Source organism: Lonchura striata, chromosome 2 (assembly GCF_050655825.1).
Source record: "Lonchura striata isolate lonStrDom1 chromosome 2, ASM5065582v1, whole genome shotgun sequence".
Classification (NCBI taxonomy): domain Eukaryota; kingdom Metazoa; phylum Chordata; class Aves; order Passeriformes; family Estrildidae; genus Lonchura; species Lonchura striata.
This window is the reverse complement of record NC_140704.1, coordinates 7,003,402-8,156,834: the sequence shown is the minus strand read 5'-3', so window position 1 is coordinate 8,156,834 and position 1,153,433 is coordinate 7,003,402. Positions and strand designations below refer to the sequence as shown.

At 41.5% G+C, this 1,153,433-nt stretch overlaps 5 protein-coding genes and 2 long non-coding RNA genes across 21 annotated transcripts; 1 reads left to right on the top strand and 6 right to left on the bottom strand.

Annotated features, from left to right (window-relative positions):
- Nucleotides 1-2,544: 2,544 nt before the first annotated feature.
- LOC144245899 (uncharacterized) lies at nucleotides 2,545-4,918 on the bottom strand. Its single transcript, XR_013339467.2, has 2 exons — nucleotides 4,700-4,918; nucleotides 2,545-2,803 (listed from the first exon to the last, which is right to left on the bottom strand). It is a non-coding gene; the product is annotated as an uncharacterized LOC144245899 (long non-coding RNA).
- Nucleotides 4,919-15,083: 10,165 nt separating this feature from the next.
- Nucleotides 15,084-24,503, bottom strand: INSIG1 (insulin induced gene 1). Of its 2 annotated transcripts, none has more exons than XM_077789314.2 (6): nucleotides 24,442-24,503; nucleotides 23,650-24,062; nucleotides 21,394-21,518; nucleotides 20,557-20,723; nucleotides 19,985-20,084; nucleotides 15,084-17,318 (listed from the first exon to the last, which is right to left on the bottom strand). In XM_077789314.2, exons 2-6 carry the CDS (start codon nucleotides 24,044-24,046, stop codon nucleotides 17,289-17,291), a joined length of 819 nt encoding a protein of 272 aa, XP_077645440.1. In that variant the 5' UTR covers nucleotides 24,047-24,062; nucleotides 24,442-24,503; the 3' UTR covers nucleotides 15,084-17,288. The 2 variants fall into 2 exon arrangements, with proteins under 2 accessions (XP_077645440.1, XP_021382238.1); XM_021526563.3 differs by having other exon boundaries at nucleotides 24,333-24,451.
- A 129,223-nt stretch (nucleotides 24,504-153,726) lies between these two features.
- Nucleotides 153,727-157,919, bottom strand: HTR5A (5-hydroxytryptamine receptor 5A). Its single transcript, XM_021526574.4, has 2 exons — nucleotides 157,103-157,919; nucleotides 153,727-156,151 (listed from the first exon to the last, which is right to left on the bottom strand). Exons 1-2 carry the CDS (start codon nucleotides 157,838-157,840, stop codon nucleotides 155,822-155,824), a joined length of 1,068 nt encoding a protein of 355 aa, XP_021382249.2. The 5' UTR covers nucleotides 157,841-157,919; the 3' UTR covers nucleotides 153,727-155,821.
- A 19,296-nt stretch (nucleotides 157,920-177,215) lies between these two features.
- On the top strand, nucleotides 177,216-207,876 carry PAXIP1 (PAX interacting protein 1). 8 transcript variants are annotated; one of them, XM_085563451.1, is made up of 21 exons: nucleotides 177,216-177,426; nucleotides 182,274-182,408; nucleotides 184,157-184,200; nucleotides 186,770-186,833; nucleotides 187,112-187,225; nucleotides 189,088-189,738; nucleotides 192,584-193,172; nucleotides 193,918-194,012; nucleotides 194,969-195,064; nucleotides 195,368-195,505; nucleotides 196,823-196,944; nucleotides 197,484-197,668; nucleotides 197,794-197,837; nucleotides 200,180-200,247; nucleotides 200,629-200,731; nucleotides 202,869-203,037; nucleotides 204,572-204,672; nucleotides 205,805-205,939; nucleotides 206,023-206,098; nucleotides 206,592-206,652; nucleotides 207,090-207,876. In XM_085563451.1, the coding sequence occupies exons 1-21, from the start codon at nucleotides 177,337-177,339 to the stop codon at nucleotides 207,103-207,105; spliced, it is 3,096 nt and encodes a 1,031-aa protein (XP_085419577.1). In that variant the 5' UTR covers nucleotides 177,216-177,336; the 3' UTR covers nucleotides 207,106-207,876. The 8 variants fall into 8 exon arrangements, with proteins under 8 accessions (XP_085419577.1, XP_085419553.1, XP_077645459.1 ...); XM_085563427.1 differs by having other exon boundaries at nucleotides 192,458-193,172; XM_085563421.1 differs by lacking the exon at nucleotides 177,216-177,426 and adding an exon at nucleotides 178,116-179,533 and having other exon boundaries at nucleotides 192,458-193,172; nucleotides 206,592-206,656; nucleotides 207,094-207,876.
- A 35,430-nt stretch (nucleotides 207,877-243,306) lies between these two features.
- Nucleotides 243,307-792,112, bottom strand: DPP6 (dipeptidyl peptidase like 6). Of its 6 annotated transcripts, none has more exons than XM_031503790.3 (26): nucleotides 791,659-792,112; nucleotides 410,726-410,840; nucleotides 403,099-403,197; nucleotides 380,556-380,650; nucleotides 377,073-377,147; nucleotides 357,960-358,012; nucleotides 342,320-342,401; nucleotides 325,184-325,304; nucleotides 296,644-296,798; nucleotides 295,278-295,375; nucleotides 291,336-291,459; nucleotides 290,491-290,529; nucleotides 283,964-284,071; nucleotides 283,338-283,429; nucleotides 281,582-281,629; nucleotides 279,586-279,704; nucleotides 258,676-258,723; nucleotides 255,541-255,639; nucleotides 253,190-253,259; nucleotides 251,293-251,487; nucleotides 250,312-250,366; nucleotides 248,929-249,034; nucleotides 248,042-248,100; nucleotides 246,702-246,774; nucleotides 246,531-246,604; nucleotides 243,307-245,567 (listed from the first exon to the last, which is right to left on the bottom strand). In XM_031503790.3, exons 1-26 carry the CDS (start codon nucleotides 791,713-791,715, stop codon nucleotides 245,421-245,423), a joined length of 2,406 nt encoding a protein of 801 aa, XP_031359650.1. In that variant the 5' UTR covers nucleotides 791,716-792,112; the 3' UTR covers nucleotides 243,307-245,420. The 6 variants fall into 6 exon arrangements, with proteins under 6 accessions (XP_031359650.1, XP_031359649.1, XP_021399566.1 ...); XM_031503789.3 differs by lacking the exon at nucleotides 791,659-792,112 and adding an exon at nucleotides 731,593-732,016; XM_021543891.4 differs by lacking the exon at nucleotides 791,659-792,112 and adding an exon at nucleotides 649,374-650,784.
- Nucleotides 655,902-731,554, bottom strand: LOC146768104 (uncharacterized). The gene is made up of 2 exons (XR_014953203.1): nucleotides 717,949-731,554; nucleotides 655,902-667,550 (listed from the first exon to the last, which is right to left on the bottom strand). It is a non-coding gene; the product is annotated as an uncharacterized LOC146768104 (long non-coding RNA).
- A 333,709-nt stretch (nucleotides 792,113-1,125,821) lies between the features above and the next one.
- ACTR3B (actin related protein 3B) lies at nucleotides 1,125,822-1,153,118 on the bottom strand. Of its 2 annotated transcripts, none has more exons than XM_021555259.4 (12): nucleotides 1,152,980-1,153,118; nucleotides 1,145,106-1,145,161; nucleotides 1,143,162-1,143,286; nucleotides 1,142,135-1,142,245; nucleotides 1,141,667-1,141,762; nucleotides 1,141,405-1,141,512; nucleotides 1,139,967-1,140,110; nucleotides 1,139,189-1,139,362; nucleotides 1,136,633-1,136,725; nucleotides 1,127,804-1,127,929; nucleotides 1,127,328-1,127,411; nucleotides 1,125,822-1,126,763 (listed from the first exon to the last, which is right to left on the bottom strand). In XM_021555259.4, exons 1-12 carry the CDS (start codon nucleotides 1,153,021-1,153,023, stop codon nucleotides 1,126,668-1,126,670), a joined length of 1,257 nt encoding a protein of 418 aa, XP_021410934.1. In that variant the 5' UTR covers nucleotides 1,153,024-1,153,118; the 3' UTR covers nucleotides 1,125,822-1,126,667. The 2 variants fall into 2 exon arrangements, with proteins under 2 accessions (XP_021410934.1, XP_077645488.1); XM_077789362.2 differs by having other exon boundaries at nucleotides 1,125,822-1,126,759.
- Nucleotides 1,153,119-1,153,433: the final 315 nt, after the last annotated feature.

The window sequence follows — 1,153,433 nt, the reverse complement described above, 5'->3', positions numbered from 1 at the left end:
TTCTCCTTAGGATTGTCCTCCAAAACACATAAAATACCCTGGAAATGGTGCCAGGCTTCACTTGCCCACCCAGGTAATATAGCTCATCATTTATGCACTTAAAAAACACCAACACACACATTTCTGCAATATTATGGGATTTTGATGACAAAGGTGTTTGTTCTGGTTTCTGTTCAACTTTGCCTCCAAGTGGGGAAGAGCCAGAGCTGTTACTCACTGCCTGTGGCTCTTCCAAGAGGGAGCTCAGACCCTCAGCCAGGCTTCCCTGCTCTTGACTTGAGATTTGCAATCAGAGCAATTCCTCTGACTTCTGAGAGCTGCTTCTCATTTCCAAACATATGCTTAGGAATATAATCAGGCTTACAAATCTCCACTGACAGCAGAACTGAGTGCCAGCTTCCCTTAACAAGTAATGCAAAACACTGCTGGGGGGGGTGAGCAGCCCAAGCCTGCTACCCAGCGCTCAACAAACCCCAAAACGAGCACAGTCATGGCCTCCTCTGTGGAAATTAATATTCTATGAGCAGGATTGGAAACCTATGGGTGCTTTGGTACTGTGAGAACATGATATACCTGCAGAAAGGTGGTCTCTGTTATTGTGGCATTGGTCTGCTGCCTGTGGGATAGAGGCGGGCATAGGGCAGGAGGGTCTCTGTAAATACCCAAACCCAAGGGAGAGATAGAGTGGCCTTCACCAGCAACACCCAAAGCTGGTGAACACACAGGAGGTGAGGCTTTCTCCCACCCATTCCTGAGCAGGCCATTTCAGCTCCAGGTGTCAGCAAAGGATGTCTCTGTGCTCGTCCTCCCACAGGAGAAGCAGATGCAGAAATAAATGCCTGACACTGCTCAACATCATGGTGCTCCAGACACATCTCTGCTGATGGGAATCATGGTGATTGTCAATAAACTGACTCATCTGCTGCCTGGCTGCTGCTGCAGCTGGTAGAAACAGTGCTCAAACTTTTGTCAAAGCTGCAGACACACTAGGCTGGATTTAACCCAGTGTCTCCACGTTGAGCTCTATGTGTGAGTGAAGCAGAGGTGAGGTTAGCAAAGACTGGTGCCACTGGAATGGTGTCTGGGACACTGCTGTGGTGATAGTAGATGTCACCAAGTGCCTACAACAGACCAGTGCTCTTCTACACCAGCAGCTGGAGGTCAAGGAGGCTTCAGATGGGCAGCACAGAGCCCAGGCTCATGTAGATGCCCACATCCAGACACCAGCATTTACAGATCCAGTCTTTTCCAGTTGTCCCCCTGCTCGTGTTGTTCCTCAGAAGACTATTTTGACCATTTCTTACCTCTTTGACCACTTCTCCCTTTAATGCCTGGCCACTGTTCCCAGCCTCCCTGGTGCTGCCCAACTCCAGGACAACAACAAGTTCCCATGTTATTCAAAATTTGTGAAAAAACCTTATGGAAATGTTAAATCATCCATGTGAACCTTAGGAGCAATGGAATGGTTCTGCTCTGTGCAAAGCCTCAAGGAAAAATTCAAACCCTCCAGGACCACTCATGGTGTGTGGACATCCATTCAGGCGAGGCTGGCTGAGGTGGGTGTGCAGCACTAAATGCAGCACAACACCACACAAAACCCGTGGCTGAGCTGGCAAAATCCATGCCAGCTCTCTGGCTGGCTGCTCCCTGGCTGCACTGGCACCATGCCCCTCACCTGCACGAGGCCGAGCACCTCCAAAAGGACCGGGGCTGGCAGCACCAGGGTGGTGGCTGGGGGACAGGACATCCCAAAGCTGCCTCGGGGCAGCCCGTGGCCCACCCAGCCCTACTGTACATCCCTCCCTGTGTCCCTCTGTGCCCCTCTGCTCTGCAGAGCAAAATGGAACTTGCCTTTTGTCTGGCCGGGGTCAGACAGAGCCGGTTTGTTCGATAAAGCTTTAACGCTTTGTGAACACGCAGAAAAGCTCAACCCGGGGCCCTCTGACAATCTCCATTGTTTTGCACCTTAAAAAAAAAAAAAAAAAAAAAAAAGGAAGGAAGAAAAAAAAAACGCTGGTTCGATTTAAAACACCAAGTTCATGGCATTTCAAAGAGAAATGATACACAGTGTATGGATTTGTGTGATACGGGGAGATAAAGCCAGGAATAAAATGCCAGGCAGGAGCATTACAAATGCTGCTCTCGGGGGTGAGCCTGGTATTTTGCCGTCTGATTATTTTAAGTGGTTTCCATCTCTGCAGCAAAATCTCTGGCATTAGCTTCACATCCCAACTCAGTGTTTGGGGCAGTCTGGGGAAGGAAAAGGTGTGAAAAAAGATGAAAGAATAAGTGATACTTATGCCCTACTGTCTATGGTGCCTGGGAAATGGCACGTAGATGATGTGTGTACAGTCCTCTTCAGCCACACTGGGGTTCATTGTCTGCAAAATTCATAAGCCATGTAATGCATCAGTTGCCAAGCAAAGCTGGGATATGGGAACCCTCCCTGTAGTTTATCTAAGGACTGAAATAAAATAAAATAAAAAAAAAAAAAAAAAAAAAGTGGACTCCTGAAAGAATCATATGAGCTGGCACGGAGACCAGTTGATTGAATATTTCATTTATTGAACGTGCGGTTGCCAAAATAAATAACTCGGGCAGGAAAGCAGTAGTCAGGAAATTGAATGTGGGTTTTTTTTTGTCTCTGGCGAAGTTTCCCTTGAGTGATTTCCTTTGGAGGCTGCTGCTGCCCGCGGAGCGCATCCCGCTCCTCCGGCTCCGGCGGCAGCCCAGGCACCGGCGGCGTGCTCCTCCCAGCCAGCCTCCATCCGCCAGCAGAACAAAAATGTGTCGTTTCACTGTCCTTATAATGCACAGAGGAAATAGGATTAGGTCCAAATAGCAGCAAGGTAAGTAGGATTAATAGCTGGCTTAAATAAACTCTGCCGTTCCTGACAAGGCTGCTGGATATTGTTTCCGCCTGGCTGTGCTGCGTGCCAGGCAGCGCTGCTGTGCCCACGAGGTGCACGTGGAGGTAGGGCTGGGGGGGACTGGGAATTCAGACCACTTCTACCGCGGGATTTATTTTTTTCCTTTTGTTTTTAATAAGAAACACGACTTTTGCCGTCGTGAGACGGCGAAACCTCCTCGTGGGAGAGAGGGGAGAGAAGGACGGAGGGGTGAAGGGTTGAAAGGATGGAGAGGTGGAAGGATGGAGGGATGGGGAGAAGGAGGGATGGAAGGATGGAGGGATGGAGGGCTCAGCCTTTGTGAACGCCTCTTGCCCCCTGGCGTCCCCTCTCTGCAAGGACAGCCGGGACCAGGGGTCCCGGGGAGGGGACCCGCGACACCGGGCAGGGGGCTGGGGACACGGGGGGGTCGCCATGGGCCGTCTCTATTTCTTATCGCCTCTTTCTCCAAAACTTCAACCAACAAATCCAGCCAGACCGACGCAGGCGACACCCCCGGACAAAACTTGTTTCTCCCTCCCCAAAACACCTTCTAAAAATAAAGATCCTGCCCAGTTTCTCAAAGGCAGTTTGAAGAGCAGGAATGGGAAAAAAAAAAAATGTGTAAAAAACTGAAAGAGTTGGTTGCTAGGAAGGGAATGTGGTGGCTTTTTTGGCATTTCTATCCTCTTTTGCTTAGTCTCAGTTTCAGCTGGCAGACCAAGATCTATGTGGTTGCCTCCATTAAATCTGTTTCTCATTGCAGGCTGACAAGATTTTAAGAAAGGTTCCTAATGACCGATACAGGTTGGCATCGCAGCCGAGTTTTGTAATTAAACGTTACTGAGCAGCGGCAGTAGCTGGGGATAAATGTCAAGGCGCTTTTTTTCTTTTACTTTTTCTTTTTTTTTTATTTTTTTTCGCGATTTTCGGAGGAGAGTCTGGATATGTCACACGGAAATTGCAACTGCCAAAACAATCTACCAGGAGAACATCAATAAAAATAACTTCCCCATACTTCCCCAGCGAGCCAAGGAAATGACACTCAGTGGCTGTCGATGCTGAGGATCTCCCAAATCCCCCAAAAAGCTGCAATTACCAATGGCCCCGGCAAAAGCCCCGTCCCGCTGCGGCAGGACCCGGCGCGCTCGATGCAGCCTGCACTCGTTAAATTGAATTTTACCGAGAAATGATGCTCGGTTGGCAAATAAAAGAGGGAAAAAGAGAAGGATAAATGCGGGAGTTTTCGTCTGCGGTGGGAGAGGCGTCAGGGCAGGAGAGCTGTGGTGACAGTGAGATGCGGGCACTGCAATGGGATGCTCGGGTGGGCGCTCAGCTGGGGGTGCCCAGCCGGTCCCTGGGGGTGCCAATCCCTGCCCCTCTGCCCCTAACCCGCCGTGCTCTGCCGAGGTGAGAGCAAACCCCGTCAACCAACTTGCCTGGTGTTTGTCTCTCTTTTGACTTTCTTGCTTTTTCTTTTTCTTTTTGATTTTCCCCCTTCCCTTCCCTTCCCTTCCCTTCCCTTCCCTTCCCTTCCCTTCCCTTCCCTTCCCTTCCCTTCCCTTCCCTTCCCTTCCCTTCCCTTCCCTTCATTTTCTTCCATTTTCTTCCATTTTCTTCCCTTCCCTTCCCTTCCCTTCCCTTCCCTTCCCTTCCCTTCCCTTCCCTTCCCTTCCCTTCCCTTCCCTTCCCTTCCCTTCCCTTCCCTTCCCTTCCCTTCCCTTCCCATTCCCATCCCATTCCCATTCCCATCCCTCTGGAATTCAGCGCCCCCCGGCCGGTTCTGCGCGGTGTCCCCGCTCCGCGCTCACCGCGCGCATTCCCGCAGGAATCTCTTCTCTCCCGGCTCCCTGCGCGGCCGCGGAAGCAGCGCGGGGGCTCCTCCCGGGCCGCGGCCCCCGCGCAGTTTCCGCCGCTCTCCGCGGCGCTGCCGGCACTCGCCACCCCCGGCACAGCTCCGAGCCGCCCCGGGCTGCGCACCCGCGGCCCCTCCGCGCCTCGATTAATTGATTTAAAAGCGCATTAAAGCATCTCCCGCGGCCGGGCGGGCGCGGGGCCGGCTTCATCCATATGCATGCGGAAAGTTTCGCGGCGGCGGCAGCCGCGGGGGTGCAAATTGCGAAGTTAAATATTTGTTTTTAATTTTCTGGCTCAAAAATTTTAACTAAGAGGCAGGATTCCGGCCGCTCTAATGTGCTTGCATAAATGGCTTTGTTATTACGACTTTCCTGCTGAAACAACATTTGCCTCTCGTCCTGACACGCGGTGTTTGGAATGCGGGCAGGATGGAAAAGCCGAGCGGAGTCACCGCGGCCGGGGCCGCCGCGCAGCCCGCCCGCGCCCGCGCAAATTAACCCACCACGGCCCTCCGATTAGCTTTTAATTAGATTTCCTGATTATACACATGTTTAAAGGACGAGATTGCGTGTTTATGGAGGGAGATTTCCTCAAGAGTCTATATGATTAAACGTATTTACAATAACTCCGGTAGTTAAACATTGTCACATTTTAGGGGACGGTTCAATGGAAGTGTGATTTTCAGAAGGGAAAAAGTTGCAGAGAATGGCGGGCTGCAGCCTGCCCGGGGACTTGGATTTATTATTATTATTATTATTATTATTATTATTATTATTATTATTATTATTTTATTTTATTTTATTTTTTATAATTTATTTTTAATTCTTTAAAATTTTTATTTTCCTTTTTCCCCCTCCCCCCACTTTCTTTTACCTTCTTTTACCTTCTTTTACCTTCTTTTACCTTCTTTTACCTTCTTTTATTTCCATCCGTCATTACAACCAATAAACTACGGAACCCGGGGCCGGTGGTCCTACAGCCAGACAAAAGGGTCTTTGTGAAGGGATCCCCGCGGACAGGGGTGCCCAGGCCCCGCGGAGCTCCAGCGCGGAGCTGAGGGTGCGCACCCGCGGCCACAGCGCGGCCGCTTGCGCGGGAGAGCCGGGGGAACCCCCCGGGCTGGGGATGCTGCTTCTCAGGGCACAAACCCCTTTTCTGCGCAGCAGGACGGGGCTTTAATTTTTTTTAATGTAAAAAAAATTTCTTTTTATTTTATTATTTTTTTTTTCTCACTATGATTCTCCCACCGCTGTCCCGGGAAGGTGCGGAGCGGCGCGGGGCAGCGCGGTGCGCAGGGACCGCGGCTCACCGCCCGCCCCGTCCATGCGGAGCCGGGCACCGGGCCCCGGTGGCGGCATCACTCTGCCCTGGGCTACACACGCTCTTCCTCCTCCTCCTCCTCCTCCTCCTCCTCTTCCTCCTGCCCTCGGGATCCGCAGCTCCTCACGGCCGGCTGGGTCAGGTCCTGCCAGGGGCACAGAAACCACTCCGAATTCCCACCCCCTGACACTCTGCTGTGACATCCCAAACTTATTGATGTGACACTCTGCTGTGGCACCCACCAGTTAATTTGGGGTTTTTTTTGTAATTTTCCCTCTAGGTGTATAATTTCATCATGGAGAAGACTTTTATCTCTTTTTATCTCTCTCTTTTTTTTTTTTTTTTTTTTTAATGAGGAAAGCTCCATCTGAAAACACATCTCTCTTTTTGTCTTGCTTATTAGATATAATTTAACATAAAACGCCTGTTATAATTACTGATTATACAAGGGATCCCTTGTTTTTGCAAGCTACTAACAGGATTAGCTAACAAGTGCTAGATTTCAAATTAACCATAAACATTACGCTGGAATTCATTTCATTGCACTGGAGAGGAGGGGAGATGTGGATTTGGGGATGAGGGCATGGAGTGGTTCTGGGAGCCTTTCATCCAGAATCACTTTCTCTGCCCGAGCTGTCCACACTGGGCAGCAGCATTGCCCCTGTAAAGCCTATGAAGGCATTGTTTTAATTATAAAAATTATAAAAAAAGCCCAAATGGAAAAAAATCCCTTCTAAAGGGTTGTGTTGGGAGGATTGGAGTGCCCTGATCCGTCCTGGGGCAGAGCAGCAGCTCAGCCTCCTGCCCGTTGCCTTTTCCTACCACTGGAAATGGAGGGCTATAAAAAATCCCATTACAGATGAGTTAATTAATGGTAGTTGGAAAATTGTCTTTTGCCACAAAAGAGCATTTAAAAATAATCTGAGGGGGGAAAAAAAATGAAAAACCACAACACCATAATGAAGCTTTTGAGTAAAAGACCTCATGCTTCCATCGCCGAGGAGAGCAGGGAGGAGGGAAATTCCCCCAGCCCCAGCCCTGGTCTCGCTCCTGCCAAACCCTGTGAAGGAGCAGCTCCTGGTCTGCCCTGGCTGGAGCCCCGGCTCCCTTCCCCATGGAAAACAGCTTTCCCTGGCCAAGGGGGACCTGGAGGGGCTCACCCCGGGCACAGGCTCCTGGGGACACTGCTGCAGGGCAGGGATCCCTCTCCTTCCTGCCAGAGCCGCTGCTCCTCTCTGCTTTCCACCCTTCCACCAGAGCTCCAACTCCTCAGGCCTGGCGGAAAGTAAATCCTTTTAATGATTCAAATAATTTTGGACACAAGAAATTTACCCCCCCCTCTCCTTTGTAATTAGAGCTGGCCGCGTGTCTAAAATGATCTGCTTTCCAGAGGGAAACAATAATTGAATTGTTGGGTGTCTCCCGAGCTTTGCAGGGCTCCGGGAAGGCTGCGAGGGAAGCTGAGCCATTCTCTTGTTAGTGCCTGCAATGAGAGCGAGACACCCTAGAATTCAATTACGCGGCTCCTCCAGGAACCGTTATAATTATAACGTCAAGTTGTTTTTTAAAATTTCATAATTATGCTTTAGGATCCTTTGCGTGGATGTTTGGGAATGCGCCTGCCCAGCCCCAGCCCCCCCCCACACCCTCCCCGTGCCTCAGCACTGTCTGTGCTTCACTGGCATTCCTGTCTCCCTGCACCCATGGGTGCCCGGGCTGCTGTCCCTCTCCATCCCTGAGCTGGCACCCACGCAGCCCTCCCCTGCTCCGTGTCACTGGACAGCTCCCCGAGTGCCACATGCTGTCAGGGAGCTGGTGGCACATCCCTGTGTCAGGTCTCCTGCCTGCAAAATTGATTCCCACGCACAGCTATTCCAGAAGAGCACCAGGGAGAAGATCGGAGTAACCAGTTACAGAAATGAACATCTGAGTTACATCCAAAAGTAAGGTCGGAGTTACAGAAAGTTTTGTGTTCAGCTAGTGAAGAGACAGGTGTCCAAGGTCCTCCCTTCAGTGGCACCAGAGGGGTGAGATTTGGGGCATGCCAGGTGGTGCTGGGGACCTTAGGAGTGGGGTGCCACACAAGAGCTCTGCCTGCGCTCAGGTTGGCATTTCACTTGCACCAGTGAAAATGTAATCCTGAAAACCTTCCCCATCCCTTTTGCAGGTGGAAATGAAAAGCTTGGAAGGGCTGGACACACCACTGGCAAAGCTGTGCAAGCTTGGCCTGGGAGCAGCATTATGTTTGGAGAGTAGTTGAGTTACTTCTAGGCTCTATTTAGAAAAGTGGCTCAGACTTTCACACTCCTGCTGAAATGGGGGAGCTGTGAACCTGTCCTGCTGCAGAGCCCTGGTTCAGTGCTGCTTCTCTCCCCTGCCCTCTCCATGTCCCTGTTGCAGACCCACTGTGTCCTGCTGGAAGTGGCTGCCCAGGACTGGTTTCTGCAGAAACCAGCTCTCTCTGCTGGATGAGATCTGGCTGCACAGGGCTCTTTGAGGTGTTACGTGAAGGAGATTCTCCTCTGAGACAAGAGACTGAGAACTTGCAAAATGGCAGAAGATCAAGAAGACCAAATGGAGGGAATGTGCAAGAATCATGACCACTATGAGCTGCTTCTGTGACGAATTGGTGAGCAGGAAATGGTGAGCAGAAAAGCCAAGCCCAGTCAGATTCCCTTAGTGCACAGGTATTGCAGCACAATCTGTTTTCCAAGTATGTGCTAAAATCCCAGCACCCTACTGTCAGAGAGATCCATGGTATCCTGGTTTGGTTCTCCTTACCAAAGCTGAATGAGACCCAAGAACGTTCCAGAGTTTCATCCAGCCCAGTTTCCAGTGTCAAATCATGAAGGGTCTGACTCAGACTGTGGTGTGGGCTCCTTTTGCAGAGCTCCTTGATGTGCTGGACAAGGCATCCCCAGGGGCTTGCACAGAGGACTCTGCTGTGTGTTGGCCATGTCCTTCTTCAGTAGAGAGAGAAATTGTCTGTGTCTCTAGCTCCCCATATCCAGCAGAGAGTTGCAAAGCACAGTAGGAGCAAGCAGCAATAGGCCTGGTGTTCTCCCCTCCTGCCGCACAGCCATTGCCAGGAAAGCCTGACAGCCTCAGGCAGAAACCTGGTTTATCAAATGCTAACCACCCAGCAGCACCAAGCCTGGTGCCACCAGAATAACCTTATTTTGACAGTGCATCTTGCACTTGGCTGCTGAAAACAGCTCCTGAGCTTGGACCCAGCTCCTGAGGAGCTGGAGCTGCACACCACTGCCTTTGTGGGTGCACACTGCTGTCTGGCCAAGGAGCACAGGATGAAGAGCTTGTCTTGATATTTGCAGGTCAGGGCCCCCTGTAACAGTTGTGGCACTGGGACAGGAGAGCAGAGAGGAATACACAATGACTGTGCTGATTTCAGACTGGGAATATATTTGCTTTTCATTCTCTCAGACAAGCAATTAGAGCCATCTCCCCAAGCAGTTCCCACCCAGCAAGGAGTTCCAAAATATGAAAATTCTTCCCTTTCATATTATTTTCCAGATGTTCAATCTTCGCTTCCCTTTATTAATGCTGCTTTTGCCAGGGTGATTCATTTAACAATTAGCTTAGGCATAGGGTGGAGCAGCTGTTACAGATATTACCTGTGCCTCTAAGGCAAAGCTTCTTACTGTGGTTTTTTATCCATCTCTCCTTTCCTTCTAGACCTTTAATAACCTGTAAGAATATCTTTAAATTAGTGGGGCGCTCTGATTCCTCAACCAGGTCAACAGATGGCTCACTTGGACCTGCCTTCAATTAAGCAGGTGGAACATGCCCAAGGACCAGGCAGACAAATGCAGCTGCTCTTTCCCCAAATCCCACTGCAGTTCTGATGGGACTTACCCACCAGCTCCTGTGAGAGGCTGCTTGTTCTATTGACCTCAGAACTTTGCATTCAAACTTCCCTCACCTGGCTGCACCTTCCAGGAGAGTGACCCTTCCCATGACAATGAGTTGTGGGTGTGATGATGCTGAGGTAACTGGGCATTGCTGGCTGCATGGTCTACTTCCAACGTTTGATTGTTGGGAAGAACCCCCAAACCCTAGTTTTTCTCGTCATAAGCACTGATGGATGTCTTTGGTTCCCATATTAGTGGAGATTGAAGGTTGGGTTCAAACCTTGAGACTCCTGCTGTTTGGGTTTGGGATGAGAGGAAACAGTCTGAAGTTGAGCCAGGAGAAGTTTAGATTGGTTATTAGGAAAAATTTCTTCTCCTTAAGGGTTGTCAAGCAGTGGAACAGGCTGCCCAGGGCAGTGGTGGAGTCACCATCCCTGGAGGTCTCTATTAGATGTGTAGATGAGGCACTCAGGACAGGATTTAAGTGATGGACTTGGCAGTGCTGGCTTACCAGTGGGACTTGATGACCTTAAATGTTATTCCAGTGTAAGTGATTCTATGATTCTGAGGTGTTTCACATCTTCTCTGTGCTCTTCAGCTGCCAGTTTTGGAGGCTGTGTGTCTCCTGTGCCAAATCCACCAGCCTACAGAGGTGCCTTTGAATACCCTGGGGTGTTTACAATTATGGGAATGTTTATCCTTTGCAGCTGAGTTCCACCAAGAGAATCACAAATCCCCAGGTTGTATCTTCAAAATGCTCAGAACAGACTCATTTGTACTGTGGTTGGACTCTTATTCCAGCAGCACAACTTGTGGGAGTAAAGGTGAAGTAAAGGCTAAACAGTGGCAGCAGGACTGCCCTGAGGATACCATGTGTTTTCTCTTCATGAAAAGACAAAAAAATTGCTAAAATTCCGAGTAAAATGATCAGGATTAGTTATACTGTTAGACACCATTACTGTTTTCTTCCACTGAGCTGATAACTTAGGTGCTTATGACTGGGTGGCTCTTTTGCTGATGTTTTTCTTCACTCTTACTCAATTGTTGCAGGAAGGTGCTTGGAAGGTGACCTGTGGGAGGTCTGGTAGGAGGATTATTCATGTCTGACCTCCAGCCCTTAGCAGTGACAGTCTCTGCTGCTCTGCTATGGCTGGGAGCAGAGCTCCAGACTTGGAGCTGCTCGTGATGCTCAGCACATCTCCAGTCCCACTGACTTCACCTGTGCTGCACTCAGGTCAGCTGTGCTTGAATCCTTTCTGGGGTGAGGACATCACTGACTGCACAGTCTGTGTGCTTCAGCCAAGCAAAGAAATATGCTTGAGCCAGAGGATGCAAAGAATTTCCCTGCTGCAGAGCTGTGCACAGAAATAAATCAGCTCTTCTTGTCTGGACAAGGTCTCTGCTGCCCAAAAGAGCCCCTGGAGTTTTGATTTTTGCCCTGTTTATTTTGCTAGAGCTGGGTATGTCAGCAGGGTATATATTCTTGGGGATTATTTCCTCTGCACCTCCAGAGATTTCTGGACTATGCTGTCTGATCCTTGCAGGGTAAAATTTGGAGTGGGCTTGAATGGATGCTGGTGGAGATGTGTTGCACCTTCTTCCTACATCAGCTTGTGTCACCTCTTCCAGCAGCCCAGGAGGAGCAGGTTTCCTGGAGAAATCAGAGCTGGCTGCTCATCCCTGCAGCACAGCCCCTCTCAGTGCCCAGGCTCTGCTACAGGGTCCTGTGCAGGAGCTCAGCAGCACAGACCCCTCCAGAAGGACCCTCCAGCCTGGGCTGTCAGCTGCACACCAGGAGTGCTCAGGGATCACAGACAGCTTCTCTTGCTTTTGGATGACATCTGTTCCAGTGATACCAAGCATTAAACCCAGCAGCAGCTGGTTTTTTGTAACACAGCAGCAGCACAAGAGGTGCTTGTAGGACCCAGAGTTAACACAGCCTGAGGTATCCCATCTCCTGTTCAAAACCCCAGCAGCCTCCAGTACATGACAGTGGCACAGCTGGCACTGCAAAGCTGCTCTTCTGAGCCAGGGCAAGTGAGAAAAACTTGAGGTTTGTTTGGGTTCTTTTGATTGTTTTAAACATAAAACTTGGTCTTCCCAAAGGCAATAGTCAGAAGGAGGCAGAGGTTCTGCAGAGCAGCACAGCTTCTTGCTTGCTTCCCCAAGTGCTGGTCCTTCCAGCAGGCTGACTTTTTATTGTAGAAAGAGTTTCTGACAGAAAGAGCAAGAAAACAGGAGGAAAGAAATCCTTGAACAAGCTCTGAGTAACATGAAAAAATGCAGACAGGACAGTGTGCAGCCTGCAGATCCAGCACAGGCATCTGCTGCTTTTCAAGCCCCTGTTGGGGTGGCAGAGAGGAAGATGAGGTCTGAAAGGTGATGAAGCCAGTATAAAGCCTAGAGGAGGCTGTTTAAACAACAAAGGGCAGGAAAGAAGAAGAAAGTGACTACCCTGGCTCAGAAAATAAAAGATTGATGAGGGTGGTGCATAATTAAGGTGATAATTACCAAAAGTGATCAGAAATTTTTTGAAAAACCTTTTTTTTTGGGACAAAAATTACTGATTAATCAAAAGAAAAGATAATTTCTAAACCAGCACATCCTTATACATTTTGGCAACATTAAAATAATGAGGAACAACGTTTGGAAATTGAAATATCTCATTTCATTTTTATAATAAAGAGTGGTTTAGGTTTTTGAAGGGGTGAAGCATTGCACTGTCAGACAACTTGGACCACTTTTCAAAGGTCAGAATCAAACCAGTGCCTGTCAAGGTAGTAACAAGTGGTCCAGCTGACCCAAACTGTGTGCTTGGTGATTTTATCTAGCACAGGTTGCTCAGAGAAGCTGTGAATGCCCCATCCCTGGCAGTGTTCAAGGCCAGGTTGGATTTGACTTGGAGCAACCTGGGCAAGTGGGTGTGTCTGCCCATGGCAGGGGCTTAGAACCCTATGGTCCTTAAGGTGCCACCCCAAACATTTCTATGATTCTAGGATCTCTCCAGTATTATGCAACTCAAAATATAGCCAGAACAGTTAGAAGAACTTCTGTCTTGAAGAGCTCCATGGTCACATGTGAACAACTTAACATTTCCCCAAGAGCATCTCAGTGAGCCTTTGTGTCACTGGGTGTGATCTCAACTCACTTCTGAGTCCAGGTTAACTTATTTTATTTTTTTGGCCCCTGCTCTAAGATACCTTGCAAAGGATGAACTCCCTGTGCATTCAGATGAGTAAGAGACACACAGCCACCCCTTCCCAGCCCCAAACCATGGCAGGGGTACCCAAGGGACACTCACCTGGCTGCCAGGAGAAGCCCCATGCTGGCTACTGAGCTGGAAGGAATGCTGTAGCTGTGTTAAATTTCTGCTGATTTGTAGCTGATGTTTTAATTCTTAGGAAACACAACAAGTTTATGTAACCTCTGTAGCATTTCTCTGATATTTAATAAGTAATAGCAGTCAAGCTACTGAACACACAAACAAGACAATGAAATAGAGAAGGCGTAATTTGCAGCTGAAGAAAAAAAATCACTGAGTAAAATTCAGTAAAGCTCTGACCTTTTATGTGTTTTTGGGTAGTAGTGCATTATTTATAGGAATTATCATATGCACTTTGAATTCTGTGTTTGAAAGTTAACTGGAGCAGGCCAGAAGCATCATCACCATCTACTACACTCTCTTGTCACACAGACAGGCATGAGGCTTTATGGGATTCAAAATTCATCTGTCCCCATTTGCAGGCCATGAAGGCACAACATTATCACTGCAAAATGTGAGAATTTAAACACAGGGAGATGACTCCAAGCTATGTATGGAGGTATTTTGTTGTCCAGAGAAATCACTGTTATCTATCTATAGGAGTCCTTCTTGGTCTTTTAGCTGAAAGAACCCACTATCACTCACAGCTCTCACCTGTTGCCAAGACAGAACGCTCAAAAAACTCTCACATATATGCTTTGTTCAATTAGTCCAGCATGTAATGCTTTCTTTCATGAATTTTGGAGCTTCTCTGATGTGCAGTAAAGGCAATTGAGACCTAATTTCATTATTCATCTCAATATGTTCCTGCTGCATTCAGAGAACAGACTATGGGCCCTCCTGTGGCTAATTTAGCACCTGCAAATCCCCATGATTAAAGCCAAAGGCTGCATGAGCCACAGGATGAATCTGCAGGAATATGCACACATCAAATCATCCCACTTGCTGTGAAGAATATTTCTCTTTTTTTTTTCCTTTATAAACTTTGTACACCTGCTCCTGACTCAAAAGGAGACCATCATGCTTTAGTTCTCCAAAACCAGGCTGTGTCTCACAACCTTATATATATATATATATATATATATATATATATATATATATATATATATATATATATATATATATATATATATATATATTCACATACATAAAAATATGTATTTAATTCCTTTTCACAAAATTTGAATGGAGTTTCAGGGAAATCAGTGTACCTGGAGAACGTGGGCCATCAGATTGGAGCTGCTAACACCTCCTCAGCTGCTACATTGAATTTAAACAAACACAGGCTATTCAAGCTAAAATAGTCAAGATATTCCTAATGAAGGAATTTCCTTCCTTTCTTCAGCTAAGCCAACTGAAAACTGACCAAGAAGTCATTCTACTGTTTCCACTGAAAATGCAGCATCTTCTAGAAGTCTAAAATAGACACTTAAGTGCAGTAAAATTAAAGACTTGCTCTCAGTTGTGAGCTGCTATGAGAGTTGCTTAGCCTTAGCAGCTCATTCTCAGCTTGCACTCTTCAAGATGTCTCAGACTTTAGTAACCACTGCTGCACACAGCAGGAATTTGCATGCTTACCCTGCCCCCTCCGTGTTTTGTTTCAGATTATGAATTTCAGCATTTTGGAAGACAATGGCAGGAAGATTCTGTACTTGAAGCCACAAAAGCACAACACACTTACTCTGCTTTCCTGCTACAATAGCAAGGCTGTTTTTCTTCAACTGTACGACCCATGCCGAAGCTGATCTTGCCAAGTTCAGTTTAAGATTTTTTTTTTTAAACCACTGCATATGCATGACTGAATATTTGTTATGCAACCATAACAACTGTCCTTTTCAAGAAAGATTCCTGCATAATGCGAGCACAGAGAATCCAAGGCAAACATGGTTTGATCTTAAAACTTTAATAGTAAAAAAAGTGTAAAACCAAACACACCGCTGAAAACTTATCAGTAAGAATGAGAATTTAAGTGTTCAAATTCAGAATAGTGCAAATTTTCTTCACTCCCCTCCCCACCTCTTCCAAACTTAAATCACTTTGGTTAAGATACTCAGAAGTATTGGCAAAAAATGAACTGTTGACTTATGTTTTTGGCTGTATTATTTCTAACAGGTACAGATTTAGTTTCAGTCTTTACAAATAAATCTGAGATACTTCTCTATCAAATATCCATACAGACCACTGCCAGCTTTACTTACATACAGTTTCACAACATTTTGAAATGGGTTTCAAGATGGTTACAAAGCTGTAACTCCAGCAAGGCAGCAGCTCCTTAAACAGCTGAGCTGAACTCATCCCAATCTCTTCAAGCAGGTCTATAAAATTTGATTATTTAGGTTTTGAACATTTGAGGAAGGATCTTAGATCAATGAAATTACTCTTGATTTACACCAAAGCAAGGTTAGAATTGGGGTCTGCTCTGTAGTATAGACTTTGTGCTAAACTTTTGTTTCTAGCATTCCCTTAGAAGAGTGAAAACAGCCAGAACAGAGACCTGGCCTCAACTTCTGTTTTGATGGTTCAACCTTTAACTGAAGCCTCTAACTATAACTGAAGCCATGTAAGATTGGAAAAGAACACAACAAAAAAACAAATTGCATAATACAAAAAGGCAAATCCATAAAAGTTTACAAGTACACCATAACCACAAAATTGGAGTATTTCTAAAAATTTGGGTTCAATGTAAGATACAACAAAACTAGCTTTACTAGTTAAATAAATTATTGCTCCATTTGACTCCATGCAGCATTGAAATGAACTCAGAACCCTTTTCTCTTTAATCTCTCATAAGAAATGATCGATATTGAAGAGAACTTGAGGCTCAGACTTACTGTACATTGCACTTCAACTTTTAAGACCTAATACTTGCTATTTAGGTCTCCTGTGGTCTAAGCTATCAAATGAATACGTTGTGCTCACCAGAACTATGTATTAAGAAACACCAAATGTTTAATGTAGTGACATAAGCACTTTTTAAGAAGGCAATCACAGATTGCAAGTTCTATAGGGTTGTGTAAAAACAAGTAGTGATCTCTTTCAGAAACTCAACTGAGAAAACAAGCTGCTCTTCACATACAGTTTAAATCACATTTGAGGCCCGATTCTGTTTCTAATCATTTCAGTCCAAACACGGATTCAAAGGACAGCTCTTGGAGGAAATGACAAATCAAAGAACTCGGGGGCACATGCTTGATGGCCAAGCAATGACATGGCTTTTCAGTAACATCAGACATTAGAGATACTTAAGATGTCCTTTGGTGAGACACTGAAGCAGGTGTCTAATATTAAGCAGGCATAGTCACACACACACTCAGATTTCTTACTGAATTGTGGCCAGAGCTTGATTCTTGCAAATCAAACTGCAAGCCTCAGGAGTAATGAAATTTCCAGTTGGAATCTCTTGATAAAGGTTCACGTTTGAACAAGATTGTCTCCTGTGCTCATTTCTCATACTGAAGTAATTTAGAAATTCCAAACTAAGGCTTCCAACATCTCATCCCTCAAACCCTCTCCACTGTCAAAGACAGAAACTTAATGCAGCATTACAAGTAAGGGCATGATTCCTTCATAAGACTCCTAAAAGCATTAGTGCAATGCCTTTAATCTGTTTAGATCACTCTTATTTTTAAATAACCCTATTTTTTAAAGATTTGGATAAATACTATTCCTATTAAACCATACTTCATCATTGTTAAGCACCATCAATCTACTTCCTTTGGGCACTGATACAAGAGCTTGTAATTAAATTTCAGTTTCAAGGCTTTAAAACACGGCAGCCGATTCACTAACTTACAGTGGAATCTAATACTTGGAAAACTGCCACTAAGCCTGAACAGTTGTATGCACTTGGTGTTTAACTCTTCCAGAGAACAGCCATATGCAAATGCTTATGTGGTAAATCAGGGTAAGATTTCAAGATAAGCAGTTAATTTCACTTGGCTATTCTAAGAGTGGATAATTTTTTTTTCCCCCACAAGTCATTTGTGCAGTGAGCCCATAAAGAGATTATTTCTTCTAAATAATCTTCAGTTTTAAAAGGAACACATCTTCATAAAGTTGCTTTCACACTGGCACCAGGTGCTCTTCAAAGGCTTAGTCATTGTGTGGTTTTTCTGGAATACCCTATGGATAAAAAAACATCAAACACACATTAGGTTTTAATGCCATCTGATAAGTGACTACATTATGCAGCATTTTCAATTATTAAATAGTAAAGTAACTCCAGTTAGGCTGACAGTGACCTAGAGAGCATGGCTTCTTTTAAAAGCTTAATGAGGACGTGCTTCCTAACTGTGGGGAAAAAAAAAAAATCACTATGGGTGTTTGTTGCCTCAATCAGTGCATCTGAAAAATCCATCTGCCAATTGCATTGCTTTTTATAAGACTTTGTTATCTTTCCTCTCTATATCAGTTTATTTCTTAGCAGAAGATACTCAATATGCTTCACTTAATGGACATTAATTCAGTTTTAACAGCCCTTTTTTAAACTGCCTTTAATCACAAGCCACTTTATTTTCCAGTCAAAGCCTGGTATCAGAGACTTACTCATTTCTTCCTAAGTCCCTTTTCTAGTCTGGAATGCAGTAATATGTCACTGTAAGACATTTAACCCATTTTTCTTTGAAACAAAGCTTGTAACTTGTTCTCTTTCTAAGGTCAAAATACAAATACATTTTCAAGGACTGAATTAATTCTCAGTTCTCCAGCCTCTAGCACTAATACACAATAGATATTTGTGAGGCCCAAGCTCTGAATACCACCCTAATTTGTCAGTTGCTGAGAAAGATGGTTACAACTCAAAATGAAGTGTTGCCACCCACTTAACCCAACTGATGAGCACTGACTGAGCAACTCCAGGTTCAGAATGAGCAGAAAGAACTGACGGCAGCAGCAGCACCATCACCTCTTCTTTTGCTATAAAACCTTCTGAAAGAAAACACTGGACTTCATCCTCAAGCTGGTAGCAAAAAAATCCCAACAAGCCAAACAAAACCCCAAAGTCTCTGCTAACAGCAGGTTTGCTGAAAGGTCACACTGCACTCTGGTAGTATATGGGAGTTCTCTTGAAATCCAGTGACTGGAAAGCAGCAAGGATCTCCCAGCTAACATTTATCAGTGTGGGAGGAGATGTCCCAGGGATACTTTTCCTTTCACTTTTCATTTCTAACTGGAAAATCTAGACAGAGGCTGAGGAAGAAGCAAATCAACTTTACTCCATTAATTTTCACAGGTGCCACCTTCTATTCTGGGCAAACCCAGAAAGCATCTGTCACATGCAACAAAGAGCTCAGGGGCTGCAGCACAATCTATAGCCAGAGAAATAACTGTTTAATTCAAGTATGGGTTAAAACAATGCTACATTCCATCTTCCTGCCACAACCACAATGGCTGACAAAACAGACTTCTAAATTACCCCTATAGAAGAAGGATATGGTTGTCAGTACAGACTCTGCTTCTTTGGATTTCCAGCACATGATGCTTCACAGTGACTTGAGAAGTGTTCCTATGAAAATGCTGCACTTCCCTAAGCTTTTCCTGACTAAGTAATGGCAATGTAAAACACATGAGAAGACGCCTCTAAATAACCAGAGGTTATTGCCAACTTTTCCCTTTCTTTATAAGGAAGAGGACAAGATTGACAGGAAAGCTGCAGGCAGGATCCAGACTGATTTTAACTACACTCAGGTCAGATGCCAGGTGAAACAATAGCAAAGGGAAAAAAGTTCTGTTTCTAAATTAATTTTAACTCTTTCTTGTTTAAGGCTGCCTTCCTTTGCTTTCCAACAGAAGCAGCAGAGCAACTGGAAAGCACTGTATGAAATACAGAACTGTAGCATAAAACAAACTTAATTTTATTCCAAGACTCTGCTACAATACCAAAGCTTCAACAGAATTCAGTTAATGTATGGTTTTCATTGATGCAAGTGGCAAATTTAGAAAGAGAAATTCTGCTTCCTCTTCCCCCCATACATGTAGTCCTAAATAAACCCAAATGCAGATTGTATGCATCAGTGAGATTTGAAAGGGAAGTAGTGAACTTGTATTTTAAAAACCTCAAACGCCCTTCCTTCAGTAGAAGTTGAAGACACCTAAACCACAGCAGCCTTAGGAAAGTTAACTTGAAGGATGTTTTCCAGGATACAGGACTTACATAGCAAAGAAGACAGAAGTTAAATCAACACAATATTAATTATTATTATCCATCAGTGTCAGAACACCTTTCACAACCAAGCCTTAGGTTGAAGTGCAAACACACAGCCTAGTTTACTCTTCAGTATGCTACAAGGAAATAATTCCTTAAGAACCTGGCAGACAAGACAGCAATTTATATTATCCCATATATGGAGTGATACTTGAATCATGCCTTAAGTAACCAGCAAAAGAATATTTCATTTTGGACCAGTGGAAGTTGATGCTATATAGGGACATTTCCCTATATATGCTTTTGTGCATGAATAATTAGAGAAAGCCAGGCAGTGTCTCAGTTCTCCAGCTACCCTAAATGTTAATTATAAATACTGATGGAATAGGAGCAATGTACTGATTCCAGTCTTATTTAGGCTGCCACTGGAAAAAGTTAAATACAAAAGATATTCAAACACTTACTAAGACAATACCCACTCTACTGGCAACACAGGTTGTCTGCTTATAGTTCAGCTCTTAGGAATACATCTATTTAACTCTGACAGTTTGTGAGTCATACCCTTCAAGGCATAGTTTATTCTTGGACTAACAACAATGGAAGGCATTTGGATTGTTAAGGAAACTAGTAATTATGCAATAATTACCATAGCCAGCTGGCGTCCTATGTTTCCTACAGTCACACCTCCTGAGAAAAATATACATGGAAGCCAAGAACGAATGTAAAGGAAATCTGGGGATGTATACCTAGTAAAGAAAAGATAATAAGTTAGAAAGTTAGAGACAAGTAACTTTCATCATCTTATAAACTCTTAACCAGATGTTACAGAATTCTCTCCCTGGGCTGAAACTAAAAAAAAAAAAAAGCAGCAACAGAGGAGATGGAAACTGGGAGACCAAATTAAGTCTGTAAACTTCACAAGCTTCTAAAACCCCTTGTCCTAGCCAGTAAAGTTTAGAAATTCAGCCTGCTGAGAGCCAGTGGAAGTTCAGTTTTTTGAGGTGTTACCATTTCAACACGTCCCAATCCATGCTCCCCACCTTCCACCCGCAGCTCTCAGCCTGGGCATTTGGAACAACTGGACCACTAGCTTAGACAAACAAAACATCTTCTTACAAGAATGTGCCAAATATATTAACAACTAAAATCCAGTTCATGTGCACCCATGCTTTTAGTTAAGACAAGAGAGTTGAAGTAGTATTTTAGAAGCTAACTTACTGATAAACACCATTATATACAAGAAACTGGGTAATCAGTGTTGCTACAAAGGCTATTGTTATTCCAAGTCCGAGACCACTCCTTGAACGATCAAATGTCCACCAAAGCCCCAGTGATAAGGCTGCCAGAGTCAGGGACAGCTGGATGTTGTTTGCAAAGTCTAGTTTCTGGAAAAAGATGTTAAGGACAGTCTTTTTTAAGTCTGCAGACATCCTGTTACTGGAACTGAACAAGGAAGAACTCAAACTGAAAGTGAGCACAAATTCTCTGTCTTTAAATACAATACATTAAGGATTTGGTTTTCAGACCTGCCAAACAATCATAGCTGTTGTTAACTCTAACTGGAACATGACTGCAAAGCCAACATCAATTTTTGTCATACTGAGCATCTAGAGAATATGCTACATTTTGAAACATTTAACTTTGATGGATTTTTGTCTGTCTCAAGTAACCTGGGTAATCCAGCTGACTTAGGTTTTCTGCTCAAGCCACCATATTTTAACATAAAGAACACTTATTTTGTGCTTCTCACTAGCACGTCACTAGTTAGTTGTGTTAGCTTTTAGGTGTAGATTAAAATAACATACCTTACAGTGTCATGCTTGCAGCTATACAGGACACACCACACCACAATGCCAACCCCTCTCCCCTCCCGTGACACTCCGAGTGAGCTGTGTCACACATCTCACAGCAGCCACTGCAGCGTACAGCAGGTCTCACAGACCTTCTCTGCCAGGAGCACCACCCTTACCCTGGCAATCCCCCCCAGACCCGAGTGGCAGAGACAGTGTGATGAGCACAGAGCAAGCACTGGAGCAGAGAGCAGCTGAAGGATACAGCGCTGGCGTGGTTGATGCCCACGAAGACGGCGATGCAGCGCATGACGCTGGCCCACTCCCGCTTGAACTTGTGGGGCTCCCCGAGGTGGCTGTCAATGCAGGGGTACAGCAGGCCAACCACAGCTGCAAGAGAAGGAACACCACTTGGACCAGCTGCTAGGCAAGGATTACTCCAGCACCACCAAATATTAGCTTGGCACATAAGGGCTTGAGAAAGCAGCGAGGTGCTCATCGCACCGCTGTAAGCCTGATGGAGAAAGCACAATTATTACCCAGCTTTTCTTCTTTAGAGAAGTGAAAACCCCAGTGTAACAAGCAGCATTCTCTTTGAACCTTTAAATATATATTGCATTGTTAAGGTATCTGACTTGAAGCTCTTTTGTTTAAAGAGATTTGTCATTTGACATCCTGAGCAAACACTTGTACCAATAAAAGCAAAGCACAATAAAAGCTTTGCGAGGAGTGCAATCTGTGTTCATTGCTCACGTGCAGGGCTGACAGCTTTATGAACATGATTCATCAGCTGTGAATCAGGCCCTGAATTAAGTATTTGCCTGGACTTAAAAAGTTTATTAGCAGAGCTGCTTTCTCTCTTTCTGCTGGGCTGTAAGTCAGCCCAGGGCTCCTGTCCATGTTGTCAGATGAATTTTGATACCAAACAGAAGCAGAGCTGAACTTAAACAAGCAGCTGCCATCAGTCTACTTATATCAGGGAAAAATAACTACTCATACAATTAACAAGACAAAGTTTTTATCTCCATAAAGCATTTTTCAGCCTTTATCAGCCTGAAAGTTGGCTGCAGAAGAAAACCATAGGCCAGTGTTAGCTCAGTTGTTGGCAAGAACACCAGAGTTTCATTCTTCTAGGGATTGTAACTCCCTGAGTTGTCACCAACTCCAGGGTTAGATGTGCTGCTTTTACTAAGTGCAACTTCTGTGTTTATTTATTTCCTTTCCTGCTCTTTTTTTTTTTTTTAATTCCTTAAACTCCTAAGAGTAATAAATTCTGTGTTAGAGAAGGCTAGAGAACATGCTATTCCAATAGAGACATGTTCTGAAACAGCTTAATTACTCTGACACCAGCTACCAGGACTCTTAACTTATGCTAACACCTGAATTCCAAAGTTTAATCCAACTGTGACAGGACTACAAGAACTCTCATTGGAGAATATCCCAGGCCATCCCTTTAATGTTCATCCTTTAATGTAATCCATTAATTAACACAGTTCATTATTTATTCGAGTTTATGGTTTATCATTCATACCCCCTTCACTGTGTGATACAAGCAGACATCACACAAAACATTAAACAAAATATGCATTAAACAAAAATATGCAGAAGTTGTTTAAAGTATTTTCAACGCAAATTAAAAACTTTTAAGAGTGGGTTTGTTTCCTAAAATTTAACTCCTTTTTTAATCCTCCAACCCTTCACCAAAACTTTGTTTTGCCTAGACAGAAGGACTTGGGGGGGGGGGGGTGGGGGTGTTATGAATGATAAACCACGAAGTATGCGCCAGCTGCTGTGACAACCACACCGCGGCCTGAGCCTTCTGTGGTACTTGCCCAGCAGTGGTGACAGGGACAGCAGGGAGGGCACGGGGAGGTGACAGGGGCAGCGGGCGAGGTGGCGAGAGCAAGCAGGTGACGGGGGCAGCGGGGAAGGGGCACACAGGTGACGGGGGGGCACACGTGACAGGGGCAGTGGGCAGACAGGGGACAGGGGCAGGAAGGTGACGGTGGACAGAGAGGTGACAGGGACAGGGGACAGAGAGGGGACAGAGAGGTGACAGGGACGGGAGCAGGGCCCGGGCCGGTGGCGGGGCCCGCTGTGGCGACAGGGCCGCGCGCGCCGCCGCACGTGACTTCCTTGTTGTGGCCCAGCCCGTGGCCAGTCGCGGCCGCAGCCAATGGCGAGCGCCGCCCGCCACTCACCAGTTCGGCGGCAGCCAATGGGCGCCGGGGGGCGGGGCCAGCGCGCTCGCGCCGCGCTCACCGCCGCGCCCCGCGGAGCCCGCGCGGAGCCCGCGCTTCTCGGCCGCCCTCAGAGCGCACCGCCTCCAGAGCGGCCCCGGGACACGCGGGGACGGACCGGGCGCGCACCCTCCCGAGTGCCCGAGCTCGCATCTCTCGCTGTGGGATGGAAACGCGGGGCTCCCACGCGCACGGCTCAAGCATTCAGCCCCACCGCCTCTCCTCCTCCGCGAGAGGATGAGGAATAAAGCTGAAATCGCTGGTGGAGGTCAGGCACTCACCTGCTGCTGTGCCGCAGCACGGGGGCACCCACCAGGCGGAGGAGAAGAGAGTAGAAATCACTTCGTCGGGGAACAAAGTCACGTTCCGCTGGATCTGCAGCAAGTTCAGCACCAGGGCCATGAAAGCACCCACGACGAAGAGCACCACGCTCCTCTGCACCAGGTGCTGACTCCAGTTCAAGGTGCTGCTGGCGCTGCTGGCGGTGCTGCTGGCGCTGGAGGTGCTGGGGCTGCGAGCTCCGCGACCCACCAGCGCCAGCGAGGGGCTGGACACGGAGGAGCTCAGCATCTCGCCCACCTTGGCGGCCAGCCCCGCCGCCGTGTCCCCCAGCTGGCTCCTGTGCCTTCCTCTGGCGGTGCAGGAACAGCTCCAGGCGCAGCTCTCCAACCTGGGCATTGGTTTCTCCGGAGTCCTGAAACACACGCACAACCACACGCTACTAAAGCCCCCAGCAACGGGTCGGGCCGCGCCTCCCTCCGCGCTGACACGCACCGCCGCATCCTCCAGCGCCGGCCGGGCACCGGGGGATGCGGGGTGACCCGGCCCGGCCGAGCAACCCCGGGGCTGCGCCGCCTCGTCCCCACGGGAGCACACGGACCCCGGCCCGCCGCCCCCGCGGGGACGGGCATCGCTCCCTGCCCGGGCCCGTCCGTCTGTCCCCGGGCACCCGCGTCCCGCTCACCTCGGGATGGAGAGGGGGGCTGCGCCGGCCGCCGCGCCGCCGGCCCGCGCCCCGGGTAAGGTTTATAAACCCCGAGCCGCGGATGTCACGTTACCCGCCGCCGACCTACCCGCGGCCGCAGGCAGCGCCGGGCCCGCCGCTCCGCTCCGCGCCGCCGCCCCGCCCGTCCCCTCCCCGCCGGGCGGGGCGAGCGCCGGGCGCGGGAGCCGCCGCGCCAGCCCCGGGCGGCCGCGGCCCCGCTCGGGTGAGGCGGCGCAGCCAATGGCGGGCGGGCGGCTGATATGACGTGCGGGACACACCACCCGCCTCCCGGGCCCGCCGCTCCGCCCGCTCCGCGCCGGCGGCGGCGGCAGCGCGCCCGGGATGCGCGCCGCTCCCGGGCGGGAAGGGGAGGGCGGTGGAGGGATGGAGATGCCGGCGGTGGCGATGCTGTCACGGAATCATGGAATGGTCGAGGTTCGAAGAGAGCTTTAAGATCATCGTGTCCAACTGTGAGCCCAGTGGCGCCGCTGTAGCCCTTAAACCACTAAGCCGCATCACCCAGTGCCAGCTTCAGACACTTCTTGAACACCTGCAGGGTGACTCCACCACCTCCCTTGGCAACCTATCCCAATGCCTGACCACCCTAAAAGTGATTTTTTTTTTTCAGCTATATAATCTGAATCTCCCCAGACTCATTTTAAGCCCAAGTGTCAGTGGCCGCTGCAGGCAAACCCTCGTGTGCTTGCCCAGCCTGCTGCGTGTCCCTTTGGGCGATGGCAGTTAGTAATGGGGAAGGCTGAAGGCGTCTGCTGTGGCCTCTCCTGAAGACGAAGGGATCACTGATCTCTGTCATAATTCTAAAATGGTGTAAGGGGATCCTGCCAAGGCAATGACTCCGTAAGATGGTGGTGCCAAAGCCAGACGCTGCGTCAGCAGCCAGCCATGGGGTGACTGGAGGATCTGAGGCTCCTGACTGGGCCCTGACAGCCTGAGCAGCTGCTCTGCCAGCACTAGCAAAGCTCAGGTCACAATCCTGCCAGACCAAAATAACAAAAACCCAGTTAAATACAACTTCACCCTCTGTACTCTGCAAGGGTTTGGGAAGAGGCCTGTCAGGGATGGTTAAGTGTGAGCTGTACATTATATGGTAGAGTTCAGCACCAAAAAAATGAGTACACAGAGCAGGACTCAGCTCCCAGGATTCCTTTTTGAGATGCTGGTTCTCCAGGACACATGGGAGGCTGGCATTTGCAGTAGGAATTGCTGGGCTTCGTGTTTATTCGCTAGCCTCAATGGACCAGCAGATCTTTTCACATGAGGTTGTGCCATTGTTACACTTAGGAGGAATACAGGACCCAAGGGCTTCCCAAGGGATGGCACTGAGCATTCAAGGGTAGCTGTTAGCCATGCCCATGATGGGCACAACGATGGTCCAGGATCAGTGCTCAGTGGTGGTTCCAGTCGTCTTTCACTGATGTGATAAACGTAGCAAATAAAATACATGAAATCAGTTGAAGATATGGAAAGAGGCAGGTCTTCTCTGCATTAATGAAGAGTAAAATTGACCTGGGATATGGCTATCCCTTGCTAGCTGGGATAGGAAGAGTTAGCATAGCTGATCCTGCTGAGTGAAGTGCCTTTGGAAAATGTACAGGACAGATTTGTTAGTGCCACTGTTGGAAGTGACAGATGAGCCCAGTATTTTTCTCTTAATGCCAGCTGGGATCACCCCAGTAATGTCTGGCAGACTTTACTGCTGAACCAAGGTACATGTGTCCTCTGTAAGTGGAATTGTAAATACTCAGTTTCTGTTGCTATTTACAGTACTGAAACAGCTTTTGGTTTTACTTTAATATGCTAAAATTGTTCAGATTCTTCTGTCAGATTTTTTTTTAAGACACAATATATTTCTCTTTCTCCATTTGTTTTTGGATTTTTTTCTGACCCAGTTGGATCTGCACAAAAAGTTTCAGTCAACTATTTTGAGAGAAAACAGCCTTGATATATTGTCAGCTTTTTATGGGTTCCTCTGCACAACATTTTGTTTCAGGAAATCACATGCAGACCTAACACTTCCCCTCATGGCCACTGTGTACAAGCTTTGAATTGACACAGACAATTTATCTGCATCCCCACACCACTAAGAAACACCTTCAACAGCTCTAAATAAGGGCTAGAACTCATTCCCTGGGAAATATTCTTTTTTGGTGAATCACTTACTTTGAGATTTATCAACAGGACTGTGGATCTGAGATAAAATGATTCATCTTTGTAGGAAATCTCTTCCTGGACTTGGCTTATGGGAAACAAATATAATTCATCCTTGCTTGTGCTGCATCTCTACTTTATTTGAAAAAATATCTTTCTGTATTTAAATTCCCCCCCTGAATCTTGCCCATATTTTCAGTGTTTGGGCAGAGTTTATATTCCCTTGTGCTGCATCTGCTAGTTTTCCTTCCTAAAAGAACCTCTTAAGCAATTTTTTTTTCATCCTGTGTTTTTCCTTTCCTCGTGAGTATGCTTCTTTTGCTATTTCCTGCAGAATATTTTATTTGAATATTTTATATGCATTTTTTTCATATTCATGATATCATGTGGTGGTGCCCTTCTTTCTTCCTGGTTTCTTTTGAGACAACAGAGACCAACTTCTGAGAGGGTAAAACTTGCTGCAGCTTTGCTAAAACCAGCTGAATCAGTGCAAATCTAAACTAGTCAATAACCTGTCCCTGAGCATATTTTCCCCAAAGTTACACACTTAGAATGAAGGTTAAATGCCCCTTTTGTTCGTGTTGCTTTACAGTCCTGTTGCTTTACATTTCTTTTTGGAATCCTAAGGAAGGTTAGGCCTCAGCATGCTTTGATTAATGCCTGAAATTTTATGCTTAACAGTTATTTCTGGAAAGAAGCGCTCACATGTCTTTGTAAGATTAATGACATCGTTATTTTTATCTCATCCCTTAGCAAAGGCAGCAGAATCTCTAAGTATTCAGCCTTGCTACTCATTACATAAATAAATAATTTCACCTGTTCTTTCACACTTTCTGTGTTAAACTCTGTGATGTTCTAGAATCTGACAATGTGCTTGCCTCATGAGGGCTGTCTCATGGGCCTCTTACGTGGGAAGTTTAGGATACTTGGACAAGTTATTTTTCTCCCTACTTAAACCAGATCAAAACATGAGCTGTCTGCTGATAAAAGCTCAAAAGGCAGTGGTGAAGAATCACAGAGCAAGGCCTGTTTTATGTGTAAAACTGCTCTCCCTCTGCTTCACTGGAGACTTTTTTGACTTTATTCACCTTCAAGAATTTCTCCTATTGATACAGAGAATAGAAACCTTCCCAGTGTCATATGCTCAGCCTTAATCTCCTGTGTCTCTATGAAAGGATTTAGTGACATTCATTTTCTGATTCCCTATGCCAACCCTATGTGCAAGAGTTCAAAAAATCTTTCAACTTCAGCAGCAGTCTGTCATCCTGAGTTCTTTGCTTTATCAATGGTCTCCAGTGTACTTGTGTGAATTCTCAGGAACCTGCAGCAAAGCCTGCAGATCACAGAATCATAGAATGGTGTGGGTTGGAAGGGACCTTCAAGATCCTCTTGCTCCAACCCCCTGCCATGGGGGTTCCACTAGACCAGGTTGCTCAAGCCCCATCCAACCTGTCCTTGAACACTTCCAGGCATGGGACATCCACAAATTCCCTTGACAACCTGTGCCAGGGTCTCACCACACTCACAATAAAGAATTTCTTCCTGCTATCTAACCTAAACCTACTCTCAAGGTGAAGCCATTCTCCCCTGTCCTGTCACTTCAGGCTTTTGTAAAAAGTCCCTCTCAATGTTTCTTGTGGGCTCCCTTCAGGTACTGGAAGGTCACAATTAGGTCACCTTGAAGGCTTCTCTTTGCAGGCTGAGCAATCCCAATTCTCTCAGCCTTTCCTTGTAAGAGAGGTGCTCCATCCCTCTGATCATCTTGGTGGCCTCCACCAGAGTTGCTCTAACAGATCCATGTCCTTCCTGTGTTGGGGACCCCAGATCTGGATGCAGCACTCCAGGTGGGGTCCGAGCAGAACAGAGAGACAGAATCCCCTCCCTCTCCCTGCTGCTCTCGGTGCTTTGGACGCAGCCCAAGACACGGGTGTGCACATGGCCAGGTCATGTCTAGTTTCCCATCCACCAGTGCCCCCAAATCCTCTTGATCTGTTCATCCTTTGGCCTGGATTGTCACCAGCATGGCCCCAGCCCAGACCCAGCACCGTGCACTTGGCTTTGTTAGACCACAGGACATTCTTGTGGGCCACTTCTCAAGTTCATCCAGGTCCTGCAGGTGTGGCCACTGCACCACTCAGCTTGGTGTCATCTGTAAACCTGCTGAGGCTGCCTCCAATCCCTTTGTGTCATTGATGGAGACATTCAATAACACTGGTCCCAGTGAGGACCATGCAGGACAGCACTTGTCACTGATGTCCTGGTTCCTTCTCAGAGGTCAGAACACCTGAGATGTAAATGGTGTATGCTGAGTTCTCCAGGGTGGCTCTGTGAGATTGCCCAAGCCCCAGTGCAGGAGCTCGTTAAAAACTGAAAGGAGAAGGACAGGGAGTGATTACAGGGCAGGATGCAGGATGCAGAATGTACAAGCTCTGAACTAGGCAAACTCCAGCCAGAACACTTCAGGCATGTAAAACAAAGGGGAAAAACAAAGTGTGATGCTGGTTAGTGTATAATAATGTGAGTCATCTGCAGTGAGCAGAGCTTAAAAACTTGGCTGCTTTTACATAATCTGAGGGTGAGGAACAATAGCTGGAGTTTGAACATGGAAATTAAACCTTAAGGTATCTGAACAAAGCCTTGTCTTTGTGTAGTTAATAATATTGTAGTGGGCATATGACAAAGGTTAATTGAATGTTTTTTGTTTAGTTGCTGATGTTTCTCTAGCTGCTTTTTTTTTTTTTTTTTTTTTTTTTTTACCAGAACAAAACAGAAAGAACAATTCCATGCAGGCTGCAGTCTTCAAATGTCTATAAAGTAACAGCTATCATATAATTAGCCAACCAACATCCCACATGCAGCTGTGGGTACTGACTCCCTGTCAATGAACCTCTGTCCTGACACAAAGGCAGTGCCTTTGCCTTTCTTTTGATTTCATTCATCATCAAAGTTCTGCATATTTATGTAGCAGAGAGTTCAGTAAATTCATACTTGGTATTCAAAATGGTGATTTAATCTAAACTTCATTAAGAAAAAATACTGTTTGTTGGTTATATTGCTGAAAAAGTTACTTCTTTGGTGATGACAGTAGGTTTGTGAGGCTAGCATAAACATTATTTACTGAGGCAAGCTGTTCTGTCCAGATGTGGTTAAAATTGCTGATATTCTAATTTTTCTGTATTTCCATTTATACATTTATTTATTCTATGTCCAGACCTTTAAAGATTAGAAGTGATGCTTCCGTATTTTTTTAACATTAGTTATGACATAAAAAGCAGGGCACTATGGACCAGGTTTGCTTGAGGGTAGAATTATTGACTAAAATGACTTTTTAAAGGAGTAGCTTGTCAAGTGTCATCTGAGGGAGTGGCCTGTGTCTTATAATACTAGTCCAAGTCATGATAGACTAATGACTAGAGACTAAATGGGTGAAATAAACAGAAATATCATGATAAACCACCAAATAGGAGGAACATTGTCTTTTAAATGCATTTATTTCTTGATGGAACTATTGCTTGCATAAAGAAGACAATTAGGTACATTTCTATCTCTAATCCTTACATAACATCAGTCCTTTGCAAAAAGGCACCTCTAAGGTGTGTGTTCAGGCAAGCATGTCCATGGTTGATTTAAGATTAAATGATTTTCACTTGTTTGGTAACTTTGGACTCAGTCATTCTCACATAGGATAAAAAGGAACTTCCCTCAAGGATTTCATTGTGAACTGCCTTCCTCTTACATCCCTCTTCTTATAACACTTAATTCCAGCACTTTTCCTCTAAGGTAGGCAACCCCCCCAGTTACTTGTCATATGTGCTTGAGGAGGACCCTTCTGGAATTCATATGCTAATTTGTAGGGTTAAATATGAACCCCCCCAAAAATGGTACTCCAGCTTACTTCAGGTTTTAGATTTCATGGTGTTGCAGTGGGGGAGACATGCAGTGACAGTGTAGGTCCTCACCTTGGAACAAGGAGTTACAAAGGAGAGGAAGCAGCTCTGCAGCATCCTCATTTTCCAGACCCCTCACTTTGTGGAGCAGAAGGACTGTTCCCACCTCGGAGAGCTGGCTGCAGCCCCGATGTCTGATGAGGTGGTCAAGGTCTAAATCAGATCAGAACTCCTTGGCTCTGCCCTTTGCTTTCCATCCTTTCCATGGCAGTAACTATAAATAGCAGAGCTGTGGCTCCCAGGAATAGACTCAGCATTACACACTCTGGTTATGTCTGTGCATCCTCATGTCCCTTCAACTCAGGAGCACAAGGGCCAAGAGCTTTAGAGCTGCTCCTCTCATATGGAAAACACTTTCTTCCAGAGCTTTTCATATAGGATGATTCTGCCCAATTCTCACTGCTTAAAAAAACCCCCAAAACCCAAACCCAAAACAAAATAAGGAGGCCTTTAAGACATCTGTAATTTATCTTAAAGGTCAACATTATGACTACATGAAAGAGGTTGGTGGAGGTGCCCATGTACTGGCAGTACCTCTTCCCGGCTACCATCCTGAAAATGTGAAAATGTGGAGGTAACCTACCCATGATTTCACCCCCCCCTCCCCCATCATTCTATTGATATATTTATTCAGGGAGCTGGCTTGGGTTTGAACTGGATAATGGGAAAAGCTTTCCAGTGTAAAGCTGCCCATACAACCAGGAAGACCAGTGCAGAGGAAAAGCATCAGAGAGAGAACGTGCACATGTGCAAGTACACAATGTGGTGTGGAACTGTGGCTTGCATGTTGCTTCATGATTAGGACTGTAAATATTGCAGCTTTTCAGGCAAAGTCTTGATTCCCATGTCAGTGATTACATCAGTGCTCTTAAATGCAGCTCACTGTACCTTGGTGGGAAAAATTGTGTCAGATGTGGTTTCAGATTGCCAAGCTGAACTTTAAGTTAAAAATGTGCAGCATGTGGGAAGGGTACAACTTTGCCTGGAGAGATACTTTAGAAACTGCTGAAGCTAGGTTATGCTGAAAAATGTATTTATGTAAAGCCAAACCCTTCAGCTTTTACTCATAAAAGGACACACTTGTAATAATGAGATCAGGCCACTTGCATGCAAACTCAAAGGACTAATTAAATGCTAAGTTGTTCTAGCTATACACTAATGTAGCTCTTGCTGTCATTGCACTGCAGGATTGGACCTTACACAGCAGCTTCAAATATGCCCTGTAAATGTTACTGTTTTTACAGGTACTACTAACAGATCAAATCAAATGCTTAACTTAGGCAGACTTAACCTCTTTAATGATCTGAGCTGCGTGCTGCCAGCTTTGCTTGCTTATTCAGGCATATTTTTGGATGTTGCTTATGCAGAGTGCTGAAGAAGTTCAAAACACATCAGGTTCATAATATCCTTGGTTCAGGATTATGCACTGTGCCCACTCTGCTCAGATTAATGCCTGTAATGGTGCTGAAGTTAGTAGCTGTTGCTTTTAGCTGTTGCCCTTGGACAGAGCAGAGCAAAAAATCTCCAGAGGCTGCTGAGATCCCAGTTTGTCTGGACTGGCCTTGGGAGTGCCCATTTCTGTCCTCTGACTACAGCAAAAGCTTTTGCTTTCTTTATTTAGAAGGAAGGAAGGATAGATTGAAGCTGTGAGGTCAGAGGGCAGCTGCATGTTTCTATCCTGTTATCATAGAGAATGGTTTGTGGGTGTAGCACTCACCCAGGTTTCACTGTTTGTCCAGGTTTGTTTGGGAATTGTCTCACAAAGTCAGGTGCTCGTGACATTTGTAAAGATGAGGTTGGTGCCTTCATGTCTGTTGCAGAGGCTGCAGACTGTGATTACAGAAAGATCTCAGGGCAGACAGGCATTAATCTCTTGGGTGTTACTGGTTAATAATGTCCCACATCCAGCAAGAGAGAAAAAACACCAGGAATAAAATCCAGTAACCCTGTCAGAGAAAACAGAAGAAACAAACACAAAACATCTCAAGATGAATGGCTTTGTGTCCTGTCTGAGAAGCCAGAAATTCTATGCATCCCATCTGAGAAGCTGTTGGTCTTCTCATCAGCCATCCTGGGCATCTATTCAACTGAATATGTATTTAATTTTCTCACATGCGCTGGAGGAATCTCATCTGGAAAAATCAGCCAGACAACTATGTCTGAATCAGCAGCATGAAGATTTGTGGTTATCAAAGAGGACTTGCCCCTAACTTTTAACATTTAAGAATCTGCTGGTTTTGCTGTTCCATGGCTAGTAGGTTGCCTGTGTTTGCATGCAGAAATTTGTTCTTGTGCTGTGTTGTTTCTCTGGAATGCTGTGAGCAGTTGTTTTTGTTTGTTCCTACTTGGGTGGAGCTAACTGTCTAATTGGGTAAATATTTGCAATGCTATACTTGCATGCACAGAAGACAAAGAGGGCTGGACTCCTGTTGACATAAAGGGCCTTTTACACCAACCCAGCAATGTAAAGGCTTAAATAAAATTGATAAGTATGAGACCACTTCTTATGGTCAGACCGTATAAAGTGGATTTAATTTAACTGTCATGGCTATATTTACTTCGAATTACAGATGGACTACATTTTCCAATATGACTACAGCCACGAAGGGGTTATTCACTCTGTCTTATATACTGATTGCAAGTTCAAAACTGTTGGACTTCCACTGAGTCTTAGCCCTGTTAATAAAATGGTATTTTTTTTACCAGAATGCCTTTGGATATCAAGGGTGAGTTTTCCACAGATGTAGAAATTGCCTAAGTGAATATTAGTAGATTCAAATACCTAAAGGTGTTTTGAAAATTGCAAGCTTGTAGTGTATATGGAAGGTGGTTTGTGTATATTAAAAAAATACCTTGCATAAACCTTATGTGGTGACTATTGTATATGTTATCATTAGCTCCAAAGTGCACTATAAATATCCACACACATATAAACAGATTCTAAAGGTTTATCATTGAAGAGGTTGTTAATAGGTAATTGAACCTTTTTTTGAACAAAGGTTACTAAAAATGGTTGTGTCATGAGGAGAAGAGAACTTGAACTCCACAGTTGAGGTTGTATAGACCAAGTTCAGCTTCTTTTTATCTGCAGCTGTCAGAGCCTGGACCTTATTTGGAATGGATTTACTCTGGCTAGTCTTGAAAGACTTGCAGAGTCTCATAGAGCCATTGCTTCACACACACCTGAACAGAGAAAGAGTCTATCTGTAAGACTAAGAAAAAACTGTAGTATTTATTTTATTAACAATTATTTGTCTTTGGGTTTTATTTTATTAACAATTATTTGTCTTGTTTGAAATTATCTCTATATTTCTTCAATGTTCAACTATCTACTCTTGTCTTCACAAAACAAATAACAAAGCTCTGATGCTCTTACACCACCTGGTATCTTGCTTAGTCACCAGTTGCACTGGGTTCACTGATACCAGCTGTGGTGCAAAAGCCTTTGATGGCCACAGTGCAACCATCCCTTCCTCCACTCCTCCCTGTCCTTTACTGCAAGTCACAGCTTTTTTTCTGCCTTCATGACATGAGTATTGAAGCTCAGGTTGCCTCAGAGCTAGCATTCATTGACCAGCTAGTCAGCCATATCTCTGCTCCTGCAGAGTTAATCCCATTTCCAGTCCCTGCTCGTGGATCTCCCCATGTCATCATTCTGGGAAGCAGCAGGCTGTGACCCAGGCAGCACAGGTTGCATTGCAGGTTTTGGCTGTAGCCATTCCCTTGTCTAATCCACTTCTCATCCATCCCTGTGAGCAGTGTGGTGAGTGAGGAGGAGCAGCTGTAGGGGCGTGGAGCCTGCTGAGGTCAGTGGTGCCACTGCTTGTTTTGCCTTTCCTGCATGGAAAGTGTGTCCCACTGCAGCTCACCCCCCAGCCCTTCCACCCACCGTGCCCAGCAGTTTCCTGTGAGCTCACTCACCCTGGGTTTTTGTCAACTGATGGCAAACTGAGTATAAATTTTCATTGTTGACATCTTTTCACGTGCTGTTGTGGATTCTTGTAAGCTCTTGTTGGGTATTTCCCTCAGTCACACTTAACTGGAATTCATAAAAAACAGTACAAATGATTCTGTATTTTTCCTTTCTGTCTTCATTCTGAAAACATCTTGAACTTTATTTCATGGTGACCTTTATCCAGCTGCAAAAAATTTTAAAATTGCCCAGTGGTTTGAAATGTATGGGACAAGTAGGAAAGCGAATACTAGTCAAGTTATCAAGGCTGAATAAATCTCCTATCATTAAGAAAACAGGCTAAAACCAGTACCACTTCCTTTCCCCAGTTTGTTACTATTGAGCAAACTCAATACATACAGACACTCTTCCTTGTGATGTTGTGATTACCAATCCTATTTCTCTACAGTGTTTTTCCTGTTCCTTGTGTGTAAACAAACTGCAATCATAATACCATGACACCCAGTCCTCATCTTCTGGCAGCTGCCTGTGGAAATTACTTCCTCCTTCAAGTCCTGCTTTTTCTCTGAGTCCTGCATTTACAGAAACTGGTGATCTCTGTGTGACTATCCCAGGACATTTCTGACTCTCCATCAGATCTTTATCACACCAAAACTGTGTCTTCAGAATATTTCCATCTGGTTTTGCTTGGAGTTTGGAGAAAGCTTTCTAACCTGGATTATATATGTATTTCCTTGACTGTCCTGTAAATGCTTATCTGAGCTATACAGGAAAAACTTGTTCTTGGTCTTGAACTTGTTGTTTGGTCTTGGGATGTTACTGGAGACTCATTAAAGTAGCAGAGAAGCTTTCATGGGGCTGGGGAAGGAATGTGTCATTTTGTGCTTCTGCTCACCTGCCTGGATCTGCTAAAGCAAACTGTTGTCCATTCACAGGAGAAATTCTGTCATGGGTGTCTGGTGTCAGGACTGGCAGCCAGTCAGAAATGTCTAACTGCCCAGTGACTTTCCCCACAAAAAAAGATAAATTTGCACTTGAAATTTTCAATCACATGTAAAGTCTGAAACTTGATTTGCTCAGAGAGGTCATTGACGTTTAACTTTGTATTAGGAAATACCTTTTACCAATACATTTCAATGGGAAAAGCAAAGACCTGGGTTTGTTCCAAAAGATTCATTCATGAAAAATTCTGCTGAATGAAAAAGGAAATCTACTTTTTTTTTTTTTAAGAATTCCTCCATCTGGAATGAATATTCTGGTCTAGGCTAAATGTACATTTTACAGATAATTCAACTCAATTTTAATTCAACTGATGTAACACTATGATAAATAATGTAAGAATTAGTGGCATGTCTTTAATGTTCTTGCCTGCATAACATGTCTGGATTCTCTGCAGAAATAAAGCCTGCTGTTATTTCATGTTGAAGGTGAAGTATGTCCATCAATGTCTTTCCCAGGGGAATAGAGAGAACAAGGCTTGGGAGAAGGTGGTTTGGCACAAACACTCCTCGTGAGGAGCAAACTTGCACAGCAGCTTGTCTTTAACTCTTCCCAAGCAGTGGAGCGTGTCATTGCTTTTGCAATAAACCATTCCTCAGGAACAGATATAGACTGGCTGAAAAATAATTAAAAACTTAATTTTCTGTAATACTGTCCATCAAACAACTTTACTCAATCTTTTTGAAAGGCTTTTCTGCAGTATGGAAAAAAGACTGGCAGTAGTGCAAGAACAGGGAGTATTTATGACCAGTGGAAGCATGGTTGGCCTTTTGCCCTAGAGAAATGGCTGGATGAGATCTTCTGCTTAAACCAAGCATTAATAAAATAATTTAGACCTAGGCTCCAGGTGATGATGTTTAGCAAAGGAGCTGCAAAGGCTTTTTTTACTGCTCAGACTGATAGTGACCTGCATGGATGTGCCTAGGTTCTGTTGTGTGCAAACCCACAGCTGTAGATTTGATCAATCCTCTCTTTTGGGCAAACCTGATTTTTTTACTGAGGTATAAAATTTGTAGATTAGGTCTTTTACAAAGATTTGGTCCAAATAGCCAAAATCCTCTTTGATTTGTCTCCTGCAGTTGCTTTACAGTTTGTTGTGTAGCACCTCAATAAAGGCAAACAAAGCTTTATCCTGCTCTGGACATCTGTTAGGGACAGATCCACTGACTCAACTGCTCAAGAGAACAACCCCCAAACTTCGGTATTTTATTCCAAACTAACATACATAAAACTTCTCTTCTTCCTACGTCCACAGTTCCATGGAGTAGGTTTTCAGCATATAACTAAAGACCAGGAGCAAATACAAGAAACCCTAATATCAGTATCAGTGTCACTAGTGACCTACTCTGCTGGTAAGCACAATTTTTTTTTCCCCAAACTGCCTGAGCCATAAGTTTTTCCAAACTTATTTCTGATTTCCTTTCCTCATTTAGTTCATCTGATAATGCCACCAGACATTATTTCATCTCCTGAGAGGACTGAAAGGGGGAGGATTCAGAGCTAGTGCAAATTCACTTTTCTCTGCTTACCCATTAATCTGTGTCACGTTATGCTGGATATGCTATTCTGAGAGATAGATCAGGCTTCTTTATCTGTCACAGTAGCACTGCTTTACTTTTCTAATCAGCAAACAAGAAGCCATGTCCTAAACAGGCCACTTCTTTATCTTCTGTGTTGTTTTTTGTTCTGGTTATTTTTGTGGGGTGGTTTTTTTCCCTAACAAAAATATAAATAATTCTTTACCACTGATAATAATTAAAAGCTGTACTTTTCCTTGTAGATCATAAAGTGAAGAGAGAACCTGTAGTTGTCTGTCCCTTCAATGGGGAAATCAATTCTCAGTTATCTACACTTGGCTTGTCTGGCTTGAGGATTAACCAGGCTGGGGATGCACTGACCTCAGCTCAATCACCATGTGCAAAGTTGACTTTGGAGCAGGGGACTGTATTGATCCCAGCAGCGCTGGATCTGTCAGTCCCAGGGCTCCCTCCAGCTCAGCAGCACGTCATCTGTGTCACCCACAGCTCTGTGGAGGCCCCTCCACAGCCTCTGCAGGCTGCTGCCATGGCCAGTCCTGCAGCAGCACTTCCTTCTGCACTGACTTGGCATAAACTGAGTTTATCTATGCTCCAGGACAGATGGTGGCAGCCCCTCAGAAGCTGAGGAAACAATCTTTGCTCCTTAGGCTACCAGCAGAGGAGAGATTTCCAACTTTAAATAAACTAGTTGGTTACTAGTTAGTTTAATTTAGTTGGTACAGAACTGGGAGAGATTGATACACTTTGTAGGCAAGGCTGCTCCTTCTGCAGCCTGGTCATGGTTACAGTAAGATCCTGTTCCATGTGTTTCTCAGCAAAATGGTTTTCCTTTTCATTTTCAGCCGCAAATACAGACTGCTTGAACTTGTATTTACTTTAAATAATTAGAATGTAGTGAGTTTAGGTCTTAATGCAGGTCATCAGTTAAATTTTAAATGTTTAGGTGCTTAAAAAATAGACTCCTCATTAAAGTGATATCAACAAAAGGTGATATCTAATTTGTTTTGTTTAATTGGAAAAAAAAATTGCAGATTTGTATTTGCCTTGTTATCTCTATCCTTTATTATTCCAAAGAGATTCTGAATAGAGATGTTATCTCATATTTAGCTATGCTCTTGCAATCTTGCAATTCGTCAAACCAGTAATTTATGTTTCTGTTGAAAGGAGATGAGAAGTAATTAACTCGTGTATTGCATCCTTGTCTTTGCAGGCCTTTCATTTTCATGACGTACCTGCACTAGCAGGTGTTTTTTTTTTTTTTAAATTTCAGACTCCTCTAAACTCCTGTGTTTCCTGAGGAAGGCCAGCACTCTCAGCAGTGTACGTGTGTGCTTGGTGCCTTGCAGAATTCAGTCCCAGGAGTCCAGTCCTGTACTGATGTCATTGGTGGTGTTCACATTGACTTCACTCCAGCACTTGCAATCCTGGGGTATCAGGGTTCTTTGCCCCACTGAAATACTGGCCCTGGTTCTCAGGATATTTCCCCACTCTGCCACGCACATCCACAAGTTGTTTACTTGCCTGGTGTGCTTCTGGCAGCCTGTATTCCTGGATGACCTATTTTTGCAAGAATCAAATGCCCGTGGCAGCAGCATTTTATTGGCCCTTGCTGGGCTGACACCACTGCAGTGAGAGTGCTCATGGTCAGTGACACTGCAAGTCCTGGCTGAGCAAACTGATCTCCTGCCAGCTTTGCAGCAGCTTTTATGTCAGCCACTTTCTAGCAGGAGAGGGTGGGCTCATAAAGATGTGTTTTCCATTGACAGAACCAACTCCAAGGCTAACTAGTGAGCGTGGCCAGTGCGGCGACAGAAATGAGGAGTTTCTGTGCAGAGCACACTAATAAAGGAACTCGGACACCCTCCTCTTGTCCTGCTGACAGGGTACTGAATCATGTGTAACTCATGCTTTCCTCTGTAGTTTCATCTCCCTCAGCTAAAATGGTAAGGGTGTGACAGATCAGCAGAGGTCAGGTGAGACTGGATGGAAGGGGAGGAGTTGCTCTCATTTGGAATTTTTTTTTCTGTAACAAAGTTGGTCACACCTCTAATAGCCAGACTCAGCTGTGTTTTCAGGTAATCTTAATAACAGGTTGCTAGAGTGCTTAGCTTGTTCAATCCATTCAGTAATTAGAGCTGGTGCTGAAGTCATAAAGAACGGAATGAGGCTTTAATGAACACATTAATTTGTCTGCAAGTACAGCTCCCTTGGATGGAACAGTGCAGTCACCCAACAGGGCAGGTCCATGTGGCAGCTGAGGACAAAACCCCAACATTTAAGTGACCATCAGTTAGATCAGTTCAGCAGTGCAGGCCAAGGAAATTAAAGCTAGCAACTCGACAGCTGGATTAGTTATTTTTCAAAATCTCAGAGTGCTGAGAACTTTATGTTTTTATTCAGTGTTAAGGCTGATACTTACAGCAATATTCACATTCTGAGGCAATGTTTTTAATGACTCAAGGGAAGAGGCTGTCTACTGAATCACCAGTATCCAAACCTGAAGAACCCAACTGCTTTCTGTAAATATTAATATAATTAAGCATAGTCTTGTTCTTTTCGTTAGGCATGAAACAACCATAGATGATGAGACACCACTTACATAACAGTAAAAATATTACTTGTTTTAGTTTTCTACCCCAGAATCTGGAACCTACAATCTATTGCAGTGTGTTGTCTATAAGGACTGAGAAGAGGATAAAACAAATATCTAGAAGAAACATACACCCTAAATATGCAAACAACATTTCTGCTCAAGAAACTCCTAAACCAGATGTTGCTAGAAGCTGGAAAAATATTCTAGAGGTAAAACCATGCAAGCTTGTGCTGTTCTTAATCCATTGACCGTTGTCAAACCCTGGAGTAGCGGGAGCTTTGATATGATCTAGTGTTGTCAGCACTCCCCATGTTCTTTGAACACGACAAGCAGTTACATCAGATTAGAAGAAGAGACAGTGGGTGTCCCAGATTGTCCCAAAAATAAAAAAAGCACCAGGTAAACATTGCATGAGGACATGATTGATGCCATAAGAACAGAGGGTGGAAGGTCAAGGAGAGGTAAGAATTATTAGTAACAGAAAATATGTCTTTCTCAAGATCTAGAATGTAGTAAGAAAGATCTCCAGGGATGAATGTCATTTAGTTTCAGAAGGAGACTAACTGGAAGGCTAGCAAATGCTGTAAAAGAAGCGTTCTCATATTTTCATCTATTGACCTGTTAATTTATTATTTTTTCTTTAAAGCATTTGTTACAAGAGCTGTTCTGCAAATAATCTGGTGGGGTCTTTTTTGTTTGTAGCTTTTTTTCTTCTTATTATTATTTTTTTGTTACAGCAGAAATAATTTTGATGCTGACTTGTCTGTTTTCCAAACAGAGATGTACCAGAACATCAGCAGAGTCATAGGGATTAGCCAATACTTGCCTGCTGAAGTGTTTGCAGTAGCTGCTTGCAAAGAGGAAACATTTTTTTGGCTGTGTAGGTGACTTTCATCACATCTTCCAGACTGAGGTGTAGAACAGCTGTAGAGATCCAGAAAGAAGGACCCTGAGGCCTTCAGCTTAAGCTCCAGTTCTGTGTTTATGCCTGTGTTAATCTGGAATAGATCCCATTACATTGACCTGAATCTAAACAAGATTACATGAAATTAAGTATTGGTCATACAGGAGAGTTGTGCTGCATTCTCTGCTACACTAAGTGGATATTACTGTCTTAATTTTGGGACAAACAGGACACTTTTCATGAATGAATGATAAAAATAAGATGTAGATCCAGAACTTTTCCAGTTTCTACAACTCACTTATAAAGGTATTCCATTTGTTATCCACATTGAAGTGGCAGATTTTTCCATCATGGTGGCAACAAGCTGACTTCTCTCTGATTGTCTTGTGATTCCTTCCAAAAGAAAACCAAAGGAGCAATCCAGGCAGGCTTTCCCTCTATCAGGTGTGCATGCTATGTACACCAGATGGACATACACAAGGTAAACACACTGCTAGAGGGCTGCAGGCACTCTGAATTCAGCTGTAAACACACACAGAGATAAGGCAGATCACAGCTGAACTCTGCTGAAGTCTTAATGCAAAACTGGCCTCATGTTAATAATTTTAACCTCCTGAAGGGAAGTTGTAGACAGGTGGGGATTGATCTCTTCCACTGGGCAGCAACTGGCAGAACAAGAGGACACAGTCTCAAGTTATGTCAGGGAAGGTACAGGTTGGATATTAGGAAAAAAGAATAATAAAATACTGGAATTGTCTTCCTAAGGAGGTGGTGGAGTCACCATCTCTGGATATGTTTAAAAAAAGACTGGACTTGGCACTTGGTGCTATAGTCTAGTTGTGGTGTTAGGGCATAGGTTGGACTTGATGATCTTAGAGGTCTCTTCCAGCCTCATCATTCTGTGATTCTGTGGTTTTATTGGAGTGGTTACAAAGCCTGGAAGAGCAGAGGAAGACCACAAGCTTTACTTTGCAAACTGCAAAGCAGCTGGAAATCAACAGTGGGAAGGGAAGACTTTGCTGCCACGTGTGTCTTCAACTGCAGGCAAAGCTGCCTCGGTATCTCTGGTGCTATCATCGTTGTGACTTGCCTTTGATTAATGCATGTGGAACCTCCTGAGCCTGGCACACTGTGTTGTACCTGTTTCATAACTGCCTGCAGTTTCCTGTTAAGTAATCTGGCTGTGAGAGTTACAAAGCTGTCCTGATTCTCTTAACATTTCAGAGGAGGAAAAAATGCAGTGTCTTCCCCTTCTCTACTACAAAAGTGGTAGAGGATTATATCTTCAGCCAAGTGGGCATTGTCACTGGGTGTGATAATTAAAAGCCACTGATTAACTACAACAGTTTCTCTTCTAAATGTCCTGAGTGCCTCTCTGCTCTTTGCCTCTCCCCTGAGCCACAACAGCTCTCTCTGGCAGGCTGGGGCATTGGAGACTTTGGGGGCTCTTGGATGCTGGGGCACAAGCCATTGTTATGAGTCTGTTCATGATCCTCCTGTCCTTCTGAGGCTCAGGGGTTTCTTCTCTGGTGCCATTCTCTCCTCTTTTACTCTACCACCCACCTTGAAAATAAGGACTCCCTTTGCCTTCCATCCCTACTCCCACTCATCTGTTGCAGCCACTGACCCCACAGACTTTTTGTTCTGAACAAGCAACTTTTCTGGGAAGGCAAGATGCTCTGCCTGCCCGGGAAAGGAATTGAGGCAGTGTGGCTGCTTTCCAGCCTCTCCATGGCCACAGTGGTTTCTTGCCAGGCTCCCTCCTCTCCATGGTCACAGTGGTGGAGCTGTGTGGGCAGAGACCAGCAGGAGTGGGCAGGCTGGGCAGTCCAGTCCAGTGAGGTGATGCAAGGTGCTGCAGGATGGACACAAGGCTGATGTTGTTGGGCTGGTGGCTGCCCTGGCCCTGTGGCAATATAAAGTTCATACATAATTCATAAATGTCATACATTGGCACTGCTTGTGCAATTGGCTCTGGTGGCTGGGATGGTGTAGGAATGCTGCGTGTAGCCTCTTGTTACACAGAAAACCTGTTGGTTTTTCCTGTCATCACTGGTGAAGACATCAAAAATAGGGAAAATACAATTTAAGTAGAGAGAAACAGAGTGACTGAACCATTTACCACCACCCCCAAATATTTCAGAGGCCTCTGTGTCCTGGCCAGGACTGTGGCTCACAGGGCTCTACCCCAAGGTGCTGGAGCTGTTGGGGCTTTTGCCTTGAACAGCTGGTACAGGTGGCATTGTGTGGGTGGGAGGAGGGATGTCAGTGTTTATTTTTTTTCCCAGCAGTGAAAACCAGAGGGTTGGACTGATTGCTTCACCTTTTGAGCCTGCAGGGACTCACTGCTGCACCAACACATCCCCACATTTCACTCAGGTGGCTGCACCCCTATAGTCACTCAGCTCTGCACAGATTATTCTGCTAACTAACAAATTCCAACGTTTCAGCTGCTTCTTGTCACATCTTTTTTCGTTTCAGTATGCAAGTAAGGATGACTGAAAAAATTATACTCTATTTGCTATTTCCTTATACTGTTGCTGGAATTAATTGTTGACAAAGTTTCTTGTGGGGAATGCAATGAAAATACAGTATGATTGTAATATATTTCTGGCATGATTCATGGTTACCAGTGGAAATATTTAATGATCTTTTCATATACATATAGTAATTGCTTCTTCCCTGAGACAGTAATAAGTTGCAATACAATTACACTCTTGTTCTTCTTCATATGAGAAATGGGCTCATGAGTGGAACAGAATCAGAAAATCAGAATGTCCCTGGTATCTTTTCAATATTCATCTACTCACCTGAGATTCTTCAGTCTTTTGAATAACACTAGACTTTTATAATCAGACTGATTGTGCAGCCTTAAGATAAACAATTCATAAGATAGCTAAAGTTAATTTTCATTACAAAACTAGGTATTAAGGAGTTATTCCTAAGTCATTCCCTAAAGGTAAAAACTCCGAGGGATGCAATATGTTGCAGATAAATCCTCCTAATATAAAGCAATAAATTCTCAGTTACACAGAGATGAGCAACACTTACTTTTCTCTAATAAACTTCTGCTGGATCTTGGCTGCTGCTGTAAAAGCTGGTTTCTTTGAACAAAGGAGTCACTGTCTTGTGAGAGCTCATTACCCATATGATAATACTGTTCATTTCCCCCACACAATTCATTGGAGGACCAGCGGGCTCCTTGCAAACTTCTAATTAGATCTCACACTCTCCCTGAGCAGTAAGGATGATTTTACCCATTTTACAGTTGTGGAAGTTGGACCAGGGGGCTGCAGCCAGTGGCCCAGAGCCACCTCTCCTGTCACTTCCACAGCTGGGAGTAGACTTTGGATGTTGTTACTCCCAGCTCTCTGTTCCAAGCTCTAAGCCACAACCTCTTGGCAGAAGCTAATTAAAAACTAAGAAAATGATTTGAAAAGCTTTCAGAAATGTTATCAGTACCACAGATTTCTTCTGGTTTCAGAATGAAGTTTCTAGAACAGCTGTAATTGCTGTCTGTGTTGCTGAAGATTTTTTCAATCAGTCAGAAGACTCAGGCTGTATTCCTGATACATCCCAAAGTTCACCATAGTTCTTTGCCCTGTTTTTCACTGGCACCATTTTTCATGGACATTTAAAAGTGAAAACCCTGAAATAAGTGTTGCAGCATCTTTCAGTCACATGGATGCAGGCAAAAGCTGGTGTCTGCATATGCAGGGTGAGAGCTGATGTGATTTCAATTACTTCTTATCGATTTATTAACTCTAAGATTATTTTAATTCTTGAAATCTGCTTTTAAGCATGTAGAAAACCCTTAGAAGAAGTATCCTGGGTTGCTTGTTAAAATACATTGCAACTCAGCTGTCAAAACAGGATGAGTGCCCTCATGTTTGTACTGATGTTAAAACAGAATCACAGAGGCACAGAATGATTGGGGATTGGAAGGGACCTGAAAGATCATCCAGTTCCAACCCCCTGCCATGGGCAGGGACCCTTTCCCTTGGACCAGGTTGTTCTGAGCCCCATCCAGCCCAGCCTTGAACACTTCCAGGGAAGTAGGGATCCCCTGCTTCATCTTCATAAACCTTTATCTCATTTTGTTGAGGGGTGGAAAGGGGCTGGAAAGAGTTAACCCACAGGTCAAGCTCCCTTGCTAACTTTAGAAAAAAGCAACTTATGCAAAAGTTGAGGAGAAGTGAAAATCACGAGGAAGTGGATCTTTCGAGAGGAAAATATGATATATTCAGCAAAATGCCACTAAACCTCTTTCTCCTGGCATCACCTATGGGTGAAAGCAATCCCGTGTTTGGTGGTGTGGCACAGGGCTCACAGGGAGAGGCAGCTGCTGCTCACCCACAGGGAGGTGTGATCTCTGCTCAACCTGGCTGAAATACATATTAGGAAGAGGATTTCATGTGGGGGGAGGAGGGCTTGGCAGTTAGAGCAATTTCCCATCATCACATTAACCTGACATTTGCTAGAGCAACCCCATTTAATTCTCATTTCAGCGTAGTGATAACTTGTACTCCAATGTAGTCAGAGCCTGGTGCTGTTAGCAAAGCACTGCTGCCAGTGCTGGAGCACATTTAACACTGCCAAGAAGCTGTGACTTGCAGGAATTTTGCTCCTTCTCTGGTAAAACTACAGCTGTTTGCTCATTTTGAGTCATACTCAGAGCAAGGTTTCCATGAGAGGATTTCAGAGAGCGCTTTTTCAGTTTGGGAAAGAGCTGCAGCTTGAACAGGGAGTGTTTGAAAAACACCAGCAGCAATCAGGCAGAGAGTCAAATTATCACCTTACAGATAAGCTGGTAGCCAGAGAGCTCCTAGCTATTAATCATAGAATCAAGCCTTTTACCCTTTCATCTTTCCAGGAGAGCAACGTGCGAGATGTGAGCTGTGGCCCTGCTGCTGTGACACATGCAGGGTGTGACAGTGTGCTGGGCAGAGATGCCTCACCCCTCAAACAGCAGCAGCACTGCACAGTGGGGTGACATGTTGCTCCATCAGTGTTGTCCCTGTGCAATGTGGCAGTGTCAGACATGATCAATAATCAATCCTCTCAGCTACTGGCAGTGATGAATCTCTTCTCCACGTGTGCACCCTATTTGGATTCTGCCTGGGACTCAGCATCTTGCTGCAGGACTGTCTGCCTTCTGTTGGAATCCTGGATGCTGAGAATTTTAAACTTTCTGTGCTTAAAGGCACAGACCCACAAGACAACACTGCATTTGACCTGAGGTTGTGGAACAGGCTTTTAAAATTGATTAATAGCACTAAGATTACGAGTGTGTATTTAGTTAGAAGTATGTAATATCACAAAGTAGAAAACTTAGAGTTTAAGATTTTAAAATATAAAAATAAATATGAAGCAAATAGAAGTTTTAAAGCATGAACAAGTTGTTCTTCTTTACCTTCTTCCTTCTTCTTCATGAATTTAAGTGATGTTTTGTGATTAGACAGAAAGAGGCTTTGGGGGATCAGTTATTGGTTTAAAAGGGAAAATAATCTAGGTGTCCTTTCTTAATTAAATAGTTTAGTTTTAAAAACAATTTTAACAAAAAAAGTTAATTAACCATTTTGCACCTTACTAATGAAAAAACTACTAAACTCACAATACTGAGACTGTAACATAAAAAAAAAAAAACAAAAAACACCTAAGTCCAAACATAAAATGCCATCTCGAATACCTTCAATCCCAACCTTGAAAAATAAATAACTTGTGTACATGTGAGGATTCAATCTTTCATTCAACTACACTTCCATCAGTTGGCTCTCTGCCCTGTCTTCCAGCACACCAATAAATCAGGAAGCTTTCCACTGTTTTCCCAGCTTGTGGCTCATCCAGGCTGTGGATGTTTGGCACTTTGTGGGAGCAGCTTCTCCATTCAAAATGCCTCTCCACACTACCTCTGTTGGTATAGGACTTCAACAAAGTCTTCATGTGCTTTTACCTTTTTCCAAGGTTTTTCCTTCTACTTGGCTGCCTAGAGTAGACAGAGAGTGGCATTTTTCACTCCAGCTGGTTTATACAGAGGTTAAACTTGGGTTCATTAGTCTAATAGGTTTCATTGGCAACTTTTTGTCCCCTACAGCTTTTATCCTTTTTCCCACCAGGAATACCTAATAAAAAACATTGGTTTAATAAAACAGAGTATGCTTTGGTTCCTGTTCATGTTTGTGTCATATTTTTGTATGACTTTGCTCAAGCAGGATTAGTACCAAAGCACCACTAGAGCTGGTGCTGGTGGAGCTTCACTTGAGTGAGGTTTCAGAAAATCCTCCATGTCTGTGTAGCCCGTGGGAGCGATGTAACCCTCATTAAAGAGGAGGCTGAAAGCCTTGACAGTGCCACGTGTGATGTGAGTGCTTCTGGCAGTGTCCCCACAAAGCTCTGCCAGTGGCTTCCAGTGCTGCCCTCCAGCCCTGCTGCTCTTCCAGCACAGGGCCCTCTGCTCCTCGGCCTTCTGCTGTGCTCTTGTGGCTTTCAGCTGCTCCTCTGCTTTCCTCTTTCAAGCACTGCAGTTCTGACTCCAAAACCAGGGGAATTCTCTGCAGTTTAGACCAGCAGACAAGGGAAGGATGCTGTGTCTGGATGCCTCCAGCCTGCCCCTGCCTCATGGCACCCACGAGCACTTAGAGCTGAGAAAGGAGCTGGCCCTTGTTCCCAAATTAGTCCCAAAAGGGCTTTGTTTCCATCCTGCTCTGGCATAAATGACTATGTAGGTCAGTGTGGAAGGATGAATCATGCCATGTGTCCTGTGCATATTAAAGCCATGTTCTTTGTCTCGGGGCACATGAAGGTTCCTGGTGAGAGCTGCCAGGGTGGGGGCAGCTGGAATCCAACACTGGTTTATGCATTCACCCTGGCTGAGGGAGGGCAAAGAGAATTGCTTGGTGGTGGTGGTGTATATACAAAACTGAGATATTCAATGTTTCATTCCCAATTTTCTCATAATTTCTTGGTTTTTTTTTTTCTGGCCTAGAGCAAGTCACTTGAAATGCTGATTTCCTGGCTGTAATTAAACCACATATGTTTGTTTCTGATCAGAGAAGACCCAAGCACTGTTAGTGGTTTGAACAGAGCCACAGCCTGCTCCCAGGGATGCTGGTGTAGATTAGCAGTGAATTGGGACTCTTACCCAAATATCTTACCCATTATGATTGTCTTTGTGGTCTATAAATCAGCTGCATGTGAACAAACACCCTACTCAGAGGGTATTTCTGTAAGAATAAATGCATGGCTGATATTAAGTACAGTAAGACATTGTTTTTCACTCCTTTTGGCTCTGGGATAGAGGGTTTAGCTAATCTGTTTATTGATACTTTTTCCCTGGGTGCAGTGGCAGCTTTACCACTAAAACTGCCTCAGTTAGGAAAGCAAGGAGGCAAAAAACCCCCAAAGTCCTCAGTTCTACCATTATCCTCCAAACAGCTTTAAAACTTTAAAGTGTGGATAAAATCTCAGTTAACATTTGCTGACTTCAACAGAGCCCTAGAGCTGAGCCACCCACCTCAGCCTCCCTTGTGGGCAAACAGCTGCCCAGATGTGGGTTCTGCTTTGGAGGAAGCTGAGCTGTGCCATGGCATCCCCTCCCTGCATCGCTGAGCTGCTCTGGTGTAAGGGGCTGTGGGGTGAGAGCCTCTGGTGTCGGTGGCTCTGCATTGTCCTGGGGTGGCTGTGGGCTGGGGCAGTCCAGGCTGGGACAGGCATCACACAAGGACAACAGGCTTTGCATGTTTTCCCCTATAAGCCCCATTGTCAGGTGGCAGCTGGAAAATGGGACCTGCTTCTGAACACCATCAGCATTCTTCTTAAGAGCTTTTTTCCCCTCTTAATTGCTCTGTAACCCATTTTGATTAGTCAGTGATGATTGCTGGGTCTGATGATAGCAAGTACTCATTAGCACGTGGGCCAGGGGGCAGCTCCCCAGAGCACAGAGATTTACCAGAAGGGAATACGTGAGGCATGTGAGATTCCAAAACAGGAAACTGCCATTTTAGGATATAATACAGCAGCATATTCTCCACTGCCATCATCTGCAACAGTCCAGGGGATGACACAAAGGAAATTGAGTCTGCAAAATATAAACTCATAGAATTATAATAGTACCAACCTGACTTTAGCCACTTGTGTTAGGAACAATTGCCCCCCCTGAATATTCCCCTTTGACTGTAGAGAAGAAATACTCAGGGGATAAGCTTAAATTTAGATAGCAAATTAAAGGCATCAATTAAGAAAGAAAAGCAAATCACTTTGAATGTAGCTACCCTTGGTGTCGTGTGGAGAACATCAGGGAGCTCTGCTCCATGCCTAGGTGTCAGAACTCAAAATGTCCCTCAGACATTTTTGGAGGTTCCAGGCCCAGGTCAGAAGAATTTGAGACCCTGGCAGGCAGCTGGAAACAGCTGTGATTTTGGGTTTGAGCCATGGAACGATTTACCAACCTTGCAGGGAGAACAAGAAGTCACAAAAGTTTAGATATTATAGTAGAAGTAGTTACAAAGTAGAGGGAAGAATTTTTGAGTGCTGTACAGGGGGGTTTTAGTTTTGTACATGGGGTCAGAAGTTTTAAGATGGAGGGATTTGGGCGTGTCCTGTCCTCCCTCTTTCTTCTTCCTTGCCTCCATGTTCTTGGTGATGTTGGCACTCACAGATTGGTTCAGAGTAGAAAAGCACCATTTAATATAGGTAATGGGCATTGGGGAAAAACTGTAAACATGTACCACGTAATGTACCATATAAAAGATAGAAAATCACCATTTAATATAGGTAATAGGCACTGGGGAAAAACTGTAACCATGTAACACATAATGTACCATATAAAAGACAGCAGCAGCCCTGGGTGGGGAGAGAAGAAGCAGTCGGGGTCAGAGAGGATGTCAGGGTGTGTGTGTGCCTCTGCCTGGGCTGTGAGCAAACCACAGCAGCACGAGAAGAAAATCTTTTAGATAACTTGCAATAAACTGCCTTGAGACCGAACAACAGAGACTGCTGAGCCTTTCTTTGGAAGCACAGGTTGGAGGAGAAGTTTTTCACCACACGAGGCCACCCCTGACCCAGGGTGAGCTTTGACACCTCGGGGTGCTGGGTGCTGCCACCAGCTGAATGAGCATCATGGCACAGCAGCCTCCTCTGTGTGGGAGAGGTGAGGCCATGCATTTGCTTACAGAGAAGGCAGCACCTGGGAACCCAAGGGCCAGGGTGATCTTTTGGCAGTGGGTTTTCTTTGTACCAAAGCAGAAAGATCTAAGTGGTCTTAACCCCCTGATGGGGAAGGAGCCTGTGAGAGGCACACAGTGCTGAATCCCACTGAGGTCCCTGGGGCATGTGGGCATGCTTCTAGCTGTGACATTTATTTCCAGAGTGAAACTGCCTGAATCTAACCCAACATGAGACACAGAAATTCCTCTGAGCTTGTTCTTAAAATGCAAAAGCAAAGTCATTCCTGTGGAGATCTCCTTCATCCCGTGCCTTGCAATTCTCACACATGGACCAGGTGAGGGATGGTCTTGCATTGCACTCTGGGATCCATGCATTTAAAGATCCCAAATCAAGAGATTTTACAAAAAAATAGACAGCCAACCTATATCTGTGTGCTTGCAGCACGAGCTTTGCAAACACTTTTTCCAGTTGAAGTAGCAGGAGGATCATTTTTAGCACCAGAGGCAATTATTCTGGTCTGGAATTTCAAGATGGTGTTGACTTTTACCACAAATACACAGAAGAGATCAGTTTCAGCATTTCACAATAGCAGGGTCCCAGGAAAATACATCCTCAGTCAGACTAATGGGGACCCAAGTTCTAAGTGGAGAAGATACTCCATTGTGTAAGAGGAGAGAGAAACAAGGAAAATCAAGGTATTGTCTTCTGCTGTTATCTGCTGGAGGCCCAGCTGAATTTCTGCAGATGGCAGATAGCTTTGCCAGCCTTCACAACCCAGTGGCTTTTCTTCCTGTTTGTTTTGTCTCTAGGGAAACGTGCAACATTTAGCAATTAGATGTGGATCCAAGTATTCAGCAAGGTCAAGGAAAGCTTTTATGTGTTTACAGATTTTTTCCACTAACATAACTAGTTTTAGAGAATGTGCTCATGAGCCTCATATTGTGGCAACAGTGGAGGAAAAACTCTGTGACTGCAAAGTGCACAATTTAAAATGCAGAAAAGGCACTTACTGGGAACCAGGGAAATAGGAGGTGTGGATGAAACAGGGGCTTCCCAAGAAGCCCAGGCAGCTGAGCTACACCTGGGAGAGATGCTGCTTTTGCCTTATGAATTCTTACTAACTTCACTGGAGTTTTGCAGATAACTTCACAGCTTGGGCCCATCCTCACAGAGAGACAGTGGTAATAACTTGCATATTGAGTGTTTATGCCTTTTTTACTTCTTATATTATGCAGTTCAACCAATTGCATTTTATTCTGCACTGTTGCTTTCTTTTGCATCATCTGATGTCCTGCATATCACTCCATCATTCTTCCTTCCTTTGCAAAGTTGCTGCAAAACCTTTCAGCATAAATGGCACAGTACTAAATAAAAATCTCTCCATCTCTCTGGTGTCAGGAAGGATGCAATAATTAAACATATGTCCAGCATTCTGTAATACAAATTGATTTGAACTTAGCTGAAAACCAATAAGTAATAAGGATTTGTTGGCTTTCCTACCACTTTGTATGACAGCAGAAGAAGATAATATCAAATCTCACATCCTGGAACACTCTGTTAAAAATAACATTCAGGGCAAAAGTGACTGGTAGTTGTTAGAGGTACATCCAGGATCCTGCAGAGCTGGGAAATGCACTTGGAGCCCCTGAGAGTGCAGAGCAGTTCTTGGATGGCTGTGAGAGCCATCTCAGTGTAAGATGATGCAAACTGGTCTGCAGCTATCAGGATCCCATTGTGAAGGCAGGAGAGGAGGATGAGCTCATGTCTCTCCAGCAGGCAAACCCGTGATCCAGGATGCCAAGAGGAGCCACAGGGCACACGAGGATTCAGACATTGTCTTTGGCAGGAAGCACCAAAGTCAAGATCCAAAGCCAGGAATCAAATTCTGCTGGGAAGGGCAGAGGAGAGAGACAGCAAACCTCCAGTGGAGCTCAGGTTGCCAGTAGTATTTCCTCAGACTCAGGAATTTTTCCTCATGTGCTCTGTGGTGAATTTTGCAATCAGATTTTGCTGAGAGAAGCTCACTTTGGTAGGTCAAGGGTAGATTCTTCCAGAGGCCCTGTGCTGATGTTGAGTAGCACCAAGTCTAACACTGGTGAAGTCCTCATCTGGAGCTCTTTTTATTTCCTGCAGAGGAAAAACACTTCTCTTTATCACACAGGGAGATCCTGGCTGCAGCATCAGCTGGTTCAGCAGCAGCAGGGCTTGAAGCAGAGGAAGAAGCAGAGGTTGAAAACTGGACCCAGCAGGAGTTCAAAGCCATGGTGTTGCAGAAATGATAGAAAAGCTGGCTCTTGTTTAGCACTTCAGGCCTTGTGGCAGGCTGGGCTGGTTCTTGTATTTTCCATTGAGTCCTGGCAGCACCATTGCAGAGCTCCAGTCAAAACCCCACAAGAACCCAGTGAGAGCCACTGCCCATAGAGGAAACACAGAGTTAATGCACCTGCAAAGGCAACAGCTCCCCAAAATCCCTGGAGTCTTGGTGGAAAGGCTGTTTGGCTACACAGCAGGACCTTGCCTATAGGTAAGGACCTGATTCCGAACAAAGGTCTCTCTGCTTGGCCTTGTGTGAAGCAGGGTTTTCTCTGTATGGAACATCTGGGCCAAAAAGGCTTTCCCCAGCTGCTTGGTGATGTGATGACTCCATCAGGGGATGAAATGTGACCAGGCACCTTCCATCCTACCTCCTCTCCCTCCCTGTGCCAGCCCCATGCCCTGGGTCCCATGGGAGAGGCTCTTGGTGCAGCAGCTGGAGCTCTGCTGCAGTGATGGCAGCCTGTGAAATTCAATATGAAACTCCAAAAGTCTGGCAAAAAAAAAAAAAAATCCATTTTTCCTTTCCCATAACACTCTTACCTTACTTTGCCTCTGCTACACCTGCCTATGCACAGGGTCTCATCTAAAGGTTACATGAAATTGCAGTAAAGACTGTCCATGAACCACAACCTGTTCAGCCCCTGGGCAACAAGCCAACAGGAGCTGTGTTTGTGAAAGCTGACCCTTCCCCACCCATTCCTCATGGAAAGAAGGGCAGCAGCAGAAGTTAAACAGGATAAAGGTCTTGGATAAAGCCATGTCAGTCTTGGTTTTACAGCGACTTTGTGTTTCCTGTCCACTCCTCTTTCTGCAGCCCGAGGTTCACAAAAGCCTGATGAGGCTGACAGAAATCTCTCTGTTATCTGGAAATGAAGAACCATTATCTTGTCTCTGACCCTGGATACTCTTTTTCTCTGCAAGACTGAGCTACTGGCAAACTCCTTGTCTCCTCCAAGTCTATCTATTGCATTTCATGAAAACCTGAGATCTGAGCTATGTTCTGTGGTTTGTGTCCCCTTCTGCCTTATTTTGATTCCATCCCTTGGTGTTGCATGGTGGTGGACTGAAGTTCATCTTTTTATAAATAAATTGGTACATGCAAATCAATATTCAGGACTTGAAATTCTTTCCTAACTTTTACAAAAACAGCCAATTTTCTTATGGACTCTTAAGACATACCTGGTTCAGATGATTTGCATGAGGTATATTGGAAATATCCTCAGCATTTTTCTAGCATACAAAGACTTGATTCAGTGGAGTAATTAAAACCACAAAAGCTTCTGTGTTAAAGTACATTTGGAGCATGTTCTTTTTAAGTCAAGCACAACATAGACTGGTATTGATGAGAATATTCTGCTCTGAAGAAGATCAGAAGAAGGATTTTATGGCAGCAGTATTGATCTGATGAGGAGAATGAGGAGGCTGAGGGGACAGTACAGATTTCCAGGGGACTGGTGGCTCCTCAGCTCAGCTGTGATCAGCTGGCAGCACATCTGGAGCTGGCAGCTGCCTGTGCTGCCTGTCCTGCCTGTCCTCCTCTGAGTCACCCTGCAGGACAGTTCTGATCCCCTGGATGGGTGTGATGAGCTGGTCAAGTGATGTCTGACAGCTTATTTTGAAGGAGGTGTTAATTTTCAAACGGAATTTCACTGAAATGCTTAAGTTTAAGCATTTTATTTAAGAAGTTTTAAGAAATTTAAAGAAATTTTATTTTGGGCTATGCCCATGGCTCCTCAAGGATTCAGCCCTGCATTGCCTCCAAAGTTTTTTGTTCTTACCTCTCCAGAGTGAAGTGTTTTGTTTTTCTAGATGACTTTAAATTTCAGCTTTTGATGTTTTCAAATGATATAAAACAAAATATAAAGCGAATTTGGATTTTATTTACTGTATCAAAATCAGAATTTTGAATATCAAACACATTTCCTTGGAATTTAAAGGAAATACCAAATTTATTTTCTTTGTTGTGTTTTCTAAAATGGACAAAAGTTCAATTTGCCATGAGAAACAGATAAAAACAGATATTAAGAGTATCTATGAACTTTAAAAGGAGTAACTCAGTTAAAAAAATATCTTTTTCTCATCCCTTTTCTCTTTGTGTTAATTATCAGTGAAAATACTCTTGCAGGATCGGGAGCTATTTAAACCAGATAAAATCTTCTATCTCCTTGACACTGTTATCATTTCAGCTTCCCTTCCCAGCTTCAGGCAAGAAGGCAAACAACTTAGTGATCTTCACACAGTTATTCTCAATTTTATCTTTTGGGATCCAGCCCTTTTGGGGACAGGTGTAAGTCACTTTCTGATCCTGGAACTTCTTTCAAGGGCATATATTTTGGTGTGGATTCATCTAATTTAGGAAATATTTGAGTGGAGCTTGAAGGTAAATGGGAAATATTGCTGATTTCCAGTAGCAGGTAGAGTTGATGAGTTTCAGCCACATTCGAGGGGTCATGGCTGGGCTTTTGATTTAGCAAACAGTAGCAATGGAGTGAGTTTGGACATTTTGCCCTCTTCATGGGAGTAGATTTTTGTACCATCTAAACCACAGCAGAGACTGTCTGCTTTTATCAGGCTTTAGTTTTCCTGAGTGTGGCCAAAGCAAAAATCCCAAGCATTTGAGCTGTTTCTTGGCTGAGCCCCCTGGCCTTGGCGCTCGCTCCGAGCCTGTTGCTGCTCCCGAGGATGATGGAACGGCTCCCACTGGGAGCTGGATCAAGTTTTGAGCTGCTCCTGGCTGCTTGTTTATTTGTCCTATTCTCTGGGCTTGGCAGGTGGCATTTTTGCTCAGTGATTCATTCTCCAGCACATGCATTTATCTGGGCTGACATTTTAATCATGCAAATAAGGATCTCCTTAATGAAGGAAAAAAATTAATTTCACAACTGTTGCTACAAACACAGTGACGGTCCTGCTAATGTCATTACATTTATAATACAATCAGTGGCTTTTCCATAATTGCTATAAACTGGCGCACTTAACAGCGGAGGAAAGGTTACACAAAGAGCTGTGAGACTCCCCTTGTTCACTGGCTTTTTTATCCAGAGTGTTTGGCACTCTTCATATGTCCTTTTGAAATCTTTTGGTCACCACTGCTCCATTGCTTGTACCGCAGATGGCTTTGCCTTTGTTGGGGGAACAGACAAAATAAGTGGCAAGGAGACAACTCCTCTGTGACCTTTTGTGGCTTCTTGTCTTTCACATCACAGTCTGCAGGGTAAACACAGTGACTCATTCTCTTTCAGTAAGTAGCTGCCTTCCCAAGGTTTTGTTATTTGCAGGATTTTTCCGTTATAAAATCTGCACCCAAAAAGCAGCAGGGTGTGAGCTGTGAGCAGCCACTTTCTGCCTCCAGACCACTGCAGATTAGGTAGGCAATTAGGAATGAAAATTCCTGGGTAGGATCATATCTTTGTCATCCTTCCCTCCTCCTAAACCTTCCACAATGAACTTCATTCTTTGGTTCTCCTCCAATGCAGTGCATCAGTGATAAACTTAAAAAACCAATTATATAGCAAAAAAGCAGTCAGAAGAAAGGGATTCCTAAGGGGGAAAGGTGCTGAAATATTCTAAAATTATTAGAAAACCAGTGGCTTGTGGAAGTGAGGAGGCAGGATGCTCAGCACTATTGTGCAGTGTCAGCCTGGGCTGAGGAAGAGCTGTTTCAGACCTAGTGTCTTCTCTTGGTCTTTGACATGCTGTCAGGTACCCAAGGCCCAGGTAAAGACTTTAATTCCTAGTGAAGGGGGCTGGGAAGGCTGCTCTAGTCTCAAGGTGATATGAATCACCCTCAGGTTGTGTTACCTCTGCATAAAGGTATTTTCAGGTTGGCTTTTGACCTTTTTGCTAGCAAGGGAGGGTTTAAAAATGCTGGAAAACATCTCTCAGAAGAAAGCTCTTGAGCTCAGGGTACTTCCCACAGGCATTTGGGGTAGTTCCTTTAGAGCATTTCATGTGTCAATATTTCAATTTTTACCCAAGTGGGATGAGCTTTCCCTGGTGGCAGAAATGCAGGAAAAGCAAAGCTCTCAGGAGCAGCAGGTTTGCTGCCAGACCTTAGGGATTTCTCAGAAATGAAAGAAGAGGAGGAGAACAGTAAATGAATGGAAAAAAAAGCACAAAAGTAGGGAAAGAGCTGGAGGATGCCAGCTGGGGAGGCTCATCTTGTCAGTGGGCAATTCAGAATCCCTTCCAAGGTCACTTTGGCTCATGTTTGCCACCATATCTTCACTGATTAAGGACATCATATATTTAATTGACCTATCTAAGCTGGAAAACTCCTGGTGTAGGTGGAATATTGGACTGCATAAACCTGGTGAGACCTGTATCTGCACCAGCAGCAGTCACTGTGTGTGGTATAGACTCAGCAGAAACTCAGGAATTAAAAAAGTCAGTGCTTGCCCATGATAGGCATGCTCCAGGTGTTATTTCTTTGCAAAGCATCTCAAGTTGCACCAGGTGAGGTTCAGATTAGATATTAGGAAATATTTCTTCACTGAAAAGGTGGTCAGGAATTAGAATAAGCTCCTCAGGGAAGTGGTGGATGCACCATGCTCTAAAGCATTCAAAAAATATGTGATTGTGGCATTCAGGGTGATGAGTTAGTGGTAACATGGCAGTTCTGGGTTAATGGTTGGACTTGGTGATCTTAAAGCTCTTTTCCAACCTTAACAGTGCTCTGATCCTTTGATTTTATCCCTGGGAACCAGAATGAGTGTCCATGTGCTGCACAGACCTACCAGAAACTGAGACCACACTGAGGAGGGGAAGACTGAGACCTTGGCACAGACCTTCATTTTCACTGCCTCCCTCCTCTTAGAAAATGTGCAAGTCTGCTGCTCAAAGAGACTTTTCCCATGGTGCCTTTCTGTCCTGTAAAGGCTCAGAATCACAGGTCAGGAGATCAGCTCACACATACTGAAGCAGCGCCTGTGGCTGGGCTGTGAAACCTGTATTATTATTGCTCAGGATATTTCCTCTCCCACATTCACCCCAGGGATTCTCAGTGGGAGATTGCATCCTGTGACAAGACTGTTGCCTTTGCATCAATTTCCAAGAGCCTGGAACATGCCATGGCAGTGAAGGATGCTTTGCAGTGTTCCAGCACCTCTCTGGCTTTTCATGCAGGGGTGACTCTCACAGGTGTTTTTATAAGATGATAACCATCACTGTAATGTGTCTTTTTATCTAAATGCTGGAGCATATCTTCAGCAAGAGCTGCAACAACCAGAACAAGGGTTTGTAACATTCTTCCCCAGCCAGCCTTCACAGCCCCAGTGGCTTTTTGTCTCATAGTTCCAACCCACAGAGTTAAAATGTCATGTATCTCACCCTTGGTCACCAAGAAAAAAAGAGAGAATGAGTGCTATAGCTTGCCCAACGTTTTTATTTGCTTTTGGTTTTCCAGCCTTTTGGGATTACCCTTTAAAATACTGTTTTCTGCAGGGGCTAGATCTTGGAGCTCATTTTTTTAGCAGTAGCTGGCATTTGTCCAGAACTGCATGACCCCAGGATCTGGAACAAGCAGCAGTGAAATCACATTATGAGGACTGGCTGCTGCCACTTTACCACTCTGACACAAAATATATCCTGGTTGCCCCATTTAATCTTCCTTCTTTCAGAGAGAAGTGCAACAATTTCTCTGCTTATGCTCCTGTGCTGGTACCACAGCCCCAGCCCAGGCTGTGGGTTATCCTTGCCCTCTGTCTGTGGTGTGGCATCCATGCCCAAAGCTTACAGAACACCAAGTTCTGGTGAAGAATTAATTCTCTGAAGTGAGAGATGCTGGACACTGTGTGCTGCTGGCACACCAGGGCTGGCTGACGTGTGCCCTGGCAGGCTCCTGCTGCCCGTCTGCATTCCCTCCTCTTGGCCAGGAACTTTTCCCAAACCCTTTGGTCTTCTCCAAGAACTTGGAATATTTCCCCCATGTAGCTGTAGAATGGGACATTTTCTCTGCTAGGATCCACTGGCTCTTTCACTGATCCATCTCTGGCATAGGAGAGGGATCTTGTCTTGTAAATGCAGGTGAGCCCAGTGGGAAGAAATAATGATGTCTGACTCCAGTTCAGAAGGCTGAATGATTTCTTTATTATAACTATGCTAAAATACATTAATATACTATATAAAGGAAGATGTTAAATACTAGAAACCTACTTGTTCTAACTATATCTCTAACACAATTTGTGACCCTGCTTGCAGGAGTCCAGCCCCAGGTGGGTTGGATTGGCCGTCAGGCTCAAATAATCCTCACCAGAATCCAACCAAGCAATCACCCCAGGTAAACAATTCTCCAAACACATTCCACATGAGAAAAACAAGGAACAGAAATAGAAATTGTTTTCTCTTCCTTTCTCTCTGTGCACCTCTATGAAAAATCCTGAGAGAGAGAGAAATGTGCTTGCCACAGTCTTGGGCCCACAGGTGTTTACACTTCTCACCACACATTTGTGTCTTCAGGATAACAACAGAAACCTGACCAATGTCTGTTGTGCACAGTCCATCCTGCCTTTACATCAGGAAGAAAACTGGAATTTGGAAGAAAAGTGTGTCTGAGCCTTTAATTGCAGTTGTCTGACTAAAAACACATACACTTCCATGAAACACAATAAAAACTCACTTAAAAAAAGTGTTATGGCCAAAGCTTGAGCTGATCCTGTCTAGCCCAAGAACCCCAAATCCTGTGAGCCCTTCTGAGCTCACAGGCAGGGCAGTGGCAGCTGTTTGTGCCACAAGCAGAGCGTGTCTCACAGAGTCAGCAAAGGAAAATTTGGCTTCAGAAAGCAAAATCAGCATGTGAGCAGTTGTGTTAATGGCTGCTGGAACCTCCTCTCCCCCTTCCCTCCCTCTGCTCCCTCCCCACGGAAGGACATGGAAACTGTTAGTTGGGGCGTCACCTGCTGAAGATAAAAGTGACATTTCTGAGACACATCACACGGGGGAAGCTGAGGTGTTTTGATCTGTCTTAGGCAAGGCTGATGGCAATTTAAAGGAAGTTTTTTTGTACGTGCTGAGATGTCATAATGCTGGGCTGATAGGCAGAAAAGCTGCTGGTGGAAAAGCAGCCTCTTATAGGAGTTCTCTTGCAAGAGAGGCTGTGGAGGCAGGATCTGATCTTTAATTAACTCAGATATCAGAATGTAAACCACAAATACTTGCAAAAAGTTAAAAAAAAACCAACCCAGAAAACAACTAACACATAAGACAAATATTATGTATTGATGTGAACCCCATAGTTCTTCAGTCCATTGCCATCCAATCTCTTCTGCTTTAAATACAGACATTTCTTGTTAAATATGTATTTCACTGCTTTAATACAAACACTTCATGCAATTCAATGCTACAATGCACACAGGTAGAATATATTAAAAATGATAGATGTTTTCTAGCTAGAGGTGATCCTGTGCTAAGTCAAAGTAGAGAGTGCAGCTAAGCCAGCACTGGGGCCTGGCTCAGCAGCTGCTTAGAACTTTCATTCTGCATCTCTCTTCCCAGTCTTACTTCCCTTCTGCAGTTTTCCTCTGTGAGAAGAAAATCCATCTTCATGCCATCTTTATATGGCCTTTGAAATTCGGACTGGACTTTGAAACAGCTCAAAGCTTCAGCATCCTGAGCATGAGGTGCTGCTGGGCCCCTTAACGCTTCACAGCTTGTTTTAATTCAGAAATAGTTATGTGAGACTGCAGTAGCAAAGAGTCAACACTAGATAGCATTTTATGTTTGTTTTGAGGAAGAAAAGCCTTTTGTTCTCACATTTAGGTTCTGAAAAACTCCAAGCACATATTTTAGACATAATTAATTGCCAGTGTTTTATGGTGATCTGTGTGATGTTTTCTATAAATTCAGAGCAATAGGTAACAAAACTATATTTTTTTTCTGTACTGTTTGCTTAACATCATTGCATCAATATAGAATTTATGTGCATTTCTAAAACGATTAATGCTATTTTTCCTCTGGGTGCAGAGGTCAGAGGCTTATATTTGCTATTTGCAAGGGCCATGTTCCTGATCCTGTTAACATCAGTGTGAAACCTCCACCAGGCTAAGGTGCAGCCCATTGTGCACTTGCAAGAGCAGTGCAGGGAAATCATGGCACAAGCAGCTCCCTGAGCAGCAAAAAAACATTACTTGTGATATGCAGAGCAACAAAAAGCCTCAGGCTGGGCTCTGGCTCATGAGGCACACCCACCTTGGTGTCTGCGTGTGGGTATAGCCCATGTGAGAGCCATGAGCTTCTGGGTGCCAGCTGAAGTCCAGAAGGGACAGCATACAGCATTTCAGAGTGCACCAGGTTCCTGCATTTGGGCAGTGGAGTCACACCCCTGATGTCCACTGACAGTGGTGGGAATGAGAGACCCCACCCACCTCAGCACCTGCTTGAAAATTCTTTGACTCAGGTCTCTTGGTCTTCAAGATGAATTCTCATCTTTCATGAAGGATTAGGTCACCAAACCTGGGCATGCATTTGAGGGGCCCTAAGGTGTCGGAACCCAGGACATCCCTCTGGCTGCCCTGGCTGTCTCAAGACCCTGGCAGGGGCTCAGAGACCTTGGTATGAAGTCAAAAACCCCTGTGGCTTCCATTTTAGCCCTTGGAAAAAAATGCCAGCTTTGTATGAGGAATTAGAGGCCACAAGGGTTTGAGTAGTGTGGTAGTTGAATTAACACAGGCTGAAAAAGTAGAATTTTGGGGGTTTTAGAATGGGATTCAGGGGGCCAAGATGGAGGGATTTGGGCATGTCCTGACCTTCTCCTTCTTCTTGTGCTCCATGTCTTGGTGTGATGGTGACACTTTTCTATTGGTTTAAGGTAGAGACACACAGTCTAACATAAATGATAGATATTGGCACGTTATTGTAAACATAGTTCACATAGTTTTTGGTATAAAAGGTAAACACCACCCAAGAGAGGGGACAGAATGCCATGGCCGACTTGCTAGGTGGAGCTCAGCAGGTCAGAGAAAGAATGTTATAGATAAGGGAAAATAAACAACCTGGAGAAGCCAATTCTACACATTCAGACTCCTTTGGCTGCACGGGCTGGGAAACAAAAACTTTTAAACTCTTGGCATCACCTTGACACCCAGACCCAGAGACTACGGTACCTTGCCCAGCTTCCAGATGTTGACCCAGAAAATTATAGGTATCCTGCAGGGTTCCATTAAAAAGCTCTAAGAAAATGCCTTGGATACCCTAAGGTCTCTCAATGTGCTCTGCAGCCCTATGCTTTGGCAGCTGCCTCCTGTTCTGCACATCTGAGCAGACACGTTCAGGCTCCACTGAAAAGGGTTACAGGGTTGTTCCACATGGCTGCAGCACTGGTTTTGGGTGCTCTTTGGTGGAAGAGCCCTCCCCAGCACAAGCACAAGCAGAATATGACCCTATCTGCCCATATTCTACAGAAGAACTGCCACTGTGGTGTTCTTGATGTAAGGTGGAGTGAGAACAGGCAGGGAACAGATCCTGAAGCATCCCAGAGGTTGCTGCAAGCAAGGAGCTCCCACACTGAGAAGGAGATGGTGGAGCCCAGCTGTGGCAGGAGGTGTGCTGTGCATCCCCAGGGCTCTCCTGTGATTGCAACATCCAGAAACAGCCCTGCAAAACTCTCCTTAAGACATTCTGATCACACAGGAACTTGAGGCAGCTGTGCCACAGTGTCTTACGATAATTACTTGGCATGGCTTTAGCATATGAAATTGGTTTTGAAGGGAATGGCATGAAGTTGTGTCAGGGGAGATTTAGGTCAGATATTAGAAAAATGTTCTTCACCCAGAGGGTGGCTGGGCACTAGAACAGGCTCCCCAGGGCAGTGGTCACAGCACTAAGGCTGACAGAGCTCAAGAAGTGTTTGGGCAATGCTCTCAGGCATGTGGAGTGACTCTTGGGGTGTCCTGTGCAGGGCCAAGGAGTGGCACTACAATGATCCTTGTGGGTCCCTTCTGTCTTGGCATAATCTGTGATTCTGTGCTCTTTTTATGCAGGTCTAGTGAGGCTGAGCAGGATTTCAGAGCTTTGAAGCTTTGGTTTCTTTGAAACACAGAATTTCAGATTTGTTTGGTAAGGGTTTGTAGCAAGACTAATTTCTTAACATCATTGCTGCCCCAAGACCTGATTTTTAGCATGAATAGTTAGTGCTGATATGTGACATGAATCTGAGGTGTCTGAGATGCTCAGAAACCATTGCTTGTGCTCACACCCTCTGCACAGGGAAGCAGGGGCTGGAAATGGCAGTAATTTGAGGACCAGCTGAACACTGAGGAGCAACTTGCTCCTCGTTGCCCTGTTGGGACATTATGAGCCCACCCAGAGTTTAATCCAAATTTGTTTGAGTGCTGATCCTCAGTGCTGTGCCAGAAGAGCCCAGTCCAGGTATCTAGCCTTGCAACAGCTGTGTGAAAACCTCTGTGTCAGCCCTGGGGGATGCTGGCATTTCCACCTCCACTTCATCACAGTAATAATCAGAATTATGGCAGTTTAGGTGAAAAAGGAAATATAAATAGCAGTAACAACAACAAACCCAAGAAAAAGACCCTCAAGCTCAAATTAAAAGTGTTCAAATGTTTCTTTTTGCTCTTCCTGGGATCTGAATATCTTGATGCTTACTCCAGCCCAGGAAGTGAGATAGTTGCAGCCTGAGTTGCAGAGCTACTGCTGAGACTGGAATCCTGGTTTGTGATACAGTGTTTGACTCTCTTGGCCCTGAGCCTTTCTTAAAGGACTAATCTATGAATGCACAGATGTGCCCATACAGGTCTTAACTCTGTGCTCCTCCTCCAAGCTCTGCCCTGCAAGTAAGTCAAAAGCATGATGGGCAAACATGTTCAGATTAATTGCATCTGGGCATTACTACCAGGGATTCATAATGGAACATAAAACTGGATGAGTTTAAACTTTTTGAATTCTCATCTATTACCTTAATTTTTTTGGAAGCAGAGTACTTGCTTTAAGCAGTGCTGCTGGCACAGCAAATGCTGTTATCTGCCCCATGAACCTCCAAATGCAGCACCTTGCAGAAATTATCTTCCTATTTGGGGCAAAGAATTTGTCCTTCCTTCCAAACAAAATATTGCAGAGTCTGATGCCATGGCTGAAAGCAACCTGCAGCCAAATTTGATTCCTTGCTGCTAAGTCAAGATAAGGTGCTTTTAAACCAAAAATCAGATAGCCCCAGGCAGAGGGCTGCAGTGATCTAAAGAGATCCATTAAAAGCTGTGTCTGCAGAGACTTTGCCTGTGGCTTTCCACTCCCAGCAAGAAAATGCTGCTCACACGTGTCATCTGGTCCATGCTGATTGAATCTAAGTATGGTTATGGGGGCAGGACACTGGAAATTATTCCAGGAATAATTCTTTGTGATTCTTAAATACATTTTTAATAGCAGCAAAGGGAAAACACAGACTGATCAGTGCTACATTTACTACTCTTGACCTAGCATGCCTTTAGATTTCTGATTGTAATTTCATGGTTTCTGTTTAATAATCTTCCAAACCTCTGTTTCTGTGGGAGGTACATGTGAAGTTGTCACTCTTGGCTGAGGAAAACTCTTGTCTGCTATTCCTGTGAGCTGCAAGTTGTGTGTGCTCCACTGCAAAATGCAACACTGGCTCCTCTCTGATGCTGCCACAAGCCTCAAGGTTTGTTTATACAGAGCTGCTTCCCTTCTCCATCATCACAAGGAAGATGATGGAGTCACTTACCCACTCAGGATGGGAAGGAAACTTTACCAGTGCAGTTTTCCATGTGGGATGGACAGGGATGCACCTCCTGCATGTCACTGGGGCATCAGGGCAGGCTTTTGGGAACAGGGGTTGAAGATTCAGCATCCTCCTCCTCCTCCTCTGCACCTTTGTTTCACTCCAGGACTGGTGCCTGGGTGCTGAACATTTCAAAATCTCTTGCAGTTTTATAGATTATAAATATGCTCAAGCATTTTACAGCAGTAAATAATAAGCTATGAGGAGTGGGAAGGTAACTATGTGTGCCCTGGCTGCCACTGCTTTGCTGTAATTCTACCCAGGGGTGAAAATGACCCCTAGAAAAGTCAAATTCAGCTTTTACAGTCAGGTGTCTGTGCTGCATCATCCACGTTTAAAGACACCACTGCCTGAAGTGTTGACTTAAATTTAATACCCATTTATATTTAAAGGTATTTCCATCCCATTTTAAAGGTGCACTGGTTTTCAAAAGGTCTATGGTGTTAAAAAAAAAAAAAAAAACCAACCAACAAAACTATTATGTTTCCTCATGTTTAAGTAAATGTAGAAAAAGGAAAAGAGGGTGAGAATAACCACTCAGCAATACTTCAATCCCTGCAAAGGACACAGGAATGGAACCCCTGAGACTTGCAGAAAGTGTAGGACATTATCCCCATCAGTCAGCAACACTGTAGTTTCTCTTTTAAAGGTTGTGCTTAATGAAAAAATGTTTGAAACAACTTTCTGTATAAGTATGTATCTTTTTCCCACTAAAGTTCCCAAATCTGAATTTTCAAGTAATTTTTCCATCTTAAAAGACATTTTATGCCTTTCTCAAGTAGCAGATGAAAACATTAGGTAAGGTGGGGAAAAAAAATCATCATTTTTCTAGAAAATGTGTGAACAAAAATCTCTAAGTAAGGAGAAAGCAAAAATGGGAAATCAGCTATCAATGTAGTATGTTTTTTGTAGGATTTATTTGCACTAATGAATCTTTGCAGACTGCTGACTTGCCTGCTCCTTTTTACCTCCTCCAAGAGTTTCCCCCACACACACATAAGTTTAATAGATGTAAAGGAAAGTGAGAAGTTTCCTCGGTGGTTTAAAATTTAAGTTTCCTCAGTCCTTGGTGCTGTGCAGAGCTTGCAGAAGGTGGGAACCCCGTGTTGAACTGTAGGGGGTAATGTTGCTACACACACTCTGCCTGCCAGCTGCACAAGGTAGATAAAGCCATCCACTGTTTGGGCGATTATGTGACACTGGGAAAGAATAAAAACTTGGCATTATTCACAAAAACCTCCTCCCTCTGCCCTCGCCAGCCCTCCTTTGCAAGGGCACCCCAGACTCCAGCTGTGACATCTCCGTGTCGTGCTCTGCTCGGTGCTCAGCCTGGAATTGTGTGTGCCTTTCCAGCCCGGGTCATGCTTTGTGTTTAGTCTCCTTTTTGTCCCTGCTCAGTGCCAAAACACCCACTGCTGCAAGGTTGGCACCTTCTGGGGAGAGTTGGGCAGGTGGGGAAGGAATCTGTAGGTTTGGTGGAGTATGGGGCAGTAATGCAGCCCTGCTGCAGTGGTTGGTTGTGGATTAATTCTGGAAGGTGTAACACCATTGAGAAGGGAGAAGGTTGAGTGGAGATGTTAACCAAGAGTGTTGGGATGTGACTTTACCCTGTCTACCTGTGGGCAGGTGGCTGAAGCCTTTCCTCACTGCACAGCTCCCAAAAAAGCAGGGCGAGCACTGGAAGGGGCTCCCTGCCTCTGCTGCTCATCACTCAGTCCCTTTCACAAAACTGAATCACAAAACTGAATTTTGCTTCTGCACAGGTAAAAATATTAGCTTGAGGTGATTGTGGCAACATTTACATGTGAATTTTGTGCTTGGAGCCAAGAGAAAGGAATCCAAGTGGAAGCCAAATTGAGTGGCTTGGCATTTGCTCCCCCATTTTCGGCTTGATTTTTTGTCCTGAAGATAAAAAGGTGAGCTGGGTCATCATTCTGTTTTTTGATGCACCAGGCTTTGATGAGGCCATTTTTATCAGCCACACATATGGATACCAATGAACACCTTCCTTCCAGCTGCTCACGGTGTGATATAACATGTGCTCCACATACAAGGACTAAAGATTTTTTTCCTTCAGACATCTGTTGTGATTTAACCCCAGCTGGTAACTTGGTTTGCTCACGCTCTTCCCCTCCCTTTGCACCATTGTAACAAAGTAAAAATCTTGGGTTGAGATGAAAACAGGTTAATAATTGAAACCAAATAATTTATAATATTATAATAATAACAACAATAATAATTGTAATGGAAAGGTGAGAGAGAGAGGAGTAAGCCCTAAAACAAACAAGAGATGCTCAGCACAGTTCCTCACCTCCAGCTGACTGATGTCCATCCTGCCCCTGAGCAGCATTGGTGGCTCCTAGCCTAACACCCCCAGGTGGGCATGGGGGTGGACATAAGGATAACTGGGCACGAGGATCTGTGCTATGGAATATCCCCCTGAGCAGCTGGGGTCAGCTGTCCTGACTTTGCTCTTGTCAGAGTATGGGAAAATAATAATTCCTTGATTTGGGGTAAGCACTACTTAGCATCAACTAAAACATCAGTGTGTTACCAACTTTATTTCCACATTACATTCAAAACATAAATTTGTAAGAGGTATTAGAGAGAAAATTAACTCTGTCCCAGCCAAAAGCAGGACAAGTCTGAGCTGAGCTCAGAGGTGCAGTGTTTGTTACTCTCTGGCACAGCTGCTGTGCCTGGTGAGCCCATGCATCTGTGGGAGTTTAATGATAAAATGTGAGAACCCCGGGTTTGGTCTGGGGTCTCGTGTGTTGGTAAAGTCTCTCCTCCAACCCGTGCTCCCAAAGAAAAACTCCGTAGCCTCTTCTTGTTCGGCCTCAAGACGATTTATTACGAATTAATCTAACAGATTATGTTCTCAGGCTGTGGCTGCTTGGCCAGCGGCCTGGGCAGAGACACACACACTCCTGACACCCTGACTGTCTGCTGTCTTCTTCTCCTCTCCCCGCCCAGGGCTGCTGCTATCTTTTATGAGATATATTACGTATAACATGTTTACAATTATTCCCCAATACCTGCTACCTATATTACCAAGTGCTTTTCTACTCTAAACCAATCTGTGAGTGCCAACATCACCAAGAACATGGAGGTAAGGAAGAAGAAGGAGGAAGGACAGGTTCAGCCCACTTTCCTCCATCTTAGAACTTCTGACCCCCATGTACAAAGTAAAACCCCTCCTGTACATGTGCTAAAACTCCCCTGTACAATACTAAAAAAATTTCCCCTCTACTTTGTAACTACATTTACTATACTATCTAACCCTTTGTGACTGCTTGTTCCACCTTCAAAGTTGGTAATTCATTCCATGGCTCAAACTCAAAATCACAGCTGATTCCAGCTGCCTGCCGGGGTCCCAAATGTCTCTGACCAAGGCCTGGAACCTCTAAAAATGTCTGAGAGACATTTTGAGTTCCCACAATAAAAAGTGGTTTGCTGTAGGGGCAGCTCAGCCCCTCTGTGCCTAAAGCAGCCAGAGGGAGTTGTGTGACACACCTGACAGCCTCCATCACAACCCAAGGGGATTGCCAAGCACAGCCAGCTGTCCATATTGCCAGATCCCATAACTGCATCAGAGTTATGGTTCATTCTCTTGAGAATGACAAGGGCTACTGCAGCCCCCAGTTGAGTTCTGCTTTGCCCTAATCCTGTGCTGTCAGAGCTGTGAGATCAGTCATGGGCAGTGTCCCTCCCCATTCAGCCAGAGCTGAGCACTCTCAGCATTCCCCAGTCCCCCGTGAGACTGGCAAGTGTGAGTGTGGCTTTTCCTCCTGTCAACACGAACATATTTGTGTTGTGAACCAGTCTTGCATCCTTGCCTGGCTGGTTACGTGAGGAATGACACTCCTGGGGTTATGCCAAGGTGATACCAGCAGAGAACACTGAGGAGTGCTGATTGGGGACACAAATGCTGGAGATGAGCAGAATTAATGGACTACTAAATCCTGCACATGTCAGGGGAGAGCTGGGAACAGCAACAGGCTTATTGTGCCTTTAAATCCTGAACACAGGCTGTATCCACCTCCCAAAATCTGAGTTTTAGGGATTTTCAGGAAGGATCTTTCTTTAAAAGTGCCTTCATGGAAAAGGAACCTGTTAATCTCTGCTAGGGTTTCCCTCTTCCTCTCTGATATGGGCTCCTGACTATGGGGGTACGGTGGAAGGTGGCTGCAGATTTTCTTGCCAGTTTTCCATCAATTTTCAGGCTGGATGTTTCTCCTCGTGGCATTGTGGAGGGGAGGAAAGTCCTGGCTGCTGCAGGATTTCAGGTTTCACTCCAATGTGAAACGGGACTTCTTGTCCCCTGTGTCAGGCTTTGAATTGTAAAATGAACAAATGGGGGGAAAATGCAAATGCTTTCATTCAGGAGAAATTGTGTTTTGTTTGCATGGCCACAGATGACTTCACCAGGGAGGCTGATGCTTTATTCTTACAAGTTTCCTGCCCCTGCATGCACATCCCAGCCTATCCATGCAAAAAGCCTTTCCCTCCCTTACCTATCCACTGAAAAAGATCTTATGCAGGGCTACCATGGTAATGAAGCCTCTCTAATCACAAGAACAGATTTTTTTTTTTTTTTTTTTGGTGAGAGCCCCTCTTCCCAAAGGAGCTGTGATGAATGCAAGGAAACTTGGCAAAAATTGAGTTTTCACTGCTTTTTTTTTTTTTTTTTACTCTCTGTCTGCCACATTGAGGCTCTCAGGTCTGATCACAGCACAGCTAATGCAGTAAAAATAAAGCTGCTCCCAAGACAGACTGACTGACAGACTTGTCATGATGATAGTACACATATTTGAAATATTATGGCTGCTTTCTTGAAAATCATTGCAAGAGAAGCTGTTTCCTTGAGAGCATGTGGTAAAAATAACACCTGCTTTGCAGACAGTGGATTTGGCAGCTGTGAAGATAAAGTGTAGGCATCTCCAAAAGCTCCATACATTTTGCTTTGCACACCAGAAAAATAATAGGATTTGTTATGGAAAAAAGTCAGGGTGTGATGTGAATTCCTAGGTACAAGAGGAGGAGTGTGGTGGGGGAATATATCTCAGTGGAACTAACACAAAAACCATCAGCTGTGCCTCTCACATGAAGGTGCCTCATTCATTTCTCATATGGAGCATGGCTCCAGTAACCCATCCTAGACCTCAGATAATTTTGCAAGATGCAGCCCTGGTTCTTTGAGCATGAGGAATTTCATTTTCCTCTGGGGAGACGTTTTTCTGCTGGATCCCACCACAGGCTGCAGAGTCCTGCCTGGGCTCCTGGTGAGATCTCAGAGCCTCCCTTGCTCCTGCAGCAGCAGGGCTGGAACTCTCTGCTCTTGGAGGCTGCAAACTCCAGCTCCTTTGTGAGAGGCAGAATTGCTTTAGCAGGGCCAGTGGTGCCTGGGAAGTTGAGATAACATCCTTCCATTGCTTTTAGCGAGGAGGCACCAGTGGGTCTTTGCTTCAGGATACTTAAAAACGAGTTTTTGAACTGGAACCCACATGATTATCACATTGACTGCAGGAAATGGTGGTGATGGTTCTTACTCCTCAGAAAACCACCAAGGTATGGTGGTTTCCTTACTTAGATTGCCTTGGTGGCTAATCACCTTTCAAAAAAGTGAAAAAAAAAAGTGTTCTATGGTTCATTGATAATTATTTGGCTCTACTTGTCAGCCACTGGTTCTGGTTTCCTGTTCTCTGAGGAATTCCTTCCTTTAAATGTATTTATGCTCTGTGATCAAATCAATTATTGGTCTTTTTCATGAAGCAAGCAGATGAAACTTCTTAGTTTTTGCATTTATTAGGCATCATTTTCACTTCTCAGATTTTTCTGCGGTTTCTTACTAAAACTTATTCCATCATTAAAAATCTGTTCTAAAATGTTGCCAGTTAGAACTACATTCAGTATTTTTAGTTTCCTCAGCTAATCTCCCCAGTGGTACACTTACACAGGTAAAAGTTACCTCTCTGGTGTGTTATTACAATGTTTTCCCATCCTTTTGTGAGTATTTTTCCATGTTGCTTAAGGAAATATAATGTTGAGCTATTTATTCATGGCAAGTTGCAGTTTTACAGCATACAATCACCTAGTTTTTAGATTTGCTGATAGCTGTGTTCCAATCTTTATGTAATTGTTTTTATTTTATTTATTTGTATTTCTATAAAGCAGGTGCTTTTTTATAAATAGATACACCTTGCCAAGACATCCTCACACCTCCACATGCTATTAGAATTGCAGCTGCTGTTGCATTCCTCCCTGATTTCCCAGCAGCAGCCACTCTTCAAGTCTCTCCTGAATAAGAGCTGATCATTTGAATTTATGAGCTGAAGGATGCTGTCAACAGTCAAGATGCTTACATAGAGAACAGTTATTTCTTGAATTATTTTGATAGGCTTATTTGGTGAGCTAACAGGTTTAGCTGATACAGGTCAATTGAATGAATTGAAGTTATGATTTTTAAAGGGTTTTCAACCTATGCTGTGATCCAACTTTGTTAGAACTTTGCATAAATATGGTACAACACATTAAATGGATTAAAAACTGGCTAATCTCAAAAAGAAGTAAATTAATATCAAATGAATATTTTAAGTTAGGCATTATTAGACAATTTTTCCTTTCAGGAATCAAGACATATCTATGTATTTAGTGTAAGATCATAGGTCTATCAGAAATTGAGAGGAAAATAGGAGTGAGTGGTGAAAAACATCCAGATGATGCAGTGATTGTTGGCATGAGGATGGGGCAGACATATCATTTACACAGCATGACCTTAATCACTCAATAGCTTGACCATAATTAAGAAGGTACCTTAAGGTAAAAAAAGTAAGCCCATAAATTTAGGATTGAGGAATGCATGTCATGGTATCAAAATGAGGGAGGGGCAATCCTGGAGAAGACAGCTTCCCATAAACATAAGAGGGCAGGTGAAGTCTCCAGGGAATCAATAGGCAGTGGAAGGTTTGACACAGAAAGAATTTGGGTCTCTGAGTATGAAACTGCAGCTCTGACTGCCCTCCTCAGCATTTAGGTGAGCAACACTTCGGGAGCTTCTGAAGTTCTTTACTTTCTGTCATAAAGGCAAGAACTGTTAAAATGTGACAACAGAAGATCAAATATGTCAGGCAAAGCATCCCCCAGGCCTGTACCTCATGTCCAGTGGAGATATTCCAGTGACACCTCCCCAAAGTCCTCCCAGCCTTGCAGTGATCTGTGATTTGGGACCTTCCCAAGCCAAGAGTGTCTTTGTGCTAAAAAAAATCCCTGCAGGGTTTTCTGCTGTGCTTGTGTCTGCTTGCCCTTGGAAACTTCTGGTGGCTACCACATCCTGTGGCCATGCACAGCCTAATGATTTCTGCATAAGTAGCAACCCTCCTAAATAACAGCCTGCTGTCTGCTGGTTTAGTCCCACCAGTCACAGTTCTTGCATGGGAGGAGTTGTTCTGGCTCCCTGTGTGCTCACAGACCTGCCCCTCTTCTCTTGCCTGGTGTCTTCTGCAATCCTGGTGCTGGGATTCATCACATCATAGAATTGTTTGGGTTAGAAGGAAGCTCAGACATGGCCTAATCCTCATGCTATGGGCAGGGACACCTTCCTCTAGACCAGGCTGCTTAAAGCCCCATCCAACCTGGCCTTGAACACTTGCAGAGATGAGGAGAGACAATAGTGAAGGCAATGCTACACATAAACTGCACTTACTCCTCCTGATGCCCACAGAGAAGTGATTCCTTGAGGGTTTGTATTTAGCATCAACTGGGATACCCATCCCAGCTGCTGGGAGCAATAAGGGTGATTTTGCTGTGAGCACCATGCTGGGAGAGAAGGGCAGGGATGGCATTTGTGGGTAACCAGGCCAAGGATGAACTTTAAGTGGACCCCAAGCAGGAGCAAATGTTCTAAAGGAGGCCTTGCAGAATGGCTTTGTGATAACAAGACTTCATTAAAGGACTTTATTTCTCCAGGAGTTCTTTAAGCATAGTTGGCTGATGTCAACAGCACAGGAAACAAGCAAACAGCTGATATATTAGTTCTGGCTGCTGTTATTCATCCCCACCTGCCCACTAGATAAAGCAGCAGTGTCTGTGTTTTTACATAAGATTTAAAATGACAGCAAATAGTGCTGCTGGCCAGCAACTGACAGAACAAGAGGACACAGTCTCAAGCGACATCAGGGAAGGTACAGGTTGGATATTAGAAAAAAAAAAATTCAGCAAAAAAATAATTAAGTACTGGAATTGTCTTCCCAGGGACGTGGTGGAATCACCATCTCTGGATGTGTTTAAAAAAGACTGAACTTGGCACTTGGTGCTATAGTCTAGTTGTGGTGTTAGGGCATAGGTTGGACTTGGTGATCTTAGAGGTCTCTTCCAACCTCATTATTCTGTGATTCTGTGATATTTTTATTTAAAGGCAGGCAAGAAAATTTATCCTTTTGGTTGCTTCTTTGAGGCAGATCACAGCAGTATTTAGGTAACTTTGATGTATAAACTTGATTTTTACAAACAGGCCAGCAAGAAGCACGCTCAGAGCTTTTGTTCTGGCAGCAGCTCCTGCGATTTTGCTGCAGCAGCAACATGCAGATAAAACTCAAAAGAAATGAACCTTGAAGTTGGACTTCCATGGAAATTACTGCTAAGCTAAATCTGCGGACAACCTCTGATTCTCATTTATTTTAAGCATTAATAAAACAAACTGTTTTATATTTTAAGTGATAAATTAATTTTCAAGGGGGTTTTGTCTATACATGCCAGCTACTTGATCTAGACTGATGTAGGTCTGAGCAGGTATCCCTGTGAAATGAGTGGCATGAACCTCCTTGGGCATCTGTAAACATCCAGAGAAGCCAGATGTGATGTGATGTGATGTGATGTGATGTGATTGGGTTACCTGGCCTGCCAGCAGATGTAGACAAAAACAAACTTTGCATGGTGAACTGTCACACTGTGAGCTGCAGCAACTGAGCTGGCCCTGGACTGGCTCCTGTCTCTCTCTGACTGGTTCCTCAGGGTGTTTTTCTTCACTCAGGTCCTTCAGAAGCCTTTCCATTTGTTGAAAAATATTTTTCAGATCTGCTCTTCCATACCTCCCTGATTCAAGGTACAATGCTTTGGTTTAAGGGGGGGTTTTGCTCTTCAGAGAGAGGAAATCCCTCCCTGGTCCAGCAGAGGAGTCCCAGGCTGGCTCCAAGGAAGAGCCTGTGCTTCCTCCAGATCCACAGACAAGGCTCTGGTGTTACTGGCCTGAAGTGAGAGACCTGAGACATCCCCACAGCCCTAAAAGCAGCCAGGGACTTACTGCCATGGCAGGGCATGTCAGGGGGTCCTTGGATTTCCACATGGCTTGTGAGGAGGACCCTCACAATAAGAGGTGAGATCCCTCAAGGATCATTCAAAGAGCCAGGAGCACTTCTGGGGGATATGCCTGATGTCAAAGTGATGCCCCAGGAGCTCCTCCAGCTTCAGAAGTCATGTCAAAGTGATGCCCCAGGAGCTCCTCCAGCTTCAGAAGTCATGTCAAAGTGATGCCTCAGGAGCTCCTCCAGCTTCAGAAGTCCAGGCCAGCAGTGATGACCAGCATATTTGGCAGAACCCAACCATGAACTAATGCAGAAGAGTTTGCTCTGCACACCAAAGAAGCAAATTAAATGAAGGAGCTATTCTAAATAAAACTTCCCAGCACTACCTGCTCTTCTCCCAGGGGCTGCTCAGCCCAGGGCACACAGTGGGGTAGGTAGATGGCTGGGCTGGCTGCTGTCATGGTGAGTCTTTCATGGACAAGCAGGTATTTCCACAACCCCACTGAGGCTGGAAGGAGAGGCCCCTGTAACTTCTTTTTGGGCTCAGGAGCAGGTTGGTGTGCAGTGAGGCTGTGTTTTGATTAACTAATACTGTGACTAAATGAATCCATCATGCTTCCTTGGCTGATGAAGCCACCTTGTGACACAACAAACTGATTAGATTTTGTTGGCAGCCAGAGTGTGGTTTGTAGGGTGCATTTTAAAACCACAGTGCAAGGAACTGTGGGCAGGAATCCTGATACTGTTTTCAGCCCTTAATTCTCTACTCTTTCCCTTGAAAACATGTCCTAAGAGCTGCACAGTGGATTGATTAATAAGCCAACACTTCAGCTTTATGTGGTGATGACAAAAAAAGGTAACACAGGGTTGGGTTCCCAGTTACTTTATGCAGGAGAAAACAGCAGCAGTGCAGAGCTTTGGGCACAGCCCAGCTGTCAGGAGTTGGAACCCTGGCCTGGGTCAGGGGCTCCGTGGGGTGGAAAAACTTCTCCTCCAACCTGTGCTTCCAAAGAAAGGCTCAGCAGTCTCTGTTGTCCAGTCTCAAGGCAGTTTATTGCAAGTTATCTAAAAGATTTTCTTCTCTGCTGCTGCAGTTTGCTCAGCAGCTCAGGCAGAGGCTCACACACACCCTGACATCCTCTCTGACTCCCGACTGCTTCTTCTCTCCCCGCCCAGGGCTGCTGCTCTCTTTTATATGGGACATTATGTGTTACATGGTTACAGTTTTTCCCCAGTGCCTATTACCTATATTAAATGTTGCTTTTCTATCTTTTATATGGTACATTACGTGTTACATGGTTACAGTTTTTCCCCAATGCCTATTACCTATATTTAATGGTGCTTTTCTGCTCTAAACCAATCTGTGAGTGTCAACATCACCAAGAACATGGAGGCAAGGAAGAAGAGAGAGGGAGGACAGGGACGGCCCACATTCCTCCATCTTAAAACCTCTGACCCCCATGTACAAAGTAAAAACCCCCTGTACAGGTGTTAAAAGCCCCTTGTACAATACTAAAAAATTCTTCCCTCTACTTTGTAACTACTTCTACTATAATACCTAAACTTTTGTGACTTCTTGTTCTTCCTGCAAGGCTGGTAAATCATTCCATGGCTCAAACTCAAAATCACAGCTGTTTCCAGCTGCCTGCCAGGGTCTCAAATTCTTCTGACCGGGGCCTGGAACCTCCAAAAATGTCTGAGGGACATTTTGAGTTCCAACAGTCAGGCAGAGCTGTGTACCTGTGAATCCCATCTGACAGGTAACATATTGCAGCACCAGGGGAAAAAAAAAGACAAAACAGCCAAAATGTGAAAGAGTGAGGGCCACAAACCTTCACTGGAGTGAGGACAGGGCAGTGCCTTCCTGCCCCCAGCCCCACAGCATCCTCTGCTGCTTCCCCTGCCCACAGCAGAGCAGCAGAGCTGCCTGGCATCCCTCCAGCAGGCCCCGTCCCTCGCAGCTTTGGCTGCATCCCAGCAGGACAGACATCCCCCAGCTGCATGAGAATGAGGGCTGGCTGAGACATGAGCTGTGCCCTTCCCCAGATAATGGATGGGGACTGTCACTGTCTCCATCGATAGCAGCCCCCAGCTGCTGTTGGACACAAGCTGTTTTGCAAATCTGATGGTGTTTGCACTAACAGTGTTTGATGAGCCTCATCAGGTTGCAATGCAAATGTTTCTACATCAGCTGCTCCCAGAAGAGGGATGTGGTGGAAAGGCCGTGAGCACCCAGCAAACATAAGCTGTAAACAAATTTCAGTTCACACACGTGCTCCAGAAAAGAGCCAGAAAACATAATTTTGTCAGGAATTAGATGAAGAAACTTGAAGACTTTGGCAAGAAACTTCTTCAACCAGAATATCTTGGCAATTATTTCAAAGTAGGCGGCAGTGTTTCTACTGCTTCTGTTGCAGAAGTAGCACCTCACTTAGGAAAGGGAACCAACCAGCTGGCATGAGATTTTGTCTGAGGTCTTTTCCCACTGCCTTGTTCCTCAGGAAGCAAAGAGCTCGTGTTACCTGTTACACAGGTGTGGCCATCCTGTGTCGGAATCTGTGGTATTGATGATTCTGAGATTGTAGAAAGCCTCTGTCTTTCTGCCCTGCTGCTAAAGCAGAAGCCATAATTGGTCTGTGCTGGTTTCAAGGTTGTTTATTCTGTTTATCTCTCACATGTTCTGCTGCCCTGCCCAGCTCTGTCCTGCAGGGCAGCGTGTGGGGCTCTGCCCTCAGTGGGATGTTACAAACATTAAATACCAGAAACTCCCTGGGCTGGATTTACAATAATGTGCCAATATCTGTCACCTACATTGGACAGTGTGTCCCCAGCCTGAACCAACAGAAAAATGCCAACACCACAGTGAAACATGGAGGGCATGAAGAAGGAGAAAAAGGACAAGACGCACCCAATTTCCTCCATCTTGTTCCCTTTGGACCCCTCATCTAGAATCCTAAAATTTTACTTTTGCACCCATGCCACACTTAATTATTACTTATATCAAACACTCAGAGCCTGTAATTCATCCTGTAAGATTGAAAACTCTTTTCCATGGACAGAGATCACAGCCAGTGTCTCTGGGGTCTCTGTCCAGGGGGGTTCCTGACCTCCTGCCAGAGTCCCAGACCTTCCAGGGCAGCCAGAGGGAAGCTCTGGATTCCCACAATCCTGCTCTGGTTAAAATGGGCTGCAGTTGTTGCATGGATGCCTTCTTTGGGTGAGACGTGTGGGTGAGGGCTGTGAGGGGGCACAGCCCCTCCCCAGTGTCCCCAGGGCTGAGGCTGCAGAGGGGCAGAGCACTGGCCATGCCCCCCACCCTCCAGCAAGTTTCAGCAGAGTGTCTTCTCCAGCTCACTGCTGGCATAAAAGCAAATGATAAACTTTCAAGAGTAAACATCCTCTTGACCACCATGAGAAATGCCAAGCCGATCATATAAAATGTTGATTTGTATTTTGTTTAAAGCTTTGTTTAAAGCAGAGCAACAACAGAGTTTTCCCAGTGGCAAAGCTCTAGACAGTGTTTGAAGCCTAACTTCAGATGTACACTTCAGATGGACTTCAGATGTAGATATTTTTCCCCTGACACCAGACCAAATCCTTCTCTCCACATATAATAAAACCAGGACCGTGGTAATGCTTGGTAAGTTTGAACCAGTTTCATGGCATTAAAATGGGAGGAAATCCTGAGGATACAATGCACCATCCATGCAGACTGTGCTGTCTGATGGGAACAATCACACCAAACTATTTCCTTGAGCTGGACCCAAAACATTTCAGGGAAAAGAAGAAAATGGTAATGCAAAGTTTCCTTGCTATATTCCAGTCTGAGGTGAGGTGGAGTCCCACCAACCACAGGGTAGGTCTTGGTCTCCCTCTAGTGATGGAAAACCAGGCTCCAGCTTCCTCCTTCCGTCCTTTGCCTCCAGCCTCAGCCTCGTGCTCCAACCCTTCACCCAGCCAAGGTCTCCTCACAAAAACACTTCCTGACATCTTTCCACTCCACATTGGTGTTGGTGTGCAGAATTCCCAGTGCCTGGCTCATGGGATAACAATCATCACTGAACCTCTGAACGTGTTCTGCTCAACAACTGTGCTAATATTTCATATTCAGATTACTGCATTGTGCAGGAGCGAGGGATGTGATCTTCTGCCTTTCACTGCTGTCACTGTTGAGGCAGGATGGGAATGAGAAGACTGACCAGAAGGCTGCTGAGAGTAAAACTCTGGTTTATTCAAAATACACTGCTCTTTTATACAGAGCTTCGTGAGGACCAACTTCATTGGTCCTGAAGTGAAAACAACCCACAGCATTGGTGCAAAGTGCTTGACACACAGTGATAGAACTTAACTATAAACAATGTGAATAACAGGAGAGATAAAGGATTATATACATTCTTCTCCAACTCTTTCCCAGGCTTCTGCCTGGATAGAAACTCTCCATTTCTCTCTGACTGAATCTGAGACCCTCACACTGCTGCAAGGACTGCCTGAAGGACACCCATCACTGCAGCCCCCAGTGCCTGTCACCTCAGGAAAGGCAGGGACAAGTGTGACTCACATGAGTCGTGTGGCCCTTGGGGACACACGGGTCCAGCCACCAGGGTGTGTCCTCTCCAGGAGCATCCACCTCTGATGAGGAGTGCTGGAGAAGCTGGAGTCTCAAAGCAGCTGTTCTGAAGTCACTTGAGGTAGGAGCCCACTTACATAGTGGCCTTGTGTCCTGTGGAAGTGAGCTGGCACAGCCTGGGAAGATCAGAGTACCCAAAACCTCTGGTGTTGGGTCATGAAGCAACTCAGAGCACATTTACTTCTGTGAAGTCCATAAGGGTGCACATTACCTTCTTGAGTCATGTGTTGTGGGCCAATTTTGCTGGTAACCATGAACTGGATGAGCAAGGACTCCGTGGGTCTGGTGGCATCAACCATTCTGCCTCCTGAATTTCACAGCAAGGTCTTGCAGTTCTGTCACTTTTCAGTGATATTGTCTCTTGCAGAGCTTCTCATTTTCCATTCAGAAGTTCATTGCAGGATGTGATTAAAATTAGAAAGTTTCTGAAAGTCATGCACTTGAGAGGAACAAGCAAGGGGAAAATGCCCTGAGGAATGTGTCAGCATGATTGGAGACACCATTGGGAAAATAAATGAATGACATTGTTTATGAGACATATTTTAAGCCTCTCCTCTCCTCTCCTCTCCTCTCCTCTCCTCTCCTCTCCTCTCCTCTCCTCTCCTCTCCTCTCCTCTCCTCTCCTCTCCTCTCCTCTCCTCTCCTCTCCTCTCCTCTCCTCTCCTCTCCTCTCCTCTCCTCTCCTCTCCTCTCCTCTCCTCTCCTCTCCTCTCCTCTCCTCTCCTCTCCTCTCCTCTCCTCTCCTCTCCTCTCCTCTCCTCTCCTCTCCTCTCCTCTCCTCTCCTCTCCTCTCCTCTCCTCTCCTCCTCCTCCTTTACATTTTTAATGCTTTTGCCTAAAGACTTTCCAGTAGGAAAGTATCACTAAGGTTGGTAAAAATAATTGGATGCCGAGCTTCAAATGAAGTGGATATGATCTTGCATATAAACGTTTTCAAGCCAGGAACATGAAGAATGACATAAAATTATAATAGAGGGTATTACTTGGAAAATGCAGAAAATGCACAATGAGATTTTTGTGGGCTGGACTTGCTGTTCTCCTGCCACAGGCCTGACTTACCATCACAATAACACTGCTTTTTTTATTGTTGTCTTTCATGCAGACTGCCAAATGAGAGAACATGCAAAAGTTAACAATTCTGTAATTCTTCTCAGTTATGTGTTGAGATTTTGAATGTTCAAAGTCTAAGCATAGTTCTAAATAGGCTTCAAGTGCTAAATTTTTTAATCAAGTTTAGTGACAGGGATTGCTGAAGGCAACAATTCATAAACAGTCAGGTTTAAACTCCTCATTAAAAAAACTTGTTACTTCAAGTCAGGATAAGTTAAAATATGTTTAAGGGGCTTATGTTTATTAAACACTTCTCTTTGCCTAGTGATGTAGTGCATGTTTTCAAGAAAGTTTCCCTTCTACTGAAGAGAAGGTGTGCAAAGCATGTTCAATACCCAGAATTATTTGTTGAGATAGTTCCCCCGTAGGCTGAAATATTAACAGGGGAACTGTATCAGAGAATCTCACAGAGGATGGTGCCTCCAAAAACAAACAAGCTGCTTTACCTGCAGTTATTCCAATAAACTCAATAAACTGTTCTTGGGTATTTTTAAGGACTCTTGTTTTTGACAGGGAAAGCTGAAAGGAGAGTGTGACGTTTCACTACAGGGTCGAGCTGTTCTCTGTCAGGGTGAACCCAAGGCCTTTCAAAACCCTTCCTGACAAGGAACATTAAGTTCAGACCAAGTGAAAAAGGTGTTGAAAACCAAAAAGCTCTCAGGTACAGACTGTACGTCAAGAAATAAAGCAGCAACCTCCCCAGCTGACAGCTATGGCAACACTGCTGTCATACACATTGAGATGCTTGATGGATTTGAACATAGGTCATCTGGGTGTTACCAAAATGTCTGGTGTCCTTGGGATGTGGTGTTAGACCTGAGAAACCCCTCTAGCAACTGTCTTGTTGAAGCACAGGGTGGTTTTCCACACACAGCTTTCGTTTTGAGAAGCTCCACACGGGCCCAGCTTTGATTTTTTATTTAGAGTCTCAAAAGTATCTCAGCTTTATGTCATTGATGTGTTCTCTGTTCAAATCTCCCGGTACCTAGTGAAAGGCAAAAGTGAGCCTGGCTCATTCCTTCATCTGGTACAGCCTTGACAATTTCAGAGCCATCTGGGGATAAAGATCGGGAAGAGACCCAAAAAAACCCCTGGGGGGATCGATTCAGTTCCAGCCTGAGCATGAGGGCTGAAGGGAGAATTTCTGAATACAAATGTCAGAGGCTTCAATGTCACATGTTGATAAAATAACAGAAAAAAAATGTGGTCACCAATACTTCATAACTGTTCCACAGCAGGGCAAAATGAGTGGCTGAAGTCCCAGGTCCCATCCCCTGGCAAAGAGGTGAAACAGTGCTCACAAACAGGGGCTTGACCTTTAAATGCTGTCAGCAGCCAGCAGGGTCCTGCTGGGACCTCCTGCCAGGAAAAGCTGATATGACTGTGAATGAGTCCTGAGAGGCTGAGCAAAAGCTGGTTTTGATGTTCATGTGCTCACTCAGAGGCTGAATCACTGCTGTATAGGCTTACCAGACTTCTAAGCCTCCTTGACTTCCTAAAGGGTATGTAGAAGTTGCCCTCACACATAGATTTTTTTGCCCTCACATACCTTTTCTCTTTCTCAGATTATTAGAGGAATTAAACTATGGGATGATCACATGGCCAGAAGGATTGAACAGGGGGATGAAGTAATTGAAAACCCCACCAGGAGCATGTCAGACGTTTTCTGCATGACCAGATAATTAAGGGAGAAGATGAGAGCCAGAAAACAAGTGCATGTTTGATCAGAAGCTATAATGTTTGCTCTTTGATCTTGATAAACTGTAAAGAAAAACAGTTTATGAAAAGAACTGAAAAATATCCCTTATTAACATCAAATAGGAAATCCTTGTTGTGATAAGGAAATGAAATATGGATGACAGATCAAAGGTTTGTTCTGCAGAAAAAACCCCACCTGTATTACATGAATATCTGCTCCCTTAAACATGACAAATTCAGTCTTTGCAGGGCCCTTTTGAGAAACACATCAGAGAATCAGAATTATAGGGGATGAGAAAAGGAACTTGTAAGATCCAAAATGCAAGAAGGTGTACCCTGGAAGATCAGTATTTTGAGAGAGAGACACTAACTGCTTTTCCTGTTATAAAACTTGAAGTTAAATAGGAAATATTCAAAAACTCACCAATCATTTTCCCACAGACCAAGTAACCTCTCAAAATGAGGTACAGTCCACCAGCAGAGAGACATGAGTGCTCTGTGCCCACATTATCTGCGCACCAGATCCTGCCAAGCACAAAACAAATGCTGGATGTTGGTATGGACACCTTCTGTCTGTCCTTCAGGAGATACCAACACCATGATGAGACTGAAGGACTGGTTAAGCTTCACCTTAAATAATGTAATTTGCTTTGGTTGCCATAACTTTCTTCCTATTGCAACATTAAGATCTGAAACAGCATCAGACAGGAGCCAGACAAGAAACTCCCTAAGAAGAACAGAATGAAGCTGCTCCTGCCAAAAAGACAGAAACTGCTCCAGCTCCCCTTGGACAGCCCAGCTGCTCTGTGGCCACCACCTCCCCCAGGGCCTAGAGTACCCCATCCATCAAACACAACCTCATCCATCACCCCAAAGGCAGATGCTGTGGTACAGTCCTTCCTCATGGGAGGAAGGCCATGAAGAACCAGGCTCTGTCATTGTAATTCTTGCTGGAGTTCTTCTTCCTCTCTGATAAACATGAATGATGAGGTGCTAGCTTAAAATTTTGCCTTCCCCAACTTCTGTGGGCCTGTGCTCTCTTAATGTTGCATAAATGCTGATTTTGGCATTTAATAGTCTGTAGCTCAGAGCTGCAATAAAGTCAGACTGATCTAATAATGAATGACAAGCTTAATAATGTAACAAACTAGGAGCTTAAGTCAGTCTCCAGGGTTTAATAAGGCTGCCAAATAAGAAAGCATTAGTTATGTATTACAGCCCTAATAGCTGAAAATGTTGGTGTGAACAGAGCAGTGAGAAATGGGGCTGATGAGGGGTTTTTTTTCTCATGTTTGATGGACATAAAACTGCTGGTCAGCTCATTTGCAGATAAAGAGGTGTTAGGTGTCTATTCTGCTGGTCTACCTATGGAATGAAAGCAGCTGCCTTGTGTTTGCTGTTTTCTCAGTCATATATTTGCTCTGGTCTGTTTGGTGAGGGAAGGTGGAGGATCACAGTTGGACCTCTGGAGGTCACCTAGTTCCAGGACACGCCTGGATCAGGTGGCTTGCTTTGTGCCATCAAGATTCCCCTTGACACCTCCACTGAGAGCCCTTTTTTCCCTTCCATCTGCTCAAGATTTCCCACATTCCACTTCAGACAATGTAGAAGACCTGGAGCAGGATGCCCAGGGAGGTCATGGAGTGTCTCTCTCTGGAGACATTCCCCTGGACGTGTTTCTGTGTCAGCTGCTCCAGGTGACCCTACCCTGATCTCCAGAGGTCCCTCCCAACACTAACAATTCTGGGATTCTGTGATCCTGCTCCCATTTCATTTCCAGATCAACACCTGGCTGCAAAAATCTCAGATCTGAACTTTGAATGCCAAGTTCTAAGATGTTGCTTTGGTTCTTCTGTAGCTTTACTGCCTGCACAGGTAAGGAGACAGATCAGCAAAGCTGAGAAAAGCACCTGAAATTTGGAAATGCAATAATTGTTGGGAGTGCCTCCAAAAACATTGACAAATGTTTACAATTAACACTTGTGGTGCTTGAAAAAACTGTTGTAATAAAATATTTGGTGTATCCCAAGGAGGTGGAGAGATGAAGACTAAAATCAGTGTGTACTCTTGTCCAGAAAGAGACACTGCTGGAACAGAAGGGTTCTGTAAATTGTTCTGTTCTGTAAATTGTGCTGCTAGATCCTGGTTCATTCAGAGACCAAGACAGGCTGAAATGGCAAAAGACAGATCTGATTGCCTGGCAACCCACAGAAAAAAAAAAAAATAAAGTGAATTAATCCAGCAATCTCAAATTCAAATTAAGTACAGATAATTTGACTGCTGGGACAATGAATGAAAAAAAGTCAGAACCTCTCAAGAGCTCCATTTTTTCCATTAATTTTGGATATCTTATTGGTATAACATTTCTTTATACACTTTAATAAGAGACCTAATACTTTTAGAGCCATAATTCAGCCTCAGCTACAGCAGAAAAAACTGTTGCCTTTTATGAGCTAATAAACTCATGTTTGCCAAATAGCCCATGTCGGAGGAGGGAAGTTATAATTTACAATTTCCAGATCTACTAAATAGTCTGAAGCTGCATTGCAATATACACAACAGGAAATCAACAAGACCCCTGTGAAATGACATTAGAGCCTCGGAGATAGACTATGCAGCAATTATAAAGCAGAAACACAGACGTCATATTTCTCATAAGCATCATTAAAATTAAATTAGAAACAACGCTTCAAAGATAACAGATCATATTTTGCTTTAGCATTATCTTGGTTCTCTGGGGCTTAATAATTTCCAGAGAGAAAATGTCTCAGATCCATCAGGCTTCCTGGAGTTTGCCCTGTGGTAGCCAGGAGAAACTTCTTCTCTGATTCATTGACTACATATTTTGGGTCATAACCCCTTGTTCATTTTCCTCCAGGCTTTGTGACAGCAAAATCAGCCAAGGGTGAGCAGCTAAAAATTGTAAAACTTAACACAATTGGCTGCACAGACATGCCTGTGGCCACTCATGAACCTGGAGTCAGTGGCTACACAACACTTGTGTCGCTGTTCATGCCTTAACCTCTGCCATCAAGAAATCTGCAGAAAATTGCTTCAAATAATGCAATTTCTTTAATTGCAGAATTAAAAAAAAACCAGTTTTAGACAAATGTTCTCCAGCTACATATCTTGGCTTGGCCCAGAAAGTATGCTGGTTAGAGCTGAATGCAGACATTGAAATAGAGACAGTGAAAAAGAAGAAATAAGTAAGAGAACCTTGGGGAAATTAAAATGAAAATGAAACTCCAAGGAGCTAAATTAAATAACTGTGACACCATTAAAGTGATAAGGAAGTGTGTAGGAGGCATTTGCAAAAGAAGTTGAGAGCTCTGTGGACTTGGATGGTCAATGAGGTGTTACAGCACAGCCCCAGAGGCACAGGGGAGCACAGCAGCTCAGGGCGTGCCTAAAGCTCAAAGTCTGTCCTTGGTGTTGTCTTGGTTTGAACAGACAGGTGTCTGCTAAGGAAGGCAGGAGCCTCCCCTGAAAAGGAAAATGTAAATCCCCTCCCTCAGAATTGTTATAATGTTGAAATTAAGGGGAGTTCTCAGGCAAAGATATGGGGGCAGGAATAACAGCTCTTTACTAGAGAAGAAAATAAAAAAATAAAACACCCCAAAAAACCAATGCAGTAATACAAAACAACACTGACAGAGTCAGAATGCAACGTGACACCCTGTGGGTCAGGGTGGTGGCAGCAGTCCCATTCCATGGTGGCTCAGCCCTCCTGCACTGCCAGGTGTGGTTCTGCTGGAGCAGGGATCCTGTAAAAGGGTGGAGTTTTCCTCTGAAGGTCTAATGGTGGTGTAGAAGGGCCTGGGTTCCTCTGGGAATGCAGTGGGCAAAGGCTGGTGTGGTCTTCCAAAGATCAGATTGTATCCAGGTAGGAATTCTTGGCTCCTCCCCCTGGGCAGAGCATCTCCCAGTGGGAATGGAATTTTATCAGCCATGCAGGGACACTCAGTGGGCCATGAACAGAAGATAATTAATACTTGATGGCCCATTAACAGAAGATGTCTCCTGGAGGGAGGATCGGCTGTGGAAAAGATAAAGAAAACTGCCCAAGGAACAGAAGAGAACTGCCCCACCTCGAACAGAAGGAATAGAACACCCCAGTTTCCAGCTAAGGCAGGTGTGGAGGGCCACATCCAGGTGCACCCAGCACGGGCAGCAGTTATTCCACAGGAGGGGGAATCCAAAGGAGAGGATGAAGGAGGAGCAGGAGACAGGAAGAACATTTCGACTCAGGTGCCTGCAGCCAAGCTGCCCAAGGAGCCTCAGTGGGGAAATGTCCTCATGGGCCAGATGGGGTGACCAGAGAGCCTCACAAGAGCAGGCTCTGATCACCTCCACATCCTGGCCAGCTCCTGCTCATCCTCCTGGGAATGGGATGCGAGGTGGAAGGGGCAGGGAGGGGTAGCTGCCTACCCTGGGAAAGCTGGAAGTGTTTCCAATAAACTTTTATGATGCTGGCATTTTCCTTCCAGTGGCAGGTCATAAAATCAGGTCTTTGCAATCCCTGCTGGTTTGATTGTCAAGTGTTAATCAGACCCTGAACAGAAGGAATTCTTAATATAATTGCTTCAAACCCTCCTTTTTGCTTCTTTCTTTTGTATTTCTGGCAAAGTCTGTTGAGAGTAAAAGGCAAGAGAAATTCAGAAATTGATTACATATATTTTTCATCCTTAGAAGCAAGAAAATTATGGAATGGGGGAGGCAGGAAGAAAAAAATGAAAGAACACATAGACTTGGTAACAGAACCAGAAGCAGTATAGGTGCAACCTTTTATAGTAATGCTTGAAACAAGAAGCAAGGCCATTTTATTTCATTGACAAAGACTTTATCCAGCTCCAAGTTGCCATCTAATAAGATTTTGTTTCCAGTCTCCACGTTATTAGTCCCTCTGTGCTCACTTGTGCCATGTTCGTGCTGATGTAGCATTGCATTCCTGCCTTCCTTTCGTTCTTTAGATTGGTCTGAAATTGTCTCAGTTGTATTTATTGTGTACTGTAAATGCAGGTGTTCCTGCCTGCCCTCCAGGATTGAATCCAGGGAGGGAGGGAGGGAGGGAGGGAGGGAGGAAGGAAGGAAGGAAGGAAGGAAGGAAGGAAGGAAGGAAGGAAGGAAGGAAGGAAGGAAGGAAGGAAATCAAGGACCACCTAAGCTGCTGGTCCTGCTAGGAAAGAAACACTGACTGCCCCAGGAAACAGGAGAGTTTGGCCTTTACCCAGTTTCAGTTTTTGCATTTTGGCCATTCTTTAAAAAAAAGGTCAAATAGTTTAAAACTGTGGTATTCAAACAGGACCAGACTGTCCATCTTGTTTGTATGTCTAGGACTTTTGAACATCCTGCTGTCTGTGCTATGATAGCTCTATCCTGGCCAGCTCATTTCCTGCTCCTTCTTTCCAAACCAGCAACATAATTTTGTTCATATTGAATTTATCTGGAAAGAATTGGCCACTGAGGGGAATGAATGATCCTTGACCTATCTTTTCCATCTTTTCCGTTTTTTTTTTTTTTGTTTTTTTTTTTTTTTTTTTTTTTTTTTTTTTTTTGTTTTTTTTGGGTTTTTTTTTGTTTGTTTTTTTTAATTTTATTTTCTGCAGGCAGGGGTTTTCAAGTTTCTTCTGGCATTCCAAGTTATCTCAGAGCTGTCTGGTGAAGATGAGTGAGATGCAGATTCAACAAGGTTTTCAGGAGACTCTGCTTTCATCTCCCATTGGACTCTGGTTCCTGCCTTGTTACCCAGACACTCAGTCCAGTGCTGCAATGTCCAATATCTCTGCCAGAAAAGAAAAACCATTAAATTTTTTTTTTTTTAATTAAAATCTCTAGGCCTGTAATCCCCAGAGGTGCCAGCCTGGTGCTGCACAGGCAGTGAAAGCAGAGGGATGTCCCACAGCTGTGTGCTGCTGCTGAGTGGAGCTTCCACTGTGGACTGAGTCTCTGGCTCTGTCAAACTGACCAGTGAAGTTTTAAAATCTTTCTAGAAGTTTTGCACCTCTTTGGAACTTTTAAATCATTCTGGACACTTCATTCTGTGTTTTCCCCTTTTCCAGATGACATATTCCTATGTATATTTCTGTATTTTGCATCCTTTCCAATCAACAGGGCAACCTGCTGGTAGAGAAGTTTGGTTTAGAGGGATGAAAATGTTTTTCTACAGTGTAAAGCCATTTTTCAGCCAACACCATCAGAAGTAAAGCACAGGCATTTTGGGAGGTTGCAGACTGTGCTTCCATAAGGAATTAGGTCAAGTCCAAGCTTGAATCTCACCTGAGGCCTGGGCAGGGGTGCTGGACTCCTCATGGCTCCATTGGGATGCTTGGTGGCACCTGTGCTGCATGCACAGGTAGGGGACAGGGAGCAGGGACACCATGGAATGTCCCTGGGACTCTGGGACCTGCTCTGAGCATCTCCAGGCGTGGCATGGACAGGAGACCCCCGTGCTGGAGCAAGAATCAGGCACACCTGTGGCATTCCACAGCCTGGATCAGCACCTGGATTGCCACTTACTGCTCATCTCCTTTGCTATTTTCCTGCACAGGGTGAGAGCTGCTTTTGTTCATGGCATGAGTTTCCATGAAGCTTTTTGTTTTGTTTTGCTTGGTTACACTCAAGCATGAAAATTAAGGTTAATTTTAAAAAGCAAAAGCCAGTGTAAATAGCCTCATGTCTCTAATTAAGTTGTTTTCATCAACCCTCTGCTGAGCATGTTTTTTAAGGCACTTCTAGCTAATTTTTTAGAGATAATAAAATGTGATTTTTACAAGCTGTGGGCTGGTGCTGACTGCATTCATGTCATTTCACTCCCCATGGAGTAGCCCACACCAGTTTCTAGAGTGCCATTCATAGAGCTGGTGTATGCAAATATGATTTAAAGTCTGTGTTTCATTTCAGACAAAAGGAAGAGCACACAATTGTGTATCAAGTGATAGGTGGCACTCACAAAATTCAAGCAGAAGTTGAAACAAAGGTATCTGGTGGATTCAAGCCACCTGAGGCACCTTTCAGAAAAAAAACACAGCAGTTGCACCTAAACTCTTATGCTGCTCTGCTGGCCAGAATAAATCAGCTAAATTTTCACTTCAAGAGGCAGAAAGAGCAGAAGGGAAAAAAAAAAAAAAAAGCAAGCACAAAGCCAGAAATGCTGAAACAGCCACACTTTATTAATCATTGGCATCTAATTACCAGAAGGACACATCTTTTTTTTTTTTTTTTTTTTTTTTTTTTTTTTTTTTGGCGATGTGGCTGCCAGGGACAGTGTCTCAGGCTCCCTGTTTGGAGAAGGAGAGGAGCTCTGAGCAGGATGCTGGGATGTCCCTGGACACCACGGCCACACACGAGCTCAGCTGAGGGCCCCACCTTGCCCCTCCTGGCAGAGCTGCTCCCAGAGGTGATGGGCACTGGTGGATAGAAAACTGAATGTCCCAGGCACCCCGAGCTGCCATCACATCTTGGTGTCACCTTCTTTGGGGTTCTCACACCTGCAGAGCCCCCCAGGAGTCCACAGGAGTTCTCTCCCATGCCCTGTCACCCCCTTGGCCCCAGAAACTGGCCTGGGTGAAGTTTATGCAGCCCTTGGGAAGCTGATGGAAGGTGAATGCCCAGAGATGTTCCCGAAAAATCTGGGTGTGTCACCCAACTGCAGCCTCTGACTTTTCTGTGTTTGCCCTGTTCCTAGGTCTACAATGAACACAGAGGATGTTTGGTAATGGAATTTCTATGCCAACAGGATTTGAATTGCTGATTTGTTTGTCCCTTTAAACCACCCAGCTGTCCTCACCACCCTCCCACTGTCACATCAGCCCGCTCTGCCTTTGCTGAGAGCAGAGGTTTTCTCTCTGCACCTCAGCCGTGGAGAATATTTGCAAACAACAACTCTGCTGAAAGCTGGCACCTCTCCTCTCCACCAGTGCCAGTCATCATGCTGGGAATGGCACAGTGGATCACAGGAACTGTCCAGCATCCCTGGGAAGACCTTGCAAGCCGCTTCATCTCTCCTTAATGCTCTCCCTAATCTCTTAAAACGAGGGCTGTCCCTGCCCCTGGTGGAACTAATGTCATTTTCATCCTTGTGGTCACTGTTAGCAGTCAAGCAAAAATATTTAATTACAGTTTTAATTACAGCATTTATTTACAAATATCTCTCCTGCTTTAAACTGGAAGAGAGGGCCCCCCCCGTGCCTTCCTCACACAGGCCTCATATGCTGCTATCAGAAAAACAAGTAAAACCCTTGCCAAAGGGAGTAAATCTATAATCTTAGGTGGTAACACCTGCTTGTATTTCTTCTCAAAGCAAATAGCTGTAATCAATTACTTATTTGAAATATATGACAATTTGATTTTTTAAATTTGATTTTAAGTTTTCTAAGCAGGTGCTGTAGTAAATCTGACACATCTCTGATGTGCTGCTCTGGTAATCCCTGCTTTATTTTTACTTTTACATATATTAGTTCTACTCTTTATGACCACACGAAATAAAATAGGAAAGAGAATAGCAGACCTCTTTGGAGAAAGCACTCCAAGAAGTATTATTTCAATTATGTTTCTGTGATCTGTTTGGTTTTTCCACAGCCCCCTGAACAGCTGACCCCTGTCCATTTGCCTGTTCTCATTTGCTTCCATCTCTTAGTTCATCAAATACTTCTTTTTTTTACACACTTTTCCTCCTGTTCCTCTTAAGTGCTGTCAGCCAGCACCAATGAGTTTTGGAGGGTTTTTACACCAGGTTTCATATTTTCTGGAGTGGCTGGTAATGGCTGGTGGGGAAATTACTTTGAAGCTAACAGGTATTTTCATTTTTTTGAGTTTATGCTTTCTCTGGCTGCTTTCTTTTGAACCTCTGACTAAGCAGAAGTCAGTTCTGATCCAGAGAACATGCAATTAGATCCATCCTGGCTGATTTCCTTGTCTTTGACACTTTAACGGGGTTGTAGAAGGTGAAAAAGTTGAAGTGTTTCTCTCCCTTGCACTTCTGATGACTTTTGAAGTCTGTCTGATGGGTGCAGTGTGGAGAATGACCTGAGTACCAAATATCTCATCACATCCCCAGACAGACAAGCCCAGGCCTGGGAATCAGGCTGGTTCTAAGTGTTTATGTTCTATACAGAAAGTCAGTGAGGAGGGAAGATCAGTATCCCAGTGCACCTGAACAAACTCCCTACGGCATCTTGTTCCAAATGCCATGATTTCCCAGCGTTTTAAAGCCCAAAGGAGTGGAGTTTATGTGCATAGGCAGTGACACTTTTGGCTAATAACCTGTGGCACTGAGCAGTGATTGCTTTCCTTCATCAGAAAACAGAGGAGGAACATCTTTGTTGGCCAGTGAAATGAGACATCCCAGTGGGTATGAGATGGTGACACGGTCCATTGGACCAGCCTGGAGGAGTCCTGTGCATTCAGTCTGCTGGAGCCTGGAATGTTAGAAAACCCTGGGAATGTTATAAAACCCTGGGAATGTCATACAAAGTATCAAGGGAGGAGCTTCTTTTTAAACTTAATGGAGTCCCTGGAGAGCAGGAAACCTGCTAGGGTTTAGACATGCTAAGAGCATGAGGTACAGAAGCAGTCTTCTCTCTTCCTGTTAGAATAACAGAATAGAGAATAAGTCTGAAATGTTCCTCTGTTTCCTTGAAAGTGAATTCAGCTTTACCAACAGCAAAAACCCCTGGATCCAAGAGCATGATTTTAGCAGGCTTTTGGGACCATGGCCAACCTCTGGCAACGCTGCTGGAGCTCACAGAACCATTTCCTTGTTGGTGACATCCAAGGGCTGAAACTTCTGATTTCCCGTGGCGAAGGCATCTCGCCTGAACACCGAGCACGCTGACAACATCACTCCTGCAAGGCTGAAAGTTTTCTTCCAGCATCCTTTTCCCCATTAATTGGATGACCTCTGCTACCCAGCACTGGGCTGTGATTCAGGAAAAGGTCAGGCCTTTTTCATGGCTGCTCTTTCCAATTAACTTTTTGGCGTTCTCAGGCAGGGGTCTCCTGCCCTTCAAGCGTGGGAGATGCTCAGCATGCCATAGAGCTCAAAGGAGAACAGGAGGCTAAACAATCCTCCTGGGAGGAACCTGACCTGACTGCTAATTCTGGTTTTACATGGCAGAAAGAGGAATGCCCTCACTACTTTCTGCAGAGATATCACCACAGTGAAGCAGCTCCATTTTCTGTCATCAGCTGCACTTTCATCCCTTCCCAGTTCTGCTGTCTGTTATCCGCTTGGCCTAATCCATGCCTCTGACATAGGAGCACCATCTTTTGTAGGATAGAGCACTGCATTCATTATGCCAAATTATGCCTGCAAAGGAATAACCATTTGGATTGCAATTCCATAAGCAATTTTCGACCTGCATGGGTTTCTTATAACCTCACAGTTGTCAGTCTCTACCTGCCTATCCTCACTTTCACCGTTCCCCCTGAGGCTTTGGTCAGGTTTCTGCAGGTGAGAAGAAGTGGTAAAGATAAGTAATTTTGTCTGAATTGGGATAAATGAAAATGGGCGGCCAGAGAAAGGAGAAAGATGCACTCCCTGCCAAAGAGAGAGTGGCAATGTGTGCTGACACCATACCAAGTTTTTGCCAGCAAATTCTCATGGCAAAAAGCCCTTGTATTTGTGAATGAAATGTGAATGAAGCCCACTGAAGAGTGATGAGCTTGGATTTAAGCTCACTCCTTCTCTAGAGCCAGCAAACAAACAATAGGATAAACCCCAAAGGGTTTGAACCTCTGCAAGCTCTGGTGCTCACCTTTACACCTCTCAATGAAAAGTTAATTCTCACCTAAAGGACAGGAACCCACCTTTGCCCTCCCTGTGACTCAATTACCTCCTTTGTGAGGGTCTGGTGTCCCTAAGTGTTTAGTTGATGCTCTGCACCAGGAGGAGATGGTCCACCATCCTCATTTCTAAGGATCTGATCTGCCTGCCTTGGCCCCTGAACCATGTGCTCTCTGAAGCCAATCTGTGGTCATTGAGCATGAACAGGTTGGGACCACATTTTTTCCACCTCAACTGGATTTTCCAGCCTCACTCTTCAGGCACTCCAAATTAGTGTTACTGCTGGCAGTTACAGATCTATCTCTGCCCCAGTGCCCCTGCACAAGAAGATGATAAAGCTGCTGAAGGTGATCAGTGCTGGGTTGTTGACTCCAACAATGGCAGTGAAGTTCTGAGAGGGTTGTGGACACAGCCTTGAGCCCAAGAGCAGTTTTCAGTCAGAGCAGAATTTGTGCAGTGCCAAATCCCTGGGACACTTCTGTTCCTGGGTTAGCTCCACCTCACTGGGGTTGCTCTGCTCCTCCCTCTGATCAGCTCCTTACACCCTTGCTCCTGGCACTGTTTTATACCATGTGCACAGGCCAGCAGCAACATCTCTTCAGCACAGAGGAGGTGGAAATGAAATTTCAGTGTCCAACAATAGGAAATAATGCTGCCAGTGCAGGAAATCCTTTATGGGCATTGCCTGCCCTGTGAGTGCCCAACTCTCCAGCCTTTGAAGCCCTTTGGAGTAGCTTGGTGGTGCACTGTCATACATATTTCCATGGCCATTGTCTTGCTGATCGCTTTGGTCCTCCCTGGATCCCTCTTCTTTGGGCAGTGGGGTTTATGGTGTACAGAACAGGCCCCTGCCAGTCCCACTCTGCTTTATCCCAAAGTATTTGACCATCTCACCAGTGAGAAATAGTCGCTCCCATCAGAACATCAATACAGCAAAAGTATTAATCACCTGGTAAAATTTTGATTTCAGAAGCACCTGCTAATAAGGGGAATGCTGGAACTGGAAACTGATGGGTATCCAAAGCTAAAGACTACCTTTATCACTAGAGCATCTGTCATTGCTTAATTAAGATGCAAATCATCGCTGTCTCCGTGGTGACAAAGTCACTTTTTTGTGTTGATGAAATACAAACAGCTGGATGTGCCCAGCTGAACCCTGTAAGGGAAGGAAAAACATGTCAGGGCTGGCTACAGCTCCAGCAGTTCTCTGCCAAATTCTGCCTCGTCTCCCCCTCCATAAAGAGGTCTCTGAGCATGGCCAGGTCCCAGCACTCACACCAGTGATGACAGAGAGAGGTAAGTGCTTAAAAAGGTGCAGTCAATCAAGAAATAACAGGCTGAAGGGATCTTGTTACCATTTGCTCATGGCTGAGATCCCACCAGCCCTCCTGGGTTTGCTCAAAGACCAAATCCCAGCCAGGGCAGTGGCTCTGCAGAGCCTTAGACAGGAGCCACAGCCACATTGCTGTGGGTGGTAGGAGCCATCTAACCCAGCTTGCAGGGAACAAAAGGGCATTAATTAAAGGCAAATATAATAATTACAGGATCCATAAACATGTTTGAGACATGCCTTTGGGAGAGATGCAGGAGTGAAAATTTTTCTGCCCTGCAGCTGCCACTTACAAGGTTTGTGATGAAAAAACCCAGTTTTCTACACCTCTTTTGTCACACTCACTTGCCATCTGGCCCATGAGATCCTGTACACCCAAACTGTGTGAAATACAAATATTCAGGCAAAAGGCACAGAGCTACCAGCATTAATGACTGTGATTTGTGCCTCTGGGTGTCTGCCCCACCTCAGACCTTGGGGCTAAGCTTGTCTGGGTCTAGAAATCCCCACACCCACACCTGAAGAAAAGCTGATGAAAATGAGGGAATTCAGGACTCACAAGAATTTTTTTTAAGCCTGGACTTCTCCAAGCCTATTTCCTGCCAAAGCTGGGTCCCTTGCCTGGTGGCTGTTGGTATTTTGAAGCAGCCACTGCTGGTAGCTGTGTGACTCCAACTCATTGTACAACTCCAAGGACTCTGTTGTTGCTTCCTGAGGGACTTTGGAGACTTCTTTGCCTGTCCTGCCTCAGTTCCCTTCTTCCTCACACCAAGGGATAACAATAGCAATTGGGTCAGAGATACTGAGTCCTGCCACAGCATGTGGCCAGGGTACCTGTGGAAATCATGGTAGTCACTGTTTTGCTGTGCTTTGGGCTCTGCTGCATGAAATGAAGCAGATTTTCCTGCACAGACCAAGCCAGTGGTTGTCCATGCACCTTGGACTCGGTGTGTGCTGTAGCCCCTGCCCTGGTAGCTCCTCATGCAGCTGTGTGTGTGCAGAGGTGCTTTGTTACCACTCAGAATTTGTCCTCCCTGCAAGAAAAGAAGATTTTTCAGCAGGAACAAACTGCATCCAGATTGAGAGGTCAGGTCCACCTGAGCTGCAGCAGGAGAGAAACTCTTGAGTGTAAATGAGCATTTAGGCATACTTGGAAAGAAAGAAGCTTGATTGACTCCCAAGACAATGTCTTGAAGCGATGAGGAAAGAGTAATTTAAACATCAGCCACCTACAGACAACTGTGGCAGCAGGGACAATACCCTCTGGCAGCAGCAGAGTGGCTAATTGCTCCAGTTTGGGATTGATGTGATCATTTATTAGCTCTCATTTAATAACAATTTACTCTGCACTGATGTGGAACCCTTCATCTCCTCTCCAGCAACTCCACAAATAGCAAATCTGGACTAAGATCACTGGCAAGGGGGATGCTGAGCTCTGGGTCACTCTGTGGGGAAAGTGAGACACAGGAGGACTTAAGGGCATGGCAAAGCTCTGCAGAGTGTCCTCTGCACTGCAGCTTTGGGCTTCCATCCTCTGCACTTTCCCCTTCCCCAAGCAAAGCAAAGCAGTGTGAAGGCAAGCCAGGACTGCCACATGTGAAATGAAGACCAAAGGAGGAGTGTTTGACCCTTGCATGGATATGTTGGTGTGCCAGCTGCTACCCAGAGAACAGGAGAGCTTTCCCCTTTCCTGCAGCTGCCTTCAGGACATGGAGCCACTGGCCTGGGAATGGCAGAGAGGCAGTTCCATCAAGCAGAGAGGTCAGGAAACACATGTGGTCCATCCTCTGCTGTCCTCAGTTTCCACCATGGAGCCTTCATTCATCTGAGCCACAATCACATGTTCACCAGGCCTGGGGAGCTGGCTGGTGTCACCCTGATTTTTAAAGATTTTTTAAAGCCTTCTGAGTTTACATTCTTGTAACAAATTTTCTCACACACTTTCTGTAAATAACTGATTGTTTTTACATTCCTTCATAAAGACAGAAAAATTTAATAGAATATTAGTTTGTCCAGTGTTGTTGGAGAGGTGACATTTTCACCCTCCAATCCACTGTCACCTTTAGAAAACTATAAATACTAAAGTAAAAAAATAAACATACCTTTTTTACCTTCACAATAACAACAGCATGCGTCGTGTTTTCTTGTGTCCTATAGTAACAGGCAGGCACAGCAGGATCAAACCTTGGGACAGCCTTTGGGATGGCCTGACATGTGCATCCTGCAGCTGCTGGAGGTGGCCAAGGTCTGGCTGTACCACTGCCACCCTCCCCTGCCCCTGGAGGTGGTCACTGTGAGCTCATGCTTGAAGCTGCAGGTGGAGGGAAGACAAGCACAATCAGTATGATTGATGAACAAGCTTCATTTATCCAAAAATCCTGTCAGTTTATATAGGGTTTGCCACGAGCAAAGTCAGCAACAGCTCTCACTGGTCAATTTACAAAGGTCTTTGTTCTTTTTAGCCAATGTGCATTTACAATGACAGCCAGGTTTCTTAAGCCAAGTTTCTCATCTCTAGTCACGTCATCATGGTACATCCCATCTTCTCTGGGCACACCTTGTCACACAGCCTATTTTTGTACAAGCAAATCTCCAAGGATATGCTCATCCTTATTATCTCATTCCAACCTTGTACTATTTCCCAGGCCTAGACAGACCTTGTACAGTTTCCCAGGCCTAGACACAGAGCCTATTTCCCAAGCTCTGTTCCCAGGCCAGACCCAGCCTGATTCTGATTCTGGGGTCTAAGACAGAGGTATCAATGAATAACTGTTCCATTGATCCATGACCCCTCTCCTGCAAACATTCTCCACCACATGCTGTGCCAGGCATTGTGCCAGGTGTGCTGGCACCTGCAGCTAAGTCCAAGAACATCTCTCTTGCTTGGCTGAGGGCTTTCCATCCATCCCTCTCCAAAAACCCCACTGGAGCTGCTCTCCTGTTCGTTTTCAGCCTTACCCACAGGACCAGTGATGACTTCCATGCAATCTCAGGTGTCATTGCCACTGTCACCCACATGCCAGTGGCACAGAGATGTCTCATGGCTTGAAGGCATCTCAAGAGCAGCCCCTGCTTGCTGGAGAGCTTTGTCACTGCCCTAACACAGAGAGAGGATTTCTCTCCTACCTTATACCAAACTTTGTGCTCCTTGGCCTGAGTAGCAGCAATAAAAGCAGGCCCTAATGAGGGAAATTTCCTCCAGAAGCTCCCTGGATCCAGCATCCACACTGAAATGATTCTGAGATGTCCCATGTACGCCCTGAGCTCCTTTCCTAGCACAGCCTACACTGGCCAAGTGCAGCCAGCTGAGGCAGGCCTGAGATTGATTTGTTTTCTTCCCACATGAAAGGCTTGGGAAAGCACAAAGCCAGCAGGATGGAGCATGCATTGCTGATGGCAGGCTGCCGCTCTTCCTAATTATAGCCAGGTCCTGGAAAAGGGTTGCAACTGTATTTATTATACCTGTGCCCTCATCCCTTCCCTGTCGGAACTCAAAATGTCCCTCAGACATTTTTGGATGTTCTGGGTCCAGGTCAGAAGCATTTGAGACCCTGGCAGGCAGCTGGAAACAGCTGTGATTTTGGGTTTGAGCCATGGAATGATTTACCAACCTTGCAGGAAGAACAAGAAGTCACAAAAGTTTAGATATTATAGTAGAAGTAGTCACAAAGTAGAGGGAAGAATTTTTTAGTGCTGTAGAGGGGGGTTTTGGTTTTGTACATGGGGGTCAGAGGTTTTAAGATGGAGGGATTTGGGCCTGTCCTGTCCTCCCTCTTTCTTCTTCCTTGCCTCCATGATCTTGGTGATGTTGGCACTCACAGATTGGATTAGAGTAGAAAAGCACCATTTAATATAGATAATAAGCATTGGGAAAAACTGTAACCATGTAATACATAATGTACCATATAAAAGAGAAAAGCACCATTTAATATAGGTAATAGGCATTGGGTAAAAACTGTAAACATGTAACATGTAATGTACCATATAAAAGATAGAAAATCACCATTTAATATAGGTAATAGGAATTGGGGAAAACTGCAAACATGTAACACGTAATGTACCATATAAAAGAGAGCAGCAGCCCTGGGCAGGGAGAGAAGAAGCAGTCGGGAGTTAGAGAGGATGTCAGGGTGTGTGTGTGCCTCTGCCTGGGCTGTGAACAAACCACAGCAGATCAGGAAGAAAATCTTTTAGATAACTTGCAATAAACTGCCTTGAGACCCAACAACAGAAGACTTCTGAGCTTTTTTTTTGGAAGCACAGGTTGGAGGAGAGATTTTCCCTCCACACGGAGCCCCTGACCAGGGTGAGCTCCAGCATTTCCCTCTCCTGCTTTCCTTTGCCACCTCCAGCCACTACAAACCATTTATATCATCTCTGTCCAGATTGCTAATGATGGCCTTGTTAGAACAATAATTGCTCTCTTATTTAGTTGACTCATAATGATTATAACTGAAATACATTACCAGCCATAGGGCACAATCTATTTCAAACTGCTGTACACAGCAGCTGAGGTTTATATTCCTTGTGTGATTTATTTTCCTTTTGTGGAAGCAATTATGTGCATTTGACTGTGTATTGCTATTGTTGAAGCCTTTTATGCAAGAGTTAGTTGTGCACAATGTCATTAAAGAATTGTGGAAATTCAAATTACAGGCAGCAGTACAATGGGAACAGCAAGTGGGCTTAACCAGAAAGGAAACCAAAGACAGAAATGCAGTGTGCTCCCCAAAAATGATCTGCTTCCACTCTCCTGATGGATTTCCTTGTCAGGAGGCTGGATAATATTGGAGGGAATAGCAGTATCTGGATGTGTTCCTGTATTCCACATGCCAGGAATGTGGCTCAGCAGGGTCTTGATGGAGTTCATCATCAGCCTGGGGGTGCCAGCAACATTCAGGGACAGAGCATGAGGAGCCACATTTTGCTGTTCTTTGTGGGGATTACAAAATACAGGTACAACTCTTTGCAGCTATTTCAGCAGTAAAAAACCTCTGAACTGGGGGTCTGGACCCCAGCCATCTCTCTGGAAGGTGTTGGTCATCTCAAATCCAAGCAGCCCAGAAAGTGCATGTGCAAAGCACTGTGGCATGAGCTCCTTTGCCAAGTTCCTTGGGTAATATAAAACATTAAAGACACTGAAAAATTTGTGTTAAGAGAGAATTCACCACACCTGCTTTGGGAAAAAAAAAAAAAAAGTAGAAAGAATGGTGGGAAGTTTTTGGTCTTTATGCAAAATACTCAGTTTCCAAAAGCAACTGGAGATCTGTGTACCTTGATTTTTGGCTGATGAACTAAAATCTGTTAAAAGAAGTGTTTTGACAAGAGGTGGCAAAAATAATTTTTCAACTAATAATCTACATGGATGTCTAGAAGGGAAGCACCAAAGTAATTAATAGCTTTAAATTTTAGAATTGGGAACAAAATGTACTTGGCTTGAGCTTCCCTAGAACACTTTTCTTTTAGCCTTTTTCTCTGAGTTTGGTCACATTATCCAGCACTTCATTAGATAATAAATTAATGGTATATACAAAATGTGCAAAAAATTTTTATTCTTATAGAAGAAAAAAGCCAAGACTGAACTTTCAGTTAGATGTTACTTGGTTTTGCTAATCTCTGGTTTTCCTCATCTCTGTAATCTTGATTTAATCACTTCTGGTGTGCTTCAGGCACATTTATTCTGTGTCCCCTTTTGGAAACTCCTGTCTCACTTGCTCTGTATTTCAACACTGGAAAATGCTTGAGAAGGGGCTGTACCCCAAGATATGCCACAGTGGCTTTTCCTAGCAGAAATTAAATGTCCTTATCCATTTGCTACGAGGAGCTCTGCACACAGGACATTTTGGATGCATGTGGACAGATTCTTTGCAGGCTGCAGCAGGTCCAACAGGTTTCAGAGGCATCAAGCACTGTCCTTGCACAGCAAACACATTCAGAATCTCCAGGGAAATCCACAGAGCCCTTAAATGCAAACCAAAGGGCATTCCTCAGCAGCTGGAGGGCAAATGTGCACAGGGCACAAACTGTCTGGGCTCATCCTTCATCTGAAATAATCAGAGCTGGGTTAAACCAGATGATTTATGGACATTTCAATTCCTAAAATTCAGAAAAATACGGTCCTGGGGCAATTTTCATGGTGCTCTTTTATGGGTTATAGGTGGTTATAGGTGGGTGGTTTAATGTGGTGGTTTAATGGGTGGTTTAACCTACTGGACAGTGCTAGAACAAAGGGTCCCAGGCTTGGATGGAACCTTCTGCTGCTGCTGTGTGGATGATAAATAACATTAACATGGGCAAATAATTGCTTTATAAGGGTTTAGCTTGTCTGTGAGCCTCCCATTTGCTGCCTGCAACATAAACTAACATGTTTACTGTTTCTCTTTTGTAAAATCTGTTTTGCACCTCCAGTTCCCTTCTAATGTCTCAGAGCTGTGCAAACTTCGTTATTTTCCCCAAGGCATTGGGAATTGGGATTTCCCCATGCTTACTGCAAATGCCAATTGCCAGTGCCAAAAAAAAAAAAAAAAAAAAAATTCCCCAGCCCACTGTGTTCCCCTGAAAGCGCCATTCCTAGGAGCTGTTTGTTTTGAATTAAAAAATGCTGCAATAAGGATAATTAAATTAGGATGGAGCTTAATATATAGAAATAGTGGTAGGAGAGAAGAAGAATGGGAGCCTAAATTCCACCTGACAGAAGTATTGTGTACTTTGACAGAGGTATGTGGCAGTATAAGCAGAGGGTGGATGTTTTTCCCCTTTCTTTCCCTGCCCAGGTTTTGGTATGAGATCCAGAATTTTGATAAGTTTTAGTGGCTTTCAGAAAGTCTGGATAATGACTGTTACAAATGCTTGGGAGTGTGATTTTTGGTTGTGTTTTTGTTTGTTTGTTTGTGGGTTTTTTCACCCCAAGGAAGGAGAGTCTTGCAGAGGAGGCGTTTATCTACTTCTCTTGAGAGCTTGGGTTGGCTCCTGGCTCATCCACAGACTTCTTGTAACTTTGGTTCCATCTTCCCTCTGAGGTGAGAAAAAGAGACTCACAGCTGGTTTGGAGGGTAAATCTCCCCAGAGAGAAATTGTGCCCATGGAAGACATTTTCCTAATCAGATCTCATTGTCCAGAGAAGGAAAACTTGTCCTTCCCAGTCCAAAGGGAAAACTGGGGATGGCTGTTCCAGTCTGGACTCTCCTGAGCATCTCTTGGCTCAGCAGCAGCAGCTGGAGCTGCTTGCCAAGAGCCAGGAGGAGGTGAGGCAGTGCAGGGCAGGGAGGGGCTGACAGAAGAGCCAAGGCTTGGGATCCTGGGACCACAACATTGAGGGCCATTGTCCCTCTCCGGGACCCCCAGCACCAGCAGGACATCTTCTCTTTCTATGAGATTGCCTCCCAGGTGCTCTGGTTGTCCTAATGACCACTGTCCAGCCCCTCTCACGGCTGCACCTGCCTGTCACTCGAACCTGGGGGGTCACAGATGTGAGCAGCACTCAGGTGAGGGCTGCCAACGCTTTGTTTCCTCTCTCTGCTGCAGACACCTCCCCAGCCCAGCTGAGGGGTGTTCAACCCAGACCCTCCTGGGACTGTGACCACATTTCTTGTTTTCATGACTTCATCATGCTGATCCCTCTCCTGTCAGCTGGTGTAGGGAACACTGAGCTCCAGGATGGTTTGGGTGAATGGAGACGAGAGATCTCTGCAGGCTGCTCTTGGGGTATCAGGTTTATTAGGGATGGAGAAAGGTCCTGCTTGGAGCTGCTAGATGCTGCACGTGGCAAGGCCTGAGAGGATAGGGGAGGGGAGAGACAAGAGGATGCTCTAGGAGAGGGTGGAGGTCCTATGAGGAGAAAATCCAAGAGGAGGGGAAGTTCCAAGAGGGCGTCTGGCCCCTCAGAGCCCCCTTATCAGGGGGCTTCAAGGTGGGCTGGAACAAGGTTTGGGCCAATGGTGTCACAGACACTTGATGTTTTAGGGGAGGAATAGAGGTGCGAGGTGAATAATACATTTTGGGGGTGAGATGGAACAGTCCACTTGACCCCTGGACCCATCTGTAGGCAGGGGTTCAGCTAGCAGAGAGGACTGTTCTCATCCTGGCTGAATTATTTATGAATAATTATACTTATCCATCCTTCCCAACAAGCTGGTACTCCTCAGTCATTTCCAGGAGGGGAGGTGCACAGCTATCAGAAAGCTGCATTTTTATTTATATTTATTATTCCCAGATTCACTACCTTGCATTTCACACCAGTGAGTTTTATCTCTCCCTGCTCACCTCAGTCCTCAGGGTCATGAGCTCCTGCTTTATTCTCTCTCTTCTTACATATTGACATGGCTCTAAATTTTGCCATTAGCAGATTTTGTCAGGCATTTTCTGCGCCCGAGTAATTAACAAAAATATTGGTGTCAAAACTGTGTCTTAAAGAACTTTAGCAATAATTTCCCTCCCTCCTGGTCCCTACCTTTACAGCAGTGCATGTTTGTGTCTCCCTTCATGCTGCAGCACATTTTCAGCTCATTTAGTTTCCACCTTCCCATCTGAGCTAATGTCTCAGATGCTGTTTAATCAAGTGCTCATCCCAGACACTGTGGATGAGCTCTACTGCACTCTCTGCATCTGGAAAGCCTTATAAAAAAATGATGTTCCTGAGCTAACTTTGATAAGTCCATACTGCTTGTTATATCATTTATCTCCATTAGGCTTTTCTTAACAATTTCATCTTAAATCTTACATGTCTTTGAGGTCAGACTTGAGAGTTGATTTTACTCTTTTCTGTTCTTCTCTGTCCTTTAAACTTGCTGTTTTTAGCCATGTGATGCCACTTTTAGCTAGACAGATGAGCTTAAAAGGCTTCTTGCTGCCCAGAGGGGCCACATGGGATTCAGGAGGGGAAGCTGATCCCTGTGGATGTGAAACTGCTGGAGCTTAGGGTCAGCCTGACTCCTTCTCTTGTTTCCATGTTCATCCCCTTTACTATATTAAAGTTGTCTCAGATGCTCCTTTCACTTCTCTGAGAAACCCATCCTAACTTTTTAGAGATGTCCTCTGGAAATAATGAAATTCAGTTTCAGTCTTCTTCTGCCTTATCCCTCTGTGTAAGCCCTGCTCAGCAATAACAAAAATATCTCAATATTATCAACCCTGAGCTCTGCACGACCCCAAAACCCAGCCCTACATCAGAGACTGGGAAGAAAATTAATTCTACCTCAGCCAGAACCAGCACAAGCCCTTGCAGTGCTCTCCTCTCCTTCCCCTTTTCTGACTCCAAGACAAGAACACCAGGTAACATTATTAGGAAATCTCAGTTTGAGAGTACAAAGTGTTCCTTACAGTGTCATCTTTTCTAACAAGCACCTTCTAAGGATAATTCAAATTAGGTCAGCCCAGGTTTTATATTAGACTCCTCATAATTTTTATTCTTTCACCTTAGGAGAGCATAAAATCCAACTATAAAAAGTTGAATTCTCTGAGTCTAACTTTGAAAATCTAGGCTCCCCTACAATCACACTACATTTAGGAGTTCTCTTGTACCACTGTGACTCCTTTGGGGAAAGCAAGAGGAAAATGTGTGTCTCTACTTTATTTCTTGTTTAGCCCCCTTTGCCTATTAAAAATAACTTCTATTAATATGTTGAATTCTCTAATGCTGCCCTCAATATGTGGAGTCCAGAAAATCATCAATAACATTTATGCACAGAAAAATAGTATTTCTCCAGATGATATTTTAAGATAAGTGGGATTCAGGTCAAAAGCTAAGGCACCTATAGTCAGGTGTCTACACACCTGAATTCCTTTGTGAGCACCGTGGCTGAGATCCCATGGCAGAAATGGCTTTAAGAGATCCTAGAGAGCTCTCCAGCCCCACTGTGCTGAGCACCCAGCTGAGATTCAGGTTTCAGGTTTCTCACAGAGTTGTCTAAAGGTTTTGGGGTGCTCTAACACGCCCTGCCTGGCCTCCAGAGAGCAGTGAGACCCTTTCAGATCCTGTTCCACTCTGCCTGCACCACCCAGAGCTCACAGGAGCCCGGAATGGCAGCAGGTGCTCACATCTCGACATCTGAATTCCCTCTGTGTGTTTGTTCAGCTGAATCTCACCCAAAATCCCCCAGATGTGAGGCCCTTTGGTTTGCATTAGTGGTGGACCAGCAGATGTTTGCAGCTGGAGCTAGGGAGGCAGTTTCCATGGCAGGTGTTGATTTTGGTGCACTTTGTCTAAAATTATATTATTATATTATATTATATTATATTATATTATATTACATTACATTACATTACATTACATTATATTATATTACATTACATTGCATTGTATTATATTGTATGATAGTGTATTAATATATGATTAATTATATTATATTAATGTAATATATATAATATATATTATATTATAATTTTCTGGGTGAAAAAGCTTCATGATGTAGGAAGGCTCTTAATTGTCTCTGCAAAGTGGGACACACAGGACTTGTAAGATCTGTGTTGTACAAGGCAGTCTGAAGAGTCCGCAGGTCAAAGTTGTTTCCTTGCTTCATAATGATAAAAATAATCTGACATTTGTTGTTGTGGTCTTTTTTTTTGTTTTTTTTTTTGTTTGTTTTAAATTAATTTTTTAGCATTTCTCACCTAGATAAAAAATTAGAAAATTCATCTGCTTTATGAATCAAAAAATATCAAAAGTTACAACTTCTTTTTATACAGGAGAAAATCCAATATTTAACTCTCTCAGGCTGTAAACATAAATAAGTAACCAATTGTTTCACTTGTTCTTATACATTTACTTCTCTGCTCCAGTGAGTAAAACATAAGTTTAATGAAAATAAGTTGAATGCATTAATTAAATCAATTATTTTTGTGGCTCATAGAACTTGTGAGTCTTCTGTGGTGTCACAGAAACACTTGGGAAGGATTTTCTTGGGGTGAAGGCAGTGGGAAGCACCTTTTGGTGGATGTCATTTGCAGGGGGCTGTACTGGCTTTCATTGATTTCAGTTTGTGGGAGTGCAGAGGAGAAGAGAATTGAAGAGAATTGAAGCTGAAAATAAAGGAACTAATGGGGTTGAACAAATTGTGAACATTATGAATTCTACTGCCAATGGGAAGATTTAAATAGCAAATGCTTCAGTTGTATTCACAAATACTTCTCTTAAATTGAGCTAACTGCAAATTTCAATATTATTTCCTTATCTTGCCTATTATGAAGCTTTTTGAACCCATTCCTGTTTGATTCCTATGGAATCATCACAGCCCACATGGTTTTCCTCCTTGCAAGTTTCTTAGGCAATAGTTAGCATTAATTTCCCTGACCCTTTTCAGTATTTCAATCACATTCAGTAGCAAAAGGTGCTGTTTAATGGAGTCACTGCCTTCAGACTCACTCCAGATAAGCAATAGACCTGTGCTGAAAGCAGAAATTGATTAATTTTTTTTTTTCACGTGGAGGTATGAAAAAAAAAATATATTCAAACTAAAATTCAACTAAAAATTATCAATGTCTCAGAAAAAGCAGATGGCCCATAGCTTTAATTCTCTCTGGTTTTTGTTTTTTTTTTCAGAAACCACCTACTATTTCTGTAGTCTTCATGTCTCAGCCTTGCTCTTCTGAGATCACAGACCATTTTGGAAACAAGAGTAGATGCATGTTTAGAGATTACTTTTGCTGGGCATCCTACAAGGACCTGCAAGCCTCAGCTCTCTCCACGTGGTGGCCAGTTGAAACTTTGTTTAAGAATGAGAGAAGGCTAAAAAGAGTTTGCTGAACAGCTTGCAAAATGCACCAAAATAACAATATAGTATAACATTTAAAAAAAAATACTTCAGGACAGGAGGTTTTCCCAAAAGTGGTAAAGCTCATAGAAGCGATATAGATATATATCTGAGATATAGATATATATTCTGAGATATAGAAGAGCTGGGATGAGGTCATAGGAGAAAATCTGGAATAGTTTTTGGGGTTTTTTTTGGTCAATGTTCACCTTAATGTAACCTGGGGACCATCTTTACTTGGGACTCAAAAGAAGCTTCATGCCAAAATGAATACTGGTAGAACAGCTTATGGAAAGAATCTAGAAAATAAAGAGTTACAGTCAGGATTGGGAGCTATTTATCATTGTGAAGCCAAGGAATAATCAGCTGAACCATTAGAAGTGGTGTATTTTCCTCCTTAAATATGGCTCATTGTCAAGAAACAGAGAGGTGCTGAATTTATTACCAACTTCTATAAAATAGCTGGGGAAGGCAATGCAATAGGAAGTTTAAATTTTGGTGAAATTTAATAGAAACTCACAATGCCTAATGTGCCCTGAAAGGCAAGAACATCACCCGTGTATCTTTTCAGAGCTACCTGCAGGTCCTCTTCTGGATTCCAGGAAAAAAAAGCTCAAGCCCCTCAGTTTGTCTGCAATATCAGGGTCTTGGTGATGCTCCACCTGCTCAGCTCTTGGCCATCTGCTGTTCTTTTGCACCTGCTGCAGCAGCACCTGACCTGGCACCCCTCTTCCACCCTGATTCCATCCTGCCCCTCACACACACACCTTCAGCTTTGGATGTCAGGGAAACCCCTGCTCTGGGAGGAGGTCACTCATCTTTGGGGGCTGCAGCTGGTGAAATTATTTCTACAAAATGTTATTTTAACCGGTGAGCACAAGTAAGTGACAAGATGTGTGACCAGGATAAATGTTGCTGAGTAAATATTTTGGGGGCAGAAAAATCAAGTAGTATGCAGAAATCATTTAGAAAAATGCTGATTAGCTTCAGAGTATTAGTGAAGCAGAAAACTGGCTTGTAACATGATTGTTAGCAGCTATCTTGAGAGCTTTATCCATTTATACCACTCTTTTCCTTACAAATGAGCTGAGGGATTAGCTTGCACTAAGCAGACTCTGTTTAAGGAAGACACAACAGATTCCATCTGAGAAAGAGCGGAGGACTTTTCCAGGGTTTAAAAATGGACTTTCTTGTTAACTTGGCTGCTGTCAATGAACAGCTTCTGGAACTGCACTTACCTGCCTGCTCCCCACAACTCCTTCCTCCCTAAGAAAACTTTATATCCATACTCTCAGAGGGGAATTCTGCATTTACCCAGTGGGATCTGCAGAAAGGACGGGGGAAAGGCACCCCATTCCTGCCATGGTTGGTCTGACAGGTCCATCCACAGCCTTTTTTGCACCCTGGACTTTTTCACTGTGTACAATTTGCAGCCATCCCCTCTGCACAGCCCCAGGTGCTGCGTCTGTCACGGAGCAGCTCCAAACCCTGTGCATGGAAATGTGCAGCTGCCTCAGAGAGGGATGCGTGGGAATCCTCTTGCATCTTTAGCCTTAGAGATGATAATTTGCAATCACAGCCACATCCCAGCCAAGGAGCTTCCCCACACACATTTGGAAAGCAGCCGGGCTGCAGCTTGTGGCAATCACTCATCTTTTTATTGACTGTCTCAAATCCTTGAGAATGTTTTAGCAATTCTCTGTTTACAGCTGGAGACAGGAACTCTTGGGCACATCGTCCTCTTTCAAGCAAACAGGCACTAATTCAGTTTGCTTTGAACCCAAATGCAGAGGTCTGCAGAGTCCTTCCAGCAGTCAGAGTCCAGGACATCCCTCTGGCTGTCCTGGCAGGGGGCTTGGAGACCTCGGCAAGAAGTCAGAAACACCTGTGGCTTCGATTTTAGCCCGTGGAAAACTGCCAAGTTTACATAAGGAATTACAAGCCACAAAGGTTTGAGTAGTGTGGTAGTTGAATTAACACAGGAAAAGTAGAATTTTGGGATTTTTAGAATGGTGTTTAGGGGGGTACAAAATGGAACTTGGGTGTGTCCTAGACTTCTTCATCTTGTCCTCCATGTCTTGGTGTGATGGTGACACTTTTCTATTGGTTTAAGACAGGGACACAGTGTCCAACATAGATGTTAGATATTGGCACATTATTATAAACAGTCTATATGTAACTTTTGATATAAAAGGTAAACACCACCCGACAGGGCAGGGTAGAATGGCATGGCCTCCTTGCTAGCCAGAGCTCGGCAGGTCAGAGAAAGAATGTTACAGATAAGGAAAAATAAACAGCCTTGAGAACGTGATCCAAAGCATTCCCGACTCCTTCTTTGGCTGCAGCGGGCTAGGAAGTAAAGACTTTTATAATCTTGGGGTCACCTCAACCTTCTGAACCCCGAGACCTCAACATGCAGCCTGATTGAGCATCGCCACTCCTGGAAGTGTTCAAGGCCAGGAGTGGCAGGTGGAGCACAGGTCCTAGAGCAGTCCTGTGCCCTTCCAGGGGAGCTCAGGCAGGGCACTGAGGGCACTGAAACAGTGCCTGTGAGAGGCAAAGGAGGTGAAAGTTCCATGGGTTTTATGTAGGAAGTGTTTTCTGGGTGACTCATGTCACCGTATTATCAGCCCCCAGCAGCTGCATGGAGCAGCTCTCCCCAGCTCCTACTCAGAACTCACCTCCCCAGCTGCACCTTGGGTGGTCATAAATACAGAACTGTGTACATCTCTCAAATGCTTTGCTGTCATTTTTCTCTCTGAATCTTCATTCCTGCTCAGAACCTGTTGCACTCCTCTATTCTTCATCTGCAGGGCGCATAAATTCAATTAATTTGTGTTGACTTATTGACTTTTTCCCCCCATTGACCTGAAAGCTTGAAGAACCAAAAGATGATTGAATATTTGCGTGCATGAATTAAAGGCTGATCAGAACAGTGTGTAGAATAGGCAAGTACATTCTGAGAGTAGCAGGAGGAGGGTTGCTGCCTTTTCACTGCAGGCTGGGCTGTGAGCTGCACGTGCCTAGGTTTACAGAATCCAAACAAAATTACCACCAGCAAGCAGAGAAGTTCTCATTTTTGTAGCCTCTGGGTCAAACAAAACCACAGTGCTGAGGTGTTTGGGTCCAGCCAGGTATTCTGTACCCTGTATATACCTGTATTACAGAATTGGCTGGGCAAATTTATTACAGAATATTACATAAATATTACAGAATATTTGAGGTTGGAAGGGATGTCTGGAGATGCCAAGGCAGGGTCACCTGGAGCAGGTGACACAGGGACACATCCAGGTGGGTTATGTCAGTCTTTCCCAGTGTGGACAAGCCTTCTAAAGTTGGGGGTTGGCATATGAGAGGGAGCAAGGAGACAGGTGACAGGTGGCTTGGAATCTGCTGTGCCACAGGCATTTGCTGGAGTTTGTTCACATTGTGACACCCAGGGCACCACCTTCCACCTGGAAGTATTAAAAAAATCAGGGTATTTGGGAGCCCCTCAGGCTGTTGAATTTAACAAAGAGGAAAGCATTAGGGGAGATAAGTGCCAATGCTGCTTGATAATGTGTGAGATAAAAAAATTCTGTTCATGGCCTAAAGATCCTAAAAGTCTAAGAGAAACTGAGTCAGGTTAGACCACTCAGCCCAGAAATTTACCTCCAACAGAGGCCAATAGTGAGCACCTCAGGAACTGCACTAAGGCTTCCCCAGGATGCTTGTGCCTCAGTTGTGTGTGCCTTGTGGAACTGCTGGACCACAGATAATGACCTTAATGAATATTGCTAATTATTTTTGAGATTATGGTCAAGGTCCTCTCAGTTGTTTTTCTTCCTGATTTTTCTATTAAGAAATTTTTTCTACAGGAACCTCACTACATATTTGATCATCCCATCACTCTTTTCTTTAATTCTTCAATTTCTACAATATTAAGTTTATGTGATACTAATTTTCAGTAGTGCCAGAAGGTCAGATTTGTTTTTGATGTACTAGCACAGCTTGTTTGTGTTCTTTGCTCCTTTTCTAACCCTGTCTTACCAACATTCTCTTTGTACCAATCTGATATTCTCATGTAACCTCATATTGTAAACCCAGAATTTTCCTCCCAGTTGATAATAGCTCACAGCCCATCACTATACAAGCAAAACTAGGATTATTTTCCCTGTACTTTATGTTAATCTCCACTGACTTTCACGTGCCATTTCATTGTTTGGACACCTAGTGGCACACAGTGCTTTTGCAATTTTTCTGTTAACTCATGTCTACTATCCTGAACTTGTTATCCTAGTTATTGACTTGGATTGACTTTCTAAGGTTCCATTGATAAATACTCAAAGCAGTTTAGTCTGGGTGTAGCAGGTCTGATAAAGCAGAACAAAGATGGGTCTGTTCACCACTTACACTGATTCAAAGGAAAAATTAAAAGCCTCCAAATCTAAGATGGGTACCTCACCTCTGACACTCTAGTTTTGTGCTTTGACTTCAGCATTCCCTGATGTGAAACAAGATCTCTGTGATCACCATGTGGCTTTTAGACAATAATATAAAACAAGAGACTAGAACCAAAAGGAATGCTATCCAAGAAATCTTTTCTTACCTAGAATTGTTCCAACAAATCCTGTGTGCAGTTCTGCTGCAGCAATTCCCCTCCTCTTCTACTTTCCTCTAGACACATCACAACAAACACATTTATTTTTGACACACCACGTATTTCCCCACTATTCCCTTACCTGTGTTTGTTTTCTACCTAAAAGCTGGTACTAGTTTTTTAAAAGAAAAGATGCTTTCAGTAGAATTTTTTCCCTGCAAATCTGTCTTCATCTATTGTTGCCTGCAAAATAAACTACTTTAGCAGTATTTTCCTTGCCCCCTCAGACTGAATCCTCCTGTCTGCTCGTGGCTGCCCCAATTCAATATCTCCAGTTACTACAGATGCATCTCTCTGTGCTGAGACCATGCACAGCCCAATGGCTGGGAAAAGCTTTGTTTTCTCCTCTGTCAGGCTTATAGCACACTCATTATTGGCCCATCACACCACTTTCCTGGGAAATGTAATGTGAATCTTCCTGTCCTGTGCATCCTCAGCCCAAGCACTGGGGGTATCTGAGTCATGGCAGATCTAGGATGAATTTTTTGGTTTCTCTTATATTACTTCGAGGTGTGTACTACTGCTGCTGATAAATGCACACTTTTCTCTCTCTAGATATGAACAGATTGACATTTGAACAGTGAATTATGTTCCCCATGTCATTTCCTCACCAATTTCTCTGATGAAACTGTCAGGCCTTGGCCTCTGCTCCCTCTAAGCAAACAGCAGCCTCATGCAATTTGCACAAGGTATTGTTTTCCTTCCTCTGAGATGCCTTTCCTTGCCCATCACCATACAACCCTTTTCTCATTAGAATAGACAATTTCTATTGTGATTTCTCATCCTCTGTCCTTTCATGTATAGTGGCAATTTTTTTACAGGGTCCTATTTCACCCTGCAATTCTGAGATTGCTGGAACAAGTCCTTCTGCTGCATGGTCAGAGCATGAACATGTGCTGTATCTCATTTTCCTTGAAGCTGGACACATCCTGGAGATTGCTCTTGCCTGTGTGAGGATGCAGTGTGTGTGCAGGGTTGGAAACAAATGATTATAAGTACAAAAGTCCAGTGGGAGATGCACACCACAGGAGCAATGGTATCAATAACTCTCAACAAAGTAGTGACTGAGTCTATTGAAAATGGTCTTCATTGTGCATCCTCAAAGCCCTTTTGCTGTGGGGAAGAGTGATCCCTCCCTGGAAAGCACAGGAACAGAGCCACTGGAGGTGTGACCCACTAGGGGCTGTGTGGGATACTGAGGTGTGGGTCACAGGGCTTGGAAGCTCTTCAAGAGAGCACAGAATTAATCCCACTGCCCTGAAAATGCATCAGCTACATAGAAGATCCTGGCAGCTGTCCCTAAATCTGTCCAAAGGGGAAGTCTGCACTGCCTCCAGGCACACTTTGCCTTTCAGTGTTGCCCTTGCCATTTGCTAGTTCTTCCAGAGACACACAGAGCCCATTATTGTCCTCTCTTGGAATTTCAGGTTTTACTTGGAATTTTTTTTCTGGTTCTGCACAGGTTTTCAGTTCTGTACCATTGCCCAGCTAATGTTTTTCAGTGCCTCCCTGTAAAATGATGGGCACAATGCACACCATGATCAAGGGATCTGGAGTCACCTCACAGCACAGAAGTACTGAAGGCAGCATTAACTGTTCTAGGTTCGTATTTTCTTTTTCCAGGAGATCCCACTCTCCAAGGACTCATAAACAAATAAAATCATTGTCTCTTCTCCTTCCTTGCCAGCTGGTATTTTCAAAGCTGCCTCTGGAAATGCATGGGGCAGTTTCTGTGATCCTTCAAGTGATGACTATGAATAGGCTGATGTAGTGAAACCAAAGATGGTGAGACTTCAGTAACTGCTGATGCATCATTTCTTCAGTGCATGGCAGACTGGTTTGTCTGCACACTTTGGGCTGCATCCTCAGAAGATGATAAAATGTGTGAAACCCCTTAGGGGAAAAAAAATTAATTCCTTATTATCTTCTCTTCAAAATGCCCAACATCCATCAGACAAGGTGAGTTGTGCTGGTGTCTCCATGGGGACAACAAGCACCCTGCTTCAAAGGGGAAAGGAGCCACAAGCTGCAGGGTCGAGGCAGAGCTGTGCTGTCTGAGGCCAATCACTGCTTCTGAATGACTTTTTATCCCCATGTCTCAGATTTATTTATTTTAATATTGACAAGCAAGGTTAGAGCATGAGAGAAATTCCCTGTGGTCCTCCCTAAAATTTTCTTTTCCTAAGTGCCTGTGAGAAATATATGGAGGTGTTTTACTTTCTAATATTTTATTTTGGTTAGGAGCTGTGGACACACAAAAAATCAGGAGCCAGATATATGATAGCAGCCCTTCTTTATTTTGGGATCTCCTGCTCTAAGAAAAGTGCCTTTCCTATGGGAAGGTCAGCAAATTTTAGCCTTTGTGATGCCACCAGTTTGCAAGGTGATCACTCATGCCAGGCAGAAAGCAATGGCCCCACAAGTTTGTAAATTTGCCCGGTTTGGGCTGGTCTAGAGTGGGTTCAGAATTCCATTGGATGCTTTGCCTCACATCAGCTCTGTGGGGTGGTGATGGTGAGGGAAGGTGCCCAGTGTGCACAGAGTGCCCAGCTGGACCCAGAGCTGCTTGAGACATGGACAGTGGCCTGGAAAGGAGGAGCCTTTAACAAATCATGTATGTTTTTGTGCTTCAGCATGATAAACTTTGGCTGATTTCATACATTGCTGCCTTATACTGCATGCTGAACAGTACCTTTGAGGTGCCTTCTCTTTGTTTTGTTTTCTTTTTAAGAGCTAACACCAGTAGGTCAGAGGGAACTCTGAACCCACAGTTACTCTGATATTCTGGGTGATTCTTTAGGGATCAGGATCTTAAAACAGCATTGATTGCAGTAAGGTATTATAAATGTTTTTATTTTCCAAGCTGCCCCTGCTGGAAAGGGGGTCCCACCTCAGGGTGCCATTTCAGTAGGTTTAGAGTTTCAGATGCTTTCAGTACATTGAACCAGAGGTGAGAATGAGTCTGATGGCTGGATCACCCTTGCACAGCAACTCTCCTTGTCCAACTCATATCCAATAATTTACAGGGGGAGTGCCTCACAGGCCTCCAGAGCAACAAAAATGTGACTCTGCAGATGAATGAGAGAACCCACAAAATGCAGCTACATCTGCTGTCCCCCAGCTCTTCAGAGCACCCCTGCACGGGGCAGCTCCTGCCCCAACTCTGGCTGTACAGGGCCCCAGATGTGCTGCAGCCACAGCTGGATCCTGGGGCACATTCCCTCTGGTATTGAACTGCCCTCCAGTTGTGCTCCAGGGACAAGGTGCACTCCATTTCCTGTCACAACTGCACCTCCCTCAGTGGGAGTTTCAGTAAACACTCCTCCAAGCTGGTGTGAATGACTTTTGTTAACGTGCCAGCTGATTTTCAGACTAAAGCTCAATATGCAGAAGTTCCTTTTTCATGCAGAAGATTTCAAGTGAATGTGCAATAACATTTAACTCAAGAGGTGTCTTCCCTTGTTCTCTCTGTGGCACAGCTGGGAGCTGAGAAAGTGTCCATTCCATTTTTTATAGGAAAGCAGCTTTCTCCAGCCTAGAGAATGACTGGCTGACAGAACACACTGACAACATTTTCAACAGAAAATTATTTAAACCATATTTAAAGCTGCTTTTGGGAATACACCTCAAATTACAATGCAGGCAGGGTTTTGGTAGATATATAACTGCACATGTGTTTTATGCATCCCTGAAAAAAACCCCTCCAGACCCCACCACATGAGGATGAGCAGGAGATCTCCTCTCCAGCCCCTCATTCCCACCACCGTGCTCTTCCTTCTCCTGCTGCTCCACTTCAGCACCTCGGGGCATCATTTTTAACTAACACTTCTAATGCTCCAATTTCGCAGGTTCCTGGTGTATAATTAGAAGTCCTGACATCCTTGTCTTCTTCCTCCCTGGTGCCATGGGCCTGCTGAGAGGAGGAGAGAGGCTTTGCTCCCCATCTCATTGCAGAACCAGCAGCAGCCCCTTCTCCAGGACAATACATCTGTCAGCATCCCTCTGCCTCCCCGTAATTAGCTCTGAAGTTAACTGCTTTCCCCCTCCCAAGAGGCCAACACCTCTGTGTTTACTTCTCACTGGAAAAAATTCCTCCCACAGCCACCTGAATATGCCTGCAAGCTCAAGAAAGTGCAAATTCACAGTGAAGTGCAAATCTCTGCTTAATATCCTCTAACCTGGCACCACGATGCTTCCTAAACAGAGCTGTCTTGGGCAGGAAATGCACAAAGCTGTGGCACTGCCAAGCCAAAGGGCCACTCAATTAGAGGAGTTTTCAGACTAAGATGAGGCACAAGGGCTGTATTTTTTAAATTCTTGTATTTTCCTTTTTCTTCCCATGGAACAGAATTGCTGGGAATGGAATGGGAAATAGCTGGGGAGTAGGAGGAGGTTTTGCACAACAAACTGGGGCAAGTTTTCCAGCAGAGCTGAACTCCAGTACTGCACAACCCCAGTCTGGAGCCCTCATTTTCACTTCTCTCTCCTGCCCTTCTTTCTGGGAATGGACTTAGTCTGGTGGTGCAGCAGCCAAGGCAGATGCTGTGCTGTAACTCAGACTTGTGTTTATTTTACCTCTGCCACCCATTGCCAGAGATTAGAAACATTAATTATAGCTTTCAGATATCCAAAAGACTTCCACGAAAAAGGCTCTTTTTTTTTTTTTTTTTTTTTTTTTTTTAACATCTGTATGACAGATTATTTACAGCAATGACTACAGCCCAACTGAGCCCACCAAAAGGTTAATGAAACTTCTACCACTGTCTTCAGGGCAGCAGAACCATGTCAGAAACAGAACCTTTGCATCATATGCACACCAATGAAAAAAATTATACTGTTTTCAGGTGGCCTGGATTGGACTGTACATTTTTGTACAGTGGGTCTTAACACTGTCTATTCACATGTTAATTTATTTGTGTAGTTCTTAATAATTGCTTTTGTTATCGGGTTTGGGATTTTTTACCCAAGATGACATTTCTTTCCCCCATTCCTGTTTGTGTGTGCAAAGTACTTGGTAGGAGGGAGTCTGGGATGGATGATGATGCTTCTTGGAGGGACCAGAGTGGCTAAAACCAGGTAATATAAGGAAGAAAGGGAAGGGTGGCTTTGGGATTTGAGGTTTAGGGATGTTTGCTGTGTACCCTGTATAAAAGCAGGTCTGGGTTTGAGGATGACTGAGGAAGTTTATTTCTATTTTGCCCTTGGAATCCTAAAGACTGAGGAACCAAATGGCTCAGATGTAACAGAGATTGGCTTTCTTCAACATATTTTTCCTGAGCCTGGAGTGTAAGCAGCCCTTTTTGGCTACAAATCTGAGCTGTGCTGAGATTTCAGCCACACTGGGGATTTGCATTGGAAAGACCAGTCATGGTGTACCTGTAACTCCCCTGGAAACACTCCTTTACTTCATTGGCGTTAAAGAAAACTTAGTACATATTTCTGGTGATGATTGAGGTTTAGATTGGCTTTGCACCCTGCTTTGGAACATCCATTTTCTGTATTTATATGTACCAGCTTAGTCGGTGAGAGGATGGAGGTGTCAGACCACATTTGTGTGTTTGTGCCTGAGAAGGAGGAAAATGTGGTTATGCTGTTGCTGCATAACTTATTCTGGGGTTAATCTATGGATACATTGGTAGTTTATTTCCCAAGGTCATCAGGGATGACAGAGTCTAAGTTATTTCTCTACCCAAGTAACAAAATCTAAATAGCCGTGAGCTATTTAGCAGTGATTTGTTTTCAGTTGATCCCCTTTACAAAGGCTTATATTTCTACACCTGCCATCCTTCTTCTTTCCTGTGTCTTGTACTCAGTTAAGTAATCTTTTTTGGGAGCTCTGACCAATAAAAGAACCTTTGCAGAACTTTGCTGTTTCTATGAGTGCAGCAGCAGCCTGGCTTTATAACTTGAAAAAAACTCCTCTTTTATTTCTGTTTATTCCTGGTAAGCAGCAGTCCAACTTTCAAGGACTTTTAGAGGCAATTACTATTATTACTAGAAAACCCATCTGTCCTGCTGAATGGTTGATTAATGCTTAGGTAGATTTCTGGGAATATTCACTTTGTGTGTTGAGAGGAAAGCTATGTATCAGTAGCATGTCCCAGCTGCTGAAAAATAATAAATGACTTCATGGTGGGATGATAGAAAATATGTGGATTCCAAGAAGCTTTTGTTAGGATGGGCTTTCAACTCCTTCAGATCTACATTCAGCCTAAGATTTTTTCCCCTCGAAACATAAGATTCTATTTTACCTTTCTTGTGCTCTCACAAGTCAAAATTTGGTCCCAGCCATAGAAACTGCATATTGGCAGAGTCTAAGTAGATTTTAAAGAGAATTTGGGTAATTCTGAAGACTAGCTCCCATCCTATCTTCTGTTCTTTTATCCTGCAGTGAAGATGATCTTCATGTATTAGTAAACAGAGTCAATATTCCAATATTCCTTCCACCCCTAGCCAGCAAACCCACATGCTTTGAATTTCAGAATGAGTCTTTCGTGGCTAACAAGTCTGTGTTCATAACAAAGATGCCAAATATTCTGCATCATCTCGAAGTTTTGCCTTCCACTTCTGTGATCCCATTGATTTCAGGACTGCTAAGCCAAGGCAGGGAAAAAATCCATCAAGATAATTCTTGAAAAAATGCCCTGAATATTCTTAGGCAGAAGCCAGCTCAACAAAGCTGCGCCTGAGGTTCCATCAATATTGAAACATTCTTTTAAAAGTGGATTTTTCTTCTTTTAAAATAACAAGATATAACAATAAGTACACAAAGGAAGATAAAACCACTGATGAGCTGAAAACTTTGCTGTGTGCAATTGGGAACTGAACTGAAAGGATCCTCACCTTTATTTCAGTGTAATTTGGATACTCCAAGACATAAAACCTCCAAGAAATGGTAGGCAAATGATGGCAAATGTACTCAACATGTATCCCATATTGTAAAAATCATGGTCCTTTTCAGCTAGAAAGGCCAAAAAAATGCTAAATTAGTGGACACCTAATTTCCTTGTTTAGTCTTTTTACAAAGGAGCAAAGCAAGAGGAGGGACCAACAGTCCAGAGACATTCTGCATTTGGGGATGGAATTCTTTTTCCATTTCCACCCACTTTGTTCCCTTCCCATCTTAATTCTAGATTGAAAAAACCTTAGAAAAATGCTGCAAATGTGCATTGCTATAAAGCAGGTTGTGTTGTTACCTTTTGCATGGCTATTTCAGGCAGTGACAGCTCATAGGAACATTCATAAGCCAGGACTATTTAAGAATAAACAGGACAATATTTGGAAATAGTTGGTTTAAGTTAATATGTGCAACAATTTCCATGGGAAGCCAAATTTCTCCTTGGCCATGACAAGAGTGGCTTAGTGATCCTCAAGGATTATGGCAAGGAGGATGGTTTTCCACCTGCAAGTGAGTCAGGGCTGGAGGGGAAGTGGACAAGGAGTGGTTTTAGCCCCCAGCTCTCCAGGCAGCCACACATAAATCTGGTCTGTGCAGACATGGGAGGAGGGGTTCATGGGTGCTTTTGCAGGCTGTCCTCCCTGTCAACAGCTTATTTGGGTTCAGAAGCCCAGGGTGGATTTCCACACTGCAGTAAAGACCCTGAAAAGCCTTGATTCAAAGGACAGAGCTGTCACAGGGTTTCTTTACCCTACAGACAGTGGGGAACCTGGCGCTGTTGTCCTCATCCCTCCCCTTTATGTCTTCATATTGACCTTGGCTTGGGTGCAACCTCAGTTCCTCTTCCATTGGGGCTGAGACTGTCAGGAGCCAGCCAGAAATGTTCCCTGCTGACAGCACTGCAGCTATTGAGCTTGGGAAATGAGCTGTCAGCACTGCTGACTGAGCTACAATTATGGGTAGGAAGTAGATGAGAAATAATGTCAAATCAGTGTGATGCTGTTTGTGCCACACTCCAATCTGCAAATGAAACAGGAGAGAAATTCTTCAAATAAATGATTTATTTAATGAATTATTCAGCCAGCTTTAATTTACTCAATCAATCAGAAGTCCTCCAGCACCATGGGACATAAGTGGACTAATGTTTTTCCAGGCATCAGTACAGAAGGCAATTCCTGGTCAGCAGCACAAGTGCTAAGTGTTCTGGGCTGACTGATGTGTTCCTGGATGTAGCTGAGTCAATGTCTTCCTAAAGCACATTTCAGCTATCCTACACCGAAATTAAACCCATTTTCTTTTCCTTAATCATTTATCTCCTCTGGAATGTCCCCGTAACACAGCAGCCCATGTGGGCAGCCATGCAAAGGTCTGTTCTGCAGCATCAGCTTGAGCTTTGAGATCTGCAGGCAATGGCATTGTTTTGCACCATCCACCTGAGAAGGCAGGTGAGAGACAAATTCCATCATTTCCTCTTTGCTGTGAGAGGCCAAATTATTCCTCATGTTCAGCTCCTGTGCTCAGGCTTTCCCTGAGGTCTTGTTTTATAGGAGCTCTGTGTTCTCCCCCACTGCAGATCCTGTGCACCATAGAAACCCTGACACTGATATTTACATCCCACCACGAACTTTCTGGAGACCAAAAAGCTTCACAACTGCTTTGTTTGGAAGTGGCTTCTCCTTTTCCCAAGAGACTGAACAAGCCACCTTGTCTGCTCCTGTTTGTGTGGCACTTCCAGTGTGATAAATTACCTCAGCTACACGTAACACAGAAAACTCTCCCTCCTGCTGCTTGGCACCGGGGCTGTGCTGCTCCAAACATCCTGCCTCACCTGGTTTGTGCAGCTCCGTGCCTGCAAAGGGCCCACAGCAATTCAGAGGGCTGTGTTTTATGCAGGCACAGGAAAAGCTCCATTCACCAGGGAGAGAAATCATCCTGGGGAGCACAGTTTGACCAGGATGCTGCATCCACCACCATCACCTTTCACTGCTAACGGGGCCACGGAGGTTCAGTCATGGGCTGACACAGCTGCCAGCAGGGATTGGCAGCCATGGAGGCACAGCCAGGTTTTATTTTTGGTGTCACACCTGAAAAGCTGAGCGCAGTTCCACAGCTCGGGTTGGCTGCTCAGTTCCAGGAGAATCATCTTGCCATGGGAGCAATCCCTAAATGAGGGATGCCTGCAGCCCCAGGCAGCTGCTGGCTGCTTGGACTTCTCTCCAAAATTGAGAGTCACACTGTCATCTTGCTCTTTTCCCGGGGATTAGTTTGGGTATTTCAGCTATTTAGGATAACTCAGCTCCAGCTGGAGATCCTCACAGATGCTCAAAATGCTCCCAGGCTCCACAAGGATCATCTCGCTCGTTTTTGAGTGAATTGAGGATCATGGGAAGGAAATGGGCTTCCTAAGGCTGCTGTGGGCTTCAGTGAGATGCTCAGTAAGTGATGTCAGCTGAGGACAGATTCACAACCTCAAGCCTCCAAATGACTCACATTCCCCTGCAGACTGAGGGCATTTATCAGCTTGGGCTTGATAGTGACAGTTCTGGGTCTTATTACCTAGGGAATATTTCAGCAGCTCCAAATTGCACCAGGACAAGCCAAAACCAAAAGCACCCAGGAGGAAGGAATGATCAGCCATGGTGTCTGAAGCCCAGAGATGGGCAGTTCTGCCTTTATGGCTGTCTACAAACCCATTTACTGATTGATTGGCAGCGAATCGGGGTAAATCCGCTTAGCTGGGATTAGATGGAAAAGGTTAATGAAGTGCCTGGAGGTAGATGTTGGGTGCTGGGGCTGTCTGGGCAGAGCAGGGTGCAGCTGGCTCCTGCCTGGGGTGCACCCCTGCCTTCCTCACTCCAAAATGTCCCTGGTGCTCCCCAGGTGGGTGCTGGGGACATGGAGGGAACTGAGGGGGCAGGAACGGGTCCAGGCAGGGGCAGCAGGGGCAGGAACAGGGCAGTGGAGGCTGAGCCACTGCAGCTGCTGGGCTGGGAGTGCTGCAGGCTGAGTTTGTGGGTTTGAGGGGCAAAACAGAGCCCAGGGGCTTTGTTTGGAGATGATCTTCTGATCACTGCCACAGCCACAAGGAACAGAAGTGCAGCCATGCTGCAAGCAAACATGCTGAGCAGCCTGATCTCATTGGAGATGTCCACAGCCAGGGACCTCAGATAACAGGAAAGCTGGACAGGACAGAGCACACATCCAACCAATATGATTAATGCAAAGTTCTCTCCTTTATTCGTGAGAAGATGGCAGTTTATATACACTTCTACATAGTTTACAGCTTACAAAGGCACTCTGGCATGCTAACGTCGTTTACCTTTGCCTTAAGGTGGTCAGGGTTTTCACACTGCAGCTCTAATCTAATTCATGCTTGGATAGCTGATTACTTTGTAGTTACCTTAACATAATTTCTGACTGTGTCACAACTGAATTCTCACTGCCTCAAAGGCTCCCAGGCCCCACCAAGGCTGTTCATCAGGGCTTAGTCTGAGGGGCAGCTCAATTCTCACTACAGACATAAATCATGGCCTCTCTCTTTCTCAGAAATTCTGCAACAGATGTCCCTGCTTATTGCAGGGGTGTTGGACCAGGAGTGCTCTGAAAGTCCCTTCCAACCCAAACTATTCTCTGAGTCAATGAAACAACTGCTCTGCATCTTGGAAGTGACTTTCCTTGATGCCCCTGTACAGCAGCTGAACAGCCTTTGCCACCTCGTGAAAGGAAATTCTGCATTCCAAACCTGGACTGGAAGTTGTGGTTTTGTTTATAATTAAGCTGAGACAAAATCTTTTCTGTAAACCCCAAAGGATCCTTGTTTGTTTCTGACAGATGTGGTCAGGTTCTCAGCTCTCACCACAACAAATCAATAGTTACTGTATTAAAGTCACTGGATGCACACAATCCAAGATCAATGCAAAGCAGAAAGCAAACAAATCCACATATTACAGTACCAGGTAATATTTTGTCTCTCATATTGTGGTTGCTATTCCATACCAAGGGTATTTTCCCCTCCTCATTTGCATTGAACCAGCACCTCTCATCTTCCATTGCTTTTCTTTCAGAATCCGTGGTATAGATGATTCTGAGATTGTAAAAAGTCTCAGTCTGTCAGCCCCGCTGCTAAAGCAGAAGCCATAATTGGTCTGTGCTGGTTTCAAGGTTGTTTATTCTCTTTATCTCTAACATGTTCTGCTGCCCTGCCCAGCTCTGTCCTGCAGGGCAGCGTGTGGGGCTCTGCCCTCAGTGGGATGTGACAAACATTAAATACCAGAAACTCCCTGGGCTGGATTTACAATAATGTGCCAATATCTGTCACCTACATTGAACAGTGTGTCCCCAGCCTGAACCAACAGAAAAATGCCAACACCACAGTGAAACATGGAGGGCATGAAGAAGGAGAAAAAGGACAAGGCACACCCAATTTCCTCCATCTTGTCCCCTTTGGACCCCTAATCTAGAATCCTAAAATTTTACTTTTGCACCCGTGCCACACTTAATTATTACTCATATCAGACACTCAGAGCTTGTAATTCATCCTGTAAGATTGAAAACTTTTCCATGGACAGAGATCACAGCCAGTGTCTCTGGGGGCTCTGTCCAGGGGGGTTCCTGACCCCCTGCCAGGGTCCCAGGGCAGCCAGGGAGCCAGAGGGATGCCCTGGGTTCCCACACTTTTCCACTCTTCCTCTCTCACACCTGCCCCTCCTCACCCCCCTGGCCAGGCTGAGGCAATCAGCAGTGGTGGTTGTGCCTCTGGGATAACATTTCAGAAGGGGAAGAAAACTGTGCAGCAACAGCTGGCAGAGAGGAGTGAGGAGAAGTGAGAGGAGCCAGGGTGAGTGCAGAAGGACAGGCAGGAGGTTCCTCTGCTGCCTGTGGTGAGGCAGCTGTGCCCCTGCAGCCCATGGAGGTCTGTGGGGAGCAGAGATCCACCCAGAGTCCCTGGAGAAGCCCAAAGCAGAGCAGGGGGTGCTGGAAGGACGCTGTGGCTCTGTGGGAAGCTCAGGCTGGAGCAGGCTCCTGGCAGGACCTGTGCAGAGGATGGAGCAGGTTTGCTGGCAGGATTTTGTCACCCTGGAGTGACCCAGGCTGTGACCCAGGGAGGACATGGAGAGCTGCAGCCCTTGGGAAAGACTCACACTGGAGCTCATAAGGAGTGTCTGCCATGGGGGGACCCTGTGCTACAGCAAGGAGCAAGGAGTGTTGCCCTGATTTTTAAAAGTTAAGTTTTCTTTTAGAGTTCTTTTGAAAGTTTTAAAGTTCTCATAAAACTTCTTTAGCCTTCTGATAGTGTTTACATATTTCTACTAGACTTCTCACACACTGTTCATGTAAATGATGATGGTTTTGCATTCTTCTTTGTGAGAGGAGAGAATTGATGGACTGTTGGTTTGACCAGTGTGGTTGGAGAGGTGGCAATTCCATCCTCCAATCCACGGTCACCTCTGGAATTCTGTAAGTACCAGATATTCAAATAAAACTCTCTTTTTCTCCTTTGAACTTACCAATCTTCTGTGTACTCATTTCATGTCCAATAGCAACAGAGGAGCAATGGAAATGAAGTTGAGAGGAATGAAAGATTTGTCTTTAACAACAAGCTGTGTGTCTGCTGGTAGATAAAATCAGCACTGAGAGATAAAAGAAACAATGGGAAGGATTCCACTGATTGATGAATGGAAAAAGATATTTGCTTTTACAAATAAACTTTAGGTTTGTTGATAAATGAAATTGGATATTGAAAGATGAAAGAAACAACGGGGGAAAACCCTGAATTCCATAAGAATTAAAAATTAAAAGGGAGGGTTATACGTTAGAGGGAAATCTTTGGTATCAGGCATTTTGGGAAGTCTGTACCTCTCGAGTACCTCAGCCAATGGGGAAAGAGAGAAGGAAAATGCAGCCAGGAAATTCAGAGAAAAAGGAGGCTGCATCCTCCAAAAATTTGAGACACGCCAGGGGAATGCCCCATGGCCTCTCCCTTTATTGGAATAAAGTAAAAGGACTCCTCTGTCTCCTTTTTGGACATAAACCTCTGATGTTTGTGGATTAATTTTCCTGACAAAATGACGTGAGCAGAGCACAAGCCCCAACCCCTGCTCCCTGTGCTGCTTGAGGGGAGGAGTTTGAAGGCTGGAGACTGAAGCTGAGTCCAGGAAGACAGGATTGGTGGAGGGAAGGTGCTATTGGATTTTTCCTTATTTCTTGTTATCACACTCTGATTAATTGTCACAAATTAAACTGATTTCCCCAAGCAGAGTCTGTTTTGTCCATGACAGCCATGGCTCCCTGTACTTACCTCCATTCTTTTGCTATATTTTTCTCCCTTCCTGTCCATTTGAGGAGGCTGATGGAGCAGCTTAGGTGGGGTCATGACATCCCTCTCCAGTGCATTTTGTCAAATGTATTTTTTTAAATCAGAATTTGCAATTTCCCATTCTGACAAGGAAGAGAAGTGACACAAAACAGCTCATCCTGTAACATCTTGTGGCCCTGTGCTCTCTTTAACCTATCCCTGGTGGTGCAGGATGAAAGATTTGGATGTTGAGGGAAGTTTGTAGCAGTGTGAGCTCATTAGACAGATATTTGCACAAGTGTGTGGATCTGAAGTAGGCTGGAGCTGAGCTTTTGACCATCAGGAATTCCCTGCTTTCCATGGAATTGTTTAGGTTGGAAAAGTTCTTCAAGATCTTTGGGTCCAACCATTAGCCCAGCACTGCCAATAACTGACACTAAAGCATGTCAGGGAAGAGGTGTTTTTGTCACAGTTTGTGAAAGATCAGAGTTTCTCCAGAAACCTGCTCCCGGAAGATCCTAGAGATATAGATAGAAGAAGAATTAAAGACCAGAGATAAAGAAAAGGTTAATGCAGGCTTCTGCCCACTCTTTCTGAAGAGCTACAGGTACAGACAGACCCAAGGCCAAGGATCTGGTCTTAATCTGTTCAAAAGGGTTAATAGCAGGCAGGAGCCTGCTTCTAAGAGAGATGTCTGAGAGGTGCAGGCAGGACCTCAGAGGGGCCAGGAAGATGAAGCATGGCTGTTCCTCTGCACAGAAGTCCCTTCTCTCCAGAGAAGGTATTGTACAACTTGTGTTTCTTGCACTTCAGCTAACACATTTTTTAAAGGTAATGCATGTATTTTGTCATTGTATTTTTAATAAAGAGCATATCTATTAAAAAAAAAAAAAACAACAAAAAAAGCCCCGTAGCTAATGAACCCTTCTAGTCCCTGTCATTTTTATCTCCATTAGAAGTGTTACCTGGTTGCTTAACACATATTCTCTTTGATTCCTTTACCATTATTTTCCCTCTATTAGCGCAGAATCATTCAATAACAAGGCAGAAGATGAGCACTCATCTCCTCTTAGAGCCCAGGCAGCTTTATTGCTCTGTAGTGCATATGAGATGTACTGAAATAGCCTTTTCCTCTCCAGGTTTGCATGAGGAGCTGACTCCTGCTTGCTCAGGCAGTGATTTTCCATCACTGGGACATTCTATAGCATTCCCATTCCCCATTATCTCTCCCCTGCTCATGGTTTTGGCAGCAGCTCAGCCCTGCTGCCAGAGCTCACCTCTAGGTCAGGGGTGGCTGTGTGGTGGAAAAGTCTCTCCTCCAACCTGTGCTTTCAAAGAAAAACTCAGTAGCTTTCTGTTGTTGGGTCTCAAGGTAGTTTATTTCAAGTTATATAAAAGATTTTCTTCTCTGGTTTGCTCAGAGCTCAGGCAGAGGCACACACACACCCTGACATCCTCTCTGACCCCGACTGCTTCTTCTCTCCCCACCCAGGGCTGCTGCTCTCTTTTATATGGTACATTACGTGTTACATGGTTACAGTTTTCCCCCAATGCCTATTATCTATATTAAATGGTGATTTTCTACTCTGAACCAATCTATGAGTGCCAACATCACCAAGAACATGGAGGTAAGGAAGAAGAAAGAGGGAGGACAGGACACGCCCAAATCCCTCCATCTTAAAACTTCTGACCCCCATATACAAAACTTAAAACTCCCCTGTACAGGACTTAAACCACCCCCTGTACAGCACTCAAAAATTCTTCCCTTTACTTTGTGACTACTTCTACTATAATATCTTAACTTTTGTGACTTCTTGTTCTCCCTGCAAGGTTGGCAAATAATTCCATGGCTCAAACCCAAAATCACAGCTGTTTCCAGCTGCCTGCCAGGGTCTCAAATGCTTCTGACCTGGGCCTGGAACCTCCAAAAATGTCTGAGGGACATTTTGAGTTCCGACACCCTGCCAGTGCAGAAGCCAGAGTGGCCACATGGTCATCCCTGAGGTCAGGGTTACCTTGAGCAGGCAGTACAGAACTGCCCAAAGGGTTCTTTTCAGGGAGGGCAGAACCAGCACTTTTCAACATATCTTTCCTTAAGCCAGCAGAAATGGCAATTTAAGATGTAATTCTTATCAGCAGCATGATCCTTCCAGCTTGTTCCAGCCCTAGGCATGCTCTTTATTTCTCTTCCAGGGTGTTTCCATGCTCCTCAAGCAGCACACAGGGGAGAGACTGGTGCAAAGGCAATCTCTTCCCTGAAACCTGTGCTTGGATGTTAGCTGTCTCATTGATCATGCTCATGGCATATGTGTAGGATGAAATTCAAGGCTTGAACCCTATTTTTAAAATTTTGCTTCTTGTTCTACAAGCAGGAAAAGCTCACAAGGAGGGAGAGGAACTAATCTAACCGCAAAATTTATTTCTCAGATGTTAAAAAATACAAATGAAACCATGCCTGCTTGCTTTCTACAGATTAATCAGACTCACAACTGCTTCCCTTGGTCCTCCCACCATGCTTATTTTTTGTTCATTATTTTCTCCAGAACAATTTCCCTGTTTTCTTGTCAACACTTCCATCCTTTGCCTTCTCTGCTGTGTGATGAATGTCCTTTCAACATTTTCTTCTTCAGTTGAACCTAACAGGATGTGGAAAAGATCTTCCTTGGTTTCCAGGAGAAAACTCTTCCTCTTGCTCTCTGTACTGGTGCACTGTGGCAAAATTCCTCCCATTTGTAATTGATAAAAATCCAGACTTTGTTTCAACATATTTAATGATACACAGAAGAGTCACCGAGTACTTCACATTAACTCTACTGTAATTATTTTCTCACAATTACACACTTTTCATTAAGGAAAAAATAAAAAGCAAGTAATCACTGAAATTAAATGCAATTCTGGGAAGTCTTGAATTTTCCAAACTAATGACCAGGAGAACCACAAACTGTGCATTTCTACTTCTGCAATCTCTTTGTTCATTTGAGTTCTTTCTTTAGAAATTATTCTTAATTTCAAAATGCAGCTGTGAGTGAAAGTTTGCTTCCCATCTGTTCTTGGCTTCACGGTTTCTGCTCCATGAGATCCCTTCCAGAAATGCATTAGTAATACATTCTTGCAGAGCAAATGTGGGTATTGTCTGCAGAGGCACTGACTGTGGCAGCCACCAGGCATCAATAAACATGACACCTCTCCTTTGCTCTTTGAGCAGGGAGGTTTCTGCATTATCATCCACCAAACAGCATCTCTGTTAAACAGGTATAGCTGTGCAGTGATTATCAGGAAAAAAAAAACCAAACAAAAAAACCCCAAAAATCAGCTGGTGAGTGAGCCAGTCTTTGGAAGAACTGGTAAAAACTGTAATGTCAATCCCAGGCCTGCACCTGAACTCAGCTGGGTGCTATCAGACACAATTATTTATGGCACCTGTTGGGTGCCAGCACAAATTCAGCAACAGGAGCTGGATTTCTGAGCACAAGCTTGTACCCCTTCATGTTTGCAGCAGAATGTGGCTGTGGATTAACCAAATAATGTGATGACAGATGACTGAGACTTTTCCCTCTTCTTTAGGACTGTTGTCATTTGAAGTGTTCTAGTACCACCTGCTGAATGCAGAAGAGGACCAAAGCATTTCCTCTGTGGTGAGATTCCTCATTTTTTCCCCCCATTTTGTGCTATCAAGGCTTTTCACAGCCTTTTCCTTGTGCAGAGTTAATAATGACATGCTTGGGTCTGCATGGCATCCAATGGCATGCAATTTTATCTGACATTTTGGAGGTTGCAGCTGTAGCTTCACCCTCCAGACCTGCAACCCCATGCAGATGGGGTGGTTGGAGGAACAAGATTCTGATTCTCTAGGCTGAGAATCAGCTCTCAGAAGAGGAGCTCTTCCCAACAAGATTGTCACTGTCCACAGCTGAATTCCTGAACACAAGACTGTGATGGGAACTGGAAGGAGTGCTACAGTGTACTTGGGATAGAGTTAAACTGCAAAAAAACAAGGGGAATCTTGTTCATGGTATCACATGTTATGGCCTGAAGTCCACTCATAAAAACCTTTCAGGTCTCTTGTTTGTTTCTGCCTGAGTTAAGAAAAAGGGAATTCATAGTTTGGGAACTCAGATATGTGGTAAACTGAGATGCACATAGCAATGATAGTCTTTGACAAGGCTTTGCCTTGGGGATTTACTCTAGACTGTTGCTTTTTTATGTTTTGCTTAGATTATTGTCTTTTTTTCCCACCCCCAGGCATTTAGCACATGACACAGAGCTCAGTGGCTTGGGGTGTTTTTTATGAGGAGCAGCTCCTATGCTACTTTCAGTTGCATTTTATGCGCTGGTAGAAGAGCAGGTGATGACTAACAGGAGAATTCAGTTTTGATGTCTTCCAGGCTTGTGCCTCCTTTCCACCTTCCATCCACAGCTCAACCCCCTGCAGCTCTCTCTGCAGGAAACCCCCAGAGCACTGTGAGCCACCATTCCTCTTGGTGGCTGCACAGAAATCTCAGGAGCTGGATGGAGCAGCCTCAGCTCCCCAGGGAGGTGTTTTCCTTTCTGGCTGGAGGGAGCAGCAGCAGAGGGGGTCAGTGCTGAATGCAGCACCCACAGCTGGGGATGCAGGATGGGTGAGCCTTGTACTTACTGTCCACTTTGCTGGAAAAATGTAGGAGTGTGTGAGCTACCATGTTGCTGGAATGTCCTCCTAGCCATGGCATGAATCTGCCCACCAGGATCTGGGTGTGTCCATCCCTTTGTCACAGGCTGCCTGGCCAGAGCAAGGCTGTGCTCTGCCTGCTTTTCCTGAGCCATCACTCATTCCTTGGTTTCTGCAGCAGGAAACTGAAACACTGCTTTTTCACCCCATACTTTTAGCATTTGATCTCCATTTCTTCCCAGTTCTGTGGACTTTTGGACCTGATGAGTTCTTTTCTACATTCTTTTTTTGCACTTGTGTGATTTTGAGCTGTAACCCAGGCAACTCCTTCAGCTCTGAGAGCTTTTGCAGTGGCTGACTCTCTGCAGCATTGTCTGTGCTTCCTCAGGGCTTTGCAGGGCTGCAGCTCATGTTACCAAATCTATGGGATGTGTGTGGTTATGGAGCATCCCTAGGACACTGTGGTCACAACCATGGTTTGGTTTCCATGGTTTGGTTTTGGTTTATAGAGGAGGAGGCTGGCTTGTGTTAATATTCTGAATTTCCCCATTGAAATTGTAGAGAGCTGGATCTCCACCTGTAAGTGCAAGAATGACAGTTCCTGATGAGTTTCAGTGGATATTTGTATTTGCTCTTCCACAGGTTCTCTGGGTACTGGAAATGTGTCCCTTTTTTCTGCAAGGTGCTCTTCATATAGGCATATAGACATCATCTCCATATAGCCAGCTCATTATCACAATATCTTTTTAGTCTCCTAAAACATATCAGAAGGGTTTTAAGAGGTTAAGAAGATCCATCTTGATGAAATTTGTACTAGTGGCTGGATGTATTTCAGCTGAATGAGTTTCCTGCACAGCTGAACACACTGTGTGCTTTCTGACAGAGCTGTGCAGTGCTTGGCTCTCACAGAATCATTAAGGTTGGAAAAGATGCAGTATTAGCAACCCGTGGGAGGAGATCCCAGCCAATGTCCAGAGTTGGCATTTTTTCTGCAAGTCCCATAACATTTAGTGTTTATTAAGTGCCAGGTTTTGGAGTAGTGGCAGTATCCTCTCTCCCAGCTGGAAAAATCTCATCTTAATAGACATACAGGAAAACCTTATAGGTCAAAATACAGCCTAAAATTCCAAAAGGAGAAACTACCTACAGCCAAAATCGATAGAAGTTAGTGAATACCTGCTGCATTTCACTCAAGTGCAGTGTCTGTGTGTAGCATTACACTGGGCTTAAGTCTCCCATCATGAACCAGAATATATAGATGGACCTTGACTCAAAGTATTTATATACTGGCTTTTATTTTAGAACTTATTTTAAGTTGGTGCAATGATTTCTGGCTTCTTGAGATAGTTATGAAGGGCACTACTTGTATTCAGAGTGGAACTGGGCTGCTGCTGACACCTGAAAGTCCTGAGTTTGATATCCTGTGGTCTCATGCTGAGACCTGCCATGACAAAAACCCAGAGACCAGGTGGTGAACAGCTTCAAATCTCGATTTGGTGTGCTAGTTCATTAGATGCACCAAGGGTTTGTAGGAGAAATAATTTAAAGTTGAATGGAAACACTGAAAAATGTCTGCAGAGAGAAGAGAAGTAACAGCCCCATTAATTTCTTGGTGGTTTTGTAATGAAGCCGAAGTAAAATTCAGAAATGCCATTTAGAACTGCAAAATACAAAGGTGACATTTTGAACACTGCAAAGCAAAGAAATTCGTCTCTCTATTTTAGAAAATGAAGTGGAGATTTTCCCTTCCAATTCTCTCTCCAGCCTCATCAGCTGCTCACAAAGCACTGCCACCCCCTCCAGCCCTGGCCCTGGAGCCAGTCCTGGTCCTGTGAGAGTGGTGGTGATTTGCAGTCCTGCACACAGAGCTGAGGATCCTCTGATCCTCATGTGGAACAGAAACCTCACCCCTCTCTGGGCTCCCCCTTCACCCCATCACGTCCCAGGGCCTCCCCTGTGAGTGGGCAGGAGGTGACAGGTTCAGGTGACAACAGCAGAGGCACTGCCCATTCTGGCGAGCCTCCCTCAGCCATCCCTGCAGCACATGGGACTCAACAAGGAATATTTATGTGTTCAGAGTGGTAAAATGCCACTCAAATCCTCCATCTCTTTCCTCTGGAAATTTCTTTTCCTTGTTGACTGTCCAGACCCTGTTTTCCTTATCAGCACAACAGGTTGTGGAGCTGCTCTTCCTACAGAAAAGAGAGAGAAGGGAAATATTTAAAAGCAACCCAGGCATAAAAATCACATCTTGGGTTTGTGTGATCAGAGGTTTCCTGATGCCACAGCCCTGCTGGGAAAGGAAAGGAGGGGGAAAGGAGAGGGAAAGGAAAGGAAAGGAAAGGAAAGGAAAGGAAAGGAAAGGAAAGGAAAGGAAAGGAAAGGAAAGGAAAGGAAAGGAAAGGAAAGGAAAGGAAAGGAAAGGAAAGGAAAGGAAAGGAAAGGAAAGGAAAGGAAAGGAAAGGAAAGGAAAGGACTTTTGTCATCACAGCACTGTGGGAGGTCAGCTGGTCAAATACTTCAACAACAATTAATGGTACCAAGAAGATCAGACAGAGGGAAAATAAGACTTACCAGTTGTATCTGGTCAACTTTTTCTCAACTGTAAGCAGGAAGGTTGTTCTGTGAAGGGCAGGAAATTAAATTTTTTATCCTTTGACCTTCTGTCTTGTAGATTTCTGTTGCTGAAGTGAGATGCAAGGGAGCAACCATGACAGCAAAGTGGCATGAGATTATGGCTTTGAGGCTCCCAAACTCTGCATTGAGTGTTGCAATAGTGCTTTCAGCCTCAGCCAGGCAGGACAGAAAACTCCTTGCAGAAGTGATCTGAGTATTGTGAGTTGGATTGTAGGTGACAGTGAAGTAAAAGTTAAAATCATAGAATTGTTTAGGTTGGAAAAGACCTTTAAGATCACAGAGTCCAAGCTCTAACTCAGCACTGCCAAGTCCACCACCAAACCATGTCCCTAAGTGACACATGATCACATTTTTGGAACACTTCCAGGGTTGGTGACTCCACCACTGCCCTGAGCAGCCTCTTCCAATGCTTGACAACATTCTTGGTGAAGAAATTTTTCCTAACATCCAACCTAAACCTCCCCTGGTACAACTTAAGGCCATTTTCTCTCATCCTGTTATTTGCTACTTTGGGCATCCCATGAGCAGTGTAAGGTGGCAAACAGATCAAACAGATCTCCTTTGCTGTGGAGGTGTGTTGGGAAGAATCACTGCAGAGGGGGTTGGGAACTTCACTGCTATGTCCATGATTTTTGTGAGGGGAAAAAACAATCAGATTTTGCCCAAGGATTGTTTTGTTTTGTTTTGTTTTTGGTGTTTTTTTTTTTTTTTAATTTTTTTTTGTGGTGTTTTTGTTTTTTGGTTTGTTTTTTTTGGGGGTTTTTTTTTGGATTTTTTTTTTTTTTTGCTAGATATTTCCTTGTAGGACTCCTAACATCAAGGGAATCACCATGAGACGTTCTAGTTGCTACAGCTGTTACATAGGTTACAGCATGAAATTCTGCAACTTTACCCCAGTTCTGTCCTTTGCTGATCTCTGCTCACGTCATTGGAATTTTTCTCCTGGTGTCAGAGTGGCTGAAGGGATTCAGTGGAAGAAGGATGCTCAATAAAGGAACAAATCCAGGCAGGATGTAACAGATATGATGGGCTTCTCTGGGGAGGAAAGCCAAGGCTGTGAGCACTGTGCCCTGACTGTTCCAGTGGTACAGCACAGGCCTGGGGGTGATTTTCTCTGAGGTGGATGAGACCTCTTTGGAAGTGAGATGTTTAATCAGCACTTTTAATGCGAGGCAATGTCACAGATGCTTAAGCAGGAGCTTGTATTCATAAAAACAAATGTGAAATTACTCAGGACTGCCAGCAGTTTGGCAGGAAATTTGCAGAGCAGGGTACAGGAGGGAGAACGAGTGGGTGATGAGAAGCAATTCAGGTAGTAAAGAAAGCTTTAATGTCCCCTGCCATCCTGTGTGCCTCTGAGGCTGGGGTTAGGGACCAGGTGCTGGCTGAACAGGAAGCAGTGAAGTTCTTTGTGCTTGTTGGCTCATCCTACACTCAGCAAAACCGTGCTCCGGATCCCAAATCCCAAGCCACAAACCCCAAAAATCCCAAAAACCCCAAATCCAAAACCCCCAAAATCCCGAAACTCCCAAATCCCAAACCCCAAATCCAAAATCCCAAACCCCAAAAATCCCAAAATTCCCAAACCTCAAATCCCAAACCTCAAATCCCAAATTCCAAACCACAAATCCCAAATCGGGATTATGTCTCTGTATAAACGTGGTGACGTCAGGGACTGTGCCTCTGCTTCTGTCTTGCACCCCATGCAGGACCCCTCAGGTATACATCTCTTAATAAAGAGAGGTCATGGGTAAGACAGCAGGAGTAGCCAGCTTTTTAAGGAGAATTGTGAGCTAGCCAAGGCAGAGCATGAAATAGAAAAGGTCACAAATTCAGGTGTGGTTAATTCAGGTGTGGTTAAAAGGGATTTACAGCCCAGAGACTTTGCAAAGGAGATAAAATCAGGTCTCTGTCAAGAGGAGTCAGTTTTCCTTGAAACACAAAACATCTGGGCAGCATCTTTCCATGATCAGCACAAGCTGAACATCTGCACGTGTTGGGAGCCCACCAGCAAATCTCACCTTTGGAAACAGCAAACCAACTAAAAAAAAAAAATGACCCACAACCTGCTACAGAGCTTTCCAATGGAACAGAGGAAAGCATGGAAATATTGGCTAACCTGGGCCTTACTCACAGATATGCAGGGTAGCACAGAAAGCAAAAATCCATCACCAGAAAAAGACTCAGCATGCCCCAGGGGCTGGGCAATGCAGTTGGGCCAGCTGGTGTCATTGGCAGAGGTGTGACATTCACAGCAGTTCTGTGGGGCTGGAGAAAACTTTGGGTTGGAAAGGACCTCCAGCAACTGGAATTCAGGTCAGGTTTCCTTCAACTTCTCCCCACTCCCATTTGGATAACACAGGATGTCCCAGAGTTTGGAGGAAGCACAGCAGGAGGTGTTTCTTTCCCTTTTCTTACTCTGACCTTTGCTAGAAAGCAAGAGGTTGGTGGAGCATGAGCTCCCTGTGCAGCTGGGTTTAATATGCATGAGGAAAAAAATGATCCTCAGCTGCCTCATGACATTATGGAATTCTGAGTAAAAGTCATAAATCCAACCTGCAAGACCAGGGAAATAAGTGATTATGGGAAAAAAAAAAAAAATTAGGGAGGCAGTTCTGTTAACTGCAGGCACAATGGAAAAACTGGCAAGAAAATGGGCTACCACAAATGAAAGACTCTCCAGGACGCATTAAAAATTTAATTAAAAACTGAAATTACTCCTCAGTTCTCTGAAAGATGGACACTGAACTCAAGGGGCTGATAGTGGTGGTAGAAATATAATCTCTCTGCATCTCATTTCCATCTGTGTGGGTTAACAACAACAGGAATTTGGTTTCTTCCATAATCAGAGGTGTGTTGTATCCTAGATGAGCCATCTCTGAGATGAGATGAGCTGTGGAGGTCAGTGAACAAATCCAATGGACAGCCACCTCTGGTGTCCACAGGTAGTCTGAGGGACAGGTCTGCCCCTCCAAAAGATTTGGGGATTCAACAAGGACCCTGGCCCTGCAAAATGCTTGGGCAAGTCCTCTCTGGGGATTTCATTCAGGCCAGTATGGGAGGTCTGAGAGGTGCCCTGAAGGTTTGAGAGGTGCCCTGAAGGTTTGAGAGGTGCCCTGAAGGTCTGAGAGATGCCCTGTGGCATTTGCATTTCTAGATGAGGCCTGGCTGCTTTGCAGGGGAGATTTTTGCAGAAGAAGATGCTGGAGCTGCATTTTGGGAAGAGAGGATGTGCTTGGATCTGTGTGTATGTGAGGCAGGGCTGGGATCATGAGCTCAGTGTTGATTGTGGGTGAAATCAGGTTGGTGGGAAAAGAAATGGGGTAAGGAAGGAGCCGAGCTCCCACTGTTACCATCAAACACTTGAAATGTTGTCCAGCACTTGCTGAGGATCCTCAGGTCCAAGACACATTTTGATCAGAATTTGGGAGATGTTCCTTGACATGGATACAACTTTGTTCAATACAAGTTGTACTGCGCTGCTTCAGCCAGAAAAAAAATTATACTGGGGGGAAGCAGATGGCAGCAAACAAAATTAAGTCACTTTTAAGATTCTTATCCATTAGCACAGACATATAACTCCCTGGAGGCTGTAGAAGTTTGGGTTTTGGTTTTTCTGTATTAAATTTTTAACATTGCAAGTAGAAGTAAATCCAGAGGATGAGGGGAAACTGCCTTTGGAGCAGAACAAAGCCTGCAGTGCCTTGAAATGAAGGCTCTGAGCCTGCGCATTGTTCCTGGCACATTTGGGAAGCTCATGGATAAAGCATAACAAAGTATGCCTATTGAATTTCAAATAAACATAAAGCACCTAAATCCTTCTCAATTTATGCATTGAAAAATATTGTCTACCTTTTCTGCATATTGAACCTTCTACAAAACCTAGTTATAGAAACACTAGTTGTAGGTAACTGGATTTGCCTGTTGGATGCTTTGATGTGCAGGATTTGAGTGCTTTGCAGGGGATTCAGTGTCTCAGCATGCAAAACCAGCACAGCTCTACCTGACAGGATCATCTGAGAGGCAATGCAAATAGAAATTTTGATGGAGAGATAGCAGTGACACTAACACAGTCACAGATCCAATGGCTATTATCCAAAAGTACTCCCCAAAGTGGAGATTTGAGCTGCAGTGGTGGGTATTTTCCAAATGATCACTGTCTGCTTGGTTTAACAAATGAGACTTTTATTCCCTTCATTGATTTTACATGGGCAGAGAGTGATAGGACAAGGGGGAATGGTTTTAAAACAAAAGAGAAGAGATTTAGATTAGATGTTCAGAAGAAATTCTTCAGTCAGAGGGTGGTGAGGCCCTGGCACAGTTTCCCAGAGAAGCTGTGGATGCTCCATCCCTGGCAGTGTTCTAGGTCAGCCTGGATGGGGCTCTGAGCACCCTGCTCTTGTGGAAGGTGGCCCTGCCCACAGCAGAGGTGTTGGAAATGATCTAAAGTTCCTTCCAACCCAATCCTTCCACATTTTCATCTCCATTAGCATTTTTTTAATCCTTCTCAAGTCATATATTGTGTTCCCAGTCCTTGAAAGGCCACGTGCCCATGCTCTCCTGGGTGGGTTTGATTCTTGCATGAGGACAGATGCAAACATTCACAGCCAGGAGCATCCTCCAGCCCTTCACTGGCTGTAAGCTTGAAATTCGGCTTGTTTTCCCAAATTAAAATTTGCTGCTTTCCAATGGCTACTTCACTTCATCAAAACCAGTTAAATCTGGAACCCTGAGGTCCAGACAAAAACCCCTGTGCACATCACCAGGCTGCAAACACACGGCTGGTTTCTATTATTTACAAGTGTCAGTGGCATGGAAGTGTTTTCTAAACCACAAAGTGAAGAGCTCCTGGCAGCTGGGCAGTGCTGCATGGGAGCAGTAATGGGCATTACCATGTATTTTGTTCTGAGGTTTATGCACTTTGCAATGCTTTCAAGGCAGCCCTGTAAAAAAACAGATTTGGGGAATCAATCTGTTCTGGAAGAGCCATTCAGAAGAGAGGAGTTAAATGATGCACCAGGTTTCTGAAGTGCTGGGAATATTCTCAGGCACTGCTTCATATGACAGGTTAAAAAAAGGTATTATTTAAAGCATAATTGGTTAAAATTATGGATGTTCAGCACTATGAAATACCCCCCAGCCAATCTTATCCAAGGTTTTTTCATAAAAGTTTTTCACATAACAGGCAGAGCCTGCCTTGGTGTCTTCAGTAGCTTCTTTTAAATTGCCTGCAAACTGTGAACAAAGTGGAGACAGCATGTGAAAACCCACACATTCCTTACTACAGAGGATTTTGTGCATTTTCTGTCAAAAGATAACTACTACTAGGAGCAGTTCTGGACAAGAAATCACAGCCCTGAAGCAACAGTGGGATACCAGGACCAGTTGAGTGTAATGTGTGGAGTGATCTCACTTTGTGACACTGATCCAACCTCTCCAAAATGCTTCGTGGGGACTGACTGGACCAGCTAAAGGGCTGCTGTGGTGTGGAGGGGCTGTCTCATGTGCCTGGGAAGGTGGTCTCAGCAATCCCCTCCTGCAGTGACACCTCTCATCCCCCAGGTGGGCCAGAGGAGTGTGGGCAACATGAGCCCTTGCTGTGTGATGTGCCATCTGCAAACTGGAATTCTGCTTAGATGTCAGGGGAAAAAAGGGAAAGAAAATGCTGCATTTGCCTCGAGCTTGTGTATGTGGGCTGAAAATACACAAGCAAGGCAGTATGAAAACTCAGCTGCAGGTGTGTGGAGGTTTCCTTGCCCTTATGTTAGAGTTCAGGAACACACATAATCACAGGATATGATTATATGCAGGTGCTTTTATTGAGAGCTCTGGGAATCAGGGGTCCAGACCCAAATCTGACTCCGACACGGCTTTCGAGCTGAACATATTTTATATTCCATCGTTATATAACTTACATATTAATTATTAAACTTATATTGTTCTATTGTATACATTGACATGAGTTTCTCATGATCTTTCTTAGGTCGCTGACCACAGTTTCTCATGATTATCCTTAGGATTAAACAGTAATTATATTTAATTAATAAACAATCATCACATCTAACAATTATATCATTTATCATGTACTAGCTACACAGGTGCAGTTCTAGCAAGTACAAGTTCTTCATGTGCTTAGGGTGTTTATTTTTCCAGGCCCTACTAAGCTTATTTTTCCTTTTAACCCTAAATCCCCATGATTTTAAAACCCTTTTACTATCACTTAGAGCCAGGCAATACATACACAGGGCCACAACCTCAGTGCACAAGGCTCCTTCCAGCTGAAGCTTCTGCCTCCCTGCTGCTGCATCCCAGGGCTTCCCTGGAGAAGGACCCTGCAGAGCAGGAGGCAAAGCTGCCTGGCACAGCTCCTGGAGAAGTGGGAAGAGCCCCCTGGCCCAGGTTGTGTTTGTGACAGTCTTTTCAACCACAGGGGGACACAGGGGCTGTTTTTCCTTGTGGGATCAGGCAGAGGAACACTGCCCTGCCTTCCTCTGAGAGCTCAGCCACAGCACCGTGATCAGCTTTGTGCATTTCTCACCATGGAGAAGAGACATCATAAATGTGTTTATAAAAAGGATTGCTCTTTAGGAGAATGAGGAGTGGGAATTGCTTCTGTACCTTGTCAGGCAACAAATTTGATTGTTGCTGTTAGGAAGCTGCTTTGCAAAAGCAGAGTGCAGCTGAGAGCCACCAAACCACTGGAAAGGCAAGAGGTGTCTCTGAAGGGCCTTTCCTACCCCTGCCAGCACTGGGGTTTGGGCTGAAAACCCCAGCACTGACAAGCTGCTCTGCTCCAGTTTGCACTGCTTGGTCATGTTTGTGTTAAAACTGATTTGTTAGCCCATTTTTCTTTTTTAAGAAAACATTTTTCACACGATCCAGATAAAATCCCAGGAAATGGTATGGCTCCAGGATTGCTGGTGTGTGTGGGGAATTGCTGCTGTGAAAAGGCAAAGGAGCAGAGTGTGGATCTCAGGACACTTTGCAAGCAGGAGTCCCATTCCTGGGCAGTCCTGTAAGGAATGGGATGGATGAGAGAAAAACATGGGCTATGTTTCACCAAAGTGTTGGTCCTAAGCACAGCACCAAGGACATGGGACCTACGGATCATCCAGTCCTACTGCCTGACCCTTTCAGGGCTCACCAGCTTGAAGGAAATTGTTAAAGCCATTCTTCAAATGCCTTTTAAACACTGACATGTGGGATGTTGCTGCAGGGCTTTAGCCAAGTAATAATTAGTATTGACTCTATGATTGTAGAAGGTTGAATAAATAATAATAATAATAATAATGTTTGTACTATTATTTTATACTATTATTTTATATTATATTATTTTATAAATATTATACTATATTTATTAAGAAACTTAGTAACTCTTACAGCTAGTTTGATATAGTTTTGACTTAATTGGTCAATTAATCTAAACACTATCTAGTGTTCAATTAAGAAATCATCCTTTGGTAAACAAATCTCCATGATATATTCTACATGTGCACAAAAGTAGGTGCAAGTGGAGATAAGAATTGTTTATCATTCTTTTCTTTGATTTTCTCTCAGCTTTAGCTGGGATAATGCCTGGGAAAGTCTGTGCCTGCTGTCTGTGGCCGGGGAGCTGCTGCCACAGTGGGAACTGAGCATCTCTGCCACCCGGCTCCACTGCTCAGCCACCCTCTCCCAAATGCAGAAATGCTTCCCAACACCCACTGCACTTGTCAGGATCCCCAGCTAAAGGTCACACCTTTCACAGGAGGGTCAGTTATGAACCAGTGTCCTCTGTCCTGCACCACAGGTACTCTGCCCCTCGTTCCTCTTCATCCTCTTCATCCTCTGCAGACTCTAATTAATGCACTTTCATAACTCCAAGGTTGCTGGTCTCCTCACAGGGACCTGGAGATAGCCTTGCCATTCGTCTAAAACATTACAGTGGTGGTCTGAAAGTTCAGATTAAGAAAGAAAAAAGAAGAAATGGAGGTTTTGAAATGTTCCTTAGCTCCAGTACTGGCTCAGAGTGTAACCAGCATCAACCCAGCTGTCTTGCGTGGCCCAGACTGACTTTCTAAGGTGACTTCCCTGACTATTCAACTAAATAATTTGGGGCTTTAATTTCAATGTGATCAGCAGCATTCTAAACACCTCAAATAGTTGCTTATTGCTGTTAATTTTAGAGCATGATAATTTAAGAAAGAAGAAACTTTTACCATTAATAACTACTACTTTAGGGAAAAGATGGCTGAAATGTACTCTGGAGTATCTCTTTGGTGTTTAATTTCTCTGAAATATGCTGTGGAATTAGAATGCATTACAAACTGCAAGTGAGTTTGCTTGGAAACAAAATAATTGCCAGTGTATTGAGAAAGATGGTATAGACAGGATCTCCTAAATGGAAAACTTTTTGTGATGAAGATTTTATATTGGAACAGGAAAGGACACCTGGAGACACAGACTAAAACAGCAACTCACTGCTTAACTGAAGAAAAGCATTCTTTTTGTAGATATAGTGCATAAATAAGAGACTTCTTAATATTTGATGTCTCTATTTTCATTGATGTTTCTTAGGCATCAGTGATCACTTTGTTTGCAGCACAGAGAAAAATGCAATTCAAAATGTCAAGAAATTATGTCTGATTTAGTTCTGATAAAGACATAGGTGAATGCTGCTGAATATTTCCAGATAGGCCTATGAATCTGTGAAGTTCATACTTCTTCTGGCACACACATCCATCTTGACTTTTTCCCTAATTTATACAAAAAAAATCATTTCAGATCAAGGTACTTTCTTGCTTTTGCATAAAATTCAGCTTCTGGCTCCTTTACTGTGTGTGTAACTTACCTGATGAATATTTCTAATCTGATGAATGAGATATTTATAATTTTTGTCTCTTTTCTAACTGGTGACAACTTCTGGGAGCATCTCACATACAGCTCCTTGGTTATGAATTCAGTCTGGTATCAGGAAGAAGCTGAGGGGGGAAAGAGGTGGTCCTTTGTTACTCAATAGAGGGTTTCTATCCTTTTTTTTTGTTTTTGTTTTCTTTGTAAATTAGTGAGTTGACCTGCCAGTTTTTATCCATATCTCAGATAGTTACTGACTCTATCAGGGCACTTTAGATTAATCCAACCTGACAGGCATCCTTTGGGTAATTTTTGGAAGTGCAGCCAAGGCTCAATAATTAATTGTTCTAAATGCAGAGCAAGCTGTAAACAAGTTTCCTTGGCTCCTGCTCCACAATGAGCATCCCCAAATCTTTGAGTTGGATTTTTTGCTGATAATTTTCTTAAGCACAGCTAAATTTTGGCAGCAATCTGCATTCTGATGTCTGGATTTATATTAGTATCACTTCTGTAACTTTCCTACCAGGATAAGGAAAAGTTTGAGGACTAAGGGGTTTGTTCTAAGCCTTGAAGTGATGTTCTAAGGGTGGGTGAGATCCTGGAAGTTTTCAGGTCTTTAATGCCAGGCTCAAGCACTATCCAAATCCAAATACTGATGTAATGTGTGTTTTTTTTCTCCTGCCATTAACATGCCTCTGGGCACTTCTTGTACTCACTACAGTTTTCTCAGTGCCTATCATTGACCATTTGGATCAAGAGAGTGGTTTACTGTGGGGTTTTTTTTGGATTAGCAGGCTGGAAGTCTGAGGCTGCATTAATGTTAATGTCAGCATCTCAGATTTTGGCTTCAGGGCAGTAATTTTTAAACATGAGGAGGAGGGGGGATCGAAGTATTTGAGGCAGATAAATTCAAAACTCAGGCAGAAGCTGCAGAAATAATCCCATATCTCTGAGTGGCTGTTGGCACCATACCATAAGGTGCCCTCTAATTATAATTTCTATAGGTTTCCACCCTTGTTTTTTTCATCAGCCTCAGTCTTCTGCTACTTCTGGACAAAATCTTTCAGAAAAAAACCCAGATTTTTGCTTCCAAGTAGTGGTAAGCTGCTTGGTTAGCTCTTCCCACCGTTAATAGCTTTGGAAAAATTTAGCTTCTTTGCATGAGGCTAAATTTCACTTTGGTCCCTGCTGAGAAGAGTCCCTATTGTCCAAGTGTCCATGTGAGACAGGAAACAGAAGGATGGAAAGCAGGTAGTGGGAGAAGCTCTGATCCATGGTTTCCTACAGGAAAGTGATGGCAAGAGCCTCATGAAGCTCCTGTGAGTTCCTCAGGGAGGAGATTTTTTTCCTCTACCCACTTCATCTCTTGACATGAGAACACAGCTTCCAAATCACAGCCCAGCAGTGGATCTCTCATCCAAACTCAGATCTTGTGGCATGCAAACAATCATGGGAGACACACCAGGGAGGGTAATACAGGCACTCAGGAGCTGGGAATGTGCTGCTCCATGGTGCTACATTTGGGCATTACTTGCTGGGATGAAATGGTGACTTTAGTGATTCCACTTTGTATAATTTGAGGAGATGCAAACAGTTCAGTGCTACCACAGCAGCACGTGCTGTGATTTGTCTCCATACCAAGACTTCAGCTTGTGTCCCACTGAAACCCAGCACCAGCCCAGAGCAGCAACAAACTCAGCACTGAATTCTGAATTCACAGAATGACCAGGTTGGAAGAGACCTTCAAGATCATTGAGTCCAACCCAGCCCCAACATCTCAACTAAACCCTGGCACCCAGTGCCACATCCAGGCTTTTCTTAAACACATCCAAAGATGGTGACTCCACCACCTCCCCAGTCAGACCGTTCCAGAACTTTATCACTCTTCCAGTGAAAAATTTTTTTCCTAATATCCAACCTATATTTCCCTTGGTGAAGCTTGAGGCTGTGTCCTCTGGTTCTGTCAGTGCTGCCTGGAGAAAGAGACCAAATCCCAGCTGAGCACAGCCACCTTTCAGGAGCTGTAGAGAGTGATAAGGTCACCTTTGAGTCTCCTTTTCTCCAGGCTGAGCACCCACAGCTCCCTCATTCTTCACAGGGTTTGTGTTCCCAGCCCCTCTCCAGCCTCGTTGCCTCCTCTGGATGTACTCCAGTGTCTCAATGTCTTTCCCAAACTGAGGGGTCAGGGCTGGACACAGCACTCAAGGCGTGCCCCCAGCAGAGTTCTGAACTCAGAACCTCAACTAAAACTGCTGCAAACTCACTTAACCTCTCCAGCTTTTCTCCTAAGAAAGTCTCTTTTCATGAGCCTTCATGGTGACTTCCTTTTCCATTCAGCCCAAAGGTGATGTTTGAAGGTTCTTGCACAAGCAATGTCCACAGTTGCTTTACCTGCTGCAGAGCTGCTCTGCTCTGACTGCCCACACAGGGCTGTTTTCTTGTCCCAGCACCTCTCCAGTTGGACTTACAAAATGGCAGGACATGGTTTTTGCACCCATATCTCTGATATCTGGATAATGCTTTGAGATCTCAGAGAAATTAAAATCCTTTCTAAGATGCTTTGAAAAGATGAGCCCAAGTATTCAGGTCCCTCCAAATTATGTCTTTTTCTGCTTTTTGAAAATGTAAATATTGACTTCAGAACAACTTTCTAGTGCACCTGTCACTGCTGCCAATATTTCTTTTCTGCTGTTTTAGCCTCAGAAACCAGAGACCATTCCAGGAGCTCTGACTACATTTTCCTGACTTTTCACAGCAGAGCATTTTGTGGTGTGCTGATTTCAAGAGAATCTGGCACAGCATCTGACCGAAGCTCTCACCTCTCCTCCACCATTCACCATGACCATCCTGCAGGGCTACCTCCAGAGCTGTGCCCCCTCACAATGTATATATGGGTGTAAAACAAACATTTCCAAGCTTGGATGAGGAGCCCCTACATCTCGAAGCTTTCAGGTGCCCTGGCATTTGGACTCACTCACTCTGTGTCTGCTGTTTCTGTCTGAAGTGTGAGTAGGACCAGGCTTCACCAGGGTGAGAATCCAAGCTGGGATCATGCACTGACAATGAATTTGCATCCCACAAAGCCACCACTTCTCTCCCTGGGATGGATTCAGTGCCCTCCTCTCTGTTTCAAGGGGAAAAATCTTGTCAACCCTTACAGCTTCCCTCTTTCAGTTGCCCATTGCCAACTTTTTCAATTTTCCCCCATTTTAAAAGGCTTTGGGGAATACATATAATAAAATGTGGAATGATGATCCCAGAGCAGCCCATGGAGTAGGAGTGTGGGACCAGCCATGCTCAGAGCTCTTCTTGTTTTGCTGCTTTGTTCAGCCAAACAGTGCTTCCCATGCAGATGAGCAACATAGTTAATGTGCAAAAATTGTCTTCAGAAATACAAAAGGTCATCTGATAAGTGAGTCAAAAGAGGGCAATTCATATTCTGTAAGACTGCAGAGCTTGCTGGAGCATCACTTCCAACTTGCAAAGTGCAGGGCAGAAAACATCTTGCAAGAGTGACCCTGCCCTGCACTGAGATGTCACTGCTCGATGGCAGCATGTGCTTCAGAGAGGCACAGAGTGCCAGCTGCGACCTTTGGGCAGCAGGAACTCAGCACTTCCATTACTCTGTGGCGTTGCTGTGCCCCTTTCCTGGGGGTCTGCCTCAGGAGTGAGGCAGCCCTGGGAGAGGTTGCAGCACGGGGAGCTCTGGCAGGGGAGTTCCCAGCTGTCACTCCATGGAGACCTGAGCTGCAAATGCCAAAAGTGTTTTGTTCTCCAGCACTGCCAGTCCCACCCCGCTCACCAGAAACTGCACTGAGAGCTCTTCCTCTCAGCCTTTCTTTCATCTTGCACCTCCCATAAATCCTTTTGGAATCTGCAGCTGGGGAGCAGCGAAAAACCTGAGCTGGGATCACAGCGCTTTGGAGGGAAGGATTTTACAGCAGGTAGTAAAAGATAAAGGGGATGGGGTGTGTGTGCACAGATCAAAGGCAAGATCCACACTGCCTGAGTGCCTTGGGCATCTATCTGCAATGCTCAAACGTGGGCTGGTGCCCAGGATTTTCTGGGGTATCCATGTCTGGTTCAGCAGCAGTGGAAGGGAGCTCAGGGGAGCAGCCCATGTCAAAGGCCAGAGTGTTGTGAACGTAGGCAAACCTGATGGGAAGAGATGATGGTGTCTGACTCAATTCAGAAGGCTGAATGATTTCTTTATCATAATTATGCTAAAATACATTAATATGCTACATAAAGGAAGATACTAAAAACTACAAACCTACTTGTTCTAACTATATCTCTAACTCACAACTCATGACCCTCTCTTGAGAGTCCAGACACAGGTGGATCAGATTGGCCATCAGGCTCAAACAATCCACCATGACCCAATCAAGCAATCACTCCAAGTAAACAATTCTCCAAACACATTCCACATGGAAAAAAACCAAAAAGCAGAAATAAAAATTATTTTCTCTTTTATTTCTCTCTATACACCTTTATAAAAAATCCTGAGAGAGAGAAAAATGTGCTTACCACAGCAGGACCTCCAGGAACCTTCTGAAGAGCAAGTTGTGGCCAGAAACCTGGCACTTGAAGCTACATATAAATATTTTATGTATTAACCTCATGGAAAGCGAGGAACAACCTCTCCCCTCTTTCAAGCATTCCCAAGCAAGTGCCTTCAGCAGCAGCTCAGTGATTCTGGGCACCTCTGTGGGAATGGGGACAGGGATGAGGTGAGGCCAGGCAGGTCAGGGTTGGGCTGGGGGCAAAGGCAGGGCAGCACCACGAGAGCAGCACCAACCCAAGGGACAGTGTTGTGCCTTCAGAGCACAGCACGGGCAGTGAGATGGTCCTTGCTCAAGCCAGGCATCTCCTACTTTCTTGCAGAACAGAATTGCTTGGGAATAACCTGACAATAATTAAGAAATGCAAAGTTCTACCAAGAGAACAACACTTATCTGAGTGGTGACTTCTTGCTGTTTGCCTGAAGGATTTTGAAAAACCAAATAAGAACCACATGGTTCCTGTTAAAAACTCATCAGTAACAGGTATGTTTTGAAGTGCTGCTGCTACCCAGGTGCATCCATGTTACACTTTTTGAGCACCTTCTCAAAAATCCACTGGCGAATCCAGCATCCATTTCCACTGAATATTGAAGGACTAAAAAGCAGTAGCTCTGGCATCTTTAGTGTGGGTGCTTTTGGTGTGAATCTGTGGGTTAGAAGTTCAGCCTGATGCTTTGTCCCAGGATTGAAAATAAGTGTAACGTTTGCAGTTACCAGTGGTAAAGCTTTTGGTGTGTAATACCAACTGCAAGAGAGTGATTTCCTGTGGAGAGCACAGGAGCCAGCACTTGAAACAGCATCAATATTTTTGCCTTTGGACATTCATGTTCTTATTTACAAAGAATGGCCAGTAGTCAAATAAACAGTGTTTCTTTGTAAACATGATAAAAACCTGTAAAAACTGTGCTTCTTTGTAAACTTGTTAAAAAAATATACATTCCTCCATTTTCTGTAGTAGATCTGCTATTGTGCGTGGATTTCACTAACCAGCTCCAAGGTGGTGTTTGGGTAACAAGTTATTGGGCTAAAGAAGAAAGTCCCACTGTGCACTTTCTCATTTCATCAAATAAAAAGGAACCCACATCATTAATTCCTGAGCTTTTCTCAGAACCATGGCTTATATCATCAGCGTTTCATCTTAAGTGAAGAGATGCTTCTATTTCCCAGACCCTCTAACTAACAGGTTTGTGGAGTGCTTTTCACACCTGTGATGTGCTGTATTACCCTCAAATGATAACCCCTCTTCCCACACCTGGGCTCTGCCTCTTTGCAAAGCCCATTTTAACTGTCTCAAGCAGAAGTACCGAGCAACAAGAACAGCAAGGAGCTGCCAAAAACTCTTCCAGTCTGACCAAATTTCCTTCACTTCCAGAAGCCAGTACGAGACCCACAGAGCTGTGAGTGAAGGTGCCCCACAGCTGCCAGGCACATGGGGCTGCCTCCTTGGCACTGCATGGGGGTGGTTGGGCATTTTTGATCCCACGGGGCATGGAGAGGAAGAGGAGTCTGAGTACAGAGCAGCAGACTGGCAGCTTGTCACCCCCCAGACAGATGAGCCTTACAGCAGCAAGTGCAGAGGTGTGCTGCCACGTCAGCCACAGCTGAACGTCACTGTCTGTCACCTCCACACTCCTGACTTCTCTGTAATCCCCAAACCACTTTTTCCCCCGAAATGCCAGTCAAATGAGTGATTGGAGAAGAGGTGTTGAAGTTGTAGGCAAAACTCCTCGTTCTTCATTAGCTTCCCCCTGGCGAGTTAGACACAGACATAATACACCCACACACCACCAAACAACTTCCACGCAACTCACACAGGTTTTTTTCTAAAGGAAGAAAAAGAAGAAGGAAAAAAGAGGCTATTACATGTTTTACTACTTTAAATACTTGTGAGACATGTAGGTACAAGAATTCTCGTGACGATCCCTCAAGGCAATAAGTAAAAGAAGACAACTTTTTTTCTCTATTTAAAAAGAAATATAGAAAATTTTGTCATTAATTCCTAGAACACTGTAAGTCAGAGTAGAGACTACATCCCTGCCTCCCACATGCAATCAGACACAGGAACAATACACTTCATTTAATTGCAGGCAAGGATGTGAAAGTGAAGAGATAAAGCTGTCTGTCATATTGCAGTCTAAATAAATGAAGCCCCTGCAAGATTTTCTGTCCTCTTAGTACACAGCTAAAGACCATTCAAAAAGATCCAGTGGTGCCCAGTTGTTGGAATCTGTGGTATTGGTGATTCTGACATTGTAGAAAGTCTCTGTCTTTCAGCCCCGCTGCCAAAGCAGAAGCCATAATTGGTCTGTGCTGGTTTCAAGGTTGTTTATTCTGTTTATCTCTCACATGTTCTGCTGCCCTGCCCAGCTCTGTCCTGCAGGGCAGCGTGTGGGGCTCTGCCCTCAGTGGGATGTGACAAACATTAAATACCAGAAACTCCCTGGGCTGGATTTACAATAACGTGCCAATATCTGTCACCTATGTTGGACAGTGTGTCCCCAGCCTGAACCAACAGAAAAATGCCAACACCACAGTGAGACATGGAGGGCATGAAGAAGGAGAAAAAGGACAAGACACACCCAATTTCCTCCATCTTGTCCCCTTTGGAACCCTTGTTAGAATCCTAAAATTTTACTTTTGCACCCGTGCCACACTTAATTATTACTTATATCAAACACTCAGAGCTGGTAATTCATCCTGTAAGATTGAAAACTCTTTTCCATGGACAAAGATCACAGCCAGTGTCTCTGGGGGCTCTGTCCAGGGGGGTTCCTGACCCCCTGCCAGGGTCCCAGACCTTCCAGGGCAGCCAGGGGGAAGCCCTGGATTCCCACACCCAGTGACAGGGCCAGAGGCAATGGGGCAAATGAAAACACAGGTAGTCCCCTCTGAACATCAGGAAACATGTTTTTGCTGAGGGTGTCTGAGCACTTCTACAGGTTGCCCAGAGCAGGTGTGGAGTCTCCATCCTTGGGGACATCCAAATGCCATCTGGATAAGGCCCTGGGTAACAGCTCCAGGTGGCCCTGCTTGAGCAGGGAGAGAACCAGGTGACTTCCACCCAACCTCAGCCACTCTGCGAACTCTTGGTCCTATTTCTTAAGTCTAGAACTCTGTCTATAATATCAACCCTTCATGCATAATGATTAATAAAATAGCACTCATTCCTGCGGGATCAGAGGGATTACCAAAACATTCTGCTAATCTCCTCCAGGAAGAGCTCAGGAAATGTTTTATCTCCTCAAATCACAGATAATTGATGCAATAGAAAAATTCAACAAGCTATCAGAATTTTCCTTGGTGAAAATCATTTTACCTTTGTTTCACCTTTCCTTTTATCCTTGATCTGAAAGAGGGTTTAGTAATTAACATTTTGTCCTTCACATGTTCATTCAGTATTTCTAGTCAGGAGAAAAATAACCAAAAACCAGCTACAATGGTGGATGCAGTGTGACCATTTCCCCATCTCTGGAGGTTTTCAAAGCCAGGGTGGATGGGGCATAGTGGGAATTGTCCCTGCCAATGGCAAGGGGCTTGGAACTATATGATCCTTAAGGTCTCTTCCAGCACAAACCATGCTATAATTCTGTGATTTGAAAAAGAAATGCACAAGTGATTTTTTGTGTGTATGTTTTATAGGAAAAGTGTTTGTTTGTGTTGATATTTTCCAGTGTGTGTGGGCTGATCATTGTTCCTAAAGAGAACATGTTTTCCTGGTATGTTTAGGTATGCAGTGCTGTATGCTTGGTGGGAAAAACTCAAAGCAATTAATGTGGGAAATTGCTGTGTGTGTGTTCCCACGTCTTCTGTGCTGCTCTGCTTGGAGAGCAAAGGATCCCATACTCACCTGTGTCTATAAAGTCTCCCAAGGACATTTGTGCATAAAAAAGTTGTATCCTGGCCCCATAAAATAAATCAGTCATTCCTCAGAAACAGCATCATCCTACAATGTGGGTAATTCTGGTTTTCACGTCTTTTTGGTGAAGACATACCCCAATTGGGACTCCAGCAGCCAGAGCCAGGCTGGGTAGCTGTGCCTTTGCCAGGAGTAGGAGTATTAGAGGATGCAAGGATGGATAAAGAAAGTCTGGAAATGTGCAGTGCTAATTCTACTCTGGGGCATCTCAAAATTCAGAGCAATTAGAAGAGGCAGAGGAAGGATTTTACACAATCACAGAATATGATGAGTTGGAAGGGACCCACAGGGTTCACCGAGTCCAGCTCCTGGCCTCACAAAGAACCAAGCCCAAGAGTCACACCACATGCCTGGGAGTATTGTCCAAACACTTCTTGAACTCTGTCAGGCTTGTGACCACCGCTGTGGTTCAGAGGGCTGTTACAGCAGCTGTGCAGGGTAAGCAAGAAAGATGTTTTCCACTTACAAGGGACTGTGTGAAGCTGAGCATCCAAGTGCTGAACAACATGAACACACTGCTCATTTTGCACCTCACAAAGCTGGAGGGGACCTGCTCAGCAATAGAGTGCATTTTTCTTTTCCTCCTGCTGCCAGCACTAAAGTTTGTGTTATCCAGGTTATCTAGGTGCATCATTCAAATAACAATAAAAAAAGAAGTCTCTCAGCATCCTGCCATATCTCAGGACTACATCTGGGAACCCAAAAAGGCTGTTGCTCCCTTTCCCCCCTGCCTGGCAGAAGGAAGCGAGCAACAATCCATCTCTTTCTGCCCACCCTGGAGCGGATCGGAGCACGCTCAGCTCACGGCTTGCCGAGCAGACCGATCTTGCCGCGGAGGAGCAAGAAGATGAGCGGGCCAGATGGAGCTTTTTGCGTGCCCTGCCTGCTGTGGGAGCCTCACCTGGCTGTGCTGCCGCCGAGGCTTCCGCTGGGGCGGGCAGAGCGCTCCGCTCCATCCGGCTCCATCCCGCTCCGCTCCATCCCGCTCCATCCCGCTCCCTCCCGCTCCGCCCCACTCCGCTCCGCTCCATCCCCGCTCCATCCCGATCCATCCCGCTCCATCCCGCTCCCTCCCGCTCCGCCCCGCTCCGCTCCGCTCCATCCCGCTCCATCCCGCTCCATCCCGCTCCATCCCCGCTCCATCCCCGCTCCATCCCTCTCCATCCCGCTCCATCCCTCTCCGCTCCGCTCCATCCCGCTCCGCCCGCAGCTCCGGCTGCCCCGGCGGCCCCGGCTCCCGTCCTGCGGGACAGCGCCCGTGGCTCTCTCCTCTCTCTCCTCTCTCTCCTCTCTCTCCTCTCTCTCCTCTCTCTCCTCTCTCTCCTCTCTCTCCTCTCTCTCCTCTCTCTCCTCTCTCTCCTCTCTCTCCTCTCTCTCCTCTCTCTCCTTGCCCTCTCCGCGCCCCCAGAGCCGCCTCTCCTCTCTCCGGCCGGCTCTGGGCTTGTGCAGGAGCGCACGGTCAGTGCGAGCAGGGCTGGGAGCGCAGCTTTCCATCTCTCGGGTCCTGCTGCGTGTGCCGGCCCTGCCCGAAGAATGGGGGTGCCGAAAGAAATCAATGCCTCTTCCTTAACAGCGACCCAGAGAACGGCTCTGAGATAATTCCCTTTCCCCTCAGCATCCCCCTCAGTAAGGATCACACCTACATTATGGTTTCGAAGTGCCCAAGCCCACTGGTATCCAGAGGGATACCACACCTGGTACCCACACCTGGATACCCACTGGTGTCCAGAGGGATGCCAGTGCAGCCCACCAGCGTTTTATCACCCCGTTTAATCTGGGGCTTCATGACTCATTCAGTTTATCAGGTTTATTCAGTTTGCCTTCTCCGTGGGACCTTGAAGAGCTGCTCTGACTCTGGGAGCACCACCAGGGCTCTACAGAGGGTAAACGGCTCCACCAAGCTATGGAAGAACTCCTCAGGGCATCTCCAAGAGCAAGAAGGGAGCCAGGAAAAGGTGTGGAGTGGGAGCAGCTGCTCAGCTGGGGCTGCCAGACAGAAGATGAGGAACAGGGGTCTGAAAAACAGCCCAGCTGCTCCACACCCAGACATACCATGTCCTCATCCAGGGTACCCTGAAAGCCAGATGACCAGGGAGGGGCAGGAGGTGCTGCCTTGCACCTCCTGCTGGGGAATCCAGGACACAATCCCTGCATTCCAACTGTGGAATCACCAGGGGAAGGTGGTGTAGTGCACACACCGTGGGTAGGTATGTGGTGTCTTGGACATGTGTGAGTAACTGTTGTGGAAAAGCTGATTTGATGAGAAGCAGCATATTTGCTGTCAAATAAATTTAATTTAAAAGTTATTTGCTATGTTCTGCATGCAAGCATTGGCCGATGTGATGGTTTCAGAAAGAATTTATAGGGTTTATGCTACTTCCAGTGTTCTCCAGGTGCCTTAAATGCTCACTTTAATAAGAAGGAACTCTGACACTCATTTTGGTTGGCAACTATTAACAGCTTATAAAGTAGCCTGAGGGCTTTAGTCAAAGTAACATGCTCTGAAATTCCCTGTAAGGCTGAGGTTTGTGCTGCAAAGCTGTGGGAAGCAGAGAAGCTGCACCAACTCTTCTCAGCATCTACCTGCCTCCTTTTTAAAAGTCTCAGGAAAGCTTAATTACCAGAGAACCATGGGTTCTCTGTTTCTTTTTCCCATTCAAATTCCAGATATTGAGTAACCCCTTGGGCCAGCAAGTGTGCTTGCACTTTGCATCTGCTGTCTGTTTAATATTCACCCCAGCGCCGTGATGGGCAGGTGGAAGGTCCAAGACGCACGGCAGGAGCATCCTGCCTTAATGCACCTGGAAACTTTGGCATCAGGTGAGCAGCTGAGGAGAGAAAAAACATCACAGAACTGCAGCAATTGCGAGAGAGGCTCCATATGCTCCGGTGCCCACCGAAAGAGCCATTTGGCAACGCATCAAAATGATTCCTCCCCCTCTTCAAAGGCAGGTCTCCACTCAAGCTGTGAAAATACGTGACCATGGGCTCTGCTTTTCCCCTCTAAAGTCTGCCTGACAGCAGCACAGGTAGCTTGTGGAAGGATATCAGGCTATTAGCACATCTAGAAGGTGATCACATTAATTTTTACCATGGTCTATGTGACACAGGTTCTTTTGGGTTGGAAACAGCCCTGTTTGGTTGAGCTGTGTCATGCCAGGGAGATGTTGTAGAGGCAGCATCCTGGGCAATTTGTGAATGATTTCCTAATAACCAGAGTTCCAGAACAGCACCACAGGGGTGCAGTGAAAAGGTGGGATATGTGAAAAGGTGGGACTTTAGCAAGGTGAACCTGACTGGGCATGGTTTAAGCTTTGGGACTGCCCATCCTGGTGTCTTGTAAAGAACCAGGTGATCCAAACATTGAATTGGGCAAGAAGAAGCAGATCTTAGGGCTTTGTGGCACCTCAGCTATAGATTTGGCATCTTGAGCCCAGAGACAAGGACGTCTTTTTCACCAGCAGAGATGCTAATTTTGAAAGGCTGCCCTCTTCTGTACCGGCAACTGAGGCTGGTGGGTCCTGTGCTTAACCAGGATTTGGGGATGGAAAGGCACAAGGAAAAAAAACTGACCTCAGGCTTCAGCCCTGAAGTGATGAAAAATGCAGTTTCCAACACCTGCACAGACTTAGGACCTGGTGAGCAGCAGGCAGTTTGAAATGATCCTGAGGTGTCCAGCCTCTGCAGCTACCAGTTGGAAGGAACTGAACTGGGCAGAGTGGATATTCCAGCCACGTGGATTTGTGTGCTCTCCCAGGATGGAAGTCAGGGCTGGGGAGTGTTTTTCCTGCAATTAGAACTGCAGTGGAAGGTTTTTTACCCCTCTCTTTCTCCTTCCTGCAGAGATGACCAGATCTGTGCTAGTGGCTGCCTGGCCACGTTTGGTCTCACCAGAAGCAGGGCAGGGACTAGAAGCTGATTAGGAAATTTTGTTGGGACTGGTTCCAGCAGAAAACTAAGGGGAGGATATGGCTCCAGTTTATTTTTCCCCATCTTAGTTCCTGTCAGAGAGCATTGGTGGGGCAGTGCCTGCTCCAAGGAGAACCCCTGGAGCTGCACCCAGCCTTTTTTTGCTCCCATCCACCAGCAGCAGTGGGGCTTCAGCAGCACAGAAGCTGAAATGGATAGACAGAGAACAACAACAATGCTCTGGGAGATCCAGAGAAAGGGCCCATCTGTCTTGCTTTTGAGGATGATTAGGGACACTATTTGATTTGGCTAGCATGGAAAATGGCACAGAATGGCAATGCTGAGGCTGACAGCTTGGCACTCGTGAGGAAGAGGGAGGAGCAAAAAGGTGATGAACTGAAATCACAGCCTCTCCTCCAATGACCAGAATAAAACCCACAGCTGGACACAGCCCATACACAGGCAAGAAATAAGCCTGGCTGTTCCTGAAATGCTGAAAAGTCCCATATGTTCAGCTCCTGATGCACCCCATCACAGCCTTGTCTCTCCCCCTGCAACCAGGGCCCCATCCTGCTGCTCCTGGACACTTGCCTTTCCCTCATGCCAGGTTGAAATGCTCCCAGCCAGTTTTTATTGCTTCTCTGTAGAAGTGACCTCATTTTCTGTATTTACACCTTACTCAGTCCATAAGTAACTAGCAATTATTGGACAGTTTGAACCTCATATTGGTTTCTTTTTCAATTTTTAATGGAGGCATTGAATGTTGTCAAGTCGGATTCATTATTGAGGGAATACTTTATATCGCCATCAGCAATGAACCATGTGCTGCAATCAAAAACATCAATGTGATTTATTTTAATTATATTTCCTGTAATTTTTTATTCACCGAGTCATTTATCAGCTCCTCTACTTCTTTTGCCAAGAATCAATTTCAAGCTGTAAATCAGTAACAGCATTTGTCTTAGAAATTCTTGGCTCTCTAAATTTGCCTTTTTAAAATACTGGCACAGTGCCAGCTCTTTTCCAATCTTCTGCAACTTCCTCAGCACCTCTGTGTAACTAGAAATAATGAGGGCTTAAAGAGCTCTGTGGCCATGTCCTAAATTCGATGAAATGCTGGCAATGTCATGATTTTCATGCCAGGATGTATCCCAGTGGGGATGCTAATTTTGTCATGGATGTTTCACCCCACTGTTCTTACATGGAGCATTCATGGTGCCTGTATCATGTTCCCCATGACTTTGGTGGAGCCTCAGGGTGATGCTCTACCAGTGATGGTAAAAAAAGGGGTCCAAGAGCTCAAACCACTGCCTTGCAAAAATCACTTTGACACTTTGTCAGTCACACCTCACCGCTGCGATCGCTGGAAGGAGTAGTCATTAATTACCTTTGTCAGGTGAAATTTCTTTAATTACCTGCAATTCTACTTCCAGGAAACTCCCACTTTCAGCTGCTGCTGCCAGTCCAAAGGAAACATCTCCTAGCAGTAATTTTTTTGAAAATCCCTGAAAAATTACCAGGGGATGAAGTCATGTGTGCCTCACCTCTGGCTGTGTAGGGCCAGTGCATGTCGTGAGTCACCTGCGATGTCAAGAAGAGAGCCCAACAGGAGGAAGGTGGTTAGACAAGCTGTCATGTAATCTGTGGACATTCTTCAATGACCTTTTCTTTCTTCTCTAAAAAGTAAAAAGAACCCAGAGCAGACTGCCCAGTAAGCTGCTGCTCCTTGAGCCCTGACAGCACGTGCTCAGCATGGCGAGGAGACGCTCAGCAGCAGCTGGAATTCAGCACACACTGCCCTCGCTAACCAGCTCCCATACAGATGTTCCTTGGATTGTCAGGGCATTGAGAGGGAGCTAAATTAATTGTAAGTGGGAGCAGGTTAGTTAAATCTGTTCTGGAATCATTATATAGCCATTAAACTGCCTACAAAAATCAGTAATAGTGGGTAATAACGTTCTTCCTAGGAATTAAATAGAAGCTCAATTTATAATGCTGCTCAGCATTCAAACCAGAGTGCTCCACCTTCCTGGTACATGATAAACATTTAGTAATTAATCCTCACAAAGCCTTGGTGAGGCAGATCTCTTCACACCACTGATTCTGTGTATAAATGGGAACAAGAAGGTACAAGATGCCTCCTTTGAAGCTGTGGTTGCCTATGTCTTCAAACATGATTTGCATCTCTGGGAGCCCACTCAGCATCTGTGTTTGAATAATGAGAGGTTTGTAAAAAGCCTCAGAGCCTGGATCAGATGTCCAGGTCTCTTTGTGCCACTTCCCTGTGCTGAGATCATTGTGGCATGTTTCAGTACGATTCTGCAGTGCAACTTCTAGAATAAAGATATTTTCCCTGCCTGGTCATATTGCATTGCAGGAATGATCTTCAGAATGAAAGCTCATGGTGTTGGGTCTCAAGTATGAGCTGCAGGAATTGGACAACACAAAAGCTGCTAATTTTGTCAAGATTTAAAAGAACAAATCTTATGACCAACTGGAAGCTGTTTCTTTCCAGAAAATGATTGTATCAGATGTGGCCTGTCAAATAAATGTAAGTGTAATTTACACCAGGGTGGTGGAATACTCATGACTACAGGCAAATTGGAATTACCTAGTGTCACTTCAAAATGATCTCCTGTCTCCCTGTCACTGTTTAAGGCACAGCATGAATAAACAGAGGGTGTAATGAAAGGCAGCTTCACCCCAGCACCCAACTGCAACTAAAGTAGGGAATTTCCCACTGATTTCAGTTTAACTTTTGCCTGCTCACAATGGACATCAACTTGAGTTTGCAGCTGATTCCACACCCTGCACAAGGACCCTACAGAACAGAGACAAGAGAATCTGCAATACTCATCAAAGAGCAAATAAAAATGGCATGGACACAGCTGGGATTTGGGGTTGTGCAGACATGATGTTAAGTGTGAAAATGGGGATCTAAGGTCCAACTTCCCAGGTAATCCATGCTTTACAGTTTAAAGACTCTGGGAGCCTAAGAAGTAGTCTTCTACTTTCAGGCACCACCAAGCTTAGCTAAGTTTCAGCTTGAACATGGAAGCATTTTTTCCAAGTCATTTTTGGCTAAACAACCCTTGGCACAACAAAATCAGCAGCTTTTAAATGGAACAACTCAACATCAGTGATGGACTGTTCAGAGAAAGCAGCACAATCTTTATATATCCAGTAAAAAAAAGCAGATAAAGAGTTTATTACAATTTTTGATACATCTGAGATGTCACTAATAATATTTTATGTAACAAAGAAAGAAAATGCTCTTTACTAGTTGGAAAGATTGGCCCACGGTTAGGGGGAAGGTCAGAGCCTCTTTCATGGGAGTTAGAAGATTACTCCTGTCCCACCCATCTTCTCCTTGAATTAATTAACATTAAAAATATGCTTTTACTAGACATGCCACATAAAAATCTGATTAATTTTAAATCACTGAAAATTTTCTTCTTTGCTTTCAATGAGGGCAAGGTTTTACCCAATATTTCTAACAGACTATTATAGGATGGTATTAAGGAAGATGTCAAGGGCTATCCTATTTCTCTTCTTGCCAAAATGCAGGATCAACTACATCCATGTCAGTGCTGATGGATATTTGTCTAACTGGTCCTGAAAGGGCTGCAACATTTTAATAGCACCTTGACCTCTGCTTCCATTTTCACCTGCCGAGACACAGCAAAAGAAAAACAGCTTTTATTGCCAACTCTGCCAGGATTTCTGACTGGTTTAAAGGACCAGTGACAATTTTAACATCTGATGTCTCACAATCTACAGATAGAAATTAATACTACCCAACCCCAGGGAGCTTTACCATCATTTATTGACATCTTTCCCTTTTATCTCTTCTTGAGATATGGAATCGGGTAGTTCTGATTTTCGTCTTGTACTTTTTCACCATTTAAATTGTGGTCTGATTTCAGTGGCTGTCCCAGAACCAAGTTAAAACTAATACTTTCCTTTATCTGCAGACCTGTCAGTCCTTCAGTAGGGCAGTATGAAGTGTGTAACTTTAATTCTAGGAGTGAAATGCCAACTATCATAATTAAGTTGGCAATATGGAAAGGCAGGGAAGCAACAGAGCAGTAACAACCACTCAGGATGAAGCCTTAAAGGGATGGGGAGAGAAGGACAGGTGGGCAAAAAAATAAATATTGAGGTCTGGTCCTTGCAGAAGAGAAGCTCCATGGTTTGATTATGCTTCCAGAAAGAAATATCACCTGTCATTAACTGCCCTTCACCTGTAAACCAGTGCTCATGGAAACAAAGTGGGGTTTTTGCTTTGGTTTCAAGTTCTGGATTGCATTCAGAAATAGTAAAACACAGCTCCTCATTGAAAGGTAACTCGAAATACACCCCTTGCATCCCCTGAAACTACAGGAAATCTGCCCACAGCTGCTCAAAATACATTAATGTTTTAAAATGGGAAACAACAGGCACGAAGATTAGCATTTACAGCTGGTATTTCTGAACATAAAGGTCTGAGGCAGATGCTCACACGTAGCAGCTGGGGAGCGAGAGGCAAGTTTCCCATGCATTCTCTCTCATTCCAGCATACACCATGCATTAAGCTTTCACAAAAAATTTGTTTTAAAAAAAAACAAAACAAAAGCAACCTGCTACATAGAATCCAAAAGCAAACACTCACAATTTGCCATTCCCAAAGTATGTGAGAAAAACTTGGTACTTGTAGTCTGCACTTAACCCTTAACCAAGGGTTTTATTTCCCAAAAAACAAACACTTTGCAGTCTTTACCAGTGAAAGACAAGATAAACCATGTTTCCAGCCAAGCCATAAAATATGTACTCTCATATGTAATCACAAAGCCTCCTGATGTTATAGGGTCCCAGCTCTGCACATGGGACAAAGGTGATTAATGCTGGGAGATAGCAGCAGTGGCCAAACCAACGTTTCTTTGCCAGTGGACTCCTCTGCACCTTTGGTGCCACCGTACAGAGTCACTGGGGAGGCAGAAGGAACACAGCAGGGCAGTGGCGTGAGGATGCCAGGCTGCTGGCAGGAGAAGCCCTTACATGCTACTTGCAGGAAAAACAGCAGCTAAAGGCTGGGATGGAGAGCCTGCCTAGGGACTGGGACTGTTTCTGGGACATACGACCTATGGTAATGCATTTTTAGCATCACCTCAGTATCTGTGGCTTTGAACTTCCTCAGGAAATTGGTCAGAATCATTGACACTTAAAATCAGCTTCCTGGGGCAGCAGGAAAGCTTTTTTCTGCTCACTACTGCTTAAAGAACAGGTTCCTGAAGGCATTGTTGTAGTTTTTGTTGAAAGCAGTGTAGATGAGTGGATTAAAAAAGGAATTTGAATAGCCCAGCCATAGAAAAATGCTCTTCCAAATGGGTGGGATGTCACATGAGCAGAGTGGGTTGATGAGCTCTGTGATGAAGAAGGGGATCCAGCAGAGCACGAAGACCCCAATAAGGATGCCCACCATGAGGGCAGCTTTCTTTTCCTTCTGCTCTCTCCACGTCTCTCCATCCGTCTGGAACGTAACAGTGGCGTGACGGACAGTGAAGACCATCTGTGGCTGCTGGGCAGCTTCTTTCACCTGCCAAACACAAACACAAGTTGCACCATATGTACCCCAGTCAGGCGGTCCCACACAGCAGGTACAAAGCCCAACAGTGCAAGCGAGGGCCAGGGCTCCAGGGGAAACACAGGCCACACACATCACACCCTAACTGAGGGCAAGGTGGCTGTACAACCTCTTCTGGGTGATGGAGACTATTTCAAGTGAGATTAGAAATGAGAGAGAGTACTGAGGGTACCTGGGGTTGCTCACACAACAGCACAATAAGATTACTTCCTCACTTACAATCTGATCAGCAGAGTAGGCACACACCCACATGCTGTGCACAGAAGTCTGCTTACTTTCTCTAAACCCATTGAGTTTAAGAGTTCTTGGTAGGAGAGGAAAGAAAATTGGCAAACATTTGCTTCTTCCCTGAAAGAAATCTTTACAGTGCAGAGTCACCGTGCCTGGGATGAGCTGACATGATGCAGTCATGATTAGGAAAGATTTCCAAGGACATTCTGCAGCACAAGTGCTTTCTGTCTGGGTAAATTCACAGTGTCCCCAAAGCCACAGCTGGTTGCCAGGGCATCATCCCCAGCAGACACAACTGCCCATCCATCCCCTGTCCCCTTGAGTCCCCAGGGGAGGGACAGTGACCCCTTACTCATGCTGGCGAGCACTGATTCAGCATTCCATGGGGGACATCTGTGAGTCACTGCTCACCCACGTGCAGCTCAGGCTCGCAATATGTCCCAAAGTTGCTTTGCTACACCTTGAGTGCTCACAGCTGGGGGCTCGGAAGGAGCCGACAGACTGGGTTTGCAAGCTTTGCAGTCAGCCTTCCCTTGGATGCCTCCAGGATCCACAGGGCTTTGGTGGATCACTGTTCACTTGCACACTTTTGGTTTAAGTTTGCCCCACTTTTACAAAGGCTTGCTTGCTGCCAGTGCTTGACCCGGGCAAAACACAACCAAGCTGACCTACCTCCACTGCTTCTGGTGTAATGGGGGTGATGGAATTGCTCTTGCGCGATCCGATTCGAAACTTGGCAGCCCTGTAGATCTTCCAGTACACGAAGAGCACCACGCAGAGGGGCAGGTAGAAAGCCCCAAAGGTGGAGAAGATAGTGTAGGAAGGCTCCTGGCTGACTTGGCACTCTTCACTGTCCTCTGAATAAGTCTCTCCCCAGCCAAAGAGCAGCGGGGCCAGAGAGATGAAGGCGGAGAGCGCCCAGGTGAGGGCAATCATGATGTTGGAGATGCGGCGCCGGGTGCGGAGCGTGTACTCCAGGTGACGGGTGATGGACCAGTAGCGGTCGAGGGCAATGGCCGTGACGTTCCAGATGCTGGCAGTGCAGCACAGCACATCGAAGGAGATCCACACCTGGCAGAGCGACCGGCCCAGCCGCCACCGCCGCCCGGACAACTCGTGCACCAAGCTGAGGGGCATGACGAGGGCTGCCACCATCACATCAGAGACGGCCATGGAGGCCACCAGGTTGTGGGGCACCCGGTGGAAACTGCGCACGCGGAGGATGGTGGCCAGGACCAGCCCGTTCCAGAGGAACGTGGCCACCACCAGCATGACCAACAGGGTGAGAACCAACACGCTGAAGACGGAGAGCTGGGCCTGGCCGCCCTCGGGGCCGGCGGAGGACCCGCTCCTGTTGCCGCTGTCCGGCGTCGTATCGGCGAGGCAGCTGAGGTTGAGCGGGCGCTCCATGCCGGGGCTGCGGGGCTCCTCCGGGCTGCGGCGGCGGCGGGAGGCGCTGCGCCGCCCGCGCCGGGAGCGGGGAAGCGCCGCCCTACCGCGGGCGCGGGGGGTCCCCGGCCGCCCCGAGCGCCGCCGGGCGCGGGGGCTCCGGGCTGGCGGCCGCCGGGGGCTTCATCCCCGGCAGGAACAGCCCTGCGTCAGCCGCGGCTGGCGGCGGCCCCCGGCGGGAGGCGGCGGCTCCGCGGGCGCGGGGGGTGCGCGGCGGGAGCGGGGTGGCTGCGGGGCGGCGCGGAGCGGCGGAGCGGGCGGCGCTGGCGGCGCGGAGCGGAGGAGCGGGGCGCAGGAGCGGCGGCCCCGGCGGAGGAGCCGCGCCGCGGGCTGGCGGGGCCGGGGCGGGCAGGTGAGTCCGCGGCGTGCGCGGGTGCGGAGCGGGCAGCCCCGGCGGGAGCGGCGCGGAGGGAGAGGCGCTGCTTAGTCATGTCCGTGCGCGGGTCGGGACCGGCCCCGGGCCGAGCGGGAGGGCGCAGCCGCCGGCCCCTGCCCCTGCCCGCTGTCCCTGCCCGCTGCCCATCCCCTGCCCGCCCCCGGCCCCTGCCCCAGCCCGCTGCCCGCTGTCCTTGCCCTGCCCGCTGCCCATCCCCTGCCCGCACCGTGCGGGAATCAGCCCCGGCTTTGTCTCGGGGTGGTTTCGCCCCCTCCGGGCGTATTCCGTGCCAGCCGCAGAAAGTTAGCATCCCTGGGAAATTGTCCCTGGGCTCCTCTAAAAATGTGTTAGTGAGGCGCCGCGGGAATTTCCTTGCTCCCACATAGGCTACGGTCTGCACCCAGGAAACCTGTTAGTAACCCTGGTTATTCTGTGCAGGGGTAATGTGGCAGGGGATTATTTCTTTGCGAACTTCTGTGCTGCTATTTCCTAACTTGTTAGCAATTGTCGGGGCTTTTATTAGAGATAATAATTCACTTGACTGCTCTCAGTAGCTGTCTATTTAATAACATTAGCCATTAATGAAATGTGTGAGCATTTCCCCTGGTTTTTAGCACAGTAATTGTTATGAGTAGTGGGATTCTGGGCTTCATAGCAGAAGTCAGAATCTAACCCCATCAAGCAGGATTCCCTATGCCCCAGCTCCATGCAGAGATGCCAGCCAGCTCCAGCCCACAAGCCTTGGATGGCATCCAGGCAGGGCTGCACTGGTGCTGGCACTGGCACTCTGCTCCTCCAGCCAGTCCTGAGATAACAGGACCAAAGAGCTATTGGGTCAGACGTGTGAGGTGAGAAACCACAGGCACTAACGTGGGGCTCACCGTTTGCATCTCTTGGGGCTGAAGGAAGGAAGGAAGGACATTTATGTTAAGATCAAGTGACAATGACATTTGCTGGTGAACTGCAGTTTGAGAGAGTTGGGGAGAAGACACAGACAGAGCTGTTCAGAGAGTGCCCCATGCATTCCATAGCCGTGGTATACGGAGGGTAAAGCCAAACTGGTGCTTCCTTCTGCCTCTCCTGAATCTCTCTGGAATTTTTAATGAAAACAGCAAGTAACAATAACAAAGGGTAATGAACAAGATATTTTCCATTGCTGCTGCTTGTTCCTCCGTGCTACCAAGGGAAATGCAAAGCAGCATATCCAAAACAGGTCCAGGACCTGTTCTAGTGGGATGGGATTTTCCCCATATGAATTGATTCAGTGCTGTGCTACTCTTTCTCAGAACCAGGGATCCTATTGTAGTACTGGAACAAATGCAGCCTTAGAGACTATATCATCCTTTTGGAAACAAACTGCCATCTTTTGGGGGGAGAAATTATTATTTTATCTTTTATACACAAGAATACTGACAATTTTGGAACGAGTAGGTCCTTTACTTACAACTCAAAGGACAAATAGGGTTTGCAGCCTTTCATAAAGCCTCTTGATTTAAAATTCTTGGTTTGTAAGGTGCAAAACATCATTGACTGTCATTATATTGATCAAAACACTTAGCAGTTCCAAGGCTGAGAGCTTTTTGTTGTGTGGGCTCTTCCCAGAAAAAAACCTATGACCCAGAATTAATAGAATCAACCACAAATTATAAAATATGTGCTCCTGAAAATATATTATTATTCTTTGTTTCAGCAACAAATAGACAAAAATTATATTTAAAGAGAGATGAAAATTAAATGTATTAAATCTAAAGAAGTAAAACTAGATTATGTTCTCATGAAAAATCATTAATACATTCATTATTTTATTTATTTGACTTTAAAAAATATGTATTGGCAGATGCTGGAGCTGAATGGGTCAGTTGAGGAGTGAAGGGAAATACATAATGTAGACAAATATAAAAATATGTCTATGGAAATACAAAGGTCTGCACCTGGGATGGAAAAGACCTGTACAGGTTGGGGACTGATGGGGCAGAGAATTTTATTGACAGGACCTGATGAGTCTCTTGGACACATCCTGGAGCTGGAGCATCCTGGCCTATATGAGCAAGATTGTGCCCATCAGGTTTGGGGTTATAACCATTTCCCTCTATCCAACAAACCTGGGAATTTCATGTCCTCTTTGGAGTTCCTCACCAGGAGAAGTCCAGTCATAGGTAATCAAGGTGATGAGCAGACTCATGTATGATGTCTAAAGACAAAAAGAAATGAGCTTTTCACTCCTAAAAAGAGAAATTTAAGGGGAAAATCTTACTGCTGTCTCCAGTTACCTCAGGGGTGGGCATAGAAAAGGTAAAAGCAAACTCTCCTTAGAGGTGCACAGCGATCAGAGGGGATGCAATGAGCGGGAGTCACAACATCAGCTGCTGACTTGGGAGTGTTGGTTGATGAGGAGCTCAACATGAGCTGGCAATGTGCACAGGCAGCCCAGAAAGCCACCCATGTCCTGGGCTGCTCCACAGGCAGCGTGACCAGCAGCTGGAGAGAGAATTCTGCCTCTCTGCTCCAGCTGTGTGGGACCCCACCTGCACTGCTGTATCCAGCTCTGGGGCCCCAGTGTGAGAAGGACATGGAGCTGTTGGAGAAATCCAGCAGAGGAGGGTCATGGAGATTACCCAGGCACTGGAGCACCTCTGCTGTGAAGGCAGGCTGGGAGAGTGAGGGTTGTTCAGCCTGGAGAAGAGAAAGCTCTGGGGAGGCCATGTAGCACTTTGCAGCACCTAAAGGGGCTTCAAGAGAGCTGGAGAGAGACTTTTTAAAAGGGCATGGAATGATAGAACAAGAGGTAGCATTAGGATGATGGAGGGTAGGTTTAGATTGGATTAGGCTAGCATTAAATTGGAAGAAATTAATTCCTGTGAGGGTGGTGAGACACTGGAACAGGTTGCTCAGAGAAGCTGTGGATGCCCCATACCTGAAAGTGTTCAAGGACAGGTTGGATGGGGCTCTGGTCTAGTGGAAAGAGTGGTTGGAACAAGATGATGTCTTGGGTTCCTTTCTGCCTAAATCATTCTGTGATTCTAAATTCTAGTTAGAAACTAAGAAATAAATATTGACCTGGAGAATGGTCTGAAATCACTTAAAGCAGCTGTGAAATCTCCAACCTTAGCAATGTCCAATATTCAGCTGGACATCACTGTGAATGACCTGATCTGACTTTGGAGTTATCCCCTCTTCAGTGGGGTTTGGACCAGGTGATCTCCAGAGGTCCCTTCCAGCCTGCATAATTCCACAATTCTGATCCTGCATCCTTTAGGTGTGTTGGCTGAATGCACCGGATTCTGGAAGTGACTAAATATTGTTGTTTTTAAGGACAAAATGTTGTTGTTTTAAGGACACAATGCTATTTACTTTACACAGATTAGTAAGACCATTCATTTTCTCAGAACTGTTGATATTAAGTGAGCAGAAGGCAAAGATCTTTAGCAAGTGGATAATGCTTGTGGAATGATCACATCTGTGAAAGTCTCTGAGAAAAAGACCTATGTTACAAAGTCAGTATTACCTCACATCTTCGCTGATGGAGCCAGAGGTATAAGAAGTGACAGGACTTCCCTGGGTTTAGCAGCATCCACTCCAGTAAAAACATTAAATTATGCTTGCTACTAAATGCCATTTATTGGAGGTACCTTCCAATTCAAAATATGTATCAGATGGTTGGAGGCTAGGAGGGAATTCACAATGTAATCAGTGCCACTGCCTAAATGCACATCCAACTATTAGCTGCTCCTGGGAAAAGGGTGAATGGATTTATGTTGTTAATCTCTATGGAGATCTTTTGAACCCCTGCCCTTATAACTGGCAGAAAAGGGAGAGGAGAAGGCTCAGGAGGAATTTTTGCTGGGCATGCTCAATGAATCAATGAGAATTGCAGTCTCCAGAGTAGGTGGAGCTGCTAGGTTATACAAGGATTAAAGGAACACATATTCTCACTGTGTATATACACCACTACTGAAAGCTGTGCTCAGTTGCCAGCCAGACTGCTCAGTAAGTGTTGCATCTTGTCACAGCAATTTCTAAGCCTCAGGTATTCATCACTTGAATTGCATTTAACTTTCAACCAGCCTCGGTCCAGTTTCACACCACACCCAGCCATGCTTTTTAGCACATTGCAGGCCACCCACTCCCCTCCTATTGCAAAATGGTCAAACATGACCACAGTGAGAATGCACAGACTGAGAGGTTGTTCTCATACCCTCAGAGCCCATCCTCAGCTCTGCTGTCACTCTAGTCTTCTGAAACCAGGGCATAGAATCATAGAATAGTCTGGGTTGGAAGGGAAATTAAAGATCATCTAGTTCCAACCAAGGCAACCAAGGTTCAAAGCATCAAGGCTCATGATTGAGCTATGGCTGTATCATGGCTACGAGCTTGGCTCATGATGCCTCACAGCTCACGTAAACATTTCCACAGCCATGCAGCTGACTGCCCTGGGCAGCTCTCTCTTGGGTTTCTGGTGCTGCAGCTGGTTAATAATCACATATTTACTCGAGCTTGGACTTTCTTGAGTTTTTCTCACATGCCAGCCAAGGGCCAGAGTTGGAGTCAGCCTTTCTCTCCCAGTAACACGTAATTACTCACTTCAAAGTGAACCAATTCTCTGACTGAGAAGCAGAGATTAATCCTGTTGTGTGTTACTAGGAGATTCAGTAGGATTGTGGGAGTACCTTGGAGCAAGAACAAGGGGGACCTGAGTGCCCCACACACCCACAGTGTCCCACTGAGTGACCTGTTTACCAACCTGTTCCTGTTTGGGTTCCCTTGGTTTGGATGCTTATGAAGAACTTTGACAATTCTTTCTGTCTTGGGAAAGAAATGAAAACAATTAGTTGAAGTCCTGTTGGCTTTTTATTTGTATGACTGGAAAACTATTCCTCAGGTAGGTCTAATCCAGTTTAGGGCATGTAAGCTTTATTTAGGAAGCCACCAACTGAATGACTGTCATCCCTTGAAGCCACTTGCTCCCCTCCCAAGAGACCTGGGGGAAAAATGTGGACCTCATGGATTGAAATAGGAACAGTTTAATAATTGAAACAACAATAATAATACTACTGAAAAAAAAGAGAGAAAGAGGGGAATGAAATTCAAGAGACACAATTGCTCAACACCTGCTGATGGATGCCCAGCCCTGCCCTGAGCAGCAATCAGTGCCCTCAGCCAAGTCACTCCAGTCTGTACACTGGGCACGATGTTCTGTGGTGTGGAATATCCCTCTGGCCAGTTGGGATGAGCTGTCCTGGCCGTGCTCCCTCCCAGCTCCTTGTGCACTTGTCTGATGGCAGAGCACAGGAAGCTGAGAAGTCCTTAGGGTAAGCACTGCTTAGCAACAACTAAAACATCAGTGTGTTACCAACATTCTCATCCTAAATTCAAAGCACAGCCCTGTACCAGCTACTAAAAGAAAATTACTGTGTCGAGTCAAAACCAGGACAATGATTTCAGTGACATAACTAAGGTGATGTTTAATTCTGCAACAGGAACAAAGCAGAACAAGAACAAAAGCTGTTCAACAGAGCAGCCTCTTGCCTTGCCTAGAGCGTGGTCCTCTCTAATGTGAAGTCAGTGGTGTCTCAGTCTTGTGTCTTTTGAATGTGGCCACAATTCCTTTGGCCTAAAGGCAGGATGGACTCTGGTACCTTGCACTGCTGTGTATGTCTCGGTAAATGGACTGCCAGGAGTGCTTTTCTGTCTTCTGCCCAGCATGAATTAACTGCTGCTGGAATTAAACCCTTTGTTCTTGCCTAGTGAAAAAACCTGTTCATGGTCAGAGGGCCAGCTGGAATGCAACTTAATAAAGTCTGAGGGCAACTCCCACATCATTCACTGACACAGTTAAAAGTTCCATTCTGGGTAAAGAAATTAAATGTAAATAATTTTATCTCTTCTTTCATACCTTAAGGGGCATCATTAATCATCTGTGTAATTTCAGGGGAACCAGCAGAGTTATGCTAGGCATCATATTGGCTTTTAGTCCAAGGTGCTTTGCAGTGAGCAGTTATGACAGTAATGCAATAACTTGGAGCCTGCCTCGGGGGTCCTGCCCTCACAGGGCATCTGCAGTTTTCATTTATTACTCTGGTGGTAGCAAATACTTCACACATACATACACCAGCACCTGTGATCTCTGTTATCCGTGGTCAGTCCCTGAGAAGTAAGACTCTCTCTTGACTCTAGTGGACTTGGTGTCTACAGGTGGCTTATAAGCCACAACAGAAAATGATCCATATTTCTGATTAAAAAAAGAAAAGGTTTAAAAATATCAAAATGTATTATGCTTCTGGGAGTACAGGGTATCCTGCAGTTCTGTGAATCATCTAGAATAGCAGTGCCATAGAAAAATAAGAAACTGTGCGTGGGAAGACTAGGTAAATCTAACTTAATACATGAGCTTTGGCAATCAAAGCTGCCAATGCAAGCTGTCAGGACTCTGCCAGGGAGACAGATGGCACGATGACAGCAAATGGATGGGTCTCTAAAACTCAATTACCATTTCAGTTCAGACCCTTTTTCCATATGCCAAGTTGTGGAAGAGCTTTGTTTATCTTGAGCTTTATGCATGGTGACAGATAATTTGCATAGGTGTGAAGCTATAGGGAAGGCTGCTATAGTGTGAGGCTGAACATGAGTTTTTCTGTTTGGTGTTTTCCACGTTACCTTTCTGCTGCCTTGCAGGTGGCAGGTTTCTGAACCTTTATTTATATAAATCCATGCATAGTCTAGAAATGTTCTTTCGAGCTAAGAGACAAAACACTTCAGGACCTGTTTACCACATTAAGAATATAAATCACTCTCAACAGTTTTCTGAGCCAGAAGTTCTTCAACTTTTTTTCCTATACCTACTTTCATCCCTGTTACATTCCCTTGGGCTCCTTGTCAGTGTGTTTCCATGCCCACTGGGCAACCCTCTTCCATTGGCTGGAGTACCTTATTCCCAAACCTCCTCTCACTTTAACATCCAGGACTAGTTTTGTAATTGTAATTAGTTGGTAATAGGTGCAAAAATTATCCACTGATCCCATGCTCAAGGCATGTCTTTTCTCCCACTCCAACAGCCTGATTTCCTTATAGACCTTTGTTTGCTGCCTTCTTCCCTGAAGATCCCTGAAGAGCGACAGCCACATCCCTACCTGCCAAAGGAAGCACTGGGATAGTTGTACAGCTTTCTCAGCTAGGATTCCAAATGAGTGTCTCAGATTCATAGTCACATTATGCTTCTTTCCAGCAGTGGAATATTTTCTTCCCCCTGATTATTCAGTGGAGCTGGATGTTTCCATGCCCCAGCCTGTCCAGGTCATTCAGGTCAGCAGAAGAGGTCTTAATTTAAATAAGATAAATTCCCAGTATTTTCAAGCCATACAAGATGGCAGGTCATTAGAGAAAATACGAAAGCTGTGGAATTTTGCTTATTTATATTTCATATCTATGTTGCTGGGTGAGTGAGAGGTTCATACAAATGAGAGGAACTATTTACAAGTTTGAAAAAGTCCAGTGGCAGGTTGTGACCGCTCACTTTCTGTCTGCAGCTAAAATGAGTCTGCTCCCATGTCTCTGCAAGAAAAGCACTTTCAGATGTGTTCTGTAGGCTGATAAAGAGCTTGCCCCTGGATCATGGGCATGACAGCAAAATTTCCAGCTATTTGAACAAAGGTAACCATTTTTAATTGTCCCCAAACATAATTTCTCTCATAGAATTTGACAGTATCATTTTAGAAATATCTTGGTTTGGTCCCTTCTACCACACCAAGCACCTGATCAAGCAATCTACTTGCTACTACTATAAAATTTTCTGAACCCTTGGGATGGAAGGGATTGTATAAACGTGTCAAAATGTCTCTCTGTTTTTCACAAGGTTTTTTATTAGTAGCATCATTATTTTTAACAACCAGTATTCTCTGCTATAACAGCAAAATGTTGCCAGACCTTTCTTAATTGTCTAGCACTGCATTTTATTAAAAACAGCATGTTTTTCTTCTGGCTGCTGATCTGTGAGTCAAGGTTGGTAGATTGTAGCTCAGAGCTGGTGGCCCAGTGGTGTGTGAGCTGCAGCATCTCCCTGTGCTTCATGCTCAGCTCCCACTTTGGGGATATGATGTGTGACACTGGGAACATTCTCACGCAAGAGCTGGTGGTGGGGAAACCTATTCAGCAAGAGGGGCTGAGGCCAGCATCTCTGAGCCACCCTGGGGTACAGCTGTGTGCCCACCCATGCCTTGTCACACAGTGAAGCCACCAGGCTTGGAGGGGGCTGCTGGCATCTTCCACCTGTGAGTTTCTCCTTTTCTTTCAGAGCCATCCCCTCCCTTTCTTCAGGTACCTCCAGGTAGATGGAGTGGATGAGGTAATTCTTGTCCCTGAAGATATTGACCTGAGGCAAGGGACCTGCTTGGACTTGGTCAGCTGGTGGCTCCTGTAAGCTCATCTTTTGTAGTTAATTTTTCCACCTCTTCTCTGGTTATCTTCTGCTTTCAGATTTTGACTGAAGCTTTTTTCCTGATTTTATCAGGATTTTGGTGTAAATTTAGTAAAAAATCTTCCATGTTGACACTACTGAATTATTCAGGGTCTGATAGGAGCACACTTAATGCTTTATGTTCATTAAAGTCATCTGCACAGAAGGTGGCTCATGTAGTTAAAATCAGAATCTCATTTTGGAAATAAAGCCTGTGGTTTTTAAAAGGACTCCTCATCTGACCTGATACAACTTCAGAACTTTCTGGGCAGACTCTCAGTGTCCTTCCTCCTCTCAACATTTCAGCATCTTCATTGTATGCTCCTGTCTCTCCATTCTTTATTTTCCTGAGCACTAGAGTAGTTAATATAAGCAGCTTTTACTACATCACCACTAGCAACTGACTTGGCTAGGGTTATAAATGCAACTGCGTAACCAGAACCAAGAATTCAACGGAATAAAACCCCAAACCCCACCAACATTTTCATGTTTTAAAGCCTTCCATCCAACATTCACACATATGACACCTCCTGTCCCTTGCTTTGACTCCTAGCAGTAGTCTCAGTCTTGCAGAGCTGCCCACGCAGACATGTGCTTCCCATCCCTCAGTTTTGGTATCACTCCAGCCAGTCTGGCTGCAGGTGCTCAGTCCTTCTCCTGCCATCATCCCTTCTGCAGTATGGCCACGTCTGGATGGGAGACTGCAAGTGGAGTCCTGGGCTTGACACGTTGTGAGGAAGTTGCACAAAGACAAACGGTCTCTCCACCGTCCCTGTTCTTCATTTCCAGGAGGTTTTCTGGTTTTATGACAGCTGTGACTGCAAGGAACCATAAATCCTGATGTCCTTGTCCCAGGTAATCCCTCCTGCCCAGTGAGATGCCTGCCACATTAAACACCACATTGCAGCCTTAGATTAATGACAAGTGTTACAAAAGAGCACCACAGGCCATGGAGAGCCACAGCAGCTTCCTAAGGGTGCATCTTGCAAACAATTACCCACAAACAACCAGCTGGACTGGTCTGCAGAGTGAAGTTTACTGTACAGGCTGAGGCTGTGCAAACAGAGTTAGCCATCCATATGTCTAGCATTTATTATAAAAAATTATGGCAGCTGATTTCTGTGAATGTCAGTGAAATAGGTAAGGAAATAGATTTTCTGAAGCACTCTACGGCTCTAGATGAATCTCTCCAATTCATTTCAAGGAGAATTATTATTCTGAAATGTAATAAGATTTTTTTATATTAAACTGAGACGTCTAAAATGTAGATATCTAAATCCTGTGGACTGCTTAGTAAATCTCAGAAAGACATCCCTATCTGAAACAAGCTTTCTTTTCTTTAGCTGGATAACAATACTCCTCTACTATCTCTTACATTCTTTATCATTTCAAGTGAAGAGAGACATGCTTTTGCTGTACAAAAGCAAGACCACTCTCCAAGGTATGTTCAGTAAGCAATCAAGGCACCCTATTATGAGAAATTACTCTCCAAACATTTAGATACAGTAAAAGATGACATATATCCTTCTGTTCTTGTCGGTTTAAAATGCAAAGAGGGTTGGGCCAACCTCTCTGCATGTGTCCCTTCCTTTGCACTGAGCCAGAGCAGGGGTCAGCACACAGAACCAGAGAGGGTGTGTAACTTTCTGATGTTTACCACCCTGTTTATTTATGACTGTGTCAGTTGGCTCCCAGCATGCAGGAGAGTCACATGGAAGCTGGGCTCTTCTGGGAGGGCAGATCTTCTTGTGGCCGGGGATGGACCTAAATATTTGCATTGATTAGATCCCACTTTGATGCTGTTATTTCATGATTATAAGCACCATGTGAATCATAAATTATGAGCATGTACGATACAGCACAGGATGTGCAGGGCACTACAGCTTGAGGTGGGTATATCAGCCTTTGGAACATGGCCAGTGGATCCTTTTAAAGCTGGACTTATTTCAGGAACCCATCCTGATTCAAGAGTGTTTAATTTCAAGTATGTGCTTTATTCCTATTCAAATGAGCAGAGTTTGAGGATATGCTTAAAGTTATGAATGGGATTTTGAAGTATCCCTGACTCAGAGGCAAAGCATGGGAAAATTTTCACAAAATTTGAAGGCAAAAAGATTAGACTGTAGAGAAATGTAACTACAGGGAATTACCCTCCCTTTTAGGAAAAAAGTGTAGAAGTGTATCCAGTTCTCTGAACATAGACAGCACTGAGGAAAATACTATACTACACATTTAGAATGAATTAAATCAATTGACAGCTATCCAGCCACAGAGAAAAATGTAATTGTAACTGAGCAGCAAAATGGTTCTGCCTAATAGTTAAACATCAGTGAGCTCCACTGTGTCTAATAAAATGCAGATCTCATTATCTGTTTGTTATGTGCATCGAGAGATAACTGTTCAATTTGAAAAGTATAAAAATTTGATTTAATTCAGTGACATTTTGGATACAAGAGGGTCAGGTTGGTCTTATAAGAAATAACAGCTTGGGGCATGTGGAAAGGAGTGTAATTGAAGATAAGGCTCTAGCAAGATGAGTGGAAAATGTAATGAGTTCAAGGATACACTAAACAAATGCGCCCTGGCCCTCACACAGTAATCACCTACGTGTGCCATAAGGCAAACAGCAAATGTAATTGACTCCCTGAAGGAAGATCATTGCAGCTTTGGCACTTGCTGCCTCATGCCATGATTTCTTCTTCCATTTGCAACATTGACAATTCAGATGTGGGAAGTCCTGGGATCCTGAGGGATTACATAGGGAATATAGCCAGCTTTAAATAAACCCAGAGATCTTTTGGTGGCTTTTCAAAGATTAAGCAGGTATCTGTGAGTATCTGCCACAGTGTCAAAGATTAAAAATGACCAACATTGACATGAATGTGGCAGAAGGCTCAGTGATGAAGGTGGAGGTCTTTTGATAAGGAGGATGGTGCTTTAAGCAAACAGGGGAAGTAAGAATTTTGTCTGTAATAGGTCAAAGTAAAAAGAAACCACTTCTTTATAGCCTGGTGTCTTGAAGTGGTTCAGTGTGATCACAGTCTCTTTTGTGTGGTATGGCACTTGTCCTGTTTTCCCAATTCCTGGGTATTTTTAACCATATCTGACTGGGCTGTAGAGGTATCAGAGATAAGGCAGAGGTGACAGACCTTACCTGACACTGAAGGAGCCACACTGTGAACTTAAACCGTCCTTGTCCTCAGGCAGTTCACAGAGGAGTTAGACCTGGAGACAGGAATGGATTTTAGGCTTTCCTGGTTCAGGGATCTATCTGCTCCTATTGCAGGGTCTCTAGCATATATCACAGAACACGTCTTTCACCTAACCAAAACATTTGGAGGCTTACAGAGCCTTTATTCCCCTGAAAGCCTCCTGTAAGCCAAAAAAGAGTATTAGAGCCAGAACTAGTCTAAGAATGAAAGCAGTTTACCTGCATTTGTCCTCAGCTGAGGCTGTAATGAGAAAGTCCTGACAGTGACACCTGTTTATCTGAATCCCAACTCCTGCATAGTACTCAATAGTTGAAATCAAGATAATAGACATATTCTAGATATCAAATCAATAACTTTTTTTTTGCATTCAAGAGTGGCAGACAATTAGGTACTTAAATAACAAATGTCTCATTTCATAATGTTTCCTGTGTGCCATACTCAATCTCTAATTAATTAAGGTGGCACCGAGGTCCTTTTAAGATTTAAGATCAGCTTCGAGCAGCAGTGGATTAATCTCTTGATGTCTTCAGATTAGAATTCAATATTACCTTAGCTCAGAGCAGGAGTATTTGGGGTGAAATTTAAGGACAAATTATAAGGAAAACTGACTGGAAGACTGACTGCTTTCTTCTGGCCTTGAGGCTGTTATAAGAATGCCGTTGGAACACATTTTTCAAGAATGCCATTTTAAGTTCTTCATTTCATTTGAAATTATGTGAGAAATAGAAATCGGGCTCCTTCTACAGAAAAGGAAAGTGGGAGTTCAATCCAGCAACAATAACTAGTTGTCTGCATAGTGCAGTCACATCAATGTCTAAGCAGAGAGCTTCCCAAAGCTGCAGCCACAAACATGTGACAAATACGTTCATCTTCTTTGTTTGGACTGTATCACAGGCAGATAATTTGTCTACCTGTGTCTGCATTTAAAGATGTGCAGGCACCTGTCTTTCAGCCACCCTGAAAATACTTCTCTAAGCTTCAGCATTTGGGAAGGCTACAAAGCTCCCAGGCTGGGGCTGCTTTTAGGGACAAATAATGGAATATTCAATTATGCTCGCAGTGCTCCATGTGGAAAGTTAATCTAAGTGGCCTTCTGGCCTTACACTTTGTAAGTTGGATGAACTGCTCTGAAGATGATGCAGTTGCTGTAAAAATACATCAGCACTGAAATATTTTTCAATAGGTTTTAGCACTGAGACCCCCTGGTCTGGATTTCCCTGGTGGCACAGGTGGGCTGGTGCAGCTGCTGCCCTCTGTCTCTGCTCCAGAGTGGAGCCCTGAGTCACTGCCTGCTCCAGCCAGCACTGGCGTACCTGAGTCAGGAGAAGCTGTGTAAAACCAGCCACTCTTCATGGGCTGTCCCAGAAAGATCAGCACAGGTCACCCCTGGGACACTGGAGCTTCTTTGTGAGCACAGAGATGCGTCCTCAGGCAAGGGTCATCTGGCCATTCCTCTTTCTGGATGAGTAAAGGGAATATTTAACTATCTGGACAACATACAGAAAGAGAGAGATGGGATGTCAATGTTTTATCAGCACAAATTTAGGGTTTTCACTCTACTCAAAAGCACAAAGCCATAAATGAATTCTGAGATCATCTCAGAGCAGTACCCAGGCTCACTCTTCACATTGTTCTGTAATATGCTCTGCAATGCTACCAACTTTAGTTGCCTTTTTCTGCATTTATGTAATAAATAATGTAAAAATAAATACAAGTGTTAGTGTTAGTGTTATTTGAATAACAAAAAAAAGGATTTGGCACAAATAATTTGCTCATTTCTAGAAGAATTCAATTTGGTTACTTCATGTTTCATTAGCTTTTTTCAAGCTTGCATGAATGAAAGCCCAGGCTCAAAGGAAAATTTGCATTCTCTATTGTTTTGCTGATACTAATTTACCCCAATGGAAAGCCTGTAAATGATGTTAATCTTGACAAGCTACAAAGAAGGGCTACAGGGATAATTACTCACCATATTTCACCAACATTTTTTTCTTGAACTCAGATAATACACAGAAATTGGTAGGTACCTTAGCTGGAGCAGAAGCAAGGACTCCTCTTGAGGTGCAAAGAATGGAGTCTATAAATTATAGTATCACATTTTATTTGTGGCAAATTATTTGTTCTTTCTCAGAGCACTGGGAAGACTTGCATTCTTCTTTCCTGGTGCAATACAATTCAATATTCCTCTCCAATACAATCAGGTCCAAAACTCATTAAGAAAGTGCTATAATGTTTTATATATGTGTATATATAAGTAAGTATGTATGTAATTTTACGTATTAATTATATGTAACTTATATAGAGGTGGTTATTGGCAGTCTGAGGGAAAGACAGAAACAATTTATTTGTAAAGGTGAATGAACCTTTCACATTCCTAAGCAGGTAACAAAGGACTATATCCTCTCTTTTACCACTATGTCTCACTTCTGACAAAATTATCCTTACATTAAGTTGTGCTAATCAAAATATTTTCCCCTCTGCTCCTTTATGCTCAGTTATAGTAAAGGTAGAACTTGCTACTTGGCACTTGCAAAAAAAGTTGTAACTATTATATTAAAAAAGAAAACTGTCAGGCAAATGACAAGGGATTCTCAGTGCAGTTCTGGAATTAGAAGAGAATCAAAAATGAAACTACCAGTTCCAAGGGAGCCTTTTAGGATTCAGCGTTGCTGTACAGATAATAAGAAAGTTTTTAATTATAAATCATATTTGCCGTTGCAAGCAGTCCCACTGAAGGAAAGAGGAAAAATGCATAGACAGCTCAAGCCAAAATAGAGCCCTCTGTGTACCTGTTTTGCACATTTTGATTCTGATTAAAAAGCAGATTTTATTCACATTAAGAAATGGGAATGGAGATGATGCAAGCAGCATGCCTTTAGAGATTTTCAACAACTTTCCAGGCACACTGAAACTAACATCAGCTTCTGTAAAACCCTGCTTACTTTGTGAAAATATATTTTGTTGGAAAAGTAACATCTAGAGACCCAGCTGCTACCAAACAAGTATGTATTATTAACAAAGGACTCAGAAAGCCTTCTGCTCACAGGAGTAAAACAAATATACAATTTAATCTAAGATTCAAATTTAATTAATAAGATAAAAAAATCAAGCTGTTGTTTTTTTCACAAGCAATTACACCTAAATATGATATTGTAGGTGCGTATGAATTTTTCATATAATCATTTGTGCACACAAATAAGGCATTTATGTAAGCATGCACAAATCTTGTCAGCTTGGTGGGCTTTCACCTCGTGCAAGCAACACACAATACAAAATTGAGATCATAGTTCTTCTGGAAACATGCTCATGAAGTTCTCTGTACAGAGCTCTTGTAGTTTAGAGATCAGAGGAGTGTTTCTGGCACAGATAATGGACTGCTCACATCCTTGTGGACTTCTGGTGATGACATACAACATGTACATGGCCCGTGTGACATCAGCTCAGAGCAACAGGGACAGCACCGATGGCCTTACCCTGCTCACCCTCTGTGGACAATTTTCAGGCCCTGTGTGGTACCTTGGCTTGGGTTCCTGTGGGAGATGGATTTGTAGAGAGTTCTTAGGGCGTGGCAGAAGGCTCACACAGCATCCATCTGTAAACCTTGAGATAAGAAATTGATTTAGAATTGATAAGAAGTTGATTTAGAAATGCTATGCTAAAATGCCTCTCAGTTGTCCCATCAGGAAAAGAGTATTGTCCGACAGGTTCCCACCCACCTGTCTGCCCCTGTGCCCATCTGGCTTGTGGAGAAGGACCCTTGGTGGGCTGATGGTCCCTGGGATGGGCTGGAAGCAGCTGGCAGAGGAGCTGGGCTCTCCCTCCTTCCACTGTCACTCAGCTCGTGCAGATGAGCTTTATCTCATAACCTGACAAATCCATTTGAGGCTAAATACAGGCAAGCACTTTGCTCTGCACCTGGGCAGTGAGACCAGCCCAGTGATTTGACTTAGTTCTGTGTGCTGACCTGTGAGCAGAAGCCAGAATTTATTTCTGGCAAATTCAGGGGATATTTTTCTTCTTCAATAACATATTTTTCGTGTTCAAAAACATACTTTTTCCATCTTGTTTTCTGCTCTTATGGCCTGGAAACAAGATCATACACGTGATGCAAAACCAGAGCTATTAATTTTTGTTAGAAATAGTCTAATTACTAGAATTTAAATAATTTCTTGACAGGTGACTCATGAAATACATAAAGAAGTAAAAAAATATGTTCATTAATTTAATTCCACTGCTTACTTAGAAGGTACTTAAAGGGAAAAACTTGTGACTCATGAGAGTAGTCTTTTTGTCTGGGAGTGATCATTTTGAAGACAAATTTTGAATAAAGAAAGCTATATTTTTAGTAGCACTGATGATAATACAACAGCCTCTCTGTGCAATCCAGTACTGAGATCTACAGAATTTCTTACTGGGGCCATTAGAACTCTTTAAACTGCTAGCAGGCAGGTTTTCTGTAGGGTTGTTGCTGTGCATTGTTTCATGGCACAGAATGGAAACTCCCCTGCTTTGGCTGTGCTGCCTGGCATCTGCTCCTGAGTTGGGCAGGATTTTCGAAGTTCTGCTTTCACCAGCTCTGGGGCTCTGTCCAGGAGCTGCTCCCAGTGCTTATTCATTTTGGGGAGGGACTTTGCCTCAGCAAAGTTATTTTTACTCCAGTCAGGAAGAGGAGGACAGACCCAAAAGTCCATGTCCCATGTCCCAGGTAGGCAACAACAACTTTCTCTATGCTATACAGGATCAAATTCATAAAACAGTTTTCTTCTGGTAACCCTATTATAGTTAATTCTTAACCTTTCTTTTTTTTTCACATTTCATTACACTTCCATACTGTGGATGGAACCACACTTTATTCTTGGCTTTTTACCATAATATTATTAACCATTAAAAACAATTATTTACCCTTAAGGATAATTACACTTACCTTTATGAATGGGTACTCTTTATTTGTGAAAAATTGATTTTGCAATGAATTTCAATGATTTGACACATTAATCCGACCTTCTATTTCAGGAGAATTTCAAAATTGCTGTGATTTAAAATGGAAAATCCATCTCATATTCTTCTGATTTGACTAGCTGAGCAAATGAAGATCCAAGGTGGTCCCACCCAATGCTGCAATAGCTGCAACTGCAGCTGAAAGTTTGAAAAATGTGTGCAGGTTGTTTGCATTATGTTTTCTGCCAGTATTAGCATAATTTCAAAACTCCTGTTTTGAAATACTTGTAATCTTAAGAGTTTTTCAAAAACCCGAAAATTATGTGACTCTGGAAAACCCAAAGGACAGGAGGGCTGGAGGAACTCATTAGAGTAACAAAGAAAATAGGCAGAGAAGGGAAATCAAGAGGACAAACCCTTGGAGGAGAAATCTTTGGTTTTCTTTGTGTGGAGCAGGAATATGTGATAGTGTAGGGACTTAGATATAAGGAAAGTATTCCTGTGGGAAAGGGAAATTTCTCAGTGATCACACTGAGAAAGATGAATCTAAGTAAAGAATGACATCAGGAAGAGGAAAGAACTCAGAGAAGAACGTGGAGTAGAAACCTGAGAGATAGCTATATCTGTCAAAGAAAAGAAGTGAAAATTACCAGTGCTGGAAGATGCAGATTATTACAGAGACAATGAAATCCAACAGGAAAGGAAACTCAGGAAGCAGTAGTGTTAATGAAATCTGATAGATTAAGGAGAATATGAAATATATATTGCTGCAGGATTTTGGTCAAAGTGGTTCAGTTTAATGTGAAGAAGTGAAAATGGATCAAAGACGGAGTTGGAAAGAGTGAAAATTATGGAACTAAGAAAGCAAAGGCTGGACATGGCTATAAAGGAAAGCAGAGCTCAGAGAAGTCTTTTCAAAGGCAGTCCAAGACATACATGGCACAGAAGAAAATTAATCTAAACAAGGATTATTAGAAAAGATAGGAAGTAAGATGAGAAAATGAATTGTTGAAAGAAAGTGAAAATGTGTTTAAAAGCAGATGGTTATTTCTACTTTTTTTCCTGCCCCATAACAAAAAAGTGTACCATATAAAAGTTAAGGATGTTTTGGTTTGATTTTCGCTTTATAAAGTAAATTTGATTGGGAGGTAGGGAAAACATTTAAAACTTTCAACCAAGTGTTCATTCTGGAGTAGAAAAAGAACAGGTGATAGGTTGGGTATTTCTTACATAGTTGGAATAGAAAGGAGACGATGTCATGTGGAGATCCAGGGGATTTGGGTGAAGCCTATAACCAGTAAAATATTGTCCAGTAAAAGTAAATAAATGACTGGTAAACCAATTTATGTTTCTACCATGGTTTCAAGAATCACATAGGTAAGAAAAATAGTTTCCTCCTGGGGAAGTGAGACAGGCCTTGCAGGCAGGAGGGAAACAGTATTTTTATTTTTACAGGTGCCCTGTATTTTTATTTCACTAAGTCTTTCAATGCCATCTCTTAACATTGCTCTGAGTGTGGGAGGGAGTCATTGTCCACTTCAAAGTATTACGAGGATGTTCAAAACTCTTTTGGAAAGCTGAGTGCTTATTATATAGATAAAATGATATATTATCTAATATTTGTATTTTAAACATCCTTGTCAATGCAGCACTGTTTAAAATATATGACATGAAGCAGGCTCTGAAAGTGCTCGTTTCTTTCTGTTGACTCCAACCTATAGAAAGTAATAATAATTGTTTTCTGTTACCTAAAATAGGTAAGACACATCCCCCTCTAGGTGGGAACGCTTCACTATCAACGTAGATGGATGCTTTGCAGTTTCTGAGGGAAAATACTTTATTTCGGTGGGGCTCGATGACCTTAGAGGCCTTTTCGCACCGTAGCTCTGATTTCGGGAGCAGTCGGTAGGTTCACACATGAGCTGGCCGGTGGAACAGACCCACGCATTGGCGGGCGCTGGCTGCGAGGGGCCGCGCCGCCATCGCCCGCGTCCCCTCACGGCGGGGCCGAGGGCGGGGCCTGGGCGCCCCGGGGGCGGGGCCAGGGGTGGTTGCCTTCCCTCCCCCGCCAATGGGCGGGGCCGGGTATCCCCGCTGCCCGCCTCTGTCGTTCGGGGCGAGTCCATTGCATCCCGCGCGGGGGGAGCTGCGGACCCGGATGCTGCCTGCCGGTCCGGTTCGGGGAAAGAGGGAGGAGCAGGGATAGCGCCTGTGGATCAGAGGCGGGCGCGGCCCTGCAGCAGCCGTGGTGGCTGATCGGGCGGGGGGAGCCGCTTTGCGGGGGCGGCTCTCCCCTCCCCCTTCCACCCCCCCTACGTCCCGGTGGGGGATGGTGTGTCCCGCAGCGCGCGCCTTGCTCGCGCGGTTCGGCGGCTCTGCGGGGGGAGGGGGACGGGAGAGACCCGGGCCCCGGCGGGTTTCGCACGGTGAGCGCGGGGAATAGCGGGCAGGGGGGGAGCGCCCGCTGCTGCCGTCCGGGACCATGTTGGCGGACGACGAGGAGGAGCTGAAAGTCCCGGAGGAGATGTTCAAAGACGTCAAGTTCTTCGTGGTGGGAGACATCGACCCCAAGGTACCGGGTCATCCCTTCTTATCATTCCCGCCTTCCCTTTCGTCTCCCCCCCCATCCCGACGTTGGGGGGGCACAGTGGAACCGTCCGGCTACCGCGCGCGGGCTCGAGGCTCGCGCCGCCTCACGGGGAAAGGGCGGGAGCGGGGGGAGCGCGCGCCTGAGGGACCGGGCGGGATGGCTGAGGGGGGGAGGGGAGGCGGCCGGTCCAGATCCCGGCCCCGATCCCGGCCCCGATCCCGGCTGTGCCCGCGGGAAGCGCCGCTGCCGCCGCCATGGGAGCGGCGGCCCCGCCGCGCAGGCCCCGCCGGAGCCGCCTGAGCGGAGGAGGAGCGGGCGGAGGGACTTCCTGTGCTGAGCCGGGCCGGGCCGGGCGGGCAGCGGGGGCAGCGGCCGGCGCTCCTCCGATTCGAGCGCTCCGCAGGCCCGGCCCCTCCCTGTGCCCGGTTCCGTACGGGTACGCAGGGACGGGCCGTGGGGAAGGCTGGTCACGGCGGGCCGGGCTGGCTCTGCCCTCCCACACAGACCTTCCCGCCTTGGCGCGGCCCCGAGCCCGGCCCCGCTACCGCCCCGGGGCCGCCGCTGCGGGGCTGCTGTGGGTTAGGCCGGGGGCCGCCCGCCCCTCTCGCCGTGCCCTGGGGTAATGCCCTGGGCAATGCAGGTGGCCTGGCCGTGAGTAACACCCGTGGTGGGAGAAGGTGGTTGAAACAAAGTTTTGTGGCTTGTCCAATTAGATGCTTGAAATGCAACCTGCGGAGGTTTAGGACAGCGGCTTCCTGCAAGCAGGTTACTGCCTGCTTCACGCTGAAGTTAAAGTTCTTTGCCTCTCTGGTAGTTGCTGTAGTAAAGTCTTAGTTCAGTGTTGGTTTCCTTTATCATCCTGTCCTGACGCTCACTAGCTGTGTCCTGGAGGCACAGTTACTGGCCTGTTCAGATGGATTTCATTCCTATTGTGCTAAAATAAATACAGTCTAGGAAGAATACGGTTAACAGGATGAAAACTTCTTTAGACAGGTTTCTAGATATAAAACTTAGTTCTTTAGGCATTAGGTCTTTAGAGATAAAATTTTTAATAGTGGCTTAGCACTCAAGTAACAGATTCCTGTACTTACCAAAAAACCCTACAGCAGCAGTTAGTATTATGTGTATGAGGGTGAGTGCAAAAATCCTGTAGCACTGTTGTACATAATTTGTCATTAGAGTAGTGTCTTGAAAAGCCTGTTTTAGTCATGTGTTGACATGGGAGGACAATTAGCAGATTTCCCATAGAGCAAATAGACAAGCATTCTCTTAAATTGGTTTTCTTTCTCATGCTAAATTTTATTGTTCTTTGCAGTCAGAGTCATTGTCATAGAGCTTTGATATGCTCCAAATTTGGTGCATTGAATGTTCCTCTGCCTGGCTTGGAGGCTGAGCCCGGTCAGAGTGAGGAGCTGGGCTGGGCTGAGCTCGGGGCCAGCTCCTGGGAGAACCCTCTGTACCGGCTTCAGCCCAGCTGGCAACTAAGCACAGCACAGCTGCTCTCTCACCCCCACCCCTGAGCAGTGTAATGGGGAGGACATTCAAAAATTAAACTTACAGGTTGAGATATAAAAGCAGCTTAATAATTGAAAACCAGGTAATGGTAAATAATTGAAAACAATGGTAATGGTAAATAATAATGCTAAGAAAAAGGGAAATAAAGGAAACCTTAAGCAAGTGAGGCACAATACAGTTGCTCACCGTGCACTGACTGATGCCAGACATCATTCCTGACCCCAGATCAGCCCTTCTTATGGGTAACTCCCCCAGTTTATATAGTGGGCATGACTTGCTTTGGTGTGGTTGGCCAGTTTGGGTCACCTGTCCAGGCTGTACTCCCTCCCAGCCTTTTTTATAACTCCTTACTGGCAGAGGAAATCACAAAAAAGTAGTCCTTAGGATAAACACAACTTAGGAAAAACCAAAACATCAGTGTGTTACCAACATTATTTCCCTTCTGAATCCAAAACACAGAACCATGGCAGCTACAGAGAATAAATTAACTTTATCCTTGCTGAGACCAGGACACCCTCCTGTGGGTGTCCTCTGTGGTACCCTGGGACACCTGAGTATGAGGAGCATTTATCAGGTGTGTTTTGAGCCAAGACAGAATACAGAAATTGTAAACCAAACTCAATCAGTTCTTAGAGTGAAATTTGTCCCATGACAAATAAAAAAGTTACAAATATCTTTGGCACTTTTTACTGCTTCACATACAGGTGGATGCCAGCTTGATTTTGCAGAAAATTTCCTCCTTCATCTTCTGGGAAGGAGCACACTTTGATCAACTTAAATTTCTAAATAGTTTCACAGAAAACCAGTTACTGTAATAAATATTAAAACACCTAGCACAAGTGAGCATGCTAATCAAAACAGATTCAAGAGTAAGAAGAAAAAAAGTAATTTTTTTTCAGGTGAATAACTGCATACCTACATTAAAGCATGTGCAGCATAAATTGGAAGGGAAGCAAAAGTCTGGAGTTGTGCCAAGGTGTTCTCTGGCACATGAAGGAGTTAGGTTGGCTCTCAGCTCCAAACCCATTCCACTCCATTGGGTACATTTTGCTCCTCACACCTTACTGAGGGTGATGAGAAGATGTCAGCTCCTCTTTTTCTTTTAATAAATGCTCTTTCTGCTTTCCTCAAATATAAAATCCCAAACCATCATGTTTTGGAAACACCAGTTAAAATCAATATTTGCTTCAGAAAGAAATAAAAAGTAATGCAACGCAGCACAAGGTCTTTGAACAGGATATTTGGTTTTGGTTATCTTGTTTAATTTATTTTTATATGCCCATTGCCTTACTTCTTAATTTTGAACTATTCCTCTTGTTTCTTCCAACCCAGATTTTAGTGGGAGAGAAAGATAAAATTTTTATTCCTCCCCTCACAAAAAAAAAAAAAAAAAAAAAAAAAAAAATTTTAGGTATTTTTAAATTATGTGTTCATATTAAGGCTTTTCAGCATTATGTTTTCTAGTTACAGGTATATGGTTGATATAAATGTAAATGAGTTCTTTAATTGTGCCAACACAACTTTTCAGTCCAGGCACTACTTAATCTGTAGAAGTTGTGTATTTTAAGTGGAGTTTTGAAGTTTACGGGACCTAAATTAGGATGACTCTTTTTTCATGAAACATAAAATAATCAAGTGCATTATTATGTATCACATTTATATCATACTTTTAGCACATTATTCATAGCTACTTTCTGATGCTGTCAGATTTGGGCTCTCAGTTTTCATGACGTTCACTCCTTTTTTTAGCCTTCCCCTGAATGAGCAGTCTAATGGGATTGTAACTCAGGGAGAGCTGTGTGAGACAAGGAGCTCATGTGCTGAGACTGTTCCTAAATACCTTTTGTTTTCAAACGTGCTTTATTTGGATTTAGCGTCTCCTTTTGGAATGATAGCATCCTGTGGTTCTTTACGGTTAACTGGATTTCATGAAGGAAGGTATATCATGATTTAGGGGATTGATATGCAAAATGGAAACGTTCACTCCTGTTTCTGGCAGTGGTGAGAAGAACAGCAAGCTCATGATCAATTTTCTTGGTTATTTTAGAGTAGTTCTTTTGGTAAGATTCATATATTGCAGAAAAAAATTTAACTTTTGTTTTCTTAAATGGAGTTTTAAAGTCAGGTACTTCTGTCAGGAGGTGCCTCCTCAGTAAGTGGCGATTTTTCTTTCCCTGTTTTTCTGCTTGGCAGAAATGCTTTATAAAATAGCTTGATGCTATATTTTAGAGTCTCTTTTTCAGTATTTCTTTATCCTGGTGAGTGTACAGGGTAGGGAGTAATTGCTTAAGGAACAATGAATTAATTAATACTTTGTTTGATGAATGCATTGCCTTGCTCTCTGCTGTTTACTGTTGTTGGCAGAGCATTCTGTTTTGAAGGGAATGTCCCCAGCAGGTTTGCAGGGGCAGACATCTGTCCCTGACAGGTTTTGGAAGATGAAAGTCTTACCAATTTTATTCTAAATAATTATTTCTGAATAATAAAAGGGAATGAAACAGTAGTCATAAATGGATGGCATTTTTAACTTCTGAACTCTTTTAGACCATAATGTTTTAAAACATTTTCTCTTCCCTCTATACCCCACTACCTTCTCTGTTACCTTCTTGGTTTAAATGAAAGTCCTGGTTTTTTGGGGCACAGGGATCTTCATCACACAGATCTCTACAGCAGAGCTGAGAGAACACTGAGCTCTTGAAGCAGAATCTGCTATTTGGGCCTTGCAAATTATGAGTGAGATGTGCTTTGGTAGTTGGGAGTTGTTTTGCATTCTCAGGGCAGAGCAGTGGAGTGAGGCACTGCAGTTCCAGCTTCTGAAGGTACTAACATAGAGAGCATGAGTCCTACTTTTTTTTTTTTTCTTCTGTATTTCACAAAATCACTTAGTCCTTAGAATTTAACCTCTTATTTTAAAGTATATTCAAACACTTCGAGAACTACCCTATGAAAAAACAAACACTTAGAAGAGCTTTTGTTCCCTGCATGAAGGAAAATAGTTTTAATATATTTTTTGAGGCATTCATGTTCTGGAAAAAAACTTGAAATTTTCCCAGTTCCTACCCCATCATCAATTATTTTGGAAAGTAGCTCTTGCGATGCAATGATGAAAATATAGAAGAGGTGTAAACCTTTGGAAGTCAGTTTTTTAAATGTGTTTGGTAACTTTAGGAAAAGTTCTGGCCACCTACAGGAGGACAGCCAAGAAAGGTCATATTCATTCATCCACCCTGTGTTAGTGTCTTCTTGCAGTAATGTTTTTCTCAAATAAAAGTTGCTAAAAATTGTTGATTCTCCCTGTCTTCTTTTGGCTTTAGGTTATCCAACTTCTGAAAGCTGGGAAAGCAAAGGAAGTTTCTTACAATGCACTGGCCTCCCATATTATTTCAGAAGATGGGGACAATCCAGAAGTTGGAGAATCTCGAGAAGTTTTTGATCTCCCTGTGGTAAAGGTGAGTGACTCATCCATGATATTGTCAAAGTATTTAGTATTATGAAGCATAGATGCTTCATTCTTGTAACAAAATATTCATCTTTGGCTGGTGACCAAATAAAGCATGTCTTTAAAAATCTTACATTTTTGTAACACAAACTTTTATCCTGACTTGCAGACTTCTGTTACAGTTCTGTTCTCTCCTTCTGCTTGTTGCTCTGTATCTGTCAGTGGTGGGGGTTTTTTTTTAGTGTTCTGCTTTGGTCTTTTTTTCAGATTTTTCTTTCAGTCATCTGTGATATGATGTCCTGTTAGTTCTGCTTTAGAAGTATTCTGAAGGAAAGGTTCTTGCAAGCTTTTGCCAGTGGAAAGCCTCAATTTAGAATAAGTATTAGATTGCTGAAGGTTTTTTTAAAACACATAAAATTGGCAAAGTGTAAAATGATTTTGTTGATTTTGCATATATGTACTCTGCTAATTATGGACTATAGGAACTTGTAGAAAATTAGGGGTTTTTTCCTCCTTATTTTAGTTTTTAAGGTTTTTTTTTTAGTCTTTTTCTTTCTTTCTTACACTGGAATTACCAGTATTTTGTTACTATCTTCCAATAGCAGGGTATTTTTCAGTGAAAAACTCTGAGCTTCATCTTTGAATATGTGAACTTGTCACTCTGGAAGTATTGAGAGAGTTTGGAAGAAATAAACACTAGAATTTTGTTACTAATACCTTTGAGTACATGATTTTGGGTTATTTTATCCATATGGATACAGGTGGCAGTAGAGAATTTTGATAGGTTTTGTCATGAGAGTGCACCTGACAGTGTAGAACTGTGAATTAACGCTAAAAAATGAAATGTTTGGCTAGGGACCCTTATGGTTATACTGGGTGTGCTGGTTAATTTTTAGTTCCCTTTCTCTGAAGTGGTTTCTGGTGTAATTTTAACTTCATAAACAAGGAAATGCTGCCATTTTCATGGGAAGGAAGGACATCAGCATTGTAGAGAGCACTTCCTGCTTTCTAATGCCACTTAAATAATTTAATTTGCTTCATAACTGCCAACTCATTTGCTGGAGGAGAGCAAATCTTTCACTAATGTCACTTGGCTTGACCTGAAAACATCACAGCATGATCTGTAATCAAGAAAATCAGACTAAGTATTAAAGGGACTGGAAGTCAGAGGCACCAAAGTAGCTGGTTATTGGGAAAAAGGAAGATTAAAAACTTAAGGGAGGAAAAGATCCTTTTTTTTTTTCCCCTTGGGATTGAGTAGTTAGAAGTTAAGTGGTTGTAACTATTTTTTGTATTATCCTTTATAAGGGAAGGAGGAAAACAAAAACTGGGACACCATAACCATAGTTGCCACAATATATTATTTTGTTTGTCTTTTGAGGAAAAGTAATTCCATACTGAATGTGATGTCACTCTTTGCCCATTCTTCCTTATCTACTGCACTGGGACCAGTGTCCTACATCTCCTCCATTCACTGCCACCACCCTGTGTCCCTTTGAGCCCTTCTGTCCCAGAGCACTGTCGGAGAGGGGCCATCCCTATTTATCAGCCAGCACTGTTCTGTCGTTCGAAAACTCATTCTGTGTAAGGCTATGGTTCTTCACTCCTTGGAGATAAGTGTAGGATTAGATTTAGATAGACTTCCGAAGCTAGGAAGTGTGTATTAAAACTAGCTATAGCATGAACTTGGAAGGTAATTCATATTTTGTGCATGTAGACCAAGGATTTTAATGTCTGGTGGTTTCTGGTTTTTTTCAGCCTTCCTGGGTGATCTTGTCTGTTCGCTGTGGAGCTCTTCTGCCGTATCCTTTTAAGGCCAAAATTCTAGAAATTATGTTAAAATGGATACCATTGAATTCAAGACTGGATTCAAGACTGTTTCAAATAGGTACTGCTTAAACTTCTAAAATGGTCTCTTGTGTTTTGCCTGCCAATGCTGCAGTGTGCTTGAAGCTTCTTTGTCTTCTTTATTCCTGTCCCTTTGCCTATTTTATGGTTCATAGGCACTTAGAGGATATCTATTATCAAATAGAAAACAAGAGGTGGTAGGTGCAAGAATCCAGGTGTTCATACTGGGAATTCAGGCCTTAATGTGCTTCAGAGATTCAGAATTCCTGTTTTATACCCAATAGTTTAAGTGTGTGCCCTTGCAACTTGCTGTGTTTCTGTGATGTGGTCTAGGCTAGTGATTTTGGTCATTTGTGTCTGGACGTAATAAATGTATTTATTGTACTTTCATCATAAGGATGAGTGTTTAGTTGTTTATGTTACACTTCTCTAAACCTTCTCCCTGTTCATAAAGAGTGTTCACAAAAAAAAACCCAACTTGGTATGAGCTACATTTTCAGGCTTAAATAACTTAATATTTCATTATTGATGTTCTTTCACATGAAGAAGTTGCACTATTAAAAAATTTTTATTCTATGTGTAACCAGGGTTTTTTAAAAGGATTCTCTAAGAGCTGACATTATTGGATACCCAGAAGAGAAATAAACAGATGAAACAACAGAATGGTGCAGTCCATAACTGAATTGTAGCTATAAATGTGGGAATGAAGCTCTCAATGGCTATTGCTCAGGAAGTCTTTATTGTGGGAACATTGGAATGGCCAAATGAAAAGACCAGGTCTCAGTAGTGACTTGTTCTTCAGTTGCATGGAAGAAGGAAGTTTTGTGCACCTGTGAGCAATAAATGTGTTCTTGGACCTTTGACTGTCTAGCACTTCATGTCTTTAGTACATGGTGGGTTTAGGTTTTACTCTGAACTTTATTGTGCTGACAAAATGAGTTGTTAAAGTCTTTACTTCATTTTGTCCTGTCTCAGTCTCTTTATGACTTCTAGTGCAGTGGCATCTGGCCTTTTATTAGGATTTAGGTACTGCCTTAATGAAAAAAATACAGTCATTAATAGGAATAGCTTAATTATTAATAGGAATAGCTGATTGCTTTTGGACCCAGTTTAGGCAGAAGTTTGAGATTCTGCATTTTTTGTCTTTAGTTTATGTTTTAATTTGGTAATGCTCAAAGTGGTCATTGAATTTCTGAAGAACCAAGTCCTAGAAACATCTTGTGTCAGTTAGACATATGGATCTAATAAGAGCCTTAAGGATTTTATGTTGCCTTACCAATTCTAGTGCTTATTTGATGGGCATTTGCCTGTCAGTTGCTAAAGGTAAAGTTTAATACAGAAAGATGTAATGCAATGTAAAAGCACAGTAATTTTGTCTGTTTCTTAGTGGAAGTTGTTTTCACCAGAGGGAACTTAATACAGTAGAGTGTTCTCCTGTGCTCTGCTCACTGACGTGTGCAAAGTCTGACTAACCTGTAGTGGAAGGGAAGTAGCAGAAAAATGAATCTGGAAGCAGACTCTGTGAAGAAGGAAAAAGAGTTTTCATGTGTGAAAACCGTGGCTATAATGCCATAAAGAGGGCTGGCAATTTATTTTGCAGCAAAAGCAAGAGTGAGGAGGGTGTGCTTTTCAATGGTCTTGTATAGATAAAAGAGAGTCAGAGCCCTTCTGAGCTTTTGTTGATGGCAGGAAGAAAAGTGAGTTTTTCTGTATTCCCTCTGTTTTGTTTTATGTTATGCTGCTTGTAACTTTAAAAAGAGTCTCTTTCACTCCTGTTCTTTAGAGTGTGCAAGCTCCAGGCAAACTGATAGACCTCTTAAAAGTTAAATACTGACTGTCTCCGCTTTATGTGCTACCAGTAGGTACTCAGGCAGGGATTAGACACATGTACGCTTTTGAAAGATCCAGTACTGAATTTCTACCTTGGATGAAATGGAGAACAATTTAGGATCTTCATCAGGCGAACTTCTTGAGGTATTCTGGGTTCTGGCAGTAATTTATTCTTACATTTTAAAATGCTTTTGGCTTTGTCATTAGCTTACTGTGTGCTGTCTCTTCTGGGCTTCAAAACATGTATGTTGCTGGTGCACCTGGGGAAAACAATTTTGTTTCATTTAAAAAATCCCAGTGTCTGCAGGTGACACAATGTACACTTGTTTCTGTAGTAATTTTTTTCTGAGAAATGTGCATGGGTCTTAAACACAAGATCATATGAAAGTGTGGAAAAGAGGGGCAAGTTGCAGAAGTCTGGTCCATCTCTTTCCCAGGTCAGTTCTGGTTTAGAGTGTTACCAAAACTGATCATAATATTGCAGGTGTTCTGATTCTGTTTGTACATCAGGTTTCCTTTCTTGATGCATAAACTTTAATTGTAAACAGACAATGTACTTTCAAAGATGAAAGTTTTTGATTGGTCACATACTTGGTATTATCTGAGAAATACTGCATAGACTGTTGAGTTTCCTGAGGGACATTAGAAGGAAATTAATCTAATTATTTTGCATCCTTGACACCTGCTTTCCAGTGTAAATGGCTTTTCTCCAGAATCATGTCAGATCTTTTTTGGAGTCACTGCTTGTCTCTCTCAGGTAAGAAATGAACCATATTTCAGTCTACTCCAATGTGCATTATATGTGGGATGTTTGCTTCTTTTTGAGGAGAGATACCAGTTTTTCTGTTGTACTATGACTTTTTTTTTCCTATTTGTTTTCTCTGTCTCTCTTACTTCCCTGCTAATTTGGTATTTAAAAGTTACAGGTAATACATTAGCCAGCCTTGTAAATGGTGTGCTGTGTATTACTAAAATTCTTCCAGCTGAAGACAGCTGGGTGCACAGAGCTAAAAGGATTTTCTGCCTTCCTTTTAGGTTTCATCTGAAGACCGAAGTATGCTGTGGGCTTTGATTACTTTTTATGGAGGGAATTGCCAGCTGAGCCTCAATAAGAAATGTACTCACTTGATTGTGCCTGAGCCAAAGGGGGTAAGAGTTTATTACATGTACAATTCTTCTTGTAGCTCTCATTTGCTTTCAAATAGTCAAAAATTTTCCATCTGCCTGAAGTTAGAATTCTTAACACTGTTGATTAACAACTAAATTCAGCAAAATTAGGCATCACAGCTATTCAGTTTGCGCTTATTTTATGCATGGCTTTAAGCTTGATTAATTTAAAAAATGTCCAATTTCACACTGCTATTTGAATTCCAGTTTGAATAAAGAATTTTATTCTTTATCTTGTTTGTCTTAGCCTAATTTTGATATGTCACAGTCATTAGTGATTGTGATTATATTATAAATCCACAGATACAGAATCAGTGAAGAAAAACAAAGGACAAAATTGAAATATTGAAGAATAAAAAATGGGCTGGCACTGAGAGAAGAGAAAGTGTGGCTATGGGAAAGGAATGCTTTTCCTTTTTTAAGATGTAGGAACCTTTGTAGGGCTGGGTTCTTTTTTGTGAATGTGTATGTCTGTTGGTTTTTGGTTTTGTGGGTTTTTATTAAATGTTTGATAATGCTTCTGTGGACTGCTTAGAAGGGTGTATTGAACACTGTTCTAGTTATCTCTTTCATCACAAGAAAATATAAGTCTTGGGCAAAACTTTGAAATGAAATGGACCAATGAAATGCATTAAGAATCATACCTTAATAGCTTACTAAAAAAGTAAATAATAAGCTTTTTACAGCAAAGGATGTTGTCTTTAGCTTGCCAGTTAAGAAACTTAAGGAGGTTTTAGCATTCTCTCTCTGTAGGATACAAATATTTTAATGCACATAATCATTGAATGGGAACAATTTTATGGGATTATTACGCATTGCTTCCAGTCCTGCTGGTCTGATACACTACAAGGGAAGCTGCAGCAGTTTGTAATGAGAACAGTTCTGTCCCTAGGAAAACTTACATGATTGTTCTGACTAGATACAGGATGATAAAACAAGATTATTAATAATTCTCACCAGAAGGAAATAATAAAATCTTGTGTTGGCAAATAAACTTGATTTCAACTCCAATGTCTTTATTTTGTATGAATGACAGTTTCATTGCGGGAAATAACTTCAGAGAATCACAATATTAATTTCCTCTGAATGTGCTCCTTGTTAATTTATGTTGTTTGACATAAAAGAAAATACCAGCTCAATCTTTTCTAAATATTGTATCCTGAAAAAAGTTTCAAATTGTCAAAAGAAAGTTTTTTTTCTATACTGTTTTGATGTATGTGAGGGGTTTCCATTAAAGAGGATATTTGAATAAATAGGACACTGATTCCGTGTCTTTTCTATTAGGAAAGGAAACAGTGAAGGTTTAAGATTTAAATTGTATTCTTGCTGAAGTGCTTTTCTTCAGTGATCAATTTTTAAATATTTGTCTCTACTTCATTATGAAATTCTGTCTTTTTCTCCAAATGCTTTTTCATAATGGGACTGGGTTTTTTTTTACTTTTTTTTTATAGTGGATAAAACATAAACTGTATTTAGACTTGCCTTAATGTCCTCCTAAAATCACATGCATTTTAGTATTGACCATGCCATTCCTCACTGCTGGGTTGGAATATTTCAGTGATTGGATTAAAGAAGAATTTTGCAAGTGAAGACATTCATCTTCTGCAGTTGTGCCTTCTGAGTCCTTTATAGTGTAAATGTGGGGAATTTGTTTTTTTTTTTTTTGTTTTAATCTATTGGAACCTGTGGTTCTGCACAGTATAAATCCTGTTGGATCTGGGCGAGATCAGTCTCTGGTATTGGACAGTGTCCTTGTAATCTCCCTCTCCATGCTCTAGCCCTTATCTCAGAGAACTTACTTGGGATTGGTTTTGTCTTTAAATATTTTTTTTTTTGCCCCCCAGGAAAAATATGAATGTGCTTATAAACGGGACAGCATTAAAATTGTGACCCCAGACTGGGTACTGGATTGTATAGCTGATAAGTGTAAAAAAGAAGAGACTCCTTATCATCCTCGTTTAATTATATATGAGGAGGAAGAGGAGGAGGAGGAGGAAGAGGAAGAAGAAGCAGAAGCAGAAAATGAAGAACAAGATTCACAAAATGAAGCTAGTACTGATGAAAAATTATCAAGCCCAGCATCTTCTCGAGAAGGATCACCTTTGGGTGATCAAGCTTTTTCACCAAAATCTACTTCTGCTGATAAGGCAAAAGGGGAACTGATGTTCGATGATTCTTCTGATTCCTCTCCGGAAAAGCAAGAAAGGAATTTGAACTGGACACCAGCTGAAGTCCCACAGGCATCTGCAGCAAAGCGTAGGTTGCCTCAAGGGAAGGACTCCGGGTTGATTAATTTGTGTGCCAATGTCCCACCAGTGCCAGGTAACATTTTGCCTCCTGATATGAGAGGCAACCTCATGGCTTCAGTCCAAGGTGCCCAGAGTTCTGACCGCCAGGAAATGATGGCCACGTGGAGTCCAGCCGTGCGGACGTTAAGGAATATTACTAATAGTGCTGATATTCAGCAGATTAATAGACCATCAAATGTAGCACATGTAAGTGTTGGATTTTTAATTTATAAGCTATTGGACTTTTTCTTAGGAGCTATAGTGTCCAAGAACTTCAGTTTCCTTTTGCTGTTCCTAAAATACCCAAAGTTAATACTTCCCTTTACTACTTAAAATTGTAGCCAAATTCGTAATTTCGCCGTAATAAGTTACTTAATTTCTGGCAGGTTCACATAATGCATTTGGAATAAACATTTGGAAGAGTAAAGTTATGTATAACTATAGCATGGTTTAAATTTTCAGTAAAGACTTCTTGGTAAGAGAGGGAAAAATATTAATTTAGAATTATTTTGCTAGTTTAGGAAACCTGGTTTCCTATCCTTCTAGGTTCTCAGTCAGTGCAAGGAATTGTTTATGCTATAAACACATGAAATTGTGGAATTGATTGTTCCCACAGTAGGTTCAGTTCTATACTGCATTGTTCTGCTGGGCATATTATAATGGAGAAGTCCTAATTTACACTTTCTTATGCCACTTGTATGGTTGAAATAATTGCAGCTCTTGTGTTGAATGTATTTCTACAGGAAAATAAAAAGCAAGTGAGCATGCTGCACCTGCAGCATTGAAATTCTTAAATGTTTGTGGGAAGGGAGCGTGAGTAAAGTAGGTGCTGGTAAATGTTAGGCATTTCTTTTACTTAAATAATTGCATTGGTGCCTTTCTTCATGTTCATCTGATGGTAAAACTTTGAAAGGTGCCAGAGTAGTATAGAGGCTTCCAGCCAATACTTAAAACACACAGCGTGGAGTCACTCAGAAATGTTGATTCTGTGCTGGTTATATGACATCTGAATATTAAATGGAAATACAGGCTTTATTTGAAATCTGATTAGATTCCTCTTCTCAGTGCTTTAAATTGTTTAAGGGCTCAGACTTCTGGGCAAGGCCTGAGTAGAACTGCCAACCATTTGCTCAGTTGGCCAGCGTGGGTAAGTTGGCTACCATATGCTCTCCAGCCCAGTCACTGTGCTGTCAAATACACATCAGTGGCGTCCCTGTGGAAGAATTTCTGTCAGCAATATTTCCAGAGCTACAGGGTGGTTGTGTGCTTTGGCTTGTCTCTGTTCACCCAAAATCTGCTGGAGCAGGGGCTGGATTGTGATGTGCAAGGGCTGTACCAAGCAGGCTACTGGGCCAGCTCCAGCATGTGCAGAAAGCCTCTGCATCTTAGAATTGCGAATCTGCTTCCTAGAGGGAGGAATACCAGTTCTACCTTTTCCCCCTATAACTTCGCTTTTACTTTCTGCCCTGAATAATGAGTTCAAATCTTAGTGAACATTCTTGCAAAGTTAGTGTTTAGTTTGAACCTCTGATTTTCTACCAAGTATCAAAATCTATCATCAGGTGCTTACAGATACATAGTTACTTTCTGGATATAGCCATAGAATGATTTTGAAGATTTTATCCCTGTATTTTGAAATGCATGTCTTGAAGCTTCTGTAATTTTGGCTTTTGCTACTTGTTGTGGAGAGAAGCTCCTCACACCAAGCCATGGAAACGTTTTTTGTATGTGTTATTTTTAGTTATTGAATGTTTCTACTGTGGTGCTGCCAAGACATGAGTGATGGGTGATGCATTGATAGTCATGGCTGCACATGTGTGCGATACCAGCACAGAATAATAATCAGAATTATTTAGGTGACACCTGAGATGTTTTGATGTGCATTGTGAAAACACTTGAGCCACCTCTGATGGAGAGTTGATGGATGGTTGAGAGGATACAGTAATTGGCTTTGTGTTCTGGTGATGGGCTTTGATTCCTCTCTCACACGCATGTCGTCACTGAGAGTGACACTGTGTTGAAGTAGTGAGGGTGAAGGAAACAAGCTTTGCAGGATTCATCAAAGCTGATTTCATGTTTAAAAGACTTCATGAATGGCAAGTCTAGAATTTCCTATTGCTCCTTCTCATTTGTAATAGGTAGTTGATATTAAAATATTTTAATTAATATGTAGGACTCATCCTAATCTATTAGAATTTTTCCTAATTTTCCTTTTTCTGATGCATAAAAATTTGCTTCCTAACTTGTGTCTGCTTAGTGTGAAATGATTTTTCTCTTAACAGTGAGTTATACCTTTAAAAATAAAATCAAATTCCAGATTACTTCAGCACTCTCTATAAAACTAAAATCTAGTATTCTTAAGTAGGGAGGTTAGGTTGTTTTGGGCTTTTTTTCCTCAAGAAACCGTTTGTGCTCAGCAGATTGATGTTTTGTTTTTTGGTATTGAGATTAAAAAACAAGCTATATATTCCTGAATTGGTTCAAAAGAGAATAAGTGTTTCAAACAGCACTAATTAATGAAGGTATCATTAGCAATTTGTAAGTGAAAATAGGACTATGGAACTGAATTTAATGGGCCTGTGGGATGTTAAAATTAATATTGCAGTTGATCAATGTAATTATTAACGTAGTGTTGTCATAATGCTGTTGGAGAAATTATTAATAATACAGGGATGGGCTTTAATCTTAAATTTAAGTAAAGTGTGCATTGCTGTTTATTAGGAGTCACATGCAGCTCCACACTTCTTTGTGTAAGTCCTGTCTTTTCATTCTGCTATTAGGCAGTTAAAGATTTTTGTTTAGCTCACAAGGTATTTAGGGTGTAGGGTTCTTTTCTTGTAGGAATTGTATTTTCCCAGTAGTTCTTTAGATATTTTTAAAACTGAATGACAACCAAAAAGTCACAAAAATAATCTTTGTTTTCTAGATATTACAATCACTTTCAGCACCTACAAAAAGTTTAGACCAACAAGTAAATCATAGCCAACAGGGACATCCAAATGTGGTGCTGTTTAGTCAAGTGAAACTAACACCAGAGACACATTTATTGCAGCAGTCACATCAAGCACAGCAGCAACAGCACCATCCTCTCTTACACCTTCAACCTCAGCAACTTATGCAGCTCCAGCAGCAACAGCAGCAACCCCAGATCTCCCAGCAGTCTTTCCAACAGCAGCAGCCTCACCAGTTTCCCCAGCAGCAGCAGCAGCAAGTCCATCAGCAGCACCAGTTCTCCCAGCAGCAGCTCCAGTTCCCGCAGCAGCCGCTCCACGCGCAGCAGCAGCTGCACCGCCCTCCGCAGCCGCTCCAGTTCCAGCAGCAGCATGTGCTGCAACAGCAGCTGCAACAGCTGCAGCAGCAGCAGCAACAGCTACAACAGCTGCAGCAGCAGAACCTGCAACAGCAACAGTTGCAACAGCAACAGCTGCAACATCAGCAGCAGCAACTACAGCAGCAGCACTTGCAGCGACTGCACCAGCAGCATCAGCAACAGCAAATGCAGAATCAGGCAGCACAGCACTTAACTCAGACACCTCAAGCACTACAGCTTCCAGTTGCAGCCCAGCAGCCACAACACCACCAGCAGCAACAGCAGCAACTGCAGCAGCAGCCGCTTTTTGGGCACGATCCAGCAGTGGAAAGTTAGTAATTACTGCCTTCTGATCCTGGAAAAAAGTAGCTAATGACATGAATTGGGGTGGAATACCAAGAAGTAATGCTGTGTTTACAGGATGGGATTGTAAGAAAAGCCACTCACGGCTCAGAACTGGTTTTACTGATTTTTAGGCAAATAATTAAATAATAGCTAATGATGATCCAGCAATCTGAAAAGCATGAGAGTGCTGAGGACATTGTCTTTTCAAATATACAGTTGATATGACAAGCATACAACCTATACTTTCAGAACAGTGTTAGTAAATCCATAGCAGAATATTTTTAAAACTTTTTTTCCTTTGGGAGAGGAACAGCTACAATTTTGGAAATACTGGTCAATTATTGACAGTTCAGTATCAGAAAATTGTCACACCTTGCTTTGAATTGTAGTTGAACTGAAAGCTTTTTGATTGTTCTGGCTGTTCATAGATGATCTCTGTAAAAGAGGAAGTGGTCTTATGTTTTCTTTTTTGTGACCCTTCCTTTTGCCCCTTTAGCCCCTCTTCTTCCAGGAGAAAAAAAAACTACCCTTAACAAAATCAGACTCTGGGTTGAGCTGTGCCTTTAAGGCTTTCAGCTTTGAAATTTTGGATCCTACTTTTTCCAAGGGAAGTACACCTAGGAGGTTTATAACCTGGTAATAGGAGGAGGTCAGTGTAGCAAATGTGTTCTGAGATGAACTCTTCACACTTTTAAGTATTTAATTGTTTTTTATGTGCCAAACTATTTCAGTTCCAGAAGAGTATTTCCTACTGGGCTGTGTCTTTGCAATTGCTGATTACCCAGAGCAGATGTCTGACAAGCAGCTGTTAGCGACCTGGAAACGGGTAAGATTGTGCAGTATTTCTAAAAAACTATAATATAATGTCATAGTCCCTAAATTCTAGAAGAAACCATTGGAAGTACCTCAGCACTGTTCACTCTTCTTTAGGCATTCTTTTGTGTAATTCTTCTGTTACGAACTAAAACAAAATTATTCAACTGCTGCTGACCAGAAAAAGTAATAGAAATAGAAATACTTCAGGTGTGCAGCCTGGTTGAATTAAGTGTTCAATCAGAACATGATCTAAATAAGCCTTAACTATTTCCCAGTTATTTATGCTTTAATCAGGCAGCTGTAGTACAGCAAATGTAATATAGCATCGCTGTCTAGCTTTAACTTGGTTGTGTAAAAACATTCTTTTTTACATATAATTTTGGCATTTAGTAGCCTGTGAGGTATCCACCTGAGTGAATAAGATGGAAGAATAGAGTGTTTCTATTTTTTTGCCAACTTCTATTTTTCAGAAAAATCTGATTGTATCCTTTCCTAAATAAGAGGACTTTGATGTTCTTCAGAAACTTCTGATGGATTTTATAGTTGAATTTTCCCTACAATTTTGCATAATCAAGTAAGCTGTTGACATTTTTAACAGCACTTGTGTTTATTGCTGAGATAGAATTGAATAGTTCATAAAAAAATTGTTTAACAGTTATACTGCAAAAAATTAAAGACATGAGAAGGGTTATATTTGTTTATATATCTTTATTTCATTTTTTTTCCATTTCTTCTAAAAAATAGACTTTTTGTTCAGTGAAAAGCTGCATATTTAATTTTATTTTTTGTTTTCAAAATTGTTCTAAAGCTAGATAACAAACCTAGTTTTGGGGGGTAACTTTTCAGTGAAGTGGTGCTAATGGTGACAGTGTCCTAAAGGGTGGACTTTCATTTCAGACTTTTTGTTTCTTAATGTAATGTAAAAATTCTTATTTCGTAGAAGTTCTGTATTTACTCTCTTACCAGATCATTCAAGCACATGGTGGGACAGTGGACCCAACCCTCACGAGCAGATGTACTCACCTTCTCTGTGAAAGCCAAGTCAGTAACATGTATGCTCAGGTGAGCCTGCACTGGTGCCTGCTTTCATTTTATCACTGCAAAGGCAGGCCTTTGCATTGTGGGCTTCATGCTTAGACAGCAAATGTAAAGTTTCTCATTACATGTTTATTATGATTTGTGTTTCTTTGGGGTACAAACTTTCATAGTGCCTGTAGTAGACTTGTTCCAGAGAGCACCAAGGAAGATGCTATGAGAAAGAAGTCTAAAATATAGAGAAAAACAATTAAAATCCAAGGTTTGATTTGTAGAAAAAGCTTTAAAAATATTTTGGGTTGTAAAAGCTGTTTGTGCCTGTATTCCTAGGCTTTAAGAGAAAGGAAGAGATGTATTACAGCACACTGGCTGAATGCAATCTTGAAGAAAAAGAAGATGGTCCCACCTCATCGAGCCCTTCATTTTCCAGTGGCATTTCCACCAGGAGGAAAGCCATGTTCTCAACATGTAAGAAGGAAAAGTTTACTTTGGAAGAATGCTGGTTTCATTGCTTGCTTCATTCCATGAGCAGTATTAAAACAGGGCTAGAAACAGAGCATTACACATTTGTTTTGCCTTGGAAGAAAAGCTTCTGTTAATCTTAAGGTGTTGTGTTGATGTGGTGCTGCTGCTGCCAGGTGTTTCTCAGTGCTTTGCAAGTCTCTCCGAGTTCAGAGTGGTGAGGAGTAACACCTGCCTTTTTGAGTTACTCTGTGACACTGAGAGGCAAAGATTGCTTGACTTACACATAGCAAGGTAGCAGCAATCCAGGCTGCACAGTTTATAGTAGCAGAGCAGCAGCACATCTAACAGCATGTGCTTCCTTACCATAACCCAGGATTTTGAGAGGATTTTTGAGGGTTTTTCTTAGTCAGTGCTTATCAGATACCTAAAAAGGAAGCCTGTGCTGCTAATCAGAGGATAGGAGGTCACAGTTCATTGCCTGTGCATTGAGGAGCTGTGAAAGTGGAATTTTGTGGAATTGAAAAACTTCAGTTCATTGAGAGGCATCTTGAAATGTACTATGCTGTGTAAACCAAGATGCCAAAGTATGTCTTGGCATTGGATTTCTTTGTGCTGGATGCAGACATATGGAATGATGGCCTTGCTAATAGCCTGTCCTGACTGATATAAAAAGAAATACATATTTGGGAAAATCGTGTGTGTACTCAGTGGTTAATAGTAAATGTAATCTGCAATGTAATAAACACAGTTTTAAACAGAAGTACTGTTGCCTTTCCCTAAAGAAAAGGTGAGAATGGCAAAAGCAAAAAGCTGTCAGGATATTAAAGATAATAATGGAAGATGTAGAATTACAGTTCTGTGATCAGCTGGCACAGTTTATTTGTCTACATTGCAGAGTAGAGCACAGTTCTCAGATTTTTAGAGTATAGCAAGTATGTGTAAGCATTTTTTGTGTGCATGCCTCTATTTTTTGTGTGCAGCAGAAGGAAATGGCAGACCTGTGAGAAGCAAATTAGCTCTGAGCTCATCCATAATAATGCTGTGGTCTCTGTAAATAAGAAAAAGCTGACCAGAAGAATGAAAATGATTCTTCCTGAGTCAGAGCTACTGCTAGAAACTTGAAATTTTTATGTATAAACAAATAATTTTAAAATTGTACTGTTTGTATCCTACAAGCCATGCTTTAATTGAATGCTTTATACACCATGCTGTGCATTTCATTGTAATGTAAAAAATTAGCCATGGAAAAATACTTTGCATGGGAATATTTTGTAAGTACCATCAATGTTCTGTTACTTAAAACTGTCTTTCTGCCTGCAGATAATCTCTGTGACAGGATTTGTTGATAGTGACAGAGATGACCTCAAGCTTATGGCCTACCTAGCAGGTGCCAAATACACGGGCTACCTGTGTCGCAGCAATACAGTTCTCATCTGTAAAGAGTAAGTCCTTGCTTTCTCAGCATCTCAGCAACCTCTTCCCAGTAGTGCTGCTCTGAACTGAGGTGCTACATATGGCTCATTATAAGAGTGTTCATTGTAATCAGTTCTGCAGTTTGATAACAATAAACTTAGTGATGTTGTAACTTGAACTAAATTACAGCACATATTAAGTGATAAATTTGGCCTTCTGAACACAGGCAAAACAGAAGTCATTTCTAACTTTCCTATTTTATAGTATTCTTAAGTGGTGCTCTTAGATCATCCATAAATAAAATACCTTTTTTAAATAACTGTTCTAAAACGTTGGAGGAGGGAAAATTTAAATCCAGGTCTAAAGATTCCATTTGCAGCAGAAGTTCTCCCCTGACTGGCTTGTTCCGACATGTAGAACAAAAGCATTTTTTGGAGTATCTCCTCTGTTACAGTTAAAACAAACAATAGACCAATAAAAAACACTGATATTTAGATTTATTATTAGAAATTGCTATTTTTACTGATTTCTTTGCAATACAAAATATTTTTCTTCTCTGCCCATCAAGGGCCAGCGGGTTGAAGTACGAGAAGGCCAAGGAGTGGCGGATCCCGTGCGTGAACGCGCAGTGGCTCTGTGACATCCTGCTGGGCAACTTCGAGGCGCTGCGGCAGATCCAGCACAGCCGCTACACCGTCTTCAACCTCCAGGACCCACTCTCTCCCAGCCAGCACCTGGTGCTCAACCTGCTGGGTAAGAATCACAAAGCCCTCTGTTGTGCAGCATTTTGGTGTGCCTGTTTCATCAGTAGGAGCATGTTTCCTCTGGTATGAATAATTTGACACTGGTGTCATTTTGTTCTGTTCTCCATTCCCTAGATGCTTGGAGAGTCCCGTTAAAGGTGTCGCCAGAACTTCTAATGGTATGTTGAATTATTGTATATATTTGATAAGATCACTTCTTGCCTCTGCTGAAGCTCCTGGTTGTACTTTTTGTTAATGTTCTATTTTATTTTAAAGAATCTGAGAAATAATCTTTTTACAGAGTTAAGGAATTTTAGTGAGATACAGAAAATTAAGTTACTGTTGACACACCTTTGGCTAGATGTTTCATTCTTCAATTTCTACATCAGACCTTCAGAAAGGGTGTAGTACTTTTTAAATCAGTACTTAACACTTTGTAGATGAGATCAAATAAGGGTTTTTAAGATCAAACACCCAAAATCAATAGGAATTCTGTTAGAATATTGACTGAATTTTACATATGATACATAATGTAAATTAAGGGTGGAACTACTTCATACCATCTCTCTGATATATACTAAGAACTAAAACCAGGGGTATATATACCATGTATTTTAAGATTTAAAAATATACCATGCATACTAAAAAGTGTAGTTGATAACCCTGAAATATCAGCAGGAATGAACAATGAAAAATTGTACCTTTAAAAAAACATACAAGTGAAGTAAATTTAGTCATTAAGGGTTTTCTGCATATTCAGAATAAGCTGCAGTTTTCATGTTAGTTCTTACACCTATCTTGTGTTTTTGTATTGTAAATTTTCTTCCTGTTTCAGATTTATACTTGATAATTTTTCACAGTATGTCTTGATGTAGGTAAACCTGTACTACAGGTGACTTTCAGATAACATTTTGTATTGCACAAAAATGTTTTGCCTTGCCCCTTGTGCTTGGATCACTTGTATCTCAGTTGCTTTGTAAACTTTTCAGAAAAGAGCTACTTAGTAACTCTCAAAGTGTAATTTGTCGCAATATTTTAAATGGGTATTCAGGGCACTGTCCCTTGACTACTGTTCAGCTCTTTTCCTGACCATGAGTTTGAAACATTCTTCTTACAGACCCTTGTGGATTTGTTTCATGGGCCTGTAGGAAACTTGCTTTTAGAAAACAAAATGCTTTTAAAAATTAGTTGTCTTTGTATTTTCCTGAAGATGGAAAACATTCTGCTGTTACAAAATAAAAAAGTCCTTGAGAAGAAGCAGTATTAGTATTTAAAACAGCTTTTAACTAATTCAATTTTGATTTTCTTGCCACCACCCTTTGCCATCCACACAGCAGTTGAGCTCATCTTAAAACCGGTTACATTTTTTGTGTTGGTCTGTCCCACCAGGTTTTTGTCCATGTTTTGTCTTGTGTAGCAAATGGAGACCTCAGGGGATGGGTGGGTAATTTAGTACCTGCCCTTCTGTATTTATATGGGGACCCTTCTTGCCCATGTGAGGTGGGAATTTTGTGACTTAGATTGAAAGGAGCTTCAGGAACCAGTCTAGTCCAGCTGTCCTCCATGTATCCACACAGGAATATGGTTTGGTAATAGAAAATGCAGGCCATGTGGAAGTGACAGGGAAGACAAGGTACTTCACTGCCTTTGCAGCAGGCATTTCTATTTGTCTTGGGGCTTGGGGTCTTCTTCTGAGGACAGCTGTCTTGTCAGATGCTGTTGGTGCCATTTATGTCTTGCATTTTCATAGTTGAAATGTCTATCAAAATGTGAATGTGTGCACTTTTCTTTGCAGCTGCTCATACTATGGGCTGTCTAGCATAAAAATGCTTGGTCTGAAAGCAGGGAACAAACCCCTGTGGCTTGTTCTTCCCAAAGGAACATTCTCACAGCAAGGCTGGTACAATGCTGCCTGTCTTTCTGTTCATGTGCCTCTAGCATTTTTCATTAAATTTAAGGCATTGAAGGTTAAAAAGAAATAGATGTCATGCACTCCTGAGCCTGGGAGCTGTGGTTTCAAGTTACTCAGACCAAGCAGAGCCTAAAACCTACATCTGATCACCCTTGGGCACATACTCTAGAGTCTGATTTGGTACTGTGGAGGTGGCACTTTATATCCAGCTTCTGTTTATGTAGTTAGGGAACTTGAGTTTAAACTGTATTTTCTGGGATATTACATTCCATGAATTTATCACCAGGAAGAATATTGTGGTCTTCATGTACTTAACAAATGGACAGGCTTTTCAGTCTCCTTCTCATTTAATTCCATTTCCATTGATAATTAGCAGTGTTATTTAAAGGAAAAAGGTCCCACAATATTTTATTTGGTGTGCACTTTCAGGGTTACCTAAGTTTGTGGAGAAGCTTTGGGTGATGCTCAGCTTTGCTGTTAGGCTCTTTGTGTCAGTAGTAGGTGCCTCATGTATTCAGCAGTGTGTATTTTTCATTTGTGATTAATTCAGGATAGAAGCTGATTTCCCTGTTTAATTCAGATCTAAACATGTAACTGGTCTGATTTCAGGGTGTGAGGTTGCCTTTGAAACCAAAGCAGAATGAATCCAGTCTTCAGCCGTCTTCCAAAAGAGCAAGGTAAGAACAGCAGGGAGTCAATGCCTGTAGTCTTTGATTGATTGTTCCTCAGAAGTGTCAGCTGCCCATCAGCCTGCACCATCCTGTGCCCTGCTCAATGGAATAACTCTCAGTGGGTTTTGGATGTTGCTGGTTCCTCAGCTGGCAGGAACAAAACAATAGCTAAGAGAGTGATGTAGTAAGAGAGCTGGGAGAGTGCAGAAAGAGAATGTTGTGTTCTCTCCATGGTGATTTTTTTTTCAGAAAAAGTTGTGCCTAATTCTCATTCATGTGGGTCGTTCCATCGTTGAAACTTGCAAAAGTGTTCATGTCCTATTTTAGGATTACAGTTCTGCAGCCTTGGGCCCAAATGTCACATTTTGTATTTCCCATATTCTGTAGGATTGAAGACCTGCCGCCACCTACTAAAAAACTCACCCCTGAGCTGACACCAATGGTGCTCTTCACAGGATTTGAACCTATGCAAGTGCAACAGTACATTAAGGTGACTTTCAGGCTTATCTCTTGTGAACTACATTGAAACATCTGACAGTTTTTTAATGGATGTTTAATTTTTGCTAAGACTTGATAAGCATATACCTAGTGGATAAAAAACAGTACTTACCAGCCCTGAGGTTAGGATAGGTTTTTATGAAATTAGTTTTATTTGGTAGCTGTTCTCCTTCAGTTAACTACTTTACACTACTGTGCTACTTGCTTTCTCTTTCTGTAGGGCTGCTTTAAAAAGCAAGAAAGCCCTTTCCACATTTGTTTGAAAATCAGCAAATTTCATGACCAAAATTAGGTAAGAAAAATAGTGATGGTTGTTCTGGATAAGACCCAGTATTCTTCTAGTGGGGTTGTTGTCTGTAGTGCCAAATGCTTCAGAGACAGCTGATGACAAAGCTTATGGCAGGTGTGAGAAGTTCTTATGGAGGTTTTGTTCTGTTCCCTAATAAAGCTGTACTGAAACTTAAATGTACATCATTTATAACATTCAGATAATGAGAAGTAAATGAGGCCTTATTTGAGTCTACTACATTTCTTAGAAATACGCACTTTGATATCCTCAAAAATACAAAATATTTTCTTTATTACACCTATACTTGTTTCTAAAGTGGTTTAGCTTCAGATTATTTTTTTTTTTTTGCACTGTGTGTATTTGAAGCTTGATATTGAATATTTTGGGATATAAAATGTTTTTCAGTGTATCTCATAAATGAGATACACTTGTTGTCTGTCCTGTTGGTATCAGGTTTATTATACAGAGACTGTTTTGGTAACAGCTATGTCTCACAAATTAAAACAATCAACTTCAGCCTCAAAGCTTCTGAAGTTGACTGAAACCTGGCAGCACTGATGCTATCAAAACTCTGCAGAGTTTGGATCCCTAACAGGAGCTGGATACTCCTCATCTTCTTGAGATGGAGGAGTAATCTTTGTACCTGTATGGCCAAAGGGACACTTCCACATCAGAGTGGAAGTCTTGCAAGGTCTGCACTCAGGCAGAAGTGCTTGAGGTGGGCATAGAAAAGCAGCCTTTGCCTTTCAGAGGGGTACTATGTCCTGTTCACAGGGTGTTTGTTACCAGGAAGGAAGTAAATAGTGGAGATGTGTCACTGAATAATATTTTTGTGCATCATCTTTATGCAAACCATCAGAGCATGGTAGAGAAGAGCTAAAAGCACTGTCCCTGTCTGTCCTATGTGCTCATCATTATCAGAGCAGTGGAGTGCACAGGGCTGCCAGAGACCTCTTAGACCTTCTAACCCAAGTAACCTTTAGGCCTTCTTGCTTTGGGACTCCCAAGCATTCATGCAATAAGAACTGTTAAATATTTATGCTTATAGATATTGGTGTGGGTTTTATTTATTCGTGCAAAATTTTTGTCTTAATCAGAAATCCAGGGTGCATAGTTAATAAAGCTGTCCAAATATTTTTTCATCCTTGAAATTTTTATGAGGGGGGCACTCTTTATCTCTAACACCTGTGGTAATCTGATGTGCCTCACCAGCTCATTCATTGTGTTGCTCATTCCTTCAGATAATGAGTGGCTTAATTGATAAGATAGCAGCTGTGAGGAGCTAGTTTGAGTTTGGTGGCTTAAACCAAGGAAAAGGGAATAGTTGCTCAGTATCATCAAAAATGCATGTGGAATAATATGTGTTTTTCATGAGATGCTTTTCTCTTTAAAGACAAGCCTATAAAAATTAAGTTTGTTGTAGCTACAGTGTGTACTGCACCTTCCATAGAAAATAGGGAAATTATTATAAATTCTTATTATTGCTAACTTAAAATTTTATATCATGTTTCACTGAAAAAAAAAATTTAGTTCTATCTCACAGGTAGTTCCTTGCTTAAAAAAAGCTCAACCCAAAATCTAAAAACTGCAGAAGCAGGAAATTGTTTTCAGTCTTGCCAGATGATATTTATGTCTGGAAATACTTAGATTTTCAGTGGCTGTAAATTCTGTCAAAATTAATCAACTTGAGTAGAGGAATCACTGTAACATAGAAATCTACATTTACTATTTCATTAGGAGCTTAGTTTTATTTGATGTGATGATACAATATTTAGCTTATTTTTTTCCTCCATTTTTTAACAACCGTTGCATTCTGGTTTGTGTTTTGTACAACTTTCAGAAACTGTATATCCTTGGAGGTGAGGTAGCGGACTCTGCCCAGAAATGTACCCACCTAATTGCCAGTAAAGTGACCCGAACTGTCAAGTTCCTGACAGCAATTTCTGTAGTCAAGCACATAGTAACTCCAGAGTGGTTAGAGGAGTGTTTCAAATGCCAGAAATTTGTTGGTAAGTTAAATTAGTATCAATTCCTATAGTAAAATAAAGGTGCATTGATAAACATGTTTAAATACAATTTTTTCTTTTGTCTTCTGACTTCAGTAGAGTTCAGCTTTTGAAAACAGAAATTTTAATTCTACAGCAAATCCTGTTGTCATCGTTCACATTTTTTGAAGAGTAATTTGCAAAGTTTTTAAATAATGATATTAGCAGCTAGTTTGTATTCCACTTGAGTTAGAAGGTTGTCTTAGTATGCTTAAGCAAAGCTGTCATAAGAATTGTTTGGTTTTTTTTAAATCAAGTTCTCTTTCAGCAGAATTATTTTGTTTCCTTTAGTTTTCCTTTGTTTTAATACAGTTTTTTTCCCCTTAAATGAAAGAAAAACACGTTTAAAAAGTTTGTGTTAGGGTCATTAAATGATTGGATATTGTTAAGTATTTTATTTTTTTCTTGGGTAGTCATTTTGTAGATTTTTACCTGTGAGTGCATTATTTTTTAATTCACCCTTTCTGAAAGGGTGATTATTTGGTTTAGAATTGTTTTTTGCATTTTATGTGATTGTAAGAAGAAAATGTATAACATCGCTGGCTAACCACTATAAAGATTTGAATTTATGGATCATTAATTAATAAACCAGCAAATATTTCTAAAAATCCCAAGAAGGTAATTTCCTTATTTGAGCATCAGTGAACTGAGAAACTGATAAATTTGAAAACCCTTAGAAGATGAAAAAAATAGGGGGATTTAAGATGACTGTTGTGATCTAGTACTTGAAGTACTTTACTTATTTACTGAAATTAGGTTGATTTGTAGCTAATGGGCTGGTTTCAGTTTTGTACCTGCTGAAATGATGGAAAATGTGGCAGTTGTTTACAAAAATTGTCTTAATTGTTTCTTTTGTCCCTTGGAAGAGTATTAACACTGTCCCTTGCAAGTTGTCAGAATTGTCCTTGGAAAGAACAATTTGTTCTCTGTATAATTTTTTGGTTTTGTTTTTTAGACTTAGGGGTTTTGGATTAAATTGGAGTTAGAAATGTGTTTGACATAGCTTTTTTGGAAAGATAAAGACTGAAATTCCATCCCTAATAAAAAAAGAAAAAAATGGGTGAATAACAGGACAAATGGAACAGATGGAAAGTTCTTTCTGTTAATACTGTATGAGGACTTGAAGAGAGTTTCTGGGCTCCCATACGTGGTCACAGTAATTTGAATTTAAACTTAATCCTTCTGCTTGATCATTCTCCTTTGCAGAGAATCAAAAAATAAAAATTTGCAAGTAGCTCTGATAAGTTAGAAAAAGGCACTTGATAAGACAGTGATTGTTGTTAGGTATGGAAGTGTAAAACATAGTTTAATTCTCCAAGTATTTGGTAGTCATCTGTGTAAGAAGCCTAATGAAGAGGGAAGTTTTAATCCTGTTTAATTCTAGAAGGTATCTGCCATTCAGAGCTACTCTGCCACCAAGATATTCTGCTCAGATTCCCTCCTGGGCCATGGGAATGTCTGTGTTTTGTGTGCCACATCATCAGTCTTTCTTTTTCAGATGAGCAGAACTTTGTGCTCAGAGATGCTGAAGCTGAGGTTCTTTTCTGCTTTAGTTTAGAGGAGTCTCTAAAGAGAGCACAAGTAGCTCCACTGTTCAAGGTATGCAGTTTATCACAGCATTTAAATACTTGGGAGTTTTCAACCTAGTTTTTCCATCATTGGGACCACAGGTTTATAGCTGAAAGCAGTAGAGCAAGCTGGCATATAACATGAAACATTTGTTGTCAATTTTCATTTTATGTCTGTTTTCTGCCTAAGCATTGGGGTGGATATAAACCCTCCGAATGACTGGATCCTGTAGATGATAACCAAACAGTCTCAGTATATTTGTTCACTTCCAAAATTTAGAACATTGCTCTGTTACTTGTAAAAAGCCACTTCTTTTCTTTGTTCTCTCTTTTCTTTTTTACACCAGCCTCATAGTCAGAGCACTTGCCCATAAAAATGGGAGTCTGAGGGTGAGTTTGCCCTTCAGCCTCAGGGAATTCTATTGTGAATCTCCACTGCATTTCCACTCAGCTGTTTGCTAGGATGGTGCAAGTTTTTTTCATGCCTCTGGTTAAAATTACATTACAGTGCAGAGAGGCATCTGGATATCTGAGTTGCTGAAGATTCTTCAGCCTAATTGAATTGCAGACTGTTTGGGGGTAAACCACCTAAAATAAGTATTTTTTCTACCTGTAATGAATAAGGATCTATGTCTTCTATTATGTCTAAATGCTACATTTTGCTCTCAGTTTTGCAGATTAAATAGCAAGATGTTTTCTGGTTTTTTTTCCCTAGCTGATAAAGAGAGATAATCTACTTTGTGATTTGGTCACCAATCTCAGTCAATTAGTAGAATATTTTTTATCAGGAAGTAATAAATTTGGTGTTGATTATAAGATAAAAGTTCTTTTTGTAACACTTGAGATGTCCCTGTGCTCAAAGAAGTGAGGAGCATTGTTCTTATGTGTCTTACCAAGCTGCAGTTGTTACTTTACAGATGTGGAAATTGGCACACCTGAACTGTTCAAATTCATCAAAATTGTGCATTTGCCCCTCCAGGGGAAACATCAGCAGTAATTAAGGACATCTCATCAACTGATGAATCTGTCCATAAGCCCAACCCCAGTTTACAAAGCCTGCCCTGCTGTATAAAAGAAGTGTCACATGACATTAAAACTTCATGTGTTGCAGAAATCAGTTAACATAATAATGCTTTTTCTTGTTCTTCCTTTTCTCTTTTTAGGGAAAATATTTTTACATTACACCTGGAATTTGTCCCAGTCTTTCCACCATGAAAGCTATTGTGGAGTGTGCAGGAGGAAAAGTATTATCTAAACAACCTTCTTTTCGAAAACTCATGGAGCATAAGCAGAATAAAGTGTGTTGAGTGTTGCTTTGTAAAATTTATTTATAATACCTTGCCATGTTCTTCTGAGCTAATCATTACTTTCTTTCCTTTAGAGTTTGCCAGAGATAATCTTGATTTCCTGTGAAAATGACCTTCATTTATGTCGAGAATATTTTGCACGAGGCATAGGTAGGTATAAGCTTTTGTTGTGATTGAACAGTATAACTGTTACTAAGATTTTTTTTTCTATTTCCCAGTTATTATTATTATACAGATACAGAGATCTTTTGAAGTTTTCAGATACTAATAGAGGAGTACATGGACTATCCTGCAGACTATGGAGAAATCCAAGCCAGCTGTTTGCTGGATATATCTAAGAGTTATTTTATAAGCAGAGCACCATAAGTTTTTGAATTTAGCAACAACTGAAACGTCAGTGCATTACCAGCATTATTCTCATCCTAATTTCAGAGCACAGTCCTGTACCAGCTACCAGGGCACCATCTCAGTATTTAACAAGGGAGTTAGGGGTTTTCACTTTAGTTATTCTCACTTTAGTGTAGAGCCCCAAGAAGTGCTGTATTTAGTAACAGTGCCAGGAGCAGTGTCAGGTGTGTCATTCTGCAGAATGAGGCAGAATTTCTGTGTAGGGTGTGAACTGTATGAATTTTGATATTTCCAGATGTCCACAATGCTGAGTTTGTCCTGACTGGAGTGCTTACTCAAACACTGGATTATGAATCATATCCTTTTTGTGTAAAGACATTTTGCTGCTTAGGGGAGTATGGTTTTTAAAAGTTTTTCTTAATTAGGAATTAATATGTAATGTTTGCTTGGTAGGCTGGTAGTTTAACACCTAGGAAAGTAGCTTAAATTCAACATGGAATTACTTTTTGATGGGAAATACTGCAAAGGAGAAGGAAGGCATGGTGGTCACAAAAGAGTAGTAAATATTAGTAAATAGTAGAATATTAGGCAATGGGAAAAGAACTTGCCACTAAGGGAAATATTTGACACAAGTTACTTTCAGATGAGGGAAGCAGCTTTTTTGAAGACTGTAGGCCCTGTTTGATAAATGCAGTGGAGGGACCAGTAACGCCTCTGTGTCTTTATGCATTTTTTTTATAGAACTTGTATTTTGCTGTCATTTCTTACAGTTGTTCTTCCTTAACAAACTTACATATAAATTTACTTGATGGATAGTAAAATGCCTTACTGCTCTGGAATCCTTGGAGCATTATATCTAGCAGTTCAGCCATTGTACAAAGCTACTAGAACTTCCTGTGGATGCTGTTTTCCAGCTGTTTTCCTAGGGATGATGAGCAGTTTAAAGCAGGAAAGCAAAAATAAACTGCATCTTTTTTAGGATGTGTAATTTTATTATGCTGAAACATAATTTACTATGTTTTGTATTATACTACCATTTTGAAAGAGCCCATTTTAGGTATGATGAGCCCATTTTTAAGCATTTTGAAATAAATTATGGTACTTCAGCCAAAAGTGTAATTTGGATGTAAAAATAGAAGGGCTTACTATCTATTAAATTATGGATGTCGAAGATGAAAATGTTTTGTACTTTATTTTTATTTCTTATACTCTATTTTCTTTTATATTGATATTTTGCCCACATTTGAAATAAATGTACTTTTAAATGTTTTACTCTATATTTTAGTGGTCGTTCATTTTTTTGAATACTGTGCAACAATGGCACTCTGGTAAGAGTAAATTACTCAAATCTTTTTCCAAGCAATGTGAAATTATTTTAAGCTTATTTTACCAGGTATGTTTTAATATATGAATCCCAGTGCTTTAAAGGGAAATAATTGTAAATGTATATATGTGTTTTTACTGAAGCAGAGAAGCTGCTTGAAGGAGAAACTATAACCCTGCATATTCCACTGTTGTGATAACTTTCTGTTTGTATAGTGAGTTTTACTAAATAAATATTAAAAAACCAGTCTCCTGAATCTATATTCAGTGGTATTTCCTAAAACACACAGTTCTAATAAACTGATTTGACCATTTTTATCGGTTTAGATTCCAGCAGATGAAAAAGTGATACTAAAAGCATTTATTTTCTTTCTGATCATCAAGACAATTCAGCTCTGATGCTGTATAGGCAAGTGAGTATCTGCACTCCCACATCAGGGAAATTATTGATTTCAAATCTCTTTTGTGCTGTGGCTTTAAGTGTAAATCCAGCTGGTGCTTGATTCACTGATTCTGTTGCCTTTCTCCCAGTGCCTTGGTTGAACAGAGTGCTTAAGTGAATGACAAATTGCTGCTGTAAGAACACAGTGGTAGTAAATGTCACGATGAGCGAGGTCCCACAGAGGTCACTGTGTGCCTGTTGCCTTTCATTGCTGGCTCTGGTTCCTCAGCTGTGTCCGTGTCCTGAGCTGCTCCTGTGCTTGGCTCTTCTTTTGCGAGCAGAGAGGGCCTACCTGAGGATCACAGGAATGGTAACATTTCTACCATTGTGACTTTTGTAAGGTGGCAAAGTGGGATAAATGAGAATGTTGCACTTTGGTTACCATGGTACTTTTTCACAAATGCTATTTACTTATGGCAGGGTTCTGTGTTTATTCTTAGTGTGATGTTCAGCTCTCTGAAGTGTAGCTTCCTTTTCATTATGAGACAGATGAAGGAAAAGTGTGTAATGTGGAACCTAAGGTTGGAAATTGATGATATGATTTTGTGCTTTAACTTTAAAAACAGTAAAAAAGGAGGAGGGACTGCAGTGGGAGTTAACTGTTGGTTGGTAAGTTGTGATACAAATTACTTAAATTGTTCAGATGTGTATCCTGGCAAGTCTGGTCTCCCTGTCAGTGGAGGGAGAGAAAATCTCTGAAACCTGACTTAAAGAGCCCTGCAGAGACACATCTCTCAACAGTTCAACAAAGCAGTTTAGTTATCTGAATCTTTCAGAACACAGAAAACAAAGTTAATCCCACCCTAAAGAACGTCGTAATACATTGCATGAATACTATTTTTACTGGAGAAATAAATGCACCTTTTTCTCACTTAAGAATGTAATACTGAAACGATCTGAATCTCTTAATCTCTTTGAATGAAGAGATTTTCTTCATCGTACTTGTTACCAAGTGGCAGGAGGATTTTGTGCCTTTTCCTTCCTAAAGGAAAAGTGCCTTTTCCTTTAAAACATTTATCAGCTGTTGCAGCTTTTGAATGCTTGGCAGTTTTGTGGTACACAGAACTTAACTTGAATGCATATTTTGTACCTGTCATGCACTCAGCAAGTCTTCTGCCTGCCTTCCAAGATGCGTTGTCCTACCCAAGTTTAAATGGTGCTTTCAGAGAGACACAGGTGTCAGGAGTCAGCTCAGCTGTGCACAGGATCAGGCCCAAGGCTGATATTGCCCCACCGTGTCCTAGGAGCTAAAGAGACCTGCTACAGCAGCTTGGTGCAGGTGGGAGGCAGGGGGAAAACGGGTTTGGATGTGTTGGCAGTTTGAGCCTCAGCAGTGTAGACTGCTCCACTCCATAATGCATTTATGCTTGTGAGGAGTTCTCAGCCTCTTGTAGGCTTGGCTTCCTCCACGTTTTCTACAGTGAAGCAGTGCTGAGGATATGTAATACCTTTGCCAAGAGCTGTTAAGAGTTAAGATGTGAATGCAGTAGCATCTGCAAGGTAAATTTCCTTACAAAAACTATCCAAAATGCTGCCAGATACTGCATAGAGAAACTTGAGGAAAACCAAATGTGATCATGGAACAAATGAACCCCATGGGAAACATGAGTGATAATGCATCTGTTTCATGATCAGTGAAGACAGTATGTTTATTTAGCCAACATACAAGTATGACTGATTTGATTAACCTTTCAATTAGAGTGAAAAACACAACCTGCCAAGAAATAGTCTTTCAAGAACCACAGGAGCTGTCCAGAGCCAACTGGCTTGCACAGATGTTACTGTGTGTGATTAGTGAGAGAAAGGGTTTTGATGGAGTATTCTGGTACAGCATTGCTGTTAGGATCATGCTTTTGCCTTAGTGGAAGGCTGTAATACTTAAGTGTCCATTTGATCCTGTCCTCTGTATCAGGGAAAAAAAAAAACCTTTTCATGTTGTCACAGAAGATCCGTAATACAAGCTACAAAATTTACGTTCTGTAGAATCCTGTTCTGCTAAAGTAGTTATTTAAAGGTAAATGTAGAACATGTCTAATAGCAAAGACATTCCATCAGTTAGGGCTATGTTGGAAGTCAAGCTCACATGGTCTCCACTTGTTACTGTGCAGCTTTCTGTGCTGTGAGTCATCTAGTAGAATTGTGGAACTGATTTCCAGAAATACTTCTGGAGTAGACCTCTCGAGGTTAAGTGCCCAGTATCTGGAAGGGTGGAGGTGCCACAACCTATGTGGGCATGTTGTTTCTGTATTTTACTACCCTCAAGAAAATAAATAAATCATCTTTGTGTTTAGTCAGAAAATCCATTGTTCCACAAGTGGCTGGTGATGCTCGTTTTATCCCCACACACTCTCCAGCAGAGTCTGGCTCTTACCTTCTGTTTGTGAAGCACAAGAGGCTCCTCCCAAGGGACAGGCATGGTTGAGAAACGTCCTCAGTGGGATAGAGGAGCCTTCCCTGGAGGACTGAGCCCTCAGGAGATGAGCTCTTCGAAGGGAATTTTAACCTGCATAGTGTGTATGCAGACAAGTGTGAAGAGTGAGGGATGCTTGGGAAAATACTCCCACCTTCACCAAAAGGATACATTTCTCTGATCCTTGAGCAGTGCTTTGTCAGAAAGAGACCAAACTGGGTCTGCCAGGGAGAAAGCATCAGTAACAGGGAGCACTCCAGATCAGACAGCTTTGAGTGGGTTTGTCCTTGTAGCAAGCTATACCAAAAAGAAAAAAACAGAGTATTTTAAGCCCAAGAGGCCAAATTGTATAAATATATCAACAAAAAGACTTTTAAATGAGGCAACTCTATCAAAGAGATGGAACAGAAGTTTCCCTCCCTGTTTTTTGTGTCTTCATAGGATAGAACCTCACTTAATTCTGTTTAATGTTGTGGGAAATTACACAGCCCTTTCTGGTGACAGGAGTTTTCTCCTTACAGATACTGCAAACATTTTAATAAGCAAATAGAAAACCTCACCATTTTCATGGCTTTTGGGATTTGATACTTAAACTTGATAAACTCACAGCTTTTTATTGACAATAGCTATGTCATGCTTCCTGACTCTGTGAGAGAAGATGGAGGAATGTCTTTGTCAGAAAAAAAAACAAAACTATTTGAACTGTATTTGTGAAGGCTGGATTAACCCTTGGGGCCCTAAATAGTGGAGCCCACCAGCCTTCCAGAGGCCAGGCTGGAGCAGAGGGAAGGAAGAGAAGCTCAGTGGTAAATGCAAGCAAAGTCAGTCAGCATTACTCAAAGGAGCCCTCTGAAAAAAAAAAAATATGTACTTCAAAATAGTTCAGAATTGTTTATGTTCTGTTAAAGCAATGAAATATTTTCAAAGGAGGAAGGGAGAGAAGAGTGTGATTTTTCACATGACAATTGGGGCTTCCAGCCCAGCATGGAGAGAGGCAGACCGGAGCCACCAGGCCAGCCCAGAGGAGTCTGAATTGCAGATAAGTCAGGAGGGGTTAAACAGTTCCTGAGCTCTGCCGGGGCCGGGAGCTGCAAGGCTGTGACAGACGTGACAATAACCAGCTTCCTTCTGCCTGCAGTGACGTTCTGCTGCTCACCTGGGACAGGCGGCCACAGAGCCCTCGGGTGGTGACTCGCCAGCCCTCAAAGCTGGGTGTTGCTGTGGCTACACAGATCCTGCAGACAGATGCACTTCGTGGAGAGATCTGCAGATGTGACTGAAACGCACTGGAAGAAAAAGGGAGGCATCAAAATGCAGGCATGTCCTTCCTCTTGCAGCATCCTTTAGCTGAGGGGCTGCACAGCTCACAGCCCCTCAGAGGAGCTGTGCTCCGAGGCCTGTTGAAGTCACCTCCAGCAACGTTTCGAGCACAGCAAACCCATGCATCTCCACCCAGGCAGAGACTCCCACCTCCCTGCCAAAACCACCTTGCCTCATGCAGTGAGTGTGTTGGTCAGTCCAGTGCTTCCTACTCTCACATTTCACACTGCTTTTGCCCCTTGCTCCTTTTCCCTCTTTGCCTGGAGAAGGCTGCAGTAGGCATGGATTAAACTTCCCAGACTCTCTAGCTACTGCTGAGCTCTAGACTCCTTCACCTGGCCTCCCCAGTTCCACCATCTTTCTAACAGAGTACCCAGCACAGTATAAAAACTATCCAGCATATTGAAAGTGCTAATTAGGGCATTAAAAGCAATATATTTAGTGTCCTTAGCCTCTGAACAGTCTCTAACCCCTCCAGGCTGCAGCACAAGCAGCAGATCTCATTTCCATCTGTGGTCTTCATCTTGACTGTTCCTCACGTTAACATGGGGTCACAGCAGGGCTCTGGAGTGGAAATCAAGCAGTTTGCTCAGGAGCAGATTCTCCACAGGTTCTTTGCAACGTGTATCTCAATATATTGGTTTTATAGACCCTTTTCCTCTTGGTCACAGTGACTAATAACAGCTTCATTTCCTCTCTTAACATCACAAGAAGTTTTGTATTGTGAATCACATTTCTACTTCTATGGAACAGACAATATAATAAAGTCCAGTTATTAAAGAAGTATCTCTCTCCATCTTGGTAGAAAAAAAGAGTATTTGTTAAATGCTTTACAAGGAGAGAGAATGTATTCCTAGAAGAGATGATCAAAGTGGCCAAGCTCTGAGTAATGTGTGCACCTGGAGGAAAGGTTTTGTGATTGAAAACTCGTTTTTTTATCTGGTGACATCATCTGATTAAGTGACATCATCCCTCTCAGCACAGGGCGAGCTCGGGGCTGTGGGAAGCCCTGGGAGCTTCAGTCATCATCAGCAACACAGAGAGAGAACAAACCCTGCCTGGGGCTGGAGCTGCTGTGCCTCTCTGCAGATCATTTTGGATGATGAACTATTTACAGAGCCATTTTAAACTCCGTTCTCACATGGATGTGAGACACAGGGGCTTTCTGAGAACCGAGAAAGTTTTAAGAGCTAAATGAAATGCTGAACTCAATGGCAAGGGCAGGAAATGTGATGGGAGCTGAGCATCCTGTGTGGGTGTTGTCCTGCTTGTTTTGAAAGATGCAGGGATAATAGCAAGCAAGAGTGGAAACTTCATGTTAGTGCCTCAAAACAATGAAAGAAAATGGACCCTGCCCAAAAAAATGGGAGGTGTGTGTGTAATTTTGTAAGGATAGGAGCCTCTGGGAGCTGACAAATTAGTAAATTATTCCATTTAAATTGATGTATATTGCAATAAACTCAATTTTAATGAAACTAGTTAGGGGCTTTTTGACTAGGAAGGCAAAATGAATTATTAAACTATCAAATAATAAAGTAACTGATATTAAACTAATTGAGAAAATTAAACGGAAACAAAACCACTATAATCACACATGTTGAGTGTGGGGAAACTGAAATGGGAATTCTCATTTCCAGTTTTGCAGCAGAAACACTTTGTAACTGCTGAAAAAGTTGTGCAGTTTATCCAAACCCAGAACAAATGAGAGAAACTTTTGAAGTTTATCTTTTCCTCCAGCACCACAGTAGGCATAAGTGCTAACTTACCACCTCCTCCTTGTGGCACCTCTTAACAACACCAGCACTTCAGGGTGGTTCAGTCATTTATTTAGCTGATCTAATTTATGTCATTAATTGTTTAACCTTCAGTTACACAGAGCTCCAGGATTCATCACCCTCCCTCCACACGAGCTGCAAACAGCCATGGAGCCCTTACTGAGCACAGGTGAAGTTTCTGTCCTCAGCATCCTCTGAGAGGTAAGAAAAAAGAGGGGCAGAAGTGGAAGGAGAAGTATGTCCTTCAAAGGACTGTCAGGAAAATTACAGGTTTGATAGCACCATCCCATAAATTTTCTAAGCTCAGCATGGGAAGTATAAAGGCAGAAATAGCTTTTTTTTTTACCTATAAAGATTTAAATCAATTTCTTCTCCTTTGAGAAACGACCATACCAAACACCAGCTGGCACTGGGTTATATTTCATAGTGGAAAAAACAGGATTCCTGGGCTTCTCTGCTTTTCAAATTTGACAATGACAAAGGAGACTGAGGGAGCTGTTGCAGCCAGTGCCTCTTTGCTTTACCTTTTTCTGCACAAAGTCTGGTTTGCTTTGCTTTGGTGACTACGGCTCCCTGGATTTTTAGGGAAACAGTATTACATCTTTGTGCCCTATGGAGAGAATTTAATACATCAGCAAAAACTGAGTTGCTCTGTCTGGATTTTGCCCTTTAGCTGCTGAATCCAGTGAAGAAAATCCAGGTAATGGATTTTCCCTGGCAAATGAAAACACGTGTTTAACATGAAGCATAGGAGTAGCTGTACTGACCTCTCCTGATTATCACCAAATTTACACCCACCACTAAAGCACCAGAGCTGAGGTTACCCAGACCAGACACAGCCTCAAAACGAGCAACCCAGACAGAGCCACAGCCACCTGCTCCCAGGAGAACGAAGGATTTTGTGAATGGTTTGAGCTGGAAGGGACCAGGTTGCTCCAAACCTCATCCAACCTGAACATTCCCAAGGATGGGTCACAGGTCCAGGTCCATCTCTCTGGTGCTGGGAGCCCCAGGGCTGGATGCAGCACTGCAGGTGGGACCTCAGGAGGACAGAGCAGAGAGGGACAATCCCCTTCCTCCACGTGCTCCCCACGCTGCCTGTGATGCAGCCCAGGATGTGATGACTTTCTGGGCACATTACCAGGTCATGTCCAAGTTTTCATCCCCCCTGTCCCCTGGTCCTTCTTGGCAGAGCTGCTCTCAGTCCCTTCACTGGTTCTGTGTTGGTTCTGGGGGTTTCCCTGGCTCAGGAGCAGGACCTTGCCCTTGGTGACTCCAGGAGCTGGAGGTGACAATGGCAGTGCCACCCAAAGCACAGTGAGCTGCAGAGCTGCCAGCTCTTGTGATCTACTCAGAGTTCCAGGGCAAAAGGAGAGCTGTGAAAGCTGCCCCTGTGTACTGAGCTGTCACACAGGGCAGTGAGCTCTTTATAACACACAGAACACAGGATCATGATGGTAATTGAGTACTTAAAAAAGCAAAAAATCCTGTTGTGCCCTGGGTATGGAATACCTAATGAAATCATGTTTATTGCTCGGCGCTAGGCTGCTAATTTGCTTTGATTTAGAATTTATAAAGATAATTGTGGATGTGTGCATCTGCACAGGGAGCTGTGAAAAGCCTTTCCTTTCCATTTAATGAGCAGCACATTGACATGTACTGCCTTCATTTGACTTCCCTCTTCCAATATGATTGATTTTAGTCCCTTTGTTAGAGCAGAGGGAGCCACTAAGGCCACGTGCTCCCACCAGAGGTGTGGGAGATGGGGAGCTGAGGAGCAGCCTCCTCTCACGGATCTGTGTGATTCCCCTTGCCCTAGAGGAACCCTCAGGGTAAAATAAGGAGAGATGCTCACACTTTACAGCTCTGATCTTAATATTCTTGGTGGCACTTTGCACATATTCACCCCTGGTTTAGTGTTACTAAAAGTGGAATGAGCTGAAAGTTGGAGTAATGTGGTGTCAGCAGTGACACCAAATGCTGAACTGGGATGATCTTTCTCCCCTCAACACAGATTGCTAAATCCACATTTAGAAATCCTAAAGGCACAAAATGGATTGAGAGGAGCCTGGCACTGGGCAAACAGGCTGAATCAGGACCCTGGCAGGCAGCACCCTCCTCTGTTTGTGCACAAGAGCTGGATCTCATCCTGGTTTCTGCCCATGATCAGTTGACTTTGAGGTGTCACACTGGCATGATGAAACTTCTCCTGGAATGGCCAAAGACTTCAGGGGTTTTAAAAGTATTTCAAACAGCCTGTCATTTGAAGCCACTTTGGGAGAGTTGAAGGAGTTAATCACCATTTCCATGAGTGGAAAAAAGATGACAAGAACTATCTCCAGAGAAAGCTTCCATCCCTGAAGGCCAGGAACACTGATTCCTCTCTCTTTGCAAGAAACATCAGAAAGAGGGAGACCTCTGAATTTTAATGCATGTTTCTGTATGTGATTAAGCCCATGTGAGAAGATGGCAGCAGTGCCTGTATGGACCACTGAAAATTCATGTTGGCAGGGGAAGGAGAGGACAGACAAAGGTCACAGCTTCATTTTTAGCTATTCCCTCTCCCTGTAAGTGACATTTTACCTAAGCTGGCCTGGTATCATTCCAGTGGTGTTGCCTGAGGGAATTCCTGGTGCTGGTGTTTCCTTGTCCCAGGAGCAGCCAGGGCAGGGTGTGAAGGCAGGGCTGCAGCTGCCAGCCCCAGGGATGCAGGGATGCAGGGAGCAGCCCCCAGGGCAGGCAGACAGCCACATCTTTGGAGTATGAAGTTTTTTCCTTTATCTGCTTCTAAACCTGTTCAACAGGAGGAAAGAAAAGCAGCACTTAGAGTGTCTGCCCTCCCCACATGGCATGCCTGTGTCAGGCAGAAGTTTTGTCTGACACCTGTGAAAGATGAGCAGATACAACTGTGTCCACCAAACCTGGAGAAGAATCAGGGAAACTCCCCTGTTCATCTGCAGGGAATGTGCATTTGAAGGGATGCCTGATGCCAGCCCAGACAAAACATCTGCAGCCAGAGAGGGATGTCCCCACAAGACCAAGCAGCAAAACTATTTCACCATCCATAGGGACCATGTCAGAACCTGAGAATCTCTTCTGCCACTTGTTCAATCCCTGACTTGCAGCAGTGCTTTCCCCTTGAAACTCCATTTTTCATGTTCAGCAGCAAAGCAGGATTTCCTAAGCCCTTACAAGAGCTCTTTTCCTCTGTATGTTTTGCACAGGAATTAGAGCACATGAAGCAGATTTCTTGTGTGATGAGAGGATGTTTTACATACATCCCTTCAGAGAGCTATTGCTGCACCTCTGGGGAGCCCGAATACTAGATCTAATAATACACCTTAATTAAAATAAATAGTGTTCCTAATTATGTCTTGTCACACAGTTTGTACCCTATAATTTCTCAGTGTGATGCAGCTATGAATAAAACATTAAAAACATATTCATATGTAGTTTTACCCATACAAATGTACTGCTCATGGGCTTCTCAGAGTGCTCTTAGTCTTTTATGAAGATGCTGCAGGTCACATCATGGTTTCCTTAAACTGTGTTTTCATAACTTTAAGGAGCTCTGATTCAAGAAGTGATTTTGTAGCTGTGAGGATGCTGAGAGCCACAAGAACAGTGTCTCCTAACAAAATATATCCATGAAGTGAAAATGGGAGGGAAGAAAATGAAAAGGGAGTTGCAATTTATAGCTAATGCCATGAATTAGTCCCTACTCAAACAACAGGATCAACTTGTACAAGAATGATTATCATAATGAAGGAATCATTCCAGGACTGGTAGAAATAGCTGGCACTTGTGGCTTCAGAAAATTGTAGATTCATCCTGCTTGGGATGAAAAGCATCACTTCAAATCCAGAGTCTTTAAGTGATCCCTGCACTTCTGAGGGACAGAAATATCTGGGTCACTGCAATGGTTTGGTCTAAATTGGGATTCAGAGAGAGTCTGGGTTCCATAAAACTTCTGGCTATCAGAATCCAGGCTCATCTGACTTCTTCATATGAAAATAAATAAAAAAGCTAATTGTACACATTCAACCTAAAAAAGGAAAAGAAAAATATTGTCTGCAAATATCTTGTCCCTTATTAGTCCTCCTGTTGGTAGAGAAGAGGGAGTCTTCAGTTTTCAGAGTCATCCAGAACTGTTTTTATTGACTGAAGTATTTGTTTAGCACTCAAAGTACAGTGTCACTGTGGAGGTAGGACGGGAATGAAGAGACTGACTCAGAAGGCTGCTGAGAGTAAAACTCTGATTTATTCAAAATACACTGCTCTTTTATACAGAGCTCTGCAAGGACCAAAACCATTGGTTCTGAAGTGAAAACAACGCACACCATTGGTGCAAAGTGCTTGATGCACAGTGATAGAACTTAACTATAAACAATGTGAAAAACAAGAGAGATAAAGGATTATTTATATTCTTTCCCAGCTCTTTCCCAGGCTTTTGCCTGGCTAGAAACTCTCAGTTTCTTTCTTTGACTGAATCTGAGACCCACAGTACAGGCTGTAATACTGGGTGTGGTACAGGTGGGATCAGTCTGAGGAGCCAGGAAATGCACAGAGGGTCCAAAATCAGCACTGCTCAGGCAAAGGGAGCTGGGTTTAAAACTGACTCCAACTCAAACCTGCCTCTTGGGAAGAAAGGTAACAGAAAAAGGAATTATTAAGCCATTTGTTTTTCATTGCAATGGTCACTGAGGTATGTGTGATCACCTCCATGAAAATGTCATTGGAAGAGACACCTGGATTTGTGCTTAGCACTCCCTGCCTTTGGAGTTGCAATCACAGACACCGGTGAAAGTCTCATCTTTTGTTCCCCCTCCTTTGCCTGAGTTGGTTTTCTACTTTTTATTTTATGAGAGGAGATTGAAAGAGTGACAGAAATAGAAAATAAGTTTGGAGGGACACGGCAGCTCCCGGAGCTCCCACGATGCCCACGGCTGTGTTCGTGTCTGTCCCTGTCCATGTCTGTGTCTCTGTCCAGGTCTGTCTCTCTGTCCGTGTCCATGTCTCTGTTCCTGTCAATGTCCATGTCCATGTCTCTGTCTGTGTCCGTGTTTCTGGCTGTGTCTCTGTCCATGTCCATGTCTGTGTCTGTGTCCATCTCTCTATCCATGTCCGTCTCTCTGTCCATGTCCATCTCTCTGTCCATGTCCGTGTCTCTGTCCTTGTCCATGTCTGTGTCCATGTCTGTGTCTCTCTCCGTGTCCATCTCTCTGTCCATGTCCGTCTCTCTGTCCATGTCCGTCTCTCTGTCCATGTCCGTCTCTCTATCCATGTCCATCTCTCTATCCATGTCCGTCTCTCTGTCCATGTCCGTCTCTCTGTCCATGTCCATCTCTCTGTCCATGTCCGTTTCTCTGTCCATGTCCGTCTCTCTGTCCATGTCCATCTCTCTGTCCATGTCCGTCTCTCTGTCCATGTCCGTCTCTCTGTCCATGTCCATCTCTCCGTGTCCGTCTCTCTGTCCATGTCCATCTCTCTATCCATGTCCGTCTCTCTGTCCATGTCCGTCTCTCTGTCCATGTCCGTCTCTCTGTCCATGTCCATCTCTCTATCCATGTCCGTCTCTCTGTCCATGTCCGTCTCTCTGTCCATGTCCATCTCTCCGTGTCCGTCTCTCTGTCCATGTCCGTCTCTCTGTCCATGTCCGTCTCTCTGTCCATGTCCATCTCTCCGTGTCCGTCTCTCTGTCCATGTCCATCTCTCTATCCATGTCCGTCTCTCTGTCCATGTCCGTCTCTCTGTCCATGTCCGTCTCTCTGTCCATGTCCATCTCTCTATCCATGTCCGTCTCTCTGTCCATGTCCGTCTCTCTGTCCATGTCCATCTCTCCGTGTCCGTCTCTCTGTCCATGTCCGTCTCTCTGTCCATGTCCGTCTCTCCGTGTCCGCCTCTGTCCGTGCCGCGCTCCCGCTCTCAGCGCGGCCTCTGGCGCCCTCTGCCGGCCGTTCCGCGCCCTGCGGTCCCCGCGCCCCCCGCTCTGTCCGGGCCGGCTCCGCCCGGAGAATCCCCCGGGATCCCCGGGATCCCCGGCTCCCACCCCCGGGATCCCCGGCTCCCACCCCCGGGATCCCCGGGATCCCCGGCTCCCACCCCCGGGATCCCCGGCTCCCACCCCCGGGATCCCCGGGATCCCCGGCTCCCACCCCCGGGATCCCCGGCTCCAATCCCGGGATCCCCGGCTCCCACCCCCGGGATCCCCGGCTCCCACCCCCGGGATCCCCGGGATCCACGGCTCCCATCCCGGGATCCCCGGGATCCCCGGCTCCCATCCCGGGATCCCTATTCCCATCCCCGGGCTCCCGGCCCCGCTCCCCCCGCCGCTCAGCCGTGTCCCTCAGTGCCGCATCTCCACCCTTCGAAACCCCGCCGGGGATGGTGGCTCCACTGGGGTCCTGGGCAGCGTGTTCCAGTCCTCGGCAGCCCTTTTGGTGAAGGAATCTTTCCTCATATACAATCTAAACTCCCCTTGGCACAGCTCGAGGCCATTTTGTGGTGTCTGTGTCTTGCTGCTTGGCAGAAGAGACCGATCCTTTCCTGGTTACAACCTCCTTTCAGTGGCTGTAGAAAGCAAGAAGGTTCCCCTGAGCTCCTTTTCTCCATGCTGACACCCCCAGCTCCCTCAGCCTCTCCCCATAAGTCTTGTGCTTCAGCCCCTTCACCAATGTGTTCCTTGTAGTGTGGGCCAAATCTGAACCCAGGATTTGACATGTGGTCTCACCAGTGGTGAATAGAGGGAGTATGATCACTGCCCTGGTCCTGCTGGTCACACTGTCATTGATACAAATGAGAATGCTCGATTTTTCCTCTTTTAAATATAAGGAAAGATATTATTTCCCTGCCTCAATGCTGCCACAGCTTTCAGGTGTTTATTTCCAGGGATTTACTTTCCAAGAGAGAACTGGCATATGGAGCTGCCATCCTTGGGCACTTAATCCTCACTTTGCTCACCCCAAGGCAACTCAGGCAGCGTGAGATGTTTCTCTGTCATCAACCACAACAACCCAGGACTATTTTAAGGTACAAAAAAAGGCACCTGCTGCTGCCTCCACCCACAGATGTTGTTCCCAGTTACAATTTGGTTGGGGAGCACTTGGAGAAGCAGGTGGATTTGGGGAGAGGGTCCCCACTGAACTCCTGAGCCCTGAGTTCGGGTGGCTGAGCTGCCTTCTGAGAGCTGCTGCTGAGGATGTGAGTGTGGGATCCAGCCCATCCCCACCCCTGCACATCCCTGCTCACCCCTCAGCCCGTGCCTCTCCCTACCATGTGAGCTGTGTCACTGAATTTGGGCCTTTTATGCTCATTCTGGCCTTACCCTGACTGTGCAGATTCTGTGTCAGGCCCCAGAATTTGGGGGGAGTTTATGAACCGAAGCAGCAATGTCAGGCCTGCACCAATGGGAATTCGTGTCCATGAATTTGACTTACTCCTCTGACTTTTCCCTTCCTATTTAAAACTGCAGTGATGGTGCTGAGGCAGGTAAAAGCTGATCTCATCCCATCCCATCTCTCTCCATGAGAAAGAAATGGATTCTAGAATGCAGAACAAACACCTCTGGCTTTCAGGGGACGTTCCCCTGTGCAACTTCACAGATATGCAGGAATGCCACTGACTTTCCATGAGGATATTTAAGGCTATGATTCAATGCAGGCACCTGTTTTCACTCAAAGCTCAGTGATTTTAGGCCTGTTATCTCTGCTAACACTGAGCAGTGGCTTTTGAGGCTTGAAGAGGGAGGACAGGCAGGAAAATTAGCACCTGCACCTGCAGAGAGCATTGCATAAGACATAGACTAGCTAAAATTAGCTAAAATTGTAACACCACCCTGTCCTGGTGTCCCTCTCATGTGATACCTTCCAGTTTTCTTTTTTGTATTTAGAGGAATAGGTGCCTTTTTTTATTTTTTTTTTTTCCTGTTTCTGTGGCTGAACTGACCTGTAACCTGTTTGTTTTACTGTCCATGTGGTGCTGAGAGTTACAGAGCAGCCACTGATTCTGGGCTTAAACAGTGGCTTTCTGATCTAATCTAAAGTATGTTTTTAAACAAGAATCCAAGCACATTTGAAAATTAAGGGATGGAGTTAAGTAGGGAGGTGCATCCCTGTTGGAATCTGAGGTATTGATGATTCTGAGATTGTAGAAAGTCTCTGTCTGTCTGCCCCTCTGCTAAAGCAGAAGCCATAATTGGTCTGTGCTGGTTTCCAGGTTGTTTATTCTGTTTATCTCTCACATGTTCTGCTGCCCTGCCCAGCTCTGTCCTGCAGGGCAGCGTGTGGGGCTCTGCCCTCAGTGGGATGTTACAAACATTAAATACCAGAAACTCCCTGGGCTGGATTTACAATAACGTGCCAATATCTGTCACCTACGTTGGACAGTGTGCCCCCAGCCTGAACCAACAGAAAAATGCCAACACCACAGTGAAACATGGAGGGCATGAAGAAGGAGAAAAAGGACAAGGCACACCCAATTTCCTCCATCTTGTCCCCCTTTGGACCCCTCATCTAGAATCCTAAAATTTTACTTTTGCACCCGTGCCACACTTAATTATTACTTATATCAAACACTCAGAGCCTGTAATTCATCCTGTAAGATTGAAAACTCTTTTCCATGGACAAAGATCACAGACAGTATCTCTGGGGGCTCTGTCCAGGGGGGTTCCTGACCCCTGCCAGGGTCCCAGACCTTCCAGGGCAGCCAGGGGGATGCCCTGGGCTCCCACACATCCCCAGAACGAGAGGAGAGGGAATGGAGCAGTGGAAGGTGTTGAACTCTCCCCTCAAATCCTCGCTGGGGCTCCATGGAGATGTGGGGATGGAGCAGAGCACTCCCTCCTGGAGCTCAGTGGCTGTGCGGACACTCAGAGCCCCAGGATCGGAATCCCTGCTTTGCTTTTGCCAGCGCTGAGATCCTCCCTCCATCCCGGATCCCCGCGGGTGCCGAGCAGGGCAGGAGTCGGAGCTTGGCTGCTCCTGCGCTGCCAGCAGCAGCGGGGACCGTCCCTGTGTCCCACCCCGGCGTCTCACAGCTCTCTGCAGCACGTTCCCACTAGATGGAGCGATGGCTGAGCCGCGGCAAACCCCTGGAAAGGCTTGGAAGTGGCTTCACAGCAGGGGAAACAGCCACTGAACATAAAAGGTTTTATTTTCCTGAGATTTCTTTAGTAAAGGAAAGTTTCCCAGATGAGGTATGTGAGGAAGAACTCTGCTTCACGACGTGGAAATTCAGTTTTCTTCCTGTAACCTGGACTGAAGTGTCCTCCTGGCAGCTCCTGCTGAGGGAGGAGCAGCCACTGGCACTGCTGGTCCTCTGTCACAGGGCAGTGACATCCCTGTTCCACATCCCTGAGCCCGCTCCTTGTCCCAGACACAATGTCCAGTGTCTGTCCATTCTGACACACTGCTCCTGTGTCCATCCTCACAGCCCTGCAGCACCTCCCCGGGCCTGGCCTGACTTCTGGCACCTGGATGTTCACCAGAGCTTCCCCCACCAGCTGGGAGCTCGCTTCAGCTGGAGCGGGCTCCCCCAGATTGCAGCATGAATGGATTTCACCCCCGGCACCCCGAGAAAGCCTGGGGCACATGGCACATGAGGAAACCTGGACCTCAGGTGTCCAAATGCTGCTCCTCCTTGAGTCCACAACAGTGTGGAGAGTGTGGCAGCACCCAAAGCTCCTGGCCACAGCCAGGGCGGGCACCTGGACGTGGCAGAGCAGAAATGCTCCCAGGGCTGGTGCTCGCCTGGGTCAGTCACATCCTCCTTGCCCAGCCTGGGGGCCTCTCCTGGCTCTGTCCTGCACGGCCCCGCTGCTGGGGTCTGTCCTCTCCCCTGTTATCCCTTTTGGGATGCCCAATTCCAGCAGCTCTGGAGGAGGCTGCCCTGTGCTGGCTGCACCCTGGGGACACCTGACTGCACCTCCTGGCCTGGCTGCTTTTGGATGCTGCTCTGAAGTCCTGCCACGTCCACGCTCCTGGGCATCCTGGGATGCAGACATATGTTCCAGGAGCTGCAGTTCTGGCTGTTCCTGCAGGAATTGGGCTGTCACCACAGATCCCCAGCCAGGTAATAATTAGCATTGACTCCATGATTGCAGAAGGCTGATCAATTGCTTTATTATCATCCTATCCTATATTATACTAAACTTATTAAGAAACTCAGTAACTTTTACAGCCAGTCCAATACAGCTTTGATCTATTTGGTCAATCCATGCAAACACCATCCAGTGTCCAATTAAGAAATCACCCTTTGGTAAACAAATCTCCATGACACATTCCACATGTGCACAACAGCAGGTGCAGCAAGTGGAGATAAGAATTTTTTCTCATTCTTTCTCTGATTTTCTCACAGCCTTCCCAGGGAAAATGCCTGGGAAAGTCTGTGCCTGCTCTCTTCTACCACAGTGGGCTGTGGTAGAGATGCTGAATCCCAGAGCTGCTGCCACACCTCCAGGAGGGTGAGTTGTCCCTGGGGGAGGCTGTGGGTGCTTCCATCTGACAGCAGCCCCTCCTTCCTTGGAGGTGATGCTCTGTGGGAGGAAACAGGCAGAGAGCAGCACGTGGATGACAAAAGGTGGGAAGGGCACAGGCTGCAGGGAATTCCAGAGGCATTTCCAGCTGCAGACCAGCAGCCAGCCTGGGCTGGCCTCCCTGGGATGGATGGAATCTGTCCTTTTGGGGCACTGCAGTTCCAGGTAGTGTTGTGTTTCATAAGCTGCTCCTGGCTGATGCTGCAGACAAGTCTCCCCTCTTTGCAAATGGCAGCAGTCCAAGGATAAATCCATCAGCACAGCAAGGAGGGTGGGAGCTGCAGACATGGAATAAGGAATAACCACAGCCTGGGCAGCCTCAGGCAACACATTTCAGAAGTGACAAGCTGGAAGGCTTGGCTTCCTTCACCTGGTGTCCCCAGTGAGTGATGATAACAGGATCCAAGCAGACATCCAGACAGGCTGAAGGTTACCACACGCTCTCCATGCCAGCCTGGCTCTGGGGATGTGGCTGCTCTCCATGTGAGTCCTGCACAAATTTTGTCAAGCACATTCTGAAAACTTTAACTGACCTTCAAGTTTGGGGTTGGAGGAACATTGATCTGTGGGAAATGGCAACTGATTCTCCCAGTGAAAGGCTCCAGCTGATCATCACAGAGCTTCAACTCAAAGGCCTTTCAGTCTGATGGCCCTTCCTGTCCCGGAGACTTTCGTGGGTGGTAGGGATGGGATTGTTTTACCCACTAAGGAACCACAGTAAATTTGGAGTATTTATTCAGCAAAGGTTGTGTAACACACAAGAGATAATTCTGGCAAGAAGGACTCTTTCAGGCAGTGCAGACAGATGGAGGAACATGCCTGGTGTACTGGGCTGACCCTTCCTGTGGTTCATGGTGGGATTTGTTCTGCCATCTCTTCTGGAGAAGAAGAACATCCTCTGAACCCTCGTGGATTGATCCCTCCTTGTCACTGGGTTGCAGACCCAGCTGAATTATGCTGAGTATTTCACCTTTAGTCCTAGTGCAGGGAGGTGAAAATGCAGGATGGAGATTTTGCAGCCAAGTTTTCCGGTCATTTTCCATCCTTTGCATCCTGCAAAGGATGAAAAAAAAAAAGGCAAAAAAAAAATATAACAAATTTGCATGCTTTAAAGATTTAATATTGATTAAGAATAAAGGAATATGCATATTATCTGACTAAAATTCAGAAAAAACATTCCTATCTCTCTGTTACATTTAGAATGGAGTTCACTTTAAGGGAAATGTTTGCTGTGATTCAGCACTTATCTGAGCCTGAACTCCAGCATCCTGACAATATCCTGCTCCCAAAGGCTCCCTGAAACCAAACTGAAGCAAACCAAGAGGGGCAGTTTTCCATAAGAGCAGCTGCCAGCTCCCATGTGGGCATTTTTCCACCATCACCCACGAATCCCTTGCTGGGCAGTGACTGCCAGCTGGGGGTTGCTCTCTGGGATCCTCAGGAATGCTCTCCTGCCCATCTGCAGGTGTCAGCCTGGGGTTGGTGCTGGTCAGTTGTGCCCATGGAGATGCTGAGAGACAGAGGCTGTGGAATGCCCTAGAAAGGTGAAAACACAGGTGTGTGTCCACTCAGCACTTTGGTTTTTAGACCCACCAGAGTGGCCTGGGAGATCAGGGCTGCACTGGCAGGTTGGGGACATGGAGGGGTGTCAGGACAGTTTTCCCATCTCATCTTTGGGCTACCCAGTGTGGTTGGCTGCTCTCCTGTTCCTGGCTCACACTGTTAGGGGGTCTTTGGTGGGCTCTGCTGGCGATGCCATATAGTAAAAATGAGGTGAACTCTGGATGTGGGAAGAAATTATTGTCTGCTCTAGAGTAGAAGGCTGAAGGATAGATTTATTAAAACTATACTATATTACATTAATATACTATTTAAAGAGATAGTATCCTATTCTACACACTTACTTCTTACTTACCTAATAAACAAACTCGTGACTCTGTGCTGAGAGCCTGAGCCACAGCTGGATCCATTGGTCACTGAACCTAAACAACTTCACCAGAATCCAACCCAGCCATCACTGCAGGTAAGCAATCTCCACACCACATTCCACATGGGGAAAAAAAGGAGCAGAGATAAAGTTTGTTTTCTATTCTTCTCTCTGTGCTTCTCCTGAGAGACAGAATTGTGCCTCTCTGTCCAGAGAATGTGAATACCACAATATTTCCAGAAAAAAAACCCTAAAAAACAAAAACAACCCACTTGTAGCTGTTTAAAACCTGAAGTACCTGAACTTTTCACCTGAAGCCCATCAGATTTTAAGGGTGTGGGAGTGTGTGAGTGCATTGATCTGTTGTCCCAGAGCTGTGTCCTTAGCACACAGTCAGTGTCCTAGTGGAGCCCTCCTGTCCTCAGCAAAACTGGCTGATGCCATGCAGTGAGGTGCCACTTGCAGCTCAGTTAATGTATGCTAAGCTGGAAATTTAATTAGCCAGTAGTCAGTCTGCAAGATAATTTCCTTGGTTTGATGTGCATCATTAACATTTCTTTCCTTTGTACGGGAATTATAAATTCTGCTTGAATGTGGGGCTTTTATTGTTGTTGGTTTTTTTCTATTTACAATTTCTTCTTCCTCCTTTTTGTCACTGCCATCTCTCCTCTACTTGCTAATGATAGCTTAAAGTAAGTTTTGAATTGTACTAAGTCATATGATAGGATAAAATAGGGTAGGGTAGAATAAGAATAGAGAAGAGAACTTATTAAGAGCTTAAAGCATGGTATTAAGGGCATTATGCCCCTAAAGCACTGACTGTCTTGGGGCATGGACCACTTCATATTCCCTTTTGTACCTTGTTTTGATAAAACTTGTCCTCTCCATGGGCCTCATACCTTGCATTTTTCAGGGAAGGGCACAGATAAAGACTCTGCTCCCTGGCAGGGCCTAAAGAAGTCCTGCCTTCCTCACCCTCCTCTTCTCCCCACTGCTGCTGGATGAAATGTCCCTGAGCAAGGGATGCCTGTGGCTGTCATGTGGCTGCTCTTCCCATATGATATTTCTTATTGACCATGTTCACAGACCACATCCATCCATCCATCCATCCATCCATCCATCCATCCATCCATCCATCCATCCATCTCTCCTCCCCCTCCATTTCTTCTTCCCTCCTCTTCCCTGCTCCCTGCCACCACCCCTGCACCACTGCTTACTCATCCCTGCTAGTTTGAAATCTTTTTTATTTTCCTGTTTGGCAACCAGGGACTGCTGATGGGGGCTCATTTGTGGGCTATGTGCTGCCTCACCTGAAGTGGAATAAGAGGCCTCTTATTCAGAGAGCAGAGACAATTTGATAGGTGGTGTTTTACCTCTCTCTGAAACTCAGGGTCTGCTTTTTGGGGCTTTTTCAGAAGCTGTTCATGCACTATTAGTTTGAAATTGTACTTGCAATAACTTATTTCTGGAGCTTCTCTATTGTGCTGTCTGTGCTGGCAATCAATTATTAAGGCAGCTTATTTACAGGCAGTGCTTACTTTTGTCTAGCACCTCCAGTGAGATGTGAATAGCAACATTTTTCGTTGCTGGCACAGAGAGGCAGATTCATCCTCTTTCAGAGCAAGACTGTAATCCAAACAATAACTCTAAGAGAGTCAACCTTGGTTTTAAGGAAATAAATTTGGCCTTTGAAATCACATGTATAGGCCAGTAACCTTGGACTTGTTCGCTGTTGCTTTTTAAAAAAATTGTTTGTTTGTTTGTTGACACTTCACAGCAAAGGCTGTTCTCAGTTATTCCCATGCTCCAAGGCTGTAGACTCTGTAGCTCTTGCATTGGAGCAGTTTACAGCAGGTGATTAAAAACCTGGGAGATGTGAGTCCCTGTTTCTCTCACCCTGTCCCTGGCAGGAGAAGTGCAGTGCTGTCACTTGGCACTGGCATTCACTGCCCTCCAACAAGCTGCATTTGGCTGTGCAGCTGCAGGCTGGGGACAGTGCTGGCTGCTTTGTCACCCCCCAGCACACAACGGAGGCTTAAAGAAAGTCCTTGTGGTTGTTTTTAGCATCAGCCTGCTGTGCCCCAGGGCTTTGGATGGTCTCCTGTCCCAGGCTGGGCAAAAAGACAGGAACTGCAGCCTCTCCCAGTAGGAGAAGCTATCTGCAAGTCCTCGTGGCTTGTTAAAGCCAACATGATGAAGGTGTGTGGTTGGTGTGGTTGCACTAAGGCCTGGTTAAAAGCCAGAAACACAATGGGGCTTGTGAACTTTATTTTTTGCCCTTTTCCTTCATAACTAGAAACCATCCCATCAAAGGCAGATCTGGACCAACCAAACCCAACCTGCAGGAGCCATGGCATTTTTCCTTACCCTTTTGTCTCTTTGCTTGACTTCTGCTTAGAATGTTCAACCAAGAAGTCAAAAATCCACCCCCTTTGAGACACCATCTGCATTTTTCCAGTCCCAGCAACAGTCACGCTGCAGACGAGGCCATGGCTGTAACCCTGTGCTGGAGGAGCCTCTTTCTGTTCAGAGACATTTAGGGCATGTTTCTGTCTATCACCTTCCTCTTAGTCCAGTGGGACAAGAATCCTGTGGTGGGCTCAGAACCAGGGACTTGCTTCCAAGGCTTGCTCCTGAAATTGCCATAGTTCCTCCGTGGACTTCCAGCTGGACACAGTTTCTGCAGGAACAGGCTCAGGGACTGCTCTACAAACTGCCCAGGCATTTATGCACTCCCTTAACTCATGATCAAGACCTTGTCTTGCACAGGGAGATAGCACAAAGATGCTCCTGGTGCTCACCTGCAGCCAGGGCTGCCCTACCTCTGCTTCCCAATGGTCTTTTCTCTTCCTTCTGACAGTGCCTTTGGCAATGAGCAGCACCCTAAAGCAAAACCCCCATGGCTTCTCTTGCTCCACTCTTCAAAATAACAATTGTGTCCTTGGAAGGTTCTTTTTCACTCAAAGAAATACCATTTTATCCTCTTTTGCTCCCCCACAGCTGTGGCTCAGCTCTGGCAGCTGCAGGCCTGAGCAGGACACAGGGCAGGAGTGTTTGCACCCAGTGGCACCAAGCCCGATGCTCTGCCTCTGGCACACAGCTCCTCCCTCTGCCGAGGCACATCCAGGGGCTCTTCCCTCTCCCTACACTTTAAAGATGTGCTTGAAACCAAAATGAACACTGCCCGTGATGTTGCAGAGAGACAGATGCTGGAGAAAGTGCCCTGCCGATTTCGGGCAGGCAGGAGGACATGAAAAATTGTTTCCAACTTTTCCAGAAGGAAAAGATCCAAAAAGAAACATTTTCTGAGGAGGGAGGCTCAGCTTCCTCTCACAGTCTGCTCATCTTCACAGCTTCCCTTGGATCAAAACCCCTCAAACCTGGCAAGGACAGCGGATGAACAGAGGAGCAACCTTGCCTGTCTGGGTTTCAGGCTCCTGCATTTTCCCTGTTCTTTTCCCTCTCTCACCATTTGCTCTCCAGCACAGTGGAGATCATTCCTATAGACCACATTTATGTGCCTTCTGCACTTCTTTTTTCACCCAGTCTCAAAAGTTGCCAAGCAGGTGGAGAGCTCTGAAGGATTCAGCGACCTTGAACGAGTTTTGGGTTAAGCCCTGGTGCCCACCATGGGCTGTAGCACTGGAGACTCTTTTGAACATGCTCCTAGTTTATGTGGTGAGTAACCTGCTCACCCCACACCTCCCAGGTTGGCTCAGCTTATTCCTGCCTTTGAACATAGTGCAGGGGGCTTTAACCCTTGCCATGCTGCTGCCCTGCCCATAGCAGGGAGATCACCCAGCCTCCCAGGGCTGTGGGATGTGTGTGCAAAGAGACCTTCAAAGCACCACAGGTGTCCTCCTGCAGCCTCCCAAACCAGGCTGCTCATGGAGGTTCATGAGGACCACCTAGGAAAGAGAAAAAAAAGAGTCCACCTGGAGCAGAGATGGTGTCACAGAAAGGCCTTTGAGCCCACCTCTGCCCCAGAGATGTGTCCATCCTGTGTCACTGGCTCTGGAACTCATTCCAGTGATTTATGCCCATGGGCAGGAGCAGCCTGACCTGGAGAAACGGGTTTTTCATTCCCACAGGCACAGGGATTTTGGGGGTTTTTCATTCCCATAGGCACAGGGATTTTGGGGTTCGGTGTCTGTGAAGCTGCAGGTGCTCCAAAACAATGCTGAAAATGTTGAAACAAATAAACAGCAGGGTTGGTGTTTTCCTTGTCTTCATAGATGCAGCCTTTGTGTGCTTCCCCAGCCCTGTGGGCTGTGGTCCAGTTGGAAGGACTGTGCTGGGGTTATCCAGCAGCTCCAGGAGCTCTGCAGAGGACAAGGGAGACACTGACACGTTATCCTGGCTAATTAACACCATCCATCAGTGCCTCTTTAAAATGAGCAGAAATGTTTTTTCTTTCTCTGCAGCAGAAGAGCTCTCTTATGCAGAAAGTGCTTCTCTTAATTACCACTCTGCAAACCCTCAGCGAGACACAGCATCAGCACTGTAGCTTAATTCCTCTCTGTGGTAAAAACCTTCTCATTTCATAAGTGCATAAGACAGGATAATACCTATAGGTTTCCTTTCCTTTCCTTTCCTTTCCTTTCCTTTCCTTTCCTTTCCTTTCCTTTCCTTTCCTTTCCTTTCCTTTCCTTTCCTTTCCTTTCCTTTCCTTTCCTTTCCTTTCCTTTCCTTTCCTTTCCTTTCCTTTCCTTTCCTTTCCTTTCCTTTCCTTTCCTTTCCTTTCCCTTTTCCCTTTTCCCTTTTCCCTTTTCCCTTTTCCCTTTTCCCTTTTCCCTTTTCCCTTTTCCCTTTTCCCTTTTCCCTTTTCCCTTTTCCCTTTTCCCTTTTCCCTTTTCCCTTTTCCCTTTTCCCTTTTCCCTTTTCCCTTTTCCCTTTTCCCTTTTCCCTTTTCCCTTTTCCCTTTTCCCTTTTCCCTTTTCCCTTTTCCCTTTTCCCTTTTCCCTTTTCCCTTTTCCCTTTTCCCTTTTCCTTCTCCCCCTTCTCCCCCTTTCCCCCCTTTTTCCCCTTTTTTCCCTCCCTTTTTTTCCCCTTTTCCCTTTTTTCCTTTTTTCCCCCTTTTTCCCCCTTTTTCCTTTTTTGTCCCCTTCTTTCCTTTCCCCCCCCCTTTTTCCATTTTCCATTTTTTTTCCCTTTTCCCTTCCCTCTGTCATTTGCATCAGAGGTGTCCTTGTTTCAGTGATGGAATAGCAGAAAATGCAGTAGCATGGCAGCTCTTACAGCAATTAGAGGCAGAGCCATGCTGTAACCCTCAGTGGGGCAGGGGAGTTCAGGCTGAGATTGCAGATGCAGCTTTCACAGCTGGCTCATTTCTATTATCTGCTCATCTGTGCTCTCTCAGACTCTGGGTGAAACCCCAGCTTGGCTGAAGTAAGGGACAAAACTCCCATTTGCTCCAATAACTTTGATATTTAATCCACTTTTTTCCACCCTTTTTTTTTGTTGTTGTTGTTTTTTTTTTGAATGCCTTTACATGCTTCCTTTAAATAAATAAAGTTGTGTTTTAAAGCACAGGTTCCTCAGCCACTTAGAGAAGAGTGTCAGTGGGCTTGTGGGAAGTATGAAACTTTATTGTCAAACCTGATTGTGGCAACAAACCCCCCAGAAAACTTGGACATTGCTGGCACTCATGCACAGCAACAACAGCAAAAGGGCATGTGTTGAACAGGGGTGTGTGCCTAACCCTGTGTGCTGAGATTTGGACAGGATCCTGTGGGGCAGAGAAAGGGATGAACAGATGTGCCTGGGAAGATGCTACAGCCCTGAAATGCTGGCAAGAAAGCACTCCCAAAAAGGCACTGAGGAACTTTTGGAAATCAGAGCAAAAAGTGATTTTTAGCTGGGATGAATGCAGAAGAGTGAAGGTGAAATATAAAATAAATGCAGGCAAGGGTAGGTAAAATATAAAACAATGCCAGTCACAGGAGGGGCTGTGAGGCAGGCACAGGGGGAGAGAGGTGCAAGAGTCACCCTGTGTGTCTCCTTTGTCCTGCTGGCATGTGTAGAAAAGGAGAATAAAATCTTTATAATGGTTTTCCAGCTGCCTGCTGGGTTGAGAAAGGATTGTTCCAGCTGAGCACATAGGCTGGTGTGATGGCAGGACAGAAAAATGCCATGGCTCCTTGCACCTCAGCAGGGATATGCTGTACCCATCCCCTTCCTAATCATCAGGCAAAACACAGCCAGTGAAATCCAGAAAATGCCTTTTGCACTTGAAAATTGTGGGGTTTTTTTGCTTTCCATGGGGAGCAGTACAAAACTGTGTGGTTCAACACGTGCAGGGGACAGGGCAGAGGTGAGCTGAGGCTGGGGGGACAGAGGGGAGGGATGGCAGCCTCAGCAGGGACAGTGGGATGTGGAGCAGGGTGAGTGGGCTGAGGGGTGCCCAGATTCTGTGCTGGGTGATGGGAGGCTGGAGAGCCTCATGTGAGGCAGGAATAAATGCTGGAAAAAAACCCTGGGGTGTCACAATCAGCTATTTGAGCTTTCCTGTGCTCTTGCTGCAAGAGGAGAGGAAAGTCTGCCTGTGCCCAAGTGGTTTTATGAGGTGGGCTTTGACTAGGAGAATCAGCTCTTCATATTTGTGGGCAGCAGAAAGTCATGGAACCACAAAAATTCAGGAGCAAAGCTATAGGCTTCACCTGGTTACTTGAATTACAGTCCAAAAAACCAAACCCAACTTTTTGCTTCATGGTTTTGGAGCTTTTCAGACAGCAAGTCAGGCAAGCCCTTTTCCCAAGCACAAAAATGGGGCAATCCTTGAGCACCTGTCAAAGTGCCAGTCCCAGCCTGGAGAGCCACGGTCCCTTCCCCACCCTGGTTCCAGATCTGCTCCTGGCAATGAGAAGCAGAGCAGCTCTTGGCAGCACAGGGGAAAAGCTGTGTGGGATTTCCTGTGTTAATTTTTATGAATTCTTTAGCCCTCCAAAAGCCCTTTCTCTTGCCTGGTGCACCCCAGATATTGACTTCTCCCTAAGGAAGAAGGGATTTTTTTCTTGTTTCCAAAGGTGCCTCTCTGAAGTCTGCACCAGCACACCCAGCCACAGCCACACAAACAGTGCCAGAGGTGGGGACAGCCTGAGCTCTGAGCTTTGTCCAAGGTTCACCTTGAAAACCCTGAACAAATGACCAAATTGACAGCCTGCAAAAAGCTGAAATGACTTTGCAATTAGTTTTACTCAGTTCTGGCATGATCACATTCTGGTCAGCCCTCTATGAGACACGAGAGACTCAAAAGTCCCAGGCAGAAAAGGAAATTGTAATCCCCAGAAGAAGAGCAGGCTGTTTCAGCCTGATAGCAAATGTGGCTCTCCAGGGAGATGCCTGGAGGCAGGACTGTTCTCCAAGTGGTGTGTCTGGCTTACCCCAGCATCAAAATGTAAAGGTTGCCACAAGTTTTAATGGCTCCACAGCCCAAAAAATGTATAGATGGTGTCCTCTGTAGGTTTTTGATTGTTGATTCTGATAAGCAAATGCAACCACCTCAGAAATCCCACAAATTCACAGGGGCAAATATTAATTTTTATCTGCCTTGCCCAAGACAACTTACCTTGCCCTTTGCCTTCTTCCCTTCTCTTCTCTCCAACATCTCTGCATGATTGACATTTGAAAAACTTCCAGCAAGAATTTTCCTGTCTTTCCTTGTTCCTCACCCTCATTTCTAGACATAGCATCCTTTTCACAGATAATTGTTCTAATTGCCTAATTATCTGTTTCACACAATTGTGATTCAGAGCTGTAAAATGTTCTTTATCTTCTGGGTTAACATCTCATTCAGTTCCTCTCATGGAAGCCAAGGTGAAGTTGTTCTGCTTGGAGGAAAGGATGGCCAGAAGCCAGAACACCATCTCCCACTGCAAATCCAGCTGGATTTGGTTTCTGTCCCCAGGCAGATGTCCCCAAGACCACCCAGGCCACATCTCTGTGTGCCACCTCTGCAGGCTGATGGAAGTGTACAGCAGGGAAAGTGCAAAATGTAGGAAACAACTTCAGCATTCCATTTTCCCCCTGGCAGAGCCAGATCTCCCTGGGCAATGTTTGGGGTTCTACTATTTGTGGCTCCTCAGAGCTCAAGGTCCTGCAGAAAGTAATTCCAGAGGTGAAACAACATGAAAGCAGGCAGAGCTGATATCTGTCCTACCCCTGTCTTTTGAGATGGACTCAATGTCTCTCCAAATACCCAGCGTTGCTCTTCAGCAGCTCCTGAAGGCTCCTGAGGGCTCTATTAGCAATTTCAGAGACTGTACTCACACGACTCAGCTTTTTCCAGTGTTTGAGTAATGACTTTCTGCACCACAGAGCAGTGAGATAAATCAGTGTGGTGCTTTTGCAAAAGCAGTAACAGTGCCTGAATCTGTAACATTTTGGGGACTTTTTCCTAACTCCAAATGTTCTTATCTTGAAGAAAGCATTGTTGGGAGATGTTGAAAAGCAGGGTGTTAGCAGCACAAACTACAGCAGCACTGTGGAATGGTGAACAAAGCTTGTCCCAGCACAGGGACACATCCCCAGGTATCCAAGGGAGCTGAACTGTGGAACAAGTACAATCCAGCAGTCAGGGATCAGCCTCTTTCCCTCTATACCCTGTTGAAGTTAAAGCTGTCAGAGGTGTGCACAGAAAAGTGTTTATACCCCTCTGCAGAGTGAGAAAGTGATGCAGTTTAAAAAGCAGACAACTGCCATATGTTCATACGTGACTGGAAGCCAGGCTATATTTGCTTTCCACACTCATATTTTCCTCAACAGCAGCGGGACACTGTGGATATACATTGGATTTACCAAGTTTGTGCAGTAAAGAAGGTGCTGAGAACCTCTGGCTGAAGTTTGTGGGGTTTAAAGTGTGTGGCAGAGACAGCCTGGGAGGTGCCAGTGAATCCCCTGTTGGAGGTGTGAGCAAGGGTGGGGACACAGGCAGGTGGGCTGGTTTTTCTGTGGGTTCCAAGATCGTTTTTACTGCTGAGTTAAATAACCTACAGCACAAACACAACAAGACTCTGCCTCGTGGCTTCTGTGGGCACCAAGCCTGGGAGTGCCCAGTGTACAAAAGATGTTTAAAGCTGTCCTCTGAGTGACAGTGAGCTTCATTTGGGGGATCTGAAATTCCAGCAAGGATTTCCCTGGCAATGCCCATGCCTCAAAGCAGGTTGTTTTCCTGTGCCAATGAAATCCTGGAGCACTGACCTGCCTTTCCCTGGGGTGTGTGGGGAGGGGAAGGCTGCACAAGGAGACTTTTGCTTCTACACTGGCGCTTCCTTGTTGCCTGGATGGTTTCTTGGACACTCCACATCCATATCCAGGAGCACCAGAGCTCTGCTCTTGGACCAGCACCACTGAGGCTGCTCCTCCCTCTGCTGACAGACCCATGCAAGGACTGAGCTCACTTGACTTGTGGAGCTGAGGCTGGATTTGGGGCTGGAAATCTCGCTGCCACTTCCAAATTGCCTGATTAGAGGAATAAGACACCCAGATGTTCTGTAATGTGGGTGAGCTCCAGAAAGTTTACTTTTAATTTTGTTAAAGAGGAAGGAGGGACAAGGCAGAGCTGGATGAAATTGGGTACCCCAATGGGCATCAGAGCGGTGACAGAATTCCCCTTTCAGTGATGCACTCCTGCTCTGTGCAGCATCACTGGCCCTGTTTGTGGAGCTTCCTGAAGCATGGCCCAGCTCAGACTGGGCTGTGTGGCATTCTTGGGATGTGTTTTGTGGGAAATGCTTGAGTTACTGACCTTGCACAACTCCCCAGGACACACCTGTGCACGGGACACTGACCAAAACACCTCTCCTGCAGCACATCTGCCCCAGCAGCTGATACATATAAAAATGTTTATATATATTTCTATAAAGGGACCCTTTTCAGAGCCCCTTTGTTTCTGCTGCTATGCAAAAGCCCCTCCAGACATACATTAAAGAGCTTCACTGCTTTTGAAATGGCTTGTTTGCCTACTAAGGGAGGAAAAAACATCTCTGAAGTTGGTGCCTGAGCAGCACTTATATCTCAATTATCTACACATTGCTTCTCTGTGTGTGAGATTATGAGCTAACAGGGTTTTCATGGCTTCATCAGCACCAGTTTAAGAGCAATATTTATCCCTGGTCATGTCAATCCTGTGGTCAACTCAGCAACAAAGGTGATGCTTGCTGCCCTCTTGCCAGAGACTCCACTAACGAGCTGAGTGATTTATTCATTAAGGGCAGGGAAATCTGGAGCTTTATTCCAGAGGCCCTGGTGGGAAATCTGCATGAAAATTTCATGCTGTTCACTTGCAGGAGCCCTTCCCTGCTGTGCTGCCCTTCCCCTCACTGCAGGAAAAGGTCCTGCTGTGCTCCAGCAAACCCTTTAATAGAAATACTGAATTCAAAGGGGGTTTTTCTGTAGTTGTTGTTGTTTTGAAAGAGTTGTGGGACCAGGAAGTTGTCTGTTAAAAAAAAAAAAAAGTTGGACTTTGCAGTTCTGGTGGCTTTTTGACAGCTCTGGCCATGTTGAAAAATCAGAAGTTTGCTCTGGTCCCATTAAAGATCAGAGAAACAACCCCTGTAAAAAGCTTTAGACATGCAGGAAAGCAGCTTCCCACTTCTGGAGCAAAGGGGTGGACCAAACTGTGTCAGCAGGTCTCCAGTACCTGGACATGAAAGGAAATTTGAGTTTATTTCGGAAGTCAGGCTTCATATGCTCAAATGGGATTTGCTGCAATCTAATCACACTTGCAGACATTGGCCAGGCTATCTAATATCAAATCCAGTTAATATTCTTTGTGTTGTTTCAGGAAGGATGTGGGAATCCCAAACCCATGGATGCATCCAGGCAGTGTGCTGCTCTGTGCTGGGCTGAGCCCCTGGTGGCTCCTGGCTCCTGGGACTTCCCTTTCCCCATTTCTTTGCAGGAGGAAGGAAGAGGAAAGAAATAAAAATTAAACCAATATTTTATTTTTTTTGTTTCAGAGGAGAAATGTACTGGCTCACAAACACAACCAGCAACTTCCACATGTCCAGCCTGCAAACCTGGCTCTAAACAGGAGGGCTTTGATGGACAGGGGTGATGTGTGTGGGAGCTGATGCCACTGTCCCATCTGGTCACTGTAACCCTGACACAGCCTCTGGTCTTGTCTCTGGCACTCAAACTCCATTGGGAGATGAGATATCTTCAGGAGGAAAAGCCCAGGGTGGCTTTGGGTGGGGTTCCTTGGTGGAGACATGACTTGGTCTGCTGGACTTGATCCTTCAAGTCTAGGTCTGTCTGCATGGAGGGCTCTGTCCTGCATGAAGGGTAAATTTGGGACTGCAGGTTTCAGGACTGTTGATTTAATGACCATTTGGGCAGCACCTCAGGGGGAGATGCTGAAGCAGAAATGTCTCTGAAATGTCTCGGGGACCTCATAAAACCCCTCTGAGTGCTGCCACCAAGTGCTTGCATCCCTTCCTGTGTGGGGCTCAAGGCTTTAGGCTGTTTTTGAGGGAAAGGCAATTTTGTCCTTATTGTTGGTGCTCCCAGCACTCCCTGTATCAGCTGCCTCGGGGGCCTGGGTGGCAACTGCTCTGCTGAAACTCCCAAGCAATAGATCCCTTCTGTAATTGCACCTTTGGAGCAGTCGACTGGCTCCTGCGACGAGCTCTTGAATAATTGAAGCAATATTTGCAGGGTTTCCACTGAAGTACTAACAGCTGTGGTATGTTTTGATATTTATGAAGCCAAATAAATTATGGATTAGTCAGTGCAGTGAGCCCAGCATGATGCTTATTACTTCTGGAGTGCCGGAGCTGATGGAGTGCAATTCATCCCCTTTTACTTCCATTGTGTGGCTGAGTATGACTGGTGTCTATTACTGGACTTAATAGAGCTTGCTTGCAGGTTTAAGTTCCACTCTCTGAGAGCTGATGGGTGTTTTAATTTGTTCTTCACTCTCCAGGCTTTAGGAAGACGTGCTGGGGCCATATCTCAGGGTCACAGGCCATCGTGTCGGCTCACAGGTGTGGAGGTGATTGTTTCTGTGGTAATTGGGATGGGTGCTGGCAGAATTAGCAGCAATTCTTGGAACTAAACTGGAAATGATACAAAATCCTATCTTCTTGGCAAGCTGGTCTGTGGGTAAATATTATGTGTCTTCTCTAGGATGCCTTGTTCACTGCACAAACTTTTCTTCAGAACTGAGCCAGCGCTTGTGGGATTAAACCCTTCATTCCATTTTCTGTTATCTTTTTACGGGTGAAAAAATTTCCACTTCACAAATGTTTTGAATATATTTCTGATTTCTCTCCATTAGTGGGAGCTGCCCTCTGGGAAGGGATAAGGAGGGAGCAAGTAACCCTTTGGAGCAGCAGATGGCTTCCTACCCCTCTAAAGCTTCCCAGCACTGGAAAGTGTAATAAATACATAATGGCAAGTGCCTGTGCTCTGCTCATAGCAGCACTCAGCAACTTGGTACAAAACTGAGGGGTTAGGAATCATTCCTTTACAAATCAAATACTTTCTCTGTTGTCCCTGTTTTCTGGGATGAAAAGAGATATCTGCAGCTGGTCTGCTCACCCAGATCTGCCTGGTGCATGGGCACAGAGTGTGCCTTCATAAAGTGGGCACAGGGAGCTGGATGGATAAATTTGGGTTGGAATGGGTTGGAACCAGGTGATCTTTAAGATACCTTACAACCTGTCATGGTTTAGGGCAAATTTGGGATAAATTTCCAAAGGGGTCCCTCTAGAAAGCAGAGTCAGTGGCCCCTCCCTCAGCTGGTTCAGGAAAAAAGAAAAGTGGAAAAAAAAAGTTTATTTAAAAAGCAAAGTATTCCCAAGCATCCAAAATGAATAATATTAAACAATAAAACGTCTTGCAGTTCTGAAGAGATGGCAAATTCAGAAGGTCCTTGTCATGGGGGGCAGCTCTGCTCGCTCAGTCCCTTATCAGTCCCTCCTGTGCTGGAAGTGCCACGTCCTGGTGGGCCACAGGTGAGAGGTGCCTCTGTTCCTTCTGGGTTTTCAGTCCAGAGCAGGGCTGAACAGCTCCAAGAAAAAGAAAAGCCAAAGTCTGGGGAACTTCTCTGCCTCAGCTAGCTAAAAATAAACTAACTAAAAAACAAAGGAGACCTCTCCCCCACTGTCCGTGCTGCAGACAGCACAGTACAGGAGAAGGATGCAGGGGAGCAAGTGCAGCTTCTGAAAATAAACTGCATTCTTCTTCTGCCCCTTCACTCTTGGAACCAGTCTTAAAGAACTTAATATCCAGCATAAACAGGACAGATGACAGGGGCTACAAGCATCATAAAGTCACCCTAGGACACAAGCCAAAGCATGATTATATGAAATTGTGCCATAAGGTGCCCACTAGTCTGAATAAAAAGTTATAAAGTCTGGATTGGCTGTCTCAGCTGATGCCCTGTGAAGGCTGACCTAGAACAGCGACTAGACAGAGCTAAAAATTAAAGTAGGGATTTATTAAAAGGCCTCAATGGCTCCACCTTGGGCAGCACAAGAGCCCAGCCAGGGCTACACCCAAGATGAACCAAAATGGTCACAAAATGGATGACCGGTCATCGGGTCTTTCACTTTTATAAGTTCTGGTCCATTTGCATATTGGGATTAATTGTCCAATTATAGCTTTAGGTTATGAAGTCCATTCTTGTTTTTCTCTCTTAATTTCATTGTTTATCCTCTTGGGACTGAGATCTGGATCAGTTGTCCTTGGTCCCCAGCTAGAAAAGGAATTTTTTGTCTCCCTATTCTACGAGGAGAGCTCACCATCTCCTAATATGAAGCTCAAAACTACACACTAAAGCAGCACAGAATCTGAAAAATAGAAAAGCTAAAACCTGAGGCGTCAAGTTGCAGAGATGTTCCCTGTAGACATCTGCATTTTACTACACCCCTCCATGAGTCTGGCTGACATCTGTCCTGGAAAAACTGTGGCACTGCAACTTTTTCCTAAAAACATCTTCCTACAGGAGCTCCCAAGAGAGGTAACCCAGGGCTTCTGCAGATAGGGGAAATCTTTGCATGCAATGAAGTGGGGATTAATTCCTCTTCTTTATTTTCTTTCCTGAAGGTACTGAGTGAGGGGATGAAGGATATTTTCTCTTTAAAATCCTGATGTAGGTAAAGACTGTAGTTTTCCAACTACTGTTACTGATTGAGGCAGAGTTGCAGATATTTTAATGGAAGTTTGGGCTGAGTTTGTGTCTGCTGTTGCTGTGTTGCAGATAAATTGTTTACAGCCTGTCTCTAGAGACAAGTGAAAAAAGTTTCTCCTATCCCAATTTCCTTGTAAATGATATAATTATCAGAATCATCGCAGCAAAAACAAAAGTCTGCTGGATCACAGAGACATGAAGTTCGAATTTAATGTTTCTGGGGCTTCTACTTTTAAAAAATGCCTCTTCAAGAAGAACTGCAGCCTACTGTGTAGAGATGATAAGGATTAAAAATGCTTCCATAGCTCTGGCTTTTGTTTCCCCTCAGAGCTGGGATGTTGTTTGCTCCTGTTCCTACAACACCTTCATCATCATCATCTGACAAAAACCTTATCACCAGCTCTGGTACTGATAGTCCTGCAGCAGTGATTTCTGCTCCTGTCAGCACCAGCCCCTCTCTGTCTTTCAGCACACCTGCTGACGTGTGCTTACTGCTCACATTCCAGTGCTAATTTCCTCAGTGGCTATTAACTTCCATGAGCACAAGATACAGGATAAAACTGAAGGCATGGCTGGTGGCTTTTGGCTGAGAATGTGCCCATATCTCTTCCCTTCCCAAGGTGCTCCTTGCTCCTGGCAACTCCAAGGGTGCTGGCTGTGATGAGCAGTTCCAAGGAGGAGGTGGGAGCCAGATCTCAGCTGTCTTCAGTTCACATTGATTTCTAGACTCCTACAGATTTTCCAGAGAGGCTTGATAGCTAGGAAATTTATGTTTCATGTGTTAGTTTTACTTTTCTCATCTGCCTTTTGGCACCTGTCTTAGTGCACAGACTGAAAATGTCTGGAGGATCTCTCTGTTTCTCATGGGCCTGGCCCTAACCTTGTCAGAGGAGAGACTGTGTCAGGATGGGCTATCCCACCTCTGGGCTTATTTCCCCTTTGCTCTGCAACACTTTTTAATAGATGACAAACTTGTGGCATGGTGTGCCAGACTCCTGTGATGGCCACATTTCCCCACGTGTCCCACAGCTCCTGTGATGGCAGCATTGCTCTGATGACAAAGGAGCTGAGTACAGGCCAAACAACCTCCTCAATTCCCTGCTTCCTGCACATTCAAGGGGGAATTTGCAGGGAACAAAAGTCAACCAGGAGATGGCACAGCCAGAATGTGGGCTCCTGACCCTTTGCACTCTTTTCCTGTGGTGTTTCAGAGCAGAACATGGAGCAGACGATTTGCCTTGTTCATGCTTTGCTCTGGGTTTGGTTTTTTGGGTAAAGGATTAACCTCACTGTGAGTGCTCCCAAACAAGGTGGTGGGGAGCAGGTGCTCAGGGTCTTCTGCAGGCAGGTTCCAAATACTCACTGGAAATTAAATGTCAGTTTGAGTTACTGGAGCTGCTTAGCACAGACTGCAGTGCAGGACATTGACAGCAGCTGTTACCTCTGTAAGGATTCCTTTCCCAACAAGGATGAGAGCATTCACATCATCTCAGGGAGTTGTTTCTTGCTTTAAAATGACCCAAAAGGTAGATTTAAAGTGAAGGAAGGAAAAAAAAAGAAGCCTAAACAGTCTGGAGGGAGCCTTGCTATTCCACAGGAATGTTGGAGCATGGTTTACTTTTGTGCTTTCCTGGGGCCTTGTTCCATCTGTATTTGCTTTTTACTCTTTGCTCAGTCATGGACATCTTGATTAAAACTGTTCTTCCAGCAAGGAGGCAGAATGTAGCATCATTTAATCTGAGACTTTTCATGAATGTCTCAAAGCAAAAAGAAAAAAAATTATCATGCACTAGTTATTAGAATAAAGAATTTATTTGGTTATGGCTTATTAAGGAGGCTCACCATGCAGGTTTTATATTTGTCTCTTCCTAGTTTCCAAAGGGGTGCTGGGTTTGCTTTCAGACAGTAACCATGCTGAATGGGGAGAAGATGGAAAGATGAAGTGGGAAGAGGAGGCAGATCTTACCAAGTTCCCTAAGCTCCACTCTGGACCTCCAGCTGGGAGCTTTGCTTCAGAGAGCAGAATAAAAACAAGCAAACGTTGGGCTCGGTAAGACAACATGATTAAGGAATTGGCAACTGAGATCTTGTCTTTTCCATTTCTGCCATTTACTCTTCATTTGCCAGTGGGAAGCAGGTAAGACGTCCAGAGAGGAATGAGCTCCACAGGGAGCCAGAATTTACTCAGGTCAACGAAGAAAGTTGTCCTCAGCCCAGCCTCAGGCAGGTCTGGCAGCTCTGTGCCAGCCCCAGCAAGGGCTGCAGGGCAGATGTGCCCTGAGACCCAACAAGTAAAGTTAAAACATCCAGAGCCTGGTCACTGCCAACCCGAGTGAGGTCTGGGACAACATGGGCATGACAGCAAATGCAGGTGCACGTCCCAGGTACAGCACTGGCCTTGTACCTGTGGTCTCCCCCACTAAATGTCATTTCTCCCCATTGCAAACAGCAGACTCCACTGGTCTTCCCATGGGAACATTCCACATAACCTCTCTTGTTCGCTCAATTTTTTTCCTTCCCACCCTTGAAAGAGGCAGTGTTTATTTGGCTTGAGCTTGTAAACAGAGCTTGGATGGGTTTATGAGCTCTATGCCTGAACCCATAGACAATTACAAACATGGCTGGTTGCCTGGCTTTGTTAATTACTACCAGCAAGGCTTCATTTTTCCCTCTGTGGTTTCCTTCTGAATTAGTGAGGCACTGCTCATTGGCTCTCTTCCTCTTTGGGATGCCACAGTTGAACATTATGGCATCCAGATATGCCAGTGAGCTGAGAGTATAAGCTTGATTTGTTTGGACAATAAAAAAATAAAAGTTGCATTTAGATAATTAAACAAAATAACAGCAAAGCTATTTTGTACTGTTGCAATCTGTCCTTCCCTGTCCCAGTGCTGCATTTTCTTGTTTCCTGATCTGCTGGAAACAAAGACTGGAGTAAGCATCGCCAATCATTTCTTGGTTTTGCTTTGAAATATTACATTTCTCTTCTAAATCTGGTCTAGTGGGTGTCAGCTGATGGGACAACACTGATGATGTGCAGCAAGTCAGCATGTGCCAGTTTGGGCTCAATTCAACCAGAAATAGAACTTCCAGAAACTTGCTGCTTATTTAGTCACTCAACACAAAATAACTGCAGTAGCAACCAGGGTGGTAAAATAATGTTTTATTCCATGAATGAACAAACACTACCATGCCACATCCTAAAGTTCTTTCTACAAAAGATTGTGGACAGAGCAGATTTTTACGTTTCTCAGTTCAAGTTCATTTCAGGCTCTCGAGCCTGTTCAGCGTAGCAAAATCTGGACACGCAGCATTCTCGTGGTCTGTTTGGCATTTTGCCAGATAAAGCAGATTTACACCGTAGTTCTTGTTCACACAATGTCGATGCACTGTAAATTAAAGGAGATAATCCCAACCAAACTAGGTAATTCCTGTGGTTTATCAATATATTTTTTTCATGATGGTCAAAGTACAACCAACATTCAAAGCTTAAAATAAAGGTAAGAAAAAAGACACACTAAAGAACACAATGGAAACATCATCATTGCTGTCAGGATGTGAGTTTACCCACAGTACTATGGAAAAAGTAGGATCTGGCATTGACATTCAAGCTGTTAAAACAAGAAAAGAAATTACATTAATTGTTATATTTCCAAGCTAGTGCTTCTAAGGAGTCCTGATCAGCAAAGAAGTGTTACGCATGCATGTCGAACACAAGACTAATATTGGATTGGGGATCTGACAAAGAGCTGACTTACATTCCTTTATATACAACAAAATGAAATATACAGTATTAATACTGGCTGTACATTTGGTCAGAATATTTTACAAGGAGCGACACTGTCAAAATTCTTATGACGCAGTACGTGGAAGTGGATGGAGGTTGGATTCCTTTCTGAAAGCTGAATGTTTTCACAAGAAGTTTTAAAAGTTGCTTTCCACTGCTCAAATGAACAGTTAGGCCTTTAAAAACAAAAAAATACTCCTTTTTTTTTTTTTCTTTTTTTTTTTTCCTTTTATGGTTGTCCAAACTAGTGTGAACAGAAGAGATAATTAAATGTGTTTGGAATACGCTAATCATTGACCTGGAATAAAACTAAGCCACACACAGCATGTGCAATAAATCTCTGCACATTGTTTAAATGGCTTTACAAGATGATGTGTGAGGTCTCTGGTACAAATTCCTGTACCACAGCCTCACCTAGCTGTTCCCTAGCAGGTACCAACCATTTGTTCCAACTCTAAAGAAAGAGAAAGAATAATCATGACTGTCGCATATTTTTCTACATCGCAATAAAAAATATCTCAAGGTAAGCTGATTTAGCTTATTTATGTGCATATTTTTCAAGGCTGCCAAAGAAAATACTCAATCTTGCTGGCAAGAGCTATTTTGGGAACCCAAGAGTGAGTTTTTCTTTGCTCTATTCCAATAGATTTTTTTTAATATCTGGGTAGCTCAAGTCCCATTGCCTCATTAGACCCCTGAGGTCTAGAGTGAGTTGGTTAATTTGTTTGATATTTTTTTCCCCATCCAGAACAAGCTGAGAAGCTAATAAGGTGAGCATGAGACCCAATGAACAACAGAAGTAAAAGCCATACAGAATTAACAGAATAATTACAGGAAGGTAAAGATCAGTGTAACTATAGTGATATTTTGCACAATTGGGTTTGTGTATCCTGTAGCAATGACAAACCTCTTGAAGATAGAAAAGAGCAGGCAAGTGTATGAATCTGTATCTTTTAAAATAATTGTGCTATAATCTCCATTTATTAGATTAGGTTTTTTGTTCTGACACAGTGTGATGCTAACTATAGTAACCTTAATGTGGATGATGGATTTCACTGCTACTGCTTGACTGCAAAGAGACATCAAATCTTCCAGTCCTCAAAGTGGTTTCTTGGGGTGTTCCTTCAAGTTCAACTTCTTAACATTTTCACTGTAGAAGTCATTTTGTGGCAAAAAAAAAAAAAAAAAAAAAAAAAAAGACAGAAAAAAAACCCCAAAAACCAACCAAAGAGAAAGAAGATGTTGGTTGTGATGGATTTATTTCAGACAGCAGTTTCTGCTGAGTTCACCATGCTTAATGTTCTTCCATTTAGGAAGGAGTTGCTGTCAAGTAAAGCAGAGGAGCTGCTTTCAGTTTTTTTTTTTTTTTTTTTTTTTTTTTTAATACATGCTAACAACACCTCTTTTTTCAGGAAAAGGATCCAGTTGCATATTGTCAGAGATATCTGCCTTGTGCTTAGCACGGACAAGTAGGGTTAATCATCTTCCTCCTCTTCTTTCAGTGGGGCTAGTGGGAGTTTGTCTGGAACCTGGAAACACTCCACAAAGAAGTTGACAATGGACTGGTACAAGTGCTGCTCAAAGGCTGCATTGCTGAAGTAATGGCTTTGATCAGGGTAAATCTGCAAAAAGAACAGGTAAATACACACTTTTCAGAGCTGAAAGTCTCAGGACTGACCACCCAGAGCTGCAGCTTGATCTGCAAACACACTGTATCTCCTCACCACCGCAGGGCTTCCCATGGATGCTCGTGAGCCCAGGGAAGTTTGGGCATCACAGTGCTCTGAGTGCAGACTGGCATCTTCTTCACAAGGAAACTTTTTGAATTAGAGGATTTTCCATTTAACTCTGTCCTGGAAAGGTTCAGTCTAAGAAGAACCAGCCCACACTTTCCTTGTGAAAACCAAAAAATTGTGCAGTTTTGGAGAGAAATGGCATTAGGTTATACTGACTAAAATGAGGGCTTTAAAGCAAAAATATAATAAATATTTCTGGAGAAATAATTAAATTGAAAAAAAAGTAGTGAAGCCAGAAATTAAATAGTTTAAAATCAACTTCTCAATAAAGTGGAGCAGGTAACTTGAAGAGGATCACAAGGGGTTGTCTAGGCAGGGATGCTAGGGTGGGTTCATTTTCAAAGATTTAATGGCTTAGACATGAACCATTCAGCAAAACAGAGATATAATTTGGTGGAAAGTGGAACTGTGCCATTCACAGTGGGATATCAGATTTAGGTGACATATATATTTGTAACTTTTCTGGCTGATTTAATTTAAAACCCTGTTTCCCTGAAAGTCATCCTGAATTTGTTCTGTTCCCAAAAAAAGTCAACATGCATCAATTCCTTAGGGATATGTCCCTCACAGCCTAATTCACTGTAATTCAATAATTGCTCTACAACTGTCAGACCAAAACACTGATGTCACATAAGCATGGGGCTGATAAAAACCTGTTATATGCTGGTGCTACTTCTACTGCCAGCCTGAGTTTGCAAGAGGTTTTTCAAACCTTGCTTCATAACAGCTGCTTGAGTTCAAATAGGGAAATAACTGTTCAAATAGGAAAAAAAGAAACATATACTGTACCTGCAAGCTGTAATTAGCCTTTGCCCTAATTAGGTGTGTGATAAGGTCTGTAGTATGCTGAAAATGGATTTTTTCTGTAAAAACAGATTGTAATCATTAAAGAGACACATTTAATTAACAAAAATCAAAGCTATCACAAACAGAATGAGCTCAAATGATGGGCTAACTTACCATCAGCAGTAGCATGAATGATCAAAAATGTCTGGTCCTTTAGTAGTGAGACTCTGTGTGATAATTTGCTGATCTGTGAAGGTAAAGGTTGCAATAAGATTAAAAAACTTGCTAGAAATTAGCAATTTATATGGAGGCAATAGAAGTGCTTATTTTCATTTAATACTTTATCACAGGATAACAAGCAGACAGCAGCACAGCATATTCTCCTGGCTACTTATATAAATCCAGAGGTAAAACAGGTCCCTACCCTGTGCTGGCAGGGCAGTGTCAGCAGCAGGAACATGCCAGAGACCCTCCTCTGTTCTGATAATATTCAATAAAAGCCTGAACTGTAGAATACATGGAAAATATCAAAGTGAATAAAAAACACTGATGAAAAGTGTGCCCAGGTGCCTATGCCTAATAACAGTTCATGCATCTGGAGGGACTTTGGTGTGTTTTGAAAGTCAACTTCAATGAGTTTTGACAGCCTGGGGGATGATCTGATATGAAATTCAAGTGTCCACTGTTGAGAACACCTTTGCCCTCAGCAGTCTTTCAGATGCACAAGGGAATATAAATACAAACAATTTCTAAAAGAACAAAAAGCTCTCACAGTAATGTAGAGATTATGAGTGTGAATTTTGAGAGACAATGGACTCACAGTTTAGGTAGCCAGGATAAATCTTCCCTTGTGAGGGCACAGGGTGGTATCTGCTTTCTCTGTGAGAACAGTGCCAGACCTTTGCTACCTTCACATCTTCTGCCTGGAGACAAGGCTTAGAAGCTGAACTAGATTTTCTCTATAACAAATTTTGTTTGTGTGACTATTCTTTATCTGGTTTTGCTTCCAAGTAATTTCAGCACAGGATCCAACTGATCCCATCATGTATATTAAGCAATGTCTTTATTAACTGGTGCTGTGTTTCCTTTTCCATGTCCTGCTCAGTTCTGGCACAGAGTTCTGCCTCTCTGAAAGTTTAAGAAAGTCAAACTGAGTTTCACTTGAATTTGTTTGTCTCAGAGAAAATCAAAGTGGCAACACCATTGGCAAGAACTTTCAAGGAGGTCGTGACACTGTGTCCTCTTGGGCACATTTGAGTCACTCAGCTCCTTCAATCTCTAAAACTGTATTTACCCAATTTAGAGAGGCAGATACAAGGGCTAATCAATAAAAACTTTATCCATGATTATGATTAAGACAAGAAAAGCAGTAAGCAGGCTGAAGGACACCTTCAGAGCTCCACTAGTGAGTCCCTCTTGCATAACCTTGCTTCTTCCCCAAAGAAGAACACATGGAGGGAGAGTTAAGACTCAGTTCACATTTTATCAGGGAAATGCAGTGTCCATGCAGTTACCTCGTATGCTCTGTTATCAACCCCGTGCAAGCCCAAGTATCTTTCAGAAAAGGCTGAAGCTTAAAGAGAAAAATGAAAATATCACTTTCAGTCATGAATACACTGGTGCTTCTGAGTCAAATATGGCAAATGCTAAAAAACACCTTATTTTCTAACATGGCCTTAATTATAGAGGATGCATTTCTAAAAGATTTTGAAAATGCACTAAGGATATGTGTGATACCACAGTCTGTCTTTATCACCACGTACTTCTGGTTTCTAAATAAGTCACAGAAAAACCTTTCTTTTTTCTTTCTTTGTTAATGCAACTGAGATAGAAGAGCTCTATCATGTTGTGTCCCTTTCTCCTTTCACACAGGGCCTTCTCCATCAGCAGCAAGTTTCCTTTGGTCTCAGGGAAAACTGTAGAGCTCCTGAAGTCTGGCTGAACACCACTGACTTCCCTGGCAGCCCCTGATTTTCACTGGCACTAAGTGCAAAGGGAGCTGCTATCCCTGAGAGAAAGGACCACCATGTGCAGGGTAGTGCTGTGGTCAGAGGCAGGATGGGCTGGGCAGACTGGACCTCAGCTTGCATGGATGGGTGCCTCAGGCAGCAAGGAAGCATGTCCAAGGCAGTGGGGCTGGTTGGTGGCAAAGGCTGGAGGGGTTTAAAGACAATTCTCCTTTATTTAAAAGTAGCAATAATGTGATTTGATTACTGGCTGGTCCCATTGGTGCCAGTTAAACTGCTTTAATGGGGAAAAAGTGTTTATGGCTACTCCTAAAAAGACACAGAATATAAAATAAGCAGGATTTTGGGAAAGAAAGATGGCAAGTGGGAAAGGATAAGGAAGAAATATAATTTGTGGTCATCAGGAGGGTCTGTGGACTGGGGAAGGGATTTACCATATAGTCTGAAGTCTGTCACTGGGGAAAGAGCAGCTCCACAAGCGAACACCTGGTTGTCTTCACCAGCTGGAAGCATGTAAGTGCTCAGGTAACCACCATAATCCTGGAACAGAAACAGGACAGGGACATCACTGTTCCTGCTGGGAGACACTGCTGCTTTTGGGTACAGAAACAGAGCAGCTGAGACACTGCAGCAAATGCTTGGCCATTACAGAGCCTTTAACACCTTGCCCTGGAAAAACACAAACCAAGGGACAGCTCCCCGGTTGTGACATTCACATTCTCTGGACAGAGAGACATAATTCTGTCTCAGAAGCACAGAGAGAAGAAGAGAAAACAATCTTTATCTCTGCTCCTTTGTTTTGCCCATGTGGAATGTGGTGTGGAGATTGTTTACCTGCAGTGATGGCTGGGTTGGGTTCTGGTGAAGGTTGTTTGGGGTCAGTGACCACTGGGATCCAGCTGTGGCTCGGGCTCTCAGCACAGAGTCACAAGTTGCAGTTAGGTAAGTAAGAAGTAAGTATGTAGAATAGGATACTATCTCTTTAAATAGTATATTAATGTAATATAGTATAGTTTTAATAAAGCTATCCTTCAGCCTTCTGATCTGGAGCCAGACATAATTTCTCCCCTGAGTCAGGGTCTGCTTCACTTTTTACTATACTTATATTTTTTACTATACCTGGTGACATGGCTGGCACCCTCCTGAAGGCAGGAGGCTTGTGTGCCCAAGAGCTGACCCTTTTCATCTCACTTTATGGCTGTAGCTCTAACCAGATACGTTAATTCTCCAATATGTTTACCCCAGACTTTCTCTACTTAAAATGAGCATCACAATTTCAGCGTCTGCTGCCAGCCTGTTAACAATTCCCTGCAGAGATGCTGCTCTACCTGCAGCTCTCCTCGCCCACTCCAAGCCCTTGTCTCCCAAGTAAACAATTTCTACTTGCAGTCCCACTCTCCTCTCAAACTGTGTGTATTTTACAGTGGCTGTTTCTCAGCCAGGCACACACAGCAAATCAGCCTCCAAAATCCACAGGGTTGTTGTACACATGAGTTAGATGTACCCACAGGCTTTAGGAGACAAGGTGAAAACGAAATGAAAGTTTGCAATGGGAAAAAATAATGAACTATCTGATGATGTTTTCTGAGCAACAGTCACTTTTTTCACTTGGGAGTTAATTTGAGAGAAGTCATTGATGAGAACATTGCTGAAATGAAAGCCTCCATCTTTAACATCACTGGGCAAGGTGCAGGCTATCAAAAAATAAATAATAATAAAAGAATCACCACTAACATTCTATTAGTCAGGGTTTAACTCAGCTGTTTAGCCATATCAGCCAGCTGGGACAGCAGAGAAGAGCAATGTCAGAACATTACCTTCCCAAACACACCAACTCTCGTTTTATCAATGAAATGCTCCTGCAGCATTGTCCTAGAACACGAGAGAGGAAAAGCAATGGGTTAAAAATATTTTTCCCTTCAAGAGCAAAAACAGTGTGATTTTAATCAGCTTTAAATTAAACTGTCCCCAGAAAAAATGGTTTGAGTTGAAAGGGACCTTAAAGCTCATCCAGTTCTACTTCTCTGCCATGGGCAAGGACACCTTCCACTATCCCAGGTCACTCCAAGCCCCATCCAACCTGGCCTTGAATACTTCCAGGGATGGGACATCCGCAGCTTCTCTGGGTACCCTGTGACACTTCTCACACCCTCTCAGCTAAGATTTTCTTCCCGATATCTAATCTAAACCTGCCCCTTTTCAGTTTAAAGCCCTTCCCTCTTGATGCAGACAATCTAAATCAGGTGAAGCTGCTTTCACATGAATCTCTCTGGTTTAATCTTGCAACCTCATGTGTTGGATTTGACCAAGAAATAGCAACAAATAACCTGCACTACTTCTGGAAGCTATTGCACAGCTATTGCAATACTCTGATATTGGTTTTAACGTGATTATGAGCAGAATAAATCTAACAATATGACAGGACTTGACATTTAGGGTTTTGCCCTGGTTATTCTGTTTAAAAAGTTTAAGGATTTAAAGACGTATTTTTTTCCAACTAACAGGCAAGCAAAAGATTAATGTAGGAACAGATATTCAAGCTTACTTGTTTGTAGCTGTATGACTGTACAGAGCTAAAAATAAATAGGCTTTGAACATGTGATACAGATAAGTGTGCTCTAATTGAGCTCTGTTTAAGGCTTGTTTTCCTCCCTTCACTCTGGTTGACATGAGCTCCCATGTACAACATCATCCCTCCCTCCCTGCTCTACCCCACACACCGTTAACACAACCAGGACTAACGAGTCTCGGGTTAATTATCACAATGAATTAATTTCTCCAATAACAGTGCCATTCACCGGACAGCTTCCAGCTGATCCTTCTCTTCCAGAAGGCCCAGCCTCCTCTTGACCTCGTGCAGTAACTTGGCTCCCTGGAAGCCGCTGCCGCGCCCGTCGAACTTGAGCACGATGGCGCCGTGGGAGCTGACCATGGCGCTCTCCCACGACACCTCGAACCTCTCCGTGACGCTCTGGCTGCCAGGTGTCCCATCTCTGGAACAGAAATGGCCATCGAGGAAAGGCAACAACACCAAACAACCCCCCCAGGGCTGTGGGATTGCCCCATCGTGCAGGGCAAAGGTTTCTGCAAGGATGGCGTGCAGGAGGGTGATTGTGTGGGATGGGTTTTGAGGCTGGGTGGAAGCTGCAGGTTGGATCTGCCTCCCTCTGTGCACAGCAGCCTCTAAGCTGTGGTTTGAACCACACCAGCAAGCACATCTCTAACTGGTCAGGATTCCTGCCGTGAGTAACCAGGCATCAGTTGAGCTGTCCCCTTTTTATGCCCACTCTAATGTATATCTATTTCCTACATTCCCCAAAGCTCTTCTTAAATTTCTGCTGAAGTGGTTCTGTCATCGCTGCTTCACAAAAATACAGAGGGTAAGGACTTTTTGGAAGTTATAAAAAACAGCTTAATTATGTCCAGTTTGGCCCAAAATTGGTGAGAAGGGAAAAGGAGTGGGCAAGACCTCCTCTTCACCCTTCTGCTTAGGGTCTGATCCTGTACAGGGGAGCTGCCTTGGGAAATACAGACCCTAATTCATTCAGGCAGCTCAGAAAAAACAAGGGATGATGATGATGACTTTAAGCAGTATCTTTAGGCTGGGATTACTGTAGAGTCACTGGCGTTTTTATCCATTTTTTTGTCCTTTTTGGGGTTCTCAGAGACATCAGGCCCTTCACTGCAGGAATTTAATGCACAAGTGACTCCAGTCATTTGCATTTATCCAAGTGAGACCCCAGCCCACCCAGCTCCAGAGGCAGCCTAATCAAGTGCTGGGTGCTTGATGAGAGCCAATCTTCCTTGAGCACTTTGGTAATGAAACATGTTTTCTCCACAGTAATTAATTCCATGATGAAACAACAAGCTCCCTGCAGGGCTTTGTCCTTCATGGAGAGTTGTGCAGGGTGGCACAGGCATTCACCAGGCATTCACCTCTCCTGCAATGAGGCTTTTCTCTCATGGGCTGTTCCCTGGCAGGCAGCAAGGGATGCACTGGGATGCAGCCAGGGCCAAACACGTTCTTCCAAGGTCAGTGAATTCTCTCCCTCAGTTTCTTTCCAAAATGCCAAAAAAACCCACTCTGTAATGTGTATTATTATTACTAAATGTTGCATAAAGAAATACCCATCTGCTCTGCCTGCCAGGAGGAAAACCTACCTATTTAATATAAATGCAAACTTTGTGGAGATATTCAAAGGTTTCCAGCTCTCTCTTTACTGTAACTTCAGCCAACACCAGCACTTAAAAGGGAATGATTTCTGCATGAGGGCACATAAAATATAAGCTCTAGTAAGCCTGACTGAACTCCACTCTAAAATTACCTGTTAATCACAGGGCGGATGCCCTAAGCACTGGGACAGGAAGCCAAAATACATCTTGTGTTCCTCCTCCTCCCATTTCTGCCCCACAAGTGATCGAAGTGTGCATGAAATGCCTTCACAAAATGAAAAATTTGCTATGCAGGATTTCAAAAGGCTGCCCTCCTGAGAGCTGAAAACCTTGGCTCAAAGATGGGAAAGAAGGGGTGAACATCTGGCCTCTCTCAGCTGTGAAGTGAGATGGGGTAGGAACCAATGTTCTGGACTCTGGCATTCCTTGTACAAAACATATCTTAAAAGTTTCTGATCATGGCCAAGGTTTCCAAGCTGCCCTGATGATGTGGACAGAAAGAAAGGACAAGAGAGAACTTACACAACCAAAAGCAAGGGGTAGTGAGCGGTGTCTGCAAAGGTTGCTGGCTTTAAGATCTGCATTGGCAATCCTAAGCAAAAAAAGATAACAAATAACAACATGTCTTTGATGTGGGAATGCTAATATGATTCCAAAACATTTTTCTGGTGTTCTGGACACAGATAAGTAGGATCAAAATGGCATTTCTTCAGAGGCTGTAGCAAATATTACCTTAGAAACACAGATGTTGCCAAAGAAAAGACCCATATTGTGATAGCTGAGGTGACAAGAAATGTAAATGGGGAGTACAGTGCAAGCTGCTCAGTCATGCATCCCTTTTACAGTGTTCAATTAACATCTGTCAATAGCTACAATTTTCCTTTTTTGGCAGCTGGATGAGTGACGCAGACAGAAATCAATATTTCAGGGCAGCAGAGAAGGAGGAAAATGGACAATGAAAATGGTAATTTAAAACCCAATTAAGTATGGTGGCCGGGGCAGAGAAATTGAATTATTTTGCTATAATGGTGTCAAGACAGAGGGAGAAACAAGTAGGAGAAACAATCCTAACTTCCAAAGGGTTAAATTTTGTTGTAAACAGGAGGCAAAGGTGCTGAAGCCCAAGTTACACTGGTACAGAACCAATGTAAAGGAGGGGTGTGATCACTAAAGCTTCTTTTAACTGAATGAAATTCCTGTGGCTTTGTATCTGTACCCAAAATTGTCTCTGCATCAATGACAGCACATTTATTTTTGAAATGTTAACTACAATCTAGATTAGCAAAGGCTCAGCAATTAAATCAGTATTAGGAGCATTTTCAGTAGATTAATACACAGATTAGCAGCATGGCTTAAGTGGTTTGCTTTGCAATCCTTGCCTGCCACTCTGCCTAATTAGTTATTCCATCTGAATGCTAATAGCTGCAAATTGGATCAAGGGCCCAGGGACAGCCAAGAAGACCATCACTTGACTTTAAATCTTACAAAGTGCTACATGCAGTGTTCTCAAGGCTGCTTAGCCCAAAGCTTTGGAAATACAGGGATGGCCAGTTTGTATTTATTACATACAAATATATTTTTGGTTAAATGAGAAGAATGGCAATGAGACCTGCATTAAAAAAACTAGTATCAAGCTGAATTATCCCTAATAAACTGCCAGTCTCACATGAGCTGGCTGATGGTGGGAAATATGGGTTCTTTATCCATCCTTTCCTGTCCATAAAACTTGGAAGTGCATGTCTGTTCCTGTTATTTTATGCACTGGTTTATGTTTCTTATGCCCATGTGGCAAACAGAACATTTTAGTGTGATCTTTTCAAATGGCAACCATCTCTCAGCCTTTGCTTCACATTTTATAACATCTGGAAATGGCTGCAATCAGTAACCTGCTCCCAGCACAGCTTGCTGCCTGTGGCCTGAGAAATGCAAACTTCCTGGCATGGGAAACATCATGGGCCACACTTTGAGCCCAGAGCCTTTGGGGTTTTGTTCTAGAGTTGCCACCATACATGCAGGCTGGGATTTTGGAGAGCCTTTGTGCATTTCTGAATATGTGGATTTTGCCCATATGGGGAAGGTATCTGCTAACAGCCAGAGGAGATGTTTTTTTAGGTTTTTTCAGGTACAGCTATAGAGACAGGCTTACACTTTGGCTGTTTGCCACCAGGCTTTTCTCTCCCACTTTGGGATATATATACACACATATATATATATATATATATATATGTATACACATATGTCTGGGGAATGATTATGCAACTGGTAGAAATAACACACCAGCTGCAGGTGCAAACTGCTCTACTGCTCTAAGTGTCTGCTTTCTTTACTCCAGGTGAAATCTCCTTTGTCTTTCCTCATAAAGCTTTTTTTTTTTTTTAAACCCTCCCAAATCATGGCTTTTTCAAAGAATCCTGAGTGACTCCACAGGGCAGTCATGCAAGAGTCATCTTCCTTCACTGCAGCTCAGTTGTGCACTGAGAGGCAGCCACAGCTGTAGGCAGCAAGCACACACATTATCCCACTCCAAACCCATTTCAAATGACACACACACACCCAGGGCAAATGCTTCCAACAATGGGGCACCCCACCATGTCATTTCCTAGAGTGGCTTTTTCTTCACTGAAAAAGTTTTAAGATGAAAAAAAGAACCCCAACCCTATCATTTTGCCTTTCTTCAGCTGAATTCTCATCAAATTCTGCCTCTCTAATAACCTCCTTATGTAGCACATTCCAGGAGAGTGCTTTGCAAACTGTGAGAGTTTATTGAGAGTCAAAGTAATTTTTCCTCCTGCCAGTCTAGCCAGGATGGCTCTATCATTTCACAGCTATAGCAGTGAAAGAGAAAAATAAGTGAGAAGAAAGGTGCTACTTACTGTAATCATCTATCTTGATTTCCATGTATTCTACCTTAGGCATTTGCCTGTCATTTACAGCCAGCTGCACATTTTCATTTACCTCCAGCTCAAAAATTTCTGAAAGAAGAAGGACAAGATCACAAAAACTTTTAGCACAGTTTGTGAAAAAAATGCATTTTAACATTTTATAGTCACCTTGATAAATATAAAACAAGAGTCTTTCCAAACGAATTTCCTTCTAGACCTCACAGATGTCTAATTCAGCAAAATCTTTGAAACCCTTTCCAAGTTCTGCATTGGCAAAAAGCTACAGTCCTGAAATCAGTGACATTCAGCTGATTTGCAGGAGGTGGGAAGGTGATCTGCTCTGTTGGGACACTACCATGGGTCCCAGTCAGACATCCACTCACCATGCAAAGATAGATCTCAAATGAAGAAGTCCTCAAGACTGTGTCCAAATTATACAAAATAAATAGGAAGGGGAGGACACTATGAAGGGCTTCAGCCAAAGCTGTACTGCTGTGCAAGATAAAATCCATGGGAAGGGAAGCCATAGGGATAGGAAGGTGGATAAAACTCATACAAACCTGCAACACCAGGTCTTGCAGAAGTCTTGATTTTGGAATATTTCAAAAATTTTTCATTTTGCTTGTGTGTCTGACCCAAAGACTGCTGGCTCTGAAATAGAGGATTCCTTCCTCCTTCCTGGGATTTAACCTTTATCCCCTCATCCTGGCCATGTGCTCTACCTGCTGCTTTTAGGAAAAGCAGCCACCTCCAGCACCAGAATGAATAAGTCCTTCCCAGCTGGCAGGGAGGGGGTCCCTCTTTAGGGGACACTTCAGGTTGTGTGTCTAGCATGGTGGGAAATGTCTCCCTGTGTGGGCAAAGATCCTGAGCCCCATGGAGGGGGGATTCAAGGGCTGGGGTGAGGGAATCCTGCCTAGGGAGTGCTCGTTCCCCTGGCATCAGTCTGGGTGTGAACCAGGGCATAATCTCTGCCACATGAACCCAAGGAGGGTGTGAGATTTCACATCACATTTTGTGTGTGTGTCACTGACTGTAACTTCCCTTTTGAGACACACTGATAAATAGATATGTAATCCCAACTCCTCAAATAACACTTTTGGTACCTGATTATCCTGCTCTCACTGCCCATCTCTGCTGGGCAGGCAAACAAAACCTTGCCCTTTCCAGTTAATATTATTTCAGAGATCTTTCAGCAGTACTATATTGGTTCAGTGACTATTCACCCTGCTTCTGCAAAGCCTGGCTCTTTATCAAGGCCACAACCCCCACAAAAGTGGCAAAGCAACAGCCTATTACATTTAGTTAAATATTAAGATTCTCATTTAATTATGGCACACACAAGTAGCTTTATCAGCAGAAAGGGGCTTGCCACGTAGGGGAATTTAGTCAAGCCCTTTTATTTGTTCATATAATTGCATTCACAGAAAGCCAGGAAGACTGTGGAGGAAATAAAAAGATTGGCATATCTCCTAAAGGACTTTCCTTTTTGCTTTAGGACCACAGGGAGCTTGAGTCTGTGGAGTACAAATGGTCATTGCTTAATTAAATGTAAGCATTCTCTAATATTCAGTGCAAATCACTATTATCAGATTATTGCAGAATACAGAGGCAGACTCTCTTTATAGAGTAATGGGCTCATATTAAATAATGAAATTCAGTAACATGCAACTGCCAGTTGCCCTTTATTCAAAAGCAAAAGAATGAGGGGGTAAAATAGAAAAGAACCAAGGGGAATGGTGTTTGTATGCAGAAGATCATGAATTTCAGTAGAGGATGTGTTCTGCACATGAGTAGATTAAGTTCTCTGTGTAATAGATGCTGCCCATATGCATCTGTCAAAATAAAACCAGTCCTATTGTGTTTTGTTTTAGTTTTTTAAGCCCTTATTTTACTGTTTCTGTTTTATATTGTCTGTCATTTTATTCACCTAAAAGTATTTTATAAAACTGTACAGGAGAGTATAACACCACTCATGAGAGCACTATCCCATGCTGGTATAGCCACTCAGACACCTTCCATGTCTATGGTAAAATTCAGGTGTTTTATTTAAAGTGGGGGAGAAAGAAAGAAAGAGACTTTGGAGCTGCAGGTCAGTGTGAAGAAACTCTCCTGGCCTTGTGGGCATCAGCTGGGCTGCTCTGGGGTTATCCTTGGATGGGGCACTGCCAACCTCAGGCTCTGCTGGGAAGAACGACCTGACACTCCCTTGTGCCAAAAGCCTTTCCTGTGACACTCACCACCCTCAGTGGGAAATGAAGCAGGTCAGCATTTCACAGTAAATCTTTAGTATGAGTGCCAAATTTCTTTGTTTCCTCACTCTCTTTTCTTTTTGTCTTTCGAGACAATAGCATTGAGCTGCTGTAAATTCAGATAAACAAAACTTATACTTGATACACTGCCTTTTACTGTGTATAAAGCAGATAGAAATAGCTGGGCTAAATTCTTTGTCCATCAAAATGTTGGGAGCAGATAAATCCTGGTTTCATGCAAGACTCAGTGCCACACTCTGCCAGAGTGGAACCCCTGAAACTCCACGGCTTTTTGGACTCTACATTGCCAGTCTGGTAAAGGCTATAGAGAGTGACAAATATTTTGAGGGAAGAAACCTCTTTTTGGAATAATTCCAGCTTTGTATTGATGCAAATAATTAGCATGACAAAGCTTTACCAAACAATAAGTGCTACAATCTCCATGGACAGATCGGGGAACCAGGCAGAGGCACCACTTGTGGGACTCGCTCCTCTGCATTATCTCTGATAATTCATATCAGAGTGATTTTATTAAAACCACGGATTAGGCTAAATATTTTTTATATTTATCTTATTTCTTATATATGGGATGCAAAACAAAATCAGAGGAAGACTAACAAAAAGAGAGATTTGAATTATGCATTTTTTTGAGGAAGAGGATAACAAACATGCCCCAACCAGTCTTTTCTCCCCAAACAGCAGCTGTTTGATGGCAGTACAACAGTTCTGCAAGTCCCTTTGCCTTGCACAAAACTTGAATTTAGGCAGAGTCTGGGGTCCCCAGGAGTGTAAGTTTAGCAAAAAGCAGCCACATCTCACTGTCCTGCCTGGCTGCTTTTCTCTGAAGAGTTGCAAAGCTCAAGCCCATTCTTACTCTGTGCATCTGTTGTGTTGTGAACAGTCACCATCGGGACACGGGGACCTTGAAAAGGAGAAGAAAAGAACTTGGTTAAATTTCTGTCAAAACACACACAGACACACGTGAACCTGGTTTTGAATTCCATGGAGCTGAAGGCTCTTGAGACTCGCTTTTCATGCAAGAGTAATCTAAAAAGCAAATCACACTGGTGTTAGAAAGAGTTTATGACTAGATGACAGTACTGTAGACTCAAAGACATGTAAGGTTTCAAAGCTCTTTCCCAATAGACCACTAAATGCATCTTTCCCTAATTTGTAAACATTATAATTAGCACAAACACAATTAAATCACTTGCCTTTAAAATTATTCTAATGACACCCAAACATCACAGCACAAAGCATTTACATTTTGTATGCTTTGGATAAATATTGCTGTTTTGCATATTATTTTCTCTTAATGAATTAAACACCAGCTTGGCTCTCACATTAGAAAGGGCCACATATTCTGTCTTAAAATGCAGCATTTGGGCATTGAAATCAGTCAGTGTTATACAAAGAGGATTATCATTACTATGCAGTGTACATGAGTGAGCCACACAATTCACTGCCACAGGATGCTGCAGCATTCAGGATGCCACAATTTCAACCACAGGATGCTGTGGGGTGCTTTAGTCCTTAGCACAGTGATCTGGGTTCATCTTCTTGTTCAGAAAGCCATCAGGTGGCTGATAGAAAAATGAGCTATTACATGAGATCAAGCTCATATTATGGTTGTCAGCTTCCTTCTCCCTGCTCTTCAGTTGTCTTACTGGACTGCTCTTGGACACAGGACACTGGGCCAAGGTGGGCTGACCCAGGACAGCCACTCACAGTTGCTCCCATACCTGTTTGTGGGTTTTTCCTTGAGACTGACAGTACTGCCCAGGACAGTGAAAGTAGCCCTGCAGTGATGAAATGGTGAATTCTCCACCTCAGAGACAGTGGATATCTTACTTTCCTTGCCTTTCCCCACAGTGTAATGTGGTACAACAGCAGCAAGTGTGAGCAGCTGGGGCAATCTGTGTGCCCAGCAAAGATCCCAACAGCAGGGCCAGGAGGTTCCCATGCCATGCGTGTGGGGAGATCCCAGAATCAGAGACCCATGGAATCATCTAGGTTGGAAAACACCTCTAAGATGATTGAGTCCAACCATTAACCCAGCACTGCCAAGCCCACCACTAAACCAGGTCCCTCAGTGCCACATTTAATTGTCTTTTAAATACCTCCAGGAGGGGGTCCATCACTTCCCTGGCTAGCCAGTTCTGATGCTTGGGAAAACTTTTGGAGAAAGGATTTTTCCTAATACTCAATCTAAACCTCCCCTGGTGAAACTTGAGGCCATTTCCTCTTGCCCTATCACTATTCCCTGGGAGGAGAGATCAATCCCACCTGGCTGCACCCTCCTTTCAGGAGGTTTAGAGAGTGGTAAGATCTCCCTGAGTTTCTTCTCCTAGACAACCCCATCTCCCTCAGATAGGACTTGTGCTCCAGATCCTTCTCCAACTCCATTGCCCTTCCTGGACAGGTTCCATCACCTCAGTGTCTTTCTTGTGAGATACCCAAAACTGAACACTGAATATCAAAAAACACAACGTTCTTTAAGCTTCAAAAGTAAGACAGCTTTAAGAGACTGACATTCCCTGAGATTTCAACCTTTTTAGCTTGTCTTCTTAAGCCCTTCAACCTACAAGCAAATCCTGTGGGATCATCACTTGTGCAATGACAATTTGTGTAGGGCTGGCTGAGCAAATTCCCCTGAAATGCTGTAATTGTGAGTGTTCACAAAAATGGCAACAAAAACAAGTTCCTGTGAGCCATTCCCACTGGTTTGTTACATTAAATAAGTTCTTGAGAGCAAGAAAAGCTTTCAGGTGCTATAATTGTGTTAGTGGTTTTCCCTGTGCTGCCAAGAACCCCCATCCCATTGCAGGTAGAGTGTTTCACCCAGACTTTACCTTTACAAAGACAAGGCAGAAAATAATTTTATTTATAATTAAGCTAACTATTATGGCAACCTGATTATATTTCCTTGTAATTGACAATCTCCTCCTGTGACAATCTATTTTTTTTATTAGCACCATTTTTTAGAATGCAGGAAGGTGAATTATAATGCACTAAGGAAAACAGGTTTACTCACCCGGATTTAGCTGAATTTACCTTTCTTCTACTGATATACATTGATATGCTGACCATATTTATTTATATACCTGCCCTGCTTTTTCCCTGCAGTCCCAGAAGCCAGTCTGCTGGAAAAGCAGCAAACCTAATAAATATGGGCATGATAAAATCATCACTGAAAATAAAAGGAATCCTCCCAAATGGCTTCAGTTGGAGCTGGAGCAGTCCTTTAATTAACACTGAAATGCCAACAAAAAGACAAGGATAAAGAGAGAAATGCAATGCATAGGATCCTTTTATTTTCTAATGTATTTTTCCTTTTTTTTTTGTTGTTGTTGGTACTGAAAAAGTTGCAAGGAACTAATAAATAAAGAGAAATTCTAGTGTGTAGTTTAGGAAGTTACATATATTATATATTGTGATAGTCTCCCTCTAACTACTGCTACTGTTATTGTGTCATCTCCCCAAATCAAAGTTTTTAAGCAAAGTCTTATATAAAGATATTCAGTTTGAGGTGATACAAAATTTAAAAAAAAATTAAAAATTAACAAGTATCCTTGAAAAAGTAGATTTTTGACTTGCCTAATTTTTATTTTTTAACAAACAAGGAAAAAGACAGAAAACTACGGAGTAGAATCATCTTATTATTAAATATTCTCAGTAATAACACTCCAGCTAGAGAATCCATTTCACTTGTGAGCAGGCTGAAAGTCATCAAGAAGAAAAAGTCACTTTCTTAGGAATGACATAAATTGCTTATTTCAATGCCAGTTTTTAAAGTAAAACAACCCAGTTACATGCTAGACTGTGTCTTTTAATGCACACACATCAGAAGTCTTTCAACACTCACAAGCTGAGTGCCTAACGCCTGACAGGAACAGAAAGAATTCCTTGAAAGGAGAATTGTATATTCATTAACTGCCTCCCCAGCTTTATTTTTAAACCTGTGTTGGTGTGACAGTCCCATTACACATGCCATCTGCTAAATGCCATCCACTGTCATGTGTGGATCTGAGAGGGAAACCTAATTTGCTCAATGAGCTGCTGGGAGCTGACAAAGCAGGGCGAGGACATCCCCTGCTCGGTGTCTCCTTCCTCCAGAGCCCGTCCAGAGGTGCTTTGATGGAGACTCCTGAGCCCCAGCACGTTCTGCTGCTTCTGCTCTTCAATCTCCACTGATGATCCCCCTGTGTCTACCTGCCCTCCTCAGAAACCTTGTGAATGCTCTGCCTCCTGCCCACAGAGATCCTGAGAGCATGGCAGCGGTGGCATCCTTGAAGGGTAAAACACAAAGTACTTTGAGAAAGTAAAGCAGATACTGAGATTTTGCCTGATTTGCAAAGTAAGAGAGATGCAGCTCATACCTTATAACCTCATGACTGTTCCCAAAATCAGGGGCAGGCCACTTTCTGCATGACACGGTGAAGATGATGCTGCTGGATTTGTTGCCCCAAAGGGGTGGGTACAAGCAAGGCTGTGATGTTCCCCAAGGTGTGGGACCAGGCACTGATGTTCCCTGCCATCACATCCACAAAATTTTTAGAGATGGCACCATACAGAGCCCTGCTATCCCCCTCTGCCTCCCTGTGTTGAGTGGGATGGGGTTGAATGTCATTGCAGGCTCCACTCCCCTCTCCTGCTCCGGCATAGCACCAGTCAACTCCAGCATCCTGACAGAAGTTTGAATGATGTTTCTTTATTTATAGCTTAAGAAGAAGGAGAAAAACTATTGACAGAACTTCTGTGTATAGACACACTCTGTACATCACAGATAGCTGCATGGTTAATAATGCTGCACGAGACTCTAGTTACATGAATTAGGTTTTCAATTAATACAGCTGAAAGTCCAGGTTTGTCATAGGGCCTTTGACTTTAAAACCATTATTGTAATTATCCATGCAAGAAGTAAATTGAGCTATATTTCTATAATGACAACAGGCAAATTTGTCACCCAGGAAATGCTACCCATCACGATCTGAATGGGCACAGAAGCTCAGTGCCTCAGTAATTTGATAAAAAAAAGCACTGGCCATGGTTTTTCATCAATTTTTAAGCAGCTTTTATTATTATTTCCAAGAGGGTTTTGCTTAAACATGAACAGAAAGAAGAAACTCTAGATATTTAGATGATAAGGTATAGATTTCTAAAATAAAAATGGAAAATTATTTTATAGCCTTGAAGATAATATTTACCAGACACTTGTTTTGTAATACTTTTTTATATACCAGAGTATTCCTGATGTGTTCATGATCTAAACAGCATAGAGAATTATATCAGTTAATATAACTTTAAAATGAAAGTAGTGATTATAAAAAGAATATAAAGTAAAATTGAAGAACAGTTAATCAAAATTATAGAAGTGTTTAAAAAGGATAAAAAGAGGAATTGTCTTATTCTTCTCATCTATATTCTCAAAGGCTTCAATGTTGCAGATAAATTCAGACCAGAAGCTAAATTCACAGTGTGTAAACAATGAAAATTCAAATACTCTCTGCCAGCACCACCAGCATATCTCTTAAGCACTGATGAATGATTTAAAAGAGCAGCTGCAAGCGATGGGAGCTGAAAGGGTCTGGCTCTGCACAAGTGAGATAATTGGCAACAGCCATCTCTGTGTACAGATTCCAGATCTCTTTATTTGCTAACCCATGAATTATTTATATGTGCCACATAAAGTTCATATGTTGGGGTGATATTATCAGCCTAATAAATAAAGACATGGGGAGCTTCGTGAACCACTGCTCACAATTAAAATATTTCCTCAATTTGCAGTATTTTCCAACTGATGCTATGGACAGATGTTTGTGTTGTTTGCTTTGGCAACCTTGTTGACATAAACATCAAATAGATTTATGCTGCTATTCACCCTCCCCAAGGCATTTAATTTTTTAATCAAATCTTCACTTCCTCAAATGTAACTTGTCTTGTAAAATAATCAATCCTGGCTTGTTCTCGGGCAACCACTCTGATGGTACTTCTTGTCTCTGCCCTGTGTGATACTGGTAATAAATTTCATGCTTACTTTACGTGGAGCAGAAATAAATCTGAGTGCTCTGAGGCAGAATCAGTTAGCAGTGACTAGAGGGAAAATGAGCAAGAGATTTGGTCTTAATTCCACTACACAGAACAGGCCTGATGGGTTCTTCAGAAGGTTGCTGGAATGAATAAGCATGGTCAGGTCCATTCCATGGGATTTTGACAGGAAACAGCAGTGTGGCCAGTGCCAGCCCATCCCACTCTCTGCCCTGTGGACACTGAAGGACATGGGGTCTTTGGGTCTGGGAAGATCTTCCCTTGCTGCTAGAGGAAATCTTGTGTTACAAAAGTATTGACAAACACCTTCTAAATATAATCAAGTTTGCTGATGTAATTCCTTCTGGTGTCTTGCTCTTCTGGTAGAAGCTGCTTCCAACTTGAAGTTGTACTGGCTGTCACTCCTGTTTACACCTTTTTGGTGTTGTTCCAACAATCTGTTTCCTACTAATCATGAGTATTTCCATTTTAGTCAGAGTAGTCATGTCTCCCCAAAAGCTCTCATCCAGTCAGATAAACTAGATTATTTTGACTCCCTTTTGTAGGACAAAGTTGCTTTTCATCTTATTCTTTGATGCAAGAGTGTTTTACATTCTGTTTCTCCTTCCTGAACAGAATTGACCAGAATGCTGTTGAGGATGTCCTAACTGGTTTTTATAGTGAAACTGCTACTTGTCCATTCTATGGAAAATTCCTTGCCTGATGCATCCTAAAAGAGCATTCACCTTTTCCATGACCCCACAGCAGGTAGGCAGTTTGCAGACACCCAGTGGTCAGCGTTGCATGCCCAGGCACTCATCTGCTCTGCTGAGGTATTTGTAACTTTTGAGCTTCAAACACAAGAAAAATTCTTGCCCTGAGTCACCATATGTCTAATCTTACTCTTTGTACTACTAATTTCTCCCAATCCAGCCCTGCAAGACATCCAGCTTCTCTAGTATTTATCTCTGCCTTCTGATAATGCTTATCAGCTTTGTGTCTTAACAAATTCCACCAGTTTCATCCAGCTTTGGGTTCTCAGGCTGCCAGGGAACAATCTGGGTAAGGTCATTTCCCACACCAGCTCCTAATGAACCCTGCTCCTGATCTCCAATTAGCCTCTTACTCCTCTTCATCATAATCTACTTCCTGTTCCTTTTGCTGGTACTTAACCTTCGCTCACAGCTCTTTCACTAATCTCCCTCTTCTCCCTCTTAATTTATATCAGCCAATGAGGTGTCACATTGCGTGGGCTGAGCATTTCCTCCCTTTCATGAGGCTTTGGCTAAGGTTTTAAGAAGCATAATGCAATAATGCATGTGGATGGATCCAAAGAGGAATGTGGAAAACGTACAAACTCCAGGGCATGGAGCAGGTGTATAACCACTGCAGGGATAAGATCAGCTGTGAACAGGAGGTAGGTTAGGAGAATTTGTTTGCAGAGTTCATGAACCTGATAGCTCTCCCCTGGAACTGCAAGTAGCAGAGGTAGGAGGGAAAAACTCCAGTGCACATAAGGGTAACTGACTTCTCAAAATTTCAGTTGGGATAATTTGTCCTAGTATGCTGGTGCAAGCTATGTAATCTGAACAATAAGAATCCCCATACTCAACTCCCTCTTTTTTCCAGGTTCTGTTCTATTTGAATATCTCAATTTAACCTCTTCCAATTCAGTTTTAACCCAGGCTTTCTGCAAACTCTGGAAAGAGATGAAACCAAAAGTTTACACTTGTCCCTATTTTTAAGTCCAGGTTTCTTATTGGATTAATACACGCTGGTCCTTTCCAATCCAAACCATTCCATGATTCTATTGTATTCATGGAAAAAAAGATAATTCATTATAATCACAGCATGAAAGAAAATACTCTGTCTCAGTGCCATTTACACCTCACTAAGACTGAATAAAACTCCATTTAATATTTTCTGTTTATTTCATGAAAAACCTAGTATCAGTTGATTCAGATAATCTTAATTTATTCTTTTCCATATGTAAAATTCTTTTCCAACAAAATAATGGCTTCCTCACTAATTAAGTAATAACTGGTGCTGGATATTAACTTAAAAAACACCACTACCAGCCCATGAATACCATTGTTTCACATTGTTTGGTTATTAAGCTGTTTTCCTCTCATGAGTTCTCAGGTTTTAATACACCCTTAATGTACTGAGTGCATTAATAAAGGGCTTAGCAACTACCATGCACGGAGAAAACAAAAGCCAGCAATAAACCTTACAGCTGGTCCAGCTGGCAACCAAGGTGAAAGAAGCAGTTTTCCTCAGAGGAAGCATTAAATCTTGTGGGATGGTAACATCTGTACTACCCACCGCAGAATAATGAGTTCATCCAAGGTTGCTCATCTAGCTGGAAATAACGCACATGCACCCTGGTCTTGACATGCAGGAGGCTTCTGCCTGATTTGTGAGCCTTCATTATTTGAGGCATCAGAGGAAGCCTGTTGTCATGGTCATTTATCTCCTGTGAGTGGAGCTCAGATAAAATTTTATATGTACAGAATGACCAAGTGACAAGAGCCCTGGCTGGAAGCAGATGATAGATCACCTTCCTCCGGGCAATGCCAGGCAGCTCATATTTACAAGCAAGAATCAAAATGAAAACAGGATCAAAACATGTAAAAGCAAAGAAAACATAGTGCTTTGCAGAATGGGGCCATTTCAAAGAAGAGAGAAGTTTTGCTTTAATTCTACAATATTTTTTCGGGCACTGAAAGTCACAGACATTTTCTATTATTTTTATTGTTAAATATTCATGCATATTAGTTTGGGCTTTTTTTTTTTCACCTGTTTTTATGAAATTGAGTGCTTGTGGGAAGTTTACAACACATTAAAGATGTATAAGAATAAAGTGAAATAGTTTATAACATAAATGAGAGATCTGCTTAAAGGGAGAAAAAATGTTCTGGAATATCCACAAAAGCCACTATTTTAATGAGTCTCAGACTATAGAAATAACTAAAGCCATCACTTTAATTAGTCTCAAACTATAGTCATAACTGTTGTCAACAGGAGGTAGAAAAGAAGTTCTCACCCAACTTCCAAACCAAGAATACCATCCTCTCTTTTCCTGCAGAAAAAGCTCTGGTGGTACTTTCTGTTTGTGCAGAAGGGGGTTTTCATGCCAGCCTGCTGCTTTGCAGTTGTACAGCATGTGAGGCAGCAGGAATGAGCATCCCCCACCCTGCCTTCACCCACAGGATTTGTGACCCATGAACTGTGCACAAAGGATTCGAGGAGCCAGAGCCACCCTCGGCTGTTAAGTAAGAAAAAGAGTCAAGTGAATGCAAATGTGAATTATATAGTAATTATAATATAAATAGGGCCCAGAGATTAGGCCTGTGCATGCTTTCAAACAGCAGAAACTAATTTAGGCTTCATAAGCCTGAGGAAAAGTTCCAAAAGGTCACAGTTTGCCTGGAAGCGCTAATTACAGCCTCCCGCTACCGCGTATACAAGAAGCCGAGGTTGTGGCAATCATCCTCGTGTGGGAAACCATTCTGGTCACAACAGATAACATTCCCCCGGTGACCTGGCATGTGAGCAAGACCTGGGAATGCCTCTCGGGCCCCAGCACGCTGCCGTGCCCGTTTAGCATCCCGCTGGGTGGCAACCTGCGGGTGCACGGCTGGGCACGACGGTCCCTGCAGGCCCGAGCACATCGTAGGGCACTCAGCTGTGCTTGGACATTATCTCTGTGTTCCTGCTGCATCCTGGCTTTGTTAGACAGGAGTATTGGGGGTTTTGGCCAGGACACCTGGCTTGTGTGGTCACACAAGGATAGAACCGCTTGGGTTCTATCCCACGATAGATCTTGGCTGTCTTGGGTACCCTGCTCTACCTAGACAGACACTACTGTGCTGAGACCCCAGAGCACACACTGACAAGTATTGGCTTTCTGCCCCTTGCTGGAGACCCAGAACCTACACAAGGACAGATCAGGCTGTTCACAAAACCCAAACCCCCAGGACCTGCACATCAAGAAACAAGTAGCGAAAATTTATATTGAAGAATGCTATAGCACTTGGTGGGATTTTAAAAAAAATATTACATCTGTGTGGACTGATGAAAAACATATCTTATTTTTGAATATTATAGACTATAGATACCATTCTGCTCTGGAGTGAAGCAGTAATAGGCTGCAGTCATTAGGTGGCCCATAAGAAAATTCCAAATGATGCTTGGGGAGGTCCTCCTGTGCAGGGACAGGGGTTGCCTTTGATGATCCTTGTGGGTCCCTTCCAACTTAGGGTATTCTATGTTTCTATGATGATGAAATCCTCACTGAGCTTCCCTAAGATATTGAATTTAGAATTGTCCATTCTCATCTCCACCTCAGCCACTTGGTTCCATGCCAGCATGTCCCACTCCCTTGCAAGAACAGAAATGTTTGTAAAATCATCCAGTAAAGCAGCAGAACAGCTTCTAGAACTTCTGATCCCAGCAGAAAAAAAAAAAAATCACTTTATTTTCATTTAGTTCAGTTCCTGGGCGCAGCTCAGAGTGAGCCTGTTTGTGGCACAGGCAGCAGATTGCTGAAAAAGCCCCTGAGGTGGACAGAGAATAGATCTGCACTGACTTTGTCTTCCAGTCCTTGTGGACAGGCAGTACTGTGTTCCTCTGAGATGTGCTGAGGAAAAATACAATGAGGAGCTTAATAGGGGGTTATTGCATTTCACAGTAAGGTGAGGTGGGGCCCAGGGAGGCACAACCTGTGGGGACAGAGTGGAAACAACCTTCCCCTGGGTTTTCCCATGGCAGTTATTGCTTATGGTGTCAGCAGTAAAGAAAATATTTTAAGTGGGCTCTCAGCCTTGTCTGATGTCTTCAGAGCTACTGGCATGGCTACATGGAGCTGTAGCCTCCAGCTGGTGCATATCCCAGCAATAAAATCCAGGTATCAGCCTTTCACATTTGTTTAAACCTAGATGTGCCTTTTGCACCTTTAAATATCCATAGGTTCTTGACTTGGGTAATAAAACCCGTTTTCAGTGCTAATAGTTATTTCAGTGTCCAATTAAGTCTCTTTAGATCTCAACAACTTAATTTATCTTGGTATTTGCCAAAGGTCACCTGCCAAGCTCTGGCCCTCCTAACAGGACCAGCTGCACTTAGAAAGCATTTGCTTGAATTCCAGTAGGAAGTGAGCCTTTCTAAGATGCTTTGTCTTTACCGTGATGGGAAGTTTTATGACATTTTTAGTTGACACAAATCCACATGCTTCAGAAATCTTGCCATGAAGCAGACTTTGTACCTAACTAAATTTAAGTAGGGATTAAATGAAGGTATTTCCTCCCTTGCATTTAATATTGTTTTCAGGCCCTGGAGTGAGATATTTGTACCCACAACCACAAGATTTCCATGGTTATCTGCCAGAGATGCTCCAAGTCACCATGGACTTGTTATCTGGGGAGGTTAAATAGGACCTTCAGCTTCTTCATCTCTCAAATACAAGAAGAAGAGTTTCTATTATTTTAATTTGGGCATTATGGGCAGAAAACTCTCCTAATGGAATATTACCCCAGTAGCATTTGAGAAGCAAATTGTTTTTCTGTTCAAATCCTTCTAAGAAGCTCAGTGGGTCCCTATCACCCACAAGGAGCAACTAGCACACACATCCATGTCTGAAGACACTCCAAGTGAAACACAGCCACAGGAAGATATTTCCCCTTGCAGCTGCACTGGATCTCCCAGATCCTGATACACTCCCAGTGCTGTGAAAACACAAAATGACATGCTTTAAGCCAAAATGGGTTGTTACATTTTCCAGATCTGCTGTAGTGGTGCTACAACTCAAAGCCAAATCCCTGGTTCCAGATCCCTTCCTGTCTCTAAAGGCACTGAGTGTGACATCCACATTCTCTGGAGAGAGAGACATAATTCTGTCCCTCAGGAGAAGCACAGAGAGAAGAGAAAACAATCTTTATCTCTGCTCCTTTGTTTTCCCCATGTGGAATGTGGTGTGGAGATTGTTTACCTGCAGTGATGGCTGGGTTGGATTCTGGTGAAGGTTGTTTGGGGTCAGTGACAAATGGGATACAGCTGCAGCTTGGACTTAGCAGAGAGTAACGAGTTTGTTTGTTAGGTAAGTAAGAAGTAAGTATGTAGAATAGGATAGTATCTCTTTAAATAGTATATTAATGTAATATAGTATAATTTTAATAAAGCTATCCTTCAGCCTTCTGATCTGGAGCCAGACATCATAATTGCTTCCCTGAGTCAGGGGTTACTGCGTTTTTTTACTGTACACTGAGTGCTGCTATGGGGGCACGGGAGGCTGGGCTTGCTGGAGCCCTGTCCTAAAACACACCGAGGGCTCCTCTGCTGCTGTGGGGAGTTAGGAGCACCCAGGACTGGCCCTGCGCTTATTGATGCCCGTGGTGTGATTCCAGGCTCGTTATTGGGGTGCTGCTGAGAGGAGGCACCACACAAATGTTTAAAGCCATGCCTTGTTGACTCCTAACTCCAGTGCCATTTAATCACTCTACATGCTGGTTCTGTCACAGGAGTGCTCTCCTGCATACTAATGGCTGGGTTGCTGTGCTAGGAAGGTTTCTCTGCAGTGAATAGACGGAAGATTCACTGAAGCTTTCAAAACCATTCTGGAAATTTATCCATCTAGGAGCTTCTATGCCCCTTTTTGTCACTGCATATCTGAGCATTGCAGTCAGTAATGCAGGACTTCATTTTCACAACACCTCTGGGAATCTGGAATTACAAGACCTGCTTGAGTTCTCTAAAGGAGCTTGTGACATCAGGAAAAAACCAAATCCATGTGTCCTAACCAGCATTTGGCAGCTGGTTAGGACTTCTCAGAGCACTGTTAGCAAATGTGTCTTTGAATTCTCTATGTTTGGATGTGGGTCAACAAGTAAAAGCAACTATAATAAAAACCACCTGTTTGTAAGTGTATGTATCATAGGTATCCACATCCAGCTCAAGATTTAGAGAATCCAACAGTACTTTACAAAAAACCTGATTATTTTGTAACAGAAAGGGGAACAAAGAAGCAATCCACCTGCTTTTTGCAGATACATTTGCCTAAATATGGAGCTGTTTTACAATTCATAAATAGCCCAGTCTATCCAGGGAAGAGCCAATGTGTACTTCCATCATGGCTTGCACTGATGTTTACTTGAGCATAAAAACTGCTAATTGCAATCTGGTTCCAGGGATTTTATTGATGAGACTGTGACATGCAACATTTCTATGTGATATTTCAGGCAATGCATGGGCAATGTAGAGAGGTTTAAAACACTGCTTTATGCACTTGTACTTTGTGAGTCATTGATTTACATTCTGCTTGTCCATGGCTAGTAAAAATAAGCTCGTCTCCAGATTTTCCATTGCTTTCCTGGGATGGTAGGTCTGGCCCAAATGGCACAGGTTAAAAGGTCTGATTAAATGAAGGAACTGAGGAAGATGTACAAAGAGGTTCATTATTCTCCTGCCTGAAGGCATGAACCAACCTCTTATTGCAGAAGCTGGGCAGACATGTCCCTGATGGGTACATTATTGCAAAAATCCTGAAGAGGGTTAATTATCCACCATCCACTATGGAGACAGGCTGCAGAAGGAGTCATATTTCTGGTCTGTTCCAGGAGCCAGTGCTGCTTTTCCTTGGAGTACTGTCTTGCAATATGAAGATGGAAATGGGGGTCATGATACTTGACTCCAGATGTGTCCATAGGCAAATCCCTAATTCTCACTGTGCCTCTGCTCCCCACTTGGTGAGAGCATGAAAATGATCATCTGGAGAAAGGTTGCAAAAGGATTTTCATACTTTTCCATAATTCAAATTAAAAACTTAGTGCAGGATTTATTTTGTAAATACAATAAAACTTCTACTCCCTGTATCCTGAAAAATATCAGTATAGGATTTTCCTGAGATATTAAATAATATTAAGCTCTTTCTGTTGAAGGAGCCATAAATGTAAAAAATTGCTGCCAAAAATATCTCTGTGACATGGCCCCCTGATTTTGATGAAGAAAAATGTCATTTGATTAATTCACAATGAAAGACAAATGTCATGATCTTCTGTCCTGAGGCAGAAAGGATTCAGACACTTTTATTCACAAAGTAAGTCTATATGAGTAGAACCCCTGGTTTTTTTGATGAATTTTACATTCAAAATTTTCACAAGAGTGATATTTTAAGCAATTTGCATGTAAAAAAATTCCCCAAAGCCACTTACAAGAAGTGCAGATGAAACAGACTGAATCCATAAGTAGATGGGCAAACTAAAGCAAAATATTACTTTGTTAGTGAAATTCATCAACAAATCCATGTGATTTATTGATTTTAATTTAGCTTTTCTATGGCACACATTAATTTCGGTCTAAATCAGCTGGTAATCCCATGAGAGAATAAAATACTAGGAGATTTTCCAAAATATCAATCTCCTCAAGAAAGGTCAATGTCTTTATGCAGTAATGACATGAAGTATAGCCACAATACTAGAAACATTGCTCAGAATTTTATGTTTGCTGACATTAAGGAAAAAAAAATAAATCCTGGGGTTTAAATCTTGAGCTGAGCTATCCAGTGATGCTGGATGCTGAAGCTGGTGCTTCAAAGGTTTTTCCCACCCACCCAGCTGCTGGCTGAGCTTTTCTCACACTGCTTGTGTGATATGCAGCACATGAGGCAGCATTAATGACCCAGTTTTCCCACTTTTCTGACCACCTCCAACCTCTATTTAAAGTTCCCTTGCCCAGGAGTGCTGGTCTGTGATTTTTAGTAAAAACCCTCCCCATGTTACTAAAAGAAAGCAGGAGAAATGCTGGTGAGCAAACACTGACTGGGTTTAGAGAGATGGCACTGGTCAAGGACACGAGCCTGGGTTTGGATCCTGGTCCCAAGAAAAGCACAAATGCTTCCCCTAAAGCAGCCCCCATCAGAAAACACCGAGTTCCCTCAATGGATTTCACAACTCTGACTCACCCACATTAAAAATCTGTCTGTGGTAGACTCCAGAAGCACCAAACATTTCAGACTTCTGGGCAGAACAACCTGCATAGGTAAAAGGATTCCAAACCAGGGGTTTGGACCTCCCCACAGTGGAAGGCTGAACCTTGTTAAATCATGCTCTGGGCTCTTTGGTGCTAAAATGTGTTTAAAAGCAAAGTCAGGACAACCTGCCACAAAGCAGAGCCAGATCCTTTGATGAGACTTGGTAGTGAAAATCTTTACTGACCCCAGCAAAATTCTGGAAAATAAAACAAATGTGGAACAACAAAAGGACTTTTCAAGGCTCAGCATAAAGCTATTAAGTGAAAACAACAAGTGATGCTCCTAAGTGTTCCCATCTCCAGATGGTGTTTCCAAGTTTCACCAAGAGGGAAGAAAGAAGACAAATTCACAAGAAACAGTTTAAGAGCCTGAGAAGTTTATAGCTACCTGCTGCTTCTATAAAGAAAAAAAACTTGCAGCACTTGCCTTTAAAACTCATAAAAGCACAGACAGAATGAATGAATGTCCAATGGCATGAGAAACATGACTCAGAACATCACTAATTTGGTTGTGCTGCTCCTCCATTAGTATGAATCACTCTCAAAGGAGATCCTTAAATTGCAAAGTTTTTTTCTAATCAGTGCTTTTGTACCATTTGTTATCTGTGAACAGGATTGAAACACGATTTTTTCTGGCAAGATGTAAGAGCAATAAATCCTATTTTTAAAGATTTCCCAGGCCTATAGGCACCCCTCAGTGCCTCAGGGCCAGCACTGCAGTTACAGAGGTGTTGTCATCACTGGCTTGGAGGACACACATGGGGGAAAGCAGATAAATTCCTTTTGTACTTGTTCTTTAGGTATTTTTTCAAGCACAGCTCAGTTGCAACATAACATTTTGCTCCACAGCTGCAGAGTTACCTGCTAGGAAAGGCAGAAATGACTTCATTTCTGTTACCTGTCATTACTGATCTACAGCATCTTGGCAAAGCTGCTGATATCCACTGTGCCAGAGAGGACAGTGCCAGAGAGGAGCCAAATCAGGTGACAATATTTTAACATTTTTCTTAAAATAATCTGTTTTCTTCTCTCCAAAGACAGAGACAGCTTTAAAGTCATTTGGTCTGCACAAACTGACAAAAAAAGCTACCAGTCAGACAAAGACACAGCTTCCAGCAGAGATAATATTCAAAGAGACAGGATAAATAATAGTGGGTTTTGGCATTTTGGAACAAAACAATCTTATTGTATCTGGAAGAGGAGGAAGGGCTATAGAAGAAGATAGTTCCCTGTTCAGTTCTAAAAGTGAAAGCTGTTTCTTCTTTAACTGGTCACTGACTGAAGAACAACACACAGGGTAGTGGCCAAAGCACTTCTCTACCCCCAGCAACCACGCCAAGTGTGAGACAAATCTCCCCTTAGCCCTTGTTACAGCCCTCTCCACTCCAATTTCCTTTGTGACATCCCTAAAAATTATCAATCCCTTCTTGTTAACACATGATTATGGAGAACTTTAATTAGCAGGCTGGTAGGCATCCCAAGAACAACACTGCCCTCCCCCCATCATTTTCACTGTGTACTAAATGTCATTAATTGCAGAGATGTGTGCACAGGCCAGAGTCTTCCCCTCCAGTCCTCTTGCCTCAGAAGGCATTAACCCTTTGTGGGGAAAACCCCACCTCCCCAGGGCCAGGATGAGTTTATGGATGAGGTCAGTTGATGGAGAAGGAACAGCTGATGTAAAGGGTGCTACAGTGCCACAGTCTGTAATGCCAGGGACTTGAACTCCAGGTTCCAGGAGACACTTGCCATCTCTGTGTGTCCATGTCAGAGTCTCCTTTGCTTTGGAGTGACCCTGAGATTGTAAAAGTCTTTGCTTCCTTAGACTGCTGCAGCCAAAGAAGGAGTCAGGAATGCTTCAGATCGTGTTCTCAAAGGTGTTTATTTTTCCTTATTTATAACATTCTTTCTTTGACCTGCTGAACTCTGTCCAGAAAGGAAGCCATGGCAATCTGCCTTGAGCCTTGGGTGGTTCCCACATTATATACTCAAAACTACGTGTACTATGTTTACAATAACGTGCCAGTATCTATCATCTATGTTGGACACTGTGTCTCTACCTTAAACCAATAGAAAAGTGTCACCATCACGCCAAGACATGGAGCACAAGAAGGAGGAAAAGAAGGCCAGGACATGCCAAATTCCATCTTGTACCCCTTGAACTATATTCTAAAAACCCCTTTTTCACCCGGTGTTAACTATCACACTACTCAAACCCTTGTGGCTTGTAATTCCTCACACAAAGCTGGCAGTTTTTTCCACGGGATAAAATTGAAGGCACAGGTGTTTTTGCCTTCTTGCCAAGGTCTCTGAGCCCCCTGCCAGGGTCTTGAGACAGCCAGGGCAGCCAGAGGGATGTCCTGGACTCTGACAAGTCCAAATGAAAGTCCCTGTGATTTCACAGATTTTTTAATGATAGTGAAGGCACTGCAGCCAAAGCACCTGAGTGTCAGAGTACCAATTATCCTGTGACAGAAAGGGCTGCTTCCCTGGCTTTCCCCATGAACAGCCTCATTAGGAGTGGAGTTTTAATGGTGCTGGCTGGTTACATTGGAGAGATAGAAGGAGCCACTGGAGACAAAGTGTACCTATGCACAGTGGAAATACTAAAACACTGCACAGTTGACTACAGGGGTAGTAATTGATAGGGCTTCATCCTTCAGAGAAGGAGCTATCACCTAAAAATAGGCTTTAGTGCTTTATTGGCTGATGTAATTCAGACTTGCGCCCTATGTGTCTGAGTCCCACTCAAGAAACAGGAATAAATTTCTTCCTGTAGCCAAAACTTGCAGTTTTTTATCATTTCATTGAAATTGAAATTTACATCCCATTTCAGATGAGAAAAATCCAACCTCAATTAAATTTATGTATAAAATAGCAAACCACTTCCATCCAGATTTTATTTCTGTTTATCTTAGAGGGAATCAGTGGAGGTGCCTGTGCTGCTTTATGAGAAGAGGCAGAAGTGTAAACCCATATTTTATGGTGGAAATGACAGTAGGAGTGACCTTGGTCAAGCAGATATTGCTTTTTCAACCATGTCTAGAGGAGATAATCTAACAGCAGTCTGCAAAGCATCATGTTTCTTTAGATCCTGCTACAGTAATTCAATCATGAGCATATAAAATTAGATGAAAAATAAGGTAACTAGCCTTCTGGGACCAACTGATTGCAATAAATGTTGCCTCCTGACAGTAAGCATTACACTGTCCTCTTTCAAGAGAGGTTACCTTCTATTACAGCAGCTGCTCTCATTTCAGCCTGTGCCAGGTAGCAAGGCTGTTAAATGTATTCTGCAGGACAGCAAAAAATCTTTTAAGGAAATTATATGTTGCCTTTAAAGTACCAAAAGAGTGAGAAGAAAACTTCCAGCTCTTGACCTTTGGGATAAAATGAGCAATGCCAGACCTTTCTTGGCTTGTGTTTTTTTTTTTTTTTTTAGGGGATATATTTTCCCTTAAGCCTGCTTTTCATTTGAGTGCCACAAAATATTTTATAAGCAATGATTGATTGCTCAGACCTTGCCATCCATTATAGAGAAGTTCAGCTGAGCCACAATCATGTCTGTAGCCCTAAACCCAATGAAATGTGTGACAGAAGGGTTAGAGGAAGGGAAGGGAAGAGTGAAAGGAAGGGATAGAGTGAAACTGAGGTATGGTAGAGGTTATTCTCTGTCAGTACAGAAATTTTTTCAAGCCATAAATATTTGTCCATGCATTTGTTCTGTGGACAGGTGAGAAAATACAAATTTTTAAGCTATTACAGGCTTGATTACAGTAAAATAATTTAATTTAGCTACCTCCAAAGGTATATATATGGGGCTGACATTGGGTACACCAGTGATCACTATGAAGACACATTTTCATGTCACAGTCACAGAGTAGACAGCAAGACCTGAGCTCTGGATGCTTTTTTACATATTGATGTATTTTATACATATTATGGAAATTTATGTATTTAATACATATTTAGATACAAATTTATGCATGTTAGACATATTATGGAGAAGAAAGGACTAAAGAGCCACAGGTACTGTCTGCCACTGTCTGGTAGTGAACATTGTCTCCAACTGTGGGGATTTTTTTGGGGGGAAAACAGAGATGGGAACTCCTGGCAGAAACCCTTGGGGAGCAGACATTGTGAGACAAATTCTTGTTCACCCTTGTGGGCTTGCTCTGTCTGCTGGATAAGCTACAGGATCTGCAGGGTCCCTTGACAGATCCTCATCCAAGGAGCTTTTCTTTTTTTATATTATATCTGCATGTGAATAAATAAGATTTTCTGTTAATCTAAACTATACTAGAGCACGACTGCTTGTGAGGAATAACTCAACACCCTGAGGAGCTGAGGCATGGCCAAGCTGTGGCTAAGCAGTCTGAGGAGCTGTGGAAAAGGAATTGTCCTATTAGAGGATCCAGGTGATGTTCCATGAAACCACAGCACCTATTTAAATGACCAAAGTCTGATAGGATGATATTTTTTATTCAGAAATCTGTACTTCACCCAGAACAGAGGTTTCCACTGCCCTGGCTCACATCAGCTGCAGCAGGAACCAAAGGGAGCTGTCCCTGCTGCAAGTGCACCCATAACCTGAAGTTAGATGCATCCTACATGAAAAATGCCAAAAAGAAATGTGGTTCCTGTAAACTGCTTGAGAGCAAATAGGTTGAAAGACCTCCCACTTTAAGTCATGTAAATAAGGAATAACTACCCAATGCAATGGACTGATATATTAATAAAATCACTGAAAATGGAAATTCTACCTAGATTTCTGTATTTTCTCATGTATGCATATTTTCTTTAAAGTTATCTGATTGGAGACACAGATGAAGACACAGATGAAGCTGTGCTGTATTTGTGCTACAGTGAGATTTGAGGATTTAGTCCTGAATAGCTAAAATTCAGACAAAGGTATATTCAGAAATATAGCTAATCCTAATGACCTTATAATTGAGTTATTGTTTACAGCAGCTGAGAATCAAACCCATAGTTTATTATGCAAAATCATTATCCTGTGTACTGGATTAATGTACATAGTAATAAAACTCATTAATCTCTTCAGGTATCACTGCAGGTCTTTGTGGATGAGATATAATGTAATCAAAACCAAATCACCTCATAACTGTTGATAAGACCCTTTAGAAACCTTAATCTTATTATTCACAAATGCTTCTAATTACAGTAAAGCAATTATCTTGGTGCAAAGGAAATGGACACTGTCTTTGGTAGCTCCTGACAGATGTTCTTGAAATGAAAACAAGAAAAAAATAAACAAGGTTTTTCTTTTAAAGGGAGAGACTTAGTAAACATAATATTTATTACAGAACTGAATGTTTATTGACAAATGACACTTTCCTGCCTATGTCTGCTGTAACTATAAATTCAGATTTACAGGTAAGTCCATGAAGTTAATTAGTCCATTAAATTAATTACTATATTGTCCTGATAATGGTCTTTTTTTCCTGTACTGTATTGCCAGACAGATGTTTTTTTTAATACCTCTAAATGCCTCTGACATCCAACCTATTATTCCCTTCCAGGGGAAAAACATGTTTTTGCAATTGTCATAGTCCAGGTATTTTACTTTATATAAACCATTCTACTTCTCCACTTTATCTTAATTATTTCCTATTTTACCACCTCAAATATTCCTTTCTTACCCTTGGTGCTCACCACAAAGAGTCAGTGGCAGCAGTGGATAATTGGTACTCAGAGAAGGGGCAGCCCTGATGTCCCTGCCATGGGCACCCCCATCCCAGATTGCCCAGAGTCCCATCCAACCTGGCCTTGAACACTTCCAGGGATGGGGCATCCATAACTTCTCTGGGCAACCTGTTCCTGGGCATCATCAACCTCACAGCAAAGAATTCCTTCCTAATATCCCTCCAAAACCCACTCACTTCTCTCCTGAGCTGTAGAAAATAAGGAATTCCTTGTTTGTTTGATGCTTTTCAAGTCTTCTTCAGAGGACATGCAGCTTCTGAGCAGCTTCAATCCCAGGATGACTGGTGTGCATGCACTTTGTGTACAATTTTGGATAATTAAGCAAAATTAAATTATACAGGATTAAGTTTTGTGAAATTCTGCATTTAGTCTTAACAGAGCTGGAGAAAACTTCAATGACTCTTCTCCTGAAATGCATCTTAAGATTCTTGGACACTCTCAGGCATTTTCAAAACAGGAAATTCCTGTTGGACCTGCAGATTATGCCGAGTTAATCTATGATGGCTGAGCAGGGAAGCACCAGATATTCTGTACTCACACTGTCCATCAGGAACATTTCTGTAAGCTGCCTTTCTGGCAAACTGTCTTCTTGCTGTAACTTAATTTAAATCCCTCTGTTCACAGTATTGCTTGATGCATCTGGCACTTAGTCCCAGTCACCCATAGTCAGCCCCACCTTGCTGGCTTCTCTCTCACAAATTTTCTGATGTTTTATATCCTCCAGCTTTTGCTGTTACTTCCCTTTAAGGATGCTTGTGGTGGCTAGGGGAATCTACCTCTACCTTCTGTGCATGTATGCACAGAAAATGTTGTAAATATTTGCTTTCTAGCTACAAGTAAAAACACAAAAGAAAAGAAAAATGTCCAGAGTAAAGCTTTAAAAGCAACATATTCATAGCCAGTCTTTCAAAGCTGACCTCAGGTCCACAGAATGTCTGAAGATATCAGTGCTGGCTCCAAATCCTGCCCCTGAGGCACAACAACTGCAGTGACAAAACCCAGCACATACCTTCACATGTCAGCAGGAAGTATTCCAGATTGTGGCTGAAGGATGCACTGAAATAAGTGCAGTTTTCAATCAGATCACAGGACAGGCACCTCCTGTTGAAGTTCCCATTTGTGCTTGCACTGAAAAAGTTAATACAATTCCATGAAGGTCACTGAGCAAATGTTATTTGAAAGCAACATTACTTGAACCTTTCTTTAGAACAAGAATATAAATCTAATATGTCCAACATTAGTGAGAGACAAAGTATTTCCATTTGGTTGAGTTTAAATAGCAATAATGGATTTTTTCCCCCTCCTGCTTGAATAGAGAATATATAAATGGATTCTGATGTCATTTTGCAAGGTCAGGTGGTTATGAAGGAAGGCACAGTTTTTAAAAGAAAATTATGGTTGCAATTTCACAAGAGGAAGTAATAATTTGGTCTATGAAGGCATGAAACAAAGGAACAACATTTTGACACTTATTTATATTATAACAGACAATAAAGAGCTGGAATGGCTTTCTCTAAGTTTCGTATTGGTTTCACCACTGGTCTGATTTGCTAGCTGCTCCCTCAGAGGCCAAAGACCTTTTTACAGGTTTAAATAGCTGCTCTTAAAACCCCCAAGCAGAAAGAAGGATTGTATTTAGGGATCTGTTGCTGAGGAAGGTAACGTGGCCTGTCCATTTGCTCACAGGTTTGCTGCTAAGAGTCCACTGAATGCTGAAGAATTATAGATTATTAGCAAATATTAATAGATAGCATTTTGAAACTTCAAGAATATTAACCAAGAGATCTTTCTAGAATTACTGTAAAGGAGAGGAGTGTTTTTTGCTACCATTTCAAGTGATGAGGCTGAGCAACATTCTTAGGATCACAGAGACTGAAATGAGTAATCATGGGCTGTTGTTTAGGCTCAGATTTTATCTCTGACTAAAATCCTAATTAAATCTACTAAATCAAACACGAAAAAGAGAGGAAAAAACTCTAAACAGATCTTCATCTGCTCTTTGTAGTCTGTGTGGGCAGATGAAGCTGATGAGGCACCAGGTGAGATGGATGCTGATGAGGAAGAGCTGCTCTCACTCATGCCAGCAGCTCTTGAAATGTGCCTGGACTCCATTTTTTAAGCATTCATTTCAATAGAAATGGAGGGTTAATATAATTTAAAAACTTTTCTTCAAGGAAATACTCTCAAAAATTGTGGCCTGCAGTGAACAGGCATATAGGTCTCAAAAGGAAAAAAATATTTAATCACAGGTAATTTACTTTGCTCTAACTTCCTTCCCACTGAGGAAAAAAATTACAATGTCATGTAAGAGAAGGAAAATGTACTGACTGTGCCTTATTCACTGATGCCTTCACCAACCCTGACCTTCATTGCAGAGGTTGTGGTGGCAGCAGGGTGACTGTTTTTCTTCAAAAACAGGACAAATGGAAAAATTACTCTGAAATTCTTCTTTAAAAGTTTGTGTTTCCTCCACTTTGTAATCTGCTTCCACAATATCTCACAATGGCAACACTACTAATAGCTTGGTGTAAAACCAGCCTTTTACTCTTCATATACTTAGGGATGATGCTAAAATCTTCTGGAACTGAAGAAAAAGGTTTGTAAACATAAAATATTTTTAATTTTTTTAAATTCCATGAAGAGGTCAGCTGCTATGAAAATTTTCAAAACCTTTATTGGAAAGTATAAAGACAGTTTATACCATTATTGTATTTCTGAATTCCTTCAAGTGCTCAGCAGTTCTGTTGGAAAGTTTTGTGATAGTCAATCTTGACACCAATTTAAAATTCGCATTAGTATGAGAAAATTGCTAAATGTAAAACATTCCCAAGTGTCAAGCATTTCATTTGTTATGGTTACACTGTTTCTTCCAGTGACACACTGAGAGATCTTGCAATGCCATTAAAGAAAAAAACTTAAGAAACTGCTTCTACTGCAATTGCTTATGATTCGTGTAAAACTGAAGAAACGGGAAATTCTGTATATGAAGTTACTAAAGCACATACCTGTATAAATGTCTTCTTCGTGGCGAATCTTCTGTGCTGTGGAAATAACTGGAGGGGAAAAATAGAAGTGAATTGCAGCATTAGAAGGGTGTTTAGAAGTGTCTCATGCAACAACATCCTTCACTCATATTGCCATTTTCACAATCTTGTAAAAGCAAGGGAAGTTTAAGCTGAGCTAGGAAAGGATAGACAGGGACACATCACTGAGAGAGGCTCCAGAAGGTACAGACTGCACTGCAGTTAAAACAAGCATGGAAAACCTTGGATCCTACACTCATCATGTCAGTGGATGAAAAAAGGATCAAATGATTAAGTGGAAGATATCCACGTTTTTATCTCAAGAGTCATGGCTCCAAATTTCTTTTAAAGACCTTTGTTCTCTCTCTAGAGGAATTTTTTACTTCTCTGGCCACATTTATTCTTTGCCAGTCAGGGTTTGATGGGAAGGCAGAGCATGAAGCTGAAGAACATTTTGTTGTCCTTGTTTTGTGCTGTTTTCAGCTCCTCTCTGGATAAGCAACACAAGCTCTGTTGTGCAGTGGCAGCTTCTGGAGGTAAATTATTGATGCTGCAGGAGGTGGCCAACCTCAGTCCCACCTGTGAGATCTGAATTAAACCCCCAGATGCATTTTGTGTGGATAATGCTAGAGCACAGGAGCAAATGTAGCATCCATGGGGTGAACAATGCCAGGAAGGGTTTTCATCCCTGCTGATCTGCTTCCAACAAGCTGCACTTTCCTAGGAACACACCTTATTGTACAATTGTGTGTGGCATTTTCTGCTTGACTGGCCAGTTAAAATGCTAATAAAACCTTGGTGTTAATTTGCTACTTAGGCCACCCCTGGAAGTGTTCAAGGCCAGGTTTGATGGGGAACCTGGTCCAGTGGAAGGGAGCTGGAACTGGATGCTCTTTCTCTTCCAGCCCAAGCCATTCTGTGATTCAATATTTTATGATTTTATATTGTTCTGAATTTATTGGTAAAAGAGAGCATTCAAAATTTTGAAGAAGCACTGTGGTCTTAATGATCACTCAGAGTTTATTATATTCCAGAGACTGTTTACTCCACTGTTCAGTGACTTTAAGTAACTGAGAAGTGACAACCTTGTATCCACCCAAAAATTTTCCAGGAAAGGAAACTGTTATTTAATTCCAGAAGCTGTCCAAATATTTTCTTATGTAATTTCTTGAAGTATACTTGAAAAAGTGAATGTTTACAGAACTTATTTTAAAAGCATAAAGAGCAAGTGTGAAGAAGGGTGGGCTTGTTTTTCTTGTTTTTCTTTTTTTTTTTCCTAATTCTAATTAACCACTTTTTTTTGTTTGTTTCTTTGGGTTTTTTTTGGTTTGTTGGTTTTTTTATTTTTTTCACTGCATTGGTATTTTTGCAGGTCAACAAAAGATTCTTTCCACAACTGACCAAGTGGTTGATGAAAACAGGCTGCTTTCCTACAGAAAAGCGTATTAGCTTTCCTACAGAGGGTAATATCAAAAATTGCAGCAGGAAAAATTACTCCTCTGCACATATTTATTTAAGTCATAGAAAGAGAGGTTTGAACTGTACAGATTATTCAAAATAGCAGAAGATTTGTGTAATGGTGTGAGAGGTTAAGCCAAAACAGAGACAGCTCCTTCTGCTTTCTTTTCCCCAGCTCCTCATGCTCACAGGTTTCAGTGCACACACAACACCTTTGTAACCAACCCAGAGCCCAGGGCTAAACAAAGGAAGTCTGATTTGTCAGGCCAAATTCACTTACATTTTCTGCCTCTTTTCATCATATGCCAGGATCTTTGTCACATCCCAATCTCCAGATGTAATAGCCTGTAAGTCGTCATTGCTGCTGTTGGGCTGCCAGAAAGAAAAGAGAAGTAGATTTCTTTATTGCTAAAACTTCTGAAAAAGGGAGCTCTTCTGGCTCCATTGCCCATGAAAAATAAACCAAACATCTGCAATTTCCACCACTGCACCTGCCATTTCTGTGAATCTGCAGGCATAGAAATAACAGAGAATCAGAATCATCTTAACCATGACTCCACTGCAGATAATAAGGTGAATTCAGCACAGAGCAACTTCAAACCCTTTCCTCTAACCCAGCGTGCCCACATGCTTCTATTTAATCCTTTTTTAGATTTACTTATATACAACTGAAGTGGCATTACAAAAACCAAACCAAACCAATATTAGAAAGAGACAGCCGACTGACCTTTTTCTTTGGAAATTCACATTATCTTATGCCCAAATAAAACATCATTGGAGGTTTTCTTTTATGAACAAGACTTTTTTACATCTGCACCTCCCCATCTCATTGCTACAAGCACAGACACCACTTTTTTTTTTGCTGTCTGCCTCAGGTGAGACCCAGAGCAGCAGCAGCAGAGTCACCTGTGACGATGACATGGCGATGTGATAGAAATGCCCACGTCCTCCCTGGGGAATGGCCCGCACGAAGAAAAACTTCCGACCATCCCTGGAAAAAATGGGCTCTTCATTCTGTATAAGCAGCAAAATGAAGGGGTGCATTAGTGTTAATTGGTCGTATTTAGAATTGCTCAGCATTCCAACACCCTGTAAAATGAATTCACAGCAAAATAAAAAGTGCTCTTTGACAACAAGCTGAGGCAAACAAAGAGCTCACTGAAAACTGGAGAAAGTTTTCAGTTTTGCTTCTTGCTCTTGGGAAAGCAGACACCTTTCAGCTGTGGGAGGACTGGCAGCAAAGAGAGTTCCTTGGCTGTGAAGTCAATTACCATTTACAAAGCCAAAATGCACATACACAGCTGGCTGCTCGGGGCACTTGGAGCCTTTAGAACTGCTGTGACAAACCTTGTTTACCCTGCTGGAAGAACCTCTCTGTTCTTCCAGAGGAAACACAACTGAACAGCATCTAACTGCTGTTTTTTTCTACTGCCTTACAAATGCTTATCTCACTGAATTATTTATGAAGGAGAGGATCTGCTGCAGAACTCTTTGACACAGAGCTCCCAGGTGAACGTAGTGATTGACTTTTATTGGGTGACTGGAACTTTCACCCAGAGATAGAAGAGACTCAGCAGAAGGAAAATCAAACATCACACGTGGCAAGCAAGCACCTCCTGGAAGGGAGTCTTCTTTTTGTGAACAGAGCCCTGAGGCACATGAGAAGTCTCCACTACATGAAAAGCTTGAACAGCAGATTACGAGGGAAGGCAGAAAGATGGTCCATGTGGTAGGATGCAGGAGCACTGAACCAACGGGCTACATGAAGCTAAATCTAAGTCTCAGCTAATTGGAAGTGAATAACTTCTAATTATAACTTCAGCTAAACCTCTGCTGAAGCTGTCCTGTGATATCAGGATTTTCAGTGCCTGGATAAGCACTTCCTTGGCCTTTCTTTATCCAGGGCAACAAGAAGATTGTTGCCAGCCTCTTCTGGCTCCTCTGCAGTTCAGTGTTAATCAAACCCCTTGACTTTCTGCTTGGCACATGCCAAGACACCACACTGAACCAGCAGGAACTTGATTGTACATGGAGACTAATGGCATAGCAAAGGAACAAACATTTTTATTTCCCAGAAGCTAACACATTATTCTTACCCCATGTTCCTTTGCTCCTTTGTTCTTTACTGATTAATTCTTTTCTGCTATTTATCAGATTTGTCAGTGCTCTATTAGGTGTTCAAACTGTTCTTTTTGCCTTTTATTTTCCCCTGCTTAGGTTTTCAGTGTATTTTAAAATGTTCCCATTTGCAGCTTGTTGCAGCTCTATGAAATAATGGTTTCATTTGTTTCTGACATTGTTCTGGAACCTGAAACATGAAACTCTGTATTATTTCCAAATGTCTTTCATGACAGGAGAAACCTCATTGAATAATGACTGTGATAGCTCAGGCAAACCTTCTGCTCGACAGGTTTTCCTTTCCTGAGGTAGGTAGCAATGAGTTCACCCTCCATTTCTGTGTCTGTGCCTCCTGCATTATATATTCCAGCAATATGTCTGTGCCAGCGACAGCAGGCATTGTGCTGATGAGTTTGAAGTTCATTCAGAGCTACAGGGGAAGGAGGTTCATGGCACAGGTGACAGATGTGAGGATTTAGCATTGGGCTGATGACACAAGACACTGTTTGCATGTTTCATTGCTGGAAAGGCAACACATGACTGAGGCAGAACTCTGTGACAGAGATTATGACTTACTCAGGGGAGTAAATAAATTGAGAAACATTCTTTTGGAACAGGATTTTATAATTTAGGGAGCTATACTGGGCACATAATTAAAATATGCAGCATATGATATGAACTGTCCAAACCTTTTGTCAACTACTGTTGACTGAATCCCACAATAATAGAAAAGATCAGCCCAAAGCAATTCCAGAACAATTCTTTGAAAATAATATATAAAGTTTAGTGCTAGTAAAAAATATTTTTACTATGTAGCAGGTATGGAATGTTTGGAAGTTTTTGCCACAGGAGGTTTGGAATCAGTAGGTGCAAAAAGGGATTGAACAAATTCATGTTTCATTAATACATCTTAAAGGATATGGGTATAATTTCAAATGTCTGTAATCTTTTTGTTGTAGATGATAGTGAAATATGAGAAAGTTATGGCACCAAATAGTTCAGCTTTACTGGAAAAAAGAAGGTAATGGGAGGCTGCTGGAGGGCTCAGAACCTCCTGGAGGGTTCAGTGCTGGAGCTAGAGCTGCACAACTCAGTGTGGCTGCAAATGGTCAGGAGAAGAAAACCAGGAGTGCCTCAGGGGCTTATCCCAAGTTTGGCAGAATCAGGATGGGTGAGGGGACAATGCTAAATGCAGTCTGAGCTTCTGTAGATCCTAGAGAGGATCACAAAGTCCTGGTGTAAAGAGTAACAATTAAAGAGAAAAAGGTAGAATGTATTCAGTTGTGTTTGTAGAGGGATCATTGAGAATTATTGGATCTGCAGCCACCTGAGGAAGACTCCTCTGGCAAACCAAGGGAAGATAAGGTGTGTACAGGATGGTGGGGAGTGCACAGGTGTCTCTGACCTTGAGGATTTGCATAATCAAACACACACCGGGACAAATGTTTGAAAGAGAAATTATCTGATTTATGGTGAGCTGGAATTTATGAAAGATTAGTGGACACAGAAGTACAGCTCCACCAAAACCACCCACACATTAACATGGGGCAAACAATCATCATATTTCAGCACCAAACACTGCAACTCCAAACTGGTTTGTCTGTGCTCAACTCACTCCCAGCCTCCTGTTCTCCTACAGTGCCTCACCTGCTCTTGGACACATTTCCTCACAGAAATTAGTGGTAAGGCAGATTCTTTGCATATTGGTTTTATTACTGACTGAGAGTTATACTTCCATAAGAATTATGATTTTCTGCTTCATCCTCAGGTTTTAAAAAGGGAACAAATTAATCTGAATAACTGGATCCTTTCCAATCGATTCTATGATTCATTTTCCCTTCCTCAGCAGTCTCCTGCCCTCTGTGTCTGATCCACCTTTGCCCAGATCCCAGAATTAATGATTTTGCTGTGTTGGCAATTGTTCTTTCAGTGAAATGCCCCAATACTTTCTGTGTCACAGCCCATAGCTCTGATAAACAGACAGGCATGACATGAATCCTTTTAGTCCCCTGCATATTGGTAAATACTTTGTTTAATCCAACAGAGAAAACACCCAGTGTGCATTGACTCTAATGGGACAATGCAGACACCTCCTCTTCAGAGCACAGGGGAAATTCTCTTTCCATCTCCTGACACAGCCCCTGGGGCAATGCTGAGCTTCATCCTCATCCCTGTCCTCATCCTCTCCTGTGGCTGGGTGCACCACACCTTTGGCCATCTCAGATCCCCTCCACTGGGTGAAATGGGAACTCTTCATTTAAGCACCAAAAAGATTGGCTTGGAGCCAGGAGCTGCTTTTTTATCCCTGGCAGATGAATTTGAGTATTTGAGTTATGGAACTCTGGGTCCTATTTCTGCTGCATCCTTTGTCTTTAGGCTAAATTAGGTCAGTTAGGGGATAATTGCGTGGCAAAAGGGCTTTACAGAGTGAAAAAGTGGGTCCTGTTTGTAAGTTCCTCCAAACTCTGTTTTAAAATTAACAATCTCTTTTCAAACCTCCTATTAACTACATGTAAGAATCATTACTGGGTTATCATGCAGGATTAAAGCAAGGGAGTAGAAGAAGAAAAATGGTGCCAGACTTCCATCATCTCCACCTTTTAAAAGAGTGAGTCTTTAGCTTCAGACTGAGGTCATCTAAAACAGCGGGCAAATAGGACTGGAAAGAAAAATGCAACCCAAAGGAGCTGTTATCAGGGGAGGGCAGCCAGCCCACGCAGGCAGTTTTGGAGGTTACAGGTCTCTAAACAATTTTATGATCTCCTGGTCCTGCCAACATCAATGCCAAAGACTGCAGCCTTTGGTGCAGCTGCAATTGCACCCTGGTTTCTAATTATTTCTTTTTAAAGCCCACATTCACAATTAAATAAATAAAACAATTAAAATGCCAGTAAAGTTTATCTTCAGCAGGTGCACAGAAATTGCCTGATTTCTCCCTTTCTGAATCATTGCCTGTATATGACCATCCCCAGTATTATTAGAAAATGGCTTCTTCACAGAAATTGAAACAAAATTGCTCACAGGTATAATTAGTGGTTCAAACAGTTTGTGTATTTAAGCAAAAGTATGAGTGAATTAAGCCTGGCTCTTGTGCTCAGAAGGGCACAAACAAGTATATAAATAAAGGTATAAACTTGCAGAGTCCCTGGATAGTTTTAGTGAACATGTGCCACCTCATCTGAAAAAGAGTGACAGATACTTTCTAGCAATTCCTGTGTAAATACTGTGTATTCTTCATTATACTTGGAGTAATTTATTCTACTTTTTAGCTGCACAGGGAGTGGCTGCATTATTTCTCTTTGCCTGTGTTGGAGAGAGGCTCTCCAAAGATTTTGGACTTGCATAAAATATATTCATGAACTTAAGCCCAGAAGGAAACATGAGATTGTTTACTATGACCTTCCATACACAGACTTTTTAAATGCTACTGAGTCACCAAACTACTGAACAACAAAATTCAAATTAATGGCTTGTATGTTTATCTTTTATATTGTTTTGTTTTTGTTTTTTTTGACTGTGTGACCCCACTGCCACCACCCTGGCTGTCTCCAGAGGGGACAGAGCACCTGGCTCATTTGCAAACACTTATTTTAAAATGTCCCAACCAAGGAGTCCTCATCCTGAGCCAAGACACACTCCAGAGCTCCTTCAGCAGCTGCCTGATGTGCAATTCATCTCCTTCTTGAAGAGGTTAGTGGACCCAAACTAGCATTTAACATTTTCACATCATCCTCATAGGCAGGCACATATGCCATGAAAATATCTTTCCAGTTATCTAGATTAATGTGTCATAGAATAAAAGGCAAGTATAGAAAATAGAATTATCCCAGTAATCATATTCAGTCAAAACTAGAATTTTAAGTAATTTTGTTGTCAGAAATACAGGCAAAAAGAGCTATATAATTCTTTAGACTCTTACAAAAGCTTTTGAAGGATGCTATCATGTCTCCAAAGTCCATAGAAAATGTTATTCTAGTTTAGCACTGAGATGTCTGACTCATTTGGCTGTAATGAACATCCTTCTGTAACATCAAACTGTGTGCTCTCAAACTAAGTATATGCTTTTTGGAGATATAGTAAAACAAAATGTATTTCCCTGGAGCAGGCCCATTAGAGATTGACAGATCATTTACTTCAGCTATGAGGATAAAACACCATCTTTTAATGCCTGTCCACGTGGTAGGTGACTAAATAACCAGAGCAGTGTAAAAACACAAGTTCTACTATACATTATTAATAATATAAAATACAACTTCTACTGTACTGCAGTAAATAGCAATGAAATTATTATTTTACTGCTATTGCCTTCCAACTTATAAAGTAAAGAATGCCATTTAAGTTTTTTATTGTTATTTTTTTAATGTACAATATCTGGACAATTTAATTTTTCTTTTATTTGGCTTGTCTTTTAAATTTTTGTTTCCTACTCAAGCCAATACAGTCCTTATGAATGTAAAGACTATTTCAGCACCATTTTTACTCTATATCAGCAAAGATTATTTAAAGTGCTTGGAGCACAAAATCTATTTCCCCCATACAATCAATTTTCATCTGGATCACACACAGCCCATTGCTGCAGGACAGCCACTGGAACAGAGGAGAGCATTGTTCTTGCTGTGAACTGATGAAGTGCCATTTCTACAGAGTCTTGGCTCCTCGAGCAGGCTGTGACAAAAACCTGAAATGCTTTAAATCTGGACTTGGAAAAAATGTATCAAACAAGATCTTTTGTGACATGCTGCTCTCTGTCTGACATTCACACAGGGCTTGAAAAACAGTTTGGTGCTGTGGCTGAATCGAGATCACAGCTTCTCTCTCAAAACCAGCTTCATTTAATCTCAGGTCCCTTCACAAACTGACTCCTGGGCAATTGTTATAGATTATATTTAAGTGATTCAACAGTTTATCTGCATGATTTTGTCTGAATGGACAGAGACCCTCTCAATAAAATGACCAGAAAACAACCACCATAGTATTTAAACCCTCAGCACCAGTGTCAGGGCAGGGTGTGAAGGATTGCCTCAGGTTGGTGAGTCCTATACAGACACTGCCAGTGAGTGATTTTCCATCCACATCAGCTTTTTATCTCTTTTAGATACAAGTAAATTGCAGGCTAAGGACTATGGGACCTACCAGAGTGGATGGCACCTTTACTAAGAACTTGTTTCTGAAAAAGCTCTTTTCTGTCATACAGATCATGCCATCTTCCAAGTGTCTCTGTCAAATCTGGAAATCAGTTTTTTCTCTTTGGGAAAAAACTCAGTGAAGCAATAATCCTACCAAAAACTTGACTGCAAGGAGAAGATCACTCTTACCTGTCTGTGCAGCCAGGCATCGCTCTCATCTTCATGTTTCTAAAACACGAAAAGATCATTAATAACATACTTATAATATTATATTTTGCCTATCAATGCAGGAAGCTGCTGGATTGGAGTTTAAAAGTTGCTCAGAAATATAGAGAAACTGCTTAAATATGTGCTTCTGGAGTGGAATCCAGTGGCTGCTTTTCTTGACTTTCCTCCCTGATGGTAAACATTCACTAGAGCAAAAAAGCATTTTACACATACAGACAAAACACATAGATCTACAAGATGTATTATTCCCCAAAGAAATAAATTTTCTTAAGAAATAAATAAAGGCTGAAATGAAATTTATTAAGAAAAAAACTAATCACCATGCTCTGTGCACAGAATTGCATGATGTTTTTCAAGAGACGGGTGTATTAGAACAATTTTATATAGTGGAAACGTGCCAGTTTAAATGATGGAATCTGCTGATCTAAATCAATACACCATTTGTATTGCTGCATTTATAGAAGGGATTAAATTACTACAATTAAGGTATGTGTAGATAAGCATGAGCTGGTTTTAATGCCATTAAATACATATGATGCAGCTAGAATGTTGCAAAGATATTTAGGCTGCAAATTGTTGCTTGTGCGTGGATAAAGGTAATCAAGACAGGTAATCACTCTCCCTCCAACATACACAGAGTTTTCTTGGATTGCTAGGTGTTAAAAAAAATTGAACATTGCTTATGTTCTGTCTGCCTAAATTAAGGCGTTCCAGCTGGCTTTTCACCATGCACAATAAGTGAAATAGTTTCTCTTCGGTGGGCCGTGGACACTGAAGCAGGTGAGCGCTGTGCAGATCTCTCCTACCTTGGTGCAGACCCCCGTGGTGGCGTCGCAGAGCGTCAGGATGGACACGTTCTGGGCCCTGTTCAGCCAGTTCACTGCCACCTTGGTGCTGGTGGCCCATTTCACCATGGTGATGTAGTAGTCCCTGCAAACACAGACACGCACAAGCCAGGTCACATCCTAATGAACTGCCACGTGGCAGGGCAGCCAGGGGCTGCTGCAGGCAAGCAGTCCGGGAGAGAGCTGTGCTTTTAAAGAATATTGTGTCCTGATGCATCTACACTGCTTTATGTATGGATTTCAACCTCTGAAAATGACATTTTTAGGGCTGTGCAGGTGTTTTATCTGCCACTTCTGGAAGTTATTTTCAAAGAATTGACGAATACAGAGATAAAGAATCTTTCAAGCTCTTCAGTCTTCCAAGAAGGATTGAACAGCCTGGAGCTACAAATTTATGCACAGGTGGAAAAAAACTGCAAACCATTTCCATTCTGAGCACACTAAACTGAGCTGACTCAGGCCCATCACTATCAATGGTTGGGTTCTTGATGCTTATGAAAAGATGATGGTCTCTGAGCATGCTGGCTACACGCCAAAGCATCCAGGAATGTCGTATTAAAAGACAAACAGTAAGAGGGATAGATTTTGGAGCCATGCAGGGTTTCTGTAAAGCAGATGCAGCTGGTTGCCATAAAGACATCAGCAAAGATGGTTTCCACGAGCAAAACCACCCTCCTACACTGCCTGCATCATCTTATTGCTGGACATATTCAGGTTGTGATGATACTTGGAGTAAACCATGGGTGTGGGCTGCACATTGATACCTTCAGGAAAAGTCCCATGCTACAGTGAGGACTGCAACCTCTTAGGCTGGGGCTGGAAAACACAGGAATAAATTCACTGATGGTTGCCTTCTCAGAGCCAGGGCATGGTGCCACCAGACGTCCACCTCTGCATCAATTCAGGCCTCCACCACTTCATTTGTGGGGCACAACTCTGGCTGAACTGGAAAAGCTGGTGATGCTATGATATACAGCTGGGCCACGTGGGCCAAGACATCCTTAAAGTATAATAAGACTTTTTACAGCATACAGTCTATAAAAAATTTATTAGTTCATTTGTTTGCCATAAAATATGTATAAGGAATTGTTGCTCTCGTTGGAAATAATGTGCTGTGTTGCTAGAGAATCCTTTGTGTTCTGGCAAGAGCTCCTGCATATACTGAAGAGAAAGGGCAAAAGCACAAAGGTCTGTTTGTCTAGAAAAATAACAAGCTGGAAATTGATTTTGTACTTTTCAGTAATATTTAGTGCCTGAAATTGGCTGCGGGGAAAGGAACAAAAAGCCTCAATGCTTGCATCCACTGCACTGGGGGAAGGATATGCCCAGGTGATATAACAGCATTCTGAAAATTTAGAGCCTGAAATAAAATTGTAATTTTACTCTTCATCAGCAACAGTGTGGGCCCTAAGAGGAAAAAAAAGCAACACAGCAAAATTAAACTGTATAACTGTCTCTTCTTTCTCTCCAAATGAACTGAGCAGATTCAGTCTCCCCAGAAAAGGAATGTGATTTTAGTACTTACTGTGGCTTGGAGCACTTTTTCTATAAATCCAATTTAAAGTTTCAAGGACATATATTCAATTTTTACATTCATCTCACTGTTTGAACACAGGAGCTACAGTTCTTTCTCAGGAACTTTTAATTTTTATTTTAGTTCATGGGAATCATGGTCTTCACTACCAGCCCAGAGAAGGGCATGGAGTCTCAATTTCCCTCTGAACCTTCTTCCAGTCATCAAGACCATGGAATACCCAGCACAGAGATAACTGCAGATACCTGGATTGTCATGATTCTAGTTTTTGAGTAGTATGGAGTCTTTCATTTCATTTACTTCCCTTCACATCTCTTCTGTAGGCCACCCAAGTTTTATGGTTCCCATTTTGCAGAGAAAAATGAGACAAGAAAGTGTGATTCATCTCAGCTAATTTTAAACATCTGCTGCCCCTGCAGCTGAACTGGTTGAGCAGCCAGTGGAGAGAAATGGGAAATCAGTGCAATTCCCAAGCCCTCTCCGCCTGACCTGTCCCACATTTTATGTGGAGGTGATTTAAGGGAGAACCTGTTTCTTCCATAGAACAAAATCTATACCAGCAGATCCTTGACCACTGCATTTACAGACATCCACAAGGGAAGGGACACCTTGTTTGAGCCCTGTCAGAAGGGTGAAGCCATCCTGGGATTTGCAGTGGATTTCCACATCCCAGTAAAGTCATTTTTGGTTCAGTTTGAATCATCTGAGACAATAGTGCAGCAGCCTTGTTCATGCCCCAGCTTTCCATGGCTGCTTCCTGGATGCAGGAATCCCTAACGTGAGGTGTGACTCTACAATGAGAATACCTACAGTATGACCATGGCAACAAAGCCACAAACAGCACAAAGAACAGTGATTTATTACAGCCAATGGTCCCTGGGCACTGACAGCTCATCAGATCCAGACTGGAGGTGTCTGAGTTTTTCCATCATTTATTTGTTTCTGGCCCATGCAAGGACCAGTGATGATATCTGCACTTGAGGGAGATAATATCATCCCTCAATTTGTCACCTGACATGCAAATATGAGAAATAAGCTGGGTGATGATCTAATTATGACCACCTGCAGATGAAACTCTTGAGGTCCAGTGGTTGTCACGGAAATAAAAAATGCCTGTCAGGCCTTAAATGTTATATACTGCTTTTCAGCCTTCAATTTCAACCCCTTCTCTTTGCTTTCTTTTTTTAACAGAAGATCACAGCATTGGAGAAATCTTGACAAAAATGTTCAGAATGAAAGATATTTAAAAAGGACATGTGCTCAGTATTGTACATTTCACCTCCAAATGTGTTTTACCATCAGCTACCATCAGCTTTGCTTTTTTTTTTTTGTTCTGTTGGGTTTGCTTGTTTGTTTATTTTTGTATTGTTTTGGAGTTTTTTATGAAAAATATCAGGTTCTGTGGAAAATTTCTGGCTTCTTTCAGTTTTGAAAGAAAAAAGGCTGTGGCATATCTCCACTTTATTCTCAGCTTTATTAATTGTACTAAATCACTTTGCTCCAGATAAAAAGAACACGAAATACCACTCTATCCATATATCATCTGCACTGAGCACACTGAAATGCTTCAGATAGGATGTGTCTGATGCAAGATCCTTATCACCTGCTTCCCCTGTTTCTTGAAACTCCCTTCTGTAACTGAATGCACACTACATCCCTCTTGCCTATTTTAATAAAATTTTATCACACTAATCTCATGTTCAGAAAACATATGCATAATGAAAACACACCCCTATTGCTCTGGCAGCACTACTTCTATCATCCCTATGGTTGGCAATTGCCATGGTTTTGATGAAATATACAGGCACTAATTAATTATGATGTATTTTGCACCATTTTGCAATATTGATTGCAACCAAATAAATTATGTCCACCCATAACCATATAGAACAAATTTGTGAACAGCACTTGGATCCTGCAGTCAGAAGTTATTGCTGTAATTAAAACCTTTTTGAGTCTCTCTGTTTACAGAGAGTGCTACCAAAAGAGAAATTACATTGTTCAGGAGCCACCATTCTGTTACTGTGATGGGGATACTGTGATCCTGAACTCCCACCTGCTGTACACAAGTCTGAAGTTGCATTTTTGAAGGGCAAATAGCCATTTGGTTTGGTCAGAGGTTATACATCTTCTTTTGCAAAATGTGTTTGGATAATTTTAAAGTTATTCAGTGTAAACCTGTTCTAATATAATATTCTATAAAATACATGGAAAAAGACAGGTAATTAGGGAAAAAAAAGAAGCAGATTTACACAAAATGAAACTTTTTGATAGCAGCAGATAAAGGTCCAGTGTTAAAAGCTGCAAAATCATCTTGAAAAAACCCCAAGGGAATTGGGGCCAGCATTCAAGGGTAAGGAAGCACCTACCTCATTCTCTGATCATCTGGGGGAGTCATTTCCAGGTCATGAGTGGGTCCATTCAGACCAATCACGTGCAAAGAAATAGTTGGATTTTCCATTCCAGCCTGGATTTTAGAAAAGAATAAATATGATCCATATCTTGTATATATACATATGTTGTATATGATTACCATATCATATACAACACAGAATGATTTATTACATCCCCATGGATTATAAAAAGCATTCCCATTGAACAGGATATGGATTGGACTGCTGTGGTCTTTTACAGGGAGACTGCAAATCTAGGGATGTGGCACAGAGGTGTGGAGGGGTTGGCAGGCAAAAAAAGGGCAATTCTACTCAGGACACTTCTAACCTTAGTAAAACATCCTACTTTTCATGGTAACTAGAAATTTTGCTATTTCCTGCACCTTTTGACAAAAGATTGTCTAATAGAATGATGGCTGATACAGTAAAATACTGATTCATTTTGTACTGTAGGAAAGGACATCCCCTGCTGAACCATTGATTTCCACAAAACCTGCAGATATGTGGGCATCTCTCCTGTTAAACTGTGCTTCAATTTGGATCAGCATGTGAGGTCTTAGGCAATCAGTGCTTAAAGCAAGAGACCCAGAAGGAATGACTGCAGCAGATCACCCCTGTGCTGCTGCTTTAGAGCAGGAAATTACAGCAAAAACAGCAGCAGTGAGTGTGAGCTCTGGAGAGCTGTGCCAGTGCTGTACACTCACTGCAGGTCTGCAGGCAAGGGGAGACTGGCTCTTAAGTCTTTTCTGTCTTTCAGGCACAGCCAACATCTAAAACCAATGTCTCCTTTGGTGTTAGGCCATCCTGGATCTTCTAAGGAAGCCCAAATACTACATTTTCCTTCTACACAAAAGGGAACCTATGTAAATAAAAAATATATGTATATATGTGTCTATCTTCTATCTATCTACATATAGAAATGTATCTAAATATAGAAACATGTCTAAATATAGAAACATACTCACAGAAATAAAGGAATTCCCAATCCTCAGACACCAACCCCATCCTGGAGACAAACCCACAGATAACATCCAACTTCCATCCATTCCAGCATGGAAGCACAATTGCTTTTGTGTGTGCAAAAAAGCAAGGATTTCTAAATTTTGTTTTCATTGTATATAGAGTTAATAATTCTTGTAGAACCAGAAAAGTGCAATTTTACAAAAGCAGCTAAAATTGTTCTAAATGCACATTCACCGAGGAACAGCTGGTCTTCCATTGGATCTGTTTATTTTCATTGCTTATGAGTTTGCATTATTAGTCTCGTGTCTGAGCCTACTGGAAATAAGCAATTATTTATTTCTGATGGAGCAGCAGGACTGATTTTTTAATTTTCCCTTACCTTTGGATAATGGTAAGTTTTAACAGTAGGGTAAAGGATGCCTGTATATATCGGGATCTCCATGGTGGGGACTCTGGAGGCATTAATTGTTGCATATGCCAACCTGGTGCCATCAGGAGACCACCAATGAGCAATGTGAGTCTTCAGAATCTCCTCTAATTAAAAAAAAAAAGAGAGAGAACAGAAAAGAAAAGGCTATTAGAGGTAAATTACTAGTTAGCAGTAAATGAAAGAGTGCAGATATGAAAATCCCAGTCTAATCACAGCACAGGGAGGATGCCACAGGAATATCAATCAAAAATACTCATCAAATTATGCCATATACACAAATGAACACAATTGATAACAATTACTCTGTATTTATAGGTTATTAGGCTTAATTACCTTTGCTGAAGAAACATCAAATTATTCATATTAGTACACACACTCATGACAGCATAAAAGGCACTGCTGCTCCTGCCATGTGTCCTGCAGATGATTAGGGTTCACAACATCAGCCTAGACACACATCAATCAATTCTAACAGTGTTTATACAAGTGCCTCAGCAACAACTGAAATACTCCTAAATTCTATTGCCAATTGGGAACAAATAAATATAGAAATTTTCTGTAACTTATGAAAGGCTGGAACTTCAAAACAATTTCAGGCCATAGAGTCTGTGCCTTGGATACCATATACCATTTGACTTTTATCCCTATTTCATTTTTTAAATTACTTTTGCAAGGCAATTTGCCATAAGTAGCCAGGGTTAGAGCCTGATCTTTTATACCACTGAATTTTGGGATCTTTGAGATTTTAGTAATATAATTACCAGTGAAAAGGTGCTCAGAAAACTGCCAATGCAAACATGTCAGAGTTCAAGTATGTATGGAGAAAACAATATTGCCATCATATGAAATTATTTTTAATACTGGCAGAACCTAGTTATTATTAAATTCAAATTCAAATAACTTCTAATTTCTAATACTTTTCATATAATCTAATGTCCTTCTTTGTGAAGATGAGTTCATCTTACAGATCTGCAGAAAAGCTATAAAATTCACTCTTGGTCCAAAGTGTCTCCAGTTACTGACATTTGGAAGACATTAACTTGGCTTTTTAAACCTCCCATTTTGTGAAAGACAATAATGTCATACATTTTCATTAAGAGGCTTAATATCATGTGAGTCATTCCTATTTAAACCACCAGAAGGGCTTGCATATGCTGTGCAGATTGATGGGCAGGAAGATGGGTGCCATTACTTTAATGTGAGAATAAAAATTAGAGAGGCTACAGAGTGTTTCTAAGCCTTCACCATGAAATCCTGCTACACAGCTCCAAGCAGCTCCAGTGCCTGCTGCCATCACTGGTCATTGGAAAAAGGGATGAGGATTTTCTGAGTTTTTTAGTTTGTACACCACCCTCTGATGACCCCCCAGTCCAACCAGGACATCCCTCTGGTCTGAAGAGTAAAAACTCACCAGACAATGTTTAATTAAAAAAAAAAACAGAACGGATGAGCAATCCTTAGAGAACAGACAATTATATTCATCACTTGTGTAAATAAACACTTTTTAAATCAAGACTTGCATATGGCTTGGAATAAAACTCAAGGTAACATCAGAAAGAGTGCAAGGGAAAATTCATCCTGGATGCTTATGGTTTTCAGAAATAACAAATTAATTAAACAATTCTTAATGGTAGCATGTAAGTGAGGTTTTCAAAAGATATTTAGGAAGTTACAAACATTTCATGGGAAAGCACATCTGGCAAATTTGCTTTGCTGCATTGTCCCACCTGTTATATGTACATTTAAAAGATTCTGCTTTTGACTTTTATACTGGTTGCTCATTAAAGAGATAATGAAGAGCATAAAGAAAAAGGAGTAAAGATGGATGGCAGATGAATCATTGACATTTTAACATTAATTAGGAATGACTTTATTCAGCAAACATTTTCTCCAGGATCTCAGACTTAATGAAGCAGTTCTGCTGAAGGTCACATACCCAGAAAGGTTTTAGTGCAGGTTTTGTGGTCCTCTGTTAATGAGATTTAATTGAGTGAACCTTTGCCTTGAAACAAAGCCAAGACCTTGCTGTTATTAGAGAGATCAGTTAGTTTTAGCAAACCAGAGAACATTCTCGTGGACTACAGAATGGATTAGTACCAGAAAATTCTTTCAGCTGAAAGAAAAAATGATTTACAGACAATCTGTTCTTGGAGACAGTTTATTCCTTGTCTTTGCATTTAGCATATGCTCAGCTAAAATCAGCTTCATTCAAAACTGCTGAGTCTTTTTAAAGTCAGTTCAGATCCTGCCTTGTGTGTGAAAAAACAGATTTTCCTTATACACTAAAACTCCCCTACATATTTGGATCATGACCTCCTGACTAAAAGCATAAAGTGATAATTGATCAAAACTTTTGCCCTCTTCCCCAGAGCTTGCAGTTGCTGAGTGCTACATGATGTCAGGATGCTGTGAGTGAGCTGCTGAGATTCCTCACAGTCAGATCCTGCTGGCTTTGTGCTCTTTCTGCACAGTTTTGCCTGCCAGCCCCAACAGGGCATGCAAACTTGAAAAACAGTGAGCATAAAGTGTGTGCTGCCTTAGCTGAACAAGGGCTGTTCAAACCTCCCGGCTGGGTTCAAGCACGTGGTTTGAGACAAGTTATTGCATCTCAGCACATTTAGTAATGAATGACTCTGAAACAGCTGGATGATCCTGCTCGTGAGTAGTGACTTTTCAGTGGCAACATGTATTATCCAGTGATGTGTTTGTGCTCAGGGAATGCTACAAGATATGTATTTTAATCCTTTTTTTCTAGTTGAGTAAGGCCCAATTGAATGATCATTTCAAAGCTGTGTGAAACAAAGAGTCTTCTAAAGAAAGAGACTCTCAGGAAGAGAATTTGAAGTCCTACGTCAGAGAATATTTCAGTGACAACTGGGTATATATCCCTCTTAGAGACTCAACATCATTGGAGGAGAAAAGCAACTGGAGGAAATAACAGAGGTGTGATGAGAGGAATGCTCCCTGAGCTGAATTCTTGGTTCCTGTGCCTGTGCATTATGTGGGTGGCTCTCTTTGGAATCAAGACCTGAGCAATACCCAGGCTGCCCAAAGTGGGAATGCCAAATCTTCTGAAGGATGTGTTTCCTGGCAGAAGCTCTCCTGCCCACCATCAGGGAGCAGAAGGAGAAGTCCCTTGTGGTGGTTCTCAGCTGCCAAGTAACAGGCTGTGGTTAATATGGGATTGGATGTAGCATTTGGCTATGATTCCATGTGGGTAATCCCTGGGAAGAATGAACAGAGGATCAGAAGTTGGGTGGACATTTCTAATAGGTCTGTCATCAAAAATTAGCCCAGCATGTGCGAAGTTAGGCAGCCATCAGATTGTTTCACACTGCAATTTAATTCCAGCAGCACTTGCAGAGCAGTGAAATGGGAGGCTTTTATCTCACTTCAGGTAACCAACTTCTCAAGGAATCACAGCACATGAATCTGGAAGAGAGCCCAAAAATCCTCTGGCTTGTTCCTCCATAGATAATATCCACCCCAATCCTTTAAGGATCTTCTTCACAAGAGGGTTTTGCTATTCCTTTTTATACTCATATAGCAACTTTAGCCATAGAGCTCAAACATCCATAATTGTCATGTCCACCTGTGTCTAAGCTCTGAACAGTCCCAGTGAAGTGCATTCAGACCTCTGAATTCCTTGATAGACTCAATGCAGGGAAAAGCACCAGGCCTTAATTTTATGCAACCTCTGTGGCAACCAGCAGGTTCTGGAAAAAGAACCCTGTTGTATGCACCACATTTGGAAATCCACAGAGATGGTTTTAATGTTCTGAACCATAATCTGCCACTGGGGCATTTCTAAAGATATTTCCATGACAAATCCACTTCCCAGGCTTGCACAGAGCTCTAGACTGGCAGAGATCCTCTTTCCTAATAAACACATGTAAATGCCATGGCCATGGAGGTTTCTTCATGCTTTTCTAAAATTCAGCTATTTCTGCAGCCTTTGTCTGTCCTGAGTAATATTTGTGAATTTTGCCTTTCTGCTGAAGCTGGCAAAGTTCTAGCTTGCTGTTTGGAGAAAATGAAGCCTTCACCAATGACTGAGAAATCCATTGGTAGCTTAGAGATTACTTCCACTGATATCAGCAGAAAAAAAACTATGAGAAAAAAAATTTACAAGTAAAAAACCCCCACTTTTTCCTGGGCCTTCTTGTTGGAAGTCACAAATAATTTGTAATTTTCAAGTGTGAGTTAACAGAGACTTATACAAGAAGACAAAGATGCTTAGACAGACCAGTCCTCTGAAGTATGACCTGTACCATTGCAACTCTTTTCTATCACTAAAAAAAAAAAAATAATTTAAAGACATCAGGAATTTGAGGTTCAAAACTTCTCAGGGACAATGCTATATATTGCTGATTTGGTAAATTACATCAATTCTGGGGGGCATAACCAATGGTTCTATTTGTGTGATGTATTGTAGCTGATGCTCAGATCATGAAGTATTTGGTGTGCTGAAAACATTTTGCTGTTTTATTAAAACTGTTAATAAAAAGGAATTTCAAGCAAAATGAAATTAAAGCCTGACATAAAGGCTGTGGTTTACGTTGGGAAAGAAAGCTCAAAAGAAATTGTCAGTAGGTGCATCAAAAGAACATGAGAGGAAGAGAGATCAGAGAACAGCAAGAGGGTCTAGGAGAGGAGAAAACAAAGACTACTGAGATAGTGAAACCCCAAGGGTTCTCATAGAAACATCAAATAAATACAAATGCTTATTTGACAGCTGCCATCTGTTTTAAAATCAATTACTAGATCATCTCAAAGCAACAACCACATGTCCAAATCGATTACTATTGCAGAGTGTGAAAGCAAGTATTTTTAGCCAGTTAGGGAGAACTCATTGTTCATATTTGCCTTTACTGACACGTTTTTCAGGGGTGGCTGTGGAAAATGACCTTTTATTCTATGCAACCAAATTTTTCTCTCAGTTGCTGTAGTGTAGGTCTACACTGACTTCCATTAAATCATTGTAATATAAAATATTATATATTATATATTAAAGATGTAAAATGAGTGTAAAGAAGTAGTTATGTGTATGCAAATAGTATAAAACTGTTTTAGATTACCATACCCTATGGTATGGTATCTACATTTTCCTGTGTTGACATTATTTTGTGCTGATATCAGCACTGCTGCACTATTGATTTCAGAGCAATTAATCCTATTTCACAGTTGTCTAATTGAGCCAGGTGGAAAAAAAGAAAACAGTTTTGCAGGGTGCTGAACAATTGAACAACCTTTTGTAGAAAACATAAAAATTTATGTGGCTGAGGTCAAACTATGGGCTCAGCCCAATTCCACAGTTCCCAACACTGAGATTAGTTTAGCTGGTCAGAGCATGGTGCTGATAACACCAAGGGTGTGGCTCTGATCCCTGTGCAGGGCATTTACTGAAGATTTGAACTCTATGATCCTTGCGGGTCCCTTCCAACTCAGGATATTCTGTGAATATGCATGCAAACAACAGCCCTTCTCAAGCTGCCTGTGCTCTTGTCCAAGGGATCCTGAAGAAAAATGAGCTGCAATGCTCCCAGAGATCCTTAGGAAAAACAAGCTGCAATGCTCACCCCTGTGACCCTTTCTTCTAGTCAGAACAGTCTCCTCTGCCACTGACAGCTTAGGAAGGATAAACTATTACTTGCTTTTATGGCATTCTTGAGGATGTGCTTCAGAGAGTGCTTGAAAAATGTGGGAGTCCCTCTGGCTCCCTGGCAGGTCTGGGACCCTGGCAGGGAGTCAGGAACCCCCCTGGACAGAGCCCCCAGAGACACTGTCTGTGATCTCTGTCCATGGAAAAGAGTTTTCCATCTTACAGGATGAATTACAGGCTCTGAGTGTTTGATATAAGTAATAATAAAGTGCGGCACAGGTGCAAAAGTAAAATTTTAGGATTCTAGATTAAGGGTCCAAAGGGGACAAGATGGAGGAAATTGGGTGTGTCTTGTCCTTTTTCTCCTTCTTCATGCCCTCCATGTTTCACTGTGGTGTTGGCATTTTTCTGTTGGTTTAGGTTGGGAAACACTGTTCAACGTAGGTGACAGATATTGGCACATTATTGTAAATGCAGCCCAGGGAGTTTCTGGTATTTAATGTTTGTCACATCCCACTGAGGGCAGAGCCCCACACGCTGCCCTGCAGGACAGAGCTGGGCAGGGCATCAGAACATGTGAGAGATAAACAGAATAAACAACCTGGAAACCAGCACAGACCAATTATGGCTTCTGCTTTGGCAGCAGGGCTGACAGACAGAGACTTTCTACAATCTCAGAATCATCAATACCACAGATTCCAACAGATAAACACCAAACTCTTGATCCAAAATCGTGGAGGGCGAGCAGCTCCCGTGTGTTTGGCAGCCATGAGAAGTGGCAGCCTCTCACCTCAGGGAAAGGAGCCCAGCCAGGAGTTCTGCATCTCCTCAAGCACAGGACAGGTGAGGGCTGCAAGTGTCATTAGCTCCTCTCAGTCACCTGGTTAAAGTGCCTGGACACAGGTTGTTTTCTGCTCAGAATGTCGTGTTGAGACAGCGGGCGAGGACTTGGCCAGTGCTTTTACCTCCCTGTTGCCAGATGCTGAGGAGAGGCTCATTTCAGAGGGGTGGTTCTTGCTGGGAAAACCACTCCTCATGTGTTCTGTGTGGTCAGCAGCATCATGTCTTGCCTCCATATCTCTAATGGGCCCCAGAGCTGCTGTGCAGCCTGAGCCAAGCCCAGGCTTGGCAAAGAGGCAAACCCCACTAAATGGGGACACAAATTGGCTGTGGTCTATTGTAAATGCAGGTGACCCCGGTGGGAAGAAATGCTGGTTTCTGACTCCAGCTCAGAAGGCTGAATGATTCTTTATTCTAACTATACTACAATACATTAATATACTATTTAAAGGAGATACTAAAACTACAGACCTACTTTCTCTAACTACTATATCTAACTCACTCACAACTCGTGACCCTCTCTGGAGAGTCCAGCCCCACGTGGGCTGGACTGGCCATCAGGCTCAAACAATCCTCACCAGAATCTAGTCAAGCAATCACCCCAGGTAAACAATTCTCCAAACACATTCCACACGGGAAAAACAAAGAGCAGAAATAGAAATTGTTTTCTCTTTCTTCCCTCTGTGCTCCTCTATGAAAAAATCCTGAGAGAGAGAGAAGAATGTGCCTGCCACAGCGCTCCAGTTTCACTGCTGTGAGATGGAGGTGGCTCTGGGGGACACCACCACAAGGTGCAATGCTCTGGAAGCAGACAAGTCACTGTGGGATGCTCGCTGGTACCTGATTGAAGCACAAACAGTGTCCAGCAAAGCCAGAGTGTGCACCTCAGAGGCACATCTACCAGGCAGCCTGGCCAAATGCTGACCACTCCAACCTGACCTCCTCATCTATACTCCCAGCTACCAGCAGTAACCACCAATGTTTCTCTAGGACAATCTTTAGGACACATCCCCATGAAGCAGGACGAGATCATGCTAACGTGGGATCAAGCTCCTGACAGACAGAAGAGATTTTCTGAGGCTGTTAAATTCACCCTATTTCAAAACTGTTATTTTAATGTGGTTTGCTTGTTTTGGTTTTGTTTGTTTGTCTTTTTATCCCCCTGACCCATTGATTCTTCTAATTTGTTGTGTTTCCAACACTAAAGGATTCTGTGCTTGCCATACGAGCCAGGGCATTAGGAATGTTGTTTATAAGGTTATTGGCAAGTAGCTGCCAGACCTTCTTGACTGTTTGATTTGCTTGGGGGCTTCAAAAACTGGATTTATTGAACACCTGCCTGATCCCATCTACAGGTACACCTCTACAGCCCCTATAGAATACACACAGGAGGCCAAGCTCAGACTGTAATAACTAAAAAATCATGAATGTGCCATACATAAAGCCTTACTATCCTGTTTGCACATCAGTATTTCAGGGCCTGATTTTTAATAAAAGCTGTCCTCTTTCCAATAAACACACCAGAAAAATGTTGAGTTGCCTCCACATCCTCCCTCTGCTCTTCTTCAGAAGTTTCTTTCTTTGTGCTTCTGGGTTTTTGTCACCTGTGCCTATCCTGAGGAATCCTTAATTTTCAAAAGCATTGATGATTAATGCTCACAACTGCTCCTAACAATTAGTAAGTGTCCTTTGGTTGTGTGAGTCATTCTCAGTGTCAGTAACAACCTTCGGATCACGGTGACAAGACTGACGTGCAAATGCAAGTCTGAGATCTGTCAGGATGTCCAGATGTAATAATGAAAATGGGGTTGGAGTTATGAAAATAGAAATATTATCCATCCTATCCTCAGCTATTCCAGTTTCCAGCACTCACTCCGAAGACAAAATGCATCTAGGAAGCCCATGTGCAGTGGGAAACTGCTGTCTGCCACTAATGTGTAAGAATGTGTTTTTCCTGGCACAGAACTTAAAGCCACAGCCTGCTGTCAGCTCTTCATGAAAGCCTGTTACTAAAGGCACTAAATCTGTAGAAACATTTCCTGGCAGAAGTCTTGTGAGCAATTTGCAGTGCAGGTCACTGATGTGAGAGTGAATTCTCACTGCAAGGTCCTGTTGTACCTTTGCTAAAGACCCAGAGCAGACAGAATTCACATGGCCCAAATGCAGAAGGGCTCCTTAAACACAAATCCTTTTCTTCTTTACCCCTCTGGTGCCACTGAACAGGTTGCTGTGGCTGGAAATGCAATTTGCTTATCTGTGCAATGCAGTGAAACAAATCATGGCTTTCATTATATGCTGAATATTTCTCTATTCAGACATGCACAAGCAGCTTCAGCTTCACCTTTCCTTTAAATTAAAAGTTACAGGTTCTGTCTAATGAACCTGTGGGGTTTATGATAGGAGGAAGATGGACAGGCAGCCTTGACACAGGGGATCCATTTCAATAGCTACAGATGTATCAAGAAAGTTAGTAATCACAAAACCCTCTGAATCAAAAATTCATTAGACGATTGCAATAGTTCAAGAACACAAGTGCCCAAAAGCAATCTTTTTTAATGTTTCATAAAGAAATATGAGAGATAAGGAGACTGAACAGCCTGACATTGCTATTAAAGAACTTGATTCTTCAGCCCCATGGATTTTTATCAGCACTTGCACAAGCTGTCTTTCATGTGAATTGCTTGCATGATTTATTCACCCTGAGCAGCACCTGCTAGTCATCTAGTCTGAATGCAAATAAATGTCAGTTAATATTGTAAAATACAGCCCTGCTTTATGAAATGGGAACTGGAGCACATTGACTGAATTTAGTCTAGCTCCTAATTCCTTACCTGTTTTAAACAGCTGAAGTCATTGAACAGCCATTAAAAAACCACTCAGGGTATACATTGCCCTGTTATGGCAATATTCCCAGAGGTTTCAACTTGAACAGTGACTCAGGACCTGACTAACTGAGAGATTTAGCTCAGTAATGACACAGAGGGTGAATCTGATTTTACAGGACTGAATAATCAGAGGAACTACTAAGATCAATAGAATCACCAAGGAATAATAAAAAAAGAGAGCTGGATAAAAACAGAATTCAAACTACCTTACAGCAATATTTCATAAAAAACGTTCTGATCAAATAAGAGGAACATTTATTATTAATGAAGCCCATGGTATGCAATCGGGTTATGCCACTGATGGATCAGTGGGATTTGATGACTGTGTTTATCAGAGTTGTGGCACTTGCATGTTGAGCACAACTCTGCTCTTTCCTAGGTGTGTGTTTTGAAGGTCATCCACTCTGGACCCAGGTAAGAAGAAAGAAAAGACAAACATCCCTGCAGGATAATGTCCATGCATCAAAATCTCTTTTATCCCTGCTACCAGGAAATATTTTCCTTTATCAATATTTTTAATCTTTAGACTCCAGTGCAGTAATCCTCAATCTACTGATAAAATAAGAGGAAAACTGTGCCCCTGGGGCAGGGGCACCAACCAGGTTCGTGCAACTCTGGTTGTCAGTAACAGCCTAGAAATCCCATAAGTGAGACAGGAAATAAACCCCAGTGGGGTTGGTGTGCACAATGCCCAGTGGGGAATTTCCAGTGGGACCAGAGGAGTCCAGGAAGAGGATCAGAGGGCTGGAGCACCTCTGCTCTGGAGGCTGAGCTGGGGTTGTTCAGCCTCGAGAAAAAAAAAGGCTCCAGGCAGAATTTATTGCAGCCTTTCAGTACTTGGAGGAGGCCTGTGAGAAAGATGGGGACAAACTTATTAGAAAGCCAGTTGTGATAGCAAAAGGGGTGATGATTTCAAATTGAAGAAGGGTAGATTAGATATATGAAAGAAGATTTTACAATGAATGTGATGAAGCTGTGGCACAAATTTCCCAAAAGAGAGGTGGTGGATGCCTCACCTCTGGTCATTCAAGGTCAGGGCTGGGCTCCTTGGGGTGCTCATGGAGTATTTCCCATCACAGTCACCACCCCCATGTACATCTATAGTCACTAATATTAGTATATTTGAATTTATGACCACCTGAATTCCCATGTACATCTATAGTCACTAATATTAGTATATTTGAATTTATGACCACCTGAATTTCCTTGGAGAGCCCAAAGTTTGTATCTCTAATAATCGCTGTTTTTACTTTAAAGCTACAACAATTAGAGTCTTCTACAGAGAGTTTTAATTAGATAGTGAATTAAATACCAAATGAAGTTTGACATGGAATTCCAGGTATTTAAATGTGGCAATGGGATTCCAGATACTTTAAATTCTTTAAAAATTTCATTGTATTGATTTGAGTTTCCTATTCCCTGTTGTATCATGTTTCTCTTTGCTGAACATTGATTCCATTATTTTCAATGTTTTAATTTCAGCCAACAAAAGCTCTATCCATAAACCAGCATATAAAAATTTGTGAAAAAACATTTCAAAATATACGGAAGTGCACATATAAACACACACAGGGCCATGCAGTAACAGTGACAAGAAATTGCCTGTATAATTGGAACTAAAACTGGTAGGAGTAAAACTTATTAAAAATCAATATAATAGAAAGGCAATTAAGAATTTTAAGGGGAAAAAACCACCCTGATTAATTAACTGCAAATTATAAGTATTACTTTGAATTGCATTGTACAGAACAGGCTCAAATTACCAATTATCCCTGCCCACTTTGTTCAAAGATCATGAATGTGCATTTTAATTTATGCTGGAGAAAGCTAAATATGGTGAGAACCAGCATGCAGAATTTTGCAGAAATCACTGGGGATGAGGGTGAACTCCCCCATTACCATATAAATGACATGCACAGGCTTATAAATGACATGCAGTGGATCCAGCTTGTATTGTTCCTTCAGATGTAGCAGGAAAATACCGGAAATTAAAATACAGCTTATAACCTGCTGGATAATAAATGTAACCCACACTGCACAAATCCCCATCTACCAAAGATAATTTTGTCTGCTGTTTTTTGCTGATTAAGGGTGGCTTTGGAAAGAAATACCCTCCTTTCCCCTCTTTATCTGTTGCACTTATTGGCAGGATGGAGATGGCTCCATTTTTATCTACCCAACAGATCACAATACCTAATGTAGCATAATCTTAATTTCCAAGGTCACCGTAGCCTGCTTTACCCTTAAAAAACTTCCTATTTAGTATTGAGGACAATTCCCACATTAAAAAAAAAAATTACAACAAGAAGAAACAAAAAAAATGCACAACCAAACAAAACAAAAAAAACCCACCCAAAACAAATAAAAAAACCCCACAAAAATGAAAAAAAAAAAAAACCACCCCAAAAAATCCCACAAACATTTTAAAAAGACAGATTATAGCAGCTCCTTTTCCACAAGTATATTTTTGCCTCGACATTCATGGCATAGCACTGCTGCTGTGTTGAGGCCATGGCTGAGCAACATTTCCCTGTTCCCTGTAGGTCTGGGGACTGGTTCTGGTTTTGGGGGGTGTTCATTGAGCACTTGGCACAGCCAGGCCACAGGACAAGCTGGTGAGAACTTTCCCACTGTCAGACTATGAAAAGTAGGTTTTGAAATGCCTCAAAATATTCTGATAGCAACCATCATGAAATAGAAAGGAAAATGTTATTGCCCTTGCTGAGTAGGACCAGAAATGGTGATTTGCACTCTTTGCCATTCATTACTTATCACTAAAACCCAGTTTTCAAAGTCGGTTATTCCTGGAATATTTGGATGTGGGTTACACTCCGAGGTGCCAATTTTAATACATAGATTTTCCTTTCTGTCTAAGACTTCCTTGGCTGTCTTTCATCTTTTCTTGGTAACTTTCCTCCTGGAAAGCCCAGCAGCTCTGGGCTGGCTGAACACCTTCCTGCTGATGCCACCATGTGCCCGAGGTGGGTGCTCAGCCCTGCTCCTGTGTGGGAGGCTTTGTCAGGGAGGGAGGCTGTGACTTGTTCTTCAGGCTGCCTCCAAGTGATATTTCTGTATCATGCCCTCCAGTCCCTAAAGACTTTGTGCTCCAGCCTGCAGCTATAAATCCCAATTATGCTGTTGGCATGTTGGGTGGAAGGTTTCATCTTCATCAGGCTTAGCAGGATTCCACCAGGTTATGAAAATACTCAAGGCATGGTTACACCATGATTACACAGATTTTTATCATTATGTTTTGGGGTTTTTTTTTAATGTGAAGAACTTTTCTTTAAGAAGTGCTAACAGGATATCTGGTTTCTCTTTTGCAGATTTATGTTTCCAGACTGAAAATGTGACCATGATACACTGCTACAAACACAACCACCTGGCTGACTAATTGCCTGTAAATTAGCTTTCTGTGCCTCTTGTACTCAGACAGATGGTTTAATGTGGTTTTAAGTCCAAATTCATAACTGGTATAAATAGTAATGCATACTTACTAGGGGTACTTGTTCTATTTTAAAATAGTTCTTATTTTATTTCTTTATCAAATATATGAAGGAATGTAACTGTCAGGTTTGTGCACTAAGGACTTGTGTGTTTGAAGAAGCCAAATCCACTACTTTAATTGCTGTGAAGTCACTCATGGTTCATTGTTTTTTTCTTGAAATTGAAAAGAGACATTTACTTAGGAAAACTGTGCAGCAAGCAACAATTTTATGCTTTCTTTCCTTTTTCAAGTGGTCAGCAAAGTACACAGTCTTTTCGCTAAATTAAACTAAAAGTCTGAAAAGAAGTAAAGTCAGACTGGAGAAGTCACTCCATGTTTAGGCACAATTTAGCTGTTGTGTAGAAGGCAAAGGGCTGTTTCCCCTCTAAACCCTATTTCAGCTGTGCTGTCAAATGTGTGTTTTCTCCTACAGGAAAAGGTCAGGTCAAACATGGGACAGGGCAGGACTGGAACCATCTCTGGATGTCCTAGGAAAGTTATTTTGCTGGAACCAAAGCCAAATTCTTTGTGATCTGGTATTTACTGTACTCAGTGGACTTGCATTTGCAATTTCTACAAAGTCCAAGGAAGTAATTAATGCAGGTCAACATCATTTCTGGGAGGGAACAGAAGGTTCTGGAAGGTTCTGAAAGCTGGTTTAAACCAAATTTCCTCAGTGAAGGACAAGCTTGGACTCCAAGCAACATGGCTAGATCCATTGTGTTGATGCCTTTTTCCTCTTCCTGGGAAAGAAGCTCTTCCAGGGCTGGATTCTGGAGTCCCAGGGGGATGAAGGAAAACACATCTCTTGGCTTCTCCACTCTTCCTGCAACTTCCTGCAGCTGCAGTGCCATTCTGCAGGGCTGTGCTGTGAGATTTCCTCATTAGGGATAAACCTGGACCTCAGTAATTGAAACATTCTGTGCTACCACCTCTCCAAATGGCAGCTCGGTTGTTTTTAGGATTGCACTTTTCTCGTGCTACTCCCACCTCTCACTTGGAGCTGCAGGCTCTCTGCTAACATAGCCAGAACAACTCCACTAAAAGCTAGTATTTCTAAAGCTACCATTTCTCCTTTTGGGGTTTATTATTCTGTCTTGAATAATTTTAAATCTCAGAAAAGTACTGCAACATTCCTGATGCATGCTCAGCTTTTCTGGCTCACTACTTGCTAGCTCAGCCTTTAGTTCAAATTACTCTCAGCTGCAAGGTCAAAATCAGATGCCCAAAATTCATGGGCAAGCTCTTAAACAAGAGGTGTCCCATAAGCAGCCTAGTGTTGCTGTTTTTCAAAAACATAATATTTTAGCTGTCTCATTCTCCAGAGAGAATTTTGAAAAAGATCCTGAGTGGGCAGAAGGGAGCTGCTTCTTTGTCTCAGTGTGTTGGCACCGGGGCCACATGAGCAGGGTGACAATTTCTCCCACCATGGCTCAGGGCCTGGTGTTTATCAGCAGTGCTCACAAGTCAGGTTCACAGCTCCACTGGCTCTGCTGAAATAGGAAAACTTACAGGGAAAGAAATCCCCAAATCTACTCCCTGCTCCACAGAGCCAGACAATAATCACATCAACTCCCTACACCTTCCTGAGCCTCCCATCCCATCCCATCCCATCCCATCCCATCCCATCCCATCCCATCCCATCCCATCCCATCCCATCCCATCCCATCCCATCCCATCCCATCCCACCACTGCTCATCCTCTACAGTTGCTGAGATATCCACAGTTGTAGAAGATACGGGAGAAGGAATGAGGAGCACAAAAGGATTCTAAAAGACCAACATTTAGCTGGAAAATTATTTATCCAGTGTATCATCACACACTACAATCTGGGCAAAGCATGCCTTCAGACAAACACCCCTTTGGGCAATTCACAGGGTTTTGGGGGAGAAGGGTAGAGAGGAGGCAGAGTTAAAAAGATCATTTCAAAGCACCATAACTAATCTTTTCCCTCCTCATGGACTTATGCAACTTTGTGCTGTGCCTCCAAGGGGCAGCACAGCCTCAGCTATTGCATTTCAAATCCATCAGCTGCTGGGGACACAATTCTTGCCTCCTGTCCTATTCTCACCATTTCTAGCCTGCTGGTGATACTCCAAAATACATGACAATTTGAGGGTTAGGATGGGTCAGTTCAATAATCAAGTGAAGTTTAATTTTTTTAATGAAGTATTGAATCTTTTAAGTCATGTCCATGACTACAGTCTGAGGCAAAGGCTGGAAAATCAAAACAAATGCAATAAATACAATGATCTCCAGATAATTCCCTTCAAGTAAGATTTATTTTGATGCCTGTTTTCAGACTGTTGCCTTCAATTTTAAATGCACGATAGCATGAAAACATAATGCTTTGGTTTTAAGAGCTGTTTTTCTTCAGCTCTATTTCTTACAAGCTTCTCAAATGTTTAATCTAGCTATTGTGAAAGACTCCTTCAAGGAATTGCTTTTGATCTACTCTTATGCAGTAGCTACTGATGGCTATTTTTTTTTCTCCTGCTATTGTTGTTAAATCAAGTACAAGACAATGACTCAACTTTGAGCAAAAGCAAAACTAATGTAGGAGGCAAATGCTTATGAGTCATTTATGTAAAAAGGAAAGTGATTTGCTCCTTTTTTTCTGGGATTTGAAAGGCAGGTTAGAGTCCATCAGTCCCTTTAGGATGCAGAACAGTCTGGCAGAGCTGGGGCAGCTTTAAAACAGGCATTTGCCTTCTGCTCACAGGGTGTCCTGTGGGTTGGAAAGGTTCTTATTCCTGTGGAAATCACTAGGAACTAGCCCAGCCCTCCTGCAGAGTGGCTCACACAGACACATCTCTCCAGCTGGGCATCCCTCCTATCCTGTGACCATGACTGAAGGGGGTCTGTGCTGCAGGTGAGCCCAGGGATGTGTGAAAACAGCCACACCTGGGCTTGCACACAATGCTCTGCATTTTAGTTGGGTTCCAGGTACTAAGCTGAAACTCTCACTTCAGTTTTGTGTCCTAATTTCTCTCATCTGACCTAAAACCAGGTCAATAATTGTGCCTCAGTTTGCCTGTTTCTAAAAAGATGGTAATAATTCCGATTCTACCAGGACATTATGTGAAGCTTTATTAATTGATGCTTGCAAAAGGCATTAAGATCAAGACAGAATAATTGCCTCAGTGGAGGTCATAATTAGACTTGTACCAAGAGATACATCTGAGCCTCAGCTGTGATGGTCATTCCATCTTTTTCTTGCACTTTAGCTACAAATCTGGGGGTGCTGAGGTGGGGAGCTGCTCTTAAATACAGAGGCATCACTGTATTTAGCAGGAATTCAAGGGATGCTGTGCAGAGACCAGGGGAGGGTTCAGGCTGCAGGGAAGATGAGAAGCAGAGCAGTGGAGCAGGGCAGAGCTGTCTGAAGGGAGCAGCAGCATCCCTGCCTTGGGAGGAGAGGTTTGCGCAGCCCCCCTTGGCTGAGGCTCAGCTCAGGGGTCAGCACTAATCTGATCAAAAAGGGGATTGTGAAAAGCTCATCCGACTCAGACTGTGAAATCATGCTCTTGAATCCTAATAATTTCTACAGCAACCAGTTGTCATGCCATGAGGAATTACCAGCTGAAGTTGAGGCGTGGGGGGGAGACCACGTTGACACATTTTTGTGAATCCCAAATCCTGCTTTAGGCAGAACTTCCATAAAAAAAATTACATTTCCATACAGTCTCTTCTAAAAAGTATCTTGTGAAACATTAAGGCTCATGTTTCTAAATATTATAGAACTGGGAAGTATCCCAGGGTTATCAGAAGAATTTGAAAAAAATCAAAATTCATGCAGAAACTTTGGAGATGATTTAAAGAAGACATGCAACAGAATGATGGATTTTTGTACTCAAAAAAGCTTATAAGTGACATCATTTTAAAAAGAGAACTTTCTTTTTCTATCCTTTTCTGCACTCTGCTCACTTTTCCACGGAATATTTTATGTAACAGCATTTTGTATTAAAATTCAAGTCAAAACCCCCACAAACACACCACCAAAAACCCAACCACACAGTCTAATCAAAAGGAAAATAGGATTTAATCTCGCATTGCTTCTTTCCAATCAGGATGCCATTTGCATACTATATTTTTTTTTTTTTCATCAAATCATGCAGATTTCTGGCTGTTTGCAGCTCTCCTCTCGAATCCTGATGGGGAGAGGAGCTGCTCCAGCTCTCCACGGTTTTTACCACTTGGTGGCAATGTAACCTCCACCTTCCTGCTCAGGAGGTGAGTTGTCTCTGATTTCCTCCTTCATTACTTCTTATTCACTCTAATTATCATATTTGTAGGTGGCAATTACAGTCTTCTGAGTTTCTGCTTTCCATTTCCTCAATAAATTTAATAGAGGCTTGTTGGGTTTATTTTTCTCTGCAACATTTCTAAGGACATTAACCCTGTAATAGAAGGGTTTTTCTTCCAGTTAATGCAATATTGCATGTTTTTCTGGTCTCTAATGAAGTTTTGAGGACCGCTCTGGAACTGTTCCCTTTTGCCAACAAGCATTCATGTGCCCTTCAATATTAACCCTTTGCTTTCAAGATAGGAGTTCTCTTTAGACTATGTTGCTTTTGTCGCCTCATTGGAATTGAGAAAAGTCTCAAATTATTTAAAAGCAGCTTAAAAAGACTGCATGAAACACTAACAAGAGAAATTAGGAATATGTACAAAGAATGACAACAACAGAAAAAAGTAAAATATTCAGACTGGAAAGGAATTGCAGGTGCAAAAGAAAAGGTGGTCCATGAGAAAACATGCTTTTAAAATCACATGAAGGAGCAAACTTGAAGTCTTCATTTTAAATGACTGTGATAGTGAGAAAATGAAAAAACAAGATGTATTTGTTACTCATTTTGAAATCAGTATGCATCAAAAGTCTACATCCAAACTATAATGTAAACATTTCTATCTTCACTTTTGAGAAGTGTGGATACTTCTCATATTTAAATATAATATATAACTATACCAGGGCTCAGAAGAAAGGTTTTATTCTCTGATTCACAGGCTAGGCACCACAGATTTAAGGGTTAATCAAAGACAGACAAGAACACAAATATGTACGTCAGTGAAAACACTTAAAAAGCCTTGAAGTAAAACTCAGAGAACTTAAAGGAATATGTGCATTTGTTAGAGTATCAGCTTCTGCTTAACTGTATAATTTTGATCTGGATCTAATATATGAATCAGGGTATTGTACATACTGAATGAAACTCTAATTGTGAATTTTACATCTAAATTTCTGGAAAATTTGTCTTTTTAAAGTGAAAAGACATCTCTTCAAAATCCACAGTTAAGGAATTTGCTAAGAAGTAGTATTTTAAATAACTATAAATAAAACACAGTATTTAGTTTAGCTCTTAGCAGCATTTTGTGTTCCTGTGCTGTTTGGTGTGACTCAAAGCAATAGAATAAATTTTTCCAGTGCAGTGACATGCAAGGACTTTCATGCAAGGTCTTAAAACTTCTTAAGGTTGGAGAATATGGCACAGCAGCTTTTCAGTAATTAAAAATAAAATAAATAATAAAAAATAAAATAAACAAGGTATTCTAATAATGATTTTCTGGTATGCAAGCTGGCTGAGAGAAGATTCATTCAGCACCAGAATGACACAGGCAAACACAGGAATGACCACAATTCCTTTAGAAGATAAGAACTGGGAAGAGTGGCAGCAAATTCAGCTCTACAAGGCTCAGCTGTGCTGTGGAGCTAGCTCTCAAAGTAAGAAACTCTGTTTTCAGTGGAAAGAGAGGAAAGCAAGCAAGAGGCTGGGCAATACAGAAGTGGTTGGGACAGTTCTTGCTGGAGACTGTGGAGCTGAGCAGAGAACTCAACATGGGTTTATTTTGGTTTGAACCCCTCTGCAGGGTCTGGCTCTGCCTTGGTGGGCCATGAAACCTGGCTCAATATGCATCCCCCCATCTCCAGACTCAGAAATCCTGGTGGATGTGGGCAGGGACTGCAGGGAGCCAGAGAACGGTGCAGGTCTGGGCACTGCCTGCTGCTGTTTGCCATGGATTTGAAGGAAAACACCTCCTGCATTGCTTGGTCTCTGCAGCCCTCATCCCAGGAGAGGACTGAAGGTTTCTGCCACCCTTCTGCACTTGGTCCCTGCTGTCCCACACTGGCTGCTGTGCACCTGGGTGTGGTCTTTGCGGGCACCTGGAGTCCCCAGCCTGGCACACGGCAGCCAATGCATCCCCGGCCACTTATATTTTACTGCTTAACTCATCCAAAAGCTTTAGGATGATCTTTCAAACCTGCCATTTCCCCCTACTTTTCTAATTTCTGTTAACTCCGTGGCATAGTTTCCCCTTAGACCTGTACTCGTTGAAGACTGGAAAGCAGCTGGTGCAGAAGCTGCACCATATGGTAGTTACTTATAGCAATGTAAACTAATTGAGTGTTGAGGGTGAAATAATCCCTGGATGCTTTATCTTTCAAGAGCTGCTGGTGTGTCAATTGATAGCCTTAAAGATCTTTAGCTCTTCAGCTCTGACACAGAGCAGAACCCAGCCAGAGTCATCTCTATGTCCTGGCTGGTGTCAACACTGCAGTCACTACTGGGCTTTTTTTGGGCAATTTGGAGAATTCCCTGCACTGTATCACCCATTTCCCTCTTGTGTTCAAGGGCTGAGGTCCTGTGGAGAGCTGGTACCGGGAACACTGCTGGGAAAAAGTATTGCATTCCCAGGATCTGAGCATGGTGGTCATCATGCCTCCCACAGTGCCAAGCACAGATTGGAATATTGAAGGGAGCTTTTCACACAAAGATTTAACCTCTTGCTTATTTCACACACAAAAATTTAATCACTGGTGGAGGAAACCATGGACTTCAGCTCTCTGGGGGCCTCCCAGATGTCCAGCCAGCTCTTAGCAGTGATGCACCCCTTTCATTTCACATCATTGCTCTCTGCTCTTCCAGTCACAGACCCACTCTGACCTCTGATTGCTTCCAGATGGCATTAGCATTTGGAGTTGTGTATTTTAAACTGTATTTCAATTTGGTTCTTTGTCTTTCTTTTTTTCCTTCAAATTAGGTAAGCTGATGGACACAAATTACATTATGACTTGTGTCATAATTTTGGATATTGTTTTGATTTCCTTGCTATTATACAACAACGGACAGGCCAGCCCTCTAGTGAGAATCACAAATCACAGCAGAATTTTCATCCTTTTCATTTATCTTTCTCTCATTCTAATTTGGACAGAGTACATTTATTTTGGCTTTTTTTTTTCCTTAAGTCAGATACTCTTTATTCAGGCCAGGGAGCAGTGAGACAAATAGGAAAGCCATTTAAACAGCCTGTAGCTTTTGCACTGGCTCCTTAATTTCCACAAGTAAGGCTCTAGCAAGAAAAAAACCCTACAGGAAATTACCTTTTAACTCAAATTGAAGGAATTACACACTAACATGAAATTTCTATGACTATCTTTCAATTTCTTTGTTCTTTCTGTAATCACTTCTTGATTGCAGCACTTTAAAAACATTAAGCTTTCTTTCTTTCTAACATGTTTTTCAAATAAAAGTTCATGGACACCCTCAGAAGAAGAAAATGATCAATTTTCCTCAGGGAAATAATGAGGCACATATAAATTTATCATGATAAAGAGCTCCATTGCCTACAACCATCATGTACAAGAAGTTTATGTGTATTTACCCTGTTGTATATAAAAACAGGCATTCTTCATAAATGTAGAAGCCAAAATGTCTAACTGCAAAGATATGAGTAAAAGACATGAAAGCCATACACAAGATCATAAAAATTTAGCTCCAGAAGAAGCCCAAAGAAGTATTAATCCCTTCCTTGCACTGAAATAGAATTGATGTTTATCTCAACAACCCATGACAAAAATCTGTTTAATTCACTCTTAAAAATCCCCCAGGACAGAGATCCCTGCAGTATCCCTGGGAAACATGCCCTAACAGCTATATTTCCACCCTATAATACTGTACATCATTTTTGTACGATTTAATTAAATTCCTTTAATCTCTTACAACATTCTACAGCCTGGAAGACTCTTACATGTGTCACAGCCCTCAAGCTCAATTCTACCAACATAGAAATGATGAATTTTTGTTTTAAATGCAGTGAACCAGATCACCTAAATACATTTTCTGTGTTTTATATTATCAAAGCACAGAAATTATCCTATGGAGGAAAACCATGGCTTTTAAATTTGACTGGATTTTAAAATAGTCTCTAACATGCCACTATTTTCTGAGAATAATAGTGTTTTAAGATATTTCTTCTGAAACCCTGAAAGTGGACATAAAGCATGAATATTACAGCAAGACCCTCTCATTCAGCATCCTGGTGCAGATCCAGGGCATCACAATTATCTCCAGGAGTTATTCCAGACTTCAACTTAGCGTGGCATAGGTCAAAATCTGTTCTGCAATATCTAAAGTGCTGGTACACTAATTAGTTATTAAAAATACCAGCATAATCAGAAAATGAGGACACAGCTCTCCAATAGGCCATTTAACCTAAGGCCACTGTAATAAAATTGGTGCAGAGAAACAGAACTTGTGTGCAAGCAGAAAACCACAACAGCTCTGCTATACAACTCACAATGCACCATTTTTTTTTGAAATATTTGAGTCCAGTGATACAACACCTATTTTGTGACACCCACCAGGCCTTCAGGGCAAACAAAAACAACTTCACCCACTGAACACCTCTTAAGGCACTGGCAGCTGTTGGCTGCTCTGCAACATCAGGATGAACAGCTGGTTTCCTTCCACTGCCCCAAGCAGACCACTGACCACAGTAAATAATGTTCTCTTTTCCTTCCCAAAGACATCCTGAAGCCTGAATGATGGGGATCCAGAAATGAGAGGATGACAGGTGTTGGTTTTGGCTGGCATACTCCTTCCAAACCACCTTCTGCAGAAAGGGAAGGTTAAGGACTGGGCTAGAGCTGGCAGGGTTCCTCATGGTGTGGTGCTGGATTTTGAAGCTGGTCCAGGTAAGAGCACATTTTAAATTTTTCAGGAGCTTGCTGATTTCTAGGCAGGCATTCACAATGTGCACTGTAAATGGTTCAATTTTTCCTGACCTTTGCCAGCTGAGCAGGGCCAGAAGCCTATTCCTGGTGATGCAATCTGGAATGGGAGTTTCCTTGGGACAGGAAAAACTCCAGCAAAGCCAGGAGGTGATGGAACTTCTACAGAACCTTTCATGACATCATCTGGTGAAATTTAAGACTCTCTTTTCCTCTGCTTTAACATGCATAAGGCCAAATAATGGTGCATAGAGTTCATCTTCCTTGCAATGGGATTTTATATGGTAGAAATATCCACTTTGAACAAATGGCTGAGGTCAAGATCTGCTCTTCATCCTTTGAATACTACTAAACTGGGCAGATTTTATATAAATCAGATTTGCTATAAATCAGTGTGCACATAATGGTGCACAAAAATCTAGTCACCTTCAATAGGCAGCTAAATAATGGCTAACTGAGACTTGAATGGCCCCAAGTGCTGCACAGCAGCTGCATGAACTCAATGGGCAGCACTGAATGATGTCCAAAAGCAAAGCACAGGAAAACTTCCTATTTTATTATGGGGACAATGTCATCAAAGCACCATACTGCTTTTGCTACCTCATCTGAGCAAGCACACAAATAAGGGAACAAATTTCACGCAGCTTCCCCCAAAACCCCTGAAAAATACCAACACATCCTTGACAGTAAACTAATGGTTTTTAGACTTGCATTTCTGGCACTATCTGGTGTCATTTCCCAGTCCCATATGTTTTCCAAACTCCCTTTACCCCATGGCAGCTGTGTAAAACTGAAAATTTACCCATGTTCACGGAATATTTTCTTTATGACTGAAAACATGGAAGTTCTTAAAATAAAATCTAGATTCCCTGTCCCAATGATTCTTCACATATCTTGTAAAAATAGAATAATTTGTAGTTCCATTAAGGCTGGCTTCTTTCACTGTCTGCAGCAATGACTTTTGTATGGCAAGAGATTTATTTATTGAGAATATCTTAAAAAATGCAGGGATGAGTCAGTCTAATTCTTCATCTCATTTTCCCCAAGCAGGTTTTGGAGCTTCTAATTACTGGGAAAGGTTAGCCCTGCCTGTGAAATATGAGGATATGTCATCTCCTTCTCTGGTGGCACTAAACAGGAACTTTAGGACATACTTGCTTTCAGGCTAATTATGAATGTTCCTTTTCACATTCAGGCATAATTTGATCATCAAAGTTCCTGCTTCCATGAAGAAGTTCAGCATTCTCATGTTATACAATAAAAAAATTGAGCACACAGACGAATTAGGTAAGGCACTGCTTCAGCAGACTTACTGAGTGGTTTCCCAGTACTAAGATCACTTCCAGAGTCCCAGAATTAATATTTCTAAATGTAAGAAATATGCCTACTTCACTTCCTTGAAATGCTATAGGCATAAAAGATACTGCTCAAAATAACTGATATTTGATTTGGCAGCTCCTGCCAGGCACTGCACTTCCGAGACCAGTCATACATGTTCTAAATTTACCCCCTGATATTTTTTGTGAGATGCTGATTAAATTATGGAAAAGATTTTTCTTTATTACTGTGTTCTCTTTCCTCTCTTTATGAAGTGTACAAAAGGAACAGAAGCACTATTAGCATGAATCAGCCAGCGGCTTTGGATGTGTAGTTCCCATAAGCTCAGAGAGAGTTTCAGGGAAATACATGTGAGGGGAAATTGGGAGCCTTTCCTAGATCTTGCAGCAAAAAAAAAATCTGCAGTTTCATTGTCTTAATGACGATGGCATCCTGGCCTCTCCCACCAGGTGTCACTGCGAAGTCACACAAGAGGATCTGTTGGTGATCACACAAAACGCAGACAAAAATGAAGATTAATAAGGCATAGGAGTCATCTCTGAAAAAGAGGCTTTTTTCCCCTCCTCCTCCTGGTTCCTAGCCAAAAGGGAAACACAGAACAGCACTGTGTGTTAAGCTCAACAAAGCAGAGCATCAGCTTTAAAGGATGACTGTGTAAAGCTCATACTACTCTGGAGATTTAAATGTGTCTTGTGGGAGTTGGGGCTGGGGCTTGGATGCCAGGAGTGGTTCCCTCTTGATGTCTGAGGATGAGGAGGTGTGCAGATGAGACATCCCAACCATGGTGTCAGGACAAAGTCTGGAATGGAGATTCTCAATTTGAGAATATCTTGAGATTTAAAGACTTCCGAATTTAGAGACTACCTCTGATCCTCTGACAGTGGCACGAGATAAGAGAGTAACTCACATGCAATTCTTACTTTTTAAACTCACTCCTTACTTTTTAGCTCACATGCTATTCCTAGCAAAGTCCCTAATAGCCACAGGTATGTCCCACATGGCAAGATGCAAAATTGTTCCTTTGTTCTCCTTGTTTCTACTGTAATATCTGAGGACACGTGCAGCAAACTCCTCATGTCACCCTTTATGCATGCCATAGGACCATCTATAGGTGAAAATCCTTCCTTCCCCTCCCAGCAGTGACAGAAGCACACACCACTGTGTCACATCCTTGATTTCCAAGCATGCACTTAGAGCACAACACCAGAAGTTATCCAGCTTTATCTGTGAACACAGTTTGCTCAAGAAGACCACACCAGGACTTTCTAGCAGTGCAGCCCAGAGCAGGTCCCTGTCCTGCTGCAGGGACCCTGACTTACCCTGCTGGGCTGCTCCTGGTCCAGCAGCAACATGCCAGGATGGAGGGAAGTCCTCCTGTCCCATTCCCCAGGATTCAGCACCACATAATCCCAAAATCAACAAATTTCCAAACTGCAGCACAGGGACATCTCAACCTTCTTTTGTCACTTAACAGAATCATGGGGGTGACCTCCACCAGAGTGCCTTGCTGCCACCCTTCCTCACAACAGCTGAACAGACTTTCCAAGTGCTTGGTAGCAAATTAAGACACTTTAATTACACCATGACAGAATTAACTTCTGTGGAAGAGTGCTCTAAAAAAAGCATATAAATGAAATTAATTTTACCTGCAATTTACTTTTTAAATGCACGTTATTTTTAAGATATTACTACTTATATACAGAACATATAAATACTCTTCTCTTATTGCTTTGGAAGTCCTTTTTGCTACGCCAGCACTTGCTTTAAAATTATCTCTAAGACTTATCATTGCTAAAATATATTCTCAAACCAACAATGATCATACAGCAAACTGAAATAAAAACCACTCTTTGCTGCTGCTATGCATTTAAATGTGTAGCTGATTTCAGTGGCAGAACTTTAAACTCTGTTTTATAGGATATCACTCGATTTTAGTACAAGCATTTATCAGGCACAACTCTGAAATGTTAAGTTAGACTATGAAAACATTGTCAATGCTTATTTTAGTAATAAACCCCATGCTTAATCTATGCTTTCATGTTACAGTAATCTATGTATCAATCTATAACCTTCCAGCTAAATGCACTAAGTAGATTAAGCTCTGATTGATTTGAAATGTTTTTCACTATATTATCAAAAGTCTACAGATCAGCATAAATACCTCGAAGAAATTTTTTCTCCTTTGGCAGATTTACAAAAGCAGAGCTTAACTTGAATTGCAATGAACTCCTGAATTTTTCTGGGGCAAAAAGCCTGTCAAATTTACTCTCGATCTGCCTTGCTTGTGGACTCAGGGAAAACCTGTGATTAATAGTGCAGCACATCTATTGTGTCGTGACAAGAGTGATGACATTGTGAAGACAAGTGTCCCCCGGGGTGTGCCGTGCATGTGGGGTGTCAGGAGTCACCCCAAAGGGTGGCACTGCTGGGGTGCCATCTGCAGAACCCGCTGTGCAAACAGCTCTCACAGAGGGGAGGGGGGATTGCTGCTAGTGTGCTCTTGCTATGTAGATAAAACTCGTTAAAACTCATCTTCCTCAAATAGAAAACACCGAGTTTTATTTTCTGTGCTGCATTTAGGCAAAGTGAGAAGCAGGTTGTGAGGTGTCACAGAAACCCAGCGGGCACCACGAGGAGGCTCATGATGCCAGGGGTCACAGAACTTCAGCAACAAAAAGAGCATGGAAGGGAAGAGGAGTGTGCTGAACTCTCTGTGATCCTGATTCTCGCAGCTCCTCTGCAGACTGTCTGCTGGAGCTGGCTGCACAGATGGAGGGAGATTTCTGCATATGCTCAGCTCTCATCCTGGTAGCTCGCTGAGGCGGCAGCAGTGCAAACAAACACGGGCCTGAGCATCCCACCCAGCTCGGCTGGGAGGTGGGGAAGGAACAGCTACAAACCACAGCAGGAATGGGTGAAGAACAAAAGTGGTCTTGAGGTGGCACAGTTCAGTCTTTGCCAAATTTTCAAGCGTTTCCAGTCAGGTAAGTCTGGATTTAAGATGTGGTCCAAGTTTATCCCACTGAAGAGGTGGCATCCAAGAAAAGGAAAGACTTTGGAAAAACAAAGGTGGTGATGTGTTGGCAGAGTATCCCAAGTTAAAGCTCACTGGCAACCATAACTCGATTCTCTTGGATCCCACTGGGGAGGTGTCTCTCATTTCTCAGTTGTCCTTATCCATTTATCCCCATGGAATATCCAGCTTCTTCTGGATCCTGCTCCATCCATCCATCCATGCTGGTGTCTGAGCACTGCAGACCGAAAACCACCATGGCCCCACAGCTTGTTCAAGCACAAGTCCTCAGTCCCAACACTAGTTCCAGGTTTCCCTCCATGAGGATTGTACAAGTGAAGACAAGAGAAGGAGCTCAGCTCACACAGCTCAGCTCTGGATTTGATTTGGGTTTCCCATTAGTTGGGACCATTTAAATCAGGTTTTCCTGTGGGACGTTCTACACCTTACTTTTGAAAAAAGAGAATTATTTAGTTCAATATAAACTGTATTAGGACATAAAGTGACATTTCCAAATCCTAATTTCTTTCGAACATAACCCCAGTGAACAACAAGTTCAACAGTCCTAATCTGCCTCATGCCTCCTCACAGGTTACAGAACCTGGCTTGGCATAACCAGACTGTACTAGATCACACATTCATTTCTTACCCTATCACATTAACATAAAGTTAACAAGAAAATTCATTATAGAGGGCAAACCTGAAAGTCAATGTCAGCCAAGAAATTGCCTGAGCAATCCTGTAATTGAATAAAAATAGGTGTCAGCAAAACAAGTGTCATCCTGAGCTTGCTGGTGTGCTCTGAGTTCATGGGCTTGACAAACTCCTCTCAGTGTGGTGCTGTGTGTGAGACTCTGCAAGGAGACCTGATGTACTAAATGATGTTTATCAGACAAATATGGGTAGTAGTAGTAGGCACATTTGACCTCCAGAGTCAAACAGCCTGTCCACAACTTCACCAGCAAATTAATGATTAAAGTGGAGGAAAATTAGCATTTTGTAACTCCTTAGCCACTTCTCTGGTTACAAAGTGCTTGCACAGCACAAGGAGGACATTTGCAAATATGCTGTATTACAGTAGAAACACGTATTTAAATATGAAAAATAATAAACCCCTATCAGATTTTTCCACTGATGTGTTTGATGAGTTTGCACACTGATTTATGGGATCAGCATCTTTAGGAGGGGCAAACAAACTAATTTATTTTAATTCCCTCATTTCTGAGTCTAAGGGCCCCCACCTAGCTGTGATACAGACCAATTTAAGTAGTGACACCTATTTTTACACCAATTAACTGTTAATGGCATTTTGTAACCTAGTCTGTTATATTAAGCCTCAAGAGAATTGGGAGAAGCCAACAGGACATGGTTCATAGATAGATCTGGAAACTTTCTCTCTGTAGAAGTAAGAAAGCCTTGGGCCTATGCTGGGATCTGTAGGAGAAAGTGTGACTTTAGAGGGAAGTTGTGTCACAGGAAAGAGACACTGCCAGGTCCAAAAGCCAGGATCCCCGTGAGAAGGAACTGCTGGCAGCAGGATTAGTGAGCAGCAGAGAGAGGGATGCATGATACATACCTGTTATACATGTACAAACACATATGCATATATATCATGTGTGTTTTTTAAAATTTTTATTCTGATATATTAGTTTAAAAGCCTACAATGCCCAAAAGAACTGGGGGTGGTGAGGATCCTCTCCTAAGCTAACGAGCAGTTGAGATCACTTTTCAAGCAGCTGCTCACAGACACCGAAATGCCATTTGCCAGCTGAAAGGATCAAAGAAAACAGTGCTCCAGAGATGACCCTCCACCCTGTCAGGCCCATTTTCACAGGAAAGAAGCCAATTACTGGGGTCTGCTTTTAGAAATTTTTTTAGGTGTCAAGGTCTGGGCAGCTTCCAAGGCCCACCTAGCTCTGTGGAAAACAGCTAATCAAGTAAAATTGTTTCCTCGCTTTCTCCTTTAAGATAGAACCCCTTTCCCTCCCCACTTCTGTCCTTTTCTGCCAGTGATTTGAAAACAGGCATGTCCATGAGTGATTGAAGGTGCCATTAAATAATGAAGCACTTCTGTTCATTAAAGCCCAGTGATTTATTACCTTTGGACTAAGGGAAAGAAAACAGCCTGAAAACAGAATTCTTACACCATTTCACATCATTTCCAGTCCAGCATATCAGGCAACTGTTAGAATAGCAGGTTTTCAGCTCTGTGATCCAGAAATGCACTGCTGGATGTCTAATCCCAGCAAGGCCTGTGATTCTAGAGTGTAACTTAAACTCATAACTAACTGCTGGCCTAAATGTTGTGTCCTACCTTCATACAGCCAGTCGCTGAGGCCATTGAAAATAACACCTTCCTTTCCTGTGGAGACCACTCGGATGGCTTGTTTCCCCACATGGGCACAGTAATAGATGTTATTCTCAAAGATAAATATCTGATTTGAAGGGAAAAAAAAAAAAAAAAGAAAAAAGAGAACAGCATTAAGCAGTGGCTCCAGCATAAAATGTTGCATTTTGCTTTTACAATAATTGGCAGTAGAAAATCACATATCACAGTTTTATGGCATCTTTTGTAAAAAAAAAAAGGATTTCCACAGCTTGCTTCCAGTGCCATCAGCTAAGCGAAAGATGCTAATTTACAACAAACTGAAGCCTTGGTGCTTTGATATAAGCTTTATTTCTCTCACTCCTGTCTTCATTTCAGAAACTGAATGGTTCAGTTAGAGGGCATGAGATAAAGAGTTCCATTGCTTAGGTTTTGAGAGTTGTTAGAGCTATTGCTGTGAAATACTTCTGTGAATCAGGCTCTTTATTCATGTGTTTAAATGCTGATCAGGAAGTTATTTAGCCAGCCAATAATAAAAATATTGTTCCATGGCATCAGTCTTTATCATGTGCTTAAGTTGCTCTGTGTTCCTCTGTCATCGATAGCACAATTCCTGTTCCCTCACCCCAAAGTGAAACACATCTTGCTGTAAGTGTGATAGTAAAAGGGTTTTAAAATCATGGGGATTTGGGGGTTAGAAGGAAAATTAAGCTTAGTAGGCCCTGGGAAAATACCCTGGGAAAGTGTAGACCTTGTACTTGCTAGAACTGCACCTGTGTAGCTAGTATATGAAAAATTATATAATTGTTGGATGTGATGATTGTTTAGTAATTAAATATAATTACTGTTTAATCATAAGAATAATAATGAGAAACTGTGGTCAGGGGCTTGAGAAAGATCACGAGAAACTCATGCTTGAATAAAGTCAATGTATGCAATAGAATATAAGTTTAGTAATTAATACGTAAGTTATATAACGATAGAATATAAAATACGTTCAGCTTAAGTATGTAAGTTATATAAGGATAGAATATAAAACACGTTCAGCTCAAAAACCATGTCAGAGTCAGATTTGGGTCTGGACCCCTGATTCCCAGAGCTCTCAATAAAAGCACCTGCATATAATCATATCCTGTGGTTATGTGTGTTCCTGAACGCTGACAAGTAGAGCGACAGAATCACAGAATCACTTGGTTGTAAAACACCCTTGAAGTCTTTAGGGTTCCTTCCAACCCAAACCATTCTATGATTCTAAAAGCACTGAGTTAACCCAGCACTGCCAGGCCCATCACTAAAGCACATTCCCCACTGCCACATCTACACATCTTTTAAATACCCCCAGAGGTGGTGACTCCACCACTGCCACGGGCAGCCTGTTCCAGTGCTTGACAACCCTTTCTGTGAAGGAATTGCTCCTAGAATCCATCCTAAACCTCCCTGGCACAACTTGAGGCCATTTTCTCTTGTCTCACCATTTGCTCCTTGGGAAAAGAGACGGATCTCCCTTTGCTACACCCTCCTTTCAGGTAATTGTGGAGAGTGACGAGGTCCCCTGATGCCTCATGTTTTAGCTTTTATATTTTTTAGATTCTGTACTGCTTCAGTCTGAGCATTGTATTAGGGAATGGTAAACTCTCCTCACAGAGCAGGAAGACAAAACAATTCCTTCTTTAGTAGGGGACCAAGGACAAATGATCCAAATTTCAGGCCCTGGAGCAGAAACAATGTGAGCTGAAGAGAGAAAAACAAGCAGGATGGCATTGGATATTGACTAATTGAAGGTAGATACGCTTTTGAGAATATAGAGGAGTTAAAAGTAGAATTTTTAGGAAAACTTGCTTTTTTTTAGTTTTGATTAGTGTGTAGTGTAAGACCTTTGGTTAGGTGGCTGCGTGGGTGAGGGGAAGGCTTGATTGAGGTAGGCTTAAGGGTGGAGGGGGCTGGAACTTTTTGTAAATAGAAGGGTAGAAAAATTTACGATTTTTTTGGTTTTTGTTTTTTTTTAGAGTTTTTTTTTTTTTGAGAAAGTGAAAGAAATAGTAGTAATTTTGTTAGCAGTATTTTGCAGAGAAGGAGAAGAGTGGTGGGGGGGCTGTAAGGTGTTTAGTTATTTGTGGCAGCTGGAGCTTGGGCAGAGAGCTATATGCTTTATATCTATGCTTTAGAATGCTTTAGAATGCTTTAGAAGGTTTTCATTTTAAAATTTATGGTTTTTTTCCTTTCTTATTTTCTTTTATAGTAGTATAGTAGTAGTAGCTTAATAAAGTCTTTTCCCTTATTATTAAACTTAAACCTACTTTTACTCTATTCTCAATCACATTTCACAATATTCAATTAAAAAATTACATTTTCATAAAAGCACTAACATTGTGCCAATATCAAACCATAACATTTTTGCTCCCCATCCCTATCTTTAACAGACTCTTAAACCCTATTAAAACTGAAAAGATGTACTGAACAGGGAATCAGTAAGCTATTTAGACTGAAATGTAAACTGTTAACAAAATTTAGTAGACATTCATAGATGGGTTTTCTACACTGGAAGATATTGGAATAAATGTTATGTATTTTTACCATGATACTAGAAAGCAATTTCTCACATTATGAAAAGAGAGAATTGGGAAAAATATTTGCTTTCATCTTCTGTTTCACATTCTATTACAGTATATACTTGACCAAAAGATGAGCTGGAAAGATGTTAGAAGAAAGTATAGATCTTAATTTAATTCTGGCAGGAGTTATAGGAGGTTTGCCTAAAGGTAAAAATTATTACTGAAACTGTAGCTTGCTCTTCTTCCTTTTAAACTAGGAAGAGCTGCATTCGATGAATAGATTTGGAAAGTAAAAAATACATTGTGGAAGATATTACATTCTCTTTCCTACCTTGAATTTTAGTAAACAGAGCAGCCAGATAAGGTATTCCAAGTAAAGAATTTTATGTATTAGCTAATCTGCATATGGGGAGGTTGTTGAAGTTTAAATGTGCATAAAAATTGTGAAGACTTAGCAGAATAAGATACTCAGGGTTCAAATAAATCCAAATCTCTGTGTCTGAGTACTAAATGTGCTAAGGGGTGCTTGGGTAAGAGCTCTTCTATGACAGGCACACAATCAAGTGGATTTATTCAAGTGATGCAACCCTTCCCTTGCCCACATTCTTCCAGCAAAATAAGGTTTGCAATATTTTGTACTATATTCAATGTTTTATGAGTTTACAGGAAAAATAAAGAAGGTGGATTGACAACCTGTTCCCACTCTTCCCTTTTTAAAGTATTGCAATGTTTCCATCTTCACTGTTTGATTTTTCAAAGCTTCATTGCACTCATCAGGCTGTGTGAGGTATCTGGTAGCTGCAGTGGAAAAATAATAAAGTGCTCTGACTTCAAACTGCCTCTCATATAATTCAGAGCCAAACTGCAGCACCTCATGGAGATTTGAAAATTATCCTCCTAACTACAGTGCCTTATACCCTAAAAATGTCAACCATAATCAAGATAAAAGATAATTGAAGCAGCACAAGGAAGATTTCTGTGTAATGTATCTTATAAATTAAGAAAAAGCTTTTGGACTTCTGTTATTCATCAAGAAAGAAATGTCTTTGGATTACCTCACATCTCATGGTAGAAACAGATTTGAAGTTGTTGTGAAATCCCTGTGTAAGAATTGTTACTGTTTTGGTTTCATGGCATCAGAGCAGTGCTTTCTATCAAATGATCAATCCTGTCAGCTAATTAGAGGATAAGAAATTTCAGTAAAGAAAAATAGTAAAAATATGTACAGACATCACTTTTACATAACTTTATGCCAGCTTTGCATAGCACTCCTAGAAAAATTTAAAATGATGACAGAAGGGATCAAGTTCACTTTTATGCCTTTCTGTACAGGAGATAAAGAGCAGAGTCCAAATTTCTGGTGTCTTTTCTTTTGGTGTGCATATTTGAGCAAGACTTTAACCCACACATTCTTTTAATACATGTGCCTTAAAATCCAATACTGAACACAACTACTGGCATGGAAAACCAAGCTGTGCTAAGCCAGAAAGATCCCTGTGCTGAATACCATGTCCTTTTCATCATGACACATTCAGCACAGAGGAAAGAGAAAATATTCTGAAAGAGGTAAGAAGAATGGAAACATCCATACATAGGCTGAAGAAAAAGAAATTGCTAACGCTACAGAAAAAACCAAGCAAGATAATAAGTTCTACAAGATGATGGACAGACACAGAATAAAAAGAAAAATGTATTTTCACCATTTTATTTCTCAAAAACAACAGGCAAACCAATGAAACCTAAATTTTTTTCCTAATGAAATCAGAATTAACATATGGAACTTCCTGCCATTGGTTCTAGCAGAAGACCTCTCTTTCTGCTGGATGTTTTAACAGATGCCCTCAAGATTAAACACTTAACAAAAATAACTGCAACATCTGAGGGGATTAAGATAAAGTTTGGGGTTTTTCAAATGCATTCACTTAATCCCAGGATAATAAAAATCAATGGATTTTGTTCTTGGTTTTGTGGGGCTCAGTATGTGACTTTCAGCTGTAACCCCTTTAGCCTCAGGTATCAGCACACCACTAACTCCTGTGGTCTGGCAAGAAATCTCTGCCTGTTTGCAACTGGTGTTAGAATTGAAAACCCCAAACCATCTGACATCCTTGCACCACACAACTGAAATCGCAGAAAAAAAATTATGAGGCTGATTGGATCACAAGCCTGAGACAGGAAGAAAAGTCAAAGCTTAAGTATCCAGTAAGATAAATTTATACAGTAGGGCAAATATTTGATCTAACAACAAATTGAACTTAATTCACTTCAAACATGCAAGAGCCTTAATGACACTGATTGAGTTAAGGATTTATTTAAAATGCTTTTGCAACTGCTAAGGGATTCTAAAATAATACTCTCCACCAAACTGACCCAGAGTGGCATTCAGCAATTATGCTGCATTAATTAAAATATTGTTACTTTTAAACTGATCTTTTCAGGAATATAATGAAAATCACCTCCTTAAGACTTAAAAAGTCACAGTGACCAACTATTTTGAGTAGTGAACACCTCCATTTACAGTTGGTCAACCTACCTTCCTTTCAGCCAAAGAGCTGTGTGAAATTCCTACTTTTCCATAGATAAAAAGAGAATTTATGTGCACTAATCTGCATTTTTACTGCTCCTGTTTATTTTCCAGCTGTAGAGTGGCATTCCAAGTACCCCAAAATTTCTAACGTATAACTTGACAACGGAATGACCTGCATCACTCAAATTTCTCATAAAGTTAATGCCTGGATGCTTTTTACTTTAAGTTATTAGCACATTAGAAGTGTAAATGTTTCCTACACCTTAAAGGCAGCTTTCCACACTGCAAAGTGAGCCCACAGGATTTGTCTGTGAGAGAACAGATAACATGGAAAGGTTGGCACTGTGGCATGGAGAATTTGATAAAGAACTGGCCTTCATGTACAGCCAGGCACAAATCTTTCCTTGACACTGTGCTGGGTTTGGCTGGGCTAGAGTTAATTTTCTTCACAGTGGCTGTGTTTTGGATTTGTGCTGAGCACAGTGTTGATAATGCAGAGATATTTTTGTTATTGCTGAGCAGGGCTTACACGGAATTTTCTGTTTTTTGTGCTGCTGTCGAGGAGGCTGGGGGTTCCTGGGAAGATGGGAGGAGACACAGCCAGGACAGGGGACCCAAACTGACCCAAGGGTTATCCCAGACCACACAGCACCATGATCAATTTATAAAGTGGGGGAAGGAGAAGGAAGAGGGGAAATTTTGGAGTGATGGCGTTTGTTTTCCCAAGTCACAGGTACATCTGAGAGGGCCCTGCTCTTCTGGAGGTGGCTGAACACTGCCCAGCCATGGGAAACAGGGAATTAATTCCTGGTTTTGCTTTGCTTGTGTGCACAGCTTTTGCTTTCCCTATTAAACTGCCTTTATCTCCACCCACAAGGGCTCTGGGTTTTACTCTTCTGGTTCTACTCTTCTTATTCCACTGGAGCAATCAGCTGTGTGGGGCTTGGCTGCTGGCTGGGGTTAAACCACAAAACCCTTTAAATTCAAAATCAGTTCAATCTTCCTTTGAGGCCTAAAAAGACCAGGCACACAAAGGAAGACACAGTGAGTGGGGAAATAAACATATAAACATACTATTCTCTCTTCATCCAACATGATGTATTTCATTGTTTCCTGTTTTTAACTTTAAACCTTTATTTTTTTCTCTTTTTGCTCTTTTGTTGGAAGAGCAGTTTACATGAAAACATATTCTGAATAATAATAAAAAAGAAACAGAATAATTTAAAGACTTTTTGCACCTCTCAGAAACACTTGTATTTATTTTGCAGAATCAGTAAACAAAAAATCTATGAAAAGTTACTGACCTGCCACTGGTTAAAGCTGAGCCCATCAGGGACACTGCTAGTGCATCTGTGAAAATGTATTTATAAAAGGGTGAAAATGCTGGGTTTGTATCCATGTGAGAAGAGTGACAAAATGTGAAACAGCCTTGCAGACACCATGGTCAGTGGAGGAGTAGGAAGAGAAGGTGTATTTATTTTAATTTCTCACTCTCACAGTTCTGTTACAATTAATAGCAAATTATCAAACTGATTTCCCCAAATGGAGTCTGTTTTGTCCCAATGGCAACTGGCAAGGATCCCCCTGTCCTTAGTTCCACCCATGAGATTTTCATAGCATTTTCTCCCCCAGGCCCACTGGGAAGGGGGACTAATGGGCAACCCACCACAATAATCCCACAAGAGGATTTGAAGTCCCTTTAATCAAGGACTTTTTAAAAAACTTTTCAGCACAAGACACTTCTTCAGAACAGTCTGACTCCTGTTCATTTTCTTTTGGGTTTCAGTGATAGGAATGTTTTGTGCTGAACTGTATATTAACTATCTCCATATTTATCTGCTGTTATTCATCACATTGACCAGAAAGCCTCCGGAAAATACACAGATTAATCTTACCAATATGTTCAGGAAGTGGAAAAGTATTATGTCTTTATTTATATGCTAAGTAGCTGGCTGAGGTCTGGAACAGAGCCACAGCTTGTAAATGTGGTTTGGAAGTGTCAGATCATGGACACAAATAGATCATGATCAAACCCTTCCTGGAAACACACATACATCTCTCCACCATTTCTAGTGCTCTAATTCCATCCAAATATTTTGGAGATATCCCTTCTTAAGCTGGTTTTTTTTTTTTTTTACGCTGCCATATGAAACATGGAAGCTGAGGACTGTGAAAATGGAAAGCTGCAAAGAGAGAGATTCCCTGCTGTTTGTTTGAATTAAAACCTGGCTGTACCACCCAGAATTAGCCTGGGCCTGTCCTCATCCATGTAACATATTGAAGCAGTAACAATAATTGTGTTTTCCGTTTGTGGTACCAAGGAAGTGTTATAACCATTGTGCCAGAAAGGTCTTGGCATTTTGCAGTGACTGCTCTTAACATCAACTCCAGTAGAAAAATGTGTGATCAATTCAAAATCAGTTCTAAAGCTTGCTGCTGATTGATTATGCACTATTTAATGAATACTCTGCCAATTTCTTCTTTTGACCCTCATAAAATGCAAACTTTGATGTTCAAATAGCTGTCATTAATGTATTCTGTCATTAGTGTTTTTCCTAATGCATATGATGTGATTACACCAGCTCTTATCAGTTCTTCAGAAAGGGCAATAAAACCATAAACTGCTCCTCACCAGTGAGTTTGCATAATAAGATCTAGTATTTTAATTAGGCTTTTCTTCTTGCCATTTAAATAGCAGGTGATAAAAAAGATACAAGACAAAAAACTTAAAAATATTTTCATTCTCTCCTTCAGTTGGTTCATGTTCATAATTTAGGAAAGAGACAGATAACAATTGTGATGAAGGACTGAGATAAAGAATTTTTAAATAAACTTTTTTTCTTCCCAAAATGACAATGTCATTATTAAGACCAGTGATTACAATTAAACTTGTCCACACAATCAGAGCATTGCAGAGAATCACATCTTAATAAATAATTGACAGAAAAGGCTACAGTTGTAGTTTTTCATACCAGGATTTGTCTTTGTTTTAATTCAAAGTAAGAAGCTAACTCCTTAAGACATGAAGGATTTAGAAAACCCAGCAGTTTCTGAAGGTATGCCACAAACAGATAAAGCTTAGCTTAATTCAAATTTACCTTGCCCAGACATAGGCAAAGGTAATGTTTACACCAAGGGGAGGACTACATCTGCTTAAAATAATTCTGCAGTGGAGCTTTCTGGAAAGACAAGCTGAAAAAACCCCAGAGGACTACTGCAGCCAGAGAATACAGAAGTGAAGATTGATGCTTGTAAGAATCATGCTGATCCATGAACACATCAAAACCAATATTCATGACTCATCACTGGGGCTGGAAGACTTGAAAACATCTGATTCCAGTGGAGTAAGAGCTTAGCTGCACAGAAATCAGTGCAGTGAAAAGAAATGCAACTGTGCAAGGGAAACTACCAGAGCCACTGCAAAAGTCAAACAAAAAGTAAAATATCTGCTGCCTTCAGTGGCCTTCAGTGCATATTTGGGGAAAGGAAGTGTAGAAATCATGGTAAATCATACAAATCTCCTGATTTTAGCCACATAGCTTGGAAACTGCCAATATACCTTGCAAAATAAACATTGAAAACTTCATTTTGCTTTCATCACATGCGATCAACAAAGCGACCAAAGCGTCAGAGAGAACAAAAAAAAACATTCCTTCATGTCTTCAAAGAAAGAAACATTTCCTATCTCTGTGAACAGTGCCCAGGGCTCTAGAGCAGAGTCTTAAAGGGTCCCCAGAGAGGATGTGGCTCTCCAGGTCTGGAGGTGACTTCTCCCGGGGCTGGGGGAGTTGATCACCCTGCAGGACGTGGGGACGGCTGGAGAAAGGAAAGGAGCAGTGGGAGCACCCAGTACAGCTTTCTGGGCAGGAAGATGGAGACGTGCCCTTCTTCACCTAAATGGTAGAAGGCTCACATTCTAGTACCCTGATCCTCATGGCTCCTTAGCTTTTATCTCCTGCAGGATCAACAACACAGCCACAATAACCCAGGAGGTCTGTGGAGGGCGTTTGTCCTGACACAGGTGATGAAAGAGCTGATGGAGATGTTCTGCTGGACCTCACACTTTCAAACCAGGAGAAAACACAGGGCAAGTTGAAAGCTGGGAGCAGCTGATGCTGCACACACCATGAGGTGATGAAGTTCAGGATCACAAGAGGAAATACGGAAAAAAAAAAAAAAAAAAAAAGAATAAAGCCCTGGAATTTAGGAGAGTAGATTTTGGCCAATTCAGAAACTTGCTTGGAAGTATCCCACTTGCAGTCTTTCTTAGGAAATCAGGAGAGTTTTAAGATCTTGTGGGTTAAAATGCCTTTAGACAATCCAAAATTGTCAAAACTAATACTCAAGATAAAGTCTCACATAATGGACTATAGAAGTAATGGCAGATTTCTATGTTATAGAGACACATTCCCAAAAATTTTCCTTTTAAACTGGGTAGAGATTTTTTTTCTTCTTGATTCTCCCAGTTTAAGTCCTTCACTGCGTTAATATTCTTCTCAATTTTTCTACAAGTTTTTTTTTTATATTTTTGGCATTGCATTGTTATGCTGTGCATTTCCACTTCTATTCTGTGAGCAGGTTAGACCACAACATGCATGGATTGCAATCATTCCTAGAATCTGCCAAAGTACAGGCAAATGAAAAGTTATCACAATTCTGGAGATTTAAAATCTATGTTTCAAGAAAAACGTGCTGTCCTATTTTCTTCTTCAGGGAAGAAAAGAGGGTTTGTTTCACCTCAACAAAGAGAAAGAGCCATGTCTGCTTGTATTTCATTGCCCTGTATTCTAATGGGGTTATTTTAATTTATAACTGCCTTGTTATATAAAAGAATGTAATAGTAAATGTACCATTTAGTATGGAACTCTGCTTCTGCTTTTACGTTCTGCTTGATGGATTATCTTGTATTCTATAAACTAATATCTCTGATGGCTACGTAGGGCATGACTATAAATTAGATTATTTAATGTGAGATGATACAGTGTTCCATTTAAAATGCTTGATTGTGTTATAGAGAGAACACCTGACTAAGAAGTGCACAAAGATTATTTGTGTCAGCATAAAGAAAGTGGCAATTGGGATTTAGGATTCCTCCAGGTGCACATCTGACCTTGGACAGTGAGCTGGCCACTGCAATATTCCTCTTTAATTAGAAGCTTGGGTGTAGAAACACTCAACACCTGTTCCAGCAGGTGAGGAGGAGAGCTAACAGGATTTTCCATGAATTTCCAGAATTTTCCATGAAAATTTCTCATTTCTCTGGTAAATGGCAGCTCCTGGGGAAGCACCACAAGCCAAGGTGGGACGCTCCATGGTCCCTCGGGTGGCCCTGCTCAGTCCTGCTTGTGGCATCCCAGTGTCTGTTCCTTCACCACACTCTGAGCAGTGGCTGCTGCTGTCTGAAGGAAAAGGTCAATATTTTCACTGCAGTTTTTCAAGAACCACACTTTTCATAAGCACATATTCCAAAGGACATCCTCCACCGACCACTGATTTGTAAAATGCCAGAACACTTGTGCACAGACAAGAAGATGCTTTCACCAGTTAGATCTCTGAAAATGCCCTTAGCAAAAAAGACTGGTTCAATATCCATAAATCTAAATTGAAATGCAAGAAAATTTTGTACAGAGAGGGAATAACTTCCAGTGGTACTGACCCAGTGCTGGAGTGTTTTCCTGCTAGGAATATTGTACAGGTGAGGAAATGGTACCATATAAAGGAAGAGAATTCAGTGCTTTCCTTGTAGAAGAACAAGATGGTGAGTTCTTCTAAGCTAGCAAATCCATGGATATTTGCATTTTTTGTAAGAGCAAAAGTTCTTAAAATTTTTCTTAATGCAGACTGCTAGTGTCAGCAACATTTAATGCATCAATTCTAAGAGTCCATTTGAAAGTAGGAACCTATTGCTGTAACTTCACCAGAAAACAAAGTGACATAAAAGAAATCACAGAGGAAGTGGCAGTGTCCCACCCCCAGGGAAAATGCCTGCATCATCCTATGTGTCATATTTGGGTGTAAGGGCAATTATTTTTTGATTTATTGGTGAAACTTCTATGGCAAATAATCAATTTCATTTTGTCCTCTGAAATCTTTCACAGCGCCAAAAAGAGCAACATCTTATTTTAAATAAAATTACCTACATTTTCCTTCAGTAACATTTAATATTTATCCTAAATATTTTGCTCTTTTGCCACCTGATGAAGATGCAGCAGCAAGGATGCTGGGAGGAGAAAAGAGTGACCATTTCTCAGCAAAGAACATAACACTGGCTGTGCCAAAGCCTCCCTTTAGGGCACAAGGACCCAACACCAAGCCCAGGGGTGACAAAGGAATGACAAGGATGTGAAAAGTTAAAAATAGGACACCGCTGCCACTGCTGCCAAAGAGAGAGCATCAAAGGAATAAAACCCCAACAAAGAAAACAAAACAAGACCTAAACACAACATTTTCCCAGTAGAATTCTTTGAATAAAGTGAGGAGAGAGGGGAAAGGAGCAACCTGTCTAGGTGCTCAGTGTATATGTAATATATCTAAGTTAAATTTTCCTTAAAAAAATCATATTCTGACCCTCAATAAAAGGATGAGGAGATAGCACATTATTATGCTGAAATTCTTGCTTTTCCAAAATGCAGGGACCATGTGAAAATGTGTCTGAATATCCCTCACTATGCTTAAATAGGGTTTACATAGACTTTGAGGTTGAGGGGGAAAGGGAGACAGGGCAGAAGTGGGTTTTTTTTGCAACTAGCAAGATAAGCAAGCCAGAATAATTACACACAGGAGACCACAGCTAAGTATTGATTCAGATGTCACGGCAAAAAGAAAAGGTGAGGGAACAACAGCTTGAAAATAATGATGCAAAAATCTATCAAAGAATGGTAGAGACAAATAGACCTACAGCAATTATACACAGAGCAGTTTAAAAGCCCTGCTGGAATAGGAACAACAGCAGATGATTCAGTGCCTCCTGTGAAAATGGTCCTCTTGCCTTGATATCTGAGCAGCCCTTCTGCCTGGAACTAAGCTGGCATGACAGGCACAAATTCAGGCAGGGAAAAAACTCCTAATTAGAGGAGTCACTCAAGTTTAGTTCCAGATGTCATCACTTAACAAACTTTTTTTGCATCTAGATATCCTAGTTGGAAAGACATTGTACTATAGCATTAAGAAATTATAAGGGAGATGGGTAGGTCCTGGTCATGTGCAGTAGGATCTATCATTCAAATGTTTTATATATTAAAAAAATCCAACGGTTCACTTAATTGTATTGCACTTTTTAATATTTCTGATACTAAGCTGTTTACCAGCATCAGCATTCACTGTTTGAAGGCACTTGCAAACCCCTAAGATGGTAGATGCTGAAAGAATCACTCCATTTTTTTCCTGGCATTTGCATTCCCCTGAAATAGAGATTTCTTATTGCATCTTCTGCACCTGCTGTGAAATTTAACTTCTGTTACCTTAGAACCAATTATAAACTTGATTGCAGCACAATCTACAAGAGTAAGAGATAGTTCCTCCTCCAAAAAGAGTTGACATTGAAAAAGGCTTATTGCCTATGAAAGCAGGAAAAACCTGTTTTGATCCTTCTGTAGGGCTGCAGTAAATGCAAGGACATGCAAAACTTCCAGCAACCCCAGTCTGCTTTCTGTATGGTTTTGGTACTTAAAGAAACTCTGTAAACAGTAATAGACTGACTGGTCAGAAGAACCTTAAAATAAATGTTTCTTTTTGTAGAAGAAGAAATATTATGATCTATGAGAGAGATTTTTTAGAATTATAACTGCTGCCTCTAAAGTTGTGCAAAACTGCTTTTCCCCAGCATCTGGTGTGTCACCATTACCATTAGTATCTGTCAGGATGGTTACAGATTCTGATTTTGAAAAAGAAAAGAAAATAGCAGCACAACAGAAGTGCTTCTGCTTTTGATATTGGAGTTTAACAGCTCCTGTGAACTGTATTTAGTGCTGTCAGTGCAGACAAATATTCACTGCATTTTATTAGAGTAGGCCTCCTGCTTTCCTTTTCCCTTTTGGCAGCCCATGGATATTCCTAGCTTGTCCTTAATGCAAATACTTTGAACCTGGGTGTGCTCATTTGGGGATAACTTAGATAAAAGCCTCCTGAAAGTTTTGGGCTTATTGGATTCCACCTCAATTAAAGACCTGCACTGGTCAGTCTCTTACTCCTGAAATGCTCCCTGATTTTTTCTGTGCTGCCAAGAGAAACAGCAAAGGAAACCTCTTCACACTGCACTCACTTTTCTTGATAAATACAGGTCCAGGCTTGTCAGCCACAAAAGTTTCATGAAGCTGAGCTCAGGATCACAGGCACCATTAACCTTTTCTTAGATATTGTTGGGGCAAATGTTCCACAGGAACATTACATGAGCTCTCAGCATGTGGGCAGAGCCTTGGAACATAAGATGGAACATGATGAAACTGGTAAAATATTCCAATAAGATCAATTAACAGAAGGTTTTTACTTTTTGTGGCAAAATCACAAGTGGGTAGCTGTTGAGTCATAGATGGCATGATCAGAAAAAGAGAAGAAATCCAAAGAGTGAAGAAGGTCCTTGTGCAGATAAGCATGCCCAGAACAGGACAAAGGTACAGAATAACACTTTTTTTGCAGTCCTGTCAAGACACCCACAGCCTCACAGTGCTGGAAAATATCACACAAACTGAGGATAGTACAGTCTGTTCACTAAAAAACCACCAAGCACCATGCTGAAGACCAGTAGGATGATGAAATGGAATACTAAGTGTGGCTTTGGGCTGTCAGGTGCACCATGGAAAGGATGGATTTTTCCCATAGGCATTTTGCATAGTCATTTACACCCACAAATAGTGAATATATCACACAGCTATTCCGAGTTAACAGTGTTTTTCACTTATTCTGTAAAGGCATAAATGATGACTCATGCTGTAGGACAAATGAGAGGAATGAGCCCTTTATTAACAGGCAGATTTAGGGAATGTGCTCCCTCTTGCATTGAAATTAGTGGTTCTCTTTCTAATGACTCTGGAGTTCACACTGGTGAGGGCCCCATTCTTCCAACAGCTTTGTGAGACTTAATTTGTCAAGACTTTGGCTGAGATCAGAGAAAAGCTGAAGCATTTTTCTGAGATGCCAGAAGTGAGAGCTCTTTTGCATTCTGATCTTCTGACAGGTTTTCTCTGATCCAGTATCTGCCATTATTTAAATAGCTCAGTTGGCATGTGTGGCATTCTGCAGGCTAGTAAGAAGTCAAGAAACATGCTCTGAGGACTTAATCATCCAAAAATTGGCATATAATTTAATGAGAAAGGACAAAATAAAGAAAGATAAATAGAAATTTGCTCCTGGGAATATTCCACTATATTTTTAATTGCAAAGAATGCAGATCATTCAGGCTCCCTCTATTTCAGATTTGTTTCTTTTTTTGAATGATTAGACATGCAAGTGAGAAAGAGGTCAGGCTCAGCAACCCAAAAGTTCCCCTAGGAAGGATGAAATAGAAGCTACAAAAAGAATAAAAATTTTGGAACCAAGCCCTCTTACTCTCCTGCCCTGCCTTTCCTTTATGCTGCCAAAAAGGAACAAACTAGTAGATTTCAAGGGGAAAGCTTTTTTATTTCCTGAAAATTGGGGTATCTTCAAGGTGATGCCCTTGGCTCCCACCTTTCCTGGGAGGTGCAGGATGAAATTGGATGGAGCCCATGCCCAGGGGCTGCTGCTGTGACACTTGGGGTCTTCACTGCTGCTGCAGGACCCCCCAAACACCCCCAGGAACTCCTGGAACCACGGAGCTGACCTGTGGCTCCCAGCTGCTCCTTTCCCTCCCACTCAACAGATTTTCCCTCCTTCTCCTGCAACACAACTCAGTGTACATTTAGCAAACACATTCCCACTATCAAATTTTAATAGGCTTTAATTTTTCTCTGTCTTTGCATCTCCAAAGAAGGTGACATGAATTTCGCTGGCAATCATATTCTGAGTAACCCAATTAGTTCTGAAATACAGAACATGGTGTGTTTCTAGATCTCATTTATTATTCTTGTGGGGATTTTTTTTTTTTAATGTTAAAAGCTTCTTTTTTTCCTCTGGCAATTCCCTGCTGATTATTAGATATAAAAAGATTATATGGATGTATGTAAAAGCATTTTTATTTTATAAACTACAGCTGTAATTTTATTTCAAGGTAAATGACTGGCAAAGAAAAAGGCAAAAAAACAAAAATGTTAGCAGTATGAAAAAATAATGCTTAGACTACCAGTGAGTTGCTCCTCACCTACCCTGATTCCAAATGCAAGAACATAAAATAGAGCTCAATTATAGGCCAACAGTTTCACATATCTCAAAGTAAAAAAAGACAAAAAAAACAAAAGGAAGAAATAAGTGTGCAGAACAAATTCACTGCAGCAAGATTTTTCCAAGATTCATATGGAATTCAACAAACACAGGGATTTTTTAAAGCTACCATAGCATGTACTCCACAGAAGGAACATACATGAAACTTGATGTCTTTAAGACTTCTTAGGGCTTTGGGTTTTCACTATAAATTACTTAAAAAAATATGGTGGAAATTAGTACCACCCTCTTCAACATTAAGTTATAAATTTGGTTGTAGAGAAGACTTTTCTTCTCCTGGATTGTGCATACGCTCCTGTTGGAGATATAATTTGTCTCTTCTGGTATGAACATTTTTCTTGGCTTTGGTATAAGATTTCCTCAGATTTTCTTCCAAGGTGGGAATTGGGTGCAGCCCTTCAGCTTGGTAAAATGAGCATGGGTGTGAGCTGTGACCCTGGGGGCACACAGGTTCACAACAAAACTCTACAAAAGGAAGGGAGATTCACTTGTGGGGTGGAGAAGGTGAATAATGCCACTCAATATTAGACTTTAATTAGCAGATGGAATTGTTGTTACACGTCGTGAAGCTCTGCTAGACTTAAAATAGAGCTAGTGAGCAGTGAAGGAAAAAATGTTTTGGGTTTCTTTGCTGCCCTAAGGGTATTCCTACATGTGGGTCATGATCTGAGGTCAATGCCTCTCAAACACAATTTTCCTGATGGAGCAGACTTTCCTGTTCCTGTATCTCTTATGTTTTCTCCAACCTGATTTTCAGGCTTGCAATGATGACTCCTATTTCTGCTTTTTTTTTTTTTTTTTTTAAATCACAGAATTTAAAACAATCTAGTTAAGGACACAGACAAACCGTCCCCAAGAGAGGACTGGGACCAGGAGATATATGCCAGATTTTCTCTTATAATGAGATTTCAAAGCTCATTTCTTGGCATAAAGCTTCCATATAAAAAAAGATGTTGCCACTTTTTCATTTCTTGTAATGGTAGAAAGAGAATGTTTGGGATATAAAAAACTTCATATTGGATTTGCACCAGGAAATGAAGCCAGAGGATCTGGCCAGGAAATACATGCTCTGAAAAATGGGCACATTCAGGATGGCAGTGGCTGGGGGGTAAAATACTAAGGATTTTAAGATTTTTTGCAGTATGAATAGCTCCATGAAATATAATGAATCCCTGACAAGTGGTGTGGTTGTTTTTTTTTTAAGCAGCTCTGAAAACTTTCCAGGATCCACTTCTAATTCTGTCTATTTTGCAAACAACCACAGGGCAAATTCAGGGCAGCTCTGTTCTAGAGAGATGCATTCTCCAAACTGGGCTGATAATATTAACATATCCCCAGAGCCAAGTTTGCAAGTCTGAAGATGCCCTTGTGAAGCAATGAGATGCTAAATAAATCAAACTATTATCTCTATAATCTGTCCTGTGTCCAACACAGGGAGAAGCAGGTGCATCCTCTCAAAAAGCTTTCATAAAATGTTCTTTCTCTGCATTTTTAGACACGATTACTTAGCAGTGAACGGATATAGTTGGGAATTTTATAAATAAATTACATTATAGAACAATCATAAATAAATGCTAGAAGCTACCACACAGGCTTCAAGAAACTATTCAAAAAAGGAATTATTATTTCTTTACTTCCAAGCAATAGCAGCATGGTCTCTAAATGCATTTGCACACTTGTTTTTTCTCTTACCAGCTGTTGCCCTTTTGGACCCCAACCAGCATACTGAAGCTTTGCATTGCTGACCTCAGGGGGATACAAATTCTGGGGATCCCTGAAAAAAGAGAAAAATAAGATTTCAGCTTCAGAAATGTCCTTGTTTAAGCTGCTGCACACGTGTGCTTTGGAAATACAGCACAAACTTGTAAGATGCCTTTCATCCAGGTTTCAGTAGACTTATTACACAATAAGGTAAACACTAGCAAGTGTTGGTAAGATCAAACATTTAAGTGACAATTTCTTTTTCTTATTAATAAAAAGCTAAACATATTAGTTCCACTGCTGACTTGCCTAAGCCTTAAGAATTAGTTCAGGGATGGCAAAGAATGTAATTGTGTTTATCAACTCTGAAGATGCCCACAAAGGATAAACAATAATTATATCTTTAAATCCTACTGCCACAAGAAAAAGAAAATTTTGTCTTCTGCACCCATTGACTTTTTTTGCCTCATAAATTTCCTTTGAATATGATGACAGAAAAGATTAGCAACTGTATGACAACTGATATGAAGCCTGGCTTCCAAGACAAAATCTCAATAGTAACTCAAAATACCTATTTTTTTTTTTTTAGAAAACAAAAGCAAAATGCTTTTCTTGTTCTTTCATCCATTACCTTCATTTTGTAGCAGAACACAAGTGACACACAGCAAATGCAATATAGAAAAAGGAGGCTTTTTTGTTAAATGTCAAAGCAGCATAATGTCATTTTCTCCCAGCATAGATAGCATTGCCTTAACTGTATTTATACTCAGCTCAAATAATTACATTACATATTCTGAAGTCACATTGCAACAACCCTGTGTATCATAATACCCTACAAACAAGAACTCTAATAAAGCCTGTATAAAATGTGCCTCATTAGAAAATCTCAAACTGCTTGAAAAAGTAAGGGTATTATTATCACTGGTTACAGACAGGAATAACAAGGCAATTTGAGGCAAACATCACCAAAAACCAGAGAAAAGAGCCAAACCCTGCCTGGCCATTAAGCAAAAGGCCCTTCTTGCACAGTTTCCAGACCATGTTTTCCAAACAGAACAAAGCTGGATGCAATAATTCAGCATTAAGTGAATTCTCTTTGTTTCCTGGTGCAGTCCCCAGTTTCAGTCCTGGGCTGCTCATTCCCTCTGCACTGGGGCTGCTGGAGCAAGGACAAACACAGCAGCAAGGGGAATGCTCAGAACTGATTTTGTGCAAATGTAAAAAACTCTCATTTCCTCTGAGCTGTTCAAAGGCCAGCCAGAGTCAGGGCAGGCCCAAGGTGAGGACCCTGATGGTGGCCACAGGTCCTCCCTTCCATCACTGCTGCAGGTGGAAGCCTCACAGCAAAGCTGCCAACTTTGATGGAGATGGGATGAGCTGAGGATTTGCAGGGGCAGGAAGGGAATGTTGAGGCACTGACATTTCCAAGTCTGAGTGCACCACAAGGTGCCTGTAGGGAACGCTGAGCTCCAGGATGGTTTGGGTGAATGGAGACAAGAGATCTCTGCAGGCTGCTCTTGGGGTATCAGGTTTATTAGGGATGGAGAAAGGTCCTGCTTCGAGCTGCCAGACACAGCACGTGGCAAGGCCTGAGAGGATAGGGGAGGAGAGAGACAAGAAGATGCTCTAGGAGAGGGTGGAGGTCCTATGAGGGGGAAGATCCAAGAGGAGGGGAAGTTCCAAGAGAGCATCTGGCCCCTCAGAGTCCCCTTATCAGGGGGCTTCAAGGTGGGCTGGAACAAGGCTTGGACCAATGGGGTTACAGGCACTTGATGCTTCAGGGGAGGGATACAGGTGCAGGGTGAACAATACATTTTGCGGGTGAGATGGAACAGTCCACTTGACCCCTGGACCCATCCGTAGGCAGGGGCATTGTCTGGCTAACAGGGAGGACTGTTCTCATCCTGGCTGAATTATTTATGAATAATTATACTTATCCATCCTTCTCAACAGGTGCCCACATAGCTTTTGTTTCTACATGCCAAAATGTCATCCACAGCTGCTGCCTGTAGAGCAAAATTGTACCTTTTCTTATGCTTTTCACCTATAAGGTGTCTTTGTGAGCAGCCTACAGTTGTTTTTGTAAGTTATGGATAGGAGAACACATAATGCTCATACTGAGAGCAGCCACAAAATTCCCTTTCCTGCAGAAAGATGAGCCACACAACTTGTTCTGGCTTGTGTGTGTTAGCTACTTGAGTTTCCAGTCAGCTATGCCTGTTAGGAATCAATCTCTCTGGTCAGCTATCTTGATTACCTTAACAGAGTAACCTGGGAGGGAAGTAGAAAAAGAGAAAAACATTGAATCAAATCAAAACCTCTTTTGGGAGAAAAAATAGCACTTCACTATTTGCCAAACGAGCTATCTAGTTCTTGGGTTATTTTACCCATGGTGAGAAGAAGAGCAAGAAATTACAAATAGAGGGGGAAATACCATCCCCAAATAAAGAGATTATACAAATTGTAAGAATTTAAAGCTGTAAGGCTTCAGATAACACAGGTGGAGCTAAGGGACAGACATGCCAATTACAGCAAATAATTCAGACCAGAGCAGAGACTAGTCCTGTCAGTTCTGCTCACTGCATCATCTTTTAGAAGAGGGAAACTCTAGCAGAATGAAAAATGCTCCATAAACCAGCTTTGGTAGTTGGTAAGGCAGAAAGAAAAGAACTGTGCTTCAGACAAAGAAAAAAAAAAACACCAAAAAAAAAAAAAAAAACCCACAGTAATCTTTTCATTCTTTGGTATAGCCAAGGAAAGACAGAATTGCATCTCCTGAATTCTTTTTTAAGTTGTTTCATACAGTTGGGAAGCTTCTTTTGTAGTAAAATCTTGTGTACATCCATCCTCGTGCTGTGAGCTATTCCCTGCAACCAGAGGCTATGAAAGTAGACCAAGATCCCAGTTTTCCCTCAGAAATGCCCCTAAGTGGTGGATATATTCAGCGAGGCATATTTTGGCTTGTTTCTCATCTTTTGAGGAGAATCTTCTTCCCTGAAGTAGCCACACTCAGTCACCCACCTGCAGCAAACTTCAGTCCCATGTGCAAGGGGGTTGAGAGGATTCTCCTGGCCAAGCCTGATCTCTTCAAGCTTCAGAGGAGTTACCTGGAGCTGGGCTGCACCAGCAGAGGCCAGGGGAACCTCCTGTGAGCTGTCAGCAAGCCCAAAGGTGGCATGAGAATGGAGCTCACTCACTTGTGAACCTCACTGTGAAAGACCAAATTCCCACACACGTGTTTGGGCTCATTTGGTGCATGGTCCATGGTGGAATATGCATGGGCTCCTTCTCTGGAAGCCCCAGGCAACCCATTCCAAACCCATTGTCAAAGACTCACAGATACAAATCCATTATCAAAGACTCATAGATACAAACCCATTATCAAAGACTCACAGACAGCTTTGGGTTGGAAAGGACCTTAAAGATCATCTCATTCCAAGCCCCCTGCCATGGGCAGGGATGCTTCCCACTGTACTAGGTTTCTTCAAGCCCCATCCAGCCTGGCCTTGAACACTTCCAGGGATAGGGTAGTCTCTGGGAAAATTGTGTCCTAACTAACTATAAGTTAACTTCTCTGGGCTATTTTATCAACTAGAGAGAGAAGGAGGAGGGAGAATTGTCTACACAGCTGCTCTGGGCAGGATGGCCACAACTCTGTGATGCTCTCTTTGAGAAACCTCTCAGTGATCCTTAAACTGAAAAACCCTTTTGGAGAGCATTTATCAACCACATGTCCAATTTTCTCATGCTATCCTGGACATTTAACTCTCCTTTGTTAAATTCCTGTAGAGGAGTCAGGGCAAATGCACTCCTGTATCCCAGGAGCACTCTTCTATTTTACAGTTGCATAAATGGGATCCCATGCCACCCAGCTTCTTCTGGGAAGTATATTCCTGTTAAGCTATAGTTCTCCACAGCTACATCCTTCCTTCTCCTCTAAAACAGCCTGCTTAAAAATTCCTCTGTACTTTTTTTCCCAAACCAATCAATATTAGGGGTCATCTCATCCTCTCCAAAGAGCCAGTGCTCCTAACAGACCCTCATAATTAGGGCTTGTTTGGATTTGAGCCTGCCCCTTGTGAGCTCATTTGTGCAGGATGCTGGCTTGGAAATGGGCAATTCTGAAGGCAGTCTGTACATGTCTGGCTCCTGGTTTAAATGAAGAAATAGGTTCACTACATCCTCACAATATTTTCACTATTTCTTCAGAAAAAATAACTTTAATCCTTATTTTCAGCCAAAGAAATGGCAAGGCCTTATTAAACTGTTGCCATTATTCCTTCCACTTTTAAAATGATTGATCTTATAGCTGAGAAAGAAGGGAATAATACATTTTAGACTAGACAAAAGATGGAGCAGTTGCTGCATAAACTCTTCCACATTAAAATGACATTGTCTGGACCAGAGGCTGTTAAATTGCTCCAGACACAGGAGTGACTTCAGCACCATGTTCAAAAAACATTACTGAAGTAATAAATTGAGAAATTTGCTCATTTAAGTGAAGATTTTTTGCCAGAAAGTCTCCCCTCAAAATTTCCAAACAATGAAAGTTCCTGAGTGCAAGCAGAGTGCTGACTGCCAAGTCATCTTTGCTTGCAACTGAGCTCAGAAAAAGTTGTAGAAAGAATCAAACTAATGAATCATGTTTTACATGTATTTGACTTTAAAAATTACTGTGATTAATGAGGAACTTGTTTGAAAGTATTTGTCCTGGTTTTCGCTGAAATTTTTATATCTTTGTGTTTCCTCTTCTGACATTTTCTCCTAAAGAAGGCAAATTTCCCTCAGAGACTTCGTGAACTGGTTCTCCTTCTGAGCATAAATATGATTAACTCTTCTATATAAAGTTCTTCAAAAGCAACTTAAAAATAGCCAGAAATTTTCCACTGTAATTCAGGGAGTGGCTCCCTTTGCTTCAAGAAGAATATTTTACAATGCTGGATTGAAAATGTCTGAAACTGATAAAAGCAGACAGATTCTGGAATATGGTATAAGCTGTTGCTCTAAGGTCTGTTTCCATAACTTAATTTTAATTTCAAATAGAGAACAACAGGATTGGTATGGAAATTATTTGAATATGCTGCCACTGTGAACAAAAATGCAACAATTTTCACCACAGGCTGCTCTGATGTGTCCATCCTCTAAAGAAATTATATAAACTATGTATATGTGTTTTACTGGGGAAAATTTGAACCTCCTCACTTCACTATGTCATCATTTTGGAAAACATTTACTGTGTAATCTGTATCCTAAATGCCAGTAGTTATAAAAGTTGTAGAAATAAAGACAGCTACAAAAACAGGTGGGGAAGGCAGAAATATCTCCTCTTGTTATCTTCATCAAGCCAGGACTGAATATTTTGAAAGACAACAGTCCTAAGGACATCAGCTCATTGTATTTTAAGCATTTTTTATAGTTAAGTATAAAAAACTATCTATCTAAACTATCTGTCTCAGAATCAGAACTCAATGTCTTCACATCTACCTCTAATAACATAAAATCAGACAGCAGCTAAGACAGATATCTTCCTTAGAAACAGGGAAAGAATATAGAGAATAAAATAAAAGAACAAATTCAGAAGGGCAATAAAAAACTGGAAACTTCTTAATATTGAAGGGTTTTTGATGCATGATGTGGAAAAAAAAAGAAAACTAGAGGAAATTTTCAAAAGCAAATAAAAGGATGTAAAACATACAGGTTAATTAATAAATCTACAAAGAAAAATAGATAAAGACATGGAGGAAGAGAGAAAGATTTCTAAGAGGCAGGAATGAATTTCCTTGAGTAGCACACATACAATTTTAATGAGTTGTTTTTAATGATTTGACACAATTAAATGACTTGTTTACTTCAAAATTCACCAAGGAAAAGAGAAGACAGGTACCATTAAGAAAATTTCTCCCCGGGAGATACAGAACCCTGCTGAGACTCACAGTGAGATAAAATAAAATATCACACAAATGGGAATAAAGTCTTGCCAGAACAGATAATCAAGAAATCATACTGTTAGAAGATGCAACTAAAAGAACCCTCCTGGAATTCTCATAAAAGTGCTTAATTAGATGGGAAAGGCTCTTCCATTCATCTAGGCTCATCCACTATTAAATATTTAATTCTCACTCACACACACACACACACACACACACACACACACACATTTTCCTTACAAAAGTGCTTTTTCAATTATCAAAAGTAGAATGTGATGAAAGCAATTTGAACTTATTAATTTTAACTGCAGATGCACATCAATTCATTCACCTGCTCTTAAAAATATCCGTGGTCACCAACCATTTTTTCCAAAATGAACAAATTCCTTGGATTTAGCGTATAAAAGTTAAAAGGAAGGGAGTCTAAAACATTTATCTCTAATTTGACAATTCTTTCAGATTCAGGCCAACAATATGAGCCCAGAGGTTATTTTTTAATATGTACTGCCTGTGTCTGTAACCCCCCATGAATATAATATTTGGTTCTGAGCCTTCAAAACCTTGCACTTTACTAGTATCACCTTAAAATCATAGAATCATAGAATGGTTTGGATTGGAGAGGATTTTAAACATAAGTTCATTCCAGTCCCCCTGCCATGGACAATGACACAAAAATCAATCTCTTGTCAGAAAAGGAGCCACCAACTTCCACTGGTAATGGTATAAAATGATGACACAGGCCTGACCTTCTAGTCTAAGAAAAAAGATTTAAAAGTGCATCAGAGACTGGTACAGAGCCCTGGGTTGCAGTGAAGCAGCTGCAAAACATTGATCAAAAACTGCATTTCCCCGAGTAAGCAAACAGTGGAAATGGACCTTGGATACTGGCAACATGACTTTAAAAATGACGGCATTTTCATGTTTCTCATGTGACCCTTCTAAATCAGAGAAGACAGAGTGAATTTTTACTGTATTTTTAAATGGAACTTTTGTTACTGGAGTAATATTTTGTCTCCTAAAGAGACAATGAGAGGCGATAGCACTCAGGTGATAAATGCAACCACTTAAAAGCAATTTTCTCTTACTCATGTAATTTTCTTTTACTCTGTAGATCTTTCTCAGACAGCTCTGACCTCAGCACTGTGCAAGACATGAGGTAAACCCTGGATTTACCAGGGTTTCATTAGTATTTATCTACAACAGAGACATGAAAAAAATGAAAATTTAAATATTTGAATGATGTAAAGAAGACTAATCAGAATTGCAGCTAACCAAAAATCAGCTATTCAAAATATGGGGGGAAAAATGCAGGTTGAAGAGAAACAGCTTGATAAGCACTGAGATTTTTAAGAATGAACTGGGAAGATCTGGATGAGCCTGGCTTGAATGTCAATCTGCAGGAATGGATGTTTGTGATGAAACCTGAGCATTTTCCATCCAGCTGACCTTGTCTGACTTTCAAACCCTAATAAAAATATGGCACCGTGCTGGGATGCCTGCAGAGAGCAATATGGGATTATTAGTACACAAAATGAGCTACAGAAATGATTTCCTAGCACCAGAGACAGCAGCAGTGCCTCGTTACAGCGAGACTTCACTGGCTGCTGGGTCACACTTCTAATTGGGCAAGACATTGATTCCTGGGCTTGTGCTAAAATAATTTAACAGCCTGTGCTGTTTCAAACCAATCCAGAATGACTCAGTATTCTCTGTTTTCTTTTTGAAAACTAAGTCCTTGAGCAAATCTTATTTCTTCTCATGTCAGGAGACCTTGGAGGCTTGTGTGGAGGTTCTCAGGCAGTGAAACACCTTCCTAAACCACATCTCCCCAGAGACTGTGTCATTGTCACTTAAAATTAACATTTATTTGTGCTGTTATTTCCATTTTTTTAATCACCAGTGATGTGAACACTTTTAGATACCATCACAACTGGCCTGGTTTTCAGGTATGATTTGAAAGTGTGTGGCAAAATACTCTCCTTATTCAGAGGACAAAACCAGCACTCTAGCTCTGCACTTCTGCCCCATAACAGAGATGCAGAAACATGAAGTACCCACACAAGAGGGAATACTTTAATTTAGAGGGGGTTTAACATCTGTCCTCAGGGCTCTGCATGTGGAAGGTCCCTTCATCCCTCTTATCTCCTTCTCACTTGTGAGATGGGAAAGCAACCTTTTCTATTCCAGTCTTATCTCCTCAAATTCCTAGTGGAGCACTCAGTAAATGTGAGGGTAAGGGGTGAAGAGGCATCAATCAGGGCTGGAGTGACACAGTCTGGGCTATCAGCCAGGTATTTTCCACCTTTGCCATAAAGAGACTTTCTCAGTGGTCACTGTGCCAAGGAAAATTCTGGCTGTAGCATCCATTTTCAACCCAGAGGTCCCCTCTTGCTATCCAAAATATTCCCATACCCTTGTTCTCCATATGTTTTGAGCTCCACAGGGGTTCAGGATGCCCATTTTGAGATAACAAGGCATTTTTAGACTACTAAATTTGGTTAATGATTACCTGTGGAGGGGTCACAGCACCAAGCAGAAAGGACAACAGGGAGCCCCAGGACACTGCTGGGGTGCAGAAGAGCTGTGGCATGGATTTGCTACATATTTCTCAGAGGTGGGGCACTGTACAGTCCTCAGTGGCTGGCACAGGACCCTATATAGCTCTCACCATATGACCTGAGCCCAGGACCCATTAAACCCCACAACAGTGAGGAAATGCCCATAATCTTGCAGGTTTGGGTCCTCAAAACTGACTTTTTTTTTTTTTTTCACATGTCCACAAACAAATTGAGTCCACTTTTTGTAGGATGCACATTCTTTGGGCTGTGTAGTTAAAAAACAGTGCACTGAGATTTTAATGGGCTGAAAGTTTATGACCTAACCACAGCAAGGAATAATCCAGGCTCACCCTGCAGGGTGGCTCTGCAATCCCACAGCAGTAGAGCAAAAACAGCTCCCTGGGGAAACCTGTGTTTCCTCTTTGTATCCTCATGGAAACTCCATCCAGGACCTTGAACATTAGGGCAAAAATGCAAACAACAATTCCTGATTCCCACTGTGAAAATCCACCTACGATTTTATTCCTGGGAAGGTGATGCACGGAAGCAGCAGTTGTGTAGGCTGTAGTTGGTGCTATGCAGCAGCACTTTATAAATTCTCTTTCATCCACCTTTGTTTCCCTTTTCTGTCAAAACTCTGTACTAACTCAGCCTTACTGAGTATGAAAGAGGAGGAATACCCATGCCAAGGAGCTGATTTTTGGGGCTGACATAAGAGACTGTGGTTTGGAGTCTGACCACAGCCTGGGGTCAGAGGGGGTTCATTCATCCTGAGGCATGAAAACATTTCCAACTGCAGACATGTTTGTCACCAGTAAAGCACATTTTATGCACTATTTAGACTTTAATTGGAACCCTGCCTCCATCTCAGAGGGCGCTGTCTCAAAAAATCAGAATGGGAGAGTTTGCTTTGAACCTTTTTTCCATTTTTTTTTCTTTTTTGATGAGCCATAAGCTATTGACCTTTTCTGTAACATAAGGAAGTTGGCTGCTGGGCTTTTCTCTGCTAAAGTGCTAACATTTATGTCTAACTATTAATTACCCAAGGTGTTTTTTTTTTTTTTTTTTTTTTAGGCATTACTCTAATTCTTAATATCAAATCCTCCCCTCAGGGGACCATTCCTTATTATTATCACTACACATGGTTTCTAAGCAGTCCACCCACATCACAACTGATTCAGGAAGAAAGAAGTGTGTGGTAGGAATTGCTTTGCCTACACAAGAAAGGAACATTTCACATTAATAAAAAAAAAAATGCTGTGCAGTGACCAGCCTGGTGAGCAAGTAGCAAATCCCCTGGGGAAATGATGTGGTGTTGAGCTGCTGAAGTGGATTTCCTCCCACCAGCACAGCCAAGAGTCCTTCCTGAACTGCCTTCCAGGCTGAGCTGCTTTCAAGCACAGCTTGGAGCTGAGTGATGCTCAAATAGCAGCTTTGCTTAATGAAATGCTGGTTCTTTCTTTTCAAAGAGGCCCAAAATGTATTCACAGGCAGTAAGCTGGTATGTGATTTAACCACTATTCCAGTGATTTACAGAGTGTTTAATAAAGAAGATTATAAAAAGCAAGAAGCCAAACAGCTCCACCAGGGCTTGAGCCAAATGCCATCAAACTCAGATGAAAAATTCCTGTCCATATCAGAGGATGTAAGGTCAAGCTCCACGATCAAGCTACCAAATGTAACCATTCCAAGTTTTCTGTTGTCAAAATGCAACTGAAAAAACATCTGACATCATGAGGATGTTATTTATAGTCTGACATAAAAGCCACCACACTATGCAGAAGTGCCTTAATTAACTATATAAGTTATCTCAAAATGTGATAAAATCTATAGAATGATAATTGTTAGAGAGGGAGGAGAGAGAAGGAGTAGAAATAGCAAGTTCTTCATGAACAGCAGAATAGATTTTTGTACTTATTTAACAAATTTCACATTTTCATTTGGTTTTACCTACCTTTTCATAAAGATTTTATTTCAACCTCTACAGATCATTCTTGGGGGAAAATATTCATCTGCTCTAAGTAAAATTTAATTAGCTGAAAACAGGTTTTATTAAATACTGTACTTTTTCCTCCTAAAACAAAATGTGGGCACTAGTACAAGTTTATAAATGTTAGAGTGAAATTGTGCAGCAGTCTGTACAACAATTATCACATTTTGCCTCCATTGGGTAGGTACAATTTCTCTTCTTGCTTTGCAGATGGGGACACTGAGGCACAGAATGTTTTTAGTGCTAAAGAGATGATGTTTAACAGATGGAAATAGAGCAGACTTGATCAAATGGGCAGGTTTCTGAAGTAAATTCAGTTCCCTGAAGTTTTTTTATCTATGATTTTAAATAATGAATCACAATTTCTTTTTACTGTTAACATGGAAATGGGAACATGTGCCAGGGTAAACTTCTTGGCTTTCAAAATATACAATGGGATACATACAAAACTGATTAAGTTTTTGCTAATTAACTTTAAAGTCTATTTCTTTCCTGCCAGTGGTTTGTGGGGGAAAAAAAAAATAAAAAAGGAAGTAGGAAGAACAGTGAGAGCTCTGCACAGAGATCTATAGACAGCACTTTGAAAATTTACTCACAGTGAAGCACCAGCTCAGTTCCTCTCCCTGTTATCACTTCTGTGGATCTCCAGCACGTTTTGTGCACTCACTCCACTCCTGGAACTTCTCTTGAAGTTACTGGGGCTCAGCATGGGGCACTCGTGCAGGATTTTACAGACCTGTGAAACCCTGGCAGTGCAGGCAGGAAAAGCTGAACTCAGCTCCAGGAGCTCTCCTGCTTGTGCTTGCCATGTTCCTCTGAGTGCAACACATGAATCCAGCAAGAAATACAGATTCTGCTTAGGAGTGACTGTGCACAACTCCCTCCTTCTCAAATGCAAAATCAGTGAGCAGTGGGAATAACTGCTGATTTTTTCCCTGATCCTGGTAAGAACATTTGGAAGCTCCCACTGACATGTCCCAGCTGGATGTGCTAAGAGCTCCTACAAGGGGTCAGCATTAATCCCTGACACTTGGCTGTGTCTAGAGGGAAATTCAGTTCATGCAGAACTGGGTGGGTGCTGGGAGATCTGAAAAAACATTTTATGCTGGGCTTTATTTGGGGGAATGCAAAGACGACTGTAAAAAAATGTAACATTTCTGCTGGCCACAGCAAAAGATTAAAAAAGATTAAATATCCCCTTGGATATCCTATCCAAAATTAGCTCTTGCTTAGGACCTGCAATGCCCGATCACACCAGTGGTCCTGTATCACACACTGGTGTGAAAACACTTTAATGCTGGTGAGGGAAATCCTGCAACTGGGTTTGGGAAACATTCTGCTCAGTCCCAGCCTGACCAAAAAAAACTCTGAAGTAATTTTTTCCCCCTTATTTCAGTGAAATGACTGTGAATGACTAAGATAATTCATATTGGACCCACAAAAGAAGAAAACAATTTTCAGTGCCTAGTTTTTGTAAGTAGGTGTTACAGTGAGCTCATGAGCACTCTATTTCCCCTTCCCTGGGACGCTGTGACTCTGATCAGGATAACCCTGGACCCCTCCTTCCTGCCAGGGAAGCCCACCCTGTCCAAAGTCTATACAGACCCCTGACATTTCCTGTTCGTGCTCTTTTGCCCTGTTCTCCACATGGATATCACAGAATAAAGAGAGCTGAACCAACATATATCAGGGTAAGAGCCTCTTTTGGAAATCTTTGCCATCTCCTGATATTCCTCCCCTCACAACCTAGGACCTCTGAGCTAGCCTGATATTCAGGGGGCTGTGCAAGGAGGGGGAACGTCAAGTAGGTGGTCGCCTACATTTTTATTTTCCAAAACTAGGAAAAATAAAATTAGAAAATAATATTTTATGCATATGGTACTGGAGTTCCACATTTCCCCCGCAGCCTGCAGGAGAGCTCCCTGCTCCGCATCTGGACCTGCAGATGCTGTCCCAGCACCTATAAATTAAAAGCAGTTGACAACTGCAATGCTGCGAGTGCAAATGCGGGGATATGAGAAGAGCCTTGCAAAAATATTTATAACGGAGACAGCTGCAAGCGTTCTCGGCAGCGATATGTGGGAATCAGCCGAGAGGGGAGCAGAGGGGCAGGGCGGAGATGCTCAGCCGGGGATGGTTCCGCTAGATGGCAGCCGGCGCCAGCAGCGCGATTTTGGGTGAAAGCAGGAGAAATCGGAATGAACAAAAACCCCGCACACCCCCGGCCAGGAACAGGGAATGCAGATCTCAGCCCCTGTGCAAACCATCAGCCACTGAAAGCAGAAGGCAAATGAGTCAAACCAGTGGCTGCTTTTACCCCCAGTTTACCAAGAGGCTGTGAGAAAGCTGAAATCACAGAAGGGAGGTGCAAAATCTGTGTGATCTCTTTCTTCTGCCTCGGGCTTGTTTTAATTTTTTAATCAGATCCTCTGAGTCTGTGTCAGTGGTATCTATTAGTTGTCCTATACAGACCCAGCGTGAGGGGTTTGCTTTGGCGACATCTCTAGTGGAAAAATGTTGCAGTCCTGTGTAAAATACCATTTGGGAACATAGTTACTGATGACATTCCCAAATTGGTTTGTCAAACTTACTGAAAGCTTGAAATGAAATCTGCAAAACATTGGTATGAGCTCCTTTTGACTGGAGAGCATGCAGAACGTGGCAAAAATAATTAGAAAATTCCCTTTAAAAACCAATTTTATGCTGGCAGATTAATGGCATGTTATTTAAAAAGTGATGCCAGAGATTAGGTTAATTGGCTTCCTTATTAGTTAGCCTCAGCAGGGGAGTAGCAAGGGCACGAGTGGGTGTAAATCCGAAATTGCCTGGCCTGCCACATCATAGCTGAGGATGGGGAGCAGGATAGAGAGAGGGGACAGGGACACTGTCACAGCCAGTTTCCAGGAGTGATATCTGCTGGGCAGGAGGGACACTGTGCAGGGGACTGAGTTTGCTGCCCTGCAGTCACTGTCTCAGCCACTGAGCTGAGAGATGCCGAGGGCCACGGGCACACAGGAACAGGGGGGAGAGCTGTGCCTGCTTGCAGAAGAGGAAAAACTGAAAACAGTTTGTAAAGATGGCAAAGGGGTCGTTGCTCAGTGCAGAATTCTGTCCCTCCTGTTATTGACAGGTGGAGGACAAGGGTAGCTGCTTGTGGATGGCAAATTCAATCATCACCAAAGAAGCTGGAATGTCAAACTGAACTGAACCTTGTGCTGGGACAGTGGGCTGTGTCCTGCCCTCCACAACCCTCATCCACACATATCCATCACAGCAATATTCCTGTGTTAAATGGTAAATAGGTGATTTTCAGCAGATGTATTTCACCTCCTGTTGCATCACACTCCCTCTTCACCTCGTAGTCCTGTCCTCTTTGTTCATGTAACACCCTAAAATACACACAGAGCTCCACAGGAAGGACAAATGCCCATGTTCCATGGAAATGGCAATGTGCTGCCCTTTCCACCACTCACATGCACCATCATCACCTGGAAGGTCAATGAAATATCCACTGCACAATATAGTTTACAATGCCTAAAAGCCTAAACTCTATAAACCACACCTTCACCAACACGAGATTCAGTGATCCTTCCAGCCCTTCTTCAGCTCCTGGTATACCACCACCACATCATGCTGTGGGGACACCAATGCCTGACACACCTGTGTGCCCTCTGGTGTGCTCTCACTTTCCAGATTTGCCCTTTATGCTGGAAACTTCTCCTCTGACATATCCAACTCTTCAGTTTCCTGCACCACTGCCCAACCAAACACAGAGAGCAAGGGGAGCCACAGCTGGGAGGTAGAATTGGAGCTGAGGGGAATAAGGAGCTGGTTGTTAGGGACAAAGAAAGATCATCCAGTGTCAGAAAGCTTCTTGGACCACTGTATTGCTATTTTTGTAGCATTTCTAATACGTGTTATGCATGATACTTCTATTTTTTTCCACCTTTGTTTTGTCTGGAATAGAACTGCACTGTCAGTCAAGCCTTTTTTGCTCTTAGCCAGGTTTGCTGCAGACACAAAACTTATGTGCTCATGCTGTGTCTTCATCCTGTTGCTGAATGCTTTCAGCCCACAAGCTACTACTCAGATACATTGCCAGAGAGATGGAGTTCTCAAAAACTAAGCATATTGAGTAAATTCCCAGGAAAAACCCAGCCCAACCAACCAACCAACCTACCAAGCAACTGGCATAAAACAAAACATAACCAAACAAAACAAACTGAAACATACCAAAACAAAAACAAAACAAAACAAAAACAACCACACGCACACACACAAACACCCTACCCCCCCGACAAAAAAAAAAAAAAAAAAAAAAAGCAGAAAACAAAGAGCAGATTGTCAAAGGGAAGGGAAGAGACTGAAGAAGTCTGGAGTGTGTCACAGGGACACTACAGCTTTAACAGGGTTGATGGTGAGAAATCTCCTAATTTCCATGTTCCAACCATACTTTGAAACAAACTGCAACTAATCAAAGCCAAAGAATAAAGAATCAGAGAATGATTGAATGGTTTGTGTTGGAAAGGACCTTAAAATCACACAGTTCCACCCCCCCTGCCCTGGGCAGGGACACTTTTCACCAGACCAAGAGGCCCCAAGCCCCATCCAACCTTACTTTGAACACTCCCAGGGATGGGGCAGCCACGACTCCTCTGGGCATCCTGTACCACCAGGCTGCATAACACTCAGAGGAAAGAAATTATTCCAAATATTCAGTCTAAACCTGCCCTTTTTCAGTTCGAACCTTGTCCTAACACTCCATGCCCTTGTAGAAAGTCTCTCTCCAGGTCTCTTCAGGTCCCCTTCAGGCACTGAGAGGCTGCAATTTGGTCTCCCCAGAGCCTTCTCCTCTCCAGTGCTCTGCTGAGTGGCCAACCACGGCTCTCAGCCAGACACCAGCACATCTATATTCCAGACAAAACCCCTGAAATCTGGAATATGAAATTCATGTAGTCTGACTCTCTGGGGAAGCTGAGTACTTCTGTTTCCAGACTTCGTCATCTTTTGCACAGCACACAGCTCAGTGGATGCTGCAGCTGAAAGCCAGGCCACTGCAAAGGGCTGTCACAGGCAACCATTTGTCACAATACACATTGTTTTGCAGGATTCTTAATGGCTGGGCTTTTAAATGAAGACATTGAAAAATTGCTTACCCATGAGGTATTTTGCTGAGGACATAATATGCTGTATATGAATGCTGATACACCTGCAAAACAAAATTAAGAAAAAGACAACAACAAAAAAAAAGGAGATTAGTAACTGCCACCTGTGTTAATAGAGCTCTTTTTTTTTGCAAAAACAGTCTAGTATTTGTGGCTGAGAAGCTCTCCTAAACACTTCAAAACGTGTAGCAGAAAAGAACAATGCATTAATCCACTTAAAGCTGTTGTGTGTTTTCCATCCTGCACTTTGTGAGGGTGTTTGGCAGATCTCACACGCCCAGATGCTCGGTGTCGTTGCCATGGCTCCCAGGTCTTTGATTAAACTGGGGGCTCTGCAAAGGCTAAATATAGAACAGACATTAATGAGGACACCTTGGTCAGCTGGAGACATTCTCCATCATTATAACCAGACACAAGGCATGGGTTTTTTTTTTTTGTTTGTTTTTGGTTTTTTTTTTTTTTTTGCTTTATTTCCACATAAATAAAACAGGGAGCAGTGCTGGGTGATATCAGAGCCCCTGTCAGTCAGGAGATAAAACTATATTGAGTCAAGGCATAAAGTTGACCTCGTGTTTGTATGACCTGCTAAGTTGCATCTTCGTATCAGTCTGTGCTCTGTGGACCTTGGGGAGGAGCTGGGCAGCTTGCACAGCAGCTCATCTCACAGGGGACAGTTTATTACTTATTTTCTAAGCAGTAAATAATAACAGCAGAGTCAATGCCAGTGATTTAAGAGGTGGTGATTTTCCACTGGTGATAGCAGTCCCTTACAGTGATCAGGAGTCAGGACATCAGTGTGAAAGGTTTAAATATGAATAATTTTATACAGATTTATACAGGGTGTCACTTTTTGCAATTCTGTCATGTTACTATATGCAACTAAATAAATAAATCTCCTAGCAATTATTTCATTTGGCTTCTACTTAAATATTTAAACCATTTTTGCTGCCCAGCAGCTCTCAGAAAGCAACCTGTCCCAGAGAACAAAGGAGAAATTTCTTAACACTTTCTTCACCAAGCAAGCTGGATTGAAATTATTTTTTCCTAGGCTACTGTGTGTTTGCACAAGTATTTTTTTTAATGCTTATGCTAAAAAAAATGAGATGTCCTGGATGGAGCTGCCAGCCCCAGCAGGGGCCATGCCAAGCACATCAGTATCACAAGAAAGCACGACTCAGTCCCTGCCACTCTGGAGGGCAAACCTGCAGGGTGGTGTCTAGAACAGCTCTGCAGCTTCTGGGCTCAGTGAAGAGGCAGATAAACACAAAGCACACCAATAAACACAAGGCACATCATCCTGTAAATACCAAATCAAACTCTGTTACAATTTGAAACCAAACACTGAATCCTTACACTGCTGCATGAGCTCCCTGAAAAACAGACACGGAGGTGAAAGCAGTGGATTTCTACCTAAGAAATGCAGAAAGTGATGCTGGATTGATGTGACTTCCTTCCTGCTAATGCAATTCACTCCTTGCATTACAAGGACATCATGAGGTCACATCCCCAAATCCTATCTCCTTTCAGGCTTCAGATCCATGAGGACTCTTCACACGAGGTGATTCTCTGATGTGCTGGTATCAGGGAAGGTCTTAGAATGCAAGTGAATTCCTCACAAGCCAGCATTTATTTTAGTACAAGTGTCCTTTTTAGATCCACCTGTGTCAGATGATGTCAAATAAATTACCATTTTCTCATTCTCACTCAATCATACCAAAGAGCTCTTCAATCTTCTGATGCTGATACCTGAGACCTGGCTGATGCATGCAGCCTTAGAGTTTATTCCAGCTTTGATGAAGTCCTAAAACTGATACAATTCCTTAAAGAAAAAGCATTGGAAGACTGAATCTGCCTACAGATCTGAAAAAAACTGGTAATACATTGGTATTAAATACTGAGACATTTTTGTCTTCCAATATCCTGGCAGTGGGCTGGAGAAAATGATGTAGATGTATAAATTCTGATCTGAGGCTGGGATGATTGTTCATGGTTCTAAGCCATGCTGTGTTGTCAGATGACAGAGAAATAAGCCCACCAAAATAAGTATGAAGAGATGCCTTCAGTAGAAAATCAAAAAATGTGGCAGGCTGGAGGGAAAAGAGACAGCCAGGGGAGTTTAGAACAGGCCACCTGCTGATGTCCTTGTATGTGGCACAGAGTCCTACAGCCCTGCTGGAAAGTTCAGAGCTGTCTTAGAGGCATTAATGGAGACTGAGACAAAAAATTCTCTTTGCTGAGAGAGCTGAGGACTGAGGAAAACAAAAATTGCAGGACACTCAAAGAGCTCTTTTATTTTCTGAATGTCATGTGTCATCATCTTGGATCTTTGGCCAGACTCTAAAATATCTCACATCAGCTGGGCTATGGTATACAGACTTCAAAGGCTTGCAGCTGGCAGAGTTCACTCAGAGGAGCAAAATTTTCTCAGATAAATCCTTACAATGTGTAGGTTTGCTTATGTAAAAAAGTACTACTTGTATGAGCAAATATTTCAGAATCAGACATTTATTATTAGCATCACAGTTGTTAAGGACACAAGCACATGCATCTCAAAATCCCTCTCAGCCCAACTATTTCAAACCTATTTGGAAAATACTCTGCCAGCAATGGTACTAAGCAGACAAGAATCCAAGAGAAAAATCACTTTATATCTTTCTGAGAAATTAAATGGTAGCTTTCCTCTTAGATATGCAAATGAAATTAAGTTAACTGATATTTTTGAGAGAATGACTTTGCTTGCTTAATATTTCTACTAAATTTCTGCTGGGATCAAGATGAATTTGGCTGTTCACTTAGCAGTAGGAAAACCCCACAGAAGGGAAAAGTCCAGGGATGAGATGAGCATTTTTCCAAAATCCAAACTAAGCCTTAGTGAATGGAGAGTACTTAAAAGTCAGTGTTCATTCATCCTGTCTGCTGCTGAGGCCTGGCCAACAGAAATAGCTGTATAAACTCTGTGTTCCCCTTTTTTGTCAAAGGGTGTGGTAAAAGCCATTGGCTGATTTGATGCTCTCAGCCCTGGTTTTTAGCATTACAGCTCCTCTCAGCAGAGAGGCATATTTGGGGTAGCAGAATTTTGGCAATTGTTGTTCTCTGTAGACTCTGTGTGTCAAACCATCCCACCAACATGAGTCAGAACATGTTTGAAGGGCTCTGGGTATCACCACAATCAGGTCACAGAAGCTCCCATGCCAGCTGTCACCAACATGTGCTGTGAAAGTCATTATGACAAAACCATGGGGCCAGAAACACTCTCCCACTGGGCTTCTCATCCCAGGTCACAGCACAGATCTTATTTACTTTCAATCTAAATTATGCTCTGCAACACGTGCATGTTTACACTGAAATCACAAAGGGACTGAGAGACAGATCTATCTGTTCCACTGAAGTCTTGGGAAGGCAATTATCTCTCTAAAATTCAGAAGAATGCAGGGCTAATTATATGTGACAACACTTGTTGTGAAGCCACTGACCTCTTTTTATGCAACTAACAGAAGAAACCTGGACCTGGTCAGATGAGAACAGAAATGGAAACACTGCAGCACATGAAGCAGCAGAAAAGGACATGTGCATCTCAGGCCACCAAATTCCAAAGGAACAGGGAAACTGTGGTTCCAACAAGTTACAGAAACAAAATGGAATAAGGGATTTCTGTGCTCTGTCACTACAAAGTGTGGTGTGAATGGCAATATCTCCTTGGAAGCACTTGTTTTATTGCTGTAAGGATACAATTCCTTGTCCAGCAGGGCTTACTGAAAGGAAAACTATCTGATATTTAAGCATAGAGTGGATTTGGACTCATTTATTCATTACAACTCTTCATATACTTTAAATTAGAACCCACAGCTCTTGTTTTTGGCCCAGAGTAACTGCAGAAATATGTGACATATATCCAAGAAATTTATGAAATAGGTTTTCAGCACCTTATGGCTGGTATGAAAGATTGCACTACCTGCTGAGGGTTTATCTCAAGCATCAGAAAAAAAAGAAAGAGTTTAGTTTACACTTCCATCTCCTGTCTGTTGGTTTCTGTCTCACTTTGTGGGCTGATGCTAGGCCAGTATCAGCAATAATCAGCATTTAAGGTAGGCTTTCTTTAATGTTTGTATGACAAGGTGCTGAATCAATACAAAGAGGCACCTAATTTTAAGGAGGTTTACTAACAAAGAAAGGGGGGAAAAGCCCTTGGACAAAGGCTCCCCAAATCAGCCCCATCCACTCATCTTCCAGCAGGCTTTTGTACCAAAAGAGCTGATTTAGGGTCTTACCACCTGGTGTATAAAACAGTTCATGGATCTGAGATTAAGCCCAGGTGGACTGGCTGCTCATGATTGTTACTTACTTGATAAATACAGGAATAAAGCATGCTTTACATCCATTTTCTGAATGGCTCCATAGAGCCCCTGGCCCTTTGTACAGCAGTGTTATTTACATTAAAGAATTACCCAGAAAACTCACAAAAAAAAATCCCATAAAACTTAGAGCTCACAAGGGACCAGTACAGGGCAAAGCAGAAGTGCAAGCTGTTTGCAGCTTGCAAGGCTAAATACCAAATTTTCAGTGTTTAGTGTCTTTCTTTTTCAAGACTCACACATTTTATCCAAAAAGCATCCCAAATAAAAATGAATACACCAAATAGCCATCAGAAAGAAAAGTGTACAACAGTTTGCTAAGGCCTGAAAATAGCAAGAATATATTTTAGTGTAATTAATCATAGAGCACCCAAGATTTATCTGGGTGAAATGACTAATTTTTTATTCTGTAACAATAAAGTTTATCAACAAATAATAAATCCCCTCAGGATTCTTAACAGAGCCTTGCTGTCTTGAGAATGTATCTGCTTTTACACTGTGCAGTAAGACAGTAAAAATATATCACAAGTGGCTGGTGAAACAGGAACTGCCAGATCCATTTGAAGGGTTTCCCACAAAGAGTCTCTAAAAAGACATTTGCTGGAAATAGATTATACAGCCCATTTTCCTACTTATTCTATGAGCAGAGAAATCCCCAAATGCACATATGAATGTCAAGCCAATTGAATAATCCCAAGCATTTGACATCATTACATATTCCACCTTTCAAAATGGTCCTGGCGCCCTTAAACAGTAACTAACACTGTGATGCAAAATATGCAGGTAAAAGATGGTTTGCCATTTGGCCTTTAGTACCTGTGATATTTAACCAGGCTCTGAAGCTGACAGATTAAAAGGGAAAAGGGAATAAAGTAGAATGCAGGGAGGCTGCTGCTATGCATTGGCAAATAGCTCATGTATTTTGTACCTTGTTTTCTCACAATGGCGTGAAAGGGAGGGGAAAACAAGTTCAAGAGGAAAATACCAAGCAAACATTAGCCAGAGGTTGTGTTTTCTTCTCCTACACACAGATAATATGTGTGTAAAAGATACCACACTGTGATATGGATTCTTCTATTGGTCAGTCACCAATAAGCAAGCCTGATGTTCACTTCAAGGGTGACTGTTCATACAGATCTCTCAGGAGAGAAAAGGATAATTTTTTGACTAAAAATACCTCACTGCCATAATCTGTTATAGTAGTCTGTGGAGGATTAAAGCAGGTCATTGTACCTGTTTGCAGAATTTTCTGTATCTTTCATGAACATCAGCATTAAAAACTGAATTTTCACTTAATATGTCAACATCATTTGCCTTCATCAAAATTCTTTATGATACCATTGGTTTCACTGAACCTTTCTGTTCTATTGAGAAGAAGTCCTTTCTTTGCCATGACATGTTGAACTGGCCCTCCAAAGGGATGAAAAATTCATTCCTGTACTTTACCACAAACTTCTGTGTAATGTTTTGTTCAACTTTTGTACTTTTATTCTCCCCTCTATTTGTGATTTAGAGCACAAGGGGTTACCTCTGGCTGAGGCATGGCTGGTTAATGGTCTTTTCATTTTTTCCCCTCAGCGGAGACAGAATGGTCAGCAGTGTTCTCTTCAGCCCAACTATTTTTGCAAAGGATTTCATTTTATTGCTAATAGGCACACCATAGTAACCAGCTTGGAATTAGATTCTCTGAGAAACATCACACTATCTTTTCTTTTTGTGTCACTGCAATAAAAAAAGAAAAACTACCAAAATCTATATTGATATTTTGTACCCTGCACTCATTGAGTCTTGATTGCTTGCAAGAACAAAACAAATCAATAAAGCTGTATAATTTGAGGTGTCTTCAACATTCTCACCTTTCAGATTCATTGTGATACTGACCTACTTTGCTTTCTTCTGAGACAGCATGTTCTCTTTTGGCCCTGCATTGAATTATCCCTTTATATTTTATCACTTCTCCAGAAATGCACCTCCAGTAGAGTCTCATGCTGTGTGTCAACCTGCTTGTACAGCCCTCTAAGGAACTCTGCCCATTTCTTTTTGTGCTTCCAATAAATTAGAAAAGCCACAATGAAATGGTACCAACGAGCATTTCCTGAGCATTGCTTCAGCTGGCAGCCAAGAACCCACAGCTTCCATCAAGCACCCGACTCGGGATGCTCTTGCCTGCTGTGCTGTATCCAGCTGATCAGGCACGTGTGTGATGTGCTCACAGCCACAGAAATGGCACTCTGGCACTGCTGGGACACTGCAGGACAGGCTGGGGAGCTCAGGGGAGGGCAGAGATGGGGGAAAATGGGTTTGAGCAAGAAAAATGATGAGAAGGGGTCTCTGAATCAACCAACATGCAGAGAAGTTGGCAACTGGTTGCCTGTGCTATGATTGTCTTTATATTCCATAGGGATTTAACATTTGTGCAGAAGGAGGAAGATATAGACTTTGGGATTGCATGTATTAGAGTTGTTAAGGAAAATAAAGATTTTTCTTGCAAACAGGAGGGAAGGATCCCAACCCAGCAGTGTAGCTGTGCCTGGGTGGGGTGACACAGCCAGCAGGTCTGGGCTCATCTCAGTGACATCAGTGAGCATCAGGAGCTGCTCCAGGAATTCCACTCATTTCCATATACGAAATCAGCAATGGGTGACTCCAGAACCAGAAAGAATCTTTAGCATTTGATTTGGAAGGAGGCAATAACACAAAAGGCAGTAGATCACCAGGACATGTCTCTATTTTGCAAACTTTTTAACCATTTAATCTCTTAGGACTGAAAATTAAATAATTGTCCTTGTTTAAAGGACAACCAGGACAGCTATCCAGGCATGCAGAGCTGTGAATGCCCTGCCACCCACACCAGAGAGGCTTCCTTGGAGAGCAATCTCACATCAAGGTGACATCAGGGAGGGACAGCACATTCCTGCCATGGGGACTTGAATTTTGGAAGCATTTTTAACCAAACTGAAGCTGATTGTGGCGGGGTCATGCACCACAGGCAGCACACACAGTTAATATGTAAATCTCTCCCACAAACATGCAGAGGCTGGGCTGGGATTAGAAACTGATTTTCCAAGCACCAAAGCAAAGGCCTCTGAAACATCAAAGCCAAGGAGTTATTCCTTGGCAAATAATCTCATCTCAAATTGCAAGACAACAGTAAATAAAGTGTGATGGCAACATCCACCACAGTAATGGATGGAGTGGCATGCTGTAAGAGAATGCTGCCAATTCACCTTCCACAAACTGATTATCCATCACAGCTGTTTCATGATAATAATTCTTTGTTAAAAGACCACTTTCCAAATTACACTTTTGAGAGCCTTATACTGCTGACTAGGCCAAAAAAGGGAATTTTGAGGCCAGCTTGAGGATGTGTGACTTTGTGACAGCAGCGGGGTGGAGTGGATGCTCTTTTTGTTGCAAGTGCAGCTCCAGCAGCAAGTCAGGGCACAGGTATTAGCAGCCAGCTCGTGTGCCAGCTCTCACCCCTCGGAGAGCCTTAATCCAATCTGCCAACTGCTGCTGCACTCTGATTCAGCTCTGCCCTGCCAAGCAATTACAAAAGGCTCCTTTTGCTCCCGAGCCACCTGTCCCTCACAGCGCTTCGCTGGCACCACAAAGCCCTTGCACTCACTGGCTTAAAGGACGACAGCTACATTTTTAACTGGTAAATAAAATGGGAGCTGCAAGGCACTCTGTAGGAGTTTTGCACCAGCCCTTGTGCACTCGTTGATGGTCAGGTTGTTGGGAAGTAGCTGCAGTGAAGTTACAATGAATTGTGAATGAAGGTTATTAATAATGAGCTCATTCTTTCACTGATCTTTTTAATATTGAATATTGAATATTTATCAACATTCACATCACAGATATGAACTCTCAGGTTTCTCCTCCCACCCTCTAGTCAGAAACTTGGAAATGAGAATGAAATTATCTAGCACATAGTTGTGATTATAACACACCAAACAATATATCTAAGGAACAGAAGGAAAAGATGAACGAACATGATGTATTACGAGTACAGGAGTAGCCTGAGGTTAATAAAAGTTTTAGAAGGAGATAGCAATTACCTCAAATGCAGGAAATACAGAACACCTTCAGATCCATACAAACACACACACAGAAACACAACCATGATTCTCAGGAATATTTGGGATCATAATAATCACTGTATTGGGCCAAACACAAAGTCCATCCAGTTCACTTCCCTGGCTCAGTGGCCCAAAGCCAATTCGGACAGAAGCCTGGAGTTATCTGATTTACAGACATCCTTCCCAAAAATACTTTCCCAGACTCTTGCACTTTGCAACTTGGAGTGCCTCTCTTTGCAGCTGTCTGCCTTGAGGGATGTCCGGGCCAGTGCCCTCTCCAGTCATTCTTTACAAGCATTTCCCCTTTTTGCACCTACAAACTCATGCAGCAGCTCCCTCTTCCCAGACAATGGTGCCAAAAGCTTGTCTGGATTATGATTCCTCTCAGCAGCCTTTGATGTTTATTTTAGCCTTAGAATTGCACCTTGAATTATCCTGTTTATAGAGGCAGCTTGGGTTAGCTGGTGGAGATGAGAGTTTAGAGGGTTCACATCCAAATTCACTCGACTGACTCTCACCTTCATTGCCTTTGGAGCTGCAAGTCTGAGGGATGAAGGACAGCATGAGAAAACAATGCTCAATACAGCTTTTAATGAAACATTAGATTCTTGAGCTGTGTGGACACTGACAGTGGAAATATTCTAAAAGCCTCTTTTTTTGTGAAGTTTACAATGCAAATGGTAAAGCTTTATAGCAATTATGTGAAAACCAAGCCGTGAAAAAGTGCTGAATGCTTAGTATATCTAATTAATTTATTCATTTTTAAATAATTAGCTTTAGAGGCAGGAATTAACAACTATAGAACCACAGCATATGTTCTTTCTATTAAAATTTACTCTTAACATGTAAAAATTGCTTTTTCTACTGTAGCAGCTGAGAATGGGAATGGTACAAAGAAGTCAGCACTGGCATTGAAATTTTTAAAGTGGGTCCTAGGCTCAGGGCACTTTTAGAAGACTTAAAGAAAAGAATCTGAAACAAGAAAGATGAATCTCTCAGAAAGCATTGGAGAGCAAAAGTTTAAAAGCAGTGAAGTGGATGTGAAAGAAATGAAAAATATTCATATGTATGCTAGGAACCTTGGTCAAAAATTCTCTCCCTGTTCAGTGAAAGATTAATTTGCCAGTTCCATATGAGATCAGAAGACTCAGAGCTGTATCTCAATGTACACACAGATCTAATTCACTGGAAGAGAAAATTCTATATTCTGACAGGAAGAAAACAAACTGAAATCACACAGAAGGCAGGAAGACATTTTTCTGTGTTGTCTTTGTGATGCTGTGGGCAACTTCCATGGGGTAAATGGTCCGTGGTGGTGAAGAGCATCTCTTTGGAAAGCAGGGGGAGAGCAAAGGGGACAGGAAGCAGCTCAGAACCTGCTGCAGAACCCTCCACAGCCCTGCCATCAACATCACTCTGCACACAGAGATATGAGGACTCAAGCATTTAAAGATATGAGTAAAGCCCTGTGATTCCTCTGCCTTTTCAAGAAAGAGCTTCTTGTGATCAGACAATAGAGGAAAAAGGAACAAAAGATTCCATCTTCAAATCTGGGTCATTAGCTGCCCAAGGAGGAATATTAATTATTGGTTTTAACATCAAGCTGGTAAAAGCAGAGTTCTGCAAGCAGTTAAAGAGATAAAAGTCACTTGTTCAGGGTAAAAACAGAGAGCTACACACTCCTTGGATTTAGGATGTAACTTGGCTAAAGAGGAGAACTTTACATCAGATTTGCATTTCTGAGTATGAGAACTTCATTGGGCACCCTGCATAGTAAGACCTGTTTTTCCAGAAGAGGGCACTAAATATATATATATATTTTACTATTTCAGTGATTAAAAATTTAAAAAAAATAAAAAGCACTGGAAATAAGAAGAAATAGATTATAGACTGCTTCATATGTTTCTGTAGAGACAGCAGAATTAAATTCTTTCTAGTTTTGCCTTCTGATGCTTTTTAAATCACTGTTGTTTTCTCATTTTGTATGCTATTTGTAATATATTTCTTTCCATAATATTTTAAATAACCACCTATACTTATTACAATCCAGCACAAACCAGGATGTTCATTGTCCCATAAACCTCAGGAAGCAAATTTATGCTAAAAAGCAGGAACTAATCTCTAATGTAATTCTGAAGCCTCTTTATCTTGCAAGGAATCTAATTATTTGTAAGATTTTTTTTTTTAATAATTTTGATACTGGTATTAATTTCATTCCTTTTAAAGCAAAGTTACCCCATTTTTCACTAAGATAGATTCCCATACAAGTGCAAGAAAGAAAACTGTGATTATTTTAATGCTGTCCATATGGCTTTGATTATCTAGGAGACCTTGTACATTGTCATATGAAGGCTTCATTCAAAAACAAATTGCAATTTATTTTTAAGACATTTTATGAATCATATTAGGACAATAACCTCTACCAGTTTGTTCAAGTTAGCTCACCTATACACTCAGAAAAGGAAGCAGAAAAAGAAATCAAACCTTATGCAAGCTAAGAAAAATTGTTTATTTTTGTATCATAGTGTTTTGCCTTGACGCTTTTTTATTTTTTCCCTCTCTGCTTGATTAAAATCTCATTTACTAAAGAAAATATTTACAGAGGAAGACTGCTGATAGCTGATAATGATACATAATACACCTATGTACTTTTGCATGACAGGCCAATTATTTCTGAGTTTGGATGCTCCTCTAGTCTTTCCTGGAACTGTGGATTTGCTTTGCAGTTTACTGATGTGTATCTGTGCCTGTGAATAAATGCAGAATATAGTTTATTGGCCTTTGCTACATAAGCAAGGCTGTCCAACTTAGTCTGAAAAACAATTTTGCACTCAGTCATGTTTGTGCAATTTCTGTTGAAGTCTCCCAGCTCAATTCAGGAGGCTTCAGGTTTAGTTCTAATTCAATTTATCTGCATTATTAGGAAAACAGCAAGGGTTTAATCCATTGTTTTTAATAGGAAAGCAGTTAAAGCAGCTGAAGTCAGCAGACTCTGTTTTTAATGCATTTCAAGTTTTGTTGCAACGATCAGACTAAACAGTCCCTGGAGTGGAGAGAATGGAGACTGGATGAGAAATTGGGGTTTGGTGCAGTTTTACCAAAACCATTGCTGTGCAGGGATCAGGCAGCAGCAGAACTGGGACGTGGGGATGGAGAACTGCAGGCTGTGCTGAGCTTTGCTTCCCAGCCCAGGCAAACACATCATGTTGTGTTTTAGGAATGCTCCCAGACCATCATTTCAGAAGCACAGGCTTCCCCCTGGAAACATCCCCAAACCAGGGAGCAATAGAGCCAAAAATCTGGTCTCCAATGTGGTTTTGGCCCATGAAAAAGCTGCAGGCCCTAAGTCACCATAGTGGCTGCCAGTGATAAATCACAGAATGGTTTGGCTTGGAAGATCATCCAGTTCCAACCTCTCTGATATGGGCAGGAACACTTTCTGCTAGACCAAGTTCCTTCAATGTTGAGATGATCCCAATCCAAGAAGACCTAGGAGCAGGAGAGCACCCACTCTTTGAATTTTAGGGGTGCAAACATATTTTCTATGGATAATAGACACAAGCAGCCCCCACCCAGCCATTCCTCCTTGCTGACACTCAGTGCCCATCCTTTCCCTTTTATTAAGAATGGAAAATAAAGTATGCAGATTTGGGATGTTTATTTTCATTTCACTATTTTTTCCCGTCAGTTTCTACTAAGTTACAATGGCAGACCCTTAATTTTAAATAAGAACCCATGGGCTAATGACTCAAGAATCCTAACATACCAAAATGTCCCTACAGCATATTTCTTTGAGTTCCTAACCCCCTCTAACTTCTTGTTTAAACTAATTTTTTTTCTCATTAAATCAAGCTGTTCCAAAGCAGAATTGCTGTCAAAAGCAAAGAACCATTAAGGCTACATAAAGGAATACAGTTTCTGCTGGAACTTTGTCAGGATTTCAAATGAACCATGAGGCTCCCCCAGATCAAATAAAGAATAGGTTTGGCCTGTTTTCTTCCCCTGTGTTAGTCCAAAATTGGCCCTGAAATTTAGCAACATGAAATTAATTTCTGTGGTTTCTCCCTCAAAAGAAAACTCTAGGATTAAACTTGTCAGTAATTATTGCTCCACTGGCCTGTAAGTATGTCCAAAAATTTCTATTCTAAACAAACAATGGGACAGGAATTGGTGGAGCGTTGACTGCTGAGCAGCCAGGAACAAACACTCTCACCATTTGATGACATGTTTGCTCAATTAGAGTGGGTATCCACCCTGCTAGAGTTAAAACTTTTAATTCTGTAGGCGTGTGCAGCAGGGAAGATTTGGCATAGAAGGGCCCTGCTGCTGAAGGCACGACTGAGGACACCTGAGCAGGCAGTGTTTGCACAACTGTAATAGAGTTTGGAAAACCCACGGATCCCCTGAGAGTTGTGTGTCAAACTTTCCTCTCTCCGTGCCACTGCAGATATCAAATATTAATTAGCCTGAAATAATTACTGATACCAGCACAGGACAGCACAATGGTACATCTGACAGAGATATTGCTGCTTCTGACAGAAATATTGCTGAGATTCGCTGGCAGGAAAACCTCCCAGCTGTTGAGGGTTCAGGTATTTGCAGCTTTGGTTTATTCAGTGAAAGGTGACCATGAAGAGCTCATCTCCTGCCTTAGACAGACTCCCCCAGGTGGGACAGAAAAGCAAATGGGAGTGTGGAAATGGTTTTGAATCAACCTTGTCTGAAGCCTTTGAAAATTCTGTTTTGTCAGTCTTGTTGAAAACAGCAGATGAGGGAATTTGTTTATGGTGGGTTTGAGACTGGAAAAGATAGGCTGCCTTTCACAGAGACCAGATTCGTAATTCAAAATTACCACAACAAGCTCTTTTCAAATAAAATATTGCCTTTAAATGTTGTCAAACAATAGCTGCTGCTTCAGCTTCAAATCCAAAGTAAACCATCACCCACAAAATTAACCTTTTCTGTGCTGTTAGCACATTTTTGCAACACTTCTTGACACACAGGCCTTAGATTTAATGAGGTAAATGTAGCTGAAGTTTCTGTTCTACCAGAAAGAGCTTAAACAGCACTTATCAACATGGTTATCACACTACTGATCTTGGCTGTTAAAATAAAATCACTCAAAAGAGGATCTGTAAGAAGGAGGAAGAAATGTGGCCCCACCTTCATCCCTGATGCCCCACAAGAACCTCACTGCAAGCCCACACGTAAAATTGCTGCCACTTTCAGAGGCTGTGAGCATTTTATTGAAATATTAAAGAGTAGCTGAATGCTATTAATAATATTTATTCTATGGGAAGTAAGTGAAGGTGTTGCTTTCCTGAAAGTTTAGCAAATTACCAGATCTGATGACTGGCTGGCCTATGTGTTTCCGCTAATTCATTAATAACTTTATTTCTGCTCATTAAAAAAGCACTGGATGACTACAGCCATATAGCTCATTCTTCATTCACAGCTACATTCATACAGTTGGTAAATTGAGAAAAGAGAAGATACTCTGCCTGAAGATACACACATGCACAGATGTAATAACAGAAATATTTTAACTGATATAAACAGCATTTGGATTGAGTCCTTTTCTTCTTTTTGTTTAGTAGGTGCTTGATCCTAATCCATTATTTATCCTAGTAACAGTAACTATTTCTCACAAGTATAAAAAATTACAGTGCTTAAGGCTTGAAAATGTTGGGAAAAATAATTTTATCCAGCAGCCTTTGATATAAGTGAACAATATCCTTAGATTGTGCAGCTTTCCAATAGAGGAGCAATTCGGATTTATGAACAATGATTCAAAACTGTACTCACATTAAAAAGAGGATATGAAAACCATAAACTTAAAGGTTTTTACCTCAAAATGTCCCCCTCAAAAACTAATAATTTACAGCAAACACCAAAAATTAAATAAAAATCAATAAAACAGCATTATTTTATGACAGAAATATTCTATCTGTGCTCACTTTATCATGAAATCACTAAACATTTTCAGTGTTCCTGAAAAAAAACATTGGGTGAGAATAAAAAAAAAAAAGTGAAATATATTTATTGCCATATAAAGAAAACAGATTTATGTAAGCCTATTTCTAGGCCTGGTAAATCCATTTCAATTAAGCAATAAATATCATGACTACAGTCTGAGCTGTATTACTGATGATAGTTATGACAGTGTTCAATTTTCAGAGGTATATTTATCATAATAATGTTTATCACCTAACTCAAAAGGATGTTATGAGGATACATTAATATTTATACCCATTAGTGTTTTGGAAATAATAAGCATTATGTTATTTTAATTTTTAGACAACTAATTAAATTAGGATGAGGTTGTAATTGGACTATAAGCACAAAACCCATTCATTTCACATAAAACCAGACTTGAAGAAATAATAAAAAATAGTAACAACAATAGTAACATTGTTGTTACTATTGTAAAATAGTAACAGCAACAATAGTAATATTGTTGCTTTCTAAAATAATGCTTTTTTACGTCTTTCACACTCTAGATGCCAACTCTTAAGGTTTGTTCTGGGTCTTTCTGAGCTCTCTTTTGTCCCACCACTCATCTCAGAGATACAGGCAAGAACAGAAATATTGAACTCACCACATGAACTAGGCTAAAAGATAATTTTTGAGTGTGTTCTAATTACAACAATGATTTATTTGTTCCAGCTATTTGGATTACAAAAGAGCATTTATTTTACTGCAAAATAGGTAACAGGATCTGTTGTATCAGCTGCAAAAGTCTCTGAGCCCTAACTTTGTTCAGAAGCCTTTGCAGTTTGGTCCATGCTAACCAGCCAGCATTTCTAAGTGAAATTGCCCTTAACTGGCACAAACAGAGTAATGGGCTGGTAAAATTGGAGACAAATAGCAAGAAGTTTTGAGAGGAATCTTGGCAGCTTTAATTCCTCTCTTGCATGTTGACAACACTGATTCCTAATAAAGGCAATTAAATATTCACTATTTAACATCTCACTACATCACTCCAGAAAATAAAGTTTTCTTATGAGATATTTCCTCTGTTTCTTTTATTCCATTACACAAACTCCACTGGTAACTGACTGCCACACAAAGCTTTAGTCACTCATACTTTACTCTTACCTCAGTCACAGAAATGTAATGAGATTTAAGGGTTGCTTAGTCACTTGGCTATTCACTAAACCCCTTTTGGAGACCAGGGGTACCCACAGAGGTGGTGCCAGCCCAAAGACCTGTGTGTGTCCCAGGAGGCCCACGGGGAGCACTGAGTTTGCCCATCAGTGCTGCTGGAGCCTCGTGCTGGGCATGAGCATCCTTGGTCTGGCACCACAGAGACAAACGTGAGCCTCTGCCCCCCTTCTGCTGAGCTGCTGTGGCCAAACCCCTTTGCCCACGCGTTTTGGGGTTATCAAACCCCATATCAGAGCCCCACACACTTGTTTTGGTGAAGGATGATTTCAAATCAAAGTTTCCCCATGGAGGTGTTTATTCCCCGATGTTTTCCCAAAATTTCACTCTGCTGTTTCAGCCTCAGGTTGCACCTTGTTGTGGTGTAAAGAAACTAAAAATAAACAGCAGAAAAACTGTGGGAGTATTTCAAGACAAAGAGGCTTGGTACCTTTCCTGTGACCTTTCCAGAAAAAGAACAAATCTTCTGTGTTCAAGGTTAGAAAAGCTCCCTATTAGCACAAGGCTTACCCAGAATATTGCTGCCTGAAAGATTAAACTTCTGTAAATATAAGCACTGCAAAAAAAAAAAAAAAAACACAAAAAAGGATTTACAATGAAATCTGACAGCCAGACCAGCCACAATGTACCCACACCAGCCTCACAGCTGTCTGCCAAGCTTCCTAGGAGAAATGTATTTTAAGGAACGTGCTTTAATTCATTATCCTTTAAAATGATGAAGTGATACAACAGGAAAACACACATTAGCTGCCTCAGTGTCTCTGCAAAATAGGTGTCTGGCAGTTCAGTGCTGTGTTGTTCCAGTGTGGGTGTCAGTGCTGTCACCCAGACCAACACTGAGCAGACATGCCTCTGTGCAAATAAATAGAAAAATATAGAAGCAGCTATTACTGGAAGGAAATGACTTTGTGGCACTTTTCTTTAAAATATTCCGCTTCATTGGAGTGACACATTGTGCTCTTCTATTTTGATGTTTATTCCTGACTGGTATTAAACATAGAGGCTGAATCAATTCATTTCAGAATTCAGGCAAATTATTAATTCATCCTATGCATATTAAAGCAGCACAACTGTACTGTGTAAAAATATGATGAAAATATCTATACTCACAAACAATTAAAAGGCAGCATGTCACACTTTCAAATGCCAAAAAAAATAAGAAACCATTTCTGATGGCTAAAAAATAAGTATGCAATAATTCCAAGAAGCTCCTTTTCTGAAATTGTAGAATTAAACTTTAAAGGCATGTCCTCTGCCAATACATCTCCTGAAATCTCCTTTTGACTTTGCAACAAGGACAACTGCCCAAGGCTTTGCTAATCAATTCCTTGTGTTGCAGAAAATAGAGTAATTTGAATTTTGTCCAAGAATACAGTTTGAAATGCAGAAAATGTGAAGAGCTAACTAACATGCAATTATTTGTAGCCACAGTCTGTATACCAAGGGAGAAGAAAGCTGAAGAAGTAATTCAACAGTTATTGCCATTTTAATATAGAGAACCACCCATCACGGCTTAAGGCTGCAACAACCAAGACTGAGCCCAACTACCCCTCTATTAGAGTGCTTCAAAACAGAACAGAACAAAACAAAACAAACCCAAAAAAATTTATTTTCTCCATAAACATGGATCTTAAAGGAATAAAAGTGTGTTTGTTTTGGTTCATTTTGCTTCAGGAGCTCTTGCTATATATGAATAGCTGAGCAATTTGCAAACTTCACTTACAGTGAGTATATGCCACATCCTGAGATATTCCCAAAGAATGTTTTCAGCTTCCCACCCTGGGTTTTCCTTTTAAAAAGATGTGGTGGGATGCAGGGAGCACCTGGCTGTGTGCTGCTCTCTCTTCTTAAGAACCACAAACTTTTTTGTGTTTTGCCTGTACTTCAAACTCACAGGTCTGCAAGCACTGATGTGCAGAGAGGAGGATGCAGAGGAAGCACATCCAGCCCATCCCTTTCCATTCCCATGCCCTTCCTGCCATGTTGCCCACACCAAGCACTCTTCCACAGACTGAACACAAAATCTGGGCTGTAAAAGCCCCCCCTAACTCTGCTTCTCCTTACTGTTTTTCAGAAATTTTACTTTCTCTCTCTCTTTTTTTTTTTTTTTTTTTTTTGGTTGGGTTTTTTATGAGTTTTTTTTTGTTTTGTTTGGTCATTAAAGGCATTTTTCTGTCATTCTCAGAGGAACTGAGGAAGCCCTCCCTCCTCAGGGCTTTTCCAGCCTACACAGTACGTCTGAGCAGAGTTGGCACAGGGCTTCCACAAAGGCTGATTTCCACTAAAAGAACTGAATTTTGCAAAGCATCTCTGGCTCACGAGGCAGGGAAAATTGAGAGAAAGGTTTTGCTTCCTAAGTGACCCTTAGGCTGTCTTTTCCATATTTAGAATTAACTTAACACTTCCCCATCCATCTCTGTCTAGAACTAAGCTAAGCTTCAGGTAAGTGAAGTCACACCACCAGTAATTTCCCAAGAAAAATCATTATGAATTACTCCTAAAGTTTCTGATACAGTTTTATTTTCCCTTTTTCTAAAACCAGGTATGTTTCTTCTGACTTTCACAGCACCAAGTCTGGAATAACTCCAAAGATGACAGCAGAGAAACCAGATGAGCAATAGAGCGACAACTTTCACTACCAAAAGGACCCACAAATTTCCTTTGGTTAGCAGCTGAAATGCTATTTACATTATGGAAAAAAAAGCAATTACAGCTGTCAGTGAATTAATTATTTTAATTTTGAAGTATTGGTGATATTCTAAACTATGGAAAAAAAATATATAGGGCTTATAGTTCATCCAAGTAGTACAGCATAGCTATCACTCAAACATTTCAGGCCTTATACCAGCAGAATTGAGAAAGACAAAAATATTATTCATGCAGAAGAATTACTTCCCCCATGTTTGATTCTTTGGTCATCATTTAAAAATGACTCATTACATTTTTCCCTTTTGAAGTCTGGTAAAAAAATTTGCTGTAATCCAGAACTTAGTATCAACCTAATGGTGATTTTTTACAAATGATTTATACCTAACCCTCAAAAGAAAAGGATTTATAATGAAAGTGATAGCTCAAGCCTAACTGCAGCACTGGGAATGGTGACACCATAATTAATGTATTATTTCAGTTGTGGGAGACACTGACAGTAGCTTTCTGTTCTGAGGAAAGAAATTTATAGGGTGATGGAAAAAGGCACAGTGGAAAAAAAAAATCACAGAAGAGGAATAGAAATCCTTGTAGCAAAGACATGTCCTTACAATCCCCCTCCCGGAGACTATAAAATCCTGGCAGTGACAGTGTTTCCTCACAGTCTAATTTATACCTTTCTCCTCTACTAGATGGCAGTGTGACATGCTCTCAGAATTGCTAAGTGAGGGGGTTTTTTGCTTTCTTTCATAGGAAGCAATTAATTTAAAATATCATCTTGCTGGCATAAAAGTCAAAAAAAAAAAAAAAGAAAAATTTGCCACAGGCTGTGTATTTTGAAATCAAATCTGTTTACTTACAGGTTCAACATCGAAGGCAAATAGTGCATATTCCCTGTCAGGTGACACCTCATACCGGATAGCCTTTAAGGAGACCTGAAAAATAAACACAGTTTTGAAACAAATGCTCTTCAGTTTTCAAGCTAATGACACCTAGAGATAATTGTTATGATCATCTCTCTAAGGATGAAGAATACCACCAGAATTAAGTGTCTTGAAAAATATAGTATTTTTTTTTTTTCAAACCCCAGGAATGCTCTGTGGGCACTCACAAGGGAAAGAATAAATGTGTTGTGACTCAGAGCAGGCAGCTATATCAAAAAACCCAGAATTTTCCTTACTGGCTGGTGAGGTGGCAGGTGTAGGCAGTAGTTAGTAGAAAGCTCTGATTAATGGCAATTTATTAATTTCCTCTCATTATCTGTATTCACTGCCCAGTGCAGGAGATAAAAACAAATGTAAATAGCTTCTGGAGCAAATTAGTAATAAAGACAACACCACCTTCCCCAATTAAGATAACCCAGAGGAAAACTATTCTGTTTTCCCCTGTTAAAAGTTTTTGGGATGCTGCAGCAGTTCAGTGCACCCTGACCTGTGTTCTGCAAAAACCAGCACTGTAAATCTCACTAACAAGAAGAAATGCCTGGGTATCTCAGACTTGCCAGGAAATTACCTTTTTCCAGCCCCACTTTTCATTTGTGTAGTGAAACCATTTCTCCTCCCCAGTATGTTTCAATATAATGCATTGCTGGCACAGATGGCACCAAGGTCAAAGAGAGGTGCCACTAACACATCACTCATCCACTGCCTTTCAAATCTCACCCTCTCACATAACAAATTAGATGCAAGTCCTTGAGAGAGCAAAACTGAAAGGGGAACTGGGGAAGGTCCTCCACAAGACCAGAGGGCATGGATGAGCTGTGGGGGGAGCCCAGGGGACAGCCAGAAGCAGAGGGGACACGTGGCACCATCACAGAATGATTTGGGCTGGGAGGGACCTTTAAAAGCTGCCCAGTCCAACTCCCTGCAATGAGCAGGTGTAGGAACTCAAAATGTCCCTCAGACATTTTTGGAGGTTCCAAGCCCAGGTCAAAAGCATTTGAGACCCTGGCAGGCAGCTGGAAACAGCTGTGATTTTGAGTTTGAGCCATGGAATGATTTACCAGCCTTGCAGGAAGAACAAGAAGTCACAAAAGTTTAGATGTTATAGTAGAAGTAGTTACAAAGTAAAGGGAAGAATTTTTGAGTGCTGTACAGGGGGGTTTTAGGTCTTGTACATGGGGGTCAAAAGTTTTAAGATGGAGGGATTTGGGCGTGTCCTGTCCTCCCTCTTTCTTCTTCCTTACCTCCATGTTCTGGTGATGTTGGCACTCACAGATTGGTTTAAAGTAGAAAAGCACCATTTAATATAGATAATAGGCATTGGGGAAAAACTGTAACCATGTCACACGTAATGTACCATATAAAAGATAGAAAATCACCATTTAATATAGATAATAGGCATTGGGGAAAAACTGTAACCATGTCACACGTAATGTACCATATAAAAGACAGCAGCAGCCCTGGGCGGGGAGAGAAGAAGCAGTCGGGAGTCAGAGAGGATGTCAGGGTGTGTGTGTGCCTCTGCCTGAGCTGTGAGCAAACCACAGCAGCCAGAGAAGAAAATTTTTTTAGATAACTTGCAATAAACTGCCTTGAGACTGGACAACAAGAGACTGCTGAGTTTTCTTTGGAAGCACGGGTTGGAGGAGAGACTTTTCCACCACATGGAGCCCCTGACCCAGGGTGAGCTCCAGCAAGCAGGGACAGCTTCACTCAGCCCAGGCTGCTCCGAGTCCCACCCACCCTGATCCTGAGCATCTCCAGGGAAGAGGCAGCCACCACCTCTCTTGACGTTCCCCCCTCGCACAGCCCCCTGAATATCAGACTAGCCCAGAGGTCCGAGGCTGTGAGGGGAGGAATATCAGGAGATGGCAAAGATTCCCAAAAGAGGCTCTTACCCTGATATACGTTGGTTCAGCTCTCTTTATTCTGTGGTGTCCAAGGGGAGAGCAGGGCAAAAGAGCACGAACAGGAAATGTCAGGGGTCTGTATAGACTTTGGACAGGGTGGGCTTCCCTGACTCTCTGCCAACCCCATTGGGGCAGGAAGGAGGGGTCTGGGGATATCTTGATCAGAGTCCCAGGGTCCCAGGGAAGGGGAAATAGAGTGCCCATGAGCTCACTGTAACACTCTCTGGGACATCTCCTGAGCTGCTGAGCTGAGCAGCTCAGGATGGGGAGGGATGGGGAGCCTGGGCACCAGCAGTGGCAACATGAAGGCAGATTTATTTACAGAAGACAGATTTTATTTACTGTTCTGTTAACAACATGGGGAAGGAGAAACATGACCAAGTAGCAAAAGTTTTCTGCCCCAGGGCTGGGAAGGAAGAGGAAGAAGACAATGTGTCTGAGTAAATGTAATGGCAGTTCTTGCACTGGATTAATGTGGAGGTGACCTGCAGATGTATTTACTGAGAGAGCAGAGGAACAAAGGTAGAACAGGCAGTAGGGTGGAAAATGGCATGAAAATGCAGGATTTTCTTGTGGCACTGTGCTTTTCTTACAAATGACAACAATTAAAAACCAGTGGAATAACCATGAGGCCAAATGGAAGTAATTTGACTTCAACAGACCTTGACATTAAAGGAAGCCAGCCCATTCCCTTAGAACTGTAAAGAAAGGAGTTGGACTCTGCTAAAAGAGGATTGCTTATGCAATGCAGTAAAATTTGAAGGTTAAATGCAGCATGTAAAGTTTAAGTTTGGGCCCTGACATAATAATTTGGTGATAAATTCTTTGTCTCGTTAAAAAATAATTAATACAATTAATGTACTAACTTCTGCCACAATGCTGGTTTCATCTACTACACAAAACAATGCTAAAAACCACCTCTATCAGTAAAAACAATGCTCTGTATCAGATGTGACTTTGTTTTCTTTACGTTTGTTTTAATAGTCACCTATTAACTTCTTCCCACAACAATTTCTTAGGGTTTCTCTCAAATCCAACTTCACTTCTATTCCTTAACACTACTCATAAGAAACACTGAAATTACATTTCAAACATTAGGCAAGAAAAATCAGCGAATGCACAAATAAAAAAATAAGTATTTGCATGAAAAAATTTTGAGAATGACAACAGACAGTAAAGAACATCAATTGTCCTTTTTATTGAGCATGCAGAGATGAGAATTATGCATCTTTCAATTATATATGATATGCAAGACTAGCTGCAAATCTCTATATGATCCTTTCCAGAAGTATGGGAGAAACTGAGCTTGCAGAATAATAACAAAAACTGGAGTTCAGTCTCACATTATCCATCACTGCATAGCCCATTGTACCACCAGTGAATTGCTTCTCCTTGACAACACATGAAGTCAAAACCCAAGTCATTTTCTGCTTTACTGATCCAACTGCAAGAGAGCTGTGAAATTCAGCTACTTGTCATAGAAAATACTTACAATTTTTTTGTTTTCTATTAATATTGTTGAACTGTTGGTTTCGACATTCCTCAGAATCACTGTGCCATTCTGGTTTCTATAAATGAATTCATTATCTGCAAGGAGGAAAACAAAAGGTCATTAAGGAAATCTGAAATTGTGTTTGTGTGGAATCTAATTACAGTCTTAAAACCAAAAGTACTGCTGGGAACTTCTTTCTGAAGAACTCAAATTATTTTTTAACATTTTTAGCCACTGCTAAAAGTGGCTCTGAGGACAGCTATAAAGAAATGTGGTTGGTGTTTGTCACATATTTATTGTGCCACACTTTCCCTTAGATGAATGCAGGAGTGACCTGTTTTGAATGTACATACACAGCTTGCTTAGTGTAGAAAACAAGGTCAAAATACCCCATTTTTTTTATGATTTCAGGTTTCTGAGTTCCACAGTCTCTGTAGGAGTTTAACAAAGCAGATTCTGGAACCTAATATTGTGCTCCAACTCTTACATTTGTTCTGCAGACTTATACCAGCAAGAGAAACATGCAAAGAAATCACCATTTTCACATGAAACAAGGCAAATCAGCTTGTCTCTCTGCACTTTGGGACCACTCCAGCTCTCAAGACAGGTGGACAAGAACAAAAATACAGGAAACAGTGTCCAGCTCTCAAAGCACACAACCTGCCTGACAGAAAGGCTGTGGCAGACATATGAAAGGGACTCCAAATGAGGGTTAGGTAGCAGGTCAAAAGTTCAGGATAAAAAACATTACAACAATAAAGGCATGTCAGAAACTGAAGTTCAAGCCTGATCAGTGCTTACATGCACTGCCCTGCAGATAAAACATAAAACACAAGTCCCAAGCACTCTGCCATTAAAGGAATCAGCAGTTTTTCTTGGCACAGGACTAAGGTTATGGTTTTTTGCAACTTGCCTAAACTGAGAACTGATGGATCCTACCAAACCTCTGCTTCCTGTTGCTGTCGAGGCAGGACGGGAATGAAGAGACCCAGATCAGAAGGCTGTGAGAGTAAAACTGATTTATTCAAAATACACTGCTCTGTTATACAGAGCTCCATGAGGACCAACTCCATTGGTCCTGAAGTGAAAACAACTCAAAGCATTGGTGCAAAGTTCTTGATGCACAGGGATAGAACTTAACTATAAACAATGTGAATAACAAGAGAGATAAAAAATTATTGACATTCTTCTCCAACTCTTTCCCAGGCTTCTGCCTGGCTAGAAATTCTGTTTCTTTCTCTGACTGAATCTGAGACCCACAGCTTCCAGTTTCAGCTAGAGAAACAATTCCTCACCACCCATCACTGTGGTGGCTGCCCCAGGAATGTCACCATGACGCAACAAGGGCTAGGGACATGTGGGTGGTTTAACATTACCCATGGGGTGTTCTGGGATGAGTCAAAGGTGAGTTTAAATCCTCTAGGATATGTACAAGCACAAACCCAGTTACTCACTGTAACTGCAGAGGTGTGCACTGCCCAGTTGCTAAAGCCAACACTGGGTTTGGACACTTGGTTCTTTCAAAACCAGGGTGTGCAGACCTAGCATTCTCCTTATCCATGTTCTAGTCTTTTATTTCCAACCTGGTGATGATAATCCTCATCACAGTCACTAACCAACTTTATAAAAGGCTCTGAAGGTGCAGATGAAAAGCTTCTACACTCTGCTTATTGCTGTTAATAAAAAAAAATCTTCTCCTCCATATCACAGATTCACACATAAGTGGAAGAAGAAGAAATCTCTGAGATTGGGATGAATCAGATTCTGTAAGGGCAAATGGTTGCTGCAATACAGTTGACCCTCTCAAAACCACAAGGTTTTAGAGATTTTAAGATTCTCAGAGTCCAAATCAGAGCAACAGCCCTTTAGACTCATAGGCAAAGATCTCAAAGCATAACTCTCTTTTAAATTATGGAATAAATTTTATTAGCAACTTCTGTCTTAAATAAAAAAAAAAAAAAGAAGGATTTTAATTAGATTGACTTACATTTATCCTTACAGTATTCCTTCATACAAATACTTTTCTTAACAAACTAAGAAACTTAAACTTGAGAAAGAACTGATTGAACAGAGGTAGGACAGAAGTCAAAAAAGTCATAAACAGTGTGAAGGAGATAAATAAGGGATGCTTATTCCCTGCCTTTTCCAAAATAATTATGGAAGGCATCAGATAACATCAGTCAGTGTCAGGTTCAACACAAATAAAAGGGATTATTTCTCCATACTGAAGGCAAACAAACTGTGGAAGTCACAGTCCCAGAACAGAGCAGGTGCCAGGGCTACAGGTGGACCCAAACTAAAATTAGAAAAATGGAAGAAAAATCCATAAAAGATTATATGTCTTGAAGGGACATATAATAAATGCTTGAAGGCTTTTCAGGAAGCCCATGAGCCAGCCATTGTGTGGGACTAAAGGAATAAGCTGAATCCTCAACTTGAGAAATTTGCCTGCTTTTCAGAATCTTCCCTAAGTACTTGCCCTTGTCCTGGGCCATATGCCAGAAGAGACAATCTCTGGGGTCTGATCCAGCAGCAACTTATTTACAACTCTAACTTCCAGCTTCTTAAGAAAAGTGTCCATATCCTTAAGTGTTTATGCCAACAATTTAGGAAGTAAGGCAATAAAAGATTTAATGCTTCGTACATACCTGGTCTTTATATACTCAGGTCACAAAGTCTGAAACATTATTTGTTATAAGGGGAAAGTATGCAGCCTAAATTTTTATTTTCCAGAAATATTTCAGTCATTGCAGAAAAAAAACAGGTAAGAATTAAACTGAGAGACAGACTATTACCTAATTATCAGACATGTTGAAAAATATTACTGCTTCAATAATCACCCTCTGTCAACAACACAGAATGTTTTCCAATTATACACTAAGTTCAAGACAAAAAAAATCATGTTTTAAACATGGCCAGCGAAACATTTGGATAATTGTAAGGCTCTCAGGATATATCCTAATTAGAGAAAAGAAAAGAGCTATGAAATTCAGCTCCAAGTTCAGAACATAGGTAAAGTAGCTTATTAATCTAATGAGTCTGTGAATCTGTTTCTTGAACATTGTAGGAACTGATGGAAGTCACATTACTGCCCATAATGACATTGCTACCAAATTTTATTGCTCCTTATGCTCAAAAAAAACCCATAAGATTTTAATAAACTATGAAACTTCAAGATGACATAAAAGTTGCTCCACTGTTGGAAGTAGGAGATAACAGACCTTGCCATTATTTGTTAAACCATAACAGGTTTAAAATCAGGTGCTAATCTGCCACTTGTACTCTTAGAATGCATTAAAAAAAGAATAAATGAAGTAGTGCTGATTTGTTAGGGCTCTAAATCTTGCCATTATATTCAATTCCAGCCATCAACACGCTGTCTGAGTTAATGAACAGAAAATTGGTCTGCTTAAGAGAAGAACAAATTGATCTGTGTTATATTCCAAACAAAACACTGTGAGGTTTAGCTGGGTCCTAGTCCTCAAAAGATAAATCATATTCCTGGACTACTGTTTGGAAATGTGTGATTTGTTCCAGTGCAAGAGCATTGGTTTAAATGGGACATACCTCAATCAAAGGCAGAAAGCAATGCAGTGGCCCCTGTCTGTAATGAATTCTGTCCAGCAAGCTGATGAGAATTTGCAGCCTGATTTATAGTTGCCACCAGAGCTGATAAAGGTCATCACTGACTCTCATTTTTTATATCTGCCTTTCTTTGGGGCTGTGTTCAGTATAAATGATGCTGAAATTTATAATTTTCAGGCATGCTGCCATTTATTTCATTTCTTCAATCTTGGATTTTTTCCATCTGTTCTTCACCAAAGAAGTTGTGGCTGCCCCATCCCTGGAGGTGTTCCAGGCCAGGATGGTTGGAGCTTTGAGCAATCTGGTCTAGTGAAAGGTGCCCAGTGGGGGTGGAACTGGGCGGTCTTTAAGGTCTCTCCAGCCCAAACCTCTCCCTGATTCTATGGTTCAATAGCCAAGTTCACTTTTCCAACTCCTCACCTCTCTTTCAGCTTCCAGGAAATTTTCTGGGTGGTGGATCACATTTCCTGACTGTGAATGTGGACACAGATATGTAGTCACACTGAAAAATGTGACTGATTGCAAGAAACAATGATTACCAGAAATAGTGGATCAGCCTTGGGGCTGTACAGTCAGTGCAGAGGAACTGGGGAGGAATGGGGAGAAACTTTTAAGCAGAAAAGGTGAAATCATAAACACCATCTGCTTCTCTGCCTTGAATTCAGTCAGTGAATGCACAGGCAGAGAAAACAGACCCAAGGAGAGGGAGCTCATGTCCCTTGGAGCCACTGAGCCCTCTCCAGGAACAGCACAAAACAGCTCAGAACAGTGGACAAGAAGGTTTGGGACAACTTTACTTCTAGAAAGAGTAAATTTGAGTGCTGGCAGTGCAAAGAACTTGAAGGAACTACATCTATTGACAGGAACATAGCATCAGTGCCCAAAAATTTAGTGCAGTAGAGCTTCTCTGAAGTCCACATTACCAGAGATGAAAGATTGGTTTATAAGATGCTGTGCAGGACCATGCCTATGAGGAGAAATTTCATTATTTGTCAGGGATTATGGAAAGCAGAAAGGAAAACTGAGTGACAAAATATGAAAACAAACGCTATTTAAATACAGCTCTAAATATTTTAATAAAATTGTAATTTTCTATCATTTTAGTAACTGATAAATGAAAAGCATACAGAAAAAGGTGATGAAATTCACATGCATCAAGTCAGCAGCAAGAAATAGTGAAAGAGAGAAGGTAGACTCAGGACTTTTAGGGCCTTTTAGATCAACAGATTTGAGGAAAAGGCAACTTCTTAAGTCCTGATCAACAGACACGAAAGATAATTGATAATTGAATGAGTCTCAGTATGATAAAAGCCAGCATCAAGGTAATTATCATTTTCAATCCCTAAGATTAAGGAAGATTGATGAATAAAGGAAATTTAAGTCCTGTAGTTGTTCTAAGCCATTTCAGATAAATGAGCCTCCAGATACCAGCAGGACTGGCAAACATATTACCCTGTGCCAGGAGAGCAGCAGGGACCTTGTGTGTCCCCTCCCCTTGTGTGTCACTTTGCATGGGGCCACGTGCAGGGATGCTGGGATGGAGCTCTGCACTTGCACAGCAAATGTCACAGGGCCACCAAGAGACCACTGGCACCCTTCTGTGATTCCTCGTGGTGGAAAAAAAGAAAAGCTTTTGTGGGGTTTTTAATGATCCAGAGCAGTCAGGTCTTTGGTGTTTTTTCTTACATCTGAAGAAGTCTTGCAGGGGCCCTGCAGCCCTGCCCAGGCTGGTGCACAGCATCACTGAGACCTTGGCCAGGCTGAGCCCACCCTCACTGAGCTGACAACAGCACCTGAACCAGCCAAGGCTTTCTTGGCAGGTATTGATCAGCAACATCTGGATAGCATTCACCACCTATCAAAACAACAGGAGGTAGTATTTTCAACAGGATGTTGCCATTTTCAACAGGATGTAGTACAGTTGTATTCCTTTGGAAAGATGCATGAGGATCAGGCAGTGGAGTTACAATTAAAAAAAAAAATCTTCTGCTTGTTTAGCAGCTCCGCAAATTTTCTGAAGGGCAAGGTGAGCCCCAGAACTGAAATTCAGAGTCAGTTTTTTGTTGGGTACATGCTGTAAATATCAAGTAGATGCACTGCAGCATGTCTTGAAAGAACAACAGATCACAGCACTAAATGCATCATCCCAACAGCTTTATTTCCACTTGGGTTTGTGATTGCATCTCTCTGGACACCTGAATAGGCTTCCACTGGGGACTGATTGTGCTTTTCTTTTGCATTATAATCTATGTGGTGAAGTTTTGCAGCATGCATAGGCCTAGCATTTGTTCAACCTCTGTTCTCAGAGTTGAATAGGATTCCAGTGGGGAATGTGGATGGAGACCAGGCTGGGGAAAGAAGTGGCTGTGCCCTGTGGCTGTGCCCTGTCACAGCTCTCATCCCAGCACACACTCACCAGGGCCAAAGAGAAGGGTCCAGCTGGAGAAAGCAAAGCCAGACTATCCATAGGTGACCTGAGCACAGAGGAAAAGCCCACTGGCTGGTAGGGGTTGCCATGTTCCCAGGACTGGGGGAGGCTGGCAGCTCACACTGCAGTGCTGTCTGTGCCAATAGCACCCTAAATGAACCCAGTTCATGGCTAAACTGGGTCCCAGGCAGGCTGGGGCTCAGCTCTGACATCAACATCCACACCCACAACCCAGGCACCCAGCAGAGCCCGAGGGGAGGGAGCAGCTCAGCAGCAGCACGGGAGGCACCAGGCAAGGATGTTCAGTACCAGCATCCCCACAGCTCTGCTGAGCAGCTCACAGGAAAAGTAAACTGGTGGGGGAGACTCTGAAATTCCTGTAAAAATGTGCTTTCTGAGTGTCACAGGTGAGGGAATAGTACAAACTTTGGTTAACAGGTTGCTGAGGTGCCAAGACCCTAAAAAACCCTTAATCCTGCCAGATGCAGCAGAAGCATCTATCTTCAGAGGGTCTGCTATCTTCAGGGACTGGTTTTAAGGGAGAGGGGACCTGAGGTTTTTGGACATAATGGAAGCAGAGTGGAAAACAACAGAACAGGGTAAATTCACAGAGGAAATAGAAACTGTCAGACCAAAACCACCCCAAACCAGAAAACATTAGGAAGCACCAAACAAGAAGAATAAGGTGCAGGATGGTATGAGCAGGGAGAAGGATGGACGCAGGCAGGTTTATGGAAATACTTATTTTTCTTTGCTTTCATGAAAGGGGAAACCACATCTTATTTACCAGGCCTGCAGGATTATTGACTTAGGACAGGATCTGCCTACCTGGAGTCAGGTAGGAGAATGGCCCACAAGACCTAAACCCCTTGGGGCAGGTAGAATTTACTCCTCAGAAAAGCACTCAGACCAGAGGTTGAACAAATGCTAAGCCTGTGCATGATCACTAACTGCTGCAAAACTTCACCACATAGATCATAATGCAAAAGAAAAGCACAATCAGTCCCCAGTGGAAGCCTATTCAGGTGTCCAGAGAGATGCAATCACAAACCCAGGTGGAAATAAGGCTGTTGGAATGGTGCATTTAGTGCTGTGATCTGTTGTTCCTTCAAGACATGCTGCAGTGCATCTATTTGATATTTACAGCATGTACCCAACAAACAACTGACTCTGAAATTCCATCCCCATGGCAGAAGCAAAGACTGTTTTGATACTGAGCTGTTTCCCAGAGAGAAAATGCAGGGAAGGTTTCCCAGCCCCTGTCCCCTGGTGCCTGCAGTAGGCTGGGATGACAGAAGGTTGGAGGCAAGGATCACAAATAGGGAAGAGCAGCAAAACCCCATTTCCCTGCTCACAGCTCCATCGTGCCCTCAGTGAGCTGCTCCTTAGGGATGGGCCCTGTAGAATTTGGCTTTTATAATTTTTCACAGCTCCTGCCACCACCCTGCCTCTATTTAAATGCACCTACCCCCACCAGTAACTCCTTTTCCTTCTGTCTTGCTACTTTGCCTGGAAGAAATAAATAAGAATTTCTTAGACTTTGTGATGCTGATACAAGGAGCAACAGGGGACATAGAACAGCTTGCCTTTAACAACATTGCTGCAGCCTTTAATTCCAGGAGACAACTGGAATCCCATTTTTAGCTTTCTACCATTATGGGTCATTATCCTTTTACTGTTCCCAGCACTTTTTCCCCCACATGCAGGGCTGAAAGAAAAACTTTAAATAGGTGATTTACTGTAATCTAGCTAAATACTGTATAACACATTGAATTGGTATATTAAGTAAGGGCAACAAGATAGAATGTGCTTTATTATGCAAGAAGTGGTTTTAATTGCTCATCATCTCAATGCAGTTGCACTTGGTGCACCAATATAGTGCTTTTACAGTAGCACCAGTAAAATAAAACACATAGCTCAGGAAAATTCCCACATCAATGTGCATCTCTAACAGTGTTGTAAATTAGCTTGTCAAAAGCTCCAAGAGACTGAGTCTTGGGAAAACATGAAACTATAAAAATCAGCAATGCTGGTCTGTTTCTCTTTCTTATCTAATCCCAACTCCTTCAAGATTCAAGTAAAAAAAAATTAGTTCTACATCCTACATCAAGCCTGAAATACAGGCAGAGAGCACCTTTGAAATTTGGGTCCCAGATTTGAAACCAGGTAAAATTCTGCTCCTGCCTCGTTTGTGTGGATGAACTCCTCCTCAAAGGGCCCCAGTCTGGGAACTCTGTGGGCTCAGATCACAACTCAGTGGCACAGGCATGAAAAGCTGAAATGCATGTGAGAAACTGAGAACTTGTTTCAACTTCTAATTACTCCCTTCCCAACTTCTCTCTGCTTTTATAACATATGGAGGGGAGGAAATTAGGCAAAAAATGAATGAGACATTCACTGGTCTAAATCCATTTTTATTCCATCCAGGGCAAACCATCTTGCTGCAAAACCCTAACAGCAGCAGTGCAGCCTCACACCTTGTTGCTTGCTGCCCTCAATTTATCTTTTTAATGCCTGGGGGGAAGAGGGGATTGCACCACACTGAGATGACTTTGGTGTATTCCAGAGCTGAGAAATCTCCCTCAAAAATTCTCTGCCATCTTACTCTCCTCTCTCAGCTGTGCTTGTGCCATGTGCTCTTCAAATCCTAAATGTTGTAGGAGAAGTGCAGCTGACCCCAGGGTTACTGGGCAGCTGGAGCCAGCAGATTACACTCATCCCTTTGATTCCCTGCTGGAAACATTTCACATTCAACACAGGCCAGAAGCAATTTAACCCCAGCCAACTATTTTCCCACAAAATGGTCCTTAATGTTTTTTATCCACACCATACATGTTTTTCACAGTTTCATCATGCAACTGAAGAGAAAAAAAATAAAATGAGCCAACAGGCAGCAGGAGTCAGCTTATCCCAGCTCCATGAATGATTGAGGTGAGTGCAGAGCCCCAGATACAAATGGCATAGATTTCACTGGGAATATAAAAATTCCAGGGCTTTTCCCACTGTAGTTTCTAGCACAGATGAGAGCCCAAGTTACCCTCCTGCTTGGTGGCACCCAGCTCCATGCAGGCACAATTGCTCCAAGCACTCCCTGGCTGTGCCCCATGCCAGTGCAGCATCACTCGGTGACCTCCCTCTTCTCTGCCAAATGCACCAGGTCTTTTCTGCCTCATTTGCTTTGGCTTCACACAGGGGAGTGCACAATCCAAAGTGTTGCACCTAACTGTAATAATCCACTTGACACTGAGGAAAAAAAGGAATCCATGGATAAATTTTCATTAAAATGTGACTCCACCTCTCGCTCACTTAATTTCTCTGTGCATTCCCTTGCCTCCTTGTCTTTGCCCCTAAACAAATTGCACTAGTTAATGGCCATGATGGACAGAAAGGACATATAAAGTGTTTTTTCTTGCTTTTCATTATTATTATCATGGGAAGATTACTTAAATTTCAGTGAAGACTGAGTGAGACTGTTGTATGTTAACAAGCAGATATGCTTTGTGTGCAGCTGTGGGTGAAGTTTTAATTATCTTTGTGTGCAATATTTGACAGTCCCTATTCTGTCACCCTGTCATTTCAGATGTGTCTGGTGAGGTGTGATTGTGATGAAGTCTAACTGTGTGAGGAGCCTGTCAGAGTCATGGCCATCACCCTGACCTCAGGCTTTTGAAAATCAAGGCAGAGAAGTGATGAAATCCAAGACACCAAGACATAATTCTGCACAATTTCTGGTTTTGGAGTGGGCACAAGAGGGCACCCTGCTACAGAGCCGATGGAAACACTTTCAACACTTGCAAAGAACCATTAATAATAATTATATTCAGTGCTGGGCAGGAGACTGGTGTCCTGAGTGAGATGGTACTAAGGGAAGGAAATGGCACCTGAGTGAGAACAGTCTTCTTGCACCCAGCTGCAAGGGAGCCACTAAGGGACAAACACTTTGCAATTATGGGTAAAATCCCATCATTTTTAAAGCAACTGATGATGGAATGAAAAAAAAATCATGTCAACTAAGAGGCAATAGAAGAGGTTGCCCAGGGAAGCTGTGGATGCCCCATCCCTGGGAATGTTCAAGGCTAGGTTGGATGGAGCTCTGAGGAACTTGGTTTAGTGAATATGTCCCTGCCCATAGCAAGGGGCTTGGAAATGGATGATCTTTCAGTTCCCCTCCAACCCAGACCATTTTATGATTCCATGATGAGTGAGGAGCTTTTCCTTAGCATGGCACATTGGTTTTGTTTGCCTGCAGTGGCTGGGTCAGCTCCTACACAGAGTCCTCACCAAACCCCAGAAAAGATTCCTGAATTCCCTATTTCACTTCTTCTTGCTCCTTTTCCTCTCTCTACCATAGAACCAACATCATCCACCTGTTACTGCCTTTGTTCTGTTTGTCTTGAAGCACCAAGCTAAGAAGACAACTGTGCTGATGCTGCAGAAGCAAAAGGGGTGATATGAGCACCTGGTTCAAGTGCAATGGGTGAAAAATAGATACACCAAAAGAAAGACTGCTCTTTCTTTCCAATTCTCATCAACCTTCTGTCCAATCATACCTTCCAAATGGGTTAAGAACTTTCAGCAGATGAGATTAAATCCAATGAGTGTCCTTATTCAATGGAAAGAGCTTGACTTAGTAATATTTTTCTTTATTTTCTATCCTTACATAATTTCTTTATAACTCAGGGCAATTCTTTATATTATGCATTTCCATGCTTCTGTCATGGTCTTTCTCTTTCTCTGCACCATTTCTACTCCCATTACAATCTATCTTTTTTGGATGGAGCAACTCAAGCTCACTGCAGTGATCAAGGTGATGATGTCCCTCAAACTGGATAAAACCAGGATATTTTCAGTATTTTTCTCTCCTGAGTGTAGTTCAATATTGTTTCTCCTAAAACAGTTGATTGCAACAGAAAATTGATTACACTCTCAGTTTCCTGCCCTAGAAGAAGGAAAACAAATATGAACTATGGAATTCTAATAATCCCTCTCCCATTTTCTTATTCATAGTCTTCTGGCTTGATAGTTTAGCTATATTAGCCATTCTGTGACAATTAGGAAAAAAAAATCAGGAATATTATAATTATTGGCATATATTTTGAAAAAAATCTTCCTTTGTGAGGCATTAAAATTAGAAAATACATAAAGAACATGCTTTTATGTTAAAGGTTAATTTGGTTTGAGGCCATATCTTATGCCTGCTGCTGTGTTTGGCATCAACTTCAAGGCAAAAGGTAACAGCAAACTCTTACAAATGCTGCCCCTGAAACTGACACCTGGAAGACAGAAAATATGGAATACATGGAATATATATATATATTTATATATGTATTCTTGGGCATGTTTTAAATAAGTGTTTTAAGAGATTTTTTACATCACAGTTCACAGTCTGCTCTCCCTGGGAAGAACGAGGAAGGAAAAATACCTCCAAATTATTAATAAGCATCTCGGCTTATGCACGAGTATTCCAAGCAATTTGTCTTGTCAAATGAGTCAGTCCATCAGCTGAAACAGCAGCAGACAGTGGAAGCTGCTGCCCATAGCCCAGCATCTGTGCATTAACACAGATCTCTGGGGGGCAATGGGCCAGCCCAGCCCCGCTGGCTCCACGCCCTGCTGGTGCTTCCACAGGCTGAGCATCCAGAGCCAGCTGCAGGAGCAGCCCTGGGGATGGGCTCCTGTCCACCAGGACATGGGAAAACTGACTGCTGAGCAGAGAATAAGTGTTTATTAGGTTGGTAACAAATTAGAGAATTGAAGAAATTTCTGGACCCTGTCTGGGCAGAATTGGTGGATTTAGATTTAGATTTTATCCAAGTCGTGATGGGTCTTCTCAGTCTGCCTGAAGGTGTCAAAGACCACCCTGGGTCAGGGGTGGCTCCATGGGGTGGAAAGAAAGGCTCAGCAGTCTCTGTTGTTTGGTCTCAAGGCAGTTTATTGCAAGTTATCTAAAAAAATTTTCTTCTCTGGCTGCTGTGGTTTGCTCACAGCTCAGGCAGAGGCACACACACACCCTGACATCCTCTCTGACTCCCGACTGCTTCTTCTCTCCCCACCCAGGGCTGCTGCTGTCTTTTATATGGTACATTACGTGTGACATGGTTACAGTTTTTCCCCAATGCCTATTACCTATATTAAATGGTGATTTTCTATCTTTTAAATGGTACATTACGTGTGACATGTTTACAGTTTTTCCCCAATACCTATTACCTATATTAAATGGTGCTTTTCTATCTTTTATATGGTACATTACATGTTACATGGTTGCAGTTTTTACCCATTGCCTATTACCTATATTAAATGGTGCTTTTCTACTCTAATCCAATCTGTGAGTGCCAACATCACCAAGAACATGGAGGTAAGGATGAAGAAAGAGGGAGGACAGGAAAGGCCCAAATCCCTCCACCTTGAAACTTCTGACCCCCATGTACAAAACTAAAATCCCCCTGTACAGCACTCAAAAATTCTTCCCTTTACTTTGTGACTACTTCTACTATAATATCGAAACTTTTGTGACTTCTTGTTCTTCCTGCAAGGTTGGTAAATCGTTCCATTGTTCAAACCCAAAATCACAGCTGTTTGCAGCTGTGCCAGGGTCTCAAATGCTTCTGACCTGGACCCGGAACCTCCAAAAATGTCTGAGGGACATTTTGAGTTCCCACATGCAGGTACCACGTTACTCAGATATTCCCACAGTGAAGGCATGGCAAGGCCAAGGCTTCCAGCCAGGCCCTGGAATGTTTTATTCTGCATACATGAGCACATAGAACATAACTGCAATAAGAGCATAATCCCTCTGAACTCTGGATTCACCACCAGTCACTGTGGAGTCAATTTTTATAGAGTCAAGTCCATGCCAATATAATAATCATAATTTATCTAATAGATCCAGACCTTTGCCCATTATGGAGGAAATGCTTCTGAACTGATACTTTTTAAACTTTTCTTGGCTTGAACTTTGACATTTTCCCCTGCCTACTTACTAGACTTTGTTTTTTTTCCACCCCTGCCATTGCAAAGCTAAAATGCTTTGAAGATTATTACCCAGATTTTGTAAATTATTATGAAACTCGAATATTGGAAGACTGGTATAAGCCTGCAAAAGAACCTGATATTTTAAAAACATATTTTCAAATGCAATGAAATGGATTATGTCCATTTACTTCCAGATAAGTTTAACATTTCAAGGACCATTTAGAAATAATTATGATAATACCTCTGAGTACTAAAAATGTTTTTATTTATTACATTTCTTTTTTGAACTCAAAGTAGAGTAGTATTTTTGTCTATTTTTGCTACTGTCCCCAGATGCTGGGACTTTGTTAAGTAGCAAAATTAAATCTTCTCATCATACCCAGCAGACCCAGTGCAGATTTCACATGAAGCTAAAAATCCCTGCTGGAACCTGGATCACATGATTTTATGACATCATGATTGCTTGTGTGGCATGATTTGGTATAGGGACCTAAAGATTTTAACTGTAACACACAGCAAAATCATCTGGCTTTCCTTCAAGGTCAAACAAATTGTACTGCACCCATACATTTCTCTTCAAGTGTCATGAAATTAAATAATTTGAATATTTTTGAGAAGTTAACCTAAACACTTCTGTGCACTCCTTGTGTGTAGTTCCCATCCCATCATATCTAAAATAATATACTAGAGGTGGAAAATATTTGTCCAAAGTCCCTGATCAAGCAAAGCAGATAGAAACAGCTCCCAAGAACCTTTCCTCTTGCAACAGGTCTTAGGTCAGTGAAACTCACTGATGAGAGAAATGCTGGATGCAAGAGGCTCTGGAGGGTGCTTGGAAAGTGTCTTAGAAGAGAAAACTATTTTGGGCAACTAAACAGAAAATATACAAGAGGATCTGAGGAGTCTGAGCTAAAAAGTGGGTGAGGTTCAGTGCTCTCCTGCTCATCCTTGTGCACACACATCTCGCCTCCCATGGAAACAGGATTTTGTGCTGGGCAAACCTTTGGTCTCCTGTGCTCTTAATTGAATTTCCTCTGCTATGAGGTTTTAAAGTATAATTACATTCCCCTGATCAATGATAATTATCTCATTACAAATTTCTTTTAATGAATTATATAAGTCTGGGACTATTTCTTGTTTAAAAAAAAAAAAAAGTGCTTTTCAGACATTGAACAGCTTAATCCAGTCAGGAGATCCAAGCTCACTGGGGACTTTTTCTTAGATAAGTAAATCTTTGCCTGCTAAATTTTCAGTTACAAAGACTTGATATAAAGTTTAATCACCAGAAATACAGTATTTCCTGTCTTCAAATTATTTAATTATGGCATCTCGGCATATATTTATTTGATGTTCATTAAAAGGAACAAGTGGAATACATACTGCTCTAATTAATACTTGATAAGCATTCCATGTTCAACGAGTATCCCAGAGCAGTGGAGCAAGCTCTGGGAAAGCTACTGAGTCAGGAAAATGTTCTTTGCACCAAGTAAAAATCTCCAAGAAGCAATCAAAGTTGGGCAGGGCAGTGTGAAAAACAGAAAATTGCCTTGACTCAAATAATTATAATAATAAAATAAAAAGGTTTTAAAAAGTAAGCAAATTAGATCCTAGAGGAAAAAAAAAAGGGTCCCAGGGATGGAATGTGTCAAAGACCAACATTTCTGGAGATCACTACTGAAGGCATCAGCAATGTGTAGTAATTAGCATCAATGGTTTTGGATCAATGGCTTAAGAAGAGCCTGAACACCCCAAAGCATTCTCCTTCCTCCATTCTCCTTTACAGTCCTCACTTGAATGTGCTTTTTGCTCAGCATATCCTGCAATAATGCACCTCACTTGTTCCATCTGTGCTTTGCTGGGTGCTTATCTCTTTCCAAAAATGTTTCCATCCTTAAATCAGCCTGACTGTTAGGAAAACCTTCAGTGAGTTAATTCAAACCCTCTTTCTTGACCTTCTTTTCCTACAGATCAAAACTGAGTCTCCTTTCTATTTACCCACATCTTCTAAGCAGTGCTGGATCCAAGCAAAATAAAAGTTCTTACTCTCTCCAAAAACAATCCTCCTCATGGTGAAACACTGCCAAGCTCCCGGGGAAGGAAGACCATCCCCCTCTGCCGTGCCCAGCTTGCTCCATCACCCAGGAGTAGAGCACAGCTCTTGTTTCTCTCCCTCCTCTTGCCTGTGTTACATTCCTCTGAAGAGTCAAAGAGAAAAACCCAGACCTTTATTTTAGTACAAATTCAACCAGCAGGAATGCAGTCATGGCCATCCTTTTTACAGCTCACCACAGATAATTTTTGTCCCTGCAGTGTCCCCTTCCCCAAGGGCTGGGGACAGCTGGGAGCTCACCCTTGCCTGCTTCACAGGTGTCAGATGGGGAAGAGCATCTCTTGGTGTCACACTCTTATTGTAGCTATTCACATGGATTTTATAACTAACACCCACTGAGAGAACACCTAATCCCTCTCCCAGTTAAACTCTTGAAAAACCACTGCCTTTCCTTTGGCTCTGAGAGCAGCAGGGTTTTGATTTCAAGGCACTTTGAACAGGATGAAAAAAAACCTGCTCCTTTTATTAACTAAATTTAAACTGTTCAGCACACAGGCAGGACTGTGCATGGGGTTCTCTGCCTGTGGTTCAGAAACACTTCTGCTGTGAGCCACGTTCTTCAAAGTCCCCCACAGATGCTCCTCGTGGCAGCGTTCCCTTCCCACTTCCATCCCTGCTGTTCTCCTTTATTTATTTATTTGTTTTTAATCAAAAGGCTCCCCACTGTGAATCCAGTGTCATTGCAGTATGTCTGCCTGGCTGGCAGGTAAAAGGACCCAGCACTGAATTTATCATCTTTGTGTTGACCACCAGGAAATGAGCCTAGAAATGTTACAGTGCACCTTAGAGCTACATGCAGCTGATGGGAAGGAGCAAAGGGGGCAGCTTCTACATAATTCCCAGGGATTTCTACCTCAAATATACAAATGAATTTAACACAGAAAGGAGCCCAAATTGTTTGAGTTTTCACACATCTTTTACAACTTCAAACTAGCAAGCTGCTTCTTGCTGGCAGACACAATCTCAAGAGGAGGCATTGCCTTGCTTCTGAGCTACTTTGAGGGAAAAGCACTAATTTTAGTGGAGTAGGGCTTGAAATGGAAATGGGGAATCTGTTTTTTGTTAATGGCTATAGAAAGTCTAGGAAAGCCTGCTGTTCCAGCATGTGACAGTGGGATGTTGGCTGTTAGAGGGAAGTCTATTTTTCCTCTTTTGTTTTAAAAAAAATTGGTGGGAACAGAATTAGGCAGTTATGGGCAGTAGGCATTAACAGAACCCGGACAAGAAGAAACGAAGTCCAAGAAATTCTCCTGCCTCTTCCAGTCATCTTTGACTCACTAATTGTTCTCTTTGATACTGCCATAACAACTGAATGTATTTGCCAGCTCTTCATCATAGGCCATTAAGCCACTTCTCAGCAGTACTGACTTCCAGACTCATTTTCCCTCTTCACAAAACTCCAGCTCCTGCTCCACCTGGGACATCCCCAGGATCCTTCCTGCTTGCCTGGGCTTCTCCCCCGAGTGGCTGTGCAGCCTCACATTGTCCATATCCTCCTCATCACTCATTCCTTGCCTCTCAGTTCTCCTCACTGAATGCCTCAGGCCACTTTTTAATGCATGTGGGTTTTTAGATGTTCTCTAACTAAAGCCATATGTTGATACCTCAGGAGGACATTTGACTCAGACGCTCAACAACAATCATGACGAGCAGGGGAATGACTAGAGTTCAGCAGGCTTTGGAGAAATTAGACTTCTAAATATAAGGTGAGGCTCTTATGGAAATCTTGGTCTCCTCAAGACATCAAACTACTCAAAAACACCACACACAAAACCCCTATTTGACCATTACTCTGTTCTGCTCTTCCACAGTGAAATATTTTTCCCAACACATTCCTTCTTCTAAATTCAGAAGTTGCTGTAAACACCAAAGAATTATTTTCTCAGTCCAAAAGCAGCACATGTGTCCCACCATCACTCCAGCACTGCAGGGAAGAGTTCACTGAGGCACTGCCCAATCCTTGGCACCACACTCCTCCCCAGCTTGCTTCTGCAGACTGTATTAATTTTTGAAAGAGCCAAATTGATTTCCCATTTCATTCTCTCTAGCAATAATGAACAAAACAGCTACATGGCAGGAATGTTCTCCCCCATGGCCTATTATAGTCTCTTAAAAATCCATTAATTCCCAAATTTCCTGTTTTTAGTGAACAGGTTACTGTCACTGCTGAACTTGGGCAGCTGCCCAGAAGCTGAAAAGCAGGAGTAGGACAAATTCTCTCCAGTGCTCTCAGATCACAGAGCCACAGAAATCTCTGGAGAAGGTGATCCAGGATGAGAGCTAAAATCAAAATTTTGGTTCAAATGGTTTAACATATTCCTTACTTCTTCCTCAATGTGGCAGTCACTGCAGAGCAAGATCTCTGGCCTGCTCTGCTTTGGCAGCACAGGGTGTCACTTCATGAAGGCATTTAGAGTAAGAATAGTGATCAACCAGCTCTGAAGTGCATGGACACTTCCACTGGCACCAACACTACCAGAAGTTAATTTAACAAACATCCACATCTTTATGAATCACACCAGGGTTTCTGAAGGCCATCCCCAGCACAACCATGCTATGTTAGACAAGAAGAGCCCTTAGTCCTTCTCCTGTATTTTCTTCTGGCCCATGCAGCATTTTCCTTTACTCTCAGCACAAGGTCATCCTTATAGCCGTTGGGGTTCTTTGTAATGGGGTCTGGAAGTTCACTAAACCTTAGACACCACAACCCAATGCGTTGTGCACCAGGTATCTTGGTGTGTGTTTCAGAAAGCACATTTCAAAACCATTTCAAAAGTCAGAACACTCCTAAAAATACTGCAGAAAGAAGCTGCCATGAGCTTGGATATGAGGTTTGAACTGAGAGTGGAGAAAGTTTTCATTGAATTGTTATGATCAGTAAACCCATTCATTTCAGTCTTTTAAGCACACATTTAAAATACATTGAAATAAATGAGATCATATTTCTAATTAAAAAGGTGGGCAAATATTCTGATAGAGTAACCCAGGTTTTTTTATGCCTTCATCAGACTTACACTAACAAAACCTCCTGTGAGCATTTTCTACCTTAAATTCATTTAAGATAAGACAGGAACTGGGATGGCATTGGGGCTCAAGGATGCCTGCACAGGAAACTCCTTCCTAACACAGATCCCAAATGTGCACAAGACTGCAACAGGCAGTGCCCAAGGAAGGCAACTTTGTCCCTTGGATGCCAAACAGAAAGATGAGGTTTTTTTTCCTGCTGACAGTCCAACCTTGCCAAAAGAAAGGCTCCTGCTGCCTTACAGTTTGGATGGTCACTTGCAAGCTGAGAATTGCTGTCTGACACAAGGGTGTAGGGATGTGGGAGTTGGCCTCTTCTCCTAAGTAACAAGTGATAGGACAAGAGGAAATTTGTTGCTCTCACAGAAATTGCTTTGAGTTGTGCCAGATTTAGACTGCACATTAGGAGAAATTACCTCACTGGTCAAACACTGGAAGTGGCTGCTCAGGAAAGTGGTGGCATCACCATCCTTGGAAGGGCTCAAAACCCGTGTCAAGGTGGAGCTTAGGGACTTGGGTTAGTGGTGGACTTGGCAGTGCTTGGTTAATAGTTGGACTCAGAGGTCTTTTCCAAACTTCATGATTCCATGAACCTTTTTGGCCCCTGAAGAAGCAGCCCAGTAAAATCTGTACTCCAGTCAACCATGCTGTAGTTCCTAAGAGGAAAATTTAGGTCTAAAGAGCTGTCAAAGCAGCACCTTAGCACAAACCTTTTTCATAATGAAAAATATTAGCACTTACAAAGTTCTTAATATCTATGCAAAGCAACCTATAAATAATTCATTTACTCCACGCGAATCTGGATCATTTGAAATGCATCAGTGCTTTTATCAATACAGTGCAATGGATTTACACTGCAGAGAAGAGGCTTGAGGGCATTTGGGCTATCTAAGTATTGTTGATGTGAGCATTATTACTAAAGGTAAATTGAAATAAATTACCTCAGTCACTACACTGTGGTTTTTTCAGCATGGTAAATAAAACCTATTAGTTCTAGGTCATTAAATTCAATATTAGGTTTTTAAAAAGCCCAGAAATTCTATCATGTTATTAGAGAAACATATGTGCTTCAGTGTTACAGATAAAAGAATTGCTTCATTATATTTAGATATTAGTTATTAGTGTATTTTTCAAAGGGACTTTTGAGATAAAAGTCCAGCTGCCATTCTCAGAGGCAAGCTGGGCACACCATGGTCCTGGCTCTCACTGAGTGGCAGGTTTCCAAATAACTGAGACATTTCTGAAAATGCCATTTGAAGCCTCTTGCTAATTTACTCATTATTCCTCTTCTCATAAGAATAAATATTGTATTTCCAGTATTACAGATGAAGTGAGTAGGCAGGGACCTTAGAGAGAAGGGCTTGATTTTCACATTTTTTTAAGTTCCTGTGACCCTCAGGATGTCCTTTTCTGTCCTGTACCTCAGTGCTCCTCCCTGCTTGAGCTCTTCATTTATATTGTGCTCTTCATTTTAACCTTTATCCTTCCTATTTGGCTACAATCACTCTGCAAGGATTGCCTCCCCAGGTCTGGCCAGTGTCTAGCCCAAGGAAAATTCTCTCCTAATTAAAATCTCCAGTCACTTACCTACAGCCCAAAACCCTGACAAGACCCACTGCTAGGTACACTGTCTTGCAAGATGCTTACAGCAAGTTGTAAAAGCATCCTGTAAAGAGTAAGCACTGACACGTTGCACCCAATCCATTGCAATAACCTCTGTCAGGATATTAAAGGCTGCTCTGATGTTTTTCTAACTAAAACAGCATCCAAGTGCTCTCAAAGTGGGAAAAATCTATTTGCCATTTAAGTACAGAGACAGAAGATTAGCATAAGCCCCTACAAGTGGCACATACAGTTCAGTCTCCACTGCTTTCTTTAACATGATGCTCCCTCCCCATGAGGAAGGAGCACTCCCAGGATGTGGGATCAGACTCACAGCAGGCAGGAATCACTGCAGCTCAAAAGGGCCACAAAACCAGAATGCATGACTCAACTGCCTTCTCAGGCCAGGCTTAAATAATGACTATGAGTTATTGTTTATAGAAGAAATCAGATGACCGAGCTGCTCTTCAGCACAAAATGGCAACAAATTTCTTTATCCCATTTTCTGCCGAACATGACAAGAACTTTGCACCATCCCATTGAGCCTTTCAGAAACCTGAGCTAAACTGCTGTGTGAGAGAAATTGCAGGAAAAGCCCAGTAATTGTGAAGCCTAATTACAAGGTAATGTGGTGCTCATGAGCAGAACTGCTAAACAATTAGGAACTAGGCTAACGAGTAGAGTAAGCCACCTGTCAGCTGGGAAAGGGCTGAAGAAAGGCTGGCACAGGACTATGGAAATGATATGAAAACAAGGAAATGTTCAAATACTACATTTAAGATACACAATATGAAAAGAGCCACTGATTGGAGCTCACATGCTTGTTAAGTATATGGACAATATAATTGTAGTTGTACAGGAAAGGGAAGTTCAGCACAGAGTGTGAGATGTGGAGTGATGAGAACAGTGCAGGAGGTGTGGGATGAATGGGGCTGGAACACACAGAGCTCAGATTATTTCTACTTGGACTGCTGCATAGGGGGGTGACAATTCATCAACGGCAGAACCCCAATTTTCCTGTACTTCACTGCTTTACACCTACTATAGTATAACATATATGCTATGCTGTCCTAAAAAATAAAACCCTCACAGTAAATTCAGCATTTACTCACACCACAGGGAAAACTTAACCAAAAGCAGTCAGTGGAAGTGGATTTAGAAATAAACCCTGGAGCAGTTCATTCTAGTCACAGAATCAAAGAATGGCCTGGGTTAGAAGAGATCTAAAGATCATCCAGTTTCAATCCCCTGCCATGGGCAGGGACACCTTCCACTATCCCATTTGACAGATGCTAATTAAAAAAAGTATTCTTTCTTCTCCCTAAACCAGTGGATAAAAATGCAAACTGAAATAGTAAAACATTCCAATTTGCAACTTTGTGCAAGTAAATTTAATTGCAATTCCATTAAAATAAATGCAGATATATTTACAAATGAGCCACAAGTTGTGATAGGAAGCTGAGACAAAGCTTGCAGTCTTTACACTGAAAGTGTATTTATGTCAGCCTTGAGACTGGTTCTTTTCTTTTTTCTTTAAACTAAATAGAATAGAATGACACAAAGCTATTGATTAGAAATATATTATTTTTCCACATGCCCATTGAGAATAAAGAAAATCCTAAAACATGAGCTCAATTGCATCAGTTTCATGGAACTTTCAGCATGAACTGCAATGCAGCTAATATTTCCATTACCACCATTCCCATGGAGAACACAGCCTGGAAAAGAGCTCCTGCACTCTGGCAGGTGTGTTTGTGAAGGTGTTTATTGTCTGCAACAGCTTTCCCCTCTGCTTGAGTGGGTGGCAGCACTTGCAGTTGGGGAATGTGTTAATTCAGCACTACCCTTAACACTCTCTCTTTTCATTACAAGTATTAAAATTGTTCCCAATGGGTACAGCAGACGAGGGAAACTAAACAGAGGAAGGACTTGATCCAGTTCCCCATTAAATTCAAAAGAAAAGCTAATAACTTCCATGATAATAAGAGCTGGACTAGAACTCAAATGAGCAGCACACCACAAATCATTTATTCACAACAAAGCTTGTTCTGACTGCTGCAATTTCCGGTGAGAACTGGAATCTACATTCCCCAAAAGTAGCTCCACTCCAGCAAATGCAACATGAATTAATTCAAGTATTATTTGGTTTTCCCTGACTGGCAAATGTAAGGCAGCAGAGGATAAAAAGAGAACATGGCTTGTGTGCAAGCCCCAGCCCAACTGCTGCTGGAGCACTGTTTGCCTGGATTTTAGCATTGCTTCACCTCTCTGCCAGGAAAAAAACAAAACAAAACAAAACAAAACAAAACAAAACAAAACAAAACAAAACAAAACAAAACAAAAACAAAACCAAACAGATTTGATGAGAGAATATAAACCTCCAGTTTTGTTTATGGCAAAATAATCACTGATGGTGCTCCAGCCACTTCTTCCAACCATGTGTTACATCACTTACTAAATTTTGGATGCTCTTGGAGAAAAAGGCTGTAGTTTTTCATGCCTATCTATGAGCTCACTGGGCAGCCCTAGATAAAAAGTCAGAGCAGTGGTGTTTGCATATTCTAGGAGGAAAACTGGAATAGGAATTTGAAGGTTGAAAAGAGGATTTTGAGGGCATGATTCAGGGCAAACAGCTCTCACTGCTGGAGCTAGGAGTTGGTCAAGATGATCTCCAGTGCAGAGGTCCCTTCCAACCCCAACCCCTTCATCTGGTAATTTCAGGAGCAGCATAAAAAACTGGAGGAATTAAGAAAGACATTAAAAAAAAATATCCAGAGAGCAAGGAAGCAAAGCAAAGATACTACAAAGTGCTCAAAACTCACCAGTTATCCATTTAGCCTCTGGGTCATGAATCTTAAAATCATCACTGAAGAGATCTTCCACTGTTATCTTCTTCTTCTGAGACAAGCTGTTATCTTCGACTGTAAAACATTCAAAAATAAACTACCATTAATTTAGCTTTGAAATGTGCCTGAAAGCACAGAAACTGTGAATAGTGACATGTCATAGCTCATTTGGAAACTGTCCACATTAAGCTTTGTGTCACACACAAATCCCTTCCCACTGTCAGTGCTGTTAAAGGAGCACCTAATGGTCCACTAACAACCCTCCTTGCTGTATATGCCTGGTCTTAACAGTTACAAAAAAACCAAGAAATGGCCTGAAACACACTTTTTCAGACATAATATGATAAAAAAATAATCTATGTCATGCAATAGGTGTCATAGTGATATATAATGCTTACTTTTTGACAGCTAAACCCTAAAATATTTCTGAAATTATGAACTACATTTTGAAAAGTATTTAAAATGGCCCATTTTTTACAGCTTGCATTTTTATTTCCTTAAAAATTTTACCATAAAACTATAGTTGGAAAATCATACAGATTACTCCAGGAATTCACCAAAGATTTTTCATGGGAATCAGACATTTGCTTGCAGAAATATTTCTGAAAACTCTATGAGACATAACCCTTAATCCTTAGGTATTGCATAGCTGGCCCATAATAATTTTAATTTTTAGTGAAAAGATATACAGTTTCATTTGTAAGCATGGCAATAACAAAGCTGAAAGTCTTAGAGAAAAACTAACAAATTTGAAAACCCAACAATTCTGATTAATATGTTCCCTCTTTCCTTTTCTCCCATCAACTGTAATATTTTTTGTTTTGACAAGCAGTCACCCTCTATGAATAATTTGTTGTCAACATTCAATTTTTGGCTGAAATAATGTTTTCATAGAAACTTTTCAGTCAGCTTTAAATATATTTGCTCATTTAAAGAAAAGAGGAGGCCACATTCTGAGTATTTCCACAGCAGGAATGTGTTTCAGCATCTTTCCTCATGACAGTACCCTCATGCCTGAGGTTTATTGGCAACCTTTAATATTGTTTAGTTCTAAACTTACACTGAACACTTATTATTAGGAAAGTGGAATAAGACCCTGAAGGCACTTATTTGTGGGAAAAAAAGTTTGTGCTGTACTAAATTGAAGCCCCTGAGCTACCTGAGATGACAGAAATATACATGTGAACAGTGTTTTGTTCCACTAAAAGGTGTTTCAGAACAAACTTTCACTTTTACTAAATTAAATTATATTCTTCACTGCTCATATTTTTACCCAGTCTGGTTGAGACCTCAATCATGCTGTTCACTGTGCCTTGCAAATTCCAGAACCCGTTCATACAAGTCCTCAGCCAAATCCCTCTGTGTGACAGTGCTATGCCAAGTTATTCTGCATAACTTTATCTATTAAAATGGAAAATATAGGTGACAAGGACCCCAGGAAATAGTTCCAATTAATTTCACTGTGGTGCAAGTCCCCAGAACTGGATACCCAGGGAGGTCAGGTGGGGCAGGAGCCCAGGCACAGCTCTGGGTTTGTGCCTGTCCCAGGAGATGCTTCCCAAATGCCCTCTGGAGGAGCACAGGCAGCCCCTTCCCCCCATGAGGGCAGAAGGACAGGCACAATCAAACCTCTGTGCTGCAGATTTGGGAAGAAACAGGGTGGGAAGCCCTTCCTACTCCTCCTTTTTGTGCAGGATGGGGACAGCCAAAGTTTGGGAGCTGCACCATCTCTGTTCCTCCACAGCACTCAGCTCCTTCTGAGGGACAGGAGGAACAGAGAGAGGCAACACCTGGACTTTGCACATTTTGGAGCCTCTCTGAGGGATAATATTAATAAATGACAAATAAACTAAATAATAAATCCATCAATGAATTTTAGTCATAGAAAAAATAAAAAGAGGTTTACTGGCCTCTCCTCTAACAGACAGGTAGGTCAGAGGGCTTATTAAGAGCATCTGCTCCATTCCTCTGGCCCTGATGGAGACATTTATGGAGGAAGAAATGCAATTGTGGGATCTCAGGCAACCCACTGTCCTGAGCAGCAGATTCTAAGTGTGTCTCAGGGTGTCTCAGGCAGCTGGTGGACAGAAAAGGTGTGTGCCAGGGTGTGCTGTCCACACCCAGCTGCAGAGACCTGGAGGTCTCTTTGGGCTTGTGGAAGGACAGGACTAAGCATGTGCCACTGTTTTTGTTTTACATTCAAATCCCCCAGCCCAGCAGACCCAGATGGCAGCACAGCAGCCAGGCAAGGGGCATAGGGACTTGGGATCTGAGTGCCAAGTGACAAACCAATATCCAAATTGCACAGCTACGTGCTGAGAGAACCAAGTAGAAGCTGTGTCCATATTGGTTTGGATTCAATGTTAGAGGCATGGCAGGAACCCTGTGTGTCATTATTGGACATGAAATGAGTGCACAGAAACTTGGTAAGTTTAAAAGAGAAAAAGACCAAATTTTATTTCTGACCTCACAATATATAGAATTCCAAAAGTGACAGTGGATTGGAGGATGTAATTGCCACCTCTCCAACCACACTGGTCAAACCAATAGTCCATCAATTCTCTCCTCCCACAAAGAAGAATGCAAAACAATCATTATTTACATGAACAGTTTGTGAGAACTCCAGTCAAAATATATAAACATCAGAAGGCACCGAAAACATTTTAAAGAACTTTAAAACTTTCAAAAGAACTATAAAAGAAAATGTAACACTTTTAAAAATCAGGGCAACACCAGTGTTTGGGTTCATCTGCATGCTCTTTATCCTTGCACCCAAACAAGCCTGGGCTGGACTGACATCCCATGGCTCTCCAGAACAAAGATCCTCCACCAATCCAAAAAAATCCAGCAAAAAGGAGCAAGGAGCTGACCTCACTGCCTGTTTTGCTTCTTCTCTTTCAAGCTTTTTCTCAACTCCAGCCATGCTCAGAGGCTGTTTGACAGGTCAGAAGGCTGCAGCCACCTTTGGGTGCCCACCTGTCTTTCCATCACACCTGGTGTTCAGCCAGATGCTCTCCTCACACCTCCTGGCCTGTTGTGCATTGCATGACAGTGAAAGTGCCTCCATCTCCCTGTGGCCAGCACACCAGGAGCTCCAGCCCCACCTCAGCATACCTGCTTGGTCCCTGGGCAGACCCAACCTCTCTTTTCCCCCAGATGACCTCTCTGTACCCAAAAAAGGAGCGGCCAGAAAAGGCAAACCTTACTCCCTTCTGTAAAATCCCACCTGTTTGTTGTAATGGTGTAAAATACACATTTATATATAACTATAGTTAATAAACTGCTCTCCTGCACAGCTGGTCAAAGGACAGTGCCTTACTCTGAGTATCACAAGAGCTACAAAGCTTTCTAGGCAATGCCTGTGACTGTCAGACAGCATGCTGTGGGTTAATGCTATGCAGTGACTAGCTCAGTAACACTTCTGAGAAATAGTTCTTATGGATTTTTCAAAAATTTTAATATGGATTAGGGTGTACTTTCTTTTTTTTCAACTAAAAGGTCAGATTTGAAAGGAGCAAATATGATGTATATCTCCAGAAAGCTTTAAATATCAAGGACAGATGTATGAGAAATCAGCCTCTTCCTATGCACAATGTCTAATGGAATTTGGACCTTATTTTACTCAAAATTTCTGTAGGGCTGGGTCCTCTTCTCGGCTTTGCTCTGTGTGTGTGAGTGTGCATGGGCAGATTTCTGGAAAGTTCTGTATGTCTTTATATAAATACACAAGCAATGGAATGGGACCTGCAGAGGTGCCACATGCTGTGACAAATGAGGAGCTGCCAGGTAGGAAAGCCTCAGGACAGCACTGTCATCATTTGTACAAATAGTTTCACATTTTTCAAAGGTGGGTGAAGTGGCAGGACTCACACACCATGAAATTGGAGAAGCTCAGCATAGGCAATGGTGTAGGTGTGGTGTCCTATAGTGTAATTAAATGTAAACTTCCACCAATTACTGCTTCTTTTGAGAATGCTGTTCTAGAACATCAATGGATACACAAATCATACAAATGTTGAGATGTTTTCAGGATTTTATAAAATAAGACATAAGCATTAGCTAGTAATAGAGCACTGCCACTGTAATTAAAGCAAAGTCCACTGCTCCCAATTTTTGGGCTAATCTTGGAGCACGGTGAGTGACCTGCCCCTGAGAAATCCAGACCAGTAGGGATTTCAGCCCTTCTGAATCCAGAGTTAAAACATTTACAGGTTTGGGCTGATTTGAAAAATAATCTGGAAGAGACATAAAAATTCTAATTTCCCCCAATTATTAAATACTTTAGTCATATGTGTCCTACTAAGCAAATCTTGCTAAGCACTTTCTGTTCTTGATTTTAGAGGAGACTACCTTGAGAGATTACCCAAGGTCTCCCAGTATTTGACCAAGTTATTCCAGGTAAACTCTTTTCTTTGTCTGAGCATGGACTATATGCCTGCATGCTGCACTCTACCCCTTATATGTCCAAAGTTACACTGGAATTAGGCACTGAATTATATTCAGCACTGGTTAAAGCATCTCTGTATTTCATGCCTTGGTACTGCACTGCAAACTGGCCTTCAAACCAGCACCAAAATACTGAGAGAAAAATGGTTTCTCAGACAGGAAGAGATAGACTGAGATAAACAGGGAAAGGGGGAAACAGGGAAAAGTAGGTAGGTAGTAGTTACAGAGGGAAAATGCAAAAGGTTATTTGTTCTGGTGTGACAGCATCAGGCTTGACTTCAACAATATCATTGGAAGGAGGAATTAAAAACATTTGAATATCCTCTGATACTTTGCCCAAGCCATGCCAGCCTGCATCACCCCCTTTGAGGCTTTTGCAGTGAAGAGGGGCTTTTGTTTGGTTGTTTTGCTTATTTATTGATGTCACTCATACTTGGCAGCTCCCCTGAACATCCACAAAACTTCTCCACCTCCTTCCTTCACTGCGTTCCTGACCCTTCCTCACCTCTTGTTCACATATCCATCACTTAATTTTCAGTTTGACTACCAAAAGATAAACATTTCTTCTTCCAGAGAACTATTTTATGGCAGAGAAATGCAGACTCTGCCTCTCCTTTTGGACAGGCTCCTCCACCTTCCCCACTCCTACCTCGTTGGGACATGCTATGCCCAGCTGGGATTAGCAATGTGATAATTTTACATTTGTCAAACCAGTCTCAGAGTCCCACTTAGCCCAAGAAATGAGCCTCCCCTTCCCTTCTGCCATTGCCCAACCTCATAACAGGTTCCAGGGCCAGTGACTTAGGAGAAGATTGAACTCAGCTGCTGCCAAGCCACAGCAGCAACCTCAGCTCTGTAATTTACCCTTGGTATAGTCTCACCATGAAGAACTTTGGATCCATAATAAAAACAGGAGCAGTACTGAGCTCACAGTTTTTGCATGTGCATGTAAACACAATTCTGAAACATCAACAGGAAAAAAAAAACACAAAAACAAAACAAAAACCAAGCCCAGCTTACCAGCAGATAAGATAATAAGAAATCTCAAAAAACATGAGTAGAAATTTCAGCATAGAAAATGACTTTGCATATTCCTGTTTTAAGCACAGAGATCCTCTCAATATTATTACCTGGAGATGTTGCTGGGTACATAATAAAAACTGTGTGATTTATAAGTGTGCATGTGTGTGCACACACACCCCAAAGGGAGAATGTCTCTGTGCATACATATAAAATACATATATAAAAAATACACTTCTGAATTTTATTTATAACTGAATATGAGTATTTCAAGAAGGAGAAGAAGGAGGCCCCTGGAAACTACAGGCCTGTTAATGACATTTCAGTGCCTGGAAAAGTTATGGAGATTATTCTGGGAGGTATTGAAAAAAAGCTAAAAGAGAATTCAGTCTTTGGTCACAGCCAGCAAAGCCTCATGAGGGCAGAGCCCCAGAGTCCCCTTAGGGTGATTATCAAACCTGATTTCATATCATGACAGGATAACCCACATTGTTGATCAAGAGAAGCCAGTGGGTTTAAGGAATTTGGATTTTGATGGAAGTGACATCCCTGGTCCCATCCAGGCAGTTGTTTAACTTCAAGAGAACTTGTTGAGGCTACAGGTGTGGATTTTATAACTAAGGCTTTCCTGTACATCTTTGAAAATCTGTGCTTCTGTAAATCTGCAGGCAACATTTGCATCCCTAACAAGTTGTGCCTGATGTGAGTGTAGTCCACACACCATTTCCTAAAACATCTCAGAGATGAGCAGCACTGTCCAAAGATGTTGAATCTGAACACCGGCAAAATTAATGTAATAAATAGTCTTTAATGAAATGTAACCTTAATTAGTTTAATTACATAATTATGCTGGTATGACCACATGGAACTTAAATTTGCATTGAAAACTTCAGGATAACATGAAACAAACTGAATATGGCATGACAATAAATAACTGAAAAAATAATGTACTGATTGCTTCACTCATTTTCAGATTAGCTCAATGCACTCCTGTATTTCTTGGTTTGTCTCCAGTTCTTTGCACAGCAGGACTGTGGGGTAAGAATTTTGTCAGGGAAGATGGCCTAGACCTGCTGGACTGCAGGGAAATTTTTGCCCCACAGCTTCTGTCTCATTTTTCCACTTCACTACTCTGTGCTCTTCCACGTCCTGAGGTTTTATTTCTCTCTTGCCTCCATTCTGCTCCTCAGCTCTGTGCTCTCTCTCCTGTTGCTCCCTAGAGTCTACCACTCACATGTATTCATCCAAGAAGGAGTCCCTGTTCTTCTCCACTATATCCCTAAGCAAGGGACTTTTGCCTCCCCCTGTGTTTTGTAGCTCCTCACCCTTTCTAACACTGAATTCTTTTTCCTATGTCTCATCTCTCATTTTGTTTGTCTTTTCATATTCAGTTCACAATCTTGTCAGTGCTGCAAAAGCACTTTATTTCTACTCCCTAAGTAGGCATGGAAATTTTCAGAGCTGTATAAATGCATAATAATCAATAATCATAATGACACCACATTAAAATTCAAGCCTGCAGCCTCAGAGAAGTAATTTACAGAGGTTACATGCACAGAACTTTGCTGAAACTTGGTAAGGGGATTAACTAAAAGAATTCTTTATTGGGAAGTTACTAATTATTTGCTGTGGATAAGTACAATCTGGTATATCATTATCTGAAATTGCTCTGTAAACACTGTGGTCTGAGCTAAAAATCAATCCAACTGAACGGGATGGGATTTAGGTGCCAAGGCATCTAATGACATTTTCAGTGGTCCAGGATATGACACACAACTGTCAACTTCTGCTGCATGTGGACATGAATTTCAGGAGTTCCTGTGCCCTCACTGACTGCCCCATGTGTGTTCCTCTCCTGCCCTGGCACATCTAAAATGACATTCCCCATCCATGTTAGGGCAATCAAATTGCAGGCTTGTGCCCTCAGGTCAGCAGCCTTGATTTCTGAACTGAAATGTAAAACTCTAAAACAATCTCCCTGAGAATAGCCTTGAACTCAGCATCACACTGAGATAAAGAGAGGAAGGAGGATTCCTTTGATGTCGACTTTGTAGGTTAGTTTGTAATCCCTTTTCTCTTGGAAGGGTAAAATTATAAAAGAAAACCAGACTGGAAGTGAGTTAAAGGTTATAAATACCTGGTGTCAGGAGTATGACAGAGGTGACAATCAGCGAGCAGATAACGAGAATAACAAGTAAGGCAATTGCAATTCCTTTCCAGTTTCTTTGAGGAGGATTACTGCCCACCAGCTCCTAGAAACACCAAAAGAAGATGAACATTTAGAAAAGGGCACTTAGACAAGGAAACAAGCACAGAATCCAGACAGCAATGCATGTCTGCAGATCTACACCTTGTGACCACGGTGGGTGACACCCTCGAGCCAAATACAGTTCAGGCTGTTACAATTAACGGTGGCATTAATTGAATTCATCCCAAATAATTATACAGCAAATAAATATAATGCACCCACAGGTGGCTCAGCAGTGGAGCCCACACTCCTCATTACCTCCTGGCACACGAGGAGCAGCCCCCATCCCAGCACTCATCCAAACTCACTCATCAACGCCCATTTCCTACCAACCCTCATTAAGTCTGGGAATGAAGAGCTTTACAGTAACCTTCAAGAGACTTTCATAATAAGATGTCAGAGAAGCATACAGGAAGATAAATAATTCACAGGGGCATGCATAGAGATAAAAATCAATAAGGATATCCCCCTGGTGAACTTTCTTGCCTTCCCAGAAAACATGACATCTCCTCAGGGCATCCTGCGTGCACTCCTGGGTTGGGAGGTCTGAGGAATTGAAGACAGGCTTCTTGTCTAGCATATACATTAAATTTAATCACATCCTTAAAACTTCAGAACAAAAGCTCCATCACCTCTCACTGATTAGCTCTGACTGCACTGTGGTTGCACCATATGTTCTGCCTCCAATGTATACAGCAGCCCTGTTCTCAGGACTGAGGTTTTATGAAGTGCTGTGCTTGCATTCGCAAGATCTTAAAAATTTATTGCACTTTCATGTCTTTTGCTGGATTCCTCTTAGCATTTTGCACTATATGTGGTTTCATGCATGCATTGAAGCACCCACAGGAACTGTATGAAATATTAGTGCACTCTGCTTTTCTGGGAGGCTGAATTAACTCAAGGGATCTAGTCACAGAGTCAGGACAACTCTGGATGCTCCTCCTTGTGAAACTCATATATTTAGGTTTTTTTGCCTCATTTCTTTTATTATGAGGGATGGTGTGTCTAAAACAGAGCTGCTGGTACTTCTTTAAAAGACTAATTTCTTTCCATTTTAAATTTTTTATGAAAACAAAAAGCTTTCAAGTAGACTAAGTTCTTCTGTTATTCAGGGTTTGCTTTACTTCTACTTCTTACACACAGCAACAAGACTGGAAGAGAGAAGTCAGGCAAACCTCACAGTTTTGTTTTCAGAAGATGCTGGGAAATATTTTTCAACCTTTCCCTAGAATTCATTTTACAGAAAAAGATAATGTCTAGACTCACTTTCTATATGTTTGGGGATCTAGCCACTACAAAAGCTATAAATTTGCAATGGAAAGACAAGTTTGAGGCATTAAACACCTGACGCACTCCATCATCTACTCTAATTCAGGAAAAGACACGAGGCTTCTCTATGGCCAAGAGGGGCAGAGGTGATCACAATCTCCCTCTTTGTCTTCCCCTTGTTTGCACTTGGCTTTCTATTTGAAATGAAAAATAATTAGAAGGAACAAATTTATAGTTTACTATCATTACTGGAGAAAAATTTGAAAAGTAGGTCAGGAGCTTTGAGAAATTTTGGCAACAAGTAAGAAGAATAAATATTTCCATTCCTACAGATTCTTTACCCTAAATATGAAGACAAATGTTAATTGATTTAGTTTTGTAATGCCATTTTTAGGAACCTGTTATAGTCTCCAATTTTCAGGTGATGCAAAAAGGCACAAAAGACAGTCTGTGGCTTTCCAAGAAAAGGAAATTTATAAATAACCCATGGAAATAATGCAGGGCTTCTTAGTAGATGGCAGAAATATTCTTTCTTTCACATCAGGGTACAGGGGGGGTCTAGATAGAAATGGGAGAACTGTGGAGAAGCAGGTGAAAAACCCAGCCAAGCCCTCAGAGTGTCTTGGGGCAGAATAAAACACTGACAGTGTTACAGAACTGATGGCAACAGTCACAGTCTTGAAAATAGTCTAACATTGTCACCACAAATGATCAGAAGTTTTAAAATTGAACAAGAAATTAGCTCATGGACTTTAATAAAAGCTACAGACGCAGATGTAGTTCAAGAGTTTTATAACACCTTGCATTAACTGTGATTTTCCCATCCATGAGTCCCACTGTGATAGAAACACACACATTCTTGAGCGTTCAGGACAGCTGTACTTGCACTGAATCCATTATCAAGTCAATCCCATTAATTCTCCAGGCATTCATCAATATTTGAGCAAAATATCAACCAAAAAAAAAAAAAAAGACTGCGAATTTCTACTGTATTAAGAGGAAAAAAACTATTCATAAGCAAAATACTGGGGTTTAATACACTGTGAAGAAGTGGAAAAGAACATTTTCACTTTCTTTTCAAAATTCCATTAGGAAATTTCCCCTGGTAAAAAGCAAGGAGAGATAAATGACTTTTCAAAGAAAGACAAACAGCTTTATTCAGCACAGGTTTGGAAAGCTGCTCTTTTGTTCTCAGCCATTTGAAGTCTCTTTTGATAGAATCACTTACAGCAAAACTGCAGACACATCATACCATATTCATGATAGCATGGCCACCTCAGATTATTCCTGTCTGTATTTCTGTTAATTCCAGAGGGATGCTGCTGTGTCACTGTGACCATCTTTTACCTCCAGGGGATTACAACTCCACCAGCCTGTGATACTCCCTGCTCTTCCCAGCAAACCCTCACCCTTCACTGGGATTTCCCAGCAGCAGGCAGCACTGCACTTGGGACTGAAGCCAGGAAGGTGTTTAATCCAGGGGCAGGTACTGATTCGAGCACATAAATGATGTTGTTGAAGAGGCAGCTCAAAGGGTGCATTTCCAGCACAGAGCTCAGAGCTGGGACTTGCCTGTTCCTGAAAGACCCAGCTTGCAGAGATAAACATGGAGATGTAAATTGGCCAGCAAGCAGATGCCTTTGTGTTAATCCTAAAGATAGCAAATTTGGGTTTTATACTGAAATCCGAGCATATGACACGAAGGGAAATAAACCAAGCACATATGGTTTCTGCTCTGATGAAAAGAACATGAAAGAAAACACTGAATTCACTCATCAGTAGGAACCACCTCCTCTCTGCCTCACAGGAAACACTAACACATCCTCCTGACCTCTGCAAGCAAGCTAAAGCCCTTCAGCCTGGTTTTCTCCTTCTTTTCCTTTGCTGCTTGTTTTTCACCTCCTTCTTCCTATTACGTGAACACTAAATTCAATTTGGATTTGGAAAGTAAACCAGATGTTTCCACAGGTTTTTACAGAAGCACGCTTCATTGATGCTGCATATTAAAAACTGCAAATGCTATCACTTACATATTCATTTGTGATTGAAAAACCTTGCTAGCCACCTGTGAAGTTGATTTTGGAGCCATTAATCTAGACATCTACAGCATTTTAAAACTCTAAAATACAGATCCACGGTGACATATTTTCCTGCCTGTGAAAGAATCACTGTGTTGACATGTTATGGATGAAGGCTGGATGTGCTCCAACCCAGGATGCTGTCAACAAAATTATTTCTGGCATGTTTATTTGAAACCTGCCAAAAGCCTGCCAGCACAGTGGTCATATTACAACAATAAAATAGCTTCTTAAAACAACTCATCAAGCACAACTTCTTTTTTCTTTTTTAAATAACCATGTCTATGTGGCTGAAGGACAATGTAGATATCACTTGTGAAGTATAGGTATTATTAAATAAAACTAACACATCCTGGACCAAAATCTTTGAAGTATCAGCAGTGAGATAGTCATGGTTGGCCTCAGTCTTTTTCAACACAGAGCTGACACTTTCATGCAACAATGATAAATCCCAGTTGTGTTATATGAAATATATTCCAGATACAAGTGCTGGATTTAGAGGTTCCTTGCAGAAGCAGGTGACACTAGGCCATGGACACTGAGCTCTGGACTGTTACACTAGTTGAAATCTGAAGCAAAAGACAATAGAAAATCCAATAATTTAATGCTATGAAATAAAAGCAGGTGCAAGATGTTTTGTTGGCGTCAGAGGTAGCACGATGGGGATTTATAATTTTGTAATTATAATAATTATTAGTAATTTTATAGGTTCCATACTTGCTACTCTTTCAGCCTCTGTTTCTTGCTTCTTTTTGATTTATTTATAATTTTTGACCTCAAATATTACACTTATAAACACAGGAAAGAAATATTCTTCTTAATAAGCTTGTTAACACTGATAATTGAAAAATGTATATTACACCTTTCACTCATGCCACCTGGCTCTGAATTAGGACTTCTGCCTGATGAAATGTGGGTCAGTGTGATGTCTCTGACAACTCAGCTTACCAAGTCCAGAACATGGCACAGAATAAGGAATGGGAACACAACAGTGTCCCCATACCCCATTTTTGTCCAAGACAAAAAACTCCTATGAAGTTCAGTGGAAAAATAATCTTATTGTTAATTAGTTCTTTATAATACAAAATTGCAGCAAATTATTCCTGCTGAATAGTACAACAAATGAGCCGAGGAGTGGGTAACCCATACAGTTATTAGATTATTAACCTTATGTTGCAAAAATGAAACACTAATTGCAATGATAATGGCAGTAAACGAAATGAATTGCAGTGGTTACAGCAGGAGGTTCACTGAGACTCCTGGTTATTCTGCTGATTGATACTGCATTACTGTCTCATCACAATCCTCCTGCCTGGATCCTTCTCTGCTCCCCTACCTTAAACCTAGGATGGAGGTTCTTCCAGGCAGGAATAATTTTTGATACCCCGCTTGGCACAGAAGGAACCTCAGTCACTACAGAATTTAGGAAGTATCATAACACAGATAAACAACAATAAGCATGTAACTGCATCATTCTCACCTCTGAAGTCAAGCTGAGTTACTCTTGCTTGGGGATATTTTATTTATTTTCTTTCCTTTCCTTCTCCTCCCTACTTGCCTCCCTCCCCTCTGCTGCTGCAGACCACCCTGGGCTGGAGTGAGATGCAGAATAACAACCAGTGGATGCAAAATAACAACCAGTGGATGCAGAATAACAACCAGTTTCCAGACAGACACAGAGCCTGAGCCCAAGGCTACAGAAACTCAGTTGTTCAGGTGCTAAAGGTGACACTTCACAGTGAGAGGAATAAAAACTTGCTCTGTTTTTACAAATGAGGCATGGCATGTATGTGGGCTTTCCTGCAAAACCCCAACAGAAATAAGAGGGATAAAACCATCTGCCTGTTGTGGTGATGAAAGACAACTGTTATGTTTTTCTTCATCTTCTGTTGATGCTTTTACTAATAGGGAGCAATGATTTAAGTAACAGTGAACATCTTTGCTGCCTACTCCCCAGCACTGTGAGACAAACCTTTTACCCTGCACACAGTGCAGCACATTCTCCTGCCCTGCATTTCTGGGAGGCTCTTTTATGAATGCCCTAAAGCCATTCTCTTTGGTTCCATCTCCTCCCACCATTATCTGCAAAGTGCACACAGGCAAATGTTCAGAGGCTGGGCACTAATGGTGTGTTTGAAAGTGAGTGAGGAAAAGACTGTACCTGTAACATTCAGCTCCACATAAATTTAAACCTTGCATGTTTTATGCTTTGGTAGAACTTTCAGTCTTACATATTTCTATTACAAAGCCAGTAGGAGAAAATGAATGCCATCTGCATCCCACACACCTCAGTGTAGCTTTAACAGATGACAAGTCTTCCATAGTTTAGAGCAGAAGGTACCAGATCCTCAGTTAGCATTGACTGACACAGATCATTGGCTCCACTGGAGCTAAGCCAGTCTGTCAGCTACAAATGAAACCCTGTTCTGTTGCTAAGTTAAAAGAAAAATAAATCTGTAAAATGATTTAAATACGGTAATATCTGGAATTCCTAGCTCTTTTGGATTGCAGAAATGGATATTAGATAACTTCCCATCTTCTTTACAGGCATTATGATGAAATGGTTTTGGATCACCTCCAGACCTTGCAGTACTAAAAGATTAATTTAGCTTCTCTGTGTTTTGAACTGGCATTTCACATGACTTTTGTACACAAGTAGAGTTACCACACTTCAACACCCTCCTGTGCCCTTACAGTGTATTTAAAATAAGCACCACTGCAATTTGAAACATTCCCAAATTATTCCTAGTGCTTCAGGACAGAGTGACTCCATGGAACTTTCAAAATAAATGAGAACCTTGGAACATGGACTCTGAAATCCTACCAGAAACCAGTTCTCAAGGTTACAAAATACAAGCTGCAAACGCCATCTGAACCTGTTGCAGGATGAGTGTTTCCAGCCAAAGGTACAGTCATATTCTGACCATGGCCAGGAGAAAGGAGATGGCAATGCTGTACATGTGTGACTACAGATACTTTTAGCCAAGAACTGTGTTGGCCTTGATTTAAAGTAATTTTATTAATCTCCTTCACTTCCCCCCATTAGTTTGGTTCATTCTGGTGCTGTAACCCAGATGTTTTTATAGCACCTGGCACAGTGGGACTGTAAATCCTCTCAGGGGTCCTTAGCTGCTACTGTAATTCAAATCATAATTAAAGACCCATTCCCAGTACTGACAGAGCCCATAAAATCAACAGCATTTCTTTGATTTTATTTCAGTCTTTGATATAAGCACACACATTAACCTGCAAATCATCTCCTGCAGAGCAATATCTGCCACGCCACCAGGAAAGCTTGGTTTGATACTTAGGATTTTATGTGTGTTCACCAAATCCATGAACAATGCTCTCACGGCCTGACTCCCTCCAACCCCAGCCACATGAACCCTGAGACAGCTCACACCCGTGCAGAAAGCATCTGCAAACAGTGCTGCTGCCAAGCCATGCCAGGGTGGCATCTCCCTGCTCTGTTTCTTGAAGAATTATGATCTCAAGAAACACAAAAATAAGGTTTCCTGAAGATTTGAGAGCTTGGCAAAACAACCTCTCAGCATTTTTGTCTCCTCTAATTCTAACAAAAAGGCACTCTGCTCTACATTTGTAAAAAGGCAATTGCAATTTTTCGTTAAACTGTATTTCAGTAAAAAAAAAAAAAAATCATTCAATTTATCACTCTGAACACCAAGAAAGAATTTGTGATAAGGGAAATAGTGAGGTGTTTAATCCCCTTAGGTAGAAAGACAGGATTAAACATTTTGTTCAATGTAGCATTTTATAAATTCCTAAGCTTTTCTATTATTTAGTTTACAAATAATTTGTTTCTAAGTGGTACAGGAAAGAAAACATGAGGCAAACAAAGTTTCCTTCTGAAATAGTTTGCCTGGGAGCAATGGGAGGAAGAGCTATGAAGTCAACCAAGGTTTGAGGTCACTGTGCTGCAGAGACAGTGGGAAGAGGAATATGAAATCCATATGTAGAGCGGAGAGGGGGGAGAAAATGGATTTTACACAACTTATTTTCAAGGACTAATCATTTACAGTTTTGAAAAAGACAAATATTGTCATGCATGGATGTTTCAAAGGCAATACAATTGCATAATTCATCATTGTACTAATATTTATATGAAAATGATACTTATAATTTTACCTTTAAGGGATAATTTTCCCTTTAATTTTCTGTTGTTTCTCAGATCAAGTCATTTTTTACTAAGTAGGTCTCTAATGTTGCAGTATTTAGCCAAAATTTGAAATAAAGTTATGGAAAGAATATTATTCTCTGATAAGAATTTTAACTGAGTCAAATAATGGAAAAAGAACATGTAAGTGTGAGCCTGCACTTTACACAATTCTTTTAGATGAGAAGACAGTAGAAGCTGTGAGAGCAGGACCCAGAGTGGAGGCTCTTCTCTCCCAGCTAAGTGGCTTTCTCAGAGTGTTTGTTTAATCTCTGTCCCCTTCATCTCCTCTCCTGAAAATTTCATTCCTGGTTTCACAAGTGAATACAAACCAGCAAATGAAGTCCCCCAAAAACTGTTCTCTTATCCCAAGGGTGATTGGACTGTGCCCTCCTCTCCCCCAAAAGCCAAACCCTCCAATATGGGAGTACAGCACAATCCTCCCACCACTTCTTTAGCAAAACAGTCCCTGGCCCCCTCCAACCTGCTCTGCAGCATTCCTGGGACAGCCCTGCTATAAGGGGCCAAAACCACGCCTGGGAGCACACAAACACCACCAATCATCACCTGTGCTGTGTCCCTTCCACCCCTCTGGCTTACCTCAGAACAGGAATGCAACCCTAAACTCCATAAATATCTCAAACCCTTAGCATTAGTCCCCAACTCCCCCCAGTTGTGTAATTCTTACAGTTAAGGAAAATCTCCTTGGGCCTATGCTGTTACTCACACAGAAGTAAAGAGAAAGAGACACAACAGCAAAAGAACAGATTTTTTAATATATTTTATAATGCTGACTATTTCAGCAGCAACCTGAGCTGACATCCATGGACATCACTTGAGTGATGAGGCAGGAGGCAGAGTGCACAGGCTGTGAAACTGTCCTCAGAGTAGCTGGGAGACATCTCACTTCTCCCAATGGGATTTGCTTCGGCATTTCTCAGATATTCTTGAACCAGAAACCACTTCATGGATATCCTGATTTAATGTTCATAAATTTGTTTTGTTTTTTTTTTTTTAAGTCCTAATTTCCCCAGGCCCTTGTCCAGCACTATCTTAGGACAACTGTGGTTTTGAAGAATTACTGCTCTTTGAAGGGTGCTGAGGCTCTTGGCATGAAATGCCAGCAGCTGGCTCAGCACTGATGCTGCTGTCAGGAAAAGCGACCCCAAGGTCTCCAATGGTTTGTGAGTCTTATGCTTGGTCTGTTTTAATTGATTTGTGTTTTTGCTAGGGTTCTCACAGCACATTACAAGGCTTTGCAAAGTCATTTGTTCTAATTTTCAAAACTTTCTGGTTGACAGGAAACGCAACCAACAAACGTTGAGTCATTTTTCCTCAGCAAAGCAAGATGCCAAATTTCCCAAACTGAGTTCTGTTAACTGTGGCACGACACCACAGCAGCGTGACTCCTTGTATGGAAAGAACACTTTTGTTGCTCATTTTTCATTTGAAGGTGTTATCCTTAATTCAACACAATTCTGAGATTCAGAAAGTAAATTACAGAACTAAATGGAAACATCCACATTCCCACTCAAAACAGAAATTAAATAAAAAGAAGCAAAACTGATTGAGACACAAATGACAGTTTTCTTTCCCACTTGGTCTTCTATAATTTTATGAGAGTCACCACCACCAGGGCCACCAGCAGAAAAGCCACTGCATTATCATGATCATTTCTAATCTCCCTGAACAGTTCATGTTACAATTTCAGAAGCACTGACAAAAAAATCTCTTATTCTGAGTCATGAAGGTGGTTTATTCAAAAATGCAGGGATATATAAACAGGCTGTAGGATTTGAAAAGAGAAAAATCCCTCATGAAGATTCAATGATTTATGTGTGACAGCTTCGTTGCATCCCATGGGAAAATGGCCCACAGATGGTAAGGAAAAAGGTATCCAAGAAAAGTTTCTTTTCCACACCTCACCAACCTGTTATTCTCACAAGAAGCAGGGTTTGGTCTCTGAAATTGAAAAGTTTATCAAACCCAGCAGGCAGAGCCACGGCCACATTTCCCTACAGAGATCAGCAGAGCCTGGGATCAATTTGTGACCTAAACACATGATAAAGGTTCTCTGTCTTCACCTCCCTGTCCATCTCACTCATTTTGCAGGACTTAAAGACATCCTGGACTTGTGATGCTGCAATGAGCCTCCCAGCACAGACCTCCCTACCGAGCACCCAGTCTGAGCCCTCTGCTGGGTGCTGCAAAGAGCACATGGCACCCCGAAATGTGAGCTGCCAGGATTCAGGCACAAGGACACTCCTGAGGACCTCTGCCTTGGTGCCTCTCTTCACCTCAAGTTAAAAGATAAAACTCCTCCACAACTAATAAAAGAGTTCAGAAGTGACCAGCCATGAAGCAGAGACAGTAAATGACAGGAATTTTTAAATGACTGGTATTTTTAAAGATAGATGAGCATTAGCACAGCCAGGAATTCATTTACCATGTGAAAAATCTATTCAGGGCAGAATGGGAACTCTACCAATTAATACACTTCACAGATGTATCTCTTCAATAAGCAGAGTTACAGGGATCATTTTTCTTTGACACATACCATAAGGGAATGAAAAGGTTAATGTAGTGTATGTGAGAGCATTCTTAAAAATCAATTTAAGGGAATTTTGTCTGCTGTAAATTGTGCTCTGGCACCAGGGAAAGTCATCAAACTCAAATTAACAAAAGGAACAAAAGAATTTAATCTAAAACTACATTATGATTGTATTGCTCATTGGTGCACACAAAAAAATCAGCAACATCCATTTCATTTTTACCTCCTTTGATTAGAAAAATGCTATTAAAAGTGAAAAATAATATTGAATCATAATTAAAAGTAGGACTCTCCCTCCTACCAGCCTGCAAAGCACAACATTTTCTGTAATGCAATATAAAGTCATTTTGGTTAGGAAACCCATTTGTCAGCTCTCCTCACATTACTAGACTGTGACCCCTGTTCCTCCTCCTGCACACTCTCCTGTAATCTCAGAAAAAGCAGAGTTTGTCTTCTGAGCTCCAGACTTCCCATCCAGTGAGACCTGACACTGGCCCTGCTACAGCTGAAGCTGTGGAGCTTCACTGGGCTCATGGCATCTATCCAGAAGACCTGAAACAGTCTTCAGGTTTCCACTAATTTCAACTGGCAGAAGAGCAAAAGTCAGCTGAAATCCTGTTTTTTCGAGGGATCCAAACAGATCCTGTAACTTCGTGGCACATGGAGAGGACACAGAGCAGGACAGTGACATTCACTCTCAAAGCCACCATCAGAACGTGTCTTTGAAGTGACACAGCCCCACACCGTGTTTCCCAAAATTATCACCCATCACAGCCCTTGTGCTTCTCTCAAGTGACATTTGCTGTCACCAAGCTCAGGAATTGAAAGGTGGCACTGAGGACTGCAAGATTTTATGGCATGTTCTGTGTCAGTGCAATGGAGAGAGGACATGGCACAACTGATCTGTGCTCTTTTGTTGGCTGCTGTGCTGGTTGCCAAAACATACCACAGCACAGTGAAGGAACAGACAGATCCTACGAGCTGCCCAGGATAAATTCTTATTATTTATTTTCTTTCCATGCCATTGGCATAAATACCTGCTTTGTTGTGTATTCAACAGCTTTCCACCACTGAAACCTCCCTCTGCAGAGAGCAGATAATGGTTGTTGTGAAGAATCTCAGTTATTTATCTTCATTCATTGCCAAATGAGGAACAGAAGCCATGGTTGTTTTGCTCTTGGCATTTTTTACCCCTGGAGTGTCCCCCACATTGAGTACCAGACTCCACATTTCCCTGCCCATGCCTTCACAGAACCATAGGATTTTCCACCTCTGCTGAACAGAAATCCTTCATCTGTTGGTAAATAATGGCAAGACTATGTGACTAAACATATCTGTAATTTTTATGTCTGATGAGGGTGTTATGGACCATTTATTCCCAACTCTTACAGTTGGTTTGATCTATCAATGAAAGGACTATTAAGTGGTACTCTTGGTTGCCAAGATAAAACACAAGGTTAAAGCAACCATTTCACCCAAAAATTGAACACAGAGAAGGAAGGCAGCCATGGTACTAGAAAAACGGCAATCATTTTTATTACATTAATTTGGACAAGGGCTGTGAGGGAGCAAGGGTCAAAGAAACCCAACCAAAACCAACTTGGATTGCACAGATTCATTCACTGCTTTGTATTGCTACAGCAGTGAAGTACATATGCATATATACATATAGACAGATAGATAGATAGATAGATAGATAGATAGATAGATAGATAGATAGATAGATGGATGATACAAAGACACAACTTTTTCTCTCCATGTCTTGTCATGGGAAAACAGAGACTCACCCTTTAAACACACTTTGTGCAAGAAGTCCTTTCTTTTTCACTCACTATTTTTTATCTCCATTGAAATGTGAAATACACTGTCCTTCCTTATGCTGAGTGGAGCTGGACTTTGGCTTCTCTGGAGGAGCAGCTCACAAGTCAATAGCTGCAGCCTCCTCCCCATCAGTGGAGAACAGCAGCATTTTCATCACCTCACCTAATCCTTTCCCCATATGGTCAGGGACTATGACTAGTGAATAATTAATTAAAATATGTCTGATCAGAAGTTCAAAAGAATCAGAGGAATTGAAGTAAAAGCCAGTGGCTTTTTTTTCTTCTTTTCTTCCCCACTTTCTTTCTTTTTTTTTTGCCATATTCTTGTTTGGGTTCACAGGGAATAAAAAGGCCTTTGATGGTTGTGTACTCAAGTCCCTGGAGGTGTTAAAGACCAGCTTGGATGGGGCTCTGAGTAACTTGGTCTAGTGGAAGGTGTCCCTGCCATGGAAATGGGATTGGAACAAAATGGTCTTTAAGGTCCCTCCCAACCTAAACCATATTCTAAATCTGAAAACTCCCCCATCCCCATTTGTGCTCCTGACAGGATGGTGGCTGTTGGTGTCATGGACCTGCCCTGTGCCTCCCAAAGCTCAGGAGAGCGTCTTGAGCTGAGCTGTGCTTGGAGCATGGACCTGTCTGAGAGCTGGGAGAGGGGCTGGGGCAGTCAGTGCAGCCACAGGGTTCTGGGACCTCACCTAGATTATTTAGAGCTATGACTTGTGACAGTGACTGCAAAGCTTTCATTTACTTTTTAGTAGTAAGATGGAAGAGAAAAAAAATGTTTTATGACCTCTCCTTTTTAATAAGAAATATCTTAAGACTGCGCCTTAGTGCCCAGCTGGGTAATTGGAATAGCAAAGAAGCAGCACTGATGTTTTTGTATACAGCATTTTGTCTTTTAAAATATTTTCGTATAATGTAAAATGAAAAAAAATCATCTTATGCACAGGAAAATTCACAGGAAACTAACGGGGCACTACAAACCTAGGATTGTTATTTTTTTTTCTCATTTTATTGGAATTTATTCAAAAACATAATCAGAATCTAGCTCATTCTCTTACATAACCCTTTGTGAAGGACTCTTAAAATTCACATCAACAGCATCTCATTCCCACTTTCCCCTTAATTTCCATTTTGTTTAATGGTTCATCACCATTTATTTGTGATTTTGGTATGTTTTTTCTCCTCTTGTAAGAAAGAGAATAACCTCTCCTGGGTAATAGGACAAAGAGTTGGAAGTTGTTTGTTTCTGCTGTGCTTCTGTAAAAAGTACATTAAAAAAAAAATTCCTTTACAGGGAATAAGCCCAGTTCTATTTCTTTTTTTCCCTGGGGTCTGGTGACACAATTCCAGCAATGCCAAGTCCAGCTGCAAGTGCCACGTGAGGAGGTGCTCTGAGTTCCAGCTCTGCACAGCCCATCCCCTTTGCAAGCTGAAGACGTGGAGTGCAAAATAATCAATCTTGCAAGGCCCTAACAAGCCCCTGTGCTACAGCCTGTACCTTGCCATCAGCTTCTAGAACAACATAAAATGCCCGGCACAGACAGAAAAAAATAGCTGGAGGCTTCTATCAAATTTCTTTGTGAAATTACTGGAGGTAATTAACATTTGTCCTATAACTTTTGGAAATGAGAACATTTGCCATCCAGACAGGAAGGCATTGTTTCCCATGGGAATGAAACACATCCTGAGATAATCCTGATCCTTTAACAAGAATTCTGAACTCAGAAAATCTCAAAAGATGGGCCTATGAAACTTCTGTGCTTGAGTTCATGCTCAGCATGGATTTCACAAGAGCCTCTCATAATCTAGAGCATCCACATTACATATCTCTTAATTATAACACAACTGCATTTTCACTTACATTAAGCCTTATAATAAGACAATAAGAATTAAAATTCCTAAACCAGAAAATGCACCTCCTAAAAAAAAAAAAAAAGTGGAAAGATCAAATGAGAGAAATGGTTGAAAAAAGTTTAATTTTTACAGACTACTTCATGCTTGTACTAGTTAATTTTTCTGATTTTGAACTAATCCCTCTCCCTATCAGCTGGCCACTCCACGGTAGAAGTGAACCATGTAGGGGAGGAACCCATGGTGTGAATCCAGTTTTTGATTCAGTTTTTGATGGAAAACTCATTAACCTCCCTCAGTATCAATGCTGATCCCCAAATCTGCATATTCCTGCTTCTTCACTGGTTTGTGTCTTTTGCTGTCACTGTTTAGCCAGTAATTTTCCCTTCCATAGTATGAGGAGATGAAACACTCTCACTCAGAATAAGGTTTTTGGGTAATATGGAGGGTTTACTAGGTCATCTATGCAAGAAATTTTGGGCAATTGCATCAAAAACAGGGTTAGGTTGTTAAGTCATTTAGGTTCTTGACTGCCCTCAGCTTCCCTGCAGGTAAGACTCCCAAACATCTGTGAAGATTGATGCCCAGTGTCTAAGCACCTCTCCATTTGAGTATCATTTTAAAACCATTTTCCTCTCCTCACATACAGAAAAAAAAAAAAAAAAATCCCCCACAAGTTTTGAGGTAGAGGAGCAGCCTTGAAGCTGAGCCTAACACACGAGAGAAGGGTGCAGCTCTCCTGATTTCTGCTCAGAGGCCAGGAGAAGCTCTCCCTTGCCAGCAGCATCCTCTCTGAAGCTGTGCCAGGTGCCCAAACACATCCCCAGGCTGCAGCTGGAACCACAGCCATGCCCAGGGGCAGCACAGCTGTGGTGTGACCAGCAAGGGAGGGGTGTAAGGGCAGAATTCCCAGTCAGAGGAGCAGGAGGTAACATCTAATCAGCTGTTTGCAGCCTTGTCAGGACAGGAGCACTTGAACCTGGCTTGGAGAACACCCCTGGCTGTGCTGGCTGCTACCTGCTGCTCTGCACAGGGAGATGTAATTCCTGTGCATTTTATTAACTCCTCCTGAATGGATACCACACAGAGTTCCAGCTTGCTGCTTTCACTTAAAATTTGATGCAGGGGGAAGCAGAATCCCATTTCCCTGACAGCAAAGTGCCTGAGCATCTTTCACAGAGCCTGGTTTGGCAGAGAGCTCTGCTATAGGCAGGCATGGGAGCAGCAAGAGGGGGGATGTTTGCTCTGCCTGCTGATGGGGAGCACACTTGGAATCAGCCTCTGGAAAAATGCTTCCCATGTCCATTAGGGATGACATTTACCTTAGTCCAGATGTCACTCCTCACGTTTTGTGCACCAGTTAAGCTCTGAGCTCAGAGGGAGGGTGTGTGGTGTACAGGGATGGTGGGTGCAGCTCCAAACTGCAAGAGTCAGCCATGTGTGCATGTATGAAATTTTTAAAAAATATTTTTTTTTAAGGGAAATGTGAGCAATTAAGGAAAGTATTAGAAAATAAGTAATAACTTCCAGAAAAAGTAAAATGTGACTCTACATAATAAGGCTTTGCTTGTCAGTCAGTGTTTCATAAAGTACAATGTGCCTGAGAGTATTGTAGATATCTTCATCCCAATACACATTAACACTGTATATATGGGCTGCTCCTAAAATCACTAACTGTATTTATTACTTTACTAAATCTTTTTGGTACAAATAAAGAAAGGCTGTTGTCAGTTAATGCATGATCCTGCACAATGGCTTTTCACTCTCCTTTCTCATAGGACTCTCCTATACCTACATGGAAAATATTGCCAGGACACGGCAGTGGTTTCCTTTGGCCTCACATGCCCACAGGCACAGCTGTAGATGAATTCATGAAAAGCATTTAATAGGATACTTTTCTGTAACCATTTAAGAGTTGTCTTCAAGTGCCATGTACTTCAGTGGGATGAAGATATGAGTATTTCAACACTTCCTAGACTTTTTGGTGTATGACTTCCTAACAATAAATAGTTGCTTTGCAGATAAAGAGCCAGGATCCAACACAGGTGTCTAAACAGGGATATCCTTTCCCAGGCAGGGGCTGCCTGCCCTGTCACAAACTCCTGCAGCACCTCCCTGCAGCACCCAGCCCTCTCTGCACAGCGTGGGGAGCTGAGCCCAGCTCTTGGGTGTCTGCCTCAAAGAGGATCTGACTCTTAATTAGGAAAGGAAATTAAATATTGTGGTGTTTCAAGTGATGGGTTGACCCTGGCTGGATGCCAGGCACCCACCAAAGCCACTCCATCATTCCCCTCCACAGCTGGACAGGGGAGAGAAATTATAACAAAGGGTTAATGAGTTGAGATATGGATAGGGAAAGGTCACTCACCAAATATCACCATGGGCAAAACAGACTGAGTTGGGGGATATAAATTGAATTTATTACCAATAAAACCAGAGCAGGATAAGAAGAAGTAAAATAAATCTTTAAATCTTAAAACCACCTCCCCCTCACCTCTCCCTCCTCCCTGAGCTCCACCTCCTCCCTGCAGGCAGCACAGGGAGGTGCTTGGCCAGTCCTGGAGCTGCCTGGCATTGGCTGGACATGGAGAAGCTTCCAGCAGCTTCCCACAGAAACCACACTGCAGCCCTCCCTAACAAAACCTGGCCTCTCAAACCTAACACAACACGCTAATGGCTCGAGAATATAAATTATATTTGACATAATATATTAAAGAGCTCATAAAACTTCATCAGCATGGCAGAATATATCCTGTGTTTTCCTGCTTTTTAATAATTCTAATAAATCAGATAAAAACGATACCACAAAATACCATTACAAGAGAAGATAATCAGGAGCGTAAAAACGAGGAAAAACAGAGTGCTACCACAAACTTCAGAAGACAAAACTCATCAAGGTTTTTACAAGGTTGGGACAGAAAACAAAAACTTCAATTAAATTCCTGTGTGATTGATAGTGTAGATTTAACCACTCCATTACAGAAGCAAACCAATGTTAGTTTCCTTGCCTTGCTTTAACCTGCATCTCAAGGGAGCTTATAAATAGTTAAACACTTACATCAGAATTCATCAGTTTTTAGAGAAAAATTAAACCTCAACATTGATGTCTATGATATAATGACTTACAAGTCACTGCACAATTAATCTTGATATTAACTGCTTGCACTTGTGATATATGATTTATTAGGGGTTTTTCATCTAAATTCTTCTAGATTGCACACGCAATCTAATAACTTCCAATGCAGTAGCAGGTGCTACTTTATAATAAAGACATTAACATATTTGAAGAAAATACTTCTATATCAATTGCTCATACTTTGTTTTCACTTCTCCAACAGACTTGATAGTGATTAAAAACTAAACTGGAAATACAGATCTTGTACTTCCATCTTCATCCTTACTGCCCTTTTCATCATTTTCCATACTGAATTTTTCATGTTCCAGGATATATAAATATATATATATATATGTATTTTCACATACCTACACCCTTCTTAAAGGTATTCAGGGGGAATAACATATGACATTCTCTATTGCTGCCTCTGTTTAGACTGGGAGTGCTCAGAGAGGATTAAGCATTTCAAGAGGCAGCTCATTCAGTTTGACTAACAAGGCTCTCCTGGATGATGCTGTAATGCATTGTAGGATAGAACCATTAGTTTTATTTTGGTTTGCAGCTCTAAATTGTCTTTCCCCCTACTTGCATACCAGCTGCCCTCAGACAGATGGTTCCTTCCTCATCAAAGCAGCTATCAGAGATACAGAGCCTGAGATAGACAAAGAGGTGCTTACTTGCCTTTGAGGAATGCTCTCAGAGAGAGCTAAAAGGGAAAGCCCAGCACGCATCAAATACTTTGAGAAATGCTTGAAAATAAATGTAAAAGTAAAAATATTCCTGCAGCAGCCAAGAAGCATATGTGGGAACAAAATGTAATCACCATAACTGACCACATTTGACCACAACAGAAACATAACTATTCAAAAAGGATATTTCCTATACTAACATCACTTCTTTGCTCCTTTCTCAGATATTATTTATCCTCAGATTATTCATTTCTTTACAGATTCCTCTAAATTCAGTCAGCCTCTCAATGAAATGATGGGATGATTGGATAAATTAGCAATTATCAGGATTTGCTGCAGCTTCCAAAGAAGATGGAGATGCTTGAGTTGGCATTGCCCCTGGAGGGTGAGATGCAGGTATTAGGTGTACTCAAATACCCACCACAAATTAAAGAGAATTTACCACTTGTGACTATCACTCTGTTTAATAACCAGATTTTCAAATTCTCTTCTGTCTTGGCAGTGGACAGTAAATGTTTTCATCATAACCATGACCTCCCTTGTTTTAGAAATTGTCCTGACATTACTTGTAAAGGCTTAATTAGAAGAGGCAATGTTGACCTTAAAGCCCCTGTTAAGCAAGTCACTGCTGACAACCTGAAATGTTTTAGCATCATTAGTGCACCTCTGACACAGGCAGCAGACAAAACCCACGACATTCTCTGAAATTTTTAAGGTGATTTTACCAACCCTGTGCATAAGAAAGGCCTTTTGGAGTCTTCCTCTACCTCTACATCCTTTCACAATGTCAAAGAGTTAATTTGTTAATACAAACCCAATTCATGTGAATTAGGATCGATTTCTGGAAGCTTTGTCTTTTGCTGCCTCGAGGCAGTGCCCTGCAGCAGATTTACACCTGAAAATTCAGAATTCTGGCCACAGCCAAAAGCAGCTATGCTCACCAGATGTTAGCTGGTTCAAATGAGATGCTTGCACACATGTGATGGAAATCTCCTCTGAAGCAGGCAAGGAGTGAACACAGGGGGGCAGAAGTTGGGTGGTGAGTAGAGCACCCAAGGTGCTCTCCTCCCTGGCAGGGTGTGCTCACACAAAAACTGGGCTCTGTGGCCCACGGTTGCTCTTTCAGGTGAAAACCCACGAGCTTCCCAAATGGCTGGGAAGTCCAAAGCCAGATCCATGCTAAGTTAACAGCTGTTTGCACATCACACCCTTAGAGAGCAGCTTGCTGTGCTGTCATTGCTTTAGTTTGGTCTTCCATAATCTTTCCCATCAATGCCTCAGAGTTTAAAGATCTAATCCTGTTTGCAAAATTCAATTAGACTTTGCAAGGAAAAAAAAAAAAAAAAAAAGATTAGTCATTAAAGTTTTAGATAAACAGATCTCAGCTAAGGTCAAATCTGCACCACTACTCCTGTGAAATTCAGCATTAAAGAAAATCAATATACTGTGTCATTTTCCTGTAAAATATTATCTGCACTACCACTTGTTTTCTCATTTGTGCATGAAGTTAAAACTTAAGTCCAGTTTTCAGTGACTGCTTCTTTGCTATAAATATTAAATAAAGTAGTAAAAGGACAAACACCTGCATGTTTCTTTTTAGAATAGGTGGCCAAGTAATGCCCTGACCTTTGGAGTGACACAGGAGGCAGAGCCCTGGTTCTGAACAGGCACCCAATGGAGAGGCTGCCAGCAACACCTGCCTTTTATGGATCTAACACAGAGGTGCAGTGATAATTTCCATTTGCAATCAAATAAAAATTATCCAAGCTACCTTTTCCCTTTCTGTATTTCCTTTGCTTCTTTTTTTTTTTTTTTTTTTTTTTTTTTTTTTTTTCCTGCTTTCAGGATTACCTCATTGTGGGGGGCAAAGAAGAAGTTTTGGGGGAAGGAAAGAGTTGCAAAGGGTCCTCTGGCTGGTGGTATCTTACAAACCCCAAGTGCAGAGGAGGCACAACTGGGTTTTTTTCTCTCTTCTAACGCCTGTATGTTAATAAATGTTAATTTTATCAGACTGCAATGTCTGTCTACAAGGTGATTTTCAAATTCCTGTTGGTTTAGTAAAGAACTTAGGTGCTCAGCACTTGCAAAAACACTGCTGTTTCAATAGACACCTTCAGGCAGATTTAGGTATTTAACATGAAGAGTCAACATTTGCAGTTCTCCAGCAGGATTACCTGGGCTTTCAGGGCAAATTTCTACATCCTCAACTCTGCATGTTGTGCTAACCCTACAAATGTGTATGCATGAAATCTGTTGGGGGAGATGGGAGGTTCCTGCAATCTCAGGAACAGATCCCGAATGAGCCAGGAAAGAAGAAGCTCTTTTCTATTTCTATTTTTATTTTATTGAATGGTCACTCTCCTCTCACACATTTCTGGGATGCATGCTTTTCTATGTGAACTTTACTCCAAGAGCAATCTGATAAATTCCTAAAGAACTGACAGGAAAATCTTGGGGAAAAGAATATAAAACAGTGTTTTGTTTTGGTTTTTTTCTAAAATATTTAATACCTGGAACCTATAAAGAATTGTTGAAGATCTGCCAACATTTCCAATGATTTTCAAAGTCATACCATTTTTAGTTGCTCCAGAACTGCTGATATCAGCAAGCATGCCCTTCTAAATAATTTATTGGCATTTCTACATAAATTAGATACTTAAAGGTGAAGATGCCATGAACCTTGTGGAGGCTGAGTGCTCACTACATGGACTATAATCCATCAACCCAACAGACAGATTTCCAAACTGGCTTAAACCTCAGCAGGCTCACTGCTTGGAAATAGTTCAAGGACTCCAGAGACTGCAATACGCTCTTGAAATGTCACTTGCAGTAAAAGTACATTCTACACAAAAATAAATCACCATAAAATAAGGTAGAAACCTCAGAGAGTTATAAACTGATCATTTAAATCATAAGTTAGTTACTGCTCACAAAAATAGGAAATGCAAAAAATATGTTAGCTTCAGCTAAGGTCAATGAATTACAAAATACAGGGCAAAACCATCAGCTAAAATACACATTTGCATAAAGTCAAATTCTCCAGTAAAACACTTTAATCCTGTCTATCAGTTTCTAAAGTCACCATGAACTTATTTTTTTATTCACCAAAAAAATGTATATAAATCTGGTTTGCAAAATATAGCTATTGGAAAATGTTATGCTGGCATTTCACCTGTAATTACTTTATTTATAAAGGCTCCAGACTGCAAAGAAGGAAACAATCTGAAGAAGAGGGTGGATGATATTTCAAGAAGAATGCTGGGGATGAGAAACTGATGAAAAAAAATGCTTCCCCTAGCAACTAGCAGATAAAAATCTTAAATCTTTAGAATTTGTTTTTAAATGAAAAAGGGAAAAAAATATCAAAGAAATCTCCCTTCCTGGCTAGAGAATTACTGCAGGGGTGTGTTGGATCCATCATTTGAACGGATCCCTGAAATACGTTTTTATGAAGGGGTAAGAAAAGTCAGTGATGAATTAAATGCTGAGGGAATATAAAAATGATAAAAGGAGTATTTTCATCAGAAAATAGCAGTGATAGGAGTGGTAAAGTTGCTATTTGAGATACAAACAAACTGATGCCTCAGGTTTGAGCTTTTACATTTTTCAGATTCTGTGCTGCTTTAGTGTGTTCTTCTGAGCTTCATATTATGGGATGGTGAGCTCTCTTCACAGAGCAGGGAGACAAAACAATTCCCTCCCTAGCTGGGCACCAAGGACAAATGATCCAAATCTCAGGCCCAGGAGCACACACAGCGTGGGCTGAAAAGATAAAAACAAGAAGGATGGGACTGCCTAGGCTAAAGCTGGAATTGGACAATTAACTCCCAATATGTAAATGGAGCAGAACTTACAAAAGTGAGAGACCTCATGACTGGTTGAGGATTTTGTGACCATTTTGGTTCATCCTGGGTAGCCCTGGCTGGGCTCTTGTGCTGCCCAAGGTGGATCCATGGAGGCCTTTCATAAATCCCTGTTTATTCTTTAGCTCTGTCTAGCCTCTGCTCTAGGTCAGCCTTCACAAGGCATCAAAACAAGATTGAACAAGACTACAATAGAAATAAGTAGGTCAATCAATACAAATATCTCAGGTGATTAATTTGCAAAAACTAAAAAAAAAAATTATCAGAAACTCAAAATAGTTATTAAATCAATACAATGGCCTAAAAGTCACAGAAAGTTTTTTTTTTTATCATCAGACTATAAACCAGGGAAATTCCAAGCACAAAAAGAATTAGTAGATTCTGGAGTTTTTCCTATTTGTTCTCTGAAAGTCTGGTTTGACAATGAATCATAAATGTTTTGTTGCCTGTTCTTATTTTGTAACTATTAAAAAAAAGGGAGATTAGCCATTTGTATACTTGCTGCAAACCCTGAGTTTTGCCTTGCTCCCCAGCTCTTTGTTCTTTTCAGTGTTTGGTTTTGACTCTGACAAATCAGTTCTCCCAGCACTAACCAAATTATGGTTTTGGGCCCTAACAGAAAATGAGGTTTGGCATCATCTTCCTTGTGAGAAGAGAATCTCTTCACCAGAATTCACTCACTTTAGCAATTTTAACCATGCCTGACTTCCTGCCTTGCTACTTTGCCATTCCTACCATTGATGCCTGTTTTAGATGAGACACTCAGAAGAAATTTGGTTTTGCTCTCACATTCATACAGCACCATTACTTTTCCTTAATGACCAACACACCCTGCTTAATGAAACCCCAGCATCAACTTTATTACATCCTGCACTGCTAATGATTCGGTAGTCACCTAACACATTAATCTTGATTCACGGCTCACTTGAAATATTTATATAGTACAAAATGCTTAAGTGGAGGTCAGTTGCATGCAAAGCTTCAAGGAATAAATTGCAAGAGTTTGTGTTGCCTCCAGTTCCTCCTCAGCAGGAGAACATGCCTGCCTCCAGCCTGGGCTGGGGTAGGGAGCCAGCTTTAGGAAATGATCCAGCAACTGTGGGCAGCAAAATCAGCCATATGGCCACGAGCATAAGATTTTATTACTGAAGAAAGGACTTTATTTTCACTGCTTTTTACATTCATAAAGGAAAAAATGCTTTCAGATGGCTTCATCATAATTCCCTTGATATTAAAATTATGTGCTGGCCCGTGGATATCCAACCTACAGGGCACAATGCAGACAGCATGGAACCTAAAATAAAGGCAGACAGATCAATCTCTGAAGTAACCAGAAAGGCCTTTAGAATCATAGGCTGGAAAAGTTCTTTAAGATCACCACATTCAACATTTGACCAAACAGCATTGTACCCACTGAGCCATGTGGTGAAATACCACATCTGCTCGTTTTTTTGTGCACTTCCAGGAATGCTGACTGCACCTGCTCTAAGTACAAAGCAGTCCCAAAATCCCAGACAGAGCTGCTTCTGCATTCCCCAGCCACATGAAGCAGTGTCACAGACTGCAAAGCCTGCAACCTTTTGCCCCTTTTCCAGTCCCCACCTCCAGGCACATAGAAAATGTCAGTAGTGCTTCCAGCAGCACTCACTTGATGTGCTAATTCTGCAGGTGGTATGTGGTTTTCTACTGGAGCCTTTCACCACGGGCTGCTGGCTACAAGATGCTCTTGAGGCTGAGAGTTGTCTGTGAAATCTAGGGTTGATGAGGAAGAATCCAAAACAACCCTCATTTTATACACTTTGTTCTCTTTGCAGCTGTTTTATTTGCTCCCTGTGTGCTGTCTGGTGACATGAGTCATGGAACAGAAGGAACAGTTTAATCAATAACATGCTTAATTGCTAAAAATTATTCCACAACTGCAAACTCACAGCCAAGAGACCACACTATCTGTCACTGAAGATGCATTATGAGGGAGAAACAAAGAGGTTTAAGTGTCATTAGCCAAACAATAATAAAATAACCCATTAAAATTGAAAATATGACTTAGTGAGAGCATATAAACACAAAACAGTGAGTTTCCCAAGATGAAATCGTATTGCATTACAGATAATTCCATACAACGTGGTTCAAAATGGCAAACTGCATTTGTGTTTTAAGGTGTGCATTTATTATGAGCCGCCAGTTTATTCTATTGCTTCATGAACTCAAGGAGAAATGTAGCTTCCATCAAATTGAATTGCATGAAGTGGCTGCTGCACATTGAGAAGAAGATATTCTGTTGCTCTCAAGTGGAAGAACTATCTGCAAATGTATGTGACAATAGGAATTTCTGAATATTAGACACTGTGTCATATAGCAGTGATTATAGTGAGTCTGTTTCAGCTCTGATCCTTAAATGCAATGCTTCCTTGAATACTTCCTCACTTTGCTAGGCAGATATATGTGAAGAACCCAGCAAAATAATCTGCCTCAGCACTTCTGCTGTAATTAAATGCAGTTGCATGTTGGCACAAGTAATGACCACCATCTGCTCAGATCCATGGCTGGTCTGTCCTTCACCACAAACCACACATGTCCACATGTCCAGCAAAATACCCATCACCAGCTGATTCTCCAAAGCACCACATGAATAATCTGAATATGCAGCAGGTTTGTTACAGATGAGTGCTTATATATTTGGTCTGCAAAAATGCTTGTCCAGGTTTGGATGCTGTAATTCTGATACTGTTAAATGCTTAAAAGAAAACAGACTAAATGACCCAGGCTGCAAAGTCAGGTCTCAGGAACTAGGAAAAGCCAAGACTTCCACTGTCTCTTCAGGCTGTGAGCATTTGGATAATCTACCATGTCCTGGTTTTAGCATATCCTTGCTTAAAACTGTATCGCTTTTATTTCACAAAATTTGTTTCTCACTATGGGCATGCTCAATGCTATTTCATTGCTTATTTTTATTCTATTTGTATATCTCATCTTTTCATAACTCACCACTCAAATCTCATTACATTTAAAGGTTATTAACTCCCTTGAAAGTTTCCCATTAGCATTTCTACACCCTCAGATGAGGTTTGAGTACTCTGTGAAGTCTGGGCTCTCCCACTGTTCACATGGTGGGTTTGCACATCCTCTGCAGCATCCTCCAGGACAAAGCTCAGCCCTTCAGCCCTGCTTCAAGCTCCCATTCTTGCCTGAAAGGACTGGCATGGCTCTGTCACCAGCCTGCCTGGACACACCTCTCCTGAGACTTGCAGTCTCTCATGGAAGCTTTCAACTGTTTTTAAGGAAGTAAGAATTATCATCCTTGTTTTACAAACATATAATTAAGGCTAGACAGATAAATGTCCAAACCTACTTCTAATCGAGATGACTGATCCAAAATTCACTATGTCAGTCTCACCTCCTGAAACCAATCCTGAAGAAATCTTCATTATGCAAGCTCTGCTTAATCTCTGAAGTCATCAAGCTTGGAGAATGAATAGGAGAGAGGATCCAGTGAAACAAAAACCTGGGGTGAGCATTAAAGACTGTGCAAGGATACCTGCATGTGTAAGGGACACTTTATCCTTGCCTGCAGCCTGATTCTGCTGATCAGTGTACAGGCAACTTTTAAGTGAACACTGCTAATGAATGTGAGTGTCTCTCACCCTCCTGAGACTTCTTTTCTTTGCTTTTATGGACCTTTGTTGAACAGAGAAAGATTTCTTGATAGGCCTCTCATGGACAACAAAGTACAATAGCAAAGGCCATGAGCTGTAACATGTGAAATTCAGATAAGACATGAAAAAATCATCACAATCACAGTGGTGAATCTTTGCAACAAGGGCTAGAGAGGCTGAAATGCCCACCCTTGAAGAGTTTCACAGCTGGACTGTATGAGGCACTGAGTAACATGATGGAACTGCAATTCAGCCTTGCTTGGAGGAGGTTTGGGCACCTTTCTGCAGCAGAACCTCCAACCTAAGGTTTTCTGTCACTGTCCTGTGGGGTCTCCACACAGCTTGTGCTGCATCGTGGGGGACACTGTCCCCCCTGCACTGTGGACCTGCTCATTGCTTAGATGAGAGAGAAATAAATGGATGACACTCATGACCCACTTCATTTTGAAGATACCATTTGTACAATTATGTGGTTGGTTATTTAGGCACGACCCCTTCTAGGTCTCCCCATGACTGAGCAGCCCTCACACAAATCTGTTCTCCCAATGAGGTGACACAGTCTGGCTGAGGCAATTAGATCATCATTACCAGAAATAGGACTGAGCTATATATTGTCTGACAGGAGTAAATTTAAGGGAATGAAATACCTTGTTCCAAATTATAGTATCATCCATCTAGACTTTCTGATAGTCCTGAAAGACAGATGGCCCAGCAAATGGCTGTAATCATCATATGGATACAGTTTAACTCCCTAAGACATGTTAAAAGAGCAATATCTGCAGAAATATCAAACTGAAAATGTGAACAGAGCTTTCTGACTGGGTAGGTTCAATGAAACATTTCAGTAAAATTTCAGAAAATATTTCCTTCAGGTAGTTTTCACTTTCAAAAAGTAATTTAACAAAGAACTTAAAGATGACCACAATTAACAGATTTACCACTAGTAATAATGAGTATGTCAAGCTGACTTCATGACCCTTACTTTGGAACAACTCTTCTGAGACAGCTCAGAAGTCTTTTCTTATGAAGAACATAGGACCAACACGTGCCTCGTAAATGATGTTGAAAAACAACATTTAGTTCAATAAAAGAGGCCAGAATATAGCCACTGTTTCAGAGGCCAAAACATGATGGTCATTTTTGAAAGGGTCATAGCCCCCATGTGTCCTCTCCTGTTCCTGGGAAAGCACTGAATACCATGAGGCAAATAAGTGCCAAGGAGCAGCCAAGGGGAACAGTAAGGGCAGTGCTCAGTTCTCTGTCCAGCCCTGATATAAACTCATTTATTGCTGCAGTGCTGCAGTGCAGGATTATGAATATGCCTGGGAGACATTTTTCCCGTTGCCTCACCAGTGCACAGTGTTATTTATATCTGGCAGGGTTTTGTGTATTGTCTACAAGTGCAAAACATGATTCTTGACATTTGCAAAGCTTCATCTGAATTTATCACCCAACAACTCCTACAACAAATAATCCCAATTAGTTCTCAAGAAAGAAACCTCTGGACTGTACTTGTTTTAAAGGAGAGGAGTTTCTGGAAGCACATATTGTCTCAAAAATAATAAGAAAAAAGAAAACCAAGAACTTAATCCTGACATGATTTATTACCCCTTTCACCTCATGCAATACTTCAATTGTTCTCTGTGTCATGGTCTGATCCCTTAGTCCTTTCTCTTCTAAATCACCCTGCTTTTAGCAAAGGGAGAAATGCCTGAAGAATTAGGTCCTGAACTCCAACCAATATTCTCCTCAAAGGAAAATGATGCATTCTGCCTGCTCAAATTGTCATGATCATGATAGTAGGTGGCATAGGAAAATGTAATTTTTTTTTTTGTAAATAAGGTTATGTTATATGAATTCAGTTTTTCATCTGAGAGAGTGGAGAATTTCCTTCTCCCAGTTTTACTGGATTCAGTAAGCCACGAATAGAGTGTGTGGGGAGGGAATGCAGAGTGTCTGTGGGAAGATCCATACAAAACATGCAGATGGGATTAATCTACTCATTCCCTCGTTGTAATTGCAGTTTCACAGAAATTCTGCTAAAAAACACATTTATTTGGCAGTAAATACGATGACTAATTGCAAAGGATAGCTGCACATAAATTCCAGACTGAATTTTTTGGCATACTTCTAATTGTCGTATAAAAGAAAATGACACACTCTCTACTCATTTTTCCTAATTAAATGCAAAATATGAAATGATTCCTACTACTCTTATTGGTGGAAAGAAGGCTGTTTCAATTTAACTATGAAATACAGCATATGGTTCCCTGATTATTGGTAAATTCTACAGAAGTCCTGGGCAGATGATTCCAGAGGAGGATCTGGCCATGCCTACACTGAGACCCATGTAAGAGCTCTCAATCCAGACATGAAAATTGTTCTGTAGAGAGTTCTGTGAAGGACACATGGCCCTAAATTAGTAACTACAGGATTAGGGTTATTTGGTTGGGGTTTTTTCCCTCCAGATTCTCTAAATAAATGTCACATACATTTCAAACACAAATTTTGCATAGTAATCAAGATGCTAGACTAATCCTTACTTGCCTGTGACCTGTTTACAGCAAAAATCTCTTACACTCAGCACCCAAAGTCAAATGACAGATTTGGCAGCAGAGGATGAAATCAAATCTTCTGTGTCCCAAGCCAGTGACAAAACTGGCTCGCCATATAGGATTCCTAACGCTTGAAAAAAGGGTAAGATAAATTATGAACAAATAATTCCCTGTCAGCTTTGAATAATGAAACAAAAAAAATCCTTTAAAATAGCACACAGTGTAAGATACTTCAATATATGTGGCATTAAAAAACCCCAGTCCTGCAGCAGCAATACATTGCAAGACTAGCACAGACCAGACATGTTTCAGCAGTGCAGAGGGAATTAAATGTTCCTGCCTTTATCTGCACACACAAAAAGAGCTCTGTCACTCTTACCACGTAATGGGATGCAAAATATGCCAGTTTAATAATTGCTTAACATCTACCAAACAGCACAGTATTTCCCAAGTGGGAAAACACATGCTAAGAGGAAAAAAAAAACCCAAACCCCACAACCAAACTACAACTTAAAGTGTGTCAATTCTTAGCACTGGACATAAAAGAGATTCAGTAGGAATGCATTTGGCTGAACACTGGCACTTGCCCTGCCTGTGAGCCCTTCTTTATGCATGAGGATTTTGAAGTCTAATGAGTATGCACAGAGCATTCCCACTGATTCACCACCACAGAGAAGAGATTTGGCTGGGATTTCATCCAGAGAGCAGCTAAGAAAATATAAAAATACAGGTAGGGGAAAAGCTCTGCTCAAGGTTTCTGCCTTCTTTCCATGGCACAGCTACTTTGCATGACTGCAGATATTTTCCCTGACTTGCTGCACATAAACCCTCTGTAAGTAACTTTTGACATGTTCCCTTAGGAAGATCTCCCATATCAGAGGAAAATGTGCTGCAAAGCAGGGCTCTGACTTGCACATCTCATACACTGAACTCCTCTGCTCTGCACGGGAAACTCAGATGTCACTGTCACATCAGAGATAGACAGACACGAACCATTCTCAACTCTTTTTGCTACCTGAACTCTGCCAACTTTTCAATAATTAAAGGTCATCAATCAGACTCAAACACAAACCAAATTATGATATTGCTCGCAAAGCCACAGATGTTTTCAAACAGGAAACATAAAATTTAGCATTGACTTTCTGGATTTGATCTTTCCAACACATTCATTTTGAGGGATTTTTTTGTTCACCTGTTTGATTGCTCTAAGTTGAGGTCTGCATGTAGCCATTTGACTCCTGGAGTGGGGACATGAGGAAAAATGCCAAATATTGTGAAGAACTGTGATGAAAACTGTGGCTCACAACCCAGCTAAGCCTCCTCCTCCACTCATGTTTTGCCAGAGGGAGACAGATGAGCCCAGATCTGCCTCACTCAGATTCTCACAGGAAACTTGTGGCTATTTTGGTGGCTACAGAACATCCTTGAAAGTGGGAGAGAGACCTTTGTAGTAGCAGTGTGTGATCAGGATTTTAGTGACATGGGTCAGGAGCAAAAGCACTGGGGAATTTTTGAGAAACAGCCCACACAGGGACTGCTGAGAACACAACCTTTTATTGCTTTTCCAGCCTCATAAACACATCTCAGGGCTATTGACTCATCAGTGCCAAAGACAAAATCTTGGATGATGAGATGCACATGGTTATAGTGACAATTGTGAGATGCTGGCTACCCCTGGAAATTGTAATGTTAAACCAAGTCTCTTCAGCTCACAGATACTAATCTCCTTCCATTTTCTGCTGCTTAAGTAGTGTCAGTGATGATAGGGCTGCAGGACACAAGCCTTAGATGTCATTTAAATATTATCAGTTTAGGGGAAAACATCAGCAAGACACAGCAACCCCATGAGCAGCTCTATCAGCCAGAAACATTTCATATCTAAACCTGGAATTCTCTGGAGAAATCTTCAGAGTCAAAGAAACAGCAAACCACTGTATAATTCATCTTCATAATCTTGGTGTGTGATTCTTATCTCTGACATACTGCTACACTCCTGGCTTTTATAGTCTGACTTCTGTCTAAGGTGTCCATTTGGTCTTATTGAAGGATAATGCAATAAAATCACCTTTTCCTGGTTTTTGGGTTTCTTTTTTTTTATTTTTGGAGAAAAAAGAGGGACTCAATTATGTTCTCCAGGTTCTAGCTGGATCTTATATTCATTGCACCAGTGTAAATCTATTGCAATACCATTGATTTCAGTGACATAACACGTGGTTACATCTAGAGAAATTTGATGTAGAAGTATTTGATGGTGCAAGCCATTCTTCATTTATAGGTGGAAACCAGGAAAATTTGTTTTGAGAAACTTTGTTTCGAGAAAATACCATTGTGCATTGCCCTTCGTTATACTCTTCTACAACTCTCTGTGAGTGAGCACAGCCTGAGACATGGCACTAGACTACATGGGTCCTCTGTCTGCTCTCCTAAGGTCATTCCTCTGTTCTTTGTAGAGAAAATATCTCCAGAGTGCCTCTAGCCTACTCTTTTAGCCTCAGAATCCATTTCTTTAATGGCATAAAACATTTGGGTCTTTTTTTTTTTAAGTGGAGATCGTAAATAATGCACTGTATAATACATTTTAAAAATCACCTGGTATTGAACAAACCATTTAATTTAACTTGCCTAATCTGGAATCAATATTATAATTAATTTTCTACTTCATCTCTCTTTTGAAGTGGTGGAACAAACCAGTTTGTGTCAGTTCAGCCCTGTAGGGTTGTGTGAAATGCTGGGGCTGGATCCCTGTTTACCCCTGCTAGCTGAGACTGATCAGTGGAAGGGTTCCTTGCTTCTAGGAATGTTTTATAGAAACAAAAGCAAAGAAAGTTACATAACTTTGTTTATTTGATTTAGTGTCTGATTTGATTTTTAAATCATCAGTCAGGCTGAGCTGTACTAGCTTCACCTTAGGGAAATCATAAGGAATTGCCTGCCCTTTGTTCCTGTGGAATGCTGAGGTACTCCTGGGCTTACTTGGCTTGAAGGAGGCTCAAGGCAGAGATAAAAAAAGTTATAGCCCCACTGGGTCCAGTGCAGGAGGAGTCTGCCCTGCCAAACTCCTCCAGTGCCTCCCAGCCAGCACAGCACCCAGGTCTCCAGCCAGAGTCACAGGCACCAGACACAGGCTCCCTCACCTTTGTGGAGAAAGAAAACTCTTGGATTTGCTGTAGAGTGCACAATTAACATGCCAGCCAGGGCAGCAAGTCTCCTAGAAAGGCAGATTGTCCCCAATCCTGCACACTCGTGTGTGTTAAGGACCCCAAAGCTGAAGGATCACCAGAAATCCTGCTCACACTTCAAAGGTTTTCCCAATTACCTGTCAGCCTGACACAGGACCAGAGGGAATCTCCTTGGCTGAGAGCTCACAAACACAGCCCACTCTGCAAAAAGACCAGCTGCTACACAGGTTAAATCTTTCTCCTGCAGTGAATAGCTACTCTGCAGACCTTCTGCTCCCTGTGATGCTCACTCCAAACATGCTACAGGGGTATTTTTAAAATCACTTTCCCAAAAAGTGTTTATTTTATCTGTCTCTCCCTTAGCAGAATGACTTTCCCATTCTACAGTATTGGTTTCTTGAGGCTGGGATTGAAGGTATTTGAGATGGTGTTTTATGTTTGGACTCAGGTGTTTGTTATTTTTTATGTTACAGTCTCACTACTGTGAGTTTGGTAGCTTTTTTATTAGTAGGGTACAAAATGGCTAACTAATTCTTGTTATAAGGTCTTTTAAAACTGAAGTCTCTAATTAAGAAAGGATACTTAGATTATTTTCTCTTTTAACCCAACAACTGATTTTTCAAAGTCTGCAATGCGGACTTTTCTGTCTAATCATAAAACATCACTTAAACTCATGAAGAAGAAGGAAGAATAAGGTAAAGAAGAATAATCTGTCTCTGCTCTAAAACTTCTATCTTTCTTCATATTTATTTTTATTTTCTAAAACCTCAAACTTTAAATTTTCTACTCTGTGATATTACAGACTTCTAACTAACTACACACTCATAATTTTAGTGTTATTAATCAATTTTAAAAGCTTGTTCTACAACTTTAGGTTAAATGTAGTGTTCTCTTTTGGGTGGGTCTGTGCCTTTTAGCACAGAAGGTTTAAAATTCTCAGCATCTAGGACTCCAAGACCATGGGAACTGTGCAGTAAATTGGAATTGTGACATCCTGGAAAAGTCTGCTTTTCACTTCTGCCCTAGCAGCAGTTTTAGGTGTCCAGTGTCCAGCCAGGGGCACAGGTCTCTTGGTTTGGTGTGATACCAAGCAACATGTGAAAACTTGTGATATATAAAGGGGCCAGAAAGCTGTATAAAATAGTTAGAGAATGCAGGCCCTCATAGAGATATCAGAATTATTTAATGCCTTAAAACTTCCTTTCCAGAGTCTTCCAATTCCCACAACTCTTATTTAGCTTAATAAGAGCTGTGAGCATGCAGATTTACTCACCAGTATTGGGAAACTCTGCTTCCTTTAGCCTTGTGATGAATAAAAAAATGCTTCTTTTTAGGGAAAAAAATAGGCTTTTATGGTCCAGGGAGTTTATTAACATGATTTGTGTAATCCCTTAGAGATTCAGAAAGCCAAGCAGTAATTCAAGACAGAAAAACTGTTTAAATTTCTAGATTTCTAGGGCAAACAGTGATTTCTTGAGAACTCAAATCAGGAGGCTCTGGCACAGGTTGCCCAGAGAAATTGTGGATGTCCAGTCCCTGGAAATGTTCAAGGCCAGGCTGGGTGGAGCTCTCTGCAGCCTGGTTTATTGGGAAGTGATTTATGAATACCTGAGGCCAACATCTCTGCCATGGCTAAACCCTGTCTGATGCTTTTCCTGAGCAGCACAGTGAACACACGATGCTGGAGCTCACCCTGGGTCAGGGGCTCCGTGGGGTGGGAAAGTCTCTCCTCCAACCCGAGCTTCCAAAGAAAGGCTCAGCAGTCTCAAGGCAGTTTATTGCAAGTTATCTAAAAGATTTTCTTCTCAGGCTGCTGTGGTTTGCTCACAGCTCAGGCAGAGGCACACACACACCCTGACATCCTCTCTGACTCCCGACTGCTTCTTCTCTCCCTGCCCAGGGCTGCTGCTCTCTTTTATATGGGACATTACGTGTGACATGGTTACAGTTTTTCCCCAATGCCTATTACCTATATTAAATGGTGCTTTTCTATCTTTTATATGGTACATTACGTGTGACATGGTTACAGTTTTTCCCCAATGCCTATTACCTATATTAAATGGTGCTTTTCTACTCTAAACCAATCTGTGAGTGCCAACATCACCAAGAACATGGAGGTAAGGATGAAGAAAGAGGGAGGACAGGGCAGGCCCAAATCCCTCCACCTTAAAACCTCTGACCCCCATGTACCAAACTAAAACCCCCCTGTACAGCATTCAAAAATTCTTCCCTCTACTTTGTAACTACTTCTACTATAATATCTAAACTTTTGTGACTTCTTGCTCTTCCTGCAAGGCTGGTAAATCATTCCATGGCTCAAACTCAAAATCACAGCTGTTTCCAGCTGCCTGCCAGGGTCTCAAATGCTTCTGACCTGGGCCTGGAACCTCCAAAAATGTCTGAGGGACATTTTGAGTTCTGACACAAGGCAAATACCAGTGAACACTCTCCTGGCAGCTGGGCTTTCTTTGGAGGGGCAAAAATCTGTAAAAAAGCAACACTGCATGCAGTGCTCTCAGCTCCCTGCAGAGCTGCTGCAATCTGTCTGTGTGCTGGGCGTGCTCCCAGGGCCACTGCTCCACTCTGAGCATCAGGCATTTCTCTGACCCTGCCCAGCAGCTGGAATTCTCAGGAGCCCTCCAGGGATTGCAATGCACTGCCCACAGCTCAAGTTGGACGGGGGAAAAACAAGTGTGCAGTTGAGTGGCTTGGAGATCTTGGAGGCTTTGTCCTTAATATTGTGCTGGTGGCAAAGTCACACTCCTCTGAAGCAGAAGGCCATCAGAAATGACAAAATCAGAACAGACTCCTGATTAATATAGTTTGCCTCCTTGCCCTTTACTGTATGTGCAGTGACAAAAGCTGGAGCTGGCTTTGGGAAGCATTTTTGAACCCAGACTGCATTAAAAAATACATTTTCCCTTCCCCTGAAATTCCCCTGAAATTCCTACTGGCATGCCTCAAACCCTTTTATGATCATCTTCATCCTCCCCTAACATTCTCCTGTAATACATGTGCTACTGCAGCTTTACTGATTAAAACAACTCCAAGAAAAGTCTGTGCGACTTGGCTTTTAATAATTTCCTTTAATAAGAAAGAAAAAACAAAAGCTAACAAAACAGAAAAATCCACCTACTTTATCAGTTTGCCTCACTGAATAGCAATTTTTGGGAAGTGCTGTTACCCACCTGAATTTAACAGCACACTGAACTGTTGCACTACTGACAAATAGAGAGCAATAATTATGACAACAGGAACCCAAGCTCTTCCCTGGGAATTACAGGGAAACTTCTGCCCTTTTCACAACTTGGATCTCCAGAGAAATCCCCTTGGGCTTTACCCAGTTTAAAATGTTAAGATGAGCTGCAGCAGGCAGCAAAAGCAGTAGTCAAATGATCTTCCCACACCAGCCCTGCTAACTTCAAAGGAGATTCACAGGGTACAATTAGAATTAATTTTCAGAACATTCTGACTCAATACAGAGCATCACTGCTAAGTTTTGTCCAGTAGCAAATGTATAATCTCAGTTACAGAAATATTTAGAGACCTAGAAGAAGTAAATAGGGGACATTTGATAATTAATCTTTCTGAGACCAAAAGAGATGAAATTCAGAGCTATAAAAAACAACTTAAAAATAATTATATTAGCTAAAAGCCCTTTGAGCAATATTCTTAATGTAGTTTCCACTCCATTGGGAATGCAAAATACAGGATAGCCTAAATGTACATCAAAAGTTATGTCATAAAAATGGTTTTGTACATGAAAAATACGCAAAGTGTAAAAACCAGAACTTTTTTTCATCCTGTATTTATCCATAATGTATAACCATCTCTGGGGTCTATTTTTTTGACACTTGGTCTTTGCTTGCTTTTTGAATTAGGTATGACATTTTCATCACACTACATTTCTCACTTTGGCCTTTCTATTGCACTACATGTACTGATAAAACACAGGGAATTGTGAGCACTTTTTGGGGAACAAATGCAGTATTTGAATATCCAGAAACTACTATATGTGGCCAGAGAAATAGCGTGTGCTATGCATTGTGCTAAGAAAACCTCTCACAACTTGCAAAAGGCAACACAATATTTATCCTCCCAGAAAAAAGGGACAGAAAAAGTTAACAGGCTCATATTTTTCATCCTCCATCTTCTAAGATTCATCTGGAGAAAAAAAAATGTGGCAGAAGGTATTTTTAAAGAAATATTTCTAACACTTTGGAGCTAGTCAAATTTCTTGAAACAAAAGTGTTGAACCTGCCACAATCCATTCCCAGAAAGTGACACTTCTGCTGGGAATGTGCTAATTTTGATAAAATATTTAGAAAAGGTATGTTGTGCTTAGAATGGTCTGAACATGAAAGACACCATGGGCAAGAGCAACAAAGGGAGGTGAATATATTCAGGTGACTGAGACTAGCGACTCAGAAATAGGTCAGAAAAATTTACTTTACCAGTTTCAGAGTTGAGAGCTGAACTTGGCCACCCATGTCCCAGGTGAATGTCTTTATTCTGCATGTGGCCAATCTGTTTTCCTAGTCCAATTAATATTTAATTGTTTATGCAGCTGCAACAAGAAAGGCTGAGAGAAATCCAGCCCAGAGCAACCAACTGCTGAATGGTTAGCACATTCCTTGGGGAAGTGGGAGAATGGAAAATGCTCTCATCTCTTTGTAGTTTGCTTAGAAGCTGTATTTTTTCTTTTTTTTCTTTTTTTTTTTTTTAACCAAGAACTTGCTCAGTTCTTGGGTTTCCACCCACACAAAACAGAAAAATAGAGCATATTTGAAAAAAAAAAAAAAAACAACACAAAAAACAAAAAGCCAATAACCACCACATGAGCAACAATACCCAAACAAATCGCAAATTTGAGCCTCTTTGCTAGACAGAAATATTTCTTCCACAGATATCCACAAAAGTGCTTTGGTCCCTTATGGACTCTCAGAGTAGATGAGACTCTCCCCACTTCTGCTCTTCAGCAAAAGATCCACTTATTCCCCCTCTTTGAAGGCATTTCACAGCAGGTTCTGCACCAGTAGCACTTATAACCAGAGCCCTGTTGGTTTTGGTGGTGACACTTTTCTCTCTGAAGTGTGAAACCCAAGGTTAGTAGAAGTGATCATATTGGTCAAAGATTATGGAATCTTAACAAAAGAAATGAATATAAAATCTGAATAAAAAAAAATGTTTAATAGAGAAAAAAAAAATCAGGGACTTCTTGTTTTCCCAAGCCCTTTATGCAGGTCACTTCTACCCCACCCCCCAAGAGAGGGAGCAGCTCTTCTCTCCTTTTCACCCCCTCTCACCTGCCCTTTTGGAACACCTCCCAAGGTCACTGTCTGTCTGCTCAGCCTGGGTAAAGCCCCTCTGCAGAGTGGCAGAGGTGTTTGTCAGAGCAGATGCTCTGCATCCCCTGCTCTCCCTGGAAACCTCACCCAGGACTTGTGACACCACCAGCCAACACAGCCCCTCCCTCCCTCCTGCTCCTGGGTGATTTTTATTCACGAATTAAACACCCAGTGTGTGCCCTGATGCAATCACTGCAGCAGCCTCTCAACACATTGCTTGCATTACTTATCACAAATGTTTCTCCTGCCATTCTCATCTGCCAGTGAACTGCAAGCCCAAACAGCTCAACTGTGAATAATGAATGTTTCTTCACAATTGCTTAATATGCTGAAGTGACCAAGGGATTTGTAGGAATTGAGTGATTCCCACACCTCCCCCAGTGCCAAATTCCAGCTGCCCATGGCTAAATCAGCCATTCCAGCCATGGGGCACTGGCAGGTGACACAGCCAGGGATGCTCCTGCAGGAAACCAGGAGCTATGCTGGGAGCTCCTACACTGCAGAAATCTGATCTGTGCAGAGTCTGAATCTGCACCACACCGGGAGAAAATGGCTCATCTTCTGCCACTGCAGTAGTCAGTGGGCATGGCAACATTTATTGACCAAACCATACAATTGATGACACAATTAATGGCAATTTTGTTCCAGCAAAAATGCAGGTGATTGACCCCACTTCATTAGTCTGGAGAGAATTTTACAGACTGAGAGCAAAGTGCTGTGATTTAAGAGATGAACTACAATAGCTGATTCATTTAATCTTATTTCAACTCTGACAAACCCAGTTACCTTTCAGAGATAATATATTAATGAAATAGCCAAGTATTGGTCCAAGATTAAAAAAATCAAGAGTCTTTTGTCTGGATTTGTATTTCAAATAGATTTCCATGTGCTTAACTTTATTGATTCAAGAAGTAGGTATATGATTAGACAGATAGATACATGGAGTGTTTCAGCTGATCTATATTCATGACACCACACAAAAGCAGTCAAACAGCATTTTAGCTTTAATCTCAGATATCTGATTCCACATAAATTCTTTTTCTAAGCCAGAACATCAGTTTATGAAGCTGCAGCTGGAATAATGACACAAAGAACAGCAGGACACCTTTGCTAGTGACAAAGAGCCTAAATATCTTTTAATTGCAGGCTGTGGTGGAAAAATAAATAAGGCAGCTTTTCCTAGCTTCCTGCACTGGTGAAGGCACAGACAAACCCTTGTGGGCTCTCAGTGAAGGACTGAGATTGCAAAGCAGCTCTGACATTGCCTGAAGTGGGCCAGAACTCCAGTCCCAAAGGGCAGGGGCAGAGTCAAAGCTTCAGAGACAAAACACCACATTAGTAAGAGCAACAATGAAAAGCATTCTGACAGAAGGTTTCTGCCAAAGCATTTGATTAACAAAAAGTTGATTTTTTGCCTTGTGATGTTTTCAAAATGGGTCTGCTCCTGTCTCCTTTCAAAGGTATACTCTGCACAAACCAAGACAGTCAACAACCTTTTCCATTTGGTTCAAAGCTATTAACTTTTCCCCAGCCCTTGAGAAAGAACCATTTTTCATTTTTGCTTTGGAACTGCTGTAGAGAGGAAAAGTTGTTGTTTGCACAGCACTATGGATGTGACAGGCTTTAGAATGGGAAGGAGCAGGAACAGATCCATGATCCTCTGGCATTCCCATACCCTGGAGATACACCTGGGCAGCATGGGAAAAGAAAACTTCATGCAGTACACATTTGGAGAAAACACACTAATTACTAATTAATTAATCTGGTATTTTCAAAACACCAAAAAAGAAATCAGGGAACTAACAAAGTTGCCTATTCCCCTAGGCAATATGATAATCCCAGCTCAGCCAGAAGTGTGACAGTACACAAAACAAGCTGCTGTCCCTCCTGGGTGTGTCTGTCAGCTCTGATAGCTCAGCATCTCCACAGAGAGTCAGAGCTGCTTGGCTCTCATTGAGAATCTGGCCCCAAATTATTAACTTCAGTTAAATATGCTCCGTTTTTAACATTATCTATGTGCTTTAAAGGACAGAGAAACCCAGCTCAGATCACACAGTTTATATGCACTAACCTGTAAATACAACATCCACTACAGAACAGGAGCTGAATTAGGAACCCTATCACTCACCCTGACTTATCCTTGGTCACACGTCCTTTAGAGACTTAGAACAGCTGAGAGGAGCAGTTAATACTGAATTAAATTCCAGAAACCTCCAGCAGTGAAAATCAGCATCCTTGCTTTCAGGGCTCAGGCTCCTGGGGGGAGTGAGAGGAGGAAGGGCAGCAGCTGGCACAGACTGAAGCAGGCTGCTGCTGCAGGAGCTACTTGCTGTCACCTTCTCAGATTTTGTGAAGACACTTGTTATTTCTGCCTTCAGCATTCCTTCAACACATCTTGCTGGGTTGCCTTTCTGCCCCGTTTGTTTTCTAATGGATTCTTCAAGCACATAATTAGCCCTCAGGCTGAGTCAAAGTAACAGGCAAATTTGAAGCCTAGAGGAATTAGGAGCCAAAAAGGCACTTGGAAATGAGCATTGAATGATATTCAAGCTTGTCTCAGACCCTCACACATTCTTCTGGTGTTACAATAGCCCACAGCAGATTGTTCTACTCTTTTTCATGAAGCTGAGGGATTTAATTTTATCTGTTTTCTTTCACCAGAATTGTATAAAGCTTGCTAAGGGTCTGTTGCTTTCTGTAACTTCCATTTTACACTCCTGTCATACATCATCCTTACCTGCTTGCTCAGTTTTTTCTTTTTTTTCCCTTTTTTCTTATTTTTTCTTTCCTTTGTTTTCTTTTGAAGATAAGCTGTTTGCTGGAGAGAAGTTCAGCCTGTGTTGATTAATTCAGCAGTTAAATCTGCCTTTGTTTTTCTTGTGAATTTTAAAGATGCAGACGGGATAGCCTTCCATCAATGATGTTATCAGGATTTTTATATTTTTTTTGTTCTAAAGCAAGCAGTAGCCCATTGCTGATTTCCAACACAGAATCACCAGTCATTCCTATACAGTTTGGCTTTAAGGGATGGAGTCATTGGTTGCTTTTGTCTCTCACATAAAAGAACAATCAGCCTCAGTAATCAGAGCTAAATCCCAACACTAGGAGGAAAAAGAAAAACCCAACTCTACTTCCCGGTGCCAAAAGCCCCACATGCTTACTGCATAAAGAGAGCACTGTTAAAGTCCCTTAGGCAATGCTGACTAACCAAACATCTTTTAATCTCGTTAGACACTTGATCAGTTCTTTGAAAATGATCATCAGAAAACCAACATTTCACCCTATTCAATTACCATGGTACTGCCCCTAAATTTTCCATAGGAAAATTCACCTGACACTTTCAGTCATTTCTCATCTTTTACCTTTTACCATCTAAAAATGTTCAGGTACAGGTTGCCCCATGAGACAAAATACATTTTTTCACTTGAACCTATAAATTACCTTTTCTGATTATTGCAAGGTGCTAAAAAAAACCCAAAACCTGCAGGTTTGCCCTTTTCTCAAATCTAATTTTTTCCATATTCAGATTAAAAGTTTAACCTATAAATGACAGTTTTGCTGTGTTTCAATTACACTGGCATTACAAGACAGGTACATTTCTCTACTTCCTTGTATCACCTGGTGCAAAATATTCTGTAGGAGAGGCAGGTTCACAAATCTTATCTCTCAAATACATTTCAAAGCATCATCCTGCTGTGTGGATCCCTAAATTTCAGCAGCAGGGCACAGGGAAGGACACAGATCTAGCCCAGTGCTGGAGGGAAAGCAACATCTGCTCTTTGGGGAAGTTGTGTTTTTTAGTGAAAACTCCTATTTTTTAGAACTTGGGATAATCATTTCTGAAATCATTGCTACACAGAGTATTCAGGAATAGAAGGGCAGTTAAAGCAGACTGCTTCAAAATTAATAGACAGAGCTCTCAGTGTTAGTCAAAAGTACAATGAGATCAGGATTTCCTAGCACAAGTGAAATGCTCAGTTGTTCCTGGCCAGGCAAGTTGTTGCTATTCATGGAGATGATCTAAGTTTTCCTCATGTCCTGGGGGTATTTCAAGTGGTTTTAATCCACTTAATTGTCATAACAAGAGAGTCAGGTCGGAATTCAAGCTACAAGGATGCAAGGCCAGATGTGAGAGATTGCAGCAAGCCAGTGTGACAAATGCATATTTTATGATTGGCTTTTTGCAAATGTTACAATGAATATTATATGTGTAATGTTAGAAAGTTATGCTGTATTAATTCTCTTATGTAGTGTGTTAAATGTAGTTTTAGGTTACAACATAATGTTAAAAAAATTCTGCGATATAGGATTTGTCACAAGCTCAAGCAGGAAGATGAGATAATCAAGAAACTCTTCACACAGAGATGTCAGCGAACAGGGCCCATAAAAAGTTACTGCCTCCTTATCAGAAAAGACAAACATTCTTCCACCTTCTCTCCATCTTTTTAGAACCAACAGGATTAAGGAGAAGTTGACAAAAAACAGAAAAGTTCTTAATTTGCAAAGAATTTATGCATCATGTATGAGATACATGAATTTGCAACAGGTTATTGCTTTTAAAGTTATTCCTTTGTTCACAAGGTATGCTTTTCATGACAGTGTCCAAGAGCATCCTAACATCCATAATTCTTTACTTTTTATTGTCTTGCAATTGTCCTAACTCTAAACTTTATCACTCTAATTGTATTATTATTATTTTTATAACCATTTTATTATTATTAAACTTTTAAAATTTTAAAAACCAATTGATTGTCATTTCTTAACACCAGGGTCCAGTTCAGGACTCTGGCTCAAGAGTTTCCTACATCTCCCATCCACTCAAGGATGCTGGAATTAGACCTTTTGAAAAAATATGTATTTGTTACTCCAGGGTATAACAGTTTCCTACCAAATGAACTCACCTGGAAGACTGGAGGGTTTTAGAAAAAAATATTAAAACCTCTGCAAGACAGAGCAAGAAGAAAGTGTTATGCAAATAATGGATTTTTTGCCCTTCTTCTGAATCCCTGGTTTCTACACAATTTTGGCTGGAAGTTTTGATCTGGTACACAGGTTGCACTGCAAGAGTAATCAGTGACAAACAATTTCTGGTAGTTGAAATTTGCCAAAGTGGTAAACTACTATTGTATAACTCCTATTTTCAGAGAATCTAGCTTGTGTTAACAGTACTGGAACAAAACCAAGTAGGCATGAAAGCATCAATTCACGTATTCTTCAGGGATTTTTAGAGAGAAACTGAGCTGCACTACACAAATAAAATACAGACACACTCCCTGCCCTCTAAATAGCCAAAAACCTCTGCAGGCCTTTCTGTTTAGCTGCACTACCAAAGGAAGCATCAGTGTTTCAGCCTCTCAGAATCACCAATTATTATCTGTAGAGCAGAAAAAGCAGAAATGTGATTTTACAACTCTTTCTGTATAAGACACAAGGGAAGAGTAGAAGATTCTTTGGTACCTAATGACCAAAATAATCTGGGCTTCTATCTGCTGAATATGAGCCACTGATGCAACAGTTTCTGAAAAATAAAGTCAAATGAGTGAATTTTAAATATGAACAAATACCAAAGGAAATCACTGCAGAGAAATACATCTGGGGAAAAAAAAAAACCCAAAAAACCCTAAACAAACAGAATATTCTTCAAAGGATATTGAGCTCACCTCCTGCTCCCCTCAATAAAATGAATGAGATGCCTTCTCATCCCATAATGAGAACAAGCAGAGTAGTCTGAAAATCTGCCACAAAGGATCTGTTACAATGCCCTTGCAATGTTTTGTACATGTAAGAACTGTTTCCACTGCAATATTTTGTCTATTGCAAAAGGTTCTGGCTGAATTGCTTTCACAGTTCCAGGAAATGCAATTGATGCATCACCCCAGCTTAAAGACAAGCAGAGTTTTATTTGAATTTCATGGAATGACTGAATATGGAAAAGAAATGAAGAAAGGACAAAGGTGACAGGAATAGAATAACACAGTCCCATAAACGCACAACCTGACCATCTTCAAACTCAGTGTCAATACTATTACAGAATTGAATAAAGTCATTGGTTTGTAAGATTCAGTCGCTTCATTTTAACTAAATTAACATTAATGGAAAGAAAAAAGGTAAGGACTTAGCTCTATTTGTTCAGGACAGGACCTCTCACTACAGGAAAGGCTTTGAGATGCTGCCTGTGTCCAGAGAAGGGAAACAGAGCTGGGGAAGGGTCTGGAGCAGGGAGGAGGAGCAGCTGAGGGGGCTGAAGGGGCTCAGCCTGGACAAAAGGAGGCTCAGGGGGATCTTATCACTCTCTACAACCATCTGAGAGGAGGCTGTAGCCATGTGGGGGGATCAGTCTCCTCTCCCAAGGAAGAAGCATTCAGAAAAGTGGAAATAGCTGCAAGTTGCACCAGGGAGGTCGAGATTAGATATTGGGAAAAAGTTGTTCACTGGAAGAGTGGTCAGACTGGCATAGGCTGCCCAGGGAAGTTTTAGAGTCGCTATTCTTGGAATTGTTGAAAAAAAAGTCTGGATGTGGCACAAGGGAACAAGGTTTAGTGGTGGACTTGGCAGTGATGGCTTAACAGTTGGACTGAATGACCTTAAAGGTCTTCTCAACCCCAAGGGTTCTATGTTCCATGAATTTGTAGCTGTTTCAGAGAGAGGTGAAGTCTCCTTGAGGATGTTGGCCCAGTCAAGAATTACACAAATCCCTGAGGAGTCAATATGTGAGATACTGTTTATTGTGCATTGTTCAGTTAATCTTACACCAATAAAACATTTGCTAGGAGTTACAGGCCCAGGGATTTAACAGAGTATTTTTTCTGGGTTTTTTTTTCTTTGTTTCTTTGGGGGTTTTGAGTGCCTATTTGTCTATTTGTCTTTCTAATTTGGTTCTCTGCAACAAATGGTTAGATCTTGAAAATTATGAAACTGCATAAAAATAATCAGGGGTATCATATCATTATGCATAAGTTACATAAATGGTTTACCAATTTCTATGTATGGGAAAAACTATTGTTCTGCCTTGATTTATGTGTCACTACAAATTTTCAAGGAGGTTCATACAGGTGATATAAGAGTTTGCAACATGAGGTCATTCAGGAATTAACCATAGATACAATAAACTTTGGGCATGTTAGGACAGTGTTAAAGGCCTAATTCAGAACTGCTTTTCTTTGGAGGTCTTGCTGAAAACTTTTACAGTTTTCTTAATAAATTTTGTGTAAGTAGAGCATGATGGTACATATCTTATAGGAGAGCATCCATATGCCCTTAATCCAAGAAGAAATCGAGAGACATCCAGCAAGTAGCTTTGATATCCTTCCAGTTCCTACTTGAATAACAAAACCTATCTCAACTTTTGCTCCCTTGTTCTTATGGGAGAGCAATTTCAAGAGGGAGTTACCAGTAGCCTTGTAGTAAACATCTAAATCCCATGTTTTATCTGTATAAGACTGGCAAGATTTGAAGATTTTAATATCTTTCATAGAGCAATTGATAGTGTTTTGGCTGAAACAGAGGCAGCAAACTTCAATCTCAGTACAAAGCAGGACACACTGTTCTGAATTTCTGTTTAGTTATGTTAATCAGCTGAACAACTTGAGAGAATAGTGTCATGAAGGGTAATCAAGGGAAGAGGTGATAAGGTTCATTTCCTTATCAGCTGGACAGAAAGTAGAGCAGAAAGGGTTTATCAAGAAGAAAGGCTTAGAAAAAAATTGTAATTCAAAATAAAAAATGAAGCTGTTGTGTCTGTATTTCTAATATCCAGCAAAGTTATGCACTTTATCCCAAATTGCCTCCCTCAAAGGTATTTTATACAGCTCTCCTGAGAACCCGGCTCAGTGTAACAGAGATAAAGTAGCTGTTTGCTACTTCTCTGAGTACCAGTTTTCTGTCTTTTTCCAATTATCAGCAGAGAAGTATTTTAGTGCAAAGTCACTGTTTCACTCACATAATTCCAGGATGGTATTGGGAGCACTAGAGAAAATACATTACACTGTAACATTTCTGTGTGTGGAGCTCACTGGTTATTTGGTGACAAGAACTTTTTTTTATTTTTTTGTCACGGCTTTGGAGATATTTTGGCAGCTTTTCCATTTGTTGTTCTCACACCACCTTATTCTATTAATCTTCTGATAATCAGTTTGGTAAGGCTCAGGAGAGCTGTTTAAAAGATAGAATTGAGAGGGTCAGCATGTGTTATTTTTGCAATTCAGGAGGCAGTCACTGAGTGATTTTCTGTATCCCCCTATGGGATAATAGCATAAAAACCCTTGGACATTTTCTGTTTGAGTACTTAAGGGTGTTGTTCGTGTCCTTTATTCAAAGATGGAATTATTTCCCTAGAAAAGCATCCTGCTGCATGGAAGTTGTCCTGTGATTGCTGGGACAGGCTGTGTGCATTTTCCCCTCAGTGTAGATGCAGCTGCAGCAATATCTGACTCCACCACAAGCATGGGGGCTGTTTTGAGTAAAAGCTTGTTGTGTGGAATTGTGTAGGCTTGTGAGTTCTCACAGCAATTATAGATTGCTCTTTTTGCTGTTGAACATGATACAACTAACTTTTCCTGGCCTATGAATATTCTTAAGACAATTTGATGGAGGACAAGGTAGTTAATGTATTTGTGCTAAAAAAAAACACAGAGAAAAGACTTGCTATCTGTCAGGCTCAAGAATTACATGTCCTACTCCTTTCAATCACATTCTAACTTGCCGCGTCGTTAGCGTTCTGCCTCGCAACTGTGGCAAGCATCCCCTCTCGCAGCCTCTCGTCCGGGACCTGAGCCTCCATCGCGTGATGCAAGCGATCTACGAACGCGACAAAAGGTTCTAGGGATTCCTGCTTTAGGGACAAGAAGTTAATAACCGTACCGCTGGGTCTTAATTTAAAAAACGCCTTTTCTGCTGCCCTAGTGCTGACTTGCAGCGCCTCTCTGGGGATTTTTTCCGCCTGCTTGGTCCCCATTTTCCAATCCCCCTCCCCGCACAAGTGGTCTAGTGATATTACAGCCCCATCCTCATCCCTAGAGCTATCTGCATTGGCCCAGAGGTCAGGTAACACCTCTCTGATCTCCCGCTTCCACTCGGACTCCCAGATGAGGAATTCTCCGTGGGTAATTAAACAGGAGAAGAGAGTTCGCATGTCTGCTGGGACATATTCTTTGGAGGAGAGGGTTGCTTTTAATAAGCCTCGGAAGTATTCGCTTTCCATCCCGAACCCCTTCTTGGCCTTGCAGAGCTCTTTGATGGTCTGCTGGGGGATGGGGGACCACTGTGCAAGGGGCCTACCCCCCTGCCGCGGGGTACAGGTGACAGGTGCGGCCGAGAAGGCAGGTAGGGACTGGGGTGGATCGGGGTTCCCACGCTCCCCCCCCGGAACCGAAAGCGTGGGAACTGGAAGTGGGGTCGTGGGAACCAGGGGACGAGGCGTGGTCTGGAGCAGGAGGAGTGGTATGGTGGGGACTCCCCTCCCCGGGGGTGGAGCTGAGGGGTGGGGTGTTGAATAATTCAAGGGAGGGGGAGTTGACGGGGGGTGGAGGAGGGAGGTGGGCGGAGAAATCCGGGGAGCAGAAGGGGTTGGTCTGCCGGAAGGGATTATGGGAGGGGGGAGGACAGGGATCATGGGAAGAAGGAGCACGAGTGGCGGGAAAAGCCACGCGGTCACCTCCATCTTGTGTCCTGGGGAAGGGGGAAGAAGGGGAGCCATTTCGTGGGGTTTGGGGATGGAGGATGGGGGATGAGGGATCTTCGGGGGTCTGGGATAACTGAAAACGAACGGAGTCTCTACGGGACGGGGCTGTACAGCGCGGGGAAGAAGGGGAACGGGTAGAAGCAGAGATAGTGCCTGCACCGCTCTGCGGGGTGTCTAGGGTATTCTCAGAGGGGCCAGAATCTGCCTGCGGGCAATGCCGGGATGCCTGTCTGATAATACCCGACTTCGGGAGAGAGGGAGAGTTTTGCCGCAGTTTTCCCGCAGCGCCCGCCGCAGCCGCAGCCTCGGGAGCAGCGACAGCAGCTGCCCTGCGCCCCGCTGCAGCGGCGAGCGCTGCATCGTACTGCAGCGACCGGGCTGAGGGACAGGGAAGCGGAGTAGGGTTATATGAACTACCCGCCGAACTGGGGATCGGTTTGTTTGCGGCTGGCTGTGGCAGACTTTCGTAGCGATATTTAATTATATCGCGAATTTGGAGAGCCAAATGGGTGAATATGGAGAGAGAGAGATCTGACTGTCGTAGGATCTTCCCCGCTACCTGTTCCCAAAAAGGGGCTTGGTATAATTTAGCTGGCGAAATGTCAGGGAAAGTTTGCGACAACCACTGAACGAACCGTTTTACTTCAGATTTTTTAACCTTAATTCCCCCCACTAAAAGGATACCCACAACTTGGGAATAAATGCTCTTCTGCGGCACGGACAGCCTTGCACCCATGGCTGTTAGATGTTAAATCGTGCTGCAGCGCCTACGATTGGGAAAACACGAACGAAAAACAAAAGACCACACTTCCGGCTTTGTCGCGGTCCTTTAGCTTCCCGCCCGGAAAGGGAAGCACCAAAAACAGGAATTTTTTCCCCGAACCCCGGGGAAAAAGAAACCCACCAAAAAGGGATCCTTCCCCTAAAACCTAGGGGAAAGGAACCAACCAAAAAAAAAGGACAGGGAAAGCCCCAGGGGCCCCTATACTCACAAACCACAGGGGTCCGAGAGGGAAGGGTGGAAAAGAAAAACCAATCGCAGGGCTTCTCCGCGAGAGAATCGACTCCGGAGGTGCGTTCCAGAGCTGCCGATCCTGTCCCCAAGAGTGCCACCCACTAAAACGTGGGTCTGCTCTCGCCGGGGTAGCTGACGGCCAGGAGGACGATTCTTCAGGTCTGCGCGACCCTAAAATCCTCAAACGAGGGTCCAACGCCGCGAAAACGGGGCCGCTCGTTGGGCGCCAGCTGCCGCGCTCCCGCCCCGGTTCCCTTTGTCTCAGCCCCGGCTAGCTCTCATCCTGGGGCGAGGGCGGGCGATGGAGGCACCCTCCGCCGCTCCCAGCTGGGGTTTGGAGAGTGCCTTTGTGGGTTCCGGGCAGCGCTAGCAAGCCTCGCGGTGGTAAATGAAGAGCGGATCCTGCTGGGGGCTAAGTCCGAGTTTATTGTAGCCCAACGGGGCCAAATGTCCTAGAACGGTGCCAGCCAACAGGAACAAGCACAAGGTGCTTGCACTGGCTTATAAACTGTAAGGGAGGGGTATCCAACGACCAATGGGGATAGGGATAGGGGGTGGCTCCGGGATGGGGGGATATGGTGGGGTCCAATGGGGGAAGGATATGGGGGGAGCCCCAGGTCCTCGCCCAATCACCCGGTGCCCTGAGTAGAAGCTTCTGGATGGATGGGAAGGGGCACCGAGTGATAGACAAGGCACCCGGGGGGGGTAAAATGCCTCTTTCAGGGTGATGGATAGATACTGGGAAGGCGGGAAGGGAGGACAAGGCGGGAAAACTGGGGATAAACCAAGTTGCACACGGGGGTACAAAGGAATAAACCAATACATAATACAGGGATAATAAAACATATACATAACGCAACTCCACATCAACTGGGTATATACTGCTCTGCTATCCCCACTGAAAATTCACTCTGGACATTGTCTGTGATTTGATGTTGCTTTACAAAACCCCATCAGCTCTTAAAGTCCATTTGCTCTGGGGATTTCATTATGTGAATATTTCAAAATCCATTTGTCAATGAATAGCAGAATGGCCAGTCCTTTCTTAGGGTCAGTTCTCACTAAATGTTTGATGCCTTTCTACTGACAGCTGAATGGCAAACCAGTGCAAGCAGAACTATTTGAAATAATAAGAAACAAGCCTATTTCTATGTTAATATGCTTGAAACACTGTTTCTCTGACAATACCATAATATTGGAGTTTATAAAATGTCTATACAATAATTGTTCTATTGCTGTGCTAATAAACAAGAATTCATTATTCTAATTTTGTCCTTCATTCTCTATAACCTTTGCAGAAAGAAAAAAACAAGCTCATAAATAACAGTGGTGATAAATTAACACAGAGAACTAGACATATTTACATGGACATAGACTTCATATTGAAACAGTAATTACTGCAGGCAAATTTAGTTTTCCCTTTAATCAGATTTTACAGGTAATTAGCAGTTAACTAAGATTAATTACAATTCATTTTGTGTTAATGTCATCTTTTGGTCACAGAAAGTTTACACAGTATTTTATTCACCAGATGTAAAAGCTAATTCTCACATAGACATATCAAGGTTATGCAAACATTTTTTTATCTCACCACACACCTGTAGCTGTGTTAGAAATATCCTTTTGCAAGAGGTACCCTGTGGGTCTCCAGAGAGGCACACAAGAACCCCAGGCACACCAGGACTATAAACCAGACTGCCACATCATTCAGCTGTAACCAAAAGGGTTACCAGAATTGTTAAACTCAAGATATTCAGTGTGAGACCACCCTCCTGTATCCCCCCCTCAGTCAGATCCAGCAGCTCTCAGCCTCTCTCCCACCCCTTCCCCAGGGTCAGATGCAGCCTCTGCTCAGCCCTTCAGCTGCTGATGGGCTGGGCTGCACTCTGAGCACAAATGTCCCACATCTTCAGAGAAGCTCAGCTGCTCCATGGGCTCTCCAGTTGTATCCAAGCATTCCAGTCCTTCCAGTAAAGCAGCACCCTGCACCCAAAGCCCCTCACACCGTGGAGAAAAAAGATGTGTCCCCAGCAAGAGGTGCTGAAACACATTACAGACACCAGAATCCAAAGCCAGCCTGTAGACTTATAGCCAAATCACAGAAAATTTGTAGCAATAAAAATTTTGCTTTGCAAAAATTCAAGATCTGGAGAAGGTTGATATTCTTGACTTAGAACCACGTTGCACCATGCCAATCTGTTCTTGTCATGTTCCCAACTTCAATAAATCTATAATTCTGGTTTGTTTTCCTCTCTCCTATTGCAATCCATGTGCTGTAGCTACTCAGGAGGATCATACAGGAGATTCACTGCCTGAAGGGCAGGTCCGCCCTGGATGGATGAACCTGATTCACCAAACTGACTCCTAAATCATTAGAGTCACCTTTTCCATCCCCTCCCAGGCCACTTTCTAGGGATGTGTGAAGTACCCTGTCAAATAATTGAGCTCACATTACAGAAGTTACTCTCTAGAGAACCAAAGCACCCCCTGACCTGTCATTGTTCAGGAATGTGAAAATGAAGAGCAAAAGAAATGATTTTTAGGCCTCATCACAATAATCAGCAATCAGAGCTGCTACTGACACTGGAGATTATAAAAACCCAATCTTCTGAATACCTGCTCAGAAAGTGAGCTGTAAAGTTCAGACACAAAACTCAAGGGAGGCTTATGTGCTCCAGCATCTCAGAAGTTATTACACTTTAAAGATCCTACTTCCTGGGGCAGGACATTTGAAAATGGTATTTTGGGTATACTTCATCTGTTTAGAACAGTGAAAAGGTCTATAAAATATAAGACAGTAGTTGAAAGACAGAAAGCATCAATAACCAGTTCCCAGGAGAGCCACAGTGTCCGTGCACAAATGGAAAGTGATCTCTGTGAAAGAGCAGATCCCTCTGGAGCACCACAGGCCCAGCTTCACACAGGCTTGATCTCACTCAGGTCCCACACACTGGCCTTCTGTTCTGCCCCCAGACCTTCACAGGCATGGAAAACTCCAGGATGTGGGTGGCACCAACACTCTGTGAATTTGGGGACTCGGTGCCATAGTCGGATGGAGGAGGTAAGGGCAGGGAAATGCTGACGTGATCTTTCCTCCTGTCACACACAGCTTGTGCTAACTTTGTGTTGATGTCAAGTGAGAAAACACTCATTGATGGGTTTTAATACTCCTCTCTAAACCAGAAAATGTTTAAGTGTCATAGTCTGATCTCAGACAAACCAAAACAAATGGATGGAAATCCTTGTGCAAAATCACACAGGCATTTTCCTCTTTTGATTTTCTTCTTGTTGACCTTAGTGAAACAAAGCCAAGAAAAATACAGAAGTATATTAACCAAAACTGAAGAAGTAAATATATACTGAATCATGACTGTTCACCATATCTGACTGTGGAGCACACATTGCTTAGCCTGAATGAGGAAATAAATCTCATTGAGAGGTGAATAATGGGGAGAATTTCATCAAGCTCACTTGAGGCAAGACAACAGAAACACACACTCAAGGTGTGCTCATTGCAAACCTTCCAGCTGCACTTACCAAAACCACAAAATGTGGATCTTCTCAGTTCAGTCAGAGAGAAAAAGAGAAAGATTTCTGCCAGGCTAAGCCTGGGAAAAAGTCCAGGAGGAATGTGAACAATCTATTATCTTGTTTTCCATTCATAATTTTTATAGCTATGTTCTACCACACTGACCTAAGTCCAGGTGTACCATTCAGGTGAAATGTTTTTATTTAAGACCGATGGAATTAATGTTCACTGTGTTCTCTATAAAAGAGAGAGGTGCTTTTGAATAAACATTCATTTGCCTTCTGAAATTGTACAAGTCATTTCCCTGGCTCTGAGCATAAGACTAGAATTTGAGGAAATTTTCCCCTTGAAACAGCATGAGAAACTATTCCATTACATCAATTCCCTCCTGCTCAAGTGAAAAGTCTCTTGTGAACATCTGCCCCAGAAAAGAACAACTCAAATGCCTGGAGACCCTCAGAGCAGGGGGAGGCTTCTCAAGTCTTTCTTACAGCAGGGAGACATGGCCTTTGAGTGGGCCATGCAAAGTGGTAAGATAATTCTAGAGTCACAATAGAACTGAACACCAAACACCTATTGGCACTCTATTTTTAACTTCTCAGACGAGTCTTTAGCAGTGAAATAGTTTAACAATACCCTGCACTGGTAACCTGTTTTAATCTAGTGATTTCAAAACACATTTCCTTGGTAAAGCTGAACCTACTTCACCCCTGGGAACTAAAAGCTACCTTATAGAATTTTCTTAGGGGAAAAAGTGAAATGTCCAGGGTGAACAAGTGATCTTACCCAGGCTACTCTAATAATCAGCGATAAAATTGGAAACAGGAATAGAAACAGTGACAATCCAATTTTCATACATTAATCCTAGAAGAGTACTTTTCCCTCTGCAACCGTGTTGCAGAGGTGATCACAATGATTGCCTGCAGCAGCCAGATCTCCTAATAGAAACAATAGTATTAAAATTAGTTAATTTAAAATTTAAAGAATTAATTTAAATTAATGAAAATTAATTCTGCCTGCATATCAGATTCATCTTTGGATTTTCCTAATTAGGGTCCTCAAGCCCTTTTGTTTATCTATCCTACATCTAGAGAATGACAGACAGAATGTCACTGTCACTCTGGCACCAGAGCAGTTGTCCAGCTCCATGCTGACCTCTGCAAGAGCTGTGAGCCTCTCCCATCACCGTGGTGCCTTGGCAGGCAGTGGGGTCCCACAGGGCTGGGCCAGACTGCTGATAGTGTAGGGCATGGGTTCCACAGCTCTGCATCCATCCCTCTGTAAAATCCCTCTTCTCCCACTGAAGTAGATGTATGTAGAGAAATGGCTTTCTGTGCTCCACACTGCTCTTTTATTAAACTGGAGAGTGGCAGTTTTGGCAAGACCTTGATATCTTTGATATTAGGAGAATATTTTTTCTGTCTCCTTCATCACACAATGTGGTGATCCCTGCAGTAATGCAGCAGTGAACCAGATACAGAAAAATTAAATCTACCTCCTGCACTCCAGAAAGCTGAGCTGTCAAGGCTGATAGAGGAAGACCTGTTGCTCTTATTCCTGCACAATTCTTCATATCTCAAGGACAAGGATAGGCATGACATAATATTTTAATGGTCCCAGCTATTCAGTTCCTTGAACCCAGCTCTGTAGGGCTCAAGGGACTGCCCTTCTTGCTGCTGAGCAGTAATTAGGCTACCACAATGAGGCTTCAAAGAAAACACTTTTTAGATGAAGTTGCTGCATGTGTGAAACTAAAGCAATAAATGTGGCAAGATGACACCGTGGGGTCATGATGGTATCTGAGTGTTTGCACAGCACCACTCCTGCCTGGGGCCCTTGAGCAGTGCACAGCATTAATATCAATGCTCCATAAGGACAGCAAATTCATTAAACTCAGTCAGGAAGCAAAGTGAACTCAGTAGACAGTGGAAAAAAACACAAGACAAATTAAGCAAGACTTTACACTTCATTCATGTGTAAGAATTCTAGAAGCTTCCATGAGATTTCAATAAAAAAAGTCCTGCTTCAACAAGCTAAGCAAACCATCTTCCAAGAAGAACTAAAAAACTGAGATAAAGTTCAGTAGTTATATAAGGTATTCAAAAGTACTGTAGTTTATGCAATATATCAAATGCTAAGCAAGGAGACAACACCCAGTTTACATCAAAAAAGTTCTTGATGACTACTATAAACTTTAAAATCAGCAAGAATTTAGAACAAAGTAGTTATATCTGTCTTCACTAAGAAACTTTTAATTCTTTTCCCTTTCAATACTGCTCCATAACTACTGCTCTCTAAATTCTTTACTTTTATATGTCTCCAAGAATCATGTTGGCTGATGCCAACACCAACTTTTATCTCTTCTGCAGGCTTCTTATCTTCTATCCAATCCAAAGCATCATTACTTTCCATTGCAGCACTCCATTTTCTTTCTGTGACATAATTTGTGCTCTTATGATGCAATATTTGCATTCTCTCCCAATATCTCCTTGCGACAGAAATACCTTCAAGAGCAGTCAAAAATATTCAGTTACTTCTCCCTGATTCTGAGTCACTCTCCTCTATTCTGAATCACTGGGTAAAACCGCATTAAGTGCTATACTTAGAATATATTGCAAATAAAATGGGATTTAAAATACATTTCAATGATCAACTCCTGCCATGTATCAATATGAGCAATGAATCAGGAGACTGCAAATACATAAGCACCTATAAGTTGAAACAAATTCCTATCTTTCATGTAATTTAGATGAATAGGAGAGCAAGCTAGCAGTCCTAAGTGATGGCAGGCATTTAAGTCTGAACTACATTTTCAGAAGATTTTGAGATGTCTCATCCTATAACATTAGAAGAAGAAGCTTTTAATGAGGTCTGACTCATTAAATTATTTCTTGGCTCATGTATTCCCCAGCTGTGGTGCCTGGAAGTGTAACCTGTGGTGGTCTCTGGGCCACCACTGGTCCACAGCTTCGGCCACAAAACAGCCTCCTCAAAAGGGAGCACAATTCCCACCTGGAATGAAAACTCAAAGTTTGAACTGAACTATTTTCTTATGCTATTCTGCACAAGAAGATCTAGAATCCTTTTATAAGAATATATAGCCTGTGAATAAGAAAGGGTGAAGACAGAGATCTGGATGTCAAAGGGTGAAGGCAGTGATGGAAATGCAGAGGTCATTCACAGAGGGGATGCTCACATGGTGCTGGTGTACTTTGGTTTTCAATTATTAACCACATTAAAAATGTCAAATTTTACAAGAAACAGCTGAGAACTTGACTCCCTATATTTTGCAAGTTTAAAACATGAGACAGAAAAGAAAATCCCTGCAGTGCTTTCTTAAGGCTAATATTCTCTGCAGGTAACTTCCTGAGCTGCTGCTTTCGTGTGGTATAGCCCTTAGTGCAGACAGGACATGAACATGGAATAACTTTTCTCTTACAATGAGGTGCACATTATGAAAAGGATTCATAACCCCTCTCAATTCAATATTTGTAAGTAGTACCAGTCCAACTTTCTGCAACCATTAATGAAAAGAGCAGTCTGGAATTTCCTTTTTCAGCAACAATACACAGCAGGAAACTATGCAGCACGACTGAAAGTGATTAATAAGATTTCCTTGAAATAGGGCACTGACAAAATTCCCCTAGTACTTTCAATCTCCAGCGAAGTGAAATCAAACTGAACAAAACAACAAAGTGGACTTTAGTTTCTATATTGAGGATCAGAACAATGCTCTGGCTGAGTGGTTACCCTATTTCCAACTCATACTAACATTTTTAACCTCAGAGAGATGCATTTGTGCTCCACAGACAAGTAGGAGGAACCCAGAACTCTTTGATAGCAGCACATTTCAGTATAAAAAGCTCTGCCTCAGAGAGCAGACAGGATTAGATAAGCAGAAAACCTGGCCCTGTATGGGAGAGTTTAAAACTCCCAAATTGAATGAATGCTTCAAATGATTTAGTAATATTATTTACTTCAATAAAAAGTAGATACTGCAGGCTCACCAAAGGAATATTTCAGTAGATTTATGTCCTTGGGAAAAGTCCATAATTTCAGTTCTGATTTTATGATGAAATTTAAGGACTAATCTCAGTTCAGACAGGTATATTTATTCATCTGCTTCCTGGGATGGAGGGGAGGGCAATGTGTATTTATATTTGTGTGTTAAGGTTGAGAGTATTTTAATTTAAGGTTAAGAGGTGTCCCCTTTTTTGCTCTTAGTAAGCTAGGATGATATTTTAATCTTCTAATGCTGACTTGCTTGATCAAGAAATAATCCATCAACAGATAGCAACACCGAATTCTTTTTTTACTGAGAGATGGCACAGAATAGTCATAACTATTTTTCAGAAGGGAATAATAAAATGCCAGCACTTAAAACTGAGAGCATCACTACTGAGTGAGAAAAAAAAAAAAAAAAAAAACAACAAAAAAAAAAACTGTCTTATCTAAATATGCTGGGGGGAAGAAATAATCTTCAACAAAATTTTGTACACAGAGATGCAAAATATCATTCTCACATGCACCTAATCACAACTGGTTCAGAACAGCCAGCTCAATGAGTGCCCTGAGGCCAACTTCAGCTGCCTTGAAATCTACACTACTATGAGAGCTTCCCTCTTGAATCCAAATACATCTCATAAAGTCACCTTACACCTGAAAAAAATCCATTAACAAACAGTAAGTAGCTGGCAGAGTATTTAAAATAGATGTCCCAAGCATATGGCAAAAAACTGAAAACAAGTTTAAATAATAACTACACTATTAAGAACTAGGATTCTCTATGCAGAAATCTTGTGTATAATATATAGGAAACAGGAAGTTAGAGCTATTATTTCTATAATGTTGCATGAAAAACACATACATAAATGTATGTACAAGCCCACACATAGACATATACATTATTCTTAACCCCTTCACACACACCAAGGCACTTTAATTTTATCTCCACATTTTAGTTTCACCCCTTTCTGAAAAGCAATGACTTAAAATGGTTGTTTCCTATTCCATTATCTTGTCTCACCTACTTGATACAGGTCCTTCTGATGCATGGTGGGTACAATAAATAACCCATGAAAATATTAAACTTTATTTAATTACTTGTATTATAACATCTTTCAAGATCATCTAAAATTTTCAGGAAAGGAAGATCTTTTGAATAGATCAAGCAGCCTGGAATGCCTTTTAATAAATTAAGAGACAGCAAAACCAACTTGTTGTAGTCCTTCAAAATAAGAAATCAAAAACTGGAATCCTTGATTTTCAAATTTTTTTTTTTAAGATGCAAGTATGAGCATACCTATATAAAAAAAACAAATTAAATTTTATTCTGTGTTTATACGACTATTTAAAATGCTTCCTGCAGTGGATTTCTTCCCTTGGGTTGGAGACAGCAGGAGAACCTTGTACAAAAGCATTGCAAACTGTGATAGCCCAACAGTGATGCAGAATTCAAAGCCCCACCACTGCAAATTTTATGGTTCTCTTTTCAGCTCTTCAGAAGTGGAAGAGGATCAAAGAAAACAAAACACATTTTCATGGGTACTTCTAAAATTAGCATTGACAGACAAATTCCTAGCTGAATGTCATTGTTTGATCTATAATTATAGGAATAACAAAATTTTTAAAAGGTATCTCCTCTACACTTAATAGATCTACTTGCCTGAGTCACGTGTGCAGGATTTGCCTATAAATATGGCACAGTAATATAAAGGCTTGAGAAGGTAGTAACTACAATAACAACTTATACTTTATTCATTGCAGATACATAACTAATATGCTCATGTAACTAGAAAAAGAAAGGAGTGCAAAAATTATGGGTGAAAAGGGGGGCATAGAACAGCCTGGTATTTAATAAACCCATTGGGCTACAACTTAGATCATGTATATTTGTAGCATATATAGAAAAATTAAACTTCCTGGTGACATTTTCATCTGGCTCCAAAAAGTTTTTTTTGTCTCAATTGCATTTGGAGGAAATCAAAAGCATTGCCACACCTGCAGAATCTCAATGCCTATGAACACTGATACCCTCATTCCCATGTCTGTGTTCTGGGAGAGAGCAGCTCACCAAGATAACAACTGTTATTGAATAAATTCCATATTTAATTGGAATTATTTCACACCTGATACTAGTTTGCATTTATGTCATTAGTAGTTATTTGTTTTCCTTTTCTCTCAGTACCTCTTCTGCCCATCTCTCCTGAATTGTCCATGTTGGTTTTTTTGACAAAGGTCCCTTGGGCTCCATATATGTTGCTTACTGTAATTTTTATTCATGTCAGCACAATACAGCTTAAATTGTTCCTGGCCTTTCAGTGCTATTTCAACAGTGCATATTAATATACAATAATAAAACATCTGTGTGGGCTGGGAGTATTTTGGGTGCTTTGCAGAAATCAACACAATGTCAGAGCCTCCCTGAACTGAGTCTGAGTCCAAATTCCAGTTTGGCAGCCTCGTCTCCGTGAGCTCATCCTGTGGGTATACATGAATGTGAAAAATGCATATTTTATGATTGGCTTTTCACAAATATTACAATGAATATTATATGTGTAACGTTAGAAAGTTGTGCTGTATTAATTCTCTTACGTAGTGTGTCAAATGTAGTTTTAGGTTACAACATAATGTTAAAATAGAGACTATGTATGTGGGGGAAGTTGTTTTTTAGGATGAGATACTCGCTTCAAGGAACACCTAAATCTTCCAAAGGAGAGGAATTTATGGCTTCTTATCAGAAGAAACTAATTTCTTCAGGCCGTGCTCAGACTGGCAATGACACCAGGGGAGTAAAGGAAACAGCTGACATACAACAGACAGAATTTCTTGTTTTAAATAGAATGTATGCGTAACCATAAAGGATGTATGAATATGCAACAAATGTATTGTTTTAAGAGTGATTCCTTTGTTCACAAGTCATGCTTTTGGTTACTGAGTGTCCAAGAGCATCCAGACGTCTGTAATTCTTTGCCTTTTATTGCCTTGTAATTGTCCTAACTTTAAATTTTATCACTCTAATTGTATTATTATTATTATTTTTATAACCATTTTATTATTATTAAACTTTTAAAATTTTAAAAACCAAGTGATTGGCGTTTTTCACAATGAATCTTGAGGGAGGATTATTTGCCATTTGCAGCAGCCTTTGCTCAGGGGCTCGTGTCCCTCCCTGCAGAGCTGAAGTGAAGCCACGTGGAGCTGTGTGGGCACAAATGTTCTATAGAGAGAAGCTTTGGGGCCATGAACTCTGCTGATGTGTGGTTATCGACCTGCTGGCCCTGGGCATCAGGGAAATCCTGAATTTTCAAGAGAAAAGAATAGCACTCTGACTTCTGAACACTCTTTTTGAAAGCTCGTGTTAATCTGCCTGGTTTTGGCTGGAAACCTTTGGCACAGGTTAAACCTTGATGGTGTGCATGGTACAAGCAAGGCTGACATCTCACCAAAACTTTATGTCTCAAGGGAAAATTATAACAACAGAAAAAGACTGTAATTAATTAAAAAAGTAGCAGAATCAAAGAACATCCAAGAGTTTATGATAGGAAAAAAAACAAAAACTTAAGAAAGTTAGAGAATGTCTGTTACAAGAATACAGGGAGATGAGCTGATGGATGGAGAAGAAACACAGAAAATTATGGAAATTAAGGAAAGACTAACATTACAGCTATAAATCTCCAGTGGTTATATTCTATGTGGGGATTAATAAATTTCAAAGCTCTAAAATTGTCTCCCTATTTAGATCTTCACAGAAAACAAACCCATAACTTATGCTAATATAACTGTCCAACACACAAACCCCACATACACCTGCAATTCCAGCTGGAAGCCACTAGTCTGCCTGCACTCCTTCAAGCAAACTACATTTTTTCAGGTAGAGGTTTACAAAGCTGTTGAGTCTTTACTATGTGAGTTTTCCCTCTGATGTATCTGAGACAGGAAAACCATCAGCTTCACACTTCATTTGTGGTGACATATGCTATTCCCTTGGGAATTCTACAGCCACCCAGGATTTACAGCCCACTCCCAAACTAAGCACTATCACTAAGCACTATGAAATCTGAATTTCTTTGCCTGAGGAAAACTTGTGGGACAAGTGCTAAAAACTAAAGGAATCCTGAGAAATGGGAGCCAAAATGAAAAATTTCCAATGCTTTTTTGTCCAGAGACTCAAGCTTCACTTTCTAGACACTCTTCTTCAATATTAACATTTCCCTGTGTAGAATTCATTAATTCTGATTCTCTTATTCCCCTGAAAGTTCATGTTGCTGAAAAGGGAGTCTCATATCTCTTCCAATTCACACAAAAAGGGTCAGGAAGCTTTACAGCTCGATCTGGACAGAGTTACAGCCCGAGTCACAAATTTGGCCATGGAAAGGGAAACTCTCCCGTGTGCTGCTCAGGTCACCCACACCATGAGACTGCTGGGTTCATGGTCCACCCATTCCCCCTTCAGAGGCATTCATCTGAGTTGCTTTATTCCTGTTCACCCACTAATTTGCACATTTGGATTTAATACACTTGAAATCACTGCCTGCTCACATTTGATCAGCTGCTGGGTTCCAGAGTAATTGGCAGAGATGGACAGAAAGGTGAAGGCACAGGCTGAGTATGGCTGAACACATCCTCCCAAATCAAGTCTGGAGGTGTTTCTTCAAGGAAAAGTTGTTGGTATCAATATGCAAAGACTGTATCCTACCAGAATGTATAGTTTTAGGTACAAACTAATCTTGCAAATCATGTTATTCCACTTTTTTTTTTCATATTGCAATCTGTCTGTATGAGTGATGCAGATATCCTTTTTCTCATTCTTCAGCAGCCATTATCACTTTCTATATTTCCTGCTGATTACCAAATAAAGAGTAATTTCAGATCTTTTGGTTTTAAATTACAATGGAACTACATTCATGATCCACTCGAGTTGCATGCTGTCTTAGATCTGGTTTCAGTGTCAGCAGCTGAAACATTTCTGCTGTATGAATTACAGCAACTAGATCAGCTCATAATCATTTAGTTTATTCTTCCATAACTCTCTTGAGCCAATAGATTTCAGATTCTGTTGTTCATATATGTGAAGTTTATCTCATGATAAATACAGAAGAGGGAATCACTTTTGCATGCTAGAAACTCAGCTAGAGGAGGTAATCCTAGCTGTAACTCTTTCAAGTAGAAAATAAATATTCTATAAAATCTAAGCAACTTTCTTTCATGTCAGTTAAAGTTGAAATAATGTCTGTATATATTTTGTGAAAAAAAGTAATTCATAAATGTATATAATTGCTATCTGAGATGAGGTATAAAGAACTCACTACAAAAATGTTATGGAATCCAAAAGCCACTGGAAGAATGACAACTAATGTAAGATCTTTAAGCAGAGCTTTAGTTGGAACACTTTCTTAAGAAACTAAATATTGTAGCTCTGCAGGATTGTGTGGAAGGCAAATAGCATCAGCTGTTAGAGAGGAAACCAGAAAGAAATTAAAAGTCAGTAAAAAAATGAATATCACTAAACCAGCAGGATTCTGATTCCTAATCACAGATGCCATGTGCTATTTTAAATGTCATGGTTTATCCTGCTTGGCTTCCCCTGCCACTCCAGCTCTTTAGTTCTCTGTGACATGAAATGGCACTAAGCATTTACATTCAAATATTTGAATGCCATTCTTAATGCCAGGGAAAAGCCCCCCACAATCCTGGCTGAAGTTATTTGCAGACAATGAATGACTGCTTATAGGTAAGGTAGTTTTGGCCTAGCTTCAATCTTTCAATGGCACCAACTTCCAGCTCTCAGAAACAATAAAAGCTTTTTTTTTTAAGCAGTTATCACAGCAATTCAGAATTCAGTCTGGTTCCTACCATAACAGTCTCACATAAATTTCTATTTATGTGTGCTTGTAGGACCTCTACTATAATTTGTAGAAAAAAATATAATTGATTTTTCAGAAATTCACATATCTGTGGGTCCATTAAACAAAAACTTATAATTTAATAATGACTCTGATGACTAATGATATCCCCACTTATAAGCAGCAATGAAATATCTCAATATTATCCTTGCCCTGGTACAGTAGGGTTATTAAAAAAAATGCAAGTTTACTGCCTCAGGATGTTTTCAAGTTCATTGGTCAAAGGGGCTGAAGTGAGTAATGATTGTTTCATACCTTTTCAAATAGAATACCTTTATTGGAAATAAAGCATTACTTCCAACACAGCACTTCAAAGAAAGTGCTCAAGTCACTGCCAGACTATTCCTAAAGGAACTTCCAATATTCTACTGTTAACTCAAGCAAATTCATGCTCCATGTAGCAATGGCTTCTCCTGTGCAATAATGATTATCTGAAAACTCCTCTAAGGCTCATGCAGTGCTGAGCAGCCATTTGGCTGTTTACATCCATCAAATGAAAGCATTAAATACCACATATTTTCCTAACATTAGTGATAAAATTGAAATATTGCAATGGAATGCAATGGAACTACTCATAATAATACCACAGAAAAAGTTGCAGAATATTATAAAAAAAGGCAGCCCCTAACCATAACTAGAAGTGTGCTGATCAAGACATACCTATTATATCTTTGATGTGTGTAAGCTGAAAGAAGAAGTGTTTTCTTACAACTACACAGGGAAATGCTGGTGAGTTATACCAGAAGCTTCCAAGGGGATCTTTTCTGCCCATATACCAACAGAGAAATATGTAAAATAACTGCATTTGCTTTTTCTCAGGAGCAGGCATTGCCCTAGTGGACACAGAAAGGATGTCTCACCCAAATTCACCATCAAAAGGTGTTTGAGGAGGAAACCACCCAAAGGCAAGGATGCTACTGACAGATCAGACAGCAGAGATGCAGCAGTAGCAAAGGTGTAATTTAAGATTTATTGAATAGCTCCTACAATTGAAGCGTGCTTCCAGCAAAACTGAGCCCATAATTCTTCCCTAGTACACATCTGTAAGCACATTGAAGACATTTTCCAACATTGATATGACTGACATCCTGAACTCAAGAGAGGAGCAAGGAGGGATGAAAGCATGGAAAAATATTAAATCAGAGCTGTGCTGAAAGAAGGCTCAGAGAAAAAATAAAAAAGTCCTGATTTTGACTGCCTTTGCACCCCAAAATCCCAGAATCCTTCCCTTTTATTGTCCATCATATTTCTTAATCATCATGTTCTGAATGATTTGTATATCAAGTAAAAAAAAGAAATCAAGCCTGTGGTTAAATTCTGGAAAATACAAGTAATCTAGAGCAAATTGCTAAGAAACAGAATTTTGCTGAACAATCATAGATATGCAAGAGTTCATAGAAGATAAATAACATGAGCTTTTAGCCAGCATTGTAAGTTCCTGGGAATGAAACCAAGAGTCACAAAAGAAATCAATAGAACTAAAAGGAAAACAGTGTTTCTAGTAGTAGGGCTTTGTGCCTCCAAATAACACTTGCTTTGTAGGTACTTTTAAAATAATACTAACATTTCAGGAAGCATTTGAGACAAATACCTGGTTACACTGCATTCACTTCTTATATATAAATAGCAATCCCAGCTCCCAGAATTAAGAGTTTGGTTTGGTTTTGGGGTTTAAATGCATTTGTTTTTCATTAGTGTTCTCTGTCATGATTTGGAGAAGATTGAAACTGGAATATTTAATCAGCTTTTTATAAATATGGCAGACCACATCTTGTTGACTTTAACAAAATAATCCCAACAGTGGAGCCATTTGCAATGGTTTGTACAGGTGAACAGCTGCTCTGCAAAGATTGGGGTGGCCCAGGTCCTGCAGTGGAGAACCTGCAGAAATGGAGCAGCTCAAGAGCTGCAGATACCTTCCTACATCTTATAAAATTATTTCCCATAAACTCCTCCCAAGCATTTTCCTGTCACAGAAGTGATGAATACTGTTCCCATCCAGCTGAGGAGTAACTTCACCATCCAGTTCTACAAAAACAGCTGAAATCTTTGAGACAAGTCAATATGAAAATACATTAAATTCAGCTTTGTAGTGTTCACCGTGATTCCATTGTTGGTGAAATCTCATGTTCATGTTTTCTTTATCTTATAGAAATTTTCTGGGATCCAAGTTTTTATTCTCTTTTTTGCTACATCAGCTAAGATGGAACAAGAGACTGATTTTTTCCTTCAGAGGTACAGACAGAAACCTCAGAGATTCCCACCAAACCACTGGGGACGTGCCCTAGCACATGGAGTTTGGTCTTGGTCACTCACCAACAATCTTGCTCCTTGTAAAAATAAATCCTGGAATGGGTTGGATAGAGTGAGATTTCAAACTATGAAATAACAGAGGCTTCCATCTCTAACAGATGGGCATCCCTGAGTGCACACCACTGCTCTTAAGAATGCATTTAACACATAATATTTGAGATTTTGTGATATATTCCTGTTAGGTAAGAGAACAAAGCCTTGTTATTCCTAAGACTAATTTATATCTAACATTTTAAATCTCATCATCACATAGACTGCTGCTATTTAATTAGGATTGCTAGATTTTTTTTTTTAATAATAAAGATGATAAAAAATGAAACAATAGAGAAATGAGATTCAAAACTGAGAGTTTGGTAGTCATGCTAGGAGAGAGGGAATAATGAAATCCCTTGGTTCAAATTCCCCTCAGAAGTGTGTTGCCAGAATCACTGCAGACAAAAAGCAATGCAGAGCCTCTCTTTTGTGCCACCACAGAGTCAGGCTTGCTGAGCTGTATGTTCAGCTTCCCTCCTGAATACAACAATAAGGGAAGAGAATCCACTTGTAAGTGCACTTTTCCTCCTTTTCAGAGTCCCACTGAAGAAAACTGATTTTCAAAAAGTCATACTCCTTTGGGATGAGCACCTTATTCATTCCTAATCATTGATCCTCAGCATTGTAATGTGTAACCCTGTACTTTAGGATCCTTTTCAAACCCAAGGAAGAAAGTGGTCTTTTTATTATCTTATTTCTTTCTGTTTCACTGTTTGTGCTCATCAACAACATCATCTCTTGCTCTATGCTTAGCTCTTCATTTCCTTGGAAACAGAAACCATAATAATGACCAGAGCTACCAGATATTATTACAATACGAAAAAATACAAGAAAACCTAAAAATACGAGTTAGATTTGTGATTAAGAGAAAATGAAGGGTGTTGGAAAGTCAATTGAATTAGAAAAATTAAATGAAAATTTGAGCAATGATTTCACAGAAAAGACAGTGTCTTCACCTATTCTTGCCACCTCTGGATGTGGTCATCTCTGAACCAGAATTCAGCATGACAGCCCCTTTCCAGCATGGCAAAGAAATATTCTCCTGTGATGAGTATCTCAATTTTTACATGGGTGTGTCTGTTACTGAAAGATTCTTTTTGCTCTTTGATACCACAGCTCACCACAGTAGGTGGGAGCCATGAAACAATGGAAGAAAGACAGGGTGCTGGTCTTGTGGATTTCCATGGGAGCTGAACAGATGCTTTCCAAAATATTCCACTGGTTTGTGAGAGTGGAATGCTTCCTGAGGTTAAGACAGGAACAGATGTTTTCCAAAATATTCCATTGGTTTGTGAGAGTGGAAAGCTTCCTGTGGTTAACACAGGTATTTCCATCCAATTCCTACTCTCATGGTGAGGAACACTTTGATTTCCCTATGCTGCTTCTAAGGAAATAATGGTTTTTTCCTTGTGAGATCACATAAATTGTAGCAGTCCAAATGGCTCTTTTTTACTGCTAAGAAAATGTGCAGGATCAGGGAGTCTATGCCAAGGGTATGGTAGAAAATTATGCTGGAGGTGGGAGGAATGCACTGTACCATCAATTCAGTACACTCTGACTTCCAAAGTTCAAAAGAGACATGGTAAGTGCCATGAGAAAAGCTAGGATAAAAAAAAAAAAATCTTCTTTTTGCAGAAGACAATTACTTGCTAATAATATAAGACATTGCTTATGTAAAAGGGACAGAAAAAGTCTTAAATGGGTAGGAAAAAAAAAAGCAAAATCTCAGCATGCAGGCTGGAAGACTGTATCTGCAAAGGAGATGAAAAAGGAATTAATGCTGCTAAAATTACAGTTCTGACCCAACAGTTCTGGATACTGTAGTGACTCCACTAAAGATTCTGTGCCTGGCTTTGAGGAAGCCTCTCTTCTTCAGTGAGCATAAAACAAATTCTGCTCTCTGCAGGCCAGATTCTGCTTCCTCTGTGTGTAAAACAGGAATAAGAAAACTCAATTTGTCAATTTATACTGCCAGATCTTCATGGCAATGTCTGATAAGAAACTGACACAATGAGGTTTTGATCTCTGATGCTTTCTGCAATATAAATAACACTAAAACTTGACTCTGAGTCATTTAAATACCACTCAGTGCATGTCAGATAAAAACCTTTGGAGGTTACCACAAGGTTTGTGATGCTCAGAACCAGGTCAATGAAATTCTGAATTCAAGGTTAATAAGAGAAATTGCACCTACTCATGTCATGCACTGGCAAACAACAACAAACACTGCCAATACCTAATTTTAGCATCTCACATACAAGGTTGTTCTTAATAGAAAAAGCTAACAGCCCTTAGGAATGACAAGAACTTCATTGAGTTCAAGCAACAAACACTGCATTTCTTTCTCAGCGTATTTTTCAGGCAATGTGCGACATAAATCCTTTCTTGTGACTTGAAAATACTCAACACTGGTCTAGCTGTGCCCCCATTAAATCCATCCATAAAGTCCTGTTATCTCTACTGGCAACAGAGAAAGGGCTTTTGAAAATCTCACCTGTAATCAACAGTAAGAGACTAAATCTACCTTAAGATTAAGGTTCAAACACAGGCAGTAAGTTGGGCAATATCAAATTCAAACCTCAAGGTTCATGAGCTGTAATTCAGCCCCCTGCACATATGGATTGTGCAGAAGTCTAATTATACATCCTACATACTTTCAGCTGCCTCAGACACTGCACCAAGTGGTTGGTGCTCACACGTAATGAGGTCTCTTCAATATTTCATTTGATCCTCACTGCACTTGCAGCCCACAATCCCAACCTGCTCTAGAGGCAGAGTTATCAATTTTCTCTCAGTGGTTTCTATGGAGCTCATCACTACAATACATGAGTGCTTCAAATATTCATCACTTTCTTTCCACAGCACCTCTACGTGGGGAAGGGAAGATATTATGCCATCACACAGATGGGGAGCTGAGTCAGAGAATGATTAAGGTCAAACATTTTGCTAATTTAGGGTGTTTAATTTCAGATGCCTGAGATCTGCTTTTATTCAGAGCAATTATCATAACTTTATATAGTTGAGTGCAGCTCTTATCTAGTTCAATTGTAGTTAGAAATGTCTAGCACTTCTGAAAGTCAGAAAAAAAGAAAGTTTAGAATCCAGACTCTTACTTAACAACTATATCCAGCTGAGCATTGGAAAAGAAAAAAATAGGGACAAATGGGGAAGAGCTAAACCTGTGAAAAATTTGGCCAAGGGTATCACTGAGAATGATGTAGAAATTACAGCACAAAGGTGTGAGGAGCCCCATGACAGCATTTAATTTCCTCAGCTATCAGAACATCTTTCTTGGTCCTTAAACTCCATCTGATACCTTCAATGACTGAGCCTGAAGTCCTAGATAGTAACACATCAGTGTTAAGCTCCAAAAATCACTCTTAATATCAAACACTGATCTTTTGAAACTCCTTAAATAAGGCATTTTGGCTTCTTTTAAGCTTTCCAACATTTGGTTTAAAACTTACTTGCTTTTTTTTTTGGGTAGGAGAGGTTGGTTTTGAGTGGGTATTTCCACTTAGATGCACATGTCTGCATTTATTGTGGGATGTGGAAATAATGAAAATAAAAGTAGTATCTTGAGTAGTTCATTAGAGGGTTATCATACTTCATTGAAAAATACTTCTAAAACCCAGCATTTATTGGAGTTAATCAAGGGCCAGAATCCTTTCCTTCTGCAAAACACAGGGCTGTCCAGCCAGCCCTGTGGCACTAACACAGCTAGAGCCAAAGGGAAGGGGAAAGACCACTTGGAATATTTCAGGACAGAAATTATGTATAGCTTCAGATGCAGAATTTTCCAGAAAGAACAAGAAGAGGGTGATGATGATTTATTTTACTAGTCACTTTTCCTCTTCCCCACATATATATTTTTAACACACTGCATCTATTTTCAAGGGAAGGCTCCCTCTCCTCCAGCCTCCACACTTTCTCTGGGTCCCCTTGCCCTCATTAGTTGTAGCTTAGAGAAAATGCTGTCACTTTGCCAAGCAGATAGAGAGAAATTTCAGGGGTTTTCCTGAAAACCTCACCATATTTCTTTTTCTCAAGCCAGCAACCCATGGCCACAGAACCATCAGTCTAGGGGGACAGCTAAAAGCAGCACTGCTCACCTTTCCCTCCTGCCATTCCTATTTGCCCACTAAGGAATGACATATATTCTGCTGCTCAAGGGGAGCAAACACTTTTGCAGATTATAAAATATCTGCTTTCACTGGCAGTGGCAGGAGACACTGAATTTTCTGGGAGAAAGGCAGATTCACCGAGGAAAGCACTGAGGGCATGGGAGGCAAGGGTTGAGTGCTGGGACTGAGACAGAGCTGGATCATCAATTTGTGCCTTTTCCCTCTCCCTGTGGCAGGAGAAGCAGGAATTAAAGGTAAGAGTGCAGCTTCTTACAGTTAGGAAGACTAAGCAGGCAGCCAAAAAAGTCTGTTGAGGCTTCATGAGCTATGCCAGATCCCAGGCACCAAGGTAAAATTCATTAACCCTTGTGAGGCACTTGGCTACAGGAGGAGGCAATACCAGTGCACCCGACAGGCACTTCTGAGGCTCATTCCATCCTGTCACTGCAAAGCACTGACCCACAGCACCTGGATATTTTTTTGACACAAAGCAGCAGATATAATGAAATTCTTCTTCCTTCAGGAACAAAAAACCAACCACTTCCAATTTAGAACCATCTGCAGGGGAAAGGCACTATTTTCTACTGTAGGGATGAGACATTTTTTGAGAGTGGTGAACCAGTCTGCTTTTATTTCCCTGGTCAGTTATTACTTAGGCTAGTAGAAATCCAGTGGAAGCTGGAAAATGCTGCATCTCCAAGGGGAGACAGAGTGCCTAACACCTTTCTGGAAGCATTTTTTATTTATAACAGTGATTTCTTGCTCTCAGAGTTCAGAGTTCAAAATTCTGCCAGGCATGAGGGTTCATTTGGTGATTTTCATAGTGGGTTGTATATCTCTGTATCTGTTGTGCACATATGAGCACATATAATCAGTGTGCAGATATTCTCCTGATGGACTATTAATATCCATGGATGTTTACTACAGTCTGGTTTAGGAGGAGATTCTGTAAAAGACTGTCAAAATCTCTAGAAGAGCCCATAAAGATCCAAAGTCCCAAGTGTGCCTGATCTCATTTAAAAGAATCCAAACTTGAGTAGTGGAATGGATGGATGAATAAATCATTGTTAACATTCTCAAAATGCTTAAGCAATGTAGGACATGTGTACAAACTGCCTGAAGCCAGTGCTGACCCAAACTGTTTGTCCTCACAGCACTGATCATCACTGCAATCCGTGGGCTTGCAGCCTCAAACACAGGAGTAACACAGCCCTGGGCAAGCCACTTCATTCTTGTTTTCAGCTTCCCTTTCTGCCAAGTGTGGGGAATGCAGTTTACCTACATCACTGAGATGTCAGAAAGAATATTTTTTAAAAGCAATTCAAAGATATAAAGCATGAAGAATGTGTTAGGTATATGTGGAAAGAGACATTTTAGCAACACACACCTTTCTAAAAGCAAGATATGTTTAAATAACATAACCCTATAATTAAAATTGATTTTCACTAATAATATAAACAGTTATTGTAGAGCATCTCCTGAGGTCTGAGGTCTTTCAGAGTCTGTTATATTCCAACTAAAAGAAGAAAATAAACCATATTTTATAACTAAAATGACACTTCAGCTTCATTATTAACTCTTGGATGCAAAGGAAAAGACAAAAACTCAGCAGGGCTATCGAATGCTCTAAAATCTGAGACACTGCTGCCTTTTCCTTCTTAATGCTGTCCAAAAGACCACCCTCAATTTCCTGAATTAAATGCCATCATTTGACTACACAGAACTTCAAATGTGTTTGTTTCAAGTGTGCCATTTTTCAGATGTTTTCAAAAGAAAACAGAAGGGAAAACAAATGACCACTAATGACAGAAAGCTTTTAAAAAACATCCTTTTTAACAAGCAAGAAAACCGAGCCTTCAAAGCCCATGCACAAGCACCAGCATAATTGGCTGGGTTTTCAAGAGCACTGAGCTTTCAGTGGTCCCCAGTGAGACCAACAATAGCTTTTGGATGCTCAACAATTTATCACAACTCAACAATTTCTCCCCTGGGCATCATTTACCAACAATGTGGTCCACAGAAAGTGGAGACAGTTGAGACTGGCATTTTTGGTTGGACTTGGACAATTAAATCCCTGAAAAAAAATAATTGCACTTATTTACTTCCTGAATCTTACAGCAATAATAATAATAATTAAAAAAAAGGCAAACCAGACTTAATTTAAATGAACACTGCACACTAAGACTCAAATGCAAATGCTGTTTCACGCTGGTAAAGGTTGCATAAAGTAATGATTAATTAGTCTTTTTCCCTGCTCAGGTTTTAGTTGTCTGTCAACAAAAGGCAGTAGATGATTGCTTGGCTAAAATAGGCGATATTTCCAGCTCTCAAATATCCCTGAAAAGCAAGCAGCAGTTCAATTTGCCAGCAATAATTTATTGTGTAAAATTAAAATTCTGCAATCAATATCTTCTCATCTGTTACTTTCAACATCTCCCACGACTATTTGATTTTCTTCCTGGGTTTTCATGTTAACTGGTCATCTCCTGCCAAACCCCAGCTAGCTAAATAAGTTTCTGAAGCTTGTTGGGTAGCTCTAGCTGTGTTTTGGGCATGCAGAGTGCATTTCCCAACAAACAGAATCACATCATTCAGCAGCACGAGCAAGACAAAACTCAGGAGGATATTTGTCCCAAATGCTCTAAAAAAAACCAAAACAAAACAAAACAAAACAAAACATAAAAAAAAAACCAACATAAAAAAAACCCCAAAAAACCCCAGCTTCTTAAAAGCTAAATAATGTGGCCAGAGTTTGAAGCATTGCCCAAATGACAAATAGAGTAAGTGGCTAACAGGCAGTGAAATCTGCTGCTAAAAATGGACAGGAGCCTTCTGTGCCACCCTGAGCCATCTGTGCCACAGGGTCAGGGCAGGAGCAGGATGCTGCAGCCAGGCCCTGGGAAAGAGCAGAACCCTCCAGAGCCCTCTGCAAACTCCTCCCAGGCACTGAGAGGGGATCTGAGAGACCAGCAACACCAGCAGCTGATTCTGCAAAAATCTTTCTTCCCTTAAATCCGTGATTCTTGCTGGCAAGGGTCACAAGGGTGGATTTTATGTATTTATTTTTCTATTTATTTATATTAAAGAAAGCTCCTAGTGTTCTCTTGTTCACTGAAATTTCACAAACTGTACAGGAGTGATTTTTATCAGTCTTGAGCTAACAGTCTGGCTTACTACAATTTTTTAAGTATCCTCTCCTCCCTCACAGAATATAAAAGCAAAAGGTTAACGTAATGATAGGTCATATTTGCAAAGACAATCAGCACAAATGGACAAGTGAATGCCACATATTTTTCAGACAGATCTTCACTTTTGCATACTGCCAACACAACAAGCCTTGAAGAATCCCTTAACTGAAGTTGATCTTTTCTTGATTTAGTTGTATTATCCATGTTGATGCATACCATAAAAATGCAGTTCAATCAATTTTTGGCATGGGAGCCAAGTACTAATCATAATTGAAGGTTTCTATGATTGAAAGAAACTCTACAGAAACTGTCAAGGCAATGAAAAGTAATGAAGTATAAACATCTGAGTGTCACCTCAATTCAGTCTCCTTGGAGCAACTGTCATCTCTTGTTTTAGCAGCAGTTTCAGCAATAAAAATAGATAAAAGTTATGCATTACACCTGACAAGCAGCAAACCACACATACAAGTACAAAGAGTATTTGGTGAGTAGCTCGCAACAAGTGAATTCCTGATTTTTCTCTTTGAACAACATAAACCATTACTCAAGAAATGGACCACAGAGAACCAAAACAAAGGCTCAGTGGATATTGGAGGCTGTGTTTCTTGAAACCCATAGGCATTTGTGAGCAAAAATATAAGTGCCTGGTTAGAACTGAATGAAAAATAATCTGGAAGATGGTTTGTAAAATGTGTATCACAGTCTCCCTGAACAGTGACTCCACAGAGAAAGAGCACACTTACGTAGATTCATTATAAATTCTCATGAACCTCTTCCCCAAACCTCTGCTACATCTGTTTTTCTGCTCTGTGGGACTATGCACAATTTGTGTATTATAGTAGACCCTGCTGTAGCAACTTACAGGAAGAAAGAATTGATTCTTTCTCCAACTTTTTTCATAGAGGCCAAAGAAAAATGACAAAAAAGGCTATTTGGGAAACAAAAGCAAAGAGAAATAAGCTCTACTTGTTGAGAGACAACTAGAAGTAGCATGAGCGCAGACCATCCCAATAGGATTCATTTGGGATTATATTTTTAGCCTCAAGTACATACTTTATTTCTCATGTGTATTTTACATGGCCTGTTGAGCTCAATTACTTCATATCTTTGTGTACATAGAACAGTATTTCCAGAATGCTTTATTGAAGAAATAGCAGCCAGCCGAGCCCTCTTTACTTTCCCAGAGCAAGATGGGAAAAAGATTTATGATGCTAATTGTGTGTGGGGGGTGTTATTAACTCCAGCTGTATCTAAGTGGGAAAAAAGTTTCAGTTTTCAGATATTTTAAACCTTTGAGAATAAACCCAGAAGTTTATTGCACATTTGTGCAACAGAAACATTTTTATAACAATGAGAATTTTTTTTTATTTGGTAATTCCCCATCTGATTTCAGTCCTTTTTGGTTTTACACTTTAATATAGACACACACAAATTCTTGGGTAAAACTAGGTTTATGGTCCAAATATACTCAATATGGAACCATAGAATCATAGAATGGTTTGTGTTGGACAGACTTAGGACAAGACCATCTCCTTCCAGCCCCCTGCCATGGTCAGGGACACCTTCCACTAGACCAGGTTGCTCCAAGCTCCTTCCAACCTGGCCTTGAACATTTCCAGGGATGGGAGAGCCAAAGCTTCTCTGGGCAGCCTCTTTCAAAACCTCACCATGTTCACAGAAAAGACTTTGTTTCTAATACCTAATCTAACCCTATTCTTTCAGTTTAAAGCCATTATCCCTTGTCCCATCACTACATGCACCTGTAGAAAGCCCCTTTCCAGCTCTCTCATAGCCCCATGTAGGCACTGGAATGTTTTCTAGGACTCTCCAGAGCCTTCTCTTCTCCAGGGTTAACAACCCCAACTCTCTCAGCCATAGGAGAGGCGTTCCAGCCCTCCAACCACCTTTGTGGCCTCCTCTGTCCTTCTTCTCTCAGGGACCCCAGAGCTGAACACAGTGCTCCAGGTGGTGTCACCAGAGCAGAGTGAAAGGGAGAATCACCTCCCATGACCTGTTGGCCACGTTTCTGGGGATGCAGCCCAGGATTTAGTTGGGTTTCTGGGCTGCCAGCTCATGTTGCTGGGTCATGTTGAGCTTCTCATCCACCAACACCCTCAGGTTCTTTTCCTCAGGGCTGCTCTCAAAGTCACCTGTCCCTGCCCACAAGTTCCCCACCCATCCCCAGGCAGAGCTCCATGGAGATTTGAAAGGTTTCACCAATATATTTTGAGTTGGATGATTTAATGGGAATATCCTTGCACAAATTAACTGCATAATACAGAAAAAAAAACAAAAAACAAAAAACAAACTATGCATCATAGTTTCAAAAAGCTGTAATTTACAGCAGAGAGATCACTGAAGACTTAAACCTGGGCTTAGCCTGTGACAGGGGTTGTGTGCTATTGATCACCAGAGTCTCTGGAATTCACAGCAGGAGGCTGAACAAAAATAAATAAATAAAAATTGCTCTCTTTCGACATGACAGACAAGATGACAATTTATTTACTGATAACACTGATTTACTACCCAGATGCTAAGAGCATTATAACTGACTGAAGAAAGTCTAAAATTTATAAAAGATTGCAGGAATTTTAGGAGCCTACAGGAAGTTTTAGGAAGCACACTACCTAGAATGGATATTTGGCAGGAAACCTACATGGTCCCCAAGTTCATTCTAGTTACCTCCCACCCAAAGGTCAGGAGGAGACCAGGGTGGACAGTATCTCCTCATCACAAGCAGAAGATGGGAGACAATGGGTGATAAAATAAATCTTCTGAGACAAATGAAGAAACCACCCACGACCTTCTTCCAATGTGGAATGCTGTTCCATGTACACAAAGATATGAAGTAATTGAGCTCAACAGGCCATGTAAAATACACATGAGAAATAAAGTATGTACTTGAGGCTAAAAATATAATCCCAAATGAATCCTATTGGGATGGTCTTGACAAGTTGAGCTTATTTCTCTTTGCTTTTGTTTCCCAAATAGCCTTTTTTGTCATTTTTCTTTGGCCTCTATGAAAAAAGTTGGAGAAAGAAACAATTCTTTCTTCTTGCAAGTTGCTGCAGCAAGGTCTACTGTAATCTATAAATTTTGCATAGTCTTACATATACAAGCATACAAGGCTTAATTTATATTGCAGTCCTAATCCTGAAATCCATTCTCAGACAGAGCTCCATCAGATTTCCACACCTCTGAGGACCTAAGAGAAATATGGTTGCTGGAAGAAGCACTTCTCTCCACCATGATAGAACAGTACAGACAACTGTTTGTAAAATCAACCATTTCTATAATAGAATGGGCCAGCTGAAATAAGTCTGTTAGTTACAAGTTTGCTGCTCTTGTAGATTAAAAGCCTCGATTTTCTTCATAAGGGTTTTCAAGATAGTAGAAGTAGTATAGGGACCAGCTCATGGCTTAATGAAGTCAGCAGATTTATTCTCAATGTAGACACTCATGCAAAACATCTCAAATTTCAGATACATACACTTTCAAAATTTCTTATAGTTCTGTTTTACACATGGATGCTCTGTCATCCTACAGCCCAGTACCAGCACTGAATTCCTTAACACATTTGAGCAAAAGATGCCTCATACACAACAACTCAGTCACGTCGTCTCCCAGAAGGGCTTTGGAAAGCCCAGTTTGTAAACAAGGCAGAAAACCAAAAGAAGACATCATCTATTTACTTATTATCACCCTCAGAGGTGGGAAGGCAACATTTCTCAGGCAGAGGAGTAGTAACTGAGGTTAGCTGCTCCTGCCAAGAGATACTGATTTGGACAAGCAAGCACTGAACAGCCCTCAGCAACCAAAGTCAAAGCATTTCCCAATCAATATAATCTCCCTAATGCAAAACTTTATGTGCTAAGTACTTTCCAGGGCTGTTTCAATCAATTTCTCCTTGGATTTTTCTGTCCCATATTTTTGCAGCTGCTCTTTATCTGGCCCGTTTAGCTTGTTGGAACAAAACTTCTAATTATACCAGGACTTGCAATGGTAAAGTTAAGCACCAATATAATCAATGTAAAACCATGTGTTGCACCTTACATAGAAAACACCATGGAAAATAAATCAGTTTAATGCAACTGCACCCTCCAGTGATTAAGATTACAACAATTAATCCCAAATCCTTGTTAGAGTCAATGGATCAGCCTTCTCAGCAATGTTTGTAAATTAAGTTTTAAATCACAGATAGTGGGACATGAAAATTAGAAAAAGAAGGTTGTTAGTATATTAGATTCAAGTAAACTGTGATGTGCCAGGGATTCTTAAGAAGAAGCAAAGTTGAAAAAGATTTCCTGCTTTGAGGACTGGTCAATGCTTATTACACTCACTGCAGTGACGTCTGCAGAATCTCAAATTTAGGGAACAAAAAAAAAAAAAGTTTCATGATGCTTCTCCACCTTGAGCAATTGGTGTTTTTTCTCTAACACTACCCTATCTCAGAGTAATAACAAGCATGAAGTTTTTCCTTACTACATCCTTCAAGCTATATAATCTGATTATCCATGTATCAATCCATGCCTCTTCTCTCTCTCTCATTTAACATGGGTCAAGTTGCAATATGTTTTTCTTGTCCATCCCTGAGTATCTTTCTATCAATTGGCACAAAACGCAAGAGAATTTGAATATAACCTGTTTGCTCCTGGCCATGAAAACAAAAACATGAAAGTGTGAGGCTCTCTGCACATTTAAGAGCAGTTACAAACTTAATGTACCATTTGTTAATTCCGACAACCACATTAAGATTAAGTATCAGACCCCTTTAAACCCAACACAAAAATAGCTGAAAGGTTGGCCACAGTGTGTGATTAAGCTAAATTAATGACCCAAAATGCATACCACATAATATGCTATTATATGTTTATTACAGTATCTCTGACAGTCTAAATTAACAATAAATTGAAGCCTAAGTTGTGATTTCACTTTTGACAATAACTTACTACAACTAAGTCTTAAATATCTGCATGTAACTATTTGGCCACAGACATAACTGAAGGAAATGGAGTAAACAACTGCAGACTATTTGCTTCAGATGAAGCCTTATGATCTCTCCAATTTCAGGCCCAGCAGCAGTTAAGCAGCAATAGAAACTACTTTAGCCAAAGGATTGTGAAACTTTATGTAAATTTACTTTTATTTTATATGTCTTTTGATGCTATAAACAATAAAAGGAACAGCCATTTGTTTTCATACCGATAAAGGATGTTAAGCTGAAGGGTTAAAAAAAAAAAAAGAATACAACAATTCAGCTTGCAGATCTGCTTGTTTTTGCTATTTCATTCAGACTCATCCTCTTCCCCTTTCTAACAGCTTTTTGTGTGTTATCTTGTAAGCTCAGCTTAACTCTTAATTAGTGTTTGCTTCAGTGTCTCTTACCCTCCTTCACCATGAGACACACTCAGGGCTTGGTTTCCTGCTCAACTTGGACTTGTGTATTTATGGAGGTGCAATGAGGATTTGGCACCCTGGGATGGGTGTGGGTGTCCACCAAAGGGCTGAAAGGGACACACCAAGCTTGAGGGAGCAGCAAGAGATGAAGTCTGGATGTTCCTGCTCCCTTGGTGACTCACCAGGATCCCACCACTGACTCCTCCATCCCAGCACTCACCACCTCTAACAAAACTGGTCTAGCCTCTGCCCGTGCTCATCTGCATTTCAGCTTTTTTGAGGTGCTTGTTTGAGACAGGGAGATGCCCCTCCCTCACCAGCAAAGCAAGGAGGTTGTCCCATCCCTTCAGCAGCCTCTCCTGCCAGGGCCATTAGTCCAGAGGCACAGCCCCAGGTGCTGGCACTGCAGGGCCATTGGACAAGACAAGATCCCAAAGCAGAGCCCCTGTTATGCCTCTGTGAGCAGATGTTGTTCAGCAGTCCAGGGCAAAACCCTCTCTGAGAAATTATGGTCTAGCTGCACTTTTCACCTGCAATTCCTTTCACAAAATTGTATCTCATAATAGTAATAGCCCTACACTGCTTGCCACTGACCATTTATCATGCAGACAGCACACAGGCTGTCTCAACAAAAAGCTTCAGCAACCCAGGGCACTCAGGGATGGGAATAAAAGGGAAAATGAGAGAAGCAGAGCCCTTTCCCTGAGCAAGAGGGGGATCTTGACCATTTTCTCCCTCTTGTTTTGGGAATCTTTTTCCCTGGCAAATACAGCTGCAGGCTTTCCCCCACCACGCCTCTCATATAGAAAAGCAGGCCATGTCTCTGCTTACTGTCCTGCCTAGGTATTTGTTTTGATGGCAGGGTGTTTCTGAAGGGAACAGGCTATCTGAAAGCTGGCCAAAATGAACCCCTCTTTGCTGCTTTGCTCAAGGCAGGCAGGTGAGCAGGGGCCTGAAGCTCCTCCCTCTACAAGCATCTTTCACCACCAAATCCAAGCCCATTTCTGCTGTAATTCCTATAACTAGTCCAAAGAGTTCATAGTCACTCTCTAGCCCCCTCACCATCTCATCTCTCATGGGTCACAGAAAAGTTAGGGTTGGAAGGGACCTCTGAAGATCAACAGTTTCTTAAATTTCATATAGCAAAGGATTTTATATAATGAAGGGCTTTCAGTAATGGAGGTGGGAAGTAGCTATGTCCTCTCCACTGCCATCACACTTAAGAGCTTCCAGCAACTTCCACAACTTTTTTCAGGGCTTTCTCTCTACATACACCAGACCCTGGGCTCCAGCCTTGGCTCATCCCCTCATCCTGACTTCCAGGAAGATGCTCTCCATCAGCCTGCCCAGCACCAAACTTCAGCTTTTGGCTTCCATTTCTGAAAGGTTTTGGTTTAACCTATGACCACACATATCCTTGGCACGTCATCCCCCCCATTTACATTTCCATTTAAGCTCTCTGGCTCCTAATTATACTGCAGTATTTCTTCTGGAAAAAAAAGTATTAATTTACTCCTTCTCAGAAAAGGTCTCTGTATTAGGCAATGGAGAGAGGAAGGCTGCATCTCCATCCTACCTTAAGGTATAAAATTGCTTCAAGTTCCCAAAACCTTAAAATCATAGAATCCTCAGATTCTATGCATTATCTCTCTCTCATTTGCAAGTTTGCTCATAACTGTCCCAAGTCCTGACAGCATTTGCCTTCATCTTGATATTTTTATGCTAAAATTCTTATTCATATCTAAACCTTCAGAATGAGTTTTAACTTTCAGATTTCCTGCTGTGACCCTTTTCCCTACATTCTCCAAGTGCATCTCTCTGATATCTCAGGTACTCGTGCAGCCTGAGTTACTCTGGTATCTCGGAACTCCACATTTCACAGAGGTGTCCTCAGGAGACTCACAGATATTTTTTCCCCCCAGTTTTAGGCAACATGGACTATTTCAGCAGAAGTGAAACTACTGGCTGCCACAAAGGACCCAACACTCTTGCTCAAATCTACAGTGGATGTCTGCACACAAGAAGGACTAAATTCCATACTCCACCACTGAATTGTCATTCAAAGCCAACCAATAATCCCACTCAAAGGTTGTCATTAAATCAGAAATTCATATTAACTTGACTTTCCATTCTTTACCCCATTCACTGATTTTAAATACAGGTCCCTATCCAAATTTATGTTTAACAAAGGTTTCAGACTTGCTGAAGGCACTCCTCTCACAGTTAGATCTTTACATCTGCACTTTGAAGGAGTGTGCACAGCTTTCCTGGTCCATTGCTGCTGGCACTCTCCTTTCTCTGATCCTATTTCATTTACTTAAGTCCTGCTTAAGAATCAGAGTGTGCAGAAGAGAAAGGTGAAAGAAAAGATGAAAGGAAAAAAAAGCTGGACAAAAGGTAAAAAAAAAAATATGAATGTAAAACATACACGATATACTATGTTAGAAAATAGACATTACTGTTCTCTACATCATTTTAAAAGTGCTGCCTTCTTTCACATCATCCAAAGTGACCATGATTCATCACAACTTAATGCCTGATAAAGATCACAGCAAAGCAGCATTAAAAGCATAAGAACTGAAAGTAAGTACAACAACTGTTCATGAGATGCCTGCAGCAATGCACAGCACTGCTAATGGACCACAGCTGGAATGACACATCAAATTCTCTAAGAGTCTTGTGGCACTCAAACACACCCTCCTGACCCCAGATAAACAGTGAACTTCAGAGACAGATTATTCTGCCCTTATCCGACAGAAAAAAAAAAAAAAAAAAAAGAGAAAAAAAAAAAAGAAAAAAAGATTTAATAGGAAAGAATGCAACAGAAGTCACCTCTGCCAGGAGTGGAGGGAGCAGCTGTACCAAGGACAGTCAGTGGCAGAGCACATCCCACTTGGTCAAGGCATAAAGAGCATGTAAAATTTACAAAATCTTAAGCAGCATCTTGTAGAAATGTATGAACTATAGAAGCTGTAGCCTTCCAGAGGCCTTCCAGAAGCATTTCCACTTCAGTACTTCAGGCTTCTCTGCAGTCTTTTCTGAGACTCCAGTTTTACACCAAACATGCTCCTTTCCACCTCTGTCTCCCCCTCCCCATGGCTTAGCTGACTGCATTCCTTGTGGCAAACTAGTAGTTAGAAAATACTGTCAGTTTGATGCAAGTCCATGTTCTTGAATACAGTGTTCTTGGGAGTGCTATTATAGAAATTTAATCTCTTGAGGAACAGATCAGATACTATTAACAGAATGAACAAATGCTCTCTGTGATTCCTGGAGAAAGCCTATGTTGGGTCTAAAATAAGATATGTAATTCAAAGAGTTGTTATCAAGAAAAAGAAGTATTCTTTCATATGAATAATTTTATTTTTAAAAAAATTATGCCCTCAAGCAGCGAATACTAAACAGCTCCATTAAAATTAAAGAAACCTATTGCTTTCTATGCAAATCAGAGCTTTCTCCTTGTTTCCTTCTCTTTGGCAGACACATTCCTAAAGTGGGCATTGCCCCTGATTTCTGCACAGCTGTAATAACTTGAGCCAGAATATTGCAACGAGAATGAGGGATTCTCACAAGCAGGACCTCACCTTTGGGATGTGACAGTTTCCAGCCCCAGCCAGGAATGTAGGAGCTCTGCTGTCACAAGTCACTGAGATAAAACACTAAATTAGCTCATCTCCCAGGAGATTCACTCCTACCTGTTCAACAGCTCCAGGCCAGGCTCCTTTCAGCCCAGTGCTGGGTCTGGGCACCTCAGAGGCATTTCATGGTGTTATTCCATTGCTCTGCATGGATTCTGTGGCACTGGGATGCTGCAGTGGGGAGTGTGACTGTGCCAGATAATGGCTCTGTGAATCGGAGCTTTCTTGTGAATTCACAGCTCAATCTGCTTACGAACATTCAGTTAAAATGTGGAACTTCAAACCTTGCTAAAAAAGAGAGAGGGTTCAGCAGTGGCTCTTTGTGATCTGGCATACAACAGAAATATATCAACAAATAAAAGGGCAATGTCCCTTCCCTGCTTCAAAGAGATAAAATTCACAACTTATAATTCACCACTGCCTGTTTACAATGTGAAGGGATCTTGCACTCTTTGGACATAATTTGTATTGCTCACGTGCTGTAGGGTGGCTTTGTTGCCACAGAGAATCAGGATTGTTGCATTCTTTCATGCAAAGCATGTAGAACCAACCAAGACATTTGGTACCCAGGGGCAGTGATTTTCTGGACAGCAGCCAAGTGAGCAGAGAAGATCTGGAATGATTTTAAGTCACATCTCAGAAGGAAAAAATATATACATATCTTTGTATATCTAGATATTTGTATATCTATATATTAGATCCTTCTATCTTTGGATACAGGAATGTAGCTCACATTAAGTCACATTTGTTTGACTTCTAGTCCTTTTGTTCCTTTCAGAACTGCACTACTGACCAAATCTCTCAGTTGTACACAGCTACCATGCTCTCACTCACATTTTACAGTAGACTCAGAGTACAGAAACTGGTTTCATTTCAGATAATGCTTAGACAGAAGATGCTGAACAGCTACTAAAGAACATGCACACCAGTCTGCAATTTGTTTGAAATAATTCTCCAATCAAAAATATGTGTTTGCTACCTCAGTATCATCTCTCCAACTCTCACACACCACCTCCCAATGTGAGCACACCCATATTTCTTAGTTTAATCTACTTTGGGAATGAAGTAACAGCAGAGGACTCAGTTCACAATGATAGAGAACATTTACGACCTTGCAAGAAGACAGAAGGGCACACAGGGATTGGCATCCCCTGGTACAGGAATCCCAGAATTACCTGAATTAAAACAACACAGCTGCACAATGCAGCTGAAGTGCACACTTAGCTTCTTATTTGGATAAAGTTACACAAGTAGAGGCACATTTCAGCATAGTATATTAGATACTCCAACTGTATTCACTCTTCAAGATACTACAGGCTATTTCTGTGAAGTAGAGTGGCAGGGGAACATTAGCAGCATGAAATATTAATCTTTCCATCATTTTATTCTTGAGTCTGGCCTAGGTTTTCCAAGTAAAATGTGTTCTCTTTCCACTTGAAGACATCACACCTCTTATTTGGAATTCCAGCTGTTCTGTAAAATTCAGAATTGATTACCTTAATGACAGCTCATAGGCAGAACTGTTCTATTGATCTCATTCTACTCCTCCATGGAGCCCACTTCAATAAGGCAGCCCTCAAGCTATTTTGTCTCCTCACTTATATTTTAGTCTTTTACATGGATTCCATGCAGTCATTAGCAACCTTGTCTAGGACATGGGCACATTTCAGAACAGGGTCTTGCTTCCCATAAGCCCTTGACAGTTCTACTCTACACAGCAAAAGAAATGAGAACAATCCTTATCCTCAGTGTTCAAATACCCAATTAACCAATCAATCCTTTAAATATGTTTTAGAAAAATTTTTATTTGATAACCTGTGATCCTGTTATACTTGATATGCTGACTCACTTTTTAAAATATTTAAAAATCTCATTTTAGCATTATGCCTGTTACCACATTTTCATTAAAAAATCAGCCTCCTTATCTTTATATATGACTGCAGAGCTATTTGTATTCCCAAAGGCCATTAAAAGCAGCAAGAATTGGGCTAAAATAATATAACATGTTAAAACACAGAGATCTTCAGCCTGTGTAAATAGCTGAAGCATTGTCAAAGTACTTGACCTGCTCTTGCTATTTTCTTCCCCTTTTTAATGGAAAAGCGTTTTAATGGCATATCCACACATCCAGCTAACACATCCCAAGGGGGAGAACAAGATTCTCAAGTCCTCTTGAGCCAGATCCTGAGTCTGTCAGTGTCTGCAGGCTTTGCACAGACTCCTGAGCACTGGGTGTAGCAGAAAGCCAGCTGGGCTAATGGTGCACTGCACTGTGCCCAAATCCAGCCCTTGGAACAAGGAACCACAGCTGCACCAGGAGCAGCCAAGAGCACAGAGGCAACCACGTCCAACCCACATCTTGATCAAGCAATCACAACTTGACAGTAACAGACAGCATTGCTTATCACTTACAGAATGTTCTCTGTACATGATGTCCAAAAGATTTAGAGTTCAGACCCGTGAGACAGATAAGCAAGGAGATAAATGACTGGAATTCTGAGCAGTTTAAAAACTGGCATGGAGGTGAGCAGCACTGCTTATCAGAAAGAAATTGTATAAAAACATTTTTAATTACCTTAGGAAGAAAGGGATTGCCTGCTTTCAGCAGCGAAAGCAGTGCTCTGCTTATCTCTACATCCCAATCATTTTCTAATTATTATCATTTTTGTAAATCTCAAGACAGAACACGACTTCATTTGCATATAGACACATGAGTCTAAAGTAGATTTTTAAATTTATGCCTGCAAAGCTTCTGCAGACATTTCCAAACTTTCCCCACCCTGTTCCAGCAGTGTCTTTTCATGGCCAGCTTCTGTTTGGGTTAGTATGGTAGGACACAGCACAGATTTAAGCCAAATGTGACACTTGCTTGCCTCTGGGTCCAGGGAATGTCACAGCAAGGAACACAGAAAAGGGACGGTCAAAATCTCTTACGACAGCAGCAGCTGCTACTGAAAAAGACTCAGTCCTCTACAGCCAGACCAGCACTTTGCCTTCAATTTTTCCCCAAGCTGCATTTTTCAGTTTCTTGATCACTTTTAAGCAAGAAAAAGAGCTTAGTAATTCTTGATATGCATAAGCCCGGAAATAGAATTTCAGCTAGAAATAGAATTTGAATAGAGCCTTTTTTCAGTTATGAACAGTTTTAGATAAAATAAGGGTTTAGATCTGCTTTTGGTGTTGGAAGATAAAAGTGCACTCAAATCAATAGACAGAGATTGGATTCAACCCCCTGCTGTCAAGCCATTTTACTAATAATGTATTGTGAAAACAATAAAGAAATGATGGGAGCGAGCAAAGTTGCTCACAGACTCAGACATTAATATTCATCAATATGATTGATATTTATATATTCTTGATATTTCTATTTCATGCTCACACTAGGGCAGAGCTGAGAGAGCACGTTCTTTCAGAATATTTAAGTGTACCATATGGGTATAATTGCGATTCAGCCAGTTATGGAATATACTCAATCAAGATTCTGCATATACTAAAGACCTATTCTGAGCATTTTGTACTTCATGTAGCATGACCAAAGTAGCAAAGACATGGCATGCCAATAGCAAAATGGCATTAGGCAGGTAGCATTACTTGAAACAAAACCACTTCTGCTTTATAAAAATGCAGCATATACTTCTTCACTTACAAAACTCAACACTTTTACACAGCTTGAAGAAGGAGGAAGGGACAGCCCCATAACCCTCTTTGTTCAGAAAAGGCACTTTTAAACCGCTGCCTCCCAGAAACACAGGTAGACTCATTTTAATCTGCAGCAAACAGTGACAAAAATATATATTCCAAAAGCATTGAAGAGACAAGAACAGTCCAACACCTGCAGAGTTAGATGAAGTCATAGTTTCTTAACCCCAAATATCAAAGTTGTTTTCATCTTGTTTTCTCTGACCCATTGAGCCTGCCTGCTTTGGTCACTGGTATAAAGTCACCCTGAAAATGCAGATTATATGATGCTATTTGTGGTGCTTAGTGTCTTCCTTTCCCTAAAATACTATAACAAGAAAAAAAAAAAATAAAACAATATATGAGGCTCTCAGCCTATCACTCCAGGAAGAACTATTTTAAGAATTAATTTGTGCCCTGAGAGATCTGTTTAAATTATCCTCCTGTGCTGTCCTAACCAAAGATTAAAGTGAAGAACTTCCAATGTCTTAAGGAGATGAGGAACAATTGCAGCACTGGAGTGTCTGGGCTCCACCGCGGTGCCCCAGGCATGGGGAGGGGAAGGTGGGCATGAGGAGAAGGGAGATGCTGATCTGCCAGTGCCCCCAGAGCCCAGGAACCTTCAGCAGCCTCAGCTGGAGCTCCGAGATCGCAGCCACACTTCCCCTTATGCCACCACTTCTTAACTCTGCCCATCCTTTACAGCTGAGGATACATCTCTTTTTTCTTCTGCCACCCGCTGCTTTTTAGACAGGGAAAGTTTTGACTTCATTCCATCCTGGTAAGTGCAGGCAGAGAGGAATATCATCCAAAATACAGGCTTGACAGAGAGAATGAAATCTTTAACTTTCTACCACTCCAGAAACACATAAAGCACCTACCAAGAGCAATAAATTAACCGAGTTCAGATATGCTGCAAGCAAAGCAATTTGCCCCAAAGCCAGCAGGAGTTTTACCTACTTGCAGCTGCTTTTTGCCCCCTCTGCCATCCCTGCTTGCTCATGCACAGCCTGGGCACATGCTCTACCCTGAAATGCCCCTCCAAGACAATGCTAGGCAAGAAAAATTCACTGAAAGTGCATGACAAAGTCAGAAGCTGAACACGACTTTTACAATTTTGTATCTATCTGCAGAGAGGCTTTTAAATACCCTTGCCCCCTTCTTCTAGTGAGAAAGGGCCTCCATCCTAACATATTCCCCCCTCCCAGCACAGGTGTAAGGAACAAGAACAAACCTCTATTGCCTTCAGCAAGAGGTAGAGGCTGTTAAAATCAGCACAATTTCAGTTCCCCCCAAGTCTCCACACACACCGAGAAAGCAGACCTTGAAGCCAGCTACACAGCACTTCCCTCCTGCCACTGGCTGGTGACTCAGTTGACAATTTTAAGAGCACACACCAAAAAGATTTTTTAAAAAATCATAATAATCATACAAGAAACACAAAGCCACACATTGCAAATCTGTATCTCTTTGAAATTGAGGAAAAATAAGCATTACCTGGTCTTGCTGTTGGACTTGTTTCCCTGATGCATTTTGCTCCTTGGCTGTAGTCATGCTCACCTATTTGTGCCCACTGCAGTGGCAAACAGGATTTTACTCTGTGTGTGTGTGTGTGTGTGTAAGCTCGTCTGTGTGTTCAGACATACACGCACACACACACACACACACACAAAGACTAAAGGGATACGGATGAGTAACTAGTCCATCACTTAATCACCAGCTGAGAAATTTCCCACCCCCACAAAAAGAATTAAATAAAAATGCAATGTAAAAAAGCACTAGTCTGGCTGTCTTCCCCCTTGAGCCTCTAAAATAAAAGCAGAAGCAGGAGCAGAGAGAAGGATGCTGTGGGGGCTTCTTCAATTAGCAACAGCCTCTGCAATCGTCACAGAAACAATGATAACTGCTTGGCAACCAGCAACTGGCAGCTCGGAGCCGGAGGCAGCGATGTGGTCCTGCTCCCTCCCCACCTCCACGGCGGCCGCCCGCGCCTTGCGCATGCACCGGCAGCCTGGGCTCGCTGCGCGGCTCCGGGGCGCGCACGGCCGGCACCTCTCCATCATCCCCCGTCCAGCATGTCCATCCCGCATCCCGCGGGGTCCCTGCCCCATCCCGCATCCCGGTCCCGCATCCCCGCGGGGCTGCTGCCCCGTCCCGCATCCCCATCCCACATCCCCATCTCCATCCCTGTCCCGCATCCCCATCCCACATCCCCATCCCCGTCCCGCAACCCCGTCCCGCATCCCCATCCCACATCCCCATCCCCGTCCCCATCCTCGTTCCGCATCCCCGTCCCCCATCTCCGTCCCCGTCCCGCATCCCCGTCCCGCATCCCCGCGGGGCCGCGTCCGCGCACACGCGGGTTCGTGCCAGGCGCGCTGTCGCCCTCCCGCAGCTGGCGGAGGCTGCGGTGCCCTCGGTGCCCCTCCGAGGCTGAGCTGTGCCAGGGGCAGCCGCTGCCCCGCTGCCAGCCCGCTCGGGAGGATGCAGCGCTGCCAGGGAAGCGGTTCCCAGACGCTCCGGGGAGCTGCCCCTCAAGGGTGAAACGCGGCCCCCATCCTCCTCCATCCTCCTCCATCCCCCCCAGCCCCCGGTGTGACGGGGGCACCGTGCGTGGCTGCTGCGCTGGCTGCCACGGAGGTCACGTTGCGGGGTGACACACGGGCACGCGTTCCCTGCTCCGCTCCGCGCTGCTGTAGCTCGCTCCCTGCAGCTTCTGTGCCATGACAGAGATCCCTCCGACACATCGGAGCTGTCACAGGAGCCTTCCGAGCCCAGCTCGCTGTCGGCACGGGGTGACACGGGATGCGCCTGAGCAAGAGGCGCAGAGAGAGCCACGCTCCGGGAAGGAGCCCTCAGTCAGCGGGCAGAACTTAGAGCAGCGCTGTTCAGTGTTGGCTTGGGACTGATGCGAGCCCTCACTCACCCCAGCACCTGGTGACACGAAAATGTCACGTTCGCTGCTTCTCCCATCTTCACCTCCTACCCAGCACAGCCGGGATGGAGCCCAGAGCTGTCCTCAGGGCTGTGTAAAGCTAAATGTTCTCTCACTCACGTGATACTGGGATCTCAGCCTGCTAAGGAAAGGGAACATCACAGTGTTTATCTCACAGGGAAGTGATTATGCCTCGTTTGAGCCTCAATTTTACAGCACGGATTTTTTATACAAGGTCACATTCACCACCACCCCTGCAGTCAATGTCTCCTTACACCTGGGATAATTTTGATCCTTGGTTCAGGAACAGATCAACGGCAGGCCAAGTTTTCCTAAAGACACCACTCAGACTCCCTAACTGTTTCTGCATTTTCACCATTACATTTACTGGAGTTCATAGGAACCATGACATCAAAGATCTGCAACATGGAATTGTTCTGGTAGTAAACTGGACAACCTTGCCTTTTCTCAGATGCCACAACCCAGGCAACAGCTAATTAAAAAAAATAAGTGAACAGCACCTCTCTAACAAGAAACAACAATTTGCATTCAAATCTTGCCTTTGTTGATTTCTTGCTGGATTATACTCTGACACAATCCTAGTTTACATTGCAATTGCATCTCTTTAGTCCCCATAGTTTAAGTCACAGTATTTTCTAAATGTTTACTGTGAGGCTATTGTTCATACATTTTCCCCCAGCCATCAGAACAGAATTGTTTTCAAGGTTTTATATAAGTGGATCAGTCTGAATTTTCCAACTGGCTTGGTCTACTTTTCTACCTGTTGTGAGTGGTAATGAAGGTTTGCTTTACTCCACATTTCTGCTATTTTTCTTTCCAAGAGGAAGTCAAATAAAACAAAACAGTATTTGAAATTGGTGTGTTGGTTTTGGGGAGTTTTTGTTGTTTAGTTGGTTGTTTTTTATTTTCACTCCCCCACTGTACATGCTGGAAATTTCTGCAAAACAGATCCCTTTTTAAAACATGGGCCATTCACTGTGTCCCTATCCTCTCTGCACCTACACTGGAAATCCCTAAACTTAATTGCACTGCATGCCCTCTCCCTGCAGATTCAATTCTTTCACAGTTAACAACTTAAGACACGGTTTTCATTGTTGTTCTGGAAATGGCCACTCTCCCTTACAATGTAGATTTTTTTTCCCACTAAGCTTGTTGTTGGACACGTAAGAAGTTAATTGTACTAATTAGTCCAGCAGTGAGCTATGCAAATGCATGTGGCTGAGCCTCATTACATGGAGGCATTAGGAGGCTGCTGCTCTGGCTGCATCTCCCAGTGCTTGGCACAGCCTCCCCGGTGTTTCTGATCTCCCTGCCTGGCTGTACCTCCTTGTCACCCCTGAGCAGGGCAGGTTGTCCCATCCCCTCAGATGTCCACCAGCTGCTCACTGCCTGAGGATGTGGCAGCAGGGGCAGTGACATCCTCAAGCTCTCTGTCACCCTCCTGCCTGGATCAAAGGGGTTCTGAGGTTGCCCAACACCTCCTGGGGGGACACTGGAGGAGGAACAGTGGCCACTGCCATTCAGAAGTGCTTGTCAGTCACGGGCAGAGAATAATCTCCTCACACATCAGCAGGGTGAGGCTGTCCCTCCTGACCTCTGAGCCGTGTTAGGGCACCAACGCCATTGCTTGGCTGAGGCACCACTGATGAAAGATTAACACAGCCCTACCAAAGGACAAGAATTGTAGCTGCCAAAGCCAGCAGGCAGAAGGATGGGTCCCAGACACCCCCATGTGGGGCATGGCAGAAGCCCTGACAGACAAGGACCCTGGAGAACAACCTTCCCATCCATCCCCCTCCACAGCATCCCAGCTGACCACAAGGATACAGAGAGCAGGTTGTTCCTCCCTGCCAGGGTCAAATACAAAACAGGCTGTTCAACCTCTACTACCCACACCTGAAACATCTTTGTCTCCACTCCCTGCCCATGCCATGGGAAGGTGTCAATCTCCAGACTCACTCCCTGCCCACACAAACTGCATCTCTATCATGAGCATCCTCCATCAATCCATGTGGTCTGCACTGTGCCACCACCGGGACAGCTCAGGAGCCCACTCTGAGCACAGACAGCTCTCCTCATTAACCAAGATGCACGTTCTAAATGCCAGCTACAATGAGTGCTTGACAGCAATTACCTCCTCAGGCCCCACAGCAGGACAGAGCCAACTCCCTCCCATCAGGAGAGGAACCAACAACAGATGAAAGAAGCTGTTCCAGCTTCTCAACTCATCTTCACCCAGAATGCTTGTTTAAACAAAATCATGCAGCACTGCAGTAATACAGATAATTTTTAATTACCTTGTAACAAATTAGTCACACATGTCCTGGAGCATTTTCTGTTAGAGGGAAAGTGCTTCATTCTCCCGAGACTGGCAGGAACAAGATTGTGGTCTGGGATCATTCTTAAAATTCTCCTTGGAGTTCACAAAGTCACCACAAAGCTTCTTCCTGCTCAAAGATTGTTGAAAACCTTGAACACTGCAGAGGAATTAATGTTCCAGTGGCTCTGGAGGATAAGGTGGAACAAAAGCTCAAACTGTCATCACCACAAAGACTTGTGAACTCCTAGGAGCTAAAGCACAGCAACCTTTTTCATGATGAAGCATTACAGCAATATATGATAGCAAAAGGAGCAGCTTGTTACTGCTCCCAAATATTTTTAAGCAGATCAGGGTACAAGGCCATCCTTGATTCTGCCCTTCCCTGGCAGTAGAGGTGTCTGGATACAGAGCAGCTCCTTTGTGGGAAGTAGCAAGGGCTCTGAGGAGTCAGGACAGAGCATTCCTATTCCCTGTGTGTTGCAAAGGCCAGATCCACCAGCAGCCTGCACTCACAGTGAGCCCTCCAGCTGCACACATCTGTCCCAGGGAGCACAGACTGAGAGCAGTGATAAGCCAGCAGCAGCAGGTGCAGTTATTGGGTGCAGAACCCTTCTGCTCCACTGAAACCTGAGGTTTTTCCTGTACCACACTGGGTTATTTATTCCCCTTTCATTGCCACGCCTAGGAGGTTGAAGCCAGTGGGTAGAAATTAATTCTACTTGATTAACCATACATTTGATCCGTCTGCTAATGTACTCCTTTCTCCAGATAATGACCAGATCCCATGGAGAGTTACATATCTGAAATTTGGGGGGGGGGGGGGGGGGTGTCTAAGCCATTAATATCATTAGTATTTGGGGTACAGTAATGTGTTACCTTCAGCAGAACACACCACACAATGTGGTTTTGTACATCCAGCCCCTCTGAGATTCACACTTGCTGACAGTACCCACTGGTTTGGCTGATTTGCTCTCAGTTCAGGAAGGACACGATGCTCAGGGAAGCTCATGGCAAGAGAAAAATCTACTCAGAGGTATGTTACAAAGGAAAAGGTGTAAGGGCTACAGGTTTTTAGGACAGTTCTACAGGTAGTAGACATTTTAAAGACAACTCGGGAAGAGAGACAGACTCTGCCAACACAGGCATCCACTATGAGAAAGGTGATATAAATTTTAAAAACATTGCAGCCATGGATTTTAGCATTCAGCCATTGAAAGGTGGGACCAGAGGGTGCAAAGGGAGCAGTGCTCAGTGTGTGTTGATGCTGCTTTCCAAGGTGGGGACACAAGGCTGGCAGTTCCTGCAGCAATGGTGTGAGAAGGTCTCCCTGAACAATGCTCTTCTAAGACCAGCAGCATGCTCCAGAAAAGATAAATCTACTCAACCTCCAAGAGTGATAAAATACCTTTGATGCCCTATTGCACCACCATTCCAATTTTTTATAGAGAAATTCAAAGAGGAACAAGAGGGAAGGGTCCATGAAAATAAAGGTATCTGTGGTCCCAAGATGTGCCAGGGCGTGCTGGTGACCAGCTACCCCTCCTCAGTCCCAGTGCCAGCATCTCATCCCCACAAAAAGCAGTGGCACAGCCCCTCTCCTGCTGGACCTGCATGGCTCAGGTCTGAGCCTCCTCTGCAGGTCCCTCTGGAGGTCAAGGGCTCCTCATGCAGAAGATGCCAAAGAACAGAAAGCTGTAAACCCACGAGGGCTGCATGGTTAGAAGATCTTTTTACAGGAGTTTATGCTTTTGATGCTTCAGAAGCAGGCAGCCATTCTGGCTCTTCATTCTGGAGATTTCTGTTCTGTGCTCATCTGAATGAGCTTTGGAGAGGGAGAATTTAATTTTGTTTTGTTCAGAAAGCACAGTTTGTGCCCTGCCCCTCTCCAAGAATGTGACAACACTAATATCACATTATTGCACAGCAATGTCCCCAGTTGGAATTTGGAATTGGAAACACTTAGTGGGAGATCAGCTGACATCAGCCCTACTCCTACAAAGGCTGCAGAACATCTCTATTGCCTACACACCATCCCCTGCACTGCTTCTCATAATAGTTCCTATTAGAAGACCAAAAAACCACTCTTGCTCCAAGTTAATCCCTAGCTTTGGCAAGATTTCTCAGGTTGCCAGTGGGCATCCCAACACTAATTTTATTTTAAAACAAAGGAAAATCTTTGGCCATTAAGGATATGCACTAATTAGCTTTATCTTGCATCAGCCCTGCTACTGTTGCCCCTCTCTGGTTGTCTCCAACATGTTGGTTCTACCAAGGGTTAGTCATGGGAGAGTCTTTATGTCCAGAGGAATTTTCAGAGGCTCCACTGAGGATCTCTCTGTCTTGGAGATCCACTCAGATGGATGATTTTCCAGATTTCAAAGGTTCTGTGAAAGGACTAGAGGCAATATCAGATTATGAATATAGTTACAGTTAAAAATACATCACATTTCCATTACGCATGACCAAAATCATTAAGAAAGCATGACCAAAATCATTAAGAAAGCAATCTGGTGTGCTATTTTCATTTAACAGATCAAATCCAGTTTATTCAGTCAATGCCATTAATTAGTCATTTGCATGAATATCTGTTCCTACAGGGGATACACTTCAAAATGTTCCCACAAGTATGAGAACTCCTGCTATCTGAGACAGCAGGTGTGTGGCAGCAGGGGACACTGAGACAATGGGCATTGCAAGAACGACTTCTGTGTCTGCATAACAGTCCTGTGGTGTTGTTATTATTTGTCCATTACCAAAGCCTAAGTTGCTTTTATTATTTGTTTTTTTATCTTGAGCAGGAGAAGGTGGTTTAAATTTATTATAATAGGTTGATTTGAAGCACTGTGTTCTGCTGCTTCACATTTCTCGCTGCTGCTCCGAGTTCCAGGACCCCACAGTTCATGGTAAACAAATAAGACATCATGGGCATGCAAGCTGTGAAGGAGTCTGCTCTTTCATGCACAGCTAGAGCTGTTTTGCATAGCACTTTCCTGCCTGAACTGGAGTGTGTCTCTAGGGAACACAGCAGGCAGGTACTTGTGCTCTTCTTACTTCTGGATTCTGCACCCACTTTGGTTTGCCTGCCCTAAAGATCAAGTGTGACAGTCAGAATTTTCTATTGAAGTAGTTATTGCTCAAAAACATTACTTTGAATCCACTGTGGGGTTATTTTTTGAGTCAGTGTATATATTTTAATACATCATCCCAGTCTCAAAGGCAGGGGATGAGCAGTGACACAACTGTGTGACGCTGTGTTATCCCTGTAAGGAATGCAGACCCTGTCACTGGCTTTTCTCTGCCCCTCTGTCTGCTCCTGCTGGTGTGACCTTGGCAGCTGAAATACAACAGATGCTTCTTTCTCACTTGTTTATCCATGTGAGAGAGACTTCTGAGCCCCCAACTTCAGTGCCAGCTGTGAATGGTCTCCAAATTGCTTTTGCAAAGTTTGCCTCCTCACAGTCTGGCTTAGTGTTCCTTCTCCCTGTGCTCTTAGGGATCAATATTCACTGACATTTCCCCCCCATAGCTCCTGGTTATTTCTAGGTAGCATCTCAATTCCTTCCTTATTGACTCAGTATGTATTCTTTTTAACTGTTGTTCTAGGAATGGAAGAATTCTTTCCTTTCCTTTCCTTTCCTTTCCTTTCCTTTCCTTTCCTTTCCTTTCCTTTCCTTTCCTTTCCTTTCCTTTCCTTTCCTTTCCTTTCCTTCCCTTCCCTTCCCTTCCCTTCCCTTCCCTTCCCTTCCCTTCCCTTCCCTTCCCTTCCCTTCCCTTCCCTTCCCTTCCCTTCCCTTCCCTTCCCTTCCCTTCCCTTCCCTTCCCTTCCCTTCCCTTCCCTTCCCTTCCCTTCCCTTCCCTTCCCTTCCCTGTTTTGGAACTGAAATATCCAGGTCAGAAAATGTAAGGCCATCACCAGGGATGAGAAAATATCCCCCCCAAATCACTGTCAAGCAGAGAATCCCCATGTTCACAACAGCTGCAAACATATTAGGCTGTTTAGCAGCCTACTGCTTGAAAAAGAGAGCCTCATCTTCATTTTTAGCTCCAAAGTGATTTATAGGATGAATAAATGATCTGCATATAAGATGATGACTGGTTTAAATGTAAATGTTGTGAAAGATTTCTTATGTAAGCACATACATTGCCTGAGAGATCCTTATACATAAAAGCTGCAGCTGGAGCAAGTGGCTTTTTAAGCATTTGTTTTATGAAGTACACTTTTCATCACAATGGTTGTTATTTTTCATTTACTTTTATATTAGCTTTAACAAAAAAAAAAAAAAAATAAAAGGCAAAAAATACCTGAACTCACAACACAAGCCACACATTTTTAATAGTGAGGGTATGCAAAATAATGACACTGTTAAATGGATGCGTAAAACATACATTTATCCTTAAGATATCTCAGACTTGAAAGTTATGCCATGACAGCCTCTGAAGTCTCACAGGTGATGGAGGCATAAAGACCAAACAATCTCAGTTTCTGAACATAAAACACTTGGATGCTGCAGGCTGGGCAGGCTGAGCCCACCTCTGGGCATTTGGAGAGGATCTCCTCAGGTCTGCTATCACCTGTAGCTGAGGGTGTGACCACTGGGCCCTGAAAAGTGGTGACCACTGAACACCATGTTAGCCTCATAACTTCTCTCAACCATTCCCAAACAACACCAAGAGGGGCAGAGATGTCACCTGTGCCACCTGCACTGCTGTTTGTGTTCATTGCCTCCCCAGCAGGCTCACAGGGGCTGGAAGGGTTGTGGTGAACATTGGCCTCAGTTTCTGGTGGGGACTGTGATGGCTGTGAGGATTTGTATGCTGGTGTGTTTTTTATTAAAGTGTTTCTAGACTTCTCGGGATTAAATCTGTTGTGGTAAGCATATGTTGTTGCATTCCTGCTAGCTGTGTGGTAGATAAGCTTTTCCTCCAACCTAAAATAACCTTCTCAAAGAGTCTGAACAATGAAAACACTGCCAACACTTGTCTTCTCTAACAGAGGCACAAAGGGACCCAAAGCCCTCCCTGTCTGCTTCATGTCTTTATTTTTGGAGAAGGCAAACCCACAATGTTTTCAGATTCGTGTTCTCAAGTCTGAAAGTGGAAAGAAGAGGCAGAAAACAACACTTGGGCAAAACTCCATTGAGCAGATAAAACAAGTAATGCATGGATTCATTCACCTCACTCAAGCTCCCCGTGTGCCTCAGTACCCCCTGAACTCACCTCACACCACAGGGACTTGTCCCACAGGACACACAGAACGTGGCACTGGTATGCTGAATGTCCTCTAGTGGAAATGCAATTTATGGAAAATGGGCCAACTGGAGAGGTCTACTGAGAACCCCAACACAGAGGTGAAAGTGTGTGTTTACTAAAATAAAAAAGGTGAACAGAATTGGCTTGTTACTACTGTAGCCCTAAGAGCTGATTCTGTTGTGATGTAGCAAACAGAAACCAGAACAATGCCTTGCTCCAATTTTTTTTTTTAAACTGACCAGCAGTTTTGATGTGCTATTTGTACCACCTTGGAGAGCTTTCATTTTCATAAGCATTCTAGTACTATGTCATTGGATTAACTGCCTCAGAGAGGAACTCTTCAGCTCTGAGGATACTGCACCAAACCAGATTCCCAACTCACCTGTAGCCAGATGACACAATAAAAAAAGTGAAAACCTTACAGCATGATGTACAAACATATACAGTACATAAAAACCTAAATAAGATAAATAACTCAAGTAATGTGGTGGTGGAGTCCTGTTCTCATGTATTTATTTGATCTACATGTAGCACAAGAAAATTAGTGCAGAAGAGCTATATAACATCTATATATCCTATACATCTTAGAGGACAACAGCAGGGCTCTGGGCACAGCAAAAGGGGATAAGACATACTTTATTTAGCATTGATAATGTTCATTAATTGCAGAGACTTATCAGGTATTCAGCAATGCCACCCTGGGTGCTCAGGTGGGGCTGGAGCAGGGGCAGATTCACAGCCCCTGATCTCCTGCAGGCAGAGGGGAGTGAAACCCCACAACACCACTTGAAATGACAAAGGGTGCCTCAACCTTGCCCACACTGTCCCTACTGGAAACAGGGATGAGTCTTTAAAAGGCTGTAATTCAGTGGCACAAGAGCAGCAGCAGCAGAGATGGGATGTACAGGGAGCATGAAAAAGTCTCTTGCCAAGACTGCTCCCTGTGCCTTCCCATCTGAGGTGTTTGTTCCTTTGGGGTGTGACAGCCAGGCTGAGGCACAGGGAATGGCTCTGGATGCTGAGTGCTGCTGCAGGGTCCTAGGGGTGCTGAGCAACCTTCACTGAGGGACTGAGGACCTCTGTTTAACACACTGTGGCTCAGTGTTTTGTCACACAGATCCCCAGCCAGGTAATAATTAGCATTGACTCCATGATTGCAGAAGGCTGATCAATTGCTTTATTATCATCCTATCCTATATTATACCATATTTATTAAGAAACCCTTACAGCCCATCCAATCCAGCTTTGACCTAATTGGTCAGTCCATCCAAAAACCATCCACTGTCCAATTAAGAAATCACCCTTTGGTAAACAAATCTCCATGACACATTCCACATGTGCACAACAGCAGGTGCAGCAAGTGCAGATAAGAATTGTTATCCTTTCTCTGATTTTCTCACAGCCTTCCCAGGGAAAATGCCTGGGAAAGTCTGTGCCTGCTCTCTGTGGCCAGAGAGCTGCTGCCACAAGTATTACTTTGAGATTGCCCCAACCTGGTTTAAAGAGCTTCATGCATTTTTATGAATATGAATAAAATACAGTACAGCCTCCCCAAAACATTGCACAGGTACTCTGATGTACTTAATCATAACTTCCCACACCCAACCCAAAACAAGGAATGTATCCTTTCTAAAACACTCACTAGTGAGCTTGTTTCCAGCACTGTTTTCCCTACATTATTTTTTGATTTTGTGGCTCTGACCTTTCGATTTTACTGTATTCTGAAGACAGCAAAGTAGAAATAATGACACAAACATTTCAAAGTAGCCTACAGCTGTGAACCTCTGAATTCTTGCACAAAAAAAAAAAAAATAAATAAAAAAATCTGTGATTTTATTTAGTTTAGAAAATAGTACAAAGAAGGGAAGTTGAGATATTTCGAGACTAACAGAAAGTTCCATAACATGGTTACACAAAGCTGTGCAGGAATGTGGACTTTTCACCCTGAATATAAAATCCTTAGGAAATCACACAAGTATGAAATGTGAGCTGGAGTGTGAGAGAGTAAACCAGAGTGAGCCATTTTCTTGTCACAGGTAATTATGCATGTCTCCTTTACACACCTCTCAAATTTCATGTGACTGTACATATGAAATATGCCCATCATATGTACACACATAAAAATCAGATACAGGTGGTGCATGTGACTGCCTGCATATGCTGTAATACAGCACCAAAGTCCACAAAGAGCCAAAAACGGAGCCCACTCCTCTTGCAGCTTGCTGTTATCCTACCCTGGTTACAAGAGGAGATTCAGGGTGGGCAGTAGATCAATGCCATGTGCTCAGGTCAGGCTTTGCTGTAAACAGTGTGTCCTGAAAAGCCAGTGCCCAGCTCTACCTGTGCAGTATCTGCAATGTGTTACCTCTGGAAAACTCACAAAGTTTCACATTTGTGCATGAACTTATGCTACAAAAATGTTGCATCCTCCATCACTGCATTCTCTGTGGAGCAAATCAGAATTTTTGAAACAACAAGGGGCAGATTTCATCAGTCCTGAGAACACTATCAGCCTTTTATTGCAAATATTACCCAAAGACATCTTTTTGGACATATTTTCCAGGGATAATAAGGCAGCTTAGGGCTTATATTTATTCATGGAATCAGAAGTCTTTTCATTTCTATTGTTCATCTCTGTAGATCAAGACTTCTGCTGGTGTGGGAAGTGACTGCAGGATGGGACGTTTAGAGGCTTAATCTGCAAGAGCCTGAAATAATGGAAATAGAAGCTGGCCAGCAGGAAAAAAAAAAAAAAAAAAAAAGAAAAACCACAAAAGAAAGAAAATTCCATCTGCCTTATGGAGCAATCCAAGCAATCCAGAGCACCAAGTTAACTAATTCTCACCTTGAGCTGCAGTTTGGTGACACCAGAACAAGCAGTAGCTACTCTGAGAGGATTAATATGAGCAGAAAATGTAAGAGATTGATGGGCAATGTATCTGAGCTCAGCGTGAAAGAAAAACTCTTGTACAAAGCTTTCAGAGACATCATTCTTCAGAAGTAGCTGGACTGATCACCTCACCCCTTCCAGAAGTCAAAGAAATGTCAAAGTACATGAGAAAACTCTAAGCAACAGATCAGGCTTTTAATTATGTCCAGAAATGAAGAAATTAAGAGACAAGCTTTCCAAAATAGATAAATCTATTTCTAACTTCCCCCCCCCTCCCCACCCCTCATAGAAGCCAGAGACAGGCTGCATGTGATTAAAAGCTACAAAAATAGCAGTTACAGTCTTGCAATGATGCTTTCAATTGGTGTTTTCCTTCAACTGATTTCACTTTAGATAATATTGGCAGCAGGATGCCCCAGGCCTGATTAAACAGCTCATCTTAACCACTGAGTACCAGCCTGAGATTGTTGGTTCATCTATGTGGTAGTGGTAGAAGGCAAATAAAATATTCACTGACAGTCCATCCAGCACTATGTTTTAATACTTTCTTATCAAGTGGTCCATTAGGATGGCATGAATTGTAATAAAATAAACCCTTTTGTATCTCACTGTTAAATAAACTCTGCAGTCTCACATTCATTGACACAGACACATTCTCCAGCAACACAGAGGATTCAGACAGCTGCCTTAGAGAAACCTGCTCTAAAGATTTAATTTTCTCCCCAATAACAATATAGTTTGTTAACAGAAGTTTAGGCAAACACAGATGGTAAAATAAGCCCCTATGATGCAGGTAGGCCTTTGCTGAAAGAGTAGAGCTCACAATGAATTGTGGAATGTGATACCAGAACATCATTTCACTTTGACTTCCCTTCCAGGAGGAAAAGAGGTAGTTAATTTGTTTGGGATGAATACTTTTTTTTTTTAATTCAGAAACTTAAGTATATTCATCAGATTTTGCACTGTAAATGAGGTTTAAATGTCTATAATCAGAGATAATTGATTGCATAGAAATCTGATAGAGATTCCACCCTGGCAAAATCCTGTACATCTTCTTCCAGGCACTGAAGCTCCTTGATGTTACTCTGGCTCTATGAAGTGGCTCTAAGTGGCTGTAAGTGCAAGGCACATTAATTTTGAAGCCTCCTTACATAGTCAGAGAAAGTGCAATCCCAACACAGTAAAAATGAACACCCATTTTTTGTGTGCTGAAGTCAAAACCAAAAAAGTATTTCTTCATAGAATAGTCCTGTAGAATAGTTTCATACAATCAATACAGCTACCATATAGGATCATTATAATGAAATTAAATGAAAAATAACCTTTTTCTTTTAATTCAGTATTTGTATTACAATAGCCAAGGAGCTGCACAGCTGAGGGCTCTCTGTGCTTTGGGCTAGAGGAGTTTTCAACAGGGTAACAGACCCTGCAGAAAATACCTTACAGTCCCAACAAGAATACTCTGCTGCCTGTTCCTGAACAGACTATTTTAACTATCAGTGACTTTCTCTCTCCACACAGGACAGATTTTTTTTTCTCCAGTACTCACTTCTGAGGCATTCTTTCCATGTGTGCAGCATTACATCTCTGTACCCTTCCTGCATACAGAAAGATTGAATGATTCACATTCAGTAGCTTTTGGTGATGTTGCACCTCACTTTGAGCAAGGATTTAAAATGTGCAGTTCACTGCACAGGGGAAGCTCATTGGCAGGTGGGATTTGATGGAACCTCCACCAAACTCAGAGTTCTGTTTCCACTTTCAGTGCTGGGCTTGGACACCAAGACCACAACCTTACTGGAGGCTGAGACCTGGTATTTACCCTGCAACTCAGAATTACCAAAATGTGCAACTCTGTGCTAAGTATCAAGAGGCAATTCAAAGTCCAGGGCTTATTTCCTTTCACACAATGCACATCGAAAGTCATTCATGAATAAGACTCCTGATCCTACCCAGTGGGATGTGGTGGTGTATTTATAGTCCAGAATCCATTACAGTTAATACTGCATTATTTACACTCATCTGCCATAAATTTAATACTGTTGTTATGGCTGTCCTGCTTAATGTACTCCAGGAATGCTCCTCAAGCCAGTATCAATTATAATTGCAAATAAACGAATGCTTTGGGTTAAACAAAGTGAAAACATTCTTCCTCTGAGAAATTTAGTACTTTGTATCTGCATCTATTCCAAGTGAATCTTGTGTTTTATTCAATTAAGCACCACAGATGACAACAACGATCCAGAAAACATTAAATGAAAACATTGATTCTGCAATAATAACATTGGATGAGCCATGAACTGCTACCAATAACATAATTGTGACACATCAAACTCAATTACAACTTTAAAATCGTCCTTTTATTTCACAGTAATTATTTAATATTATTTTCAGCTTGACTCTTTTATCACTGCCATTTGCACCAAGCTGTCTCTAATTTAAAAGCTGGTATTTTGTGACCTCATTCTAAATACCTGGCAAATAAGCTATCAGGTAGCACAAATGTTATGGAATGTGTTCTTATTCTGTTCCTCTTTGACATTACTGTTTTCAAGATTAGATTGTGCAGGGACATCAAGCCAGAACCTTTGCACCAAACCCAGACATTCATTTTTCTTTGTCTTTTGCAACCCAACCCTGATGATGGTCTGGACAGGCCAGGCTTGAACCTTACTGGAGTTAGGAGAGTCTGCAAAGGGAAGGTCTTTGACACCTTTCCTTTCTGCATTAAAAAAAAAAAAAGGACAAATCCCAAGGTTTGTTGTTTCTTTTCATGTAGAAAGGTTTGGAAACGAGATACAGAAATAAAGAATTTCCAATCTAAACCCTTGTGTCATCATGAACTTTGATACAACACAAACTTTTTGCAATATAGTGTCTCATAATGAGTGAGACTTTATCAAACATCCATCCCTGCCTCAGTATAATGATTTAAAAGCCAATACCTATTCTCATTATATCCACAGCATAGACCTTAAAATGTCACTTTTCCTTTACAGATCAGGAGTCTTTGCAGACACCTTCTTTATAATTATGTTTATTATCAGCATCAATTTCCATTTCTCCAGGCAGCTCAGAAGAACAGCAGATGCCTTTCAACATTTACAAGGCAAACTGGCAATAATTGCTTTCCCCAGTCTGGAAACTCCATCAGTGCTGGGGTGATGTGAGGCACAGCAAACCCTGATGCCACCTTAGTCATGCACTAAGGAATAGCACCAGCCTGTTTTTCCAGGATTCCCTTCAGCAATCGATCCCCTACTCAGGACTAAAATACATCTGCAAAGAGGGGAAGTGTTTATGATAAAGGATAGGGCAGACAAGCATGTTTGGAGAGGTTGCCAGAAGGTACAACTAAATCTTCAGGAAAGACTCATGTGTGGAGATTTCTGTAAAGCCTTCACACAGTGAGGCATGTGAGAAGCCTAAATTCCATTAAAAAAGAAGAAAAAAAATCAATTTCTGGCCTTCCTGAAGAAAGGGGAAAGACTGACTTCATTAATACAAAGTGCAAAACCCAGAGAGAGAAAAAGAGGCCTGAAAATACATTTCCTTTTAAAATACCAGCATTCATTTTCTTTATTTTAAATGCTGATATATTTTTCTTTTTTTAGTATGGATTATTACTTCTTGTACATTCAGGTCTGACAGTGCAGCAGCTTATTCACCTAAACATTGAGCAAACCTGATAGTATTCAGCTCTAAAACTTCAGAGCCTGAGAAAGCACAGGAACATCATCATTTCATGCATCAGATCTGTTTAAGAACAAATACAAAGTACTGCTCACAAGCCATAACAGAAACAATATTGTCCCAGCAGTAAAACCACAGAATGGAAAAATCATGGAAATATTACCCATTTTCACGTTCCAAGAAAAAAAAAAAATAGCAAGTGAAGAGGATTTTGGTCATGCTGATTTAGCTAGTGAAACTCTAAAGGAAAAACAGAAGTTTAATGCAGGGTAATGAAATTGTACATTTTACATTTTCTTCTCAGCTTGAAGAAGACCCCCTGGTTAAAAGTGAATTTTAACTAGTTTCCAATATGTAAAATTTAAAGGCTTTTTGTGTTTTTGTAGTTAGCTGTGCTGTTGCTATCTGTGATAAAGTGATACTAAATGGTCTGAGTGCATCAGTCTGGCAAATGTTGTCATAAAATTCGAGCCTGCAAGTGCAGCCACCTTATATGTGAGGTTATTTCTGAATGAAAGGCATATTTACAGCAGCAAGCAAGATCTAAACCACAAAACACATTACACTGGATCAAGTTAATCATCAGTTTAATAAAGTTTATATTATGACAGCCAGAATCAGCCAGATTAAACTACAAAAATACCTTCACAAACCTGCTCAAAGGCACAAATCTTCTGTTGAGTTATTAGTATTCCTTCCAAAAGCTCTTTTTATATATTTCTAATTTTTATGCTGATAATTGTGAATGCTTTTTGTTCATGTAAACACAGTACACAGAAGACCTGACTAGAAATATAAATGGGTAAATTCAATGTGTAGAAAACATAATTAATGCCAGGAAGTGCAAAAACCAGGAAGGATGTTGTGCTTCCAGTTTAGCTTTTATCTTCATCCCCAATATTTAAATTTTAATTTAAGTTTTGGAGCTTGACTATCCCTCCTAAAAGGTACTGCTCCTAATCAAAACAAGAGTAGTACTCTTAATTTTGATATGTTGCCATATTCCTCCCAAACCTGTGAGAATTAATCTCTTATCTCCTTTTGTGACAAGTTCCATGTGTGAAAATAACATCTGTGTATTCAATTTGAACTCAAATATTAGAAATGTGAGACTTACTGCTTTTTCAGAAGCTTTTGTTTTCTCTTCCCTGTATCATGCCTTGCAGCAGGACTTCTAGACACACAGGGGGTAGGTTAGGACAACTATTTAACAGGAGTCTGGGTGGGAAATCTCATTGCCCTAATTTCTGCTACCCTGGTTTCTTCCTCTCTGTAGCTTCTTGTGCATCTGTTCATCAATGACCATGACCATTTGCATGTGAGGAAAGAGAAAAGATGTCCTGATAATTCTGTTTAGGCCCATTTCCTTCCTTCATCCTCTTCTACTGTGAGAGAAAAGGGCTCCAAAATTGAGGATTCCTGGCAGGACACCTTTGATGTCCTCCTTGTGGTCTCCTTTCCAAAACTAAATACCACCACTGCTTAAGAATTCTTCAGGGGGTAAGATTTACTTAAGCCTCTAAATATACTCATCAGACACGTCTGAGTCCAGCCCTGCCTGCAACATTCCCAGTGAAACCACAGTGCTTACTTATATAATTACATTATAATTACCCTCCGTATTATCCTCTGTCCCATTTTTAATGCATTTCAACATCTTGTTTGCATTTTGTTAATTCCATTTTTTTTCCTGAGTCCTGCTAAGCTCCTGGCCTCAGTGATGTATTGTGGTGATGCAGCTCCAGAGGTGCACTGTCATCCAAGCAATTACTCTTGTCCATTATCAACTAATTTCCACTGTCTGTAGGAAAACTCAAGGTCACACTCTTGCACTGCAGCTTTGGGCTGATCACCCAAAAGAATATGCCACTAATAATTACTATTTAAATGCTACAGCAGATGAATAGCAAGCACATTAACAGTGGTTCAGCTATGAAGATTATGCTGGAGGAGGAGATTACCACAACGCTGGATCCCTGAAGGTGCTGAGTGCTTACAATTCTTATTTTAATTCCTGCTAGGTCAGTGCAAGAGGGCTGTCTGGCAGGGTAGGATGCAGCACAGGTATGTCTGGGAGGTTTTGCACCATGGGACAGATTCCACTTTGGATAAAAATCACACCTGAAAGAGACCTACTACTGCTTTTTCAGTCTGCAAAAGAAGAGAGGACACCCCTAGAATGAAGAGAAAAGAAGGGAGGAAAAAAAGATTGCCCCTTTGCATATCTACTGCCTCACAGGGACACACAGGGTCCATTTAATACTGACCTATATCACTTTGAAAGGCAATGAGACAAGGAAAACATCACACACAGGAAAGGGATGGACAGCTGCCCATTGCTGTTGCTTTGGGAGCTCCCACCTCCAACCAGGAGCAGAAATTCTCTTTGGAGAAGGAGGCCAGCACAGAGAGAAATGTTAAAAATACCACACTGCATTCTTCATCTTCTAACAAATATTTGCTGACATCCATTCAGCTGTGCTGGAAACAATCTAGTTTGCCATCATCAATACTTTATGAGGCCAATCCTCACCCCTGACAGAGCTGAGCTCCTTTGAATCAGAATGGTGCCTGAGGGGCAGCCCCTGCCAACAGTGGACATGAAGATTTATACAGCCTAAAGACTTGCACAGCCTTGAAAGGCTTGTGGAGGTTCTGCCCCTCACTGTACCTGTAATTTGGCACAAGGAAACACAAGGTTTTCCCCTTTTTCCTCTACATTTTAAGTCTAAAGCTCCAAACAAGACAAATGTTGCACAAGGGTGTCTAACCTGATGCAAATAGATTGTGCACAATGTATGCTTGCTCTTTGGGTCTGTGTTATCCATCTGCAGTGTTACTGACACTATTCGTCCTCCCTGAGCTAATTTTTAGTAATTTTCAGAAGATGATATGCATTTATTAAGCAGATCGATATTTTGCATGCTATGCTTTCAGAAAAGTCAGATAAATTATGGACTTTGTTTGACATTTGTCTCCTGGCTCAATAACGTGTTTCAGAAAGTCAAGTGAATTGATAAGCCAAGAACTCCCTAAGTCCAAGCAAAATATCCTCTATCAGTCACCAAAGTGTTGTTTTGGCACTGGATTTTTCATGAGCATTGCTTATACACAGCAACTACATTAGCCATGCTGCCCAATCCTCTCCAACCACCCCATCCTTGGAGATGGATCAAAAAAATATCTGCCAAAGCTTTCAATTCCACTTGCTACTCCCATCTCAGTTCTCAGATGTAACTCATCTGGATCCCATGCCTTGACAATTTTTAACATCTCTAATTGCCTAACTATCTGCTCTGGCATAATCATAAAACCTTTTAGCATTTCATATTGCCCCCAGGAAAATGTATTCTAGTCTCTGATATAACCTTCAGCTTTTTCTCCAGATACTAATGGCACAGAACTCATGGAGGCTTTTTGCAATGACAGCTACATTTGTCATTTCCTACTCGTGTCCCTTAATGCCCTCATTGACCTCAGCATTCCTACATTCTTTCTGTGATATTTAAGGATGTTGCTGCTGTTTACCCATAAGCCAGTTACTGTCTAGCAGGCCCAGTTTAATTTTTCAATGACTTTTTCCATTTTCTATGCAGTTTTTTTGAAGGAAAGTCATAATTAAACATTCCCTCAATCTCCTTATACACATGCATGTAAATATGCATTTGGGAATACGTTTTAGGTGCATTCTAGTTTAGATAAGTAACTTTCTTTATTTAAACCTCCAGCACATTGGGACACTCACAAAAGGAAGAGATTAAATAATTTGGAAAAGAACTCTTCAAGTTTTTACAACCAGATCTTTGAGGGTTTGATACATCTGATCCTTGAATTCAACTCTGTTTGCAGAGGGGACTCAGGGGCTGAAACACTGGAGGGAACCTGCTCTCAGCAGAGCCCCTTAGGGCCACACTCTCATTCCTGTTGAACTTTCTTCCATGCTACTCTTCTAAGAAAAAAAATTAAGGGGAGATAAAATAAATTAAAATGAGAATGAGAATGTCACCCCTTATCCTCTAAGCTGCTTTCCCAGAAATTCAGCTTTTCCCTGGTATTTTTCCCCTACAGACTACACACTTTTCTAAACACCAGGCTGAACTATTCACCACATGTGATCAGCTCAAACACATTATGGCTGGTGACAATTTCTCCATTCTCAAATTCATTTTCTCATACATTTTCCCTTTTGCCATGTTGGTACCACCGTTTTCTCTGCTGAAACCTACACCCATAGGCTGCTCTGTCCCTTAGGGTAATCAGCCACTCCAGGATGCTTCAATTTGGGCTCATTAACCATTCCTCCTTCATCTTCACCACAGGTTTTGTGTATATTCAAACACCTCCTTGGTAGTGAAGAACACAGAGCAGTAGCAGTCAAACAGAGGGGAAAGATTCCTGTGTCCCACATATGTCTGAGCAGTTCCTTGACCAGTCCAAACAGACATTCAGCTTTTTGGGAGTAATATCACACAGAATCACAGAATCATACAATGGCTTGTGTTGGGACTGTAAAGATCATCTGGCTTCACACCCCCTGCCCGTGGGCAGGGACACCTTCCACTAGGCCAGGTTGTTTAAAGCCCCACCCAATCTGGCCTTGAACACTTTCAGAAATATGAATTTCTTCTTCATACCTAATCTCAACCTACCCTCCTTCAGCATAAAGCCATCCCCCCTTGTCCTGTGCCCTTTAGGTACATGGCACACAAGTCTATTTTTCTCATAAAATGCTCTCAAGTAGGCCAAGTTTATTTTAATATATTCCCTTCCTCCCTTCCACCCAAACACATTAATTTGTGTTATGCAGAGATGAAGTTAACTTCATTATCTGTGAGTGTTTATAATGTCCCTTTGTAGTCCTTTTCTTTCCTGCCTATTACTCGCAGTTCCTCCCTATACAGAACCACACACAAATTCATTAACAGACTGTTTACTCCCTCTTCAGGATCATTAAATGGGGATGCTAAATGAGACCTGACCTAACACAGCTGCACTAAGCATTTCCTTGTAAACAGAGACTCTGCCATTTATCAAAAACTTTGTGGTAATTTTCAGTCCACACAAAGTTGTTTATATTGAGGCCATTTCTAAAAGTTTTCAAATTCAGACTTGACCCATTATTTTATCCTGACAGAAGTTAGTAAAAAAAAGGCCCTTAACTCAAATAAGAGTTCTTCAAGATATTAAACTGATGCCTGAGGAAGTCGAATAGGCTGAATACATATATGGAGTCATGAAACAAAACTGGAAATGTGTGGTTCTCTTCAGTTGGAGAGACTGTGTGCAGGGCACCAGCCACAGTCAGCCCTGGGCTGCTGAAGAACCCACATCAACTGGAAAAACCCCATAAGAGGCTCACAATTTTCCAAAAATGCATAATATTTGAGGAAAAACTTGAAAGAACTCAGATGGCTTAATTTAGGGAGGCAGATGCTGAGGAGATGGAACATCTCTCAGGAATGGTGTGGGTATAATTAAACTCGCCTTCAGACAAAAGGGTGATCTAGGTGACCTTTAGAGATCCTTTCCATTCCTGTTTTCTCTGATGCATTAATTGTGTAGGTTGTCTGCCCAAATTTCTCTCACAGACATCAGCCATCACAGCCAGAAGCCCTGCAGCCCTGAGCCTTGCATTCTACACCCCAAATGCACCCACAGCTGCTCCAGGATTGCATCTCCCCTCAGATCCCTTCCTTGAGGCATTGGATGATCAGTGTCCTGCCAATCTTCATTTCAAGGGTTGGAAATTCAGCAAGGGCTGTAATAAAGATAAACACTTGAATGGTGTTGGAACTCAAAATGTCCCTCAAACATTTTTAAATGTTTTGAGTGAAAGTCAGAAGCATTTTAAACCCTAGCAAGCAGCTAAAAACAACTGTAATTTTAGATTTAAACAATGGAATGATTTACCAACCTTACAAAAAGAACAAAAAGTCACAAAAGTTTAAATATTATAATAAAAATAATTACAGATTTTAAAAAGAATTTTGAGTACTATACAAAGGAGTTTTAAATCTTGTACAAGGAAGTTTTAATTTTGTACATAAAAGTCAAAAGTTTTAAGATAGAAAAATTTAGGCCTATCCTGTCCTCCCTCTTTCTTCTTCCTTACCTCCATATTCTTAGTGATATTAGCACTCACAAATTAGTTTAAAATAAAAAAGCATCATTTAATATAAGTAATAAGCATCAGAAAAAAACTATAAACATTTAACACATAATATACCATGTAAAAGATAACAACAACCCTAAGCAAGAAAAGAGAAAAAAAAAAGACAAGAGTCAAAAAAGATATCAAAGTATGTGTGTGCCTTTGTCTGAGCTGCTGAGCCACCCGCAGCAGCTAAAAAAAAAATCTTTTAAATAACTTAAAATAAACTACCTTAAAACCAAACAAAAAAAAAAAACCTTCTAAACCTTTCTTTAAAAACACAAATTAAAAAAAATTTCCACCACACAAAGCCACCCCCAACCTAAGGTAAGCTCCAACAGAACTGCTGCACCTCAGCAAGGTCATGGGGAAAGCCTCCCATGGTGTATCAGAGAAGATCTCAGCTCTGGGACACCCAGCATGGAAGGAAGGCACCCACTAGCCAGAAACTCACTTTGGGAGGATGGGTCTGGGTGGCCCAGTGTGGTAGATAGGGACAGGTGAACAGAAGATTTCGGGATGTGATGGAAAGCAAGACTGTTCCCCCTCATCCTGTAATACCTGATCCATTACCCCCGAGACAGGTAACCCCACCTAACCCAGTAGTTTTCCACTCCTTACTAACCCTAGAGACCCTCCCTCCTTCCTTTGACGTAGCAAAGTCCCCCTCGACTATTTAACCTCACGAGATAAAGTAATAAATGCCATTTGACCATCCACCACGTTGGTGTCTGTGCATGTCTGTGGCCCGGGTGGCCCGGGCGAGGCCGGGCTGCCGTGCTGTCCCTTGAACCAGGTCACCTTGTCTTCTCCTGAAGGCAACAGCCCGGTAAGGACAAGGGAGAAGCTGCTGGCAGTGCTGCTCTGTTCCATCCTTCAGCCTGCCCTTCCCTGGAGCAGGTGAGTCCTGCTGCAGTTATCCCACTGGCATTTTTCACCCTTCTAAGCACCCTCTTGGCCTTTCTAATGAAGAGCTGCCCAGCACAATTTATTGCAAGAGGTCATTTGCGTCAAAGCGCTCGTCTCTACTCTTTGTTTCTGATAATATTTAGAGAAAAATATTTTCCCTCTATTTTTTTCTTTCCTAACAAACAAGGACATGAATCATTTCCCATTTAACACTTCTTAACTATCATACTTGGTCTCCACAAACCCTTCCTAGCCACTCCCAAAACGCTGGTGAGTGAACGTGTTGCTTCCTACATCCATTCCTATCTCCAAAACAGCCGCTTTTTATGCTCTCCTTCATTTGTGAATTTGAACAACCTATTTACAAATATAAATACTTTAATTGTAATAAGGCTGACATGTTTTCTTTCATGCCCCTAGTCTGCAGATTAAATCTGTTGCTTAATTAATTTGCACTCGGAGTGCCCATCTCTCCTTCTCTGACCAATGGTTCTGCTCTGCTTTGTGCTCCCTGCTGCACTCACCACATCCTCCTCTGCTTCCCTGGGGTTATTAATTGCTTCTTTTTCCCAGGCAAAGCCTGCGTACAGCTGGACAAAACTTCCATTTAGAAACAATTGTCAGCTCAGGCATTTGGAAGGAGGGATATTTGGTTTTAATCAGGTACTTTGGGTAGCTTTATGCATCTCGTTTGATCATCAAAAGGAAAAGCTACCTGTGTTTTCTTTAAAAAGGCTCTGTTTGACAGCTGGTTGTGTAATACAGCCCAGAGGGCAAAAAAAAGTCTTGGTGAAACACACAGAATCTTTTCTTTGATCACAGAGCTCCATGTAAACATTTTCCCTCCATTCCCTCTGCCCATTTACCTACAACACTCTCACCCCACACCCTCCAGCTCCTTGCACCTCTCCTGCTGCCCTGGCTCTGTGCAGAACTTCATCTCCCCGTGTCCCCAGGCCAGGCAAGTCACCCCACATTTCAAAGGAAAAGCTGAGATAATTGCCACTTTTCCATTCTCCCCAGCAGTTTGGCTCCTGCTGACCCAGACAGCCCAGAGCCTCCCCCACTTTGTGCAGCTGGGGAGGCAGACAGGCTCATAAGGCACCAGAGGAGTTGAATTCACTGCAAAAATACATCCCTTACAAAATACATCCCTTACAAAATACATCCCTTACAAAATACACCCTGCTGGCTGCTAATGACAGCACAGCTCCCTCCACCACCAAGAGACAGAGGAGAGGAGTATCTATGAAAAGTTGATTGTGTCAAGCCTCAAACAGAGCAATGTTTCTTGTTTTCTTTCCCACCTGCAGCCAGGCATTACTGGCTCTGAGCTAGTGAAGCATCAGTAAAGGAGGTTACATCAGCAATTACCATGTGAGAAGCGACCCACATAGAGGAAAACACGAGCATTGAATAATTACAGACATAAGGCAATGGGTGCAGGAGTACCCTGTGCCAATTTTGCAAGGAGAAGGCAAGGAAGATACTACCTCTTGCTTGAAAAAAAAATAGAATGAAAAACAGGCTGGGGGAAAAAAGTTTTTTTTTGTTTTTTCCTACCCAATAATATGCAAAATAATTCCTATTCCTATTCTAAAACATTGTTCCCTGCTGGAGAAGCAGAATTCTGGACCTGCCACATCATGTTAAGGTCCATGGAGAGCAGGCTGAGCTCCCACAAATCATGGGCTGGACACTGCCCAAAGAGATTTCCCATGGCCACAAAAGCTGATGATCAACCCCTGCCAGAGCTTCAAACAGTGCTTTGGAGCTACCCAGGGCTCACATACTGTACCACAGGAAACACCAGGAAAGAAATCACATTTGGTATTCAAAGGTAAGGATAAGACCACTGTGGAGATTTTGGTAACTGCCCTTATCCTCACATACATACATACATACATACATATATATATATATATATAAAATGTGTGTGTGTATGTAGACATTTATAAATATATATATTTATACACATACTTAATAAGTGAATATTTCGGTAGTTCTGTAGACTTATGCTACAGAATGTTTATACATCTATGTACAACAGCTCGATGTGCCATCTGTATAAATTTCTGCTGCATCCATGGCTACAGGCTGGCTGTCCTCTCCACCAGGTATGTAATTAAATGCTAATAATCAGAAAAGGCTGAGCAAGTGTCTGAACAATCAGGCAGCAAAAGCAAGCAATGAGGTAGAGAATGGATTATCCAGATTCCCAACACACAGCAGACTATTTACTAGATTTTATTTTTCTGCAGTAAAAATACTGCACTTCATAAAATTATTTGAGTTACAGGAAATGAAACAGATGAAAAAAACCAGACCTAAACTTGAATATAGCTGGGTAATATCTTAGATGAAATCAATTTGCAGAGACTGTGAAAAATGAAGAATGGGATTATAATGGATTATTTTAGTACAAGGTTTTGATGTTTTGTGTAAATGTTTTTGGTATTTTTGTTCCTCAAGAGAGATGTTTAATGACAACTGCTGAAAATCTATAAAATGCAGTACTTAGGAACACCATGGAGCTGCCTTGAAGTTGTGAGTGAAATTGCATGCAGAGGATAAATATATGTTCAGCAGCAGGAGAACTACCAAGAGAAAAAACAGCATTAAAGTATTTCTATTCTAACACTTTAACACTTCACGTCCCAGGTGAAATCTTACTATATTGGGCACAAAATTCAGTAATACCCAACCCAAAGAAAAGTAATTTGTGGAGCAGAAAAAAAAATGCTGGCATATTATTAAAATGTTTATTGTCTAACAGAGTATTACAGAGAGAAGGACTCAGCCCTGTGAATCCTGGAAAACATCATTACCACTCAGAAAATTTAATTACCCCTTACATCTGTCCAGCATCCTTTTCTTCAGCCATTCACAAGCATCAGAGTTTTGCCTAGTGCACTGAAAAATACATCTACATCCAGAAATGTAAACAGGGGAGGAAACACCCGAAAATTTTACATTAAAAGTAGAATTGTCTCCTCCTTGCCAGCAAAAGTGTCTTTCTGAACCAGGCAGCTCAGCACATAGAGACCTTTCCAGGCTCATGAGAACCTCAAACCTGACACCATTCTGGCCTCCCCAGAGAGTGGAGATAAAAACTGGCTACAATACTGCACGTTCTCTTTCCCCAGGCAAAGTAAATGTAAATTTTAACCAATATCCAAATGATCTGAAGGGGACAGAGCCTTAAAAAAAAAATACAAGATTGTTGTTCAACATATAAAATTGCAAAAAATGCAGCACTTGCTTTTTTTTTGTAACCTCAGCTTGAGTGCTCTTAATTTAAATCTCATCAGCATAATCTTCTCTCTTTTAAAGAGAGGAAATTAGCACCCAGTGATGACGTATGGCCACTAGGAGATATCTCTGCTTAGTTGTGGCTAAACTCGTCACTATATAAATCTCATAGACCAGTTGGGTTATTGACTACTGAGCTGTGACAGGTAATAAAACAAATATTGCTTCAGGTCCTAATGATACTTTGCTGTGGATTCTAAGAAAGTGCTTGTCTTAATAGATGACAAGAGTGGTTTCTTGAGTTTGGACTCTATATAAAAACTAACACATGAACAGAGGAAAGAAAAATGTTATTTATAATACTAAATACCATACCATTCCCCAAAGTGACAAGATCAATATTGCAGCTTGGCACTTGCTACTGTGACAGATGGTGCTATTAAAATACTGAGCATATTTTTCTGCAGGAAAAAGAAAAATAATAATAAGCCAGGAGATTATATGTTGTCCTCACCCAATTTGCATTTTATGTTACTAAAAATTGGTAAAAAAAAAAAAGAAGTAGAAAACACTTACATGTTCCTCTTTCAAATATAACAAAACAGTGAAAAGGACTATTATATCTGTTTTGAAAGAGACAAGAGAGGGATGCTTGCAGTAGTGTAAAGACTATCAGAAAAGGGGTTTCATTATGTTCATTTTGCATTAATTTCACCAGGGCATTTTCATTTTTAACACAAGTACAAGAAGAGATAAGGCTGGGAAGATTACTGATGTCTTTGTGAGCAGCTCCATGGCTCTGCTGGGAGCCTTTTGTGGCGCACACCTGAGAGAAGCTGGGGTGAGTGTCAGTTGTTTCCCAATCCCCAGGTATTCCAAGTGAAGATTAGTTTAGGTACTTACAAAGGGTCAGAACTCCCAGAGCTCATTGTGCTGCTGAAGAAGCTCCCAGCTGAAATCCTGTAAGGCTGAAAGCCATCTGCAGCAACTTTTGCAATCAAGATTGCTCATTGATAGAAAGTTCTCCATTTTTATTTCTACCTATTAAGATTTCCAATTTCTTTTAATTACCTCCCCTCATCCCCATCTCTAGTGTTTAATTCTCTGTTGTGAATTCCTCAGAGTTGCAAGAATTGTCTTTGCTCTACTTATTTATTTATCTGCTGATTTAGATACTTGTGCTTAGGCAAAAAGGAGGCATTGAATGTTGATTCAGGATTTTTTTTTTTTTTTTATTAACTACAGCTCTGAAGAAGATTTTCTGTGTAGACCTGGACTTGACCTCTCTTTTCCTGTATTCATTTAAGCTGCTAACTTTGCTCAAGCAAATTCTGTTCTGCTCTGTTCATTCATTCATTCTTCTTTTCATTACATTATTTTCAACCTCAAGGAACTCTGGCCATCTAGGTGATTCAAAAATACCTTTTATATTAATGAGAAATGACTGCATAAAGAATTTCCAGAGTAAGAAAAAAACCCCAAACTTCCTATTGGAAAGTGCTTAGTGCTTATCTTTTGCCAGGTGTGGGTTGAGTAGGTGAGCATCTTGACCAGCTGGACAATTTCATTTATTATCTACAGGGTACATGGAAACTTCTCTAAATTTCTTTCCACAGTGAGTCCACTCAGTCAAATGCTGGATTTTTCATAAAAGTGTTTCTGTGGTTTTCCATGCTCCTTCAGTAGTGCTGGACAGGTCTGGGCAGTGACACAAAAGTTTAGGGATGGCTGCTGATGGTTGTTTTCCTGGTTCCCCCACAGGATGAACTGGATAGAGAAGATCTTTTTTTAAGGCTTAAAAACTGGACAATTGCTGCTTTTAATGTGGGTCAGTAATTGTAATCTCTGGACTAATAAAGGAGAAGTGTCTATTCCTAATGAATGCAGATTTTTTTATGAGAATATAATTTATAGGACGCTTCTAATGAAGCAGACTCTAATAAATTATAAAATCTCCCAAAGAGGAAATACAAAATTCAGTATAAAGCATATAGTCACAAAAGAGTGTAATAGAAAAGTTCAGCATTGGAGATGCTAAATGTGTCATATCAGAATCTCTGTTCAAAAACTGGGGTAGAAAATGAAAGAATGGTGAACTTCCCTAGAGATATGAAGAGGTGCTGGTCAAAAAGAACTAATTCAATTTAATATAAAGCATAGCAAGTCTGACTGTTTCAATTGATGCTTAATCCAGGCTGCAAACATGTTTTGGAATTGAAGAGCACAGAGATGTATTCCAGCTGCTCCAATGGAAGGATAAACTGACAACTGTTGTGTTTTACAGAGGTCAAAATTGAAATCCATTCAATTAAAAAGCAAAAAAACAAACAAATCTCAAAACAAAAAACACACACACACACAAAACCAAAACAAAACCCTCAAAAAACAAAAATAAAACCCCAAACCAACCAACCAAAAGTCACTCACTATTTCATTGTCTCCATGTGTTAAGGCCCTAATGAAATGGAAGAATTGTGGTAAATAAACTATTACCTTAAATGCACCAGGGAATTTTTTGAGCCAATTAAGAAGGCTTGATTTACCCACCAGACAAAAAAAATTATATGCACGCCTTTGTTAATGAAAATAAATCATATCTGAGAAACTGGTAGAAGAGATTTGGTAAGTGAGGAAAGGAAGTCAAAAGGTGCTTTGGAATCATGTCAGCTGATTAATCCTACAAAAAAGCAGAACTATGTATTTATAAGGGTCAGATGACTGTGTTTTAGTTGTTGGCAGGCAGGGCTAAGAAAGAATAGTCCAACAAGAACAAATACAACAAGCCTGAAAGAAAGATTAACCCAGTGCTGCTAAATACAATGTAGTCCATCCTAAAGGCAAAATTTTTTGGGGAAAAATGTCAATTTAAAATCAGAAACTGGTTCATGTCTATAAATTTCAATTTCTGTTGAACTGAAAAGAAAAAAAATTAGAACGAGACAAGATTTTGATGCCAAGAATAGAATGTAGAATGAGAATAAATAAAATCAGGGAAGGAAGAATGAGAGAATTACATAATTCCAGCATCACACAATCACTGCCTCTGTAATTAGTGCTGACTGAGTCAAGTTTAAGCAGCCACATTTTGAACAGCTTGATCTTGAAGTTAAATTCTACTAAAAGCAGCAGAAATATTTGTCCTGATGCAACCCTCTCTTGTGTCTAGGTAAACAGAGGACAAGGAGGCAGCCCCAGGGCAGAAAGGTGGGAATTGGAGAGCCCTTCACTCATTTCCCAGGAGATGGAGAGCCCTGCAGTACAGCAGCAATTCCCTTCCTCTCTGAGTGCTTTCAGACTCCAGGGGATGGGTTATTTCTTCATATGCACAACATCTGCTTCTGTTTACAGACTTGACAATCCTCCAGGAACTACAGCAAGGTGATTGTTACCTACTGCCCTGCTGATTTAAGATACTTTTTGGTATTCTCTCAAATTTTCCTTTTAGGGAGTTTCTAAATAACCTAAAAAGTCACAGTAAATTACGAGCAGTCTTCCTTTTTTTTTTCCGTCAGGGCATCGTTGGGGGAAAAAAAAATGTTACAAAAGCATCTAAGAAGGCATAGTTTGTAAGAACCCAGGACAGCACACAAAACTACCAGAGAGTTTTCCCCAAATATTATTAACCAGCAGGATGCATGAGGTCAGGCCAGAAAAACCTTCAGGCAAAGAGAGGCAAGTAATAAACTCACTTCCTCGTGTGCAGTTCTGCTTTCTGGGTCTCCTGCAAACCTCCTGCTGACAACAGGCTGGTACAGGGGTGAAGATGAATTAACCACCACTATGAAGGTGAGAAATAATCCCAGTTCCCCAGCAGCAGGGTGCCCACAGGAAAGTTTGTTAGTAGCAATCCTGTGGTGTAAAAGTGGCAATCAAAGAGAATGAGAAGGTAAATGATTCAGTCCAGGTGCAAGGAAATGGAATTAATTTCTTTTCATTTCTCTGCCACTTCAGAAGGTGAATGGGAAATATCCATCCCAAGGTGATGCTTTACAGGTAATGAAGCCAAGGCACTCACAAAGGCAGATGTATCAAGGAAAGAGGTGAAAGAACAGTTCAATAAATTAAAATGCAATATATCACTCAGGCTGGTTGGTATCACTCCAAGAGTGTAGAAGAAATGAAGGTGAGTGACAACATAAATGTATATTTTAGTATTAAACCATTTGAATCACAGCTGCAAAGGGGGAGGAGGTGCCTAAAGCAATGTCTGTTTATTAAAAAAGATGCCAGAGAGTGAGAGAGGGATGGGAGCTTTGCATTACCTTGTCTTGCCTCAGCAACAGGGAAGGGCAGAGGGGACACTGAGAAAAAAAATCAAGGGTAAAAACACTTCAGTGCTTCCTATAAAGAATGGGCAAACATGGGCAAACCCACAAACCACTGCAGCATTTGCCAGAGCAATTGAGACAAATGAGATGAGAAGGAGAAGCTGAGGTCAAGCCACTAAACTTGTTACTCCTTCTCCAGAGAGACATAACAAAAAAAGCTGAAGAATAACAGTGGATCCCCAAAAAGTCATTCCAGAGTCCTCAGGGTGGTGTTTGAGTAATAACCCAGGCATGGAGAGGAATGGATTCCTGCCACACTTTAGGAAAGACAGCATAATGTTACATGTGCAGTTATTTTGGCACCCTCGGGGTGATGGCAAAGAGTCCTAAAACTGGAGAGCGGCTCCAGCTAAATCTGGCCACTCACACCTGAGCTCTCCACAAGATCTGTGGCTTCCTAGTCAAGAGCTATGCATCACCATCCACAGAAAGCCTGAGGAAACCTAGGTCAGAAATTATACTCTTAATGTGCCATTCTTTCTCACCTATGGCTATAAAGAGAGCCTGGACTGACAAGGTCAAATGCATACCAATATTAATTTTTCTAGCATTTGTACTTCAGAGAGATCTATCCTGTACAGTCTTATTCCAATAAGGCACCATTCTTATTTTTCCCCACTGAAAATGTGTCTCAAACCTGCAGGGAAGATGCCAAAACTACAGAGCAGCTCCACAGCCAAGCAGGGTCCTGCCTGCAGCACATCAGCTGCTCAGTAGCATGAGGGATCTCAGGTGAAGACTGGGGGCCAGTCCTTTCAAAAGTACCACATCCCCAAAATGGGAATTGAGTCTTCTCAAGCTCCTCAATGCAGAATCTGCTAATTGCAGATGTTTGCCCTCCTCGCCTCCTTAGAGAAAAGTGGGTTTTGCAGGGAAGGAGGATGAAAACACCAGAGTGCTGGAGTGTTTTCCTAGAGAGTTATTATCTGTTTAGCCAAGGATGAAGCTCCAGGGAGGACACCAAACCCTTCTAACCTACTTTTTTCTCCAGTCAAACATTTAAATGCAGCAGCTGTTTCCCTATGGAAGGCAGTGCTGTGAAAACATGGCTGGATTTTCATTCCACATTGAATCTTGACGAGCCACAATCTCCCACAGAAGGGGAAGAGCATGAATTCACTCAGGTCTGTGTAGCTCAGGAGTTACCAAGTTTCCAGGCAAGCTGAATAACAATTTCTGTGCATTTCTTTATTTGAAGAGGAAAACATAAACTTTAAAAACCTGTCAAAAAGATTTTACTTATTTATTCTTGCTTTCACCAGAAAGATCACTTCTTTCTGACCTATTTTTTAAGGTGAGCACAAATCTGATAAAAAGAATAGATTTCAATGACCTCACTGTATCTGATGATGCTATTTTACATGGGTTTGGGGCAGGCACAGGGAACCACACTGCCCCAGCAACAGGTTTAGCCACCAGCTCACACTGCAAGCCACAGGACACATTCTACATTGTTAAAGCCCAGAGCAGATGGTACAATCACAGAATTCACTTCAGATCTTGCTGGAGTTTCAGGTGTGTAAATTTATCAGCCTCTTCCCCCTCAATTCTCATTCTCTCTGTTTAGAACTCTGACTAATTAAGAAGATAATAAGACTTTTATTTCTTAGAGGCAACTGCCTTATATAGTTTTTCTCCTAAATTTCTGAGCAAAAAATCTTTGCACTCCCTTGATTTCTGACTGCCAGATCTGTCAGGTCAAGCAAACAGTTTGAATGGGGTCAGGCCAAAACATCACAGATTAATTTAAATAGCAATCCAAGACCCATGTAACTTTAGGGGTGAAGTTCACCACTCGCTGTGCTATTTGCCATTAGCAGATTTGGTCCATTATTTCAAGATCCCAACCAGGGAACCACAGAGATCAAACCCTCAGCTGTGATTCCAGGATGTGCAGCCTACATAAAAACCTCTCAGCTCTTTTGGTCCTCCAGCTCCAGTCCCCAAAAACACCCTGTGCTGGGCAGGTCCTAGAAGCTCCAGGAACCTGACAGGTTTCCACAAGATCCTTGTGAGCCTGGTGGCCCCAGCAAAAGCTGCAAACTTGATGGGGAGAAAGAGCTACCCCAGGACCCTGCAATGTCCAAGAGGATCACGGGGGGCAGGCCTGCCCATTCTCTCTGCAGGTGTGCTACTTAGAGTATTTAATTGCATATAATTTGATTATATCACCCCAGCAGGCTGGGCTTAGGAGGTCTAGGTGATAATTTCTTCTATCCAAGGCAGCTGAGAACACTTGCTTTGGTAATGAAGGGAACTATTGGGCTGTTTGCTTTGCTCCTGGGGAATTCTCTGCCTGTCTCCCACGCAAATATTATCAGTCCCATTTGCTATCCTCAGGTCTCAAGAATTTATATGTAGGCACCAAAAAATGGGGGAATACATTTTAGAGATTTCCTTACTATTTTAAACTGCCATGAAGCTTGACTCATAGAAATCTATTTACAAAAGCTTTCCTTAATCTAATTCATTAACACACAAATATATGCAGAAAGCAAAGACTATGCAAAAATTAGAATTGTTTGATGCTTGGAGTCTAACTCAGTTTTGCCTGTGCCACACAGAGTTTAGTCATACCAAGAATTTTAAAAGGTGAGCATATTTGTAGACAAATCTCTACAGTTATAACATGGTTATATTTTCTGTTCTAGAATTTTTTTTATACTGTGTGCACATTTTCTTAATGTACCTTTTCCAACACAGGAAAGATTTCAGTACTCTAACACTTCACATTTCTCTATCACCTCTCTTACAATGATCCCAAGACAGTCTAAACCAACAAGGATGTCTCATAGCACTACCATAAATTCCATGTAATTATTTCCATTTCAGCCACAGAGGAACCTAGCAAGAGATCTGTCTGGGTCTCTTGAAGTAGCAGCAGAACCTGGAATAGAAATTTGGAGCTCTAGCTCTGATCTCTGATCTAATCATTAAAAATTCTGGCTCCTACATGGATTCAATAACCTTTGCAGAAAAAAAGAAAACTGAAAAAAGAACCTACTATATAAGGAATTATATTTTCTCATTAGTTCTTTGCTGGTTATCCAGAGAAAGCAGCCTCCAGTGCATAAGGTGGTGAGCTTAGGAGACCCAAGCTCATTCCTGATCTTGCACATTTATTCCAAGGAAGCCACAGTCTCTGCAGCTGTTTCTTTCCTGAGGAATAAAAGTACTGCCTTATTTAACCATTTGGAATTAACCCATTGCTTTAGTTGGTGCATTGCTGCAGAGTATTAAGCAGTACTGAAAATCTGAAAATCTGCATGCTAGGATGAAGTTAGAATTAGCCTTTTCTTCGGCTGAAGTTATCTCGATTTATGAGCGACTACTTGAAGCTTTCCCTCTGCAGAGCTTTTCCTCAGAGCTCTGCAGCTCTGCACTTATGCTTAAGTTAAATGATTGTATCCCACCAGCTCTTTTGAGCAGGGTAATTGGCAATTACTTATTTTTGACATAAGCAGAAAATCTAGTAAAGCATAATTCAAATTCTGTTAGCAGTGATGAACTCCTTTTGCAGAACAGTGCATTACAGTGCTCGTCTCCACTGCCAATATCCCTGGCACTTTTAATCAAACCTCAGAAGTATTATGTGCAGCACATTGTTTCTTATCTGCAAGGTCCATGCTAGAAAAATTCTTTTGTTATGTAACCTTGAATCTTTTGCCTAAACTTTTTGAAACTCCTGCAACCCTTGACTGGTTGAAAAGAAAGCAGAACTGATTTTATCTTGTTTCTCTTTATTTACATTGCTGAAGCTTTCTGTATAAAGTGTATTAATTATCTCTTGCTCTTGTTAAAAACAAATACATGTAGGCATGTAAATTGCCAAACAGCAGCTCATTCTGCTAAGACATTTTTAATGAGAGTATGAACAAAACTGCCCACAGACATGCCTGGTGGATCTCTACCTAGAAACCAGAGTAATAGGCTCATTACAAAAAGATTACACATTAGATATGCTGCTCCTCAGTGTGAGTGCAGCTTATCTGAGTGCATTTGGAAAAAAATTAATTTACCACTGGTAAATTACACCTTAGGCCATAGGATACAATGTGCGTACAGCACCTCTTTGTATTTTAGCTGCATCCAGAACCTGATGAATTATCTCAAATATTAAATCGTACAGTAACTAATTTAAAACTCATTAGTGGTGTTTTACTTTCATAAAACTGAAGTTTTAAAGCTTTAACTGAAGTCAAAGACTGCGCAACAGAGGGAATCCTGGATAAAATTTTACAATTCAGGCCTGCTTCCAGGAGGTTGGAGCATTCTTAGTTTTATAGCTTTCTGAAGAAATTAAAAATAATTTGAAAAGAAAATATTGGAAGTTACATTCAAAAGGTTCAAATTTTTCTACTTGTTCAAGTCCCTGCCTCAAAAACCTTCAACGTTATTCAAATAACATTTCTAGGGAGAAGCTGGCACATAGACTAAAAAAAAATTCCACCCAAATCCAGTTGAAGACAAATAAGTAAAACTAAGTAGGGAAAACTTTGTTCTGAATGCCATGTAGAGAGAATTTCACTCTTCAGTAATATCAAGGCAACTTTAGAAGTATGTGAAGCACAAGATAATATATACTTTATTTTAAAATAGAGCACCACATTTCCAACATTAGTATTTATTGAGAATTTCTGTACAATTTAATTATGTGGTGTGTGAAATCATTGATCTGGTAGTTTAAACACTTTTAAAAAAATTCACTCAGTTATAAGCTACTGAATTTTGTAATGATGTCATTCTTAGAGCTTACCATTATCAGCAATAAAAGAGAAGCCATTTCTAATTAGATTTTCTTAATGTGATACTGTTCATTATGGATTGATTTTCTCTTTCCCTCTGCTATTTCTAAATGAGTTAGGTGAAGTCTCATCTTTTTGCAAGTAGAGGTTAATTTTCACTGGCAAAGAAGCAGAGAAATTGTACAAAAGGTTTATGAATTCCTCCTTAGGCGACTTTGTCACATCACCTCGTGTTATGTTTCAGCATCATTAGCATTCAAGCCCCAAGCTCCTGCTCTAATAAATGCTGAAAGATTTGCAATATTACCCAAACTTGTGAAGAGGCTCAAACTTTTTTTTCTGTAATGAACACAGATTGCAGTACAGCAAAGCATTGCTGCTCAGAGGCTGGGCTGCTGCTACGAGGTGATTTACAAATTGGCAGCTACTGCTGAAGAGGTTTGAGCAGTGATTTTAGTGCAGGTAAGCACAGATAAATGAAGGACCTTTCATTGAGGGACCTTTGTGAGGTTATGTTGAGCACCCTGTCTCCACAAACTTGGCATTCTTCTTGGGTATTCTCAACTCAGTCTGAGAACAGAGAAATGCCATGAGGGGTGAAGACTCCATTTGGTCATAATTTTCAAATTTCAAACCAATTCTTCAAGTTGCACATGCTTAGCAAAGGCCAGCTGCTCAGCTCCCACTGAACTTTGGGTAGGAAATGTTCTAAATGCTGTGTAGGGTTTGAGATGAGGCAGCCAACAAACAGTGAACTCTTCTGGCCAAAGCAGGGGGATGATGTCAGGTCATGCACCAAACTGGTGTGAGCAGCACAATTCCAGCAGCTCCCCCAGTGCCATTTACACGAATGCCTCGTCGATTCAAAGACCAAAACTGAGGCAAAATATGAAGAGATTTCTTTCCATTCAGATAAGTGCTCTTGAACAAAATGCACAGACATCAAGAAGAGTTAAGCAAAGACTCAAGGTCTTTTCTGCTGTGATCTGAGACAAAAGTTAGTTCACCAAACACAGCAGCTTGGGCACAAGCCATCCCTTACTCCACTGATAAATGCAACTCTTACATATCTCTAAATCAATGACACTATGACTTCCTTTACTCAGGTTGCTGAGATTGAATTAGTTCCATAAAATCACCTATATCCTTTTTTTTTTTTTTTTTGTTAGAAAAGTGTAGTGAAAGGATTTGCAGAGAGTTTTGTTACCATTTTCCTCTCAGCAAGGAATGATCTTTCCTGCTGTCACCAGGCACATGTGTCACATGTGGTAGGAACTAGGAATCAAAGGAGAGCTGTTGCATCCTGGAGAGGCATCATCTATCTACCAATCTAAAACAAAGGGAAAGGCTCAAATTTCAGATTGCTGCTGTATTTTTTCCCTGCATTATTTAAACCATTTGATCATTTAAAGACACTCCTTTTGGATACCATGAACTGAGAGCCATGCAGAGAAGCATGTTTTAAAGCAGACTTCAATGAAACCATAGGGATTATTGAACATATGATAAAGCAGAAACAATCCCATGTCTAAAAAGCAGGAGAAAAAGAAATAAAGAGGCAAAAGAGGGGGAAATCACATTGGCACAGATTGATCCACTCCATTTAACTGAGTCAATGTGCTGGAGCCCTCTGCCCTGTCCTGCCCACTGTTCAAAGAGCAGTGGAGGAGAATATTCACAAAATTGTGGCAGAAGCTGGAGTGCAAACACATCCTGGTGGCATGTATGGAATGCAGAAGGGTTAAACTAAAGGCAACATCTCTGGGCTAGAGGAGTTGCTAGGAGATGGTGTCCTGCTTTGACATCTTTCATCAGCCTGTGACAAACTGTTCCAACAGCACAATAATCCTATGAGTCACAGGTCTGTGTGCCTCCACTCAGTGTGGAGGAAACAGTTCTCACCCAAGGGTGAAGCATTCCCCAGGCCTTTTATGCATTTTCTTGGATTAATTCTTGGTTTTAAAATAAGTTGCCATGGTTTTCAACAGGCCTGAGTAAATTCTGAGTGTTAGAGGTCAACTTTACTTATACAGGAAGAGCAGGACTGGTGCAACACTCATGGCACTCTGAAGGACACTGCTCAGATCATGAGTGAGGTTTGGGTCAAACCCACTGGCAGAATTTCTGGTCTGAAGATCCTGAAGCCAAAAAGAGCAAAAGGATTCCCGGCAATAGAAGCCAAAAACCATGAAAAATGAGTAACATATGGATTATTAATAGCAGTGCCTGCACAGTGTAAAGCAAGCTACCCTTTGAGAGAGCTGACAGTGAACAAGGTTGTGGCTGGGCAGAAGGTGGGAGGATGTGCTACACCACTGGGTTAGCCCTGTTCATTTTGTAATTCTCATTTCCATCTTAAAATAAAGTCAAACTGCATGGCTGCCGGTTGTATTTCTCCTACTGATGCTGTCAGGAAAAATTACTCCTGTGAAGAAACACCAATGGAGGAGCTTAAAGCAACAGAATCACAATATTTGTGACCACTTATGCTGAGAGAGAAAACATGGCCTTGTCTTTAAGGAATACATGACAAATCTGGATGTTTTCTCTCAGTCCTGCTTTGCCACACTTGACAAATCACTTCTCCCATGGCTGTGTCATTCGTCCCTAAGGCAAGGATATTGATGTTTCCTCTCACATTTTTTCATCTTTTTAGATTACAGATTCTGCAAGGACATAACATTTCTTTATCATTAATGTAGTATGCCAGTGCTTTAAAAGCATTAATGGATTATACCTTCACTGCACATCTCATGCTCAATACTAATAATAATAATCTCCTTTTGGGAGATGGAGTGTTGAAACACAGCCCAGCTGACTGATGTACCCAAGGTCACACAAGAAAACAGCAGCTGAGCCAAGGTTTTGGCCCCAAGTTTTTACTCTACACTTTTATCAACAAAACCAGATAAAACAGGTGTGGAAGAGCCTGGGGGAGGTTATTTTTTTTCTGACTGTCCTTCCAAAGAGCTAAATAAAGTCCCCCTAAGCAGCCATTCCTGAAAGATGTTCCTCCAGGATGTCCTATTACACCTTAAGTAGTGGACAACCCACACTACTGAAAATTTGTTCTACCCCCCTGTGTTTAACATTGCCATTATTTCCTGACATCTGATGAGAATCACCTATTACTGAAGCCTGTAAATTCGTGCCATAATCACAACAAACATGATTTATAACCCTTCTTTCCAACACTTTTAATTGAGGCCTCCTTACAGTGTCATTTTTTCTCACATATCGCGCAATGATTTAAGGTAACTTCTACAGCAACTTATTAATTTTCTACTGCTGTAACCTGTGGCCCTGTTCTGTCATCCTTTCAGCTGTGCACCTGCAAGAGGTGCTGGGTCTGGCCATCCTCCAGGCTGGATAAAGCCCCTCAGCCTCTCTTCACACAGCCCCTTCCCCAGCCTTGTCCATCCTGGGGGCTGCCCCTGCACTTACTCCAGTTTATTGATGTCTTTCTTTTTCTAGGGATCCCCAAACTGGACACAGCACCTCAGATGAAGTCTCAGAAGTGGTGGACAATGGGGAAAGAGTAGGTATAAAGAGCGGAGATAAATTGTTCAGAAAGTAAAGGTAATGTTGCCTCTTTTATCTATTTATGACCCACAGTAGTTGGGAATTTATTTTGTGATAGACATGACCAGACTTGTTCTTGAATCCAAAAACAGAAAACTATATGTGATTCTGCCAAGGGGAGAATATCAAGCTCAAGAGCTATTCCTCCCATGAAGCATTATAATTCCAATTATAAAGACATATTTTGATTTCCACTTCAAAATATATAAATGCACTCCCTGCCCTCTGCACACCAAAAAAAGAACTCAGAGTGCCACAGATTTTTTCTAAATTATGTCTTTAAATAGCATTAGGCCACTACGATATCAGTCTAGTTTTGCTGATGAATGCTTAATGGTTTTGGCTCATGATTACACCTCCAATGCCAGGATAAGTCAATAGGATTAGGCCCATTATGTCTCTTACATCTCTGTTCTGTACAGTTCAACTTCAATAAAATATATTTAAAGGGTATTTACCTGTCTCTGAGGGGTGGTGTAAGGATAAATTCAGCAGTATTCCCACAGCAGACTTAAAATATATCTGAAATTTTCAAAGCCACCTAGCGGATTTTGATGTACCGTTCCCATTAATGTCAGTGGGAAGAGTATATCTCAGAAATCTCAGCTGTAAAGCACTGCAATACATGAAGAATAATGGCAAACACAAAATTTAAGTAGGGAGCATGAGAAGATATACCTAAATCAGTGTTCCACATAAAGGTTTTATTTCTAATTTTTATGTCCTTATATGGGCTAAAGGAAATTAAATCAGTGAGACATCTTTTCTAATCACCCTGTTAAAATAAAAACTAATCAAATTATTTTTGGAGATAAAATGTAATGATTAAATCATTAATATTCTCTCTTTTCCCTCAGGACAATCACACTTACTTCATGTTTTTATTAAATTAGGGGGTTCTAGAACCAATTGCACAAATTGGCCTAATCCCCTTAGCAAGAATTCTATACATGATATTTGGGAGATTCTGCAATTTGCAACTTGACAGGAAAGAATTTCCAAAGACATTAGATTTGCTCTTTTTTGGGAAGTCTAGCTGCTGTTTTAAAATAACCTGGGGAGTTGAAATTCTTGATTTCTGTAAAATAATTTCCCAGCAAGGACAGCAGGAAAGAAAGAAGCAGCAAATGAAGGGAAAAAATCAACAAACCAAACACCAAGAAAACAAACAAGCAAAAATTCCATGTTGGTTTCAATGTGGATATGTGTATAGCACACAAAATGAGACAATGAGTAGACTTTGCTGATGGATTCTGGGGTCAAGTACAGAGTCCCCTTACTTCCTGGAAAAACAGGAATTTCCAGGAAATTACTTTGAAACCCCAGGAAGCTGTGAAACACATGAGCTTGCAGCTCTTGCCATATAACTCCTTCTCCAGGAAAAAAATCTATGGCGTAACATCAGATTGCAAGTGATGTGAAAGGAAAATTCTCATTTAGGAGTATTTAGTTCTAAATCTTCTCTAGTGTGAAAAGACCACTCAAATCACAAGGTACAGAGAAACAAGTTACTAAGGTGGCCTTTGAGCAGTAATCCTTAATATATTCTACTGCATTTGGAAATATTTTGTAGACTCACAAACATAAAGATTAAGTAATTTGGAAACAAGGCTCCCATTACCTTACACATTAATTGAATAATGATGTATTTTAATAGGTGCTTACATCCTAATTCACAAAGTTTATGAAGATTTGGATTCCCTCCAAAGTTGCTCATTCCTCCACACACTTAATTCCAGAGAGTTTAATAATTACACTCTGATGACTTTCAACCAATAGCTCCCCTGGAACCTCAGAAAAATGCTGAGATGGTAATACAAAAATGAAACTATCTTAAAAAAGAAAAAAAAAGGAAAAAAGCAAACAACATTTTATAACATTTTCAGAAGCAGAAATATATCTTGCAATTTGTTCTGGTAAATAGAGCTCCTCTGAATGAATCTGCTTAAATCAACTGAACTAAGCAATAAAAATCTGTAACAAAAGAAAAGATAATGCAGTGGTAAAGGAGAACATTTTTATCCCATCACTGAGAAACCATTAGCAAATTAAAAAAAAAATAATGGAAGATTATTTTCAAGTAATAAACATTAATCTTCACTCACTAAATATTAACACACTCCCTGTTTTTGAAAGCTTGATTCAGATGTGAGTGTAACCAGGATCCTTAAGAATGGTGTAATACTATTATTGGGAGCCTTTTTTTTTACCTCAGAATAGGAGGTATGTGAATCCACACAAATGGAATAGGAAAACTTAAGTAAAAGATTAACAAATGAACCTGAGTGGTTCCAAAACAATAAGAATTCTGATGGTCTGAAGGAACATGGGAAAATGTGCACTGCAAATCATCCTTGTCTTTTAATTGTATTTCAGACTGCTACTTTTTTCAAAAACTAAGGATGAGCTAATTGGAATACAGATGCTAAAAATGTTCATTAATGATAATTTCTTTTTATTTACAAAACTTAAGACCAGACACACAAGACACACATAGGGCACTGAAAATAAATTAATGGTGGTGTGAAACTGGTTTAGTGAATTACGTTTTGGGATTTCTTTTCCTTTCGTCCCTTTTCTGAAACATCATACATTGATCATTGCCAAAAGCAAGATACAAACCCAATAAATGAACACATTTTTGACAAGAACCATCAAACCAAGCACTAAGTGGGACTCAGGCTGGACTTGTAACTTGGATGTGGATCAACTGAACACAAAATTGCAAATTATGATTATTTTCCCCTGTGATTGAAATTCTAAGTATGAAATGGGTCATCCATCTACTCCAGGCCTCTTCAGAAATAATGTAAAGGTACCAGGAGTGGTGGCACCAAAACCAGTGGGGAAGTGTTACAGATGGTAGGAGAAGACTGTGACCTGAGGATTTAAAGGGCTGTGAAAATGTCCAAGACACCAGGCTAGAGCAATAATTATAATTTCCACATAAAAGGTAATCTTGCCGATTTAGAAGAAGGCTCCTGCCTCTGTTGTTAAGTCAGGTACTTTGTGTCTGGTACTTGCCTTCTAGGGTTACACTTTTATTGCTTTCTTGGCTGAAATACCTATTTCCAGTGAAAAATCTCCTCGGTGTACCTGAGGGACAAGGATCTGCTACAGCAGGCACATTTTGATAATAGGAACTCTCAGTAAGACAAATGATGCTGTGCTCCCAAAGTGTTCAAATCCACAAAAGTCCACTTGATACACACGGGGCAGAGTTAGCACAGAGTCTATAGGAAACTGCAATAGCTTTTGAGTCATTCAACAGCTCCTTGGAATGCTGACCTTTGAGGGGAAGGATACACCCAATCAAGCTGTGCAAACCAGGAGTTCCAGAGCCATCCTACCTCAACATGTCCAGTAGAGAGGAGATATAAATCTTATTAAAAATTTTGAGAGACGGACAAAGTGTATTAAGAAGACCCTGCCCATGAAAAATGACCATGATTAATGCCAACATGGTGCCTGTTGTTTCCAAGGATATAAGTAAACAATCCAAAGGGATTAGCCCTGCCTCACAGCATAGTGCTGGCATCTCTGAGGAGTTCCAACAGTGCAAGTGGTCCCAGAGCATGAGTGAATGACATTAACTCAATTAGTAATTGATGACAGGCACTTAAAACTCCAGCCTGTGTTAAAGCTGCTCATTAATTATTATCATAGCAATGCCTGAGTGGGGAAAGGTGTGAGGGAGCTGCATCTGGCAAGAGGTAACAGGAGCCAGCTATTGTCCCACCTCCACATCACATAGAACCCTCTGTGCTTGCAGAGTTCTCCCTAAACCACTTGGCTCATTCATACTCTGAACAACAAGTCTTCTGGGTGAGAGACATATGGAAGTCACTCCATCTTCCCTTCCCTTCCCTTCCCTTCCCTTCCCTTCCCTTCCCTTCCCTTCCCTTCCCTTCCCTTCCCTTCCCTTCCCTTCCCTTCCCTTCCCTTCCCTTCCCTTCCCTTCCCTTCCCTTCCCTTCCCTTCCCTTCCCTTCCCTTCCCTTCCTTTCCCTTCCCTTCCCTTCTCTTCCCTTCCCATGGAGTTATTCCATGAATTTGTCTAGATGCACACAAGCTCTCTAAACGTTTACTAATTATTTTGTTTGGATGATAACTACAAATTCTATTTGTTCTCATTTAAGAATTTAAGAAGCCCCCAGATGGACTCCAGGTATTATATTGAAGCTCCCATGTCACATATTTGGGTTTTCACTGCTCTGAGGAATTGGCCAGCCCTGCCAGTTCTGCATCAACACACACAGCTATAGTTCAGTGGCAGCGTGGTTTTGATGAGCTTAGTGATAGTTCCACAGTATCAATTATCTTTACATTTGTGAAGCAAAGCAAAGATGATGAAGCAGACTGTACCAGCTCTTAATGCAGAACTACAGAATGTATAATTTAGCATTTATTTTACTGCCAGCATTCTCTATATAATGTGTTAGTCCACAAAATAGCCTATCAAATGCATTAGCAAACAAAAGCTATATAAAGACTCCTATAACCAAAAGGCAGCTTATGAATAATTCACATTTCCATGCATTAGGAGTCATCCAGATAAAACACATAAAGTGCACTTAACTTGTCCCAATGAAAACCTATAAGTTATATGAATAACTGTATATATATAATGCATATAATATCAACATAATATTTCATTCACCTTAAAGGATAAAGTTGCTTTCTTGGATGACTTTGAAGACAATTTGCAAGCTTGCTCAATTTATGCTGACAGTAATTGCTGTACAGCTGCCTGATTTAGACAGAGGGGGGAGAATGAATGCACTGTACAAGTTACAACAGCAGAAGAAAAGCTGCTGGGCTACCTTTTGTGGTATCATTTGTACTCATTGACAGGACTATTGCCAGCTGTTCAATTATCTGCCCAGAATACTCCAGTATACACAGTGCTTTATTGGTAGTTTAGGCAGAAAAAAAAACCCTACTTTTGACTCACGTAGTACTTAGCAGTAGGTAAAGAAAGCACACATTTATTAGCTTAATATGGAAGATTTAGAGAGTATTTCAAAACTATGATGACAGAAGAAATTACATGTTTCATGCCCAGAACTATAAAAGTTATAAAGGAAATTATGGAGTGGTCTGGTTCTAAACAATTTTTGGCTCATTATCAATAATAAAATAACATAAAACTACATCTACAAGTCTGCAAATACACAAAGTTTTGTGTGTTTGCAGAATCAGCTGTGCACGTTCAATTTTCATGGTGTTTTTTGCTTCCACACTGTAACCCACCCCTGCATTTATCCCCATTGGATAAATTAAGATACAACAACCAGAATTCATGGCATTGCTGCTGTAGGTTTCAAATTTTGCCAAGAAACCTTCCAGCAAGCACTAAGCTGCAACAGCAAACGATGACAGACCTATCGAGTCATCAATGCAAATGGAGGGAAAGGAAATGGACAATTGTGGTTACAGGATTTAACCTTACAACAGAAATCACACAGCCTATAGGATACTTAATGCTCCCCTAATTATATCTTTTGCAGGATTCAGCTCTTGGAAGGAGTGTCAATCATGGGTCAAGATGTAAAAAGGGTCAGAAATTTGGTATTTATGCTCAGCTGTATACTGAGACAGCACACAGCAAACATAGGCACACATCACCTCAGACACATTCAGGACTGCAAGGCATTAACATGCTTTAGGTAATCAGGAAATATTGCCACGATCCTCAGCTCACTTTCTTCTTTGGGATTGCAGCTGACTAATTGCCACAAAATAATTTAGGAACAATTAAAGCATTTCTCAATGCTTGTTGTTTGAGAGCAGGTTCCTTGATGGAGTAATGAGCAAAGGCATGCACTAATCACCCATTAACTGGCGGGGTGCTTAAACATCATTTCATCTTGCTCTAGAAAGGGTTGTGTGCTGCTTAATTTAGTGCCTTTGGTACACTCAAGGGTTGAAGGCTGCTGAAAATGGGATCCAAACCTCCATTTAGTTAGAATATCACATGATAACAGCCTCATTGCCTTTTGACTGTGAATATTAGAGATTTATGCCTTGCTTTCATGTTGTGATCTCTTGGGATGGTTATTTGTCCTGCAGAATGCGTATAACAGGCTGCAAAACTAAGATGCCACATACAGCTGTTACACAAATTATTTTCATGCTGAATATTCAAGATTTTCTATGCAAAGGAATCAAGTCTGGCTGTTTCCTGGATGTAATTTTGCTGTGCTTTACCGAGGGGAGCACAACAGGGACTTTTTCTGCCCTATCTGCCCTGAGAGACAACACATTTGTAATTTATAGAAGCAGATCTGTTACCAAAGCCTGTGAAACCAAGCTATAGGGAAGAAGTTTGCTTGTCCTCTCTTCATGTGACCCCAGAATGAAGAAGGCACAGAGAGAAATAGTAAACATTTTGTGCATCTCCAGCTTGACCTCATCTTTTCTAAGCAGTTGCTCCCTGCTCATAAAAGTTTTGCTCTACCTTTTTCTCTGCCACTCTCCAGCTCTCTGTGCAGAGAATCTGTCACAGACAATCCTGAACAGTTTATGAATTATTACCTATAACCCTCTCACTACTCTTGCTTCTGACTGTGGTTGCAAACTCAGCTGTGACCCTGCAGAACATCATCGTGTCCTCAAAAACACTGGAAAAAGAATTCACAAAACTCCTCACTGGGTTCTTATTTTTTAATCTTTTTTTTTAAACTATGTTTTCTAATGATTTTCTGATATGACTATGTTGTGTGTCTGCCCTGCTCAATTTTGGACTTGTGGCTATTCAAAATAATTTGACAAAATAAAGTTCAACAAATATATTAAAACTCTCACAAGTTTAGTGCAAGTGGGCAGCATGGTAGGGAAGACAGAAGAGTGCAAACATCTGTACAAAATGAAGTGATAGATGACAAAAGCAATCCTGTTAGAAGGCACTGGAGAATTCACCCCAAAGATCATCCGTGGAAGACAGGATACAGAAAATTCTCTAACTACAGAACTACAGCTTGTAAAGAAAGAAAATTATTTCTTACAAGGTTACTCAGATACACAAAACTTTGTGGGGAAGATCCTTAATCCTCTGTTGTAAACAAAGTATTCACTTAATCTTTACAGAAGACATCTCACTTGCCTTTACATTTTTCTTTGTCAGTGAATCTGAATTTTAGTTAGCAGATTAATTTTATAAATTACATAACCAGAGAGTAAATGCTTGGTGCTTATTTTAGAGTTCAGAAAACAACACACAGCTGGAGTCACTCTCTGAAATATTTCAGTGAGATAGTCAGCTGAGGGCTTTTGGCTTTTTGAAAAGTGCAGGATTTGAAAGATTGTGGAAGGCTCTAGGTTTCTGAAAGTAAAAACCACATATATATATCACAGATTCATAGTAAAATCTATTGTTAAACATCTGGTCAGTGTAGGAGCCTTCTAGTGAGTATTTGTAGATAATTGGAAGGTATTGGTAGGTGTGAATACTATGGGTAAGACAATAATAAAATTCTGCTGAATTCTAGAGGGTACTTTTTTTTTAAATCCACATTTCTTTCTGTTACTCCTGCTATTATTGATTTGATACACATAGGCTGGGGCTAATTTACACCTCTCTTGGTGACCCTAATGGAAATAACAGTGGGGCAGGTGCTGTATTCCTTTCACACCCCAAATTTTTATGGAAATTCCTCCAACCACTGAGTCCTGAAACTCTGATTTTGTTTATGTGGCAAAGTATCCCTATTGGAAACAGTGATTCAACAGAGGAATTACAAGATCCGTGGAGATTATCATAACCTTTATCATAACCTCACCCAATGTGACAAAATGAGAATATTAGGCAAGTCAAATTTTGCTTTAAGGCAGAGATTTTTCAAGGGTGTTTTACTGTCATTGACCTATGCACAAATCTAATCCTGATCACTGCTGTGTCTAAACCTTTCTCTCCCCTCAGTGGAAATTATTTTCCCACCTTACTTGTGCAGTGTGGAAGTGTTACTCCAGCAAAGGACCTGCAGCCCAAGGTCTGGGCAAATGGTTGCAGGACTGTGCAAGAAGCTGGTGACAACTGCAGTGCAACCCCAAACCGAACACCAGGAGCTCAAACCAGCAGTGACCTGTTTTTTCTTGGTTAGATTTTGCAGCAGCAAGACCAGACAGAACAGCAAATACAAAGGCATCTGTCAGGAAAATGAAGTCTCAGTATGGATTTCAGTGAGTCTGTAGCTGGAACAGGAGTTTTAAAATATTTATAGGACATTCACAATTCACGAGTTATAGGACATTCAAGCAATCGCATTGTCAAAATCTCTGAACAGATATTGGAGGGTGCCTTCTATATTAGAAATATACAGCAGTTGCTCTATGGTAACAACTGATAATAAGAATACTTGGGAAAAATCCCTAACAAGCAAATAAACAAAACAAAAAACCCAACCAATAAAACCACACCAAAGACAACGACAACAACAAAAAAAGCATCCCAAACCATAAGGGGTTGTTATTTTGTCTGTGTAGAAAAGAAATGCTACCACAAGTGTAGCTGTCGAGGCAGGAGGGGAATGAATAGACTTGACTCAGAAGGCTGTGAAAGTAAGACTCCCCTTTATTCAAAATATACTGCTCTTTTATACAGAGCTTCGTGAGGACCAAATCCATTGGTTCTGAAGTGAAAACAACCCACCGCATTGGTGCAAAGTGCTTGATGCACAGTGATAGAACTTAACTATAAACAATGTGAGAAACAAGAGAGATAAAGAATTATTTACATTCTTCTCCAGCTCTTTCCCAGGCTTCTGCCTGGCTAGAAACTCTCAGTTTCTCTCTTTGACTGAATGAGACCCACACCACAAGTGCTTACCAGTACCTGCAAGGGTACCTCTGCCCAAGTGTTACTTTATTCCCTGCTCAGGCATCACTTTTCACTTTGATCACATTTTCTGAAAGCTGGCTGGAACTGTGATGGAGAGCAGCCTCGATACAGCCCGAGACAAACCCTGGTAACAAGACAGGGCTTGCACAACTTTGGGAAATGCAGCCTTAGGTCTCAGGCATAGTTTTGGGGCTTTGAAAGGGACCAGTGCAAGTGCCTCGTGCCTATGGAGATGGGAGTAGGAAGGTACTGGTCCCTTGGCCAAAAGGGATTGCAGAAGCCCAACTCTATTGTGAGAAATTCTGCAGACCCAGAACAAGAGGATTTCTCCCCCTCAACTGAAAAACAGAGGAAACCTTCACTTGGGTTAACTTCTCTTTCCAAGTTCCCTATGAATTTTGCCATGCTCATGCAACCCAAACAGCACCACTCACATATCTGATCTCTGCTCATTGCAAAACTCCTCTGCATCCTTGAGTTATGAAACTTTTTATTCTCCCACCCTGTGCCAGCCCACCAGCAAAGCTGGCCACCCCAGTTCTGTGTCCTGTGGCACTTTTTGTGATGTTGCATTTGGCAGCAGCTCCTTGGCATGAGCTGAACACTGACATTGGGGCTGGAGAAATGCACAGCACAGAGAGAGCAGCACTCAGCAATGGCTCGTGTTACACATCCACACTGCTCAGAGGAGGTGGGGATCCTTTATGGGCTTCTTGTGGACAGGTGGTTTCCACACTTCAATCATTCCCTCACAACGTGCAGATTTTTACTTCAAAGATTTGGCAGTGTTGAAAAGGGGTTTTTCAACCTACACAGAGTTCATTTCAGTTAAGAGAGGTTCATTTTCCCCAAGTTTGTACTGCTGGAATGGCTTTGCTGCTGCAGTGTTCAAAGTTCTCTCTAAACACCTTTCGATGAAGCAACACACCTCTCCTCCCTGAGGAGCACTGCTGCACTCGTACATCCACAACCAGGGGATGTGTGCCTATGGGGTTTTCATGTCTGTGTGTGTAAGGAAATATATTTAGGTATGTTCTTCTGAATTATATATGACACCAAGAACTCCAGATCCGTGTCAAACTGCTATTTGCATTGAAGTATGTCAATTTTTTGCCTTTTTTCTATTCCTCCTCCTGCCTCCTGCATTGAGTTTAAGAGGAATTCTTGCCCCCAGGTCTGGGCTTGCAAGTGAGGAGATTTTGCTGTTTATGAGAAGGCTTTTTGCCATCCCTCAGCCAGGGTTTGACTGAATCCCAAGGAGGATGGAGACTGAGCTCCTTCCACTGCAGGGAGGCCAGAGGATGGATTAGTTCTGGTGAATGAGTAATGGACATTGATACTGTGTCAAGCCATGTAAGAAAGTTATCTGAGCATGCCAGGAGCTTATAAATGAAAGAACCACTTCAGAGATGTGGGAAGAACAGACCTGTGAGACTTAATGACTCAAAGAAAATCTATCTTCTAGTTAGGAGATGAATCCTTAGATGACTGGCCTAAATCCCAAATAATTCCGAATAATGGCAGAAAAACTGAGCTAAGTGCAGCCCTATCATTCAATCTTAAGTCTTTCTGTAGAGCAAAAGATTATACAAGGAACAACAATCAGATATCCAGAATAATGCAACAATACATGAAGGAGCTTAACACAGGCAAGTAATAGCTGTAGGCTTCCTTTGCTCTGTTTAGTTATGCTAATAGAAAATAAAGATTTCCAGAAAAGATTCAAAGCAAAGAGATTCAAAAGAAGTGGCCTGGAGCTTTCTATAGGCACAAGTCAGAAATCCAGCTGAGTTACAAATCAGTGAACAAATATATTCATTACCTTACAAAGAGAAAAATCATATTAGCAGTACGGGTATTTGTTTACCATGGTTGCATTAAGATAATTTAACAATAGCATATTTAGTTGCTAATGTCATACAAGTTTTAGAAAATAAAGGGCAGATTGGTTTGTACCAAAATGGAGTTCCTCAGCATTGAGCCTGCTTTACATCAGTACATGGCCTGAAACCTCTCATGAATCTTAATACAGACTGAGGTAAGTCAGGAAAGATTTTCTCCACTATTAAGTTACCTGCCTGTTACTGTTCTTTTCCTGTTCTTAACAAATTCCGTTCTTATCTTAACAAATTCTCCTCTTTTTTACATTTATTTTCTTTATCACTTCCTATCCACGTAATCACACATTCATATATTCCCTGTGACTGTAATGCATGTATCTGCCACATCATCTCTGTATGCCCTTCTAGTAAGTATGTAAAATTCCAAGTAAAACTATTTGTATTTGCTAGTTCCAGAGATTCACATGCTTACTATCTCATGGTTCCCAGCTCATATCTGGAGTCTACACAGCAAATTGCATCCTGGTGTGCTCTGTTGCCTGATAAAGGCACTTTCAGAATGCAAACATGGGCAGGTTCTGAGAGCCTTGCACAGCTCCATCCCTTCTCTTCCATCACAGCACATCTCCCCAGCAGGTGAGATGCTGCCCCAAATTATTTTCAGTGCCAACTCTCTGGGCAGGGACACACTGGGGCTCTCAGGAGCTGCTGTGCCAGCCCCCAGTGCTGTGATCTGGTTGAACTTTATTTATGATTAAATCCTGAAATTGCCCACAGTTCTTTCAGGCTGGATTGCAAAAGTGCAGTTTTCTAATCTAGAAGGCTCATGCAAGGACTGTAAGGCCTCTTGAAGGTACAAGTTGTTTTGAAAGTTGCTGAGTAACTCCAGTGCATACAGCAGTGGATATCCACAACTCTGGGAGAGCTTTACCATCTTTTCCAAGAAGCCTAGCCTGGAAAATGAGGCTTGCTTGCCTCAGTGAACTCCTTCAGAATTAATTACTGCTTATTTTGTCCTGAGAAATTCTAAATGAAGGGCTGAGGAATGAACTTTGCCATAGGTGGTCTAACAGATTGGAGTCTCTGGACCCATACCAACCACTCTGCACAGACACTGTTTCTGCCAGGACAGCATTGGCACTTCTTTGTCAAAGAACTTCTGGTGTAAAAAGGAATTCTTTTCCTAAAAGGCATCAAGCTAAAATATAATACAGTCTGCAAAGCAGTTAGATGCAATCCCATCACAGGCTCATGAAGGCTGGAATTCATTGTAGCAGTTGCTATTTAGCTCAGAGCATAGCACAAAAAACCAGAAACTGTCTCTGAGGTTGTTTGCCCTCTGCACATCTCACCAAATTCAAAGACTATTGGATCTTAGGAATTAGTGATGGAAAACAGCCCCAACCACTCCATCATTCAGACCACCTTTTTAGTGATGCTAGACTGGTCTCCTAAATCAATATTTTAGTGTTTCCTCTAGGTCTGTTGAAAATTTTAATATAGTAGCAAAGGAATTTAGTTGAATCTCCTGTGAACTGAAGACAGGAGAAGGCAGTACAATTTTCTTTATATTCAGCCTACATTATTCCATTTAAAATTTCATTCCATGAGTGTAAATTAAACTCCAACTTGCTATGACAAATACTTTCTTGTTTTCCTCATGTTTACATCTTTCATAAATATGTAAACTGTTATAATCTCACATCCACAATAGTTGTCATTAAATCAAAGCATTTTATACAGATTTTAATGTTCTTTCTTGCACTAATTGTTCCAATTCTTTGATCATTTCTTTCACTCAGAGTGTAATTCTATAAAAGGGTGCTGAAGGAGACAAAAATAATTCACAGCAGAAAGCAAAACAAAGAGGCAAACATGATTTCTGGATTTGATTTGTTAGGAGGAGAAGCCAAGGGGATCTCTTCAAGATATTTTTAGAATCACTTTTATCACAAATCAAAAGGAAGAGTCATCTTTACTTTGTGCTGGTGTACAGCACCAAGAAATTATGTGAGGAGACAGATAAGAAATTATGTGAGGAGAGAGTGAGGAAGGAAAGTAGGTGCAGTTTAAATACCTGAAGGGTACCAGCAGCAACACACCCACCCAGCATCCCCAGCAAAGCAGAAATTCTGGGCACCAGGCTGAGCCCAGACCCTGAAAAATCCTGGTGGGGGTCCCACGAACCCCTGAGACCTCAGTGACAGGGAGGCAGGAGCAGGCTCACAGTCAGGGCAGTCCCAGCAGCCAAAGAAAGACCCTGAGAGCTTTTAATAATGATTTCACAGAGCTTACTCTCCCTGCAAAACCTTCATGAGGTGTGTCTGGCTGCTCAGACACGGGTTTTGGAGCATCCCAGTGGTTTTAGAGTGCTTAGGAGCAGAAATATGAAGTGTTCTCTGTTTGTACCATTAGAAGTAGCAGGGAGATATGGAACAGGAGGAGCACTTCCCACAGAACCAAATAGCTGGCTTGAACCAAGAAAAAACACAAAAATTGTATCCCACATTCAAAGATTTATTGAAGAAGAATCCATAGAGAATTTATGTGTCACCTATGATCTGTGGTATAATATCTGTATGTGTTTAAAAAACTAAAATTTCAGGTTTCATTATTTTATTGCTTTTAAAATAAGCTCGATTTGTTTTAAGTAATATATGCCCTTATACTGCTTCATTTTCTGAGCAAACAAATGATTATAGCAGTTTTGACAGGGAAAACCACTACATCTGAGAGCTGGAAATCTGTGTGTAACATCTATTTAAAGCACCTCTGTGAAGAACTAAGTGTCAAAAAACTTCAGTCCACCCTACTGTGCCTTCTAGTTGCAGCCATCAGTGTTCATGTGCTCCAGAAGGGATTGCTCTTCACCAAAAGAAAGACAATGCAGTGATTTGTCCTTCTGCAAGAGGACTTTTTGCCCCATCAGTAGCTGTACACAGCCTGAAACTGTAGCAGATGTTGTGGAGAGCAATACCCCATCTCCTTACTCCTTATTAGTTACAATTGTTAGCATCAAGTTACTTTTTGGGAGATACTTGGTTCTCAGGAACAGCCTGACAAAAGCAAAAGAATCAGTGAAATTCAGCAAGCAGCCATGAACCTGTTTCTTGGAGTGCTGGCTCCAAGCTTTATGGGGAACAACAATGGCAAGAAATGCTCACTAGAACCCTTTCCAAACTCTGCACAGGTCAGATCCTTCTTTCAAAGTAAATGATCCTAAATTCTATCACAATATTGACTCTTCAGCCAGGAGTCTGGCCACATTCCCAAGGAAACACTAAGACCTCCCTCCCTCCAAGGGTTCAGCTCTGCACAAGTCCAAAATCTAGATGGGAATTTGATTGTGGGGTACACCAGAACAGCCCCCCTCTTTGTCACTGCGCCCTCCAAAAACAGCTGTGGGATGCACCAACACAACAGACGTGCAAAACAAATGGGGACTTTTAATTGTAGAGAGATCTCCACAACAAAAAATGTCTTTCCCAAATGATGAGGACTGAGACAACATATTAAAACAGAGCTCCTCAGTCTCTGAGGCTGACAGAATTAAGTTCTCAAATATACCCTAAAATGTCTCCATCACAACTCATGGTTAAATGTCTGTGCCCTCTTGGTCTTTTTACCAGCAGGAGGGTTTTGCTGGCACCACTCAGCTCCAGATGTCCTTTTCTTCCTGCAGAAAAAGGAAATAGCATTTCCTTTTTGTCAATGAGCAAGAATGATGAAATTAAGGTTGACCTCAGATGATGCAAGAAACCTCCCTTCTTCCCTCTTGTAGGTATTAGAAGAGAATAAACACACAGAAATATTTTTCCTGTTTGCCTCACATGTGAACTGTTTGGAAGCCACTAGTAACAAAAGGAAATAATCATAGGAGAAAAATTGCTAGAAACTTAACAATGGTATGTTTGAAGTGAGAAAAAAAATGAGCTGGTAGTGAAATGCAAAGGAAAAATTGTCTGGTTATTAACTTGTGGAAAAACTGTCCAAAAATGACTGGAGGGGAAGGAAGTAACCACCTTCCTGACCAGTGCTCCAGATTAAGATACCTTCAGCCAAGGCTGGAGAACACTGATTTTCACCATATGATATGAGGTGTGGGCAACAGCCACAGCCCAAAGACAGGAGCTGGTGACACCTTGTCACAGAGCACCAAGTAAAAGGCAAAGGGAGTGAGTCCTTAAATTTTAGTAGACTCCAGAGTTTGCATAAACAAATTCTTTATGAAGTGAAAAATGTGCCATTTTATTTATTGCCATCAAAAATCATTATTTTTACATGGCTTTTACACTTACCAAATTTGTGCAATTATGAGCACTTCTGCATTTGCCATTTCCAGACGCATCCTGAATTATTAGCATCTCTTCTCTAATACATGGATTTTTTTGCCAGAAGGACACCATACCATTAATTCTGTACCCTCTCTAAATGCAGCAATTATCTACCAAACAGTAATTCTGTGCCATGCTTCAAGGATACTTTCACCTTCCTACCCTCAAGTGCTGTTGCTGGGCAAAGGAGGAGAAGCCACAATCACCCTCAAGGGAGAGAGGGTCAAGAGGAGTTCCAGGACAATTTCAACTTTCTTTCAAACAAAAAAAAACAAAACAAAACAAAAAAAACAACACACACAGAACCCAATAATAAATTATTGTATGTAGGCCTTTACTGACTGTGTTATTTGCCATTAAATTCTGCACATTAGTTCCCATGAGTATAAACTATAAAATTTTCAGATTAAATATTCAATTTAGCAGGGCACATGCAAATTAACCAGCAGCAAGGTACCTCAGGTGCCAGCCTGGACCAGGCTCATGTGCTTTCTTGCTTATCTAAACTATTTGTGGGCTCAACCATGCAAGGGTTCTTGGGTATAAACACTTGCCCTCTACTCAGAAGAAGAAAACTCTAACTGAGATGGGTAAGAAAGCCTCAGCACAACCCACCTCTCCTGACAGGCCTCAGGGGATCACAGAATTGCCAGTCAAGGGTCACTCTGCTCAGACAGAAAAATCTCCACATCACCTCTAGCAAGGAGTCCATTGGTTGTACTAAAAATATGTGAGGTGGGAACTTTCTTTTGACTCAGTATTTTGGTGAGTCCTTTAAAACAGGCAATAAAAAGCTCATATTTTTTTGCATAAATAGGGTTTTTTTTTGCTAAATGTAAATACATTACATTCAGCTTCTGCCCCATTGAACCTAACCCTAACTTTTTGGAAGACAAACCTTTTCACCAGTTTGATTAGGGTTTTTTTTTTTTTTGTTTGTTTGTTTGTTTGTTTGTTTCTCTGCTTGGAAGAGACTAGGTCCTATTTAGGAGCTTAGTTAGCAAGACTGGAGTCAAACTCCTGTCATGGCACACAGATCTTTTATTTCCAAAAACCCCAAGACTCTGTCAAGAAGACCACGGTGGCAATAGAAAATTAATCAAAGGCCAGGTCCCAGCTCCACATCATTGCTTTTAGGATGTGCTGATGTAGAGAAGAGAGCAATAGGAGCCTGAGCTGTGGTGTGAAGAGAGCCTTCCACCCTGGAGGCAAATAATGATGATCTTTAAGGTCCCTTCCAACCCAAATCATTTTATGATTCTATGAATGCAAAATCAGAGAAGCTGCTCGTGTCGTCCCTGAACAGGAGGGCTGAATTCTTGTGCTGTACTCCTCTTTTCCCCTCCCTCCATAATTTAAAAATAAATTAAAGCAATTATTAATATGTTGCATCTCATTTAAATAAGAACAGAAAATTTGAAGCTCCCTCTCTGTGCAAGCAATGCAGCTAAGCCCCTGTGCCACGTGGCTTGTTAAATTCAGATGCATTCATCCAGAAGACCTTCAGCATCTAAGACCTGAGCTACAGAAACTTTTTGGAGATCTGCTCATGACTACAAGGATTTTACTCCAGAAACCTCAGATCTCAACATTCCCAGTGAAAATGCTGACTAGAAATGCTGAAGTGAGTTTTTCACAGCCAGCCATCAGCACAGCAGCAGTGTCTTACAAACAGATGTGCAGTCACCTTCTTAGCATGGTCTGTTGTGAAAGGAGGATCAGGTGAAAAGTGATTTAGAAAAAAGAGTTAAGCTGGAAATACTAATTTTAATTTGCTTACTTAATTTTCCATTTTAGCTTTATGTTGCTGAAGTGTTGGAATTGCAGTGGGATATTCTGACAGTGTAATTTCTTTTGCAGAAATTCTGCCCCTGTGCTACTGACACCCTGATGTCATCCCTGGTATTAAGCAAGCAACCTCTCTGATAGCTTCAGATGAAATAACCTGAAAGGAACTTGCTAAGACAGCCAAAATGTTTGAGGCAAAGGATTTTTCACCCTGGGAGGGTCTCCTTTGCAGTTTATTCCCAGGTTTTCCATCCAACAGAAGAGGGAGACGAATCCAAGTCCATCAGAGGACCACCCTTAAGTCCCTGGTCCGTGTAGCTATGGCTCAGCTACAGCTCAGTCAGATCTATCCAAAAAACCTCACAACACTGCCAGGACAGTGAACATCTAATGCCATTCATTTTTCAACAATTCATTATTTTTTTTCTGTCGGTAAACATTTATAGATATGTTTAATTTTATAGGCACTTCCCACAGAAACAAAGGAGCTGTTGTCACAAATGGAATCACTCATCAGAATAAGGATTTGCAGGATCACAGTTTTAAGTTTCAATATTATTTTTTATTCATAGGAGTTTGCAAAGTTTAAATGGGGAGCAGAAAGCAGCTTTTTAAAATAGCATATGCTCCATTTGTATCTAATGCAGCAGTGGGATGTATTTGTAGATTGCTTTACCAAGTCCACTTAAAACTTTAAATCAAGCAATTTAAAGCCTGCTCACTGTGATTTGCAAGCATGTGTAAATTATTCTCTAATCCAGTTTACACTTAACCAACTTTACCACAGTTGAGAGCCCCCTACTGACCTCAGGGATTGAGCAGTAAAAGATCTACCCCTTAAGCATGAAGTGAATTAAGAAGCTCCCCTGTTGAACCAATATACCAAACACTAATATTTAAGTATAATTAGAAAATGTATAAGATTTATAAAAGGAACAACACACAGCAAAATTTGTAACGTACATTTCTATTGATCTATAAGGTTTTTCTCATTAGTTTCATGACACAAAGGACAGGCCCTGAATAACTAAGACCAGTTTGAGCAAACTCATCTTTGCAAGGAAGGCCTCTGTAGCACTAATTGTTATGCCCAAGGACATATTAAAATGTTATGTTCAAGAACAAAATGTTTTTCCTTATTATTTTAAATCAAAGTAGTTTGTTTCCTGCCACACTCACTAGCAAAATGCATCTCACAGAGAGCAGCAAATGGCCAAATGCCTCCTCAAGGTGAACATTTGACCTTTTCAGTTTCATAAATAGAAGGTTATAAGTGATTGATTCAGATTTATGTGGAAATGGTTGCTTTTGAACAGTTTTTTCAGTTCACTTGTCTGAGCACTTCCCAAGTGAGTCCATGGCTGAGTCCTGGGCCAGGACAAGAATCTCCAGAGGGGAGAATGGTGGAGCCTCCTGATTCAGCCATGAGAAGTCCTTGAAAGCAGAGGACTTGAAGTGGAAACAGCCAAACATTTCCACAATCACAGGAACTAAAAACCACACAGAATCATAGAATCCTTAAACCTGGAAAAGTCCTCTTTGGACTGAAAAAGATCATTGAGTCCAACCTGACACTGCCAAGTCCACCACTAAACAGTGTCTCTAAACACCACATCTGCATATTTTTGGAACACTTTCAGGGATGGTAATTCCACCTCTTCCCTGGGCAGCCTGACAGCTCTTGTGGTGGAGAAATTTCTCCTAATATCCAATCTGAACGTCCCCTAGCATAACTTTAGTCCATTTTCTCTTGTCCTATTGCTTGTTACCTGTGAGAAAAAGAGCTGAAGTTTGACAAAGTTCTTTCAGTGTTGCTCCTTACCTGGGGTCAAAGGAGTCTGAGGGACTGGAGGTGGTCCCAGCAGGAGCAGTGGTGGTGTGAGCTGTTCCATCCAAATTCCTTTTCCTCCTCCTTTCCTCCACCTGATCACAAAGCCAGCAAAGGGAGGAGAGGGGAAAGCAAAGGGAGAACCACAAAAGCAGAAATCCTGACCCCTCCATTGCCCTCTGCCAACACAATAAGCAGCTCCCCCAGGATACCTCCCACACCTGTACCTCAGATCTGGGGGTCTCTGCCACCTCTCAGACCCCATTCCTACCTGCCAGCACTAACCAGATCATCCTCAGGCAGGTCCCCACTGCTGAAGTTGCCAGAAGGCTGCTCCCCATCCACCTGGGCATGCACCCATGGGTGTTGCATGCTCATCCTCTGCTGCAGGACCTTTCCTTCAGGATGTGCTCAGCCCAAGCCTTTCCCCACCTGCCTGTACTGAGGGTTGTTCCCAGACTTTCAGAGACCTCAGACTTTCAGATGCCTCCTCCCTCTCCTCTCCCAGTCATCCTTCCCCCATTAGTGCCTGCTGCAGAGGATGGCATCCTTGAAAATGGAAAGTGGGGAGAGTGCTAATTGATGAGCTATTGCAGCCATTAGCATCCTGTCAGAAGCTACTAGAGGGAGAGGCAAAAAAGAAACCATCAAGAAATTTCCAGAGATGCTCTTAGGATGCGTTCCCTTCCCAAATCCATTTTTGCTCATCCAAATCTGGGGCCATCAGCTCTTACATCAGTTCTTGTTTAGGCAGAGCTGCTCCAGGATGCTCTGACACAGCACAGCCTAAGATCAACTGTCCTGCAAGGAAGAAATGGAATTCTCCAGATTTAAAGCTGTGTCACACTGATGGACAATCTGGAACTTGCACTCATATCCTGTGCCCAGCAATGACAGGGCAGATCACTGCCACTCAAGGGAGAAAGAAGCCCTAAAAGTCTGGACACACCTTCTGTTAACAGGCTAAAACCCTTCAGCCTTGTTGCCTTTATGTTTGGGGCTCAGGTTATAATATTTTAACAGCACTGATAGAAGACATTCTTTTTGCATCTCAGTCCCTATGCATGCTAACAAAAGCTACTAAAAATAATCTTTATCAAGATGCGTATTTAAGAATCAGAGAGACTTAAACACTGCTCCAGAATCAGTGTTTTTATACCAATTTACAGCCTAAAATACAACAATTATGAAATAGGAAGGTACCGCTGCCTGATGGAATCAGTGACAGTTCCAGGAGCTCTTCCTGAAGAGAAAAAAATGCTCCAGCCCACTACCATAAGCATTTCCCAGAAAAAAAAAATTATAGGGATTTTTAAAAAAGTCATATTTGCTCCAAACACCTCTTCAAACACTTAGCATGAAAGGCCATAATAGGATTTTATAGCTCTCATGGTCTATTGGGTCAAAAACACATTAAAAAACCCCAGAGCTTAAACACTTACAGGCATGATGGACCACAATGGAGTGTCCTGTTGAGTAAATAATGTCTGCTCTAAACTCTTTCCTAAATAAAGGCTCACACAAGAGAATCAGTGGTTTTCAAGTAGCCATTATGTACTTTCATACCAATTTCCATGTTTCCATGACGATTGCTTTACTTTTTTATTGCTAAGAAAACTCAGCACAGTGGTTTCTTTCCAAGCTTGGAGCAAGTGTTAACCAGACATCTCAGCATCAGGAAGAACCATTACTAACAGGGTCTCAAAACAGGCCAGTAGCTGAGATAAATATTATAACCCTCAATCCTCAGCATAACCCAGCATTCCCATCAAATACCATAATCTGTGATTTGCTTTATAATGACTGTAGGCAGATTTTTTGAGCAAATGTACTCAGAATTGAGTACAGAAAGGTTGATTGCTTATTGTTTCTGCCTTTTTTTTTTTTTTTTTGACCCTATAATTCAGTTCCATTGGGTTGTTTTTCTGGGAAGTTTGGCTTTATGTCCTTATTGGGTTGAGCTGATGTATCCTCAGGAGTGTTTAGTAACCAGCCATTTCTCCAGCAGGAGTGGATACCTGCCAAACACTTTGGAAGATTTAATTGTCAATGATATATTCCAACCCTTTGGAGATCAGCATGAAACACAGGCTAGGTCAGGAATTAGTTGAAAACAATGAGAGGCTTCCCATGGATGGCAGAAACCTCTGGAGGAAAAAAAAAAAAAAAAAAAAAAAAAGTGAAGTTTCCCTGCCTTTTGCTGAAGGACATTCTATTTGGTGTGAAAAATGACAGATACTTTTCAAGCAGTGCTATCTTGGATTGTATATAATATTTCAAAAATATCTTGAAAGCTTCATATTTTAATAAACAGTCCCTACATCCATTTTTTATTAATATGTTTTTAAAAGAGGAGCAGAAAATTAACAGTGTGAGTCAGATCATCAAGAAGGCATAAATCATCACAGCTCCACTGGTTTCAATTTATACTGCTTCTGAAAAAGACTCTCTATACCTTTCTGGAATCACAGAGTGAATTCATCATCCCCAAACAATTAAGGATTTAATTTAATTATCTGTTAATCTCTTCATTTATGACTGGATTCTGAAGGATGGCAAGAACTACGGAGAGCTTTTGCAAGGGATGTTAATGATAAGTACAGTGTAAATTATAATTTTGATATATCCATAAATACTGAGCAAGTTAATGTTGAGAGCTAAATGGAGGAAGGGCCTGTGTGCCATATCATAGACATATAATCTCCTGCATAAATATATTATGGCTTATTATAAAAGCACAATATAACGTCAATATATACTCCACACAATATAAGGTCTAACCCATTTGGTTTAATCCCAATTATAAAAGCTCTCTTGGAGATTTTGATGTCCAGAATAGTTGTAATAGGAAAAAAGGAAACAGTAATATTTAAAACTGACATCTGATTCTGCAGAAATTTAATTTTGAGCTATATTACCCTGAAATGCCAGGTACCACAATGATGGAACAGGGACAAACGCTTCAGGGAGAAGAGCAGAAAATGCATCAATTAAAGGATGCCTAATAGCCTGCAGTTAAATAGCTTTCACAAATAGGAGGTGGAGGACAAAATGTTCATCTGCACAACAACAGACACAGTTATATGCAAATAAAATACTTCTATCCAAGAAGGACATTTTGTCTCTTACAACTAAACCACTCCCAGAGCCCATTTAAGCACCATGCTTTGACTACAGTAATTATCTCATGTCACTTAATATGATATAATATCTACTTATGCTTAATGGATCTGTTTTAATTTCTAAGGAAACTGCCTGTTTGCACAAATGAAACTTGTATGATGATTAAAATATAATTTTCACTCAGGCAATAGCACTTTTCAACAAACAAAACCATAAATAGAGATGTTACATATTTTGAAGACAGACTTATGAATGTGAATGTCCTCTAGTACTCAATGCCCTGACTATAAATTGCTGTATATTATGGAAATTAACCATTTCTCATCATTGAATATCAAATGAGATGAATGAATAATAACCAAAGCTAAGCTAAAGCAGTCAAATCAATGTTATTGCTAAGCAAGTCAACTGAGCTTCAGATGAGGGAAAATACACATGATTTAACTAATAATGCAACATAATTTGCATAATTAACTGATATCAGAGCCCCATCTGCTGAAAGCATCCAAACAATTATATTTAAAGACTTTAAAATTCCTTTTGAAATGGCTACTTTTTGCAGCAAATTTAACAATGAGGAAAACTAACCCCAAATTTTTCAAGAAAACCCAGTTCATGAGACATCAGAGATGCCAATTCCACTTGTTGCACCACATTAACTTCACATTTTTTAAAGAATAATCTGTTTAATTTCTCTTATTTCCAACCTATGAGACATGCAATTGCTTATGAAGTAAACATGACAATCTATTATTATTTAATTTGACCACAATGCTAGATTCCAGTGATGCAAGGGCTTTAACCACGTCCCATTTAGTTCAGCTCTACAATATATACCAGCTCTAAAATACAGCCTGAGGGGAAAAGAGGCTTGCTTTGGTTTGGTTTTTTTTTTTTTTGTATTGCCTTTTTTATATTCATCCAGCCTTAAATGGCATTTTTAAAGGCCACAGAGGAAATCAGTTTAGCTTAGTTTCCTCAAGAGCTCTTACTGTATAAATGTTGTTGTTGCAAATTCTCTGAAACTTTTCTCAAAACTCAAATAAACTTGAGTGCTTAATGTCTCGAGAAATTTGCAAAGATGCAGCTAATATGCAAAGAAGAAAAGAAAAAGCATACAATCAAACCCTGCAACAAAAATTCTGATCAAGCAACATGCATGCAGCCAGACAACTTGTCCACAAACACCAGAATATCATCTGCTTGCAACTTATTTCCTACCATTGCAATCTTTCTAATAGATTGATGCATATTTTTCACTCACCCTCCATATTTTTTTAAATCTCTTCATTCTGGACAAATTGGTTTTGTTCATCTCTGAGGTCTGCAGATCAAATACATATCCTATGTGGCTGTAGACATATTTTACAACCAGACAGGAGCCTAAAACAGCAGAGTGATTGATATTCTTGAAAACAGAGGCACTCCCTGGCTTTTAATGCTGCTTCCAACAACCACACAGTTCACAGCTCAGCATAAAGTAACCAATAGCTGAACATAAGCATAAAAAAAATAAAGCCTAAATCCCTTCTTTGAGATGATATAGGAAGAAGTCTTGATCCATCCAATGCTTGATTTAGGTCAGTGAAAAAAAAATGCTATTATGTCAGGCATCCAAAGTTAAGATGATTTGTGAGCTGACAGTCATGGCACTTTAAAGCACTGTCATGATGAGTCCTTACAAAGGGATTTTTAAAATCCTATAGAAAAAAAAATTAAAAAAAAAAAAAGAAAAAAAACCAAGCTACTTAAGCAGTATGGAAATCACATGATGTTACAAAAATATCTTAAATGTGCTGCAAGGGAAGGAAGCTGAGAAATACCTCATGTAGTGCTTTCTACTTTATTTCTTTGGTTTCTTAAGGGTGGGAGATTTGTATGATGGTGGGCATCTACAGACCTGTCATCCCTCCTAAATGATTTTTAACTCTATGCCTCTCTTTAAATAAAAATAAAATATCACATAAAATAGAAAATGCAGAGATGTTAATTTTTATGTTCCCTAAAAAAAACAATCAGTTACTAATGAAATTGTACCCATTTTTTTATGATGGAAAGATATCAGTGAGAGAATCTTTCCAAAAGGGAGCTCCCATAGAAAGTCCTAACCATAAAAATTTTGATCACAGTTCATGCTACCCAACTCCTAGGACACTATAAGAGAGAAGGACCATTTGGTTTTATTGTTCATACATCTGGGCTTCTTATGTTCCCTTTTATAATTTCAGGAAATGAAAAAGAAAGCAGAAAGAGTGTGAAATATCCCTCTCAGGTAAAACATAAAGCCCCGTACCATATCTCAAATCCATTTCTGGAATGAGAAAATAAGTTTGTTTGACACAAACTGATTTCTTACTGGCAGGTATGACTCCAAAGCTGATCTTCTGCACTGTGGGGAAGAATAACAGGCCACTTGTACAGATGTGACTGCACAGAGGACACCTTTTGAAGTGTCAGCTCTGATTGAAAGCCTGGTGGTGTAACCCAGGTGCTGGAAGGAACTCACCCAGAAGAGTTAAATGAGAGATTTGCTTTGAATATTCGGTGTTGTGACTGGCTCTCTCAATAAGAAAAGGGTGGCCACCATTTTCTTATGTGATTGGTGCTACTTTTTTGTCACATTGGGCTACCATACATCTTCATCTTTGTGCTACAGCATCACAGCAGGAACATCACAACTCCTCTTCCCATCTTACAACACAGTGTCAATGTACTTGATCAGATTACACTGAATGTAAGTCCACATTTGATATTCTGCACTCACACAGCCCTTTTGAATCCTTTTCTCTGCCTCTCTGCATGGAAAGGCAGAAGTGTGGTGGGTCTGGCCCTGTGATGTTCTAACTGTGCAAGGTGCCATTGTTCACAAGGTACAGCAAACCCACATGGGGATGTGCACTGACCTGCAATCTGGGACCTGACCCACGCTTCCTAATGGCTGTGAAAAGTTTCACTAAATGTAGAAATCCATTTTAAAGGTGGATACCAAATTTATTTTACATTCAAGATCTGTTATGTGTTAATTACATGACAGATTGGGCCTGTGCATCTACTTGATTATTTTAGTCTCACATTTAGCATTAGAGTCCTAATGTTGTTCCATGAGGAACATTTTCATTTATTTTAATAACACTGGAATCTGACCTTTGTTCAATAAAGAATAAAAGTGACTCATCTCATGTTTATCTGAAAGAACTAGCTATACCTCATTACATTTCTTCATACCCCCTTAGTAATCAGCCTCTCAATTACCTAACAGTATTCCAAACTTTTTCAGACTTAATTTTCTGCCATTCTGGCAATACACCCTCAATCTGACTGCCATTGAAGAGATGGATGATAATATTTCAATTTTCTTTGCGTTTATTGTTAGTCAGATTAGTTAATGATTAGTTAGATGTAAGAGAATGTGTAGAAACCCTTCTTGACGTGATGCAATTAGTATTGAGGCCCCAAGCACTTCAGTCAAGCTCAGTGCAGACAAGTGCTGTTCTGGGAGCACGTGCTCTGACTGCAGGCACAGCTGTGGCACTTCTGCACAGAGCAAACCCAGTGACAGCTTTATTCAGACATGTGCCTGCCCCCCAGGAGCTGGGTCAATGCTGAGTGCTATTCTCCTCTTTCCTGGTGGTTTCTGCACCACTAGACACCCACAGCTGGAACTGCACTTTCCTGGACTCCAGTGATACCCAGAATGAAATGGAATCTCTCCCTGAAATGGTTCCTCTAAGCAGTAGAAGAATTTGCTTTGTATTCCTTTGTCCTCAGAAGATGGGGATGAACTTCTGGCTTTCCATGCTGTAAGAAGTAAAATTGTTCAGGAGGATAATTTTGCTTGCTGTGACCAGGGCTGATAAACAACACAGAACATCCAGCCCAAGATCAAGCCAAACATGACTCTACCTTGTGGATTTCTCTTTTGTGGTTTGAATGTTATGGTCAGGAGAGAGGGAAAATATCTCTTCTGAATTAAAGCCACTGCAGAATCATTCAAAATGCTTTCACCAAGTTTAGGGCTCTTGACGTTCTAATGTGCTGAAAAGTGGCTTTCAGCACATTTTTAACATGGCTTCATGATAAAATCCTAATTGAGAAATAAACTTCTGTGGTTCATTCACTATACTCATTACTCTGACAGAAACACTTTAGGAAAGAAACTTCTGTCCAGACTCAGGAAGCCTGAAGCCCACAAATGCCAAAGCACTGGAAATTCCCAGGTCTTGCTGACAAGGTGAGGGGATTTGAGGAGGTTGGAATAGAGCCCAGCCATTAATGACCAAATCACTCTCTCATGTCCTTCAACTCCTTTCCATAAACTCTGACCTCTAAATAAACCTCCTTACAGCAAATATAAGATGTAAGTAGAATTCCTGTTCTCTCTTCACTAAGCCATACAACTTCTACATGACCTGCACTTTGGAAGAAAGAGGTGAAGAAAGGAAGACAAGCACAGGTATAAAAAGAGTCATATTGGTGTTTTCAAAAAAACCCAAAAAACATCAGCAACTGTCAAATTTCCCACAAGTTCAAGATGATATTTCAGTATTAACTTTCTCTATTTGGCTGCCTTGGTGGGTTACATTTGTGCCATGCAGCAGTGGCTGCTACTGTGAGTTTTGCTGCTTTGCTTCCAGTAAGGTGAGATACTCAGCTTTTACCCAGTAATTTAGTTAAACATAATGGAGTGAAATCATCCCAGAATATTTACTGCAAGCTCAAAATCCCACCTCAGCTGCATTTACTGAGTGCAATAACACCGTGTGTGTTCCTGTAAGTATAATTTGGTTCCTATAGCAGCTCTCAAATTAACAGAAGAGGAAGAAGATTTGATTGCAGTAATCGATCACAGGATTATAAAACACCGGTGTGGAAGGCGGTGAAAACAAAATCTGCACTGCAAGGAGTTACTGGGAAAGTATTTTCTTTCCAGTAAAGGCTGAGAAATATTAGTAGGAAACCAGAGTACTGCTGACACCTCATTTGGATAGTGGTACAATTCTGGTCACTTACATTCATGACGAAAACAAAATGAGAACAGATGCAAATAATGGCTGGTAAATGATTGGAGCAGTGGAGAAACTGTTACATGACAGAAACTACTGGAGCCTAATTAAAATAAGATTGCCATCAACACTGGGAAAGGAAGCAGAAATGGGGAAGAGCTATTTAACCCCAAATTTAACATTGACACAGGGCAGATATGTATAAACCAGAAAGAAAAATGCAAGCTAAAAATCAAAAAATTGTTTGTGACCATCCAACTCTGAGGTATCTTCCTAATAAAAGCAGAAAGGAATAAATGTTACACAAATCCAAGATCATTTTTGAGTGGTTTATGAGGGGACAGGATGACAGGATTATGCCTGCATTATGAAATCCTGAAAAGCTGCTACCAATTTCCTACTGCTCACAGCGCTCTCCTGACAGAATTAGGCAAACATCTTTGCAAGTTAGACCTGATGCTCAGCTGCACTGTGAGCACCAGCTGTGACTATTTTATGCTCCTAGTGAGAACACACTGCCCCATGAAATGGTCTTAGGACTGCTCTAACTTTCTCCATTTACCTATGTAAGCCCCTGGGTCCATTTGGCACCTCTTCACCAGAACATGATCTGATGATAACCCTGCACTGGGGATCACTCACAATAGCCAGAGGCAGAATGTTCTGTCAAGTAAAGAAAATATAAAAATCTAAATGAACAAACAACCAAAAGCTAACAAAAAGCTAACAAACAAAAGCTACAAAATAGGAAAAATATGTCTATCTGCAGTCCTGTTTGCTTATGATGTCCTGAGAAGTGAAAGAAGCAGAATCACACTCTGATTCCATCACAGCTCATTAATTGACTCTGGAAATGGATGGTACCCCAGAGCCACAGCCCAAACCAATGAACAGGGAATGTGAGATTCCAAACTCATGGAGAAAAAGCAGAGCAAAAATACCTCCTATATTATTGCAAGTAACTGCTGGAAGTAAAAGGAGCAGAACTGGAACACCCAGCTCTCCATCTCGTTTAATGAAGATCTCATAATGGCTTGGACATGTGTCAGTATAGCTGAGCTGTGATGAAAACAGGTGCAAACACACGAGGCCACAGTGACAAGAAGATGGTGTGCCCAGCTCTGCCCACAGATGGATGGGCACAGATGTGACTCAGGGATAGAAGCCTGGAGAGAAGAATTTTCACACCTCCAGCTTTTCCCTGTCTCTCCAGCCTGAGCTGCCCATTGTAGCCTCTGAAGATGATGGCAGCTTTTGGCCAAAATAAAGAAAATTGATGTGCTCTGTTCTTCCCTTGCCTCCAGGACTGGTTGTACTCATAAGTCTGCAGTGATCCTGCTGCATGCTCAGGAGCAGGGAATCAGATGCCAATCTTTGCCTGTTCTCACCCCCAAACAGGATTTTCCTGCTCCTCCTGCCACTATCAGGTGACTAAGGACAACGTGCCCATTGCCCACACTGCTCATGTGAGCCACACAGATGACTGAACACAAACTCCTGCTCACTTTATTTCAATAACAGACCAACCCAAGAGATGCTTTTAGTGAAATTCCTCAAATACGAATCACACTGCAGCGTGAGGCCACCTTGGTTGTGGCAATAAGACATTGTGATGTGGATCAGAAAATTCATCTCTTTTTACCAGGTTATCTCCAGGGCAGGTCAGCTCACTCATGGGCACATTGATCTGGCTCACAGCAGCCCATTGTGTAGGAGCCATTGTGTTGGCAGGCTGAGGACAAGCAGCTCCCTTCTCTGCCTTTGCCTTCCAGCCCCTCATGCTGGGAGTTTCACTGAACTCCTGAGCCTGCCCAGTGCAGGAGTCAGCTGTTTGCAAGCAAAAATCACTGGGAAGAAACCACAGTGCAGCAGTGTGAGAGTATTGAAGATCATTAGCAGTAGGAAATAATGTCTATGTAATGGTCTCTACTATTTGCATACATATTAACTCAAATGAATAGTTCAGCCACATCCATGCACTGTGCTAGAGAAATATGAAGGGGGAAAAAACGTATTTTCTCATATGTAAGTGCACATTGGCAGGCATGGAGCCTTTGCAAAATGCAGCACCTATTTCTGCTTAGTTATTCCAAATCACACTCAGTGGCTGATTTCCAGCCTGCAGGAGAGGAAGAGAGAAGGCTTGAAAGCAGCATGGAACAAGATAATCTGAGACAACCTGCCATCTCCACTGTCTGTCACTAAAAGGCCCCATTTGTTATAGATTTTATACTTTTTGCAAGCAGTGTCTTCATCAAACTCAGCTACACAGATTTTAGGATCCCGGAATGAGGTGTTTAACAGGTTCTTCCCTCCACTGCATGTGTTCTGTGTCTCAGCTTGTATAAAAGCTGTAGAGAAGAAGCAACATTGTCCTGTTTCCATCAGTGTGTTTAGACCATGGCATACAAGATACCAAACATCCTCACAGAAATTCACTGCCAAAAGTCAAAATCTTCTTACTCATATTAAAGGCAAAACCAGACAAAAATTAAAGAGGGTTTTTTTTTTTTTTCAATTGTGATTTCTCAATCCAGCTGCCTGAAAACTTCCATTTTCACCTAGACAGCAGATTCACAGCAGCATCTACTCCTGATTTGCACCACTGGGTTGACTGTGAAGTCCTGACTCCTTGGCCAGCAGCACTGATGGTCTGTGACATGCTGTGCATTCAGGAGCCCAAAGTCTTGAACTCTGGTCTGCAGCAAAAGAGAATAAGGCCCTTGGGATCTCCTGTCCTCTTTAAGGGACATTTGGACTAACCCCTCTTCTTGCTTGGGAGCAAGAAGGCAAGAAAAGGAGTAGGAGAGAGAAGTGGACAGATAGAAACACAAAAAACAGTCAAACCAACCCTACTGAAAGGCCAAATTTGTTAAAATTGTCAAACATGAATAGACAAGAGATGTGGGATCCATGGGAAGATGCACTGGTCAGAATTATCAGATGTCTCTGAGCATCTCCTCTTTCCAGGTACCCTGCAGCTGGGGCAGCCCAGCTAAGCAGAAACTTTCAGGACAAGCAGCTCCAGGGCTGTCCTCTGAATTTTGGGAGTTTGACAGCTCACTGTAAACCTCTTCTACACATAACAAATTACAGTAAATTATATTATACTTTGTTGTAAGAAAGTCCTGACTCTCTGGAATTAAATGAAAACAAGCCAATTTAGAAAGTGGGAGTAAAGAGCTAAGCAGTTCCTCTCAGATGTTTTTCCAGCCCTAGTTTAGAAACTTCCACTGATGGAGATCTGAAAACCTTTGTAGGCAATCTAGCCCAGCTGGTACATCTGGAAAGTTAAATTTCCAAGCTCATTATTCTATGCCATGTCTATATCAATACCTAAGGACAGTTTTCTCCTTCATCTTTACTCTAGAGATAAATAAAAAATGTCACTGTGTGTTCCTGTGACATCAGGCATTAAACAGTACCTGGGTTTACATTTTAAAAATTAATTTTCCATCTACAGTATAGATTAATTCTTAGGCTTAATAGATGTTATTTTATAGAGACAGTTTCTATTTCTCTCCCTTATTAGGTGCAGATAAAATTGTCTACCTTGTATTTAATGGTGCATTGCACTCTGTGTTTTGTCTTTGGAAATTGAGTTGCTTTATGACATTGATTGGTGATACAACACTGTGCCTTGAAGAATTCTGCTTTTGTTTATCTATACTGTGTATTCCTGGCTTGTTAGGAATAGTAATGGTTCACCAGCCCTGGTATTATTTTCACTAGAGCTGCTCAGCCACCTAAAGTCAGCTTGTCTCCAGTCACTGCAGGCAAAACAACACAACATGAAAGGTCAACAAGTTAGGCTTAAAGAAAATACACAAAAAAGCTTTTTTTACCTCTAAGAATATGACCTGCATTTTAGATGAGCAAGTGTTAAATTAGAAACAACATTAAATAAAAAGTTGAAGATGCCAGACATGGGGAGGACAAATCACTCTCCACATCCAGTGATTATGCCACCCTTCCGCCAGGGTTTTTCCTCCTTTAAAGGACAAATTCTACAGGGGAAGGAAAACCCAATTGCTGGCCCTGTTCAGACAGATTTTTCATCTGAACTCCCCACCAAGGTGACCAATTAATGTTAATCCAGAGGGCATTTTGTGTGATCAACCATTAACGATGCAATCAACCCATTCATGGCCATCTACTGCCAACACATTTGGGTCATTAGGAAGATGGATCATTTTGAGCTGCTAGTTAGAGGGGAAAAAGCTTCTTACCCACTCCCATAATAATTCAGAGTCTGCTAGATGTAATTACTGATGGGCAATAAGGGAGGCTAAAGAAAGGGACAGACTGAAATATGTCCTCAAGAGCCTTAAATGCTTTGGATCTTAATTCCTTAAAGCCCCTTATCATTCTAAAAATATTAGCTTTGCCTCCAAAGGTGGGACTCATTTGGTGAAACACAGACATGTGAGGTCTGAGCAAGCCATCCTGGAAACCTTTGGAAGTCCATGGAGCTCAAATCTGTAAAGTCAAAGGCTCCTGAAAGAGGCATCTAAACCCGGAGAGAAGAGGCAGGACCTGGAAGTGCCATTATTGCTCTTTTGATTATAAAGGGATGTTAAGGTGACTGGATCAGATGGAAATGTCTTTTCTTCATTAAAACAAATCCTGCCCTGTGACCCTCCTGAGCAACTTTTCCCCACCTCTGATAAAACCCTTGGTGTTGCAACCCTTGCCCATTTTTTGCACTTCAGCAAGCAGGATTGGTGTGTGCACCTGGATGCAGGTGAGCACACCAGGACAGGAGGGATGATAAATGTGCCCAGGGCTGGATACCAGCAGATACCAATGTGCCACAGGGAAGTACATTTCTTTGCTCTATTTACTAGGAAAGCAGAAATGCTGGCGGGCTCCTTCTGCCACTAGATTTCCAAGCAGCTGCCCAATGGCTACATTAGTGGCTGGTTAGGGGCACTTATAGCATTCTCTAAGTGTTTAATATTTTATTCCTCCCTTGAAGCATCTGGTGTAAGTCACTTCTGGAAACAGAACGCTGGACCAGATGGAGCATTAGTCAGTGACATTCTGATCTGGTAATTCCTATGTTAATTTTTATGACAATTTAGATGGACATTGGCCACAGGGCCCAATCTGAGTCAATTTATTACAGGAAATTTCTTTTTTTTCCCTTTTCCTTTTCAATTGAAAAGCTTTTTTTTTTTTAATGTTGATTTTCACAGTGTAGCACCTGTGAAGAAAAAAGAGGCATTGCAGATTTCGGGAGTTAAGACGTGGGCTCCCACTGCTGCCTCAGATACAGAATGAAAAGGGGAACATTTTTTTACAGATGTTATCTGCAGATTTGGCAGATGTCTTTTCAACTATTTAGGAGCTTAAGTAGTGTGAGATATGCACCAGTAAATGCAGCATTTAGTGGTATTACAGTCAGCATCAAAGAGGCCTGAAGGTTCCCTTATGAACCACAGTCGTGTTGGCTTTGAAGGATACAGAAAAAAAGTCTATGATTACAACGTGCTACATTTTTAGAAATGATCAATAATCCTGAGCATATCAGAGTCCAAAAGGCCCTGCACAAGTGATCATAAAGGGAACTGATTTTCATCATTTCTGAATACCAGAGTTCTTTCCATGCTACACTCAAGAAAAAAGGCATCTCAAACTATCAGGCACCCTCAAAATGTCAGACATTTTTACAGAAGTCTGTTCTCAACACAGTCAGGTTATGCTGTGCCTCCACTTGAAGAGAGTTTGATTGATCAGTGTCAGCTATGAATAATACTGACAATTTTATAGCCACATAATTTTCTCTAATTAAACCTCCACCTTCTATCTAGGTACTTCTCCCTTATGTTGTTTGTGCTTATACATCCTTGTGATGCCAAGATGTGAAAAATTATATGGGTCATATAATCTTTTCACTGTTCTTTTTCTTACATTAAAATATTAATTCCAAAGACAGAGCAAAAATATGAACAAAAAGTTTCATGACTACACTTCAGTGTGGGTAGATATGAGACCTTGCAGGGATTTTAGAGATTAGCAGTGCAACAAATTATTAGTTCCTCTAAATATCTGGTTCTGGCTAAAGAAACTAATCATATAAAATGGAATCATTAGCCTTTGGCAAACTGCCTCAGTTCCTGCTAGAACAGGCTGGTACAAGATGAGAAATTGAATGAGGTGATTTGGATAATTTTTCTTTTTTTAATAGCACAGGAATGTAGAAAAATTTTGCCCATGAATTTTCATGTACTGAATTAGGCCTGAAAACATCCAGTAAAAATAGATCTGTTGTTTTCCAGTTGTGTTCATGAAGGATCCCTTGTCTCTGAATGGCCATTTAAAATATACACTGTGATTGCAATTAAAGGTTAATGGGAAATTTCGTGTCATTTTTGTCTGTGTTTTTCTCCCTTAAGTTACAGTGATAAAAAGGCAAAGTGGTGACTTTTCCAACAAGTTTCACAGGGCTGCACCAGCAATCACACACTCATCACTTCTTAAGTGGAGTTTTCTCCATAAACTTATTTTGGGATGGGTTTGCACCAGTAAGGTGTAGCATGGAGTAGAGAGGACACAAAGCTGGTGCCATCAGCTTGAGGTACAGCAGAGCACCTTGGGGCAACCTGAGGCAAATGCTGCCCTTGTTCATAACACCAGAGCACAGAAAAACCAAAATTTAGGGACAAGAGGGTTCCTGTCACCCTATGAAAGAGGGATTTGTAGATCAGAGCAAAATTTCCTGCTGAAATGTCTCTTTTCAGCTCATCCCTCACATCTGTGTGACCTCCTTTCATAACAAGCCTTTGCCAGAATTGTTTTTCTTCTTCACAATAGAAACCAGTTGGGCTAAACCCAGTTCTGTGAGAGTGCATCTGCACAGGCAGGCTTGAGAGGGGGAATGGCCTGGGAGAGACTGTTTACCTCAGAAATGTCACTTGGAGAATTTTTTCCCCTTTACCTGAGTAGCCAAGTGTCAGATTTACACTGAATTGAATAATTTGACTGCATTTTTGCACATAGAGAATTAAAGCAGCTGAGATAAAGGCCTGAATGAACAGAGTCTCACACAGTGAGTTCACAGAGTCCCCGGCAAGCCCCCACATCAGCAGTGGAAGCACCTGGGGATGCAGAAGGGTCAGGGGATGCAAAGGCACTCAGAGCCTGAATTTCATACAATCACAGGATCATACACTCATTAAGGCTGGAAAAAATCTGCAGCAGCATCAAATCCACCCTTTGACCAGATATCACCATGACCATCAAACCACAGCTCAAAGTGCCACATCCTTTTGCGTTCTGAACCCTTCCAGGAATGGTGGCTCCACCCAATGGGCTCTTTCCATATCAGGGAGTGTTGGAATCTGTGGTATTGATGATCCCAAGATTGTAGAAAGTCTCTGTCTTTCAGCCCCACTGCCAAAGAAGAAGCCATAATTGGTCTGTGCTGGTTTCCAGGTTGTTTATTCTGTTTATCTCTCACATGTTCTGCTGCCCTGCCCAGCTCTGTCCTGCAGGGCAGCGTGTGGGGCTCTGCCCTCAGTGGGATGTGACAAACATTAAATACCAGAAACTCCCTGGGCTGCATTTACAATAACGTGCCAATATCTGTCACCTACGTTGGACAGTGTGTCCCCAGCCTGAACCAACAGAAAAATGCCAACACCACAGTGAAACATGGAGGGCATGAAGAAGGAGAAAAAGGACAAGACACACCCAATTTCCTCCATCTTGTCCCCTTTGGACCCCTCATCTAGAATCCTAAAATTTTACTTTTGCACCCGTGCCACACTTAATTATTACTTATATCAAACACTCAGAGCTCATAATTCATCCTGTAAGATTGAAAACTCTTTTCCATGGACAGAGATCACAGACAGTGTCTCTTGGGGCTCTGTCCAGAGGGGTTCCTGACCCCTGCCAGGGTCCAGACCTTCCAGGGCAGCCAGAGGGAAGCCCTGGATTCCCACAAGGGAGCATGGAAAATTCAGTCCTAGGACTTCCTGCAAAATATGGCCCAAATTTGCTGGTTGCCTCACCACGTCACCCTGTATTTCCCCAGAACCACCCTTGCAGCACCAGCACACTGCCAGTGCATGGGGGAGTAGGACGAGGCTGCAAATCCTGATGGCAGCAGCCAACCTGCCAGGAGTGCTGCTCCTGGGGACATCAGAGTCCAGGCTGGGATGTGCTGGGCTCCTTCTGCAGCACAGCATCTTCTACCTGAGCCACCCCACAGAGCTGGGAGGGTGAGGAGGCTGAGAGAGAAGGAATTTTTAAGTAGGAATAGGAAGGCAAGCCTGGAGCTGAGAGATATGGGATAAGAAGGATCCTCTTAGAGCACACCTGAAAAGATTGAAGGCCAGGGAAGAAAGAAACAGAGAATCTCAAGGAAACAGTGATAAAGCAGCCTGGTGAGAAGGATGTAAGGGAAGGTTACAGGAGAAGGAGGTTGCTGAAAGGCAAAGAGAGGTGCCAAGAGGAAAGATACCTGGTCCTTAGTGGGAACAGACAGAAGAAATGTTATCTGGGGCAGAGTAACTCCTAGAATAGAATATGATCTTCTCCCCTATTTGGAGTAGGAAATGATAATTCCTATCTATAGACAGGTTTTTGCAACTTCCACATTTTTTTTCCCTTTATTTCCTCCTGCTGCCTCCATCAAAACCTTCAACTGTCTGAAGTCGCATTCAGCAAGTTCTAATGTTCACGTGGAAGATTTATCATTTGTGTGGGGGTAAAGCACATTTGTGACTTTGCCTTCACCTGCACAATGGTGTGAGAGGCTGGTGTGAGATGAGATTTATCCTCTGAGCTGAAGAGCTTGTGAAGGTCATCAAAGTTCAAGGAGCAATCTATTAGTTAGCAAGGTCTGCTTTGGAAGAGTTCTGGCTCTTTTGTCAAAACAGATGATTTTTCTGAACTGATTTCTGAAAGGAATAAGCCTTTAAGAAAATCATTAATTCCATCCTGAATACAATAAACAATATGAGGAAGAAAGAAATGGAAGCATCCTGCTGAGTTCTCTGAAAAGATATAAATTTCATTTTTCCTAAAAATTACTATCAGAAGCATTTCTGAGCAATTTTTTACCCCATCTGCTGATTTTCACAGCTGTCTAAATTTGGGTGCAATTTATTCAATAAATAAGTAGGATGATTAAAAAGAGGTTCCTTGGTGGATTTCTCAGCCTGTTTGTTTCTTTGAAGATGCCTCTCTTTTGTTACTACTGGAATTAGGTGAACAAGGACAAGATTTTGGGAGCCTCTTGTGTGCCTGTCAGAGAGAACATTAAAGTGTTATCACCAATCCAGGCAACATTCAGTGAGAAAGAGGATCCTTAGAGAGATAAACTGTGTCATTGGAAACTTTCTCCCACACTGCTCTCTCCCCACAAGTGAGGAGTTTTGGAATGGCTCAGAAAAAGTGGGATATCTGTGCTGTGCTTAAGCCCCTAATTTATAATGAATGCAAACTATTGCAAATATGTGCTTTTCAGGTCTGGCTGCATCCATTAAATCCCAATTTGGATCCGGGGGCAGTCATCAGATCTGAAATGTTTTCCTTTGAGAAGGAAATTAAAGTTTTTAAAACTGAAACAGGCTGATGAAGAAAATAACCTGTTTTGTAAATATGGTCAGTCAAGAGGAAAATCAGACCAAAAATATTCATGTTTCTTCAGAAGAACTGTGTTAATGTAACACTTTCAGTAAAATTAAAAGAAAATTAAAAATATGACAGCGAAGCAAAACTTGAAGAGCTGATATTAATGACTCTACCTCTTGTAATGATCAGAGGGAACTGTCTAGACCAGGAGACCTATTAAGTCTTTGAGAATAAGAAATACCTCCTTTTGAGAGTGAGAGGTTCATTTAAATAATCTGAGTTTTTGGAAGTTTGTCCAAGGTAGTTTATCTATGGGAGACTGCCTCTGGAATGAGCCTCCATGCCCCAGTGGAATGTGCTTGGCTAAAAGGTAGCAAATTCCATCAAAATCATTAATGATGTTACTTTCTGAATCCTGGAGTGCAGAGGATAGCCCTGGGCTCAAGAGGGCCAGTGCTGAGATGAGCTGAAATAAAGTCCTGAGTCTGGCAGAACTCAGTTAAGCTTCTAAAAATAGTGCTCAGTGTTTTATTCATAGGGGTAAATTACTTAATTTCAAGCCCCTTCATGGTGTTCAGCTCCCAGCAAGGCTGGGATTGGCTTTCTGCCATACAGATGACCCTTGTCTTGCCTCAGACATGTGAGCCTGGGGAGGAAACCAGTGAGAAGCATCTCTGAAGGGAAACTGAGGCAGCTGGGACTGCAGACAGGGTGACAGTAGAGAGTGCAGAGTAACCATTTGATGCACTTTCAACACTGACTCTTTAAGAACTCTTATTTATTCCAAAAACAGGTAATTCTTTTTGCAAAGTCTTGATTTAAATTTTCCTTTTTTTTTAACCCCTGATGTCCAGGTATTCATTTCCTGTGTATACTTGATGTATGAGTTAGATACATTTAGCAAGAGATTTTTTTCTAATCTACTTTTGAAGGTACATACACACATGTCAACCTTTAATTTATACATATGCCCAGGAGTCCCTTTTGCTAGTTACTTCTGTAGTTCACCTGGCCACCCAATAAAGCCAAATGCTATAAATTGATTGGCAGAATGGCAGATCATTGCAGATTTTGAAAGATTCTTTCAAGCTTGATGTGAGGGAAGAATGTGAGAGCTCATTACACCTGCCAGGCTATAATCTGCTGGTTACACTTCTTTCACTCTAGCTACAGCTCCTTGTGTTAATATTTATCCTTTGTAGAGCAGTTTTTTTAAAGTCTTTCCAATATTATTCACTAGACTTGGACAGACAAAAGAGGCTAAGGGGACTCTTTGTTTTTTCATTTGACTTTTTGCTTTTAAACTTCAACTACATTTTGCCCCAGAAATTCTATTGTCATCAGGATGCTCTTAAATTAGGGGCACTAGGGAATCTCTTTGAGTTTGAATTTTCAAAAGCCAGCAGCTCCACTGTGCTTATTTTTTGCCTTTTTTCACTAATAATTGCACAAGTGCTCTACAGTTTTGATAAATGCACATTCTACCATTTTCTTCAATAACAGAGAAGCAACCATGTGAGTTGTTAAAAACTATTCCCTCTTAATATGAGTTTCAGTCTTGGAAAAGAGTGAATGCTCCGAGGAAGAATGGGTTAATAAAACCATTTTAAATGAAGAGAAGCACAAAAAAAAAGGAGCAACAAGCAGAAATGGGATGGAAGTAACCCTGGACCTCAACTTACCAGAGGGAAAAATATTTCCATGGTAAAAATAATCTGTATTTCATTCTGTAGAATAATCTTCCAGTGCATTTCACACAAAACAACACTTCAAGATATTTGCAACAGAACTGGACAAGGCATTGCACAGCAGGGGATACACAAACTGGATAATCTAATAGATATTTTCTAATTCCAATGCCTGATGATTTTGGAAATGGAAAAAAAACCCCAATTGTTACAGAAAATACAATAAATCTCTTACAATATCAACTAACAAATAAAGCAGCAATTACTAAAGGTCATGACTGTAATTAAACAGCATTATTTATTTTATTGCCAGTGCCTCATCTTCTATGAAGTTATATGCTAACCCAGTTAAGCTAACAGCCACACTTAATTCTAATTTTTTTTTAAAATCTTTGAGAAACTTTATTGCTGGAGAGTTGAGTTTCTTTTGTTCATTCAATGGTTAGAATTAGCACCTTTTCATACAAGTATAACAATACATAATACCTAACACTTTCTTCAATCTCAAGGATAAAATTAATTTTTAATGTTTGCCTTGTATTTTTAGCTGTATTCATTCATTTTTTTCAGTGTAAGCTCACTCATCTGAATCCTACTTGCTTGCCAAGTTCTCGAAGTCACATTTTGTTAATGTAGCTCATCTACTACAGAAAGTACAGAACAATATCATGATGTTATGTTCTTCTATTTAAATTCCTTCATTTTAAAAATTGGGATGGGGACAATTTTCCACTTGATGATGTGTGAATACTCACTAGAAGACTTTATTATTTTGTCAAATACTACTTCTGACAACCACATTTGTGCTACTATTCCTCAGCATTTTGATTTCCAACACCACACTGGTTTTTTATCCTTTGTTTCCATAAGGTTTATTTGCAGGTGTGCCTGGAGTTTTTCCCTACTTCTCCAAAGGTAATTTCTGTGTGTGAAATTCACATCCTCAGCTTCCCATTAAAGGCTGATGAAGAGAAAAGTCATAAAAAGCTCCCTATGGAGAAAAGCCTGAGTTAGCTTGAAAAATAAGGAGGAAAGGAGTGGAATGGCTGGAATAAGTGAGTCCTGCAATGTGAGACACACAAACCACAAAGCTGCACATTGCCAAGGTGTCGGAACTCAAAATGTCTCTCAGACATTTTTAGAGGTTCCAGGCTTTGGTCAGAAGCATTTGAGACCCTGGCAGGCAGCTGCAAACAGCTGTGATTTTGGGTTTGAGCCATGGAATGAGTTACCAACTTTGGAGGTGGAACAAGCAATCACAAAAGGTTATATAGTATAGTAGAAGTAGTTACTAAGTAGAGGGGAAATTTTTAGTATTGTACAGGGGGGTTTTAGCACCTGTACAGGGGGGTTTTTACTTTGTACATGGGGGTCAGAAGTTCTAAGATGGAGGAAAGTGGGCTGATCCTGTTCTTCCTCACCTCCATGTTCTTGGTGATGTTGGCACTCACAGATTGGTTTAAAGTAGAAAAGCACTTTGTAATATAGGTAGTAGGTATTGGGGGAAAACTGTAAACATATTATACGTAATATATCATATAAAAGACAGCAGCAGCCCTGGGCAGGGGGAGAGAAGAAGAAGACAGCAGACAGAGAGGATGTCAGGGTGTGTGTGTGCCTCTGCCTGAGCTGCTGATCAAGCAGCCGCAGCCCGAGAAGAAAATCTTTTCGATAACTTGCAATAAACTGCCTTGAGACCGAACAACAAGAGGCTGCAAAGTTTTCTTTGGAAGCACGGGTTGGAGGAGAGACTTTCCCACCACACGAGACCCCAGACCAAGCTCGGGGTTCTCACACCAAGGCACCCATGGCTCTGCTCAGTCTTCCTCGTGGGTTTAACCCAGAGTATCTGCAAGCAGAACTGACCCAAACTGAGGATCACCAAGCAGCTCCTCACTCAGTTTAAATCCAGCAGTGTGGATGCTGAGTGAGCTGACATTTCCTACAGGCATTACACATCAAATTCTTCCCAGAACTGCAGTCCTGAGCCAACCTGTGAAGCACAGCATGGCCCTGTGGTCTTCTCCACAAAATACATATTTTAACTCTCCTCACAGTCATCCTGTTCAAAATGTTTTCTAAGTGGTCTCCAGCCACAGTGGATTTTAGGTTTATAATCTGAAAAAAACAATTGAGCACACTGGGACACTGGGTTCTCAGGGGCTTGGCTACAGGGGCAGAAAGTCATCACAGAGGAAGAGATCCAAAAATGTCAAAGGTGATGTAAGGAGAGAGATGAGGCTGGAGAGGTGGCAAAAAACACTTGGTCAGTGCAGCCTCAGAGGCAGACAAAGCTGGGGATGGAGTCCCAGGTTACGCTTCTACTCTCAGTGTAACCTTAGACAATTCTTCTATTTATTTTATAAAAAAGGAAAAAAGTCCTACTCTGCCATGGGTTTGGTGTGTGTAAAGCACTGTGACATCAGCTGAGCAGCACTCCAGACATGGAATTGGGAATTCCTGGTAGCTGTGAGCTGGGCTCCTTCTGGGCCAGGCAGGAGAATTATTCACTTCCCAGCACAGCAAAAAGAGCAGCATTACACAGCTTTTAGTTATATCAAGAACTGCAAATATGATGACTATTATTCTAAGCTATAGAAAAGCCTCCCCTATTTCAAATGTTTATCTCAGCTAAACAGGATGCTTTGAAGTCTTTGAATCCCTATTTCTCAGCTAAACTATGCAGGCTTTCAAAGGCATCCATGGACTCAGGAAAGAGAAGAAAATGACAGATCCCATCCCTGCTTTTCAACATTCACTCTGTGCAATAGATTTAAACAAGTTGGAGGATCCAGAACAGCTCAAGAGTTCAAGTTCTGCAACTTGAAATTCCAGTGCATTGTCCTTCTATCTCCTATCTGCATTTTAAATTGTATTTACCAAGTACTTCAAATTTTTCTTTATAACAGGTTATTAATCTGACACATGATTTTGCAATACTTGTGCATTCATATTCCTGCATAGTTTAGCAGATACATCTGACCTTGCTATTATCCTTCCTTTAGGAGATTTATACAGCATTCCTGCTTTGGAAAGATCATTAATTAGCATGCCAATAGAAAAAATGAAATTGCCTGCCATCTCCTATGTAAATGCTTTCCCATCTGTTCCTTTCTCATTTCCTCTGCACAGACTCTACCAAAGGTAGCTTTAGTTTTTATATTGCTCTTAGAAAATAGTACATTCATTGTTTTTCAATTTAAATCTGTTAAATGGTGTTGCATTCTGAAATGTGGCTCTATTAAAGTTATATATGGATTCAAGCAGTCTCTCAGTATCTGAGCAACCTTCCAGTAAATTTGGTGGATGTCTTTTCCTTAATACCTATTAATTCAGCTTAAGGTCTAAAGAGTCAGAGCTTTATATTTTTGCATCCAAGACTGCTACTAATAATAATTGTTTAAAAAATTATTCCATTTATTAATTAATAACAATTTATAGCAGTATTCCTGCAACAGCCCAGTGAACCCTTCAGGGGTTTCCACATGGTACTTAGCATGGAACAGCTCTTAGATCTTCTGTAATAACAGAATTATAGCCCCAGCTCCAAGCCCATGGACTGTGTAGCCCTCCAGTAAGCATGCACTTCCCAAAGCTATGCTCCCAAACCATGAGGGGCTCATGCAACACCCAGAAGAGCTCCTTGCACAACATAAAAGGCCAAAAGTGTCCATCCCTGTTCCTTACTGCTGTTCTCCACCAGCAAGGGAAGAAACCCACGAGGATCCTCCAGTCCAGCTCCTGGTTCTGCACAGACACCCCCAGAGTCACACAAGTGCCTGGGAGCTTTGTCCAAACACTTCTTTGTCACCCTGATTCTTAAGATTTTCTAAAGCCTTCTGAGTTTACATTCTGTTGGAGAACTTTCCCACACATTTTCTATAAACAACATATTGTTTTGCATTCCTTCATGGGGGTGGAGGAAGTTGATGTACTGGTGGTTTGTCCAGTGTCTTTGGAGAGGTGGCCCATTCACTCTCCAATCCACTGTCACCTTTGCAAAAGTATAAAGGTTGGAGTCAGAAAATAAACCTTCTTCTTTTTTACCTTGCCATCGCAGTGACTCGTGTTGTGCTTTCTTGTGTCCTATAGTGACACTTCTTGAGCCCTGCCAGGTTTGGTGCTGTGAGCACTGCCCTGGGGAGCCTGTTCAGTGCCCAGCCACCCTCTGAGTGAAAAATCTCTTTCTAACATCCAACCTAAAGCACAACTCCAGGCCATTCCCTCAGGTCCTGTCACTGTCACCACAGAGCAGAGATCAGTGCCTGCCCCTCCTCTTCCCCTCCCCAGGAATTGTGACTGCAGTGAGGTCTCCCCTCAGCCTCCTCCAGGCTGAACAGACCGAGGGACCTCAGCCACTCCTCACATGGCTTCTCCTCAACCAGTATTTTATATTTTTTCTACAAAACAGACCTATTTTTTAGGGGCATGGAAGAGAGTGGGCCAACACAATACTATTACATTTAAAAGCAATGATTTTTAACTAGAATATTATTGTCAATGTTTCTGATTTGGAAGGTCAAGATTTTATGTGGCTGCGTTCCACTTCCCACCTGGGCAATGAAGCCTTGCATGATCCCCACTACAGGTTGCAGTGAGATTGTGTGCTGTGTCTTGACTTTATGTTTCCTCTTTATTGCAGGTTGAAAACAGTTTCCTGCTCACTTGTGTTCAACAAAGTTTTACACCACATTTCCAATGAATTTTCTGGACATGGAATTTTAGATAGTAATTAGCCAAATATATTGCGAATTTCTCTTACTCATAAATATCAAATAGCAACATAAAAGAAGCATATGCTGTTGTGGTTCTCCAACTGGATGCCAGATGGCAATATTAAGATTCAGACAGAATCTGTGCTAGAGTCAATTGGGAATAAACCACCACTCAGAAAACTTTTTCTTTGCAGTAGGAAACACAATTTCAATGAAAATCAACATTTTCCTTGTGTCTTTCAACTCACATATTTCAGTTTTTCATAACAGCACTATTAAAAGAGAACCTTTTGGTTTGTCAAAATGAGGGGAAACATCTTCAATTGAGTTAAACTCTCAGGATGAGGACAGAGCAGGGTGCAGTTGTCACAGGTCAGATGTCCAGTGTCCCCATTTTCATTGCAGACCTGGTTCCCAGGTGTCACAGCCTGGTTTGAGGTGGATGTGACAGAACACCCAGCTGGCAGCCCTGTGTGTGTCCTGGATGCACCAGGGATGTGTCTGGGTGTGGGATTGAGCACATAGAACCTGCAAAATTGCATTTTTGAATGCACCCATCATCATTCACTGCAGCATCTGGAAAAAAAAGCTGGTTTAAGGGCACTGAGATGTTTCCCTTCAGCCAAAAATGTCTTGCAGGTCAAATCAGAAATATCATAGATTCTGATTTTCCAGGCAGGTGCACAACACTGCCAAGGGAAGGGGAAGATTCTCTGGTGTTTATACCTCCAGATAAGACAGGATGTCTTCTTCCATGACAAATTGCAAGAATTGAAGGGTTTGACCCAAACACAAGTGAAATAAAAGAGGAAAAAAAAGTTACATGATCCTGTGGTCTTTTGTGAATGTAAATCTTATAAAAAACAGGAACTTGTAAAGCACTACACTTCAAAATACATGAAAAACAGGAACCACAAATAACCTGCAAGGGAAGACAATGTTTTTTAATGAGGTTTACTAAGCTTATTCTAGGGTGATGTGTGGAAAATGCAGTGACAAGACTCCCAGGCTTTGATCACAGATGTGACACCTCCTGGCCAGACAGCTTATCTTGTCTGGTAGCTGGCTCATTAAGCTACTCACTACCACACTGAACCCAAATTTAAATTCTTAAAATTGTTGGGCAAAGTTATGGATTTGGATTGGTTTATAACTTCAGCACAGCACGATCTCTTCATGTATTAAAACAGTTCAATGATTTTGAGTTTCCTGCCATTTGGAATTTGCTGCAGAGTTTTGCACTGCTTTGTTGGCCTTTCCCTGCACAATTTCTGCTTCTTCTTGCAGGTATCAGCTTCCTAGAAGTTTAATCTCTCACTCAAGTTCATTTTTATCTTCTTTAAAGCTCTGTTTTTCCAGACTGAAGAGGGGAGTTCTAGCAGCCCCCCACACAATGTCACACCAGGTTTCTCCTCTTTCTCAGTGTTACAAGGAAGGTATTTCTGCTGCTATTCATTGTCATTGCTTCCCTTGAGTGCTTAACCACTTCCATTTCCTTTTCTTCCCTGCACAGTGTTTTGTTTTGAACAAGAAAGCCCAGCAGAGAGTCTTCATTAACTCAAAAGCCTTTCAAAAAAGGGCCTTATATTTTAACTTCAGTCACTTTAGCCAAAGGCAACACTGGGAACTTCAAGGAAGAAGCATCTATTTAAGTTCTTAAGAATAACTTTCATTTAATGTTACCTCCTATTTCTCCCTATCAAAGCAAATAAGAAAACATTTTCATTTTTCAGTGAACAGATTATGTTTTTATGATAAGCTCATTAGAAAATTAGTCTGCTCTTCTAAAATTGTTTTGTTCTGCATACCATCCTTGATTTCCTGAAGTCCTTTACTTGGAAAATAGAGAGAATCTGACATGCTAAACCTTCTGAGCTGGCTGCAGCCATGACATTCCACTGATTGTCTGCACCATGCACACCATGGCTGTGAGCATTCATTCTGCATTTAGAGGTGCAAATGCACTGGGATATCACTCTTTAACATACCAATAGAAATCTTCACCCTCTTTTTCTCCCCTAAATACATGAGCTTTGGACTCTGGAATCCTCTATGCCACAAAGCAATTTACTTTCAACACATTCCTCTCAGCAGCTAAAACAAAGAGTGATGGAGTTTTTGAACTTCCTAATATTCTGTATTCTAAGCAGGAAACGGATTCTTCAGATATGCCAAAAATCAGGAAGCATGAAGTAATCTCAGATGGTGTTGACAGAGACTCCAGAATATCTCTAGAATCACAACACATCATGTCTCAGTCTGAGCCCATCTATACTCAGGAGATACCAGAGTGTCCTGGAGGGAGACACAGGATCTCTAACTGCTACAGCAGAAGGAGGATGCTATGGGGCATTTGAGCCATCTGCTCTCCTAGGTTGTTCTCTTCACGTCTCATGAAGACACAGCAAAGCAGAGTCACCTTTCCTTCAAAACTGCACAGTGATTTTGCAGAAGTTGGGAGTAAAAATGGCTTCTCCTGGATATTTTTGATTCATATAAAAATAGCATTATATAGTGTCTCATACAAATAAATGGCATATTTTATATCTTATATTTTACAGTTGGTTTCTTTCTTCTCTTAGCAAGTATTTGCATTTGAAGGAAAAGTTCTGTTTCCAGAGAAGCACAGCACCAACACCAGCCTAACTTAACTTTTCAGCTGAACATGACTGCAGCTCCTAGAGACAAGAAAGCCATAACAATTTGGGCTGACACCAGAGACTGAACTGCAGCATCCAGGAGCAGATGCATGATCTCCACGTAAGAAAGCATCCTTCAACAAATGATGTGTGTTCCTGACCACAGAGGAGGACACGTTATCATCTCTGATTCATTCATTACAGCAACAGACACCAAAAGTTTTCCTGCTGCACAGGAAGTACAGGGGTGACTCATGTGTCTCTAATCAAGTCCTTTACACTGAACCACACTGAGGAAAGAGTAGGAATCATCTCTACTTATATTTAACAGGATGGGGATGATGTCAGTAGCCAAGACATCAGTTTTAAGCTCCACCCAAAAACCATAGCTGAGAAAGGGCACTGCAAGGGTCATTCACTGCAGGTGCCCCAGGAGAAAATCCAGCATTGTGCTGTGGGGATTCCAGGCACAAGCAATGCTGTAGCTAACTGGAGGCATGCAGAGGGAAAGCAGCAAGGAAAGGCAGGTTTCCCTCCCTAAATGCCAGCAGTCCCAGACCTGGATGCACCAACAGACCCTCCTAAACCTCGTCCCCATTCTGAAGGTTTGGCTGGGCCAGGCCAGCTCAGATGTGGCCTGTGTGAGAGCATCTGGGACAGGCTCCACCAGGGAATGACCCCTTCACTTGGGAGATGCCTGTGCTCCAGCCCTTGCCCCAGTTCCTGCCTGAGTGATGTTGATCCCATGCCTGAGCCTGGCCATGGGTCCTGTTGGTCCCAAACTGCTGATTTGAATTCTGGCTTGACTGTGGACGTGTTTATCCTATAGATAAGTCTGGAGAACTCCCCTGTTGGCAGAGCCTGGCTGCCATGGCTGGCCTAGCTCTGCCTGCCCTGCTCACCCCACTGACTCCCCAGTTCTGACTTTCCCTTGCTGAGCAAACCCATTTTGGCTTCTCCCCAACACAGCCCCTCTAATAAGACCCAACAGCCACCTCCTGCCTAAAACAAAGGATGTGTCACTTCAGGATGGATTCAGAAATTATCTAATAAGGCATAAAAATAGCTTCTATATCTCAAAAGTGCATTTCTAGAATTCCCAATCACCCACCAATTCAAATGGCCATTTACTTAAGTACCATGGGGTAGTGAGACATAAAATCACAATTTTTTTTCCTGCATTCAAAACTACCTCAGAGGCTTTAGAAATTCACCTGCCTACATCACATTCAAAGAAAATAATCTCACAGGTTTAAACATTGTATTTAAATTGAGCACTCAGTTTTATTTCCCCTTTGAATGGAAACAATAGATGCCAGAGGAAGGAACAGGTGAGTGTCACATCACAAAACCTCCTCCTGCCTGCATTTCAAGGACAACCAGAAACAGCTTGGTCCCTTCAATGACCTTAATACTCACAGTCTGAAAAGAGCAACCACAGCCCTCAAAGCAGACTAAACAGCTGAACAACAAAGAACCTCAAAAGAATAAAATCAAACTCTTTTTCATAATGGGTACATGCAAATCAAAAGTCTTTGATACTCATGGTGATGTTTAAATTCATTTCAGCATTGTATAGATCAAATTTCAAGTTCTGTAAGTGGGAAATACTAAGAAAGTGTTCAATATCATCTCAGCATCCCTGAACCCTTACATCTCACAAGACTCAATGTTCACTTCATTGCAGAGCTGCAATGAGGATGGGATGAGGGGTTTCAGGCCACCAGAAATCCAGCATCAGAAAAAGTTGCTGGTTTTATATTGAACTGACATCAGGAAATAGTTTCCCTTGAATCAACAGTGCCTAAGAAAAGTAAAGAAAGCAATACAGAGCTGGTAGGGTCCTGTATTAACTAGTGTATCCTTCTGATGCTCTAGGGCAGATAATTTTCTTGTTCTTTACATTTTTTAATATGCAAATGTGCTATTATATAGTAGACTGATAGTTCTACAAACAAGCTACTCATCCAAAAAAATGCAATTACTTACAGAAGGGATAATTAATGATCCTTATAATTTTGCCCACAGCCCTTTCTGAAATTAGAGCCTGTGGACTAGTTGTTATGTAAATATCTACCAGGAGGCACTACTTGCTATTAAATCCTACCATTAAAATAAAATGAAAAAATCAGACAGAAGAGTAAAGAAGAACAAAGGGACATGGAAAAAAGTGACTTCCCAAGGATAGCTGCAGAACACACACTGCCTGCACCATAAACCTTCATCTTCCCTGCATCCACCTCTGCTACCATATGTAAATACAGACTCTGCATTTTGAGCAGTTGTTTCATTCTAACATCATTATTGGTAACTGTTGGGAAGCCCAGAGCAGAATCTGTTCCTATTGAACTTTCCTTAATCATCACTAGATGTAGACTTAATGGATTGCCTGGAAGTGTCAGCAATAATGAGAGAAAGGACCGTGGTTCAATGAGGTTAAACTTAAATTAAAATCAGGGCCTTTATAAAGGATCTGAGAAAGACAGAAAGGTTCATTCTTTCCTGATTTTACACTTTTTCATTAAACATGGCTTGAAAAGCATCTTGCACCACCTTTGAGTTCCTCATTCACTTGCTCCTCAGGCTGAACTGAGCTTGCAAGAGAGGCAGTGAACACAACAGAAAGCCAGTCACCACTTACCAGGGCAATTTAAGGATGAGCAGGAGTTTCCACACTCTCCAAAAGCCTTCCAAGCCTCACAATACAAAGTCTGAGGGGCAGCCACAAGATGCATGCATGGAGCAGTGGGATGGCAGTGCCCACTCGCTTGCAACAGTGGGGAAAAAAGGGCAAAGAAAGAGGAGTTCTGAGGAGAAGCAGAACTGTGACTAATGGAGGCTAAGAGACCCAAAAGTGTGGCGTCGTGCTGTGGAGTCAGTAATTCTCAATCATCTGCACACGTTTTTATAGCTAGAAAAATACATCCTAAACAGGTTAAAATACCCACTGCGACAAAAGCAGGCGCTGCTTGAAACAGGGATGGCTCATTTTCCCTGTTATACCTGTTACTTTCACTGGAATCTAATCAGTATTTAATACTCCACCAAACAGGGCAGAAATAATGCTTTCCTGTTTCATGTCTCTAGGCAGAGCTGTGATTAGTGACGTTTTCAGGTTGCTGTCACATTTATTTCATAAGCATGAAATAGCGTTGCAGCTTTCGTTTGGAGGTGCTGTTTCCAGCTGCAAGGGTTGTAAAAAAACCTTAAATATGTCATCTGAGCAAAATCACTGAATTCATCCTCAATGTGTAGATGTCTGGGAGACAACAGAGTCAAAGGAAGAGCAATATCTGTTCTGGTCTCCTCAAAAGATTCTCAGCTGTGAAATTTAAACCCTCAGCTGGGGCAATCATGGCACATATAATTATCACACAGGCCAAATACCCTATTTATTGCCACTTCCACTATGACAACCATACACAAGGTTGCAATGAACTGCATCTGCAGAGCCTCATGCAATGCTAAAATGATAAAGGTAGAGAGGATCATGCTTTTGGGGTGGGATTGGCCTTGCAGAGGGGTCACACTCAGGTACCCCTCCCCACATCTCCACGTTCCCACCACAGACTGTGCAGCTCCAGTCAATGCAGTTAATGAAGTTCCAGGCACACTTCAATTGATGAGGCATAGATTTCTCTGTTAGAGTGATCTGAATTCTTCTGATTCCACTAATTTAAGCAACAACCTCCATGGGAACTTAGTGGGTTGGACCACAATGAGATGCCTATGGTTCAGATTTCATCCTTAAGGTTTGTTTCAGTTGCCTAAATGCAGGTAATGGCACCATCCCAAAAACTATAAGGAAGGCAGAGCTCCAGCTGTCTCCTGAAGGGCTTGTTTTATGGAAGGTGGCCTTTGCTATTCAATTGCACTGTTTAAATATCTTATGACCTTCCTGGTGCATTAGTATCAAATTCATCTCTCTACTATTTAATTAAAAAAATATCTTTTTCACCACACTTGGAGTAGTGAAATGTTCTCTACTTGGTGAAATAATAAAACCAAAATTTCTACCCTTAAATATTCAGTCTTGTTTATCTCTGAAGCACAAGCCAATGCCAAAGCAGGTCAATGAGCAGAACTACAAATCACTGTGTGAAGATCTATAAGTGACTCTTAAACTATCATCTGAACCATGCAAACGTTCTGACAGGTACTGTTACATGCTTCACTGGAAAATTGCTGAATCTGACAGATTTAAGGTTGTTGATAGGTTTCTGTCAGAGAAGTATGGTTTGCCAGCAATCACTAAGTTTGGAAACTGCTTCTCTTTCTTAATTCTAATAGAAAATAAACAAAATTGGAAAAAAAAAATCCTCTTGCTATGTTTGCCCAGCAACTGAGGAAGACATTCAGGCTTTTTTAAAGATCTGGATTTCTATGGATACAAGCTTTACATCAAGAAAGAGTTAGATCATATGGTAATTTCAATGTTCAAGGAAAATGCATGGATAAAAGCTCACTGTTTATGAATGCTATAAAAGGCAGGTTCATCAAAAGACCTACTGAATGACTGTCAGGTATAGCACACACCTACAGAATGGTGAGTTTTGCTGTTTTAGCTGTATTCTCTAGGTAATGCTCTGGTCTGTTTTTTTCTTGGAGCATCTGTAGATAAAATACATTTTATCTGGTTGCAGTGATATTGTTGCTCTTTATCTCTCTGCTTTGACTGGAGGTGTGCCAGAGGAATGTCACTGCATCATTTGCAATGATCCATGGTCACATAAACTCCAGTGTCCTGAAGCTCATCCTTCACAATTGCACAGGCAGACTTTAAGGACTCCTGAAAGAAACAGCAGAGTCAGTGTCTATGATTCTGAAAAATAAGGGCCTTCTACTTGGTATCCCATGGCTTTATTTGAACTTTTTACTTGGGCCTCACAATCAGAGGTTCTTTTAAAAGCCACTTGTTGTTGTCCCACCACAGAACAAGTAGTGCTGTGATTTCATTTGTTTGCTGAATCCATGTGTGGAGATCAAACACACAAAGAATGGAAAGACACATCTTTTTCTAACAAAACACCTGGAGAAAAATTAAACTTCTGGGAATAAAAAGGAATAAAATTCAAATTTCCCAGCCATTGGGTTGATTTATGTTTACAGAGCTACTGTTAAGGGCTGCTGACCATACATTACTTTTTTTTCTCTTGAGCAGTGTCTAATTCCTTCTGTGGAATCAGAAGTTACCAACTAGGTGGAAGCAGGCTGCAAATTCACACCATTTGTGGGTGATAGGGGCCAGGATAACTTCAACGTGTTCTACATTATTCTACTTCATTAGGAATATGGAAAGTATTAGAAACTAATAAATCAGTATCTGTGTAAAGAAATGCCACCAAAATATACTCCAATTCTAGCAGTGCAGAATATAACCCACTTTTAGGTTTGTTAAAGTTATCACTTTGAAAAAGGAACTAGAGGAAGGTGCTATTAGAAAAAAATCTCTTTGAGAGCAGCATTTTCTATACCCTAACAATCTCATCAAGAGCCCATCAAAAAGAAAGGCAGCACTTGAAAACAGATGAAAGTATGATAAATAACTTTGACTTTCTCATAAAATTTTTATGCTTAGTAAAGTATAATTGTCACAAAAATATTTTGGAAAACCATTATATCCATTCAGTCTAATTAAATGCCTAAAAATTTGAAAGAATTCATTACCTAGTTCCAGATGGTATGTGAAATGTATTGGCTTTTATATTAGAAAGAATGATAGTTAAAAATACTGATTTTAATGAACCCTACAGATATCTAAGACATCTTTAAAATAGTATTGCTAATAATGTTGGCACTTTTCTTTAAAGAAAATCCAATTCACATGAGAAAATAATGAAGTAAAAGGTCTGACAGCCTAAAAAAAACCCAACTCAACCATATATAGTAAATACAAATAAAAAGTTTAATCAGGGATTATTTTTCCTTTTAGTCTCAGTTGAGGTGGTAACTCTTTAGAGAAAGCAACTGGAGTAACAGCTACTCCCCCCAACCCCAGGGAAATGTTCTCTGATCTGACAAACTCTGTGTGCAGTGTTTAGTTAGGTCTGCATGGGAAGATACTGGAAGTGAAGACTGAGTAGTTCACAGCTAGGAAATTCCTGGCACGATCTGGGAAGCAATGAAATAACATTGAATTTGCTGCAAGGACAGTTTGATTCTTCATTTTCTTCTGTCTGCTCTGTGAAGAGGAGGTTGTTGTGTTATTAATACGACGCTGTCCTTGGTCTCCTGGCAATGTCACTTGTCCTGCTACACCTCTCCTAGGGTGGGGAGCAAAGTTAATCACAGTTTACTCATAAAGGGAACAGGCTGGAGGAGATGGCCAGTCTGACTGGTGAGGGCAGAGGTAATTAATAATCTGGATTATCAGAGTCAGAAACAGCTCTATGGCTGATGAAGGCAGAGCTTCAAAAGGGGAAAACTTGAGCTCTGCACCTCCTCATCCCTGATGAGATTGGTTTCTGTCCCCAGAGTCGCAGCTCCCTGCAGCTCCCTAAATGTGGCACCTGATACAGACAGAGCAAATGCCCGGACCCACATGTGGTACAGTGGGGTTTCCACCAGGCTAAAAACCCCACAGCACCTCCAGGAAACCTGTGCCTGGTTCTTAGGGATTGTCATCAGAAGGTCATGGGACACCAAGGGTGGAATTCAACTTGCAAATTCAAATACCTAAAATTAAGGACCAATATTAACCTGAAAATCTTTATTTCTCTAGGAACAATTGGTTGCATTGGTTAGATATGCACAGGATATAATGGAAGTTTAAACACTCCTGAGAACACTGATATTTAGGTGTCTTGATCTGTGAATTTAATCCCTCCCCTAGTACCTAATACTATTACCAAATGAGCTGACACATATGGCATGGAGTGGCTTTCAGTGCAGGCATCCAGGAAGGCTGCAATGACCAGAGAACTACCCTATTTCCCAATTCCTGGTAAAATTCTCTCCAAAAATAGATAAAAAATCATTTGTGTTTAAAAGGACAGTAGATTTTTTGTCCATCCATGACACTACATGTGAAGGATACATGGCTCTATTTACAACTACAAACCAGAATTATCTTCTTAGCATTTCTTCTCCAAAAATTTAGCACTTAGGCTGCTGCAAATAAGCTATGCTGCATCTGTATTTTCATCCCTTAATTTTGCTTTCCCCAGTATGTTTTAAAATCTGTATTGGAAGCCACTGGGGTGAATACAAGGATGTCAAGTGAAAGTTTAATGACCTTTGCATACAAGAATTCAGACAGTACAATTGTTCCTGCCCCTAACATCTATAAAAGTGATTATATTCACAGTGAATTATATGGTCAGCCACAGCATGGAGTGGCCAGAAGTTGACACACTGTTTGTGACTTACAAAATCTCTTGACTTTGAGGTTACTTCATTTATATGTAATTGGATCTGAGGCGTTTCCTCTTATCTTCCCAAATCCCTCTATTTACTTTCAGTACAATCTACATCTGCAAGCTGCAAAATGGATTTGATGCTGATGTACCATTTTTGACAGAAAATCTCCTGTCCCACTTCTCAGACTTTCTTACAGAAATGTGAAACGAATATTCAGAGAATGCCTTAAATCAACAGGATTAAGGACTGTCAAGTGCACTGCTTAGTCCTATCTACGTGCTAAGGATTTTGTTGTACTTTCATGAGAATATTTGCACTGGCAGTTAGGGATATCTCCAGGATTTAGCTTTTTTTTTTTTTTTCTCTTTAATAATAGCTAGGGAGGTACAAGAACTGCCTGTTGGGATAAGAAGTTGAACTCCTGCCTCCTCAGCTCTCCACTGTCAGTTTAATTGAGTTCATTGCATAACCTTTAATCTGACATGCTTTGCACTCAGCAGTGCATTATCTTACCAACCCTTTAATTATCAGTGTTCACCACTGCTGATGACTTGCACACCATGACCAGGCATCAACTGCTCCCTGGGGAAACCACAACAGTGCAGGGGGATCCTGGCTTGGAGAGCTGAACGGGAAGATGGGGAGGTGAAGCAGGGAAGGAACTTGACTTCTGGGGAGGAGGCAGTGGATATCAGGAGAACAAAAAAGCATGGCAGCCACCAAGGGAGAATAAGCACTTAAAAATCTGAGCAGTTTTGGAGAAACAGGAAGAAAACAGGGAAAGATAGAGAAGATGTAGAAATTATTAATAAGAAACTGATTGTTAAAAAAGCCTGACAGGCACCATCCTGGCCTTAATAAATCCTACTATGCATGGTAGAAACAGAAGGCAAATGATGCAGACTCTGCCCCAGTAAAATGGTAAGAACCTTCTGCACTTTTGTACTCTACCGCCCAAGAATGAATAGGGACTAGGATTCAGAGTGGTGTCTTCCTGAAAGATATATAATGTACTAAACTTGAAACACCTCAAAAGATAGAAAATAGAAAGAAAAATCACAGAAAGAAAATCCACAAGAGTACTTAAAAATAATTCAACAAAGCATTTCCAATGTAAGTAAAAGGGATTTTTAAAAAATGTATATTCCCTGTGTTAATATTTCAGACAAAAACTAAGATTTTTAAAAAAATCATAGTGAATCAGAAAGTTTTATTTTCTAACCTTCCCCTTTATTCTGTCTTCCTTTCCTCCTCTCTTACCCTTTTATCCAAAAACAAAAGAAAAAGGCACAAATCAAGCTTTTCTCAACTCCACAGAGGTGATAACAGAGAGAAAAAAAAAAAAGACCAGAGCAGTGAAACAAAAATATTGGTTTTAGTTTGGAAAAGGTATAAAAACTTTATGGTCAACTCAAGTAAAAAGGGTGGAAAGGGAGGGAAAGACAGGGACTTTCTTCTCCACAACAAAGTGCAAGTCACTTCCTTTATGCGTTTGCAGCCCACGCAAACAATTAGTCTATTTAGAGACAAAAACAAGGCCTAATTTATTAATAAACAATAGCAAGCTCACTAAGATTATATCTGTGTTTTATTAACATGAAGCAGTACAATTGCAGAGCTTACAATTTACTCAGCATCAAAAAGTAATGTTGTATAGTGAATTATGTATTGAATGTTTCTACCTCCGTCCAAAAGGCCAGTTTGTTCAAGGATGAAGAATAACACACCAGAAAATTGATAGAGCTTTTATGGGATGCAATAGCAAGGAAGGATTGCATTGACTTGGCCCCATTCAGAGTCTGAGTTGATAAAGCAGTACTGGGCTGTGAAAGAACAGGACCAAAAAAAATTAAAAGTCAAAATCTTTGCTGAATGTTTCATACATATGGAGGAAGCTGGGAGAAGGAGGATCTAGCAAGGTCTCCTGACCTGCCAGTGCTTATGTCCTAATCAGAGAAAACACAGGAAGTCACCAGGAGAAATGCAAGGTCTCAGAGTCCAGCTCTGCAGGGCAGGGACCATCTGTCTGCTCTGTGTTTGTACAGAACAAAGCCCAGAGGGGTCTTTGTCAAAAAAGCTAAAAAATTATATTGGCTTTTACCTGAAGGTGATTTACAGGTTCTATTTTGGGAACACCAATGGGTAAAAAACGACCTTGACTGCTTTATTAAGATACCATGGACTCATAGTTCTGGCAGACAAGATTTTCCTGTTCTGGTAATATTTACATTTAACCAAAGGACATGCTGTTGCTACAGGCCCCCAGCTGAATAATAATTAGCATTGACTCCATGATTGCAGAAGGCTGATCAATTACTTTGTTATATCATCCTATCCTATATTATACTATATTTATTAAGAAACTCAGTAACCCTTACAGCCCATCCAATCCAGCTTTGACCTAATTGGTCAATCCATCCAAACACCATCCAGTGTTTAATTAAGAAATCACCCTTTGATAAACAAATCTCCATGACACATTCCACATGTGCACAACTGCAGGTGCAACAAGTGCAGGTAAGAATTGTTTCTCATTCTTTTCTCTGATTTTCTCACAGCTTTGCCCAGGAAAGTCTGTGCCTGCTCTGTGTGGCCAGAGAGCTGCTGCCACAGAATGCCATTTACTGCACCTAAATGCTCTGTAAGAATACAAGCCAAAGCACAATGGTGTTATTGTCTTTTCTAATTAAATACACTCTCTTGCTTGACCCCAAAAATTTGCAGATTGCATCCTTCTCAGCTGTTACTAACAGAGATGGAGAGAACTAGAAGAAAAACCATCAAAGAAGCAACATCTGACATCTATAAACCAGAGAAGAAAAACTGAAGTGTTGTAGAGTGTGAGATGCCTTTATCTAGCTGCCAGCTTCTTTGATGAGTTCACTCAGAGCATTTACACTGAACTGGGGCTGAAGGTTTTGTTTCTGAAGCATCCCCTTCACTCAAGGCAGACTGAGTGCAATCCCCACAAGGGCCCTGTTCATTACCAGAGGAAGATGGAAGGAAGGAAAAATCCTCCCACTGTCCCAGTCTGGATTTGTGAGCCATTGCTCTTCTCAAGCAGGCAGAAATGCTGTAAGGTTTATCTCCATCTCCTCCCATCAAGACAGATGCTAACCACCACTTAAACCATTCAAAGATATTAAAAACAATGGGCACTATAGTAGAGTTGGAAAATAATCAAAATCCCCAAACAAGGCAGAGTTCCACCTTCTGTTGTAAATTGCCATCTTTGATGTTGTTTTTAAAGATGATCAAGTATCTACAAGGCTTTGGAAGTCCCGAAGTGGAAAATGCATTGAATGCCAATATAAACATGGGTTACAAACATCTTTAACAGAACGCACAAGGGTGAATTTGTTTCACCACAATTCTTGGCTTAGACATAGTAATTATGCTGAAAGATACAAAGTGGTCTCATGAAAGTTGCTTTTTAGAATGGTTTATAGCTTTTAGGGCAAACAAGTACAATAGAAAGGACCAGCTAATCCAAATGGAGTGAATCCAGTGGAGTAAAAAATTCAGCTTAGGTCAACAGGCAGTGGAGCTGCCTGGGTGAAGCAGATACAAATATTTAGAAGTCCCAAATTCAGCAAATCTGTCCCAAGACCAGGTGGGGAGCAAGAGGGGTCAGATCCTCCTCTGAGCAGCTGTCCAGGGACAGCCCAGGTTCCTCTGGCAAACTCAGAATAAAGCATTTCACAGCTCAAATGAGGAGTCTGCACATGGCAAAATCTGGGGTTCATTTTTACTTCCAAGACACATTTGTTCTTCCTCCTCAGATATTCCAGTCAGGCTGTTGGAGAAAATCTGGTATTTCAGACTTCCTTTCCGGAGGAACCAGAGTTTTGTGCATCCTTGGTTGCACATTCTTTTTAAGTTGAAGTGGACAAAATAATAAACCATCAGCAATGGCAGACTTAAAACAGCACATCATCATGCTCTCAATGCAATTATTTCATCAGAGAGAGGCGAACTGATAGGTGTGCAGTGCATGAATATGAGCCTATGGCACAGTGTCTTGCTCACATGTTACCCTGTAAGTGCCTGCTATATGAATTTCAGAAGCTTTTCAGATGTCTGTTTCACTGAAGTGGAACCTGCTGTGGTTTGTTGTGGTTTTCCTTGTGCTTTCCTTCTTTCAGAAGGAATTTTTAAACTTTTGATTGAATAAGACTACGCTGAGATTTTTAGAAAAAATATTTCCTTACCATCAAACCACGAGGCATAAAGTGTGGTTCTCCAAATTAAGTATCTGCCATAATCTGTGATTTAGCTACTTTTGATTTTTTACTGTGCTTATGCTCTGAATGAAACATCAAAAAGTGAGATCCATGTGTTTCTCATGGTGCTGCAACCATTTCCATACCCTGACCATTAAGTGTCATACAGGAGTGGTCTGAGAATGCTCTCCATAGTAAGAGTGACAGACCTCAAGTGACAAAAGAGATTGCAGATAGAATTTTAAAAATTCCTTCCTATTTTAGAGAAGGCAGAAAATACTCATCTTGTTCAGACCACAATTAAAATTTCTTGTTGGAAGTAAGGGCTTGCAAGTCTGAACCAAGAAAATATTCTTCCGCATTTTCCTTTTCTTAAGATTTCTCCACTTTGTTTCTACAGACAGTATGAGGTACAACAGTCAGACCTGAGTAGAAATAAATCTATTTATCACTAACATCACTATGGCTAAAGTGCTTCCAATTTTATATGTGTTTGTTTTTCTGAGTGGTTGCAACTAAAGCAAAAAATACCAGGCCTGCATCCATTTTGATCAATAGCATTGAAAAACCTTATAAAATCCCTCTTTCATCTGTACATGCCCTTGAATGAAGAAAATATAATAAAAGAGGAATCAAGCTCCTTCTGTGACAAAGTTATGAAATAACACTCTTTATTGCTTATTCTACCAAAGGAGATTGCAAGTTATGTATTTTAGAGTCTCCTTTGGATATTTCAGACAACATGTGTGTATAAATATCCATCAGGCTCCAAAGAATAATCATAATAACAACAACAACACTACAAAAAAAAAACAAGATCAAGCATTTTTATATACTAAAACGCAACTATTCAACCGTGGCTCACATGCAGGCAAATTAAAGCACAAATTAACAGAATTAGGCATAAACTTAAATACTGTGGATTTCAAAGGGACAGAAACCTATCTTCAGACATGAGCCCCTTCACTGGGTTTATGATGAGAAATGCATGTACAATTCCATGATTTATCAAGATCAAACTACATTTGGGAAAGGCACAACTGTGTGCATTTCAATATATTTGTTTTCATAAATACCAGCTTCTCTTGATGCATGTGGAATACATTTAGTAGACTGAGAACTTCAGTGATGAGGGTGCAGTAAATCAGCAACTCAATTAATGCTACTAACACAAGTCCCTTCTTATAATGAGGCTTTATTTAACAGAGATTTCTGTTTAGTGATTTATATCTCAATATCAAGTTGTGACAAAAGTATGGAGTTTAGATCCAGGCTTTAATGTAGAAAGAACCAGGGGTGTTTCTCATATCTATGCTTAAGTTTAGAAGAAATGATTGAGGGCATGACCCAAATCCTTAGAGGCTTTCTGCCTCCAGTGCTCTGAATCATTTGTCCTTCAAGGATATTAAATTTTATTTTTTAAAGTTTACTAGTAAGAGAATGACAAAGCCTTATTTATTTCCACATTTCCAAGCTCATATTTAAACTTTAGGATATCATACTGTTTCTGAAACAGAATGCATTTCAATTTCAAATCAAATTTCCACCATATAATGATCTGTGCTGTGTTATGCACGTTTACATATAAACAGGTTTGTTAAGAAAGGGACATCTACAAACAGAATTAATTTTCTTTCTTTAAAATGTCATAAACTCCACCACTTTGTCAAAGTCTAGGAAATATTGCAGCCTGAAGTTAGGACTAAAAGAATGCCAGAACTGATTGGAGTTTTTTAACTTACTGATCAAATGAAAAACTTCAGATTTAAACTGGCTCTGGATCAGAACAGCTTTCTTTCTTTTTCCCCACAAACCAATATATGTGTTTCAGTGTTTGCTGAACTCACCAGGGACCAGTGCTGCACCTTTCCCAGAAAACCACTCTCTGCAAGACACCCATAGGATGCAAATTGTAGATATTCCTGGTAACTATTAATAGCAGATCACCTACTAAGAGCATAGAGAAATTATAATGTTCTTTAAACCTAGCCTCATACCTCTCTTGTATATAGAGAGGAAATAAAAATGTTTCAAAGTTTGATTTCTTTTCTCTGCTCCTTTTGGTTTCCCTTCAAAGAAGGCACCAGAAGTGATCACTCATACCAGCAGAACCAGGATTTCATTCACCTTCTCTGGCACCACACAGTTCCACTCACACACATCCACCACAGGAAAACAGCCCACAGCAGAGCTAATTGCCATCTGGAAACCTGTGGTGGAAAATGCCCTTTTAAAATTATTTCTATTCAAGTTCGATGCCAGGCATAATATTTTTATTATGCAATAGTATGTGAAATTACATATATATTCACATTGTGGTTTGATTTTTAGTTTTCTTTTTACTAATCAATCAGCAAGCATCATGCATCAACAACTTCAGGTTTTTTTCAAGCTTGTCAAAAAGCTTAACTATTCTTAGACACATATGTTTTTTCCTGCTAATAAACTTCTATGTTTTCTACTCAAAATCAAGTCCATTCATTCTTGTTCTGCTCCTGACTCACTACTCTCCATTTTCTAAGAAGCTCTTGTGCACTGGAGATGCCTTGAAATTTTCTAATTTTAAATCAAAGTCAGCCTTCAAATAAGCTTAGTGTAGTTTTGTTTAGTTTTTAAATCTTGTCACTCTTGCTTTCCTCTGGATACCTTTTGATTTGTACTTAAAATTCTGAAACTGGGACTCAAAACACAAAAAAAGTTATTTATAGCAGAATAACTAATTTCCACATTCTATTAATGCTACTCTTCTTAAAACTTCCCTCAAGAAACTCCTTCAATCTCTACAACAGCATTAACAATGTCTACGTAATTTATGATTTAACACCAGTTCTTTTTGTGCTGCCCAGTGAAATATTCCCCATTTTATATCTCTGCATTTGATTTCCTTCAGCCCTGTAGATAGTATTTTTGTTTATTTACCTTTATTTTAATGCCTGTAGCCTATTTGACAAGGAGCTCCATGCCACTCTGTATTCTTGCCCTGTACTCTGCAGTGTCTGTAACCCATCCCAGGCTGGCATCAATAGGAAATGTCAGCAGGGAAGATTTCCCTCCATCATCCAAACCAGTGAAAATACAGACAGCAAGGCCCAAGGTTTGATGCCTGGGTACATTCCAGTGAAATGCCCTCCCAGCTTCACAGAAAACCATTAATAGCTTGCTCTACTGCTTTCCTACATCCATTTCGAGACCATTGTACCTCTACACCTTTTGGGAAAAATGATTTGGAATGGTGTTGAAGGCCTTGCTAAAGCGCAAGATATGTCACACCTATCACTTTTCATCCACTTGGCAGATCCTATTCTTTTACAGGCATGACACAACTTATACCTGACAAATCCACAGGTTTATTTTTATCTCCTCATTATGCTCCACTGGGTTAGTAATTAATAGATCCATTCGCCTTTGGGCTATTGGCGTCAAGTTGACTGGTGGACCATTCTCTCAGGTTTCTTCTTCCTTCCTCATGGTTCATTCTCACAGAATTTAATTTTACCCAGACACTCCTAAACTAGATATGTTTGACTTATCTACATATTTTATAGTGTTTTCTCCTCCCCTCTTTTCTCCAGGTCATCTGTTTGCTTGCTAAATTTAATCACTTTAATTAAAGGGTCACAAATTTCTTTTAGTAGACTGAAATGAAGAATAAAAATTTTAGCCTTTTCTCAGCCATCTTGTTTTTTCTTTCCACATTATGTAGTTTTGTTTTGGGGTTTTTTGGCTTTTTTTTTGGGTTTTTTTGCCTTTCATATGTTCCTAGTGTATTTATAGCGAGTTTTTTTTTGTTGCGGCTTTAAGTGACTTGCTTGCAGCAGGTTATTCTGTGCCTCAGCTCAACCTCCTCTCTTCCCAAATTCTTTTGTATTCTTTCACATTACCTTTTGAAACAGTCTGATCTCTGAGCTGAAACCTATGTGAATTTTTGCTCACACTGGAAAATACCAGAAAACCATCATGCCATAGAGTTTCTCCCCAGCATGTTCCAAGAAATCTGCTCAGATGCATAAATTTTTATGATCACAGAAATATCCCACCTGGGAACCTACCCTACCAAACCACACAATTCCACTGCAAAGAAAATTCAACTAATTTAAAAATTTGATCCAGAAATGTATTGTGGTTTGGTTTTTTTTTTCCCCTCACTGTGCCCAGTTGTGTAATTGCCAAGTCTTTCATAAGTCAAAAAACAGGATGAGCCAAAGCCACAAGGAAAGAACTCGATGAGCTATCATTTGTGGCTTTCACATACCATTCTTTATCTCGATAATACAATTTAAAATTATAGTGGTGAGCATGCAGGAATGTCAAGTGTAATAGCATTTGGTGGCAAAATAAAACAGGAACTGGCAATCTGACTGCTGGGCTCTGCACTGGAGTCCTGTGACACTTTTCCTATTCAGCTTTTCCAGCTGTGGGGAAGGGCTGTCTGTCAATACAGCCATGTGTTATTGTCAACCTATTTGTCCTTCCCATCAAAGCAGCAGCAATTTCAGCTGATTGCTATGCAGCCTGAGTAATTTGGGCCCTGCTTTCCCAGACACTCTGGTGGCAGCTGCATTTCCATGGCTTCCTGCAGCACACCTGCAGAAGAACTGCAATCCTACAAAATACCATAATTAGACCAGATTTATGGTTGAAAAGGAGCAGCTTAATTTCAAAGGAACTGGGATTGGGCATTCCTGGATAGCTGGGATGTTACCTGGTGCAAAAAAGTGAGTGCTGCTACTTGGCTTGCAAAGCAATCACTCCGACTGCTTAATGTGGTGGTAGATTTACAGCCAAACACTGCACCCAAAAACCCAGCCTGAAACAGGAACTGAAATCCAAAGCTCTCTCCAAGCATTCACGTGGCTCCAGTGCACCTGCACAGATCCATCAGACAGAAAGGATTTGATTGCAAGGGAAAATCCTGTGCTTGTCTATTATTTCCCACCCTTTGGTATCAGAGCAGCAGCACGCAGCAGGGCTGGGAATCAGAGCCTCATTTACCACCCACCACTTAATGGGAACTCTTGCCTGGGATTGCTTTCAAGGGTAGGTATTTGATTTTAAACTGGGCTCTCAAACAACCCAGGGTGGTCAGACAAGGGTACTGGCATTTTGCAGGGGGAGGGGCATCTCCTGCCTTTAAAACTGTTCCTGGGTTCCATCAGTTTTGAGAAACAATAAGGGAATTTAACCACATAACCTGGACCTTCATTCACACACAGGGAGATGGAAGCCTACTCATGGAGAAGTGGTGAGAGCAGCAAGAAGTAAAAGAGAGTTCCAAGAGATTACAAAAAAAGCCCCTCTGGGCTTACAGGAATAACTCACTGACTGATAATTCATCCCTGGGAAATAAAATGCTTTGTTTCCAATAAACATCCTATGTTCATTTACCCTATACAAAATGAAAGATGATCCTGAAAAACAGCTGAAAGGAACATTTTTCAAAACTTATGAACACCAAAAATTGGTTTATTCCGCTAATCCACACTACAGGAAACAGCCTGACTCCACACTTTTGTTCATCCAATTCACATATCACTGTACTTTTAAAGACTACTACTGCTTCATGGGGTTTTTACTCTGACCAGTGATAAATCCCTAAATAGATGTAGAGGAAGAAACAGTTCAAGGACTAAATAACTAAGCTTGATTTTCCAAGCAAATAGTCCTAGGTAACAAATTTCAAAAAAAAAAAGGAGACCTGTAATTATTTGATGTGGTGCACACATAATAGACTTTGAGGCAATTATTAAAGAAAATTCAGATGGCCAGAGTTCATTTCCTGTGCAAAGCTCCCCCTCCCCTGAGATTGTAGGCAACTAGGCTAGGTAGCCTCGAGCACAAACCTCAATAACTTCATCTTTGGGGACTTCAACCCATTTGATCACTTTAATAGGAAAAGTGATGTGACACCTGTTTGCAACCACCCAGGCCTCTTTAAGTAAGTCACTGGCTGCTGTATGAGAGGTGTGACCCCACACCCAGTTCGTGCCACAAAGATGGGCTCCCATCATCTGAGAAATCTTGCATCTTTGCCTCTCAATATATCCCCTGGAAATAAATGATAAAATGCTCAGCATTTCTCAGGAGTAGTGCTCTGATGTGGAAACACATACCATATACATTCTGCAACCCTGCTTCACCCCATGCCTAAAACCTGGGCAGGGATCTCAGAGATCAGCTGGAGCCCAGCTTAGTACTAAAACTGAATATTTGCAATGCTAATCCATTGAATTCTGCATCTTTTGCACCCTTTCCAGTTGTTAAGTGGCTTCTGGAAAGAGGCTAAAAGAAAGTTAGGTATGAACATGGCAGAATGAAAACTATCAAGTAACAAGGGTTTGTTTTAAACAGAAATTACTCCAGAAAGGGCTGATATCAAGAGAAGCTACTCCAAATAACTCATTATTGTCAGGATCCATCCCCATTGGGGCCACCAATTGTTGGCATCAGTGCTCAACACCAGTCAATGGTGGAGGGAAACTTATCACCAGTTTGTTATCTTACTGTCAAACACTCATACCTTCTCTCTGGGAGTTCCCAGGGGCAGCTCTCACAACACTGACTCCTTTTCTCTTTCTTCCACATGGATGGCTGGCTTCTTCCTGCCCCTAACACAAATGCCTGACCCTTTCTTTCCCTCACAACACAAGCTAACCCTTTACTGTCCCTAGCACAACTCCCTGAGCCTTACTCCTCACAGCAGCACGGCCAACTGACTCCAATTCTCCTCTCCACCGGCGAATTCACTCTTTTTTAACACCCATCCTTATTGGCCCAGCCTTATTGGACACAGCTGTGACCTATTAAAGGCAAGGCTGTTCCTACTCTTTGGTAATTAGTACAGCTGCAACTCCTCAGGGGTGAGATTGCCTTCAGCACTATCTCTATTCTCCTACGTTCCATCCTCCCACACACTATGTGCACAGTCTTATACATAGAAACATAGAAAATGTGAAATGTGTTTCAAGGACCCACCTGTGTGGGTCACACTTGTGTGACAACACAGAATGCATTTGTGTATCCTGTACCAAGGACACATTTCTGTGTTCTTCCACCCACGTTAAAAGTGAGCGAGACCTAAACCTACAACAAGCAGAAAAAAAGACCTTGCTGATGTCTTCTTTCATTTTTGTAATTAGTTTTTAATTTTCAGTGCATAAACAGAACTTGGGCCATGCCCTGAGGTCCAGAAGAAGCCAGTGCCACAATGCATTGGGCCCACATTTAGACAATATTAGACACAGCAGAAGAAGTCTGGAGCTGCAGCACTGTGTGCCTTGCCAGGAGCTGGCAGAGTCCCCCTCTTCCCATATGGGGATAAGCAGCTGTAGGATGAGCAGCTTGAGATCAATCTACCTGAGAAGCCAAGGTGAGGTAAATCAGTAGAGAAAACCTCTGCTGTGATGAGACTACTGAGAGCCAGGAACAGAACCAGCCATGGGCCATTCCTATCTGAGCACCTTCTCTTTGATGCCTGATTATGCCAAGTTGTGGTTAAGCCCCAGCCTGGTGGGATGAGGAGGGCAAATCAGAAAAAAAGTAAAACCCATGGGTTGAGATAGAATAGTTTAATAATTGAAAATTAGTAAAATATAATTTTATATATAATAATAATAATAATAGTAGAGTAGCATAGTAATGATATGAAGATGAAGAAGGGAGAAAAGTAAAACCTAAAAGAAACAAATGTTGCATTATATAATTGCTCACCAGCTGCTACCCAATACCAAACCTATCCTGAACCATGATCAGCCCCTCTCCTGGGTAACTCACCCAGTTTATATATTGGGCATGGGGTTCTCTGGTATGGAATATCCCTCTGGCCATGCTCCCTCCCAGCTTTTCTTGCACTTCCTCCATGGCAGAGCATGAGACACTGAAAATTCCTTGGCTCAGGGTAAGCACTACTTGGCAACCCAAAATATCAGTGTGTTATCAACATTATTCTGAATCCAAAGCACAGCTCTGCTCCAGCTACTGAGAAAAAATGAACTCCATCACAGCTGAAAGCAGCACACACTGGCAGGAGCTTGCCTGTGCATCATATTTGTGTAAGGCTGTCTGTACCTTGCCGCTGACAGGAAACTAAACTGCTTCTGTCATTTCTTTATTTCATTTTCCAGCAATTTTCTGCCAGTGTATGTGGGAATTTAAAAGAGTGACAAACTCATTTTGGGTTTGTGCTGCAAGCCCAATCAGCCGAGGTCTTGCTCACATCCCACGACTGTCTGAAGAGATTTGGCAGAGACTTAGATGCAGCTGGTGCTGGATGGAGCTTGGACAAGTGATGCACTTTCCAATTGACCTGATAAACTGGCAGTCTTGGATGGCTGCATTCTGTCTAATTTGCAAGAGCTGCTACACAGAGCTCATTGGAATCATAAATTCTGGCTTTCTGGAATCTGTTTCTACAGGTACCTGATTTTGCATTTGGATTCTTCTCCATGAAATGTCTTGTTTCCCTAATCCAAAAGACACTATGATTACAAACTAAGGGCTAGAAATCATTTGATACTAGGTTCCATAATGGAATACAGGAATCACAACAATGTATATAACAAGCACTTCTTTTCCATCCTGCATTTCCCCCTCTGAACACTGCGTTTCACAAAGACAGGAATCTCCTTTTTTCACAGCACATTTTTAGAAAGCATAAATAATATGGATCAATATTCATAAAGAGTTTAAATATTTCTATATTTTATTACATTCATTTTATTTCTCTGCCTACTACAGATAGATATTTTGCTACCTGTTTTTTACAGCTCTTTTATCTTTCTTCTTGTCCACTGAGTTGGTTGCTACCTGCATCTCTACCCTGTCTTTGTTGCTTTAATTCTTAAAATGTAACCTTTAATATGGAGCTCTTTGTATTTCTTAACTTCTTAGAGTGTTACAGAAAGCAGCAGAAGCAGTAGAAGTTTATTTTGGACTTTCAACAGAACTATCTGGAAATTTTCAAACATTTTTTTTTACAAGAAAATTCTAACACATTTTTGCCTGCACTTCACATATTGACAGACAACTTCCAGCAACATCTGCCCAGGGGAAGTCTTAGGAATAAATGACTGGGTTAAGAAAAATTAAAAACCTTGTGGCAAGGACAATTCTTCAGGTCACAATTTGCCTCCTGGTAGCTACTTTTCTGTGGTAAATCTTCATTTCCCAGTCTGAAGGGATGACCCAGCCATGCTTAAACAGAAAAGACTGACATTATATGACATGGGACAGAAGACCTTCTCCAGGAGGCCTCACCTTGTACCTGCTCATGGGTGATGCAAGGAGCATCAAGTGTTCCATGAAGGTGATTAATGAGCTGAGGGTCCCTGAGAATGGACCTTTGGGTTGACTGTAACATACAGGTCATGATCTAGTTTGTCCTGTCATTTAAGGGTTTGTTTGGCTTCAGCTCTTTGGTATTTGACTGCCCCACCATTTGTACCATATTTACTCTCCCCAAAATGAAAGGAACCAGTATGTATCTTTGAAGGGTGGAAAACAAGGAACTGAGAAATTAAGAGCATCGATCAACAATGTAAAAACACTGAAATGGAGCACAAGGGCTAATTTACTCAAAACTAGCCTGGCCTGCAGGAGCACCTCTATCCATTTGCAAGAAAGGGATTACATGCATGGAAGCTGTAAGCCCCTTCTTCAGGACCTGAGCAAACATTCCTTTGAGTCTTGGAACTTGTTCCCTCTCCTTGCTCATCTCAATGATGCCCTTTCAACACACACTCTGGAAAAGCCTTTAATGTGCACAATTACTGGAAAGAAAGCAGAAATCTCAGAGAAGAAAAGATGTGCAGAAAAGTGAGTAATGATTTTGTGTAGCTTTTGATTTATTGGCTAGTGGAAGTTATGTATGTATGGTTATTTAATGCCTGTGGCTGGCTGAGCAAATTTGTTATCTAATTCAGAGTGCTTAATGCTGAATGGTCATTATGTTGCTGTAGGCTTAATTAACTAGTGGGTGGACTATGGGATTTAATATAGGTGGAAGTATTTTTTTGTTTTAAGAAGCAAATGCTGTATTAATTTGTCTTTTTTTTTTTTAATACTGTCTCAAGTATTGACTATAAAAAATGTCAGAACATACTAAAGTCTTCCTATCCTGTCCTTTTTCAGTAACAGTCATTTTATGTTCTCAGACTATTCAGAAATATCCTCTCTAAATCCCTATCCTGGCATAGTTAAAAAAAAAAAAAAAGATTTTTGAATTCATTATATGTCATCAGAGCCTTTCACATTTATATTTAGTTGGTACCTTTCAAGATTTGCACTGAGCTGATTTGATGGTGGAGCAGACACTGCTCTGGGTCTTAGGGCATGTTCAGTACAAGCCAGGTGATGAGCTTGATGAGTTGACAGCCCTCTCTGCTTCCTGATTTCCATGTCTCTATTTAAATGTGTGACTCAGAACTGCAATATTTCCACAATGACCCATGTCCCCATGATATTTAGGGGACAGTCACTCAGGCTGCAGGTGGTTTGTGATTTATGTCTGAACAAATGGAGCTGTTCAATTTACCCTGCATCCCAGACTTCATTACATAAATCCTGAACTAAACTCATCTTTGTCAGAAATTAGACCCTGAGCTACCTATCTGGAGAAAATTTACCTTCACAGCAGTAGGAAGCAGCAACCTGGAACAAAATTTTAAGTTGTTGAGGTATTTGGAAGGGTCTAGAAAACAGCTCAAGGAATCTTTCCCTCACAAAGGAAGGCACAAATGCATCTGAGGCAGTGTCCCCACAGGTGATGACCAGGAACATCCCTAGCTGGCTCACAGAAACCATAAGGAAGGCCCTTGGCATGTGGGTAAATTTGTACTTTATTTATCAGAAACTTTGCCCTTCTGTGATCCAGAGACTTTCCTCATCACAGCCCTGATGATGAGAAGATCACACTTAAAATTCTGGAATCCATCTGCATCTCCCCCCCTCAGCACTCAGGACAGGATTGTGTCTCCTCATCAGCTGTCTCCAAGGGAGAAGAAAAGCACAGGGAATGTCACCATGTCCCCCAAGGCTGGCCTCTGGTGGGCAGCAGGGAGGACCAGGACATGCACTCTGGAGGCACAGTAGCAAATATGAGAATAATTTCTCCATGGAATTAACCCCTTCACAAGCACCAGTCCTCACTGCTGGGCTTTGCTTCAGCAGGTCTCACTTCCATGTGTGGCTCCCAACTGGCTAAGTGAGGACTAAGCCATGAAGGGATTTGCAAAAAAATGCTGCTCATTTTTATACTGTGTCACTTCATTTATTCCTAAGTATCATTTAGCATTATGTATTTGCCACCAGTGCATCTGGTAGCAATTACTTTGCTACTGTAGACAGGAAATTTCCTATTACCTGATGTAGACATTTTCTATTACCTTCTCCTCAGTGTAAGCCACTCTTAACAGTGCAAAAGGTCTCAAGGAATCTGAGCTCTGACCCATGGGGTTTTCTGGAAAGCACTGAAGTGGTTAATTTATACAGCTCCAGTAAGAATCAAAGTGCTTGGCAACAAGAATATCATATAAACTCTCCTCAGTGCAGGTAGTTAATTGAGTCTTGCAAATTTTACTTGCCTGCTCAGCTGGGATGAGTAATTATTTTTGATGGGCAAGTAAATTGCCATTAGTATTTCCATTCTGCTAAAGCTGGAAAATTAGTCTTTGTGGCTGAGCTGATAAATTTCCATTACAGTTTTGCAAGTCGGAATGAATGGATGTAGCTGCACTTTGAAACCCAGACACAAGATGTGTCCTTACAGGTACAGCCTTACTCAAACACAGAGCCTCTTCAACATGCAACAGGAGTGAATCCTGCAGAAACACTGACACCTACTCAGCTCAAGGTCTTGCTTGGTCCCTGCTGTTTAATAAGGAAGTCATTATCTGAAATGCTACCCAAGCTGACTAACATACCTTGAGTACCTACACCAGGACTGCATTTGCTGTGTACCTAAAGCCCCAGTTTGCTTCATTCCCAAATGAGGCTGGATCTCTTGAATCACAGCTCCTCAAGCTGCCCTGAGCTGTCTCCTGAAATGCCTCTCAAAATTGTCCTGCTCTTTTCCCTGATTTCAGTTCCAGACACCCAATACCCACCTGAAGCCCAGCACTCAGTGGATGTGGGATTCAGCTGGGACACCTCACAGAGTCTGTGCAAGGCTGATGGAGGACACAAACCTCTCCACAGAACAGGCAGGAGAGGTCATGGGTGAGGAGCTGATTGCAGGAAAAAGGATTGCATTAGCCATCACAATTCTTTAAGAAAAAGTCTTTCTAAAAGAAATTTTTGGCTTGAGAAATAGTAGTTCTTAGGATTACACAGACACTTGAAAGGGGAGGGGTGTCACAGAGGGACAGCACAAAGCAGCTGGGAGAAGTGGCACTGGGTGCCTGGATTTGGTTGCAGGAGGTGCACCTGCCCTCATTGAGACATCCTCCAGCAGCTTCCCACGGTGCAGGAGTCTGCCCTGAGCTTCCAACCTTCCCACCAGCATCCACAGGCATGGAGGAAAGCTTTAAACAGACTGCACAGCCACATTTGCACCCTGTGCATCAGAGGCACACCACAACCCCTCACTAAGGCAAAGGCACACTCTGGAAAGGGATTTTTCCACAATTAGCTGAGGTGAGGGAGGCAGCACCTTTGTCCCTATGCTGAGTTCCTCACCCCTCCATGTCCCTTCTGTAAGGGCTCTCTGTGTCCTCTGACAAAGGAGGGTCAGATGTCTGCACTGGCAAAAAGCTCTGGGTGAATTTTAAGCTGTATCTTATTCTGGAAGGCTCTGCCAGGAGACCTTTGTTAGAGAGTCCTTATAGCCTTTATGTTCTCAAAGATGCTTTTCATGCACTCCATGTTTCTCTGTTCTTCTTTGTTAATAAGGACTCAGGAAATCACTGCCAAGTTTCTCATACCCTTATGAACAAGTGGATGCTGCGACACTGTTTAATTATTAAATAAACCTGCAGTCTGAAAGTAGCTGGAGACAGGGAATGTCAAAAAAATGGTGCAACGCTTGTATCAAATGCACTGAAAAGTGGTGAGAAAATATGCCTAGCGAAAAGCCTGATCAGGATATGATACAAATTGCAGACAGTAGTTACATTTTTAAAACTGGTTTCACTGGCATTTATAGTGTATGTGTATTTATAATGTATGTGAGAAAAGATCCTTTGAAAAGTATTTAAAACATGATTGCAAAGAACTTTATTTGGGGAGAAAATTACCCGTAATTTTAGCAGCTTCAACTCCTATCTACAGCAAAAATAAAATAGAACAAAATAAAACAAACATCTCCTGGCCACTGCAAACTTTCCCTCTTCCCTTTCCACAGTTTTATTTAATTGTGGTTTATACTAACTGCAATTCTATCCTACTAATGTATAAAGATGCAGGCTCACATGCTTACATATCAGCATCCTGGCAGATAAAGCACATTATGGGGTGCTAAAGCTCAAAGGAGAAATGAACCTTTCATTTGGAGCTAAAATGATTTTTTTTTTTTCACATTTCATTGTGGCATGATGCTGTGCTACTCCCAAAGCACAGGGGTACAAACCCAGGAACAGGCACTGCACTGTAAGTTTTTTAAATACATGGGACAAAAATGATTACTGTTTCTGCTGACTTTCAAAGAGCACCAGCACACCTGCCTACTGTGCTTCTGAAAAGCCTTTCTTCAAATATTTCTAAATAATAGCAAGGCATTCCTGTGAGGAGCAGCTGAGGGGTCTGGGGTGTCTAACCTGGAGAAAAGGAGATTCAAGGCACCCTTATCATTCTCTATAACTCTCTGAAATGAGGGTGTGGGAGGTCAGGGTGAGTCTCTTCTCCCACATAAAAATCAAGTGGGCATGGGGAAATGGTCTCAAGTTGTGCCAGGAGAGGTTTAGGTTGGCTATTAGGAAAAAATTCTTCACCAAAAGGGCTGTCAAGCACTGCAACAGGCTCGAGGGAAGTGCTGGTCACAAGTACTGGAGCCTGTAGATGTGGCTCCCCACATGGTTTAGGGTGGACTTGGCAGTGCTGGATTGGACTTGGTGATTGTAGAGGTCTTTTCCAACTTCACTGATTCTATGGTTCTGCAGGGATATATTATTTATTAACTGCAAGATGAAGTGAGTGATAGTTTTAATGAAATTTCCATTAAACACATAGAAAAGGGGACACAGATATTCCCTGAAGTTACTATGAAAGAAAGGGAGTTGGTTTTTTTTATTATTTCTTCTTACCATGGAATGAATCTGCATTCTAATACATCACAGATGCAACCTGAATGAGTGAGAGTAGTCCCAGGCTTTGAAAGCATATCCACTCTCCCACCTTCACGGCATTTCCTAAAGCCACTAACTTTTGCAATTTTTTCACCTTACAAATTCTCCAAACAGCCACTTCCACACCTTTATTTTGACTTATCAAGGGAAGAACTTATTCAGCCATACCTGACTGAGGGAATTCATCATCTGGCTTAAGGCTGCAATTCAAGACATTCTCAGAACATAAAAACACAGCAATATTTTATTGAGCACCTTTTCCAGAAATCTATGCAAATATATACATTACTCCTTGGCTCCTTGGCCTGCTTTTTTTTTTTTTTTTTTTTTTTTTTTTAATTTTGTTGCAACCAGGCACAGGAAACTATCACAGTGGCATGAGTGGCATGAAGAGATACAATCTAATAAATGTGCTGGATCAGAATTGTTCTGACGAGGCTCAGTGTAATAAATATATGATGAAAATAACACCTTGTTAATCACCAAAGCACATTCCCTTATAGACACCAAGGCTTAGACTGGCTTATGGGCAGCATAAACCAAGCAGGATTTGACAAAGCATTGAGAAAAGAGATCATTAGCTTTTCAGAGCCATAAATCTCACATATCCCATTTTTAAACCACTGACAAAGTATCTCCATGGATGGACTGAATTTTTCAGATGGCATAATTTCCCAAGGTCTAGTGGCAAAACTGCAGGAATCATAAAAATGACCCCAAAATGACAGTTTATTTTATGATTTATTATTTAACTTGTAGCAAAATTATTATCTTACTGAACTAAAGGACTGCATTTCTGGTCATGGAAGCAGGTAGAAAATGAACACTAGCAATTACTAAATCAAACCAACAGGTTAGAGACCACCTGGAAAGGGAATTTAACATGGCATGTGAGGGATATCCATCCATCCATCCATCCATCCATCCATCCATCCATCCATCCATCCATCCATCCATCCCAGTGAATGCACCCACCAGCTTCAGTGGAGCGAAAATTAAAGGCAGAAACCAGCTCTGACAAGTGGAGACAGAAGAGCCAAGATGTCACAGAGAGTTTTGGGGGATAGGAAAAGAATGATGCTGGGATTTGCTCAAGGGCTCTTAAGTGTCTTGAGACTAAACCCTCAAGGATGAGGGAATGATGAAATGTCCCCATATTTCATAAAAGATCCCAGTTTAAATACAGGTAAAGTAATGCACAAAGAAGAAATGACCCTAAAGTTTACATAGAGAATGATGGGTTTTGAGTAATTAGCACTCAGAGGGGAGAGCTTGGGCTAAAACAAACAGATCTATGAAAATGTCAGCTGGTGATCAGGATCAGTCAAGGATGCAAGTCAAATGCTGCAAGTCATTAAGAAACAGGGAGCAGGCCAGAAAAAACACACAGGACAAGGATGTAAACAAGGAGGTGTGGAATGCAAGAGGCGAGCAGGGAATGCTTATTTATTCTTCCAATATCATAATTATGCAATATTGTATATAATGCACTATAAAGGGACATAGATTCAAAAGCTAATGGACAAATTCATAAAAGAAAATTAGTTTAGGATGGCTAAAAACATGGATAGATCTGGCTTATGAAATTGCTGAAGGCTACAAAGATGTACTTGAAAATAGAGAATGTTCAGGAAATTTGAAAATCTGTGAATTTCAAGACACTTGGTTAATGTCTAAACAACCAAAGCATAAATGGCTCTGTTGGTTTTAGAGTATTCTTTTAAGAATTTATTAATCAGCCACTGAACAGGAAAAACACTGCAATCATATTTTGCAAAGGATCTAGATACAGAAATGTGTTTTGTACTCAGCAGCAAATATAAATACACAGGAGAGAGGGCTGATCTGAAAACAGCTTGAAAATAGAAGAAAAGGCCAACTTAATTGGATAAATTTATTTTAATTGCTCATTGATCCAACTCTTGTGATATCATAGTACAGCATTCTCTTATTTCCTCTTACTTTATTGTGGAAACTCAAGCAGTCTAATGTAGAGTCATGATCATCAAGGGAATAAGTGGTTGGTTGGGCTGTTTTATTTCTTCAGGAAAAAAAAAGTTAGCTAGCTGTATTCTAGTGGCTTTTTCCCTTATGATGCTTTGTACTGGAGCTCTGGATTGCCACACGAACAGATAATCCAAAACTCCATCAAAGTGATCAAAATGTATGACATAGCAGTGTGCCTCCTAAAATGTCAGTTTGCTCTGTTAAACCATCCTTAAGCTCTAACAACTTCTCAGCAGAAAGCTCTAAAAGTTGTTCATGTTTTGCACTATAACCTTGCTAAATATCACCAGGCTTAGAAATCCAAGAATATCAATCTACCAGCAGTAGTACTATGGCAGTACCCTAATTTCTACATCATAGAAACAGAATGGTTTGGGCTGGAAGGGACCTTAAAGACCACCTAGCACAACCCCCTGCCATGGGCAGGGACACCTCCCACTATCCCAGGATGCTCCAAGCCCCATCCAACCCAGCCTTGAACACTTCCAGGGTTGGGGCAGTCACAGCTTCTCTGGGCAACCTGTGCCAGGGCCTCACAACCTTCTCAGTAAATGATTTCTTTCTAATATCTAACCTAATTATAACATCTTTCACTTCAAATCCTTTACTCCTTGCACAATCACTCCATGCTCTTGCAAGCAGTCCCTCTCCAGCTCTCTTTTAGCTCCTCTAGGCACTGGAAGATCTCCCCAGAGCCTTCTCCTCTCCAAGCTGAACAACCCAACTCTCTCAGCCTATTTCCATAGCAGAGGTGCTCCAGCCCTCTGAGCATTTTTATGGCCTCCTCTGGGCTTGGTCCAACAAGTCCTTGTCCTTCCTATGCTGGGGGCCCCAGGTGGGATCTCTTGAGAGCAGAGTAGAGGGGCAGAATCCCCTCCCTTGGCCACGCTGCTTTTGATGTGGCCCAGGGCACAATTGGGTTTTGGGGCTGCAGGCACCCATTGCCTGGTCACACTGAGGTTTTCATCAACCCATGTCCCCAAGTCCCTTCACTCAGAGCTGCTCTCCCCACCCAGCATGTCTTTGTGCTTGTTTTCACTTAAGGATTTTCCTAAATAGTGACTCACAATAAAAACTCTTTGCCTGCTACATAAGAGCTATAATTAATTTTCTAGAACTGTCTGGGCAGATGACAACTCTTGACCCCTGATTTTGTTTAATGGAACCCATGGGGAAAACATTTTTGGTTTAGCTCTTTCCCTGCTAGCCAAGCAGTAAAATGGGACCTTTTCCAGGAAAGTAATCATAGGAAGTCCTTTGAAGTTCTCTCTGACTCATCCTCTTATTTACATGTCCCACAACTCAACACATAATACAGTGAAATATCTTTTTAGTTAAAATGGGACAGCTCTTAAATTATGATCCCAAATATGTTGGTAGGTCATTCTGTGGTAGGGACAGGTAGTTACTTGATGTTAGAGGATGGGGTTGAGCAATGTAGGATCACTCATTTCATTTAAAGAAGCAGAATTCTCCCAGAAATGGGTATTTATAAATGCCTGTTTTGCTAATCAGCCATTCATCTGCAGGTGTTTAGGAATGCCTCTTTGGCACTTAGCCTGAAGGACAACAAGAACAAGACTGCTTTCTTTGAGAGAAGCAGCCCTGACATTCACACCCATCCCCTGACTCCTTGGGATATTACTGATTGCACCTTCTTAGTTCTTGTTTCTGCATCTGTCTTCTATGCCACCACAACATTCCTCTGAAGGGAAAAAAAAATCCTTTTTGGGCATAGCACATATCCTATACTTGCCATAACACTAAATGGACAGAAACACCTTGCTGAAGACAGCCCAGGGGAATTTCCAGTCCCTTACAGCACAGTTTCCCAACTACCACTGACAGATGTTTGCCTTCTCTGTTCTGAATTGTTCTCTTCACAAAAAGTACTCCATATTCTTTCTTAAAGTCATGTATAATTATTTCTTCTAAAATCTGACCAACATATTATTGTTGCAAATTTAAATTTCTCAGTAGAAAACTTTATTACAAAAAAGCCTTTTCATAGCTAAGGCACTTGAATTTTTTTCTCTTCAGTTTTGTCTTTTTTTTCAATTAAATGAATACAGTTTTTCATATTTCTTTCATATTCCTCAGCCCTTCTGAGTTCATCTGGAGCCCTTTCAGCTTCCCTAATTTCCCTCCAAGCGTTACGCCCAGCATTCAATTTCAGACTTCTGTGGTACCAAATAGAACTGAATAATTACTTCCCAAAACTTAAACACAACCATCAATATACCCTGTAATGAGCACCATTTCTGCAGTTGCATACATTTTGGATCTATATTTAACTTGTCAGCATCTATGAAAGCCACAAACTCCCTTTCCTGCAGGGAGCTGCTTAGGCAGTTATTCCTCATTTTATCCTGGTGTCAGAGGAGTTTCCTTCCTGACTACAATACTCAGCATTTGTTTTTCTTGACTTTTATCTTATTGATTTCACACTGTCACTCACATTTATCATGATCATCCAAAATTCTATGCCTGTCCTCTTTGAGAGTGCTTGCAATTACCAATTTTTAAAACCTTAATTGCACTCCTCCTTCCATTATCCAAAATGCTTACAGAACAAATATGCAGATATAGTGCACAAACTCTCCTACTCATATTGAAATATTAGCCTTTGAGAGATGGCTGCAAGCATGTGGAAATCTGTAGAAAGATATAATAATTGTATTAAAAGAAAAACACACACACACAAAAAAAAAAAATCCTCAGTTCAGAATTTCATCAATTCAAAGCCACTTTTCCCCAGTTCCTGCTTCCAGGGGTGCTTGTAAAGGAAAAAGCTGAACACAACCCTTTGTAGGAGTCCTACAGTGGTTTTTACATTCTGGCACACCACTCCCAAGGGAAACTGGCATTTAAACAGGGCAAAGTCACAAATTCCAGATAGACACTACCATTAAGTTGAAATCCTGTTCTACCTGCATCAATGCAGAGGAAAACAAGTTATCCAGCACAAGCAAATTGCCTATACAGACTGAACTATAAGTTTAAGTCTAAACTACTTAAATTTGCTTACAGAACTGGTAGCCTGTTACTGATGTGCCTACTTCATTATTCAACACAGGAATGTAACTCCTCACTCTTCTCACAGGTACTGTCAGCTAGCCAAAAAAATAAGTGAAGTTCAGCATACACCTATTTGCCAAATTGGTTTGGAAACAGTGAGGTTTCACTTCCATGAAAAGTTGTGAAACATGACATGACTTTGCAAATAATAATCTTCCATTTCCAAATATTATCATAAGATGAATGTCCTGAGCATTTCTTTAGATTCACTGAGCAGGCTCAAATTCTTCTTCAACTTGTCTAATCAGAAACACAGATTTCCCCATCAGGTCCAAAACACCATTTCAGGCATGAAGTGAACATAGTCTACCCACTTAAGGCCCTCTTATGAAGTTACAGTCCCATAGCATCTGGCAGACTGATGCAGTATTTATCCTCACCACATTCCCAAGAGGTAAGGAATGATATTATCCCACTGTAACAGTGAAGGACTCGAAGCCCAGTAGATGTATAGCTGCCCATCCATGCAGTAGAGCTCAAGATAATGAATCCCAAAGTTGGTACAAGCTGAGTCTGCTCATTAATCCCCTGAGGAATGTATTATTGGGTGAACCATCATGCAAACATAAAGTCCTGCTTCAACAGGCAGAATTTGCAGCCTGTTGCAGCCACCAGCAACATCAAATCCATGGCTCCCACAGGTTGTGGATTTCTCCTGTATTGACAGCTTTACTGTCAGCACAGTGAATGCACTCTGTTCTCAGCTGTTATCTGGGTTAGGGTCACTGGAAAAGTGTGGCAGGATCTGATGCTGCTAATGCTGCAGGTGTTTTCAGGAGTTACTCAAAGGGCAGCAAAACTCAGCAGCAAAAACATCCCTGGTGTGACCAAAGAGAATACCTCATTTCAAGATATGTTCACAGGTTAAAAAGCCAGTTCAAGTAATTAGCTTTTATTTAACATTATTTTCCACCCTGAATAACTCAGTTTGTACAGTTACATCATAGAAATCCCAGCTCAATGCTAATGCACAACTCTTCAAATGCTGCAGCATCAGTCTGATGGGATGAGAGAAGTGTAACAGGCAAGCTGCAGCTGTCATTTTTCCTAATGAAGAAAGCACTCCCCAAATCAGGTTTGGCCTAAAGAATCTGCAGCAATGACAAGTCACCTGCTGTCCTGCATCCTTTGGGTCAAACTCCATGGCATGAACCAGCTTCACATTTCTGCCCCACTCAATGTTTGCTGTAAAAATTTTGTCCAAGGGTATTGCTTGCACAGATATGTCTGTCTAGGGGAGGGCTGAAGCAACCAGAGGGTTGGCAGAGGTAGAAATAATAAGTTAAAGAGTAACCAACTCACAAAAAAACAACCAAACAACCAAATGAATACAAACAGCAGCAACAAAATAAAAGGAATTACATGGGAAGAAAACATTCTATGTCAATGCAAGGCAGACAGGACAAATGCAGTCCTGATGTAACCTGTGCTGCAACAGTGTTCTCAGTGATCCAACACATCCTACAATGGAAAAGTCAGAGAAGCAATGACAGTGCCAATAATTCCATCTAAGGACAGATCAGTGAAACACATCACACCCAGGCCTGCACAGGAAACCTCCAGACTTCTCCTCCCCTTCCCTGCTCCCACAAGACTTCAGAACTTCTCTGCTCAGCATCATTCCTGAATTCCCTCCTGCCTGGGACACAGAGTCTTCTTACAGCAACACCCACCCCCATGAGCAAAACACGGAGATTTCAAACTGCACAAGAAACTTTTTAACTTTCTCCCAATGCACACCAGGACTCCTTCATCCAGAATTAAAGGTTGCTCTTGACCGCACCTGATGTGTCTCAGAGAAATCCTATCATCCTTGCTGCCACAGGTAGCAGGGGCTTGTGGGCTGGCTGGAACCTGGGTCTGTTGGGCTGAAATATTGCCAGCCAGCCCCCCCCAGCCCTCCTACCTGTTTCACTGGAGCTGCCTCCTCCACAAAGAATTCTTCCATGGCTGCAGCTGCTCAGGGATGTGCCAGGAACCGGGGCGAGGGGCGGGGACAGGGGTGGAGGGCAATCCTGGAAAGTGGCACAACCTAGATACACAGGCTGGCAGAGCAACCAACGTTTTAAAAAATCTTAATTAATTACATAGAACCCAGCAAAATTCTGAACAACTGAGCTGGCTCTGGGGTTGGTGAGGTTTTTTTAAGCTTCCAGTGAAGCCGAATCAAAGGCTCTTTGCTCTCTGCTGAGAAGTAAGCAAGGATGGTAGCCATCCTTTGAAGGAGACACACCACCAGCAGCCAGCAGTGTGCCTTGGCATGAAGCTGAAATGAGACCAGAAGAAGCTTTTTATCAGTCGTGCTACCAAAAAAGAGGCAGCTATTTAACCATCCCAATGCTACAGTGATGTTCAGAAGAGAGATTGGGAGTGCAAATGTCCCTCTGGAGCAATGGCAGGTGGGGAAAGTCAGACAGAGGCATCCTGCAAGGGCACCCTGAAGATGGACAGGCTTTGCAAAGGCTGATCAATTATGGCTTCACATGGGTCAAGTCAATAGAGTGACTCCAAAGGGAAGAAATTCTTACAAGGACATGGCCTTTTCCCCTGCAAAAACACTGCAGGCTGTACCCCTGTGCCTGGGATACATCTCCATGTCATTAATGGCAAAATTCCCTCATTCCTAAGGGTCAGGTTCAGGTCTGCAGGCACAGAAAAAAATAACTTTCTGGTGAACATCAAGTCATGTCATAGTAGCTCGAGGTTTTCATAATTCACAAGGAAAGTATTTAAAATAATCTGAAGAGTTATAAAAAACAGCAGAGGATTCCTGACATAATAAAAATCTGTTCCCCAAGGGGCATGTATTTGGAAAAAAAAAGGTATTAATTGTAAAGTGATGCAGCATAGGGAGTCATACAACTGAAGGGAACATGTGCTTCAGATCTTCACTGAAACAAAATGAGTTAGAATCTCTCAGCTTTTCACAGCACAGCTTTCTTCCCAGCAATCATATATTTTTTTTTCCTGATGCAAGTCAAGAAAATAGGCTTTGAAAGTCCAAGAAACTCCAAGAAACTCTGTAGAAAAATAAAATTATTCAGGTTTCTTTTTAAAAAACTACTACAGTGCAATCAGACACCAAAAGCCAACACCATTGAGTTCATTGCTAATGAAATGACCTTAAAAATCTACATTTCATTAAACGTGGTATGAAATAAAATGCCACAGGGGAAACATTATTTTATTTAGTAATATCAAAAGCTGTCATTTTCTGCAACAGCCTGGGGCTACAGAAAACCATATTCCCACGAATAATTAGCATTTGGCATTAAGAAGTATTTTAGCAAGAAAGCTGCCATAGTTCTAAGTAGTCCAAGCCGAAATGTTGGAGAGTGCTAATGAAAAGTTGACTGTTGGTTGTATCTATTAATTTGCCTTTGTAGAGCTAAAATCAAAACGTTTTCATTATAGTCAAATTTTGTTTTAATATTAATGAAACTAAAGCCACATGAAAAGTTCTGTACAAGGAAGAAGAAAAATGGAAAATATCATCAAGAAAAAAGCAACAATTTGCAACATTCTAACTTGAAAATGGCCCTTTCCTGTGTTAACAAATAGCCCAGTTCAGTAAATTACATAAGCAAATTCTTAATTTTAAGAATACAAACTTTTTGGAACCACACTTGATGCTTCAAAATCTAATCTGCTCTCTACATTTCAAAGGATGGACTTCACTATGTTTTACTATGTGTAAGAACTTTTGCTGCAAAAGCAAAATTTCATGATCTTTATGGACTTTTTAATCTGTTTTCAATTTCCTTTCTATTTCTGCAAGCTAGGGCCAGAAAAAAAAATAGAATGCAGTTTATAGCATAAACCTGCTGGCATTTCAAAGGGACTAAGCACAGGAAATTATTAGATATCAATTTCCCTGCAGTAAGTATGCACAATTTCACTTTTATGACCTGGCACTCAGAGGTAAATGTAAGGTAAGCTGAGTTAATCAAGCCTGGGCTGATTGAATGATACCTGGAAAAAGGAAGAAACAAGCTGCCTCACAGAGCTGATGGTGCAGCAAGACTGGTTCATATCAACAGCCCTGAATCAGCCGCCCTGAGGCAAATCCTGCAGTGCAGTAACAGGTTCACATGACAAAACTTCACAAATCAGGGAGGTTAATACATTCACCAACTGTAAAGGATGTTTAAAGTCATTTATCCAGAAATCCTGATGGTTACAGGCCTTCTCTCAATTTGAGTTCTGTCTGAATTAGACAATCCATTAGTCCTGACTAAAGAAAATCCCAAACTGGAGTTAATTACAAAATTCTTGGTAATTTTTTCAACTAACAGACTACATCTACCTGCTTCCTTTGGAAATCTTTGTCTATCTTCAGTTTTCTTTACTCTGCTCTATTTACCTCTCTTTCAAGCAGATCAGAGAGACAACACAATAGAAACCTGAATTTTCACTTTAACAAACAAATATTTCAAGCTCACTCAATTTAGTGAGACATGTTTCTTCTTCTCTTATGCAACATCAGAAAATCTCTTGATCCTCTTCATTGTGCTCTGCATTTTTGGAAATATAGGTACTTTTCACACATGTATTTATAATTAACAATCTAATCAGGATCAGTTAAAATATACTGTAATTTCCTACTTAATGAAGGGTCAAATACATGTGAGCATTTTTGAGCACACCAATGTACTGGGGTCTTATTCTTCACTTGAAACCCCTTAATGACACCAAGTCTTTTTTTTTTCACAGACATTACTTCCCTCACCCTTCAAATATGACCCATATTTTTTGGTGTCATATGTGATTGACTTGAAACAGACAGGTTTTGTGTTCTTTTAACAGATCCAACACATCGTGCATCTGTCACATTATCTTTAGAATTGACAAAAATGTCAGTGTAACATAATCAGAAAACTTGGTCTACCATTGTCTCCTGCATTCTTATGGGTGAAATACACAATTTCTGGGAGGGTGGACCAAGAACCAGCTCATGCAGGACTAAGCACATTTATTCTGTGATGGTTCTTCATGAACAATTACACTGTTATAAAGTTATTGGCCATATAACAACCCAACCTGTCTCCACATGTTGAAAATGTTGATATCTTTGGGACTTCATCATCTTTGTCTTTTCTTACGCTTACTACTAATAACTTTTTCTTTACTTGCATCCTGATTTAGTATTTTTACATTTATAATCCCTTCTCTATCTGTATTTAAAAATCTCCTTGCACCTTTTCTCAAAAAGATAGGCTAGAAAATAAAAATAGTAGCTTTTCTAGACTGAGTAATCAGGTCGCTTAGAGAGCTATTCCTGAGCAGAACACAGAGAGAGGCCCTCTTGTCAAAGTTAGTGTATCTAAAACTTTCCTGAGATTTAGTTCCTGGAAATTCATGGCCTTCAGCACTTGTTGGGAATTCTGGACTCACACTGACATGACAAAAACACAGCACACCTCTGTCAAAGTTGTCAGCTGTCAATTGGCCTTTCTCTTTTGAGATTGTGTCATTTCTACTTGATTTCTCCATGAAACTATTAAGGAACCCAGCCTTGCTTGAAGAAACCTGAACCCTTGGTCAACCTTCAGAGGAATTGGAACCTGAATTTTGAGAATTTAAAGCCAGGAGAGTTTGACTTTCGCTGGCATTGTCTCACAAATATTCTGCACAGGTCAGATGTTGAGTAACGTGAGTGTAACACAAACTGTCACACACCTTTCCTGCATCAGGGAAATACCAGCAGAGCCTCCAATCAAACTCAGCTCACCCAGGGATATGAGGCCATGACAAGATGCTGATAACTTGAAATGCTCTTGCCTTTGTTCAGTACAGACTGGAAAGAACCATAATCCTTTCCTGTTGTCTTTTCAGCAATATTTATCACTTCACTTTCTTTTACCAAGTGTTTGGATGAAAGTTATAACAATTACAATCTCTTAAAAAAAAAAATCTTCTGAGACACTGATCTTTGCATTGTAAACAGAGAGTTCAGGACAGAGGGATATTTTTAAAAATCCAAATAGTGCAGCTCAGTTTTATTCCTTCTTTGATACTGTTCTTTTTTATGTTGCTACGGTATGTCTGCTCCATGTGAAAGTGAGGTTGCTATGGAAACTACTCATTATTTTTCAATAGTAGGCTAGCTACTTAATAAAAATCCTACATCTTTTTAATCCCTAGAGAGTCCTAATTTATCCCATACACAGACTTTCCTTCTTGACAGTTCCTTTAATATTCACTGCACTGCAGTGCACATTAATCTGAACATGTCCAACAAATCCACAACTTACTTCTGAAACCAACTTTCCAGAAAAGTTTGGGGCTTTTTAGCTTGTCTTTTACCTGCTTATATTTCTGTGAAAGAATGTAGGTATGAACAGCAAAGACAAGAGTGGCCCGGTGTAAGAGTCTGACATGGAAAAAAAACCCCAAAAATTCCTTTCTCTGTAATAAATGGAAAAAGGTGGAGGAAGGAAGGATGGACCATGATCTGGTTAGCCTGGAATTTGAGTTAATTCCTTACTGTCATGGTTGGGGGAAGGGAAAAGCCAAAAAATGTCATGGTTTGACATTGGCACAATGCCAGCGCCCCCATTAAAATGCAACTTCTCAATTGAATGCTGTGAAACGCGATTGAGAACAGAGCAAAAGCAGGCCCAAGCTTAATAACAAGGGAAAAAACTTTATTAAGCTACTACTAATATACTACTATAAAAGGAAAAAAAGAAGAGAAAAAACACACAAAATTCAAACTGAAAACCTTGCAAAGCATTCCTCCTCACACCACCCAACTCCAACAAACCACAGTGAGACAAAATCTGGACCACAATCAGCTTTCCACCTTCTAGACAATTGATACTCAGTTATCAAGGGAGATAGGAGTCTCTCCTGTGCCACAGACCCCTCAAGAAACACAGCTCCACATCCTGTGTTTCCATGTCACACATGGCACTGCCTGGAGAAAAAAGTTTGCCATGGTGACACTCTCCTTTACATGCACAGTGCTCTCACCACCAATGCATGGATGGACAGACTGCTTTTAGGATTTTTTTCCTTTCAAGGATGCCCTGCCAAGAGGGGAGAAAACAGTTCATTTTTTTCATTTTTGGGACCACAGTCCCCCTCATTTTCCCCTGGGGAAACAGGGGAACAGAGATCTTCTTCTCTTCTCTTCTCCTTCTCTGAGGACAGGGGGCACCACCACAAACCCCCTAACTTTTTCTCTGTTCACTCCATTTCTGTCTTTTCACAGCTGAAGCAAGTCTTTTGGATCACTGGCATCCTCCTAAAACACAGTCTCTCTTGGAGGAGAAGATCAGTTCAGTCTGTGGATACCAAGAAAAAGTCCAGCCAAAAGCCACTCCATCATCCCCTCCCACCTAGAATTTCTCCTTATAACATCCCAGGGTCCAAGGTGTCTCTCTTCCTCTCTTTCAAACCGAGCAGGAGTGAAATTTCACAAAGCTTTCATTTCTCAGGAAGGGTTAAAAGTTCCAACTCCCAAGGATGGCTCGATGCCCAGGCTCCAGCTCCCACGGGCAGCTGGGCACCTTGCAGCCCCCTCGCTCTTCTCCTTCCCCATGGTGAAACTGCTGATAAAAACTGCTGCTGCTGCTGTCTCTTGAGAGAGAGAGAGAGAGAGAGAGAGAGAGAGAGAGAGAGAGAGACTCTGGGGGGGAATGGAGACATCCCAGATTTCTCCACCCTTCCATCTGCAGGGAGTTCCAGTCCCTCCACCCTTGGGCAAACCTCCGTCAGGCCATGGGCCTTCCCCTCCCCACCCAGCCACGGCCGGGCAGGGGAGAGTTTGCACTGCACCCTGACTGGAACCAAAGAGAGCCAGTTCCCCTGGGAATTCTGCTTTTAACCCCTCTGTGTTCTCAGAGGCGTGTCCACCTTCAATTGGTCAATATCCAAATTGGACCAATTCCTTTAGAAAAAATTCTTTTTCCGTGTCAAACCATGACACTTACGGTGCCACAGCCTTCCCTGGCCAGCACAGGCAGCATTTGTGGTCTCTCTCTTCCTCAACTCAACACCCATAAAATAGGTGGTGCTTATTTGGTAAATAGGAAACAATTTCCAAAAGGAAATTTCCTGCTTGGAAATTGGAGCCCTCCCTGTTTGACAGGCTAAATTCAGCAGGGATTGTCTCAGGCACTGGGGCCACAAACCACATCAGGGCAGTCAGAGGGTGGGAGCTGTGGGGACTCCATGCTGTCACCATGTGTTACAACTTTCCACCTCTCTGCTGAGACATCAGACTGTCCCTCCTATTCATTTACCTTTTTTCCAAAGAAGCAAATTAAGTAAGAATTAATGATGACTCTTTCCTACCTAAATCCTTTTATATTGGGTTTAATATTCCACATTGGGTTAAGAGAATGTTGTTGGTTCAAGGTCTTAATTTCAGAACCTCTGCTAGTGCTAAAAAGAGACTCCTCTCTTAGAACAAATATTTATTCTCCCCTTGAGGATGTAACTATTTTGAAACATTCATTCCCCTCCAAGGATCTGACTATTCCCACATTTCTTATGATTTATTTGAGGCAGATCAGTGGCAGTTCAGTGGAGCAGCTCTTATCAGAACAAGAAAGAAAACTAAAGAAGCTGCAGCAGCTAATTCTCTCACCCCCCCTTGTATTAGGCAGGTTCCTCAGCTTACTACAGAATTTAACTGCTCCACCAAATGACAAAATTTCTCCAATAATGCACACTAAATGAGCAACAGGAATTCCAGAATTTAATGAAAGCAGAATTAGGCTAAGAGAAAATTAAACTGTCTTGAATATTTCAGAGATTATAAAAAACATTTTCATGCTTGTTGCTGTGACTCTTTTCTTTTTCCCTCTACATTTTCCTCCAGACAATCTTGCACACATTTCATATGGGCAATCACAAGTAAACCTGATTAAAATTCAGCCACGGATGAGAGCAACTAAAGGGAAACTTTTAAAGTTAACAAGTCTAGATTTAAGTCTTCCTACACATAATCAGCTTTTCCTCATGGGATTTCTAAGAGGAATCAACTTTCTCATCATTCACTGCCTATCAGTCCTTGCACTGTGCCATTTAATCTCATTTTTAACAAAGGAATGAACACATTGGGGCTTTTATATAATTCAATAAACTTATCTTCTAGCAGGCTGCTTACAGGTATTCCATATCAATATCAGATAACATAAGTATAATATCAATAATTTGCCATGCAGTCTGAAAGGTTTAAAGCCTCAAGTGCTTTTGCCACAAATTCAGGTAAAAGACTTCCAGCATACTTAATATTCTCCCCAGCCTTCTTGTCTGGTTATTATCATCCTAGGACAAGAAACTCTAGAATTTATTCTTGTTCACTGCAATTGAAACTCCTTCCTGCAGGAATTTTTGGCTTTTTCCTGACCTCAGCTTAGAAAAAAATTTCCCAAGACTCTTTTTGAAGTAAAATTTTAATTTTACTTCATTGAACTCTGTCACTTTTTTGACATTTCCCAAAAGACAGAATATGACCCATAATGATTTTCAAAGTTATGTAGTCCCTGAACTTACAAAGCTCATAAATATACCCTAAACAGCTTAACTGAACCAAAGAGTTAACGGCACATTGTAGGTGGACACACAGAGACTTATAAATTTTATTCAAGGAAATTTCAATAATAAAGCTGAAACTGAGATGACTTTAACTGGAAGGTAGGCAGCAGAGTGCTGGAAGGGCATTAAAGCACTGAGAGTGAGACTCAGGAGCTCTTTCCTGAGCCTTATTTCTCATAGCAGAAAGAATTTCTGCTCAGCAAACCCTGCCCTCTGGTGACTAAATGCCATTAGTGCCATGCATATATAAATATTTGGGGGGTTGCTTTTTGCACGTACATTGCCACAAAAAACACAAGCAAACATCCATTCAGTGGCATGATTTGGATTTTATTTGTTCCTTCTTCAGATATTAATGAAAAATATTGAGGGTTTTTTTCTGTTTCAGAGAAACATTCATGCTACCTACCTATCCTTATATACATTATGTATATAAACCTTTCATACTATATGCACCCCTTTTCTCAGGAAACAACCAGCCTGATCACACACTGCTACAGATTTATTGTCCATGAATCATGAACCTCTTTGGAATGACACACATCATATTTGTACAATCAGAAATCAAAGCCTTCCTCAGATAATAAGAAAATTGTGAAATCCAGATATGTACATGTTTGACAAAACCTTTTTCCCAGAATTCCTATTTAACTGTTTTATTTAAAGTTATTTGCTAAACTATTTTCCTAAACAGCTATCAGCTCAGCACACAACTGTGCTTCTTTCTGAGCAGTATAGAGTTTATGCCCCCCTCCCATCCTGCAAAAACTCGTGTGGTTGTAGCACAGACACCTTTTCAATTGCTATAAACCAAAATCCAGGCAGTCATCAAAACCAAAATTGCAGCTGAGGGGCAGAGATCAGCAGGTCACTGGATTTTTAGAGCAGTTGCCAGAGTTTATAAATTCACTGGCAACTCTGCTGAGAGCTGCAGGTGCACACATGGTGCTTCTCTTCCAAAACTGAGGAGTTACCAGAATTTTCAGTGGATTTTTTTCCCCCTGCCAATTGTTAGGTAGCATCCAGGCCTGGCACAAAGCTTTTCATGCTGGGACACACCTGGACAGGCAGGTAGAAATGGAGGGGAGAGACCCATAAATCACAATTTCTTCCTTGTCCAACGGCTGCACACCACAATATATTACATTTTTTGCTGGTCCCAGGCTGGGAGCTGCACAGTGGAGGAAGAGTCGGGTGTCAAGTTGCAGAGGAGCCTTGAAAACAATCTCCAAATGACCCACAGAACACTTAGCTGGGTCTGGAGGGTAGCTGAAAGGCTGGAAACAGCTGTGAAAACTGGTTAACTGAGAGCATTGCTATTGCTCTCACTACAGCCCATTCACCCCATGGTGTTAAACACCACAGCTCCTGCAAAGATGGCTTGAGAAGGTATTAAACAGATACCAGAAAACTTCCTGCCTTCTCCATCCTCTGCCAGGAACACTAATGTCTGTGGGGCCACATGGGGAAGCCAGAAATTACCCCACCAAAGGGACTACAGACAAGTTTTACCCTGCCCCAAATCTCACCCTTGGCTCCCAGCACTGGAGTGAGCAGTTAAATAATTTCCATTCCCCATCATTTTGTTCCAAAAATTGAGAAATGCTTCTAACCCTCATCCAGTGGAGAGGCAAGGGGGAGAAAGGTGCAGTTGCTCAGCACTGGAAGATGCCTGCTGGCTCCCCAAGCCCATCATGTAAGTCAGCAAGGCTGCTCCCCTGGCCCAGAGGATTCACTGGGAAAGCAAGAGACCTGCAGAGACCAAACCCAGCAAGAGCATGGGAAGAGGTCCAGGGAAGTGTCCTTCTGCACAGCCTAAGGCAAGGAGACTGCCCCAGGCAAGAGCAAAGCCACCCAATATCCTGAAACTGCACCAGGGGAGGTTTAGATTGGATACTAAGAACAAATTTCTTCTCTGAAAGGGTCTTCAAGCATTAGAACAGACTGCCCAGAGAAGTGGTGGAATCTCCATGTCTGGAAGGGTTATAAAATCGTGGATATGGCACTTGGGGACACGGTTTTGTGGTGAACAGAATTAATTGCTGGGTTCAATGATCTTGGAGGTCTTTTCCAACCTTAATGATTCTTAGATCCTACGATTCTTGCTAATGCACAAGGCAAAGGCAAAGCAGGCATGAAAAAAACAAATAAAGCAGTAAGAACAACAGAGCTCAAAGCACAATCAAGAGAACAATTATCAGGCTAAGAGGAGAGACATTTTATGCCTTGCTACTTTCTTTCAGTCACAGAGCTACAGCTAATTAGAAAAGATACAATTTTCAGGCAGAGTGGGATTTTCAAGTTAATGGTGCCCTTAATTTTTTTTTTTTTTCTGGCTTTCATTGCTATTCATGGCACAGGAGTTTGCTGTCACTTACTCTGACTCAGCAAAGGTCTTACATGTGCGTGGGTTTAAGTCCATGTTTAAACCAGTATGAGTGAGAACACGAGTTTTCTGCTGAGCCAGGAGCCCCATGAGGAGTGCCTGGAGTTCCTGATCCCAAGGCAGGGATGCAGGATGTGCAAGCTGACCTCAGCAGCTGAGAGAGAGCACAGGGCCCAGGTGTGGCTCTGGGCTGAGGGCACAACTGACTCACGGGTAGGGGACACATGGGGACAACCTCACCTCAATGCTGAGCTCAGCAGCTCAGATGTGCTGTGGAGCTCAAGAGCCAACAGCTGCCAAAGAACCAGAAATGTTGGGACACAATTAGAGCTTGGAGCAGTGGGAGAAGGCAGAGCACCCTACCATCTAAATAGCTATTGCTGCAAACTTGGGCAATTGAGTTCAAGGCAGTTTTCTACAGAAAGACTGCATAATAGGATGGCCAGGAAGATGGGCTGTGCCACTCCCAGCTGATGAAGGTGATGAGGCCACTCACCAGCCTTGAAGCTGATGAAACATCATGAGGTTTCAAGGATTGTTTCAAAAAAAATAAGGATCTTCCAAAATCTTTTATATGTGGCACCAGTTCCCAACAACTAGGACTGGAATTGCTTAGTGAAAGGGCCAGTGTCTCAGGCCCTGGATTTGCAGCCCCACAGCTCATGTAGCCCACACAGCAGTGCCAAAGCAAAGGAGGGTTTCTGCTGTTTCAGTCATTGCCAAATTGCTGATTTACTGAAGACATGCTGAACGGCTCGGAGACAGAGAACATTTCTTTATTGTTGACAATGCTGAGCCTGTTCTTAGAACTAAATTGCTGGAAAAGGAGGGAGAGAAGAGGCAATTTACTTGCAATTGTCTTGTCTCCAGTTCTGTCGCTTGCTTTATATTCTTGTTTTTGTCTCCTCATCTGCTCCTGCCATAAATTCCTGGCTGTGCTTGTAAAGCCTTTTTCCTGTACCTCAGTGCCCAAGGGATGCAAGCCATCCACTGAGCTCACCTTCTGTCGCAGGGCCTCGGGAGGGCACCACCAGAGGGTTTGAGGGAACACTGTGATCTTCATTTCAGTGACACGTCCTGTTCATGCTATTTTAATTGCGGTTTAGTGGCTTACAGCCAAGGCAAGGAGTGAATTTCAGGGCAGAAGGCAGACAGCTTTATACTTTCACTCCCATCTCTGATACCAGCCACAGCTTCAAACCACCCTGTAACTTGAAAAGTGCATTACAATGCACCAGTGTGCCAGCCTGGTGGCAAAGCCACTAAGATGAAAAGCAATGACACATATCACTTCTTTCCTCCTTTTTGTGTTCATTGTCCGTTACTCTCTTTCTCAGTTTGCCTTCCCTTCCTTTTATCTTCACCTCTTTTCCTGGAAATTTGGAGAACTTGTACAGCAGTTTGAAACTCGTGAGTTTTATGCAATTCTCACCTGGACGCTGAAAATCAAAGTGAAGTCTGAGTCACACTGCTTAGGAGGGGCTGGGGCCTTCTGTTCCCACTCCAGCACAAACTCACAGCAGGAGAGCAAAAGCACAGCAAAGCCGGGCTCCCACACATTTTCTTGGGCAGCAGCATGTTAACTTCACAGGAATCTCATCTGCCTCCCCAGCTCTGCTCCCCACACCATGTATTCCAAACATACTGCTGATGGAATGCAGAGACCTCCAGAACATCCAGACTTTCACTGGTTATCCTCACTTAGGGAAACCAAAAGGGTTTTGCACCTCACTGGTAAATAATAATACATTTCTCAATTAAAGTAGTTTGGCAAATTTATTGCATTGCATCCAGGGATTGCTCTGACTAGACACTGTCCCAGCTTCTGTCCCAGTTTCTCTGTTTTCTAGGCAGTAATTTAGACTGCAGAGGGGAGCCCTGTTCCTTGATATACTGACCTAGGACATGCAGGGAACAATTCCACTGTTTCTCAAAAAACAAACAAACAAACAAACAAACAAACAAACAAAAAAAAACAGTTTACCTTCCTGATTCTTAGAAATAAAAGGGGATAGGGGCTGGCCAGGTGTTATGTGGAAACACAGAACTAACTGATGATTTCCCTGCAGGTTTAGAGCAAGAAGTGTAGGGCACATCAGGGTTCAGGTGCACAGGAACAGCAATGTTTCTTTCAATTTATCCTCTTCTTAAAAAAGACCTTTCTTTCTTTCCTTTCCCTTTCCAAGAGCGGAGAGTTAATCTTTGAAGCTCAGTGCCCCAGGATTCTGTGTATGCCAGAAGTTTATATGTGTTTGTGTGAAAAATCCAGTGACATGGTCTTGGGCACAGAAACATCCTCAGCCTCAGGCTGCAGGGAGGACATGCTGGGGGAGCTACACACTCTGTTTACACTTGTCTAATATTCTTTCTCCAGGCAATCACTACTGACAACTGTCAAGGAGATGAAAAGAGAAACTGCTTTGACCTTTGGAGTGATCCAGTATACACCCTGCTATGTTGTAGCACTGGAATTTACTCGGTGACTTCAGCTTTCTTTTAGAAGCTCAACACCTGAAATTATAGAAGCAAATCATAAAAGGCCTTAAGGGACTTAGAAATGTTTAATCTCCTGATTAAATTAATCAAATTTTAAATTGTGTAGGCTTGAGTTTATGAATGCTGGGAATTTGCAATATTAATGCCACACACCTTTAATTTCAATGTTTGCCTCCTCTATTTCTCCAAGACACTGCACTGATCAACTCATAAAGACAATTTCTCCTGCTGTCCTGTGGCAGGAAGGACCTGGGAGGCAGCAGAAACAGGGCAGTTGGGCTCTGCATTGCTCTGGGTGCTCCTCTCCCTGTCTGTGATTTGTGTAATAGAATTCCCTGCCAGGGGACACAAAGACACACGGGCAGCACTCCCAGTCCTGTGATGAAAAAGGGACCATGATGGGAAACATTTGAGTGCCTCCACATCCTGTGCACCATCCCAGAAGCAACAAGGGAGCAGAAAATTCTTGTATCAGGAATGGTGTGGCCAGCAGGAGCAGGGAGGTCATCCTTCCCCTGTCCTTGGCACTGGTGAGAGCACACCTTGAGTGCTGTGTCCAGCTCTGGCCCCTCAGTTTGGGAAGGACACTGAGATGCTGGAGCATATCCAGAGGAGGCAACGAGGCTGGAGAGGGGCTGGGAACACAAATTCTGTGAGGAATGGCTGAGGGAGCTGGGAATGCTCAGCCTGGAGAAAAGGAGACTCAGGGGTGACCTTGTCACTCACTCTCTACAGCTCCTAAAAAGTGGCTGTGGCCAGGTGGTGTTGGTCTCTTTCTCCAGGCAGCACTGACAGAACCAGAGGGCACAGCCTCAAGCTGCACCAAGGGAAATATGGGTAGCATATTAGGAAAAAGTTTTTCACAGAAAGGGTTATAAAGTTCTGGAAAGGCTGCCTGGGGAGGTGGTGAAGTCACCATCCCTGGATGTGTTTAAAAACAGACTGAATGTGACACTCAGTGCAATGGTTTAGTTGAGGTGTTGGGGCTGGGTTGGACTTGATGATCTTTAAGGTGTCTTCCAACTCAGTCATTCTGTGAATTCTGTGAATTCTGTGGAAAGTACAATGTTCCCTCCCAGGAGGGAAAGAAAGCAATCCAGGACTGTTCCAGGTGGCAAAACAGACATGCACAGCTGAAGCTGAGAAACTAACCCTGCTGCCTGGCTACCACCAACTGTTCAATGTGGAGTCCAGTGCTTCCCTGGGGATTTCCATTGACTTTGCTTCTGAAAAGTAAGGAGTTCACTACTCTCTGCATTGATTGGGAAACTGGCAGTCAAGTGGAATAGCAGAGTAAACCCAAATCCAGACCATGTGTCATCCCATTAATGATGTCCCAACAGAGCAGCTCTAACCCAGGCTCCACTGAAGCCCACACCCCTCATGGCCCTCACAGGATGGCACTTCAAAATTCCTACAGAGAGATTAATGCACACATGGTCATCTGGTTTGCTTTAGGCTGAGATCTCCAGCTCAGATCACAGGGTCATTCTCAAGCCTCAGGGCTTGCCATGAACAATTTCTATTCCATGGCCCATATCCCATCCCAAATCAGCACATGCAGCTCTCCAGAGGCACGCAGAGGGGTTTGTTCTGTGAACTGAGGGGCTCATTGAAATTCCAGTTACAAAACAGGTTACTTCAGGGATGCCCACAGTTTGAATAATTTAAAGTCAAACTGGACAAACACAAGAATGTATTATGCAGAAAAGCCCACTTTGGAAGGACAGGAGATAACCTTCTTGGTCTCATTTCTCTCCTCATCACTTAAGCTGTGTTAAGAACTTCAGCTGGAAAATGTTTTTCCCAGTGGTGCAACATTGGAACCATTCTGTGAAGCGCCTGTTTAAAAATCAGACCTAAGCACATCAGGGAAACCATCCTTAGCTGCATTACTGAGGATTTCAAAATGTACCTGGTGAATCATCAGATCTCTTAAAATCAGCTTCTCCAGCAGCTTCAATTTCAATTTCAAAATGCCCAAAGTTTTCAGGGTTAGTTTACAATCTACTCTCTTGCCCCCTTAAGAGGAAAGAGAAATTAATCTCTCTCTCTGCATCAGTAGTGGCTTCTGTTAAAATGTTTTTCTGCACATATCCACAGACTATTCTCTTGGTCCTTTTGTGACCATTATTGTATTTTTTATTTCTGCTTTTTCTCTCAATAGGTGGTTGAGTTTGATCACACACCTATAGTACATTTTCTAGAAGAGAACTGGCTGTTCCCCTCCTTACTCATTTTTCTCCTCCATTTTTTTTTACCCTTGAATTTCATTTGGGACTGCATAAAGAAGCCACAAATCCATCATTTATATGGCCAAAGTGGAAGACTCGAGGCCACCTCCACAGATACTTAAATACTAAAGTCCAGCAAAATTCAGTTCTCTCCCTGACCAGACTCTTATATTCAAGCTAATTATTATTATTTGTACTATGGTTTTTTAACAAAAAAAATATACATCCTAAATCTTCATTTTCTGTTAAAAGTATAGCAGGCAAACACTACTAGAAGTAAGCTTGTTCACTCAAAATTCAGCAATATCATGCCACAGAATTTTCATTCTTATCAATCCCATATAGACAATAAACAGGAAATTTTCTGACTCCTAGATGCTAAGAATTATTTTGAATTTCATGACAAGAGATAGTGATCAGGGAGAAATAAATCAAGAAACACTGTATACCTCCATACCCAGCGGCAGGAGACTGCAGCCCATACTCTCTTTGTTTTAGCAGGTTCAGGTCCCTGGAGCAGTGAAGCCCCAGCAGCAAGTTCAGCAAGGTTGGCCATGCAAGCACAAACTCCCTGTCTCTGGCAGCCACGAGGAGCCCACAGTGAGATTTGTGCTGGCAGGACTAATTTCCTAATGGCACCCAGTGAAAATAACCTTTTATCAGACATGGCTACACCTACAGGACTTGCAGCTCTACCTCCACAGTTGCAGCAATTCCTTTCCAATCACTTGAGGCAGCAAAAGAAGAGGTATTTTTAATGGCTTTAAATGTTGTATGTAGGAAAAGAAGTTAAAAAAAAAAAAAGTGGAATGAGCGCAGGCTATTTACAAAGCACTAGTTTCTTCCCCCACCAAATATATTGAATGATAGCAATGTTTTCAGCCTCACATGAGAGATCAATGCTTGAAATCTGGTCAGACAAAATCAGAAAAATCCAGGTGAAAAACGAGGCAGACAGTTGAGAGCAAAGTCATTAATGGCTGTGTGACTTAAACACTTTGATTCTCAGTCACTGGGGCATGGGCAGGGCACAATTAGACTCAAAAAGTTCCTCAGCTCAAAGCTGAGCACTTCCATGTTCCTCAGCTGGATGGATGGAGGCATGGATGGATGGGTGGATGGAGGGATGGATAGATGGATGGATGGATGGATGGATGGATGGATGGATGGATGGATGGATGGATGGATGGATGGATGATGGATGGATGGATGGATGGATGGATGGATGGATGGACGGAGGGATGGATGGATGGATGGATGGATGGATGGATGGATGGATGATGGATGGATGGATGGATGGATGGATGGATGGATGGATGGATGGATAATGGATGGATGGATGGATGGATGGATGGATGGATGGATGGATGGAAGTGTACCATGGATCACTGATGACCTGTGAGATAACAGAACAACCAGAAGCAATTGGATGATTGCAATTAATTTTACCTTCTCTAGTAAATGAACCATTTCTTAATTTATTATAATCCAGTTTAGGCTGACATAATGAAATGCCATTCCAGGAACGTGTCCTTATGAATTCTGGGTGAAGGAGGGGTCTTGCAGATATAATCAACACATGGATACCCAGACATTTGTTCTGGGAAGGGGTAATATAAGCTGTCCATCTGCAGAGGAGATGAGAGGCTCCTATCAATCTTGGGGAAAAGAAATATACATTATTATTAGTGGAACAGGTTATACATTATTATTAAAGCAACAGGTCATCATTAGTCAGGAAATATAGAACAAGATGTCTAGGGTAGGGACAAGGATGCTGAAGATTTATGCACTAAAAATTCAAGTGAAAATCACAAGTTTGGTCTGAGATTTGAGGTAGCAGGGCAGATCACTCTCACCCACAGTGACCAGTCCATCACCGTGTTGTCATAGTGCCACTCACAGATCAAGACTGCACTGGGAGAGGCACAAAGAGGACTAAAGGATGGATTGTTCCTTGGAGCTCAGGATCTCTAAAGGATGGATTTTTACTTAGGGTTCAGGGTCTCTAAAGGATGGATTGCTCCTTGGGGCTCAGGTGCAACCAGACAAGCTGCAGCAAGCAATAAAACCATTGCTTAGCTGCTGATGTGCAATAACTTTCTTTGTGCACACTCTTAGCCCATGGAAATGTGAGGTAATTTGGATTAGTTTAGCCTTTACAGGGCTTACTGCCTGAGACCTGCCACTTGTGCCTAAACTTTGTGATTTCTGCTTTACCAGGCCTTTGCAAGCTCATTGCAAACATCAGGTGTGCAAGCTGCCCTTGCTTGCAATAAACATGCCAGCACTTCTCCAGCAATGCAGCAAACTCCTGTTCTTTCCAACACAGGAGCTTAGGGTGCCTGGGGAATATTGAATATTGCCTGGTGCTCTCAGAGATACAAGCTCTTTTCTGGTTTAATGTCCAAATCTGAAATCACAGTTCTAATCCAGCAGATTCTTGTGACCAGGCAATCAGATGATCTGAACATAATCATGGAAAACAGTGAACAGATCTATTCTATGTCTCCAAGTAGTTTAGAACTACTCCTTTTACCATAGGGCATAGCAACAAATACTGCTCTTTTTGATATTAAATCCATCATTTATTGTTCCTGAATGAAAACTACTAAATATTTGCATGCCAATAAACCTGAATTTTAACTTTCTTTACAGAAAGAATTTTCAACAGTCTCAGGAATCTCACCGTTACTAACCTTACTTCCAAACAGACCACACTTTAAGCTTGTTTTCCTCTTTGTGGCTAATTCTATACAAATCATGTTCCCAAAATATATTTGTGTCCTCATAGTACACACATGAATAATTTGTTCTGTTTTCATTCATAAAACTGTTTCTTTTAATTTTCTTCCTCAAATTTAGTCCTTTGAGCCACTCAAGACAAGGAAAAATTCTATCTTCCAGGTACCTGAAGTTTCTCCAGACTCAGAATTTGGAAGCAGGTCTTCTGTACTACAAAGCAATAAAATAAAACATCCTGTGGTGCTGTGTTTCTCTTCTAGCAGGAGGACTCCTGTTTTCCATTAAGTAATGATGAACATTTCTTCCTGTTGACTCCTCCAAAAACCCTTCTAAAACCCTAAGGATGCTCTGTCTTATTAAAAGTAGGAAAATTTTCTAGGAAAATTTTATAGGTGCGTTACATCAGCTGTGCAGTTCTGCCTAAACTCAGTGCAGATACAATATGACACAGGGAAGAAAGAGAATAGGAGACAATACTTCCATTATTCTTTCTTAGGAATAAAAACACCAGAGACACAAAAATATAAACATCTTTTGAATAGCTTCAGTAGAGAAAAACTTGGTGAGGTAACAACTAGAATAATACAACTAAAATAATTTTGTGGAAAGTTTTTCTTTTCACTTAGTTGTTTTTGTTCCACTGTTGACCTCCTGGAATTTTATTCTTGTGTATCCCAGGCTAAAGATTTTGGAAATATGCTTGGAGGGGATACTGTTGTTCTTTTCCATATGAACTGATCCACTTTGCATGGATCAGCTTAAATGATTATGTAGGTCAGAGAATTTTCAGCCACGGGGTTCTAACACACTCTTGGAAATAAACCCACATGCCTGGGTTTAAAACTGCTCCTAGGACAGTTTAATTATCTATACAAGATGGTAGGACTTCTATAAGGCAGATCCATAAAATCCTGTATATTTGTGATTAGGAAAGTTTCTGAAAGATTATTTCACCCATCTGGACAGATTGCTACAACTTCCTTATTCTATTTTAATTTCATCTAAATTAAATTGTCCTTGCCAAAACTGTCCCTAAAGTCAGGACAACCTTGTCAGATTAATGTAAAGTGAAATTAGAGAGTCTGGAAGGAAATCAGTTTATTTGGAGAGCTGTTCAGCTAAGTTTATCTAATTACCCCAGCACAAACCACATCCCCTCTGTGCCAGAAACTGTATCAATGCCAAGAGAAAGGTAAGTTCTACCAAAATAATTTATTGCTAATGCATATTACAGAAGATATTCAGAGGTATACAAAAGGGGAAAAGATAGTGGAAAGGTGTCAGAGCTGTTGATCTAATTTCCTAACCAGTCAGGTAGAAATTACTAAAATACACCCTTTGCTATCAGAAAAGAGTTCAGCCTTCCAAATTACATATTTCCTGCATTCTGACAGCTATGACACTAGAGAGAAAAGGAAACTCTTTCCCCACAACTGCTGATCCTTCAAGAGGATGAGAACAATTTTTTTTCAGTTACTCCATTAACTGAAAGGTCTGTGGTCACTCTCCTGCATTTAATCCACTAATGAACCACCGGGGGCTCCATTTACTGTCAGGTAATGCCACCTCTTGTTTTCCTCATGCTTTTGTAAGAGGGGGCTGTTTCTGTATGCTCAGCTGGGATCATAAAAGAGGTGCAGTTGTTAGGGGGAAGTCAGCTCATGTGAGAGGAATCTGAAGGGCTCATGCACTTGAAAGGTTTTCTACCCACAAGACCAGTTACCCTAATTAAAGATATTACTTCTCCCTACAAATCTTGCTTTAAGACTAAGCACAGCACATTTTTGGGACTGATACAGTGCAATGCAACCTTGATTTAGCCTCGTCCTCCAGCACTGAGGGATTTCTGCTGCAAAGCCCTCCTGAGGGAGTCAGTGGGGCCCATGGTGACATGCATGACTGGAAAGCAGCAGCGTGCAGTGATGAAGTGCTGAGCTGGAAAGGTGGAGGAGGAGAATTTCATGACTAAGCAGGACGTGCTGAAGACACAGATGATTTCCCTGTTTCTCATGCAGCCAGATTCTGTGATGCTGGGCAAAACATTGAAGTTGAATTTTGCTAAGCGAGCACTACAGTGTTACTTCCTTCACAAATGTTCACCTCTGGGACTTTGATACTATTTGAGAAATGCTGAGGGTCAGCACTGCCACTGAGGTCACAGATCTGTGTTTTAGACTCTCACAAAAATAGCCTTTACCTCTCAGTATTTAGGATACGTTAGGAATTCTTCCTTAGTTCAGGCGAATAAACCCCTCCTCATGTTCAGCATGAAAACAAATTCATTAGGTTTTCAGAAGCATTCAAAAATTGTGGCAGTAAATGCTAGAAAAGAGTGCAAGAGAAAATTAAACAGTATCTGAAAAGAGTACAGACTAAGACCCAAGGCCATACATTAAACAATGGGCAGAAAATCAAATATTGAAAACCTTTTCATTAAAGGAGTGTGAGCACAGGAAAAGGGGTACTGTGCAGAAAAACCAAACACAACCACAGTGACATGCAATCGTTTAATTAAGGATGCACAAAATGCTCAAGGAAATTAGAGAAATGACTACAAGAAAAAATGAATGAAGAAATTCACTAGCAACAACTAGCCCAGCACTGTTGTTATTTTTTGAGTGGTGATTCCTCTGATGTATATTGTAATACCATGCAGAGGTATCTAAAGGAGCTCTGAAAAACCTCAATCAGCAAGCTGAAAGTTTACAGCAGGGTGAGTAATTAGTAGATAAATTAGTTCTGACTAATGTGAATGATCAGGAGCTGAAAGCTTGCACTGCATCAGTGCAAAAAAGTGCTTTTGGTACCCTCAGGTCTGTGCCCTGCACAGCTTTGGCACAAGGGACCCTCATCCCTTGGGCAGACACAGCCCTGGGGAGGCATTGATTTAGATCAACTGTGTTTTTGGTGGCATGTGAAATTCTAGCTCAAATAACCTTAAAAATCTTAAGTCTTCAACACATATTAGCACTTTGAAGCAGTATGAGTTCTACTGCTTGATCTTTGCTGTCTTGAGAAGTAGAAAAAAAAAAAATTTAGTGCTTCACAGTTTGGACATTTTGTTGGGCGAATAATTTCTAACGCAATGCATTTTAGCCCAGGGCTTAGAAAAACCATCAAGAACAGAAAGCTCAAGTAGGATTATAGGATATAACAAGAACACTTCATCTTAACAGCAGTGTAGAAACAATATCAGATGGCTTTTATTGCATAACCAAAATCTTCTGAAAAATCTGCCCAATACAATCCAGGGATTTAAATGCCACACAGGAAGAGAAACCAGCTTTCTAACTCCCAGTCATGTGCCACAGCCATGGGTTTGGCTGATTTACTGCTCAAGTGCAGCATGCCTTCCCTCTGCTGTTGGGATGAGAGACCTGGAGGTTACTTTGGCAATTTCCACCTGTCCTGAGCACCCAAATCCACTCCTGTGCACTTGTGCAAAGCTGTCACCTGCATCCTCTGCCTCTAACCACACTGACAGAGCACCACTGTCACTGCTTCGCTCAGCACCCATTCCAGAATGCACCACTTCTGCTGTTCCCCTCCTGCACTGCTCAGGAAAGGAGAGAGCCCTTCTCCTCTCCTGTCAGAATCTGTGGTATTGATGATCCCAAGACTGTAGAAAGTCTCTGTCTTTCTGCCCCACTGCCAAAGAAGAAGCCATAATTGGTCTGTGCTGGTTTCAAGGTTGTTTATTCTGTTTATCTCTCACATGTTCTGCTGCCCTGCCCCAGCTCTGTCCTGCAGGGCAGCGTGTGGGGCTCTGCCCTCAGTGGGATGTTACAAACATTAAATACCAGAAACTCCCTGGGCTGGATTTACAATAACATGCCAATATCTGTCACCTACGTTGGACAGTGTGTCCCCAGCCTGAACCAACAGAAAAATGCCAACACCACAGTGAAACATGGAGGGCATGAAGAAGGAGAAAAAGGACAAGACACACCCAATTTCCTCCATCTTATCCCCTTTGGACCCCTTATCTAGAATCCTAAAATTTTACTTTTGCACCCGTGCCACACTTAATTATTACTTATATCAAACACTCAGAGCCGGTAATTCATCCTGTAAGATTGAAAACTCTTTTCCATGGACAGAGATCACAGACAGTGTCTCTGGGGGCTCTGTCCAGGGGGGTTCCTGACCCCCTGCCAGGGTCCCAGACGTGCCAGGGCAGCCAGAGGGATGCCCTGGATCCCAACACTCTCCCAGTGCTGGAATGACTGGTAAGAAATTTGCTACCTCAGAGCAGTGCTGCTACATTAAACCTCTTCCCACGTATGCATGCCATCACTTGATTTGGAGAAGTGGCTGCATTAAACCACTCTGTGCCATGGGTCAAGTTCTCACAAGTGCTCAGGGCCACACACAGCAAAGGACACAGCTGCTCTCAAGCCACTCCTACACTGGCGACATTTAGAGCCCACTGTAAATTTGAAAAATCAGCACTGGGGATCTTGAGGGGAAAAAGCTAACAGGAATTGCCTGGCATTGCCTGTGGTACCCCTTCTTGGGTAATTTTTACACTCTCCATCTGCTGAGGAGCACAGCCCTTCATCCATCCTAGCACTCTTACCACCACCACACCCAGCCATGTTCACTTTTCCTCAGTTTTCTTTCCAACTCTCCTGTGTTTCCTGTGCTCAGAAAGGACAGAAAAGAGGATTCCCCTCCTGGGTCTGCAGCAGCAGCCAAGAGCTCAGCCTGGGAAATGGGGCTTGGAACAATGCTGAGAACCAATTCCAGACTTCTCACCAGATAAATGCCACACAGTCATAGGCAGTTTTCCTCCTCCAGGTGGGGCCTCTAAAACAATTTGTGTTTCATTACTCAAACATTCCAATGCATGTTAAACCTACTCTGAACCCATACAGTGCAATGAGCCATTGGAGGGCACCAGGTGCGTTCCTACATGAAGTGAACTTTTACTCTGTTGTTTGTGAGTCACAGACTTTATGAACTTGTGTGTTTACAGTTGGGCATTTCTGTCACGTGAGCAGTACTGCTCCTATGGCCTGATTTGTATTAAAAAAGGAGAATACCCAGTCATTGTTTGTGATTATTTGAATGTATTGAGCTACTAAATTCTCCTAAAATCTACAGCTCAGGTAGTCTGAAGATAATATTCACACACTATAGTGGTCCTATAACAGAAAACAAACTGTTATGCTTCTGAGTTTCTCATCCATAGGCTTTTCTTTGCAAACTCTCTTTGCTATGACAAAGATACTGTTTATGGAGGACTCTTCAACTCTGTGTAGAAATGGTAAAGCTAAGCAAAAAAAAAATAAAAAAAAAAAATAAAAAAGCCCCTATAATTCTACAACAATAAGAGAAAAAGAACTGCACTGAATTAGATTTTCCCCCACAGAATATTTGCAGCATAAGTGTCTAAAGATGCTGTTGCCCTCCTAGTGACAGCCCTCTTGACATATTCCCTCTGGAAATGAAAAAGTGTTTGGCCTACAGGAGAAGTAGCTGGAAATGTTTAGAGAAATATCATAGACATCTGACACAAGTTGTTTGAAATGCAGCAATCAAGGGAATCTCAAATAAACCTGACTGAACTATCTCAAAAATACATTCAAAGGACTGATTCAGCCCTGTATAACCCATTTGACAGTGATTATTTTTTTTAAACAAACACAGAGTCTGATAACCTTTACCTCATCTCGAGATTCTTTGAAAATATGTTTAGCCTGTATAATCAAAACTGAGTTCTTGATACCTAGCTGGAGGCAGAGACCTCTTCACTGGCTCATGCAAAATTTCAATATATTTAGTTGAAAAAGTGGCCCTTATGTTTTCTTTGCTTCATAGAAAAGGCATACAATCCCATAAAAGTAGGATTTCTGAGATATAGCCTAAAGCTAGATATAACTTTTATCTTTCCCCAGTCTTTCTAGAAGACTCTTTCAATACTTCAATGCTCAAGATAATGAAAATCTTATTATTTCCTGCCTAAAACAATTTATGACCAGATCAGAGCCATCAGTTCTTATTCCACCAATATCCTTCATTTTAAAAAACTTTACTGTCTCCAGAGAAGGGTCCATTGACCTGAATAAATGAGAATGAGTAATTGTTGAAGTTGATCAAGAAAAATGCTGGAAATGCCTCAGTCTGACAATTAAATATTTTCCTAGACAGATATCCTGAGGATGGACAGATTCTCCATTTCTACCATTATCAGCAGAAGGGAGAGCCCAAGTCATGGAGAATTCTAATCTCCTGCTTTGATAAGAGATAAGACCTATTAAGTATAAAAAGCCTCTTTAACTTTTAGTCAGCACACAAATTTACATTTGCAAACTCTGAAGATTATGTCACTGTGGTGCAAAAACCATATTTTGGTGCTGTACCTCACTGGAATTCTCTGAGCTCCAGAGGAAGAAAAGAGAAGCAAGCATTAACTATCAGATATTTTCTAAGTTTTCATGAGAAAATTCAGCAATGTCAACAGACAAACTCTCAAATAACCCGTTTCATTAAGAACTGCCACCAGATTTCTTCCCCCAGTCTTAGAAATTTGGGGTATCTAAACTGAGGCTAAGAGGCTCAGTTTCCAAATATCTGGTTGCCCATTTACCCCTTAACTAGCCCCTGCTTCACATTCATGAAAACAAATGGAATAGAAAAATAAAACAGTCACATTTTCTTGTTTGTTTGGAAAGTCACAGCCAGCCCATGTGAAAGGAGGGAGAGGGAAAGAGGGAAGGCAGTCCCTAATGCCCAACATGTATTTTACAATCATCCATAAATCATCCTTCTTCTGTTTGTAGAAATGCCCCGAGCAGGACAGAGCAGTCCTGAAATGGTTCATTACTTACAAACACTTGATGAAAGTGGATTCAGCTCTTGGTTTATGATCCAACATGCTGGAGGAAGATGAGTTTTCTAGATGAGACACAGGCTGTGCACACAAACCAAACTGCTCCTTTCTGCTTTTCAGTGCTGTCCAAGGTGCTGGGTTAAAGAAAAGCCCAGGAGTGGGCTGCTGCCAAAATGAGCCTCACAGTTATCACTTATCCCTGCTAGAGACATTGATCCTTGTAAAATTCATCTTCACAGCATTGTGGCAAATAGGAAAAACCTCTGTTACACATATCCTTTATAATTTTTTTCTTTAAGCTACTTTAATTCTTGCAGTTTATTAGTCTTTCCCTCAGTTACGACTTATCTCAGCAATCTGCCTTTCCTGCAATGCTCCCCAGACCTTTCACAAAGGGCCCTGGAGCTGCTGATTGAGTTGTCTCACAGAAGCCTTGCTAATAGTATAGCTTTGGAGTGCTTTTAATCATTTTGTGAAGTTAGGAAATTCTCATCTATTAAACTTCAGCGGACCACAGAGAAATTTTATGACTTGTCACCAATCGAGATCAGCTGAAAGGAAAGCAGAACGGTGCTTTCAAATTAAATTACAGTTTTTCAGGTTGGACTGGCACAATCTGTCTTTAACAAAAGAGGGGCTTGTGTGGAACTTTTGGAGCAAATTCAACCTTCTGATTCACACTGCTGCTCCCTACATTTATGCACAGAGCTGCCCAGTTACAAAGCTGATTGTGACATTCTCAGGCATCCTTCCAGCCCAAGGGCCGTGTGTTATCTGCCAAAAGCCCATTTCCAGAGAAAAAGGGGTTTTCTGGAGAGCTCCAGCTTAGCTCACACAGGAAGGGACAGTGAAGGAACATGGTTATAATCTGATGGATTTCACATGCAGATTTACTGAGTGTGATTAAACTGGTTTTAACCTTGCTCTCAACCTTCACCTTCTCTGCCCAATGCCATGAGCACTTCTCTGTAGCTCATCCAAAAAGAAGAGAGCCACCACGGAACTGTGCAGTTGTTGTGAGCACCTCTGGGAGAAAGGAAATGCCCTCATGACACACCTTGGAGAAGACAGAGGATTTCCTCTCTTTTGCCTCTCCTCTAAGATCAAGTTTGACCATCACCTGGGAAAGAACAACTTATTGAGGACCAAATAACTTGCTAATGACTGAATTGTAAAAACAGAACAAAACAATAGCAAAAATAACCATTTGGGCCATGTTTATATGTGCTCTGAATATACATGCTGTGAATGTGCTGATACCTTCTCTGAACATTCATGGGAAGAGAATTTCAACCCCTCCTGAATTTAAATGGTCACAGACAGTGAAGGTACTCCTGCCCAAGGGAAAGATGATTTTTAAGATCTCTTCCAACCCAAACAATTCTTTGATTTCTATGGTTCTCCTAGAGACCTCACCAAACATCAAACACACCCTTCTATACAACCCTGTAATCCAAACACAGTTAATCTAGGCTGAAAATACACCAAAAAAAGAGAATATATTCTGGTGTAAACTGAAGTGTAAAGTGTTTTCTAAGTGACAAAATATACCTTGATTTTGTTATTCACATTTCAAACATATCATAAGGATATTTTTTTTTCCCTAAGACTGCAGGTGTAATTCTACATAGCTAATCACAAGTATTTATAGCATACCTTCTTAGAGACATTATAGGGGAGGAGAGAATGAGAACTATACAGATTTTCTGTCAGGTATTATATTATAAAGATATCAAGTATTTGGTGAATTCTGAAGAGGAAAAAAATGGGAAAAGTTATCATAGAACCAAAATATATCAGAAATGGCTTCTAATCTCTTCTCTCTGGAGGCACCAGAACACTTCATGAGAGATGGAATAAGAGTAGAAGAGTCATTTCAGGAAAAATCATCAGACAAAAATGTCCAGACTTCCAGATCACAAAGAGCCTGTCTTCCTGTCAAGAATGAGCTGCTAGATTAGGCTGAGTAGAAGGAAAAGGCAAATATGGAATATTCTGTCTCAGCCACAAAAAATATTTTGCCCCATAGCAAAATAAAAAAAATTTAGAAGCAAAATTCCTTATCTTTCAGTATCAGTGCTGGCTTCCAATTCTGTGCCTCATGGCTTTCCTCTTTCTTCTTTCTTTTTCCTTGTCCTTTGTCTGTTTCTCATCCTCTTGTTTTTAATCTTGCTCCCAGGATCTACCTCAATCTTTCCCCAAGAGGCAAATTAAACTGAGGACATTGATTGAAAATTCACACCCAGGCTCTTAATGAGTGTATCGTGGCTGTGTCTCTTTTTGGGCAAAGGAAATCTCAGAAAGGTTTTAGCACACTAAAGCTGCCAGAACAGCCCAGACACTTCACACACACAGAAGGCAGAGAGTCTTTGAAAAAAGAAAAAAAGAAACCTTAGGGACAGCAACCACAAATTACTCCATTCTGCCCATCTTCCTTTCCATATATGCTTCCCTTTTTTTTCCTCAGTGGCCTTTGCCACCTCCCAAGGACATGACTTTTAACCCAGAAATCCCTTCCATCTATCAAAATCTCACATCCATGTTCATGCTTCCCCCCAGGATCAGCCTTGTCCCTTTACCACATTAGTTCACTTTTCCCTTTGTGACAACTCTTGGCATCTTTCCCCTCAACCAACCACTGCTCCCTTTTCCACAACATGAAGCACTTTAGCAGCCAAAGCACAACAGTCTGATAACTGCTCACCCACTATCATGTATCTTCTTATTATCTGCTACATTATCCTTATCTAATTGCATGCACTTTGGCTCAATCTGACATTTTCAAAACTACAGATGCTTATTAGCTTTTCTTAGCTAAAAGAAAAAAAAAATGTGCATTATAGTGATTATCAGTTCCTGGCAATGCCTGTGAAACATTGTAATGAGAGAGACCTTTAACCCACCATAAACAAGCACAATCAGGGCCTGTTTTGGTTATTAGCAATGCTCCTATAAATGTTGTCACTGTCAGAATTAATGACAGCACTACTAATTATTAATAATCTCATGTTTCTGTCCATGGGTTCTTTTTAGGCTGAAGCTTTAGGCCCAAAGCAAAAATTATTTAATTCTGCACCCTTCAAAAGGAAGCCACAAATGAAGTCACAGCCTTGATTCCTTCATGGTACCCAAGAGATGCAGGTCCTGCCTCACAAAGGTAAATAACTGGCTGAAGGTCATGCAGCAGGTCAGTGGCAGACCAGGAACTGCAAGACTTCCCTAATAGTTATTCCAGTGCTCCACCACTGATCCATGTCCCCTGCAACAGAAGGTATCCAAATGTGCCCAGAAACCAGTGAGAATTGCCCACTCCTTGAAGAAGCCTGTTTCAGTCTCACCATCCTCAAACACCAAGAGTATAAACAAGGCAAATACAATAGATGGGGTTACTGTGATCCTAAACCTTGGCTATGTCAGTTTTAATTAATTACTCTTGTTTGCAGTGACTCACTGTATGTGTTGTGACAAGTGTTTGTGCTGCAGTTCATAATGGAACAAAGCAGCTGCTTCAACAGCACCCACTTTATCAGAGACACCATTGTGAAGCACTATAATACCTTTAGTGTTTTCTCCATGTGTCTCCTCTTGTATCTGGCATTACACCAAAAAATAATAAAAAGAAAATGAAAAGAAAAAAAAATGGAAAAGAAGTTAATATAGAGCAGGTAGAGGAACTGTATCAATAAAGTGCTCAGATTCAATGTGCCTGGCAGTAAGAGTAGTAGAGGTGAAATTCTTTGGTTCACTATAAAGTATTTATGTGTCTATGGCAACATGGTTGTTGATTTCTACAGCTTCCCTGAGAACAAAGTAATACAAGTTCAGTCTTTTAAATATTGCTTTTCTTTTCTAGCACCTAGATGAAATAGAAAGAGAAAAACAAAATCAAAACCAAATAATATTTAATACAGGTTATACAGAAACATGAGGAAAGATTAAGCAATAAATTACAAAAAAAGATAGGATTTTGCAGTCACATGAAACATAATCCCACAAGCAATCTGTGTAAATCTCAGAGCTGTGTATGCAATAAACTTATCTTGGGACAATCAGTCTCTTATGCAAGAGGTCAAACTCTATTTAAAGCAGATCCCAGCATCCCCTTTGTACTCTGCTCACATCTGCTTGGGCTTTCCCCTGAAACACAAGATAACCCAACCTGCCTATCCTGAGAGGAGGGCAGGGACACAGGCAGGAGCTGAACTTTACAATGCCTGAGGGAATATCCCTGCAAAGTGGCTGGAGTCACCTGGGTTTTGCTGGGATATCCATCTTTAGGTGCCAGGGCAGAGAGATAAGGTTGCCAGCAGCTCCCTGTTAGACAGGGAGGAAGAACTGACTCATGGCTGCCCAGCTGTGCAAAAAACCACAGATTTCTTCTCCCTTGAGGTAGAGCTGAGGGGTGGGAGAGAAGAAGGGATGAGCTGTGCTTCCTGCCCCTATGGCTTATAAGGATTTTAGAAGTCTTGGGAGCAAACTGGAAGAGCCCTCCACCCCAGAGCCACCTCCAGCACCACCCTACCAGCCAGCAGCAGCTGCCACAAGATTCCCTTTTCTGTGAGCCTGGTACAAACATAATTGTCTGTTTTGCTACTGTTAGCAGCTCATACTTTTTCTTTTGCCAAAGGCTGGCCTTATAAATAAAAGCATTTTTTAGTTCCCCTTAGCCAGAGGCACTGCAGGACTCTTGAATTCTTGTTCACAGACACAAACTGCAGAGACTGGGCTCTGCAAACCACTGCTTCTACCCTTGAGAAGGGACAAGAGGCAGCACCAAGTCTGCTGCTCTTGGACTTCTCCCTCTGCCCCTGCCGGAACAGCAGGAAAGCAGCAGGCACAGGACCCTGTGTAAAGCTCCTGCAGGGTCTGCTCACCAAGTGCCTTCAGCTCTAGGGCTTGGAGACTGCAGCAACATCTGTAATTGCTCAGTCTGCATGGGTTTCATCTCTCCTCTGAACAAAATACCACAGCTACATTCTCTTAAAGAGAGTTTGAGCTTATTTTAATGGAAAATAAGGAGCATGAACATGCTTTTGTCATAAACACTCTAAAATCAATGACTGTGGTATAACTGGAGCTGAGGTTACCAAGCATTTCCCACTGCTGCATTTCCATTTCATGTTGCTCTGTATATCCAAAAGAGAAAGCCTGGGGAGAAATTTGCATTTGCTTTTGAGTTCTGCCTAGACTGAAAACTGCTTGAAATGCTGGAGCAGATGCTATTGACAAATACAGAAAAGAAATATAAAATGCCCCAAACCACCCCCTCCCTGAAATATTATAATGAAAGCATTAAGATACTCCTGTCCTTCTCTTTGGTTGCTTTAAATCTCCTTTTGCTCAAAGCAAACTCCAAAGCCTTGAAGAGCTAGAAAACTGTCAGAAATGAGTGCTAGATACAGCAAAGACTTAAATGTGCCAGACTTCACAATTAGTTTTACACCTGTAAGAATATCCATGATGATAACTGGAACAATTTTTAGCCTTAAAGCCCCTGGGGCCCAGAACCAGAAACTGCAATAGCTCACAGCAGACCTTTGCTGCTGTAGAGCTGAGATGAACTGTCCATGTGACTCCTCAGCCTCCAATTTTCCATCTGGAAAATAATAATAATAATAATAATAATAATAATAATAATAATAATAATAATAATAGCAGTTTTAAAAGGCACAGAGACTGCAACTCCTGGAAGAATCAATGTAATAGCTGAGCTCTACTTTACAAGCACCTTGTTTAGAGTAAAATAATTTACACCTCATAAGTGATAAACAATTAAAAAACACATTCAGTTTTCCTCAGCAGAGTGTCACAAAATTGGCCTTTTTCAAATTACCTCACACACTTCAGTACCTCTGTGTATACTTAAATGTTTACAAAATGAATGAGGACGAGACCCCTCTCTACTTCTCCCCCTGCCCCCATATTGCAAGTTCCCTGAGGCTTAAAAATTGCATTAATCTTTGCTGTAATCTTTGGGAAGACATTCAAATGCTATTTTAACAAAATAAACTATGAAATATCTCTAAATTAAAGTGCTTAAAAATTAAGATATAATTAAAGCTCTGGTTGCATGTGGAAAATTTTTGTTCCCAAACAATCTACAGGTGGAAATGTTGTGAAGGATTTCTTTTTCCACTACAGAGAAACCATTGCCCATTCCCCCTTCAGATCACTTTCCTGGATTGTCCCACCACACTCTCCCTCTGTTCCCTCCTGCACTGCTCTGTGCTGCAAAACATCCATGAGCCTAATGCTCATTCCCAATCTCTTTTATATATATATAAATACTGGCAGTAAAGATTATAACACTGTGATCTATTCCTATAGATGAATGTACACACAAAATTTGCTTTAACTTAGTTAACTCACCCACACTGAATCTTACCAGTATCAAATACACACAATCTAATACACATAATATATTCAAAGGTGCATATATCAGTAAAAAAAATTAACCCAAAATAAATATTTGTGCCTCTAACTATGAAATATATTCCAGTATGTATTTTTGCATTTGACCACAAATCTTTTGAAACACCTTGAAATAACAAACCTAAATTTTCTGCGTGTGCTTTTGAAAAGGCACAATATCACAACCAATAAGTGAAAACAAATGAGTGAAAGAGGCTTTTGGGAAAACATTGGCTTTTCTTGTTTATTGCTTTCCTTTGGGAGAAAAGAGAAAACATTTCCTTAGAAGGAAGGTTTGTTTCTTCCTCCTTCCATGTGCTTAAAACTATTGCTGAACCATTTCTTATGATCTTGAAAACAAATATTTCCACCAGAAGGTGAAAAAGAGAGTTACAAAACTGCCTCCAGTTCCATCAGAGCTAGAGCATGCAGGAAGGAGTTGAAGAACCCCCACGTGTAGGTGTGAGTGTGTAAACAAGGGGGTGGTTGATGCTTCCCTGTAAAAGCAGGAAAAGCCAAGGGCTCCATAGGAACCCTGTGATCACCACACGCTGCCACCCCTTGGTCACGGGATGAAAATGCTCACACCTCACAGAGTGCTGGGAATCATCCTGCACATCAGGAAAAAATCCCCCGAAAATCAACCTGCAGTTAACCAATTACAATGGGAGACTTTGCTGCACCAGCACAAGCATAAATATATTAGGCCAAAATAATGTAAAAGTTTTTATTTCAAGGGACAAAATCTGCTGACTCCCAAAGAGCATTTTCTGATAAGGACTGCCTTCAGTCTGGCCTTTCCTGAAACAAAAATACACCACTTAAATGGAGAACAGCACATACTCACTGATTTTTTTTTCCCCCACCTCCTATGTCTTTAAAACCCCTTAAAACCCAACTTGGGCTGCTCCAACCCTGGGCTCAGTCTCTGCTTTCTGCACTTGAGCTCCCAGCACAGAAAGAGAAATAACAGGAGCCGAGTACTCTACATGAAACACCCCAGCCTATGGCACAGTTCACTACTATTAGAGAGATGATTCAGCCTCTCCACACAGTTATTTCTGAATACTTAAAAATACATTTTCTCTGGTAGATTTTTTAGTGTGTGTATCATCACCATGCCTAGTGAAGACTGCAGAAACAGAGGCGGATTTTAAACTGGCAGCAAATATCATAAGTTCATTTAATTATAGATATAGCCATAAAAGTGAAGTGTAAAAAGTGTATCACTTGCAGATCAGTGTCCAGTACTCAGTAATCACAAAATATATGGTGAGCTTCTGTGCAAATATAAGTAATGATTTTAATAAGGTTTGTAACTATTCCTTTTGAAGGAAGTAAGCTGCAATTTTTATTCATTTCAAAAGGTGAGCTTACAGAAAGTCAGCAGGGCCTAACTATTTCCATGGAAATAACCATTCCCACTCTCTGCATCTTAATAGCTGGAGGATAACTGGGTTCAGCAGGCAAGAACTCACCAAGAAGAGTCTAGGAGAACCTTACAGATTTAAAATAAGAGATTTTTACAGACTTAAACAGTTGGTTTTGGCCATACACAGAACAGTACAGATGTATAGATAGACTTCTGGTTACAATTCACGTTTTTATAGCTTACAATGAAGTCAGGGTTTCTGCAGTCCCACAGACTCCTCTATACAATCAATCCATTCATCTCTTTAGGAGAAAAACACCCCAATTTTGAAATGCCTGTTGCCTGAAGCTCAGGCCTCAACATTCCTGAGGGTTCTATCCCTGACACAGATTTCTAGGAGGCAATATCTCTTCCTGTTAGAAAAATTATGAAATGAAAATTAAAACTTTTAATTACATGCAACAGCAAGTCTGACGTACCAAATTACTTTTTTTTTTTTACACTGATGGCTTTGATTCTCACTTTCTCAGACTCACAAAGCATATTTGATTTACTAAATCCTTAATTTATTCAAGCACAAAACACAGTCTTACTGAGGCATCTCAAAACTATCTGTATTTATATTTAATGAAAAACTTCTCAAAAGGTAAGTAAGTCTGAACAATCAATTGCAGAACTAATAAAGTATGGCCAAATGTAGTTTTAAGCAAATGCAGAAAAGAAAGAAATATTCAGAATTCAGTTATTGAAAGAATATTCAGAGGAATGAAAGCTTTTGTACTTTGGGACTGACTTTTTTAATATGCTTAAGTCTCCTATTAAAGCAAATAAGAGTTCTGCCTAGGTAATGAAACTGTATGAATACAGCATGTGGCTCTTCATATAAAAAAATGCTATGTTTCACTAGAGGATTCAATATTTTGAACAGATAACTTATCAATTCACTTTAAAAAGTACTTCTGTGAGTGACTTCTAAAATGGATCAATATTCCACGATACAGGAAAGTGTTGAATATTTTATGCACCTGATTAATGCATTGTTATCATCCCAGTAATTAAAAGAAGCGGCATTACACACAATCAGCATGATACATCTTACTCAGCACCTCCTGGCAGTTGCCTGCAAAAATTAAACTCATTAATCACTGTGATGCCAAGAAAGAAGCCTGGAAAAGATGAAAAAGCTCTATTTTATGGGAAAACAGTTCTCAAATCAATGTGTAGGAGAAAATCCCTTCCCCTATACAATATGCAAAACATCTCATCAGTCTAACAGGTAAACCAATCAAAATTACCATTTAAAAAGGTAACCCCATCAATCTAAAAAAGAGAATTATGCTAACAAAATTGTTCATAACCTGGTATACCACCACACTAAACTGAATAAAGAGTTCTCAGAGATGTTTCCTCATCTAAATAAATGTAGTGAAAAGCTAATTTTATAACAAGGTAAATATATCATGTGAATTTGGTTTAGAGCTGTTGCAATAACTTTAATATCAATAATGCCACAGAGCCAAGTAGGAAGAGCTTTTCTGGGGTCATTTACACAGAACCTAGTTTCTTGATTACTCCTCTTGTAAATAACATGATTGTCCCATCAGATTAAAAATTAACATGAGAAATTTGCAAGACTTTATCCAGGTTTTGTTCTGTAGTTAGGTCTACTATGTACATATTTTTCATAGAGCTGTACATATTTTTCATATAACTATTTAAAATTCTAAAGTATGCTGTGACCTCTACTTTGCTCTATTTTTATGTTACTAAAACAATGTTCTCAAGTGTGTCTCAATGGTGTCTGTAAGTCATCAGTAGTCACATAAAATCATTACTGGTTTTGATTTGAATTTTGTTAGGGAGTTATTACCTTCTTTTAACTCTTTCTAGATTTCAAGCAGTATTTTTCCATCAGTAGTACTTCCAGTGGACAGAAGGCTTACTTACAATACTGTGACCTTCAAAGGCAACATTCTGTCTTTTCCTCTGTTTTGTTCTGCATTGAAGTCTGTGCTGGTGCTTAAAAATACACCACACATATTTCAATAGGAAAAGTCATCATCAGTAACCCATAAAATACACGCAGCTCTCACCCTATTATTAATCACATGACAAAATTAGGAACAGAACAGTCTCATTCTTAGGTTTGTTTTGGTTTTTCCAAGTGTGGAAAGTGAGAAAACCCTTTGTTTCTATATGTTTAAGTTCTGGGTTTTCCCACTACATTGATGTCAAAATATGTAAGACAATGTGAATGTCCCATGTATGCAAAACAGAAAATAGAAATCTAATCTCAGGAAAGAGTTTCCAGTGCTGTCTCTTTAAGCCCTTCCCCATGGTGAGCAATAACACGTAGTCCTGGCACCCTGCACAAACAGACCACTCCCCTTATACTTGTCCCCTGGTCTTTGCCAGCTCTCTGCCTCAGTTTCCCCCTTTCCTCATGGCCAGAGCAGCATTTGCTCATCCTGAGCGAGTGTGATTGCTGCCACTCTGTCTCTGCTGCTCTTACCACAGACAAGGGAGAGGGGTCACTGTCAGCTCGCCCCAGCACAGGTCCTGGGGGTGTTTGGAGAGCAAACAGCTCCTCTGACGCGGGACAGAGAGTTCGGCACCCGGGACAGAGGGTTTGGAACCACAGACAGCTCCTCTGACCCGGGACAGAGCGTTCGGAACCCCGGACAGCTCCTCTGACCCGGGACAGGGGTTCGGAACCCCGGACAGCTCCTCTGACCCGGGACAGGGGGTTCGGCACCACGGACAGCTCCTTTGACCCGGGACAGGGGGTTCGGAACCCCGGACAGCTCCTCTGACCCGGGACAGAGCGTTCGGAACCCCGGACAGCTCCTCTGACCCGGGACAGGGGTTCGGAACCCCGGACAGCTCCTCTGACCCGGGACAGGGGGTTCGGCACCACGGACAGCTCCTTTGACCCGGGATAGAGGGTTCGGAACCCCGGACAGCTCCTCTGACCCGGGACAGGGGTTCGGCACCCCGGCCAGCTCCTCTGACCCGGGACAGGGGGTTCGGCACCCCTGACAGCTCCTCTGACCCGGGACAGGGGGTTCGGCACCACGGACAGCTCCTCTGACCCGGGACAGGGGTTCGGAACCCCGGACAGCTCCTCTGACCCGGGACAGGGGTTCGGCACCCCGGACAGCTCCTCTGACCCGGGACAGGGGTTCGGCACCCCGGACAGCTCCTCTGACCCGGGACAGGGGTTCGGCACCACGGACAGCTCCTCTGACCCGGGACAGGGGTTCGGAACCCCGGACAGCTCCTCTGACCCGGGACAGGGGTTCGGAACCCCGGCCAGCTCCCCAGCCCCGCTCCGGTTCAGCACCGCGGACACCTCCGGCCGTCCCGCCGCTCCTGCCGGCGCCTGCCCCGCGGGCCGGACCCCGCTCCCTGAAACACCCGATGTAAAAGCCATTTCCACTGGTTTGTCACGACTTCATCCTCCCGACCTGAACGACCCTCTGCCAGAATCCGCCAGCTCGGGTTTCCCAGTCTCTGCTGGAAGGGTGCCCTTGTGAACTGCCGACCCAGGCCAGGGGACTTTCTCAGACAGTTTGCCTTTAGAAACAATTCATACTAAGTGTCCACGTGCGTTAAGGAGTCACCCCAAATCCCTGCTTCTGGCCACACTTTTTTGCACTTCGTTGCAGAAGACATTAGGCAGGCACAGACAGCAGTGTCCCTCGGCAGGGCCCAGCAGTAGTCTTCACCCGCACTCCTCGGAATGGATCGGGGAGGGGAGGAGGAAAAGAATAAAAGGGACAAAAACAAAAAATAAAAAGAAAAAGAGAAAAAACTTAAAGGACATTCGTAATATTATTATTTTGGAGCCTGTCAGCAGAGAACACTCGCACATGCTAAACTGCAGGCTTTCCTCTGCTTCCGCGCTCAGCGCTTCTGGTGACCACAGAAGCGGCTCCAGACATCTGCTGTCTGCAAGTCCGGGAAAACGAAATTAAAACAATGAGGAAAATGTGCCTGAGCCCAGCCCTGGAGGTGGCACTCCGCTGGCTCGCAGCGACACCTAGAGCTCGGCACACGGCCGGGAAGGGCCCCGTGTCCCCAGCCACACCGGGACAGAGTCACGAGTGGGTGCTGGCGCCCGGGGAAGGGCCCGGTGCCTTCCTGCACTCAGCCAGGGCCAAGGGGCAGCAGTGCCAAGATCGCTGCCGGTGAGCAGGTCACAGGAAGAGTCAGTTCGGGTCCCTGTCACTGCTGTCCCCCAGGGCTGTCAGCACTCAGTCACCTCGGGGAGAGGTTTAGGTCGATTAGCCCCATCGCTGACAGAAGTGCTCTTGCTCTGTGGTCCACAAAAGTCTTTACGAAGGGACGGGAGAATGGACAGGGATTTAAAAGATAATCCGAGGACATTTCCCTGCATACACAACTCTCTCCTCTGAGTGAAGCAGCTCTGCTGTTGTGGCTTGAAGCTGTGCCTTGCTTGGGAAGGCTCCCAGAGCCAAAGCTAAACCCTGCTGCAAAGCTTTTCGTCCCACTCGGGCAAGAAGTATTTTTAACAGACACAAACATTATTCCCAACTGCAGCCATTTGCTTCCCCTTGTGTGTGCTTCCACAGAGGCAAAACACACTCAAATCCCTCTGCAAACCTAACACCAGCCAGCCATACGGAGCCACATGTTTTGATCTATCACTGGCCCTTGTTCTCTCAGCCTGTCCCCTTCCTCGCCACCCCGAAAGAACCAGGAGCAATCGACCCGGACTAGTTTAACTCCATCGGACACAGCAGGCACCAGAGGCCCGGATTAGTCACTCGTTACTAAGGCGATATGCAGATGCACCCTTTGAAGCAGCGGAAGGTGCGTGGCCGAAGTTTTCGGCTTCCCCGCGGGGGCTCACCCAGGAGCAGCGAGGAGGGGGGCCAGAGGGACCCAGAAACGGCTGCGCAGGGGTTAAAAAGTTTCCCTGCTGTCAGGTTAGGAGGAGACCGACAGGAAAGCGAGGAGGGAAGGGCAAGGTGAAGAATTCTGCCCCGCGAGAGTGTTAAAGGGTAAAGTAAAGAATAAAAATAAAAATAAAAAAATAGGGGGGGTGGGAGTCTTGTCGCGTAGCCTGGGGGCAGCAGGACGGAGCTGGCACTCGGCGTTTCCGAAGGAGCTGACCCCGCGGTCCCAGCCCCGCTCCACGGGAGCGGAGAGCCGCGAAGGAGCTCTGGCCCGGGGAAACGGGGAGAGCTGCGGGGACAGCGCGGGGCCGGGCGGGTCCCGGCTCCGCTCGACTCCCAGCGGGCTCCGTCCCGTACTATTCCCGGCACTTCAGGGCGAGAAGAGCAGCGCAAAAGAGCCGCCTGGAAAGAAGAGCGGACAACCCGCAAGAAATCGCTGCCAGCTCAGAGGGGCACACAGCCATCCCGCAGGACAGGGGGCGGGGAGGGGGGGCACCCAAAACCCAACCCAGCCCCACGCGAACGACACGGGCGCTTACATCCTCCTCCTCGCAGTCACTTCGCTGCTGGTACTGGAAGCGGGGCCGGCTGCCTTCCTGTTGCAATGGACGCGGGGTCTTGCCGGCAGCGCCGTCCTCCTCGCTGCTCTGGGCGCCCAGGAGGTGACTCGCTTCGGGGGGAACGGGGAACGAGCGGGAGGTGTTGATCTTCCCGCTGAACCGCTGGTACAGTGAAGCCATGAAGTCAATCCGCGGGAAACGAGGGAGAGGGAGGGCAAGAGAGCCGTTTCTTTTTGTTTTTTTTTTCTTCCCCTCCTCTCTTCTTTTTTGGCTACAGCATGCTACACGCGGGTGAGGATCAGTCCCACATCAGCGGGAGGGAGAGCGAGGGATCCTGCTCCCCGGTCCTCTGCACCGGCACCCGGAGAGAAGCCGGGGGGTCCAAGAGAGCAGAGACGGGGGAGTGATGAGAGGAAGAAGAGAGAAGATAGACAAATAAATAATAAAACGCAATCGAGCCGTAACACCACAGGCCCCGGGAATGCTGCACCATCCAGTGTTGGGAAGGAAAAAAAAACAGAAGAGAAAAAACAATAACCAAAACACTCCACGAAGACGTACCCCCGATAATGGCGCCTGAGTGGATCAGCATTAAATGTGCTTTGGGGGTGTGCGTGTGTGTTTGCAAAAGCAGGAAAAAAAAAAAAAAAAGGAAGGGGGGCTGGCTCAATCGCTGGCTGTCAGTGGCTCCCCAGGCAGAGGTGGCGGAGCAGTCGCCTCCGAGGTCGCATACCAACAGTGTGCACAAGCAGAGTGACAGAGTGTGTGAGACGGAGTGGAAGAGGCTGGGAAGCCTCATTCAAAGCACGTTGCTCTTCTTGGGAAGGAGGGCTCTTCTACGATCATCTCCTTTTCGGTACCTTCTGGGGTTTTTTCCCCTGCCTTTTTTTTTTCCCGGGGAAACAACTCAAAAAAAGGAAAAAAAAAAAAATAAAAAGGCAACAGACACCTGATCGCCAGCAGAGAGAGAGAAAAAAGAGGTGGGGAGGGGGAAGGCGAGGCTGGGAGGCGGGACCGGGAGCTGGAGGGGCTCGGGGATGCTGCTGAGCGCGGAGTGGCTCGGCCCCGAGGAAGGGGAGAAGAAGGAGGGCGAAGCCTCCCCACTGCCCTGCCCTGCCCCAGCGGGCACGGCTCAGCCCGGCAAGCGGGCACTGCCCGGTCCCCGTCCCTCCGCCCGTCCTCCTTCCCCACGGCCGGGGAGAGGAGGGAGAAGAGGGGGGTTGCGTGTTTTTTTTGGAGGTGGTCGTTGTCGTCGCTTTTTAAAATAATCCGGTAAATCGCGTCTCTTACTATTTTTGTATTAATTCATTTTTGCTGCATTAAAACGTGCTTCAGCGCCCCTCAGCGGAAATCCGCCCAAAGCTGCTCCCGGCGGCTCCGGCCGGGGATAAACAACGGCGACCCCGGCGCCGGGGATGGATGCGGGGCTGGGTTTGGGGTCGGGCTGAGATCGGGGGCGGGACACGGCGGGATGCCCGGGCAGCGCCTTCGCTCGGAGCCGCGGGCGCCGCTCCCGGGCCGGGCGGGAGCTCCGGGCACGGCTCGGGCCGGGAGCTGCCCGCGGGTCCTGCCCGCCGGCCCAGCGCGGCTGCTCGGGACACAGGGGGACAATTCCTGCTGCTCCAGCGCCAGACAGCGGGTTTCCATAGCAACGGATGCTTGGGTTTAAAGGAAAGCGGCAGAGTTGCTGTCCCTTCTCCTGCTCTCCAAAATCCTCCCTTTTGACCTCTGAATTTACCAGAGATATTGTGATCATAGCACACAAAGCATAAAGTGGTGTTTGCCCGTTCCCGTTGAGAGACTTGCTGCTGAAGAGCTCACAAACTTCAGTATAATTTAACTAGTGGATTTTATGGGCTAAAATTCTGCTTCAAAACACTGTTCTTGCTTAAAGTTTTAGCTGTTAAGATAATACCATCTCTGATATATGTAATTTCATCAGTCTTAAAAAAAACCCCACTTCAGTAGATCATGTATACAATATTCTAGAGTGCAACGATTTCCCCCTCCATGATTTCAATAGCTGCCTGATCAAAAATCTCTTTGTGTCTGAATGGTTTCATCCACTCCTTTTTATTTGTGTCTTCAAAGTCAGGCATGAAAAGTCTTAACATTTAGATGAAAAGGGGACCTTATCTCATCAAGAGAGAAAACAAAAACAAACGCTCTATCCCCTTCCTGATAGAACTTGAAAGAAGGAATCATTTTGATCTTCACAGCTGAGATCCTGACATTTAATTAAAAAACAAGTTGAGCACACAATGCTCTGAAGCAAAGGTCTGGCTTCTAAGTCACAACAGAAGTAACTTTCCAGGAGCCACTTGGACCCCTTGTAACTTCTGTTTCAGGCACAAACTCACTACCAAAAATCTGGACACATAGCTCAGCTAAATTCCACCTTGAACTGCATTCATGATTTTTGGAATAATCACAGCCTTATGATATTTTGAATTGGTGACAACTAGTATTGAAAAAACAGGAACTAGAGAATAAAATTAAAAGAAATAATACATTTTTAACTTCTAAGGAAAAACTAGGACACAAAGGAATAATCAAAGAAAGCCACAAAAAGGCAAGACGAAACCACTAGGCAGGAAAAACCAACAAAGATTAAGTGTCTGAATTAAAAAGTTTCAAAGGAAGTATAGAAAAAAGAAAACATTCAGCATCACAGCCCACTTCAAAACCAAAAGAGCCTCTAAGGACCAATTCAGATCCAAATACATTGTGGTTTTAATTCTTAAGAACCAAGATTTCACATAATTGAGTTTGCTTAGTCATGCACACATACATTGGACATGCATGTGTGTACACAATTCCTGGAAAAAATATATTAAAGGAATATAGAATTGCAACGTCAAATCCTTGAAAAGCTCAGTAAAAAACAAACAGCCAAATGGTTCTCATCCACCAAAAGATCCTGATCACGTAGCTTTGGGCTGTGATTCACTCACCCAAAAATAAATAATTACAGCTATTTAAAGGCACTTCTGATTCCAGCTCTCCCCTCCATGACAAACCAGGGACAGCAGAAACAATTTAATGCCGTGTTCTGGGTATCATGGTGGGTGAAGGATGTTTGCAAGACACATTTCTGTCACCCTGTTACAGCCAGAGTGACCTTGTGACATCGAGACGTGGCAGCAAAATGGCCCAAAACAAACAAACACCACATCAGGACTGGGGTTGCATTGCAGCAAAAGACCTTCTCAGCCCGTGGCAAAGTTTGAGGAGAAATGAGCAACCTGCATTATGAAACATGTGTAAAGAGGCAAAATATTTCAAAAGTACAAACACAAGGGTCTTTTTTTTTAAGCACACATCCTACATGTAAGAAAAATCCTTTCCATAAACCCCGCAATGAAATCCCAAGATAAAAATCAAGGCACTTCAAAACAAAGAGTCCTCAAGCATCTTTTAGTTGTATATTTAATTCAGTATCCAAAGTTTTGAAGGGAAGTTTAATTCCCAACTAGTGACATTTCCATCAAAATAAAGTGTGTTAGTTAAGACATTTTCCCTGCAGCTCCAAAGTATGTTTTACTGACATTTTTAAAGTGTTCAGAAAAAAAAAATGACACTTTTTTCTCCCCATATTGTATAAATAAACAGTGTCCCCATATTTCAGCACTATTAATGTAACACAATCAAAATCAGGTCAAACCCAAGCCCTACTGCCTTTAAAACTTTACATTAAATATTTGTTTTCAGACAAATCAGCTCAGAATAACACTGGCAAAGAAACAATCCGGCAATGTTACTCCTGGATATTTTTTATTTAGATATAGCTTCTATCTGTCAGGGAATTCATGCATTCTTATTCATGCTCCATTCTTCTTTCTGACAAAGCAATTTATGAGCTTGCCATCTAAATAATATAGAGTTTGTTGCAGACAGAGCTAAACATGTTTCTGGTTTGCAAGTGGTGATAGTTATTAAGCAGCTGATTAGTGTGGGTTTTTTAAATAAATCTTTTTTCTCAATAGTTCAAGTACACTTTTTTATTATTTGAACTATTATATTTTCATTTTCCAATGAACTTGTGAAGGAATTTTAGAATTTCCTGGTTATTTATTTAATATCACTCCCAAAAAGGACAAGTTAGTATTTTCTCTTTAAATGATTGTATTTATTAATATAAAATATCTGGGGTTTTTATAATAGCAACTGTCTAGGCACTAGAGAGACAAAGATAAAATATTTTAACTCCTATTACCATGGTCAGCCAAATTAAAATCATCCAGCTTATGAATCACTAATAGCCCCAGGCTTATGCCTTCTATACATCTGCTGCCTGGTGTCAACTGAAAACCCAACCAAACCAGAACAGGAATTGCCTTTGCTGTGCCAAATGCACCAATTCAGCAGCCCCTGAGGACACAATTGATCTTTAATTTTGATCTAACAGGTGTGCTGGGGGGAGCACTGCACTGTGGCAAGAATGCTGAGCTCATTATTTGTGTCAGCAGCACCTCAGAGCAAGTGATGGAGAGAAATGCAGCATTGGACAGTGAGTGAGGACATAGAGAAGCATATTTCTCTCTAAATCACACATTATATAGAAAAAAATAATCTTGCAGGCCTCATAATGATCAAAAATAAAACAAACTAAAGTCCCTAAGTGAACAAAGAAGCTCTCCAGGCTGGACTAAGAGAAACTTTGGTAAAAGTAGTTTTCTGGGCACCACAAGAATAATTCAGTCTTCCACAAGTGGTGGGATGAAGGCTTTTGTGGGGAATAGAAAACACTAATAGCCAAGTACTGGTAATAATAGACAATGGTGACCTTATAGGATACAAGATTTTGGGGAAAAAAGAAAGCATAATGGAAGAAAAGGCTCTTCAGGAGAAGAGATGGGCCCAGAGTCAAAAAGAAAAAAAATCAAAAGTATATAGAAGAGGCAGGGACACAGTGAAGTACCAGGAGGGCTGAGAGAAAAAGGAGATGAAGATAAGTGAGGTCAAAGAGGCAGAGAAGAAATGGACCAAAGCTATCAGAGGTGGAAAGCACCAATGTGCCTGGGGAGCAGGGAGCCAGGCTGGGCTGGTGCAAGGTTAATTGGAGCCACTCAATGGGAGCATTTTGAAAACCAGGGAGATCAGCTGCTGCAGAGGGCAATTCCAACAGCTGGTGGATGAATGTTCTCCCAGTGGTCAGTAAGACAGGTGACTGTAACCACAGAGAGTCCTGGTACCCACCAAGGCCTAATTAAATGAAATCAAGAGCATGTAGCTGAATATCAGCAGGTTCTTCCCGCTAGTGTGAGCAGGACTGTTTCCAAAGGAAATGGGTGAAAGTCCTAATGCTGAGGGCACTTATAAATAGCCTGTATGAGGCATTAGAAAATGTGCTGTAAGACATAATCCTGCCAACTGGCAAAACTACAGATCACATGGCCAAGGAGGTCTTTCCTATATGGTTTTTTATGATTTTGCAGTTGGAGCAGAGGTGATGAAAGGCAGAATAAAAAAGAAACCAACACAGAAGAGAGGAGTCTGGAACAATGGTTGTGCAAGTCTAGTGCTAAAAAAGATTATGCAAAGCCTAAGGGAAAGAAAATACTGATGTACATGTGTTTACAGCTGCACACCACATCAGGGTCTTGGCTTAGCCCTGTAGCTGGTACTGACTACAGTTTATTGGTATGAATTTGACATTCATACCAATAAAATTTGTACTGCAGACTATCTTTCTTGTCTTAATTAACATTCTGTCTTTGGGAGCTTTATCTGAGAAAAGTTAGGATGAGATCCCAATTCTGTGTCTTCAAGAGAAGAAAGGAAGCAAAGCATTACAGATAAATACATTTTTCTTTGGATGCCACGAGCTGCTGGCATCCATGTGAGACTTGGCCAGCATTACTGAGCTCCACCATGCACATTCCTCTGCTCTGTAACCTGCCAGGGCTTCCTGCTCAAGCCAGATATGCCATGACAGCAACCAGGTTGCCTGATGAATCTGTTCTCCCAAAGGGGTTCTTGGTAAGAAAATGGAACAGGTTTGCCTTCAGAAAGGCAGAGTAGGCTGCTGCAGGTCTATCAGAAATGCAACCATCCTGCAAAAGCATCCCTGAGTCACCTCAGACACACTGACTCAAGGCAAGAGATGCACTCAGCTCTCTATGTGAAAGGGATGCACAAGGTTCCTGCTCCATGAGCCTCATCTGCACATCCTTAATTGCCCAAGTTGGGAGAAGCTGATGCAATTCCTGCCTAATTCACCACTGTAAAATTGGCAGCACGCAGAAGCAAAATACCTTGGAGAAATTCTGAATTTCCACTTCCCAAAAAGCACTTGTGCATGAAGAATCTTGAAGAAGCAGAAGGAATTTAATGAGTTAGCATTTCAAATGCATGCCACATGATTCAAAGGGAGCAGACAAGAGAAAATAATTTAATTTGGAGCCTTTTTTTTTTCCTAATAAAAAGATTTTCTTTAAACAGATCTGACTCCTCAGATGAGCTGTCACTAAATTCACAGGTTATTTTTTACTGCTTGGAAGAGAACTAAAACCTAGATTTACTAAAAGACTCAGGGGATATAATGACACAATTTTAGGTTTTGGAACCCCCACGATGAAAGGAAACCCTATAGAGAAATATGAATATGCAAGGAAAAAAGTATATTTAGAGAAGTGGACATCTCAAAAAGGCTACCTTAGGCTAACCAAATATCCTCCCACTCCTTTGCTCTCCTTCTGGCCCTGCCAGACATATGTCTCTTCCTCCAGTTTGGCACAGATTCAGCATATTCAAATGTTCTTCTCTTGCAGCATTTACAGAGAAAGGAGCAATCATGGAGGTGTGTAAAACCCCTCCCTGAGAGGCAGCATGTTGGATATTCTCTAGGAATAAGGACCAGATGAGGCAATCTTGAAGGCTGTAGCTACAATTCATCCCAGTTTCTGCCTCCCAGCAGGATTACAGACAGGTGAGGAGCTGTTGTGGGATGTCCTCATGGGCAGTTTTGAATGTGCAGATCTGCCACTGGGAACACTTCAGGAAGTTTTCAGGCTGAACAGAAAAGCATCTGATGAGCTCCAGTCATGTGGAGCTAAGTGGGCTGTGAGCAGGGATTTTACAGGACACAGCTCTAGATTAGCTGTCTGAAGTCCCCTGAAATCACCTCAAAGCAAATAATGTCATTTTGGATTTGAGACTAATCTAAATTGGTAGATATTTGTGCTTCTTCACTGTCAGTGCTGGTGCATGTTCTTTCCTGCCTATTTGCCTTCATAAATTGATTGAGGAAAAAAGCTTACAGGCTTGCTCATAGTTTCCTAAATACAAATTACACAGTTCATCCAGTTCACCTGTCGCAGTAACATAAAGTCAAAAAAGGCTGAGGCTCATGGAAGTTATTTTAAAAGTTTGTAAATGTTTCTGGTCAAGTGCCATTATGTAATAACAAATATACAGGATTATATATGGCTATCAAACAGTGCATTCATTTTTTAAAAGGTGGAAGACACAAGGACAAGAATTGAGTACTGATAGGAGATTAATAAATTACATCTTTACTAGTTTAAAAAAAGTTTATGACCAAAGATGTTTAAGGTCAGTAAACAAGCCAGCCAATGAGAGGTTTTAATTTTAAACATGTCTTAGCATGTATTCATATAAAACTCACCAACATATGTGCTTCTTTCAATTTTACTGCACTCTTTCAACATATGCCAGAGGCACTAAGCTTTGCAAGGGTATTCAGCAACACGAGGTACTGGAATTATCAAAATCAGATCACTGATGGTATAAACAATATGAGCTGCTGCTTTGGAAAATTCCAGTGGATATTCACATGAATCTTGATGTATTCACTGCATGTACCTAAATTTAGGGGCATTTTATTTCTAGTTTCTAGCTAAAATGACAGAGATCTTTTTGACTTGTTAAGTTATAGCTTTACAAAACAAATAAAGCCAATGCTTTGTGAACAAGCCAGGCACACACCTAGTCACTCCTGACTTAGAGATATATCTATAGGTATATTTATTTGCATATGCCCAGGAATCATAAAAGCATGTCAAGTGAACTGAAGAAAGTATGAAAATTAACTTTAGAGATGTTCAATAATTTCACCACACAGATAAAAGCAATTCAGGACTCCACTAAGTGAGAAAATACAAGCTGCTTCATCATGATCTGAATAAGAGTGTGACAAAGGCAATCCTGGAAAATTCTGAATGCAACTGATAATTTCAAACCCCTGGAAAAGGTTTCTTTTTTCCAGAGCAAAAATAATCTAATTCCCTCCAAATTATACAAGAACACAGCAGCATTCAGATCATCCTGTTCTTCTCCACAAAAGCAGACAAACAGCAACTAGACAGCAAAAAATGTCACAACAGGGTCCAAACCCAGCTCTTGAGTCCATCATAGTTTCTGCAACACAACTTCAGCAGCACAATCAGAGCTGCATTTTGTAAAAGCACCAACACTGAATTCAATTGTAGAAAAAATGAGGCCACCATGATTTAAAGTAACTTCTAAAGAAACATCACTTGATACACTGGCTCCAGGAATCTTATCAGCAATGGGCAGATGGAACCAGCATCGCCATTTATCTGGAATTTATTGTCCTTAAATCACTAAACTGTTTCTCAATGCTACATTTTCAATGGTTTCATATAAACAACCACAGTGTAACATTCTTTAGCTTCACGAGGCCAAGGGAATTTTACCATTTTTCTGCAGAAATTGTTTATTCTAGCCATTATTCACCAATTTAAATAAGTCTTTGCCTATCCAGTGACTTTGCAAAACAGAATGCACTGCTGATTCTGGGGATGATAATTTTAGTGAAAATTTCCCTTACGGAGAAAAGAGTACCCCCATTCAAAGGTGTCTGTCCTTCTATTGATGCTGCTTGGTATTTTTTGGAAGTGGATGACACCTCAAAGCCAATGAGCATGGCCCAGTTGTGTCACCCAGAAACATAGAGGTCCCTGAAGATGAAGCACACGTGGCACTGACATTTGTGGCGCATTATGACAAATGCAGGCAACAACTTGTCAGAGGTGGAAACATTTGCTGGATAACAGAGATGACATAACCAGAAAGTAGGACAGTCACCCCAAAATGGGGTGTGTTTGTGTTTTGGCTAGAATAGAACATGCAGGAATTTAAATGACCTGGGATTTTCCTACAAAAATCATCTGTCTTATCTTGAAACGCACGGCGCTTTCCTTGTGTTAAGGAATTTGCAAGAAAGTTTTGGAAACTAGCTTTTATCAGGGTTCAGGATAAGCAGTGTTTGAGGGAGCTGAAGGTGTTCTTCCTGGAGGAAAGGAGGCTCAGGGGAGATCTTATGGCTTTCTACAGCTCCCTTGGAGCAGGTGGTAGCCAGGTGGAGATTGGTCTCTTTTCAAAGGAACAGAATGACAGGAAACAGTCTCAAGCTGAGCAGGAGAGATTTAGACTGGATATTACAAAAAATTTCCTCCTGGAAGGGGAGGTCTAGCACTAGACCAGGTTGTCCAGGGCAATGGTGGAGTCACTGCCTGAAGGGATTTAATAGTTGTGTAGATGTGGCACTTGTGACATGGTTTAATGGTGGGTTGGCAGCAGGTATCGATGATCTTTTCCAAACTAAACAATACTATGATTACATGATCCTATGGAAAAGCAAATAAAGGTGTTTGGAACACCAATTTCCCAGTCTCTTAAGTCTGAAATAGTGTTGATTTCAGAACACTCATGGAGGCCTATTTCTAAATAGGTCCACAGGTAATCATTTCATCTTTGGCCTGCTTTTCCCAGGGAGCTGGAGAGGAGCACTACTTTATTATTTGTGATGTTCCTGTGCACTGAGCTCCTGATCCAGGCACGAGGGGTTCCCTGCAACCAGGACTGAGCCTTGCCTGGGATTCTCGTGCTGAGCTTAGCTCCCCTCTCCACCACAGGCAATTCTCTAGCCAGGGCACCTAGTTTAAAAGGCAGCAGAGGCTGCCTGCCCTGCCACCTTGCAAGCCCCACACGTGCCCCAAAATGTCATAAAATAGGTTTGTGGGTCAGCTGCAGTGTGGGCTGCCTGCACATCCCAGCTTAGTTCTGCAGCCATGGTGGGAGAGGCCTGACTGCACCTTTCTGCTTATTTTAGGCAGCCTAAGGCAAGTTTACAAAGTAATCTGTCTCTTCTTTTGCTACCAGTAGTTCTTTTCTATAGAAAAAAAAATACAATAAAAATGATCACACTGTGATTTCCAAGCTGACAGCAGGCCTTTAAGATCAGAGCACAGACTTTAAATTAAATATGCTCCATCACACACAGTTTTTTGTCTATTATATAGCTCATATTAGAAAATAGTTTTAATTTCTTTATCAGATCCCTTTGGAAACTCACTGCTGTTGGACCCTGCCCTCTACTGACACGCTTCTCTTCTGAACACAATGCAGTCTCTTATATAGATGGCAACCTAGATGGCACATTTAAAATGAGTCTTTTTTTCAAAAGAGAGGTAAAAAAAAGGCAGGAGGACAAAGTTTACAATTCTAGTGATGTCTATTTTCTATGTCAAGTAGCTGAGAGAGGACAAAAAAGAAAAAAAAAATTAAATATTAATAATAACCTAAAGAAAATTCATTTGGATCAATACAATTTTATAAATAAGTACCTGGACTGCCTTCTAACCTCCAGAAATAAACCCACATTTTTTATCATGTTTTTCAAGCCTGTTCTCTGAATTTGATTCAGAAAAGACACCAGACATGGTAGAAGTTTTGCAGTGGTAAGAAGCAGCTGTGCCATTCTGCTAACCCACAGCATTAGCACAATTAGCACAGGGCACAAAGCAGCTCTGCAGGTGAGGGAGCACTTCCACTCTCCCCACCCTGTGCACTGTGTCCAGTACACATTGTTATAAGTGAAAAGGGAATAAGCATTTTGATATGTGTTTTCACTTAAGGCCCTCAAAGTGGAGACAACACCCATTAAGACTTACAGTAAATTTCTGAGATGAAACTTCTTGTCTGTGTTTTAGGGGTGAGACCAGTGGAGCTGAGGGATTTGCTCCTGTGGGTCTGTCCTGGGGCAGGAGGCAGGTGCACAGGCTTTTTATCCTTTGGCCTTTTGTTTTACAGGATAATGACTCCTGATACTGGGAAGGCTCAGCAGAATTAAGAGATGAAACATCAGGAGAGGTGGCACTTGTTAATTTTGGAAGCAGCAAGGCCCCAGACCAGGGCTCTTAATCCAATCTGGTGCCCAGCTGCTTGTTTAAAATAGGCAGCTAATGAAAAAAGAACTAAACCATCAGGATAGTAAAAATTCTTTAAGCAATAGCATTCATTCTTCCTAAGTCATTGCTACAGATGTCACTGAGGTCAGTGTGTGTGTGCTCAAGAAATTGTGTTTCTTGTGCCACAGTTGTTCCATGTTTGCATCACAGTCTGAAAGAAAACCCCAACATGCTGGTTTCTCTTTCTATAGGGTTCTCGGGTTATTTATTCTAGCCAAAAGCCAAAGTTACTGCAGACACAGAGAACACTTTATACCCTCCATAAAATCATTTAACAATCCAAGGAAAACTTCCCTGAGACTTCTGTTCTGATTCCAGTGTGATTAATTGTATTTAGTGGGTACTTGACTTCAGGAAGGACTGCAGGGACTGACAATACCTAAGCTGGCTAGCCCAAAACACTGAAATTATCCATAATAGAAATAAACAATTGGGGAAAAAAAACAACTCTAAACACAGATCAGCATCACCACTTGAGGGTGCTGCAGTAGTTCTTAAATATTAACTCAAAGATATGCTGCCAAGCAGGTACCCAGAGCTACGCGACAATAATTCACCTAATTACCTCCTTGGAGGCACTCAGAACATTTGGAGCTAAATTAGCACAAAATACTCCTGAACAGGAGAGCCTCTTCTGAAATAGAGGCTTAAAATCCTAAAAACCTTCCTAACTAACTGCAGTGATAAAACGGGTTTCTCCTTAAAAAGAGCTGAGAAAAGGAAAAATTAAGTCAAACATAAGAGGACCCTCAATTACACAAGCACAATGCATTTCCAGCTTCAAGAAATTCATTACAAGCATAAATTCTCTCTGCACACACATTTCCTTTGACTGTAATACAAGCGAATATTTTTCAAGGCATATCAAATTGATTTTGCTATAAACTGTTACGGGATTACAGCCTCTTTGAATAGTCCTCACTACAGGAAATACACAGAACAGGTCTCTGTGGGAAATATATTGAGTAGTCAGTAAGACACAATGCAATACCAAAATACAATAGAAAATGTTTCAAAAAAGCCACAGCATCCTAAAAAAAGAGCCTGTGTCAAACATAATCTAGGATTCTCCTATTATGTAGAAACTCCTTTTTATAATAATAATAAAAAATATATTTGCTTGTGAGGATATAAAATTGTGAAAAAAATGATAAATTATGATAATGATGTTTCTTTTGAAATGTATGAAATCATTTTATATGTGAAAGCATAGTGACTGAAATGAGATCTCATTTGTAAAGTTTGTCCAATTCCAGTTTTATTCTGACTCTTATCAGGTACTCAAGAGAGCTGGTCAGGAACCATTTCATGATATTCCTGCAAAATGCTGACCCATCCAAGTTAAAACTACTGGTGGTAAAACAGCTAGTCTAAAAGAAAATTCCCTGTTCAAAGACACTGGTGGAGGAGGATTTATTGCTTAAGACTAGAAGATATAAATCAGCCACTTTCAACTTGAATATAACAGCAATTTATATCCCAAAATAAAGTGATTTTGAAATTTGGATAAAGAATGGAAAAAAAAAAAAAGAAATTAAATCATTTAAGTTGAACCAAACTAACTTGACTCCTTGGCTTGGCACAGAGCGGACAATTGCAAGACTTATCATCCATCCCAGAGCAGAGCAGCAAAGATTTTGAAGCCTTGAAGCCTTAGCTTGTCTCAGCTCTGACCTCCTTGCCCACAAGAAGTTCCAAAACTTTATTTTTGGAACTGTTGGGAAAGATGATGATTACCTGGACCTTGACCTTGAAGTCAAAGTGCTGCAATCAGCTGGAAGAGTAAGAGTGCCCTGGTGCAGGACTGAACACAACCTGCAAAGAGGTAAGCACTGGGAATTATTCTCTGCAGGGAGAGGGGAAGAGTCTCCCCCTCTTTCCATATCCTCTCCTCAGGGCTGTCCAACAGAGCTGCTGCTGGCCTGGATGCCACCCATGAGCCACAGCTTGCACTGCCCAGGGCTGTGCTCTGAGAAACAAGGAGCTGGCCCAAGCTGAGAAGAAGATTGATTTCAACCCCATGAACACCTTTCTGCAGTGTGTGTGTGTTGCCCTGATTCTTAAGATTTTCTAAAGCCTTCTGAGTTTACATTCTTGTAGAGAACTTTCTCACACAGCTTTCTGTAAACAACCTATTGTTTTGCATTCCTCCATAGAGGCGGAGAAATTTGATGTACTGGTAGTTTGTCCAATGTCATTGGAGAGGTGGCACATTCCTCCTCCAATCCACTGTCACCTTTGGAAAAGTATTATTGTAAATGCAGGTGAACCCAATGGGAAGGAATGACGATGTCTGACTTAACTCAGAAGGCTGAATGATTTCTTTATTATAACTATGCTAAAATACATCAATATATTATAAAAGGAGGATATTAAAACTACATACTACTTTCTCTGACTCTAACACAACTTGTGACCCTCTCTCGAGAGTCCAGCCCCAGGTGGGTTGGATTGGCCATCAGGGTTAAACAATCCTCACCAGAATCCAATCAAGTTCTCACTCCAGGTAAACAATTCTCTAAATACATTCCACATAGGAAAATCAAGGAGCAGAAATAGAAATTGTTTTCTCTTTCATTTCTCTCTGTGCACCTCTCTGAAAACCCTGAGAGGGAGAGAAATGTGCTTGCCACAAAGTATAAATGCTGGAGTCAGAAAAAAAACTTCCTCTTTTCTACCTTTATAATAGCAGCAGCTCATGTCGTGCTTTCACATGTCTGTAGTAACATGTGTGCACTGCCCAGTGAATGCCTGAGCTTCCCCTTCCCAGCTAAAGATGTCAGAGGGAAAGCAATGAGATGAGGGTGACTCTATGAAGGTGTGAAGAGCCAGAAATTCGTTCTGCAAACTGTGCTTCTTCTCTGGCCTTAGCACTCTAATAGCCTAGAGCCATTTGGCCCCTAGATTGCAATACTCAGCAACAGAAAAAGAGAATAATCTACTATAGGCACTTTACAGAGACAGGAGTAATCTTTGAGGCTATGTAGCAAGACATAGTTTTGTTAAAGCATCTCAAGTTAGAGCCAATATGTCAATATTCGCTCTCTTTATAAAAAGTGTGTCAGAAATAGGTAATCTTGACACTACATAGATTTTCCTATAGCCTATTCATTTCTACATTGCATTGTTCAACCAGCTATTTTTAAATTTTCATTACTTTGCAGACAGTGCCCTGATTATTCCATGGAGAATGGTATCCTTTTAAATACCATTATAAATATCTTTACACATGATTAACATTAGCCCAAGACCTATCTGCTTCGCTTTGCCAAGGTCACAAATACCAGATAAATATTTCCAATGAGGAAAATAAAAGATATGTATAATTTGTATAAGTTAAAAGACTGCTGTGGTGACTTTTTTTGAAAGACAAAAATAGGAAAGGAAGGTAGAAAACCATTTTGACCTCATTTTAAATATAATTCCATCTCACACAGGTGAGAGCTCCAGCTTGGCCTACCCCTGCAAGGGTCAGCAAACAGGTCAGAGTGGTTTGGCTGTTGGATGCACAGACACAAACTCATGATTATTGAAATGCATCTTTACCACATAGGAAATCGTGTCTCCAAAAAATTTTACCAAGGCATTTATCTCCTATCAGTGTCACTCAGACCAGGATTAAATTTTGGGCAAGCCTCTCTGATTGTTTCACTTCTCCAGGAATAAAATGTGTGCATAACAACCTCCACCTACCCCAGAGGGGGCTGTGAAGATTAATGGTAGGAAAGCACCTGGCTCCCAAGGACAGACATTTGTCCTAGTTATGTCTGTCTATGAAAAATGATCAGAACTCCCTTGTCTCTCAGAAAATGGTCATGGTTTCTTTAAAAGACATATTCAAGCTAAGAGTTATGAACTCAAACACCAGAATAGTTGAAACTATTAACAACTAACATGTGACACTGTAAATGTATTTCACTGGGAAAAGGTCAGCATTAGAGATAGGAGACAGCCTTTCACATTAGAATAACTCATATCACCTTCTCTTCATCAGTCATGTATTTCCATAACTGCTTTCTTTCAGTCATCTTATTTAACAAAAAGGATTTATGTTTTGTGGCAAACAGCACTGTGGAAAAGGCATATTTATTGAGTCTGCCATTGCAAAATCTTTTCTAGTAGATAAGTGTTAGAAGCCGTCAGCTTTTTCAATAAATAATTTTGTTATTTATTGCACAATAAACACTCCTACTTTGTATTTTGTTCAGTTTAATTGCAGCAGTAACATGCTGGGGAACATTTCTAATTTTCATCCTGTAAATAACTGGTTGCACAGCAGACTCCTGCGAGCACTCATTACAGATGAGAACTGACACTCACATTAAACCACTTTGGTTTCCTACACACAAATGTTTTTAAAATATTGAAATCTTTGGGCTGAAATATTTCATTCAAAGGAGCATGTGGCTGTTTTGTGTCAACACAGGACAGACAGCTGTCAGAATTCAGCATAATTCAGCAAACACTGAATTATGGCACAGTGCAAAACTCCCCAGACTTCTCCACAGAAGCATTTCAAAACTTCTGACCTCCTACAAAAAGATCTTGTGCACATCATTTTGTGCACAGCAGGGTTAGGATCTTCCATCCTTTTACTCATTTGTGTGCAGCATGCGGAGAAAGGGGACAACAAAGTGATTTCATTATTCCTGCTCCACATTCTTCATTCATGGACTCACTGATGAGCAAGAATACTGCTACTGTTGAGATAATTAGCACAGGCAGTTAATAAGAGATTGTTAATGTTTCACTGAAACACAAATAGCAAAAGATAAATAATTCCTCCCTTAAGATCTAAACTAGAAAGAATAATTAACAGCTGGAGGGGAGGGTAAGCAAGAAGCTAGAACACACTCCAGAATTCCCATCTGCTACCCAATTTTTGCAGGAAAACGTGAGTGTTTGTGCATGATAACATTTATTCATACATCTATCACACATCAGCAAATCACCTGCACAACTCCCCGCTGTGTTCAGTGATAGCAGAATTGCACCTGAAGTTGAAAATACTTATCCTTGGAAATGGGAGATCCTAATAAATTGGTCATATGGTCAACTTCTGTAAGAAATGTTGTTCAGTCTGCACAGAAATCTTTGCAAGATCAAGGCTACAGCTTTATAGTGTGGTCACTTCACAACTCAGTATCCTCACCTTTAGCCTGAGAAGAGTTATAATCCTTGTTCTGTCAGTCTCTTTCCTGTTAAGAAAAAGGCTTCACCACTTCTCAATACTTCATAACTTCTTTTGCTCCTCAGGGAAAGTGAGAAACATACAAAGCACAACTAAGACTTAACAACCCTGTGTTTTAATTCATGACCCCTAGAAAAAACAGCTGTAAATGACTCATCCTGGCTACCCCACTACCCCAGCTAGTGTCCTACCACATTTTTCTCCAGAAATACTTTTTTTTTTTTTTTTTTTTTGCTTCAGAGGGATTTCCCCCATAATCCTCTTCCTAGGCCACAGGCAGCTCTCCCCAAGCTTATCAACACACCACATTTTTTGCTTCCTAAGCCTCATCACCATTTGTACTTCTTTTTGGCACAAACATACCCTTCTCCTAAGCACAGCCCTGGCCAAACACTCTGTCAGACTGTCAGTTCCTAAGTCTGTCACTCGTGCTCCCTTTGAGCTAAAATACAGAGAGGGAAAGTCACCCACTGTACTGGGACAAGCCATCACTAAACCCTTTTGCTCTTCAAAGGAGATGGCCCGCACCAGAATATCAATTTCAAAACAAGTGCATTTCAAGGTTGAGCTTTTCAGGTGTTTGGAGTATGTGGTTGCCTGATTCCCATTACAGACTGATGGTGCTATATGCAAAAAAATACACTGCCCATCAGAGATTGTCATTTATGCATCCCTTCCAGAGCTCTGCCAAGCTTCAGGGCATAGCAGTGGAAGACACTTGTACTTGCTCCTTACACACAGCAATTCTCATTCACTCTGTATCAGTAAAAGTCCCCTTCTTTCTCTTGGGGACTCTGCTTCTTTAGGCAGCAGATGAGCAGATTTGTAGCTGACAGCAGGCAGCAACCCTCTATCACTTCCCCTTGTACAAGAAGAACCACAGAACAAGAACAAGAACTGTTCTTGCTTCCAGGCTGTGTGCACACAGAGGGCTCTGCAGTGCAGGGCAGCACACCTGGGGAAGGCAGGGGTATAGAAGCAGTGCTTCTATGCCCAGACACTTTCCTGTTTCTGGCATTACTGATGGGCTGAGGAAGCGACTAAAGAATTACATCCATTTCTTAAAATCACTGAGATGTTTTCTGTCTGCAGCACTGAGGAGAGGCAGTTCTAGAGGAAAAGACAGTTTAGTAATAAACAGAATGAAAATACCTCATGGTGCTATGACAACATTTGTTTATTTAGATTTAAAAGAATTCACAAATCTGCCTCTCCATGGGACTCAGTGCCCTAAGACCATTAACTACTCAATAGAATTTCAACAGCTTTAAAGTCATCAGGTTTACATAAACCCAGGCAGAAAACCACTTTTGAGCTATTACTTGCTTCAGAGCAGGCAGAAGTTCATTCTACCTTTTGCAGTGTACTCTAATTCTTCAAATATGGATTATTTCAGTCCTTTGAACAGAAACTCATTCCAGAGTCCTGGAGAACATTCTTCTAATTGCCTTAGCTCTCAGTGGGCACAGAGGTCAAGCACCCTTCTGATCTCAGCTTGGTGATGCAAGTTCAATCCTTGTGCTGGACAAGCTCCCAGCATAACAGATCATGGCTAGCAAATTGTGCACCATCCATGACTTCAAAATGGAAATCCTGGGCTGGCCATACCAAGCAGAATATTTTCCTTAGAAGGAGGAGCCTTGTATCTGCAAATGCTCATGGAAATGTGCATCTCCATAGCTGGTCTATGGCAGCATGTTCATAGATGACCAGGCACGGACAAGGCAGCTGAAAAGGAAGGTCAACAGGCATTGTCCAAAGGAAATCAGATGCAATTCTTTCTTTCTAAGGCACAGAAAATACCTGCCTCCTCATCCTACCCTCAAAACCTCCATATTGCTGTAGGTGAGGCTCAGGCAGTTTGCATTAATCCACACCAAGACATGACTGGAGAGAGAAGCTGACTTCCAGCACACCAGATTCACCCTGAAAATGCTCCCAAGCACCTCAGTGCTTGTGTGGACACATGGTGGGGCACACAAACACACAGACACAAAGCACTGGCAAATTTTGTGGGCTGTGTCCAGACTGGAGACATGCCAGGCTCCCAAACTCTCACCAGTCTACAGCTGGAAATCAAGCCCAATCCAAAGTCCATTTTCACAGGCACCAGATGTTAGGCCTCTGTGTACTGAAAGAAGAACTAAATTCTGCCAAGAGCAGCAAATTAAACTCAGATAGGTGCTGGCTAGGGGAGTAGAACATTGATGAGATATCATGTTCATCCTTGAGATTATTTATATCTAGAGAACCAGGCTTCTTGTTTATCTGTAAAGAAAGTACAGCCACAGCATGCTCTCCAAATGAGCAGTATTTTGATCTTTTAGTAAGCTTTTTTATTTATACAATTGGGCAATATTTCACTCTCCTCCTGCACTCTGAATTTTACCTGTGATGTCCTTGTCTATACACATCTGTCATGACTCAGGCAGAAATGAATACCACAGACATTTCAAAGCACCACCAGTCATTTTACAAGTGTACTAAAATGTGGTAAAATACATGGCATATTGCAACTAGAAAATACATTTTAATCTTTCCAAAACCTGCTTCTGTTGATGACCCATAAAAGGGAGAAGTTCAAAACACTATTTCATTGCTTATCTTCCCTGCCTAGGCTCTGACATTACAAGATGAGAAATGTTATGAGTCTGAATGAACTGACCACCTGCAACAACCAAATTCCTTTCTACTGTTTGAACAGCAAATATGCACAGGAAATGCAATAACCTTCTATATATGTCAAAAGGGCAAAGGAACCCTTAAATTCAGTGCTCTATTCATATAATTGCCAAAAGGCTCTACAGTGCAAGCCAGAAACTTAATACAAGTGGCCACTATTCTTTTCAAGCTGGAATAACACTTTTCCATTTGGAAAAGCAATGCAAAAATCTAATGCAGCACAAAAAGCCTTGCATGAAAGCAATTTTTGATACCACTCACTTTTGCAATTTCCCTACTGCAGATTTCCTTCCTATTTCTTTCCATCTCACATCAGAGAAGCAATCTTTGCTTTCTTAAATCATCACAACGACTTAATGCAGGCATTTTACATCCAACATGGCCATGATTAATGGAAATAAATTTGTCCCCACTGCTTAATGTTAAACAGCTGAGGTCAGGTTATATGCTAATTTAAACTTAAGATAATCCTTCTGGTGTCAGTGGGATCACGTTTGGCACAAACCATTGCTCCAGTTGCATTTCTGTCTCCTGAAGCCTCCCACTGCATCTTAACAAACATCTTTGGTAGGGTTCTAATGGGTACAGAGCAATGAGAGTCATTCACAGCAGATGGCATTTTGTGCTGCTGCTTGCAGATGGCAGTACTGGGATTTGCCAGTCACAAAAATAAAGCCCCAAAACTGGCCTAAAACCAGACCATAAAAGAAGGACAATAAAAAAATCACCCCAACACATATTTTTGTGGAGCAGGAGTAGTGAAGCAAACTTTTCCAGCTAGGCAAAGGTAATGGTTAAATCCTCTAGTGCCTAATGAGGTATCAGCTCCAGCTGGAATTTGTCCTGCAGGTGTGCATTTTATAACAGCTCTTCTTTTAGAAGGCCTCAAGTGCTTGAAAAGGCAAAAAATTGCATAGCATTCTCCCTTTAAAGACCTATGAATTGTGTCATTTCTTACCATACTAGCTATTTTAAAGAAAATTGTAGCATTTTTCCAGAGCTGGTTATATAAAGTACTGAGAGAGGCAAAATCAGATAGAAACACATCAAACATCACTCTGGGTGCCTCAACTTCTTTGGAAGCTTCTTTGGAAAATAAGCAAACAAGAGGGACCATTAGAAAAGTATTACCATCTGAGCTGGGGTCTTCAGACAATGAAATTAAGCACAGTTAAAACTTATAAGCCCTGATATCCCTCTGTGGGAGGGTATCCTCCTCTCCACTGCCTGCAGAGACTCAACTTCCTTTCTAAGACATCTGAACTGAATGCTGAAAATGAATCTCCCAAGTTGTCAACTTTGAAGACTAAAAACTCTGTGGATCTAGTGGATCCCCCCAAATATTCCCTCAGTGAAGCCAGGGCGTTTCCTTTGTCAAACTGGGATATCCCTGGATGTGAGACAGTCGATGAGCAGCCCCTCCACGAGTAGAAGCTCATTCTTAAGGACTTCTTGGAAGAAAAGCAGCCACATTGTTTATACTGAAACAGCTGGCACAAAAGCAAAGAGTGGCAAAATTGCAAAGATTCAGATCTTCTGTGATAGAAATATGGCACATCCTCTGGGATATTTGTGAATATTGAGATGTGTTGAATTTGTGAATATTGAGATGAGGTGAGTACCGTTTCAGCAAGAGAAAGATGCTGCATTTGACTAAAAAGCCTGCTTCACCTATCAGTTCAGTGTCACAAAACTGCAACATATTTATAGAAAAATCTTCACCACTACAGCACCTGTTGCTACTGAAAGGCCATCTGGGATCATTTCTACTTTATTTCTGGTAAAGCTCCATCCCAATCTCAGCTGCAGCCACTGGGGCTCTGTTCTGACATCTGTAGGATAACTGTGGGCAAGGGCTGCGTGCACTCCCTGAAATGTCTCAGTGATCTTGTTAATAACTGAGCACAACTAAAGAAGTATCAAAAGATGCAGAGATAGAATTACTGAAAGAAAAATGAGTTTTATTATTTATATTCCAGCAGCATACAGGAACCAAAAGTGGGATCTGAGTCTCAGTGTGCCAGGCAATATATAAATACACAGTGGAAGGCAATTCCAGCTCTGAAGAGATTACAGTCTTCAGAAGCAAGAGAGGTGGGGGGTGAGAAAAGAAACAGAGAGAATTAATACAAACACATCAAAACCAGTCCCAGAGCTAGGAGAAAAACTGTCTCTTTCCAGGCTCCAAAGCCTCTCCCCTGTCCAGTCTGTCATGCTGCCTGCTAATCACAAGTTTGACATCTTTAATACGATCACTTTCCACAAGATCTCTGTGAGCCAAGCTGTGGGGTGCTCCAAGCAGAAAGCAGGTTGAATCACATCTCCAGAAACAAAAATGATCAGTTTATTCTGCTATAAATCTTCATGAATCTACACTAGGTTATTGCTCCTTTGTCCTTTATTTCTCTTTTGCCATCTTTTTTTTTTTTTCCCCTAAGTAGGTCACCTCATCTCCTGAAGTATGAAGCCATAAGACTATGAAAACATAAAGGAGATTTATTTCTCTTTGTGTGCATGATCTTCTCTGCTGAAAGAAGTATGGGAATGACTACAAGGTTCATCATCGACTTCCAAGAATAGACAAATGCCTTTGTTAGGCTTCTGTGGCATGTCTCAAACACAGGCAGGATGAAACTCTCAGAGAAGGCAGAAGAACTCTTGGCATTAAGCTGTCCACTAAAACACTTGATCACGGTCCAAGGGTGACAGAAGGTCAGAGAATAATTTCATTTGAGAAATTTAATTTGTTAGACTTAACGTAAGGCCATTAATGTAGGGGTTTTTTTACCTTTCTGTTTCAGACCTCTCTGTACCTAGATACACATTTATATTAAATTTATGATTACAAGTATCATGATAGACTGCCCTTTACTAGCCTCTTAGAGGGCTCTCAGTCACAATGATTCTTCACATATGATGCTTAATTACATTTTAATAAGTTGATCTTGAGAAAATAAAATCCCCAACAATTTAAATCCTGGACATGTCTAATATGTGAGGTTTTCATAAAATAAAACCAAGCACTTCTTTTTTCCCTCAGTATTCTTATTTTGTATCTTTTTAAACTGATTTCTGTTTGTACTGATTCTAGAGGTCTCAGTTCACACCACCAAAAAATGATGTTATCAACAACAGATGGTTGTTCTTGGGAAACACCTCCACTTGAAATAAGGGAAAAGTGAAGAAATCCATGGAGTAGAGCAGAGCCTGCATTCAGGCTGTCTGTAGTGAAGGAAAAGCTTGTGGCTATTTTATTAAGAGGTGGATGCCAATGCTATAATTCCAGAGCTATTTATGAATGTACCAGACAGCACACACAAGCTCCCATGTGCTTATTAACACGGAGTGTTCACCAGAGTCACAAAGGACCTTGATTCACCAGGGGCCATTTAAACAAACACACTGAAATGTTGACATTACACTCTTATGGGAGATGCTTCTGACAATAGATTAAACTACATATGTGCTTAAAAAATTAATTATATAAACCCATATTCCAAGCTTCTCTGCAACAGGCAGATTCCTTCTGTAATATAAGCAGTAAAATTATGTGGAATAGGAAAATCTCTTTAAAAGATTAAAACAGAAAAGAGTGCACTAAAAATCTCTAATTTTTAAGGTGTTCCTATCTCAATTTTTCACTTATATTTAAAGCCTACTAAATTCCCTCAGGGCCAACAACTGTTAAGATCCAATACCTTTCTTAGGAACTAACCACAAGTCCATGGACCCTGTCATCACCAGAAATGCCATCTCCATGCCTCTGCATCAACCCACTCCCTTCGTGTGGACATATTTTCAACTAAAAGCAGCCCTTCTTTCTGGGCATCCTGTATCAATGGTTCTTCCTTACTTCTGACAAAGCAGAGAACACAACATTGAAAGCAAGAAAGCTGCTGTGTGCAAATAAATCAATGAAGTTCACAAGAGGAATTAGGTATCCAGCTTTGCTGATATCTGATTCCAAAGGAATCAAAGGCAACTATATTAATGTAGTGTCTGCTGACCAGGAACTTTCATTAGATTCACAGGAAAATTTAAGCTCTTAAAAAAACTTGTTAATAATGCCAAGTGACACAGTTATGCAATTATCTGGTCCACTTGTTTTGCAGTTTACTACTACTCACAAGTAGCTTTCCCACATTCCAAAAACTTTGATTAAAAACATTATTTACCATAGAATAGCTAATAACACAATTATTATTATTATTATTATTATTATTATTATTATTATTATACTACAAGAAGCTCTTCTTGAGTCCCTACTTCAGCTGTACCCAGGGCTGGAATAGAAATTTCTTCAGAGGATTAGGAGGAAAAGTTGTATGTGAGAGCTCCTAATGCCTCTGGTGGCTGTCAGTCCAGATCCCTCACGTGTGCAGAGTCTTCGAAACCACGATGTTTGAAAAACCAGACTTTTCACACCACTTAGATTTTACAACTTGCTGCAGGAAAACTGTGAGTAGAATCACTAAGAAAGGAACCACCAAGCAACTACTGAGTTCTGAGACTTCATTTGACCTATAAGAGCAGTGAGCTGGCTGGTGCTCCATCCATTAGTATTACTGGCCAGGGCTTCTCAATAAAGGCTTTACGATGAAAGCATAACAAGCTCAGCAGGCATAATTCTTAGTTGTTCCTGTGGACAATGGCTAAATCAATACTGAGCACCAGCCCCAGAGTTTCCAGATAGCAACACGGTCAGTCTTCCTTCTTCATATAACTTCACTAACAGCATGCAGTAAACCATTCAGCAGGCAAGAAAAAATCCTGCATTTCAACACACCAACATAAATTTTCCCCTTCTAGATTGTCCTTTGCTGTGGCAATGGGACAGGTAGGCCAGTGTGAAGTGTGCTACCTGGACATGCATTCACTTCTATGGATTTACTCCTGCACAGTGGAAGTTCTCCTTTGTGATATATAGATGAACATCACTATTATCTCCAATGCATTGCCTATTTTCAACCTGCATCCTCAATTATGTCTGCAAGGTCATACAGCTAAAACCCAGCAGTGACAGGATCTCAAACCAATGCTATGTCTGACTTTCTTTAGAAACAAAGTATGGAGTCCACATTTAACTCATTGCTTCTTAATCATAGGAGCTCTGGGCCATGCTGTACCCTCACTGTACCAGCTGAGCTTTATTTCACACCTTTAACCTCCTGCAATTTAAATATTCATAGCTAAGCTCATTACATAAGCTTCCTTTATAAGTAATAACCACTGTAGGTCAGGAGTCATTTGATCTATTTCAGCACCTATTTCACAGTGATGAGTTCTGTGCAAGCCTTGCTAAGGGCACTCATTGGATCTTCACAGATTTCAGCAGGAAACTGGGATGACCAGCTAAGATGCAATATGTCCATCTCTCACATGTTTACATTCCATCAGGAGTCCTGGATCAGTCCTGCCCTGTGTCCATCAGTCTCCTAAGTGGGCTGGAACACTGATCTCACATAAAAGTACCATAAAAAAAATATATATATATATATATTAAAAGCTGTTCCATGTGTCTACTGAGGCAGCGTGGCCAGAGAAGGACAAGGCAGAGCTGAGACTGAGTGGCCCTCAATAACCACTGCTATTGTGGTTATTGGTTAATGTTCTGACACCTTCTTGGGGAAAATTTACCTCAGTAAGGGGAGATTTTCAGCCTTACATCACACCACAGCTACTAAACAATGGATATGCTTGGGGTCTAATCCAAATTGAATCTATCCAGTACTCTCTGTGAAACATTTCTATGTGTATTAAATAATATTCAAGTCCAAATAATTTTCAATGCCAAAATCAAAATAAACCAAGTATGGTTTCTTAATTGCATGTGTAATCACTTCTGTAGTATATATGTAAATGCCATAAATAAAGGCACTGAAAACACATAAGAATAAGAACAAATATACATTTTAAAATGTCTGCAAAACCTCAAGGATACCTGGCCTCAATCTGACTTGTGAGCACAAATGCCTTTGATTTTCAGCCATTAACTCTTTTATGACACAGGGATGTGCAGGGCAATTAACTTGAGGGTGGTGAAAACTGCAAAAATCCCTAAAGAATAGTCTGACTTTACTTGTGTGTGAAGTCACTCATCAGTGAATACAAAAGGAAAACCGAACAGAGCCAGCCCCAGCCACAAAGGTGATGGAGAGGACAGGGTAATACCACAATCAACTCCTTTCACAGGAAGAGAACTGTTTTCTAGTTAAATCCTCTTTCACAGAGGATTAAGCTACTATGAAAAAAAAATAAAAAAGAAGAACGGTGTCTGCATAACAATTCCAAAACTGCACCATCTGTAGACAAGCATCAGAGTACTTAAAATCCCACTGGCAGACCACTGCAAAAACAGTTTGGCAGTGTCTGCTACACTCAGAATCAAGTGTAAGGAGAAGCCAAGATGAAATCTATAGGGATACTCAGATGTGGAATCTCTCTTCTGTCAGATGTGGATACATCTCCATGCATCAGAGGCCAGTGAAAGAGAAGAGCCATGCAGACAGGCTGCAGCTGGAGAGCACAATCCTGTGGGCTCACAGCACAGGGGAGAAGCCACGTGGGTTTCAAATGTGAGATGCTCAAACCAAGGGACTCGTGAGTGTGAGGTGGAAGCCAAATGTGTGATCTTATACTTCATGCATGAGACTCCTCAGGCCTGCCTACAGCCTTACAAAAACACTCACAAACCAATTTCAGCCAGCTGGTTTGTATTTTCATTGTATTTCCTAAGGGCGGAAAACAGAGTCTGCCCACAAACTGCATTCATATTCTCCTCGTGTAAATTTTACTTTTCAGCACAGCTATGATGGGTTTAATTTCACCTTGATTTCTTTGGAGGGTAAAAGCATTACAGAAAAAATAAATTTCTTTCTGCTTTGCCTTCAGCCAGAGAATGACAGCAACATTCTCCCTGTGAAGGAACTGGTAATGCTGCAGTGATTTTTATCACTAGCACTTGTATCTCCTGGATATTAATAGATGTTTGGAAAAGGCTGTAGTATCTCTTTGTTTATAAAATACAACTGGTTATAATTCTGTAAAGTGATGAATTCCTGTGTATCAGGAGCTGAGCAGATTGCTTGCCTTAACTCTGCAGTTTACATTAATGGACCACCAAGGTTTGGCTTGGAAAGGGATCATAAGATCCCAGATGAGGCAGACCTACATTATGCCATCACCATCTACTCTTGGCATGTCAAGGGCACTGCTGCCAAGTCAACCAATGTGGGTGTACTACCTTTAAATGCATCCAGATCATTACAGTGAGCAGGTGGGTCTGATTTTGGACAAAGCTGACCAACATATTATTCAACATCAGGGTATCAAAATTTGGACAGATTTTAAACTGGAGAAATATAAAAAAATAATACAATAAGGACAAGAAACTGCATTTCAACAATAATGAGGTACAAAAATAAGGATTGGGGAATTTACAGATAGATGCAAGTTCTGAGAAAAAGAACTTTCCACTAAAACAGTTCTTCAACTTGATATGAGACAATAACACAACACTTATGGGAAGTGCAAATATTATTATGGAGTCAGTGAAAGACAGAAGAGCTTTAAATGCACTTCCAGTAAGATTTTTACTAAATTTAGCATTTAGGGTTCTGTGCCTATTTTGAGACACAAAATGCTGATCAGTTTGGAGAGACTATGGAGAAGAACAAGGAGAAACATGCAAAAGAAAAAAATAACTGAGGGGGTAAGGTAAAACCCCAACAGCTTTTAACAGCTGATAATAAAGGAAGAAGCAAAAATTGCTGTGTCTGTAGTGGACAGAACAGAAAATACAAGAAGATAAGAGAGGGAAAAGATTTCTAAGGATGCTGTAGCATCACCCAGAAAGAGTGAGAAACCTACCCCATCAGAATTTTTAAAACATTAAACAGGCACATCCCAAGAATGATTAAGGCAGAATGATCCTGGATTGCAGCTGAGCAATGAACTAAGTAAAACCTTATATTTCCCTTTAGCTCTGTATTTCCTTCTTTCTTGTTGGTGAGCTTTGTTTCTTTCTTGTTTTGTTTATCCTGTGGATGAGCAAGGCAGAATGTCCACAGCCTGGCTTTCAGATCCTGACAGGAGATTGAAGTGTATAAGCATACAGAAAAAAAAAATCTTTATATTCTGTGGGAACTATGCACACTTGAAATGATAAAATGCCACAAAAAAAGTTTCAGAGCCTTCAAACCATCCTGTGCCAGGTATTTTAAAGATGATTTTCATTATATTCCATGTTTCTCACTTCATTATAATCTGATTCTATTTTCACTTTAATAGGCAGCACTTTTACTGACTTCAACAGCATTATTCCTCCTGTTTTCACACTCATTACATAAATGAGGGTAGACTCAGCCCTAAATGAGTAAAATGGTTTTAGCATTACACAATTTCAAACTCCTGGGTATTTTTTGCCATTTACTACTCTCCTCCAGGTTTCCTTTATGCCTATAAATTGTCTCTTTGATGGCAGTGGCAGGGATGTATTTGTGTAAGACAGTGTTTGCTTCCATAAGCCTGGGAAGACAGATGAAGCCCTGCAGAACCCTGCAGCTGGGGCGAGATAGATTGATCTGTAACTCAGTCCAGCAGGTTTTAACTACAAGTAACATGAAAAGCTCTCCAGCAAGCTGCTGAATGCAGCAGTCTGTTTAAAAACAATACAAGAAGTGACTGAGCAGATTCATCTCATTGTAATAAAATTCTCACCGAATAAGACAAACTTCCTCAATAGGCTGGGTTTTCCACTCACTTGCTGTGACTTCACATAAGCTGCACTTCTGAGGTCATGAATGCAGCAGTATGAAGTAAGGAATATTGTGAATCTGGTGCTCTTTTTAGATCTCAGTCCACCTGTAGACAAAAGCCCTAATAATGTTCAACATTTTACACATCGGCCAGAGTTGAGGAAACACATTATTACCACAACAATAGCCATAACGACCTGGAAGATAAACTTAACAGGAAATACTCTGAAAGTCCATTTTACTAAGTCTCTTAAAATTACATTCAATATCAAAGCTATGCTGATCTCCTGCAGTGCCACATCATTGCTCCTGAATACATCAGAAGCATTGGGCATCTTCGAAACACAAATTTCATTTTTTCAGACATAAATTTTCTCCAGCATCACAATGTTAAACTGGGATCTTAAGAACTGTAAGATCTGAATAACAAGCTAATGAATGAGAACTTGCCTCTTTTTTATCTTGGAGTACTCCCTGAAGTATACCCAAAACAGGGGTATACCTATTCAGTATCAAGAACACTGGACTGGTAGTTTGAGAGACTAGCAAAGGTAGTTTGAGAGACTATCCTTCATGGATAAAGGATATTCAAAAGTACTCCTACAAGAGTAAGTAGTCCTTATATCCAAGAAGTCCTAAATATCCAAGAAGATACTTAACCTCTAAAGGCTCTAGGAAAATCACAGTAGGTAACTTTTAGTTTGTTATTCTCAAAACACAGCTGTCTTCTAAAGAATCAAAAGCCTGAAGTGTCCTATTTTTGTTCAAGTATAATCTAGTTTAAGTCCCCTTCCAAACTCTGTTTTACCCAGGAAGATAACTGGCAAGCTGAAGGGTTTTAGGGAGCTAGGAAACATAAAATTATGTCATGAACTGTTTTTGTTAGCTAAATTCTTCCATGAAAGCTGAACTTGAGAAAATCCAGAGAGCTGATAATCACCAAAATTATCTTCCTTTGCAAATAAAAATACGTATGGTAGAAGAGTTTTTCAGGTGGAGAAGAGTTTCATTACTTTCACAGTAAAGAAATTCTGCCTACCTAACCACACTGCTAACACCTTTATCATAAGAGAGGTCATTATGTGTCGGAACTCAAAATGTCCCTCAGACATTTTTGGATGTTCCAAGTCCAAGTCAGAAGCATTTGAGACCCTGGCAGGCAGCTGGAAACAGCTGTGATTTTAGATTTGAACCATAGAATGATTTACCAATCTTGCAAGAAAAACAAGAAGTCACAAAAGTTTAGGTATTATAGTAAAAGAAGTCACAAACTAAAGGAAAGAATTTTTAAGTGCTATACAAGAGAGTTTTAAGTTCTATACAGGGGGTTTTAAATTTTATACATAAGGGTCAGAAGTTTTAAGATAAAGAAATTTGAGGCTGTCCTGTCATCCCTCTTTCTTCTTCCTTACCTCCATGTTCTTAGTAATGTTAGCACTCACAAATTAGTTTAGAGTAAAAAGGCACCATTTAATATAAGTAATAAGCAATTAAAAAAAAGCTATAAACATTCAACACATAATGTACCATATAAAAGACAGCACCAGCCCTAGGCGGGGGAAGAAAGAAAAAAAAAAAAACCACAAAAAATGTCTGAAAGTATATCTAAAAATGCCTTTACCTGAGCTGCTAAGCAAATCACAGCAGCTCAAAAAAAAAAAAAATCTTTTAAATAACTTACAATAAACTACCTTAAAACCAGACAACAAAAAACTACTAAACCTTTCTTTAAAAGCACGAGTTAAAGGAGATATTTTTCCACCACATGGAGCCACCCCCAACCTAGGGTGAGCTCCGGCAATTATGGTGACTTTTGTAAAGGACAGTTTCTGATTTCTGTATATAATATAAGCAGAAGACAGTGCTTAAGATGGAGGTAAGCCCATAAACCCAGAACTTGGGAACCGATGTTGAATCCAGAGCTGGGGTTAACTGAGGATGCCTTGAACATGGTGTGGATCATCAATCAGACAAGCACTCCAAGGAAATGCTCCACCTGTGCTCCCTGTGAAGGAGCTCCCGCTGCTCCTCGCACAGAGCACCATTGCTGGGAAGACATTTCAGGAGAGAACTGTTCCCTTGATTGTGCAGGCTGCCAGCAGCTCAGAGCATCTCTAACAAGCCACTCACAGAAGAAATCCTGAGCATTGTCCTGTCTCAAATCTATGGCAATTCTCCAGGTCAAGGGTCAAGTCCTTTGGCAATTAGCAGAATAAATTAGTTTGTTAATCACCTTGGAGGAACAAGTAATCAATAGGGAGGTGCTGTGATGGGTGACTAAAACTATTCACATAATCACATAGTTAGAATGTCCTGGTTTTGAATGACATTTCCTACCCAAAATAGCCTGGAGGAAGAGAAGTGCTGTTGACAAATGGGAGCTGAGTGAAGCTGTTTGGGAATGCAGGAACGGTGCATTGCCTTAAGCAGTTTAAGGGAACCTGTGCATATAGCAAAACTACATCTCTGAAACTATTTCAAAGTTAAGAGTTGCAAGAAGCTATTCAGGAAATAATATTAAAAACAGGTCTGGTGGCATCAATCAGAAATTTATAACCCTTGCACTGCATGGGAAATCAGGGAAAACTGCACAGAATTGAAACTACAAGAGCAAAACCACAGAGAAATCAACTGACAAAACAAAACTGCCCACTGGCTACATCTGGGAACTCGAGTTCCCCTCAATATCACTTCATGCTTTCCTTTGGTGGGCATTCATCATCTCAGCACTAATGAAATTGTGTCCTGAGTGCAGCAATCAGGGTGTGCTCAACATTTTCCAAAGAGCAGACCTGGAGTTTCCTTCTACTTTAAGATGAAAGGTCATGATTCCTATAGCTTTTTATCTGGATCTTGCTCTGACATAACCTTTAGTAACTCTGATTCCATCCAGAAGGATTTTGACAGGATTGAGGAGTGGGCCTGTGCACACCTCATGAAGTTTGACGAGAGCAAGTGCAAGGTCCTGCACATAGATTGTGAGTGGATTGAGAGTGACATGAAAAGTTGGACATGACCCAAAAATGTGTGCTCACAGCTCAGAACCATATCCTGGGCTGGCTGACAAGAAGCAGAGTCAGGTGTGGAGTGAGGGGATTCTCCCCCCTATTCTGCTCTGGTGAGACCCCATCTGGAGCACTGTGGAGTCAGAGCAGTTAAAGTCTGGGGTCAGAGCTGCTAAAGCAGGTCCAGAGGAGAGGTCAGAGTGCTGAAACACCTCTCCTATAAAGAAAGGCTGAAAGAGTTATTCACCCTGGAGAAGAAAAAGCTCCAGGAAGACTTTCCTGAAGCCTTTCAATACTTAAAGAGAGGGGGCTTAAGAAGGGAAAGTTTTCACCAAAGTCTGTAGTGACAAAACAAGGGGCAGTGGTTTCAAACTCAGAGAGGGTAGGTTTGGATTGGACATTGAGAAGAAATTTTTTACAGTGAGAGTGTTGAGACATTGAAACAAATTGCCCAGAGAAGCTGTGGATGTCCCATGCCTAAAGCTGGATGGTTGGATGGGTCTTCAAGCAACCTGATCCTGTGAAAGATGGCCCTGCCTATGGAATGGGGTTCGGGCTACGTGATCTTTACAGGTTCCTGCCAACCCAAACCATTCCATGAGTCTATGAACCTCCTGTGCTCCCCAGGCAGGCCTAATTGCACTCAGTTCTGGGCAATTTTCCTTTGAGAGCCACAGAAAAGACACAGTTACCCTAGACAGATTATCTGAAGTACAAACTGCTTCTGCAAGGGAACTATGGATTATCACACATATGGATTACATATACTCTCTTTTACCAAGAGTTTTTAAGAGAGCCCAATGTTTTCTTCTAAAGTGCCCCAATTACAAAATCCACGGTTTCCCATGTGGTTTTTGTTTCCCCTCTCTATCAAGACTGTTATTTCTACTATTTCCAAATTGGTTATCGAAGTTTCTTAAACAAGGAACCTCAGTCCAAACCTCAAGCCCTTGGTTTATCCAATAAGCACTTTGATAAGATTTCAAGACCTTTATCTGTATTGTTTATCTGTCCTAGGCTTCTCTAGGATTACTGACTTGGCTTCCTGTAGGAGGTCAAAATAACTCTCAGGCATAATGAACAAACAGGAACAAGCTTTTACAAAGAAAATAAAAGGAAAACAACCTTCCAGACTTCTCCTTCCTCACCAGATTATTTGAGCCACTGTCATATGCTAGGGGCCAGTACAATCACAGAGCAGAAAAATGTTCAGGAAACATCCCAGTCTTACATAAGGTAGGAGGCAATACACTCTGCAAGTAAAATTTGCCAGCCAAAGTAGCACAGAAGCTGCACCAGGTCCCCTATGGACTTCTGTTGCTTAGAAGCTCTGATTAGATTATCATAATGATCTGATTTAGGCCACAAAATCTATTATTCTGAACCAGCACATTATCAGAGATAATTTTGTAAACTGATGTCAACATTAGAGAAACTCAGATTACTATTCGATCAATACTTGGAACATTAAAATAAATTCCTTAGAGTCCTTATGTGTATCCAGTGCATCAGTAACAGACTGTAGTATTTGCAGAACTCAGGGCAAGATTCAGGTCTATTTGCTTAGTCAAACAAGAGTTTCTGTGAAGTTTCTCTGGCCTAACTGACATTAGCTAACAGTTGCTCTTAAAATTCTTACTGCTTTTAGTAATGAATCCAAGGAGAAGCTCTAATATGTGTTGACAGCACCAACCTTCCCTAATTGCTTCCTGTGCAGGAGTAAAATTTTTGTCAGTTTTTCAAAGAACTAGAAAGTCTGCTTTGGAAACAAATCAGTAAACTCCCCAGCTGGCAAGACACCAGCTTTCCCTGACGCATTCCTGTTATCAGTAATTTAATGATGCAATTCAATCTTCCTCTGGGTTTTATTCTTAGAGATCTTAAATGTACACATTCATCTAGAAGGACCCTTACCGTGGATAACAAGTTTAGATAATCTCTTTTGACTCACTCCATCACATCAGGCTTGGAAATGAGGTGAGGGTGAGGCACATCCTGCACAGTTCTGGCTTTTTGGCCACAGCACCCATCAATTAAAGAGTCAGGAAAGAAGAACCACCTACTGAAAAACAAATATATACTAGTGGAAAAGGATAGCTAAAGCTCCTTGTTCCTTCTCATCAGTACACAGGAGCAGTAAAAATGAGACAATTAGTCTCAGTTTAACATTCTGCTCTCAGCACACTGGCACAGCATCTGGTCATCCCTCCCAGCCCAGCACAAGCTGCAGAGCCCAGCCCCAGCAGCTCTTCACTGCAAAAGGACAAAGGCCAACAGGCACAGGGCAGCAAGAACTGCTTTAAAACCAGTCATGAAACCAACCTCAGTTTCCAAAATAATCCATCCTGCTCTGGTTATTCCTGGCTAATTGAATTATCTGGGAAAGTAAAAGAAAATCCAGAAACTCTCCTGATTGTTTTGCCCATAATTATATAGTCTGAAACATGTAAGGTTAGTGCAAAATGAATTCCTAATTCTGAGCTGGTGTCTCCAGCTCCTCAAGCACAGTGAACACCTCACAGTTAGGCTGATTCTTCTCAGATGTGATTCTTCAGCAGCCATGATTAACTCCCCCACTGATTAGTATATTGGAGGAAAATATTCTGCAAAGTAATTACAGCATTTAAAATGTTTTAATAGACAGCAATTTTCCAACCCAAAACATCAAAGAGGTGGGTTTTTTTGATATTTTACCATAGAGAAAAAGAACAAGACCATAAAATTTGGGCTGTTTAGCCTGGAGAAGGGAAAGTTGCATTGAGACCTCATCATAACCTTCCAGTATTTGAAATTGTGCAATTGTATCCAGAGAGATGAAACTTCTTTTGTCCCTTAGCAAAGTTACCAAAATTCATGGAGGTGCTCTTTAAGGAACTATGTATTTAAGTTTCATTTATTTTTCTCATTGATTGGCTACAGAACACAGGTTTATGAAGCAATTTGATGCAGGTATCAGTTTTAAGGTGACTTAAGAGTCAAACCCAAGGAATATCTATTTAAAATTGTATCTTTGCTGAGCAATAGCAATTGGTATGAGAGACACAGCTAACAGAAGGCAACAGACAGACAGCTGCTGCATTTAAAGTCAGGTATTGTGTCAGAAAATAGCCCAGTAGCTCCTAAAATAGGCCTCAGAGCACACAGCAGAGCACTAGACTCCTGCAATGGAAACTCTGTCAAACTCCTTCAAACTTAACAAAGTATAAAGTGAAGCAAAGTGAAGCATTACTCAGTTTTGGTTTTGTAGCTTTATATACTCACTGAAAATCTAATTTTTACCTGTGTTTGTATACACATATATACATGAGAAAAGCCTGTGGTGACCTATATATTAGAATCTTTGAGATTACTGCACACTGCTAATATGCAGTGTAATTTCCATAATGCACTTTCTAAAGTCATATCAGCATCTTTTAAAAAAGCTGTAGTATGGGGTAGCCTGCTCAAAGATTAAAGCTAGGAATATAATCCAATCCAAATATGCCATAAAGATGTTAATTCAGCAACCACAGGAAGGACAGGGAAAAGATAAAATTTAACACTGTAATATTAACATCTGTGACATCCCAGTGTCAAATCACAAGTAGCAAAGAAATGTGGTCTTTTAAAGGTCTGACTGGTCAAAGCCAGACCATTCTATTTCCTGCCAAAAAGAAAGCAGGTTGATTTTTAAAACCAAAAGGAAAAGAGGAGATGCAGCTCTGAGAAGTCTCCAAAGCAAGTTAGGTAGAAGTTATTTAGCTGATATACTTGGAACAGATAAGGCAAATCCCTATGGGTAAGCATAATGTTAGGGACATGTTTTGGTATTGTACCTTTATTTCTAGGAAATGTATTTATTTTTTCATCATTTTTTAACTTCAATGTAAATTATTTAATGAAAATAATAAGACAGATTTATTAATGTAAATCTGAAATTTTCTGGACAGTTTTTTAGTAGAACTTGTTTCATTAAAATTCCTGTTGCAACAAAAACTGCACTAATTTGTCCTTGCCCTCTAGTTATCAGCAAAGTCGTCAAGTAATTCTAAATCTCACATCTCTATACTCAGACCACAGCTCAGTAATACAGAAAACCTGTCTGTAATGCTCACAGCACCAGATCAAAAATTTCCTGACACATCAGGTTGTCCAATAGAAGCTCATTCTACTGGCCTAAATCCATTACAGAAGTATGGACAAGTTGAGGTTCTACCAGCAGATTTTTGGTGAAATCAGGTACAGTTTTGACTTCCACAGCAGCCTTGGAAGCCAAAGGAGCTGACAGAAATATGGGCATGTGCCAAACCCCAAATCAGATCCAGCTCATCTTGCTGCATGGTCCAGTAGTCCACAGATGATTTTGAAGTCACAGCTTCTGTGTTTTCCAGAGAACACAGACAGGCCTGTCTATTCCCACAGATATCTACTGGCCTCAAACTTTAATTGAGTTTGAAAAGCTAAAAAAATAGCAGTACAGGGCTAGAGGAAGTCTGGACCACAGCACAGAATGGCAAAAATGGCTTTGTTTACAGTGCTTCAGCAATTCTGGGCAGTTCAACTCTAACAGAAGCTCAGAAATACAAATCAAAAGAGGAGAGTTGCTGCTTGCTGTTATCCACCTTGCTGCTTCAAAAGCTTTTGAGTGACTGAGCTATTGGTTACTTTTCAGAGTTCCTGAGTGTCTAAAAAAACGTTAGATCAAAAACCAATTGTTTCTGGTAAGGGTAATACCCATGAAAAAGTCTCATTTTCCAATGAGGCAAAAAAACCTGTTCTCTATACAAAAAATACTGGTGCAAGACAGGTATGGCTGCATGCAGTCTGAAATCAGGTGTCTCCTGGAGGGCAGGCCCAGCAGAATTTTTCCATTATCAGGACAGTAATGACACTCATCTGCACCATTTCTGTTCACACCTACAAGATGCTCTGAGAGTGCATGAAACACAGAGTTTTAAAAAAACTACTGGGGTTCAATACAGATTGAAACCAAGCTCTCCACTATCTGAAGCAAAGCAGAATGTTCAAATATTTCTACCTCGTCAATGATGCATAACGTTTAATGTTGGTTGGCTGCACTCATTTTTGAAGGAAAATAAAATATTTAAAATGAAAGCATAATAAACTATTTAATAACTTAGTCATCAGCAGAAGTCACAAAGACAGACCCTATAAAACAGTCACATTTACATCATTACGTGGTAATAAAAGTGCTCTCACCCTGACACAATTTGTTATCAGGATGATGTTTTTTCCTACAGTATTTTCACAAGCAGGAGACTGAGGAGCATTTGTTGCTTTTTACACTGTTTTAAGAGGTTTAGATATCTGAAAAGACAGTCTTCACTATCTGAACTTTGGCAGTTAACTAAAACTAAAACTAAAATTGATCCTCAGCCCTATATAAAAAAATCACATCTCACTAACACAAGCAGACAGCCCCGCACTCCATCCATTATGAAGTACTTTTGAAATACTATTCCTTATGACAGTGGTAGCTTTTAAAATGAGTTGCAACTGAGAATGTATTTTAAGAGGCTAAAATAAAACATCAATTGGCATCTGACAACCAGGGAGATGTGGGAGAAAAATAACACCTGTTAAAGATAGTCCTGATGTACAAGAAGATCCATCAGTATTTTCAGCAACTCCATCAAGGCTTTTCCTGGACAAGAGAATATATTTCAATGCATGGATTTTCCCAGACATGTGGTTATCCTAGCAGAGAAGGACAACACTGTAAGTACTTCTATTCTAGAGCACCTGGATTAGAGCTTTGTGCAGGTTTTGGACAGCACCAAAGTCACAGTTCTGCTTTGTGAATTGGGCTTATAGGTACTACTCAACCTGAATTAGTATCTTTTTATGCTGGGTGAACATTTCCTTGTAAATATGGGTAAAAAGTAGATAAACTATCACTCTCTGCCTAACTGCACTTTTAAAATTCTGCTAATGCTGTGCCATATGTCTAGTGCAGTATGCAAAAACCTGAAATTAATGAGAAGATATTTGAGGATCTATTGTCTTTTTTGATAGCACCTGCTGCAGTCAAGTTTCAGAACTCCACTGAAGATTTATTATGTTTTCACAAAGTGTGTTTTCGTACAGGGATTTTGAAACTGGAGAAAAAGTTCAAAATTATATACCAGTATTTTTTTCTGCCTACATGTGCATAGAATCAGACAACCATAGGATTTTAAGGAGCTGGAATGATCCCTAAAGATTCTCTAGTCCCAACTGCCCCTGCCAAGGGAAGGAACAACTCTCACTTGAGCAGGTTGTTCAAGGCCTTATCCAACCTGACCTTAAACACTGTCAAGGATGGGGCATCCAAAACCTCCCGGACAAACTGTTCCAGTGTCTCACCACTTTCATAGTAAAGACCTCCTTCCTAGAATCTAAATTCCCCTATTTTAATTTGTACTCATTACTTCTCATCCTATCACTTGTATAGGACATACTCGTATATTTTTATAGTTTTCCCCATTTATCATGCTATTATTGTTCATTAAATCAACAAATTAAATATTTAAGTAATTATCTTCTAAATGCAAGATAATATTTTAAGATCTGATGTTTACAAACAGAAAAAGGCTCCTAGGAGAGCAGGTGGCATCCACCAGGGCTCAGGATTTGGGCCAGTTCTGTTTAATATCTTCATCAATAATTTGGATGAGGGGATCAAGTGCACCCTCAGTCAGTTTACAGATGACACTAAGTTGTGGGGGAGTTTTTATCTGCTGGAGGGCAGGAAGGCTCTGGACAGGGGATCTGCCAATGGAATCCTGGCTTACACCAAAAATAGTGCAACCAGCAGGACCAGGGAAAGGGCTGTCCCTGTGTACTCAGCACTGGTCAGGTCATGCCTGGAGTGCTCTGTCCAGTTCTGAGCCTCTCACTACAAAGAGACTTTGAGGTGGAGAAAATCCAGAGAAGGGGAAAGAAGCTGGTGAAGGGTCTGGAGAGTGAGTCCTGTGAGGAGCAGCTGAGGGAGCAAGGACGTAGAGGATGTAGCAAAAGGAGTGTTGGTCTCTTCTCACCAGCAACAAGCAGCAGGACAAGAAGAAATGGCCTGAAGCTGCACCAGAGAAGGTTCACTCTGGACATCAGGAAGAATTTCTTCACTGAAAGGGTTTTCAAGCTTTGGAACAACCTCCCTTCCAGGGAGGTGGTGGAGTCACCATCCATGGAAATACCCAAGACATGACTGGATGTGGCACTTGGTGTTTTGGTTTAGTTGATGTGGTGGTGTTCAGGCAAAGGTTAGGCTTGACCTTGGAGCTCTTTTCCAACCTTAATGATTCTATGATTATATTTCCAAGTAGTACCCAGAGGTGTCACAGAATGCATGATAAAACCGTAAGCCAGAAAGTCAGGACTGAAAGTTTTAAGCAGTTATGAATTAATTACATTGCTGAACTTCACTAAATAATACAAGAACTCTAAAAATAACAAAAACTAATAGTTATTTGCTCCTAGTGCTTTTATTCACCATTTGCTTTTCAAATGACTGAGATTTCCATTTGCAAGTTCCTTCATAATCATCATGGAAAACAACTGCCTTTAAAAATACTGTAATTGAATATTAGATTTTCCATTAAACACATGACTGCAAGGCTATAAGATAGGAGACAGTTTACTATATACTGACATACTCTCAAAGACATAAAAACTGATAATACAAAGGCTATTATTGCTTTGATGTGCATGAGATTATAATAGCCAAATATAACAAAAGTAGGAGAGGCACATAATAACAAGTAATAACAAGAACCACTGACAAGACAGTGTCTTCTGCACACATTTCTCCTGGGCTCATTTTTCTCCTGGCTAAAACTTCTTTTGAAACAGAGGTGCTGATTTTTCTAAGTGTTTTTATTACTTCAAAAGTAGCAAAGTAAACTGATAATTTCTCTGGTTTAAAGGATATTTACATTCATTTAGTTTTTGGTCTGACAGATACAGTTTATAACCTGGCTCTCTAGGGCAGATATGCTGTTTAAAAATACAATGAAACAAGCAGTGACAGTCTGAATTACAATAACTGGTTAATTCAAAATGAATAAACAGGCTTAGGATTAAGAATGAGAACCCAAGGCTCCCCAGTAAAAGAGAAGTAGTTTAATCAGCTGCCCAGTGGATCTTGTGGTATCCTGTGCCCCATGAACCCCAAACTGCATTCAAGTTAAAATTTTCATAGCTAAGGGGAAAAGGCTCTTCTACATCCAGGAAAGGATTTATGGGATTGAACCACTTGGGCAAAGGAAGGAACTCATGCTTTATATAGGTGAAAACTCTAACCACAAGGTTTTACAGAAAAAAAGAAATAAACTATCCCTGCTCTATGCTCCTCCACCATTCTTTCTGAAGCAGCAGCTGTGTGTTTTTTTTCAGTAAGAGTTGATGAATGCCTGTCAAGGGTAGCAGCACATACTGGAACAGTCTTGCAGAGATCTGGACAATTTCTCCTGACCTGGCACAGGCAGAAGGTTGTTCCATTGTGAAAGAGAGACAAACCTCAGCATACAAAAACAGCCTGTGCAGGCACTTGGCAGACTAAGATGAAAAAGGAAGATATTAAACCCACATACATATCCTGAGTTTTAGGCTACAGCTGATCCAAGAGTTCCAGGACTGTAATTCTTAGTTTACATTACTAAATTCTTGACAGCTCTAGCTTTGATGAGCTGAATCCTGGTTTTGGATTGAGTTCTCATTTCCTCCAATAAATGAGTCTATACCATCACTTTACCCCTAGTGTAAAAATTAAGACTGCTGTGGACTGAAGACAACCAGAGATGAAAATTATTACTCAATCCATGTATGGAAAAAAACCCCAAAACATTACAGGAGTGAAAATTTGTGACATGATCAATTGCAAAAGATAGATGAGTACCCAGAAAACACAGATATTTAATGGTGGATGACAATCTTAATGAATTAATTTTCACTCCAGAAATTGAATAAGGCTTTTCATTGCCTCATATATCACTGAATCATTTGTTTACCACATTAGCCAAACACCATGAAAACAGAAGAGAAGAAATCAGATCTTGAAAAGAGTTTGGTGATGATGTAAGAAAATTGATGCATTTTCACATGGCTATTATATAACATATTATATTTTTGCAAGCATTTCCTGGGAAAAAATAGCAAGTATAATTTTAAAAATGAGAATTCTTATGACGTAAAAATTGATACAAATAACACAGAAATATAGCAAAAACAGTGAGAGTAATAGGATAGAACACCATCTACTAAAGCAGCCAGATGGAAATTCTGGCTGGCAAGTGGAAGAAAGTGATTTTCCACACAAAACCTTTGCAAAAACTTGGAGACAATGAAAGGAAGAACAAGTTGTATTAACAGCTCTCATGAATAATACGAGAACTTTTACAATTTATCTGTGGAAAAAAATAAACAGCCTATGAGACAGACTTGCCAGGAATAATGCCTCAAATCCAGTACCAACATTCAAAAGGAAAAGTAAAAAAAGAAAGAAAAAAAAATCCAGAGAGAAGTATCTTTCTTCTTATAGCAAGAACCAAGAGCTGGAACATAGTGGTTGGTTATTGCTGAGCAATGAGGGGCTGACAGGTCATATCTTGTAGTAACTGGGACCTTTCTGCAATTAGCATGTAACTCTATTGCCATCGGAGATTCCTAGTCAGAGAAATGTTTGGGACATTTGATTTTTATCATGTAGGAATAAGGCTTGAATTGCACCTGATCTTAGAGAAGTAGTTGCAAGCAGCAAAGCTAAGTGATGTGACAGGAAAAAATCTGAGACAGAAAGAGTCAGATCAAGTACTGGCCAAAGGAAAACAAGAAACAGAACAAATACAGAGGCATTCAGGTCCAGGATACACAGAGGGAGTAAAGAAAGACACGTGCTGAAAATTACCTTATTCTAATTTTGGAAAACACAACCAATTAGAGAAGAAAGAAGGCAATATGTGCAGTTATTGAAGACACAGGGATTTCCAATTAAACAGAGCTACACAAAGTGACTTCACCAAATCCAAGAGCCCCCAATGTGTAGAGGCTACAGGAAAGGACTGCCAACAATTCAATCACCATGTTGGCAGTTATGCTGTTAGGTCAATGACCAATTCTGTTCCAGCAGGATTGAATAGCCAGCTGCAATGTTATCCCTGCAGCTCTGACAAGGCACTAACTGCAGACCATATACTTGTGAGCAAGAGCTGCCCATAGAAAATAAAGCCATGTTGAGGCCAAATGTAAGGTGTCAATAGGAGACTCACAAAAAAAGCCAAGAGCAAGTACTGCATAAAGTTCACACTGGCTGACATGCAGAACTGAACCGGTTATGGATTTAATCACAGTAAAACATTAGGAAAACTTGATGTGATGCAGGCATAAAAAGTATCACAACAGAGTTTATGCTGCATTGCATTAAAATTAGAAAAAAAAGTATTTTCAGGCAATGAACTAGAAATAACATGTCATATATCCCAGGAACAGAGTGAAATACAGAATTCATGGGAGGCATTTAAAACTATAATGGAATTAAGACTGTCAGTAACAAACAAGAAACTTATAAAAATTGAGGACTTTGACTTAAATCCACTTTCTACAGCACTGCATGGGGAAGTGTCTGCTCAAAGGTTACTGCTCCAGTTTCTCTAAGCTGAGAAGTATGGAGATGTTCAAGTGTGGACTGTTGACACAAGAGAAAAGTTTATCACGAGTAGAGCATCTTCCATGTTGAGTTCAGACACACAAAAAGGTAGACACAATCAGAATGTGGTGAAACAAAAAAGTGCTGTGGTGTCAGCTCTTCCCATTTATCCATGGAGGAAGACAGAAATGCCTAAGTGACCAAGACACTAAACAGCAAAGACAAGAGGGGAAAGTATGAGTTCCTTGTTCCAAAACATGGAAACACTGCAGTTATCTCCTTCCAGCAGACAGAAAGTCAGGATTCTGCTTGGTCTCTTCAGAATAGGCAATCGCAGCCTAGGAGAAAAATGATCATCAACAAGCCAAGAAAACCTCTGGAAGAAGCTCAGACCAGGGAAGCATCCTACTGAAGCAAAGAAGCCAAGAGCACAAAGCCTTTGGAAACAGAAAATCTGGTCTGCTTCCAGCTCTGAAAGAGCCATACAAAGGAAATGGGCTAAACTGCAGTAGGACACACAGCATCCTCCACAGCCAGGGACCAGGACAGACAGAACAGTGGAGAAAGTAACTGTGGAGTAAATACAGAAAAATGGAACAAAAGGGATGATCAGGGCAAGCAAAGAGACTTCTGGTTGTGTTATGTTGAAGGAGCAGAACTCAAGTTTAAGGATCACTATAGTGTCTGTCAGCAGCAAAGTCCTCTGCAACACCAGTAGTAACAGGAAGTGATTGAGCAGTGTTTGCCAAAGGGAAAATCCAAAAATGTGCTGCAGATTGGCAACCACAAGAGCTACATAGGACACTGCATAGGAATTTCATGGTGCTGCACAGGTAGCAGGAAGAAAGCATTAGAGAAGCAGCAGAAATTTTGTCTATTCCTGGACTTCATGGAGTGAATATGAGCCCAAATTATCACATCAGGTAAAAAAGGTGCCTTAACCCATGGCTATTTTACTGTCAGCACTTCCAAATCCTCTCAAGCTATTTCCCAGCAAGTGAAATTATTTCCACTCGTGTAAAAGGAGAGTAAATCACAACAATTCTTATGTGGCAGAGGGCTATTCCTCCTTGCCCAGGCTGTTAATGACTGCCTCAAGCAAAAGGCATTAGAAAGGCAGGCTGGAAATGATAATGAGTCAAGAAATCAGCCAAACATGAACCAATTGCACTGAAATAGCATATTTTGATAGTGGTGTACATTAATAAATATTAATATAAATTCTAACTATTTGAAATTCTATCAATTTGTTTTATGTGCATTGATTTTTTTTCACAAATCTGCAAATATCAGCAAAGTTCAGCTGGCAAGTCTTTTCTCAGGGCTTTGTAACTGTGTGCTCACCTCATGGGTAAGAGCTGGCATCTTCAGCAATATTGCCAGAAATTTTATGTATTTATTTATTTAAAATTCAATTTCAAGTGTGATGTCACATTCAAAATAAGTTTTTCTTGCCTAGAATGAAATTCCTCCCCATGTCTTCATATCACCCAAGCACTGTAAGTTTAAACACCTTTTCCTCTGCAGGTCTTATACTCTGGAACTGCTTTTTACACACTGCTATATCCTTGTGCTTCCACACACCATCCAAACTCCCTCAGGAGCCATCACTGGACCTCTTGCACTCCTGACTGCTGCCAAATGCCTGTAACCTCCACTGAACTACGTTATTCTTACACCTATTCTCCTAAAATCATAACTGAGAATATTGCTGTTGCACCATCCCCATCACCATCTCTATTTCACCCACTTTGTTTTGCCTCTTGTTGTCCATCAGGAACATCCTGCAGAACCTGTGCTTACCACACCTGGCCCTTCTTCCAGGAGCAAAAGACCACAGGTGCTCCTGGAGTATAAATAAGCATATAATCCATCAATTCTCAAAACTCACCAGGACACATTTTTCTGCTCTTGCCTACAGCTCTTAATTTGCTCCTGTCTTTGCTGTTACTTATGATTAAAAGCCTCAACTCTGTTATTTAGCTCTGTGAAGCATGCAGCTTATATGAGATGGTGCAAAACGCAGGCTGGATCTTACAACTTGAAACACTCCATTATATTAAGAAGAAGAAAGAGGCTTATGATTAACTTTGATTTCAAGCCACAAAATGAAACAGTTCAAAGCCATTTTAAATATGCTTCTCACAGTAGGAAACAGAATAAACCAACAAAATAAACTAAACATTATAATCAACCCAATTATTACCTTCTATTAGCCAAGTGCTCAAGGGATGAAAAACCCTTTTTAACCCAAGTGAAGCATTACAGAGACATTATCCAGGGGAATGGTTTCCAGGCTACTTTTAGGTTAATCCTCAAAAAATATTTGCCTTTCCTTTAAAGACATTCAGGTGATTGGTCTTAAAGGTGTGCAGGTGAGAAATTAAATCTTAGGACTGTGTTCCACTGTCTTCACAAGTCTCATGGACAAGTATCAGCAAAAAATATGGGGGATGGAATATAATAGTTTAATAATAAAAAGCCATTCACATACAGCAATTACAAAAATTACAAAATCTGGCAGCAGCATCAGAAAGATGAAGGGGAATGGCATCCACAAGAAGAATCCATAAAGCAAATAAATAACCAGCTGACCTCACATCATCCCTGAGTGTTTGGCATTGTGCACAGCTCCAGATCACTCTCTGTATATAAAACTGACTACCCCTCCTCCCTGGGATTTAGATCATCATGTTGGATGAGATTTAAGCCTTTTTTCTCTCAGTGAAGGGCAGGAGGTGCCCCTCTGGGCAAGATGAGGGGCCCAGGAGGTCTCAGCTGAAGCCCTGCTTCCCACCCTGCTGTGCCCATGGGAGGCATTGGCCCCTCTGCCTCAGCACAGGAAACACAGGGAGGCTCTGCTGACCACCAGAAGGGATTTGCCCTCATCAGTGGGGTTTTCCCTCCCTCTTCCCACTCTCTTCTCCTCTCCCCACACTTTTCGCACTGATTTCTCAGCTCTGTTTTCCTGCCTGAGGGGAACCAGGAGCTGGGGGATGGGACACCACTGAGAAATACCATTTCCATAGTAATTTGAAGGCTGCTGAAACACTGAAACTGCATGGTGGAGATGAATTTATCCTTCTGTTTTACAACATTCACCCTTCGCTGCTGTATTTAAAAGGTTGACATAACTCACCCCCTCCCCAGCTCCCTGAGGAGGTTCCTCACAGCAAGGGGCCTCAGCTGCCCTGGCACTGAGATAGAGCTGGAGGTAGAAAAGCTGTTCAATAGGCAAAGCCCTGGGAGATTTTTATCATGAGAGGGAAAAACAGTGTGAGGTTGGGCATGGGCAGCCCCAGGAGAGCTGCAGAGAGCCAGGGTGAGCAGCCAGGGAGGTTCATGGCTGGGGTGTTGTCGGAACCCTGGCCTGGCTCAGGGGCTCCGTGTGGTGGAAAATCTCTCCTCCAACCCGAGCTTCCAAAGAAAACTCAGCAGTCTCTTGTTGTCCAGCCTCAAGGCAGTTTATTGCAAGATATCTAAAAGATTTTCTTCTGGGGCTGCTGTGGTTTGCTCAGAGCTCAGGCAGAGGCACACACACACCCTGACATCCTCTCTGACTCCCGACTGCTTCTTCTCTCCCCACCCAGGGCTGCTGCTTTTATATGGTACATTATGTGTTAAATGTTTACAGTTTTTCCCCAATGCCCATTACCTATATTAAATGGTGCTTTTCTACTCTAAACCAATCTGTGAGTGACAACATCACCAAGAACATGGAGGCAAGGAAGAAGAAAGAGGAGGAACAGGACCAGCCCAAATCCCTCCATCTTAAAACCTCTGACCCCCATGTACAAAGTAAAACCCCCCCATACAGGTGTTAAAACCCCCCTGTACAACACTAAAAAATTCTTCCCTCTACTTTGTAACTACTTCTACTATAATATCTAAACTTTTGTGACTTCTTGTTCTACCTGCAAGGTTGGTAACTCATTCCATGGCTCAACCCAAAATCACAGCTGTTTCCAGCTGCCTGCCAGGGTCTCAAATGCTTCTGACCTGGACCCAGAACATCCAAAAATGTCTGAGGGACATTTTGAGTTCCAACAGGGTGTGAGGGCAGGGCATCTGCCAGCTCCCTGACAGCTCTGGAGGCCATGAGGAGGAGGAGGAGGAGGATGTGGTGGTCACTCACTGAGCTGAAATCATCACTAACCTTGTGGTAAAGTCAGTGAGAAAGGGAAGTGAAATGCTTTCCTCAGTCAGGTCAAGGCTCACCCTGCTCCAGCCCTTCTGCAGCTGAAGGTGCTGATGGCTCTTGTCCCTGCACCCTGGAGTTTTCCCCTCATGAATTTTCTCATCAGCCTCCCATCACCTTCCTCAGGGCTCAAATCAATCATCAAAATGAAAACCACCATTATCCCTGGGGCTGTCCTGTGCAGAGCCAGGAGCTGGATTTTGATGATGTCTGTGGGTCCCGTTCAACTCAGAATATTCTGTGATTATCCCCATTCTAGGAAACCATCCTCTTTTCTCCAGCTGTGTGTGGCAGTGAGCAGAGCTGATACAGTCACAGCCATGTTAAGGCATGACTGCCTTAAACCCTCATCCCAACCAATGCAGCACTCAGCTCCTATTTCTCCTTTCCATTCTTTGGGTCAAGCCTTCTTCCATGAGCCCAAAATGGTTCACCATTTGGTTATGATAATGAATTTATGATATTTATGTTGGTGCCAAGCCTACCATAAACTACAGCAGCTCCCTGGAAAATAGTTCTTTTGGCTTAGCCAAGTAAGCCATTTTATTTATGTCCCACTTAAACATCCGAATGCTGAATTTAAATGGGACGACAAATCAATACTCAATAGGGGAGGTGTGTGAGGAGGGGAAACCAAAAATCTCTCTAGCTTTGCTCCCAAACATAAATTTGGAGAAGCAGGAGGAAAAGATGCCCATGAGACTGAGTAAAACTCATCTGAACACATTCAGCACAATCCTTATCTCTGGGAAAACAATTACTATTAGAGATTCAATTAATTCTTGCTGTGTGTTAAAATTAATAAAGTAGAAGGAGAGAATGATGGCATAGATGATTTTTGATCAAATTTTAATTTACTTGTTTGATTTGGGAATACTTGTTTAAGTTGCTCCATTTTCAAAATCTAACATTATCTACTGGAATTTGCAGTAAATTTATAGTTATTGATTGTCAAAGCTTTGGATAATGGGACTTGTTTCTCCATACCCAAGAGATATAAAAGAGTTTAGAAGAGACCTATGATGTATCAGATCAAATTGCACTCTTTCTTTGGAGTAATGAACAAATTGTTTCCCATTTTTCAAAGAATTATCATAGAACAGTTTGGGTTGGAAGTGACATTTAAGACCCTCCAGTTCCAGCCCCCTGCCATGGGCAGGGACACTTTTCACTAGTCCAGGTTACTTGAATCACCATCCAACCTGGCCTTCAACATTTCCAGGACTGGAACATCCACAGCTTCTTTGGCAAACCTGTTGCAGTGCCTCACCACCCTCCCAGTAAATAATTTCTTCCCAAAATCCAATCTAACCCTGCCCTTTTCTGTTTGAAGCACTTACGTCCTGTTCTATCACTGCATGGCCTTGCCCAAAGTCCCTCTCCAGCTCTCTTGGAGCCCCTGTAGGCACTGGAAGGAGCCCCAAGGTCCAGCTCCAGATCTCTTGGAGCCCCTGGGGGCACTGGAAGGTGTTCTAAGGTCCAGCTCCAGCTCTTGGAGCCCCTGTAGGCACTGGAAGGTGCTCTAAGGTCCAGCTCCAGCTCTTGGAGCCCCTGTAGGCACTGGAAGGTGCTCTAAGGTCCAGCTCCAGCTCTTGGAGCCCCTGTAGGCACTGGAAGGTGCTCTAAGGTCCAGCTCCAGCTCTCTTGGAGCTCCTGTAGGCACTGGAAGGTCTAAGGTCTCCCCAGAGCCTTCTCTTCTCCAAGAAAAGTAACGCCAGCTCTCCCAGCCTGCCTTCACAGCAGAGGTGCTCCAGTGCCTGGGTCACCTTCATGACCCTCCTCTGGAGTCCTCCAACAGCTCCATGTCCTTCTCACATTGGGGGCCCGGAGCTGGATGCAGCAGTGCAGGTGGGGTCCCACACAGCTGGAGCAGAGAGGCAGAATCACCTCCCCTGATGCTGCTTGTGGTGCAGCCCAGGAGACAGATGAGTTTCTGGGCTGCCAGTGCACATTGCCAGGCCACTCAAGCTTCTCATTAATCAGCCCTCCCAACTAAAGCCCAGCATAACACACAGCAGGATTTGGAATGTCAAAGTCCTTCATGCTCACCAAAGGCCCGTGGCATCTTGCTGTGCAGGGGATCACGGAGTTACAAGAATATTTCAAGTTCAAGAGTTATAAGAACCATTCTTGTAAATCTTTCAGATTTACAGAAGACATGGAAAGCACCAAGAATCTTCACCCCTACTGAACCTAGATTTCTTACCCTTGAAGAAGCACTGCTGATCAATAACAAGCACTCACAACAGCACCAACAGGGCACCTTTATGGCTATAATCGAATGTAGGCATTTACTGCCAAAATGTGTTAAAAATATTTTCATTGACTAGATTTTTGTTTTGTACTAAAGCCATATATCAGTAAGGGAGCTCTCAAAATAAACATTTGATGCCGGCAGATTAATTCTCCATTAATAAATTAGCTCAGATTTATGACCCTGGCATCACATGCGAGATAAGGCATCCACAGAATGTTGACAGGCTCATCAGAATTGTCTTGACAGTTTAAGTAACATCTTTTGTCAAACTTTGCACCTTTGCTCCTAACCCTGTTTCCCTAAAGTCAGCAGGAAATTCCTATGCTGAATGCCAACATTTTGCTTTGCTAAGGATTTTTCTGTGACTTTTTTCTCTATTTGCTTTCATCTATAATTGCTGATTTTGTTTTGCTTTTATATTATAATTTTTCTTCCTCAAATTAGTTTGTCCTAGTTACAAAACAATGCAAAGTTGGGTAATTCATATATTTTTTTCCATAATCAATATTTAATTATTTTTGCCTCAGATATTTACTTTATGATGTGAGTCTAGAAATGAAGCCTGTAAAATCTCCATCAACTGTATCTTTTTTTTTTTCTTTTCTCAAAGTCATTATAAATATGTAGCAGCCACCCTACAGTCAACACCAAAAGCTGCAACAGACTATCAAGGCATTGTGGTCTCATCCCCTCTGGCATTTAATCCACACAGGGATGTGACCCCAATCCTGCCTAGGAAAAACTGAGTGGTACCCAGGCTTCAAGGAAGCAACCTCACAACTTTTTAAGTCTGTTCTAGACTTCCCAACAGAATTTTTTTGCTACTATTACAATATACAATATCAGAGATGTTACATTCCTCTGAGACCAGTGGAAGTGAAGTGTAAAGTCTGTCATGAAATTTCTCAGGCTTTGCTCAAAGCAATTCCTGGATATACTTTTAATAAGTTAAGTATATATATGATCTTACCAGATACAGCTTATTGAATTTCTTATCTCTTCTAGGAGGTCAGGTTTTTACCAAGCACATTATTTATGATTTGTGCCACCACTCCATAAAATCTTTATGTAGACTCATAATTTAGGTACCAAGGTGTGCTATCAACAAACATTTCTTGAACATCCCTTGTTTTTTCTCTGCCACACTGGTTTGGTTTCCTTTCCCTTAGAGACAGAAGTGGAGTAGCTTATTGCTCATGCTAGAGATTTCAGTCAAGAGATCTCAAAATGCCCGGGTACTAATTTATTCCTGCTGTTTTATTTGTTAGTCTGTGCAATTTGCAATAAGTCTATTGTTTTACAGCCACCAGTGCAGGTTCCTGTCAAGCTGCAGTTTCTTATTTTGTTAATCAATGCAACTCTTCACGGGAGTCAACCATTACCAGAAAGTGGATTATTACCCAGCAACAAAGATTCAGCTCTGGATTATTGACCTAATTATTCCATTCAGCACATGTAACTCTGGGGGAGAGGATAATGTTGTAGGATTGTTGAATTATACAAGTTCAAATAATTTCTGTTGTAATACCACAGGGGTACCAGACCAAGGAGTCTGAGTGTGTTAATAATCGTTGCACTGTTATAGGAACCTTTGCACAATTTTACCCTGGTGATCTGCTTGTATCAGGAAGGAGATAAATTAGTGTTTCTTTATAAAAAGGTCTAATTGTGGAGGGTGTAGATAGGTCCATTTCCCAACTTGCTTAAGAAAATTCATGGAGTCAGGGTTTTCCCTAAAATTTCATTGGCACAATTATTTTATAGTTGTAGAGGTAAAAGAAATGCAATCCTAATTTAGACAATATGTACTGATTAAAAACAAAATCACCATTAAAGATGAAGAATCACTTTTTGAGCAGACTCCTCAGCATAGACTCTTTCTAAGCATGTTCTTGGAGTAAAAAACAGATGTAAAAGTTCCATATTCAATTACAATCCCTTCAAATGACCTACTAATGTTTATCCAAACCCAAAAGTCCATTAATAACAATAAATTTACATGTTCATTGTCCCCTAGTTTGTCTAGAGAAATAAGATAGATCAGTAAGAGATTTTAAGGTAGTTTTAAGTGTGTTAATCAAATGTTTACTTATTTCTCAATATATCCTTCTAAAAGGGAGCCTTGACAATAAAAATTAGGTTTATCACTGAGAGATCCAAGCATTAAAAGACTGAATATGTAATTGTTGCTTTTTTTTCAGATGTTCCTTCTCACATAAAAATGCTGAAATTCAACCCCAGAACAATGCACTTTAGAATGGCATCTGCACAGAGTAACACTGAACATGTCTTCCATGTCATATTCTCCAAAAAATAAAAAAATCCCTGTGCTAGGTTCCTGTCAGAAGCTGCTTTTAACAGAGAGCTGACATGTAAGTTGTGGCATTATCTATTGGTTCCCTGGGTTGCAATAGGGAGGGAGAATTAAAGTTCCCATCAGTTAAGATTTGCTTCCCATTCCCAAGATTTAAAGTGATATTTGCAGTTTTCTTTATTGCTAAGGGATCTATTATTTGGAAATAGCATCACCAAATGAGATGGATCCTTTGTGGTGACAGCCACTGGCATGGAACAGCTTTGCACTTAAGATACAAAAGGAACCCTGCTCAATTAAGTACAGCCCTAATTGTTAACATTTATAATTTTTACTACAGCCATACAAATAAGGTCTCACTAACCTCATGATTTCATTGACATTTTATAGAAAAGAATGAGGATCTGTCCCTTCTCCCACAGTAGAGTTTTCTTTTGCACAGCTGTATGTGGGCCAATATCGATATGCGTTTATTATCTGCATTGAAGTGGAGTTCTGAGACAATAAATACTTCTGCAATACACCTGTCTAAAAAAACTCCACTTTCATTCCTCTGCAACTGCATGGGAACAGGGATATAGAGGCTAATGACAACGTCTTGGGCTTTTTCCTGTAGTGATGATTTAAACTGCAGTGAAGATTTAAACTGCAGTGAAGGAACCAACGTTTTCTGGGCTGGTGACCAAATGCCACACCTAACACACCCTCCCTTTCAGTAAAACAATTTCTTATTTAGAGCTGCCAGCAATAAGTGCTGTGATCCCCCCAGGGGTATGGGGCAGTGTGTGGCCATGGGGAGAAACAAGCTGCTGTGGAAGGAAGCAAATGTGGCAGGTCAGGAATTACCCTCCAGGTCACTGGGAATAGCTGTCAGAACTGGGAATCAGGCTTAGTATTTCTTGCTTTGCTGTCTCATCCTAGAATCAGCCCTGATCCTGCTGCACGTTTCATGGCATGTGCTGCCAGCAGGGCTGCACAAGGTGTCATGACAGTCTGAATTAAAACAGAATGCTGTCATTTTTGATTGGAACAACTCAGTGATTGTCTTCATTTCACTTAACACATACAGGTCTATTTTCCAACTTCCTTCTCTTGTCCGCTATCCCTATGGGGAGGATGCTCCCCATGAAATTAGATGCAATTAATATTATTGTCAACATTAGCAACATATTTACATCTTAACATATAGTGAAAGCTAAAACAGTAGAAATACTGCTACAGTGAACAAAGAGAACCCCTGTATTACTAAACCAGTAGCAATTCTACTTGAGATTTTCTTCATATTACCAGATGGGGAAGTGGATCAGCCAGAGATGGGGAAAGTAAAGAGACAGCCAATGAGGGCAGCTTCTCTCTCCTCTGATCTATAAACCGGTCAGAGGAACATTTATCTGCTGTGCTGATAAATCCTGTCCTCCCAGCATCTCCACTTCAGCAACAAGCACCAGGAAAAGCTGCAGTCTTTCAGACACCTCAGAAGATAAAAACAATTGTGGAAGCAAATACATGAGGAGCCTTTGACTGTTCACAGAAACACTTGCAGTGCTGCCTGCATTTCCACCACTGTACACTAATACACTGTGAACTCCAGCTCTCACCATCTCTGCTTCTCATCTTCTGCCCCCAGGCTTCACTTCACACCTGCTTCATTGCTTTGCTTTTAGCTGAGTCCCAGCTGAGCAAGCAGAACCCCAGTAAAATGTCCCAGAAGCTCTTAGGAAAGGGCACTGCCCTGCTCTGTGCACAAAAACTGCCTCTGTGTTTGCATGAAGTCTGAAATGAGGACTCCCAACCTTTTCCCCACTAAGCTACCTCATACAGACCACACACTTTTAGGGTAAGAGCTGCCTATTCTAGGTCTCTGCAATGTCTGAGATACCAGGGAGCTCTCCTTGGTTACTTGGCAATAAAAGCAATTTTATTACTTACTAACAAATGAAACAGATAATAATGAAGTTCTTCCCCAGAGAAAAAATATCTGTTAAATCTACAAGGGAAAAAAAAAATAAACAACCTCATTTTAATATCTTGGTAAATGGAAAGACCTCCTTAATCAGCATGAAGCTTAAATGAGGTACTTGTTTAGCAGGGACACCTACACAGGAACTGATTTGCAGCAAATTGTCTGAGATGGCCCTGTCCTCTGGGTAATGTTCATGCCAGAGCCTGAGGAGGAGGACATTACAGGTACTGGCAGGAACTGGTGTCCTCTATATTACAAGCTGTGACATTCAGATCAATTTTCACAACGTATCCCATCTCACAGCTGCATTTGGGCTTCAAAGCCAACCCATTTCAGTACTCAGCTGCACGGCAAAATTAACTGCTGTGGCTACAACGCAGAAAAAGATGCATGGCTATGGATAAATTGATATTGTCCTACTGCATGCACTCTAAACTTAAACAAAATTTTTATTTTGAAATAATATTTACTATGAAATCTAGACCTACATAGCAATGGAAGTACAATTAATTTTTTTCTAGTCATATTATTTAAATTATATTCATAAATTGTTAGTCTGGCGACCCTTTGCCCACAGCACATAGTCATAGTCATATTTTTTCATAGTGGAAAATGAAAATTCTTGCAGCACTGATTATTACCCTGCATTGCTACAGTGATTAATTAACCATTGATGTGTGTGTCAGCGTTCACCTTGGCTGGTGCCAAGGAAGCCACACTGCTCATTCATTTGGCAGCTTCTGTTTTTTACCACACTTTATTTTCAACCTTCCTCCATATAAGATTTCAATCTAAGGGCCTTGGTTACATGGTCACTGTCCACAAAGGAAAACTAGGATGTTGCATCACTCCAGAAAATGAAATGCTTATTAAAGATGGGAATTATTTGATGAAATGTAGATGCTTCTGACTATCTGAGCTGAGCATCCTCATCTTGTTTGACAGCCAACAGCCCTCACATGAGGCTGGATTCCTCCTTCTAATGCAGATGTCTTGAATAGGTCAGAGGAATTGTACCCTAAACATGCCACTCACTATCAAGGAAGTCCAGAATAAGCAGCAGAAATCCACACTGTAGAAGATTTGTTTGCATGTGTCTTGTTCATATCACCTCTTTGGTGGCTTAGTTACACTCCTGAATAACTGACATGAAGTTATTTATTCTCCTTTGAAATGCAATTTTTATCTCTGTGGACAATACCACAGTCATTAAATTCTTCTAAGAAATTATCTTTTCTGTTTTATGAAATGGGCTAAAATGTATTGTATCTAGTTGAAATAAATTAATTTATTTAAACCTAAATGGAATTCCTCACAGGAATTATTTAAATTATATTCATAAATAGTTAGTCTGGTGACCCTTTGCCCACAGCACATTTAAGTTTTTCTCACATGTAATCACTATAGTGCAAAAACTGAGTAACTCCTGTTGAAATGGAACAAAGTTCAAAACCATATCTGAATTACAGAAATCACAAATGGAAGTCTGATGGCCTTTTAGTCACTTCTGATGTAAAGAGAAAATCCAGGTTTATGTTCCTGCCCTAAAATCTGCAGCTTATAATGAAAAAGGGTACCAGGTTTGAGAAGTAAAGTTCATAAAGATTACAGAAATAAGTTGTCAGTCATCCTGCTGGGGACAGGCTTTTATTAGGCAAAGACAGTGTCACACCCCCAGGAGACCTCTGCCAGAGAGCCCCAGGAATATTCCTTTAATTTATATTTGAGATGACAGGCTGGCATCTCTGCACCACCCTGAGCAGAACCACCTGCTTCACCCACACTGGGATCAGTCACTGCCTCTCTGTGCTCTCCCATCCTCCAGAACTCTTAACAAGAGAAACAGAAACTGTATTTGGCATTTCTGAGCTCTTCCAAGGAAAAGCCAGTAGATTAAAATGGCTCTAGAACTTTACTACAAAGCATTATTTAATCAGCTCCCCAAAGAAAAAAAACATATAGAGCAAAAGAGGACAGTAGTAAAAACATCCTGTGTTTTATTCACCTTGTTTAGTCTCTTTTTAAGAAGCTCTCCTCAGTTCAGGTAAATAATTTCAGATTGGAATAGCAGAGTGTCTTGCTTCCAAAATGCCCTCTCTACATCATTCTTATGAATTTGCCTATAATTTTTCACTCAAATCCATCCCAGCCTCACCTAGATCCTCTTGACCTTGCCACTAATTCCTAAAAATCACACAATTACAGTTCAGTTATGGAACAGGTGTGGCCACACAGAGAATCACTACATAATATTGAGGGAGGTTTATATCTACCCTGTGGAAACTGTGCAGAAACTGCTCTCTGCAAACAAGCTCTGTGTTTTCTCCTTCCCTGCCAGTTCTCAGCATTGCCAGTGCAGCTGTGGCAGTCCAGGACTGGGGGCAAAAAAATCCATCCTGAGTTTTGGAATGGGTTACTTTGCTCCAGGTGTCTCCTTTATTCCAGCCTCCCTCACAAGTTGCCCTTGCATATACTTATACTTTCAGGAAGTTATGAAACTTTCCATTTATACTTTCAGGAAGTTACAAAACAAGAGCAGTAGCATTTCCCAGTTAGAAGAGACATCTTCAAAGCTGGTGCAGGTTTACTGGAATTTATTTTTCTGGAAAAAATCAGATCCTCATTCACTCCTTTTTTCATCTTTAGAGGACTGCAGCACTGAATACCTGAACTATAGACAAAGCCCTTGAGCCAGAAGTAAGAAAAACTAAACTTCTGATAGTCCTAAAAAACAAAATGAGAGAACACCACTTAACCTTTAGTTTTGACTGCACCTGGGAAATTCCATCACCTCGGGGCCATTACAGCAGTGCCGATTAGACCTGCTCTCAGCAGGGTTACTCAGGATGGAGGACTAAAACACTGGTGTCAGCTGATAGTTCATCACTTGCAGATGAACAAGTGGGACACTTTTAGATTTCCCAGTGGAGGATAGGCCCTTAAGGCTGCTTTGTGCCTTATCAGGAAGGAAGGGGAACAAAAAAATAAAACCTAAAAGCACTTTGCTTTGACATCTACTTTCTGTGATACAGCACTTTACTCCCCAGCAGGAGGCTCAACCTTGTAAAACAGATTGCACTGTAAAAAAAAAATTCAACTGTCACTTGAAAATGCTGAAAATTAGACATTAATGCTGTGTTAGAGAAATTATGTATTTATCATTGCTTGTACATCAAACTTAAGTTAATCTCATCAGTCAGTTCGCTGAGAAATGAAAAGCTGGTTTTGAAATACAGAAATAGTTTCATTTGGAGATGGATTTAATGGACAAAAAAAGAATCCATTTACATATACCCCTAGAAATCAATATTTAAACTTTCCAAGAGAAAGTAATTCTTTATATTTTCCATTTGTGAAAGCAGATCTTGATACTAACTTACCAAACGCACATAATTATTACTCATTTTGGTATTAGGCAGAATGACATTATCATCTTTTCAACTTGCAAGATTTTTTGATAAGTTTTAGTCTGAAAAAGAAGGAAAGGGACAGAAATATAAGTATTTTCAACAAATTGGGACTAGACATGAGGAGTCCTTAATTAACCACTGTATTAATGAAACATACTTCAAAATAATAATTTACACCCAGATGATTACTTTCAGGCTGGTAAATTTCTTCTTAAACACAAATTTGCTCACTTCTTATCTGCCTTCATATTGATGATTTCCCATGTACTTTTGAATTTTTTATCTAACACCCTAGACATTTTGGAGACTATTTTTTTCCTACCAGTTGGATTCCAAGTCTTAAGTTACAGGGTTTTTTTGGGCCAATTACTTTTAGTTTCATTTTGCTCTGAGCACCATGGGAATGCTCTGTAACTTAGGCCTCACAGGCATTAAAGTCAGACTCAGTCATTCATAATTAAGGGTAAGGATTATATCATGTCCCAAATCTCACTATATCTTTTCCTTAGCTGTTCAGTCAGGCTCACCAGTCGAGAGAATTTTCCTGCACTCAAAACAAGAGCTTTCCCAGCAGATTGCAACACAATGGGCAGATCCTAAAATTCTGCAGCTCTGGCACCTTGTGCTGGAAAACATGTCAATCCCTCCAGAGAAAACAGTGGAAATGAGCAAGGTCAAAGAATGGAACAAATTCCACAATCAAAACACAAAAGGGGCGAGTGGGGAACTAGATGGACTCAAGACCTTTATCCATAACTGGGGACAGGTTGGAGGAAGTAGAAGAAGGAATTCTTGTCTGTAGCTATCAAAGAACAAAGATTTGTAGGGAATTGGACTTGGGGAAGATGAGATATTACTTGGTAACATTCAGTCCCATTTTCCCAGAAAATAATTACACCCAGGCTTGCTTTTGCTTTAATAAAAGTAGGATGTAGTTTTTGGGATGAATCAGACAAGGATAGATTAATTCTCCATCCGCAAAGAACCTTTTCCCAGTCTTCCTCCTTAAACATTGGTAAGTGGTTCTCTTTATTCTCACTCCTCTGCCTGGAAAAGCCTTCAGTCAAAGAGAAACTTCCAACATGTAAATTTAAACCAGCTTCACATCCTTTCCATCAAAAATAGTTCTGAATGCAAAAAGCTTGGTGATAATTTATTTTGAATAGCACTGAAATATCTGCTTTATGAACTTTTTTGTTTTACTTTTTACTCTTTGAAAAACAATCATTTTTAAAACACAGAGTATATGAATGTGCACTTCAGCACATTCTTTCTCTCTCAGAAGATGTGACAGCAGGAAGAAGGTGAAGGCAGCACCTCTCGTGATGGGACACATGAGGACCTCACTTTGTTCTGTGTTTTACTGTGCTGGATGTTCTACAAACCATTGTCAAATTCCTAAAAACTCCCAACATGAACACTTCCTTTGGCCTTTTGGGGGTGGTCAGCACTAGTCAAGCAATGGAATACCACAGCACATACCTGTTTCACCTCCTCATGGATGCAGATTATGGGAACTTGGCAGAAAATAAACTTCTTAGGCTGTCAGAGTAGATTCAAGAATGGAACACATGAGACTATGACCTACCATGTGCTCAGATGGTCTTTGCTTAAAAGCAAATTAACCATTTATTAAGTTGGGGACGAGGGGGTGTTGTTTGTTTTTGTTTTTCCTATGTACACAAGCTAACAAAACCAGCCACATTTTGCCCCAAAAGTCACAATCCACAGAGCTCTGGCTTTCCTGTAAAACTGGAGGTGGGCTGAAATATAATTTGCATCCTGGAATGGAAGTCAAATCAGTGCATTAGAGTTATAAGACCTAACACCAGTGAATAAACTGCAGTGATCTTATAAACCTATCCTGTGGGCAAACTCTGCTCTACTTTAAGTCTATTGTGAAAGTACTGAATGTTGGAATTTGGAAACAAACCACAAGACTTGTGCCCTTATTTGCATGTTAATCCCTTCAATGCTTTTCCTTGTCACAGCTATTTCACAGCTGGCAGATATTAGTGTCTACCCTGACTTCAAAATGAGAGTTCAAGACCTTTGCTTAAATGTGTGCAGGCCTCTACCTTGGTGATTTCCCCACAGTTAAGTTCTTTGGCTGCACACTTTGAAGTGCCAAAAAATAGGCACTGGTTGCAGATCTCTTGCAAACCACACTAAATTCTGCCATGGTGGAATAAAACAAATCAAAAGTTTTTTTCTCTGAACATTACACAAATAATGTTCAAAGCTCAGAAATGCACATGAAATCAAGCTTATTATTAGCCTTCTGATTACAGGCAAAAAGCAGGCATCTTTTGTTACATAACCTACTGATAGAGGCCCAAACACTTTGCCTGTTGTTCCTTGAGTAAGCAGGCAATAACAATGGGAGAAGTGACAGAGTGCTGTGCTTCCCTTCTGCTCTTTCCTCAGTTTTTTCTTGCTCTGGGAAGCCTGGCCTGGTTATCTCGAGGGCCCTGGCCTCCCACTCACAGGAGCAGCTCCAGAGCCTTAGGTGAGGATGCTGCTGTGCCTTAATAACCTCAGAGGGCAGCACTCTTCTGCTTTTCAAAGTCCCCAGGGTTTCATTAGAGGATCTGCTAAATCAGGCTTGTATAGTCTGTCATTAACTGCAGAATTTAATTACGCTGATTTGCATTTAGGAAAGGCTCAAGCTTGCTGAGTTGCTGCTGCTATCATGCTGTGTTTATCTTTTACTCTGTTTTCTAAGAGAGTTTTTGTACAGAGCATAAAGGTCAGGGGGACAAACTCCCTCAGTGCAAAGCCACTCCTGAAGATGCAGTCACACTGGGGACTTGGGTAAAAGTTTACTGGTAAGGGAACAGAGTCAGTAGCAGCACTGAAGCGTACCTACCCCACACATCAGAACAGCCAACATCAGCTTGGTATAATCAAAAGAAATTATGAGAAGAGCAAGATAATCCATTGAGACTCTGAAATGTGCCCATGGGACATACATTTGCAAACTGCTTATTTAAAACATATGAGTTCCCCATACCCATAATGGCACTGAGAAAATGCCTGCTGACTTCAACAAGAGCTCTGCTAAGCTTGACACTTTCGGTAATCGCATCTGTGTCACTGAACTGCTGATCAAGCTTTTTGCTCTCTTTTAACTACATCACCCCAGATGAAGAATTGATAAAAAACATCCCAGATTGTTCTCTCACTGTTGGAGTTTCACTGATCTTGCCTGAAGTATTAATATGCTTTATGTTGTGAGTATTGACAAAAAAGTGATTCCCTTCAGAGTTCTTGCAGAGTGCAGAATAGGAACTGTGCTGCTGTAGCTGAAAGTCTCTTTTCCCATCTTTCAGGGTCTCTACTGCACCAAGTTCCTACTTCAGGTCTCTCTACAACACCACAGGTCTAAGAAGCCCTGTGGAAAGCTCTTTCTATTCTCATTCTAAACACAGCCAAACACAATCACTCTGTGCCAAAAGAAAAAGACTGCAGCTGGTAAGGAAATTAAATTTACTCCAGATCATCCAGTAATGCATTATGACATAAATGATGGAGAGATAACAATCAAGACATGCATAAAAGTGTATCAGAGAGCACTTAAAAAGTTTAAGGTTTTATCTAATAGAACAAAAACCCATCTAGTCACCATGTCTTTTTTTCTTTTTGACTGGTGGATGGATTAATAAGAAAAGCAATGTATTAATAGTGCTAATATGGCATTTACTCTGTGCTATTCATTTATCTCACAAGTCTCTTGAACCCTAGTAAATGATACACATTTTGCCATTTTTTTTAAATGGAAGACTAATTCCAAAACCCAAGATATTTGAGACAGACCACAATTTTTTCTCCAGTGCAACCAGCCTCTTATGGGACCTTACTGCCCAAAAATGCAGAGATCCTTCACCAAGAATCTTTAATGCATCTTCACAAATACTGGGAAAATGAAAGCTTCCTACAGAGATTACTCTTGTAATTCTTCCTTTCACACCATCAGAGTTTAAAAGAGTGTATATTACACATAAACAGAATTATGTTTATAACTCATATTTTTAATATTTTAATATACTTTTCATTATAATTTCTCAACTGAATCTGCATTAAAAAGATCAAACAAAAATCCAGAAAATCTAAATTGCTTCACCATCTTTGCACCCATGCTAAACCCATGCTCAAAAATATTCCAGTGTTTCTGATTAACAGGATATGAGGTTTACTGCAGACTGACAGAAATTTTAAGATGTGAACAATTTGTGGAAATTTTTTCACTCTCTGAAATTACTTTCAAGTACCTGGAATGTATTGCTAAGCACTGTACAGACTTGATGCTGTTTAGACTATTAGATTTCAATTTACAACACACAAAAATGCATTTGTGAAGTATTTATATACACAAAGAAGAATAACATTAACTGCACAGTGGAGATGTTATCACTTACAGCCACTGAGTGCCTCAACTACAAATTAGAGGATAATTAATTTAAAATAGTCCTGTACTAAAGCACAGAATAGAGTAGTTAAAAGAAGAAGCTGTAAGAGCTCCCATGGTAGAATTTTCTTTATAGAAAGGACATGAATGTTACATCAATTTGCTTAACAATGAAAGTTTGGAACAGGTTGTAGAGTAGGCTTTATCTTACACAATAAAGAGCCTTAAGCAAGATCCGGAGGCACATCTTGGCATTAATCCCAAACTTGTCTCAGCCTCACCTTAAGGTCCTGTTCCACCAGATCTCTATCGACAGGATTCCAGACAGAAAAAAGTGAATCCTGTAGCACATATTTTACAGGGCTACAAGCAATCAAAAATTATTTGATACATACTTTGTGGCAAACACAAGCAGCTGTGGGAGACCCTGAAGCTGGGAAAGGGCAGGGTTGGACCAGTGCAGCTCCCAGCATCAGCACTGTGTAGGTCCTGGCTGGAAAACATCACCCACATGAGCATCCCTGCACATGACCCAGGCCCCAGGGACTTCCAAGTACAAAACACAGATGAAAGCTGCTCATGCACTTAAACATTTACAGATTCAAAGCCTTGGCTTCCTCCTAGGCCTCCAATGAGGGGAAATTTTGGCTGCTCAAAGCCAAACTGTTTCAATTGCATATTTGACTTTCCAGCAAGCATACATTTCCTTCTGGAAATAAGAAATAGACTTTTTTTTTTAATATATGCATATAATGAATTTTTCATTTTCTAAGTTTTTCATTACACATCTATGTAGAAACACAGTGTAGTTGGCAAAAGTCAAGAGATAACTTTTTACATGGAGAGAGTTTCATTCTTCTCAAGCACTTAAGACACAAGTTTTTGTGATGTCATTTCCTCCCATCCCGTTACTGAGATATTGCCATAAATTAATTATTGTAGGTTTTTAACTTCAAGTTGTTGGATTTTCTCAGAATATTCAAATATGTCTGTAGCCTCAGTCCACACACTTGGGAAAAATGAATGCATATACCAGTAGTGAATAATATATATGCATTAAACAAAGTTCTTCCTTCTTGAGGTATACTTCATGTTTCCTAAGGCCAAGCTGGCAAAACCCTCATATCTCAGGTAATTGTGGTCTTTGCATCTGCTTTCCATTATTCTCCAATTCTGAGACAACAAAACTTTTTTCTTTTCCCCCCTGTGGTATTTCTATGACATTCAAGAGAAACAGTCATTCATACTAGACATTTTCCAATATCTAGGTAAGTTCCTACAGTTAAGTTATTTTTCATGTTTCAAAACATTATTTTAAATGTACAAAAATGTTCTTTTTAATTTTAACATTAATAAGAGAATTATTGGTGGAGGATTTCTTTACAGTGGCAAAGTGTTGGAAGGACCCTAAAAATCATCTTATTCCAATCTCCCTGCCATGGGCAGGGACACCTTCCACTAGACCAACTTGCTCAGAGCCCATCCAACCCATCCTTGAGCACTCCCAGGGATGGGGCATCTACAGATTCTCTGGGAAACCAGTTCCAGGGCCTCACCACCCTCACAGTGAATTTCTTCTAATAGCCAATCTAAACATTTGTTTCTCCAGTTTAAATCCATTACCTCTTTCCTTATCACTACATTGCTTTGTCAAAAGTCCCTTTCCAGGTGTCACACAGCCCCAGCACTGGAAGGATCTCTAAGGTCTGCCCAGAGCTTTCTGTTCTCCAATACAAACAATGCCAGCTCTCTCAGCTTGTCTTCTCAGGAATGCTGCTCCTGCTCTCGGAGCATCTGTGGCTTCTCTGAACTCACTCCAACACCTGCACATCTCTCTTGTGCTGAGGATCCAATCAAAACACTCTACTCTAGGTGAGGCCTTAGAAAACAGAAATGCTGGAAAGCATGCCACTGTTTCCCAGGCAGCTAAAAACAAAAAAAAAAAACCTTTAAAATGGCCTCAATAAAAGACAAGTAACTTAAATTTAAAAAAAAATAGTTTACAGCCTGCTTCTTCTGCCTGTAAAAAGCTGCTATCTGCAAGCTACTTCCTTCAAACAAATCCTTATAGAGCCAGGACTCAAATTTGCAGAATGATTGTATCATCCAGAATTATATTAATTCTAAAGAAAAATCGGGCATTCTGAATTATTAAGGAAGAATGTCATTGAAGTTTTCATTGAACATCCATATCCTGAAGCCATATAAATGTCACAAAAAGCCACAGCAATTTGGCTCTGATTCAGGGCAATTCTTAACCAGTCAATCAAACTACCTCTGTATTTAAAGCTAAGCATGTGCACAGTATTTCCTACTAAGTCAGGCCTCAGATTCCCACTTCACTTTATGAATCTGTGATTATCATGCCTTTAAGCAGAACTGAGGGTCTTAAATTCCACAGAAAATACTTACAGTCCTCAACAGAACCAGCTTTATAGATATGGAGGGAAAACTACAACATACTAAATTAGGAATTCATGGTCCATTTGCTGTTCCATGTCAATTCCCCTGGTGAATATTGGTGCCCTTGTTCATTATAAGTTTAAACAGTTTCAAAGAATATTATCAAACAGCAAATAAAGATTTTCTTGATAAAGGCTAAAGAGCAGTTTATCCTGAGATTCTTGGAATGCTACATGTAAATTTACTTTGTAGATGGACAAGTTACGCCACATTAAGAATCTGCAAAGATAGTCCCTTATGGAACTAAATGCCTTTAATTTAATTTAGCTTAATCCACTTCATGACTAAAATAAACAAAATGAAATGAAGGCTACTTTAATTCTGAGCAACAGCTCTGTGTGGCTTAAAGAATAAACTGAACATTTTTTAGTTAATTAATAGGATCACAGAATGGGTTGGGGTGGAAGGGACCCTAAAGATCATCGTGTTCCAATCTTCCTGCTATGTGCAGGGACACTTTGCATTAGACCAGATTGCTCAGAGATCCATCCAACCTTCCCTTGAACAGTTCCAGGGATAGAGAATCCACAACTTCTCAGATGAACTTTGCTGAAGATCCCCACATAGATGGTCATAGTGGCCAAACAGGATAAGAGGTGGCAAATAATCTTATATAAATGTTTCTTCTTGTTTACAACACTCTGATAAGGAACAAGGCAGAGAATAGTTGTGCTATGTTTTTTATCCTGGCTCTTGCATGCCTAATTGTGGTCACATTTTAAGAAAATGCCATTCTCGTGGTACTTTTGGAGCAAGCCTCTGTACAGTTCAGTGCATACAGGATTCCACTACAAACAAATGACTCAGAATCAAATTAACCACCGTGTGCTGACTCTCACAAAGAGGGCTGAGGTCTGTAGGATAAAAACGAGGGAGTGGGGCAGGCACTGGCCCAGAGATGAGCTGAGGACAAGGCTGCCCAGTACCATGGACAGCGCCTGAGCCATACCATCCACTCCCTCCCACAGGATTTTAAGCCTTGGCAAAAGCCCCTCCAAAGAAATGCCTTTGAATTCAGAATCAGTGGGGAAGGTAGCACAGCACAGGTTGTTCTGAAAGCACCGTGTTCAGGCTGGGCTTTTCCAGGCCACTTGGAGGATTATTCTATTTCCAGAGAACCAGGCATTCAAATCTCATCAAGGCTTTTGGAAAACGTTCGACGAAGCAGCAACTGTTATCCTTTAAAAAGGATGCTCGTCCTTCAAAGCTCATCACTTAAAGCTCACTTAAGTAATGAGTTGATTCTGTGATTCCAAATTTCCAAGGCCTGAAGGAAATCACAATTCCCTCACAGCCTTGGGTTTCTTCTTTTTTTTCTGTAAGTAAAGGCTGAGGAGGAATTATTGCAATATTCGACCTGGATATAAAGCACCTTCTTGGTGCATGCTGCTGTCAGTTAAATATACTCAGGATTAGGTGGCTTTATTCTTAATTTCTAAAGGCATTGTTTGTGCATGTGTGGTGAATCCAAATACTTCATCTCCACAAAAACAGGCAGGAAATCTGCTTTTGTACAGGAGCAGAGTGCTGACATCTTACTGTAAGTGCTGAGCTGGACTTAAAATGTACAAGAGAGCAGTGAAATAGTGCAAAGTATTTTTTATAGCATCTGTCATCCAAGGACCTGTAAATGCTTTTTAAGTTACCCCTCAGCAAGCTGAACAATACCCTCATGTGACAGACAAATGTTAAGTTGCCCACTTTACAAATGGCTGAACACAGATACGATGAGGCCCATTAGAGAAAATCTGCAGAAATAGGGACTTTTCCTACCAACGTAGCTGCAAAGTCCTACCACAAATATGTTACAAAGGAGATATATACCTTATTCTTCAAAGCAGGATCAAACTACAGCAACAGCCAGCTGCAGACTGAACCAAGAGAGCACATCCACCCTCGGTGTTGGTCCAGAATACCCTCTTCTCCAAAAGAGGCAGAACAGATACCCCCTCCCCATTTGTCTGACAGGCAAGTAGTCAGCTTTGACATATATGAAAAGGAGACAGGACATGGTATTGTCATCTCAGAGGTAGATAGAAAATTGAGACCCTGAAAGACATGCTAAAATGAAAAAAAATAATAGAAAACCCCATATTGCCTTCTACTACTTTTACTGTCTCACAAAATCCAGACACAACATTAATTTTGTTCAAGTTTGCAAGTCTATAACAAATGCCTGTTGTAGCTGTTTTGGCACAAGTCTTAATACTTCACCTTTAGGCAGGTTTGAAAAATCAATATACTGTGAGTTTCCACTAGAGACAGTAATTAAAAAAAAAAAAAACAACCAACAAACCAATACTCAGACCTTCAAATGAAGTGATTCTTTCATATAATCTGCCCAATGACTGTCTGAAGTTTAATTGCTCTAACTTTTAGCAATGAATAATAGCCACCTGTAAAACAATCTGATTAGAGAGCACAGATTCAATTTGTTATAATTAAAAATCTTGTTCAATGCCTTTCACTTCATTGGTAATTTGGTTGGAAAATTCAGAGTCATTTATGAAAGTGATAATCAGGGTCATTTATAGATCACACCATCATACAGCCCCATGAGTCCCTGCTGTGCAGTATTGGGGTAGAAATAAAAAAAATCTAAAGGAAACAAAAACCTTCTCTGCAACAAAACCATCCTTTAGTCTATTTGGGTCAGTCCAGTAATAGCCAGGAACTCTTGTCATTACAACAGAGAAGACTGAAGACAGTATGACTAGAAATACAAGGTCCTTAAGCACTGCAACTTTGCAATGAAGTATCAGTTCTGTTTTTTAAAAAAAATCCCATCACCTCGGTCTCAGTAGCAGTCCGCATCCAAATTTCATGATAGATTGTACAGAAATATGCACCTACACTGCCAACAGCTAAATCCAGTGCTTTGGATTCAATATTTATCAATTGCATTTACAAAAATATGTACTGAAGTGCTCCTGGCCACGTTGCTGAGTGGAAATAAAAAAAAAATAAAGAAAACAAACAAAAACCCAGCAAGAAATAGGAACACCAGAGTGTAGCATCCAAATTCTTTCCTGCTGAAGTTCAAAAAGCTCTCTGCCTCTCCCAGCAAAATAAACCTATGACCTACATATACCATAGCACTGTAATGGTACAGAGATAAACCATGAGGAGGGCATGACTTCCATCCCACAGTACATTTGTGATCACAGAAAAGGCCTGAAGAAAGGAGAGTGTGGAAGCTAGATCTTCCATGCTGGGGAGAAAAACAAGGTTAGGACTATAGCTAAAAACTTTGTTATTGATACTTCCATAGAGTTATGTTAGACAATGATTTAGAAACACAGAGTCATTATAAGGAGCAACAACACTGCAAGAACTGAAACAGTATTTAAATCACTAATCCTTTGCATATTAACCCCAAATAATTGTTTGAGTGCTATGCTTCAGTATTTTTCTTCTTTTTTTTCTTTTACATGTTCTCAGAGAGCTCACATGACATACAGCATAAATTTTGAAGGGTCTCCTTTATGAAAAGGCAGCAAATCTCCAGGCCAGCTTTCGTGCACCAGTCTTTTTTGGGTCAGTTGGTACCATCATTGTAGATTGCTGATGGCTACCCTGGGATCTCTCACCACCAACACACACCACACGCCACCTCCCAGGCAAATCTGCCATGGAATAAGGATTTCCCTAAGCGATAGCATTTCTCAGGGAGCTGTTTGTCTAAAGCCAACACACACATCTCAGCAGATTTAACAAGGCAAACAAGGACAGAATAAACTGTATTTAGAAAGAGTGAACAGAGTAGGGACTGTGATCAAGGTCAAGTTTAAATGTAGTCAGGGTGTGACAGCAGCTCTGGTAGATCTATCCAAGCAGGTCTGGGATGATATTAGATTAGTTATAGGAACATGGTGCTCAGAGCAGCTGCCTGACCCAGATTCACTGCCAGTGATTACTTGAAAACAGGATCAAGAGTGCCTTTATGCACTGTGATTTCACCTTGGGCATCATTTCCCTCTCTGTGCTCATCTTAAAAGACACAACCCTATATGATATGCATGGAGAACCAAGATCTAAATGGGTGGCACCAGTACCAGAATGATTACCCCAGATGGGATTTGGATCCATCCAGGCATATTAGAAAGAAGCTTTTGTCCATTTGGAGATCTTAGAATGCTCTGCTTGAAACCAACCCGTGGTGCACACCAAGGACTTCAGGGATGCCTGCAGTACTCATCAGTGCCCTCTTGGCAATGAGTGACTTTGAAAGCACGTTTTTAAAGGAATATTCATGGTTGCAAAGGAGCTATCATGTTCTTATTGTAAAAGCTGTAATGACTCTCTGGGGCCTCAACACAAAGAAAGCAACATACACCCATTACAGATCTCAAAGAGCAGCTCTCTTTCTGATGAAGACAGAGAAACAAGGCACCTCTCAAAAACTTTCCATCCTGTAGAGAGTTCTAGTCTAAATTCTTCTCACTTTATCCCTACCAACAACCTGAAAGGAGTCAAATCAGGCTAAAAACACCATGTTGAATATTCAAGTGGTTGTGAATGCAGATTGTGGTCTTGCATAAGCAAAGGATGAATTAAGAACAGACTAATATGTTTAAAAATGCTTATTTTTTCAGTCAGCTCAATTTACAATATATTTTTAATGGCATTGGCAGGCTGTAAATGGATGGGAAAATTATGTGCTAAAAAGAAAACCTGAGGTGAGAAGAGGAAATTAAATCTCCATTTAGCAGAAAAATTATTTCAATATTTGTTTTCCTTCCAAAGCAAGATGAAAACAAGGATTGTTGAAACTTCCCAGTAAACAAAACCAGCTTCTATCAATCAAACCCTCATTTTAATAAACTGAAATAATTAATTTTCCACATATTATTTATATAACATAAAAGCAGACAACCACCAAGGATTACATTTCAAAGGGTTTTTTTTCAGATATCAGGCTTTGACAAGAGTACTCTAATTCATCTTTTTCTAAGCACTACATTATCAAAACCATAACATTCCTAAATAAGGTTAATGGCAAAAATGCAGAAATAAATATTTGATTTGAAAATTTTATACTAGACTTCACTATCTGCCAGAACTTTCTCATCAACTTAAATATTATCAGTTTACTAATACATATGATAGTGTCTAATTCAGTAAAAAAAAGTTAGTTTCTGTACACTATCTGTGACAAATTCTGCTTTGGGTCATACTAAAACCCTGAATCAGCCATAAATATGGATGTGAAGAGAATACATTATCCTCAGTTTTCTTTGTAATTTGGTATAAACCTGTTCTACAAGTGTAGTCTAACCAGTATTGTACAGATTTACAGATTCCTATCATCCCTTATTGAGCACTGTATATTCAATAGATCAATGACATTTGTATCCTTTAATGTAATCCTAATTATAGATAACCACTTAAATTTAGCACAATATGACACAGTACAATTTTTTTATGTACTAAAAAAATATGCATGGATACGACAGGAGTTTAAATTCCACAGTCAAAATTTAGAAAGAAAGGGAATGGAAGGAATTACCAATCTTACTCAACAAATAGGAAATGAAGGTAAAGCCCAGTGAGAAGCTCCAGGTAGGATGGGGTTCCTACAGAAGGAGGTGGTAGAGCTGCCCTGCAGGGACACAGCTATCCTGTGTATGGCAGCAGCATGAGATTTTTCCAAGATCACACAGGAAATCACTATCATATTCCCTCTAAATTCAAATTGGTTGTGTGCCAAATCAAGTGTACTCCTTGCAGGATACTGCTTCTCCTCAGAAACCACGAGAAGTCTCAGAGCCTGCAAGAAGGAGATAAGCTGAGGATACCACAGTGGCCCCTGCTCAGGACAGAGCATTGCACCTTTTGGCATTTAAACACAGGGTTTCCTTTAAATTTCATTTATTATGACTAGTTCATATGCAATGCCCACTGGTTATTATCTCACCCCCTCAATCACATGCAAAGGCCCTACTGTGTCAGGATCCATCACCAATTGTTGGCATCAGTGCCTGGCACCAATCAACAGCAGATGGAAATATTATCACCAGCTTGTTATCTTACTGTCAAACATTCATACCTTCTCTCTGTGAGGCAGCTCCTTGCAACACTGACTCCTTTTCTCTTTCTTCCTGTCCTTAGCACAACCACCTGACCCTTTCTGTCCCTCACAGCACATCCTAACCCTTACTGTCCCTAACATGAACACCCAACACAGCCAACTACCTCCAACCCTCTCTCAACCATCTAACCAACTCTTTTATAACCCATTCTTATTGGCCCAGCTTTATTGGACACAGCTGTGACCTATTAAAGGCAAGGCTGTTCCTACTCTTTGGTAATTAGTACAGCTGCAACTCCTCAGGGGTGAGATTGCCTTCAGTATTATCACTATTCCCCTACATTCCATCCTCCCATGGTACTGTTCAACAAATCACAGTTGTCTTGCACATCCTGGAGCCTCCAGTAGTCAGGAAACTTTTAAAGCCGTTTGACTCCATGCAGCTTTGGCAGACAAAAAAAGTGAGAATGGTGAAATGTTACCACACTCTGCAGTCACAAAGGACATCAAGGGCAACATACACTGTGAGAAGAAAACTGTGTAGACTATGGGGCTCAAGTGACACATTCACATAAAAGATTTACTGTTCAGATTAACATGCTGAATGTTGATCAGACATTTTACATTTCATTACCACAGGTTAGTCCTTACTCTTGTTTATAGTCAAATCTCTAGGCTTACTTTTCTCCCCATGGCAGGACACATTTGTATTAACAACTTCTTAAGTTGCTCCATATCAAAGCAATGTGGCTCAGACTTTGCAGTCAGATTGCATGACACACACTTCCTCTCCAGCACAGCACACACAGAACTCCATCAATATTCCTTTGCTTCTCACCCCAGTCTGTCCTTGCTGTAGTTAATTGTTAATACCCTTCTTCTCTTCATGAAGTTGTTCCTCTACAGAATCACCAATATAATTTTTGCCTCTCCTCACACCTTCAGCATACATTCCTACTGCTTGCAAGCAAAGTGTGTAACAAACAATATCATTCTTTAGGACTTTCCCTAATAACAATTCTCTCTGCCTCACACTCCCCTGTCCTCTCACGGATGTGTGCTCTCCGTTTTCCTGATGTCGCAGATTCTCAAATGGACTTTCTTGCTGATGATGCTCTGTCTCACCTCATACCATAAAGTGTCTCCCTGCATCTCCTCTTCACCCTTGCTGGTTTTACTCTCATAATTTACAGCATTTACAACCAGCCTTCCCAAAATTAATGCCCTATTTACCCACAGAAATTATATGGCTTGGTTAGTCTCCCTTTAGAAGGACTCTGCCTAAGAATGGAAAAGTAGTAAAGCTGAAATAGGAGTCAATGAATAAAAAATTAAAGGATAGCAGTATAATTAATGTTACTCCATACAGATTTCTGGAAAATAGATCCTGTCAAACAAAGCCAATTTCATTTGTTGATGAAATTAAAGATTTGATTGATAAAGGTAATGATGAAGGCATCACAGACACAGACATTTGGAAACACACTTGGCTTCATTATTTGAACACATTCCATCACTGGATTTTCACAGCCCCCAGCTGCCTGCTCTCCTCTTTTCCAGTCACCTACTTCAGTGGCACAAGTGCCATCACATGGCTGGGGAGATCAGATGTGCCCTTCCTCCATCCCCATATCATATGTGGCCTTCCACAAAGCCCAGGTCCTTGTTGTTAGCATTCAGCAAATGACTGACATCTATTTCTGAGCATGTGTGAAATTAGTGTAACAAGCTCCAGTGCAATACCAGATGGAAGAAAATGGTATTTATTATAAAAAATTGAATATGCTGATTTTATCCACTCATTCTCTCTCTCTCTCAGAGTTCATCCATCACACTGTCAAGTGCACCAAGTTGTGTGTTCAGGTGGTCTGGCTGAGATGATCTGCACATGTCACGGCCGACAAGGGTTATCAACTATTAAGTTCTCATCACAACACTCAGTTTTTTCTTGACTGGTAGTGACAAGTTAGTTTTTTTGGCATATCTTTTATAGTTTTTATGAGTCAACAGTTGAGAACAGCTGATCTTTGCTTCCAAATCTTGCCTACATTCCTAAGTCTTGGTGAGGTTGCAGTTCAGTAACTGATTTTGTTTATATGGAGTTTGTCTGAAAAATAAACATTTGTTCGGCAGGGAATAAACATTTGTTTGCATAACAGGGAAAGAATTGTCATCACACACACAATGTGCTAGTACCTTGTGGCCTTTTAGTGTTTTTAGAAAGTGAGGTCTTGTGCTGGAGGGATGTCTGTACTGTGACATTTTTGGGCTTGACAGTACAGCACATTTCTCAGTTTTATTGCTGGGAACAATGTTCTCTATTATCAGTATATGCCATTCTTCTCTCACTTATTTCATTGGTTTTTCCAGTGTTTACAAAGACATATTTGCATCTGTATTTCATTCAATGTTAGTACTTCTGCTACAAGTCTCCACATGTTTAGTTACATGAGAGGAAAACCAGCTTTCTATGAGAATCTCCAAAAGGAGAAAGCACAAGATAGAGAGTCCAGCAGAGTGGATGTGCCAGTCTGGAACATTTACAAGGCACAAGAGATATAAATGAATTCACTTTTCAAATAGCAAATGTGTTCACTGGGCTTAGCTTGTGTGGTCCTGTGGACTCTCCTAGCCTCAAGCAGAATTTCTCCAGCGCACACCAATAAAAAAAGATGCTGTGCTATGGTTGCTTTAGACAGCTTGGAAGTAGACTTTGTATCCTCTAACCCTATGAGTTCCAAGTTCTTGATGTGCTTCAACTGCAACATTCCTTGACATAGGGGCTCTACTCACAAGTGGAGACTGTGCGTGTCCTGACTACAAATTTAACTTGCTCTGTACTTCACTCCAGGAACCAGGATTTGAGCATCTGTGTTTCCCACGGGGCAATTCCACCTCCAAGCTGCCTTCCAAGCAATGCTGCTGGCTCCCTGCAAAAGGCACAGTTCACAAAGACAGCCCATTCCAGAGCCTTCCCCACCCCAGAGGTGTTGCACACTTAGGACACATCTCTTCTTCCTACTCTGATCCAGCCTTGTCTCAGGTAGCCTTGTAGCCTCAGCCCCTGCATGAAGCAAACACACGTTCACACATCACAGAACAAAATCACCTTTCAGTACTGAATCCTGTTCTTCAAGCTGAAAAAAAAACCCATGGAATTTATTTCAATTCCAGTAACAACAAAGCCATTTGAGAACGAGGGAGGTTGTGCCAAGTGATGTGCAATGTGGACTCATCAGTCACCTCCAGAGAGTGCCAGAGTGGTCACAAGGTGGTTCAAAGCAATTCCTTATGCAGCTGGGGCTCTGTTCCTCCCACAGCATCCAAAAATGATTGAGCAGGCAATGAATGTTAGCAGCCATCAATAACTATCAATTTAGGATGGACTCAAAGATTGAAAGCTTCCCCTTTCACAAATACAAAATGCCCAAAGCCTCCCAGTCTTTCCATTGCTCTGCCTTTCTGCAGTCACATCTATTCATAACCTGTCCTCTTCACCACAGCAGGAAGCAGAGAGCTCAGGAGGGCTCTACAGCCATTTGTCACCATTCTGCAGACTAGTCCACTTTGTCTCAATGTTTTTGGTGATGGCACTGTTAATATGTAACATTTCACTAGTGTATGACTCTTAAAAACTTAAGGGGTTAGGCTAAAACCAACCAATCAATGTACCTGAATGTGAAAATTAAATTCTAGGGAAGTCTCTGGAAACCAGAAATTCAAACATGATAGAACAGTATAAATGGTGAGAACAGGGGAAACTTTAGAGGAAACCAAGGCAGCCTCTCTCTGAAAATACTGAAAAGCAAAATTTTGTGCCACTGAATTGAAGTAAAATGATCATACTCCTCCACATCTATTTAATATCTCCCTGAAAGCGGGTGCTTTTTCTCCTCATTTCAGTCCATCAGAAGACCAGAATAGATAATATGATGCTCAGTGCTACATTTTTACACTTTGGCAAGTTTCTTCTAGGCATTCTGTCGGGTCAGAATGCACCCACATTTGGTAAATAATAACTCCCTTATTCCTACAATAACCCCTTATTTTTCCATAGATGGATTTCTCCACCTCCATCTCATCTTGTTTGCTTTATTGAATAGATGAATAGATCACCTTTGACTTCACAAAATTCTGCCTTTTCTTGAGAGACTCTTGAGCATCAAGCTCTCTTTTTTTCTCTTGTACTGAATTAGAATTCTTTTGATTCCTTTTTTTTTTTTTTATTGTAGACACAAGCATTATGGATTCTAATATCACAAAGAAACCTGTAAGGACTTTATATTTTATGAAAAAATATCTGCAATTTATACATACAGCCAGCTTCAAATCTTAAACACTCCGTATCACATCCAGGTGAGGTTTAAGGACAAACACATGCATAATTCATGAAAGCATAACCATTATTGGTAGCTCTGTAGAATAAATAGTCCTTGGTAGACACTGTGCATTTGAAGGATGCACCATATTCATGCTAGCAATATAGAGCCAAATTTGTATTTATGGTGCACTTGCAATCCATTCAATTCTGTTTCCATTTGAGCACACTGGTGAAATAGAGTGCAATATTCTGTTTCAGTTACCAGCACAAGATGCACAACTTGAAGCAGAGCTCCTGATAGCCAGAGAGCACAGAGGAGCTGATGACTGCACAGAGTCCACCAGGGATCTTGTTATGCCAATCTAATTAACCTGGAAAATGCTCAGCTAGCACCATGCTCTGGGCTCGCACACAGATGGAAAATGGGCTGTTCAACTATTGTGTGTGCAAGGCAGGCTTCTCATAACTCCCAAGTCAGCAGAAACATTTAAGCATATGCTTACCATTAATGTTAAACAGGTGCTTAAGTACGCTGCTGAACAGGGAACATAACAAGGAGCACGCCTCTGGAGGGTGAGATTTTTGCTTTAATTGCTGTTGCATATGATTTATTTGCTACCCTTAGATATTACCAACGGCCTCCTTTCCCTACCAAGTCTGTAATTTTGTTAAAATTTAAGTAGAAAAATAGTGAGGAACAAAACCAAAAAAACAAACTCAAAACCAAATCAAGGCGTATCTGTAAACCTAAGATACCGGAACAGAGAGAAGCAAATTTTAATTTTAAATTTTTGAGAATCTTTTGTAGATTTTGATTCCTAACGGCCAAATCCAACCAAAATGGACCATCCTTAATGATGTTTGTAACACATTACAAATGTAGATGTACGCGGTTAATGCAAATGAAATAAAATGCACAGAGCATAACTCAAAGTCAACAGAGAATATAACATGAACTTCTCTTCCCTGAGAAAAACTCTAAAGAGTGAGATGAGGAAAGGCTCAGTCATACTGATATGAACTACAATTAATTTCTGATAACCACAGCATTTTATACATCCTTCCTGAAGACCACAGATCCAGCTTTTAACAGAGTCAATAAACTCAGAGCTCATGAATAGTCATACTCCTGCATTACAATCACTTGCTTTGCAGACTAGATCTTCCTAAGTGGTACTTTCAGCCCCCTCACAGCAGAATGAGAAGGCATTATTATGAGCATATTTTTTACATCCTTATAATTAGACACTAGAAAAAAGCAATACAAGCTTATTTCTACATTACTTTGGTTATATCATAGGCTGCAGAAAGACTACTCAGTATTTACAGAAAACATGCCAAGCTATAATTTCAATTTTTTCCTCACATTTTTAATAACGTCAGTCCCAAATGATAAACAAATAAAAATGTTTCATTTTCAGCATGTTTTCTAGTTTAACATCATCACTGAAAACAAACATAAGCAGAAGTGCAGGCACACAGCATGCTCTGGGGAACAGCTGATGGAGCAGCTCAAGGGGCTCTCCATGGGGGACAACTTATAAAATGAGACGAAGTAAAAATATTACAGAGTGCCTGTCTTAACCATCTCCCTCCACTTTTCTTCTGCTTGCTTTCTTACCATGCAGTTCACCTTTTTTTTTTTTTTTTTTTTTTGTCAACTGCAGTATATTTCACTGTTGTTACCTTTTAAAAATTACTGAAAATCCCTGGTGACACAGGTTTATGAGTTGAGACTCAGATCTGAAATCACCTGAGCCTCAGACAAAAGTCTTACTCATTTCAGCAGGAGTAGTAAACCCATTAAGTTTGGCAAAAGTTTTGCTTGAGTAAGTGCTGAATAATGATTACAGAATGAGGCTATGCAATATGTGACTGGAATTCATGCCAAGTCTGTCTACACATGCCTGAGTTGACAAAATCTCCTGGACAGTACTCCCTGTAACTTGAGAGGGATTTTCCACAGCATTGACCAGTCTGTTTGCCATCCAGTGCTTGACCTGGGCTTGCAATGTTCACCACTGCAGCTCATCCCAGTTTGGAATTGTTTGTTTTCTCATACTTGCTTTGACTGGACATCTGTGTGCATCTCAGGATAACCCCTTAAATCATCATTCTATAGTAATTAGGGATGAGATGGTGAGAATAATTCATAGAAACAGAGACACACTATGAAAAAGGCCTTCCCACAAACAAAATCCTGAACCAGCTGCTAGAGATGCACAGACTTTGCAACTCTTCTACAGTTCCTTGCAAGTGTGCAACTTGGGAACCACCTATTTACAACTGAGGGTTGGACTCAGATCCAGTTACACAGATAACAATTCTCCCCCTGATCATGACAGGCAATTCCACTGCTTCTGTTCCCACTCTTCCCTTCTTCAGTGATGAAGAGGATATTGCTGGGCATACTGAACCCACAGGGAAAATACTGTGCTTAGAAGTCACCAGCAAGGCACACACTTCTTCTCAGAGCACAGCATAAAAATTACAACACAGGTACTCCAGGAATTCTCAAGACTTCACCAATATCTCCACAGATGCACAAAGCCAGTTTTTGCAAAAAAGCAGAATTTAGGTATAATCTTGATAATCTGCTCCAAGGGCAAGAGGACACTACAAAAGCAAACTTTGCACGCTACAATGCAAGCTCTGTTAATAGTGCCCTTAAGAGGATGGAAAATCTATGCAATCTACAGGTGAATGCATGCTACAGCTGGGTCCCAGTTCTCTGTGTATTGTGAGCATTCAGGCTCTTATAGTTTAAATTTATTTTTAAAATTGCATTCTCAACAGCAGCCTATTCAAAAGAACTGAATGAGAACTTGCTAAATGCAATGCTCCATTGGGAAGGAATGCCAAGCTTACTAAGTGACAGCATAATGCATTAGTGGATTACATGAGATTTAGAGTACATAAAACAATTTAATAAATGGGCTTTGCTTGTTAATCTCACGTGAGTCACTGTAGTACAATACTGTACAGACAGCACACATGCAAACACAGACCTAGAGGAATAAATCCCCATATTGCACTTGTGATGACATTAAACCATTTGGATTATGTAATTTAAAAGCCAAGGGTGCACGATAATATTCTAGGACAGCTCAGTTTATACAAATTATGGACCAAGAGATTTCTGCTACAGAATGGCATCTTGCTGAGATGGAGCTCCTCTCCTGCTACAGCTGGGCTGTGCTGCTGGGAAACTGGATCTGCTTCTGCACAAGCTTGCAGAAGAGTAAAGCTCCAAATACAGAGCACATCTATCTTCACATGATACTGCAGATGTAGTTGACAAACCCTGGGCAGACATGCAGAGTAGTTTTTGTCTGATGTAACAGAGGAGGATGGAAAGGGTTCTTAGTTCCACTGAGGATGTTCTGGAATATCTATGACTATGTTTAAGCAACAGACAGACTCATCACTTAGGTATCTGCAGGGTAGATGTTTATGGTTCAGTTTGTAACCCATAACTCCTCGAGTCAATGGAGAGAAGCTGGCATTTAAGAGTGCAGGTACTCTGGCCCATTTTACACATCTACATGAAGATGGGATGAATCATGGCCCAGACTCTACTGACTAATTTGTAGAGAGAGCCCAGGCTGACTAACTTAGATATAAATGTCTATACTGAAGAAGCCAGTGTTTAGTCAGAGGAATCCTATGCCCATCTTGTTCTAATGAAGAATTACCACGCTCCCATGGAGACTGTTCCAGCAGTTCATCACCTTCACTGTAAAAACCAGGCACTTTATCTTCTAGTTTTGGATCTAACTCCAACTTCCAGCTTTGAATCTTGTTTTGTCTTTGTCAGCTGGATTAAAGAAAGACCTTGTTGGTACTAAGGGTTGTTAAAACCAGAGGTGTTCTTGGGGCATGAAGCTCTGTTGCCTTCCCCTTTACATAATCAGTTAGGCCAATACTGAGAGAGCACAGCTCTACCCAGAAGTGAGACCTCTGAGATATATGAGAGTGACACTTGAAATGTGCTGTGTAGTATCTGCTGGCAGTTGAAAAACTCATTCCACAGCACAGAAAGAGAAAGCCTCCTCATCAAATAAAGCCTCAGGCCATCAACATCTACAAAACTTACATTTTAGGTATTTATCTTAACAAGCAAATCCAGACTTCATTAATGAATAAATGAAACCTCTCAAATACAAATGCTGTCTTCCCAGCTGCACAGACAGCTCTGTGGCTCTGTTGCTGCTCAGGGCTCTACAGCCACCTACTCAGCTGTCATTCACTAAAATCATAACAGTCCCTTCAGCTTCTCCTCTTACTATTTGGGAAGGCAGTGAAAAGGTTCAGAAAGAGAGGGAGGGGATAGACTGTCCTGTGAAAAGTCAGACAACTCAGAGGAGGAAGGGAGAAATTAACACAAAGTGCACTTTTTTCCTTGCATAAGAGAAACCAGAGAAGCTGCTGAGGAACACGGAATAAAAAGATGCAGGTGTGAGGAGCACCATCACATTCAAGATTTTGAACCCTTCTGGCAGTGAAAATTAGAGTTAGACCACATGCCCTCCTTCAATCTCACAGTCCTAAATAAAGAGCCAGCAATGTGTAGAGCTTGCCACAGCTCCCAAAGTTATTCTGAGACAGCCTGGCACCTTGTATTTCTCACAGCTCCTGCAACTTTAGTGCATATCTTTATAATTCCAGGCTTTGCACTTCTCTATCCCCTAAAAAAGGATGTATCTAAAAGGACACTACATTACATGGACAATATTAGGATCCTTGTGGAGCTCTCTGCCATTCCACCTTAAATGTAAAAAGACTCCTGATTTCCACCAACTAGCAACCTGATATTAGGACAGTTTCAGTGTATCTTACAGTTTTCCCACAATGCAGAAATTCCAGCACCTCCTATGGATTGTACACCTGCTGCACACAACAAAGGGGAACCCTTGTTTCCCTTTATGCCTGACCCAGAAATGATACCAGAAAGTCACAGTCCTCAAAACATAACTTGCCTTTCACTAAGCAGCTGCAGTCCCAAAGATTTTTTTTTTTTTTTTTTTTTTTTTGCTGCAATTCTTGCTGTAGTATCAGCTATTGAATTCTTGCCTGGCTTTAAACTTCAGCTGAATTCATGATAGCTCACCTGGGAACTGCTACCACAGTTCCCTTGCCTTTGGTTTGGGAGCTCCCTGTGTTTCAAATGAGGTAGTAGACAACTAAGGAATAGTACACAAAATCTGGATTACATCTGGCTTCTATGTCAAGCTGAATATAAGACATAGGGAGCTAAAGTAGCAGGGAGCTGCACTGGATCACAAACTCCACCACTTCAACATGAGAGTTTAAAAAAAAAATTTATCTTTACATGGCTTCTTTAGCCATTGTTAGGAAAACTGCATTTTTGGCTGGTAAGAATTCCACCCTGTTTCAGCACCATGTGACTGAACACTGCAAGAAACACACCTGTAGGTAAATTATGGCAAATAAGGGAAATCGTAGTGGAACACCAAGGTCTTATTTATTTTAGTAAGAATTTATTGCTCCTGAGAGGCACCAGAGTTATGTTTCTCAAGGAAGAGCAGGAGCACTCCTGGGATGACAGAGTAACTTAGTTTTCTTGTCAATTGTACCCCTGAGGTCTCTGAGGCCTCAGAGGTATAGGCAGCCTTCTGAGGAGATAACAGCTGCCACTGGGCTTATTTTATTTGTGTTTTTATATGTACATCAAAACTGCAGCTATCAGAGTTGGATTTTAAATGGTCAAACTGAAAATCTAAATCTCCAGACTCTCCTTCAACTCCTCTCATTAAACCCAAACTGTCTCTTTTGCCCTATTCATAGATTTTTTCATCACAAAGCAGAAACGTGGCGCATCCACCATGGTTCCTCTTGGCAATTTCCAAACAAATGAGCAAGTGCAGGCTAGACTGAAATTCAGAACATGAGTTTCACAGCAATATCCTTCTAACACACATATAGAGCAGGGTGCTCACTGCTTCCACTGACCACTAAGTGTGCCAAAATAACAGCCTGCTCACACACAGCACATTAATTTGCCTTCAAGACCCCTCTGTACTCCTCCAAACCCATTTTTCCCACTCACCTAAGTGTCTACAACCAAAGGTAGTACCTCCTTTTTACACTTTGCTGCAACTGTACCTCTAACAAATTGGGATTTTCATGAGTGCGTGGAAGAGAAGAATCTGGCACTACAGAAAAGTCCTTCTTCCAAAGAGCTCTTTAGCATACATTTATTTGCAAATCCATAAGAAAAAACCTCAAATAAAAAGCCTGTGTACATGATAGATCAAACCCTGGGGAGACACAGGGAAGTGTAGAATAAAACATGTAGCTGCCATTATTGTCCTTGAGCTGACAAGTGAACGCGTAAGGAAGTTTGGAATATTTCAGTGAAATAATTTATATAGCTGTACCTAAAGTTAGGATAAAATGCAAGTGCATAGAATTTACTTCCAAAAGTGATAAACATTTATCTCCATACTGTATTGTTGTACATTAACTTCAAATACACTGTGGAAAACTCAAGGGTATGTCAGTTCTTACTAGGAGAAACCACTGTGTATTAATCACTCCCTACAGCTTTTATGTAGAATTAAGAGAAATCCCATTGTAAGAGCCTGAGCTATTTCTGTAAGTTGCATTCCCCTGGCTCAAATGATGAATGGGAAATACAGCAGTAAAATAAAAATAGGCACCTTTCCAGGTAAATGCTGTTGTTAAAAAAAAAAAAAAAAAGAAAAAAAAAAAGCCCTAGTAAAATACCGCCACAGGGATAAAAACATATATTTCAGTGTCACAAGAATGGCTTCGTTTTTTGCTGGTCTAATTAGGTAATAAAGAAATCACAGGTGTAGTGACTCCATGAGCTATTACCACACTTTAAAAGGGTCCACTACATGGCTAGGGACCAGTGTGTCAGTACTATCACCTGCTGTCACATCATTTTAGGAATGAAATAGCTCAATTTAACAAAGATTTTAAAAGAGAAGAGAAATCAATACATAGTAGAAGCTTGTCAAGATTCTAAGCAACAGCAAAACTGCCAGAAAACAAACAAACAAAAAAAAGTCATGTTGGGCTTTGAATTTTCAATGACTCTTTGAATTCTACTGTGGCACTCAATGCAGGGTACACTGTAATGCACCTCCTGGGATTCCACACACCCTAACCCTGTATCCTCAATCACTGCCAGATATGTGAGGGAGGACATCCACAGCATAGGATTTGACATGAGTAGTTCAAGATTCTGATTTTAATTTTAACACAAGTGATACAAAAGCAAAAATACTATTTTTTAAACAACAGCACAAGGAAAAGGAGAAAGTACTGGGCTTAACTTGTTGGAACTTCCATCCAAAGCATCCCTCAGTTTTCAGAATGAGGTCTGCTAAATACTATCTTGAAGAAATATAAAATGTATTCAAGTATCTTAGAGCTCAAATATTCACCTAAACTTAATTCTTGCTTAAATAAAGTACAGATTCAGCTGCAACCACAGACCAGACTAGCACAGAAACCAGGTGTGTGTGTGGTTGTGGTGACAGACATTATCTAAATAAACCACCTGTCTCTCCCACCAAAATCAAATGTAACAGTTTGCCTGTCTTTAAATTTGATGCCCAGTGTCTCAAAAATGAGGTCTCCAAAGAAAAACCTTGCATTCAAATCCAGGGAGACTGTCCCAAGTGACAGAAGTCACTGTGACTTAGCAGCCTGAGGGGCCAGATCCTGCTCCTGTCTAGTCAGAGGCAAAAACCATTGTCTCTGGCTGAAGGCTGGAGTTGTGGGCAGCCCCTGCTACCCAGCCCCGTGTGCAGATCGATCACCAGCCTTTGCTCATCCTGCAGAGCTGTGGAGATGCGGATCCATTTTGCCACGCTCGGAAGTACCAGCCAGAAATCCCAGCAGAAGCTCCAGCCCTGTGCTGAGTGGCAGTGGGGGAATCCCTGCCTGCTCATTTCCTGCCTTCAGAGACCAGCAAGGAAAATGTGCAAGAGGTTTTTATTAATTCTGTGATTTTACACATTCTGTGTATGTGAATTAGGCTCTCACCCTGTACTTGAATCAAACAATGTCACCTCAGCTGGTTATTTTTTCTTACTGATAGAGAGCATCCTAACCAAAAGGTATAATGACCACTAGGATGAGTAGCTTAAGCAGATAATAATCTAAATTTTTCCACGTTAAAAAAGTTCCAGTACTAGATATTTCCCAGGCATTTAAAAAGCACAATAAGAGGAGCACACTGCAATCACACAGGCTGTGCAATTCTCCTGGAAAAAAATGTTTGTAGAAGTTACTGTTCAGTTCCCTTACTTGAATTCACAGGTCACATAGCATTGCACCTTCCTCTTAAACACTACTGCTAGAAAAAGCAATATTATTGGAGTTGGAAAAGGAGGCACTTCCCTAAAAAGCCAGCAAAGCATTTTACTACAGAACTTGATTAAAGGATGGTGAATACTTTGGCTGCTTCTTGAACGCATCAACAGAAGGCATGAGAGAAACGGATACTACCTTTGTATTAAATATTAACATTTCCCCTCACAGGGGAGGCAAAACACAGACAGGAGTGCTCTGCCTGAGCAGAGAGGGGTCAGGAGACCAACAGGTACCCTTTCCGAGCCTCAGGATATTCGAAATGAGTTGGTTTTCAGGCGAGGCGCCCTGAAGCCTCTGCCAGCTTGCGGAGCACCCCCGCCCCACCGCAGCGAGCTCCTCCCGGCTGCGGAGCCGCCGCATGCGGGGCCCCGGCACCCCCAGCCCCGCCGCCCCCAGCGGGTCAAGCCAGCAGGCAAAACACACCAATATATTTCCATCAGCACAAGATGGCAACCAGCACTTCTTCCGGCAGAGCAGCTGGATGCTTTTATTTTTTCCTTAAGGGAGGAGGGGGATTACTGAAAAGGCATCCTGAATAGGTTCGGGGGTGGTTTTTTTGCTATTTTTTTTTTTCCAATGGCATGAAGATAAATGTTCCCAGTAGTAATGCCGGGGGAAAGGCGAGGCAGCCCGCACAGCCCCCAGCCCACGCACACACATCGTGGTCATCAACTTGGCGAAGTTGGCCGTGCCCCGCGCCCCCCGCCCGCGCTGCGCCCCGCTCCCCCGGCACAGGGGGACACCCCAGCAGCCCCAAATCCCCCGCCACCCCCTTCAGAGGGGGGGACAGACACCGAGCGGGGCAAGGACAGCCAGCAAAGCCCCCTCTGCTGTCTCCCCGGCAGCCCAGCCCCGGCTGCGGGGCTCCGCACCGACCGTGCGGCGGTGAGCGGGGTCTGGCGGCGCCGAGCCGAGCGGGGAGCCCCGACACTTACTTACAGTCACTGGAGGCGCCAGCAGCAGGCACTTACCAGCATGTTCCCTTGCATTTTAGCCGTTTGAAACATTGCCTTTTCCTTCATTGTTGCCGTGTGTGTGCGTGCGTGTGCTGTTCCCCGAGAGTTACTTAATCCAGCGGCTGGATCACTTTAGTGAAGAACTGGCGTGCACTTGCGATGCCTCTTTTTGGTGTGGAGTGGAGGGGACTACGAGCAGCGGAGGGGGAGGGTGCCTGCTTTCTATCTTTTCCTTCCCCACCCTTTTCAATATATATTTTTCCTTTTGACCGAAAGGAGGGGGAAAAAACAAAACAAAAAAAAAGGCAATAAAAATAAAGCACCCCTGTCAGACGAGAGGCGAGGCGGGAGCAGCGGGGCACCCAGCTCTGTCACCACCCGGATCCAGGGTTTGCCCTGCGGGAGCCGGCGGGGCGGGGTGGGCAGGAGGGAGCCGCACACACGCCCCCCGCCCCGGCCATGCCCGGCCGCCGCCCCGGGCCCGGGCGGTCCCGCCGAGCCGAGCCCACCCCGCAGAGCAGTTGCAGAAAAAGGGAGGGTGGGAGGCGATCAATAAAAGAGAGGGGGAGCTGGAGTAGGCGGAGGGGCGGTCGCCCCCTCCGCTGGCCGTGCCCGGCTCGCCGCTCTCCCGGGGGGGGGTTACACACGCTTTTTACAACAGGGAGGGTGCGGGGAGAGGAGCCGCCTCTCCGGGTTAACTGTTCACCGGCTGAGCCGCCGCGGCCCCGGCCTGGCCACGGCTGGTGCAGGGAGGGTGGGGAATAGCACGGCGCTGCCGCGGGGAGCGGGGGATGCTCGGCGCGTTTCCATGGCTGCGCCCCGGCCGGCCCGCAGCCCCGGCCCCGCAGCCCCGGCCCCGCAGCCCCCCGACCCTCCGCTGCCAGCCCGCAGGACGAGCGGGGCTCTCTCGGGGGATGGGGAGCTTCCCGGCACTTGTCCCAACGCCAGGATTTGGGATCCGAGGCGAGCCCCTCCGCACGCCGCAGGAACGGGCAAGGGGATGCCGGAGCTCGGTTCCCACACGGGAAAATGCAAAGCCAAGGGCATCGCCCGCGCCGGGCTGCAGATGAACGCGGCGTGGCCTCGGTGCCTTTCCAGCGGTGCCCACACTTGTGGGAGGTTTCCCATGGCTGTCACTGCAGTCCCTCGGCTGCGCTGCCCCACAGGTGGCTGGAGCAGCCGCCGGAGGACGGTGCTGTCCTGCTGCCCTTGTGAGAACCTGGTCCCTCCTCGCCTTGGTGCAGCTTTCCAGGCACAGAGCCTTGCCACACATCCCGGAGGCTGACACCTCAGCTTAAAATAATCCTTGTGGAGTGTGGTCTGTCTTGTCTCTTCCTGATGCACCAGAAGTAATTATATTTCAGGAGAATTAGGTGCCCATCGATTTCACAGGAACGGGGATGCTTTGCGTGTTGCTGACTCAAAAAGAGAGAAGAAACTGAGAAGTGATTTGCTTAATGTCTGAGGAGGGAAACCAAGAAGAAAAAGCAGGAACTCTTCTTATCAGCCAAGGTTTAACCAAGCCAATGGCTAAACCAAAAGCTCTCTTTCTTTTTTCCAGCGAGGGAACTGCAGACATGTCCATGCGTCCTTATCTTATGCCCATCTGTAGCTCTTTGAACTCTGCTCCTTCACAGTTTGCAGCCTCTTCATAGGAAATGGGTGTTCACTAGAAATAGGACACAACCTGTGCAATGTCATAGTGTTGTTCACACTCTAGTTTTCTTCAAGCCACCCAGCTGTTGAAATATATTTAAATACAAAATCTTACCCAAGACATTGAGCAGGTATCTCAGAAATGGTGGTAATGGGAGAAGTGAGACAACAAGACACTTGTAGGAAGTGCCAACGGCAGGTGATGCTGGTACCTTTGAGAGTTACCTGTGAGAACTTTTGTTTTACAAAAATGCCATCCCTCACTTGAAGATCTTCATTGCTCTCTCCCTTGTCTTTATTTGGGAATTGTTTATACCTTATACAAGATGCATTTTGAACAGGAAGTTCTTCACTATGTACCTCAAACTCTGGTCTTGATTTCTTTAATTTTGGTGCTTTGTCAAGCAGATCCTCTTCCATCTCAGTTTTTACCCTTAGGTGTTTTAATTACATACAAATGCAAAATATATCTGTGCTTGACTGTTAATAGTCCCATTTGCCTCCTGCATGACTTCATACACCAATAGAAATACTTACCATACATTGAACTCTGGCAGTAGTGGGGTTTTGGATATTTTCACCTCAGATTTGTCATAATGCAGTTGCAGTGTTTATCTCTTATTTTCATTTCATATTTAATTTATGCACTATTGGCATAAAAGTAGCAATTATCTTGATTAAAACATCTTTGTTTAAAGTTGAGATTACTGGCAAAATGCTTAGTTTACCACTGACAATATCCAGGGCTTTTTCTTTTATTAAACATCAACCAGGGTCCATTTGGCTGGAATTTATACATTACTGCATTTCCACTTCTGCCATTGGAGGCTGACCCTATAATCCAGAGACTTCCAGAAACACGAAACAAAAAATGTTTTTAGATGTTGTGCAAAATGACACTGATGATGTGGAAAAATGCCAAACACCTTACAAGAGAGAATTCTTGTTTACAGCTTTTAATTCTTATTGTCTGACTCACTTGACACTTTCAGAAAAGACGTAGTGAAAACTCTGGTAAGTTTTATGACCAGAGTCCACCCATGGATGTTTCCAAAGCTGAGTGGATAAAGCCCTGGTCATCCTGGTCTGATGTGAGAGGTCACCTTGTTCTGAGCAGGAGGTTGGGCTGGAGACTTCCCGAGGGCTCTTCCAGCCCAAAGGATCACAGCACCCCAGACAGAGCCACCCTTTGACTTACAGAGGGAAATGTCTCTTTAATGAATGACTTATCTGTTGCTTTCTGTGATTCCCAAACTGCATCCCTCGTGTTCCCCGAGAGTTCAGGTTATGCTGATCATGACCTTGCCTGGTAATTTTCACTCCTGAACCTGGAACAGCTAAGACTTGGTCTCAGATCTAGAAGTGTAAGACTAAGCTATGCTGCAGATTTCTACCTCAGGCAGTGGCCAGGTGATTCTGTTCAAACAGTCAATGACGCTGTCCTTCAGATTTGGGACTTTTAGGGCAGCTACAAGTGATACCACCACATAACTCCCTCACATGCATTAATCTGACTGGACTCCCTGTCATCCACCATTCAGACATCTTCTGAGCTTTTCTTCTTGATGGATGTCCTCCATGTCATTTTAATGGAAATTTGCTGGAGCTGCAACAAATACTCTCACTGAACAAGGAATCAAGTTTTTTATGATTAGGAAGTGACATGTTAAATGCAAAAAGTTGATCTGATACTTCTTCCACATTTTTGTAGAGAACATATATTTTTTGCTTCCTTTGAATAATGTGGAAGGACAGACAATCACCCTGGGATCCAATAAAGTAGTATGATTTAAGTAGATAAGAAGCCTCCATATTTAAGACCAGAGATCTAGCCCAGGAAACCTCAATAAAACATGAAAACATTCCTTCATCATATCAGGCTTTTTCTCAGTAGGAAAATGTGAAAATTCATTACTTTTGCATTCCTTGGTTTAGTCTCAGTGCACCTTCTTTGCCAGTAGATTTACTTTTGATATGAATATGGGAAGGTTTGGCCCAGACTCATCTGCATCTTAACAGCAACTCCTGAAGTAAAACCCCTGTACAAAAATGGGTTTATTTGCAACCTGTTCATTTGTATCTAAGGGGTATAACAGGAGGTAAACCCTGGGAAATCTGAAAGTTTAAATTTAAATCTGATCTAGATATAGCCTCTGTACCTCAGGTACTATGACAACACCAACATGGCATCTTCATCCACCAACATTTTTATAGGCCATTTTGAGAAAATGTGCTTTTCTGACATCTCTCATAGAATGAGATCTAGGAAAAAAAAATAAAGCCTCATAGATATTCTATTCTTTGTGGGTTTCAGTACTCTGAGGATGACTTTCTTTATCTGAGAAGGCTACAATGCTTACATCCTATTCACAATACTTTATTTAAAGCCACGTTGATAAGAGACTGGGAGAATTTATTTTATCAAATAAAACCCATTCAATGCATTTGGTGCTGGCTCTTCTGACTCTCCAAACAAGCCTAGGAACAGTCCTTCTGAATAGAAGGAAAGAATTAATTTCCCAAAGTATTAGCTGGCTGCAGAGCACAGACATTCATTTTTTCAATATTTTGAAAGAAAAATCTTTTGAGGGTGTAAGACCATAGGCAAACACAACAGCTGTTGTACTAAGAGGCAGTTTTAAGAGCATTAGGATTTCACTTCCTCTCCTTAATTTAAGGTTACTTTTTACTGTCTCAAATAAAAATATTTGTGCTACCAAAATACAAAAAATATCTTTTTCTTCTCAGTCAGACCCTTTTGCGAGGATCCTGTCTTCTACCTTTCAGCTTGATGCCACAAGCCTATGCCCAGGCTTCTGTCCAAACCCAATGTCAAGACTGTGTTCTCTAAGATTGGGCTAAGCCATATTACTCTTTTGCTCTGAGTTCTCCCCGTCCTCTGCATCCCACCAGACCAGGTCCCCAGCACATTGTTTTATCATGTAACTCACATCTTCATCCCCTCACTGAGCCCACAGTCTGAGCTGAGCAGGGGAGGAGGCTGATTTGCACTTTCTGTCAAATATCTATGAAAGCTGGTGACTTCCAGCAGAAATGCTGAGAGGGAACCCATCTCAAATGCTCGAGATCAGACATCACTCAGAATGGAAGGAGCTCAGGAAGTCTCCACCCCAACCTCCTGCTGAATTAGTGTCAGCTCTGAGGCCAGACCAGGTTGCTCAGAGCTTTGCCACATCTTGAGACCCTGCAGGAATTGGGGTTGCACAACCTGTCCTGAAGGCTGACTGCTTTCACAGGGATAAAGATTTTCCCTGCATTCAGTCTGAACTGTTCTTGTTTCAACTTGTGCCTGTTGCTCCTCATCCTCCTGACACACCTCACTGTGAAGAGCTCGGTTCCATCTTCTCAAAAACCTCCCCAAAAACTGGAAAGCTGCTGCCAGGTCCCCCAAAACAATTTCTTCTCCAAGCTGAACCAGTCCACCTCCCTCAGCCTCTCTGCAACATCAAGTGTTCCATTCCCTGGTCATCCTGGGGCTTTCTGCTGAACTTGCTCCAATTTATATCAGTTGTGCAGTGAGGCCCCAAAACTGAAACACAGATGTGGTCTGATGAGTGCCAAGAAAAGGAGACAACAGCTGAGGCAAAGATCTTCTCTAGTATTTGCTTTGTTATTAAATTATAATATTCAACAGGAACAGGACTGGTGGGATCCCAAATGAAATGGTTGAGTGTTACACTGTGCAATCCTAAATAAGTCAGAAACAGCATTATTAATAGTAAACATATTCCATAAGAGTATTTAGTAATGAAACACTGAAAAAAAACCTCAGAGAATTACAGCAAGGGATATTTTTTTCTTCCTAAGTGGATAAATTTTGAGAATTTCATTGCTCAAGCCAAGCTATGTCTCTTCTGAAAAATCTTCACTCCTAATGTCCTAAAACTGCCCAAGTATTTACATCTTCTAGTCTTGACTTCTAAAGAAGTCTTGGCTTGTCTTCCAGAGAAGAAATTGGAGGGAAAATAAAGTAAACACACAGTTAAATAAACTTAAAATTTACTTCTGAGGATCACTAGTTCTTCAAGAGATTAGAATAATGACAGAGCAGCTGCTGTTGAAAAGTTAATATTTGCTAGCTCTTAATCCATGAGGGTGCTTAAGACATCTTTGTTAACATAAATGGAAGAGTCTGAAAAAAAGGAGATTATATTATCTCAGGCAGCATCCTCTGTTTCCTGAAGGAAAAGTGAACATGATAGAAACCTCTGCATTTTAGAATTATATTAGAATTATGTATATTTTGATAATTGTTTTAATTATTAGATTTTGTTGGGTTACTACCAACCTGTTCTCCACCTTATTTTTTTGACAGCACGTTCATTCACTTCTCATCCCTTCCAGTTCAGTGTTGGACTTTGAAACTTCACATGTTCTGGGAGTTTGCAATGGAACAGCTGAACACTGCTGCCTTTGAGAAAAGACTGACATGTTCCAGTTACACCAACAGGAGTGTATTTGCCCAAGGGTATAGTTGGACAGTTGATTCCTCATGTACCAATTTCCCAGGGGAAACAGGGGAGGGCTCAACACATCGTGTGTCTCCTGACACTAGTGAGACACTAAATACTCACATATGTGCTTTGACATTTAGTTCTCAGAAAACTTAGTAATTTGTTAGATTCACCAGGGATTTGCTTGAGACACATCACCTCTGGACAGCTACCTGGAACTCAGTCAACTCCCCATGAGCCCTGAGTGAATTATTCATCTGCAAACAGAGCATGGGGTCACTAAGAGATGCCCAGCTTGCTTTCATGTAGCCCATGATAAACTCAAAAGCTTGCAGTCTCATGTGGGGCAGTGCCTTTTATTTTGTTGTGCTGGCACCTCACCTGGCCCAGGTAGAACCTTCTGTGCTCTCACAAAGGCAGATTGGATAGGGAGGTCTCAGACTCATATCCACAACAATAATGAATAATGAGTATTTTTACTTCCTTAGGTGATGCTGTTGAGGTAGGACAGGAATGAATAGACTTTTTTCAGAAGGCTGAGAGTATAACTCTGATTTATTTCAAAATGCATCACTCTTTTATACAGAGCTTCGTGCAGACCAACTCTATTGGTTCTGAAGTGAAAACATCCTGCACTATTGGTGTGCAGTGAATGATGTACAGTAGTAAAACCTAAATATAAACAATGTGAACAACAAGAGAGATAAAGAACTTACTTAAATTCTTTCTCAGCACTTTCTCAGGCTTCTGCCTGGTTAGAAATTTCCATTTTCTCTTTGACTGAATCTGAGACCTACACTTAGGTAGAAGTATTTCATACACTGAGCACAAGGTTTCCTCCTAAGACAAGCAGCGGATAAACTCTGTAGTACAGCCCAAACATGAAGTGATGTTGACAGCTGCAGGAGGGCAAAATCTGGAGCATTTCTACTAGAAGTGTAGATTCTGCATTAAGGCTTCTTGTTTTTTCACATTTTTTTTAAACTCCATTAATAAAAGCTAAAAATACACAGAGTTCAAATAATTACTTTTCCATGAATGAAATTGAAGCTGCTAAGAGATTCAGAGTAGGAGGAAAAGCATTCAGAATATGATTTCTGCATCATGTCTGGGTGTATGAAATTTAAATGTATGGGGAAGCTGGGAAAATCTGGGCAGCATCATTAGGATTACCATTAGTAACAGGAAAATGATAATAAGAAGCATTATGGGACCTTGTTTTTCAGGCAAGTACCACTTCTGGATAATCAGAGCTAAAGTTGTTTATACTTCAAAACTACAAGTCCTGCTGTAGAATGATAAACTCCTCATTAATCTATCCTAGCAAGTATCCTCATCCTTAAATGTACTTTGGATTTCCATCTGGACTTCACCAATTCCAGTGCCTAGCAAATGGATCCCATTGTGTTTGCTAAATTAAGAGTATCCTGTGCCACCAAGCTTCTCCCAGTACAAGTGGAGACTGCAGAGCTTTAAAAACAAATGCATAAATCCACACAAAAGCCTAACTATAATATAGTATGCTGAAAGCAACATATGTGCTAAGGTTTTCTCATTACCACTGAAATGAAAATATAGACAGACTTGTGGTAAACATTTGAAAGTTTGTTATGCAACAGATTTTATCCTCTGAAACAAGTTTAATTTTATTTCAATACCATTCTGACAGTCTACATTTTTTAATCACAATTATGTTGGGAATGCAAAAAGCATCAAAATCTCCTTCACTTTTGTGCCCACTCCTGACAGTGATTCCAGCCAAGTTGGAAAGATACCAAAACCACAAGTCCCAGAACCAAGAAGGATCTCACACGTTGCCAAGAAAATGCCAAGCACTCAGAGCCAAGGAGGCTCATCCCATTGAAATCATCCCAAGTCCTGACACTGAAGCCACAGCTGCAGCCAGGGTCTAGCCATAAACTTGCCTCCAACTCCACCATGAGTCAAGCCCTACTGGTATAAAATAGCACAGTTCCCACTTAAGCCAAGCAGAAAATCTGGACCCAGAAATGAACCTTCTGTTTAGCACAAGCCCCAGTGATGGCCCATTCCTCACTGCCTTTGGTATAAGTTATTTCACTATCCCAATGCATTAGTCCTGCAGATAACTTATTTTGTGAATATCAATGAGTTTCTATTTAATTTGTGAAGCTGTATAGGATCTTTCAGGTAGATAATTTAATGCTTGCCAACTTCCATTAATTTTTAACTAGGCCTTCTAGCCTGGAAGACATACTGAAACATTCTTATTTCAGATCAGGTGGGTCTTTCTTTTGATTAAAGAGCCAATTTTTTTTCTTCCATTGTGATATGGATGATTAAATTTCTCTGCTAATTATCTGTATCACCTCAGAACACCCTGTGCCTGACATAAAATATTTCAACAAAATAAGACTACATTTAATTGCATTACTCCTTTTCTTAATGATGAGAGGTTGATATAGGCCTGTCAATTCATTTTGAGTTCTTCTCCACCTTGAGGGCAAAGATAACATTTCTTGCTGTTGGATGATGTTCTTACAACAGCAGCAAATGTGTTTTTCTCTACTTTGTAGTGGAATTGTAGTGGAATGTTAGTAAATTAGTTGACCAAATAAATTAGGTGCTTTACAGGCAGTTTAACACACAGTTTACTCTTAGGAGTATTTTATGAGCTAGTTTCTTAATTTTTTGAGGCTAGGTACCTAACTTTCCTTCCATTTGAAGAGCTTGATATGCCTACAAGTAATCTTGTTGTCTGTTGGTGTGAAACAATTGCTAGGATGGTGTTTTGGAGTTCTCCAAAGTCAAGGATTTAGTTAATTTGTTGTGACAATCACACAATTTTAATTATTTGAGTTTATGAAAGTATGAACTCTCTAGATTAGGGCTTTCACTTTATCACATTTATAAAATATTGGAGCAAACACAGCCCTGACATCTATCCAATAATATAAAAAATTACCATAGAATTGTTGTTTTTCCAGTGCTACTAATATGGGTAGAGACAAAAAGTTATCTCTGAATGTCTAAAATATTTAGAAATACTATCAAGTCAAGTATCTAATTACTTTTGTCATTTTTCAGCTCCAAATCAAGGAATTTAGAATGCAAATGATAATTTACATCAACATTTTGCCTTCAGTTAAAGACAGTGCTGCCTCATATAGAGGTAGAACTTTTTCTAATGGAATCAAAAGGAACTTTGGAAAAGGTTTTATTATTCTTCTAGGTTCAGGTTGCCAGCCTTGGGAACCAGAGTTTAAGCCTGCCTTGGGCATTATTTTGGGGAAGTTCTCTTTTACAGGATATCATAAATTAATATATCTTCTCAATATCTTTCTAATGTACCCTATTGTGTCTAATTTAGATACAGTCATTTAAAGGTGAGGAAACAGCTAAGTAAGGAAAACTGTGTTCATTGCAAAAATGCAAGGAAAGCAACAAACAAAAATATTTAGAAGTCTTATTAAAAAAAATCAGCATTATACCATTCTTCACTTATGAAGACATATAAATGGGGTTTCAGGAAATTCAGCTATTGAGGCTCATGATGGGGAGGTGAGAGGAACCTCTGGAGACTCTCAGTTAACTTAGGCAGACCCAGTGTGTCCAAGTAGATAAAATAAAATAAAATAAAAACATTGATTTTGTTCAGTACAGGGAGGCAGAGAGTAGCTTACCAGGATACACTACAGAAAGTTATGAGAGAAAAAAAACTGGCTCAAAACTTTGGGGTCCCTCCTTCTCTCTCTCAGTGACTGTCCAGGCAACTCACCTGGCTTCTGAGTGGAAAATGCATGGAAAATTTGAATGATATGGAAAATTTGAATGATTTGAAAATTTGAGCCATCCCTCTGAACAAAACCTCTTTGTGCCTGGAGGCTGGGGAGAAGATGGCATCTGCTGTGTGCTGACCACTGGGTTGCCATCAGAGCTCCTCTGATGGGGAGCCACCTTTCCAGGAGAGAAAAATTTCAGTCTTTTGGGTGCCACCACCTCCAGCAAACACATTCCCCATCTGATCCCAAAACCAAGAATTTTAAAGAGCAGCAGTGAGTGAGGGATCCTGGCCAAGGCTGCTGGCAGGAGGAGACTTTGAGCTGCAGGCTTGGCAGCCAGGAGAAAGCCATGGCCATGATGAAATGCAGGATGCTTGTCTGGAATTCAGTGTGGAGCCTCTCTGTGCTCTCAGTAGGCTTTCATTATCTATTTTGTTTTCTATTTCAGTCTCAGTTGTTCTCTTTCTTTTTTTTTTTTCTGAGAGAGGAATAGAGTTCAGTGACTGGTTTGGCAAGAGGTTACGTACGTATAATCTTTTGCATAACAAAATATAATTAGAAAATGTAAATATAACTTAACTCTATTACTGCACTGAACAATAAAATGACCACAACACAGGCTACTGTGGTCTTCTGATAATTCATCATCTAAATTACACACCACATCTCCATTAGACTGCCCTTTTCTACAAAATTCATCTTGCCTTGTTGCAGCTGAAAAACAAAACCAATTTATTTAACACCAATACAAATGAAGCTATGAATTCAGTAACAAGAGGAAATGTTTTGAGGATTCCAATCTTCTCTTACAGATAAGAATATATTTTTATGCTGATTTTTAAAAGGAAAAACTATTCTTCATGAGTGATCTTGTTTTGAAATGCAGCTGTTTTACATCATGGGAACTCATAAGACATTAACTCTTTCTATAGATAGATCCTTGGTTAACTCATCTTGGCTTTCAACTAGATTTTTTACCAGGTGTCTTATGCACATAATGGATATTGACAATGTGCCTTGCACAAGGAATGTTAACCAGAAACAACAAGGGGATAAAACAGCAAAGCCTCGTTACGAGACAGCAAAAACTTCTCCCTACACAAGCAAGGAAAAAATGTGGAAGCTTCTGTGGGAATTCTGGCCATGAAAACTTTTATTTATCAAAACCTGCAAATTGTGTCTAAAAACTGTTTCATTTTAAAACAGATTATTAAGAATTTACTAAGTCTCTCATTTCCCTTGAAGCTGAGTCCTGTAAGCTCCCAACAACTGGTGCACCAAGTGAAGTTTTACAGATTGCTGAAAATTTAAAAATCCATCTACCATTTCTCACAAGCTAAGCTAAAATATATTTTAAAAATACTTTTTGCAACCAAGTCTTGCATATTTATAAGAAAAGTTATTGATTTCTGTAACATCTATCTGCAAGACATTTTACAAATTGAACCCATCTCAATTGTCACGTATATAGTTTAAAAAAAACAAAACAAAACAAAATAAAACCAAGCAAGTGGAATCACTGATTCCAAGGATGCAATAGTGGCAAATTCAAAATGTAAACACCACGTTTTGACCAATCCATGCTGTAAAAGGACACAGAGATCAAACACAGGGCAAAATGGGAAGTCAGAATAACATTGTCACAGTGGCTCTGAAATGGAAATATGTGGAGCAAAAGGAATTAAAGCCAGTGGGGGACTTGCAGCACCAAAGAAATATGTGAGTGTAATTCAGACATTTGGGTCTACAGATGAAATCATAAGAATTTCAGCACAGCCCACACCTCACTTTGGTACTTTTTCAACTCCATTGGCATGGAGGTCTGTGACCTGCACAACTGTCCTGGGTTCACACAGACCTGGGTACCCAAATAAGTGCCCTGATTTTGAGTAGCCACAGCTCATTTGTGTGTTTGGGTTGCCTGCAAACCAACATCCAGCACCCATTCCACAGCTTTGGGGCAAGGTCTCCTCTCCTCAGCCCTTTCCATAAAGAAAGAGGTGGATCCCCAAGACCTCTAGGGCCAAGAGCTATAACACACATGCAGACTCCCTTAGAAGTTGAGGAGGAGAACTTGGAAGCAGTTTTTATGGAGAAAAATTACATTATTTTCTCAAAACTTTACTTTGAGATAAAATTTATATTCCTGTGTCTGCCGCTGTAGGTAGAAGTGGATTGAGATCCTAACCTCAGGCAGTCACTCACTCTCTTTTGTCTCCCATTCAGTTCCTCACAAATCCTTGCAACCTTCTTGAAATTCAAGTGTTCTGTGTTTTTATAGGATACAAAGAAAATAACTCAAAGCAGGTCTTACAAATCTGGGCCAAGGTCAGAGTAGAGCAATTTGATGTAGCTCCAAATGCTGCATGAGATTGGCCATTACAGTTTTATGCCTTACGTTCTCTTGAAATAATTGCCTTTTTTTTTAATTAAATAAAAAGTAGGCAGTTTTTGGTACAAGAGATACAACTTCTCCCTAACCAGCTGTAACATGCAGTCTGCTAAAGCAGTTGCTGTGGTATATTTACCCCTTTGTAAAAGAATTTGAAATGAAAGGTGCTTATGAGACAGGAGCTAGGAATATGTGTTTTGGTGCTCTCTTTTTTTTTTCTGATGCTCCTCAGGCTGCTCTTGCCTGTGCAATAAATACTCCATCTATTCTGGTTTCAGCTGAGTCTGACTTCTGTGTGAATTTATGCGTCTATGAAGTGAATAAATTAGATGTGAGCTGAGATGAAGGAACGTAAGAGAAATTATTTTCTTTCCCTTATAACTCCCACAGATTAGTTCTAGTGCCATAGCTATTGTTTTTAAAATTAAAAATGGCAGAGTACCAGTTGAGTTAATACAATGCCTCTGTAATACTTAGAGTATGGAATTCAGGCTGGCTCCTGCACAAGTAAAATGGACGTGGGTGTTTCTTCTTCTTTCGTGTGCATTACAGAAAAATGGCTTGGCCTCACTCCTCTGTGAGAGATGCTGCCCAACCTCCTGGCTGTTTTTGTGCAATGTGCTCATGATCCAGGCCCCTTTCTCTTCTTTCTCTCCCCATCTACTTCCAAACCCTTTTAAGTTGCTTGTCTTTGAAGACAATCAACCTATCAACCTACCCTTCACATTTGCCTTCATTTTCCCAAACTGCTTTCCATGGCTGATCTCCATGTTTTCGCTCATTCTCCATTATATATTCCATATATTTTTTTAAAATAGCTTATGCTTTACAGTGGTCTAGAGCTCAATTCTCAGGCCTGAGCTAACAAAGCCATTTGTGCAATTGTTTACCATTTGTGCTACACTGAAGTGGAAATCTGCGTGCTGCCCCACAGTTTGCACAGCTCCAGCCCGTAAATGGAAAAGGAACTAAAATGCTGTGACATTTTTATGAATACAGAAGCAATTAAGTGATGGACGTAAGTTTGTAAATGGTATTAATTAAAGAGGACTGATGCAGCACAAAAGAAAGATGGTTCAATGAAGATTTGTCATGTCTGCTGATATTCTTCTGTGACCTCAGGCAATACATGGGCTAGTTCTTGAAATGTCTATAAAGGACTCACTGTCTTCCACAGGGCTGAGTGCCAGGGAGCAGCAAAAGAGGGCTGCTCCTCAAGGGAGAAGGAGCTGGGAGATGCAGGGCACCACCCCACAAACCTGATAAGAGCTGTGCTGATAAGAGCTCCATCCAGCTGAAATGGGGTGTCAGATGCAGGTCTGTTCAAGCTCCAGCAGGAGAGCAGCCCGAGACAAGACCATTGAGGAAGGTTTGGGGGTGCAGCCAGGGAGGGCAGTGCCTGTCCAGCCAGTGCCAGGACAGCAGGAGGCTGGGCTGGGCTCAGGGACACCTGCAATATAGTTCAGGCTTGGACACCTGAGCACAAGCTTAAACAGAGCTCCTGGACATGGCCAGAGATGTGGACACAGGTGTAAGATGAGGCTGGTCAGGGCAATTCGTGCCTATTGGTGCCCCCACAACACTGGAGTTAAGCACCAATAACCTATGAGGACCCAGACATTAGCTTCTCTGTGCACCAACCCAGTGGAAAAATTAGGACACTTCTAGCTCTATTCCAGGCTTATCGTTGGGAAACAGGTTGTGATGTTCAGGATTTGTCCTAAGAATATCACTTAGAAGCCAAAAGTTGCTACAGTCAGGGAAAGAGCTTTGCCAGCAACTGTTCGGGTCTTAACCTGCACACCCTTTTTCTTGAATATTCACTAACAAAATGGGAAAAGAATGACATCAATCAAATAACAGACTTTGCAGGTCTGCTTGCACCCAGCAACCCCCACGTAGCTCCTCCAGGCACTGGGCAGGGTCCAGTGAGCTCCCTCCCACAACCAGCCTTGTTCACCCTCTCAAAGCACAGCTGTAGCATCTTCTCTGTGGAGGAGTTCTGTGCCACCCAAAAAAACCCCAAATCTCAGATTTCAGGATACCTAAGATGCAGGATGGGACCTCCATGCAGTTTTGCTTCAGCACACAGGGGCTGGTTGGGAATGATTAAAAACCCCTCAACCCCACAGTCACAGGAGCTCCTTAGAGAGCAGAGCTGTTCTCTGTGCAGTTGTAGCTCCTGACTCAAGGAGTGTGCACCAGTTTCTGCCTTCAAACACATTTCCCAGTGCAACCAGATTGTGCCCAGCCTAAGAGACTCCAGCACAAAGTTCCCACAGAGATTGAGAGAGTGCCTGGGACCCTACAAGACATCAATTATGCGGACAAATGCCAGGATTTGACTTTTCCTAAGGACATTCTGAAATCAAAAGCTGATGAGGTAGACTTCCCTAGACTTCAAGAGCAACCTCCATGGTCAGAACTCTCCACTGGTACAGTAGTCCTCCTTTTCTGCCTACACACCATTCAAATATCCAATTTATTTTTTAATAATTTCTTCCCTATCTCAAGCATCTGACTTTCCTCTGGCTCTTTTGGAGGTGCTGCCCCCGAAATGAACTGTAGAGCCATGGGCACAGTAATTCATCATACACTTTTCACCACTGATCATTTGTTGCCTACCCCATTTTTCCCAGGGACTTCTACTCCAAAGCTGATGGTGAAATAAATAGATAAATAAATCAGCCAGACAGAAATATCTCCCCTTCTATTACCTGATGCTCTAAGATATGCTGGTTTCCTCCTCGCTTCCAAATTTAGTTTTGACTGTGGAGCAGCTCAGATAATATTCAATCTCCATTCCTCTTTCAGGTTATCTGTATATAAAACCAGCATGAAAACAGCAACCTGCTGGCTCTGGAAAACTATAGTGCTTTTGGAAAGAGCTTTTTGAGTTTCAGGGGTTTTCACCACAACCTTCTAGCACACCAGGGTGCAGATATACAACTACAGAGCAAAAAAAACCCTGAACCTTGTCAGCACAACAGCTCTCAGCAGCTTTCTGGTTCCCACTGCTGCCAGGGCATCCAGGGAAGACTAAAGGAGACCTGTAACAGGAGCCTTACAAATGCCACCAGCTGATCCTAACATGCTTTTGGCACTGCCAGAGGGACAGACAATAATGCCCCACTGTGCTGCTGTCTGGTCTTTTTTCAGTACAGATAAAATCTGAGCACAGAGACAGAACAAAGAACAGCTGAGCAGTGTCCAGTCAGACGCTGATTTACTTTTTTGGAACCAACATATTTTTGACACAGCATTTCTGGATATAAACAGAGCCTGACAGAATTACTGAAAAATTATGAGCAAGGACAGAAATTTGAAGTGGTTTGGTGAGGCCAAAAACCTTCTTTACCATCTCACCTGACAGAGGAAAACAACAAATGAGAAATTACATTAAAACAAAATAAATTACAATGATTTGTGCTCCAGCCAGCACAAGTCAACACAATTCTGTTCAGGCCAGAGAACCTACCCTGATTTAGATTAGATGAGCAACTGGCCTCATATACTTTATGATTCATCACAGCAGATTTAACTTTCATGGGCATGACCTCCTAACTCTGGGATCCCTCTTGTAGAGCTGATGTCAAATGCACTCTGTCACAGATGTATATGTTTGTAACTATTATTTCAAGCACACACCAAATGAAATGAGCCTTGAAATCCCAGTATATACTTAGAATTAAGATGCAGCATTGCTCCATGCCTTGACTGCAAGTAGCTGCATCCACACTAAAAGTGCTCAGTGAATATGTGGCAAGGAGCCTGAGGTGCAGAGGAAGAGCAGGAGCTGCAAGAAACAAGCTGTCAGAGGGAAAAGAACAGATCTGTTTGTGCAGCTGGCTCCTGTCACTCAGTTTTTGGTTTATTCCTGATGTTCAGAATTACTCCTGCTGCAGAAACTTTTTCATCCAAAGAAAAAAGCACCAAAACAACCCTGTTTGAAAGTAGCCCTTGGTAGAGACATGTGTAAAAAGAACAATTCTTAACAAAACAATTCAGGGAGCAGTGCACACACCAAAGATTACTGATTGGAAACTTGACACAAGTCTTGAGGATGAGCTGTATATGTGTTATATCATGTAATAGGAAAAATCCTTGGGAATAACTAGCACATATCTGGCCAGTAATAAAACCAGTGATGTAATTTTACAATCCAGTAGAGGGCAAACTTAGCCTATATATTCTCAAAGTGCTCCTAAGACAGTGCATGGCTGATGTTCAGACAGGTTTATCTTTCATTTGATAACCTACAAAGATATGTAGCAACTCACAGCACCAGAATTTATAAGATGAAGCTGCTTCAATCATACCTATAATTCAGTGGCTCTTCAGACAAGTCAACGTTTATTACAAAATCAACAAACTGATAAGGAACAACATACACTTTGAATATTTTCCATTAACATGCAGCTTTACCCCATTAATTCCAATATTTGATTAATCAGTACTTACACGCCTATTTTCTGGAGTTTGCCCACATACATAACAGATAAATGAAGAATTCACCTCTCTGCTCTTAATAATACATATCAAAATACCTGCTTCAAGCAGATTAATTTTGAGTTAGCTGCTGTCTAAAAGAGCAACATCTGCTTTAAACTTGGGCTTGTGAGCTATGTGAAGAAACACAAACATTTTTGGAGAACATTTTCTTGAAGAGCCTCTTGTCCCTAGTAGAAAATCATGCTGCTGTTATTTGCCACCCACAGCTTTCCCAGCAATACCTTAGCTGGCCCTGACCAGCTGAGTTGCATGGTCCATTTTTGTTTCTCAAAGTCTGTTTTACACATGTTCCTGTTCCCTGCTCCTCTCACAGAAGTCATGGCTCACAGCTGGAGGTGCAAGGAGTTCAAACTCAGCTCCTCAGCTCTAAAGGATGAACAGCAAAACTTCTGCCCCTTCTTATTGAGAACCCTTAGAGACTGCCACAACAAACTTAACCTCAGAGGAAAGGTGTGCGGACATCATCACTCACACTGACTGAGGGAGTTTTAGGGGCCAAGTGACTTTTCTTGTTAGTGGTGATTTTTTTGGTGGTAGAGCCAAAGGAACCAGAATTGCAATTCTGTGAGGGCCACCCATAGTGAGAGGGACTCTTTGGGGAGGCTCAGGTGAACTTACTTCCCCCAAAAGTCTCACAACTCCAGACACTTGAGTTTCACTTGCAAAGCTGCCATGGCCTGGTGGGTAAACCTTGAGTAAAAGGTCTTCTCTGTTTCTGCAATGAGGCAAACTTGCAGCCTGTATAAAGTGCTGAGCTGAAAGGCACTGGATTCATGCCTGAATTTTGGGAAATGACACTATCACTATGAGCAGTCTCACTCTTGCAGTCTCCCTCTTGCAGAAAGCTGGGCAACCTGGCTCAGACCAGCTAACCATTTATGCTTTTACTTTGAACTTCAGTGACTATCTGCATATACTAAATTTTAGCACATTATTAAACACCCCGCTGGCCTGGTGCCAGCGTGCTCAGTGGGACCCAGATTTCTGTTGGCTCTTCAGAAACCATCAGTGATGTCCTCTCTTGGGAGTCTCTTATCTTCTCTGGGACTTTAGGCAGCTAATGAGGGGATGCACACATGTATGACAAACATTCACAAACACACTCTTTGCACTCAAGCAAATCCGGGAATGCCCACCTGAAATCAGCTCATTTCCACAAGAACAAACCCAACACAACCGTGTCAGCTGTGATGCTTGCAGCAAATCCATCTCGTGGTCTGCCCAGCTGCTGCCCTTCCTCATCTAAATGAGCCATGTGTCGTTAATTAACCTTTCACATCGTTGATCTTGCTGGGGACACCAACCTGCCTGTCTGTATCTGCCATCCCATCCATCAGCACCTTAAACTGGCTCCACTAAGACTTACATCCTCTCCCTTCCCCAGAGTTAGCAGCAGCTGCCTTGCCTCATCCCCACCCCCCCCAAAACAGATGATTTCCTCTGAAGATGGCTAACAGAGACATCAAAAATCAGAAAGGGGACACAAAGTGAAAAAAAAAAATGTAATCAACACAAACATCTAAATCTTTTTACATAGCACAAAAAGGCTGCTGCAGGGCTCAGGATCAGACCAGTTTTCTTTTCTTCCCTGTGAAATCTAACTGAGAAGAAAAGATTACTGAGAAGGTTAACCTCCTAGACACAGAAATGGACCAATAGCTACCCATCTGCTCTCCAGAAAAATGTATATAATGGAATCAAAACTCTTCATCCCAGAAAAAAAAATGCTGCACCAGAGCAGGAGCTGCACAATCCCTTCCTATGGCTGAGTTTTCTGCAGAATGAAGGAAAAATAAAAAGAAGTAAGGCTTATTTGACTGTGTGTAGGTAGATTACAAAAGGTGTGGCTGTAGGAGAGAGCAATAAGGCACAGGTAAATGCAGCTCACAGGTGGCATGGAAAGAGGAAAAAACCAAGGAAAGGTCCTGTGCAAGCAGAGCAGCAGGCACCTTCAGGCAAACACCCTCGTGGCTCTGCTGGGAGCTGTGCCATTCCTGCAGCATGGGGCTGAACTGGCTCAGTGAATAACACAGGCAACACTGGTCACCAGCAAAAGTCTCATAGCCAGAAACTGGACCACATCCTGTACAGCCAACAGTACATTTCTCATGAAGAAAATTGAATTCCTTGCGTAACTTGAATTCCTAGAGAGGCTAATGATTAAATATTGCTAGTGGCTGGGCTTTATGCAACATCAAAAAGAATAATATTTGTGGTTTCATGTATTCACTAAAGAGAAAAATAAAAAACAACTTAGATGGGGTTTGCACAACTTAACATAGTGTATTATAAAGCAAAAATTCACTATTCCTTTTTTTTTTAATTTGAGTGTACTTAATCTTTCCTGTGCATCTGACAACCATTCAACCTTTTTCTATTTTTCTGTATTAATTTTACATGCATTAGCAATTTCTGTTGTTGTAAACACTATGGTCAAGAAGCTGATACTGAGGAATTAGAGTCTCATTTTGATATAGACTGAGTTGGCAAAGATCCCAATTTGGAAAACTTCTCAGTGGGTCACATGGAAGCTCTCCACAAGGATCACCAAACAATTAAATCCCTGCAGAGTTCTCTGTCAGTCTCTACCCACAGATAGAAACTTGGGCCACCACTGGTGAAGAGGCTCCACCAGGCACCACACACGAAAGAACATCCTCTGCTCACCTGCTTCACTGCTGAACCCCAAACCAGTTTCTTCAAGGGATGTCTGATTTAATTCTGGCTCTGGGTGAAGTGAACCGGTCATCACAACACAACTTCTCAAGGAGGAAGTGCTACACGAGAAATTAAATTCAACTCGAGAATGGAAGAGTGAATGATGGGACTTTCTCCTGCAGGAGCTGAGACTCACAGCCCAAACACACCATTTTTGCAGTCACTTTTCAAAATTGACTTTTCCAGCATTAAGGGTCTGAGTGTATTTCGCTGTCAAAGACCTTAACATTTTAATAGATTTATTTCATTTATGTACTTCAGAGACACACATGACAGGATGATGCTTTCCAAGAAGGCAAGCACTAGATGACTAAGACAGCTATTATAGTGAACTCTGGCTGTGAATTTAATTCTCCTGTTTGACACAGGCACACTTGCTGAACAGTCTGTGCCAGAGATGCATGTTTAAGCAGGGCACTAAATCAATATTTACCATAATTTTGAAAGACGTCTGAGATCAGCCTGGGAAGGAAGAGAACACTTGATGAATAACCATCAGCGAAATACAGGGCTCTAAAACTTTCCAGATAATAAACTGCTCACAGGGCACTGGATGTCAAAGACAGTTAAATCCATATTATAAGCCACCAGACCTGGGTAAGGCTGTTGCAGCCTTCTGTTCTCTGTTCTCAACTACAAAACTAGTGTACCACAATAATTCACTTTTTATCATTAAATGAACTGTCTGATAGTCTGTGACTCATCTGGGCTCTGTCAGTCTGTCTTTCCCCCAGTCTTTGTACCCTCACTTCTTAGAGACAGATTTTGAACTGCCCTTTCCAGAACCCTCTGCAGTTCTCCACACAGGGAATCTTCTCAAGAAAGGCACATCTCTAACTGACAAGCCAGTTTTTGGTACTCAGTGACATCTGGATGGACCCTCTGGTGCCAAAAGCTGTCTGAGCAGAACTGATGTAGATAATTTAGAAAAAAAAATCAAAATCTGGAGAAGTTAATTCTCCCCTCAGCATAAGAAACATGGCGAAGGAGTTCACTCCTATTTTACTGATGGAAGAAAGGAATTCTGCATTTGAAAAAAAATTACCATTTAATTCCTCACTAACACAAAACTCTAAAGGGAAATTAAAAGTCCATCAAATTACAGGAAAGTTTCAAGTTGAAAGCATTTTAATTAAATATGAATTATAAATAGATATGTGATGAACAGAAATATATTTTTTTTACTATGACAGCAGAAACAAAATTAATCAAAACAGTAAAGTAAAACCAAAATATTTTCTATATTTAAACAAAAGAAACCTGACACAATTAATTTACATTCATTCTCCATTTAAACTTGTATCAAAACTGAAACCAATTTGTTCCTGAAAAATGTGCCTACTTTGATTTAGCTGTATTTCCTGATGGTTGTTAAATTTGAAATGGTTTTGATCATCTCTAACTGAGAGGCCTCTAAAAGTCTAGAAACTGCTCAAAGCAGAGAGTATTTTAGATGAGAAAGAAAAATGTGACTAGATGCCTGTAGGTATGTCAAATGGCCACTTGATGACCTGTGCCAGGAATATGAAGAAAGAAAGGAATAACACATGTTTACAGAAATGTTTGTGAAATATTTTCTATCCCTTCTCATTAAATCCTACACATTGTTTGATTTCCCACACCTGAAGCACCAGGTTTTAGGTCTCTGCTCGAGTCTTACTTTACCAGTGAGGCTCATAAATGTCACATTTCTTAGTATAAACAGATGAGCATGTGGAGAGTTTTGTAACTGAATTAATAAATCTGTGTTAACACCTTTTCTGGAGCTCCCAAAATTCTTCAGCTATGTGCTTCTTTTAGGCTCTGGCTTATCAAAGGCTTTCATGGTTGCTTAACCTGAAACAGATGAATGAGTATTTCTAAATGTTACATTCATTTTTAAAAGATGTATATTTTTTGAAGTTAGATACCCAAATCTCTTCAGCACTGAAGCACCAGAATATAAACTCCCTGAAACAATCTTCATATGTATCTCACACATTGCTGTCAGCATCTTTGGTTCTTGCTCTAAATCAAACACAATGTGAGAGCTACAATAATAAATAATGAAGTTTTCAGGACGTGCTTTTGGGAGCGTGTGAAAGTGTGAAAGAGAGCTGTATCTTTTGTTTGAAAAAAGATTAATCCAGTCCCCAGGCTTGGACTCACTCAAGGGTTCAAGACTGACCTCCATGCCCTGTTGCTGGCATGCCACATGTCCCAGGGCACATTGATAGTAAAAGGGTTTTTAAATCATGGGGATTTAGGGTTAAAAGGAAAAATAAGCTTAGTAGGCCCTGGAAAAATAAACACCCTAAGCACATGGAGAAGTTGAACTTGCTAGAACTGCATCTGTACATGATAAATGATATAATTGTTAGATGTGATGATTGTTTAGTAATTAAATATAATTACTGTTTAATCATAAGAATAATCATGAGAAACTGTGGTCAGGGACCTAAGAAAGATCACAAGAAACTAATGTCAATGTATACAATAGAACAATATAAGTTTAATAATTAATATGTAAGTTATATAACGATAGAATATAAAATACGTTCAGCTCGAAAGCCGTGTCGGAGTCAGATTTGGGTCTGGACCCCTGATTCCCAGAGCTCTCAATAAAAGCAACTGCATATAATCATATCCTGTGGTTATGTGTGTTCCTGAACACTGACAACATGGCACATCCTTTTCACAGCTCCCCAAGTGTTGGAACTCAAAATGTCTCTCAGACATTTTTAGAGGTTCCAGGCCTTGGTCAGAAGCATTTGAGACCCTGGCAGGCAGCTGGAAACAGCTGTGATTTTGGGTTTGAGCCATGGAATGAGTTACCAACTTTGGAGATGGAACAAACTGTCACAAAGGGTTAGATAGTATAGTAGAAGTAGTTACTAAGTAGAGGGGAAAATTTTTTAGTATTGTACAGGGGGGTTTTAGCACCTGTACAGGGGGTTTTTACTTTGTACATGGGGGTCAGAAGTTCTAAGATGGAGAAAAGTGGGCTGATCCTGTTCTTCCTCCTTCTTCTTCCTTGCCTCCATGTTCTTGGTGATGTTGGCACTCACAGATTGGTTTAGAGTAGAAAAGCATCATTTAATATAGGTAATAGGCACTGGGGAAAAACTGTAACCATGTAACACGTAATGTACCATATAAAAGACAGCAGCAGCCCTGGGTGGGGAGAGAAGAAGCAGTCGGGAGTCAGAGAGGATGTCAGGGTGTGTGTGTGCCTCTGCCTGAGCTCTGAGCAAACCACAGCAGCAGAGAAGAAAATCTTTTAGATAACTTGCAATAAACTGCCTTGAGACCAAACAACAAGAGGCTGCTGAGTTTTCTTTGGAAGCACAGGTTGGAGGAGAGACTTTCCCACCACAGGAGACCCCAGACCAAGCCCGGGGATCTCACACATGTGGAGTAGGGGCAGAAAGAGGAAACATCCTTTTACAATCTACTGAAGCGATGTGGCCACACGAATGCAAAAATTCCCCTACTTCTCCCTCTGATTTTACCTCAGGCCCTAAAAAGAACACTGGCCTAAAAATCTGCTTGGGAGGAAAAAATATCAACCACAAGTGTCAAATATACTTCAAGATATGGATAGTGGAGGAAAGCAGCACATACATTATCTAGAGCATGAAATGGGTTTTGTTTTGCTTTTGAAATAAACTCGGAATCATATAAATACTACCAAAAATAGGGAATACTGCTACCTCTTCTACTGGAGGTGAAATTTCCTATTTCTAATGCAGATTATTTATTTTCTATTGGATCTTGAATAAAGATGACTTGTTATTTTCAATTATTTGTATTTGTCACCATAGAGAGGTGAAATAAATCCAAGATCAGGTTCTGAGGAGGATGATCACATCAACACTGAGCCTGTGCTAGGAGAAAAGAGAAGCTTGTCTTGTTCAGCCTAATGAAACAGAAGCCCAGAGGGGATGTGAATGTTGCCTATAAATACATCAAGGGATACAATAAGAGAGGAAACAGAGCTATTTAAGCTAAAGGACAACATTGGCACAAGAACAAATGGATATAAGCTGGCCATGAATAAATTGAGGCTGAAAATTAGAAGAATGTTTCAAAGCAACAGAGAAGTGAGGCTCTTGAACAATTTCCCCGTGGGAGTAATGGTTGTAAATGGCCCAATTTGTTCTAAGATGGATCAGCTAATTAGTTTATGAAAGGGTTTATCTGAAAGAGCCTGACTATGGCAAGGGGCTGGCCTCAGCCTCAGATACCCTCTACAGCCCCACATTTCTAAGTAATTTCAGGTATTAATCCAGTTCCTTATTGAATGGCATCTCATGACGGTTTCTAAATCCAAATTTATTGTTTTTCCTGAGTGATTCCATTATGCAACACCACTGACATGCCCATTACCTTCCAAACAACAAAAAGATTGATGCTGCTTGCAGGACTTCTGTTTGGTTGTTTTTTTTTTTTTTTTCCCCAAACATGCACCAGATAAAGCACAAGCAAAGTGGTGTTCAGATATTTAGGGCACAAGGGGTGGAGGTGGTAGACAAAGGTAAGCCAAGGCAAGAGCAGCATCCTTGTAAAAATGCTTTGGAGGGAAGCAACTCTTAATCTTAACATTTCCATCTTGCTTCATCCTTTATACACCAAGCATTGAGTGTTTCGATCAGATTTAAGCAAAGCTGTGAACTGAGGTTGTTCATAAATTTCAGAGTGATGGAGATGGAGATAAGTGGCCCTCTGGAGGACAGAGGCTGTTCTTGATTACTCATTTCTAGCTGTTCATCATTTCCAGCTACCTGAGAAGTCAGGTCTCCTCCTGCCTCCCATTTGGGGACATTTTTCCTTTGGTACCCTGTCAAACCTCCTGGCTGTACCAGCCCTTGCCAAGTGCTGATGTCTTTGTGAAGATGTACAGAGAAGAATACAGCTACACCTGTTCCATTAACTTCTCATCCTACACACTAATAGAGTTCCTTTTAATTATTTGGGGGGCTTAGTTTGTTTTTTGGTGTTCAGTATTTGGTTTTTTATTTTTTTTATTTTTACTTTAAGGAATGGAAACCCACTTTGGTCACTTGAATGATTACTTTTACCAAAACATGATTCTCGTGAACTGAAATTTCTCATTTCCCAAATCACTTTCCAAAGCAAAAAAAAAATTATGATGCAGGCAGGTTTGGTGAGAAATCTGGAAGAGATGCTCTTTTGTGTGATCTTAAATACCTAGTACATTCCTTCCCTCTGGGTGCAGCCTCTCACTGTTTTCAGGGTTTGAGGGGAGGAGGTTGGGGTTTTTTTTTGGCGGGGGGTTGTAGGTTTTTTGTTTTGGGGATTTTTGGTTTTGTTTTGTTTTTGTTTTTGTTTTAATTTGGCTTCTGTTTTACTTGGCATTTCTTAATTTGGCTTTTTTTATTAAGGTAAATCCCTTTCAGAGAGAATTGAAAAAAATCATCTTTTGTGAACTAAGGCACTACCAAAAAATCAACAGATGCCATGTTTAAGGGCAGAAGAAAATTGCACTTAATAAACAGGGTTATTCTGGGGCAAGGATGGTCTATTGTTTAAATGTCACCCTGGTACTCTGGGTTTTGCAAAGTGAAATTGTACAATTGAAAACTGGCTGCAATATTATGTTTTCAGTTTGAAGTTTTCAAAGAATGGGGGTTTTTGAGCTGTGGAGTTTTTATTCATGTGAACCACTCGAGAGTGAACTTCAATATTTCCAGCTAAATTGTGAAGGAGGTGGAATAGGTATATCCTTAAAGGACACATGTAAAGGATTTAATCTTTCTTGCAGCCAATTGCCTACACATAATGTCCAACTAACCAAACAGGTGACCCCCAGTTTTAAAAACACCACTGAACATCCTGCACACATCATTTGGAGTACAACCCCATCGTGATCTCAGCCCAGGACACTTTGTGCCTGCTGAGCTATAAGTAGGAGACAGCCTAGGGACAAAGACTGAAAGATCATCAGAATTCATTCCCATTTCCTTCTGCACCTCCTCAGACTTTCCAAGCAGTGGCAATCCTGCCAGCCTTTCTTGGGGCACTCCATTTCCTGGCATCCAGCTTGTGCATCAATCACAACATTGTCTTCTGCTCCAACCCAGCGTGATGCACAAAAAGCCACGGCTCAGAGCAGCTTGTTTTGCTACCCTTTGCACAGTTCTGTCCATGTAAAAAGACAAAACAACCCACTGAGCATCTTCTGTCCTGAGGCCAAGCAGCAGAACTCCAACCATCCAGCTGCAGTCCCTTGCTCCACCAAAACAGGGAGCATATGCTGGCAGCCCACTGGGAAGGTTCTTTAGCCTTTTTAGCCTCTGCTGTGGCTGGAGCTGAGCCCAAACACTTCTGAGGGCACCAACAGGGGAAAACTGTGCCAGCATTTCTGTAAACAGGCTGGCACCATGGCCAGCCACGGGCAGCTGGCAGGTGCTGCCCTGGCCCTGGGCACTTCACTGCAGGGAATGCTCAGTACATCAGGCATTTCAGAGGGCAGTGAGACCCTGTAGTCATACAGAAGTTTGCTTTTGTACCTGAGCAAAGGAGACTAACACCGATATCATAGAATTAATTTTTTTTTTTTTTTTTAGAAAATCCCTCAGAAGACACTATAGGGAAAATCTGGGTTTAATCCAAAGCCTTCTAACAGCAACAGAAAGATATTCACAAGAGCTTCAGTGGCTTCTGCCAGGCTGGGAGAGAAAGTAATACCATGGATTAGGAACTAGGTAAAAAGGAAACATTAAGAATACATGACACTTTTCAGTGTACTGAGGATAGGAAGAGGTTTTTACCAAGATTTCAGTTTATAGATTTTGGGGGTAACATTCTCAGAAGTGCCAACACTTTCATGCAAAATAAATAGCTGTAGTCAGGCTAGGAAACACTGAAAAAAAGTATGTATACATTAACAAGGCAAATGATAGGCTGATTAGATCAAATCTAGTGGTTTGTTACATAATCAATATGTAGGGAGGCCAGGTTTGACATAATTATGCAACTTTGCCTTTTTGGATTTGGGTGCCAAGCTATTGCAGCAAGCAAAGATAAGCACATATAAAAAGCATTAACCATAAAAGACAGATCATCAATTACTGTAAATTGGTCCTAAAGCCAGTAGACCTAAATTAATTTAGGTTACTTTGGCTGCAGCATTGTGACAGCAGCACTGCCAAAAATCTGAAAGTAATCATGGATGATTTTGAATTCCTGTAGCATGAAAGGGCACTCACAAAATGGGATTGCTCCACAGGGACAAGAATTACTGATAGACTATTTATGAAAAACCAACCAATAAACATTGTTATATTTAAACTTCTGAAAAAATTTGTGAGGTAGCACTTTGTGTAAAAGGTTCTGCAAACAGATGAAGTTCTTGAATCTTCATGGATATGGACTATATGCTATTGGAACATAAAAATACTGATAGTTTTCCTCAGTGCAAGGTAAAGTTAAAATGAGGACACAACTTTTGAGGTGGATGAGTGAATTAAAAAGACCACATTTTCTGAACAGAGCAGCCAGCTACTTCAAGTGTGTGCACATAAATTGATCAAATAGAGAAAAAATATAAGGAACAAATTTTTTGTGCTGTAGGTTCATGCATTCTGAAACAGTTATGTTTAGATAATACAAAAGCATAAGCTGTTTTTCCAGCTATTTTCCAGTAACACACTGACTGGTGCATGAAATGAATGAAGCTGAGCTGTTACAGGAGTCAACACCTGATTTACAAGTTCAACAATACTGGGAGCTGAAGACAGCAATACTGGAGATAGAAATTTAGATAAGAGCAGGCAAAAACATCAGAAACCAATTATAGAAGTTTTAAGGTCAAACCCAGAAAAATTAAAAGTTCTTTTTGATCCAAGTGCTGATTCAGCCTTTGATGTTTTGTTTTGGTGGATGACAGTCAGATATTTCCCTGATATTATTCTGCTTATTCACTGAAAAAAACTTCACACAATCCTTTTATCCTTTTTTCTTTTTTTTTTTTTTTTTTTCTTCTGGAACACCATCTGAAGACAATGTCCTGAAATAGAATTCAAAGGAAGACTTTTCTGCTAGCAAAACTGAATCTCCATTTTTTGAAAAAAAAAAAAATAAAACAACCAAAAATTATGTTAAATAATATTTTATTTTCATTAGGACCATGCTGTGGTCTCTTCCTGTATTAAGCTCCTGGACACTGGGAAGGCACTGAACCAACAACCAGGCCCAGATTCCTGCATCTCATTCTCATTCAGTCTTTTTGCCTGGCTGCTTCCACCTTTTCATCCCTTGCTAAATCAGGGTCCCCCTTTGGCCAGCTTGGCTGCAGGGCAGGAAGAACTTACATCATCTGCCAGGTGTTGTGTCACTGCCACACTGCAAACTCCTATTCCAAGGCAGCACAGCAGCACAGAGGCATCCAAAGCAAGGACAGAGGAATCAGAAAAGTTCTAGGGTTGAAAGGCAAGGTTCACTAAGTTAGAATCATAAAATTGTTTAGGCTGGAAGAGACCTTTATCATCACAGAGTCAGACTATTAACCCAGCACTGCCCAATGCCACATCTATACAGTTTTTAAATTCCTCCAGGGTTTATACCTCAACCATTCAGTCCCCACAGGTTCAGCATCCCAAACTCCCTCAGCCTTCTTTCAAAGGTCATAAATTCCTTTTTTTTTTTTCCCGAGTGCCTGCCAAAGCCTCGTGTTCAGCCAGGCTGTCTTCCCTGCTGATGTGCCCTACAGCACATGGATATTTCCTTCTTGAAGAATGTCCAACCTTCCTGGACCCCTCTGTCCTTCAGGAGTGTCTCCCAAGGGACTCTCTCAGTTAGGCTTGGACTGATTCCACTCTGCTGTACTGGATTTCCAGCTGGCAAGTTGATGTCCCCCAAAAGAACAAGAGACAGCAATTGCAAGACTTATCCCAGGTGCCTATAGAATATTTCATCTGCCTCTTCATCCTGGTTTCTAACAGCCTCCCACCACAAAATCCTGCTCTGTTGGTCTTTTCCCTGGTTGTTACCAATAAATACTAAACCTGATTGTCACCTCATTATGCTCCAGACAAGTTCCTTGCAAAAAGGATGCTAGCCAGCATCCTTGCAGAAATGGACCTGGCTACAATAAAATCCACAGAAAGCAGCACAAACCACAGCCTGCAATAAATTCCACAAGTGTAACATTGTGACGATTAAGATTAAATATGAATATCAATGTTAGGATTTCTCTCATTTCCTCTGACATCCCACCCTCACTCAGGTACCAGTGTTTGATATTGTCAGTGGAGAGAAATGAGTATTTTCAGAAGTTTTCATCTAAATGTCTCAGCTAGTGAAAAGCAGTCCTTGGGAGGTGGCTCTTTCTTCCTGAATATTGCCCCTCCAGTGAGTAGCTCACCCACAGAAATTAACTCTCACAGCCCTCAGTTAGGAGAAATTAATTACAATCCAAACAAGCAAAAAAAGTGGAGAAAGAAGCATTTCTTAGTTTCACACAGTGTTGGAGCATGACTTAAAGTATTGGCATTAATAGAAAAATTCTTAATGGACTCTGTGGCCTTTTACCCACTTTTCTTGTTGCTGACAAAACGCTTTTTTGATACAGGAATTATTCTCTCTCTTTTTTTTTTTTTTTTTAATGACATTGATTTCCTTTTTTTTTTTTTCAGTTATGGGATGCATTGCTGGGGGAGCTGTTTGCAAAAATTACCAAGACTTCAGAAAGTAGGAGATGGACTCGTTATGTCTTCCTTGAGATAGTCAGGCTCCCACAGACTGTACATACAATACTGCAAAAGTAATACCAAAGGATAACTTCTCCTATAATGTCAAAGTTTTCAGTGATCAAGACAACCAAAAGAGCATGATTAATTATCTTAATTACCTTTACACAAATCCTCTGTGTTCTTCTTTTCCTCCTGTGCATACTGATGCATTGTTGCCATCATAAAAAGACTTAAAATGAGAGTTGCCATACTTTACGTGGAAATTACTTTTTTCCCCTACTGTATTTACCTGCAGCTTTGTCACATCAATCTTTCTTCAAAGATTCAGGACTGAATTCTGTGCAATTTTTTTCAGGCTGATGCAGTTTTGTGACACCCACTATTTACTCTGTCTCTAGTAATTCTATGCATCTCATTCAGGTGTCTTCACATTCAGTTCTTTCACTCTTAATAGGAATGAATTTTCCTTCAGCTGTCATTTTACTATATAAACTGTCATGCCACAAGTCTTACTCATACCTAAAATGCCAGTGATTTCTGCTTTCCCCTGTATTTTTCCTTTTTTTTTTCTTCCCCTACAAAGCACCCTGTTTCAAATAAAGGAATTAATAGAAAGTGCTAAACCACTGGACTTCTTTGGAGACAGGGGAAAAATATGCCTAGTTCCACAGGAAAACATGCTGATTCCCACTGATTTTAACCATCTTCAGTGCATTAAATATAACCTCATGGCAGTATTTTACAGATCTGCTGTGCACAATAGACAGTAATGGCGCTACAGAAGCTCTTAGGGCCTTTTATAAGAACTCTCAATGTGAGACAGTCTTTTATTCTTTTTGACAAGTGGATCCTTTAAACTACTCTAGTAAAGGAAAGAATGGAATAAGGCAAAGCTAAAATTTTCACTTTTGCTCAGCATGTCCAGGTCAATGATAATTAAGACAAACTATAAAAGAGACTTCTAGGGATTTCAAGTCCAAATGTGATTATGTGTAATAGAACTATTAAAGGCAGATCAGAAAGTTTGATGTTGAGTTTTAATGAATCCCTCTTTTCTCAGACAGAGACACCTGAAGTCATACACAGAGCTGTCTGAAAAGCATTCACAACAACCCAAATTTAGACCAAACTCACCTGATTTTGGGTCTTGTTATGACAGCCAATCTATTACAGAGTTGCACAATCCTTTTGCTGTTCTATATAGGCAGTTTGTGCCATGAACAGAGCACAGAGGTGATGTGATTTCAGTAATCCGTGTAGCTGAGGAGGCTTACAGCTCCATTCTGTACTAGATGATTTTTTTTTTTTTTTTGTCTGGGCATAAAAGTATAATTCTTTTCAAGGTCAGATAAAGTATTTTGCAACAGTAGAAGTGGTAAGTACTGAAAGCATTTAGTATAAAACCAAACCATCAAGCCTGGACTATTTCTGAAAAGATGGCACATAGCTCCCCAGAGGTGGGAAAGTGTGTATTTTTTTACTTTTCTTTGGTGTGTATCAGAGATTGCAAGTGTCATTCAGAGTTGGTGAAATGTTTAGGAAGGGAAATTCAAAATTGCAGGCTATTGAAATATGCCCTGAGCAGAGCACTACATTCTATCAAAGAGCCTTCTGCAGATTTTACCTGTCCACCTCTCTGTTTGTGGAGAGAGGATATACAATGAACATTTCCAAGTCTGGCACAAAAACCCATCTTCAAAAACAAGTTCAAGCTAAGAACAGCTCTTCAGAATTTACAATTTATCTGAATCAGACTGTCTTAGAGAAAAGGCAGAGTGCAGCTGTGAAGCAGAAGGGGATGTTTTGCAGAGATCAGGGTGACAAAGGTGGCTTCTCCTATGGCAAATGGAAAGGAAGACAGTCAATTCATCACTGGTGAAACAGAGTTCTCAGGGAAAAGAGCAATTTTCCTACAGATATAACTTTTGCCAAGCTGGTGCTTGTGTTCAGCTCACCACCCTGCTGCAGGGACAGGGATTAGAGGGGACATCAGGACTGCCACTGGAGCAGGGCAGGCTCCTCATGGGACAACTGAGTTGAGTTTTGCAGGGGCAGGGTGAGGCTACGGCACTGTGGAAATGCAGAGAGGACCGGAGGAGTCAGAGCAAAGCATCCATCAGCACAAACGCTTTCCTGGAGTGCTGCCACCATCCTTTGGCAGGATGGCAGAACAGCACCGGCGGCTCTGCTGGAGGAGCAGAAGGAGCCTGCTCCTTCCAAGAGAAGTAACAGGACAGCTTCCATCACTGATCCTTCCAGTGCTCCTCTCACCTGGAGGTCAAACTGGCAAATTTATGAAGCCACTGTGGCCAAATCCAAGTTTTCTTCAGTATATTCTTGAACCTCCAAAGTTTGAGTCCCGTCTCGCTCAAACACTTCAACTGTAATGAAACCATCAAAATGATAAAGATGAAAATGAAAAGGTTATGCTACCATAGTGGTTTAAAATTTTCAGGACTTTTATCTGTCTATGACAGTTACACCTGAAGGCTATGGTGGTACAGAGGGTGGGATTTTCAAAAGTACCATTGATGTGACCTGGCTTTTGCCAAAGGCAAACTCATTTCAGTTAACGAATAATCACTGCCCTGCAAATGTGTCACCTTGAGTTATCATCCTTCCACTGTACCAAGAAACAGCATGAGTTAAAAAGCTCTGAGGCCTCCTCAGCCTTCAGACATGTAAAATTTCCCTGGAGATGAATGCAACAACTAAATGCTTTACAAATCTGTACTTTTTCCCCCCTGTTGATAGAAGAAAAGGGCAGCAAAAATGTCTGAGTGGGTGAAAGATGGAAAATAATCTTTTCACCGGAACATCTGACGTTTCTCTTCATTCTGGCTTTTAATCTCTCTAATCTGATCTATGAATTTCAGGGTCAGTAGTTAGTAGGAAACAACAAAGGTAGTAGGATAAATATTCCTTCAGGAGTTCACTGGTACTGAAGCTATACTAGATCTTACTCTGCAATGATGTAAAACTGTGTGAGCTGAATGAGTCCAGCCATCAGCCTGCAGGAAGAAGTCAAGCATGAGCTCCTACAATACACAGAAATACCACTGGAAAAGGATATCTCTCTAAGGAAATTATCTACAATTTAAAGCTGTGAGTTCTGCAGCAGCATTCACTCTGTCAGCTTCTTGCTCTGTCTTTTAAAGGCAGTGCTGCTGCTGTTTACTTCAAATTCACAGCATCTGATTTTCCTGTAACATAGTTGCACAGCTTATTCTGTTCAGAAACACGGGAAACATTTCCAAATCAATTTCCAATGTGTCTGAGTTTCCTTCTGTAAATTTTTGAGCTGGGATGTAGAACATCAAGGCTGGGGTGGAATTGGTAGAATCTTTCACATGCCCATCTCTCACAAATATCTTCTCTGTTATTACATTTTATATTGGCAATAATAAGCATTAAGCCAGAAAAAGCCCAAAAATTTTATACAGTTTTTTTCCTTTCTTTTTACATAAATCAAAGAATTATCCCCATAATCATCTTGCTCAAACAAAGATGATGAAAGAAAATGTCCTGGGGGACTATCTAAGGTGCCGAGGTCACAGGAGAAAATACATTCCCATGAACAATAAAGCTAATGGTTGTTCTTTTGAATTTAATGTAACATAAATTCAATTTTAATTGAAATTCAGCAAAATTACTACAAAACTTCTTTTCTTCCTGATCATGTAAATGCCAAAAATTATAAACTCAAATGAGCAGTATGAAAAGGAAATTATTAATTTCCAAAGGCATGGGATGAGTCTGCATAGACCTTTTATAGCCCTCATGTCACATGGACATGTGGTGCTACAGTTCAGAAACTATTTGTTTTCTCATGCAACATAGACATTTTTCAGTGTTTTCCTACTAGAGCTTTAACACTACATTTTACTTGTTGACTTCCTTATTTTCTTGCATCATGGATTAGAATCCACCCAAAACATTTGCAAAAGTAAATACAGTCTGAAATACATAGAATAAGAGAACATATTGCAAAGTCCTGTGCTAAATTTACCAAGGAATTTTTTTACTGTTTTTCAAGAGCAAAAGGCAAGGGGCATACCCTACAAATAGCCTTGTAGAGGGATAAATCCTACTCCATGAGAGATGCCTATAAGAAAAAAACTTTTCAAAATCTTCCATGTGAGGGATGCAGATTCCTGGATTGTAAACTCTGCTAAAATACCCAGTTGTACCCATATATTTGATTTTCCGCTGCTTTTCAAATTGAATATGCATTTTCAAGAGGACTTGATCTCCTATTTGCTTGCAACCTTTCAATTTTTTTGTTTGCTTGTTTTAAGAGCTACAGAAATTTTAGGTGTGAAAAGCCCTTGAAGATCATTGAGTTCAGCTGTTGACTGAACACTGCCAGGTCCACCACTGAACCACGTCCCTCAGTGCCACATCTACACATCTTTGGAATGCCACCAGGGATGGTGACTCCCCCTCCTCCCTGGGGAGCCTGTTCCAGTGTTGGACAGCCCTTTCAGTGAAGTTTTCCCAGCTATACAATCTAAACTTATCCTGGTACATCTTGAGGTCATTTCCCCTTGTCCTGTTCCCTGTTGCCTGGGACAAGAGACTGATCCATGCCTGGCTACGTTCTCAGGGAGTTGTAAAGTTGATAAGGTCCCCCCTGAGTCTACTTTTCTCCAGATTAAACACCCACAGCCCCAGCCAGCCCCATCAGACTTGTACCCCACACCCTTCGCCAGCTTCATTGCCCATCTCTGGGCACTCTTTGTCAGGATGGAGCCTTAAAGTTTGAGTCTGTGGGAATTAATGGCACAGAAAGGCCAGGACTGGGAGAAATCCCTTTGGAGCAATTCCAGTGAGGAAAGTGCTCCTACATCAGCCCCCTGTCAAGCCCAACAGCCAGTGGGTCTTCCCTGTGGCTGTCCCACCTGCCTCCACACTGCCTATGGACTGAGTGATGGCTGTGTTCTGGAAATAGACACTGAAATAAAGATGTGAAATTAGAACCAGTCCCCTACAGATGGCTCTGTCACTATGAAAGCCACCTGCTCTCAAATTAACTTGTTTATATATAAATTTAGAACACCATAATAAATTAGCACCCACTCAACAGAAAGGAGCTCTTCTGAATGGTGCTTCTCTTCCCAGTGGATAATGGGAGGGGGAAATGCTTTTTCCCTTGAAGGCATTCAGAGCAGAAATGCAATAGCAGCACAAAGACTGAAAGTGTTGTGGATGGAGTGAACACTTTCCATATGCCAGCATTTACTCTGCACAGAAAACTTGGTTGGTGATTTTGCAAATACCAACTTGGAGTAGGCACGAAGTACCTATATCAATGCCTCAGACATAAAAAATGTAAAGTCGGGTATTATATCAATAAAGCCTAAAGTTCATGCAAAAATGAAGAAAATAATAGGTCTAGAGAAAAGGGAAAAAAAAGTAATAATAATAAAAGAAAAAACATGATAAAAATGAGAAGTTTTAGCACAGAAATCAGCAAAATGGTTTGGAGCTGTTTAAGAGATTAAGGACTTTTCCTCTGAGGAAAAAATCCCCAATCAGTTAGTTCAATGTGCAGCTGAAATGAAGGAGGCAAACAAAATGTGTGGTTGCTAGGAGGATATAACATAAATCAAAAGCACTACTGTAATTGCTATACACTGTAAGAAAGTGATAAGACCTCTCTGGGTATATTATACCTAGTTTTTGTTATCATACCAAGGAAAGCTCCCATGTATTTTCAAAGAATGCAGTGCAGAGCAAAACAAAGTGAACAGCCAGGCTGCAAAATTTAAATTAACTACAGATAGAGTTTGGAAGGGAAACTGACAAACAGCAAAAGGGGCTGAGAGATGTGAGTCTGAACACTGGGTATTTTTGACCAAAAAAAATTCTGCTTGTGTCTGTCAGCCCCAAAGCTTGGATATTAAATTCCTTCCCCTTCCTGAAATCAAGGAACTGCACAAATACCTCCTTAACCATCCCTGTGTCCACCACTTCCCTGAGGGTAGAACAGAAATCCTTTCAAAGTCCTGAATGTGTTCTGGTCAAAAGTATCCTGCCTTTGTAGCTAGTCCCAACCCATCAGCAAAGATCGCAAGTGAGATCTCATTTTATACAGATTCAGAGGTGAATTTTGGACCTTGATCCTTCCAGCAGAATGAAAGGCATTTCTGAAATACCTTGGACAAAGAATTTCCTGGCACAGTTTCCAGTTGCAGGAAGGTGAAAGGACTTTCCTGCCTTCCAGGAGTAAGATGACAAAGAATGCATTAAACAGCAATAGAAGAACTTCAATAAAATATTACTTCTCTAGACATATTGGCAGATGATGGAACCCAGGCTTGGTTTAGGGGTTCTGTGGTGGAAAAGTCTCTCCTCCAACCCGTGCTTCTAAAGAAAGACTCAGCAGTCTCTTGTTGTTTGGTCTTAAGGCAGTTTATAGTAAGCTATCTAAAAGATTGTTTTCCTGGGCTACTGTGGTTTGGTTAGCAGCTCAGGCAGAGGCAGGCACACACCCTGACATCCTCTTTGTCCTCTGACTTCTTTTTTCCTCCCTGGGCTGTTGTTATCTTTTATATGGTAAATTATGTGATAATTGTTTACAGTTTTTCCCCAGTGCCTATTACCTATATTAAATGGTGCTTTTCTACTCTAAACTAATCTGTAAGCGCTAACATCACTAAAAATATGGAGGTAAGGAAAAAGAAAGAGGAAGGATAGGACTGGCTAAGAATCTCTCCATTTTAAAACCTCTGACCCCCATGTATAAAGTAAAAACTCCCCTGTATAGGTGTTAAAACCCCCCTGCACAGCACTAAAAAATTCTTCCCTTTACTTTGTGACTACTTCTACTATGATATCTAAACTATTGTGACTTCTTGTTCTTCCTGCAAAGTTGGTAAATTATTCTATGGCTCAAACTTAAAATTACAGCTGTTTCCAGCTGCTTGCTAGGGTCTCAAATGCTTCTGACTGGGGCCTGGAACCTCCAAAAATGTCTGAGGGACATTTTGAGTTCCAACAGGCAGATTCTCTCTCCCCTGCACCCCAGACGTACTCTGATAGGTTTTAGAACAATTGGATGCAAAATATGGAAGGGATGCTTCATAGGAAAGTCATGGGACACAGCTCTTAAGTTTTCTCATGTGTACAGAAGGATAAAGAATTATGCAGAGCCATCCCACCTGAATTTTGGTTCTTGACTCAGGGCACACAGGAGAGAATGCCCATACCTCTAAGTACAGTCTATGTCCCAGAGTGGTCTGCCTTAAGCAGTTCAGCTATGGCCCTCCCAAAAGAGATCAAACTGCAAGGCTGAGCTCCTGTCCAATGCTGTAACTGCCCCACTCCATCCTCAGGGCCTCGTTTCAGCTGGCCAAATTCTGCCCTGGGATGTTGGTGAGGGTCTCAGATTCAGTCAAAGAGAGAAACTGAGAGTTTCTAGCCAGGCAAAAGCCTGGGAAAGAGTTGGAGAAGAATGTAAATAATTCTTTATCTCTCTTGTTATTCACATTGTTTATAGTTAAGTTCTATCACTGTGCATCAAGCACTCTGCACCAATGCTGTGAGTTGTTTTCACTTCAGGACCAATGGAATTGGTCCTCATGGAGCTCTGTATAAAAGAGCAGTGTATTTTGAATAAACTGGAATTTTACTCTCAGCAGTCTTCTGAGTCAGTCTTCTCATTCCCATCGTGCCTCGAGAGTTGTTTCCCACCAACTTCTTTTTCTACCACTCCAAAGACCAGGGGTTGTGTCTTCATTTGTAACTCCTGTACCCACATTGCCCACCTATTTATTGATCTGTTGACCTCGTGTTTAAGTTAGTTAAATATACAGCTGTCCACTTAAAGTGCAGCAATACCGTTATAAACCACAAGATATAAATAAAAAAATGCATTACCTTGTATCTTACTGTATTAGAAATTGAAACTGCAATGAAGTCACTAGTCTATCTTCCATTAGGAATGACATGAGTGTACTGCACATGTATTTTCAGCACTGTCAGAGTCCAAGATATCCCTCTGACTACCCTAGATGTCTCAAGACCCTAGCAGAGAGCTCAGAGACCTTAGCACAAAGTCAAAAATACCTGTGGCTTCAATTTTAGCCTGTGGGAGAGGCTGCCAACTCTATATATGGAATTACAAACCAAAAGGGTTTGAGTAGTGTAATAAGTGAATTGACACAAGTTGAAAAAGTAGAATTTTAGGGTTTTAAGAATGTAATTCAAGGGTACAAGACAGAAGAATTTGGGCATGTCCCAACCTTCTTTCCTTTCTTCTTGTCCTCCATGTCTTAGTGTGATGGTGACACTTTTCTATTGGTTTAAGACAGGGACACAGTGTCCAACGTAGATGTTAGATATTGGCACATTATTATAAATAGTCTGTATGTAACTTTTGATATAAAAGGTAAACGCTGCCCGAGAGGACAGGCCAGACTGCCATGGCTTCTGAACTAGGCAGACCTCAGCAAGTCAGAGAGAAAAAATATTATAGATAAAGAGAAATAAACAACCTTGAAAACTAAACTTCTTCAATTCCAGACCTCTTCTTTGGCTACCAGGCTAAGAAAAGGAAAACTTTCACACTATTAGGGTCTCACCAACTGACCCTAACACAGCACAAGAGAGGCAATGGCCAAGCACTGACACTGCTCAGGCCAAGGCTGGAAGCTCTGAGACAGAGGCTTGTGAAGAATGTTTCATATATTGGGTGGGGAGAATTGCTTTTGGGCACATCCATCAAACTCCACCAACTATAAATTTATTGGATGAACCCAAGCACACAACTCCCTGTAACAAAGAGAACCAGGGTTTTGCATCAAGAGTAAAATGCTGTTGCTGCTAACCAAGATGCCTGTTGGAAGTGGGAGAGGATTCTATCACATGGATATGATTGAAAAGATTACTGCTAAAAATCATGCAAATGCTAGAAAAGATTCAAGAAATAGGGCAGGAGCAGGACTCAGGACCTGATAAAGTTCTAGCCAAACACAAACCAGGCTCAAGAAAAATGAAAAAGACTGTAAAATCCTGGGTAAAGTACCTTGTAGTTGGGGAAAAAATTACCACAAAATAAAAATTCACAAGCCACTCTACCTAGGATATTCTTTATCAAAATGTCAGAGAGTTCACATTTCTCTCTTAATGTAAAAATAAATAAGGATTAAATCTCAGTGTGTGTGTGTAAAGTATGATTATTATAAAAGTAATACAGTAATTTCATCAAGAATGTGCTCACACCGTGCAATGTGCTGTGTAAAAAACCAGGAGACTGTGCATCAGAAATCCCAAATTTCAGAGAGGAGACAGCACTCAGACATGGACAGACAGACAGGAGAGGAACAGGGAAAGGAATGAAGGATGGTAAGGAGCAAAAAGAGAAATAATTTGAAGGATGATAAAGGATGATAGTGAAATAGTTTTATAAATGCATAAATGGGGCTCCTCATGCAAAGGAAAAAAGTGAGTCCTTGTTTGAAGATGTATACGGGTAAATGGCTCCCACATGTACACTTCCTTCTTGTGATGATGGCTCAAACTGCTAATTAGCTGTTTTCATCGCTGTTTTTCTTTTAATTCTTGCCCACAGAGTACTACTGAAAGGCACTGAAGGATGCTAAGTCTGGACCTAGATATAATATTTTTCTGCCCAGCTTCTTCTACTGAAACTGCTTTCATTCCACTTGCCACTTGTGCTGTCACTGGAGTCATTTGTTCAGCCTCCTTTGGGTCACCCCAATCCTCACACACCTGGGGTCATTTCCACAAGAATCCTACCCCTCATAGCAATTTATGCAACATTACAAATTACTTGCTCACCCTAAAATGAGGAAAACCTGCTAAAAACTACACTTCCCTTTAATTTTCTGGTCATGAGGCATGAGTGACAGGCTGTGTTCCAAAAGGTCCATAACCCTGCAATGGCACAGCCAATCCTCACAGTAATAGCTGCTCTTCACCCTCAAAATGAACCAACCTTTCCTTGCAGAAAAAATGCCCACAAGTTCAAAGAAAGAAGCAGACCCCTGATGCTCCACCATGGTGTTGTTACCTCAGGAAGGCAGCATGGTCTAGATGGCAGTTTCTTTGCTAGAAATTTGTCTGCTGGGCTGTTTCCCAGAAGTCTTAAGCAGAATGCCATTACTTCATTATTTGTTAGTTACTCATAGCCCTTAAAATAACATTATATTGCTGTGTGGAAGAGCAGAGAGAAACTGAAAGAGGGGAAAATATTGGCTCCCTGGGCAATGGAACTACTGAAGTCTTGTCTTCTGTAGCTCATGCCAAGATTCTCTGATGTCTAACAAGGTATCAGCTCCTGCTGATGCTTCTTCCTTGGCTAGAGCATCCCTATGTCTCCTTTGTACATTGCCTCCAATAGCTCAGTGAGTAAATCTATACTGCAGGCTTTAATATGGTGGAGGCACAAAAAGAGTCTCTCTCCTTTATGAGGCCATTGATTTTCAAGAAGCTTCTCAGACCTTTCATCACATCTAGCTGATACTGGTTGGTTGAATCAAAAAAGCCACTGGAGAGAAGCAGAAGCAATTGTGCACTCACACACACATTGTGGTCATCTCATTTTCCCAGAAAAATCAGACTAGAGATTTTCTTCTCTGTACAGGCCATTGAGAAACCACTTCCAACAGAATGAAATTATTCACACGGTGTCACAGAGGAAAGTTCTCAGCACGTACTCTCTGCTAACTATGCTCAGTCCATGCAGGATCCACCAGCTCCAGGCTCTGAATTAACATGCAGACCAGCAATACAAAAACCCAGTCTTTTCTGCAGTTTCTATTCATCAGTTCAAGCAGGGATGGATGTACTTTACTTTTCTCCCCAGATGGTTGGAAGCTGCAAAGTAATTTAGCAGCCTATGTTCTTCTGAAAAATTATCATGCTTTTTCTTTCCTGGGTGACTTCTGCATCCCCTGCTGACTAGCTTAATGGTACTGAGAGTTATGGAATGATATTGTTTTTATTATGTGCCTTTTTAAATTGCATTTTGACACAGAGTCTATCCATTCATGGGTCTTTAAAGAAGAAGCTTTGCCCAAGTGCCTGCAACATCCAAGTAACAGAATGGTTACCTTGAAAAGACACTGAAAATAAGCCAAGGTACCTTTGGGACAAGAGTGCTCATTTTCAGTCCTTTCATTCTGCCATTCTCTAAAGGGGCCATGAAACTACTTACTGACTTGTGAGAGCCAGTAAAACACTTCAGAAGAAGTTTTCCTCTGGATTCTAGTCCTAGCTTGAAGCTATACAAAGGTATCAGGAAACAGTGTGATTTATGAAAGACAGTTCTCTTTACTAAGTCCTCACAAATGCTGGCATTCCCTGCCCCTTGTGCACCCAGCAACACTGGGCATGGCTGTGAGACTGGTCCCCTGAGACATAAAAAGGGAAAGGGCTACATGTCTCTGCTCATAAACTAACCAGATTCAAAAGCCATTCCTGGGCACTGGTCCTTAGATCTCTACAAATTTAAGTTTTAAACAAAATCACCTGCATGGTTTGACCCTTGACAGCCACTGCTCCTGCAAGCAACTGTTGAGTGCATTGGGAATTAACACAGGAGCTGGCTCATTGCTAAAAATCAGTTGTCATCCTTCCTGGGGAGGCTCCAAGGTTCAGCAGTGGAGATGCAGGCAGCAGGTCCCAGATGGCTTCAGTGCCTCAGAGCTGTCCCAGGCACACTGAAGCTGCTGGAGCCAGGGCAGCCCATCAGGCTCAGTGAACAGCAGTGTGCAGGCTGTTCTGCACGGGGACATCACGGGGACATCACGGGGACATCACATTCCCTCCTCCTGCTGCCTCCCTGCGAGCCCCAGGCATTGCAGGAGAGACCCCACTGAGGGAGGAGCACTGTGCTGGGGGTGCCAGGGACACTGAATTCAGCCCCACTAACAGTCCAAAGGCTTTTTCTGGAAGTTTACAGGGTACTGGAAGAGTGCTCTCCCACCAGGAATGCAGCCAGGAGAGGAACAAGTTGTGCTTCAGTGGCACAGGGCTTCCAGCCAGCTGCTGGCACCCAGATCTCAGGGTCTCACAACAGATAATTCAGTCTCCTGTTGACACAGAGCCAACAGACCTGGGCCAGAAGGGATCAGAACTCATTAAGGTGATGGCCATCATCTTGCCTAGCACACTGGAGATTTGAGGCAGGGCCATGCCACCCTGGTTCATGCCAGAACCCTCAGCTGGACCAGGTAGCAGCATCCATGCTTCTCCAGAGCACAGATGAAATCTGTTCTGCACACTCAGATGGACTTTCTCCTCTGCAGTTTATGACCAGCTGGAAAGAATCCCCTCCTGGCACAGAAAAGCCTCCCACCACAAGAAGCAGTCAGGTGTATAAGACCTCCCCTAAAATGATGTTTCAGGGCACCAAGCACAAGCACATCTCCTAAATATTTCTGAATGTTCCAAGCTGCTTCTCCCTGCCATTTCTTAGTCCAAGAACAGCACCTTGGTCTTCCCAGCCATCCACTGGCAAGAGCTGTCAAGACCAAAACACCCCCAGGGAAAGCCAGGTGGGGCTCTGCCTGCACCCTTCCAGAAAGGAGCTGCTGAGCACTGGGAATTGGGGATCCACAAGCCTTTCCCCCACCTTCTGCCACTAACCTGCACAGAGATTGTGAGCAAAGCACTTTGCATCTCTGACTCCATGATTACATATTATTTGTTGCTTATTTTGGGGCATGATGAACAGTAGGGATGTCTAGCACACATCTAAAATACAAGGTTACTGTGATTGAAACATAAACCAATTCTCTGAGGCATCTCCTCAAAAGACACTGAATTTTTACCTCTTTCTCTCCAATACCACTTTTTCCTTCAGTTCACCTCTATTCCTTTTCATTTGCCTCAGCCACAGAGGACAGAATGAGATGAAGTTTGGGAAATGTTCTGGCATTATTTAAAGATTTAGCCCTGCTGCAACAAATCCTTTCATGCTTCTGGTTGCTAATTACAAGCAAATACTCTGATAACCATGGAAATCACTTAACTATCCTTCCACCTTTCAAACACTGTGTCAAACTATGTATAAATGCACATCTTAATCCAGTTTGATCACAACCTGAAATGAATAAGCTAAGAACAGGCTCTTGCAGCTTAACACATGAAAGTCAGAAACATTTGCTTACTATTTGGGGCCCATTTCTATTTGAATTAATGAGCACAGTGCTATAAATATCTAATTTCTATGAATTTCAAATAATGCAAGAGCACATCTGTAGTTGTCAGTATTGGGGAAGAAGCATCTTTGCTTCTTTACTGCAGCAAATCAGTGACATTTCCATTTCAACTTGAGTCCCCAGTGGCTTCTTCCTGCCATCTCTGGACACTCTCTGGAGAATTTTTAGCCAGTGACCACTTCTGCTGGGAAAATCAATACAGAGCCTGGCAAAACCCCACAAACCCTAATCTGCTTAATTAACTGTGATGGAAATAGTATTCACACGAACAAGTGAAAAGAACGGAATTGAACCTATAAAAAAATTCAGCATTGCTGTTAGAAAAGACGTATTCATTGTAAGGAAGTATAATTTTGTCTGTATTAGGATTCTTGACTTTTATCTGTAGTATATTATCTTCCTGAATGCTACTATGACTGTGCTGCCTTCCACAGTGTTTTTGTTTTATCTGACAGCACATTCAGCTCCCTGATAGCAGGCTTTCCATTTTGAGTTTGAATATGCCTCTGCCACACACCTACAGCTTTCCATCACAGGCAATTAATGTATTTATTTAATTTTTGTCTTGAATTTTGTTTTGTGTAATGTTGTTTTCTCTAGACAGCTGTGGCTACATTTGTGCTAAAACTCTATTGCCAGAAATGAAGATTAGGAATGTCGAGTAATTCTGCTGAGACCAAGAGCTGAGACTGAGGATGGATGGATGGATGGATGGATGGATGGATGGATGGATGGATGATCAGAGGACATTGCCCTCCTTGCATCATCTTAGAGAAATCTTGATCTCAGTACTTGAACCACAGTCAGGGTTACTCTTGGGAGTGAATTGGGAATCAGATCCCTGAATCTGTGAAATCTTAGCTAAATGAGCTGAAGGCTTGACTATGCACATATAATCCCTTAGACATAAGCCATTGACCAAGCCTGAGACTAAATCTGAATCTAGTTGCACTTAAATCCAACTCTGAGGAGGAGTTTAGAATGCAAGGGGTTCTCTCCTGAATCTCATGACTTAAAGGCAGGGTCTTCTCAACAGTTTTGTTCAGCTCTGTTCTCTATGCAGTAAATAATCAAGTGTACCTTGCTACTGAATTTTGTACAATTAAACATTGCACAATTTTTAGTTTATATCAATAAACATATTGCTGCTTCTCTCTTATGAAGGAAGTATGTTACTCCCTATGTGAGATCTGAAGAAAAAAAAAAAAAAAAGAAGAAAATTAAGAATAATCAAAGATCTGAGAAGAGAAGGAACCAAATTCCTCATCTTGGGTTGCCTTCAGGAAGCTGCTTGGACCCAGGATCAAACCCTGGTGCCCTCAGCCCAATCTTCTGCAGTGGAAGGCTTTAAATGTTAAAGCAAAAAATGTTAACCACATTTTCAGACAGATCTTCAGTTCACATCTCCAGATTTTCTTGTCTGAGCTGTACAGCACCAGTTAATTGCCTCTGTCTGAAGTAGCCTCCTTAGCATATAAAGTTTCTCTACGTCTTTTCGCTTTTTCTTTCTACAGTGCACTGTGAAAGGAACTTTTAAATAGAATCACAGAAGTAACTGAAAACCAAGAAGGTTGCAACTTGAGCATTTTCAGATGGAAAAGAGCAGATGAAATGGATGCCATGGTAAATTAAAAAAATCTAATCAGATAATTCCACTCAATTAAAAAAAAAAAAACCAGTATATATCTTTTGGTTAGGATTTTTAAGAAGTGATATGTAGGTATCTAACTTTGCTAAATAAGTGGCCTCATTCTTCTTCTGTTGGGGGCTAAAGCCTTTCTAGAAACAGTCCTCTCACAGAGAATCTCAGGTTGGAAAAAACACCCCCTCAGATGCCAAGACAGCAATCAACGGGTGCAAATATTGGCTATTCAACCTGCCAAAGAGGCCAAGATCTGAGTTGAAAGCTGAAGAGAATAAAAAAAAAAAGGATAGCTTGACATTGGTTCTCATCTTGAAAACATGCAAACCCACCAGAAGTGCTAAACAGATCAGCACAAACTGAAATTAAACTACAGCACAGCCTAAAAAGCAAGGGACAGGCAAAAATGGAATAGTCAGGACCAACAATGTTTATTTTCCCTAAAGGAAAAAAAAAATATGTAACTTCCCCATAACACAACAAATATTATAGAAGTTAAAGAAGAGAAAGGCACAAACCAGTATGCAGCTTATTATTTCATCTAGGGTTCATTACAAAACAATTAATATGCTGCTGCCAAAAGATAAACCAAATTGCACAGAACAGTCCTGATTTTCATCCTGGCTTAAGACCTGTTCAGAGCAAGTAGAGAGAAGGAGCTTTTAAAGCAGCACAAAGGTGGACAGAGTGATAAATAATGCATGGAGAAAGCAGCCTCTACTTGCCACTGGCATGTGAGGATCTCTTGGCTTGATCCCCTGAAAAATGGGATCTCCATCACTGGGGTGCTGTGAAAGGGAAAGAGCTGAGGGGTTTTATTCAGCTGGAAATGTGTGGATGTGCCCTGGATGGTGCCCTGTGCCAAGGGGTTTTGTAATGTTCAGCAGCCACACAGAGAATAAAGGAGCCCTGCTGAAAGCAGCTGTACTGCTGTAAAAATACAGCCCTGCAACTCTTCTTTGGCCTCGAGGTTTGACTCAAATGTGACCCCACAGGAGAGAAAAAGGAGTTGGTTTCTGCAGGGAATGGCATGTCAGAGTTCAGGACCCTGTGTTCCAGCATAGTTCAGACATTTCAGTATGGTAACAGCATTAGCCAGCTGGCCCATCACTGCTCCCTGCCTGTTGCAGTATTTTCTTGGGATGCTGGAAGCTCCTGCTTGAACAGCCTTACAGCCACCCCTGTCCCCATGCTTTCCTCAATTTCCCTTGTGATATTTGGCTATACCCAAAGATAGATGTCAAAATATGCTTTAACTGCTCATATAACACACATTTTCTTCTGAAATTTTACTGTCAAGCACAGGCCATGACTGTGACCTTAAACTGGCAGCCAACTATTGCTGGCAGTCAATCCACGAGTCAAAGCCATGCTCAAGTGAAGATGATGCACACCAACAGCACAGCACTGCAGCCTCCTTGCTCTGGATCAATAAAACATGCTCCTCGTTCCTAAAGAGTGTGATTTTCCCAGTCTGATCTCTTTCTCATCTTTATTTGATGGAAGAGGCAGCTTTGTAGAAGCACTGTGCCTGGTTAGACAGCAAAACTTTTTAATGGTTTATATCACTGCTCTAAAAATCTAAAATTCACCTCGAGCCACAGCAAAGAAGGAGGATACAAGTCAGCTTACAGAAAATTAAACTTTCATGTATTCCAAAAACTTCCACTGCCCTTTTTCCTTCATGCCATGAAGGAACTGGGAAAGCAGGGATGTTACAAAGAGAAAAAAAAAAAAAATAAAGCCAAAACTTCATGATCAAAGCATTTTAAGGGGCAGCAGAGCAATTGAGTGATTAGCACAGCATGTATGAGTCCAAATGAAGAAAAACCAGGGTTTGAGTGAGGGGACCACAGAGCTCCATTCTAGAGAGGCATGTCTGCTTCCCCACCCACAAACAGTGCTGGGGAATGGAGATCCTCTGTGCAAAGGTAACAAATAACATTCAGCAAAAAATCATGGCTTAAACCCCTCAGGTCTCTACACAGCCCCCTGCTCCTGCTCTCTGCATGCAGCAAACATGGGAACAAAGCAATGAAGGGAGATTCTCAGGGAATTCTCTTCAGGGCTTTGCAAATTGAGGCTAATTAAATATTATAGGGGAGTTTTGCTCCCAGCCAAGTGAAGGATTTGTGTGTTTATAGATATCATGAGCATGTCCTGCAGAAAGCCAGCAGAACTGACCAGATGAAACAAGAGATCCCAGAAAATCCCCATTGCAGGCTTGTGACCTCACAAATAATAAACAATTAGGAGTATTCTGTATTTATCCCTCAGGAGCTCTGTGCACCTCCCAGTGCCTAAAGGGAGCCTACAGAAAATTTGTAAAGGAACATTTTACAAGGGCATGCAGTGATAGGATAAGTGGTAATGTCTTGAATCTGAAAGAGGGCACATTCAGGTTAGATATTTGAAGGAAATTCTTTACTGTGGGTGTAGTGAGGCACTGGAACAGGTTGCCTAGAGAGGTGGTAGATGGAAAAAAAGAGACCCTACAAGGAGCTCCCACCTTCCAAGTAGTGGAAGACAATTTTGGAGGGGCTACCAAATGTCATGTTTAAATACAAAAGTGAAAAGTATCTTTCAAAATTCAGTCCCTGCTGTCTCTGTATCTCAGTTCCACTGCCTCTAAAGCTGGAGTAATATTAATCTAATGTAATTCAGTCCAATCTACAGCAATCAGTAATTATCTGTAGCAAATCTCAATAGGGGCTTTGAGGAGTTAAAACATTACAGCAAAGGAGCTCACAGACATATCCTAGCTGATGACTGTCCCTTTCATAGTCCTTATCTCCTCCCTTCTGAGGATAGTGCATCTAAAACACAGTTCACTGAGTTTTGGTAGAGTTTAGAAAATTACTTTCTAATGTCTGCATGTTTCCCCTTAGGAGTTGATGTTTTCCCCAGAGATTTTACAAATTTTTCTGTCACTAGGCCATAAAGTTATGTTTTAATAGAAAATATACCTTCTTTAAAAAGCACAATTAAATTTAAAAACCCTCTAAATGCAACAAGCCAGAGCTACCCACCAGGAAAAAAAGACTAAACCAACTATATTTTCCCTGAAATAACCTTGCTGACATTTGCCTCTCTCAGAGGACTAAATATTTTATATCTTCCTTCCTAAATATTAAAGAACCAGGGTAGAACTAAATGCTAAGATTTGACAGTGCTAAGACTGTGGGTATAACAAGAGCTGTGGGCAGTACTGAGACAACCTGATTTTTCTTTTCCATCAGCCACATGCTGAATGAAGCCCACTGAGGCTGTGACAAGAGGATTGAGGGAAATGTCACCATGCTGGCATTTAACCCACCTTAAGGGAGTGGAGAATGAGCCTTGCTTTTGGACACAAATAAATACCCCATCTTTATTTCTTGGAGCAGTAAGGAGAGGGCAATGTGCTGTGCAAAAATAATACATGGTATCAAGAGAAAGCAGTGTATTTTTCAACAACAGAGATCATTATTAATTAACTTTACTTAAAGCAAAATCTACAACATAAGGCATGGCCTGAGTAACAAGTGACTAGCTAATGTTTATCAGGGTTCCCAAAGGAACCAGCAGCCAAAGATTTGATATCATGCTCACAATTTTTGGCAAAGCATGGTTTAACCTTGCCTGCTTTATCTACATCTGCCTGCTGCTCCACACAGAGATTCATAAACCTTCTGTGCACAGATATCAGCCTTTTTTAAATCTTATTTGCCTATTTCAAGAGAACTGGTATCTTCAAATGCACGTAAGCATCTTTTCTGTTGGTCCAAACGTGCTGCCTCCCAGGATTCAAGACTGAAATGCAGACATCAATCTAAGTCTGCTGCCACAATTACCCTGATCAGAATAAACAAAGCTTTTCTGAAACCTGAATTTTAGGAAAACAGACCCAGTGTTTTTTCCCCAAGCTCTGACTGCTGTGCCTTGTGTTTTTATAGATAAATCACTCTCATCTTTGCCGATTACACTCTGGTTTTCAGCCATCCATCTGGACACACAAGAAATGCCCTGGCTCTTGGGAAATGGCAGGCAAGGATTTAATGCCATCATTCTACCCACACTGACAACTAGTAACGCTGTAGACGAGGCTGATGCTACAAGAGGGATGCAATTTGAGATTAGGATGTCTACATTGGGGTGTTTATATGAGTACCAGGTGTCTAAACTCCTATTAGAGCCAACAGGGATCTAGTCAAAGGAAATCAATGGAATACAAGCAGCAAGTCAGGGAGCAGCCAGCCCACAGCAGCCTTGCAGGGAGTTTCATCACTCCCTAGACACCACTATGTCCCACTGACTATAATGGGAGCTCAGGTATTGCCTGTCCAATTCCACTGACTAAATGAAGATATCTAGCATCATTTGAGACATCCCAGCATATCCAAGACAAACTGTTGGTGCAACAGACACAACTCAGGATCTGTGGGACGTTCATGTCCCCGTGTGACTAGTGGAGAAAAATCCTGCTCCTAAGTTACATGTGAGCAGAAATTAATGTCTAAATATAGGTATAGATACCTAAGTACAGGTGCTGTAATACTAAACTGAATTCTGCCCTTTAAGGATCACCTTACATTACTTTTCCAATTAGTGCAGAGAGGGAATTTTAGTCTGAGGACTCATTCAAGTCCCTTGCAGCACTTGGGCATTTTTTCACCTCTGCAACAACACCAGCTATAAACATTTTATTTTATTTTCCTTTTTGTTTGTTTGTTTGTTTGTTTGTTGGTTGGTTTTATTAAATGAAATGAATAAATTTCATTTTTAATGTTGTAGAGGTGCTTAGGAGTGCTGTTACACCACAAAGAGAGACAGAGCCAAAATGTGAAGATTTGCTCATATTTGCACATCAGAAGGGGAGTGCCCCTCCAGTGATTGTCCAGTATACCCTTCATCAAAAAATATCTCTTTTTTGGCAAACACCATCACCTGGACTCCATGGTGCTGTTGACAAGATCAGGCATGCTGGCTTTCAAATGACACATGGGACAGAAGATGCCTTTTCTACCACACAATATAAACATATCCCTTTGTTCTGGTAATATAAACATATACCTTTTCTCTGATAACATCTATATTTTATTACTTTACTGCAGTATTTGGGTGCATCTGTGCATTTCAGCCTCTGCAAAGTACAGCTGCTTCTCAGGTTAATACAGTCAGTGTTCATATGAATGTTTTTAAATTGCTAAGATTGGAAACAACAATGGTAGGACCACAGTGAGGTTTGCTCTCTTTTCCTAACTCTTTTTAATTTCTATTTTCAAAGCATGAGAGTAGAAAAATTACAACTTCCATGGAATAAAATATTGATGATATAATGATGTCCATATCAAAATCCAAATCTAGCAAATGCTAACAAGGAAATATGAAATGATCTTTCAAGAAAGAACAAGTAATTTATGGTAATGTCTCTACAAACTATAATTTAAAGTGTTGCAGACCTCATTTTTGTACAATCACTAAAACTTTAAGCAGCAGGAACTATCATTCTTCATTACTGATTCTTCAATAAACTTTATGTTTTACACTGGAAAAGCTTTAGAGGCAATTCTTCCATCAGCACACAGGAGATTTAGGGATGTTGCTTTTGCTGGCATTACTGGAAGTTAGACATGGATATATTTCCTGTTCTTAAAGAAAACCAGGACAATCTCCCTCTTTTTCAATTAGTCCATATAAGCTGCTAATCAGAATTTCCCTGGTGAAAAATAGATGTTGTAAAATAGAATGAAGCTATAGCAGGAAAGAATGTGAGGAAATTTAACTGTTGGAGGTCCCTGCTGTCAAAGATAGTTTTAGCATTTTGATCATAATGCTGTGAGGGTGCACAGCATTGATCACCTTCCATTAAAATCATGAAAAAGCACCCAACAAAAAATTCCTGCCATAACCAAAGAGTTTTAGGGTTCATAAACAACTTCTTCCCTCCCTTCTTCCTTGGCTAATACCTTCATCACTTCCACTGTGATCATGCATGGCTAGAAATTCTCAATGCAGCTTCTGAATGGCAGCTTGAACTACCTTCCTAAGAGCCACCACTGCCTTTTCTGTGGCCCATTAAAGACATTTGTGTTTTAGTCCAAATCAGCCCTTTAGTGCCCCTGAGCTGGACAAACCAGCAAGGCAGTTTATTTTTTTTGTGTTATAAATGCCCTGTACAACCAAAAATATACACAGATTAACAACAAAAACAAAACAAACAAACAAAAAAATCCCAAATTTCCCTTATCAGTTAATGTAAAGGAAAACCAACTGGTTTTATTCACCAAAAATAAATTGACTACTTTGTAAAATGGAGTACTCAGTGCCCTCCCCTGCCATAAAAAAAAAAGAACACCCAAAAGAGTAGGAGAGAGCAGGCATAGTTAGGAAGCAGGAATGAGTCCTAAATGAGGGAGTGAAAGACACAGACAGGGCACAGATATGTTCTGTAATATTGCTTCAGCCTTTGGGAATTCTAACAATATCAAGACAACTCAGGTGATTAAATTTGGAACAAGTCAGAAAATGTGAAGGTACAGAGCATGCAGAGATCAGGACCTGGGAAATAGAAGGATAATCCTGAGCTGCTGGAGGAGAGATCTCTAACAGCAAAGAGTGGCTAAAACTGGAGTAAATTACTGAAAAACTTCAGTGGCCTCTGCTGGCAGATTAACAGATGAGAGGACTGGCAGGGAGGCAGCCCAGGGTGCCAGGGAAATGTGTTTCACTGCTGCTCCCAGAGCTCCCTGGCTGTTCCCCAGGGTAAGGGCAACCCCAGGACCCTCAGTGAGCTCACACACAGATAGCACAGAGAATAGAAAGGGAAGAATAAAGCCCTAAGCTTGAGGGATGACCCTAAAGCAGTGAACAAATTTTAAACCTAAGTTCTTTGATGTAGGAAGCAGTATTCTGCTCTCTGGCTGGAGAGCCTCTCGTTCAATTGAATGCCAACATGCAACCAGCATTCCTATAGAGTGCTGCAATGGAAATGACAGTGATGTTAGTCCCTGCTGCTGGCCCTTTCCTGGACTTGTACCTATGAAAAACTCTCTGATCCCCCACTCAGGAGAAGTAGTTAAAGCAGTGGCAAAGGCTCTGCGTGAGGTCATTATCTAGCAAAATCAGACTTGAATATAAAACTGCACTAAAACTCTGCAAACACTAGGAAGGTTTGGATGCTAAGGGAAAGTCCAAGAAAAGACAAAAGCCTAGAAGCATAAGCTAATGCATAAAAAAAGAAATTGCATGGTGTTTCTTCTGTCCTGAGTAAATTATGAGCAGCACACGTCTGTCTGTCATAATTTCAGCCTCTTCCTAGCATTCCAATTTTGGATGCCACCTGCAAATAAGAAAATTAGCTAATTTCAAAATGTTGATGTCCTATCCTTTTTCAATTTGCCAGCAGAGCTGAGAGGGGCCCAGTGCCCACCATCTTTGCCAGACCCCAAGCTTCTCCCTGGAGCTCTCACAAAGGACAAGCCCTGGCTTTGCTGCAGTGTATTTTATCCTGCCTAGTTGAAAACATGACACCAAGGAGAGCTGTACATGCTCTCTTTTCAAATTACCCAAGGTTTTATCTTTTTAACAGCCTTCCTTTCAAGTGAACTTAAAAATTCATGTGGTCCCTGCTTATCCTCCATGTACTCCACACTTGCAACACATCTCAGTCTTTTGGGTACTCTTCCCTCTAAGGTTAGTTTTTGGAGAAAGATTTGGATGAAATGGACCAGGGCCTGTGCAAACAACTACATCTCTGTCTCTCCTCTTCCTTTTCTCCTTCATTCCAAGGAATGAATAATATCAAAATTTGTTAGATTCTCAGATGCTAAGCAGAGTAACAAGGCCAAAAATTAAGATGGGAACCCCACTTAGTGGATTACTGAGTTATCCTCCTCCACCATATTGCTCAGAGACCATGCAAGGGAAACTCATCATTATTTTCACTAAAATACTAAAGCATGGGCAGAACCTTTGTCCCAGTCTCAGTGAGGTGGAACTACTGCTGACTTTTGTGAGTTCACGTCAGATCACCAAGACCATGCCTACACAGGCAGGTTAAAAGCAATTTAGAGAATTTTTTCTTGATGGCAGCAGTGTCTGGCCTTGAAAATCAGCTACCACCGATGATAATGCAGCAATGTGAAAATGTAAACCCTAAACCACAGAGGCATCATCCCAATGTAACTCAGGGCTTAATGCAGGAATCAAGACATTTCCCTCAAGTGTTTTAGCCAAACTTTATTAATGTAAATGCCATGAAATGCAAATCATCCTTGACTATACCTAAATAAATACATCATAAATCAGTGCTACCTGATTATCAAACTATCACTGATTAAAAAAAAAAAAAGAAAAGAAAATCCCAATATGTCAATCTGCTTATTTTAAAACCAGCGTAAAACTCCCCAGTATAATGCAAAGATCATAAACATCAAATTCTTTAGACAAGGCATGGGCAATCATGAAAATTAAGAATTATCATGAAAATAAAGAAAAGCACTAAATAAATAAATGAGTGAAACCAAATCACTTTTCTAGGTTTACTTAATAGTGCTTATATAGAAATAAGCCAAATGCATTCTATTGAGCAAGAAATTGAGTCTGAAGATAATAACTTTTTTTTTTTTTCTTCTGTAGCCTAGAGGTCCTTTGTACTCCCATTGAAATCCTGGCCTCAAGTAATCCATACAGTATTCACAGCATGATATTATATCTATTTTGTTGGGAAGCACAATAATCAAAATGCTAAAATAAATCTTCTTCCTATTATTTGATTTAAGCATTGAAGTATTGAAGGGGCTAAGCTAATTTATTTTGATTATCAGCGCATTAGTCTTGGTATTATAAATTAACCCCACAATTTTGACAGACCTTCCAGCTACCTAATGTCAGAAAATCTGAATTTGGTTAAGCACATATCGTGTTAAGATTTATTTTGGAAATTTCAATTAATCAGTTCTGGTCTTTAAAAAGTTAATATAAAGTGGTTTGCTGTTAAATGACATTGGCACTCACACATTTGCTCTGTCCTACACCAGTTAAAAAGCCATTGTAGATCCCCAGTTATAGTGCACAGAGCTCTGGCTGCATTTTTAAAGCACCAACTGTTAGTTAATTTTGTTAGCATAAACACCCAATAAAACTTTATGGTGTGTTCAACTCTCATTAAAGATGAAAAACAGCAGCAGAGCAGCACCCACAAACAACCAGGGATGGTTCTGATGCCCAGAAGTCATTCAGATTCAGGGCTCAGGGCTTCCTGTGCCTGAGGACACTGCAGGGACACAGAGCACGAAATCCCAGCACTGCTGGAAACCCCTGGAGCTCCACACAGCTCTTCCACAAGGCTCCAGGCAAATATTTAATGGGGGAGGAACAGTCTTTTCCAGCCCCTAAAATAATAGCCGTTGTAAGCAAAGTACACCCTTGCTGGTGCACATTTGCTCAAGGCTACAAAAACTACAGCTCCTTTTGCTGTCCATCACCCAAAATATCCCAGACAGGATTGTTCCATCAGCACCAGGGCTAGAGGAGCCTGCTGTTCCTCAGGGTGCATCCTGTGCTTGGATTTCCTCTGGTCAGGGAAAGCACAACCCCTGTTTTCTGATCATTCAGGACATTTACAGTGTCAGCCTGGTTATCTCCCTTTGTCTTCCCATCCTTCAAAGGGATGTTTGAGCCTTCCACTGAAATTTCTGGTCCTGACCCACCATCATTCTTCTTGCCAAATTCCCTGTTAAGGGGACCTTTATGAGACAGCTGACACTCAGACAGTTGCAGGAAGTGCTCTAAGGAATATGGCTGGAATTAACTGCCAAAAGCCATCAGGTTTACAGGTAGAATTATAGAGAAAGCAGGTTTCACTCTCTGAAATAATAGGAAGATCAAATCAAGAAGTTCCCACAGCTGCTACTCCTAAAATCCTCAAGGCTGCATTGCTTAAGGCAGTAAAATTTCCAAAATCATCTTTCCATTTACATCAGCAGAAGCAGAACTTCTCTCACTAAATTCAGCACCTGTACCAGATAGTGTCCACTGAAAATTACAGTTTACAAGAAAGTCGGAGAATGTAATAAAAACCACTTTTAAATATTTTGTCTTAAGTTCCTTGGCACAACTTCTTGATTTAGAGTTCAGCACTAGAAGTTTTGATGGGTCTTGCCTCTGCAGCATTGTGAAAGCTCCTCCCAAAGGATGTAGAAGATAGAGTATCTTCACAAATTGGTACAGGGGAAAGAGCTAAATCAACACTACAGAGCTCCACTGCTTGTACAAAATGAAACCTTGTTCCTTAAGGAGTCAAACTAATATCTGGATTCCTAATGGAGAGAGGACCCAGCTGTACAGTTTTCTCTCCTTTCTTTGCCCACAGGCTTTTCCTGCTGACACCTGCCCTGGGCAAGGGATATCATGCTTCATAGAGAGGGATATGCTGGTGAGATATGGGAAGCACCTGCTGATGAGCTTGCTGGCTTTTAAATGGACAATGATTAGTATTTCCTTATTTTCTGTGGCAGAAAAGTTCAACTTTAGTCTATCATCTCTACCTAATCTGAAATCTTTTGGTGGTTTACTCCTGATACTTCACTGCCTGCAAAAACAGAATAATTCTCTCCTTTTCCCAGGTTTTTACTTCTTATTGTCAACTTAAACCAAAAATACACTGAAGGCTAAGTCATTTCTGTCTGTGTGGGGTCACAGCATCCAGCAGGTTGGGACATTGATCTTGTCTGTTTCTCTCATGCAATGCTGTATTAGACCACTCTGAAAGGTTGATGCTTTGAGATGGAAGTGTCATTTCCAAGGGACTGCCCTCTGAGTAAGGCTGGATTTTGGAGATAGCTGACTGATCATGTTTTAAAGCCCTGGCAGTCCTACTTTAATACTTATTAGGTGTGGAAGTCAACCTTGCATTCCCAGTAGAGCATTAAAATTAGGAAACTCAAAAATACACTGCTTAGCTGTGCCCAAGCAAGGTAACTTTGCACTCACAGTAAAACACAATGTACAAGTAAAGCTGAACTTGTTTCCACTTCAGCAATAACACAGAGGAGCCAGCACAGCTTCCTTATCTTAAATTTCTGCATCTCAGAGTCCTAGAAGTGCTGTGCCTCTCTTGCTTCCATAACTTTGGAGGTATTGAATCTCTCTGCAATTAAACCAACATAAATAACCAGCAATTCAATTGAAATCAGTGGAATTCATGTGAGGGGAATAGTTCATTCAAAAGAGAAGGTAATTAGATTTACCCAGTGTGGATGCAATAATCTCTTATTAATCGTTTAAGGAATAAACTATAAAAATAAATTCCCTCATAATCCGTTAAAGGGACATTATGGACCTCTTGCCCACAGCTGTACAATTGTTGCCCTGTCCCTGTAGATCAGGGCAGCCAGGACAGTCTACATCAGCACTTTGTTTTTCTCATGGGTTAAATTTGTTCTTTTCAAGACAATGAGCAAGAGCAACCAGGGGTACAATCACAACTGCATTTTCAGCCCAGCTTAATTGAGTGTTCTTTCCTTTAACAAACACTTTACATTACTGCATTGAGTTGTTTTCATACCCACATTCTTACATACCAATGCTGCTAATTAGAACAATTGCTTTTCCTTTAAAAGGAAAGAAAAAATTAATTTGTCCAAATGATTTGCTGTTATTCTTGAGCATTCATTATTGCTGATTAAAAGTGAGGTTACAGTTATTCAGGTGGATATTCTAACTTTGTTCCACCAAGCTTTTTTAATGCTTACATAATTAAAGCTGAGAGAGGAAAGGTGGCTTTTAGTATTTGCTACATTCCAAAATGTGACATGTGTTGACACCAACAAAATCCATGATGGAAACAAAACCCATTTGCTCAGGTTTAATGCAGATTTTTTTCATCTTACCATATAGGGACTCTCATCACTGCTGTTGAGGCAGGAAAACACTTGTTTCCCACCCACACATCAGGATTGGAATGAGGAAGAGGTTAAAGCCTGGCTGCACAAAATAAAGATATAAATGCCTAATAAACACATCATCAACCCTCCAAAAGCATAATCAGGTTGGCTATTTGTCAGTGGTGTCATAAGCTGCATGTGAGGATTTCAAAGGAGCTGGACTGACATCTCATATGACAACAGGAATCAGGTTTGGGTGACCTGATCCAGAAGGCATGCACAGACCATACCCAAGACTGAGCTCCACACAAAACAGCTAAAACATCAAAACATCTGCAATTGTTCAAAAATACACTCAGGGAGAAGTCAGAAGAGGCTGAATAGAAGCAGGGTTGTGCCAAACAACGTGTCCTAATGTACTGCTGATGCTGCTGTACAGAGCTGGGGTTGAGACTGTGCCCTCCAAATTGTGCATGTCAGCCAATGGTGTGGCTAAAGGCATTTTCATCCAAAATAAAGAGAAAGTGCATCCCACTGTTCCCAGGAGACACTGTGAGTTTCCATCTTACCCACTCCAAGGAACAGCCCTGAACTCTGCTCTGTCCCTTCCCCAAAAGGAGAGATGGGAGGGCTCCTGCTGTGGAGCAGCCTGTCTCCTGATGGGTACAACAGTCTCCAGAAGGATGGAAGCTGGTGGGTCTCTGAATCCTCAGCAACACTTAAAAGGACACCAGATTCACAAATCCTGCTCCATGGGACACCTCCTTTCTCACTGGCTGAAGATGGGGATGGTTCTTGGATGAAGGACCCCAAGTATAGTTTCTATAGTTTCTAAAGAAAATACCCCAAAGTATTTCTATAGATTTTCTTCCCTGAAGACAGATGAATTTGGGAGGCCCAATATGAAACCAAGTGCCTTCTCACAGTGTCTTCCTTGGTATTAATTTAAGAAAAGAAGCTAAATTCAAGACACAATTTCTGTGTCATGTATTGGCTGGTGTGAGGCTTTGGGCTGCTGAATAAAAGCCAAAAGCCAGGAGCTGCAACATGTAGTGTTGAAAAAGCCTGAATCCCCATATGGACTTAGCTCTCATTAATTGCTTCAAGAATTCTGTCAAAATGTGGCAGCTTGGAACTGACCCCCAGATTCTTCTGGCAGGATGTGGGTGACTTTGCAGTGAAGTGCACTTCCTAAAGCAGAGTTTGAAGCCTGCTCCCAGCCCACACAAGAGAGGTGGGTGGGTTTTGTACAGACTTGGGCTGCTCAGCACCCCTACCACCCCAACACGCCAGAAATCTTCCTGTGACATAGCTTTTCATTACAGCATTGGGGTGAATCCTCTTGCTTTCCTCCCACAAATTATCCTAGGGAAGGCAAAGGGATTAGTCACAGGCAGGAAAAAAGAGCATTAGAAGCTGTATGTACACAAACTATTTCTCAAAAATAGTTCTCTCTAGACAATAAATCAGTCTTTCAATAGCACTCACAAGTGTCTTAGAGCTTCTAGCTCTTGGTTAGAAACAGCTAAAAAACATTACATAGAAATGTTAAAAATATATACACCTTTTAGTGGGCATGCATTACTAGAGTTTGGGATTACAATCAAGCCTATCTACTTAAGGGCTTTAATTGTATCCCTCCTTTGAAATGCTGCCTCTCTTGCTCACCACAACTGAGCACAGCTGTAAATCTTGCAAAAGAAATGTGAAGTCTAAGTGCCCATTGCCTAGCAAGAGGGAAGCTCAGGAGAAGCCAGGAAGAAGAGTGACTTTACCTCACTGAGTTGGCATTTCAGTTGACACAACATAACAACTTTTTTGAGGGAGGAAAAAGCCCCCTAAAATGTTGTTTCATCAGCTGAGACAACAAAGTGATTTATGACAAATTATTTGCTCAACACACTCCCCTTGGGAAGACCTCAACTTTCACCCATGGCTACTTCTCTGCCTCCATAGACTTCCAGTTCTTCTGGAAGTTCCTTCTGTGCTCTTTCCTTCCTCCCATTCCCTCCCAGTCTTTGCACAGCCTGTGATGGGTAAAGGACAGATGCTCTTGTAGCAACAGCCATGTGCTGACTGAGGTGCTGGGACAGGGTGGGACAGATTTCTCCCTGCTTCTTCCTTTACTCAGGTATTAAATAATCCTTCTGTATTAAACAATTGATTTCCATGCTACTTGTAGCAAGCTGACACAACATTACTCTTATTTTGTCAATTTTGGTTAAAATTAGCTTCAAGTTCAAAAGTTAGAAAATTAGGAGTCAGATAAATCATGTTTGTGGTTCTGTTGTTTTATTTTTCATTGAAGTTTTGTTTGTTTGTTTGTTCAGAAAAAAAAACCCAAACAAATGAAGCACAGATCTTAAACATCTTACCAGCATTTCTAATTTCTATGCTTTAGAAGTCAGAGTCATGAAAAACTTGGCTATTCTGCTCTCTGCCTACTCCATCAGAGACCTCTTACTGATCAGTTACTTGATTTTTCAGCCCCATTTGATAAACTCTCATTTTTATACTCTGCAAGGTTTCCTTGAAACTAAATCAGTCATGCATGGAGCTTTCTGTGTTTTAATTAAATCCTGAAATCATCAATCATTTCAATCTTATGACTTGAAAAAAAAGATGTATTTATTTCCAATGGAAAAATATCCAGATCCTACAGCATTTGAAAATGAGATAAAAATACCTTTAAGGCAAATAAAAATGTATCAATTATCACGTTCTAATAATATACATAGTTGAGCCCCATCTCTTTCTTCTGCATTAAAGTATTAGGTCAGCAGCTTGATATAATAAATTATTACTGATATGCAATAACCTTAGCTGTTTGACCCAAAACTCAAAGAAAAACAGAAAGTACAAAGGAAGGAGGCCCAACATGGAAATTACAGGCAAGATCCAGAGAACATTTAATTTAGGGCCCTTGAATTATGCAAAAAGCTTAGGTACGGGTTCAAGTTCAAATATATGATTAGTCATGGAGCTAAGTAAATAATTTCAGCAGACTCATCTAATTTGTTTGCTTACTCCCACAGCCCTTATCATGCTGCATCTTTTAATATTCACATCGCCTAATGATTAGTGTGTTTAAAACTAAAAATACTATATGAAAAAAGGAGGAACAACTGTATTCATTTCATAGTAGGGAAGGTATGAAGTAAACCTGTGTGTCTAAGAGTTTGTAGGGTCAGGTCTAAACTAACTACACATGAAGTATACAGCCAGGTGAGCAGCAGCACCAGCATCTCAAACAGCACCACAACACCAAGTCTAGAGGATGGAACAGGAAACCAGTATTAAGAAATAAATTCTTTCTAAAGAAAGAGAAGTTAGCACAGAATAATATGTGGTGAAATGTAAATTTTGCACTTCTCTAAGGTGCCTCCCATTAGGTATTATAGAATCAATTCTCTCTGCCAAATATCAGCCCCTAAAAGCACATGAAATCTTGGGGATGGTGGTGTGTCCACCATAACAGAGAAACATAAACACAGAGAAACACTTCAAAGAGTTGCAGAAGAACAACATCAACAGAAATGTCTGTAAGAGGGCACATGCATCTGACTTCACAGCACTGATACTCTGCAACATAAAGTAGTTGTGTAGATGTAAGGGCTATGTTCATCACTACCTAAAAAATATTAATACAAATTTGACCTGGATCAGGTACGAGCACTCAGAATTTCTCCTGAATTCAGCAGAGTGCACAATAACCTGTTTTATCTCAGCTATTTCTTTTTAATGCTGGCTATGCAAACACACTGTGCTTTAAGAAGTTAAAGCAGCGGCTAAAGCTGTACCTGGTCCCACATTTCACTCCACAAACCCTTACCTTCAAAGCATTTTATCCCGTTTGGAGCAGGTGCAAGAGTTCCGACCCTTCCAGCACTGGATGCTGAGAGGCCGCAGCACCCTGAGCGCCCGGTCCCGCACCCGCCCGGCTCTCAGCCCGGAGGGACGGAGCCATCCCGAGCCATCCCTGCCCCGGCACCCTGCGGGCGGCGGCGGGAGCTGGGCAGAGATGCTCAACTTCGCCCAGCGATGGGGAGCGCAGGGATGCTTCCCGGGGCCGGGGGGACACGCTCTCGGCTGTGGGTTTGGGGACCGGCAGCCGAGGACGGCGACGGGGCAGCCCAGCGAGCCCCGCCGCCCGCGGTGCGGAGCCGCTCTTACCTTGGAGCCCTTGCCCGAGCAGCGGACGTGGTTGCTCACCCCGGCGGTCTGGTTCATGCTGCGGCCGGCGGGCGGGATGCGAAGTTGGGCTTCGGGCACGACTCCCCGAGGAGCGGCCGAGGGGGGACGGCAGCAGGCAGGGCAGGACGGGCTGTGCCCGCACCGGGATTGGCACCCGCACCGGGACTGTCACCCCGAACCGGGACTGTCACCTCGCACCGGGACTGTCACCCCGCACCGGGATTGCCACCCGCACCGGGACTGTCACCCGCACCGGGATTGGCACCCCGCACCGGGATTGGCACCCCGCACCGGGACTGACACCCGCACCGGGACTGTCACCCCGCACCGCGACTCTGCCCCCGTCCGCCGGGGTCTGCGCGCTGCCGGCGCTCCCGGCTCGCCGGCTCCAAAACAAAACCCGAAACACCCGCCCCGGCCCCGGCCCCGCTCTCCTCCCCCGCCCTCCGAGGCAGAGGCGAGGCGAGCCCGGCTCTGCCCGCCCCCCGCCCTCCGCGGCTCCGCGGCAGCGGGGAGGGCTCGCCCGGCCGCGCTCGGCTCCGCTCCGCGCCCGCGGGACGCTCCCAGCCCGGCATCCCGGGCCTCGCCCCCGGCACCGCGCACTCCTCCGGCATCGCTTTGCTGAATCCTCCACCCGCGGCGTGGGCAGTGGGAAATCGCGGTAAAGATGCCGCGGGTTCCCGCAGAGATGGGGTTTGACCCGCTGGTGCTCCGGGGAGCGAGTCCTGCTCTTTACAGGGAAAGAGATGCTGGGCAGATGTTTCCTTAGGACCAAGATGAAGGATTTGGGTCCCACTTTTTTGAGTGATTCCTGTTCCAGGTGTGCTAGATTTCACGGTTTGGGGTTTTTTGCTGTTTTTTGTTTTGGTGAAATAAGAGCTGCACAAGCAGGTCTGTTTGCTGGTAAAAATTTGGTGCTTTAAGTTTGTGGGGTTTTTTTGTTGTTGGTTTTTTGTTTTGTTTTGTTTTCTTGTTTTGTTTTTTTTTTTAAGAACAAACATAAAACATCCATGTTTGGGATATCACTATTGGGATATTCCTCCTATCACTGGTCCACCCCTCCACTTCAGCCCATGAGGTCAGACATCACCTCCTCTTTTATTGCAAAACTCAGTTCTCAGAGTAGCAAAAGAAAAAAACAAACAACAAAACCCCCAACATATCATATGTTTGAGTAAGAAGATCTGGATAGCCAAGGCTAAAAGGATCCACACTTTATCCTATCAAATCAGGGTTTCTTTTGTTTTGGGATTAATCTAGCCAAATAGATCGCTTCAAGTATTTTTAAGTTCCTACAGCATACTTAAAAACCTTTAAATAAATAAAACCTTTTCTGGATGTTGCAGAAAGAACAGAAATAGTTGCTTGTCTTGCCCCAGAGCCCATGCTGCTTTGGAGAAGCCCAGCTCCTTCTTTTCTGAAGGGCAAATAGCCCACCTTTAACTGGCTGCATCTTCTAGTCATGTGGCTAAAATAGATATAAGGAGTCCACCATGGAGGCTGACAGCAGAACAAAGTGTAGTTAAAAGGTAAATTTAGTTAGAGGCACTCAGTTTCAGCTCAGGGGTGGGAGAGAGGACCCAGTGTGGTCAAACATCCTTCCCTGTCAGAGAGCACATTGGTTTTGAGATGAGAGTGGCCATCTAAGAACTGGTTTTATCAGAGAAACAAGTCCCTCTGGGCAAAAAACACCTTTTCAGGGTAGTCTTTCTCCTCAGGCAGCTGTCCTGTTGTAATGACCACACTCTGCTCCTTAATCCTGCACTGTCAGCTCCTCCTTAGCTCAGAGTGCTGCCAGTGAGTCCCCTCAGGGACAAGTGTCCCACCAAACTCCGTGGGCAGTGAGTGCTGGCACCCTGGCTGCTCTATCATGCTCAGCCCCAAACACCACATTATCACTATTCCCTGCTACAGCTCTATGATAGCTTTTACTCTTTTACACTAATTAAGATTTGAAGTTTCGTACTCTGCCCACTCCGTTCGAGTGCTTTGGTTTTCATACCTTCCCAAGGAAAATGCCTGCTAATAAATCCAATTATAGACTTAGAGTTGCATATTTGATGGGGCGTGGCATCATTATGCTCTCTCAGCATGATTTGTTGCACAGAGACATGCAGAAGTCCCTGTACTTATTTGCAATTGTATAAGTGAGCAGAAGAAACTTGGGAAAAATAAAAAAAAAGATAGGCAAGTGTCTAAATCTGTGATATTGATGATTCTGAGATTGTAGAAAGTCTCTGTCTGTCAGCCCCGCTGCCAAAGCAGAAGCCATAATTGGTCTGTGCTGGTTTCCAGGTTGTTTATTCTGTTTATCTCTCACATGTTCTGCTGCCCTGCCCAGCTCTGTCCTGCAGGGCAGCGTGTGGGGCTCTGCCCTCAGTGGGATGTGACAAACATTAAATACCAGAAACTCCCTGGGCTGGATTTACAATAACGTGCCAATATCTGTCACCTACGTTGGACAGTGTGTCCCCAGCCTGAACCAACAGAAAAATGCCAACACCACAGTGAGACATGGAGGGCATGAAGAAGGAGAAGAAGGACAAGGCACACCCAATTTCCTCCATCTTGTCCCCCTTTGGACCCCTCATCTAGAATCCTAAAATTTTACTTTTGCACCCATGCCACACTTAATTATTACTTATATCAAACACTCAGAGCCGGTAATTCATCCTGTAAGATTGAAAACTCTTTTCCATGGACAGAGATCACAGCCAGTGTCTCTGGGGGCTCTGTCCAGGGGGGTTCCTGACCCCCTGCCAGGGTCCCAGACCTGCCAGGGCAGCCAGAGGGAAACTCTGGATTCCCACAGGCAAGCAAAACTGCCCAAGGAGATTTACAATCCATGGCAAACCCTTCTGGCTACTATATGGAACAGGTGAAAAATCTGTACTCTTTTCTGTCTTGCACAAAAAATATTTTGCATTATACAGTTGGATCATGAGAGTGTTTTCCCATCAAGTTTATCAGTTTTGTCCTGAAGCGAAGCAGAAGATACCACTCCACTCCTCATTTCTGAGCAGGCCTCTCTCCATTCTGTAACCAGTCAGAGCAGGCAGGGAGTCTATTTTCACCATAAGACACATTTTGTCTTATTCCTGGCAAAAGAGACACAAGGAAAGTCTCATGGTCTCTCCCACTTTTCAGCTTCATGCTTGCCCCACTCATGGGCGTCTCCGTTCTCACCTAAAAGCAAAATAAACCTTATGGCACTGAACCTGCCTCCTCTATAGGAAAGAGCAATTTCCAACTGAGATATCAGGGAGTGTTCACAGAAAAAGGCTTTTGCTTTCAAAAATGTGAGCAAGCATGTTGATGTTTACTAGGTCTTGAAGGGAGACTACTGAATGCATGGTGGAAGTGCAGCTTTTGAAATTTGGGAGAAATTGATTCAATTTCAAACTCTTCAAAGGCCTCTCTACGTAATCCTGGGAGAAAAAAAATTAACACCATCCTTCTTTGCCCATCCCACCTATGCCTATCTACTTCCAGCTTTTCTAAGGCAGGACATCCCTGGGCAAGCCTACAGTGTCCACCATCATTTTGGCCCTTGTTTCAGTGAAGTCCTCTAACTTCTGCAGAAAACCAACACTGAAATCATTACAGTTTTTTTTTTTTTTTAAACTGGAGTGCTTTATATGCCTAGAAAAGAACAGACAATGCCACAAACAGCACAGAGTTTTCCAGTGCCTGTGAGAAAAGTAAGTGATTTATAGATTAGTATTCGTAGACTGTTTAGTGAAGTGTGAAGGAACAACAATATACTGTCATATAAGCTGTAGCATATAAACATCCCTTGGCATTTTACACTTTGAAAAGGATTATACATAAGCTTGGCTGAGAAGAGTATTAAAAAGGAATTTCAGTCATACTTTTTGGGAACATTTAGTAATCTGCCTTTGGAGCTGAGCTAAAGCTATGCAAAATGAATGCAAGGAAATCCATGCAATCATGACATAAGACTTAAAAACAAAAAAAATTTTAAAGCCAAAGTTATGCCACAGAATTTAATAATGTGTGGAGGACTTTCTGAGTTCTTCGAATTCATACTTTGGAGATGAAATCTATAAAGCTGAATGAAAATCAAAACTGAAATCCAGTTTTACAAATATATCCTGACTCCAACAGCTGAGTCTTTTGAAGAAAGTGTCACAAAACTCAAAGAAAAAACACAGGACTTCCAAGACTGCTACATGAATCTAGTTTCAAGTTCCAGGTTAGATTTAGATGAGAACCTTTGAAATATTTCTTAATGTTTTAAGTTCTTCTCAGGAGCCTGTTTTGATTGAAATTTGAGCTGTGTGGGGCATGGTAACACTGAACTCCAGGGGTTTTGAGGTTTTCTCAATAACATGGCAAAGACATAACCCTCCTGATTTCCTTCTCCAATATTTTCAGCAGGAAGCTGACTGAGATTAGTCCAACACCTCACCACTCAGTAATTTTGGACATCACTTGTAACCAGAAAAGCACATCCATTTTTTACAGGTCAACGCCACAGTACAGGGACACAGAAACTGAAATGTGAACTGGCACTTGTGAAGAGTTCAAAGTACTGCAGAAACCACCAAGGTTCACCTTGCTCTCCACCTCAGAAGAGAAATGTGGTTGAAAGGCTGGTTTAAGGAAAGTAGAAAGATGAGCAGTCAACATGCAGTGAGGGCAGAGAAATTGAGAGCATGGGAGACAAGGAGGATTTGAAAATTGAGACCATGGAGTGCTAAAGAACACAATTCCAAAAATCAATGCAATGATGGATCAGGAATGAATGCAAAAAGCACAGCACGGGAAGGCTATAATTAGATGCTTTAGTCATAGCCAGGAGCCTGACTGAGCTTTTTGAATCCACTCAAGTGGACAGAGTGAGTGCAGAGTTTGATTTGATTCTTAGAGATCTTCTCATGACAGCAGCACGGAGCAGGCTCACAGGAGCTTTCAGTCTCCACTACAGCAATATGGGTAAAAGCCCACCAGTGCACACAGGGCTTACTCATATTATCTTCTAACTATGGAAATATTATGGATAACTATGGAATAACTATGGAATAACTATGGATACCTGCAGATAAGAGCATCTCTGACTGCAGCTGTGCTCCTGGGAGTGGCATGGACTCAGCAAGCCTCTGAAAGCAGCAATGACCCCAGCAGCACTTGGACATGTTCTGCCCACACTGTGTTCTGTGGCTCTGCTGTGGAACTGCAAAGAGGCAGTCTCCACTCTCACTTTCCTTTCATTGGAGGTTAATCAAAGATAAGGTAATGATGGGGAAAATGCCAGTGTAGAGCAACACTGATGGGAGCATGAAACTTCCCCAGAACAAAGACATCTCTATAGACTTCCAGATTTGTCAACAGGCAGAGAAAAAGAGGTGTTTTGACTGCCCCAAAACACTCAAAGATCATGAGGACAAATCTTTGCTCAGCAGACCCTATCATGACATATCTATGCTGACTGTAAGAGGGAGAATACCCAAGCTGCTGCTGCCAGCACAGAGCCCAGCTTGGGCCAATATTTACTCCTCAAGAAAGATGAATTTCACTTCTGTGAATTTAAAGCCAAATCATGGCATCTCTTCAGCCCCCTGCAGCTTGCACGCCTGACTGGTGGCAAAACTGTCCCTGAAAGAAGTTGAGCCAGTGAGGATCTCAGAAGGGCGTGAGCACTAAAGACGCCACACTTTTCTGGTCTTGATTCTCTCAGTGTGCTCACATCAGCTCTCATCTCAACCAAGTCCATCCTGCCTCCTCAGTTACAGTTTCCAAATGTTTTTTTTTACCTGGCCTGTTTTTGCCCCAAGATGTGATGGCAAAAAAGAGCTTAAAAAGCAAAAACCAATTAATTCTACAATGCTGGAATCCTCTGCTTTCCCACAATATTCTTCTTGCCTTCCCTGCCTGCCTATTTCATCCCACTGTCATAATTCATGAGCAAGTGGTTTCTCAAACACTTGAGCACAAGCATGGAATGTAGGATCCAAGCTCTGCTTTTGGCTCAGCTGCTGATCCACTGTCAGCTCCCTGGATCATCCACATTTTCTTCTGCAGGTCAGCAAAGCAGCTGCTCTAACACCCCTGGGGCACAGACAACCTGCTAGATTTGGTAAAGGAGTTTAGTGGAAGCAAAACACCCGAGTTAATTGGAAAACTGCCAACCTCAGTTTTATATTTTGTAGGTCCCACAGGCTTTAAATTCACTGAGTACCAGAAAGCCCCAGCTGAGGTACTAAACCTGTATCCCTTGAAAGTTTTGATCTTTTTGGCTTACGAGGCCAGAGAACACATGTCCAGGGTGAACATCTACAGTTTTGGTTCTTTGGGCTTTTTTCTTTTTAGCATTTCTGGAGTTTGTTCCTGCTTCTGGAACTGCATTTTATTTTATTCTATGCAGCTGCTGGATAAGCAGTTCTTTGGCCAGATGCATGAACACTCCCAGGTGAATGCTGTAACTATTAGGAATGTTTTAAGCATGGCATTATTAAGTAATAATTTACTCATTCCATTTAGTCTACGATGTCTCCTTATCAAGGAATGTTATTCATCAGCACCACTCTAGCTCTCACTCTAATTTATTTATACTTAATGGCCTTTCAAAGACATCTCTCCACATTACTTTCAGGCACCAGAATATATATGGGATATTAAATCACATCATGATACATGACAAGTTACAAAAATATTGCATAATTTATATAGATTATAAACATAAGAAAAATCATCCAATAAACCCTGCCATCAAATGTTCTTCAGGCTAGATTAAGGCTACAAGAGCCCTTTTAATATAATAAATAAAAGAGAAATAATTTTATTCAAATATCACCTTTGTAGAAGAAGCAAGCTGTGTGAGGCAGATGAAAGATTGGTATATCTGCATTGAAAATTAAGGACACCTATCTAGTTAAAGCTCACCTGCATGTGAGTGAGGGGTTTTGGCAGTGATGCCATAATCCTGCTGACCATGACACAGTGAAACATTTTGGCCATGCCTGGGTTGGGTAACATATTCAAAGAATCTCTGACTCTTGCACTGGTCACCACTTACATGTTTTGAAAGTTAAGGTCACTTCTGACTGCTGCTAAACAATGCACAAAGTCTGTACTAATTAGAAAAACCCAAACATTTATTAGATACTACGTAAGCTTGTCTTTAGAGATCTTTTATTTTGTGACATCTTTGAAAAAGAAAAATAAAAATTGAAAAACAAAGAATTAAAAAAAAAACAACTACAATTTTAAGATCCACAATATCTCATTAAGAATAAAGGAAGTGTGGGTGGAATGGCTGTCTCAGAGTTTCTCATAGGAGCAGAAATCCAAGCCCATTTCCCTGGACTTCTCAGTTGCTCTTGACCTGTCATGCTGCAGAACAGTTGTCTTTTGGAGAAGCACTAAAAACCCAGTGGGGTTTTTATGGGGTCTGAAGTTCCTCAGTGGATCATGGACATCAGAGAAGCATAAGGAGACTTGGATCCACCAGATAAGAATTTTTATAAGGGATAACAATATTTTGAAATCAAAACATTAAAACTGTTCAGCAAAAAATATTAAACTCTTCCACCAGTGGTTAAGAAAACCATTGGGTTTTTTTCTTTGAGGAGGTGATGCAATCCACACTGCCCTTCCTGAGATGAAAGCACAGTCTATCTCAAGTGGGCAATTTTGATGGAAAATTCCAAGGCAGGCTTAGTTTTAATTTTTGTTCTGTGTGAACTACTTCTTAGCATGAAGGATGTGCAACACAGGCATGCAGTATCCCCGAGGCAACTAAAGCACTTGCTTAGATGGAAGAGGAACAGTAAAAAGATGTTTTAAGGCAAGATTCTTGAAACTAGATCAGTTCTTCTGAATGCTTCAGCTACTGGACAACAAGCCCAAAAGACCTTCCTAATTTTCACAAAGTGCTGAGCTGTAAGCTTTCACTCCCTAAAATCAGGTGCTTTTAAGACTTGCTTTAAACTCATGAAGAGTTCATGTAGCAGCTTCTGAGTCCTGAATTTCATTTTTAGCTGTTTATTTGGTCAGCTTGGAGAGGAAATCAAGGTAAAAGATGAGAAACCTCTATCCCTCCAGCATGCAGTGCCCTGTGCCACTGTCCCCCAGCAGGTAATCAGCCCCCCACACCTTCTGGCTTGAAGGGACTTTGTCCTCCCTTTACCCTCCTGGTCTTGACAAATTAAAAAAACTAAGTGATTCAAAAACCTTTTCAACATCAAATTTTAAGACAATACACTCTTCTGCAAAATATTCTATTTTAACTACATCCATGTAATGTACTTAATGGTTGACTGCCTGTTTGTTAGGGACAATCACAAACCCCCTTCTCACTCTGTGTAAAGGCTGCCTGTTGTCTTCCAAGACCCACTGTTCAAACCTCCATCTTTTAGAAGCCAAAAAAATTAAAAAGGTAATTTGATGTTGAAATACACTCCAGTGTTTGAAAACCACAGTCAGGTATGTAGAAACACAAATAAGCTATAAAAGTGACATTAAATAGTAAGAGCTGCACAGAAACAATCAATCTGTGTTCCCTTTTTGTGGTATCTCTCTAGTGATGCTGGGTTGATCAGGGAGGTGGTAAGAGGCAAGCTGGGGTGGAATATCCATTATCCCTCATTTCACCACTTTGGAACAACCCAAATCACTGTTTGAAGCCTTGGGCTGGGACCCCGCATTGGATTCCTGTTCCCATCTTGACCACCACAAGATCTGAAGAAGTTAAAGAACCTAAAAACACATTTCTGGAGAGTTCTGTAGCAGAACACATGAAGTAACATGGCACTGAAATTCTCAAACAGTCGCACAAGATTTGGAATGGTTGCCCAGGAATTCACTTCATCTTCCATCCTACCACTTCTCAAGCATTTTAACTTCTTGCAACAAACAGCCCAAACACAGGAAGTACTCAGAGATACACATCAAAAAACAAGGAGTAAATGAGCTACATTAATTTTGTACATAAAGATTTTTTAAGTTTTCTTTACCCCTTCAGTAGCAGAGCACCAGAGGGCAGGGTTTAGCCTTGAATGCTCAGTTTGGGGCAAGTTTGGTTTATCACCTGGACAAAGCAGCCAGCAGAGTAAGATTGGTGGCTCTGCAACACAAGATGGGATCAGGAATCCTCTAAAACAGGACTGCAGCTCCTGCTCGGTATTGTGAGGCCAAATTTGATCACAAAGGTGGACCATGAAAGGCAGCTGAAGATGACAATTTCACATCAGCCACAAAATTTTTTGCATTCTCAGGTTCATTTCTTACAAAACCTTCTGCAGCTCCAGAAGGGCTGGACTCAGGAGAGTTCAAGCACAGGTTCTGGAACCAAGACAGCTTTTTATACACTGAACAAAACACCTTTGTGTATCTTATAGATCACAATGATTTTAGCAGCATATTAGTTACCGCCTGAATTTAGATTAAATGGGGCTCTGAGAATGCTCTCCTTCATCTCATCCTCAGAGATCTTTGTTCAGACTCATCTAAGTCTGTTTTCCTGGATCCTCCCCTTCTCTGCTCTTCAGCTAAAATCTCATCCCACTTGTGAGCAGAAAGGTACAACAGGTCAGAAAGTTACAACAGGTCAGAAAGTTACAAGTGGTCATCCAACCCAACCAGCTTCAGGTCAAGTCCTGATGGTTGGGTCAGGTCTATGAACCCCCTAAAAACTGTGTCTGTAATTAAACCTTAGATGGTGGCTTAGGTCAACCTTTCCATCAATACAAATCTGGTGGCATTTTCAGCCCCCCCCAGATTAAGTCTGGGTTAATAGTGCCTGTAAAGCCTCCTGCCAAGGGATATCAGACACGTACAAAATCTATTAGATTTGAAAGTACCCTGGTAGCACAAATCCTGAAAATACACATTAGAACATATTCTATTTAAAAGGGCATTTCAGTCTCTACATCTGTTATTGTTTAGCTATGGCTTACTTTCTGCTTGTTTTAGGGTTTGGGGTTTTTTTTTGGGTTTTTTTGTTTTGCTTTTTTTTTTGTTGTTGTTAAGGCAGGCACTATTATCTCTCTAGGAGTATTCATTGTGGCATTGCATGGGAACAAATTTTAGTTGCCAGGGAAGACAAAATGGCATATCCCACAGCAAATACATTCAGGAAAATTAATAGACAGCAGGAGAAAACCTTTGAGATGACAGATTCTCCCTGCATCAAGGGCAGCAAATGAAGCAATCATTGCTATAGCAGTTACCAGAAAAACTAGTAGTATTGCTGTGCAGGTGTAAGTGCCTTTTCTTCTTTTTTTTTTTTTTTTCCCTCCTGCATGCTGTTTCTGATGTCTTTATCAAACCATTTACAGAAATAAGTTTTTCTATATGGACTTCTAAATAAAAGTGAAAATCACATCGGAGCTTAGAGAAAACTTGGCAAGAAGGTGCTTGTTAACTTAAATGGATCAATATTTAACAGGCAGTTACTTTGAAGCACAGAATGTGTCTAAGCTCTCTCTCCATCTCCATGTGAGAGATCAATGAGGAATAATTTGCACTATGGTGATGACACAGTCAAATCCCAGCCAGCAACTCGACAACCACGCAGCCACTTTCTTACTCCCTCAGGAGAGTGATGGGAGAGAGAATTGGAAGAGTAACAGTGAGCAAACTTGTGAGATGAGAAAAATACAGTTTAATAGACCAGAAATAGAAAGGGTAATAATAATAACAATAATAATAACAATAACAATAACAACAACAATAATAATAATAATAATAATAATAATAATAATAATAGTAATAGTAAAAGAGTAAAAGAGTAAAAGAGTAAAACAGTTAGAATATACAAAGCAAGTGAGATCACCACTCAGCAGTTGCCATTATGGGCAGAACAGACTTGAGGAAATTAATTGGTTACCAATCAAAGAAAGTAGGATAATGAGAAATAAAAATTACATCCTGAAAAACTTGCCCCCACACCCCTCCCTTTTTCCTGGGTTTAACTTTAGTCCCACATTCTCTACCTTTTCCCCCACAGTGTCACAAGGGCACAGGAATGGGGGTTATGGTCACCACACAATGTCTCCGGTCCCCTCCACCAAACTCTTGCCATGCAAATCCAGCCCAGTCACCAGCATTATTCTCACACTGAATCCAAAACACAGCACTGTGCCAGCCATTAGGAGGACAATTGCCTCTATCCAGCCAAAACTAGAATAGTATCCACCCCTTATTCTATGCTGTGATGTCTTGTCCAGGTCCAGCATTTTCCAGTTTGTCCCAGTTAATCACAATCACCCTTCCTGTCTTTTGATACACACACAGTGCTGGATTGTTGCAGGCTGAAGCCAGTTATGGTTCCATCACCACTGTGTTTGTCCGGTTCTATCACCAAAATTCATAAGTGACTTTTTTAGGTGATTTTACTGCAGTGATGTGGATACATCAATCCAAACCACAGCACTGTACCTGCTAGAAGAAAGAAAACTAACTCTTTCCTAGTTGAAATAAGGATAGATGCTTTATAGGAACTCCATCCTAAAGAATTCATCAACAAGGTGAAAAAGTTTGCAATACGAGCAGGCACTACCTAATTCTAACTAGTATTGAAGGAATACCATCCAGACTTTTAAACCAAAGAACATTGTGGCTTTTGTACTTAAAGCTGTAAAACCTCTTAGGGGTTGTGGCCTGTGTTAATTACAGCCTTTCTAGGGAGGAGAGGGGGAAATTAAGTTGATCTTTTTAGTGATGAGTTATCCAAAATGAAAAAAATACAAAACAATCAACTGAATTACAGTCAAGCCCAACATATTCAGCTGGCACTGCACATGGGAGGTTCCATAACAACACATATTCAATCCACACAGACAATCTGACAAGTAAATTAAGCCACTGGAGTGCTCTTGCTGACCTGCTACATTTAGAATTAATCAGTGCAGGACTGATCGGGGGGTATGTTATTAAGATATTACGAATATAGAACTTTTATTTTCTTCATTAAAAGTTACAAACAGCACCCAGCACTGGCAGTCTCTGAAAGTACAGGTTTGCTTGTTGCAAAAGACCTTCATTCCAGTTGCTGTTTTAAAGTCACTGGGTCTGGATTCAGGTTCTTCTCAGGAAAATTTCTGGTAAATCCCATCTCAGGATGGGTCTGTGGGTGGTAAAAGGCAGAGAAGGGGTCAAGATTTCTGTGCCTCACCCAGAGCAGATGGGATCTCCCAATATCCAGATGCTGAAAGCGCTCAGCTGAATCAGCAGAGTGCCCAGCTCACCTGAGTTATATGGACTGGTATAACTCATATATATATAGCATATAACAAATATATATAATCCAGAGAAGGCAGAGGAGTGCTGAAGTCTCTAAAGTGGGAAAGATTGTACCCAGTAGGAGTGAGGTCTTTCAGAGAACCCTGCTTGGCTGTGGTGATGTTGACAGATTGTTGTAGCCCTGGTCTTGTTAAGGGATCACAGCTCACCCTGAAGAACTGCAGGAACAGAAAAGGAGTATATTAGGAGTGACTCAGCCATAAATTCCTTTAGTGTTACAATCAGCAACACAACTGCTCTTACTCTTTGTTCTAAGGTATTGACTGCAATAAATGAAAATACCCATTTGAGGGCCTCACCCTCAAGTTCATGGAAACAGGGAGCCTAAACTAAGCATTAGAAATTGTCAAAAAAATGCCACAATGAAATATAAAAATGCTGAAACAAAAAACAAGTGAAGCTCACAGAAAAAAGAAAAAAAAACAACAACAACAAAAAAAAAACCAACCAATCCAAACAAAAGCTCCCCAAAAGCCTCAAATATGAATCTACAAATCTACATCCAGATTATGCTTTTTTCTTTCCCTTGTTAGTAATTTTTTTTTTAATTTCTCTCATACCATGCAGCACAACCCATATGGAAAACTCATTAGTGGAAAAAGAATATGGGGAAATTCAGGTGAGAGACACCATAAACATTAAAAAAAAGGGAACTGGGTATTTAGGAAGGGAGTTTTCTAGTCTCCAGAATAGGACCAGGCTCAGCTAAAGCATTTCTGCTGCTGGTATGTTTGCAATAGTTGTCCTTGACTTAAGTTCTCCAGTACAATTTGGCTTCATGCTGCATCTCTTTCCTGAATAAGGAGCTGGTACAGTCTTGATCTTTCTTCTCCAAGGCTAGCTATTTACAGGAATCCCATAATAATTCTGAGACTCTTAATTGTCCATCCAATCTGCTTAAAAATGCCCAGTTCCTGTAGAATGTTTTTGAGATGAACAGATCAATGTATACTCATTAACAGAGACATTCACAGCACAATCATGTCTATCTATATCTATATTTATATTTTTATCTACATATTTCGCAAACTGAGTTGAAGGATCAACCACACGTCTGCCAGCACCTATTTAATTTCTTCTGAAGATGCTAATTCCAGATGGATGATAATGATGATGTAGATTTATTGTCAGTCTACAAGTGGGTGATCCTAATTTCAGCCCATTAAGCTCTTACTTGTTCTCTGCATGACAAAGTCCAACCCATTTTGATCTCCAGAGACTAATCAAAGCTTTTATTCTTACTGAGTTATACCTTTGTAATTGTGGAGTGGGTTAGAAAATGTGAACTGCAGTTTGTCTTTGGCTAGTTTTCAAGTTTCATACTGAAACTATTTTTAATTTAGGTTTTAGACCTAAGCAGTTTTTAGCTGTCATCTGTGACAGCTTAAGTGCAATGTCCAGCATTTCTGTGAACTCAGTAAGCTTGATTGAACAGGGAAGAATCTGTTGACTAAACAGGGAGTTCTTTATGCTGCAATGGTTATTAGGATACAGAAAAAAAAGTTAAACATATGTAGTAGCCTGATTTATGTCAACTCAGGAAGTCAGAAATTATGACTTAGAAGTGTCTCTGAATAGAAAAATAAATAGTAAAATATAGAAATTACAAAGATTCAGTCTTTTATTTCAGTTAGCAAAAAATTGAAATTCAAGACATTTTTCTTGAGGTGGCTTGCACCCTCTTAGGAAAAAAAAAAAAAGAAAAAAAAACCACTAAAGCCCTAAACAGGTTCAAATGTATATTGTATAAATAAAACCACCGACTTTTGACTCTCAGCTTGTTTGATAAGAAGGTAATACCACTTCAGTGGAATATCAAATAAGTATATTCTTTTTATAGGTTCTGGGAAGTGGAACACTAGAATTTTATCTACTGTAATTCTGTTTTCTTCATGATTTTGATTTTATTTTTGCTTCAGATTGATTTTGTCTGTAAAGGAGATTTCCCTGGAATCTGATTCTGCCGACTGAGTCATTGTTCCAATTACCATGATATCTAGCTATGTTTCTTGTAAATTCCAATGTGTTGACACTCAAAAAGGTTTTTTACCCTAGTTACAGAGGGAGACATACAAGGCTAGATCCAAAGAAAGCCTCAGCTCTCACTGATGCCCTCTCCCTTCATCAGGGAGGTAAAGAATGAATTTGTTTCATTTGAATGCTAAAAGTCTCCAGATATCCCAGTTCTCAGTGGAGGGAGCATTAGGAGAAGTGTCTGGAGAATGTGGGGAAGGTTGTGTTTTCCCATCTGCCCCTCACACCCTGGGCTGATGGGCACTTTGCTGAGGCTGTCCTGCAGAAAACCACCTTCAGTTTTTGCATTCCTTTGAAATCTAGCCTGAACATGATCTCCATGTGGGTGCTGGTGACAGCCAGTTGGATATGAGCCAGCAACATGCCTCAGTGGCCAAGAAGGCCAATGGCTCCTGGCCTGAATTAGGAATTGTGTGACCAGCAGGAGCAGGGAGGTGATTCTTCCCCTGTACTCAGTGCTGGTGAGGCCACATCTTGAGTGCTGTGACCAGTTCTGGTCCCTCAGTTCAGGAAGGACATTGAGATGCTTGAGCATGTCCAGAGGAGGCAATGAGGCTGGAGAGGAGCTTGGAGCACAAGCCCTACAATGAAAGTTTGAGGGAGTTGGGGTTGTTTAGCCTGGAGAAGAGGAGGTTTAAGGGTGACCTTATTGCTCTCTACAGCTCCTGAAGGGAGGTTGTGCACAGGTGGGGTCGGTCTCTTCCACCGGGCAGCAACTGGCAGAACAAGAGGACACAACCTCAAGCTATGTCAGGGAAGGTACAGCTTGGATATTAGGAAAAGAATTTTCACTGAAAGAATAATAAAATACTGGAATTGTCTTCCCAGGGAGGTGGTGGAATCACCATCTCTAGATGTGTTTTAAAAAAGACTGGACTTGGCACTCTGTGCTATAGTCTAGTTGTGGTGTTAGGGCATAGGTTGGATTTGATGATCTTAGAGGTCTCTTCTAACCTCATCATTCTGTGATTTTGTGATTCTGTGATTGATTCTGTGATTCCATCTTTCAGAAATGACCTGCTCCTTAACCCACTCCACCAGGACCTGGTGGTCCTGGGTCCAGCTTTATTTTTCTGTAGGTATTTTGGATCCTTCTCTTACCCTGAGGCCAAAGGTGAACCTGGGAAGTGTATGGGCAGGGAGGGCTGGAAACCAAGAGAGTCACTCTCATTTTCTCTTGTTGCAGCTTCTCCACAGCATTTGGATAAAGATCCTCTAGACCCAACAGCATGGCTCAAGCAGCTGTTGCTCTGGGCACTCTGGCAGTAGCTGAGGAGACGCAGGAGGATGCTGGCTTGCCCACTAGCTACAGTGAACACTAAGAGCTTTCATATTCTCAAAAGTGATTTGGGTCCTTTATGGTTACTGAATTATCTAACACAGGGTGCTGAATTATCCACGTGTAGATAAAAATATAATATACATGTGTTACATTGTGGAAGCAGCTCTCTGACCACAGAGAGCAACATACAACTCTCCCAGGCATTGTCCTGGGAAAGGCTGTGAGAAATCAGAAAAAAGAATGGTAAACCATTCTTATCTTCACTTGTTACACTTGTTGTTGTGAACATGTGGGATGTGTTATAGAGATTTGTTTACCAAAGAATAATTTCTTATTTGACCAATGGTGATGGTGTTTAGATTCAAGGACCAATTGGGTCCACCTGTATTGTGACTATAAGTTTTTTAATAAGTATAGTATAATAATGTGATTGATCAGCCTTCTGAGAATCATAGAGTCAATGCTAATTATCACCCCTTTGGGGACACCATGTAACAACAATACATAATCCTGGTCCTGCTGCAGTCTCCTTTGGAAGGCAGTATAGATTTCTTCTCTATTTCCCATGGAAAGAATAGAGTTTAGGAATTAATACGGACTGGAGGAAAGTGATGCATTAAGTGCCTGGACCATAGGGACAGTGGGATTTAAGGAACACATCTGCCTGCTGATATCTTACCAGATGGTGCAAACACTTTCCTCCTTGGGTTCTGAAATCCCTTCTGAGGCACTGCATGGGACACTGAGGTGATGCCAGGACATTTAGCAGGGCAAGAGACAAGTATTCAGATCCTCCATGGGCCAAGTGGGCCTGGGAGACTTGGGAGACTGTTAGACTGCTCCAGCCTCTCCAGAGGAAGAAGATGGGCATGGTCAGCACTGTCATTATTCAACCTCTGTAAAGGAATCAGTGCATGAGGCAATACAAACTTTCCAAAGGCAACTATATTAATAAAAGACACATCAATATTTGTTTAGCTCAATATCATCTATAATTAATACAGATGTAGAGAATCATATCAGGATAGCACTGACTCCAGGAATTCACACAAACCTGTTCATGTTATAGCTATACGTGTCCATGAAAGATGAGACTTCTTGCTGTCACATGCAGCTCTGCTTCATTTAAATTATGTTCATGCCTGTTATATACTAGAATTCCAAATATTATAATTGTATGTTACAGATTATTAATTTGCCTGCTAAAAAAAGTAACAGGAAATAAAGAGGAAACTGTGTTACATTGAAAATCACTTTCCAGTCCTGTATGTTATGACTTAGCATAAAATGATTTTATTCCAAATTAAACTATGACAGGGCCTTGTTGCAGTGCTTCATTACCCATTCTCCACAAAGAGGCATGGCCCCATCAGTCTTGTGATGAGATGCCACCAAATAAGGTTATTATGCCAAGAAGCAATCTAGGGAGAAGCTATTATCTGGTTTTCTACAAAAGCAGTCCCTAGTTTTATTGGCTTGCATTACGTAGTAGAAATTGAATTTATATTGCAGAAATTGAACTTAGGAGAGTACAGTGAAACATGCATGCTACCCATTTTTCAGCCTAACTGTAGGATGTTAAACTTCCTTTAGAGAGAGAGCAGAGCTAATAGTCCAAGATCTTGAGGTCCACAGTCAGCATCTCAGCTGAAGACAGTGGAAGGAGTCATGCAGCTATGATAAAAAGGGTTATACAAAAGTCATGCTGAAATCTATTTCTCACCTAAATATGGTAGAAAAAGCCACCAGGCCAGAAAAGAGACTGCTATTCCTGCAGATAATTGCAAGTGCCTTCACAAGATTTTATTTATAAGAACAACTATAGCCCTTGCATGTATAAATCTTATAATTTATAAATGGAAGTTTACATTATTTGACTGCACAAGGATGAACCTCCATGTGCATAAATATGCCTTAGGGCCCAGCTTCAGATTAGAGAAATCTGGTCCTGCAAGCTCTGCAAAATTGAAAATTTGGCATCCAGATCTGGCTTTGAAGCATTGTGACTGCAACTTTGCCCATGGGGTTGACATGGAATAAAACAAGGGCAAAATCTGTCCTACTGGAATTTTGTATTAATATCATTATTATTATGACAAAGAATTACTGTGATAATTTCTTCTGAGAATTTAGAAAATGTGCTGAAATTCCAACAGAGGATTCTGTAATGCCCACTCAACATCAGCAAGTATACAGATTTGAAGGCAGACTATAAAATAATGCACTGGGAATAGATTATTTTGAGTTAGGCAGAAAAATATTCAATCACAGGTGTTTAAACATGAGTATTCACTTTCAAGTTTTCCAGAGAGGAAAGAAAATAAAGAGAGGGAATGTGTATGAGAAAGGGGAAAGAACATTTGAAGCCTTTTTGCCAATTTGGGATTGAGATTTGTTAGTAAAATAAACCAAATTTCATACTTCAAGATGGAACACACTCAGCAGTGTCAGGAAAGGAAAGGAAACCCCCTCATGTCTCTTTCATGAGGTTTTGCTGCTTAATAGCAGCTTTGGTTACACTGTGATTATATTGTTCAGCCTTGTGTTTTGATCTGTGATGTAAAACCATGTTCCACAGACAGTGTCACCATGTCCTGTGCTTCCTGCAGTTGTAGCCACTCACAGCCTGTGCTCACTGAAATGCCTCAGTGTTTGTTAAGATAAATATGAGGCCAGTGCCCATAAAGTCTCTGAGTGCTGAAATTCCTACCTTCCCCAGAAAGACATTTTGAAAAGTGTGGTTTCAGGCTCATAAGAAAGGGAATAAGAAAATGAATGCAGCTTTTGGGAGTAGCATTTAAGGAGAAACCTCTCTGGCTTCTTTCAGAAATACCACTATTCCAGTAGAACCCATGGCCAGTATCACATAACAAAGAGCAGCAAGGTGCACTTATTTTTAACAGGTTTGAACTTCTGTCTGACACCATGAAGCTTGTACTGAAAGGTTATGACAGCTCTCAGGTCCTCCTTGGAGCTGTGTCTGAGCCCATCCTGAGAATTGTTTAAGGAAGAGCCAGCTCAAGACATCTCTCATCAGGCCATCGTGCTGGCAAAGCAGCAGACAGAGAGGGCAGAGACTGCTGAGGACTCTCTAAAGTGGGAAAGATTGTACCCAGTAGGAGTTAGGTCTTTTGCTGAACCCTGCTTGGCTGTGGTGATGTTGACAGATTGTTGCAGCCCTGGGGATGCTAAAGGATCACAGCTCTCCCTGAAGGACTGCAGGAACAGAAAAGCAAAACCAGAGGGAAAGACACTCACCCACTCCCAGACAGGCATCTAGAGACGAGAGAGAGGCACATCTGACTTCAAACTTCCTGAAGAAACTTGAAGAAGCCCCAGGTGAAGAAGGATGTTCTTCAAAATAACTGGCAGAGCAAAGGAGACAGAATGAAGGGATTCACTGGCTCAGATTACCCTGGCATTGGTCGCCATTCTGGACACTGTGGGTTAAATCTCATTATAAGGGCATGTGGAAAGCAGCTCACTGGTTTGCACAGGCTGGCCTGGAGAGTAGAAGGTGGTATTGCAGGTGTAATTTTTATTCTGAAATTGCTGTGTCATGAAGATGCACTCTTATTCAGATGTGGGACCATGAAGGCCAAGGAGAACTGCAGTGGAACACTCCACCCCCAGCACTACACTTCAGCCCCTCCTCTGGCATGTGGATTTCAGTGCACACAGTCCTGGTCTTCCAAATCATCTTCCTAAGGGACCACAGGCAGGAAATGTCCACTGAGGTAACAGCTTGTGTAGCTGCAGGGCTGCACGGTCAAAACACAACAGTAGTAAGTCAAAATACTTGATCACAGCCAAACCATCTCTCCCTAGGAAGTCCTCTGGATGATACTAACCTTGAAGCTGACATCAGATTTACAGCTCAATTCTCTTGGGTAATGATGCTGATTACATCCATACTAAAAGAGCAAAGCAAGTTCATTTCCTTCTCCTCTGCAGTGAGACTTCACTCAGGGCTGCCACAGGAAAGCCTATGACAGGTTCTTGAATTGCTTTAGACGTTTGGCAGCTGCAGAGCTCTTTGTAAAGGATAGAAATCCTCCACTGCTCCAGAGCAGCTGACAGCTGAAGAAAGATTATCAGCCAAATTCTTTGTTGTAGCCACTCCATATACCAAGATAAGTGGAGTGATTAAACTGATTTATAGCTCTTGGTTACCTAACTGCTTTTCTCCCCCCATATAAGATCTGCAGAACAGGTACTCAATTGCTTAATGAAATGAAACAACCCTCCTTCTACTGACAGCAATATTACTTAAATGTAAGCAGAGGAATCTCAAAATGTTTGTTTAAGGTATATTCACCTTTCACATGTGGCTTGAGTCAAAAATCCTGGGACTCTGAGTGGTTTTGTTGGGACGGGTATTTAGCATGGGACTTATCTGCCTAGCAGGAGGTAGCTACAGTGGAGTTAACTCTCTGTGAGTTACACTAAAGCCTCACTTTCTTGTCAATGCAGAGCTCATCTGTCATTCAATGGACTCTAAGACATGATAATCTCACTGTAGAATAGACATCTAAAATATATCAGATGAATAATCTCCAAAAATGTGTAGCTCCCCACAATTTATCTAAATCTGCACTTGTAGCTAAGGTAGCCTGAGAACCAAGAAAACCAGGCACAGAGGAAATCCACTTAAAGGATAAAGAAAATTCTCAAGTACCCTATCCATGCTGTTAGGCAGAGACCTTGCCCTGCTCTAAGCTCTTGCACTAATTGCTACGTTAACAACTCCCACACTTAAATCAGAGGATCAGTGGTCACCAAGTGAGACATTTCAAAGAGAAAGGGCAGGGACCAAGACTCTTCTTACAGCTCCTGTTGGCTGTCACTAAACTATTCATTCCTTTTGATAACCAGGGGTAAGGAGGCTGCTAAGAATGTTCAATGGCATTTGATTTAAAGCTGCAAAGCTCTTGTTTCTTGGTGTCCTGTCAGGAATTTGACCACCAGCAAGGCTGGAAAGAAGTGCTGCTGGCAAATGCTCTGGGCAGGGAACATTCATAACCAACACAGCTCAGCACAGCCCTTGGAAGAGCACACCTGAAGGAGATCGCTCAGGGCAATCCTGGTCAGGTACATTTGCACTGCCTGTAAATCTGATGATGATCCTAAAGAGGCAAGAAGTTTTAGGAGTAGTTGAGGCACCACTCAAGGTGGTGTCATGAGCATTAACCGGGTCAGGACTCAGGCTGAGGGCTGTGGTACAGGTTCCCAGCATACCTACTATAACTACATTATTTAGCATATAGCATCTGAGAGGTACCCAGATTGAGTAATTTCAGTGATTCACATAGGAATATTCACTATTTTAAGTGTATTTTAAAATATCTTTTCCTGCTGAGTCTTTATAACATATTCTGAGAAAAAAAAAAAGTGGTGTCTGAGGTAATCCCTGGTGCTAATCTGCAGCATTTCTCCTCACATGTTTTGTCTCTTTTTTTAGGACAGCCAGACAGCTTTCTTTAGGAACAGCAATGCAGGCAACTATCACCATATGCTGTGTGGGTTCCCTCTTTCTGCTCCTCAAAGGAGCTGACAGCCTTGCCGGAAAAGAAGCACAACATTGTACTTCACACACACAAAAAGAGGATTTGAAGGTTTTATTTAGGATCAGAATAAAAAATAATTATAATCTTACATAGGAAAATTCAACAGAGAAACCTCAGAATAGTTTAAAACCTGGGACATTGGTGACCCACTTTCCCACTTGGGTCAGTGTACCATTCCTCCTTGGTTTCTTCCCTGACTGCAAAGGAACTTGGACCATTGGGATATGGGCTGCTCCAAACAGAGTTTTATACCCTCTGTTTAAGAGCCAACATTTCTGCACTGGAAACGTGTTTGACGAACCATTTTCTAGTGAGTTTTTTTCCTGGTATGATGTGAGAATGAATATTTTCATTGCAGCAGCTGACTTGTGCACTATTCTGTTTTCCCTGAAAAAAAGCAGTCAGTTTCCCCTTACAAAATCTCAGATGATCACAAACGTAATCCCACCACCCTTATGCAAATATTTTCACCATAATGTTGGTGGGAGTTTAGGTGTGCAGAGTAAACCTGTAAAACATCTGTATTGCTAATGTAAGGATTGCTGTTCTGGGTTTCAACTTGTGTCTGCTGCTTTTAACTACTTAGTCTGCTCTCCCAGAGGGTATAATTTGGTTATTTACTCAGTTGGCATCAAAGGTGCTCTTCTCCTAAAGTTTACAGTGTCAACAATTAACAAAATTCCTGAAAAATGCATGTGTAAGATAAAGCACTGCTGGGCAGCTGGCCCGTGGCTACCTGGTCTGTGGCTTTTCCATGCCAGAACTTCAGAGCTGACTCAGCTCTAACTGAGGAAGCATGTGGAGATACAATTCCATTTTTTCCAGGGACAGAAATGAGACCATTTGTTTTTGGGCTGTGGTAACTTGAATTAAAACCCTGTTCAGAATAAAAGCCACATTGCATATCTAGAACAGACACTGGTGCTCCTCCTGAGAACTGGTTGGGCTGAGATCTGGACCACAGCCTGTAGAGTTCCACATTCAACCAGCTCAGGCTGAGCTGGGATCATTATTTCCAACCACAGCAGATCAAGGCACATCTTCCTGGTTCCTGCTAGGGATCACAGCCAAAATAACAAAGTTCTCTGTCAGGATCACCTCCAAGGTGACTGTGCAGGACACTGAGGCTATGAGTGGCCTCAGGACATCTGAGCTTTTATCTGGAGCTGGTTGGAGTGGCCTGACTCCTGTGACCATGGGGGATGAGGGAGAGGAGAGAGGGATGGGTTTTTTCAAGGAAGTGCTGTGCAATCAGGATGTGGGACCAAGACTGGGAAAGTATTCCTGGATCCCTTGGCACAGGCATAACCTGAGCATCTTTACTGCAGTGAGCCTGGGTCCCAAACCTCTGGGTTGGAATCAGAAAAGTCCTTCTGAATCCAAACAGGCTGTGGCTTGTTGGTTTGGTTAGGATGCTGGATTTGAAGGCGACCCAGCCATTTGCACTGTGCCTTGGCTTGGAATTGATTCCTCCAGGAGCACAAAGCATGGAGAACACAGTGGCAGTGCCTCCACAGCAGCCTGCCACAGCCTGGGGCCAGCAGGGGACATCACATGAGCTGCAATGACACCATCCATGCCAGGGTGCTACCAGGGATTTGTTCTGTTCCAGAGCATTCCCACACCCTGAGTGATGGAGTGGTGACTGTGGTGCCACAGTGACACTCCAGTTAATGAGGTGTGATGGCTGTAATTACAAAAATCTCCACTGCTAATTATAATATAAACTGAGTAATAAATAGATGCTGCTTATCTTCCCATTCAGCAATTCACATGATAGATACTACCGTAGTAGAGTACATGTAAATCTGCTGGTGGATTACAAATGTGCTTTTTCAGATAAACATACCATCCATTTTACTCTTTCTACCTTCTAGATTAATTTTTTTAGGAAAATGAGTACATTTAAGAGTCTCAAAATGTAAACTGGCAATGGAATTTTTGTCTACTGCATTTTTCTAAATAAATTTAGCTAGCACCATGTTAGTAGAGGAAGGTGCTTCACAAAGCCAAGTTCATTGCAAACACATTGTATCAATTAATTTTCTACTAAAAACATGTTCAATATCAAACCTTCATCTGCATACAAGCAGCACAGAAGTAAATTTTCTTTGAGGAGCTATCAAAATGTGTGCATCTACCTTTATGCTTGCAAGTCATATTGAAGGAACAATTTAAGCAGTAACTTTTAATTTGGACAAAAGGCCAGGTCTAGGGAACACAGACATTTTATTTTCTTATGAAGTTATAGCTGAGCTGCCTGAGGTTTCTCATGCAATTTTGCCAGTGAAGTTGCATTAGATTTTTTTTCCAGGCAGTTTTCCTACAGCTGTGATGAAGTTGATTTATGACCCATCTACTTCTACATGTTATAGCAGCAATATTAGCCAAGCTTCTTCCGAGCACATCCACTCTCAGAGTTCCTTACTCAGAGGAAGTGTATTTATTCCATACTCTTACATGGAGCTTGGTCTTTATTCACACTTTATTCCCTTTATCATGTATAGGTTAGAGGAGAAAGTTAAAGGAATGTTTCTTAGGCACTGGCCCTCACATAGATCTTAAAGTAATAATGTTACTGCCTTTTAAGAAAAAAAAAAATTTTCTTCAGGACCAAAAAATCTTCATGGGAGGATAACTGAAAGAAGGGGAAATTAAGCCATCCCTTCTCCTTGCTCCTGTGAATTTGATGATGATGAAAGGGGAAGTAAGTTATTTTTTTTTGTCTGATTCCCATGGGAAGTTCATTCTTGGTCCCTGAAAGCTGGGCAATATATCCCTTGTATGTGGCTCATCCCTTCACTGAGTGTCATGGAGTGAGCACCAGAGTTGCAGCTCCACTGTGGCCAACTCAAAATACAATTAAAGAAGGGAAGTGCTGTTCTCTAAATGGAACTACAAGTCACAGAAATTAAATGTCCATAAGTTAAATTCTGAACCAGGAAAAGAAGTGCTATGGGGAAGTTCTAAGCATAAAATATTTTATCTAAAATGAAGAAAGGCGTTCATTCATTTCACAGCGTGAGCAAAGCTTGTCGCTGAAGAAATCATATTTTGTAATTTTTTCCCTGCACTGTGTGTTTGCTACCCTGACTTTTGAGAGCTCAGTGCTCTCTGTGTGGTACCTGAAGTGTCCTGCATGACTTTCAGATGCATTAATTGTGAAACTGGTGAAAAAAGAAATAGACAGTGACAGAAAAGAACAGAAAAAATAATTGCCAGTGGTTTGCACAGAGAACAGAGAGAGAAAACAATACAAGGAAATCTGCATATAGACATATCTCAGTGATTAGTGATTACTTTCTGATTTTGTTGATGCCTGATAATTGGCAGAGCTCTGCTCTCAAAAGTAAGCAGGGAAAAAAGGAGGGGGAGAGCATAAGATAAAATCAGAATGAGGTTTGCCATTCATTTTCATAATTTTCATCTCCCAGTACTAAGCTTTTGAATCTTTGTTATTCTAGTGGAGACAGACGGAGAGGTAAGAGCACAGAAACCTTAGTTTGATCACCACATATCCTTACAAAAGACAGGCAAAATAACAACTTCCTTCACAAGCAGGATGATGATGGAAGGGGCTGGGATAAATTATTTCCAAGGACTCCTCCTTTGGGAAGAGGAAGGGTTTGCAGTGCTGGCTTGGCAAAGGGAGTGCCAGGAAGGGCAGCAGCTCTTCCCATCCTCCCTGGATGTTTGCTGGTGTTTGTGGATCACTGGGGCTTGGGAAGCTGGTCCCAGTGGGATTTATGCCTCTCTGCCAGTGCTGGTTCTTACACCCCCAGGGGCCTGGGGACAGTGGGGTGGGGGCATCTGGGGACATTTGTGGCCCTGTGCTGCCCATGCCAAGAGGAGAGAGGTGTTTCCACCACTGTTAGGCATCTTAGTTAATTATCTTGAATGTGGGGAAGGGTTAAATATGAGCTGAAACATCTCCTCCATTCAAACTCCAGTTGTGCTTCAGAAAAACAGCTGAATATAATCTATAACGGGACATGGAAAAGTCCTGATTCAGCTACACATTTAAGTATATATATAATTCTTCAGCAAATGTATTATAAGCATTTGTGTATACAGTGCTGAATTAGGGACAAGGTTCCCTCTTGATACTAGACTTTGATTCTCTTTTTCTGCCACAACCCAGTGGAAAGAAGCTAGGCAACATTTTGGTTAATAAACTTTAGAACAGATCATAATAATTCAGCTTTGATTTTCTCATAGGATTTAAATTGAAAAAAAGAAAAATGCAATGGTGCTTTTTATGTCCTCTAAAGTTTATTGATTTCTAGGAGAAATGCCTTTTCCTTTCAGAAAATCAGAAGATACTTTTTGAAGAAGGGACAATATTCAAAGGGTTAGATAGTAAAATCCTACATTACGAGGTTGAATTTTACTTCAGCATGGCATCTTGTTAAAGTCAATGGACATGAAGTGAAAACAAAGTCTTGGTAAAATTGTGTTGACAGTACCCCTGACTCTTAATGCAGAAGACAGGACTAATGTTAGAGGATTTATGTTCTTTAGAAAGAGAAGGAAAACATTGGAAGTCAACCTATCAAACTGGAATGAAATTCTTCTCTGGTACCTTTTTCTTTAGGAAGCTTAAGTTGAAGTCCCTGTTTGGGGTCATGTCATTACTAGGTCAAACATGACTGCACTGAGAATAAATTGTCCCTCCAAGGTAATGCCCTGTTCCCTAAAAATGCAATAAACTGCTGAATATTAAAGTGGAAATGATCATATTTCTAATTGCAAATAAATAATAATGAATTGCAAACATACAGTAACAATAAATAATACATTAGAGTGAATCCTGCATCCCTGCAGCCCTACTCAGACCAAGTATAAGAGCAGCTTCAGAAATATGGAGGACTTTAACTGCTAAATGAAACATTTGAACCTCTATTTTGTCCTCTTTGGTGTCCTTCATTATTCCAATTCACAAACAGATATTGTTGTTTAGCCCAGAAATTTGTGTTTTATCATAACACTTATTTCAGAAAGCTGTGCTGGCTTTAAGGACAAATAAGTAGAAAATCTATCATTTCCTTTGGGAATTTTTACAGCAGTTACGTCGTAATACAAAACATGTCCTTTATTCAAATTTAGCTTTGTCTTCATTTCCAGACAGTGGTTCTTGTTATCCCTTTTTAGGCTAAAGAGGCCTTTCAGAAGCAGGACATTTCCTGTACATCAGTACTCCCACAGCAGCAATCCAAGTGGATTCTAATCTCTTCCATTAGCTGGATGGGTGAACCAAAGTGTCCTGGTTTAGGACATCTTTCTCTAATACTAAAAAAAAATATTCTACCTTTCATTTTAAAACCTTTTAAAATTAATGCAGTGTGAAATGTGGACTAAGCTATGAGGAACAAATTCCAGTAGATGGGGAATTTGCTTTCTGACTTGGTACCTATAATAATCTTTTTACTTTCTTTTCCTCTTCAGGAAAAGAATACATTTGTTCAAAACATTTGGCTATTTTCTAACATGTGAGATCAGCTGTGCTGTAGCATAGGTACAGAGGCTCTGGTGGGTGTTTGGGATATTGCATCTACTGCAGCAGAAGCAAGGCCAGCATCACCTGGATGGAAATATGGGCCCCCAGCTGCAGCTGGAGCCCTGCTTCTGAATTTTGGCTGGGGCCACCTCAGCCCTCTGCAATTCAGCAGATTTAGAGGTGTCTGCAATCCACATGGTCATGCCTGTGTGCCAACATGGCTCATCCTTCTGCAGGTAATTCTTGTTACTGTAATGAAGTCAAACTCACAATTTTCAATCCTAATTTTCTGGGAATTCAAAGTTTATTCCCTCAGCTTCTTCACTGTGGGAAGACTTTCAGTGAGCTGACTGAGGAGGAAGAGAATGAAACAATGCTGGAGGTTTATTGCCTCCAAGTGCTTTACTCATAAGAACTTCAGCAGTAGCATCAGAGGGGAAACACACTGCTCCTGCATAGGTCCTTAAGGATTGTCTACAATTCTGGCTCCTGTACAGGCTCTGTGAACAGCTAAATCAAAGCCTTTTTTCTCCAATATGTAAGAAGACTTCCTAACCCAATAGTCTGGAGCAATTTTAAGAAGCAAACAATAAGGGTTGAAAGGATTGAATTTCAAGTCAAAGGACTGTTGCATTTAAAATCCTTCTGACTTCAAAGAAGGTTTAAGATAAGTACTTCATAACTGAGTTTATAATCCTACTAATTCCTGCTGCTCCATTGTTGCACAGGTTTTATATTCAGTCTACAGCAGAGTGTGACCCTCCACCAGTGATCTTTAGATGTAGCCCTTACACTACATTACAAAAGTTCATTTCCCAAGTCCTGCTAAGCACCCAGTGTTGATACAATGAGACCAGGCAGCAAAGTTTTCCTGTTGTTCCTTAATTTATCTGAGCTATTACCTACAGAGCTTCCACACCTCCCAAAGGCTAAGTGAAGGCTATATTTTTCAGATCATAATTTACATGTTATGAAGCACTTAACTTTTAATCTTAGTGCAGCATGACTATTTTAGGAGACATTCAGGAATTTTGTGGTTCAGCAGTGTTTAACTGTACCCTTCATTTCCAATACATGGATTTAGCAGTGCAAAGGAAAATTACTAAATGGACCAGCAAACTGGTGAAACTTCTGAGATCACAGAATAGTATTACTTGCCTTGTCCTCCCAAAATCATCACTCCTAGAGATATCAAGCCTAGACTTTCTATGAAGAAAAAAAAAAAAAAAGAGAGAGAGAGAGAGAGAGATAATGACTTAGTTGTGAAATGCTTGTGGTTGTGGGGCAGATAAGAATTCAGCTGCAAGAGCAAGTTCTGTCAAAGTGCATAACTTGTTTCATTAACTTAGAGAAAAGAAGCATATATTCCATGGATTTAGAGTTAAGATTGGAAACAAGGTTTGCAGATAAGGAAAGTTACAAATGCAACACAAGCATAATTATTTAATATACACCTTCCTCTCCCTGATCTCCATTCAATTTAAGAAGTCTAATTATTGATTTACTTAATCAGCTGAATGGCATTATGAGGAATCACAAGGTGTTAGGGAATCCATTGCTGCCTCAAGTCCTGAAGAGAGAACATCTGCTCCACAGAAGACAGGTAGACCCTCGACCTGCTCACCTCTGTTTCTGCTCTCTGCTCCCCCATTTCAAAGCCCTGTGACACTCAAGCTGCAGGATTGTCTTCCAAGTGTTTTAGAAGTTCCAGTTGGGTCTGTCTGAAAGACTAATTACCTGAACCATCATTTGGCTTTATCTGTTCCTTTCTTGCTCTCTCTAATCAAATTGTAAATCCCGTGTATCTGGATATTTCACATATGTAAATCTTTCATCAATGTTATTTTTCATATATTAAAACTGTTTTTTCTGGCTACATATGGGAGAGAAGGGATCCTTTTTGCTATTTCACCTGAGCAGAATTTTTATATGTTGCAATTGATCACATTCTGTACAAAATGGCTGGGATGGAACCAAGATTTGAGCACAGGCTTCAAAGGCAGAGGGGTGGATTACTCAGCAGTTTCACACAGATGAAAAGTTTCTCTCAGAGACCTTTAAATTTAGTTGAAAAATTAGTACATTCTGTTAAACTATATATATAATCTGTCCAGATCATAGAGTCCTTGTAAAGTCACCTAGAAAATGAGTGCTTTGAAAATTAGCTAATCAATCCCCCATCTGCATACTCAATCCTCAATCTACCTACAGCATGTTATTCCCTTAGCTTTTAGTTTCATCTGAAAAGGTAAAACGCTGGCATGCAGCTCAGAGAATGCTTAAATTGATAAAAAATAACATACTTAAATACAGATAAAATGCATGGTTTTGTGTGGTTTTTGTTTGTTTGTTTGTTGCTTTTTTTTTTTTTAAGAAATGTGGTTATAGAACAAGGTATAAAAAGCAGTTAAGAAAAATAATACTTATTGGGTAGCTGGGATTATGCAACAAAGGAAAAAAAAATCACTTTTCCTGTCAGACTAAATGCACAACCAGAATGCAAACCAAGTCCTGTATTCAAATCTCTGAATATCCTTTCTAGGTGACCCATCTGCAAAAAGCTTGAGTGCCAGAAGATGATCAAGGCATAAAAAAGCTCCAAGAAAGAGGAAGGCCAGATGAGACAGCTGAAAAAGTGAAGAATAACAAAAGGCATAAACAAGATGGTATTCACCAAAAAGCTAGATGTATATACTGAAGTATAAAATGGGTGAGCTGCTTGGTAATACCTGGTCTTTTGTTTAAAACTGTCTTAATATCAAGGAGTAAATGGCCTTATATGCTGATTTAAAGGATGGTGGAAGAAGAATCAGGGAATTGAAGCTTCAGGGCAGGATGGCTGTTACACTGGGCAAATTGGTAGAAGCTGTAGTATATAAAAACTAACAGGCACATTGAGCAAACCTGGGATATATTAGGAAAAGCTGAGACTTTTGCAGAGAAAGAAAAAGATAATGTTGCTCAAGTCTATTGATGAACCTTGTCTGTGCACAAAAGACTCTAGTCTGATGAGATAGTTCCTCACATTTCCTTTTGAGAAATGGTTTTACCAGAAATTCTTAAAAAGTTAGTTGGTTTGGAATATGATTGTGAACAATCTTTGCAGGGACAAGCAGGTGGCTGGAAGGTGGGAATAAAAGGGCAGGACAGTGTAGGGTTGTCCCCAGTGCCACCCTACAGAGGGTTCCAGCATATGCACTTTTCAAATTATACACAAAGGGTGTGGAGAAGAGCCTTGTCAGTGAGGAGACTTGCTGATATTTTATAATTCAGATTAGTACAAGACAAGAACTGAAAAGAATTGTGGAAGAATTACAGTACTATGTGATTTCATGATTAAGTGGCAGATGAAACTTAACACCAAAGTGTGAAGTTATGAACTTCATTTTAAAAATGCCAGAAAAACCCAAGCACAATCTTAACTTTGCATACACTATTATGGGCTGTAAGTTCATAGTAGCTAGCTATTACTACTCAAGAAAAACATCTTGAGGTTAGAAAAGCCACTTTCAAGCATCTATTAGCTGGATGCTCACTGACAATCAAGAAATTGTAAAATAAAAAGGAGAAGAATAATGAATAGAACAGAAAACATCATTATGCCATTATATGAACCCATTAAATAATCCCACATTTGAAGTAATGCATGCAATTTTTATTCTCCCTCTCAGAAAGGATACAGACAATTGGTTAACACTCAGAGGAAGTTACAAAGGTGAACAGAGGTACAAAATTATTTCCATATAAACCACTAGACTGAATAGAACCACCAGCAAAGATACAAGTTGTGAGTGTCACAGTGGAGGAGGCAAGGTGGTGATTGCACTCCATCCTCATAATACAGGAATCAGAGGTCATCAAGAAATGATGCAAAGTGGCAAGTTTAAAACAAAACCAACCAAAAGAGTGGGTGCAATGAATATTTAAGCTGTGGTAGCTTTTTCAGAATTACATGTGTTGTAAATGCTAAAGGTTTGCATAGAATTAAAGAAATTACTGTACAAGTTCAGGGGAGAAAAAGGGCTGCTGAGCAGGGGAGTCAGCCAAGTCCCTGGGCTTCCCTGCACCAGGCACAGCAGGGGCTGAGTGAGTGCAGGTGCCTGTTCACACCCTCCTCTCCACTTGGGCAGCACTCAGAAATGGCACCAAATACATTTTCCATGTACATGCCTTGGAGATGAAAAAAGGCATTGGTTGAGGCACAATTCTTCAAATCACCCCAAAATGGAGGAAGGTTGGACAGTTAGTGTCCGAGTCAGAGGCAGTTTTGCTGAGAAAGCTCAGTAGAAAAGCCAGCTTGCACCTCTTTAGCAAAACCAGGGCAGAGGCTGAGCCCCTGCCACCTTCTCCTGCGAGGACAAACCTATTGTAAAGGCAGGTGAACCCAATGGAAAGAAATGACAATGTCTGACTCAATTCAGAAGGCTGAATTATTTCTTAATTATAACTATTCTAAGATATATTAATATATTATATAAAAGGAGGATACTAAAACTACTTACTACTTTCTTTGACTCTATCTCTAACCTAACTTGTGACCCTCTCTTGAGAGTCTAGACACAGTTGGGTTGGACTGGCCATCAGGCTCAAACAATCCTCACTAGAATCTAATTAAGCACTCACTCTAGGTAAACAATTCTCTAAACACATTCCACATAGGAAAAACAAGGAGCAGAAATAGAAATTGTTTTCTCTTTCATTTCTCTCTGTGCACCTCTATGAAAAATCCTGAGAGGGAGAGAAATGTGCTTGTCACACAAACCCATGTCCCACCCAGCTCCCTCTGTGAGCGCTGGGAGGTGCCCATGGCAGCGCTGTCACCATGGGCTGCTCCCACCCAGGGGAGTGTGAGCCCCTCCTCAGGGCTGTGCTCCCAGCAGCTTCCAGCCCCTCCTTCCATCTCCAGCCTCCCTGAAGTGCAACACCTGGCCTGGCACTGCCATGGGGATGTCTGGTCACCAGAGCTGTCCCCTTCTCTCCAGCCATATGGAAGCTGGCAGCTTGGTGGGAGGCAGTGTGAAGAGGTCTGAGCTGCTCCTGCTGACTCTCTGGTTAGAATATGCCTGGGTGTCTTTAACACAGTGAAAAATCAGTCCCTTTGTATTCAAATGAGGATGAAGTGGCTGCATAATTAAAATAATCTAATGGCAGAAAGTCCAGAGGGAATTTGCATCTTCCACCATAGTGGATTTTAAAATGAAAGCACTTTAAAAAGCAGTGACGTATCTGTATATTGCACAGCTGATCTACAGCCTAAGTGGCAAACATCTTGGGGTTTAAAAAATAATCTCCTCTATTTCAATTTTCTCTGTATCCCCCAGCAAATGTATGCACCACAGCCTGAGAGACACTACTAACCCTGCTGAAGGATACTCTGATGAAACAGCTGCTGCAAACAAGTGTATTTTACCACAGCAAGAAAAAGAGCATGAGTACAGCAAGGTGCAAAATGACACAGTCAGCATTACCATGTGTATTTACCTAAGCTAGAGCTCTGTGTAAATAATATATAAAGAATGATCCTTTGCTGTGCCCTAAGGGAGGAACAGCAGTTACAACAGATCATCTTAATAGGACATAGTGTCTAGGAGGCCCTGGAATATTCCTGATGTAAAATTCTCCCATAGTGTAAAGATGTGCTTGCTTATGACCTGGCTTTTACAAATGCTTGGAAAACCAATAAAATGCCTTTTGGGCAATATTTATTTACACATAACTCATCTGAATTTACATGGAAGTGTGAAATGCACAGAAAGCTGCTCAACACCAAGGCCCTCCCATGGAAAGATGCTCCTCAGCCATTATCCTGTTTGATTTTTTTGGTATAAAGATTGAGGGTGACCACGATTCATCTGGAATGACAAGAAACACTAATGGAGTGGTAACAGAGAAAGGTGATTGCAGGGCTAAATGTGGGTGACTGCTGGGACTGGGAAGAGAGGAATGGGATTGGTAGCATTAACAGAACAGAAGCAATAAGAGGAAGGTCTGTAAAAAAGAAGCAGAAAAAAAAAAACATGGACAGAAGAATAGTTAGAAGAGAGTTGTTACTTAAGGGGACTGTAAGCCTCAAAGTGTTGAAGAGGAGTGATAATAACATTAGAAGAAGCATCAAGGAAGATGGGGAGAGAGCCATGGCCAAAAAAAGAGTTGTCAGTGAGAGTTCAGGGAGAAGCTAAAATTGGGTGAAAAATAAGCCAGAAAAATGGCTGGGGGAATATAAAATGGAGTTAATGGTTTTCATCAGCATTTGCAATTAGTTGAGAGGAGAAGGAAATCAGGGAGGTGATAAGATTAACGGGAAGTAGGTGAGTACAGCCCTGGCAAGGTGCTGGGTGTGATGGGTAATGACTTGTAAAATCAGCTTAGGTAATGCTTTTTCTCTCAGAAATGTTTAATGTTGAAGTATTGGGTCACTTCAGGAAAGGAAGCTATGAGGGAAATAAAAGCAGCTAATAGCTGGGAATGTAGGATTGATCCATGGAGGAAAGAATTAGGAATAAAAAGCAAGCAGAGATATCAGAGTGAGAAAAACAAGGGAGAATGAAGAAAAGACAAGATCATGAAGAATGAGAGATGGAGGTGGCTGCAGCTTTCAGCCACTTTGTCACAGTTTGTTAGTCTAGGGATTCTATCTGGGAGCTGAAATCATAACTGTAAGAGCACAGGGCAAATGCTTGCAGGAAATTCCTCCAGCATCCCTGAGCCCTCAGCCTGTTAACCATATACTGGCACAGGTTAATCAAAGCTGGAGTGCAAAATAAAATTTTTGGGGTGAGCTTGAACGTGTGAGGGGAAAGCAAATGGAAGAGAACTACACAAAGCATTAAGGACAGAGAGGAGAAGACTTTGTCACTGAGATAATACTTAATCCTCCACAAAAGTGCCTGAAGCCACTTGTTACTCATATTGAAGAGAGCATGGCAAGGAAAGTTACTGAGAGTTGTAATCACCACAGAATCATCATAAATGCTGAAACATATCCCCCTCATGGACACATTAGCAGCTGAATCACTCAGCTTCTTCATTAGTCTGTGCTGAAAAAAGAAGGGAAACAAAGAATTATACTTTTTTATAAGGAGTTATTTTTCTGAGTAAGCAAGTAAATCACAAGCCAGTGTCCCAGAAGAGAGTTCCTGTGCAGAACTCATTGCAGGTTAGTTGTACATCATTTTATATTAAGTGTGGTACATATTGTAGAGGGACCAACTTGTTGCCATGTCATGTTTCCCATTGGAACGCTGTTTCCACACTGATTTCTTTCTCCTGACAACTCTGGTAATACTCTGGATGTGATGGGTAATGGCTTATAAATTCTGTTCGGGAAAAAAAAAAAAAGAAAAAGAAAAAGAAATTGCCTTTATTTTGGCATTATGGAAAATCTATTTTTCTTCCATTCAGATGTTTTTGCACCTGGCTACCAGAACCCAGATATGGGCAATACTGGGGCAAGGGAACATGGGAGGACCCTTTGCTTTCCACAAGCATTAATCAGCATTTTAAGACACATCCCTGAAAATAAGGGTTCAGGGAACATGAGGACAGTCACTTTTTCTGGACCCTCCTCTGGCTGTGAGACTGAAATCCCAGCTCCTCCTTTTCAGTCAGTAGTATCCTAAGTTTTCTCAGAATAAAAAGTATCTCCGCTCTCTTTGCACCATGTAACAAGCAGAGCCAGCACAACTTTCTTTTCCATGGTGGCCCAACAAAACCTATATAGACTAAGAGTTTTCAGCCATTTCAGACAGTATTTTTTATTGCATGGAGGAAACCATGCCTGGAGGAAGGGCAGCAGCCTGTCCTGGCCTCCTGCTGCCTTCCCAAGCCTGAAAGAAGATAACTGGCCTCGTGTGCAATAGGAAAAATGTGTCCATGAGGTCAACAGTCAGAGCCCACTTGTAACATCAGTACCAGCTCACAGCACCATTTCCTGGCCTTTTTTCCCCTATCCATCTATCCTTTATCACTCTCCTAGGATGGCTTTATGATGCTGAATTTTATCCCCATTTGTCTGTTTAGCCCAGAATTAAGTTTTGCACCTTTAAAATTTGATCTGAGAGTGAACTGGGGGGAGAAGGAGAAGTGGTGGAATGTCTGAGGTGGTTGTTTTCAAAACACAGAGATCTTCAGCATTTTTCTCTCCTGGACTGTGCTGTCTGCAGCATGGATGGACAGCAGGAGAGAGCTCTTCTTTGCATTTTAGGTAGTTTTTTTAGCTAGCTGAGGCAGTGAAATTCCCTGGACTGTGTTTTTTTGTTTTTCTTGCAACCGTTCAAACCTGCTCTGGAGTGAAAACCCAATAAAACACCAGGGGCTCACACCTGTGGCCCACCAGGACGTGGCATTTCCAGCACAGGAGGGACTGATAAGGGATGGAGAGAGCAGAGCTACCCCTCAAGGACTTTCTGAATTTGCCATCTCTTCCGAACAGCAAGAGGTTTTATTGTTTAATATTTTTCATTTTTTATGCTTGTGAATACTTTGCTTATTAAATAAACAAGTTTTTTCCACTTTTCTCCAAGGAAATCTTTTCCCAAACCACCTGGAGGAGGGGCTGCTTGAATTTGCTTTCTAGTGGAACCCCTTTGGAAGTTTCCTCCCAAATTTTCCATAAACCAGGACAATCACTCAAAGGCAAAGATGCTGCCAGGCACCTCTGTGTCTTCCTTAGGGCTATTATTACTTGTCCTTTAGGTAGCAAAAACTTGTACACAAACATAAAAGAGGAACAGGAAATACAGCTGGTGAGTTTGGGTGCAGGAGACTTTGTTCCAACTCTGCAAGTTCCAGCACTGCAAGCAGTGTCACTGGTTTGTACATCCTCACCGTGAGCAAGAGGATGGATGTAGCACCAGGTAACATCAATAGCTTTACAAATACAGATCATTTAAACAAGGCATTTTATACGTGATAATTTTATTATATTTCACATAAAAATGGCAACAAAACAACTGAGACTAATTCTGCTTTCACACCAAGGGAGTGCAGTGGAGGGGTGTTAGGATGGAAAAAAAATCAGGGTTTAACTTCCTATATATTCCCCTCCTGTCTGAACTATTCCCATTAGTCTCTCTCCTCTATTTGTACAACATGATCCCAGGCCGTACCAGCTCCAAGTTTTCACAGCTATTTTTATTTTTTTATGCTATTAATTCAAAGCTGATTTCCCTAAGGTGAGTACTGACTTTCCCCTCTGCTTTTCCATCTCCCAACGTAACAGGACACAGCCCTGAGTAAAGCTTTAAAGAAGCAGGACGATGCAAAGTGCAGACCAGCAGTAGCAGCAATATCACATTTTCAGACTTCCTCTTGAAAAGTTATTTATTATGAAAAACGTTAGGCAGAATAAATCAGATGGGGCATAAGGCACACAACTTAAACATCTGTGTAGCACGAGGCCAGGGTATATGTACTAATTCATGATTCTGGTGCAGTAGCTGTAGTTGGATTAAAACTATTTTGGGGAAAAGAAGGTTTTCTTTTTGGTCAAAGGTTGCATCCTTAATGCTAGAACAGCTATGCCTCAGCAAGAATAGGCATTGTTCCTTCTGGAACATAAAAAGACAGAAGTACAGCAACTCAGGAACAATGGCAAAACTCCTCCCTAAGTCAACTGGTGCTGCTTCTGCAAGGCTGGTGCTCATGCACAGGCAGCACTGGGTGATTGTGAGTGAAAATTACAGAGGTCAGTGAAAAAACAATCAGTGGAAATATCAAATGATGATGTTCAGCTCACACTGATGGGTTTTCTCAAGAAGCATCACTCAGGCAAAATCTCCCCTTGTGGCCATCTGGACTTCCTCAGGGGTTGCAGTGAATACTTGTATGCTTCTCCCAAATTCTGCTGTCCCTGTCACAGGTAGCTGCAGATGTGTGCACAAACCTTCAGTTGGACATTGTGCCTTCCAACACTGCCTCAAGTAAAACTGCAGGCTGGCATTTTTTTGAAAAATAAGCAGCAAGTAATGAATGGACATAAGCAGAATGAGATTTTAAAAGAAAAGCTGGGTAATCCACAGCTCATGTAACCAGTAGGATAAATAACAGATGGGCAAAGATAATCTTGGATTGGAGGCTGAACAGTGAAAATGCAATAGAGTGACTTAAAATGAACTTGCAATATGAAACTGTCCTTGCCAGGACCCCTGGCACAGATTCCTTTTGCCCTAGCAAGGATTTAGAGTCAGGAGCTGTAGAATCCAGCTCTCTCTGAACTGAAGCAGGAAATTAAAGGGAAAGAAGACAAGGAAACAGCCCTTTTAATCCTGCGAAAACACCTGGGTCTTCTATTTATAGAAATAAAACATGGTATTAATGTTTAAAATAAAGTGACAACCAACCATTAAATCTGCCACAGACAGGAATAGAATTCTTTCAGGGTTACTGGAGTCAGTGGTGATCTAAATAGGCATGAAATGAGGTTCTGAATGATTGTAGTGTTGCTTTCCTTTTCCTTAGGGCCACAACTGGGATATTCACATCACTAATATGGGAAGCAGCCACTGCTTCTGGAAACAAAGCAGCACAGGGAACCTCCTGGGAGAGAGAAAGGAGGAGTTTGTAGGAGAAAGCAAAGAAGCCATGGGCAGCATCAGTGGCTGTTCCTTGGCTTTACTGGAAGCTGTGTGTTTGTTCTGCTGTTTTTTTTTTTCCTTTTCACTGTGTAGAAAGCAGACTTTACCCAGCCCCCTGAAGGCTCTCTGCTATCCAAGCTGCCTAATTACAAATTACGTCACATCAACTGAGCTGAGCCCCCGTGCAGGGGGATTAGAGACCTGCAGGGAGTCAGAGGAGGCTGCTAAGTCTCAATTCACTTGGAACATTTCACAGAGAGTCACTAATCACAGGCAGGCTCTTCTGTGCAGCTCAGGAAGTGGGGTCATGTCTAATCTGCTAAATCAGTGCCCTGTGTCATTGTTCCCTGGGTAAACACGGGACATGTGTGACCTGGGCATGCCCTGGGCTTCCTGCACTGCAGCCAGCAGATTTATAAAACCAGACTGGGTGCACCATGAGTAAACTCTCTGATAGGGTGGGAATTGAAGATGATTTTAAGGAGTTATAGGCCTTTTGTTGGGTGGTAGTCTAAGTTGGATGCTTTGAATTTTATTAATTTAAATTCCCTTTCCAAACTAGAAAAATGAGGCTTTCTACCCAGAAGGTTACTGCTGAAGCCAATAATTCACTGTTGATCTTATGTATTTGCTAAATGTGTGAATCTGTTGGCTCCTGAGGATTTGACACTGAAGAATGGTCACAACCGATTCTGTGAAAGATCTCCCAGAAAGGCACAAATTCTCTTGTTGTTTGCATTGAAGTGCTATCACTCAGACAAAATCATAAAATCCTGAAATATTACTTACATGTCTTGACATACTTCTCTGGAGTCTCATTTGCTACCTCAGTAACTCTCCCAGGAAATGAGAACAAGTTGAAAACCAAAATTTGTGACCCAAGAAGCATTCTCAGATTTGAAATTTAATCTGGTACCACAATGAAAACACAAGCTCAGTGTTGTTTATTTGTGGTTATTTTTTCTTCCCTTAGCACAAAATAATTTCAAATAGGGAACTTGTGCTTACTGAAATACTTTTCTCTTGAGAAGATCAAGTCATTCTGTTTACTCAGAAGTTGTTGGATTTCATTTTATCTTACATTGAATGGAGCTCTGAAAAACCTGATCCAGTTAAAGATGCTGCTGCTCACTGCCAGGGGTTTGGAATAGATGATCTGAGGCATTTCTTGGGTGTTTGATCACAACCTCCCTGCAGGTAGAAGCCAAACTCTTGATTTTAGCTGTGTACTTTTACCCCTAGGAGCAGATCAGAGTGAAGGTTACAAAAGCAGTATTTTTGCAGTCAGCCCAGGGATTCTCAAAGCTGTCATGAACCAAAAGGAAAGTCTGGCAGGTTTTAAAGATAATTTACCAACTGTCCCCCTTCTATCTCATGGTGCAGGTAGGGGAGGAAGGTAGTAATATGTGGAGACAGCCAAATCCAGATCCTTCCCAATTTTGATGGCTTTCCTTCCTCTTCTAAAATAAATATAAGCAAAGTGGTGACATAATTTACTTCTCAAATGACACAAAAGCTGCAACAGAAAACATGTCCTGTAAGGTGACTATACTTGGATATCTGGACAAGAATACCTAGTCTCTAAGAATTTCTAAGAATTGAAAACAGTACTCTGTCCAGCTGCTAGACAGAGGTACAGAAAAGCTGTGCTCTTCAGAGCTGTGAACAAATGGCAGAGTTTATAACTATTATTATTTTTTTTTACTCAGACTCTCCTATCTTACCTATTATTCATATTTCTTCCCCTTGTTTCAGTAGAGAAGGAATAAGCCAGACTGAGAAATATGGATAATACTGCACAGGAAGCTGTATGTTAAAGAAGAAAAGTTATTGGAATGAAACTTCTGTATCATCTTTGGGTCTGAGTTGATGTGCTCGGGGGCCTCTGGGGAGCCTGGTTGGGTATATTTGGATTTTGAGGCTTTCATTCAGCAAGGCACTTAATCATGTGCCTTGACATTATGCTCCTGAGTGCTCCTTCTGGACTTCATCAGGAGTCCTCATCTCTCTGACCTTGTTGGTGAACAGGTAGATATGTCACTAGGCTCACCTGCATTGAGGACCTTAGAAAAGGACTTCATCTGAAAGGTTCCTACCTGAGCTGAGGAAAGGGGGAAATCAGCTTTTGAAATCAAGCCACTCTGTGTGACAGCCCTTAGCTGTGAATTTCTGCACCTGAAGGTCTTATCCAGGAGGGTGCTGCCTTCTGTCCACCAGCCACGGGGATGCAAATATTGCTCTGGGTGTGATTCAGAACAATTCCAATGTCAAACACAGTAATGACTTGTGTCTTCATAAAAGGAGGCCAAACAAACTAAAAAATGTGCAGCACAATGGGAACGCTGGCACTGCATAATAAAAAAGGTTTCTGTACAAAGCTGTGATAGAAAAAGTTTACATTTATCATCCCATTTAATTGTATTGGGTCTAAAATTAATGAGCCTTACCTCTAAACTCCATTTAAGACAATAGTTAATTGCTTCATTTTAATAAATTTTGGCAGAATGGTGAGTATAACGATGACTGAATGCTCAATTATTACCTAGGCTAGAAAATGAAGATATACAGTATTAATGATATTCACAATCTGAAAAGCAATTAGGATCCTGAAGGTAGAATATACAACTCACTTAAAAACAGGGTAATAAATGGACTTTTTTTATCAAACACAGGGGAAAACAAGGTCTTACAAGCAAGAAATCTTATTGCCTGGGATTTTAGCTTGATTCATATCTTGTTCCCCTCCCTGTGTCTGTGACATGTTCAAAACCTGTCAACAACAGTGTCATGGGAACAGGAGAGAGGCAAGCAAGGAGCAATACATTCCTGCTAAACAGATGTTGAGGCATGAACTATTTCTGTTTCTGACAACAGCTTGGGTCCAGGGTGGATGTAGGAACTGCATCAGAGAGCTCAGATTTACAGCAGCGCCAGCAGAGGAAAGGGGCACATGACAGATCTGGAAACTGAGGGCCAGAAACTAAAAAAAAAAAAAAAATTTGGACAGCATTAATCTTCACTGCAAAGATGTCCTTCAGCTCAGACACACAGTGGTGTATTTCTAAACCCACAAAACTCTGGGGTGTGGGGATGCTGTTTCCACACCTACCACTTAAATTATTGTTAAGTTATTGTAAAGCTCTCTGTTTTCCTTGATTTTGTGTTTCCTCTGTGGGCATTGGAAGCTCTCTAGAGCAGGGCATGTCCCCTTGTGAATGGAGTGAAAATGGAATGAAACAGGAGCCTTTGGGTCTCCAGGACACCTCTGGCACCTCCACAGCTGCACCAAGGACCCCTCAGGGAGATGAACCCTCCTCAGCAGGGCACTTCTGAGTGCACCACTGCAGGTACCCTCCTTGTAGGGCAGGAGTACAGCATGAGGGGGAGGGAGTTTGGATAAATATTGCTGGAATTGGCAATATTTCTTCTCTCTTGTGTATTTTTTCTTCAGAGCAATTTTACCAATCAGATGTGAGAATGTTTACAAAAGCAGCCTTTCTGCTGGGCACTGAAGGAAAAGTCTAATTTTTTATTAAATTCCTGCATCCCTTGAACCTTTGAGATGCATGATATTAGATTCATCTCTATTTTTCCCAATAAAGAAAAATCAGGTTGTTTCAGAAGCACAATGACAGTTATTCCAGGTGCTCTTTAACAAGTACAATTTACAGAAACACTGTACTACCTCTCCTTTTGATTTGGAAATTATTATGTTCCCCAGAAATCCAAAGTCCGGTTTGCCTTTATTAGCAAAGTTGCTGCCTAAATTCAATACATTTTCTGAACCATTTTCCATTTCTTTGACAAATCTCTTTTCTTGGCAGTTTGCAGCACTGTAATCCCATTTTCACAACTGCTTTTTTGGTTTCTTGTTCCATGACTGATTGTGCTCTGTTTATCTATATTTAATCACATCCACTATTTGATATTACTTCAGAGTCCAATTTCAAAGCCCATTATCATTTGTGGGTCTTTAGCATAATCTGAAAACCAGAAAACCTTGATTTCAGTGCCATTATACCCCTTGTTAATATAAACAATAACAAATCTCACATCCCACAGATGGCTTTTGCAGAGTCTCTCATGAATGTTAAATTTTCTTTTAAAAGAGATGATTTCTAGAATTAACCTAATTTTAAGCACTGCACTAATATCTCATGTCTGTATAACTCTGCTTCTTAGATGTTATTTTAATTAGGAACCAAAGAGTTGGGTTAAAAGCCTTATGAATTTCCTACCCAATGCAGTGATTGGTTTCATCACACTGACAGCAAAACTCATGTTCTAACAAGCCAGTGAAGCATAACCCTTTTTTTTATCAAATCACACGGGCTTTCCAAAATAGAGCCTATATCACATTTTGGGTCCTTTAAAAAGAGATTTCTCCTTTAAACCAGATCCTTTCACAGGAGCATGAAAATCCTGCCAATGGCTTTTACTGGGGCCTCTTTTTTTTTTATTATTTTATTTATTTTTTTTTTTCTTTCTTTCTTTTTAATCATGTCTGCTCACTGGAACTGCTTTTCTAACAAATATTTGTAAGATGAGCCTGTTTCCACCACTTTTCTACTCTCTGTTTTCTGAATCCCATCAGCTAGGGCTTGTGTATTGTGGCTGAGGCAGGATGCTCTCCTGAATTAATCCTTGTAGCAATTCCTTTTCAGCCAGCTTTGAGACCTGTAGAGCAAGGTGGGCTTTGTGTGCTCTGACTTTTCCATAATTTCTGGTTCAGGGCCTCTGTCAATGCATTTCAACCACTGCACTTCTTGTGCCAGGCAACACCTGAGACTTTTCTCAGCAGCTTTAGTACCCGTTCCCCCAGGTGAAACTGTCAGGAAAGTTACCTTTATGCCAAGGATAACTGTGCCAATGCCTAGAAAATCTACTGAGCTGTTGTTTTTGGAAGTCAGCTTGTTTTCCCCTGGATCAGTAGAGACTTCTGAAAGCTTGACAGCAAACATCTTCCAGGCCTGAATTTTCACTGAGGTTCCTCCTGCCTTTCAGCTCTTATTCCTCCTGAACTCTGCTTGCATGGAGGCAGTGACTGAATTTGCTTTTCACAGCTTCAGGGCAGACCCAGATGTTTTTGTAACACATTTCAGCTCCTCAAAATCAGGAGTGGCCAGTTTCTGTCTGTCCTGTACTTCCCACAGATTTTTCTTCTTTGTTGCTAGTCTAGTATGGTGGTGAAGAAGGGAATTTCAGGGCTAGACAGAAGTCTGGTTAAAAAGGTAATTAAATTAGAGCTAAGGGAAGGAAGTCAGAAAAAAATGCTTGGATGAAGAGATGAGCACTGGGAGGTAGAAGAGAGACCAAGGAAAGGGAAATAAAACTGGGACCAAACAGTCAAGAGGGGAAGGGAGAGACATGTGGTGCACTGGCAGAGAAACCTCTGAGCATGGTGGATGGAAAAGGGGTTCAGACTCTCACTAGACTCTCCTGGCACTGATGGAAAAGCATGAAACCCTCTGGCAGCCACACGCCCTCTCTTAGTGCCAGTCTGCACTGGGAACAGTGACATCCCAGTGACCACAACCAAGGCCACACCTTCACTCTGCTGGCTGTGGTACACAGAATAATTTATGTTACACCACATACTGAGATTTTCCCTGGGTGGTAATGAGCCTCTGTTCATGTTTTTAATCAAAGCATAATGAAGGAGCCTTAATACTAAACAAAACTGTCATTAAAAGAGCATTACTGGAAAGTCAAATAATCAAATATGAAATATAGATTGAAAGCAGAGATCTCTCTCTTCTATAAACATGTCTTCTAACTGAGAGACATGGAAGCCTTAAATCTCTCAAAAGTTATAACTCTGGGTGCCCTCTTCATAAAATCCTTAAAACAAATGAAATATTAGTTCTGTCAGCAGTCCTTTCCTCTGTGATTGCAAATGTTTATGTGATATGGGTCAAGAATGAATTTGAGACATTCTTTTTCTAAAGGAGGAGTAAAAAAATATCTTTGACAAGGAGAGCAATGAGTAAAAGCTGGGCAGTTTTATCTGGAGAGGAAAGTAACCCTATCAATCTCATTAACTGCCTTAATATCTTTGAAGATGAGAATTGATTCTTTAGATCTCACCTGTGTGGAGGCAAAGGTGAAATAACAGAGTGGAAATTGGCAACTTGGAACAACATTTCAGTTTACAACTCTGTAAAGAACCTCTGGTGCGTTAAGTGATTTACTTAACAGGAGGGTGTAAAAAGGGAAAGACCCACATTTGAGATATATTCTCCTGATACCCCAGCTCATACTGCTTATTTCCTGCAGAACTCAGTTTTGCAGTGTGTTTTACAGAAATAAATGACTTGATGGCTTCCCCAGGATCATGTGGGGACACCAGCCAGAATTCCTCATCCTCTTCTGAGTAAAGAGGTGACCTAAGCTGAGATATGGGAGCCACTCAAACCCAAGAGCAAAAGGAGATGGAGGACAAGTGTGTCCATCTCCAAGCATGTGAAACAGTCTGAATATTAACTGTGCTTTCTCCCAGAGTGACTCACAGAACATTCTTGATGTAGAAATTCACCTGATGTAGTCAGCACCTGGTCTTAGAGAGGAAGACCTGAAAGGACTGCAGAAAAACTGACTTTTGGAAGGGTTGGGAATTAATAGGAATCAACTTCTCAAACACTCATGGTATTTTATATTCTTGACAAAATCACTGAGGCTGCCAAATATATAGCTTAAAACAGACCAAAATAGCTCATAAAAAAATAGGTGATTCTAAGGAAATAATCATAAACCGGTCTTTGGCCACACATCACTTTTGAACTTTGCTTCAACCACAGTACAAGACAAGATTATGGGTTTGTCTAAGGACAAAAGTGAAATTAATTTCCCTGTAAATAAATCTTTTTTATTGTGCTGGATTTAGCTAGGATAGAGTTAATTTCCTTCACAGGAGCTATGCTTTGGATATGTGCTGAAAACAGCATTGATAACACAGGGATGTTTCAGTTGTTGCTGGCCAAGGCCATTTCTCTTCTCCTGACACCCCCAGACAGGAGCTGAGGGTGCCCAAGGGGTTGGCAGGGGACACAGCCAGGACAGCTGACCCTGCCTGACCACAGAGATATTCCACACTGTATATTATATATTTATTTTATATATATATATATATATATATATATTATATATATATATTATATATATATATTATATATATTCCACTGGGCATCATGCCCAGCACATAAAGCTGGGGGAAGGAGAAGGAAGATGTTCAGAGTGATGGCTTTTGTATTCTCAAGTCACCTTTATGCCTGAGGGAGCTCTGCTTTCCTGGGGATGGCTGAGCCTGCCCATGGGAAGCAAGGAATGAATTCCTGATTTTTCTCTGCTTTTGTGTGTGCCTTTTGCTTTTCCTTTTAAACTGTTTTTGTCCCAACCCACATGTTTTCTCATTTTTGCCCTTCCAGGTGTCTCTCCCATCCCACTGGAAAGAGCTGCGTGTCTGTGTCAGCCTTAAACCAGGACACAGAGACTTGTTTTAAACTTATTTAAACAAACATTTCAAAATAGATGGAGGCAATTTTCTTTCAAAAGGACATGATTAAGAAGCCTGCACACCAGATTGTCAGTCCTCCACCCTTCAATAAAAGGTGATTTATCATCAGCAAGCAGACTGAAATTCATTTTTGGAGTCTGCATCCTGCCACTTATTCTGGACAGTAGAAAGAATGGTTTCATGAGCAAACATGAGACAGAAATGAAGATTAAGAACAGCTAAAGTTCAGTCCCTGACTCCTGCAACATTTCCTGATGGCACTGGCAAGTGATATAGCCCCTTATTTTCTGTCTCAACTTCTTCAGAAACCACCATTCATTGGTGCTTTTAGAGTAGTTCATGTCTTTAGAGGCAGAACCACCTCCATGCTGGGCTCAGCAGTTGCTCTGAATCTACACCAATTACAGGAGACAAACTGTGAAATTTATATTTTTATTGAGGACCAGCTCAGCAAAGTCATTGCACCATTTTCTAGCTGGCTAGTGCTGTGATTCATCTCCCCTACCTTAAGAACCAAGCTAGGCACCCTTCATGGTCTGGGAGACAGAGACACTTTGGGGGCAGAATTTATCACCTGTACTCAGTCTCAGACTGCTGGGCTGATCCCTACCCTGTGTACCCCCATCACCTGGCTCACGTATGGATGTCTACACTGCAAATGAGTTTTAGTCTCACTGCCTGATTTTCAGAGAAGCTAAACACCCAATTTTTTTAAATGTCAGAGGCCTGTTGAGGTGTTTGAAAATTGCTGCTGTTTAGCCTATTTGTGGCATAACTTCCTCAAACCCTTTGAGTTGTTCAAGACCATGAGATTGTGAGAGCTCATGCAAAATGTCACCTTGGTATCTCCAGGACACTTGTTCCTCAGTAGATACATCCAGGCAGGGACATCTGTTGAAGCACTTCATGCAAAATGGATGAGAAAGGGTCTCCTCATCCTGGCAAATCCAGCTCTTAATTTTTCTCTTATCGATGAAGGTTTATCTCCTCAGCAAGGCTGAGATCTGAACTACAGCTGGACTTGACCCTCTGAGCCATTTCAACATTAAAATTTAGGGCTGCAAAACTGTCAGAAAGTTGGAAGCATTTAAGGCTGAGTGAGCCTCCTTCAAAGCAGCTGTATTAATCCTATCATAAAATGAAACTCATCCTCTCCAAAGCAGATGTGTTTTACTTCCACATGGAAGTCAATGGAATTTTTAAATATGATTCAACAGGGCCAGGTTTCAGAACATGCTCAGCTTTAACTCTTTCTTGTGCATTTGACTAATTAAGATTCTATTATTTAGCTCAGCTCAGGGAATATGAGGAAAAAGAAAGTCTAATAAACTGGTTTCCCTTGGTAAAGATAAGTGCACTGGCTACTTCCCCTGTGAAAGTTCAGAAATTTTATGGAAATGCTTTACAGTGGACAGAAAAAGGGAACATGAAAAAATTTGAGTTGTTTAGAAACTACAGATGTACTAACTTCTGAAGGTGTTCAGAACTTCTTGAGAAAGGACTGAAGAGAAATTAATATGTGGTGCCTCCCAGTGTGGTAACTAAAATGTTCTCAAAGTTACCTTTTAAGGCAATGGTTTCCATTCTTCGTATTTCATATTTTATATTTTGACATTGGAAAAAAAATCACATTTGAGAGAACACTTAGCAGAGGTTATGCTTTTGTCAGGTTTCCTTGATTGTTTTGTAACCAGTTTTGTAGAAAAGTGTTTCTATTTTAACGGTGTCTCCCATTTGTTATTGAAATGTTGGTGTTGGTCTCACTGCAGGCTGTGCAGGGTACTCCAGCTCTCCAGATCTGAATTCTGCAGCCTGAGATCTCTCTTATCTCCCTAGCTTCTCTCTTGCTTGAGCCATGGTTCATTTCCTAAGAACTAAGTAAATTAGTCTTTGATCTTCTTCTCTTCCCACACAAAGAACCTTCTCTGATTTCAAACACATTTCCCTACCAGTGCAGATCTTAGTGGTCTACACAGAATGTGTGCAGACATCCCCAGGAGAGAAGGAGAGGGCAAAGGGACCCTTTGGTCCCCCAAGTCAAATAAAAACAATGTTCCTGCCCACGTCCCAAGTGCTGTGGTAACACCCCTCTGATCAGCTGCACCCACTCCAGACAAGGTGTGCAATAAATTGATATTTTCTGAACACCCCCAAGTGACTCACTGAACCCTGATGTCTTTCCTACAGATCTTTACCGAGGGGGAAGGAGTTTTCTAGACCCTAAATCTGCAATGGTGGCTGTACCTTCGTGCTCCACACTGGAATTAGGTGTTTAAATGCCCCTGTGCATCTGGAGTCCTGCCCAGAAGAATAATGGATAAAGGACAAAGGATGTGTAGAGCAAAAAGGGATGGTTAGGGGTGCTGGGCACTTGTGGGAATGAGAAATAGTTGTAAATTGTAAACAATGTCCAAGCTTGGTGTGAGACCACAGGAAGAGGAGGTTGGGCTGGAGGCACATCCAGCTCGGGTCCTGCCAGTGAAGCTTCCTGCAGGTTATCCCAGCTGAGTTCTAACTCTGGCCCTAAGGAGATCTGGGGAAGGAACCTCTTCCTCCTGGCATGGACCAGCAACACCCAGCTCCTCTGCTCCTGACCTTTGCAAATAATAAAGGAAAAGCCAGGGACCTCATTGAATCAGAAGAGCTGGACAGGACAGAACACACATCCAACCAATATGATTAATGCACCATTGTCCCCTTTATTCGTGAGAAGATGGCAGTTTATATACACTTCCATACAGTTTACAGCTTACAAAGACACTCTGATTGGCACATTAACATCGTTTACCTTTGCCTTAAGGTGGTCAGGCTTTTCACACTGCAGCTCTACTCTAATTCATGCTCGGATAGCTGATTACATTGTAGTTACTTTAACATAATTTCTGACTGTGCCACAACTGGATTCTCACTGCCTCAAAGGCTCCCAGGCCCCACCAAGGCTGCTCATCAGGGCTTAGTCTGAGGGGTCGCTCAATTCTCACTAAATCATAAAGCACATAAATCATGCTTTCTCTCTTTCTCAGAAATTCTGTAACATAAAGGTTTCTGAGACATGCTGCTGTGAGTGAGCACGTGTGAGGAGAGACACATATAAGCCCAGGAATTATTATCTGTATTGTTTCATGATTGTTTAGCTCCAGTCTTATCAAACTTCTTAGAAACATTCAGAGGATGGAGTGAAGCAGCGGGCATGAGATACCACATAATTTACCAGAGCTCAGCCAAATACCCCCCCCCCCAAAAAAAAAAAATGTGAGCAATATTAGAAAGGTGCTTCCACACTCTTTCCTCATTCATTTTTGAGATTTCTGCCCAAATAAGGAGTGTTGGAGTGAAGGCCCATGGTGATATTGCCTGACCTTGGAACTCGCATCACACAGCAACTGAGCAAGGACATAGAAAAGAAGTTGTTAATAGATTCTTCAGGGAGAAAACCCACAAACCTAAGACAGAAATATTGCATTCAAGCAACACAGCCTGTCAGCCAAATTCTGGTGCAAGGGGTTCTTTTAGACTCCATGAGCTTATTCTTAAAAGGCAGAAGTGTTCAAGCCCAAAAGTGTGACGGCAGTTCACTGTGTGATACAGATAATTACAATTGCCCTTATGTACAGCCACTTACCTGTAATTAATTCATAAAATAATTATTGCAAGAGTGCTGCTGTAGTTAGATTTTACATTGAATTTCAATAGACAGTTCTGCTGCTGCTGAATACCAAGAGCTAAAAATAATCAATATGAAATAAGGGCTGCCATAAATACTGGATGGGACTGATTTACCCTGCATAAGGGAAAGACAGGAAACAATAAAAGGAACTGGTTCAGCATTGAGGGAAAATTGATTGAACATGAGGTAGTGAAGGACTGAAGGTACCTCCTCTTCCCCTTCCTCTGGGGTAAAAGTTCCTCTGTTTGGGCTTTCCATGGTGTGTGCTGTCAAGTGCTCTAATTTTCAGCTCATAATCTGAACACTGACTACTTACAAACTGAGCACAGGAAGTGACTTATTTTTGTTACACAGTAAAAGGAAAAAAACAAAACAAAAAAAAAACAACACAAAAACAAAAAAAAACCCAAGAAAAATTCAGAATCAATTCTTTCCCAGGAGGATTTCTGTGCAGCACTAGGACAGTGAACCACAAAAAGGGCAGGATTCCATTTTACCAAGAACTGGGATAGATTTAAAAGAACTTACAGTATCAACTTGCACAAATATTCTATCACTTCTATCTTGGTTTATTGAGCTTCACTTTGGCCACAGTGACATTGCTTTACTTTTTCCATCTAGTTGGACTTATTTTACTACAAATGTGGAATGCATGTGGGAGGCTCAGTCATAAGCTCAGATGTTTTCCTCTACTCCTTTTTCCTACTCTGGCACTGGCCATGCAAGGAAACTGCAGTACACCATTTGCACACACATCACACACTGGCCAGGGTCAAAGCACAGGATTTTCCAAAGACATCTCTCCTATGGCTTCAGGAGACACCCACATGCCCCTTCAGGAAAGTCACCAGACCTCCTTGGTACCACTGGTAGAAGATGTCTGACTTTTCCACATGGAATACCTGCTGGTGAGAGCTAGAACAGAAACTGGAAATTATTTAAACACATCCTTTTATCTTGAAGTTGCAGAACAGCACAAGACTCTGGCCCAGCTCATCAGGCAGGATTTGATTTGGTTGAGTGTCTGCCCCTATTCCTGGGTCATCTCTGAACACACAGACAACACCAGCCTTACCACAGATCCTTAATATAGGACCTTGCTCTCCAGTGTGAGAACAAATTATTTGTTCCTATCTAATTAATTAAGCAGTTCCTGGTTAATTGCTCTCAGTGATTAATCTGGAGTAGGAATTTCCTTCTTATCCCTGAAGAATTTTGTTTCCTTAACAGTCTTTGGTGAGATATTTAAGTTTTTTAAATTTCAGCTCCTTTACAATGACAAAACCATTATCTTCATGTGCATTGGCTCCTTGCAAATAAACCTGAGACATGTGAAAACCATGATTTCTTCCTTTTTTTTTAAATTCAAATCCTGTTAATTCTTTATAATATATCAGGGTTTAATATCTGTATTTTCTAATTCTTTTTTTATTGCATCTTGCACTTTTTTGTCTGGTGTCTTACATGGTTTTTTATGGAAAGACAGAATCACTAATCTCTGGATTCTCACACCACTCCTAACATTTTTAAAGGGCAATAATATATTTGCCACTGAGATTGCATGCATTGCCCTGCATTGCTCACACAGGAAGGCTCAGTTTAAGAGTACTTAGTGATTCCTCAATTTCATATTTGAATGCCATTTGAATGCTTGAGTTAATACCATCTAGCTTTACAATTACCATTTCATTTCAGGCCACCTTTTTCAACTCTGCAGCAGTAAAGCAGAGTTTTGGTGCAGGAGTCTTCCAAACCTGTAGTGAACCATGAAGCAAGAATATAATTACACTCCTATATAAAATAGCAAGTACATCTTTCTTCAGCAAAGGTAGTTTATGAATTTAATAAGAGGTCGCAATATTTCAAAGTATTTTCTCAGCTTTTGTTGTCGGTAATAAAATGTTGAAATAAAATTAATAAAATATCACAACAAGTCATAGTAAATAAATCCTTCCAAAACCCATTAGAAGGCACTACTGAAGGAGCAGAACTGCACATTAATTTTTGAATTACACATACATTACAAATCACGGCAAATTGAGTATCTTCTGCAAGGAGTGCTGACTTAATGCCCTGTCACTTTGGACCTGCTGCCTCCTATCCTCCTACAGATAACTCCTCCCTTGAGAGAGCTCTGTGGCTCTAATCATCCCTAAGTGTGAAAGGCTGGAGCTCATTATCCCAGTGTGTCTATGCTGTGCTGAGAGTGACCTGCCACTTTCTGCCAGCCTGCACACAAGTAATGAAACCCTCAGTGAGATGTTCCTTTGCCCATTGCTGTTAAGAGTGGTCTGGTTTGGGGGCTTTTTGGGGGGTTTTTTTGGGTTTTTTCTTTATTTGGGAGGTTTTTTGTTGTTGTTGTTGATGTTTGCAACTTTCTACAAGTTGTAGCCAGGAGAGCTGCAGTTGCATTTTTGATGCTGAGGCATCCAGACCTTATAATGACATTCACCCATCTGTGCCAAATGCAAATCCAGCCTTAAAGGGTGCCTGCCCTGGGACTCTGCTCTTCCCAAGAATGTCTTTCCCTGCAGCATCCTGTGGGAGCTGTGAAGCCTGGAGGAAGCAGGGACTTTACTCACCTGCAGGCAGGGTGTCTAATGGGAAGCAGCCCTCCCCAGCTGCCCTTGGAGCTGGTGTGCTCATCTGAACACAGCCTGGAGCAAGTCAGATGGCTGGCAATGCAAAAAAGCTCTGCAGATTATCAAGGGACCCCAGGGTAAATTGCTCCAAGGTGGTGGCCCACCTTGCCTCCCCTCAGCCTGGCTGCGGATCTTCTGCGAGCAGCACAAGCAACCAGAGAAACTCAGGACACCCTCAGACTCTTTATCTATATTTTTTCAGCCTGGTTTTGCCCTTTTTCTTCCCAGCAGAGCAGAGGCAGAGAGGAGAATTTCCCTGAGTTTCCCTGGGGCAGGCTGCTCAGCGCTGGCACCATATGTGCAGGGAAGGGCAGGAGCAGGTTTGTCCCCGGGCAGCTGGCCAGGGGAACAGATGGCTGCACAAAGGCACTAAAGGCTGTGAATCAACCCTGGATGTGGAGGGCACAAGTCAAATAAAAACATTTAAAGGTCTGCCCAGCCTGCAGTCAGCCATCAGTTTTAAAGGAGAAGACACACCATTTGGATGGAGTACTGTGGACTAAGTAATTCTTACTGGTGTGGCTGCTCCTTGGATCTCAGAAGCTAAATGTGGCCCATCCTCAGAAAGAAGAGCCTCTTCTGTCCCCAAAATATTCCTCTGTTAGGGGAACTCTTTTTATTTCAGCATAGATGTTAATCTGTTTGTTTTCTTTTAACAGCAACCAAACCAAATCAGGTTAAATCACTCTGAAGAGCCCTGGATGCACCGTGGCGAGTGCTGTGCCATGCTTGATGCTGTCCCAGACACAGGGCAGTGCATCCTGCCTTGGAAGGAACAGTCTGAGACAGGGAAGTACCCTCTGAAGTAAAAAAAATCTGTGCAATGAGGCCAGCAGTGCCACCTGCTAAGATTGCAGATGACTCATTTCTTATCTAAACAAGAAGCAGTGAGCATTTGGAAAGAGCAGAGTGAGTTTTTGCCTGCTTGGCTGTGTTTTTTGGCCACCAGGTCAGGAAGGTGCTAAAATCTGCTGCAGAGGATATTTGCTTCACAGACTCAATAAATCTCTGACTATTCAGATGGGAAATGAATAATAACTTCCTTAATAAGTTTTGCATGCACAGTCCTTCTAGTTTTGATCAAGCTTTCTTTTAAATTTGTTGTTAAGAAGGAGGAAATCTGTTTAGATTCCCTTTAAGCAAAGAAAGCTCTTTCCCATCTAATAAATGTTTTACTGTTTTCCTAAACTTGCTTTGGGCTAGTCATGCCCTGACTGCTTTAAGAACACAAAATAACAAATATTTCACCATGTATTTTCTCTTGTTTTCTTGGTGTCATTTTTGGAGCCGCTATTTTAGCATTTATCAGAGATAAATAATTTTTTTAATATGTGCAGTCAAAAGTAACAGCCACTGTAATTAAAATTGCAGAAGAGTTTTCATTATAAAGCCTCCTAATTCCCACATATAAAGCAGCAGATTCGATTTGGATTCCTTCACTAACATTGTTCACTGATGAATAATATTCATTTATAGATCTCATGGGAAGAGCAGTTTAAAATGGCTGAAGGAAGATGATTAAAGGGATGATAAGAATCGCTTATGAAGTGTTAGAAACTCTGGTCTGTAAACACATCATTAACTGTCTGGAGACAGTTTTCACAGATTTATTGCCAGAGAGGTGGTGCAGAGGAGTGACAAAGGTCCTGGCTGGGCTCCTGCTGTCTGTGTGTCCTTGTCACCTTCCCTTAGCCATGAGCTCTAAGGGGTGCTGAGCTCTGAACCAGTGGACACCACTGCAGATGTGGCCATTTGCTTCTTGGGGACACTTTCCTGTGGTGCTGCTCCTCCTGTGGCCCCCTCACCAGTTTGATGGATAACTGGTAGACAGTTCCCCAGCTGCAAAGCAGGTCTCCAGCAGAGTTAAACCTCTTCAGGTGCCCACACCTGAGAGCAAGGCTTCTGGTTTCCTCTTTTTTTTTTTTTTAATGCAGGAAATCAAATGTCTCAGTCAAGGTATGGAGATATTTCCCTATGCCTGCCCAGAGGGAGGCATGGAAGTGAAATATTTTCCAGCTCCATGAGAACCTCTGAGAAATGCAGTGCTGGCACTGGGATGTGCCTCACCACCCCAGTGATGGCTGAGCTGTTCACAGGGCTCCTTCCTCCCCGTGCACCAGGTAGTTCAGCATCCACATCTGCCTGGGAAGGAAGGTGGAAAAAACACCATAATCAAGAAGCAGGCTCTTTTTGCCCTCCAGCACAGCTATGCTGGGGTGATGGCTCTGGGAAGCAGCACCTGCACCCTGCACGAGAGCACTGGAGTCCTGAAATCCTGTTTCCTGTGGAATTTCATATCTGTGCCCTGGGGAGGAAGGGAAAAAGAAAATGAACACGCAGTGTGAAATTAAGTGTCTCCATTTGAATAGAATCTGCATAGAGGCTTGCTCCAGGCCATGATTTAGCTGAGAGCTGATAACATCAGGGACTTCTGTTTAATCCATGCCACATTTTCCTCCTCATTTTGGCTCTCCAAGCAGCACCAGGTGGCTTTCTGCCTCTCAGCCTTGGCCTTGGACACAGGAAGGGATAAGGGATGGCTCCAGGACTTGGCTGAGAGGGGTGAGCACCTTTTGCAGGATTCTGGCTCTCACAAGCCCCTCCAAGCTGTGCAACCTCCACAGAGCTGTCCACAGATGCCAGGCTGTGGCTGTAACTGAGAGAGATCATCATGCAGCAAGGCTGGACCTAAAGCCCACAGTATGTTTTCATTTTGCTGGGAGAAAATAGATCAGAAAAATTTAAAAAAGCATTTATTTTCACTGATACTTTTTCCTTGCCACTTTACAGCAATGTGAACTGAAGGAGGAGCACGGGACTAATGAATTTCGACCTGTTTAGTCATAAAGATTTATACCTGTGGCTTAGAACTAATATTGACCAATCAAATGGCTCCCCAAATCCTGCCCATTTTATAAAAGTTAATCATACCCTCATGGCAGGCCAGGTACAAAATAAATTTTGATTTACAATCTGTACTAAAATGATCACTATTTTATGCTGGTCATTAACAGTATTTCACTCTGGAGAGATGTTACATTTGAAAACAGTAAAATGGTTTGTATCACATAATGATGGTATATTTGGACACCACACAGAATAGCAAGGGCTTATTAAATTTGTGTCTGAATGGAAAATTGGTTAAAAACCAGAGCATTGCAAGATACAAAAATGTGTATTATCTTCAGAAGTTTGTTCCGCTAATATGCAGCTGGTGCAAGAGTAACTTCTCTGACTTTGGTGTTATAAGTGATCCTGATCCATAAATTACTCACCAATGAGGTAAAACGGCTGAATATTCAGACATGTTTCCTCTTTGGTCCATGAAACTTAGAATTATAGAATCCTGGAATGGATTTGTATTGGAGGGACCTTAAAGATCATCCAGTTCCTACCCCTGCCATGGGAGGGAACACCTGCCACTATAGAAGGTTTCTCAAAGCCCCATCCAACCTGGGTTTGAACACTTTCAGTGATGGGGCATCCCCAGCTTCTCTGGGTAACCTGTTTCAGCACCTTGCCACCATCATAGTAAAAAATTTCTTCATGATATTTAATCTAAACCTGCTCTCTGTCAATTTAAAGCCATTCCCCCTTGTCCTATCACTGCATGCCCTTGCCAACAGTTGCAGAGAGTTTTGGTGTGGGTAGGTCCAGATCTTGCAGCAGAGCTAAGGTTGTAAAAGTATATAATGGATAGATATTTTTTTCCTTGTTTATTCACATTTCTTTGAAAATTGTTTCCTGTGTTAGGAAGTACATGCTATGATTGTCCCAGAGAACAAATATGTTACTCATAATCCTGACACTTGGGGGTTCAATGAGGAGCAGCTTCCTAAAATAAAGATGTGCATGCATCACACTTGTGCTTGTACAATGCCCAGATTCTGGGGAGTTCTGATGAGGATATTCAAAGAAACCTGAGGGTGGATGGTCCAGCAAAACCATTTCTGAATCAACCTCCAGGAACAACTGTAAATAACTCCACCACTACTATCACAGCAGTCTGATTTCCCTTTCACTGCAGAGCATTTAAAATCATGCATTAAAATGTGCAGGAGAATGGGACTGAGCAAAAGGTCAAGAGCTTTGTAGGGACTGTGATTTTCCTGTCCTGTTGTTACCTTGATAAATAACATCTGAATTTTTCAACATTTTCAATGTTTTTATGCACAGGAACAAAGCAGTTGACTTTTAAGAGGTAGCCACTTACAGAGGTGCCTGAGTGAAAGGTGATTTTTGGGCAGGCTCTTTGTAGCTGCTCACATGGTGACCCCTCTGAAAACACCTGGAGTGTGACTGCTTTATGCTGTTCTTTTAAGTGTCTGAAATTTCATCTGAGATGGTACATTTTGTTTGGTTTACCACAGAAAGTGAGAATGTAAATGAAGCTTTACATCTCAGCTCACTATTTTATTTTGCTTGGCACAAGGTTGCTGCTGTTAAAAACGAGAGCTTTACATATGGCTTTCACTCACTATTATTTTAGGAATTGCTTTAACTTACTGAAGCATTTGCAGATACCAGAATTTTTAATGCAGCACATCACAACCAAGGTTCATGTCTATTGTATATCAGGTCTTAGGAACCTGAAACAAAACAAGAATCCTCCCAGCTCACCCCCCTCCCTTGTCATATGTATGATTGTATGAGCACTGAAAGAGAAGGCAATTTCAGTCTGTAAATCCAAATCAATTTTAAGCCAGAATCACTAAAATAAGTCAATCTGCAGTAAGTCAAGTTTATCCACAGTAGGAGAGGAAAAATCCAAATAATGCAGAAAACCCCAGAGAGGACGTAACCATCCAAAGTGATCTGGATTCACTCAGAAGGTGACAATTATGCTCATGGATGATCCAGGGTTAAATTGTCCAGGCTTTCAAATACCTTCCTTAAAACTGGTTATTTGCTTATCACTCCTATGTTTCAGGTTTTGCTCCACCACGTGCCTTGCTTTGCTCCTCCCATCATGTGTTCATATTGGGAGAAACAAAACCAGAACATCTACCAATTATTTGGCTGATCATTTTAGAGAGCTGGCACGAAGGGAAGAGATGGGCAACTGAATGTATAGTTTATCTTGTTCTAATCAAAATCGTTATTGGGTTCTAATTCCTTGGATGGAAAGAAAAAACTCCAGTTTTGAATTAATGGTGAAGCTTGGAGACGGAGAGAGTTGACAAAGCACTTTAACAACCTGCAGCTCCCTGAATGGCAGCTGATAATGAGCTCACAAACTTGTGACTTGTGAGAGCTCATCCATGAAGGGGGAACGTAAAAATTGCTTTTATGAGTTTTAAAACACTCATAACTTTATTAAGCTCTCCTTTTCACTAGTGAAATAAGTTTAATTGCCCTTCATGGCTGAGGAATTGTGTTTATTCTAAAGTGATTAATTTTTGTCTCCTGTTGAAAGGCTTCTTTTCTTTTGACTTTTCTTGTGCATCTCTCAGCTGTTCGCATGGCATTGAAAAGAGGGGAGGAGTAGGCTGTCACCAAAGCTCTGGCAAACCACTGACATTTAATTCTTTGTTTCCACTTGATGGGTTTATACTGAGAGTTTCTCCAGTGGTGTGAAGGGACTAAGTTCCCTTTGACAGCCAGAGAAAGCTGGCAGCCTCGTAAACATTTCACCATGACAAGCCCTAGAATTAAAAATAATGATAACAATGAGCATTTTGCAGCGACCAGTCTTCAAACTATTTGTGAATGTTTGGGGTTTAGAAACTGTATCTTGAGAGTCACAGGCCTTGCTGTGCTGGCTGGATGCTCAGAAGATGATGTTTGGTCATTGTGCAGTGATCCTGGAAGGTTTTGGTCCATTTTTGCATACATGCATGTTGTGTACTACAGGATTTCCCAAAAATCATGTTGACTGAAGGATCCCTACACCATCCTGCTTTGGAAGAGTTTCTCATAACTCTGTTTGCCAATGTTAAGCCAGACTTCATTAAATTAAGCTTCAAGGGCACTTCTTTCTAAGGTGATCTTCAAGGAGCGAGAGAAAATATTGAGCCAAAAAAATCTAAATTGAACTTTGTTCTTCTGATTAAGATGCCTTTTTCTCATTAGTGGTAGTTTGTTTCTACATTTTTAATCTTAGCTACCAAGTTTGGAAGTTCTTACACTGTTAGAGTCTAGATCTTAAAGCAAATTAGGCTGGCTGTGAGAAGAGACAGGACCTGTCTGCTGCAAGACCCAGAAAATCTAACATGGATCTTTGTGATGATTCCTGGGAAAACACTTGGCAAAGGGAGCTGTTGCCATTCCTAAATTTGTGCAGTAGTTCAGTTGGAGACTTTGGCACCTACTGACAGCACAGCACAACACAGATTAATTCTGAGTAAGCTGGAGTTCAGAATTGAAAAGCAGAACTGATGTGGAAAGCTTTATTCCAGGGGAAGAAAATGAACAGACAGAAGGCAGAGAGCAAAACACTGAAGCAAAGGGGGCATTTATTAGGAACCTGGCAGCCAAAAATGTGGATATTTTATGATTGCAGTGTTACTGTCTCCTGGGTGCTTGGCTCCCTTTCCAGCTAACCAGGTTGTTTTGTCCCAGAGATTTAATTTCCTGTACACACAGTTTGTCTCATCACTTTCACTGTTTTTTATCAGCAGTGATGGAAAAGCCCAGCTCTTCTTTTCCTTTTTGCATTTTGGCAAGATTCAATCATCTCTTCAGCAAATTAACAGGCTGGTCATTGGCTGAACCATCATTTTTTAAGTGAGCCTGGCTGCTGGAGCAAGGCAGATTTAAAGTCAGATTTCATGTTTAATGCAAAATACCTTATTTTGGCAGCAGCAGGGACTGAGGAGAATCAGGGAAGTTTTAATTCACTGGCTGTAAGGACCATATGCACACTATAATATTGTAATCTAGTTACTTACTCCAGCAGAAATTACAACTGAGCAAAAGGGACTTGCTGAACAAGGTGTGTCATAAAAATGGGTACAGCTCATCAGTTCTCAAAAGGAACCATTTCCAGAAGGTCAGGCTGGCCCCTGGCTCCCACTGGTTAAAAGAGATTCGGAGGTTTTCCAACTTCTCCAACAGCATTTTACAGCTCTGCTGTTTCTAGCAACCTGACCAAGGGTTTACAAGACTTCCCTGAGACAGGAATATGTTCTTGCTCTCATTCCCAGGGGTTTCTTTAGGAATTTGATGGGCTCATGGTGTTGTGACCCCTCTGTTCAGAGCCAGGCCAACAAGGCAGCAGCCAGTTTATTATTCACACTTTCAGCCAGGATTTTCAGGTGCTCCTCTGGCTTCTTCTTTATAAATGGGCAGTGTATGTTCCACCCAAGCTGACATTGCACCCCTCCAGTCTGTGAGCCTGCCAAGGTGTTTCCTTCAGTCTGTGGAGAAAAATATTTTCATGTCAGGACTGTAGGCATCTTTAGGATGAGATCAAATGCATCTTAACTTCTCAGAAAATTCCCTGGCTGAGTTTCCAATGGCCACACAGGGAGCCCAGGATAACTAGCAACACCTGCACAGAAGTCTGCATTTTATGTGTCTAAGTTCTGTTAGATTAATTCCTCAGTAATGATCACAGTGAGTCAATATTCTAGTCAACAAGAATTTTCAAATTAAGTGTTTTGATTGCCCTTCTGTCTTTTATAGTCCATAGAGAAAAGAATTTCCTTTTGTTTTATTGTTGTGATTTTTAACCTGGAAATTCAGATGTTGTAATCATGCAATACAGTTGTAACAATACAAACAGTAATGCAGTTTCCCAAATTAATAAAGCAACTGGGATTTTACTTTAAATTACACATCTTTTCTGATTCTTCAGAGTGCTTATTTTGCATTGTAAGGTGATTTGTGTTAGGTTAATTGCATTAAGGAAAAGGAGATTTGTGTTTGTAGGATCTATCTAAATATCATCTCACCCCTGACGTTCTAGTCTAATGGGATCTGAATTATGTACTGGCATCTAACCTCTGTTAGCAGATTGAATCTAAATTATTTATATGAAGGATTCAAGGACATCACTTTTGTCCTTGCTGCTATTCCCTCTTGACCAGCTGGTCTACAGCTCATGAAGAAAACATTCCTGCTTTTGAGATTGATGCAGAAGGTGTTTCCTAGAGGAGGAAATTATATTACAAGCAGAACTCTGATCTGAGAGAGGGGCTTTTCAGCAGCAAAGCACTGTGTCTTGCAACATCCTGATAAATATTCCTAAATACTATATGGCATATCTGTCTTCTTGATTAGGTGATTTACTATAGTAGAAATTGGTTTTCTCTGTTCAGATAAGAAAGTCTCACTTACCTTCCATCACTTAACTGTTGCACCAACAGAATATTTGACAGAAACTCGACATTTGTGCAAAAAGTAATGCTCCCATGAGGAAAAAAGTTTGTGAACAGTGTCTGGTTGCTGCCTGGATGGTGCTCAGAGCCTGACATGCAAGCAGCTGTGCAAGAGCATCTCCAACTGGAGACCCACATGGGTTACATGATAATCCTGAAATGCAGTTCTAGCATCCAGCTCTTACACTATTGCAAATGCACAATTCTTGTTGTTCTTGGTTGTCTTAAACCACAGGTAAACATCTCCTGTCTTAGTAAAAGAGTACAACAAAACAAAACAAAACAAACAAAAAAAAAAAATTGTCCTTTTTCAGTCTTTCTGTATCTGCAAGAGAATTTTTTAATGTTTGTTATCTGTATACAATTGGATTGGTTTTGCAGTGAGAGCTACCTGAGACACTTCAGATTCTCCATCCAGGGTATTAATCAACACATCAAAATGAAAAAAATTGCTCTGAAGCATAAAGATTTTTCTAGATACAGCACATGAGAAGTCTTCAGGACACTTCAATTTTCCCACCTAGAGAGTTACACTGAATAATTAAAAATTTTGTATGAAAGGTGGCAAGAAGTGAAGTCAGTCCCTTTGTTTCAGCTTATTTGGTCTCCTGATTGAACTTCAGCCACTGTTCTGTTCCACCTGTGCAGCTGGGGAGCCCCTGACCAAGAGAGGAATTTTTAGGTCCTGACAAGAGAGCAAGAAGGGTCAGGAAGAAAATTAGAGAGTAAGTCAATCCTGCAGGTTCATGCAGAGTCATGTCACCACTCCAGAAGGAGCAAACCAAACCATACTTGGAGGAACTCATGGCTCCTGACTGCACTGAACACCCCAGGATGTGTGTCTCCTTCCTTCCCTACATAATTCTTGGCTTGTATTCCTTCTGCTCTCTGTGGGCTCCAAAAACTGAGGAATAAATTTCAAAGCCCAGAGTTTTGGTAAGATCGCTGGTAGATTTCATTAATTTTGCAAATCCAGTCTCAAAAATAACATTGTGATATTCTAGATAATTTCTTCACCTTATGTGAGCAATATATTTTAGAGAAAAGAGAGTTCCAGACAGAGATACAGACAGAAAACTCTAATGGAGTAACACAATGAGGAAGAGACAAAGGATAATTTTACCACTCACTACACATTTTTTCATTTAATTTAGCTGTTCCTGGTTTTGCTCTTTTTCCCAGCTGTTTTGCTTCCATATTTGAAGTTTTTGCAGATCACTGCTAAGCTGGACTGTTCATACTAACAGCTTATTGGTAGATTGGTTTATAGAACTAAAAGCTCCCTTAGACCATGAAATTTTAATAAAGTGAAATGTGTTCATTCTTGTGAAAAAGCAGATGTAGGGAAAATGAATTGATCAAGAATGTCTGATAATCAATTTCCTCTGATAAGCACACAGAATAATTATTCCTTCAGACCATATTGTTTAATCTGCCTCCCCTGCTCATGCATCTTATAGACAATCCATCAGCACTACCCTGCTTCCACCAGGAGTAAAATGATAACTTAACAACACAGCTTTCAGATGGGGATTGTTCAAGTATTATGGGCAAAGTATATCATCAAAGCAATCCCTTCCTGAAAAATGCCCTTCAAAAATCTTTAACCAACGCCACAAAATAAAGATATGTCAGGATGAGAACACTCATTGCAAATGAGATTTAACAATGACAGCATCATTCAAACCAAGTAGCAGCTGTTAGAAACAATTTCATGGTCTTATCTGTAATGACTATTTAAGATTTAGTGGTGACACCTGCAAATGGAGGTCAACAATGTCTCCGATCTGACCTCTAGTCAGTTTGCTACGCCTTGGGAATAATTCTTAGAAAACAAATGGAAAACAAGATAATAGAAACACATCTTTATTATTGACTACAGGCTTATAGCAACAGCATGTTAATTATTGAGCTTTTATGTCAGAACTGGTGGTCTTGGTAAGGAATACAGTTCCTCACAGGGCTAAGGATTTCATAACAGGCAGAAACAGTGTCCTGTCCCCAGAGATCTTCCACATGTGGCACAAGTGGACAGGTGGGGCTGCTTCTGACCAAGCATCTGGAGTCACCAAGAAACCCCAAAATCCATTGCAGACTCTGGTGAAATACATGTTATTTGAGTGAGTCACTTAAACAAAAGGTCTAACCTGGACCAAGTGAGTTACATCTTCCCTGTGCCTACCAACCCAGCTGACCATGAGTGGTTGATTCAGAATTTCACTGCAGGCATCCCAAGGCAAGCAAGGTGTTCCCACCCCAGAAACCAGCCCAAGGAGTCAGTGAGGTTAATGCAAGTCCCATCAGCTGCCATCCCAGCTTGGCAGAGACAGAGGTGACCAGCAGCATCATAGAAAATCCTGAGCTGGAAGAGACCCACAAGGATCATTGAAGTCCAGCTTCTGGTGGTGCATAGGAAAAGCCCAAGAATTCCACCACATGCCTGAGAGCGTTGTCCAAACACTTCTTGAGCTCTGTCAGGCTGGTGCTGTGACCACTGCCCTGGGGAGCCTGTTCCGGAGCCCAACCATCCTCTGGGTGAAGAACCTTTTCCTAACATCCAAGCTAAGTCTCCCCTGATATGACTTCAGGCCATTCCCTCGGGTTCTGTCACTGGCCATTGAAGAGCAGAGTTCAGTGCTGCCCCTCCTCCCCACCTCATGAGGAACTTGTATCTGCAATGAGGCCTTCCCTCAGTCTCCATTCCCTTGTTCACAAGTCAAAAGAAAGTAGTGAATACAGTTATCAACAATTCCTGTCTTTCCTGTGCTGTACTGGAAGATTCCAATATTTCCTGGCTGGTCTGCAACAGACCCAGGGGGATGAGGGGGAATGAGTCTAAAACAGCAGTGCTGGTCCAGGCTCCCCTTGTCTGTAGCTCAAAACACTTTCAGCAGTGCCCAAACTCCAAACTGAGGGGACACCAGGCTGAGAGCTAAGGTGGCACCCCCACCAAATGTGTGCTGCATTCCTCTTCAGCTGAAAAAACAAAATATTGAGCATCAACCACCCTGGCTGGAGAGCTTCTGTCTGTGCCTTCTCCCTTGCTGTTCTCAAGAGCAATGCAACAATTACTCAAAATACACTTTTGGGTTTCCTGCCCTCCAGGAGTACTTGTAAGCTATGAAAATAGAGTACAGAGAGCAAGCTGTGGAAATTTTCTCCAACTAATAAATTCCTGCAGGGGAGAAGGAGTAGGGTGTTTGTCTCTGGGCATGCTGGGCTGCATGTTCGAGATTGATTGTTCAGTTGAGCCCCATACTGGGGGAGAGATCTTATTTCCCTTCTGGCAAACATTAACTTCCTCTGCTTTCCTCTTAGATTCACTAATCCTAGAGGGAAAAATTTTGCTGAATACAACAGCATTTTTTTCTGTTTTTTAATGCTAAATTATTCTATTTGTGCACAAGTCTGACTCTGTGAGGTGCTCCGTCCTCCTGCTCGCTCCAGAAATGAGTCAGGATGCAGAGAAACTCATGGTTTGCAAGAGGATCATAAGATCTTTCAGGTTCATTCTCATTGCATGTAAAACAAGAAAAATGTGGCACCCACAGCTGGAAAACCAGCTAAGCAAACATCAATGCTCATAAGAAAAGCAGAACTGGGCTATGTGATGGCTGTGCTATAGCTGTTCTCATCTGCAAGAATAATTAGGAACTGAATATATTATTTAGCAACTACTCAATGAGCTTGCAAATGTTGCAGATACTGGGCTAAGGAAGGAATATATAATTTTTCAAGGGCACCCTGCTCTTCAGGTAGCACTGCTGGCTCTAGTAATAAGTTTTTTTAGTGGTGTCTTTTAGCAGTTTATTTCATAGCCCTCCACCAGACAGAAAACTGACACATTCTGTGTCCTGTAGTGTTGTTTTCAGCTAAGGATGGTCAAGCTCATCAGACTGGTGGCATCAAGTTAAAAATAGATTAAGATTTATGAGTGTGTTTGAATCAGTAATAAAGCAGAGTAAAGCACTTCTCTAATCAAATCTAAATCTGATCATTTCTTCATAGGAAGAGTGATGCAGGACCTGGCCTGAGCACCCTACTTGCCTAGTTACCTTCTGCAAAGGAAAATCAATGAGAAATTAGCATTGTAAGACAATCATAAACTTTAGCTCACAGAAAAGGTTCTGAATAGGATTTTTTGATGTTTTCTTGTGCCTTAAAGTAGCTGAAGTGGAATACTTGGACTTGTCTTCTTCCAGCTAGTTTTAAAGCTGATGTGGATCAATAGGAAAAATTACATGGTACAATTTTTTTTCTTCTTTAAATATTTTATTTTGAGATACAGGACTTGGAGAAAAAAAAAAAAAAAAGGAAAGCTGGGAAGCTGGGATGGCTGGGAGAACCAGGATAAAATAAAACATCTTGTTAAAAACCAAAATTTGGCCATGTTTGCCAAAAATTTCAGTTTTGCTGAGGCACTGTTTGAAGAAAAGCAGGTAATCTAACTTCTTAAAATGTACCAATTGCCTTTTACTTCACTAATGATCACATAGAGTTTGCCAAGGAGAAGTAAATGCATGACTCTGATGCTCAGACAGAAAAAAGAAATTACCTCCATAAACACTCCTGGGTACCACTGAGAAAGACAGCATCTTCTGCCAAGGACTTTTGAGCATTACTGTTTTTGGAAGCCTATAGGCAGCAGCTGTGGGCTTCCTAAATTATGTATGGGATCTACACAAACCACTGGCTTCCCATTCACAGGAATGAGACCTTCAGAGGTCAGCTCTGCTCAGAATCATTAACATATTGCTGACAGGTGCCTGCACAGCTTCTTCATAACAACCCTCAAAGGTGGAAGTTCTGGGCCCTCCTAAAGCTTCAGCAACCTTAAAAGGTTTTTCCTAATGCCTAACAAAACTCCATTGTTGCTGACTAATGCTGGTTCTTTCTCTCCTACCCACAAGGAACAGGCTGAGCAGCTTATTCCTTGATGTTTATAACCTTTTTTTGCATCTCTGGAGGCTGTTACTGTCCCTCATCTTTTACTGAACAACTCCAATGAACTCCTCCAAACTCCCACAGGTGGTCTGCATTATTGCTGACCTGTGCTCTAGACTGAATGCTGTGGTTGAGCTGAATCTGTATTTTTCCTGCAGGGAATGGAAGCCTCCATTTCTAAGCCTCCCATACCTAATTCCATGACCCATTTACCACAGCACCTGCACAAATATCCAAAGTCTTTTCTGCAACTCCAAATTCCTTAGCCAGTGGTTTTGTGCAGTTGATCACCTCCACCAAACTGGAACCAGGATTTTGCCTTTAATGACCTACTGAATCTAGTCTATTTTTATAAATATATAATCCCCAACAGCATCCCTTTGTAGCTTTTACAGGAGCGAGTCCTACCATAAACAACTGACAAAGACATTCACAGCTTTTAGGATTTTTCTCTGTTTGTTGCTGTTACATGTTAAAATGACATTTAAAAAAATTACCAACATCAAAGCACCATGAACTTCTGAGAATTTAAATTTCTCTTGTGTTTCCAGCAGATGGGGGCATGCAGGTGAGTGCCACAGGGTCATACATATAAAGGCTTTGGTGGATTAATTTGATATGGAAGGAAGCAGGACTGAATGTGTTACCAGGCAGGTTTGCAATACAGGTTGCTTGCATGTAACCCAGAGAGTGGCTTGAGAACATATTATCCCAAACTGAAAAGTTACTCATGGTAAATATTTCAGTAAAATCTGCCATCCCACCTTTTTCACTCCACCTAGAGAAATACTTCCCTGGAATTTCAGTCCCTAAGTTTCCCTAGTGCATTCCTGTGCACAGAGATTAGGAGATAATATGTCATTATTAGGGGCACAAGGAGTACAGAAGAGTCTGATGGGCTTTTGCTGACAGAAAGAAAACAAGTTAAAAAAAAAAAAGGTAAAAAACAATCATAGATTCATATGGACTTATAAGGGTACTTCAGGAGGAGTTACTTAGCCTGGTTGAATTTCAAATGCAACAAAAATGAGGTACCTGAATTCAAGTATTCATGTCTGTTGGCTATTTTACTACCAAACCTCTTCCCTAAACAGCAGCAGGAGTGTTTCTGCACTGTCTGTGCAGTGCTCAATGGGAGAAAGGGCAAAACCTTCCCAATTTCAAAGATGCTGCTCACCATCAAGTACCAGACTTCATGTGTAAATCACAAAATTTCCCTTTGTGATCAGCTGCAATGGGGAGCCCAGTGCTGCTCTGACCCTGTACTCGTGCTCCACAAGGATCTTTAGCTCAGCTCTGCCTGCATTCCCCGCGCTGTGCATTGTGCCTAGCACCATTCCAATTTTAAGTTCAAGGCACCACTTCACAGGAATTGCAGGATTGAGCCTCACATGGAGCTGCCTGGGCAGTAAAACCTCAGGGACCAAGCCATGCATCAGAGTCTCACTGCAGCAGGTGATGCACGAGCACACAGACACACGACTCTAAAAGCCAGATATTTCACATAGAGGTGCTGAAACACTTAAGCATGCATTAAAAGAGGAACAAGAAGAGCTGTGTTGATGCAGAAAACTATCCTGGTTGATGGAGAGACAAATTTATTCGCATAGATCTACACGCACTTTTTAAAGTTTAAGTCCATTCATATAATTCCTATTAAGACAGGAAGTAGTTCCTAGACTACTAGAACTCCCACCCACTCTGTTAAAAGTAAAAAAGGGAAAAAATCCCTTAAAAATGCCATTTTGAGCCATGGAAATCAAGTCTGAATAATATTTATGCAACAAAATAGATTTGGAAGTGTTTTTTTCTAAGCATGGATCTAAGTTATGTATTAAGCTACGCAAAGTTTGTATGGGGGAAAAAACATGTTTTGTTACATTAGCTGATTTACTTTGAAACAACAGACAGATACCAGGCTTAAAAGCTCTTTGCTGAGCCTGGAATACATAGGCCAAAATTCAAAGGTGAGCATGAGCTGAGAACAAAGGATGGAATTTAATTATTTCTCTTAATCAGTTGTCAGGGGAACGTAAGAAAATAAGTTTGATAGCTGTAGTAAAGAAGAAAGGGTATTGCAAAGGAAGAGGTTCCATAAGAATATCTACCACTGGAGAGAGATACACAGAGAGAAAGGAGAGAGTAAGAATTTCCTGCACAAGGGCAGTTTCACTGGGAAGCAATTTGCAGTGGTGCTGAAAAGGGGGAATTATAACATGCCATGAAAGTTTATCTCTGTTGATGCTGTGACTTGTTCTTATCATGAGCAATGTCTTTTGATTGCCACCTTTGGAAAGTGTTTTGTAGCTTCCCCTGGAGGACAGAGACTGAGAGAGAGGAAATTGAGTGTCTGTGTGGAAAAAGTTTTTAATTACTAATAAATGAGTGCTTTTGCCATTCTGCTTTGCCTGTGCATGGATTTTTTTTCTGTCTCGTGGAGGTTGATATAACCATAAAATTTCTATGAGGATGTTGTGTAGTAGGTGAAGTATATTATACTTTGGGAGGAGCCCTGGGTATAGGATTTAGGAATATTTTTAAGACTGGGACATATCAGCAATTTTCCTACATTTTATTCAAGGAACTATATTATTCCATTTGGTACATATTCTCCTTTGGTATTTTCCTTTTAATGATGTGTTTGGTGGTATATGGTGCAGCTTAAGGGGTTTGAAGCAAATTTCTGAGAAATATTAAAGAACTGTTTGTGTGGAAAATATTTACTTTCTAAGCAGCTTCTGCAGACTGTCAAGGTAGGTATGGGTTCCCTTAGAACAGATGTGGTGGTGGTGAAGACCTGACAGTCTATTGTCTGTTTTTAAGTAGGTTTTGGGTGACTGCTGGGTTTGTGTTCACTGGGGTGTGACTTGCACATTTTTATATAGCATAGTTTGTTGATACCATTTTTATGCTGATCATGGTTTGCTAGACTTCGATGCTGCTAGAAGAGAATTCAAGAGATAGTTTGATGGTAGACTGAAGTGTCTTAAATTTTTTTAGAAACCAATGAGTGAATCCAAAATTTCAGCCTAGACAATACAGATACTATCTGTGTCTCTCAGGTAAAAGGCTGACTGAAGTTGACTTCAAATTTTGGGTTTTTAATCCTCTCCAGCAATGCTTGATGAAGCTGTTGTAGCGTGGAGACACCTTGGTGGCCACTTCTGCTCATACAGTCAGGAGGAGCTGTGTTGGCAAGGGTTAGTAAAAGATGAATTTGGCAGTGTATTTGGGCTGGCAGGGTATTTAAGCTGGCAGGATATTTGGGCTGGCCTACAAGCTGGCCTTATTCTGACAGGTCCCCAGTGCAGGCTCTAGGCACCAGCACAGGCTGTGCTGCCACCAAGGGTGGAATACCAGTGCACATCCTTCACGACTACAGCAGTAGCAGCAAGGTAGTTTGAGTTGCACCATCAAGTTTATTTAGCATTGAAAGTGAGAGATTTTACTTTGGCCTGGAAGAAGGGATTGTTTACCTAACAGTTTCCCTGTTTTAGCCAAGGATGTAAATCAATCCAGAAATCTATTTTATCTCTCTCCAGAAAACTTGCTTCACTTCCAGCCTCATTTCAACAAGCTTCAAAGCTTACTAAGTATTCCATGACTTTTCAAAGCAGTACCATCTGCTTTGGCTGCAGCCTGGACCAAGATCCCTGAGCCTTGCCTGGCTACATAACATAGGAGACAACTCCCAGGCACTGGACTCCTGCCACCAGCCCTGGTTCAGCCACTGCTGCTGTTCCATCTCCAGTCACACTTGGGAGCAGCTCTTTCCCCATCCAAACAACCCAAGGCCTGCAAGGAGTGCACTGGAAGGAGCATAAACTGTTAACAAACAATAACAATTTAATCTAAAGCCCATTACACATTACTGCACAGAAGCCAAGGGCACTGATTGAATATCTCAAGCTATGGCTTGGATTTCTGACAGCCATGCAATGAATTGAGATTAACTATGCAGTGACCACTCTTGAAAGAATTATTGTCCAGAGAAGAAAACAAAAATGAAACATTTGACAGAAAAAAATATTATTTACATCCCACTAGTCAGAGTGCTTAAGGAGACACATTGTAGCTCAATGAGATAGAAAAAAGGGGAAAGGTGGGGAAGGAAAAGACAGAAAGAAAAAGGTTGAGGGGGGAATGAGGGTAGTGGAGAGGCAGTGCTCAGTCATCAATTCCTGTGAGAAAGGAAAGGGAGGTTTAGATTGGATACTAAGGAATATTTAGTCACTGAAAGGGTGCTCAAATATTCAAACAGGCTGCTCTGGAAGGTGGTGGAAATTCTCTACTAGAATGATAGTGGAAAATGAGGGGAAGAAGAAAGGATTGCTGGACCCGAAGCAGAACAGCATGTAGGAAAAGAGAATCTGATTAACACTGCTGCAACTTGCTTTGAAACAAGAAAGGAATACACAATATTTCAAAAGATGCAAATTATAGAGAGGGAAAATGACACTCCATGAAAGTCTGTGGAGGCTGAATCACAGACAATAGCAAAACTGATCTAGGGAGGGGAAAAAGCAAAAATTACAGGAAAGGACAACAGGTTTTTGTACTAAGTACTAAGCAGGAAATTACAGGCAAAGAATGCAATTCTAGGAAAAATAGCAGCTGTACAACACAATACAGCAATGAAACAATGCTTGCACCAATGAAAAGTCACTTATGAGGAGAAATTATATCCATGAAAACAACAATGACAATAAAAGGATTAACAATATGGGAACAACTGAAGATGCAAATATTTGGGTTAGAGAAAGGGTAATGATGGCACAGAAATCAGTGACAAATCACAAGAATGGTTTTCACAGTGCTTCTTTGCATCTTGTATGGAAGAACTGCTTACAGCAGATGTCTTTCCCAGAACCTCTAGAAAGGCACAGACTTCTTCAAGTTTCTTGTTATTATTATTGTTATTATTGTTATTATTTTTATTACTCCTGGCTTTATAGGAGCTTAATGACCTCAGCCATGGGTCACAGCTCCATCTGTCCTATGCACTGCACAAATATTCAGGGCAACTTTATGATTTATGACCTGTCAGGAGGAACCAGAGCTGACAAGCAGGAGAAGCAATAGTTTGGTAAATCTGGGAGTCAGCCAACGCTGACTTTCTTGGACGTGTCACTGAAGAGAAAAAAAAAAGTCCCATTGTGGCCTACTATGATCTGGACAGTTAACTGGCCCTAGGACTGGCATGGTTCATGTGGCTTCTCAAGCTGCTCATGACCTTCAGGAAATTGCAGTCCTTTGAGAAAAATTAATAATAGAAGTCACATTGTTGCAGGGCTGCATGTTGTCTTAGCACTGCATTTCGTGCTATTAAGGATTTTCCCTGGCAGCTTCCTTCACATTGCTGGCTCCTCACTCGTCTCATAAATTACGGGAAGAAGTCTTAACTTGCACTTCCAGACAGAGCCTGGGTTGACAGAAATACAGCAGTCTGCTGTTAGTGCCAGAGCAATGCACTTGCACTTCCAGCTCAGACTGTGGCGACATCCTTCCATCCCCCCCAACTGCAGAGAGGTGCACAGATAAATCACTGCAGACTTCAGACAGTGCTCAGCACACAGAACCCAGAAAAGAAGAGAAAGAAGTCCAGATACTCTGCTTTGGCATATTATCAATCAGAAGACTTGCATGGCACTGAGTACTCTTCATTTTCCTGTGTAAATAGCTTGTTCTGCAAAGCCTGACATCTCCTGATGAATCCAGAGGTGACTGGGAGGAACATCAGCATCAGTGGAAGAAACACAGGAAATAATGTCTATTGTGAAAACTCAGTCTTTTCGATTTCCTTAATTAGATTTACAACACTATTTAAATATCCCAAATGACCTCCCTATACCAAATAATTAGGAAAGTGAATTAATGTTTTGACATACCTCTGGTTAGTATACAGCATTGCTTAGGCAAGAATAATTTTGCTAAAAAATTAACTAACTCTGGAAGCTGGAGCTGGGATATTCAAAGAAAATGCTGTGAGCTCCAAGACTAATTCTAAGGTAAAAGGTGAAATGTGAAGGAGAACCTTTAAGTGAATAGCAATCCAAGTTAAGCACATTTTAATGAAAAAGAAATAGCTGTGTACTGCTGCTCCTGCACCAGCTTTTTTGTCCAATAGAAGAGTTTGATGAATGTTCCTGTTCTTTGCTTTCCTGGTTTTGCACTTGACATCTCTGACCCAGATTCTGTGTGTCAGCTTGTGGATTTAGCTGACTAAATGGAGGTGGCTGTAGCTGAGCCAGTCACTGCAGGCTGCCTTTAAAGTCAGTGGAGGTCCAGTGAACAGGAGCAGAGGAGGGGGAAAACCATCATACTGACAAAGACATCTGAACCAGGTCAGATGACCTGCTCTCAAACTACCTTTTTATCTCCATTGACAACAAAGAGACCCATTGAGGCAGATCTTCATGGTAAATCTGAAGAGGTAAAGCTATTTTGATTCCTCTGTAATCATACTTAGGTCTGACAAATTCCCTTTTATTCGCATACCCTCTTTCTTCTGGAGCAATTTCAAGTCATTAATTAAAATAAACAAAGGGAATATGGTGCTGCAGTTCTTGATAGAGACTCCCATAGGAGTCTCCCATAGGAAACCCATCTTCTTAAGGCATTTTAGCACAGCCTAGGATTGGGGTGTGACCTTTAGAAGCAAAGGCCTGAAAATCCAGAAGCCAAAGGGAGAAAATTACTTTAAGGCCAGATAATCCCCTTTCCTGAATTTGGGAATTCCAGACACCTCTGTTCTTGAGGCTGAGGAAAGAAACCTGTCTGTAACACAGCAGCCTCAGTCTGTCTTCATAGGACCACCAAGCATCCATATATGTTAGCAAAACGAAAAACCTTACACCAGCTCTTCAAATTTTGGAACCACCTACATGATTTCCACCCTCTACACCACCTGGTACATTCAGGTTCCTTTCTGCCTTGCAGGGTGACAAATTGAGCTTTGTTTCCCTCATCATTTCCTGCTCCAGGTCCTTTAGGGCAGATGCCATCCACACACCTCAGGACACAAACCCACACTCAGCTGCAGAGTCAGGGTCATGTTTGTGCAGTCAGCACAAATTCTGCTGCCTTCAGGAGCTTTTACTCCCACCCATTGCTGTTGTTGTTGTTGTTGTTGTTGTTGTTGCTGTAGGCTTACTCTGTTTCCAGCTGTCTCCACTGGGGTTTCACTGCCAGGCTCTTGTACCTCAAGACCTCATTGCTTCATAATCTGAGTTTCAGAGGCCACGGGACTCGTGTCCTTCTGCATCACTGTCACAACAAGGACAGGCACTCTTCCTCTCTGTGCTGGGTGGAGGCACTTGCACAGGTCCTGGCAGATGGTTTTCACCACCATCTAGGACAGCTCTTCCACAACACGAGGAGAATTCTTGTCTCCCAGTCAAAAGCATGAGAGGAGTGATTAAAGCATCTGTGCTGTCTAACACAGGCTGTGGGAGGCCATAAGCAGCACAACTACACTGTAGTCACTGCTGTTGCCCTTTATGGTCCTATTTTTCTTATTATTTTGTTCATTTTATACCTCAGTGCACATGATGGTTTTGGCTTTGCCTCCACATTGCACAGAGCCAGCTATTGTTTTTGCAGAGATTTGTGCACCTTTCCCATTAGCCAGCTTTATGCTTCCACTTGCCAAATTGCTTCTGTCAAGGAGCCAAGCAGGCCACTTCAACATCAGCCATGGCAGCTAAAAAATAAGCACATCCTGTTAAGCCATGTACACAGGGTGGATCTGCTCCTTTGTCCATGCCTCTGGCTGACATTCCCTCACACTCACCAGCCTCTGGCTTGCAGGAGGTCGGGAGAGTCTGGACAGAAACTCAGAGCAGATGTTCCCAGTGTAAATGCTGGTTTTGACCCAGCAGTCTAATTATCTTTGCTCTGCACCTAATTCAGGTTCACCAAGCATTTTTAGCAGCAGCTTTGTGCTTGAAAGTAGTCTCCAAATCTCTTTCACTCTGGAAAGAGTGATACCCACAAGTGATCCAGGTTTTTCCAAAGTGAGGTGTGACTTTCTTACCCCATACTTAATGTACAAACCAGACCTCTCCTCCAAAACATCTTCTCCCCTTCCCATCACAATTTTCTCCTTTATATATCCAAAACTGAGCAAGAGTCTCAAAGGTATTAGAGCATTACCAAATGTGGATGCTAACATAACAAATTTCTCGTGGGACTTTGGAGATTGTTTGACACAGTTCCAGTTAGCAAGCACTAACACATAATTAGGGTAAAAAGCAATTAAATTAAAACTCATCTGTTTTATGTAAACTTATTTCCCATTTTACAACAGCACTACATTAGGGCCATGGTGCCCCATATGAGAGTGAGATGAGTAATAGCAATTGGGATCACAAGTCTGAAAAGGATCCATCTAACATGATGAAAAAGGGCACAGCAAGATGTGCTTAAGAAACTGTAATGGAAATATTTCTGATATACTTTCCATCAAACAGATGCCTTTGAGCTTATGGTTTGCCAGACAGAGCATGACAACTGGTTAACAAGGGTAACAGAGCTGGAATTCAAGCTGTGTGGAAACTTCTATTTTTTGGTGCATGTAGCCTGAAAATCTTTATCTGAACATCTGCTTCATTAAGAGATATTGTGATGCTATTCACAACAGCAACAAAGAGCTACAGAAGCACTATTCTCTCTCTCTTTTTCCTACCCATCTCCCATAGCCCCCTTCAAAGCTTTGCCACTACAGATGTGTGCCACAACACTTATTGTTGGCTTTCACTGTGCTTCCCCAAAAGAAGGGTAATGAGCTTCAACGGAACATCATGGAAAGTAGATCAGAGATTTCTGACTGTCTGAAGTAACAATCTATACAATTTTATTGTTGTTTCTGTTTTTGAGAGAGACCTCAAGCTGGGAACAAGGGAATGTCTCCAAGTAGTCTGCAATTACCCAGATATTGTCAGAGCCCTGCTTGGATTCAAGTTGAAAAGCCTGAATTACAGAAATAGTTTTGGAATTCTGTGCTCTACTGATGATCAGCTGCATAAGGGATCAGAATTTTAAGCTGTCTCTCAAGCAGGACTAAAAACATTGATTTTTCCAATATTTCTTCCTTCCTCAGTCTCTTTGGAAATTCATAGGAAAAAAATGAAGATTACTAGAAAAACCTTTATTGAATATCCTCCTTTAACAGGAAATCAGCTTTATACTGCTTAGTTGTTATGCAGTTCATCCTTTTAGTTAATCTTGCTTACTGCTGATTTTGCCTTTGATTTCTTACTTGGTGACCTCCTGTTCCAGCCTCCTTTAGAGAGGGCTGGCCAAAGAACACAGCATTGTCAGGACAAATACCAAGGATCCCCTGCCTCTACTCACTGATAGACCTAGAAAGAAAAATATTGATATTTTGATTTAATAGCTAAAACAGCCAGAGTGAATTGCAGCCAAGGCTCTCCTCCAAAGAAATAGCAGCAATTGCTTGGGAAAGTGCTAAAATTATCCAATAGGTGGGTGAACAGAGATGTGGGACTCTGGAGACCCAAGCAAACATTAACAATTTCCCAAAATTCCTTTTCTGTCCATAGCATTCAGCACATGGAGAGACTGGATCTATGACTTGAGCTTCCAGGTAGCAGAGCAGTGCAAGCATTAAGCTAAAAAGAAATGTAGATTTCAATTAATTTGTTTCCACATATTTTCTTATCTCTAAGCGGACATGACTTGCAGGAGGAGGATGAGTGGGTGTTGCACCTTGCAGGCTGTTCTTTAAAAATTAAAGCAAGCCATATCTTTATCCAGCGAGGTCTGGCAGTCCCTTTAACAACACTTGGCAAAAACACACCCAGCTACTAAATGCTTGTGCTGGGACCTACCCTCCCCCACTGTCTCCTCAGCCAAAAAATAAGTAAGTGGTGTGGACATATCCCTGAAATTTCAATGGAGTGAGCAGCAAGGGCAGTGAGGAGCTGTTAAGTGACAATAAAAATTGGAGTTGTTGCTACATGGTCATGGGGAGCTTGGGTCAGGGTTCAGTGATGCCTTGGTGAAAGGCAGATATGAAGAAGCATCATTTTCACATGGATCTGCCTTTGAGGAAAAACTTTTCTTGGACCTGGCAGTCCCCACAATGGATAGCACATACCCAATAAACAGAGCTCAGTGCTGTAGGTGTGTCCAGCTTTAAAAATCTGCCTGAGTGGATGTAAGGAAATTTTTATGTCCCTAGGCCATGATTTTTCCAAAAGGAACTACCATGAAATGAATCAACTTTATAAAGCAGAGGTTTCCTTTTCCTTTTCCTTTTCCTTTTCTTTTTCCTTTTCCTTTTCCTTTTCCTTTTCCTTTTCCTTTTCCTTTTCCTTTTCCTTTTCCTTTTCCTTCTCCTTCCCCTTCCCCTTCCCCTTCCCCTTCCCTCTCCTTCTCCTTCTCCTTCTCCTTCTCCTTTCTCCTTCTCCTTCTCCTCCTTCTTCTCTTTTTTCTCTGCTTTTCCTTTTTCATTTCCTTTTGTTCTTTTCACTGTCTTTTTCTCTTTTTACCAAGGCCCTGTGTCCATGTGATCTCCTGGGCATTGGCACATAGAAATTCAGGCACATACTGTGGTTCCTGGGGATGTGTTTAGGAGTTTAAGTTTAAAAAATGCTCACCATAGTCTCCTTAACTGATTACTGCAATAAGAGCTAAAGGATTTGAAAGGCATCTCTGTCTCTCTCTAATCTCTGTGATTGTAGGAGAAATATGAGAAAGAATTTTTAGAACCAATAATATTCAAAGACAAAACATCTTTCATCCAGGAGAGAAAGACAAAAAAACCATAAAAGTGTGTTAAAACCCAATAGCTGTATTCATAAATCAATTCATTCAGAAGAATTTTTTTCTTTTCCCAGGCACTTGGGTAGAAGTAGATCATGAAGATGCTTTAAGAAATGCCATGAGCAATGGAGAAATACAAAAAGCACTTTGCTGCTTCACTGACATGTTTAACATAAAAGAAATTTAAACGTGATCATTTTTCAGCTCAACAGTTTTTGACTTTATAATGAATAAAAATTTGAGGAAAGAAGAAGAAGAAGAAGAAGGAAAAATAAAAATACTACATTAAAAGGTGCTCCAAAAGTTTTGCCTACTGATGCCCAAGGACATTCGCAAAGTATATTTTTTGAAGACTATGGCTGGATTTACCATTAATATCAAGTTTGGTTTGTTTGTTTGATTGTTTGTTTTTAAATTAAACTAACTTTCAACAAATAAAGATGAACTCAATTTATGTCAAAAATCATCTCTCCCTTCTGGTGGTGCACTCCATATTAGGCCCACATCTAAGTCTGCTTCTCTGAAACTACATGTTATGTTTATTCATGAAACTTGAACATTAAACCAGGCACTACCTATTGCATTTTGCCACAATAAATAATTTTAAAATTAACAATCACCCAGTTTAAAGCACAAAAAATTATTAATTTCTTGCTCACCTCACACTGGGCCTTTGTTTGAAGATGATTCCCTCAGTGCCAATGGTGTCAGTGGTGAAGACAGATTGGAACTCTCAGGGTCTACCACCCTCTGTTCATCCCAGTCCTCTCTTTCTTCTGGCAGAGCATCCTGGGGAGGACCCAGCCTACCCCAAGCCCTGGGGAGAGTGGCACAGAAAGTGTTACTTTGACCATGAAAAGTCATTAGTAACCACCCACTGCTTACAGACTTGCCTTGCTATCAAATGGCTTGGAAAAGGCTAAAACCAGGCACTGTAACAAATGCCAGCTTAGTCATGTTTCATTTCTCCTGCTTAACAGTCCTGATCATTATTTTCCTTGCAGTGAGGTAATTAAGTGTATCTGTCATGTATTAGACTTGTACTGTTACAGGCATTTGGTAAAACATTAAATGAAAACTGCAGTGATTCAGAGTTGTTAAATTTCTAATATAATATTAATCCTCACTCAGACTTTCATGCCTCATGCACACACAGTCACATGCACGCTCACTCCTCCTGCTCAATTTTTCAAAACCTTTCCTTTGTGTGAGTCATTATTTTAACAGGGCAAAACCAGAATGCTTCTGTCTCCTTCCAAAACACATGGGCAACTGCTCCTCACTTCCAGCAGGCCATGGAGGGATTTTTGAGTATCCCAGAAAAAAAAACCATGAACTTTTCAGTCAAGGCAGTATTCCTTTATATTCCAGGTACCAAATAAAAGGCAAACCACCTGTGCTGTCTTTTTCCACCTTGAGATGCTGCGCCTGGAGACAACAAAATTCCCAAATATAGAGTGGAACTGTGACTAAGGGCAGCAAAACTGTCCACGAGGACTGGGATTCCTGCAATACCTCTGGTGCCAGAGACACTCATCTGGGTGCTGGGGAACAGCAGGGCACATTTAGGCTGCCTTAACTCTGCTGTCACAAAGGTCAAAGCCTGGCTTACTTGGCAGAATTAGGCCAGCAGCAACTGCTTTGACAAAATTCACAATAGCCAAGTGAGTACTTCCCTCATTTCTATCAGTGTAGGGAGAGCAGAATTTTATTCATTGTTCCTCCATAATTTAATATTTCCTTCTCTGGAGGTGCCTCATTGGTTCATAGGCCATAAGCCACCAGCAGTGTCACTCAGGTTATTCTCATAGCTTTATTCACAAAACACTTTGTAAAACTTGGTGGTTTATTCTCTGTCACCCATGGAGCCTGGCAAGGGAGAGGACTATTCCTACAGAGTCAGAGAAAGGTAAATAAGAAAAACAATCTTATTTTAAGTAGGTTTGAATTTGCTACTTGTGCATTCTCCCACCAGGGAGTGGTTGCAGATAAAAAGTAGGAATACATACATTTAAAGTATAAAAAGCTTTTAGAATATAGCAGCAAAAAGCTTTTTTTTCCCACTAAAGATGCATTTAGATGGCTAAATGTAGCTCCCTGCACTTAAACATTCTAACCCACACTGGTCCCACAAGGATCTCATCAGAATTAGTGGATATTCAGCAAGGGAGGGAGCAGAGTCTAGGGGGTGCAGCTCCTCTGGAAACAAGCATGTGTAACACTGCTGTAGGTGCCCATTCCTCTCACTGATTGTACAGGAAGCCCAGGATGGTACTAGAGATGTCTAAAGCTATGTGAGAATAAATCCAGCTGGTTTATTAAGCCCAAGCAGCTGAGCACAGCAGGGCTCTTCCCTCCCACCCTGAGCAGTTGTGATCCCTGTGCATCACCTGAATTGCAGTCAGCAGTGCAGGGCTCGGGGGGCTCCTGGCAGCTCCTCTCCTGTCCAGAGAGCTCATTGCTCATCCTCACTGCCTTCATCTGCACCATGCAAGCTGCCCCCAGCAGAAATAAACAGCCTTGGCTCATGAGAGGACAAAGGGAGAGACAAACACCAGCAAAGATGAAATACCATTCTATAACCAGGCCTTTTGTAACAGCAGCAATATTTTAAACAGCCACCCTTGGCCTCTTCAAAAAGTGGGCTGCCTTCTCTGTTTTCTTGAGATAAACACAATATTTTTCTTTTTAATTTTCCAAAAATATCCTGCAGGTTCAGATGTGTCTGCTGCCTCTGTGCAAACTGGAAGAAAGAAATGAACAGCACTATAAAAAGAAGTTTGATATCCAGCAGAAAAGGTTCTGAACAGTTCCAGAGGCTGTTGACAGGCCTAGTTCAAAAGATGGCTGCAGTAAAAAGAGCAAGGAGAATTTTATGAAATGTGCTGTTGCCACTGAAAATATTCTTAAATCCACATTGCCATGGAGATTTTTTTGGACACAGAAGGGATCAGCCAAGACTTTTCTCCTCTGACCTTGACTATCACTACCAGCTCTGGTTTGAGTGAATGTTAGCTTCTAATAGTTACTGGCAATGAGGGTTTCAGCTGCCTGATGTAACAGATCATGCAAAGTGTAAATGTTTGCAGACCACTGCTGCCCCAAGGAATGGCTGAGCTGGCTCACAGGGGTGGCTGCTGCTGACTGCTCATTTTCTCTCAGCTCTTTCTCCCTGTCTAGGCAAAGCAGCCCAAATGCAACATGACTGACTGGATGCCTGTTTGTTAGTGACATGCCAGAATGACTTCTCAGACATTTTGATCATCCCTAGAGGCACGAAAGACTTTTGAAAGGCTGAAATGTCATTTCCACTCTTCCTCAGCAAACTCCTCTGGGTTCTGACCTGGTCCAGCTGGAGGTCAATTTGGTGTCCAAATCTTCAGCCAGTGTTCTCCCCTGCTTGGAGACTGAAGACAGGAATCAGCTTCTGCAAAAGAACACAGGAAGCAAAATCCTCTCTATCACCATCCTCTCATGCAGTTACTGCCAGTGCTGATGTTTTTCAGTAGATAAATTCTGGGTGCTTGCCTGAAGAAAGATGTGGGAGAAATTGCAATGCATTTCCTCAACTCAGAACAAAAGCTTTTGTTCTAGCTAATGTGCAAATTAAGTATCTTTCTCCTCCAAGCACATAAAAGTATTTTAAAAAGTAGAGAGCACCAATTTAATAATTGAATAGGCAGAATTGCAGGCTTTTCTAGTAGCCTTGGTCCTGACAGTAGTCTGCACACCCTTTGGAATCACCAATGCACACACTTTCCTGTGTCCATCCCCTAAAAATGCAGCTCCCACACTTTCTGTCCCCTTATAGTAGATGATGAGGAAAAACAAACCCTAATCAATATTCACATTGGGAGCAAAGCAGAGGACTAGACCTGGGCTGGTGCTGCCCAGGAGTGGTGAGCCCAGCCCTGCTCCAGGCAGAGAGGGAGGCAGCCTTAGGAGAGCTGCCCTTAGGGGAAACAAAGCAATTACTGAGATAGAAAAATGAGATCCAGCCTCATTCTGCCCATCCACGTGCAGCTTCCACTGTCTACCCTCTAGTTATTTTATACCTTTTATAACAATGCTGCTTTGTAGGAAAATGGGATTTCTGGCACATCTTATGAGCTGGAAGAATTCACAGTCGTGAGCCACAGCAAGGAATGGGGCAGGCAGATCTGCAGCAGCCTGACTGGCCCTGATGGCAGATAAAAGAATAGGATGACTTTTTAGGAGCAGACAAGTCTGTCTGTGACTCACATAGAAGGCAGACATAAACACTAGTGCAGAGACTGGTGGAAAACACAAAAAAAATTTTAAAGAAATAGGGAGAGAGAGGGAGAAAAAAATTCCATCTCTGGTGCTCTTATTTCTGATTTCATTCCTTTGGAGTTTGGATGGTTTGCCTGTAGAAGTGGTAATAAGATCAGAAGTTCTACCAAGTGTCAACCTCCCTTCTTTTGGCTTCCTCTGCCATCCCTAAACATCCAGAGTCAGGGGATTTATCAGAGGAAACTCTGGTTGTCCCAGGCCACAGTGTGAACCTCTCCCTGCATCTCTCCATTCCTGGGTCAGTGGGACCTTGAGGTGCCCCAAAGCTCTGCCAGCTGATCCCAGAATGCAGCTGCATTATTTGAACTGTATTTGGATGCAAGATACAGCAGGATTTATCCAGACTCAGGACACAGGAATAAAAAGCTGCTCTCTGTCTTTGGCTATGGCTGTTTATCAAACCAGATATAATAACCATGAAGGTTAAAATTAGCTATGCTCAGATCCTTTTGTGGTTCAGCTGTATTACAGCAGCACTAGAGGTTGCAATCATCGTGTGCTATTCAGGTACAAATCCACTTTTCTGCCTCTGTTTATAGCCCTTGCACAACACACCTGCCTCTCTCTTCTCCGCAGTGTGACAAGACTGTCTCTAAATGGCTTTTGTCCCCTTTAGGCAGGTCTTGGTTTGCATTATTTAGTTGATCAGTGACATAACCAGAACTGCTGGCTGGGCTTGGATCAGCCTGGACTTGGAAAAAGCATTCCCTGTTTCAGTGGGTGGAGGAGAGTGCCAGCCCCAGAAAGGAAACATGAATGGCAGCTCAAAATAAGCTGCAGCAGGTATCAACTGTAACATCACTAAAAGAATAATTTTGTCACAGACCAAAGGTCTTCCTCCAGCTCTAGCCTTGCCAGCAAACCTCCCAGTGACAGAAAATGCATTTGTTATGATTTCTATAACAAGTTTAATTTTCTGAACACTCAGGTGTAACTGATGGAGATTGCCTTTCTCATTTGCTCAGTCTCAAAGCTTTCCCTGGAAGATCTCCAGGAAAATTCTTTAGTGATATTTTTTTTTCCACTTCACTTGCTCTTTATGAACTAGGAAAATGAGTGGACCATCCCCTTTTAAGTCTCCCTAAAGAGTATAGTCATATTTGACACCAAAGAGAACAGTGCATAATAAAAGAGAGCCATTAACAGAGACGTCATTTCTGTCAAAAATTTGGAGATGTAGAGTGATAAAAAGCACTGCAAGGTCTTCAACATTTTTAAAGAAAATACACAAACTTCTCTGCAACCAAAGCAAGAAACAGATGCATTACAGAGAACAACTTTCTGTTGAAAGTAGGAGAAATGCTAGACAGACCTTCAAACTTTGTGGATTTAGTTACAAAATTATACAAAGTTTATGAGAGGGAAGCAATTACATTCAGGAAAAGACATATGTACAAAACATTAAATCTTTTATTTCATTTGTCCTTTTAAATTGTATTTAGCTGTAGCTTAAAAAAAACCCAGAAAAACAAAAACAGAAAGAGAAACAAACAAACAAACAAACAAACAAAACAGCAAATTGGCAAACAACAAAAAAAAAAAAAATAAACCCACAATACCTGGGTATTAAATTAGGTACCAGAACCAAGGGAAGGGAGCAAACATTTAGAACAGCCTTGATCAACTCAGAAACTTCTGTTTGAAAAGATGTCTCTGTAGGTGTTGACAGTTCACATAAAGAACATTTATTGGGAGGTAAGGCTGTTAGAGGTCTTTGCACACCTTTTGTTTACTGCACCAAAAGTAACTAAAATAGTAGAATACATGGCCATAGCCATATGGTGCTAATGCCATCACTGTAACCTAACTACCAATATCAGCAGGTTGTTTATAACTTTCTACCTAAAGGCATTTATTTAGAGAGTTAGAAAGACTTTATTTGCTGCTTCTCTGTCTAGGGAGGTGGTTGAATAGATGTGAGTGTAGCATCTTCTTCAGAGAACTTGATACAAGGGAGAAAAGATTTTTTTTTTTCCAGAAAACTGTTCTATAGTCACATATGAGACACACAAAATTCATTTGGAATTGCTATAAAAATGGAGAAAAACAGAAATACAGTGACATATGGGTATGTTGGATTACATTCTTCCATGACTAAGCACTCCTATGAGAAAAAAAAGTATTAGGAATAGTTGTGGTTTGACTCCATCACAACTGCTGTTTCCTGGGAATATTATGATGTCTCATGTCATAGGAATATGATTTTCACTGCTTTTTTGTTCATAAACCTAAAAGAGATGTGGGAAATACCCCACCACTACGTACTTAGCAAATCTGGAAAAGTAGCAAATGTAAGGAATCTTCATTTCTTTTTACACATGGCATTTATCTACATGTAGACTGTCAAAAAAAAGTTAAAAGACAGTAAAAAAAATCAGATTGCAAAGGTAATTACTTTAAAATATTGAGATCTCTCAACAGAAGCTGACTGAGGTAATTCCTCATCTCTGCTTTCTGTAAGAGCAGAACTACTTAAAACAAAACTGAACATTGAAAATTTGGATCAAAAAGGGCTGTAAAGAATTAATGAAGGAATGGAGTTTTAAGATAGCCGAAATGAAAGTCCACACACTTCCTCTGTCAGGTGTCTCCATCAGTGCTGCTCATGGGAGCGGGTTCCAAAAGCAGGAAAAGCAGGTCCTGGACCTGTCCCAGGTCAGGAATGACCATGCCATGGTTTGGGTGTCTTCATTGCTAAACAGGTCACACCCTGGCACTGCTCTGTCTGGGATGTCACAGGATGTCACACCAAGGCTGGGCATGATTTATTTCTAAAATTATTTCTACTCTCTCTTTGCCTGGTAGGTATCCTGACATATATAATTTCATAGGGCTTTGGGCAACAGTCCATTTAATCCCCAAGAGTCTGAAAGCTCCCTGAGGCATCATCTCCTATTCAGCATTACTAAACAATGCTGAGGCTCTGAACACTGCTCTTAGAAAAATTTATTATCTATGTGTGTTGTAGCAATGTTAAGAAATCATCGCCTGGGTTCTGGATCCTGCTGTAGTGAGCCTGAGAAAAACACATTCCCCCACCCTCTTAGTGAACCATAAAATTGCCTTTCCAGGCCATTCATAACTGCTAGTATGAAATTTGTTTTTGTTTGTGTGGGGGTTTTTTTTCAACATATAATTATTTACATATAACTCTACTAATTTTAAGCCAATTGCTTTGGGATTATTACTGTTTATCTTATGAGCTCTAAGTTGTGAATAATGACATTTCCAGGTTTTTCTCATTAATCATAAGACATTAATGTATTTATGCTCAATCAGAGGTAGAGAAGAGCTGTGCATGATCACAGAGAGGGTTTGAAGAAATATTCTAAGCATTCTGAGAGCTGTGAAAAAAAATGGCATTGACAGCTAGTGCTTCATACTGCTAAACCCCTTCACACTGTTACAGGTAGGATAACCACTTGCCACCAGTTGCTGAAGTCTATGTGTAAAAATAAGCTGCAAAGAATGGATAATGGTGTTGTCTATTTGCCAAATACCCTGCAGTAAATTTACTTTCACCAGTGGCACCAGATTTTATATAGAGGCTTATTACTGAAATGCAAAAAAAAGTGATTTATACATCAGAGAAAGATCCTGGGTGTCAGTTTAAGTCAGATTGTAGCATTTTTACCTTTAATGTGCCTGAAATTGGCCATAGAGTATAAAACATACAGTACAGATAGAAACTTCAAATGCATGCCTATGAGCTTGCTTGGCAAAGTCATTATCAGTATGGAAGAACTGATAGTTTAATTCAGCAAAAATTCCAGCTTAAATATCTTAGGGTTAGTACTTGGCAATGTCATTAGTGGGTTTCTTCCTCACTTTTCAGTGTAAGGAGGCAGTTCTGCCTTCTCTAGTCAATGCAGGTAGTGCTCAGAGCATAGTAGATGAGAATTAACTATCTCACTGCAGTTCTTCAACTCAATACACATTGATTCGTGGGTCCCGTGACCTAAAAAGGAAGACAAACTATATTAAACTTCAAAATAATGTAAAATAAGGATGGGTTTCACCCAATTAGATAATAGAAAGCACATCCCAGTATCACTCTTGTTGTAGAAATGTTAAAAGATGTTGGCATTTGGAAACCGTAACTTACTGACAGTGATATTCCCTTGGCTAGTTTGATCTCTGGCCAAGCTGGCTCACTGGCATAGAAGTCATCACAGCCATATCAATCCTGCCTGTTTCAGACAGAGTTCAGTTCAGTGGGAATACTTAAAGACATCTCAAGACCCTGTGACTGATGCTGTTGACTGGTATCTAAGATAATTATCTCCAGCTCTGCTGCAGAGTTGGTGTATCACATTTTACAAACTTTCCTGTGCACCTGCCTGAGGGATAGAGGCCTTGAGCACCCATCCCACCAGGGTTCTGCAGCCCTGATGTCCAGATGGGGCCCCACCACAGCGTGTTCTGCCCCTTGTGGCACACAGATTTTTGTGTCTCTGTGAGGAGGTCAGTGAGTATCTGCCTCTCCTCCTGGTCCTTCACTGTGGTGTAATGAAGGCATGTTGTGGACCTGGAAGATGTGCCCTAGTTCAGCTGGGTTGGTAACGTCAAATTTAGTGTCAGGAGCCATCTCCACTGGGCTGGTTGAAAATTTCACTCACTCAGTGAAATTCTTGAACTGTGAAGAGGAGGAGAAGAACCATGCAGGTGAGAGCAGTATAAAGGGAAGGAATGCTCCCTCTCCATGGCAGCCCTTGTTTAAACCAGCTGAGAAACCACATTTACCTTTGCCATCCACATTTGTCATCAATTCATTCTGTTCCATAAACTGGTTTCCTCTACTCAAGTACATGGTAATTCTTCCCAGATTATCATATTCACTGTTCTACTTTATAACCAGAACACAATGGAAATGCCCAGAGACAGTGCTCTGGTTGCAGTTACACTGGTGGCACCAAGGACAGGAACATTCTCTGTGAACCAATCAGCAAGTGCCTGGCCCTGTTCTGTTGCTCTGATTTTTGCAGCTGAAATTGTGTTTCTTCACATCTTTTCTTCACACTGGATGCTAAATGTTTTATTTTAATGTGACACATTCAGGTGAAAATTAACAACTAATAGTGCATTAAAATAATAATTTTAACTTGAGTAAAAATAGATGTGATGTAAGATGCAATATTTACTGGCAAGACATAACTGGTAAAAAATCTTGTCTTTTGAAGTCAGGTATGCTGAACATTTCTGATGGAAACAGAGATAATTATGTAAGAGTTTATTGTAGATATGTTATTACAGAACCAAAATGAAAGCCCTGCTGCACTCTCCCACTCTACCACAGCCAATGCAGACTCATCCATGAAGTTGTATGCAGAACTGATTTTCCCTTTGTGAAACAGGAAGATGTTCCTCTGATGGCATTTATACCAATCCTTCAAGCCTATAAACATCTATACTTTGTAGGGCTGTACAGAGAATTTCAGTAGCAATTAATTTGCTGAGAGGTGTTCCTAGTGCTCTACAGTCTCTTGGACCCATTTCCTTCTGCTCCAGGAGAATGATGCAAACCTGCTTGAATAACTCTGGGCTCAAAGCAGCAATGCCACCCAATCTCTGCTCCAGCCACTGGACCTACAGAGAAATCCAGCAGAGAATCTGCAGAGGGTTATTAATGCAAACAGATCCCTGTGGGGATGATCTGGTGGGGAGGGCCAGGTGTCTAATAGCTGGGGTTATAACTGGCTTTTGGAGCACATCTTTACCTGCTGAATCAGTCCTATTTCCCTGTTATCAATCTCATAAAGATTTCTAGAATATTTCTGACATATTGAGCCATACCTATGGTGCATTTTTCCACTCCACCTCTTTAATTCTCTTGTTTGCCTCTATTTTGCTTCACTGTTCCCACACTGATATGTACAAGTCACAATTAGTGCTCATTATTTGGACGTAAGAATGTCCAAGGACAGAAAGATCTCTGCAAGATTTTTCAGGAATTATGAACAATCATTTTCTTCTTTTTTTTTTTTTTTTTTTTTTTTAGTTTTTTTTTTTAGTTTTCTTTATTCTGTTTTCCTCATTCTCTTCTTCATTGTTTTTTTCTCCAAAGCAGCTAGAATGGTAGGAACAATTTTTGACGGATGTACAGTTTGGTGCATGTTCAGTGAAAATTTAGTGGGATTCTTTGAAAAGTTTTAACCTCAAGAGGATCTGTAAAAAGTTGTGCTGAAGGGAACTATTATCAAAGAGCAACTCATGAGCTGGCAGTGTAGAAGAGTAAAAAGAGAGTGAAGAAGCAAAATATCTCCACTTCTGTACTGAGGCATTGTAGCTTATAATAATTTGGCTTCTGACAACAACAGAAGACAGGAATGAAAAAGGGAGCAAAGCATTCACCCTCTTCCAGGATGCTCTCACCAATTTTACAAGGTGGGACATCAAACAAGATAAAACCACCACAATATCAAGGAAACAATATCCCTGAAACATTTAAGGGCATGTAAATGTTAATAACACCTGACAGCAACCTTCTGACTAAGTTGGCTGTGCCCAAGTATAATTTTTTGGAAAAAAAGGAACAAGAGCTTGAGATAAATTGAATTTTTTTTTTTTCCCAAGCAACATTAAATAAATCATCTTCACTGGAGATTCCTCTCAAAAAGTTTTCTTAATGTAACTTCTCTTTCAGTCCTCCACAGGATATTTTCTATCTTTTGATAAAGCAAAGGATATTTTCTATCACTCTTGCCAGAACATCTAGTAACACAGGAAAACGGGTTAAAGAATTCAAGGGGGATTTTGTAATCTGAGTTCTCAAATTCCACAATTCCCCAAAGTCCAAGAACTGCCAAACTTTTATTTTCTAAGGTAATCTCAAAAAGTAAAACATAATTGGACATGGAAGAAGCATGCAAAGTCTTCCCTCTGCAGAAGGATGTGATCCCATCATGGTGACAGCCTCCAGATTATCTGAGCATCCTCAAATGATGTGTTAAAAACTGTCTGACACCTTGGCAAATCCATATGCAAATAAATATCTGCCCTGAATTTTAGCAGTGTGTCTGAGACAAGAACAGGACACAGGGATAAAAAATAGCCACTCCCAGTGATTTCCAGAAAAGTGACCTAGATTATGTCAAGAACTGTTCCCTGTGTGATTATTTCTCTGCAGTGCTGGGAGGCTCCTCCTGTTGTCAGACAAGTCTGTCCTCTCCTTTTGAGCAGTTCCACTTCCTTACTCATGCCTATAACTGGAATTAACTTTAGAAAGTCATGTCCTTCTCAGGGCCACAATGGAAGGAGACACTGGAATGGAAAGGAGCCAGACAATCCATGTGGATCTTTTACTATCCACAAAGCATACAGATTGCTACTGTGTTATCTGCTTTTATCTGGGCCATGCAGGTCAGAGATTTTTAAGATATTTATAGAAAAGTAAAAGAGGCAGTTATCAGAATATTTTTAAATCACCTGACATGCATTGAAATTAAAGACAAATAGCCATGAAGGTACTTTACAAAACCTATTCAATACCAACATGCTAAAATGGTTTTCAATACCTAGCCTGCGTATTGTGTTAGACAGAGACAAAATATATGTTATTATATCAAATGAGAAAGGTGTGGTTTAGTGGAAAATTTTTCTCACCTGCTTCTAAAAAGAGCCAAAACTTTTTGTTTCTGAACAGTTCTGTGAGTCAGGAGGACACAAATGAACTACTGGACAACGCTTCCCTTTCCTCACCCAAACCTGTAGATTCAGGTCCAGTTTTACAAAAGACAACATGTGGGGGACAAAATGAGTCAAACCACCTTTCTGTACTCTGATTTTTTTGTTTAGCTGGCTCAGAGAGCATCTGTCCTCACCCTACAGACCTTCCTCCCATCTTATGCTGACCAAGGACAGAGAGGGGGACACCCAAACCCACACAAGGGACGTGCCATGTCAGAAATGTGCAGAGGAGCGTGGCTGCTGCCTCTCTGCTTTAGATACCTCCTCTAGAGGATTTGTGAAGTGCCTTTTCTCCTTTCCTATACACTTTGTCTTGTGTACCACAGGAAAGGAAATGCAGCTCACGCTACAGAGAAAACTGATACAGTTTCCTGCTCTTACACAAACAAACCTAAAAAAAAATCCCTTCTGAAACCTCGATGCAGAAAAATCACTATAATGGTGGCTAAAAAGCCTAATGCTACTAGAAACATCCAGTATATCTTCCTTATGACAGCTCTAACATTAACAATTCTCCATTATTCTTGCCTCCTAGCAGCCCAATTTTGGCTTAAAAACAGGGAAAATTAATCTTTCCTGTTCCCTGAGATAGCCAGGAGGAGTCCCAATTCAAGGGGTTAATATGACATAAACATGATATCCAAAGATATCATGGGCAAAAAAGAGAAAAGACATTTTGCTTTGTTTTTCTAAGTGAGTTCTTGGATCAAAACTGCTTCCATTCATTTAAAATACAATTATTTTTAAATCCTCTGTAAGCAAAATGGAACACCTCCTTTGGAGAATCTTTCGTGCTACTTAAACTTCTATGGAAAACAGTATTTGTTTTTCACCAGCCTGTTGGGATTGGCCCTTCTCATGCTTGCCCTCACCACCAGCACCAATGTGATTGGCAAAGGCCAGGGAACCTACTAAATTCCAGAAAGTAATGAAAAAAAGGGTCTGAGCTATCTCCCCTCTTCCCCTGATGGATGTGCACAAGGGCTGGGAGATCCCTCCCTTGTATGAATTCTGATTTTCCTAGATTTTCTTCTCCTCCTGACTTGTATTAACTTCTTTTTCAGAAGAAAAATTGATATCATTTTAAGTAGAAACCTTGCACAATAAAATGTACTTTTGTATTACCTGGAAAAATGCCTAGGTAAACACATTTACTAAACCTTGTGGTCAATGGGCTGGAAAAACTTCCTTTGCATTGTGCACAAATTTAAGTGATGATTTAAACAATGAGGGATTTAAGGACTTGAATAAATGTGCTTAAGTCAGGTCTTCATCTTGTGAAATTCTTTTTCATGGAGTTTCACAAATCTTCAGTTTTGCTCTTTTGCAAAGTAACACTATATATATTTTATATTTCTGTTAAAAAAACAAAGCAAACAAACTAGGAAAATATCCCCCAAAGAGTCAACCAAGCTTGCAGTGCTGCTCCAAATAAATAAGCTCAGATGTAACATTATGCAGATCAGTTTATTTGAGATCAGCTTTCAGGTGTTACAGTGATGATAATGGGATACTTTACAAGGAGATGAAATCATATAAGCCTATATAGGGCAGGGAAGGATGTAGGAGAAGCAAAATATGTGTAGGATTCCTGTTCAGGGCTTCACCTCTGGCTTTGCCAGATCTCCTTCTAACAAAACCAAAAGCTCTGGGTATGCAAAGAGCAAAGCAGGCAGGCAAATGCATTATGTATTATTTTTTGGCAGTCTTTAGAGATGACTTAGTTTCTCTTGGCAGAAAATTTCTGATTATTTTTTGCTGCTGCTTTAAGGGGAGACTGTGTTCTGCTTGTCTACACCTTGTTTCCAGGCTGCACACACTTCTGCTTTTTAGGCTGATATTTATCACTCTGTGTTTACCTTTAAAAAGAGAATCTGTTTCCAGTAGTTGTAGTTATTAATTCTTTCATCTCCTTCCCTATTTGTTTCATCTGCATTGCACTGCTACATAGTTGATATTACTTATTGTGCTATTATTTGCCTCAAATATGTTTTGCACTGTTGCATGAATTATTTTTGACAGCTGAACAAAGGCAAGATGTTAATCCAAGGAAGCCATCTGCAGAAAGTGCTATTAAACAAGAGCAGGAATGTCTGTGCAATGTATCCTATCCAAAGAGGAACAAAAAACTGGGAATCATCAGCCTGTGGGTGTCATCACACTGACAAAGCCAACAGCACTGGGAAGTCATGGACCAGTGCTGTGGCTGAAACCCAGCAGCAATTAGAGAAATTAAGCACCATGAAGGCATTTACTCAACCCTCCTCTCTTCCCTCCCTGCCCCCATGAAATGCGGAGGAGAATCAAAAGTGAAACTTGTGGGTTGAGATAAGAACAGTTTAATAATGGAAAACAAAGTAAAAAACAAATACAATGGCAAATAATAATAACAGTAATTATGATAATAAAAAGGGGAAAGAAAACAACCCTCACACACACACACAAAAAAAAAAAAAAAAAATGCAACTATAGAGTTGCTCACCATTCACTGACTGATGCCAGATCCCCCTTCCTGAACCCATATCAGTCCCTGCTGCCAGGTAATTCCCCCAGTTTATATCCTGGACATGCATTCCATGGCATGGAATACTCTTCAAATCACCTGTCCTAGCTATGCTCCCTCCCAGTTTTGGACACTGATTATATGCCATGCATGCCTCATCCTTGATAACAGACCTACCCATGGCTTATGTCTCATTCTCAAGTCCCTGATGTATCTCTCAATAGGTTTCTGTTCTGGAGCTGTAATCTTAAAACCCCACCTGCTCACGGGGCATGTAATAACATTGAAAAACTTCCATCATGCCAGAAAAGTTATCCTTTTTACCTCAGTGAACACAAAACTGCACTCTCTTTTAAGGTTGCTTTACTTTCAGCTGTTAAAACTGAAGCAGACACTTACCAAAAGCACTTACATATATCACAGAAGTAATAAAAAGCTAATGTCTGTTCATTTATTTATCTTCTGAAAGATGGCCTGAGTGCTACCTCACTCAGCACTGGGAGGTATGACTAACTCCCAAGCACAGATAATAAATACATATATTATTCCTTATTACTGACAATTGTACATGAATGCAGTAGGGGCATTTAGAGCTCACTGTGCAAAGGAGAAAGGGCCAGGACTTGAGTCCTTCTAGCTGAGGAAAAGTCACCCTATTCAAAAAGGGTTGCAGGCAGCAGAGCAAGAACACCCTGATCCTACTCACAGATGGAGAAAGCACAACCCTGTCAAACACACACCTTTTGCAGCTCTGCAATTGCCCCTTCACCCTCTCCTCCCACAGAAACCACTGCTGACCACCAGTAATGAATTCCAGCTCTTCATGTTGGCTCCTACTCAAAATTCATTCAGATTTTTATGGGTGGTCCTGTTTGCCCATTCATAATCCTGACAAATAATGACAGTGTTCAGACAACCATGTGAAGATTTCATAACAGAGACTACAAAATAACCAAGATGTTCCCTTCACACAGTAAGGTGTTTCTTCTATTTGCTTTGGGGAACACCAAAACAGGAGTGGGATATGGATTCACTGTTGTCTGAAAAAGGGGGATGCTGTAGGGCAAACAGAGATACTGAGATCCTCTCCATGGAGTAAATGTTAACAATAGATTTGAGTAGTTGGGTTTTTAATATTTCTATTTATTTATTTATTTGAAATGTCATAATGCAAGGTTTCAAACCTTTTCCCAGCTGTAGTTACAAGAAATCTAGAAAACAAAACCTATGTATGTTGCATTTCTCTTTTTTTTTTTTTGTTTTTTCTTTGTTTGTTTTTTTGTTTACTGATGAAATCCATCTCACTATTTTTCCAGTAGGCCAGTAGGTGACCATTTTGCCCTTGAGAATGAAGATTAAAGAAAGACTTTCTTTTAAGAAAGAGAAGTCATAGGGGCCCCTGAAGTTCCCTGGCCATGGTGTGCCAATCTAGAGAGCTGCTAAACAACTACAGACAGATCAAACAGAGAGTGAGACAAACCCTCTTCTGATTTACTCTCTGTGGAAGCTGGCTGAAACTTTGAAGTTGTGAGGGATGTAAATCAGAGCAAGGTTTCTCAAAGTCTCCTCCATGCAATTTTTAGAGATCTTAATAGCTTGCCTACTCTTGCACAGGGCTGTAGAGCACGCCTGGGGTGGTGGCAGTACTGCTGAGATATGGGGGAGTTTTTGTCTTCTCTCTGGCAGCTGTTCCTTGGCTCCAAAAGCAATGACTCTTCACATCCTTACTCCTAAAGTGATCTTTGGAAGACTAAAATGCTAATAATAATGGTCTCCCAAGCTGAAAACTTCCACCAAAAGGCTATCAGTGCTCACATTTTTCCTGAATTTCAGTTTTCCCACCCAGTGCAAGTGCTCATCCCAAATCACCCTCCCTGTGGTTCACAGCAGGATTGGAATATCTGAGTTTAGTCACAATTGCCTGGTGAGTTTTCTTGATCCTTTAGCAGTGAGTTAGGAGACCTGAACGAGACAAATCCCTTTTTGACTTGGTGCCAGTAGAGAAACATTTCCTTCATCACCATTCTAAGGGCACTTGGCTGTTTTCCATCCTTTCTTCCATGGGCTTCACTCTGAAAACTTATCCATCACATTCCCATCTTGATGAATTCCCCTTCAGCTCTCGAGTCTCAGTGCTGTGTCTATCCCATCTCAAATGTCCATAAACAGCCATCTCCACAACACCTCTGCAGACATGCAACAACATCAGGTTTCTTTCACAGGAAGGAGAGTTGTGAGGTTGTTTTCTCCACATGGAAGAATCAGCTCTTTGAGAACACAAACCAATCTGGATATTCTAACCATAATCTCAGCTGTGACTAGGAAATAAATCTTACTATTCTGTCACCACAACACATCATAACATCTATGATCGTAGTAGTTTCAAGAAAAGAGGGGAAAAAATTAAACCAGAAGTCTTTTCATTCACAGGAATCTATTGTTTTGAGACTACAGAAGTATTTCATTTCAGCAGTGCCAAAACATTTTGCAGAGATAAGGAAATAATATATCAATTTATGTGATGCCTTTGCAACGCTGTAAAAATACATATTGGCATGGGATGGAGCAGTCTAGACAAAATGAGTCTGGACAATAGAGTCAGAAGAAACGATTTTTTTTCTATCAAAATAAAATGAGAAAAAAATGCTTGGATTTTCTCCCATCCTGTTTTGTGAAAACTGACAGTCTTACACACATTTCTATTTAAATAACTGGGATTTTTTTTTTTTTGTGGAAACCTGTTAGAGACAAACTTTTTCATAAACCTTATTAATGATTCTTTCTTATCTTTCAGATCAAATATAGTAAAGTCATCTTTAACTAACTGTATCACTTGTGGAAAATAGGGACTGGAGCATGAATTAAAGCTATCATCTAGTGGAAAAGAATCAGAGAAATGTGAGGAAAACAAAAGCAATGTGTTCTCTTGGTTTATTCTGTTGAGAAAACAGATTCCTGGGTGCTGGAAAAGACACAGCTTCTATTTGTCCATAGTAAAGCATTTTAAGAACTGGATGATTACCTAAAGTGGTCAGCTATTGAATTTTTCTCTTCCCCATTGGTATGAGAAGTAAGCACATATTTTTTTGCTGGGCAGAACAGTAATCAATAGGTAATGGAGAAGTAATTTGTCTGATGACATCAACTGGATGCCAGTCCTTCAGCACTTCTACTAATAAATGTCATGTATCCATGCCAGGAGACTTGAGATCACATTGAGCTTTGAAGTCACAGTATTGACTATGAAATATTTCTAAATAATGTCTCAATTTATATGGCCGGTTTCCCCATGAGATTCTAGATTAGATGTGCCTCTCATTTCCATTAGCTGGAGTTCTGAGCAGCTCCACTGGCTAACTCCAACACGAAATTAATGTTGCTGAAGGCAAGAGTTTGGTTCACTGCATAAGTATCAGATGCAAGTTTAATACTTTGCAAATCTCTAGCAGGACTCAGGGTGAATGAACATCTCTCTGCTGAAATGAAGTATCTCACCCTGGAGATCTACACATCTAAGTCAATGTTCTCCAGAATGGATTGATCCAGGGATAGCTTTCCCTTCCCTAAAGTAAATAATCCACTTTTTAAATGCAATTTAGGGTTTCAGTTTTCAGCTTGTATTCTCTTGTATCCATGCACATCTTCAGAGGGCAGGGATGTCTCAGGGCACTGCAAAGGGCTGCAGTATCATTACAGCCCTGCAAGGACTAACAGCCTTAAAGGCAGAGGAGACCTTTCCCTACCTGGGGAACCAAAGAATCCTGTGATCCTTTCCTCCATCTTCCTCCTCATTCCATCACTCCTCACCCGAGATCTTGGAAGCAACTTTGCCAACGTGACTGCAGCTTGCAGGAACAGTTGCAGTAGCTGTGAACCATCTGTTTTCTCTCTTTTCCTGTGGAACAGACTGAACTCCACCTCATGTCACTCGTATCTTCACTCCAGCCCTATGTGCCCATTTTTTCCTGTTTCTCCCTCTGTTTTATCCCACACTCACTGTTCTAACCCTTTCCCTTCACTTGGATTTCTTCTAAAGACTCTTGTGTCTCATTAAATCTTTGGGTTGTTCCTACACACTGTGATCACACACATGATTATCCTGTTTATTACTGATACTGCCTTTGAATTCAGGGATGCAAACTGGGTCTTTCACTAGCATCAGGGATCTGCAGCTGCAAATAAATGGATTCATATACCATTGACTTTGGCATCTTGGGACAAGCCTATAATGCTGACAATAAGACTGGTCCAGTGACATCAATAGTGAAATCTGAGAGACCTCTTTCAAAATGCATTGGTGTAGGTTTAAAAGAGGCCCCTCACAAGGAGCTAAAACTCTTTTGGTTCCAGTGGGGTGAAGTTTAGGGCTGAAAATTCAGAATGTAGAGATATGGTTGCATCAAAGTGTATGTGACAGGACCCATTAACAGCCTGTTACACTCCAAAATCTGATGCAATTCAAAGTGAAGTGAGCAGATGTAACACAACATGCTCCCAGCACACCCCCAGAGCCTCACAGGAGCTCTGCCTCTATTAATTTTGATTTGAAAAGCAATTAACTAATACAAATTAAGGAAAATGAGATAACTGTTAAATCTGGCTGTAAAAAGAACATTATAACACAACTGCATCAGTGTCAAGTTTCTACAAGAATTTTTTTGGATAGTACTGAGTCTAACAGGACCTGTACACACACAGTAAATAATATTCTTTTTAGGATATGTGAAAATATCATATTCTTTTCTGAGAGACTGCCCGCTTTTCCAAAATACCTTGCATCACTGTTTATAGGGGAAATACTGTGTATTAGGACCAGAAATTGTGCTTCATAGATAAAGTGAGTGTCAGCTGGTTAAACACCTACACTAACATTCCATTCTTTGTTTGCTGAAGTTCTTCTGTAGTCAGTAAAAGACAGGCATTGTGTATCTTTTGAAAATCAAGCTGCTTTTATTTCAAAGACATCTCTGCTGCCCTCAACCCACTGGCTAAAATCTGATTAGCAGAGTCCCACAAGAAATGGAAAAAAGAGTGGTAGTGCTGGCACTTCCTAAGTCCCTGACCCAGCCTGCAAGTGACACTGCTGTCATTCCCTTCTGCTTGTCTCTTGAAACAGGGAGAGGACTATTTTATTTTTCCTTTTAACCACCAAATTGAATGAAGAAAGGAGTTTCAGTGGGAATGAAGTGTGCAACTTGATGCAAGTGAAACTTCCAGTAGCTTGATATCTAATTTCCAGAGCAGGATTGTTGTTAGTTTGGGTTTTTTTTTTTTTTTTGGGTTGTGGATTTTTTGTTTCTGCTGGAAAAAACATGGAAGGATCTTAGAAATATTAGAGTTTTGTTTTCAAGTTGCACAAATAATACTTTCTAACATGATGGAACATTTCATTTTAACAGCTTCCAAAACGAAGCTCTTGAGTTTGTCACTTTGAAGCCTCATTTTCCATTCAGAAGCAGAGGAAAAACAGGAGGCTTTTACAGCCCACCCAAATGAAACCAAAACATTTATAAACAAGTGTTTTGATTACAGTCTAAATAGATGCCCACAAAACCAGGCTCCATCACAACTGAAGGAAGGGCTGGAGAAGAAGGTCTGCCAAGCCTGACAGCCTCCCCTGTGTGTCTGAGGGGATGCCCAGGACAATGGGTGGACCTGCAGGTGGTTCATCTTCTATTTCTACTTGCCCACCTCCACTTTCTGCTCTGATAAATCTCTGTCTTTCCCCATGTTCTTATTACATGCTGCTCAACACAGCCAGGTGCTCTGCAGCACTGGGAGCTGCTGTCCTCTCCTGGACACAAGTGTAGACAGCCTGATGGAAAACTCTAGGTCCTCTGCCCAAATATTTCACTTTTTCAGCCCTAAATCCACTATGTAAATATTGTTACTGGGGTGGCTGGAATTTAACTGGGGGTCATAGTTTACTGCTTGAGTTCTGGCTGCACCTCCAGATATGGAGAGGAGGGTCACTGGTTGCTATTTGCTGGAATATTTAATCTGGTGTGTGGGTCTTACTCCTTGCTTTGTACAGAATAAATAAAAAGGAAGCTGATAAGAGAGTTTAGTTGGTTGGAAAGAAAATTACTTCCTTCAGCTGAAATTCCTGGCAGAATCCGTACTTGGACAGAGAAGGTTTTCAGTGTGAAAGCACGGGAGCTGCCCAAGCCTAAAGAGAATGAGTTCATACTTAAGGTGTTGTGTACAGCTTTGAGACCTGCCTAACATTTTCAGAGAACCCCAAGGATGCAAAAAGCATTTCTCAAAACTCTTTTTTGATTCTTTATTTGCCTTAAAACTATGACAACTAATTTCAGTGCCTGGTGGAAGCTAAAAAATTATGACTATGCATATTTGTAAAGAATTATGCCAGGACTATCTCGACAAATCTTGCAATTTGTAACCTGGTTTTTCAGATGACAAGAAATGTGAAGTGTTAGTTGTGTAATTTATTGTGTGCCATTGATGCAGGAACTGGCATGAGTCACCATGTGCTAACCCAGAGGAAATTACCTCTTGCTCTTGAAAAAACCCAAACAAAACAAAATTATAAACAGCAAAAACAAAAACAAAAATAACAAATAACCCACCTTGAAGGTTCATTTCTCAGTGTCTGTTTTAACCATAGATCTGCAAGCTAGTAACCAAATTTTGTTTTCATCACATCTTTTTCCCGAAAGACCAAGAAATACTTGCATTTCCTTTCCAGGTGTGTTCATAGATAAAACTTAAGGCAGGAAAGACTCTGTGGTTTTTGACAGGTGCTGATCCCACTTGGCCACAGATTATCCTGGCACAGCAACACTTTTCCAAACAGTGGTATTTGTGCTCACCAGAGCTAAAATAGAGACATGGAATTTATTTTTCCAAGGAAATGGCAAAATGGATTGAGTAATTTGTGAAGTATTTGGAGTGTGGCTGTTGGTTTTATTGTCTCAAGATGGTTCAGGTTATATCGTGCTGGCAGAGAAACAAAGCATCCATGAGGAGGAGAACACGCCTACCTATGGCAAATCTCCATAGAGCCCTTTGCCTTCAATATCACTTGAGCTGATGTTTGCTACACCAATTTATTACCACACCCAGAAAGCATTTTTGGCAAGTTCCCCCAATGTTGTTATCATAATATTCCTAAAAGGGGAAAACATCATTAAATTTGAAGTGTTTTAAAACAACACTTCTTGACAATTATCCATTAATAACAGATGTCTTATTCCTGTGTTTAATTGTAACTCATAAGAGATAAACCAGAAAAGTTCATGAATTAAGAGGGATTTTCCCCTTAACTCACTTTGGAAACAAATTTTGCAGCAGATCCTGTGAGAGTAGAAATGATAAATGAGGAGCTGAAGATATCTTTTTTCTTTAGCTTTGTAGTTTGGGATGTTTGAAATACGAGAAACAAAGCAATATCCTCAGCATCCTAGATGAAAACCTTTCCATTAGCTGAATGTGACTGAGGGGAGTGTGTGATGCTGCAATGACCACAGCAGAGGGAATAAACAAAAGGCTCATAATCCTGCAGCTAATCACATCTCAAGATATTTGGTTTCAGCTCTTACACAAGCTCTTTACACATGACCTTGGACAAAGAGCCTGGGACGAAATTTTCCAACATTCACATCCTCAAAGTCCTTAAATCTGTGTTGGCTTTTTTTTTTTTTTTCATCAATAGAAATTAGAGAATGTAATCTCCTAGACTTGCATAACTTGTGGAGTTGCACATTTATTCTCCTTCTTCTACTACCACCTACAGCTCTATCTCCTGTATTTTTCATACCTATTGGTGATGAGCTCCCCTCATCAGAGAAAGTGATTGAACAGACACCTGCAGAAAAATAGCAGTAATAATAAGAAGTATCCAAAAGAGGAATACTTTCAGAGAAAGGAAAAATTGAAGAAACAATCACACTAATGTAAGTGTTCTGTCATAAACTGATGAAATTGCAAAACAGCAGAGCAACACTGATGACTTGGAGGGAGTCTGAGAAATATGAACTTGATCTCTATGACAAGGAGAAAATGCTATGAAGAAAATCAGACTGCTTATTCTTGTTACTTTTGGAGTACAAGGAGAAATAAAAGTGATGTATATTTTGTCAACTGCAATCAAGACACTTGGGGATTTCTTGGGAGGTCACGATGGCACAGTACAAGAATAAAGCATAAAATCCCTTCTAGCTGCATTCAGATTATCAACTCCAACTTCTCTAACCATTTCAGGATGTGAAAAAAGAATAAAAACCACCAAACTCTCAAAATGGAAAAAAAAAAAAAGCAACACCAAAACCCATGAAAGTCTTCCAGGCTGTGTGGCTGAGCTGTGGATGTTCAGTGGCACAACAGACACAAATTGATTGCATAGGTCACCAGAAAATCTTGATCAAGGAAACAGGTCACACACAGAGCTGCCCTGAATGGTAGCACTTATGCAGAACAAGTGTTTGATCTTGACATTGGAGAAGACAGTGACAAAACTTCAAAGGAAGCAAGGACTTCAGAGAAAGCATCACTGGTGCCTACATTATGAAAGACATCAAATTAATTTTTAATGAACTAGTTTTGGATCAATCATCCAGTTGTCACCAATGATAGACCCTCTGCAACAGTGAATCAGATGTCCCACAACAGTTATGATTCCTAGAGAAAGCACAAATCTAGCATGTTTTATAATGACCAATATAAAGTCTTTTATGCCACAGAGGAGCAACTTCACAGTCTGCTGAGAATGACATAAAAATTAATTATTCTGTTCATAAACACAGCCATAGATCCTCCTGTTTGGAGGATCACATAACAATATCCTAATTGTGGGGGAAATGTCCTTTGATGTATTTTAGAATGAAAGAAATAATGAGCTGCTGTAATATAATTCTGGTTAAGTGGGAGGTACTCACATTTGCATCCATTGTAAAACTCCCACTGACTCATTGGAGAAAAAAATGGAAGGTAAAGAAGAGCTCAAGTTTGAAACACTTATCACCCATAATGTCCTGTCAGCACTATGGGATGGAAGCAGTCTGTGGAGTCCAGAATCACCTGAGCAGGACACATCCCCCAGGCCTCTGCTCGCTGGAGTTGCAGGGATTTGTTGTGTGTGGTCAGTAATAAGTGGAGCTGACCACTAATTTTCAATTAACTTTGTTCCTTCAATTACACTGTGCAGAAAGGAGGCTGGCAGAGGAATCAACAGAGGAGGAGAGTTCTTGCTAGGGAATATAAGAATAATTCATATTTTCTGGTGGAGACTTTGAAAATCAGGTACTTCCTCATTAATCGATATTTTGCAATATTGACGCTTCCAATAGTATGCTTATTTTCACAGAAATCATGACATAAATATCCTTTCCAAAAATTTTTAATCAGCTTTTTGCAGGACTTCTGAAATTTTAAAACACAAGCTTGTTTCATTCTGATGCGCAAGCAAATATCGAGGAATTAATACATCCATTAGTACAGAAATTCTCTTCTCCATATGGTTCTGGCTTAAAACTTTTCTGCTCCATCCTCCTCTGATCTTGCAATTGCCAATGGAAATGTGAACTCAGCTATGGAAAGCTTTCTTTTCTTGTCATTGCTTTCCAGGATAAAACCCAGCAGAAAAAAAAATGCAGGAAAATATTTTTTTCCAAAATAAAATTTTACTTGACATTTCCTCTTTTTACACCTGTATTAAAGCTTTTGCACCCCTACCTGGCAACCATTCATGCAGCACCTCAGAGGAAAGAGAATTAGATGTGAACATTCTGAAATGTTGTTTTCAAAGTCAAACTCTGTTTCATTTTTAGAGGATACAAGATAAACAAACCTCAGGACACTATGACTCCTCATGGTAAATCTGTGTAAATATTTCCGTAAGGTAAAAATATGTAATTATCTGTCTTTGAGAGAACTTTGGGTTTTAAGCTTAAGAAATCCCTGCCACGAAGGTAAGCTCATGCAAGCACTCAATTTTGACTGGTGCTGGGCACTGCCAAAGTACATAACCATTCTCATTACTGCAAACATGTCAGTAATTACATTCCCCAGTGGAGGCTCAGGCTGAAGTGATTCTGAGAGCAGGACCAAGTGCAAGACTTCCATTTGGTTTCATGTTTTGGGGAGAAATTATTGTCCTGTATCATGCAGTGGACATCAGGAGGTCTGATCTAGGTTTACAAAAGAATCCCAGGGTTACCTGAGCTGATAAAATCCTGTCTTTCCTGCAGGCTCTGTGTGTAACCAGTAGAAAATCGTGGTGTCTGCACCTCACCCACCTCCCCACCAGCTTCCTTGTGATCTCCAAGCCTTCCCTTCCATCTGTTTCCTCCTCTCTTCTCCATATGGTTCTGGCTTAAAACTTTTCTGCTCCATCTTCCTCTGATCTTGGATCTTCCTCTGTTTCCTCCATCCCAAGGGGACTTCAGGGATTTTAGAACTTCACCCATCAGGACTTAAAGCAGTGATTAGAGGCAGTGTGGGAAAGCAAATCCAGCTGTATCCTGCCAGGTTCTGTGGCTTCCCTCTGAAATTCTGTTTCTGTGTTGGTGTCAGAGGCAGGATTCTAAACAAGGTGAGTTTCAGGTCTGTTTTCAGGTGACAAGGTTCCTATATTCCCTGAAATGCATGATTTACCTTTTTTTTTCCTTAGATCAGGGGGCTTTGGGACACAGAAAACATCTGATGAGGTCTTTAAAATGCTGTGAAACCTTTGACTACAAAATTATCTCACTGAGCAATAATGATTAAGAACAGTGTGTGAAATCTAAGCATTTAGAGAGAAGGGGCTTTATATCAGCATTTGTACTTTCCCTGCAAATCCAAAAGTTCATATAATGATGCGAAATAGAAAATGTTCCTTGACAGTGAGCCAAATCCTACAGCTTTAAAAGTTCTTTTTCAGATAAAACTTTTATTTTCTACATTTAGGTGACCTTTTATTGGGATGGTTATAATTATCATTTTTACAGAAACAAAATTTGTGGTAAGCACTTTCAAAGGAGCAAAGGCAAGACACATTTTACTAGCAAGAACCTTTGATCCATGGATAGGATTTAATGTCCACCTGTACATGATGGAGGATCATTTTTCAACCCATGTTATGCTTGAAGTATGATTGCTTGTGTTATGTTTGCATGGCAAGGTTTAAGTTGTGGAGGAGCTACAGGAGTGGCTTTAGTTTTTATTTCTTATTATCCTACTCTCATCTGATTGGTAATAACTTAATGCCAATGACTTTTACAAATAATTACCTCCTTCTTCCCACCTCTGCCTTTTTCCTGGCCTCTAATTTGCTCCCAATTTTCTCTGCCTCCTCCCCACAGCAACACAGGGGGACAAAGAAGGGGGATTGTTCATCACATGCTGTCTCTTCTGCTCCTTCCTCTCTGTGGATAAACTGTCACCTCTTTACCTGCTCCAGCATGGGAAACAGTCATCCCTAAACTTCTCCAGCATGGATCTTTTCCATGGGCTGCAGTTCTTCACTAACTGGGGCAGTTGGCATTGGCTCTATCAGACACAGGGGGAGCTTCTGCAGCTTCTCCCAGCAGCCACCCTGCTACCAAAGCAGTGTCATGGAGTCTTACCACATTACTCCAATTATAATTTCAATTCAGCATTTTTAAATTCCTATTTTTAGTTTCTGGTGCTTTAAAGTAGGAAAGATATTTTAGATGCTGTCCTTTCTTGCATCCTTGCTGCCCTATTTGACAGATCCAGGGGGAAGCTGTGACAGTACCCCCACAATCCCTGAGTCTCTGGGCATCTCCCCCTTTGCCCACTTTGGTTTCAGTGTTGGCCCAGCCCTGCTGCTCTGAGCTCTGTCCCTTTTTGATCCTCTCCTGCCAGACTTCTGCCAGGAGAGAATGGGAGGAACAGCCCATAGCACAGGACAGCCTCACTGTACAAAAACCATTTGAATCTTGGGAAACCCATGTCAAGGACCATTATCAGTCAAACCCACATCAAAGACCATTATCAGCCATGGCATTGCAGTTATTAACATTATTACCACGGGGTACAGCTGCAGCCAGAACAAAGTGATGAAGGGCTGTTGTAAATGCAGGCAAACCCAATGGGAAGAAATGACAGTCTGACTCAATTCAGAAAGCTGAATGATTTCTTTATTATAACTATGCTAAAATATATTAATATAGTATATAAAGAAAGATACTAAAACTACATACTACTTTCTCTATATCTAACTCTAACACAACTCATGATCCTCTTTTGAGAGTCCAGACACAGGTGGGTTGGACTGGCCATCAGGTTCAAACAATCCTCACCAGAATCCAATCAAGCAATCACCCCAGGTAAACAATTCTCCAAACACATTCCGCACGAGAAAAACAAGGAGCAGAAATAGAAATTTTCTCTTTCATTTCTCTCCGTGCACCTCTATGAAAAATCCTGAGAGGGAGAAATGTGCTGCCACAAAGGGCAGTGTGCTGAGGTATTCTATGAGCTGTAAAAGCTCTCCAGCATTTCTAACACAAGCCCTGCAGGAACAGCAGCTCCCCAGTGGGATTCCTAAATTTCCAGTTCAGCCACTGGACAATAATGGATCATTATGAATGAGGAATTTGTGGAAATGCAGCTTCCCATGCATGCACGAGCTCAAGGTAAGGGAGCTGTGAACAAAACTTGATTCTCCTACCCTTGTGGCTCCTGGGCTTCAGAAATCTGTCCCTTGGGTTTTATTCAGACAGTTTTACACTTTTTTATGGAGTCACAACTCTTTATTACAGAAATATTCCTAACAAAAGCTGATTCTAATAGCTCCCTCTCTGGTAGGAATTTATTTTTTCACCAAGTTTATAGCTCTTTAAATAAACACTGCCTCATACTTTTGCATCCCCTGGATCTCTCTTCTGTTAATTACACTGAGCTTCTCTTGACCTCTTGTTCAGGCAGAGTGAAAATGAACAAGTTGCTTAACTAAGTATGACCTGCTTGTCACAGCAGTGCTAACAGCTCTGCAGTCACAGCAGAGCCCTTGCTGCCTTCCCATCCTTCAGGGCTTCGTGGCACTTTTTTTGTAATGGTACATGGTGCTAGAAGAAGGGACAATGGCTTTAAACTGCAAGAGGCCAGGCTTAAATTAGAGGGAAATCCTTTCCTGTGAGGGTGGTGAGGCCCTGGCACAGGTTGCCCAGAGAAGCTGTGGATGCCTCATCCCTGGAAGTGTTCAAGGCCAGGTTGGATGGGGCTCTGAGCAGCCTGGGATAGTGAGAGGTGTTCCTGCCCATGGCAGGGGGTTGGAACAAAATTATCTTTAAGGTCCCTGCCAACCCAAACCATTCTGTGGTTCTCTGGACTAAGAAACACCATACCAAGTTTCATAGTAAATGCAGCTTTTGTGTCTTGCTCATTGCAGAGGGAATAAACTAAAGCTGTTTCAGCTTCAAAGTTCAGGGACAAATTAAAGCATGACAAGAGTTTCTCGTGGACTTAAGCCAGCCCAAGCCCAAGGTGCCAGCCAGGGGAGATATAATTGTGAGTCTTCAAGAAGTTTTGTATGAAGCATCACAGGGCAACACTGAGTTGGGAAGAGATGATTTTTGTGTCATATCATAGTGAGATAGCCTTCATTTAAACATTATTTAAGTCAGTTCTTAATATGTGAAATATTTTGTTTATCTTCTAGAAATCAGAATCTTCCTACTGAAGTCTACAGCAGAGATACTTTTCTTGTCTCTCTTCAAACAAACTTCATCTTCTTTCATCTAAATCTGTTCTTGGAAACAGCAAAGCCATTCAGAACATTTCAGTCAAAACCCAGGACACTAATTTGGGAATGCCTCTGATAACAGAATATGATTTTAACAGCAAGTAGTACTTGCAGAAGCTTAATTTTCATGAGTGCAGTCTTGAGGAACATTTACAAAAGCCAGTCCACTGCCATCAGGTGGGGCATTGGCTCACAGAAGAGCTGCACATTGCTGCAGAAGGTGCTCCAGCAGCTGCAGGCAAATAAAGGTTATTTTCCTTGTCTTACACTGGGTCTCTGACCTCGCTTCCTTTAGACAGCTACACTAAGAATGAATGTGGCAGTGTCCTGGCTTGTAAGATAAGCATGTATTCTATTTGCCATTTGTTGGAGGTGGGGCCGTTTTCTTATCTCTCCCAAGAACAATGTCTCCCTCTGGGGAGATCTCTTCTGTTAATGGGACATTGAATGACTCACTGCATGACTGGGAAAGTTACATCATCCCATTGTGAGATGCTCCACCCAGAGGGAGGAGCCAAGCATTCCTACCTGCATAAAATCAGCATTTTTTGGGACATGAGAACAGCCTCTTTGCTGGATTCCCAGAGAAGCAGCTTCTTCTCTGCTGGATCCCCAGAGGAAGACCAGGCCCAACTCCTCCATCACCAGACCTTCAGAGAAAACTCCACCCTTCTGCAGGGTGTCAGGTTTCTGACTCTATCACTAGTTTTGTTTGTACTAATTACATTTTTTATTTAGTTTTTTTCCTAGTAAAGAACTGTTATTCTTATTCCCATATCTTTGCCTGAGAGCCTTTTAATTTTGAAATTCTGGTAATTCGGAGGGAGGGGGTTTACCTTTTCCATTTCACAGGAGGCTCTTGCCTTCCTTCACAGACTCCTGTCCTTTCAAACCAAGACAGGCAGTTTTTGCAGAAGTAAAGTAAACCAATGGCAGTAAGGAGCACCAAAACCCCATAATCAGCCAGGATTTACCACAATGAGAGCTGGAGCAAGAAACAAAATTATTACAGCTGTGTTCTCTTTCCAGTTCTGTTTGTGATTCAGGACATGAATTTTGTCTTGATGCCCTCTTGCTCTTTGTTCCAGCTCACATATGATAAACATTGTACTCAACAGAAAGGTCACAGAGCTCAGTCCTTTGGAATTAGCCAAGCCCTTTGGGTCAGCCAGCTGGAAGATGTGGGAATTAGTGCTGTAGCTTTTTAATGAGAATTCCCCAAATGTGTCCAGAGAAAGATAGGAAATTTCCTTGGGTCCTCATCATTACTCGGAAGCCATTTGCATTTAGGTGTTTAAAGGCAGGGTTAATAAGACTTGTTCCAGCCAGCTGGCTTTGAACCCTTTAGCCAGCAGGAATTTAAAGGAAGTGCTGAGCACACCTACACAACAGCAGTGTATTATTAGCCCAGCTCTTGCCTTTCCCAAAGCTATTCTTCATGTATGGCACAAAAGTCAGGGAACTTTTCAGGAACTGCTCAGGCAGTTAGAGGTTGTACAGCACCAGGACACAGCCAAAGAGAGTGGAATGAAGAGGCAAAGTCAAAGAATGGATAAACATGTAAAGAAAATTAAATTTATGTGGCAGGATGTCTTTGCTGCCACTGGGCTCTCTGAAAGACTGGGTTGCAGTGGCAAAATCTCCTAAGTGCTTTGGCATGTCATGTCCAGAGGCTTCTCTCCCTCTGGACTGCACACCTAAAGGCTGTTTGCCATTTCTATTACATAAGGCAATTCTTGCTGGCCACCACTGCCTCTTTTCCCTGAGTAAAACACACTCAGGCTCCCTCCAACAGCAGTGCAATGTGCAGCTTCTGCTAATTTGAAGGGCACCCCTCCTCCTCCTCCCTTGATGATCCAGGAATACAGCAGTGAAGTGCCTTAATGGTAGCATCAAATAGCCTCTTGCCATTCATTTTTAATTTCTGGAATGGTCCTTGGTAGAGTTTAAGGGTTCAGAGAACTAGTGTGAAATGTTGCTAAAATGGATAAAAACTTCTTACTTAAAAATAAATTATTGTCCAATTCCTGCTGCATCACCTCAGTCAACTACTGACAAATTCTCTGGTGACTAATATAGCTTTATTACCACAATATCCAAAGACCAGATAATTATTAAAGATTTCTTTGGCCTTTAATCACCCTAGAGATGTAGTAGTGAAAAATAGAAAGACTTGAGTCAGAGATGGTTGAAGAAAATGTGTGTGGACAAGTTCTTAGCACAGGCTCTGAGATCATGTGCAGTATCAAGAGTATTCTGAACTGCCACCACACTAGAGGTCATCACACAGACCTCATTGCCAGCTTCAATTTATCAATTTATCCAGCTTCAATTTTCCAATCTGAGGCCTGAGGAGTTTGCTTCAGTTGCAAGAGAAGTCAATCCCAAAAAGTCTTTTTGTACCTTCTACTGACAAAATTTGCTTGTTTGGCCTCCCAGTTCCTGTCTGCAGAGCAGTTAGACTTGCTCTTACCACAGCCAAATAGGAAATGTAATTAAAGGCTCCTTTTGAGTAGCAGCACTGCAGAGAACCTCCTGAAGTGACTTAGAAATACAAGTAGCAAAACCCCCCTTCCCCTCTTTCCTTTTCCCTTAATAGATGTCCAGCCACGATTTCCAACCTTCCCCTCCACTCAGAAGCAGAACAAACTGTATAACTTTTCCAAGTAAAAATCCACTTTTGAAGGGAACAGTGCTTTATTTCCCAAAGGAAGAAATGGAACACACAATGCAGACTGTTCAAGGGCTGAGTTTGACACAGGTGTTTTGATAGAATAGAGACGGGACAAGGGGTAATGGATACATTACTTTGTATGAAAGAGGGGAAAATCAAAAAGGGGAGATTTAGGCTGGATATTAGGAAGAAATATTTTGCTTTGAAGATGGTAAGAGGAGGTTGCCCAGGAAGGTGGTGGGTACCCCAACCCTGGCAGTGATCAAAGCCAGGCTGGACTGGGTTCTGAGCAGCCTGGTCTAGTGGAAGGTGTCCCTGCCCAGGGCAGGGGAGTTGGGACTAAACGCTATTTAAGACCCATTCCAACCCCTTACTATTCTATGAGTCTGTGACCATCATTAGCTGTTATTTCCACTACCCCATAGCCTGAGGCTGTGGTGGTATCATGGTCTTTTATCTCATGCTGATCTTTCCTTGCTGCAGAGCACAACAAATCTGGAGTGCTGACTCCGATGAGAGACAGAGGTTTACACTTGCAGCTTTCAAAAATATTTAGGATGCTACCTCAGGTCATGATAAGACTTTTATCTCTAGTAACGTCAAAATTATCAGGACAACTTTTATTTTATATATTTTCAAAGCTGCATAAAGCTGAAGCTAATCTCATTTGCTTAAAGTGCCTTCATTAGCAATGCAGGCACAGATCAGAGCTCTATCACAAACACTTGTGGTTCCATTAGGATTCGTGGTGATCAATAACTCCTGAGCTCTTAGGGTTGCCACATGGAGAGGAAAAAAATATAGATAATCCTTTAAGGATCTTAATTATGCAAAAGCAAAATTATTATTTTAATAAGCCAAAAGTATTTAATATTAATTTAGTTGAAACTTCTGCCTGAGGATTGGGGATGGCCTACATTTATCACTGAGTGTATGAAAGCAGGTGACGGCTGATAAAAGAAGCAAAGTAGGCAGCATCTGGCAATGGGATCTGCTTGGAAGTTTGTCTGCTGGTAGGCACTGAGCTGTGGGACATTTTGTCTTCATTTCTTCTGAGCTCAATGCTCAGAAACTCTAAATGGGGCAATATTTTCATAATACATCTGTTACAAGCAGCCATGGAAAAGTTTCTGGGTGTCTGGGGCCTTTGAGCAGGTCAGAGGGGCTCAAGCCTTTCCATGCTCTGAATTCATGTCTCCAAGGGGAAAAGTTTCAACATATTATTAGTCTCATCCCATTTGAGCATATCTGCCTTGCATTTTCCTTATTCCTTTTGCAGTATAACCCAGAACAGAGAGAGAAAAAGAGAGGTGGATTTTCCATGTGATCTTTGGATCTTGTGATCTGTCTTGAACCTCATTTGTTGCTAATTAATTTGAAAGAATTTCTTCCTAATATTAAAGCTGTATTTCCCCTCTTTTCATTTGCATCCATTGCTCACTGTACTATCCCTATCCTATCAAAACAGAACAGATAATATGCCCTTCATGTAAACATTCCAACCTGGTGGTACTGAGAAAAAAAGCAACATAGAACTTCATAGGCAGGGCAGTCATATCTAGCATCCAGCTTGGGACTTTTTAGTACTTAGAGGTTTTCACATTTAAAATATACCAAAGAGTGACCAGGCTGGGCTCTGAAAGGCAGAAAAAGGCTCAGTGGTAGAAAAGGAGTTCTGAGTGCAGATGTAACATGGAGGGAAGAAAGAGGAACCAACTTCTCCAGTTGGTGCCTCCCTTATCCTTGGCAGAAACAAGCACTCTGCACAGAGTGGTACTAAAAGCCTTCTCCTCTCTCTTGGAAATCCCAGTGAGCACATTTAGTAAGCAGAGACATGACTAACTGCCTGCCATTCCCAGAACAAACCCAATTTACTGCAACCATTTCTCCTGAGACACCTTCTTCTGACAGGGTTTGGGCGGCAGGAGCTATCCCAATAGTGCTGCCTTCTCCTTTTCCCCACCAATGGTCAATTCCCCAGCCAGGGAGGACTGACACGAGGTGGGTGCACACCACAGTTCCACTCTGAGTATAAAACCTCTGCTCTGACAAGACATTGGCATCTAAACACCTGGCAGCTCAGTGGCAAATTTAGTCAAAATGTCCCGTGACATTTCCCCTCTTGTGTTATCAAGAGTGGAAATTATTGTGAAATTATACCCACTACAAACAGAGCCTGCCATTTTCTAACAGCTTTGGCAAACTGCCCCGAATTTTTCACTGGCCTGGTTTTCAAGAAACTATGCAGATGAGGAGCCTGTGAAGCTTTTACAGCTGGGCATCAAAATAGCAATCACCAAATACCTTTGACGTGGTAGCCATAAAACCAGCCACAGAACAGACCCATCAACACTGAGGCAAAGAGTAACAATTCTCCTTCTGAAAGTTCAGCAGGGACAAAATGATATATCTTTTGGTCACTAAGGAAAAAAAACCCATTTCATAAAATTAAGATGTGCATAACTATATACTGCAGAGTACTCTTGTTCTCAGAAAGAGAGCACATCTCTATATTTTTAGAAAATAGTTTTACAAACGCTGATATAGAAATATGAATCATTTCCTTAGTTTAACAAATCAACACTTTACTGTTACTTTACAGCAACTGACCTGTGTTTTTGCTTTTAGGCCTCCATGAACAGAAGTTTAAAAGTGTGCCAGCCTCAGGTCCCTTATTTACTGTCAGATCCCCTTGGAGGAGTGCCTGTACCTGGGAAATGGCCATGTAGCAGCTGCCACAGATGATTTAGTGCTTCCCAGCAAAGCATTCACATGTCCAAACATTTCCATGGCTACTCATTTGGAAGGACAGGCACATCAGAGCTATCACATTGCAAATAATGCACCAGTGGGCCACTCTCAGCTATTTTTCCCTGCAATAACTTAAAGCACTTTTCCAAGCTGGTGCTCTAAGCACACAATGTCATCATCACCATTTTCTCAAGGACTGAATTTCTGTTGGGAGGTATTTTTTAACTGCTGTTTGATGCTAGGACTGAAAAGACTGCAAGACTACAGAATACTGTTTGATTGAACAACTGATCTCAGGTTTCCATAGTTACAGAGTAACAACTAAAAAAATAACCTAAGGCATTAAACTTCTATTTATTTCAATGGATACTGAGCCAAGATTTCTTCATAAAAATGTTATGGTTCAGTTTCCCCACTTCCCTGCTGAGAGAGGGCTTATTTATGATAGACCTGTCAGTTAAAGGAATATATATTTAGATCTGCAACTTTAGGTTGTACTGCCAGACACCATGATGGTTCACACAGCAGCACTGTCAGAGATCTGCCTCTGTGCATGCAATGAGGACACAAATGCAAGGAGCTACATAGTTCTGATTGACTTCTTTTCCCTCCTGTTTGGCCTTCCCAAATTAGGACACAAGAAATAATAGCTCTTTTCAGCTCAAAGTTAATGCATTTTCTTTGGTGATCAGAGGGAGTGTAAGTAAGCCATGTAAGAATCATAAGCCAAATAAGAAGTGTAGACATGACAAGTATATCTGATTAGGAGATGTGCATTTTCTTAGAATTTACAGTACTGCTTGTTCAGAGGCATTACTGTGAACAGTAAGTAGCATTTCAATTTTTATAACTGTCATAAAAAAATAGGCCTAAGCCTTGCTCAGCATACAGCCACCTACTCTTTCATTGTACACTTTCTAAATAATCTCTCAACTTTTCCTAAATAATTTCTCAACTATAAAATCAATCCACAATGAGGGACTTTTCCTTCACACAGAGAAGAGGGACAGTCTGTTGCATCCATAGCTGATTTCTTCATCTGTATTGTGCTTGAATTTACATCTCCCCTCTTTCCCCTTTCCCCTTGGCCCATCACTACATGTGTTTGTCAAAAGCCCCTCTCCCAGCTCTCTTGTAGCCCCTTTAGGTGCTACAAGGTGCTATAAGGTCTCCTCAGAACCTTCTCTTCTCCAAGATTAACAAACCCAGCTCTCTTATCCTGTCTCCATAGCAGAGGAGCTCCAGCCCTCTGAGCATCTTCATGGCCTCCTCTGGGCTCACCCCAACAGGTCCACACCCACCTAATACAAGTTGCTGGCATGTTTCTCATGAGAATCAATAATCTACTGGTTTGCTTTGGTTTAAAGAAGGAGATGTCAGAGAAAGACATTTTCTGAAAGGTGCAGATAAAGATGTTCTGCAGGGTGGCACAAAGAGAAATCTCTACACGCAGTAGCTGGGAAAGATAAATGAAGTGGCACAATTATAAACTGGCAAGTCACCTGTAGCTGATAAGCTACAAGCAGGTAAATAGTGAAATCATTTTTTTGTGTCCATGTAAAACTGTGTCTGGCTTCAGGACTTTTCAGAGACTATACACTGAGCTAGCACTGCTTACACAGAGTATGTTAAAAAATGGTGATCAACCTGAATTCATTTTGTGACCCTCTGTACATAATGCTGATGAACAACAGGAGAACAAATACAAAACTCTATAGGAGAGTCTGAAGTATTGAGATGTGTTTAAGCCTGCTAGAAATATAAATGAAATGTGATTTATTGTATTCTGAAGGCTGTGCATAGCAGCAAAAAAAAATGATAGTGCAGTGAAGGACAGGAAAAAACTCAAAAGAATAGAAAATACTGGTGAAAGATCCCAACTGCCCCACAATTCCTACCCTACCCAGGCTCTCTTAGCCCTGAGGTGACAAGTAAAAGAAGAGCTAGGAAGGCTTATTGCACTTAGAGAGTGAGCTGTTGACTATTTCTCACAGTATGACAAATAGGCCACAAGAATAAGCAGCCTGCCAAACACCTTACCACACTTCAATTTTGTAACTCATTGCTGTGATATATCATAGAAGCCGAGAATAAATGGATTAAAAAACAGATTAGTCATAAGTTGTATTAATGGGTGGCAGGTCTACTGGCAGCTATTAAACACAAAGGTTAAAATATGTTTAAAATTAAAAGATTAAATCATTTGTGATTCCAGAGCCTCCTGCTTTTTTCCTAAAATTTTCTGGACAGATGAGACTTCAATTTGCTCACAGATGATGGCATTTCCAAGAGCCACAGCTCACAGCATCTTCTTGGTGATGGATTGTGGTCACACATCTGTTCCCATTCCTTCAGACATTCTTTCTGTCTTTGATGTCCTTGATCAAGGTATCTTTGGGTTTTTTCCTCTGGCATTTTTGGTTCCCACTGAGTCTGAAGAGATTTGCTCCCTCCTCATTTTCTGGATGCTCTTGGAGCTGCATGAAGGGTGTCCACTTGTTCAGGGATGCTTTTAAAGAAGCAGGTTGTGATCCCAGTTTTGCTTCTCTGGCTACTTCATTCCTCACTTGCTGTTTTTATTTTTGGCCCACCCTGTTTCAGATGACATTGACTGGATCCCAAATGTTGCACATTAAAACAAAGGGGATTTATAGCTCCTGAGAGCCCCTTGTGCCTGCAGTCTCTTCCCCTGCCCCAGTGCTGCTTCCACACAGACACAGTACAGAGAGTTTCAGTGCATAAAACTCTCCTTAACTTTGGACCCCTGTTTTCAGGGAAAATAACCAGATACTGGAAAACCTAGGAAGTATGATAGAAGATAACTGACACTCTGCAGGTGAGCAAAAATATTTAATTTTAAACTTGAGGCACATATTCCCATGCCACAGCCCCATGTTTGGCTTTTGCTGTAGCCAGCCTGTTGCCTTCACTGCTGAGAGCTCCAAGGTAAAATGTAATGCTTCACTTTGAACCTCTCCACCATAATAAAGAATTAAATCAAGGCTCTGACTCACATTTCACAGTCCATTTAAGGGTGGCTGATGTTTAGTCTCTCTGCCTCTCTCCCCACAGAGATATCCAAACTGAGCTTAGAGCTACCCCTGAACTGCCACAATCACAGCCCCCAGATTAATGCAAATCACCACCAGCTACAGTTTATATTAACACCCTGGGCTTTAGCAGTGCTGACTTAATTGCCTGCAAGCCTGAAAGCATGGTTATGGAGTTTGATATTACTGTGGAAAGAGCTGGTTCCATCCCTCCCACTGCCCTGGGCTGTGCAATCCACGGAGCAAATCCTTGCTCTGCAAGGAGCCTCATTTATCTGGCTGCATCGAGATCCTCTGGCTCTCCTTCTGGGGCATGGCAGGCAGCTAGGGCACAGAGCAGTGCAGGTTTATGTGGGTCTCAGATTCAGTCAAAGAGAGAAACTGAGAGTTTCTATCCAGGCAGAAGCCTGGGAAAGAGCTGGGAAAGAATGTAAATAATTCTTTATCTCTCTTGTTGTTCACATTGTTTATAGTTAATTTCTATCACTGTGCGTCAAGCACTCTGCACCAATGCTGTGAGTTGTTTTCATTTCAGAACCAATGAAGTTGGTCCTCACAAAGCTCTGTATAAAAGAGCAGTGTATTTTGAATAAACCAGAGTTTTACTCTCAGCAGCCTTCTGAGTCAGTCTTCTCATTCCCATCCTGCTTCGACAGCAACAGGTTTAGGCTGTCTTAAACCTGAAATTCAACTGCAGTCTTTATCTGATAGTTTTACAGGCCAGCACCAAGGCAGCATTTTTTGCCTGAAGAGGCAGATTCCCTGGGATGTGTATTTTAGACAAATTCCAGGAATGGGGTGTCTGGGACTTGTGCTTGTAGTTGTCAAAAACCCAGAGAAGCAGTTATTTTTGTGGGATTATTTTTTCCTTATTGTCTGCAAGGAAACAATAATCTTCCAGATGAAAATCCAAACCAAATTGCTCCAAAAATCCTGTAGAGGCTTCATTCTGTTCAGCTTCAAAAAAATCACTGTTGCCAGCAAAACAAACAACACATATTAAGCCATTTTATTACCATGTCTAATGTTTTACTGGCTGTGAAATCACATTTTCTAGGATGAACTGTCTCAATACACCTCTGAAATATCCATGTAGTGCTCAGTGTCCATTTGAAAGAAGAATTCTGTCTCAGCCACAGGCAGCAGACAGAAGTCTTCTGCCTGAGGACAGCACAAGACACACAGCTCCATTCAAGCAGATTCAGGTAATTCCCCATCCTCCTGTTCACAGCTCCTAAAGACAGGCTTTGGGATTTTGGTGGGTGTACATTTATTTTCCTGCTCCTTAAAATTCATGTGAAATCTATAGCAATAACACTGATAATAACCACAAGGACTGATATTGTGCATTTCTTTCATCAGCAAACAACACAATTTGCCAAAAGAAAGAGAAGCATTAATATTTCTGTTTATTCTTGGGTTAAATGAGGAATGACAACACTTTTCCATGGACGTCATATAGGCCATACTTAACCTGTTACCTTGGTTCCTTGTGCCATTTCTTTATTGAAAATTCATCCAAAGTGCAGTTCTGGAGTTTTTACTATTTCAACTTTCCTACTGATTTCAAATTTTCAAAGCAAGTCTGTAAGGACCAGCTGTGTTTGAAACATTCCTTAAGTTCTTCATGCTTTAGAAGGACCTTTCAGTGCTTACAAGCAGTGGCTGTCTATTAAATATGTATATAGAGCTGGCATTTTGCCTGTCATGTGTCTGCATGGGATCATGGAGAGACACAAAAGTAATGCAATGGTTCCTATTAGACATTATTAATATGATGGTCAGGAGAATACATTTACAGCAATGCTGCTCCACATGAGGTGCTTTGGAGGCAAGTTAATCAGAGTTCTTGATGCAAGGAGCTCACATCTCACATGAAAACTTAAGATCAATATTTGTCCCCTGTTTTTTTTCCCTTTTTCCTGAAGCACACAAGTAATTTCTTCCTATAATGCTCAAATCTAAAAGGATTATTTCTTCAATTTCTTTCTATGTTGAAGATGCTGTTTTGGGGCAATAGGACTTATTGAATCTATTGAACTTAATGTCTTTTTTCTGCATAAATAAAAAATAAAGAAATATTTAAGAAATCTTACAGTAGTGTTTATAAAATAAAAAGAAAGGAGCATGAGGACTGGATCAACTGTACTCTCACAAGTATATACTGCAAAAATTTGAAACAACTATTCTCACAGTTCAGGTGACTCAAGATACAGAGCTTTTTTACAGATTTTTTTTCTCTGTGACAAAGGAGTGAAGCAGGTTCAGGGAACCCAACAGCAGCCCAAATAAAATCACATTTGAATCCCTATTTTCTGCATTAAAAAAACAGGGGCAGAGCCTCCAGTTTTTCTCAGAAAGAAAAAAAATCCCACATCTTTGTAAGAAAGCTAGGGGACAGAGGTTGCTGCTGAGGTCCCAGATTGATGCCACATGCAGGTGTTGGACTCCACTATGGGCACACCTGCTAAACTCTGGCCCCTAAATCAGCACAGCCCCTTTGCAATGTGCTGCAGCAGGAGTTAGAGTTTTGCTCTGCAGCTGTGATGAGAATTAATCTCATCAAGTCTACAAAGTGACTTTCAAAACAGGTGATTGAAATATTTTACTAATAGCCAACAAAGTGTAAACCAGGAAAAAAAATTTCTAGATGTTTTATGAACAAGAGAATGGGATGTCTGGGAAGGGAATGAGTTTTTAGCACTGGACATCTTCAAGAGTAAGTTTGACATGAGTAACATTGATAAAGGTGGTTCTGCCCTGGGCAGTGAATGTACTGCCTGACTTTGGAGGTCTTTTGCAATACCACAATGCTATGAACTTGAGAAATCAGATCACTTCTCTCAGTGATTCCTCCTGGGAGTTTAGGACAAACTTTACAGGAAATTGTACCTCATCTCTCTTCCTTTCACTCTGTGGACACAGTAAAACTGCAGCACACAACTCACACAGTGCAAGTCAACACCACCACTGCTGAGGCACCATAGCATCACCCTAATGCCATTCTAATAACAATTCACCTCCTCTTTTTCTCCTCAGTAAAACCACATTTTGTAACTATGCCACAACTCTTCAGTTTTGTCAGAAGAGGACTTCAGTCGCAAGAAACATTTGGTTGTGAGGTTACTGAAAAAATAATCAGAACCAAGGAGCTCCTAGAGGACAGTGACAGATATCTGCTTCTCACCACAAGGTCCTTCCAACACCCTTTCCTCTGGTCTTGGCAAATATAATTTTGCCCAGTCATAATCCCCACAAGATTTTGAAAATATGTTTTGCCCACCATTTGTTTTTCTCTTCACTCTATGCATTTTTCAATCACTTTTCTCCCCATCAGATAGAAACCTCCTCACTGTCTTTCTTATCTCTTTCAGTGTCTATTCTCAGCTTGCTTGCCCACTGCCTACTTTTCACCAGAGCAATGTCATTTCTGCCCCCAGCTGGCCCATTATCCTCCTCTGCCCACACAGAACACTTCTCTGTATTTCCACACCAAGGCCTTCACCCTATTCTAAAGGCAGAAGCCAGAAGCTGCCAAGAGCCTCTCTCCATCTCCACATGTAAAGAAAGATAATTTTTCTTCCAGAAGCTGCATGGACCAGGAAGCCATTTAGATGCTCTGAACTACTGAGGCATTGGTCAAGTAGAACATGGCTCAGGTGATGGAAGCAGCAGCACAAACCCAACCTGTGCAGCATCTTCTCACTGTTGTGACTTGCATGAAGGCAATGATGATGAAAACAAGCTTTTAAATATAAGCTCAGAAGTGTTTGAATCAGAGTGCCTTGAAATAGAAAGTGCCACTTCAAATAAAGCAGTGAATCAGAAACCTCAACACATAGTAAAACTATCTCAAACTACTACAATTTATAGAGAGCAATCAGTTAGTGGATGTGGGTTGGAAAGATATTAATGTTTTGGAAAAGGGTTGACTTTCTTTAGCATTTGCCCACAGCAGGGTAGTGAGCCACGACAGAGGATCGAATTCTGCTCTCTTTAAAGCAGCCAACCACTGCAACTCTCAGGACTGCAAGAGAATCAGATTTAGCTGATGCATCCATTTTGGGATGCAGCAAAACAGGGGTGACTGGGAAGTGCCAGAACCAGAGCACTTTTACTGCTCTACGTCCTTCTGATGAGCAAACCCAGCAGGAGACAACCTCCACATTCACAGACAAGGAATTGGGGAGCCGAGTTCATCCACTCCCTTGTTCCCACTGCCTTCCCCAGCTACTAAATCACCAGGTTAATTTTAGCTTTTTGGACACTTCTGAAAAGTTCCAGCTTTTAAAACTATTGTAAAACTTACCACATCTGGAAGACTCAGGTCTCCAGCTCTCTCCAAAAGCATGACCCTGTTACTTAATTAAACCTTGCTTTAAGCAAGGTTTGCTGGAGGAGGTTTAGGGAGACTTGTAGTGTTGGGAACTCTTCGTTCCTCTGTGGTCCTCTGCTATTAACACTGTTTTTTTAACATGTCACTCCCACAGAGGACCACAAACAATATTCAATTAAAAACAAACAATCCACCTGCAATTTAAAAAAAAAATCCATCACAGGAATTAAACCATTTAATCCCAAAACAAATCCTAATCTTTATTTTTAGTTCAATTTCCAAAGTGATCTTGCATGTGTTATTTTTACCCCAGCTGTGTAATTTTGTTTAGAATTTTATTGATTGGGCAGTATTTGATGAAAGGCTCTTGTGGACTGTGGGTTTCTGTTACATCTTTGTCATTGGTTCATCTTTCACTAAAAAGTTTAGAGCATTCTCATTATCTTTTAATCCCATAAAGCCATAAAAATATGCATATCAACCACTTGTCTCCCTCCACTGGAAAAAAAAGTCTGTCTGATGTAGAAAATCATTGCAATACAATTTTTATCAGTGTAAAATAAGGGAAAAGTACATTTATCTTTATAGGCAGGAGTAACTCTATATATTGTTTAAGTAGTTCTGAACTGTGGCTCAGGAATTGATTTTCCGTTGTTTAAGTTCACATTTGAATTCACTTTGACTGGACCTTCACCCAACACTGCATATATTAATTTTCCATATGTTTATCATCATCCATTCCACAAAATCCAGGTTGCCCTTAAGAAAGATTGATATATCCAAAATGCAGAAAGGTGACTCTTTTTTTTCTCAAAGGAAATGATCTTTCATCAGGAGCAGTACATTATCAAGTCTGATTTTTACATGTATATTTAGGTATTAATATCCCAATTTTCCTTTGTTACTGGGCACATATTGGAGAGCCAGATCCAGAGTCTGACAAAATAGAATTTCCTACTTCAAAAAGGTCATTCCTGAGCCTACTTCTGAGACCTGAGACCTGAGATAAATAAGTAAAACCAGCAGCAGCTAGGGGCTGGATTTTTCAGCATTATCAATAGCAGAGGAAACAGAGCCAGGCTGAGCACATGGAGGAGAACACAGAGTTGGATGCATTTTCTACCCTAATCCTACAGAAATCACTTGGGCCAGGCTATTGCTGCCTTAGGGAGGGGACAGAGAAAGGTCACAGCTGGAAGTGGGAGGAGGTGGGTCCTAGGGAGACTGGTGTGGACAACAATTCCTCCCCCAAAATGTCATTGTCACCTGCATAACCCCACTCCTCCAGGAGCTGCCACTAGCCTGGCTGCCAAACCCCTGGTGTGTGTGATGTGACCATCCACACTGATGTGTGCCACAGCATCTCCTGCCAAGGAAATCCATAAACAGCATCCAGCTAATGCAATGTTATGCTGAGGAAAGTGCCTTTAGGTGGTCCAGTGCTGGAAATCAAAATGTCCCTCAGACATTTTTGGATGTTCTGGAACCAGGTCAGAAGCATTTGAGACCCTGGCAGGCAGCTGGAAACAGCTGTGATTTTGAGTTTGAGCCATGGAATGATTTACCAACCTTGCAGGAAGAACAAGAAGTCACAAAAGTTTAGATATTATAGTAGAAGTAGCTACAAAGTAGAGGGACGAAAAAAAATTAGCTACAAAGTAGAGGGGGGTTTTAACACCTGTACAGGGGGGTTTGTACATGGGGGTCAGAGGTTTTAAGATGAAGGAATGTAGGCCGGCCCTGTTCCTCCTCTTTCTTCTTCCTTACCTCCATATTCTTGGTGATGTTGGCACTCACAGATTGGATTAGAGTAGAAAAGCATCATTTAATATAGGTAATAGGCATTGGGGAAAAACTGTAACCATGTAACACATAATGTACCATATAAAAGAGAGCAGCAGCCCTGGGCGGGGAGAGAAGAAGCAGTTGGGAGTCAGAGAGGATGTCAGGGTGTGTGTGTGCCTCTGCCTGAGCTGTGAGCAAACCACAGCAGCAGAGAAGAAAATCTTTTAGATAACTTGCAATAAACTGCCTTGAGACCGAGCAACAAGAGACTGCTGAGTTTTCTTTGGAAGCTCGGGTTGGAGGAGAGACTTTTCCACCACACAGAGCCCCTGAACCAGGCTGGGGCTCCGACAGTCCAGCTGAAGAGTTGACTGTGCAGGAAGCAAGGAGGCTTCAGAGGAGGGGAGTGTAAAACTGAGCCACTGTGAGCCCTGCTGGCATGAACCTGTGCTGCTGGGGCGTCAGGGCAGACCCCTGTTTCCAGCTACAGATGGAAGGTGAAGGATGAGCACTGTCTCAAGCTCCCAGGAGACTGCTTATACCAAATGTGCAAAACAAATTTGCTTTTTTGAAAAAGGAGGAATGAAATTAAAATATACAGGGTTATGGAGTGAAGATGAAATTACTCATTGCATCAAATAATTAATGAGCTTGAAGTCTTGTCAAGAATAATGCAGGAGTTCAAGCAGGAAAATATTCATACTCAGAATAATAAACTAAGGCCATGATTCTTATTTCAGATATGTGGCCATCTACCACCAGGAAAAGGAGGGAAAAGAACCAGCTTCTACACATTTGGCCAGTTGATTAAAAAGCTTCAGAGTGAGGAGGGTTTAGTTGTAGCTAAAACGAAACAACGAGACTAGAAAACACTTAAGGCTAAGGCTTTTGAACACAAGTTCAGTGCAAATCTTATAGAGAATAAGTAAAAATTAATTAACTTGAGCTTTACTGGACAAACTCACCATTTAATTTAATCTACAGTGCTATAATAATCTCTCTTCTGGAGAAGATCAGTAGAGGAGCTGACAGGCTCGTACAAGACATTTTCCATTTATTTAACTGCTGCTGTCTGAGCAAGTTGCAATCTGTCAGTGATGGCCTTCCATGGCTCACAGCATTCCTGTACAACAAGGAAATGTTCCTGCTCTGTTTTCCAGCTGAGACCTGAGGATTGAGGTCTCGTCCACTGATGGGCTGGAGCACTGCAGTGTTGAGTGTTACCATAAGCCTGTCTGCAGGAGTAAAGCTCTGAGTATTACCAGCTGGAACAGTGATTCAAGAACAAAGCCTAAATCTGTTCTCTCTGATGGTGTGGAGGTTCTGCTCTGTACCCCACTGTGAAAGGGAAGCCCTGTACCCAAATCCATGCTCCCAAACCCAAAACCAGGGGTTCCAAGCACTCCTATGACACAGGTGTCTCACTGGCTCAGTCAGGACAGGTCAGAAGAGAGTTCTTTTTCCTGCTGAACCCTCACATAACAAAGAAATGTGCATCATTAACTACCACATTAAAAGGCAATCACAGTGACTGTGCATAAATTAATAGTCTTCCCCAAATTCTGGCTTTCCTTAGCCTCTGTTTGCCTGACTTTGTAATGCTACTGATGTTTTCAAAGAGTTTTTATGGGGTTATCACAAACATACATTCCTATCTTCATGCCACTTATGGCTTATGCAACCTCAACAGGCCATTGTTATTATCTAGTCTGACTCAACCATCTGCATTTCCACAGACCAAAGAATTCCAGACAATGCCTTCTGCATGCATGACCCAACATTTAGCTGGGAGTCTTCTTTCAGAAAGCCATCTCACTGACACTTCACATTTTTTGTGCCTCTCATGGGAAAGAGCTCCATTTGAATCCTGAGTTGCCCAGACTCTGCTCTGGGCAGACTATTAGGCTCACAAGGTATTTCTCCTGTGTGGGATATTTGGCAGTAAGTGGTTTTAAATGCAGCATTTTAGCTCATTTACCAGCTTGAAAATGCAATGTTCATCTTACCACTCTGCAGAGGAAAACAGTATGATTGACTTGTTAAAAAAAAGGCAACTGCAAAAATGAAAAATATGAAGAAAGCATTTTGAAAAGATACTTCTAATATGACTCAGAATGCAAACATTGGAATGCTCAGTCAGCTTGTGCTTCTCTGTTTAAAATATCATCTCTGTTTCCAGCTTTACCTGTGCTGTTTGTCTCTAGCTAAAAATACATACAGTCAGCTTCCTTCTTAAAACCATGGTGTATGAACTACAAAGCCAAGTGCTTAAAAGTGGATCTGTGTCTGCACATTTTGTCCACTCCATCCTGTCCCTTCATGCATCACTGTAAATTGATTCAGAGCAGTAACTCAGATGTAGGACCCTAGGAACCATTTCAAATGGTGACAGCTGAGAACAGAGAGAGAAAACAGAGACACCGAGTTGCCTGAGGGGTTTTAGTTGTTGTTTTCTTTTAATCTTTGGACACTGGACTGTGGAAAACACATCTCCAGGTTCCTTCCTCTCTATTTACAGCAAATAGACTCAGTTATTTTCTCTTTCCACCCCCATATTCCCTCCAGAGGCTGATTCCAGAGAGGGCCAATCATGATTTGCCTTGTGCACAGCAAAACAAGTGCTCTGATTGTTAGCCCAGTTTCAGAAAAGCTAGTCAGGGATGGGGGATTTAATCTTTAATTGCATGAAGTGTATTTATAATTAAAAACAGTGCAGCTGAAGTGCTGATTCCAGAGTATTACCACATATTGTGTTCAAAAAGGGCCAGAAGTAGAAGTCACATCCAGACAATCCAAGGCAATATCTAGGAACCACAGAGGAAGTTAGAGGACATTTCTGGAAGAAATATGTGGATTTAGTAGCATAAATCCTATTGCAACTGAGGTACATGTTCCTAAACCTCTTAAGTCAGCATGTAAATCTCCTATTTATATCTTCATGGTCAAAGTCAAGTTTGTTTTCTGTGCCTTTTTAAATCTTTTCTGCTCAGAGCAGCACCACAAATAAATATTTAGTGTGCCAGTACATTGCTAAATTATTCATGCTTTAAATTCATAAATGGGAAAGACAATCTTCCTGGCTTTACACGCTCTCCTGGAAAAATGCGTTATTCATTGGTGATTTTAATTTCATATGCATCTTATTTGTCAGTCATTGCAGGGCAGAGTTGGAACATAGGGGGAAAGCTGACAAAACATTTTAGAGGTATTTCATTTCACCCTACTTCTTTTCATTAATCACCAAAAAAAAAAAAAAAAAAAGAAAAGGTGTCAGAGTTACATGAAAATACTTTGAATGTTCACAAAATTGAGACACCTGATTAAACTGGATGAAAGTGGCCCCATTTAATTTTGCTGTGGTGACATGTAAGAGCCCCATGGAAGATGCACCCTTAGACTGTCCACACATTGAAACGTGCCTGCATGTCACACAAGGTGGGAGTCAGGGAGATGAGAAACCAAAGGACAGTCCCTTCTGAGGGATGTTAAATAAAATGCATTTGTCAGATACAGTGTCCATGGGGAGCTCCAGAGGTCTGATGGAAGCTGCAGTCTGCGTGCCATGGGAATTAAACAGGATTCACAGAATGACTGGGTTGGAAGAGACCTTCAAGATCATCGAGTCCAACCCAGCCCAAACACCTCAACTCAACCCTGGCACCAGTGCCACATCCAGGCTTTGTTAAACACACCCAGGGACGGTGACTCCACCACCTCCCCGGGCAGCCACTCCAGAACTTTTTCACTCTTTCCATGAAAAAGTTTTTCCTAATATCCAACCTATATTTCCCTTGGTGAAGCTTGAGGCTGTGTCCTCTGGTTCTGTCAGTGCTGCCTGGAGAAAGAGACCAAATCCCAGCTGAGCACAGCCACCTTTCAGGGAGTTGTAGAGAGTGACAAGGTCACCCCTGAGCCTCCTTTTCTCCAGGCTGAGCACCCCCAGCTCCCTCAGTCGCTTTTCACAGGATTCGTGCTCCAAGACTCTCACCAGCCTGGTTGCCTCCTCTGGATGTGCTCAAGTGATCAATAAGCATGAAAGTGATGATGAATCCTGTGCCAGAAGGGCACTGTGATATTATCTCTAAGTTATTCCACTGCCAATTAAGTTCTGTTTATAGGTAAAGAGTTCTTATTTATTCACTTTTAGCAAATGACTCCTGTAACAAGAAAAATATATTGGGACCATCATCTCAGAGCCATCAGCAAAACGTCTGATCTGTTAATGCTGTCAACAGGATGAGAAACCCCAGTCAAACTGAGTTATTTCTGGCTATTAAGCTGGTTATTTCTTCCTACCTACTAGAAGGAGGAAGAGGAAAAGGGACAAAGCCAGTATGGATTATGAGGGGATTAAAGTTCTAGATAAAATATGAAATAAGCATTACGTTTCTTTTTTTAACAAGAAGAGACAGGATTTCTTGTAAATCCCAGGCAATCAGAGTAATGGAGCACAGGTAAAAGATTAAAGTCACATCCCAGGTAAAAGCCAAGTCCAGGGATCTCAGCATATCCAGGATATGGAAAAATCCCTAGCACAGAATGCTGGGGGGAAAACAATCCCAGCACATAAAATCCAACCTGACAGCAGGAACTGTAAAAAGCTTTCTGGATTGGGAATAGTCCTACAAGAAAAATAGCATGACTGGAGGAAAGAGGGAATTCAGCATGAAAATAATCACTGTGAGCCTGGGACTTTTCAGATTGGTTATTTCCAATAATGGCACAGCAGAGCAGGTATTTTCCCACAGGAATAAACAAATGACTGTCTTTAATACTTCGCTACATAACTTCAGACTATTGCACTCTAGAACAAAAAAAGATGATTTGAAAAAGGTGCTTAAGATTTGCTGTGCAATTCTATGAGACAATAAGTCTGATCTCCTCTCACTGTAAAGTGAATTATCTTATGTTTAACTTGTTTGGTTTAAAAAATGAAAGAGAGTTGATAATTCTGTAGAATGTGAGATGATGGATTTGGTATAAACCCTAGAGGGAGGACTATTAAAAGAAATGTTGGAACAAAACTTAGCTGTCAGTAAATTTGGGCTGAGAATCATATTGCAGTTTCTGTTAGAAGAGTGAGGATTTTGAATGCCTTACTGAAATGGAGAAAAGGCAATTCAGATTATTTCAAAACAGAGTTTGTCAGATTATGAACAGGATTTACAATGTTCACAAAGGTGAAAGTTGTCTGGACTTGATGACCCAGAAACAACCTAATTTTTTTTGCAACTAGTTGTTCCAGAGCTCAGTTTGGAAATGAAACACACAGTGGCACTGTTTTTGTGTGAAATAGGGAGTTTCTAGAAGTCCTTTTTGTTGTCCTTGCTAAATAACACTCCAGACAGGAGTAATACCTACCAGATAGGAGCATGAACTTCAAGGTATCACCCTCAAACATTCCTAAAGTTCTGCCCACCAAGTGGCCCCTCAAGCCCTGAGCTTGACCAAGGTAGTATCAGAGATAAGAAATGGTGCAGTTCTGTTACAATCTGAGTTAATAAATCCTTTGGGAATGCAAGACAGGTCAGCTGGACCTCAACCTGAGCAGCTTTACAGCTGCCAGGCCACAGCTGGCATCTCCCCAGAGTCCTGCCCCGTGCTGTGTGTGGTGCCAGCATAGGTCACTACTGGCCCTTGTCTTCCATCCTATCCCATGGTTTAACATGCCAAATTTGAGGATATTGAGGCACAAAACCAACAGTGAAATCACACTTCCAGTTTTGAAAAAGTTCCTGGCATGAGGCACCTGTGTTCCAGGCTGCAAAACCTTGACCATGACTGTCAGTCAATGTTTGCTTGTCTTCAGTTTGTTCAGCTCATGTCCATGAGGCCCAGCCACAGTGACCCCCCCAGTTATGGTTTGTAGGGTCCCACAGGTCCTGGACACAGCTGGTCCAGGACATCCCTGCAAACCTTTCACCAGGGCCATGAATGAGTGAGGTACACCTGGGGCTGAGACGTTCCTGTGGTCCAAAAGTTTGGAAACTCTTCTTCAAACTCTATCCAATAAATGAGAAAATATCTTATTTTGAGATGCTTGGGCTGGTGGACTTACTTCAGATTAATCTTACAATACTAGTTTCAGAAATAAGCCTCTCATTGCCTTAACATGATCATTTCAGTAGTGACTTAGAAAGCATTTACTGGTAATGTAAAAAAAAGTTGCATAAAGAGATCCCAACTGGAGTGCAAGACCTCTAAAAACTCATAACTTGACAGAAGGCTTTAAAAGATCCTGTCACTGAAAACTATCACCTTTGAGAGATGAGAGGTGGGATTATTTCACCAGGCAGGTAATTGCTGTCACAGATGTTTCCTTGGGACACTCCAGGTAGTTTCTTTACTGTATTAGCCATCTTTCCCAAATTTTTAGAAAATTGTTGCAATTTTGGATTAAGGAGGGTGAACTGGGTGTAGTTTTGATGAAGATGTAGAAATGTCATAGAAAGAGAGATCCATTTTATCTGATGGTTAGAAATATCCATTTTAGCCAGCAGTCAATGTTTTTCCTATCTGCTTTTCAGAATGGATGTCAGGTTGTTTTTTTTTTTTTTCAGATTTTAAAATGCAGGTCTCAGGTAGCAAAGGAGATATGTAAAAACAAAATGAGTTTAATAAACTGTTCCATTAAGTTTTACTCACAAATCAAGAATTAGCCAGACTACCAGGTCATATAGAAGAAGCAAAATTTTTTTTGTTTTGTATTTATGTCCTTTGCTTGACAGTCTGTATTAGTAATAGTGAAAAATAGAGTGGAAACAACACCCTTACATATACTTTGATACTTCATATCCTAAACCAAGGATTGGCACACTGGGACAAAGGTACTGAAGGAGAACTAGCTTGTATTTTTCTCTGGTGCAAGGCAAAAATGGCCATTGGGGTATGATAACTGATGGCTTAGGAAATTAAAATAATGTCAATTTTAAAAAATGAAAACCCTAAATGTTCAAGCTCTTACCATGCAATGAATGACAGAGACAGATCTGAATCCTTCCAAGGTGAACATGTGTAAGGACTCACAAATAGTGCTGAAAACTGTTGTCCAACCTCCAAACTCTACCTGCTTTTTACCATCTCTCCTCCTTTCTACACCCCCTTCCTTGGGGAATTTAAAGGAGCCCTCTCTATTAAGCCAGTGGAGCCAACACAAAAGCAGACTGGTAGGTGAGCATTTGCAGCTTTCAAAGAGAACACAAAAAAGTTCTACCTGACTCTAGAAGCACAAAACAGAGCAGATAAAAATAATGGTGAAGTTAAATATGGAAATAGCAGGAGATTCAGCTGACTTGAAAGGGAATATTTTAAAATATTTTCGGCACAGTAAAAGGGTGCCGAGTTTTAGAAAGATGACTTGAGGGAAACTGGGAGGAATGTGAAGTTTGATGGTTAACCCACTTTGTAAAAGCTGCAACCCAACTTCAGCATTCAGTACAGCCCTGCAAACATGACCTGACCTGTGCCTGGGCATAAGCTCAGCAGACCTGCCTGCCCCAAGCCCGCCTGTGTGGCTCAAGCACTGCAAAAAGAACCCTGAGCCCAGCTCAGCCTTGGTTGTGGTTGGATCAGCAATGGCTCCACGTGGCTTTACCAACAGTAAAATATATTTTCTGTTGCCACTTGAAGGTTATTCTGCTTGTAGATATAAACCAGGTTTTAGCTGCTAACATACCCCCAAGGCAACTTGTTGTAGTCAGAGCATGCCTGGGGAGCTCAGGCATGAGTTTCTAGCAGAGATAGGTCTCTGCCTCATGTATTTAGTGGTCTAAGATACACAAGGATGATTCAGGGTAGACAAGCCCTCCCAGGCCCACTGACAAGAAGCTCATATCTGCCATGCTGACTCTAAGGTGGTCAATTTGAGTCTGTGTTTTTTAAAAACGTAATGGAAATCATGTTTTCTTACTGTTCTGACAACCTCCTGTGTTTATAAAACCTGAACAATCCAAAGCTTCTCAGATGTAAAGCTATACAGAAATTCAAAAAATACAAAATAGAGTTTTGTGTTAACTGGCTTCTTTGTTGAGCATTTATACCAATACCAACAGTCAGTCCAAAGTTAAAACTTCATAATCCATCAGTAGGAAGTCCAGTCACATCATCAGTAGAGAATTTCCCTATTAAATTCCAAAAACACTATGAAAAGTTGAGTGTAGAGGAGGGGAAAGTGATTCTCCTATCTGCAGGAAGCCAAAGCATTTGTATTCCCAAAGAAGACAACAACTCAAAAAGCTGCAAAGTCATCGGGAACAACAAGCATATGTTCTTCAGATAAATACAAGTGTTAGAACATTTTGGGGGAGGAGCAGAATTGCCCAAGGCTCCCTGGCTTTGCAATCTGTCAGGGAGAAGCTTCATCAATAATTTATTAAGAGAGGAATAGTTTTCAAGACAGCACCTCACATTTAGTGGGAATGGATGCACTGCAGTGAGAGGAGCCAGCTGCACTCACGGCTGCTTGGGCATGTGTTTGAAGATTGTGGCATTGTCCTGCCTGAAGGGAAGGCAGAGGTTTAGGAGAGTGTGGGAAGAGTTTCCCACTGCTCTACATGAGCAACTCTGGGCAGTACAGACCCTTTCTCTATTCTCCTTATCCCAAACCCATGGTTTGGAGAATCTGGTGCAGGCTTGGAGGTTTCCACACCACACCCTTTCCTGAAAGTGTGGGAAAACTGAGATTGGAGTTGTCATATCTTATGATTCGTAGTCAGGGACTGGGAGAGCTTCAATTCCACACTTTGGTGCACATCTTTGATAGTAAGCTCCTCACTGCTCCATACAGCAGCTCTGTGTCCTTGCTGGAGGATGGAGGGGCCCCAAAGTTTCACAGGTGCAGATTTGGAGGGTCGCTTGTACCCCTGTGTGACAGCTCCAGTCTTTTTCTCTGCTCTAAGGACAGCAGCACCTATATGAAGTCAGCAAAGAGTTCCTTCTTTTCCCCTCAGCAGCAGTCATGGGGCCTGGCATTTTGCCTGGGCTCTCAATTTAATGAATAAGAAAAAATCTTGCCATTTTGGTGGCAGGATGGCCTGTACCATCTGGGACCTGCCCCAGCCAACAGATTCTGTATGTGAGCACCTGCTAGCAGAAAGGGAAAGGGAAAATAAGAGTTTATCTGGGAAAAAAATTAGCCACCAAAACCAAACGTGCAAACCCACAACCTCCCCCTGGCCCTGCACAGATCAGCCCTGATGGTGTCACAGAAGAGCTGCATCAGTGCTGAGCACAGTGAAGAGGTCCCACAATTTAAAAAAAAAAAAAATCAATTAGTTTAAAATGCTGCTGTCTTTTCTGCTGCCTACTATCCAGATAAATCCTACCAGCCAGCAGGACTGTTCCCCATGGGATTTATTTTTATATGGGATGGTCAACAGAGGTGTTGATGCTGTAGATAGGAAGATATGAGAATTTGGAGAGATTGGAGTGGTCAAAGATAGGAGCTTCTATTAGTAATGTGGGCTTCTAAATGTACCCACATGAGACAGAAGAAGGAACTTTGTAAAGCACTTAAAATGGAGTCAATGCTGGGAGACAAGGAAGGGCAGAGGATCAAATCTCAGGAAAGAAATACAGAAACAGACAGCAAGGACTGCAGGCATTCAAGGGCAGCAGCAGCTAGTTTGGATCAGATCAGATCTATCAGTTCAGGAAGTCTCTGAAATTGGATCAGGTCATACAAAACCTGCCCCTTCTTCCAAGCGTGAAATGGAAATTCTGTATTTTCATTGCCGTGGAATTTGCATTTAGCTTTGTCTGCTTAGGAGGAGAGATGCTTGTTACTACACTTCAAATGTCGCAGCCCTTTGGAGATAAACACTGAATCACTCTGTGGGAACTGAAGCTCACAGCTTCCCTCTTTTGTAGCAGAATCAAAGTACCTGACCTGAGCAGGTGTTAAGACTCTCACTGTGCATGTCCTTTTCAACAGGAATTTAAAATGTTCAGGGTTTCCTGGGATCTGGTCTGAAACTCAGTTTTAAGCAGAGAAGCAAAAGACTGTAGAAATGTAGTTTGATAGTGGCCCAGAGGAGTTCACATCCCAGGGAGGAAAGGAAGTGCCACAGGCAGGAAGCAGCACTATGTTTCCATCCTCATTTTCCTGAATACAGACAGCTGTGTCCCATAATAATTTAGTACTACATTAATTTAGGATAATGAAAATGTCTTTAAATAAGTCTGTGTTGAGGCAGTCTAACCAATACCAACTTTTAGGCAAAGTGGTTAAAAAATATATACTATGTCTGACACACAGAAACATGCTTTAAATAAAAAAAAAAAGGCAACATCTAATGAAGTTTTAGGGGTTTGTTTTGTAGTATCACATAGTACTCTCCTGAACTAAGAGCAAAAGATTCCTTTTTCTATCAGTGGTGGGTTAAATCACACAAATGCAACTGTGTCTCAACAGCTAATATAAAAATTGAGGAAATTGAGTAATACACTTTTTTTTTCATGGCAGACAACAGCCTTACAAATCAAAATCACAAATTATTTTTAAGCACAACTGTTAACTTATAAGAAGAACAAACTTTTATTTGAGATGGAGATCTCTGTCGCCTTCTGTTCCAACTCTAGCAGTGGGTTGGGTTATTTTAAAGATTTTTTTTTTAGGTCAAGGATGCAGGGTAGTTTTTGCTATCGTTGCTTTCAGTCCCTGCAGCTGGGCCAGAAAGGAGGCAAGAGACCAGCACAAATCAAACAGCTGCACTCAGCACACTACAGAGAGCCACTGCAGCAAGTGATTTCCAGAGATCTGAGCAGACATGGATATGATGGGAAGGGACACAGTGCAAAGCCCTGGTAACTGATCAGGAGATTCATGTTCTCTGCAGGCTCCTACTGAAAAGTTTTGTTGTTTGAGCACAGAAAGTGGACAAACTGATATTGTCATCAGTAAGACAGTGAGGACAAGTTGAGTGATACCCTTTGAGGATCTGTGTCTCAGTTCTTATCCTCCAACCATTCAGTCTTCAAATAAATAAACTCTATCACTACAATGGCAGTGTAACTGCTGATGAGCTGGGGCTTTTTGCCTGGACACCAAGGTGGAGAGGAAATCAGCATCATCACACTGGCTAGCAAAGTAACCATGCTGGCAAAAATTTGTGGTGTAGAAGCCTGGATGTTAATGCACACAACTCATTATTCCAGAAGTTACGTTATTCTCTTGGGTAATGTTTATCAGTGGCAAAGGACTCCTGTCTTTTTTTCTTTTTTTCTTTTCCCATCTTCATGGAAAGAAATTCAGATTAATTAACAAATGTCTCTCTAACTCTTCTAGGACTTTCATACAAATTAATGTAAAAAGAGAGAGAACAACTTTTTACATGGGAAAACAGTGATAGGACAAGATGAAAATATCTTTAACTAAAAGAGACAAGATTTTGATTAGAAATTAGGAGGAATTTCTTTAACAAATTGCATGGTGAGGCACTGGAACATGTTGCCTGGAGAAGCTGTGGCTGCCCCATGCCCGGAAGTGTCCAAGGACAGGTTGGATGGTGCTTGGATCAACCTGGGATAGTGAAAGGTTTCCCTGACCATGGCAGAGGGATGTCATAAATGTCTCTTCCATCCCAAGCCTTTCTACAATTCTATGACTCTTCTTTGTACAAACTGCTCAGGTCAGAATTCAAAACAAGGACAAAGTTTACAAGTGTTTAATGGCAGAATAAGAAACAGTCACTCACTGCCACCTTCTGCTTCTCAAGAGTTGCTCCTCCCTCTGAGTGCTACCTCCAGGTAAGCAGAAAGATGTGTTCACATCCTTCCAAGTGAAGGTTGTGACACTACTGGCAGCACAATTTAAGAGAATCACTGAAAATAACGCTTGGCCTATTTAGTCTCAATAACTTTAAGTCATTGCCTTACAAAAGTAAATCTTCTATTCTGTTTTTCCTATGGGACCATCCAAGAAGCCCAGTTAAGGTCAAAGCTAGGTAGAAATGGAGTTCAGATAAACCTGGCAGCTCTTTGCATGTCACAGTAGGGAGAGACCTGCTTCCACAAGATGGTAATATTTTTTAACTATGAAAATCTCAGTATATGTCTGTAAATATGCTCTGAAACACTGCATAAAACAAAAATAAATTAAAATCATTAACCTGGCTTTGACCATCTTTAGCAGTGAGATCTCTGAAGCCCAACTGTTAAGGGGTGTTTGGGGAGCATTTGAATGGGCCACTGATTCCAGCTCACAGAAGAAAAGCCTCAGTGTCTCCTTCTGTAAGTGTCAGTTATAGATTTACTAAAGGCTCAAATAATTCAGATACCATTTGCTTATAAATATCCCAGTACTATGTGGACAGTTTCTAAATTAGATTTTGAAAATTTTATTTTCTTACTAAGATAGATGCATCAAGGAGAGCTCTGTTATTAAGCTGAGGAAGAAAGTAACCTTTAATTTGCAGATCTGCCAAGGGGCGATTTGGAACACTGAATTATCCCTGTAGATCTCTAAATGAAATTGTATTTCCTTTTCATATGACATTATTCAGATAACAGATAGCTTTGCTGAACTGCAGACATAAATGCTGTACCTAAATTAATACACAGTCCAAGCCAAGGGCCACCAGGATGGCTGCGTGGCCAGACCCCAGCGTGGTGTAAAGAGGTGGAGATCTATTGAACCCTCATCACCAGGGCTGCATTTCTGACCCAGAGAGTCATGAAGGTTTAGTGAGTTATGGTAGCAAATTGTTTGTAAGCTTTAGATATTGGATTAAAGACCAGAAGTCTTAGAATTTATGGGGAATGAAGTTTTTTAGTAACCATAACAGTTCGTCCCACAGTTTATTTTCTCTACTTTGCACACCCCCTCCTCTCCACAGCAGGCATATAAACCAGAGCATCTCTTACAGCTACATACCTGCTTTCATGCCTCAGTGATTCATTGTCTTCTCCCATTGACACTCAGCTCTTGGGGACACATCCTTGGAGGGCAGGATGCTCAGGGATGTACTCCCTGATGGATGACATGCTGTAGGGCCTGGGGAGAAAGGTTTGCAGATCACTTCAAAAGATATCACGTCCAAAACTCAGTCAGACAGTGTTCAAACTTCTATGAGAGCCACAAAATCCTCAGCTGAGGACAGTGGATAAGAATTCATGTGGAGATTAGTTCCCAACATACACTTCTGACATCATCCATTCCTCATGAATGTATAGGAGTGCAGGTAAAGAAGGGATTACCCAGGTCATCTGCCTGCTGCAGGCAGATAAAGTATGTGCCATCTTCAAAATACTCTGGTTTCGTATCCTGACCCCATCCAGAAACTGCTCCAGAGTTTTGCTTCTCTGATGGTTATAAATCTCTTACTGAAGAGTATTCCCAGCTGGTCTGCGTAGGTCTGTTCCTTCACCTGAATTAATCTCTTCTCTTCTCTTCTCTTCTCTTCTCTTCTCTTCTCTTCTCTTCTCTTCTCTTCTCTTCTCTTCTTTTCTTCCCTTTTCCTGAGTCTCCATCCTGTGCAATCCCTGATTTATTGATGGTTGCCACACACCTGGTTATATTTCCTTTTACCAGGCTGTAGAAATTCAAGTCTTCATTTCTCTTTTCACAAAGGACACTTTCTTGCTCCTACTCACTCTGATTTCTTGTTATTCATCTCACTTGAATGTAGGCCAGAATTTTACATTTACATTTTATATAGAAAAATGTTACAATTCTTGATGCATGACCAATGCCCTACACAGTGATGTAATTTCTTACCTAACTCTACTGGATGTGCTTGTGCCAGTGAAGCCTACCAAGGTATTTATCTTTTCATAGCCATGGTGTCTCCTAGTCACCTTGTGAAGGAAGATATTTATCTTTTCTCACCACTTCTCCTTTATTTTTCCATTAAGTGATCTTGCAAGAATTATTGAAAAAGATTGTCAGTAACTTCCCTGAGACTGACATAGCTCCTGTTAAGTACTAGAGCTTCCTTTCTGTCATTTCACTGTACAGTTCTTGCACTGGTCCTCATGTTCTCTGCTTTTACTTGCAGCTTTTCACATGGCAATTTCTCAAATGTTTTTTTGGATTTTTTTCTATACAAGGTAAATCCCATGGATAAAGTGTCTTTATCAGAGAAAGGTATCAAGCAGCACAACAGACTTTCCCTTTGATAAACCTGTGTTTTATTTTAGTCTGCTTTCTGCTCATCTCCATGTCTCTGATTTTTCCTTGCTTTCACAGTGATTCAAAGACTTTTGGTACAATTACAATCAGATTACTAACGTTTAATTGTCTCTATCACTTTTCCTTCTTTTTGATTTTTTTTTTTTTTCTCTCAAGGACAGCACTATTCTCCAACAGTCATGACACACATTTATAGAGTTACTGCTGTGAATGCACTTTCACCCTTCTGACTTTTGGTATTGCAGGACAGTGTTACTCCAGAATGTCCAAGCACATTAATCTCCTTATATACAAGATTACCTCACATTTAGCACTATATTTTCCATCCATGCACTCTCACTAGCCAGCACACTTTTACTTTCAGGTCCAGCCTTATCCACTTTTTGAAAGCTGACGCTAGGCAAACTAGGTTTTAATATTTTTTTTAACCTTAAATATTATTTTAATCTTCTTCTTTTTTTTGTCCACACTAAACTTGAGATCCAAGGGAAAGTCTAGTGGCCATCACAGCACAGACAAGAGAGAAGGGACAATGTCCAAAAAGCAGTAGGAAGGCAAAGCTACATTTAACTGTAATTCCCTTTTGCTGAGAACTGTCCTGTTTTACAGATGAAGGATGATCTACCCACGTAGAGTTTCATTACCTTTCCTTTCATATATCAGCACATTCAGTGTTACAGCCCTCCCACCTGTCGGCTTTATTTTATTGTCTGCCATTACCTTGCAGTGCTAAGTGCAGCCTAAACTGAGCTCCTCACAGCACACACCTGCCATTCCAGAGGTCCATAAAGTGCTGTGCCTAAGAGGCTGCCTGAATAAACTATCAGAATGTAATAAAGATGACTGGAGTGCAATTACAGCTGCTAACTCAGCTTTGAAAATGACATCTTAAGTCAAGAACATCCAACAAAGAGACAAACCATAGGCTGCATCTGGGAAAGCTTTGACTCCTCAGCAAACCCTGGCTCTGCGACCTTGGGCCAATCTTTTACCTCTCCAGGCATCCCTCTCCTCTCATACCTTGTCTCTTTAGTCTGCTGAATCTCTAGGGACAGAAGTGGATTTTTCTTTAATTTATTTTTGTTGCCTGAATGCTTCTCATAACAAAAAAATATACCAACCCCCTTAGGTTCTGTTCCTGTCTTAATCTTCCACAACCATGTGAAACCTGAGCTCTTCTCTTCCTGTCCTGAGTGTTGTCACAAGCAGATGCAAATCTGGGAGTGTATGACAGAGACAAAGGAACAAAGTGGCTGATCCTTCACAAGCCCAAACAGGAACTTTATTTGAACTAAACCTCAGCAGAGCAGGAGCATCTTTTTCATATTTTCAAGGACTGTGCCTTGAGGCACAGCACTCATTTCTTTCAGCATCGTGCCAGAGGATTTACAGTAGAGTAAGTTTTCCACACTCTCACAAGGAAGAGGCATTCATATCTTCTTTCTAAATTGCTTAAGCCCCTTCAAATCTGCTACCAATTTCCCTTGGCTGATGCTGCCCTTTCCCATGTTGTCTGTCTTTGCCAATGAACATCACAACATGCTACACATGGCCCAGGTCCTGGGAAGGTGTCTCTATGTTGATGTTTCTCCTCCTTTGGTAGCTATTGGTGCTCTGTAAGATATTAGAAAGTTGTTCCTGAAATCATTATTAGAAATAAAGCTCAAATGCACATTTTTTTTCCTCTGTGTGGAATTGACCAAAAACTCAGCATGAGAGCAATAAGTAATCACTTCTCCCTGGCCTTATTTTTATTGATTTTTATATAAAAGACATTGTAACACTAGCTCAGGTGATACCTGATGGATTTTTTTTCCAGAAGCTTTCACTGTTCTTTGATTGAAGGGTGAGTCAAGATGTTTTGACCTGTTTCACATGCCCATGCCTAAGTCTTTAGCTCCCAAACAACATATCTTCACACCTGTATTCACAACATATGTATTCCCTGTCTTGTCCCTGCAGAGAAAAATCAACTCCCCACACTCTCTACTTTTCTTAGGGGAAAATCATGAACAAGTGTGAAGAGAGCAATGACTAAGGAAAATAAGAGAAGCCTTCCCTGATGGGTTGGCTCAACTCTAGCTCAGCTGAAGTCTTTTGAATGCTGAGATTATCTACCATTACTACATTTTGTCAAATGAACCCTATCTGCTGTGAGCATACCTGTCCAATGCACATTGGTGGCAACGTGACATTTTTACCACTGCTAAAGCACATTTTCAGGTACAGCAGGGTGTGGAGATTGCATTTTCAAAGGCAAAAACCTTCCCTTCTTCATATCATTGCTTTTCAACAGATTACTGAGAACGCGCCGTTGTTAAACTTCTGGGGCTGCTTTTCTGACATAGACGTGTGAGATTTGCTTCTTCAAAAGTCGTTAGCATGGTTTGAACCCCTGACCTGTGGAGCTGAACACAGACCTACACCTCTCAAACTCAAAGCTGAACTTCTCCAGCTGCATTAGACTCTTATCTTCTTAGACAACAGGGATGCATGACATGCACTTTGAAGGCACCTGCAAGTTCTCCTGAAGCCAACTATCCGAGGGCAAGGACTTGGCCTCTCAGTATTTTGTGGATTTCCTTGCTCAGACCAGTCAATTAAAACACAGTGACATTTGCTACAATACTCCCTTTTCCAGCTGTCTTTTAGGGTTTTTCCACAGGCTTTGGTGCCCAGCAGGAGCTATAACGGGAGCAAGTGTCTGACATTTTAAATTCAATTCTGTGGCACTTGCTGGAATGACCCTTCTGAAGTCAGCCACGTAACACTCCCCTCATCCACCTGTCCAAGCAGGTCTGACTTGAGTGAACGCCTCTGCTGGCAGAATAAGTTTTCTCTGGTAAATTTATGACACGTGTAGTGTTTATCACTGAAGACTGAACTGAAGATGAACTCAAATAAAGCATTTCCCATAACCATAGGCCACAAGAGAGAGACAGAAATAAGTTAAAAGAAGAGAAAGACATCAATTTTGTTACTTAGACCAAGTCCAGTAGGAGTATGACAAAGGATAAAGATGTTTTGAGCTCAGAATGTGTCAAAGTGAGCTGTAGAATGCCACTGGGACACTGCAGTCCCACTGGTGAGTTGTTCAGGTCTTCAGGAGCATTAAAATACTGAACATGGAGGGCAAGAGAGAAGAAAAAAATGTAGAAATAAAAAAAACCACTATGTTTTCATGCCTGCCTGGCTGGGATGATGGTCCCAAACTCTGTGGACACCCACTGAGTGTTCTCACAATAGTAGAAACCTGTCTATTTCATGGTACACTTCCCAAATGGTCACTGTGGTCCTCTTCAGTGCAGCTCATTGCTCAGCCTTGTGTCCACTTGCCTGTACCTTCTCTCACAGCTAATCCAACTCAAAAAGTCCACCCTCTGAGATGCAAACCTCCAAGCTGTGGAGCCAGGGTGTTGTCTGGAGAGGGAGAGAAGATTCCACCTTAGTTTTATTTCCTCCCATTGCTGACAGCCTGGTTGTCCTCCTGTTTGTATAACAAAATATTTCACATAGGTAGGAATGGTGCCAATACAGACTAAGCTCACTGGGCTCGGCTCCACAAGACTTGAAGGGTCTATCCTCTGCCTCCATGTGTGGTCACTCTCAAGACAAAAGTGGGTGCTCAAGATTCATCCCAATTTAACAAAGTGCTGCTGCTCATGCCTCAGTCTCTCCTCACTTTGTCTCAAGAAGTAAAAGCAGTAATCTTTGCTCCACAGCAGGGAATTCACTTCTGGCATAGAAAATAAAAGTTAGGGGGTGAGCTGGACACACAAAACAAGAGAGCTAATAATTGATTGGAAAGTGTTCTGCAAGACAGTCATTGTAAAGAACTGCTGAATCAACAAGACCCTTTGGTCTTTTATTTTTTTCCTCAAAACCAGTTCATTTTTGTTGGAGAAGATGAAAAATAAAAATCTAAAATCAGGATCTGAGTAGAGGAGGAGACAAAAATCATTATTTTCTCACATGTGCTCATGTGCAGTTGCTACTCAGCGTGGCAGGAGAGAGTGAGGGGAGATGGAAAGAGCCCCTTCCCTCCTGACAATCAGAGCATCCACACGGAGTTCAGGAGAGGGGCTTGAATACCAAACTCTTTGCTCTCCCAAGACTTCTCTGTTCCTCAACCTCCCCTTCCTCATTTCTCAGGAAAAATAAATAAGCAACCACATTCATTTTGATAGGTCTCCAATGCACATGGGTTTGGCACAAAGAACTCCTTGAAGCTGCAGCATTTTTCACAAGACAGGAAAATGGATTCACACGCACTTCTGACAACACAAACCATTTTCTGCTATGAACATCCAGTGTTCAAAGCTACCTCTGAACATCCATCCTTCAGCCAGTTCCTGAAATAAGTGCCCTTTCAAATGTGCTTCTGTTGGGTTTCTGATTAGCCTTCAACGGCTAATCTACCTCATGAGAATTTAATTGCTTCGGGTGTTGGTTCATAAGGACCACAGTGCATTAATGACCAAATAAAAGATGTTTTATTCAACATGAAATGCTGTTTTTATTATTCCTTTTAATCATTTGAGTGCGCTTGATGATAAGAGGCAGAAATATTCTCAAACATCCAAGAATAATTAATCTTGTTTGTTTATGCAGTGAAAATGGATATATTCGTGTAATATAAAACAAGGACAAGGAAAAAATAATTTTACACAAATGTCTTATTATTTAAATGCTTACTTCTGCTTCACATGATTGAAGAGGACAAGGAGATCAGAAAAATGAAAAGAGTTTTTAACAACTAAACAATCCTTCCAACACTTTCAGTCTTTTTCCTTTCACACCAAAGGAATTGCTCAGAGACAACATTGTGGCAATTTTAATGACTTTTATGAAGCTTCTGAAAGAGGGTAGAAAAGACTCACCCACACAGGGAAAGCTGGCAAGTACAAAAATAATAGAGGGTCAGAGAGATTTCACCCAATTGAAACATTTCTTTAAAAGGCCATGGAACTTTTTCAAACAGTAATCTACTGCTTGGAAAAGTGAAACACAACCCCACTGCACAGCCAGGAATGCTGCCATTGGAGCAGGTGCACTGTCACAGTCTGCAAACTCTGGAATACGTGTGAACCTCCCTTTTAGAGCCAGTGCTCTGGGAAAAAAATCATTGCCACATGTTTTATTAGAGCCTGTTCATATGTGGAGGCTGTTGTCTGTCACAGTGAGGTCCTTCTTCTGGCTCACTCAGTGTGTGGCAGCCTCAGGTGAATGGCTGAAATGAGCAAAGGTGTCTGAGATCACAACAGGTCAGCCATAATTCTGGGTCAGACAAATTTAGGACCAGCTGTAACTCAGAGCAGCCCTGTCTCTGCTGGATATAACAGGAATTGCATATTGCCAGTTAGCATCTTTCCCTCGGGGATGTTTGGCTGCCATGAGGAAAGGGCAGGCAAAATCAGCTGTGTGTTCCTGAGCAATTTTCTATCAGGGAAGGCTCTTCAGTGCTCTCAGAAAAGGGCAGCACAAACAGGGAGGAGAAAAGCTTCAGCCATGTGGCAGCTGGGACTGGATAAGAACATTATCAACACTCAGTACTGAAAACACTTCTGCTGACAGCCACCACTAATAACTAGTTTTCTTCTGAGGTCACATTGCTCTCCTTCAGTAAAATGAGTTCCTATAGTGCAGTCACAGCAGGGAGGACAGAGGAACCCACGTTTTGCAGAAGTTCTCTGTTCATCTCACACCTCAGTGCTGCGCCTTGTCCTGCACCACAGTGGCAGTGAAATCACCCAGGGATTTTTAGTTAAGACACTCCTGTGCAATTTTCAGTCTGAAGACACAAAAGAGCCTCAAGATTCTCCAGCACCTCCTGCTGAGGAAGTGGAGTCCTCCCATACTGCCTGATTAGTGTGCAAATGACTGTAAAGAACTAAAGAAAGCCAAGGCACAGCTTTCTCCTGTTCAGTCCAATGGTTTTGGCTCACTCACCCTTACAGTGCCTCCAGCCTTGCCCCTTGGAGATGTTTTCCAAGAAAGAAAGACCAAGAAAATTAAAACTATAAATTCTCCACAACTCATCTCTGTGCTGCCTTCCCTTCACAGAGGAACCAGGATTTACACATGGCATGGGACAGGGAAGGACAGGAACACCAGGACAGTTGCACTAATTTTTCTAAACCCAGTGTCTGAAGTGAGAGGAAAAGGCTGTGCAGAAATCAGTCCCAAAGTGGAATGAGCATGATGAGCCTTCAAGTGTAAAGATTTAAACAAGGACTGAGCCTTGCAGAATGAAGGGTACAAGACACAGCAACAAGTGGAGGAGCATTTTCATCAGCAAGGACTGAACTCATAGGAAAAGACAACCCTTAGCTCTCCATCTGTCTATCTGCAGTGCTTGATGAGATTTTCCAATCTTCCAGTAATGGTTATGCAGTTTAAACATGCACTTAAAGAAATCCATTGCTAGACAGAGTGTTTAATTCTGCATGATTACCATGTCCCTTATTACTTCCATCATTATAGGTTCAGCATGAATTTTACTTGTTTCAGACAGACGAAAGACAAAAAGAGACATAAAAATCTTCTGCTGACCCTGGTAGCTAACAACATTTTGTTTGGAAAGGCAGACAGATGCAAAGTTATTTACTCTTTTCCAAATAGGACTGAGCAACAATTGAAAATTAGACCTCAGACTTTTCTGTTTGTTCTAATATTTGATTAAGCTGCTAGATAAACATTTTTCAGCACTGAAAATATGCTTCCTTTCTACGTAATGGCATCAATATGAATGACTGTGTTTAAATTATCTTCAATTTTTTAATGGAGTGTGCAAAATATTGTTAGGTAGATATGCAATTTAAATGTCAATCCTTATGTGCTACTTTGATTTCACTGAGCATTTAGAAAAGAATTTCTGGCATAGTGTAACACAGGAAATTCAGTCATGATTTATGAAAAGCCTCATTTAACATTAATAGAGCTACATGGACCATTCACCCCTGGTCAGTGCTGTATTCTTAAGACAGAGCACAAAAAATGTGCCTTGAAATATGCTTTGCGGTGCCACAAGAGTCGAAAGAGAGAGAAAGAAGGGGATTTCATCTTTACTGCTCAACCTTAATGGCTAAATATTTAAAATAACAGAAATTAAGTGCATTGAGCAGTCTCAGGTAGGACAATCCAGCACACAAGGAAATTTAAATTAAGTTCTGTCATCCTCGTTTCTGGGCACCTCCAGTTTGCTGCACCTGCTCTGGAAGGGTATAAAAAGGGATGTAAAAGCAGTAAACAGAGCAGAACAGGCCCTGTGACTCCAGGGTGCAGGAAATTCCCCAGAGAGTGCATGGATGCACCATCCTTTTCCTCCCTAAATGAGCTACATCAAAAGTCTTCCCAGATAAAGAGAGAAGGAAATAACATAACTGTGCTGAGCTAAGTGAATTTTTCCTAGAGAATTACTAAAAGCCATTCACTTAACCTACTAAAAAAGTAAAATTATATGACTACAAAAATATATACTATATAATAATACTATTATAAGTTTTGGGTCTTTCTCCATGCCTATCGTGAATGTGAGCTTGAGAAATTTGATATTTTTTGTAGAAAAGTGTCTAAAAAACCCTAAAGCTTTTCCTCCTTTATCTTCTCAATGTAACCTCCATGCTTTCCACGGACATACTGGCAGGCAGAGTAAAAACAGGTCCTTAAATGAGAATTACAACGGGAAAGAATTAGCAGAACAAGAAGAAAAGTCCCAGAGCAGATAATTTTTAATGGCCTCTGAATCAACAGGATTCTTGGTTGAGCAAGGTTGGGGAACCATGCCCAAAACCTGAGCTGGGAGATTGTCAGGGTAATGTTCTCTGCAATGTCCTGAGGCCTGGGTGCTGCAAAGGCTGCAAAGGCAGGGGGGCAGCTCTTCTGAAGCACTGAACTGAATATCAAAGATAAGAAACTGCTGTCTTTTCATCAACTTTTATCCACACTGGGGTAGAGAAACTTGTTTACACGTGTCCCAGATATCAAACCATTGTTGCCACCCACTCCTCTGCCTGCTTTGATTAGTGCATGCAAATACATCATGAAATGAAGAGTCTGATTGCAGTAACCAGCCAGGCTGTGAGACTGTGAGCACTGTCCTGAGTTACCCACTTGCTGCCTGCCCAGGCTGCTGTAGGGAAGAGACCCTGTCCTCTTTTGAAATGACAGCCTCCTCCTTCCAATCAGTCCCATCCAGCCAAGGAGGAAGATGAATTCCCAGCCTCAAAAACTCCCATACTTGGTCTAACTGCATCTCAGGGCATTTAGCTGTGAGACTCTCACCAAGCAGCTTAATGGGAGGGCAAAAAGTGATGTTCATCCTTCTCCCAGGCACATTGAAGCCAGCACATTTCCACAGCCTGGTCTCTTCTGCAAGTCAGCCAAATCACTCCTTCACGAGCCCAAAGGGCACAAAAGCTGTGAAGATATTGTCCCTAAAAGGCACAAAGGATTTCTTTTTTATTCTTATCTCCCCAGAATCCTCTTCAGCCTTGATGTTCCTGGACTTGTTCTAAAGGCTTTTCCTCTCTGATTCATTTTAGATTCAATTTTCTGCATTGAGGTCTGTGCTCATCTGTGGAGTCAGATATTGCTGATCTTCCCATATTTTCTATTGTTAAAAGTGTTGGGAGTCATAAGTCCTATTGCAGTTCTTACAAAAGGGCATTCCTCTAACTCCTATCCAATGTGCTTTTTTTTGTAAATGGAGGGTGACATTTCAAAAGCATTCTGCTCTATCCCAACCCCCTGAGCTGCACACTGACTGCCATCTCCTTTCCATCCCCCTATGCCACTCAGAGGTTTGATAGCCCAAAGGCTGGGCTTCAGACAGCAGCTCCTGTTAAAAGAGAATTACCTTTTTAATGAGTCCTTATCACTGGTAATTATTCTGCTCACAACTAGATGACAAGCTATGGAATGTAGGGTCGGGTAACAAAATTCTGCCTCATTAAAACTTCAAATGTTCTGACACAGCCATCATCTGTTTCTGCCACGAGCTGTAATTTCCTTGCAATCACCAGGTTAGGTTGCAAACCATGAAGTGTTATCCACTGGCATTCATTTGGCAAAAGAAAACCCTCCAAACCAATACATTCTTTTCAATAGCATTCATGGCCATAATATGTTGCTGATGCAAACAATCCCAAGGCAATTTTCTTCTGCAGGAAGGTCACTGGAAGCTTGAGGCATGGACTTGTGCAACAACCACAGAATACAGAACCTGACCATTACAACAGTGATTTCCCCAGAAGTAAATTCAGAATTAGCTTAATTATTTGCAGCCAAGACATCTTAAACTCCTTTTTTAAGATTATAGAGGCTTAGCTGCTCTTTTCTGTTTGTGCGCCAGAGAAACTGTGTGACAGTCCTGCCATAGCAAAAACAAATTCAACACCAGCAGAAATCTCAGAGATGTTTAATGAAAATTGGCTGACAAAGAGAGCTTGTAAAGTACTAAAAGATGCAACAGGAACACACACTTCATTAGACACCAGACAGCCAACCACAAGATATAACCTGGAGGAAAGCAGGCTGCATTAACTCCAGTGTGAACAGACTGATGTGCTTTTAACAGGGAGCCCCCGACGCCCAGCATCCCCACTGCTTTTAGCATTAAGTACTTTGTTTCACAACAGGTTGGGAATGATAATTGCACTCAGTGGTGTAACAAATCCTCCCAGAAACTGAAGTAATGTCTAACTTTTTAAATATTAATTTCGGAGAACGAGAATTTCAAGTGAACTGCCTGGAATAAGTGAAAATCAGTGTTTTTTGACAGGTACATTTCATGGGAATTTTCAGCTCTGTGCACAACTGTTGTCATTGACATTTGGAAGCCCTTGAAATTTAAGCATTAATCCTGGCTCATCTTTATTTGTAGGTTTTAATATTTAAAGGTTCGCTCTACAAAGGACCCATGATCTCCTCAGGAATTTGAAAGCACAAGAGAAGGCAAGTACATTATTGGAAAAAATAATGATGCTGACACATAAATAATGACCTCACTTCCACTAAACTGAGACAGAAAATTAAATCATCTTATCTTTGTTCAATTTAAAGTGCAAGTACCAGTAAAGTGGAGCACAAGCAAGCAGAGCCAGTAAGGGAAATGCCACTGCCACCACAAGATGTCAAATCTGGAGCCATGGCTTGATGCTGTTGAAGACACAAGGGATGGCATTGCCACCATCCTTCTCCACCATAAACATTCAATATGTCATCGTAGAAACTTACTGGCTTGCATAATAGTAAAATGTTACTGTAATTAAAGTTGAAAAAAGTGTTCCATTGAAATGTATTTTGCAAACTTAGCAAACTTTTATTTTGAAAGTGGCAAAACAAAATCACAACGTGTTTTGCATTTCACACAGCTGAAAAGAAAGAATGAAAACTCAGGAGATTAATGACTAAACTTATCCCAAAGACAAAATTTTTTTTTTTTCTTAATCTAAGCAGCAATCCACATGCTCTGTGACACAGGGCAGTGACAGCTGGGTATGTTCAGAAAACACTCCACATGAGCAAGATGTTTGGCAGAACATTTGGCTTTGGCACTGGAGGAAAAATTCCTACACATGCTAAGCACAATTTCTTCCTCTTCCTGACTGCTAGACCAGAAAACCTGAATATCTCTGCACCAGTTAGAGAAGGCTATAGAATGTTTTCAGAAATCATTATGTTTATTATAGAACATCAGCAGGAGGATGATGTTGGTAATTATTTAAACAGGTGATTATGCAAAACACTATTACCAAACAATTTGTATCTCTCTTCAGGGAAACCTGAACAATGTTTTCCATTAGTGAGAAGCTGAATCTGCTGCCATTCTTGGAGTTATGATAAGTAATAAGTATAGCTAAGATAAATGCTTTGAGTCACTGTATGAAATCAATATGCCATCAATTAATTTTATATTTATATTCCTACATAACATCCCAAGTGTTACCTGTGAGAGTGTTTGTGATTTAAAGGATAATCAGAGAACAGTTTAGTGACATCATATCCATTTATCTCATTTAGTCAAAGGAGGTCAATTATGAATCTTGTAAGTCTCATAATTGCTTATACCAGTTAATTCTTTCCTCAGATGAATTGGTGAAAACATGCAACAGCACTGTCCACAGAACTGTTCTTCTCTGGACTGCAAGCAAGCACTGATAGACTAAGGAGGAAAAATTGCTGAGTGTTTAAATACTGCAAATACCACAAATGTTTATAACAGACAAAATAATGCACCTGCACAATTTAGTAAATTATTCTTTTACTCTGACTTCTAAGCTGAACAATACCACCTGAGCCATGGTGGTTTAGGTGGGCAGTGACAGGAGCTTTTTGGGGTTCACATTTGCAGTTGGCCTGAGTTGCTGGGTCACTGAACTGCCACGTTTCCTGTGGTTGGTTTAGCTGACTCTATCATTCAGACAAAACTCTGGATCATAAGTTACTAAAGCTTTACCTCTCCTCCTTCCAACCAGAAACTCTTGTATTTGGGCAATCTTCATCAGGGTTCTCACATGACCAGAATAACTAGAAAGAAATTGAGGTCCCTTAACCTTTAACAGCTAAAAAATTGAAGTTTTACATCAAAATATCACACATCAGGTTCATGTTATAGACAATGGAAAGAAACTGTCAGTTCTAGGGTGAGAGCCACTTGGCTAATTTTAGGTGTCTGCTTCAGAATGGCACCATAGATACCAATGACTTACACTGACTAAATAGATTTAATCAGGGTGTAGTCAATGGATATATGGAATAGCTCATAGATATGTCTGTGTTGTAGATATCCAGATTTATTCAGACAAACCTCTCTGTGGGGCCATAATCAGCTTTCTAAACGTAGGTGTACATGCTACACAAAATTCCCTCAGGTATCAGGGGCGTGAGTCTGGCAGACAAAACAAGACTGACAGAAATTTTTCTCCTGCAGTGAAACTGTTTGGGTGGGAGATCCTTGGACACCTCAGCTGGCCCCAGGTGTGTTTGACCCATACTATGTGCAGCAAAAGGAAATGAAGGACATTTTCAGACCAGCCAGGTCTCCACAAACCCTTTCACAGTGGCAATGACAGTAGCAGCTTCGCGCCACGTGTCCAGAGAAAGGAGTTGAGTCATCTGTGCCCAGCAGTCACATCGTGCTGCAGGCTGTCCCCTGCCAGGCAGTGTTGGAACTCAAAATGTCCCTCAGACATTTTTGGAGGTTCCAGGCCCAGGTCAGAAGCATTTGAGACCCTGGCAGGCAGCTGGAAACAGCTGTGATTTTGGGTTTGAGCCATGGAATGATTTACCAACCTTGCAGGAAGAACAAGAAGTCACAAAAGTTTAGATATTATAGTAGAAGTAGTTACAAAGTAGAGGGAAGAATTTTTGAGTACTGTACAGGGGGGTTTTAAGTACTGTACAGGGGAGTTTTGGTTTTGTACATGGGGGTCACAAGTTTTAAGATGGAGGGATTTTGGCCTGCCCTGTCCTCCCTCTTTCTTCATCCTTACCTCCATGTTCTTGGTGATGTTGGCACTCACAGATTGGATTAGAGTAGAAAAGCACCATTTAATATAGGTAATAGGCATTGGGGGAAAACTGTAAACATGTAACATGTAATGTACCATATAAAAGATAGAAAAGCACCATTTAATATAGGTAATGGCATTGGGGGAAAACTGTAAACATGTAACACATAATGTACCATATAAAAGAGAGCAGCAGCCCTGGGTGGGGAGAGAAGAAGCAGTCAGGAGTCAGAGAGGATGTCAGGGTGTGTGTGTGCCTCTGCCTGAGCTGTGAGCAAACCACAGCAGCCTGAGAAGAAAATCTTTTAGATAACTTGCAATAAACTGCCTTGAGACCGAGCAACAAGAGACTGCTGAGTTTTCTTTGGAAGCACGGGTTGGAGGAGAAGTTTTTCCACCACACGGAGCCACCCCTGACCTAGGGTGAGCTCCAGCAAGGCAGAAGGTCCTTCCCAGCAGGATCTCTGCAGATGCCACCAGCTGCAGGCCCCGCTGCAGAGCTCCCATCGCAGCCACCAAGTCATGGTGTTTGTCTTGCCAGCTCACTGAGCCCTGCTTCAAGAGTTGACTGGTTCTTTTGCCCTTACTCGACTAAACTACGGAATGGTAGTTTTTTGGAATGGAGCAATCCAGTCTAAACTAATTCATGAAAAATTTATTGCAATTTTGTGTTGTTCCAATTCTGACCTTTGGCTGAAACTGTTCTTTCTCCTCACTTCTACTTTCTCCTCTGTTACAGTCACAGCAGCAAGTTTCCCTCAACATAAACACACATATCTTTTTTCCAAAGAACAAAAAAGGGAGAAGAAAACATCTCATTTTTCTTTCTGGGGAAATGAACACATAGTCTAGTCATTTGTAAAATGAAAATGCTGCTTAAATAACCCTATATGTCTCTGTTCAGCTAACAGCCTTAAAGCAACAAATTAAAAGTGCAAAGCATTTTTCTTCTCTACCTTATTAAGAAGGATTAAGACTGGCCCTTCTTTCCTCCAGTTTGGTATTACAGGGATTTAAATCTGGTAGGAGTCTGGAGAGGTGGCTCCTGTTCACTGGCATTGCTATCCAGTGTGCAAATCACACACTTTCAAAAATGAACGAGGATTGTCTCCGGTTTTTTAGAGGCTTCTGAGATGACCAGGGACTTCTGTCTTCTCACTATGTTTTTCTCTACATTTCCCTACAGTTTAAAATAATAAAACATCAGTCTTGCTGCAAGTGGTGCACATGAGGAAGTCACTATAGATTAGAATGACGCACATAAAGTTGAAAAATTATATCAGATGCAGTAAAGGAGGCTGGAAGAATAAATAGTTAAATAATGGTGGAATAAAAATATAATCCTTTGAGAATCTAACCAATAAGACAAATTTCTGTCAGTCTGAAGCTGTGCTCCCAGAAGGATGTGTCTAATACTAGACTGAGATCCAAAATTAACCTTACTCTGAGACAGAGGTGAAGAAGAAAACTGATGTATGATCAGTCAGAGATTAATGTCATATGTATAAATAGGTATTTGGCCTTACCAATTTAGTGGAATGAAAAAGTTCTTCCTGGATGTATTAGTTTTGAAGATGCTCCAACAACCTAAAGGTTGACTGCTGCCTGCTCAGTAGCTTTGGAGACCTGGTTTGCTGTCACTTTGCCCCACTCTGCCTGGTTGATTTTGAGAAACTTCAGTGATTTTCCTGACTGCTTCTCCACATTCCATGTTTCCATGGCTTTTTGGGTGCTACTGCTGACTAGAGAAGCAGTCACCCCCAGTCAGTCACTGACGATGAGGGGATGTTTTCCCTCTAAACAATTCTAGTAAAGGGATGAGACCACAGAAGTAAAAGACACCACCTTTTATAGTGAGAAGTTCTGGAATTTCAAAGGTTCTGTATCTTGTATGAAGATCTGAATTTGTCTGCAGGCTTCACACCAAAAAAAAAAAAAAAAAAAAAAAAAAGAAACATGAGTTGTGTATCCTTGCTCCTCTTTTCTCTGTGCCTTTGCTAAATTAAGTTCAGCACTATCCTTGAGGTGAATTTGGCCTTTTGTAAACACTCGATGGTTTTGGAGTTCTATACAAAAGGAAATTGATCTCATAGCTGCAATGTATATCAAAACCATGTTGTAGGTTGTCAACAAATGAGTCCATCTGCATTCACTTCCTGACATGGCAGTGAGCAGGAGGCACAGCTGCAAACCATTTGTATTCTCAGCAGGATGCAGACTGCCAGGGGTTGAATGGAATACATCATCTTCACAGGATTTTTAAGTGTCCGGTACAGGGTGTTAGGAACTATAAAATAACTAGGTCTGCTGAGCAAACCCTACAGAAGTTTATGAATCTCTACATGATGGTCCTAATGAGTTGTGATGATTTGTACTGTTAATCCTCTAGCACATACCATAGGATATCTGTCCAAAAGGATGGAATTCAAAAGGCCATACAAAATCTTCCCTGCACACATCCCTAACCCCTGCGAGTTCAGCCTGAATTCCAGCAAAATTAAGACAATCTTCTCACTGATTCCAGTGGTGTTTGGATCAAGGCATTTATGCAGCCATCTAGAAAAAAACATAAAATTGTGCAGCTCAGGTTTTGATGAATGGACAAGTTATAGGTCACTGTCATGTGCTGCATCAGTTGCCCTGCCAATGGTGTGCAAAGCCAAAACATTAATTTTATTATTTGTCAGAATGTGAGCTTTTCTCAAGAAAGCACTTGTCCTCTGCACAGAGATATGAATCCTTGGGGTGTTTGCTGAGGTAATGCTGATCTATCTGTAATGCAAAAGAAGCTCAGTTATTCATGAAATACACCCAAGTTCCAGCATCTTCCACCTGACACACACAAAAAAAAAAAATAATAAAATCACCAGGATCAGGAAATGTTGTTCTATCAGTCCAAACCAAATTCACAGAAAAAACAGAACAAGTGTACAAGCATAAGAAGCCAACTGTGCTCACAGCAAGCTCCAGAACATTATTGATAAAAGTCTTTAAAATCTCACACAGCCACATCCTCTGTCTGGGAGCATCTCCAGGACACCTCCCTGCACATGTAGCAGCAGTGCTAAAAAATCTGGGAAGTTTTGTGGCCCAGACTGGCACAATTGCTAATGTGCCTAGAGAAGAGAATCTAAGTGGATTTTAATAATTAAAAATTCAAGCTCGAACCAAAAGACTTGGACAACTCGGGTCAGTGGAACAGAACAATATTTTAGACACACAGACTTGGGTGTGTCTGGCTTTGAGATGAAATCTGAGGTCCATATTTTATCTTAAGTTTTTTATTGCATCAAAATTAAAGTAGACTTATAGCCTGTGAATAATGGAAAATTTCTTTTCTGAGATTCTTAGGTGCTTTCTGCTTTTATTGATTTCAGTGGGCATAGTTTTCATGCAAAAATTATGACACTTTAGTATTTCCAAGCATTCCATGAAAGAGAAAGAGCAGTGCTTCCAATACCTCTCAAAGGCCCTTTCAATCATCAGTGCTAAGAACAGGAATTCTCTGACAATTTGTGAATTGGGGAGGATATTTCAAGATCCAGAAAATAAAAAAAATTCTTTTACTGCCACTGTCTAGTCTTCAGTGACACCTGTAAACACACCCAGATCCACTCATAGTACAAATTTACCCAAAGCTTTCAGTGAATATAGCCAAAATAGTAAGTTTGCAACAAAATGTGGAACCTGTTACTGCAGTTTCCAGTTCTGGACTGGAAGCTTCACAGCAGTCTTGTTTCCTCTTCTGATAAATGTCTTTTCAGGTGGTAAGCCTCCCTTTGAAAGCATGAAAGGTGCTCCCTTTTGAAAGTGCCTTCTGTGGAGATTAGGCATTCCCATGATCAATTTTTCATGCTGCCCTTTTTCTGTCTTTGTGAGATTCTGATTCTCAAATGATAACCTCCCAGAGTCATTGCACATTATATTTTAGCTGAGCTATCATTAAAAATAGCATCCTCATCATATCCTTCCCAGATAAATCATGTTGTGTTACGCAGGACTTTCTTTCCCCCAGTGAATAGAGTAGGATTGCCTTCACAGAGAAGAAACTGCAACATTTTCCCTCAAAGACATAGACATATTGACTAGAACTGGCTCACTTACAGTGAGGAATTCTGGATAAATTGCTTCAAGTTGTTTAAGGTCAAAGTTGAGTGATTGTCAGAAGTTAAACTTGAGACATATAAGATCAAATAAAGACCTCTGTCATTTCTGTTAATAAATCAATCCAACAGCTGAGTGCAGTCTTTGCCTGGTAGCTGTCAATAGCTCAGATAAGAGCCAAGAAGCACACAGGCCTAAATCCAACAGGAGGAATAAAGCCAGACATAAAAATAATGTGGACTTGTATTATTTTTAAAGTATAACCTTGATTTGTCTATGGTTAGAATAAAAAGTACTCTCAGAGAGATTGTTATCATCATGTAGCCAGCTTAGTCAGACCCAAGGTTTATCAAAACTCTCAGAAAAGACCTCTAAAATTTCTGCTGATGTTTCTCAAGGACTGATCCTACAGAAGTCTCTTTTGCATCAACTAGTTATAAGTGGAAAACTGTGCAGTGGTTTTTCAGTGTTTTATTCCAGAAGGAAGACTTTGAAAGGAAGACTTTGAGACTGTGTCTTCCTACCTGCTAGAGAGCAGCTCTGCTGAGAAGGACCCTGGGGAGTGACAAGTTGGCCAGCAGTGCCCTGGTCTCATCAATACAAATAAATATCACAAAGGTGGTGTCAGAGCATAGTGCCAGACCCCTTTCAGTGGTGCCCAGCAACAGGACGAGGATCAGGGGCCACAAATTAAAACACATTAAATTCCACCTCAATGAGAAGAACTTCCTCATTTTAAGGGTGGCAGAGCACTGGAACATGACCCAGGGAGGTCATGGAGTTTCTCTGAAGGCATTCCAAACCCACCTGGAAGAGTTCCTGGGCCACATGTTCCAGGTTACCCTGTTTTGGCATGGGGGGCTGGACTGGATAATCTCCAGAGGTCCCTTCCAGCACAAACAGTTTATGATTCTGTGATTCTTCACCACTACACTCTTGTACACAGTGGAGGACATCCTATTTGTGTGGTGAACGCTCCCAGAACAAAGATCTGTGGGACTATCCTGATTAATCCACCATTAGGATCTAGGACTGAAGCCTCCTGCCATAGGTCACCCACCAGGAAGAGCTCTGCTTATTCAAATAAACTTATGCTCAAGCTGTCAATAAGTGAAGCAGACAATATATGGGCCACAATAATTGTTACCTCATGACAAGTAGCCCAGGAATCCTATTTATATGAGATACAAAAGAAAATCTTGGGACACTTTCTACATAACTTGATAATAATATGCAGTCTTTATGCATATTTGTCTACAAAGCATGAGCCTTTGTTTTGGAATTTTTTTTTTTTTTGTTTTTATAAAGAGGTGCTATATAAAGAAGTTCATGTACAGAGTATTAAAAGTATTTAAAATTAGGTCCATTTATTATGAATTCATCACACATTCTGGTAACACCTTTAATCCTTCAAAAGGACTTTACAGAGTGAATGAACAAAGCCTAGCAAATGGGGCTGCTCTAAATATTTTCATAGAGCTTTCAGTCTGTATAAGCTGAATCTACACTCACAGAGCCCACTGTAACATTCTCAAAAGCCTTTCAGACCTGGAGTGAGGCTGTGAAGCAAATCCTACCTGGCCCCTTCCACACTGAAGTTCACTCCATTTTCCAAGAGCCTGCAGCATTGGGGCTGCTCAGTCAGACAAGGAGAATTCACCCAGCCACATTCAGAAGACCCTTCTGCAGTAGGTGGGCACTGGGGCCCTCTTTGTACAAACACACCCAGAGGCAGCTTAAAAACTGTGATTAATATACAGATGGATTAAAAGAAGAAAAAAAAAAAAACCAAACAAGCAGGTCAAATGAATAAATGAATTATTTGTAACACATTGTTCACTCAGCATCCCTTGGAAGCAAGGAAATGTATAGCAAGGTCTGGAAATGCTGTGTTGTTCAAGCATTGGTCTGTTTTTTAGCTTTCTGCTCTTCTCTTTTTTTTTTTTTTTTTTTTTCCTCCAATTGACAGACCTTCAGGCATTTCCACAGAGGCAGGAACCCTGGATAGTAAGTTAGCCAGTTAGCCTAAGCATTTTTTTCCCTATTTCTCCTTCAGGATCCCTAAGATGTAAGCAGATTCTCTCTTAACCTCCTACCCTCCTTTTCCCTCCAGGTGACACAGACTGAAAATCAGAGTGTGCCCATATTTCTGTACATCTCCAGCCAAGACTTTTCATAGTTCTCTATCTAAATGAAGCCTTCCAATTTTCAGAGCCCGGTCCAAATGCATTTATAACCTGTCAAGAAAAAAGCAGACGCCTAAAGTAACATCTTATGGATCACAGAGTTTAAATACTGTGCATTAAAATCAGAAATGTTCTATTTATTAAGAACTGGTTGGAACACCCAACAGTTCAAAGTTGCTAAGATGCCTTTTTTCCATTTTTTTGTTTGTGTTTGTTGTTGTTGTTGTAGTTGTTGTTGTTGTTGTTGCTTTGATTTTGTCAGGTTTTTTGTTTGGTTGATTTTTTGTTTGCTTGGGGTTTTTTTTTTTGTTTTGATTTGGTTTGGTTGTTTGGTTTTTTTGCTTGTTTTTTACTTTAGTTTGTTTTGTTTTTCAAGTAGCTGTTGGCTGGACTGATTCTCGGTTTCATCCTGAAAAAATGGGTCTTCTGTTAGGTCCTCTGAAGGATGGACTGTGAATGTTCACAACTGATCTAGAGAAACATTTCCAGAAATCTGTCACTTTATGAGCCAAGACATTGAACTCACATGGAAATAGAAAACGTACTGGAAAATTAGAAGTTTGCCTTATAAACCAGGAGTCTTCACATGCAAAAATCCCTCAAGTGACCAGTTTAAGCACTAAGAAAAATTTCTAAATCTTTGCTTTCTTCTTTTGAAAGTGTCTGGCCATCCTAAATCTATTCTGATTAAGTATCTGCTGGTCAGGGAGGAGAGTGACAACCAGTCTTGACAATTGTTGATACAAAATCAAAATGACAGAGTGGATTTTGTGGTCAATAAGACATGAGGAATGGCTGAGAAGCTACAGAGCACAAGGTACTTGATTAAAAGTGGCTTTTATCTTAATTCAAGTCAAAATGTCACTGTAGACAAATTTGCTCTAATGTGTTCAAGTTAAGCAGCAGCAGGGGGAATAGGTCAATATTTGAGAAGCAAAAGTGATCCATTTATGCTAAATAACTTGATAAAAACAAGTCAACCCTGTTTCTTGCTCTCTACAGTTTTAATATGCTGAATTGTCTCCACAAATGGCACTTGTCAGTGGCCCTTACAAGGCACCAGTTAGCACCTGCTAATGTCAACTTCTGCCCTAAGAAGTGGGTTTGCATTAATGCCAATGTGAGATTCTGTGTTTAACACTTCTCAGTGGTTTGTAAATGAAATGGACTCAGGAACTGAGTCATTTTCACATGGGATTACTCCAGTTAAACATATTCTTCTGAAGGAGACAAAAGAAAAGCAAAATACCATGAAGTGTTTCAAATGTCACTGCTGATGCAGTCACATGCCATTCTTAAATGAAGTCTTTACACCTCAATAGATCTTCCTGCAGGAGTCTTAAACTTAAACTGAGTCTTAAGCTTAAACTGAAAAAGTCCTCTCAAAAGCGAGTACAATGTTCTGGAGTCCAGATAAATTGAAGTATCAGTCTAATGGGAGAATAAAATAAAATCCAAGAAATTGAATCCTTCAAAAATGATGCTGGAGGTTTCAAAGTCCCCAAGACCAACATCTCAAAGTTTCTGCTTGCCTTTCCATGCTGAATACCTGCTCATCACATGCTGAAGACCACCCTAGGTCGCGGGGTGGCTCTGTGTGGTGGAAAAACTTCTCCTCCAACCCGAGCTTCCAAAGAAAACTCAGCAGTCTCTTGTTGTTCATTCTCAAGGCAGTTTATTTCAAGTTATCTAAAAGATTTTCTTCTCAGGCTGCTGTGGTTTGCTCACAGCTCAGGCAGAGGCACACACACACCCTGACATCCTCTCTGACTCCCGACTGCTTCTTCTCTCCCCGCCAGGGCTGCTGCTCTCTTTTATATGGGACATTACGTGTGACATGGTTACAGTTTTTCCCCAATGCCTATTGCCTATATTAAATGGTGCTTTTCTATCTTTTATATGGTACATTACGTGTTACATGTTTACAGTTTTTCCCCAATGCCTATTACCTATATTAAATGGTGCTTTTCTGCTCTAATCCAACCTGTGAGTGCCAACATCACCAGAACATGGAGGTAAGGAAGAAGAAAGAGGGAGGACAGGAGAGGCCCAAATCCCTCCATCTTAAAACTTCTGACCCCCATGTACAAAACCAAAACCCCCCTGTACAGCACTTAAAAATTCTTCCCTCTACTTTGTGACTACTTCTACTATAACATCTAAATAAACTTTTGTGACTTCTTGTTCTTCCTGCAAGGTTGGTAAATCGTTCCATGGCTCAAACTCAAAATCACAGCTGTTTCCAGCTGCCTGCCAGGGTCTCAAATGCTTCTGACCAGCGCCTGGAACCTCCAAAAATGTCTGAGGGACATTTTGATTTCCGACAATCACAGATTTGGCTAAGCCAGCTGTTGGTGTGCACAGCTGCCCAAGCAGGTACACAGATGCTCTCTTAGGATGCATTTTGGGGCTGAAGGTGATGGTGCCTGATCACAGCCTGGGCGACCCTCACAGATCAAGAGGTGCCAGGGGCTGCATTTGGGCAAGCCTGGCACTCACCAGGCTCCTCATCATACCCTGTTCTCTTGCCAAGAGCTCGTTTCTCATAGCTAAACATCCCTCATCCCAAAACACCCCCAACACACATGGCCCATAGCTGATTCCTTGGAGCCTGAGGAGGATTGAGAAGAGGTGAGACAGGAGGCCGGGCTGTGCGGTGTCATGTTTATCTCATACCCAGGCAAATACAAAACAAAGGCTTCTAGTTTCTTCCTGCCAGGCCTAAAGGTGCAGCTGCTCAAAATTGTGAGCCTTACCTTCATTTAACCTCCCTTTCCTCTTCCCTTTCTGGTTTTCCTCATCCTTTCCTCCTTGGATGTTGTCATAGCTCACATCTCACATCAAACCTCGGTTCCTAAAGGTTTTGCCAGCGGCATAATTTCAGGTGTGTCCATGAGACCTCCATAAAGACATGATTTTCCACGAAATTCCATGTTGTAGATTGTTTGGTGTGTGCAAATTCTGAGGTAAAATCTGGGAATCTTAAGGTAATTTCATAGAAATGACAGAAGTTTTTCAACTTGACTGCTCCCAGGAGCATCTTTTTTTAAAGCCATTTGTTTCAAAGTCTTTGCACAGGAACAAATGCTTGGAGTAAAGACAATTTGATGCTAACACACACAAAGAGTCAAATGTACAGTTTGTTTCCTTTTGCTGCACAGTTGTCCTGGCTACAATAGTTAAAAAGTGTATTTCTCACCAAACCAGGCAACCTTCTTGAAATAAACATAGGAAGCCACAACTCTATAGATAAGAGGGTGTAAGTTTTTTTAATGATCTTCTTTGCAGAAATGAATCTAAATAAGTTTCTACAGTGGAATACATTGCAGTTTAAATGATTCATATACCAGCTTATTTTACCGTTTGCATATCATGCATTTTAATTTTTAATTTAAATACAAATAACTCCTGGCAATGTATTAATGGTGGATAGGAAGAGAATACAATCAGGATTTGAGGAGCTGTTGCCCAAACACAGCTTCTATAAAATCTGTTAGTAGTGGAACACTGAAGGTATTTCCCCACCACCAGCAAAAATGCAGGATTATATGCATGCCATGATTTCAGAAAGGACTTGATTAAGTCCAAGACAAGGAGATATTATTTAATTAATCTCCCCAGTACACTTCATTTACAGTTTATTTTTTATAGGTAGACTCTTTTCATGGCAAACAGACTGAAGTTTGATATAATTTTGGGTTTGATTTCTATATGATAGACAACAAAAATTAAAAAATCTCCTCCAACAAGGACATCATTTGACATTTTTCTAAATATTAATGGGCTAGTCAGATACAATTTGCCAGACTTGTCATGATACAGATATAAAATGCAAATGTTTCCAGCAAGCTGTCAGTCAGAGAATTATAATTGCTCAAATAACTAGTATTTGAGTCAATAATTTTCCTAATTTTATATGAACAGATGTTATTGCAATCTATTAATTAAAGCTAAACATAAATAAACATTTTTACAAAGTATATTTCATGAATAGTACTCTATTTTCAGTTACTGTGTAGCATTCCCTCACATTTACTATAATATAAGATGCACATTCCACATTCATTGGGTGTTCTGAGCCCAAGGGCCTGGTATTTATGAATGTTGTATTTCATGTTTATCTCAGTAGCATACAAGTATTTGTATTGCTCAAGGCTGATGAGATTCTCTGAAGCCTGTAGGCCCTGCCTAAGTCACTTTCTATCACATCTGTGACAGAAATAATAATCTGCTCTGGGTCGATTATGTTCACACAACCAACATAACTCTCCTGAATGGGTCAATTAGAGCAAATGCTGCCAGTGAGCCATCCTACAAGTGTGGGATGGTTACCTCTTAATGACTGCTTTCCCTAAAACTCTGAAGGCTGTGCTAATTTGCAGTGCATATATTAAAGAAAACAAAAAAAACAAAAAAAAAAAAAAACCAAAAAAAAAAAACCACCACAGAAGCATTTCTTGCATTGCTCAGAGATGGGGTGCTCCCTCAGAAATTGTTATAAAAGGCACTTCACCCTTTCTCTCAGAGCTTTCCAAAATTCCTCAGCTGAGGGCACTCTTTTAGCTGCAGGTTGGTTCCAAAATCCCAGGCCCATTACTTTGAACATAAACAGGAACTATTGATTTTTCCATCAGAGATTTATAAATACCAGGTACCTTTTTAACCTATAAAGCACAATAGAGCAACTATAACCCAAGCTTGGAGTTCACAAACAAAACAAAAGAGGTGATAATTTAACAAAGTTCATGCCAAGCCTTCTCTTTAGATTTGACTATTCCTTGTGTTTGCCTGTTAAATCTACAGACCAATCCCTGATGTCACCCTGCTCTTTTAAAAGTTTTAAAGTTCTTTTAAAAGTTTTCTATACCTTCTAATGTTTACATAATTCTACTAGAGTTTCTCACAGACTGTCATGCAAATAATGATTGTTTTAGTTTCTTCTTTGGGAAAAAAGATAATTAATAGACTGTTAGTTTGACCAGTGTAGTTGGAGAAGTAACAATTTAATCCTCCAATCCACTGTCACATTTAAAATTCTATATATTACAAGGTCAAGAATAAACTTCCTCTCTTTTTCCTCTTTTACATCTCATGTGAATGTGTGAGTTATTTCATGTTGTAGTGCAACACTCTGCATCTTAGACACCCCTTCTTTCACTTCAAAGCTGAGTGAAATGTATGCAGGAGACAAATTTGGGAGCCTTGAAACCCTTTACCTGTCAGATGATCAACAGCTACTGGAATTAAGTGCTTGTGAGAGATGCATAATAGCATCCAGTCTTTGAAAGCTGTAGGAGACAACAAAATCACCATTTCCCCAGTTAATTTGTTACATTTGTTATTTTCTTGACCACCCAGATCCACATCTGTCTGGCCATGAAAAAAAAATGGAGATGTCAGTTGCTGCAAACATCATTCTGCTGTTTGCAGAAAGATGAAGCCCAGAAACATCTACAAGCATAGAGGACTATATATATTTTGTAAAACAATTTAAGTGAAGGTGAAATAGGTAGAAGAATACAAAAACCCTTAAGACTTTAGATTTTCTGTTTTGTTTCCTGTCTCCAAGTTGACAGCTTGCCTACAACTTGCCTGGGTTTGCAAAGTTTGGATCTCCTTGCTCTGGAAGGGAAGGAAGCAAAAAAGTCTTGAATGAATGGCACCATTAAAAGAAATATTTAGGGATAATCTGGGTCCACATAATGTGGAAACTTTGCAGGTCTGTCAGTGATTATTAAATACGTGCTAGCCTTGGAATAGAGAGTAGTAATTAAAATATTTTTGCTTTTCTCTCACTTCTGGACTTCTGTCACTGTGACAGAAAGACTCTTTCCTTTCACTCACTCTTTTTCTACTGCTTTCTGCTATGACATCTTTTCCTCTATTTCAGTTTTAGAGAAGAGTTTCCCTGATCTGTGCTTTCTGAAATCATCAGTCTCCTGGCTACCTTTTTACATTCCTGATTGCTAAGGACAATGTATTTGGACTTCAGGAAAAATCCCCCCTGAAATCTTTGCCTGTGAATGCACCTGATCAGATGACAGAGTTTTGCATTACCCAAATCAACACTTATGGACCTATATGGAATCTGCATCAAATGCAGTTAAGGTCCCACTTCACTACTAGATTTGGCAATTGTTGACATTATTGATTCCCTGTGAGATAGGCTGCAAGCTGACAAGTTCACTGTACTGGTTATGGTTCTGCCTTCTGCTTTTCCTCACAAAGAATCATCTCAGTTATGTCATCACTAGATCCCCCTAAATCCAGACTCCTTGGGTCTCCTATCCCCTTTTCCTTCATCGCCCTAAATCCTAATTCCACTCCTCTCTCTCTGCTTCTCATGGCCTTGGATCTCTGAATCTAATGAGAAACAGGTACAAACTGCAGTTTTTCAAATATTATTACTTTGTATTTGTGGTGGCAGGTTTTTTCAAAGGGCAAAAGCACAGATCTGACCCACAATCGTTTAGCTGTAGACTTCAGTCTTTAGCTCAAAATACAGAAGGCTACATCTTCCCAACACTGTGACTGCAAAGAAACACTTAACATGACATTTTTATCCACTCATTCATTCTCTGGTTTTCTTTTCAATTGGAATTGAAAAAGAAAAAAAAATATTATTTTTTTTTAAATTTGCTCTCCAAGAAGTATCAGTTCAATAGGTGATAAATATATTTCATATAAATTGTGAAGTCTTTTATTCAAGGTCTTTCCTACCAAACTGTGATTTAGGTATAATATCAACATATCAGACCTTGCATCAGAGGGATACACTCTGGCAAAAGATGCTTTCAAAGAAAATTGGGCTGATTGCCTAGGACATACAAAAAGAATAAAACCATTTTCCTGTGTTCATAGAACAGCAATGACCAGAATGAAGCAACTGTGATTTTTGGCATTAATATGTTGTGAAGAAATAATCTTTGAGCCTGCTTAGTTGCAGCCTGCCTTTATCCCTTTCAAAATCCTGAATTTAATTAGCATGAAGAGAGAAAAAAAATTCTTGAGCTTAAAAACTAAAGCACTTCTGGCTCTGTTCAGAAATCAGCCTTAAATTTCACAGCAAAATTTACAAAGAAAGTGAATGAGAATCAAGTCTAGATGTATATATTTTCTGTATGCAGGATAAACAGGAAGAGTTGAGAGAGTCAAAGTATAGGAGCAGTGAGGAAGAGAAGAAAAACAAAGGAAATAAATAAACATGCAGAGAGATATTCTCAGATGGGATAAACCACTGCTGGCCTGCTAAGGTCAATACATCCAGACAATTTTTATGTTTCATACAAGACCCTTTGGCTTCAGCTGTGGTAGTCCAATTGCATTTAAGCACACACCATTTATTTTCAACTGTAGGTGGAAGATACAATACTCATTTCACAGAACTTCCCTAGTAGAGTCATTTTTTGACTAACAATTTCATCCAGACATATGTTTGGACAAAAGAGGGATAACACCACCCCCAAACAAAACCTAAAAGAACAGTCACCAATGTCCCTGACACAAGGCAGTGGAGAAAACCACTCACTACCAGCAAGTTCCTGGATTTCTTTCTCTCTGTTAAATTATTTCCTGTGCCTCTCCTCTCCTCTCCTCTCCTCTCCTCTCCTCTCCTCTCCTCTCCTCTCCTCTCCTCTCCTCTCCTCTCCTCTCCTCTCCTCTCCTCTCCTCTCCTCTCCTCTCCTCTCCTCTCCTCTCCTCTCCTCTCCTCTCCTCTCCTCTCCTCTCCTCTCCTCTCCTCTCCTCTCCTCTCCTCTCCTCTCCTCTCCTCTCCTCTCCTCTCCTCTCCTCTCCTCTCCTCTCCTCTCCTCTTCTCCTTTCACCTTTCTAATGCAACACTGGTCCAGATTCAGCTTCTGCTTAATTTTTCTGTACTGACTACACAACACAAAAGAGTTTTTAAATCTCCTTCATTTAGCTGAGCTGAAACTGGGAGCAGCAGGAACAGTCCTACTGAAGCTGGTTGTGATTTCTGCACATGCAATTACTCACAAACAAGCACATTCATTTTCTAATGACAATTTTACCCAGACATCTATAACAAAACTCCTGCTTTAATGGGGAAAAATCAGGAGACACTGCCAGCTGAATGAATAGTTCAGCTTTTTTACAGAGCTGTTCTTGGAAATAAAGCCTGTTTTGCAATAAACTGTTCCCAGGACTGAGCCTGATATTTGTTTTCTTGTATTTATGTCATGAGAGCTCTCTAATGTGAAAAGATGTATGTTCTAAGTATCTACATAATGGCTTCCCTCCAAAAGGGCCATTACAGGCTGTAAAATAAATAGTACTCATTTAATTCCTTTTGTAAATATACACAGTTTGGAGACAATAATAACACAGAGAAAGTAAATTAAACCACAGAAAACCACTGCATCCAAATGAGTTTATGAAACCAAGGGAAAAAAACAACCACAAGATAATGGAAGAGTGTCTTGTGGCAAAGGTCCCCAGCTCAGCAAACTACTTAAGCATATGCTTAATGGAAGAAATGGTCTTGGGTAACTTGCTGAATTAAGATTTTGGTTATGTATAGACATATGATAAAACAAAAACAGCCTACAACAACCACCAACTGAATTTAGAATGTTCAAACCTCACAGAACTGATTGACTGGTCCCCAAGAAACCTCTCCACTCCACTGGTGAGACCCCCAAGGAAGGAGTCTGCAGTGGGTCATTTTCATCCCTCTTGGCCAGACCTTCCAGGGAACCAGTTTCTCAACCAGCAGCCTCTGTCCAGCAAAAAACATTTGTTTTTTGTTCAATTTATGACTTTGTATTTGCTGTTGCAAAAGGCACATTTCTTGGCCAAGCTCAGTCTGCTAATCAATGCAGATCATTCCATCTCCATCACACCTCTCCTCATTATTTATCATTCCCCCAATATTACTGTCATCACTTTGCTTTATCAGATAGGATTTTATTCAAAGCATTGACAGAACTGTTAAATAGCAGTCTTTACTAGCAGGTCACCTGTCCAGTAATGATCTCTAATTTACAGGAATGTTTTGAGTTCTTCCCATTAGCAGCTTTTAATCAATTCAATGCATCCATGTTGATTTTCTACTTTTCTATGTGGCACTAAGGCAATTTTTTAGCAAAGCCTAAATCCATCAAAGGGATATTATTCCTCTTATCAGCATGGTTTGTAAAACTATCAAGTAAAGTTATCCACTTTCGTTTGACAAGATCTACTGCTAATAATCTTAGGTAGATTAGCATTAATTGCATTACTGTCTTTTAATCCTGTATCAGTCAAATCCCAGATTGACTGTTCCATTATCTTCTCTGGAATCAATATCATACTGAAAAAACTGTAATTACCCTGGCCATATTATTTATCCTTTAAAAACATTAGTATTTAATTTCCTGCAGTTTCATGGTCTTGCTAACCACCAGTTTTAAAGAACTTAAGTGTACTTTGGCTACTTCCTTTAAGATTCTTGAATGTAAGTTACCTCCCTCTGTTCTTTTACAGTCGTTTACCTCCTTAGGAGCTGCAATAAGGGGAATATTCAGTCTGAGGGAGTACCAGCCATCCATGCACTCTCTCCATCACAGGCCACAGGAGCAAGGATGTCCCAGGGAAACCCAGAGCTGCCACTGGCACCAACCTCTTCCAGGGAAAGAGCTTTTCTCAATATGGAATAAATCAGTCCTTAGTCTGAGGTATGGAGCATCTTTACCCTGCTCAGGAGAAAGGCACATTTCCCCATCCAGGGGGAAATCTGGGGTGGAAACAGAACTGTTGGAGGACACTCTGAAATGCAGACTGTGCCTTTCAGGAGTATCTGAAGGATCAGACCAAAAAACCCTTTTTAGGAGTGATCAGGGAGCAAGTACATTGTGATCCTCACTGGGCACAGCCAAGGGAACTAGGATTTTGTATCTCATTACTCCAGCACTGTTTTCCTATTATACAGAAAATAGGGTGGCTCCAGACATTAGAATTTCACCAACAATTATGCTGAGAATAATTTATTTTGTGTTTTGCTTGTTTGGGGTGTTTTTGGTGTTTGGGGGAGGGGGTGGAGTATGTGTTAGCACTATAATGTGATTCAAATATTTTTTTTTAATTTATCTTTTTACACAATCTTGTAAAAGCAAGAGCAGTAAAGAAAGAGTAATCCCTCATCTCCACTGAGTCATGTCCCAGTGCTTCAGGTTTTCAAAAAGGACTGAAAACAAAAAGCTGTTTAACGCCGGGTCAATATGATTTATGGTGTTCCAATGACATCACTATCAAATTAGTCACCTACTAGGTTTGTCTCACTGAATCAAGAGCTAGGGTAGTGGCAAAACCACAGGATACTTAATGAATACTAAGCATGATTAAGTATTAATTAGCAGAACATAAAGAGTTTATTTTAGGACCAAATCTTTTTACTTGTCTTTAGAACCAATCTTTTTTGATGGTCCTTTAATATTTACTAAACACAGATTTACAAATCCTTGGTTCCCTTGCCTTGCTCAAGTTGCATTTGGCTGTGTCCAGCTCACTTTTCTCTAACTTTGGGAAGAGGCATGCATTCAGCACCCAGTTTAGTTTAAGAGAAGAGGTACATTCAGAGAAACCAGGGAATGTACCCTGTTCATTTCCACAGCACCCAAATAATAGATTCTGCCCTCAGAGTGGCTGACAGTGAACTTGTCCCTTGCTTTGTACAATGTTCTGGACAAAATAATACAATATAGCTTCCCATTGTTTTTCAGGCTCCCACTTCTGACACCCCTGGGTTGCAAGAGGCAGGTAGGTGACAATGTGTTACACATATACCCACAATGGCATGTCTGAAGAAATAAGTTATTAAAGGCAACACCACCAGAAGCTGAAAATGAAGGATTGAATTAAATACTTCCAATAGAACTCTTTCTTCTCTCAGAACCCCTGCATTACACAGCAACCAGAAGACAACAAATCAACTCAATAGACCTGTAAGACAAATGGGAAAAAAAAAATTATTTAAAGGTTTCTGGGTAGTATGTGTTGTTTTGCTGCTGGTTTTGTTTGCTTTTTTTTGTGGGTTTTATAATATGTCAAAGGTTTAGCAAATTCTAAGGTATGAGATGGCTTCACAATGAAAAATGATATATTCAGAAAATGTCAAAAGTAGGATGTTTTTCTGCCTTCGGACTCTCCTTAGGTTGGCAGAGGGAGACCATGTGTGAGAGACAGAGAGGTTTAGAGAATTTTATTTGCTTTGAGCAAAATGTTTTTGAAGATGATAGATATCTGTTGTTCTTGCTTTTAATAGATATATATTTGGGTAAACCCACAAATTTTTTATGGACTATGATAATATAGGAAATTGCAATTAATCCTGGAAGCAGCCCCATCACTCCTCTGCTCTGACACTGGTATTAAGGATTGACAGAGTCAAATCCAGGAGTTTTACTGCTTCATCAAGGGATTTGCCTCTTCTTTTGCTTGCTGTGAGCCCAACTCCCCTGCAGACAAGGTGCCAGGAAAGGATATGCAACATACACTCAATCTTTTGAATAAAAAAAGTACCCAAGCTTTTTGCAATGCAGCATTTTATAACAAATTGCTGAAATTTCCCACTCCTGGAGCACAGATGCCAAGAACCCTGCACAACTACAACATCTACAGCTCTGAGCACAAATCACAGCCATGTGTGAAAATTCATTTGTTTCACAAAAATATTTGTACAGTTTATGGACACACAAAGTTCCTGAGGCTTTTTAGTAACACTAAATATATTGCCATTGTTTGCTCGTGGCCTTGGGTAAGAATTACTAAATGGGTGCTTGGCTTAACTGTAATGGAAAGTGGATATGAAAATAACAGGTAACAGCAATATAAAGCAAATGATTCAAAGCATCTCCATTAAAGCATCACCATAAGCATCAGAGGAATGGTTATGAAACAAGAGCACAGCACTTTCCTCCTTAGCTGCTCCTTTGTGAGAAAGGAAATGGATCAGGTAAAAGACAGAAAATCTATATCCATTTTTTTCTAAATGGCCTATTACATCAGAGTAACACCTCAATATCATATTAAGAATTTTATAGCTTAGCATATTGGATTCACATGAATTTGATGTCTGGTTTTACATGCTGAACACAGCTCACTGTTGGTGCAAAGGGCTGCTGTGGACCTGATGAAGGTCCTGTATGAAAGCAGCCTGCTCCCCTCCACTTCCAGGCTCTTCATGGTGCTTCCCAGTGCACAGTGATCTTTGGAATTCACCTCACATGCAGGTGGTTTTCTGTTGTTTATCTCTAGTTTGTTCAGGTATTGCAGAGAGTGACAAAAGCAGGGTGGCAGCTGAGGACCTCTGCTGTGAAGGGAACTGGAGAAGTGTGAGGTGTCCAACATGAAGCCAACAGCACTAGAGAGGGGGCAGAGGCTTTCCATTGGCTCCACTGGAATGGGACATAATGTCCATGCTGGGATGTGCTGGCTGGAATTGTGGTCTGAGCTGCATATCAAAAGGGTTAATTCAATTTTTGCTTTGTCCTGTGAGGGTCTCTGGGCAGTATATCTCCCCTGTGGCTCCCCAACAGCCACACTAGCTGGGCTGGGTCAAGTAACATTTAATTACCATTTCATCAGTGTGGGAAACCAAGTTCTAGATCTTGTGCTTATATTCTGGCTTTTCCAGACCTCCCTGTGGGGACAAGCCTTTCGCTTTTTGAAGGGGTAGATAAGCATGAATAAAAGGAAGTGCCTCACTGAACTGAGCAAAGACTGTCACAGCCCAGGGCTGGGTCACCCAGCCTGAGATCATCCCCTCCCAGTTGTGTCCTTCTCCTTTCTGTGCAAGCACAAGAGTGGTTCTCCCTGGGCTGGCACAGGCACCTCTGCTCAGTACCACCCCACTGCCAGCCCCATTGTCAGCTCTGTTATCCTCCCTTGATCTGTTTGCTGTCTCACCAGGGTGTAGACCATTCACTCCTAGCTTCTTCCAAATCCAGAGACACCTTTCCCATGAAACAGCCACAAAAGGATCAATCAGCCACAAAATCTAGCCTGATCCCCCTCCAACCACACTGATCCCATCTCCATGGTGCCTGTTAGTGCTACCTGGTATTTGTATCCCTTTGGGTCTTTGGAGGGCTGCCTCTCCATTTCAGGAGTCACCTCCTTTACCCCAGATACCTCCCTAAATGTCCTGTATCTGGAGGCCATTCACTCTCACCTTCTGTCCATGTAACCATACCACAACAACCTCCAGAGCTGCAGTCCCTTGGCCTAGGGTATTATTTGTGATTTCCTTGCCATCACTCAGGAGTGGGTCTCCCCAGCACAGGGTGTGTGTGCCAATGATATAGTTTATCCACTGATACTGCTTGTTCCTGAGCTTCCCTCAGGGGAGCCTGGCTCTCTGTCATATTCACAGTTGGATGAGCAACAATTTTCCAGAGGTGAACATAACAAACTGAAGCCACTAGTTCCAGGCAGATACATATGTTGACTTTTCAACCCAAATCTAAAATCTGAAGTACATATATTTTATTTTTCCAAGGCAGCTATGCTCCAGTGCTGCCTCCAAAATTCAGTGTGATGGGTATCTTTCACACAGCCCTGTTCCTCAGACTTGCCTGTCAATTTTCTATTAGAAGGTGATGCCTTAGTACTGCTGGGTTTGCTGCTTGTTTTCCTGACACTGTTCTGTACTGCATTAACTACTGCCCTTAAGATGGCAAAAAGAAATGCACAGCAGGAAGAAGAATTGGGGCAGAAATTATTGAGTAAGGTCTGGCTTACATTCATTTAAACATGACTCAACCTTTGTCTCCATGCCCAGTCAAGAGAATCTGTATTATGAATTATCTCACCCTAAAGCTGATGGCTAAGTAATCACATACATCACCTTCTAAATTGCTCTTTTCTGTTAATTGACTGAAAAAGGAAACAAAGTAAGATAAAATGGTTCCTCTCTCTGGGAGGAAGAGCTCAACTGCTCAGATTGATCCCACTCTACTTGTATAATTTAAACAATACTCAAGGCTTTCTTCATACTCAGACATGATCTATCTCTGGGTGGAATCAATTATCCTTAAAAGATACACACTGGGAGCAAAACCAGCCACTGGAAGCTGGTCAAACACTTGGTATCTGACAAAGATGACACCCAACCTCCAACACTTTTTCCCCTTCTCTGTGTAAGTGGAGGAATGTAAAATACTGTGGAGATACAGGTCTGTATCAGAGTGTGGTATGGGGATATATTAGTATTATCTACAGCAGATTGTCCCCAGCAGCTGCTGTGATCTGCATGGGAGGCACTCACGAGTCACAGGTTCCCCAGTTCAGTGAACAACCTTTCAAGCACACATTTATATTCAAGCTTGATCCCTGCCATATGTCCCAAGGTATATCAGCATCAGTGTTCAGAAGGAATACATTTTCTAACATATTAGAAATGTTTGATCAAGTGTTAGGTCAATCTTTTCACATGCCTGTCACCATGTCCCTGCAAGTCCTTTAATCACAACAGGGTTGGGTTTTTTTTCCTGTTATCTCCTAAGAATAAGTAAGTTTGCTTCTTTTTAAGCCTTGGGCCTATTTGGTAGAAATCAAAATAGACTGAAACACAAGTGGTATGTGGGAACCATCACTTATTTCTAGAATGTTTTCACTATCTCTACTCAAGTAAGGGTTTTAGCACACCATGACTTGTTCTGTCAGCCAGTTCCATCCACAGGACACCCAGAACTGCTTTTCTGATGCTTAAATATAGTCAGAAAGCACTGTCAGACCCCATCTCCCAAGCTGTTTTTTCTTTGCCTAGAAGCAGCATCTTACTCTAGGATGAAAAGCTGGAAGATTTCTTCAGAAGCTCTGATTTCTTTTCTGCCTTAAAATAACTAGACTCATAAATAAAGCAGAACTGTGCCCTCAGAATCAGATAGTGCTGCTCAGGATGTGATCACAGGAAACAGATGAAGGCCCCTGCAGCCTTGGTGACTCTCTCTGCTGTGTAGTTGAAATGTTTATGTGCAAATAAGGATAAGGAGGCACCAAGTTCTCCTGTCAGTGATTTTTCTGCCAGGTTTAAGTGATTCATGTGACCCATTATGGCTCTTATGTATGACAAGGTGAAGCATATCTTGATCAATGGTGTGATTCTTCTCAAGCTAAAGATGACATCTAAGACAGGTCAGATGAGCCACTCCCTAAATATACATATTTCTTTCTCTTTAACTAGAAGGATAACACCTAAAGTTGGGTGAAATCAATCTTGGCAAAGAGGTAGAACCCAACACTGAAAAAGCAAAGTAGAGTTTGGAGTCATGCAGCAGTTCAGGCACTGAATAAGGAATAAAATGCAGATTCTGCTTTGTCTGTTGTGATATTTCTGATCTGCTGACCCTGTTCTCCCCAGAGCTTCTGAACAAATCCAGGTATTCAGAGTCTGATGTTTGTGTTGAAAGGCCAGCAGTAGAATAGATGCTGAAACTGCCCTTATGCATCATAAAGAAGCAATAAAGGGAGCAAACTTGTTTTTTCACATTTCAGCTTTGTAATTCACCATAAAAGGGAAGAGCTCCCAATAGTGTACATGGCATACAGAGTTCATATGAGCACTTGCTGTAAGACCTGCTGGAGCAGTGTCATCTTCTCTAACAATCTACAACAACTTAAAAAAGAAAAAGCCCTATAAAATTGTCTAGGAGAAAAATATCAAATCCTAATGAAATTACAATAGTCTGCAAATAAGACTGACATACCATGTTGTCCCAGCCCTACCTGCTCTCAGCAAGAGTTGCATTGCAGTGGCCAAACTTCTCAATGATTTCTTTCCAAATAATGTTGCCAGGTGGGATATGTGGTTTACTGACCTACAGCCAATTAAATATTTGTCATATGACAGCCCAAGGAAATACAATGAAAATTCCAATCTGTGTTTTATTTGTGTTTCAGAGATCTCTGCACTCCTTTATGCTCCATTGAGAGGCCAAGGCTACAGGGAAGGCTGTTGATGCTGAGAGCTGGACAGCAGGATAAATAATTATGAATGTACAAGATACTAGACAAACATTCAGAAATTGTAGTTGTCATTAGGTATCTTCATGGTTTTCTGTTCATTTGAGTTCTTCCCAGTCATGTGACACCATTGCCAAACTGTCCAAAACCACCAGGAATGCAACTCAGTGATAGGAATTGTCTTTACTCAGTCTTAGGAAGAGGGAGAGGTAAACACTTGTGATACATCGTTGTTAGTGTCCTGCTCAGAGTGTGGAGTTTTTTCCTTTGTTTTGCAAAAGAAAGTAATAATTTTCAGGAGAAGAATTATGTGTGCCCTCAGTTATCATCTTTCACCTGCATACTTTCCTCTTGCTTTGGATTTTACCAGCATGGCATCACCATGTCTTTAGTCCCTGATAAGTTTTCATCTTATCTAAGGATATTCACAGTGCAAGAACAAAACAGTCAGAAGTTGAGCAGGCATGGTCTACTTCCACCTCAGCTGTATCTGGATCCAGTTTTGTAGCAGGGTTTAATAGCACAGAGTAAAAACCACCATCTGTGATGGTAACTCTCTGCATTCATGATTTAGAAATGTGGTTTTCTCTCCTGTGAAAACTACACCAGCCCTGTTCAGTAATCCTCTGAAAAAAAGCCTGTAAATTCATTGTAAATTCATTACAGACAATAATGCATACACAATACAATGCACACAAAATGGGAAAAACACTTCTTAGAATATCACATTATATCAGGGCAGAATGAAGTATATTTGATATCAGTTAGTTTTTTCACTCTAAAGCTTCTTCCTAATACTACCAATCCCAGCCAAAAAAAAAAAAATATATATATATATATATATAGACAAAGTGGAGTACGTATCTGGGTTATGCTGGCATACAGCTCCCATAGCTGTACCTAAGTGTAAAATAACAGCAAGATGCAGCATTAGTTTGTGTGTTCAGAGCCTGCACTGTCAGGTTTGTTTTTCAGAGCTGTGTGGTGCCATATGGTACAAATGCACCCCCAAAGACTGGGTTTGGCTTGCAGTTGGAGGGAATTTTCCTTCTGTGCCTCTGACAAGATCCCCTCCTCTCCTGCCTTGCAGCCACCTCCAGGTCCAGTCTGCCTGTCTGGGATTGGCAAATCAGTGGGGAATTAGTGAATTAAGGATCAGTGTTCCCACTCCCAGCAAAGACCAAGCACTGGCTGTTGATGAACTGAAATGTGTGCAAGGGGAAATTTTAGTCCAAATTTTGAAGGTAGCTTCCATTCATTCTTCAATTTGTTCTCCACCCTGTTGTTCTCCACACAGGCTGGCTGTGAATGGATAATTTCAGCTTTGTATGCTGTCAAATTCCCTAAGTGGATCCTCTAAAGTGGTTATTGCATGACCTAAGTGAAATAGGAATTATCTTTTTTAATATATTCAGGGATTTCAGTTATCTGCAATACTTCATTGGAGCAGATGGTGAGATGAAAAGCAATTCTTGCCTTCACACTGAGAAATGCACTAGGTCTGATTCAGACCTGCACAGTGGAAGCCCCACTTTTAACAGAGACTAAAATAAACTGAGATTCAACATCCCTACCACCACAACAAAAGTCCACTGTAGTACAGCTAAACTCCAATAGACAACTTTGGTAAAAATGAGGAAGCTTGTTAAAAAGTTAAATCGACCAGCTGAGGGAATTAAAACCTTTTAGGCAGTATGAAGACTACTGAAGGATGTGAAACTGGAAGCACAGTGAATTCCACCCATTAAGGAAATCTTGAGGAAGGATAACAGGAAAGCAGCATTATGACACAGCAAAGAAAAAGAGGTTATTAGAATTAAGAAATTCATCTTTCCACAGACTGAAACTGTACACGAAACAAATAATAGTAATAAAAATACTAGTGAAGTATCATAAATTCTTTATAGACATGGGAGGTGCATTGAGCTGGGAAATCTTAAAATTGGGAAAATCTCAAATTGGCAAACCAAAGCCACTACATAAACACAAAATAAAACCAGGCTCATGGAAGGAACTATTTGAGAAACAAATGACTAAAAGATTAAAACAAACTGTAATTTCTTCTTCCAATACACCAAGAGCAAAATGCCTGCCTAGGGAGCCTGTAGGGCCAAGTGATAATCCCAGTGGACAAAGATCACTCAGAAAAGACAAGGCCATTGCCAGGCAGCTAATAAATTCTTTGTACAGATGTCAGCTGTAGAAGAAACTGAGGAGAGTCTTGTATAGCCTGTAGGTCTGTCTGAAACTGAATAATCACAGGAAAGGTGCTGGGACAAGCAGTAAAATCAATGCCAGCCACTGACCAGTGCATTCTCTCCCCCTAAGGAAGCTCCTCCTAAGGGAGCCCAGCAGTGACATAGCCAAAATACCAATGGCAACATTGAACCTTTGCCTTTAAGCTCTCTTGGGATCAGAAGGATGTAGCAGGTGGAAAATTAAATTACCACAGGGGGACCCGGGGTTACAAAAGCCTGAAAGCCTGGTAGTTTCACCAGTCAAGTTATTAAAAAGTACATGAAAAACAAATCAATCTTAGGTTGTGTGATTTGCTTCAGATTTGACTCCTGTTACAGCTAAGCATTAGTTGAGTTATAAACAGCTGTAGATGGCTGCTGCTCATGCAGCAGGGAAGAGCTGGAAAACACAACACAACTGGCTGAGAACCTCAAGCTCAGTGCTCCCAACAGAGCTTTTCCAGAGCCAGTCCCTCCAACTCAGGGATTTGCAGGACCTGAGCACTGAGGCTCAATAAGCAGCAGCAGGATGCACTGCTAGGATTGATAGATTTTATATCCCAATTGGCATGGTCATGCTTATGTTGTGACATCTTGCACTGGCTGCTGCAAAGGTCCAAGCTGTCATGTTGGTGCTTCTTTCATGGGAGTAAAATTGCTGATTCTTCAAATTAATACTGGATATAAGTATTTCTGATGATAGCACATCAAAGAATGGATCTGAATTGTCCAAAAAGCTCAAGGGAAGCCAAAGTTTCAGGAAGCACTTAATGCTGGTCTGATTCTGCTTCTTTTAAAACCAGTAAAGTTTCACTGGAGCTTCTTAGTTCTCAGCTGGGTATTATAGAGTTTATTTGTGCTAAGACATTCAGTAGGGCTCTCTAAGCACATCTTCTTGACCACAGAAATATAAACAAATGACCTCTCCACTCACCCCTGTTATGCAGCACAGCTCTGAAGTAGTTTTCTGTTTGGGGGTGTTTGAAATCCAGGCCTTGCCAGATTGTTTCTGGAGATGTTGATTTATCAAATGACAAGACAAGGGGTCATGATCTGCAAGCACAGACACAAAGGGCTTTTGTCTGGCTGCTGAAAAGACCAAATAGCTCCTTGAGGTTGTCCTCCTCAGAGCTGTGTCCCCCCAGCCTGCTGCCTGTGTCTCACCCCAGCAGTGCCAATCTTGCATATCACAGAGCTGCAGCAAGCGAGGCATTGATACCAGCCAAGGACTGGGCAAGTGAGGAATAAAACTGTTCTGCAGGGTTACAAACCTGCCTACAAACAGCAAACATTGCTCTCTGGAAGAAAAAACAATCCTTACAGTCCTTACAGAAAAATCCTTACAATCCTTACAGAAAAAACAATCCTTACAATTTGTTCCCCTCTCTTAGAAGCCAACGTACTGGCTTGTGGAAATGTATTACTCAATGCTGATAGGAAAAATTCTCCACAACACTGGTCTCTGCAATTTTACTTTTCCTCTTAAAATTCATGCTTGCCTCAGATCACCATTGCCAACAAAATTGTGCAACAGAAAAATAATCAAAGCCAGAATCCCCTCCTTGCTTTGACTTTCCACATGCAGGCACAGAAGCATCTGGAGCTTCTGACAGTGGCACAACAGGTCTTGATAGAATAAATTGATGCCACCAGAAACAGAATGTCCAGGCTTGCACACCAGCTACACCAAAACAGATGACTACTTCAGAGATTTTCTGCTTATTTCACACAGAAAGACTCCTTTAATTCTCTCTCTGAGTCCCTCAGCCACATGGATTTTTCAGACTGATAGTGAAATGAATTATAATGTCAAAAACTGCTATTGCCAGAGAATTTTGCATGGCAAGTGCTGACATATCCCGACCATGGGCAGCAGCACTGCTGAGACTGATGGACAGACAAATCACCCTGATCTGAATGGAGCTGGAGGACATGGCTTGTTCACTTGTAATTCAGGACTGATACACCCCATCCTCCTCTGGAGCATGGGCATGCACAGCACACCAGCTCTGCCATCATTGGGATGCGAGGTGCATCTGCCTTGGAGAAAAATCCTTGGAAAAAGCACTTTTCACATCATTTCTGCAGTTTCACCCAGAATGAAAAATCACTTCCTTGGGTTTTTCTGTGGGAGAAAAATAGGGTTTTTTATAAGGATCAGCAAATAGAAGAGTTGCTTTTTCTTCCTGCTTACTGATAGAGTTGGTCTTTCTTAAACCCAGCTCTCCCTGGCCAGTCTCTGTCTAGGCAGAGATCAAACCCTGGCAAATCTCTAAGGCATAAAAAGAGGAAACCAAATTCTGATCTCACTTTTGCCACAGTAAGTTTGTACCCAAATCTCCTGATTTCAGAAGTGTAACTGCCCTTGTCATGCAGCTGCCACCCGCTGATACAAGAAATAGAGATGCAGGAGATAGTAGGGAGGATCTGCAAGTGAGTTTCTGCTGCTTCCTAAAATAAGTGATCCATTGGGATGCAGCATCCTACAGGATATTTCTGTCTTCCATTAACTGCTTCTGATAAGAAAATGTATTCCAATTTTGTTCTAAACCACTGTGACTTACCTGATTTTAACAGAACAGTTTGTTTCAGCTGAGGATTTGCCATTAGGACCACAAAACTTCACCATAAATTCAAAGACTCCAAACTTTCATACTAATGGATATTGGGAATCATTCATGGTTTGATCATTTGGGAGGACTATAATTGTGCTGGTGATTAAAATGGATCTGGATTTCAAACAGCAACCAGCATTCAAGTACAATCAGGCACCACAATGGTGTTGCAAGAACATCTGGATGTGGTGGCTGGATTTTCTTTGCCTCTCTGCAGTAGGCATGGGCGTGTCACACATTCCTTCTTTATAGCAGCATAACATGGAAAATTATGTTCTCTTCTTATATCAAGACCTGATCTGGTGCTGAAAAACTTATACTATAATTTTTAAAGCTTTTTATTAATTTATAACAAAACCACACAATAAATATGTTTTTTTCTTTCCTGGTGTATTTCCCTTCTCACACATGCCAGCTCTTTATGCAGCCACCCACCTTGAACCCAGACTCCTTAACAATTAATCAATATTTAAACCTGAATCCACTCAATTATACATTTAAAAAACTGTCATGCTTTAGTGTCAATAAAAAGCTCCAGAAAATATGGAGAAAGAAAGGAAGGAAGGAAGGAAGGAAGGAAGGAAGGAAGGAAGGAAGGAAGGAAGGAAGGAAGGAAGGAAGGAAGGAAGGAAGGAAGGAAGGAAGGAAGGAAGGAAGGAAGGAAGGAAGGAAGGAAGGAAGGAAGGAAGGAAGGAAGGAAGGAAGAAAGAAAGAAAGAAAGAAAGAAAGAAAGCTGTTTGAAAAGCTCATAAACATTAGGAAAAAAGATAGCTTATCAATAAAGACCCTCTTACAGATCAAAAGTAGAAGTCACAGACATGATTGTACATTTGCTCTTGTAGAACTCTAGAGTCTGCAAACAATGCACTGAGCCTAGCTGCAGAAATCCTGCAGTCCAACTAAAGGCTAAGGAATTTGTACAGGGGCATCTTGGCCCAAAAACATCCTCATATGATGAAGATTAAGGAGTCTCCAACCTGACTTCCAGTTTTGAGTTTGACTGTGCCTTTGATATTTGGCAGGAATTATAAAATTAAACTTTTACTTGCAAGACAAATTGACTGAGAGGTCTGTGAGCACCAACCCATAGATTTCTATTTTGCAGGACACTTTCTCCAGTTCTCCAGAGTGCTGATAATGTGAAGATTGCCCACAACACAGCAAGCAGTGAAGGTTTAGCCCTCCCCAGTAAAGTACAGTCATACCAAAACAACATAAAAGTCACACAAACAGATTATACACACACACCTGACTAGTGAAGCATCTCTAAAATGCTCTGAGCAGTGGCATTGATGGAGAAAACTCCTTGGGACACCTGCTGCCCAAATAGCACCACAGCTGATAGGTACTGCAGGGCCTCTCACATGCAGAGAGTTGTTGCTCTGCCCAAACCTGGGGCCGAGTGAAGCCATAAGGGTTGGCTCCATGTTTGATGGAATCAGGAGTTCTGCCTGTTTTCCTGAAGAGCTTTTTTCCAGTTCCCTGTTGTTCTTCATCTTGGGCAGTTGTTTGTTCCACTGCAGCAGAAGACAGTGTCAACAACCACAGCTGCTGTAGATGCCTTTCTGTTGCAGTGAAACACAAACTTTAGAAATCTTTAGATATATATTGGTCATTTAAATCAAAGTCTGTCATAGTCTGTCCTAGGAGCACCAGTGTTGTTTGTGTCTGTGAGTGAGGACAGATTCCTACATCCGGTGCCACTTGTCCCTTCCCACATCTGCAGCCCCAAACTGGACCTGTCATCAGTGTGCAGGTGGCAGCTGATGCCTCACACACACCATCCCTACAGCACCAGTGATGCACAAGGATCCAAGTTCAATTCCATTTTTTTTTTTTTGTATTATCACTTATATAAGCTCCTGAAGTTTTGTATGGTGGAAATTAGTGATACAACATTTAAATCCACACTTTTCAGTAGACTGCAGAAACTGATACCCATCAACCTGTTTCCATTCTCAAGCATTACTGTGCTAGGTATGTAGTGAAAATGAATTTGATATGTTTAGCTTCAGGGTCCTGTTAAGGCTATCTTGGGGAATTGAGAAAATAGTCTAGACTTGTAATATATCTTTTCCTGCCAGCAAAAATGTATTTACACTGTTTAAATACAGGAGACATTGTTTTTGTGGGGCACCAAGATAGATTATTTCAATTATTTTGACTGTTTTATCACAGACAGAAAGAATGAATGGTCATTTGAAGTTGGAAGGAAGTATCTTTATTTTTCCCTTGCTGTTGTTCTGTTTTGTTTTGTGGTTTGGTTTGTTACATGATTTGAGTTTTGTTTTTTTGTTGTTTTTTTCATTTAAAAGGTTCTTCTGGTATCAAGTAATCTTTTTTTCTCACTTAAAACATTTCAGTACTGTCTTTCCTGGAGTCTAGGAGCAGAAGCCATATTTAACTCTGAGAGCGCCCTCTCAAAAAAAAAAAAAAAAAGAACCAGGAACATACTGTTCTAGTCACCATTTCCTGGAAAAATGAAATTTTAATTGGTGAGATCACATCTCCAACAAGAGTTGTGGAAACCAAAATCCAAATGTTATCTGACTGTGAAAAATTTGCTATTACTTCAATGTGTAATCCGTTAGCTTTGATCTTTGCCTCATTATATTTTTACCAGGTGCTCCAGAAAACATCTGAACCCACAAAATACGAGGCCAGTTGGAGGATGTTTGTCAATATTCTTGAGAATTAGAGCAATAATGTTTTATAGAAAACTTCTTCTATTGCTTGAAACACTGAAGTCTTTGTCCCTTTGTGTGAATCTTCCTTTCTCTGCCTGATGTCATTGACATTGCTTTCTCCCCCTGCTGCCCAAACCATCATCTCCCACATTTATCAGCCAGCAGTGTCAGAGCTGCTCTCTCAGTACCTCAGTCACTGCTGTGCAACATCAGCATTTATGCAGCATCACATATGCCAGCTGGTACCCAGTTCCCCACTAGGATTTCATCTCAGACCCACAACAGCTGTTAAGTAAATAATTCTATCAGAATGACTGAATATTAGATGGCTAATTCCTATCTGGACAGTTGTATACCTTTGGGGACCTGGGTCTTGGCTACACCAATACCATTCAGAGTAAAGTATATGTGCCTTGATTAATTTTTTAATAAGGCCAAAATTAAGGCTGTTTTATGATGGGAGTTAAATGCTATTTGTCCCTTTACAAATCACTAGTCCAAGAAAATGTGGAAAGAAGAGAATCTCTTCTAAATGCTGTAACTTCCCAAGGGCAGAATAATTAAATTTTCCAAAATACTTATCGTGAGTATGTTTTGTTGAGAGATTAGTTGAGCTCTCCTCTTGGGATCAATTATGAGTCATCCTAAACCCAGAAGCAAAAAAGTTTTTTTGGTAAATCCTATTGAAATGAGTACCAGCTGTTCCATGCAATAAAATAGATTTTTTTGCCACACACACATTTTAACATGTTAGTGAAGTTATTAGAATGTTGCTCTTGGTCATTCTCCAGCATTTTGCACAAAGCACTTGAAGGTCACTGTGGCTGGCAATTAGAGAGTGGGAAATGCAAAGGAGCTCTCAAGGAGCCATGAGCCAGGTACAAGAGTCTGTTCAACAAGAGCATGTGGTTTGTGTGAGAGAAATTAATATTGCTCTGCATTTTCTGATGGAAAGAAGCAGCAGGTTAGAAGGTTAGAACAGAACACCAGAAAAAATCAAAAGGCCCAATTCTGATTATCTCATCATTCCTGACCTTCAGCAACTCTTGTGGAAGCAGACTTTTCATGTCCTGCTCCTTCAAAAGTGTCATACCATTAACTTTAGGCTGAGGAAGGTGGTTTGGGGTCCGGATTGTCCTGTATGTTTCTGAGGACAGCATAACTCTCTTGATTTACAATAACACCCCCTAAAAATCACATGGCAATGGTACCTTATTCTTTAGCTCTGTAATTCTGACCCCCTGTGATGCTGTACAGGTGCAAAAAGTGCCAACAGTTTGAGTACTGAGTAAAAACACCTTTTGTTCACGTTTAGAGGTGGTAGAAATTGTCAACATCCTATCCAAGCCTGCTACTTGAGACAAGAGAGATAAAATATTCATAAGGCAATGGTGTCCAGACCCTTTCTGTCCCCCAAAACAGGACTGGCACAGCCAGTGGATCCAAGCACATTTCACAACTGAATCCATGTTACACAATGACACCCTAGGCTTTGCTTTTGTGTTTTTAAGTATTTAACACTTTGGAAAAACTCTGTATTTATCTGTATTTGATACGTGTTCAGCATTTAAAAAGTAAACCCGAAGATGATTAGAGAGGAAAAGGAAAGAGCATGTGATACTCCAATGTCTTAGAGAAGTTTTGTCTTTGCATTTCCAGGCTGGTAGATCCCTTTCAGTGGGGGTAAGGATTGATTTAGAAATGTCCTATACTGGACTCCTGGCTGAAACCAAGGTATTGCTGCTAACACCACAGAAAAGAGAAGCTTCACATCCTGTATCATTACACATCCATTGCCCATCTTTCATCTTTAACTGGTTTAGTGAACTTGATGATCAGTTAAAATTGCAAAGAAAGGGTATTTGCCATAGGGAATAGTCTGCCTCTGACAAGAAAAAGTAGATTTTTTTTTGTGAGGAATTTTCTTCTCCCATTATTAAAAAAACCCCTTAGTTTTTATTAATTGTGACAAATCTCCTTTCTGCATCAGTTAAAGACCTACTGAAAAAGAAAGATTTCAGTAGGGAATTTCTTTCATGATGCTTTGCACTAGAAAAGAATTTATTTATCAGCTCTGACTGTATCATCAGCCAATCAGTACTGAAATGTAAATCAATTGCATGAGCCAAACAGATCAATAAAAAATGGAGCCATTAATTTTGCTCAAGACACTTTACAGGATATTATTTGCCTAACAAGAAGGAAACACAATTACATCAATAACCTCTTAGGGTTAGAAAGGTCTGCTATAAGAAATAATTGGAAGTGATTATAAAGATCAGATTTCCACATTTACAAAGATTAAAGCATTGCAAAGTGTGATCTCTCTTTTGAAAAGCTATTTCTTCAAATGAAGGGTACTGTAAGCAGGAAGAAGAAAAAAATAGCATTACCCAAAATTCAAGCCAGACAGCATAGGAGACAGTGTTTAGAATACATATGATGCATTAATCTTGCCAATAAGAGAAAGTGTCACTTCGTCTTTATTGAAAGTAAGTCTGTTATCAAAGTGATTTCTATCCCCATAGAGCACAGGTCACCATGGTACAAATACCTGTCTGCAGAGGGCCCTGCCCAGGCTGGGGAATCCTTGTGTCAGAGGGTTTCCTCGTGGAAAAATCCTTCTGCTGACAAAATCAGCAGCAGAATCAAGGCCTGTGTGGAGATGGATGCTATTATCACACCATGTGTCTGCTGTAGGCTTGTCTCTGAAGGACACAAATGACCTCAGACTGCTCAGAACCACACAGCTACAGCAGCTGATTGACAGGGGATCTGCATGAATTTATTCAGCCTCATTTTTCAAGCATAGATGCATGCCAAACTGGCAGCCCTGTAAACCAGAGCAGTACCTGGTTATTTTACTTCATATGGATTGCACAAGCACATAAGCATGGCACACCCGGCATGGCTGCACCCAGACAGATCCCACTGGATGTGAAAATACACCATAAAATACCAATCAAGAGTGGATCAAACTGAAAGCATGTTGCCATGAGCCCCAGAAGTTATGGACTGGAATGCAAAAACAATCTGGGTTAGAAGAGACCTTTTAAAGAGCATCTAGTTCCAACCTCCCTGTCTATGCAGGGACACTTTCCACTATCCCAGGCTGCTCAGAGCCCCATCCAGCCTGGACTTGGACACTTGCAGGGATGAGATGCCCAAAACTTCTCAAAACATGGAACAAGAAACCCTGTTCTAATGCCTCACAGTAAAGAATTTCTTCCTAATATCCAATCTAAACCTACTCTCTGTGTGTTTAAAGCTATTCCTCACCATTCTGTCTTTACCTGCCCTTGCAAAAAGTCACTCTCTACGTTTCTTGTAGGCACCTTCAGGTACTCACTCATTTGGGATAAAGCTGGAATAGAGCATCCCTCTCCTCTTAACCCTTTTCTTGGCCAGCTCCATGCTCTCAGAAATTTTATTTAGGCTTCTTCTCTCCAAGAAAGAGCTAAAAAATTCTGAAAAAGTCTGGAAAAAAAAAAAAAAAGTCAAAATCAATAAAGGTATCCGTACAACTGAAGGGATGGAAACTTGAGAGTGTGACTAAAAACTAATTAAATACAGGACTAATGAGCAGGCTGCATGTTGTCCATCAGAGGACTAATGCCAAATGCTGCTGAGTGCAGAACTCCCCTAGAAATCAAATACTAGAAAAATAAAAGTCTATCCTGAAATTAGTCTAAAACACCTAAGATATCCTTGCTGAAAGATTTTTCTCAGAACCATCTTTCTCTTAGAGAACTATGACATCACTTCAGCACTTGTGGAGGATCTTTTTACAGAGGCCTTGCTCCTGATTTTGCTTATGTTGATATTATATTCTGTCACTTTGGTGGGATTGCTTCTGCTCACTCAGTTTGGTATAGAGCAACAGGTATTTCTAAGTCTGGCACTTTGGGTGTGCTGGTGGAACAGAAAAGAGAAACAACCAGGATAATAAAGAGAAATTAGGAGACTCTCATGTGCACTGGAGTGTTCCCACCAAGCTAAAAAGGAGTGATGTGTCTGGTGTACATCAGTGACTTAGCTAAGAAATGGCTTCACAAACAAACAGGCAAACAGAAAACCTGTCAGGAGACTGTCAGGGCCAGTGAGCACAGCTGACGGTGACAAAGCCAAAGACAACACACAGCAACAAAAATGCCCATTAAAGGAGCACAAGAAGATAAGAAGGGAAATTAGCCAGGCACCAAAGAGCATCCCATTAGAGTGAAATTTGGTGTTAACAACTGCTACTTACAGCCATCATATGGCCTTAATGAACAATTTGTCTTTGCCAAAGCCTGATGTCCCTACTGCAAGTCACCATTTTTGATGTCCTTTTAATGATCCATGTGTTTCATTTGTAACAACCCAATTAACAATCAGGCTCCAATAGCTCTAATTATCATCTACTGTTAATATTGTTTCTGTACTGTGGGGAGTTTGTTAAACTGCATTTTGCAAAACTGAGATTTTCTAACTCAAAGTCCTGCTCAGCCTGTTAAACTTCTGGAGGGTAATGAACTGGTAAGGACAAGAAAAATATAGCTACAGAAGAAATGTCACAGAGCTGCTGCAGCAATTTCTCCTTTCAGGCCCAATTCTTAGCTGCAAAGAGTGTTTTATGTGCACAAACCATATGACACGGGCTGCAAGAGCCCATGGGCTGATGAACAGTCTGGAAGAGAGAGACTCTGCTGATTTACTTGCTGAGAGAGGAACACTGCTGGGTCACTGCTGCTGGGCATCACTCCTTCCATCCTAGAAGTCAACATGCTGCAAACAACCAAAATTAGGGGGAAACTGCAGTCCCAGACACTCAGTGGGGCCAAGTGTGCACAGCTCTGAATGGACCAGATTAAGAGGATGGGTGCTGCTGGTGAACCCAGTTAATGTTACTTGGTTTAACACAACTCCACAAACATGGCACGGCAATGGCCAGGAGTACAAACAGGATTTCAGTAACCCCCCTCATAGGCCAACACAGAGGTGATAGGGGAAGAATGATTTATTTGAGGGTCAAGCTAGAAAATCTGGCTATTTACATCCTGTCTGCTGAAACTGCATCATATGAGACAAACACAAAAAAAACCAAAAGTGAATGGAAAAGAAAAACTAAAACAAATATTACACAACCCCACCACAAATTCCAGCAGCTTTTGGACCCACTACATATTTCCAGTCACTTTTTTTGGTTCACTGATACTAAGAACAAAATTATAACCAGATAATGATGTGGGTTGACTTTCTATCCACTAACAATGTCCTGTGGGGGTCCTTAGAGGTCCACAATAAATATTAAATAAACAGCTTTAGAGCATCCTTCCTATCACCTCATTATGTCCTTTGAATATAATCCAGTTTGGGAAAGCAGACTCTCAACTGTACCTTTCAATCTTTATGTATATGCTGGACATTGGGGTTTTTTTAGAAACTATACATGCACATAGTGTGTTATAGAATATACAATAGCAAATTCAACTCAATTTTTAGCTTTTTATACCCTGGGTAGTGTAAAAATAAATTAGGACTTTGGTAAGCTCGGACTGTAGATGCTGAAAGAAAAGAACATCCCAAAACCAGTTTTCTTTTCATTCTTCTTGTTAATTTTTGGTCCTTGATTTTCTGCATAAATTGGCAATATCTTTCTATGGTGTGTAACATTGGATAGCTAGCAATCTGGAAAACAACTTTCTATTTTGTTTGATTTATAGAGAACAAATACTTGTTACTTTTCTTTTTTATAGCAGGTTATTTTTATTTTTGCATGAAAAAGACAGAAAAAAGCATTTATAAAATATTTGAGATTCAACAAGATTGAGATGAGGCTAACTCAGAAAAAATTCTGTATATGAGATAAAACACAAAATACAGAATATCTCACAATGTTCCCTGTTGATAGCATTTATAAATATTTTAGTGCAATGTATGAAAATATTTGTGATACCCTGCTATTTTTATATATGTAATCAGAGCTAGAAGATCTAACTCCTCAGAAATCCAGTGCAAATTATGTGTGGGACTATTGACCAGTGATTATTAAAAAACACACTGAGGCAAACGAAACAAGGCTGCCCAAAAAAACCAAGGTTTCCTTGATACCTGATAGATGCCCTTTGAAAAGCATCTGGAAATCATGTTAAGTTTTCCTATTATAGCAATGGGCAAAATGAATTTTACTAAGATTAGCAGATTTTGGTCTTAATGGCAGAAATAATTTACTAGAAAAAGCAGAGGAAGAAAGGAGCATGTAGAAGGGGACTGATTAACAGTTGCACTTAGAAAAGATCAAACCATCTAATAAAATTATGTATCTCTGCAAGATCAAAATAAGACCCAGAAAACTAGACCCTGTTTGAGTCAAGTAATAAAGATGTTGTAGGCCATAAAAGTTTTTGTGGAAACCTACTCCTCTAAAATGATAAAAACTAATTTAACCCAGAATAGTTATGAGGTTACCAAATTACCCTTTATTTTTAAACTTGCTTTTCATGTCAGTCATATTTCATAGATCTCATGACAGATCTCACTGTAGAGCTTGAGTTTCCACCCTGTGAAATGACACATAAATATTTTTTTTTTCTCTTCTGATATTTCTGAGAGCCTTTACTGCTATTCCCAGACTTTTACCTGCACCAGCATGCCAGTAAGATGTTTCCTGCCCAAAAGATCCCATCATATTACTGATGGGCTTATTTTCTATTTGGTGGAGGAACAGGTAGAAATGTTTTTCTGCAGTGTAGTCAGGACCCCCCCATCTTTATACATCTGTAATATGAGCACTTGTATCTGACCTATGTAATCAATGGAAAGAAGCAGGCATTTCTGAGGGTTTCTCTGGACTCAGATGTCTGCTTTCAGGAGGTGACTCATACCTTTGCAGTGCCTTCTTGTCTCCACTGATATTAAGGCAGACTGAGGTCATTAGGTCAAATGTAAATTTGATCAGACAACCTGCCCACCCCTGCTAAGTGCATCCAAATGGGAACGTAAAAAAAAAATTATTGTTGCCCTAAATTATATCTTCTTCCTTTTTCTCCTCATTTCCTGTCTGAACCATCTCCCTATAGAGGTCTTGTTACAGAAGGAAGTTTAATTAATAAGTTGGTTCTCCACAGTAGAAACTTCCTGTTATTCTCAGAAGAGCAAAGTTCATTCACAGGTTTGGCGTTAGCCATGTCACAATCTAAATTATTCTGGCTGTTTGTGGGGCAAGCAGAACATGCTTGAGAGAATCATAGAGTCATTTAGGTTGGAAAAGACATCTAAGATCAGCAAGTCCAGAGAACAGACACGTCCTACAGCTCAGGGTGCCCAAAAGGCCACAGTTTGTGTCACACAAACATGTCCTGAACCTCCAGACAATGTGTTTTCCAGCTTCTTCTCACTGCTTTCTGTTCTTCTTCCTCTTTGGACCAAGTGGTGAAGAGTCATGAGATAGGACAATGATAGTAAAGAGGGAATTTGTGGGGTGGAGCTACATCCTCAAATGTATTTTCTGGCAGGACCTCTGCAACACGGGGGAAAGATTTCTGGGTTTGTGCAGTCAGTGGCCACTCCCTTCCTCTAGCAGGAGAAAATAGAGACACAAGGCACAGCGTTCCCCATTCTACACCTGCCTTCTTGCCACCTAACACGTGATTCAGCCTCTGTTTTGAGTTTCTAGGTTAAGTGAATCAAAATATTATTTATAGACCAATATTACAATATGAAAAGTATTCTCATTTCCAACAGTATGCACAGTAATTGATGTTGATGCCTGTTGACTGGAAGATAAAGGAGGAGATAGGGAAATTCAGTAAGCCTGGCCCCAAATCCTTAGGTTATTTCTACTCTCTGCAGAGGGTTTTGGATGCAAGTGTCTGTGAGCCCTTCAGAGAGCGCAAAGTTTTCAGCATTGTGTCATTACTACATTTTTTATTATTATTTTAAAAGTTAGTGGCTGATTTATGATAGTTTTCTTTTCCTTATAGAGAGTATAATACCAGGTGATTTTTCTATTGGCAGTGACAAACTGTGGAAGATTTGAGTGGTGTTAGTCACTTCCTGAGTTTGATGCAAAGCAGAATTTTTCTCCCAGCAGTCTGCAGCCCACAGCCATATCCCATTTAATGCTCTCCCACTTGTTGTATCCTGTTATCTTATATATACACACATCTAATGTATGTTAATTTCCACCACAACAAATAATTGTGGCTGAAATAGCTTGTCCACTGAGAATTTTTGCTGATTTATAGTCTACCCTTGTCTATACTATAGATTTAAAGTGATCCATCTACTGCTGTAGCTGAGAAACTAAAGCTGGATGAACTCCTTATGACAATCAACCAGAATTTGCAGGACAATATCCTTGCCTGCTTTCCAACAGAGGTAATTCCCACCTCTGCTGGGAGAATTTTGGCTGTCACAATGAAGATTTGTCATTGTGCAGTTGTACCAGTTAGTGAAAGTGGGGAGATGTGAGCTGTGGGCAGAACTGTGGCACACACGGTCCCGTCCCTTTTGGAGTCTAACTTAGTTTCTCATGAATTAATTGCTGTTACAATATATGTAAATGAGCTGGAGTTGTCAAGAAAGAAATATATTACAAAATCCCATATTCTGCTGGAAAATATGCTAGAACACCAGAGGGGAGGACTGAGCCTGGCTGTAAAACATAACAGGACTTATGGAGCTCAGAAAGTGCTGAACTGCTGACTCAGAGAAGATGAGGGCTGCACGCTGCAGGACAGCTCTGTGCACAACTTGTGTTGGTCTAAAAGTTGTGTTGGCCTAAAAGTTTCCTGGATATCAGCACCTATAGATATTCTCAGTTCAGTCAGAGAGAAAAGGAGAGAGAATTCTGCCAGGCTAAGGCTAGGAAAAAGTCAGAGAGGAATGTCAACAATTATTATCTCTCTTTCTGTTCATATTGTTTATCGATATGTTCTGCCACCATGTGCTATTCATAGTGCACCAATAGTGTGAAAGGTTTTTACTTTAAGACCAATGAAATTAGTCTTCACTATGTTCTCTATAAAAGAGGGACGTACTTTGAATAAATGTTCATTCTTTGCTTTCTGAACATGGAGTCATTTCATTCCCAGCCACAGGATGATCTGCTAGGCAGCCTTTTGGTCTGACCAGTGTGGCCATCCATGTACACAGCAGAAAAAGGAGAATTAACAGAACCAGGTCAAGTACTTGAAGATGACTGAGAGCCCTTTCCTGCAATATAAACTTGCCCTAAAGCCCAGTCTTGTCTTTATCAGGGCATTTTCCTCTGGTAAAGATTTCAAATAATTAAAAATTAAGACTTTAGGGTATATTTCACATGCTTCAAGATTAAAAATAGGGGAATGTTTTCCATATTATTTGCACAGTCTCAGAGGGCTGATTCCTTGCTGATGGATTTGAGGAGGGTTCACTCTTCCTTCAGAGAACTAGCCCCTAGTGATAATGACCAAAACATCTGTGAGAAATACTCAGATTAAAAAAAAAATCCAAAATATATTCATTGATTCATTGCAGTCACAGAGTGAGAAAAAGTAGGAAACGTACATCAAAGAAAACAAATATAGGCTGATGATAAAAACCCCTGATTATAAAAAAACCTGTTCTAAGAGAATGTGTTTATCAGAGGTAGGATAGCTGAGTTTTTCAGAGCAGCAGAAGGAAAACTATCCACCATGAAACTGCATCTCAGTTTCCCTTCTTTGGGAAAATCTCTCATGAGAACTCCTATTTCTTCTTTTCACTCAAAAATCTCCTTTTTCTTTCTATCAGCTTTACCAAAGTTGCTCTTTAAAACCACTTGATTAAATTTAGACTGGATTCCTTCACACATTTTGTTACCATCTTCAGATAGATATCCTGTTATGTCTAAGTGTTTACATGGAAAGCAGATGTATACAGACAAGCAGATCTAGAGATAACTACATAGATTTTAAATATTACCTCTTCACACTTCTTATATCCTGCTTAATTCTAGCTGGTATGAACAAGCTCACACATTTAGATCATGAATCAGAACCGATTAAACTCAATGGAAAGCTCACACTGACTTCAGCAGTTATTAGATCATGCTACAGAGAGGGTAATAGACCTTTCAAAAGAGAAAATGAAAGTGTAATAATACACTGGCTTAGTGTATAATCATGTCTTCATCTAAGAGCATGCCTCAGTGTCTGTAATAATCCACTGATTTCTTGCAGCTGAAAGGTTTACTCCTTTGGCTCACACCTTATTCTTTTGGTACCCAAGGTCAAGGATTCACTTCCCACCAAAGTCACAAAGTCATGGATTCACTTCCTACCAATAGCCAGGATGTTTGAAGGGAGGCAGCCATGGGACAATGTGAACTGTGGCTTTTAGAGAGATTTGTCAAAAAGGAATAATATCTAATATAAAATATAATTTCTGAATTCTTGAATCATTAATTCTTCATCTAAACCTCCACTTCAGAGACTATAAACCCAGGTTTTTATTGACAGCACATATAGCTGGCACATAACTCTAAGTTTGCTGGTAGAGATAGCTTTTTGAATACTGGCATTTGTGATATTAAAATATATGTAACTCTGATTGTTGCAGAAGCCATACCTCTACAACTAAACTGAAAGATGCCAGGAAATATCCCCAGACTGAAATGCTGTTCATCCTGGCACACTGACAGAGCACTTCCAAGGGCAGATTTGACCAATATCTCCTGGAATCTCACAGGATTCCTGGGCAGATTTGATCATTCCCAGTAGATTAATTTGGAACATAAGAGAACCTGGCAATATGTACATGGACTGGTTTGTGCTACATGAATATCATGCCAGTGCCAAACAGCTGGAGGCAAAGGATCTGAATCTATCTCCCAGCACATCTTCATCCAGTCCAGAGGAAAACTGCTGTTATTAAAGTCAGTTCCAAGCAGCATTGCTGCATTTCGAAGAGTGGGGCCAGGTAAAGTAGAGTGAAGAATATTGCAATTGCTGGTCTATATTTCCGGCATTATAAACATTAATCTGAGGAGGTTTCAGTGAAAGGATTGGTTGCAATGACAATTTAAAAAAAAAAAAAAAAAAAACACCAGAACAGATAATAAAGATTTATATAAGAACATTTTCTCCAAATGGACATGTTTTCAACTGAATGTATCTTTTATCTGTAGTGTAGGATGTGAGAAGAAAAACCAATATGCTGCTGCTTCAGCTCTTGATAGCATCTTATCAGCATTGTACAACAATGACTCATGTAGAGCTTTTCCAGCTCATACCTGGGTGGAAAATTATTGACTGCAAGGAGGAACTATTCAGAAAGAAGATAGCAAAGAAAAAGTATACATACCCTACATCTCCAAAAACACCCTCCTTTGTATTTTCTGTCACTGGAAGAGACAGAAATAACAATACCAAAGGACATAAAATTAATCTCAGAACTCCAATAAAAGCATATGGAGAAGGCTGACTCCAGCTAATCAACTTTGGCAGTCTTTCATCTGCTGCAATATACCATGAGTAGTCTCCTGCAGGCTCCTTATAGGAAAGATAAATGGATGTTTGAGGCAAGAAATTCTCTCTATGAGAGAATTTCTCTGACTGGTACAGTTTGCCAGATCAGTGGAAACATATTCCCAACCCATCATCACCTCCACTCCACCTTTTACTAAGTGTCTCTTGTAATATTTTCCATTCCTTTCACAGATTCTGACACTCTTTCATTTCTATGTAAGCAGATGTAGGAATGCAGATGCTACCTTGATTTAGAAATAACCTCCTTTTTAAGATGTCTTCTACCAAGATCATCAAGAACCATTATTTCCAATCCCATTTTCTGTATACTCTCCACCCCATCCCACTGTCCATCAGCAAAACAGGTTTTCATATACATTCAGGCCAAAATAAACCACTTCCCTTTAAAGTACAATATCCATTTACTCAGGTGTGTAATTAGCATAAAGTAGGTTATATAATGGGGATAATGTTCAGCCACAGCTATCACAAAGGCAGAGCTTTTCTACTTTAGTTGTCAAGTTCTCATATTGGCACTTTATAAAAAGTATATAAAACACCTGACACCCCCCAGATAGGACTCTGAGCAAATAATAATAAGTGCCCATTTTAAATTATAAACATTATGTTTAAACCTAATCCATAAAGAAAGGACATGGACTTTTAAATTAATAATGATTTCAGTTCAGTTTTCCAGAGACAGCTTCTCCTCCTTTTCTTGGCCTAGGAAATACATCGCAGTATAATAACTTCTAATGATATTATTACTATTGTAACTATGGCATAATAGTGTAGATAATCATGGTATTGTAACTAAAAATATGCAAAATGTCCAACTCTGTTATCACTATATTGATTTAGCTGTTCTACACACCTCAACAACAGCATCACTGACTCATGCAGTGAATTCAGCTTTGCACCATTTCAATCCTTACAGTGCTTTCTACCTTACCTCACAAAATCTCTGTGGGTGGGATTTCATCTCCCTTTAAACACCCACAGAAAGGATGTCAGCTGCCAAACAAATACCTGAGTGTCTCTTTATGGTCATCAGGAAGAACTAAATTATTCAAACATGTGATTAACTTAAATTATTTTAGGATGAGTAGAACAGCACCCTATGAGTCCCAAGCTTTGACTCTGATGCCTTTAAAGGAAGCCAAGGAGGATGAGTTCAGCTGGAGTCATCTATGTAAGTAACTTGTGCAAAAAATCTTGCTGCTTGAGTTTTTCCAAAAGAATACTGACTTTGTTCAGGATATCAGGCAAAACTAGAAACATGATTTAAAAGACTGAATATGTCCAGCAGGCTTAACAAACTATGCTTCCTCATAACTTAACTGCCATTTCCTCTTGCTTAAAATTTTAAATATTCAATTTTTTCAGTACAGCTAAAATCATATCTGATTCTCCCCTAAGAGAAAAGTTTATTAAATGGCAAACACTAGTGGGTTCATTTTTTGATGAGAAATACCAAGAAGACCTAAATAAAAAAGAACACTTTGTTTGTATAAGGTTTGTGATAACTGTAAAAAACACCTTTGCAGTGACAAGGGCTTCTTGGAACAACTGTTTAGGGACAGAAATAACTAACAAAGACAAATCAGGAAATGCAAAGGAGTAGAGTGAACAATATTACCTGAATTAAATTATTTTGTCTCATTAAGTGTAAGTGCTACAGCTGAGAGCAAATCAGCACTTCCAAATCAGAAAATTAGCTGTGCCAGTTCCAGCAAGGAGCCATTACACCCTTCTGCTGATTCTTCCAGGCCTCGTGCCCACACCTAAGAGGATGTGAATGCCTTTGGCTCCCCCAAAACCAGCCAAAGTGATGGATGCTCACATCACCATGAGACTCATGTAGTTCAGCTAAGATATTCCAGAAAGTCTATCACTCATGGTTAAACACCACACAAACACTGCCTCCTTCCCTCACACAGTGGGGTGGGAGACAGAATTGGGGAAAAAAGTAAAATTCTTGAGTTGAGATAAAGACAGTTTTATAGAACAGAAAATGAAGGGGAAAGAATAATTATGATACATTATTGTAAAAAAGGGAAACCCTGATGGGGAAGAAATGATGATGTCTGGCTCAAGATCAGAAGGCTGAAGGATAGCTTTATTAAATCTGTACTATATTACATAAATATACTATTTAAAGAGAGACTATCCTATTCTACACACTTACTTCTTACTTACCTAACTGCAACTTGTGACTCTGTCCTGAGAGCCCGAGCCACAGCTGTATCCCATTTGTCACTGACCCCAAACAACCTTCACCAGAACCCAACCCAGCCATCACTGCAGGTAAACAATCTCCACACCACATTCCACATGGGCAAAACAAAGGAGCAGAGATAAAGATTGTTTTCTCTTCTCTCTGTGCTTCTCCTGAGAGACAGAATTATGTCTCTCTGTCCAGAGAATGTGAATGCCACAATACATAAGTAATGCACAGTTTAATTGCTCTCCATCCACCAACCCATGCCCAGCCCGCTCCCAGGCAGCAGCTCCTGGCCAGCTTTCCCCACACTTTAAATATTAAGATACCATGTAGTCTAGAATATCCCTTTGGCCAGTCCACAGAATTCACAGAATTCACAGAATCACTGGGTTGGAAGAGAATTTAAAGATCATCAAGTCCAACCCAGCCCCAACACCTCAACTCAACCCTGGCACCCAGTGCCACATCCAGGCTTTGTTAAACACACCCAGGGATGGGGACTCCACCACCTCCCCGGGCAGCCATTCCAGAACTTTATCACTCTTTCCACAAAAATCTTTTTCTTATATCCAACCTATATTTCCTTTGACACAGCTTGAGATGACCCCTTGAGTTGGGGTCAGCTGTCCAGGCAGTGTCTCCTCTCAGTTTCTTGCGTTCCTTGAGCTCCTCTCTGGTGTGAGAAGCTGAAAAGACCTCGATTTAAAGTCAACACTGTTCAACAGCAACCAAAATATCAGTGTGCTCTCAGAATTATTCTCATTCTAAATTCAAAATGCAGGACTGTGCCAGCCATTAGGAAGAAAATTAACTCTATCCCACCTAAAACTAAGCTAATCTCATAAAACCTTCTTTCCTTCCTTCTCTGACTATAAGCCGAATTTGTAGTAGAAGCTAACTTGTACTTTTCCTTTGAAACAGAGAAAATATAAATTCTTGATTTTACAGAATTATCATTAAATAGATCATTGTATTGATTGATTATGCCACCATAACCAACGATAAAGCAAAAAACACTGCAAGCATTTCTCTTCTGCACTCTGAAAATCTGGCCGTTTTTGCTCTCAGGACAATGAGTTAAGAAAAGTAACAGAAACACAATAAGCTTTTGAAAAAACATAAACAGGAATCTTTTTTCAGCCACTTACTCTGATCGTCACTGGATCTCTCTGGGAAATACTCAGAGAGTTCCTATAACTTATGAGAGACTATTTTAATAAGAAGAAAACTAACAGACAGAAACAAGTGATTATTAAACAGGAATTTTTGATTAATACTGGATGAATTATTTATAACAAAACATTCACTCATATAATTGCAAAGCCTTATGTAAGACCACAGCCATCAAATTCATTTATTACATTTTAAAAGTCCTCCAGTATATATCCTTATAGCAAACATAATATCAAACACAGGAAAATCAACAACAGCATAACAAACACAAGCTGAAAAATGAGAGGACTGCTTTCAAAACAAAAACAAATTTATGTTTAATTATTCAGTAATATTATTTAAAACTACAAAAGCAATGGAACTGTTATTAATGTTTCCATTAAGAAGCAGCTCCAATTAGGTTTTTTACTGTTAGTGAGGGGTTGTCACTCTCTGAGGGCTTATCTGTGCTTCAAATGGCTCTTACAAGGACAGGTTCAGATCAGCCTCTGAGACAAAGCTGAAAGAGAGCTCAGTCTTCTTGGAATGAAGAATGAAATTAATTAGCGCTTGTTTCCTGTCTGCTGCATGTTTGTTGAGGTGGGCAGTGATTCAGACAATAACTATAATTTACTCCATCCCAAAAAGAAAATTACAGCAGTTCAGGAAGATTTTTTTTTAATATTGGCTGTAAGTGTGCAGAGCAGAGTGTCTGTAGTTCAGAAAAAATAATAAGCTGGTGAGCCAGTAGAAAGAGAATGATCTTGCAGGCAGTGGGTGAGCCACAGAGCTGAGCCAGGATCCGCTGCTCACCGATTCTGAGCACCAGCTCTGAACTGCAGAACACAGGTGCTGCCAGGTTTTTATCACTCCTCTCTCTTCTGCTACACTCAGCAGATACAAACAGGCATTTAAACAAGAGGGTGAGGTTCCAGCACAAACACACAGTGCATTTGATACGCTCCTGTCTCAAGGAAATTTCTTCACTACAGTTCCAAACCATCAGATGCAAAATAATTCATGCTCGAGCTGTTTAAGTCCAAACACTGATGAAAGGCCAAAATCAGTAATTTTTTGGAATGTTGCACAAGGCAAGGAGTCTGCCAAACAAAATCACTGTGGTTGATTTTGTTACCATCAAGTATAATCAGAACCCAAACCTGTTGCGATGGGGATGGGGATATTTGGTTTACTTTGTTATGTGATGAAAATGAGAGGCATTGCTGAATTTCAAAGAAAGCACCCAAAAGCAAAGCAAAGACTCCCTCCCTAACTGTTGCCTTTTTTTTCTTTAACTTGTCATTTTCAATGTTATTTTTTATCTTGTAGCTAATAATCTGTAATCTTTGCAGCTCATCTGCCACCTTGTGGCCCATCTGCAGAGCTTTATTGGAGCTGAAAAGGAGGAATGAGCTCCTTAGCAAAACCTCTGCATCTGCTCTGCACTTGCCAGCCTTCATTATTATTAGACTTATGATTGGCTTTTCATTCCACAGTGTTAAAAATTAAAGATCTAAATATAAATCATTAGGCCAAGTCTGCAAACTATCAATATATATTGATCTAGTGTGTTGTATATGTGTATATTTGGGGACAGAATCAGTTATACCTATTAAATCATATATGTGAATTCTGAATACACACATATATATACACACACACATATATATATAATATATCATTATAGATACATTGACAAAAATGAAGCTGATAAAGACCTTGTGATCTCACCTAGCGAATATTTTTCTCCAAAGCTGGACCGGATCTAACAGATCATTCTTGATAGGTTCTTAAGCTTTTCACAAAAACTTCAAACAACAAAGATTGCTCAACCTCCCAAATAAATAAACTATTCAAGTGCTGACTGTTTTGCTAGTAGGCAGCTGCTCTTCTGATTTAAGAGAAACCTTTGTTTCCCATCACTTTCTGCCCAGTGTGAACACAAAGCATAGTTTACTCCTTCCTTTCACATACACAGAAAACATTAATGAATTTATATTAGTTTCAGCTCTATCTCTGATATTAACTGATTCTGATATGGATAAATGGTGGATATTTACACTAGAACTATCTGGGTTCAAATTATTTCCAAATAACTAAGGAGATTGCATGTCCAATTTAGATCTCATTGAAGAGGCTTGATTTCTGAAGTGTCGCTTTGCAAAAATAGGTCTCTAGAGAAAAAAATAAAAAGGAAACTAGAATCTGGGACACCAGAAATAACTGGTTGTTTTTGAAAATGAAAATGCTGATATTTATTTATGAAGAATAAATCAACAGTTGTATCTCATGGTGATAAAAGTTTTAGCTAAAGAGGGTCCAGGTGCTTGATCTTGCTATCTTGGCATCTTCCAAAATTACAGTGCACACATACCCCTCCCTTCAAAAAAAAAAATTAAAATTTGTTCTAGGTTTTTTTTTTATATTTTATCTAAATTTCAAAAACAAGTTTCTATTCCATCTGCTGCAGCAGAACACATTCAGAGAGTTGAGCTGCATGGGCTACATGCTAATACCATTGTGTGAGCTGCACAATTACTGCTCAAAAACAGATTAGATCTGCACATCAAAAGGATCCTACAGAATATGCCAATTTGAGGTGTTCATAAGGAGCAGTCCCTTCTACAGCTAGAGCTATGCTTATTAAAGGTACTTATGCACATTGCTGATATTAAAGATATCTCTCAATCTTATCTGTTTATTTACTGAGAGCTGTTTTTATATTAAATGTCATCTGACGTACAGCTTCCTTGGCTGAAATGGTGGAAGAAAAATGTACAGCAAAACTCATCAGGGAGATAAAATAATTTAATACTTTTTTCAGCCTTTGAAGTGTCCCTCCCATCCCCAGTTCTCCCAAGCACAGAAGTTAACTATACTCTTTTCCTTCTGTGGTGTTCTCTGCTGATTTTTTTATCCCCAGTACTTCAGTCCACATCATCTCTTTTTCATACACCAATACAATCACAAGATCCTCAGCTACAAATATGACAATATTGACTGTGGAATCAGAGACTCCACCCCTGCCTACTAGGTTGGAAGGTCCTCGCTCCAGCTCCCTTTAGGCACATTTGGAAATGCCAAGCTCCTCATTCACACCCGCCCACCATAAATTAAGCCTCATCCCTGTTGTCATAGATGGCAACAAGTGTGAGTCACAACTAATGTGTGTTCCATACCTATTCTGGCTAAAGCACTGACCTTATATTTTTGGCCTTAAGATTGGTGGTAATGGCAGGGGGATTAATTTCATCCTGAGCATCTCAAGGGGTCAGAAAACTTTGGCTGCAATTTACTGACAGGAGATAGAAAAGTTAAAACTCAGACTACCACAGAGGGAATGACTGATGCTTCCCTTGGAGGGTCACTATAATTTTTGACTCAGGACTTGATGAAGGGATCCCCCTGCTGATTTACTCACAAGCAGATCAATATGTTGGCTGGGGCAGAGGAAGCTGTAAGTTTTGAGATAATTTTGCCCAACTACAGCTGCTGAACATGAAAAGAGTTGAAAAGATACCTGCCAGCCATGTGGCAGATGCCTTCCACCTCTCTCAGAGGGAGGCTGAATGCAAAAACACTGCACTTTTTGTTGAAGCATTGACCTCAGCCTGTCTCCATGGAGGCACAATGTTGAGGCTGTCTCCAGCTCCCCCTCATCTGCCCTGCCAGCTTGGGTGCCCCCCACAACTTCTTCACAGGCAGCCACCAGTGCAGCCCTGCCAGTTTGCTAGCACAGGTTCTGATGCCTGTGATGGAGAAGAATAAACCCCAGCTGCCTGCCCAGTGCTGTGCATGTGCTGGGAATGGGAAGGGGAAGGTGCTTGGTGGTGGACGTCAGAGAAGGGGCTCAGCTGCAGCTGGCTCCAGGCAGGGAGTGCACACAGCTGTGCAGGGAATGCATGCAGCCATGCAGGGAGTGCATAGAGACATGCAGGGAGTCCATAGAGACATGTAGAGAATGCATGCAGCCATGCAGGGAGACCATAGAGACATGCAGAGAATGCATGCAGCCATGCAGGGGGTGCATAGAGACATGCAGGGAATGCATGCAGCCATGCAGAGAGACCATAGAGACATGCAGAGAATGCATGCAGCCATGCAGGGAGATCATAGAAACATACAGGGAGTGCATACAGCCATGCAGGGAATGCATGCAGCTATGCAGGGGATTCATACTATCATGCAGGGAATACAAACAGCCACACAGGGAATGCAAAGAGCCATGCAGGGAATGCATACAGACATGCAGGGAATACAAACAGTCATGCAGGGAGTGCATGCATGCAGGGAAGCTGCAGGCTGCAGTCACCACCACACTTCACCAGCCTGGAGCCCCAACATTGCCATTCCACCAGCAGCCAGTAATGCCAGAAAGCCTCTGGGCAGCATGTGGGCCTGAGGTGGGAGACGCCCTGCAAAGCCCTTCAGACCTGCTTCTCTTTGTTTTCTGACCATACAGCACCGACCTCAGTGCATTCCTCATCAACACCTTACACTTGTCCTCCATGAGCCCCGGGCTAAATATTTATTGGAAGTGGGCACAAGGTTGACCTGCACTCTGCTGCTTTCCCCTCAAAGTGCTTGTGCTGCAAAATAAAAACACTCTTGATCCCTGCTTTAAAAATCACAGGGTACAGCAGGTCCAGCTGCTTGTAGGGTAGAAATATCACGTCATTGCTGCTTGGAAGTGTGTGAGAGCAGGAGGAGTGATCCCCACAGCTCTGCAAGCCACCATTCTGAAAATGGAGAAACCCCACCTGCTTCACCTTTTTGATGGACTTTCCACTGGGAGCAAACACAAGACGCCTGAAGTTGTTTCTTACACAAAAGCTCTTCCTGCCACCTTTCTGTGAAGTCTGGTCACCAAGAAATTTAAACTATATCCATGGTATTACAAGGGGGACTTGGAATTACATGGTATTATGAGTGAGACTGGTTCTTTGCCATCAACCAACAGCATGAGGGTGTTGCAGAGGCCTCAGAGCAGACTTTGTCCCTGATACCTTCCAAGCAATTAAAGAATGCTCTAATGGAGCACAGAGATGGCCAGAGCAGGGTACAGAGAAGGCATCTTCCAAGTGGTCACTCAAGACAGCTTTCAGATGAAGACCTCAAAGGAAGTGACAGAAAAGAGAAGAAATAAAAGTATGCTTATCATATTCTCATGAAGGATGTCTAAGAAGGAAGAGGCAAGGGGAGATTAAATAAGGTGGGCAGAATAAAGGATACAAGATGGAAAATATCTACCACAGCTTTTGAAGGAAGAAAAAGGAAAAATAAATTTTACAAGCCACAGAACATCCCTGCAGAGCATCTGATGGGATCACAGCTGGGTCCCATGTGCTATGTCTCCCTCAAATTTCTCTCTTACATATTATTGAAGACCATCTGCATTCACTCTTTGCTATTTCAGAACTAGTCCAAAGAGCTCCCTTGAATAATACATTTTTCATCTGGACCAATATTTTAAAACAAAGCAGTTCTGCATTATTTGTTCCAATCTGTCTGCAGTTTAAATTCTGCCACAGCAGAATGTTTCAGCACAAAATGAATTTGAAATATAAAATGGTTTATGCTGCTTTTTCCCCCTTTTCCAACTGAAAACAACCCAATGTACCAGGTGTAATGGATTTTTAAACACATTTATCATTAAAGAATCTTTCCAAGGAATAAAATCCAGTAAGTGGAACATAAATGGACCTTCCTTACAATATTTCCCCATGGTATGGCTGTGTACAAAAATATGTGTCAGAGGTTTACACCCTCTAATAACATTTTTTTTGTATTTGTGATAAATGAAATTTTCAGATTAAAAGAAAAATTTTAAAAGGGAATAACACCTTTAATTACTACAGTTAAGCAGACATTCTTTTCTCAGCACAGATCTCCCCACTGCCATTCATTATGTAGGAAAAACCAGACAAATCTCTTCAGACTATGGAGCATTTCCAGAAAGGACTTGTCTTTTCCCATCAAGGAGCTGAAAAACAGCTATTTCTCAAATGAAAAGAGCCAGAAGTAGCTAAGAACTTCCCCAAAACCCCAAATTCAGTCTGTTCTAATTTTCATAGTGTCAAGCAATGGTAAATTATTTTCCTACCTACCTGGCATGGGCGCAGCTTTGTTCTTCTTTTACTGTGAGAGGCTCTAAAACACTGTCACACCTGCATTTATAAATTCTCTGAATGCAAAAGTGTTGAAAAAAGACCATATTGGCTATGTTGTTATTGAGATGATGTCTTGCCTCTGGGGAAGCTCTTGCAAGTAGGGAATTTATTTTATGACTCAATTTGTCCAGGGAGAGTGAATTGTGAATGGTTTTTTGATTGTCGGGAGTGAAAGTTTGATTTGCTTTTTCTGAATATCTCTGTACACAATAGAGGCATTATACTAACTTTACTAAGAATTCAGGTTAAGAAAGCATCTAGATTATTTGCCATAGATATCTTTTTAGCAAGAATTTATTTTCAAGGTTTCAAGATTTGCCATTGTTTGGGAATAATAAAAAGTATATCCTTGACTTTCCCTTGGCTGTCTCAAAATAAAAGATCCCTGAATTTGTACTGTCATAAATACCCAACCCATTAGGAAAAGACAGAAGAGCCATGTATACTTTCAGTTCTAAATTACTTATCCAAGGGCACTGTTATGAAAATGCTACTAAGTAGAACATGAGTCTTCATTTCAATGTCAAAATCAGCAACAAACTGCATACCACATCCTAAAATAGTATCTATAATTATAGAGAATGTAGTAAAATAGCAACTTCACACCTATCAGTTAAAAAAGGATGTTTGAGCAGGGTTTTAGCCATGCCTAAGAAGCAGCTGTGGATGCAGAGCTCTGCAAAACTTTACATGCCTATTGACCCAGAGATGTAAGAGTGGCCAGGATTTTTCACAGTGTTGGATATTTGTAGTAATGGCTGCTGTAATGGTTTTATGGCCCATAGAAGAAAATGAGTGCATCCAGGCTGTAAGCTGTAAACTTGTGATCCTTGACACTGTGACCTGAAAATATGTGTTTCATTTGCTGAAGCTCTGTGCATCTTGCCACTCACACCCCTTCCAGTCTTGGCTCCATGCAGAACATAGCAAAGTCCTAATTTTACCCTCAGAAAGGTACATGCAGACCTCAAAGGCTTCAGACAGACTGATCTGGCCATAACTGAACATATTTCAGTAGCCCCTAACTCTTGCTCTATGTTGCAAACACATCTGCCCCCATCATGAATATCAGGGCAAGATTCACTGGTGAGAGAGAAATTAACCATTGAAAGACTAAAACTCGGGTAAGGAAACTTTTTTAAAAGAAATCACTTCCCTATGACATATTTGTTTTGATTAAAAAATTATTAATTGATATTTTTATGTCACTAAATGCTTCTGTAATTGTAACAAAACAAAGAAATAGAAATGAACACATTTATAACAAGGATGCAATCAGAGGAGGCCAGATTCCTAATACCTCCTCTTCTACAATCACAGCTGCATGAAATATGTAGGTAAAAGCTCAGTGTTTTTCCCAGAAAACAATTTATATCTTGCTAGGACAGTTAATTATGCTCATAGCTCCTTTTCAAAACACCTCTAAAGGGAAGAAATCATATATTCCAGAGCCTCAGCCTGACAGTTCTGACTGCATGGCTGTTGTATTCACTGACGTCTTTGCATCTTTATTGTGCCTTTAATACACATTGACTTAATGTGGCAGACAAAACTTAACTTCTCCCTGAATTTGCTCCAAAACATCTTTGAAAGTAATGGTGCAAAAAGAATCCTCTCCCTCTCCATCCTCTCCCTCCTCCCTCCTGTGTGTGTTCATGGCACTGCAGGCAGACACGTGTGCATCACTCATGCATGTACATAAGCAGAATTTTTTTATGTTGGGGTGCTGAGACAGTTTTTAGCAAAAAATACCCCAGTGATTTGTTTAGATACTCAACTGTCTAAAAAAAACCCCTCCTTATTATGAAATGTTTTGCTTTTATGTGTGCCCGCACAAACTTCATTTGGATTTGATGTTAGCAGAACCTGAATGTTTATGAGTCTGCTTTTCATAGATTTATTCCTGAGGCACATTTGAAAACCTCACTAGTGATGTGTGTCACCATTTACACAGTGACAATATGGGATCTGCCCATTGCTGCTCAGCCTGCACCTGCTATAAAAAAAAAATCCTAGTTTCAAACCTTTAGAGCTCAAGTTTTCTACATGGTGAGTATGCAAAAAGAATTCTTGCCTCCACCCTTTTTCTGCTGCATGAAACAGTGACCACAAACCTACTCATGCTTTTTATGATGCTGCACAGCTCTGATCTCAGAAATGTGTGATAAAAACAACTAGGTGCTGAATTGGGTAGTGGTGTTCCTACTGATAAGGGTAGAGTAATGTAAAAGGCAAAACCTGTAACAGGTCTCTGCTACCTCTTACATCATACACAAGAGGAACAGAACTGTCATCAATATTTTTAAGTCTTTGCTGTAGCCACATAATTAGATATCTCTGCAATTTTTGGAATTGATGCCTATAACTTGACTCTAGTTAATATTTTGCCATGCAAACATAAACATTATAGGGGATTATTATTGCAAAATATGTTCATACAATTTTAGCTGTCCTGTGCTTTGCAGTGGCAAGCACTGGGAATGCTTTCCTGGATGCTGAGTCCCCTGCACAGTTAAGCTTCCCTCTTAAGTCAACAAAATAAAACAAGACAAAGTGCAGGATAACAGATCAATAGACAGAAAGCCTGAGGGTTTCTGGAAAAGAAGAAAGATGGAAGAGGGGGGTATTTTAGTGATTTTAGAAAGTAGGAAGAGGAAATAAATAGGAAAAGGCAGAATAACAGATGTGTAGCACAGGAAAAAGCAGTGCAGAGAAAAGAAATTAAAGAAGTGTGGAAGAGGTTCAGCATGTAACACATAATGATAATGAGCAAGAATGTAGACAAGAAGAAACTTTATGTAAAACTAGTTCAAAAACTAATGGACCTGGCCCTAGTCCTCACAACTCTACCAGGGAAGGCTGAAGAACAGGGATGTTTCCATCCCAATCTCTAAGAGCCAAAACACAGTCCCATGTTGCTACTGTAAAGAAAATTAAAGAAGCACACACCATTTCCCTGGGCAGCTTCAGTCGAGTGGTTCCTCTGTGCTGCAGTGCCTGCACTGAGTCAGACACTGCTGCTGCTCATGGCTAAATTACAGAGCCATGGCAATTGCCAGCCAGTGGATCAAAGATGCCTTCTCCCCACTTACCAGCTTGGGAAGGGCAGGAGGCACAAATAAGATAAAACACACATCACTCTGTGTTTCTTGAAGTTTAAATAAAAAACCTTATGAATTATAGAATATGGGAATGAGCTAATATAAATTCACCTGAGACACCATTCAAGACTTAGCAGGCAGCACAACTGTTTCACTCCAAATTATCATCATAATTTAACAATTTTAAAGGCAAACAAGACCTTAGGTAATAATCACTGTCTTACAAAACTGTCTTATGGTTTTAAGCATCAATTCCTATTATATGAGGAGGGAACACTGGGGAAATCAGGATCAACAAGGACTTGTGGAAGGAGGCAAGCCCTCTTTAAAAGCTCCCTGCTGGAGCTCAGCACTCCCAGTGCTTGTGGGGGACCACTGAAGCTGGGTTGAGTTTCCCTGGCTCTCACAAGCCCAGGACACTGTGGAGCAAAGCCTTGGATGGATCTATTTTGCCTAGAAGAGCTTTAAGAGAAAAGTACAGCATCCCAGTAAGCTCAGCAGACCAGTGAAAACAAGAAGAGTTCTCCTGAGTGCCCGGTTCATTGGATTACTTGTTCTTGGGGTTGAAAAGCATTTTAATTTCAAGATTAAAACAAAACAACAGACACTGGATAGCAGGATCAGACACTCACTTGTACCCATCAAGAATCTGTCCCTTAGGTCCAATTTAATTCCTCAATACAATCCAGTAACAATGTATTTTAAAGAATGTAACAATGTATTTTAAAGAATTTTTTTAGTGCAAAATCTGTAAATAAGTTTAAGGGAATATTATCCATGTGTTTTTAAATTTTATTATAGTAAATTTTATTTTTCCACTAATATATTTAAATTCTAGATGTTTCCTCAAAAGAACTTGAAAAATAAAGAATACATGAAGAGTATAACTTGGTGGCCAAGTATGGCTCACCAGGCTGGATTGGGGTTGCTCTTACTACTCTGGGTATCTGGAATTCCACTCTTGAGCTCCTTGAATTGGATGGAGACAGGGACACCTCTGCAGAGCTCTTTAGCCCATCTTAAGATAAATGTCAGATGAATCAGCATGAATTTCCCTTGCAGAACAAACGTGGGTTGCTACATGGGGTATTTCCAACATATTAATCACAAAGTCATTACATAGACATCATGATGGGGATTGGTTTTAGCTAATACCAGCTATTTAGCTTTGCTTATGTTCTGACTTTCCACTACAGTTAACGGGAAGAGAGGCAGGCCTTGAGAGTAACACGTGCCCCTTGCTCAGACACTGCTGTTAAGACAGGGTGGAATCCTCTGGATGCTTCTCACTCCCTTCCAGCTCCAGCAGGGAGCAGGACTATTATTTTGAGAGCTTCTGAACATGAATACAGCCCAAACAATATATTTGTGCCTTAATGTGGAATACAGCCATGGTTCAAGCTTTCCTTTTGCCAATGGATCTGTATCTCCAGTATCTTGCTGAGGCAGTGAGCCACTCAAACTGAACTGGTTCCTGACTGAAAAACCCATATATCAAAGGGCTGAGCTGTTTACCAGGTCTGGGGAGAAGCAATGCAAGCATTGTCCCATTAAATCTGGTTACACCCAAATACATATACAGAGCCATGCAGCTTTCAAGGGCTCATTTCACACAAACCAATCAATATTACCCCACAGTATTTTCTTCTGTCTGAAGAAAAGGTCAAACATCCATTTGACTGACACACATCCCAGCCAGAACACCAGAGCAATACAGAAATATGAACAGATAGCGTTTAACTGTGTGTTTTAAAGTCATGTCTAAAAATGTAGCCATAGATGTGCACTTGAAAAACAGCAAGGTGAGTCAGACACCCAGCAATTACACTGTACTTAAAATGAGTGAGAAGGTTGCTGCTGGGAGGTCAGGAGAGATCATTTTGTCAAGCAGTGTTAAATGAAGCAGTTGCCTTGTGTCTTTCTTCTGAGCTGCTCTGTGGAACACGAGATCCAGTAATTTAAAGGTGATGTGAAGAATAAGGCAGAGAGCTTTCAGAAAAAAAATGCTGGCTCTGTCCATTTGCTTCCATTTGCAAGAGCATGGACAGGAAAAGATGAAAGATGCCTTTGCATGTCAGTCAGTGCATCTCTGCAGGCTCCAGCTCTCTGCTGAAGGGGAAACAGGGACTCTGAGGCTCCTGGCCAGGATCTTTGCACAGCAGTGATGCTTGATTTCATGCACTGAAGTTTAATTCTGGCATCCACTGACAGGCAGGGCAGCCTGGATGTTGAAGATGTCCCAGTTCCACTACTGAAGGTGTGTTGCCATTATCACAATCATGATGCAGCTAAATTACTTTCATATGGAATGAGATGTTAAGAATGGAAAAGGACTGCCCTGTTGTTTCCATGCCCAAAATTTTCTTCAGCATTTTTATCTGAGTTTACCATTTTTTACTGTTTTCCTTTACTCTGAATATTCTCAGCATGAGATATGAGACCTAAAGGTAGATTTCCCTCGTCCCCTGAATGAGATGATAATCTGAAATACAGATTGATCAAACCAATCTCCTGCAACCTTGATGTGACCACCAGCTGTGGTTCCTGTGCTGTGTGCTGTGTTTTGCCTGGTTGCCTGATCCACCCATGAATTTGCTGACCCTATGTCCAATATTTTGGACTTTCCAAAATTCTTGGAGTTCCCCAAGAGTCTTCTTCTGCACACAGTGCAGATATATTTAACATTCCTTCATCAAACAGCAGCACACAAGAGCTTGGCACTATTTTCCTTGGAATAGCAATTATACATAATGTTCTGGTGGCCATAGTCCCAAGAGGCAAGAATCTGAGTGCTACTGATAGCAGTGAGAAAAAGATGTCCAGTGTGAAAGTTACCCTCTGGCACAGTTTAGCATATTCAAACATCACTCACTTTATGTTGGATATTCACAGAGCTTAAAGAGCCCCCAAGTGCTGAGCTGACCCCCTAGTTTGTCCTTTGTGACTGCAGAGGAAGCACATGATTGCATTTGCCCTTTAATGGGATTTCAAAAGACTTTACAATCCTTTAATAAAAAAAAAAAAAATACAATCAACGGAAAATAAAGCTGCACTTCCAATTAACAAGGACAATTACTTCTAATTGTAAAGCTCATACATTTTTCAAATGAAGAGATATCATTTTGCCTTAATTGGTAGGTGTAGTGAATAGGCAATTAAAAACACATTAAATTTGGACCCACAGATAACAAGGAGCAAATTTCTGTCCTGAGCAGATTACAGTTGTGAATGTGCCTCTGTTGTCATTTTAAAGCAAATAAAGGGGCTCCCTGGGCATATTTCATGGTTCCTCCATTATTGCCTCTGAAGATAAGATATCAGCATTTCCATTACAAACAGTTGGGTTTCAAGGGGGAGTTGACTAAATGATCCTGCAGACTGAAGTGTGCCATCGCTCAGCCCAGGAGAGCTGAGTGTGGTTTTGACAACACTGCTAGCTTTTTGCTGCCATTAGTCATGCAGTGCCTGCCCTCTGCACCCTGGTGGATGAGCCCCAGCGATTAAACAGTGATGGGGACCGTGCTGGTTCTGAAGTGTGGATGCTCGCATGGAAATCCCTGACAGAAATATGCCCCTTTACCCCTTCACACACACTAATGTGTGCTGTATCTGCTGCTGGCAATTACACAAAGTTGAGAGCAAAAAAAAGAATTTCTCACTCCTTCCCCTGGTGTCACTCCTGAGCATATCAGCCAGCTTTACAGAGGAGCTGGCTGCCCCTTGAACTGAAGCAGATAAGCCCTGGAGAGCCATGCTCCTTTCTGCTACACAGCATCATCATGGGACAAATTTACATGTGAATCCATTAGTGCTGCTATTTATCTGCAAACCAAGAATGACATATGCAAAACAACAGTCACAGCTGAGTGTACTTTGCAAACTGGGAAAGCTTCAGGATTCCAGTTCCATTCATTTTGTTCATTTAAATCCTGTCTCCTTCCAACACTGTCTCAGTCAAGGAGACTGAGGTTCTCTGAGGGCACTAAAAAGAAATATAATTTGTGATTCCTAGATATTACTGGAGGTTGAAAGGATTGTAAGTGTAAAATGTCCCCAAAAATCAGAAATTATGTCCATCATCCTCTCAAGATGGAGGGGTAGCAGAGGGGTAGGGAGGTGAAACCCAGGCCTTGTTCATAACAAGTGTTCAAAACAGCATTCACAACGGATGTTGGTGAGCCATGCTTTAGCCCCTAAACCCAGCAGTAAAGCTAATTTGGATGAGAAAATTCATCTAGTTACTACTCTGTTCATACAGCCCAGGGAATTTTAATAATACCTGAAATTGATAGCAGATATCATTCTACATAAGACTTTCAAACTTTCAAAGGAAAAACAAATCAGAAATTGCCATTTGCTTTTTCTTTTTTTTTTTTTTTTTATGTTCAGGAAAGCAGAAAGCACATATTTCATTATTGAGATTTATCATGCACATAAACTTATTCCATCAAGACATCATTACTTGAGCTGCTTGCATGCCTGGAGCTAAGACAGAGGAGAGCTGACTAAAAGCAAAACCGATCAGATGCTTAAAGGTAAGTCTATCTAAACACCTTAAAGGTAAGTCTATCAGCACCTGGCTGATTTGGGGCTTTTAATGAAATCATTCATGGAAACCCAGTTCATTAGGCTTTAGTCTTTATTGATTTCTTGCCAGGACAACTTACAGAGTTGCAGAACTCACGACTTCCTACAAAGACTCTTGTGGAAGTAGTAGAAGCATGAAATGCAGAAAGGGTCCTTGTGGTCATGGATGAGGAGCTCTGGCTCCTGCCAGTCCCCCAGACAACTCATTTAGTTCTCCAGAGGAAGAGAATTAGGGATGTGGACCCAGGAACAGCTCACAGGTCAGTCTTACCTTGGTCACAGTGGGGACTAACCTGGCTAATGGATGTTTTTACCTGGAGCTGTGAGTTCAGGGGCTCTGACCAGCCCAGTGAGAGTATAGCTACAAGTATTGCTGTAATATTGATCTCTGCAAATACAGATAATATTGCTTCTAAAGTCCATTTGCACAGCTCAGTCTTTTAAATGTTTTCTTTCTGCAACATCCGAGGCAAACATCATGCTAATGGCCAGAAACAATTTCTGTACCAATGAGACCTTTGGTAGTCAAAAGCTCTTATTTATTTATTTATTTAGCAGAGAGACCTAAACTTTGGCTGGTTTTGCTAGATGGCATCCCTGGCACTGTGCTGATGGCTGCCCTCCTTGGCACTCTCAGCCCTTAGCTGAAGAACCTTGTTCATTTTGCACTTCACAGCACCCATCCCAAAAGTTCCCTGGTGCCATAAAAAACTGAACCAGCAGCTCCAAGTGCCTCAAGCAAAGTTTTGTGGTGATGCAGCCAACCTGAAAGGACAGTGTGGTGACAGGTGAGGTGCTCAAAGCTGCAGATGTCCCCAAAGCTGCCCAGGGAGAAAAGTGTCATCATGCTGCATTGGGTTTTTCCCTGCCTCTGCATGACTTCAGATCCACAATGCTGCTGCTTGAAGGAAGATCCTGAGATTTCAGACAATTTCCAGCCACCATGTCTCCAGAAGCACCAACCAGCAGCTAAATCTCTCCAAGAAAGAGTGAGAAAAAAAATGGCAATGGAAATCTGGTGTCTTGAAGTCAGGTCTTGTCGCCCTGATTCTTAAGATTTTCTAAAGCCTTCTGAGTTTACATTCTGTTAGAAAACTTTCCCACACGATTTCTATAAACAACATATTGTTTTGCATTCCTTCGTGGGGGTGGAGGAAGTTGATGTACTGGTGGTTTGTCCAGTGTCTTTGGAGAGGTGGCCCATTCACTCTCCAATCCACTGTCACCTTTGGGAAAGTATAAAGGTTGGAGTCAGAAAATAAACCTTCTTCTTTTTTACCTTGCCATCGCGGTGGCTCATGTTGTGCTTTCTTGTGTCCTATAGCGACAAGGTCTGATTCATCTGAGGAGCAGAAAGAAAAAAACTCCTTCACATAGTGATAGGAAGCAGCATTCCTGCACAGAATTCCTGCAAGCTGCATGGTCAGGGGTAACCTGGAAGTGCAGAATTGCATTACACCCCTTGGTGCTCCCCTTGGCTACTCCAGGTGCCACAGCCACCAGCCCCAGGGCTGTGGAGCATTGCCAAGCTGTGCAGAGAGAGGGATGAAAATAATAAATATTAATAACAAGTGATATGAATGAACTGTGTAAATGAGGAGGGTTGATATTACTGAAAAGGTTCCCTAGGGCTCCAATGCATTTGGGTCCTGCATCCATGATATTTCTCATCATTTTGTGGGTAGATAGATAGAGACAGCTCAGATGGAGAAAAGAAATTGCAGGGCTTCAGTCACAGAGCCTGTCAGGAGAACTGGTAGGGAATTCTCTGTTTAGAGGCTTCTGTCCTCTCAGGAGATGCAAGTTAATCAGAACAGAAGACATTTGAGTGAGAAAGCTCACTGGTCTTGAAACTGGGCTTGATGTATATTTTTCTGTACTATCAGAGAAAGGGCAAAAGATAAACCTAATTTTGTATTGTATTTGCATCTTAAGTTCAAAAGCATTGCTATGAATGAGGCTTTTAAGGCACCAAATTTTATTGACATGTCTGAAAAGAATACTCCAGTATTAAGGTGATGAAAAAATATTTGCCTGAGAAAAACTGATTTTTACCATGTTAAAACATTCCATGTACAGCAACCCGAGTAGACTAAGAGGCCATTTCATACTTGGGTTGTGAGATGCATAAATATGATGCATTACATCAGGAAGCATTAAGATATATTTATAATTTGAAGGACTTTAGAGACTGTTTTAGTGTGGAAGATGAGATACCAATAAAAAGGGAAATAATCTTGAAGAGGGCTGTGTTGTATCCCTCAGAAAGCAAGGCAGCAAAAGATAAACTGTCACCAGAGGCACAAACTGAGTCGTCTTCCTTTATAAATATGTATCAGCTAAAAACAAGTACATCTAGTGCATCTGTCTCAATATCTGTGTAAAAACCTCATCAATATGAAGGATAACAGAGCACGGGTTGGGTGTGGTGAATGCACAGATGTTGTGATATTTGAATATGTAAATGGAAGCCTGGGATGGCAGTGAGTGCATGGATACTGCTGTAAATACCCAGGTGTGAGCTGCTGGCACTGATCTTGGCTCCTAAGGGCAATGCTGAAGCAGCAGTTTGCCACTGCTTTTCCTGACTGGTCACTGCTAATCAATAACCTCATAAATCAGTGCATTTAGGGCACTGCCAGTCTGATTCCTCATGTAAACACTTGTCAGGTTCAATTAATGCCAGCCAGGTCTGCACTGAGCCCAGGCTGCATTTACTGTGGTGGCTGGAGTTGTTCTTTTGCAGTGGTGATGCAGGAAAGAGAAAGGCATCACAGCCTCCTTTATCAGTGGGATTTCTAGGTTTGCTCCTAGAAATTGCTCCTGATCCACTGGCCTTGCTCCCAGCTCACTGCTGTGTAATCAGCAGGGAAGGTCTGCCTTTGTGGGAAAAAAACTCATCTGGAGGAGAACCATGTGAATACAGATGGGAAATAATGTAGTGAGCCACAGGCATGGACAGACCAACAAAACAAATATGTCCTTACAGATTAATGCACACATTAAAATACAAAAAACAAAAGGAATAACAAAAAACTGGAGAGAGAGAGAGAAAGAAAGGTAAAATTACCAGGGAAGTCCCTCAAGGATCTGTCCCAGCATTTGTTCAGCTCAGCATATTCATAAATGGCTTAAAGAAAGGAATAAATAATAAAAACCTATTCAGAACAGTCAATTCTGTGCTGATTTCAAAGGCTCACAAAAGGAGCTCACAATGCTGAATGACAGAGTGATAAGATTGCAGTTAAATTTCAATACTAATGAATACAAAGTATTGCATTTGGGGAAAAAAAAACATAATCACACATACAAAATTATAGGTTATAGAAATAGAGAGAGGAAAGAAAAAAAAGACAGGAGAGGTCTGAATAGGAACTGTGCAGACAAGAAAGACTGTCAATAATTATTCATGATGCCCAAGAAATAGCCAGTGTGAAATGCAGGTATCAGAAGGAAGGTAAAAAAACCCAAAACCAAGATAAATTATTTTGTATGCACTTCATAATTAAATTGTGTAACTCATTGCCACAGGAAATTGTAGAGAAAAAAGCAAAATCTGTTTTATAAAATAGTTTAATCTCACTGATAGAGAATATGTCATTGGAGATTAATGGTGGCTCAGAAATTCCTTGAACTGCTGTTTGCCAGGAGCTGGTGGAATATACCAGATAAAAATAGCTTCCCTTACAACCTGTTAATCCTCACCTAGGGGAATCACTGATTACAAACAGAGAAAGGATTGGACTTCACCTGCTTTTAATCTAGCCCAGGATTCTTATATTTTTAATAACAATATTCTTACCTACTTTGGGGAGAAAAAAAAAAAAAAAACAAACTACAAGACCAAACTGCCATACATTTCTATGAAAACCAGAGAAGGTGTGGAAATAATGGGATATACTACTCCAAATTTCTAGCCTATGGAAAAAGGGATTATTTCTCTTGCTTTCCTATGCATTGGGATGCAGAAATCAGCATCTGTCCTTCCCCTTCACCCTGACTTTGCCACAGACTCAATTGCACTCATATTGACAGCTTGCCTGGCAACACAGGAACTGTAAGGCATGAACAAAAAATGTCCTGTTTGTCAGTAATGATTCACAGCATGGCCTTAACCATCTCAGAAACTTCATCCAGCTCCAAAATATAAAAGCTGAATGGTAAAGCTAAAAAAAGACAATTTTCTTCAAGTCCTCTCACAAGTCAGGTTTTCTGCCTTCTTTCCCATCCACCCCAATCAGTATTTCCAGCTCCTCCCAGTAAAGCAATTTGGGTCTCATGCGCCATGGCTGGTGGGCACTGGCTGGGTGGCTCCTATGCCTGGGATGTATCAGCCTAAAAATGCTTCTTTAAGTGCTTATCCCTTTGTTCCTTTCTTGGGGTCCCTTTGGTCTCCCCTTTGGTCTCCCCGTTCTTTGGGGTCCCCTTTGGTACTTTCTTCTTTTGTCCTCTACTTAAGTTTTAAAAATATCATTGAGGTCTTCAATTATCATAGAATCACTTAGGTTGGATGAGACCTTTGAGATCATCAATTCCAAATGTTAACTGCCATGTCCCCACTAAACCAAGTCCTTAAAAAACACATTTTTTAAAAACCTGCAGGGATGGTGACTCCATCACTTCCCTGGGCAGTTGGTCCAGTGCTTGGCAACCTTTTTGATGAAGAGTTTTCCTGATATGCAACCTAATCCTCCCCTGGCACAACTTGAGGCCATTTCCTCTTGTCCTTTTGTTTGGTCCTTGGGAGAAGAGCCTGACCCCCACCTGGCTGCAGGCTCCTTTCAGGGGGTTGTAGGGAGTGAGAAGGTCCCCCCTGAGCCTCTTTTTCTCCAGGCTGACCCCTCCCAGCTCCCTCAGCTGCTCCTCACAGCAACTCCACCTCCTTCAACAGCTTGTTGACCTTCTATGGACACTGCCCAGAACCTCAGTGTCATTCTGGTACTGAGGGGACAAAACTGACCACAGGAGCCAAGATAAGATTCCATCAGTGCTGGCAGGGACAGAGTCACTCCATCACTGAGTGAAAATGTCCACCTGCATCAAAATATGTAGAAGGGGAGCAGCCAGACCAAAAGCTCCATTACACAACTTTGATTCCAAGACACAGGGGTCACAAAAACGTGTCACATATCACTCTCTGTCTGTAGAGCTTATGCAAATTCAGCCTCCAGGATAGAGTCATTAAGAGTCATAAGAGAGTTATTCATTAATCCCAGTGTGTATTAAAGGAAGGCCAGCTTCCAGGACATTTTAAATTATAAGATATATTATAGAACAAAAGGGCTTTCCTAGAGGGACCCAAACTTATAAACATTTTCAGGTGTTTTCTGTTTCACTAGTAAGAGGGATACTGTTTCCCTCTGCAGCACCTGATGGAACAAGAAGAGACAAACACAACCAAAGCATGGAAACAAATTACAGACCCCATCCAATTATATAGGTCAAAATCTTAAATCATATAAACTGCGAGTCAGGCATTTCAGTTCCGTTTAGTTGAAAACAAGGAGAAGAAAATAGTCTTTGAGAAAACTCATTTTGTCTGAAAACAAAACATTGCCAGCCAGTCATGAGCCGCAAGTTCAAACACCTTTGCTAAAAGGTGTCTATTCACTTGCAGTTTATTGGATAGCATGAAGCTGCCCATCCTGGTTACATTTGCTTTTTTTTAAATGTTTGGAACAGTGAAGTATAAGAAGATTAATCATATGCAATATATATTCATTAGGTAAATTTCAGATGACGAATCAAATAGATTACTTTGCATAAACATTTCTCATAAAATATGAGAGGGCATCATATTTAATAAAAATCACAAACAAGTGGAAACTGATTGCCCTGCACACAAAAGCAATATAAAATAAACACCTTCTTAAGCTACAGTTTCACCACTTACCTCAACAAGCTATTCGTACATACAATCAATTTATAACAGCAAACTGGGGTCTGGGTTTTGCCCTTTTACAATTATTATTCCCTCAAGAGAGAAACAATATGAAACTTTAAGACAACTTCTCCTTTGCTTAATACTGCACATAAATTATTGTCAGGTCACAGGGAGAAAATAAGCAGAGTAAGTCTCATTTTCTTTCCATTCCTCCTTGTCTCCTTTTGTTTTTACTTTTTATTACTGATCCTTTTGAGAAATGCATTCCATGAGAACATTTCCTTACACATTAAAATATAATCACTATTTGCGGGGGGAAATGGGCTATAGGTCAAGTTTTATTGTTGCCTGTTAAGAGACTGGTCACTGCTAGAGAAGGGCATAAAATATCCTGCAGAATCAGTACAGCACTGAACCAAGTGAAAATAAATTATTTTAGAAACCAGTGCACAGTTTCTTGGAGCAACACAGAGATTTACCATAAAATCTTCTTTCTCACACAGGTGAAATCCTGAAAACAGTCAATCCCTTGGGAACCACCATGCAAGGCTGCCCAGAGCTGGCACAGCACTGGAGAAGGGAGAAATCTACCCTCAACTCCCTCACTGGAAACAGAAAATTCAATATAGTCAGTGTCCACATTACTCCTGGAGTAATGCAGGGCACAGGGGTCAGCACCCAACACTACCTGGAGCTGTTTAGCCTTTGGAATTTTTATAAATCATGGTACATGACTAACACGTTTCAAAGTAAAAATATAAATTAGTGGAGAAAGGGATGCTGAATGCAAGGATCTATCAGCTCTGGCTGAGGAATTTGCTGAATCACATATCAGAGGCTGGAAGAACGTGCTGGGAAATATCACTGCATTTCTTGTCTCTACTATTGCCCACTCTCAGAGAGAGTACTGAGCAAGATGAACCTCTGCTCTGACCTACAGCTGATCATTAATAGCTGATTATTGTCAGTCTAATCTAAGCTAAAAATGTGCTTCTTATTCTTCATCAAATACAAGTAGAAGCTTGAGGGTAAATAACCATGTGTGTCTGGTGCAATGTGCTCTAGGAAGAGCTCCAGAAAATCAGGCAGTGAAGAAGAATGAAGAGGAAAACGTTGGGTAAAGAGAAGTTGGAAGCTGTGGGATGCAGAACACACCTAATTATCACTAATGACAAATGGCACAGAGGGAAATGTAAGGTCACACCACTTACTGAAAACAAGCACTGATACCACCCTGAACTTGTCAGTGCTGTACATCATTTTTATTGGCACAGTCTGACAGTTTGCCGAGGGAAGAGAGTGGTTTTTACTTCACTGGCACAACCAGCCCAAGGACAGGGCATTGAGCAGAGACAGCAAAGCCATGTTCTTGTCAAAGACTGCACTTCACAAGGGTCTTCAAGAGCCTAGAATTCTTAAAAATGTGCTTTTCCCATGATTGATCTACACTGTGGGGGTTTTACCTTTTGCAGAAGATTCTTGAATGTGAGGCTCAAGGGTTTAGCTCTATTTTTCCAATTGTGTTAATAGAGAACAGCCCAGGGTACCAAATTAATACTGAGTCAAGAGAATAATTAGTGCAAATCTTCATGTGTGTCCCCATCAACCCAGAGAGTTTTACAATTCACAGGCACATCCCAGAGCACATTAATGGTTAACAAAGTCTCCAGAGGTGCTTTAATGATTTACACCAGCCTGTAATTTCCGAGCTTTGGCCTTTTGCTTTTCAAATGAGCAAGGTTTTCCCAGAGGAAAGAAAGCAGGGGAAAACAAGTAGGAATTTAGGAGGTGAAGAGAAAGAAGGTATATCAGAATATTTTTGTCAGAAAAAACTCAGCAAAGCTCTCAGAGCATCCATGAGGATCCACAGGCTGAACTGCACTAATCTGCAGCTTGTGTGCAAAAGGGATTGAGCTCCAGGACTGTTATTTTGCCCACCTTTCTGTGCTGCCTGTATTTTATTGCTCAATCAACAGCCTGTTTGTCTTTTTCCTGTTATTATATCCTTTTTTTCCTTATTATTAAATCCTCCCCTCCTAAATCCACCCACAAACACACAATATTCTGAAATGACATAATTTATCTTACCAAAAGGATGAAATTCTACTATTTGAATTAAAATGAGGAAAAATAACATGGATTCTATTTTTTCAGGCTGAGTTACTGCTTTAATCCATCATGCTGGCTACAGTGGTGATGGCCCAGAACTCCTGGAGACCACTTGATTAGCTTTTAATTACCCATCACACTGATCCTGTGATAAGAGACATTGTAGGTTCTTGATTTCTACATGAATTGCATGAATGGCTGTGATTAACATAAATGCTGTGAGATTAATATGAGTGGTTTTGGAAGAGATTATGATGATATCTTCTCAAATAGAAGCACGAGCAAGCCATGCTTTGTGGGTTAAATTACAATTTTTCTTCCTCCCCCTCAAAATGTTTGTGCTACAGTGCCAGATAATGTATTGCCTTGCATGCTCTTACAGCTATTTGCATTTGTAGTAGGCACTTTACAGCTGCTGTTCAGGGGAGAAGTGGCTGCATCACAACAAGGTTCTGGAGAGTCAGCTTCAAAACCTCCATAGGTGATATGAATATTCCAAAATAATGTTGTTCTTCTTCTGCCTCAGGAGCCAAGTCCTGCAGGATAATTTGCAAAAGATAAATACCACAGATGGACAGATTTGCAAAAATACACAGAGAGAAAGGAAAAATAATTACATCTTCTTGTCAAACCGAGTGGCATTATTAGTTAATAACTTGACCTATTACATCACAGTGGTGGGAATTCTGTTGAGGAAGGCAGAAGCAAGAATAAGAAAAGAAAACACTGCATTACCCAGCTGTAAACATACAAACAAAAGCAAGCTGATGTTATTTTTTTTTATTTCTTCCCCAGGTGCCACTCTTTTTGACAGGGCTGAGATTAACAACCTCACTCTCAAAACATGTGGTCAGCCTTTGCACTCAAAATATCATTCTCTGGTTTCATTCCCTGGAAGGTCTTGATAAGGCTTCTGCAGAATTTTTGATGCAGAACATTATTGCACTGCTGTGGTACTGATTGATCCACTGTGATATGGCAGGAGGTGTTCACACAGGCTTGAAATCCCCCACTTGGGCTTGCAAATATTTCCCCAAGGCATGATTTATGCTACTGAGAAGGGAAGAAGTAAAACAAAGTTCATGGGGATTTTAGAGATGCAATTCCAGCTCCTAAACTGTTTGTATATTTTAAAACATATGTGTAAAAAATGCATATATTATTTATATTCATTGTTCACAAATACTGTGCCACTGGGGATTGCTCAGTGATTTGGGGGGAAAAGCTAATCTTCCTGCTTTCCATAACACAGCTGTCAGGTTTCTCAGGCTGTGTACCACAACCCATTTCAGGATCACTCTTAATTGGCTCCTGAGTGAGAGCTGTACTAACTGGATTTGATGCTGCTTTTGCAGCAGACAGCACAGAGCTCCCTGTGAGCTGAGAGAAGAGGTTTTTACTGGCTGGAACCACCAGGGCAGAGCTGTACATCAGAGCACAAAACCACTTCCAAGAAAGGGGCCACAACTGAGTGAAAATTCAGATAGAAACAGACCATGTAGATTGCAGATGATAATATATATATATATATTTTTTTTTTTTTTTTTTTTTTTTTTTTTTTTTTTTTTTTTGTCCTACTAGAAGTTGCAATGATAGCTGTGACATTTGACTTTACAGCATCAGCTTGGCGTGGTCACTGACTGAACAGTACTGAAATGCCATTAATTCAATCACTGAACTGGTTTCTTCCAGATCAAAATTTTTTATTATTATTGCAAATTGATCTATACTCCCAGCTCTCTTATTCTGTCAGAACTCCTACAGTGATAATAGCAACCATGAAAGTGCAAGTGCTGCTCAGTACAGAAGAACATAAGTAGGACCTAAATTATTCCCCCATATTAGTCATGTATTAAATTCCATTAGTTACTAATTACCAGTATTTAGCATCTTTGGGCTCATGCAAAGAGGCAGCATGAAGTTCCTAAATCTCCTATATAACTTGGCATGTGAAAGGAGCCCTGCTGTAACTCAGCTCTGATATAGAGCTGGTGGGAAATACTACAGTCTGTGACTTCAGCCTCAGGAAATAGCAGGACATCAAATTCTGAATGTTTTTATAAAACCCTCCTAGGAAAAAAGTGCTCCAATGAACTATATTCTCCCTTATCCTTTTAGATTTGAGCTATGCTCTGTTCCAAAGGTACTCAGCAGCAGGTACATGTCCTGTCCATTACTGGGATAAAGGGTGCTCAAGGAAAAGAAAAATTATAAGTTATTTTCCAAATTTGTTGCAGATAGAGTCATATTCTCCCTGGACACTAAACCATCCAGAATAACAGTGAATATTGTTAACCTATCTATAAACTAAGTATGTTCTGCCTTTCTGCCTTGATAAGACTGTTCCCTTGCAGAAGCAGTCTGTAAGGGATGTGATGCAGGGCACAAGTACAAACTCCAGAGAACAATCAACTGCATAAGAGATAAGAAGCAACTGATTATGCAGCTCTTCTACAAAAAGGATTTGGGGTTTTTAGAAGATCACAAATTAAAGAGAAGCCAATGTCAAACTGCTTTAAAAAGAGGAAAAAGAAAAAAAAATGGGGAAAAAAACCCCATAAAGCAACTCTTGAAATACAAACAGAATTTCTTCTTTGCAACTCAAAGTTGACCAAATCACTAAGAAAACACTCCTCTGCTTTGAGCATCACAGTTCAAGGAATGCATAGATCAGAGAGGGTAGAGAAAAACAACAACAGAAGCTTTAGAAAATGTGACCTATGGGAAAGGCCTGGGGCTCAGTTCAGTTGGAAAAAGGAGACCAAGAACACAAACATCAACAACATAAAAGATACACACACAAAAAAAAAAAAAAAAAAAAAAAAAGACAGTAATAAGGCATTCTTCATGCCTGCTGTAACTAGGAGATAGATATTCAAAAGCTGGAGTAGATAGTTAGGAGGGGCTTGGGCTACCATCATTAGAGGTTTCTAAGGAAATGTTAGCTAAGCTTCACCCTGCACCAGAGAAAAATCATCATTCCTTGTGTCAGCTTCAATAAGCACATGCCCATTTTGTCCAGCAGAGTCATCATCCCTCAGATCCAAAGCAGGCAGAGCAAACCAACCCAGTCTTTTCCTAGATAAAGGCCTATTTGTTTAGTCTGGTTTGAAACTGCTAATTAACCTGCATTTATGAAATGCTTCAAAATGCTCCAAAATATGAAGGTGGGCATGGAGCATAGAGGAAAGCAGATAGAACAAAGAGAAAAGCAAAAGAGAGCAAAGCCAAATTAGGTTGGGTTCTGCTCCTGTGAGTTGTGCTGGAAATCCAGGGCAGTTTTGTGGGGGGTTAAATAGGTGCAATTAGCAGAAACAAATCACCTTTTCTGTTGCACAGCCTTGTTAAGGATGTCATTTGTATGATTAGCATCCAGCTGCTCTTGCCCAGTCCAAGTCTTTACAGGACAGAGGAAGCAGCCTCCCCATGAGGTGTCTCAGTGTCTTGTGGATGTCACAGTCTTCCAGCTGCATGATCCATGTCACCCTGTTTTTTTAAAGTTTTAAAGTTCTTTTTAAAGTTTTCTATGCCTTCTGATGCCTACATATTTCTACTGGAGTTTCTCATGCACTGCTCATGTAAATAATGATTGTTTTGCATTCTTCTTTGTGGGAGGAGAGAATTGATGGACTGTTGGTTTAACCAGTGTGGTTGGCGAGGTGACAATTTCATCCTCCAATCCACTGTCACTTTTAGAATTCTATATATTGCGAGGTCAGAAATAAAATTTCCTCCTTTAGCTCCTTCTGTTCTTTTGCATCTTAGAGCGAGTGCATGAGTTATTTCGTGTCGTAGTGTGACAGATCCAATTGTTGTCATAGGAGGTAGAACATTGTTGGGTTGTAGTAGGGCAGAGAACTAGGAACAAAATTACATTTTTAAAAAGAGGTTCAGACTGAGTCCTAACTGGATTAGGATGTTCTAATACATAGAATTTCTGGTCCACCTGAAGGAGAGGTGGTCCTTTAATATTTTTTTTGTGTGTGTGTGGACAGGTAACTCTCACAGTCTGCTATTCATATACCTCAGAATATTTCAGGTTAGATAATTTGTGAATTCATATTTCTGCTTCTCTTTTTTATGAGCTTCTCAGTGCATTCTTCATATTGACATTGCTACTACCACAGAATATTTTCCAGCTACTTTTACAATACCAGCCAGAACTTCTGCTTGATATCCAGTTCCATCTGCCACACTTTCACATAGGATTGCTCTCCTTAAATCCCTCTTTCTTTGTTAATTCCTGGGCAAAGATCCTCTTCTTCAGTCACCAGCTACCAAGGAGGGATCTAAGGTCCATAATACGAAAACCATCCAGTTTTAACCCCTGCAGGGTGCTGGAATTCTGTAGCTAGCACCAGGAGCAGCCCACCCATCAGCTGAGAGCTGCAGTTTTGTATTTTATGGGCCACTTCAGGCTTTTCTTCTCATGGTGTTGTGCTGTCATTAATTAGGGGACTGCAAACTGGGGCTACTCTTTGTACACCTGACACCTGGACACCCCCTCTCCAGCCACAGCACACCCAGCTCACCCTCTGATGGTGCCACCAGATGTGTCTGGCCCCTTATTGAGATCTGCAATTTGTACACCTGCCCTTAAAATGAAGGTGAACAAACTGATAGTGAAATCTAGACATTACATTCCTATTTCTCACTCACTCTGTGACCAAAGAGCTGCACAGAAAATGCACCTGCTTTCAGTGAAAGGAAGAATACAGATTATTTTACCATATAAGAACACACCAGCCCAAATTCTTACAGAGTTCATTCAATTGGTCAGGAAGAAAGCAAGAAGAGGTTATAAATCATACCTGAATTGGAAGAAACTTTCTGCTTTCCTCAGAAAGCAGACATGCAGAACACTACGTGGCTCATGAAAAAATTCAGGCATCAGCCAAGGGGACCCATTATGGCACGTATTTCCCAAAGTCTCCCCTCATAGTCAGTGAAAAACTCACTTTTTGCTTCACTCAATCTCAGATGGTCATGGAAATTTAGAGGTTGAATCTGGTGAGGGATTAGAACATGAGCTGGTGTGCAACCATATATGTGCATCTAATTTCTCAATATACTGATTGTACTGAGAAGGGTCTAAAGATTGCAGAAGTTGAACAAAACTTTCCCTCTCATTACTCTCTTCAGCCAGGTGACACCTAAGGAGGGAAAAAAGTAAAGAGAAAGCTGTTAGTCTTGAAACACAGAAATAAAATTCCTGTTTAAATTAAAATATCAGCTATACCTACAAATTATAAAGTACATACCATAGCATCATATGTCCAAAGTGATGAAAAGAAAACTAAATATCATTCTTTTATACTGGCATATCTTAATTTTTGAGACATTGATTTTGCAAATTGAGCAGTTTTAAATGTGTGTGCATACAGGTAAAGTGGGAGTTCTGCATGATTTTTTTATTAAAAAAAATATATGTCCTGTAAGCCTTTTAAGATGCCTGGGTGCATTTTTATAATTCTACATAGTCTGAAGTATTTTGTTTCAGGATTTGGCACCACTTCCACGTCTGTAGCACTATACTTTGCCCTTCACAACTTTTTCTCATCCAATGCACTTTCTCTCCCCATGCTCTCACAAATAAGACCAAGAGAAGTGCTGAACCTTGCTTTGAGCATAAGAAAGGAAAATACTGCTAGAATATCCTTTCTGAGAATGCTGCAGCTTGTAATCCTCATTATTTTTGCTTCCAAAGGACCCCAGGTCTGCTCTTAAGGGCACATGAAAATCCTACTGGGGGTGGCCTTGCAGGGTTTCAGAGATTCAGGGGATGTGTTTGCACAAAAGGATTTTCATGATCTGAAGGAAATGTGGGAAGAAGGAATCATACAAGAATGGATCACAAGGATATCTGTTTTGTATACAGCTATTTTTGTGCCCAAAAAGGCTGCTCCTGGTTTGTTAGTGCTCTTTCTTGTCTTAATTTTGTTGGATTTTTTATGTATCTGATAAGCTGCCTACATCCAGGAAGAGATGTTCCATTAATGTGCATGTAGAAATTTGGAATGAATAAAGAAGTAAATTGCCATCTATTATCACCCCAAACTGCAATGCCTGGCATGTTTATCTGCTTAAATAAAACATTAAAAACATACTGAAAATTTTCTTATTTCACACAAAATCAACCTTTAAAATAATATTTTTTAAAAAAACAGAAAGAAAAAAGGAAAAACCATCTTGTTTACTCCTCATTCTTCTTTTGGCTAGGGTTCCAAGAAGCAATTTCTTCATCCCTGAGGGATGCTACTTCTGCAGCACATTGCAAAAACAAAATCCTACCCCCACATAACAAAAACCAAGAACACAGTGCGCAAGCAGACTCAGACTTCAGAAATGCCACTCTCAGCATTCAGCCTTTGCAAGTTTTGCCTCATTATTAGAGACATTAGTGATTGCTGATGCACATGGATGCAATTAAGAGGGAGCAAAGAAAGGATTCACAAACAAGCAGATGAGCTTTGTATTTGGAGGGGGATTAAAAGCTGAATCATTTATTCATTTTTCTGTTTTAGCTGTGAAAGGAGGGTATAGAATCATCACTATGAAGTGTCTTTCAGCAAAGTTTGTAGCATAGATATAAAGTGGATTAAAGAGGGAGATTTCTTTTATACTTCTGCTCTTTCTTTTTTTTATAGCATTTGTCTGCTCTTCGAAAAGTGAGGACTATGTTTTCATTTGGATCTCTATAATGATGTTGTTGACAGAGAGGACAGAATTCTACAGACCATCAAAATCATCAGAACCTACTGAGAGAAATAACTAGGAGCAATTTTTTTCAATTTTTATCTCAACCCAAGAGACTTTGATGATTTTTCAGCCAAATTTTCGCTAAAATAATTTAATTTCCTGATAACCTACTTTTAATCTATAAACATCATCTATGTTCCCTCTTTTGGAGAATTTCCATTTGTGTGTATTTCCGGCAGAACACTTTAAGACCCTCGCTGGGAATTGCCACATAATGAATAAATGCCAAAGCTGAGCTGAGATCCTGAGTCGACCTCCAAAGCTACCTCTTCATGCTTTCCAGGGACATTGACATCATTCTGATTTTACTCCAGAGGAAGCCTTGAACAGAATTAATTTAAGACAAGAGATTCTGCCCTGTGTGCTGCCCAGGGGATTCAGGATTGTTACTGAGATTACAAAGCAGTCATGAATATACTCTGAATGTGAATAAATATTGTCCAAATGGCCCATGTGAACCAGACTAGCTGCTATATTAGCATTGAAGAGCTCCCCATTTGTTTTGTGGAACCCTGGACAGAAAGAGGTTTGTAGGAAAGCAGGAAATTACATAAGCCTGAATTCTCCTTTGCTTTCCCTTGCAAGCAGTTCAAGCACAACCCAAGAAGATGCTGCTGGCTATAGGAATGAGTAGTGGTGGCACCTCAAATACATGAAGTAGAATGAATCATGGAGATATTCCATGCACCTCAGTTCAGACACTGTGGTAGGAGCACAGGATGACTGGTTTAGTGATAGATGTCAATAATTCAGCTGTCTGGAGGATTTTCTCTACACTTTAGGGACTGTGTGTACTCAGAAAGATGAGCTGCTCTTTTCAGGAGTAGTAAATAGTTTATTTTCTAATCTTTTTTTTTTTTTTTTTTTTTTTTTAATAAAGAGCTGACAAAAATTCAAAGCTCCCAGTTGAGGATGCCCTTCATGGCCCCTTATTGAGATGTGCAATTTGTATACCTGCCCTTAAAATGAAGGTGAATAAACTGATAGTGAAATCTAGACTAATTTTGGAGCTGTAACTTAATTCTAACCACATGAGCAGTCCCATTGAGTTCAAAATGCCTTAGCCCAGTAAGACTCTGTTTTGACTTAGTCACACTGAAATATTTTTCTGTCCCATTTTGAGTTAGTGCTGCAAACTGGTGGATAATCATATAGGCAATTTCCATAGCACAGGCAAACTGACTCAGCTTTTGCAAGGCTTGCAAACATCAGGAGAGAATAGCAAGCAAGAAGAATCAGCAAGAAGCATTTCCTTCCCAAATTTCTCAAGACTTCCTTGAAAATGTTCAGATTCAAACACCAGTGCCTTTCATGAACACAAAAACTTGGTTTTAAACACAGTTGTGTCAAAAGAAACCCTTTGGTGGCTATCAAAGGACCTTGTGTCCCTGCCCTAAATTTTGGGGTCTCTAGTGATCCTATAATGTCTCAGTAACTGTTCTAACTCTGTCAGATCTATTGGGATCAGAACCTTTTTCCCTCAGTCCTGTCTGAAAAACATCCTATGGGACACCAGGACTTTCTACAGAGTTATTTAATAGAGGATTTGGTTGTATTATCAACAGAAGAAGTCTGCAGTATGTCATGGTTTGCTTCCATAGCAGCTAAGAGTAGCCTGAATAAATCATGAAGATGCTTAGGAGTGTTCATATATCTCAATTACAACACGTTTCCTACACTAATTATGAAATATTCATCCAATTTACTTAGGCTCTGTCACCTATCCCATATTGGTCATGTCAGCATTATACTTATTTTCTTCCTGAACACACTCAGTATTGACAGACTAATTTGCAGGCATATGTATTGCCCAGGCTCCCTACCAGCCCCTAAATGAAAAGGGAGTAATCCTCCAGTGAAGTTTTCACTATGGATTTGCATCTCTCCTCACATTATTAGATCTTCTTCAACCCCAGTTCATAATATCTAATTATCCTGTAGCCTGTTTGCAATTATTTAAAGCCCAGCCCTTACTTAGTGAATTTTATAGTTTAATGTTAATAGATCAGAGGTTAACTGGCTCAATATTAGAAAAGGAGACCCTGGCTCAGTAATACAAAAGGAGTCAGGATTATGTTGAGCTCCTCAGTATTATTAATCAGGCTTTAAAGAGGGAACAGAGAACAGCATATGTCAGCCACAGCAGGGTTTGAAGGAGAAAGTCAATATTTACAGACATGAGTGTCTCCTACCTGAACTGCAGACAATTCTGAGCAGCTGGGGCTTGATAAAGTCAGCTTCTGACTTCCATGGATCAGACCAGTGCAAAGGAAGTGATATCAAAAAGGCAATACTCCAACCAATTAAACCTGAATACTCTTTTAACACTAAAATAGATACAGAATTATTAGATGACTGTTCTAACTGACTGGGCAGGAATGGTACAGGGTCATCATCAGACACAAAAGATACAGGGTTAACTCCCCATCTTTTTTCCCCCCTGCCCCCATCATTTTGAATGTGTTAAGGATATGGTGGTGGTAATGCTGTAGGCTTTTAAGGATCCAAAGAAATCTGGGGAATGATGACTTTATTTTTATTAGACTAGCTGGTGTAGCTGGAAAAGGCATAAAAAGCTTTTGATCATCTGTTAGGTAGCTATGGGGTAAATGGGCTGCTTGCCATGGTATGAGAGGGGAAGAAAAACTAGACAGCAGCTTTGATCTTCCAGATAATGGTAAAGTAAAATCCCAGTCCCACTACCTCTGCTGCTTTATAAAGTGTTCAGACTCGTAGTGGTTTTTTTTTCTTCTTCTTTTTTTTTTCTTTTTTTTCTTTTTCTTTCAACCTGTACATTCAGGTGACTGAGAAACAGCTACCATGGGCTGACTGAGCCTTGATAACCATCCACAGGCACTGCTGCCCACAGCAAGTAAAGTGTAGTACACTTTATTTTAATCTCAGTGGAAGAAGCTTAAGCCTCATTATCTCACATTTACCAGGACTTAGAGTGCTCCCAATACAGTGATTTCTGCTATTCTTCTCTTATCTTTTCAGATAAACAGAGTAATATTTTATGGCACAATTATGAACTAACATTTAGACCAGTTTCCAATAGCCTTTTTCCTGTTTTTTAGGAATATATTTTTGACAGTTTATATTAATTTTATACATGAAATCCCTTTTTAGAATAACTGTATATCACATCACCTTTCTCCCAAGACAAGACTTAGAAGCAATTTCTCTCACTTAAGTAACAGTATTGCTAACTGAAATAAGGATTCCAGTTCATTGTCCTCTTTTCCTTTTAAGCATGAGCTTAGTGTAACTGAGCACTTAACAGAAATTGTTCTGAAGATTTGCATAATGCTTTTCTGAAGATCAGAATTCAAAAAATCCAGTCTCTTCTATGACTCAAATTTTTGGGCCAGTTATTCTAAAAACCATAACATTTCTGACCCTACTGTTCTCAGCACTTGTTGTCCAGAGTAGGAGTGTATATCTTTATAATAAATGAAATCATTCCCTTTTGAGGAGGATCTCTCTATTCACTAATTCTGTAGCTTTTAGGCTTTTAAACCCACCACACTTCTTCTAAGCCAAACATTTCCTATTACACTTATTAGTGCTAGTGAAATTGCTTGCAATATCTTTTTAACACCCACACTGTACAGAAGATTTTGCCACTCCAACTAGAGCATTTTACCTGGAGTTTGCTTCTGAAGGTGTGGAAGCTTTTAGGGAAAAGGTGAAACAAACAAAAGCACTGCATGCATGGAAGAACACTGAATCCAACAGAATCATTCCAAGGATCTGGAGTTCAGTGACACTGAGACTCAATTATCTGCTGCAAGGTGAACCTAAGCCTCCTAAAGTCTCAAGCACTCCAGCTTTCAAACCAGCAAGAAGTTCTCAGTCTGTGTGAAAGCTGACATTTGTTGTGCAGCAGACTGCAGGATTGAAACCCTTTGTCCAGCTCTGGGGGCTGAGAACTCTCTGGGTCACACCAAGACCAGCAGCTGGGGCAGTGGAAGAACTCTCTCATGGAGACAACACTTGCCAGGAGGTTATTCCTGCCCTATGGAGTCTCCAGGTGTCCCCTCCACAGAGCTGTCACTGCCCAGCTCCTCAGCAGAGGCAGAACAGCTATGCTTTACTTGGAAAATCCACCCAAAAATCCATGGAAAACTACTCAGCTCTTTGTGCATCCAAGGTAGGACACAGCCAAGCCTGCAGCCCTCCTGCAGCTCAGCACAAGGAGGAGTAGAGGGGCTCACCTGACAGACACCAACCTTTGTGCAGGGTGATCCTGGGTCACCCTTGGCCCCAGAAAAGTCCAAATTAATAGCAAATCACCCTCTGGGACAGCATTTTGAGAGAACATTAGCAGGGAAAATCCAATCTATCTTCTTCTGGGTTTTTTTTCGGACTTGGTGCCCCCAGTTTGGGCACCATGGAGAATTGGCCTTTTGCCTATGCAGGGCCATGCCAAGAGTTCCCCATGGATCTGCCTTGTCCTCCAAACCCTGTGCTGATGGTGTCTGGTCCCAGGGACACATCATGGCCCTACAGGCTTCTGTAATAACACCTGTATCCACAGCCTCTGCCCCCAGATCCCCAAATCCTCAGTGGTAGTTACAAACCACCACTGTGGCAAGCACATTTCTCTCCCTCTTTAAGATTTTTCATAGAGGTGCACAGAGAGAAATGAAAGAGAAAATAATTTTTATTTCTACTTCTTGTTTGTCTTATGTAAAATGTATTTGGAGAATTGTTTACCTGGAGTGAATGCTTAATTAGATTCTAGTAAGGATTGTTTGAGCCTGATGGCCAATCCAATCCACCTGTGTCTAAACTCTCGACAGAGGGTCACAAGTTGTGTAAGGGTTACAGTCAGAGAAAGTCGTATGTAGTTTTAGTATCCTCCTTTTATATCACATATTAATATATTTTAGCATAGTTATAAAAATAATTCAGCCTTCTGAATTAAGTCAAACATCGTCCTTTCTTCCCATTAGGTTCACCTACATTAACAATACACCAGCCCGTCACAATATTGTAAATTACATAAATTGAGATGAACTTTCATCATATTGGTAATTGCAGGAAAATGTAAGCATTTCACAAAACCATGAGCCCAGTTTTGATTATTTAGGTACCTGTTGTCTTATCTGACATAGAGTCCTATCCAAATTACAGCTCCACATGTACAGAGGAAGCCTGTTACATTTCTCCTTCTATGAAGGGAATGTGGTTTTTCTTAGATGGATGGCATCAGCAATGCCAAACAATACCCTTGTTGGGAAAATATTGCCTTATTTCTGAGGAAAAAGGTTTGCCTTTTTCAGACCAGGACAGTTTTATGTAACCATTGACTAAAGTCAATAAAATTTCTACAATAATTATTCTCTTTTCAACTCCTATTTCCAAGAACTCCACCAGCAGCAAATCCTTATCAGTTTCTATGCAATCACTGATGGAATTTCCTTTACATCAGCAACATGTACTTCATTATTTTTAGTGATCTCATTAAGTAAAACACTTAACTGACCAGGACCCAAAATTAACAGGATTTGGGGACACCAAAAATTAAAAGACCATCCTATTTCATTTGTGTAAACTCAATTTACTTTTATGAGATTTCATTTTCTAAGCTGTCATTTTTAACCACTCATTTTAGTAGTAATTTTTTTTGAGTTAGCAAATTGTTCAGACTGTGAAACTGCTGTTCTTTTGCTGACATAAGTGCTGAGAGTACTTCTGGAGATGTGCTTGTGGTAGTCTCCTTTAATGAGGTGATTCAGTCATCAGTTAGTCTGGAAAGACTTGGAGATGTTTCTCCCAGGGTTGAAAAACTGGAGGTATTTTAGTACACAAGAGGCATTTGAGGGTTTATCACACAGTTCCTTATCCTTGCACAACACCACATCACGTCAGTCCCATGGGACAGCTGTGCTTCCAAATTAGTGTGCCCTGATCACCTTGCTCTGTCTATGCTGTGTCACTACTCATTTCAGCTGCTGTAGATCAAGCACAGAAATACAGTGAAGAAGGCACAGATACAAGAGCCCTGCTGCAATTATTCACAGATGTGTTCATCAGCAAATGGTAGTTAAAAGTCCTCAGATGAATTAAAAACTTTTTTTTGTGTCCCGATACCAAAAGAATATTGAGAGAAAGCACAGAAGTGCAAACAGTTCTGTTTTGGAATGCTCAATATGAATTCTGATATCTGTCTAAAGATTTTAGGGTATGTGAGCAGGTGACTTTGGTGGCCATTCAGTCCTCCCCAATGCTCACAAGAGCTAACAAGAGCTGAAGAGTGAGAAGATTAAAATGAGAGATAATAGGGGAAACCAAGAGATTCCTCCCAAAACCACATTTTACTGCAGCACTGCAGGGAAAGCCAATCTATATCTGCAAAATGTGAGTCAGCCTCTGAACTGCCTTATAACAATATCCTCAGATAACAGAGGTGGGACAGCAGGGGACAGAACTACTGTGCTAAGATATTTCTTTTTAGTGCTATAAAGCCAGACATCTATGCATTTTTCATTCTTTAATGTTTAGTCGGCATTTCCTAGAAAGAAATCAAAGCCAATGTTTGGAGGAAGACACGTAAAGGACAACAGTCCTTTCAGTAGCAGACTTTTCAGCAGCAACTTTTGAACCAGGAGGTCTATGTTCACTTCCCAGCCTTTTTGGTACTGCTCATGCCTATGGAATGGGGAGAAAAAGGCACAGAGGGAGACTGGAAAATCAAAGTGACATTGTGTCATCATGGCTGCCCCTGATGCCAATGGCATGGGAAGGGAGCACTGACTCCATGAGTTACATGTTAGGGCTGATTGCTCTAAATTTTCTCATTTGAAATTGCTTCTCTTCCAGCTCTTGCTGAGCTCCTTGTTTGGAGTTGTCCTGGGCTCCTGACCAACATCAGTAAACACAAGTGTTTTCAGGGAAGAAAACAGAGTGTGAAGCTTGGGTGGGATGTGGCTCCCCTCCCTCCTCTGCACCAGGCTCTTCACTTCAGGCCCTGAACGTGTCAGAGTAGTGATGGCTTCTGAGGGATGGGGCCTCGTGTTCTGGGGTTAATGGAGCTAGAAGTATTGCAGCAGAGAAGGAAAAGTCATCAGGCCTGATTTATGTCTGCCTCTGGAGCACGGAGCACCACCTGTGACAGCAGAAGATTTGGCATTGTTTAGATCTCCTCAATGCACCCCGATGAGAGACACTGGAAAAGTACCATGGCTCCTCCATGATCAGGAAAATCAGCAGTGCAGGAAAGCAAAAGTGAATGCAAATTAACTTTGCCCCAGGGAAGGTAGGATGCCAAAGGATAAAGTAGGATCATTACCTATAAAATGTGTAGCTCCAGAAGATGGTGAGTGTGTTGTAGTGGCTCAGGGCTGGGGAAAATAGAAAGACCAGCCTGCTCTATGTTCTATGGACTATTTAACACCAAAATGGTGGTTCTTTCTGACCATTTTCTACCCTGAGGAAATTAAAATTCCAGATCCATGGCTCTGCTTTCTTTTGGTCATTCCCTCCCAAAAGGCCTCCACCCAAGGGAAGACTCTGCCAGCCCTTTTTTCATACACACACAGCCTCTCCAATGAGTCAGAGAAATTCAGCCCACTCACAACCCTCTGTCTGTGTAGTCTGGATCACTCATTGCTCCTGGTCCTTCATGTCTGGAGCCACACAGGGAAAAGACACAGGGCACCTCAGTGGGAAGAGGAAAAGGAGGGAAAAAATGAAATATGAGAGGGTAATGTCTTCTGTATTAGGGGAATATCACACAGAATACAAATAGGAAATATCACTATTCTAGAAGTTATTTCTTTAACTGAATTTAGTTTGTTCATCCTCCCTTCCATGTATTACTAGTTTTGAATAAATCCCACATGGCCAGGATTTTCATCTCTCATCTTGATAAGCACTGCTATAACATCACATATGGAGACAGGAGTGCATCCAACCAGCCTAACAAGAGGCACCTGAACTATTGGGTTAGAACAACAGAACCAGCAATTCTCCCTTATAGTAAGAACTGAGAAAGGAAACAATTCCTGCATGAAAAGTAGCAGTGCAAACAGATAGGTTTCCATCAAAAGGCAAAGCAGTCTGTCAAAGAAAGAAGAAAACATTACTTTTGGTTTTGTATAAGTAGATAGAAATCCTGTTCCATAAATAACTTAAAATTATGCTAAAGAATAGGTATGAATGCACAAAATTGAATATAGCACTGCATCCACCAATGAGAGAATTAATAGTTGTTTCCACATATACTATAAAACATGGGAACATAACACAGTTCTTAAATGAGTACCCAAGTGCTAGACCATCTTTAATAAAGATGAGTTTTGCTAACAAGTCCACAGAAATGTCTTCCAGATTTCAAAAACTTGGTACTTTTCCATCTGGGTCTAGTTAAATGATGTTTTTTTAATTTTCCAATTTAAAATGGATTAAACAAAACAAAAATCTTAACACATAGGCCAAGAGAGGACACTAATTCTTTTTCTGGGAGAAAAATTTAAGTGCATAGGAAAACTATTGTGTAAATTGAAGACAAAAGTCTCTTTGAGGGGAGAAGTGCAAACTTTCATAAAAATGCAAGCTGGCTTGAGCAGAGAAATTCTGCAAGAATAATTTCAATCATGTGGGCAGAACAATTTTACAAAAACAACACATAAAGTGCAGAAAAAAGACTAAAAAATATTAATTATATTATTTGTAGCAGCACAAAGAACAGGAAACTGATATCACAGGGAAAGGAGCAGGATGTTTTCTTAAGGAAGAACAGGATCAAAGTCAGCACAGGTCTGGAACATTATGTCCTATTAATAAGATTTTTTTGAGCATGAGTGACTGGCCAAGGCAGGTGAAGTGGGAATGAATTATTGCATGAACCTCAAAGGAATTATTATTCAGTTTATGATAGCCACAGACTCAAAACATGAGTATGACCCAAAACTTTATCAGCAAAATAGAAGCTATATCCCAATACTTTTTTTTATATTTAAATAACCAAATAACTAAATATCAAACCCCAACTTTTTTTTTTTTTGTAGAAGAAAATAGGTTCATAATTTTTATCTCAACATTTTGTTGAACAAACAGGTCGATTGATAATGCTAAGAAAAAGAAAAATAAAAGACTGCAATAAAAATATTGCAACATTACTCCAGAAATATTTTGGATAAACTTCACATAATCTGTACATAGAGAATATAACCAGAACATGTATCCTTATATGCCTTTTTAGTTCTAGAACAATCCCTCTTTGATCTAGAGAAACCTGACTTTTTACAAAAAGGAAAGTATTATTGTGTGCTGATTGTAAAACCAGGGTTTTTGCTAATGCCTTGAATTGAATTCCTGACAAGGAGAGCCTCTCCTGTGATTTCAGGAAACCTTGCTGAGGAAGATCTGAGCATCCTTCACTTAGTCCCTGGTGGAAGACAGAAAATATTTGCCTTCAACTCATCTGAAGGAGGAAGAAGTCTCTCTATGCCTTTTACTTCTATCAAAGATGGTAAATTTAAAATGTGAAATGGGCTTTTTCCTTTTAAGCAACTGAGCACAGGGCTGTTGAAGGTTGCTGTTTCCCTACATCTGCCATATACTACATTTATCTACAAATAAATACCTACAGAATGCACTAACAACTCAAAACTCTGAGAAATGTTGTAATAGAATTTTTTGTTTAAAAAAAAAGAAATAAAGATATGTGACATAGTGTAAATATTAAAGATAGATCTTTTTGTAGGTGCATAATGTGTATTTAATTCTGCTTGTAGTTTAGTCAATGATTTTGGAAAAATCAGGCCAAAACCAGGAAAAAGATTTATGGCATTTTGGAACCAATCCAATTTCCATTGCACACATTATTTCAAGGAAAAGCAAATGGTTTCTCAGGGGAGGTGTAAAAAAGCACAATTTAAATTGCATAGAGCAGCTCATGCAGGGCATTGAAGACAGATCTATGCAGGCCCAGCTGCTCTGCTCAGAAACCTCGGAGTAAATTCACTTTACTACCAATCACACTGAAATTTCTCTAAATGCTCACCAGTTTAGCAGGGAACAGAAGGGGGAAAAAAACAGAACTAAACTAAATTAAACCAAAAAAAAAAAAATTACAAGACCCAAACATACCTGGCAGAGACTCACACTTTACCCTTCAATTCTTTGTACATGCAAGAAGAAACATGCCAAATGACAAAGTTTTTAGCCAATGCTGGCAATAAACAGCCACTGAAATTTTGATGACAGATCTGTGGAGTGGGAGAAATGGAAGCAGGACCCAATGTCTCTACAAAAATTTTCCATGGGACCATCAAAACCAGGAGGTGCTGCACTTCCCTCCCCCTGCACAGCTGGCACAGTTACAGGGAAAAACCAAGTCCAGGCAAAACAGGAAAAACAGAGCAATTCTATGGGGTGCCCCCACCACAGCACAGCTGCCCTGGGGAAGAGAAGTGCAGGTCTGTTTCTCATGACCTGTTGGGTTTTATCTTCTTTTTCTGCCTTGATCAGGGTCAGATTAAAAGTGCTCGAGAGGGTATTTCATGTTCGGACTCAGATGTTTGTTGGTTCTTATCTGTGTCACAGTCTTACAAGCTACAAAATGGCCCCATATCTATCTCTACAAGGTCTTTCTAAGGAAAAACTATCCAATTAAGAAATAACATCTAAATTACTTTTACTTTTAACCCAATAACTAATCAGCCATGTTCTGCAATGTGGACTTGGCTGTCCAATTACAAAATACCACCCAAACCCATGAAGAAGAAGGTGAAGAAGGACCAGCCACCATTCTAAAACCTCCATCTTGCTTTATATATATATTACTATATTCTAAAACTTTAAGTTTTCCACCATGTGATATCACACACTTCTTTTGAAACTACAAACCCATAATTCCAGTTCTGTCATTCCATTTTGGAAACCTTCTCCACGGCCTCAGGTCAAATGCACTGTTCTCTTGGGGGTCTGTGCCTTTCAACAGAGAAAGTCTAAAATTCTCAGCATCCAGGGTTCCAACAATGACCTGCAGCACGGGTGACAGCATTGTGGCCTCTCTGTTGGAACTCAAAATGTCCCTCAGACATTTTTGGAGGTTCCAGGCCCAGGTCAGAAGCATTTGAGACCCTGGCAGGCAGCTGGAAACAGCTGTGATTTTGAGTTTGAGCCATGGAATGATTTACCAACTTTGCAGGAAGAACAAGAAGTCACAAAAGTTTAGATATTATAGTAGAAGTAGTCAAAAAGTAGAGGAAAGAATTTTTTAGTGTTGTACAGGGGAGTTTTAACACCTGTACAGGGGGGTTTTTACTTTGTACATAGGGGCCAGAGGTTTTAAGATGGCTGGATTTTTGGCCGGTCCTGTTCCTCCTCTTTCTTCTTCCTTACCTCCTTACCTTCTTGGTGATGTTGGCACTCACAGATTGGTTTAGGGTAGAAAGGCACCATTTAATATAGGTAATGGGCATTGGGGAAAAACTGTAAACATGTAACACGTAATGTCCCATATAAAAGAGAGCAGCAGCCCTGGGCGGGGAGAGAAGAAGCAGTCGGGAGTCAGAGAGGATGTCAGGGTGTGTGTGTGCCTCTGCCTGAGCTGTGAGCAAACCACAACAGCAGAGAAGAAAATATTTTAGATAACTTGCAATAAAGTGCCCTGAGACCGAACAACAAGAGACTGCTGAGCCTTTCTTTGGAAGCACGGGTTGGAGGAGAGATTTTCCCACCACAAGGAACCCCTGAACCAGGCCTGGGTTCCACCACCTCTCCATGTGCCCTTGCTCATCAGCACTGCTGAAATGACATTTTAAACTAAACAAAACCAGAAGGGTCTCCTGCTGCTGAGAGGACTTGAGACAAGCTTCTTGTGCAGTGTTCTGGAGAGGTAATCATCCAAAGCTGATACGCTGCAGGAAGCGTGACCCCTCAGCTCTCCTGTAGGAGCTGCACAGTAATTCCCACCTTCACCTGCTCTTACTGATTTTCCTCCAATTCTGAATAGTGTTCACCCTCCTGAGACTCTTAGAATCAAAAGCTGTGGAGCCAGGCCCCTGTGTTTTGCTGAGGTTGTTCAGCTGACACCAAGAACAGAGACACAAGACTTTAAAGTACCTTGCAAGTGCAATGTAGCTGCTTCATGGGCTTTGATCTTGCTGCTCTGTGTTTCCAGGTGAGCGATGGCTTGCACAGCAGGAAAGGAGGAGATGCAGGCTCTAAACACACTGGGAACAACAGCACAACAGGAGCCAGTGGAAAATCTTTCCTCCTGAACAACTGGTGCTGTTGCTTGTAACACAGGTCACACTCCTCAGACTTGGTCTTGACTCTCCATCAGTTTTTATGTGACCCTTGGTGCCATTTTGCAGTCTAAGAAAGGGTTTAGAAACATCAGAAGGTGAGATCCTCCACAAAGGCTGCTTTTCACCTGGGAAGGGGAAATATTAGGGGTAAAGCAAATTGTCAGGGGTCCTCAAAGCCATTCTCCCTGTGCCTCAGGAATGGCTAGATAGTGATGAGGAAACAATCTCTTCTGTTGACTGTTTAACCAACATAAGGCTAGAATAAAGCTATTAAAGCACTGCCAAAATCACAGAGAGACCAGTGGAAAAAACCTATATGGGTTATAACTGATGTTTCCTTTGTAACTTAATCTTCCTTAAACTTAAACTTAACTTCCCTGGGGAATGAACAGCCAGGTTCATACTGGCTCTTATTCCTCTACAAAATTAAGTACAAGACAAATTTTGTTCTGCTCTTTATATTTGCCCTTTTAAATCAGAGGAAGGAGTACCTGAAAAGACACACTCCTAAGTACTTTTCCTGTACTTCAACTTTGTATTCCTTTTCTCTTCATAGCTTGCAACAGCCCCTTAAGAGCTTAAAAATAAACATTGCTTCGTTCTCCTTCCAAATGTGTCTCCTTCCATTTATCAAACACTAATTCCCTGCACCCCTTGTGTTACTAATTAAGCATAAAATGAACATGCAAGTAAACAACTAGAACCTCATTTGTGCATCTGCACCATCAGAGATGACAGGAGAAGAAATGTTATGTCAAGTCCCTATCCTCAGAGCACATCTCCCGGAGCACATTGATAGCAAAACCAGTGAAGTTTCAAGCCTTGCTATTCCACAGGGTTACCATAAACAACAACAGATCTTCAAGGCAACCTTCACTGATTCTCAGATGAAGGGAAAGAAGAAAGACTTTGGCTCGGAAAAGTCCACAAAAAGTTACCAAAAATTCCTCCAGCATTTGCTTCCTATGAAAATTCCCACCTCTCTGACTGATATATAAAGAGAAAAATATGTACTAAAAGGCAATGGGCACAGCAACTGACAGGCAACCACCCAGGGAAGGTCCAGCTTGAAGCATTATAGAAAAAGGAGGAGGTTTTAATGGTGACAGAAAAACAGGCTGTCACACCCTTTTGTGCAGCAGTCATATAAGAAAGTGTGACTATTTTATGACCCTATATTAAGGGTTTAAGAGTATAAATTTTCTCCTCCTCTATTCATCATTTTTCTACAGTTGACAAGTGAGAGCTGAGTGCTTCTTAGAATAAAAAAGTTTGTTTCCACTTTCCCAAGATTCAGAAAAGTGGGCAAAGCCCCCAACAGAAAAATCAAGACAAATGTCATACCTGATCATTTATTTTAAATTACAGAAATACATATAAAACTGCAAGTTTTAGTCTGGCTGACCTGTATTGGGCAGAGTGAAACCCTACTGGCAGAAAACCCACCAATTCCTTCAAAGACCCATTTGTTTGAAGAGCAGACAAAATTCCTTTTACTCATTGAAGGAAGGGTTCATTCCACCCCAATGGAACTCTCTGGAAGTCACAAGAGCAAGGCAGATCTCTACTTCCTCTACTTATATGGAGGACACTTGTAGTCATGCTCCACCAACACAAAATTTATTTTTAGGTGGGAGAGGCTCTCAGGGCTTGTGACACTGCTGGTGCCTGAAATACAAAGCACTCAGGTGCAATCCTGACATTGAGGTCTCCTTTCTCCCTTTGATAATTACTTCCTCTCACAAGTCCAAGAGGAGCAGTGGCAATGGCTGTGATTACATGCATGAAGGAAGCACTAATACAGCTGAAATGTTAATGGCTCTGACAACTTGCAAGAAGGTATTTTTTACCATGGAGCATAAAAAAAAAATCAGATGGGATCTTATTGTCTCAGCCTGATTATGGGAGAGCTCAGGAGCTGTATTAACCCTAAAATGCCATTGTCTTCCTCACAGCCTACACTCACAAAGAGAAAGCAAACCACCTTTAGTTTTATTGGGAAGACACGTACAGGGGGCACTACCTACCAAGGATAAGGTGAGGGAGTTAAGGTCATAAGTGATATAATCCCTCTGATTATAAATCTACTTCAATCCTCATATCTGAGGATATCTGAGACCAATTTTATTGGCATTTCTGTTCCTCCTTTCCTCCACTGGTACATTGTCATTTCTCTGGGACTTATCCACAGAGAAGATCACTGGGGCAGTGACTCATGATAGCAGCATTTCTGGAATAAATAGTCTTTTTATTGGCAAAGTGAGAGAGATGTGACCTCTGGTAAGTATTTCTGAATCTTTCAATAAAGTTATGGAACTTAACTGGAGAACAAGAAGTATGGAAAGGAACATTTTTTCAAATGCAAATATTCTCCTGTTTTGAATTTAACTCTTGAGATTGTTTGCTTTAAGTTTTAGCATTCACAGGTTGTTTTCTCCCAAAATAAATTTCATGTCAGATTCCTCTCCCACGCCCTGGCAGTGACATCCCAAGACCAGTTACAACATCAGTTCTTACCTCCTGTGTCACCTGTACACAGATTTTCTTGCCTTTATTGAAGATACTCCTGCATCAAGCTGAATACTGTTTGTTTTAAGCATATCCCTTCAGTAATTCATGTCTTTTTTTAACTAAATACAGCTAGAAGAGCTGCTCTCTATATATCAATCCACCAAGTCACTTAAAGTTCATATTCTCAGATGATTTATGCCTTCTTTCTCACATGGAGCCATTTCCTTGAGCTCAGAAGGTGGCTTAATGCCTGTCTGACTACCTAAGTGGCAATTTAATCTTTAATTGGAAAGTACTACTTCCACTTTTCCACGTGCCTTGAAAATGAACTCTTTGTAATATTTCCTCTGTACAGAAGAGATCAGAAGGAAACTTCGCCACGGGTGCTGCCATTTCCTGCCACTCACACCAGAGGCTGGGAGTGGAAAACACAGATGTTAGTGGAGTTGGATGCCTGAAGAGATAAATTCAGCTCTCATTCTACCAGATCCAGGATGACAAGGACAGGGAAGCACTGTTATCAGCAAGGCAAAGCTGGGATTGGAACCTATTTCTGCCAAAGTACAAACTGACAAGCTCCACCCAGCCTCCAGAGGCAATAAATATACATGCATGCTGCTGTGTCCTTATTTCTGGTACAGAACTTATCATAACAAGTACCTCAAATACCACCACTTTCCTCTTGAAAACTGAATGCCACTGAAGTATTTACAATTTCTACACCAAGAATTACATTTCCAAAGGGTTGCAATCACCCTGAGCAGAGGATGGAACCAACAACAAATGCAAATCCCCTGTCATCACTTCATTATGCAGCTCAGTGTCAGGCAGCCCTTGTGTGACAGTATTGAGGATGGACTTCCAAAGTCACAGCACGGCTGAGGTGACAGCAGAGACTCTGAGGAGCAGCCCAGGGGAAGGTGTGGTGGGAAGGAGTGACAGCAGCTTCTGACAGATGGACAGCATCTCCAGAAAGGGGATGTTATGGGAGACAACGCCCAATGGAGAAGATTGAAAAGGGAAAATTACTCTAAATTGGTTTCTAAGGGAAGGTTCAACCTTGTCGCCTACTGAAAGCTACAGAGAGTCAAAGCTGCCAACTCGGAGACCCAAGGTTCATGAGGCCAACTGCAGGCACAAGGCTGCTTGTGAGGAGTTCAGTGGGCAGAGCTGAAATTTCTTAGTTCAGGGATCCTGGTGTGTGTTTGGTTTGGTTCATAGAGAGTGGCTGTGTCAGCCTTGTGTCCCACAGAGAAATGGGATTTCTGAGAGTAGCATGAGATGTTTAAGGCAGAAGGAAACAGGACATGGACAGGCTGGAGTGAGCCTGGAGGAGGCCATGAAGATGATCAGAGGAATGGAGCTCCTCTGCTGTGAGCTGGGTTTGATCTACCTGGGGAAGAAAAGACTCTGGGGAGACCTTAGAGCACCTCCCAGTACCTAAAGGGGCTACATGAAAAAGAGAGACAAACTTTTTAGCAGGGCCTGTCATGATAGAACAAAGGATAATGGTTTTAAATTAAAAGAAGATAGATTCAGGCTAGTGTCAGAATCTGATGTATTGATGATTCTGAGATTGTAGAAAGTCTCTGTCTTTCTGCCCCACTGCCAAAGAAGAAGCCATAATTGGTCTGTGCTGGTTTCCAGGTTGTTTATTCTGTTTATCTCTCACATGTTCTGCTGCCCTGCCCAGCTCTGTCCTGCAGGGCAGCGTGTGGGGCTCTGCCCTCAGTGGGATGTTACAAACATTAAATACCAGAAACTCCCTGGGCTGGATTTACAATAACGTGCCAATATCTGTCACCTACGTTGGACAGTGTGTGCCCAGCCTGAACCAACAGAAAAATGCCAACACTGCAGTGACACATGGAGGGCATGAAGAAGGAGAAAAAGGACAAGGCACAACCAATTTCCTGCATCTTGTCCCCTTTGAACCCCTAATCTAGAATCCTAAAATTCTACTTTTGCACCCGTGCCACACTTAATAATTACTTATATCAAACACTCAGAGCTTGTAATTCATCCTGTAAGATTGAAAACTCTTTTCCATGGACAGAGATCACAGCCAGTGTCTCTGGGAGCTCTGTCCAGGGGGGTTCCTGACCCCTGCCAGGGTCCCAGGGCAGCCAGAGGGAAGCTCTGGATTCCCACAGGCTAGAAATAAGGAAGAGATATTTTACAGTGAGGATGGTGAAACACTGTCATAGGTTGCCCAGAGAGGTGCTGGATGCCCCATCCCTGGAAACATTCAAGGTTAGGTTGGATGGGGTTCCTCATCCATTTGAAGGCAACCCTGCTCATTGCAGGGAGGTTGGACTAGATGAGCTTTAAAAGACCCTTACAACCAAAATTTTCTATGATTCTTTGAATTTCAGACTATAAAATGGAACACATTTAGAATGGAGAGAAAAAAATACTCATAGAATTCTGGACTGTCCATCTCAAGGGACAGCTGACCAATGACTAATGAGCCGAAAGCTGTGTGAAAAAAGAAAATCAGCCCAAAGCATAAGCATGGCTCAAGAATTTCTAAGCAAGGCCATTTTCAGAGGAGGTTCAGCAGGCAGAGTTAAGCCCTGTCCCATTTTCTTATCCAGTGCAAATACAATACTGGAGAGGTCACACAATCCCTCACGTGGGAGCACCATGAGTCCCTTTCCTGTCAGCTCTTGTTCAGAAGAGACTTAAGCATCATTCTCTGAAAATCATGTAACAACACACACAAGCCTCCAGATTTATGAGAAAGGGAATCATGCTGCTCCTCCAACAATCTCCACTAGGGAATTGTCATTCTGTTAAATTTGTTTGCTCAATTAATCATTCAGCCTTACAAGTATGCAAACCAAAGGAGTATTGATCTGAGGATCCATTGTGATGTGTTGACACGGAATGCTGTTACTGGGGCTCCCCAAGGAGCTCTCCAGGCAGACCCAGCCTCTCCACCTGCTCAAGGCAGCTCTCCCTGCCCTACCCCAGCAAGCCACCTGCTGTAGTAAACTCAGCCAGAGCTGGGTACCCACCTCTAAGGTATGGATGAAAATGATTTTTTGCCTGTTTATGTAAAAATATGGGATTGTATTGGTGTTGTTTTTAAAAAACTTTTTCAATCTTGACCAAATTACTCTGAAAATTTGAGTTGAGGTGTCTGTGTCCCCTGTCCCAGGTAGGTATATGGTCACTGTAAAACTAAATGAGACAGAGCTGGAATACAAGTTTTCCATTCACCTAATATTTATTTTCCATTCTATTTATCTCAACATCATAATGAAGGAAGAAGCTCACTCAAAAGGATGGGAAAAAAGAGAAGAAGAAGAAGAAAAGGAAGGGAAGGAAGGAAAAACTGTGTTCTGTATGATACCTAAGTCACTTCACAGTTAATATAAGCACAAAAGCATTTTTGTTCCTATTCATAAGCTCCCTCCCCATGTTCTAACAAAAGCAGTTTCAATGACTTTACGTCTGAAGAATGCCAAATGAACCTACCTTTTATATTGCAGCACATTTTTTTCCATAGGATAACTGTATCTCACAGTGCCTTAAGTTTTGCTAATAGATGTGGTTGTTTTACTAATCCAATCTGGGCAAAAATGGCACCTTCATATTTCAATAGAAGTTCAATGGCTCGTGGCAGAAGAGCAGGGACATAATTCTGCCTTAGTATGAGCTGTTAGTCCTCTTTTGGAAAGATTAATCAGTTTGCAGGATTCTTTCCTTTTGCCTATAAAATGAAGACTGTTCTTTAAGAGTTTTTAACTTTACAAAAAGGTGTTGATTAGCTGGCTCAAGATCTCAGCACCTCTTTTATTGCCTCTTCCATTATCCACACTCACGTCAGCCTTACCCAAGCTGCCCTCCACCTTCTCTTTAGGCTCTCTGGCCACTCTCCATTACCTTCTCAGCAGGGCCATATTTCAGTATAGAATGGGCAGGGGAAACAGGGCTGAGTGACAAACAACAAGCCACGGTCTTGAACATCACCCAGAGAGGTCTCTAAATCTCCTCTCCTACTGTTTGTCCAAGAGTAGAATCCAGATATTCTTCTCTAATAGATCAAGTCCAGACCTTCCACCTTTTTCTTTAAATGTCCTACGTAAATCTGCCTACAAGGTGATCTCTTTCCCTACTATTTCTCTCATGCTCTCACAGTCCACACAACTTGCACCTGTCCCAGATTTCTCCTTAAGGCCTGCAGCATTTGAACTGGGTTGTGCAGTAGGAAACTACAATGCTTTAAAGGGAAATGGCCATTATTTTAATTTACATGTGTAACAAGTAATTATTCTCACCTTGTTAGTATTAGCAGGGTAATAAATAACCTGTGTTGTTCTTGTACTATGCAATACTGTTCTCATAAACTTCTTTTGCCTGACGCTCAATAGCATATCACTGTCAAGAATGAACAGCAAAGAAAGGCTTGGGCAAGGTTTAAAAACTTCTGGTGGGAACTAACCCAACTACGTCCAAAGGAACTTTGCAAACTAGTTCCCAGCACAATTTAATGGAGCAACTTTGTAATGAAATACCTCTGCAATTACCTAGTAACTTTTAAGAGCAACACCACTGGTGTAAGCAAAGGTCTGGGTTTCTTGTCTTGCCAGAATTGCTAAAGCAGGAGGGTTCTTTGTGAGATGGGGCCTGGAGCAGACACCTTTGCCACCAGATGTTGCTGCAATTCTTGTTTCAGCCAGCAGCCAGATAAGCTGTGATTTGTGACCAGCAGCTGTGCTGACAAAAGCTTTGCAGTGTGGTTGTGTTGCACTTGTGGCACCACTGCTGTGCTGTTTACGAGGAAGGAATAAGCTGTGACAGCAGAAACCTCTCCTCCCCCATATCAAGTTGTCTGCAAATACCCATCACTGCCTTGGCCAGCAACCTTCAGGTCTTATTCTTCTTGGAAATGAACAAGTCACTGGCTTTGGATTGTCTGTGTAGCACCAAAACCAGGTCTAGTCTCTTTTATTGTTTATCACTTTTGACAGCATTACTCACATCTTCTTTCCTTAAGTTTCTCTGAATTGTGTGGTTTTATAGAGAACCAGGAAAAATGAATCACCAGAGCACTGGGGAGCCATCCCCAGCTGAATTGCTGCAGTATCCAGGCTCCTTCCAGGCTTCTTCTTACATCCATGGAGAGAGTGATGCTGATAAGCTCTCACAAAACTACTCTTCCTGGCTGTTATTAACCCATTTTAACCTTAAGACTAATCCTCCCTTCTCCTACCTTTGCCTTCAGCAGCCATTTCATTTATTTTTGTTACAAAAATTTAGAAACACCACCTGAAAAATGTTACCCACACAAAAATAAAAAGTTAGATAATGTCCTGCTGTTCACACTTTGCTGCACTAATTCCCTGAGATACATCACTGGTATAATCAGATTTAAATGTTCAAAAATTGATCATAGTAAGACCAGTGATGAATGGCAGATTAAGCATTAATTATCATAAAAACAGATAAATAGAAGTGAAAATGGAAAATAAAGTCTATTGGGTATAAGTAAAAAAGTCTTCCAAAGTATTAGCTGGACACTGTTAAGAATGATGCCAGGGAAAGTATTTGATTGTGGATGCTGATTACTAGCTCTATAATTATATTCTTTTTAGCATTTCTTAATTATTATTTACTTTTACTAAAGTCCTGAAGACTGTTATGGCCACTGCTGTTTATTCCTAAAGATGTAAGGGCTTCCTCCAACATATGAAACCAAACCTCAGGGAAGCAGATCTTCTAAGACCACAACCACCTTCTGTCTTTCAGGGAGCTGAATTTAAATCAATGGCCACATTTCCTAGCTGGACCCTGGCAATAAAATTTTGGGACACATAAAATAAGAACAAAAAAGAAAAATAATATCACTCATTTGTTTTATTCAGGTTACATGTTGGAACATAAATAGGTGAAAATGAAGTAGAAAAATTCAAAGCTGAAGTTGATAATTTCAGGGGAGTTTAGTGAAATTGTGATAAAAGGCAAGATGTTTTTAAAGTCCATTTACATAAAAATTTCTGGCAGATTTTGAAATGCATCTTCCCCTCTGCTCTAATCACATAATACTGCAGAATAAATCTATGTGACAAAAAGAAATAAACCTCTGGCTTCCCCAACTCAGCATGACAACAATAATTCAACAAAGGAAGAACAACATTTCAGCACTCAACAACAAGTAACTAACTTCAGATCTGTCCCTTTCAATCACAGATTATAGACAGCCACTAGAAAACAAACTCTAAAGGAGTTTGGGCTGGGCAGGGTGAGAGGATCCAGGGCAGCAGATTTCTGCCATCTCCCATTTCAATTTTCCTTGTGCAGATCTCTTGGCAAAGCTGAGCTGAGAGTTCAGCTCAGCTTGTGTTTATGTGCTCTGAACTATTTAACATCTTCAATAAACCCTGTGGCTGGGAGCTCATCATTTTACGTACTGAGAGCTCCATTAGTGATGGCTTTAAGTGACACTTTACATTACCCAGATGATCACAGGTGTAGTTTTTGCCAGGGGATTCTTATTTGGACAAGACTGCACTGAGAGACATTAATTACATTTCTCTCTTGGTTTTATACACGCTGATTTATTTCCATTAGCTTTTTAAACTCAGAGGCAAATCTGGTGTTCTTGGACATATAGATATTTTTGCCATATTTATGCATAACAGGGCAGAATTATTAGCCCAGTTTTAATGCCTGCTCCTATATAAAGCAAGCTTCTGATTTTATGAGCAGTAGAAATAGCATCAAGACTATTGTCATGCCTGGGTAGCAAACGTGATTTATCGTTTTGGACTGTAAATCCCTGTAAGAGCTGGATTTTGTTACCTCTTGAAAAGCTTTCCTTGTTGCCTGCAATGGTGATGTAACCAGACAAGGCTTCCCAAGGCATCCTCAACACGTGACCTCCTTCTTCTCTGAAGGTCACTTGCTCTCTCTCAGTTCACTCTCAAGGAGTTTACTTGGGAATACCTGACAGTAAGAGACTTTCTTGCCTGAGTGAAGACAGGCTTTGCAAACCACTGCAGTTTTATAGTATTTGCTTTGATGTATAACATGCAAGTGATATCCTGCTTTGAAAAGAATGACATGTATGTGATTTAATCTCTCTAGCACTTTCCAAATTTATCTTGGGATACATCTAACATTAATTTATCCAGAGTCTAGAATTGAGAATTCACTTGGTAGAAGAGTTTCTAGCCTTTTAGATATTCTATTTAATATTATTTTATTTGAAATTATAAATTATCATGGCATTTTGTGAGTTTATACTTCCTTATTACTCCTTTTTATGCAGTGAATAAAAAGGAAGTGACACCAGCAGATCTATAAGCTGTGTCCCTGCTGAGGATTTGCCACGCCTTAATCATCCCAAGCAATGCTGAGCTGAGAGCTCCTGAAAGACCTCCAGTGGTGGAAATTGTACATCTCCCATACAGCTCCACAGATCTTCCAAAAACACTTTTCCTAACTTCAGTGTCATTCTAACCTGAACCTCCCCTTCTAGGGTTTAAGATCACTACTTCTTGTCCAACTCCTAGGGCATTCATAGTCTCTGCTTTTAGTACATTGAAGACATAGGTCACATTTTTCTAGTCCTCTCCTTCTGGAGTTCATTTTTCAGGGTCTCTACAACTGTTCAGGATTTGCTGTAAAGGTCTCACTAATCCATGTCTGGAACACTCAGCTGAGATCTCACCACTGCTGGCTAAAATGTACATGGACCTCCAGATAATCACCTGTGCAAACATCTCGCAGCCCTACATATGGGAGATGTATGCACAGATGATTATTTGGGATGCAATAGCATTGTACACCAATGGTCATGAAAATCTGAGAAAAAGACAATGCATAAAATTAGGTTTTCTTTCCTTTGCTGCAATGCTAATATCTGGAAAAACTTTCCCTCTAGAATGCTACAAACTAATTTTCATTAACGTGCAATTTAAACACCCCTCCAAAAAAAAAAAAAACTATATCAATCTATTCAATTTTTCTGTAACAAATTTGCAAACAGCTTCTTTACTAGCTTGGTTTGTAAACATGGAAAAAGCCCACATGTTCCTGAGGAAAGCTGTCTAGAGACCCCATCCTCTAGCAAAGTCTTTATCTCCCATGTAAGTCTGTGTAAGACAAGCACTTCTCCTGCAACCACAAAACAGACACTGCTTTTCTAGTTGCCCTGCCTCCCACTCTGCCAGAATTATAGCACAGGCCAGGATCTCTACTGGGATCTGGGCTGTCTTTTTCATTTAGGGTGACACTGGAGACTGCTAATCTCAATGTTTTGCTACCATAATTAGATTAGTCAGAAGCATGAAATGAAGTTATACTTCTAGCTGACCAAATTAAGCTTGGCAATAAATTCAGTCCTGTAACAATCATAGAACCATAGAAGGGTATGAGTTGAAGGGACCCAAAAGATCATCTAATTCCAACTCCCCTGCCATGGACAGGAACACCTTCCACTAGAGCAGGGAGCTCAAAACCCCATCCAACCTGCCCTTGAACTTTTCCATGTGTCCACAACTTCTCTGGGCAATCTGTGCCCGTGTCTCGTGACCCTCTGAATAAAGAACTTCTTCCTAACATCTAATCTAAATCTCTTCCTTTTGGTTTAAAACTATTCCCCCTTGTCCTATCACTATCTGGCATGCAGACAGTCTCAATGTAGTGCTGAAAGCCCCTTGCCAGGATATTTGACAACTCTGTGATACCTTTATATCCCTATGTTGTGCTGGTCAGTGGTTCCTAAAGCTTACATTTAAACCTCCTGCCTTCATAGCTGCAAAATAGATGACAAGAATTCCTGATTCAGTCTTTGAAGCTCTCCAATGATTGTTTAACTCTTCCTGGATGATCACCTGCTTTTCTGCTAGGTTATGGTCCATTGCAATTGGGTGAAATTTGTGGTGCAGTTTTGCAAACCCACCTTGGTGAGGAGAGAAATGCACAGACACAATTTGGGAAGGATTTGAAATAAACTGAGAGCAAGCAAAAGGGTAGGTCAGACCACAAAGAAGCTAAGTCGCAGTATAACATATTTGACAAGCAGAAACATCAGAGCTAATAAGGTGCAGCAAAGCACAGGAAGCTATGTTTGATTTTCAGTCATTTATAAGAAGCCCTTCAATTGCCTGTCACCATATTAGCATATTTAAATAGTTCTAATCTGGTTTCATCACTGTGATTAAAATTGCTGACAAGGGTGGATAATAATGATGAACAGAATCAAACAGCAAGGAGTGAGAGTAAATGGGTTTATAGAGGCATTAGGGCCAGCAGCACACATAATACAAGAACAAATCCAGGTCCCAAGAGGAAAACTCTGTTGACAAAATTACAAGTGACTGTGTTTCAAAACTGTCTTTCCTTTCCTCACTTAAGTTCACTCTTTGAATTAGATCACAGTTGAAGTGGGGGTCAAAGGGGGTAGAAGATATATGCATCATTCAAAAGGCACAAGTTAGGAGGTATTAGTTCTCAAGTAATTTCCTCAGAGGCAGCAACTCTGATATGCCCTGTACTGTCAGATCTGCTGATGGGCAGAATTTGTTGGCACATCGCTGGTCCTGTCAAAAATAACTGAAGAGGATGACAAATGCTCAGAAACATCACAAGCCTGAAAACTCATGCGACCTTTCTGAAATTATCTTTTTATTTAAGTATTCTGATTTAAGTATTTCTTATCTTAACTTGGAATCTGGGAGAGCATTTTATTTGATAACTGAGAAACATTGCAAGTAAGGCTTCAAGGAAAAGCACTGATGGCCCTTGAAGAAATTGAAAGACATGGAAAGTACTTCCTTTCTGCATGTCCCAAAGCAATTCAAGCAAGGACTAAAATCAACCCTTGAGCAACGCAGTTGCACCAAAGTAATTTCCACATTAAGAGACAATTTATGCGATTTTGAGGAACATTCACAGTGTGGAGGAAGTTCCTCTGTATTCCCCAGTGTCTGCAACAGTCTATTTTGAGCTGCTGGGTTTCTGCAATGCCTCCTCACTGGAGTTTGGAGATGGAGCAGCTGCTGTATCTGGAACAGCAGTATGGCCTTCCTGAAGGACTCCTTCCCTTCAGGCACCACAGCCTTGGGCACTGCACACTGAGAGTGAGATGACATCCCAGAGACTTCTCCACAGGCCCATCTTGAGTTTTTAAATATTTTAAGCACCCCAGAACATTTCAGACCCACACACACAAAGAGGAATTGCATCTTTAGGCCTCCAAAATAACATTAAAAACCTTCTAATATCTTCTTTCTTCTAATATCATGCCAATGCATTGACAGTGTGTTGTGGCATATATGGGAATTGAGCTCATATACTAAATTTCAGGCTAACATCCAGGAGACCATTCCTTCTCTCCTTTGTAGGGACTACAAGTCTCCAGAGGGATGACAAAATCAGCATCTCCCTCTTTGCTCCTACCAATGGGGATCACAGGACAATGTCCCCAAACTTGGATGCTGCCCTAGGGTTCATTTACTTATCCCCAGGGACCATCATTAGGAGTTGGGAGCACACGGACCCCACCCAGCCTCTGCTGTAGGATGTGGCTCTGGCTATTTTTACAGAAGTAGCTTAACTGTAGGAGAGCCTGTGAAAGCTCAGCAGGAGGGTAAAACAAGCAGAGAGAAACCAACTGGTATGTAATCAGAGACAGAAGTAGTACATACAAAATAGATCCCTCTTATTCCTCCAGATCCATCTCCATTTGTATCTTTTACACCTAAGCTTTTTCCATTGAAAATGACAGAAGGCAATATGTCACTGAGAACAGAGATGACAATTGCAAATGGTAGGTGTTTCACTAGAAATTGCCAACACAAATTTTGATGTCTTTCTCTCATGTAGGCCTTCAGGAAAAAAAAAATGATGCCTTGGAGGTTTATGAAAAGCTGGAATATTGCAATAAAATATAGTGCAGTACAAGGCTACATAAAATTTATGGGGCACCTTTTATGAGAATATCCCAAGGGGCTTCATATAATAGCTATAAAACAGTAAAACACATCAGGGCACAGATATAATTTTTTAAATGGCAGAATATATATTAATGATTTACCATCGTTACTCCTCATTGGAGGTCTAAGAACACTAATAAAATGGTTCTATCAGAAGTTAATTTAGGTGAAAGATTTTTAATGTCTGAATATGAATCACATTTTAGTAAGTTCAATTGATTGATTAAAACAACATCAAAATAGAAACAAAAATGGTGTGTTTCATTCAGGAAGAGTTTCTGAAATATTAATCACTAGAACATTTTTTTACTGTTCCCTAAGGTTGCCCAGGTCCACACCTACCAAACTTGCAAAGGGGCAACTGAGAGGAAATTAACTGAGCAGACTATTCTGAGACATTCACCCTTGTACCAGCCCACCTGCCAAAATGCTTCTATCAAGGACGGTATGTAAAAAGAAGGAGGGTCCTGCCAAATAACAGCAAGTAAGGAAAGCAAAGGAATATACATCATCAACTGTGGATTTCTCTCTTGGGGTTCCTGAGGTCAGGGTGACGCCAAGAGAGATTCGAAAGTCTTTGCTTCCCTAGGCCGAATGTAGTTAAATGAGGAGTCTTGGAATGCTTCCGATTATGTTTTCAAGGTTGTTTATTTCTTCTTATCTATAATATTTTCTCTCTGACCTGCTGTGGTTCAACTAGTACAGAAGCCATGGCAGTCTGGCCTCGAGTCCTGGGTAACTCCCACCTTATATACTCAAAACTGCGTGTCTATGTTTACAGTCACTGTACCAATGCCTAAAATCTATGTTGGGCAGTGTGTCCCTATCTTAAACCAATAGAAAAGTGTCATTATCACAGCAAGATATGGAGGACAAGAAGAAGGAGAAAAAAGGTAAGACACGCCCAGATTCCTCCACCTTTTACCCCCTTGAACCCCATTCTAAAAATCCCAAAATTCTACTTTTCCACCCTGTGTCAATTCAAATATCACACTACTCAAACCCTTGTGACTTGTAATTCCTCACACAAAGTTGGCAGTTTTTTCCATGGGCTAAAATCAAAACCACAAGTGTTTTTGACTTCTTGCCAAGGTCTCTGAGACCCCTGCCAGGGTCTTGAGACAGCCAGGGCAGCCAGAGTCCTGGACTCTGACAAACAGCATTAGAAATGCCTTGGCTCCCTTTCATGCCTCTCCTCTGGCATTGCTGTAACTGAATTCTGTGTCCCATCACCACCCAGACCACCTTACATATCAAAAGTTGATAAAAGCTCTGCAGTCTAAAGCTTTCCCTGGACTCCCAAAGGTTAACAACTACAGACTGATTTCTGCTCAATCTAAGTTTAATTTCTTTCAAATGAGAACTGGAACCACATTGAACTGCAGCTCTGCAAATGAGTTGTTTGAAGAAAGATAAGCCAAGCACGGTGAAATACGCAATTAATACGCTGAATAAGTTACGAAGTGACCCCAGGGAATAAAAAGTAAAAAAATGGTGTCTGATTTTCATCTCTTTGATAATGGAAAAGAGGTCAAGGCTGGAAAAAAAAAATCAAAATCATAGACCAAAGTGGAAACATCAAGTCAGATGGGGCAGTAACAATTAAATGCATTAGGGGTTATAAAAGCTCAGCAGCTGTATTTATCTGCTGCTATACACTGAAGTTTAACACTAAAGTGACCACCAGCCCACATATGTCAAAGAACATCTGAGGAAGCTATACACATGTAGGATCTTGAAGTATCAAGAAGTAGCCTGGGCAGTCTGCTGGACTCACTCTGTTGGCAATGTGTCTGTGGGAAGCTGGGTTGAAGAAGTAGAAGTCTTGTTTTGTTCTAAAATTCCAAGGTCCTTCATCCTACACTGGAAATGAGCCGAAGAACCAGCAACACAGAGTGTTTCAGAAACAAAAGCTGTATCCTTCAGGCAGCTGTTTAGGGACAAGAAAAGTCTTTTGCCATGAACAAAGACCATATTTTTGTGAAGTGCCTCTACTAGTATTGAAGACCAACCCAAAAGACAAACCCACATCCTTGAATTTGACCTGCTCTCTGACAGTGTATATGGGAAGACTGGGCTACAAGGGCACTTGCAGAAGATCATCTGCTGAAAGTGCTGCAAGTTTGGCTGGAGGATGAGTGACAGCATTCCCACCTGGACATCTGCAGGGCACAGGCTGTGGGTGAGCACAGACACAGCACAACAGCCAGGCACACCCATTCATGCAGGGAAAAACTCCTATAGCCCTAACTCCTGGTACCTGGGAGGCAGAACCATGAGCAGAATGGGGTTTTATCCCCAGGAGAGCAATTCACAGTGATCCTCTGACCCTGCCCATGCACTTCCAACCACTCTGCAGTGGCTCCAGAAGAGGACAAACAGACACACACTTCCATCCTCTGTCTGCAGTATCCATGGAGTGAAAACACATTTGTCCTCTTGTCTGTAAACCACTGTAACAGTGAAGTGAGCATCTGGATTCCTGACCTTTCCCTCCAAAGACTCTGGAAGAAAGCACCAGATGAGATGTTTCAAAGGCAGATCAGGGATAGTTCTACAGCAAAACAGACAAACAATCCAGACAGGCACCCCCTGAAGCATCTTAGTATCTGTCCTTGTCTCTGAGTGAAGCTGAAGGACCTCACATCCTCCACATAAGTTTAAAAAGAAGTTTCTGATCCCCAAAACTTTGCTAACAGGTAGGCAAGTTCAATCCCCAAGGACACTGAAGTGCCTGTATGGAGGATTGGGACCCCCACAAGGGCTGAGTGTTCTGCACTGACAAAGGGCATACATTGGTCAAGCCAGCAGAAGCAAACCCAGCCTGTAATAGGGCTTGTCAGGCAGGATATCACCCAGCAGGCTTAATAGCTCTGACTGATCTGAAAAGCTGTAAATTAACAAAATCTGTATGTTTTACAAAATTGAGTAAGTAATCAAAGCCCTGAGGTACTGAAATGATAAGCCCAAAGATACAGCACAGGAGAAAGCTCCTTATTGCTTAATCCTCAGCTCTCAAGCAAGCCAAGCATAAAATCCTTTAATCAAATCTAATAACTTGGGATAATCTTCAAAATAATGTCTGCAAGGAATAACACATTCCTGCATTCATTAAAGCCTGAGATTTTTTTAAAAATGGATTTTCATTAGCAGCAGTGCTAAAGGTATTCTCACATGTTGCATTATGCATAACTTCCCACAAGTGAAAAAAAAGAAAGAATATTTAAAACTTCATTGGTTACACATTCTGACGGTATACAAACCAGATCCCTCAACACAGTACAGCTATTTCTTATGTACAGGAACAAATGACATGTAAGTGCAACCATATCAAAGACCAAAACATGATGCTCTCTGTCCTGAAAAAATTGTCCTAGATATCAGAATTATTTATGCTTCATGAGAACAGATTCATTAAAAAGAAAAGTCTTACTCTTGTCTTTGCTTCTGCAGTGTTTTTTTTTATCTGCCAAACAGTCTTTGGGGGCTTTGGATTCATATGTATCAATCAACCCACAGCATCATTTATTTCTAGGAAATTTTGTCTACAACTGTTTTCTGAAACTGAGTAGTACACAAGGGTGAAACATATTGTCTTATGGAAGGTTTAAATGCCATTAAACACAACAAACTCTATCTTAATACAAAACATCTCAGAGTCCAAGAAGAGTCATTTATGCCTCCTCTGCAACTGATAGATGACAAATGATAGACAAGTCCTAACTCCTTGCCAATTTCTCTCTTCAGCAATTACATTTTGCCTTTCTACAACATTCTTGCAAAGTTATTCCATTCTGAAGCACAACAAACAATGAAAACAAAAAAAAATGTATTTAAAAGCTGGCAAAATTATTTCATTTCATAACGTGAACAGATTTGCCTGTATTACAAACAAGAGATCACAAAGATGTTTATTTTTCTGCTTACTCATCAGTTGTGAAGTGATAATGTGGTATTTACACATCACACAGAAACACACAGTTTTCAATCAAAGGCTTTTCTATGAATTTCACTCTCTGTCTGTGAAAATGAAAAATCTGCTGTGCCATGGAATAATATCCCTCTTTTGGTGACTGAAAGCAAAGATGGGGCAACAAAAAGTGATTACTGCCAGCAGTATTCCTGCTCAGCCTCATGTTATTCTGCTCACAAAGCAGCATGGCATCAGTAGGGAGAAGGGTCTCTGTCTCCAAATAGTAATGCAAATAAAAATTTCATGCACTCACACCGCAGCAAATCAGGCTGGAAGAAATCCAATCCAATCCATGGCATCACCTACCCACTCATCTCCCTGCCCAAGGCATTCCTGACATTCTTGATGAATATTTGTCAATGAAGTCAGCCCCAAAGACAGTCTCTACAGCTCAAATTGAAACTTCCTTGTTGAAGGTCAAGCCTTCTCCTTTTCCATTTTAAAAATGCATTTAGAGAAAATACTCTCCTTTTTTTTAACTAGAGAAAATAGGGGAAAATAAGTAAAAAGTAATATGAAAATTAAATAGAGATAGTACATTCTTATCAGCATTCTCTTTTAGCTTGAACAAGCTAAATTATTTCAACATTTTCTTGTAGGTCATGTTTCAAACTGTTCTCAGAAAATAGATCATCTCTGTCTTGAAGGACAGCACTAAAAATGGCACAATTCTCTGTCTAAGGCCATCCTTTTGCTACACAGAAGTAATTACATCACAGGGCAGCCTGTGCTCCTGTTCACACATTCCCTGTGACACTAAGTACTTTCCAAAGCTTGCCATCATTCATCTCTGTCTATTTTGCAGTTGTCTATAGCCTCTTCACCCATCTCAGACTGTCCAGAGAGTTTTCTGCTCATCCTATACTCATCTACTTGATTATTCCTACATAAGTGTAATCATTCACTATTAAATAATGTTCTCATTTTTCAGGTTATACCTCCATTCTGTCAAAATCATTTTGAATTATGGTCTGTGTCGCTCTGATGGGGATTCTCATCTCAGGATCCTCTCCATTGCACAGGTCACTAAAAAAAAACACTGGTCACAGCCAAACCCTGAGGAAGCCTTGAAGGACTTCACTGACTGTAACCTTCATTTCAAGGTGAAATGCTTGTGTGTTGTTTTCTGAGAGAACTAATCAATCTACTGTCATTTCCTCTAGACCACACTTCCCTGGTGTCCATCCACATTCTACACCCACTGGGTACCTCACTTATCTCCAGGCATTCCCATGGGAAAAAGGGTTGCTAAGGGCTGCTAAGATTCCTTTGACAGAAAAGCTTTCCATGATCAGCTTGAGAACTCCCTCTGCTGTTTTGCTCTCCTGCTCTGGCTGTCATTTCACTCCTTTGTGATACAGGTATTAATAGTGCTGTCTACCTGCAGGCGAAAGATCAGCACAGAATAAAGTATTCATCAGTTTAGGCTTCTCCAAATCTTCTGTCTATTGAGTGTCAACGTTTGGACTTCTCCTAAGTAATGTGCCTTGCTATTTCATCTCACTTCACATCTTAACCTTTTTGATTAGGTCACTGAGAGCGCTCACAATGCCTTTTTTCTCCTTCTTAGCAACCTGACCTAGTTTCTGCTTTCTGTATCCTTTTCCTCTGTGTTTGAAGTCAATGAAAGGTTCATAATTTAGCCAAGTTGATCTCTTACTGACTTCTTATCTCTCCTTCACAAGGAGAGAGCCTTATTAATATTCTTCTTTAAGAAACTGCCCGCTTTCTTAAGTTCCCTTTTCCATCAGTCTTGCCTCCCAGGCAACACCTACCAATTTTATGAGTATTGAAGCCTTTCTGCTTGAAATCCATTGTTACTGTTTTGTTGCTTATGTTCCTTCAAGTCCTGTGAATTATAAATATATCATTTCATGATCATTCTCAGTTAACACGATCTTTGTCTAAATATTGTCAGATTTTTCAGCAGTCAGTATTTAATCAAAGTTCACCTTGTTCTTCTTATCTTAATTAACTTTACCAAAGTCCATGAGAAACATATTCAAAGCACTTGCTGAACAGGCTCTCTCTGAAATATATTTTATTTGCAACAGATATGTGGATAACTAAGATCCTGCATTAAGATTTACAGCTCCTTCTGCTTGTTCATCTTCCTTCTTGCATTACATGACTTTATGAAGAACAACCCAGCCTGGTTTTTATATCCACCTAAGTCACCATCTTTTATGCTACTTCTGGACTGATTAGTTCCATATCAAAGGCCTTCAGTAGTCTCCACTTTTGCTCATCCCCTTGTCAAACATCATTCTTAGGTGAGGAAAACCAAAACCTCTGGGCATGTAGCCATGCATTTACTTCCAAGATGTGGGTTGTTACTCCCTGTACTGATCTCAGAGTGACAGGGCTGAAACTAGCACCAGCTGTGCCCTTGTTTCTCCCACCCTTGCCCCTTCTCAGCCCCTTATGACCCCTCTGAGCTGCTGTACTGAAATGTTCACTGAAGAGAATAAGACCCCACAAGACAGTGGAACAGAAAGCTGTGTGTACATGGCTGACCACAGCAGATCAATCCACTCCAACAGTGCAGTGAAAGGAGTTCAGCAGCTGGACAGAGCCAGGATGATCCAGCAGTTGCACCTTAAAAAGGCAGAAGTCAGGGAAGAGGGGAAAAAGACATTCACAGAGAAAATTATTCTCAGAGAATCCTGCTTTGGAGATTTTCAAACTGGACAGAGCAAGGCCCAGGTCCCTGAAGACTCAAAATCTGTTCTACTGAAGTCTGGGGCTCTGATCCTGCTTTTTGGCCTCCTTTCATAATCCTGACTTTTACCTTCGTGCAGTCAGTGTCATCAAGGTTTCTGCCAAGCTTCACACAGCCCAGCACTGTAAGCCTGAGGTTCAGCAGTGTCTCCCCACTCATCAGCTTCCCAATCACCTGTGTCAGGAAGCTCTGCTCAGTGCTGTCATCAGAAATTTGCTGAATTCCCTGTCCTGCTGAGCCTTCCCAGCACAAATCATGGTGGCTTCAGTTCACCATGAGGTTCAGGGCTTGTAAAAATGAGGTTTGTGCCTGTTGTTTGAAGATAGTCTCACATACTCTTTTTTTTTCTCCTTCATCCTAAATGTTATGTATTTTGTGAACATCAATACAAAAACTCAGCAAAGATGGAAATGCATTTACAAACTCACAGCAAGTCTAGAGCACTGTCCATCATTTATTAAAAACTGCAACAAGAAGAGACAAAATTAAGAGGCAAATTTAAGGACCCTTTCCTCTGAAGATGGGGGTCACAAAAAGCTTTTTTATTAAAAACCAGGTAGGTTATAACTATTAAAAAGCAAGTCTGTGAGTTCTAGGTGTGGATTTCCCACCACTGTAGTCAAGATATATACAGACGTGCATATATCAAACAGTAAAAGAAAGAACTACACAGAATCCTAGAGAAAGGCCAAGAAGATATATTGATAATAATCTGTAAGCAAAATTGGGAAACAACTGAAACAGAAATGAATTTTGCAAATGGTGTAAAGCAGGAAGCAATGCCACAGCAATCAGCATGACTACAGGAAACAAAAATACTGGAGAAAAAAAAAAGTTCAGTCAACTGCACAGGAAATGAGAAAAAAAAGCTTTGTGGGTATATAAAACTTATGTTTCAGTGTACCAATAAGTCAGTGAGATGTGTGTTTTGAACACAGAAAAGAATTTTTAATCATTGTTCTTAAGAGATCTTGTTCCTTAAATAGCATTCTAGTAACACACACAACACACATAAGATACACACAAAGGAGCAAGTGCAGCTAAAAAATTACTAAATTAATATGGTGGGAACCACTAAATTTCACCAAAAGAGTATCCCATATGTGGAGATATGTATATAAATATATATATATCCCATAATGTATGGATAATGTACATGATGCAATGGATGGATCTGATTTCTCCTTGTTTACCAATAAAGCAAAGGAAAATGTAATGCTCTATCAGAATTACAAAATTCTTTTTCATACTTCCTAGAGAACCTACAGAACCTTCCTCAAGCAGGATTTTTTGAAGGCAGGCTGGAGAACAGTCACATGTGGATAGCCTGGGTGTACCTGCACAGCCCCATCAGAGGGAGGAGTGCCTGCTACATTTCCCCTGCATTTGCTGTTGCAGTAGGAAGAAAATGGGCCATTCTCTCGGATTGCACAATTTTTGGTTCTGAGATGCAGCTGGACAAACAGAACTGTCAAATTTAATGACATGAGAAGTTGAGCATTCTCCTTCATCATGACAATGCCATGCGATGTAGCAAAAGATCCAAAATGACATTTTTGTACGTTCTGCGCCATGACAGAAGAAACTGTTAAAGCGGGTTGCTAAATTTATGAGCAGAGCTGAAACCCTTACATCTGTTTCCACCTCACTACAGTAAAGTAGAATTTAAATATTATACAGGAATATGTATAAAAATTTCCCTGGACAGCAAGCCAGACAATTCATCTGAAAATGTGAAAGGGCATGCTGTTGGCCTGGGGGTATGAGCTGCAGCAAACACTAAGAATGACTGAAGCAAAGGGTCTTAAACCATAAAAGACCAGACTTTAGTCTCAAGCAAGAGCCATATTATTTTAAAGTGCAAAAAAGCCTTGCCTCATCACCTCATTTTCAAGTAATACTGCATGTGCCAAGATTCCAACATAAAATGTTCAAAAATCAGAAGCAAAATGTAAGCCCCCTGCAAAGCCTGCAGAGCCTGCCATGAGGGGCTACAGCACAAGAGGAGCCCAAAAGAGAAAAACCTTTTGGCATCAGCAGAAAACACCAACTTTTGACCTGTTGAAATAAATCAAACTCTTTTTACAGAAGCAGCAGGGAGGGCTGGGAGCAGAACTGCTGCAGAATCCCAGAGTAGGCTGTTTATTAGCCTCTTACATACCCACAGATTTGGGAGCTACTTGAAGATGTGTACACAAAGTGAAATAGATGGTGCACTTGCTGTATTGACCCAAGCAAGTATCTATGAATAACATTTTCAAGCTTCCCCTGGAGCTGCAGTTTCAAAGCAGAAACTAATCAATGAGCACTGGCTGTAAGACCCAAAAGAGAAGCTAACAGATACCACCAAAGAGGATTTTGCAAATGTGGAAGTACTTAATCACAACTAAGGTTCAGCTTGGGTCCCATTAGTAATACCACAAACACTTTCAAGAGCAGCTAATGATCTGAAACCAGCAGTAAACCTGCATGCAAACATGATAAAAAGCTTTGCATTGAATCTGCAAGTCTGCAGATGAGCTAGAAGCAGATCACTGAAGGAGAAACATTGCAAATAGAAGAGAATCAGTCTGTGTGCATGTTTTTAATATCAAAATTCTAACACTGTTTTCTGAGATGCTTCTCAGGGCTGAACAAGCCAACTTCTACACCAGTGGAAAGAAAAATGCGAGAATGAATACCAGAATCAGAAAATATCAATAAAATGAGATAGTTCTCATTTGGCCACAGATAAATAGAGGCATTAAAGAAACACTAAAGTACCAAAAGAAGAGAAATGTCAAAAAAAAAAAACTTTTAATCATTTAAAATAGCAAGCATTTGTTAAAATGGACAGTTCTAAGCCAAGCTATTATGTTACAGAAAGAATCATGTCAATCACAGTCACTAAGGAAAGATGAGGACAAGACATTTAAAGAATCAAGTTTTGAGAGAAGTCTTTTGACAGGAGGAAGTGAAAGGGGCAAGGCACCTGATAATCCATGTATTGACAATTCAACAGAGTGCTGCCCCAGAGGCTGCAAAACAGTGGCTTGGAAAGATTGTGCCCCCTCCTAAGACACTGAAAATTTGCCTGAAAGCAAACTAAAGGGATATACCAGATAGTGGATTTATCAGAGCTTACTAATTTAATGATAGTTTATTTAGAAAGTATAGAAAGGGATTAAAATAGAGTAAATAGAGATTTCCAGGAACTGAAACCTCCTTTTGCCATGATTTCTGTATTATGTATTGTGTTCTCTGCAAGATTTCATATAAAGCAAACCCACATTTCAAGTAAAGCAAACCCACACTGAGTCTGCTTAGAAGATGGTATTTGTGAAGAAGTATTTAATGTCCCTGCACGGGTAAATTCAGATTAGATATAAGGAAGAAATATTTTGAATTTGATTTCTTACAATAATGTTCAGTGCAACAGAGGAACAGGCTGTCCACAGACGTGGTGAATGATCCCTGGAAACATTTGAGGCCAGGTTGAAAGAGGCTCTGAGCAATCTAATGTAGTTCAAGGTGTCCCTGCTCATTTCAGAGGAATTGGACTACATGACCTTTTGAGATTTCTTCCAACCCAAACCATTCTGTGGGCCTGAAATACTTACAAAATGCTTTTCCTTTAAATAAAAATGTCTTTGATGGTCAAGAAGTACAGCTAAGAAGTATTTATTTTCTATCACTTTGAATATCACACAAAAACCCTGCATGCTAAACAGAATTCAAAAATCATGAAAAAGGATTATCCTATTTCATAGCCAGCTTCTGTTCTGGCTGCACACTGCTCCTGAAGTCCAATTCACTCTCCTTAGCACTCTGTAGCAGGAACGAGTTAAGTTTACATCATTCCTTATTACCACTGTAATCACAGTCTTGAGACAAGATTCATATTAGCCATTTTCTGCTCTTGTTGCATCATTTGTCAAGAAAATGAGGAATAAGAATTTCAGCACCTAATATGCTCTGTGAGTTATAGGACTGTGCCAGGATTACACTCAGCTTTTCTGATAGTTGGTAGTTCTCTGTCCTACCTTTCTCTGCATGCATCTGCTTGAGAGCTGATTTTTAGCCAGCCATCACCTCACTTTTCTAGGGAGAGCCTTCACTTCTGGATCTGCCCAAGCTCTGGGGCCTAGCAAACAACCAAAAGAGAGTAGCAAATCTATTAAGTTATGTCTGGTATCACCTCAATCCATTTTGGGGAGCTTGCTTCCAGCTCCCAGGTGTGAGATTTAGTATGCACATGGTCCATTTGCAGCTGTACAAGGAGACAGGGATGTCAGGGCACAAGGTTTTGTATGTGTGTGATCCAGGTGGGTGATGGATATAAACCATAGGAGTGTGTAAATTGAAATGGGTATGGCCATCGATCCTCCACATAGAAATACATGAGGTATTTGGTGCTTGTTTTGGTATTTGGTGTTTTATTTCATTGCCTTTGTGTTTACTGGAAAGTCTCCTCCCATATCCCTGTGCTGCGGGCAAAGCCAAGGGCAGTGAAGTACTGCTTGTGGTAGAAGATCAAAGTAGACACTGCACAAGCCAAAATATGTGAAAGCAGGAAGGATGTATCCAAGAGTGATGGCTGATGCATTAAGGATCTGTTCTCTATGTCTGAAAGGTCATGGTGGCTGGGGAGGCTTGTGATGACTCGAGCAAGACAAATACCAAATGTGTATTCAAGGATGGCAAGAGGGACCTGGAGCAGGGACTTACCAGACTGGAGAAATGAGCTGGCAGAAATTACCCAGAGTTCAGGAAATTTCCTGCACATGGGGAGGAATAATCTGGACACTGGCACAGACTAAAGGTCAAGCAGCTGGAAAGCATCTCCACAGGTAGGGATCCACAGGTGCTGGTGGGCAAATTGAGGGCAAGGGAGCAGTGCACCACTGCAGCAAACATAAACACCCAATTACTGAGCAAAAGCATAGAGAACTAGTCAGGAGAAGTGATTTTTCATCATTGTTTGGCACTTGCAAGACAGCATATGGAGTACTGTGTCTCAGTTGGGCTCCTGGGTAGGGGAGGGACACAGACACAAGAGAGAGTGCAGCAGATGTTCCAGAGCCTGGAGCACATGAAGTACCATAAGAGGCTGAAAAAGCTGGTTTGGTCCTGCCTGGAAAAGAAAGAGGGTCCAAAGGAGGATCTCATTGCTGTCTTTAACTACTTAGTGGGTGGTAGAGACAGAAGACACATAAAATGTTCAGGGAGGTGAAGCACAACAGGACAAGGGGTAGGAGGTGCTAGTTACAAGAAAAAAATTCCATTAAGTGTAAGTAAAAGCTCAACATCCTGAGGGTAGTCAAGCCTGAAATCAGTGTCCTCAGAAACATTTACAACCAAATGGGAAAAGGACCTGAGCAATATCACCCAACACTGAAGTCAGCCCTGCTTTAAGCAGGGCCTTAGACCAGAGAGTCTTCAGCTTAATTCATTCTCACTTTTTGATAGAAGAGCAAGTTCAACATCAGCACTTTTCTTCAAAACTTTTTTTTTCTTCAAAAATTTTCTTCACAGCCTGTGTCTCCAGCCCTACAAGGTTGTGTTGTTGTCTAAAACACTCTCAAACACACCCTCCTCAGGGAGCCTTCTTCCACGTCTCTAAATCATTTGAAGTATTCTAATGCTGCCAGTAATTACTGTCTACCTTTGTATTATGGATGGAAAGTGGCACATTGTTGAATATGAAACGTAAAGTCACTCACAATGTGCACTCTAACAACAGGGAACTTAGAGTGGAATTAATGACTGATGAAACCACAATGAATTGAGGAAAGGGTAATGAGCTCCCTGTGGTCTCCACTGTGCTGCCCACGTTCCATTATCTGATAAAATCTCTCTTCAAAAATCTAGATTCCAACAATATGTGAACTGAAACTAATGAAAACATCATCATAATTAACACAATATGATAAAACAGTTGGAAAGCCCCTCTGAATAGCAACAAACAGGAGTCCTAGATGAAAACAGACATAAGCAGAGATAGACGTTGAAGAGAATTCTTTTCTGTAATTAATTTCTTGCATGGGAGTTGATTCCAGGAAAGTATTTACATCTCTTCCTTACAGATATATTTTAATATTTCAAATTAGATGTTCCAAAATATTCACAGCAAAATTTTCATATCAAAAAAGATAATAGGCAGATGAAGTTTTCAGGTTTCCCCATAAACTTGCAACCTAGATTCAATAGAATCTGTACAAAGCTTTGAATGTATTTGTATAATTTTATGGCTTTCAGTCAAATTCTCAAGTTCCTGCAGGCCTTCCAACAGCTGCCTCCCACATAGAAAATATCAGAGGGGAATGAAAAACAGGAAAGCTTCTCTTCTGCTCCAAGACTCTTCTTGCATACTAACTTGGTTTAGGAATGGTATCACAGGGAATTTTTATAATGAGACATTGCCATCCTGTTTCATAGTTACAATTTTAGAACAGCAGGATGTCTCTAGAGCTCTGCTGGACTGAACAATTGGGTTTTAGCAATTGTCAGGGTTCTCAGGGGACAGATATTTACAGAAGAAGAGAGAAGGTTAAATGTTATCAGTGCCTTGGAGTTCTTGGAGTCTTTGCTGAGGAAAAAAAATGTACATTCTTCCCCTCCTTATTTTGCTGCTGTATGTTGGATCAATATAGATTATTGCCCAGTTCCTCAGGCAGAAATTCTATTGCACAAGAAATTCTAGTGCACAAGTTAGTCTATCTCTGGATACATATATAAGGACTTTCTAAGTGATTTTTTTTTTCTTCTCCAAGTGATATATTTTGGAGAAACAGTTTGTATCGGGTGGAAGCTGACCGGAGGGGATAGGTTGTGTTTGTGGCATCTCTGCACTTCTGCCTCCAGGTTTCCAAGTGGCTCAGAGCACAGGCAGGACCAGCAACAATTTGCTGAAACCTGTTCCTACAAAAGCACCCTCACATTGCTCCTTCAGCAGTGGAGCCACTGTCCCAGGTAGGGCAGGGACAGAGATTCCCATGATGCAGATGTTTCTTCTCCCTCATACCCTTCCTGAGCTGTGTTGGGAAAGACAGAGAAGGCATCAGGGTGATCTGTGCAGAAATCACTGTCCAGCCAAGTATTTGCCATCCTGACCACATCCTTCAAAGCCTTTTGCAGTCACCTCTGCCCAGGATCTCCTCCTGCAAAAGAAATCAGATTTCATGACACTGATGTTGTCCATCACCACAAATTGCAAGGCCCACAGCACTGTTTTCCTTGTTGCCAGTCAAGGTCACTCTTGGTATTCCTTCCCTTCCTTGAGAACTCTATGTTGTATTTGCACATGTTCACTGGAGCTGGATTAGGAGGAGTAGAAAAATAAAACAGCACAAATGACAAGGAGAAGTGATAAAATAACTGGCATACCCTCAGCTCATATTCCCCTCATATTTACAACAAATCCCAGGCTTCTTTTGCTTTCACTGGGCAGCAGAAATCACAAGAGGCCAAAACTTGTTTTTCTAATCCAAAGCCAGTTTTGATGTCTGGATGGTGAAGGCTCAACAGCAACACAGGACACAGGCAGCCTCCCTAAACTGGGGTTCCATAACAGCCAGACAAGGGAAAGGAAGAGATGTGGAGTAAATAGAAATGAAAACTGCCTGTGTGCTGTCTCCCTGTCATTGTCCTGGGGACTGGGAATTCTGCACGGAGCATCCTCCTTCCCCTTTTGGATACTTGCTTCAAAGAGCTCCATTGCCAGTCAAAACAGAGAAGTGCTCTGCAGGGTCAAAATAGCCAGAATGCCCTTTTGCAGCAGCTTTTCTCATAGCCCACAGTACCTAATTGGGAATTTGCACAGCTCAGGGGCAGTGCAGGCTCAGCCAACAGCCAGATTTCTCTATCAGCACATGTAAATCACAGAATGAAAAAATATCAAATTGTTGGAAAAGACCTCTAAGATAATGAGTCCAAAATGAGCCCAACACCTCTGTGTTCACTATGGGTTCAGGGGTGGGGTTGGTGATAGCCAATGTATTGCACCAGTCCATATATTGCACCAGGCAATGTATACCTCAGATCAAAAGCAGGATATTTTCACACTAACATGGGTCCATTACTTTCAGATGAGGATCAAGATCAAAACAAGCTGATAACCATCTACAAAAGATTAGACAGATCTGTATTCTGCCCCCTTTTTCAAAGGTTAGAGCCCTATTTCATCCAGCTCCATGGAACAAACACTTTCAGGGTCCAACTCGCCTGACCTATTGACCAAAAGGAGCATGGGTTGTCTGGGTTTGGCTGCAAATCTGCAAATGGCTCAATTACAAACATCCAGAGAGAAATACCTTAATGACTGCACAATAAACTGAAGCTGGGGAGAATGATACCAACCCTGTGTTAAGATGTTCAGACACCAAACAGATAAAGCAGACCCTCCTCACCCTCCTCTGGGGCTGCCTGAAGCTGCACTGCAGAGCATCACTACCCCCATGAATTAAAGCCCAGGGTCTTTGACATGATCTCATGACAAAGATAATTTCTAGAGTCTATTTGGAGTGCAATGAGTACAACAAAGATCTCAATTAAAGTGAAAGATTATAATCCTCTTTTTTTTTTTTTTTTTTTTTTTTTGCTGATCTTTGTTTCCCTTCAGCCAAACACTTGCAGATTTACAGTGAACAAGAAAAAGTGCAATAGGAGTTCTAGGTGGTAGGTTTTTGTACTGATGGGATGTAGGTTTTCTAAGGAAAAAAAATATATAAATATTTGTCATGTACTACAGCCATTGTTGTATGCATCAGCACGTGAAATATGACCCAAATTCCATCTTCAAAGCCATCACAAGAAATACTGATTGTACTGAGGGTTTGTAAAAAGCTCTGGCAAGTTATTACATTCATAGTCCATTTTTTTTTCCTTTCCTTAAGATTTATCTTCAGTTTTTACTCAAAAATCTAGGGCCAGAAAAATCAAATTTGAGCTCAAAAAAATAATCTCTTTCCTTCACTTCCTCTAAATTTGACAACTTAGTACTCAACTCAGAGATACTTTCTGCAGAAATTATACTTACTATACAGCCACAATGTCTTAAAGCAAGGAACTGATATTTTATGGGTCATTATTGTGAAATAGAGTTTAGAGTAGACTTTAGTATTCCTATTTCCCAGCTGTATTGCTGCAATCTAGCTGCCTTCATGAAACATCAGCAAATCCCTTATCACCCTTAGTACTTGTTGGTCTTTTCTTTCTGGTTTCAGATCAATGTGCTAACAACCAAAAAAAATTTTAAAATGAGAAAATACATTTGCTTATTGCCCAGAGAGAGGAAAAACTTGATAGCTCCCTGAACTCTGTTACTGAGATCCTTTCCTTGGAGTGTGTTGGGCTGGAGTGCTTTGAGAAAAAGGAAAACTAAAAAATGTTTTAATTCTGCTGCCTGATAATACCAGAATAAGGAACACACAATGAAATAATGAGGAATAATGAGTAGTTGTCTGCTGACTTCTGAATCTGAGACTGCTCCTTCACTGGCTTTCTGTGAAATTTTCAGAAAAACTAACAAAAAGAAATGATGAAAAGAAAAATTCTATAGTTTACCTTAAAGTACCAGTGAAACTTAAGAAGCAAAGCATTGAATTTTTAAACCCCCCCAAAAAATATACATCTCTCTATAACTCAGGTTAACAACATCTAGAATGGCTGTAGAACTGTGAAATCTAAAAATAGAAATATGTTTAGATTATATATAGTATATTTTACATATATATATATATTGCCATGGGAATATACATCTGCTGGCTTATGACAACCATGGAGATTTCATGCCTGGAGATAAGTCCATTACATTTCTATCATCATTCTCAGAGTGCAGAGGTCAAGCAAGGGTTCACAAAGGATAAGGAAAAAAATGATTCAAGGTCTGTAAAATCAACTTTCCACCAAGAGTTTTAAAAATGCTCAGTGGCTTAAGTGATGAATTAGTCTATAAATACTTACTCTAAAAAAGAGATTTTTCTGACTTAACAGGATCTTTAGGTCAGCAGACAAAGGCATAACAAGGTCCAATGTCAAAGTGAAATAAATTCCAGCAGGAAATGAAAGCAGATTTTTAGGCGAGACTAATAAATCACTATAGGATGCTTACAAAAGGCTTTGACCACTCCTTTCAATTAAAAAATTTTCCTAAAATTCAATGTCTGGGAAAAATAGCATTAATTCAAGGAGACTTAATGCAAGATGGGTTTGCCAATATCCCAATGTACATTTACAGGCACTTTTTTTCTCTGTGTTTCTGCAGAGGGAAAGAATGCTGTGTTCAGAAAGTACCTCAGAAATTGGTTTCCAAGTGGTTCCTCACAGCAGCCCCCATGGAATTAACCATCAGCTTGGATTTCAGCACTGGAAGTTTTGCTTCAAAACCCATTCAAGCACAATACATAGAAATGTGAAAATTTAACTTTGCACCATCAACTGGGTTAATCAGAGAGTGTAAAAATATTTCCAGTGTCATCATTCTTAGATGGGCAGACATGAGTATTTTATTTCCTACCTACACACAAGAGCAGCCCTCTCCTTCCCCCTCTCTGCCAGTACCCAAACTCTGCTAAACCCCTTTTGTGGTTTCCCCATTCAGAGCAAGTTCCTAAATCAAAGTGAGAAGGTCCCTCTGTGCTGTCCAGTAACTGTGAAAGCCAGATGTGAACTCTACCCACAAAGCAAAATCTCTTTCAAATCAAATGTACCAGTGCCCTCTGGCTGCTTAAAAATCTGGATTTTTCTCTAATAATTTCCAAAATTACATTCCTGCTTTTTTACATAATTTATAAACAAGTTTGCCATGCTGTCTAATTCTATGAGGAAGAATTCTATAGGAATTGCAAAATAAATCTCTGTGGAAAGGATAGGTATATTTTAATTTTGCTACAAAGTTTTATTTCCCATTTTTTGCTTAGAATGAAACTGTCTTAACATGCTACATGGAAAACAAGAATAAGCCTTATTCTCTGCACCTTGTGACATATCAAGGTGATTTCAAATGTATGCCCACCAGAAAGTTCACTCAGGATTTACTGACTCTTTACACCAAAGGACAAGCAGAGATTTTTGTAGACAATCCTCCATCCACTCCCATAACCTAAGAAACAGCCATCAATTTTCAAAATATTTGAACTATGAGTCCTGCTCCAACTATTTTTGTAAGGTTGTTTTGAGACAAAAAAGGATTGGGCAATCCCACTGCCTTTGTGCATTCCCTTAACATCAGAACCACTCAGTCACATTCAGTGAAAATTTGAAGAGGAACTGAAGGCATGGATGCATTTAGACCCTGAAAGTTTTGTGAAAAGAGGTTCCAATGCAGAGGAAAGAAATTAGATCAGCACTACTTTAATTATGGAGTCAGACATCAGAGAATCCCCCTGAGTGCTACAAATGCTGTTAGAAATTCAGGAAAAGTTTCAGTCAGAGCCTGCACATAATTTGCTGGAAGATAATCCAACCACACAATATAAAGCCACAGGAAACCAAGATTTCAGTTTCCTCAGTCACAGAGCACACTGCTGTATTTTTAGACCTGCTTGGATCTCACCTCTGCAGCTCTTCTCAAGGCTTAGCACTAGTGAATTATCTCACACCAACCCATAAGCCAATTTTACTAATATTTAGGGTTTGCAGGCTAGAGCACAAGAAGGGTATTCACCAGCAATACCTTCAAGTGTAATGAATTATAATATTCAGAGAAAGCAGCTGAGACTCATCCAGAAGCTGCTGCTGTCAACATAAGAGACATCAGCCAATCTTAAAAGGTTTGGTTAATGCCTAAGGGCTTTTTATCAGAGCCTTAGAAAACATATGAGATTTTAAGAAGGATAAGGATTTTAAGAAGGATTAGCACACAAGATAATGATTCAAAAAGTGTGGAGTACTGCACAAAAGGCAGAAGGATGCCAGAAGCAAGAGAAAGGTAAAAAGATAAAGTTGTAAGAGGAGATGTTGGCAGGCTCAGAACAATGTGCAGTCTCACAATAACAGGCAAATTATTAAAATAAAATAAAAAAACCCCACACTACAAACACATCAAATGGAGAAAAGGAAGACTGAAAAACTGGCAAAGATTGCAAGCTGTCTAAGAAATTGTGCAAATTCTGCTTGATCTAGCAAACATGAAAGCAGTTCTCTGGTAAAGGTGCAGCAAATGGTTTGAAGCTGCTCTGCTTAAGGCCATTTTCACCATCACATTTATGTATATCTTGTAACACTATTTCCCAAGTCGAGTTTCATTTTTCATCGCCTCCAAGACATCAATTGTGTATTGATTTCTTCATTTCAGAATCCATTGGCCTCAATTTGAGCACAAAGGGGATTAAGATGGCCATCGATTCAGCAACAGTGGATTAAAGTTGGTGTTGACACACTCACAGCTACTCAGTGAGGAGACAGGACCACCAAAACACCAAAGATGCACTGAGGGAAACATACAGATTTACAGACAGACAAAATGACAGCCAGAGCAAACAGTCAAGATGCCAGCTGCAGTGGAAAATAATTGTTTCTGTGGAATCAAAACCTTCAGTTGGTACATTCCAATTTTCTCAAAAAATCACAAAATTTCCCCTCTTTCCCCAGCTACAAGTAATCCAAATTAAAGTGAGAAAAGATAAACACTATTAACTCATTTTCTCCTAATTACGTGTCTTGGTGTGTACTTAGCTTTTCAGTCAAACTCTTCTTCCACTTCTTTAAATAAAGTCCCAGTGACAATTTTCTTCAGCCATTTACACAACTTCATTAGGCAAGATGCTGTTCTTCACCCTGGTATATTTGGAATCAATTTAACAAAGCCAAGCCCTTAATTTATTAAGAGAAATCATTTTGGATCCATGCATGCAGCTGAAATTGAGGCTTTCCCCACTGATTCTTAACAGATGTTGTGCATATGTTTCTTTAAACCTTTAAGGCTTCAGCATCAGATACAAACTTTATTTAGCTCTGCTTTACACATTTTGACAGAAACTCACTCAGTCTTGCTATCGCTCCCTCTTGCTGTCTTGCAAGATCTGAGTTTTATACACTCATTAATCAAACTGTGGCAGGAGCTTGATGCAGGCCAGGCACGTTTAATGTGTAAGGGAAAGGTCTGGGCACATGAACTGAGCAAAGTTTGAGCAGGAGATGTGACACTGCCCATTGGTGGGGTTTAAAGGCACCAGCAGAGGCTGCACACACTCACAGGACAGTCTTGTGCTTGCCTGTAACAAACAAGGTTTATTTGTTATATGTTCCTTTTGAAATATGTTCTTTTTTAGCTGGCTGATGTTGTCCTGGTACAGTGCTCACAGACAAAACCCTTCATACCTAAAGGGTTGGACTGCATTGACCAGAGTTCAATTCCTTCCATCTCGTTCAGCAAATGAGGATTTGGTTTAGATTAGGCTAAACCCAGGATTTACACAGACCTCAGGATCACCTGTGGATTGCCCCACCTTTGTTTCTGTTGGTGTCAATATAGAAATACATTAAATGTGATGATGAACTAAAACATTCTGCAGTCAGACCATATTCCAAAGAGAGTTACTACCTAGGAACACCTGCATTAGTATTTATTGTTCTATTAGGAGATAATGAGACACTTAATTCAAAATCCTCTCATTGATCTGAATGTCACATGTAATTTCAACTTGACTCAGAATAAAAGTGCAGTATTGAATGTATTTAATACATTATCCATTACATCACAATATTCTGTGATCTATGGCTGATCTTTTATTATCAGTGTCATGGAAAGCATCCACTACAGTAATATTTAAGCTTAAAAAATAAACTATAAAGGAATAAAAAGTTCATAATTTCTGTCCTAAATTTTCTGTTCTCCATCTCACAGTAAAAGAACAATCTTCTCTCAATGATAAGAACGAAACAGAAACCATAAGGAGATTGGAAGAAAGCCTTTATGACAACTCATCTGAAAATAATTTAAATACTTTTGCAGATATTTACTCTTGCCAAATTAAAGAGGCTTTCCTCACACACATCTGAATTACAGTGGGGAAAAGCTGCTATCAGAAGTACAAAGAGATGAAAGATTGTTGTACCTGCTAGGACCCCATGCTAAAAAAAAAAATACTTTAACTGGCCACCAAATACATTGGTCAGGGTGAAAAAATGCTACAAAGAGAAACTTTAATCATTTGCTTTAGTCCCATTTAGCTCAGCAGGAATCACCCAGGAAATACACCTTATGAAGTGCACTGTATTTTTACTCAGTGAAGATGGCCTGCTAAACCCCAGCTACGTGCCTGCCATCATATAAGGATTTCTCATTAGGTACCTGGAGAAGAGTACTTTTTTTGACCAAAAACTAAAATCAATGTCTCAGTTGGTGCTTTTAAATCACCCTCTCTGCTCTCATCCACATCATCCCTCTGCCAGCTGTGAGAAAATAGCAAAGGGGCAGAGCAGAGCTGTGTTCTGGACCATTCAGCCTTCTCTTTGTGGGGATCAATAGCACAGCACCCACTGACTTCAGTGAGACAGGAATAAACCTCCAAAGTTTGGAAGTTTGCTCTGTACTCCAAAAATGCTCAAAACATACACATAGACACATTAAAAATTAAAAAAAAATAATAATAAAAAGCAGATTTTTTTGTGGCATTGCCAATAGATTTACAATCTGCAAATGTGTAAATGGTGTGTAAATTTACATACCCCATGTTCCAATAGCAGGTAACAAGAAGAAAAAAAGGGAGAAGTGTTTTTTCTGCAAAATTATGCAATTTTTTTGAATTGGGTAATTCCTCATTGAATTGATAGCATAAACTAAAAAATAAGAGTTTAGCTTCCCAGTTAAATCTTCTGAAAATTTGCTTTGCTTCCAGTAAATACTCCTGAATTCAGTAAGGAAATGCCATGTAACAAAAAGAAAACTCTGGTGGTCCCCAATTAATCCACTTCAGAAAACATAGTTGTTGCTATGACTTTAATGTTCAGGCCAATTCTGAGAATGCTCTTGGAATTTTTCTATGAGCACAAATATGATTTAGGTAAGATACCCCTCCCTGAAGTATAGATCAGAAGCAGTATGGTAATTGATCTTGCAATACATTTAGTTTTGCACTTAAAATGTAGTGTTTATTACTCAAAAGGAGAGGTTTAACACATACAAAGAAAAAAAATTATAATGCATTCCTTTTTTGTAAGTGGCATAACCCAGTATTTTCTTATGATAATAGGCTATCAGACATATGGTAAGGCACTTGTAAGACACTTGATAAATACTTTAAACACTTCGTCCCTCTTGTGTTACCTTATTCATTGAAATAATGAGTTCTTCAGCATCAGCCTTTTGATTGGCAATACCTGTGCATCACTGTTGAGTTTTATCTTCTTTTTTGTCAGGGTGAGGATTAAATGTGTGAGACAATATTTCTTATTTGGACTCAGCTGTTTGTTGGTTCTTATTTATATTACAGTCTCACAAACCGTGAGTGCTACAGCACTTCACTCTAACAAACTAAAAATGGAGCCGTGTCTCTTCTTCTACAAGGCTTTTTAAGGATAAACTAATTAAGAAATGACACTTAAATTATTTTTACTTTTAACCCAATAACTAACTCGTGGTTTGCAATGTGGATTTTTTTATCTAATTACACAAAACCACCCAAACCCATGAAGAAGGAGGAAAATAAGGAGGAGAAGAAGAATGAGGAGAAGGAGAAGAAGAAAGAGAAGGAGGAGAAGAAGGAGAAGGAGGAGAAGAAGGAGAAGAAGAAGGAGAAGAAAAGAAGAAGGAGAAGAAGGAGAAGAAGAAGGAGAAGAAGGAGAAGAAGGAGAAGAAGGAGAAGAAGGAGAAGAAGGAGAAGAAGGAGAAGAAGGAGAAGAAGGAGAAGAAGGAGAAGAAGGAGAAGAAGGAGAAGAAGGAGAAGAAGAAGAAGAAGGAGAAGAAGGAGAAGAAGAAGGACCAGCCTCAGCTCTAAAACCTCCATTTTGTTTTATATATATTACTATATACTAAAACCTTAAAATCTAAGTTTTCCACCATGTGATATTACACACTTCTACTCAAACTACACACTCACAATTTCAGTTTTATCATTCAATTTTGGAAGTGTTCTCTATGGCTTCAGGTCAAATGCAGTATTCTCTTGGGGGTCAGTGCCTGTCAGCACAGAAAGTCTAAAATTCCCAGTAACCAGGGTTCCAACACATCACTGCACCCCCAGGTGCTTTGCCAATGTACCAGTATCCACTGATTTGTCCTAGATGGAGAGAGATGCATCTCACAGTCTCCAAGGCAGATTTGCAGCTGGCTACCTTTGACTTATCCAAGCAACTTCCACTGGCATCCACAGTACAGGTGATGATGCCCACCTCTGTGTTCCCCAGACAGGAACAGGGTGATCAGGGTCACATTCACCTTGTTTGGAACAGGAGTGTTGGTAAAGGCAGTCACTGACACTGGCATTGCAAAAGGTTTTTAGTTTACCATCTTTTACCATCACACCCTCAACAGGAAAATCTATGTAAGGTCATATTTGTCAAAGTCGCCTGAAAAGCCAAGCAGGAAAAATGGAGTTTTCCATGCAGCTGTTTCAAAAGAAAAATAAAACAAAATAAAATAAAGGAATGTGAATTCTAACATCAATAAATCCTGTCCAAGTCTCTTCCTATTTTTTCTACGTGAGGCAGTGATTACATGGCTGAACACAAGGTGACCAGATGTTAACAGAACATGGAGAAAACCACTGCAGCACGAGTCCTCAGGCCACAAGGCAGAAGTTCTCCTTCCTCCCAGTACTCCCCCTTAACTGGGATCAGAAGGGCTCACAAGTACCATAGATGATGTTCACATCTTTCCAGCCACTTTCCCCCCCATTTTTCTAGCTGGAATATGGCAGGGCTTGACTTGCTGCTGAGATTCATAACCTGCACCTGTGTTCTTGAAATAAATGTTTGTATTTATCCTCTCTTTCGTTTCTCAGCATCTCTAATTGTCATTTCCTTGTAAATACTGAACACTACATTAATTCTATGACTTTCTGTGTCTTGGTGGAGCTCTAATGATCAGAAACATTCCATTTTCCTAATGCCTTGTTAACAGCACTTGTTTCAACCACACTTGTTCTGTAAGTGGGACAGACCTAAAACCACCAAATAAAATATGTGAGCATGAAGATCCTTTACTCTCTCAAGTGTTTTGCAATCTTTTCTGGTATCTGTAAAGCAGAAATGCAAAAGTATTTCTCTAAATGCTGTTCTGCAGATACAGTGCTGTGATGTTGACTTTTCTCTGTTTACTCTTTCCAGCATTAACAGCCAGGTAAAGAAGGCAACCAACAGAGTTCTCCAGCTCGGTGTAAAATAAACACCCACACTCTCACACCTCTCTATTCTACTTAAATTACTCAGAGCTGGAGTACCAAACACACAAGATTAACATCTCTTGTAAACACAACATCTTGTTATGAAACAAATCCTGATTTCTGAGAGAAGTACTGCAGCTTACCTGCTGGTGACCAACTTGCAGATCATCTCAGTTTCCATGAAGTTTTCTTCATTAGAATCCCAATGCCCAGGTTTTTTATTACATTCAAAAGTATTTTTAGCAAGAAACCACTTCAGTAGTTCTGAGAGTATTTCACCTGTGGCCTTTCCTTCTTAACAAACCTTTGGTGGCATCAGGAGTGGATCTGGGAAGCTCTGGAGAATATGCCATTATATTGCATCCATTGCTGATATTCAATTTGCAGTTAACATTCCTGAAGTAGCAACTGTGCCTTGCCAGGAAGGGAACTCTCTTCATTCCTTTTTCAGTGTCCACCTCTTCAGATGACACCTGCATATTACCTAAAATTATTAAATACATTGCAGGCAGCAAAACAAGTTTACTGATACTTTTCAAATAAAACTAAAAATATAAGACATATAAAGAGCAAAGGTTACAGCATAGGTGACTATCAGGATGAAGCTACTAATCTGACAATTTTATCACATATAGAAAGTTGGACTTCAGGGAAGACTGAAATATACCCCTATGACACTTTAGTGCTCAATATCAAGTTCACCATTTTAGATTCTAGGCAAAATCATTTATTCATGCAACACTTTAAAGAACAATGGGTCATAAACTTCACTAGAAACTTCAAACTGATGAAATTTCAGCCACTACTGACATGTTAAAACAAAAAAAAAAAAAATAATCACCTGTGAGACAATTTCTTAGAGTAGCCTCAGTCTGGCCAGAAAAGAAGATTAGTGCATAAATATTACCATATGCACACACTCTTTTACTTTACAAAAATTATTTCAGCCATGGGCTGACTGCCCATGCTGAGCACCAATCCCAGAGTGCCTGGGAAGCTCTAAGCTGGCACAGAGGGAGCACAGGCAGATGAAGTGGATTATTTATGTATTTACACTTGGCTGCATTAGAGCCTTAAAGGGCTTATGACCAACACCAGAGGTGTTACCATCCCATCAGCAAGGCAAGACATAAGCCCTGAAAGAAGGTAAAGCTTTGCATTTTCTTAAATGAGCAGAGATATGATTTTCCATGGATCACTGAGGGAAGCAATAATTGCCTTAAGGCTTATTGCACTTTAGGCAGGCAGAGTTTCTTGGCTGCTCATGGAGGATAATGAAAATGCAGTATGAAAATGAGGCAGATGTTTAAAATTTCTACATTTTTGACAGCAAAACAGTTGAAACACTTTGTTGCCAAGGTCCTTGGAGGAGCTAGAGAATGACAAGGCTACAGAGGGATAGGAGTGTCCTTTAGATTAGCCACAGTCACTCACATGGGTACCCCAAGAACAACAGCCAAGGTGGAGTGTGAACCTTGGAGAACACAACTTAAAGGATGCATCTTCATGGTTTTGTGCCAAAATCTATCAGCTCTTCCTCCATATACCTCGCACATGTATATAAACCACATCCAACTAAAAAAATCCATACATGAAATGGCTGAAAAGAGTTTATTCTTTCTCTGCTGCCACTAATCCTTGAAATTATGGCTATACAAAAATGACTCCCAAAACTTTTTTCTTTGTGATTCAAAAAAGAAACAATCCATTGTCTGGTGATCTGCCAGGCAGCAGTGAAACTTCATTTAGAATAATTACAGGTGCAAAAAGGTTACTGCTGTCAAATAAATGGCTGACACTTCAAAAATGCAACCTCATTTGGAGCTGCTATTTTTAGTATGTTTAATGTTCAAAAGAAAACAAGAGAAAATATTTGCTTCCAGTCAGGTGCTCCATTCTCACACAGCATCACACAGCAGAGCACCCTGAGAGAAGCATCTTTTGATCTGGAAGTTTATGGAACTTCACTTTTCAGTCACCTGTCATGTGCCAGGGGAATTACAAAATTACAGGAAATCCATTTGTCAGCCTTCAGCACAGCAAAATGTTCAGGCACATCCACACAGATAATTACATGTATATTGAAAGGATCTCAAATATTTTCCAAAAGTTACCTCTTTCTACAGAGATAAGGTGATGGTTACATTTTCTTCACAGTGGCAAAGATGAAGATAGTGGAAAGACACTTTTGACTGAATAGTAATTATGTGCTGAAATTGCATGCTAAAAATTTCAAGGTGCTGTCTTAGGAGTAGAATAGTCTCATATGGGATGTGCTTAAGTCTGTGACACAAAAGATCCAGTAAAGAGAAAATTATAACAAAAAAAAATTACAGAATAAATTCTTTAGTCAGATGTGCACTTTATTTAAAAACATCTCAGGCCAAAAAAAAAATCTCAAAAATAATTTCATTCTTTGGCATGAGCTGGCTTATGAACTCTGAATTTCATGGCAAATAAGATAAGCCTACCCTGAATCAGTCTTTTTCTCTGGGGAAAAAAAAAACTAAAAAGTTGACATTTAAGGTCCCGAGAGACCAAACCATAATAGAAGTTTGGATCTGAACATGTTTTTTTTAGAAATATATTGTACCTATTGGCTTGGTGCAGTGAGCACACACAATCTTCCAGAACCTTCAATATCAGTTTCCTCCAACTTTTTTAAAACGTGGAGTTTATTACATCCTTTCCTATCTCTAATGCAGCTACAGAAAGAATATTTTTCTCAGTGAAAGGATTTGGGCAGATGCAGCATCTTGCTGAATATGGATTCTGCTAAGGCTGTACTTCTATTAAAACTGTCAGTGGAAGAGGTATGGATTTTTATGACTAGGTTTACGAAAACAAAATGTACTGAAATATATAAAAACTGATAACATGCAGCATTTTCACCAATAAATTGAGGCGTGTGGTGACTGACAGTACATTTCAAAGCAGCAGAAATACACATTTGAGATAAAATACATGTGATTTGCCAAGGGAAATGCTGTTTTCCTGGGAGAATGGCTAAAATAAGGCCCTTTTTCATGACTGTGTTCATTATGCTCTGTTGGCAAAAAGCCAGCGAGGCCCCAAAGGTCACAGGTTGCATTTTGGGGGACACATCAGCCCAGGATCCATCCCCTGGTGCTTCCCAAAGCCTTTGCCACTGCCAGCACAGCTTTGCTGAAGGAGCATTTTCAAAAGAAAACCTCATTTTCCAGTAAAAACTTTTCAGATAACACCAGCTCCTGCTAAAAAGCTAATCTACCTCTGCTTTCAAATGCAACATTTATGGTTTGCTAGATCCACAAATTAAGTATCCATATTACATTTGCTCTGTGGTTTTTTTCTTAATGTACTGTTGAAAATGAGTAAAATCTACAGTTCAGAAACACTGTGCCTTGCTGAGGCATCTCTAAAAAAGCTCAGCTTAGAGATAACAAAAGAGCCTTGGAATCATCTGATGGTCTCTATTTTGTGGGTTTAATTTAATTTTTTTTGCTGAACTCAAAAGCATTCTGTCTGCAGATCACTTGGAGCTGCAACAGTGACTGTGCTAACATCAAATTCAAACAAATCCCACGAGTATTTTTTCATCCTATGGAAATGGTGATGATTTACAGGAAGGAGCATAATTATATATTCATTTTGGGCATCATTAAAACCAGGAAGACTGTTCTATAAGATAGATTTAGATATAAGAGTGAGCCAGAGGGAACTGAATCTATAGAGAAGCTTTTCGAAAGATCACTGTAAATTAAATCATTTCAAAAGCATTCAAAATAGGTTGGGGTAAGCAATTCTCCTAGACAGCTTCCAGGGCTTTGTACAGCTTTTGAATAATTACAGATTCCTAAAAACACAGAATATCTGTGACATAAAACACAGAATATCTGTGACATAAAATCCCACTATCAACTCTGGATGATGGCTTTATAGCCTTAGTGGTTATCCTACTCTAATTATAAATAAAGCCCTTTTGTTTTTAATAGAGCTCAGCTTCTGTATATTATCCACATTACTGGAAGATGCAGTTTTGTCTTATTTTTGTCTTATACTGAAAGAAAAACAGCAATTTTAGCTTCTAGTAAATTGTCCTGGAGGTTTTCAGTGCTGCCTGGCAGACTCAGATATAAAGTGCAGCAGAAATAGAATTTAATTCCAATAATGAAATTCCAATTTTATACAGTGATGAGATTAAGTAAGCCAGGTAACATTACAGGATAAGTTATGGGTATGTAAAACTACAGCATGCAAAACATTAGGCCACTATTTTATTACTCAATTACATATTAATATGGAATTAAAAGACATCATGGTGTGATTTTATTGCTAACCACATCTGTTTGCATTTTTTTATAACCAACCACCGAGTCCTTTCATAAGAAATTTCCTTCTTAAAGCCTGAATTACCATGCCAAGAGGAAATCTTTTAAAATTCAACAATCAAAAAGGCTAATCAAAAAGGTTTAATAAAAGCCTTCTACTGGAAATTGGTGTTCATTCAAAGCAATCTCTTAGGATAATTTCAAACTTTAAATGAAAAGCCTAAACCACTATGAATTAAAAGGGGGATGGAGGTGAGAAGAAAGAAAGAGAGAGAAATATTATAAAATCTGCCCAGAAATACAGGTTCTGATGTGGTTCAGCAGTTCCTAGAGCAGATTTTGGTGCTGTTTTTATTGATCTGGTACTTGGGCTAGATCCCAGACTTGGCTGCCCATCCCCTTCATCTTCGAGGTGACCCAGCTCGAGAGCTCAGCTCACCCAGCCCAGTCCCAAAGAAACTGTTTACAACTCACCTCTGGTACAGCTCCTAAGTGCCACAGCTTTCTTCATTTGCTTTTTCCCATTGGCAGCCAAAGAGCAGGGAAGGTGGGAGCAGGTGGATTTGTTCTGCTTAGTAAGGACAGGGCACATGTGGAAAAACTCCCAGTCATGTCTCACTCATGCTGGTTGGGTCTACATTAGGGTATGTCCAAAGCATCAAGGAGGTTCTCCAGAGAATCCCCATTATTTTGGTCTGCAGCACAGTGTTGGCACATGTGAAATAAATCTCCTCTGAAGGAAGCTACAACACAAGCTCTTCCCCAGGTGTTCACCAAAAGCAGTACAAATCCACTCCCAGATGGGGTGTGGAGCTACAAACCAAGGGCTGCTCCTTTGAGCGCCTTCAAACTACTTAGAAAGTGGAAAAACTCACTCCAGAGCAACAGGTTAAGTTTGGTTTGAAATAAAATCTATCATAATATGAGGCTAAAGGGGGTACTCAACATGAGCTCCTTTCCTAACACACACAGCCAATTCTGTCAAATTCAGGCAAATAATTTCCAGGCCTAGTGTGTGCAGAAAGAGCCAAAACTCCCTGACTTATAGAAATTTAAGTATCTCCATCTAGTGCTTTTATTGGGTGTTCAGACTGGCACATATGCTCTGGAATAAATGCTGCCCAGAGTTCTGTGGAAATGAACCTGTCCTCTTTTTATCAGTGCTGAGCATCAGCCTGGGTGTGAGACAAAATCCAGGCACAAAAGCAAAGCAATCTGCTTTCTCGCTTTAGAGGATGAGAACAGCATCACTGCAGCCTCGTGCAGTTATTTAAATGTTTTGGGGTTTTATTTCCAACCAGATCAACCTCATGAGACAAATATTTAATTTTCTTGGAGTTCCCAGAGAGGCAGCAGTCATGAAGTCCATGTTTCAGCATCCTGCACACAGCACAGACAATGTCAAGCAGAGCAGATGTCACCATGCTCTCACATAGAAATGAGGAAGCAAAGAAGTAGCCTGTGTCTTCCCTGCACCTGCCAAAAAAAACAAGCAAGAGGCTCACATGGTTTGCAAACAAAATAAGCCTGTGAAATACTGATACTGATACCCCTGTGTCCAGGCCATCCAAGGTGGGTGCAGGGTCCTCCCTACCTCAAAGGGTCTCCAAGAAAGAAGACACATGAAGCAAAAAGTCACGAGATGTTTAAATTTGTTAATAAAATTGGCAATTTGGCAAGTAAATCCAAGCAAAGCTTTTGAACATGCATCATAAAAGCATGACACCTTTGCTCTGAAGGGTGAGTTTCTACCAGTCAGTGCTTCACAGCTCATGAGAAGGAGGAGGTCTGCTGTGGATATTTGCCATGGGGTTCATCCCACCGTATCCAAGCAGCTTCTGAGCAGCTCTGAGCTGTACAAACTACTGAAAAACTGACCCCCCATATGGAAGCTGTGTGATCTTCCCAGCAGAGTCCCTGCACATTAGCAAGGAAAAGAAATGGCAGGGATACAGGCACAGCCTAAGCTGTGCATCTACACCAGTTTGTAGCTTTGACACCTCCTCTGGCTCCAAGAGAGGCTACTTGTGCCTCATCCACGTGCAGAAGTACCCAGAGCCACTGTCAAACCAACCTTCCTTGTCTGTGGCTCTGCAAAAACACAGAGCAAAGATAATCCTTGAAACAAGGAATAACTGGAGGGGCAAAGAGGAAAAAAACCCAAAGCCAAAGCTTTGAGCAGGAATTCAGGAGGTACATCTTGTGCTGAGGGAAGTGACACGTTTGCTGGAGGAATCTGTGCCTGGCAGCTAGTGTGAGGCACAGAAACAGGCAAAAATGTTGAAGGAAAACCAAAGAGAGAACCAAACCACAGCCTGTTGGAACTCAACATGTCTCTCAGACATTTTTAGAGGTTCCAGGCCTTGGTCAGAAGCATTTTAGACCCTGGCAGGCAGCTGGAATCAGCTGTGATTTTGAGTTTGAGCCATGGAATGAGTTACCAACTTTGGAGGTGGAACATGCAGTCACAAAAGGTTAGATAGTACAGTAAAAGTAGTTACAAAACAGAGGGGAAATTTTTTTAGTATTGTAAGGGGGGTTTAACACTTGTACAGGGGGTTTTTTACTTTGTACATGGGGGTCAGAAGTTCTAAGATGGAGGAAAGTGGGCTGATCCTGTTCTTCCTCCTTCTTCTTCCTTGCCTCCATGTTCTTGGTGATGTTGGCACTCACAGATTGGTTTAGAGTAGAAAAGCACTTTGTAATATAGGTAGTAGGTAATGGGGGAAAACTATAAACATGTAATATGTAATATATCATATAAAAGACAGCAGCAGCCCTGGGTGGGGAGAGAAGGAGAAGAAGAAGTCAGGGGACAGAGAGGATGTCAGGGTGTGTATGTGCCTCTGTCTGGGCTGCTGATCAAACAACCGCAGCCCGAGAAGAAAATCTTTTAGATAACTCACAATAAACTGCCTTGAGACTAAACAACAAGAGGCTGCAAAGTTTTTCTTTGGAAGCACGGGTTGGAGGAGGAATTTCACCACCACATGGGACCCCAGAATAAGGCCGGGGTTCTCACAACAGCCCTTGTGATGGGGTACAGGAGTCTTTTGCAAGGGGTGGGTGTGCTGTGTGGAAGGGGAGCTGGAATGGTCCATAAGGATGCAGGAGTGAGGTAGAAGTGAGCCCAAGTGATCCAGCAAGGCAGGCAGTGGATGCTCATGAACCTCACTCACAGCTGTGTGGACTCCTTGGGCCCATCCATGGTTTGCTCATTATTAAATACTGCAATGTCAGTCACAAAGCACCATGGGGACATCTGTATTAGTGCATGAAGATACTCAGAATGAAGCACCAGAGACAAATATTCCTGGCTCTCCAGTCAAAACCTCAGGATCTGGCCATGGTGTACCCATAGCTACAGGCTCCACAATGGCCTGGAACCTTGCAGAAAATCTCCTGTGCACAAGCTGTGATCCAGCCCTGCTTTTGGCTTAGCAGAGTCAGTGAGGGAAGGGAACAGTGCTAAGGAAAAGCTCTTTTGTTCATCTTCCCACAAAGAGTTCCTGTTCTGAGGAAGATGCTTCACCATTATCAACGTTCTTGTGAGATAAGCTACTCTGGGCTCCGTGCCTGCCAGGAAAAACAAATTGCAATAGGTAAGAAATGCAGTGTCATAGCCTCCAGTATTAAAAATTAAGTCATGCCCTATGATATTTACCTAGAAGTGATCTGCAACAGTTTCTCCCAAGTATTAAACAATAAGAATTATTCAAGTTGTATGCAAGGAAAGGGCATCTCCTCTAGTAGCTGCTTTGCTTTCTGTATTTGACACACCTTTTACCTATTCCAATTAAGGGGTAGGTTTTAGGACAGCTGAACCATTTCTAAGGTAATAACAGTGACTCAATGAGCAGTATTTATCTCCTCATGCAAATGGTAAACAGACGACAATAAATACCTAAATTTAGTGTTTGGCCAGGCACCAAATGTTGTATCAGGAAGTGATATTCTCTCAATGCCAAATTAGAAGTGAGAAAGGCAATGAATTATTGGTTACACCTCTTTGTCTTTAATTTACATTGTCCTTTATGCTAAGGTCTCTGTAGCAGCCTGATAATAACAAAACCAGAAACAGCTGATAGCTGATAGAGCAGCTCAGCAAAGCTAAACACAGACAAGCTCTGAGAGACTTAGCACCATTTGTTTTCAGCCTAAAATCTGCTGCGGGAGCAATCCCTGACTCTACTTTTTTGGTAGCAGCAGCATGATGGAGAAGGAATAGCACAGGAGGCAGGGGAAAATCAAAGTCATGCAAGCTCAAACTCTTGTCCCACAAGCCAGCCCTGGGCTGCACCACCTGTCTGGGCACCTCAGTGCCAGGCTGGGAGCAGCAGTTCAGGCTGCAGCAGGATGTACTGACAGCTGGAAATTCAGCTGGCAATAAAAAAGTCAGATGTCATTCATGGGTTTAACTCACCTTCTGGCAAGCACAGCAGGGAGCTGGGATGCAGGGAAGGGACAGGTCTGGGTGGTTGCTCTCCTGGACCCTAAATGCTTGCAGCTAAGGCAGGGGATGAATCTGTTCAACAGCACCTGATCCCTTCTCATGGCCAAGCTGGGCAAAGCCATCCCACCTGGCTGGCAAGAGGGAAGCATCACCCAGGTACTGGAAGAGGGACAATTTCAATGGAGGAGAGCTGGGGACAGAGCCAGAGGGTTGTGTGAGAGCTGTGAATATCTCACATGGGCTGGATGCAGCTGAATGCATCAGACTGGTGGAGCTGTGCTCATTTACAAAGAATTTTTGTCCTGGTAAAAATATCAGAAGGGACACTGTGCAAAGGAGATGGAGGGACCAATGGAACAATGGGATTGTCACCACCTGCAGCAGGGGCACATCTGAACTGCTCAGTCAATACAGCACCAGCATCTGCAGGGGTGGGAGCATCCTTCAATGTTTTTTCTTTGTCCTTGGAATGCTCTTAGCAGTGCAATTTAATTTTTATGGCAGATTCTATACTCTGAGGTGGGGGTAAGTCACACGTAGCAGGGAAGGAGCAGTGGAGAGGATCAATTGCACCCTGCCTCTCTCATCTCATGGCAGTAAGTTAATAATTCACTACTCTTTAATCCTCATCTCTGTCTATTTACAGAAGTTTTGTGCTCCTCTATTAGCTCCTTAGCTCTCAACAAATTTATATGCCTCATACTTTGTTTGCAGTGCACCCTTCATTAAATTTAGATGTCTGCCATTCATCCTGTGTGCTCCTGCTGAGAGATGCAATAATGGGGAATGCTGGGACCCAGGGAATTTTATGGGATGAGGAGGACATGGAGACATCCCTGTGCCCTCCCTACACACCTTCATGCAACTCCTGTTGTCTCAAGAACCCAAGAACTCTCTCAAGAGCCCAAACACTTCCCATCTATCTACAGAAGAAGCTTCCTAGAGCTGAGCCATTAGCTCAAAATCTTTTTCTTTCCCATGAAAGGACCTTACAAACACAATCTGCCTTTCTTGTTGTAGATACTCTGTGATGGTGATTGAGTCTGAGCTTCTTGTGGCTATGAAGGTGTCACAGAGCAACTACAGCTCTTTGGATTGTAGCTTTCACCCTTCCCAAACCTCCTGAAATTGTTCTTCTGGTGTTTTTTTTTGTTGTTGTTGTTTCTTGTTAGGGGGCTTTACCCCTAAAGAAGCCACCCTGGGAAATTATTTCCCATTTCTTACATTCCACTGAAAAATTGCTTGTCATTTGCTGAACTTCAGGGGATTGTCATAGATTTTTCTTTTAGGCTGTTCTAACATCTGTTCCACCTTGCTCAAGGAACAGTAAGGTGTAATTTAAGGTAAGCCGAATTATGTAAAATATGCCTCCCCTTTGGACAAGATCACTCTTTTTAGACTATAAAACCAGATAATTTCATGGGAAACAGTATTAAGTAAAACATAAATTACAGTTCTCCTATTTATCTTACTGCTCCCTAGAGTTCCCTGATGGAACATTTGTTTCAGTTTTGCATGATATTTAGCACTCTCATGAAGAGGAGCAGCCACTTAATGATATGAAAATATTTATGTCAGCAGCATGTTTACAAGCAAAAGCTATTTAACATCTTCTAATGCATTGGTCCTACCAATGTACAAACCCAATGCAAGAATAGCACTGGAGAAGCCACCAGAAAAATAAACCAAATACCTCACTGCTTAATGGCCTTTAGATTTATTGAAAATAAATCAAATATTTTCACTATAAGCTTGAGTGGGGAAAGAGACCATTTTGTAGGAAAACTGCTGCAGAATAATAAAATGCATGTAGTAAAAACCTCCACTGCATATTTTTACAATCTTTAGAGGGGCAGAACTTGTTTTTTTTTTTTTTTAACATATCTGGTTAATGAACAGTAAGGAAATATCTGTTGAAGATATCAGCTCTCCCTAATGGAAAAATCATTTTTAACAAGGCCTTGGATATGGGCAGGTGGGATGAACCCCATGGCAAATATCCACAGCTGGACCTCAGGGCAAGCAGAGCCTTCCTTCCCATGAGCTGTGAAGCACTGGCTGGTAGAAACTCACCCTTCAGAGCAAAGGTGTCATGCTTTTATGATGCATGTTCAAAAGCTTTGCTTGGATTTGCTTGCCAAATTGCCAATTTTATTAACAAATTTAAACATCTCGTGACTTTTTGCTTCATGTGTCTTCTTTCTTGGAGACCCTTTGAGGTAGGGAGGACCCTGCACCCACCTTGGATGGCCTGGACACAGGGGTATCAGTATTCCACAAGCTTATTCCCCTGCACTACACAGCACACTCAGCTCCAGAAACACACAGGAAAACTCAAACATAAAATCCTGTGCCTTCTCAGTTGCAAAGAAAAACCCATTTCTCCCCAGAACAACACACTGGACAAGCTTTTTTTGCACCAGCACAGACACAGGGGAGCTGCCCTGCAGCATGACTGAGAAGAAAGGCAGCAGCAGGGAGGAGAAGCTGCAAGCCCTGTCCATGGCTGGGTGTGACAAGGCAGCAGCCACAGCCAGGACTCCATTTGGAGAGTGACCCCTGCAGCCTTTACAGCTCAGCTGCACCTTCCTCAAGGGTCTCTCCTGCCTCTTTCTGCTTGAAAACACAAGAGTTTGTCTTTTTCCCTCTGCATTGCAACAAAGAGAAGAAGCAAACGGTCACAACTCATTCTCAAGGAAAGATACTTATTAAATATGCACATTTTGTGAAGCATCTGGTGGTATTGTAGCTTTCTATTAACCCGGAAAATACAGACCAGAGGGCTTAGGCTGTTACTTTACCAAGCTTTAGTGTCTCCCATCAGACACTGAACTACTATTTTAAACTATTATTTACTATTTTTTTTACTGAGAGCATTATAATCTCTTCAAGTCCTGTAGTGAATTTATCTTGTGCCACTGTTTGCTAGCCTGACTCTGACTAATGGCTGAAAATCTGCCTGACTGCCTTAGGAAGCTCAATCTCTGCCAGCCTAGCAGGGCCTCCTTCATTCTGCTCAAGTTAGAAGCTATTTCAGTGGAAAAATTCACTGAAGCTGCTTTTTATCAGATCAGAGACTGCAATCACTAATTCAGTCCTCTCACAAGGATGCAGAGAGCCAAACGTCTTTCTGCTTTTTTTTTCCACAGGCCTTGATGAAGCTGGCATTATCATGCTAAATTACAGTTCAGGACTGCTGTGCATGTACAGATTTATCAGAAGAAAGCTATTAAATGTCTTCAGTGCAGTGCCAATTATACAGTCCCCAACACATAATTAAGTAAGGCCCCAAAGTATGTATTTTAATCAATCCCTGTTCAGCAAAGCACTTATGTGCTGGTGCTTTACTTCAACACTCATCTAGCAAGCACATGGGTCCTTTTGTGAACAAGGAAAAACATGGGAGCAGTGAGAACTTCACCAGTGCTATTGAGCCAGGCACTACTGGGACAAGATATTATTTGGATAATGACTTATATTTCCAAAGTATCTGTACAAATCAGAAGCCAAGACCAGTTTGTAGATGGACCTCAGCACAGAGCTGTAATTAGGGCAAGTCAAGGACAAAAATACACACGTTCTGGAGGAATCAGCATTCTTTACTACATGGTATGCAGTTGGATAAAACTTGCAGACTTTAGGCAGCAGAAATCTTCTCCAAGGCCTGTAAAGCTCAAATTTATCCTGTTTGACCTGAGCTGGCCCCAGGTAAGCTCTGCTGTCTAAACAACTCAGCCAGGATGTGTCTGCAGTCAGGGAAGGGCACATGCAGATGCCAGGAATGAGGGCAAATGGCCTCAAGTTGCACCAGAGGAGGTTTGGATGGGATATTAATAAAAATGTAAGGGCTGCCAAGCATTAGACCTGGCTGCCCAGGGACATGCTGGAATCATCATCGCTGGAAATCTTCCTAAAACACAGGAATGTGACACCTGGAGATGGTTTAATGGTGAATATGGTGGTGCTGGGCTTGCAGGGGTCTTTTCCAGCCTTACTGGTTCTATCAATCCATTCCATGTGGAGGTTTCAATAAGGGAAGGATAAACCATGCTCTGTTTCTCTGTTGTTTTTGCTGGAAAACCCCACACAGGTAGCTTAGATTAAACACCTGAGTTTCATTTGGCCAAATTCGTGTCCACCCAAGCTACCTCTGGGTACTAATGAAGATATTGATGTTGCACACTAACTAGACACAAGCTAGGCTGAAATAATTAATGCCCTAAACACACTCATTTCTCTCCAGGCCAGCCTGCAGAGAGGGGCCACATCCAGCCCCATAAACATCAGGGCCAAGCACTGCTTTGGGCACTGTGTGCTGTCACAGATGGTCCCCAAATGCCACCCCAGAATGCCACAGGTCTGGAGGGGCTCCCTTAGCACCACTGTGGGTCACGGGAGCTCGGTGGCACCCTGAACACCCCACAATTGACACCAACATGGCCTAAGGTGAAGCCCTCCCTCTCCCACACCTCCTTGGGGTGCAGCAGATCTCCTTCCAGCTGCCAGACAAAGCAACAAACACAAAGAGATGGCAGAGGCCAGGCATCCCCACACATCATGGCCTTTCTTAACCAGCAGAGGCAGCTCCATTGACTGCTCCCACTTTCAGCTGGCATCAGGCACGCATCATTTCAGAGCAAAGTGGTGTATCTACCCAAAAAACAGAGAACCTATGAAAAATGTCTATTGACTTAGAAGTTGCTATGCAGCCTGAGCTACAGCAGTGAGAGCCTCTCTGCAATCCATTACAGCTGTGCAAAATGTAATAAAACTACTACAAGGTGCTCTAATTCCATTTACTAATAATCATAAAAGTATTCGAGATGCATCTGATGAACCATTTACAAGATGCATTTTTCAAAGATGATTTGTAGTCCAAAGAAAAGCTTTTAATACCATATAAATTAGATTTTATGTACAGCAATATTTAAAACCATTGCAAAGGAGGTGTTTTGTTGTTTTATAGTTGCTGTTCAGTCTTCATTGAATAATTTCTTTGAAGAAAATGCTTGGCTTCTGAGTTCTTCCCAATGAATCACAGAGCAGAAGTAATATCATAATTTATCATTTCTTTATCTGCAGATGCCATGGTGTTCAGTGTAGCTCTACCCAGTTAATCTGCACAGCTTCTGATGAATTGCACTTACTAAAACACACAAAATTATTTTTCACTTAACCAACATCCTGAGCAGCTCCACTGACAAATCAACTCCTACAATACGCAAAGACACAAATGTTTTCCTTTTCCAGAAAGAGAGATTGGGTGTGCCAGAGAAATACAGGGATAAATAAATCAACCATTGATTGATTGATCTGTGCACCATTGATGTCAGCTAGCTTGATAGGTTGGAAGTGACTGCCATATTTTTGTTTTTGTCTTACCATCAGCTTTTGCCATCACTAGGCATTTGTGTGGCATCTCAAAGGAAAGGGCTGGTCTCACTCCAAAGCCAGATGCATGTGGGGGGTTTCTTACAAATTTGCTTTTTGCCATCTCTGATCTGTCACTCCTGCAGAAAAATTCTCCTTTAAGGTACAATTTCCTTAGCTCCCAGTTCCTCTGGGAGAGCAGGAGATTCCTGCTGGCCCCTGTGAACATCAGGCTGGCTGTTACACTGAATATTTCCATTACACTGCAATAATGAAGATATCTCCACTCCTTGCACCTGGCAGAGGAAATTAGACATGAAGCACTCCCTTGCACCCAAGCCTGACTCCAGGCTTGCCTCAATCTTCTCTTCTCCAGCCTACAGCCATCCAAACAAGGATCAAATCTTCTCCCATAAACATTTTGCACCAAATTTCCTTTTGAAAAGCTGGACTAGGAACACTTGCCCTCACCTCTCACAGTGCCATGTGATTTAAATATTGAGTCACAAACAAGTTTTTCTTTCATCCACCAGAGTGAAACACATTTGGAAAAGACAATCTAGAAAACACAGTGAAATAGAAAATCAGTCTCTCCACAGGATTTCAGAGCCTTTTCAGCAATGTCACCCTCAAGAGTCTCACAGAAGCAGCAGTGCTGGCTAATGCTGCCAGGGGTACATGGGGTATGTTAAAGGCAGCACAGTCTCACACAAAATGAATAAGAGAAGACAGCTGGAAATCTGAGCAGCACTAGGCTGCCATATATATATATTTTTAAGTATGTACCAAGACCTATATTGTCATCAGCTTTTATTTCCCTTTTTACCCATTGGTGGCACAAAGCAAATGCCTTACCTCCAAGTGTCTTAATCATTTTTTTCTGCAGAGGTAAATGGAATCTTTGAGGTCAGCTCTAACAGCAGAGAGAGAAGGAGAAAACCTCTGAAATTAAATACCACACACTGAAAGTGCTGGGATGAAACAGTTTTGACAACCTGCCCATCCTATCCTTCATCACCAAAGAAGTGTTTGGTGAAGGTGAAAAAAAAATCAAATTTATTAATCAATAGAGAAAAGTCTTAATTTACTTGTTTATTTCTTGAATATAAATGTATAAAACTCACCATTTTCCTTTACAGCTTATACAGAAAAAAAAAAAAAAAAAAGACTATGGGAAAAAACTCTTTCCAGCCATGCAATCAAAAAAAAAAAGTGTTATTAACTCTGGTTTTAAGGATTGCCTGCAGTAAATTTTGATCACTACAATGCCCCATGTAATTCTCAGGTACTTACAGTTATACACATACTTAGAGTCCTACTCAAGTGTAACACAGTCTTAGGGACATGTTTCCAGCTCAGCTTATCATTTTAAGTTGGACTGAAAAGTAAAGAAAAGTATTTCCACTGCAACAGAGGAGTTATATTTTCGTGGTTATGTTTTCATGACACCCAAGTCTTAGCCACACTCCTGATCAGCTCTGCTGGGTACAGAATAATCACCATCCCCAGGAGAGTCTGGGTAACACTACAGGACTAAATGCAGGGCAGCTAGACAGGCTCAGTAGAGTTGACAGACTCAGTGCCCACTTTCCTGCATGTCAGGCACCAAATAAGCAATTGCACCACCCAAATCTCAGCCCATCACTTTCCCTTCCCAAATGCCTGCACTGCCCAGCTGTGTGGGCCAGCAGTGGATCAGCAGTGCAAATGGAGCTCCTGATTTCCCTGGCTGTTATACTTGGAGCAAGACTTCAAATACACACAGCAAAGTCACTCAAATTTCACTGCAGCCAGAGCAGCTGCTTTACACCTGTCAGTGGGGCTTAGTGCTCAAACCTGAGCAAGGCAAACTCCTATTTGGGAAATTCCACCTGCTCCCCCTCCACGGAAATTCAGAAAGAAATTATTCACAGGCAGTGCTGGTCCAGCAGCCCAACAGTGACTAGAAACTAAGCCTTCAGGGAAGATTTTAGTTGGTTGGTCTCCATGTACTAGAAACTGTATAAATAGGAAAAGGCAGCAGGAGAAATATTTCCATCTTTCCCACTTTGACGTTACCTCTGCTGCTGTCAGTACACCTCCCCTGGCTTTCACTTTCCAGGCAGCAGAAATACAAAATGAGGCATAAATCCTGCACTTCTGACTCACACCCAACATAAATCTTTGGAGCCACACACTTTTATCTGTTAGCTGACCTCTGCACTCATGCTCTCAGCAGCCAGTCTGTCCTAGCACAACACAGAACACACTGTCCAGCTTGAGCTGAAAGAAATGAATAAACCCTTATTCCATAATCAGAATTATCAGCAGACAACTAGAGCATGCATCTCTAATCTCCCAGCACAGACCACACTCTGCATTACAATTTGGTATGAGCAGCAAGATGCTGAAAATGAGAGAAGAAAATCAAGGCTGGGAGGCAGCTGCCACTTATACCAAACCAACGGGGAAGACTAAACAGCTGCAGGTGTTTTTGACTCCTACAGGTGTAAAGCATATGCTAGAAAATTGAGTGAGTTGTTACAGTCTGAGCTGAAGTACTGAAACTTTATATTTCATCTAATTTGTTGTATCATTACAAATGTGCCAGTTTAATTTGACTTAAGTGTATTTCTGCAGGAACAAGCGGTGTTTTTCTTCATTTGGCAAATGTTCCCAGTGCAAAACTTCTGACAACCAAGATGCACAAAAATCTGACTTCAAATCTTCAGAGGGTTTGTGAAAACAGAAGAAAGGAAATATAAAACATCCTACGGGAAGCTGCTCAGAGGGGAGATGTTTCAGCTATTATTTTTTGCATCCATTTTTTATTCATCAGTCAAGAAAAATTGAAATTCCTCCTTAAAAATTATAGGCTACATTTTGAGCTTTACACCTTCAGAGAGGTGCTAGCAGTGAGTGCTGGTGTGAGGTGTGGTGCATCCCAGACAGGCCATTCACAGCCAGGATTTAGAACTTGGGCTGCCAGCAGCCACATGCAGGACAACCTTTCCAGGGTGGTTTCATCAGTCAGGGGAGACAAAATAACATGACTGACATGGAAACTCAAAAAAGCTGTCACACCATGTTAGGGTAGAAAATTCATTGATCATGTCCTCATGCACTATTTGTTGATTTTTTTTCTTCCAGAGACAACAATTTCCAAAAGAGATGGAAGAAGGCAAAATGAGCCACTGTTCTTAAAACAATGAGACTATGCAGTCTTGGTTGGTATTAAACCCAATCAAAATACCTGCTTCTTTGCCTAAGGAATATAGAATGATAGAGGAAGCATTTTCAAAGATGGTGCTTAATTTCTTCCTCTTTCCTGAGGCAAAACTGATTACTGCAACTTGAACACACACATCCTGCCCATGATAAGCAATGTGAACACAACAGCATCTCCAAAAGAAGTGTGACATTGTTGAGGCATGAAGAAGACACCAGAAACTGCCCCAGAGGAGCATCACCAACCAGGCTGAGCTCAGCAGCCAAACTCCCAGAAAGGGAACTGTGTCCATGCTACTCTCAGATCCCAGGCAGATGTAAACCCACAGGGACCAAGGTGCTGTTTCCATGGAAAACCAGCCACTGTGAGCCAATTCCACCTGCAGCTGTTAGCTGGATCTCATCTGAGAGAAGACACCCTGCCAGCAAACCTGGGCTCTGTTTGTGAAAGGCAGGACTGCCACATTTCCAGTTCCACCCTCCAATGCCAGTGCTAATGTTTCTAGCAAATTACCCTGCAAATGTTGCAGCACGACATGCTTTATAGGAGCTAATGAATCACACAGTAAAAACTAATTGCAACTTACACACTGTTGTGAGCTGAGTTTTGCAACATAAAAACAATCAGCCAGCAATTAAAATGCTAATATGGGGATGAACCTCATATAACAGTTTGCCAAAATCTAGTGCAACACGGTGCTTCCTGGAGTATTTGGAACAGATGGGATTTAGTAAGTAGGTAGTCATTTCATCAAGCTTATAAACCTTCCCATGCTGGAGGAGGGTCCCCACTATGATGCATGTTTCCAGCATCAGAAGTGGCAGTAAAGGATCATTACAGATTTTCTCCTTTTGAATGGCATTTTCTATTCTCATGTAAATGATTAATAAACTCTTAGCAAGTCAGAAAGGAGGGATACATACCAGATGCTCTTTCCAGACACAAATATTTTGAATTTCTTTTTGTTTCAGTATAGATGGACTCCAAATGTGGTGGTGGAAATCATCAAACCTACTTTTCTTTTTAATTATAAAATCTTCTTTTCACAGATTCACTAATGCAAGATTGTGAATTGAATGAAACAATTACATTTTAATTGGGTTCACCTCCCCCACATCCACTTTTTCTTCATTACATTCCTAATACTAAGACAATCAAAATACATTAATTAATTCAAATGGGGAATTATTAATTTTTCAACATTATCAGCCTCAGAGAAATTACCTCTGGTCCTGGAACAAAGCTCCCAGGAAGAGCTTCTTCCATTGCATATTAGCCTTTAAGTTTTTACAATCATTATTGGTAACAGCACTGAAAAAGCATGCACCAGCTCTAAACTGACTCACTAACCCCTTTGTTCTGAGCCACCTGCAAAGAGAAGCCAGAGAGGGAGACCAGAGTAGGCACCTGGAACTCACTTGTATATGGTGATGCCATCCAAACTCTCTCAGCTGGACACAGAACATGAGATACTCAAAAATGTCCCAGGTCCTGCCTGCTTGGATGAAGCTGTCCTTCAGCCACAGGGAATCTTGAGTAATGAGTTCTTGGTTCTCAGGTCCTTGCAGCCCTCCAAGTACAAAAGCAAGGCAGAATTCCTGCCTGGTCCCAAGACACAGACATAGATAATTAATACAAATAACAAAAAATTGATTTAAGTGTTTTCTTCTCACTTATCAGTGGCTTTCATGTCCTCCTTAAGTCTCCTATTAAAAAATAAAGCTGTTTTCCTCACATTTCCTTGAGTCCCTTTCCCGGTGCAATGAAGACAATGAACAACATGGAGGACCACATTCCTTGATTAACACCCACTTCCCTTCCTTACCATTTTATCCTTAACATCTCCAAACACCCACTTTCCCTATCTTGTCTCCACCCCAGCCTGAGCTCCAGAGAAATAAGCAGCTGCTGCTCCCAGCTCAGTCCCAGCAGTGAAACCCCATGCTCAGCACACCTGCACTCCCCTCCCATGCACCCACCCTGAAAGGAAACAGGACAGAAAATACAGCAACTGTTCAAAGGCATGACAGATGCCTAAAATGCAGAAGATGTGTCCAAAAAATGTAAGGAACACCCCTGCACCTGCTCCAAAGGATGGCAGGGACCCTAAAGGAGAGGAGATAGGCTGGGGTTTGCTGCTGTGTTCACTGCTGTAGCTCCACCACCAGGTCAGGACAGAAGGTCTCATTCCGAGACAACTAAGTTTATGAAATAGGAAAGCAATTGCTCAGAGTGGAAAAAGTGAATCACCACTAAAGAAGAGACCTGCACTCTGAAAGAGGTCTGTCAACAGAGGAATTGGAAACTCTAAGCTTGATTTCCCAAATTACCACTTTGAGATAGCTTTGAAAGAAAATGGACAGGACTGTGGAGGGAAAAGGCACTTTCACATAAAAGTGTCTCTCATGATAGCAAGGCAGAGCCTCCCTTAGCCAGGCTAGGGAAGGAGCAGATTTCACAAAAACCCTAGTATTCCTGGAAGTCATAGAGATTTGCCTCTGCCTGTTTGCCCTGGGAACCCAAAAAATGATGGGACTTTTTATGATCCATCATCAAGTCAGAGGAGCTCTAGTGCTCAGCTCCACAGGCAATGCATCCCTACAGATACAACCTGTCTTTCTCAATGAGGGCTTTATATTAGAGAATAAAAGCTGCTCTGCTCTAAGGTTCTCAGTACAGAGGAGAGGAGCAGCACCTTTATTTCACCCCAGTGAGCAGAGAGAGTGTGTCCAGGTGAAGGATGTGCCCCAAACCACACAACACTTTGGGTAACCCAGTGCCATCATCACATCGTTCTGCTTCACCTACAGCACACCCATAAGGCAGTAAAATTCTGAATTCCTCTCTCCAGACACAAAGTTCCCAAGCTCACACACTTAACACTCACCAATTTATGTGTCAACCAGGGCCTGTAGCACCACCACCAATTTTAAGTAGTTCATTCATCTTACAGTAGGTGCAGACACTCCAGTCTGACCCAATTCTTCTGTTTTATTGGTAACTGTGACCTTGAAACCCATGCATTGTGTAAAGGGGAAAATAGCTGTAAATAGTTCTAAGCAGTGAAAGTTGGCTGATATTACAAACACATTAAATAAATAGTGTTGGTTTGTGTCTCCTGGAAATCTGACCCCATAATGTGCTTCTGTCCACATTTACAAGCTGTAGGCAAGCACATTATCTATTTTTTACCAGGCAGAAATAACTTCAGAGTACATTTAAAGAGTAAATACTGTGAATTTAAAGGTAAATAAATGAAAGCAAGGCTGAGGTGTAAGCTGGACATGATAAAAAATGCTACTGTAATTCCTTGCAGTATTAAGCTCTGTCGTTCCATCTGAAGCCTTGGGATAAATATTGCAATAAGGCTGAAGATCTCATTTCATTGTACTCTGGGAAGGGATTGGGTTCAGACTGCCTGCTCTGGGAGCCTTAGAAAGAGACTTGTTCAATGATTTCATAATAATTTGCTTTCATGCAAAGCTTTGGGATAAATGGGAATTATTCAGCATACCTGAAGCTCTGCTGTCATATTATTGTACCTGTGTGTACCACAAAAGATCTCAATGAGCAGTGAAGGCAGAATGTTCCCTGATTTAAAAGGATTTCTTACACAGAAATAGAATTTTCAAGGATGGCACAAAAGCAACCAGATAATCAAAACAGCTCTGTGTTTCCCAAATTTACACTTTCTTTTGTTTTATTCTCATGTATCTCTCTAGTAACATGGCAGAGTCAAACAGGGAGGAAGGAAAAAAAGGAATTTTGTGGTTAGTAAGGGGATTGTGAAGGGAGTTTAATGTTCAGGAAGAATAGGAAGAAGACAAAGGGGTACAGTCATGTCAAAAAGAAAAAGTAATGAAAAGCACTTTCTCTTCTAACATAAGGTCAGCAGAGGAACCTGCCATGCCATGCTTCCACTCCTTTGTGAGTGAGAGATCGAGCACTAACTCTGCTCATGGCCTCTGGAGTAAGCCCCAGCTGAGAAAATGACTCAGGGGAAGTCTCCCAGCCTGTTCCCTTGCAGGGAAATATTCATCTGGGGCTGCACTAATGACTGGGGAATTTGTATATAATTTCAGGAGCCACCCTCCCAGCCCAAGCAATAGATCTCACTGTGGGAAAGATCAAGGTCATTTTTGGAGACCCTCCCTGAGTGGGGCTCAGCTGCAGGACAGGCAACCCTGGCTCCCTGTGAGCAGCAAAGGTTTGGGGCAGGTGTATTTAATTTATTTAATGTACAACTCAATGCCTGTGTTCTGAAAATTTCCTCAAGGCCACATCTCAGCACCAGCATTGTAAGAAACAGAGAAAAATTCAGCCAAAGCAGAGCAGTGCAGCTTCTGGGATCAGTAATGAGGTCAAACATCCAACTGAGAAATGAGTTGAAATGGGAATCAGAACACTGGGAGGAATCAGAGGCCTGACTGATGAGTTTGGGACTCAGCCTAGAAAGGGCAATTGCCCACATCCTCCTCACCTATGAGATGGATTACAAAACCATAAAGAAACCACACAAATGGGCAATTTTTAAATAGGCTGGGGCTCCTGCAGCAAGTCCTCATGCCCAGAACTTTCTTTCATGACACCTTGACATGGGCACTATAACAGCAGTTGTCAGAATTTCTTGTTTTAAAGAGGCACTAGTGAGGTGAATGGAATTAGGAGATATCAGAGGCATCATGGTCCATGGTATATTGGCATCAGCAGATGAAGTTTGATGCAGGTGCCTCACAGGGATACAAACACACACCAGGCACCTGCTGGTGGACAAGGACAAAATCACAGACATCACCCACCACTTAGCCATGTGAAAGGGCTTCACAGCAAGAGGCAAAAAAAGGCTGGACAGGTCAAACCCCAGCACTTTAAAGTGAGAAATGAACTTTGAGGGGCATTTCTGTGCTGTTGCTAAGAGCTTTTCAAGTGGTGAACTATTGGTGTTGGGATTTTTGATGTGGGAGGAATGATGTTTGAACTTTAATGATTTTAGAACATTAATTAATTATTTTATTAAATTATATTATTACTATATTATAACTATATTATAATAAGAAGAACTATTACTAACTAACTAGTAAACTTGTGGCTCTCTCCTGACAGTTTTGACACAGACGTAGATTTAATTGGTCAATGTATTTAAAACACCATCACTAGAATCTAATCAAGGGATCACTTTGGGTAAACAATCTCCATACCACATTTTACATAGGCACAAACGCAGGAGCAGGGAATGAGATAAGAAGGTTTTGATTCTCTTTTCTCTGCTTTTCTCACAGCTTCTCTCAGGAGAAATCCTGAGAAAGCTAAGTCTCTCTCTGTTCAGAGGGCATGTGAATACCACAGTGAACCATCCCCACTTCCAAACAACAGCCCATAAATCACTCAGAAATCACCATCATGGGAGAGAGAAAATATGAAAATAAAGATAAAAATTAAAACAGAGCGAAGGGAGAGGATGTTAGCTACAAGGAAAGCATCAGCCTTTCTAGAGAAATTAAAAAAATCAGGCATAAAGAAACAAAGCAGAATGAAGAGAAAGTGGAGGGAGAGTGAAGGTGTGACTGCTGTGGTCAGCACTACACTATGGCCAGATTTGTAAGAAGGAAAAGAGCAGGAGCAGCACAAAAGTAGGTCAAGGAGTGAAGGATATGGGAAATTTAGGATATTGGAAAGAGGCATATCTGGGGATCATGACCTGACAGCAATGGGATGGGATGGTGGGAGAAGAGATAGTAGGAACAGAAATGAAAGGAGCAGGAGAGGAGGTACCCAGGCACGAGGGATCGTTTTCATCAGAAAATGTTAGCAAAAATGTATTAAATAGCCCTGTATGGGCATCTAAGGGCCTGTGCAGTGAGTGTGGGAAATGTTTTTTTTACACTTACTGTGAAATACTGGTATACAGATCAATTTTCCTGAAGCCAGGTCAAGATGCCCTGGTTGAAACCACTGCCCGAGTGCCTGGTCTGTCTGTGCTCTGGTGAATCCCATAATAGCTTGGAGAAGTGAAGGCAGGGAAATGCATCAAAAGTGCTTGGAAGCAGTCAAGAAAATTAAGTGAGATTGGAAGAACTGAGCTCCCCATGGAGGGTACTGACTTTGTACAAAACTAATGGGCAGAGTCAGGAAGGTGAGATTTGATGAGGACAGAGACATCAGGTCAGTGAGATGAAGGCTATAATTGAATACAGTGAGGTGGCAGCAGAGGTAATTAGGGCTCAATAAGCTGCAAAGAGCACAAATTAAATGAGGATAAAACAGAAGTTAAAGCACAAAGACAGCCAGCGTGCTGGTTTTCTTTGCCAATGGCAATCTGGCTGACGAAGATCAATTAATTGAATTCAAAGAGCTGGGATAAGCCAGACCTCCTGGGAAAACAGAGTTTGGGTTGTGAAGAGGAAGAATCGAGCTGGTGAAAGGAAACGGGGTGGTACAAAACAAAAGTAATATGGGCTCCAAATAAGATAAGAGAGAAATGCCATGAAAGGAGAAATTAGGAGAGAGTGTTGGCAGTGCAGGGAGGAAAATGCTGAGAGAATTAAAGTTTGAGAAGAGTATCAAGGAGGGGGAAAACTGAAGAGTAGAAAGAAGAACATTATCAGAAGTAGGAAGTATGAGGAACATAGGAACACATTCATCTGTGTTATTGTCTTGTAGTCAGACTAGAGTGGTGGCCAGTCACAGACATCACCAAACACTCTCCTCTTATCAGTCAGTGGCTGATGAGCAGCACTTCATTCAACACAGGATTTCACCTGCTTTTCTCCCCTCTTCATGTGAAACCACGAAGAAAGAGTAATCTTCCTGCTAAACCATGGGAATTATTACAGGCACTAATAATTCTCAGGGCTTCTCTCTTCTCACACAGTGCTACTGAGGAAAGTCTGGCTTTGTGGTCAGAACTTTGGCTGCACCATTTCCCAGCCTTTAAGGGCATGTGATGTTCTAAAAAACAAGATGTAGGGTGCCAAATTTCCACCACCTGGTGCCAGGGAGGCTCCTAGGTTGGTGCTGGGGAGATTGAGGGTGGAATCACTGCTGGACAACTGTGGCTTGAGCCCAACTCAAGCCTGGCCAGGCTCTCCAGTGCTGTGTGAGGTGTCAGGCCCAGGGAAGCCTCTGCCTCAATCTTCTCCATCAAAAACTCAAGTGCTGCACCTTGTCAAAGCACCCTCTAGAAGGAGGTAGGTAACTTTTAGATGGATGAAACTTGGGTCTTACAGGTGCAATGAGTGAGAATATGGAGGTGTGAAGAGATCTGTCCCAGTCCTCACTTGTTGGGTCCAATCTTCTCAACTGGTTCTTAGCCCAGCAACCTTCAGTGACTTCTGGAGATCAATGGACTCTACATTCCTCAAGGTTTGTAGAAAATGCCTTCCTTCCTTCCTTCCTTCCTTCCTTGGCCCTTCACTCCCTTCAGAACTTCCTGGCCATCTCCTCCCCTGCAGTCTCCCAGTTCCTGCAGGTTTTCCCAGTTAAGTGAGGTCTGGCGCTGGCTGGGAAGGAGCAGTTCTCCCTCCCAGGGTCCTCCCTGACCCAAGGTTCACCATCCTGGACAAGGTGGTGAAGTTGTCCTTCTCCTGCTGTTGCACCCTTCAACAGCTAAAAATAGCCAAATGCAGGATTAATACCCAAGATTCTTTGGCTCATGTTAATTACATTTGCAGCCTGGAAAGACAACCCAGTGGTGAGATCTTTTACAATCCTGATTCAAATAGAGATAAAATCTCCCTTGAGACAGATAGTTCTCCTGCACTGTCCACCCAAAAGGTACAGCAAATTGAACTGATCCTAATTTAGCCAAAGACTGATGGTGGATATGAGCCAAATGCAGAGTGAATAGAACAAAACCTGACAAAACTGATGGAGATCCTTTCATTGTAAGTTCTTGAGAGAACACGGAGTAGGTTTGTTTTAAAACCACTTATGTAGGATTATGAGATTCTTTCCCACTGTGGAACAGTACATAATGCTGATGAAAAAATAATTTGCCACTTGAACAGTTTCTATCTCAGCCAGCTCCTAATAAGGGTAGAGATGAGGACAAATGGACACTTACAGGTGTTATTCTGAGAAAGAGAGCAGACTGGTTATTGCCATACCTGTCCACCTTCATAAAGCACTCCTGGATAAACTAAGGGCTCACTATTGGTACCTGATGTTCACATTACTATTATTTAATTTTTGAGTCAAATGGGCTGATCTACAGCATGGCCACAAACTGTTCATTATATGAATCCTGGTGACATAAAAATAGTCAAGATGTGATGAAGCTCTGTACATATACAGAGGACAAATCTTGCCCAAAGAGTTCCCAAAACCAGGAATTCTTTTATCTTTTTTTCTTACTTTTACTTTATTTTTCTGTTTTGCAGGCTGGGAATGCTGACACAGAATTAAGCATTAAACTATTTGTTTAATGGCAGCAAAGCCTCCTCAGTGACAATCAGACCAGGTAGAAATACAAAAGAGGACAAGGCTAATCACTGCCCTGAGTGAGGTGCCAAACCAAATCAGGCATTGAAGTTCATTTGGCCAGGAGTGCATGGCCACTGTTATAATTTCTGACTCAGTAATTGCAGAGTGATGACCAAAACTAGCAGGGCTGGCATTTGCTGCTTCCCCTGGGACCTGGCCAGAGCCTTTCCATGGGCTCCCAGCACAGGCTCATCCCTGTACTCCCAATGCTGGATAAGGCTTTTGTAATCTTGGCTGGGTTTTGTCCACTGTAGACCCCAAAATCTAACAATTATATCTGTTTATTCTCCTCAAAAACTGGTTTGGGTTTCCAGTACTACTTTGATTAGGCTGATCCAAGTATGCAATCAGTGCAATTTATATTCCTAAAACAGATAGAAGTACTCTGACTGTAGTCTGTATTTTCTGTCTGATTGCTTTTCATTTCACACTTCTTTGTTTTAATTACGTTTTAAGATTAAATACAGAGATTGTAGTTAGTTGCACTCCATGGATATTGTACAGATTCAAGGGTCAAAGGAAAAGGAAAGGAAAAAAGACAACTAATACCTCATTCTTTGCTGTGGTTGCTATTACATGGGCAGTCAAGTGCACAGTGAGTTATAAAAGAAATTTGGCTTGATTGTGATAAAATTAAGAATATACTGACTGAATTCTTCAGCTAAAAACTACAAGATTTTAATTTTTCTACCTGTATTGAGCCTAAAAAAGCTGACTCTGCAGAACTTTCTTGATCTCACTGATTGCAACCAATTGCAAGATGGAGGGCCTGGATTTTAAAGCATCAGCCTGTTGCAGCAGCTGGCCAAGTGTTTCTTAGATAGCTCAACAAGGAGATGATGCGAAAGACAAGGACACATTGTGGATTTTATTATTCCTTTCACTAAGACCATAAAAATCCTGCTTGGCTGGATCATAAGGTCTATTTAAAAGTTAACAAAAATAAAACAGAAGAGCAATCGGTAGGTTTAATATAATTTTATTAATATAAATAATATTTTAAATTAATATAAATATTAATAAATAATAATGTTTGAAAATCTGTTGCTTTCCTTTATTCTCAATAGTGAGAATTGAGAAGCAGTGAGAAGGATTTTATCAATAAATATGAACAATTAATATGGTTCCAACAGTCTCCCATCTCCCTTTTTAATTACCCTCTGGTACAGTTTCAAGACAGATGCTTCCCAGAGCAACCAGTACCATTGTGCATGGTGCTTTCACAGTTGAGCTGGTGAGGATCAGAGTGAATCACAGAGCATAGAATAGCTGAGGGATTTTGTAGTTATATTGATATTGCACCTCACATTACAGCCCATACATTATATTTACCATGCTGCTATTGAAAAAAAATCAAAAAAAAAAAAAAAAAAACAGTGTCTGCCACCTACTAGGATTTCCAAGGTCCAGAGGAAGACAGGGAAGTGCTCAGGAGGAAGCAAGAATGGATGCCATGCCAGCGGTTGTGCAGGGAGCTTTATGTTCAGAAAACCCTGGGAAATTCCACAGAAAGAAAGCAGATTTTTATGCACCAGGATTTAGTCCTGGAACAATTCAAAATCTGGCTGGATGGGGCTCTGAGCAACCTGGTCTAGTCAAAGTCAAATATTTGTTGCAGGGAGGCTGGACTGGATGGCTTTTAAAGGTTCCTTCCAAAACCTATTCTATAGTTTTATGATTCTTTAACTGCACCTCCATATGGACTTTTCCCATATATGTCTGTCAAAATGAGGCAAAACAAGGGAGCACTCTGGGTGTGATTTACTAATTTCTTTAAATTTGTATTTGCAGTCTTAAAAACTTATGACACATCTTTCATGCTAGGAAATAGACACAAAAAAATCACAATGTCTTCTTGCTGCTTTTCTTCTCTTTAGGCACAGAGATATTTAATAATGGGAGATAAATAAGCTAATCAAAACACTTTAAAAACCCACGAGAAACTAAATGAAGAAGAGGAATAATACCAACAGCTCTTCCTGTCCATTCCTTTGCTGACTGTTAGATCATTTCTCAGACAGCAAACATTTGCATTTTTTTAAGAGCATGACACTGCTTAGAACTAACTGGGCATTAACCTGTTCATAATTAACTGGGCATTAGCTTCACTGGCCATGAAGGTCAGCAATCTGTAAGCAGCAAGGATCCTGAGAGTTCTCCAAATTAATTGAAATATCAATAAGTTAAGTGATGAGGCCCTCACTGCAAAACCTAATGAGGGTGTTTATTTACTTGTACTTCCTTGGCTTGATGGAGAATGTCTCCTTTGACTACCAGGGGTTACACTTGGCTACTGGAGCCTGACCACAGACACACAGTGACTTCTGGATTTCTCTGGAGGTGTCAAATTCCTCTCCCCTTTTCAATACTAATGAACAATTAGTTGATGGTATTAAAATGACAGCTGAGGAAGGAATTGAAGTGTCAGGACAAAATACACAATTATATCATGCTAGAAGCAAATAAAACACATCTTCTGAGCTTTATGAAGAATATGGCGCACTAAACACGAAACAATAAAAATATTTCTGGTTTTATTCCATCCCATTCAGCTTCTCATACTACTCATAATCCTCAAAATCTGAGTGTGAAGCTGAAAGGTGATTTTGTGAATGGAAATTAGGGCTGATGAGCCTTCCAAGCAAAAATTCAGTGATATGACCATTCTGTCAGGGTCCTCAGAAGAGAGAATTGTGATACCCTGTTCTGCAGTGCTTGAAGAAGATATTCTTGAATTTCTACTCTCAGTCCAAAGAAAGTTTAGTAATTTAGGGTGATGGTAATTCCTTATTCTCATGCCTACAGGACTGATGTATAGAATTCAACGGGCAGTTGCAGAATTCAACAGGCAATTGTAACCCAACATTTTTATTCTGTACTTGCCAAAAAATTCAAATCTTTCAAAATCTCATTTTTAATCAGTTCTAGAGTTTTTAGAGACACTTCTGCAGAACACTACTGGCTCCTCATTCAGAATAAGTAAGTGGAAAATAGCATTCTCCATATCTCAGCCTTAAAAAATATACAGAAAAAATGAAATGCCTGATATTTTCTCTTTCATTATTAGCAATCATAGATCTAAACAACCTATTTATATGCTCTTACACTAAAGAGCTGTTTCCTAATATTACTGGTTTATTGCTGTTTCTTCCACCTGTAGATTGTTGTCCAGCACTAAACCAAGCAGAAAAGCATGGCTGCACTTTACAAATGCCAAAATGGAGGGATTTCTCCAACTCTCACCAGGACCTTTCACGGGTGAGGCCTTTCAGAATCCAGTCCCTCAGATCTGACAAAGTGTGATTCATGGATAATGAAAGGATATTGGCATTACAAAATAATAAAGATGAGTAAATTTACCAAAAAAAAAAAAAAAAAGAGAGGTAGTTGCTGATGTCTATCAGGTTTACAAAGCCTAACAAGTTTCATGGTATTTTAAAGCCTTTTTGTTGTTGTTGTTGAATAAGAAGGAAAACCAATCGTAGACAAAATGCCTATTGATGTAAAGTTGCCAACTCTCCCTACTCCATTGCACCAAGGACACAAAGGGCTCCCAGTCCACAGACATCAGCCCAAACTGGAACAACAGGTCACTGATAAATTTTTATTCCTCCATATTTAGATTTTCAACAGGGCACATGCCAAGGGAAACTCCTGTGCCACTCCTCACATCGCTGCAGGAAGGAACTGAGCACTCAGCTGCAGTGAGGAACATTCTTCTGTGGGTGCTGTGCTGTGCATTTAAAACACAAACAGTGCTCAAACAAATGGACTCAATTTAATTAAATCAATAGCCCAAGCAAATTACTTTTTCAAGTGTAAGTTTTATTAAGCATTATTTTACATTAGTGGGAGTCTATTGCCAGGACAAAGAACTGGGCAAGGTAGTGAGCTGAACACTAAGCACTGATCCTCCTGGGTATTTGTTTTCCTGCTTTTCCAACACACAGGTACTCAGCCTATTGCTCCATTGAGTGCTTTATACAATGTCCTCTCCTGGTTTACCTCAATTAATATGAAACATAATCACTAATGAGATGCATTCCACTTGGAAATTTATTTATATAAGCGTTGGAAACAGGAAAGGGAAAGGGAAAGGGAAAGGGAAAGGGAAAGGGAAGGGAAGGGAAGGGAAGGGAAGGGAAGGGAAGGGAAGGGAAGGGAAGGGAAGGGAAGGGAAGGGAAGGGAAGGGAAGGGAAGGGAAGGGAAGGGAAGGGAAGGGAAGGGAAGGGAAGGGAAGGGAAGGGAAGGGAAGGGAAGGGAAGGGAAGGGAAGGGAAGGGAAGGGAAGGGAAGGGAAGGGAAGGGAAGGGAAAACTCATAGCTGTGGAGGCCTGGAGGGGGAATTAAAACATTCAGTAATAACCCTTCTGCAAGACATTTGGGGGCCAGCCAAATTTGAACAGAAGGGATTTCTGGAGGGTTGTGAATATTTCCTTTAAAATAACCTGCTTCTGTTAACATCTATAAATTATCAGCCATGCATTTCTTCTCAGAAGATAAAACAGGGAAGATATATTGCCTTGACAGGTGATTGCTTTCTTGACTTAAGAGTAAGGAGCCACATAACTTTTTGTATTTCTCAGCCCTAAATCCTGCTTAAGAGTTTTGTGTGTGCCGTGAGCTTGTGGGTATAGGCAGTGGGCACGTATTTCAGATGTTCTGCAGTCCCCAAGCAATCACCTTGCAGAGGTGTCCAGAGCTCAGGGAAGGAGCTCTAACTGCAAGGCTGACACAGGAGGGGACAGTCTGACATTGCTCCTGGCCACCAGAATGTTGAGCTGAAATTCCCATCCTGTCAGCATCATCTCCTGCTGCAATACCACTCCTGTGCATTCAGGTCACCTGCTGAACAGATTGGCAGTGCCACATTAATTCCTTTTGAATCCTTCTGAATGTAGGAGGTGGGAAAAACTGAAGTCCTGGGAAAAACATCACAGCCAATAATTTGGTGATACCAGTGAAAATCCTCTGATGGCAACAGCACCATCCTCTTTGGCATGGGAGCCACGAGAGTTCTTGGAAGAGGGGATAACATAAGGGTTTCCTGGAAAGCCCTGGGTAGTGCATGAGAGATGGTTTTCAGGAAGGGGAACATGGAAAGATAAAAATTAATTTGAAATGGGTAGATGAGTCTCTGAATTTAATACACCAGGGGTAAGGACAAAAGTGAAATATAGATGAGCTGATCTGCAACCTTAAGGAAAGTAAGAGAGAAGATGGGGACATGCAGATTTGGTAGCCAGGAGGGAAGCTGAAGGTCATGGAAGATTTTTTCAAGGAAGGTAATGAATCTAAACTCTCTGTGTGACTGCCTGAGCTGGAGCACTAAGAAAAATAAAACAGACACGTTAGCACTTCAGAAAGGAACCCAAAATCACAACATTCCTCTTGCACAAAAATTTCCAAACTCCCTAGTAAAATTCTTTCCTGGAATGAGAGGCAGAAAGGCAGGTAGGAGTGGAAAGAAGGAGTTTTCTTAAATCAACATGATAGTACAAGGGCCAATTTCTTCTCCAGCTGCAGAAAAATAACTTAAAAATGTGGAGAAGGCAATTGGTCAGCTATCCAGAGGTACTCACCCACCCTTATTTCTTCTCTGCACTCTTCTGTATTTTCTGAGCAGCAGTATATGAAAAGGCCCATGTAAATAAAGAGCAAGCACTTAACTGAAACAGCCTCCAAGTCTACTTAGTGTCACTCCTGATATGTGGCAGTGAGTTTGGCAGAGACTCAGATCATTAACAAAATTTAACCCCCTGTACAGAAGGCCTTTGGGCTCTTGGCAGCCATTGCCATCCAATGCTGGCTGCTTGCCTGTCAATAATTAAAATGCAATCTAAGAAATAATGGGAAATTACTATTTCTGGGTGCTTTTCTGGTAGCTGAGCACAGTTTGCCTTGTTCTGAGCTGGAGGAACTTTCAGACAGCTGCTATCCTTGAGTGAGGAATCAGAAAAGAGCTGCAGACAACTCCTCTGGACAGGTTTTTCTTTCAACCTCATGGTCTCCAAAGTTTTCCTGAGGTTTAGGAGCTTTGTAACCCATTTCCCTGGCTAAGTGGTTCCTCAGGGCCAAGTGTTTGTGTGCCAGTGCCTCAGTGAGCAGTGTTGGATTAGAACTCCCAGGTAACTCAGCAGCTACACCTCAAACCTAACCTGAGATACGGTGACAGGAGAGCAGGGACCGTGTGCAGCCCATCATCCACTAAGGGGATTTATTCTGAGCCTCTGGAGAAATGGGAAGGGACTTTTGCTGACTCCCAGGAGAGTGAATCCCTCTTCACTGCACCTGGATGTGGCTGGGAGTGACTGATTTCCCTCCAGGGAGGAGGGATAAGGCACAGGTGAGGAGTTGAGGGGGGTGGGAATCTCAGCACCAGCCAAGCGTGCAGAAGGGGTTGAGTTTTGTCTTCATTAATGTGCAGACTTCCTTGAAGTGACGACATTTATAAAGCCCTTGCTCACAGCATCCTTCTATTATGTTAAATGACACCTCTTCCTTTTCATCTGTATTTACACTGCTCTAATGTCAGGCTGTCACAGAGACAAACTGTGCACATTTGATGCTTAACTTTTCGTCATAAATCCTGCTCTACAGCCTTATTATTATCTGTGCTTGAATTCTATCCTGTCCATCAGTGTGTCCCAGTTATGACCTGCCCAGGAAGACCAGAAGATGAAAGGCCCACCAGCTTAGGCAGAGTGAAGTCACTGCCTCCTCATCCCATTGCTCCAAGCCACAACACCAAGGACTGCTCTCCCAGCCCTTCCCACTACTCCTCATCCTCTTGGTCCTTCCACTGAATCTGGAGTTTATGCAGAGTTCTTCTTCTTTAAATTGCCTTTCTTCTAGTTTTTCCAACCATCTTCCCAGTCTTCTGTCTCAAAATTTTTATACAGGGTTATAGAACAATGGAACAGTTTGGGTTGGAAGTGACCTTTAAAGGTCATCTTGTCCAACCTGCCTCCCACAGGTAGGGGCACCTCCCACTAGACCAGGTGTCTCAGAGCCTCACCCAGCCTAGCTTAGAATGTTTCCAGGAACAGAGGATCTACCTCCTCTCTGATCAACTTGTGCCAGTGTTTCACCACCCTCATTTTAAAAAAAATTATTTTTTATATCTGTCAGAATCCGTGGTATTGATGATCCTGAGATTGTAGAAAGTCTCTGTCTGTCAGCCCCGCTGCCAAAGCAGAAGCCAGAATTGGTCTGTGCTGGTTTCAAGGTTGTTTATTCTGTTTATCTCTAACATGTTCTGCTGCCCTGCCCAGCTCTGTCCTGCAGGGCAGCGTGTGGGGCTCTGCCCTCAGTGGGATGTTACAAACATTAAATACCACAAACTCCCTGGGCTGGATTTACAATAACGTGCCAAGATCTGTCACCTACGTTGGACAGTGTGTCCCCAGCCTGAACCAACAGAAAAATGCCAACACCACAGTGAAACATGGAGGGCATGAAGAAGGAGAAAAAGGACAAGACACACCCAATTTCCTCCATCTTGTCCCCTTTGAACCCCTCATCTAGAAACTTAAAATTTTACTTTTGCACCCGTGCCACACTTAATTATTACTTATATCAAACACTCAGAGCTTATAATTCATCCAGTAAGTTGAAAACTCTTTTCCATGGACAGAGATCACAGCCAGTGTCTCTGGGGGCTCTGTCCAGGGGGGTTCCTGACCCCTGCCAGGGTCCCAGACCTTCCAGGGCAGCCAGAGGGAAGCTCTGGATTCCCACAATATCTAATCTGAATCTACCATCCTTCACTTCAAAACAATTCCCCCTCATCACAAGAGGCCTTCCTAAATAGTTTGCCCCCATCTTTCTTATAGGTCTCCTTTAGGTACTGGAGAGGGTTTTTGGGAGCTCACAGCACTAACCCACCTCTCTTGTGAATCTCTGGCACCCAAAGTTTTTGCCATTAGGTAGCATAAAATTTTTTGTAAACTTTTTGATGGGAAGGAGGAACATCAACATGATTTGTTTGGGTTATTCCTATCCTAAGACCCCTTGTCTTGCTGCTGCCACAGTGTCAGTGCCTGGTTTCATTAGATCCAAGGACTTTAAAATTCCACATTAAAATCCTAGTAGAGGCTTACTTAACACATGATTAAGGAACCAAAATTAAACTGCTGCAACAAGCAGTTTTTCCCACTAAAACCTCTATATAGAAAAAATTGATAAGATGTCAAGTTTTTCCTTTAACCAATTTATCTTCCCTGCAGAGTTAATAGTAAGATCATCTTGAATAACTAATCCACAGCCCTAAAGCAGAAGCTATCATTTATTTTAGCATTTGCATTTAAACAAAATGATATTCAGCAGGACATGATATGTAATCCAATAACCTGAGGTAATGTAATTCTAGTCCATGTAGTGATTATTCGCACAAATAATGTGACCATACAAGGCCAGCAAAAATTTATAGCAAGTATTTTTTTATTTACTGCTATAATATGACTAAATTCAGTAATGAAAAGTATAAATGCTCTTGATTTTAAAGAACTGATCAATTGAGCTCCAAGCATTCTCTGGCAAAAATTTCATTTGCTTCAGTACCTCAGCTTTGTTGTATTATCGAGGCTTCTGATTTTTACTGAAATACCAACATGAATCTTCTATTTATTCGAGGGAATTCACTACCAAGGTTAATTTATTAGTGAAATATAATCCCAGGATTATCTTTACTCTTACAGAATGTCAAATCAGTATCTCAATTTCCAGAGAGCAAATCAATCCTATCTGGCCTTTAAACTACCAAGAGGTCCAATCCTGGATTCTTTGAGCAGAAAGGGCTCTGGATCAGCAGCTCTGGCATAACTTACATTACTGACCTCAGCCTGATCAGAGCACCAGGCATTTTTACACAAATCTATAGCATGGCTACTGACTTCAGTATTATGATCTCTGTTTGTGAAGGCCAAAGAATAAATCACAAAAATATATATATATATATTTATTTATAAGGAAACCATAGAGTGCTGGTGGAAAAAAGGTAAATTGTCTGCTTGCTCTTCTGTTCTACATTTTCCCTCTGACACATTATTGGCTGTGCCAAACACAGGCTTGGATGGATTTTCATTTGATCTTGTACGGTCATTCTCATATTCTTATGAATTGTTCATTCAGTAGAAACTATTTCATCCCCCTTCAAACTGACAGCATGGCTTTCTTCTTACTACATGGTCAAGTTAATAAACCAGAAATATGTAAACTATTTTTTTCCCCAGAAAGCTCTTCTGTACATAAGGCAGATATTTACACATGAAATGATGGTGTTGTTGGATAAATTCTCCAGGGACCTTCACCTGTACAGGACAGCATGAAGCCTGCAAGACACTGACAATCTTTCAGAGGTTTTTCAAACATCTTCCATAAAACACTTTTCATCAAAAGACTGACATTGACTGGGTGGAGTCTGGATAGACATCAGTATAAGTGAAAGGTTTCAAACTTTTGCATTAAATACCAGGGGAAATGACATCAAATACTTCTTTCCCTAAAAAAACAGATACTGCAAGCACAGCCTCTGTGTTCTGGAGCCCTTTGCACCGATGAGGAAAATGAGCACTTTAGTAAGAAAGCTGAAGGCAATGCCAATGGCTGAGGACAGCTGGCCTTGGCTGCTCCAAGGGGACCCCCCAGCCAACCTTGAGCTGGGCATGGCTGAGAGAGAAGCTGAGAAACACAAACTCATCAATCCCATCCTCCCCAAACTGTCCATCCAATAAACTTTCTCTCCAACTGTTAATACCCAGCAAAATTATGCCAACCTAATATGACAATTTTGTAGTGGGACTTGTCAAGCAGCCTCAGTGACAGAAGTGTCACCTGTGGATACTGCAGGAGCTGCTGCCTGCACTGAGCAGATGACAGCTGCACCACCTGCCTGGGAGCTGAAGAAACTGGTGTGTGCTGCCTCTCCCAGCTCAGCAGGCCAGACTGGCTCAGCTGTGATGTCAAACTGTCACCACAGTGCAGCCTCCTCCTTCTTCCTTCATTATTTCAATGAATTGTCTCAATGTCGTGAGCTTCACGACAGCCCAGGGCAATGCATTTCACAATTTAAGTGTTCATCAAATTCATTCAGCCTTCAGGTTCATATTTTCTACCTCTGAGTTTTCCTCTGAAAAATGGAGAAAGAACCCACAATTATTTCATGAGCAGGACAGGCTATTGCTGCTCTCATTCTGTAGTTTGCAGAAGCTCCAGAGGTCTCAAGGTTATCCATGGGAATACTGGCACTCAGATCTCTGGTGATATTAAAAGACTGTCACAGATTTTGCTCCTAAACCTTAACCTCTTCAAATAATAAATTACTTTCCTTTTGCTTTATTAGCTATTTCTTCCAGCTCCAGATTCTTTACCTCAGAGCAATAATTCCTCATAAGCTTTCTGTTGAAATTGCATTTGTTCCTGTACTTTGCATTTTATTCCTTGTCTATCAAGCTCTCTCTTCCCTTCCTGACTTGTATGACTTACACTTTACATCTGTAAGTGCTTTGCAATTAATCTGCACTGCAATAATTTTTCATCCCTGCTGCTTTGTTCTTTTTATTGGTTACACTTTTTAATGTCCCCACCTGATCTGGTATTATCTGCCTGTAAAAATGCCAGTCCAACTGTTGATGTGACAATGTAATAGCAATAATTTTCCAGGGAGCTGAGAATACAACTTCCCAATCACTTCCTGGGAACTGCCATAATTTAATGAGTCTGAAAAATATCTAAGAGTGCGACTATGTTACACCACGATGAACAGACCAGAAATGCCAGAACAAGTGATGTCCACCCAGGCTCCAGGGCAGCCCTGCCCTGCCTCTGAGAGCATCAGTTTTGCTAAGAGACAGAGATTACCAGAGTGGGTTTTTTGCTGTGCTAAGAGTGATGAAGAGCTATTGGGGTCTGATCTAGTATCTCTGCATGGCCCAATGGCCCACATGATCTGTGTCTCCAGCAGAAAACTCCACATTAACTTGCTGGTGCTTGCAGTGAAATCAGCTGTGAGGTGTAGATGTGTCTAGAGGCAGGATGGATGAAGTGATGGTCTCTTAGTGTAGCTGTGCACTAAGAAGGAGCCCACGGGGATAAGGAGGCAGTTTTGACCAAAAAAAAAAAAAAAAAAAATTAAGCACAGGAGATATCAGTCCTCTACTAGAAACCTAACCTAGTTGCCTGTGCCCCTGAGCCACTGATTGTCACTTACAGGTGTAGGTGAAGGGGCTGCTGTCACACAGACCAGCTCTGTGTAGAGGTGTCCCAAATGTGGCACTCAGCTCACAGCCCTGGGCACATTGGGCTGCCTGGGCACGATTCCTTCCTTGAGCTGGTGAAGGTCCTGACAGAAACCTCATGTGGCAGAATGTCCAGCAGCATTTTGGCTACTGAAGCCAGCTGGCTGGCAAGCAAGTTTGCAAACAGTACAGAACTGGGAGGAGTGGTTGACACACCCGCAGTGTGACCATCCACAGTAGGCTGGAGAAATGGGCCAACAGCAATGGCATGCAGCTCAGCAAAGGCAACTGCCAAGTCCTGCAGCTGGGCAGGAATATCCCCAGGCACCAGGATAATCTGGGGGCTGATTGACTGGAAAGCAACTTGGCAGAGAAAGCCCTGGGGTTTCTGGTGGACACCAAGCTGAGCACAAGTTATTTCAATGGCAATGTGTCCCTGTAGCCAAGAAGGAAAATGTTATCCTGGGCTGCATTGTGAGAAGCATTGATATTGTAAAAAATGTGGTGAATCCCGAATGCATGAAGAAATGATGATGTCTGGCTCCAGATCAGAAGGATGTGGGATAGCTTTATTAAAACTATACTATATTACATTAATATAGTATTTAAAGACATACTATACTATTCTACATCTTACTTACCTATCTAACTAACAAACAAATTCGTGACTCTGTGCTGAGAGCCCGAGCCACAGCTGGATCCCATTGGTGACTGACCCCAAACAACCTTCACCAGAACCCAACCCAGCCATCACTGCAGGTAAACAATCTCCACACCACATTCCACATGGGCAAATCAAAGGAGCAGAGATACTGTTTTCTCTTCTTCTCTCTGTGCTTCTCCTGAGAGACAGAATTATGTCTCTCTGTCCAGAGAATGTGAATGTCACACACTGACAGCAGGGGATGGCACAGTGCTAAACATGGGTAATATTGGTCTGAATTGTTGCTGGAATTGGGGAGAACCACACCAGCTCACTCTGTGGCCACACAAACAGCCCTCTTCCACTACAGACCCTAATTATGGCCCCCTGCAAAAATGTTCCCCTCTTACCCCTCCCAAAGTTCCTGCAGAGCAGCCTGGCACTGTCTGTAGAGCTTTGCAGAAGCAAGACTGCCTAGGACTGGCAGGGAAAGGTGTATTTTTGCAAAGAATGTGTATTTGCAATTCCTGTCACTGAGAACAAGCCAAAGGTCAGCCCTCACCTCTGCCTGTCTCCCCAGCACAGCAGAATCTCTCTCCCCAAGATATGACCCAGATAGCTTTCCCCACTTAAGAATGCAGCAGCTGCACCATGGCTGCCCTTCAGTCATGTGTTTCTTAGGTTCACAGATTTGTAATGCCAGGAGGGAACATCAGGATCAGTGAGTATGACAGCACCATAATACAGGGCATAACATTTCACCTGGTAATTCCTGCATAATTTCTGCTTGAACTGAATAAAGCTTACCAAGAGAAATCCAGCAGTGATGCAGAATCCACAAAATCATTAGATGGAATAGCACCAGCCTGCTAGCTTGTAAGAAGTTTTGTGTTGTTTCCCTGAATTTATCCATCTTGAAGCTCTGGCACAGGATCTCACCATGTCTTTGCCTCTCATTTTCCCAGCCCTCTGCCTTCAGCAATTTTCTGTCCCACATAGGTGTTTACAGTCTGTGAGTAAGATACATATTTATTTCTGAGTAATCTTCCTCTTGTAATTAGGCTTTTTGCCTAAACTCAGATAATATTTTTTTTAATGTGACTATTCTTGTAGTAAGGACTTCATTGCCCCTTCATTCAGACTCCAAGATAATTTCTGGCCATTGAACACACTACAGCAACAAACAGCAGTAATATCACTTTCTTTTGTTCCATTTCCCCCTGGATTTACATCTGAGGCTCCCATTAGATCTCTGAGCCACACAATTATACCAGACAACCATTGCATGCTGTTTATTGACTATGACCTCCCATCCCTTCCCCATGCCAATGATTTCCAGGAGGCAGCCCCACATCCTGCCAGCTCCAGGCACAACTCCACTTCCCAGGGGCACATGTTGGCATTTGGGTGCATTAAAAGCACTGGTTTTTAAATCATCCCACATCACAGAACACTGTATAACTTTCCTTCCATTATTCACCACTGACAGCTGCTGCTCCAAACCACAAACCTTGCTAGTAATGATCCTATCTTTTCCTTTGTATCATTAATAAATGAATTGTATTGAGCTACAGCCTGTGTGTAACTACTGACTGAGTTATCCTGGTAAGTCAGCTCTTAAGGATATTTTGCATGGTTCAGATGATTCAGTATGCCATTTATTGTGGGTCTTAATAGATGGTTAAATGGTCACTTAATATCACTGAGCACAATTGCTGTAATCCTCCCACCAAAATCATTGTTCCTGATTCATGTCATCCCTTGGGGGCAGGTAAACCAGGATTCCTTTGGTCCACAGGCATTTTGAGAGATGCACACCTCTCTTTTGGGAGCCCTGAGCTACCCTGCAAGCATCAATACAGCTTTGATCTAACACCAAAGAGAGCAAAAGCTCTGTGTGTGTGCCCATACACCCCTCCACACACATCCATAAACACATGGGACATGTGCCTTTGCAGGTCTGTGGGTTTGCAATATCCAGCCCTGTCTCCGGGCAGATCTATTGCACCAACACATCACAGGCAGAGCAGCACTCTGATTAGGACTTGGGGTGATGGATGACCAAAGCCTGCCACTGGCACTGTGAACTGCAGCAGAACTGTACAAGATACCCTGTGTTACGAGAGGGATGCTCAGCACTGGGGCAGGAGGAGCTGAGGAGCCTTCAGCAATCTGTACTTCAAATATGCAGCTAAATCTCCAGCCCTGTCTGGTATGGTTACACTGACCATTTGTCAATATTTGTTACAATAGCCCATATTTTCAGGGTGCATCAGGATCACAATCCATGTTAAGGGTATGTTCAGATTCTAAAAGGTCACTCAATGTTATAGATGTGGCTGTTCAGAGCTATGACCCCCAACAACCCTTATTTGGCTTTTCTGTTTGAAAAGCCCTCAGTAGGATACAACTCCATTGGCTGCACTGTGGTGCTCTCACCTCAGCTCCCCATCTGAGATTCTGCTTTATATTCTGTGATAACACCCTTCTTGGCAGGGTCTGGTGAAAATTTCAAAAGCCCATTGATGGCTCCACAGCAGGAGGCTCCATGAGTTACAACTTAAAATTTTGTGGACTTTTAACAGGGGCTCTCCTCCTAAATAATTTTGATGCTTTGGAAAAGCTGTTATTTCCAGCTGCCTCTGTTTAACAGCAGGATCCTCAGTTCCTGCAGAGGTTCTGTTTTGGTTGCTGCTGTTACAGTGCTAGTGAATATGGTGGGAAGGAATAAACAGTTGATCTGTTTATTTTGATGACGCCACTCAATGCATCTGGATGGAAAGATACAGAGAATTATTGTCTGATTATGTATTCTTTGGCATTAATCTCAGTAGCTGAAATGAAATATTAGGCTATTATGAAGTGTGAATGAGCTTCTAATGTGATTGGGAAGGTTAAGATTTGAGCAGTGGCTTGGTTTTCTCATTCATCTTCAGCAGGCCAGATGGTGTGTCATCAGGCTTTTATTGGTTTTTTATCAATTTTATTAGCCATATGATTTGATTGATCCTATTTTGCCCGCGCAAAAAGATCAATTCAAAAGGTATAACTTACAAGAGCAGCTCCCTACCTTAAAGAAATAGGAGAGCCCAATAAACATTAAAAAACTGTTGAAATCGGTGTGCTTAGGGGGGTTCCAAACACATCCAAACAAGAACAGGCATTGTCATCAGGAGATGAGGCCACCAGGAGACAGAGGAAGATGGATGTACTTCATCAGATTGGAGCAGACTGATGGCTCCTGGAGGTGCAGCTGAGAAGAGGCATCAAGGAGCATTAATCCTGCAGAAACAGCAGCACAGCACCTTCACTGCTGTGGGCAATTCACTGCTCAGCTGGGAGGCAGCTGCGGCCATTGGAAGCATCAGCAAGGAAGAAAGAAGAATTTCCAAGCTTGGGATCAGTTCAACAGCATTTCTAGAAAGGGTCTCTTCAGATGAGGAGTCTGGAGAAGGGAATTTTCAAGGTTTCTGCCATCCCTTGGGACAGACATCACAGTAGCTTTGACATCCAGCGCTGTCACCTCCAAGCACATCTTGCCAGTGTCTACATGGAGACATCTGCAGATGACCTCACATTATACTCAAAGAGATCTAACCTGTCCAGCTAGTGAAATCTAGGAAGTATTAACCTCATCCTACATTTATACAGAGCTGAACAACTCTCTGCAATCTGGTCTCTCCATCAACAAGCTCTTCGTAGAATAAAATGTGAGCACGTGGCTCATACACAGTAAACTCAATCTGAGAGTTTACCAATCCCTAAATTTAAATCTGCATCTTGCCAGCAGTTTCTGAAATCAGGACTATAATCTTTTTCCAAAGATAAACTATTTACTGGATAAATAATGGAGACATCCTAAATTAGGGGATACAAACACCATTCACACTAACGGCCATGGCTTTTGCCAGTAGAAAATGGACCCAAACAGGTACAAACACCACTGTACTGCAGCAGCAACCCCAAACCTGAAGGCAACATGAGAATTTGTAAGTGTCATTCAGTGCCAGGAGCAAGCCAGTGCTCAGCAGTGGGGTTTTACACCTCACACCCTGCCAGAGTAGTGCCACTGAGCTGGAGGTTTAGGGATGGAGCAGCTTCTTCCACAGCCAAAGAGGCAGGGGAGCCGATAGCAGCTGTGAGAACACATATCCTATTCACAGCCACATGCTCCTCCAGCACCCCGGCCTTTGTGAAACCCCATCTAACAGCTTCCTGATAAGAAAATGTCTCACAGTCAAGGTTAAAGCAGAAAATAAAGAAAGACCAGTGCCCCCCTCCCCACAGTCCAAATGGAACAGGGAGAGACACAAATAAAATGCCCGGTCAAGAGGAGGGAGGAAATGCTGATGAAAAGAGTGTGAGTGAACATTATGAATCCCATTACACTTCTATCTCACAGAGCAGATTGCTGCTGGCAGGAATTTCTGACGTACACTCTAACTTGCTGTACAGTCTTATCACATATAAAACTGCAGTAATCATAATGCCAAGGAATGAGACAATGACAAATGAAAAAGCTTTCAGAAGTTAATGTTCACAACACACTGCCAGCAAAACACACAATCTATTTAATTAGTAAAATGCCATGAGATACTGCTCAATTCTCCATTCAGAGAGAGTGTGAGTAAATATGCAAGAGTGTTCTAATCCAAAGAGATGGCTGCATTAAAGATTGAAATGTACGTGGCTGGTGAGATGCAAACACTGCACATTAAAATAAACACACTGCCTCATAAATTTAACACACTTGACATCAAAATGGGCAATGAAAACTATGTCACCTATGAAAACAGCTGCAGATCCTTTACAACCATTGGCATGGACTGCTGCAGATTCACATCAGCTTGCCCAATACTGGCCTTGCTACTTAGGTGTTGTCCCACCACAACAGCCATGGGTGTAAGAAGAACAATGGTTTGTTGTTGGGATGGAGGGAATCAATGATCCCCCCATGCTATGGTGTCAGTTCTTTAGACACAGCTCCTTTCTCTATTTTCCTGGCTCTTCACTTGCCTCTTTGCCTCAGTTTAGGTAGCAAATTCCACAGTCTAAATCAGACGCAATCTCACCAGCCTCAGTCTTTTGTAACTGTTCTTCCCCCTTCTTCCTCTCCTGCCTGGGGACTAACATGTCCCTTGGTCTGTTCACAGTGCAGGTGGAACTGGTTTCCATCTCCACCACACACCACCTGTGGCAGTTCCATAACACCCAAAGCCAGGAATGGGCAGGTATTCTGAGCTCCTATTTGGCCACTGACTCCTTCTATCATTCCCAAAGCCACCTCCATTGATAAAAGTATTCTTAAAATGGCATTCACACTTCCCAGGGAGCTCTGGAAAGCAGCCTCAGATATCACGAGGTTCTCCAATCTACACAGTGTCAAAGGACAGCTCTTATTCTGGGTAAGCTCATAATGGAAATCCCAGCTGCCTTGGTTGTGCTGGGCCCAGCTGAGTGTGGAGGGCTGACCCCAGCACAGCCAATATTCCCTGGAAATGGATGCATTAGGATGAGGGAGTGAGGAAAAAGACACAATGGCACTGTCATCAATTCAGGTCCCTGTGCATATTTTAGACCATTGTGTTGCACTTTCCACATGCAGCATGGAATATTTAATATTCATGGGACTCCACGTGGTCCTCAGGATGTCTACCCAGCAAGCCATAAATTCTGTTCTATAAGCAGTAACTTTGATTTAACGTTGCTGGTGTCTATTCCTAAATCAGCTTTGATGTCTCCAAGTCCATGCCACTGTGTGTCTGCTTCAGCAAGTGATGCAATGATTCACAGTGAGCAATCTGGTTCATCAAATGATCTATTCCCTCACCTCAGTAATTAGTTTTAATTGGTGATTTATGGTTTTATGAGCAAAGCAGATTAAAAGCCTAGCACAGCATATTTCACAGTGTGGTGCATAGTTACAACTTCTAGGATGTGGGTTTGAGTTCATATGTCTCTCTCAAGTCCAGGATTGACTGACATATCACAAAATGTCACTTCATTAGGAGACAAACAGAAATAATCCAAGCAGAACAATTTTTATTGATAAAATGGAGCAGAGAAATATCAGGGTCACTTATCATTTTGTATGTGAGGAAGAGGCAATGAAATCTTTATCGGAAAATTCTCTCTGACAGGAATGCACTTAATCTTGTCAGTGATAACACAGCCACAGTAATGTAGTGCTTGATATTTATAATAGCTACAGTAGATAGCCCTACCCAAACATGCTGTTTCAGCAGACCACAAGGCTTAAACTACTTTATGTCAAATGCCTTTGAAGATTTCATTTCTCCCTATTTTTTGCCAGAAAAAAAAAATCCAGTATCCAAGCATTTATAATGTGTCTATTGCAATTTCTCAGCCTTAATGCAGAGCACAAAAGGTGCCATGTGCTCTAGAGTACAGAGGTTTTGCTACAGGATTCTTGCACCTTCAGAAGATACTTCTCAGGAAATGCAGAAGGTTGATTTTGACTTTGAGAGGTTCAAAACTGTGGATAGGATACCTTTAACATGCAAAATACTTGCAGAAATGCTCATATCACTTGTTTTACAAGTAGCTTAAGCCTTTGAAAACAAAACTCTTTTTGAATTGCTCCAGAAAGACTCTTTTGTTCTTGCTGCCACATTATTAACTCCTCAGGAAAATGTAAGCACTCCAATAACATGGGGAATATCCCAGTTTGGTGACATCCTCAATTTCAGAGCAGGAAATGTTTCTGTAAATGAAGCCATGATTTGTGTAGTGTATTATACATTGTTTTTCAATTGCACTACAATAGTCAAGAGACCTTATCTTTCAGTTACTGAACTGTAAGGAATCCAAACCAACCTCCTGTGCCAGATATTTGATGACAAATACCTCAAATGCTGACAGCTCTACATCCTTCTCAGTGAATCTCTCTTCAGTGTTTCATTTCCAAGTTTTTTGTGATGTCGATTTTAAATCCTCCTTGTTGCAACCAAAATCCATCATTTTTCATCACATTCTGCAGGAACTTGAAAAACAAGTTATTCTTGGTAGCATTCCTTTGTGTATTTGAAGACTAGAATTACTCCTTCTCAGTCTTTTCATATTTAGGCTGAGCAAGTGTTGATCTCAATCTCTTCAGGTTATATTTTCTGTTAATTTAATGTAGAATTCAGCTCCAGAGAATGAACCTCTATGTAAGTGCCTACCTATAGCTCTATACATGGAATCCAGGTGTCTAAGATTCCAATATAGTTAACAGTCAACCAACAAGAATTTAGAAAATTATTTTATTCATTTTAAAGCAGGTATCTCCAGTGACTATTTTGCCTTCATTTTTATCAGCTATAAGAGCTTAGACATCTGCTTTGCCTGCAGATGCTTACACTGTAGCCACAGAATCTTAGGAATCTAAACCAGATATCAAATGATCCTAATATAATTTTAATTGTTTTCCACTGAACTGGTGGACTCAAATCTCTGGGGCTGCTTCAAACCCTCACCACTTGTATCTCTCAACGATTGCATTCTAAGAGTTTTCCCCAAATTAGTTATTTATACCATATATATAAGTTTACATCACATCTAATAAGTTATTTATAGCTCAGACAAACAATTCAGAAGGCTTCTGTCCTGACCTGAAAACACTAAATTAGAAGGAATTTTTCAGCCAGGGATTTTTTAATGGCAGATATCCCAGGCCTCAGAACTTTAAAAATATTAAATCTGGGGCCGGGCAGCAGTTTCAATGCTCCATCAGCCTGAAAACAATTATAGTGATACTGGCAATCCTGCTGACCTTCTCACAGGGCCAGATGTATCAAGATACAAGCAGGAGGACCATACAGCTTCATAGCTGTGTCCTTATCAGGGAATGTGGGAATCTGCTTCAGCATCTGGTGCTGATCCTGGGGCCTGTCACCTGTAAATCTTATCCCCAGACAAAGCTCTGAGGAATGTCATAACACCCTCTTTTCCTGTGGAAGGGTTTTATGTGGACACTGCCACCCACAACCTGAGCAGCCTCCAGACTGCTGCCATCATCTTTTGTGCTGCAGAAATGCACAGCCCTGTACAAACACACACCAAGGGCAGAGCCTGGGCAGGCACTCACAGGCAAAACAGACTCAGAAGCAACAAACAAAGAGAGAAAATCCTTGCTAGGTCCAGGGTACCCCAGTTTGGGCTGAGATGCATATGTAAAAAACACTCCTGCATCTCCTCACTCTCCCTTTCTTGTTCTATAAACACATTCCCTTGCAGGCTCTGTGGCCAGCTTACCCCACTGGGACTGGTCCCAGCTCCTGGCAGCTGCATCTGAAATGGGAAGAAAAGCAAGCCAGTGCATGTTAACTGGCAGCATTTCTGCAAGATGAGATTGGAAGTGACTTCAGCAACAGCTGCCAACTGAAGCATCCTTGACTGTAGATAAGGAAATTTCATTTTCATCTCTGCTCCCCTACAGACCAAAGCACTTGACTGATGTTCCCAAAAAGCAGGTCCTGCTACAGACACCTGTGGAACAGGAAAGGGCAAGCCACACCTTGCCTCTCCAGGTTCTTCAGAGCAAATCATTCAAACATTGTGATTTCAATTCTCAGAGCTGAGGTTCTGCATCCCCTGCTTCAAGCTGAAGCTCCCCTGAAGGCCGGGATGGGGAGCAGAATGAAGCCCCCGTTATCCAAAGGGAAAATCTCAGGGACTTGGTACAGCATTAAAGACACACACAGTCCTATGGGGCTGGATGGGATCCACCCACAGATCCTGAGGGAGCTGCAGGAAGTTCTCACTGAGAAACTTTCCATCATTTACCAGCAGTCCTGGCTAAATGAGGAAGTTCCAGTTGACTGGAAGTCAGAAAATACAATTCTCATCCACAAAAAGGTCCAGAAGGAGAATCCAGGGAACTACAGATTCAGTGCCAAGGAAGGTCATGGAGAAGATCATCTTGAGTGCTATCACACAGCACACAAGGACAAACAGGGGATCAGGCTCACCCAGCAGGGGTTTAGGAAAGGCAGGTTTACCTGGCCAACTTTACCTCCTTCTGTGACAAGGTGACCCACTTAGTGGGAGAGGGACAGGCTGGGGATGTCTACCTGGACTACAGTAAAGCCCTTGACACTGTCTCCCACAGCATTTCCCTGGACAAACTGGCTTCCCACAGCATGGATGGGTGTTCTGTTCACTGGCGAAAAACCTCTCTGGATGGCCTGGCCCAGGGAGTGGTGGTGAATGAAGTTTATTTGGAACATCCTGAAATGGAAAAATAAGGTAGTTTTCAAGGGTTCCGAAGTATTTTTTAAATTATTTACTGTAGGGGGTTTTCTCCTTACTTTTCACCCTGAATGTATTTATTTTGAAATGGAAACCTAGACATGATGTCTTGTCCTGCCCAGAACAAATTGTTCCCTGGGAAAGAAAGGTCATGGCAATGTTGAAGTTACACAGGCAGTTCTTCCTGACCCTCCAGGTGCAAAACCAGATACTTGATCTAACCCTCTGCCTGTGAAAGTCTTCCCAGCATCAGCAGCTTCCTGTACAGACAGACCTGGCTGGGACATCAGGTGTGGCAGCTGGAACTGAAAGAGGCATTGATTTCATCTGTACTGAAAAGAACTCCATGCTCCACTTGATTTTACTGCTGCTTTTGTGCAGAAATCTTTGAGACTTGTTCTCCATTATCTCCGCACATAAAAATGCATCCTGCCTTGAATTACAAATGCCAATAGTCCAGGTTTAAGAGATAACATTATTGTATCCAGGTACCAGCTCAGTGTAAAAGATGAACAATTATAAATCCGTCACACTCAACTGAGACATCTCACTATTGCTCTGGCTCAACAAATACGGGGCAGTCACGAAGTCTGAAATTCATGGAAGTACTGATATTCAGAAATAAACCAACAAAATTCTTGACCAGAGGGGGAAAGGATTGCAAGTTTAGTCTTGACACACATGTAAACATCAAAAACCCTGCAAACCCTTGTCGGGCTCAGATTCAGTCAGAGAGAAACGGAAAGTTTCTAACCAGGCAGAAGCCTGAGAAACTGTTGAGAAGAATGTAAATAAGGTTCTTTATCTCTCTTGTTGTTCACATTGTTTATAGATAAGTTTGCTACTGTACATCATTCACTGCACACCAATGGTGTGTCATGTTTTCACTTCAGGACCAATAGAGTTGGTCTGCATGAAGCTCTGTATAAAAGAACAATGCATTTTGAAATAAATCAGAGTTCTATTCTCTCACCTTCTGACTCAGAGTCTCTTCATTCCCATCCTGCCTCAACAGCATCAAACCCTGTAATTCAAGCAGGAAGGTTTGGGGATTCAGTGGCTTTGCCACAGAAATTCCTGCATGTTTCCATGGTCACAGTTGGCTCACAATGCACCTCAGTTCTTCCACCTGAGCAAAGCAGCACTGCTGGGCTTGTGAGATCCCCCAGGTTTATTTCACTAGGTATTGAGAGGTAATCTGAACATGGGAAAGTGACAGTTCAAGATTCACGAGGTACCAAAACTTTTTGACCAAACACAGACGTGAGAGCAGGGAGAAGCTCTGATAGGAGAAAACCTACAGAGTCTTCACAACAACAGAATTCCTCCTGTGTGAAACCACAGCTCCAGCAGCAAATAACTGGGGCCAAACTGTAGGAGTGAATGAGTGCCATCCCACAGAGAGCAAAGAGCTTGGGTCAGGCTGTTAAGCAGCAGGCCCTTGAGCACAGCAGCATCCCATGAGTAAATGTGCTTCTCACTGAAAAACACCTCTTATATACAGCTCTGCTGACTTCAGAATTAAAAAGGAGATTTTTTTTTTTAAAGCAGATATTTGCCTTTCCACTGTAGCAGGAAGTCCTTGTAAGGGAAGTTGAAATATTCCTCTGTCAGGGTGCCCAACTTTTTTCTGGAGGTTGGACAGGCAAACAAGCTCAACAAAACCCAATTTCTTACACAGAAAACCTATTCTAAGTCTTTAAGTGTTGTCATAAGTTTGGAAAACAATAGTTATGACAGGTTGGTGATATTAAAATTACATTTTTGAAGATAAAAAACAAGGCTGAAATAGCACATATCTTTGTCTAAGAGCTCCCTCTAGCTCATCAAATAGTGTTCAGTACCACAGAAATACTCCTTGCACCACAGAGCAATGCTGCACGTATGCAAGTTGAATTTACAGAAAAGTATTGCAGTACAGAATATATACAGTGTGAAAATCCACTTCTTGTCACTCCCATAGGATCGAGAACAACAATAAATACAAACCAGTGAGACATTAAGTTCAGTTTCCCAAGACTTTCATTTTCCTTAATGTTAAATCCAACCTGGATTTAGAAGAGTTTTTGCCTCTTCTTGCAACTCCCTCAGAATCTTAAAATAAAAAACCCAAAACATAAGAACCACAGCTCTCAATATTGTTTTGCCAATCTGTGTAATGCAGCTGATTTTGCTCTGCAGGTTCACCAGGAGGAGACGGGACAATAGAAATTGCTCCATTTCCTTAAAACCATTTCAGGTGCTTGAAATGCACCTGGCAGCACCTGAGTTAATGTCTCTGGTGGTTCTTCAACCCCCACCTGCCCAGCAGCAACACCCCTGCACTGCAGCAGCCATCCCACCTTCCCCCTTTCTTCTCCCTGTCCCCAGGTAGGAAGTTGGTGCCACAGAGGGGTTGCAGTGGCTGCTGGAGGGGCAGGGGAGGTGCAAATCAAACAGTTGATTTTCCAGAGGGCAAAGCAGGTCACAGCCCTGGAGATCACAGGGATGGGGCCACACTCCCCACACCCAGCACTTGCAAAGGTTGGAGCACGCTGCTGCAAATGCTGAAAGCTCAGGCTGGGCTTTAATTCACTGTCAAGAACCCAGCACAGCTTGTGCAGAAAATAAAGTAGAGCTGCCTTGCACTGCCTTACTGAGCAATAGAGAAAGAGGTTTCTCAGGCAGCTGCATCTGTCTGGGGGTAATGTCTGAACAGAGAGCTGGGTCTGGATATCTGTCAGAGCTGGACAGAGCTGTGATAACAACTGGGAAGGGTCCAACAATGGCAGCAGGAAGCTTCCTCCTCCTTCTGCATCATGGAAAATGGACAGCACCATGATGGGGAGTGACTGGGGGTCTCCAACACCACAAATACACATTTAGACAATGCCAGGTGTTCCAGTCTTCACCCTTTGTTGAGTTTCCCCAAACAGACACTGTTTCACAGAAGTCATCGTGGTTGTTCTTCTTCATTTATGAGCCTTGAGTGAAGGACTGATAATGAAAGTAAATGGAAGTAAGGCTTGGAGTAAATGTTTTGAGGCCTCCTTCCAACCCCCCATCAGCCTCAATTCAGTATTTCTCCTTACTAGAGCAATGTAATTAGAATCACCATAAAACTTTCAATTTTAGCTCTATAAAACTTTCCCTCAGAAATAAGTCCTATTTAAACAGAAGAGAGTCAGAACAGAAAAAGCTGAATTTATTAATCGTCCCAGGCTGGATCAATACACTTATTTTTAGTTAATAGCTCATCCTGTTGGTGAACATGCACAGTGTCCACACTCCAGCCTTGCCTCCAAACAAAATCCTGGTTAAATACCTACTCCCAGCCAAGAATAGTACAGAAGAGCAGTCAGAGATTAACTGCAAAGAAGTTTCCTTCATCTAAACTTAATTAATGTGCATCCTTATCAGGTTTTAGAAAATTGCTGAGAAATCATAAGCTCTGTGCAAAAAAGTTTCTAGTAGAAAGGTCTAGGCTTTCCTATCTCGTAGAAAAAAGATAAAAAATTGCGTTCCTATATCATCTGTAATTGTCCAATAAATTGCAACTATCTGATTTTCTGTTAAAGGCCAAAAGGCAAGAATTCAAATGGAAATGTCTTCTATCACTATGTTCTGTACATAAAGTAATGTTTCAATGGAATGAGGAAGTTAATTGGTTTCATGTTGCTTAGAGTGCACATGGAAAAAAAAATTCAAAGAACCCAATTGCTATCTCTAATTAGAATTTCTGAGGAGCCACATCATGGAGACAGATTGTCAGTTTCTTCAGGCATTTCCTACTCATGCCAGTCAAATTTATGCACTCCATTTCCAATTAGTACCTTAATTCCCTTTCCACAGCTAACAAACTAGGGTTGGCTGATAGTTTATTTTAATTCACAGTCACAGAGATCTACCAGTGAGCATCTGGGCAACTGGGTAAACCACTGTGTTGCAGTGAGGAACAAACACTGCTACATGGAGTATTTCTATTATGAAAATAAACCCATTACAATTGTCATTTAGGACAGTACTTTTAGAGGAGAAAAGAAGTAGGCAAAAAATAGCAAAATTATTTTGAAAAAAATATGGCTGTTGTAAGACATTCAAATACATGAGAAGGATTTCATTAAATATCTCTGCTTTACTCACAGGGTCTTCTGGCCTGGGCTGGTTCTGATTATTCAGTATAGTCTCCTTTTACTGCATCAAATCCACACAGGAGGCTGTCAAGTACCCCAGAAGAGGAAATTCATCTATGGAAGATGTTCCTACCCATCGCAGGTGGCTTGGACTAAATGACCTTAAAAAGTGCCAACCCAAACCATTCAGGGATGCTACAGTCAGGTTTCCTTCCTGAGTACACAACAATAAAAAAGTCAAACTTATTAAGAAGCAAGAAATTATAAACTATCTTACACAAATTCACACTCACTGTTGTTTCTCTTTCCTCCCACTCCTTCCCTGCACAGCCCAGCAAAGCAAAGAGAAAACTCCTGCCACTCAGCAGCTTTCCCAAAGTTACGTGGTTTTATTGAAAGCCAGAGGGGATTCTAGAAGGGGCAGCACAATTCTGGTGGTAATGGAGATTTTCTTGGGACAGAAGGCCCCTTGGCCTGCCACCTGGATACTGATGAGGTGTAGGTGAGTGAGGTTTGTGAGGTTTGTGAGGTGACAAGTAGCACAAGATGACTGTAAGCACACAACAACAGAGACTGTTCAACACAGGGGACAGCGTGTTCTGCCTGTGGCAAACTGACAGACTCCAGGACAGGTGTAAATAAGAGCTGATGGCTGGTACATGCAGGCAGAACTAAAACATGTTATTCTACAGATGTACTGAGCTATTTCTCCCAGCTTATTTGGTGCTGCTCACTGCAAAATGTCTTGGCCTTGGAATGTTGATTTTTTTCTAAAAACAGTTTTCTGAAAAAAAGCACCACTCACCACCCTGCTATCTCTAACCATTTGCTAAAAGTTTTTTTTACTCAATGTGTTCTAACCAAAGACACAAATGTTAGTTATAGAAGACAACAGCTATGCAGTCATTCCTGTGGCTGGGAAAAGGTGCAGTGGGCTATCTGCTCTGTAACATTTCTATACATAGAGTGTTACTGTATATATGACCTAAATGGGATGTGAACTGTAGCTCTGCATCAAACACTGGGTTGTGTTCCAGCTCTTCCTGATTGCACTGGCCAGAAGCTGCTAATCAACACCTGCCAGGTTCAGGATTCTACACAGGCAGCAGAGAAGAGCTGAGAACTCTCTGTCCCAGACAACCTGCAAGACCCCCTCAGATACTGAATCCTCCTCTCCCTACACTGATCCTAAACCATGCTCTTCTGAAGGTGACAAAATGACAAGATGAGGACCAAACAGCCCTCCCAGAGCCAGTTGAAATCACTACTGAACATTATATTCTGCATTTGATCTCTAATGGAACAGGGAGCACTGGACAGCAACAAGTGGAATCATTACTGGGAGCTGGGGATCCTGCTAGGACTGATGAGCAACATATTTTGACTGTATAAAGGCATATAAAAATGGCAACATCTATCCATCAGTTTCCCAATTATTGACATCTCCTGAAAGCTCTGCTCTTCTGATTCCCACTCACTTCTGTAATGGAGACAGCAAACCAAGCCCAGGACTTGGGGCTGCCTCCACACTTCCATCAAGTGTCCCAGTTAAATTTCAGCAAAGATCACTGAGATGCATGACAGCTTTTTTTTTTACCATCTTCAAAATCCCTGAAAAAGTGTACCTATTAATACCTGGACATTTCACTCTCCTGAGAAGTATTACTAAGGTATCCTTTCAAAAGAAATTGTTACAGCATATAGGGATTCCTAATTCAACTCAGGCACAGCTATAGCAGAATTAAGCTATAGCAGAATTAAGAATGATACATTAAATAGAAATAACCTTGGGAAAAAAAATGGTTGGCAATATACCAGAAGCATTTTACTTACACAAAAATCAGAGTAATAAAGGAAATTGCTGCTCAGTATCTATGACTTTTCATCTTGTAGGCTAACTGCAGTGGTGCAATTCCATTTGCGTATACAAATGTTAGGCTAGGAATAATAAATTTCCACCAGTTAAAACTTCATGCAATGAACTGGCCAAAAGCTTGGAATTTTTTTAAATTATCAAGTGTAATGACAGGATCCTAACACTACAAGTAGGATTTAAAACTGACTAGAAATCAGGAGCCAATAGGTCAATGCTGTTCATGATGGGAGTGGTGGATGGCTGTTGGGAAATTCTTCATACAAACCTTTTTTCATCAAGATTAAGAAAACCAAATGTTTTCACATTCTTATCCAAGTTAAGCACAACAAGAAGTAGATCAGCTTTTTAAAAGTATTTGAATTTTTAGCAACTTCCCTAGAGAAAATTACGGAGCAATAAACATACTTCCCCTATGGATCCCACAGAAGAAATCAGTCTATCTTCTCCCACATTATGAACCTGCACAGCAACTCAGGCTCTTGCTGAGGACCACCAGAAGTACTGCAGTAATCAGCAGGACACAAGGTAATGCTGTGATAAACCCAGCAATCTCCAAAAGAATTTGGACACAGAATTGGCCACAGCAGGCACATGGACCCATGGGGCAAAGGCATGCAACCAAAACAGCATCAGGTGCCATGGGCTTTAGATTAAATGTCAGTACAACCCTCCTCCCCATCCCTCTGTGCCCCACAACCCTTTGTGTTCAAAAGCCAACTCAATCCAGATTACTGCAGCCATTTGGAGTGAATTAACACTGACTTTGACTCCAGTGAGGAGTTTTGATGTTGTCCCCAATGAGGGACAGGACATCCTGTTTTCAGCCACTGTTGTTGCTCTTCTATTTTTAGGTTGGAGAAAACAAATTGCTTGATCCTGTCTGCTGCCTTCTCCACAGTGCATGTTTTCCATAGGTGACTCCTTCCCAAACATCCCAGGCCTTGCTGCCAGGACATCTATTGTCAGGATCCTTCTCAACCAAGGAGGTAAGGAGATATTTCCCTCTACATGCAGGCTGGTGTCTCACAAACTTTGCTCTAAAGCTGCCAACAAACAAATAAATGAGCATTATTCAGGAGCATTCATCCATGAAATACTGGTCTGCTTCAGTCACTGGCATCCCATAGCCAGTGTGGGACACCATTCAAAAGACACCATTAGAGCACATGGGAACATGTGACAGATTCCCAGGTGTAGAAAATGGTGTTGTCCTGAAAAGCAACACTGTAGTCCAAAAAGACCAATAGTTGGGCTGCTCACGTTGACTGAGCTGCTGCATTTTCCCTGGTGTGTTCACAGGGAAAACTTTCCTGCAAAGAACCTGTGATGTACACAACACTCCTAGTCAATGCAGCAGAAAGACAATGTAGATAGCCCAGCAAATCACTTGTCTGTAAACAATTTAATTAGGTTATCCTCACTCAGAGTAATGTCCTAGAAAAATGGCAGCCCAGAGCAAGAGCATATTGACAGCCCTGTGTGTGAGCAGGGAAAATGCTCTGGTGTGGGATTGGGGAGGGTACTTTGATACTTTACCACCACCACTGACCCTTTGTACTTCCTACAGCAAGTCATTTACTGCCCTCTGCTTTTGCTGCCCCACCTGAGGCCATCAAAATTTAGTCACCTTGCACAATTCTTGACTTTAAAAAGAAAACTCACATCTTAGTGGAAGGTATTTCTGTGACACAGAACTTGTTCTTTGCTATGAGCCTGCCCTTTTTAACCTTACAACTCATGATGTGGCTTGAAGAGCAGGTAGAACACTACAAATAATTGTAGGTAATAGCACCTGCCTTGTGCTTCTTTGGAGTTGTTCTTAATGGGTTAATTTACCTTCACCAGTCAAATTGCATCATTTTGATGAGGGACTCAGGGTGCACCTCAAAATTTTGAGGCAGTTGACACACAATGTCTGATGTCAAAGGCAATTGCTGTTGTTCACTGCAGAGGAGCAAACCTGGCTGGAACAACGGGACACCTGACAGTAATTTTCAGTGTGCAAGACAAATAGCTGGATACTGTGCAGCTGAATGGCTGGAATGATAGATGGGCACTGTATAATAACAGCCATCACACAGCAGCTCAGAGCAGGGAACAGAAGCACCACATTCAGTTTTACAGCACCAACAAAACCACCACCAAGCTGGACTTGTTCAAATGTCCAGAACAGCAAGAGCTTGACTGGCCACTGAGATCCTTCAGACTGGCTAAAAGGGATTATTTGAACTTCTGTCCAATGGATTGGGAACTCTTTATGTGTTTAAACTTTATAGGAAGGTAATGCTTGTGACTTCCAAGTTCTTTACTTCTCCTGCTACACAAACAGATCACACAGGGACTTTAGTCCACAGCACAGAAACCACGACACAGCTTTTTTACCAGAACCCTTGGCACCACATCACCTTTGTGGAAGGACAAGAGAAGGACCACTGAGCTGGGTATTGTCATTCAAAGCCCTGCCAATACTTGTCACGTTTCTAATCAATACCAGAGGCAACCAGAGATGTCCAAACCAGCAGGCCAGCTGTTCAAAATACTCCCTGCAGCAAAGCCATGGTGGGGCTCTCTCAGGTCTAGTAATTCCCATTAAGATTATCATAAAAACAAAAGATCAGGTTCAAGGTAACAGTATCCCTTTGGCATCTCCTATCTTAACATCCATTTAAACAAATACCAATACAAATACAGGTTCCACTGCCTGCCCTCCTACCCCCCAAGGAGTGGTCAGGATTCAGCCCCAATCTTCTTTCAGTGTGCTCACATTTTAACACATTGCTTTCCTCCTTGTCTGTCTTATTCTTCTTAGAAGCTCTAATTCATGCTTTGGAAAAGGTTAAAGCAATCCCCAATGATATGAAATTAATTCATAAAGCTATTTAGGAGTTTGTTCTTTGCTTTAAGTGGCAAGAAATGCAGACCCAGAAAAAGGAATTACAGTCACTGATGAACTAACAGTTGCCTTTAGGATAAGAAGGCTGAACCCCTGTGTCTGAACTCCCTATTACTGAACTCCAGAGATATAATAAATGTTTTGTTTGATGTCCCCAGCCCTCAATAAATCACAATATAGCAAGTCATTGCAGCCCTGTTTGTTAGAAGGAAGAGATGCTGACAGCTCAGTGAAGATAAGAAGCCAAATAACATTAAGAACAAATTCATGAAACACAAATATGGAAGGACCCAAGAATAGCGACAGCCCAGGAGTAAAATTATTTCAAAGACATCAAAAGAAGATCTTTAAACATAAGCAGTACTGTTACAATCAACAATGTGAAATGAACCTTCTCAGCTCTGACACTGCACATCAACCCCATGCCTTTGAAAAGATGTAATATTCACACTCACACAAATTACATGGGGCAGCCAAAGTACACCATCACAAAGTACCACTGAATAATGAAAAAAGGATGCATGGAAATAATAAACACAGTTTATCTGATCGTGATGGTTACACTCAATTTAGTGCTACCACCAGCTGGTAATTGGTAAATGGATGTTTGAATCAACTCAAAATTCAGAGCAGCATGAAAACATTACCAGAAATTTCATTAGGAAATGCAGTTTCTTTCCCTGCTTCTAGAAGTAAACAGCTTTTCTCAGCCTTTCAGAGATTTTAGTCCTAACTTGACCCCTTCAGGCCTCAGAAAAAGCCTGCTGTTTCTGAAGAAGTGGCTAGCACATGTTTTCCATGTCAGAGACTGGATATACCACCAGAAGACTTAAGCCCAAACTTGTGATGCAGATTTGAGTTGAAGAAAACTCTTCTCACTCAGTTTCAGCTGCATGTCTTGATCTCACTGCATGGGAAGGAACAGGCAGTTTCATGGAGTCATTGCTCTGACCTATTTCAGACCTGTGTGAATTGCACTCAGCAGCACACACTTCCCTCCTTGGACTACAAAGAACTAAAACTGATGAGCTCAGGTTCAGGTATCTGAGAATCATAAAGTGGAACAGATGAACTCTGTCCTAAAACACAGCACGTCACCTCTGGATTATAACCCTGTTTTCTCAGCACAAAACAGTGAACTACCTGAATATCCACTAAGGAATCAGGAATATCAAATGTGATTAATACCTTCCTCACAAAACAGCTGACATTTTCAGGAGGAGGAAAAATTGTAAAGTAAATTTTTCATAATACCCTCTGCTTCCAGGAAGATTTGCTCACATCTACCTCCACTCTGCTGCTCTTCGCAGAGCTGAAAAACCCAACAGAATGGTCAACAAGAAACTGAGAACTCTGGAGCAAAAGATGCTCATGTTGAGCAGCTGTGCCAGGCTGCCATATGTTGCCTTCCTAGTCAGCACTCACCATTCCCATGATGATATCAGAGATCATCTGGATTGAAGAAAATTAGTATCTGTTGTTAATTATGGCCGTGGAGGCCTGGTAGAGTGCTGGCAGTACACACTATTGGTCCAAACATTAGATTTCTTGGAGCTCATGAAACCAAAATAGCACTTCGACCAAACTTTTGAGAGGATTCAAAAGAAATGAAAACTTCCTAAAAAAAAAAAAAAAAAAAAAAGGTAGAGAAATCCAGAAAGCACTTGCCTGTAGTCCAAAAGGAAAGGAAAATACAAACTAGAACCAATCCCAGCAGAAGTGCAGTTAAATCATCATTTGACATGTAATACTTCTATTAGCATCATTTGGAAAAGAAAGGTTTCAGTTTAGGGACAGAAATTTTTAGGGACTTTATTTTGCTCACAAAAAAAAAAAAATGCCTGTCATGAAAAAGTGTTTTATCAAAGCTGGTTCTTGGACAAATCTACTTTGGCTGAGGAGGCCATCATGAATCCTTCCTTTTAACAAAAAACAAAATCAAAACAAAAAACCCAAACCAAACCCAAAAAGACCCAACCAACCAACCAAAAAACAACCATAAAAATATTAGTACTTAATTTTGAGTGTCTGGTTAGAGTTACAGACCATCCCTCAGATGGGGGAGAAATCCCAAACAAGGAACACCAACCCCCCAGGTCTCAGGGAGCTGCTGGTCTGCCTGATGATTTCTGGTGGTGGCTGGAACAGGTAAAAAGTGCCTGCAAAGAGGCAGCAACTCTTCCATATAATTTATTATTCAAGTGTAAAAGTTTAATGTACCTATTTGAACAATTAAAGTGTGCTCTCTAGAGCAAAATTTTCTTTTTGTCTCTGAAAACACAATGCCTCATGAATCACTAAGTGCTACAGCCAGGACCCAAACACGCATTTAATCAAAAGTTGCTTGTTGCTCTGTACACCCCCAGGAGCAAGAAATAGCTTTATTATTATAATAGACACAGTTAAAGAAAGATAAAATCAGGAACCTCACACAAAACTCACTGGGTTTCTGCTCACAGCTGGAAGCCTAACATGTTTAAGGGTGGCTGAGCTTTAATACAATTTTTATAAGATTTTTGCAGTGCTGCTGTAAAAGCCTGTGGCACAAATAATTATTGGAACAAGTAGACCTTCCCTTCAGAAAGAACTGAGTTGGCTGTGCTGCAGTTTACTTCATTTAATGTTTCAGGTGTTTATAACCTTTGCAGTTTAACTGATGGTTGTTCTGAGCTGTTGCCCAGTTACATTCAGCACGAGGAGAGGAAAGAGGATTCAATTTCAGTGTTACCTTCAGTTATTAACACTTTGGAGTATTTATGACCCAGGATCTCTAACTCACTGGATGGATTTAAATTGCTATACTGTGAAATATTTGCTTTCTTCTGCTCTAACTGTGATCATACAGCCTAACCTGTGAAAAAGAAGGCAATGCTTTGTTGCAGTAATAAGCAAACAGGACTCAATTTCTTCATGCAGAGAAGCTAATGTTTAATGTTAAGAGTCCATTTTTATACATTTTTCAAAACCTTATGTATAACTCTTAATTGATTAATAACTTTCTTGCCACTTAATTAATCGGTTAGAAACTACTTGGGTATGTCCGTGTTAAGATTCTCTCTTTCTCCAGGTGTTTACAAATTTTCTTTGTAGATTCTCATGGGACAGACTCCTTGTTTTTGCAGGTACAAAAAGTTCTCTTACCAGAACAGGTTGCTGTGCTAATTGTTTCTCATTCCTCTGATCCTTTCTTATGGGAACTTACAGGCTAGCTGGTAACTCAGCAGGGCAAGCCCCAATTTTATAAGGCCTTTCTTTTATAAGATATCACCTTATGTAAGAATTCTTGGCTTTGAAAAGAATGACACCACTAAACTTGTCATCTGCTGGTATTAACAGTTTATTTTTCACTGCTCTTCTGCTGCTACACAAACCACAATGGCAACGGCATCTACCAGTGTTATTTAACTCTGCTTTACTATTTCACTAGTTGGATCAATTTGAGAAGGCATAGGTAAAAAGACTGCATCTTGCCAAATACTGAGAACTGTATTTATTCTCAAAAATTACTATTTGTAGCAGAGTCACCCAAAAAGACTTCCCCTTTCCACTGAAAAGTCATATTTTGTCACAGCTAATCTTTTTCATTAAATTAACCATTTAATCAAAACATCCATGCCAACTTCTTAGGATCAAAGCAGAAGAAAAATTTGGCAGAGGGAAAAGGGAAAATACCGTACAGACAGAAAAGGACAAAGGAGAATTTTTACTACAGTTTCAAAGCAGTTTCTGCTTGAAGAGAAAGACAGAAGAGCTTTAATGTTCATGCCATCCACACAGCAGGCTGGCTCCAGCTGCCAGGCCTTGTTTGTAGCAATACTCCAGAACAAATTGTTCAATTGATAGTTCTGTAAAGCCATCCGGAGGAATGTGAAAGTCAGGGAGGACAGCTCTTCCTTTCTCACAAGTTCCCATCAGGAGGAAAGATTCTCAAAGACAAATTAGATGCTAGATACATCTTTGTAATGACAGCTTTACTGAGGTTACACGATGGTAACTCATGCAAAACAGTGAAATGAAAAGACAAAGGAAAAAATCCTGTTAACCATGAAAAACTGCTAAAGCTACAAAAAGTCAGGAGTATAAGCTAACTTGCATTGTTACATATGTGCAACTTAAACATTTAAACCCTATTCTGACATAAAGAACTGCAACATCTTTAAAACTATGATTCTTTAAAAAAATAAACTGGAGAGTCTTTTTTCATCACTGTTATCTGTCAGTCCAAGGTTCACATTTCTTCAGCAACTATAGTAAAAGTACTCTCCTAAACCGTAAATCAGATTAATGTAAAAATCAGCACGACAAAGATATGGGGTCTTAGAAAAATAAAACATCCTGTTTGAAATATTTAGCATCACTCTGCTACTCAAAAGACACAAGTGTGATTTATGCTGGCAAATTAAACACTGCCAAGGAACATTCCCAGGTGCTGGAGCACCATCAACTGTGCCGTTAAATCGTAATCATGATCCACAGCACCATTTTGGCCATGGCCACCTGTCAGTGAGCCAAGTAATGGCAGAGCACAGCTCAGGAATCAACATAGGGCAGAGAGCAGCCCATAAAGCAGCCCAGATGTGCTCACGTCGTTGGCACAGTCAGGGAGCTGAGTAAGAACAGGCTGTGCCATGCAAGTGGGTCTCAGTGCCACAGAAGGGCTTTGAGCACATTTAGTTTACCAGCATTGCTTCAACCACTCAGAACTGACATGGGAAGCAAGATGATGCATTTCAAAATTAATCTAAGGTTTGATACTACCCTTTAGGAGAGTCATCCAAGTCCACAAAGTTAAATGGCATTTAGTTTATGTGTTGTAATTTGGCAGAAAGCAGCCTAAGCTTCCCAAACAACAGTTCAGCATTCTTCTGCTACTCCAAAGACAGTCCTTGGTAACATTCTCATCCATTTCAAACAGTACCAGCACTGGTTTATCTTCATTACAACTAAACAACTGCAGCTCTTCAGAGAAGTGTTGATTGCAAAGGTTCTTGGAGTACATGATTTCCAGATATACAGAAATAAAATGTTTATATCCTACCACTTGTGAAATATGTAACAATCTATCATGAAAGCTCCATTCCCCATTCCACAGCAATGGGGAATCCACAGCTTTTTGCTGAGGTGTGAAGGAAGAGTGCAAAAGAGGAGTGAGTTTAACAGTGCAGGGCTGGTTACTGAAGCTTGTCTGCTTTCACTTCCTTAATACTTCAATTTCAAGGTTGTCTACTCAAGATCTGAGCAACTCTGACCAGTCCCTGCATGATAAACTCAGGGCTAGGGAAGGAAACAAGCATAACATAACACAAAACATTCTCCTGGACTGGATCCTTTAATAATATTTCCCATGAGAGGTCACCAGGCTCCTTAAAGCCAGTGAGTTGTGAACAACACATCCATGAACGGCATGTTACAGGAAAACAGCCTGTAATCCCCCTATTAATCCTTGGCATCAGGGCACCACAGTGTAATTATAGACTGCAGCAGGATAATTTGAAAACTTTATTCCACAGGGCCATAATTAGATGCTGGTTGTAATCCTTTAATTGCCAATATAATCTAATGCATTACAGACACAGCACACAACTACACAAGGAAATGGGCTGAGAAGTTGTGCAAGAGCCACAGCAAAAGCAACAGCAGAGCCAAGGATGCAGGCTGTTAAACAAGGAACAATTAATAAACACCACAATATACAACCTAGGAACACCAGCATTTATACTCTCACTCTGAAGATTTGTTGCATAAGCAGTTGGTGTCCAAGAGCACCTGACTAGAAAAGAAATTGAAACTACTAATAAAATCTGTCCAGAATTGTCACTGATGTCACTCAACCACCAAGAAAAGAGCAGAACTAGATTTCTAGCAATTCTTTCAAAGATGTTATGAGGACTTACACTGCAGTAGATGCTGACCCCGCCCAAAATGGAGTGAAACCACAACACACCAGAGGGAACACACCCAACTGTCAGCTCTGTGCTCCTCTGTGGGCCAGGGAGGTGCCCACCACCTCAGTCACACACCTTCAATTTTGTCTTAACTGATTCATACTGCAACTAACCCAACCACACCCTGCACCCAATTGCAGATTACCAGTATAGAATTACAAGCAATACAGGTTTACATTAAAAATATATTTCTCCTTCATACCACCTGTCAAAGGCCGTGAACAATTTTCCCTTTGTAAAAGTGGCTGCAACTCTTGTCATTGCCCTACGGGGCACTGAAAAAAAAAATAGCACAGCAAACTGCTGAAAAATTGCTTGAGAGGAACACAGCCTCCCAGTTAAACCATTCTGCTCCTTTATTTACTGATAGGAAAACACATAACAGGGCACCACTTCTTTAAGTGCATCACAAACTCAAGATATATGGAGGCAATCATTCTCTTAAATACCCTCTATTTACTGACTTTTCAAATCCATATCCACTCACTTTTGTTTCCTATGCAGAGAAACACCTCCCCTGACTGGCAGCTCTGTCACTTCCTTGCCTGGATTAATCTGGAAGAGAAATTGAAAATGAAGGGGGGAAAATTCTTAATGATTTTCCATATATTCATTAATAACACAAGAGACCATGGTTGTTGGGAAATGTAAAGTCTTTAATTTTTGAATAGTTTAAGCAATTGGGGACATGTAACAGGTTCCTAGAATCAGAAGTAAAAGCACCACTCACCCTCAAATTAGGCCTAAGTAAGAAACAACTACTAATAACATAACTTTGTTATATTCACCAGCTGAACTCAAGAGGACTTAAAAGGAAATAGCACTTGAAAAGCAGGAGAGGTGACAGGAAGCTTATTTACAGGTACTTATATGAACCCCATGCCTCTCCCCAGTATGACAGGCTTTTATTGTAATATATTGGTGAAAATAAAAAATCTCATTTAAACCTCTAGAAGGGTTACCAAATTCTCCTTCTTCTTCCCAATTTCACGTGATGGAAAGTTGAAAAATAATCCAAATGTCCTGATTTAGCTTGACCTCTACCTCAGCAATAGCTGAAGGCAGCAGATGGGTTCTCAGGCTCCTCCAGAGCCTTTCACCTGCCCAGCAGGAGAGAGCTGCAAGGCACAAATGCCACCTCTACAAGCACTGCTTAGAGGGGACAAAACCTCCTTGAACAATGTGACAAGTGCTGGCACAGCTGAGAAAGCTGCTGAGAGCTCTGTGCTGTGAGATCACACCATGGCAGCTCCAAGTGTCCCCAGGCACACGGCAGCAGCTGTGCCAGCTCACCTTTACCTTGCACCAGAGAAAGCTGCAGCTCACAGGAGTTCATCTTCCATGAAAACAGGCAGGAAGCGTAACAGATTGGCACAGTGAGAGCCAAGCTCTGAACATACAAGCAGGACCACACAGGTTGTTCATTTAAACATCATCAAGGTAAAAATTTTCGGGTTGTTTGGAAGCCAAAGCAGTAGAGCAGCATCCTTCAGCATTTTCCTTGGGTGTAGTGCAGGAAGTGCAGCAGCCCCTCCTGAGCTTCCCCAGTGTGTTCCACCAACAGTGCCCCAGAGACCAAAATCAGGGTGGGTTTTTTCTTTTTCTCAAACTTTGAGCCTTTAAGAATTAAATGCAGCATCTGTACATCACATCATAGAATTTTATTAACTGAATGGAGAAAGCACTGCCAAAGGATGAATGAAACAACTGCTTTTAGATACATACATGCTAGGATGAAATGACTTATCCTCAGAATGTAATTGTACTACTTTTGAAGCCAAGTGACCATGTCAGATGTGCACCTAAGGATTTGTCACTTATGTCAGAGCACACACACTGGTGCTAAGGTATTGTCTACGAGGCAGTGCCCAGGAAAAGGTCAAGAAAAAGCACCCAGGAACAAAGCAACCTGCCTGAATGAGTGCAGCAGGGGCAAGACTGACATGGCAAGTAGCTGTAATAAATGGAAAAAAACACAGAATAGTATCAATATCAATACAGGATCAACAACAATGAAGAGAAATCTTTTCCACTGACTTTGGATTAGGCCCTGGATATTGACAGAGGAATCATCAGAGGTGAAACAGCAAGAACAAAAGTGACCACAAAAGCAAGACATGAATACATACCCTTTTGATTCTTTCTTCTATCACATATCAGCTTGCAGAAAAGAAACCTAAGAAGCTGGAAAGTTATACAAACACTCCCATTTACTACTTTGTTTTTCTTTACCTTTTGCAAAAATGCTCTTGCTGCAGACCAGTGTATGAAAGTGAGGTAAGTGGCTATTTCAGTTTTACCTGGGCTTTCAATTTCTGTAACAATCTGAAGCACCACACAGCACTTCTTAATATCAAGCAACACTTTCCAATTAGGCTGAAGGCTGCATATCTCTGCTCGGTATCCCTGGTGGCTTTTTTAATAGGGTTTTTGCTTGTTCCATCTCCAACACTTGTTTGACACAACAGCATTTTTTCCAGATGAGAGATAACCCAGCAATAATAAAGAATGAATTATTTACAGAAAGATCAGTACTCCAGTACAAGTCAAGACTTCACTAATTGTAGTTAATTGAAAGTACTACACTGAACATATGTACAGTGCTCTTCAGGTTCATAAAAGCTTCAAGTGTTTTTAAATACTACTGAAAAAAGAGGAAACACTCAGAAGATTTACAGCAGGAAAGAATACCTTCGAGATCTAGAGCAGTGACTCAAATCACAGTTAAAACAAATCATCTGCTAACTGGCTGAGGAGGGCAGGTAATCCCTTTTTCTGATGGGCACACAGTATCATTAATATTCAACAAAGCCAAAATCCCTAATTATAGCTATCAGATCAGGCTGAACTTCTTGCTGCAGTTTAGCTTATCTGAGCTCTGTCTCCATGCAAGGCCTCCACCTGAGCCATGCTGATTTAGATCTCTGAAGAGCTTTTAAAAAGACATTCAAGGCATTCTACAAACCAATTAAGGAAACCCAAACAAACAAACCTAGAGAAATGAACAAACCAGAAGACCCAACTTTACAGGACTCATTTAGAAAACAGCAGCAAAGCTGAAGTCCAGTTTAGGTCCAGGTTCATTGTTCTACTCATAAACTTGCAGTTTCCACAAGCATAGTGAAGCACTCCCAACAGATCATTGTGTTGAGGAAAACAGGGGTGGAGTAAAGTTGCCTGCAAGGTTAACACTTCATCTCACAGAAGTGTCCTGTGGACACCAGGGACAAAGCAGAATCACAACCCCTTCAATAGCTGTAAGAGCAGCAAACTTTTACCCTCACCAAGCTCCAAAAATGTATTATGTTTAGAGAGAGCACTCCTTAGGAAACCATGCTGGTGTCTAAGTGCCTGGAACTGGACTAGGTATCCACTGGCCCTTCTTGTTTGTGAGTCTTGGCTTCAATTTCTTCCTTGTCCAAAAGAATTCAAAGCCAAAATGCTCCTTCTTAGGTTAGCACCCAAAACACAAGGTGAGGGGATCATTTACAGTGTCACTGTGGTTACTCATTAACTATTTGCAACAAATCCATAAAAAAGAACTGAAAAGGCAAGCTTACCTGCCCTGAAACTCAAATTTTCCCAACAGCAGAAAGACAGAAGGGGTTAATAACTCACATTTGCATTGGTCCCCTGACTAATCTCACCTTGGATTTTTTTTCAGCCCAATGACTATTTTAGACTCACAGGGTCTGTAATGTGGCAGGTAGTTCAGCCTTCCAAAAACTTGAAGAGGGAAATTCAGCTTCAGATCATTCAAACATCCTTAACATTCTTACTATCTATATTTTGCCTGGTTTGTTTTCAATGCAAGTCTTGCTCACTTTCTGAAAACTTTTTTTTTTCCAAGACAAAATGGGTGCCCATGTCTTGTGTCAGAAGTTTTTATCAAAAAATTACCTGCCTCCTGCAAATTTCAAAATGCCTTAATGCCTGGCTAGAGCTGTTTGCAAGCCACATGTAACTTCCCATGCTACTTACCAAGCATTCCCTATTTTGTAGCACATGTGAGTGTGCTGGTGCCTCAGCAGCCACCTTCTCAGTGCATGAAATGTGTAATTCTTCCTCTGAAGCCTGACTTCAGCCATGCTGTGCTCATGGCTCTGGATTCTGCTGTACAGGCCAAAATTCTAAGTAGGCAGCAGTGCACTGACAAACTTGAAATGTAGATTTAAACACAGACAAGCTGATGTGATACTGGAACAAACTGAAACAGTACACATTGTAATAGAATATCTATTTCTTTCTCAGTAAAAGGATTGAGCAAATTATGCTTCAATGTTTTTCCCCGAGTGCTGAGCTTTAAGTTCAAAATCCATTCAGAAGCAGGGCTGAGTCCTGAAGTTGCATTTTGTTCAATTTTTAACTAGTGCTGAATAAATAATTGCTTGGTATCAATCCCTCCATGCAAGCTAAAATCAAAATGATTTGTCTTATGAAATTCTTATTGGGCTCACAAACTGTATAAAACCTTTGCTGACAGAGATAGGATAAATACCAGCAAGGACAGGGCAAGCATGATTTCCTACTCTATTAGATTTAAACCACAGAAGAACAAAAGCTCTGTCCATAACACAAGAACACGTACCCACCATAAGAGAGTTGTTAAGCCCTGGAACACCTTGCCCAGGTGCTCAGGAACCTCCATTCACAGAAACTTGACTGGCCCCGAGCAAACAGAGAGGATTTTGAAGTGAGCCCTGCACTAAACAAGAGTCTGGACCAGAAATCTCCAGAGGTTCCTCTACACTCAATGTATGTGATCCCACACAGACTGACACACAAATGCAAAGCCAGCCCCACAAGATGACGTGGGGGAGTAAATTAGGACTACCACAAACATTCATAAAGATGTTAACAGCTTTTATTTCACTGGTGCAAGGCCCAAGTGTCATCCACCACTCACCAACAGCAAAACAAAACATCATCTCCTAAAAAACAGCTTCAGAAAATTCAAAACAAAGGAACAGTGGCTATAATAAACTTCATACAATACTGTAAATCACTTTGTATCATCCAAACATGAACAGATCCATTCCTATCATACATGGCTTATTTTTTCCCCAAAAAATATACCAGCACTACTCCAATACATGCCTCACACTTGGAAATGCATAACACCATTCCATGACATTGACAGCTGTTCATGCTTAGAACTAGTCATCAACTCACCCTAGCAATATCATAAAATACAAAATTATATGAAAACCTACATATATAAAGTACTGTCCCAATCCTGCAATCTATTCCATTTGGGTAGGTACCTGTATCTCTTCCAACTCCCCTAAAGGCAATGTGGTATTTAGTGCTCCATTGCTAAAGGTTTGATTGCAAACTCAGGGCACAAGTGGGAAAGGTTTAGATTCTTTCCACAAGCAGTAAAACACTGCCTTATTCTTCTAGATTCAGTTTCAGTAGTATTTGCACAACCTCCTAAACTGAGACTTACCTATTTTCAATTACCTCACATTTAGGAAGAAAGAAGGAAAGGCTCTGAGTGGCCAGCAGAGAAATGGCTCGTACTGAAATGACTTGGGGCTGAAAGCTGTGCTTTAGTGCACAATGGTGATCCAAATGCCTCAGAGTTAACCACATCTTGCTTCAGTATTTACAGTCTCTGCTGCCTTCCTCTGCACTGCGTGAGCTTCCTCGCCAGCACGGTATCAGAGATCTTATTTCCATTGGATGAGCATTATGACATGACTCCAAAAACAGGATTATGACGACAAATACTAGGGCCATACTCTTCATAGTCCTTCTTGGTGTGACATACTTGGAAAAACTCTGGCTATAAAAATATAAAACAAATCCCGCTCAAAAGCATAAGAACGTAAGTAAAAAATCCCAACAAATAAATAACATCTTGACATTTCTGCAGACTGCAGCTTTACGACATTCTATTATATTTTGAAATATAATAAAATGAGATCAACTAATCAAGAGAAGTTTGTCTGGTCATAAGACTGCTTTTAACCACAGCATTAAGAAATCCCACTTGGCAATCAGCAATTGCTCCCATTTTCCTGTATTTGCTTCTCTTTTGCATTTAAGACCATCGATTTGGATTATATATTGCAGATGTCCTAACTAATCTCTAGTGCTGATTTAAAGAATAAAGGCACTATATTGGAACTATCATATCAAAACTACTTTAGAATTATGTCAACTCATTATATCTTTACTTCCATTTGCCCTGTACAAATTTTACTGAGATAAAACTTGCGTAAGGATTCCAGAATGTGACACAGTTTAGACTATCACAATGAAAAAGTTTAGAATTTAGTACTCAGATCAAATACACCCAGAATTCAACATGCAATAAAAATTAAGAATAACTCTGATGAAGACTTACTGTTGAAGCCAGCATGGAACCTCCAAACCAAACTGCATAACGCTGCATGTGATGTGTTATCACTTGAACTTCCACTGGTTTGGGCTAAGGAAAACAGTTCATATTTAGTTGGTTTTCAAACTTAACATGGTCAGAACCAAGCACCTTCAACCCTCCATTCACCTCACTTATCACTCAGATATGCTCCCCCTAGGAGACAAAGTCATTAAACTCTTCATAATAATTATGAGAAGGACACAAAATTAAATCCCTCTTGGCCTACTGCTCACACATCTCCTAGAATGAAAACCAGAACTGCTCACAGTAATTTTAATATTCCTGTAAAGATGTCATATACTGCAAGGCTACCAGTGCTTTTAACAACACCTAAACATATCCTACTGACTTTACAGCCCATTTTCACTAGTGAGGTGAGAAATTTCAACTTGATTTTTGTCATTAGTCATGTAATAAATGCACTTGAAACACACACTCACTTTTATCCGACCACCACTGAGCTCCTCACTGAGCCGCAGTCTCGCATCCACCACTCTCTTCAAATCCCTTTGCAGTCGTCGTCCAAAGTCCCTGAACATCGTGGATCCTCCTGAGAGAACCACATTCTGGGCAGAAATTAAACATGCATTCTGTAAATCCATCTTCAAGCAAGTTTCCCAACAGCCAACACTGCAAAGGTGACTATTTGAATTTCAACATGATTAGGAAGCTGACAAGGCAGGTAGAACATTTTCAGCACCCCCCAAATCACAGGAAGTTCATGGCTCCCCTACTTTTCTCCTTTAAATATATTTATGTAGAATGGGTTATTACAAAGGAGGATTCCATTAAAACCATGAGCTAGTACTCTTCATACACAAAGCAGCAGAAATAAGTTATTACATCAAGAAGTTTCTCTAGGGATGTTCACAGCAAGCATTTTAGCCCTGACACTAAATAAGGCTCACGTCTCATCATATAGCTACAAAAGCTACAAAATTATCTAGAAACTCAATTTTCTTTTTTTAATTTCCATAGTTCTTCAAAAAGGCACCACACCTTCACAGAGAACTGCAGCACAGAGGAAGGTATGATGCCTCTTCCCTTGCGAGTCTGGTATTACTCAGTTTTCAGAGCAGAACCAAATGCCTCTCAGCCTGGACTTGTACTTGGATTCTAAACAGACATTTTAGAATTTCCCATCTCTAATTCTGATAACGTTACAGCATCCCAGACTAACACAGAAGTAATTTCAAAGGGGAGGGAATTCAAAACAGGACCCCTAGAACATAACATCAGTGGCAGCAAAAATGCAATTCATGATCAGAAAAAAGAACTCAATGTGACAAAACAGCACATGTGCCTTTGCACAGTGCTAAACTACTCACATGCCTTTGGCACATGCCCACAAGGAACTTGGACCAAGAGTTCACTGTACACAAGTCCAAGGACTATCTCTCAGTAACATATTTTGACATTGCAGACCAAGACTGTGCACATAATGAAAGAATCCCTGACCCACTGTTTTCAGCCTGCACATGGACCTGACTTCAAAGACACACACAATAAGTGTTCACACTTGCAGGGTGCAGAAGTGCTTGGATTTTAAGCCACAGATAATAAGGGAAATCTTGTTTGTACCTTGTAATGTGAAAAGAAAGCTGTTTGTTTTTCATGAGAAAAAAAGTCCCTGTACATCATAAAAACCATTACAGTAGGAAAAACTCATTTCTTCACAGCTTCAGATTATCTACAGTATAAAAGAATGCATAACAAGGCAGGTGTGCTTTAAAGAAAAGAAGCACAAGTCCCAGTAACATTACTGAAACATTTCCAAAAGGAAAATAGGAGGACAGAAAAGAGGAAAGGAGCCAGAAATCACAGCTGATTTTAAAGTTAAAGCAGGAGAGAGGATTCCCCCTACTCTCCCCATACACAAGAATATCTCTTCCCCTACATCAAAGTGGTCATGCACTCCACTTGGGAAAAGGAAATTGCTAATGGGCAAAAAAAGACAACAACCAACCTGAGTGATGAAATAGCAATTAAAAAGATGTCATCAGAAAATATTACCTGGAGATAATGAAGTTGGCAAAGAAAGCAAAAGCAATAATTCTATTCAAAGCAAATTAAACTTCAAGCATACTCCATAAAGTGGACAATGCTACTACTAAAAATAGATTCCAGAATAAACTCAATAATAATTTTTTTAATACATCCAAGACCAATTAATGTAACTACAGAGTTAACAGCATCACTGGGAAGATCTTTCCATCATTCCAGGGTTAGAGGCTAAGAAGTTACAGCTTCTTCAAATTATGATTATTCAAGTACTTCGACATACCAAAATCAGTTCAACAATAACACTGCCCAAGGAGAACAGAAGCACCAAGGTACAAATGTTGAAAAGATGAGTCACCTCATCATCACATTCTGGAACAGCCAGGCTAAGCAGAATTCTGGATAGAAGTAACTAGGTGACACCAACTGCATTTAGAAGATGTTTAATTATGCAGTACAGTTCCCCTGCTCCCTGCACTATTGTCAGTGCCAGACCAAATTCATGCTCTTTAGTAGAAGACTTGTCAGACAGCCTTCAGCAAGTTCCCAACTCAACAAGTCAGGTCAGAAGCCAGGTAATCCCCACTTACAATGAAAGCAGAATCCATATCTATTCCAAACCCCTCAAACACCACACTCACCACTTACAAAGGACACAATAAAGCTGAGTAAAGATGGTCAGATTAAAAAAAACAAACCCAAAAAACAACCAAGGGGGCATCACACACCTCCCTCCACCCTGACCTCTCAAGTATCTTCTCTAGAATAAATCTGAGTAATTTCAGTAACTACTTAAAAACCATAAAAATAAAGCATGCTAAATACATCTGTGGAGAAAGCTAACTAGTGATGTTTGGGTTTTCAGCCTGTCAGGGAATCCTCTGGCCTCCCAGAGAAAGACATCAAAGAAGTTAGGCTTTAAGTATCTGTTTCCAGCTGATTCCTTTAAAGAAGACTTCTTCTGATCTTACTCTGCTCAAACACACTTCAGCTGGTTTAACAGCTCCAAGCAGCCCACATGTTTCTCAAGCTAACAACAATTATCATGCCTGCTGATGGAAAGAACCTCCAGCTGGTTTCACTTTTATACCTAACTGGCTGAACATTTAAGTTGTTTTGAAAGAACACGTGTTCCTTCAGCAGAGAGGGACAAAGCCCTTCCACACACCTGAAAAAGTAAACCACAACAAGCAAATAAATTGAAGTAGGCTATTTCTGGAAGGAGACCAGGGAGTGGACACCAATCACAGAATCATTCAGAGTGGAAAAGACCTCTAAGATCATCGAGATCACTTAAGAGTGCTGACAAGAAATTTCTCCCTTCTCGTCTGTACTTTTGCTTCTCTTATGAGCTCTGTGGTACTGAGTTTCTCCTTGTACCATTTCTGGAATTATGCCTGTACAATGTAACACTGCTGAGATATGAAATCACCCAACAAAGCAACCCAGCTCCTGCCACAGAAGTCTCTGAGTAAATCAAGCTCACATAAAAATTCCAGAGTGAAATCAGCTCCTGAAGAACGCAGCACTACCAAACACAAGGTGCTGAACTGGTTTGTGCATCTTCACACTGCACTGTGGTGTGAGCACACTCTCAGCTGGACACATCAGACTTTGCAGCACCAAACTGAAAAGCATCTATGCTTTTCTGGCAAGTAAACAACACATCCCATTTTCCCTTTTTTTCCAGCTGACAGCCTAAATTAAAGTTAACATGACGTGACCAGACCACCAGAGACATGTAATGAGATCAATATATGACTGTTAATAAAAATTATTATGGGTAAAACCAGGAAGGTTCATAAGCTGAAGCCAAGTACTTCATTAGCAAGTGAATCAATTAAGCTACATGTCTCTGTTAATTTGGTTAAAACAGGGCACTATTTGCCAACACAGTATAGATAGAAAGCATAAGGATAAATATTGTTCATACCAAACAATAAATATAGCACAAAGAAGTAAATTTATTGTGAGAAACACTATTTTAAAAATACATTTACTTCTAATAATAAAGAAACAAATTTTTTTCCTTAAAATCATTAATTGGATGTTTATTTCACATTTCAAGTCACATAAAGAGATTTCAGCATGACTTATGGTGGTGCCATTCTGCATAAACATGCCTCATACATAAAGGAACCAGAAAATACTGCAGATGCACTGAGCTATTGTTAAACCAACTAGCAGGAATAATCTTACTAATTTATTTACAGCTGCGATAGGAATAAGCAGGGCTTCTCCTCAGTCCTCCTGTGCTACAATGACAGAGCCAATCTCTTGGGGTTTTCATTAAAATACCACAGGAATCCTGCAGTATTCAGCAGGAATGCTGTTCCTTTCCCAGGTCCTGCCATGGTGCCAGCAGATGCCATGGCCTGGCAGCCTTTCCACCCTTCTCTCACCCCAGAGCCTTTCCACTCTGCTCTGGGTCAGTATCAGGGAATTCCTCTGGTGCTGGAGCACAGATCAGCAAAGCCAGTCCTACAGTGCCATCTACCCTCCATGCTGTGCAGCTGGAGCTGCTCTCACACCAGATGTTTCTATTCACCACCAGCTGAAGTGAGAAGTGCTGCCAGGGGTTTTTTACCACCCCGTGTCAGCCCCTGTACCCAGGACCTTTCCAGTGTTTGAGCACGGGCTCTTGTGAGTTTAATTTGCTCAGTGAACACTGACACAAAAAGCACAGCCCAAGTCTTAAATGTAGCAACAAGCTTGACTTTACCATTTCACTAAGTTTTCATTTTGAGGGAGATTAATCTGAGTCCACAACAGCTGCACACCCAGCTAAGAAGTCACCTTCCCTAAGGAAAAGAGGCCATTTGTCAAAATCTTCTCTCCATGCACCTCTGTTTCCACAGAAAACCTGGATAATTCATCTCCAATAAAATACCACATTTCTACAGTCCCCCACCTCATGCAGAATTTTCAGCTTGAGAAGTTGGCTTAGAAGTTTGAGGTCAAGGACGTTGTCATTTTATTCAGCATGATCTCAATCATGAATGCTTAAGCATGCTTGGCTAGGACCTTTCAGAGATATTTCTGACAGAATTTACCTGGCTTCAGATGTAATTTATTTTATATTCTTTCTTTCAGGTATTTGTGCTAAAAAAAGCAGAGAAAAGTGGAAAGAAATCAATTGCTGGGACAGTCAGTGACCCTAAACTTTATTCTTTGTACTGGGAGAAGACAAGGACCTCAGAACTGTCAATATTGTTCTCATTCAACTCTGGAAGTACCTGGGGAGAGACTCTGGATAAGGAAAAAGAAAGATCAAGTAGAGCATGTAATAGAAGTGATAATTTCTGAACCTGTTACTAATAAAAAATACTGTTTATTAGGATAGCAAGTAGTTTTTTTCACTTTTAAAAGCCCTTTGTCCACCTCTGAAGTTATTGTAACTACACTCAGGAGTGTTAATTTTGACACTTTGTGTTTTTTGACACTAAGTGGCAAAAACTCATGTCCTAACTGACAAAAGTTTCAGAGCACTTTCAGGTTGAAAAGAGATTTTTAAATACCAACTAGTGTTGAAAACATTCCACACCAGCATCTGCTGTGGCTGTACCACAGGAGCAGATGTTCAGCACTGATCCAAGCTGGGTGTGCAGTAGTTATACAGAGTTTACTGTGCTCACAGGAACCTGAAAGTTGGGGAAGAGTCTCATTTTTGTGCAGACCACAGCCCCCATCATGTTACTGCACTCTCCCTGTAATTTCTCTCCATTTCTGAGATATCAGTTATACTATGTATTCATATAATTATGAGGTAAGTAAAATGAAAGGTTGTGGAACAGTATTTTAAGAAAAAGGAAGATAAGAACTTCTCAAAAAAAACAGAACTAGATGAGTTATACACCATTCTTCCCAGAGAACTCTTAAGGGTGATGGAATGTCTCATTGAGCCCCACAAATGCAGAATTTTTTGCCGCATGCAGGATACGTCATTTTTCAGTGGAATTCAACACACAGGAATGATCAACATAGCCAGGATGCCAAATTGTTTCATCCATATGGTAAGATCCAAAAATTATCTCCTCTGTCATTTCTCATTTCATTTGAGCGTTCATTTTAAATTTCATTTTGCTTTCTGAAGCACTAGGTTTGCAAAAAAAGCAATTAAATAATAAACCCACCAAAACCACCTCATTTCTTCAAATTTCAATGCATGTCCCCTGGTTTCAAACCCATACATATCTTTTCCTGTTTTAGCAGAAAGCAATTCATCCCAAGCAATCCAGAACTCTCAACTCTGCGTCAGAGAATACAAATCAGTTTTTCCAAGCAATCACATTAAGAAGATGTAATGATGGGAATTAGAGAGTGCATTGCTAGCAATCATTATACAATTAAAAAAGGCTTCATCATGAGTGAAAGGATGTTTGTGCTTGGTATTGAACTGCTGCAGGTTATGGGATCTTGTGGAGGCACAGAGAAGCTGACTTCAGTTGTGGGGTGGATTTCCAGGGGTGCATCTCCCCCACTCCAGGCCCCAGTGGGATCTGAGAAATGCTCATTAGGCCTCAGCCCTGACAAACTAAGGACTCATTGGACTAAGCCCTTCTTGAGCTTAACAGAAACACTGTCTGTTCCCAGAACTAACAGGAGTTAAGTGAGCACCTGGCTTTTAGCAAACAGCCTTGGAAACCTTCTTCTTGCCCAAATAACAACTCAAGGGAAATAATATTTCTGTTATTGAACTTTCAAAGAAACTTACCAACTCAAATTGTGGCCAGGATGGGAAAGTACTGTGATTAAAGCACACTCTCTACTGGTGCTGTAAACAGCTGTCCAAAGTGGAATTCTTTTATGCTCTCAATTCCCAGAAAATAAGGGGACTGTGTATGTGTCAAACACCAATAACTAAATGGCTGTGGAGCCAACCAAGGACTGTTGGTAACATCAGACAAGAACTGCTGGTAATAACCAGGGACTATTGCTATTAACACACTGTGAGAAGAACAGGATTTGGCTGGAAGAGAGGGGCCAGGCACGCGTAGGGCATATATGAGAACCACTACACAGTACAAGGAATGAGTGGAGGAAGTTGACATGGACTACAGGGATTACTACCACCAAAAGCCCCCAAAGCCCTCCAACCCACCTCCAGAAAGGCCTGATAGAACAGACTGCACATGGTAACTAATTTACATGGAAAGCAAGAAACCTGTATTTGGGGCAGAGAGACCTCTCCGTAAAAAGGTACCCCAAGCCCAGGGGGTGCCCCCGGGACCCTGGACATGTCATTGGCCAGACTGATGCAGCTGGATAAACACTGAAACCAGGACTGGTGCTCCCTTTTTCTCTTTCTTTCTTTAATTCATCTCTCCCTCTTTAATTCCTTTCTTCCCCTTCACCCCACCCCTTTACCCAAAACCTAATGCTGTGTGCTTAGACAGTAGGTCAGGTACTAACAGACCAATTTCCATGCCAAATGTGTAATTTATTAATAGAATTTTCAGACTCTCTGACCTTTTGTACATTTCTTTTGACCAATGAGCATTTAGATGCTTTCTTCTCTTTAGGCTGGGGTGTCACTGATCTGGCTAAAGAAGTCTTATCAAAGTTCTACTAGTCCAAACATCAACACACAGTAAGATAACTGGCCTTGTGAGAGAGATGTTGATCAGATTAGGAAACAGGGATACTGGCAGTAAAACTCAGAAATATCACAGAACATCAAAAGATGGGTTGTGGAACAATGATTCAAAGGCTACACAGCACATAAAACCTGCAATAAGGGTACTGTTAGGTATTTTCTGCAGGAACACTGAGGAAGAATCTAAACACTTTTGATGGAAACTCAGCTCCAAAGCACAGGCCCTTGGCTAGCCTCCACTCAGCACCATGGGCAAGTGAAACTGATAAACCTCAGAGAGAAAGTATGAGTGGAGTATTTCTGAATCCATACACTGCTTTAAACAACGAGAACAAGAGATGCTCATCCCTTTGAAGTGACCTTGCTTTAAAGAAGATAGCAGCTATTACCATTAATAACTACTGATATCTCTCAGTACATTCCACAGGTAATTGTGAAGCATTATTTTAATTAAGCAAGTATAATGAAAAACAGAAAAAGAAAAAACAAAGTCTCAATCAGTGGCAAGCCAAGGGAAAGTTATTTGTCTACTGGTTATGATGAGGCAGAAGTAACTTAACCTCAGATTTTAAACACCACTTTCTAACCAGTACCAAACCCTAGCCTACAAAGAATCTTTTGCTCCGAGGAAGCTTTGGTCTTTCAGATAAAAAGCAGAGACCCCTAATCACAACTTCACACTAAGGGGCTCCTAAGCCCTGCTGCTACCTAAGCTTGAAGTCTTTAAAGACATCTACTGCAGAATTGACATATTAATCTGTTAAACAGTTCAACTTCTCCTTTTATCCTGCCCCACAGATCTGCTCTGGAGTGCTACATCTCATTCTAGATTACAGAGAATGTTTACCAGGCAAGGAGAAAAGACTGTAAAATTTTAATAGTTACAAATACATCCTGAGACATGACTTAGTTGGAACTTAATGTTCATTCTACCAGGTAAGAAACACTACCACCTTCAGCACACAAATCTCTGTGTGCTATAGATTTATGCTGTTATTTCCAAAATTGTATTGCTCCTGCACAAGCAGAAAAAAGGGAACCATGGGATGTGCTGCCAATACAGACAAAGCTTGCCATGGACTATGCATGTCAGTACTTTACTTTTCACTCCTTAAACTATCAGGAACTGAAAATACTCTCTGGGCCACACCCTGGGTTTAAGCTGGCCTAATTGTTCTCTCCTTAAATATTTTCAGTTTTCATGTACTTTTTAAGTGATGCAGTGGTGACTAAACTGCATACAAAGGGCAGGTACAAGACAAGACTATGGAAAAAAAACATTGGAAACCACTACTTAATACAGCAGGGGAAGGAGAGTAGTGAGCAGGGTAAGACCACAGTATAACCCTTAAAATGGGCAAAACCTAAAGTCCTTCATGCACATTACATGTCAGATTCACACTACAAATGTCAGATACAAGTAACATCCCTCTGTCACAGCTTCTCAGGGACAATACTTACCTATGTATTGAGCCTTTACAGAAACCTTTCCTTCAAAACTAAAAAGCAGCAAATATCTAGTGGCATTCAGAAGTGGCACTTTGTTTAATTTCTATCCAAAGTTCACATTCCTCATCATGAAGGAAGTGGTAGCCATGCCCATGCTTCTAATCATGATGTTGTATTTAATCCTGAAATAAATGACATGAAGCTTACAGGAGAAAAGCCATACCTTGTATAACGGCCGGCGGACATCAATGGGACAGTTCTGTATGACCTCATCAACTACATCCGAAATGGATTCCATGAAATCAGGGTTAGCAAACTGAAATGAAACAGAACAGGCATTAGGTTTTTCCTCCAAAGAACAGAGAAATAAAAAAGACAGCAATAAGACTGTGGAGAGACTTTATAATAGGGGACAAGTGGGAGTTTCAAGTCTCGCTCATCATTTATTCTACATTAAAACAAACACTTCTCTGCAAGGGAAATGAGAATTTCTTTTTTCCTGCCAAGGAACTCAGATTCTCTTCCTTGGTCAGAAATTCACTGTTTACAATTTATGGACTATGCATTTTTATTGCCTGCAAGATGAATTTGATTTTTTCTGCAATATTAAACACACTGTGACCACTCACTGTTGTCCTGCCTTTCCTTTCAAGTGAGACTAAAAACACCAGCGTGCAAATCAGAGTGTTTCCCTCCAAAAAGATCTTAATGCTACTAAAATACTTCAGTTAAATTCCCACCAAAAAGTCAAAATTTTTTTTCCCCAAGCCCAGGAAGTACCTAACATTCAAAAGAGTATAATTATTTTAAGGCTTTGAGTGAAAGCCCCCACCAATGCAAACATGGACACAGTGCTAATGTAAATTTCTGCATTTATAAAACTAGAGAGTTAAGAGTTGCTAATGCTAGAAAACAATTTAGTGGAAATTTTCCACTTAAAACTTAACATCAGCTTTAAAGAAAATAACTGATAATAGCCCATTTTTTTTTCCTTTCAGAAGGTAAACTCTAAAAATTAAATCAATTACCAATACATAATAATATATTATTCTAGATATATTATAAGCTTTTGTGTAGAAGTACATGGGATTTACACTCAAAACAAGCTGTGGTATCTACATGGATGAACAAGTAACATCAGTCAAGCATAACAAGTGTACACTAAACTGACAGAAAATTAGCAAAGGAAGTTGGCTCGGAGCTCAAGAGCCCTAAGAATGACAGGAACACTTCCCAAGAATTCAAACTAACTTCCACAGTAAGAATTAATCATGCAAGAAGCAAAAAAATGAAGCCACATAAACCAAAAGAGAAGCTGCTGCACACTGAGTTTTCATCTGAATGAACTAGACCCTGAAAACTCCTGAGCTCTCCATAAAGATATTGATAAAACAGCAGGGAAAAAGGAATGAGTAGAAATGAGAGGTAAGGTATAACATCATCCAAGAACAGGGACAAGAGAACTGAATGTAAAATTGCAGTCTGCCAGCCAATATGATATGGCTGGAGAACAGCAAATAAAATCTCTAATTTAAGAAGTAGAGAAATAATCTGGATAGCCACAAACAAGACCTAACTTCAGGAGTATTAAAGACTACAGAACAAATTATGTAAACTGAAAATAGGAAGAGATTACAAGGCAGCTTTACCAAGTGCAGCTTTTACCTAGCTGAGCTGATACACTTTCAAGTGAGGAGTCAATGAAACAACAAGAAATTCTCTTTGGATGCAGTACACATCATCTAATATGTTTTTCTTTTCTAGGAAGTCAGTTCAGGTTTGGGTGGTTTTTTTCAATACGGAGTCAAGAAACTACCAAGAAATGAAAAAAATGGAAATTGGTCCTTTATCCCGTTCCCAAGAGTCTTTTTAGAGACTATGGAAAGAGAAACTCCTGAAATTATGTCTGACATGGGATTCAGTACTTCTCTGTTAAATCACATTGGTAAACAGCAGGGAAGAAAAACTACTTAGTCTGGAGATTTAATACTGGCAGAAGATCAGATGGCTACAAATTGACCACAGAAGATTAAAGCTGGAATTCAGACAAAAGGTGGCAGAGAGAAGCTTTTCAATATTCTTCCAAGGAGGACGGTAGAAAAAGGGAAACTTCACCAGTGTTGATGTGGATTTTAATAAAAGTTTTAACAGTATTACAGACTATGGATGCCTGAATAAATTCAGCTAAATGTGCAGGAATGGAGAGACCTGTATTAAAACCTGCCTCCTTCCTCTCAACAATATCCTGAAACTCATTCAAACTGAACTATCAAAAATCAGAGAGATGAGGTACAGCAATCTTTCCCAGAATTGTACATACTACTTGTGACCACACCAAGAGAGATTTCAATAGACTTACTTCAAGGATAATTTTATCATCCATGGCTTACAAACTGACTCAGGATAAAAAGTCTGCATCAAATATTTAGAATATCATCAAGGCCATGCTTAGTAGTGACCAAAGGGATTGGCAGCATACGAAGTATAAAGGCAGACTTGTTTAAAATGCTGCTGAAAGAGGAAAATGCTATACAAAAACTGTGAAATTAAACAATTAGTTCTCAAGTTTTGATTGAAACAGGAACAGAACAGAATGTTTAGAAGAGAAGATGTTTTAAACATTAGACTGGACATGACAAAACCACTTTTCTGCTGTGCTGACATTACCTGTGAGTGCACCTGGCTCCTGTTCAGGGGACTCACTGGCCCCTCACTGCCACGGGATGGCGCCCAGGCATCGGGAATGGCACAACTCAGCACAGCTATTCCCTGCTCTTACCTCGGGGTGGAAGAAGATTTCTGGCCCGAGAAACCTCTCGTAACCAACATCTATAACAAACTTGGTTTTGTTGATGGCGTTGATGCCCGTGTATTGTTTGATCCACCTGCGAGAGTCCCCGTCGTACTTGGCAAATTCCTTCACTATGTCGGGGCAAATGTAACAGTACTTCTCCTGTTGAGAAACACCAGGCATTAAAAATAGCTGAAATCATTAGTACATCAGTGAATTAAAGTGCAACACCATCAGAAAAGAAAAATGCGAGCATTTTTATAGATGGGGGTGTTCAAGGGACTTTCCCACCCAAATCACTACTGAAGCCTCAGCCCCACAAGGCACGAGGCCCATTTGCTTCCAAAGGGCTGCACACACTGACTCAGCTACATTTGCCTCTCTCAAAATGAAAACATCCCCAACACCAGGTCTGTGACAATAAAGAATTTCAAGGGCAAGCTTTCACTGCAAGAACAGGCATACACAACCACCCTACTTTTTCTCTTTTTTTAAGTTCTATTACAAAGCAAATTTTAAATAACTCCAAAGTTGAAATGCTGATTTAATCTGAAGAACATACTCACTCCAAACAGCCTAGCATGAATATTTTCTTCCTCTTTCTCCTTCCCCCATACCTGACTGGATAAACCACCAGAAGCTGGTGTAATTGTAACACACTACCTACATCTGCATTTTTAAGAGAGCCACTGGCAACTTGCTAGAGCCAAAACATCAGCTCACAGAGATTTACTATGTATTTATTAAGAGATAAAGGAGGATGTACCTTTATGGCTTTTGCTGTCTCCAGAGATTGTTCAGGAGGAATTCCTACCTCCCTTTCCCTTAGAAGCTGTTGAATAAAGTAAGTAATATCTCTACCTGCAATAGGAATATGTTTGATGCAACTTCCAATTACATAGCCTTCTGCCTATGTAGGAGGAGAGGAAAAGACATATTTAAGGGGAAAATATATTGTGTATCAATAATTAACATTCATTTTGATAATACTCTGATTTTCTATTAAAAGTAAAATCTTGAAACTGTAAAATCACTCTAAAAATGTGCACCCCACTGCAAGGTGGCTATCACTTTTATTTAAAGACCTTGATTACCACATATAAACAGATATTGACTAACAGATACACAAGTGATAAAGATATCAGTCAGATCTGTACATATTAGTCAGATCTAATGGCTCCTTTATGACATCATCAGAAAAGCAATGTAATATAAATAAACTACCTGTGTTCTGTTTGAGAGTGAAAAATGAATAGAAGAAAGTATAAATTTAAATTTCTCAGACAAGAAAAATCACATAGGAATAGAAAACTGAAACAGAAGTAGGATCTCACAATACGCTCAACAAAACCAAGAAATCTACTTGCTGATTTTTTTAGGATGCATTAACTGAAAACACTGACTGATATTGCTGAGCCACTATTTCTTCCCTTGCTTTGTTTTACACCTTTCAGAGTTTCATGCAGTAAATGCTGTGTGTTCTCAGGACTGCCCATATGACAAAACACTGAGAAGATCAAGATAACACCACAATGCAAGATGAAGTTAAAGGGAATCAAATTTTCATTTCTAATATACCTGATCATTCAAGGACACAGTATGGTTCAAAAATACACAAAATGACATCAATGGATGTCAGCATGCACAGATAACTCTGTATCTTTAACATCCTCACATAACTGAACTGCTGAGATTAATCATGTATAAGAACAGGTACTTATACAAATTTGTAGTTGTTTCCACATAAGCAGAGTAGAAACAATAAAATACAATAAATCTTATAAAAAGCACACACTACCAAATATATTAAAGTCAGAATGCAGGATGTCAAAAAAATTAGGACATTTCTTTTCAGATACTTTTGGCATGCAAGACATAAACCCATAATAATCATAATCACCCATATATAACCCATAAACCCATGATAATCATTGATATTTAAGAAAACTGAGGCATCACAGTAACAGAAGGTAAGTTTTTACATAGAAATAGCCTTTTAAAAGCTGGATTAGTGGTTCCATACTTTCCTATGGTCTTCAAGCTAAATTAATACATAATGGAATACATATTTTTGCAAGGAAAGAAGTCCCAGCCAACACTAAAAATTTTAAAATAAGGCTTCATTTGGCGCACCTTATTTAAATTTACAGTAAACAAACCCTGTCCAAAGCAGTGCTGATTTCAAAGTGCATCCTGCTCCTTACCACGGGGATCACGTGGGTCACTCCATCACCACTGTCGATGACAATCCCAGTCAGAGTCCGCTCCCCAACCTGCCGTGACGTCCAGGAGGCAGCTAAGGCCAACACTGCCTACAGCACACAGAGTTTATGTTTAGAAGCAGGCAGAGTGCTCTGATTTACACTCTCAAAAAGTACTGTTTCAAACATTTCACACACGTGCCAAAGAAAGACCAAAACACTGCAGTTGTTTTCTACTTTAGAAGAACGCATTCACTTTGTTCACCTGCACAGCAATGTAAAGTCCTGGGATGTTAAATGATTCAAACATGATTTCTGCAAGGTATTCTCTGTTTTCTGGTGTGTTCAGTGGAGGCTCTGTCTGTAAAATAAAGAGTTTTGAAAAAGTACCTCAATAGGATCCTGCCTTGATTAGTTTGTTACCAAAGTTTTGGTAATCAAACTTTTAAAATCCTCAGTGCACTCAAAATAAAAAATTTCAAACAGAATTTAAACAGTGCTTGAAGATGTTCAAAAGCAATAGCTGACCTGCAGTAGCCTGCATCACAAAATTAACAGAATATAGTTATAATGCAGCTTTAAAGATTAGCTTTCTCCTCCCAACCCAAACCCTGACATTCCTAGAGAAATAAGATACACAGAGAAAAATCCTCCAGCAGAGCTACTTGTGCTTGGAATGGTATTTGGTTTTCCTCTTACAAAACTATTTCCTTACCAGGCCTCATTAACTCACCATTAAAAAATAGTGATCCTCAGGTTCAGCTCTAAGGTACTTAAAAATGACTTGCTCCATGAACCTCTCCATGAGGTCCCAGTCTTCAACAATTCCATGTCGGATAGGCCACTGCAACAGCAAAACTCGTCAGCACTGGACCATGCAGGGACAAAGAAAGCCAGCAACAGGAACAGTCTGACACCTCATCTCATCAAACCCATCCTGACTTCAATTCAGAGGCACAATTCAAAGTTACCTCCTGCTCCCAGCTACTTCCAAGCCCAATCCTACCTTGCAGGATTAGCAGCCAGAATCCAGACTCTATTCCTGTTAAGTCTGATGCAGAACTGTGTTTTAATCTCTTTCTGTATAAATTTTATCACTTAAAAAGTTGAGAATTGTACTTGGCTTCAATATGCCTTTCCATATTATAAAAAGAAATAAAGACCATATAGGCTATATATTTTTCACCTAAAATTTCTGGCAGGGTTGGTGTTTACATTTTGTTCAATGTTAACAACACAGCTGACATTTAAGTAACACAGAAGGATATATAAAATATGATTTTTTTCCACATAGTTCATAAGCCAGTAACGCTTTTTAAGTACAAGAAGTCCTTTACTAGGGTATGGAAAATATGATTCACAGAAAAGCTGCATTGAAGACAGCCTTTCACAAAACAATTGTGACTTTCCCTGAAGCAAAAGTATCCAACACATTTCCCAGTTTGTATGCCATGTCAAAAGGGCACACTTTTAGCAAGAATTTAAATATTCAGTGTATACGACTATTTTAATAGCTCAGAATTTTGAAAACTGAACAGCTGCACTGTATCAATGAATATTTACACAAACACCAACAGCACCAGTAAAACAGATATCTAAAAAAGGGTGAAGCCATGAACCAAATCATGCAGTTTTTTAAAAGCAATAAAAATACTTTACAAAAAAATGCAAACATGTTTTGAATATCCAGAAGTCCTAGAACATTTTATCATACAAATCTGAGACTTGGGAAAGGCTGTCAAAGTCTCTTGAATGCTCACCTTTGTAGCATAGGTAGGTTTATCTATGGCTTCATCTCCTATGAAAAAGTCCAGATCATCAACACCTTTCATTACCCTCCTCTGAGCCTGGTCCCCCACTTTGGCTGACTCTCGGATTGCAATACCTTAAAATAAACCCAAAAAAAAAATCAAAACAAAATGAAAACAGCTAAATGCCAAGTGATGAATGTTTGTTTATTTAAAGATTCTTTTCCAAAAATAAAAATTGGGATATAAAAAGTAGTAATTATGTAAGTGATCTACTGACAAGCCAATAGAGCTGAGTTCATTCTCACTGCATCCTGCAGGATTCTGGTCACCCATCTCTCATTATTTGTACATAGTAATTCACAGAAAAAACTGAAAATGCATTTTGTTACAGATTACAGCAGTCACTAAACCTCCACAAGTGCATCATTCTAGTAAGCAACATGATTTTCTGAGTCCCAACTCTAGAATAAAGAGGAAGAGCACAGGAGAAGAGGAAAATAAACTGTGTATTCAAAAATAAGTCTTCAAGTAATTTTCCTGGTTGGTGAGAAAGAAGAAAGAAGGAGGGGAGAAATCAATTTTCAGGGCTACAGAGAAATCTCTGGAGACACTTATGTTTCCCATTAGCAGCCTTCAACTATCACTAAAATTATTAGATGATGACTGCTGTAGGCAAGAATATGAGACAGCAAAAATCAAATCTGGGGCAAGCTAAAAATAAAAAGGGAATGAAGTACTGCTAAAATGTAACCTTGTTTATATAATTTTCTTTTAATAGGTTATAATCAGGGTCTAAATAACATATAGCAGAAAATGCAGAGTAGGCAGCCATCGTCCACAAACACACCAAATACTACCATCACCAAAAAATTATTCACAGGCAAACAATTATTTTGGAAAAACATCTACCCTCCAACAGGTTTATAGTTGCATAAAACAGGATTTATAGTAAATTCACAGGAAATCCCTGCCATCCCACTTCTTTAACATAAGACATTTAAATCTTTAAAAATGGCTTAGGTTTCAAATTTTACAATACTTAAAATAGAGAGACTGTAAGCAGTACTGCAGCTACACCTGGTGAAAAACATGTGTCCACTTCTTTGGCCATCAATATTCCTTATCTTTATACTTTCTCCCATGGGTAGCTACAAGGTAGTCTAGATGCATTAATAAGCAGTTAATTGGAAAAGTTCACAAAAAGTAAAAAGCAGTGTTTAATGTAAGTGGAGGTAACAGATGCCATTATAGATGTAAATACATAGTACTACTATTTATATATATATATATATATATATATATATACACACAGCATTTCAGAAAAACTATTAAGATGTCAATTAAAATCAAGAACACCAGAAAAGTATAACATTTTAATCAAGTTTAACACACAAAAAAATTAAAGAGTAAATCTGTTCAACAAAAGCATGTTAAATGTGTAAGAACATTTTAATTGGTAAACACACACCCAAAAGGAACATTTTCTAATAGGAACAACTTTTTTGAATATTAAACTGTCTACAGTCCCAGACAATGTAAATAAAGCAGACACCACCTGCACTTTAGTATTTAATTTGATTGGGAGCCTTCCCCCAGATTATCCAGGCTGTAACCATGGTGTCAGGTAGACAGGAGGTAAATTGCATTCTGTCTACTCAAGAGTCCTAGCCAAAAAATAATGGAGATAAAAAGGAAATTGGACTGGAGTTCTCTTCATCTTTGTCATAGCAACCAAGAGCTGGTTTAATGAGCAACAGTCCCAGCTAACTGCAGACAAGGAGCTCTGTTTAGCTGCACTCCAGCCAAAGATGCTAACACGTGAATATCACTTCCCAGATGGACACGGGACTACCAGGGCTGAGTTGGGAGCTGGAAGAACGTCACTTAATCCTCAAAGTGCTCAGTGACAGCAGTGCGTGTTACAATTTGGAAGGACAAAATAAATCAACTCACATGATGGGATAATGAACTGAGGTTCTGTATTTCCTGCATAGCCAAGCTTTGTATACCTAGAGAAATAAAAAAAAAAAATATATCACCAGGTCATTAGATGCACTTAAGATGCAAAAACATGAAGAAAAAATACTTTCAATCCACTCCACTTCTTAAAGTGAAGGTGAAACATGCATCACACACCACATCCACATTTTCTGGGTTATGCTTTCAAGTATCATGCTGCTGAAAAGAAAACTCAAAGTGGTAAATACTTTAGGTGTTAATTTATTTTTCAGACTACTTCAGCTTATAAATTTTGTTAGTGTTATTCAGAACTACCAAGTCTGAAAACTCAACTCTTGCTTTTTCCATCTTGTTGACCTGCTATGACAAAGGACAGGCAGGTCACATTGCACCCTTTGGAAAAAAATAGGGCAATGCAGATTTTACCCTTTAATTTCCATGACCAAAGAGAGCCCTAGACTTTACGTATTTGTTTAATATTCTCAAATACAGGGGAAAAAAAATAAATAAATAATACAGTGTCACAAGTATAAACCACAGGAGAGAACTCTTGTGACAATCCTGATACAATTCCCTTTCAGGCCTTGAACAAACCACTCACTTTGTCACAGGTACATTATCTGTGTGTGATAAAAGACCAATACTACACCAAAGCAAGCCTGCACTGATGAAATGCTTTAAAAATGGACAGCAGATGGTACAAAGCATTGATATTTCTTTCAATATACATATAAGATCTATTTTAACAATTAAAGGCTTGAGAGGGAAAACAAAGGGGGAAGGAAGAAAAATAAATTTTCACATAAAACTTAAGAATTTCTACAGGTATTAGTGACAGCAAGCTACTCCAGGTTTTTAGCAACTAGAAATAATTAACATCCCAGACTATGAAAAATTCCTAGCTCTACTGCCTAGGGGAAAAAAAAATAAAAACCCCACAATGACAACAAAACCCACGTCAGAAACAGTGTTAAAAGAAAAACCAACCCAACTAAATTGATTGAATACTTGCAGAGACTGATGTCATTCTTGAATATTGCCATTAGCTTGAAACAGAAGTACATCAGCAGCAGGATTTGAGGGAATTGGCATTGTTCACATCATTTTTACACAAAAAACCTAAAGCCATGATATTATTAAATGAGACCAATCCCAGTCTAGGTCCTATAGTGAATTTAAAGTCTTTGTCTGCATCCTGCTCTCAATATTTGCAAATAATACTATGCCATGGCCAAAGCAGAGGTTTGCATCTTCATTAGCAGCTTGAAAAGTAGGTTCCTCTTTACAGATTATTTGGTATAAAAATACTCATTAAGTATCAAGAGTTTTCTTAGATAAAGGAATTAATCTAAATTGAATTATCAATGACCTTGGACTTAAATATTTATATTTCAACTTCTCTTGAAAGCTGTAGCTTCAATAGACTTCAAACAATAGTTAAAAAGCCATTCCCCCCCAAGGCTAAAAAGACAAGGACTGTGTTTTGCAGGCAAGGGTTTGTTGGGTTTTTAATCATCATTATAGACATATGCTTTCAGTCAAATCCAAATTGTTTATGCACACTTGCTGTGGTTCTCAGAAAAACATAATCAGGATGTTAAATTAGACTGACTGTAAAGAAGGACATTACTAGTAAAAATTCTTTTTATGATTATTATTGCATAGATTCTTCACATTTTAGAATGAGGCCTACCCTAGGGAATAGTGTTAAAACATAACAAGCAACAACAGGAGTTCCACTGGGATTTAAGACCAGTACAGGCCACTTCCTCTTATTTTTCTCTCTGAAATGAATCATGACTAAATGAACATAATGAAAAGCAAGGAAATAATTTATTTTTGTTTAAAGGACCCAGCTTCAAGACTTAGAAATGACAATTAGGCAGAAATATCATGAAAAAAAGCCTTTCAAGCCTCAGTGACAAAAACCAAAGACAGTATCTACATACACATACATGTAAATACATATATATACTTTTCATACAATTTTTATGTATCTGTGTACATGAATAAATTAAAAGGTTCCTGCAGTCTAACCAGCACTCATTTCTTAAACTAAAGTCTGGCCAAGAGGTGAGTTCAGTTTGCCATCTTTTCCCCCTCAACACACATGCTTAAACTCACACCCACTCACAGCATTAAAAAAAGAAAACACTCTCTAGAAGTCAATTGGGGCTACCAGTCTGCAAGAGCTTCCCTCTCTAGAATGGATCAGATCCCCCAACCAGGGTAATTTGTAAAGTTACCAATCCCTACAGCTCAGTATTTTACAGATTCATTTTTAACCAGGCTTAATTCTCCTACTGAAAAAAACTACCAAATAAGTTTATTTCTCAGTATAATGAAAAAATTATCTTCAAAGAATTAATCTCACAGAAGGTAACATATGGAAAGATTTCTATTGCATGCCATTAATCCATAGAAGACTAATACTAAAACTAAGAGAATAACTAAATTCTCAGTTCAATGGTGAAGCAAATAAGCAGAAAAACAAAATCTGTTAAAAAAAATCTACTTAAGATCAAACAAGAGACAGACTGGAACAGGCAGCCACATTTCAAGTATTTTTGACAAAACCAAACGGAAGGGAAACTCAGATTTCTCCCAAGACCACGCAGGAAGAAAAGGAAAATAAATTATGGAGTTGTGCAGCTCTTTGCTACCCAGGAGCCTCAGACATGGCAGACTTGGTCCCAGATCTCTGTTGTGCCCAGCAGGACCCAAACTCATTCCACCTCTCAAGGATACATTAAAGTGTTTGGGTGACCCATTTCCAGCACCTCCTACAGAAACTATTCCCTTTCCTACACGATATTTAAATATTCACTGACTGGAAAGGCTCTGGACTTCAACAGTTACAGAGGGTACCTGGTCTCCAGTCCCTTCTCCAATGAATATTTAAGCATGTAAAACAGTTTTCTTTCTCCTGGGTTACAGCCTAGCAGACTAATGGTAATGCAACATCTTGTGATCTGTAAAATTACAGAGACAGCTGTAGCGGAATGTGTAGATAATCAGTATTCCAACTTAATTTCATTAAAAGCAGCAATTTGTTGCCAATGAGATAGGAACCTACTGGAAACAGGCCAAAATATAGGATACTGCACTAAAAATTAGCAGAAAACTGATCCAATAGACTAAGCTATTTCATGCAAGGGGATTTGGAGGACTACTCATTTTTTTTTTAATCTCTAGAAATTACATGTTGTTGAAACAAGCAATTTCTAAAAATAGTGTGGTCTCTTCCATACTGTTCTGAGCAGGTGACGAGTACATTTACAAATGAGTTTCACAAACCTCTGCATGAGGATTGGTCATCCTAACCCTGTTCTCTTCTGAAGTCCCACCAAAATGGGACTTACATCAAGAATGGACTCCAAAGATATACAAATGGACTGCACTTGGAAGCAGATGCTGCACCCTTAACCACTTTAGAGAGAAGAGATATGTTTAGGAAAATTCTTCCCAAAGCATGAGAACAAATCACAAACTCAAGCAGTAGCTTTCTCTAAGAACACAAGACATACAATTTTTCTCTGTACAAGTATGCAAAAAAGCAAAGCCTAAATGTGACCATTTTACCATTGATCACTCTCAATTGCTTTTTTGGTCCACATCTTTAAAACAATGTGTTACATTTACACTAAAAAAACTCTGAAAAGATAAATATGACCTGATTAAAAATAGCAGAATGCTTTGAAAAGTCCTGTAAACAAACAAATAGCCTCTGTAAATAGAACACTTTCCCTGACAGCTAAGAGGCCGAATTACCAGGCTACTGCTGTCAGAACACCTTTGATGCCAGGCTGCCATAGCAGAAGTTATTATCATTATTACAAGAATGTCTGAGGAACTTGCAACACGAGTTCTTCATGAAGATTTGGAAAAGCACTTTTGAAATTAAGGGATGAGAATGAAGAAGACATGAAGGAGAAAATATCAAATAGGAAAAAAAAAAATCTATTTTGTCTGCACAATTTACTCAAGAGCACCAGCAGCCACTATAAGAATAAAGAGTACAGTAAAGCCATTGGGTTTCTTGAGAAAGTCTAGCACTTTGCAGGACTGAAGCCTGTGATTATAAACAACAGTTAATTAACTCAAGCTCCCTTAGACCCAGAACAGCAATTACAATAATGCCTGTTCACGAGTCTCAGATGTGAAAAGCAGAGGTAATACTTGGCTAAAGCAATTCACTAGGCATCAGAAATATGGTAAGAGAGGGGAAACATAGCATGTTCTAAGGCTCCAGCTATCTTTAATAGCAACATCATCAAAATACACTTTACACTTCAAGTTTTAAGACCCAGCCCAGCTCACTTGTCCCAGAAATCAAGTATTTAACTCTAAACTCACCTGTAAGACTTTACCAAAGTACTTTTTCTTTACTAAAAAGTAATGGCTTCAATAAAATACACCCAAACCAGAAGCACTCCTCAGCATCTGCAAATGCACTGAAGAGAGGTATTTTAAGATACCTTTGTTTGGCTCACCCACCTACTACTGTTCTGATGTCCCACAGCTAAATGCCAATTATGAAGTCTAAAGCTATTTAAAACAGCAACACAAAAAGGCCTGGTAGTCCTAAGAAACTAAAAATAGCATGCCCTTCTCTACAAAGAGTGACAGCAATGTGTAAACTGATCACGAGGATAATCTCATGCAGAGAAAATCAAGATGTAGTGCATCAAAATGGCACTATGTCAACTCATTTGCAAATACTAATGGAAAAGAGTATAGCAAATTATTAACTATTTCTGCAAGATTTGTGAATAAAGAGTGAACAGTTTATGGCAAAGGAAATTCAAAATTTACATCCAACAGACTAAAGGAACATTATCCTGTCCTGCTATAAAAATATGTTTCTCACTGAAGGTCTCAAAGTATTTTTATACACCTGTTCTTACTTTTTTGTGAGGAATTCTGGCATTTACAGACTGAGGCATGTGGCTGCAAATTACAGTATATTAAGCAAACCTCCTTATGCACAAAACAACAACAAAACCATTATTTTAACAAACTTCTTAAAACCCCTTACATGGAAAAAAAGATGGATTAGTGGCTGGACAGAACACCTCATTCAGTACCAGAGATTTAAGTAGAAAAGTGTGTTTTATATACACAATGTCCCACAGTGCATGTCTGCATATACCTTTCCCTTTCTGCTATGCTCTTCCCAATTTTTCATCTGAAAGCCCTTTCATGAATATTTTGAATTAATTGTTTGAAGCTTGTAATCCAAAGTAGATTCATTCTAACAATAAGAAGGTTTTCAGCCCACACAGAGGAAAATTCCAGAGACTGCGTATCAATGAGTCAAGCTACTTCTTCTGGCTGCTTTTGTTCAGACTTGTTCCATCCTGAATTCTGCAAGATAACATATTTCACATTCAGTAGTCTCTTTGCTGAAAAGTCTTCCATTTTTGAGTGCCCTACAACATAGTCAAGCACAAGTCCTACCAGCAGAGATACCATGTTGTCTCCTGTGACTCAAGATCACTTGGAGGCATTGAAAAACAAATGTGCATCACTTAGGGACTATCCAAACCCTTTCTGAATCAAAACAATATACATGTCCCTCCCCTACAAAATCCATCAGCTTTACCCATGCAAGCACCAAACAGATTTTAGAAATTCTACTTCAATTTTTATTTCTTTGAAAGGGCACAATAAGCAATGTTCTATCCTTATGTATTTTGTGTAACTGTTGGCCAGCAATATCTACTGCTAGTGTAACACTGGAATTACTCCACAATCTGAAAGCCAAGAGGGTCTCCTGCAAAAGGCAGCTTTGGCATTTAAGGCATTTTCTGGGTTTTAAAGTTTCTACTATACCCTTTTTAAAGGATCCACCTAGACTTCACATTTCTCTCTAAACTATCAAGTAGTAATCCTGTGATATCAACAGATCTGTGGAGAACAGATACTTACAGTATCTTCAGCAAATATACAGAAGAAACCCTGGAAACTACCAGGAAGTATCTAAAGAGCAAGCAGAATTAGACACAAGGTAGAACCTGGTCTCTATTCTACTTCCAAAGTATCCAGCTGTGAACTCCAGTTTTCCCCACTGAGGGAACAGAGCTGGTTACTGTTAAGCTAAAGTATAAGCAGAAACAGGCAAAGATTTTTAAAACTTTCATGACAGTTTAATATAGACATATTTCAAAATGTGACACACTTTTTCAGGAGCAGGCAATGTGGCACCACAAGACTGGAAAGTGCTTAGGGATTGGGGTTTCTTGATTTGGTTGGAGTAGTTTGGGGTTTGGTTTTTTAAAGACTGTTCAGTTCAGGAAATTTTAAAATAACTTTCCAAATAGTAAAGAAATTAAAATAGTGTTCCAAATTCTTTCCAGAGGAAAGGCTAAATTAATGCAATCAGTGATGGCGAGTCTGACAAGTAAAGCTACTGCATGAATAGTTACTCAAGGACCGGTGCTTCACTTCCTCTACTCAGAGCTGTCTGTAACTCTTGGGCCAAAGGAAAGGTATTAATTAGCAGAAGCACACCACAGATTCAGTATTACAGCTGAATTATAGCTCCCTCTGACACCTCCCTGCTAAGGCACAGCACGACTGGATGCTGGATATCCATTCAGGTCTTCTCTAGCACAGAGAGGTAGGACAGACCCGCTCCTGAAACGCCTCCCAAGCACATCCTCTGCAATTCCTGCCCTCAAAGACTTGAATTACAAAACTTGTGGTTTGGTTAAGTACGGAAAAAAAATGTCACACTGATCCGAGAAAGGTGAAGGGATGACCCAATGACCGAGCGCATCACTAGAGCAAGGCAGCGCGCTCCCACCTCAGCCGAAAATGCTAAAATTGCGGACGGCTGATTTCAAACGGGGAGAGGAGGCAGGAGCCCGCAGCGAGAGCGGCCCGGAGCTGTGCAGGGGAGATGTGCAGGGGAGATGTGCAAGGGGAGCAGTGCAAGGGGAGCAGTGCAGGGGAGCTGTGCAGGGGGAGCAGTGCAAGGGGAGCAGTGCAGGGGGAGCAGTGCAGGGGGAGCAGTGCAAGGGGAGCAGTGCAAGGGGAGCAGTGCAGGGGAGCTGTGCAGGGGAGCTGTGCAGGGGAGCAGTGCAAGGGGAGCTGTGCAAGGGGAGCAGTGCAGGGGAGCTGTGCAGGGGAGCTGTGCAGGGGAGCAGTGCAGGGGGAGCAGTGCAGGGGGAGCAGTGCAGGGGGAGCAGTGCAAGGGGAGCTGTGCAGGGGAGCAGTGCAGGGGGAGCAGTGCAGGGGGAGCAGTACAAGGGGAGCTGTGCAGGGGAGCAGTGCAGGGGGAGCAGTACAAGGGGAGCAGTGCAGGGGAGCAGTGCAGGGGGAGCAGTACAAGGGGAGCAGTGCAGGGGAGCTGTGCTCGCCGGGCTCGGTGTCCAGCACGCACCGACAGGGCTGCCCCCGGCTCGGGCACCTCCGTGAGCCTTCCCAGGTACCGCCTCTGGACCGCTCTCGGCGCGGGCTCCTGCCTCCTCTCCCCTTCTGAAACCAGCCGTCCCCAATTTTAGCACTTGCATCATGCAGTCACTTCACAGCCAGAGGACACAAACGAAAACGCGTCCCGAGGGGCGAAGAGCGCACACAGAAACACGCACGGCGGGGACACGGCAGGGCTGCCCCGCTCCGCGCTCCGGAGCGATGCAAGGGCAGCAGAGACACAGGGAGGACGACAGCGATGAGCACCGGCCCGCTGAAGGCCGGAGGGGAGAGAAACCCTCGGCAAGCCGAGAGGCCACCGGGACACTCGGCAGGAGCGCGGCCCCGTGCGAGGAGCGCTCGCCGGCAGCAGGAGGCGGCGGAGCGGCGCGGAGACACCCCCCCGTCCCCAGCACGGGGACCGGCAGCCGGTCGCCCCTGCCCGCACTCACCCGGTGCCGCCGTCGATCACGCAGGGCGGCAGGCAGCTCGCCATGCTGCGGGGCCGGCAGTGCGGGCCCTACGCCACCATCCGGGCGGCCGCCGGCTCCCCGGCGCGGGCTCCACGCGGGCGGGCCCGCAGCGGCCGCCGCCGGCGCCGCCCCCCGCGCCTGCGCCGCCGCCCGCGGCCGCGCCGCCGTGGCGGGTCACGGCCCCGCCGTGAGGGGGAAGCCGGCGCGGGGCTGTGTGTGCGGCGGAGGGCCGTGCTCGGGGGTGGGTGCTGGGCTCGGCACTGCCGAGTCAATAGGATTGGGAAAGAGCCTGGAGGTCCTCGAGTCCCGCCTAGCACGCAGAGCGGCCGGAGCACGTCCAGTCCTTTCTAAAACACCTCCTGGGAGGGTGACGCCGCCACCTGCCTGGGTTGGTGGAGTCACCCTCCAAACTGAACTCCCGTTTCCCAAAATG

What these genes read in the sequence shown, in the direction of transcription:
- INSIG1 (XM_077789314.2), bottom strand. Translation starts at nt 24,046, where the DNA reads ATGCCCAGGTTGGAGAGCTGCGCCTGGAGCTGTTCCTGCACCGCCAGA. An exon ending in GTGCTGCGGCACAGCAGCAG is followed by an intron (nt 21,519 to 23,649) that starts GTGAGTGCCTGA and finishes CTTCTCTTGCAG; the next exon opens with CTGTGGTTGGCCTGCTGTAC. An exon ending in GCATCAACCACGCCAGCGCT is followed by an intron (nt 20,724 to 21,393) that starts GTATCCTTCAGC and finishes ATCTTTTTCCAG; the next exon opens with AAACTAGACTTTGCAAACAA.
- HTR5A (XM_021526574.4), bottom strand. Translation starts at nt 157,840, where the DNA reads ATGGAGCGCCCGCTCAACCTCAGCTGCCTCGCCGATACGACGCCGGAC. An exon ending in TTACACCAGAAGCAGTGGAG is followed by an intron (nt 156,152 to 157,102) that starts GTAGGTCAGCTT and finishes TGTGTTTGGCAG; the next exon opens with GTGAAAGAAGCTGCCCAGCA.
- PAXIP1 (XM_085563396.1), top strand. Translation starts at nt 179,423, where the DNA reads ATGGCAGCTACAGAGAATAAATTAACTTTATCCTTGCTGAGACCAGGA. An exon ending in TCAGTAACATGTATGCTCAG is followed by an intron (nt 195,065 to 195,367) that starts GTGAGCCTGCAC and finishes CTGTATTCCTAG; the next exon opens with GCTTTAAGAGAAAGGAAGAG. An exon ending in ATATTTTGCACGAGGCATAG is followed by an intron (nt 206,099 to 206,591) that starts GTAGGTATAAGC and finishes TGATATTTCCAG; the next exon opens with ATGTCCACAATGCTGAGTTT.
- DPP6 (XM_021543891.4), bottom strand. Translation starts at nt 649,574, where the DNA reads ATGGCTTCACTGTACCAGCGGTTCAGCGGGAAGATCAACACCTCCCGC. An exon ending in CCAGATGATCAGAGAATGAG is followed by an intron (nt 291,460 to 295,277) that starts GTAGGTGCTTCC and finishes CTGTGTTTGCAG; the next exon opens with GGACTACTACATCACCATGG. An exon ending in AATCAAGATAGATGATTACA is followed by an intron (nt 253,260 to 255,540) that starts GTAAGTAGCACC and finishes TTTTTTGCTTAG; the next exon opens with GATTGCCAATGCAGATCTTA.
- ACTR3B (XM_077789362.2), bottom strand. Translation starts at nt 1,153,023, where the DNA reads ATGGCGAGCTGCCTGCCGCCCTGCGTGATCGACGGCGGCACCGG. An exon ending in AGACAGCAAAAGCCATAAAG is followed by an intron (nt 1,139,363 to 1,139,966) that starts GTACATCCTCCT and finishes GTTTCTCAACAG; the next exon opens with GAGAAGTACTGTTACATTTG. An exon ending in TCCGCCGGCCGTTATACAAG is followed by an intron (nt 1,127,930 to 1,136,632) that starts GTATGGCTTTTC and finishes ATTTCTGCCCAG; the next exon opens with AATGTGGTTCTCTCAGGAGG.